The following is an 814,891-nucleotide window of genomic DNA, read 5'->3' as shown; positions in this document are numbered from 1 at the left end:
TTTGGAGGACGAAGCTTACCGATGACAGTTGCAGGTCGTGCTCAGTAGGGCTGCTGATGCTACTTGGAAGGAAGTCTTTCTGTTTGGAGCAATTATTCCACGGCATGCGACTGTCAGTCAGCGCTCACCAATCCAAACGCTGCTGCGAAACTTGCCTGTGCTGGGTCATGTGCTGAATGAAACTGATTCAGAGTGCCAGTATAATTGTTTCGAGCGTTGAAGCCTTCCGGCATGCCGACGATTGCCGCTGCAAGGATCGACTGCCGGCGCAGATCTGTGGTATATTGAGTTTTTGAGCTTGGTCTGCCCAAAGCTGACTCTGCGGCGAAAGCTTCTTATTGTTCATTGATCTTGCGCTGCGAGCCTATTGAGATGATTGGAGGTCCATTTTGAGGACGATTTTCGCAACACAACTGCGGCGTTTTTTGTTAGCTGAAGCCTTGGCGGGAGCTAGAGCGAGTTGAACTACAGCAACGCCATGGTTCCGGACTAAGCTGCTCAATCTGGAAGATTCGACGCGATTGTATTGCTGATTTTGGGATTCTGCGCCCTTGCTGGCAAAGAGCGCCGGGATGTGTACACATCCATGTTTGATATGCATCGAATTTTTGCGGAACAAATTGAGACCGTTTCAACGAGGATCAGGGACGCGAGCCTGTCTGCAACTGGCTTTGAATCTGGGAAATCATCCAGTCCTTGTAGACGTTTCCCCATTGGATCGTAAGTAGTGCGTCTCCGGTCCGATGGCAACAATTCAGAACCCGAACAATTCAAAACCCGATACACCGTGTGCGCAACAGCACTTCAGTGTCGCACTCTTGCGATAGAATTGGGACTGTTTGTCCAAGCCCACGAGAAGTCCGGCAGACTCCGAATAGACAAACAATGATACCTCGAGCATGATGATATCATTTGACGGTGGGATCTGTTGCGAGTAAGCGGATCTCGCAAAGGGGAAGTTGTGGCTGATGCATTTGCAGAAAAGACAGGATAAGCCTCAGATCTCTCCTTTCCATTGGGTCAATGGCAATCGGCGGGTGCTCCCTCCAGATCGCGCGGATCTGAGTGGTCAGTGTGGAGACCGGAGGCGAAATTAAACTTTGAGCAGGGAAGAGCAGGAGATTTCCCTGACGTCAACGCTTTGCTACTCGAGGAGATTGCGAACAGAGGGTCTCGCGACTGCAGCTTGAGTCCAAGAGGTCAATCAGTCACGGAAGCTGAAGGTATTTACCAAGTCTCCAAGAAAAGACGATGCAAGAGCTGAGAGCTCAGGTTGGGCTCAAGGGATTGGTTGGCGTCAGCCTTCGGCGTGTTTCGAAGTGCTACAGCGGGATCTGGGTTTGCTTGTCGCCGCCTGACCAATCAGATTCGAGAAAAGGTCATATTCTCCGTGGGTATCGATGTCAGTTGCGTCATTGATGCAGTTGAGCGGGAGGCAAGCAGCAGGGTACGGAAGTCATGAAGATGGGGGAGAAAAAAAAGCCAGAGTCGGGTCCGAAGTTTCCTCTTGCCTCGGCGCTCGACCTGACCATATGAAGAGGGTGAACAGGCCCAAGCTGGCGACTTTGGAGCGCGTCAATCCGCTGTTGGACAGAGCTGAGGCGTTGGCAAAGGCACCTGGACAAGAATAGAATGGAAAGAGTCGAGAGGGCGGCGAAAGCAACGTAGAGGCCGCGCAGTGGATATGGGTCAAGGATCAACGGCGGAGCGAAAGGAGATGGAGATGGTGAAGTCGGGGCTGAAAGAGGAGATGTTCGAGTCGAGACCTTGTCTTCCTCTGACGATCCCAGCAGCTGAAAGGTGACGGGGCGGCAGGCGGCCAGTTGCCGATTTGGACACGGCCGGCCCTCCACTCCCACTTGACTCCTTCACCACCATCAGGTCCCAGGGCAGACATGCCGTGTAGCCCCATCCCCGTTGCCACGCTTTGCGCCCAGGGTTGCCGCGGTACCAGAGCCGTGGGCCGCGCCATCCATGCAGTCCTGATGTGAGTCTATAGCTGCTCTGTTGTATTTGATGGCTGTTCGCCAGGGACCATGTCCTCTCTGCGTGACTCGTGCCGAAGCCGCGACTGCAGTGTTTGGGTGTTGGGCAAGAAGGCTCCCGGTTTTCCACTGCACTTCTTGCCTTTGGCTCACCACGCCACAACTCCACCTCCACTCAATGGTCAGTACTTGACTCGGCCCATCTCACCTGTCAACCCTCTCTCTCCCGCTTCGCATCTTCACTCACCTCGACACGCCCATGCTCTAACCTTCGCTCTTTGCTCGTCATCATGGCTGACAACGACCCCAAGTCATCGGCTCCAAAATCTCAGCCCGTCAAGGCCCTGGGCTTTGAGGACTCCGTCATGCCTTACCCAGGACAGCTCGACCAAAAGGCCTACATCTGGATCGCCGTCGCCGCCTCTTACAACACGGCCATCATCGTCCTCCTCCTGGTCTTGACCCTGCAACGACACACCTTTGCCGTTCGCTTGCGCGGATACTGGCTCACCGTCGCCGCCGTGTGCTCCCTCCACGTTTACCTGACGCTGATCTTTCTCGTCTACGCCATCCGATGGTGGTACAACTGTACCGCCGAGTACTGGGTCATGGCCACGGTCTTTCCGGCCGGAATTGGTCTCTGGCAGAGTACGTCTCCTCTTGCGTCGCCCTCGGCGCACAACACTAACACGCCCAGTGTCCAATGCCCGTCTCGTCTACATTTACGAAACCCAGGTTGCGCTGTTGAAGAGGCCCAGCTACGCGCAGCGGCGCAAACACCCCTTCTTCCTCCGGGAGCCAGTTCGTTTCGTTCGTCGATGGCGGACTCTTGATTTCCAGACCCAATCCACCTTTCTCTTCGTTGCTGGCCTAACCGCGACGGTGGTCATATCTGGTATCGTCTTCTTCGGTTCACGCAACTTTCATGCCAGTTACGGTCTCTTTGGCAAATGGAGAGGCCCGATCAAGTGTTTCCGAGGTCACGGAGAATGGTAAGACTTGTGCCGCTTACCCTGTCGCCTGCAACTCACATGGCTAGGGTTCCAACAATCCTCTGGCAGTTCTTCTGGTGTTGGTTCTACGGGCCCTACCTTCTCTACCGCATCCGCAACGTCCATGACGCTCATCTGTGGGCATGGCAAACTAGGGTCATTCTCTTCTTCGGGTAAGCTTCCCGACCTCGTCGCACGGAAGAATGCTGTTGGAACTCACTGGCTCTTGCAGTCTACCCGGAACACCCGTCTGGCTTCTCTTCCTCTACTCCGACAACCCAACCATCGCTGAGATCAATCGGTGGTTTCCTCGAGCTGGCTGGTAAGGGCGATCGCATTCCGAGCTGTCGTGGTTGAGTCTGACGTCAGTCCAGGTTCATCCCTTTCCTCGTGGCAGTCCAGTTTAGCGCCTTGTGCATTCCAATCTTCGATTCGTTCCACGAGCGGCCTCGCTTTTTCAACATTCTCGGTAGCTCGAACAGCAGCTTCAAGTCGCCCATGGGATTCAGCACCAAGACTAGCCGGACGCAGTCGCCATGTCCCAATCGTCTCAGCGACAAGGAGCTCTTTTCGAGCGCGGCAATGGACGAGGCGTTGGAAACCAACCCGCGACCCCTGCTCGACTATGCGGCCAATCGAAACTTCACGGCGGCCGACGTGCACTTTTTGCTCTACGTTCGCAAGTGGAAGAAGCAATGGTCGGGCGCCGATGGACAGCCCCGCATGCTGAATGGTCGGCAGGCACGCGAGAGATTTGAGGATGCTGCTCTCATCTTCTTCACGTTTGTCAACCCGACAACGTCGCGGGCTACCATCAACTTGCCTGATCGCTGCTTCAAGAGGATCGCCAAGGCGTTTGAGACGTTGCAGTACGAGGCGGACGACGGAGGCGACAACTTCTTCACGGATGACCAAATGGTCACACCGTGGGATCATCAATCAGAGGAGAGCTGCCGGCAGCACGAGATTCAGCCCGAAGATCGGAAAAGGCTGCAGGGACTGCTCAGCTCCGAAGACGACTTTGCGGAGAGCATGATTCCGGCCGACTTTTCGCTGACCGTCTTCGACGAGGTGTATCGATGTGTTCGCGACGACTGCTTTCACAACACGTGGTGCAGGTAAGGAGGCGCCGTTGCACGCGACTTTTCCGATGCTGACAGAGGGGGCAGCTTCATCAGGTCTGCCGACTTTGACGAGTCATGGCGGTCGCTCAGCACGCTCAACACGCTCAGGGAGACGGAGGAGAACCAGCCCGTGACGCCGCAGTTGTCATACAGCCCCAAACACGCCAGTTTCTGACTATTGTCGATTCCGTCATTTTCAACGCTCGAAGTTGACCGCATATGATACCCATTTTCTTAAAGCTGGATCGTTCCGGCGACCAGGTCTCGTTGCTTCTTCTTTTTTTCAATTCGTTTTGCTGCTGGATTTCCGAGACGGGCCTTTTCATGCGACGCCAGGGTAATGGAATGTATGGGGAGACATGACTAGGCAGAGGAGTCGGTGGACGGTGTATTGCTGTGGTGGTTATGACGGAGTTTTCTGGAAGTAGTCTTGCTTGATCTGAAGGATAGTCGGTAGCTCCATGGGGTTCGCCGTGGAAAGCAGGCGAGGATAGTTTATAGTGGTAGAGATGGAGTGTCTCCAAATCGATGTGAAGCATGGATTTGACAGGTGTCAAACAAAGGCGGTTGGTGATGATGTTTGGTGGTAGGGGCAGGCTCCACGGCGTTGTCGCTGATTGGCGGACACGGCGGGCGACGGCGAGAGGGTATTCAGACGTCCAGCGCAGCGAGGCGAAGGTCGGCGTCTTTTTCGATGGCACATCTGATGCGTACGGTGCGGTGCGGCTTGGAAGCTTGGCATGCTTGGCCTGCAAGAGCCGGGATGGCAGGCCGAGGATGCAGCCACCCGGACCAAAACACCAATGATGGCGTCGTTGGATGGCGTCGTCGCGGAGGATATGCAGGTGCTCGCCATCGTCGCCAACGTCGACGGGTATAAAGTGACAAGTCGTCGCCCTCTCTGTGTAACCCTCTGCGACCCTTCTCTATCTGTTGCACCCACACAGGCATTGATTGCGTCGTGTGGGTGCCTCGTTTGGTCGTTTCCCGTTTCTTTTTGCCTCCTGTCTCCAAGGTAGGTAGCTGAGAAATGCAAACTCGCACAAGCTGACGACGCCGGACTCCAAACCTCCAGGCTCCGAGGCTCGACGGGCTCAGCCAGCTTGTCGCAACATTTTGCCATTGCGCCTGGAATTGACGTGCTACATCCGTCTCCTGGCCGCATGGCGTTTCCAATCACGCAATCTTGGGCGCTAGGCCAGCCCGTACGCTTCCGTCACCGTCGCCGTCACCCATCCCATCTTCATGTTATAAAGCAACCACCCTTCTTTCTTCTCCCTTCACGAACCGCGATCCTGTCAGGCGCCTGCCATTCTCCCACCTCACCTAGCCAGTCGGACTGCCGCGACAAGTCTTCCGCTTCTCTTCCCTTCCCTTGGCTTGTCGCCTCGATCTGAGCCTCGCCGCCGCCACGACCACCCTCCCTGTCGCGTGACTGCTCTCCTCAAATTGCTACTTTACTCTCCGCTCCCTCCTTGTCTGCTCTTGCGCTGCTCCCACTCTCCTTCATCTTTTCACACGCCCAACCTTCGACAACGTCCCCTCTCATCGTTCGTCGCAATGCCTCCACACGCCACTCTGCCCGACACGCCGCCCAACGGCCAGGCCGAAAATGCTCATGTTCCTCCCGTCGACCACTTCTCCGTCCGTCCCAACATTCTCTACATCATGGCCGACCAAATGTCCGCGCCTCTGCTCAAAATGCACGACCCAACCTCGCCCATCAAAACCCCCCACCTGGACAAATTGGCCGAATCTGGCGTCGTCTTTGACCGCGCATACTGCAACGCGCCGCTCTGTGCGCCCTCCCGCTTCGTCATGGTCACCGGCCAGCTTCCTCACAAAATCAGGGCCTACGACAATGCCTCGCACCTGAACGCCGACGTCCCCACCTACGCCCACTACTTGCGCAAGGAGGGCTATGAAACAACTCTGGCCGGCAAAATGCACTTCATTGGCCCCGACCAGCTGCACGGCTTCGAGAACCGCCTCACCTCGGACATTTACCCCGGCGATTTTGGCTGGTCCGTCAATTGGGACAAGCCCGAGGAGCGCCAGGAATGGTACCACAACATGGCGTCGGTTCTGCAAGCTGGTCCATGCGTTCGCTCCAATCAGCTCGACTTTGACGAGGAGGTCATGTACAAGAGCACCCAGTACCTGTACGACCACGTCAGAAAGGGCGACGCCCAGCGTCCGTTTTGCTTGACCGTTTCTCTGACTCACCCTCACGATCCGTACGCCATCACCGAGGATTACTGGGACCGATACGAGGACGTCGACATTCCGCTGCCCAAGACGCGCCTTGATCAGAGCCAGCAAGATTCGCACTCGAAGCGCCTGATGGAGTGCATCGATTTGTGGAACAACCCCGTCCCCGACGAGGCCATCAAGCGAGCCCGGCGCGCCTACTACGGCGCCTGCAGCTACGTGGACGACCAGGTGGGCAAGCTGCTCCAGGTGCTCAAGAACTGCAAGCTGGACCGCAACACGATCGTGGTTTTCAGTGGTGATCACGGCGACATGTTGGGCGAGCGCAATCTCTGGTACAAGATGTCTTGGCACGAGCACAGCGCGAGGGTGCCCCTTATCATCAACTATCCAGCTCGGTTTTCTCCCCGCCGCGTCTCCGAATCGGTATCGACCATGGACTTGCTTCCGACGCTGGTGGATCTGGCCGGCGGGCGCATGGACACGGGACTCGCGATTGACGGCGAGAGTCTGTACCCCGCGCTCTACGGACACCGGGTCAAGGACGAGGTCCTGGGCGAGTACATGGGCGAGGGCACCGTGTCACCTGTCATGATGATCCGACGCGGCCGCTGGAAGTACGTGGCCTGTCTAGCGGACCCGCCGCAGCTCTTTGATCTCGAATCGGACCCAGACGAGCTGCGCAACGTGGCCGAGTCATCTGACCCGGCCGTCGCCAAGGTGGCCGCCGCCTTTGCCGACGAGGTCAAGCGGCGTTGGGACCTGCAAAAGATTCACGACGACGTTCTTGCCTCTCAGCGACAGCGCCGCCTCTGTTGGAGCGCCCTCAAAAAGGGTCGCTTCGAGTCGTGGGACTACCAGCCCATTGACCCGGCCAGCCACAAGTACATCCGTTCCACCATTCCGCTCGATGACCTCGAGCTGCGCGCTCGCTACCCACCTGTCGACGAGCACGGCAAGACTCGCATCACGGCGCACCCGCGCGGCATTGCTGGCGCAAAGGGCGAGTGAGCGCTGTCTCGCATGACGCGCTCCATGTTCATTGATGGACGAATTTCTTTTCTCTTCTTTCTCACGGAAACAAAGATACCTTTGCTGTCTGCCACGTCATTCAAAAAGCAAGCGAGACGACACCATTTTCCTTCTTCTCGACATGTCATGGTCGTGATTCTGCAGCTGGATTTTTTCCAGCGCTTTCATTCTGCTTGCTTGCTTGCTGGTAGCCAACAAAGCGAGGCGTTTCGGGTGCTTTGTTTTGTTCTCCTGCTATTTTCTTTCCTCCTCATCATCTTCCTTTTTTGCTTTGATTCAGGAGTCTCAATGGCACACGCATCCAACATGAATGATTCCCCCTCTTTTCCCCTTGTCTTCAGTTCGATTTGAACTCAAAACGGGCATTATCTGGCGGATAGCGTGGCGCGGCGTGCTTGTTGAGATTGCTTTCATCTGCTGCGGGCTTGTTCTTTCAGCGGCTTGCTTCTTCATTGATCACTTCTGCTTTTTTCTTCCAGTCGATTGATCAATCACAATCAAACTAGCTAGGTAGGTAGTTAGTTCACAAGCAGGTTTGCAAAGGAAGCGTGGGGTCTGCATCTTCTCTTTATTTTCCTCATCAAACTGTCAAAAAACAAAAACCAAATTTCGCAATGGTCTATCCCGTCGTCTTTGCGTCTTTTCATTGGCTGTACCGATACGTCCGTCGTCGCGAACGCGTGGGCGCCTCACTCTTTTTTGCTCTCCGCATACATATCTGTATCACTAGCCACGTGGGTATTGTACCATAGCATACCATTATCTTCCTTCGCAATCCAAGCACCCGGTCGAAGGTGTCCGCCCGCTCAGCTCAGAAGATTGATTGGGTGGTTGGGTCATCTACCATGCATGCTGCTGCTACAATGTCTGTTTTAGCGGAGCTTTCGTTTTTTTGGCTGCTCAACCCATGTGCCTCCGCAAGCCACTGCGCGCCTGTATCCCACCATCTCCTTCCTTCCTTTCTTTCCCTCTGCGTCAACCAGCCCGTCGGGCGCGTGGCCTGATCGAATCCAACCAACGCCAGAGAAGATGCTTCGACTCCCTCGCACCCTCCATCCCTCATATCTGCCTCACCCCCACTGCCCTCGCTCAAAAGAACAAAGTCGCCCATCTGACGTCCCCATTTTCCCATTGCTGCACAGAGGGCGCAGGCATGTCCACATGCCACCCCGAACAAGTTCCCACCGCACCCCACAGAGAAAGAGAGCAAGCAAGCTCATGGCGACATTCTTCTCTCCTCCAACCAACCAACGCCAAAACAGACCAAACCAGATCAAGCCCAGAGAGATCAACCTCAGCCACTTGTTCAGTCAACCAATCAATCCCCATCTTCCTGCAGCAGCTGCCGCTGCTGAATCAGATAAGAGGGAGAGAGATAAGAGGAACGCACCGCCGACCCTTCCCGAAACGCGGCGCGCAAGGGTGCGAAACACGTCGCAGGGCCAGCCAGCCTTGCGCTATGTATGTACGGTACAGTATGATGAAAGGTAAGGGAGGGGGTCCAATCAACCAAGGAATATCCCAGCAGCACCGAGTGAGTGGATGGCGGGAATGTGTCCGCCGCCCCCCACCATGTCCTCCTCCTCCTCCTCCTCCTCCTCCAGTCCAGTCGAGTCCAGTCCAATCGGACTCCGGAAGGCGGACGGCGGAAAATACGGCGAGGCAAGAGGGAAGAGGGCATCGGTGATCCCTTACTCGCCTTCCTCCTCCTCCTCCTCCTCCTCCTCCTCCTCCTCCTTAACAGCAGCAGCGGTGGTAGGCGCAAAGCGGAGCCGAGAGCCGGGCTGTCGAAGAATTTTTCCGAAGGCGTGCGGACCCCACGTGCTGCAGGGATTACAGAGTTTGTGGGGACCTGGGGGGTGGGGCCGCAGGGAGATGGGGGAGATGCGGAGATGGAGCGTTCGTTTGTTTGTTCGCCTGCTCGCTTAACTCGTTTGTTCACTTGATCGCTACCCCATGTTCACGCTGGTTCTGGTTGATTGGCTGACTGGCTGGCTGGCTGGCTGGCTGACTGGCTGTCTACCCTTTGTCTCGTGCATCACGCCCAAACTTTCTTTGTCATGTCGTGTTGCGGTGCTATACGTGAGTGAGCTTCGCTGGGCCTTCAGCCGAGCATCTCTTCCGACTTCTGGCTTTTGGTCTGCGGCGCGACACGCTGCGCATGTGAGTCGCGTGGGAGTATGCCGCACTGCTGCTGGGCAGAGTGCTCACTGACAACAACGACTTCGACGAGTCCAGCAAGGAAACGAAAACAATTGCCTTACAAGTGAGCGACCGAATGTGTATTAGGATTTAAACCACGCTTCTCTCTCCACCAACACCCAACTCCCCTCCACTCTGCCTAATCTAGCTACCTCGTTGCTTGTTGCTAGGGATAGGGGCCAGGCTGGTTCCATATGTGCGTGCTGCGACGGATAGAAAATCTACCAGAGTCGTGAGCCGAGATCTATTTACAGCCCGGCAGCACCATCCACTGGTTCTTGCTCTCCGCAAAGACCCATCAACTCCCCCACGACCACGGCTACCTCGCCCGGTTTCTCTCTACTCTAGCCACCAACTCATCCATGAGCGGCAAGAGCTCCAGAATGCGAAATGGCTTGGTGACGACAAGGTCCATGCCGGCTTTCATGGCGCGCGAGATCTGCTCGCTGCGCGCGTTGGCCGTGACGGCGATGACGGGGACATGGCGCGTCAGCGAGCGCGTCCCCTGCATGTGCCGAATGTGCCGCACGCACGTCAGCCCATCCATGACGGGCATTTCCAGGTCCATGAGCATCACCGAGATCTCGAGCGGCGGGGGTCGTGGCAGCGTGGCGACGCTGGTGGGCGCTTGCGTGCTACTGGGCGAAGAGCTGCTGCTGCTGCTGCTGCTGCCGTCTCCATGGCCAACGGTAGCGGCGGCGGCGGCGTGGGCCGCAGCAAAGTCGAGGATCGAGGTCTCGAGAGGGGGAATGGGTGAATCACTCGGAGAGTCTGATGACGGTGGACGCGGGAAAGAGGGTGAGTCGAGGAGCGTAGAGGTCGAGGTTGGTGTCAGAATGGGAGGAGTGGCGGCCGCTGCAAACGTACTTCGCCCCAGCATTGCGAGCGCCTCGCCTCCATGGCTGGCGACGAGCACTTCGCATCCGGCGCGTCGCAGCTGCTGCGCCATGACCTTTTGGTTGATGGCATTGTCTTCGACTATTAGCACTTTGAGACCTGGGAAACGTGCGCTCGAGTCTGCTGCGAGGGGTGTGACAGGCGAAACGTTTTGGAACGTGATTCGCCCACCTGGGTTTTGGACTGTCCATGACGGATCCGTCGGGGCGGTTAAAGGCATGAGATCAATTGTGCGGCTGGAGAGAGTAGGCAGAGACATGGGGCCGAGTTTGGACATGGACACTCGGCGGAGCGGGGCTGTATGCATTGGAGAGGGGCGGATGAGTGCAGCCGGCGGAGGGGTCGAAGAGGGTGGAGAAACATAGCGCCTGGCTTTGATGTAAAAGGCAAAGGTGCTGCCTCGACCCTCTTTGGAGGCCACGCCTATTTGACCGCCTTGAAGCTCTGCAAGGAATTAGATCAATCTCCACATGACCGGGAAATGCATTACCAGTAAGTTCTCTCGAGATGAAGAGACCCAGGCCGCTGCCGCCATACTCTCCATAGGTTTTTGGGCTCGCCTGAGAGAAGCGGTGGAACAGTAGTTTCATTTCATCTGGCGACAATCCCCTGCCCGTATCTTCAACCGCCAGTTGGAGGTGAATGTCTTCGCCTGGGCCCCATTCTTCAGTCAAATTATGATCCGGTCGATTCGCTCGTCTAGGAATATACGCTAGGTTGTCGTGTCCCGAGGAAGGTCTCTTGTGAGAAGCAGAGAGAAAGATCGTAATGACGCGTTTTTCTCGGTCACGAGTGAATTTGATGGCGTTGGTGATGAGGTTTATGAGGACTTGCAAAACCCGCGATGGATCAAGGAAGACAGTGTCGATGGAGAGGTCATCGTAGGATTGATGAATCTGGAAGTTGAGACGTATCCGAGCGCTATTTAGCTCCGCTTCGTACATCTTGATGGCACGCTCAACCAGGGTCGCGGGCTGAATGACGTCTGGAGATATCACGAGGAGATTTGAGTCAAGTTTGGAAAGTGTCTGTTTACAGTCAACAAGCATTCAAGCAACTTTCTGGTCTTGATTGATGTCAATCCATGTTTCTGGGCTTGAGAAGATGTCTACCAGAGCCGTCAAGGGCCGCTTCTGGCTCTACTTGCCAAATTTGTTCGTTGAAGCAAGGCATAGGCAAAGAATGGAAGGAACTCACAAGCTAATGATAGTCAGCAAGACGAGCGATGAACGAGAGAGCAACGGCTTACAATGTCGTCAACTATTCTCTTCTGGTGCTGTGCGCAGAGAATGACAGTTTGAGCGCTGTCGATGATGATTTCCTGGGCTTCCATGTCAAGAATCAGCGGTTCTCGCGGTAAATAGTTGATCTTGTTGCCTGTTTTTGGCAGGAAAATCAGTCGTTGTCGATCAAGATGGTCCCAAAAGACTTACCATCCCGCTGATATCTGAGTACTCCGAGAATCCCGTCCGCAGATTGCAAAATGGCCGAGAGCTACAAAAGGGCAGTCAGTAAGAAGATGCCCGAGGAGCATTTAGTGGCGGAGGGCTGTTGGATCATGTTTGTCCCGTCTGGTTTCCCTTGTATGAAAGCCCGTGTGGCCTCGCGTGGATACCCACTTCTTGTGTATATTTTCAAAGGGCCAATACTCACTGGATTCCGCATTTCGTGTGAAGTCTTTCCGAGTCGTCTGTGATTAGTCAAGGTTCTCGTAGTGATCTGGGGAAAAGTACCATGTCTATGAAGTTCTCGCTTTGCCTTTTTGTCTCCAACGCATCCTCTAGACGCTGCGCCTGCAGATGCTGACTCCACTTCTGATGGCTAATGTCTGTGAGCCATCCCAATATCTTCTGTGGAGCCCCTGCGTCGTCTAATTCGGGGAATGCATTGGCTAGTATCCAGGAGTACTCGATTACTTGTGTATCATCATCTTGGGACGCTCGAAATGGTCTCTTCACGCGAAATTCGAACGGGTCGACGTTTTGGCCAGTCGCCAGTTTCCGCCATTGATCCTCGACGAATTCTTGGTCTTCAGGGAGAACAGTATATGACCACATTCCATTGGGCATTTCTTCGCGTTTCAGACCGACTAGATCGAGATAAGCTTGGTTCATCCAGCGAGGCTCTGCAAGAAATTAGCTTTCGCAAAGAGAGCACACTAGAAGACGACGTACGGCCGTCAACTTGGAAAACAGCGCAGCCTATGGGGGCCGACTCAGCGAGGGCAGTGAATGTTGCTTCGCTTGATTCGGCTTCTTGCCTGCGCTGTTCAAGCTCCCGAGAAAATTTGTCGTGGCGGGTGTTGTTGGCTTCCATGAGTTCTCGATTCCTGCGTTGCTCTTCAGGTACAATAATAGAGGCCACGGCCTTCACCAGGCGATCGTTGAGAAGTCTGATGAAAACTTGGTAGTCCTCATCGTAAGGACGCCTGGGATTGAGTCCAAGCAACAAGAAGCCTCTGATGCTAGCGCCGCTCAAGGGGGGGATTGGTAGTGCGATCGCAGTGTTTGTGGCGTCGTTGAAACCTCTCCCTTCAGTCCGAATATCCGACAGTGGCAAAGGAAGAGATTGGTTCTTGGCTTGCAGAAAGCTAGGCTTCGCTGATGTCCATGCGCGTCTAAAGGGCAAGGCGTAGCCATCACTTCCTTCGGTGAGAGCAAAGCTTGGAATGGCAGCCGGATGATCGCTAGAGATCCCAATGGTCCCTTCCAGAACGCACTGCTTTGGACGCGATGAGTGGGCGAAATCAGAGTGTTCTCTCAGGTCATCCTGGCCATTCTCATCGTTTTCATTGACGGAGTAGAGCAGTGCGAATGGAATGTCCTGGTTGTTTGGCTCTAGACCCTCCAATACCAATGTCCAGAGCTCTTCAATGGACCTGGCTGAGGAAGCCTTCTCTCCGAGGGCGATGAGCGTATTCATTCGTCTCACTCCAATAACAGACCCAGTCGACTCGACGAATTCGTCAAGCGCTCCGACGGCAGTTCCATCGGGGCCAATGATGGGCAGCATCGTGAAAGACCCTGGTCAATTTTAGCCAATGGAGGCATAGAGCGTTTTCCCAGCATCGTTGACTGTGGGGGAGATTTGCGGAAGAGGGCGCATTGCAAGAGCAACTTACAGTACGTCTCCTCTGGCCCAAACTGGCCATCTCGATCAATCATCAATTCCAAATCCTGAACTCTGGTAGCCACCCCCTGGTGCATGGCGCGTTTAACAATACTTTTCAGGGGTTGCCAGATTTCTGAAAAGACATGCATCGGTCCGTGACCCAGCGCAGAAGGGTGTTTTTGTCCGATCAGGGCCAAGCATGCCTCGTTGTAAAGCAAACATAGTTCGTTTCCCCACAAGATCAGGCGAGGATCAGGACTGGCCATAATCATAACGACATTCTGGCGTAGGCGGTCATCCCAAGATCCAATGGGTCCCAATGGCGTCGAAGACCAGTCGTGGTCGAGGATAAACCGGCGATAGCCTGACAAATGCGGAGGAGGGTTTCGGGTCCAATCAAGGCAGTGAGCATACGGCAAAGGAGTGAGGACCATTTCATCTGCAGATGATGAGTCATCATCGCTCAAGCCTGCCTTTAAGCGCAGCTCATCCAGAGATACGGTGGGAGACGGAAGCGCAATTTCGGAAGACGTCAGAGAGCGCCGTGCCCAAACTTCGGTGTCCTCGCTTTCGAAGCGATCGCCATATCGATCGTCGTTGGAGGAAATGGCACAAACGGCTTTCCACTCGTGTCTCAAGATGGTGCTGGTCCAGTACCACCCACCAAAGCTCATTTTGGAGGCAGCGCCAGTCCGCGAGGCCGACGCTTTTGTGGTTTCAAACTTGACGGCCCAGGCTTCAAAGTCGGAGAAAGTGGCGTCGCCATGGAGGGCCGACAGACGGGTGATGAAGTCCTCGAGGGCGCGATTCCGGTAGATGACTCTGGATTCTCGCTCATTGTTGTGGGAATCGAGGATGAACGAGGGCCGGTCATCATGGTCAAGGAACTCGGTCAGGACTTGAAGGCAATCGGGAGCCTCTTCTTCTCTGTGCGATAGTCGCCTCATGGCAAGGAAAAAGCGGGTGACAGGACACTGGGCTGCGGCGAAATCAAGGGCGAGTCCGCCATATGATGGACGCAATCACACCAACTTCGTGCTGACGTAGGGCGCGCATAGGGACAAAGAGAGCAAGTCTCAGATTCGAGATGTTCGCAGACGCGCAAGACAAGGATGTTGTAGATGGGACGCGGGCAGGTGAGCCCGTTGGGCGGAAGGCACAGCCGATCCATTCCTCCAAAGCGACTTCCACGACGGACCGTTGTCCGCTGCAGATGGATGTGGATGGATGGTAGGTGGTTGAAGCGGGAGTTTGGCTGGGGAGAGGTCCAGGTCAAGCTTTCTTGGCGCATTCGGCGAGGCTGTCCCTGTCCATGCAAGGATCAAAGTGGCGACGACACGTGCGAGGCGTGGGGAAGGCAAGGGAGTTGCATGAACAGGCTCGCAGCGGAGGTGAGGTTGCGCTGCGGACAGCCAGATGCCGACGGCAGACACTCGATCTCGCCCCCGGCTCCCAGCGCACGTGACTGTCCCAGCATCGGCCGGCCGGGGGGCGCCACGACACCACAATGAACTCTTTGCTTTTCCATATGCATCTGTAGACCCTCGCTCTCTCTCACCCGTCTGCTTGCCGCGTTTTTCTTTTCTCCCCACCGTCCAATCCTTCGCCAAGTCGTTCTTGATCGCGCATCCGACACCTCACGAGGCGCCCGAGCCCTCGTGACTCCGCCTACCGCCCCGGGCTGCCTCTGGCCACCCATTACATGAAAACAGCCTGCATTTCGACTTTTCCAGAAATGTCGCCGTGCACCGCCTAGTCTTCCTGACAACGTTGTAAAAGAAAACAATTGATACTTCGCCTTCCACAGCATTTACCATGTCCGTTGAGTTGCGTCACATTCTCTGCCGTCTAGGTCTTGGCCAGTATTTGCCAATTCTGCTCGACAACGGCTTTGACTCTTGGGACGTCTTGTGTGACATTACCGAACAGGATCTGACGCTTCTCGGTGTCAAGCTGGGCCATCGCCGCACATTGCAGCGCGAAATCGCATCGTGCCGGGGCCTTCAGTGCGACCAGCCTGCCAGCTCTGGAAAGAACTCTCGCGGTCAGACCCCTCCGTCGCAGTGCCGTGTAAATGGAAACGATGCGCAGCAACCGACTCAGCCCGAAGTCGTCAATGCAAGACAAAAAAGGAGATATCGACGAAAACCTCGTCCCGACGTTCATGCCCCGAAAAAGCCAAAAACCGCCTACGTCAATTTTGCCAACGCCCAGCGAAGGGATCCTGACTTCACCAATCTCTCGCTTTCCTTCGAAGAGTCCGCTCGCGAAGTCGGCAGGAGATGGCAATCCCTTGCACCAGACTTGAAGCATGCCTGGGAGCGTCAAGCCGCGCAGGCTTTTCAAGAGTACGAGGCCCAGATGGACGAGTACAAGAAGACTGAGAATTATCGACGCTACCAAAGCTACCTCCGGCACTTTCGACAGGATTCTGCCCAGGTCACCCGTCAGGCACCATCCAACGAACCTGCCTGCGAGACGAGTAGCCACTCGTCTGAGAGCGTTGCGGGTGCCAATGCCAATCCCCAGAAAAAGACGAGGCACGACTCGACGCATTCCATCATTGAGGATTGCCGCGCTTCTGTGGCACTTGCAGTGCAAGAGCTTAGAGCAAAGAGGATTGAGCTTCTTGCCGCAGGTGTCCCCTTTTACGACACCATATCGCTCCCGCCGGAAGAGACTGTTCGGAAAGGTGCCCAATGTTGCATAGTCGGCACTGGCTGCATAATCTACCTGGTGTCCAGTGATCAGTTGGACGCAATGTTGGACCAAGTCTTCAGGCCAGGACCCGTGGATCACAAAAGCCTCATCATCGCGCTGGTAATAGCTGCAATTGGCGCGCATTACGACTGTGATTGCATGCCCGAGCCAATAAGGCAGGGTCTGTACGCTTCAGCCATTTGGGCCTTTGAATCTTCTATTTCCAAGTTTGACGATTATTCCATCATGCAGTTTCTGCTTCTTTTCTCTGTTTACTCCCTCCTCGAAAAGCACATGGCTATTCGTCACATAATCAGTACGTCACAGCTCCTTGGCTCTTTTGATGATCTGTTTCGTGTTTGAAATGATGACCCTTGACTTCCAACCGCAATTCAATTGTTGAAGTTCAGAACTAAGTAAGCTGACGCAATTCATCAGCTGCTGGTCTCAAGATTTCACGTTGGAAATTTCCCACTCTTGAAGAAGACCTGCCTGACCAAACGGATCAAAAATCCGCTCGCAAGGTCATGAACACCCTCATATTCATGGACTGGTTTGTTATCTTCGCTCCGGACAGGACATTTGTGCTAACGGTCGACAGTTGGCTATCCACCACTCTTGGTTACAAGTCTGATGTTAGCATGGAAGATCTCACAGTAAGATCACCAGTGATTAGAGCTAGACCTTTCGCTCATATTTCTAGCATGCGTGGATACCTCCCTGCGAATGCACATCAATGAATGATGCCATCCACGCTCAAGGAAGCAAGATTGGACTTGTGTCCAGAGACATAGCGGAACTCACAGTCCATCAGGCCGCCACAGACGTTAGGGCTGAGCACATATCAAGACTCACAGAGACGCTCGATGCTTGGTACAACGAACTACCTCCGTCAATGCATCTCTCAACTCTGATAGACCAGAACAAGTATTCAGTCGTCAACTTTTTCCAAAGAAGAGCCATCTTGATGCTCCACATGTTTTATCTTGGAGCCATCATCTCCCTCTACCGGCAGGTCTTGCTGAATGCTTCCAACGCCCGCATCCAGTCCAGGTGGAATCTCGACGTCGCCTACACTCAGGTCCAAGACTATCGCGCACGCTGCTCCATGGCTGCGCAGCAAATGACACGCATCATGTCGCTGATTGATTTTACCAGCTTCATGACAAGACGCTGCTGGGTTTTGATGTAAGTTTGTCTCCAACAAGCTCGCAACAATATGCTCTCTTCAGGAAGACAGCTGAATGAGTGAACGCGTCAACCTCCCCGCCTACTTTCGGTTCTTTGTTCTTCTGCTATCCGAATCAAAACAAATCTCATCGCATCCGCCAGTTCCGTGCGCTGACACAATTCTTCCAGCTACTGGTCATTCCACTCGTGCACCGTCATACTCTTCAACTCTGCCCAGCAAATCCTCGACGGCGACCACAACACAGCTCACCTGACGGCGGACCTCGCGTCCGCCAAGCTGTGCATCGACACCCTCGACAACTGCGCGCAGGCGGAGCCCGTCGCCGCAAAGCACCTGGCGCTCATCCAGCCGCTGTACGAGGCCCTGGATAAGCACCACCAGAGCAGATCAACAACGTCCACTTCGACCAGCGCGCCTACGAGCTACTTCCAGCCGCAGCAGCAGCATGGCCACCACAAGGACCATGCGGCCCTCAGCACCTCGCCGCCTGGCTCCAGTTCGGCCCGCAGCACCGTTTCCACGCCCGCCAGCACCATGTCGTCGTCATCCTCATCGGCGAACAACAACCTCGTCATGTACAAGAACGGCAGCGGCGGCAACAGCAGCAGCAACAACACCACACCTCTCGACAGACACCAGCAGCAGCAACCGCCGCAACTCGACAGCGAAGTCGTCTCGATTGCGAAGAAGTTGGGCGAGCTGCTGGCGAATCCGTTCGGCATGGGCATCGAGGCACGCGTCGAGGGCGTGCGGCGCGAGGGCGAGACAGAAGCCGGCACGTACTCGGTCCTGTGGTGGAAGTGAATGAGCGCGCCGGCACGCGGCCAGCTTGCCGGACGGACCTGTTTGGATGCACGGTAAGGAGGTGAGGGGTTGCCGTGTCGAGGAAGGCTACGAGGCACGACGACAGAGGCGGAAGATGGTTAGAGCGCGACGAAGCGGGCGGTCGTGCGGCTGGAGAATGTGCTTTCTTTTTCTTGTATGTATTTGCGCACGTCTGCGTGGGCTGGCAGACGACTGCCTACCTACGCACGATAACTCCAACGGCGCGGAGGTAATGGGGGCTTTCACTTTGCGGCGCACTGGACGGATTCGAGCCAGAGTCTGTCTCTTTATTCCAGGTCATCAGGCGCAAGGCAGGAGGACTAGGCAGGCTCACGTTTGACGCGTAGGAAGTCGAATCAAGCAGAAACTTTCAAAGCCACCTTCACGCGAGCGTCGTGTTGAATATGCAAGGTAATTTTTGTCCTCACTACGTACCGCTCATGTGTACATGCACCGTAACCATGCCCATGTCCATGTTCGCACTAAAGTAACCCTCCATCATTTCGACTGACCGACACTGATCCGATACCGCGCCGGTCCAGGGCTGTCCGCTATCGAAATGCCCCAAGCCTATGCATGTACTCGACCGAGCCCAAGCAGATATTCAACCCACTCCCGTTACAAGACTGCTGGGGCCACAAGCCAAAAAATACCGTGAGAAACATGTATACAACAACGAAAGATGCCCCACTCTGTTCATGTACCATAGCATGCCGGGAAATAAGAGTGAAACAGAAACCTTTGACTTTTCAAATGCGCCGTGCCATGGCGCGAAACGAGAACTGGAGAGAAAACCAAAGTTCCTAGTCATGCCAGACTTGCCGATAATGTGAGGATTAAGAGGCCCCAGACCCATAAAGACATGCTCCAAAACGCCAGGTGGTAAAGAAATTAGGCGAAACACTGTCGCTGCCACGGTTGTGGTTGAACCCAGTTTGCTGATAGGTAATGCAAGTGGTGGTCGTTAAACATCAACTCGTTCCGTATGCCTGCTTTTTGGGTAGTCGTCAAACACCGTCTTAAAGCAATGTCCTGTCCTGTCCATGAGAAAAACCACGGATAATTTTGTCCTCTGTCAAGAAACCAGAGATATTCAACTAGACCTTCTCTTCAGTCTTGACCTTCTTCGTCTCGCTTTCGCCATCTCCGGTCTGGGTTCCGCTTCCGCTTCCTGTATCCGGAGCGCTTCTCTTGATGCCCGCCGTCGTCGGGGGTGCTGGTGAAGGCGATTTGCCGGACCAAGTGGTTCTGATTGCTGTTGGAGCCGGACGCGGACTTGGAGCAGCCGAAGTGACTGGGGTGTTGGTTTTTGGACTGCCACCGAGGGGCGTGAGAGCTTCGACCGGAGGCGGCACGGGGGTGCTGGTGCCATTGCTGCGAGGCGGGCCGTGGGGTTGCGGGGCAGTGGGTCTGGTTTCAACTGCTTGAGGAGCGTGCGCAGACGGCACTGGTGGACGTGCGGCAGATTGAGATGGCTGCATTGGTGCTACAGGCGCGGGTCCAGTTTGCGAAGGGCTTGCCGACTTGGACAATGATGGTGTTGTACTGTGCGGCATTGGTGGAGCTGGAGTGGTCATAGCTGCAGTCGGAGCCGAAGAGCTGTGCTGAGGACCCGCAGTTGCGTGTTGTGTCGCAGGCGGCTGTTGGGTTTGATGGGGTTGATGAGCGAGCGGGCTCTGGCTTTGTCCATGGCTTGGAGGCGCGTGCACCAGGTTAGTATTTGCTGCCGCTGCCTGGGCAGGATTGGAGGCCAATGTAGGAGGAGGAGTTGGAGTTGGAACATTGGTCTGAGGTTGATTTTGGCCAGGCGCTGGAGACTGAGAAGTTCCTGGAGGTACAGAGCTCTGAGACGGAGGAACAGAATGTGACTGTGCTTGGTTTTGACCATGTCCAGAGGACTGTCCCGGGAGAGCCTGTTGAGGAGCTTTGCCAATCTTGCTGTCGGCTTGGTCTAGCACATATCCGTACTTGAACTTTTTCATCATTTCCTTGACTGCATTCTCAATGTCCTTTTCGTCCTTGAGATCGTCTTTCTCCCTTTGGTCCATTTGCTCTACTGGCTTCTGGTTCTGGTAGCGCTCCGGGTGCAGCGCTCTCTCAAGACCACGATCCGTCAATTTGACAATCTCATCTTTTGTGAGTGAGCGGCTGAGCTTGTTGTGGGCATGGCGGAAATAGTGGTCACGGAACGAGTTGAGGAGAGTCGCATAAGGAGCGCTATCCGCGTACAAATCCGACTTGCGAGGCGGCAAAGGTTCCATGCCGTGTGGGCTGGGAGCTCCGATTGGTGGTCTTGCCTGCCCCGGTTGTTGTGGAGCGCTTTGAGAGTAGTGCGTCTGCCCAGCCGGTGGAGGCTGACTGTATGGTGGACGGGGTGGAAACGTCGTGGGAGTCGTCCCGGTCGGGTATGAGGGTGGACCTGAAGTTGCGGCGTAAGGTGATGGAGAAGAGCCGGCGGTTGAGTGCGCGCCGCTGGCAGTCGCATGACTCGTGCCAGTAGAAGTAGGAGGGTAAGGGCCCTGCGAGGTCGCCGTTGGTTGACTGTAGGCCGAGCCGTAAGGACCTTGGTAGGATGGTCTTGGTCCTGGAGGTCCTGGAGGTCCCGGAGGTCCTGAAGGTCCCGGAGGTCCTGGAGGTCCATAGGGAGACTGGTGCGCAGGTCTTGGTTGTGCTGCTTGTCCCAAAGGCTGGGAGCCGTACGGCGATTGATAGGTTCGCTGCTGTGCTCCAGCCTGAGGCTGCCCTGGCGCACCTGGAGGCCTCGGGGGGTATGGAACCGACGGGTGTCCGTAGGGAGGCATGCCACCCTGCGGATATCCATACGGGGATGGATGAGTGCCTGGGTAGTAAGGCCTTGGTTGAGTCTGCGGCGGAGGCGTCACTCGCTTGCGTCTCTCTTTCTCAATGGAGACACCGGGATTGATTGCCCACATCCAGCCTTTGCCTTCTTTCTCGGCCTTGCGGAAAGCCTCATGTTGGCCCAAGTTGTGGCGAACGCTGCTCTGCCAGCCAGTCGTGCTCGTCTTGAACTTGTAGTACGGGTACTTGCGCTCGATCGCAGCATAAATCTGCTGCAGGTTAAGCTTCCCTTCTTTTGAGTTCGAGATGGCTTCGTGAATGAGAACGACGTAATTGGCGGCCGGACGCTGCAGTTGCTCCTCCGTGTAGTCGGACTCTTTCATTTCTGGCGAAGGCGAACGAAGAGGCCTCGAAATCTTGACCGACTTCTTCTCCGCGCTCTGATCGCCGCCTTCGGTGGTTGTGCCCTCGCCCTCGGGTCCTTCGCTCTTGATCTTCTTCTCGGCCGACTTGCTGTCGCCTTCCTTGCTCTCCTTACGAGGTCTGGAGAGATCCACCTTGGACAAATCACCGGGGTCAAGGCCAAGTTTTCTCGCCTTTTCGGCTTCCTTCTTGCGTCTGAGAATCTCGGCCTTTTCACGTTTAGACATGATACCATCCTTGGGAGGTCGGCCAGGACCCTTTTTCCGTTCAATGACAGTGCCAGGCTCGAGGCCCAGCCGCTCAGCTTCTTCGGCAGTCAAGACACGCCTACCACTGCTGTCCTTGTTGGGCTGGGCATCAGGCTTCTTTTCGGCGGGCTTGCTCTCCTCCTCATTGTCGCCTTCGGGCTTTTCATCAGGCGGAGGAAGCTCGGTGCTTGGTTTCGGAATGTCTTCCGGCCTGACAATGGTGACTTGAGATTTGGCCTCCTCCTCCTTCTTCTCCTTGGGAGGCTTTTCAACGGTCTTGGCTGGAGTCTTGGACGGGACCTTGGACGCTGTCTTCGAGACTGTTTTGGAAGCAGTCTTGGACGCGACTTTCTCCTTTTCCTTCTTCTCCTTCTTCTTCTCTTCCTTCTCTTTCTCTCTTTCCTGCTTCTCCAAGTCCCGCTCCTGGGCGACCTCTGTGGGTTTCTCCTTGACTTGCTGCTTGGGTACTGACTTGCCAGAGAGCTTGGCCTCCCGCTTGGCCTTGAGCTTTTCTTTCTTTTTCTTCTTGAGTCCAGCTTCAGATTTGGGCTTCGGTCGAGACTCAGGCTTCCTCTCTTTTGACGGGGCTTTGAGCTTCAGCTTCAATTTGACCTTGGGTTGGCGGGGCTGCTGCTCCTGGTAGTCATCTTCGAGATCATCGTCCTCCCCAGAAAAGTCGTCCTCCGACGCCCATCCATAGGCTGGACTGTAGTTGTAGTGGTTAGTGTAGCCGTAGTCATCCTCGCTCTCGTCCTCAGGCACAATACTCTGGCCGCGGCCATCCTCAAAGTTGAGACTGATGCCACCACTAATGCTATCCGTCTCAGACTGAGCGTCTTCATCTGCAGGATCATTTGGTAGCCGGAAGGTGATTCGAACAGCACCGATCTGGATAATGTCACCGTCGTCCAAGGAGACCGGATCGTCAGATGGGACAAAGTGATCGTTGTTGAGGAAAGCGCCGTTGCGGCCGAGAACCTTCATGTCAAAACAACCCTTGTCGAAACTGTAATAGATTTTCAGGTGCTTCCGGGAAATGCCCTTGTGGCCGATGGGTCCGTCGTCGGACATGGGAGGGTGTATGGGGACGAGGGGTACTTCATGCGGGTCAGGTAGGAGAGAGTCTCGATTGCCCGTGTTGTTGGATACTGTAGCAAGGTCATTGTAGTTGATGGGTTCAAACGGGTCGTTTGCGGTAACGATGGAGCCAATGCGAGAGGGTCTTCGCGAGGAGGAACTGTTCGACTTGTTTTCTTTCTTCTTCTTGCGCTTCCTGGGTGCAACGTCGACGTGGTAGTCGTCACCACCCATGATTCCTCCGCACTCGCTCAGATTGCTTCGGCACACGCTGGGCACACTGGGAGCAGTAGGCCTCATGGGTGTCTGAGGGCGCTCTCCGTTGTTGCCAACGTCTTCATTCTCCTGCTGGTTCCGTCTTCTCATCTCTTGCTTGAACGCACGAGCATCTCGTCCCAGCTCAACTGCGTATGTTGTTACGTAAAAGTCTCCGTCGGGGAATTCAAGTTTGGCAAAAGCACACTGTCGGTCCTGTTCCAGTTGCTGAAGAGCAGCAGACGCCGGGGAGCCCATTTGGCCGTAGCCAAGGACATCTGGGTGCACCCCTAGAGCACTAGACGGCTGGACATCCATACTGCCCCAGGGAAATTCCCCAGAAGCGTGCATTCCGTTGAGCAGTGCGCGTGTGGTGTCTACCACACTACCTAGTGTCGCTGTCGGTGTCGGGGCCGTGACATCACCAGTATTGGCGACGTCGAGGGAGAGTTGATCTTGGGCGGCAGCCGAGAGCTCGTCGTTGGGGTGGACTTGGTCGCTATCTGGAGGTGGATCGTTGGGGACAGGATCGTCGGCGGGCTCGTTCGATGCGTCTGGGTTCTGCACGTCCGGGGCGGGTGTTTGGTTTTCCTGCGATTCTTGAGTTTGTGTGTGTATGTCCGCAGGCGCATCCGGCGCTTGCTCTTGCTGTTGGCCAACAGGTTCCTGCGCTTGCGCCGGCGCAGTTTCTTGGGGCGGCGGCAGCTCATCCGGGTTGACGGCGTCTTCGATCGGATTGGGTGGGAGCGCGCTCTCTTCTTGCCGATGCGGTTTGGGAGAGACAGCGGCTCCCTCTACTCCTTCCATGGGGTCCATGGTCTGGTCAGGCTGGCGCTCGGCCGTGTTTGTCGCATTCTCCGTCATGTCGGCGGCTTCAGCATGAGCATCTTGGGTCGCGGTAGCCGTTGGTCGCGCATACGATGCAGGCGAGTCTTTGGGCGCGGCAGGCAGTGCGATGTGCTGCCCGCGACTTGGATCTGCGGACATGCACTCTGCGAGAGCGGGTGAGGCGGTCAGGGCGCAAAGGTGAGGCGGCTTGGGATGTCCCTCTCTCGGAGGCGCGTGAAGAGCGGGCACCTCACTCTCCCTCAGGGCAGCACAGGCAGTTGTTGGTTAGACACACAAAAAGTTGCCGAAGAAAATCCGCCCTGGCAGCGAAGCGCGCCAGTGTTTGGCTGGAACCCGTAGCTGCGCACTGACGACTCCAAACTCCTCACCCCACCGGCCTTGGTCGAGGTTGGCTAAACAGTCGATCGGCCTCCACCTTGGCAGAGATTTGCCCTGAATCCCAAACCCAGGCACGTAGATGCCACTCAAAGGAAAGAAGAAAGATCCTGCGCCGGCGGCATCGAAAGCCGCGCCGACGTCATCGACCGAGCAGAAACCTCCGAACTGGCCGCCATTCAGGCCTCTGATCCCCTCGTCTGATTTGAGTCTCGAAGAGGTATTGCCAGGACAAATTGTGACAATTCCAAACTTTTGGCCTTCGTCTCTGTGCAAGACCTACGTCTCCTTTCTGTCGTCTCTTCCACTGGCCACGACACCGGGCAAGCCCAAGAAGGGAGATGCTGTGCGGGTAAATGATCGGTTTCAGCTTCAGGATCCCGTGTTTGCGAAGCGGCTCTGGGAAGAGACGTGCCTGAAGGACCTTGTTTTGGGTACCGTAGAGACGGAAGATGGAATAAACCTGTCGCCCGAGGAGCGCATAGATCTTTGGGGAGGACATGTCGTCGGGCTGAATCCCAACATACGGATATACCGATATAGCCAGGGTCAATATTTTGACCAGCATTGTGAGTGTTGATTGAGGTTGTTTTGGGCGAAAACCCGTCTTACGGAAAGCAGACGACGATTTCAACAATGTGGTGATTCCTGGAAATCCAGCCATTCAAGCGCGGACGACGTGGACCTTGCTCCTCTACCTGACATCTCCGGCAACGGGATGCATTGGTGGAGAGACAGTCTTTTACCCAGAACATCCCAAGAAGAGCTCCAGAAAAGATCCGCCGCCAGAGCCTCTGGCAGTTGGTTTGGAAGTTGGACTTGCTCTGCTGCATCGACACGGCGCAGAGTGCATGCTGCATGAAGGTCGGGAAGTCCTGGCAGGCGAGAAGTGGGTCATACGCAGCGACCTTTGCGTACGACGGTAGTACTGGAGCTGCTCAATCATGGCTACGGTTCTGATGCTGTCATCATCCCCGGAGACCTTGGGGTCCGCTCAATCGAATCGCTGGATGTAGTTGCCAGGACTCCCGGGTACATGCTTTTTGTTTGGCACGACTTCCAGCGAATTTTGCTGTTTATTATGAGACGACCGAGTTGAGCTGCTCTGTAGAGTCTCTCTTCTGGTAATTGAAAGTTGAGGAATGCCACGGCGGAGGCGAATTGGTAGCACGCACAGTGAAGCGTCGACGTGAGATTCTGGCATGTCCAAAGGGACCGTGTTTCAAAAGCTGAAATTTGATGGCGCGGCAGACCTTTTCAGCGTAAAACAGTGGCACAAGGTGAATCTGCAAATAATCTGGAATTTCTTATATTGGGGAGTTCATGGTGGGCACGGTAGCGACCATTTTCGAGAGCTGGGCTTGGCGCCATTCGCCAGTCGACGTGGAGCATCCTTGCACGGTACGACAAGCGCGTCAACCTCAGTTCAAACGCGACAACACCACAGACATCGACGCCCACGCTCAGCGCCTCTTCCACCCCAGCCTTCCCCGGCTGAACCTGCACACGGACCACCTCGAAGCTCGTCGCGTCGAGCTGCTGCCTTTGCTGCTCACCGCCATCCCGCACGCCGCGACAACACAACTCAACGCCCACGCCCACCATGGCCAGCTCAAGGCTGCTCAATGCCCCCATTGTGATTGACAATGGCAGCGGAACGATTCGAGCGGGGTTCGCCGGTCAAGACGTCCCCAAATGCTACTTCAATTCGTGGGTCGGCCGACCAAAACACGTCAGAGCGCTAGCGGGAGCTCTAGAGGGCGACTTCTTTATCGGCAAAAAGGCAGACGGCCTCAAGGGCCTGCTCAAGATCAACTACCCGCTGGAACACGGCGTCGTTACGGATTGGGATGACATGGAGAGGATATGGCAGTACCTGTACACGGAAGAGCTGAAGACTGTGAGCGAGGATGTAAGTGTCGTCTTATGGCAGCCCTGGAGACTTTTTTCCCCGCTTACGCATCCCACTCTTCTAGCATCCGGTGCTCTTGACAGAGGCTCCCCTCAATCCACGCACCAACCGTGACACGGCGGCCCAAATCCTCTTCGAAACATTCAATGTACCCGCTCTGTACACATCGATACAAGCCGTCCTGTCACTGTATGCCTCAGGCCGAACAACGGGAGTGGTACTGGACGCTGGCGACGGTGTATCGCATGCAGTGCCCGTGTTTCAGGGATTTCAGATTGCGAATGCAATTCAGAGAATAGACATTGCTGGCCGAGATGTGACAGACTACCTTCAGACCCTGCTGAGAAAGAGCGGCTACGTGTTCCACACGAGCGCGGAAAAGGAAATCGTCAAGGATATAAAGCAGCAGCACTCGTACGTCTGCCTTGACCCAATCAAGGAAGAAAAGGAGTGGACGGGTAGCACGGCGAGAGCAAACGAGAAGAGCATTGAGTACAGACTGCCAGACGGGCAAAGACTCAAGGTAAGTGCCCGGACCGCCCCAAAAGTCACGCAGTAATGGTTTGACAAAGATTGGTTGCAGGTCGGTGCGGAGAGGTTCCGCGCCCCCGAGATTCTGTTCAATCCCGAGCTCATCGGCTCAGAATGGCCAGGGGTGCACCAGATGGTGGTGACGGCTATAAATAGGACGGACTTGGACCTCCGCAAGGACCTATACTCGAGCATTGTGCTGTCAGGAGGGTGCACGCTCACCAAGGGGTTTGGCGACAGGTTGCTGCACGAGATTCAGAGGCTGGCAGTTCGCGACATGAAGATCAGAATATCGGCGCCTCCTGAGAGAATATACACCACGTGGACGGGTGGAAGCATCTTGGCTGGCTTGAGCACGTTCAAGAAGGTGAGCAAAGCGTCTGGACAGACTGAGAGCGAGCTAACGCGGGACACAGATGTGGGTGGAAAAGGACGAGTGGCAGGAGAATCCGGACATTATCCACTCCAAGTTTGCGTCGTGAGAGGGCCATGGTGGGATTACGTGGGTGTGTCATGGCTCTTGGGGAGGGGAGAGGGCCGGTCATGTCGGTTACGCACATGGTTCGCCCGAGCATCCCTTGGCTCCGGGGGCTAGTTTTCCCCCGCATTTTGCGCATGACGAGGGGGTTTCTCTTAGCAAATGGCGAATCCCTCTGGACGGCGTTGTGGCGGGAGTTGCAACACAATACCCTGGCGTTTGTTTTGGTTTTGGGCCATGTCGTGAGCACTGGGCGGGGGCTTTACGCAATTGCGAGGTTATATGATGCAGTCGATGCAGGCAGGCACCGCCGTGTGGCCAGGGACAGGAACCGGTGTGCCTGTCGGAGCGCTGGCACCGGCTGGGGTAGAGTAAGGGAGACGAGGAAAATCTGGGGAAGGGCGCTAGGGAGAGGCCGAGGACCAGGAAGGATGATGACGAGTGGCAGGGCGACCAAGGAGAGGAGGAGCAGTGGTGACGGATGAGGCTCGACGGGAAGCTTGAAGGGAGGGCAGTAGTTTGATCTGGAGGCTTCTGGGACGGGCAGAGGGATCTCGCATTCTCGCATGGCGAGCGACTCGCGGTTGACCCGTCACAGCGGTGGTCGAGGGCACGCGTTGTCGGCGGGTGATGAGGATGATTCACGTTATTTTGGCATTACCCCATAGTTTCGAGGGCTTAGGTAACAGAAACGGGCTGGGCCAGCACGGGACCAGCAATCCTTGGTTGACGTGTTCCAGGCGCCGAGCCTGACTACCAGCCCTACCCCAAGCTGCAAAGCGCAATCCCCAAGCTGCAAAGCGTCATCGTGACCCGACGGCGAAATCGATGCAAATTTTCGGGGGGCTTTTAGGGGCCCCAGCTATAAAACTCTGCTGCCGCTGCCTCCAACGACTTCACGATAGCTTCCAAATCACTTCGAAATCATTGCCAGACGATTCTGCGACCATTTCAGACTTGTATATTCCTCTTCGGGACCTGCAGGCACCCTTATCACTCCGCATTGGTGCTCGAGAAAATCCTCTTACCTGATTCGGACGAAACCGCGACGCTTGCGGGAACAATCGGAACACACCGCCGCTATCGCTCTGCCTCCAAACCTCACCGTACCTATCAAACACCATGACCAACTCAATGTACCGCACCTTTTCCATCACCGAGCCACACCCCTCGGTGCCCTCCAACACGACCTACATCCACACGGGCCGTGGCGGTGCTGGCAATGCAACCCGCATCTCCTCCAAGGAAGTCACTCCCGGCCCCACTGCCACTGGCCCGCCATCGCGCGTCAACCTCAAGCTGCCGAAGCCCCCTTCGAGCGGCCACTTCCTGACAGGCCGTGGCGGCGCCGGCAACGTGCACCGCGAGCGAACCATCTTCAGCTTCGACGAGGAGCTGCGCCAGGAGCAGCGTCTTCAGGCCAATGCCGCCCCCATCTACTCGACTGGCCGCGGCGGCAGCGGCAACATCATCGACGACAAGAAGCCCTCGACGCACCGCAAGACGTCAGCCAGCTCAACCATGAGCAGCGACAGCGCTGACAGCTCATCGTCACAGCGTGGCCGTCGCAGCTACGAGACGGCCCGCAACTGGCTCACGCAGCTCAACCGCACCATGTCTGCGCGAAACTAGACTGATGCTGCCGTCCATCTCCTCTCTTCCGGCTTTACCGATTCGATTCTTTTCGTCGCGACGGTTGACTCGTCGCTTCGGCCAACTGCGGCGGCGGGCTGGTTCTGACTCCCGCTTCTTCAAGCATGGGGCGTTGGTCCAAATCTTTGCTTTACTCTTACTTACACTGTTTATTGCATGTCCCTTCTCCCGACCTAGGAGGGCTGCGCCATTTCCTTTGAAAATGCATTTCAACATACGGGCATGGATGGATGGGAGCGAAGGAACAAACAAAAGTTGACTGATTTTACAACCGGCGAGGAGCTGTTTGGCTCCTCGTGGAGAGGGCTCTCTACATGACGATTTTCTTTGATATTACAACCAGCGGCGGATTATACCCAGATACCCCCGGTGAGGGCGCCAGTGAATCTCTGGCATCTTTCCTACTTCTGTCCTATTACCACGTAGCGACAAACAATCAACCAACAGAACCAATACGTCGTGGTTCTTGACAAACATTTTGAGCATTCCTTGCAGCTGCTTGCACGCCGTGACATGTAACCAGGAATGAGGAGCGATCCATGCCGCCAGCCGTTGAGAGTTTCTCCGGTTCCGTGGCGTTGGGCCAGGGCAGGGGGGGCGAAAGCACGAGAAGGAACCGAAGGAAGGATTGCGCTGCTTGTCAGCTGGGCATCCAAGGAAAAAGCCGCTGATCAAACTCTGCAGCATCAAGGCCGACCGAAGAGCCCAGGCCAACAAGCCACTGACGCGCAGCGGATTCCGGGCCTCGGAATAGAAGTGGAAGATGGTCTCTTTTCGAGTCAAGATTCCTTCAAGCGAGCAGCGGGTAGGAAGAAAATCACCGCGACGCGGGAGGCGCCGAGGCTGAAGAGAGAAAATTTAGCACAACTGACGTCGATCGGGCCAAGGCCGCCACGACCCGCCAACAGCAACAGCCACTGCGCTTGACGCTTTGCTTCCTCTGTTCCAGCGACTGGACGACCAAGACCAGCTTTCCTTCGAGTGGGCGTCCATCATGTTCGATTCACGGCCATAGCCAGAGTCCTCTCGTCCGCCGCCTTCGTCACAGTTGCACATCAATGTTCCAACCATGGAAAAACGGCAACCTGCTAACGAAGCACAAACCCACGAGCTTCGACCGACCATCGAGGGAGATGGTGGCGGTGCGGATTACTGAACAACCAACTTCCTGCTTGGGCGCCGCGGGGCGTTGATTGTAAATGTTCTCTTCGACCAGATGCTTCTTTGCCGCGCCCGTGATTGGCCAACGTCCACTGCAGTCAGCAAGAGCACAGCGCCACGACAGGTCTGGTCTCTTGCTGGCAGCGGGCAGCGGGCCGCGCTGAGATCAAGATCACCATGCGACTTGAACTGGCTGAAAACTACAATGTACCGGTGAGGAGAACGTTGCTGGCAGCCAGCAATTCTGCTACGAATACAGCTACAGGAAAGTCGCCTCTTCACTGGGGGTGGCGCCCAAATCCGAGCGCCCCGAGCTCCCACCAAAGCAGCGCCGCCATGCCGACGTTTCGGCAGTCTCAAGGCCGCTGCCGGTCGACGCTGCGGCATCCACAAGCACGCAACTCGAGCCTCCAGAGTCGAGGCTCCACAGACCCGGTGTCTTTTTTCCTCAACACCGGCCGCTGAAACCGCCCAACGACCCGAGCAGGACCGACTCCAGTCGCGCTCCAAATTTTCTGTCAGAGCTCTTTTCCCGCTTTTAGTCTTCTGCCCCGAAATCTTTGCAGAGAAAAATTGTTGCCCGCTGTTGGCTGTGAGCTCTGGCGCAGCCACGGCCATGCAGCATGCTTATGCCGTTTGGCTACGGTTGATGCGCCTCCTATCCGTATCTCTCGGATCTAGTGCCTCGACCGTGCAGGGTCTTTTCCAACGTCATGGGTAGGCTGGCTAGTATTTTGTCAGCGGCCAACAGCTTGGACACCGCCGTTATCTTTTTGCTATATATCTTTCTCTCCTCTTCTTGCCCCGTCCTTCTCCAGCTCGCCAGTTTCCTTTGAGATACCCAAAAGTTTCTATTTTCCATCGCCTCTCTTGCCGCACCATGCCTTCCTTCACCGTCTACAAGGGCTCCCAGAGCGGCGCCATCGTCAAGACCACGACTGAGCGCCCTGCTCTCTCTGGCGATGAGGTCCTCGTCAAGGTCACTGCCTCGGGTCTCTGCGGTATGTCGATTTGGCTCTCCTCTTTGGCACAGCACTAATGGGCATAGGAACCGACCTTCACTACAAGACGACGGACATGGCTCTCGGCCACGAGGGTGTCGGTGTCGTTGCTGAGCTCGGTCCCCAGACCAAGCTCCTCAAGGTTGGCGACCGCGTCGGCTGGGGCTACCAGCACGACAACTGCTCGCACTGCGACCAGTGCCAGACCGGCCGCGAGGTCTACTGCGACGAGCGCGCCATGTTTGGCTACGCCGACCTCGACCAGGGCTCCTTTGCCGACGCTGGCGTCTGGCGCGAAGCCTTCCTGTTCAAGATTCCCGACGGCCTGACGGACGCTGAGGCTGCTCCCCTCCAGTGCGGTGGTGCCACTGTCTGGACCTGCTTCGACGACTACAAGATCCCCTCGACCGCCCGCGTTGGTATCCTCGGTATTGGTGGTCTTGGTCACCTTGCCATTCAGTTCGCTGCCAAGCGCGGCAACGACGTTGTCGTCTTCTCCGGCACCGACTCCAAGAAGGAGGAGGCTTTCCGCCTCGGTGCCAGCGAGTTCTACGCCACCAAGGGTCTCACGGAGATCAACATTGGCAAGAAGCTCGACTACCTGCTCGTCTGCACCAGCGCCCACATCGGTACGTCTACTCATTTCCAAAGCGGATAATTGAGAGAATAATACTAACATGCGACTCCACAGACTGGGCTCAGTACTTCCCCATCATGGCTCCCACCAGCACCCTCTTCCCTCTCTCGGTCGAGTCCGGCGACCTCGTCCTCCCCTACATGCCGCTCCTGACCTCGGGCATCACGGTCCAGGGCACCATCGTCGCCAGCCGCGCCACCCACCGCCGCATGTTGGAGTTCGCCGCCAGGCACGGCATCAAGCCCATGCTCAACACTTTCCCCATGACGGTTGAGGGCATCGAGCTGGCTTGCAAGACGCTCGACGAGGGCAAGATGCGCTACAGGGGTGTTCTGATCCCCCAGTAAACAACTGGTGTGGGAGCGCAAGCGTTGTGATACCATGATTTGGAAGGGGGCGAGCAGCGATTGTTTTTATCTTCTTGACGCCAGCTTTTTACATATCACGACCAACCTTGAGACGGACGAAAAAGGAGAGCGCGTGCTTTTGCATAGACTGGCATGCACTGCAGACAGGACGACATGTCAACAACGTTATCAACTCTAGACTTTTTTTTTTTTTTTACGGCATAGACGGCAGGCATAGCCATCACGCAAACGAGGCATTTTGGATAGAAATCGAAAATAGACGGGTATCCCAGGACCTCTGCTTGTTCAGTGAAACAGTCACAGTGGATGTCGAAAGAAACGAGACTACCCGGCAGTATGTATGCATCCAGGGATCGTTCACTCACTCCTATTCTTGCACTTTAGGAGAATTCGTTTACTACTGCTATGCCTGTGCTTGAGGAGTGCTTGAGGAGCATTTACGCCCCCTATAGTTGTGCTTGGGAAGTAGTGATTTACTGCCGCAGCCAGACTAAGGGCGTCGCATTTCTTTCGACACCCACTGTGAGGCATTTTGGATAGAAACTAGAAGTGGACGGGTGTCCCAGGACCTCTGCTTGTTCAGTGAAACCCGACAGTCTCTTCAAGTCCATTACGTACCTACCGAGCTTCCGCATACGGGTCCCCGAGAAGCGTGCGAACTGCGAAGGTTCCCTACATACCTCCCTGCAGCACCACCCCGCGGCAGCTCCACATCTCTACTTCAGTCTCACCGCGAGCGCCGCCTTGCCGCATCAAGACGCCGCTCACAGGCAAGGCGCGAACAAGACAGGGCCGTCTCCTTCATCGTCTCATCGTCGAAAGACAAGGACAAACCATACGATCAGTCCACAAACTCTGCGTGCCGCCCATCGAATTCTGTTAGTAACGGCAAGCAAGTGTGTGTGTGTGCCCTCACGATGCTCGCCCACACTCAGCATCGCATGCATCCCCGCTCCACGGCTCTCAATTGTCGTTCGAAGCTGCGTCAGCGCGCTGGCTAGCTAGCTACTGCATACATACCCCCGCCTCAACAATGCAGCCGCCACCCTTACCTGCATTGCATCATGCAGCCATGCAGCCACCACGCAGACAGGGTCTTTGATGTTTGCTGATTGGCTGCGAGAGGAAAAGGAAAATAAAAGAGTGATTTCGTTCAGCGCAGCGTCCGCGGAAGGGAAATAGTTTGATCACGGCCTATCTCGACAGACGCCTTGGTATTGAAGAGGAGCATCTGAGTTGAAGAGTAGGTAGCGACTGAGAAAGTCCATTCGCAGTCCGAGGGTTTCTCAAAATTCCCGTCCCCATCGCAAAGGGTTGATGCACGGACCATGTGAGGCAAACGCGTCACGTGCTCGACGCAAAAATTGTTTTTTCGGCTCAACACCACAGAACGACTATTCCCGCCCTATTTCGACGCGCAAAAAGAAACGCAAAAGGATATTCCGTCACGGGGAATTGAACCCCGGCCTTGTCGGCACTTAGATGAGATGATATCTTTTACTGAGAGCGACAAATCCTAGCCACTAGACCATAACGGATAACTTTCTTGTTTGTTATTGAAAGGTTAGTGAATTCTGTAACCTATATAATTTGCACCAGATAATGGCAATGAGCCTAACCAAACCAACTTTCTTAAACCTGTTGCCAAACATTTCGCAAGTTCGGTTCTTTATGAAGTGTGTGAGAGGCCAGGCAAGGGTTCAGACCAACGCAAAGTATCAGCGCGTGAGCGCTGTGAAATCGACCCTATTTGTTTTTTTTTTTCCCTGTAGCTCTGCGCTATTGTTTAGCTTCTGGAGCCTTTATCAATGACCAAGACCCTTGGGCAAATGGATTAGAGAAATGCGCACGCTTCGAAAGACATGGAAAGAAGGAAATCTAGACTTTCGCGACAGAGAAGAGAACAAGGAGCATAGAGCCTTCGTACCAAGGCAAGTTTTGTCCATGCGGACCTTACATGCTCGCATACAGTTTACTCTCGTCACTCAATGCAAGTGCGAACGGAGCCGAAGCAGATTGATGCGATGAAAAGCGCTGCCCCTAATTCACCAGCAGCTTTCAATGCTTGCTTCTCTTTGTCTCTTCACCAATTTCCCAACAAGGGACAAAGGCTCACTCAAGTTTCCCTCTCCACCACAACGCCTACGCCAAAACCCCTGACTCCATTACTGACCCACAACCTCTCCCCAACCTCGACTGACGACGCCTCGACTGGCTCCTCCATGCACAGCCCTCCGCGCAGCGCCCAGCGCCGCGTCGTACCCCTCTGCCCGCCCATGCCTTCAATCTTGGTCGTGGTGGACGAGCGAAGAGTGTGCCCCCAGCGGCCGCCAAATGGGCTGCGGAGTTCGCCCTCGTCGCCAGCCGATTCCTGTCCCTCGTCCTTGGAGGCGCGCTCGTTGTCTGGAAGGATGCCTGGCCCCCCTACCGGCGGCGTGACCCAGCGTCCGCCGCGGAAAAGATAGACACTCGTGAAAGTGCCCTCAATCACTTCGCCGACGCTGTTCCAAAGTAGCACCTCATGAGCTGTACCAGGCAACAGAGCTTTCGGAATTGATCGAACACGCGCAGCGTCGTAATGTGGACGGTGCGTGGTTTTGAGAAGGGTGTGAGGAGACGTAGGCGTGGAATCGGTGTCAAGGGTGAGTGTGAATGTAGGCTCTGGATTGCTAGAGTCAGAGGGAAGGTCTAGTGTTGGAGGAAAGAGCGCTTGAAGAGAGACTTGGGGCACGGGGGTCATGTCGGTTTGCATGGCGCCGGTGGGCGAAAAGAGAACGCGAATCTGCGCCTGTGAGTAACATCCGGCAAGTCAAGGTTGGCTAGTGACACCTACTTTCAACGGACTCTTCTCCAGCGGCTTCTCCTTTGTTGCCAACTCAATGTCTCCATGCGGCTTGCGCGCAAGAAGCCATGTCTGCACTTCACGCAGCAACGCCGTCTCGAGCATCTCGCCGCCCTTGTCACCTGCCAATTGATTGGCCACGGCGCTCCACTCAAAGAACAGCGCAGCCTCGAGCATGCGGTCGCGATGATACCGCAGCATGTAGAATGGGCTGTCAGATTTGAAGCTGCATAGCGGGCTGTTGTTTTGATGGCAGGTCGACAGCTGCGGGTCGTAGCGTAGAGACGTGAAAACGGAAAAGGACGGTTCTCTGTTTGACGACATTGTAGGTGACTTGGAAAGAATCAAAATGAGAAGAAGATTCAACCCCTTCCAAGATCTATTCGCCTACCGTGCAGAAGCTCGTCGTCAAGAGCGGAGATCTTCCTTAGTCCAAACTAGCGTCACGTGAATGAGATGCGAAAGGTGAATTCTGGAAACGACAGCCGGGATAACGAAAAAGACAAAATCCGAAGCAGTAGCAGTCAAGTGGAAAGTTTGAGTTGGCGCACCCTGATGCTCGGCGTGTCGGCGTCGAGTCGTGTGTCGTAGTTCGGCGTGCGCCTCAGCAGCGGCGGGCCGCCCTCTGTGACGCTGACGAGTGACGATCTTTTCGAATCCACAAGCCGGAAAAGTGAGCCGCCTTCGCATCACTCTTCCTCTCCATCTACCTCCCCCCACTCCATCCCCCATCCCTTTGCGGAGCTCTCAGCCACTCTGCATCGAACCTCGCCTCGAATCCCGCCCGCAGAGTCTCCGCCATGTCGAGCAATCCCGAGCTTCCCATTCCGCGCCCGGCGCAACCCATCACCCTCGACACCAACGTCACCGCTCAGGGCACAGCATCGCTCTGGGACAGGATATCAACATGGGCCTCAGAGCACAAGGCTGTCGTCTACACAATTGCTGGCGTCACGGTCCTCGTAACCGGGGCCGGCGCGGTATACTACTTTACTTCGGACAACAGCAGCTCGAAACCAGAGACACCCCAGTCCAAAAAGAACAAGAAGCAAAAGGAGAGGAAACGGGCCAAGAAAGCTGCTGAAGAGGAAAAGGCTCGGGAAGAAGCCACCGGTATGCGCCCATTGACGCTGTTGACGTAGGCCCCGATTCTGACGCCGTCATAGCTACGAAGAAGCCCTCCGTGTCCGACGAGAGCGAGGAAGAGCTCCCCGAAGTCGACGAGGCCACCGCAGCTGCGCTAAGCGCTGATGTGAGTTACAACGTTTATGAACATCTGCGAGGACCATTCTGATGTGCAACTTGCAGGACCGCAAGGATTTCGCCGCGAAGCTCAAGGCCGCCGGCAACAAGGCATATGGCTCCAAGGACTACAACAGGGCGATTGAGCTCTACACAAAGGCCATTCTGTGCAAGCAGGACCCCGTCTTCTACTCCAACCGCGCCGCGTGCTGGAATGCCACATCGAACTGGGAAAAGGTCATCGAGGACACAACGGCTGCCATCAACCTGGACAACCAATACGTCAAGGCGCTTAACAGGCGCGCGCACGCATACGAGCAGACTGAGCGTTACAGCGAGGCCCTCTTGGATTACACTGCCAGCTGCATCATCGACCAGTTCCGCAATGAAGTCAGCGCGCAAAGTGTCGAGCGTCTTTTGAAGAAGGTCGCCGAGGCCAAGGGTCGCGCCATCCTCGCAACCAAGGAGAAGAAGCTTCCCAGCCCGACGTTTGTTTCCAACTACCTGCAAAGCTTTAGGCCGAAGCCGCTCCCGGCAGGTCTCGAGGAGACTGCGGAGCTGGAAGAGGAGTCGGGCAAGGGTCAATTGAGGAAGGGTCTGCTTGCTCTGAACAAGAAGACCGGAGAAGGCTACACCGAGGCAGCAGCCGCTTTCGACCGCGCCCTCGAGCTCGGCGACTTGGGCGAGCACGAGGCGTTTGCTTACAACATGCGCGGAACCTTCAAGTATCTCAAGGGCGACAACCAAGACGCGTTGACCGATCTCACCAAGAGTGTCGAGCTCCAGCCATCCCTGACTCAAAGCTTTATCAAGAGAGCAAGCATGCACCTCGAGCTCGGTAAGTCTTGCATTTGCTTGGTTCACAACGAGTGCTTACAAAAATAGGTGAGCGCGATGCTGCTGCCAACGACTTTGAGCAGGCCATGGCCCAAAACCCCGAAGACCCCGACATTTACTACCACCGCGCCCAGCTCCACTTCATCTTGTCCGAATTTGCCGAGGCCGCCAAGGACTACCAAAAGTCGATCGACCTAGACAAGGACTTCATCTTCTCGCACATTCAGCTCGGTGTTACACAGTACAAGATGGGCAGCGTTGCTTCATCAATGGCCACATTCCGCCGTTGCATGAAGAACTTCGACAAAGTTCCCGATGTGTACAACTACTACGGCGAGCTGCTTCTCGACCAGCAAAAGTACCAGGAGGCCGTTGAGAAGTTTGACACGGCGATTGAGATGGAGAAGGCAACCAAGCCCCTGGGCATGAACGTTCTCCCTCTGATCAACAAGGCGCTCGCCCAGTTCCAGTGGAAGCAGGACTTCAACGAGGCCGAGGAGCTGTGCAAGAAGGCGCTGATCAGTAAGTTCAAGCCCCTTAATCCGGGAATCTTCAGACTAACCCAGTCCCAGTCGACCCTGAGTGCGACATTGCCGTTGCCACCATGGCCCAGCTCCTCCTGCAACAGGGCAAGGTGCCCGAGGCTCTCAAGTACTTTGAACGCGCGGCCGAGCTGTCGCGTACCGAGGGCGAGATTGTCAACGCCCTTTCGTACGCTGAGGCCACGCGGACGCAGCTCGAGGTGCAGGAAAAATACCCACAGCTCGCCAGCCGCTTGGGCGGCATGGGCGGCATGATGCGTTGAGCTGCCAGCGCTTCATGTGCCTCCCACACTTCTAGTTTTGTACTTTGATTGGCCCTTAATTTTCATTCATCATGGTCTTGTTGTGGGTGCTGTCTCATTGTTGTCATCGTCCCTAAAAATCAAGCGCTGCTCTGCCCTGCAATCGATTGAGATATTGTCAGTCTTGTGTTATCTGCCTGTTCCGTGTAGTCATTGCGTCGCCTTTCCTTGCTTCTTTTCTCCCCTCCCCTCATTTCTTTCCTTTTTGATTTCCTTTCTTCTTCGTCTGAAGTCGTCTTTCGTCTCGCAGCGACAGGGACGGTAGTCGCTGCTTGCTTGCCTGGGGTGAATGAATGTCTTTACTTCCTGGCGGAAGGAAAGTATGCATGCGGTTAGGGTGGCAGCAATATTGGTGAGGGCGAGGGTAGTAGATCTGAACGAGATGGACGCACGGATGGACAGTTGACGTGGAGTGAAAAAGAAGCAGTTGGACATCACTGTCTATTCTTCGTGGGCCTTGAGGTGCTGCCGCTCAATTTCCTCGTTGTTTTGGGGATATCAGCTAAGCAGGAGCAGCAGCAGATGGTAGACGAGCGTGCGGTTGGGTGAACGGCTCGACCCTACAAGAAATTAGGTAGCGATGCTGAATGGAAAGGATTGGAATAAGATCTAACGCTGTTTGCTTGTCCCTGTAAGAGATGATGTTATACGCGTGTAAAGACAAGATGCATTGAAAACACCTCGCATACCTAGAGCATCAGCAACCAGAGACAGGGAGCTGCCGTGGGGATGTACAATGGTCTGTGCGTGGAATTTCCAGGAACCCGGCCCCAGCACGGATTTTGCGGGGCTAAGATTTCTGGCGCACTGGAACTTCCCAACTTTCTCCATCACCACTGTGACGACATTCAAAATACTGTCTCCACGACTTCCAGGGCCCTTGGGGCGTATTGCTTCATCGCCAACCCTCAAGCACCTCCTACGATTAAGAATGTCCACCAGTGCTCCCATCGTCGCAGATGGCAACAAGCCACTCTGCCCCAAAAAGCCAAAGCTTCACGGTCGCGAATTCTACAAGAGCATCGGCAGCCCAAAGCTCGTCCTCGCGCCCATGGTGGACGCGTCGGAGTTTGCCTGGCGTCTCCTGAGCCGATCTTTCATGCCTCAGGACCAGCAACGCGACCTCCTCGCCTATACACCCATGTTCCACTCCCGACTCTTCGACGAACTTCCCCGTTATCGAGAAAAGGCTTTTCAGCCCCTCCGCACTACACTGGCGGCCCCAGATCCTGAACAATTAGCAAAATACACGCTGGAAGATGCTCACTTGGATGGAAACCCCAAGTTTGACCGGCCGCTCTTTGTGCAGTTTTGCTCCAACGAGCCCGACGACTTCCTCAAGGCCGCACAACACGTGGCGCCATTCTGCGACGCGGTAGACTTGAATCTTGGCTGTCCCCAGGGTATTGCAAGGAAGGGACACTATGGCGCATTCTTGCAAGAGGACTGGGGCCTTATACGGTCTCTGATCAACAAGTTGCACGAGGAGCTGGACATTCCAGTCACAGCCAAGTTTCGCATACAGGAGACTCCTGAAAAAACACTGGAATATGCCAAAACAATCCTGGACGCTGGTGCTAGCATCATCACTGTGCACGGGCGCCAACGTCACCAAAAGGGCCACGAGACTGGACTGGCAGATTGGAGCGTCATAAAGTACTTGCGGGAAAATCTTCCGCCTGACACAGTCATTTTTGCAAATGGCAACATCCTCCAGCACGACGACATTGCAACATGTCTGGACGCAACAGGGGCCGACGGAGTCATGAGCGCCGAAGGAAACCTCCACGACCCCAGCATCTTCGCCCCGCCGCCAGCACCGGGCCAAGAAGGCCGCGAATACTGGAGAGGACGAGACGGGAAAGGTGGATATCGGATGGACGCCGTGTTCAGGAGATACATGGACATAATACATCGACATGTGCTGGGCCAAGAACCGCCAGCACGGCAAACGCTGTTCCTCCCGTCCGATCCACTAGCAGTGAGCGAGCAAGGCGAGTGCAGTGAGGACGGCGAAGATGGCCAGCCCGCGCGGAAGAAGCAAAGACAAAGCAAACGCGAAAAACGGGAACAGTCGGGAGACCCCAACTTTACACCCATGCAAGCTCACCTCTTCCGCATGTTGCGGCCTTTGATTTCCAGGTATACCAACGTTCGGGACGCATTGGCAAGGTGCAGGTCGGGAGACATTGCCGCATTTGAAAATGTGTTACAAATGGTCGAACAGGCGGTCAAGGAGGGCTTGATCGAGTACGAAAAGGACCCAGAGGCCTTTGAGACAGCGCCCGAGTCGAATGGGTCGGCTGCTGCAGCTGAGGGAAGCGAGCCAGACCCTCACGAAAGCAGCGTCGCAGCAGTGAACCGGTGCAAGCGGCCATGGTTCATCTGTCAACCGTACGTGCGGCCTGTGCCAAAGGAGGCGATGGCCAAGGGAAGCATCCAATTGAGTAAGAAGACGTTGAAGAAGATGGAGCGGGAGTCCGAAGAGGCGCGCAAGGCGGGCGTGGTGCCGAATGGTAAGGTGGAGGAAACAGTCGTGAATGGCAAGGAGAACGAGAAGGTCGAGATACCCAAGGATGGATTGGTCTGTGGTTGATGTTGCCGTAGAGATAGATGATTTGCACGTAGTCACTTAGCAAAGAGGCCGTCGGGCGGAGGAGCGTCGGACCTCCGCTTATCGACTGTCGTGCTGTTGGGGTCGCCCCGAAAATCCATCTCCACCTCTCACGCACGACGCCGCCTTTTGCCGCCACCACTTACGGCCAAGCGCCATGATCTCACATATCTCGTGCCTCATGGATGATTATTCCCCTGGTACCTGAGCTGTTCGCCTCGCGCCTTTTGACACCATGGTAGGGCAAGCCTTGCGCGCGCGCGCACCCGCGCTGCGCCATGCCTGGCTTTTATCGAGGTCGAGGACGTTCAACTCTGTACGGCACGTCGCAACTGGTGCTGCACCAAGACAGCCCGTGATTGAGACTCCCAGTCCGGGCCTCGACTATTCGCAGCGCAAGACAACTCGCAGAGAGTCCATCAAGCACGCAAAACCGTTCTCCGAGTTCTTGACGGACAATTTCAATCGCCAACACGACTACCTGCGCATAAGCTTGACGGAGCGATGCAATTTGCGATGCTTGTACTGCATGCCCGAAGGTATTTGCTCTTGGTCTCGTTGCTGTGCAATGCTAACGGCGAGATTAGAGGGCGTCCCACTTTCCCCGCCGGACCACCTCCTCTCGAGCCCCGAGATCTTCTACATTTCGTCGCTATTTGTCTCCGAAGGTGTGAATAAGATTCGTTTGACCGGCGGCGAACCGACCGTCCGGCGAGACATCCTCCCACTTATGAACTCCATCGGCTCGCTCCGTTCGAAAGGCCTGCGCGAGCTCGCCATAACTACCAACGGCATATCTCTGCATCGGAAGCTGGACAGCATGGTCGAGGCAGGCCTCACTGGCATCAACCTGAGCTTGGACACATTGGATCCTTTTCAGTTTCAAATCATGACTCGGCGCAAAGGTTTCGACGCGGTGATGCGCAGCATTGATCGGGTGCTCGAGATGAACAGGATGGGTGCTGGTGTCAAGTTGAAGATCAACTGCGTGGTTATGCGCGGGCTCAACGATCGCGATATAATACCGTTTGTCGAGCTCGGCCGCGAAAAGGACATCGAGGTCCGGTTCATCGAGTACATGCCCTTCGACGGGAACAAGTGGAACCAGCAAAAGATGATGTCGTACGCAGAGATGCTCGACGTTATCCGCTCCAAGTACCCTGACATCGCGCCGGCCAAAGGACACAAGAATGATACCAGCAAGAGCTGGCAGATTCCCGGATTCGTTGGCAAGGTCGGCTTCATCACCAGCATGACACACAACTTTTGCGGCACTTGCAACAGATTGCGAATCACGTCTGACGGAAACCTTAAGGTCTGCTTGTTTGGCAACACCGAGGTATCTTTGCGGGATATTTTGCGCAAGGACAATGGCGGCAAGCCTATGGATGAGCAAGCATTTGAAGCCGTCAAGCAGCTTGAGATGAATCGTCAACAAGGGTTGGTTGGTCAAGAATCTGCTCCGAGTTGGAACGAACGTGAAAGCGAGCTTCTCCACGTAATTGGCGCGGCCGTCAAGAGAAAGAAGGAAAAGCATGCGGGCATGGGAGAGCTCGAAAACATGAAGAACCGGCCCATGATTTTGATTGGTGGGTAGTCCTTCCTCTGTGTTTGTGACCTGACGATGTATTTGGGTTGACTGCGCGGGTCTCATTGACGTGCCATTTGGAGCTGTATATTGGCACCAGCTGTATGGCTAGTTTTGGCGAAATGATCTCGGTCGTTGTCAATAGATATCTTCCGCCAAATCACATCTGTGAGAGTATCTCCTGTGAGGATGCCGGCTAACGACCTCTGCAGAAGAACCTCAGCCAGACATGCTCCTCTCAAAGCCATATTCCGTAGCGCCGCAGCCATTTTATGCGCATCCATTCCGGGCATCCAAACCCACTCCAGTCACTCTGTTCCCAGGCAGCACTGCTTCATTTCCCAGACCATTATGGAATTCGATCCCAGTCCCTCAATCCATAGGCAGTGTGGCTCTCTACAGCGCAAGAACCTCACGTACCAAAGTGATTGGGGAATTGAAACTCATTAGAAATGCCACGCAAAGATGGAAAGCGGCCAGAAAAGCCTTGAACGACATTTCTGAGCAGGAAGAAGATGATACCTTGGAAATCTGGCATGCAAAGAAGCACATCAGGTACCATTTGAGACCTCTCACGAAACAACCCCATCGGATTGAGCTTGCAAAGTTGCGCATGCGGCCTACATATCCGAAAATCGCGGACCAAATTTCCTACGTCCCAGAGAGACAGACGATGGTTTTCAAGCCTGATTTCAGCGACCGCGTCTTGTACGGAGATGAAGACGACGGAAGAGTGCCACCTTCCTCGAACAAACGCGATGGCGAGAGCGCATTTCAGAAACATCGTAAACAGAAGATACAGGGATTTGATAATTCAGCGCTTGATCAAACGCAGGCTTGGATTGCCAAGAGACTTGCTGAAGCCGACGCAAAAAAGAACCCCACAGACATCACATCAGAAAAAGAGAAGCAACCGCTTGATGAATTGGAGAAGAACTTGGACAGAAAGTTCGACAAAAATGTGGCCAAACACTCAAGAAGCACGAAACAACCACAGCGCCCCTGGCATCATCAAGGAGCTGTTACTCAGCAAAAGCGAGACCAACTCAGTGGGATTCGGCGTCCTTACGATTCCAAAGGCTTTCACACAGTCTCCGGCGCCTGGCAGCACTTCAAGCACGAAAAGGTTGCTGCGTCTGGCCCAAAGATGATCAATCAAGCCTCCGAGGGCAACCAGCAGCCCGAGCAACAGGGCCAGCAGAACAGTCGGCTCACACACGTCAACGACGCCGGTGAAGCCCACATGGTCAACATATCTAACAAGGCCGATACACGTCGCGTTGCCTTTGCCATCAGCACTGTGCGCTTCTCACATCCCCATGTAGCAAACTTGATCAGGAGGTACAAGATGAAAAAGGGGGACGTGCTAAGCACCGCCCGCATTGCCGGCATCATGGCCGCCAAGCAAACGCCTAATCTGGTTCCGCTGTGCCACAACATTGTCTTGACGGGCGCGGAGGTCGAAGTCAAGCTTGTCCTTCCTCCTGTGAAGTCTGAGGAGCAAGCAGAGGATGAGGACCAGCCGGCTGCCGAGTGGCTTGAAAAGTCGAGCTCGGACTCTCAAGAATCCTCGAATGGTAGCGATGAGTCAGTGAGCGAAACTTCTGAAGTGGCTTCGGAAGGCTCTGCTGCTATGGAGTCTGACTCAGGTGCAGCCGCCGGAACTGAAATCCCTCCCACCCCCTCGAATTCTGAGTCCCAGACTGCGAATGGCTCTTCTGCTGAGACGAAGACTCCAAAGCCGCAGTGGTCTATGGGCACCAGGCAAAATTTGGAGATTCCTCTCGACCATGGAGACTTCCCCAATGGCGCCATCTTCCTCACTGCACGCTGCGAAAGTATCACGGCAACGGGCGTCGAAATGGAGGCGCTTGTTGCCGCAAACGCTGCGGCCCTCACAGTCTACGATATGTGCAAAGCAGTCGACAAGCACATGGTGCTTGGAAACAGCCGCGTGGTGCTCAAGTCAGGCGGCAAAACGGGCACCTGGGTCGAGGCGGGCTGGCTGCTTCGTCGCGCGGGCTTCCAGCTGAAGGAGCCCCACCCGCAGACGCTCGGCAGATATAGCGGCCAAGAGATTGCGCTGAAAGAAAACCTCGTTCCCAAGCGCAAGAACTGGAAGATTGCTTTCAGAACGATGGTCGACGCGGGCTTCGACGCTGACTACGCCATGTACTTCTTGAGGTGGATGAGGACCCCCATCCTGAAGTACATGAAGAACGCCCATCCTCGTGTCAAAAAGCACGTCGAGAGACTACTGCAGCAAGAAGGAGTCAACATCGAGGAACTCGACTGGAACGAGGCCAAGTTGATGGTGGAATCTGAACTCGACGTCAAGGGCAGCCTGGCAGCGGCTCCAGCACAACAAACCGGCCTCGTCAAGAGTGCAACCAGCGAGCAGCAGTCGACTGAAGATGACGACATCGCCATCGCCACCGTCCCCGACTCGGTCGAGGAAATGGAGGACCTCAACTCGCTCATTGCGCACCTGCGCCGCAGCTACATGCGTGCTCCCAAACCCATGGCCACCGCCGCTCAACCAGAAGCCAACAACGAGGACGACAATAACCCCTTGGCGGCGTTTGAAGCGCAGGAGGACTTGCGGCCCTTCGAAAAGATGCTGCGCATCAAAAAATACCACAGCGACAAGGACTCTGACGACAAGAACGGCGACGTTCATCATCCCAACGGCTTCAAGACGCCGGCTGCCGAGATGAACACGCATGTTCGGTATTCCGTGCGCAGCCGCCGCGAGTTCGACGACGTCGAGAGCCAGGACTACAATGAGGCGGCGCTGTCGGGCAAGGGTGATGGCAATGGCAACGACAATGGCAGAATCAAGACCGAAAACGAAGAGCCTCCGCAGCAGCAGGAGGAGCGCGACGTGGACGCTGAGCCCCTCGCAAAGCCTCCTAAGAAGGAGAGCAGCAGGGTGGAGCGCGAGGAAGACGACAAGCCCTTCATTGGGCTCCTGAACAAGGAGAGCAGAGAGGATGAGCACGACGAAGAGGAAAACATGTGGCTACAGGAGGAGAAGAAGATCAGGAAGGAGGAAAAGAAGGCCAAGAGGAAGGCGGAAAAGAAAGACGACAAGCCCTTCACAGGGCTCCTGAACAAGGAGAGCAGAGAGGATGAGCATGACGAAGAGGAAAACATGTGGCTACAGGAGGAGAAGAAGATCAGGAAGGAGGAAAAGAAGGCCAAGAGGAAGGCGGAGGAGAAAGACGACAAGCCCTTCACAGGGCTCCTGAACAAGGAGAGCAGAGAGGATGAGCACGACGAAGAAGGAGAAAAGATGAGGCTACAGGAGGAGAAGAGGACCAGAAAGGAGGCAAAGAAGGCCAAGGAGATGGAGGAGAAGGAAGCCAAAAAAGGGGAAAAGAAGAGAAAAAAGGATGAAAAGAAGAGGCAAAAGAACGAACACAGAGAAAGTCAAGAACAGGAGGACGAGAGGCGCAGGTTAGCGGAACGTCGCCGCCAGGAAGAGATGCTAGCGGGATATCGCCTGGTGAACGAAAAATCGCTCATTGAGACCGATAGCATCGACGAGGCAAAGGCAAAGGAGCTGGGCGTCAGCGTCGAGAAGCTCAAGGAGACGGAAAAGGCGCTGGGCCTTGAGGGCGTGAAGTGGTTCCAGCCGAGTAAGAATTAGGACCTTGGCGGCAAAGACTAAGTCCTCAATTGATTTTATTGAGCGCTGCCATCACCGCGGAGCAATATGGGAACGTACTTGGTAACGGATTTTCTCGTCTCTTCTCCCCTCTCTTTGCTTGTTACTTGTGGCTATGGGAAGAGAAAAGCTCGGAGAGGCTGCCGCGTGCGAGGCGTTCAAAAGTGGGTCAAGGGGAGAAGCGCGCTGTCGTTCTTTTGAACACGGCATTGCAGACAAAAGTTGCAGAGGAAGAAAAAGATATACAGGGATTACAGTCGGGCAGGGAACAATGTAAGCACACCTGGTGGACAAGGCTGTATATAGAGGACCGACCGACGTGTAATGGGACCGTTGCTCCACATAGACCTCGGGTAACCGGTTGATCGGCCATGAAACCGGTTAAGCGGTCTTTCATGTAGCCGCTTGATCGGTTATTGACTCATCAAGTGGATATCTAGACATTGTGTCACTGCCTGTGCAAGTGTAGCTGGCTGCATCCATGAAGAGAGTTTGTCATCAAGAAGTCATGAATTTTTCTCTATCACACAGTCTCCCTCCCGTCTGTGTCTTAGTCTAGATCTTGCTCTTCTACTCAGAAGTTAGCGGAAAATTACTAGACCCATTGCGTTAGACAAGCAACAAAAGAAGGATGGCGGAGAGATGCTTACAGAGCTCTTGGGGCCACGGCCGCCGAATCCCCAGCGAATCTGGTTGGCATTGTTGATCTCGACGCCCAGCTCATCAGCCCACGTCCACACGAGGCCGGGATTCTTTTGGAACCAGCGGCCGGCAAAGACCATGTCGAGGCCTTCGTCGAGCTGCTGCTGCGCCAGCTTGCCAGTGGAGATGCTGCCAACAGACGCCACGAGCAGCTTGTCGCCAACCTTGGCCTTGACCGTCTTAGCGAAGGCCGCCTGGTAAGCAGGGCCACCCTTGATCTTCTGGTTGGGGTGGTTGCCGGCCGAAGAGATGTCGATGAGGTCGACGCCCTTGTCCGCCAGGATCTCGGCAAAGCGCGCAGTGTCGTCGACAGTCCAGCTCTTCTCGGGGCCGAATTCGGGGTCTTCCTCAAGCCAGTCCGTTGCGGAGACGCGGATGGTGAGAGGCATAGTCTCAGGAATGATGCTGCGGACGATCTCGACAATCTCGAGGGATAGACGGATGCGGTTCTCAAAGGAGCCACCGTACTCATCGGTGCGCTTGTTAGTGGCAGGGGAGAGGAATTCGTGGAGAAGGTATCCGTGAGCGTTGTGAATCTGGATGGTGTCGAAACCGCACTTGAGTGCGCGGCGAGTAGCATCGCCCCAGGCCTTCTTGAGGTCCTGAATCTCCACCTTCGTGTAGGCGTGGGGAGTAGCATGGCGCTCATTGTAAGGAATCGAAGACGGAGCATAGACGCTCTTGGGCCAGCCGTTGAGCTAAAGAAAGTCAACATTGCGTATTGCCGTATATCAATCATCTCGCTCACCTCCTCGCCGGCGATATCGCCAGGGCTCAACCAGGGAGCGACCGTGCTAGCCTTGCGACCAGCGTGGGCAAGCTGGATACCAATCAATTGGCTCTGGCTGTGCGCAAAATCGACAACCCTCTTGATGGGCTCGATTTGGCTGTCCTTCCATAGACTATCTCTTATCAGTCCATGATCCAGCCAATTTGTTCCAGTATTCATACCCGACGTCTTCGGGAGTAATTCTACCCTCGGGGGTGACTCCGGTGGCCTCGACAAAGGAGAGGCCGGGTCCGCGAGAAATGATTCCTCCCAGGTGTGCAACGTGCCAGTCGGTCATGTGTCCATCCTGGGCAGAATACTGGCAGAGCGGCGCGAGACCAATGCGGTTTTGAAGGGTGATTCCCCTAATCTTGAGGGGCTGGAAGAGCTTGGGGATGGGCTTGCCGCCAGACTGAGGCTCCCACGCAGTGCCCGAGGGCGGGTTCTGAGCTGGGGTGAAGTAGGGTACCTGGGTACATTGTTAAGCGACGTCGCAAATGGTACTTTGGAAGTCTTACTCCCTCAGCAGCTGCAAACCAATCGCCTGTTAGCTCAATGCCCTTGAGGAATGCCGTGTAATGACGTACCTCTGTTGACAAGGTCAGGTTGGCCCTGATGATTGTTCGGGACAACCTTTTTGAGAGCGGCGAAGGGTTCCATTGTGTTGATGAAGGAATTGGAGTTTGGCGTGAAGGAGAAGAAAGCCACAGGAGAGAAGGAGCTTTATAGTAGTGCTCTTGCCGAGCTATGATGTGCATCTGGCTGATAAATCATGGTCGGCAATTGATAGAGGCAGACGACTCCGGCATGCAGTGAGACCAGTCGGATGGCACACCGGGTGGATGGAGGCTAAAGAACTGGAGTCTCAAACGCCCGCCCTGGAATAGCGTCGAAAGCCAAAGCACCGTTGTGGTCGTATTGCGTAGTTGACATGCGATTGGGAGATGCCCAACGCGTGGAGGGGTAGCTCTCAGCGCACGGTTGCGCGACCTTACCCGTTGGAGCAGCGTGCTTTATAAGCAGGTGGACCTTTGGTGCAGCATTGAATCCGTTGTCGCACTGACACACCATCTGCTTCGCGTCAGAGCCGACTGCTCGACGTGATGAAGATTCCACAATGTGCAAAATCTCGATGGACGCCGTGTTTGATGCCAATTTTTATTCCAGAGCGCGCTGTCCAAGAACGCGTCCACCAAGCCGCTATATTGCCTAAGAACAACAAAATCAAAAGATCATGGAAATCCTATTTTGCCTGATCCACATCCAAAAGCCATCCCATCTGGTCAGGCCACATCATTATCAATCACCAACCCCCCACAGCCTTGAGTTTCACTGACATGCCGCCTTTGGGCCTGGCCGTCACGCCACTCTGGATCTCAACCTTGTCTGGCGTCGCAGGGTCGGCGAACTCCATCTCGAAAGTGCCAGCCCACGCGGCCAGAATGCAAGCGAGCTCGGCCTTTGCAAATGACGACCCAATACAGCTTCGTGGACCATGAATGAACGTCTCGAGTGCGTAGTTGCTCTCGGCGCCTCCCGTGTTGGCGCAGCCAGGCGCCAGCCATCGGTCTGGGTTGAATTCATCGGCATCCTCGCCCCAAAACTTGGGATTGGTATTGATGGCAAGAATAGGGACAATGACGGTTGTGCCTTTTGGAATGTGGTGTCCCAGGATTGTCGTGTCGCGGTCTGTGACGCGCAGCGTTGCAGACACTGGGGGCTTCAACCTGAGAATCTCGTTGCAGACCGCGTTGAGATACGGCATTTGGTCAATGTACTTCGAGGTGATGGTCGAGTTGGAATCCCTTGGCGAAGGAAGGTGAGCACGTACTTCCTCTCGCAACCGCTTTTGCACCTCTGGCTTCTGGCACAACAGGAACCCCGCCCAGGTCAAAGACGTCGCCGTCGTCTCATGGCCTGCAGCCAGGAACGTCATCATTTGATTCACCAGGTCGTCGTCGCTGAAGCCGCCGGACTCGAGAGCAACGGAAATGATGTCGACATCGACGCGCTCTCCCTTTTCCATCTTTTGCTTCTTCTGACGAATCAAGTCAAGACAAACGCGCTTAATTGTCTGGGCCGCGCCTTCTATCTCGAAGTTCCTCTTGATGGGGAGCAAACGCAACAGGGCCAAGGGCACGAAATTTCCAAGCAGCGCCAGGGTAGCGGCCACTTTGTTTGGACTGAAAATCTTCTTGTACGTGACGTTGAGTTCGTTATCCGGGTTTTCAATGGCGTGGAAATCCTGCCCCATGCCCGCAGCTCCAATAATGTCAAGAGTGGTTCTCGACGCCCAGCTCTGCAAGTTGAGGACGTGGTCATCGCCTTGGCTCTCGAGGGCCGCGGTCATGGCCTGGGTGCACTCGCTAGCCCTGCTCCAGAAGACGCGGTAAAGATCCTTGACATGACGGAAAGAGAAGGCCGGCATGAGAAGCCGTCGCTGTCTTTTGTGTTCATCGCCTTCGGCCAGCAGAACTCCGATCCCAAGGATACGACCGAGCCCGTGGCGAACGTTTTGAGGCTTGACAAAGTCGTAGTTTTTGTGCACCAAGACCTCTGCGAGACCTTTGGGGGTGGTCACAGAAACACGTGGCGCGTTGAGCGCAAACCTATAATAGAAGACTCCGTCGTTGGGCACATTTCTTACCCACTCCTTGTGTGGCCATCCAGTGGGTTCTTTCCTGATTCGGGTAAAATGACCCATCAAAAAGGAGCCGCCCTTGAAAAAACCATTAGCGATTCTTGCCTACGAATAGGCTCGCTAGGGGGAGTACCTCTGGCTGGGGCAGTTTGCGCAATGGGCTGACATAGTGCGGATATATCGCCACCGACCAAGTAAACCAAGCCAACGTATGTACGGCGAAAAGGATCAATGCTCGTGTGACGGCCGAGTCATGCAAAGAATAAGCTGGCGAAGCATAGCGGCCAAGCAGGGCGCTTTCGGCCAACGACACAGCTGCCAGTGTTAACGTTGGCGCCATGTTGGGTGGTGGAAATGTCGAAACGCGTTGAACGAGTTGGAGTGGTTAGCCGCGGCCAGGAAAGTGAGTTTTCATGTAGTAGCAGTTCGCACAGGTTGCCGCTTACGAAGGGTGTCAAGTGGTTGGTTGGGGGCGGAGGGAGTGGGCGAGGCGGTGTCGGTAAGAGAGCGTGCCGGTACCTAGTCGCATATCTTGCCCACTTGGTCGCTGAAACAGTCAGAAGAACAACCCGACCATTCACCAAGCCACCACCAAGAAGCGCCCGCTTCAGAGTACACGGGAGCCGAGGCGAATGGGGATGCCGTCCGGACGAGAGGTGAGGTGCGCCACTCCCGATCCGTTTCGTCCGGGATTTGCTTGTGTCCTGCGCATGCCATCATCAACGGCCTTTTCAGACCACTCTGCTCCGTCTGCTCCCTGCTGCCCTTTGGATTCCAGCGACTCAAAGATCATCGTCGCGTCTTCTTGGCGAAACAGCCTCCAGCTGCCGTCGGCTTCGTGCGCACAGGGCTGTCCAACGCGTCAAAGGCGGCCTAGGAACGCCTGCTATCCACCGCTCATATCCTCCCGTCTCTCGAGACATCAGACCACAGCATCTGCTTTGGTCGACCGAGTGCGCGGGCGAGGCGCAAAGACACGGCGCCTTGTTTGTGTCGTTAAGCCCTGCGCTTGCGTAACGCCGTTCGGAGGCGTGTCATTGGAGCGCAGCTCGACGGAAGGATTCGCACTCAACTGCTGCCTCAAAAGCCAGCTGACGCGAGCGACAGCTCAATGGCAGCGCCAGACGCCCATGTCGCTCATTTCGACGGACCGAGAGCAATAGCAGTGGCAAGAACTTCGAGAGTTTGGTGCATGAGCTGTCCGGCGGTACGGCCGGGACTTGATGCCTCTCCCACGCGCTTTCCCTATTTCGGAATCAAGAAGACATCGACTCATGATACCCCTCCAACCATTCCTACAAGCTTCTCGTTGACGAGTAATCATCTCGCGATATACTATCTCTTTCCGTCAACACCTGCATCTCGTCTTGCAGCCAACCCGAATTCCTAGCCTACTACTCAACTTTCGCCGTAGTAATCACAGCTCAAGGTCTCCGGCAGCCCGCGAGTTCAGAGCGGAATGCCTTGCCCTCGCTCTGCTGCTCTGCCTGTCGGCCAGAATGGTAGGTATCACGACCTGATCATGCGCCCACGTGGAAGGAATAGAGAACTCCCGTCTTGGATTGCTTTTCAATCACCTCAAAGCCTTGGCTTCTCTACCGCGGTCCAGTCGTCCTGATCCAACGGGAGTCGAGAAAATCTCAAAGCCGTTATCATTTCTTGGCCAGTCTAATCCTTTCCACGTCTCTTCATCCAAAGTCCACGTTCAATTGCAAACATTTGCACCAGCAGCTCTCGCCGTTCTCCTCGCTTTTCACGCTGTCTTGTCAAAAGAATAACACAGCTTTCCGCCCTTCGTATCCATGACCTCGCCAATCCTAATCCATTCTGGACCATTCGACGCCAAGGAGCCAACATGCATCTCATATGCCAGCGTAACATTGCGATACGCGACGTCGCCGTAAAAGTCAAAGGGATACGCAAACTTGGTGTCGGGGCCTTGCACCTGGTAGAGGCGCGCGTCAACGTCGGCGCTTTGCCACGTCCACCACACTCGGTCCATGTTGGCGTGGTGCAGAAAGAAGAGAGGGTCCGACGGCGACGCGTACAGGTCGGCGATGATGCCTGTGTCGCCGCCAACCCCCTTGTGGCCGCCTGCGTGGTACGTCATGCCAGCAATCGAGACGTCGCCTTCGGCGCGGATGTCGAAGTCGAGATAGTTGTCTGCTGATAGCGTCCACTCCACCATGGTCGAGTTGAGCTTGGCGGATGCGAAGCCTGGCGCAATGTCTCGTGTCATACAGCGCGGGTTGTAGGCAGTGGAGTCTGTGGGCAGTGTGGCGTCAGCTTCAGTTCGCAAGGAGCTTGCTATTTGGATGGTTAAAGTACGTACTGTTCGGTCCCATGGTGACTGTGTAGTTGACAAACGGACCGTCCTTGACGCAGCCTGTGCGTGTTGTGTCAGTCAGCTCTCTTGTCACGGAGAAGGACTGGAAACGACGGAGCTTAAGTACCTCCTCCAAGTTTTCCTGGGACGTGTATATCCACGCTAGCGTCGTTGGCCGTGTCGATGTAGTACCCGTTTCCGCCGAAGCCCGTCACATTGTCGAAGACAGGAGAGTTGAGAAAAGTGTCCGGCGTAGCGTCCAAGGTCCAGTCTACAAATACAAAATGGACTTGTTAGCCCTCGATACTGACGACTTCCAAGAAAAGACAATTCCACGTACCCCAGTATCTGATTGCAATTAGCATTTCGTCACGGGAAGAAGCGCAAACACTTACGGTTGGCCCCCTGCCCAACCACACTCGTCTCGCAATGCTACCTCGTACTGGGCCAGGTAGTATCGATGCCATCTTCGCAAAAGTCATCAGTTGCCTGTTTCGGTGATCTACTGATCTGGGTCCAATTCTTACGCGTGAAAGTGTCCCTGTACAGAGGTCCGACATCAGTATCTGAAGCTCCCCTTGTCATCACGGGTGCACGTACGACAAAGTGGACATAATCAGTCTCATTGATGTGAGCGGCCACGAAGTCGTCGTAACGAGAGCGTACTCCGGCGAAGATCGAACTGCTGATCCCCTGCTTCGATTGAAGGCACTTCACCGCTCCGATGTAAGATTTTCTCTCTGTCGTGTTCAGAGCTCTCCTGACGATTGGAGGTTAGCTATTGATGTCTTGTACATTCAGGCAGACGTACCATTCTTTGCGTATTACTGGGTCGCTACATGTTGACGCAACGAGGGGAACCAGAGAGAAGAGCCCAACCGCGACTGAGAGAAGCTTCATGATGAGCAGTGTTGAAAAGCCAATTCACCCTCGGCGCGAGTCTACCCTACAGGATTTTTCGACGGACGTCGTGCACACCCCAGAAAGAACTCGGGGAACAATTGTTTAAAGAAAAGAAGCAAAGGAGCTCGCTGACAGCTTTTCCTTCAACTAATTTCCAGACCGGGCAGCGGAGTCCTAGAAACCAGCCTGTAGAACAGCTGCTGGGCGCCTTATATAGAGCGCATTCGCAGGCTGTTGACGTTCGATTCATGATCTTTCTAGACCCGCTGCACCATACAGCGTTGCGAAGCTCACGGACGCCCCATTAGACGTGCGGGATCGGAACGTCGAAAACTCCCTACGAGTTGCTTGCGCATCAACCTCAGAGGACGACCCACAGGCGCACAAAATGGTCTGTGGGTCCGGCGGGATCAGACACAAAGATGGAGATAGCCGAGCCAGGTCGGAGCGTGGCTGGTGTTGAGTCGCGGTGGTCCTCTGCACGCCCCGCTCTGCTCACACTCCATGTCTGCAGGAATCCGCTTGCCCTGTGGCACTGTCGAGGGAAACAACGAAGGGATGCGTTTCGAGATTCGAGTTATCTTCGTTTCTGCAAAAGCGAGGAGACAGTGAAACGTCGCAGACAGAAGGCCTGGAAACGGTGGCGTTCGGCGGCTTCTCCCTGCGCACAGATGTCGGCGGCCAGACCAGACCAACTTGGTGGTTGTTATCTTGACACCAGTTCTTCGAGAGACCAGGGCGACGCAAAGACGTCCCGCAAAGTCGAATGTTGCGAATGAGCCTCCCTGCTCCGCCATCGAAGAGGTACACGTTCAACGAGGCCGCGCGGCAAAAGGACGTGTCTGTAGAGCCAAGACGAACGTGTCTAGACGGCCAAGAAGACCCGAGCCCCGAAGTTTCCGCATTCCGAATCTTTTGAGGAAAGTCGCTCCAGTTTTGGCAAGACAGTACAAACAATTCTGTGGCGCAGAGGATTCGTAGGAGATCGGCGCGAACAACAACAGGGATCGGGTATTTAGCGTAGGGCTGGCCAGAACAAACAGTGTCCAGGGTCCACTGCGGCGTGAATTGAGGAAGCAGCAAACAGGAACCCGTTGGTCGCTCCAATGACCTTTGTTTCTTTACCCACCTTATGCCTCGCCGAAAGCGTCGAACTTGTTGATCATAGGAGAACATTTCAACCAAAGGACTGTATGGGCGAGGACTCAGAGACACAGCGTCACATGAGGAAGACACTGGCTTCTACACGAGTCGCAGGGAAATTTCCAGCATCGAAAGATGATGGTAAGTGATTGTTGATTGGCGCAAAACTCTGGAAAGATCCAGCGACGACTCATGAAACTTGCAAGTTCTGCGTGGTTCCCGACTCCGGTTTCGGCATCGGATGATTTTGGTAGAACCAGCATTTTGTTGAAGCTCAACCACCAAAATTTGGTAGGATGATGGTAGAATCCAATGGTGGAAAACAGATGGATAGCTCTCCAGGACGAACTTCGCAAATGGAGAAGAGTGTGGGACTGATGGCGTTGACAGTCTGCCAAGATATTGGCAAATCAGAGCACAGGCTTCGGTATGACATTACCAGCGATTGGAGAAGGACTGTGGATAACCTTTTAGACAGTTGCGAACAAAGTGGAGGAGGTAGATGCGTCGGAGGGGCGCAGTTGTGAATACGCGACGACTGCGCTGCTCATCTTACTGTCTTGGTCAGGAATGAGAGCGAGGCTGAAGATGAAAAGAACGTCCCCAAGCAGGACGTGCTGGCGCTTCGAACGGCGCTGGGACACCACCGAACTCCCACGTCTGACCTATCTGCCTACTTTGAGAGGCTTCACTTACCGCTTTCTCGCTGCCGAAGTTCTCTTTTCGATCAGTGTTTTACCACAGTGACTGGATCTCAATCCGATTTCCCCAGAAAGACCTTTGACTGTGAGCCATGAGCTACTGACGGGGAGGTGTATGGGTTCATTCCCGAGAGGGGCCAGGAACTTTGCAACGAACTGCGAAATGGAGGTATCAGCCGACGATTCGAGCCGTCAAGCTGCGCCGCAGAATATCATGGAGTAGTCTTGCTCTCTTTTCCGGCCGAAGGACCTGAGTGAAGAGGTTGAACCTGGCTATGTCTTCCCCAGCTGCCAAGGACCAAACCTTTCCACAAAGTAAGCCGAGATCAATTCACATCCTGCATCCCATGATCTCGACAAGCCAAGTCAACGCCATGATCTGGGCGTAGAGTTACCTTCGAACCTCATTTTTTGCTGGTCCAGAACGACTCTCCAGATCGGACATGGTGGCGATTTGGTTGCGGAGCACTTTTACAGATATCCAAAAGAGCACACCCTATCCGCAAAACAAGAGAAGATGTTGCAGCAGGCGGGTTGGATTGTCAGTTTTCCAAGGCCAATCCTCGACGTAAGAACTGACAAGCTCGCCAAGCTTCAGCCCAAGCTCAGAACCAAGCTCTTTCGATGGACATACGGATAGACGGATAGGAAAATTGGGTCTTCTTCATTCACACCTTCTGCAAATGAAATCGATGAGAACTGCGGATAAGGGGTTTTGTGCAGTGACGAGTGGGTCGGCCGATGTTTGAACCAGAGAAACAGATTCGGACTGCGCCTGCAGTCTGCAAGGCCTCAGGGGTCTGCACAGTATTTCAACGGAAATGCAAGCAAAGGAACGTCAAGCTGCACGTAATGCGACGCCATCTGACGACATGGATTGCCACTCACTGCGTCCAATCCCGAAGACCTGCGAGGACCCTTGGCGGAAATTTGGCCTCGGAATCGACGCGGATATAGTGGCTCGTGATGCTCGGAAAAGCGCCCTACTTTTCCTTCTGGCCATTGATTATCCAATGAAAACTCAAGGCTGAGTTACCCCATCCGCCAAGATCCTGCGACTGGCTGCATGAACGTTGAGGACCGCTGGGACTCCGGTGTTACTCCCCGCCACAAAATCGCCAGTGCTCGAGCTCCAAGCTGGTGAGAGTGCAGTCAACTGGCGTCATGAGCGCCCGATAAGAGTTCGTTTTATCATTGGCGGCCATATAGCTGGAACAATTCATCTTCGTTTGTATTACACACCTGTGTGACTGGAAGTGTGCTATGCGAGGTGTCCGAATCGTTTGGGAACGGTATACATGGAGCCGCAGGAAGCCAAGGTCATTGACTGGTAGCTCCGGAACTGCCCCGCTGGTAATTGCGCCATCCCCGAACGTTATCCGTCGGATGAGCCTTCACGCGAATCTTGTTAGCCAGAGCCTCTTCAATCGCAGACCCCTTGGGCCGAGAAATTCTGGGGACTGACGTTTCCTGTGAGGATTATCCAGTCTTAGCCGCCCGTTGCCCCAGACCGATGGCCTCTTCCTGGACCCACTTCCCCAGAGTGGGGCGTGCAAGGGAGCTGCAAACGCGGGGAAGCGACGTGACATCTTCCCTTTTCAGAAAATGAGTGCATCGCTTCTCGCTGTACACGTCGTGAGTGGCTACATGCCAAGGGGCAAGGTGTAGGACCTGGTGAAGTTTTCGGGCGCTTCCTGAGGCCCACGTGGGGTATCATTTTGCGGAGTCCCTGTCAACCCTGGAGAATAAAAGCTCCTTGCTGTCAATGTTTTTCGAGGAGTGGGCTTGGACTCTCACCCACACTCTCCAGGAAGCTTTGATCGCCTTGCTCGTCTTTTGCGCTGGTGTTGAGGCACAATGACTGTCGGTAACCAAATCTCCGACTCGCCCACGGGATCCGTGAACGTGGACGAGAAGAACACGGCAGAGCACATCGATCTGGCAGAGATTGGAGAGGCAGGATCCGATGCGTTGAGACGAGAAGCGCCAGCCTTCATTCGAAGCCTGAGCCCCGAGGAAAGGGCGCGCCTCGAAAAGAAGTTAGTGCGCAGAGTTGATCGTCGGCTCATGCCAATGCTCATTCTCATGGTATTTCTCCCCAGGTTTCAGTGACACAGAGCAGTCCACTTACTACCATACGACATAGTATATTCTCAACTATATCGACAGAAACAACATAGCAGCAGCAAGGCTAGCTGGTTTGGAAGAAGACTTGGGTCTGCATGGACATCAATACTTGGTCAGTACTTGGAGATTTTTGAGCACGCACAAAGGAACGAGCTGGCTGAACTGACGCAAGGAAGACCGCTGTTAGTATCCTGTTCGTGGGGTACCTCCTCATGCAGGTACCATCCAACCTCATGCTGAACAAAATTGGTCGGCCATCACTCTACTTGCCCGTATTTATGGCACTTTGGGGTCAGTAGTCCAATTGAAAACCATTGTGCTAGCAGCAGAGGTACTGACACAGTTGTGCGGCAGGTATCGTCTCCACTGCGACTGCAGCATGTCAAGACTTTTCGGGGCTGATTGCTTGCCGTTTCTTTCTCGGCTTCGTGGAGGCAGCCTACTTTCCAGGATGTCTTTTCTTCCTATCCTCCTGGTACACTCGCAAAGAGCTTGGAATGAGGACTGCCTTTCTGTACAGTGGCGCACTCATCTCTGGTGCATTTTCCGGTCTCATCTCCGCAGGCGTCAAGGGCGGCATGGACGGCCTGCATGGTCTGCGTGCCTGGAGATGGCTGTTCATCATCGAAGGGGCAATCACGGTGGGAGTCGCGGGGGTTGCCATCTTCATCATCCCGGATTTTCCACGGACAACAAAATGGCTGTCCGACGAGGAGAGGGACCTGGCCGTTTGGCGATTGCAAGAGGATGTCGGTACGGACGACTGGACTGGCAGCGAAGACCAAAGCTTCTTCCACGGTTTCAAGCTGGCTGCCACGGATATCAAGACCTACATCATGATGGCCTTGATCACTGGCCACACCAGCGCCGGCACCGTGACCACGTTTTTCCCCAGCGTGGTCGAAACACTTGGATACGATACTGTGAACACCTACCTTTTGACAGCGCCTCCGTACTGCCTTGCAGTCATCACCACGTACCTGAACGCTTGGTAAGGCCCACAACTTTTTCTGCACAGCTTTAAAACTTACCTTTGGCAGGCATGCAGACAGGACTGGAGAACGCTATTACCATGTTACCTTGCCATTCGTCCTGGGTATTGTGTGCTTCATAATCGCAGCTTGCACCACTTCTATGGCCCCGAGATACTTCGCCATGATTCTGATGCTCCCCGGCATTTACACCGGATATCCTGTGGCACTGGGATGGATTAGCAACATCATCCCGCGGCCTCCAGCGAAGCGTGCCGCGGCACTTGCGATGATCAACGCTGTGTCCAATTCCTCGCAAATCTTCATGCCTTATGCATACGTCAACGCGCCTAGATATAGTAAGTTGAAAGCATCAACACCTTGAGCGGGACTTACTAACACGACCAGTTCCGGCGTTTGCCGCTTGCAGCTGCTGTCTTCTGGTGTCAATAACAAGCTCGACCATTTTGCGATTCATCCTGGTCAGATTGAACAACAAACTTGATCGTGGAGAACATGTGGAGGGCGCCATCAATTCTGGACAAGCAATACCCGGAGAAGCCGCGAAGAAGGGATTCCGATTCCTGGTTTGATGGACAGGCCCGAGGAGAGTACGACGCATCTATTCGCTATCGGAGTAGCTGGGAGCCGAAACCAAAAACATGTAAATCCCTCTCCCTCAATAGAGGGTAAGCCATTTCGAGAGTATGTGCCGCATTTCAACAGACGTTGGGTGTGCTCAGGAAAGGTGAAATAGTCCACGAAATAAAATGATTGGCCTAATGGTCTCCATGTCCGTGCTCTTTCTCTAGTATGTTCAACAATCATCTAGTCGAGTCTTTGCAAGTCTATCACTCGTATCCTGCAGGCTCAGGCTTGCTCGGGAATGTTGGCTGATCCAAGTTGCTGGCGCAAGCTTCTTTCCAGCGCTTCGGAGTGTACTTGTCCACGATTGACTTGAAGGCTTCCTGGAACAGGTTGTCAGCCAGTTTCCTCCATGAGTTTGAAAACAAGTACTTACAAGAGTGCACAACGAAGGGTCACCTTCAAAGTGTTTCCCTGGGGCTTTGCAGCCCGGAACTTGCATGATTTTGTCGTTGTAGCGGATACGAACAAAGTGATCTCTGAGGGAATCCTTTTCCTGCCGAGTGAGTTGATCCATCGGCTTTCTTGCGATATCAGGGGTCGAGGAGTTGCTCTTCGAGCCAAATATCGAGGCGAGCCATCCCGGAGATTTACTAGATTCAGCGCCCCGAGCTTCCGCAGATTTCTCGGCGGAAAAGGAGTCACTTTGCGTATTCTTCCGCTTGAAAAGCTCGAAGGCAATGTGGCTGGTGTACGGCGGCCATCCCTCGCCTTCAAATGCACCAAGACTGGATAGCACACCAGCAAGGGTCGTATCATGAGACCCAGATAGGGAGAGTCTAATGTTCTTTTCACCGCCTCTTCCAACGCCGAGCGATTTATCGTTGCCGCCAATCTCAAGAAGTCCGTCTTTTCCATTTATTTCAACGTTACCAGTCATGCGACCGACGACATCCCCCATGAGCGCGCCAATGCCCAATTCACGGTACTCTTTCATCTCCGTGTAGCCTGAAAACCACTCTTCAACACCGATCTTATCGACGATAGCTCGGAGCTTTGTGTCGTAGAATTCTTTTGGCAGACGGGTTTCAGGACCGTGAGCCAGAGTGGAATTGATTGTGTCCATTACGCCGGAGAGGCGAGGGTGAGAATCAACTGCCACCCGTTTTGAATTTTCAGGCATCCACTTGGATATCAGCTTGTTCAGATACGCCATGTCATCCGTGTCATTCCATCGATCAGCAGTCCGCTGCGCAAATGCCCTGCTCAACTGTGCGAAACGACGGCAGTTCCCTTCGTTCGGGTACAGTGTTTCATCAGCAGGAGAGCGCATGAGGATCGTGGGCGCAGGAAAGTCAGCAGTGCGAGTCGAAGGCGGATAGAAGCCCCAAAAGACCTGTTGCACAGACTCCAGGGCTCTTGGTATCGGGGTCGCGCGCAAGTAAATCATGTCGGCATCGGCGATCAGGTGCGGCATGAACTTGAGCTGATCTACATAGAGATGCCTCAAACGCTTGCCCAGGGTGAGGGTCGTTTCTCGACCCTTGTTCGTCAATTCGCCAGGTTGGCTTTACTGGTGTCAATGGGCCGTCGTTCTCATTATTGGAGTCTCCATCCTCACCATATGGCGTCAATTTCGCCTTTGGGACCAGTGGTAATGACAGGTGCGTCGTCCGGCCCAAATGTCTCCAATCGCCTGCGATACTTAATCTCATCCCACTGCGACCAATCGGTGGTGCTCATGACGACACTGGTCAGACGGCGCGCAGAAGAACAGTATGGCCAATCTTGGAAGTGTCAGGGTATTTGATCAGAGGTACACGAGAGGTTTGCGGGTTTGGATCATACGTGCTGGAAGGCCGGCCTGTGCTCAGAATGTTAGTACGGGGTAGACAAACGGCAAGAGGTGTGCTTACGTTGCGGAAGCGAGGAGAAACTGGGCTCCGTTCACCTGAACAATGGTTATGATAGGATCCTCGGGAATTGGCAGTCGATTCTCACCATGGCGAAGCAGCTTGGTAACAACTGTTTAGTAGAGGCGCAATAGCAGGGCTGGTGTGATTCTTACCACCTGGACGAGCTGCAGCTGCAAATTGCTGGGATAGAGTCTTTCTATCTCCTCTGGGGAGTAAGGCCCCCGTGGATTGAGGGTCGTCATGAGGCCAGATCGAGAAGAACACAAAGCGGTGCAGTTGGAGGATACATTGTTGCCAACATCATGGAGTGACTCGACGGACGTCACCCCGGCGAACGTCCGGTGGCCCAAGCTCGTCGCCCGAATTCCTGCCGACGCTCGGACCGCCGGGGTTGAACATGCAACCACCGCACGGCTGGGGCGTCCACCCTACCAAGCTCCAACGCGCCATGAGCTTACCCTACCTTTGCCCTCCTTGCCGTCGAAACGTTCTGCGGAAACTCTACAGCTTGCGGAGACTCAATCGCATTCCACAAGACCACCATGGCAGCTACGCGACCCTCACCACATCGGTCCCCGAACATCAGAGAACCCCGCTAGACTCGTCCGGACCGAACGACGTTGAGCTATTACCCACAAAGCCACCGCGCGCCGTGCTCACAACACCGAATAATCCATACTCCGCAAATGGGATTGGTCGAGGCAGATGGTCAACAGAAAGACGTCAGAAGGAGGATTTAGCAGTCTCGCGACCGGGAAAGCCCCCTACACGATCTTCGGAGCTGGCTTTTGGCGGTTGGTTTGCAACGCCGCATCAACTTGTCACTGATAGTCTGTATACCGACTACCAAAGGCGTGGAAAGAAATCTCAATCGCTCGAGTCTTCCGAGGAGTCGTTGTCCGTGAGATTTGAAGAAATCCTCAGAAACCAGGCCTGCACCACGTTAGACGCGTGGAGATATTTCGAACACGTATACAAAAGATGGGATTGTCGGGCTCTTAGTTGTCCGACCTTTTTAGATCTCACGAAGATAAGAGATGGCGCAGTGTTTAAGAGGTTATTATGGGCAATACTGGACGATTGGATCCAGGGCAAGCTGGAACCCGGCTTGCCCACTCCTCGCGAGCTTATTGAGAGATTCGCATTGCTTGGAATCCTCCACCCAAGCGCGCTGTGTGAGGCCATCGGAGAGCTTAATATTGTGCTACTCAAGAGCTTCGCTTGCGAAACTCCCAAAGCCCAACACATATCTGCGGAAGAGCTAATGTCAGACGCCATGGAGTTGTGGGCAATTTGCTTTGAATTGGCAGGTTGGAAGTCGCACGTACATCCTAAAGAATGTCTTGAGATGTGGTCTGTTCTTCCAGACGCGGTGCCTGAGTCGTTCGACAAATCCGGGACTTCGAGTTCGTACTTCGTTAGCCGCTTGATCGAGCACTTACCTGGAATCCCGCGCAAGTTGGCCTCTGGATTAGCAATGAACGCTCTCATTACTCTGGACCTTCTCGTACGAAAAGACAATCCTCTGCGTTTGACGCAAGAAACGCGCGCCAAACACCAACCTTTTACCGATTTTCTGTTCCGCCTTTTACCACTTGCAGCCATCCGTATTCTCAAGGACAAGATGGAACATGTCCTTGCTGCTCAAGATATTACCACTGAAGAGGTCTCCAAAATTCTCGCGAACATCGAGTCGTACCACTTGGTATCGATGAGCTTTGTGGAGACCTCTGGAAAAGAGTTGGATGAAAATGGCAACGAGGTGTCCAAGGCTGAGCTGCTCGAAAAATTCTTCATGGCGCGGATTCGCCGCGCCCTTGTGGACGAACAATCCTACACCAGGGTACACCATCTGTGGCAAGAGGCCCGGATGTTGTTCTCGGGTGGAAGACAAGATCCTGGCGCTATTGGGGTCCCTGCACCAATTTGCAACTTGGCGATCGAAGCCCTCACGGCGCTCAGACAACCGGAGAAGGCAGTAGCTGTCTGGAATGAAATGGTTGACTCTGGCATTGCTCCCACCATCAAAACTTGGACTGGCATTCTCAACGGTTGCCGCAAAGCTCGGGACGTGGAGGGCCTAGAAGAAGTTTGGGAACGTATGATTTCCGCTGGAGTAAAACCAGATGAGATGGCATGGACGACACGCATTACTGGTCTCATGGAAGGAAAGCGACCGGACAAAGCCATGATCGCCCTTGAGCGGATGGGCAAAAATTGGATCGCCGCGGCGAACCGCCCTGAAAGCTGTGAACCAATTGCGGACGACTCTGACGACACAATGCCTATCAAGCCTACTATTGGGATGCTCAACGGAGTAATCACATCAATTACCAAGTCGGCAAAAGAGTCAGACATACCCAAAAGCAAAATCTGGCCGCTTGTCAATCGTGCTCTGAAATGGGGGCAGAGCCTCGGCATCAGTCCAGACGTTGTGACTTTCAACGCCATCATTTCCCTTTGTCTCAACAGAGGAGATAACGAATCGGCCATGTTCTACCTCCAACAGATGGAGAGCAACGGGGTCTATCCCGACTTGGCCACCTTTTCCGTTATCCTGATGTGGATGTTCCGTGGCAGAGCGGCCGCGACTGGTGCGGGACTTGAAATCGCCGACATTGAAGACATTCTCAATCAACTCAACAAGCGTGGCCTCACTCCCAACCGATATACCTACGGAATCATCGTTGATGGGCTCCTGAACTCACAAAGCACCGCTGCTGCCAACGCAGTCCTCGACTACATGTCCGACCACAAGGTTCCGCTACATCCTCACATTTACACGACCTTTATGAATCACTTCTTCCGCCAGCGAGATTTGGCGTCAGTGGACTCTCTTTGGAACCGAATCGAGCGCCAAGCCCCCAATCTGGACATTGTCTTTTACGACTGCATGATCAAGAACTATGCGCGCCTCAAGGACATCGGCAAGATGATGACGTTCGTCATGCGCATGAGCAAGCACGGCCAGACACCCAGCTGGGAGGCCATGACGTTGGTGACCAAGACGCTGGCCGAGGCGGAAGACTGGGATCGCTTCGACCGCGTAGTCGAAGACATGAGGACCGAGTCGGGCATCGCGAACCAGGGGCTGCGGCTGACGCGCGAGGCGGTTCGAGCGAAGTTCTGGCGGACTGTGTACACGCTAGATGCGTGCAGGCCGCCCGAGAAGCAGATATGGAATACCCTCCACGACGCCAAGACGTACACGCAGTACGGGCGGGATATGACTCCCATGGCGTAATGGCCTCCGCCCTTTCGAAGGGCACCAGCGGCGGCGCCGCTGCTAGTTATGCGAAATGATGGTATAGACAGATAGCCCCATGTACAGAACTTGATAGAAGACATCAGCCAATGAGAGCGATCCCACCATGGTTTGACATTGTGAGACCGAAAAGTTCCGCGCGGTTCTCTGTGTCCGTCAGGTTGTCAGCTGCAGCTAGCTGGGCTGCCCTGCGCCGATCACTCCAATCACCAGGGAGCTGCAGCGAGCGCAACCTAACGGGCGGCGCGACGGCTGGGGCGAGGCCCCCTGACGTCATTTGTCTCATCACAGGCAGCATGACCGTCTCCAGCAGAGCAGGATTTGGCACTTCTTCTTGACATATGCTATAGGCACGCATGCATCCACACGCTATATATGCATCAGGCCCGCTCGACTGCCCCGGAAGACCCGCAGACCCTGCTTGTTGTTCCACCGCTTAAACACTACCTACCTACCATCACCTGGCTGCCTATTTACCTCATCCTTTTGCACGCCTGATACAACTTCATCACCACACTCACTCTATAACCATGCCCCTCAACAATAACGAATCCGGCGTCTCGTCCGGCGTCAAGTTCGTCACGTCGACCGTCGGCAACACCGTCGGCGGCCTGCTCAACACGGTTGGCGGTGCGTCCCCTGTCCATCTTTCCCACCTCAACAATGTCCCCTGATAGAAGCACCTCCCCAAACCAACCCAACCCCCTTGTCTTACTTCCTTCCTTCTTCTTTCTCCTCCACAACCTACCACTCTCGAATCTTTAAGTGTTAGGCCAAAACACTAACAACACGTCAGGCGTCGTCGGCGCAGCGGGCCGCGGCGTAGGCGAGACGCTCGAGGGCGCAACGGGCAGCGCAGGCAGGCCCGTGGCGCGCGGTGTGGCAGACGCTGCGTCGGGCGTTGAAGATGGGACGGGGCGCATTGCGCGGGGCGTCAAGGACGCGGGCCAGGGAAAGTGAGTTCCTGCTGGCGGGGCGTATGGTGCAGAGAGCGGATTGGGAGTGAGGACGGGAGGGATATGGTGGTAGAGGCTTGTTCGCCTGGCGGCTCTGCCTGGCTTGATCTTTTGGGATACGAGAGATGTTCTCCCTGAAGGAGCGTTGTATGCGAAGTTCTATTTTGAAGGTTGGGATGATAGATTGGTTTTAGGGAGAATGGACGAGCAACACAAGGGGGGGTATAACGCATTACGATTAACAAATTACATGTCTACAACTCGACCAGTCGTCACCACCACCATCACCATCATCTGCCATGCTCATAAGCACGCGTGTCGCATACCAACTACTCCAGCCACTCCAACTGTCTTCTTCACATCACGCCCAAACCAACTTCTTCAAAGAATACCCAATCTGCTCCAGATAACCCGTGCTCTTCTTGGCTTCAACGAGCGAGATGACGTCGCCCTCGTCGACCTTCAAGCCCACACTCTCTTGCGCCTGTCCTGCGCCTTCCGCCGCCGCTGCTCTCCTCGCTGGGCTCCTCTGTCGACCCGCCGCGCGCACGATTTCGTCGCAGATCAAGCCGACTAGCTCGCGCTCGCTCGGGGGCTCCGCGTCATCGCCATCGTCGGCGCTACCGCTCGACGACGTGGTCGCGAAGCTCGACTTGGGCGGCAGTGCCTTGAAAGCTAGGAAGCGCGTTTCGACGTCGTCCGAGAAGGGGTCGTCCTCTTCGTTTGCCTGCGTCTGTTGCTCAGTCTGCGGCACGTCTGCTCCGCCGCCACCGTGGTTCGCTTGCGACTCCTTCTCTTCTTGTGCCTGCGCCTCGCTTTCGCCCTTCTGATTGGCGAGGCTGCGAGTGTTGATTCTGACGCGGTCTGTTCGCGGCCGCACGTATTCGACGGTGAAGCCCACATTCTTGTCCTCGTTTGCGTGGCGCGGCGCCAGGGTGCTCGTAATGTATGTGCCTTTGCGCAAGGCGCGTATGTTTTTGAGGTCGATGCGCTCAAACTCGCGCACTTTCTCCGTTCCCCAGTCAAATCGGCAGAAGTAGACAGCACGCTCGGTGAGAAGGAGGACACATTCTTCAAAGGGAAGGGCACGAAGGGTGTTCGAGCGAGCTGGACACGACAACGTCCAGCCGTGCACCAGGTCCTCTTGGGCGTCTTCGATGACGAGCTCCGAGCAGCGGGCGATCGCAACCTGCCGCACCTTTCGCAGGTCGATGGCATAGTCCTGAGCTTTCATGTCATCCTCGAATTCGATGAAGATGTTTTCTGTGGCGCGCCCGAGAAGGTAGTCGATGACAGCTTGCGTGAAAAAGTCGTTGACAATGTTGTTGTAGTACCGAGACAGCGTGAGACCGAAGTCAGTCAGCGCTCCGGCAATGTTGCGTTTGCGCGTGCGAGTGTAGTCGCCCTTCAGCGCGGCGGTCCCGGCGTATTGACGTGAAATGGCATCGCCATTGTCAGCCCAAAGAGTGTTGAACCATGAGGTACGAGGGTCATTTTGGAGGTCGATGCTGACGTGCTGGTCTTCGAGCTGTTTTTCAAGAGCTTCGCGCCCAAGAGCTGATTGCACAACGTTCGTTCTGTCATTCGTCAGCGCGAGCATGTGCATGAATCCTCTCAATACGTACCTGTCGAGACAATCCATGCAGTTAGTCCTCAACACGCCAGACTGTCGTCCAACGATCTGACCATTTTCTTCCACTGTCCAACCGAATGACTTGAGGTTTTTGCCGAGAGAGCTGATAAGGAGGGCGACATTTTCAAACTTCATTCCACGGCAGACGTGGTGAAAGTCGAACCACTCGAACCCCAACTGTTTTCCTTTCCCATCTATACCCCCATTCTCATTGAGAGCCTTGGCATGTTCTTCGTAAGCTTGCCCAACGACCTTCTCGCTGCCATGCTTGTCCACCAGAGAGGCAGCCTGGACGTCACCGTAGCGTCCTGCTAGTTGGGCAAAATGACGTTTGAAACTTGCAGCGTTTGTTTCATGAGAGCCCCATAGTTCAGGCAAAGGCTTCAGACTGTAGGGCGACTGAGAAAAGAACAGGGGAATAGAGCCCCGGTATTGCACTACCGAGTATATCTTGGCCTGTGTCGAGTCCCAAGATGGCGGCGCCAAAATCTGCTCCGTCTCCACACTGTTGGCAACGTGGCCGTCTTCATCAATTCCTCGGCGAAGATAACGCAGGCCTGCGCGTTCGACAGATCGGCGGGAGATTAATGTAATGACAAAGTCCTTTTGGGTCGACTTGCCGACAGATAGGGAAGTAACTTGGGGGGACGCTAGCGTTGATTTTGTGCGTGCCGGAGAACCAGGCTTAGGTGATGAAGGCTCCTTGATGGCCTCATTTTGTGTTGCAATTACTTCTTCCGGCTCTGAGGAGGCTCCGACAACGCTGCCCTGCGAAGTCGAGGAGTAATTGACAGAAAACGCGCGCTGGCCGACGAATCCTTGAATTAGAGGCAGAACGAAATTGTGCTGTCCAGCTTCCATAAGAGGCCTGCTCAGACTCTCGTTCCAGAAGAACATGGAATCGTAGAGTTTGGACATAGGAAGCGACGTCGAGGTCTCTGACTGCCGGGACAGATTCCTCGAGAGGTCATAATCGTACGAAAAGAAAAAGCTCCTACTGCTAAAGTAAAGCTTCGTGGTCCTCAGGATCTTTGGGAGAAAGGCGGTTGTGCCAGAAATGTCTTGCGACGGCTTCTTGGAATCCCTCCCTCGCTCTTGTTGAAGCTTTGCCGCAGCCTCTGACTCGGAAATAGGCGGCGAGAGATGGGTCGCTGGAGGACTTGTGGTCCCGCTCTCATCAGGGGTCGCCGCGGGCTTTGGAGATTTTGATTTGGACCGCGACACATCTTCCTCGCTACTCATGCCCTGCATTCGGGTAGCTTCGCTGCTCCAGCCCTTTTTGGAAAACCATCTCTGGGCAAACCTGCCGTAGAGCCCTTTGCGACCTATGACGTCTTGCGCGACGCTTGTTTTGCGGTCTGGAGCATTCGCAGCCGTAGCATTCTTCTCAGCCTCTGGCGAAGGCGTTCCCGGCAGAGACTCGTCTACGCTAACATGGTCCGATGAGGTATCCGTGTCGGTCTCCGATTCAGACTCCGTATCCTCGTCACTGTCAGGAAGCCTTCTCCGCCGCTTTACGGCGTCTCGAGCTTGATTTATGGCATCGTGGGCTTCGCCTTGGGACGTGAGCGGAATCAGCGCGACGTCGGTAATGACATAGATTGGCTTCCCCCGGATTTGCGCGACCACTTCGCGGCCAGTTATGGATAGCAGGAATGACGTCCTGGCGATCTGCAGCAGGCCTGGGAAGAAGTACGGTCTGCATTAGCAGCGAAGCGCGGTCTAGAGGGGGCGGCGGAGGCGCTAATTACCGACTACTCCATGGACCTCGAGCGAAATCGAAGTTGTATCTTCTTGGCGCCTGTCCTTCAAGAGAGGCGACACATTGCCCTTGTAGTCGATTTTTATGGCTTGTTGGGTAGAAGGTGGTCGGTCGCGCGGTGGAGCCGGTTGAAGGATTAAGCCGTCGACAGCGGCGAAGATCAGGAGCTTGCGGACCAGACCAGGCATGTCGTCGTGATCGGTTCGCTTCAGCTGGGGGAGCCCAGGGCGATCATGGTCGACAATACGACGGGGAAGCTGGGGCGCTGGGGAGGGAGGGTGTTGACCAAGTACCAGCCGGTAGGTAGTCCTGCGCGGCGGCATCGGACGGACTGGCAATGGGTCAGGTCAGGCAGTAAGATGCCATGACGTAGTCAGGCGCACCTCTCTTCCCACCTCACCTGGCAACCAACACCAGACCACGGCGTGTCCCGACTCGACATGATCTGTTGCGAAGGAACAAAAGCCATTGGCAATTCAAAAGTCACGTCGAGCAACATGGCATCACCGCACACCAGGATGAAACCCTCCACTCCCGCCTCCGGGTCGGCACGAAGAAACCAAGCGTCCCGCGCGCCGGCCGGCAACAGCCTTCCTTTCTGTTCCTGGCACCAATTTCCACCGAGCTACAGGGTTTCAACTCGACATCAACACTAACGTCGCCAGATGATGAATATCTCCCGATTTCTTCTGTGGAACGACTGCGAAAGAGAAATCCGCGTCGCAAATGACGTCTCTTCTACTCTTCCCAGCCTCTGGTCTGTTCTACACCCCAATCCTGAAAATTTACTCTTTGAAGGCACCATTGCACATCTCCTCCTCATACTCCAGGTCAGGTTGGAACTCCCAGTAGAGAGACTCGGCATCACTACCCATCCGGAAAGTGTACTCGGCGGCCTCATCCTCGACGAAGACCTTGGGAACGCCATTGGCAGCCGCGGCTTCGACCATGAGCTGGACCTCGCAGCTGCGCTCCATCAACGTGTACAAATACGCCGCCTCGTCGACGGTCGATCCCACGGTGAGCAGGCCGTGGTTGCGCAAAATCATGCCCTTGCCCTTGGGGCCCAGGGCCGCTGCCAGCCGTTTGCCCTCCTCCTCGGAGAAGACGATGCCGCCAAATTCTTTGTAGACGGCTTGCGCCTCGCCGTAAAAGTACGTCACGTCCTGGTTGATCATCTCCAAGGGACGCGCAAAGGTGCTCCACGCTTTTCCAGCCTTGGAGTGCGTGTGGCTGTTTGTCCGTTGTCAGCAGTGGCATTCTACACCACGCATGGGACAAGCAGGAAAGAGGTTGGTACCAGGCCGCCGTCACGTCGGGCCGCGCCTTGTGGACTGCGCTGTGGATCAGGAAGCCGGCAGCGTTGGCGGGGCGTGACATGTTCCCGCCAATTGCCACGCCGTCATAGTCCACCAGGATCATATCGCTGGCCTTGAGCTGGGCAAAGTGCTTGCCCAGAGGATTGGTCCAGAATGTGTGGGGGTTCTGTCGACAACTCAGCCACGCTCACCCATGAAGTGCCTTTGGTTAACTACCTCTGGGTCGCGGACGGAAATGTGACCGGACATGCCCTCGGTGAAGCCCTTGCGAGCAAAGACACGGAACGCTCCGGCCATGTGCGATAGCATAAAGTGGCGCTGCTTGTCCATGTCCGAGTAGAGGGGCACACTTGGAAGACAAGTGCCTTGGGAGATGGCTTGGAGTGGCGTCATTTCGTCCCTGGATTTGGACTTTGCCACGACGGCCTGCTCAACATTTTCGATATCGGTCACAGCTGAAGGAGCCATGGTTTCGGATGTCGATGATCGGGATAATTTGCTTTGAGGGAAGAGGAATTGACGTCAAAGATGGTGGATGATTCGCCTGATTTGTTCACCAAGAGTCCAGCGTTTAGAATTCAGTACAGGATATTGTATGCGAAGGAGACAAAGACGACAGAATTTTTGACAACATGGGGCGGCCCAGCAACTTTGACAAGTCGCACGCCCTGGTCGCACCACTGACCAGGAAGCGGAGAAGCGCGACCAGTTGACGGGCTTATCAACGAATCTGCCGGCGGTGAGGGCGACGTCGAGTTGAATCATTGCAGCTGACGGCCAAGAATGGAGGCGAGGGTCATAAGTGGGGCAGTCCTGGGTGGAAACTTTTGCCCTATCGGCCTTGCTGTCCGTCTGCATGTCCTCAATATAAATGGCACCGTTGGCATTGGACGACTGATGAAATCGCTGTCAGCACCCCCAGACTTTTTCTCCCTTCTCATCCATTCTTTCCCCCAGGTCCATGAACCACCGCTTTTCAAGACCACACCCTGTTTCCAGGCAACGCCCCATTGCAGAGGCCCTGACTTGCCGGGTCAGCTGGCCTAGTGCGGACATCAGTTTCCAAAGTAGAAGGCCAATGCTTCTTGCTCTTGTTCGTCAATGAAGCCTTGGTTGGCTCTTCCTGGTTCTGCCACTGGACACTTGCACGATGCAAAGCGGGCAGATCTGACTTGGTCGGGAAACTTGCATATGCGCCGGCCGGCAGTATTACATTGACGGCAGGAGATGACAGGCAGGTAGGCAGAGTGCGCGGATGACTTGCAGTAGCATGAGGCCTGCATGGGTAAGCTTCTAATTGGATTACGATGCTCACAAGGACAGCGTCCGGCGATAGTCCGAAGAGCTGCGCAAGTACCTCAGCCTGGAAAGCTCCTGGCATACTTCGGACGAGAAGAAAGGGGTACGTAGCGCAGTGCATCATGTCTAAATTCAAGGCGCGGACAAAAATGGATATGTCATTGAGCCGGTCCGGCCCGGAACGCAAGGCGGATGGGAGCCCGAAGCTCGGTGCCAACGAGCATCAGAAGGGCATTCATGCACCTTGACGGGCCATGATCAAGAAGCATCTTGTACCAGAAATCCAAGGACCATTGAAGCCCTGGTCGGCGGAACCCCAAAACCAAAGATGCTGTCATCAAGCCTTGGTCGGGGGAGAAATTGGGGATCCGCAGGTGTCTTCAGGCCGGGACCGGACAGGGCTCTAGTTGCAGTAAACGGCAAGCCAGCGTCGATGAGGACCAATCAGGACGAGCGGGCCCAGGCATGCATGTCCATGTGGGAGAGGAGGAGGGGGTCCAGTTCTTTGTTCAATGGGTGCCGGCCGACAGACGAGGACGCAGAGGGCCGAGCACAGCATAGCCACGCAATGATCATCTTGCAGGGCTGAGATTTGATGCATGGCAAAATGAGTGACATTGTGCGTTGACGATTGGCGGGTCTGTGCAGAAGAAGAGAGGGTGCCGAAGTGGAGTAGTGAGGTGTGAGAGTCTGACGGGAAGCAAGGAGGGAGGCCAAGCGTGGCACTGTTCTAGAAGGGCTCTAGAAGGACGCTAGATGGGAGGTGAGGACCTGGGATGTCACGTCCCAGAAGCACGAGTGAGCAATGTCGGGCCGGGGCTCGCATGAAGGACATTTCGGGCAGCATATGATTGCGACGGATGCACGAGCGCAGATGGCGCGTCGGCGCAGCGTCGTGTCTCGGGTGTCTTGCAAAGGGCTGGAGATTGGGGGTGCATGATCAACACAGCGGATGCTGTTTGGTGACGAGTGGGCCATGACGACGACTGCATGTAGTGAGGTCGGGTGAGGTGAGGAGGGCTGAATGCGGAGGTTGGACAAAGACCGTGACGGATGGTTGCGGGATCAAGACAACCTGAAGACGCGACATGGAACGGCCGCAAAGGGACAGACGGGATAAAGTTGTTCTGCGGCTTCTGGAAATGGCCCAGAAGGCTGCAGTGCTGAGCTCAGGCCTCAATTCTCACCTCCAGTCCACGGCAGTCCAGTCCGCGGTGCGTCCCTCCTCTCCTCCTTACCGACCACCAACCCATCCATCACCACATCTGCATCTATCTTTTCGTTTGCCCCTTTGCTCGTGCGCTCTGCCCTGCCCTGCCCTGCCCTGCCCTGCCCTGCCAGCCCGCGGCCTTCTCATCCCTCCCACGCGACAGAACAGACAGCCCACGGCAGCGCACCCAGGCATACCTACCTACTATCCACACCTGGTCGTCCCTGCTCCTCCTCTTGCCCCGTGCGAGCTGCCCCGGCGCGCGAACCGAACGGACTGCTGGCGCCCTGCTCTTCTCTTGTCCGCTCGCTCGCTCGCTCATCCCACCCTATTCTTTCATCACCTCCTCCCGGCGTCCGCTCTTCACTTGCCGTCCATCGTCAACCTCCTTGAAGCTTCATTTGTGCCCTCTGCCGCAGAGCCTGTCTCCCTCTCCCCCCTCGATTCGTCCCGACACCCTAGCATACGTCAACCTTGCCGGCACCGCTTCCCTCCCGCCCTGGCCCTGGCACACCACTGCAGCTCCTCGCCCACCACTACTTGACCACGACCAACGACCCCTCTCCTCCACCCCGTCCGACACCCACCACCACGTCAATGTCTCTGCCGCCCGAATACGTCAACGAGATAAGCGCGCTCGATCGCGAAATTCTCAAGCATCAACCCCAGGACGTGCTGCAGTTCTGCGCCAACTTCTTCTGGCGCCGCCTCGAAGCTCAGCGCGCAGAGTTCCAGCTGTCGCCCCAGCACTCGACCCAAAATAGAGCTGGCCTCATGGCCTCCAACAGCTTCCCCGGCAGCAATCCCTTTAGCACCTCGCCCGCCCGCTCCACCACCCCGCTCCAGATGGAGAGCGTCGACGAGGAGGACGAAAACGACCTCATCGCCTCGCCCACCGCCTCGTCCTTCCCCCGCAGCATCAACTCGACCAACACCCAGGGCGCCACCCTCTCCGCCGACAACTTCTCCTGGGGCTTCTCGACCTTTTCGCCCTCGCGCTCCGCTCCAGACAGCTCCGGCTCGGGCTTCGCCGCAATGGACACTCAGAGCTTCCCCAGCAACTACAACATGGGCCGCCGCACTTCCGTATCCGCCGAATCCCTCAACCCGACCTCTGCCCTCCACGAGAACTGGTCTCCGCCATACCACCCCAAGTCTGCTGAGCAGCAAGCTCGTCTCAGGCAAGCTGTTTCCGGCAACTTCCTCTTCTCCCACCTCGACGACGAACAATCATCCCACGTCCTGGGTGCGCTCCAAGAGAAGCCCATTCCTACAAAGGGCATCAAGGTCATTGTGCAGGGCGACGTGGGCGACTACTTTTACGTCGTTGAGAGTGGCTCCTTTGAAATTTTCGTGAGCGACACGGGCAAGCTGGAAGCAGGCCTTGATGGCCTTGGTCACAAGGTGGGCACCGTCGGACCAGGTGGCTCCTTTGGCGAACTGGCTCTCATGTACAACGCGCCGCGAGCTGCGACCGTCATTTCCAACGAGCCCTCGACCCTGTGGGCTCTGGACCGTGTTACTTTCCGCCGCATTCTGATGGACTCCGCCTTTCAACGCCGCCGCATGTACGAAGGCTTCCTCGAGGAAGTCCCGCTTCTCCAGTCGCTTACCCCCTACGAGCGCTCCAAGATTGCCGACGCCCTCGAAACAAAGAAGTACCCCTTGGGCACAACAATCATACAAGAAGGCGACGTGGGCGAGTCGTTTTACATTCTCGAAAGCGGCAATGCAGAGGTATACAAGCGCGGTCTTGACAAGCCCGTGAAACAATACAACAAGGGCGACTACTTTGGCGAACTGGCCCTGCTCAACGATGCACCGCGCGCAGCCTCGGTTGTTAGTACCACAGAGATCAAGGTGGCGACGCTGGGCAAAGACGGCTTCCAGCGGCTATTGGGCCCTGTCGAGGGCCTCATGCGGCGGAACGACCCCAGCAAGGCCCCGCTCGAAGACGCGGACCCTCTGTCGACGGAGCCCGTTGCGACCATGGCATAACGACGCCCGTATGCTGACTACGCATAACGCCTTGGGGGATGACCGCTGACCGGCTCATAGAAAATGAAAATGAAAAAAATCACACCAACAAAAAAAAGTCATCATGGGTAGTGGATTGGGCATTGCAGCACTTGCGGTTTTTGTTTGTCTATCGATCGGTTTTCCCCTTTTCCTGTTGTCTTCTTTTCCGGCGTAGCGTTTTCGTTAATGAGGAGGGTCTACTGGTTGAGGCGGCGGCTGGATGGTTGAACGAATTGACCAACGGGATGGGTGGAATGGCTTTTGATCTGATCTGATTGACCTGACGGACGGACGGACGGATGGTTGGTTGGTTGGTTGGGAGGGCGAAGCGTCCAGGCGCACTAGCCACGCACCACGAGATCTCGAAGTCGACGAGGACAGCAAAGTGCAGCAGCGAAAGCAAGCAAGCACAAGAGGCACGTCGTTCATAGGATGAACGGGCTCGGGTTGGACCTTGGACTCGACTCCGGCTGTGGACAGCCTGCGCAAGCAAGCGGAGAGGACTAGCACGGAACTACCTAGACAAAGGCAGGAAGGAAAGGAGCTGAATCAGAGAACCAGTTGGAGAAGGATAGTGGCCATGGTAGTGTGTTGTGGAAGTGGTGGTGCAGAGACGGGACTCGAGACCAACAAAGAGGCGAGAGTTTGTTCGTCTGTTCGCAGAATACCTGGCTGGCTGGATGGATTGAGTTGAGTTCGTGTGCGCGTGGTATGGTTGGATGGTCGGATGGGATGGACTATTACTACTATTACCAATACTCTATTATTCTACCGATTCAACTTCCTATGCTTTCTGCTTTGAATGGCTACTTTGAAGATCTAATTCTCGCACCATTCCTCGGCTTGGGTTGTAAGACGGCCTCCTCGCCCACACTTGCCGCTCTGTTTCGCCCCTTTGAGATACTGGCCTAAGGCGGTTCTCGAGTCGGTCACGAGAGGTGAAGCTTTTGACTACCTTACTGTACCTGTTCGAAAGCGAATCTAGTTCCTTTCCGAGCCTGGACTGGTCCTGGTGTGGCGTTTTCCTTCTTTTCATGAAAAATCTACATCTGCTTTTTCCTCCACGCTGCTGTGCGTTGTTTTGCCCTTGAGCTCTTGCTTCTAAGCGTTTTCCGCTGGCTCTGAAGCTCATGCACGCGTCTATCACTGCCGTCGCCATCAACGTTGTTCAGCCACACATGCGCATGACCTATGACAGCGCCGTCCCGCCAGTAGCCATGCTTCTCCTCCTCTCCAGCACCTCTCTCCTGAGACCCTCGACGGCGGCCTCCGTCCTGACAACCCTCGCAACGCCCTCGCGCCAGGTAGCCCCCAAAATGTCGACCTCACCCTTGACGCGCGCCTGGGCATCTCTCCTCGCGGCCTCGACGGCCTCCACTTCGGCCTTTGCCGCCGCAAGCTCGGCCTCGATGGCCCTCAGCTCCGCTTCCAGCTGCGCGTTGGAAACGAGCCACGCGTTTTTGCCAAACTTCTCGAGCAGGCTCAGGTTCGTCAGCCGCGTCGACAGGTGCGCCGACGACGTGTACGCCGCCTGCAGCGCCGCGCGCCATGCCGCCATGTCGCTGCCGTCGGCGGGCGCGTCGAGCGCCTCGTACCGCGCCAGGTCGACGCCCGTGCCGGGCTCCTTGGGCGCGCCGGCGGCCAGGCGCGCGTGTTCGGCGTCGACGCCGGGTGGGTATGAGGGCGAGTATGCGGCGGGCAGAGAGGGGTGCGGCGTGCTGGGTTCGGAGGGCGAGAGCTCGGCGGCTACGAGGGACGAGGCGGCGGCGAGGGAGGTGGGCGAGGGCGGTGCGTCGATATCTGAGGATTGTTGTCAGCGGGCTGAGCGCGTGATGGCATGGAATGGTGGGACGCACACGGGAGGGAGTCGTGAGACTCGATGATTAGAGGCATATTGTTATGCGATTGACTGGGTGTAGAGGTGGAATTTGTGCGCGCTGGGCCCGATAATGTCGTCGTCCGGCGCAGATGATGGGGCAGAATGGACAAATTTCCGGTGGAATCAATCAAGACCCTTGGGCATATATGATGGTGGAGACACAAGAGGGACTGTTGGTAACGTGGACGGGGCCCGGAGTGGAAGGTGGTGGTTATGAGAGTGGGCTTCGGAGTTTGGACAGTTTGGACAAGGTTTCTGATGTGCAGGGCAATCGGAGGTGGCAAGCGGGTGGGCGCGGGGACCAATCAAAAGCCGGCCCGGACTTCTTTGGCCTGCCGCCGCGCGCGCACCAACCCCCGACGTCATGCTCGCGTCGCCCGGCCGCTGCTCCGCGCAACAGCTCCCCGGCCGTCCCACGCTTTTGCACAACTACCGTACATACCCATTACCGTACGACGCCCTCCCCACTCTACATCTTGGTCCCTTTTCCGTGTCCTGCGTCCTCGCATGAGGACAGCCATTTCTTCCAGCCATGGCGTCCAAGACGCCGGTTCCTGTGTCGACACAGGTTGAATCGCCGCTCAACAGGCCGCAACGTCGCATGGCGCGCTCGAGATTTGCAATCGCCCTCTTCGCCGCCATCTTTACTCTTGTCGCCGTCCTCCAGCTCGTGCTGTATTTTGACGTGGCCCATTTCAACATTGACATTTGGCGCTTCGCCAGTAACAATCAAGATGATGCCCTGCCCAACATCGCAGCCACCGCTGCATCGAAGGACGGTAAATACCTTATCGGTGTGGGAAAGGCTGACATTACCGGGTATGTATGTCGGAAAATTATCTGTCTCAGTGGTTCATGTTTTTGCGCGACACGAAAAGCAACACTGATGCTAATCTGACGTCGTGCAGACCCGTCGTCGAGATCAACCTCATGGGATATGCAAACATCAGCCAGGTCGGGAGTGGCCTGCGCCAACGCATCTACTCGCGCGCCTTCATAGTCGGCGACGTAAACGACGAGAGTAGCCGATTCGTGTACCTGGTCCTCGACACACAGTCCGGAGATACGGCAGTCCGGAATGGTATCCTGGATGGTCTCGCCGCTCTGGGTGATGACTATGCCATGTATGGACAGTCGAATGTCGCCGTGACTGGAACACATTCGCACTCTGGACCCGGAGCTTGGCTGAACTACCTGCTCCCGCAAATAACGAGCCTAGGGTTCTGCAAGGAGAGCTACCAGGCCATCGTCGACGGAGCACTTCTCTCGATCCAACGTGCCCACACGAGCTTGACTACGGGCCGCTTGAGTGTGGGCCAAGCTGCTGTGCAAGACACCAACATCAACCGCAGTCTTTGGGCTTACTTGGCGAATCCCGAAGAGGAGCGCGCGCGCTACACGGACGACGTGGACAAGAACATGACAATGCTGCGCTTCCAGCGAGACAGCGACGGCAAAGACATTGGTGTTTTGACCTGGTTCGCAGTACACGGCACGTCGATGCTCGGAAACCAGACCTTGATCTCTGGTGACAACAAGGGCGTAGCGGCTTACCTGTTCGAACGAGACATGGCCGCAAATGGATCCAACGCCGCCGACGGCTTCGTCGCTGGATTTTCGCAAGCAAACGTGGGTGACACCACGCCAAACGTCGGGGGCGCATGGTGTGAAGATGGCAGTGGCCAGCAGTGTACCTTGGAAAATAGCACCTGCAGTGGAAAAGCCGCAACATGTCACGGTCGTGGTCCATACTGGGGATTGAACGATGGTGGTGTAAAAAGCTGCCATGAGATTGGTCGTCGTCAGTATGCTGGCGCCAAAGATCTTTACTCGTCCCTGGATTCGTCTGGCATTCCCATTTCTGGCTCAGTCAAATCGCTCCATACCTTCGTCGACCTCGACGGGTACTCGTTTCCTCTTGCTAATGGTAGCTACGTCAAGACTTGTTCTGCGGCCTTGGGTAATTCTTTTGCTGCTGGCACCACGGATGGTCCCGGTGCATTTGACTTTACGCAAAATGATTCCTCCAACAATCCGTTCTGGAACACGATTGGCGGCTTCCTCCACAAGCCAAGTGATGAGCAACGGGCTTGCCAGATGCCCAAGCCCGTCCTCCTCGACGTCGGTGCATCCAAGAAGCCCTACCCCTGGACTCCAAATATTGTTGACATTCAGCTTCTGCGTGTTGGTCAGTTCTTCATCATTGTTTCTCCCGGTGAGGCAACCACCATGTCCGGCCGACGATGGCGGGAAGCTCTTACCAAGGAGGTTGTCTCCACTGATCTGCTCTCGTCTGAAGGCAGTCCTTCGCCTTTGGTGGTCCTCGGCGCTCCTGCAAACTCGTACACACACTACATTGCCACTCCTGAAGAGTACACCGTCCAGCGCTACGAGGGCGCATCTACGCTCTACGGGCCTCATACCCTTCCTGCCTACATCAACCTCACCCTGACATACCTGCCCTACCTCGCCCCAGAATCCTCGTCGGCGCCGCCCCCTGGTCCGTCTCCTCCAGACAACCGCAACGCGAGCATGAGCTTCATCACGGGCGTCGTCTACGACAACCCGGGCTTCGGGCGCTCGTTTGGCGACGTGGTCGCAGACGTCAACACCAATTCAGCCTACCGCGCCGGTGGTGCCGCCGTCTCGGCCGTCTTCGTCGGCGCCAACCCCCGCAACAACCTGCGGCTGGAGGGGACGTTCGCGGCAGTCGAGCGGCTCGCTAACGACACGGTCACCTGGATCCCGGTCCTGGACGACGCCGACTGGGAGTTGGTGTACGAGTGGAAGCGCGCGTCAACGGTCTTGGGCACCAGCCGCGTCACGGTGACATGGGAGACGAGCCCGCAGACGCCCAAGGGAGAGTATCGTCTGAGGTATTTTGGAGACGCAAAATCGGTCAGCGGGAAGGTAACGGCATTTGACGGGGAGAGCAGCATCTTCCGCGTCGAGTGAAATTCGATTTGATTTGGTTTCGATGCATCGTCTTTTCCTGGATTGGTTGGTTCTCCGTCAGTTGAGGCAAAGACGATGCACTCCCCTGGGTTCTGTCAAGGAGATGGGCGTTGGGCTCGTCAAAGACTGGTGCATTTTTTCTGTTGGTGCTCGGGTCAAGACGGACTGCGGTTGGCTAGTAACTGGACGAGTCACTCAAGATTGACGCGGACAATGAGATGTATGTAAAACACCATAGTTCAATAAAATTTGGTGAAATAATAAAGTGGATTCAGTATATTACGCAACAAATACGCCACCCATACCAGAGGTGAGCGCAACGCAACGCAACGCAATATCTATATCTATTGGATTGCATTGCGCAGCGTAATCACCTGCGGCAATTGTATTGCTTTAATTGCGCAATTAACTAGGCCGATCGAATTGCGTTATATGTCACAACTCGCAAAGTTCTCGTTTTGCAGGTTAGGGCCGAAGGTGAACTGCTAGAGAATGTGTATGTATCTTGATTAAATATAATAAGTTAAAAGAATAAAATATAAAAGATACTTACTTCCTATCTATTTCCTAGCCTTCCCTTTATACCTTTCTAGCTGTCACGGCGCCTAGCAGAGCGAATCGATGCAGACTACTAACGATCAATAGGTGAGGAGTAAGAGTAGTCGTCGCGCGGCCTGCGCGGAACGACTATCTACTCTTAAGCTAACTAGAAACAGCTAGCGTACACGGAAGAAGTAAACGCTAAGCGCCGGACACTATAAAATGCAAGCTGCGCGCGCCGCGTCGCGTAATACTAGCTTTCTAACCTTTATATAAGGGTTAATAGTTATTATTAGGTTATTCCTAAAGGTAAGGTATTAATAGGTTATTATACTATCTCTACCTAAGGCTATAGTAGCTAGTAGTAGCCTAAGGTATAGCTAGTATTTAGCCTAAGGCTATAGTAGCTAGTACCTTATAACTATATAATACTAGGTTTATCTATACTAGCCTTAGTACTTATAGCCTATGTGAGCCAGCCTATCCTAAGAAAAATAAAGTCGGCTAGATATACCCTATTAGTAACAGTATTTCTATTAATGGACTAGAGTCAATCTCTTGTCTAGCACTTACGTGTTTTCTTAACAAGATTCCATATAGATTTGGATGCACCTTTCAGGATATTCCAAGGACTACCGAACCTTGCCCAAAGGGTGCAGTGTTTTGGGCAACGTTTACACCTGCGGTCTTTTCTGAAACCGCCCAGGCAGTGTGTGAGGCATCTTCGGCACTCTGGTTCTGGTTTTGGCGGTTTTGGCACTTTTGGCGGTTTCGGCACTTTTGGCGGTTTCGGTTCCTTTGGCGGTTTCGGTTCCTTTGGCGGTTTCGGTTCCTTTGGCGGTTTCGGTTCCTTTGGCGGGTTTGGTTCTTTTGGCGGTTTTGGCGGCTTCGGCTCCTTTGGTGGTTTTGGTCGTCTTCTTGGTCTTCTTGGTTTGTGATCTCGAGGTGGACCTTCCCACCTTCCATTCCTCCAGCAGTGTTTTGGGCAACGTCCGCACTTCTGGTGTTCGCTTAGGCCGCAGTGCTTTTTGCATGTGACGCACCATTGAATGTTCCATGGCCAAGCATCGGGGCAGTGTCCGGTGCAGTGTTTGCATCTTCCAATCTTTTTTGGCGGCTGCGGATCTACCTGACACCATTGGTAGCGGGGATTATGTGGTGGACCCCAGTATAGCACTGAGTCTGTCGAATTTCCTGACCCTTTGACCTCAGGTGAGCACGCTTCAGCCGATTCTTGTGACTCTATGACCTCAGGTGGGCACGCTTTTGGCGGTTCTTCTGGCGGTTCTCTTGGCGGTTCTCCTGACGGTTCTTCTGGCTCTTTATGCTTGTGCTGCCGACACGTCTTGGGCGACCGACAGTCCTTAGAACTTTCACACCACTCAGACCGAGGTGGACACTTCTGTGGTTTTACTCCTGCTGGCTCTTTGTGCTTATGCTCCCGACACGTCTTCGGCGACCGACAGTCCTTAGAACTCTCACACCACTCAGACCGAGGTGGACACTTCTGTGGTTTTACTCGTGCTGGCGACGGTCGAGGTGACATATCCGAACGCCTGTACCATAAACAACAGTACACTTTAATTGGACTTTTTGGCCTGTCCCGGCGAAGCCCTGGTAGCCCTGAAAATGGGTTTTTAGGCTTGTGGTTCTTACACCCCCTTTCCTTACACTGCGGCCAATCCATACATACTCCCGTCTTGTCTTCAGTTGGCGTCGAGTATCCCCACGGAGCCATACAGCCCCGTTTATCAAAGGTACACAGGTAGTCGAGTGATTTTGTTGGATTGCCCTGCCGACACCACTGGGGCGGCCAACAATCGCTGGCACCCGCACCCCACGTGAACTCTTTGACCTCAGATGGGCACTCTGGTGGGTCTACTTCTGGCGATTCTCCTGGCCATATTGGTGGCCATGACCATTCTTCTGGCGTTTCTATTGGCGATTCTCCTTCCCACATTCCTGGCCATGACCACTCTCCGGACATTTCTCCTGTCGGTTCTCCTGGCGGTTCTCCTGGCGGTTCTCCTGGCGGTTCTTCTGGCGCTTTATGCAGCTCACACAACATAGGCGACCAACAATTCCGCTTACTATTACACTCCCGGAAAAAATCCAGACACGGGTTTGGCGCTCCCCTCCAGTGAATCGGACACGACTTGCGCGGCTGACACTGCTCGGTATCTGAACACCACGTGGCCGGAAGTGGATATGCCTTTGGCGTTTCGCAATCAATGACCCAATTCATGATCGACTGCGGATCCGGCGTTACTTCTTCCGGCTCTTCTTGTCCGGAATTCTCGTCGCAATCAATGACCGACTGCGGATCCGGCGTTACTTCTTGCGGCTCTTCTGGTCCGGGATTCTCGTCGCAATCAATGTCCGGCTGCTGCTCCGGCGGCGTGAGAAATACTTCGTCCTCTGAATCAGTCAATTGGTCAAGTCCACCTCCTTCGCTGATTCCACTGAAAGGTGGTGAATCGAGTGCTCCTGGAGGTATATCGATTCCACCGGGAGGTACATTCCATACAGGATCGTAAATATCACCGTCAAAAGAACTCGCCCACGACCGAAATGGAGACTCGGGATTCGAAGTTCCACCATGAGGGCCATACGGACCCAACATGAGACGATCCTTTGGTCGTATGGTTTGTTCAAATTTGGCGCTAAGCCACCTAGTCCACGCCTCTTCTGCGCTCTCTTGAACTTTGTCGTATACAATCCATAGAAAGGCGAGACGTTCATTCCGCTTGTCAGGCGGATTTATATCCTCTGCATCCCTCATTTGCTGGCGTAATCTGTTGATAACTTTGTCGTATAGAGATTGTTCCCATGCTGCTACTTCCGGGTCTGAGAAAGAAGGAGAGTAATATCCGTCCACGAATTTTCCGAACGACTTCACTGATGAGTCCACCTGCGTCCTGTAGTCCCTTGACTCGTAGTACTTTTTCCTTTGGTCAGACCGGGAAAGCTTTTTCAAGGCGGTGTTCACCTTCGTTTTTGTCTTTTGCACTGAAGACAGGAAGTCCCACCATGCTGAAGTGCTTCTGACAACGCCCTTGCGCCATGATGATATGTCCTTTGCGGCCTTCGCATCAGCCTTCTTTTTCTGTTTCTTGTCATATTTCTCCTGGAGTCTGGCTGTCCAAGACGAGGCCTTTTTCGAGGCGGTCTGCAGGTTTTGGTCCCGGTCCGGGTCTGTCATTGCTTGAATTGCCATGGTGTAAATACGGGAGTGTTCTGCCTGTTCGTCGTGCCATAACTGATCCTGAGCAGTGGTGCTTGATGAGGTACTTGACGTGGTACTCGTTATGGTACGCGGCGTGGGTATTGGTGTTGTAGGAACAGATAAAGGGGTAGATAAAGGACCAGATGGAGGGATCGACGACGGACCAGATGGAGGGATTGACGACGGACCCGATGGAGGGATCGACGACGGATTGGACGGAGGGATCGACGACGGATTGGATGGATTAGAGGGAGGAACAGAGTGAGGCGGCAGCGGCGGAATCACGCCTCCGCCTCCACCTCCACCTCCGCCTCCACCTCCGCCTCCGCCTCCGCCTCCTCCAAAAATTCCGCCTTCACCAAAAATTCCGGCTCCTCCTCCAATATTGATTCCGATTCCTCCGAGACCGACCCCACCGAAAACGATGGGTGGAATGAAGGATCCGTGACTTTTTGGACGACGCGGCTTGCCGAAGACACCTGCTAAGGACGGCTGATGTTTTTTGAGGTCTTTTGGCTTGAAAACTTGTTGCATGACCGTTTGTGACTGCTTGCTTGGTTTCGAGAGTTCCATGACCACACCCATGTTGTCCTGTTTCGAAATGGCGCCGGACAGCCTGTCCCAAATCGTGTCTGCGGAGTCTTTGTCTTTGACAGCGTTGCAGGTTTCGATTCCCAGGGTCAAAGCTTCCGAAACCATGGGGAGAAGGCTTAAGGTCTCGTGGACTTGACGGAGTTGACGGCATTTCAGGGGCGGTTTAGTCAAGCAATGGAACACCTCTCGTTCGAGTCTGCTGTCGCATTTCTTCCTTTTCTCCTGGGTCTTATCTCGCGCCTTCTCCTCCGTTGAGCACCTTTTATGCTTCTCGAAGGCTGGGGCCATGCACCGGCCGCGAGGTTGATCCCGCGTCATAAATGTGTACAACTTGCAGTCGGTCGACTTTGAGCTCAATTCACATGGAGACGAATAGGTTGCTGTGGCCGGAAAGGAGGGACGCATTGAGCTGGCTGGAATGTTCCAACCAGTCAGGGTGTTGAATGGTGGGGTGGGTACCAACGAGGGTGAAATGCCGGTCGACATATTCCATCCAGCGGGGTTCGACATGTTGGATAGTGGGGCGAGTATTGACGAGGGCGACATGCTAGTCGATGTATTCCATCCAGCGGGGATTGAGCCATTAGACGGCGGGGTGGGTAACAACGAGGGAGGCATGCCGGTCAATATGCTCCATCTAACGGGGATCGAGCTGTTGGATAGTGGGGCGAGTATCGACGAGGACGATATGCTAGTCGACATGTTCCATCCAACGGGTATTGAGCCATTAGACGATGGGGTGGGTAACAATGAGGGAGACATGCCGGTCGATATGTTCCATCCAACGGGGATCGAGCTATCGGATAGTGGGGCGAGTATCGACGAGGACGATATGCTAGTCGACATGTTCCATCCAACGGGTATTGAGCCATTAGACGATGGGGTGGGTAACAATGAGGGAGACATGCCGGTCGACATGTTCCATCTAACGGGTATTGAGCCATTGGACGATGGGGTGGGTAACAACAAGGGAGACATGCCGGTTGGTAGGCCCCATCTAGCGGGGGTTGAGGTGTTAGATGGTGGAGTAGGTACCAATGAGGGCAGAATGCCGGTCAACAAGTTCCATCCAGTGGCGATCGAGGTGTTGGATGGTAAGGCGAGGAATCGGGAGGGACGCGTTGAGCGAATCGACATGTCCCATCCAGCGAGGATCGGAGTGTAAGATGGCTTCCTGAGCGTCGCTGTCCAAGATCCGTGTGCACCACTTCGCGCGTCCATACTCCCACCGGATCCTGTGACGAAGGACGAGAGGTTGGCCGAGGGTGTCGAGGTGTTTGTGACAGAGAAGTGTTGACTATTGGAATGCGAAGAGAGGGTTTCCAATGAAACATGTCGGCTGCCGTATTGGATAGACCATTGAGCTCTCACCGTAACGTACTGAATGTCGTACGGAATAGATGATGTCTTGACCGGACCGTAGTGACTTTCGTATTGAACAGATAGTGTTCCCGGAGTTTCCACTAACGGGAGAGATGAAGACTCAACTGGACCATGTTGACTTCCGTATTGGACAGATGGGGTTTCCACTGGAACATCCTGGCTATCGTATGAGAGTGATGAGGTGTTGACTGGAATGTACCGAGTGACATCCTCGATGGAAGCGATGGAGTGTTGCCCCTCTTCAATGGACGGAGGAGTTCGCAGAGGATTTGAGAGAACCCCTACGGAGAGAAGCAATGTTGCCGTGATGACTGCAAGAGATCGCATGGCTACTCTGGGAGATCAGGCATTGGGGGAACAGATGGAGAAGCTGCAGGTTGTGAATCGGAAAGATACTTGCGTTGATATATGTATCTACCGAGAAGGAAAGTTGGTTGGAAGGAAGGGGGCTCTGGAGAACAAGAAATCCCGTGTTGGGGTCCTTTCTCCTTTTTTTACGGTGGTCGTCCGCGCAAAGCAACCTGATATTCACCTCAACAACCTGGCCCTGGATTAAACATGGAACTTCATGATACTGGTCCCTCCCCTTTGAGTGGTGAGGCCACACGGAACTTGAACGGGGACAAGCTCGGAAGAGAGTCAGTTTGTTCATTTCCATCATGGTTTTCGCTGTCGAACTCCAACTGCGATTTCGACCTGCCGCTTGTTTCATAGACTCAAGGTTCTGCAGGAGGGGTTTGTCGTCGAGGTGCGCGCAGGCGGTCGGCGTCAGAGTTGGGGAATTCTGCCGCGGGCCGATGCCGTCGGTCCCCACCCACGGTTTGAAGGTGCGGTGGCCTCCTTCGGCGCCAGAACGGAACCGCCATCACCACAACAACCCGACACCACAGCCACCTGGACAAAATGCATCAGCCAGGAGTCGAGCGCTGAAGAATCTCCCAACAGCCTGCGAACGACCGCATTTGGTGGCCTGACGTCAAGATCTGAACACTTTACCCCTCGCTCCCATGGTCGTCTTCTCCGGTCGGTGTTTCTCCTGCGCACTGCCACACCCACGCGTCCTGGAAGATTTCGATTCACCAGACGGTCAAAACCAAGCCATGAGGCAAAACCGCAGGCTTGATATGTCTCAAGCGGTTGCGACATCACGATGAAGATGGAAAGGAAGTGAGTTCATAATGTAGATTACCATTGCTGTCTACTCAAGGAGTGTATTAGATTTACCAAGGAGAGGCGCCATATTAACACCGATTGATATCCTTTTGAATGACCGATTACCAGGAAGTCTAGTCGATCCGGTTGGCTGGCGAATGCAGCCTTTGATGATGATGAAGCCTCCTACCTCTGCATTAGATCGACCAATTAATCCCACCATCCACCTGAACCTTCGCTCAATGTCCACAATCACCATCGCGCTTGCACTTGTCCTTCTTCTTCTTCTTGTCCTCCTCACTCTCGCCCTTGTTTTGCTCAGCCAACAATCTTGTCCTGAAAAGGTAGTCGTTGTAGTCGGTTGTGCCTTGATCATACTTGAGGTACTTGTTGTCGCCTTCAGTGGGTGTCTTTTGCTCCTGGTAGCTGGCTGCCTCGGGCTTCTTCTCGCCGCCACCCTGGTTCTTTGACTCTTCGTAACCGTACTTGGTGTCCTTGTTGTACTCAAGTTCCAGGCTCAGCTTGTAGTGCTCCTTCGCCTCGTAGTACAGCTTTTTCTCGTAATCAGAAAAGCTATTCACCTTGTTGTCTTCTTCTTCCTGTGAGCACGGTTTGTAGGAACACTTCTGACCGCATTCACCACCATTCTTCTTGTACTCAATTTCCTCCTTGTTGTAAGTGCAGCCGCCGCCGCTGCTGCTTCCACTTCCGCCGCCACACGACGTCGACTTCTTCGATTCCTCTTCCTTCTTCTTCTTCTTTTCCTCTTCTCCGCTGTTGCTGTTGGTCGTGTAGCTGCTGCCGCCGCCACCGCCACTCGTCGTTGTCTTCTTCGCCGCTTCTTCTTCTTCCTTCTTCTTTTCCTCTTCTCCGCTGTTGCTGTTGGTCGTGTAGCTGCTGCCGCCGCCACCGCCACTCGTCGTTGTCTTCTTCGCCGCTTCTTCTTCTTCCTTCTTCTTCTTTTCCTCTTCTCCGCTGTTGCTGTTGGTCGTGTAGCTGCTGCCACCGCCACCGCCACTCGTCGTTGTCTTCTTCGCCGCTTCTTCTTCTTCCTTCTTCTTCTTTTCCTCTTCTCCGCTGTTGCTGTTGGTTGTGTACCCGCCACCGCCTCCGCTAGTGCTCTTCTTCTTCTCCTCCTCCTCGTTCGTATTAGTGGAGTAACCGCCCGAGGTCTTGCTGGTCTTGCCCTTCTTTTTGGTCTCTTCGGCGGCCTCCTTGCCGTAGCTGCCGCCGTACTGCTGCTGTGTAGATGAAGGCGGCTTGGCTTCAATGGTCTTGCCGCAAGGGCTTGGCTGGAGAACGTAGGCTTGGCTGATGGCACCAGTCAACTGGTCGATGTCGATATACCCAACGGCGTCGGCAGCGGCGGGTCCACGAGTTACGTGCAAAACGAGGTCGACCAGCATGAGAAAGTCGCCGCCTGTCGAGCACTGGGAGACGAAAACTTCAAGCAAATTATGCTCGTATACTGCCTTGGCGTCGACCGGACCGTAGAAAAGCCAGGGAATGTTGGAGCCACCGGAGTTGCCGGCGAAGGATACACTGCTATGTGCCAAAGCAGTCATACCAGCAGACTCCAGATAACACGAGCCGTAAAAGTCACCCCTGGATACGGTTAGTTTCGTTAGATGAGGGCAATCTCGGGAACATACTGGAGGAGATTGAGTTGAATCTGAGATTCGGTCTTGAAACCGACTTCGATATGGCAGCTGGCGTCATCGCTGGGCTTTCCATCCTCTGGATGCTGTCAGTACCCTTCTCAACCAAGTGCCATGAAGTGATTTTGCACTTACGGAGAATCGCTTTCAATTCGGTTATTGTTACGTTGAAAGAAGACGTCTCTGGACAAAACTGTCCCTGCAGGGTGCCCTCAGGACATCCGTCGCCATAGTAGGTGAGGCTGGTGATGGTGAGCCCAGAGGCAGTTGGAATGCCACTGCCTAGATCGGGAGATGCGGACTGCGGCTTCGCAATGGGCTTGGCAAGAGCTGTGCCAGCAGCCAGAAGGGCTGTAAAGATTCGGGAGGTGGGCGTGGTGAAAGACATGGCGATGAAGACAAAACTCTGGCCTTCCTGATGTTCGCAAAGGGAGACATGACGGACTAAATACTCAGAAGTCAGTGGTGCGATCTTCCCCCGTCCACCAAAGGCAATCTAGTGACGCCCAACGGCGCTGCAAGATGGCTCTACGGCCACCAGACGGTCGTGCCGTCACGATTCATGCCAGACGAGCCGCTGGCTAAAAGCTTGCCTGTATAGAAGCATGTTGTCCGTATTCTGCATTCGGTGCCATGGCGAGGGGTTGAGTCGAAAGGCCCCGGTACAATCCGCGCTGCTCCGGACCAATTCCTGCTCGAAAAACTACGGAGTGTACCACTCGGTTGGTTGAGTCTGAGATGTCAAGCCTAGCGGCACGCGGGTTTAGGCTTTGCGTAGCAAAAAAGCATCTAGTCAACGAGGTCGTGTGGGCCTAGAAATGAACCGTTCGTGTGGTATAGCTTGGCGTCGTGGTTGTTTGTGTTCAAGGTTTGCGACATGTTGTTCCTGGAACTAAAAAAAGTAGTCCGGGTGCTGGCTGCATGGTCAAGGGTGGAGGCGCGAGCCGCTCCGCCCTCTCCCGACCAACTCCTCTGCTTCATGCGAGTTTGCCTGCGGACGGCGGTCGAGGCGGTCGCCGAAAACTTCCGCTTCACTCGAATTTGACCGTGTCACGTTTCTATGACATCGTCAGTTGATCTGCGCTGTGGCTAGTGTCCAATTTCTACGCACCACACCGCCACCGAATTTGCCGTCAAAGCACTCCATCACTTCAAAGCTCCTGGCTCGACACAGACCAAACATGGTGTCTGTCAATGCAACTCTGCGCTTCTCGAGTAGAAAACTCTGCACTGCCCTACCGAAATAGAAATCGGCAGCGCCCCGCAGTTTGGCCGGCCGAGTTGAGTTTGCCAGGTTCCTTGATCGGTTTACGCTTCGGGCCATTGAGGCAACAACAACAACACACACACGGCGCACCCACGAGTAGCGTTTGGGTCGATGACCTGCAGGACCAATAGTCAGGAGCCATGGGCAGGACCCACTCAGGCTAGTCGGGTCGATCCAAAGCCGCCAAGAGTGACGTCCGGCCAGCTTCATCCATACTTTATCCAAACGGGTCGGAAGTCTAAAATGCCTATGCTAAGAAGATCAGCGGTGCGAGGGAGAGGTCACCAGAAACATCGTGTCGGTCGTGTTTCCCCTCCACCTCTGAACACGAGATGGGCGACCCCCCGGCTTGAGACTGGTACGAGTGTGGTGCGGGAGCTTGTTTGACGGCGGACAAAACATGCGTCGTCTCCTAGGACGGGCGTGTGTATACGAACCTACTGAGGGGTGCCTTTTTTGAGCCGCAAACCATCGACCCTGTGGCTGTGTTGGGCTGAGCGGTCGACTTATTCCCGAAAATTCGGATTGATAGCTCGTTCCACGTTCGTGTCCTGAATTCGCCCTGTTCGCCTCTGGTAGGAGCAAAAGAAGGGTTCAGGAGATGCCCTTCAATCGTGGACAGCAACAACGACTATCCGAAACCACCCCGACTGACCACCTCATGATGCAATCCTCTTGCCGGGCCGGCATGCGCTTGATTCAATCGGTGCCCGACACCGCGCGAAACCCTACCTGATCGTCTCGTCAACAATAACCTTCTTCCGCACATATCAGGCGGACTGTCCCCCTCCCCTTTTGCCTCATGGCCTTGTTGCCTCAGACACAACAACCGGTCGACCGTACCGTTTCTCTTCGCCACGAGTACGACTCACTCACCTTTCTCCAAGCTTCCCCTTCCCCTAGTCGGTTCAGGATCCATCGTCCCGTTCCTGAAGGCCTTGCATACACGCGCCCGTCTGCACGTACAGCTTCGCCCCCCTGGTCACCACCTTCAGAAGCGTTCCAAGGCGAGCAAGCAAGCAAGCAAGCCTGCAGACAAGCACAAAGGCCAAGACGGGGCGAAGAGAGAGTGCAACGAAGGACTCGGCGGCGCCTCGTCGTCAGTGTATCAGTCAAGTGAACCTCTTTTTCCCGTATGCGAAGCTAAAGTTTGGCTCTAAACAAGATGCTTAGCGCGGTGACGATTCAGAAGGTAAGAGGCCACTGCCGTGTGGAGGAGTTTGAGCCCGCGGCCGCGACTGCGGTTCTCCGAGCCGATTTTCGTGGGCAAGAAGTAGGCGGCTTTGTGGAATCTGCAGGGCATTTTGCCGTCAACCAAGCAACAAGGCGAGCGGGCTGAGAGGCTGTTGACTACATCTCAGCTCCCATGAGCATCGTGTTTACTATGCCGTCGTTTTTGTTGTCATCGTCACTGCTCTCTCGTCGATCGGTGATGTGGTCTCCCCTCGTCTCTATGAAAAGCAGCGACCGCGGCTCCTCTGACGCCGCAGTACAAGATGGCGCGCAGACGGCGATACGGTACGGGGCGATGCGCCAGTTTCAGATGGAGCAAGTCTTGAGACGCGGGATCGTTGTTTGCTTGTCCGCGCCTCTGACGTCGTGGACACAAAACTGGCCAAGTCGACGAGGAGACTGTGAATGTCTTGACATGGAATATCAAAAGATGTCTCATGTGCCGGACATCAGAATAGATCAAAACGACTCTGGTTGGCCTGACCTGGGCCTCGAAGATAAACATAGCGTACATGCATAATAGATGGAAAGAGGTGCAGACCATGCAAACACAGTGCCGGCTGTCAGGCCAGGTCTAGTCATGCGTGACGGCAGAGCCCCCCCTCCTCCTCTCACGGCGGCATGAGCAGAGCAGGGTCATGAGCATAATGAAGCTTGGGCAAGACTTGCTTCCCAACCCTCTTTTGACCTGTAGCCAACCACCGTCGCCTGTTGCCAAATTTACGTAAACGGAGAGCTTTTTTGAAGCCGCCTCGTAGGATGCAAGGTAGGGCAGGCTGATCGCGGCGAATGAAATAAAAATAAGGAAGCCGGCTCGGTGCCTCCCTCTCCCTGGCGCTGATCAATCAATAATGCCGTCGCCGTCGGCTGCATGACCCGAGGAGGATCTTACCTGACTGGAGCGTGAGGGTCGCACTGCTTCTTTGAGAATTGTGTTCCAGCCGCAACAAGCATTTGGAAGCTTGCCTCAGCTGACTGACGGTTGGCAACGGGTACGGCGTAGGACCTGGTGTGTGTTGGTCTGGACGGTGATGCAGCGGTGCGGTAGAGCCGAGATCGATTCCTTCGTGTGTCAACTCCATTCCGTTCACGTGGTCCAACTTCAACCTCATGAAACAGTGAATAGCATTCTTAGCGAACCTTTCTATCGCTTGGCGGTGTGCCATTTCCCTAGCAACAGCATCCGCGGAGAGGTAAATAAGTTTGAAAGCGATCCAGTATTGAAGGACATGAACGAACCCTTTGCCGGCCCATTGTTCCAGTTGGTGAACGCGAGGAAAGAAACCGGGGAGTGTTAGGAAGCGAAAGGGGAAAAGTTGTGAGACTAGGGCAAAGACGTCAAAAGACTACACCATTTCCTCCATCTTGATTCATCTCTTTGGGGCCGTTGCGGACATGAAGCCATTGCTGGTATGACGAGAACGCCTGAAAAGCCTGCCTTGTCACGGTTCCTCCATCTCCTTTGGAAAAACAGGTGGACGTAGAAGTGATAGACAAGCCAAACGTCACAACACTTGGAGCGAGACAACACATGTGGCATCAATCGTGAAGAGGAACGACGTGAGTGTGAATGTTTTGATGGGAGACGGGGCGACTGAGTTACTATATGTGACTGGTGCCAGGTTTCAGGAGGAGAGAGAAACTGGGAAAATGCAAGCATAGGAGTGGGAATCATGATGTGAATTGAGTGCTCGCCAACGACAGAAAACAGCGGAGTGTAGGGGATGGATGGGGGGCAGAGGTTCCAACTCTTGATGAAAGAGTCGGGCTTCCTCTTTACATGAACTCGGGGCATACATGACTTCCTGTTGTGCGGTGTATGTGGTGTTCATTAGGACGTGTTGGGAGTACGGGGTTGGACTGTTGTATGATGTGTTCGGGGCGAGGGTGGGTGGGTATTGGTGTTTGCCGGGGTGGATTCGATGCCCGTCCGAAGAAGAAGTCGCAGATTCCGGCGGTCGGAATTGCTCTCCTCGTCCGCAGCCATTGGCGAGCTCCGAGGTGTGGCGCAGTCGACGCAGAGTCTAATTGACCAACCGATTGCAGCGGCCATCTGCACGGAGAGGTTTATTTTGGGAAGTGTTCACTTCCATTGCTTGTCCAATGGCTCACCGTGTTCGCATTCCAGCGTGGGTGTCGAATAGGCGACTGCATGGATATCTTGAGGCCGCTGGACAATGCCGTCCTTGTGTCAACTCGCCGATTGTCGGTCGCGCATCAGGCAGCTGCAAGGGCGCTGTGTCGGTGGGTCGTCCAAGGAGGGCGCTCAAGTTCCTCTCGATGAATTCCTTCAAGCCAGCTGGCCTGCAGCACCGCCTGTGGAATCTCGTGTTAGCCAAGGTCAAATGTGGGGGATGCTTTCGGTTTGATAAAGCCCGTATTGGAGAGAGCTCTTACCAATTTGGCGCTTAATTTGCTCGCGCGCCCAGCGAGCGGTCTCAATAGTCCGGCTCGAAAAGTCACGGTTTGACCTAGTCTCCTTGGCCATCGCCATAATCCAGTCGGCGCGGAAAAGCTCAGCGAACTCTCCCTCTGGGAATGTATCCGCGAGGTCGCTTTACAAAGTCAGTGAGATTATCCCCAACTAAAGAGAGAAACATACCCAATCACACCCATAGAAGAGCGCATCAGGGCCTCAGTGCGGTTCGGGTCGGACTGCACCGTGTGCAACAGCGAGAAAATAGCCTCGACGTAAGGGACGAGCAGGTTCTGCTTGCCGCCAGTCTTCATGGCGACAATAGCGCCGTCCCATGCGTCCATGATGCCTTCGCGAAGCGACACGACGTAGTCGAGCATCTCGAAAGAAGTCTCAGAAGTAAGGACGACCTGAGCAGCTTGAACAAGGACCTGAGCGACCACGCTGAGGTAAGTCTCGAAGGCTCCGTTGATGGCCTGCGCAATGTCGCCAAAGCACTGCAAGATGGCTGGCTTGAATTGGTTGCCAAGCGTAGGGCTCTGTTCGCGGTCAGTGCTGTCTTGATTGGGGACCGAGAGTAACTTACACGCAAGTTGTTCAAAAGGTAGTTCATGAAGGCATCGCAGTAAGGCTGCACCTTCTCATTCAGAGCGCGGGTAATGTCGCTAACAAGACCGATGGCCATGGAGCAGATGGCCGGCTCCTCTTGGTTGCCAAGGGCGTTGTACAGGTAGGGTGCAAACGCTTCCATGTACTTGATGAAATCCTCTTCCAATGCGTTGGCGAGGGATCCGATTGCTGCGAGGACAGCGTCAGGAACGCTCGACTTGTTTCCAGCGGATTGGAGCAGCGACAGCAGCACCTGCATGATACGATCGGCCTGAGGCTTAATCTCCGCCTCGAGCCTTTGGACGATGGCCTTGACAAGACGTTAGTAAGTCATCACGTGGCGCAGCTGAGTCTTCTTACCATGATAACGCTGACCAAGCTTGTCTGCATCTCCTCCAAAGTCATCTTGTCCTCGACGCTTACGACTTGCTGTTGGAGTGGAACAGTCTTCTCAAGGCGCTCGAGGATGACAAGGGAAAGGTGGCCAACCATGTTGAGACTGTCGTTGGCAGAGTTCATGGTGAAGGAGTTGAGAACCTCGTACGCGGCGGTACGCAGTTGGTTGTCGGCATCGGCACTGCAACGCATTAGATCTCGCTGCATGTCATTCAAGGCAATACGTACCGCTCAGTGACCTGGAGCAAATGCGTTACGCTAGCCTGGAAGTGACCCGAGAGCGGGTTGGTTTGGCAGCCAGGTTGGCCCGCAAAGCGGTCTGCCAGGTTCATCAACGCCCAGCAGCAAGAAGATGCCATCTTGGGGTGGCTGGCAAGACCGGCAAACAGCGATGAGATGAGGGGCTGCAGGTGCGTCGAGGGGTCGATGGACTCGGAGCAGGTCTCGCAAATCCGGCCAAGGGCGTAGGCGGTCGAATCTCTTACGTGGATCTCGGGGTCTTCCATCATGCCAACAAGGACGGGGAGAGCCTGCTTGACCAAAGGATCAAGCATCTTCTCCTCGGGACCCTCCATAATGGCGCCAAAGGCAGAGACAGCAGCGTCACGGAAGTGCCAGTCCTCAGCGCGAAGGTTCTTCTCGACAAAGGCGAGCACGGGGGGAACGACGGCGCTGCCAACACACTGAGCCCACAATTGCAAACACTGGTATGCGGCGCGCGAGACGTTGTACTCGTTGTCGTCGGCATCTTCGTCCTGCTTGGTGAGCAGCTCGAGGAGAACGGGAACGACTTCTTGGGTAGCGACTCGGGCAAAGTTGAAGTACTCGCGCAGCTCGGTGGATCCCTCGGCGTTGGCCTGGTGAAAAGTCAGCCTGTCAAATGCGTCTGGCCCCATTGTCCACCTGACAATGGGGTCGATGAGATTGCTGTGTACCTGCTGGTTGTCGTCCTCTATCGAGATTTCCTCCTCACAAACCGTGCACCAGAACTCGATCGCAAGCTTGGCAACGTCCTCTTCTTCACTCTTCATTCCCTGGATGGTGAGGCCGAAGAGGGCCTTTTCCATGTAGAAGCTCATCTTGTCATAGTAGAGACCCATGACCCTGTTCAGGCAGCCGTAGGCGTTTTGCTGGATGCGGGTGTCTGGGTCTTGCGTGTCCTCGCAAATGACCTGCATGATGTAGTTGCGCTCGCCCTCATTGTCGAAGTTGGTGCGCACGAATTCGAGCGAGTCGCTGAGGGCGGAAATGGCCTTGTTACGGACATTGGGGTTGGGCTCCTCCTTGCGCGCGCCCTGAACGACAGCGGTCAAGATGGCATTGGAGTGATGCGCCAAGGCTTCTCGGAGCTCCCCATCATCGGTGTTGCAAATGAAGCCGATGGCGGTCAACGAGGCTTCCTTTTGGTGGTCTGCGCCCTTGCCCACGTTTTCAACCAAGGTGGGCATCAGCTCTGGCCACATGTTTTGCGGGATTTCAATGGCGGCGATGGCAGCAATGAATTGCGCCGCCGAGTTTCCTGCACGGGCATCGGTCGAGGCAAGAGTTCCCAATGCGAGGTTCTTGACGTTTACTCTGACTTGGTCGGGCTGGCTCAGCCATCTTGCCTGGACTTCCCGTAACCTGGTGTACTCGCGCGCGGTGAAGGAGTTTTTCAGGGCGAGGGCAGCGGCGGTTCGGATGTGAGGTTGCGCCTGTTCATTTGCGAGTTCTGTGGCGAGGGTCGAGAGGTAGCCCGACTTTGATAGATCGAGTCAGCAAATTTCGCCTGGCAACTGCGGGGCGCCGTGCTCGCAACGGCGGGTTGAGGAAACTCACGAAATCGGCTTCAGCGGCCTGGGTGAGCTGCTGCTCGGCATTTGAGCGGATGGCAGCATCTGGAGAGCAAAGTCAGTGGGTGGGCGGGGTGCGGGCTAGGGTTGGGATGGGCGTATACCTGGAGACAAGGTCCCCTCAAGCACCTGGTTGACGTTCATGGTCGCGTGAGGAGCTAGTACCTGTGTCTAGAGGCGGGGAACAAGGTGCAGCGGGAGAGGTAGCTGGCCAGAGGCGCTGCAGTGGGGTGTTGAGTTTTGAGGCTCTGCGACGGCGGTTGCGTAGCTACTCGGCCAAGCGAGGAAGTAAGTTGACAAAACACGTGAAAGGAAGCCTGAGCGGGTTATTTTGACGGCTTGACGGGCCAGCTCGCGAGGTTTTTCCGACGACGGGATTTGCAAACGGCGGGCTGGCGGGCGGGCGGGCGAGGTGTTGTGGTGGTAGCAGCAGAGGCCAGCGGTGAAAACAAGGGAATGCAGTGGAATGATTGCAGAGAGCAGCAGAGAGAAGGACAAGAGTGCGGGTGCGGGTCAAGGAAGCACAGGTGTGCGTCGTCAGGTTGATGAGGGCAAGACCTGACGGGAAGGCCAGAGGGGCACCGCCGCCGCCTGCACCTCAGCCAATCACAGCCGCGAGGCCGCGGCGCCCGGAGAATTAGGCGGCCCGACCCTCCTTGAGGTCCCGGCCCGTCCTTTCGTCGGGTCACCAACACAACATGGAGAACATCTGCTTCAGTGTGTGCGTATATGCCTGCGTGCTACCTACCACTATGGCTACCAATGCCCCCCCAGTCTACTATAACCATATACCACTTGCCCGCCCACCTACCTTCAAGTACTCCAACCTACATGTACTCTACCCTACCCGCCTTGCAGCCCTATCGCTTCCTGTTCCTGAATCCCCCCCGCACTCCACCACCACAACTCCATCACCGCCGCCGTCTTCTGCCTCCCTCTTCCTCCAGTCCATCACCTCCGACCTTTGCGCGGGTCCTCTGCCTCCCTCTTCCTCCAATCCCTCAACTCCTTGGTACCCAGGCTTCCAACACCCCCCTCGCTCCGTCGCTCCCACCCGCCCAACCGCACCACCAGCCCAGTCGCATTGTCCGCGTCACGCGACGTCTCTGTCGCAAAGCTGACCACATCTCGCGACGCCTGCTCCGGCGTGCGCGCCTCCTTGACTATGTCGACAATCTCTTGGTCGCTCAGCGGCCCGGATACCCCGTCCGACACCATCACCATGAACGAGTATTCCGCCGGGCTCAACTCGACGCGCCGAATCTCGGGCTCAGCCGATACGCCCACTCTTTTGGAAGCCATGTCCCCAAACGCCCGCGTGTTGGCAAGCCCAGTGATGCGCTCCTCGCCAAACGAGTCGGTGACAAACGTCGCGGCATATCGTCGCAGTCGCTCCGCTTCCGAGGGCAACGAGGGGTGGTGATTCGACGTCAATGGGACCGCGAGCCCAGTAGCCGTCTCGCACAACAGGATGCGCGTGTCGCCCACGTGTGCCGTGACTATTGTGCAGTGAGAACTGGGGCCCCAGTAGGGTGCGGGAGAGGCTGTCGAGATCATGGCTAGGCTCGCCGTGCTGCCTCCCTTGAAGCGCTTTGGTCCGCCAATTTTCTTGTTGACAGCTGATGGCCGGTCTAGGATGTCCTGCTCATTGATGGCGCGGTCTGATGAGACTGGGTCTTCTTCAGCCTTGTTGACTTGAGCTGATACAAAGTCAAAGTCAGCCTTGAGAAACGACCAGGTAAGAACAGTCTCTATGCCCACTCCTTCCCCGAGACTGTGTCCTTTGCCGCCGGCAGATGTGGAGAAGAAGTCTGGCTTGAACCGCTTAAAGTATCCGCCAACGAGCTGCTTCCACGAAATGATCAGACTTCGCTCCAGGTCTTCTGCCTTTTGAATGTTTCCCGACTGTGTCACCGACTCGACGCCGTCCAACGGGGGCTCTCCGTCCTTGCTGGCGCTCGGCGGCTTCTCGCCGGTGCTCACGTCGGGTATTTTGGTAGGTTTGCTGTCCGACGACTTGTCCGTTTTGACAGCGTCAAGACTTTCCTTTTTACTTTGCGATGTTTCGTATGACTGTACAGGTTGAGGCTCGTCTTGCTTGAATGCTACGCCGTCTTTGTGCAAACTGCTCTTGAGCTCGAATTTCCTGGCGGCATCTTCCAGGTACTCGTGCAGCCGTTCGCGCAAAAAGTCGCTGCACTCGCTTCCGCCGTGACCGTCGAAGACGGCAAAGTAAAACACTTGAGGATCTCCCGTAGCCTTGTCCGATGTGTTGCCGCCGGGCTTGTCCCTGGTGCTCGTGGTCAAGGAGATGGGCTGCCTCTTTGCAAAAGCGGGTATTTCTATGGTGCCGGCCTGGAATGCATCTTCGTTGTAAGGTCTCGTGCCTCTCGACAAGGTTACGCCGAAGTGGTGCTTTGCACTCTTGAGCGGTATCCGCACGACTGTCATCTCCCGCTGCGCTCCCAGGAGCGCCATGGCCGCGGGAGACCTGTCGCTGTCGCTGACATTGTGAGGTATCGACTTGTCCCGTGGAAGCTTGTGGCCGGGACCGACGGACGAACGCGAGTCTGGATGGAGCGAAGAAGAGGGAAGGTGAGTTACAAAATAATCATGGAAGAGGCGGCGTTGGGGGCGAAGGACGACGGAGGAGGAGGAGGAGGAGGGAGACGAGGAGAACGAGGTGATTGTTGAGCGGCGCCGGCCAGGAATGGTGGTGGCTCTAGGGATGCAGATTGGTTTCGTCCACATAGTTTGTCGAGGGCCGAGGGCTGCATGATGGCTAGAGCCAGGAGACCCAAAAGGGCGGGGTTATCGCATGCATTCAAGGCCGGCTGGCTCGATGATGTTGAGGGCTCAGGCGTTGAATCGAGAGCTGGGCAGGCGGGAATAGCAACAGGGCGGCTGAATGTCGGTCTCCCCCGTCAAACCCACTTCGACCTCACCCTGCCCCGCTTCCTCTCCCCGCGGTTTGCGCCAACGACATGAACTTGTCACGCCATCTGACGTCCGTCAGCCTCAGAATCCGTCCGCTATCGTCATAGTCCGTTTGTTGACCTTGGACAGCGGTCGCCGTACTGCCAGGCAAACACTTCAACAATCCCCGGGCAATGTTGACTGTCGTTGATCATGGAGCGCAGCGCATAAGCATCACGTCACGAAAATCTCAGTGCTGAGATTGGACCGCCAGACCGCTCAGAGGCCCACGTCTTTCCCCGCCTCCACCGACGGCACAGCAAAGGGAGGCTCAAAAGGAACACAGTCTGATTGCAACAAACGGACATGTCTCGTCGCTACCTACCTGCGAGGGGTTCCCAGCAGCATCAGGGGGGCACGCAAATGGCACCACGTCCCCCGTGGCCTGATGTTTGGCAGTAAACCCGTTCAAACGAGTCCCGAAATCGGCTTCTCGCCAGGCTCTTCGAGTCATCATCCATCCCGCCTAACCTCTGCCTTTTACCGGAGCCATGAGACCTGCCGTGGCAGCAGCTTCTGTTGACAGAGCACCCTCTGAACCTTACTCACCACTGCTTTCTTACAGTCGACAATTCGGGTTGCACACCATTGATGGCTCGTCTGCTTTTCGTCGACATCGGACGTTTGCACTCTGAGAACTACTGTGAACTCCCCGGTCTCTTGCAAACGAATCCTGCCCCCGTCAGTTGGATCACCACGACGTCCCCGCTTTCAGTCTGTACGGAGCTCAGACCATTTGAAAACCACGTGGTCGACCCTCCCCGGCTTTCTGTGCTCCACGTGCGCGTCGTGATTCTTGCTGTTCTTCCGCTGTCGTGAGAGCAGCGTGGTTCGTGGCGTTGGACGCTGCCAGTGCTCCTGGGACGGTTTCTCAAGCATCGGTGGTCCCATCTCTATGCGGACATCTATCGACAGGAACGAAAGCATGGGTATTAATTTCCTAGCCCATTTGGGCGACGCAATTGGGCCCCAAGATGCTCCATTTCCGTCTCCGTTGAGACTATGAATGTAGATGTCGCCATGCTTCTCCCCCATTTCGTGTATATGGAGGTCGGCGTGAGACGAGCCAGCCCACCAATTACATTGATCACGACGACCACAGATCATCCTTAGTCATGTAACACTTGGTCGACTTCATTTACTTTGATATCCTTCCCTTCCATTGCCATCATGTTGCTGCTTACAGCCTGACCTTTTTATTCAACCCCGCCAAATTTACATGCTCCCTCCACCCGCCACCCAACTCACTACACACTCTCAACCTCCATATTAGCCCGGAGAAAAAGGAGAAAAATGCGCACGCGCAATCCTCTCTTCGTCGGTGGCCTTGCCATTCCTTTTTCGTTTCCCGCGTAGAAGATGCAAAATATCGTTGCTTGCCTCTCCCCCCGTCGCAGCCGTCGAGGCCGCCATGACGGGAGGAGCGGCGAAATGAATGAGCAGAAGGGGTAAGAACGAAGAGAAAGGAAAGAAAAGAAAGTGGAGAGAGACTAGAATTACACGCGTAAAACCGCCGCATCACCTGACCACCAGGGCGCACGCACTCCGACACATCATCGTCACCACGCAAAGTGCGCTTACTTCCCGTCTGGCATGATGGCCAGCCTCCTCAGCGACGTACTGCGGTACCGTATCCGCTGTTTGGCGTCCATTTACGCAACGCCCATCTCCCACTTGCGCCACACGGCCTCCATGCCAGCCATGAGGTCGCCCTCACGCCCCAAGTCCTTGACCGGCGGGCTGAGCGAGCGGCGGAACGGCGAGTTGGCCTCGCGCATGTTGGGCGGGTCGAAGTGGCCATTCGTCGCGTCGACGGTGAAGGGGCACGATGAGCCCGGGTCGAGGCGCGAGATGAAGGGGGCGGGCGCCGGGACGGGCGACGCCTGGGCCGGTTTAGGGGACGCGTGGGACGAAGGGGGCTTCGGCGAGGGTGACTGCGGGATGGGCGTGTGCGATTGCGATTGTGGGATTGGCGGGAGGAGGGAGAAAGAGGGTTGCGTTTTGGGAGGGGGGTTAGGGAAGAGGGGTTGCTGTGGGGCGTGCGATTTGAGGGGGTAGTGGTGGGTGGAGGTGGATGGGATAGACAGGGAGGACGAGGTGGCTGTTGATGGCGCGTGTTGGATGCGCGATAGGGAGTGCGAGGGCGTGTGCGTGTAGGAGAACGCGGACGACGTATGCTGATGACGAGGACGGTTCGTCGGTTTGTTCTCCATCGCCGTCGTTGTCGCAGCCCTTGCCCTCACACCCGCAACACCACGCTTTTCTCCAGCCTCGCCTTCGTGTTCTTCGTCATCGACATCGTCCACATCCAACACGCCTACGGCCCTCCCTGCTCCGCCAACGCCTCGCACCGCTCCACCAGCCGCCACCGCCTTGCCAAAGCCGACGTCTTCTGGCCGCTTGCCAGGTGTAAACAGCTCCGTGCCCAGCAGCAACAACGCCGGCATCACCGCCGCCTGCACAGTACGCGTGCTCCCCTCCCTCTTGACACCGCCGATGCCCCTATAGCTGTCATCGCTCGCGCGGCCACTGCTCAGTCCACGTCCACGGCTCTCGCTGATAGACCGGCGACCACGGCCCCGACTCGCAGAGCGGCTACCGGCTGTGGAAGACGTCGCTGTGTTGTTGGCACGCGCCGAGTTGTCACCATGTGGACGGCGCCAGCGGAATCCGCTTCCGGACGAGCTTCCGCCGCTGTTGGAGGCTGGACCTTCGTTGGCACCTCGTCGATTCATTTGGAACGAAGCTCGTGCCTCGCGTGCTGCCAGCGATGAGAACGACGTCCGGCGCGGTGGCTGCTTGAGATCCGTAGGCGGCACAGTCGCGGCTTTGGGCGGTGCCGACAGAGGCGCATGAGATGGCGCAGACGTCGTCGTGGCGGGCTGTGGAGCTGTCTCTTTGGGCAACAGAAGCGCCGTCGAGGATTGAGAGTCGCGTGCGTGGCCGCGAATCGTAGACGCCGTGCCCGTGGTGGACATGGACGTGGTCGACATGGGGGTCTGTGGGAGCGGTGTTTGCGACGTGGGCGTTGCCGCAGAACTGCTCAACGTCGTCCCCGTTGTCACAATGCCAGCGCCTGTGGTTTGCGGCGGCGGCACGAAGGGAACTGCGTCCCCGGAGACGAGAGGACGCGGTCGAGACGGAGATGCTGGCGTGCTCGCGCGACGCCGACGGAGGTGTAAGGGAAGCGGTGGCCACGGCTTATTCAAATTGGACCCGACATTCGGTGAAGTGGGAGAGGTGAGCGTGGTCGTCGAGGGTGTTGCGCTCAGCGGTGGGAATGCCTCCGTGTTGGATGATGGGGAAGTGATTGGGGAGGGTTTCGACGAGTCCGACGGAGGCGAAGGCTTCCTGGAACGAGATTGCAGCGAAACGGTCGAATCGGGAGAAGGTCGTAGTGTTGCGCTGCTGCTGCGTCCTCGTTTTCCGGCTGACCGCTCACGCCTCCTGTCGAGTTCGCACCCGTTTCCCACATCCCGCATCCTGACTTTGCCTCTGCCGCTTGGGCTGGGGCTATGTTCACCGTAGCCATTGACAACGCTGCTCGACACTGCTCCAGTGACGATTCCTGGATTCACCGTACAGGACCCGCCAACCGGCGACCCTGGAGCCTGTCTGGTCGCGCGCAGTCCATTACTCCACCCACCAGGATTCCATCCATTACCACTGGTCCACCCAGAAGTCCATCCCCCAGTCAAGCTGCCCAATCGGCCGACCGATGCCGATGGCGAAGAAGTCCCACCAGTCAGTGAAAAGCCACGGGGGCGTAGCCGCCGACCGCCTCCGCTGGTTAAAGACGTGGTTGAAGACGATGCCGCGTTTAATCCAGTCGCAGAATACGGCATAGAAGGCATAAGCGTCCGACCAGGGGTGATGGGATCCGTATCGGGAACAATGGTGGTCCGGCTAGAAACATTAAGGGGCTCGGGTTGCAAAGTTTGCAGGGTGGGGTTGGCGTCAGGCTCAACAGAAAAGCCTGTTGGGCTAGTCATGACCGCGGCGGCAGCGGCTGCGGCTGCAGTTGAACTGTTCATGTTTGTCGTGCTAATTGTAGAAGGCGTGGTTGCAGCCGTGTTGGCGCTGCTGCTGCGAGTATGAGTGCGTGAAAAAACACTGGCTTGGCCTCGGCTGCTGGTGCTTGTAGAAGGTGTAACTGTTCCGGCAGCAACTGCCGTGGTCGGAGCAGCATTTCGAGGATTGGAAAAGAAGCTGGGGCTTCGATTTACGGGAGACGTGGCCCGACGGTCATGACGTGGTGGCGAATTTGTGGATTTTGTAACTGGCGATGAAGTGTTTTGACCTGCGATGGCGTTGTATCCTGTCGATAAACTCCACCGCTTGCGGTGACCGGCCTTTGATTTCGCCTCAGGACTTGCCCGGAGTTCTGACGTGGTGGGTGGTTCTGGGAGCGCATCGCCTTCACCATCCTGGAAGACCCGGCCTGATCTATCAGGATTGTCTTGACGCTTCCTCTGAGCCGCTTTCTTGGACTCAACTTCTCCCAAGCTCTTGCTAGCAGAAAGTGGTTTCGCCGACGACTGCAAGTCTCCCCTGCTCGTCTTTGATCCTAGTGGCTTTCCCCACGAGGAGCGGGATGAGTGTCCCCGCCCCGAACGGAACCCAAAAAGGCTTCGGCTGCGCGAACGGTCATTCCACGAGACCTTGTTGTCAGCAGCATCCTGCTTCGATGCAGAGTCGCCATGCCTGGGCGTTGATTGAGAATCCCTAGTAATATCCTTTTGAGTTGTCGAGGAGAGTTGAGACGGTGCTCGCGATGGAACTGGCGCAGGACGACTTGGCTGGAGAAGGGGAATAGGAGGCGCCGGTATGCGGTGAGGCCCAGGGCTTGAATGCGGATGATACTTCGGTACCGGGTGCGTTGTCGATGACGGGGAGCCATCAACGGACGGTGAGTATGACGTAGGCGCGGTCGATGCCTCTGAAGGCGAGGGAGGGGAAGTGCTGAATGTAGCACCAACATCGGTGGACGGCGAAGACGTGGTTGAGGCGTGGTGAGAGGACAAATGATTGGTGCTTTCCAACTTGCTCATGTAGTATTGCTGCTGCTGGCGGCGAGGCGGCGTCACCGCGTTTGCAGCTACCATGGTCGCCATCTGGACCGTGATGCAGCGTGGTCAAACGTCGATTGGTGAGGAATGGAAGATGTTGGCTGCAAATTGTTGATATCGGAGTACAAGCCTAAGCAATTTCTGAGGTTGATCGACAGGTGGGATATTGGAGGACCGATTCTGGGCGCAGTCATCCAATGGGCACGGGACATTAATTCCTTTTCTGCGGACCGAGCAAAGAGGCAGAAAGAAGGTTGAACGGCGCGCTGTTGTGTTTCGACGCAGAAGCGGAGGCTGTCTGAAATTAATAGAGCCAACCAACGAGCTGTCGCAGCGGATACACCATGCAAACGTCAAACGCAGCATCCGAAATAGTGGCAAGTTGATTTAGCGACTGCACCACCGCCCGACGCGCTCATGCTGTCCCTGCCCGGCCAAGGACACTTCAACACTTCAACCGCATCGTCGGCCCTCCACGACGGAGCGCGCGCGCGCGCTGCCTGGCTGCACGCTCTCTCGGACGTGAGCGACAATGCGCATGGCGCCATCAGCACTAGCAATGCTCAAAGTTGACATTGCGAGCGCCAGAAACGATCGAACGATGAAAGGCCAATCTCAGAGTGCCGGCATCCCTTCTCTTGCTTGCCTTGGTCATCCCTCCAACGAGCCTGACTTTACTGACGGGAGCCGGTCCGCGGGGGAGCCCAACGCTACACCATTGACGCGCCACCGCGCCCAAGCCTAGTCCAAAATGCCGTGCATAGTGGATGCATTGCATCGATAGTGGCGTGCCAGCCAGCCAGCTCACATACTGCATGTGTCGTCGACCGAGCGCCGTTGGTAGCACAGCGCGCGTCATTGCATCGTGTCGGTGTCCGGTCGTTGGGCCTGCCTGACCCGGGCGGGGTCGAGTAGAGTTACTTGGTTGACCCCAGGCAGAGTCTGAGAGGCGTGAGAGTCAGCAAACTGACTTTGCTCACTGAGCGGCGACGTCAGGACTCGGAGGGAGACAGGATTCAGGAACAGACTGGGGGGTGTTGCGATCGGGGCATGTCGTGTCGCATAAGGCTGACTTTTCCGGAAGAGCGGGTGCCTGCACCGGGATGCCAACTGAAACACGTCGACGCCGTTTGATCGCCCAACACCACTATGGTTGCCATGATACGCCCTCGCCCGGCCCAAAATTCCATCGCTGGCACTAGACGCCGCCGTCTCACCTTCGTCCACTTCACCGCTCTTCTGGCATTGGTGCAACCGTCAATCGTTTGTTTGTCTTGTCAACAGGGCCCCACTCGCCTCGACAGCCCGGCACGGCACGCTGCTGAAACAAGGCACGTCGAAAAAGAAACAAGAGAAAAAGAAAGCAGAGAGAAGAAAAGGCTAGCCATTACTAGACCCTATTGGCGACTTGGAAGCTACCTACGAAACATGCACGGCAATTGTAGGCCGCTACATAAAGGAAGGAAATTGGAACACGAGGTGAAAGCATTCTTTTCGCACCTTGCCTCTGTCTGTCCAACGTATGAAAAATGGGGTAGTGGTATGTCGCAGTTCAGTCGCAATCCTCCCGTACAAGCAAACTAGATATGATCGTAAAACCCACAAGGAGCGGCTATGCCCTTCATCAAAGACTGAGAGCGATAAGGGGAAACCCCCCAAGACTTGACTTGGTGAACCACTAGACGCGGCAATGAGTCGCTCCCGAAGCTCGTCGTGATAAGTGTCGTGACGTGGAAAATTTGCCTCGGGATCCGTAAGAGCGAGCCAGCCGTCTTGGGGTTTCCAGAAGCAACATGAGAAAAATGGAAGACCAGTGCCTAGGCCTTGAAGAAGTTGAAAGGTATCAACGCCACGCTCCGCTCACAAATGAAAGTGCCCGCTTTTACTCCTTCTTAATCATCCTTGACCGCGTGTTCATCGCCAAAAGGGCTCCGTGCCCGGCCCGAATCGCCCTCTGATGCCTTGGTCTTCGTCTTGGCGTCGACGTTTTCCTCGCCAGTTTGGGCATCGGCAAATGGACTTTGAAGTCCGCTTGACGAGGAAGTGGCCGATCCCTTGTGATGGGTGGAGACGTACGCGCCTTGGTGGCGGGTTGACGGCTCATCATCCGACGAGTCGTCCGAAATGCGGCTCACTGGGTCCTCTGGCGCGGTTTCGATCGAGTCCGTGACAGATACCTCGGTGAGCGGACGTAATGTGATGGGAATCCGATCGGCGCTGTTTTCAGACCTCTCTTTCGAAGGGGTCGACGCAGTCGAAATAGAATCACTGGCACCCCTGCTCGTCGAGCTAAGCAATGACGAGTTGGAAGTCTTGCCCTTTACCAAATTGAGAGCCTTTGGTTTGGCGATTTGGAAGCTCCTGACCGATCCCGACGGGCTGACACCGGGCCTTAAGCTGGGGCCGTCCGATGAGTGAGGCATCTGGATTTTAAATTTGCTCTTCGGGGTTGGCGTCTGGACCTTGCCCTCCTCTTCCAGCTTGCCGTAGTCTATCGCGGGGACCGGAGGAGTCGTGCTTCCAGGCGTCGGGGACGGGGAGCTTGTGTTGCTGGATTTCACGCTCACAACAGCAGCCTTGCCGCGCACGATGGTCTGGGCCGGAAGAGGAGATACGACAGCATTGTCGCGGTAAATGGTGGTGGCGACGCTGCTCCGGGCATAGCTGGTACGGGGGTCGGAGAGGCCAGAGTACGTGGAATCGCGGAGGTCTCCTGGGACGAAGAAGTGTTGCTCCTCGGAACCGGGACTGGTCCGTTGCGAGTGCGCTGCGGGGATCGGAGGAACAGGTGGAGCAAGGTGGCCGGGAGACTGAGGAGCGGAACGATTTGTGACGCCAGGAATGTAGGCGATTTGGATGATGTTCGAGGCGCGGGTCAGAACGGTCGAAGCCATGGAGCCGACGGTGTGTGTCGAAGCGCGAGCGTCTCTTTGCATGGCAAAATCGCTGTTGTTGGCCTTTTCATGCTCAATCTGCGACCACTGCTCAGACTGTTCTCCGTCTCGCCTTCTCTTGACGTAAAATCTCCAGATGAGAAAGGCCAAAATCAGCACAAACGCAACACCTCCTACGACACCACCGGCAATGGCGCCAACATTGGGTCCGCCCTTGGCCCCTCCGTCCGACGAGGAGCCGTCCATCTTGACGCAGACGGCCGAGGCACAGGTGGTGCATGACGACAGCATTTGCGAGCAGTACTCGTCATCATCGCAGGCGGGGCAGGACGGGGTCTCATTTGGACATTGCACGCAGCGCTTGAAGAGCTGGCGCAGCGAGTTTTGGACGACAGCTGGACACAGTCAGCGAGGCAGAGCGAGGCAAAGGGTTGGGCAGTGCGTACGGGAGACCGCCATGGTGGCGGATACGGTAGGGAGACAAGTCGACTGAAGATCAGAGCGACGTCGTGACGACCATGTGGCCCGGCTAAGAAGGATAGTCGAACGGGCGGAGAGTCGAGGTCGCAGGGGCAGCGGGACTGGCGCGAGGGGTGCAGGTCTAAGTGCAGGAACGGTAGGCTATAATCGGGGATTTTGGTCGGGTCGGGTGGCCGGGGCGGTGGGTGGTAGCAAGGAGGGACTCTTGGGGTAACGAGCGACTGGATAAGCAAGTAAAGTTGCACAGAGCCGGGGCGCGGCAAAGGCAAAGGTAGAGTTGAGTTGGAGAACGAGGAGAGGAGGATGGGTGGGTGGGATGGGATGCATGGCTTGGGGGAGAGCGGAGAGAGAGAGGTGATGGCGGTGCCGGACGAGAAGGCGAGCAGGATGCCCTTGTCCATGGCGCAGGCCGCCCACCCGGGGACGCGCAGCTCCACCACCCAATTCCACAAAAGTCCAGACCTGGGCGGCCTGGGCTTGGTCAATCTCGCCGACCTTGACGTTGATTTTTCTCGTCCAGGTTGCTCTGCGTTCGTTGCTTTTGCATTGTGAGCGTCTGGCTGTGCTTCATCCCATTCTCTTCGCTCTGCTGCTGGGACTCACCCTCACCCTCACCCCCCTCACCCTCAGTGCATCTCATGGCGGCGCCACATGGCATAGGCATAAAAGACAAATGATTGGCAAGCTTGCTATTTTTGTTTTGCAGGCCGCCCACGACCCCTCGCGCCCGGCAGAGCAGAGCCACAATCGTCGTCCACAATCGTCGTCAACCGTCAATCTGCTCTTTGTTCATCATCGCTCTTTCGACGACAACAAAGGAACCACCCTCCCTCGATGCCTTTGCCTGATTACAGCGGGCGCGCCCGTGGTGGCCTGACGAGCGAGATTGCTTGCCAGGTCCCTTCAGCACCTCTGGCTTGTGCGCCGAGCTCTAGGCTCAGCGCTGTGAGATTAACATTGCAGGGCCTTGAACGCCCTCTCCACCACCCACTGGGTCGGCCGTTTCAGTGCAACTTGCAGACGCAGGACGAGGAGAAAGCTGCGGGAGAACCTCTCCTCAACCGTAGCCTGCTCCGAACCACCTCTGACCCGTCACGCCCTCCCATTGGCTGATTCCTTCCATGTCCCATTCCCCTGAAGACTGCATTCCATGATCCATCACCCGCACGCGCTGACCCGACTTGGTTGCACCACTAGGAGTACCACCACCACCACCACCGTGGCACCCGATTCCTGCTAGTCCCTTCACAATCGGACGGGCCCCTGTCGTTAGTCATCCGTCTCTCCGGTCCTGGTTCCCTCTTGACAGCTACATTTGGAAGCTGGCAGAATCAATAAGCTTCCGCGCTGACTCTTTGACTCGACCCACTCGGACCGTTTGAGCGTGCGCCAACGAGTTTCTCAATTTTTTTTGGAAGCTCTTGCGTGTTTTCCTGGGGAACGCGGGCAGAGGCCCCTTAGAGACGTCAGTCATGGTGACTGACACGCATTCAACCGCCCTGCCCGCCTCCATGTCACGTATGTCGTCGAATTCCATGCAACGAAAAATCGCCCCCCCCCCCCCCCCCCCCCGTTGGCCTAAATGCCATCTGCTCGCTTTCACATGTGCAGAACAGAGCAGGCTGGCATTCGTTCATCATGCAAGAACCGGGACTTTTTTCGAGCCTTGAAACCACGCGACTCATCCTTCACAGGGCACCATGCAGAAGCGACGCACGAAGCAAACAACGAGAACATGCATGCATGCATTGCGTCTGTCTGTCCGTCCGGCTGGCAAACGGCAACCAAGGGCCTCGTGTTCGTAGGTTTTTCTCGTGGGCCACGCTCCATCGGCTGCCGTCTGTGGCTTGACGGCCCTGGGCCCCAAAGGGATCGACCGGGAAGCTGCAGGCCCGCTAACCCTGAGCGACAAACGTTCCTGAGCTGCCCTCCCTCATCGTACCGCCATCGACGACTCGTCGTCAATCGTGCCACCGCTCATCGCTCATCGCCCGTCGCTACCGCGTGCATCCAGGCATGCTCGACACTGTTCGGCCTGTCAGCGGCGGCGGGCGGGCGGGGCGGAGCAAAATTTATTGCTGTCGATGAGATTTTCCTTCCAACTTGCCCACCCATGCCCCAATCCGTCGATTATTGAACGGGCTGCCCTCCCAAACTGGCGATTGATTTGCCCCGCTGCGAGATGCGCCATCATCTCCGGTGGCTAGTAATGTCGATTGCCATGGCTTGTACAGCGAACAGGAGGGGCAAGACTTCTCTTCTCTCGGCTCACTTGGGTCGGTGGTCGGCGGGTTGGCATGTCGCCTTGGCCTGACTTTGCGTTTCTCGTCGACGCCACGCTGTCTCCGGCCGTAGAGTCCAGTGCAGATATGGCGCAGCTCGACGAACCAGCCTCCTGAGCATGTCCTGTCTAACCGTGCCAACTCCAGCTCGACTGTAATCAAGACGGCCAAGAAGAGTGAGCGGGCAGAGTTGCTAAGCCAAACGGCCAAGCAAATGCCAGCCCGAAGCTTTCAGCTGTCTCTACCCTCCCATACCTATCAGTTATACCTCCGCCCCCAAAAAACAAGGTGCTTGGAGCGCAACCCTGTCCGGGAATAACGAGTCACTTGCGCACTTACCAACCACCCATCAACCAAGCACTCCTCCCTCTCTACATCGCAAGCAGTATCATGAAAACAAGCGCACGAGAGCCTGGGCAAAACCAGGAAACTAATGGGGCACACAAAAGAAAGCAACAGCAGCGCGTAGCCAAAACAAAAAACAAAACATTCGCGTACGCATGTTCCCTTTGAGCATATATGGATTGATTGCTCCGACTGGCTCGTACATGCGCCAGATATGACCAGCCACAGCTTTCACGGCGCGCATAGTGGCACGTAGCATGTAGGTAGTTGGCATGTGGGATGTGCATGTGGACATGTGGATAAGCGAGCAGTAGAGAGGGTTGGTGTGGTGCTGCAAAGCAACCCTGCCAGTCAGTACCGGCACCGCGTTGCTGCTTCTCCTCCCCAGCCACCTAGATACCCTCCTGCTCCTTTGTCCTGTCACTGCTCCATCACTCTGTCGTCCTTACTCCTAGGCTGTTACAGCACACGGGCAACTCATATAGACCGATGCACGATTGGTGGATGATTTGGTGATTTCACCCGCTGATGAAGCGGGCACGACATATATACGTCTTCATTCTCTGCTATTGCGTGTCAGCGCATCCCTCTCCGAGAGAGATGGATGTCCCCCTGGTGATGAACCAAGACTCTTCACCCCACCCACGGCAGTTGTTGTGCCTGGCATGTTCGTTGGTTGAGACGAACGATGCACCCAAAAGAGAAACAAAACTCCATGACCCCCGCCATGCGTCCGTCGTTGAAGAGACTGCATGCATGTATTCCGTAAACTCGTCCATCATTCGTGGCCATCCCGTGTCCTCCGCTTTTTTTGTGATGGCGCAGAAGAAGAAAAGGTCGACGCACGCTGCAACGCGCTTCGAGAGGTAGATAGGTAGGAAGAAAGGACAACGAAGCGAATACACGCCAAGTCGCAAGAAAAACACGATTTTGAAAGAAATAAACAAGGGTCCATTGCGCTGTTAAGAGGGCAATGGCAACCCGGATATCAACAGAGAAAGCAGTTCCTGAGAATCAGAAGGAATCAAGTGGCTTAGAACAGGCCCTCGATCTCGCCAGAGTCAGAGTCGACGTCGACGTTCAAGTAGCCGGGAGCAGTGGGCAGACCAGGGATGGTCTGGATGTCGGCGGCAAGGGCGTACAGGTAGCCAGCACCAGCAGCCATGCGGACGTCGCGGATGGGGACCGTGAAGCCCGTCGGCGCGCCCTTGAGCTCGGGGTCGTGCGACAAGCTGTACTGCGTCTTCGCGATGCAGATGGGCAGGTTTCCAAAGCCCTGCTTGACGTACGAGTCGACCTTCTGCTGGGCCAGCTCGCTGAACTCGACCTTCTCGGCGCCGTACATGATCTTGCCAATCTTCTCGATGCGCTCCTGGACGCTGCCCTCGAGGTCGTACAGCAGCTTGAAGTCCTTGGGCTTCTCGCTGGCAGCAATGACGCCCTTGGCGAGATCAATGGCACCCTTGCCACCCTCGGCCCAGTGGTTGGACGAGATGGCGTCTTCGGCGCCAGCCGCAAGAGCCTCCTCGCGGATAACGGCGACTTCGGCTTCAGTGTCGGTCTCAAACTTGTTGATAGCGACAACGACGGGAACGCCAAACTGTTTGGCGTTCGCAATGTGCTTCTTGAGGTTGACGCAGCCAGCCCGGAGGACATCGACGTTTTCAGTACGGTAGACCTCGGGAAGCTGGGCACCGGGGGTGATTTTGGGACCACCGCCGTGCACCTTGAGGGCGCGAACGGTAGCGACAATCACGACCGTGTCGGGAACAAGGCCGGACGAACGGCACTTGATGTTGAAGAAGCGCTCACCACCCATAGTGAAGTCGAAGCCAGCCTCGGTGACGACGAAACCGACCTTTTCGTTGTGGTTCTCGTCAGGCTCAGTACCGGCAAGCTTCATAGCGAGCTTGTCAGCAAGGACAGACGAGGCGCCAATCGAGATGTTGGCAAAAGGTCCAGCGTGGACAAAGACGGGAGTACCCTCAAGAGTCTGCATGAGGTTGGGCTTGATGGCGTCCTTCATGAGAGCAGTGAGAGCACCACCGGCACCAATGTCATCGGCGGTGATGGGCTCGCCGCTGCGGGAGCTGGCGACGACCATGCGGCCGAGACGCTCACGCATGTCCTTGAGGTCGTTGCTCAGAGCCAAGACGGCCATACACTCACTGGCGACGGAAATATCAAAACCGGTCTCGCGGGTCTGGCCCTTTTCGGTGGGGGCAGTGCCAACGGTGACGCCGCGCAAGTGCCTGTCGTTGACGTCGAGGACGCGCCTCCAAGTAATGGTGTCCGGGTCAATGTCCAGTCTGGCGAAGCGGGTGATCTCCTCGGGAGTCAGGTCGTCGGGGTTCGTCTTGTTGATTCCAAGCTTCTTGAGACGACGGAACATGACGGGAGCAAACTCCCTCGTGCCCTTCTTGGTGGGCACGAGACGCTTGTACAGAGGGCCGTCCTTTTGGGTGTTTTCGTGGAAAATCCTGGTCTCAATGGCAGCCGCGAGCAAGTTGTTGGCCGCAGTGACGGCGTGGATGTCACCAGTCAAGTGCATGTTGAATTCATCCATAGGGATGACCTGGCTGTAACCACCTCCGGCAGCTCCACCCTTGATACCAAACGTCGGACCCTGGCTGGGCTGACGCACGTTGGCGAATGACACACGGCCAAGGTGAGCACCCAGGGCCTGGGTCAAGCCCATGGTCGTGGTAGACTTGCCCTCACCGAGAGGCGTGGGAGTAATTCCAGTGACGACAATGTAACGACCATCACGGCGGTGCTCAAGGCGCTTCAGCAGGGACAGGTCGACCTTGGCCTTGAATGGGCCGTACGGCTCCAGCTCGTGAATTGCGATACCAATCTCATGGGCGACATTGTTGATGAGCTTGGGTTGCTGGGCACGGGAGATGGCAATGTCAGAGGGGACAGGCTCCTTCAGCTTAAGCGGAAGAGGAGTAATGTGGCGCGCCTTTTGCTCCGCAAAGTAGTGGTCCGCAGAGTCAACGACGTTTTGCAAGAGCATAGCAACCGTCATGGGACCAACACCGCCGGGAACAGGCGTGATGTAGGAGGCGACGGCCGCAGCGGCCTCGTACTCGACATCACCAACAAGTCTCTGGCCAGACTTCTTGGTCTCGTCAGGAATGTAGTTGGTACCGACGTCAATGACAACGGCGCCGGGCTTGATCCAGTCGCCCTTGACGAAGCCGGCCTTGCCAATGGCGGCGACGACGATATCGGCCTTTTTGACAATGTCGGCGAGGTTCTTGGTCCGCGAGTGGCACACGGTGACCGTGGCGTCGGCGTTTTTCAGCAGATAGCTGACAGGGCTGCCGACGATATCGCTGCGACCAATCACGACAGCGTCCTTGCCCTGGAGATCCACGCCGGTGCTCTCCAACAGAACCATGACACCCTTGGGGGTGCATGGAGTGAAGAGAGGCTTTCCGCCGCGCTTGGCGAGCTCTCCAATGTTGGCGACGCCGAATCCGTCGACATCCTTCTCCTCGGCCACAGCAGAGGTGATGTTGTACTCGGAAATGTGCTTGGGGACGGGCAGCTGGACGAGGATGCCGTGGACGGCCGGGTCGTTGTTGAAGTGAGTGATTTGTTGGAGCAGTTCGGGCTCGGTGATTTCTTCAGGCAGCTTGACGAGCTGGCAGTCGATTCCGGCCTGGGAAAGTCAGCGCATGCTAGGACGAGGCAGAGAGCGCGCAAACCTCTTCAGCGGCCTTGAGCTTCATGCGCACATAGGTGCCTGGACGAGCCGGGTCAATTGAGGCTCGGCGGTGTTTGTTGTGACAGACGACTTACTGGAATCGGAGCGGTCGCCAACTGGTGGGAAAGTCAGCGGATTGCAGAGCACATGGGGTCGGGAGACGTGGACATACCCTGAATGATCCTCAAGGCAGGCTTGTAGCGCGGGTTGAGCTGCTGCTTGTCGTGGATTTCGGCATTGAGCTTCTCGCGGATGCTCTTGGCGACGGCGTTGCCGTCAATCTTCTGGGCAGCCATGGGGATGGGACTGCTGGAGAAAAAGCGAGCAGCGTTGGAGAAGGAGGAAGAGGAAGTAGATGGCGTGCTCAAGCTCAGGCTCAGGGCTAGCAGCGGCGCATTGCGGTGCTCGAGGTGCAGGGTCGTGGGCCGAGGAGGCCTAGTGGCAGAAAATATTCTCGACGAGCCCCGCGCGAGCGAGCGTGGGAGGATTCGTGTGCGAGTGGTGGTACGGATCGGCATCTTGTTCGAAGCTAGACCGGGCCCGGGAGCTTCACCTGTGTTGAACGGCTGGTTTCCTTGACAAAGGGCTGACGGCCTCTACGTGTCTTTTAAAGGTCCCTCGTCCAGTTCAAATTATGTACGCGTTTTCTCGCACACATCTGCCGGCACCGCTAGCCTGGAAGCTTGGATCTTCTCTGCCACAGCCCCCTGGCCTGCCCCGCGCCCTGAACCCGGACTACCACTACCCCCTGGCGCCGACCACGTCTTGCTGCTGCTACTGCTACCGCTACTTGAGCCTCCTTCTTCCTCTCTCTATTTCTTGACCACCGCTCTCGCCATCCTGCCCTCACGCTCCGTCCCCTCTCCGCACCATCTCAGGCCTCCTCACGGCCTGGATCCGCATCGCGATCGGCGTGTGACAAACCAAATACTACCTCAGTCGCAGGAACCCTCGCTTGACCCCAAGATGCTGAACGATGCCCTTCCGATATCCGAGGACGCTGGCCTCGTGAAGACCCTGCCATGAATAATCCTTTCACCCTCCGCTTCCTGAATCGGACCTTAGTCGGTCCCTGCACGCCAAATCGTTTCTTGACTCTTGGTCCCGCTGCTCATACCCATCGGAATCGACATCATCGCGACTCTTGACTCGGTCTTGCCTGGTGTTTGTCCATAACTCCGACTGCTCTCATCAGCCGTCGAGTCAGCACGCTTCAGCCATGACTCCTTCGGTGACTTGAGCTGCTTCAGCTCCGCCACTGCTGTTGTCCCTTGCAGAAAACTTCGAGCGGGTTGTGGCACAAGCTACCATGGATGGCGCGATTTGAGGGTCGAATTCGAACTGAAATGCAGGCGCTAGACACATGTCAGACGGACCTGACGGAATCATCACTGCCCATCGGCGACTAAGCGTGAAGAAATCGATCGCTCGCTCCTTAAACATGACATTGGTTCTAGGGGCCACGGGTTATATCCACCGGTTGAACTTTGACGACCAGCTTCAGTGTTTCGAATCGACCTGCATTAAAATTTGAAGAGACCAGCGAGCCCACGATCCAGCTATAACCACCGGACTCGATCGTTTCCCAAGAAAGTTGAATCTTTGCGTTGGGAAAAAAGTGTCTCGAAACTTGACCAACCATGTGGACCGCCGCACGGGGACTGCGACTTCCTCTTCTGCAACGACACGCTTCAGTCGCGATGCGGCAGCCAAGGATAGAACAGAGATTTCCATTTCTGCCTCTTCCTGCTTATCGTCTCGAAACAACCGCACGCATCATTTGCAATCATTAAGATGAAGACCTTTTATGGACGTCCGACCTGTATTCGTCGTGACAAACATCGTCCATTTCGAGCACTGATCCTCAACATCTTCGAGGAAGACTACACCTCGGTCGGAGCAGATCCATCCCTGGACGACCATATTCCAATCGTGAGATCCAGGTCACAGTGTCGTGCTCTTTCTGTGTTGACAGATATTCAGGCAACAGAACCGCCAAACTATCATTCAGAACACAGCGGACATGACCTGTCTGTCTCAAAGCCGCCATTCTCAGCCTGGATGCTCATATTGTCTCAACAGGAACGATGAGCTTGGAAGATTGGCCTCGTTGGCACACAAATATCCCGTCGAGAATAAACGCAGACTCAATATACCCACCGGTCGCGACCAGTAAGTTTCGACCGACATGAAGTCTTGCTCCGGTCTCATCTCTCTTTCAATAGGGCTCTCGAAGCCATCGACCCCATGTGAGTATCAGAGGGATGACGCAATCCCCGGAACAGCGGCTGATGATCGCCTCACAGCCATCAGATCTGGTTGCTCATGCTGAACGGCGCACTCTGCGCTGCTCCAGTTCGAACGTTTGAGACCGTAATATGACATTGATGAAGTTAAACAAAACCACCGAACTGACATATTTCAGGAAATCGTGGACATCAAGAGAGGGAAAGGTACGGTGCAAACCATCGACCACGTAATCAGTCGAGTCATTCGGCGCTAATTGGCCACAGGGACTTGGGCCAAGTGAGTCCTGGAGACAACCCCAGAGACTACCAACTCACTGCAGTTTAGGGATTTTGTCTCAACATACCGGACGACCACGGTCGATGGCATAGACTCCGAGGTTACTTGGAACCCATCCGCCTGGTGGCCGGGTAGATTGTCAGGTAGATTGTACTTCTGCGTGGAGCGCATTGACTGGTCTCGGGGCCTGCCACTGAATTGTTACGACTTCATCCACGCCCGCTCTGTGAGCAACATCATTGTCGATTGGGCCACGCACTACGCTCGGGTTTTTGCGTACGCAGTTCAAGTCCACGCTGGCATGGAAGCCGCGGCGCTGACAGTGAAAGCTTCACAGCCACCTCAGACCTAACGGATATTACGAGCAAAAGGAATTCTCCTACTTCTTCACGAGCGATGATGGATCTGTCCCCGATGACCACGTCTTCCACGACTGGCGCGACTTACAAATCGCTGCGGCTTTGGCCTCTCCGGCCGTACCTACGGGAGCCTCCACGTCCTTCGACGCACATCGCCAAGGCTTAATTGACGCAGGCTTCGTCGACATTGTCGAGCGACGCATGAAGATCCCCCTCGGCCCGTGGTCCAGCAACAAGCGCCTCAGCGAGGCTGGCCGCTGGCTGCGGTACCACGCGTTGGCCAGCGTCGACAATCACACGTCCTTTGATCCAGTCTTTGAGCGCTTGGGCTGGTCTGAAATGATGAGGAGTTACTTTCTTGAGAGTTTTCGCGACGCCTTGCTGGACGGGGGCATTCATGCTTACCTGTCTTGGTGCGCTCGTGCATTCTTCTCCTATCTTCCACCACGTCTTCTTTACTCTCGGCCTTGGTGATGATGTCGTTGGCTAGCTGGCTAACTGACTGTTGCATAGCTTCGTCATTTACGGGAGAAAGCCGGACCCGGGACCCTATATGGACCAAGAAAATAACGACGACAGTGCTGGCGACAGTTCGGATGGAGAGAATTCAGGTTCAGACAATTCGGAGACCCTTGCGATCCCAGCGACCAAACACGCAGAGAACACCACCAAGTGGTTGCTAGAGGATTGGCCTATTTGACTGTTCATTCCATTCGTTCACATTCTTCAGAAAGACTCCTTCACGATCTTCGTTCGTCCTCCAGTCCAACGTCATTTCCCGGTCTGTATGTGCTTGTATCAGTGTCGTCTTGTTGCTATAGGCGCGCTTAAGAAGCAGTCATTGTTACTTCAGCCAGACCAGAGTGTTGGATCACTTTGCGCGCCCTGAACGTCCGAAACTGTATGGGCGCAGTTGTGCACTTAGGGACTGCCATATTCCAAACCGGCGGATAGAGAGAGGAGAGTATCATTTTGTTCTTCGCTGTGGGTATCTACGTGCCGAGTTCGTTCATCGCCGCTTTCCCCTGGTGCAGCAGCCTGCACGCACTCAATTGTTTACACACTGCACGCCATCATATCTTCATCGAAGCCTTTTTACTTCCCTGGGCAAAAGCCTCATCTTCCTACTCCATGTTTCTCAAGCTCTTCTACGGCGGCCCTTACCTTTTCCATCAGATATCCACTGAGTCCCAGCACCCCTTCATTTGTGACGATGCGATACGTCCCACTCTCTTGATAGTTGCCGCCTTCGCCGACGAACTCGCCCTTGCCATCCACTTCGACACTGCCGAAAATGTCCTCCGGCCATGCTATCCGTCCGTACTCAGGCGCCCGCCGCTCGTCGCTCACATGGACCCAGCCGCCACGCCCGCCGCCTCCAGCGCCGCCCTGCGCAGACGCTCCGCCCGCGCCGTCTCCACCAGCTCCGCCTCCGCCACCGTACGCCGAGTAAGGCGTTGACGAGGGCGACGGTGATGGCGTGGTGGGCGACCGGGCGCTGCCCGGGATGTTGGACGGCCGCGCCCGCTTGGCTGCTTGACGCGCTGCTTGCGCTGCCGGGTGGTTTGGGGGCAGTCCTCCTGCACCGCTGGATCCGCCGCCACCGGCTATGAATCCCGCGCCCCCAGAGCCCAGCGTGGCGCCTGCCGTGCTGGCGTAGGCGGCCGCTGCGCCGCGCACGGTTGGGTCGTGGATTGCATGTGTACGCAGGACGGAGTGGACGAGCTTGAGGAAGTGTGGATTTTCGGAAAAGGAGCGCGGTGTTACGGGGATAGCGGTCGTGGTGCCGAGGGCGAGGTGTGGGTGGGGTGGAGAGGTTGGCGTGAGGGTCAGGGTGTAGGTGTCGTGAGGAGAGGACTGCGAGGTTGTTGGATGGACATACTGTAGTTGTGAGTTAGCCTGAAAGTATGAAAAGACACAGATGCGAAGACATACGACATTGCGATTGTTTGGGAGCGTTGAGACGAGGCGCGCGTGGCGGCCTGGTGACCTTGACGAGCGCAGGGCAAAAGGTCTTGACGCACGGAGGAGCAACATCGTGGTGGAACAGCGATCGAGTATCTTTAGTGGGCCAGGTGTCAAAGCATTGGGCTAGAGGCTTGCGATTCCGGACGTCGAAGTGCTGTCGTCGACGATTGGGGTGGTCATGGTGTCGCGGGTTGGTGAGGTCATAGCTCGAGCTCAGTGTCTCGGCCGTGAAAGCTTCGCACGGACTTTACAACCGACCGCTCTGTCAGGTCAACCAAAAGTTTGGCCTGAGTTCACTTTGCTCTCCTCTTCAATCATCACGGTGGACTTCTTCCATGTATTGCCAAATGCAACGCCGGCGTGCCAGCAGAATGAGGCGGACGCCGGCAGGACAGCCACCATGCAGCTCAAAGCACGCCCCATCAGGTGGCCGCGGGGTGATTGCTGACGGTTGACCCACCAGACCGACGAAGCCTTCATGGTTATCATCGGCTGAATCGCTTCCAAGCCCAACGAACAAATTTCTTTGCTATGCTACTACTGACGCGGCGCTTGGCACAGAGGAAACAGAGGATCTATGCCCCAAAAGAGCTTGGGCGAGCTCGATTTCCGACTTCGGAGTTGGCGTCGCTAGTTTTCCGCTTTTTTCTGGCTGCTTGCTTTTAGAGTCACTGTCTTTGCGCGAATGACACGACTCGGCTTTTCGTTTGAATCTGGTCTTTTCTTCTCCTAGCTTCGAGGAGTGACTTTCAAACCATCGCCACGCGTGTCAGCCATGGCGGAAGAACAGGCCGATCGAAGCAGCCGCTACTATGTCGAGCCGCCTGCTGGGTCGCAGGACAAGCACGGCGAGGTCGAGGAGGACCGAGAGGTTGGCCAGGATATGGTCGACTTCGACAGAATAGAAAAGGTCTACAAGTAAGTCATAGTCGGTCATATATGTACCCTACTTCGACCGCTGACCAGCTCCAGGAAGTTGGATCGTAGAATTCTACCAGGTCGCGCCCCCACCGCCGAATTCCACACGTCTTGCAACTGACCACCTATCCGTGTAGCCTTTTGGGTTTTGTATTTCCTATGCTCAGCAATCCGCTCCAACGTGGGCCTTGCCCAAACCATGAACAGCTCGTCCGGCCACGACTTGGGTTCCGTCTTGAACATCAATTCCAAGCAAATCTCGACCGGTCTTGCCCTGTTCTACGTTTGCTACGTCATCTTCGATTTTCCGTCCAATTTGATCATGTCAAGGCTTAGTCCACATGTATGGATGAGCAGAATCGTCGTTGGCGTTGGCATCATTGGCACTTGCATGACAGCCATGAAGGCCGAATGGAGTTTCTAGTACGCCTTCTCATCTGTCTGTCTTGATTCCCTTCGACTTACACATCGTCTCAGCCTACTACGACTTCTTCTCGGAGTCGTTATTGCGGGAATGTGGCCGGGAATGTCTTACTATCTCACCCTTTTCTATCCTCCCTCCCGCACCGGCAAGCGGATTGGCAACTACTTCACGGCCGCCCAAGTCTCGGCTGCTGTAGTTGGTCTCGTCTCTGCCGGCTTCCAAAAAATGGATGGCATCTACGGATACGTTGGCTTCCAGTGGATGTTCCTGGTCTACGGCGTCATCACCATTGCCGTGGGCATCTCCCTACTTTGGTGGCTTCCAGACCGCCCGCTAGCTCCTGGAGAGGCACCAAATCGCAGCGGCTGGCGTAAATGGATTCCTGTGAGCAAGCCCGCCTTGACTGGCGAGGACGCCCGCATCCATTACGAGGACCTCACTCGGGTATATCACCACAAACCTTGGACGGCGCGTGACCTCTGGCAAGTCCTGATTGACTGGCGTGTCTGGCCCCTCACCATCATGTACTTCGGTGTGGTGGGCGTTGGCATCGGCGTGCAACTCTACGCGACTGTCATCATAGAAGCCATCAACCCAAGCCTTTCTGGCGTCGATCTGTCCCTTATCACAGCGCCCATCTGGATTGTAAGCCACCCAACTCTCACCAAACCGCGCCGCTAACATTGAGCCCAGATGGATCTCATCGCGATCCTCCTCATCACCCCCCTCTCAGACCGCTACAACCAACACCGCGCCCTCTTCTTCTCCCTCGCCGTGCTCCTCCAAATCACCGGCCTCCTCGTCACCACGTTTGCACCGCCGCAGCCGCAGCCGTGGGCGCGCTACGGCGGACTGCTGCTCGTCGGCTTCGGCCTGGGCCCTACCGTTCCCCTGACCATGGCGTGGACCAACGAGCTCTTTCAGCCGCGCCACGGCGAGGTCGGCGTCGCCGCCGCGTCAGCCCTCGTCTCTGGCCTCGGAAACCTCGGCAGCATCCTTACCACGTACGCACTGTACTCCGGCTGGCCGGCTGATGCGGCTGCTAAGCACCCGTACCGCAAGAGCAACTTGGTCATGATTGGCATTTTGGCTGCCAGTATTGTGGCGGCGGGCGTAATGGTGCTGGCACTGAAGATGGAGAAGCGATGGAAGGGTAAAGAAGATGCGAATGTGGGAGCTTCCGAAGAGTTTGAGGCCGAGGTCGTGGTGGATGGGGCGGCAAGAAGAGAGACGAAGCATAGGGGTTTGAGTCGATTTTGGCGGAAGAACTGAGTGCTTGCGTGGCTGAGGCGCCTCCTGACGAAGGATTGAGAAATATGGATGCGCTTTTGTCCGATGGATGACTTGGATGACCAGGGAATCTTTTGATGAAATTTGGACTAGTATAATGTAATCTTCGTCTGGGACATTTTCCCCTGCTGTAGCTTTTCTTCCCTGCAACATCTTCAGTCGCTGTCATCCTCGCTGCTACTGCTGCTGCTGTTATCGTCTTCGCTGCCACTGTCATCTTCACTGCTACTGTCTTCCTCACTGTCGCTACCCTCGCTACTGCTGCTCACGACCGAGCTCTCATCGCTACTTTCGCTTTCGGCCTCCTTCTTCCTCTTATCCTCCCACTCCTTCTGCGCCTTGACCAGCTGCGCCTCCTTTCGTCCCAGCACTTCGACAATCATCTGCGCGCGGCACCTCTGCGCAAGCAGCAACTGTTGGTCGGCAGAAGTGCCGGCTCCGCTCGCGTCCTTCTTGATGTGCTCTTCGCGGCGGCGTGCAGCCGAGCGCGAGAGCTGACGCTTCAGCGCGGCGGATTTGGCGGGACTCAGCGCCATCTTCTCGTCGCCGGAAGTAGCAGTCGCTGCAGAAGGGGTTGGCGAGCCCGAGCTCGAGTCGGCGTCGGCGTCGGCGTCAGAATCCGATGATGAGTCGCTCGACGATTCCGAGTCGGAGTCTGACGAGCTGCTGGCACCGGAAGTGTCCGAGTTGGCGTCGGCGCCGTTTGGTTGTGCGTCTTTCGTCTTTTCGAGGATCTCGCTTGCTTGCTCCTGCAGACGCTGGCGCACGGCGTCGCCCTTCAGCCCCTCGAGATACGCTCTCAGAGCTCCGTCGTAGGACGCCGGCAAGCGCTGGATTTTGAACAAGTTGTCGAAAAGGGCGCCTTGCTTGACTTTGTTGAACTTCCAGTTGGCGCGGTCCGTGTAGTACTGCTGGAGGTAGGTGACGAAGGGTGGAACGTCCGCGGGAACGGTCGAAGCTGTGGATGCGGAGGTTGCGGCGTCGTTTTTGGCTTTGCGCTTGGCTTCCTTTTTGGCCTGTTTGAGCTCGGCTTTGGAAGGCTTGTTTGCGTCTTTGCCTGCAGAGGTGGCTGGCTCTGTGGTTTCGGATGAGGGGATTGATGGTTCCTCTTGGCGAAGTGAGCTGGACCAAGCCTTGACGAGATGCTGGTCACCGTCGATAGCCTTGGTGTCTGGCGTGAAGCTCACGGACTTTTTGCGCTTCAACGTTTTGATGGGAGTTGAGACGGCGTGATCTGGAATTGAAGGCTTTGGCTTGGAAGTCGGGGCGGCCTCAGAGTTTTGTTCCTTGGTTTTGGATTTCTCAGACTTCTTTTGTTTTTTCTCCTTCTTGGATGGCTGGTCTGGCGTTGTGGACTCGTCGGCCACGCTCCTTGAGTTTGATGTAGCGGCTGCGTCGTCTTGGGATATTTTCCGCTTCTTGCTCTTCTTATCCTCGCTCTTACCCTCGCTCTGGGCACCATTCTCTCTCACGTGACCGGATTTGCCATCTTCTTGGCCCTCAATAGGCCGCGATCTCTTTTTTGAAGCTGAAGCATTCTCCGGGGTGCTGACTGGCGATTGAACCTCATCTTTGGCGTATTTCAGCTTCAACCCGAGTTTTTTCCAGGCCGGGACCCGGGGAGTTGAGGCTGGACTGTCAACCATGATCGGTACTCGTGCAACTCAATATCTGGTCTGCGAAACGATGTAGACAGGAAATGGAGAGACGTGAAGCTCAGAGGCCGTGATGTTTGAAAAAATCCAGGGCTCACGCTGATTGGTCGCAGGGTGCCACTAGGGCGATCCGCCTTGGCGGTCGGTGCGAGCTCCCGACCAGGCTCCGAACAGCAACGCGTGCGTTGACATAGCTTCACTCTCCATCAACCACACCCTATCCCTCCGCCTCCACCCATCTACCTCTTCGCCCTTCCCTCGAGCGACCTCCCGATACCTCTCCCTCACCTGTTTCTACAACCTCATAGACTGCGCCCAACATGTCTGGTGCGTACACATCGCTCAAAGTCAACCACCTGCCAAAGAGCTTGAACAGCTAACGGAGCTTGCATTTGTCAGGAAGCGCCGGCTACGACAGACACATTACCATCTTCTCGGACCAAGGTCGCCTCTACCAAGTCGGTACGTCATCATCCTGGACATATTCGCCCCAAAACTAGACGCATTCTGGATGGCAACACGCTTGGCCACACCCAACTTCAGACCGCTGACAATCTGTCTCCAATCCAGAGTATGCATTCAAGGCAATCACTGCAGCAAACATCACGTCGGTGGGTGTGAGGGGCAAAAACTGCGCCGTCGTCTTGACGCAAAAGAAGGTGCCTGTAAGCAGCAGACCAACGAACCTCCCATGTTTCACATCTGACCAACACATTTACAGGACAAGCTCATCGACCCCTCATCCGTCTCCTACGTCTTCAGATTGTCGTCCTCTGTCGGATGTGTCATGACTGGATCGATTGCGGACGCTCGCGCCGGCGTCCAGAGGGCTCAAGGCGAGGCTGCTGAGTTCCGTTACAAGTACGGCTACGAGATGCCCTGTGACGTCCTTGCAAAGAGGATAGCCAACATCAACCAAGTCTACACTCAGAGGGTACGCGCTCCTTGAATAATGCCGTATTTTCGTATTGCTGACCCACCTCAGGCTTACATGCGTCCGCTGGGTGTTGCGACGACTCTCATCTCCCTCGACTCGGAATTCGGACCTCAGCTCTACAAGTGCGATCCGGCGGGCTACTACGTCGGCTACAAGGCCACCGCATCGGGACCCAAGACGCAGGAGGCGCTGAACTACCTCGAGAAGAAGCTGAAGAACAAGGACTACGCGGAGGGTGACTGGCAAGAGGTTGTGGAGCTTGGAATCTCGACGCTGAGTCAAGTGCTGAGCGTCGACTTCAAGAAGGGCGAGCTGGAGATTGGCATTGTCGGAGGTCCCCGTGCGGATGGCAAGGAGGGCGTCGACCCGCAGTTTAGGGTGCTGACCGAGGATCAGATCGACGAGCGGCTGCAGGCCATTGCCGAGAAGGACTGAGAAACACGCCGCGAATGAGACGAGTCCCGTCGTCTCGCGGGAGTTGAGCAATATGCTTGGCTTGCTGGTACCACATCATAATGCTTACGACGCTGGTCACAGTTTTCAGAGTAGTGCAACGGTGCATGAGCGCGTCATCGTGCGGGTGCGGCTGTCGGTAAAGGCGAACGGTGTGTGTACCAATACTTTGCACTCAGGTCGAACAAAACCAAGTTGAGCATTCCAAGTCTTGGGCCAAATCTCCATGGGTCACCAGTGATTGCGCAATTAGGCGAGAACCGATTCCACGGCCCTGAGTTTGGCCGCCATTGCGTAGGATGACGATCCACGGCTCTACTCGGAAAATGCCTTGGCCGCATGGCGTAGCACAACAGAAGGGAGGCTATGGCGGTGCTGCTAATTTTGCGCGTGGCAGCCAACCTTCAGCTCCATTCCCATGACAATAACGTGGGCGGTAACAAAGCCAAACACATGACCAATTGAACAGCAATTCGGGTCATGCTCTGCTTGTGGTTGTGGCGGCCGCCGATGGCTTTGCAAAGGCCCATTGCTACCGCGAGCGATGCACCATGTCATCCCTCAGCGGCCGTAAAGGCCATGCTCGTGTGGCATCACTTTCAGCTTCGAATGGTACCTTGCCTCTGTTCCTGCATCATGCAGCTCCCGTCCGTCGCAACTCCATTTTTCCCACCTCTCCATTCGCGCACACCGTTACGGTCGAAATGACTTTTCCCCCTAGACCATTGCCGCACGCCACACCAAGACGTCGTCCAGCTGGTAGAGCCTTGCCACATTGTCCACACATAGCCGTGCTGAGCTTTGGCCACCACCGGTAGCTTAGGCGCCGGCAAGCACTCGTTGGCGACGGGAGCGGCGAGCTTTCGGGACGAATGTGTGTGTTGCTACAATTGTTTGTGTGGCTCTCCTTGAGTCGGATCCTGTACGCGCTTCGGACTTGCCGGGCGTTTATAGCAACGGGTGGACCCCTTCAGATGAAAATCAGGAGACTTGATCTTGAGTATCATCTCATGATAGCTTTCTTGTCAGTCTCAGCTACTTGCCTTTTACAGATTCTTCGACGCCAGGCGTTTGTGAGTGCAAACCATGGCTGACGGAAGTAAGTAGCAGTCCATCAACCTGCACGATTGACAGTATTTGAAGCTAACATGAGCTCAGTGAACCACGTACGCGCCATTCGCATCGCAGAAATCATGAACGACTTTCGAAGACTGCAGCATCAGATTGCAGAGATCACTTCATGCCAACCGTTACAACAGTCCAACATAGAAGCTTGCAGCATACTTCAACAATGCGCAGTCGAGGCCAGGAACGTGTTGATTGCGCCATCCTGCAACACAACCGACATGGAGAGCAACCTCGAACTGGAGAAGAGACAGCTCAAAGCGTTAGTGCAGAGATTTACCACTTGCATCGAGGCCATCTGCTGAGCAGAGCGTGCATAGGATCATCTGCGATGCCAGCTTGCGGCGCTTCAAATGCCAGCGCATATACCTACGCGCAAGTGCCACGCGACGCTGGGTCAACTCGCGCGACAAGCTGCTCAGCAACCAAAAGCCTCGAGGCTGTCAGGTCCAAAGGCTCCAAGCGATTGATCGAGAACTGAGGGCGGTATGTATAGAAGCTCCCCACGCATCTCCATTGTCAATAAACAACAACACACGCAAATCAGCCAAGTTGTCAATCCACTTACACGGCGGCTATCTCAGGAACTAGAGAACATCACAGACGATTACGTCGACTACTGCCTCCGCGCCGAAGATCTACTGCAGGGCAAGTGGTTGGACGAGGATCCGGATCTGTCCACAATACAGCGGTACCTGTACCGAGCAGCTGCGACCAGCCGGCCTGGGTCCAACTAGAGGAGGCGAACGAGCTGGTCTCTTGACGCGGGCGTGTCTGGTACGCGCTTCAACGCTTCCTGGCCTTCGACCACCATCACCACCACCATATCCATCTTCATCCTCCTCCACCTCCTCCTGTCAGAACTCCACACATGGCTCAAAATACACACCTCCCACCATTTCGGCTAGCTCTGCTCGATGCATTCCAAAAAGCGATTAGTACACACACACACACATAATATCTCTAGAAAGTAATAGACATGGCACGCGTTCATCACCTCACGGCTTCTCCCTTCTCTCTAATCAATCTCGTGGGCCAACGGCTCCTCGCCCCTGGGCTCAATAAAAACCTCCGCCAGAGGCTTTCCCCGGCATTTGCAGCTAGCGTGCCAGACTTTGCGGCCTTTTCACATGTATGTGTTTGGATCTCGACCAGGGCAGACGCAGCGCAGCGCAGCGCGGGACATTTTTTTGCCTTGCCCCTGCGGCGCTTGGAACGGAAGAATAGGAGGGTGTTGTGCTGAGCGCGAGTCTGTCTACCTCTGTCCCCCCCCCTAATGTTCTTCTGACATGCATTCTAGTTCTGCGCCAAACCCGCACCCCCCTTTTTCCATCCCCTACCACGCCCTCCATAACCCCTGTCAATCGCAGCCGCACATCGCCAACGGCCACGGCCATGGCCACTGACAAGGGGCAGCATCGTGGCGTGGCATTTTGCACAGAGCGGCTACACGAGGCGTCAGCGTTGCGATTCTCGCAGCCATTGGCGACTGGCTCTCCCACGACAGACGGCACCATCTCATTCCATTCATCCCCATCCATTCCAGCCTATTTCGTTTATTTAGACATGAATTGAACAAACATCGCGGCAATAGGATTTCTTGTGTAGACGTTGTGCCCAATCTATGTACCCAGGGCAGTGCGCAACTTCATTTCGCGATTTGATCTTCTACACTTCGCGCTGCACAAAGCAGTGTAGTGCGTTGTAGACTAGCAGGCAACCTAGCGCCTTCACACGCAACATCTGCTCTACCTCGCCGTATGAGTTCTAGGAGTACTTCTAGAAACACGCACATCTGCATCGTCTTCCTGGCCTCTTCCAGTCACTCCGACCGATCCCTGATTAGCCTAATAAGTTACAGCATGCATCGATTACTTTGCCTCGCCTCGCCTCGTCCCGTCCCGTCCCGTCCGTCCGGCACACGCAACAGTGGGTGTTTCGCTTTGACAGTTGGTGCCATGAGGCACATGTCGACAGAAAATTGACAAGTCTATAGGAGAGGTTTCGGTATCTCTAATGCATGTAGAAAGAGCAGATGGAAAGACAAGACTCCCCGCTGCTCCCGACCCAAGAATGAGACCAAGAAAAGTCAGAAATTGAAAGTCCAGTTAACGCCAAATGCTTCCATGCGCCGGGAAGAAGAAGATGATGATGATGATTCGCCAAGTAGGAGTCCCGCCCTTGTTGATGTGAAGTGAAGCCGTGGAAGCGAAAGCAAGGAAATGCAAAAAGGGAAAAATGGTTTTGGACAAGCCAATACCGACGTGCAGCCAGCCAAGATGCAAGCTATGCAAGTACAAAAGAGACAGGAGAAGTCACAACCGCGATTATGTGCAAGGCGCCGGGAGAAAGAAATGGACCTACGCCATCTTCAACATGTACAAAAGCAGACAGGGCTGGTCTAGATGCGTGGTGCGATGCGAGGAACGGTTCCAAATATGCAAGATGATGACAGGGCGGAAAGACGTGCTGCGCGTGCCTGAGTCGCGGGAGCGGGGGAAGCGGGGGCATCCCCGCCCTCTCCCTGCGAAGAAGGCTATGCGACAACAGCCATGACGCAGCGGCTATGCGACGGCGATGCGCGAGTGGTTGAGGGCGTGGAGCAAGTCTTGAGCGAAGGCTTGGTGGGAGAAGGCGTCGTCGTCGTCGGTGTTGGTATCATTGTTGGTGGTGCTATCAGTGGTGCCGCTGGACGGGGGCCGTGTGTTGGCCGTCGAGGGCGACGACTGGCGGGCAGCGCCTTCGTTTGTCAGGGCAGAGAGGGTCAAGCGGCGATGGGCGTCGGCGTTGTCGCGGGAGCGTTGAGGAGAGAGACCGACTGCGACGCAGCTGTTTCAGTACCAGTACCGCTCCCAAGCTGTAGATGGAAAAAAGAAGGCTTAACGGGCCGCTCGGAGCGACTTGAGGGGACTTGTCTCGGAATTCAAAAAAACTTACCGTTGGCGAGGTCCTGGTCTTCGGATACGTCCTCAATGAGCTCGTGCTGGGTCCTCCTTGCCGGCGCCGGAGCGGTTGTGCTCTTGCGACTATTTCTGCGGCTGGGCAAACGGCTGCCCATGGGGCTGTACTGGCTCGTGTCGCTCCTGCGGCGCCATGCCTTTTGGAAAGAAAACGAGTCGAGCAGCTCCTTGTGTTCTTTTGTCACGGGGCGGCGATATTTGAGGGGCGGCAGCTTCTCGCCGGGCTGGTACCAGACGCTGCTATCTCGGCGGCCCGAAGACGTCTTTTTCACCGAAGAGGTTGACGAGGAATTGGAGGACGACTTGCGGCCGAGGACGCGCTTGACGCGGTCGCGAAAAGCCATGGTGCAAGGGAGAGACGGGCGAGATTGGCGAGATTGATGGTGTTGTTTGTCGACAATTGAAGAGAGAGTAGTAGAGTCGTGCGGCACTGCCGGAGCGAGCACGGACGGGAGGGTTTCGGAGGGGTGGGGAGACGGGTCGAGGTGAATGGGAGGAGGAAAAGAGAAGTGGAAGGATGGAGGATGGAAAAGTGAGATGATGGGAGGTCCCTGAAAGCGCTGAAAGGAAGAGGGAGGGCGGAGAGGAGCGGCCGTTGGATGGATGCCATGGAGGCGGCGGGCGGCAGTGGGACCCGATGGAGCATAGGGCAGCCTAGTTCACGCCGACTGTTTGGAGGTCGCTCGAGGCGCGGCACTGAGGAGCAGCGCGAGCCAAGAGATGGCGACCAGGTGGTGGTGGTGGTGATGGTGATGGTGTGGACAGTGCGGTGGAAGACGGATGGGAGCACGAGAGCGGGTGCGGTGGTGTTGAATGTTTCCTATGGACGGACGAGCAGAGTAGCACAAGGCCAGGGAGGCAAGGTTCCTTTGCGATGCATTCAGCAGGCATCACGTGGAGAGACGACTCCTGTCCCGTCAGGTCTGCAATTCCATGGTTGACACAATGTTTGGCGTTTCAAGCCAGTGCCATGTTTGGCGTCGCCGGCGATCTAGACTCTCTGTGCTGTGTCTCTCCAGACTCATGTCCCTTCCTTGTGTTGCGTCATTGCTGAATGTCACCTCCGCTCTCCAGAAAGTCATTCAGGTAGCACCTGCACTGCAGCCAGCCACTGGACTGGACGCTTGCAACAAACAATGACGTTCCTGCCCCATGAGGTCAACGGCGCATGCCCGTCACCTGCAATAACTTTCTGCCATTGACCACTCACTCCATCTCTCCATTCCTCTCCCCTCTCTCTGCATCGCATCACATCACCATCGCGACACCATGGAAAAGATTAAAAACATATTGCAAGTCTCCCCGCCGACCCTGCTCCACCCTCGCTTAGCTGACCTGCCTGACCCTTGCTAGCAATCCCGGCCACAAGCAGGACGAAGAGATCCTCTATGGCTCTCCCTCTGCTCAGCGCCCCGACTCTCCCACCGCAGGCCGTGCTCTCACCAAGCCTGCCGCCGATGGCTCTGCTCAACCCCAAGACAGCTTGTACGTACACCCCTCTGCATCGCAATCCCGCGCCAGCGTCGACGCCTTTGGCTCTTTGAGAATCGCTTCAAGGAACATGATGGACCTTGGGTATGCTGCACGAGAGTAGCGCCCAGTCTCGCCCAACTGTCTGCCCGGATACTAATCTGTGCGCCATCCAGAAACAAGGCAGTCGAACCTGAAGAATCGCGCCATGCCAACACTACCCCTCTCGAAGCCACGAGTGTTGTGAGTGGTACGGGTACTGCTCACGCGTCTGACCCCACCACAGGGGCGACCAATGCTGAACGTCATGCAGGTAAATTGTCAACACCAGCCCAGCCCGCCACCGACGGCACTAGCGCCGCTAGCGTCAGATCTGGCGTCATTGGAGAAGCACCCCAGGTCAAGAAACTCACTGATTCCGAAGTACCAGTTGGATCTGCTGGAACAAGCCTGCCAATCGCCGCTGACGATTCCTTGTCCACGTCAAAGGAGCCCTCTACACCCTTGAGGAGTTCCGATCGTCAAGCCGATTTTCTCCAACATGACAACCTGGACAGCAATCGAAGCGCCGAAACTTGGCAGCCAGACGCGCCTACACCCGGACCTTACATTCCCGGCGCGTTTCCCATCACGCCTCAGCCCTACGCCCAAGACCGTCAGCTAGGAATCAGGGATGCTACAATTGATCCTGCTGGACAGACGGAAAACATCACTGGCCATGCTCTCTACGATGACCATCGCAGCGGTTCAGGCACTGCCGGTGTCTCTGCTGTCCCTGGCCACGATTCAGGGTCCACCCAGACCGACTCTGGCAATCACTACGCGCATGATGCTGCTGCTGCTGGAGTTGTGGGTGCAGGTGTTGCTACAGCAGCAGCAACTGCAGCGCATGAAGATACTGGTCCAGCGTCAAAGACTGTTGGCAAGCATCACTCCAATGTGGCCAATGTCCTTGACCCCACCGTGCTGCCCCAGCCCGATAAGCAAAAGGGCCACCATGCCATTCCATCTACCGAGACGGGCACTGGTCCAGCCTCAAAAACTGTAGGACGACACAGCTCAAACATCGCCAACGTTATCGACCCCACAGTTCTACCACAGCCTGAGAAGCAGACGAAACATGTCACGTCTGGACCTCATAAGTCTGACATGCTCAACCGTCTGGACCCCCGGGTCAAGTCGAGCCAGTCAAAGGATGAACAGACTGTAGACGGCAAAGATGCTGCAGTGGCAGCTGGTGTCGGTGCTTCTGCCGCCGGGGCTTATACAGCGGACAAGACTCACCATGAGACCCCTCAAACCTTTCAGAATGCTGGCACCACGAACGCTCCAACTTCGCAGCCGCCCATGATTGCGACTACAGCAGGTCGCGGTTGGCACGGAGGTCCTACGGGGACTGCTGTTGCAGCTGCAGGCAACTCACCCACTCACAGTAACTCGTCTCCCAAATCGCCGGGACAAGAGGGTGCGCACACTGCGCAGCCACATTTTGAACCCGGTCCTGCTCTCGCCGGAGGAGGCGCTCTAGCGGGTGCGGCAGCCGTTTACGAGTATGAAAAGCACAAATCTCACAAGGCGGACCATGGCTCTCAAGATGCTAGCCCTGGTCAGCTGGATACATCCACTGCCCAACCCACATCGACCTCCCCGCAAGCTACCACGTCTCCTGACAAGCACCACTACGGTCGCGACGCGGCTATTGGAGGTGCCAGCGCAGCGGGTGCGGTGGCGTCAAAGCACTCTTCCAACCCATCCGACAGCTCTGATCCCTCTGTCACATCTCCGAAGTCTGACAAAGAACGCTCCAAGGAAGAGAAGAAGTACGAAAAGGAACTTGCCAAGGAGGCCAAAAAACGCGAAAAGGAACTCGCCAAGGAGCAAAAGAAGGCCGAAAAAGAACAGGAAAAAATTCTCGCCAAAGAGGAGAAGAAGCACCACCACGGCCTGCTTGGCTTTCTACACCGGGACAAACACAAGGACAGTGAAGGCCAGGGCGATCAGCTGGATGGAACCCACGATGATGTAGATGGCGCCAGTGGAGCTGCTGCCACGCCCGCCGAGATACCCATCGTTGGCAATCCCACGCCTACCCGCGTGTCTAGCTTGAGTGGACGCAACAGGCTGCACAAGGACCCGCCGAAGGACTTTGCCGCCAAGGCAGCCCAGGGCAATGGACACGGAAATGGCCAGGCTGTTCAGTACGTTTGATTTTTGTGTCTCGTTCTCGGTGTCTGCAAAGGCATCGTCTTTTACTCACTGACTCTCACCTTGGCCTTGGATACAGCTTGATGGTGGTGACTGTTCTTGCTGACTCCGGTAGTGATGAGAAGCATTCAGCCGAGTATCCAAGCCATGGATATGGCCCTGGAGTTGGTCCATCGGATGATCCTCATGACCCAAGCGGAAGTTACGGCTATGGCAATGATTACGACTACAATCGCTACGGCTACGGATACTCGAATGAAGAGGAGCGTGAGCGCGCTCTGCAGCGAGGCGGCACGGTTCCAAATGTTGCCGGAAGCAACGCGCACACGGCTTTCTAGAGCCATCCGAGCCAACTTTCGCAAGTCGATACCATGCGTCTTTGCTGAGTCGCGAATGAGATGGCCGTGGAGGCCACTTGCTTACATGCTTTCTATTACCTTTTCAGTGGCCAACTTTTGCTTCAATTTTCCTAATGTCTGGGATGCTGCGCACAGAATTGCTTGATGAATACCAGAGAATTACACATGGGTGGGAGGGAGACAAAGTACACTTCTAATGCGATCAGATGCAATTTTATCTTCCATCAATTGTTGTCACATATTTAGCAGTGATCTTACTGACAAAACACACCAGTTTGCGTCGCAGAATCAATGAGGTATGTCCATTGCCTCCTCTACGAGAGCTGCTTGCCTACTGGCTGATTTCAATTTCTGTGTCGTGAAAGCAGACAGAAATCGACGATTCTTGATTCATCTCACCTTTCATTTACTTATCGTCGTACCTTTTCACGAGTTCAGACATGCGTCTTACAAAGCCGAGCTTTTGGCTGGATCTTCCTCCGCCGGACAGAACAGCGCTCGTGCGGCTATCTTTCCACGTGACACGAAACGACGATCTGTTGTCGAAATTAATCCTCGGAAGTGATATGAGAGGCGCCCGTCTTCAACATGGTAATGTGTGTCACCAACGACGGAACAAACAAGCGAACAGCCCGGAGTCAAAAGGAAATCAAAATTCTTCTCCAATGAGCACTGGATCAGCCTCCGCGATGACGACAGTTGGTAATAGCAGTGAAAGAAGACTCCTCCACTTTTGGGTCAGTGCTCATCTCTGAATCCGCTGGTCCGTGGTTGGGGAGTATCAGCTCTGTCCCCGCATCATCCCCTACCCCACCCATAGGTGTCACAAAGACGCCATGAAATCATTTTGCAAATCCCGATGGTACTGGACCCGCCGAGTGGATAAATAAGGCCGAGAAGGCTTCAGCAGCCTGATCTGTCAACGCCGACTTCAGCTTCCGAGCACTCACCGTCAACAATGGCACAGAGTGGCATCAAGTCAGAGACACTCCCCCCTCTCGATATTCCCCTATCGTCGACTGCGGTAGAAATTTCGATAATCGACACCACGACCGATATTGTCTGCCCTGCGGCCCAATTTGTCAGTCCGGTCCTCCAAGGCCATGAAGCCATCAACATGCCCACCTGGGCCTTTTATATTAAACATCCGTCTGGAAAAGAGATTCTCTTCGATCTCGGCGCGCGCAAGGATTGGTGGACGACGACGCCGTCCGCTTTGGGCGCAATCAAAAAGAGCATGCTCGGCATAAAGGTGCAGAAGGGCATCGACGAGATTTTGACCGAAGGGGGCGTCGACGTGAACTGCATCAGTTCGCTCATCATTAGCCATTGGCATTGGGATCACATTGGCGACCCATCACGCTTCCCCTCGAACGCCGAACTGGTAGTCGGTCCAGGCTTCAAGGAAACCCTCATGCCAGGCTATCCAGCCAACCCGGATGCGCACCTCCTTGATTCCATGTTCAGCGGTCGCGCTGTGCGCGAAGTGCTCTTCGACCCGACAACCACGATTGGTGGGCTCGAAGCGCACGACTTCTTCGGCGACGGCTCGTTCTACATACTGAACACGCCAGGCCACGCCACTGGTCACATCTCTGCCCTTGCGCGTACGACGACGGCGGGCGATCACTCATTCGTCTTTCTCGGGGGCGATATTTGCCACTTTAGCGGCGTTTTTCGACCCACCTCGTCCAAACCGCTCCCTGATACCATCCCTGCGTCGCTTTCTCTCCCTTTGAACCGCAACGGTCTTCAAATGCCGTGTCCCTGCTCCTTCTTCACGGCCTGCCACCCACAACATAAGCCTTCCTCTTCCTCTTCTTTTTTGGCCAACACAAAAACGAAGGGCACTACAGCCAACGGCCCGCCTACGCCTCCGCTCGACGCAGATATCGACGCCGTTGGCTCCGCCCACAACACGCCGTTCTACACCATTCCCCAAGCCGGTGACGCATGGTACGCGGACCCGCCAACGGCCCAGCATAGCGTCGACCTACTGCAACGCTTCGACGCTGATCCGCGCGTGCTCGTCGCCATAGCGCACGACGAGAGTTTGCGCGGCGTTGTACCTTGGTTCCCTGACGGATCGCTCAACGGGTGGAAAGACTGCGGATGGAAAGATCATGTGCGCTGGGGCTTCTTGGGGACGCTGCCGAGGGATGGCAGGGCGGTGGATGAGCCACTCGTCATTGGTTTAGTCGGGGACAGGGGAGAGAAGGTAGAGAGGGGCGTGAGAGTCGAGGTTGGAGGCAGAGTGTGGTAGTCATGAAGTTACCATGTGGAAGCAGTAATCCAAGAATTGTAAGTCAAAGTCAGGGCACACCACTGTGACATGCCGCGAACTGTGGCTTCGATTCTTTGACCATCCCTCTTGGATGATTGGATGCTACAGCACTGGGATCTAGGTCGACTTCAATGCTCACCACAGACTCTCTATTCAAACACACGAAGGCTTTCCATGCACTAACTTATTTAGTGTCGTATTCTCGATGGGGATATTGGACTGGCCCGTCCGGTCCCAACAGCCACAAAAGTTGACGAAGCCAACAACGGCTAGGGTTCAAAAGTATAGATTTTTCATGTAATGAAGTCATGCTGATCCAGCATACGAGGACCCCTGGGAACCCTCCTTTCTTCCACTCCTCTTCCTTCTCACCCAGTATAAGTCATTCCTCTCCGCGTGGAAAACCAGATTTCCTCGAAACCTCTACAACTCACCCCCCACCGACGCAAAGCTTGCTCCATCTTTCCTTTCCAGCCATGAAACCCACGCTCGTTGCGGCAATATGCCTCCTCTTTGGAGGGGCTGTTGCAGTGCCCTTGGAGAACAACGAGCCCCAAGCGTCGCGGGCTCCTCAGCCCATTGAAGGGCAAAGGCCTACCAAGTCGGCGTATGGCACCATCTCTCGCAACCACACGCACTTCGTGCCATTCGGAACTTTCCCAACTCCACCAACCAAGTCCTACATCAAAACCGTCCCGGTGGCAATTTCAACTCCGAAGCACAGCAAGGAGTCTTTTCCTTTCGGAAAGCACACAATCGAAGGGATAGTGAAAAAGGTTGTCGAACAAGTGTACAAAGAAAGAAAAGATCATCCGGAAATCAGGGGGCAGCCCGAGGAGAAGCCTCTTCTGGAGCTGTTCGGCGCTATCTATATGAGGGAGGCGATGAAGAAGGAGGGAGATGCTCTTCGGGACACAAAGAAGATAAACTTTTATCAGGCAGAGCTCAAGAAGAAGATGGAACAAATGACCCACGGAGAACTGAAAGACCTCGCTGATAAATACCACGACCTGTATTCGGCCGAGTCGAAGGGGCACCACCGCACAGACCTGAAAGAGGTGGTTAAAAGGGGGAATGACGACCACCACCACCACAATGGCGGGAATCATCACCACCATGACGAAAATGTCGGCAAAGACAAATCCAAAGATCACAAAGCGGTTGTGAAAAGAGAGGATCACGCCGAGGAAATTGATTTCACCATTGGCATCACCTTGGCCGGAGGAGCTGCGCTCCCTACCCGTCGTCCGTCTTCATCGCCCTCCCGGTCTTGCCCTAGCTGTAAACCACATCGACCCACGCAGCACTCCACCGTTGTTTCCTTCCCAACGACGCTCTCGGTCCCGTTGGATATTGACGACCAAGGCCACGTCTCGGTCATCGGAAACAAGCCTACTGAGCACCGCCACGGCCAGCCAACGCCGACTTCAAAGCACCATGATAACCATCACTCAAAGCCTACTGGACAGCACCATGATGACCATAAATCAAAGCCTACCGGACAGCACCATGATGACCATAAATCAAAGCCGACTGGGCACCATCACGGTCACACCTCAAAGCACCGCCACTCTGACCCGGCTCCGACCTATATTCCTGTCCTGGTCAGCGACCATGGGCACATCTCTACTGCCTTTGTCGCGGTACCGCCCAAGTCCAAGCATCACCACGACGAGCACCACCAGTCTAAGCACCACTCAACTCTCCCCCCCGTGATTAGCGCGCCTCGGCCGACCGGACACCCTGGGGACCATCATCCAACACCGCACCGTCCGACCAAGACCCCTAGTGCTCTCGGCCTGTCTCCATCATGCAGACCACTTCCGAGCACTGGAAACTTGCCCCGACCCGCAGCAAACGATCCCGGTGCGTTCGTCAACTTTCCTCTCTACTCAGAGATCAGCCAGTCCAATGCGAAGGTTCCGGGGTACAAGGCTGCTTTCATCAACAGGAAGAGTCGCACCGATTCATCCAGACACCTTTTGCGCACCCTTGCCCTCCAGCGATACGACCCATTGACCTGCGCTATCATGTGTTCCAAGGTCCGCGAATGCAAGGGCTTCAACGTCTTCATTCAACGCGATCCGTCAGCCGAGCTGAGCCCAAGCTGCCGCAACCCTCCACACCAAGCGAGTGCCCACTGCGCGCTGTTCAACGTGGGTGTTTCGAGCCTGGGTCGCGGTGTTGCAGGTAACTTTGTTGGCCTGGAACGCTTCCAGCGTGTCTACACGGCTTCAAACGGTTACGACCAGCTTCCCTCGTACGCAAACTGGACAGGTCCTGCGGCGGCCCCCGGAGTGTACAGGCCCACTTCTGACACTCTGCTTGGCCAGGGTCGCGGTCAATTCCTTAACCAGCAGACGTTCCCAGGAGAGATCGACCCTGCGGTCTGCATCAACACGTGCGACAGGCTCAACGCCGCCGACCGTGGCGCCGCCTTCCAGAACCACAAGTTCGACATCAAGAACGACACGCAGCACGGCGTCAAGGGGCGGTACCGTCCTTGCAACTTCTTCAACATCTTCCAGACGGCCGCCACGGGGCCCACCAGCTTTACCTGCTCCTTCTGGACCTCGGCGCCAAACGCGCCGAAGCCCAACCTGGCGCAGAAAGTCGGCGGCCAAAAGGTTGTGTCGAGCTTCTGGTACAATCGCCGACACGACGACATTGGCAAATACCACAAAGAGGACCTGATCGAGAGTGGACCGCACGACCCAGTCATTGAGGATCGGGCTGCACAAACGACCCCACCACCGCGTCCGCGTGAGTGAATGGGGTCCTGATTGATGTCGCACTAGTCTCAGCCACTGGATTTGGTCTTTTGCGTCGCCGTCTCGACTGGATCCTTCTTCGTTTCAAGGCGGATATGGCTTGCTGTCCATTCGCCCAATTGGACAACCTTAATAGCTATCGTTTGATTTTGTGTACAATTCGCTGCTGCTGCAAAGAAGAATGAAGATAATCAATGTGGTGGTGTGCCTTTCGTGAGTCGGAAGTTGGTATCCTAGAGAGAGACGAGCAGGGACACTGGATGGATGGGAGCCTTTGAGACTTGTTGCTGTTGGTGGTGCCGCGCAAAATGGTGTCCTGGTAGTCGAGGGGGGGACGCAAACTTTTCGGTTTTGTTTCCATGGGACGGACGGCTGTACCAAAGGGGTGGCTGCAAGCAGAGGGTACCAGCGACAACAAGTCTTTTGAATGCTCCTCGTTAATTTATCCTTTGGAGAGACCTTGGGAGCTTGAATGCTCGCAAAGATTTTGATGTGCATGAGATTAAATACTCCCATGAGGTCCATGTTGAAGATTGTGAACGCTCCTCATGTGGCCCTGGCTTTGTATTGGGTGTGCCACGGGTTTGGCACGCCTCGTGTCTACTCACCGGATCAACTGGATCAGGCCATTCTCTTGATTTTCAAGGAGGAGCGTCGAGTGTCGCTAAATGGGAGATGAAGCAGTTGTGTGGTCCAGGTGGACAGGGTGGCAGAAGAGTTATTCACGTCATCACGCCATCACGTGCAGCGTGTTTTGGATCGGATTCGGCTGTCGTCATCGCCCGGTCAAACCCGCCGCAACCGAGGCCGAAATGTAAACAACAGACCCCCACACCATGGACATTGAACCATCGCAGCAGGCCAAGGGTGAGAACAACTGACCAGAAGCCCTCGCTCAAGGCATTGCTCACTAGTCTGCGACAGCTCTTTCTCGCCCCGTCGCCTCGTCCGATGGCGCCTACGTCGCATCGCTGCTCGGATCGCGTCTGCAGATTCGCGCGACCTGCTCCCTCTCCATCGTCCGAAGCATACCGCTGCCCTCGACGCTGAACGTCAAGAACCCGCCGCTGGTGCGGTGGTCGCCGCTGCACAGCCCGTCCGATCGCATACATAGGGTGCTGCTCGCCGACGAGACAAACGTTCGCGTCTGGGATCTGATGGATAGCCAGTGGGCGGCCGTCATAAACAATGGCAGCGGAGGCATGGGCAAGATTGTCAATGCCGAGTTCGGCCCTTCGGCAGACGAGGTGCTGGTCTTTTCAGACTTTGCGGCGCGACTGACCGTCTGGTCGCTCAGCGGCGGGCGCAGCGTCGAAATCAAGGACCCCAAGTTCTCCAAGGACACGAAGAGTATATCATACAAGCCGCGCGACGGCATTTTGGCGCTGCTGTCGAGACCCGGGGCGCAGGATACGCTCACGCTGCACGCCCCAAAGACGTACCTTGTGCTCAAGACGGTGGCGCTGCCGAGCACCGATGCCCAGGGCCTGAAATGGAGTCCTGACGGCCGGTGGTTGGCTATATGGGACACTCCGAGCCTGGGTCTGCGCATATTCATCTACACGGCGGACGGCTATCTGTACAGGACCTATACCGGCGAAGACGACGGCGGACTGCGAGGATTGGGAATCAAAAGAGTTAGCTGGAGCCCCAAGTCGGATTTCCTCGCCGTTGGAGGCTATGGTAGTAGAGTCACGCTACTTGGAACTCGCACAGTAAGATGGTCCCCGCAGAGAGACTAGTCCCATGCAGAGAGGAACCCAGAGTTGGCTGATTTAGTCGCAGTTTTCGCCAACAGTATTCCTCGATCATACGCCTTTGGTGCAGCTTGCTGGAGGAGATGTGTGGCAAGAACAAGTACCAGCAACATCGAAGCGCGACTATACCATTGCACCTCAGCCGATTGAAGCTCCGGTGGTATCAGCTCCAGCATCCGAGCCGCTGTCAAAAGTGGGGATATCCGTAGTAATTTTCAACGGAAATGGGACTCTGGTGGCCACTCGCGACGACTCGATGCCGACCTGCGTCTGGATATGGGATCTCGCCCGGCTTGCCGCCCGGACGGTGCTCATCCAGCACGCACCGGTCAAGAGCTTATCTTGGCATCCAAACATTCCAAACCTGCTCCTGATACAATGCGCGCACGACGAGCCGGTGGTGTATTTGTGGGAGGCTTCGGAGAACCGACCACGGATCGTCAAGACGCCATTTAAAAAGTCGAGTGGGAAGCTGGAGGCGGGTTGGCTTGCAGGAAACATTCAGCGCAAGCCGGCGCTGCTGTTCGGGGATCTTCACGGCTTCATAACGCTATGGCCAGACGGCAAAGACACGATCCTCAAGTTTGACCGCTCGGACAGCCGGCCAGGGACCCCGGGAAGCGCCAACGACAGCGACGACTCGCTGTACAACATTCTGACGGGGCGGACGCCGGTGCCAGGGCTGGAAGATTCGACCAACTACGAGGACCTGGACGAGTCGGGGGACAGCGCGTCGCTCGAAGACACGTTCCATGGCAAAGGGAATTTACTGCAAGAAACCTTGGGAGAGTCGGAATGCTTCTGACGCAGAGTAGCGAGCGGTTGGCGTATTGGCGCATTCTGGTCGGTGCGGTGGCCTGGGCTTCCAATGGGGACATGTAATGGGCGCCGGTGGGCACATGTAGCCGTGGCGCACCTGTTTGTTGGTTACGAAGTTTTATCCTCGGATGGTGGTGCAGCATGTCTGATTAGACAAGATTTCAAGATTCAAATGGCGACAAGTTGTTGGCAAAACCGCAAGCACGATCAGATTGAGATGAGGGTCGGCGTCATGAGGCGCGGCCGGCGCGGACCCAAGGACCCCACGTCGATGGGGCGTGTACTGGGGGCCATTGATGGGCGAGGGTTGACGAGAGAGGTGAGGGTGTCGCGGAGAAATAGGGAAATAGGTGGATGGAGGGTCGAGCAGGCTGAGCTCAGACGCGTGGGTGGCATGCATGCGTTTGTGGAGAGTTGTGTTGGTTGAGGGTGGACGATGTCCTAACCCAAAGGGAGCAGTGGCTCAGTCGGCCGCAGTCAGACAGGACAGGACAGGACGAGCGCAAGAGCAGACTGGGGCAAGCCCACCTCAGGCCTAGATTCAAAAGCACATGGCCTCTCCTCCCTCCTTGATGCCTCTCCAGTCTTTGCCTCGTCCAGGTCGTCCTTTGTCCTCGCAGCCGTCCATTTCCTTCATCAAAGAGCTGAGCCGACCTGACCTCACGACCCACCTCCCACCTCACACCTCACCGCCCACGGCCTGCCCTTCCGCCAGACCAGACACAGCGCAGCGCAGCGCAGCGCAGCGCAACGCAACCGTCCAGCCGCCCTCGACCCTCCAGACGCCGTCCAGAAGGTGAGCCTGCATGTCTCTTCGTCCAAGGCTGACGCTCGCTAATTTTGCTTCGTCGCCCTCAGCCGCAGCCCCAGGCGACTCGACTCGTCCCTCGTCTGCGCCCGCCTGCCCGTCTGCCTGCCGAGCGAGCGTCTGACCTCGCTTTGCGCCCCCAAAACGCCCACCTCTTGGTTCCCCTCCAGCCCTTTTACTCTCCCTCCTCGTCCTCCTTTTCGTCTTCCATGTCCCTCTCCATGAACTCCAGGCTCAAGAGCTTCCTCTCGAGAGATAGAGATTCTCACCGCCGGTCCACGCAAAACCTTGCGGCCCAAGGAGGAGCCACCAATACTACCCCGCCTCCGGGAAGCGCGAGCTCGTTATCCCCGTCCAACCCTGGCAGCTCCTCGTCGACCTCTCTCCCCACGATGAACCACCCCAATCCCTCCGTTCCCGCAGGAAGACCGCCCTCGTACACGCTTGCTCCACCTGGCACCGCGCACCTGGGCGCCCAACAACAAAACGCTGGTCGCACCGCGAGTCCAATGCCGCCCCCACCCATCAACACCGCCGCCCAGGGTCACTATTCGCATCCGCAGGGCCAGATATACCAGCCTGCCGCCGGTCCTCCCGGATACCCTCCCCACGCGCAGCACCCGGGCTACCCTACCTATCCAAATGCTCCTCCAGCCGGTCCTCAATCCTTTACAAGGCCGGCTCCAGTCGAGGCTGACGGCCAGGGGCGGAGTAAGGCGCAGTTGATTGTTGGCATAGACTTTGTAGGTTGCCACGCACACGGAATTTGTGGATTCGCGTCGACTGATGCATCTTCAGGGAACCACCTTCTCCGGTGTAGCCTTTGCTTTTGCAACAAACAACGAGGCCAAGGAGGACATCATCACCGAGTGGCCCGGCGCCGGAAACCAGACAAAACACAAGGTGCCATTTTCCCAAGGCTGAACATTGGCTGGTTGGTAATCCTGACAAATTGCTAGATCCCGACGGTGCTGTACTACGACCAATACCAAAAGGTCGTTGGGTGGGGGCCAGATATTGCCGATGCTCTAGCCCACACCGGCTATCCCAAGCCAGGGGTCCAGAAGGTCGAATGGTTCAAGCTGCAGCTGATGCTGTCGGGCAACACATACATCGACCCCATCAACCTGCCGCCCCTTCCTCCGGGCAAGTCCGAGATTGATGTTGCCGCCGATTACCTCTTCCACCTCCGTCAGGCCATGCGCAATTATTTGCAAAAGACCTTGGGTGAGGTATTCAACAGAGAAGAGCGGAACATCCGGTACTACCTCACTGTTCCTGCCATCTGGAACGATGCCGGAAAAGCCGCAACCAGGGCGGCCGCCATTCAAGCTGGTTTTCTGCGCGACGAAAATGACAACCGTCTGACGCTGGTTTCCGAGCCCGAAGCGGCGGCCATGTTCTGCTCCAAGACGGGCTTGCTCAACCTCAAGGTGCACGACGCTGTGCTGATTGTTGACTGCGGTGGTGGCACGGTGGACTTGATTGCCTACGAGGTTGAAGAGGAGCAGCCGTTTTCAGTCGCGGAGTGTACCACTGGCTCCGGAGACTCGTGCGGTTCTACGGCATTGAACCGCAACTTTAGCAACATCCTGCGTGCCAAGATTCGCAAGATGAAGCTTCCCGATGGCTCCAAGACGGCCGGAAAAGTCTACGCCAAGTGCATCATGGACTTTGAAAACAGAATCAAGGCCGACTTCCGAAACAACGGCCAGAAGTGGGCTGTTGACGTTGGCATCGAGGCCGAATTCCCCGAGGCAGGCATTGAGGAGGGCTACATGACCTTTACAAACGAAGAAATCCTGCAATGCTTTGAGCCAGTCGTCAACCGGATCCTGGAGCTTGTGCGCAACCAGATCATTGCCATCCAGGCTCAAAACAGATCACTTCACGTAAGATCCCGTATGGCATTGCAACTTTCCGTCGCAAGTACTGATTAATGGCCATGCAGAATATTCTCGTTGTAGGCGGTTTTGGTGCATCCGAGTACCTTTTCCAACAGATTAAGCTCCACGTCCCTCCGCAGTTCCAATCCAAGGTCGTTCGCCCCATGGACTCGGTCGCCGCCATCGTCAAGGGTGCTGTTACCGCTGGTATCACTGAGCGAATCGTCACCCACCGCGTAGCCAGGCGACACTACCTCATGGCCACCCTCCAGCCGTTCAAGGAGGGACACCATCCCGAGCAGTATCGGGTGCCTTCTCTGGATGGCAAAGATCGCTGCAAATTCACCCGCCAAATCTTTGTACAAAAGGGTCAAAGAGTCAAGATTGGCGAACCTGTCAAGGTCTCCTTTTTCCGCCAAGTAGCGCCTGGCGCAACTCTCATGTACGAGGATATCCTCTACGCATGTGATGACGACGTCTGTCCTGAATACGTCAAAGACCCTAGTAAGTTCCCACTCATGTTACACGACGCCGCAGCTTACTTACATGGCATGTCAACAGGGATAAAGGAAGTGGTCACGCTCACGTCAGACCTCTCGCGGAAGAATCTTGAAAAGGACTTTGAGCGCATGGACACACCCCAAGGAACCTTTTATCGCGTCTACTTTGACATTTACCTCACGCTCGACGGCTCCGAATTCAATGCCGAGCTGGTCTGCCAGGGCGAGGTCATGGGAAGGTGTACGGCGCGGTTCCGATAAAAGGGTTTCGTCTCAATGGCTCGGTTGGTTCGAAAAATGCTTCAACTGCTGGCTACTGTTTCACACGCGAGAAGAGGAGGAAAAAGAGGGCCGAAAGACGAGATGCGAGCTTCATGTTTTCCAACCGGCGTGCCGTTGCGCTCTGAAAAGGGGCCGACGATCGCTGGTCACCGGCCTTTTGTCGCCCTTTGACAAAGTGTGACTGGGCTACTCGTTTTAATGACCGGTCCTTGATCGTTTTGTCGTTTGTTTTCTGCTTTCTGCTTGGCTTAGTACTGACATACCCCAAAGTTCTTCTTTTCTCTTGCCTTCTTTCATACAACGTTTTCCTACCCCGCGTCGTCCCCGCTTCTCATTGCCTCTTGGCAGTTTGAGCAAGAGGCCAGACCAGGCTTAGCCCGTCCATGTCATTGTTTCGCAGGCTCTTGCTGTCGCTGGACTTGGGTCTTCAGAGAATGGCTTTGACCGTGGCCCATCTTGTCAGGCCAATCCACACAAATTGCGTTGCGCTTTTCCGACGCCGATGAAGCGGATGGTGGGGGTTTCCATGGCCGGTGTAGGACTTATGGATTATCATCAAATCTGGGTGCGTCTTGTTGTTATGCAGCGTCAACCTCGGTGTTACCGGTAGGTGGTTTGGAGGAGCAGTACCTAGCGGCTAGGAGAAGATGGCAGATGAAGTTGTTTTTGTTGTTTCATCATGAGCCTGTCTGTCGCGGACAGAGGCCCGGGGCGATTATCTGGGCTGATTTCCCCATAGTAGTAGATGGAGATAGTAAGTGTCGAACGAACCGAATGGATAAGAGAAGAGATTTGATATCCAGCAGTTATTGCCGCGTGCCTGCCTTGAGGTGCGTATGAGGCGCCGCTTGGTCGTTTTGCCAGTCTTTTTCGCTCCCGACTGACGTGTCCAAGTGTCTTTACTTGTACGCATAGCACAAACACATCTCATCAACAACTCTCCCTCCTCCATGTTACACACCCGCACGACAAACTCCGACGATTCCGTCGTCCGAGCAAACCAAACCCGCAACCCTCCCCATTCCCATCCATCCCCCCGTCCGCCTGCCAGCAACATAACCAATCCACCCATCCATCATCCATCCATTGAACCATCCGCAGCAGCAACAGCAGCAGCAACGACAGCGGAGACCGGCCCGCGCTCCGCCACCGCAGCCGCCGCCGCCGCCGCCGCCGTCTGGCCGGAACAGCCCATCTCAGCCAGGACGCGGGGGGCTGGTGCGGCGGATAAGGTGCCGCTCTTTTGGCAGGGATGTGGACGCCGTGGATGGGCGGTCGGGGGGTGGATGGGATGGGGCAGAGCAGGATAAGGCGGGGTGGGGGAGGGAGGGTATTGTAGAGCGGGGAGGGCGCTGAGAAGGAGAAGGGTCCCTCGTCCGCCTCATGTCAATCGACAACTGAAGCAGGTCACATGGGTGGGTGGGCATTTAGGGGGATGGGAAGGAAGCGTTCTGAGTGCATACATTGAGCTACCTATGTCCGGGTTGGCTACCTACGTATGTGCTGCTTGGGTTGACGTCACTGCTGCTGAAGCGCGGATGACATGCCTACCGAAGACACTGACACGGCCCCTCTGGTCTTAGTTCTCTTGCGAAGATGTTCTGGTGATGGGTGGCAGCTGCTGTCTAGCTGCGGACTATAGCGATTGTTGTCTGCTGCTGGAGAACCGCGAATAAGTCCTTCAACCGCACAATGCTCACACTCCTGGAGCAGATCAAGACACAGCAGATGATGGACAACAAAGCAACAAGGCTTCTTTATCCACTGGCGCGCAACGCCCCTGCTCATCTCGCATCCTCGCCCTCATCATCATCATGATTCCATATGCAGTGGCTTTGGAGCAAGCGCGCTGCCCGTGCTTCATTCTTGCATTCGAATTCGAATTCCCGATGGCGATGCTGTGACGTCATTGTCTGTCGGAAGAGCAGAGCTTAAAGATTATTGAGACGGGTCGTTTGAGGGTGATCAGCGAGTGATTGACCTTGGCGCGGCGGCGGCGGGAGTGCGTAGCCCGGGTTGGACTGGGGAGGCTGGCATCTAGGTATGTACTGCAGATATTTTTGTTCATCCATGCCGGGAGAAGGTTCGGTGTGCTCGTTTTCGGATTCTCTCTACTTGGCTTTTACCATGGATTGGGCTTCCGAATTAGTCCATGCGGCGGTAGAGAGTGTTCATTTCTCGCTCTGTTCAAATGAGAATTCGGCCGCTGCTTTTTCTCTCTTTCCCCTCCGTCAGCAACGAAATGAGCTCAAATCAGTTCAGCTTTGATCCATGTCCGGTAGCTGATTGACCAACGCGAAAAAAGGTACGGGCATGGCCTACTCGTTATCCGTGGCCCTACCCGGATGCATGCAGCTAATAGACCGTTCCCGACAAGCATCTTGCCCTATATGCTAGCCACCCGACCCATCTCTGGACGTGCAGACCAATTGCTGCAACCATGTAGCTACCGAGGACCTACCGTTAGCTTACTTCCTCGCCTGGCTTGGTGCAAACGACACCATGACACTTGGTGAAAGATTTCCCCGAGCCCTCTGTGAATGACCGGTGCTTGGTTGGCACGACTTCAAAACCTCAAGCCAGCTAGCAAGCAAGCCATGTCCGCCTCCTCACTCTCTTCACCAACGCACGCCCAGCCTTCCCTCCGCGTCTCTGGCCGTTTGTCGGTCACCGAGCACCACCATCACCGCCACCAGCCAGGCGCTTGTCTTTCTCCTGCCAGCAAGGAGCGGGAGCTGCTCGTAGCACTGCGCTGCCGCTCGATGACGGCGATGGCGGCGGCGCGGCACGCCTGATCGTCGAACAGTCGGACCGTGCGAGCGAGTCGAGTCGATTCGAGCCGCGACCGACGTCGACGAGACCGACCAACGGCGCTCTCGGGGTGCCGCAGGAAAGTTGTGCGGGCGGTGCGGTGGGATGCTTTGCTGGCGGGAAGCGCATGGCGTGTTGTTGCGCGTTGGCGACGTCGTCGTGTTAGTAGATTAAAACGAAGAAGTAGAGGCCAGCGAGGGGCAGTGGCCGGGTGGTGCGAGGGTGGTGTGGGGGATCGGCGCGGTGCGGATTGCGGGGTGCAAGGGGCTTCGGTTCAGGTTTGAGCTGAGGTGCTTGCTCCACAAACGGTCCCGGCAGGACAGCCAAACGCTTGCAGTGCGGCCTGCCTGCAGTGCGAGCGTTTCGAAAACCTCGTCTCTTTTCCTGCCTCGACCGTCAATCGTCGCGACAACCTGTATGCATGGACCCTTTAAGCATTTTCTCATCTTTTCATTGCCATTCAATTCTCATGGTAGAAGGTGCTATCTAGCCTAAAACCAGCTGGCAGTTTCCCTACAGCTTGGATAAAACCATGCCAGAAGAAAACCCCGAACGAGTCCGCCGTAGCCGTCAGCTCCCTTTTCAATTTTCGTTGTTGCCAGACTCCATACTCGCAAAAAAGTCCAACCCGAATCCCTTGAGTCGAATTGGGAGTACGAAGAAGAAGAAAAAACCAAGACCATGCCGCCCGCAGGGTCAAATGGGACCGTGTTGTGCTTCCTCTGATGGAATTCCATGGCAGCCTGAGGCGGGCACCGCCGAACTGTCTAGACCTCGCTGTCGTTGTAGCCGGCAGCGTCGGCATACGCCTCGCGTGCCACTGCTTCTTCTATATTTCTCATTTGCAGTCAGCCATGCGGGTCCTTCTCGAGAAATACATGTCGGCTTTGCGCGATGCTCGCTTACCGTCAGACAGGTTGTCACTGTCGTCGTCCTCGGGCGTATCCTCCTTCTTGATGGCGCCGCGCTTGCCCTTGGCTCCTCCCTTGCCGTTGGCCTTGCCGTTGGCCTTGGCCTTCTTGGTCGGGCTCTCGATGTTGCCGCCGTCTTCGTCGTCGTCGTCGTCGTCGTCGTCGACGTTGCGCTTCTTCTTGCGGCCACCGGGAGTCTTGGGGCGAGGGCCGCTGCCAGGGACGGCAGTGCCGGCGGGCATGTTGGCGTTGAGCTTCTTGCGGATGGCTCCCATGGCGTTTGAGGCGCTGCGCGGGTTGGACATGCCGGCCAGCGAGGCCATGACGGAGTAGTCGATCTGCAAAGGAAGTCAGGTGATGCCGCGTTTACATCTTCGAGTTGGAAAGGCGAGATCATGGTGGTGAGGTTAGGCGAAAGAGGCAGAGACGCGTGGGTTGAAAGCAAATGATGCGCGCAGTTGTCAGTGGAGGGGACGTACATCTGTGGGGTTGCGCATGGCCTGGAAAGCGCACGCCATGAGCTGCATCTCGCGCTCGGAAAAGTTCTTCTTAACCTCAGGCATTGTGTTGGGGGGCGAAGGTGCGAATGTCAAGGCTGGGTGGGCAGAGGGAATGTGGATGTTGATGGAAGTTGGCTCAGAGTGGAGGCGGAAGAGAAGCGCGGGCGCATGTGTAGCTTAAATACTGACACGGGCTATGACTGATTTCAGCATGCTTCACATGTTGCAGAGCATACGCGCTACGGCGTGATTATGTTGATGATTAACTTTTGCTGTGAAGACTTACGGCGACGCCTGCGAATTTGCAAGGCCCTTCCGTAGAAGCATACAGAAATCAGGTACAGATACATGGGCATAAATTGGGGCGTGATGCCACCATATTGCCTATTTATGCATGGGCATCTGTGCTCGGCGCCTATCTGAAGCTTCTTGCTGGTCGATGTAGCTGCGAAGGACGTGTGGTGTTGAGTTTGGAAAAGTCGTGGCCGCAGCCTGGCAGCCTGCCACCTGCATGTCGCTAACAGCAACCAGAGCCGCAGGCGTTGATCTGTTTACTCCCCACTCTCGACTTTCGTAGCCTTGCATGATCTCACACGAATCTTTCCCAATGTGTACCGTGTTGCACCTCGGCTACGTCGACTCCAGAAATACCTTATGGCATGTTGTCAACGCCTCCCACATCCAATTGAGACGCCATCTCGGCTGCCCTGGACGGCAATGCGGCTCTTGAGAGATGGTTCGTTCGCCTTTGCGCAGTTTGACGGACCGATCCGCCGTGTTCTGCGGAGACAGTTGCGGCCATGGCGTCTCATTCTGGCGGCTCTAACTATAGAAAAGTCAGGACATTCACGTCGATCACGAACAGCACAGGGCTAGGTCGTTGAGCAGACATTGCTGTCTTAAACTGGGGGCTGAGCACACCCAAGCGAGTGTCTCTCAAACTCATCATGTCCATCCCTAGACGTCCACCTTGATGGCTCGCGAGGCGCTTGACACTGCAGAGTCGGGGTGGAGTGGAGGACTCTCGTCGGCCAGAAGGGCGGCGTACACCTGAAGGCAGGGCTGCAGTGACGGACCTGCACACAGGATCGTACCAGGGGCTCCCCTTGGTCCACAAAAAGGGGAACCTGCCCCACAACCCGACAGTCCAGAACTGGGTCAAACCTGAGACCCGACGGAATATTGAAGTTGTTTTGCTCGTCACTGCCTGGGCGACTTGCCACCAGCAGCCAGCATATTCCGGGGACCGGTCAGAGTTGCGGAGATGGGAGCATTTAACGTTTACTTTTCCGTCGAGCGCGCATGGAGACGGGAAACGGGAAAAGTCGCCACTCGGCAGCCAGGGTTCAGGCGTCGAGGATGGAGTCGCAAGAAGACCCTTGATGGTGGTGGGAAAATGTTTCCCTTGGGTAGTGGTGCCAAAGGGAAGAGTGCCGCTGCAACGCACACTGTGGAGAGTGGAGAGCGATTGCCTGACCGCCCCCGGTGGCGCCGGCACCCCTGCCCAAATTTCTTTGCACTGAGCACCGCACAGCTCCCGCGCCGCATAGCCTGTACAACACTATAGCCCACCCTCTTTTGCTATATCTCCACGACCCTTCGCAGCTTCTCCTCTCCAATCCCTCCCGGAGCCCCTCTCGTCGTCCTCTTACTCGTCTTCGCGCTCCTCCGCCTCCTCCTCAACCATGACACCTCCGCCGCGTCATCCCACCTGGACCCAGTCCTACATCGAGCGTGCCATGCTCCCCCACACTTCGCCGCTCACGGCCTACCTGTTGCGCCTCATTGCTATCAAGCGGACGAACCTCTGTCTGTCGGCAGATGTCGCTACCACCGCGCAATTGCTCGACCTCGCCGAAGAGGTGGGCGACTCGATATGTCTGCTCAAGACCCACGCCGACACCCTCAGCGACTTCAGCGACAGGACCGTTAGAGGGTTGCGCGAAATCGCCAAGCGGAAAAAGTTTCTGGTTTTTGAGGACAGGAAATTCGCCGACATTGGAGGTTAGCATCGAGACCTCTGGTCATGTTGGCAGACACTCACAATTTCTCGACAGAGACGGTCCAGAAGCAGTACACCAGTGGTCCTCTTGTCATAGCTCGCTGGGCCGAAATCACAAATGCCCACGTCCTTCCTGGCCCTGCGATTGTGAGCTCGCTCAAAGAGGCTGCCACTGGAGCGATCCACACCTACAACCAATCCGTGCACACAGAGATCAGCGCCGAGCCCGTCAACGGCACTGGGACCACCTCTGATTCGACAATGCTCGAGGTCGAAGGCGACGCCAATGATTCTGCCGATTCGCGCAAGCAGAGCATCGTGTCGATAAGTACGACCATTTCCCAGAGCATCAGCCCCCAACCGACGCCCATGATTGAGGGCGAAGGCGAAATGTACAACGCCGCGGAGATCCTCGAGCAGCTGGGCTCCACGCCCTTCTTGCGCGCGCTGCTCCTGATTGCCGAAATGAGCTCTGCCGGCAACCTACTCAACGAAGCCTACGCAAAGCGCTCCGTTGAAATTGCCCGCGAACACAAGGACTTTGTCATGGGCTTCATTGCTCAGCGCTCACTCAACTCGGAGCCCGAAGACAACTTCCTGACCATGACCCCCGGCATCAAGCTGCCGCCCAAGGGCCAAGACGGCGCCGTCACCGGCGATGGCAAGGGCCAGCAGTACAATAGCCCCCGCCACATCATCTACGAAAAGGGATGTGACGTCGCCATTGTCGGGAGAGGCATCGTCCAAGCAGATAACAGAGCCGAAGAGGCGGAGCGGTACAGGACGGAGGCGTGGGCAGCGTACGAGGAGCGCATTGCCAAATAATGAGACTGCTATGATGCTGCTGGTGCTCTCGATTCGATCATGATCGTCGTTGGAAAAAGAAAAAGCGTTTCCTTGCGGATAGTATCATTTCTCTTTTTCATATTTGGTATCGGGACATAGACCTGGTTGGCAAGAGAATTAGGGCCAAGGCAACTGAAATTTCCATTTTTTTGGGGAATGAGCGCTGATTCGCTCGAGGGGACTATTTGGCAACAAAAAAACAAAAAATCGGACATGAATGACCGGGGGGTTTTGGATGGACGGACGGACGGACGGACGGATGGATGGATGGGTAGGCAAACTCTCGACATAAGATGACAGTCAGAAGATGCATGTACAGATTTTCTCTTTGTCGCTTTTGCAAAGCAAGCGCTTCTTGTTTCTTCCTGCTCTTGTTTCTTGCTTGTCATTTGATATGTTCAATTTGCCCGGTCCTCCTGTCGGACTGACGATTATGAATGGGCGTTGTTGCGTTTGCCTACATGTACTCTTACACACATACCCCCACTATGCCAATGTTTGCCTTTTAGGCTTTGCCTGTAGTATCCACGCTGTGTCGACGTCTGTGCGCTCTATCTCTGCTCTTGATACGAGGCTGTCGTGATTGATACAATGTTGATGGGCGATTCGAAGCAGTCAGTACGTGGCCAGGCAAGGTGGGGCGTTGCTGTTCCTTTGGGCGCCAATTGTGGCGGCGAGTCTGAGGTTTCTCGGCGCAGAAGAGTTGGGTTGGAGTGCTGGTCTGCCGGATCGGCAAAGAGGAGAAGATGCATGTTTCTGTGTCGGGATGCCGCGCTCATCATTATGACTATTACTTTGACAAGGTCTTCAAAGATATTGGCGGATCCATTTGAACCAGCCTCATCTTTGTCACCATCATCAGTCGTGACTTTACCCATCTTCCTCTCTCCAATCTCTTAGAGTTTCGCCGTGCGAATCCTTTGGGTATATGCGTTCATGTATGATTGTATGTACACGCCGCGCCAACTCCCTCATGATCGTTGGCCACCTCTCAAAGACAGACGCTCGATGTGCAGCCGCTTTCCTCCAGCCACGTCTGCGGAAAGCCCGCTGGGTCGATCTCATACGTTGCTGCTTAGCCGTCGACAAGCATGTCGTGTGTGCCGCTTCTCATGAAGCCGTTCGTAGATCATGAGTATCGCGATGTCCCAAGCCTGATTGTCGCTCAGACCAGCCAATCCGTCGGTGATGTGAAAGAAATGCGTCGGTCACCATCCCTTCCAAACGTCTCATTACTGCCTTCTACCCCTCCAACTCATGCCTCGCCGCGATCTTTGGCGCCCCCGTCTCCCCCGGCCTCGCCATCAGCGGATAGTACTCCGGCGGTGGTCCCGGGTCCTTGGTAGAGCCAGGAAGCTCCGAGCGCAGCTGCTGCTGGCCGTGCAGCTCCTGCGGCAGGTCCTTGGTCGTGGGAGGGAGCTCCGACGTCGATTGAGGATGCAGTTCGCTGAGCGGCGATTGCGGGAGGTCAGGCGGCGCAGAAGATGGGAGAACAGAAGGACGAGGGGCAGAAGAGGGAGAGTCAGGAGAAGGGACATTTTTGCGCCGCCGGCGCCGGTACAGCAGCAGCGCTATTGTCGCCGAGACGAGAATGGCGCCACCAACGCCTACTCCTACGCCTACGCCGACGCCGATTGCGATTGCGTGGTTGGATGACGAGGAAGAGGTTGAAGAAGAAGCGGACGAGGACGAGGATGTCGCAGCCGAGGAGGTTGCGCTCGAGTACGGCAGCGTGGTCACGGCGCTGGCAGCGCCGTAGTTGAAGATGTTGGATGCCTTGGAGCAGCAGTCGTAGCCGCGGCCGCAGCAGTAGCTGCCGTTGGTGCCGCAGGCGGCGAGGCCTTGACCCGATTCAAGGTTGTCGGAGGCTGTTGGACGGAGGATCCAGCCGAGTCAACTCAATTCTTACTTTTAACCAGGAATGACAAATGAACCTGATGCCGAAGGAACCGAGGCGGACGACTCGAAGAGTAGGGGAAAGGAAGACTGATTTTGTAGAGGCATTGTAGAGACAACTCACATCCTATGCACACGCGCGGGCAGCTCGACGAATTCCACGTCGAGTCGGTACAGGCAGACCTGTATATCTTGTACTGGTAGGTGCGCCGCAGGTCTGGCCCCGGCTCGCAAAGCCCGTTGGACAGGCAGATGAAGCCATGACCACAGCATGGCGAGACGGCTTGGTCAGGAAAGCATGGCAGCCCCTTGGACTGAATGCCGTCGGGATAGAAGCAGTCGCGCGAGCTTGAGTCGGTGCTGCTCGTGTCTTGGGATACGACGGCGTGCGAAAATAGATGGACCCAGAGAGAAAAGACAAAGAGGAGAAATCTGGACGATGGAGGTGCTCCAGCCAATCGCATGGTGCATGGGCAGTGGCGGGTGTGGGTGTTCGGTAAAGGGTGGTGAGGGATAACAGTCCTTGCTCCTTTGCCGTATTCTTCGATGGCCCGTTTCCCTCCTCTTCTTGCCGTGCTACGCCTGTGTAGCAGTTCCACGCTCTTGATGACCGATATCGTCTGCGCTTTGGCCTTTGGCCAGTCGGGAGATCAGCACGGGGTGTGGGGGCCACGATGGCAGTAGAGTGGGCGAGTTGCTTTGAGCACTTGGAACGACAGACGGCGACCGCTGACCACGGTCGATGATGGCGGTGGCACAATCGCTAGCGACGTGAGCATCCACAGTCATGGTTTTTTTTTGGTCCGCAGCAGATTCTTAACGGTCCAAATTTGACGGCGATCTGCTCCAAATGACCTGGTATTGTGAAATGCACCCAAGCAAGTGACATGAATCGAAAAACACCCCTGTGCGCCCCACCTGCTAATGTTGCGCTGACAAAGATTCAGACTCTTTTCCAGCTGGTCCATTGGATCTGCAGGCAGCGGCAGCCAGTCAAAGTAGAGCTGTCGCATGGTGTTTGTGACGTTCGGTCAAGCGACGGCTGTCAGCTCAGCTAGCGTTGGCAGCTGGGAGCGGGGCTACTTACGCGGCCGTGCTCTGTTTGTGGAAGACACGGTCAGTACCTTACCAACGGCTGTAAGATGCGGCAGGGACTTCAGCTTTACAAACGCCATCTCACCGCCCCCGGTAATGATGGCATTTGGGGTCGAAGACGCCGTTGATGGATGGGACAGGCTCTAGTTCCCACTGCTAACCATAGGAGCAGCGCCACGGCCCCCACCGCCGTCAATCGCTACGACGACGGACGGACGGCCGCCTCTCTCAGCGCCATGTAAAAGCTGGGCCAAGTCGTCGAGACTTGTTTTTTGTGCCGTCACTCTTTCAAAGTCACAGTCCCACGTTACCCCTGTTCTCCCTCAATTCTGTCGTACCATGATTTTATCAGCACTGCAGCTCGCCTCGCTCGCCGTCTGCGCGTGGACGGCCACAGCAACAGCATCCACTGGATGCGGCAAAGACTTGCCGGACGGCGTGGTCCCTGGCGCTGATTCAACAAACGTCACGATATACAGTGGAGGCATTGAAAGAAGTTACCTGATCCACCTGCCCGCCAATTACACGGCACATGATCCCGTGCCGCTCATTCTGTCTTTCCACGGCCGTACAAAGAGTGCCTCGGAACAGGAGGATTTGTCCCAGTTCTCCAATGCCTCGTACAATACGCGTGCTATAGCGGTGTACCCGCAAGGCGTAGCTGTGGGTCTTTCCTAGAAATGTCCAAGCGATCAGTGCCTATCCACTCCCACATCAGGCCATGCTATATTCTCTGTCATTTTCCATCGACTGACAAAAGCATGGCAGAACTCCAAAGGCGTTCGCCAATGGACGGGCGACCCGGACGCGCCAGCCAACATCTCCGACATCGCCTTCACATCCGACCTCATCACCAACCTAACGTCGAGCTACTGCATCGACGCGTCGCGCGTCTACGCAACGGGCAAGTCCAACGGCGGCGGGCTCGTCGGCCTGCTCGCCTGCGACCCTACCACTTCGGCGCAAATCGCCGCCTTCGCCCCCGTCTCCGGCGCCTTTTACTACGGCGTCCTCGGCGCTGCCAACGACTCGCTGCCCGCTTGCGACCCGTCGCGCTCGCCCATCCCCATCGTCGAGTTTCACGGCGAGTTGGATACGACGATTCCGTACGACGGCCGTGGACCGGGCGGCCGTGGCGAGACGGCGCCTGTTCTTGACTGGTTGCATGATTGGGTAGAGAGGAACGGGTTCGAAATTGACAGTAACGTGACTACCAGCGTCTGTCAGGGAACTGGGTACCCCGAGGTCGAGAGGTACTCTTGGGGAGACGGCGTGGTTCAGCATTACTGGGAGAGCAATTTGAACCACACCTGGCCGGCGACGTATGCCAACGACGACGACAAGAGTGGGAATTACACCACCTGCTATGATGGAGCAGCCGTCATCATGGAGTTCTTTGAAAATTACAGCCTTTAAGGGTACTAGAGCTTATTAGCCATTCATATCGAGAAATGATAATAGATGGTTCGAAACATCGAGGCAATAGACAGCTAATCAACGTCTGAAAATCATAACAATGGCGAGTCGATGACGTTCTGCTTTCAGGTGGCAGTCCGACGGCCAGTTGATGGTGACTCTTTCTCGTCGCCGAAATGGTAGCAACTGCAGTGGAGGTAGGAAGAATCCAAGGGGATGAAGAGCTTTTTTCTATCACGGGTGTCATCGCACCGTTTCTATTTTCATTTTCTGATCTTGTCGTCCTTCTCGTCACGCTTTCAGCTTGGCTTGGTCCCTTAAGACCTAGTCATTTCTTCTCGGCTTCCTTCTTCTCGGGCTTCTTGGGGTTGGGGTTTCCCTTCCATTCCAGCTTGCGAGGAGCCATGTACGACTTGAGAATCTCGTCCGTGACCTTGGCCCTGCGCTCCTGGAAGCCCTTGACGTATTCTTGCATCAATCGGATGCACTCCTTTTTCATTTCACCAGTAAGAATCTCTCCAGCCTTGTAGCCGTCGCGCAGCTTCTTGATCTTCTCATCGTCTTCCTCAAAGTACGTAATGTACTGGTACGCAACGTCGATGTCGGGGTTTCCGCCCTTTTCGCGGTGCAATTCGACGGTTTCTTGGCCTCCGGAGAACGCGTGGCTGTTGATCTTCTTTTGAATCTGCTTCGGGGTGTCGGACATGAAGATGGCGCTGTTCGGGATCGACGCGCTCATCTTTCCTCCCGCACCTTGCAGAGACGTAAGGAACTTGGAGTGAATCAGGGCAGGTTTGGGGACGGGATGCTTCATGCGGTGCGAGTTTTCGCGGACGAGACGGAAGTACGGATCTTGGTCGATACCACAGGGAATGAGGCAGGGAATCTGTGCCGTCTTCTTGTTGCGGAAGTCGGAGTTCGGGTCGTCCCCCCAGATTTCGGGATAGGAGGTCGCAAAAGCTGCAACGCACTGAAACATGGGGAAGAAGATGCGACCAGTGTTGGTGCTGGAATCGGGTCAGTTTCAGCCTCGCACACAACATCGGAGCAACGTACCTGCCGTCAAATCCGAACGCACCACGGACTTGATTGAATGTGACCAGCTTAGAGAATTCCCAGGCATTGAGCATCATGTGACCACCGTTGTATCCAATGAATTTGAGATCGCTGTAGATGAAGGTCTTTTTCAGGTCGAAGCCAATGGCGATGATGTCCTTGGCATTGTCTCTCGCACACTGCATCGTCTCCTCAAATGTCAAGTTCTCCTTGAACAGGGCCTTTTCGTCGTCCGTCAACATGATTACCAAGGGAACATCAAAGACATCTTGCAGCCACTTTGTAAACTCGAATGGGACCGTGTGTCCGACGTGCATGCTGTCGGACGAGGGGCCACGGCCGGTATAGAGGAAGAACGGACGTCCTTGCTCATAGTAGTTGAGGATGAGGTCCAAGTCGCGGTGGCTGAAGAAGAGACCGCGGCGCAACCAGCGATGAGGTTTTGCGCCCGTCACGCGCTCGAAGCGCTCGAGAAGGGCATCGTCAATCAGCTTGGTGTTCCACTTTCTGAGTGAAGTCAGCTTCTGAGGTCATTGAGGTGGAGCGCTTCCGGGCCGTACCGAGAGACAGCTTCGTAGTCAAAGGCGAGGACGTTTCCATTCTCGTCGGTAGCAGCATTGACGTCCCAGGGATTGATCTCTTGCTCGACGGCAGCCTTCTTGGGATCCTCGGTGGCAGTTTCGGCAAGCGATAGGGCCGCAACAGAGGGTGGCTCGCTGGTGGAGGTTGTAGGCTGCTTCTCGGCCATGGCTAATGGAGTACCAGATCGATTGACGTGGAGAGCGGCGCGAACAGTGACTTGACGGGACAAGAGTCAGAGAGCACCAAGTGAGTGGGATGGTTGTTTTGCGGCGCGAATAGCAGCCACACCCCGCGAGGGACAAGCCACAATACATTTTTGTGGCTGGGACTTCGGCCGGCACGCCCCGCCGCGTTCCATTGCCAAGCCGGATTAACTTTGATCGGCGCGCGGTGACGCCGATGTCTACTGACCATCATGAGAAGGAAGAACGAATTGGAACGCCGGCGTTGAGCAAACCGAACGGAAGCGACCTGATCTCCCCCCGCCCTCCTCCTTCTTAACTCATCGCCCTCCCCCCCCCCCCACACATCTCATTCGAATATGCGCAGACGCTCAAGATGGTGAAATTCTACGACAGCTCCTACACCTACGACTACTCTTTCCCCGCCGTCACGCTGGCTTACTTTCTCCGTTATCCCAATCCTTACTCCACCCACGTCCTATCCACCGATGTCATCGACCGCCATTTCGACCCGGAGACTCAGACGCTCCACACCACCCGTCTCCACTTAAAGAAGTCGAAACTGCCTTCGGCCGCTTTGAAGGTCCTTCCACGCTCGTTACTCGGCGCGTCGGGAACCGGCGACAGTCAGAGCTACATTCTCGAGCACAGCGTCGTCAATATCAAGGATGGCTGGATGAATACGGAGAGCCAGAACCTCGAATGGACAGGTGTGCTCAGCGTCATCGAGCGCCAGGTCTTCACCCGACCCGTCAACACCATCGAGAGCTTGCACGGCCAAAGGACCGCCGCCATGAAGGGCTTTCTCCTCCCGGGCGAGAAGACGGACGTCAAGACCACCGTCACCCTTCACTCCATGATTGGAGAAAACATCCGTAAGAGGAGAGCTGCGAAAGCAGCCGCAGACGCCAAGGCAGCCGAGATCGAAGAAGAGGAGCCGTCAAAACCTGGTTTCTTCAAATCCTGGTCCACCGCATCCATCCAACGCTCGATAGAGCTCATTGGCCTCCGACGCGCTGAAAAGAGCCAGCCAAACGCGAAGGAGGGCATGCAAATTGTTCTGCAGAGGCTGCGTCAAGGTGGTCTTGTCGCAGTCATGGAAGGCATGCGGAAAGACCGCGAGGGTGTCGTGGGCCACGGAGCAGTCAAGGCCACATCCAACGGCGGCAACGAGTGAATGCGGGCTCGCGGATAAGCGCGTCAAAAGGGAAAAGGGATCAAACTGTGGATTTAGCGTTGGCGCTTGGGCAATGGCGTTTGAGCTTTTCGCGATGACCAGTTTTACTAAGCACGGTCGCTGAGTATTCTATTGGTTCATGTGTGGGTCTGATTATGGCGGCACTCGGGCACCTGTAACTAGGTGTTGCTGAAGGAAAGGGAAATCATCTCCAGTTCTTTTTACAATGCGTTCGTGCTTTTACTTCACGTCAAGTGGTGATATTCGCCTCCTAGAGCCACACACGTGATGGGCTCGATGTCATCAAGGTTACCCCGCAAAAGCGATGATGCACTCCATTGTTCTCTTTCAGCTCTGGCACGCGAGGTGGCGAAATTGGCCTTCCCCATTGGCGACGCCGTTGCGCTTGAACAGAAAGAGAATCGGTCCCGCAGCCTGCATGCAACTCTCCCGCCCTGCATCTTGGTACTTTTACTTACGAACTCCCTGCAGCCGGGCTGGCTAGGATGGATGAGTGGGCAGTCCATCTTCGTGTCCTGAAAAGTCGTCTTTGGTGAGATGCTCTGTGTACAGATCTGCTGAGTTCGCATAGATTCACAGATCAAGAGAGAGGACACTGGAACCATCTCCGAGATCACACTTTGTGGTTGCCACGGGCTCTTTGGATGTTACTTGTTCTCAGGCCTCTACAGGGGCCAGTGGCTTTCAACTTTGATGGTTCTGAAATCCAGCAGAGAATTGAATCGTTCATAATGACATGGGACGAAATGGTCTTTCAATCTCTGCGCCGTGTCCAATCTCCAGAGTCGGTGGGTTTATCACCGGCTTTCATAATCTGGACCATCATTCAACCCCAACAAACATCAGCCTTGAATTGTGCCCATTTGAGTCGTGAATAGACAGATTAAGCCAACGTCAAAAATCCAACTGCCGTCCAAGCTAGCCGTAGGTGCACCGACTGGAAGTAATCGGGTACCGAAAGGCAAGCGGTTCATCGGCTACCGATGATCAGAAGGAGATCAGTCGCGAGATCAACTCATGTCGATTGACGATGGAGCTACAACGGGGCTAATTCAGTTATCGTGATTGGTTTGGTGGTGTTGACAATGCGAGAGCGGAGGAGGTAGGGAGCTTTCCCTGCCCGCTAAGCATGGCAATCCCTGACGTCGATCGCCGAATCCGGCTCCGAAAGTTTGTTGAAAGTCTGGTGTGTGCTCACTTTTGACTCACCTGAGAGCCCGAATATTAGCACCTTAGTTCTGTATATCCACTCCACCCTCACACCTTTGTACGGCCAGCATCAATCCGCTACCTGTCCTCCTGTTTCCCCGGCCGACCTTTTTCCCGCCGCATTTGGCCGGTTTTCCACTCTCTGGCCGCTGCGTTCTAGCTGGCCATTCAAACGCCTGCAGACATGAACGGCACGGTCGACGCGGGCAGTAGCCCTACCAAGGTCCCAATCCTCGGCAAGGACTCCATCATTGTCGAATATGGCCTCTGGAACGACTACGTGGCCAAGGACCTCCTGTCCAACATCCCCTCGTCCACCTACGTCCTCGTAACCGACACCAACATCGGCTCGCTCTACGTACCCTCCTTTGAGCAGAGCTTCAAGACGCACGCAGCGCAGATTTCCCCTGATGCCAGACTTCTCACCCACATTATTCCGCCCGGCGAGACGTCAAAGTCGAGGTCGACAAAAGCAGCGGTGGAGGACTGGATGCTGAGGCAAGGATGCACAAGAGACACAGTCATGATTGCGCTGGGTGGAGGTGTCATCGGCGACATGATTGGCTTCGTCGCGGCGACTTACATGCGCGGAGTCCGTTTTGTTCAGGTGCCCTCTACGTTGTTGGCAATGGTCGACTCTTCAATTGGCGGCAAGACGGCCATTGACACGCCCGCTGGCAAGAATCTTGTCGGCGCCTTTTGGCAGCCGGAGCGCATCTACATAGACCTTCAATTCTTGGAAACTTTGCCCAGAAGAGAGGTTATCAACGGAATGGCGGAGGTCATCAAGGTGAGTCAAGCGCCAGCAACCTACGCGCGCTTGAACAATGGCTTACTTTGTTAGACCGCTGCCATCTGGAACGAAGAGGAGTTTGCCGCTCTTGAGGACAATGCCTCCCTTTTCATGAAGACCTTGAGCAAAAAGCCCTCCCAAGGAAAGCACCGCCTTGGCGACATCGCCCCCATCCTGAAGCGCATTGTGCTAGGCTCCGTCAGTGTCAAGGCTCAGGTCGTTTCTGCCGACGAGAGAGAGGGAGGCCTTCGCAATCTCCTCAACTTTGGACACTCGATTGGACACGCCATGGAGGCTATCTTGACACCTCAGATTCTGCACGGCGAGTGTGTTGCCATTGGCATGGTCAAGGAGGCCGAACTCGCCCGCTACCTGGGTGTCTTAGCTCCTGGCGCTGTCGCTCGTCTCACCAAGTGCATTGCGAGCTACGAGCTTCCAACAACCTTGGGCGATAAGATTGTGCGCAAGCGCTCGGCCAACAAGCACTGCCCAGTCGATGAGCTTATCTCCATCATGGCTGTTGACAAGAAAAATGACGGGCAGAAGAAGAAGATTGTTCTGCTTGCTGGAATCGGCAGGACTTATGAGAAGAAGGCCAGTGTGGTGGCTGACCGTGACATTCGTCTGGTCCTCTCACCCAGCGTAGTCGTGCACCCTGGCGTCTCATCCAGCCTCAACGCCTCTTGCACTCCGCCGGGATCCAAGAGTGTCTCCAACCGTGTCTTGGTCCTCGCTGCTCTTGGTTCGGGCACGTGCCGCATTACAAACCTGCTGCACTCTGACGACACGCAATTCATGCTCAACGCCGTGGGCAAGCTCGGTGGAGCCTCCTTCACCTGGGAAGATGACGGCCGTGTGCTGGTAGTCAACGGCAATGGCGGCAACCTTGAGGCTAGCCCTGAAGACCTTTACCTGGGCAACGCTGGAACTGCCTCGCGCTTCTTGACCACTGTCGTCGCTCTGGCTAAGAAGTCCACTGTGACCTCCTCTGTCTTGACTGGTAATGCCAGAATGAAGGAGAGACCTATTGGTCCCCTTGTCGAGTCTTTGCGCTCCAATGGCGTCGAGATTGACTATTTGGAGAAGCAGGGAAGTCTGCCTTTGCGCATCGGTGCGGCAGGTGGCTTCCAGGGCGGAGATATTTCCTTGACTGCAAATGTCTCTTCGCAATACGTCTCGTCCATCCTGATGGCCGCGCCGTACGCCAAGAACCCGGTCACGCTTCGTCTCGTTGGTGGAAAGGTCATTTCGCAGCCCTACATCGACATGACGATTGCCATGATGGAGTCTTTTGGAGTCAAGGTTGAGAGGTCCACTGCCGAGGACAACACCTACCACATCCCTCGCCAGGCGTACAAGAACCCCGAATTTTACGAGGTTGAGAGTGATGCCAGCTCCGCCACCTACCCTCTCGCGATTGCAGCCATCACCGGCACTACTTGCACCGTCCCTAACATTGGATTCAAGTCTCTTCAGGGCGACGCTCGCTTTGCTGTGGATGTTCTCAAGCCCATGGGCTGCGTCGTAGAGCAAACGGCTACTTCGACGACCGTGACAGGACCTCCAAGAGGCCAGCTTAAGGCGCTGACCGAGGTCGACATGGAGCCAATGACGGATGCCTTCCTTACGGCCTCTGTGCTGGCCGCCGTTGCGACGAACAACGGGACCACTGCGACGACTCGGATCAACGGCATCGCGAACCAGCGTGTCAAGGAGTGCAACAGAATTGCCGCAATGAAGGACCAGCTGGCCAAGTTTGGTGTTGTCTGTCGCGAGCATGACGACGGCATCATCATTGACGGCCGCTCTTATGAGCTCGACACGCCCAAGGAGGGCATCGACTGCTATGACGATCACCGTGTTGCCATGAGCTTTGGTGTTCTTTCTCTGGTCGCCCCTGGCCCAGTTCTCATCTTGGAGAAGGACTGCACTGGCAAGACCTGGCCCGGTTACTGGGACATTTTGAACCAACTCTTCGGCGCAAGCCTCGAGGGCCACGAGCCTGAGGTTCCAATTAATCACGGAAAGGCGAGCAAGCCCACCAGCAAGTCAATCGTTGTCATTGGCATGAGGGGCGCCGGCAAGACGACCATGAGCGGTTGGGCTTCCAACATCTTGGGTTGGCCCATGACTGACCTGGACACTGCTCTGGAACAACAATTCGAGGGCAAGTCTGTCGCGGACATTGTGAGGGAGCACGGCTGGGACTTTTTCCGCGAAAAAGAGCTCAACTGCCTGAAGCAACATCTGGTCGAAAAACCTACTGGCCATATCATTGCTTGCGGCGGCGGCATCGTGGAGATCCCCGAGGCCCGCAAGCTTCTGAACGACTGGAAGAAAGATGGCACCGTGCTTCTGATTACCCGCGACATTGAGAAGGTCATGGAGTACTTGAACCGCGACAAGACTAGGCCCGCCTATGTCGACCCCATGATGAGCGTTTGGGAGCGTCGCAAAGACTGGTACTACGAGTGCAGCAACCTGCACTTCCACAGCCGGAGCGTGGAAGAGGCTGGCCTGGTCAGGACGCTTGATGAATTTGCCCGTTTCCTGGGTGTTGTCACCGGTAGGTCCCGTGCTCTGGCCGACATCAAGAAGAAGAGGGAGTCTTTCTTTGTCTGCCTTACGGCACCAAGGGTGGACAACCTGCTGGGAGAGCTGGACAAGATCGTTGTGGGATCTGATGCCATTGAGCTCCGCGTTGATCTTCTCCAAGACCCTGATGGCAAGGAGGGCATCCCAACGACGGATTTCATCGTTGACCAGGTCACTCTGCTCCGCTCTGTGGTCTCACTCCCCATCATCTTCACGGTCAGAAGCAAGAGCCAAGGAGGAAAGTTCCCTGATGGAGCCAATGACGATGCACTGCGGCTCTACACGCTCGCAGCTCGCATGGGCTGTGAGTTTATTGATGTCGAGATTACTTACCCAGAAGAGCTCCTCCAGCAGGTGGCTGCAATCAAGGGCTACAGCAAGATCATTGCATCGCACCACGACCCCAAGGCGGAGCTGTCTTGGAGCAACGGCTCCTGGATCCCGCACTACAATCGCGCGCTTCAGTTTGGCGATGTGATCAAGCTTGTCGGCGTCGCAAAGACGCTTCAAGACAACTTTGAGCTTGCAGAGTTCAAATCGTGGGCCACGCAGACCCACCCTGTGCCTCTGATTGCCATCAACATGGGCTCTCAGGGCAAGCTCAGTCGCATCATCAACAACTTCATGACGCCCGTCACGCACGCCGCGTTGCCTGGAGCTTCAGCCCCTGGCCAGCTGTCGTCGGCCGAGATTCGCCACGGTCTGTCCCTGATTGGGCAGATCGAGTCCAAAAAGCTCTTCGTCGCTGGCTACCCGATCGCTCAGTCTCGCTCCCCGGCCATGCACAACGCGCTTTTCAGGGAAACCGGCCTTCCTCACCAGTACAGGCACGTGGAGACGCAGAGCGCAGCCGACATCAAGGACCTCATCCGCTCTCCCGATTTCGGCGGCGCGTCCATCACTATGCCACTCAAGCAAGACGTGCGCCCCTTCCTCGACGGTGTCGGCCCTGAAGTCGACATCATCGGCGCCCTCAACACCATTGTGCTCGAGGAAGCCACGGATGACTCGGGCGCTCCGACGACGCGCCTCATCGGCCGCAACACGGACTGGAATGGCATGATGCTCGTCCTGCGCAACGCTGGAGCCCCCGGAGGCTCCAACCAGCAGTCCGGACTGGTGATCGGAGGCGGCGGCACCGCACGCGCCGCCATCTACGCCCTCGCGCAGATGCAATACTCGCCCATCTTCGTCGCCGGCCGCTCGCCAGCCAAGCTCGCCGCGCTGATCGAATCGTTCCCGGCCGACTTCAACTGCCAACTGCTGACGAGCGAGGAGCAAGTGGCGGCGCTCGAGGCCGCGGGCAAGCTGCCGTCGGTCGCCATTGGCACCATCCCCGCGGACCAGCCCATCGAGAGCAACCTGCGCGAGATCCTGTGCCGCGTCTTCGAGGCCGGCGGCACGGACCCGGCCACGGCGGCGACGCCTCACGACCGGCCCCAGCGTACCTTGCTCGAGATGGCGTACAAGCCGCCCGTTACGGCGCTCATGCGCCTGGCGACGGACGCCGGATGGCGCACAGTCAATGGCCTCGAGGTGCTCGTCGGCCAGGGCCTCTTCCAGTTTGAAATGTGGACGGGCATCAGGCCGTTGTACGACAGTGCGAAGGTGAGTCTTGGCCCCGCCTGCTCCTACCCCATAGCTTTCACCCTTACCCCTTGTTTCGTTTGGTACCTTCGCTGACCTACCAACGCTTGACAGACCGCCGTTACCGGCTCCTCTCCCGCAAAGGAATAGATGTGACGTGTGAAGGCGACTGATGAATGGGAAGGGGAGGTTCGCTTTCGAGTCTCACTTAGCATAAATAGTAAACCGCATTTTGGTCATCGTCCTGCCGGCTCCACCAAGTTTCTTTTCCACTTTCTTCTGTTCTCAGCGTTGCATGGCGTACGCATAGACTAGCGGAATCAAATCACATGTTTTGGATCTAGACTTGGTCGTCGGCATCCCCGTGCATCGTACCCTTCGCACCCATCTTGCGTGCCGAGCGTCGACTGACCTTGATCGTCGCAGTAGCTTGACGCTCGCTCCATGGTGAGTTGCTTTCTCTTGGCTGGCATCACATTGAAAGTATCTGCGTAGTCGGCGTGGGCTGTGGGAGGTAAGGTCGCACGTCACATTGCGTTCTGGACGCGACCAGCAAGCAAGCAGCAGAGAAGACGGTTTGATATTGATGAATAATTAATTATCAGTACTAAATTTTGCATGAGAAAACAAAAAGGAGGGACGCCAATTGCTGCCCTGATTTTACCGCTCCCGCCGGCAATGATCATAAAAGCAGACTAGGGAAGAAATGAGAGAGTCGTAAAGCTGCGTGTATCGTAGCCGAGCCAGAGAGAGAAAAGCACGCAAGTACAGGTCCGCTTCGAGAACCGTTTTGCGTGTCTCGCGTCCTTCCGCATTCTGCTGCTTCCACCACCACCATGTCCATTCAAGAACGAACGTCTCAGATCAACCAAAGACGAGCGCGCGGACTTCGATGCTCTCACGACCCGGCGCGCCCTCGGGGGTCCGCGGGTCCACAAACGCCGTGTGCGGGACCCTGGCGCCGCCCTTGTTATCAAAGCACTGCAGCAGCAGGCGCTCCTCGTTCAGCATGCCGCTGAGGTACCACCAGCGCTGGGCGTCGCTGTACTTGACGGCGGCGGTCTGGCCGGTGCGGTCGGGGTAGATGTGGTGGACGGGGAGGACGTCGTCGTCGGCGACAGTCGTGCTGTCGGCGACGGCGAGCGGGTGCGCGACGATGGGCCCGTTGAGCGGCCGCCACACGTTGATGATGCGGTAGCGGCCCTGCAACAGCGCGTCGGCCTCGTCCGCGTCGGGGATGTGCCGCCGCACGCGCTCCGCGGCTGCCTTTGGCGTCTGGTCGATGTGCGTGCGGATGACGGGGGCGCGGCTGGCGCCGGGCGTCGCGCGGCGGATGGTGTGGTCGAAGATGACGACCTTGTGCGAGCCGCGCACCTGGTCCAGCAGCAGCGCCTCGACCTCCGGGTAATACGTCTGCTCGACGCGCGCGTCGTCGTCGAAGTCGGCGCGGCGCATGGCTGACGGGACCGACGTCAGGGCCGCGAAGGCGTTGGTGTCGATGTTGAACTCGCCCTCGTGCCCGCGCACGTCGGAGATGGTGACGTCGTGCTCGGCCGCCTTCAGGTTGTTTTGCGGTTGGCCCGCTGGTGGCTCTTCGACGTAGTTGTAGGGGTCGGCGCCGTCGGTGGTGCCGCCATAGAAGGCGAGCTTTGCGGCGACGGGCCCGCGGGGTACCGAGTAGGCGTTGTTTTGCGTCGAGGTGTCAATGGTCGACTTGGCGGTGGTGGGCGCGAATTTGGTGCTCGAGGGGAGCTCGTGTGCCGGTGTTGGTTGCGAGGCGGTGGAGACGGGCATTTTGGTGATGGTTCGGAAGGCCTTGGTTGGAGAGGTGGGTTTCAAGCGCGGAAGCAGTCCTGGAGAAGTTTGCAAGATCTTGAAGGCGTTCACTTTGGGGACGCTGGCGTCGAGAAACTAGGTAAAGAGTCGTTGTGGAAGTGGTGTTGTAGGTTGTAGGCAGCTGTAGTCTGGAAGTCGTTGTTTTGCGGTGAATGAAGGCTGAAGGAAGCTGAGCAGGTCAGTATAAATATTTGGTTCGCCGCAGCGGATTGCTAATCCAAAGGGATGAAGCCGAGCAAAGGGCGTGACGCTCTCCGCATCGCGAAATGCTCTCGTGGCAATGGTGCGATGATGCCATAGGGATTTTTAAGCCGCTTTGACGAATGAGCGGGCGGCTGCTTACACATAACCCCGGATTGCGTGCTGCGCGCAGCAATAGAGCAGAACACTTTGCCCACACAAGGCATAGTCGCCTGCTAAACTCCGATCAACTCGTCAGGCACAGGGCGTGAGCAGCTTCCGCAGCTGTTGTAAATGTCAGCACCACGGCCACAATGTCGTGCGAAGGATGCAGAGGGAGAAGAGATGTTCGTCCGTCGTCCGAGGACCCTTGGTTTCCACAACTACCCCAGCTCCGCCTTGTCTCCGAACTTGTCGCATGTGCCGAAAACAGCTACACAACCGCAGCTGTTTGACTAATCCCGACCTGCAAGACGACCAGCCGAGGAACACAGGAGACCGAGGGAAGTCAAGCACGAGAAAGGCGTCAACAGGAAGCATTCACTCGATTCTCAGCACTCCAGATCCTCAGCGGACAGGTTTCAGAAACCAGTCAACCTGATAGATGTCGAGCATTAAAACATAATGTATCCAGGAAACCGGCCAGCCAATCATTGAACGAGACAACGGCGAAAAATACCATGGAATCCAGGCAGTCACTGCATAAAAAAGCCAAAGCGAACACAGGCCCTGAATGCGAAAAAGCTGTTTGACACTCGTGTAGGACGCGCAAGCGGTAGGAGCCATCTACTCGTTGACAACAAGCCATGCTAGCACCTAAGGAAGAGCCATGACAGGAAATGCAGAAGTGTTGGTCTAGTAGTTGACATCTTCCTCAACACCCAACTTGACAGCTATCCGCCACCAGGAAGAAAGCCACGCGCAATGGCAGCCCACACATGTTTCTTTACTCTACACCGGCATCCCACAGACCACCGCCCGTCTACCTCCCCTCATCCATGCGCCACGAGCACCGCCATGTCTCCCAGGTCCTGACTGCCTCAGCGGAGCCGGGCGGAAGCGCCGGCCGGCGTCAACCTGCCTGAGGTGCCTGCCTCAGCATGTCTCGACTCCCTCACCGACCCACAAGCCAGTCCGCCTTACCATACCTAGCCACTACACCTTGCCTTGCCCAGCCAGCAACGCAAAGATGGAGCAATGGAGCAATCGCAACATGTAAAGTGGGGGAATGAGGGCCCTAGCAAGCACCAACCACTTCCACCACTCTCGGCCACCCCCAGTACATGACAGGTACCTAGTTTACACTGTGGTCTGAAAACAAGGGTGAAGTGCGTCGACAGTGAGCCAGAGAAAAACAAGTGCCCGCTATTTAAACTTTGCCATGTCCATCGTCTGGCGGGACGCCGTTGCTGAGCAGGACATGGCAGGGCAGGGCAGGGCAGGGCAGGGCAGGCATAAAAGTCAATTCAGGCACACGTGGGTGCGTAACCTTAATCAGACCCAGGGCAGCTCTGTGTGTGGACGGACGACGCGCCGAAAACACGAATGGCGGCAACTGCTTCACTAGGTCGTGGTTATCTTGGTTGGCCAGACGCATTCCACGAGAGCGAGAGCGCGAGAGAGAGACGGGAAGAGAAAGCATCGCAGAAACAGCGACCAAGGCAACGCGAGGTAAACAAAGTTTTTCTTTTATGTGTGTGTGTGTGTGTGTGTGTGTGATTTTGAAAAGGGCAGGGGCCATTGGTGTGGTGGTGTGTTTTTCGTTCGCGCGCGCCGCGCACTTCCTTTGCTTCCTTGCCGCTGTCACCTTGATCTACCCGATTATGTCCATCACCGATCCAATTCAGTGCCTGTCATTCATCCCTGCCACCACCACCACTACCACACCATGCGACTGTGCCCGTCGTATGTAAGGCCAGACCAGGCCAAGTCAGGCCAGGCCCCGCCGGTCCCATCCATGATAGTAGTGCCGTGCCCATGCGACTCGTCCAAGAGCCAGCCACGACGGACGGCAGCCGTGATCGATGCCGCTCGAGACCCGCACCACGCGTCGCACCGCGTATTCCGTCTTGTGTCTTCGTTTGTGCCCCTCGTGTGCCTTGGAGGTAAAAATCCTTGGCTAGGCAGGTTCATGACTCGAGCGTCGAGGATCAGCTGCCATTGACAAGTCGTTGTGCTCGCAAGTAGCAAGCTATAGTGCAGCCTTGATAGTTGTTGGATTCCCAGCCTCCTGTTGCCCTCTGATCGGTCCGCTTGTCCATGATCTAGCCACTTCATGAGTCGACTTGTCTCAAAGAATAAGGTAGCATATCCCTAGGATGAAGAGATTGGATATCTTTCGTCGGAGTGCGGCTCGCCTTCCGACAACCTTGGGTGTCCCCCCACGCTCCGATCAAATCCCTGCTGGACCTTTGTTACTCTCGTGTCCGGCTCAAAATATTTCCTTGTCCGACAACCAATCCCCCGGCCTGTCTAGACTCCAAGAAGGTGTGATGGGGAGCTTTCATCATTCGTTCCGCCTCTTTGACCTTGATGTCACGTCTCCGTCTGCTCATCAACTTGACCGTCGGATCACAAAGACGCCGACTTCAACTCCCTCCTCGGGCCCTCCATGCTCATAAGGCTTGGTACCGACACCTTCGAGTACCTCTTGTATCAAGTTGGTCGGCATTATCTCCACGTCGGCGGGCAGCTTCTGGGCGAGGCGGAAGTACTTGCTGATGGCGGTCCTCACTCGGGGCTTTTCTTGCTTGATCCACCAGTCTGACGCCCATACCTTCCTGTCCAGCTTCACCCTTTGTCTCTCAGCATGTACAATGGCAAAGGTGGCGCGGGCTCGATTGAAGCGGTCGAGGGTGCTGCTCTCGCCGCTGAGCTGCAGCACAAAGATCTCAAGAAGCCGCAGCATTTCGTCAAATTCCATCAAATGATCGACTGCTGCCATGTGACCAAGCGACGCGCCTAGATCTGCCGAGAGGTTGTGTACGACGTGCATGGCGCGCAAAATGGGATCGAGGATGGGACCAAGATATGAGTTCATGAATGCCTTGCCGCCGGTCTTGGTAGGGTAGATGAACAATAGCGTGCCTCTGTCGGGAGACAGCTCCACGAGCCTGTCGAGCAGGATGGAACGCGAACTCGTTGCGGAAAAAAGACCAGCGAGCTCGGATGAGGTGCTCGGTGGAATGAATCGTTCTACAATGGACACGTCGACGGTGCCGGGTGGCACGACCGGACGAGGGCTTCTGGCGACTTTGGCGTCGCCGTCTTGATCGTGGAGCGGAACGGCGCTGTCAAACACTTTGGACGTGAAATAGTCCTCGCCGCCGACGACGGGGCCGGGCGTCGTCGGTGGCGATATTGGCAGGTCGGCCATGTTGAAGCGGCCGGGAACGGCGTGGAAGACATTGATCCATACAGTCGAGGCGGGTGGAATGGTGTCGTGAATGGCGTATATTATATGCGGGAATGCCTGGCCAGTGGGTGAGGGGCAGGGCAGGGCGTGAGAAAGGACCTTGACCGAATTGTCTGACAGGCGACTGGACACCATGTCGGCCACTGGGGCAGAGTCAGCATTTTTGAGAAGTTACGAGCACCAGTGCACGCCTTACTGATGGCCTGCAGGCCCCCGTTGAGCCAGCCAAAGCCGTTGGTGTCTGGCAAGGATGGGTCATGGGCAGACGAAGTTGATTGCTGGGCCGAGGCCGAGGGCGCGAAACCAAAACCAGGCGACGACCTCTCCAGATCTGACCTCGCTGGGGAGTCCATTGGGGTGTTGCGGACATGGGAACTGTTGGCCCAAAACTTGGTACCCGTGTCCGGCGGCGGCGTGGGGAGCTCGACACGGTGATCGCCCAATTTTGGGTCCTTGAGCGCAGAGCCAGAGTTTGGCGTGGGCAGAGGGTCTGGAGGCGCTTCGCCAGACGAGGGCGGCGCACGAGCTATCTTGGGGCTCGGGGCATCAGAGTGTCGAGTCGTCGTCGTCGTCGGCGGCGGCAGTGGTTGGTGTGGCGAGGAGCAGCAGTCCGTGTTGTTGTCGGGGTCTAGCGGGCGGTCAGGATGTGGAGTGGCTATGCCCAGAAGCTGGAACGAGGGCAGGCGAAGGTCGTGCCCCGCTCTCAGAAAATGTGGAGATGGGCGAAGGAGGTGAGCAGCGTCTGGACTGGCGGCGAGGGGGTCGTGGAGGTGGTTAGAGTCGGGCCGCGGGAGAAGCAGAGTCGGCGTGGAGGTGGTGGAGGTGTTGATAGCTTGGTGGGCGAGGCCGGGAACGGAGGATGGGTCGGGAGCGGGTTCTAGAAGAGACGGCGGCGGGAGCAGGTTGCACGGTGAGGACGGCGACGGAGACGGCGAGGAGGAGTGAGCATATGGCCCATGCTTGTCGAGCACCGGAGGAGCAGGGGAGGCGAAGTGCAGGGCTCGTGGAGATAACAAGGACGAAGACGACTTGGAGGGCCTCTCATCGATGTCATGGGGCAGGGACTGGCGCAGATCCAGCGCATCAGGAAAGCCGGCGACGCTCTGCTGATCCATGGAGGGGAAATAAAATATATGGCAAGACTGGGTGGAGCGGTTGGAGCGGTTCAGACTGGATGCCGCGGGCGCCAATGCGGGCTACTGCGGTGCCGAAGGAGGAAGTGTCCGGGTGGGCCAAGACGCAGACTGGACGCAGACTGGACGCAGGGCGCGACGCGACGCGATGCGATGCGATGCGATGGGCAATGAATGAGAGGAGAGGGAGAGCGAGAGCGACGTCACGGGCCGTGTGCGACGTGAAGGAAGTGAAGTAGGTGGGCCGGAGGCAGAAGAGAAGACACGGAGCGACCGGCCGGCGGAGGAGGCGATGGAGATGGAGCGGGAGTGGAGGATTGGATGGATGGACGACGTGGAGAGGAGGGAATAAAATGCACTGGGAGGTCGAGCGAATGGGGAACGGTGGGATGAGGCAGCAGGCAGGCAATGCAATGGACGAGTCGAGACCGCTGGCGGCCGGGATGAGCTGGCGGGGTGGCAGAGAGGCCGTGGAGCCCAGCAATTGGCGTCCGGTCGCTCTCCCGCTCCAAGTCACAACAATCATCCGTCCGCATCCCGGTCTACCTCTACAGTACAACAACCAACTCAGCCCGTCTCAGGTCGTCTCGGTCCTACTCTTGCCGCCGCTATCCTCCCGTCTGCCTGCCTAAGGTACAGTATGTGTGTACGGTAGGCCTCGCTGCTGACCCGACCCGACGCGACCCTGTCTGCGCGCGACGCGTGCGCCACACCCTGCTCGACGCCCTCCATGTCCCTCCCTGAGATCCCCCGCCAATTGCCAGCGTGAACATCTCGTGCTGCATGACGTCGTCCTCCGGCTCTTCCTTTGTCTCCCGGTCCAGCCCGCCATTGATGTTTGTAAAAATGCAAAAAAGTTCCATTTGCTTGCCATCAATCCACCTTCTCCGTGTCTCGCATCTCCAGCACAATGCCCAATGAGGAAACCAAGCTTCCATCAATCTTGCCTCTTTTCCTTTATCCAGAATGCCCTCAAATATGGCCGCTCTCACCCTTTTGACCATGGCCGCCGCCGCCGTCGTCGTCGTCGACACCAGCAGCAATGTGCAGGACCTACCACTGGACCTGCAACATCTGCGGCCGCTCACAATCCCGCGGCCAGCGCTGCTCCAACACGCTCGCCGGCACCGTCAATTGCCCAAACAACACCAGAGCCGACGGTCCTCCGCCCCAGGCTGAGCACAACGGCCTGCGTTGCGCCTACTGCTACACGCCCACCCTAAAGACCGAGACTCATTTCGTCAATCCTGCCTCGTTTGCGACCAACGCCAGGTGGGAACCACGCCATGCCATCATGTCGCCATCGCGGGACACCAACGGCCAACAGCAACCAGCTCCGACCGATTACCAAAGCCTGCCGAGCGGCATGGCGGCTGCTATGCGTAGCCATCCCGGCATGACCACGACGCCGAATCCGTCTATCCACCATCACCAGTACTCTAACCCAGGCCACGCACGACCTGTGCTCCCACATGGTCAGCACCCACACCACAGACTCCCGGCAGCGCCTGGAGCCCTACCAATTCTCGCACAGCACCATCACCACCACGGACGCTTCGCCTCTCCAACTCCGCCATCTCTGCCCATCGACCTGCTGCTCGCGCATCCTCACGGCCGTCCTCACCATCACGCTGTACGGGCCGATGCCCACGCAGCAGCAGCAACTCCGCCACCATTCCAGCCTCATGCACCAACTTCCACGCCAGCAGAGCATCACCGCTCGCCTGAACAAGCGCTACCTCTACACCCTCACGCTTCTCCCACTGCAGCGGCAGCAGCAGCGGCACCAGCAACCGGTGGTGGTGGAGAAGCACCTGCAACAGGAGCGGCCCACCTACGCCCCACGGCCGACATGCTCGCTTCCATGACAGCCACGCGCACCGCGCTCTTCGCCCAGGCGGAAGCACGGCGCGCCGCCGCCATCGAAAAAGTCCAGAGGGAGGGCGAGCAGAATGCGGGGAAGCAGGGTTCAGTTGTCGCCGGCAATGCGGAGGTCGAGGCTGCGTGGTATGCCATGTGGGCGGGTTGCGGCGTGTCGCCTGCGGCTGTCTCGGCTGCCCAGACAGTTGCGGCTGTGGAGCGCCGGGGAAGAGAGAAGAGGAAGGAGGACGGTACAAGTGATTGTAATCAGGAGACGAGCGGCACAGGAAAAGAGTAGAGGGGACACTGCGAAGTGGAGAGTTGGCCATGGGGATGTCGGATAGAGATGATGGCTTGGATGCCAGGTTCGGTTTTGAATCGAGGACGAGGGAAAAAGATGTCGTTGACATGGGCAGACTAGTAGTCCAAAGAGAAGAAATTACGAAAGTAGACAGAGTAAAGCAATAGCTCCTTAGCCGCAATATGGTGGCGGACGACAGGTCCCTAAGCGCAGCTGTGGTGGTGAACGAATGCTCGCTCCTTTGCCAAAAGCTACAAGAAACAAAAATTGAACCTCGACATCGCGCGAAAGATCAAAAAGAAACGCGCTTACCCTTCTATCGTCCCTCCCCAAGAGGGAGTCGAACTCAAGTCTAGGCTGCCTAGGGAATTACTTCCAGCACCACGTAAACCCTACGCTCACACACCCTCGGGTTTTACACTTGAAGGTGTCGGTGGCAACAGCGTTGAGACTGAGTCCTGTTCCATTGCGCTAACCGGCTGATACGAATGGTGTCGCGGCTGCAGTTTATATACCTCAGTTCGCAGGCGGTCTTGGTTTGCCGGTACTTGCTATGGGCGGGCCGCTCTGGGTTTGTTGTCGCCGCCGTCGTCGCCATCCTCTTGATAGTTTGTGTTGCTGTCGCCGCCCATGCCCCCGCCACCTCACCCAGTCTACTGTAGCCTCATCAGCATCCACAATTTGCATATGTTGAGGCTTACCGTCTCGGACACCCTACGTCCCAACCTCAGCACCACTTGCTCTTGCTCGACCACCGCCATCCCATTCTCGCGATACAACGCACCGCATCTGCATGCCTGGCCCCTCGCCCCTCCGCTGCCTCAGGCGTCGCAAGCAGGTAAAGTGCAAACCACAAAGCTGCCTTGACACTTTCTGAGTCCGCCCAGATGGTCATTTCCCATACTGCCATCTTAGAACATGACCGCAGAAATCCTGGGTAATTCCCAAGTTTGCCAACATGGCATTGCAGAGCCTTTTCTCTGATTTTGCCATCTCTTCTGTTTCAGCATGCTTTGCATGCACGCGTACTCGCGTCCTGATGTTGTCCAAGCTCTTGAATGCACTCAAGTCGTGCAAGAAATGCGAAATGGAAAAATCGGTACGCTGCATGAGATAAAATGGAAAGCGCCTGGAGTCTTGATGATGGCGAAGAGCGACGGAAGTGGACTCTGGCAACGGCGACAAATTGAAGCGTGACGGAGGGGCTCCACAGAGCGAAGAGGGCACCAGAGAGCCTGTCGTCACAGCACTAGCGAAAGATCATAGCGACGGCAATGAATGCGGGCAAGTCCACGAAAGATTCATACGCATGGAGGCAGTGGTTGGATTGACAGGTCGGAGAAGAGAAGAGGTGAGGTTGGGGAAGGTCGTCGAAACTCCGGCTACAAACTCCCAAACTGAACCGGCTCTCGGCTCAGCTTGCCATTTGACTCGCCCTCCGCCTTCAACACCAAACCAGACATCGGATCGCCGCCGACCCGTGTGGTCGACTCTCTCATGTTTTTCTTCCAACGCCGACTTCATCACAACGCAGCCAGATCACTTATTTATTGAGCGACTTCTGTGCTGCAGAAATTTCACCGCGTCATCTACTGTTCGTCGACTGCTGAACACTTTGGAAATTTCTTTCTTTTCCGTCAGCACGGCTTTGAGTCTGCATTAGAGTGTCGCGGAATCTGGCAGACTTAGAGCCTTTGAGGAGAGAGCAAGGTATGTTTGAACGTACTGGGGCCCTTCCGAAATGTTGCTTCTTTCTACAACTTTTCTTCGCCTCTTCTATCTTTCTCCTCCTTTCCTCTTGGAATCTGCCTGCGCCAAAGCCAAGGAGTGGAGGCAGCAACCCAATATGCTGCCATTCGCTTTCATATCAGATCTCTCACAGTTGTTATGATTGTTGTGGCGAGCCTCTCCCAGTCCATCCACACACACTCTCGTCTAAAACATTCAATCAGGCAACATGCTTTCATTCCTCAAACAGCTCTTCCTAACACTTTCTACAGAGCCTCTCGACAGCGTCCCACGCAGTCAATCCAACATCACCAATCGCCAAAGAAACACCTCGTCATCGCCTAAGCCCCCGGTCCTCTTCCAACCATGAAGATCCTCGAAAAGTCATCTTCAGTCCTTAGCAACTGGGAAGTCCTCAACATCGTGCGCGAGCAAAAAGCCGAGTACGAAGGCACCGACGGCACCGGACGCGCGCGTCCCATGCCTGCCAACCTCAACCGCATCCTGACCGACGTACGTGCCTCCACCTCCACCTCTCCCAAGCCTTCCTCCTCCCCTTCCTCCTCCCCTTCCTCCTCAGCCTTCCAACCCCTGAACCAACGTTCACACCACACAGGTCGAATCGCAACTCACAGCCGCGAGCTCGCCACTCTCCTCCGCGGCGCGCGGCCGCTACAGCAGCGCCGCGTACCGGGCGCTCTTCACGCGCGCCAAGGCGGCCGGCTTCGCCATCGAAAAGGCCGAGCTGCTCATGATTTTCAACCTGCGGCCCAAGTCGCTGGCCGAGCTCGACACCATCATGGAGGAGCTGGACAGCCGCTACGACGAGGCCCAGCAGGAGGAGCTGCTCGCCATTGTGAGGGAGTGCTTGGGCCCTGTCGACGAGGGAGAAATGGATGTTGATGCTGCTGCTGCTGCTGAGGGTGATGGTGAGGCTACGGATGCGAGGCATGATCTTCATCGCTTTGGCGGTGCGCAGGTCGATTTGGAGGGGATGGCGGTGCAGGCGTAGAGTTGCTCGCGCTTGGAGAGATGTGGACAAACGATTGGGGGGAAGGTTCTGCCTTTTGATGGCATTCCTCCTTCCCACGACTTCTTCTCTTGGTTCCATGGAGTCTACCTAGATACTAGAGTAACGTCCTCGCAATCGATCCACATCGCGCTGGGCCAGTTTCTGGTCCAACTTCCAAACCCTTTCGTGACTTCGTGCATCGTCTTCGCTTCTGGAGCTCTCGCCCGGGATATCATAGCTTTAGGACCAACAGGGAGAATGACGCTACCATCAATCGTGGCAGTCTTTCAGCCTGCAGCGGAAACCTCCTTGTGCTGCGAGTCCCGCGAATCTCTTCTGCCAGCTCCGACGCCGCTTGCAAGCAGCTCTAACCGGCTCGCCTGCACCCGATGCTTCTTCATGACCTCTACCCATTCCTCCTCGCCTTCCTCTTCGTCACTGTCGTCGTCTCCACCAAGCTCGTCACGCAAAAGCGCGAGCAACATGCCGAAGTCGCCGCCTAAGCGCCCCAGACTGCCGGCACAGTACAGCACCTGCGTCAGCAACGAGTCCCGCGAAGACTTATCCTGGACGTTTGGGAGATATTTGCGCAAGGTCTCGCTGAGAAGCTCCACAAGGTGATGCGGGAAAGTAGCGAGGGCAGATGGAAGTGGCTGGAGCTGATCGTCTCCAACGGCAGGCCGGCCTGCACCGCTCTCATCGCCCGACGCACCGGGCGCGGGCAGCGCGGAGGGAAAGATGCTCTTGTACATTGAGATGATGGCGAAGCTCTGCTCGCGGAAAATCTCGAGGTACCTCTTCAGATAGCGCTCCGTCTGCTGGCCTCCCGCCCACGTGTCCTTGCCCGTCTCGCCATTCACCCTCCGCGCCGTCTCCTGGTCGGCCAGCTCCCGCAGCGGGTCGAGTGCCTCGAGCATGGCGAGCAGATTTGCAAGACGGCAGACGAGGAACAGAGCGCCGAGCGCCCCCTCGTTGGTGCCGATGCTCTTGGTCTTTGCCGATGCGCTCCAGGCCTGGTCGAGCTCTGGGGCGACGCGCCGAAGCCAACCGATTGTGCGCATTGCCCCTGCGAGCTTGATGCCCTGCCCTTGAAGGCTAGCGACAAGGTTCGTGGCCATGCCCTTCATCTCTTGCTCCGCTTGCGCCGCAATCTCCCTGACCAGTCCAACATTGGGGTACAGCGTGTGCAAGCGCTTGATGTGGGCGTGGAGGTCTAGTGCAGATGTGTAGTTGGCGCTGCTGAGACCGCTCGTCCCCGCGGTCCCTGCACCTTGCGTCGCGCCGCCGGCAGACGATATTGCAGACGAGAGCAACGTGGGCAGTTCTAGTATGTCGGCGACGCGGTCCACGTTGCGCGCGAGCAGCATGGCCTTTCGCCGCCTGTCGAGAATTTCATTTTCGCTATTCCGGCCATATGTCTTCTCGAATTCCTCGCTGGAGCTTTCGAGCAAGGGGAGCGCATCTTGGAGCTCGGCGGTGTGGGTGGCCAACTGCGGGAGGGTTGTGGAGAGAGTGTTCAGCCGCGTGGAAGATGATATTATGGATTTGTGGGAGCGCTTGGAGAGGGATTGCAGGTTTCGGACGACGGAGGCAGAACTTTGGGCGAGGGAGTGCGGTTCGGAGGAGCTCAGCGAGGAGAGAGATAGGGTCGAGAGACGGCCAAGGTAGGCGGTGGTAGTGGGGTCATTGGCGGCGGGTATGGGCCTGGCGGAGACATCGCTGGCGTCGAAATAGGGGGCCAAGAGGTCGTAGAGCGGGTCGGCCATGGTGTTTAGTCAATGGAGTCAGCAAGGTGCGTCAGTGGTGGTGGGAGGCGGAGGTGCGACCTAGACTTGGGCGCCGCATGTGACTGGACTGGCCCAGACGGGAATTGTTCAACCAAGTCGGTCGTGGTTTTTGCGGCTGGACCCTCCAGGACTTCCCTACATCCGCCCTCTCCCTCCGGTCTCGAACATAATTCCCAAGACCTATCTTTACGACTTGTTCCCACCCACCTCCCGCTTTGTCCGACCTGGTTCCCGTTGCGACATTCTGCAGGTTGCGCCGCGGCGCATAACCCCACCACTCGGCTTTGTGAGTCGACGCTGCGTCTGCCGTTCGTCTCTGAGCCTCCTCACGCAGCGATGCCTGGGCCTACAGTAAGCAAACATCGCAGATTGTTTGTATCCATAGTCACTGAAGGCTCCAGATTTTTGTCGAAGACACCGTCTCTCTCAAGGGCACGCCTTGGTTGATTGGCGTAGTAGATGTAAGAGCTTGTCTAGGATGACGCATTCAAAGCAGAGCGCTGACCGACGATAGAGGACAAACCACGATGTACGTAACTACCGACCGTCGCATCAACATGCCTATGCGTCCCTTTGCGAGTCGACCCTTCGATCTCTGGAATACCAGTTGACGTGAATTCTTCAAGGTGGACACACACGACCCAGACCCTCAGCGCGATTACCCTGTGCAGATCAAGAAGCATGCGGAGATTCCACAACCCAAGTTCAGAGCTTTCATGAAGAACGGAATCGTATGTGCACCCATGCCCTGTTTCTCGCCTTCGTTGTGCTGATCTGCGCGCAGCCGCCACGCGGGACTGTTTTGGTAGCATGGCAAACCGACTCCTCCACCGAACTCATAGCCGAAGCCCACCTCAGCATTGTAGACCGGTCGATATTTGTTGGCGATATCGTCAAGCGCGATGCTAATAGTCCAATGAGCGGCACCGTTATCGGAACCAAACTCTCCGTCACCATTGCGCCCATCCGCATGTGGCCGGAAGTTGACAGCATTCGTTCACACGGCTCCTACGAGAAACTCGTTGGCGACGACACTCATGGAATACCTCGCTCGTTCATCCCAGCAGAAGAACTCGAGACTTTGCGCCAGTTTCCCGTCGGAGCGCTGATAATCCACAACGACTGGGTTGGCAGGATAGACGATGCCTTCGACGAGGTTACTCTCCGCCTCAGCAACGGCACCGTGGTTGTCGTCGAAAACCCTGACGAGCTGGAGCCTGTAGATCCCCGGCTGGCGCGGCACGAGGTGGGTGACTATGTTGGCACGAAGAAGGGCAACTTGCGCAGGGGAAGGTGGATATTTGGAGCCTTCAACCCCAACGTGGAACCTGGTGGTGTGGTCATCGCAGTCCGCACAGTGTCCATTACCGTGCAGTGGTTGACCCGGCGCATGGGCGGTCCTACGGTGCCTGGTCAACTCACCTCCGAACCTCCGTTCGAATTGGGCCTCGATGAGCTTGAAAGTGGACGGGTAAGGGTCTACGACAACATGAAGAAACCACCTGCAGATGCGCCTGCCATCTCATCCTCCCTGTCGGTGACTGCGCCAGATCTGTCCGCCGGTCAACGGGTGCGATTCAAAGACCTCGCCGGAGCGTGTGTCAAGTACGCTCCTCACATTAAGAAACGGCCAAGGACCGAGACTTTGGGTTACGACACCAACGTTTTCACTGTGCAGACTACGCAGACCTCTGCCATTGTGCAGTGGCAAGATCTCTCTTTCAGCGAAGACAAGTCAGTCAATCTCCTTCCCGATCCCGTCGACGATGACGATCAAGTTTGGCCCGGAGAAGTCGTGATTACAAACGATAAGAAGGAAAGAGACCCCGAGAATCAAGTTTCCGAGGACTGGTATTCAGAGCCTGCCAGGATAGGTGTTGTTCAGACTGTGGATGGCACCGAACGGATGGCGACTGTCAAGTGGTTCCAAAACGCGTCTGTTAAATTCGTCGGCAACGACCTGCTGCCTGACTCGCGAACCGGTTTCGCATCTGGTCCTGATGAGAAAGTCAGCCTCTACGACATCAATTCGCCATCTGCGCTCAGTCGAAGGAGAGGCGACTTTGTCATTATTCATGACACCCCTAGCCAAGGCAATTCAATGGACAACGTGGATTGGTTTGGAGAAGTTGTCGATCTCTGCTTGGACGGCCAGGTAATAGTACGTCTGAGTGCTGCAAATCCTGTTCGCGACGTCAAAGTATCACCCGATCGTTGCATGTTGGCCTACGGTAGCGACGTGGACGAAGCTCTCGCCGCCGCGCATGATCAAATGGTCGACGGCGACGAAGACGATTACGATGAGGGAGATGACGAGAGCATGGATGAAGATCAAGACTTTTTTGAAATGTGGTACGAGTACCCGGATCAGAATGGCAGGCGCGTGCTGGCCGAGGAGGAGAATGAGGATGACGAATGGGCTACGGACGACGAAGACGACCTTTCTTCAGCAGATGTCATGATGGGTGGTCACGGAGAAGGTGATATCGACACGTCAAAGACTACTCCTGAAGCCCAACCTCTGATGGAATTGGAAAAGGAGGCTTCAGGAAACGTTCAAGTAAAGCCGGACGCGACCTTGGCGACCCATGTCCCAGAACTGTTCTCATTCTCATCGTATCCAAATGCGCCGCCAGCCTTCGACATTCTCGAATCGGACCCGCCCCAGGACCACAAGTATTTGGCGAGCCAAAGCGAACTGGGCCAGCAGAGAATGCGTCGGATTCAAAAGGAACACAAGATTCTGCGAAGCTCTTTGCCTCCTGGCATATTCGTGCGCACTTGGGAATCCCGGCTCGACCTCCTCCGCGTACTCATTGTTGGACCGATCGACACGCCCTATGAGTATGCTCCCTTCCTTATCGACTTGCATCTCGGCACCAATTTCCCTACGCAGCCGCCCGAAGCGTATTTCCACAGCTGGACAAATGGCACTGGTCCAGTGAACCCGAACCTGTACGAGGACGGCAAGATTTGTCTCAGCTTACTCGGCACCTGGCATGCAGACGAACGAAATGAAAATTGGAGTCCTGCAAAAAGCACCATACTTCAGATCCTTGTATCGTTGATGGGGCTCGTGCTGGTGAAGGAGCCATACTACAGTAAGTTTTCCTTGACGAGGCACGCATGCTGTAAACTAACATGTCCACAGACGAAGCGGGTTATGAAGTCCGTCAGGGCACCGAGGAGACGGCACTGTCATCTGCGTTTTATTCCGAAAAGGCATACTTTCGCGCGCGTGGATTCATCATGCACGGCCTCAAGTTCGTTCCGGATGCATTCAAACACGAGATGGAGTGGCTTTACCACCAAGAAGACGGGCCGAAGCTGCTGGAGAATGCAATTGATGCAGCAAAGGACATTGTTGCCCAGAGCGAAAGTGGCAACGACGGCGGGAAAAGGGATGGTCTCAGGAGAATAAGCGGTGGAGCGGTGATAGCGCTGAAACGGCAGCTAGATGGCATGGAGAAGCTGAGGGTCAAGGCTGGGGAGTAGGAGCAGAGTCGGGCATTGCTGGCGTTGGGATGGCATTGTAGCATGGTGCAAACGGTCTGCAGTATTGTTTTGGACGGCGTCAGTTTGTTCACAGCGTCGAGCTTTTGATAGACGGGGTGCGCAATTGCCATTGTTTGTCTTTGGTTCAGTTTGCTGTGTGACATGTAGGAGTGGAGTGGGGCGGACCGGGACACAGCACGCGGGACGCTTTGACCGCGTTCGCCTGCGATGCCCTGCCAGCCGGGACCTGAGGTGCCCTGAGCAGTATTCCCTAGTGCAGCCAGCCAGCCCAGCCCATCCTTCTCACCTCGCACGCCGCTCCGGCGACCTCTTTCACCTCCTACACCTCTTCGACTTCCTTACTCTGCGCCCTTGTCTGCTTGCTCTCCGTTCTTTCGTCTCGAGATACCCCCCGTTTTTCCGATTGGCGTCCTCCATTCCCTTCTTCGGCTCACTGCTCCGCCGTCGTCACCCACCTCCGACCCGCTCTCTTTCGGCCGCTGATCCACCTCTCGACCTTCGCCCTCACTAATCGCCCACCAAATACACACGCCGTCTATACATACCACCCCTCTCCTCAGACGCTGCCTGCCGACTCCCCTTCCCGGCTCGTTGGACCCTGGTTCCGCTCGCTGGCCGCCATGGCCTCGCCCCAGGTGTCGGCTGAGGGTCAGGTAGCGCTAAACCCTCCAAAGACTGGTAGCTACACAATCAAACTGAGCGACCGTCTTGCCAACCCCCGCGCGTCACAGGCCAAATTCAAGACTGTCAAGTGTGCGCTCTCACCACCTGCACATGATCTGCTCAACTTCTGACGTGCGCCGCAGATAATCACAAGCCCCGACAAACAGTGCCCCGCCGAACAACACGATTAAAACCCACGTCCAGCAGCCCAAATGGCAAGAACTTCGCACTGGCAATCGAAGATAGGGATGACCAGGGGAATTGCTCAAGGTATGAGTACGAGGGTCAAAGGAAGGAATTGAAAAAGACCTACGTCCTGCTTCTCGACCCAAACTCCAACAGCTGCACATTGGAGCGGCTCGACGATGCCTACGCTTTCAACCTCACATCAACCCCGCTTGAATCCGATAGCAACAAGCTCAAGGACAAATATCCCCACGTACGACTTCGGGAGGAGCGCGAGGATGCGACGGAGGAATCTTTCGAAGACGACGGCCTTTTTGACGACGCGTCCGAGACCCAAAGCATAGCAGGAAGCAGTGCGGGCGCAAGTGATTTTGACGAACCGGAAGAAAACAACCCATACGATTTCCGACGATTTCTGGATCAGGTCTCACAGGTCGACACGAACGGCTTTGCAAGCCCGAACAGCCACGCTGGGACGCCGCTCCGTGTTCCGTCTGGCAGCACTGCCCGCACAACGCCATTATTGGGTGCTCAGCAATCCAAGCCACCAAAGCCATTGCCAAAGGCTACCGAGAAGAAGACGGACAGACCTCTTGCCACAGGTAAAAGCAAGCCGGGAAACAAGAAGTCCACCATCTCACCGAAGAAAGCCAAGGCGAAGGACACACCCTCAATTCGTCTCGAGCGGGTTGCTTCAATCGCGGCGACAGCTCCTGCGATTGCTCGATCTACCACGGACTCTTCACGCACATCTCATTCCCCTGCTCCATCAGACGAGGAGTCAGATGACGAAGGCGGTCTCCAGATCGACTTTGGCGATGGTGGCCCCCCCAAACGCGGCCGCGCGCGTCCAAGTGCTTTTGCATTCGAGAATGTTGGCGACGGTCCCATCTCTTTGCGTAGCGCCGCCGACAGCGCGAGCCCGAGCAGCCGACTGCAGACGCCAAGCTTCCGCGGCAGCAAGGAGGTGCCCGACGTCATCGACTTTGGCGGCGGCAACGACGACCAAGACGAAGACGACGACGCGCAAGAGGTGAATGAATCGAGACTTGCTGCGGACGAGGATTACGCTTCAGACCACGAAGAGGAACGTGATGCGTTGGGTGTCGAGGACGCCGACGCCGACGCCGACGCCGACGGTAGTGTCGACGGCGATGTTGAGCCCATGAATCTGGGGAGCCCGGCCCAACAGCCAACGCCCTCTCATCCCGAGAGTAGCAGCGTGGCGCTCGCGTCGTCTGAAGTGGACGAGGCAGATGAAGGCGTGGACGGCGGCGCTGCCTCTGCCGTCGCCGCTGATGAAGACGGCGATTTTGCCGACGAGTTCGAGGCCGAGATGGAGCAGGCGCTGGCAAGTGCTGCAGAGCAGGAAGAGAGTGAGGAGAGTGAGGAAGAGTAAGAGCGGCAGATGCAGTGTTATGTCTGGAGCGCTACGTTTAAAACTTGGGGAATTGGGAGATGGGAAGGCGTTTGGGTTGGATGCTGATCTCTCTTTTTTTTCTTTGACCTCCCTCTTTCCAAATTGCATGGATGGCGGCGAGTTGCATGGTCGGCTGGGTATGGGAGGCGAGATCGGTCTGGGCTGATTTGCTTTGGACTTTTTGCGTTTTGGGGGAATAGTAGAGGGATATGGAGGGCTTAGATGCTGGGCTAGGTGATGGAAAAGTTCACTTTGCTCGAACAATGGCAGACCTGTTCTAAGCGGCATTGCAGTGATCCACCTCCAAAAGTGCATGATTAATCAAGTGGGCGAGTACATGTAGGAAAACCAAGCTGGGCTGTTTTCAATCACGCGTCAAAGCATTCACACGACGGACAAGTCAAACGAGTGGCACTAGCAGTTGAGAAGGGTCAGAATGGTGGCTTTGATATAGCATTCATTGCAGAAATGGGAAGACGGTCAAGTACATCCCAAATCGCCAGCACAGGGCTTTCCCCCAACCCAGCCCACACAAGACGGATGTATGAGCAGAGGTTGGATATCTTTCCCTCATAAGCGCCAGACGAGGTTGATTCCTGCAACGAAAAAAAGAGGAGTAAACCGACATTGCTGTCATGTGTACCGTAACGTAGCCAGAGGGGTTGTTCAACTCAGAATCTTGATATTTTTTGCGATACCCGTACACGATCCCACCGATTTGATATGCGCCAGAGCCTTCGATTCTCGATCTCGTCGCGCCCCTTTTCCTGGTATCAAGCGTTTTTGTTGGGTTTGAGGGTTGTTGGGTATTGCGCCGCGTCAAAGCAACAATCTACCACTGGCCCTCGGTGGCAGTGGCAGGAGCGTCAGCGGACCAGCCAGCGTTGCCAGTCTCAGCGGGAGCAGAGCTGGCGGCCCAGTCGGCACCGTCCTGGTCCCACGAGGCGCCAGCGGCGACGCCAGCGGTGGCCGAGGCGGCGGCGAAGGCGGACGCGTTGGCGCCAGAGACCTCCCACTCGTTGGTGAAGCCGGCCTCGACAGGGGCGGCGCCGACCTCGTCGGCACCGGGAACCTTGGCCTCCTCAACACCGGCGGAGTCCTTGTTCTCCTCGGCCTCGGGGTCGCGGTAGAAGTACAAGTCGGGCATGACGTCCCACTCGGTCTCGCGCGAAGCGAGGGTGCCGCGGAGGCGCAGGACCTCGCGGGCGAGCAGCCACCAGACGAGACCGATGGCGTGGCGACCCTTGTTGTTGGTGGGGATGGCAGCGTCGACATACTCGGTGGGCGAGTCGGTGTCGCAGAGGGCGATGACGGGGATGTTGACGTACGAAGCCTCCTTGATGGCCTGGGCGTCGGTGCGGGGGTCGGTGACGATGATCAGGCGGGGCTCCTTGAACGAGCGGGTGATGTAGTTGGTGAAGCTACCGGGGGTGAAGCGGCCGGCAATGGCGGTGGCACCGGTGTGGGCAGCGAACTTGAGGACGGCACGCTGGCCGTAGGGACGGGCAGAGATGACGCAAATGTCGGCTGGGTTGTCAATGGCGACGATGATGCGGGCAGCGAGGACAATCTTCTCCCTACGAATCGTTAGACTGGGAGATTTTGGAAGAGCGCATCTACTCGCGCTGCTGCTACCAAGCTTTGTGCTTCGCGAAACGTCGCGTTCCAAACGGCCGGCAGCGCGTTGTTTTGCGCGCAATGGATTTCAGAAGCTTACCAGGTCTTGGAGATGTTGATGACGTTGATGCCGTCGGGGCGAGTCTTCCACAGGTAGGGCTCCATGTGGACCTGGAGGTTCTTGGAACCAAGGTGGGACTGAGCGGCCAAGAGCATCTCAATGTCCTGGGAGGTGGGCGCGAAGGCCGCGGGAAGGTTGTTGGGAGCCATCCTGAGAGACTTGAGTGCTGGAGAGGGGCGGCGCTGGTGGTCGTGGAGTTGAACTGGGGTCGCTGGCAGTCGAAGGAAAGTCGTGATGCAGAATTGTGGTGGTTAAACTTGCCTCGCCTAGCGGGCCATATTCGGCAGATTGTCCGAGCGGTCGATCGGTTTTGCCGCATCGCCGAAAAGTCGCGGTGCTCGACCAGCTGCGACGGGAACATCTCGAGAGCGCCGTGCATTCTCCAGCGCCGCGCCTGCATCAATGCCTCCCCGAATAGTGCTGCCTTTGCGGCTCAAGCCGGTCAATGGTACAGGTCGATAATTCTCTCAGAGCGCATGCCACTGACAATGGTTCGTAGCATCCTCCGCAACACCGCCCATCACCTCCGCTGTTCGCAGCTTCTCTAGCACCACGTCACTCTACAAGAAGCAGAGTCTGGCTGCGCGATACCGAGACCCGTACATCCGAGGGCAGGTGCTGGCCGCCAAGGCAGCAAATATATCACGGCAAAAGGAGCTTCAAGAAGAGCGCCAAAAGTCCATCGGCGATCCCGTCCGCGGCCTCGAAACTCCGTTTGTGAGGTCCTTCGACACTGCTCTGCCGGAACAGCAGACCGTCACCAACTTGATGCTCTCGCGCGAAATACTCTCGCGCGAAGCGACCGCAAGGGACCCAACCCAACCTCCTCCAGGCCCCAAGGCAACGCGGGAACCATTCCTGAACCACTTCCTATCCATAGACGAAGTCATGAAGTCATTCGAGTCTTCAGCCACGCTCTCCGAGCCTTCTGCCGAGCGAAGGGCCCGAGCAGAACAATTGAAAACCGCCGACGAAGCGAATGCGTTGCGAAATGGTGACAGCGCCTACACTCCCGACGCAGTGGACACACCGGAGGAGACGGAGCGCAAGAGGAGGAATGCCGAGCTCGCCATCCAGCGCATCGTCAGCCTGCGCAACGGCAGCTCCAAGGACAGGACCCTCGCGAACGTGAGGCGCTGCGTCGAGACCTTTGGCCGCCACTACACAGACCTTGTGCTCTCGCCCAAGCCGCCATCATCTCACGCCGCCAACCACGACGTCACGGTCCCCGTCGTCAGCGACGCCACCGCCGCCGAAACCACGAGAACCAGAATCCAGCCCCTGGACCCAGAGAGGAACTTGCGCGGTGGCCCGGACACGGGCAGCAGCGAGGTGCAAATCGCCATCCTGACGGCCAAGATCCGCACTCTTGTCCGGCACATGGAGGGCGACGGGCGCAAGGACAAGATGAACAAGCGGAATCTGCGGCTGCTGGTGCACAAGCGGCAAAAGCACCTCAAGTACCTCAGGAAGAAGGAGCGCGGCGGTCCCAGGTGGCAGTACGTCGTTGAGAGGCTGGGCGTCATTGACAGCATGTGGAAGGGCGAGATATCCTTGTAGAGCGACAGGCTGTAACATTATGAAACGCTTTCTCTTGGTGCAAAGCTTAGGCGCTGCTTCATGCGTTGGAAATCGCATCCATCACTGGATTTAGAAGTGCACGACTCTGCTGGTTGTCGAGGGCAGCATTCTTTCACGGGCTTTGGGGCGTTCCACGGGGTCGAAAAAAGCTGGCTCGACAGCCGTGTGAGTCCTGCGCTGATTTGCCGCGGCTGAGATGGGTGATAGAGGAAATAAATCCAACGCCGTTCAAAGACTCCCACATTTTGACCAGCGGTCCGGGCTTACGTCCAGTGAAAATGTGTTTCGATTCACTTCCTCCATTGTCATCGCAGTCAAAGATTTTCTCTTAATTTGCTTTTGGCCCCGGTACCATGAAGTATGAGAGAAATCCTGTGAATGGTTCGGCACCCCCGTCCCTCACGTAGCTCTTCAGGCATCGTTGCGGTGCTGTAGGGATTGACCGCATCATCACAATAATAGTCACCCAATATGGGCGCAAACACTTTGGACAGCTTGTTTATGTAACCAATCTCTGCACAATTTTCCCAACTGTCTGACCTATCTACGTGTAATCACGGATGCCAATAAGGACAACACCACAGCACCCATGGTTCAGGAAGAAGGCCATTGCAATTCAACACACAATCGGAGGAAAGAACAAGGACTTTGATTTTTTTAGGGAAAAAAAGAGAGAGAATAAGACGGACAACACTGCAGCCTCCTCCTCTAGCAGCAGCTGCTGCTGCTCTCCCTCCTCGCAAAACGCGCGCGCAGTAAACGTAAACAAGAAACAGGAAAACTTTTTGCCGAGGAGCTGAGAAGATGGAACTCACCAAACCACCGTGAGTGAGCAGCATGGAGGCTCGAGAGAAAGAGCAAACGAGGGATCAAACAAAAACGAGCATACAAAGCGAATGCAATCGCCCCCATCCATCATGGTAACCGTACATGTCCCATCACTTAACCCAACTTCATGCCGTGCTATTGTGCTCATCCTCCCTCATCCAGTCTGACCGATGCACTCCATCCAGCAGCCCCTTTCCATCCAGACGCTTGAGCGATTGCTGCTACCAATTCAACGTTCCCGGCAAAACCCACCGTCAGAGGAACGACCCAACAACGAGAAGGAGAAGGGAGGAAAAGACGCATTATGTTGAAGAAAATGACGCCGTGGACAAACAGACAGTACAGTCAGTCTAGGCTTTGTGCACGAGGACCGCGCACTCACCCTGAGTGTGATTTGTGCAAGGCACCGCTCAGCTGCTGCTACCGCTGCCGCGGCGCTGGCCCAGTTGCTGCAAAAAGACTTGGTAGTTGTCGCGCGCCGCAGGCACGTCTTCGAGGAACTGACGCATGCCCTCAAGCATGGGCTCGTTGATACCTTCGCCCGCGTCGCGCAGCATCATTTGCGTGGTGGGCGCATCGATAAAGGATCCCAGCACGCGTCTCGCCATCTCGAGCACCTTGGGCGAGATCTGAACTGGCGGGGAATGGTGTTGAATCGACTGTTGCTGTTGTTGAGGAGGGCCGTGGTGCGGTTGCTGGTGCGATTGCTGCTGTTGCTGCGATATCATCGGGTGCGTGTAACCGGGCTGTTGCTGGGGCTGCTGCTGAGGAGGGAACTGGTTGTGGCCATGAGGTGGCCATTGCTGGTAGCCCTGTTGGGGCGGGAACGGCTGCTGATGATGTTGCTGTGGTGGATAGATGTGCTGCTGTTGTTGCTGGCCGGGAACGCCGCCATACGCTGGAACGTTGTTCATTGGTGAGATTGAAGGTCCAGGATGTTGGTGATGAGGCGGGTAGGTAGGAGGTTGTTGATGATTCAGAGGAGTCGGAGCGTGTGGTGTCGGAGCCTGTGGAGCACCACCGCCCTGTACTGGAGCATGGCTGCCAGGTGTTCCGTATGCACCAGGTGCGTCGCCTTGGATCGGCGTTCCTTGGGATGAGCTGACTGCATCACCAGTCTTGACCACCAGTAAGAGAAGCAAGAGGTTGTCTTGCCGGGGGATTTCAACCGTGACATTGTCCAACATTTCGATGCAAACAGGTAGAGTACTTGCGCCAGCAGAAACTGGCAGGATGTAGGCATCGCGAACTCTATCGCTCCGAGCCTTTTCACGATTGAGTACGGCCCATCTTCCCTTCTTGTTGTTGAAATAGTCGAAGACTGCTTCGTACTGAGCCCTGTCTTCAGATGTCGTAGGACTGAGGGATAAAATGACAACGTCGTGAACCTGGCTGGCTCGCATGTTGACGATGTAGTCCTCTGTCTTGGTCATCTCGATGCGTCCGTTGATTTCCGTGGGCTGGGGAATCAAATCGGCATAGGGGATCACCTGGCCAACGTCGCCTCCACCAGAGAAACGAGCCACGGATTTGAATTTGATGTTCCTGCTAGGCATGGCGATCTCACCCCGCCACTTGATGGTAGGGTCTTCATCAAAAGCTCCAGCTTCGTTTTCATCCTCGTGCAACAGACGATCAATGTCTGGGTCCTCGCCTGGTCCAGATGGTGCTTGCTGCTGCGCGGAGCTTTGTCGGTGGCGAAACTGCGGTGCACGTTGGTGGTTCTCATCCGGCGACTGCACACTAGACCAGACCTTGTTCAAGTCGAAATTGGATGATGAGCGTCGAGCCGACGTGTCGAGTTGAGGAGGCCGCTTGCCATTGTCAACGTGCTCGGGCAGCTCCACCTGCATTGGACTGCCGCCCTCGCGGGGGCTCATGGAACGGCCCTCCTTTTCTGCTTGACTCTCCCTACGAACAGGAGGATCGAAACTGGCGTCGTCGACAGCGGTTTTCTCGTCCGCATCGTCGATGATTTCGTCTCCCTTGTGGGTCTTGCGGTATCTTGGGCCAACAACTTCCTCGTTCGTCAAGATTGACTGCTTTTCGGCTTGTTCTTTCAACAACGCATCCTGTCGCTTCTGTTCCTCGCTTGCCATTTCCTGCGCGGACATGACAGCAAGCTGTTCCGGCGACAGGGATCCAGCGAGCAGACCAGTCAACAGTCGCGGGTTGCGCGGAAAATTTGCAACAATGTTTCGGAATTGCTGCGCATAGGCAGAGGGTCCTTGGGGAAAGTGTTTCATGAGGCCATCTTCAATCTGGAGAGCGAAATGGGTACCAAGGGAGTCGGGCGTCTCTCCATCCGGAACCCTGTACTCCCCTTTTGAGGCATCTTTGATCAACTTTGCAAGATCACCGCGGAGCTTGCTTGCAGCCCTCTGGCGGTCAACGGGAAGTTCATCGATGGTGACTGGCTTGGCAGCAGGTGCGGGCGACTCCGGAGACTTCTTTTCCTGGGGAGTCGATTTGCGGCGTTTGGCCGCAGACTCGTTCCCAGTCTCCGCACGTCTCTTTTCGCCACCCGGAGCCGACTCTAAAGGGCTCTTGGCCTGGCTTATCAGCATGTTGCGTTTCAGTGTCATGGATTCGTCACTCACTTCAGAATTCCCATTGGCAGTCTTCTCTTCGGGCTCTTCGGGCTCTTCGGCAGCTGGAGGAGCCTGCGGTGTCGGCGCAGGGCTAGTAGATACTGGTTGAGGTTTTGGGCTGGCAGCCTCTTCGCTGACGACGGCGCGAATCTCGCTCTGGCGCGACTTTCTAGACTTTTTGCCCTTTTTGCCCTTGGTCTTCTTGTCTTCGTGCCTGACGTCCCAGATCTTGATACCCTTCTTCATAGCTTCAACCGTGTCTGGGTGTCCGTCTGGGTTGCACTGCTCGCAGAGATAGCTGTCTGGCTGTTTCTTTGGGTCTTCAGTCAAGCCCATGCAGTCGTTGTGTTGCCAGGCGTCGCACTTGTCGCAGCAAATCATCATGCGACCGCCCTCTTCATCGTCGTCGATGCCGCAGATGCACCTAATAATGGCGTCATCTTCGCCATCATCGTCGTCGCCATCGTCCTCGGGTTCTGGCTGAGGCTTGTTCGCAGGCTTCGAGGTCTTTTTGGTAGACTTGCGCTTCGGGACGGGAGTGTCGGGCAGGTCGCGGTCCTTGGTATGCTGGCCTTTGGTGGCGCGGCCCGAACGACGTATCTCTTCTGTAGGTGATGGATTAGCAGAGGTTATGGGAATGGTCGAGGCGCAAACGACGCCAAAAGTGTCGAGCAAAGACGCGCCATGGCAGTGCTTACCAGTCATGATGCGGCGAGACACAAGCACACGTCACTGAGAGATTGAGCAGGGCAGGATGACGGTCGTTGAGGGCTCAAAAGAGATATGTCTCTCGCTCAAGGGCTTCACGGCGATGCTACTACGGACAGAAGACTGAAATGACGATGATGCGACACAAGATCAAGCGGCGAGCTCCAGGTGACTAGCCAAGTCGCTGCAGCTATACAGGTCCCCGTCCTCCACTCTCCAAAGGCGACAGAATGAAGCTGGTCGGTAGCGTGATGTGCGCCGACCAAGCGCGATCGCGTGCCCGAGCTAAGCCCTTGGTCAGTGGCGCGTCCCGGCCTGTAGTGGACGGAAACGGCGAAGAAGTCGAGTCAATGGCAGATGCGACTGGAGTAGCGATGGAGAAGAGCCGGCGCGCGCGTGGTGAGGAGCGACGACAGGCGACGGCAAGGTGATCGGTGGGTGGTTGAGCTGGCGGAGGTGTTGTTGCGCGGTGAATGGAAATGTGCTCGGCAGCCGGGAAGAGTGGAGGCACCGGCAGCGCCTGGCTGTCGGTGGGATCACTCGGCGACCCTGGCGTCATCACCTTCACACGTGATCACCCTTCCTTGACCCGGACGGGCTTGGCGTCGACTCGCGCCGAGGACAGTCCATTTGTATAACCAAGCAACCTCTTCGGCCTTTCGTCTTCAACACCACCATGGCAGACGTCCGATCCTTGCTCCGCGCAGAGCGCGCTGCTCGCTCCCAGCCTCAACAAACTCGCAAACCCGCAAAGACAGCCCCTCCGCCAGCTTCCGCCGCTAGCAAGAAGCGCAAACCCGAGCCCGCCGACGACCAAATCGAAGAAGCCGCCCGAAAGCGGGCAAAGGGTCCGACATCCGAAGTGCTCCCACAGGGATTCTTCGATGATGGCGTGAGCAGGCACGATGTATCAGCCGAGCAGGACCTCGCCGTCGAAGCCAACGAGCCAGCTGCTCCATCTCAACCAGCACCAAATACGGCCGCACCTCAGCCTCCCACTCAAGACGCACAACCAACGGCTTCAGCAGAGATTGACGAGGATGAGTGGGCCGCATTCGAGCGCGAAGTCGCCACTTCACCTCCGCCAGAACGCTCGCGACTGGCCGCTATCAACGCTGCAGCCACCATCGAGGCCAAACCCATGACGGCCGAGGAGCTAGCAGCACAGGCGAGACAGGACCAAAGTAAACAGCGAAGCAAGCGGGAAGAAGAGCTGGAAGCCGAAAAAGAAGACGCCATACGACACCTCGAGGAAGAGTTTGACGAGATGGACGAGTTGGAGCAAAGGGTTCGAAAGCTGCGGGAACAGCGAGAGGCTTTGCGACGCACAACGGAACAAGGTAGCGATGATGCTACGCGCGCTGCAGTAGAACCTGATCCTGCCAACCAGAAAGACGAAGAAGACGAAGATGAGGACGATGAGGAAGACGACTTTGATGATTTTGACGACTGGAGATTCAGAGGCCCTTGAACCTCGAAACACCATGATTTGTTTTCAGCGGCATCACGGGCGTTCATGGCTTTCACATCGAACAGTGGCACAGAAAGCCACTTGACCGCATCACCAAGCAGCCAAGTCTACATCTGCATACCCACACCAACAACTTGGGGGTCAAAACATGTCTCCTTACGGTTGGTATACCTCAAAAGAGCACCCAGGACGACGAGCATTGTATTACATACCAAAATGGCATATATTTCAAAGGATCCGAGGCATAGACGGATTCTACCGCAACAAGCGTCCTGCACGGCTCCTCAATGCCGCTCTACCTTCCGACGGAAATCGCTTTCCTCATTGTACTGTCTCTCTTTCGTGCTCCAGTGCCATACATACTTCTCCATCGCGCAACCTCGTCTCCACATCCCCACACCCGAACCCCCACGCATGCCCCCTCACCTTCTCCACATCCCATCCCTGTCGCCTCTCCCACGTCCCTGGTTTACCGTACTCGTTCCCACGCGCCGACCCCTGTTTGCATGATGTGATACCGCTTAGTGTCCTCGGACACAGACCCATGCGGCTCTCAAGTACCTGACTTGCGCTCCCACATGACACTCTTCTGGGGGAGACGAAGAAGAGAGACCCCTGGCGAGATCATGCAAAGAACATTATCATGGAGCAACAACACAAAGCAAGTTTGAGAGGCACAAGAAAGTTGAGAGGCGAAGACAGATCTCGACCTTGGAAATCACCTCAAGGGACGAGGACAAGACTTGACGCAAACTCCAGTTCAAAAGCTCTCCGATTTGATGTTTCGATGCTGCGCTTCCTTCCTTGCAGTTCAGTCTGAGCTACGGACCAACAAAAATCATGTGGGAGCGCAAAACCAAGAAAGCCAGCGTTCCGTGCGGGAGTCGAGTACAAGAGGTGTTAGTTAGATGGGCGATTAGAGGGGACTGACCTGTGAACGAGCAAAAAATCGCAGCTATTCGAAAGTGGACAACGACAACACAGCTCAGCACCATATCCGTCCATCTCCAGTAGTAGTCTTGCCTTCGTCTGTCTTCGCCCCTTCGCCATTCCCATTTCTGCCGCCGCTAGTTGGGCGCAAACCCCAGATTATCGCCCACAGATGTAAAGTCTACCTTCCAGTCGACAAAGAACAGACTGCCCAAGAAGACGGCTGTCGTGTATACCGTAATGACGCCGAAAAGCACCTCGTACCAGATGGAGCCGCGGCCCCACTTCTGCCTCTTACGCTCCTCCTTGGGATGCGCGACGCCGGTCTTGGGATCGCGATCAAGCAGCTCCTCGCGGTCGGGCACCGTGGGCGGGGAGATGGCGTACAACAGCGGGACCATGAAGGCTGTGAGCGTAACGACCCACAGCATGGGCGGGAAGAAGGCATGCGTGAGCAGGTAAAGGAGGGCGTGGTGCCAATTGTCGCCGTTGCGGGTGAAGGCGCGCGCAGTACTGACGCCGACGGCCGCGAGCAGAAATGCGACGTACAAGAGGTGGATCCAGGCATGTGAGTCGATGACGACGACCTTGAGACGCCGCCAAAGCGGCGCGCGCCGCACCGGATCGCGCTCGTTCAGCTCATCCTTGATGCTGCCCGTCGACGAAAACGCCATCGGCTTGCCCCCCAGCCACTTGGGCAGGATGAAGCTCCGGAACACCGTGATGGCGTGGTATGGCGCCATCCACATCATCGCTGCCGAGTCTCGCTGCGCCAGTCGGTACCCGGACGGCAGGAAGTAGATCCAGTCGTGGACAAGGGAGAACATGAGCGCAATGAAGGCCAGTTGTGTCTGCCGGCGCAGTTCCGTCGCGTTGGTGTAGGCCACAAGCGTTCCCCCTGAAATGAGAACGACTGGAATAGTGAAGAGCGCGACGATCAGGAAGAGTTTAGAAAAGGCATCCACGCCAAACATGAGGCCAGAGACGCGCTGCAGGACGGTCATTTTCTTAACGAGGGGTCCATACAAACAGAAGCGCTGTTTTATAGCGCTTTGGAGCGTCCCCAGGGTCCAGCGCGTTCGTTGCTTGAGGTGGCCTACAAAGGAGTCTGGCACCGTGCCCCACTGAAGAGCTTCGTGGACGTACGCGGTTTTGAAGCCTGCGCCAAGGAGAAGACTGTTACATCATTAGCAAAACTCTCATGGTTGGAAATGATTGAGAATCCACAAACCTGGAAGTGAAGGTATCCTCGGCAAGAGTTCCAGTGGGCCAGCCGCCAATGTGTTCGAGCGCTGACCGGCGAATGATGTAGCCCGAGCCCGTACACCAGGCAACGCCACAAGTGTCTTTTGTGACCTCCATGACGTGGATAAAGGCATCCAGAGACTGCACAAGAGGGTCACTGGAGGGGACATTGTAAAACATTTGCGGCGGGCAAGCCAGAGCCATGTCCGGATCCAGGAGAAGATGTCCAATCAGGGCACGAAGCCATTCCGGCTCAGGTATCATATCAGCATCCAACGCGGCGATGAATTCACCAGGACCACCGGGCAAGGTGGTGACGAATTCTGTTCCAGCAATGAGATTGCCCGCTTTAGCGTGGTGCGGGACCCCAGGAGTCTTGACCCTCGCAAAGTAGTGCACGTTGGGATAGTCCATGGCCATCTCAGTAATGGCCTTTTTCAGTTCCTGATCGCCCCCATCGTCGAGAATTACGACGCGGTAACGCTCTCTCGGATAGTCCACGTTGCAAGCCGCACGAACCGTGTCGAGAACGACGTCGACGTCTTCTTTGCAGGTTGTGATCATAACATCAATGGTCGGTGCAGCCTCGCCATACAAGCGAAGCTTTTGCCTCTTGCGATTCTTGAAAGAGAGGAGCGAGTAAATGTGATGGAACATCCCCGGAACTGCGGTGAAGTCAGCCTTCTACTTCTCCGCGATTGAGAATCGGTTCATACCAATGACCATGATTTCTGCAGCGATGAAAAACCACGCCATGACGTAGACTCTCCCGAACTTTTGTTGAGCCTCGAGCGTATACGCAAATCGGAACAAGAAGTACAGAAAGTATGTCGCGATTGCTCCAACCGTGAAAAGCGGGCAAGTCTTGTGCAGAACAAACTTCCACCGCGGCAGTCTGTCGACGTCATCTTTGACATGGACTCTTTCGATGGTGTACGCAGTTTCGGGCAGTTTGAAGTCGAAGCTGCTTGCCATGGAAATGGCAGAGGCCCGGTTGTCTGGTTTAGCATTCAGGGGGACCTGCGAATCGATCAGCCGATTTTTTCATCCTGCTGGTTCCAAAAGGAGTAACCGGGATCTTTACCTCCGAATAAGGACTGGAGATGGAGCATTGTGTAGATCCATCGGATAGTGGCGTGGACGGTGCTACGTAGGAACCCCGATGCGAGTGTGCGCCATGGGACGGCCTTGGATGCTCAGGGAGATACAGTTGGGAGACGAGGGAGGACAAAGAATATTGAGAGTGGCGGGGGCTTGCATCCTCACAAGCAGTGATGCCGTCGAGGTTGTCTTGACTGGAGAGAGCAGGATCCGTCTCAGTGGGACTCAGTGGTCGGTACAATACTCCACCGGATTCAGTGGGAGAGGGGACGAGGAAAACTCGAGAGCTCCGCTTGCTTTGAGGGTCCCCACGAGAGTCCCCCATTGTGCCAGTAGTTCGGTCCAGCAAAGCCGCCCAGAAGTTTTTGTCGTAGGGTGAGGAAAAAGGGAATCACTCCGGAGAGCAGTGAGGAACGTGTACCATTTAGTTGCGGTCGTGACGGGCCAGAGCTGCAGTTTCACATACACCAAAGCCATAGGGGGACGGGAGTTACCAGTACATATACGGGGGAAGTCACGAGCCGTCTGTCTCTCATCTGGGGTACTCTGGTTAGGTATGAGCGGCAAGTTCGGACTGGTGCTGGCCCTGATTTCAGGTTGACCTTGCCGTTTCCAGCATGCCCGATGCTGGACTACTGCCCATGCATAGATCCCAACTTGTTGCAGATTGACTTGGTCAGTGGCGGATTGTTTACCTAAGGAGAATGTCGCGGGGGACAGAACTCTGCAACACAATGGTTGAGTAAAGAAAATTTTCATTACAAGGGAGTAATTCTTTAAGCAGACTCGGACATAGCTGCCAGCTCCCAATGTGACCAGGAGTCTCATTGCACACTTTTGATACTGCCTGAGGTACTCAGACCGGAAAGTCCAGCTTGTAGCGTGCATGGCGCAAGTACCCTGGTAAGTTGACGGCAAGGGGCATGGTTACGAAGAAGGCCCCAAGTCACCCAAGGGAGACGTTCCGGTATCCTTGTCTCGTGAAGGCTATTGGTCGAGCGAGAACGGCGGCAAGACATGTACAGGTCATGTTCTTGCTCGACCCTTTTGTTGCGCGAGCATGGAAATGGGGTTGGTTCCGTTTCAAAATTTTTCCAATGCGGCAGGCGGCGGCCCAGCTCGGAGCATCATGTTTTCTCGTGTGCTGGACTGTCATAGAGGAACTCGAAAGAAGTCTATAGGGATTTCCGTGGTCTTGTTTCGATCCGAAGGAGCTGTGTCTAGCGAGCCGGTCATGAATGTTCAAACTATCCTACATGATTGGAGGTTAGCACGCTCAGAGAGCTTGGAGATCTCAAGGGACCAGTTGCACTGGGAGCGGCCGATGTCAAAGACCGCGTAGAGAACATGTGGAGCTAGTGGGGGTTGGTAGTTGGAGGTGCCGGGATGTGGCTCCAGCACAAGCATATGGGTCGGGCCAGGACGCTACCCGGATCGACTGTCGGCCGATCTTGGGATAGCTTGGCAAGCTGGTGGCCGAATTCTGGGGTTGAGGACAGCGCGACCCGAAGGGTGTTGGAGCCGCCAGCAAAGACGACGGCAAGCGAGGCGCAGTTGCGTCGTTTGCGGGCCTGAGCAGCTAGAGCTGCCAGCGAAGAGAGCGCGCGTTTGAGCCAAGGGCATGGGTGTCGACCACGTAAGTCTCCGAGATGCCCAAGCAGTCGTCAGTTGGTGTTGTTTCAAGGTTGGCTTGGAGCCTCAAAAGCTTGGGTTGTGGGATTGGAAGACGATGAGCGGGCGGGCGGGTGTGTTGCCGGCGCCGGCACCATCACGCAAACAGTGCCTTCCTGACTCAGCTCCCTCTGTGTCCTCACCTCAACTCTTCAGACCCAACCCCATCTTCTCCCCAGACATGCCATCAAAATCTTCAGTGACAAGCCTTCCCGATCTGCGCATTTCTCTGCTTCCTTTCCAGCGTGGTATGTTCATCTTTTGCTGCCAAACTTCTATACCGATGTCATTTCTTCGCGACCCTTTGCCCTGGACTTGATGCCTCGACCCTGGATCGTATCTTGTCCCTTTGAATAACATGGTCATTCCGAGCTCGGGGGCTTTATTGTCTCCCTACCGAAATTTCTTCCAGGTATTGGCATTTGTGTATCAGCCGCGGCTTCACGGCACCGACTGGACACAGAAAGTCATGTACCAGTCTCAGTCGACCGCAAGCCGACGACAGCTCTGCAAAGGAGACTTTCAACTGACCAGCACCCTGCTTATTTGCTTGAAGAAAAAATGGAAGAAAAAAATTAAAATCAACAGATGGTCTCCGCCTTCGAACCGTGGGGAGGGTCTCCACACTGCTTGAACGTTGACCACAGAACTTGCAGCCGAGAGTGATTCTCATCGCCCATCTTGATTGTCCCATCACTCACGGAAGTTTTGTGTTTCGTTTCTTCGCTTTCTATTTGTGGTGAAACGACAGTTCCGTTTGGACGCAAGCGACACACCTGGGACCGCCGTTTCATCAACCAGATTTTTGATTTTTAGAAAAGTTCCCGGCTCCCCAACCTTTTTGCGGAGAAAAAAATCAAGATCTAGTTGCATGCGATCGGAGATTCGAAGAGCCGAAAGCATCGCACAATGGGACGCGTAAGCGCCGTCGAGAGTGAAGTTGCGCATCGCCCACGCACCCAGCTGACGCGCTTGCTGGACGGGCAGCGACTCTAGCTTCGGGACCTCAATTTGCGTATTCGCGCAGCAACGAGGCCAATCACCTTTCACGAGGCTCGTTGAATCTTGGCTTTCGATCGTCGAAACCCCTAGACATTGCTGCAACCCTCGGCGCAAAAAATGGGCCACAGGATAGGGCGCTTCTTGAACCCCCAAGGAAGAACAACCAATCCTTGTCAACATCATGTGCCCAACGACCATCACTGCCACTAGCTTTGGACCAAGTGCTCATGGACATCCAAGTCTCCAGGTCGCTAAGTCTCGGCCAAGGGACCCGGCTGCCAACCCAAAACAACGACTACATGGAGAAAGGGGCGGACGCCGAAGCTTCTGCAGCCGCGTGCCTCTCCAACCGCCGGCGCCTACAGGAATAGAAACCATGGCCAGGTATCCCCTTTGCAAGCGGCAGTGGTCGGATGGCTTGCCAGTTCCTGTCGTCGAAGAATGCGCACTTGTCACTTCATCCTCTCCCTGACATCGGCGCAAAAGGCGACGCCCACCACAGGCCCGGCTACAGACTCAAAACTGCAGACAAATGGGGGAAACATATAGGGTGAATCTCGTCTTTCGTCTTCATTCGAGGTTGCGCAGCTTGTGTCTCGCCTATCTCTCTATCATCTCATCTCATTCGTCTCAGCAAGCCTTGACTGGGCGTCGCTTGAAAACGGCTTGGTATATCGCGATGCAAAGGAGATTTTTTTGCAATCAGAGATTATCCACGTACCATTCAAGTAATATCGGAGCAGTCGCCTCTGAGGGGACCGCAACACATTGCATTGCGGCGCCTTTTTGTTTGGGCTCTACTCAAAGGCACAAACGGGGGTCGAGGGATACGGTTGTAGAGTCCTGTGCAGGAGATACATACTACCAAAGACCTGCCTACGATGGCCTTGTGCTCCGCCGACCTCGTTGCTGCAGACAAATGGACCAGAGGAGAGGCATTTGCTTCTGGAGTATCTCCCACTGGGTTTCAAAAAATGTTACTCCCCAGGTCCTGCTGCCATAGTGGACAAAAGTCCCTAGGAGAAACAAGAGCAGTAAACCACCACTCCCTGGCTCCATCCGCAGGAGTAAAAGAACGCTCCATAGATGTAGCAGCAGCACCAGAAGGTTTTATTTCTCATGACAGACACCCACTGCGCAGTCCTTCCTTCTACGTTCCTGCTTTCACAGACCCATCAGCCCACTCTTCAACAATGGTGGCTCATGACCCTGCGCTACTTTCGTGCAGTGCATTGGCACGTCAATCACTGAGCGTGGCAGATTGTCACCATCATTGAGCAAAAGACTTGGAGACGACCGCCACGTCTCCCAACTTCAAAGATGCCACGGCGCTAAGCATCGCCCGTGGCCGCCCGCAAGAAATTAGTGATGTAGTTTCAATCACGGCTACATGCACTCGACGGTCAGCAATCAGTCCTCGAAACAGTATACGCCAATGTATCCTCGACAAAACAGGCGGTGGCCCGCATGGGAAATTTGGTGCAACAATGCAGTGGCAAAAGCCTACGCGATGACGACAGGGACCAGAAATGGGGAAGCGGGGACGCAGCGACTGAGTTATTCGCCCCAGGTGAAGGTATTGGTAGAATTCCACTCTGAGCGTCGGTCGATGGCTTGCTGGGGGAGGAGACGATGCGCTTCCGCCAACTGGTGAGCGGATAGTGTGGAAGGAAGGGGACCATGAGATAGGGGTAGCATAGAATCCTACCACGTGCGGACTCTCGCTCGCTCACTCGTGGCGCCATGACTGTGAGCGGCCAGCTTCAGTTTCAGCGCGAGCGCAGCGCAGAGCAGTGGAGGATCGTCTCGAATGATTCTGATTCGCAGTCATCAGACGAGATGGGACGATTCGGGGGTTGGAAGGGTTGATCTGGTCATCGCGCGCGCAGACACTCGCCATTCGCACATTTTTTTCGTTCGACGGGTGGCGCGCTGGTCCGATATTCGGCGCAGCAAAGGGGCTTACCGCCCGTCTATCTGCCTGTGTGTCTGCTTTTTGCTTGTTCGCCGCCGTTGCGTACGCGTGTATCGATTTGCTGTACTGTCTGTATGTATATGCATGCTTGACAGATGTAAAGATTGACGGAGAGGGATAGATCGTCACATTTTGCCTGCCTACGGGCCAGCGGACGGGTGGAGGCACGTCTGATGTCTGGATGCCTGGAGCCATGGCGCGGACGAATAGAAGCATTCACTGAGCGCCCGAGTGAGTGCTGATCTGATCTGGACGGAGCTTGCTCGCCGGCGGGCTTGATTGAGGCGCTCGCCTGCCTGTCAGCCACCACAACGGCGGCGCGGCGTTCAGAGCGTGACCTGTACGCACGTTGCCATGTAGAAGGACAGGTAGGGCAGTGCGTTCCTGGCCGACCAGCTGGCGCTGCGCGCGCGGAGGTGGACGATCAGTGGATGCGCGGGCGCGCCGTTGAAGCGGGTATGCAGGTGAGTGGGTGGTCAGATTCAGGCATCTCAGTGTGCAGGGACTGGAGAAGTCGATGTCATGACGGCGGGCGGCAGTGCGCCTAGTGGCAGCGCAGCGCGGTGTGGGAGCGTTGCCAGAGAAAAGGAGAGTTTTGTTGGTGGTTGAGGTCGGTGACAGTGACGAATCGAGCGGCGCGTCTTTCGTATCAGCCCTCTCAGGCTGCCTAGTGCATGACATGACATGGCATGGCAGGGCATGGCAGGGCGTGGGCGGCGGAAGCGTGCGCGTTGAACTAGTCGCGGTAGAGAGTCTGTGGTGGTGTGTAAGGCATGTATGTACATGCAATGCGCTCGCGGCGGAGGGATCGTCGCCGCCTTGTCTTGTGCTTAGGTGTGTGCAGGTTTACTGAACACGTGCGTCCGCCAGGGAATGGAGTGGGAGACCTGTCGTTTTTTCTCTGGTGGTTAGGGGCAAGCAGCGACGTAGATAGTGACTTTGGACCCAGAAAACAGACGACGGACCCGCGCGTCACATCAAATTGGAGGTCGCCTGCTTCGGCTCCAGAGCGCCGGGTCCCGTCTTCGTATCCGCACCGTTGTTGGCCGTTCGATGGGGCTGAACCTTACACTGCACCGCTTTCTGCTTTGGGCAAGACATGCAACGGTGGCCGACGGGTAGGTATGCGCTCGTATGGAGAGCCGCAAGTCTGGAGGCGAAGATGATCAACAGCGCCCGCGGGGAGACACGAAACACGAACGCTGTGCTGCTGTACAGTACATGGCGCCTGCTGCCGCCATTGCAAGCGCCTCTCAAATCCTTCAACATGTCTTGGGTCGAATTTTGATTAAATCAAGCCGTTTGCCGAAGAGCGGTATACTATTCAGGTTCGACGCATACGATTGTCTCTGAGCTCGGTTTCCTTATCTTGGCCGGCTTCTTGGAGCAACCAACGTGGTGTTGGTGTGGGGCCTGGCATATGCCGTAGCACGTTTTGTGCGCCCCAATTCTGGCTCCCTAACAACGTGCGCTTTCTTTGAATTTGTCGACGACATACGCCCATTGCATTTTCCAATAATGACCCACTCGCCTGCAACTGTGTTGGCCAGGCGGGGCATGCAAGGGTCCAATAAGTCCGAAGCGCTGCTGAAGATATTCAGGCGGCGCAGGGAGGGCTTTTGACAGGTGTGCAAGAGGCTCACCGCGTGTTTCGAAACGAGGGAGGTACCGATGGAATGGTAGAACTCGGGTTGCGGAGCAAAGTCTTTGGAGCGGAATCGCCGACGTCAATAATTGCCAGGTACGTTCAGGGGCGATGCGTTCACCGCTGGATAGCTGCTCAAGACGTCAAAAACATGGACAAGGATGTAGTATTGACGCGCCAGAGCGGCGGGACCAAGTTCAACGGGTCAACATCGAGTCCGAGCCGTCGTTGATCTTTTGACGTTGATTTGACGCCGAAGCACCGCAAACGCGCCCTGACATGCTGTCAAAATGCCATGTCAGCGTGGACATCCTTCCGCCATTTTTCCACTCGCAACTTGAGAAAAAGGCATGGCAGAGAAGGCCAGACGTCAAATTTTAGCTGCCATGACGTCGAATTGATCGACCGTGTCGGGGACCCCTGGCCAAAGTCTGAAGCTTGAACCAAAAGCTTGTTCAGAAGATGCTCGCGACAGACGGGATTGGCAAAGCTTGAGCGTTGTAGAAGCGTCGTTGACGTTCAAGAAACGTCTTGGTGGCATCAGAAGTGTGGAGTTGTGGAATGGAGGAGGGACGGCAGAGCGGGCTGGGAAAAAGAGAAGTGATTCCCCGCGGCAGATCGCATCTGGACTCGTCGCCTCAATTGTGGGCCCCCCTCTCGGTGATAAGGAGGAAATAATAACCGCTGCCGCTTTGTAACGTGCAAACGTCAGTCGCAGGGCGAATTCCGCTCGGCCACTTTTTCCCGCGATCCAAACAGTCACGACATGTCTGTCGAACTGCCATGCCTTTTTTTTCGCGCTTCAACAATCAAGCTCGCTGTCGTCGCCGTTGATGGATCTTTGACTTCGCACCACCAGTCAGCGCCAAGAAACCTTAAACCCGCTGCTTCATGATGTCACCAGACCCTTCGAGCAGTTCGAGCTCCGTCGCCCATTCGCCAATCGACGACGAGAAGCGCCCACCGCGCGGCCAGAGCGATGCGACCTTTGCGCCCATCAAGCCCGAGGACAGAGACGACCGCGCCAGTCTGCACCCAGTCCAGTCGCATCGCTCCTATGCTGCAAGCGATGGATATACACACTGGGACGAGGAGGGAGCTGCCCCTGGAACGAGAAGCAGAAGCCGGAGTGCGCGCAGAGACCCGGAAAAGGAGTTTGAAGTCGGCTGGGACACACTCCCCAACTCAGAAGCCTCGAAGACGGTGCAGAATCCGCGGAACATGAGCATGGCCCGGAGATGGCTCATCGTCATCATTGTATCCACCAGCTCGCTTTGCGTGTAAGTGCGCGCTGTCTGCCAAGTCCTGAGCGCAGCCAGACGCCCCAAAAATAATCCCAAATTCCAATAGACCCATCGCTGCAGTGGTTTGTGTGTACGTGAGCGAGCTCGGGCTAACCACCATGTTTCCAGCGCGGCCACGTCTTCGCTATACACCAGCACTTACCAGCATCTCGAGCAAAGGTTTCACACATCACGCGAGGTGGCCACGCTAGGCCTGTCACTATTTGTAGCCGGCCTTGGTGTAGGGCCCATGATCCTCAGCCCCCTATCTGAAGTACGTACGACGACGCAGTCGCGCTGACCGCCGCACCTGCTTCCGGTCAAGACGTCGATTTGCTAATAGTGCGTCAGTTCTATGGTCGACGAGCGGTCTATCTGGGCTCGTATACCTTCTTCTTAATATGGGTCATTCCTAGCGCTGTAGCCCCGAACATGGCTACTATATTGGTATCGCGGTTTCTGGACGGATTCTCTGGTAGTGCCTTCCTATCGGTAGCCGGTGGGACGGTTGGCGATTGCTTTGCGAGGCACGAGCTGTCGGCGCCCATGATGATTTACACGGCCTCACCATTCATTGGGTAAGCATTCTCCCCGGACCCCTACGTGTTCCCCATGATCTGCGAGGCTTGAGCAATCAGTGTTGCCGGCGGGGGCTGGGCCACGAGGCTGGTCTCCTGGCAAGACTTGCTGCAAAGGGTCAAGCCCCGCAGGTGGAGACGCTCTTGCGGTTGTAAGCTGCGACGTACAAGTCCGTCACGCCAAGGGGAGGGACCAAGTTTTGTCAGTGCTCGGTCAGCCGTCTCCCAAATGGCGGACGGTCGAGGCTTGGGGAAAGATTGCGGCTGAGAGAGTTTGGTTGCTAACACATGTGCTCAAGGCCTGAATTGGGACCGCTGGTTGGAGGATTCATCAACCAGTACAGCAACTTCCGGTGGACCTTCTATGTCATGTTGATCTGGATCGGGGTGCAGTTGTGCCTGATCACACTGTTTGTGCCCGAGACGTATCACCCTGCGTTGCTCCGCCGCAAGGCTCGTAAACTCCGACAAGAGACGGGTAATGACGCTTGGATCGCTCCGATTGAGCAAATGGACAAATCAATTCCAAAGACGGTGCTGTGGTCTTGCATTAGACCCTTCCAGCTCCTTATCTTCGAACCCATGGTGGGTGACAAGCCACTTTCTGCGCTCGCTTATACAAGCCCAGGCTGACTGATGCTATTCGCAGTGTCTGAGCTTAGACATTCTCTCCGCGATCCTGCTAGGCATCCTGTATCTCTTTTTCGGAGCATTCCCCCTGGTCTTCGAGAACAACCACGGCTTCTCCCTGTCGCAGGTGGGCCTGGCGTTCCTGGGCTTGTTTGTCGGCATGATACTAGGCATAATGAGCGACCCCCTGTGGAGAAGGAACTACGCGCGGCTCGTGCGCCAACGAGAGGAGCAAGGGGGCGAGCCAGGTGGATCTGAGCCCGAGTACCGTTTACCCCCGACAATTTTTGGAGCGATCGTGGTGCCAGTCGCGCTCTTTGGTAGGTGGAGACGATTTGAGTTTTGGTTTCCACCAGTAGCTGAGGCTGACTTTGTTGCCCAACAATAGGGTTTGCCTGGACAACGTATAGCAGTGTAAGTTGGATCGGACATGTCTCGCGGCGCGTAGCTAACCTTTGTCCCAGGTTCACTGGATTGGTACGTAATCGCGCCGGATGGGGCTCCTCCGGGCGTCTCGTATCCAGGGGAAAATGTTCTGACTTTTGCAGTCCCAATAATCTTTTCGACCTTTTTTGGCATCGGGTAAGAGACGCGCCGTCAGCAGAGTTTGTTAGGACGACCGACGTGGCTGATGTTTCTTGGTAGCGTGATCTGGGTATACTCAGGGGTATTCACGTTCCTCGTCGACTGTGTGAGTCGATTGCAGTGCTTGATTGTCATATTTGGCAATGCTGACGCAGCGCAGTACCCACTGTATGCAGCAAGTGCATTGGCGGCAAATAGCTTCGCTCGGTCGAGCTTCGCCGCGGCGTTCCCGCTCTTCGGGGTGCAAATGTACAACAGTAAGTACGCGCTGAGACAAGCAGGATGATGTCGACAGGCCTCCGGGGGGGCGTCAAAAGAGCGGTCACTGACGTAAGCGCTTGACACTTTACAGATCTGGGCTACCAGTGGGCGACTTCGGTGCTTGCCTTTCTGGCCCTGGCCATGGCACCGTAAGACTCTCCGCATTATGCATATCCCAACAGTATGGTAAAGGACTCGGCTAACAAGTGATGTAACCCTGGACAGGTTTCCTTACTTTTTCTATCGGTACGGCAAGAGGCTCAGGGGAAACAGCCGCTTTGCGTCAGCGTAGGCTGAATGGGGAAATGCAACGAGGAGGTGAGGTGCAGCGGTGTAGTGGTGGAGGGCTGGTTGCTGGTTGCTGGCCTGGCAGATATGGTGGCATGCACTGCTCCCGTCCGCCGCCGCCGCCGCTGCTGCTGCTGCGTGCATGCGTGCCCTCTGCGCGTGTGCGTCCTGGCTCACGCGGCTATATATAGTGGGGGTCGCACAGCATGGTCCAGGCGAGGCCAAGATGCGTAGCTAGCGAGTCCAATACAGCCGCTTGACTTTCCATCTGATGGGTGTCCCACACTGGTCAGTCAGTCTCTCGCCTCTGGTTTCTGGTAGTGCTCGCCACGTGACACGGCTTGTCAGCACGTTTTGCGAAGCGCATGAGGCCGTGGCGACACAGAGATCGTGTTGTTTGGTGCAACAGAGGCACCGTCCTAGCGCAACGTGGGCCGTGAGCGGGAGGAGCGGCCGTCTCTCACACAGTCTGTCGAGGCGGTTCGATTGGTGCCAGGTTCAGAAACGTGGCCGCCTCACACTGCCAACCGGAAATTTCGCAGAGGGCGGAGATTGCGTACAGAGCGAATCGTGTAGATAGGCGACGCAATGGTGATTTGCAGGAGGGTCGAGGACAGAAGTCTGGGGGTGGACCAAGGCGAAGATGAGAACATGGATGTCGGGTAGGTACAGCGGACAATGGACCAGAGGGATCAAAAGCAAAAAAGAAAGCGGCGATAGGCGGATGGACCCGCGGGACCAAGGCAAGGGACAGGACAGGACAGGACAGGACAGGACAGGGACCATGTCTTGAGACAGGGAGCAGCGGTCTCAGACGGTCATGGACGGCCACGAGTTTTGAATGGATGGACGTGGTAGGCGAGCAAAGGTCGGTCAATCAACGCTGAGTGGAGGGAGTGGGGATCATGGTCGATCGGAGGTGCACATGGGTGGTGGTTGATCGAGGCGAGCACGAGGGTTGTACTGTCTGTGGGTACATGGTAGTGTAGATGACGAGTTTGCGATGGGTGCAAGGCAGATCATGAGAGAAAAACAAAGACGAGACCCGTCATGATGGGCTTCATTTGGGGAGAGAGGACGAACGGCCGGAGACGCGGATGGACCTGACCTGGGTTGGGTGTCGCGGCTTAGTCAGGCATAATACGGTACGGTAACGCGGACCCCGGCCCCTAAGCCGCGGCCTAAAGCGGGGTGTCGACGGCCAACCACAGCGGCGCAGCGCTAAAACGAAGACTGGACGACTCGACGGGCACGCGTTATCCTCTCCTCCATCGCATCATCGCAGCCTTTTCCCAGGCGCAACCCACCGACTGGACTACCTCTCGCGCCGCCGACGGCTGCTCTGCTTCCCCTGCTTCTCTCAGCAGCAAGCTTGGCTTCTCTTCTTCGCCAACTCCCCGGTCCAGCTTCACCGCACTTCGCAGCTGCGGCACCGGAGACGCACTTTTGCTCTCACACCTCGCAGCTGCGCCTGCTGCACACCCTCCCTCTCGTAAACAGGGTTTCTCGAGTCCCACGGCAGCGTTGCCTGCATCGGCCATTTCCAAATCCCCAAAGCCTCCCAGCCAGCCCGCGCTCCTGCGTGTACCTGCCGGGGCGCACCAAGCAGCCCATTCTCTCCGCCGCCTTCCCTCCTGCACGAACCGCACGCTCCTCGTCGCCGCCATGCGCTCTGCCCAGTCGTGATCACAATCATGACTGAAAGGACCCCTCGATCTCTGCGAAGACCCTGGCCCTGTGAAACTCCAGAATTGCTTGATTCCTGCGTACCGGATTGACCGCATTCGCCGACTCGATTGGTCCACGCCCGACGTGGCGACAGCCCTCCGTACCCGCCCAGCTGGGAGCCCTCCTTCGTACGCTGTAGACACTGCGCCGAACCGCAGAAGCGCCAGCTGAACGATTTGCTGCTGCCGGTGGTGCCACAGCAGCTCACTCTCGCGACTGCTTAGGGCACGCGTGATCGAATATTCGAAACACCCAACTGGGAGGTTGCCAGCTGCGGCACCCGTGCAGATTGGTTGATCCAGTGCCTTGGGAGGGGCCGCCGAGGCAACATTGGCGGATACGCGCAGCGTAAACGTGGGTCTACAGCAGCCGTAGCTCAGAACCAGACATCCGTGCCTCGAGGGGGGTGGGCTGCCGACTGGGCTGCCCAGTACTCTTTCGCAGGAAGGGATATTATGGCCACCCCAGACGCCGAAGATGCATCTCCCTCACCGGAATACAGCGGTGATCAGGACGGCAGCGAAATGGCCGACTCCAAGGACCAACGCCTCTCGAGCGATGCCTCGCCTGTACAGGCAAACTCCAACTCTTCTGCTACTAAGCCTTCCTCCAACGCCAAAGACCCTCTCAGACCTCGCCGCAAGAAGGCGCGCCGAGCCTGCTTTGCCTGTCAGAGGGCTCATCTTACCTGCGGCACGTACTCGAATCGTCTTTTCTTTTTGGCTTGAACTTGCTAACAGTAAACAGGCGACGAAAGACCGTGTCAGCGATGTATCAAGCGCGGTCTTCAAGACGCTTGTCATGACGGAGTTCGAAAGAAGGCAAAATACCTACACGATGCCCCACCCGAGGCGCTCATGCCCGGAGTCGGTGGCCACTACCCGCATCTCGCCAACAATGGTCAACATGGAGCCGCCGCCGGCCCCAATGCCGCAGCGAGTATGAACCAAGCGAACAATTACTATCCGCAAACCCAGCAAGCCACCTACAGCGTCTACCCCAACACCAGCCAGGGGCAAATGTTGCCACCCATGCAAGACGCAAATGTCATCAACACGTTCAACAACCAACATTCGCCAATATCACCTCAGTACGGCCAAAATTCAAATCATCAAATGCCCCCTGTGCAAAACCTGGGCGGAATGCCGCAGAACCAGCAAACGAACCCTCAAGGCATGCAAAACCTCGGAGACATCGCATTCGACCCTAGCGATCCAGCCCTATTCAACTTCGACTTGGCAAGCCTCAACTTTGGAAACCATTACGGTGCTCTCGAATTTGGGATGCTGGGGCACATGTCTTCGGGCGCCGCAGAGACTCCGCCAGAGAGCATAAACAACCCCTTGAACCAGGCCGCAAACATTTACAGTGGACCTGTGAGTGCTTCAGGATCAGCAGAGAACTTGCCAATGACAGGAGGCTTTGGCTTCAACGAGGGCGTGTCCTCGGCAGATTGGCAGAACGCACAATCAAGACATGGGAGCGCTGCTCAAATACAAACGCCCAACAACACTCCTGCGTCCGTCAGTTTGGACAACACGCTCGGTCGAGACGGGAGTGGTATGCCATTGGCTTATGCTGTCGGAGCCGGCCCAGGTAGCATGACGAGCGCAAGCCCAAGCTCAGTCCAAGATGGAATGTCTGGCTATGAACCACTTTCTCCTGCCTTTTACAACAATCAGCAGCAAGAACACCAAAGAAAACACAGCCAACAGCTTTACAACCGTCAGCAGCAACAGGTCCAAAGCCAACGCCCACAGCCGCAACAGCAGGCTCAACAGAACCTCGCCAATCGAAAACGTCGACGGGATCCGAGCGAGATTTACGACTCGGTGACGAGCCCCTATCCTTACGCCGAAGGATTCCACGGACTCAGTGCTCTTCTCAAAGAGCGCTTTTCAATAGCTAAGCGTTCGAGGATTCATCGAGCACTCTCATCCATTCGGCCCTCGTTCATTGCTTGCACCAGCACGCTCAACACAGACGACCTCATCTTCATGGAGAAGAGTTTTCAGCGGACATTGTATCAATACGAAGAGATCATCAACCTGATCTCTCTGCCTACCATCATCTGCCGCCGAACTGGTCAAGTCGCCGCTGTCTCTCAAGAGTTTAGCATGTTGACTGGCTGGCGAAAAGACGTGTTACTTGGTCATGAACCCAACCTCAATGTCAACACTGGCGGCACAAGTGGAAGTGCAGCAAACTCGGGGGTCGCTTCTGGAAACCGCACTGGAGCTGGCGTCAACACTCCTCGCGAAATGGAAAAGCCGCAACCCGTTTACCTCGCGGAGCTTTTGAACGACAACTCAACATGCCAATTCTACGAAGATTTTGCCAAACTTGCCTTTGTAGCGCCGCGCACTGCAGCTTTCCGACACTGCAAGCTGGTGCGGTACCGCACAAAGGATGACTTGTCGAGTCTCGAGGGAATGAACATCAAGTCGGAAGAGAGTCACAATAAGGAAAACTATGACGGCAATCACGGAAACCGATTCATCAACGGAAACACCATCAAACTTGAAAGCGCAGGCACTGGAGCGGGCAGACCAAAAGAAGACGATGGTTTGATCGACTGCATGTTTTGTTGGAGCGTAAAGCGCGATGTGTTTGAAGTGCCAATGCTAATAGTCCTCAATGTAAGTCCCCTCCCTCCGCCTCATACACGCCTAGCTCACATTCCATTCATCAGTTCCTACCGATATTGTACTAGTACCACGCGAGGCATAGCGGTGCAGCGCCGGTGCCAACTTATTTCAACGTCGACTCAACGCGCCCCCTCACCCTCCCTCGCTCCGATTTTCCCCGAAACGCCAGACAAGCCCACACAAGAGCCAAGCAGAGCTTCAGTACCCCGCATTGCGAGTCGGAGTTCACCGGAAGCAGACCAACCCTGCGTTTTGCGTTTTCATCGCGAGCGTTGAACACGAAACCGAGCTTGGAATTCTGCTTGCGCGGCGGGCGCGGCTCTCGGCGGGGTTGGCCATTTCAACTGTGCGCATGTTCTAAGCTTGCTTAGTGTGCGCTCTAGAATGTTGTGGCCGTAACTTGTCACGACGGCAGCTTGCTTTTGGCGGCTCATCGCGTCTGAATTATGATCATCATTGGCGCTGCTGCTCATCCCCGCTCCTCTCTGCAGACAGCCGGCACCTGGTCCTACGTCCCAGCAGGCTCGAGGCTGCTACGTTCACAACAGACTCCTGCCGTGTCATGAGCAGCAGGCTCGAGTAATTTCGTCGGTTTTTCCACCAATCTTGTCTGCGTCATCTGTCCCTTGGGAACAGGAGTTTTTATTCTCTGTTTGGCCGCGATTCCCAGTCTTATCCGGCACGTGGTGGGTGGCAAAAGTCGGCATTGTTCCTCTGTTCGTATTCGAGTCACGTAATGGGCGCTGAACGACAGCAGCACGCGCCGGGTTATCGCAGCTAGCCTGTTCTGCCCGCCGTCCTTCCAGCATGAGGCTTTAGGGCTGGCCTTGGCCCTTCCACAAAGCTTCTGTTGAGCAACCCTCGCGTATGCGTCTCCAGAAAGTCACATGTCGCGATGATGGGCGACGAGGCATCAGACCGAGCAAGCGGTGCCGCTGCGACTGTCGCTAGCAGCAGGTCCTTGTGGTTACATGGCGCCAATTGGACCGATGTCATACGAGTTACACGGCTGTCTGTTATTCTCGCTTGGTTGCTGCTGCTGCTGCTGATGCAGGTAGCTGTTCACACCAGCCGGTGTTTTCTTTGGGGGGATCTTTCAAACTGTTTCCTTTCGCATACCCCTCCCGTCCTGGGTTCATATCGGATGTACGACACAGGCCGGGGTCTTCTCCCTTTTTGCTGTACCCCTGGTTTTTGTCTTTGTTTTCCTTTTTTGGATCTCCTTATGGGAAAGATGGATGGGCACAGAGCAATCACGGATTTACACCAGCGATGGATATAATACGCCAAAGGATATGGGGGAGAAGAAAAACAGAATGAGTAGGGCGTGGTCTCGTGCCCGGCGTACGACGACTACCTACCGCCGGTCTAAACGTTGGAAACAGGAAGCGCCCACATCACCGCACCGGAGTCGTTGCTGTTTGAAGAGAAGAGCCAGTCAAGGGACACAACGCGCGTTTAGATTGTCGGGGGGTTACGTCGTCTACGTCCCCGCAAAGAGCGACAGGTTCTTTTTCTGGGCTCAACCTTGTTTGAAAGTCACCCACACACCACTACAACTACAACTACCCACGTACACGACCTTAATGGGGAGGAGGCTACATAATCGTTATGTTTGTTTGCTCGAGCTTTTTTGCAGGGGTGGATGTTTCCTTTTCCAGGTCATGTTATCTCTTTTTGATTATATATCCCTGGTAGGCATGGTGTGGCATCTCTCTCAGGCCGCGCTCCAACGAAAAGAAATCAAACATTTCAAAGTAAGCTTTCGGTGCATTGTCCATTGTGCAGGAGGAACGGACGCATTCGTGCCAAGTTATTGTGACATTTGCTCGACTGAGTTGCGGACACTGTCGTCGGTGTTGTTTGGGTATAATACTGAGCCGCACTCTTCGTTTGCACGATTGCGGCCTGTCTCATAGACAATTATTTTTGGTTACTGAGGAACTTGACTAATTCTTGCCAAAGACGCTCATTCATTCAGTCTGCTTGCTTGCTAAACCGTACCCCGCTGAAGCAACTGCACCTCCAAATTCTATCCATCTATCAGAAGAGAAGCCTCTGCCCACTGTAGCGAGTGAATGAAGGAAATAAAGAAGAGTTGTTCCTGTCGGCTGTCTGTCAATCTTCCCATCCACCCACCCACGCACGCACCCATCCATCCATTCAACACGCGCGTCAATCACTTGGCCACATCGTCCTTGAGCACGTTTCCATGCTCATCCTTTGGAAAGTCCAACAAATAGGGGTCCTTCTTGAGCGCAGCGTACGCCGGGCGGGCGAGGCTGCGGCGCGCGACCTCAATGTCGGTGCGGATGTCGTCGATGAGGGCCTCCTTGGAGACGTAGTCGAGCTCAGGCCGGATGAAGCCCAGCACGACGAGGTTGAGGTGCGAGCCGTAGAAGTCGGAGGGGAAGTCGTGCATGATGTGCACCTCGACGCTGCGCACCGTGTTCTTGTAGAACGGGTTCCAGCCGATGCTCATGGCCATGGGGTAGATGTTTTCTTTGTTGCTGTTGCTGGTCGAGCGGGTGGAGCTGGAGCCGGAGCCGGAGCCGTTGGTGGGTTTTCTCTCTGCCGCCGATGCTGCTGCTGCTGCTTCTTTGGTGACGTTGCCGTTGCTGCCGGCTTGTTCGCCGCTCTCAGCAGACTCGCTGCCGCTGCCGCCAAACAGCGCCGAGCCTACTGCGCCGGCGACTTTGCCTCCGGCGTGCTTGACGCGGTCTGCGAGCGTGGCGGCCGAGTTGTCCTTGCTCTGCTGCTGCTGAGCGCCAGAATGATCGCCGCGGTCCGAGTCCACGGACGCTGTCGGCACGCCGCCGTCGGCCGAGTTGTTGCTGCTGCTGCTGTCGTGGAAGTCCAGCCCCGCCCAGCCATAGTAGACGCCAGACTCAAGGTCCGAGTGACCGCCTACGCTGAGACCCTCAATGGGTATGTTCGCAGTGGGTATGCCGAGCTGGGGGAGATCGACGTCAGCCTAGTCCCATTGCGGCAACTCTGAGTGGTGGTGCATTGGAGATTTGCTTTCTTTTTTGGATCGGAATGTATTGGATCGTGGAGGTGTGTTTCAGATCTCGGTAGGGCTAGAAATGGAAAGAAAGCGATGTGACGTGGATGGATAGATTGAGAGACTGCGAATAGGAAAGGACAGAAGAAATGGAAAAATGGAGAATTGGTGGAAAATGTCGTAAACGGGGAACACAACACACGAGGCGGGTGACGACACTGAGTCTTGTTGTTGGGCCCGAAAAAGTGGGCGAGACTGAGATACTGGCAGCGCAGCACAAGGCTGTGGCCGCAGCAGCACCAGCAGCAGCAACAGGGCTAAAGCGGGCACCAGCACCCGTCAATGCGTCCCTGGTCAGCCCAGTCGCTCGGATCTCTATCCCATCCAACTGACAACAGCACTCGAGCGAGCGCAGCAGCTGAAGAAGGAATCATGTGCAACCTCAAAAGCACACGCCAGCGCTCCGGCATGAAAGGGTTCTCCCCAGAGCTGTCGCAAGACCGCCAGCTGCTGTTCAGACCCGAAATAGTAGTCCATCCACTCCAGCCCCAGCCGGCTGGGAGTCTGTACGACGCGAGCTCCGGCGGCTCCGTGTGCCGCCGTAGTGTTGTTGCGCAATGCTAGGACGGACAGACGGAGAGCGAGCGCAGCGTAGCCCAGCTTGCTTGCTTGCAGCCGCAGCCCCACGTGCCGCCGCATGGCCGCAGCCGCTGGGGAGTAGCAAGATGAAAGGATAGTCTGGGTGTCGAGCATGTTGTTCTGGAAGTGACTGGAAAAGGGAAAAAAAGAAAAAGAGAAGGGAGAAAAAAGAAACGAAAAAAGGAGGCGTCATGCATGTCATGAGAGTCCGTTTCTTGCCACGGCAAATTTCGTTGCAAGGCGGCGCCAATGAACCGCAGACGGGAAGGTGCAGGATGACAGCGTGGGAGAAGCAGTAGCAGCAGAAGTGGTGACATTGAAGCAGCAGAGGGGTGGTCGCGCGAGGCAGGTCAGCCTTTGCTGGGCGCCGCTCCTGATACCAGCGCAAGGGAAAAGAGGGGAGGGAGACGTGGGATTGGATGCTTGAAGAAGTGACGGGACACGCGTAGGCAGGTGTAACAGAGTGCCCACGCGGCCGGCGTACGTACGTACCTCTTTGCTGCCCCGGCCGAAGCCTTTGATAACTTTGCCGCTGAGATAGAGCGGAAACGGAGCCTCGGGAGCGTCCGGGCCGGTGATGAGTTCGCGAGGGCCTCTCGGAGGAGCCATGATGAAATTGGGGATGTCCTGGGATGTTTGGAAAATTTGGAGGCTTGGGAAGGGGGAGCAAGAAACGAGCGTGGTGGTTGTGGTGGAGGAGCGGGATGGCGAATGGGTAATTGCTGAGTAATGGTGTTGAATGACGACGGGAGGCGATGCCGGTCCAAGTTTCGTCTGTGCGCTAGCGTAGCGGCCCGCTCGGGACTAGCGCTCTCCAGCACGTTCGACGGCCGACCTCCTTGGTTCTCACCACTCACCACTCCCTTGCGTCTGACCGCATGGAATTGCGCCTCAACCTTGTCCACAGTCCTCATGATGGCCTTCCATGTCCTTTGCTGAGGCAGCATGAGCGGTGCGCGTCGGGCTCCAACAGTCAAGATCAAGTGAGTGGCTTTCAATTTTGCAACCAAGTCGTGCAAGAACCCACTCAAAATATGCAATGCTACGCTCGCCCGCCATTCGCTGTTCTTGCGCCTCACCATCTTGTTTCTCTCTCCCCTTCTCCAAGGTCCTCCCACCACACCGACGTCCAGTCATGTCGTGCTTGTTTCAGAGCCCTTTCATCATCACGACGCATTTATTGTTGAGGGGGCGGTGGAGCCCGTAATGCCTTTTGGCGCATTTTCCGTGGATGAATGCTCGATCATGAGGCAGGAGTCCTTACATGTGTCAACGCTGGAGGCGTCCTTTGACTGCAGCGCCATGGAGGGCCTGGATCGGCCGTCAAGGTGCCACTCGTGGCTTGCAAATCGTAGATCTGGCGACCTGGAGATGAGACCAACGTTGCGGCCGACGGCGGACAGGAAAAACAAATCACGTTCACAGGTGCAACCATGGCGGCTGTTGTAGCGTGGATACGTTGGCAGGCAAATCGTATGATAGACACTGACGCCCTTGAGTCGAGTGGCGGTGAAGATGTCTGAGAAGTCACAATGTACAATCGTCCATTGTGGTGACATGTTCGAGTTGTCCTCATGGTCATGTTGTCCAGTTTGTTTGGCTTTTGGGCATATCAGGCTTCCAAGGTGTCTTGGAAGACGAGAGCACCGAGCCAAGATGAAATTGCGCGAGAAGACAGTCTTGCAAGGACGTTTTCTTTTTTGAGACGCGAGTCGTACTGTATTTTTCAGTCATCATTTCAGTTGATTTCTTCTTTGGCAAGCACAACTTACCAACAAAATCCGACACATGGGTGCTTTTTGGAAGACATCGAGAGACTTGACGCCGTCGCCTTCCAATCCTGTTCACAGGTTGGAATGGCAAGCCTTAGAATGAGTATCGAGCTTCTGTCTCCCAAATAGAACAATTGGCTCCAGCTCTCCTTTGTCAACACCAGGTTCACTTCGAAGAGGAACAAACGGACAAGTAAAGCAGTTTGGAATATCATTGGATATCATTCCTTCAGATCAATGGTTCTTACTACCCGAGATTTCCCATGCAATCCCCCCGAAAATGAAAATGGGCAGACTGGGTAGCCGCCGACAAAAGACAAATTCCCCAAACGCCTTCCAGATGCAAGATCAAAATGCCAAATCAAACAAGACCACCACCAGCGACAGCCCTCCAAGAGCCGACCCGAGGACCACCACCCAGCGTCATCTTGGAACCGACGCCGAAGCTCAGCCTCGCCTGCTCCTTCTTCTCGGCCTGCTCGACCTTGCCGGCCAGCACCCAGGGGGCAACGCCCTCGTAGCGTGCCAGGACGCGGTCCTGCATCGACTTTGCGCCGCAGATCCAGCCGAGGCAGTTGCTCTCACTGCAGGCGCAGTCGAACGGCTGCTCCATGTCCCACTCGGTGGTGGGGTAGAAGTAGGTCAATTCGTCGCCGGCGGCCAGGCCCTTTGACGTGACGCGGACCTCGCCCTTCTCCATGTCGAAGAGCAGGTTGGGCGCGCATGAGTGGTTGACGTAGAGCAGTGGGCTGTTGAGGTTGATGTGCGAGGACGGTCCGGTCTGTACCGTGGCGTATGATGGCCGCGGCGACGGCGTCAGAGTCGTGAGGCGTGCGAAGACGGCATCGGGTGGAAGATCAACTTGGCTGACTGCGCGTGCCGTGTAGTCTTTGCCGGGCTCGATGCGGAGACGTGATGAAAGGTCTTGCTCAGAACTGCCGGGTGCTTGTGCAGAGTTGTGACCGTTGACACCGTTGATGGCGCTCTTCTTGATTGCTGCCGTGCCGTTGGCGACGGGCAGTGTGGTGGTAGCGGTGACAGTCATGTTGGAGATGTTGGTTTGAGATATTTCCTCGAAGGTGGTCTCTTTCGTGTCTTGTTTGTCGTCGTTTATCTTGCTTGTAGATGCTGACAGTTGCAGACACAGAGTGTGGTGGTGTTCTGCGGCTCGGAAAAAGGGAATTGACTTTCAAAAAATAGTTGAGAGGTCGGAACAAGGTTCAGGTCTGGTTGGAAAGTGAAAAGTGGTGAGGCTTCTTCTTCAACAGTGGTACGCCAGCCAGGAACAGCGCAACGCCAGGACTTTATATCACCAGCGGCAGTATCTCAGCATTCTCGAGTCGCCACGGCCAAACAGGACAGTCGAGTGGCCCAGGCAAAGGCTGTGACGCCCGCGGGGCAAATACCCACATCTGCGCCGACGTCAAAGCAGGCCAGGCCAGGGTAGGGCTCCGAGCTCGTACCTACAGCATCCCGCACGCACCAGACACGCCCTCTGAGACCACAACCCCGTCATCATCGACGCTCCAAACAGCAAACAACCGGTCAAGAATGGCACTCCTCACGTCCTTCTTACCCCACGGAAACGACGCAATTCGACCAGCGTTCGCGACGGGCTCCTGGACCGGCGCCCTTCTTACCCACAAAATGACGCCTCTCCCTTTCCTTTCCCATCGGCCGGACCCACTCGCGAGCCTGCAGTCTGCAGTCAGGACACAGACGAGCAGCTGTGTGTCTTTCTGCTGCACGCCAGACTCGAGGACTCGGTGCTCTCCCCTCCCCCACACCCCCCCGGCTGCCTCCCGCGATCTCCCGACGCCGGTGCCGAATGCGGATAACGCGCGCGCGATGTTACGAGTTGCAAATGAGCGAGCAGCGCCCACAAGTCGAGGCGAGTCGGCCGGCCATCGCAGCGCAGAGCGTCATTGCGACACGCTCTTGCAATCGACACCAGCGTCGATGAATTGACGTGACGACGCTGTTGTGGCCGCCGGCAGAGCAACGCAGAGCAACGCATCAGCGCACGTACCTCGGTTGTTGGTCGGTCGTCCGGGGGTGGCAGACGGCTACGTCATTGTTGTCTGGCCTTTGGTCGATAAGCTACTCCACACTGCTGCCCGTCCGGCCAGCTCGCGTGCTCAAAGGGTCTCTTCGCTCAGAGATCTTCCATCCTTCTCGCTCGTGCGGTGGCCGGCGCCCTGTTCTGCCCTCGTGCCCCAAGCCGCAGCCTCTCCTGCAGCAGCCGGCTGCCGGACATGGTGCCGGTGGGGTGAGATGGGTCGTCTGCAATACTGCTGGTGGTGCGGTGCTCTGCTGAGCGCGAATTTTGGTAATGCGAGTCGTGGATTGGGCGAGGGGCACGAATGAAGGGGCCCCCATTGCGGAAAATGATAAGGGTCCCCTTCTGTCTGAAAGGCGGAGGAAACCATGGGGGAGCGGAGAGGATGCTACGAGGTGGCGTGAATGCTGCAATGAACCGGCGTACGGCGCCCATCTGTCCGTGGCCCGGCCTTTGCTCTCACCACCGTTATTGCTGCGATGCTTGCATTCTGATGTTTGGACTGACCGGCAAGCACATCACAGCTTGTTTCCTCCGACCAGATGGCACTTCCACCAAACCACCAATGACCCTAATCGGCAAAATAATAGCGCAAACAACCATGCACTCCCACCAACCTCTCCACCTCTCCTAAACACCGCCGTCCCATCATCCCCTAGGAACCCAGGTATCCAGGTCCACCAGACAGTCCGCGGCCCCATCCAATCTGCACCTCTCTCCCCATCAGTTCTCTCAAACAATCGACACGTCGTTCCGACATCTCCCGACGCTGGTGGGGAAAGGGGAAGGAATCTACATGTCTACCTGCCAGGGTACGTATCTACAACTCAAACACCACTAGGTACGCCCTTGGCCGCACACGAGCAGAGCCCGCCGCCGTGGCGGACAACGGGCCGACGCGGTTCCTTGCATTTTTGTCTGCGGCAGCAGCCCAGCCAGCTACATACGTAGGTGACCGGTACGTGCCTATCTGCCCGTAGTCGCGTATCCAGGGTCCCCCGTTTGCAGGCTGGTCGACGAGACGGAGCCGCGCAAGGGTCCGAGGTTTTTTTTTTTTTTTTTTTCAATAGCCCGCTCTCAGACATGTGAAAGGCACACGCTCTTTGCGAGCACAGAGACAATAATGTTCAAAATCTAGCTCCAGCTGTGGAGCACGGATAGGAGTAGGTGCATGGTGGAGACGCTCAGACTCTCAGACTCCCGCGTCAATCCGCATAGCCAGCGACCCACCCTCCACCTCCCGTTGCAGCTCACGGCCAAAACAAATGTCTCGTCTCGCACGTCATGTCTTCTGCACCTACCCGGACCCTGAAAAAAAGGAAAATGGAAAAAAGGTGCAGACGATGTGCAGCGCTTGGATCCCACCGGCGCGCTTGCGTTCCGGTTTCTCCCTAGGATTGATGAGGCTCATATCTACGAAGTCGGGGCTTGTGTGCTCGCTTACAGTCGGCTTGCTCACAGGGGAGATAACGGGGGAAGGGAGCGAGGGGGAGAGAAAGGGTGCCTAGGGGTATGTGTCAAGGGAGTGTCGTTCTTCATAGCATGACATCGAATCACATGCGTGCTCTCCTCGCTGGAGGAGCTCTGTTTGGCACTGAGAAAACCCAACACGCATCCACCGCTTGCGGAAGACACGAGCAAAGCAGGAGAATGAAAGCGGCCAGAGAAGACGCTTTCTGCGGCTGCAAACGTCGAGTCCATGTATTGACAGGTAGGTGGGTAGATGGCTAAGTCAAATGCTTTTCCTCCTAGTACTCCATCGCATCTTCAAACAGAGTGCGCAGCTGCTCCCTCTCCGTCTCGACGGCATCGACCTCCAACTCAGGCGCCAGGATCAAGACGCGCTTCTGAGGAATGGTACCCTCGACAAGCGCATCCACATCACCGCGAGAAAAGCCCAGGTGCTTGAGACCGCGCGGCTGATCACCCAACTTGGCCAAAAATTCTGCCAGCGCCTCGGACAAGACCTCGCCCGCGCTCTCCTTCTTGACTGACGAGACGTCGACGCCGAACGCCTCGGCGGCGGCGAGGTGGCGTTCCGGGTTGCTGGCGCCGGTAAACTTGAAGACGGCGGGCGCCGTCACGGCGACGGACACGCCGTGCGGGATGATAGGGCTGCCGCCCACGGCGTAGCCCGCGTGCTTGTATCCCGGATTCTGCGACGAAATGGGGTACGACATGCCGTGGCAGAGGTGGACGCCCGCGTTGCCGAAGCCTACGCCCGCCAGCGTCGCCGCGAGCAGCATCTGCTCTTGCGCTTCGTAGTCGTCTGGGTCCCGCACGGCCCGCGGCAGGTACTTTACTGTGCTGCGCAAGGCTTGCAGGCTGAAGATGTCGCTGATGGGGTTGGCGCCTTGGTAGGCAGGCCGGTTGATCGGGTTCGTTGGCCGCGGCGTCCGCTCGTAGTATGGAATCGCCGTCCACGATTCCAGGCTGTGGCAGAGCACGTCGAGCCCGGACGACGCGTGTACGGCAGACGGCATGGTACGCGTGTTGAGTGGGTCGCAAATGCCGAGCGTGGGCTTCAAGTTCCGGTGTGCAATGCCCGTTTTTGACTTTTTCGACACCAGATCAAAGATGGCTGTGCCGGTGGTCTCCGAGCCAGTGCCTGCGGTCGTGGGGACGGCGATCAAAGGTTTGAGTTTCGATGTAATTGGGAGGCCCTTTCCGAGAGGTGCATTTACAAAGTCCAGGAAGTCGGCGTCTCGATAAGTCTGTCAGATGTTGCTGATTTCTGTTGAGACGAGCTGACTTACCGGGGAAAGAGATGTAGAGATTCATCAGCTTGGCTGTGTCTATCACGGACCCACCTCCCACAGCCACAAAGGCATCTGGTTGATGGGGCTTTGCAAAGTCAATGGCTTCCCGGATGCTGAGAAGAGTCAGCGGCCGCATTTCAACCAGGTTCACAAGCGGAGATATGGAAGCTCTTGAAAACTGTGTGCAATTTGCTGCAATGGCTTCAGAAAATCAGACGACGCATCCTCAGAAATCCCAGGTTCACAAGTTGACAGACTCAACTCGACTCGTCATGACGAAACACCCACCGTACAACACCTCCCATACCATATCGTCGGCAGAATTCCACTCTCAGGGAACGTGTTCTTTCAACAATTCTTCTCCTACACCACTCCAAATCAAGGGTATTTCAACGCCCGCCAGAATTGACAGAAAGGGAAAGAAATGGGAGATTTAGGACTCACGAGCTATCCTTGGGCTCCACCCTCACGCCCTCAAACACCTCAAACCTAACGCCCTCCCTTTCCAGCCCCTCCCTCACCTGCTTCATAGCATCCAACTTGCTAACGTTGGCATCGGTAACAACCATGACCTTCTTGGCGCCCAAGTTCTTGACGTCCATTCCAACCTCCTTTGTACAGCCGGGCCCGAAGCGTATCGAGCTGGCAGCCATCTCAAACGCGTATTCCTTCTGCTGCGAGGCATCGATGGGCGTGGCAAAGTTGCGCCGGTGCGAGGTGCGCGCGGGAGATGCATTGAGCGACGACAGCAGGCCGTGGGCCGAGCCCGGCGAGTGGTGGTGGTGCGACGGGTTGGCGTGGCAGGGGCACGAGGGCGGGTGCGAGTATTGGATGGTGCGGAGCAGCGACAGAGCGCGAGCGGCGCGCGTGGGTGCGACGCGAATCGAGGTCATTGTGGTCGTGGACAAGGCTGGGACGGCTCTCAATGGGTTGGCAGAGATCGAGAGGTACGGATGGGAGGGGAGGAGAAGGCGAATGGACGAGCGCCGAGCAGAGCTGACGTTGACGACCAAGAATGGGGTCACTGGAGCGGAGGGGAGCAAGGACGGCGGGTAAGCGGTTGACTTCCTTCGTGGGTCTCGTCTCCTCCCCCGCAAAAACCGAGGTTCGGGGTCCTTGCGCTACTCTGAGATGTGGGGATGCCGACACCAATCACAAGCTCCCCTCGCAACCCTCCCAGCCGTAATAGGCAACATCTCATCCCGGGAATACTGATTCCGCACGCTCCCGGGTTGGTTCGTGACGACAGCCACGGTAGATTTTGTTTTCTTTATCGGTTTGCAAAATGATTGTCTCAGCTGTAACGCACGCTCTGAAGTTCGCCAGGACTTGGACAATTTCTCCAACGCCTTTTGCTCGTTTCCAGTACCAAAATGAGGGAGGGAAAATGACCAACCAAAGACTGGAAGGGTAACAGAGAACACAAAAGTCTTTCCCAAGCCGTGTCTACCTTTCTCTCGCCCTCACTTCTTCTTCACATACATGATCGCCAACCCAATCAGCCTGTAAGCAATCACAATCGAAATCAAGATGCCCACCCACATGCCCCTCTCGTCATTACCATACCCATACTGCTGCAGCACGGCTGTTCCTGCAACCTGGCACTGCTGCTCAAGCGGACTCGAGAACATGCATCGGCAACCGTTTCCGCAGGAGTATGTGCGATCTTTGAACTCGCCAACCATCATTCCCTGGAAAACCCAGCTCTGGTAGTCCGAGTAGTGCGCCCAGTAGCGCCAAAAGACGTTGAGGTCCTTCGGTGCTACCATGAAGCCTCCCACGCTCATCCAGAGGCCGTTGGCAAAGGCCGTCACGGCAAGAGCGATGACGAAGACTGGTGCCGCACTGGAGACGAGAACGACGAGAGACTCGGCGGCGAGAAGGTCGAGGAAGAGAAACAAGACCCAGTTCCAAAAACTACCGCCAGTGGGATTGAAGTTGGTGAGCCAGTAGGATATGACGGAGAAGAGGATCGTGATGAGGACTACGTAATGTCAGCGAGTCAGCAAGCATTAAGAGCCAAAGTCCTTACAAAGAAAGGGTATTCCAATGATGAAGTTTGCGACCATAAAGGAGAGCGGACCGTACAATCCATTGGCGCGTTCCTTGATGAAGAGAGACCGGTCCTCCAAGAAGGATGGGATATACGCAACGGCCATGAATGACATGAAGGCACCCCCGAAAAATATGGCGTTGGTGAAGGCTTGAATGTTGTTCTGGTCCGGCTTCAGCCTGAGCCAAACTGTGCCCATCAAGATCGCCAGGCACACGTACATCCCAATGCGAATCCCATAGGCCACGACGTCCCTATAGCTCTTGATCAACGAGCGGTGGATCAAGGTAAGAGGGATCATCAAGGAGTTCGCTTTTTCTTGCGGCACGCCGGCATCTCGGGAAGAGCGGTGCGAACTTGTCTCTGAGATTTCCTTGCTGATGGCCTCATATTGCTCCGACTTTTTCCAGCTGCTTTGGAGATGCTCAAGTCTCCTCTGAGCCTCATCCTGGTTCTGGATAAAGTCCGTGTTGACGAGGTCGATGATGTATTCCGCAGGATTCATGTACATTGGCGTTGGGTAACCCAGGTCAGCAAAGTATTGGGTCACACCGGAAACCAGCCCATTGTACACGGTGCGACCCTGGGAAAGAAGAAGCAATTTGTCAAAGAGCTCGAACGTGGCGGTGGATGGCTGGTGGATGGATGCGATGACAAGCAACTGAGACCATGTCAGCTTAAGGCAATGCGATGTTAGGGCGCAGGTGGGTGTCGTCAGAAATGAGACCTCTCAGGCATTCACTGCCAGCTACACCAGAGACTGTCTTCCGCTATTACGGTTGCGCATAGGGAGCATTCGTTCCCCAATGCAGCTCCCCTGACCCAGAGTCTCACATCTTTTCGACACACACTGCAGGAATGTGACTTACTTTGTTGTTCTTTGCGACGTCTCGAATGAATGACATGACTTCGTGGCTTGCAGCGCTATCAAGGCCGCTCGTGGGCTCATCAAGGAAGAGAATCTTTGGGCTTGTGATCAACTGACTTGCCACAGAGACTCTTCGCTTCTGACCTCCGCTGATTCCTTTGCGAATCGGGGTCCCAATGAGATCACGCGCCTGACGACGGAGACCGAAGGCGGAGATCAGCCCTTCGATCCAGGCGATGCGCTCAGCCTTGGGGATCGTTCTAGGCCCTGTGTTATCTGATGTTGTGGAATCTTGGATTCAAGGCGCTTACCTTGGCAGGGCCAGCCTAGCGGAGAAATACAGCGTTTCTTCGACTGTGAGGGCACCCAAGAGAGCGTCCTCTTGCTCGACAAAGGAGGATATTTTGCGAAAATTCTGGTACGATGTAGTGCTTCCGTTGACACGAAGAGACTTTTCCACCTGGGCATTGGAAGTAGCATCTCTCTGGGCGAGGACATTGAGGAGCGTCGTTTTGCCAGAGCCGCTTTGAAAATCGTTAGCATATTTCGGCCAACTCATGCAGGTGGCGAGTACCTTGGTCCCATCAGCGCAATGATTTCACCGGCCTGAACAAAGCCAGTGACATTGGACAATATGTCTTTGGGCTGTTTCGTCTCGCGGTCCTTGACTGTCACTTTGACATTTTCCCAGCTGTAGCTATGGACAGTGTCATTATTGAGATGCGCATAGTCTCCGAGGGAGGCTTTTTCAACGTCGTTGACTGGCGACGGCATGCCGTTGTCGCTTTTGGCCCAATTGAAACTGCTCTCGGCCATTTCGTAAACAAGAGGAACGGGATGACTTTTGCGCTTCTTCGAGGCAAGATCTCACCAGGAGACCGCTTATGAGTTCGTTGGAATCTCGTCTTGAAGCACGATAGAAAGACGTCGGGAAGCGTGAGGGAAGACGGTGGATGTGGATGATGGCTGGAAAACAAGTGCAATTGATGTGGCCCCCACCACGTTTTAACAGCTTCCTTCATTTTGAGGCATTCACCGCCGATGCCGTGGTGGGCCATCCCTTGATGGGTCTGAGTAGCGCGGGTGGCTGATGGCGTTGGGTGTCGTGGGCAAAGGTCGGCGACCATTTTGGCCCCAAAGGAGCACCACTCGTACCCCAGGTCAAGATAAGAGAGATCTCCCCAGAATGACAGGGTTGCTCGCTCGGTAATCTTGACCCACTTGCCCTTTCGGGCGTGTCTTCACAACAGGAGCCCAGCAAAACGCGTGGCCATGAAACTGGTCCGACGTTGTTCGTGTGATTGAAGCCGCCAGAATTGGCTTGCAAGGTCACCAACCACCACCCATGACGCCGACTTTGTTCGCTCGCAGTGTCGGCGTCCACTGATCCGAGGAGTATGAGAGCTCAGGAGCGAAGCATGAAGACAGAATTCGCGATAACCAACGAAACCCTGGAGGACAGCCAGCCGTGTCTCAGGACGAAAAAGAAGGGGAAGTACAAGGCGCAAATGCCTGATCTGTCAAAGCCTGGATGGGACCGGTCATCATCGTAGTCGCGCCCAGGCACTTTGAGTAATCGGTGGCTTGAAGCGGTCGAACAGAGACTCGAAAGCCCTGACGGTTGAACTTTTGTCCCCGTCGCCTACCCGCCGTATGTGGCAGCATTTACCGAATCAAGTGTGTTTCGGCTTCCAGAATAACTTTCAGCTTGGTGGTGAGGCGCGTTTGCCGGCCTAGTTCTGGACAGGGCTGATGAGCAGAATCACTTGGTGGCTAGGCAGCAGGGAGCAGAGAGGGTCTCGGTGGGGAGCATCATGATTCGAGTCGGGTCAACATTGAGGCTGAGTTCGGCGTCTTTGAACAAAGGATAGCGATGTGCGGTCGTTGCAAGGAGTTGGCACGCACGGAATGTCGGGGGCGGAGGCGGGAGGAATGGAAGGAAAGGATTCCTGGGGCGAAAGGAAGAGAGGACGCCGAGTCGGCGTGCGCTACCAGGTCGCCGAACGGGACGTGGCCCGAGCGTCCGGTCCGCCGTTTGATTCCCGGCTTGCAACCCAACGACAGACACTGCACCACCGCACACTCCCTCCACTTCATCACCTGCCACAGCAACAGCCTTATCAATTCCACTTTAGGCCACGTAATCTGGCCTGCTCGCTCCATCTGCTCAGCCGCAGACACCGACATGCCTGATTGGACCATTTCGCCATCTTGCACCGCACTTGGACCGCAGGCACGTGGAGGCCATGTTGGTTGTTGCACGGTATTCAGCTTTTGGACATTTCAACCGTTGGTTGAGCATGGCAGCTAGTCATGCTTCTGACCCCAAGAAAGCTGCTGCTATGGCGTCGATCAGCCACAGTCGCTGCCAGCGTCTTCATGGCTCTGCCAATTTGGCCCTCGGAATATGCGGGACGGCTTGCCAATAAAGCCTTGCCCAAGCCGCTCAAACGTCCCGAGATCGCATATGCTATTGAGATACCTCGTTTCTCCATACTATGCTCCATTTCTGATCTTGTCTCTTTTTGACATCGAGCCTCCTTGGACAACATGGAGTTGAAATCACAGTACAACGACCCTGTTGAGAAAATTCGATTGGACGAATATCCCATGATGCGTGGTAAGGACTCCATCGCTTCAAGCCGCGGATGGTACTGAAATGAGTAGATGGGATATACCTCGACCACGGAGGATCGACCGTGAGCAAAAGGTCTCTCTGTCAAAGACGACCACAGCTAATGCATCATTTAGCAACATGCAAAATCTCTCATGGAACATTTTGCGCGCGACCTTGTCTCAAATCTGTACGGAAACCCTCACTCAGGCTCCACCCCGTCGACCCTTTCTGGAGAAAAAGTGGACCGCGTGCGCGAGGGGACGCTTCGATTCTTCAAGGCCGATCCTGAACACTTCGATCTGGTGTTCGTTGCAAATGCCACGGCCGCCGTGAAACTTGTCTCGGATCTCTTCAGAGACCACTCGGAGCATTCAAAAGCAATCGCACCATGGAGAAGATCTGGATTCAGATACTTCTATCACATGGACGTACATACCTCCATCGCCGGAGTCCGCGAGGTTGCCGAAGCCGGCCATCACTGCTTTGCTGGGGACCAAGAAGTTGAAGACTGGATCGCCGGTAAGCATTTTGCTCGAAAGAAGAAGGCGGCTCAGCTCTTTGCATACTGTGCCCAGTCCAACATGACCGGCCGCAGGCTGCCCCTTAGGTGGACCGGCGATGTGCGAAAGTCGAGCCATACTCGCGGCACATTTACCCTCTTGGATGCTGCCGCTTTTGCGACGACCGGCTGCCTCGATCTCAGCGATCCCAGCACAGCGCCCGACTTTACTTGTCTCAGCTTCTACAAGATCTTTGGCTTCCCTCATCTGGGGGCGCTCATCATCCGCAAGTCTCCCGAAGTTTCCGAGCTCATCCAACATCGCCGCTATTTTGGAGGCGGCACTGTCGAAGTCGTGACAGCTCTGGAAGCGTCGCCGCTGCACTCCAAGAAGAAGACCGACTATCATTCTGCCCTCGAAGACGGCACGCCGGCGTACCTGTCCATCGTTGCCCTTGGCCACGCCATCAAAATCTTCAATCAGCTCTTCACCAATATGACTTGCGTCTCCCAGCACACTGCTGCGCTAACCAAGCACCTCTGGGAGGGCATGGTGGGTTTCCGCCACACAAATGGAAGACCGCTCGTCCAAGTTTACAACAACGACACGACCGTCTATGGAGATGCAAATATCCAGGGCGCCACCATTGCCTTCAACATCCTTTACCCCGACGGCAGTCCCGTAGCACCCTTCGAGGTCGAAAAGACCGCCGACAAGAATCGCATCTACCTGCGCAGCGGCCGCCTGTGCAATCCGGGCGGCGTGGCCCAGCACCTTGGATGGAGTGCGGCCGAAATCAGGGCCATGTTTCAGTCGGGGATGCGTTGTGACCTCCCAGCGGGCGTGTACAAAGGCAAGCCGCTGGGTGCCGTGAGGGTCAGTCTCGGGGCCATGAGCACTCTGGAGGACGTGGACATCTTCTTGGAATTCTTGAGTCGGGAGTATCGGGACAAGAAGTCTGTCAAGTACGACGGCGCAGAGTCACTGTCCCCTCCAGCCAACGAGTCCGGTGAGGACGAGTCCACGGTCGCGTGCGCGTCGCGGGCGATGTCTGAGAAAGACGAATACCCGACGCCAGGATCCCGACGTCAAAGAATCCTGCGCTGGTGCTGTCGCGCTTGAAGTGCTGACTGACCCTTCGAAGTGATGCCTCTTCTCCCCTCTCCCCTCATTGTAAGCGAAGACTTCTAAGCCTGCGCAAGGCGCTTCAAGCACAGTCCCTACCGCTACCAAAGTTCAATGCACGAGTCCGATTTCGATTAACCCAAAAATTTGATTGGCTTTTGATTGAAGGCCCTGCTCAGCTCCCATAGCGGGCCTATTTTTTGAGTGAGGGAATTCGCAATTGCTGTCAACCCAAAGAATGACTCCAAAAACGTGTTTCGATGCTTGCTCGCACCTCCACAGCACGCGCAATCTCTCGGTCCCTAATACACCCACTCCTCATACGCTGCCAAAACCGGGGCCCTGCATCTCCCAAGGTCGATCCATTTCAGGCTCACTCTTGATTCCCGTTTACTGTTGCCTCGGATAAAGCGAGTCCTTGCGCCCCGAGCCGGTCTGCGCCTCAGTCGTCTCTGTATCCGGCTCAGTCTTGATTCTCGTTTGCTGTTGCTGTGCAGTCGAGTCACCGAATCCCGAAGTTCTCGGCGCTTCATTTTCGTTTGAATCCGGTTCCAACTTCCATTGGGGCAGCTGGCTGGTCGGGATCATCGGATTGTCTAGCGGCGGCAGGAGAGAAGCGCGGTGCTCTCCTGGTGGGCTCACAACTATGCTTGGCAAGGCGCTTTCGCTCTCTCCCTCTCCTCTCTCGGTCTTCTGCCTCTTCGAAGGTGGGCCCTCGATCGTGCGTTCGACACCGCTCGGGGGTGGCAACGCTGGAACATGGTGGTGTTGACCAGTGACTGACAGTAGCGATGGCAACGCTGGAGCGTGTTGTTGCTGACCAGCGACTGGCTGTGGCAGTGGCAACGTTCGAGGGTGTTGTTGTTGACCAGCGACTGGCAGTGGCGGTGGCAATGCTGGAGCGTGTTGTTGTTGACCAGCGACTGGCAGTGGCAGTGGCAACACTCGAGCGTGGTGTAGTTCACCAGTGGCTGGAAGTGGCAGTGGAAACACTGGGGCGTGTTGTTGTTGACCAGTGACTGACAGTGGCAATCCACTCGTAGGCATTGGCGCTGTCAGTGTCGCGCGTGCTGCTCTCACCGTTCTCTCCATATCCCATTGCCTCAAATGGCGCGTCAAAAGCATGCCCGTCGGCCAGCGGGTCTGGTCGGATTCCCCAAATATATTCTCGGCGCTTTCGATAAAGGCTGGCGTAAAGTCATGCCGCACTTGAGGGGCCAGCGACTGGATTTGCTCAACGAGAGTCTCCTGCGTGTATCGAAGTAGTTCCCACGTCGATGTCTGGCATCACACAGGCATCAGCAATCTTTCCTCGAAGTCAGAGCCAAAGTCGACCACCTTGTGCGCGTCCAAGCTGCGGAACAATGGTATAGATGCCGGGTCATCTCCAATCTGAGCGACGGTCTTAGACCAAATCGAAACGCAAAATTCAAACGTCCGGAACTGATGATAGCACGTCTCGAGTTGCCCGTGGAAGTAGTTGCACATGCGGTGCTTGGCCCCGCCGTCGGCAATGTCTGCTTTGTCCATTGTAAGATGCTGCGATATTCGGCTCTGGAGTTGATGATGGCTGGACAGTACAGTATCAAGTTTGAGCTGGAAACCCCGGCATGGTCCAAGAAACCGACGACTAGTCTTGCGACTTCCTCTTTGGGAGTTTTGCGGAAGGTAGCATTCTTGCCCCTTTCCCCTGCAGCACGCCCACTGATGCCTCCTGCCAGTACCTTGACTGTCGCTTTTGGCCTCAAGCACGGCTATCCGAGGTGCAGAGAGTGCGATGTCCAAAGAGGATTCATAAGACTCGATATGGAAAGGCCCAATCTTGGAAACTCACCTTCGGATTTGAAATCGACATGACTCGAGCCCTCGGTCAAAGCTGGCAATGTTCAAGAAACGATGGATTCATTGGTATGTCCAAAACGAGTGCCTTTGAACCTTCCCTGACGCCAGACGAATCCGCTGCTAGCAACCAAATCTCCCTCTTCACTTTCTATGTCTCCAAGTTGGCAATGACTTTAGTATTTTCCCCCTTTGTTTGTTGTTTTCCGTGGAGGGTGAATCCACATCAGTACGAGACGGGGAAGCATGGTTGTTATGAGCCTTTGCCCGTGTTGGATGCTCCTTGAGGCCCTCGAAATCTTCGCGGGATCTGGAGGCAGTTCTGTCGTCGGAACCAGTCGGTCTTGCTCGCGCCTTGAATTCTTCAAAGGTTTCGGAGGCCCTGGAAGTATTGCTGGCATCGGAACCATCCCGTCTTGCACGCGACGGGTTAGAGGGCCTGGAAGTATTGCTGGCTTGGGAACCAGTTCGTCTTGCGCGCGTCCTTGTTGTACTAAAGGCTTCGCCGGACTTGGAAGCAGTGCTGGCTTCGGAAGTACTCCTTGTTTTGTCCTTCCTTCAAGATCCCAAAAGTCAGCGCACGAAGTCGGGAAAGACAGCAGGGTCTGTCTACCCAAATGATTCCCAGAAACGAGCCGAATCCTCAAGAAGCTGCCTTGCCCTGTACACGACTGGTAGATCCGAGCCAGACACCTTTGATTCTAGGTCGGACTCGCGCTCTTTTGCTTGATTTGTTCCAGAAGCCTCTTCCGAGGGTTTGTCAATCTTTTTTTCCGAAGCGCCCCCTGTTGTCTGTGCGTTTGTGCCCTTCGGTCTGAAAACCAATACTGGAGCGGACTCTCCTCTCCCTCTCGTACGGTGCCGCTTTGGGGTCTTGGGAACATCGTCGAGAAGTTCCTGAAGCGTTCTCGGCCTGGTGTGCTCCAAGGGTATCCGATAGGTCGACGGGTAGCTGTGACTTTCTGGAACATGATCCGATGGCGGCAACCCCTCCGTTCCTGAAAAATGCGCCTCCAGTACACTGGCTTCGGATCCCATGGCGTCAACAGATTTTCGGATGAATGGCAGAAGACCTAGGTCGTCAGGCCACTTCGAACAGTCCTCGCCGAAACAGGTTTTGAGATGTCGCCAAAAGCAAATCACGACCTTGTTGCGCAAGCTTTCAGGCGTTTCGCAAAGAGCGATGATTATCCTTGCGCTCAAATTCTGGCAACCTCCGCGAATCCTGATCTGAATCGCCTTTCAGCAAAGACTGGTGTCATTTCTGTGACCCTTGAACGTTTACCTGGTCCTCTACCAGATAATCTCCGAATAGGCCACTCATTTGTAAACCGCACATGTCACTCGGACCACCGTATTGGCTGTGTGGGACGCTCAGGTCTTGGACTGCTGCTTCGGCAATGCTGTACGAAAGATATTGGCTCATGAGGCAGCGAACCAGAGCTTCAGTGACGATGTTGTAATACGGTAGCTTTATCTCGTCAAGGATCGCTTCTTCTTCGCTGGTCAACGAGCGGTCTGCGGTGTCCATGGTGCAAGAGGTCGGTCAGCTTTCTTCGTGGATCCTGGATCGCTGTACCAACCGAGGAAATGAAGTTGATCTTGAACGACAGTTCTTATGCTTTCAATAAGAAGACGGTGAGTATGCAACGTGTTCCTTCACAGGGGGCTTGGATGCATGTAAAATGCTTGGGTGGAAATGACATGAGTGTTTTGGACGATATCTGATTGGGAGAGCGACAATAACTGCAAGTGGAGTGTTGACGTTGACTACCCAATGCACCTTCCGTGAACCAACAAGAAGATTGCCTCGAACCGAAGCCCACGGCTTTGCAGCACCAACCGTCCGTTCCTTCCCACCACTTGGATCCTCCACTGCCGTGACCAAGTCGAGAGTCGAAAGCCACCGCGGGGTTGTTCGATATCCTGGGGTATGGCCGCCCGTTTTCCTTCCCCATCCTCAAGTGTATCGAATTGGAGCACCAATGACCCTGAAATAGGCTGAATCAAGGTGTAGCTCGAAGTTCAGGGCTGCCACAAGCCAAGTTCGCCAGCCATGGCCTTTTGCTCAAGGGCAGAAATCTCGACGTAAAGGTTGGCGATTTCGGTTTCAATGTCCTGAGGGACTCGGAGGGCGAAAACATGCGGAGCCATGTTTCTGAAATGGAAAGCCTTGGCCTGCGCCCACATCTCCAAAAACTGGGGAGCTTGTGGCATGCGCGGATGATAGAGTGGTAGATTTGTGCAGCATGTCGCTTGTGCTCAACCTGTCCAGATTAGTTTAAGTTAGAGTGGCACCAGGAAGAATGACTGCCAACTTACTTGTCTTGTTTGATAAAGCACCATCCTGGCGCGCGTTTCGTACGTTGAGCGGCATCCAGACTCCTCATCAACCCTCATCTGTTGGATTGACTGATGCGTTGACTAGGCGAAGAACTCGAAGTCTCCCTCCAGACAGGAAATCAAGGCCAAGTTGACCTTGAGCCGATCAATTGCGTCGAATAACGGGTGGCCCACAAAATAGTTGTCCTGGTCGAATGGTGGAGAAAGGCCGTTTTGGAACAGTGCGTTGGTTAGAGGTTCAGGCTGGCCGCGGGCGTGAGCGCGAGCGCGCTGGGATGCTTCCAGCGCGTCGCGCGTGAGAGCGCTGGGTGAATTCATGTTGGTGTGACGGCGGTGATGGAGTTTCGAGCGCGCCCATGGTGTTTTTGTAGAAGACTGTGTGGGACGCGCTAGCGCCAATATCAATGGAAGGCGTGCAGGCACGACTTCCATCTTAACAACCAGTTGTGCCTCGTGCGGTGGTGTGAATGCCTTAGGAGCATTGGTCAAGCGCCACAATGGTGGATAGAGAGCTGTCATTTAATGGTGCGGCTATGACTGAGGAGCAGTCATCAACCACCACGTCTTTGCTCTAGGAGCATTCAATTGATGTGACGTATACGCCCTAGGAGCAGCCATTAGACACTACGGCCACGCGCCAGGAGCAGTCATTAAGTTACGTAGTGATGTGTAGGGAGCATTCATGCATCACTGGTTATAACAGAAAGGTTCCATTAAAGTAAAAACTAGCCACCAGTCCCTGCCCTAGGGCCATGTATCCCACTCACTGCGAGAGCGTCCGCAGGTTCCTGACGAGGCCATCAATGATGACCTTCATGTGCGGGCCGCAGGGGCTCTGCTGCGCCGCGAGAATTGTCGCGATGGCGTTGGAGAAGGCGTCCTTGTTCTTCTCGACCTCGTGGCCGACGACGTTGGCGAACTCGGCCACCTGCTCGGACATGGAGATGAATGCTCCCTACGCGCGTCAGCTGCTGGGTCAGTTTGGGGATGAAGCAAGCAGGCTTACGAAGTCGGCAGTCGTGTCGAGCAGCTGGTCGAGGGCGCGCTGCGTAGTCCGATCGTTCGACGTGTTGAGGGGGACCTCCTCGAGGGCGGCGATGGACTTCCGACTGGAGTCCTTGACGGCGAGAGTCGCAGTCTCCAAGGCCCTGAGCGCAGTCCTCAGCGACTCTTTGGCCTGGTAGTCGTCGTGGAGCAGCGACGTGGTGATGTTGACGCGGTGGGGGTGCTCGGCGCTGCTGCCACTCGCCGTCTGGATCTGGCGAATCACGCTGTTGGGAGGAACCTGGTTGGAAGACATTGTGCTGCTACTGTTGTGGTCAGCCAGAGCACACTTTTTCTGGTCAGTGAGTGAGTGCTCACCACAGTTCGCTTGGGGTCGAGGGAAGGAGAGGTTGTGAGATGAAGCACGGTGGGTGGAAAGGTTGTGCAAGGTTGGAAGAACTGTGAGATTCAAATATTTATAAAAGGGCATGATCTGGAGGAAACCAAGCAGCGCCTACGGCATGAGGCGTCATATTTTTCCGGTCCGAATTTGGGAGCGGGCGGTGTTGCGGAACAATTGGGTTGTTTACATGGCTCCCAAGTGGCGCTGCACTTCCTCAAGGACTTGCTGGCTTGCGTCGCCTTGGAAAGGCCCTTTTACGTTGCTGATCCATCAGCATGCGCAATGAGTCTGTAGAGCTGGCTTGGACCGATGAAATGATTGAGAAGTCCGAGCAAATGTCTCGTTTCAATCGTTGTCTGTAGTAGGTAGAGTTGCCCGCACGCTCGCCTGCCGCTGGCCGGTCATGCCATAGCCCTGACAGCCTCAATGACTAGTCCATGCTCTTGAGGTCCTTGAGGAGCTTCAAAATCTCCTGCTGGTCCACTGCCCACTTGGTGTGGTCCGGGCCGTAGGTATCCTCTGCCCAGCTCATCAAGGTCGTCATGTATTTGAGGTACTTTCCCTTGCCGCGCTCCAGGAGCTCCAGGAGATCGGTATGACTGGCAAGGTTCTGCTGCAGGGATCGGTTGAGCTCGCGCTGGTCTTTATGTCAGTCTCATCGCCGTCGTCAAACTCAGGGAAAACTCACGTGGAACTCCAACGACTTGACAAACACCTTCATTCCCTGGTAGAACTTTGGGTCGTCGACGCTCATCTCTTGAAATTCCTTGAAGAAGGCATTGTAGTCCTTGCGACACTCCTTGATCTGTTGTCCCTGCTCCTCGACGGTGTCCTGGATCTTCTTGAGGTCTTTGGTCATTCTAGGCTGTTGTAAGCAATCGAAGCCTCTCAACGCGCAGTACTTTTCCCCTTCTTACCTTTTAAGCAAATCTTCCGCTGATGTCAGAATTCAGAATCCAAGTTTCCACTCTATGCGATGTCGAAAAAAGAAGAGGGGTATGCGTGGCGTTTGTTTACCCTTGCCGGGGGTCACATGTAGCCTTGCACTCCCCCGCCAGTGGGGAGATCTGTATGACGAAACTCTGCTTTTCGTATCACCCCATCCAAAGACATTCACTCCATCCTAAGAACTCTACTTTTTCTCGGGCACTCACCTGTTCTGAAGAGACTTTCAGCTACAAAAGAAATCACATGGAAAACTGAAAACTGGCAGTAGTGGCGTTAGTTGACAACACAGGTCATGTTCAAGCTCTAGACCCCGCAATTTGAAGCCTAGATGGCTACAAAACTTTGCAAGCCCATTCCCGATTATTCCAAAGCCCAAGTAATTGCCCCAGCCCTCACATCGTCAAACCTTTGCCAGGATGATGGCTTGCGTCGTGGACGCATGAGATATCCTCGTTCCGAGCTTCGACCCAAGTCTCCGGCTTTTCGTTGCCGTGTTACTCCTCCAGGGACTGGATTCCCGCCATGATGTCCATGATGCTCTGCTTTGATTCTGGCCAGTAATCAATCTTCGACCACCTCAGAGTAGCGTTTGCCATTTGCTGCATGTCCTTTATGTGAATCCACCACGTGTTCCGGAAAATTGTGGCGTCGATATCTGGGTTGTCGCCAATGCTGGTCATCATTGCGTCGCGCAAATCGGCCTGCGTTTCATTAGTCTGCGCCCAACCGCTGACAAGTGGGAAACTCACAAACCGCGAAAGAAGCCGGAGGAGGTTGTTTGCTCGCTCAATGAGGCGGTCGCGCGCCTCGATCGTGAGGTCTTTGTCTCTTTCTTCGAAGGAGTCCGACACGAGCACCAAGGCCTTGCAGAGGTCGTCCCGCCATTCGTCAAGTTTTCCGATCTGGTCCCAGAGCTCCTGTGTGAGCTTCGCTGCCACGCGTTTGCGACCTGTCTCGCTAGGAGCCTGTCAGCGATCAGATTGTGGCCAGTGACGTTCAAAACTGACTGTGCCATGCCGTGGCCCACTTTGTCGTATCGGTAGCAAGACGGATGTTGTGGTCATAAGAGGTGGAGATTTGATCTGGCGCTGGTGGTGCGACCGGCCAGCCGAAGGCCGCCTTCTTCCGCCATTCAAGAAGGCTCGACTTTGAGTAGGTAACGCCTGCCGTTCTGTCACAGGAGCTGTCACGTGAGTACCAGTGCATCTAAATGGGGGAACCAGCGTTCGTTCATTACTCCTCTCAATTCGTGTTAATTCCAGCATGAATGGTTTCAGCCTCTGCAGGCTGCTAACGGTCAACGGATGCTCCTCAAGCGGTGATTAGCCATGAAACGTCGTCGCCACTGTGACGACTCAAATTTGTTCCCACATCAAGCATTTCGACAATGAAAGTGGAGGAGATGTTGTGGGTACCTTGAGCCATCCTCTGGCCGAAGTTGAGACAGGCCAATGGCGTAGCAAAGATTGTTGTGCGCATCCCGGAAGCTTCTGCAGCAACAGAAACCCGTAGAAACGATCGTCAAGCTGGGTTGAATGATCTTGTGGTGGTGATGCTTCCGCAAAAGACGAATATTCAGAGAAAGATCAACTTTCCAGGCAAGAAAAAAACGGACACTGTCATATATATCAAATTCGATAGAAAAGAAGACATTGTTGTAGTGCAAGGAAGGCGAGAGAACTGAAAAATGGCAAAAAAAGTTGGCACCGCACCAACTTTACTCCTTGACCATCGAAACTAGAGCTCCGGGAGGGAGTGTCCGGGCCAGCATCGACGTAAGTTGAGGAAATAAAGATCAGACACGACTAACGACGTGGTGGACGGTCTTCTGAGAGCAAGACGGGAAAATTCCATGGTCGAATTGGAATTTTGGGAGGCGTTCCTCAGGGAAATTTCTTGAATATAATACTTTTGCACCGCTCCTTTTGCCACGTACGACCATAGCAGGTAGAAAACTCGGAACCCCGTCCGCTCTTCCATAGATAAGCTACCTTGCGGCCGATTAGTAGTTGCGTGGGTGACCAGCAGCGAATCCCGGCTGTTGTACGTTTTGTTTTGCGGCCTTTCCTTTTGCCCGGTGGTGGTGGTGACAGGCCAGGTGGACCCACCTCGGTTGGCACGAGCACGATTTTCCCGGCGGCTCCGCGCCAGACAGGTTTTGAATGTCGGGACACCAAGGGATTTGTAGATATCGAGGAGAGTTTCAGCAGCGCAAAGACGATACGGTTGATGGGCGCAGGGAATGTTTTTTGAGGACGAGGCGGACCGGGGCTGCTGCCATCAAGGTGTGAGGAGTCTGCAAGGGTTCGGCGGCGGATCTGATCCAGAGGGCCACTTCAGCGCTGGGGCTTGCGAGAATGGCCTTCAAGGTGCTGAAAGCCAAGCCACATTGCTCGTTGACATGGACCTCTGGGACTTGGGCCGTGTTCTTGATGCTCTGTCATGAAGGCAATCAGCAAACTTCCAACGCGGCCCCGAAGCGCGAGCGATGGGGATCAGCAGCTGACGAATGCGCTGACAAGAGGCTGCAATGATATCACCAGGAAATTCAGGCCATGTTGGAGAGCTCCGGGCGCGTCGGGTGTGGGGATGAGGTGGTGGTTTTGAAATCTGACGGACGGCGCGTGACGGTGGCTCGACTGGTGGCCCAAGCTCCCGGCGCGTCTCACGACTCAGCGCCTTCCCTTACCCCGAGTTTTCATCCGCAAACCCTCGTCCCCAGACTCTTTTCCGACATGAACAAGGACCGAATGCCGCGAAGCTCTCCGCAACCTTCCACCATGGTGCTGAACCTATGCCGAGGGCGAGAACGCCATTGGATTGATGTCAGACACAACGAGTCACCTTAGGGCCCCGGTTGCCAGCACCTACCGCAGTGGGGAAGGCTGCCCGTCACGCATAGCCTGATATGGTGAGAGGCAACAACTTTGGTCCTGCCGCCCGTTACGAACAGGTCGAGAAGCTGCATGACCGCATAAAGGGATTCATGGTCATGTACTCCTGGCGCCAGTCAAGCCGTTCCCCGCAAATCCGCCCTTCGGCATCTAGCCATAAAGTCTTGTCCCTTTGCATGTGTCTTGTCTGCAAGATATCTCCTCAATTTCTCGTCTCTTCTCCTCCAGACATCTTTTCCACTAAACTCCAACATGGCTCCAAATAGCTGCTCATTCTACACGCACACCGGATCAGTAACGCCGTACTCAGCCGTCCCCGCGCTGCGGTTCCTCCATGGCTACCTCTCCGCCCTTGATTCCAGCGACTTGGCCGCATACTCATCCAAGACCTTCTTCGCCGATGCCGCTCTCTACCACGCGGCCGATGGCACCACATACCGCTCCGACCAGGAAATCTGGGACGCGACCAAGACGAGGTTTCAAGACATGGAATTCATGCACCACCAAGCATGCGTCACGCGCGTATTTGGTCCCGATGTCAAGAGACTGGGGTGCGGCGAGAAGCACGTCATCAACTCGCAGACAATCATGCTGTACAGACTCAAGGGATGGGAAGAGGAGAGGATGCTCGAGATTCCGCGCATGTTTGAGTTTGTCGTTGGCAGAGTCGAAGACGCACCGCCCTCTTCGTCGCCGGCGAATGACGAGGCAGACGAAGAAGGCGAGAACGCCGAAAATGTAGAAGATGGGGCGCCCCAGGATCGCTCAGGAAACGCTGAGCCGACTGCTGTCGACGAAAAACGAGGATACCAAGGACTGCAGATATACGAAGCCAGAGTATGGTGGGACTCGGGCGCTCTCGCTCGCGCCATTGAGGAAAAGAACAAGGAAGAGCAAAAGAGAAGATTTCGAGAGATCATGACTCTCAACAACGGTTTCTTGGGCCAAGGACGGCGCTGAAGAGCTTGTTCGTTGGACTTTCTGCCTCTGTACTATACCCTGGGTTGGCGTTCAACTGGCCTGGTGCCAGAGGGGTGTTTGGGATGATTCAGCAAGAAGCTTCGCGATGTTGTCCAACAATGTGCTTCCATGGATGGATTGTTCTCCAAGCTGCTCGTCCGATGGAGAGACGAGCGCTTGACAGAAGAACACGTCCACTTTACTCAGTCTCGAAGACTGAAGAGAATGGCTCGAAGCAGGTCGGCCGTCATGAGCTTTTACAAAGCCACAAAGATGGCGTCGGTCGTTACTCAGGTAGCTCCAAACCCTCCCGCCAGCCTCGCCCTACCAGCACTCCATGGAATACGGTACGCCCTTGCTCCTATCACGTTGGGCAACTTCGAATTCCTCAGAACCTGGGCGAATTGTCAGCGCGCTCTAGGACCTAGAGCTCTCTCCGGCTGTGCCCAAACTGCCGCCCGCTACCCAAAGACCCAACCTTTCGGCGAGTGCCCATTCGGCATGGAGCAAGGGTAGCCGCGCGCGATCAAGGCTTTGTGGCTTGTCCGACATTTTCCGCCAGCGGCGCGGTGTTTGAATGACGAGCAATGGGACGAGTTGACTGGCCTCTCTCTGTTATGAGATGACGACCAGGACTCTTTTGGAATTTCGACCGATACTCGTCTGTTCTGCGCTTCTCGTACTACAAGGTTCTGGCATCATGGAGATGCACGCATAGCTCTTCTTCTCGCTGCTATTCAGCTCCCGTCAATAACTTTGATAGTCTTCTAGTCGCTCCAAATATACGGAGCAAGTCGCTCTACTTTCATCTTCTGTTTCATGCTTCTTTTCTGGACCCGGGGTTTAATGTCAAATTCGACGCAAGCCAGAAACGCCTTTGCAAGGCAAGACTTCGAGGCGAGCCCTTCCATGACAAACGAGTCAGCAAACCCGACATTTCGTCCAAGTTCTTTCTGCCTACACTTCGAACTTGTGCATTTACTTTTCAAGCTCTACGTCCAGCACGCCGCGACAACGCTGTCGCCATGATTGCAGTAACGACGATGTTTGGCTGCCAACTGCTGTAAGCACCGCAGCGCGACGTACCAAGAAACGCCGGGCTGTCAACGGGTTACTAGGGAGACCGGAGAGAGGCAGCAGGAAGAGAGATCGGAGCAAATAATCATTTCCATAGCACATGAAACCGCGGCAGCGAAGCTGTCTGCGCCACCTTCAACTTGCTCGCATCCCACTCTGCCTGTCTATGTGTCTCTTTCATCTCCCCCTTTCATGCGTACCAGATACAGTCAAAAACCTTGCCAATTTGCCAAATTTTCAATCTGATCCACCCAGTGATTTTATCATTCGATCGACCCACCATACCAGCCTGACCGGCACATCCCATCCGAACCGGCGCGTTGCATGACCCCAACATCACAGCCAGCAGCGGCAGTAGCAGCGGGAGCCGTTTTCTTGGCAAGCGGCCCGTCCCGTGGCGCCGTGCCGCTGGTTGGGGCCGTAACGGAAGAGTGGTTGCTCCAAGCCAGTGGGATTTGGGGGTTGTTTGTGGGGGGCAACGGTTGATAGATGAGCGGATGCTGCGTGGGGGTCAACGATGGAAATGGGAAAAGCTAAAAGGTGCGGTAAATGATTGAAAGTAGTGGACGACGTGGAAATAGGCTTACAGGTGCACAATGAGCTAGGTGTTGGTTGATTGGGAGCATACGTCAATGGATCCGTACAACGAGAGATGGCAGTATCTTGCAGGATGCCAAGGGCGATGGTGCTTAGTAGATGTGTACATGTACCATAGACATGTCAGGGCATGGAGAACCCACAAGCCATGCTTTCTGACTGCACCGCCCCGCCATGAACCAGGTGGCGACGACGGACGATGGCGATGAGTTTCAGAATGGTAGGCCTGCGCCTCTATTCTCACGTCCTGTGGTCGTCTGCGCCCGTACAAAACCAACACGGCTACGTCATGTCATCCAGCTAGCGTACCTACATACATAGACAGAAGGTCGCATTCGAGGGAGGGCCGGAGGGCAGGCCAGGGCGCAGCGCATTGCAGCGGCAGAAGGAAGAAGGACCCGCACGAGCCACAATCCTCTGAATCCTTCTGGCGTGGTGTTGGCTTGCAGGGCGCTGGGTGGACGGACGGATAAAACGGTGGGTGCATGTATAGATAGCAGGAGAGAGTGGGTCCGGGTGCATGAATGAAGAGTGTGGAGAAGGGCTGGGGCGACGGCGGTCGAGATGGTGCTGGATTGATTGAGCGCATTGCAGGCAGGGTGGAGAGACGTGTGAAGAAGCGGGAGCGAGGTCGGCAACTCAGCGGGGACGGGGACCGAAGGGATGGGCTGATGAGCTTCCACCGAAGCGGGAAACCCGGGGAAGGACGCCGATGGGTGATTTGGATGAGGACATGGAGATGGTTGATGGAGACGGGAGGGAGTCGAGGAGAAAGAGGGAAGTCATGGCGGTCGGCGGGGAGGCTACTGGCTTGGCTGGCTTGGCCGGCTGGGCGGGCAGCGGACGCCTTCCGTCCCCTCTACTGTCACCCACGACTCGAAACTCTCAAACATCAACGTCAACGTCAACAACATGGAACAAGAAAAGAAAAAGGAACGAGGTCACGGCCATTGTGCGACTCCAGCTCGACGGTCGTCGGTTTCGCATCTGCCGCTGTACAGGCAAGAGTCGGTCAGGCAAGCCGGACGAGGGCTATTTTTGGGCCCACCTGGCACGTTCACCACCGTCAGGATGAGCATCCTTGCGTGGGCCAACAGCGACTGGACTTGACTGCCACTGGACGACTCGACGGGCGACGTTGTGCAGGCGGCGCCCTTCTGAGGTCAGCCGCCGCTTGGCTGGCTGGCTGGCTGGCTGGCTGGCTGGCTGGCTGTGATGGCGTGGGCCAAGGGCCGCGAGATTGCCGACTCCATGTCTTCTGCAGCGTGCCGGGAATAATCAAAAGCGACAGGCCAGATTCCAGAAGAGGCTGCATGTTGCGGCTCCAGGACCAGGACCAGGACCAGGACCAGGACTAGGGCCAGGGCCAGGACCACCCGCAGGCAGGAGGCAGACGTGGAGGCAGCAGTGGTGGGTATCGGTAGCGTTCCCTGTCGCCGGGCCTACGGTAGAGAGGGTACAGATCATCTACAATTATTATTGTCATGCCCAAGCACATCTCAACCACCACTCGTACTGGCACTGCTGACCGCGACGGGCTTAGCCGAGTTGCACCGATGCGACGTGCGCCGGTCATCACGGTCATTTGCTTACTGGCTATGCCCGACTAAGGCGACAGGGCTTCTCAGCACACCACCTCTCTGGCAATCTATTCCAAGGACGTGCGGACCACCTCATCTCCCCTCTCAACAACATCGATGGCTGCTCGAGTCAGTCCACAGTCCACCGGGGAGCCGGAATCGCCAGCTTCTCCCCACATGTCCTGTTCACTTCACTCTCCAGTCACCACGTGGCCCCGGCGTCTCTTGAAGAGAACCGAAGCAGCAGCAGAGCGACGGCGCCCACATGGCGGCGAGCCCGAATCAAGGGAGCAGCAGAATATGGGACCATTTGCCAACCACGAGGCCCTTTTACGCGCCGCATTCCTGGGTTTCTGCCTGCGCGGCTCCTCATAGGACGGACCGGGCCCTCGACCCTCCCCGCTAGTTTGGCGAGGCGAGACAACGGCTGTCGTCTGTGGAGACTAGCAACATGGTGGACAGCTGCCAACCTCCCCAGCCCATCCACGCCCTTGGCGCCACCGCCGACAGGGTAGGGACGGTACTTGATGTGCATACATACATACATACATGTATCGTGCAAACGTCGCCTACCGTCGGCCTGAGCGCCATGGGGATGAAAATAGCAGACATCCTTCTCGCCCATCAACTGCCCAAGTCAGGAAGCAAAGGGATGCAATTGTTGCCGGAAGCGTCAAAGCACACTCGGCACGCTGAATTCACGGTGCATGAGCTAGCCGCATGAGGAATATGCGCCAGAGGGCACCCGAGCGAGCAGCACATCGACCACGTCCAACACCACAACCACGACCGCCTGCTGCTCCGGCCGCTCTTCCGCCATTCTTCGCGCGCTCCACACGACACTCGACCTGGCCTTGGTCCATGGCGCCCTCGTCCCGCGCCTCGCAACCGCCTCCCGCCTGCCCTACCTGTACCCAGCTTTGATGACGACAACGCATGTCAGCTTTTCTCTCACGTCTCACTCACCCCCTCAGCCCGCCCTGCACGGGGAGTTGCTACAGCAGCCCTCCCCAAAATAATAATTGCCCTCGCCAATGCCTCGACGCCCTGTTGCCCTAAACTGTTGCACGGGAACGGTCCGTCCGCCAGTCGACTCGTCTCGTCTGATGTGAGGCCCCGCTGCAATAGGAGGAGCATCCATCCATCTACGCCGCATCGCAAGCCGCCGCGCCGCACGCCGCCGCGGCCGCCATGGCCCTGCGCGCGCGCTCCCTCGCTCCTTGCCCTTCGCCTCGTCGACTCGACCGACTGGTGTTTGTGAGCCGTAGTACCTGCATCGTCCCATTGTCGCGGACGTGGAGCCCCCCTGGGAAGCAGGCACAGGATATTGCCTTTGCAACAAGCTCCAGCCCTAAACACCTGCCCGACGTGATGTATTTTTGCCCTGACCCACCGCTCTGGGACCGACGGCCACCGCTCAGTTAAAAAATGGCAGATGCCTGCCGCAGCAGAATGATGATCTGACGCGCCTCTCAGTTCCCTACCGTTCCTAGCTAGCCTGGCAAGGCCCGCACATGCACTTGGCTGCCCTCTTCCGCTCCGCCGCTTTCGACTCGGTACAGCCTCCGCGACCACCCGACCCTTAACCCTATTATGTCCTCTGATCGCTTCCTGCTTGGGCCAGTGCACTAAATATTTCCATTCTGGGGTCATTGTATCACACCTACTTTGCCCCAATCGGGCTTGCTGTCCGCACCATCCCTCGCCGTGGGTGTGCTGGCCGCCGGGCCCGCTCAGCCTACCGTGGTCTGTGCCTGGGTCAAGCTTTCACCCACACTTTCACACGCATCTGCTTGCCCTCGATAGTGTCCCATCCCAGGTCCCAGGTGGGCCCTGGCGATCTCCGCAGGCAATATCCTAGGCACATATAACTGTTGTCGGACCCCATGGAAGACCACCACCATCATCAGTCAGATTTCAAGCCATCTTCGTCGTCGCCGTCCACTACCAACCTGCTTCCTGCAACGGCCCGTCCCATCACCACTCGCCAACCCTCCTCCTCGCATGAATCACGACTTGCACTGAACCACTCGACCACCTCAGCCTTCTCCAGCTCCATTGCTCCCAAGACTGCTCGAACCCGCAACGACGGCTCCTCTCGTGATCCTCGCTTTCTTTCCTCTGTTCTTCCTGCCGTTGCCGCCGACAACATGCCTCGCTCCGTGAGCCCCATGGAGAATGCTCCCACCAAGTACACCAAGACTGGTCGCATCAGCAAGGCCAAAAAGGGCCTCAAGGTCCACCTTTGCGAGTCTTGCGGAAAGGTCCGTAACGATTCCACGTCGCCTGGCTGTGCTAGTAGCTAACACTCTTGCAGTCTTACACTCGCGCCGAGCATTTGCGGAGACATCAACAGAACCACAGCAGCGCTGCGCTCCAATGTGACTGGCCTGGCTGCGGCAAGTCTTTCCACAGGAACGACCTCCTCGAGAGACACAAGGAGAGGCAGTCAGTTGAAGCTCTTCACTCTTACCTGGACACCCATTGATCCGCTCGCAGCAACGACCCTAACAACAACGAAAGAGACGCCAGGGGGTCCGTTTCCGATTGTGAACGGGACGACAGCGTCCCGCCGGCTGTGCTTCCTTCTTCTCCCTCGACGATGCCTCACACCTCCCAGGACGCCAGTCAATCGCCCTACAACGGGGCGGCAATCACAACCTCAAGGTATACAGAGCTTTTTCAGTTGCAGTCTGCTCTTTCTTCTTTTTCTTTTGACGGATTTCCTATGTCGAGTCTCAAGTGAGTTTTTGAAGGAAAAACCACCATCTTTACCTTTACATGTCTCTCTCATCTCATCTCTTCTTCGCGCGGCAATTGTCCGAGAATCATGCTGACAGCAATGACAGCGCTGGTGAGCCTTGGGTAGGCGGCGGTTACGTTCGGCACCCTGTTACCGACTTGATTGGCGTCGGCGACGGCTTTTGCGACCAGAGCTTCAGCCCCGAGCCCCAGTACCATCTGCATGCAGGTGACTTCTCGGGAAGCAAGTATCCCGAAATTGGATACGACCTCAATCCCTACCCTGCCATCCGGCCTCGCACCCTGTCAAACGCGTCCTTCATGGAATGGTCGTCGCAAATGCCTCGATCCCCTACCATGAACTGCACCCAGCCGCTCTACTTTTTCGAGGACCGCGAACTTCCCCTCCAAAACCTGTCCTTCTACGACAACACCTCGGGCCCAATGTCCTACGCCACCTCCGAACACTCCTTTTACGCAAGCGACCCTCAACAACCATTCTTTCAGCCGCACCACCCGTACCCTACCTCCTCATACATCTCGGGACCGAGCAGTGTAACCACTGGGTCCTACCGATCTTGGGAAGATCTGGACACACAAGAAAACCGTCTGTTGTTCCCGACGCAGCCATCCGACATCCAGCATATTGACCCTCTACAGGTGACTGAGTCCGTTCAACTCTTTTGGTCATGTGTCCATCCGAGATTTCCCATACTACATCGCCCAACTTTCGATCAAAGAGCCCAACCTCCACTCGCTTTAGCCGCGGTGGTGGCAGTAGGGGCGCAATATTCCCGGCGGACTGGTTCGAGGGCAGAGGGCAGAGCTCTGCATGAGAGGTGCCTGCAAGCACTTGAAAAGGTGAGCTTGATCACATCCGAGGATTTCACGCAGCGACTGACCCAGAATAGCGCGAGCACAGTGGAATTCCAACGACCGCCCGTGTTTGCGACATGCAGGCAATATTCCTCATTGAGCTTCTGTCCCAATTTCGCAGCACGCGATGCCCGAGCAGTCTCTCCAAGCCATTCCGGGAATTGCTCCGCTTAGTAAGGATTCTCGTGCGCCCAGCCAGCCAGCCATGTCTAACCACTCGACAGCTCTCCGCCGACTCTGCCCTTTTTGAGATACCCACCTCTTTACCTTTTACTTCTGACGAACGAACGCTTCATCGCCACTGGAGGGCCTGGATATCCGTCTCTGCGAGACAACGCCTTCTGATTGCTTGCGCCATTCTCGAGTCCCAATCAAACATCCTATTGGTTCGCGCCGCCACCAAGCCGACGGTTTCAAGCCTCCCTCTTCCAGCACACATCCAGGCGTGGAATGCCCAGACTCATGTTGCCTGGCAAGAGGCCTTTGCGGAACGTGGCGAAAGGCTTGACTCATTTGCCAATGCATGCGCGCTCTGGACAAATCTTTCCAACACCTCGGCGCCATCATCCGATGTCGTCGGTGTCAGGGATGACACGCAAATGCAGGCTTCGGTTCACACCATCCGCCTTGCTTCTCTAGCACCTCTGGGTGCTCTGCTGGCGGTTCACGATCCTCCGTGGCTGCTTGACCCAAGCCTGTCATGCGAGGAACACGAAGCTGCCAAGTCGAGCATCAAGCACTGGATCCAGAGTTGCGCTTGTCGCAGTGCCGTTTCCGAAGCGATTGCCGCCCTTCGCTTCGCCTTCAACACGGACAATCTGTTGGCCGAGACGACACTTGGAACGGAGCTCGTCCTCTTTTTCGCCGCGTTGGTCCTCTGGGCCGCCGCCGCCCCGTCTACGGACGCAAGCCGGCCCCGCAGGAACCGCAAACCCCAGTCGGCAGACGTGGCGGGCTTCCTGAACAACGCCACGGCCGACCAGATGCACTCTCCGGCCTTTCGCGATGGAGTCGCGGCCGCCGTCACCTGGGTCGTCCGTTTCCTCAAGAGCGCGGACGAGGAGGCGCTCCCCGGGGAGCCGCTAGCCAGCGCTGTGCGCGTGCTGGAGCGTCTGCAGACCTGATACTCCTCTTTCGCCCCTCTGGCGCAGCAAGCGTTCGTCGCTCGCCTATTCTTTGCATATACGCACATACCCATTTCCACACACATACATACATACAATACGTGTATCGCCGCTTTTTACGCCTTCAACGCATTCGCTTTTTGCATTTTGTTTTCAAAAAATTATACCCCATTCCTCTCGCTGCTGGGCTCTTTGATCAGACACCACACAAAAAATACCCCAACCACCACTCTTCTCAAAACATTTCTACTACGTTCGCTACTATACCCCTTGACCACAGCTTTGGTCACAGCTTTTTTGCATTGCTTTTTGTAGTTCTTGATTTTTTGTTACGACGTCTGCTACGGCGGCTGCTTGCTGTTATTGTTACATTGCATAACGCGCACATTTGGCTTTTTGGCCATTCATGACTTGAAGCATGTACGGAGCATTTGCTTTTGTCTGGCGCTGCTCTGCTTTTGCATTTGGCTGGCGTATTTGCTTGTTTTTTTCCCCTGTCGTTGTTTGGATGCATGATGGAATCAGAGAAAGCAATGATTTATGTCTGATACTGCTACTACTACTGCTGCTGCATGTTGCGCGTACTGCATTTGCGATTGGTGTGTGTTGCGATTGGCCTGCCTTTTTGCCTGGAATTGTGGCGTGAACGCATCTAGACACGTAGAGACAGAAAAGGGAGAGAAACGGAGAGGAGGAGGAAGATAAAAAGTTGCTTGCGTTTGTTCGCCCGCCTGCGACATCGCACCAGGAGAAACTCAGTCCAAGACATGGCTCTCATGGCACGATTTCACGTCTCGCTCTGTCCGTGGTACTTACTTGTCCACATGTACATGAAGAGATGCTGGTTTATCAGTCTCTCCACGATGCATTTGTAAGTCCCTCATAAGCAGGCAGGCAGGTACCGTTCATGCACCAGCGCATCCGTCGCGGACGCAGCTCGGGCCGGAGATGGGACATGGCAACCAACGAAGCATACCTTATCAACGGAGAGAGAGGTGGCTCGGTCAGTAAAAGTCACGACTGGGGGTAAAAAGGCTGGGGAAGCGTTGGGCAGACAGATAGGCAGGCTGTGTGGCTGGCCGTGCTGTGTGCTGACTGCCCACCTAAGCCTGCCTGCCTATCGGTCTGTTTGTCTGTCGGAGTGGGAAAGATCATGCCATTTCTTTGGTCTGTGGCTGGGATGGGCTGGGCTGGGCTGGGTCATCGTGATGGGAGAGCGAAAGAGGAAAGAGAATGAGAGCGACACGACGAGTGGGTGGTAGCTGGACAGCTGGGAAGCGCATCTAAGCGTGCCTCGCGGCTGCTGCTTCTCGTCCAAATTTTCCCAATGCGCCAACTCAGTGGCTTGCCTCCTGAAAGCGCGGTCTACACGAACACCGTTTTTAGTCGACTCAATGGTTAAAGGTAGCCAGAAACGTGTTGTCTCCATGCCCCCGGAACGCAGGCATCGTCCGGCCATTCGGTACAGGAAAATATCGTTCGCACATATAGGGAGCAGTCGGACATGGGCGCGTGCGACCTGACCGGTGAGCCGGATTCCAACACCCAGAAACCAGCACCCAGCAACAACCCCAAAGAGGGCAATGCTTGGCTGGGTGTGCGCCGAGTTAGTGGTTCGACGTCGACAACGACAGATCTTTGACACCTGCCGGGGAGAGAGCAGCGTATGTACAGTACATCCACACTCCTCCCTGCATTCCGAATGGTGAAAGCATGGCTGGAACTGCCGTTGCTTTTGCCAGGCGCGAGGAGGCGGGACTGGAACGGACAGGCAGACAGGCAGGCAGACAGACAGGCAGACAGACAGCACATCAGTCTGTTGTGCGAACTACGCATGTGTGCATGCATGCGCATATGCATGGCCCGGCTCTGCGCTGCGTAGGTAGGCAGGCTGACTGGCAGCTGTTGTCGCCAGCCAGACAGACGAGACGAGACGAGACGATACGGGCGCTCTGCTGCGTGCCCGTCCGTGGTGGAGATTTGGGGGCAACGAACAATATACGCCAACGAAATGAAATTTGACGCGACAACGTGGTGATGTTGCTGCTGCTCAATACAGGAGCCAGCTCCGACGGTCTGGCTAGACGGCGGGGAGCACAGTGGAGATGGAGCGCGCACGCACCGCCGTCCGTTCGCCTGGCGCGAGCGAGCCAGAGACCGAGCGGGGCGGGACGAAACGAAACGAGACGAGACGGCGAGGCGCCGACCAGGAGAAGCGAGCGAGGCGTCATCAACACCATCATGGCGACAGACAGACGGACGGGAAGAGGCGCTCGGACGAGTGGTGGCATTGAATAATGAGGGGCAGGTGGTACAGGCCAGCATCGCATCCCTACCACAACGAGATGCAAAGCACAGCGACGGCATTGCGGCCCGTATTGTACATGCATGCGTGCATGCTTGCGGCCACGACACCAACCAGCTGGGAGGGAGAGATGGAGGGAGGCACATGAAGTATTGCTGAACAAAGCGTTCACGATCGAAGAGATTGATCTGCAACATCGAGCTACGTAGCTGGCCACGGCGATAATCAGGAGGAGTTGCCACTGCGCTGGTGCTGCCGCTGAAGCTCCGGGGACGCATTGTGGACAGTGGTGGTGAAGGGAAGACGGGGCGCCTCGAGTAATGGTGCCCAATGGTCCCGCAAAGCGCAGGTTGCGGGGTGGTGCTCTCGCACTGACGGGGAGGACAGCGATGGACGGACTTGACAAGCGTTGGCCTGGGCGGTCCAAGGTCACCGGTGGTGTGTGGTGTGTGTGTAGTAGGTACGACAGGTCTGGTGATCGGGATGGCGTGGCTTGCTTGCCGCCGCCGTCGGTTGATTCGGATTTCTTTTTTTGGACATCTTCATCGTCTCCACACCCGGGCTTCATGGCCTTTTGAGCGCGCATGAGGAGAGTATTTTGGTGCGCTGCAGGGTGCGTGGGTGACTCTGTTCGGCAGATGCCGCACTTCTTTTGCTCGACGTCCTTTTGCCTGATGGGTTTGCTGCGAGGCTTTCCAGAGATGCTTCCCTCCTGCATGATGGCATTTGCACAGACCAGTAGCTTCTTGATCCACATTTCCCAGGAGCTTCTTGTTGGTGCCCAGTTTGCGGCAGCTTTGGGCCTGCGGAGGTTTGCTTTTCTGTTCGATTTGACGAGTTGCCAAAAGCGACCTGTTTTTGCTTTTCCGCAGGCCAGATCCGTCGCCGCGATGCTGTATCAGTCCCATAATTCGACAGACCACTTTGTCGGAGGTAATCTCTCAGGAGAGTCACACGCAGACGAGCAGCCTCCAGTCACACTGCATACTTTTTGAGAGATGTTAAAAATATGTTGCTAGCGTGGTGAAGCCGGAAAGCTGGCAATTTGTTTCCGGATCCACGCCAGGGCTCAACACTCTCATGCACGCAGAAAGCCTTGTCGATATAGAGGGCAACATTTCTCTAGAGCAGTTGCAAAGGATCAAAGCGTGCAAACATCACTGAGGGTGGAGGCTTGGTGGAAAAAGCGTACGACAAAAGGAGAGAGACAAGGAAGAATGTTCTCACTCTTTGAGTTGCTTTTCATGGGTCAAGCCCCAAACCGCGAACGCCGTGGTCGTGTGTGCCACTGCTTTTGCTACCAAGCTTCCGTCAGTGGAGCTTGGGCGCTTTTCTTGTATGTGGTTTGTACATGTTGCGCTGAGACCGCCATGGTGGAGCACCAAATCCCAGTGCCGTACCCGACGCCTTGGTTCTTGGACACTGGTTCCAAAATGATGGGTCAGGACATCAGCCCGACAGTCCGGGACAGAAATAAATCATGTCGTCGCCTTTGCCTGCATGACTCGTCCTCTCTCGATGAAGTGAATTGAGCTGCACAGTGTTCAGTGTCCAAGGACGCGTACACAAATACGATAGACTCTGACGCCATGTTTTGAAGAATGCCCGTGAAACGGTTCGCTGCCGAAGCTGGTGTTGGCTGTAACCGTGCGACGACCTCTGGATTGCACGGATAAAAGGATGATTGAGACCCAAGGCAAGTTCCGTGGTCGCCAGCAAAGAGGTGATCCGGTAGGTCAACAGTTACGGCCCGGCGCGAGTCGAAGGACAGCGGGCCACAGGGGGCAGTTGCCGCTCTGTGTCGATTTGGACCCCAAACCCCCCACCAAATGATCCAAAAACTCCTGGCCTTGCACGGCTTTTGGACAAGGTGGGTCCCGCGACGAAAGTGTGGTGCTTCTGGCCCGACGCTTTGAACCGGCTCCGGTGTTCCTTAACAAGATCTCCGGTCAGTCTTGCCGCCAAGAAGTTGGAGAAAAAGAGCCGAGTCCGAAGCGTGGCCCTTTGAAATAGAGTACAAAGCCGTGTCATGAAACATGTCGGCTATGTCATGATGATCCAATTTTGGCCATGCAACATCTGAGGTCAGCCAGCCGCTGCTGTGCTCAAGTCGAGCCAGGAACCGCCTAGGTGCCTGGCAATGGCAGGGGCATGAGACTATTCTTGGGTCAGTTCCGGGGGTTCGGTTTCGGTTCCCCAGAGATCTCGCCTTTGACGAATAATCAAAGGCCGTGTTGCGTGACCACATGGAGGACGATCACGATATCCAAGCCTGACCTGTGCAAGGCCGAGAGTCTCATTTCTCACGGTGCTGCTGCATTGCGGGGAGGCCGACAAAAAACACTGTGATTGCCAAAGATTTGGTGACAGGCGGCGTCTCCGAAGCTTTGCTTTCCTTGGTAATTAAGAGAAAACCAGGCCAACGGCTTGGTGCTCCCACGTGTGTAAGAAATTAGTTTCGCTGCGTGCGGCACAGCTTGTCAATTAGGGAGTTGCTTGGCCCTTCCTTCCTTCGACCCTATCAACGGCTCCCGGCCTCTGGTCGTCTTTGGGGACAGAACGCTAGGTCTGTGCTAGCGGGGCGAGCATCCAAAGCGTGGAATGCTAGTCTCGCTCAATGTGGCCCGTTTGAGATGTTCTTGGACCACAGAAACGCCAGATTGCGTCTGCGCAGGGGTTTGGTCAAGCAATACATAGATGTGGACTCGGAAGCCAGTGTCAAAACAAAGGCTTGCAAACAACACATCAGACTTGGATGTTTCTTTTTACTACTGGGTTGCATTGAGCGGGGCATTTGTACTTCTGCTTGTGGCGCATTTGGAGAAATCCCTCGGGCACCTTTGCTACCTTTGGCCTCTGCATTTTCCGGGCTACCAACTTGAGGCGCGGAAATCCCTACATCAAAGGGTTGGATGGTACCACTCCGACGGAGCCTTCGAAATTCGACCCCAAACCCCAAGGTGAGTGACAGCCTCAAGACTTTGTCCGCGATTCGGGATCTGACGCGATTTTGGCATCAAACAGGATTGCTGGATGCCGCATATCTTTCGAGTTCACCATGAAGCCGTCATCTCAAGAGCGTCCAGACTCGCCTATGCAGTCAACCGCTAGGTTGTCCCTAGAAAACTTGAGGGCGCACGAAGCGAGCTGTCCAACGGTAAAGAGTAAAGCCCCGCCATGGCAACAACACAGCTAACGTAAAGTTAGACGGACACCCACTACGCCGAGTACCTCGTGTTTGGAGAGCGGAACCACGAATTCTACGAGGAGCTCTGCAGGGGCTGTTGTGATGGATCACTCCCCGAGGTCGGAGACGCAGTGCTTGTACCCAGTCGGCTTAACGATTTCTTGAAGATGGAGCCGGGTCCAAGGTCATCGTCGGAGACACCGCTGCGGAGATATGTGACGATAGGCGCCGGCGAAGACCCCTTTCCGTTGTACGCGAAGCGGGAGATGAAGTCGATGCATATTCGGACAGGCAGCATGAGCAGCGTGGAGCTCAGAAGAGATGCGGCACAGCGGATAGACCGGGATCTCGAGGGAATGCAGGGTGAAAAGGACCCTAGGATGGCATGATTGCGCGAGGACAGTGCAGAGCGGAAATGGGCCGCGGTGTTGTCGAAAATCTGCTACCACTGGAGGGGAACCAGATGATGGTGTCGGAGATGGACTTGAATGCGGACATGATACCCAGAGAGTGGAGACGGACGGGAGTGGGGAGAGGAAGAGAAGAAAGGAGGAGCCAGACGATGCTTGGGTCGCCGGGCGAACAAAGCACGTGACTATGAGATCATCAGCAGAAATCCATCACAACTGTCTGATGACTTCATCACCGAGTGGATGTCTGAGTCCAGTGAGTCCAGTCGCGTTGGACGGGTTTGCAACGTGCTGTTGGGGCTTGGCCACGGCGACACGGGTACAGGTACGAGGTTGTAGTTGGACCGAGGGCGAGAGGCTGCAGGGAGTTGACGGGAACGAACGAGCGAACCGCCTTCAGCTGCAGTAGGCAGACCTTCGCTTCAGCACCTGCACCACCACAGCCTTTTCGCCATGCAAGTACTGACTGTACCTCTCCCAAACTTGCAATCCATGGACTACCACGCCACCGTCATCCCCCAACGTCACTTGGTCAAAACTACAATCCTCCTCTTATTAATACTGCGACAATAGCCGCCTCTCCGCGAACCTCGCCACCTCACGCACGCTCCGCTTTCTCTGCTGCCTGAACCTCCCACTCACCACTCACCACCCCATCCTCGCAACTTTTCGCAACCCGAAACATGCCAGATCTCGACCTTCGTCGCCAGGTCCTCGAGAGCGGCAAGACCGTTTCTCGCAAGGCCCGCGCAAAACAACTCTCGGGCGCCAACTCCAAAGCCAACTCTGCTGCCAACTCGCCCGCCGCCTCTAGAAATGCCAGTAGAGCCGCCAGTCGCAACGTATCTGACGAAGAAGAGGCCAACCTTAGCGATGAGACTTCCATGAGGTGATCCTTTTGCGCCTTCGCCCGCTTGCTGCGTTGCTAACAAATTTTGACTCACAGCATGAACTCGATCGATGACGTCGTCGCCGCCCAACTTGAATCGTCGCCAGAAGCCTGGAAGGCACTCCTCGAAGACCGCATCACCGAAATACTGGATCGCAAGCGAAGCAGCACCGATGGTCGCGCGGATACTCTCGCAGCATTCTGCTATTTGCTCAAGGTCCATTATGCCTACGAGGAGATTGATCGCAAGGTCGCCGAACTCGTCCCTGCAATCCTCAAGAGCCTCAAGTCGGACTCGAGCGAACGCGAGACGCAGAATGCCTTGAAGGCGATCGAGCTTACGCTCATCACCGTGCCTTCCGATGATTTGTACGATACCGTCGCGGGGCCGATCAAGCGCATCATCGAAAACTCCGAGTCCTCGGCCCTGAAGGTCGCGGCTCTGCACACACATGGGATTGTTACTTTCTACGGTGGCGCGTCGTCGGATGAGGCAGAGGAGGTCATGGACTTTTACCTGTCTATTGCCGAGTCTGACGGGTACTCCATCGAAGCAGGCGACGATGGCGCCGTGGTCACCGCCGCGCTCGAGGAATGGGGATTCCTTGCGACGCTACCCGACGACCTAGAGCACGTATGCGACATCGCCATGGAAGTGTTTGTCGAACAGCTCAGCTCCTCCGACCTGGACGTTCAGGTTGCCGCTGGAGAAGATATCGCCCTGCTCTTTGAAAAGTCGCTCGGAGAAGTAGACGACGCCGATGAAGAAGTCGAGAACGAGGTTGAAGATCCCGATATCCCACGTGGTGGACCAAGATTTTTCAAGCGATATTCCGTCTACCGCCGCCAAGATCAACTACAACACACTCTCACAGCTCTTGCAACCACCAGCCACTCGGTCGGACGAGTCGCGCAGTCCGATCGCAAGCGTATGCGCTCCAACTTTTCCGACATCTTGAACACCGTCGAATATCCTACGCGCGGACCCCGGTATAGCACCGCGCTCTCGAGTTCTGGTCGCAGCTACGGAAGTCGCATGCAGGTCAAGATTGGAAAATCGGGCGAAATGAGCATTGACAAGTGGTGGAAGCTATTTCGACTCAAGGCGCTGAGACGCGCTCTCCAGGGTGGCTTCTTGACCCATTACGAGAACAATGACGTTGTCTTTGAGAGTTTACCGTAAGATGCCAAACGACGCAAGAAATGGCTGAAGCTAACAATCATTCAGTGTCATGGTCGCGAAGAGATCGCGTCGCTCGTCCATGGACAAGAAGACGAGCAGAGGGCTATCCAAGTGGAAAGCTAATGCCGCCCAAGATTACGACTAGAATGACGGCTTACGATACGATGGCGTTGGGGGTTCTGATGTTTGCGCGATTCTCAATTTCTTTTGGTTCCTGACCTGGTCTTCAATTTCAGATTCCCCCACCTTGCCTTTTCTTTTTCTCTGGCATCAAGGCATGAAAGACCACGCATGAAATATCTCGACTTTGCTCAAGAAGGCTACAGGTTCGCAACGCCAAGGTCATCACGGCGCAACGGGCCTCTTCAATCCGTATAGATCGTGAGATCCCATAGCAAATCAAACCGATATCCAACTACATCAAGTGTGCCGATGTTCGAAGCCAAGAATCTATGTGGTGTTCAGCGAGGGTCCCTTGCCTTTTGCCGTGTACCCGGCCAAGAAAGCTTAAGTCGTCGACCATTGAACCTCACCTGGCTGGCACCAAACGATCCCTGATCGTTTTCGCCGTCGATACCAGGGCGGTCCGGGCTCTCGGCCTTCAAAGCAGTACCCCTTCGGAGTTATCGACAGTACGCAGGAGATCTCTGAGAACCGAGGACGGGAGTGGCAAACTGGAAATGAAGGCGCCTATAAAGAGTCAATAGTCTCCCATGCCCTGCTCAGTCCAGTTGAACTTTGTGAGAAATGCGCAACAGCTCGCCCTTCGATCAAAATTTTCCATGGCACCCAGGAGAAGCTCTGGGTCAGCAAAGACGGGCGAACGTGGATTGGAAACCTCGACTCGACCATCTCCGCGGAAGCTCAATCAAAAAGGTCTCCATTAGTCGTGCCTGAGTCCATACCTCGGGCTGCAACCGACCTCGGTCTCCAATATGGCGAGGTACCTTCGGCAATTCCAGGGACTTGCCGGAAACCTCCCTGTGTGACAGCAGCACGCAATGCCACGCACGTCTCGAAGCCACATCGTCAAAGCCACCCCGCAAAACACTGCGCTCGACGCCTTTTTCAGGACGGCACATGCCATCGAGACTGCCGGCCAGCGGCTGGAATGGCGGTTCGTCCTAGCGCAGGATGGAGGCGGTGACGCGCATTAGCAATGCGCCTCCAGGTCATTGGTCTCGACTATCGGAAAAACTTCAGAAACACTCCCCAGGCTTTGATGGACTAAAGAGATAAAATGCGATAATGCAGTGTCCTCCAAAAGTAAAGTAAGAGTTTTGTCGCCGGCTTTTTGAAAACCCCAGAAGTTATCCGCTCACCAACAATTGCCTCAACGTGCTGTCATCCCTCATCCGAATGGTCCCTCATCCGCGTGGATCTGTATAGCCGTCCGAACTTGCTCAATCGAGGCTCTTAGAGGCTGATCCTGCGGCGCTGTTTCGTCTCTACGAAAAGATATCTTGGCGTAAGGCTGTCTACACTACGCGCGAGAAAGATGGCTGTGGTCGAGACAGTTGTACGCGCAAGCAAGTGCTGCCGCTTTGACGCCTTTTCGTGGGGCTCGGCGAATCAAACGCTCTCCCATTCAACGATGTTCGCCGCAGAAGGAAAGGAATGACGCGTTGCACTGATCACATTACAACGGCCCCAGATGATTGGTTCTGCACCCCAAGATGGGCCTATTTCTCATCTTGGCATTTCTACTCGACGGCACTGAATTTTGAATAGGATTGGAATACGCCGTGGAGCAAAAGTCCATGATCAAGGCAATTGAACTTTGGAAAGAAGATGGAGGTGCTGAGTTCAGGCCCCCTACAAAATCGGAAAGAGCAACTTGATCTGTGCCATCGGCGCGAATTGCACGCTTCCTGATGAACTACACTCATGCAGCCTCGACCATGGACACCACAGTGTACAACCAGATCGGCATTCCCCAACGTGGACCTCTGGCGCATTCTGTCCAATGGGCAGCGTTGCATTCCAAATGTTAGGTCGGCGACTTTACGATTAGGGGCGGTGCCCGGCCCACCGCCCATGGAAGCGTACGACGACAAGTGGCCGGGGGGGTACGTATAGTCGAGATGGCTCGAGCACCACCAGCAAAACACAGGAGCAAGCAGAACGCCCACGAACAATTATAAAGAAGGCTTTGGAAATGAACGAGACGACGATTTTTTCCATCATCCGCTCAGCTCCAGCCCAGTCTTTTTTTTCCTCCAGAAAAACGAGCGATTTTACCGCGTTGATTTTAAGTCATCTTTGCTCACCACCATGGTTCAAATTTCCAAAATCACTGGCGCGCTCACTGCTGCCGCGCTCTTCGCCTCGGCTGGTGCTCATCCAGGAGAGAAGCACGACCATGATATCGTCAAGCGTCAAATTGCTGCCCGCGAGCACATGGCTTCGCACGCAAAGCGTGGCCTCGACAACTGCGCCTCCTCGCCCAAGGCCCAGCAACTCAAGGCCCGTTCAATTGCTCGTCGCGCCCAGGTGGCTCAGCAACTGCGCCAGAAGCGTGGAATTACTGCCAGTATGTCAAACCCGCAACGGCAAAATGAGAGACGAGAAAAGAGAATGAAAAAGGGAGAGGAGAACAAGAATATGGGCTAATGTCAAACAGAGCCCAAGAAGTTCCGCCGCGACCTCGCAACCCTCGAAGAGTATGAAGCCATCAACCACAACATGACTGGCATCTCGAACTACGACGCCCAAACGGATGCAAACATCATCTTTGGTGGCAACACCAGCTGCATTCTCGCGCCCGAGGTCACCGACGGACCTTACTACGTCACGGGCGAGATGATTCGGAAAAATGTCAAGGAGGACCAGTACTCGGACGGCGTGGACTTGTACCTCGAGGTGCAGTACGTTGACGTCGAGACCTGCGAGGGTGTGCCTGGCGTCTATGTCGACATCTGGAATGCCAACGCTACGGGTGTCTACTCTGGAATTTCCACCAGGTAGGCCTTCCTCCGTCTTCTTACACATCAATGTAGGAAAAATGGCCCAGGGGACTGCTCGAGAACAAACGGAGAACTAACGGTGGCATCGCAGCGGCAACTATGCAGCCGACGGACTCAACAGCACGTACCTGCGCGGCATCCAAGCGACGGACAAGGACGGCGTCGTCGCCTTCGAGACCATCTTCCCCGGCCACTACGACGGACGCGCGACGCACACGCACCTTCTGGCGCACATGAACGTCACGGTGCAGCCCAACAACACCATCACGACGACCAACAACATCACGCACATCGGACAGGTGTTCTGGAACGAGGAGCTGCGCTCCGCCGTCGAGGCCGTCTACCCCTACACCACCAACACGCAGGCCGTCACCTCCAACTCGGAAGACATGTGGGATAGTGCGTTTTTCTCCTCCTGTGGTCGATATAAAGTAGCTAATGATCTTACCATCACAGTCGTCCAGGCCGGCACCACCTACGACCCCTTTCCCGAGTACGTGTACCTCGGCGACGAGGTCGACGACGGCCTCTTCGCTTGGATCCAGATCGGCATCAACACGACGGCCAACTACATCGACGACGACTACTACAGCGTTGCGGCGTACTACCAGGCTGACGGCGGACACGAGAACGAGGACTCGGCCATTGGTGGCAGTGGCATGGGCGGCGGCAACGGCACCACAAATGGAACCATGCCCAGCGGCACGCCCAGCGCTGCTTGAGCGTTACGCCTTGAGAGGTGAGGCAGCAGGATTGCCTCATCATGTGGAGATTGTGTTGATAGACTTGGGGTCAGGTTGCCCTGGAGGTGAACAGGCGGACATGACGGCGTTTGCTTTCATATATTATCAGACATTTGATTTCGGTTCAAGGTATCCATCTCAAAAAAATTCAGTGGCTTCATTCAACAACAAATCCAAACACTGCGCATTTGTGCTTGACAGGTTTGACCAAAATCAAATTATGCCCCAGAAAAGCACTTCAACACCCAGCATCCAGATGAAGTCGCTCCCATTAACAGATCATTAGCATACGTACTGACACCCAACCGCTCGACCAGGATCTTCATGAAAAGCAGTATAGAGGAGGGTATCGAAACAAACAATACCTCCTCACACTGCGGCTGCATCCAGGGAGCATTCGTCCACAATCACAGCTGCGCCTAGGATGCTGTTGTCCGCTACCGCGATTACTTAGCAGGACGTCTCACCCACCGAAGACAACGCCGGTCAATGTGTTGGCCCAGATGGTTCATGGCAGAGGAATCAGCCAGTCCTACTACGTTTGCCGTTGAGAACAAGCGACTTGGAGCTCGGTATATCAAAACAACCTCCCGAAGGCCTGCTAGTCAGGAGATGCTCGCTGAACCGTTCGAAGTGGCATTCGAACAGGTGTTTGTCGCTCAGCTAGAGCCGGGAGTGCCGCGCCCCGGAAGGATAAAAGACAAGCACCACCCGACCGACGCTGAGGAGCAAGCGGCTTTCTGATATGCTTCAAGGCTGGAATACCCAGTGGACTGGAGACCGGCCCAGAGTGGCGGTCCAATCGATGAGATGACGCCTCAACATGTGATTGACCAGTGGGAAGACGAGTTCCCCAAGTTGGTGGGCGATTTCCCCATGACATACGAACAATGACAAGCCAATGGAGAGTTATAGTTCACTAAACTGTGGTGGTTGCAGCACATCATTGCGGACAATAGGGGATCGGAAACCAAAGAGGAGAAGAAACTGCAAGGATTCGCAACGGAATTCGTTGCAGTTGAACGTTGAAAGGAGAAAGAGCCAACGGAATCACGATCACACAGCCGCAAGAGGGCGGCAGTGGAGAGGACTGTGTCGAGTGGTAAATAAATTGGTTGCGGCACATAATGACCTCGCTCAACCCAACTGGACGACAGTACTAAAAGGGTATGCAGACGATCTCTGGTGGTGATGGAAGCACTGGTTCCTGTTGAACGCATGCATGCCATGCGACAACTCGAAGCGTGTGGCAGAGCGCATCTCAGTTCCACACTGCATCACGTATAGACCTCACAGCAGCCCAGGAGCAAGTGAGCAATCCATCAGGAGGCGGTATGGTTGACTTCAAGACAAGTAACAGCCCTTAGCCATGCGGCTGGACTGATGGAGGCTGTCGTTCATCACCACGGTTGCACTCAGATATTTACCATTCTTTTGAAATCCATGGCGAGGCACTGCTGGTTCCAAAACATGTCGGTCAACACGCCGTATTCTCTACCCAAGCGACAGGTGTGAAAGTCAAGCGGATTATGGGCACTGACTCATCCGATCGAGTCCTTCGGGCAAGTGGGATGTACTGTAGAATTGTGTCTCTGACCAAGGGACGTCAATGTCGACAGTGGACTGTTACGCAATGGTGGAAGGCGCACTCTCGAAACCAAAGTGCCAGCAGTCGGGGGTCTTGTGGTGGATACGGTGCTACGAGGTAGGATATTCGCAATTCGCTTTCATAGACGGACGACGTGGACAAGCATGGCTCGTCGGCGACTCGAAAGGTGTGCTGTTTCGTACCATCTGCTTCCAAGTTTCTCTCCATCGGTTTAGAGGAAGGTTTGGTCTTTGTGGATGACCTATGCCTGTCAATAATACTAAAACAAGCAGAAATATGGCCCCGCAAAGAAGGTCAGGGGCGGCTCGCGAAGTAGCACGCTTGGCCTACGGAAAGAATGAAAGAATTGGACGCACTGAACCAGAAGGAAAGGCCGACAGGTGACTGGCGACAATGCTGTTGGATGAAGCGCATGGAAAGTGAAGGACAGCGCTGGAAAGGAGTCCAGTAGAACGGGACAATCAATGCACAGCGCAGATGGACAAACATGCAAGGCTCAACAAAACAACAGAAGACAGTGACAAGATCCGGAGCAAAGGAAGAAGCAAAGACAAGAAGCGCCCGCGAACGAAAAATACAAGGCTGTCGAATCGAACCATCTCTTCCGATGCCCACCCATCCTGACTGTCGAGCCACCAACGCACCCACTCCCCCAGTCCCAATCACTCCACGCCTCCTGCTCCACCTCGCATTCTTTCGCTGCCCACGGCAGACAAATCACAGATTCATCAGCGCGCCCAGAACCTATAGTCCTCGGCCTCGCTCACGCGCACAGTAGAGCCTGCCTGCCTACCCGGCGAAAAGGAGCATCTCACGTCCCTCGCGCATGCGCACATCGCGGCCTTCGGAGATGAAGCGGACAACAACGACGAAACGGCGGGCCGGCAGCCGCACGCAACAGCTTTACCTCCTCTTGCCGTGCTGTGCTGCTGGCGAGGATGAAGCCGTCACGGTCCTCGGGGAAGCGGGGCAAAAAATGATGGAGAATGCAGGACCTGAACTGGCCGCGTGACTGTTGCTGCCGTGAGCTGTCGCGCTCGCGCGCGGCTGCGGTCCAAAAGGCCATCCAAGCGCCGGAAAAACGAGGCGAGCAACAAAGGACGAGTTCGTTCGGACGACGGTTTGCTGCACGGTCTTCATCTCCCCATTACGGCCTTTTCGTTCGGTGCCGACGAAAGAAGGGCGAAGGAGCTCGTCGTTCGTTTTTCGACCGAGTGCCGATGCGGCCCCCGTCTCCTAGACTGACAACAGACCGGCTGACTCCCTTGCATTTGCTCGCTTCGGTAACCCGTTTTGACGTTCGCGGTCGCCCTTTTGTGTTTGTGTTCGTCTCACCAAAAAGGTCGGTGCTGGGGCCCGCTTACAGCTAACCCGCCCCCTTAGGTCCCCACCCCTCCACAACACCACCAATTCAACACCCACAACCAACAAAAGACAAAACCAAAAAGGAAAGTGCGCAAGGCACACAAGCTGTCGACGCCTAAGAGATTCGAACTCTTGCCCCCGAAGGGAATAGATTTCTAGTCTATCGCTATAACCACTCAGCCAAAGCGCCAAAGATGAAAAGCTTGCCAGCTTGTACAATACTTATATGTAACAAATAAAACAAACAAAGCCCACTTCTCAGATTGAAGGTCATGTTGAAGCTGGGCAATGACATCACAGAAGGTGGCGACTTGAAAAATTTTGCGTTGGTCCCTGACCCCTGGCCTCGTACCTGTGGTACGGAACAAAAGGTTCTGACTAAGAATTGCGCAGCTGTGTAGGTTCAACTGACTCGTCGACGGATTTGGAAACAGGCATGATTCCAATTCCAGTGATGACGAGCTTCCAGTGGTCTGGTGATGGTCGAAGTTGATGATTTGACGATGATTTTGACGGTGATTTGTGGTCGAAGTGTCTCTCTAAATCATCTCATGGGGTTCCGTTCGACATTCAAATGCCAACCGCACCTGGATTGACGGGAAACTAATACACTCTCAGCATGTACAGGGTAGAGATATCATTGGAGATGGTTTATACATAAAGGTACAAGGAGCGAACATGAAATTGAAGCGAACGTCGAACCAAACCCCAGGATCAAAGAACACACTTTGCTAGCACCTACCACGTGGTTCTGGACTTGCCAATGGATGTAAAATGGTAATCACGGTAGGGACCTTCGTCAGAGGCTGAGAAGACGACGGATGTGGCGCCGTTGCCCATCGCTGCGTGGTTCAGTAAACAAACATCGCAGGGAGGGAGCCCAGGAAATCTCTGTCTTCATGACGTCGAAGGGCGGACAAAAAGTGGCCAGAGTATCAGGTACACGTCCGACCTGTCCCTGATCTCCAGACGAGGCGTGAAGTTAGTTGTTGGCGGGGGGCTGCCAAGGTAATGGTAACAAGAACCGTGGAATTCCGATTCCGACAAGTGTTTCGTAACATGGCGTTTTTTCGGCAAAACAACGTCACGATCAATGTGCCGCTCTCTGCCGACCGATGCGAATCGACGAGGCCGTCAAAAGTGGACGCAATGCAGGAGAACCAACCTACCGTGAATTCGCACGTTGCGACCCAATTATGAGTCGTTTGACCGCTGCGAATATCATCCTCTGCCGCGCTGCAGGTGCATCAGCGAAATCGGCTCTCACGTGTCCCAGTCAGAGTTTTAAAGGCGCATAGACTCCAACCCCATGGGCGACTGACTCCGGAAAATGGTGCCATCGTGGAGAAGTCGACTGCGGGCGTTACCCCTCGTTTGGGGAAGAAGAGTGTGAGAAGCTCCGCCGAAGGGCATCAAGAATCGACATGCAAGATCACACAACATGTTGTTGAGTGTCTCGTGTCCTCAACGGCGGTGTGCGCAGCTGCGGGCCTGTTCGAACTCTAGGATGACGACTCCGACCCTTGCGACCTTGCGACGTGGCCGTGGCCGAGAAAGGAGCGGCGCCGTCTTTCGTGCAGGAAGGCCAAAACAGCCCCCAAACGTGGGTTCGCGCGCAACTCCTCCGGGGAAAGCAAAGGAAATGAAGATGGGGTTGGCAAATATCGGCACTTGCCCACCTGACGCGTAGGTAATGGTCGACGGCCTCCTGCTGGTTTTTTGAGAGCGACTCGGCCAAGAGGAACGGACTGACGTCACGCGGTGGATGCGTCGGCTGAGATTGCCACCACACGGTCCAGTGCCAATAGGGCGAATGGCTGTGTTGGCATACGGAGACGAACAGCTGCTGCTTACAGCTCTTGTCGCGAGTCCTCTCGCTATGCTACGAGACACACAGTCTTCGCGTTTCCCCAGGCTGCGCGGTGTGGCTGGGGAATATGGAGATATGCGCAAAACATGGAGGAAATGAGGAGTTGCTGTGGGCTCCCCATGGGCGTTGCGAGCACAGCGTCAGGCAGTAGGTCCGGAGTCGCTTGGTGAGCAAGCCCCATCAGCCCACAAAAGACCCCTACAGCACTGTGCGAGAAGTGGCATGGTAGGGGGTTAGCGGGCGTCTAGATTGCTGTCTTTGCGTTTTCGCACCTCCACAACAGGGCCGGAGAACAGTCGAGAGCGAAGTTTCGTCTCCAAGAAACGTCGTGACCGTGAAAATTCCTAAGCAGCCGCCGGGAGGATGCTATACTTGGACACCTGGGGTTCTGGGGAGCGTGGCGGAGCTGTCCTTGCCGACCGGCATCGCATTTTGAACGATCACAAGGTCCTGCCGAATGCAGGCCGGCGGCCTCGACTGTTCCATCACGCTAGAGTCGTGAGAAGATCATGATAAGGTCGTGGTGTAAAAGCACGAACGGGAAAGGCGTCTGCCGTAGCAACGTCTAGGACAGGGAGCGAGAGACGCAGCAACTGCATTGAGCAGCGGCACGGCGGAAGGCGTCTTTTTTGGCAGGCCCACAGCGTGTCCTGCCTTGGCACGTTCCAGGAGCGGCGTAGTTCTAACGACAGAAGGCGTTAGCCGATGACAGAGAGTCGTTTGATAGAGTGGGAAACAGGTGTCGTCCTTGGTCACCTTTATGAGATCGGCCTGAGAATTCTGGACTCTCAAGTCCGCTGGCCTTGGGACATTCCATCTCTCCTTGCAACAAGTGCGGCTTCCAGGACTGGGTTCGGGTGCTGCCGCCCTGCATCAGGCTCGAGATCTGGTTGTTGGATCGTCTGATCAGCATGAAATGCTCAGACGCAGATGGCTGACATAACCGTAAAGGTGCTTAGAAGAGTGCTTGGGCTTCGGCACCATTGCGGCGGACAAGTGTAAAAGGCCCACCGGATTTGTCGGTGCCGAGTCCTCGATCCACCTGCCATCCGGCGTCAGCCAATGCTTCCCGAGAAGCGTCCGCAGTGGCCAGATTCGCGCCCGCGGTGGTGGATACAGCGAACGCCGTTGCCGCCCCGGTTGGCAGTGACCTTCCGACTGCCACTCGAAGCTGGGACGTCATCGGGGGACCTGACCATGGCCATGGCTGTCGACTTTGATGCCCGCTCGCAAAAGTCGGGAGAGCTGAGAAAGCTTGCCTCCTTTGGTTTCCGCCCTCACCTTATATATCTTCTTCCTCCCAGGACTCCCCCTCTTGGATCGTCTGATAACATTCCCCTCAAGGCCCATCTCGTTCAATATTAATACCATGGCGCCTCAGAACAAGGCCGAACCAAACAACGGCAACGAAGTGTCCTGGGTGGAGCAACACAACGCCGACTCCTCTCAGACCTCGAGCGACAACGGAATGCCGACAACCAAAGGCCACGGGAAAGTCAGGGGCCGCGTCGCTGGCGGTGTGTACCTCGAGGCCGTCAACGCGGAGGCGACCACGGGCACCGGCCATGGTCCCCTAAAAGAGGTGGAATGCGACATGCCTCTTACATACACCGAAATCGTCCACAAGGATGGCGAGGAGTTCGTCCTCCTCACGTTTGCGCCCGGCGACAAGGAGAATCCATTCAACTGGCCCAACGCGAAGAAGTGGTTCATGTCATGGCTGCTCTGTCTCATGACGCTCACGATTGGTCTGGCAACGACGGCGTACAGTTCCGGTATCAGCAGCATGTGCTCGGATTTTGGCGTCTCAGATGAGCTCGGCCAGTTGGGTCTGTTCTTCTTCAACTTCATCTGCGCCATGTCTCCCATGTTTCTGGCTCCGTTCTGTGAGCTGGTTGGTCGCAAGGTCATTTACGTGGGAGCCTACTGCTGCTTCTGCATCACCTTCATCGGTCTGGCCCTCGGCAAGAACATTGCAACAATTCTCGTCATGCGTGCCTTCCTGGGTCTCTTTGGCTGCGTCGGCACCATCCTCGTCGGCGGTACCTTTGATGACATGTTTGAGCCCAGGGAGCGCTCGCGCGCCATGGCCCTCTTCTCCTACGTCGCAATTCTCGGCACGGTCGGCGCTCCCATCTACGCCGGATTCATCGACGAGACCATTGGCTGGCGCTGGATCGAGGGTATCCAGGGTCTGTCCTGTATTCCTCTCCTCATTGTCCTCGTCATCTTCTTCCGGGAGACTCGCGGTGGCGTCACGCTCGCGGCACGTGCGAAGCAGCTCCGTGCTACGACCAACGACCAGCGCTACAAGGCCGAGCAGGAACTCATCGCCAAGGACATTAAGCAAATGCTCAACGCTTCCTCGGTCAAGGCCATCAAGATGTTGGCATCCGAGGGTGTCGTCTTGGCTTTCGGTCTCTGGATCTCGTTCGCTTGGTTCTTGACCTTCCTGTTCTTGTCGGTCATTCCCATCACCTTCCAAGAGAACCATGGATGGAGCGAGGGTATTGGTAAGTTTTCCACTCACACTTTGATGACGTCCGCTAACGAAGCACAGCTGGTCTTCCGTACATCTCGCTCTGCCTTGGCACCACCATCGGATACGGCGCCAACTTCTTCCAGATCAAGAGGTACGAGGCTCTCGTCAAGGCGAACAACGGCCAGGTCGAGCCCGAGGCCCGTCTGTATGGTGCTCTCTTCGGCGCGCCCTTCCTTCCGATCGGTCTTTTCATCTACACGTACACGCAGTACGCGTTCGTCCACTGGATGGGTCCCGTCGTTGGCCTGGCACTCATTGCCATTGGCATCTTCTTCATCTTTGAGTCGTGCTACTCCTTCACTGCCGACTGCTACGGCACCAACTCTTCGTCTGCCATTGCTGGACAGGTAAGCTGAGCCTTGTTTTCCGACTCATGACACAATTGCTGACTTTGGTAGGGTCTTATGCGTAACACTCTCGGTGCCGTGTCGCCGCTGTTCGGATCTCAGTTCTTCCACAACCTGGGTTCGCAGTGGGCTGGCCTTTTGCTCTCGCTCGTTGCCGTCCTGTTGACGTTCATCCCCTTCGTCGTGTACAAGTACGGCCCTGCCATTCGTGCCAGGTCCAAGCTTGCGCAGAGCACTGCTGCGTCCGAGGAGGCGTCCGAGGAGGAGGTCAGCGAGATTGAGGATGAGAAGGCAGGCGCTGAGCTGTCGGTTCCGCAGCACTAAAGGTGCATGCCACGACGATGGATATGTTGATCAAGTTTTGATTTGTTGGCGAGGCGTTTCGCGGCGCATTCGCCCGTTTTCTTTTGTCGCATGAATTTTGGAGCGAATCTTGGAAGGCATACTTCAGCATCGCGTTTGGATTTAATGAGTTTTATGTCGCATTGTACGAAAGGGGCTTCTTCAAGAAGTTGTCGGGTGGGAAGAAGAAAAATCAAAAAACCACTCACCTCGAAAAGGATTACAACTCACTGGACGTGACGGGAATCTTGAACAGCAGCAGAATGGAAAGGCAGACGAGCCATGTCACCTCACGCGTACGCGCCCGAAGCAGCTGTCAGGCAGGCTTTAGTATTTTGCTGGGAAAACGCCCGAGCGCGCGTGCGGAATCAGTATCCCATGGGCGGGTTTCCCAAATCAGGATGCCGCCTGCAACATCATTACTCACAAGACGTCGGAGTGTGAAGGTGACGAAGCTGTATGGGGAAATTGGGGGGCCAGGCCAGCCCCGTGGGGGAGTGTGCGCGGTGGTCCACCCAAAACCGGCCGCCAAGACCGCCCCGGATGGCCACGACATGCCGGTACCAAAGCCGCTCACGACATTTTTCCTGTCAATTTTGCCGGAAGGCCTATTACGGCGTCGAGTCGGGTCGTGTGATGGTTCGGTTGGGGCCTTTTGGCCGTTGGGCTCGTGGGTTTTTACGCCGAAACGCCGCAGCCGGTGGGACTAGAACCTCTTCGCGCGAGGCTGCCGGTGATACGAGTCGGCCGACCAGGTGAGCGGTGAGAAGAGACGATGGAACTTCCTTGCTTGTGATGGTATCCTGGGCGAAAGAATCAATCTTGAAATTGAGACCAGCGAGCAAGTCCATCTGGTGAGGGCGAGTTGAAGTTGAGGTGGTGAAAGAGCGGGAAGCTTTGGTGCAACGTCCCTTGGAAGGGGTAACAGGCGGCGATTGCCGCGAGAAGACTGCACTCATCGCGGAGCCGAACGAACTTCTCGTCCACGGCATCCCAAAACCTGACAGCTGACCGCTGCGCACTGTCTCCAGGCCAATTTCTACACCGGACTTGTCTCAAGGAAAACAGGGCCTCAAGTCCGACACTAAGTCAACAATGTCCAGCAACTCGAGCAGAACGCCTTGATCGTTGGCCTCCTTCATCGAATCGATCTCGGCGCCTTCGACCACGTCTCCGATTTTCAAAGACGCCAAAGGCAGGCTTGTTGGCATCTCTCCTCGCGGCAGCTTTTCCCGAAACCGCTTATGCATCTCCAACAAATCATGACATGATCTCAGTACTCGTCAGATTTGTCTGCTGTGCCGCAGATTTCACAGAGCCGCCGAAGGTCCAATCCTCACGTCACTGGCCGCCAGAGCCATCCAAAACTTGGAAAGCTCAGGTGAGCTCACTTGAAAGCCAACGAGGCGAATGGCCGAGATACAAAGTAACTTGGTCGAAGGGCGATGTTCGGGCAGGCGCAGTGAAAGGCCCACACACGATCGAAATCTCCATGCGGCATCCATGGCCACCCTCCTTGAAGTGGATCAATCACCTCGTGCTCACAACTTGCCTCAAGCCACTGACAGTCAAGTCTTTCAGCCAACGCCGTTGCTCAATTCTTCAGATCCATCAAGAAAGACTTCTTTACATGGCAACAGGGAATTATCTCGAATCCAAGTGCAAACTTGATATGAATCTCTCAAGCATAGGACCTTTGTGACTACCGCCAAGCTGACATATCTCAAAGACACCCAACCCGTTTCAGAAACAAGCCATCCCCGGCTCCAACCAGCGTCATCTGAACGGTACCTCTCCTACGTCGCCTCTGCTGGCACCTCCATCGGCTGTCCATTACACTCACCGATATCCAGCGTCAACAGCACACGACTGACACAACAATACGCGCTCACTGCCACCGTCAACTCGACACACTGCCTATCATCGAACCACCTCCTCAACTCCTCCCATACCTCATCATTCACACCCTTCCCACCCCCCAACCTAACAACCTCATCTGTAAGCGCAAGCACCGCCCTCTCCTTCTCCCCCAACCCCTCGACCTCCTTGCCAACCAGCCCATCCACCCCTTCACCCTTCAAAACCCACTCCAGCGCCGCCCTCCGCACGCCCGCCAGCGCCGCGAGTCGCGCGTGCGCCCGCCACTCCCACACCGCTCCCGTCAGAGCGCCCACGCGCGCCACGGCCAGCTCCAAGTGTGCGTCTGACAGCGTCGTCGCGCTGCGGATGGCGCCGAGGAAGTGGTTCCACCCGTCGGCCAGCGGCGGCGAGTGCAGCAGCGCCAGGTCGAGCGGGATGAGCGGGCGTGGGTGCCGGCGCTCGGCGATGCGCGCGTAGATTTCTTGCGTCGATGCGGGCGAGGAGGGTGGGGGTGTGGACGGCGCGTAGGGGAGGCGCATTTTGGCTGGCTTGGTCGTCGTTATTGCCTTCTTGCTTTGTTGTGCAAGGGAAAAGAGGATGGGGGTGAGCAAGGGGTGAGCAGGAGCCTTGATTCGGTTCGAATAGCTAACGGCTGACCGAAGCGCTCTGCTCAGCAATGAGAAGTGTCAGTGTCACCTCGCCAGCAAAGGAGTTAATGGAGGGATCACTTCTCGCCGGAATACGCCAGATATGCTCCAATTGAACGCGCAAAACGAATCCGAATGTCCCCGTTGACGATTGATTTCGGGATCTCGCAACGGCAGTGTTGCGTGTCGTGTGCTCAAGTTGTCGAGCTCAGGCACCGCAGCTCAACTTTTTAACCAACAGATCCCAAGGCGGGGCACACTGCGGGGCACCCATGACCAGCTGCAGGGACACTGTTGCGGCGCTAGGGGTCCGCACAGGAGCTCGAATCGCGGCACCTGTGCGCGGCAAAAGGCTTTTCCAGATAATCTGACCAGAGCAAGAGCATGGCGCGCATTGATCTGCTGCCATTGAATACCCCCTGGCGAAAGCGTTCAACCAACCACATCACACACGATCAAATCCAAAATGCAGTTGTGGTTGATCATGGCTAATTCATTCAAAGCGCTTCATGCGGCGCGTATACAAGACCTATCCCAGGAGAATATTCACAGATCCAACAAAACGCCCAAATTCAAAACAGTTGCAGATGCTTCCACGTCTACAATTGCGACTTTGCTGATGCATCCTTTGGTGCCAGCGTGACGTTGTACTCGAGATCCAGCTCGGCCTTGGGGTCGTTCTCGCGCGGCTTGAAAGAGACGACGAGGTCGTCCTTGACTGCAAACACCGAGTCGTCGACCAAGTGCGGGTCGTCGTCGGGGTAGAGCTGGGTGACGACGGGCTTGTAGTCGGGGTGGCTGACCATCAGGTGGATGTGTGCGGGCCTCCAAGGGCTGCGGTCAAAGAGACGGAGGAGAACGCCGGCGGGGCCTTTGCACAATTAGCGCCTGTCCAGGTTACCATTTCAAGGCAGTAACTTACCGTCAGTCGGCAGCGAGTAGGCAGTAGGCTTCAAGCAGTAGTAGTGATATTCGCCCTTCTCGTTTGTCCTGAACTTTCCGCGGAGGTTCATGTCCGTCTGGCCCTCAGGGTCTTGGAAGTCGTATTTGCCATTTGAGCTTGCTTGCCAAATGTCGACAATGGCGTTGGAGATGGGCTTCTTGGTATCGAGGTCGATGACACGGCCGTGCATCAGGGCAACATGGCCGTTGTGGGTGCAGTCGATGATGCTGGCGCCGTTCTCACGGAAAGGAGCCCGGGGGCTCCAGAAAGGGCCGAGAATGGTGGAGGAGGTGGGAGTTTCGCCAGTTTCCGAAATGTGCTTGTTTGCGATTTCGTCGACGAGGCTGAAGCATGTTAGAGTTGTTCGAAGAATGATTGGTGGTGTCCCTCACGATTCAAGACCGATGACGTCGCAAATACGATGCGTCTCGTTCCTCTTCTCGTTGCTCATCTGTCCGCAGGCGTTGACGAAAGCCACACCGGCCATCCACTCCTCGTTGGTCAGCTCGACTTCGCGAGCAAAGTCGTGGATGTGCTTGACCATGGCGCTCAGGACGAACCTGGCCCTGGGCGGGCAGGCAGGACCAATGGCGTTGATGACATTGCTGGTGAAGTTGGGGTCGAAGCGGTCTTGCGGCGAAGGCATGGTGACTGTGGAGATGGTGGAAATGTACAATTGACGAGGTGCGAGAGGACAGGAGGCGATGATTGAGTTGGATCCATCTTGACGGCCACAGGATCTTATACAGAGGACAGGAGGAGCGTGGGCGGCCAACGGCAGATGGGTCGGCTGATGGTTCACCAGAGGCTGGAGGTTAGGTTGCCGTTGAGGATCCCGGGCGCCGGCACCGCCCCGCACTCTGCTGCCCCGCGGGCGCCCCCAGACTCGACAACGTCGGGCCTGCCATTGGCTGCAGCGGGCCCCTCCAACAACCGATGGCAGCTCCCGTGCCCGGGATAATGTCTCTTCCTGCTACATGTAGCCTGGCCTATGGTATCAGCCACGGCATGCATTTCTCACGATGCTCTTTTGCCCGCCAGCCTCCCGCGAATGCGAATCTCACGCTCCCTCCAAAACGCCCTCTCAGTCTCACCAGCCGTAGCCAAGATGCCAAAGCATCACCTGATGGTTGGGACGTGGACCCGGCCCGGAGCCATCTTCACCTTCGAATTCGACGACGCCGCCTTGACCCTGAAGCTTGTCAAGCGGTCTGAAATCCCGCACCATGAACCGATCTCCTGGATGACGTTCAGCGTGAGTCCCCGCTCTCCTGTTCCCTGCAAGTCTCTCCTGATCTCATCGTTTCGGTCCCTGACGTGCCCTTTTTGGAAATCAGCACGACAGAAAGCAAATCTACGGTGCTTCCATGAAGACATGGTCCAGCTACACGGTTAAGAGTCCCACCGACATTGTCCAAAGTGCCTCCCATCCCATTGCTGGTCATCGTATGTTTACCCACCAACAATCTCTCTTCTGCGTCGCCTGATCAGTTTGTCTTTTTCTTTGCACAGCGCTTGCTGCCAACAACGACACCAACACACGCGCCATCTTTGTCCTTGCTGCCCAGAAGCCACCATACAACGTCTACGGGAATCCGTTCTACGACTACGCTGGCTTCGGCAACGTCTTTTCTGTCAACGACAATGGCGCTCTCAAGGAAAACGTCCAAAACTACGAGTACGAGCCAAAGACGGGCATCCACGGCATGGTCTTTGACCCTACCGAGACGTACTTGTACTCGGCAGACTTGCGCGCCAACAAAATCTGGACTCACAAGAAGGACCCGCAAACAGGCCAATTGACCTTGCTAGGCTCTTTGGAAGCCCCCGACCCTGGAGATCACCCGCGGTGGGTTGAAATACACCCCAGCGGAAACTATCTCTATGTGTTGATGGAGGCCGGTAACAATGTTGCCGAATACGTCATTGACCAGCAGACACATCTGCCCGTCTTCACGCAACGCAGGTGGCCGCTCATTCCACCAGGTAAGCTCGACAGACTCTGAAACTTGGTCTCAAGCTCACAAGCCCAGGCCTCAAGTATAACATCAAAAACTTTCGGGGCGACGTCGTTTTCCATACCCAGAGCGCCGACACACTGTTTGCGACGACCCGCTCAAACACGATAGGGGTGCCGGGATACATAAGCGCCTTCAAGTTGTCCAAGAATGGCCACATCGAGAGACAGCTGCTGCTGAATCCCACGTCGTCTAGCGGGGGACACTCGAACGCCGTTGCGCCGTGCCCATGGACGGATGAGTATATCGCCATCACGGACGACACGGTTGGCTTCATCGAGATCTATCGCTGGACCGAGGGCTGGCTGGGGCGCGTCGCGAGGTGTGAGGTTACGGAGCCTGGGTTTGGAATGAATGCCATTTGGTACGATTGAAAGGATGCAAGCTAGAAAGACAAATACAAATGAGGGTTTCTTAGCTGCGCGCCACATGAAGGTGAAACAAGAGTGCGGTGAAGCAACAGCTCAGCTAGTGCAGTGGCGGTGCGGCGGCTGAATGCACACCCGCCTCGTGGCGGAGACCCCAACACCCGACCCCTCTGCCGGCGGCCGCGGGGCTCTCTAGCTCGAGTCCGTGAAGACGTAAGCCGGGCAGTCGTTTCGGTTGCGATGAACGCGATCTTGCCATTGCGTCGACATTCATGCCTCTCTCCGTCTCCAAATCTCTTCTCTCAAATCTCTCGACACCCATTTGCTTATTCCGCGTCAACTGTTTACTTGCACTACCCCGCCCATCATGGCTCCCACCCCCGGCATCTTGTACGTTACCATGAATCCTCATAACGACCTCTCCTCGGACCAATTTCACGATTGGTACAACAATGAGCATGGCCCGACCCGTCTCCGCTTCCCGTACTTCCTCACCGGATTCCGCTACAAGGCTACTGACCTGGCAGCAGACAGCCGCGGTAGCAAGGAGCAGCCGGAGTGGATGGCCATGTACGACGTGGATGACTTGAACCAGCTAAACACCGAGTCATACCTCTCTTTGCGCGGGCCGCCGCTGAAGAGCGAGCGCGAAGCGGCAACCATGAAGAAGATTGACGTCAATAGAAAGTCGTATGACCTGATTTACGAGACCAAAAAGGAGGGGTACAAGAGCGCGGCGGAGATTCAGAGCGAAGGCCGAGAGCTCCCGTTCTTGCTAAGCGCCATCATCAAGCTCAAGCCGGGTGCAGATGCCGAGGAGTTTAACAAGTGGTACAACGAAGAGCATATTCCCCTGCTCACCAAGGTCCCTGGATGGCGCCAGACGAGGCGATTCAAGTCTTCCACGGTGGTCAAGCCGTTGGGTCCCCAGGATAAAATCAAAGAGGTGGAATACATCGCACTGCACGAGTTCGACAGCCAGGAAAATGTCGAAGGCCCAGAATTGAAGGCCTGCGCCGACACTCCTTGGACGCACAAAATGAAGTCGCAGTTCTTTGGCAGCTTCAATAGGCGCGATTATAAGCTCTACTACACCTTTGGCCCAGCGCCGCGCTACCTCTCTTCGCTGACGACGGGCTCTGTCGCTCCGTTCACGTCGCCGGATGGCCTCACGAAGGAGATTCCCGCCACTCCCACAACTCCTGGCGCCATCGAGTCGTACATTACGGCCCGCGATGGTGTCATTCTTCCCTACCGCCTTGAGGGCTCTCCCGACCCCAACGCGCCTCTCATTATCCTGTCCACGTCGGTAATGGTCGACTGGCACATCTACGATGCATTCCTGGCGTCGTTCCTCTCTCAACGCGCCAACCAGAACTACCGTATTCTGCGGTACCACACCCGCGGCCGTGGCGCCGCCGCAGGAACGCAACCAATCACAATTGACGTTCTGGCTGACGATATGCGCGACCTTCTCGACGCGCTTCGCGTGCCGCGCGCAGCCGCTGCCATTGGTGTTTCCCTCGGTGGAGTGTCTGTCCTCAACCTCGCTCTCAAGCACCCATCGCGTGTCGCCGCCTTTGTGGCCTGCGACACCAACGCGGCAGCTCCGGCCACCAACGCAGCTGCCTGGGACAAGCGGGTGGGCGTCGCCGAAGCACAGGGTGCGACGGCCGCCGAATACGGTGGCGCGGCGGGGATTCCAGAGCCGTGGCGATGGACAAGTGTGGGCAGCGTGTCGGCGGAGAGCGAGTCGGATGAGGTCATTGGCGAGAACCTCGCCGAGGAGACTATCAGGCGTTGGTTTGTCGACGAGTCGTTTGACAAGGGCGAGGTAGAGAGCCGCATCGAGGAGGTCAAGCGCGGCGTCGCGACCAACAGCCTCGAGGGCTTCAAGAAGGTGGTGCGCGCTCTGCACGCCTATGATGTCGCCGAGGAGATGAAGGGCAGCCAGGTGCCCGGCGCGTTCCTGGCCGGTGCGGGTGACGGCGCGGTGCCCAAAGGCATGCGCAAGATGGCCGAGACGTACGGTGGTGGGAAGGGCGCCTACTATGAAGTTGAGCATGCGGGCCATCTGCCCATGGTTGAGAAGCCAGACATCGTGGCTGGCTTTGTGACGGAGTTTTTGGAAAAGGTGCGAGAGGGCTAGCTGAAGGCTGAAAATACAGGCGGAGATGGCTTCGACGTTGGCAGTATCAATTGATAGATCTTGAACTCGGTCGTAGAATTCGTGGACGGCTACTGGCATCCAATCACAGAGGACCACTTGCTTCGGCAGGATTAACCGAAAGCTCGCTAGAGTTTTCCGGGCGGAACGACCCCCGACATTTGTCTGCGCCGCCTCCGCTGTCTCGACCCATCTCCACCAGCAGTGCCACCCACGTCGCCATTTTTTTTTATTTCTCCACTGCTTTCAAACTGCCGACCGCTGCCCCATCGCTAGAATCGCCATCGGCCTGTCCGTGGCCGCGCTGAGCCAGGAGGCTGTTGCGGCATGCGGCCTTGCATGACAGCACCGGAGAGGCGTCGACGCTGGTCTGTCGACAAGTCTTCTCAACCTCCAAGACCTTTCTTTTTTTGGATACCCCAGCGGAATCCATTCGCTTTGTGCTGCGCACGGTAATGAGGATCAACCGCTGGGACTATGCAGTCGCAAGTTCGTGAAGGGGGGAGGAGGAAGATTTACGTCTGCCCACGGACGACGCGAGTCGTGAAGCCAAGTCACCCGCCCAGTATGAATTCGCGTCGGACTCGCGCCTTTGCCAGTGGGGCTGGCCTTGATTGGAGCAATACCCAGGCCATGGACTGTATCTACTTGCAGCTCTTTGCTCCGAGAGATTGCGGCGACGCAGCAGTCGCGCAGGCTTGGGTCTCGAATATTGGCCCAACTCTGCTGCTGCCATGGCTTGAAAGCCCGACACTGCTCGAGGACGGGCGCGACTGCAACCTTCTTTTGGCGGACCCCACGGCCGTGAGCGATAGACCCCACTGATTATTTCGCCGGATTAGTTGATGTCTGAGAATGCTGGCTGGGCATCGCGATGCAGGATGATCCGTCAGGCTTCAACTCCACCATGCAGACAATGCACGACGACGCAGCTTTTGAGTTCTTCGAGGCAGGGCGCCTGCGGCCGAAGACCGAGCACATTCTGAGAAGCCTTGCGACATCATGGCGGGAATGGCACCGTATGGTGGACAGGACTCATCAGCCATGCGACTGACTACTATGTCTAGACGCTGGCCATCGGAGAGAGCGAAATGCCAAACCCACCTTTGAGTGCAGCGGCCAGCGCGGAATGACGGGTGAGGCTTCCAGTAGGCTCGATCACCGCCTCTAGGTGATTGGATGCCATGTCCGTTTCCAAGCTTGTTTTCCTCCTTTGTCATCCTGCATAACCCCTTCGCCACGACGGATCCTAGACGTGACCGAATCATTTACCCGTAGCTGCGACTAGATGCGTCCCCATCGTTTTCAGGCGCCCTTGTCGCGGCCACAAGTCCACAGTGGCCAAAAGCGGACGAGCACTGGCATTTTCTACAGCCTTTGTGACATTCAGAAACTCAATGTCCATGGTCCTGGCGCATGCGAAATGACAAGCAACTACGGCACCATGTTGTTTGGAATATCCATTGGTCAACATGGGAGGCATTGCGGCTTTGCCCTTTCGAGAGGGTGACGAGCCCACTTGGAACCAGGAAACTGGGTCACCAGGGACTATGCGCATCTATGTTCTATTGGGAAGGGGATCCTTGGCTTCCATGCAAAGCCTCTCACACTGTCACTTTGGTTTTCTTCCATCTTCTGTTCAACTTACTGTCGCTCGGTACCTGCTGGACACAGTATGAGATCACATCCTTCGTCTCTTCTACTACCCGCCTGGACCTAATCTCGTGTAACCCCACAGTACGACGCTGGATGCCCAGATAGACTCTGGGGTATACAGCTCGCCTTCTGACAGTGGTTTTCAAAACCCTGTATAACCATTTGAGACCCTCTGTTCTACCGAACTATCTTTCACAATGGTGGCCGAGCCCGAGAGCCAAGGCCCTACGGTGAATGCCATCGCGATTGTGTTTGCCGTCATAACAGCGATTGTGATGAGCTTGCGGCTGTACGCTCGAATCTTTCTGGTACAGAAACTAGGTCTTGATGATGGTAAGCTGGGAGACCTTTGCAATTTTGTTCCGATATCTGACCCAAAACCTGAAAGTCTTGATTTGCATCGGTGCAGTAAGTAAAGGAATCCATGCGGAGGGAATGGAGACAGATGCCAACGGTCAAGCAGCTACTGTCGTGGGCCTTCATTGTCGCGACCATTCTATCAGTGAGTCGCGGACTAGGGTAAGCCAAAGAACCCTCTCCCGGAACTTTGTTCTCGAGGAATATCATTCTGACTGTTTTAACAGAAGCCATTATGTCGACGTCGCAAAGCGCGGAGAGGACAACCTCATCCAGTACGCAAAGGTAGTTTTGCTCGACCGACCTTGAATTCAAGTGGAAGCTAATGGGCTTCAGATTGTGTGGCTTAGTTCCATCTTCTACAATGCGTGCTTGGGATTCATCAAAACTAGTGTCCTGGCCCTCTACATGCGCCTGGGAGACCGCAGTTTGAGAAAGCTAGCCATCGTCATGTTTGTCTTGGTCGGTTGCCAGGCTACCGGCAATTCGCTTGCAGCGCTGTTTGAATGCTCCCCAATCGCGGCCGCATACGATACAAGAATCACGAACAAGAAATGCATCAACATCAACGCCTTCTACTTGGCAAACGCGGCAGTCAATATCAGTACGGACATTCTGACCTACACGCTGCCAGTCCGACTCGTCATTCACCTTCAAGTTCCCCGCAACCAAAAGATTGGACTGGGCATCATGCTTTCTCTTGGACTCTTGTAAGTCGGCCTGCGACGCTCGTCGACCGCCTAACAGTCGCTGACTAGACGCACAGTTCATGCATATCCTCCATAATCAGAATTACTTTCATCCCAGAGATGCTGACCAGTACCGATCAAACCTGGGTCATTGCAAAGGCCATGTACTGGAGCGTCATCGAGACGAACGTCGGCATATTGGCCGCAAGCATACCATCCTTCAAAGTCATTGCCAAACGTCACCTGCCGCGCCTCCTCGGCTCGTACTACGAGACAGACCGTTACGGCACGAATCACAAGGCATCTCAACCTTCTCGAGCAACATTTCAAAATCTGGGCAGTCAAAAGGGGCAGTCAACCAACGACGGAAGCGTACACCTCAGGAGCCTCGACAAGGATGGTATGGCGACCAACCCGTACACGCGCGACAAAGGCGGCATCCAGACCAAGATTGAGCAAGACGCGGCCTCGAACAGCAGCGAGGAGGCGCTGAACCTGCCGGATGGACGGATTGGAGTGCGAACCCAGATTGTGACGCAGTTTGAAGAGACTCCACCGCACATTCTTCGAGACAGTGGCAGTTTGGACGAGGCCAATTACCCGTCGAGGCATTATTACACTCACGCCGTGTAGTCTTGCACCTGAAGCAGACTCACAATAATTGAGATTAGGGTCTGCGCCGTGGAGGGCGCTTGGGACGAATTATACACATGGAAGTGGACTCAGGGACAACACATTTCTTTTGTCGATTTCACTATTCTACGCATGATACCGCAGAGCTTTCGTTTGGAGCAGGCAGTCATTTTCACTTGCCACATATATTCGAGACATTTTCTTCTCTCAACAACTTTTTCTTTCTTTGGATGCGCCAAGTCTCAGTGAAAGAGACGGGAAACTTCAGATCCACAGCCTTCGAGGCGTTGCCCTGACACGAATCCAGCAACCTCATGGTACGAAGTGCTTCACGGCAACCCGAGTGCCCAAGCGAGCATCACGGCTGTCACAATTCACGACTCGCAAGACCACGCCACAGCGTCCATCGCTCCGAAAAGAGGAAGAAAGGCTACTCCTAGCACAGAGCGCGAACAATGAGGAGACGATGGGGAGACCAGAGGCAGCACGCACCGCCCAGCAGCATTCCATCTCTAGTGCAACGTTCATCTTCATCCGGCTTTAAGGAAAGATGGCATGGCCGTGATCATCTTGGCCCAAGCCGTTGTTGTCGTTGTCGTCGTGGACGATGTTATTTTCCCCCCAGCCAGGCTCTCCTCGGGCCACCGGCCAAGCCAACCGCGATCCACTCGCACCCTCGCCATTGATCGGATCACCTTCTCTTTCCGGGCCGTGCCTGTCGATCCGACGCGCCGCTCGAAACCGGACCAAAACCCGGCAGCCCACCCGCTTGATGCACACTTCCTAGGAGTACTGCCCATCCAGCGCCCAGGAGTAGACAATTATGTCATGCTCGCTAACTGTCCGTCGCCGCAGCATGCACCGGCCCGCGAGACGCGCGCTGTGTGATGCTCGTTGCTCCCGCAGGCGGACGGGTGGCGCGCTGATTTTCCATGGAGTTTCGCTCTGTGTGTGTGCTCGAGGCACAGAAGAATAATCATGCACGGCCAGCATGTACGCAAAGCTACCACCTGCCATTGGAAACACTAGTCATTCAGCCACTGCGACTGTCGCTCTGTCAATCGCCTTGTCATGATCCATGTACTGTGTTGGCTGCCAAGCACACCAAGGGATACGCAACTGAGTCGCGTTCGGGCTCGGGGTAAACCCGCTGCTTGGTTTGCAGACGCCCGCTCTCGAAATACCGGCCCTGCGCCTGGGACTGCTGTCCGCTCGCCTAGGAGGGACGGGGTTGACAGCACATTTGCTGGGTTGCGTGGTCTTGTTCGAGCTCGCCTGGATGCATCTGAACCTCTCGCGTACAGCGAGACCGCTGCGCCGGCTCGCCGTGCCAGAGGGCCTTGATGCGTTCTGGCCAACCAGCACTTCGATTCAGTCTACCATCTGTAAACGACTACTACCGGTACGGCAGCTCGCTACTCCCACCCGACAGGCCCGGCAGCAAAGTGCGGACCGAGGCGTCAACGCGAGTCGTCTTGTTGTCTCATCTCATCGTGTGGCTGTCTCCGTCCTCATGCGATCGTGCGCGCAAATCCGCCATGAGTCGAGACAAAGCCAGTCGAAACGCTTGCGGTGTTCAGGTGCTCCTTCTACTCCGCACTGCAAACTACCAGTCCCTGGATACCTCGCCGTGTCATGGTGCTCTACTCCCCGATCCCCATCCCCGGCAGTGCCTCCAGGAGAAACATATCTGTAGCCGAACTCCCAACCACTTATCCGCGCCAATAGGACAATAGAAGATCTACAGTACATGCAGCATGCAGCTTGCATGCATGTGCACACGCTTCCAACTGTCAAACATTAACTTCCGGCCACCTGCCCCATCTGTCCCTTTTCTCCGCGCCTTTGGGCTTCCATTGTTGGAATGTTCGGTTCTTGGGCTCGGGAAGAGTGGTGCGAGTGATCTGCCTCACTACCTGCTTGCCCAGACGCCTTGGCCTCATTGCTTGCTCGCGTGCCAAGTTCCCCTGCAGCAGTGCTCGCGTGGAAGAGTGCGAGTGGCAGTGTGGAACTTTTCTAGATGGTCGCACACATGGGCGAAAGGGGAAGGAGAATTGACCCGCCGTCGTTGACGAGGCTTCACAATGCATAGGGGCAGCTGCTTGGCTTGATCAGCTCGACCAAAATGATCGCGTAGTAGTTCAGTGCTTCTGGACCCAGCCAACGACGAAATGAGTCACGTTGCGGACATTGCAACACCAGCTTTTCGTCCCGTCCCGCGCCCGGTCGACGGGTGACGGTGCCGAGCCGCCAGGAGACCGTAGACTACCTGACCGAGAATTGGACCTCCTTATGTGATTGTTTGCGCGGCAGCGCGAGATGAAGCATCGCCCTTCCTAGAGCCTCTACGAAGAGCTAGCCATCGATTCTCCAAAAATTCCATCATGCCGATGCTTGGGCAAGCACAGAGGAACCACGCATGAGCCAGGTTCAAAAGTTCAACTCCAATTACGTACGAAGATGTATATGCTGCAAAATGCTTGGTATCAAACGAAAAAGGAGCTCCTTCAGTCTACCCAAAGAAAGAAACTGCTCAAACAGCCCGTGGCCTGCGGTCAATGTTGATCCACATGTCGGAGAAGAAGCTAACACCACCCTTGACGTGGTACTTGCCCGGCTGCTCCGGATTGAGAATGGTCGGCTTGAAGGTGCGGAAGAACTGCAACGGGGCTTTGTAGAGCTCCATTTCAGCGACTAGAGGTCATGTCAGCCAGAATCTCGACGCTTCTGAGTGTTTGGAGTAGCCACTTACTGGTCCTTCCCAGGCAGACGCGTGTGCCGTACCCGAAGCCCATGCTGTACTTGTTCATATCCTTGGCGCGCTCTTCGCTCTCCAACCAGCGCTCGGGCCGGAACGAATCGGCGTCGGCGCCAAAGATGTTGGGATCGCGGTGAACCAGCCACGGGTTCGACGTCAGCTCGGTGCCCTCGGGGACGTATTTGCCGTTGAGCTCCATGCCGCCGCGGCCGGCGAGCCGCGGGAAGATGTTGGGGGCAGACGGGTTCAAGCGCATGCTCTCCTTCGTACAAGCGACGTAGTACGGGCAGTGCTCGACCACCTCCATGTACTGCGGCATATCCGACAGCTTGCCCTCGCGAGTTACGCGGTCCAGTTCCTCCATGAGCTTGGCGTAGACCTGCGGCGATCCCATAATGTGGACCATCATGGCCTGGAAAGCCGTTCCGGTCGTGTCGGCACCGGCGAGGAGGACCAGAAGAATTTCGGCCTTAATGTAGTCCAAGTCGAGCGGGTTTCCGTTCTCATCCCGGGCTTCGATGAATCTAGACTTCTTGTCAGTCGAAGCCTCAGTATTTTGGGACTGGTTCGCTTACGTTTGGAGCAGATCGATACGCCCAGATGACTTTCCTTCTTCAATGTCACGGAAGCGCTGCTCAATGAGCTTGTCTCGGAAGCGCATCAACGTGCCTATGCCAGACTCTTGCTCAGGACTCGCGACGAGATACTTTTCGCCAACCCAGGTGCTCTTAACCCAGTTGGTGAAGGGGTAAAGACGCGCCATGATTCCAAATGGAACCAAACCATCGTGGAAACCTTGGATGAGACCCTCGACGTCCTTGCCCTGCTCGATGAAACCGAACGGCGCGCCAAAACCAACCTCGGAAATGATGTCATAAGCCATGTAGCTGTTCACTCGTCAACTTCCGTCTTCAATCGCACATTCGGAGCGCCTACATTGCCCAAGGAGCAAAGTCAAATTTGGCTCCGGTCTGAGCAAAAAGCTTGTCGATCTTATTGATCCAGTCGTGCATCCGCGCGTCAATCAAGGGCTCCATCTTCTTCACGTTGCTGAAGCTGTACGGCGCGGCCGCAATCTTGCGGAATCGCGAGTGGACCTTGTGGTCCTGCATGTTGAAAAGACTCTCCGTCTTGCCAAAGGAACCGGTGATGTAGTGCTTCGACTTGTCGGCATTGCGGTTGTAAATTTCGGGGAGCTTGGTTGCGTCGCTGACGAGCAACATCGTTGGGGTGATGCGGATGACAGGACCTGGATTTCTGTTAGCCTGCGCCTGGAATATGTACTGGAGCTCTTACCAAACTTCTCATGGAGGGCTTTGTTCGTCTGGCACTCGTCCTCGGCTACGTTGTGGTATGCGATCCATAATCTGGTCACGGAGCCCCAGAATGGGCCAGGGAACTTGGCCAAAGGATGGAAAAAGCGGTAGTACACAACCTGATAGAGCAGCTTGAAAGCCAGGTAGGCAAGGCCCAGGAATATGACATTTCCAAGGGTCAGCTTGGAAATGATGCCAGAGCCGCCAACGAGCTCCTGGGAAGACGACGCCATTGTAGCGGATTAGGTGTCCAAGGGAGACAAGCTGCAGCGCTCTCTTTGCGCGCGCGCAACTCTGATAATAAAAAGGGTCTCGGAAAGCTCGAGGACGAATGGCGAGCCACGCGTTTCGTGCAGCTCAGCAACGAGCTCCTGATGCTCGCATTACAAAAAATGGACCTTCTCCGCGCAAGGGTCGGACATTTTGCGCTCATTGCTCCGACGGCCTTTGTTGGACCATCATCAGCAGTCGTCTGGTCCAAAAGGGACGCATCAACTGTCGAGACAGCACGTACCACACGGCGCCCGGCCGCCAATGTTTCCAGAGTGGGGATGGGACAGTCTGCGGGTGCAAACTGAATCAGGTGCTTGTGATGTGGATCGGGGGCCTCCATCTTTTAGGCAAAAGCTGCAAACTGCGCTGTCAAAGAAAATGGCAGGTGCACATGAATGGTTGCCGACGGTGGACTTTGTGCCGCGGGAGCATTTGCCCCCATCCGCCAGTCGTCATGTTGCATTTGCTGTGCCGCAACGGTATTTCCAACGCTCTGGATAAGGCCCAGTTCCACGCCGTAAGGAAGTGGAAGATCAAATGTCGGTTGCGCGCGTCGGGCAAGCTGGGGAATGACGACTTCCCATTGTCATGGTCGGGATGGTGTTGTTTGTGCTCGAGGCCTGGAGGGGACGAAGACGACCAGCCGGACTGTGCGTCGTCTGCACTATTATTCGCGTGCGGCATTGGGCCCGAACTAACCCTTGAACCTTGTTTCGACCACGTCCCTGCATCTCCACCACATCCCGACGTCCCCGTCGGCTGGTCCACTGGCGAGCCACACACATGTGCGAGTGCCGTTGCTGCTCGACATGACCCTTGATGTGACCTCCAATGATTCCACCTTGTCGCCGTTCCACCTTGTCCTCTTCACAAAGCACACGAGTCACTCTGAACGCTTCTGGAAACAGCAATAGGGGGCAGTGGGTATCAATGTCAACCGACCAGTCCTCTCTTGGCCAGTCATGAAAGAGCTTGGGAGCCGACAGTCGGTGGCTGCTGCGGATCTTGTACTCGTCTTCTCATCGCTGTACTGCAAAAGGGTAGGTCGTTTACCACATGGCTTCGAGCCGACGACCCTGCCCCAGCGAGTCGTGCAAGCAAGTCAGTCGTACGACGGCGTACTTCCAGATTGTGGTCCTCCACGTGTCTCGCCTCCAGAAATTGAGCAGAATGTCCCAAATCTTTTGAAAGATGTCGGAAAGGCTTCCGAATAGGGCCTGGATGTCGAGGAAAGCCGTTCACAATATTGCGGCGCAAAGTGAAGGTGGCGATCTCCTGCTCGTTTGACTTGAGGTATCCCCATAGCTGGTGGGCGAAACGGAAAATTTCTCAAGATGCCTGCATGACAGGCTGTCGGTACCTGAAGGACGATAGTCATGGTGTCCTAGCCGTTCATATTTGGTGACAGGCGCCGGCCTGCTGTCTCCTGTTGTTTCGCTCGAAGTTTCCAGTCGCATCTTCCCCTTGTTGTTCTTGCTTGGTCAAGATGGTTCTCGAAGGCAATGCCCTTTACCGGAATGCGGTCACTGCAGGAGCCCTGGGATTTGTCACCTTTGGCTGGGACGCTGGGGTTCTCGGTGGTGTACTGCAAACGCCATCCTTCCTGGAGGCCGTTGGCGTACGTCCCAAACTGTCTACAGCATGGCCAAAACTAATAGTTGCAGTATCCCAACACCACCATCACTTCCATGATTACGTCGGCATTCCTGTTGGCGTCATGGCTGGGATGCATCATCATCACTATCTTTGGCATGAAGATGGGTAGGAAGAACTGGATCATCGCTGGAGAAGTTGTCCAGATCATCGGAACCATCATATCCGCGACCAGCTACAGCTATGGTCAATTGATTGCAGGTCGCGTTTTCATCGTAAGTCTCGCACCTTGTCTCGATTTCTTTTCGCAGGTTTCGCAAGACTGGCTTGTTGCCAAAAGGCATGGTACGAACGACAAAATCGAATTTCTCGACAACGGTTGGACATGAAAATCCTAGCTCCCAGAGAGGATTCATTTCGTACGCCTCGTGACCTCTGGCAGCAAGGCTCGGGCCCTTTCTGCCCCTTCTCTATTGTCTTCACGGACACTGATCTCTTTCACAAGGGTCAATATCCAGGATGAAAGCTGACAGCAGACTAGGGAGTTGGCAACGGCTTCTGCACCTCCTTGATTCCAGTCTACGTGGCGGAAATGGCCATCAGCGTCCCCAAACGCGGTGCCGCCGTGAACCTGATGATTTGCAGCGCCGCCGGCGGCATCGCTCTGGCGTACTGGGTGTAAGTCAACCTCCAACACGCCGCAGATGGCAACGCAGCTAACGCCATCTTCAGTGACTTCGGCATGACATTTGCCAGCGGGCAAGCCGTTTGGCGCTTCCCCGTCGCCTTCCAAGTCCTATGGTCTCTCGTCACCATCGCCTTCCTTCTTCCCAACCCCGACACACCGCGCTACTACTACGCGACCTCGCAGGAAGCCGAGGGCGACGCCACGCTGGCACGCCTGTACGCCAAACCGCTGGCCGACCGCGACGTCGCGCGCTCCAAGAGCGACATATTAGCCTCGATTGAGCTGGAAAAGGTCGCGACGGCGGAGCTGCGCCTCAAGGACTTTTTCTACGACACGTCGGACCTGCAGGCTGCGCGGCGCATCCGGACGGGCGTGATTCTGGTGGGCATCGGCTACATGATTGGCACCGACATGATTTACTATTACCTGTCGACGATTTTTCAGTCGTATATTGGCTTGCCGGCTAAGGTGGCGTCGGCGATGTCGGCTGTTGCTACGACGGTTTTGACCATTACGAATTTCTTGGGCGTGACGTTTATGGAGAAGTTTGGTCGCCGCACTTGGTTGATTGGTGAGTCGCAAGAAAACGGCTTTGATCCCCTGGAGAGTTTTATTGACGAGGAGCAGCCGGTGCGATTGGCCAGACGCTGTTCATGGCGATTTTCACGGGTCTCATGTCGTCACCGGGAGCCAAAACGGGCGCCGCAGCCGCGTCGATGCTGTTTGGCTGGATCGCTGTAAGACCCCTTTCCATCCAGAGCGCGGACGAAATCAGAAGCAGGCGACTGACGACTTCTCCTGATCACAGGTCTTTGGCCCGACTTGGGGCCCAGTGCCGTACGTATACGCCTCTGAGGTGATGCCGCTGCGGTACCGCCACATCGGCTTCGCGCTCTCGGTCAGCGCGCAGTGGCTCAGTGCCTTTTTGACGACCTTCGCGGGTCCCATCGCCATCGCCGACACCAGCGTTGGCTGGAAGACGTGGATCTGGTTTCTGGTATTTAACATTATTGCCGGGCCGTACGGTAAGACAAATGCTCCCTCCCTCTGAACATGCATGGCGAAAAGCCAATGTGTTGTGAGATGAATCGCTGACGGCGGTCCTGTTCACCAGTCTACTTTTGCTGCCCCGAGACGCGCGGGCGCACGCTCGAGGAGGTCGATCTCATCTTCATGTCGGATAGGCTGCACAACACGTCGGCGGCCAAGCAGCTCGAGCACACGGCGTCGCTGTCGAGCCGCAGCAGCGACGACGTCGAGCAAGCGGAAGCGGCCATCCCAAAGGACGAAAAGACGAGTGATTGAGGGGTCCCTGGTATGTGCAACCGAAACGGCCAGGGAATTCACGTCGTCGCAGTTGGCGGGAGTGGTGGTTGTTGTCCGCGGCGAGCAGCGGCGACGTTCGTTTCAAGACACTTGCGAGCCGTGTCACGATCTTTACGAGTACGGATGAGGGGCTCCAGTGGGTGTCGGAAGAAATGATATGCTTTGGCTCTGCTGCTGCATCTAGGGCGCTTTAGCTCGAAGATATCTTACAATGTCGGGCTGTCGTTCACTACAGCGCCTCGTCTTTCACACCTACTGCGTGGGCGTCTGCTCTGACATGTCATGTTGAGCAAAAGCCATAGGAGTCTTTAGTTGCTTCCTCTTGTATCTAGCTTTTAATCGTAATGTCAACCTGAACCTTTCAAGCCGAAACCTTTGCCAAAGGGCCTCTGTTGTACACGATCAATGACCCAGTCCTGTAGAGGTTTGCTTGTTGCACGCGTGTGTCTCCGACGTTTGATTTCTTGGACGCACCCGTCTATGCTACATTAAAGAGTTTCCCTGACCATCATGCAACCTCTGACGCCAGATATGTTTCTTTTGTACACCTAGTACCCATTTTGTGTCTACTCACCACCTTGACCGATGGGGCCGCTGGGCTGCTTGGCCGCCTTGGCGGCGACAATGTCGTCCACCCTCAACAAGAGACAGGCGCTCTCAATGGCCGTCTTGACGCTCTGCTCCTTGACAGCCATAGGCTCCCAGACGCCATACTCCTTCATGTCGACAATCTTTCCACCATCGCCATCAATACCCCAGCTGCTACCAGTGGCCTGGTCAGCATGCTTGGCCCGAAGTTGTGTCAACACCCTGATGGGCGATGAACCTGCGTTTTGGATGAGCGTGCGGGGAATGACCTCCATGGCCTCGGCGACGGCGCGGTACGGCCATTGGGCAACACCCTCGACAGACTTGGCCTTCTTCTCCAGGGCAACAGCGACGGCCATCTCGGTTGCACCACCACCAGGGCAGAGGCGAGGGTTCCAGACGACATTGCGCGCAACGCCCATGGCGTCTTGCAAGTTGCGCTCAACCTCGTTCAGAATATCCTTGGAGGGACCACGCAGCAGGATGGTGCAAGCCTTGGGGTCCTTGCAAGCCGTGAGGAACGTAAAGTACTCGTCACCAATCTTGGAGATTTCAAACAGGCCACACTGTGTTCCAACATCCGAGGCCTGGAGGGATTGGACGTTGTTGACGATGGTAGCGCCGGTTGCGCGGGCGATACGGTTGTTGTCTGTCTTGCGAACACGGCGCAGAGCAGTGATGTTGTTCTTGACAAGGAAGTGTTGAGCGAGATCTGCAGCAGTTAGAATCATGGCTCAATCGTTGGAGGGGGCACTTACCGCTGACTCCCTTCTCCGTAATGACCAGGTCGGGCTTGACTGCGACAATGGCTTCGCACATGGCCTTGACCTGCTCCTCCTCAATCTGCAGTATCCTGTTCCAGTCCTCCTCCTTGGTGATTTCAATGTTTGTCTGCGACTCGCCCTTCTTGTACTCCAGGGGGCAGTCGAGGAGAATGATCCTGGGGTTCTCGATCCGCCTCCTCATCTTGGGGTGGGTAATGTCCTTGTTCAGCATGACGCCGTCCAGAACCCTGCTCTCCTCAATCTCGCCGCCAGGAATCTTTTCCACTCTGGCGTATCTCTTGATGTCAACCTCCCGCTTTCCGCCACCAGCGTCAAACGAAACTGTCCGCACGGCCTGCAGGGCCAGGGTGCACATCAACTCGGACCACCTCGAGACAAACTTGGTGCCAATCGACGAGGAAATGAGCGAGTACATGGCCTTGTCGTCGTTGACGTCAACTGGTAACGAAATCTCTTCGATGATGGCGATGGCGTCGGTGAGGGCGCGCTTGAAGGCGCTTATTATGACAACGGGATGGATGTTGCGCTCGAGTTGGGGAAGAGACTGCGCCAGCATCTCACCGGCTGCGATTGTGTCGGCGTCAGTGTAGCTCCCCTGAAGTCAAACCAAGGGTCGACGAACCTAATATGATGACGCTGGTGGTGCCGTCGCCAACCTCCTCATCTTGGGTTCTGCTGAGCTCAATCATGCTCTTTGCGGCGGGATGAGCGACTTCGATTTCTCTCAAAATGGCGTGGCCATCGTTGGTGAGGACAATACCGCCCATGGGGTCGAGGAGCATCTTCAGCATGGCCTTGGGACCGAGACATGATCGGATAATGTCGGCGACGCTGAGGGCGATTAGCTGGATTGAGCGAGGCCTTGGACGGCGGACTCACGTCTTTGCGGCGGTGATGTTGGAGAGCTGTGCTTTGCGGCCAGTCTGTCTCTCCCCTCCAGTTTGGGTATCTGGCGGAGCTTGTGTTAGCTTCAGGGCAGCGGAACGCAGGGCGAGACGTACTCATAACCACCACGGGGGCCTGCATCTTTGCTTGGTGTGTTGATGCTCGGTGGGAACTCCTTTCTTTTGGCGGGGCAGAGGGGCAATAGGGTCAAGTTGCTGGCTTTCGCGGACTTGGAGCAGCGCGTTTTGGCGCGACGATTTTCCGAGCCCCCGACAAAATGCACAAACACGCCAAGCATTCGGAGCCCGGGCGCCAGCTCGCGGGGGAGTCACGTGTGGATATCTCGCAACGCCCACCAACACCTCGAGTGCAATCTTTGCTTCATTTGTGAGGTGACGGGTTGATGGAGACTACATGTATTCTCTTCCAGGCCGACGCGTATCGAAGACTGCCTATGGCTGACGGCACCCCAAAACCTAGAATCTTGTCGGGCGGATTGCACCTTTTCTCTCCTTGCCTCCAACCCTGCGGCTCTTGCAGTACGTATTCATTCTGCACGCCAACAACAAAACATCCAGTCTATGTTCAAGCAGAAGGCGGTGGGCTGGTATTCAAGGGACTGGGCGCTGGACATCCGGGTATGTAGTGCATGAGCGTCCCTCGCAAGGCCTGCTTATTGTGTCAAACCGAGGGAGTCGGATCTATTGCTCGCACTAAACCGTCTTGTCCCGTTTTGATCAAGCCCCCTGGCGCAACGGTCTGAACGGCAGCTAAGGAGGCGACGTTGTTGATTGATGGTCAATCACCGTCGACATGCCCAACATCAAGCGGTGAGGCAGCGATTGCTAGTGTCGATGGCATCGTCGGACAAGGCATCCAGCCACGATGCGGACAGCGGTGGTTGAGGTCGAGACACGGACAGGGACAAGCAGGATCCGAGGGCTTGGCCTCGCGGATTGGGCAGTGATGGTTTGAGAGAGGGACCGGGTCTCCAACAAGATGAAGGCAAGGCGGGCGCCGCGGACTTGCAGCTCGGGGGCCATTGATGCCGTCACACGTGACGTAGCAGCGTCCGGGGTGGCGGGGGTGGACGTGACTAAGCAGGCGTCGGCGAAATGGCGGGAAAAAGCAGGGTGAGGCCAGAGAGACCAGACCACCAAGTGGCTCGAGCACCTCCAAGACAAAACCCCCGATTCATTACGGACCGACAGGGGTAAAACTCTGCATCGGGCTAGATTCGGACAAAGCAAACGTTTCGACAGGTTTTTAGCGCTTACCAAGGTATGCAACAATGCAGTCTAACCACAAACGACAACCCAGGTTCCGGGGTCAGAATGCTCAGCCGACCATCTTCAAAAGCTCGCTCTTCCCGTCCGCCGTCCTCGTCTCTTTCATCTACCCTCACCCTTCACCCTCAAGCTCTTTGCTCGCCGTGTTACTTTTTTATCTCGCCAACCCGCGTCCGCCTCTCTCATCCTCGTCCACCTCTATCAACCCTTCTCTCGTCACTTTTACCTCATCGCCTACCTCCACCCACAACCTACCGCCTTCCTACCGCCCTTCACCTTCGACTACCGCGTCCGGACGCGCTTCACTTGGCCCGGCTTCAGCGCGTCTCGACCTCTTGCGCGTGACCCATCTGAACAATTGACCAGTATCTCAATTTCTCTTGCTCTTGCTTGACCTACTAAACACACAGCCGTCATGGGTCTCAACTACTACGCCTCTTCGCCCACGGTGGTTCTGCCGCCTCAGCAGCCCCCAACATATCCCATAGAGCAGCGCTTCAACGCGCAGCACTACTCCGCCCTTCCGACTCCCGGCTCCTCCAGCAAGCCCAGACGGACTCCAAAGTACCCTACGCCTCCATCGCTCAACTACCAAGCCGCTCCCAGCCATGCCATCGCTGGCCGCAAACGCTCGCTCGATGATGTCGACTCCCTCGCGGATGAAGCTTCGGCAGACGGCTCCAGGGTCATCACCAAGCCCAAGCCGGAACCCATCATGGGACCTGGTATGACGCTCATCTACCCTGGCGAGCCCGGCTTCTCCCTCGCCGCCGAATCTCAGACGGGAACTTGGGCTGAAGCCAAAAACGAAGTCCAAGAAGCCAACAAGCCCGCCGAGCGACCCATTGCCGCCTCACGCAAGTCGCAACGCACCGACAGCATCATCAACGCTGCATCCGTCTCACCCGCCGTCAAGCCCGTGAGCACGCTTCAGTCCGCTCCTGGCGGCATCGACCAGTCTTCGCTTGCGTACAAGGCGACCACCATGCGCATTGACGACGCAGGCCATACCATTCACGACCTCACGATGGCCCTCGGCATTGGCTGGAAGGAGATTGTCTTCAACCCAGCAAAGCAAGAAGGCGCTCGCGGCTGGGCCAGATTCATCAGCAGGCATTATCCTCTGTCTCGCCCGCAGCTCCTCCACGAGAGTGAGGCTCACGACGCTTTCCTCGTCTTCGCCTGCGACGACGCCGACGAGCTGGAAAAATTCTTTCTCTTCAGTCAGGACTTGCGGTCTTGTCGGCTCATCAGCACGTCGCTCGAGGGCGTTGTCCGCAACCTCACCCAGCACCCAATCGTCTTCGAAAGCGATGTGGTCAATGCGCGCGATCTCTCGGCCTCTCCCGTCTCTTCGCCAGCCTCTTCGGCTCCCATCAACGCCGAGATGAGTATCGATGCTCCCGCTGTCCAGCGACAAACCCAGATGGTCGACACTGCAATGGAGATGTGAGCCTCTCTTGGGCCGAAGCTCGCTCACGGCGGCTTGCTTTCAACTCGCTCTGAAGACGATTCAACACGATTTTCTCACGACACTTTTGCCCGTCACATTTCCAATGCCTCTTGCTTCAATCCGATCTCGAGCTTTGCAATCTATTTTGAACCTGGCGTTATTGGACTGGGCCTGGCCGACGAGCAACAATGGCCTATGGGTACTTTGGAGGACGTTCCGGTATTGCTTGGATGGAGTTTGCCCTGATCGATCTCCTTTTTTCTTTCTTTGCTTTTTCGGTGGTGCTGCCCCTCTTCCCCTTTTCCCATCCCATGAAAGCATCGACCCCTGCGCGTGCATGTACTTTAGTATCTCTTCCCCTCGAGGCGCACGCGGAAGAAGCAACGCTCGCCCTTTCAGTTGCTCGCTTGCTCGGCGTCCGACCTCTACCACGCCGCGCTTACATCGCCGCCGCCGCTCACCATGCGCTTCTTTTCACTGGGTGAGAAAGCGCAGGAAAAAAAAAAGTAATGCTCTCTGAACAGACAGAAGACCAAGACGGAGAACCTACAGTTCCAGCCAGCTAACGTAGGTAAAAAATCAAACTATATTCCACAAGTTTTCTTGCTCCCAATATGTGTCGTGCTTGTCCAATCAATCAGTGGTCACTTGACCAAGTAATAAATCATGATTTGACCCGACGATGGACGGAGGAGCGGTCCGCCCGCCCGCCCGCCTGTTGGCAACCCAATCTCACTCGCTGGCCCGCGGCTCACAGCCGCCTGAAGCTTCACTCACCAAGACGTAGAGACCACGCATCAGAACGGGTGAGACGAGAACAGCGAGCAGCATGGAGCGCATTCTGCAGGCCGACGCGACGCGATGCGACGCGACTCGTCAACCCGACGGCCTACATCATCGGACGCTTGACTGCTCGCCTGCGCGCCCCGCATACTTTTTCGCACATGTTGATCGCCATTTCCCGCTCTGCCGGTTCTTTTCCGCTGCATCGACGTTGATGCGAGTCTGCTCGTCATCGCACGGATTTTTCGCATGCACTGGAGGAGGAGTGCAAAGAGGTCATCACTGAGGTGGTGTGGAGACAGGAAACGACTGATAGACAGGGCAGGGCGGTGCGGTGCGTGTGTAGGTCAGGTATGTCTGAATGTACACAAAAGACCATTTGGTCACCAAATGTCGCCATAGCCAAATGCAGCGGACGAGCACACCAACGATGATAATGATACACACATACGCGCGTTGCCCTTGGCAGCCGACGTTGTAGGTTGGTCGGTGGTCGCTGATCGCACCAGACCAGCCAGGGCGTCTCTACCTTCTCTCTCTCTCTCTCTCTCCACTTTCGCTCGTCGGCCAAACCCCACCGAAAAGTGACAGCACTTTTCCCCACACCTCAACGTGACGCTGCGGTTGGGTGGGTGGTCTGTGGGAGGCGAGGGTTGTTGGTGGCCCTGCCTGCCTGTCTGCATGCCTGTCTGTCTGCCTGCCTGCCTGCCTGCCTGTCTGTCTGCCTGCCTGCCTGCCTGCCTGCCTGTCTGCCTGCTCTGGTGGGTGAGAGGGTGAGCGGTCAGATGGAGAGGTGCGTCCAGAGTGGAGAGGCGGTGGTGTGATGGACGGAGCGGAGGAGCTGAGGATGGCGAGCTGGCTGCGGCGCTGGTTGGTGAGGTTGGGCTACGGCACCAAGGGAACCAGAAGGCCATTTTCACACGTGCGTAGATGGCTGAATGCCTTAGTGGTGGAGAGATGGCAGAAGTCGGCCTTTCCATCTAGCTGTGCACTGCTGCATGGCTGTTAGGACAGACGGACTGGTCACCAATTCTGCTCTGCGCACTCGTCCAGCGTGTTCCACACTTCCCCAGCTTTTCCCACGATACCGCATGTGTTGCTTGTTCGAATGGGGCGGTCTGCCGACTTCTCTCACCACCGTAGCGTGCTCGCCTGCCCATCGAGGCGTGTTCTTGCTGCTGGCAGTCGGCGAACATCACACGCCGCGCAGTCGACGACGCCAATCGACGCATTGTGAAGCAGGCATCACGGCAACCATCAGGCTCGATCAACGTCGAAGCAGGCCCAAAGAATACTCCTAGCAGCGCACTCACGACAGATCAACACCGCGATGAGCTCGACAGGATAGTGGCGTAGACGGAGCAGAGCCAATTCGCGGCTAGGTAGGTCGCTCGCCGCCTGCAGCCAGCCAACGGCAACGCACCTAGAGTAGGCACCTAACTCGACGGCACTCCCCAGACAAGAAGCAGACCTGCATCGATGCCATGTCTCACATTCTCGATAAGTCGCCGTTGGAACGCTACTGCAGACCGGAGGACTAGAGTGGAAAGGGGAAGGAAAAAAAAAAAAAGGGCACACGACAGAGAGATAAGGTTGAGGCACGAGGCAAAGAGGTGTGCGGGCGATTTCGGGTGCACCCGACGGGCGGATTGGAGGGATCCGTCTAGACCAATAATGGCAAAGAGATGGAGAGACATATCTTGGATGGCGGCGGCGGCGATCGATGGGCTGTTGTTGGTTGTCTCTGGCTGGCTGCACAGGCCTTGGCACGCGCAACCACAACATGGGGAGCGGCGGTATACAGGGAGCAATCATGCAATCGAGAGGGATGGAGATGGAATCATTCCACAGCTGCGGTTGTTTGCTTCAATTTTTGGCACTAGGCCTCGAAAAGTACGAGTACGATTGTGGGTCGGTTTGAGGCGATGCTGGTTTCCTTGTTGGCTCGGAGCGTCTCAGCGGAGCCACAGCTGGTGTTCTTTTTGGGACGGAGGGAGCCGGCAGCTGAGAGAGAGAAGAAACGCTACGGTACAGTCGACCTGAGCCTGGTTTGAGTCTAGACGGCCGTGACAGCAGAGGGTGGGGCGGTGGACTGGCTCAGGCTCTGGACTCTGCCGACGACCAAAAGGACGACAGACAGACAGCAGCACGGCATGGACACTAACGGACCGGCAGTTGGTCAACCACGAGGCCGCCGCAGTGGCTGGCTGGGGTGCCGATTGGTACCGTAGGTGGTAAACACAGGTCGCCACAGCAGCAGCGAGGCTTATCTGTTCGGGCTGCGAGGGCGATATTTGAGTTAGCCTTGGAGCGGCGCAGCCAGGCACAGAGCGTGTTTGAAGCGCCGTCACTAGCTGGCTGGAGACGATAGATACGAGCTCATGGGAATACCTACAGGCGAATGGAATGGCAGGTGCTGAGACGCCGGTTCTAGGAAGTGCTGCTGGGCCTGGGAGGGTGACGGACGACGAGGCTGGTGGAGAGACAGACTGGAGACCGGATTGAGGAGGGGAGAGAATGTTGTGCCTGTCTGCAGGCGCGTTCAGATGACCCGGCAGGCCCTGGTCGGCTCCCACAGGTGAAGCGACGGGAGAGGCGCCGCGTCTGAAGTCGAGACTGGTGACAGGGTGCAGCACACGTAGCCGTCGTCGTGGTTGGGTGTGTGGTGGTGGCTTTGGGGCGGCGCGTGGCGGGAGCCAGACACGGAGCCGACGAGATGCTTGGACCAAACAGGCGACCTAGAGGGGCCAGAATACGACGAGCAGGAACTGAAGCGTTGAAGACGTCCGAAGCACGCATCTTGGTCGACATGGGCCATGGACCATGGGCCTACGAGTCTCAGTGTCCCGCGTTTCAGTCCCTGCTCGCCTTGGTCTCCCTGCGGTATTTTTAGGCTATGACGAGATGAGCCTAGGACCCGTCGATGCGTGAACTGAAAGTTGCAATTTCCTCCACACCTGTCAACCTTACATCCCCAATCACTGCTTCTCCTTTGCTTCTCGCACTTCCACTCGTTTCTATCGACTGTCCCTCGCTCGCTACTTCTTATACCCACCGCCAATCCAGTCCATCTGCCTGTCCTGTCGACTGCCGCGTTCCATCTCGCCCCGGACTGAATCCCCTCCCCATCTTCGACGCTTTCACCGCCAGAATGGACTCTTCAACTCTCGAGTCGCCCTTTTGCATCGCCCCTGAAGACCTCCAATCGCTCCAGCGCTCCGAGTCCTTCCAGATTCTTCGCAAACACCTGGCGCTGAATGCCTCCAAGAGGTACGTTGGTTCTACCCCGCGACAACAGCGTTCCACGCCCCACTTTTGCTCCAGATATGGCAATATTCAGACCAGAGCTCGAGCTGACTGATGGTAGCTTCTGCTCCGAGCACGCTGCCTGCTCCAGCCAAGCACAATCCACATGGACCCTCCACCGAGACTTTCTCCACGCCCTCGTCTACCCCGTCGTCCAGCTGTTCCACCGCGCCTCGACCTTGGCCGAGGCCGCCTTGTGCAGCTCCAAGCCAGAGGACCTGGAAATGGCCTACACAGGCGACGCACGCAGCGGCTTTCTCTGGCTCCAGTGCTTTATTGCCGACGAGGAGGCTTGGTGCCACTCAATTGGCTGTCCAGGTGTGTTTTCCCTTTTCCAACCGCCACCCCGGTCCCGAGTCAAAAATCTCGCGCATTTTTAATGCACTCACCCGCCTTTCACACAATTTTTGCCAGGTCAACCCTGCCGCGACACTTCACTAACCAACCTCATAGCTTGCGTTGTGACCACGAGCCTGTCGACTGAACCACACCTCCGCATGATCTTTACCGCTCTCAACCTCGCTGCCACCAAGCCTAGCCCCTGCATGCCGTCATTTTCCTTTTTCGCGTCCGTTCTGCGCACCGCTCTTGAGACGGACCCATTTTGGGCACCCTACTATGGCACCACGTCATCGATTGAGGCATCCGCCGAAAAGCTCACCTCCCACATTCACGCCCTGGTCTCCCAATGCGCCGAGATCGAAGCCCTAGTCACAGACTACCGTGACAGCGTTGAAGCTGCCTCCACCTCTTCCTCCACTACATCCTCCGTTCAATCTTCGCGACCGTCGTTCAAGACCGCACGCACCGCACCAGCCTCGCCGCTCATTCAGTGCCCCGGCGCCCCCAATTGCGGCAAACTGCCGGCTGTGAAACCCTCGCGCCTTGCGAGACGTCAGCAACGCATGCGCGTTGAAGAGCAAGTACTGCTGCAGAAATTGGTCCTGCAGTGCTGGGGCAAAGCCGCGTTGACGGGCGCGATTCCTGGTGGCAGAGACAGAGCCTACGTGCGAGCGGCGGCCCAGCAGCAGGCGACCGAGAACGCAAGAGGGTCTGCACAGTCGCCAGATGGCCTGGAGAAGAGGAGGCGGAGCTTGACATGCCCGAACTAAGCAAGAATGGAGGGGTTGTTATACGTTCTGGTGGTCGCGTCATCGACGCGTCGTTACCGCTTCGCTGGATCGCTCTGTGCGATCTCATCGCCTGCAAGGAATGGGGAGAATTCCCCCTCTCCTGCTCGGCGTACTCCAGACGAAGCGAGCATCTTTTAGGGCAAGCATGGACGAAAGCATATCACATTCTTCTTCTAGCCGCTACCCAACCGGCTAACATTGCCACCGCCTGCGCATAACCACGCGTGCGGCTGCAACAGACGCCAAAGCGGTCGACCCCGTTCCACCGCCGTTCCAGGACACGCTTTTGCTGCGAACGGCGCGAAAGAGAAGCGTAATTCTCTTCTTTCTCTTCGTTGCCGCCTTTCTTCTACACGCTTGGCTCTAGGGATTTTGGACAGGGATTCGGAAAAGTAGAGCATGGCTTTGCGGTGCATCATTCGCGCATAGGGACGCACATACACGGCATAGGGTCGGTGGACGGATTTTTCTTGGGTCGCCGGCACTTCCTCCTCTTCTTTCTCTTCTTTCTTCCCTTCGACGCATTCTATTGCTTTTACATCTTTTGGCCTTTGTGTGGTTGTTTGTTCTCTTCCGGCTGGCTGGCTGGGCTAGCCGGCCGATGTCGTGTCTGGCGTTGGGGGCAAGGGCGGGATCCGTGAGATGGATTGGCATAAGCGGGATGGGCATTTCGATTCGTGGTGGCTGCGTCGTTTTAGTACTGATTGCTATTGTAATGGCAAATGGCATTTGCATCGCTGCATCTTTGTGTTTGTGGTGCATTTTGTGAATGTGTTTTTGATGTGTAAGCGACGTAGTACACTCTTTCTGCGGTCTCTCCTTTGTCATGTGTGACAGTTCCTCTTGCTCCCCTCCATGCTCCGTTTGCTTTGCCATGCGATTCTCTCTGGCATTCAACCAACGTCGACGGTCTACCGGTTCCACACTCTGAATCGACACGTGAGCTATCTCTCATGAGGTGTTGCGCTGGCCGTTCTACGCCCACACGCCCAACGTCCAACTGCCCCTATCTCCCTTGCCGCCCGCTCCGCCCGTACTCCCCAGACTACTCAACCGCTTGCTGTTCCTCTCACCAGGCTGGCCGCCTCCCGAACTACCAGGCGGGTTCCCTGAGCCACCAGCGGCGGCGGCAGCACCACCAGGCCCGGCAGCAGCACCCGGAGCCAACTGGCCGGCGACCTCGACGCTACCGGGCTCGCGCGTGGCCGTGGCAAGGCCGTGCTGCATGAAGCGGTCCTTTTCGATCTCGACGATGCCGCGCACGCGCAGGCTGGAGACGAGCGACGCGCCGGCCCACGCGCCCAGCGACCCGACGCCGCGCACCACGCCCGTCGGCGACGGGTGCAGCGCCGCGTTGTGCTTGAGGCTGAGCGACGCCAGCTTGGACGAGATGGGGTCCGACTCTTGCGGCTGCAGCGACGCCGGGGGCGGCGTGTGCGGCGTTGCTGCCATGCCGCCTGTCGTTGTCGTTGATTGCGATGGCGTGGGCGTTTGCATGCGCGCTTGACCGTAGAGAGGAGAGGCCTCCTCGCGCTTTGGCGTCTCGGGGATTGTGTCCGTGGCCGAGGAGGAGCCCGTTGTAGGGCGCGGACTTCCAAGCTCCTGATGCTGCTGCTGCTGTTCCGATGGCAAGGGGGTCACCACGTCGGCCATCATGGTGCTGGCACGCTTGCGGCTCTGCTGCTGGCGGTGCGGCATGCGCAGGTCGCGCCGCGACGTTGCGTGCCCGTAATTCTTGACAGGGTCCCAGCCGCGCTCGTCAATGATGTGCTCGATTTCGGCCAGGATGCGACGCTTGATGCCGGGCAGCTTGGCAACGCCGCCCGTGATGATAATACGCGACATGCAGAGCTTGCGCGCGTCGATGGGCAGTGAGAGGAGTGCATTGTACGCAAGCAGTGGGATGGGCTGATCGTGGTCGTCAATTTCGTGCTGGTCCATGCCGCTGGCAAACAGAGCGGACTCTGCTGGCTCTGCAAAGCGCTGAAAGGGAACGGAAATGGTGATTGGAGGAGAGGCGGCAGGGAAGGGGATGGTCATATTGGATTTTGAATCTTCCTCGACACCGGCATGGTGGTTTTGCGCCTCACCGCGGCTGAAGCACCAGCCCACCCGTGTGAGCACCTCCTCTGCCTCTTCAAAGCCGACCTGGTCGGGCTCTTCCGGTGGCTCCTTTCTCGCTTTGTGACACTCGTCGTCAAGTAATTTGGCCACTTCCTCGGTCAGGACCTTTCCCGCTCGGATGCTAGTCCGGTGGTGGATTTCGCGATATTCGTAAACTGCCGTGATGGATGTCTCCTCCCAACCAAGGTCGATGACCAAGCCTGACCTCAACCCAGCCGAGACGACGCTCAACACTGGTCCGGACAGTACGGTGATGCTGGCCGCTTGGAGCGTCGTAAACACAGAAGACAGCAAGGCAGATAGCAGCGGTCGAGGCAGCAGCGGCGGGATGACGACGGTAGCACGGCGTGGTCTGTGATCGAGGAGAAGATACTGGGCGACAATCTCCCGGACGGCCCGCTCAATCTTGTCTTCAACGAGACCCATGTCGGCATTGCGAAGGTCCATTTTCCAAAGCTCATAGTCCTGGCCCCAGTCCTGGCCTCTCTTCCTTTTCTTGCGGACGAATTCGTAGCCGGGCATCCATCGGCGAAAGTCGCCTACTCTGCGCTGCTCTTCCGGCCCAAAGCTCTTGGTACATCGCGGCTTGCTCTCGCCGGCAAAGCCAGCACGGAGGCACCGGGCTCCAAATTCAAGCACCAGATGCTCCTCGTCGGAGCGGAAGTTGGCGGTGCTGGATCCATAAATACCAGAAAAGGCCCGTGACGATACGCGCTCTCCTGAAGCTTTGCGGATGGGGTCTAGCTGGCCAGAAGACGGCCGAGTGCGCGCAACGGGCAATGGGGGACCGAGGAGCTCATCTCCAGCCCCGGCGCTCATGTTGGAGGATGATTGGGACGCAGCATCAACATGACGGAGTTGATGGTACAACAGAGGCACGCGCGGTCGCCGGGCGGTGAGGTTCGGTGGCTCGACGCGTCCCGGCGGGCCGTGGCCGGTGGCTCGGTGGCTCCCTCGCCGACCGCACAATTAGTTTCGCCGGCTCCGCGCAATTCGTTCCTTTTGCTTGCTCGGAAAAGCATGGCTGAGGCCCGGCGTGAGAAAAAATCCTAAAGTTGCGCGACGACCACCAACCAGCAACCACCACCGCCTACGACGGGCATATTTACCTTCTTTCTTATCAAATATGACCCTCTTCATCCTCACCGAGACCAGTGCTGGTTACGCGCTCCTCAAGGCCAAGGACAAGAAGCTCCTCAAGCGCGATGACCTCGCCCAAGAGACCGAGACTGCAGAGGGCACCTGCAACCTGTTAGTACCCTTCTGCGCCAATACTGCGAGCCTGGAGACTACGAGGGTCTACACATTTGGGATTGAACAGGTTCTAACGTGTTCATGCACAGGTTGAAGCTCAAGAAGTTTGAGAAGTTTGACAGCGCCGCTGCCGCTCTCAACGAAGCTGCTGCGTTGACCGATGGCAAGGTTTCGCCCATGCTCTCCAACCTCCTCGACTCCATCAAGGATGAGAAAAAGGCCTCGCTGGCCGTCGCCGATCCCAAGCTCGGAAACTCCATCAACAAGCTGCCCGGTTTCTCCATCACTCCCATCTCCGACTCTACCACTCAAGATGTCTTCCGTGCCGTTCGCGCCCACCTTACCTCGTTGATTCCTGGACTCGTCCCCGAAGACATCAACACCATGTCGCTGGGTCTCTCCCACTCCCTCTCGCGCCACAAGCTCAAGTTTTCGACCGACAAGGTTGACACCATGATCATCCAAGCCATTGCCCTCCTTGACGACCTGGACAAGGAACTCAACAACTACGCTATGAGAGTCAAGGAATGGTACGGATGGCATTTCCCTGAGATGGCCAAGATCATCAACGACAATGTTGCGTACGCTCGCGTCATTCTCGTCATGGGCATGAGGTCCAACGCCTCCAAGACCGACCTGTCCGACGTCCTCCCCGAGGAGATTGAGACTGCGCTTAAGCTCGCTGCGGAAGTTTCGATGGGTACTGAAATCACCGACGTTGACCTGCAAAACATTCAGCTCCTCGCAGAGCAGGTCGTCGAGTTGACCGAGTACCGCGCCCAGTTGTCCAACTACCTCAGCGCCCGCATGCACGCCATTGCCCCCAACCTTACTGCTCTCGTTGGTGAGCTTGTCGGTGCTCGTCTCATCGCACACTCCGGTAGCTTGATGAACCTTGCCAAGTCGCCCGGTTCCACGATTCAGATTTTGGGTGCCGAGAAGGCGCTTTTCCGTGCCCTCAAGACCAAGCACCAAACCCCCAAGTACGGTCTCATCTACCACGCCTCATTGATTGGCCAAGCATCCGGCAAGAACAAGGGCAAGGTTGCACGCATGCTCGCTTCCAAGGCTGCTCTCGGTCTGCGTGTGGACTCTCTGTCCGAGTGGGGCGCCAACAGCGAAGCTGGCCAGGAGGAGCCCACGGACGAGGAGAAGGCCGCTCTCGGAACTACTGCCCGCATTGCCATTGAGCGCAGGCTCAGGTTCCTCGAGGGCAAGCCCGAGAGGCCAGTTGCTTCCAACGTTGGCCCCAGCGGACAGTCTGCGGCCCCCAAGTTCGACATCAAGGAGGCCAGCAAGTACAACATCAACGCCGATGGTCTCACTGGTGATGGCAAGCCTGCTGCTGAAGCCAAGACCAACGGCGACGTCGAGATGGGCGACGACTCGGATTCGAGCGAGGACGAGTCTGAGGATGAGAAGCCCAAGAAGGAGATTGCCAATGGCGACTCCAAGGCGGCGAAGAAGGCTGAGAAGGAGGCCAAGAAGGCCAGGAAGGCAGAACGCGCAGCCAAGCGCGAAGCAAAGGAAGCGAAGAAGGCCGCAAAGGAGGCCAAGAAGGTCAGCAAGTCTTCAGATGCCACGGCTGGCGCGAGCGAGTCGAAGAAGAGGAAGCACGACGACGATGGCGACAAGGCCGAGAAGAAGAAGAAAAAGAAGAACAAGGACTAATTTCGACGTCCACGGCGTTGAACATTTCTTCCTTTAGTTCATTCTCGCGCGTATCAAGTCACGTGTTTCCCGGGTCTAATTTCTTTCCTCATGATGAGCCCATTCTGGGCTCTTGTTTGCCTGCTGCAACAAAAGCGACGGGTCTATCCAAGGCGTTTGGGGGGTCAGGGTCAGGGGGTCCTGGCGCGGCGCACGAAGGGTTGTTGGACATTACTGGGGCGTGTAAATTTCTCTCATGTCCGCTGTGCATAGCATAGGAAAGATGATGAACAATTTCAAAGCAATTTGGAATTTCACAAGACCGAGACGCATGCAGAGACTGTCTTCAATTTGTTTGGATTGATAAAATGATGACCCCGCGAAGAGCGGTTCCTTCCCACCCGGGCCTTTTGGTTTCGAGCAGCCCTGAGTCGAGAGGTTGCAAAGAATTGACCTGTCCAGCAACGCTCCCAACCGTTGAGAGATGCTCCAACAGTGCTGCACCCGACTCGGAACGTCATCCTGATAGACAGGCCGGTTGGGAACGGCGCGAACACCGCCCAACACTGTCACCTGTGAACCAGGCAGGATATGCAAGGCCGAGGGAGAAGAGCAGCATCTCGTCCAATTCAGATGTTTGTCCCCAGCGAGATGGGCCGGTTCGAGACGCCGTCGCCCACCACCAAGAGAAAAAACCGATTGAGACAGAGAGACGCGCCCCAAGCAGCTCTGTCGCCTTACGCTATCTTGATCTAATTGACGGGCCGGTCTGACGATGCGTACAGTACTCTGTTACCCGTCACTTCACGTAACAGGCCGGCGGGCAACAGCAATGCGGAAGCAACTTCGCGGGGGAGGAAGCGTGCGAGGGGTCGGATCGGATCCCAAGCGATGTTGAACTGGAATCAGTCAGAGAAAGTTCAGAAGATACTGGCTGGATCCGACGGACGGAGGATGAAGGTTGAGAATGGTGTCGTGGCTGGTGCTGCTTTTGTTCTGTTCCAACTTGCACAGACAGACAGACGCCTAAGCGCCCACGATATCTGCGGAAAAAGCAAACACATGTCTAATCTCCGAAGAAGTTCAAAAGTGACATGTACTTTTGATCGATGCATCTGATTACGCCATTGGCGAAAGCGAGGGCAGGCAATCTCTGGTTAAAAAGATTGGTCGCAAACCCAAGTGTCCTGCAGGATTGGACATGTCCAAATGAAGACCTGCCCTGTCGATCCGTCACGCTGCAAACTGGATGTGCCGTGGTGATGGAGATGCTTTCAGACGGTGGGCGATTGCCTCTACATGTCTAACGCGACATGGCGAAAGTTTGTATGTACCGCTGATTGGCTGCTTCAGGATTGAATTTCGCGCAGCTGGCCAAATAGAGCAGTAAAAGAACGAGCAACGATGATTGGACCGGATGGAAGACGACCCAGACCGACAGCCATCCATCCATCAACAAGACGGGACGGCAAGGATCTCCACTTGACACGGCCGGCCGAAGGAGCAGCGCACGGATGGGGACGAGGGAGAACCGAAGGGTGTGGCATCAACCGAGGGCCGTTGACAGTGCAGCCACTACGTACTCTCACTTTCAGACTGTCACATTCGCTGCTTCCCTGTTCCCCTCATCTGACGACTAGTCCTCACTGTTAAAAGGCCGACCGACGCTTTTGCGCAGACGCCATCCTCTAAGCCGCCAGACAATTTCCATCGCACGATCGACCCATTTCACGTCCAAGTCGCCTTACGTCAATCGCAACGTCCTGTCTGTCGTGTCCAGCTCTGGAAGTTTTTCCTTGCAGCGCGACGCCATGGATACTAAGCAAGCTTGGCCCGAACTCAAATACACCCCAATCGACGCCATCCCGGAAACCGCGAAAGCGGTCTGCACCACCTATCGCTCGGGAAGAACGCGTCCAATCGAATACCGCCTCAAGCAATTACGCAAGTTCTACTGGGGGTATATCTCCCCTGCGCCCCGACTGTTTACTCATCACACGCTGACACGCCGCCGCCAGACTCAAGGACAATGAGCAGCTCATCCTTGATGCTTGCAAGAAGGACCTGGGCAAGGCTCACTTCGAGACCTACCTTGCCGAGCTGAACTGGGTTCTCAACGACATCTTGTTCTTGACCAAAGGCATTCCAAAATGGGCAAAAGATGAGAGCGCGCCCGATATTGCGCTCATCAACAAGGGCGTCTTCCCCAAGATCCGCAAAGACCCCCTGGGCTCGGTTCTAGTGCTCGGGTAAGTACGCGACAAGTCCAATTGAAGCCGCAAGCTGACTGTGCCGGACCAGGGCCTACAACTTCCCCATCCAACTGTCCCTTGGTCCCCTCATTGGAGCGATTTCAGCCGGATGCACCGCTGTCCTCAAGCCCAGCGAAAATGCCCCGGCCGCCGCCGCCGTCATGGAGAAGGTCATCCGCGAGTCCCTCGACCCCGAATCGTATACTGTCGTACAAGGTGGCGTCAAGGAGAGCACGGCGTTGCTTGAGCAAAAATGGGACAAGATCTTTTACACGGGCAATAGCGCCGTCGGCACCATAATCGCGAAGAAGGCGGCAGAGACCCTCACACCAGTCACTCTGGAGCTGGGCGGCAACAACCCTGCCATTCTCGCGAAGCACGCGGACCCGCGTCTCGCTGCCCGGCGACTGCTGTGGGCCAAGGTACACAATGCAGGCCAGGTGTGTATAAGCCAAAACTATACAATGGTGGATAAGGACATTTTGCCGCTGTTCATAGTGGAGCTGAAGAAGGCGTATGACGAATTCTTTCCGCACGGCGCGCAAAAGAGCCCAGACTATGCGCGCATCATCAACGAGCGGCAGTTCAAGCGGTTGAAGAAGATGTTGGACGAGAGCTCAGGCAAGATATTGCTTGGTGGCACCATGGACGAAGCAGATTTGTTCCTCGAGCCTACGGTCGTCCAAGTGGATAGTGTGCACGACAGCCTGATTCAGGAAGAGTCCTTTGGGCCACTCATGCCCATTCTTCCCGTCGAAAACCTTGACGAAGCTATCCGCATTGCCAATGAGGTCGACGACACTCCCCTGGGTATCTACCCCTTTGGCAACAAGGCCGAAACAAACAAAGGTATGTTCAAGTCTTGTTTCCTTGCGCTCACGCTGACCCGTCTAGTGCTCGACTCGACTTTGTCTGGAGGAGCGTCTGTCAACGACGGCTTTTTCCACGGCTCCATCCCGACCTTGGCGTTTGGTGGCGTTGGCAGCAGTGGGCAGGGAGCGTATCGGGGCCGAGCGTCATTCGATACCTTTACGCATCGCCGTTCTGTGACAACAACGCCGTCGTGGATCGAGGGGTTCCTTGCTGTGCGCTACCCACCCTACACGCTACAAAAGCAGAACCAGTACCGCTCTATGTCAGGAGCCAAGGCAAACTTTGACCGCGACGGCAATGTGAGGGGTTGGGGTGCATGGCTGTGGACACTGCTGACGCTGGGCGCCAGAGGTAAGAAGGCTGCCCTGGTGCGGTGGGTGCTACTGTTTGTTGGTAAGTGCTGACCCTCTCGCGTAGGTTGAATTTTTGTCATTTGTGTCACGCTCGCTTCTTGAACGAGTAGATGGACGCTGACGAAACAGTGGCCCTGGGATGGCGACAGTTGCGCGCCCGCGCGTTGTTGTAGACGACTCACTGCGATTCGCAAAATGCAATGCCGTGTGTTGAAGCATTGTCAGCAGCATGGCAGTGTAAGTATTCAACGTCATGAATGCCTTCAAAACGGAAAAGGCATGGAAGAGGCGGTGATTGACTTGCATTTTGTCAGCATAACAGTCGCTACTGGAGGTGTTTGGCTGACTCCGGTCGGCATGAACGTTCGACTACCCCCTAGTGTATAGGTATACAGTCAATCAATATGGGACTATGTTTGAAGCCAGATGGCGCCGACGCAACGATTGGGATGATTCAACTTATTCACTCAGCAAACCTTGACACCACGCAACAACCCAACAAGTTTCAATCAATCATGCACAACGTTAATTCATGCACTCATTAAAAAGCATCGAAGAAACGTTCCAACGACAAAAACCTAAGCCTTCCTCTCCCCCCTCGGGCCCTCTCTAACATTGGCCCTCACAGCATCATCGCTGCCTCCATGGTCCTCAGCGAACTTGACGGCCCTGTCCTCGGGCCCACCAATGCCGGGCCCCTCGAAGTCGTAGTCCTTGGTCGTCTTGCCCGTCCCGCGCTGCACGCCGCCGCCGTCCTCGGGCGGGATCTCGCGGCCCGTCGCTGCGCTGCCGTAGGTCACGCCGCCGCCGGGGAAGCGCGACGCTTGCGTTGCGTTGATGCCTGATTCTTCGGCTGTGGTGGGGGTGTCAGTCGGGGTTCTGTGAACGGGGAGGGGGGTTTTAGGGCGGAGGGAAGACGTACTGCTCACGCTGGCGTCGCCGCGGCCTGTTTTTGCTTGGTAGCTGTTGAGGTCTTGCTCGGCTTGCTTGGCGAGGGTGATGGGGTCGGTGTTCTGGTAAGACATTGTCGCTGGCGGTGTTGGTTTATGAGAGGATATTGGGATGGTAGATTTAATGGTTGTTGGTGGGCGGCGTAGAGTTCGTTTGTTTGTTGGTTGACGATAAGAGCAGAAGTAGTCTCTTGTCAAGACAGAGATGGGTATAAGGTAGAAGAAGGGTGATAATGTGTATAAATTTGATGTCCGATCGAATAGTCCTCCCTTCCACAGGTTAAATACACAAACCCCCCATTGGATCTGCCGTCTTGACGTAGACTTGTCGCAGCAGCAGACATCGAGGTACACTGATAGCTACTCCACCCAAATGCGTAACTGCCTGTCTGCATCTGCACGCCGTGGGGTGCGCTCTCTGCTCGTTGTGATGTAATGATCGCGCCAACGGTGATGTCATATGCGTCTTTGCCCCCAAAAGAAACCCACGACGGGACCCTCAGTCCCTCACAAACGGCTGGCCCTTGGGTTCGCCACCTGACGGCAGCATCGCGCAGAGGGATGCAAATCGAACGACATTGCCATTCATCGACCCGATCGCGAATTCAATCTTCTCCATGTCGCCGCTTCGGGCAACATCAGGGATGTCAGACGTGTCGATCACAAAACAGGGAGAATTGCGGGAACTAATCTAGGCCCTCAGGGTCCCCAAAAACGCAAGAAAACTGATGATGCATCGTCGTAGAGATGATCTAAGAACACGCCATGATATCTAACGGATGAAGCTTTCCAGAAGCCACAGCTACACACGATCGTCGCCCGACTCCACCACTGCCGCTCGCTCTGCCAGCTCTCGTGCATGACAAAGCAGAGCAAGCAGCGTCTCACATGCCCTCATCTCCATCGCGCTGACCGTCGAGTCGTTCCTATTAATCCCATGCCCATGTTTTGAAAATCGACCTTGCACAAGACGCAGGACAGAGGGCCACAAGTCAATCTGACCAATGGAAAGAAACCAAGCATCTCCAAGACATCAATGAGATGGAAATAAACGCGTTCCCGGTCGCCGTGTCCAAAAAATGCCCGTTCCCGACTGCCTTGGCAGGTTCACTGGGGAAAAAGGTATCGATGCCTATTCAAATCACCTCCGGTCCATGCCAGCTTGAAGTTCCTGCTCCAGGCCCATTTCGTGAATGTTGGGATCGGCTTCGTGAGGCCGCGGGTCCTCATACTGGCGAGGATCGTAGTGCTGCGGAATGGGCACCGAAGGCTGCTGCTGGGCGCTCTGCCCGCCGGCCGATGGCTGTACCCGCACCATCTGTCGGAAGCGTTGCACCTCTGCGAGAATCATCTTCTTCATCTCACCAATGTCCTCGACAACTTCAAAGTGAAAGTCAAACGTGGTCGGGCACGACGGCTCGTCGGACGCATCGTGCCAGATGTGCAGGTAGCGGTGCTCGAGCGCTTCCTCGACTGAAATGCGCTGCGAGGGGTCAAAGGCAAGCATGCGATCAAGGAGGTCGAGGGCGTCGGGGTTCGCGTTGCGGAACAGCGTTTGGAACGAAACCTTGGGCATGTACGGCAAGTTGCGCACATAATCCTGGGCACGGGGAGAGCCGATCCGTGACAGCGTTTCTTCGTTCGGCGTGCCGAGATAGTGCAGGATCTGGTTCAGTTGATCCACATAGTCGCGACCCTTGAAGAAGGGCTTTCCGCCGAGAAGTTCAGCCAGAATGCAGCCCACGGACCACACATCGACTAGCACGGATCAGCATTTCCGAGGACCATGATAGGCCAACGTGCAACCTACTAGCTTTGGTGTAGCTCTGGAAGCTCAACATGATTTCCGGGGCGCGGTACCAGCGGGTGGCCACATATTCCGTCATGTAACCAGCATTCTCTTCAGGGTCCATGGAAAAGCCACGAGCAAGGCCAAAGTCGCAAATCTTGAGCTCGCAGTCGGCGTTTACCAGCAGGTTGCCGGGCTTCAAATCGCGGTGGAGGACATTGGCCGAGTGAATGTATTTCAGGCCACAGAGAATCTGGTAGATGAAGGACTGAAAGTGCGCGTCGGTCAGGGGCTGACCAGATCTGATGATAGCAGCCAGGTCGCACTCCATGAGCTCTGAGGCACGGTCAGCCTTTGTGTCAAAACACCCATTGTTCCACACGACGCGTGTACATGCCTTCGTATAGGTAACACTCGTTGAAGTTTTCCGGGCGCGGAATGTCCATGTCGTAGAGACAGGTGATCTGGCGGTGGAATCGTCAGTATGGGCAGGCGGGGATGCTGGGAATCGTACATTGCGGTGGCCTAAGGCAATGTCAGCGGTAATTCGGCTTAGGCAGTCGTTATGGGGGCACACCTCTAAAGTGCTGGAGCAGCTTGATTTCTCTGAGGGCGCGCTTGGCCAGGATCTTTTTGCTAAAGACATTGGTGACCTTTTTGATGGCGACGCCCTCGGCAGACGAGTTGTTCTGAGCAGCGCTAGGGAGCGTCAGGTCAAAGGGCGAGGTGTCGGGTGGTCAAGGTGGGCATACCATACTATGCCGTAGGCTCCCTGGCCCAGCTCCTTGGTGACAGTGTAGCGCTCGTCGACAATGAATTCTTGGTTGAAGACCTTGAAGACCTTGCGGCCTTGGAGTTCGGACATTGCTGCGAGGGGTGCGGGTGCGGTGGACGAGGCAGAGAGAGGCAGCGTCGGAGGCTGTGGTCGAGGTAATGGCGGGGTAGCAGCGGAGGTGAGCGAAAGCAGCAGCACAAAGCCAATGCGCGCGGACACGGAGGACAAGGCGATCTGGCGGAAAGAGTGGCGCGACAGATGGCACGACGGAAGAGGCCGGACAGCTGTGGAGGAGGCGTTGGTGTCGCGGAGGTGGTGTGGTGTGTTGTGTGGGTGAAGAGTGGGCGCGGGGTGCAGAGCAGAGATCAGGATAACCTGTCTGTATATTCAGCACATGCGCCGTGGTCAGAGCACAGCACAGCACACCACACAAAGAGCAGCGCAACAAAGCGCAGAGACCGAGCAGAGCACACGCAACGGGAAAAATGGAGCCCTGGGACTGACTGAAACGACAATGGCTAATAAGGATGGGGGCCAGGTCGCTCTTTGTTTCGACTGTGCCCTCCCCTCGACCGCCCTTGACCGCCGCGCTAAAAACCAACCCTCTACGTTACAACAAACAATGCGACCAACTGCCAAAGGACGCCGTCGCTAGAATGCACCGGAAACCGTCTTCAGACACCCCCGTCCTCGAACGAGAATCGCCGCCGAGTCCAGTGCCCAGAGCTGCTGTCGCTCACGGGCGTAATGGGCGACACGCCATGCGTCCCTGTCCCCACGTCTCGAAGAGGCACCCGTCTGACGTCGCAACCGTTGACTGGAGCTCGCCGCGAGTATTCGGGCGGTGCCGTCGGCGTCACCGGCGACACGTCCAGGTCGGTGCCGTTGTACTTTCGCTCGCGATACAACATGCCCTCCTTCTCACTAAGCTGCCTGCCATCCGCCTCGGCCTCGCCTGGGACATCGCCCTGCATCTCGTAGATTTGCGTTTGCGACCCGTCCACCTCTTCCGGATCCATGGCTTTGAGCGTCATTGGCCCCTTGGCGCGCTTTGTCGACGATCCATCGAGCTCGGCCTTTGACATGCCCTTGTCCTCGATGCCCTCGGAGCCTGCATGTGAGGCACCAGCTGCGGAGCTGATTCTGCGCCCGACTTTTGCCTGGAGGTGGCCATGTCGCCAAAAGAGTCCACCCAAAGCAAGCACCACCATGATGAAGCTGACGCTGCCGACGGCTATGCCTGCCATTGCGCCCTTTGCGAGCCCTTGACCACCTCCACTCGAGTCGGACGTGTTGGCTTGCAGAGGTTTGATAGCCACAATCTTTTGCTGACCACTCTCCGGAAAGACGCACTGTGACACGGAAAATTTCTGCCGCTCGTGATCTACAGTCAGGTAAGCTTCCTGGAGAAAGGTGCGACCAAAGACATATTGGGTCGAGTTGGATCCCCGCCGCAGCGGAAAATACAAGCTGCTGTTGGCCAGGCCCCGGTAAGGTGGCTGCGCTGTGAGGTCAAAGGCTGCGTACGGGAGGACAATGTCGATCGTTTGCCCTCCACTCGTTGTCCGCCCAAGCGTAAAGGTTATGTTGGGATCCATGCTCAAGAGTTCTTGGTGCAAAGTCTCGTTGACCAAATACAGGTCTGTCCCCACGTCATACACTAACCCGAAAGCCTGCTCAAACTTCTCACACGATTCCACTGGCAGCCAGATCTCGGGCACGATCGAGTCAATGTACATTGTGACCGGCTTTGGCAAGAGAGCCTGCGTTGGTTGACCGGAGCTATCCGCTGTGATGGCCTGCAGGCCAACCACCACGTCGCGTTCGTTGTCAGGAGCAAAGCTGAAGGCCAGGTCGTTGGGCGTGAATCTTGACGAATCATAGCCGCCGAGCGTGAGACTTGCAAGAACCTTGTCAAGACCTGACTTTGTGAGTAGCAGCCTCCAACTTTGGGATGGATTGTCGTACGATATTGATTCCCAGCGGTATACCCGTAGGAGAGACTCGGGATCTGATTTTGCTCCTTCAGCATGGCCATATAGCTCGGCGATGGATCGTTGAACGACGTAAAATTTGTCGACTTTGGGTGCAGTCCAAAAATCCCAAGAAAGAACGTCAAGCTCATCATGGCACCTACGGTCGTGTTGAGCAGCGTAGGCCCTCCTTCACCCAAACCCCCTAGCCCGACAGTCTCGTATCCATACTCTGCAGCCGAGTCATACCCCAAGTCGCTCTCAACAGCGGTCGAAAAGTTGCCGATGGGATCCCAGCTCGACGAGGCCGAAATGTTGAATGTCCATCCACGGATCTCATTACAGCTGCCAAAATCGGTTGTGTATGCGCATCCTTCTGGTTGGACGACCCAAGTCTGCTGGCTAGATGTTGCCACAAACACTCGAACGAACTGCTGTGGTGTCCCCACTCGAAGTGTAAAGGTATTCCATTGGCCATCGATGCCGTCCCAGTTCTGATCGGGTGTGAAAACCAGTGGATCCGGAAGGCGAGATGCTCGAGTTGTCAGCTCCGCGGCGCTGCTGCTGCTGCGCGAAAACAGTGTGTTGGCTAGTAAGACCAGGATGGAGACGTCTTTTTGCAATGACATGTTGCAAGGCTTTCAGGGACTCGGTATCCCCAAGACTTTCATATCGAAGCCTTGCACGGGACGATTGTATGCGGAAATTTCGACACCGAAACACGAGACGCACGACAGACGTGGCAATAAAGCTGCCTGGTCATATTGGACAAGAACATGAGAGCCAGAGCTGCCTCCTGCTCTAGGGATATAAAAACTTTGCTCTTCAGGGAAAGGCGTCTACGATCGGTCCCAGCCGACGTCTCAAGCAAGGAGACGGTCCATGTCAAGAATGGATGTCTAGTGGGGTTTTTGGGTCCGCCTTGACCCTGATCAGCCCTGTGGATGCCCTTGGACCTGTCAAATCCATTGCCGTCTGCAACTCTACCTGAGCCGGCATTCTTGGGTCAGCCAGGCCGGTCAGCACTAATGGAAAGCCGCGCCGGAATAGAAATGCTTATTTCCATGTGCGTCACTCCACCCAAGCTAGGCCTCTTCCGGCTGTACCAAGCCAACGACAGAGCCGCGCCGGCCCCCAGGACAATCTTCGGACGCACCAATTGATCGACATGTACCGAGGATGGCTGGCTCGCATCCGTCTTCAAGACCGCCTCCACCGACGCCCTGGAGCTCACCAGTGTGACGCACTGTCTAAGAGTAACAAACGGCCTTGAAAGTTGCAAAATTGGGCAAACGTGGAGATGCGGTCAGCCAAGTCCACACACTGTTGAAGATGCATTTCGAGTGTCAAATTTCTCAGACGTAGCAGCCATGAGACTTATCAACGCTGCCAAAACACAGCCGGCGGGACTGTGGTTCTAGACTATATCGAGGCGCCGTACACGGATGGCAGGAGAGGTGGCCGCCGGCGCCTGATGGAGAAAGGTCTCTGTGGCTGAACAGTTCAATTTGCCCTCCAAATCTCTCCGGTAACTTGCACTTTGAATTTCCAAAATCTCTTCGATGTCGCTTTGAACCCTGCGCTCTCTCAATACTGCCTTGCTTCTCTTCCGCCCAGATGGGCTTGTCTGCGTTTCGCAGGTCACGGCTGCAACATGAACATGCCACACCTGACATCCGCATTAACAGCCGCTCTGCTCTTGTCGACAACTTCTGCCTCTAGATACCGCATTCGACATTCAAGGGATGGATCCATTGGTAAATTCGTCTTCTTCCGACCCAGAACTGTGACTCTAACTCCTCGCTAGCTTCTCCTTGGACATGGGGTAACTCGTCAGACTCGACTTCACTTCGCTCATTCACGCCTGCTCTACCCACAAATCCGGTAGCATTTCCAACACCATCTCCAACGCCTCTGGGCACTTCCATCGGCCCAGCGTTATTTCCAGCATCATCCCAAATTGCCCGTGGAAACTTATCTCACCACGGAATCGTTGGGTTGCCGTCTCCAAGCCACGCAGTTGCCGGGAATGGCTCGACCGACAATGCTTGCACCGTCAACATTCCTGAGGCGACCATCGAAAAATGGTACACTTCGGAATTCATATGGCCGACCCTCTATTTCATGGCGCAAAATATGGACTCTGATCTCACGTATGCAGTAAACACTGCGGACGAGTTCAATGTCACCACGGCGCTGAGTTGGGCCCTCGGCCTAGCCGTGGTGACGACAATGTCTTGGAACTCCGACTTGAGTTCTTCATTGATAGAGTACATTCCTACGACCGCGCCTGGGCCAGTTGCAGCAGCAACTTCCGTATTATCGATTTCTCAATTTGCACCGCTACCGACCGGACCTCTGACCGTGCCAGATCTGGTTGACTCGCTGTACCTTAGTAAAACCACACCGCCCTCCGTCACGATCACAGGACCTTCAAATGCCTCTTATATTGTCCCTAGTGGGACGCCTTTCGTTCAATTTACACAATACCAAGTCGAAAGATTGGAGACGTCCACAGATGGTCTTGGAAAGGTCACCTATACTCATTCAACTACGACGTACAACTTATCCGCTCCCTTTGCCTTTGATTATAGCGGAGACAGTCTCGACGACTTGTCCACTGCTACCGGAAATGTCCCTACCAATATCCTTGCGCAGATTCCAGATTCGACCTGCATCCCAGGGACTTACACTGGCTCGGTAACGGTCCTTTTCATCGTCAACATCGTATACAGCCTTATTGCCAAAGGGGACATGGTCCATATAGAGTCGTCGGTCGGCCCTCTTGTTCCGCCAGGGCGATCAAAAGCATATGTCGAGACATCGGCGCCAGTAGAGGCACCGGAAGTGCTGCCTTCTGGTACACTTTCTCCGGGCCCACCTGTTCTTACTGGTAATGAAATCGCTGCACTCCTTGCAATTTTCCACCACTTTGGAATCAATATTGCTCACATCGAGTCCTCCGTCGCCCACGTTGATCTCCCTTCTCTCGTACAGGCGGGTACTGAAACTTCAAGTGCAGAAGCAGATTCGCCGCCGGCTCCAACCGCTGCCAATGGTGATGAAGCTCCCCCGAACGGCGAATCAGGCTCTCAGAACGCGCACCATCGAGGTCAAAACGGGCCCGGCTCCGATTCTCCTTCGCCAGTGATTGTCATAGGCGGAGAGTCTTTCGCCATGGGCTCATCGTCAGCTTTTGTGGTCGGCCAGCAAACTCTTGCGCCTGGCGGTCCTGCGATAGCAGTCGGTGGAACAACATTATCTCTGGCTCCCTCAGCCACCGCAGTCGTTATCGATGGAGTCTCATCGCCTATCCCGGGTGCCGGAAAAGCTGCACCGAGTCCCCCAATCATCATTGTCGGATCAAACGCCTATACTGCCAATGCAGCAACCCAGTATTATCTCGGACCAGGACAGGTTTTGACTCCCGGAGGGGCCGTCAACATGGGAGGAACCATCGTCAGTCTTGGACCCTCTGCAAGCTATGTGGTTGTTGGAGGATCCACACAAGCCTTTCCATCTGCCATGATTACGGCTGCGCCAGCCATCGCCGCAGGTGAATTCTTCGAAATTGGTGGGCAGGTTCTCACACCGGGTGGAAACGTTGTCCTTGGTGGAACCACGATATCTTTGGATTCTGGCGGATCTAATCTGGTAGTAAATGGGTACAGCAGAGCGTTGGGCGGAGCAGCAGCAAACCAGGCCGTTATCAGTGTCGCTGGAAGCAACTACGCTGCCGTCGACGGCACCTCGTTCGTCATCGGAGGCCAGACCCTTACTCCTGGTGGACGCATCACGGCCGGTGGTACGACTCTTTCACTTGATGCGTCAGACAAGTCCATCTACATCAACGGTGTGCCGTCCAGCATTTCCAAGGGGAACTCCTTTTCCACTTTATACCCAGCCATTACGTTCCAAGACACAACGATCGCGCCCCACGCTCAGTCCGCCGGCAGTCAGCCCACCTACACCATTGGCAGCGCAACTCTGACGCCAGGTGGGCGCGTTGTCGTGTTAGGGACGACGCTCTCACTCGCCCCCTTTGGAACAGCCCTCATAATCAACGGCGCGACTTCAACTCTCAACCCAGCCGTTCTAACCTCTCTCCCCGCCATAGCATTTGGTTCGACCTCTCTCTCGCCCATCCTCGGTCCCGGCCGCGCCTACATTATTGGCTCGCAAACCCTCACACCAGGCGGCCGTATCACTGTATCCGGAACAACGCTGTCCCTCCTGCCCACGCCCACCGCGGTCGTCATCGACGGCGCAACATACGCGCTCTCGGCCATTTCCGCCAGCGCCGCCGCACCCGTACTAACAAACGCGCCGCTTATAACTCTCGCCGGGCGCACGTACACAGCGCTGCCCGGCAGCAGCGGCGCGCAGCCCACGTACATTATCGGCGGCAAAACGCTGACAGCTGGCGGCAGCATCGTGCTGAGCGGGGGAACGACAGTATCGTTGGCGCCGCTCGCCACGGCCCTCATCGTCAACGGCGCCACGACGACCCTCTTCCCCGCAACCGAAACTGCTGCTTCCAACAACCCCAGCAAACGCGCCGAGCTCACCATCGGCGCCTCGACATACACAGCGCTGCCCGGTAGCGCGGGCGCAGCGCCAACTTTCGTCATCAATGGAATTACGCTCACGCCCGGCGGCACCGTCGTCCTCGGTCCGGGAACGACCGTCGTGCTGCAGAGCGCAAGCGGCGGCGCGGCGGTGGCCGTCGTCGCGGGAGTGACGACCGAGACATTTGGGGCTGGGCCAACGCACACGGGGGCGAGTGCGACGGCGGAGGCGGCGGCGGGGTCTAAAGAGACGGGGAAGGGCAAGGGGAAGAAGAATGCGGCGGCGGCGATGGCGACGGGCGCTTGGGCTGTTGTTGTGGGTTTGTGGGGGTTTATGGGAGGCGTTTTTTGGTTGCTTTGAGCGTGCTATGGAGATGTCGGAGCATGAAGGGATCTGGGACACTGAAATTTCTAGTCAGCTTTCTTAATTTGTCCGCGAAAGAGCAGTGAAATCGGCCTGTAGACTTTGAATTTGATTACACACGTTCAGACTGCCCGTGAGAATCCACTAGAAGCTTGCGCGATTGAGACTGCGTCGAGACATGTATTTGCTTTCCCAGAGAAGCGATAAGCATTGATTGCCTTGGGAAGACTAACTCAGGCAGCATTCAAGCCTCTAGAAGATAAGTGAGCAGCCCAGAGGCATTCAAGATTCAATACTGTGGGACACACCAAAGTGAGAGTGCCATGCCAGTCAATCTGGTAGAAAGGAAAACATCCGACTGTCTACACAATGGGCCCAGGGCGATGGTCGGATCAGCAATGAAGAGAATTGCGTTTAACTGCTTCCCCCAAGGTATGTCTAATAGATGCGAACATTCAACTTCGAAATAAGTTTGCTCAGTGAAACATAACTATCAAATTACATCGTCAAAAAGTACATACAAGAACATAACCTTCTCTCAAGCGCTCGCCACAATAAATGGACACGCGCAACTACTGCTCAATCTCCAGCGTAGCAGTTGCATGAATGTTCCTGCTGCTCGAGCCAACCTTGAACGTGTAAGTTCCGGGAGCAACGGCCCAGTTCTGCGCAGCAACGTCCCAGTAGCTGAGGTCGCGGCGGCGCAGGGTGAATGTGACGGGTGCGCTATTTCCGGGCTCGAGGTGCACCTTTTCGAAGCCGCGAAGCACCTTGACAGGCTGCTCGGCCGCATCGGGGAACGAGACGTACAGCTGGGCGACCTCGGCGCCGGCGACGCTGCCCGTGTTGGAGACTTGGGTCGAAACGGTCACGACATCGGTCCACAGATCCTCGCGGCCGCCGATGGCACGAGAACCCGTGGCGTACTTCTGTGCGAGGACCTTGGGCGCAGTGTTCTTGACGGCAAGCTCGCTGGAGAAGTTGAACGTCGTGTAGGAGAGGCCGTAGCCGAATTCGTAACGCGGCGTGACGTTGGCCTTGTCGAAGTACTTGTAGTCGATGTAGTTGCCCTCAGTGAACTCGCAGGTCAGGCCGGTGCAGAGGCCGGTGTTGTAGTCGGTCTCATTCTTGGCAATCGTATAGGTCAGCTTGCCCGAGGGGTTGACGTCGCCGTACAGAACGTCGACAATGCTGTTGCCGCTCTGCTCGCCGAGCATGCTACCGTAGACGACGGCGGTGATGTTTTCGTTTTCAATCCAGGCATCGACCAGGCGGGCGGCAACGGCGTTGATGACCACAATGGTGTTATTGCAAGAAGAAGCCACCTCAGCAACCATGGCATCCTGGTCGGCGTTGTACAGCTCGCCGCGATCGGCGCCCTCTCCCGAGTAGGCGTTGATGAAGACGAGGCAGACTTCAGTCGACCCGGCGAAATCGGAGTATGTGTGCGAGACGGCAGTACCTGAGCTGTAACCAGACACTCCTCCCATTCCACTGCTGGAGGACTGCGAGTATCCAGTGTCGTTGAACAGATATCTGAGTTGCGTACCATCCTCGATGACACGGTTGAGGAGAGCATGGTGAGGAGTGACAAGGTATGCGAAAGAAGCGTATCCCGAACCACCAATCGAAGCAGCGTGTCCCTGAAGGACGTCATCTGATCCGGTGACGGAAAGCTCATCGTTGGGACCATCAATTTTGGCAGTAGCATGGGCACCGAATACGGCCATCGTCTTTGGGCTCTTGAGCGGAAGAGCGTTGTTCTCATTCTTCAAGAGAACAAGAGAGGCAGCGCCAACCTTCCTGGCAATGTTCCTGTGGAGCTTGCGGGGGTCCACGTAGTCCTCGAGGTCGGCAGTTTCGGGGTACTTGCCATTGTCTTGGTTGAGCTTGAATGAGGGCAGAATGTTGCGGATGGCCATGTCGTTGAGGCGAGCTTCGGAAATGGATCCGTTGTTGAGACCAGCAACCATCGAATCGTTGGTGAAGGAGCCAAAGTCGAGACCTGCGTTGGCCGAATTTATCACGGTCTTCTGGCCACCAACATCGCCGAGAACAAGGCCAGGGAATCCAAGCTCTTCCTTGAGCAGTCCACCCAGAAGGTCTTGACTTTCGCAAGCCTTTGGCAAAAGTCAGCAAGAGATCCAGTCAAGTCAGAGAGTGAAATGAGGCAATTTACATAAGTCTCATTGACTCGGTTAAGGGCACACATCACTGCGCCCGCTCCAGCGTGAATACCGTCGTAGAAGGGGAACATGTACGTCTCATGGAGTGTCTTGTCACCGACAATGGCGTTGTATGCCTCCGACTCGGTTGTGGAGCTGCTGGAGCTGCTGGGACCGCTGGAACTGGTCGAGCTGTTGGAACTGCTGGGGGGACCGCCGGCACCGCCACCTCCACCGCCACCACTGGTCTCGCTGGTGCGGTTGTTCTCTTGCTCATTCAGCAGGAAATGCTTGGAACAAGAGATGACGCCTGCATCATTAAAGGCCTTGACATTGTCTGCAAAGGCAATGCCGTTGAGGTACGGGTCCGGACCGAAACTTTCACCGTTCCTGCCACCCCAAGGACTTCTTCCGAGCGGCTCGGAAACTGGGCCTTTGGCCATCTGGATTCCCTTTGCGTAAAACTCATCCGCAAGGGCTTTGTTCTGCTGGTAAAACAAGTCGCGGTCCCAGGTCATGGCGAGGGCACTCGAAAGCGGCCATGCCGTGGCGTAGAAGAAGTCCAGGATGCCATCACCAGAGTCTCTTTGGTAGAGTGCCGTGAAGTTTGTAATGTCCTCGCCGTTGATGACTGCGATCTTCTGGTTCACGGTAAGACCGTCGACAAAAGTCTTTGCACGAGCATAAGCGCTTTCCCAGTCACCAAGCTTGACTATTCATTCGTTAGTCGAGTATACATAGCGCCAGATGAGATACATACTGGATCCAGACGAAAGAAGTTGACTTTGAGCAGTGCTGTTGGCGGAATAGGCCGAGGCGCCGCTCAGCAAGAGGGAAAGACCGGAAAAACGAGCGAACGACGACAACATCTTGATGGAGCTGTGCAAGACAGCCAGTAATGAGTGACAGGCGAGCTGGGACGTTACGATTCATACTGGGGACGGCGCAACTTAAATGGAAAGGCCTCATCGTCCTGCGCAGTGTTGTTCTTTGCCGAGTTCGGTTTCGTATGGCTGACGCGTCCGCCTTCAAAATTCATACAAGCACCTGTATGCTTGCTTCATGGCGAATTAGTCGGCGCAATAATCCGTGCGCGTAGGGGCTCTTGTGATGCTGGCAACAGTCTGTGCGGATAATCCTGTTCGCAGATCAGGCAACGCGCGAGTAGCATTGCATGAAACAAGAGCCTCAACTCTTCGGATTTGCATGGACTACGCGTCAGAGGCCCAAAGCGTTGCGAGGCTTTGGCTTTGTTTGCTGGAAACGACGGCCCCTGGCTCTTGTAGAAGGCTTCATTCCGTTCCTCCCAGACTGTGGAAGAAAACTGGAATATTTCCGTCAGGCATCCTGCCCGCTCGAAAGACGTCGGCGGGTTCGGAAAAGAAAGAACGCCCGGCAATAATGCAAAAGGAGCGCGCTTACGACGCTTCCCGCAAGCTCGAAGCGCTTGGAGGTCCCGATAAGATAAGATTTCAGCCGAGACCGGACCGTCCCGCCAGTTCGAGAGCAAGGCAAGAGGCTGAGGGGGCTCAGAGCCACGAGCTCTCCTGATCATGGTACCTCTTTCTCTTAATAGAGTCTCAGGCCGGATCTGGAGGAGGACTTCCGCTATGAAGCGCAGGGAGCCACGGTCCAAGTCGGCTATTGAGTGCTGAGTCCGCTCATAAGGCAGCCCGGTGATATCGGTTTGTAGTAGATTTAAAAGGCATCCCAGAGTGCCGTTCATTGCATGGTTTCGTGTGGAGAGGCAGCTTGATTGGTCGTGGCCGGACCGTGGATGTGGAAAATCTTCGGTGTGCGAGTAAGACTTGGTGTTGAAGGCAGTCTTCGACCGGTGCATATATGGAGAAGATCTGCGTGGCTTGTTGAGGTAAGTAAGACGGCTTTCTTACTCTCGTTGAAGTCAAGATCGGGAGGGTTCGCCCATTACAACAAGGCCGGAACTTGGCTCACATGTCAGTAAGACTTCGAAATGGAGAACTGGACCCCGTGTTCGTAGTGAAAGTGTAAAGGGGAACTGACATGCATGCTGGAGCTGCAGACTGGAGGCGCCTTGATATGAGTCGGGAAAGTAAGAGATGTTTCCACAAGTCATGATCTGGATAAATCAGCGATCCAAAAGTTCGAAGGAAGACGGTTCCAAGACTCGCGGATAGGGCGACATTGATATACAGCTGAATTGATGGTCTGGATCCACAATAATTGCAGGATGGACCATCGGACCTCGGACTACTTCGTATCCCCGAGAGACATTAATCCAAGCGAAGGCAAGGAAACAAGGTGCTCTTGTATGTTTGAGAAACAATCTGATGCAGTCCGATCAGTGGGAAGCTCATGTCCGTCCTCGAGAAGTCTCTCTGCTGCGCGTTGCAGGAGGAGGCCGTAAGAAGTCGTTGGATTTTGCGACATCAAGATCACCAAGCTCAACGTCCGACACACTCATGGTCGAAGATGCCGGAGAGTGCAAAGGCAACTGAAGGAGAGGACGAATCGATGAGGTGACTGATGCGCCAGTCGAAGATCTCGGTCTACCGCGGTGTCCAGAAGCTTCCGTGGCTTCATCCAGTTGATCCAGTGCGGAAATAAAACCATCTCTTATGTCTCTTTGGTACCACCAAGCGACGTAACAGCAGGCTGCCATAAAAGCCGTCGCCACGGCCCCAATTTCAATCCAGTTTTTGCTCGAATGTCGTTGGGCTGCTGTATCGCTTGCCACATTCACAAACGCTCGATCGAGGTCGAGCCAATCCGTGGCATGGACGTAGCAAAGGCAGTTTCGATACGTTCCAACAATCTGCATCGTGGTCGATCCCAGTGCCACAAAAGCTGAGAGTACAAAGACGATCCAGCGGAAGATCCGCAAAACCCAATAACGTCGACCGCGATTGGGCGTAACTCTTTTCAGGGCTGCAAGTATCAACTGTGCGACTAGGCAGCCCGCGTAGCAGAAGAAAGACAGCGAGCGGCAGCCCCAACCAACTGGAGGTGTTTGATAGGCCTGTAGTCCTGTTAGCCTGCGAAGTAGTGCGTTGATTGGCAGACTTACCACGACACCACCTGCAATCGGAGGAAGAGAAATGAGGACAAAGGTTGGGAGGACAATTTTGAAGAAGAAGCCCCATTTCGTGATTTGTATGTGCTTTTGAAACCCTTCAATGTTCTCAAGCCACGCCGTCGTCTCCTGTGCCCATCTTTCCTTGTTTTTCCCGCGACTTCGTAAAGCAACTGGCTGGTAGCGATTCTTGTAAATCTTCGTCAATCCGAAGGACTCCGAAGCAGATGAGCCGATGAAGTGCGATCTCCCTTTGATGAGACTGGTGACTGTAGGCGCACGACGGAGTGTGAATTCGCTAGTATCGAAACCCGTAACTATCGAAGCAGCTGAGGGGTTATTGGCAGCTAGGAGACATCCAGCAGCAATGGCAATATGAACGCAAAGCATCCACTCGACTCCAAAGGCGATGCTCTCGGCGCTATCTTCGTCTGAAGGCCGGGTCCTAATGTCGAGGATGTTGTAGACAAAAGACCCAAGAAAGAAAACGACTGGTGCGCCTACAGCAGAACCATACGGAATTTGAACGTTCATGAGACCTCGGAGTTTCGTCTTCTTCTCCTCACGTGGACAGTCTTGCAGTGCAGCCAATATCTCCATCCTTGGGTTGACACGAGAACCCATTTTCAAGTTGCCCGAGACTACCGCAACAAGCAAGTCTATCCGGTCGTCCAGAGAAAGCTTGACCATGCTCTTTTTGGTTCGCAAGAATTTCACCATGCGATGATCGAGAAGCCCTTCGTGCAATGCGCCAACAAGCATTTCCGATGCCGACGCTACGACTATGGTAATCCAGCCCAAAGTGTCGACGAAAACGCAGGCCATGACGACCAGCGACCAGGTAAAAGACACGAGGTAGGATGCCAAGCGACTCAGTGGCGTGGAGGGATTGATTTGAATTGGACATGCATATTCGAACTGGATCGACCTCGGAATTGACCCTGAGAATATGATCGACGGCAGAAGGAACTGCACGAGTGGTGCAGCCCACTGGTCCGGCTCATCGGCCTTGGAGAGCCCGATTCCAGGGCAATTCTTGTGGCAAAATTCGTAGGTGATGTAAAGACTCGAGGCCGGAGGGATGTCGTCCGCATACTTTTGCCCGCAGGGTGAAGATATATTGGAGTTGAAGATTGGGAGGAACGCGCTCTTGCTTCGTGCGAGCTCGCAACATGTCGCATCGTTGTAAGCAGATGAGAGCGGAACCAGCGCTAGGAAGCAACACAAGACCAGATGCGACATTCGGACTAACCCCGTTCTGTGTGAGTAGTCACGTGTCGACAATTTCATGGAGCTGTGTATTGGACGGTTGATATTACTTCCGATTGGAAGAAGGAATTCGTTGATGAGTAGGGTGCCAATATTTACCAAAGACCGATTGAAAGGCTGCAAAACCGCTAGTGGTGCTGCAATGAGACCCAGGCAGATGGGTCCTAAATACGCAGCGCTGCCTTGGATTGTCTTGCTGAGGCGCCGGCCTCTTCAAGCATCTCAGCCTCTGGCTCGAACTCGACCCCGGGGCCAACTGCAGTATCTTTTGTCTGTCCAGTTACAAGAGTCCGCGCCGCCGTACTCGTAATCTGGAGGCTTTGCTGGTTCTTGTCCTATTCGGCTGACGCCACAGCTTCTCGAAGGCTTCCCCTTGCGCCCGGTCATCTTTATCTTGTCAGCCCGGCTCTCGTGCACCTCTTGGGCTGTAGCGTTGCGCCACGGTAACGCAAGCATGAGGACCCCAAGAGAAAAGAATCCCGAAACACTCTGGTAGAAAGACCAGTGGGAAACGAAGAGCCGTGGATATGAGCCTGAGCCAGCGTCGGGCAAAGTCCAGTTCAAACCGCGTTGTGATCCGGAATATTGAGACTTGTCTGGCGTCCGGTTCCTCTGCAAAGCGGAAGCATCATCAAGTCTGAGCTTTTGAGCCGCATGCCAAATCCGCGAGCGCATCTCTAGTTATCGACCCATCACGCTGCATGGCTGCGAGGTGCGCTCGATTTGTGCACCTTCAAAAATTGGAGGCGGTCGGCTGTCCAATTAGAAGTCGAATTGCCGTATTGGCGCTGAGGAGGAGCGGCCAAGCGAGGCGACGCAGAGGCGACGCACATGGCATGATGATAAGGGCGAGGCAGGCTGAAGTGGCAAAGGTCATCAAAGCAATTCAGCTTGGACTTCTGTGCCTGTTTGGAATCCTTCGAAGCGTCGGTGTTGTCACAAGACCTGGCACGAGGACCCCAACTGTAGAGCCGTTGTCATCTTTCATCACCAGGTTGCCTTGGTCGCAATGTGTAGCTGGGGTGGGTCATGGGGATGTCGTGTAGCTCGGCCGGTGAAGAGAGAGCGTCGAAGCCGAGTTCTTTTGGCAGGGACCTGGACTTGTTGTTTGGCAGCCTGATAGCTGCGTCTGAAAATGGTTTAGACCAGATTAGTCATTCCCTGGCCCGTGCCTTGCAGAACGAGGGGCCGTTGGACTTGACGGCTCGCGACCAACCACAACGCTCATCGCTGCAATGCCGCTCTCTGACGCTTCGTATTCCCACTCAGTCACCCAGCCCAAGACAAGTCCGGTTCCCTGGAGCCTCAGCGGCCGAGCAACGAGCGATTGAACAAGTCAGACCTTGAACCAGTGCACGCCGACAGCGTGCTCACACTACGCGTGGTCAACTTGTACGGGCCCTACTGGCATTGCGAGCACTTGACACCATGGATCCATGAAGGTGAGGAATCGACGATGTGCGTGCGAAGCTGGTAGACAGCTACTCCCGACCCCACTCTCTCAAGGACCAAGACCGATTCCTATGCGCCTCTCCGAACAGAACATGCGAGCTATTGTGTCTAAGAATAGCATGCGCGTCGAGAATTCCTCATCAAGCGTCGGCTTGAGAGCCAACCTGGTGTGGTTACTGGAACCGTCAACGAAGAGTACTGGTTGTGTCTTGGACAACCCGCGAAAGTCTTTTAGAAGTCACCACTATGAAGCGTGTATTTCAGAAGCAGTCACCCAGAGAAATTCACCTTGGACAAAGCCTGAGCAAGTGAAAGCAAACTTTGAAGGTCTCCTTCCTTCTCCTTCTACTTGTTCTCTCGATGCCTGATCTTGGCTATAAGTAAATCAAGATAACCCTGAAAGAGGATCCAACCTTCGCCCTCGCGGCCTTTCATTCAACTCACCACCGAGCGCAAATTCACCAAACTCACGGTAACAACTTCCTCTTCATGAATTTCCCAGGGACTGAAATCTTGTCGCAGATCCAAAAATGCGTGTCACCAAGCTTGTGGCCTCCCTCACGATGGCAGCCTCTGTAGCAGCTGGACCATTGGGCTATGGCATTTGCCAAGCTGGCTGTTCGGGCGTGGTTGTCGCATGCTATGCCGCAGCCGGATTTACGTTCGGCACCGTCCTGGCCGCTGCCGCGCCTCCAGCCATCATTAACTGCAACAGCGCCTACGGAGCTTGCCAGGCTGCGTGCGCACTTGTTCTCATACCGTAGCGTCGACTCTTTAAAACACCACACGAACTGAACCACATTCCAGAATGTCGCTATCCAACACTTGATGATCTGAACGACTCGGAGGCTTCCTTGACTACCCGACCACGTGGGTCTCCTGGATTCCTATGTCTTGAAGAGGGAGTATAAAGACATAGTCTGGGACCATTCCCTCGGCGCTTACATCAACTCTTCTGGAATCGGGAAATTGAATTCAAAATTTCTCAACCACTTTGCCTATCATTATTCTGCTAGATCAGTGCTTGCACCTTTGCCATTCAAGCATCTTGGAGACCAGTATTGCCAGGATGACCGGGAGGCCTGCCTAATTAGGCAGGTCTGGAGATTCAACCTTGAAGACCAGCAGTGTCAAGAATCAACCCAGTCAGCCCTTGGGAACTCTCATTGCCCCTCCACAGCTTCAAATCCCTGAAGAATGACTTTCAAATATCTTGTTCCAGTAGGTGCATCCTCCATCTGGCTAGCGAAACCCACACGCATCTTTGCATCATTCACGTGTGTGGCGCCTGCCGTCCCACCCCCGACGCAGGAAAGCGGCAAAACTCCTCTCGCAGTACCCCACAAACCTCGGTCTATGATCATGCGAAAGTCCGCATAGGGCTCCATGTCAAGATTTGCTGTAAATTACAGCCATCCCCCGGTCTTGTTGATGAACATGCAGCTACCAACGGCAAAATTCCAGGAACAGGAACGCGAACTTGTTTTATTTAACCTAGCGAAGATCAGCCCGTCCGATTGATGGATCTGGCTTGCACCCAAAGCCCGTGATGGCGTCATGTTTGGCATCGTATAAGGACATACAAGTTAAGACTGAGCGCTGATGGGCTGCGCCTTTGTCCTTGACAATGTCGCCTTTCTCGATTCTGCTTGTTCTGCTTTTAGCCGTAGTCTCTTTCGCACAGAGAGACAATGGGTTCACTGATTATGTGCAATGGGATGAGCACAGTCTGCTCGTAGATGGCGATCGTCTCTTTGTTTTTAGTGGCGAGTTTCACTACCAGCGGCTGCCGAATCCAGATCTCTGGGCCGACATTTTTCAAAGGTTCAAATCGAGTGGGCTGAACACTGTCAGGTATTACGAATGACACACTTCAAGATCTCTGCTGACTGGTGACGTGCAGTATCTACTTCTTCTGGTCGTATCACTCAGCTTCCCCGGATGTATTCGACTTCTCCTCTCCCGGCAAGGACGTTCAGCGACTTCTTGACGAAGCCAAAGCCGCAGGACTTTACGTGATTGCACGTCCCGGACCTTACTGCAACGCAGAAACCAGCGCAGGGGGGATTGCCCTCTGGGGCACCGACGGCAGCGCGGGTGATTTGCGCACTTCAGACGAGACGTACTATGAGGCGTGGAAGCCATGGATCAGAGAAATTGGCGAGATTTTAAGGCGCAACCAGGTGACTGAGGGTGGACCGGTATTGCTCGTGCAAGTCGAAAACGAGCTCCAAGAACTGGTGCATGAGGCGAACAATACGCTCGTACTCTACATGGAGCAGATCAAGAAAGAGCTGAGGGATCTGGGTATTGTTGTTCCCTTTACTTCCAACGAGAAAGGCATGCGCTCGCAGAGCTGGTCGACAGACTATATGGACGTCGGCGGCGCGGTAGACATCTACGGTCTTGACAGGTGAGTCGATTTCGACCCATTAGGATATGAGCTAACGCAAACACAGTTACCCTGGAGGCTTAAGCTGTTCAAATCCAAGCAGCGGATTTACCCTTGTACGGACATACTACCAGTGGTTCCAAAATTACAGCTTTACGCAACCATCGCTATTGCCAGAGTTTAGAGGAGGGTACGTCTCGATTCACTTGGCGTTTCCCCTCAACCACTGATCCTTTCCCAGGTGGTTCCAGCCTTGGGGCGGATTTTTCTACGACGACTGTGAATCAGAACGCTCTCCAGAGTACCCGGATGTCTTTTACAAGAACAACATCGCCAACAGAGTCACGCTATTCAACATGTACATGGCCTTCGGCGGTACAAATTGGGGTCACAGCGCGGCGCCGGTCGTGTACACATCTTACGACTACTCTGCTCCTTTGCGGGAGACGCGTGAGATTCAGCCAAAGTTCCAACAGACCAAGCTCATCGCCTTATTCACGCGAGCAAGCGAGGACCTTCTCAAAACCAACATGGAATCCAATGGAACGGGGAACGCGGCCAATACCAGCGAGATTTACACTTGGGTTCTCCGAAACCCAGACACTTTTGCCGGCTTCTACATCACGCAGCACGATAATTCCAGATCACAAGACGATACCTGGTTTGACCTTGTCGTCAATACTTCGCTTGGCCAAATCACTGTACCCGACGTCTCCTTGGATGGCCGGCAGTCTCGCATTGTCGTGACTGATTACAAGGTTGGAAATTTGACGCTTCTTTACTCGTCTGCAGAAGTCTTGACCTATGGTATCTTCGATATTCCAGTCCTGGCGTTCTATCTCAACCCCGGCCAAGTCGGCGAGATCGCCTTCAAGTCAGGGGGCGTGAGCGACTTTGCTACTTTCGGAGCGGCGACCGACTTTGCGGTCGAGCAGAGCAATGGAAGCTCCGCAATCTTTCGCCACACTCAAGGGATCGGGGCAAGCGTTGTCAAGTTTGCTCATGGACCTGTCCTTTATCTCTTGGATCGCGAATCGGCATTCACTTTTTTCGCTCCCTCGACGACAACTAATCCTGCAGTGGCATCGAATGAGCAAATATTCGTTTTGGGCCCCTACCTCGTGCGGAGTGCCAGCATATCTGGCGAAGCCGTTCTCGTCACTGGAGACAACGCCAACTCGACAACGATTGAGGTATACACAGGAGATTCGTCGGTTTCGAGCATCACCTGGAACGGCAAGGCTCTAGCGACCAACAAGACAGAGTACGGTGCCTTGTTGGCCGAACTTCCAGGAGCTGCGGACCGCGAAATTTCACTGCCTGCTCTGACGGGCTGGAAGGTTGCCGACTCTCTCCCGGAGCTTGACCCGTCATACGACGATTCTCGATGGACCGTAGCCAACAAGACCACGACCCTGAATCCCGCCGCGCCGATCACGCTGCCCGTCCTCTACGGCAGCGACTACGGCTACTACTCCGGCATCCTCGTCTACCGCGGCTACTTCAACGGACGCAACGCCACCTCCGCCAACGTGACGGTGCAAGGCGGGGCAGCAGCCGGATGGTCCGCCTGGGTCAACGGCAAGCTCGCCGGCGGCTTCGAAGGCAACGCGTCCGTCCTGGCCTCGTGGGACGAGCTGGACTTCACCCAAGCCACGCTGCAGGACCGCGACAACGTGCTGACCGTCGTCACCGACTACACGGGCCACGACCAGGACAGCCAGGGGCCCTACGGGCCGGAGAACACTCGCGGCATCCTGGGAGCGCAGCTCGTCGGGTCTGACTTTACGAGGTGGAAGATTCAGGGCAACGCGGGCGGCGCCGCGAACATCGATCCGGTCCGCGGCCCGCAGAACGAGGGCGGCCTGCTGGGCGAGCGCCTCGGGTGGCACCTGCCCGGCTTCGACGACGCGGCCTGGGATGCTGGGAGCCCTGGGGACGGCTTCACGGGCGCGGGAATCAAGTGGTACCGCACAACATTCTCGCTCGACATCCCGGACGATCTGGACGTGCCCATCGGCATCGAGCTGAGCGCCTCCACGACTGTCCCCGCGAGGATACAGCTGTTCGTCAACGGCTACCAGTACGGCAAGTTTTTCCCGCACATTGGGCCGCAGACGCGCTTCCCTGTCCCCCCGGGCATCTTGAACAATCAGGGCGACAATGTGGTTTCGCTGAGCGTGTGGGCGCAGACGGAGACGGGCGCGAAGGTCGAGGCCGAGTTGTTTGCGTATGGCAAGTACGTCTCTGCGTTTGGGTACGCGAGAGATTGGTCGGAGTTGCAGCCGGGGTGGACGGAGGATAGACTGCAGTATGCGTAGGCTGCATCCAGGAAGGGAACTTTCGGTTGATCCCATTTATGAGGCCTGGAAGCATGCGTTCGTCACTGCAGATGACTGGTGATAGTTTTAGCGGTACGTAGTACTACTAGTGCATGGCGAAATTCTTCAGTGATTGGGCTTCTCTTGCGTTTGAAAGGCCCTTATCCTTAGCCACGTGTGAAGACTCAGAACCCACCGCGACCAACACACCTGACCAAAAGCACTGACGGCATGGAGACCTGGTGATCGATGAGCATCAACAGTCACAAGCGCCTCTATCGTCGGAGTCAGCGCTCGGGCCTCTGTCGATGGGTACATAACCCCTGGCTCCCCTCGCCTGTCCCCTTCTCCACCGCAAAGCTTTTACACTCACTAACAAAAGAGTGCAAAGCTCAGACAAACACCCAGTCACTGTGGCGGGCTGCGAAGATTCCGCCGAAATGGACCACTTGCGTTGGCAGTTGTGGGGAAGGTTAAGCTTCTCCTTGGGCAGCATGTGCGGTGAGGCTTGATGGTGGAATGTAATGTTGACGACCTGCATCATTAGGAGCTTTGATGCTCATCACCAGTGACTACTCGTCCCAATTTTGCCCGAGAGCCTCCCCATCACCTCTTCCTGTCAGCACCGCCAAATCGATGATGCCAGAAGCTGCCGCAGCCAAAAGTCTGTCGTGCAGCAGAGGTATGTGATCTGGCCAGGTAGTGTAGTTGTAATGAGGTCAAGTCCCCCAGCCACGGCGCATTCTTATATACCTTTACTCCTTTGTCATCAAAAGAAGCCATGGATGCTGCATGCCTCTTTTCTTTCTCCCTTTCTCCTGTTGGCACCCTTCTACTGACTATAAAACCCTACTCCTACAGTGTCAAGGACACCGATAATCATTAACATCGCGCTTGCAATTGCACTACAGCGATCTGTCCCAGCTCAACTGTGGCCGTTCCAGCGGGGGCTCTTCGTGGGAGTCGAAGAGTCGAAATTGGAAAGCGAGGCCAGCGTTGGACATTGCATGTATTTCCCGCCACGTAAAGTTGAGCATCATCACTCCAGCACGCAGCGTCGCGCCGTCAGGGGCTGAAAACGCAATTCAGCAGTGTTGCACGCCGCACCCCAGCCCGCGAGACATCGTATTTCTTCCTCGTTCTCGTGCTGCCTGCAAGTTTCTGCCACGGCAGCACCGCGCCGCAAAAGACACAGTCTTGTTGTCCTGTACTCTCTTTCCGCGAGTGCAGCGTTCCCCCACGCTTGGCAGCAAGCGGAGGCAGCGAGCTGTAGCGAGGAAAGATTCCAGAGGCTTCGAGGGCCCCTTTATGGGCGAGGATAGTCGAGAGGAGATAGGCACGTACGTTGTTCTGGCCCCCATCCAGGTCCACTGCCTACCAAGCAGCTGATATGCCGACTCGCTTGCCCGCTGACCGTGACGCCATGAATGCGTGCGACTCGTCTTTCCTCATGCTTTCGGCAGTGTGTCTAAGCTCCATAAAAGCGCCCCAGCAGCGTCCGCAACTAAGCCTCTGGCCATCACACAGAGCACAAGAAACCGAAATCAGACTAAGTGATTCTGTGAAAAGACTGTTTGTCTTCTGCTGCCGTCGGCGAATCTTGATCCGGTTGCAGAAGGACGGCCAGTTCTGCGAAGGATGGAGCGAAGCAAGGAGTTGCTGCAGCAGTAAGAACGGGACAGGGCAAACCACGTCAGTGGGCAATGATGAATTTCGCCATAATCGTATCATGGCATGGGAATAGGCGTATAGGAAGCATTGTACCAGGACACAAAAGCCGCAGAACCCAGAACAGAGACAGTGGCTGTTCATTCTTGACAAGTGGCAGAAAAGAGCCATGAAGCGGCGCGCATTTGTCCCAGGAGGGGGGAAAGAGGTCATTTTATACTGCGCCGCCGCTGGCAGTGGATATGGTGCCAGTTAGCACGTGCAGCGGCTTCGGAGCGCGTGCGGTCTGGTAGCCGGCTTCGGCTGAGGTAGAGTCATGAGCACGAACAGTAGGTCATGCTGGTGTCCAGCCCAGACAGAAGTCAGCAGCTGGTCAGGAGTGCGTGCGGTGCATGGTGCTTCTGCAGCGCTGCTGGAGCATTCAACCCTTCACAGCGTTTCCGCTGCTGGAGCACTCCTCACTTCGAGGCGATTTCGCTGCTGGAGCATTCAGCTCTTCACAGTGCTTCCGCTCCAGGAGCATTCAACCCTTCTCAGTGTTTCCGCTGCTGGAGCATTCGACCGTTCGCGGCCCTTCCGCCGCTGGGGCATTCGGACATACGAAGCTGGTCAGCGCATCCCCCTGAAAAACCCACTCACCATGGTGCCAGGAAGATGGACAGCAGTAGCATTTGGAAATGGTGGTGGTGAAGGACGTCTAATCTCGTCGTAAGCGTGGCATCTGTCAAGGCAAGTGGCAGAGGCCTATCCGGTAGAAGTGAGCGACAAGACTCGTAGTGGTTGGGGAAACAGCGCCGCTCGAGTGCAACTAAATGGCGATGATACTGCTTGCCCTCTTGGTATCATTTGGCCAAAGCGCAACAAGTACGAGGGAGTTTGCCTTGTGCAACAGATTGTGATTGTGCCATTGCCACAAGAAAGACGCTCTTATCATGAGCACGGGCTGGGCGGGCCTCTTGGGGTCAGTTGATGTTTTTGGGGCGGCAAAGATTCGAAGCTTGACATGGAGCCTGCAAGGGCGATTCAATCAGTTCCCCGGAAAAATTTCCACACCGCATGCGGCTCCGGGTGGCTGGGGGAAGCAAAGAATGCGTCCACCAGGGCAAGGCGGTCAGTTTTGGTTTTTTTGCTTGCTTGGCCAAGTGCATGGCAAGCCACCAACAAGTGCGGTTGGCGATGGTAGAATGTGGCAGTGCAGACGAAGGACGGCGACAAAGGCTCTGCATTCAAGCCCGCAGTCTAATTCGGCACTCGCCAGGTGCAGCATTGTTTGGGGCCTGAGAGCGCCTCTGTCGTCAGTGCGCGGAGGCGGCGAGGCATTGTTGACGAACAAGTCGACATGATGCTATTCTCGGCGCAACCACAACACCACAACACCACCAGCACGACGGGTCGCACGAGATAGACAGGCGATGTCTGTAGAGGGTCACGCTCTGTCGACTTTATGCTGTCGAGATCGAATGGCGATGCTCGAGATTTCAGGAGGCCCCTGGTCCCTTGCAGGGTGCAGGACGCCAAGTCAGGCACGTAAGGCGGTGCCTCTGACCTTTCCGTGAGCAGACTAGAGGGTGCCTTGTAGCGTGGAGTGGCCGTCAGGCGATGAGGTCATCAGCGTGAAACAGCAGCGTCTGCTCGGTGAGGACTCCACGTGGCGGTGACGAGGGAGCGAGGGATGGCGGGGAGGGAGCGGAGAGGCAGGGCGACGAGAGGGTGGAGGGCGTTTCGAGGTTGGATGCGAGAGGACGAGACGAGAGCCGGATGCGGAATGTTTGGTGCAGGTGTCAGTCGACAGTGCGGTGATGGAGATGGAATTTCCCGTGGTTCGTCGGCGTGGCATGCCGGGTTGCTGCCATGCCAAGCGCGCGGCAGAGCGACGGAGGGTTGCCGAGGGAGGCGAAGGTGTGTCTGGATGGTGGTTTGTGAAGCTGCCATGGCCGGGCCCTGGAGCCAGCGTCGCTTCCCTGCAGGCCCCGGGCCGGCCAAACGGCGGCACTGCATGGCATCGAAAATCCCACCTCTCGTCTGCGACCCACATGGGCAATCTAATTATATAGATTATGCAGACAGAGATTTTGCTTTTGCCTCGGCACGCGGCGGCCTTGATCAAGTCGAGCTTGTTCTAGACGACAAAAGCATGGACGGTTCAGGAAGAGTGTCAAACGGCAGCCAGAGCGGGCTCGGAGATGCAGCCAAAAGCAAGATCGAACGTCGTGAAAGACGGAGAGAGGAGATTGCTCGCAGCTGTGGCTGGTGGAGAAAACAACTGAGGAGGACGGAGATGGCCGAGGAGGAGGGACCGGAGCCATAAGGCTAGCGAGTGGCTAGACGTAGCTGCTGTGGTGCCTGTTTCGGAAGACGAGCAACACAAGCGACGTCAAAAGGCCCCACCGCCGAAGAGCCTTGTTGTCGCACATAGAGAGCCACGACAGGGGCACACGGACAGAGAGAACGGCGAGGGCGGATGTGAGGAATGTTGACGGAAAGAAAGAGAGAAAGAGAGAAAGAGAGAGAAAGGAAGAGAGGGCGGTGCCTGGCAGCTTGTCAGTACCTAGGTGGTTGATCGACGCAGGGGCGGGCCTGCTGGTTTCATGGCAGGGCATGGCGGAAGGAGTGGCAGCAGGAGGAGTAGGAGTGACATGGCGGACGACGGAACAAGCCACAGGTGGGAAGAAGGGAAGAGAAGCGAAGGTGAGAAGACTTGTGAATTAAGTTAAGGTAGAGGCCAAGCTCATGTTCTGGGCCGGGGTGGCCAGCGTATCGCTTCCCGCAGCGCGGGCAGAATGAAACAACAACCTCACGTCCTCACCACTCATCGCGCAGCTATACTCATGGCGTGAGGGCCTCGGGTGGTACGACAGGGTACTCGCAGCCGATGTCCTGTGCTCGCGTGGCGCCAGGTCAGGGCAGAAAATGGCTGATTGGGTGTGGGCGCTTGCACGCCATGCACGCGCCGGACACTGCGCCCATATACTCCTACGACGGTCCTCCTTTCCCTTCACTTCCTCCCAAGGCCCCCTCCCTCTTCGACTCTTCGACTCTTCTGCTTGCTCGCTCTTCTCTTCTCTTCACTTCGCACCCACGCTCGTTTTGGCCCTAACTAGCCGCCTGACTCCAATTCCCGTTTCCGTTGTTTTCGTCCCAGTCCACTCCTCCACGCGCCGGCGTCGTGTCCACTCCACATACCCCCCGACTCGCCAACCAAACAAGTCTACGTCGATCCCAATCCTCCCTCCCGCCGTCACTCTGCTCTCTCTCTCGCTCGACTCGATTCGCCTCGCCTCGCCGCCCAACAAGGACTCTCTTCCATTTGCTTGGCCGACTCGCCCATTCCTTGTCCACCTCCGCCCCATTGACGACGACCTCTGGACAATGTCATTGTTGGACCTGTGAATAGACAAAGATACCTCAGCCACCCAATTCTACCGCGCATTCCATAAACACAAGTCTCGCCGCGACTTCTTGACCGACCCAGTCCACTTTCTCTACTCAACAACCACACTCGTTTACGGTGCCCGGTGCGCCTGCCATATTTCGACGGCCCAGGATTACCGCCAATTCCCCGCATTGCGACTGAACCTCTCGCACCCCGGACTCCTGGACTTTTCGCACACCAATATCCATCGCCTGGCGTGATGGAGTCCCACCCTCAAGACCCTCCCCGGTGGAGCCTCTCTGCTCTTTCAAAGCGGTCCTCGGATCCCTTCCGCTTTGCCAGCGGTCTCACCGGCGTCGACCAGACTGGCAACTTTCTATGGACCGACGTGCTTCTTGTAACCTTTGGTTGCATCGTTGCCCTGACGCTGTTGGTTCGCTTCGCCCGCATGTACAACAACCACATACGCCATGTCTCGGTCATGGGCACACAGCACAAGCAAGCCTACTGGAGGCACAACCAGACCCAGATCGTACCCTGGCTCAAGCAGCACTTCATCTACGCTCCCATCTTCAACAAGAAGAAGAACGACGAGATCAAGCTCGGCACCATTGGCCTTGGCACCCTGCCCTCGCGCTTCCACCTGGTCCTGATTCTCATCTACACCTTTAGCAATGTCGCCTACTGCCTGGCCCTGCCGTGGGGCAGAGCAAACTCGGCCTCGGTGGCCGCCGCCCTCAGAGGTCGCTCCGGCACCCTGGCTGCCCTCAACCTCATTCCCACCATCCTCTTTGCTCTGCGCAACAACCCGTTGATCTGGATGCTGCACGTGAGCTACGACACCTTCAACCTCCTCCACCGCTGGGCCGCCCGCATCGTCATTGTCGAGTCCGTCGTCCACACCTTGTGCTGGCTGCTCAACACATACAACGCGGGCACCAAGTGGGCCGGCGTCAGGGAGTTGCTCGGCACCACTCCCTCGTACCAATGGGGAACCTTGGGAACCGTTGCCTTTGTCGTCCTTGGAGTGCAAGCCTGGTCTCCCGTCCGTCACGCTTTCTACGAGACATTCCTCAACGTCCATCGCCTGATGGTCGTTTGCTCCATCGTCGGCCTTTACTTGCACATTGACCTGCACCAGCTGCCCCAGCTGCCCTGGGTCAAGCTCGCCTTTTCGCTCTGGATCTGCGAGTGGATCTTCCGCACCTGGAAGCTCGTCCGCTACAACGTCTCGGTACGCGGCCTGTCCAAGGTCACCATCGAAGCAATGCCCAGCGAGGCGGTTCGCGTCACCATCGATCTGGTGCGCCCCTGGTACCATCGCCCGGGCAGCCACGTCCATCTCTACGTTCCCTCGATTGGCGGCTGGTCTTCGCACCCCTTTTCCGTCGCCTGGGCAACACCATCCGCCGCCCAAGTCGACTTTGAAGACGAGAAGCTGGGCCTGCCGACGACTGAACGCTCCAACGACACGGACCTGACGCGCCCTCATCTGCCCATGCGCAGCATCGGCCTCGTGTGCCGTGCTCGCGAGGGCTTCACGCGCTCCATGTACGACCGCGCCTGCAAACAGCCTAACGGCATCCTGACGACCACGGGCATGATCGAGGGCCCGTACGGCGGCCACGAATCGCTCGACAGCTACGGAACCGTGATCCTCTTCGCCGCCGGCGTGGGCATCACGCACCAGACGTCGTACGTGCGACACTTGGTCGCCGGCTACCACGCCGGATCGCTCGCAGCGCGCAAGGTGGTGCTAGTGTGGACAATACCGTCGACCGAGTGCCTGGAATGGGTGCGGCCGTGGATGGACGAGATCCTACGCATGCCTGGCCGCCGCGAGTGCCTGCGCATCCTGCTCTTCATCACGCGCCCGCGCAACCACGCCGAAATCAACAGCAGCTCCGGCTCGGTGCAAATGTTCCCCGGCCGCTGCGACGTGCAGACCATCGTCGATCGCGAAATCGAGGAGCGCACGGGCGCCGTCGCCGTCACGGTGTGCGGCGCTGGCGCCTTTTCCGACGGCGTCCGCGAGGCCGTCCGCAAGAGGGTCGACGAGGGAAGCATTGACTACATTGAAGAGGCGTTTACTTACTAGCGCGTCTTGTTTTCTTCTCCGCTTCTTCTCCGTCTTTGTCGATGGAGCAGGCTCAATTCAAAGTCCACTTTTTCCTCATCCTCCTTTCGAGGCAGCGTTTTTTCCTCCTCCCATAGCATTTGAGTTTTTGTTGTCGTCTTTTTTTTTTTTTTTTTTCCGAAGCATTTGCATTGGCATAGCACTCACTGACTGCTGCACTTGATGCTCTGCATTTAGCACTGGCATTAGCATTGGCATTTGGCATTGGCACTTGCATTGCATGCTCTCCCACACCCACCATCACCATCACCATCACCACAATATGTGCCGTGGTGGTACCCCCTGACGACCGTAGACGCCGGGCAATCTTACACCTTCTTGCATATGCTTGTTTCTTCTCTTTGTCTTTGTGTCATTTTGTTTCTGTTGTTCCACAACTCTCTTGGTTCATTTTTTTCTTCTTCTCGCGCGCATGAGATACTCCGAGAGCAGACAGGCAGGCGGACAGGCAGCAGCAGCAGTAGTAGTGTGCGCGTGTGGAGGTAACTCGTCGGATGGGGTTTTTGCTGCTACTGTCGAGGGTGCGTGGACTTGTAGCATAAGCGGACGGACAGACGCAGATGGAGAGAGGGTGGGAAGGAGGAGAGGTATATATCACACTCACACGCGTTACCAAAAAAAGGAGTATAACGGATTCTTTCTCTGCGCACTGAAATACTGGAGGCTTTTTCTGATGTGCGTGATTGACTGACTACTTGTGCCGTCCGTTGAGGTGACTTGGGTTTATGATAGAAGAGATGGAGGCGGACGTGTAGTAGATGTAATTTGTGTTTAGGTGCCGAGAAGCAACACGTGGTTCAACCACTCCCGTCAGTCAATCAGTCGGAGACCTCCTCTGCCATGCCATGCCATGACGTCGCCTTCGCTGTGTCATCCATCAAATCATCATGCAAGTCTTCCATTCATTCTCTTTTCTCTTTCACTTTCCTTCCCTCTCTTCCGCCCTCTCCTCTCCTCTCCATTCCCTCATCTTTTTTCCACCAACTCTACGCCCCGAATGCCCTCCCCAACGACATGCCCATGTCCATGTCCACGCAAACCCCCCATACCCATGGCTCCCTAAAAGGAATGAACGGGAAAAAAAAAAAAAAAAAACTCGTAGCGTCGTCATCGACGTCTCATCCATCGTACATGCATGCATATCTCAATCAATCCATCCGTCCATGCCCGCCCGTAGTCCATGCCAGCCAGTATCCGAGAGGAAGGAAAAGTGCGAGAGCAGAAAGGAGAGGGAGAGGGAAAAGATTACGTATCCACAGCGCACTCACGACCTCCTCAGCCACTTCCTCCGCGTACTGCTCGGCGCCGGACCAATGTCTATCCCGCGCAACTCGTGGCTCAGCGCCGCCAGATCGTCCGCTCCCATGCCGTCCTGGTGGTTAATCGGGATCTTGGCGGGGATGGGCGGAGCGCCGTGGCCGGCGTAGTTGGCGGCTGCCCCGCCGCCACCGCCGGGACTCTTGGCGTAGAAGTGGTTTTGGTTATGGGGGTGGTGGTGATGCTGCGGCGAGTACTGCTGGTGGCCGTTACCGCCGTGGGGCGAGTAGTGCTGCTGCTGGTGGTGGTTGTACGACGACGCCGGAGGGACGTGGGTGTTGATGTTCTCGCGCTCGCGCAGCGGCATGGGCGCCGTGCTGCGCTTCTGCAGCCGCCGCGGCGCCGCCACCATCATCATGTTGTTGCTGCTGCCGCTGCCGTTGCTGGAAGGCGAGGGCGACGCGTCCATGGCAGGGCTGTGTCCGCCACCAGGGCTGCGGCCAAACTGCGTCTCCACCGCGTCGCGGATGGCGCGGTCTGAGCCCGGGTTGCCGGCGCTGCGCCCAGGGCCGCCGCCCGAGTGCAGTTCGCGTGCGCCGTTTAGCCGCTCGCGTGGCCGTGTCGGCGTCTGCTTGTTGCGGTCCTTGCCCTTGGGCTCGGGCTCGGGCGCCCACGAGTCGACGGGGAGGTGGTCCGAGGGGTCGACTTTGCGGCCGTCTTGTGTGATGATGTTGCCCTGCTCATCACGGGCATGCAGGTCCATGTCGCGAGATTGGTTGCCGCTGCCGTCGCGCGAGGGGGGCGTGGGGCTGGCCCGCGGGTTGTACGTGTTGAAGCTGTCTGGTCCGTACGGCACCATTTGGCTGGGTGCTTCGCTAGGGGGGGGCCGTGGCGACACTGATTTGCGGTTTGGTGTGTTGCGGCCCATCATTCGTGGCTGGCGAGCATCCGTAGGGCTTGGCCCAGGACTGACCGGACGCTGCCTGAACATGGGTTCTGAGTCTCGGGGCACAAGCTGTTGATGTTGATAGTAGTGCTGCTCGGGCGCTGCTGGAGCAGATTCAGAGTGAACCAGTGGTGACGGCCGGGTTGCACCGCTGTGGCTGGGCGGAGTGTGGTACTCGAGTTGCTGCGGGTGTCGGGGAGGAGTTTGATACACAGGGTAGTGATTAGACGGAGAATATCCACTCATGCTATATCTGTGGTGTTGGGGAGGTACGCGATGGTCTGGAGAGATGGTCGTGGGCGTGAGAGGCGGTGGAAAATCGGGGGGATTAGCAGACTGGGGAGACTGTCCAGGAGTGACATGGCCTCTTGGATGGCTAAGACGTCTTTCCTGCCTCACATTGAGAGGTGCGGGAGCCATGTCGACTGGATACCTTGGAGCTTGGACCAACGCATTTGGAGGAGTCCTTCGATGCGCCGGCGGAGGGGGTGGAGCTACCTCAACTTCGTCTTCCACGGTAGGCTGCATGGCGCTCTTGGTTCGCCAGGCAGCCCCGTACGAGTAATTGCCGTTCTGGCCAGGTTGCTGGGCTGGATCTCGAAGAGCAACCTCATGCCGCGGGGGATATGGTTGTGGCTGTTCTCGCGGGTCTGGAGGGTAGTGTGTGTCTCTATCGTAAAACGCATCGGGCATGTGGTCTTGAGTAGGGACATTAGGGGCGGAGTGAGCATGTGGTAGCTCAATGTAGCTTTGTGGCCGAGCACGAAGGTCGTGCATTGGACGAGAGGTTTGCAGTACAATTGACTGCGGCCTAGCGTGATGTGCATGTTGGGGGGGCTGTGCAACCGGCTGAACCGGGTACTGGTGATAGACGTCAAAGTCGGCAGGCGAAAACGGTAAAGAGCTAGGCTCCTTTGGAGGGCTGTGTCGCAGTGAGTGATAGCTTCGAGGAGATTTTGTTGGCGGAGGGATTTCGCCTGCCATGATTGGAGACTCGGATGGAGCAGCAGGATTCTTTGGCAGCGGACGTCTTTTTACAGGCGCGTATTCTTGTTTTGGCTCTACAACCGGTGTAGCTTCACTCGGCGGGCGAGTGTCGTAGTAGGTAAGCTCCAACCGGATCTCCCCGGCATATTTTCCTTTGCACTGGAGGCTGTGCCAGGTGTCGCTCTGTCCACCCCCGGGAACGATGACGTCGAATAACCTGATGAAGGTTTCGCCAATCAACTCGGTCTTTTTGTCGTCGTTGAAGACGGATACCTTCATGGTGTAGTAGTCGGGCGACTCGCGGACGGTGAAGCGCAGCTCCTGGTCCCTGGTTGCTATCAGAGGGGGAACAAGTCACTTGGCAACGATGGACGAACCATTTTGGAGTCTGACCTCCTCTCTTGTCGGTCTCGGTCTTTTTTGCTTCCTTGCCCAGCCGAGCTGCGCAGTATGGATCTTGCTTGCCCATGGTCTTGCGGTTTGGCAGGTTCTTTGCGCGGTCGACGACGACGACCAAGGTGCCAATCTCGGGGCCATCGACCGACATGTCAGAGTATATTCCATTGGTGTGAGGAGTGTTGGCCATGGCGGTCAACTTGGCCAGCCTGGTTGCCATTCGGGTTGGAAAATCAAAGGTGGAGAAGGGCCTGGGTCACAATTGATGCGACGGGCGGGGAGGAGCTGCTGAACCCGGAGCAGCAGGAGAAATTGGAGCTAAGTAGAGCAGAGGGGGCGCATGGGCGAAGCTGACGGCGCAGTGCAACGGGGCCTGTGTGGAGGCGGAGGGCTCAAGGCGTGATTGGCATAGACTTTGCAACGACAGGAAGAGCAAGACGAGCGAGCGGCGTAGAAAGGCCCAAGAAAAGAGCGGTCCAAGGCCCAGAATTGAGGCGGAATTGGGGGGATTGAACGTGGTGAGGTGAGCGGAGCGGGCGCAGGTGGTTGGTACGCGACAGCAGCGGCATGTATATGTGGCTGTCGTAAAGCGGGAGGCTGGAGGGTGCTTGGTGGCGCACAGGGACACCAGGCACTAGCGAGGATCTGGGGCCAATGGAGCGGCCTGAAACGTCTGTCAAGGCAATTGCATGGCGACGGCGCTAGAAGCGTTAGGCGTACTGATGTCTGATGGGTGTCTGTCTTGATGGCTGTTTGCAGCATCCGATGCCGTCGAGTGGAGGCTGGGCTGGGATTCCGGATGACGCGCAGCGCAGCGTCCACTCTGACCGAATCGTCGCACCACGCCCTTCACACCCAGCGACCGCGTGAAGCAGTCGAATGTTGTGCTCCAAGCACATAAACGCCGGCAGAAACACTCAAGCTTCGTCGAGACACAGAAACCGCAGCATCCGTGAAGGCTACGTCATGTTTCGGCGTGGAATGAACCCAACCAAGCTGACTCGTTCATGTCCATGTCATGTCGTCTGCTCCCCACCTCAAAGCCCGAGCCAGCTGCCTGCCTACATTACATGTACTGTACGTGAACCTACAGGGAGTGGACTCCACCTGGGCTGCCAGCGCAGGCCCAAGGCCTCTGCGGTCGTCCTTCTCTGCCAGATAATCCGTATTCGTTTCGCAACGCAGTCGTCGCAAAACTCGACGTGCAACAGAGCTACTCTACCCGTCGCAAGCGCCGTCATTGTAATTGGCCAGCGGTATAAGGTTGATCGACGGGACCCGGTCGTGTGGTCAGGAACCGTCGGTCCACCGTTTAAACCATCCCAACTCGCAACCTTTGAGACACGTGTGCTCGGCATGACACTTTACCGTGCTTCGGTTGTGCCTCTGCAGGCATTCCTCATCCGAGACCGAGCGCTGGAGACGTGGTGCAATAAGACGTGGAATTTGGATGGGCCAAGCCCACAATCGAATGTTTGGTTCCTGCGCTTGTCCTCTAGGCGTCGTGCTGGTTCACAGAGGGATCCTTGACTTTGGTGTCGTGAGCCGGAGGTGGTGCTCCCCGGGCCCGTGCCCTCCCTGACTAAGGGACCCGCTTAGTCAGTCATGGATCCACAACCCGAATTTTCGCTACACCATCTGCACCTCGCCCTCACCACCACCATTCGTTCCGCTTCTTCACTACCCACGTCGTCGTGCCGCGCGTCGCTTGCAATGATACAAGCGCCAAAGTCGTAGCTGATGACGGAGCTGAAGCTCCTTCCCCGCTTGCATCAGCTGCCCCTGCATATCGCCATTGCATCTCACTCAGACGAAGGATCCCGTTCCCGCTGGGCCCCTGTTTATGGATGCGTCACCCTGGACACCTGAATCTATCCTCAGCAATCGTTCCTTTGAGCACCTCGTCGTCGCCATGTCTATTTTGGTCCGCGAAGCTCAGGACTTTCCAACACAACTTTGCACCCTGTCCGTCTCGTGCCTTGCTCGGTCCTCGGCAACCATCTGGGGATCTTGAGCTGGACACACGACACCTCGTGTGAGAGACAAGAAAGACTCGACGATCTTTGAGTACGGGTGCACCGATCTTGTTCAGCGGCGAGCTCGTAATTAATCTGTCGGCACATGCACAACCAACGCTGACTGATGCTTCTCTGCATCAGCAATATTGAATGATTCACCACCAAGCCAATTTCCTACAGCGTACAAACCTGAGCCCGCTTGTCGAACCCGCCTCAAAATGATACCTCCGACCCTTCGTCCACGTTTTCCATGACGCTCTGCCTCTTCAACATGGTCATGGTCCCGAACCTCACAATACCCGGCCTCATGGCAACCTTGTTGAAATGGGCTTCGTCTGTGATCCTCGCCATGTCCAGCCCGGCACTGCTTCGAGTGCTTCGATCGCTCATGCAACTAGCAATACTGACGCGTCGCCGCTTCTCAAACGACATGTCGCGCAGCACTCCACCAATCTCGTGGCTGTGCTCGGATTCTGAATTGACCCGTCCTGATCCTTCGGAATTGGTGGAAAAATGCCGACCAAAGAACTCGTCTTCGCCCGCTTGCTGCGTAAAGAATTTGTACAAATCGATGCCACCGGGTGGGATGCGAAGCAGGTAGTTGTCCGAATCGAGCCTCTTCTTTGAATCCATGTCTTCCAGCACCATGTCCGGATACTCCGGGTCCTCGAAATCGTCCCAGACCTCGTTGAGCGCCGCCAGGAATAAGCTGGGCTCTGGAAAGTCTGCCTTTTCCAGTGCTTCATACACGGCACGGTCACGACGCTTTCTGCTGCGGCTCTTCTCCGCCGGTCCTGGGGTTTCGGGCTCTGGATTTCCCCATTCCGGCTGGCGAAGGAACGGAGTCTTGTTGCCCTCCCCATCCTCCTCGGGCTGTGACTTGGTCAAGGGGAAATATGATGGCTTCTCCACTGTCGAGCCGAAGGGTGACTCTGGAACCTCATCAACTTGACCGTCAAACAGGCGCGAAATTGATCGAGCAAAGTTGCGTGGTCCTTTTGCGCTATTCCTTGAACTCCTCCGGTCCACCCTGCCTCCAGCATGATTTGGGCTGCCACGGCCTGCACCGCTGTCTGCTCTCAACCTCGAAGACGCCATCTCCGACTTCTTCCTAGGATTGTTGGTGGAGAGGGACTTTCTCAACGCCGAAGAAGCGGTCAATGTCCGTGGCGATGCCGTCGATGGCTCGCGCTCTGTCCGGAACCCAGGACCTGACGTCGGCCCTGGTGACGGTGGCGGTGCGATCGATTTCCTTCGTGGGCTGCCTGAAGCAGGCTTCGCCGTCGGTTCCTGAAGAGACGGCGAGACCAACGTGGTTGGCAACTCTGCCATTGGCGACATGGGCGGGCTCTGTGCGATTTCAAATATCGGCGTGTCTGGCACCGGCTGAGTCGGAGTCACGGCCTGTGACAACTCGGTGTGCACCTGATCTCTAACCCCTCGACGCATACGCTTGTACTCCATGTAATCGTCCGTCTCTTCAGCATTGGGGTGTTTCAGGGTCTCTTCAAACGACTCTTGGCCATCTTGTTCCTCGACTCGCTCGAGAGTAATCTCCCATGCGATGCCGTGGCCCTGGTTGGAGCTTGGGTCGACAGGTTTTACAGTCCATCCAGTAACCTTGTGGATGCCATCATATCTGATGCCACAGCTCGGAGACCAAAGGCTGGCAAGGGTATGGGACCTCAGAACTCGAATGCGATTTCTGGACCTGAAATCGACGACAGAGGTGATGCGGAATCGCCCTGGGTCGCCGGGCCTGCAACGATACTTGAACTTTTCTGGACTCTCGCTGTGAATCTCGTCGGAGCCAGCCATGACGACAGCATAGGCACCATTCTTGTCAGCACATATGCCGCCACCAGTACTTTGTAGGTCGATAATGCCGGCATGAAAGGCAAACATGCCATTGATCCACCAGCTGATGCCACAAATGATCAGCCCGTTCTCAAAGTTTTACAACATCGGATTGGCACCTACTCTCCAGGCTTGAAATCCAGACAACCATGCTTCATGGCCCTTTGCTTGTCCATGATGTCCGGATCCACGTCCGTCCAGTACCTTATCAGTCCCTTGGCAAGTCAGCGTTTTGACTTCTTCATGGCAAATGTCACAGCGTCACTTACATCTCTCGTCATCTCTAAGCCGCTACAGATACCGTTGAGCCTTCCCTCAGACTTGCACAGCCTCGGTCTCACATCCGTCAATCGTCCAAACCTCTCGGTCCAAACGTCGACAACGTGGTCGCAGCCTTCTGCCAACTTCTTCGGCCACCTAGTCGCTTTGCCACACACGTCCGTCACCGCCATGTGGATGCGCGAGTACCGTAGGACCGACATCGACAGCTGCTCCACATCCAGGAGTGCTTGGAAGAGCTCGTGCAGCGTGAGTACGTCGTCCGGCGACATGACTTCCGGGCCATCGCGCGCGATCTGCGGATCCAGAACATCGCGAATCCACGAGGCGCGTTGGCGCAGGGCCTCCTTGGAAAGGTCGGGTGCCATTTTGGTCGTCCCGGGCGGCATAAGGAATGAAGGTCAGGTTGAGAAATAGGAGGAAGAAAAAGGATCTAGGGAAGCATGGAACCGAGGGGGGATGGCCAAGCTGGAACGATAACACCACGCATGAGAAGGTGAGTCGGATTGACGGCGAGTACCGCCAAGTCCTTTGTTACTTCCTGAATCGGCAAGTCACCACTTGGGATAGCGCAGACGGTGGTACTGCCTCGACATTTGGTTTTCCGCTTGAGCTACAATGTCTCGCAACTCCGGAGGTACCTGCGGCTGTCGCTGTTTGGTCATGTCCATCACTCGTCCGTCTTTGCCATGGCCATGCATTTCACTCAATAAGTGGACCAGTAAGTGACGATTCTGTTTGTATAGTCGTACTCTTAATTTGCATTATCCGTCTTCACAACGTCTACCTTGATCTGAACCTTTCCAGGAGAGAGTTCAACTGTCTCTCATGCGTTCTTCGAACCTACCTTGTTCTGAGAGCAGGGCTCCGCACAGCAAAATTCAATGGTGCCGGCGTCTTGTCCTTCAAAGGAAGATGCTATCTTGTTGCACCTCGATAACTTGACCTCACCATAATGGGATCTCGTGTTCATCATCAAATTCTTGCAGAGTTTGAGCAAACAGCCAACCGCCGAAGGAGAGCACTATGTATGCCAACGACCCGTAGCTAAATGCAATCAAGAGGGCCAGAGCCACGATGCCAGCAGGATACTGCAGGGCCATGTTGACGAAGAGGAGGCTGTGATCGATATCTGTCTCGCGGGCGCCGGAAGGTTCGAGAGTGAGCGGATGGAGAGCAAGCCAAGTGGAACTTCCACCAACCAAAGTACGCGTTTGGCCAACATAAACACTGTCTCTGTTTTTCCGACTTGTGCTTGGTTGGCGAACAAGTTTTCTTTGTTCGACCTGGGGTTTGGTTTTGCGCGAGAGGTGACCAGAACACCAAACGACGCCGCAAGCAGAATTCAGAATAGCGGATAAGACTGCGCTGGACTGCGCTGGACCGCGGTCTTTGTGTCGCATTCCACTACTTATCTGCTTCGTCAACGACTACAACGCAGTCTCGCCAACGGCTGTTCCAGTCTTCTTGGCTTCTCAGGCCACACTCGCGCGCTGCTATCCAAAGACATTGTTTCACTGTTCAGACATGGCAGACGGGCGCAAGTATCCCCGCTCGGTCGAGAGGAACGCTCCCCCAAAGGGCTGGGACACTGGATCGCGTGGCTTACAGTCTTCTGGCGACCGCTGGAGGGAGAATTACAGGAACAAAAGGCCTATGTTGTCGAGTGTCCTGAAAAGGAAGAGAGAACCCACATGTATGTCGCACAGCATCACGATCGCTCCTCCGAAGCGACCACCCGTTTCGAATACTCCGCTGCCAACAGAATTTAGACTGATACTTTGCTGGTAGCACGTATTTACGACATGTCCAAAGAAGAAGTCGACGAAGCGATTGGCAACGGCGGCAAACGGGCCAAGCGTATCAGCTGGGCGGACCTCAACAACACCCACAGCCCGGACGCCACCAAGCTGCCTGTGGCCACCCCCACCGACACCTCCCACGAAGATGCTGCGCGCTACCTGCCCACCTGGAACAACAAGCGCATCGAACCCAAGCTCACTTCCAGCGAGGCCCCCTTTGGAGACGACGACCACGGCCGGGCACGCATCAAGTACCAGGAGGTGATTGACTGCTCTCCCTACACGGACAGCGACTGCGAGTTCGACCACATCGACCCCAAGATGCAGACGCTGATCGAGTTGGCCGTGGAGCGCGCCTTTGCGGTCCCCGTCTTGAAACTGATCAACCAGGCGCTCAGTCATGAAGAGACCAACGCAGGTAGACATGGTGGAGCAGAGCAGCTTCCGGAAAAGAAGCAGCACCGCCCTCTTGCTGGGAAGAACGCTTCTCATCAACCACCTTTTCGCTTTTTCGAGCCTTCTCGCGACGTCCTCACGAATCGCGCACAGCCTCAGTCGTCCGACTCAATCCAACAGCAACGCGGCAACTTTCCCACATCATCGTGCACCACCTATCCGCATGCAGGTCCATCTACACTGCACCGCAATGGCATCAGCGGCGGCGGTAGTGGCATCGGTGACAGCAGCCTCTTCACCAAAGCCCTCGACACTCATCCCATCACCTGGGACACCACCACCACGGCCGACGCCCCCGGCACCCCAAAAATCCGGACCTCATCATCACCCCAGTCGGCTGCAGTCACCGACGAGAAGCACGCAAACATCCGACGTCTCGCCCGCCGCGCCCGCGGTAGCAACGGCGAATTCGGCAGTGAGCGCGCACGCCAGGCGCTAGCCGACGCCTTCAAGCCCAGAAAAGACAGAACGTACATGGACGACGGAGATTTCGACTGGAGGGGTGCGGTTGAGGGCGCCCGCGACGCGGCGGCCCAGGGAAGTTTGACGCCAGAACTTCCCAAGATGCCCGATTTTGCTGAATGTGACCTGTTCTCTGCGAAAGCGGTCGACCCTGTGGACGCATCTCTCTTGGGTCTGAAGCCTCGTAGTGGTGGCTGAGGGAGGTGGGGGAAAGGCGGGTGGAAAGCGATTCGAGGGGTCGGTTCAGTGTGCGGCAGGATATGGAGGAGAGTTGGATAGATGGATCAGGATGATTGCCACTTTGGCGGGTCGTTTACTTTGCTACTGTACCGTACCGTCGTCGTCTTGCTGCGCTTTCGCCGCAACGCGCCGATGAGGATAGAATGGAGTTTTTGTTTCTTTCGGGGACTGTATCAAAGAAGTGCTTGTGGTGGGAACTCGCCATCGCTTGAGTCAACGGCTCGTACTGACAGAGCAGAGAACGGTCCAGAGCCATGCAACTCTGCCTCATACCCCCCCGCAGAACTAGAGGCAACAGCAGCAGTGACAACATGGGCCACTCCATCGCACACTTAGCCATGATCCAGTCCTGTGGATGGTTGTGGTCGTGACTCAACAACGTCGTCAAAAGCCAAGACCGTCGTTGATATTGTTGTCGCGCGTCCCAAAGGGGCTTGATATTGTCGCTGGAGACAAACCCTCATGACAAACGAATGGGCACGCGACGGCGCTGGAGACAATGGAGGAAGCATGGCGTCAAAGGGCGATGACGATCTTTGTGGAGCCACGCGGAGCTTGTGGGTGATATTGTCGAGGGTCTACAGGAGGAAGAGGACGGACGATAGACGGGGCCAGACGGCTTGGTAGGCGTGGATGGACAGGAAGCGAGAGAGCCGCAGTCCATGTATATATTCGTCCCTCGAGGCGCTCAGAGCGACGCGCTCTTGCTCTCTCTTTCTGCTCCACCAGTCAACAACTGACCCCAGTCCATCGTTGCACGAACAAACCAAACACTTGCCAAACATGAAGCTCACCACCATCCCCGCCGCTCTCCTCTCCCTCGCCACTCTCTCCGCCAGCGCACCCACCACCTCCCCTTCTTCCCTTGACGACACGACGTCGTTCAACCCCCGCGCCGCGCCCCTCGGCCTGTACATCTGCAAAGGCCCCTTCTGGAACGGCCCCTGCTCCTTCCACCCGGAGCGCTTCTCCCTCTGCAACAACGCGCCCGCGGGTTGGAACAACCAGATCTCGTCGTTTGGCCCGCCGCGCAACTACTACTGCACCCTGTATGAGAACTGGAACTGCAAGGGCCGCAGCATCTCATTGACGTATCCCGGTTCGAGCAACCTGGCGCGCAACGGGTTCAACAACATTGGAAGCAGTTGGCGGTGCAGCCCGGCGAATGCGAAGGGTGTGCTTTTGGGAGGAAGGGCTGCGGAGGCCGAGGCCGAGCCCAAGGCGGATGCTGAGGCCGAGCCTGAGCCTGAGTGGGATGAGGAGGCCGTCGGTGTGCCTGTTGAGGCTGAGGCCGCGACTGCTTAGAAAGAGGGTTGAACAGACCCCGTAATCATGTATGAATAGACTTGCTGTCCCGGACAGCGACAGCCTTTGACTTCATCCCTCTCTTTGGCATTGCATCGAAATCAGAAGATAGACAAACAGGTTGAAACGCAGTAACGGGGCCCCTCAAAGTGATGACAAGCAAACGTTTGGCTGTTGATGTTGACTGCAAGAAGCCCTGCTAGCTGCTTGCGGAAGGAGAGCGCTTTCGCGTCTTTCTCGCTGTTCAACTTCAGCCTCATGGGCGATTCGCTTGTAGGAGTTTGAGAAACAAACCTTGATCTTTCTCAAAGTCCATGTGTCCAAGCAGCATGTTGAAGTCACTCTCAAGGGTGCCGCACGTAGCTCGCCGTGTGACTGGGCCCGAATGTTGTAGATGAAATGCAAAGTTTTGATAGGGAAGAATATGGTATTTCTAAACAGCGATAGCCTCTTGGACGGATCGCACCACGGCATCGTTCGTACGCCTGCGTCGCTCGTCTCGTCCCGACTCGTCCCGACCGCATCGTCGCCAACGAAATGTACAAGCCGCGTGCCAATTGGCTGATGACCTAAGACTTCAAAGCAGTTAGCAACGAGTCGGCAACGACTGGCGAAAATTGCGAGGTGAAGGTGAGAGATCAGATAGGAGCGAAAGATGTGTGAGTTTTTGTCTCCAGTGGCGTATTGCCGTCGGATGAACTATGCAAAAGGTTGTATCATCATGGTGAAGGGGTGCGAAGGAAGAAAAAATTTGCGTACCTTGACGAGCCGCCCGTTGGACGAGGAACGAGACCTGCATATTAGCTGAGCCGCTAGAGCCAATGGTAAGCGCGAGACATCGTCGCCATATGCACAAGCTGCTTCATCAATCTGCAGCCATTGCGATCGTTGTGGTGCCGATGACTGGCATCGTGTCGTCGGAAACGCCGATGAGGAAGAAAGGTTGGCGGTTGACGAAAAAGTTGTTGACTAGGAACCGAGGCGCTGACTAAGTCGGGTGATCTGCACTAGTACCAAATAGGAAGACACGCACATCTCAAACTCTTTGACTTCATGTTTGGCAGCAACGTGGTACGGGCTTGGTGATCGGCGGATGATTCCGTCTATCCAAATGCAGGGATGACGCAAGATCTTGGCTATCTTTAAGAGAGTTTGAGTTGCAGGTGGCTAAACGGGTAGCTGCAGTTTGGAATTCTGAATCTCGGGGCCCGTTATCCTCTGCTGTTAGACTTTCGCTATACCTACTGTAGGTGACTTGCTTAATGCCCGCCCTACGTCAAGTACGGCACAAACCGTAGACATTCTCACTGGGACAGGCCTGGAGTGGAAATGGTGACAAATATATAATATCTACCGATATTCACAGTGTGCTGTACAAGCTCTAGGGTTTTAGGCTGAACGTAACAAACCAAAAACGCGCAAGAAGTAGAAAAAGATTGGGAACAAAATGGACCGACAAGACACAAGATGCATAGCATGGTGGGCCGCCAAACTGCAATAACTCCAACTAGCTTTTTCATGCCGCAAAGAAACCCCTCTTGCCATTCCGTGCTCTTTCACCAGACAAGGCTTCGAGCTTGACTGCACAGAGAACGACCTCAACCCTATGCTCGCCATCTTGATTGATCACCTGCAGCCTCAGCCTCCAGTGGCCTCTATTAACAACCCACTCGGGCATGCTCTCATCCACATCACAACCCCTGTCTTTTTCTCGCGCCCGCTTCAGCCGGTGCAGCAGAGAGCTTTGAGGGTTGATCGGCGCGCCCTCTCTGTCGCGCTTGTCACAAAAGACGCGTTCACCATCCAGCTGAATCCACGCGTCCGCCCCAACTGAAATCTTGACTTTTTCAACGCTGGGGCCGGGGGTGCTAGGTGACGGCGCCGGACCTCCTGTCTGCGTAGCCACGGGTCCAAGGGATTGGCTGAGTGCAACGCCCATCTTGTTGGAGATGACTTGGAAAAGTGACGTGATGCGTGCCTTGGTCTGGCCGAAGAAGCTGGCTCGCATTGCTTGTGGGTCGAAGCGCATCGATTCGCCCGATATTTCGACTATCAGCTCGCGTGCCGAGTCGTCAGTATACGGGCGTGCGTAATTTACCCAGCCATTCCGGGGAGGCGCTGGACTTGGTGACACAGGGCCGCCCATGTTGCCGCCGGAGGCGGAACCGGAGGCGGACAAACTTGGTGCAGGGTCAGGGCAATAGGAGATGCCAGACTGCCGTATGTCCTCTAGCCGCAGTAGTATCTCGTGTTTGTCGCGGGCGAGATTAAAACTGATTTCGCAAGGGAGAAGCTTCTGCTCAAGACCTTTCAGGTGGAAGTATTTGGCGTCTCTCAATAGATCGGCACGGTGGTTTTCGTCCCTCACGTGTACGGGATATCCCTGAAGAAGACGGAGGAGGTCCGCAAAAACGTCCCCTGATCTGCCTGGTACTGCGGGGGGTGCTATGGAAGGTGGCCGGAGAAGGGTTTGGCGGTCGAGTCCTGGGAAAACCTGGGAGGGTGTGGTAAAGAAATGCGCAAAACCCAAGGAAAAAAAATTTGGTGAATCGCCAGGGGAAGAGAAAATATCTCGGGGTATCTGGAAATCGCGATTGCCAATCTGAATGAAAATTTCAGACTTGAAAAGTTGCTGAGTCAACCGGGGCAGACTGTAGAATTGAGCGTCTGCAAATAGCTTGACGAAATGCTCTCCATCTCGAGGTTTGACATAGTAACCTTGAAGGTGTAGGGTAATGTCCTTGAACGTGGCCGGATCTCGATCAATGTATAATGTCTTGACATCACCCGCTCTTGCCGAGGGGTTGTTGTACAATTGGTCCGCAAAAAAATGCGAGAAATATGAGGGCGCTCTAGCAGCCTTAGCGAGTGTACCAAAGAAAACCGGAGAGATGATTGATGGTACGTGACAACCAAACTCAAGTCACAAGGGAAGCTCATGAGACTGTGATTGAATTTGAGTGCAAGCACTGCTTTTCAACCAAGTCTCATCCAATGCCTACTCACCATCAGAAGATATTGACGCCCCGGAGAGCCTGAAGAGCTCCGGGCCAATTTGGACTGGGAATACCTTTCCAGCGGGCAAGACTGCCGAATAGTTGGTACCGAGTTCAGCGATTTTTCTCGACCTTTGCTGGCCTGCTTGCCCCTCTGCAGATGGCGCGTTCGGATCGCTCGCAGTAGCTGTCTGTCCGCTTGGCTGGCTGACGGAAGTCTCGGGCGATGCAGTGGCGACTGAAGACTGCGGTGGCTGCGGCGCGCGAGCGGATGCTTGAGCCAATCCCGGCGCTGCCGTCACAATCGGATCATCCGCCAAAGAGGAAGAACGTGACTTGGACGAGCGCTGGATTTCGGGGCGCTTGGCAGCCGGCGCCTGCATCGACGGGTCAGGGGAAAACTGCAGCGTTCGCGTCGTCGCCTCGTCCGGCGATGACTCTCCGCCGGCTTTCCTCTTCATGCTGGATCGTCGCACCTGCGGCGATATTGGTGCACGAGGCGTGGGCGGCGCGAACTCTGACACGGAAGACAAGCTTTCGAACAGAAAAGGGAAGCCCAAAGGCTCAGCCGCGGTTGGTTGGACACCGGGAGCTTGGCCAAGTGTCGCAGAGGGTCGAATGGGCTGCGGGATGTTGTAATCTCGCGCCTCTGGTTGTCGTTCATGCGCGAGCTCGCCGGTAGGCTCGTAGAAACGGGCGACGTCGGTGAAATCGATGGCGCGGTCCAAGTCCCAAAACTCGGCCTCTTGGAAGGGCCGGGAGAGCGACGTCTGGGATGGTGTTTGAACAGATGTCGATGATGCCTGAGATTGTGCAAAGGCCACTGAGAAGGGACCGGGGGCGCTAATGGCAGGATTCGTGGTTATTGAGGCGCCAGCTTGGACGATTGGTTCGCTCGCGACGCGCCCTCTCTGCTCTTGATGCGCTCCATGAACGCTGCGCTGTGGAAGAGATGGCGGATTGGTAGAAGCAAAGACTGGTGGGTTTGGGATTGGATTTGTCCGCGTTTGGTCAGCGTGTCCTCGGCGTCCTCGGCGGGGCCCCTGGCCTCTGCGGCCCGGCTGGCCCGCCATTCCAACGTCTTGCTCCGGTCAACGCAGAACTGTACACTGCAGATGCCCTTTTCTCTGTCCCTTCTGATATGTCCACGTCAGACTGGACATGTCTTGATCTTGTGCCGATGGTCCAACTTGAGAGTTGCTTTGAAGTGCACTGCCCGCGGCAACTTCTGGTACTGGACGACGAGTCCAGTGAGGAAAGATGGGATTGACCGCTCGGCCTTGATGGTACATGGGCACCTTTGCTGGATATTTGTGCTCTGTAGGAAAGCGAGAGCTTACTTATTGATCAAGAGACCGGTCCGAGGCCGAGGCTCTTATTTACAATCGTGAGGCTCTTGTATAGCGGAACGGATGGGTCAGTCAGAACACGCTTCCGCCGGGTCTGCCTGGAAAGCCTCCTCCGCAATCGACAGTTGCCGTCCACTGCCCTGGGAAGAGACGGGCCGCTCGTGCAGCAGGCGGCTGTGTCCGAATGTGTGTGGCAAGCTGGGTATCGTGCACCTTCACTCGCATGATTCCAGGTATCCCGGGCTCTAAAGGCAGCAGCCGCTTGCGTCGCCAATTGTGGCGACGCGAGGTTGCGGATGGATACCATGCTCATGTTGTTGATCTTGATTTTTGCCTCAAGATGCTCCCCTGGTCGACATGAGACAAAGTCGTCGTTTTCAAGTGCCAGTGTGGATGACAAACCGGAGTTGGCTTGCACTGTAATCATTTTTGGGTGTGGCATATCCATTTGGGGTAAGGTCGGCTCCCGGGGACTACGTCAGGTTTGGAACGAGGAACGAGGAAGTAAAATCATCTGATAACCACCAGCACAACCGCAACACCCGCCCCGCCCCCTCTGCAAACTCCCGTTAACTCCATCTCGGCGCCTTGCGGCTCATGAGCTCGTCCGAGACGCGACAGACACGGCAGACCGGGCTGTCCGGCCCCGTTCCATGGACGCGTCCCGGCTGGGCACGACGACAACACCAGCTCCGCGGGTGCTTCGCGGTCCTCCGTGGAGCGCGACTTGGCTCTCCGCCACCGGGACCGCTGCAACTTGACTTCATTTGTACTTCTTGGCTTCGCGAGCGTGCTGTCCAAGCCCAGCCAAGCCATGTCGACGACGGGATGCCGCATGCCATTTCCCGTAGTTGTGTTCCTTGATGCCACAGCGATGCAGTCCATCTCGACATGCGGTGGCTGAACCGCCACTGTACCTAGAAAGTCATTTCACTGGGGGGTCAAGAAGGTTTCAAGAGGTAAAGGTTAGCCAAACGATACGACCGAGCGCCAATCATAATCGCAGATATCATCTTATTTACAATTTCCATCCACAGTCGCGGGCCCCGCCGTCAATCGCGACATGCTCCACTTTGATCAGGCCTAGAAAATATTCGGGTCGTATTCCTTGCCCGTTGTTTCTTTGATCTTCTGGCCAGCCTTCTTATACGCGTCTCTTTGGTGTAACTTCTCCAGGTAGGCGAAAGTCTTGGGATAAGCCTCTTTGGTCAACACACCCTTCAGTTCAGCTCCTTCCAACGGAAAGCTCATGAGGATGTCAGCGGCTGTAACATCTTTTCCACACAAGTACTCGCCGCCTTCGGGGGAAGTCTCAAGCTGGTCCTCCAGGAAGGAAAAGTGTGTCTTGAAGTTTGGAGTGAGAAATGCACCCTCTACTTTGCTCGCAATCGTGCGGGTGATTGGTTTGACGAAGAATGGCACTGGCGCGTTCTTGATGGCTGGAAGACGAGTAAGTACAATGCTTTCAGGAATTGCACGGAAGAAGAGCTTACTGTGCATGATCAACGAGACCACCAAAAGGGGCATGATGCTGCCTTCGGCATAGTGCATGTAGAATCGATATCTCAGCCATTGCTCCGTCTCTGCGCCCACTTTTCCTTCTTCCCCCTCTTTGTATCGTTTCGGAACCATCCATTGCCCAAAATAATCAGTCAAGTATTCGGTGATTGCTGCACTCTCGGCCAGAATGACTGGGTTTTCTGCACCAGCTGGTTGAACACCCAAGACAGGCGACTTCCCTAAAGGATGTACGCCTTTGAGCTCTGGCGGCGCCAGTTTGTCGTCGTTGCGGTAGTATACTTTTAGTTCGTAGTCGAGCTTCATCTCTTCAAGCAACCAAAGAATGCGGTGTGATCGTGACTTGTCAAGCCTACAGAGGTGTTGTTAGTGATGAGTTTTGTTTTTTTGCAATTCGTCTTTAGAAAGCATGTGATGCGGAAAAGCCAAATCGGAAACGCAAGAGAAGGCCCAAAAAGAGTATTTTCTGCCGCCCAAAGACTGTTTGAGACGTTGATCTTGCTGTAGACGGACATTCCCGACTGATGTAGCTCAAGGCTCAAGAACTCTCGAGGTTCGCTGCACACTCCAAAACTCGGGTTGACCCGATGGCCCCGCCGAAACGTATCAAGCTTTTGCGCCAGACGCCCATTTTTGATGTCTTAACAAGGGACAAGAGGCTGGTTGAAGACTCGTGGAAAGCAATCCATGCAAAAACTCACCAATGGAGCGTGATTTTTGCGCCTTGTTGGGCTTCTGCCGCCATCGTGAGTCGAGAGAGTTCCTGTCGGCTAATGGACGCAAGCAAATGGGATGTTGTCCTTTTGGATAACGAGCGTAGTGGAGACGTCTGTCTGTAGCTCGACGGTGGTTGTGAATATCTGAGTATCACATGCAGGAACTGTGATAAAGCGAGGTATTTTGAAAAGACGTTTGATGCCGATGGTTTTATAGTCCGGGAGCTTCAAGTGGTGACGCCAATGAGCGGGGTCAAAGACATGGGGCAGAAGACGCGGAAAGGCTGGTCTTTGAACGGATGATCGGACCAGGCGGTGGCGTGAGATGGCGGCTCGCGAGCTGTAAACAATGGCTATGAGATCCAGTTCAAAGGCGTCGTCATGAGTACTCAATGGCAGCTGGGTTACAGTGGCTCATTGATTTTGTATCCATCTTGAAAGGTACCTGTAGGTAGGAATGCTTCTCAGGTGACACAGATTCGATAAGTCGTGGCCGCCAGAGCCCGTCAATGGAGTCGGCGCCAAGGTCTCAGGTCCGGACCAGGGCAACGACCCAACCGTCGGCGTTACAATCAGCAGCTCTCCCCAGCTTTGATACCCCACAACATCTCGACGTCGATACTTCACCATGGCGGGCGGTCCAAACAGTAACCTGAAAAGCATGCGCCGACCCTGGTCCTAAGCCACTGAAGCCCCCAGCTGACAGCGACTCCGAACAGTCCTCCACGATGACGCTGCTATGCAGAAGATAGCCGGTGCGTTGCGACCACTCGCGCATTCCGCTCCCTCAGGATTGTTTCGGCTTCAATGGCTCGACTAACCGGTGTACTCAGACATCGGCCCAAACCGCTACAAGTACTTTCGCTGGACACCCAGGACCGCATGGTACTCGATTGCCTACGCCATTGTCGTCCCTAGCGTGGTCGGATACCTTGCCTATGCCACAGAGGTGAGTCGTCTTGATGATGGTCTGGATATGTGGATACAGGTCGAAGGGGGACGGGAAACGGGCCGGCCGTCGCACTGGACAATGTCCGAGCGTCATGATATACAACCAACAGAGAGTGGAGGGCAGAGGCAGACGTCGCTGACGACGGTTGACAGGGCAAGTACTACATGAGAGGGAAGCGCAGAGGAGATGTCATCAAGGAGTTTTGAGCCAAGATAGCAGCAGATGGGTTCGGCAATGTCCAAGAGGCTTCGGAGGATGCAATGCTCGCTGAAAGAGCCCGAGGCTTCCTTTGAAAATGTCCGACGCTTTGCCACGGATGATGCATACCGCATGGCGTGAATGGAGCAAATCATTGGAGAGGAAATGGCCATGGGTCAGGATCAAGTGTGGTAGACATGGCGAGACAATCAATGACAAAGCGGCCGGGCGCGTGCCGGAAGAGGAGAATTGATAGCGGCGAGTTGATGTAATTGTGCCGACACATGATTGTTGAAGGATACGGATGCCACATGCAGTCTACAAAGGGCAAGTTACAGCAACCAACAAGAGAGGTCAGCGGTGGAGAAGGCTGGGCCAGAGGCCAAGGTGCTGGTTTGGGCAACAAGACGCGGGCGCGCGAGCAGGCCCCCACATGCGAACCGAGCAAGTTCCGCGCGGGACAAGGCTGCTCTACGGAATACTCTCTAACCGCCTGACAAATCTACCAATGTTATATTTTCCACTCCTCCCGACACCACTCTTCCTTCCAATGGCTCATTCCCGTCGCCTGACCAGTCTCCGATGGCACAATCCGCTCTCGGGGACGTTGACACCGTCATTGTCGGTATGCGCCCCATCGCATCTTTTTCTTCTTCACTCTTTCTCTCTCCTCCGCCGTCCGCACGCGGTGATGTAATGGATCGTGAGACTAACATGTGCCAGGCAACGGGCCCTCTGCCTTGATCTTGTCGTACATCCTCCACGGCCATATTCCCTACTACTCACGCCCTCATCACGACGCGCTTCTTCACGCCAAGCTCGAATCTCGCCGCAACTTGCTCGACCTGACTCCGGATCTCTACGACCATTTCCGGTCCTCGCTCCGCTACTCGACGCAAGCGCTCCCGGTCAACGTCCTTCTGGACACACTCGTTCGGCCCAACGCCGACACCGAAATCAGCCCCGAATCATGCGTTGAATGGCGTTACGAACCGGACAAGGCCGTTCCTCACATTGCGCTCGGCACGGCCACTTTTGCTGGTGGCCAATGGGCCGAGGATTCGGTTGAGACGAGTAGCGAAATAGGCACGCTGAGTTATGCAGAGATGCTCTCGCTGCCGGGCTACTCTTTCCCAGATCATTGGCAAGCTACATACGGAAAACCTCTTCCGCAGTTTCTCAGGCCGACTCGGGCCCAGGTAGCCAGTTACTATCGCGCGTACCCGCAGGCTGTTGGCATCGCCGGCTCCATTCGCACTGGAATCAAAATCCAAAACGTCTCTCGGACCACGGACGGATTCTACATTGGGTCGCACAACGTCTGCTGCAAGCACCTTGTGCTCGCATCTGGAATCTTCACGGCAAACCTTGCCCCGCCGCCACTCTTGGCTCCCATATCCAGGGTCAAGAATGACACAAAGCCGTTGCTTGTAGTCGGCTCTGGCTTCTCAGCCGCCGATGTCATTCTTTCAACACCTTCACACCGCAAGATCATTCACCTGTTCCGATGGGCGCCAGAGGACCGACCGTCGCCTTTGCGCGGATGCCATCACCAGGCTTACCCTGAATACGCCACAATCTATCGTCAGATGAAGCTAGCAGCGCTCAACTCGTGCACGCGCAGAGCTGCGGCGAGTCCGCTGACGCGCAAGAAGAAGAATCCATTCTTCAGTCACCGTGACTGGGCCAGTGTCTACGAAGGGTTTGCCAACGCCGAGGTTCAAAATGTTGTGTCGAATTCGGACTGCGCGACCGTAACCTTGCGCCTCGAATCAGGCGAGGTAGTCGACAAGGAAATCGGAGACCTGCAGTATGTTGTAGGACGACGCGGCTCACTCGATTATCTTGAACCAGCACTTCGGGATGAGGTGCTTACCAACCAAAGTCCCGAGCCACACCATGACTTGCACCCCGCAGTAGACGACGCTGGTGAACGACGACTTATTTCCGGCCGAACGCTCCGTGTCAAGGCGGAGACTGATCTTGAAGTTGCACCGCAAGTCTTCATCATCGGCTCTCTGACCGGCGACTCGCTCGTCCGGCATGCTTTCGGTGGATGCGCCTACGCCGCCGGCCGCATTCTAGACGCGAAGCATGAGTTTGCCAGTAACGCAGCGTCGACTCTAAAGACGCTGACACCGCCGCGGAGTCCGATCAGGAATGGCGTGGCACATATGAGCGGAAACGCAAAGATTGCAGCCAACGGAACTGGCCACCAGGACCTGCACTTGGATCGCCGGAAACTGGGACAGACGGCGAGACGGAAAGGCAGCGGGTGGCATTTGGCGCCATGAGAAGGGCCATTGTCGAGATCGCAAAGATATCCCGTTTTAGAGCATCTTCACCTACACGTAGTGCAGGGGCTTTCCCCCCCCCCCCCCCCCCCCCCCCCTCCCTCAAAATTCAAATTTGCAACCCACATCACAGACAGCCGCGACATACGAGAATCAGACTTTGTGCCTGCCGTGTGCCCTGCCGCTCTTATCCCGTCAGCCTTACGCAGCCACATGTCCACTCTGTGGGGTTGCTTCACTAGCAGCCAAATGCCGTTGGTCCCCCGGTTGCCACCTACAGCTTGAGCCTCAGCCTCGTCCCTCTCGTCCCAGATTCACCGCTGCCGCTTACGCAGCTTGGCAGCCTCGAGGCAACGACGACGATGGTAAGCCACGGACGCAGGCGGAGTTTGCGGACAAAAAGGAGCGGCCTCCTCCTTAATGCCGTCGATGAGCGCACAAACCGCTACTTGCACTGCAGTGGCGGCCGCGGCTGTCGATAACTGCCCAAGTAGATGTGACGATTATTAATCTGGTGATGGTTGGGCACTGCGTCGTGCGCCAGTTGTCGTCCGTCGTCGGAAAGACTGTCGCCGGGAGGAGTAGCGCTTCCGCTTTCTTGCTAATGCTGCTGTCGGAAGAGTTGCGCGTGTGAGCTACCTATGCAGACGACACAGGCAGAGTCACCGGCGAGCGGACTGTTTGCGGGCTGTCTGCGAACTACATACTGCGGTATCTGGCGTGAGGTGGGGGTAGTAGGAACAGGAGGAAGGACGGCCAAAGGAGAAGAGGAAGACATGGATACGTTGATACGTTGATCAGCCCCATTTGTTCAAGTCTAAGAGGAGGAATGCGGTCCTCCGTACCCTCACCCATCCCCATGCTCCTTGCTCCTGGTACGTACAAAGTGATTTCCTCTCTCCACCGGGAGGCAGTGGTCACACGACATGAAGCTTGAAATCACCTCGAGCAAGAGCGCGTGCACGAATTGAGGGCGATGCAAGGGCGCACACTTGATTGTCGTTCCCTGCTCCCCTGGTTCTCCGTGTTCTTCCCTCCTTGGGGTGCTCAAGGTATCATCGTATCTGTACTGCAAAGGGGACTGGATGCCTTCACGCGACGTGTGCGCGTTCAGTAGTACGTGAGGCAACGGAATGCACGCTGCGCGCACGATGAGAGCGAGCGGTGGCCTAGATCATCTGTCCAGAGGAGCGAATAGGAGACTATAGTTTGGACAGTATTGATGACGAGGGTCTTTCAAGCACACTCACTTCCTGCATCTGCCTCAGCATCGACTCTTCCGCCACGCCTTCTAAACACAAATGTCTACCTCATGTCAATGTTGAGCCCACGTACCTCTAGAGATCTGAAAAATTCCGTCAAATACCAATCTCACCCGCCTCATCTATAGCAGCACCTCAACCATCCAACCCCTGACCCGTCTCTGTCTCCCCCTGTCCCCTCGTTCTAGACTCTTCGCCCTCCCGCTCCGTCCCACTCCACTCCACTCCACCCCTTATTCCCGCCCCAACCGGCAGAGATGCCCCGTATCTACGCCCAACAGCCCGCCTATCATGTTCCCGACCCACCCCGCCCGACTCCTGACCCAGAAACTCCTCTTCTCCTTTCACTCGCCCCCGGTGCTGCCTAAGCGCCACTCCACTGTCGACTCCAGAAAGCTGGAATACCCGAGCTGCTTCTGCCCCGTGCCCGATGCTACGCCGTCACAGCAGACGGGTGATCCCGTCCGTCCACTGATGCGCGATGGCGGCGGACCTTTGTCTAGATTCACGCGCGGGACAGGGAGTGGCAGCGGAAGCTATCAAGTCTACACGATGGCAGCAGGCGCCCGTCAAGTCGATCGGGCACCTTGAAGATGTAGCGACGGATAGCACAGAACGCAACGTTCACGGTGCAGTTCTCCCCCTAGTCCATCAGTCGCCGCAGATGCAGATTCAATCATGAATGAATGGCCTGCACAGTGAATGCCAGTTGCAGTCAGTACTTGACACTGCAATCGTAACCACCTGCCATAGCAGTGGCAGCAAAGCAAGTGCCAAAGCATCGGCAGGCGTCGCGATATCATCAGGCTGACAACGTCGAAAACGACCTCAATTCAGCTCGGCTTGCTCGTGATATTAGCTCCAAGTACTCCTACTCCTACTCTCAAGTAGAAGGAGCAGCGCAACACCACGGTGCGCCGAGTCCGCTTTGGGTTGATTCAGGTACAAAGTGGTTGGACCGCTGGTGGTGGTGGTGGTGGTGGTGGTGATGGATAGGAGAAGCAGCAGACAAGACCAGGAAAAATGGGTGGACGCGTGGCTTGCGCGAATCGGGGCTGAATCGTGGCGGGGAGCGCGTGGGACAGGAGTGATGAGGTGGTGGGCGAGCTACAGTTGGAGGACCAACGGACAGCTGGGCGTGGCGTTTGGCTTACGGCACCCCTGTTGCGTAATCTGACGGCGCATGCGTGTGGTGATGATGTCCTGGAGATGGGTCGTTGTCGATTTGGGAAAGACTGAAAACAAGAGTGCAAAGTTTGTTTGCATTTGCTTTTTGTCGTTGCTGAGGTTTCTGCAAGATTGGCATTTCCCGCTAATATTGAGCCTGCTACCGATTGAGCTAGGGTCAGTAAACGAAATATTGTCCGAGTGCGTATGAGCGCCATGGACTCCTTGGGAGGTGGCTTGAAAATGTAGAGGAGACCAGAGCGTGGGGAAAGGAGATCTCTGCGCGCCAACGCTGTGAGGCGCGTCCCTGTCAAGTATTTGGAACGACGGGCGACGACGATAGGGATGTGTAGGTGATGACAGGCGTCTGACGAGGAAAAGCAGGGGTTTCAGGGCCTCTCCAGAGCAACTCGTGGGACGCGACGTTCTAGGGGATCGGGAATCTTGAGTAGTGTGTTCCTGCAGGGTCTTGGTACCATTTCGTCAACCACCTCGATTTTGAGTTTGTCAAAAGCCGTTTTCCATCGTCGCGAGAGCACACAAGAAAGGAGTGAGGAAGGGAGAAATAATAACCTCGAGTATGAAGAATGGAATCCAAACCTCCTTCAGAAGAAACTGGGGTGAGTGTGTGACGCGATCTTTTCCCTCCTCGCTTACACCCTCACCAATCGACGACACACCTGACAACAGCGAGACATCGGACGTCCAAGAAGCCTCCCAAACTCTACGGCACCATGATTGGCTGTGCGGCTGTATCGTGGCTCACGAAGGCGTCACTTGCCAAGTCCGGATTCCGTCAACCACTGGTAGACGTCAGCCCTTCGATAGTCTCGACTGCCCGAGGATCTGACATGGCTCTTAGCTCTGCAAGTACTAGGACAGCGCCATGTCAAGCCATGAGTGATGTCTTTAGGTGTAAATCCCTTGCTTCCAGTTAAACCGAGTCGCGTCGTGTCGTCCTCGAGTCGTTTATCGTTTATGACCGTTGTCAACGCTCCCACCGTTGCATCGTGAACGACGATGGCGGACAGCGCGACCCCGGAACCAACTAAGGGGCACCATAGCTCGCTTTCTCAAAGTGGTACTGCTGAAATCGTTGTCGGAGCAGTGTGTATATTCATTGGAGGTGAGTCTGTCCTGCTCTTTTCTCAAAAGTCGCGGCTAACATGATTAACCAGCCGGCGCGATTGTCTTGCGAGCATTCTTTTCCTTTCGACAGAGAAAGGCCTTACGGAAAGATGACTGGGCACTGGTCTTGGGATGGCTGTGCTCGGTAGGATTCGCGGCCTCTTCATTCGTCGCCCTTCAGTGGGAATCGCGACTTGAAGACTCGACGAACTCCGGCGCGGTACTGTCTCGCGCACTCTATGCTGCCAAGATTCTCTATTATTTCAGCGTCTTTTTCATCAAGATGTCTTTACTATTCCTTTACCTTCGATTGGGTAAGTCAGCCCTCATCTTCGAGAACCAAGTACTGACTCTTGTAGCCTGCGGGATCAGGACAAAGTTTGGTCAAGCGACGACTGCCACCGGGGTTCTTTTGATTCTTCAATTCGTTTCCACTGTGGTTGTTGTCGGACTTCAGTGCAAACAGGCCATAGGAGACCACATTCCAACCTCTCGTGGCCACTGCGTGGATATTCAAGCGTTTTCTCTTTGTAAGTGATTCCAGTTGCCGGCTGTGGACATCCCATTGACAGTCTCAGATGCCAGCATTTTTGACATTGCTTCCAACTGCATCATCCTTGCTCTTCCCATAGCTGCCATTCGAAAAGCTCAGCTTCCCCGGAAGCAAAGACTGGGAGCGACGGCGACACTCATTATTGGAGCGTTGGCGACTATTGCCAGTTGCGTTCGCGCAAATTACATCCACAAAGACGACGGTTCTGTCAGAACACTAAGAGATGCCGACTTGCTCAACTTGTGGACCTTTGTCGAAATCAATCTAGGTATCCTGTGTGCTTCTTGTCCAGGTAGGCAGCATTCCCCATTCCAGCTGGCCCTTGCTGACGTAGGTGTCATAGCTCTGAAAGCGTCGATTCTTCCCGTTAGGTTAGGGTCCAACGAAGGGAGAGAACCCCGCATCTTTGGATGGTCCAGATCGGAATCGCTCACCGGCAGGAGGAATGAAAAGCATACGATCTTTGACGATCTTCATTGCTCCCGGATTTTCACCTGTAGCTCAGTCGACTCGGACGTCGAGAAGGGGCGGAAATCTCTCGATCCCAGATTGGAAAAGGAAGCCGCCTTCAGTCAGGTTGGAGCTGACACTCAGTCTCTCTCGGCTCTTCCTGCTCCACCGAAAGCGAAGAAGCCATCGCATCGAGAGCATAGGGTGCTAAAGCCGTCCCTCAAGAAGTCGCGCAAGAGGCGCACGGTCATATCGGGCCCTGTCATGGGGACGTTTACGGTCCAGCAGAGCCATGGTTTCATGCAACCAATATGGCAAAGCGACAAGACACGGCCTTCGACGGCACGTTCCAACAAAAGGCGGTCCTTTATCTGGAATAAAGAGCGAACAACGGCGGAGCGTCCTCCGACAAGATCCACAGCTCTGAGATCGCATCCCGTGAGCTCACATGGCAGCAAAAGGCCGCCCATGCCCGAGACAGACTGCATCGAGCCTTTGGACGTACTAGTGATGAGAGCAAATGCAGAGGGAGGCGGGTCATCGAGGCCGAGATTTGGTAGGCCTGGTTCTTCCAGGCGATTTCTGAGGCCGTTCACGCCATTCTCATCGTTCGAAGTTTCCTGGGATACGATTGCGGGACGATCTTGATCCTGGGCCAGTGGCGTTTTGTGCACCTAATGACCTGATGGCAAATAGATGGAACTCATGTATCATGAAATGTTGTTCTTCTCTTTTACTAGTTTGGAGCGATCCAGCGCGTATCCGCATGCATCGGGCGACAATGAATTGACACGATGATCTTCGTCGGATTTCAAGCCATGGCGTATGATGCAGGGTTGACGATTGGACTGTAGGCTGAGCGAAGATTGGCCATTCGGTACGAGTTCCTGGACATTCTGCCCTTGACACGGCGCGACAATAAGCAGGAACAGACGAGGACAGTGACAGGTCCCGGTAAGCTTGTTTGGGATCCTGGGATCGAGTCCAATTTCACTCGTCGACAAGCTTTCCGCGGGGCTTCGATTGTTGACGCGTTTGCGTAGGCGATGCGGAATTGCGGCAAAGGGTCGGGCCGCGATACCGAACGTAATTGGCCCAAAACGAGGCGCGATGACGAGGATGTTCTGGCAAGCCACTCGATGCTCGGCTCTCATGGCATTGCTGTCGTGAAGCGAAGTTGGTGGGTTGGTGACCGAGACCAACAAAGACACACAGCCTGCCGCCGACGGCTTGGGCAGTCGCGTTGTTGGCCGGGCTGCAACTGCAACTGCACCTGCAACCCGACAGCCATGACCCCACGCCCTCCGCCGGCACGCCTCCAACACCCGGACGGTCAACCGAACAGCCGCCGCCGCCGTCCGGTCTCAATCGACGAAACGAGCAATGGACAATTTCAATAAATTGGCTCCAATGGAGCGCACTCGCGACATCACGAATCGCCTCTCCGCCCGTCTTCTCCCCGTCCTGTTTGGCTGCAACGGCTTCCTTCCACTGCTTCAGGGAGACTGTCCACAATCCAGCCCAGCTCCGAGTCAACTGCAGTCCTCGATGGCCGACGACGGCATCGCGAAACACGTCGCATCTGCGACAACTGCCGCAGCTGCAGCCGCCGCCAGCGTATCCGAGACGGTTCTCGAAGTGCCGGTGCGATCCAATGCGACATTCACGCCCCATCCATATTATCCGCCAGGCGTCGAAATATCGGGGTACGAGGGCAATGACTGGACGTTACCACAACTTTTGGCGGCTTTTACAATCGGGTGCGTCTTCATTTTCGGGGTTGCGGCAGCTGCTGCGATGAAAAGGCGGCCAGAGATATCCAAGACAGATCTGGTCACGGTCCTTTGGTTTGTGCTCTGTAAGTAACCGAGCGACCACGCTACGACGGGAGCTTACCGTCATGTACAGGTGGATGTCTCCACATATTTTTCGAAGGTATTTCGTCTCCACTGCTCCAACGTTTTGGGCCAAGGTTGACGTCGACAACAAGGGTTCTTCGTCACCAACTTTGAAACTATTGGAGGATCAAAGCATGTATTTGGACAGCTCTGGAAAGAGTATTCGCTTTCAGATTCGCGCTACTTGACTCAGAACACGTTTGTCTTGTGCATTGAAAGCATCACGGTGGTAGGGTTGACGTGCATAACGCAGTGGCTGGAGCGAGACTGACCCCGGCTTCAACAGGTCATCTGGGGCCCTCTGTCAATTGCGACGGCCTACTTTGTTGCGACAGAGCACCCTCTCCGCCATCCATTCCAAGTCATCGTCTCTCTTGGCCACCTGTACGGTGACGTGCTCTACTACGGAACGACCGTGGTCGACCACGCGTTGCTCGGCGTGAGCTACTCGCGACCAGAGCCATACTACTTTTGGCTCTACTTTGTTTTCATGAATGCTTTTTGGATTGTCATACCGGGAGGTACGGACCGTCTGACTGTGCTGCCAATGCAGAACTATAAGCAAAGTGTGGAGCTAACACGACGCAGTATTGATTTACAATAGCGTCAAGGCATGCGCAAGAGCATTCAGGGCGCTAGCGAAGATGGAGCGAAGTCTGAGGGCAGTGAGCGAGGTGACGAAGGCGAAGGAGCTTTGATTGGCTGCAATGACATAGATACCCGACGAGTTATGCTTTTCGACGATGCACGGCAGTTTCTTCAGGTCGAGGGGGAGGATGGGGAGACCCGGTCGGAGGGAGGTTGTTGCTTTTTAAAAACAGGAGGCTATCATCTGCAACTAGAGATGGAGGAGGAGGGGTTGTCTTAGAGTTGGCGAGAAGTGAGGAGGCTGGAGTTGAGCGAAGCGGTGTGTTCACAGGCTGCGCCGCGTCTCGTAGATCCCGCCCGCTGATCGCAGGGAAAGACAGCGGCGGCACGCCCGGGTGGCTGCGCTGACGAGGGTGCTGGAGGAGGTGAGATGAGATGACATGTCGGAGCGACAAGATAGAGAGAACAACTGCACTGCTACTGCAGGCGCATGGCCACGCGGGCGTTTGGTGAGGAGCGAGAGCCAGAGAACCAAGTAGAGCTGGAGCTGCTGGCGGCGCATGGGATGATCCCGGCAGCGACCAAACGTAAACACTCGACGCCGCCGCAACAACAAACCAACAAAAGTCACTCACGGCTCTCTCCCCCCTGGACCTCCTGCGGCCTGCCAGCCTCGTTGGAGTTTGCCTGCTCTGCACCCGACTGCACTGCACTGCACTGCGCACCTCGAGCATGCGCCCACAGCCTGCCGTCGACGCCACGAAGCTGCTCGTCCCACTAATCTAATCGCCCTGCGACGCTGCGCTGCGGTACCCAAGCAACCAGTCCAGTCTGTTACCGTCACCGTCACCCACAAGACACCTCTCCTCGCACTTGACCGCGCCCCTCCTCCAACGGCCCTCTGGATGTCCGCCTCTCGTTGCTCTCCGATCCTCTGCTTTCCGCCCCCGCCGTCGTGAAGTCCAGGCCTGTCAAGCCTGCTGCAAGGTCCGTGATAACAAGCCCGACTGCTCTTGAACAACCCCAAGAGCAGAGCCCAAACATTCCACGCGGCCTCTTTCCGCTTCACCCCCTCTGGGCGCCCACGTCATCCGTGTCCAACACCCAACCCAAGACCTGTGCATCGCGACCGCTCACTCACTTGCTGATTATAGGCCCCATGACTGCGCCCACGACCCCCAAGAAAGTCACACCCGACGCCAAGCCGACAAAATCTCCCTTCGTCTTGGGCAAGGGCCCGGAGCCCATAAATAATGCGAGCATAAAGGCCAAAATCCAAAAGTGGCAGGCTGCTGGCGGCGGCGCCGTCGTCGTCGAGGATGGTGTTGCCGCGACTCCCGACGAGGCTGCGTCGCCAAAGCCCAAGGAGGAAAAGAAGGACACACCAGCCAAAGCACCAGACGTCGCCGAGGGTGCAGACAAGCCAAAGGCCAACGACGCAGCTGCCGAAGCCCCCGCAACTCCGTCGCCCCGAAAAAAGGCCCAAATCACTGTTGCCAAGCCCAAGGCCAATGGTCTCGACAAGGAGGTTCAAGAAGCCGTCACTCCAAAGAAGCGAGTCGTGAGTGACGGACGCTGGCGCAAGGACCGCTCTCCAGCTAAGGATCCTCAATCGAAACCAAACGCCTGGGTCCGGACGGCAAGAAAACCGAGTCCTAAAGAGGAGGAGAAGCCGCCGGAGCCCAAGAAGAGCGCTGTGCGCAAATTCGTGCCGCAGCCAGTCTATGGGCCCGATGGAACCAGAGTCATGGCTGTCAGACGGCGGCGAAAATCGAGCGCATCCAAGAGTAGTGAAGAGGACGTTTTCGAAGACGAAATGCCGTATGAGCCACCTTCAAGCGGCGATCGCGTCCGGGAAGCCATCAGGCAACACGAGGAGAAGAATGGTCTTGATGATCCGGTCGAGGTGGTTGTGAAAAAGAGGACCATCCGGAGGTCGAGGAGAGATTTGGAGGACGAGGAGCCACCGCGGCCAAACTACAGCCCCGAGAGTCCGGCCGTTCGTGGCGCGAGGTCTGAGGACGAATTGCGCCGGAGACGCAAAGCAAGGCGAAGGCGCGAGCCTGGCGAGCATCTGTCAAGTCCACCCGCGCAAGATGATTCCGACAGACGTCGAAGCCGAAGGGCATCTCATCGCTCAAGACATTCCTCTCCAGGACCGCAGGGAGACGACACACCCACTTCTACAAAGGATGCACCGCCGCGCTCGACTCCTGAAACTCCTACAGGAGTATTTGGAACGCGTGTGGAGGCTTGGCTGTCTGGAACACCTGATCCTTTTGGAGAAGGCAAAGAGAATGGAAAGGAGCAAAAGCGCAGGAGAAGGAGTGGGCGCCATTCCTCGTCCAGCACTGAAGAATCTGTTCTTCATGCCGACGATCGCCATGACGACATTGATCACGGCCAACTTGGCGGCGAATCTAGTCCTCGCCATGGAACTGTTAGGAGACGGAGACCTCGACGGGGTCTTGATGGCCAGGACGACCTATCCGCAGACGATGCGCCTCGACGTCGACGTCCTCCGGCTCTTGACTCAGAAAACTTAATCACGGTGGAGTACGATTCTTCGGCGCCATCGTCTCCCGCGTCTCCTCTCAAGCGAAGAGGTGCCACCCGAGGCTCCGAATCACCTATCAGATCCCGATCTTCAACGCTACCGGCCACCATTCCTGAAAACGAAGTCGTTTCGTCCATTGATTCGTCTGTCGACACAATTGATCACCAACAAGCGTTTGCTGAACCACTGGGACGTGTTCCTACAAAACGCGAATTCCCGACAACCGGTCGGAAGTTGTCGACGATCGTTTCGGTCGAGACACCAGATCCAAAGGGGGCAAAGAGGGCTGTTTCGCAGCACTCGGATGACACAGTCGGGCCTGACGATGTAGCTAGCAAAGGCCCCTCTCTTTCCAGACGGCCCACCGACTCCGTCTCCACGGTAACTGGGAGGACGCGCCCAAGTACTCGATCCAGACGGCGACTAGTTTCTCATGCCGACGTCATCTCAGTGCTTTCCATGCCTGAAGAAGAGCAGAACAGAAGTAGGAGCATCGTCTCCGCGCGGAGCATTCGAACGAGCAGAAGCCGACTTGCCACTGCGACCATGGACGACTTGATGCGAGAACTACGGTCGGACGAATCCAAATACATGCGCGAGCTTCGGACGCTTGTCGACGGCGTTATCCCAGTACTGCTGACTTGCGTCCTTTCTAAATCAGACGCAGCTGTTGCGGCAGGCCTGTTCAGCAAAGGAAAGAAGGACGACCCGCACATCACGAAGCCCATAGTCGACATGGGAATCGCCTTGGAGCGGCTCAAGTCTCTCCACAAACGGATCCCGAAAGAACGACCGGAATCTCTGCTCATGTGGGCCCAGAGTGCTCACAAAGTTTATAGCGACTATGTCAAGAGTTGGCGTTTGGGATTTCAAGATGTCGTCGTGAACCTAGCGCCGGCTAGTGACAAGGAAAATACTAGGACTCCACGTGACGCTGAGTCTGAAATGGCTCGAAACGAGGATGGCTACGTCGTCAATGGTGATGGCGAGCGAGTTGACGTGGCGTTCCTCCTCAAAAGGCCGCTGGTTCGTCTCAAGTACCTGGCCAAGACTTTCAAAGGCATCAACATCCTCAAGCCTTCGGACAGGGCATCCGAAATGGCCACCAAGTACCAGATTTTGGTTGAAGATGCCCGCAGACGCTCCTATGAAGAGCGGGCAAGGCTTGAAGACGAATCGGCGGCCAATATTGACCCAACTCGAGCCAGAGATCCGCGCAGTCTCGCTCCGTTGACCGGCGTTTGCATCGACCATACACGCTGCGTCCGCGCGAGGGATTACTTCGACATGACCCTTTTGCATTCTAGCGGCCAAGAAGTAGATTGCAAAGTTGAGCTCTTGCTTCGCGACGACGCTCCCGGCCGAGGAATCAGCGGTGACCTCCTGATATGCGAAGTCGACAGTACCGGGCGCTGGCTATTCTTCCCGCCGATTCTCAAGAGCAGGCTTTCGGCTCGAAATGGCGACTACCAAGGCGAGATTGTGGTCATGGTCCGAGGATCCAAGTCCGGAGGAGATGAATGGCAGGAGCTGTTGACATTGCGCACAGATGTGGAAGAGGTTGGATTTGAATGGGTGCAAATGTTGGGTCTGACGCCAATACCACCCAAGGTCACTCGCGCAAAGAGCTTCAAGCAAGAAAAGGCCAGGCCACCAAGCAGTCTTGGATCTTCACGGCTGACTGTCGAGACTGGATCTACCCTGCCGTTATCCAGTCGCACTCCAAGTCCACGTGAAATTCAAATACCCATTGGAGAGCAGGCCAGCGAAATCGCATCGAGATGGACCATCGAAACTCCAGAACGGCAGAGGACGCACTCGTCAGAGACTACTCCAAGCACACCCCCGTCCAGCGGAAGCAATAAGCTCAAGGGTATGCCCAAAGCTGACGAATTGTCGTCGAACAGTACAGCTGGCGAGGATCTCACACCGCGGCAAACGCGTTCTCAGCCACCTCCAGGTCGTTCAGCTGCGACAGCGTTCACTGACGCCATGGTGCGTGCAGAGAGCCCGACCGCTCCCGCCCTCAAGCGGTCAAAGGCCCAGCGGCATTCCAGGGATGATCCCCGGACCAGACGTGGCTCGAGGGACAGCAGCGTTCAAGAATCTCTGCCAGCAACATCTAGTCAAACCTCCCAAACCCAACCTGATTATGATTTTAGTGTGGTCGACACGTCTTCCTACCTAACCCAGAGCACTCAATCAACTCGGAGTACCACTTCTGTTGAGACGAAGAAGGGTGGCTACTCTGTCTGGTATCCCCCCTCTGGTACTGATGAGGACAGCTACAGTGACCGCTCAGAAGAGGAGGAACACATTCCTTTGGCTGCAAAGATCCTGAAACCGTTTAGCAGGAACCGTCGAACCTCGTCCGTTCCTACGACGGATATGCCAACGGTCAACAGGTTAAGGAAGCCCAGCCCAGCGCAAGCGCCGACACGAAATGATCCACCACCAGAACCAGCACCAGCCGAAAAAGAGTCGACGTCGCCAAACAAGTTGCAAAAGAAGAGATTCACGCTACCATTCACAAAGGACTCGGCTGAGAAAGAGCCGGACGATGTACCACCTCCTCCGCCTCCACATCGCGTTGTGAGCCCGGCCCCATTGAGAACTGGTGGAACGCCGAATCTTAGTCCGACTGCTGCGACATACAAAGGCCACAGACGCACCTCGTCTCCATTGAAGCATGAATATCATCCGTCGACCTGCAGTGACTCCTCTGGAGACAGCGACCTTTCTTACTCGGATGAAGACTCCATTTTCTCTGAATCTTCCGAAGACGAACTTGAGGCTGCAGACGTACTCGGCTCTCTACCTGCCACTCCAATGGAAACCTTCAAGCGCCAATCGCCGCCCGAATCGCTCTACACCTCTCCCAATGACACTCTTACGCCCTCTCAATCTGCTTCCCAAGCTCCGTACCGAACCGTTCCTTCTACCAGCACGAGACCTCTCAAGTCAGTGGCCACCCTGATGGCCTGGTCCGACAAAGGAATGTGGACGGCCCTCCACCCGGAAGAATGCAGCATTGTCGTCACTCCAGGGCTGATTGAAGCCTACGAAATGAGCGCGGCACACTCCAAAGACACTCCAGACAAGGAAGCTGTTCAGGCTGCAGCGGGAACGCAACCACTAGTTGCGCTCGAGCTCACGCCACTTGTCCCGTTGTCGCGCGGAACAGCGCTGGACATCTCGATCCGCTCTCCGCCGACTGCCAATTCGAAATTGAAGGTCGGTGCCAACATTATGTTCCGGTCGCGGTCTCAGGACGAGTGCGAGTTGTTGTACGGGTACATCAATAGTGCCCGGATTAACAATCCCACGTACATCGCCTTGCAAAACGCCCGAGGCCCTTCTGCACGGCCCGATACCTGGGGTGCTCTCATGGACCGGCGCAACGACGAACGGTCTGACCCTAGCATCATGGGAGGCAGTAGCTGGTGGGGCAGCCTTGCCCGTCGAGGCACCTACCGCGCCAAGTCCACACGTGCAATCAGTACTTCTGCTGGCACTACGTCCAGTGTGAACACTATCGGTAGCGCTTTTAGCGCGCTCAAACGGTTCTCTACCAGCAAAGGCCTCTTCAACATTGCTAAATCGAGCATCCACTCATCGGGCGACGGAAGCCGGTCCCGCAGCACCGACAGCCTAACCATGGAATGCGAAAGCAGCACGGGCGCCTCTCCCAGCAAGCCCGTCTCCCCGACCGACCCGTTCGGGAACGGCTTGCCAGTTGGCATAACGAACCCCAAAATCCGCCTGTACTCACGCGAGTCGAGTTCGCGTTGGCGCGACATGGGCAAGGCGCGTCTCTCAATCATGCGACCATCGCGTCCGTCGACGCCGTCTCAAAACGTTCGTATCGGCCAGGGCGGGCCAGGCCAGCGAGATCCTGAAAACGAAATGCGCATTGTGGTGCTCGGCAAAACCAAGGGCGAGACGCTGCTGGACGTGACTCTCGGCGAGAGCTGCTTCGAGAGGGTTGGACGGCTCGGCATTGCTGTCAGCGTGTGGGAAGACACGGTAGGGACCGACGGGGATCTTGGTGGTGTGCCGGCCGTTGGAGGCGTGGCGGGGACGCGGGCTAGGGTGTTTATGATTCAGGTGAGTGCTTTTCTTTTGTTCTATTTCGCGAAATCCGTTGCTAATGGGATGCAGATGAAAACCGAGCGCGATTGCGCGTACTGCTTCTCGCTTCTTGGCAAACTGCGGTACTGAAGACTTGGCTTTCTCGATTTCCAACCGGCCGGCTTCGAGTCACCTGTTCGAGACCGCGGTTCTCCTGGAGCGCTTCTTTTCGTCTGAATCATCATCTCTACGCGGACCCTTCAGCTTCCGAGTTCTGCCTAGCCATCAACTCACGCTTGGCCACCCCTTCGCTCTGCCGACCTTTAAGGACTACCCCTTCATTCAAATCAGGAAAACGATAATGAATAGACTCATACCCATTTCTTACACACCCGGTCCCTTTCCTGGAGGCCCTTTTTCCTCTCTCGTAACTGGTTAAGGGACATCCCACGTGCATGTTTACCGCACGCGACCGATATACTGGCTTTCGCTTTCCTCTTGCCAGTCCGGACGGGCTGAGCTAGGCTTTGCATGAGAGGTGGTTCAACGAACGGGAGGAACAGATCCTTTCTCTCCCTTTCTAATTCACAATCCAAATGACTTCAAAATTTCCTTCATGCTCCATTTCATCATCGTCAGTCCATCTCCTTGTGTCTGTACAGCAATACAATGCATGGCGTGGGCGACGTGGGCGTTTATCTCTTGCCTTGCCAGGCCTTTCGATTTCCTCTTGCCCCTTCCCTTTTCTCTGGTCCCTTCTTCTCATTTAACCGTTCTCATGACTCGTGTTTCCGGGTCCGTCCAGACGGCAGGACCTCTCTCGGTGTGTGGGCGCGGTGTTGCTGCATAATACCATGGACTCTATTTAGGCTTTGCTTCTTTTCCTCTCTCTGCATTTTAAACACATTTTTTCCCTCCATTATGATTTTTTGCGCTTCTCATCTCTTAGAAATACACTTACTTCTAATTGACATGACTTTTGTCTCTTTTGCGTCGTCGCGGGCTGTGTTGATCCGAAGTGATGGTCAGTGGTGGTAGTGTGTTGGTGTCATAGCGCTACTTTCCCGCAAGCTTCATGTCTTCTATCTGTTAAGAGTTGACTTTTTCACTGATCATGCATGATGTACGCCTTTTTGCTCGTGTTGCTTACTCGATGGGTACGACGACGAGGAAAAATAAACATGCAGGAGATTTGCTGGAGGACCTGTAGTGATAGGGCTAGGTCGTATTATACAGCTATACAGCTACCATATTCAGAGGAACGCAGACAGTTTGAAAGGTGAGACACATAGACGAAATTGCAAATGTTCTTAAGTGTACAAGAAATTTTGTCCATTTACCCTGCTAAATCGTGAACCTTCTCCTCAATCCCTCTCTCTGTGTCCCTCTCACCAACATCTCCACACCACTCTCATCACCGTGCAGTGCGACACCAGATCCAATCAACCCATACGTCTCGCGCAGCAGGCCCGCCGACAATTGAGACCATATCAAGCAGTCGTGGCATCATCACATGCGTAGAACAATGGTTTCCACGTGTCCAGGGCAGGGCGTAAAGGCACGCAGCCATGCGGATAGCGTGGACAGCGCAACCACGGTTCTGCCTACCCCGCGAAGCCCTTGATCCAACCCTTTTGTGCGCGAGACCCTCTTGATGGCGTGATTTGGGTGCGACGACAAAGCTACTGAGCTAGCTGCTAATGGTATGTTCAACTTTGGATCGGCGGGCGCATTCGCGTTGGCGGCTTTGACTTCTACTGAATGAGACTGCTGGGATGGGACTAAATTTCGCAGCTCTGTCGATGCCCTGGTTTTGAGCGGCACCCGCAGCACACTGTAGGATAGTTGCGGAGAAGAAGTCCGTGTGGCTGCTCGGTGGACAAGTCAAGGCTCAATCACCTGGTCCAGGGAAACTGAGTGATGCGAGAACTGCAATTCTCTGCATCGACTGGGAGCCAAGCCGCGCTCATGCATTGGAGCGGCCAGCTTGGAGCTGAGGGCTCTTCTGATTCCACAAGTATCGCTGAATCGCGGCTGGCCTGAGTGGCAGGCGGCGCAGTGTGGGCCTTCTGGACCTGAGGTTTTGAACTGATGCTCGACCTGCTGGAGGATGGTCCAGCTTTGAGATTGTATCAATTGGCAAGACTGACAGGCTTTCGCTTGAGGGGAAGTTCTCGCTGCGAAAGGAACGAGAACAGGTAGCTCGGGCGGTGATGACGTCTCAAGGCCTCTGTGATGATCTTGTCAGCGCCACTCTTCCACAGCAATATGTCAACGCGAACACGAAACCCTGCTACACATCCACCTCGTCGACAACAGCAACATTCCGAAGCAATAGCAATAGACTTGACCTTGACCATTGGACCGATGCCCTCGGTGTTATGTCGATGAAGATGGTGGTTTGGTGGTGGTTAGCACGGACATTTTCCATCTCCGCGCGGCTCAAGCACGCCATCGGCCGCGCAAATGTTCTGATGCCGCACGCTCATCACGTCAACAACAGAAAGGAGACCAAGTGTGCCCGCCGAAGCTCGGGACTCCCGGGGTATGCCACACGAGCTCGTCATCGTCCCAGCTGTCTGGGGTTATAAAGTGCCGCGCTGCGCCCGCAGTCAAGTGAGGCGCCTTGGTACTCTTTACCTGCGCGGCCTGTCATGCTGGCAAATCCACCGTCTCGCTTCCTTTCGTTTCTGCAGATGGTCGAGGTGCTGCAACTCCCTTCCAATGGCGCAATATGAAGGGCACTTTCCGATGAGGGCAGCTTCCGAATGGGTGGTGGGGGGTTTTCGAGGCGACGGTAAGCGATGCTATGTTTGGACATGGCATTATTGCATGTGAGATGCTTGTGTAGGTTGACTGGCGAATCAAGACACTGCTCTTACTTAATGCTGATGTTCAAAATGGCAGAGCCAAATATTACGACGCGCAAACTCGTGGGTCTTTGTCAGACAATTGCTCCTTCGACAAACGCCATTCGTGCCCGGTCCAGCGGAAACTTTTGGTTTGAATTTGCACCAAAGACAGTCATCGGACGCGGACGAGTAGAACGTAAGTGGTGAGGGTTCTATCGGTCGACGCCTTCCACTTCTGGCCGAGATCCATCAAGAGCTTGGGAACATGGTGCAGTGGACCAATGAAGTCTCTGTGGCCTGCACGAAGAGTGTCGCAACATGTTGGAGTGGGCGTCACATGCCATGGCGCATCGTGGCGCTGTGGAAGGAAGCGCGCAGCTCCAAGATCGCAACACTGTGCGACTGGAGCGCGTTTCCTGCTCTGGGACTCCTAGCTCTTCCATGGCGGCTTGGTGTTGTAACTAAACACCCAGCCAGCTCTCGCCGCTCCATTCCACGACTTCGGCTGCAATTCCAGGTACCTAGGATTGCAACCACACGACAGTCAATAGTCGTGCAAATCGCAAGGTATCCAAGGCTTTGCAATACGCTGGTGTCGAGTTTCGCAGACCAACGCCCAAGTCAGGACGCGTGCAAGTACCGCAGGATCCCAGACCAAAACCGGACACGTTTGACGATTGCTGCCACAACTGAAAAAAATGAGTGATGCGGAGCAGCGTTCCTGCGTCACGATGCCAGCATTCGCTTCGCCGACCAGTCGCACGGTAGTCGCCTGATGCATCGACGCCGTGGGATCACCTCTCCTCATGATGAGAGACTGACGCCATTGGGGAGCAATTACTTCACCGACGGCGTCAGGTTCCGGATAGTAAACATTTGCTGCCGGCAAGCCGCCGAAATGTGGCGGCGCCTCCACGAAACTCTTGGAGATCCGCTCTTTTTACCGTCAATCCCAGCGAAATGGCATGGATATGGATCCCCGACCAAGGACAGCTGGAATCTGTAAAGAGAAGGCGACATGTCAAATCAGCGCATGGACGCAAAGCGCGAGCGATCAAACTCGACGCCGAAAGCTAAACTGCACGCAAAAGAACGAGCGAAAAAGTCAAAAGGTCGCAGTGGACGTAGCATCTCAACACAGGTTATAGCGGATGGTTTGGAGCACAGGAAACAGCAGTAAGTCGTTGAGCACGGTCAGACGGCTCCAGGTCCGGATCGCATCACCTCGGGAGCATTCCAGACCGGATCAGCAGGTACTGCCCCAGGCCAAGACGGACCAAAATCAGATGGAATCTATCCGCTCCGTCGCGGGCAAATCCACCGGAAGCCGAGATTTCTTATGGAGACGGCCCCAAACATTGGTAAGTCGGAGGGATGGCGCAGAGCGAAAAACCGCGGCCAAGTTGGTGAGACGACAGTAACCGAAGGCCGGACCGAGAAGATCCTGGATTTTGTGGATTCTTCTGCAATGCAACTTTGCCGGGATCCATTTTTCTTCACGTCTAGTTTCCTTGTGTTGCGTCTTGACCCGTGGTCCTAACCACGTTTTCTCTCGTCGTCCGAAGTCAGTTTCGTAAGAGAGTCCCAGACTCCACCGTTTCCTCGACCCGTTTGAGCCGGTTTGCGGCAATCACGGCGTTGCGGAGAAGGACTACTTTTTTTTTCGAGTCGTTCTCAGCTGTCGGTGCGATGGCCATGTCCGAGTCATGAGATGGCCAATGGGGCCGTGAAACTGACTATTTTTGAGCTGTCCCGCGGGGTTCGTTTTGGAGTCGGCTACTCCGCGCGATGGCAGTGGGTCGCGTTGTTTTGAGCCAGGTACAGCCCAGCGCAGCCCAGCAGATGCAGGACAGGGAGGGACACGTCCGGCGGCGACTGCTCAACAGAAAACGACTTGGGCAATTCCGAGCCGTGGCGGAGCAGCATTTTCTGCAATAATGTCTCGACCCTCGGGCGGGATGCGGCCGCCGCGTCGCTAAGTTCAGGTCGCTGGCGGGCTGAGCAGGTCTGGGCAAGCAACAGGGTTGCAGCAATTCGCCAGTCGGCAGGGCGCCATTTCCGGCAAAGAGGGTCCAGCAAAGGTTTGTTTGGGAGGGTGCTGGTGCCAGTGCCTCAGCAGGGCTGGCGTGGGGTGCTGGCGGCGAACCTGGCACGACGCATGCGGCTCGAGGCTCGGGCTCGGGCTGGCGCAGGCGCCGTTCTGGATTCGGGCTGGTCACACGGGCCCCACGATGGCGATGGCGGCGGTGTGGTGTTGGTGGTGTTGGTGGTGGTGGTGGTGGTTGTGCGAAGTGGTGGTGCAGAGGCTTTCGCTCGGGCGCGTCGCTCGCTGAGTTGAGTGCCTGTGTTGTGTGGGGCGGCAGAAAGTTGCAGTGACGTCGGAGGCGACAGGGACCTCTGGGCCGACCGGTCGACCATGGCTCTCTCCCACCCACTCAGCACCCACCGTGTCCCATGCCGCCTTATCTGACATGGTCGACACCATGCTCGCGACGACGCCCTGGGCCGCTGGGAAACCGCTCATGGCGCTAGAAAAGCTTCGCCGCCGCCCTGCTCCCTCTCCGGTTCCTTAAATCCACCCTCAAGCTCCCTCGGACTGTGCCGCCGGCATCGCTACTTCTCCATCCCTCTCCTCCGTTGCAATTCGTTGAAACACACGAGAGCTCCTTCAGACCATCTCTTTGTTCCTGGGCGTCCCGAGACCGGATTGGAATATATTCGACTCCCGTCGCCCGAGACCTCTGCGCGAGTCTGTCATTCGCCATGACGACCAAGCCAGTCTTTGTAGCCACCCACCCGCGGGCATGCTCGACCGCCTTTGAGCGCGTACGTCCCAGTCCTGAATCTCTGTCGCAATCGAGTAATGCTGACTGTTGATTCCAGGTCTTCATGACCCGCCGTGACGAACTCCAATGTGTCCACGAACCATTCGGAGACGCCTTCTACTACGGACCCGAGAGAATCGGCGACCGCTACCTGAACGACGAAGAGGCCAGAATCGACAGTGGCTTCTCCAAGAGCACATACAAGACCATCATCGAGAGAATAGATCGCGAAAACACCCAGGTTGGATCCCTCCCTCCGATAGGCACTGCGTTGCCTATTCGGCTTGCTTGCATGTCGTCTATCTCGCCCCTGTCAATCCGTCTTTGTTCCTACCAATCCCTTCCTCTCATGCCCAGATCTCAATCTACAATGCGACACGTCTTTCCCACGCCACTTTCCCCTTGCCCTTGTGCCTGAATGTGCTTGCCGTCTCAATTGCAAAGCAGCTCGACGCCCAAGACAGCTCAACCTGTCTAGCTCCGTCCTTTCAGTTTCCTTGTCAGCCTGGCGAGTACCGCGGGAACTCGAAGCATACCATCATGCAACGCGAGTTCTCTACAAGTACTTACCAGGAAGCAGGGAAAGCGAATCTTCATCAAGGACATCGCCCACTACTTATGCCCGCCCAATGGAAAGCCCGCCTCGATAGCACCATCTCTCGTTCAGTACAAGAGGGGCGTTGGAACCGACGGCTCTGGCAAAAACCTGCACCACGCCCGCGTCGACAGCGCCCTAGACACGGACGGCACCGCCGCCACAAATGGCGGCACCATTCAGGGCGTGCCGGCAGCACAGCTGCCCCGGGAGGCACAAAACGTCAAGACCCTCCCAGCAACCGTCCCTCCGCACCCCTACCCCACCGAGGTCGAAGAAGGCAACCCGACCGTGGTGCCGACGCAGCTCCTCGCCAAGTTCCACTGGACTTTCCTGATCCGCCACCCGCGCAACTCCATTCCGTCATACTTCCGCTGCACGGTGCCGCCTTTGGACGCCATCACGGGCTTTTACAACTTCGACCCGGCAGAAGCCGGCTACGACGAGTTGCGCCGCATCTTTGACTATCTCAAGAACACTGGTCTGGTGGGGCCCAAGATTGCGGGGCAGAATGACGACAAGCCTGCCACGAATGGCACCCACGGCCCGAACGGCACCACCACGGCCACCAACGGCGTCAATGGCTCGGCCGACGCCTACGAGCGCGTCGAGATTTGCGTCATTGACGCCGACGACCTGCTCGACAATCCCGAGGGCATCCTGCGCCGCTACTGCGAGAGCATAGGCGTCGAGTTCAGCCAGGGCATGCTCAACTGGAACGACGAGGACCAGGAGTGCGCCAAGGAGGCGTTTGAGAAGTGGAAGGGCTTCCACGAGGACGCCATTGGAAGCAAGGACCTGAAGCCGCGCGCAAAGGTACGTGTGACGTAGCTGCTTTTTGCCGTTGTCTTGTCTCTCTGTCTCCTCGATCCTGTCGCTCTACTGCTGCCATTGTCGGATTGTGTGTTCTTTCGCGCCTTGTCTCATTCTCTCTCCTCATTGGATTGGATTGGATCGCACTGCGTTTTTAGCCACTGAGCCACATTGAAAGACGGGACGGACAGACCGGGGGAAAAAGAAGACGGGAGGACGCGAAAATCAGCTACGCTAACCCCATCGACCCAACCTTTGTTTCTTTTGAACAGCATTCTTACACCGCTAATCACGTTTAGAAAAAGATCCCCAAGTCCGACGCGGAGCTGTACGCCGAGTGGACCGACAAGTTTGGCCCCGAGGGCGCAAAGTGCATCCAGGACACGGTCGACAAGAACGTCGCCGATTACGAGTACCTCAAGAGCTTCGCCATGAAGGTGTAAGCCGGTTCCTTCATGCACGGTGGAGTTGACGAGTAATCGAGTGGTGGTAATTTGAGCAACAATTTCGGGAAAGAGGGGGAGGGGAGGGGAGAGGAGAGAGGGGTATTTCAGGAGCGGCTCCGACCTCAACGAACGGGCCAGGCTGACGACGGAACACGATTCGGGATTTCGTTTTCGTTCTTGCGCTTGGCTTGATCTTTCTTTAATTCTTTTCGCCGTGTTGGATTCACGCGGTCTTTTGGGTGGAAGAGGGGGGGCGGGCTGAAACAGGCAGCTGGACAGATTGGCAGACGGGTTCTGTCCCCGTCGTTGGATAACAAAGGCGGCGCCAGATTGCATCTGAGAAGAGAGGGGGAGGCAGACAACACACCACGGAGGAGAAAGGGTTTATTCCTACGCTTCGCTACTTTACGCCGAGTCTCACAGCATGGCGCGGCAACAATGATGAATACATGCAACGACCACATCTCATTCTTCCTTTGGCTCCCTGGAATTCTCTTCCAAGTCGACATTCTTATCATCTCTTGTTTCATCCTTTGTACAACGACCGGTCGGGGACATCTGACATTGATGGACGTGGAAAGGGAGACGGTAAGGGGGACACTTCACACACGATGATGCTGCAGACACTCTCACACACACATCCATACTTTCTCCACACATCCATACTTTCTCCATCCCTCAATCTTCCCTCTACTACTACCACCATCACCACTACATGCCCCCATCATCATCATCATGATCATCATCATCCCCCCCAACTACCGCGTGCTCCAGAATCCCCGCCTCGTGGCATTCGTACACCATACCTTACATGACACAGACGATACACGACGGTACATTCAGACACACACACACACATGGCAAAAAATGGTAGTAAAAAAAGGGTCAAAGAACGACAAAAACGAGGGGAAGAGATAGAGGGAGACCAATGAAAAGACACAAACAGACGTCGTTCATTCGCGCATGCGCGCTCCACTCGCCCGCGCCGCTGCTTTATCGCCATCATCGATCGGCTGAGAGAATAGAAAGGAGGAATGTAGTAAATAAAGATGGTAGTAGGTTCAAGAGGTGGCTTATGCCAGAGTGAATGGGCAAACGAGGGACGGACAGGAGGGAAAAGAGGAATAACCCCCTAGTACCTATACCTGACCTCCCCCGTAGTAGTAGCAGCAGCAGCAGCAGCAGGGCCGTTGCCGTTTGCGCCCCTCCTCGTCTCCTCCACCGGACTGACGTCGCCGCCCATGGGCAACCCGGTGCCTCGGCTATAGCCGTACGCGTACTGCTGCTGCTGCTGGTCATCTGCCGGACTGAACGCCTCGGCGCCGCCGTGCATCGTCGCGTGGTTGCCTGCGCTCTCCTGCCGCGCAAAGTACGCCGACGTCGACGACGGACGGTTTGCGCCGCTGCCGGCGCCGCCGCCGTACTGCGCCGAGTGCGAGTCGGCAAAGGGGTCGTCGTCGCGGTCGACGGTCGGGTCTGGGCCGTATGCCGTCTTGGTCGGGTCCATCAGGGGCGTCGAGCGGCCGCTGCTGGTCGGAATGTGCGGGAGGGCGCCGGGCGCTTGGGTCTGAGTCTGCGGCTGGCGGTAATCACCGCTATCCGCGGTGTAGCGGTTGGCGAGCGAGGCTTGGAGATGCGGCGGCGGCGGTGCTCCGCTGTTCATGGAGGCAAAGGGCGACGACGAGTACGTTGCCGAGGGCGAGACGGAGCCCGACTGCGAATAGACGGAGCCGGTTGCCGTCGTGGGGCCCGTGTGCGTTTGCTGCTCTTGCGAGTCGCGGTGCACGTTGGTCGACGAGTGGGAGCGGCGCGCCGAGAGCAATGCGCGTTGGTGCTTGGTGAGAGCCAGGGAGAGCTGCTCGTTGGTTTCGATCAACGTCAGGAGGGTTTCGTCGTCTCCGGAGGATGATGACGTCGCCGTGTTGATGTAGATTTGCATGCTGCGCTGCGCCTGCTGGCACCGCTCGCCAAACTCTTTGATTAGCTCGTGTGAATCGACCTCGGCGGCCGGGGTGCTCTGAATCAGCTGCAAGAGGAGCTTGGCCGACGTCCGCGCCTCTTCCACGCGCGCCGAGAGCTCGGACGGAGACGGAAGGCTCTGGGGTTGTGGCTGCGGTGATCGTGACGGCTGGGGTGGTGCGAAGCCTCCAGCCATCTGCGGCTGCCACTGGGGGGCGTTGAGGGTGCGAGGCGCCATTCCGGGGGGCATTTGTTCCTTGCGCCACATGGCGAACAGCGGGTTCAGGTTGGTATCAAAGGCCTTGTCCCTCTCGAGCGCGTGAAGCGTCTCCCTCATGATTTGCTGAACACTTGGGTCCTTGGAATTTCTCAGCGTCTCCTTGACGGTGTCGACGAACTTGGAGTCGATGTTGCGCGTAAAGGTAGGGCCGGGATTATCGGCGAGGATGCGAATGAGCATGACTGCATTGTATTGTATGTGCGGCTTCGAGTTGTAGCCCTTGGCCAGGAACTTGCGGATTTGATAGGCACATGCTTGAGCGGCCTGGGGCGAGGATTCGGCGGCGGTGACGATGTCGGGCAAATATTGAATCTCTTCGGCCTGGGGCAGTCAGTCGCTGGTCTGCATAAGTTTGGGGGAAATGGTACTCACAGCATTGTTGGGGCCCCCTGATTCGCAAAACAGCCTCTATATGCAGTTGTTAGTCGGCGGCCGGGTTCGCTCGTGAAGCCCAACATACCACACCCCTCGTCGCGTTGGCCTCTGGTGAATCCTGGTCTGCTATGTCCTCCGCTGATGAGCCTGAGGGTTATTGTTAGCCTCGGCGTTTATGCGTGTATAATGGGCGCGAGTATACCAGGGAAGCGGCTGTTCAGCATGTTTTGAACCCTCTTGAGCACCATGTTGTCTGTCGGCGGTCTACGGCGCGGTCGTGCGAGGAGGGGGCGTGCCAGGTCGAGGCAGGATGCAAGAAGCGGGCAGGCGAAACGCAGGCACTGGATCTGAGGGGGCTCGGAAGCGCGGAGGGTGAGGCGGTGGTGGATTCTTGGGCGGCGTCAGGTCTGGGCTGGCGGAGTTGGGTGCGGTGGCTAGGCAAGGCGGAGGACTGGACGCGCGAAGAATGTGGGCGACTGGCAGGCGGAGGCGCAACGTCGAGGCTGGAAGAGTCGGTGGGAGATGGATGAGGTGGATGAGGTGGATGATGGAGAGGTGGTGACAACGGGAGGACGGCCTGTCTTGCGGCGCCGTCCGACTCTAAATCCTTCATCGCCAGCAATCGTCTTCCCCCACACGCCCAAGGCCAGCTCAGGTTGAAGGCGTCAGCACAGCCCCCTTCCGCCGTTGACGCAACGCAACTCGACTACACTACCTATGTACCCATGAGCCAGCCCGACGCGTACACAGTGGCACTGATGGAGGCTTGGCTACGCGCATCTCCTTTACGCAAATGCCACGAGAAAACGGGCGGAGCTTTTCTGCCAACCCGGACGATGATGAGGCGCACGCGAAAACACACGCAACCTCACCCATCCACAATTCTTGGCGGTGCAGCCTGTGGGCCACACCACTGACCGAGCCGCAGTCCCAATGACTGATGATCATGTCGCTCGCAAACTGCCGACGCTTGATCTTCAGACCCCAAATTCAAGCGAGGTAGCGGGTAAAAATGCTATATTGGTCGCCGCTTGAGCGCTTCTTTCAGCCTCACGGCCGCGCTGCAGCGCTCCGTGCCTCCCGTGGTATCTCAAAATTCATACGTCGTGCTGCCTTGCCTGTCCCGCCATGTCCTGCCGCCCATATTTAGCCTGCGCTGTCGAGCACATTACATCCGCCGCCTTCCTCCAGGTATCCCGATAATGCCTATGCTACAGTGATTGGATACTTTTACATCGCGAGTAACTGTACAGCCAGTTCGAATGCCGACGCCTTGCTGAGCGGATGCGGGAAGAAAATCAAAAGATCTGAAAAGGACAGCGGTATATGCAGGATAGCCCCAGAGGAGCAATGCAAAAAGGTGCAAAGAAAATGGTCAAAGTCGTGAGACGCTCCCAAGCATTTGGAAAACATTGCCGACAGGCCGCGCTTAGAAGCTGAAGTTTTCCAGCTCGCCCAAGGATGTGACCGAGCTCCAATCTCCCAATTGGCCGCCGTCCAGGTTCAATTCCAGCTGCGGCGCGTTTGAAAACGAGTTTTTGCGAACGACGGTGGCTTGCGTCGACACCTTGGTAAGCGTCACTTGGGACGTGCTCTCTTCTTCCGGCAACATGTATCCCAGGAAGCCGCTGTCTTGAGTCGGAGTACTGGGGTTGTTTTCGCGGGCCCCGTCTTCGGTGTGGATGCTGCCTGGGGAAGAGCTGGAATTTCTATACCGTTCGATGATACTCCTGAACCTGCGGAGCGGACCGTTATGGTTGGAAGCCGCGCCTGTCCAGGAACCGTCGTCACTTGGAGGGCTTTCCTTTTGAACGTCCTCTGCCTCTGGGGTTTGTTCTGAGCGTGATTCCCGGTCTTGAAGAGCTTGTGCTGGAAATATCTCGTCCGGACTAGCATTTTCCACCTCTTCTTCGACCAGACAGGAAACCGAACCGCCTTCCTCTGAAGACTGATTCGGACCTTCGGAATTGGTGGTATGCATAGATGGCATCGGAGCCATGTTTGCAGCCATATTATGCAGCGGCCAGTGGTCCGGCTCCCAAATATATGCGGAATCTTGTTCGCTGGGATATCCGTTGAATTGATCTGGGTCATCGTAGGCGTCATCGCTGTACGCATAATCCAACCCGGGGTTGGAATCTTGAGCTTCGTAGTTGCCGACTCCTCCCCACGGATCATACAGGAAGTCGTCGAAGGCGTAGGCCGTGGGATCTTCAAAATCACTTGGGGGCGGGTACATTGTAGGTCGACCATGGCTCGATCTGCGTTCCGGATATAAACCACGACATTGTCTTGCTGCAGTTTCTTCTTGTTGTGGCTGCCAGACCACGCCTGAAAACCCGCGGAATTCCTCCTTCTCTTCTGGCAAGTGCATCCAGTCAAGGGATTGCCTGTTAGAAATTGGTGATTGAGACTTCCTGGATATTGGTCGGGATAGACGGCGCTGGAGCTGAATTTCGGTTTCGTGATTCCCTGCCAAGCCTTGCTCGTCTGAACGATAGTTGTTCGACGCGTGCTCCTGTCCTTCTGTAGCTGGACTCTCTTGCCTTGACAATGTGTCTGCATAATCGTCAAAAAAGTCATCAGACGGCTCGTGCGATTCCATCCAACTAGCCACTTTCTCGTGTCTCGAGACTTTCTCTTCATTTCGACAAGTTTGGGAGCCGGGCGACTGCCAGCAATCCTGGTGCGCCCAACATCCAACAGTCCCACAAGACGTGGAGATGTTGCGACCGTTCTCGACTCTTTGATGAGCCATTGGCAAGTCTTCAGTCGAATGCTCTTGAATTGGCTCAGGCACGCTTGAAGGGGTACTCGCGACTTCTGGGCTGCTCCTCTTTTGCTGCTTTTGGCTGATTCTTCTTGCAATAGTCGTCAACGACCTAGCCCGGCGCAAAAGCTGACTCGTCTTTCCGCGAACGCGTGGGGACTTTGTACTGTTGTCGTCGCTCGATGTCCAAGGACGGCTGTCAGACTGTGCCGAGGGATTCCTTGATGGGGGTCGATCATTCCCGTCAGGTGATTTGCGGATCGAGCCTGCGGATGGCCGCTTGAAATCCTGCGCAGGGAAAAAGTCGAAAGACGCTGGGTCTTCGCATGACGGCGTCACGGGAGAAGGATAGGATGGAGACGGTGGAGGAGGCTGTGCCTTTCGAGCCAGAGCTTCAAACTTGTTTGGCCGAGGGGTCGAATATCGAGCTTGTGGATTCCACGTAAAAGCCGGAGTGTCGGCGGACAGTTCTGGAAATGCAGCCTGGAGGAGGTCGGCGGCTTCTTCGTACGGCACATGGAGAATGTTAAGGTCCTCTCCAGGAAGAAAGGGGCAGCGGGTGGTGGACGGCTGCGCCTCGTCGCAAAACTCGTAGACGCCGTTGACAAGGTACTGAGGATTCGTGGTTAGATGAGGGTTCCCAAGTAGGAAATGGTCGGATCCAACGGATCAGTCACGCACATGATACCAATAGGTGCCCCCCATGCTCAAGCAGCCCTCCCTCTTCTCGGCGGGGGAGTCGGAGTCACCATCGCAGATGATGTCCTTGAAAGTAAAAATGCCGACCCAGTTGGTGGAGCTTCTCCTCGGGTCCTGTTGGAGATGGTAGGAGTGGTTGAAGTTGTCCCACGAGCCGCGAAGCTCGACGGAAAAGGCGTCCGAGGGAACATCGCTGTAGAGGGTGAGAAAGGGTCTCGAGTGAGGTGACAGGGATGCAGTGACGTACACACGGAAGGTCAGGAGCGTTGTTGACGCAACGCTTCTCATTTTTCCAACCGATCAACGGAGGGAAAGCAGGCGAGGACGAAGTAGGTGGCGGTAGGAAGGAGGGACTGCGGACATGGCATCGAATATACTGGACCCCTCAGTTAGGCGGGCACCTGATTTTGAAGTGTGACAAGGACAATGCCAGTTGGCGGGTGACGGCAGAGGGCAGAAGACCGGACGTCGGAACAGTCAGGTCAGCGGAGGATGATGGTCGAGAAGGTGCAGCAAGCTAAGGCAATGGTAGAGGCGGGTAGCTGAGGGGACTTGGGCGGATTGGGCAAGCGCCTGAGGTGAGGACCCGACGGGCACAATTGGTGGCGGGCGCCGGATTGGACTGGGGGGGGAAAGAAATGGGAAATGCAAGCTGGGCTGACGGACTGACTTGGCGAGGTGAGGAAGAGGGAGGGAGGGAGGGAGGTTATTGGCGGGCTGAGGTACGGTAGCGCAGCCGGCGAGAGGGTGAGGGCCATGGTTGAGGTCATGGCGAAAGGCGGGCAGTTCCGCAGTTAGGTTGGTGTGCATTGCCTGGTTACAATCTCCCAGCCCCACCGGACCGCCACGAGCCGTTGGATCTGCTGGTCTGGTCTGGTGGTGGTGGAAGCTGAGGTCCGGTGGGTGGTTCAAATGCTGCAAGGCTAGGACCGGGGTGTCTCTCGCTCTCTTTCTCGCGCTCACAGCTCGCTCGCCTATGTACAGGCCCGTCGCCGATCATGGCTTCATGGTGACTTCAGCTGCTGCAGGTCCGCCGAGTCGAAGCCGAGTGCCTTTGACAAGTAATGTAGTTGGAGACGGACAGGCTCGAGTCTGAAACGGCGCGCCTAGGGCGTTCGCGTTGCCGAGTGACCGAGAGCATCAGGAACAAAACTCAAACCCGTCGTCGCAGCTTGACCACCTCACCTCACACCAACGAGGAATTGATTCATCGTCACCACCACCACGCCCCTTTCTGCTCCCCTCTCCACTGCCTGTCCCCGCCCTGTGCCGCGTCCGGAGCGACAAGCGCGTCAACCAACTTCGCTTATCCCGAGGAATCGACTCTCCCTCCCCTCTCCCCTCCGTGCGCGACGGCCCGCAAGCCACGCCAAGTCCCAAACACCACCACCACCACCACCACCCACCCCATGTACCACCTCCAGATTTGGCCATGTGCTTGACCTCGCGCTCCCCTTGCTCGTCGTACAGTGTCAACTACACGCAAGGACTCCGTCGCCCACGGTTCGCCTTATTGGTTTGCTGCAAAACCTCCATGTCGATCTCTCATCTCCATCTCTCCAACGAGGAAATGAAGCCTGCCACCTCTCTCCCAATCTGCTCGCCCTCCGTCCAAGCGACCCGCCCGGGCCCTCTCGTCTGCTCCCGAGAAGAACAAAAGCAAACTCGACCCTGTAGCCGACACATTCCGCCCTGCTCTCAGAAGCGCTTGTCCCCGCCGTCCCTTTCCCCTGGGCGAATCGCCGCACGCCGCCATGCACGTTTCCAACTTCGTATCCTCTGATGCGCATTCCCACCTTCCACTCGTGCACCATGTGGACCCGGATACACGCTCCCGTCGCCGTCTTCGCCGCTGTCGTTCTAGCATTGAATCACCCCTGTTGGCGGCTGTCGCTTCGCAGCAAAATCCTCCGAGCCTCTTACTACTCAAAACTCACACTTCCAGTTGTCTACACGCCATCTTCACGTGTTCTACGACATCCATTCCTCGGACAAGTCAAGTGCACCGGAAGAGAGCGGCGACGTTCTTTCAAACGGAAGCGCCTCCCCGAGCGTGATACATCCCCACGTGAGATTGCCAAGTCACTAGCTCCGCCGGCCCACAAACCAAACACCTCACTTGCCAACGCGCTACGGATACCGCCTAGGATTGGAAACCAAACGGCCGGTCCTCCTTGGACACTGAAGCTCAAAGTTGCAGCCAATTCTATTTCGTGCGTCTACTATCGCTATTCGGCATTGCTGACGGCAGCGTCAACTGTCATTGGAGCTGTTGCGCGCACTGGCGCCCTGCAGTCTTACTGCGTCAAAAGCGTTCGATGCTGTCGGAACCTTGACATCTCCAAGCGCCGTTTTCGTTGCTTCTTCCAATGCATGCTGGCGCATTCTCGTGTCTTACAGATACGATCATGCGTGGTACCTCCCCATGCCTGTCGAGGCCATGTGGTTCTCAAGATGCATTGCATTGGGCAAAAGTGCCCGTCTGGCAGCCGTCGGCTAGTACGAGTCGTCCATGGTTTCGACTTCGCCAGCATTGCTACCATCTTCCAGCGCCCTCAATTCGCGCTTCACCGTCTTCATGTCATCGATCACTGTGCTGACAATGTTTTTGAGGCTCTCGTTTTCGCGCTGGTGGCTCCTCAACGTGCTAACCTCGTTGACCAGTCTAGCAATGACGTTGCTGTGACTTTCATTCTCCCCTTGAATGCGCTTTAGTCTATTGACTTCATCGAGAAGCGAGCTGACAGTGTTCACGAGGTCCCGATTCTCGTCCCGAAGTCCTTTCAGCGCCGTGATCTCTTCGGCCATGTCGCTGACAACACCCTTGAGGCCCTCATTCTCCTTCTGAAGGCTCTTGATCATGCTGGACATGTCGTCTAGCCTGCTCAGGAGTTCTCTCTTGAGCAATGCGTCCTCCTGGAGTTCGGCGACCTTGTTGAGAATGCCTTTAAGATATTCAACTTCACCTCCAACGCCTTCCCGCCGTGTTGGCATTGGGCTGAATTCGGTGCGAGCAGTGTTGCTGAGGACTGCGTTGGGATTTGACTCCGCAGATTCGCTGGCAACAACTGGGTTGCACCCGTCGTCCTTGATCGCTACCAACGAGCAAGAACGGTTACCGACCCTGCAACCAGCACACCTCGTTCCAAACACCTCGGCCTCCTGTGGATTGTACGTGCGGCATTCCCGACCGTGCTGTAAACAGAAGGAACACGGCCCAGCCGCAATACTGCAGGTCTCATCTTCCATGATTCGGCCGGCATGATGGTAATTGCCGAGCGATTTGACGTCTTTCGTGCCATGGAAAAACCTCCACTGCGTAGCTGAGCAGCTCCACCATTTGTCCGCCTGCTGGGGTCTGATGAAGTCCGTCCCGCCTCGTTGTCGCACTTGGAAATGGACCGCGGATGATCGCGCTGTGCTGCTCGAACAGCGGCTCTGCGGCCGGGTATCCTGCATGCTCTGTCTCTTGGTCAGTTGCTTGTTTGCTGAGCTTGCAACGATGTTTCTTCTTACGTCCCAGCGAGCGAACCCAATCATCCCGTTTCCCACTCTTTTCGGTTGGGACTTGCAACGACTGGCTGAAGCTGGCGCTCAAGGCCTGAGTGTTGCTGAAAATGTCCAGGTGAGTTGAGCAAAGTAGTCCACGGCGCCGAAAACTGAACGGCCATCTTTCTTCTACATCCACCGGGGTAGTTTTCAACTTCTTTGTGTGCAAGCAATTATTGCAGCAAACAATTGCTCGCATATTGCTTCTGTCTGCTTCTTCTCACACTTGCAGTATGTATACTGCCAGCACCGAGGCTGCACAAAGGGAGCAGTCATCCACTGCCGCAGCTTCCCCACACCGACATTCCCCATTTTCAGTGTGTGTCTCTAGCATAATCCAGCAGACCTACAGACGTCTATGACACTCCACTGACTTTCCCCATCCACATAGAAGATTGAGGAAACATGTCGCGCATCACCACTGCCTGTTCTCAGTGCGGGTCATCACCATCATCACCATCATCATCACCATCGTGTCTGCCACAGCCCTTGCATCGACTTCTAGCTCACAGACAAGTGAACCACAAACGCAAAAGCAACGAGGCCGCCAACAGGAGTGACGCGATTCTTTCTGTGATGCCACGCCAGACCCGCACACGACAGTGAAATTAGGGTAGACACTCGCCATCTCTGCTGTCGTCACTGATGCTGGCTGCTTGGGGAGAAATACGGCGGACAGGGCGGGCAATGGTGGGCTCTTATACTTGCACTGCTTCCCGCCTTGGGGGCATGTGCCTCGCGCACAGGCAGACAGACTCGTGGCGCGTGCTCTTGCACGTGCGAGGAGCGTTCGAGCGTTGGCAGCCGGACGCGACTCGTGGCGTGTGGTTGCACATGTGAGTTCGAGCTCGAGCCTTCCATTGCAGCCTGCCGGTGACAGGCGCTGGTATCCACGTGAAAGGGCCAAGGCAGAAGGTGAGTAAATGGTAGGTATAAAACCCGTCTTTCTACGCCGCTCTCTTCTCCACCAGTCATCAATTCTGGCAGTCATCCTCGCAGGTTCTGATGAGGCCTCGATAATCCTTGAGCACTGTCTGTCTGGATCTTGTGCTCGCACCCGATGCGCCCCCGTGCGGAGTTAAAAGAGGATACGGGAGTTGGCGAAGCAGAGAGGCGTGACGGTGAAGTCGCGCAATGAGAAGAGATGGTGTTGCTGAGCATCGTAGCATTCCAATGGTGTGCTTCCCACTTGGCTGTGGGAGCGCGAGCGAAAAGAAGGAAAAGAGAACGCAAAGATGGCGGTGAATCGAAACAGCCAACAAAGCGGCAGACGGAGTAGAAGATCTTGTAGCCCTCCGAATTGGGTTCTGCTCTGCAACCGTCGAAGAGTCGGCAGTGCAAGGGAAGCACGTCTGTATTTGTACTGCTCGCCCGTCGCTCGCTGACTGCTCAAAGAACCCCGAGAAATGACACAAGCCAGACACACACAACTCCCTCTGGCAGTTGCTCGTGATACCGCTGCCACATGCATGAAGAGCGCGCCAGTCACTTTCGCTTGGCCTGAGCGGCCGCGTCGCGATATAAAAGCCCACCCACCGCCTCCAATCGCTCTGCTTTCCATCAATGCATTCCGGGCCAGCTTCGTGGAAGCCTTCGGTCTGGAACGACTCGTTGTTGTTCCTTGGAGACCGTTACTCTACTTCGGTTGGCTCTTTGCCTGCGCGAATTCGAGCAGGCGCCTCCTCTGGTTCTGGAGCAAAAGCTGCGCCAAACGCACGTTGATGCCATTTGTTGACTTACAGCATTGGCCTTTCGTGCTGAGATCATTCATCACTCGTCAATGGCGCCTAACAGCAGACCCACTCGCGGCGGAACTCTGTGAAAAAAGTTGAGAAAGGAAAGACCGCCAAAATAGTCGCCTCTTCATCAAACACTCGAGCCAGTCTGAGAGCGAGGAGCGACTGACAATTCGCTCCCCGTGTCTCGTCGACCTTGGAGTGTCCAAGAACAGAGGCAGAAGACGACAGCTATTTATACTCGTACGGACAAGCCCTGACATGGCCATGTGGGCTCTTGGATCCACATGTCACAGTCCACATGCTCACCACATGCCTTTCTCTACGCCAGGCAGCCAGCTTGGCCCGTCTGCTCGTGATTGACTCGCACGAGATCATCTTCCAGACGTCGAGGACTGCAAAAACCCTCGCTTTCGCCGCCATCGTTCTGCCGTTCATCTGCGGTCGGGCACGGCAAGTTGGCGAGATCCAGCTTGCTAAGACTCGTACTGCTTTGCCTGCGGATCGCACATGAAGGTGCTGCTTTTTCTCGAGCAGTTTTGTTGACAAAGGCGCTGACACAGAGTAAGTGGGATCAGGAGATTGAGGTGTTGGTCCTCGCGATCAACGTGGCATGGTGATGAAGCGTACCGGCAAGACAGCGAACGACGACCACGTCATCCAGCCCCGAAGAATGCGCCGGCAAATCCAGACCGCGAGACATCGCAAACCAACCAAAAGTGGAAAGCGAGGCTCCAGGCAAGCAGGGGACGCCAACCAAGTGGTGTGGATGGCACCGAAGAAAGCGACAGTCTACCTTCCATAGTGGCCATCTCATAAGCTGATGGCTGCAACGCGGTTGTCGATGCCGGTACAGCGCGTGGAAGACGAGCGTTTTATCCCCAGGCGCTCCGCCGACAATGGACTCCGCAGTCTTCACATGCAGCGGTCACGCCTTCCCCTGACGTACCGGTAGTCGCGCTCGCACGTGGATCCTCCTGTAAAAGAAAGCGAAACGTATAAAAGCCGCAGACTCTGTGCCTTTGCTTTTCAACCACGGCGCGCAGTGGACGTGCGATCGAAAACAAACGTAGCGCGTGGTCACTTTGCGTATTTGGGCTGTCTCCCACCGACCCGCGACTTTCGTTTCCGGTTTCTGAATAATGCTCTGCCGCTTGTGGCCAGCCTGAGGTGGTTTCTTGCAGGAGTGGTGATGATTTTCATCGTCGAGTCATGGTGAAGGGTACCCTCGCGAGCAAATAGCACAAGACCCGGACGAACACTGAAGAAAATCAAGCTAGAAGAGCATCTCAGCCACGCCCGAAGTATGGCTACAGATCCAAGGTGCTGCAGCTTTTCTCCTGTCTGCCCAATGGCAAAAATTGGCCTCGCGTCCTGATCAGTGGAAGAATCGGCAAGATCAAGAAGCTTTTCATACCCGGCGCGCGGACAACCAGGCCCGTGGCTTTGGAATTCCACATGATCTAGCCTTCCAAGGATCTGTATTTAAGACTGCTTGCGGTCTCCGCTTTTTTCTCCTTCGCAACACGCTGGCCAGCCTTCGGGCGCGTAGACAGCAGGCGGCAGCGCTACTGCGCCTGCTCTTCTGTGTGCCCAGAATTAGATCAAGCTCCACTCTTTGCTCTCGGGCGGCTTTCCGAATTTCTTCTTTTGAGGATGAGGCTGGGCAAAGGTAGGTCTCAGGGGCTGCTCGGGGAAACAACGTAGGTCGATGATGCGGACCTGCTTCATCACGAACTGAAGCCTGACCTGCAAGTCAAAACAATGATGGTCTTCCAGATCTTGGCATAAGAAAGGGGGTTAGTACAACGAGGAGAGACATGAAAAGAAATGAAGCGAAAAGTTGAACAAAAGATGTAATGCGAAAATGGAGCTTTTTGCTTGTTTTGCGGTCTGAGTTTGAAGCCATGGACACAACGCCCCTGAACTTCGTCCTCAACAAGTCAAATGTAGGCGTTTGATGGGCAACAGGCTTGATGCCTCGTGACTGCGTGCGGAGCCTCTCAGACCTCATATAGGGCTTCGTACCTCGTGCACGAGCACGAGCCCTCCCAGACCTTACACATGCCAGCGAAAGCAGCAAAGAGCAGCCGGTGTCACTGAACCCCGTGATGCTCCGTGACAGCCGCATGTGAAAGTACGTTCAGCATGGTATATAAGGTGTCGCATTCCTCGGCGTCGAATCTGCAGGACGAGTCTCGTCCACCCGACAAACCTTCCCGTCGTTTGGTGCACTCGTCTCCTGGAGGCATTGGACAATGAAAGAAGACGACTGTGAGCGCTGCCCCGGTCTCTCGAGTAACTTCTCTTTTCCCTGCGCTGTGTACAAGTCATCAGTGCTCCGTGATGTTGATCAGCGTCAAGACGTTCAAGAGGTGTTGGGCAGAGAGACAGGCAGTCAGGCAGGGCGGGGGCGGGAGCAGGGTGAGACCAGTGGGCCAGGGCAATTGAACGGCTGTCTGCACGAAATATCAAAGCGCGGAGGGAGGCAATAGACAAGATATAGAATACCTAAATCCACAGTAGTCATCACCATGACAAAAAGGAAAAGGAAACCCAGAGCCAGAACGAGCCTAACAAAGAGAAAAAAGACCAAAGGTAGGCGCTGCGCTACTACTGCTGCTGGTGCGGTGCTGCTGCAAGAACGCGGACGCTAAATCAACACAATGGACGAAGCGTCTGTCGGTCTGCCCGCTCATTCGACCAACATGCATGACAATATACGACATGGACAGCAAAGATAGTCAAGAAGAGAAGGCAAGAGACGGGGAGAGACTTGTGAGAAAAGCATTAGATTCAAAAAGACCAAGAGCAGGGAAAGCAGAAAACGAAAAGGCCAAAAAGGACTGGGCTGAATCGACAACAGAATGATGCTTCGAGAAATCCGTCCGTCCGTCCGTCCGTCCATCCGTCCAATCCGTCAACGTCCCATCCTTGTCCATCATTAAGCCTGGTATCTAGCATCCCCATCGATTTGTCCGTCACCCCATCCATTCATCCATACAACAGTACGACATCCACCGCGGAAAAGGGTCAAGAGAGGGAGAGAGAAATTAGGAGCAGCGCGAGAGGAGAATGCAGAGGCAGGAGAGCCGGCCGGACTGTGTTGGAAAACACCCAACTGTCCAATACAGCTTCCAGGGATACTGAACATGGCGTTGCATGCGAACAAGCCAGTGCCAAAAGCGGGTATTCAACGACTGTTTGAAACTTCCATCACCACGACCAAATAAGCTGTGCCAGACACTTAGTCCTTGTGGCTGGTGAACTTTTCCTTGAGCCTGCCAAAGAAGCTCTTACGCTTCTTCTTGCGCTCCTCGCTGGCGACCGTCTCGGCGCCCTTATCGCTCTTGGCCGTACCAGGGGGAGACTGGTGCGAGGCGGCGCCGTTGCCCTCGGGCTGGGGCTCCTCGGCACCTTCTCCCGACTTTGTGGGGACAGCAGTGGTCTCGCCGGTGCCTTCGGTGACGGTAGGCTCTGTCTGGTTCTCGGTGCCTCCGTGGGTCTGGTTGTAGTTAATGCCATTGTTGGGCGCAGAGACTGCTTGGGACTGCTTAGCGACCTGCTCTGACTTGGTAGCATCTGTCTGAGCGGGCTGCTCTGCATTGGCACTCAGGCCTCCGTTTGCGGGAGCATCAGATGCCGCGGCAGAGGCAGTGGTGGGAGCAGGGGCAGTGGTGGCCAAGGCGGCGCTCTCAGTAGGAGCAGGGTCGGCAATCTCATCCGTGGGCTTCACCTCCTTCTTGAGTTCCTTTTCGACATCCGACTTCTCCTTGATAGCCTCTGGGTTGGTCGCGGCCTCGGGCGCCTCATCGGCTTTGGCAATCGACTCCTTGACGACATCGGGAACAGCAGCGGTGGAGGCTGCGGCTGGCGTCAGAGAGGCAGTGCCCTTGTGCTTGAGCTCGTCCTCAAACTCCCTCTTGTCAGCAACAGCTTCCGGGTTGGCGACAGCCTCGGGGCTCTCGTGGGCCTTTTCAATTGAGTTTGACACGGCGGCGGGAACACCCGGGAACTCTGACTCGGGCTGTCCCGTTGCGTTGGACTCGGGGACCTTGCTCAAGAGCTCCTTCTCGACGTCCTTCTTTTCCGACACGGCTTCGGCGTTGGAAGCTGCCTCGGGACTTGCGTGAGCATCCTTGAACGAGTCAGACACGGGCTCGGGGACGCCCTTGGATGCCGAGCCATTTGCAGCAGCATTGCTAGCGAGCTCCTTGAGGTCATTTGTAGGAGAGGTCGAAGAGTTGAGCGTCTCCTTTGCCTTGGCGGCGCCCTCGTTGACAGTCTCAGCTGCCTTGCTGCCCGCGACGTAAGCAGCGCCACCAGCGACGGCACCGGCAGCCGCGAGACCTCCAACCACGGAGCCGGCAACCTTGCCGGCAGCCTCGCCGGTTGTCTCATTTTCGGCGGCGGCAGGCTTTTCGGGGACCTTTTCGTGCAGCTCCTGCTCAACCTGTTTCTTCTCGTCGACAGCAGTAGAGTTGGCAGACGCCTCGGGCGCAGCGTGCGCCTGCTCTTGACTCTCCGAAACAACCTCGGGCACGCTGCGGGGCTCTTTGGGAACTTGGGCGGCGAGAGCAGCGGTCGTGCTCTCGGGATGCACAGACTGGACTGCGACACCAGGATCGGCCTGAGCGACGCTCACATCTCCGCCGATTGGCAGGCTAGACTCGGGAATGATGGTGCCAGTCAAACCAGGAATATCAAACAGGCTTGGGCCCCGGTCCTTTTCAGGGGTGACGACGGGGCCTAGTTGCGGCGGCACAGAAGCGCCCTTCTCGTATGACTCTTTGTCCAGGGTGGCATGGCTGTTGATGTCTTTTGCGGTGACGTCGCCGGGAATCTTTTCGCCAGGCGCCAGCTTGACGGGGTTCGCAGCAGTGTCGCTCGCGGGCAGCGGGTTGATGCCAAAAGTCTGGTTGCGCTCGTCCTGCGCCTTGAGCTCCTCATCGTCCTTGACGGTCGATTGGATGGTGTTGGAAGTTATGGTGGACGGGTCGGGAACAGGCTCGCCGGCGGCCAGCTGGATGGGATTGGCGTCGCCATCAGAGGCAGGAATGGGCTTCACAGAGAATTGTTGGGTTTCGTTCGCGGGCGTTTCGATAAAGGCGCCAGGCACCGAGTCGGGGCCCGGAGTCTCTTTGGGCTGTTCGCCGGCGAGGTGGGCGGTGGTGGAGTCGGGGGCGGCGGACGACATGGTGTGGAATTGGGTGGAAGAGGGCTTCAAATCGGAGGGGTAGAGGACGTTGTTAAATATGCCGTGGCCGTCGTCTTCCTGGGGAGCAGACTGGTTTGTAACCCAGTCACCGTCGACAACAAACTGCGCGGGGGGTGGTAAGCGGTGTGTGCGGCCAAGATTTGCGCAGGGCTGGGAACAGGAAGTGGGAAAGTGGGCGCATCTCACCTTATACTGGACCTTTTCGTCATTGCCGGGCAGGTCCACCGTCTTTTCAAAAGCGCCGTCGGGCTGCTTGTCGAGCTCGACGCTCTTGGCCCAGTCGTCAAAGGTGCCCGTGACATGGACAGAGGTAGCCGGATGTTCCCTGATTCAAACAATGATCAGCCTCGCGCAATGTCAGGTAGGTCGGGGCGGAGTCAGTGGCCGTACCACCTGAATGTGTAGCTCCCCATTTTGACGGACGGCAGAAGAAGGCCTTGCAGGCAGACGACGAGATGAGATGAAGGAAACGAGCAAGCGACAGGCAGGCAGGCAAGCTAGGTCCAGGTAAGGTAGTAGCTAAGCAGCGGCGGGCGTGAGAGGGAGCGAACAATGGACAACGGGCGTCGCTGCAGCGGACGTTATCGGCGCAATTGAGGTGCAGCTGCACTGGGGCTCGTGCGCAGTCGTGTAAGGTTCCCAATCCAACGCCAGGTCGTGATACAGCAGAGGGGTCGAGGTCGAGGTCGAGGTCGAGGGTGTTGGTTGGGTTTGGGTTTGGGGTTGGCGGTCGTGAGGCGGCGCAGCGACGAGACAGGCAAAAGCAAACACGGACGGATGCAAAGTGAGATAGATGAGAGGCAATCAACGTCGAAGCAGCAACACCAGCTCCATGACGCATGTCATCATCTTTTGGCGTGCTGGAGCTAGCAGACCCCCGCCTTGGTTGGGGGGCCTCGGCCTGTTTGCCGCTGCTCCCATCCCTACACCCAAGCCTACACGTACCCGACCGCATCCAGCGTCATTGGGTCCAGCCGAGTGCCCTTATCGTCAGCGTTGTGGCGTCACGGCAGCCTGTGCCACTGGACTGCACTCAACAACTGAAGCCTGTCCTGCAAGCATGTAGGTATGTAAAAATGTCCTTCTTTGTTCCGACCGACGACAAACAACGCCCGTCGCGGTTTGGCCGTTGTTGGCCTGCGACACCCATTGGCTGCGGCCCGCTCCGCTCCACCGTCTCCCCTCTGCTCATGCTCGCTGTTTCACTCTCTAGGGTTCCCCGACTCTTGCGACGCTGCTCGAAACCTTCAATTCTCTAGGGACGGGCCGTCGAGGGTCCATTCTACCACCTCCGACCTGTCAAAAGAGAGACCCTACATGATGCATTGCCTGGGCCCAAAAGCCAACTCTGCATTGCCTCTGCTTTGCCGCGAATCTTTCTCCGCCTCTCTGGACCGCCAAACTTTTACCCGTCCATGACAAGCTCCACTGACATGTATCTAGTCCGTTGGTGCTAAGCTAAAACACAAAAGATGCCAAGAGACATGCTCCTCCACCTGTCCTTCACGCCAACCCGTATAAGCAATCAGGATTGCTGCTCGTTTCAGACATTCAACGTCGTTGAACTTTGGAAATCCTTCTGTCCCGAGGAATGGCTATAAGCACCGCTCTTCTCCACCTTTCCTCTGCTCTGCTGCACCCGTGCCCAGTCCATTGTCCCTCTGACATCACTTGATACTTGCCCATCTTCCCCTGCGCCCTCGACTACCTCAGCCTCAAGCCATTGGAGATATTGGACCACTTGCCAACTGAAGACTTCAGGGAGTCAATTGGCGAATTTGGACGGCTGGCGCTAAAACACCGCAATTTTCAAAATGGGTCGAAGCTTCGATTGGCTGGGAAAGAGCGAAAAGCCGTCTTTCGTTGAAGATGTCAGACTGAGGAATATTGACGACGTTGCAGGTATGTTGATGATCATCATCTTCATCTATAATATTGACTATAACAATGCTAGTAACTCGATATCCACACGTCTTCAACAGCCAACCCCTCTTCACAATTCCATCCATCGACGAGGTCTTGCATATTTCCCATGTAGATGTGCCCATTCGAAAGCGGCCACCCCTCAGGAGGCATGAATCCGAAAGTGCACTGAGCATACCGGAATCTTTTACCGAGCAAGATCTGCTCCCATTCCGCTTCGACGAGACTCCACGGCCACGACACAAGCCCCATTGCATAGCAGTGAGCATCTACAATGCCCTGGAGCAAGGCTACTCCGACCCAGACCGGCGGGACGAAGCCATCCTGTTCCCCGAGTACCTTGCGAGAGCCACGTACGAGCCGACGGCGTGCCAGACTGAGCCGAGGCCACAAACGCTGGCGGACCTGGTCGACCAGTACCAAGGGCTGCACCGCTGCAACTCGTGGGACTCGCTGTCCTCGCGCAACAGCACCGCCAACCTCTACACCATTCGCGAGGAGCCCGAGCCGCCAGAGTCCAACGTCCACATGCCGATCCTCCACTTGTCGAAGCTCACCATGGTGCGCAGGAAACCAGTCATTTCGCGGAAGCCCGTTAACAAATCTCGGCCCCGATGACACAGGATCCTCCAGAGCCTTGCAAAGAAATTCCATCTGTTTGAAGATTCAAGTGCTGTTTGACGTCGACCGTCGAGAGACTTGTTGCTTCCACAACTTTCCTTCTTTGTTGCAAAAGTTCTCTGACTTACTCCTGGCGTCCATGACTCAGTTTGCATCTTGGAGGTTGCATGACAGCTGTAGGTAGCAGTCTACCTGATTGGCATTCTTTCCTGGTTGCGAGCAAAGGGCCATGTGTTTTCTCGGGCCAGCTTGAGTCGTGCTTCAAACTGGTCAGAGGGGTATTTAAAAGGGCTGAGCCTTGTGTCTTTCCACGACCCATGCGCACTTCTAGTAGAGAGTAGAGAGTCGACTGCGGTATTCACCTGCTACCTGTCTCTTCGGTCTATCAAACGCTGTCACCTATCGATCAAGCAAAGCCTTGAGCAGATATAGTTCTTCCCATTTGAGCCTGTCTTCCACCCTCCTCCTATATCCTGTCTACCTGTGAAGTGCTTTCTGCCTGAGGGTCCTAGCGCCCTCGACTCGGAGGTCAATTGTCTACACTTCTTAAACTGCATCGCTTTTAAAACTGCACTTCGGCGCAACACCTTCGTTAACTCGCCACACTCCACGGCACCTTCAACCACCACCATCACACTTCATCGACATGTCGTCGTCTCCTTCCACGCCGCTTAAGGGTAAGTCTAAGAAGCATTCATTCCCACTCGCGCGTGATCCCAAGGAGCAGTCGCGCGTCGTCGCGCCATGCTCTGGGGAGCATTCACGGGGACTCACGTCGACGTCGATGCGTATTCATTCCACTCACCTCACCTCCCCGCGCAAGGAGCATTCGCGCGCGCTACCCTCATATCTTGGGGAGCATCCAGCTTTATGTCCGCTAACTCTTAAGGAGCAGTCGATGGCACGCTGCCTGCCCATGACCACACGCCGAAGAACCCCAGTCCGCTCCGCCAGGTCATGAGCATGGACACTCTAGCCACTGCACCAAAGCTGCAGCCTGCGCCGCCACCAAAGATGAAGCTGGCCCTGCGGACGAAGGAGGTCGACAGCAACGACACCAAGGATGACAGCGATGGCAGCGTCTTTGGCGGATCACCCGCAGCAGAGATGAAGGCGGATGAAGATGCGGCGAGAGACCACGATGGAGCTGCCCTCAGCATCTCCAGTCTCCCCAGATTCCTGTCGCGCGGCGTGGATGCGTCTGATGCGCCGGCTCACCTCGACGACTCGCCTGCAAAGGCTTCCAGCACGGCATATCACTTCAACAACACTCCGCCACGGGGTGCTGACAATAACAACAATGTCGACGATGAAGACTCTCTACCATCCTCACCCACCTCACCCACATCACCTACATCACCTACACTTGCCCCGCGGACCATCCGCGTCACAATCAGAGAGCGTTCGCGCCGTGATGCGCAGCCTGAAGCGAGCGCCGAACCACCACGCACACCAACTCTCGCACCAGCCAGACCAGTCCAAGCCTGCGCGCCTGCGATACCCATCGACAACCTCCCGAGCATCTTCAGCGAGGAAGATCAAAAGTCGCAACCAGAGCCTGAAAACGAGCGCGGCCGCAACGACAACGGACACGCCAAGCTCCAAGAACAAGACGACGGGGCCGACACAGTCGACGCCGAACAAGCTGAGATTGAGCGACGCCGCGAGCGCAAGCGTGAGCGCGCAAGCAGGAAGGCAAAGGAACGCGAGGCGCGCAAAAGGCTTGAGCGCTATGAAAGAGCACATTTGGAGCGGGAGCGGTCAAGGCAGTCTGTTTGTCAGTGGCTGGGAGTCCCAGCGGACGAGGCGTCGCGAGATGGTGAGGACGATGACAGACAGCGACAAGGTGGACAGGCCGATGCCCAAGGCGCTGGTGCTCGCCCCGTTTTGACGTCTTTTCCTCCGCCTACGTTTCCGCCGCCAGACCATCCGCTGCCTGCGTTACCTGGAGCCTCGCAGCCAGATACGTCAAAGGAGGAAAGCCAGACGAGGGCAGCTGAACCTGGAGCTGGAGACGACAAGACGAGCTCGAATCAGGAGCAGGGGGATCGTTGAGGATGCTAGAGTTCGACAGGTGGAAAGCTTTTGTACATGGGTCCGGCTATACCAAGGTGTGGAGTACAAGAATCGGGTAGTGGTATCAAAGATGGAGCCAAGGAAGTTCTGGGAAACGGGTGGCTTCGAATACTTCATGGACGACGTAATGGATGCCTGCAAGCAAACACTTCTCGAAAGGCTCGAGGAGACAGCATGATGACGATTTAGAATTTAGCTTTGCAAAGGGAATCAAACAGAGACTCGTGATCATGTGGTTCTTGAACAACACCTTGGTTGTGACTGTGACCTTTGGGTGAAAAACGGCTCAACAGGTTGTGGCGTCGTACAAAGTAGATGCATGGTGATGACACATGCCTTTGCAGCTCTTATCTGATCAGATTCTAGCTATTCAACAAGAACAGCGACAGCCGGTCTGGTCTGATTGGGATTGGAGAAAGATTTGCTCAATTGACAGTTTCAAGCTGGCGACGTAGGCAGCAGCTAATATCCAAGCGAGGTCCGAGTCTGCCTTGAATTTCGTATCCCCAAGTGTCTTGATGCGTCCGTACATGGCTCTTGTTGATCGCAATCTGAAGCCATGCGGAGCACGACAGATGCTCTCGTGACCGTTGCCTGGGCGTCGATGGGCAAATAAACTTTGGCTGTAGTGTCACAGCATAAGGGGTGCCGCGAGAGGCTGGGGGAACTCGGTCTGGAGAAAGAGAAGGATGGCATGAGGACGAGAAGCACAGCCAGGACTTTTACTGCGAACAGTACAATGGCAGTCCAATTGAGTGCTTCGAATCACCCGTAAAGGCGCATGAGTGAAAGGAGCGAGGTTGTGGTGCGGTCGAGACAAGCACGGCGAGCAAGGAGCCGCCAGCCGCGGCGGACAAGCTCTGGCCGGGGGCCTCCAACGGCGTCGCATGACGCGCAGCCGGGCGGCTCCAGCCTCCACAACCTCTCCACACCTTTTGCCAACAGCCTTCGACGAATCCGTCCTTGCCATGAGGCGCCGAAGCCATGTCCGCGACTAATGCGAACAACAACGCCTCGGACGCCCAGTTGCCGCCGCTCGCCGCTCTCTTCTTGATCAAATTCGACCTCAAAGTCGGGTAAGCTGTCCCCGAAGCGACGCCCACGAGTCTCCCACTGATCCCGTAGCGCAGGTACACCATCACCTGGAAGCGCTCCGTTGCCGGCCGTATGATCCCCGACCCCAGACTCGTCGCCTTCGAATACTCACCGTACCCTAGTCGACCTTGATGGAGCGGTAGAATTCAAGTCTTTGCCTTCGGGCCTTCACAGCATTAAAGAGGACTTGGTGTAGGTTCAGCTACATGATATCATCAGCGACAGCGGCGATTGACACTCCGCGCAAGATACTTTGTACACGATAGATACGTCGGCCTCAGCGCATTCATCAACGGGCCCGCGTCCGAGGAGGAACGCAATGCGCATCTCGTCGCAGTCGGAATCCTGGTGCCCTTGAGCCGAGGGCGACTTGGACGGAGCTGGCTTCACGCGCAGAAGCTGCGCGAACTGGCAAAGTAAGCCGCTATCATCATCGCGAAGGGAACAGTAGCTAAACGCTACCGCTAGACAACTTGTGCACGACACGACAAAGACGGAGCCACTTGAGCAGTACTGGGTCGACAACAGCGCCGATCGCAACCGAATCGATGAAGGCGTCGACTCGACACCGTCGTCGCCAATTGTGTCCAGGCCCCCACCTTCGGTCTTGAGGAAGAACAAGACGTATGCCTCGAGAAATAGAGGTCTCTCGAACATTACCCAATTCCACCCTGGACACGAGACCCTGAGCGTATCGCATCCCGCCTTGTCGATAATCAAGTACATAGACACATTTGGACCGTTGGTCTTTCCTCTTCAACGAGCGGCGCTCCTAAGGAAGCGTATTTTGTTCATAACGACGCCGCCGGTCCGGCTATCTTGCGAGTTCGGTACGTATAGAGACCGCGGGAGTGGCGCAATATGCTTACAACACATACAGTGTATGACCTTTCTATTCTCTCTAGCATTCCTTCTTCCGTGACGGGCGTGTTACCTCCAGGCTCGGAGCCACTGCATCGCTTACGAAGCCTCTTCACTGTCGGCGTTCATGACATTCCAAATCTGCAAGACGATGCCAAAAAGCACGAAGAAGCGAAAGATTCCAACTACTTTCTGGATGGCGGCGCATGGACACCCGGTTGGGCCGCTTGCACTACCGATGAAGTTCTCTCCATAAAAGCAAATCTCTACGACATCATTGTCGAGCTTCCCGCCCAGCTAGAAAGCCCGGCACAAGAAAAGCGCTGGCCGCGAATCAAGACCTCCACCGGGAAAGAAATAAAAGCCACACAAAGAGACATGCGCCGCTTTCGCATACTTCATTCAGAACTCCGCAAGACGCAACGCCACTCAATGGAGGTCCACCGCCAAGACGACCACGGCGGCGCCGACTCGGACGATGATTCCGAGACCGATGACGACCAAGTCGCGCTGCTCAGTCGGAGCAGAACCGAGAGTGAAAGCAGCGAGGACGACATCTACGCCGACAACCTCGTCGAGGCGCCCAGTTGGACTGCCCTGGCGTACTCGGGCTTCATGTGGTGGGCGTCTGCAGGCGAGCGCGACTCATCCGCCGCCGAAGAGGCAGACAGCGACCGCGCACTTCTAGGCGACCTGTCCGACTTCATGACGGCATCACTACGCGGCTCGTCCGATGACGCCATGGCCCAGACATGGTACCAAGGTGCTGGCGCACCGCACACGGCCATCATCGCCTACTTCCACCGGCTGACGGCCGAGATCTTTAGCACGCTGGGAGACCTCGTCGACGCGGCGGATGACGAGGAGGGCGACGACGAAGAGGTCGAGGGCGAAGAGCGCTCTGTTGTCGTGCACAGCGAGGACACGAGTCGCATGGGGCTCGACGTCTGGAGCGAGACGGACAAGGCGTTTGTCAAGGAGGTGCTAGCCATGTACTTTGGCCGCCGGGCTGAGGTGCATGGCGCCAGTATCGAGTGTTGCGGCATCAAGATTTGCTGATCGGGGCGCATGGGACGGTCGTTCGTTGGATGGCTAATCATTCTTAGTTTCTTCTTCTTGTCAAAAGATACCATAGGGAAGATTGCGACAAAGATGACATTTCATAATCGTAACTATTCGCATTGCTCTTTGCACGGTCGACCCAGAACCATCCGTCCGAGTGTCCAGATCACACACACATCTTGGTTTGCGTTTGCGTCCAAAGCCCTCCACGGGCGCTCCGTCTCCTTCGTCCCCAAGCGTTGTGACTCACCCCCTCCCTCTCTTGAACTCTAAGAGCACAGTCCCCTTTGCGCTCGCTCGTCGATTGGCCGGCGAATTCGAGATTCTGGATGCCATGTTGGAAGTTGGACAGAACGGGACTACTCTCATATCCCTTGGTGCACAGTCTCCTTTGCGCTCGTTTGTTGATTGGCCGGCAAATTCGAGATTTCGGGATGCCATGTTCGATATTGACAGATTGGGACTGGGGCGCTCTTGTCTCTTGCCTCGAGCCTCCGGCTTGACGCACAGTCCCACCCATGTGCCTGACCACATCAATTTCCTTGTGAAGTGGAATCCCATTATGTCCTGGCTGTAGGCGCCGCCGTTGGTCTGTCTCTCAACACCGCTACCGCCGTTCCTGATCACTGGATCTGTGCCCCTCGTTGACATATGCACACGACTTGTTCGACATTTTCTAACACGTTAGGCGCAGCTGTAAAACGCAACAGCAATGCCGATGGCGATGTGGATTTGATGAATGGTATAGGCGCCTGAACATTGGTGCCGTCCAAAGGCTTTGCCTGGCCTGTCTACGGCAGTCATAAATCTTCAACCAACTAACTCCCCTTCAAGTACTCCACCACCGCCACCAACGGCGTTGGTGAGCCACAGACCTCTCCCTCCTCATCCAACCCCAAACCCACCCCTCCTACTTCCCCGCCCTCACTCACGACGTATGCCTCCTCATCGCCATTGGCCGATGGCCCCTCTCCCTTTCCCTCTCCCCCTTACTCGCTGGCGCCGCACCAGCACCAGCACCAGGCGGACTCGTAGTAGTAGTAGTAGCCGTCAACTCCGCCTCGCGCAAGCGCTCCGTGAACGTCTGCTGCGGATGCCGTATGCCGCTGAAGTTGAGAATCTGCTTGGCGCCCGACGTCAGGAGGTGCGAGTGCGTGGGGCGTTTGTTGCCGGGGAGGTGCTGGCGGAGGCGCTGCTGCTCGCGTTGGTGCTGGCGTTGGTTTGGTGGGTGAGGCATGTTGGGTGATTGTTGGTTGGTGGTTGGTGGGTTGCGAAGGCGTTGGTGTTTTTTTCTGGATTGGAGTTGGTTGATTGAGTGGTTGGTCGGTTTGCTGATTGTATGATCTCTAAGTCGAGTGTCGCTGACGACTGAACGAAGGTGATGTTCCAGTGTGTGGGTGCAACTGTGACGTGGGTCGCTATGACGTATGCGGGTTGTGCATAAAACAAGGACCCATAGACCTGAAGGAGGGACCTGAGTGCTTCCGACTTCTCAAAGAACTGGAGCGAAGCCGGCGTAGGTGGATTTGCATCTACAAATGCGAACTGTGCTGCCTTTTTGTGACGTCCGAAAGCCACACAGCACAGCCATCTTCAACGTCGCCGTGGCTTGGTGCAATCAAGCATAACTCCGTCGCCCAGCTTCTAAATTCGTTAGCGCGGGCGGGCGCATCTGATGGGAAAGTCGGAAACCCTGACGGCGAAACTGCAATTCCAGAGTCCATCGAATTGCGTCCACCAGAGATTGATCTGGCGGGCCCTAGATAAGATATGGATGCCAGTTCGGGAAATGGTAGCCCAAGGCTATCCCATGCAGCGCACTCTACTCGCGTATGCGGCGACAAGCATGGCAATATGCTCAGTTCTTGGTATGCGCGAAAAGAATCGAGATGGCGAGGCCCGTAGACCTCTGAAATTTGCATCAATTAAGACCCGGAGGTGTCTACCTAGCTGCCTCTGCCCCTCGCTCGCTCGCTCTCCCTAAACTAGAACAGAAACGCTGAGCTAAGCCAGAAGAGTAGAATCTGGAAGCTCCCTGCTTGCAAACCGTTCCATCCGCTGTGGTCTGCCCTTTGCTGAAACGCCGCTGCAATGCTGGTATCCATGCCTGACCTGTGGCTTGTTGCCTGGTCCATTTATAGAAGAAAAGGAAAAGAAAACTTCGGAACAGCAACGTCCTGGGCGTTATTGCGGATTCGCAAGGCCCAGAGACAGTCTTCTTTGAACTTTTTTTGGGTTTTGGGGAAAACTTCCGTCTTTGACAAAGCAAATGCTCCTCTCTCCACTCAACACGACGAAGCTCTGGATGGGAGTTTTGAATGTTAGTGCAAGTCGGCATTACAAACCTACTGCAACCCCGTCTGTCGATTGCTTCTTCACCAAAGTTGAGCACAAGACAAGTAGAAACTGGGCATCCGGGTCGGGGGTCGTGATACGCCAGATCCTGCTATCAAGGCTCTTATCAATCAGGTATCTTTTCGAGGCAAGGGTGAGCTTGGCAATGTGTGCTCGAAGAACTACACCTTGGTGGTGATTTCAGCCTGCCGGCGTTGGCGCCACTTCGCCGTTGCTGGACTGGCGGCGCTTGGTCGAATTCTGCGAGTCGGTCTCCTATCAAAAGTCAGCCATGAGTTCAGTGAAAAGAACTTGCATGCTCGTGCAACCTAGCGCGAGCGACTCGACCGAAAAGTCTCTCCGGCGGGTGGTTTGCGAAATTTGCGTAGGCTGCACATGAGCAGTCTCATGTAAGCTGTCATGACTGACCTCGATTCCGGCTTCACGATGGGTCCTCTTCTTGGACTTTGCCTTCTTGGCCTTGGCAGGGCGGGTTTCGCCAGGCTCGAAGCAGTCCTCTGGCAGGTCGTAACTGCAACTAATCAGTTGTGTCATGGGCTCAACAAGCATTGAGACTAACTTTCTCGTTGTTACGATGCGGATTGAGTGAAGGTTGGGATCGTAAGAGGCCCACTCTTGACACTGTCGCTTGAACTCTGCGACGGCGTAGGTAATGTCGAGAGACTTGGCACCTGTGATGTCACGCACTTAGAAAAGCTACAGGGGGTTTCTGACCGAGCACTTACCGGGCTTTAGCTCAATGCCAATGTAGAATGTGGTGGTGTAAACGGTCATGAGGTCAGTTCCATTGGTGTCCTCGCCGGTGCCGTTGGGATTTCCACCATCTGGTGCTGTGTTGTCAAGATCGAGCTTGTTTGCCGCGCCTTGAGCCCCAATGTCCTGGAGCAGTCCGTTGGATTCGTTGGTAGTGGCCGTTTTGATGACAAAATCGACGCTTCCTTGGAGGACCTTTTCCTTTTCTTCATCGTTTTTGCAGTGATGCACGCGCTTGAAACCCTTGTTGTATGGTTGTGCCAGTTCAATGTCCTCTGCCGGAGATTGCTCGATCAGACCGACAAGCTTCCGTACCTTGGATTCCACCGAGCTGCTCCAGTTGTCCTGAGCTTCCTTGTCGTTGCTTGCGGCGACGATGCTGAGGTAGTACTTGAAATCCTGTGTGAAAAAGGTGTGCCTCTCGAACAAGTCCCTCCACTTCTTCTTGCCGTCCAGAATCTCGGTTGACAGAGTGCGGGCACGTTCCAGCTCCCGCTGGATGACCTTCTTCGTCGAGTGGGTGACATTGTGAGTGGCGCACATGGATGGGTAGGCGGGAGTAATGATTGGCATCAGGTGACGCTTGTCGCCAGGATAGATTTGGGGATTCCACACCCTGACCTGCAGGGGACCATCCTCGATTTCCTTGAGCATGATGGGACGCGGCCAGGGCCAAGTACTTGTCAGGTAGAAGAATTTTCCCAAGACTACGGCCGCACAGGCCATTGGATATAGCTGACAGACTCTTGCAACCATCATTGCCCATGCAATGCCTCCTGGAAATCCCACGATGTTGGCATAAATGGCCCTCCTCTGGGCCCATAGCTTCACGGCCCTGGTGACTTGTCTGAATATCTTGGGCTGAGGGACGAGAGATAAGACCTCGTCCGTGACACGCGTCCCGTTGACACTCCTCAGATCAGTCTCGTCCAGACCACGCAGCAGGTTGTTGTCCTTCAAATCCAGGTCGAGAGGGACCGAAGCGAGCGCGAGACGTGCGAAGATCAGGTCGATGTCGATTCCGAGGTAGTCCATCTTGATGATGGGCGTAAAGGCCTCGGGAACAGGGGAGAACTTTTCAATGGCACCCGGGGGGGAGACACGTTCGAGTACATTGATGAAATGTTCAAAAAAGTCGTCTCGCGTTACGTGCTTAGGGGCGACCACCAGAGTATCGATATCGGAGCCTAAGAAAGACAGGAAATCAGCATTGCGCATGTCCATTATTTGGGTGCCGGGTTATAGCGTACCAGGCCCATATACACCAAGGCGGTAGCTGCCAAAGGTGAAGATCTTGCCACCAGCGTTGTTGATGACCGAGGGAGCCAGGCCCTTGACTTTGCCGACGTGGATAACGAATTCCTCGACAGCTTTTTGAAGCTTCTGTAGCGCAGCACCTCTGCCCAAAGTCAGCAAACGTACAAGCTTGTGCAAGACATGTAAAGCTCACCTCTTCTCCGTCTCCTCTGGAGCTTCAAAAGTCTTTTGGTCGCGCAGCTCTTCGAGCAGGGCCGCGTCCATGGAGAGCTCGGCCTCGGTGGGAGGCTTTCGTGAGATTGGGTCTGTGACACCCCATCTCTTGTTGGTGGGAGCGGCCATGTTGGATGGATGTCGGGTCGAGGGTCGGAAGCTGGGAGGTGTTTGCAGGCAAGGCGACTAGCTCCCACAGGATGCGGCGCGACCGAGGAGCTCGGAGAGGCAAGATGAGGGCAGGCTTAGGCGACGAGGAGCACTACCATGGCCGTGCGGGATCAGGATCAAGGCAGGGCAAGGCGGAGTGAAATGGTTGAAGGGGGAGAGAGGAGCTGCGCGACGGACGGGACTTGGTTGTTGCGAAATGACGAAGCAAACGAGGTCCGCGACCACCCACGACGACGACCCACGACAACCACAACCACCAGCCGCGGCGCTTGCGCCAAGCCCACGGCTGGATCCGATTGGCGGGCGCCCCTGGATGCAGCCTTTACATGACCACTCCATGTCCTCGCATCGCGTCATTCGCACTTTTCTCCAGTGCTGCCAGACGGCCGGTGTTCGATCTCGACCTCGTCTGCCGCGCCTTTTTTTGGCCTCGTTGTGCATGTGCAGCACTTCGTTGCATACCATACATACGGCTCTGACGCAATTGACAGGCTACAAGCGGCAGTTCACAACAAGAATCCGACGCGCAATTCAAACAAAGCAACAATCATGACCTCGTATCTCATCAATGCTAGCCTGCGATACATGTAGGTTCTCTCGCTGTGAAGCCTGGATGTGTCCTTCTCAGTACCCCGCCTCCGCAGATCAACCCAGGTAAGCGATCCATGGTGTGCGGAAGGGTTCCGTCTCCCCTGGTGACGTGCCCTTGACCTTGCCCTTCTTGATGGCGGGGTCGCGGTCAAGGCTTTCGGCTTCTGCTGTCTTCTCGAGATATGAGCAATCATTAATCAGCCGTCTGCCACATCCGATCCTTCTTTCTTCCTTGGAGTTTGACTGCCGGGACGGGGCACGAGCGGGAGTCGCCCAAGCCGGTTTCCCGAGTGCCAATCCGGTCCTACAACACGCCCGACGTTAAAAGCCTAAGCTATTCAGCACCCCTCCTTCTTCCATCTCACCTTTTGTACATCCGACGACATGTCTGACAACTGCATCCACTTTGGCCCCGACAGTGGCCAGCAATCGGCAATGGACAGCGAGAAATTCGTCAAGCGCAACCCTCACCCAGACTTTAAGAAGGTCGAAGCTTCGCGCCCAGACTGGAAGGAGACGTCCCTGGAATTCACCAAGACCAAGCAACCAGACTGGAAGCTCGGCAAGGGTCCCAATGATGGGGGAGAGAGCCTGAAAAAGGACCACGTCGAAATCGATCCGTACCAAGATGGAAGGCCGGCCGTCTTCAACTACAAGCTGTTGATCAGTGCCATCATCCCACGTCCAATCGGATTTGTCTCGACCAGGAGCAAAGACGGTGAGTGCATCTCTTGTACTCTCCAAGTCTTGGTTGAATGCTGATGGCGATAAGGCTCTTCCACCAATCTCGCGCCCTTTTCCTATTTTCAACTCATTAACCACGACCCGCCTCTTTTCATCCTGGGCTTTGCCGGCGGTTGGGATCGTGCCAAGGACTCACTTGCAAATTTACGTGACTCGGAAGAGTGCACTCTAAACATCATTTCTGAGCACTTCATTGAAGCCGCCAACGCCACTTCAATAAACGCGCCTTACGGCATCTCTGAGTGGGCACTGACCGGCTTGCATCCAGCGCCCTGCTCTGTGGTCAAGGCATCAAGAGTCAAAGAAGCCATTTTCAGTGTCGAGGCGAAGCTCGTAGAAACGCGGGAATTCGAGTCTCGAGCTACGCCTGGAAAGAAGACTGGCGTGTTGGCCATTGTCGAGGGAGTGCGGTTTTGGGCTCGCGAAGACGCCTTGAATGAAGACAAGAATTTGTTGGATCCTGCGGTAAGCAATTCTCGAGTTTGAAATCCAAGTCTGTGATCCAAAACTAATGCAGACAAAGGTCTTGCGTCCGGTTGCCAGGCTTGGCGGCATCTCTTACGGCCGCATCACTGAGGCTTTTGAGCTCCCGCGGCCAGACTTTGATGACAAAATCAAGACAGAAGACGGAGAGAGTCTCAAGCTTCCCAAAGTAGACGGCCAGTAGTCGCACAAGGCAAATGGGTAACCACCAATCTAGAGCATACATGAGAATACGAGATTTTCTGCAGGCTCATCCACAACACACCCATTGCTCGTGTATGCATTACTATTTTGCTGATCCTGATCTAGCAGGGCCCATCTTCTACTGACTCCTTGAATACCGAATCTCACAGCGGCCGGCGATCGCTTGTTTGCAATCATGCGAATCCTGTTTCAGAATATCCATTTCCACCAAAGACGATACCACTTATGCATCGGAAACATCGTAATTCGTATTCGCATATGCCGCAAATACTGCAAACAAGTTTCAATTCTTGAGCCAATGCGCCAACAGAGTTTTGAGCGGAGTAAAGATATCGTGGGCCTTCTCCAAGGGTCCAGGTGATTGTGGCTTGTGCCTGCCATGGCGCTCTCAGTGCTCAAATTCCCTTCAGCAACTCACGAAAGGCGACTCGGACAAATTTCACGTAATGGAGTCCCGGGTACGGTTTTCCCTCATCAAAGGTCTGAGCAGAAGCGGAGCGTTCTAAGACATGTTTCTATTCAAGCTAGGAGATTGGTTCGGTATGAATCACCGCCCCCAAAGGGCAAACTCCTTGTCTGGCTGTTCACGGACCCGGCTCCGCATTTAACCATCACCTGTACAGATGCGTTCTGATCGTACCTAGGAACTGCATATGAGAGGCATGACGGGCTGTTGGATGCGCTCTCTGACTCACTTTTACTCGCTCCACGGCGGCCTCAGAACGCAGAAACTCGGATGCGATCACTAGCAGTAGGGCGAAATAATGTAGTTTCGCGGAAGATTTGTTGCGTCTTGAATCTATCGACACATGCGGAAGTTTCGGCACAATTTGTCCACAATGGCGTCTGCACCGCTGGATGTCGCCACTCATCTTTGGTAATGTACTGACTCCCTTGGCCGTTGAGCTAGAACGCAATCTTCTCCACTGTCATTCTCGCAAGGGCACTCCACTTCCTGCGGCCGAGGTGTCGAATACCACGCCAGTGATCGCGCACGATCAAAATTTGGCCCTCTTATAGCCATGAATTGCGACACGCCACGAGACCGGGAAGCCTACAGGTGATAACACCGCTTTTTCGTCATTTGAAGCGAATTCTGACATTATCCACGCAGTTTCTACCAGGCAGCCATCAATGCACTTGATATGCGACTTATCGAAGATGCTCCCGGATGCACTGTCCCACCAGTTGGATTTTCACCCGTCTCATGCAAGGATACGACCCTGACGGCTTTTGCTCAGCTTGGAGCGCTGCGATTGGATGTCAATCGTGGAATGATATCGCTCATTGATGGAGGATACCAGTACATACTTGCCGAGGCCACAAGAAGCCTTTCTTTGATCCCTGAGGACGAACGCCCTCCCCAAGATGACCTCTGGCTTGGAAGCGTCATAATCCCAAGACGGAGCGGGGTGTGTGAACACGTACTGAGTCTGGGGGACTTGGTTTCTGGAACGAACCACCCGGCAGACGATGTGCCTGCAATCGTCATCAACGACCTGGCCCGCGATAAAAGATTCTCGGGCAGATCCTATGTTTCCGGGTCTCCTGGAGTGCGCTTCTACGCCGGAGTGCCTTTACGCAGCCCATGGGGCAGCATTATTGGCGCATACTGTGTATTCGGACACGAGCCCCGGGATGGGCTGGACCACGAAGCGTTGCTGACGCTCCAAGGTATTGCAAAGACGACCATGAACTATCTCGACACAAGCAAGGCAAAGGAAGGCCACAAAAGATATGGCCAAATGCTTGATGGGTTGACCTCTTTTGTCATAGGAGAGTCTTCTCTTCAATCTTTTGGACGTGACGCAAACTCATTGAGAGACTCGCCACTCGTGCCTAAGAAAAAGGCAATTGGTAGGGGAAAAGAGCTGTCACTGCCTCAGGTGGGTAGAGATACGCGATCAACCCCTGATAAAACCGAGACCTCCTTGCCGCGGAGTAATCAACAACAAACCAAATCATCTGGTTTGATTCGAACACAAAGATTTCAGAAACAGTCAGAACATGCCAAAATCTCCACTCCCACGGGTTCCAGAAAGAATAGCATGAGTCTGCAGGAGAGCATCTTGCCTTCCGGCGCCAAAGAAATGTTTTCGAGAGCAGCAAATATCATCAAGCAGAGTACAGATATTGACGGGTGCATCATCTTTGATGCCACCATCGTTAGCTTTGGTGGCGGCATCAACACGCCTCGCGGGCGAAAAGCGACCGAAGCCCACGCCAGCAAGTCAAGATCAGAAAGTCACCAACGGAACGAGGATTCTTTTTCGCCTTCTTCGGAAGAATACGACTCGTCGCATTCTTCTGCCGAGTCTCGAAACACCGATGAGCAGTCTGATTCAGAGCACAAAGAGTACAGAATGTGTGAGATTCTCGGATTCGCATGCAACGATGGGTCCAGCATGGATGGTGATGACCCTGATGTGTTTTGTGAGCCATTTGCCGAGTCGGACATGAAAAGACTGCTCAAGAAATACCCCTTTGGCCACATATTCAACATTGGCAGGAGTGGTGAAGTCTCCCCATGCAGAGAGCAATCGCCGCGAAGGGAGATGCGAGATTTTCCCAACGGATTCTCGCAAGTCGACCCATACGTGGAGAAGCTTCTCAAGATTGATCCATGCGCACGGAGTCTTCTCTTGCTTCCGTTATGGGACTACTCGCGGGAACGCTTCTACGCGGGCACCATCTGTTGGACGACGGAGCCGAATCGAGTCTTCTATCCCGACGTCGACCTAGTATTCCTTCAGGCATTTGGGAACAGCCTTATGACAGAGCTCAGTCGCCTGGACGCCATTACCTCTGACAAGGCTAAAACGACATTCGTTGCATCAATTTCTCACGAACTCCGATGTCCCTTGAACGGTATTCTGGGCAGTGTGCATTTCTTGTCGGACACCAAAGTGGACGCGTATCAAGCAAGCCTCTTGGACTCAGTAGCCATGTGTGGTAACACCCTACTTGACACCATTGACCATGTGTTGGATTTTGCAAAGGTCAACAATTTCAAGAGGAGGGCTCTAAAAGGAAGTCAAAGGTCGGATGGCAAGGGAGACAAGAGACCTGATGGCCTGTCGCAGAGGGATTCCGGGGAAATGGAGTATCTGACGTCAGACATCGACCTGGCCACCTTGACGGAGGAAGTTGTCGAAGCTGTTTTCGTCGGGCAAGCCCACAAGCAGTTCCCAGCCAGGCTGCAGCAAATTTTGGAAGATGATGAAGCGGTAAGGCCGGGGGAGTCATCCAGCCCTGCGTATTCCCTGGTTGCTCATCTTGTTCCGGGTGACTTTTTGCCTGGACAGAAGACTAAAGCTAACAACTTTCCAAAGGAACGACCAGAGTCGCAATCACATTCGAGTCACGCAAAATTTTCCAAGGATTTCCTCGCCGCCAGCGAAGAAGCAAACGCGACCAAGGATACCGTCCGCATTGTCCTCGACATTCCTTATCGTGCAAACTGGTTTGCCACAACTGAGCCTGGAGCATGGAGAAGAGTCGTCATGAATCTACTAGGGAATTCCATCAAATATACAGCGAAAGGCTTCATAAAGGTCTCCATGCGAGCCGACAATGGGGACGAACATGCCGGAAATGATCGCATCAAAGTCACGTTCAAGATCACCGACACAGGAAGGGGCATTTCCCCAGAATACCTCCGCACCGGTCTCTGGCAACCATTTTCCCAAGAAGATTCTTTCTCTCCTGGTACTGGTCTTGGTCTCAGCATTGTTCGGCAGATCCTTGACACATTGCATGGCCATGTCACGGTGAAGAGCGAGGTCAATGTCGGAACAGAGGTCACGGTAACGCTTTCAGTGCCGACGGCTGAAAAAACTTCCAGCCCCTCTGGATCGCCAAACGACTTGATCAGTGCCCTCAAGTCCCAGCTTGAAGATCGAAGTGTGCGCATACTCGAACACACGTCTTTGGGCGGTGTCACCAACTCTGAACCCTCAGTCAGAAAGGGCCAGCACGAACTCGCTGTGTCCATCAAACGCATCTTCAAAGACTGGTTTTGCAGCGAAGCGGTCGCGTCTCATGTCTGGGATGCTATATCTGCTGACATACTTGTTTGTCTAGAGCTGAACGTCGACTTTCTGAGCGCGCTTCAGAGGCTCCGCAGAGAAGAGAAACGGCTCGTAGTGATTTTCATCGCACTCGACTCCAACCAAGCGGCCAAGATGTGCGCAGATCCACGCATTCAGAGTGGAGACATTGTGATAGATGTGATTACGCAGCCGTGAGTTTCTTGGTCTCCGTCATAAAAAAAAATCTACTGATCCTGTTGAAGCTGCGGGCCTCGGAAACTAGCAAAGACTTTGACACAAGCTTTGAATCGGCTGGACGCGGATCTTCAGAAGATGCCACTGACAACGACTCCTTCGAACTCCCCATTGGAAGAGATACCCTCCGGCAAGGTTAGGCCTTCGATCTCAAGACAGATGACCAGGAGAATGTCCGAGCCAGCCCCTAGTTTGTCGTGAGTTCAACCGCAGGCGTTCAGTCAAATTGACTAATTGGCGCGCAGCGAAACCATCCAAAGGAGCAAATCACAAATGTCGATGAATGCGGAACCGTCTTCTTCTGCCATGCAACAGCCTCCCACAGAAAAAGACTTGCGGATCCTTCTAGTAGACGGTGAGTTTCTTCGCAAACCAAGCCCCTGGAACGTACTGACTGGCTCTGTAGACAACCGGATCAATCTCTCGGTTAGATACTACCCTGCCAAAGAAACAAGTATTCCGCCAAGCGCTGACAGTGACCAGCTCCTCACCGCGTTCATGAAAAAATACCGCTTCGCCTACTCCGAAGCAACAAACGGCCTCGAAGCCGTCGAGAAATACAAGCGTGACGACGGACGCTTCGACTACATTCTCATGGGTTCGTCCTCTCCATCTCCAATCTCCCCTTTCCCTGCCATGCCTCGTCCTCAACTCACACCAACACACCAACCCTTAGACCTCACCATGCCAGTCATGGACGGTCTCACGGCCACACGCGAGATCCGCCGCTTCGAGCTGCGCGCCCATTGCGCGCCGGCGACCGTCATCGCGCTGACGGGTCTGGCCAACGCGGCTACGCGCGTCGAGGCGCTCAGCTCGGGCGTCAATTACTTTTTGACCAAGCCCGTTCGCTTTCAGGCGCTGTATGCCATGTTGAGCGATGGTGGCGGGAGGGCTGGTGAGAAGAGGGAGAGCGATGGGCTTGGGGCGGGGTTGGTTAGGGAGAATGCTTGGGAGGAGGAGGAGGATGGCGGTGGTGGTGAGGATGGCGGGTAGGCTGAGAGGGGTCGGTTGCGGTGTAGTTTTGTATTACTGGTACTGTAAGTTTTCCTATCTCGTCTCCTCTATCTCTATTTATCTATTGTGGTTTGCAACAGCATTATCTTCAGGCAACCATTGGCCCTGAAGAGCGCCATCACTGTTCTTTAATGTTGATGGACGGCTCTATGGTGGGTCTGTAGTGCTTGTCGACGCTGCATCTCCGTGGCGAGACAGAACCAAAAATAGACTTGAACGCTGGGGAGGAAGAGAAATGAGAGGAGACTTGGTCGGCGAATAGATTCCAGGAAAAGCGCAAAAGGACAGCAGTAGAGAAGATTTGTAAACTCCAACCGATTGTTGCGAAAAGACTGCTGCCCATGGCGGCGCAAAGAAGAGGGGAAGTCGACAGTATTTATACGGATGTGCCAGCGAATCTCTGGCCGTGCGCAGCCACCTTGTGATGGCCACGCAGCAAAGCCCCGTTCCCGACTTCGCATCCATCACATGGAACCGGGTGTCACAGGAAAGTTCTGGCAGTGCGCTGGCATCTTGTGCCAGTCATCCAGGAAAGTACAGCCCCGAAGTCGCATCCGTCACATGGAACTTGGAGTCACAGACTTCTTGTGCCAGACACCCAGCAAAGCCCCATTCCCGAAGTCGCATCCATCACATGGAAGTCTGAGTCATAGGAAGTTCTGACAGTGCGCAGGCGCCTCATGACAGTCACGCAGCAAAGTCCCAGCCCCGAAGTCACATCCATCATGCGGAACTTTGAGGCACGTCCCTCTCTTCGACAACTATATAGCGGTCACTCTGAGCCAGCCTTCTCATCGACAAGGTAGACAGACAGTCAGTCCCGACGCTTCAAGCTCCTTGGATTTGGAGAAGAATCGAATAGGAATACTTGCTCTCCGTCTAGCCACTACAAGCAATACTACTTTTGGCGGCTGTGGATTTTTCGGTTTGGAGAGAGGCCACAAGGCACTTGCGCTGATCTGGGCTGGTCGAAACGTTGATGGAGGGTGTTGCGCGACGTCATGGAGCTTTCGTGATGATGAGCACGTTGTCTGACATCAAGGAGCGTTCATGATGATGGGCAGCATGATGCCATGAGGGAACCGTCGACGCTCGAAGCGCAGCCTGTGTCGAAAGAGACAGGACTCCCTGGGTCTAGCTGCAGCAATGAACGACTGCTTCCTGAGCGCGACCGTGGCAGTCTATGGATGCTCCCTAAGCGCAGCTATAGCAGCAAACGAATTCTCCTTAAGCGCAACCGTAGTAGCAAATGGTTGCTCCCTATGTGCACTCATATTGCCAGGTCTCTTTCCTTGTGGCACTCACTCACTGTGGAAGGGCCAGCGAAAGGGCAGACAGGCCAGTACTATTTCGCGTCATGCGTGGACAGAAGGCAGGCGCTGTCTTGCCAGCATTGGAGAAGTACCACCACTGGAGAAAGGTTGCATGCATGCAAGGAAGATGCTAGGTGTCCCGCCGCGAGTGGAGGGCGCCGACCAAGCTCTGGGTTTCGACCTTCTGCTCACCTGCACTGAAAAGATTCCGGACAGCGGGGGAATGGATGGTCCCGGGGGAAAGGAGCAAGAAACAAAGGCAAGTCAAACTTTTGCTTGTGAACAACCAAAGGGCGCAGAAAAGTGAGAGAATTCGATGATTCTGGTCCCTCGGTCCCCATGCGAAGAAGCTCTTCGACACAAGCAGATATGGCAGAGCGGAGCAGAGATTTATATAGCGAAGCGTTCAAGGCAAACTTGTGAAGGCAAACGTGATATCGACTTATGGAGTCCGACTCGTCGCTCATGAAAAGTGTCAAGGCTTCTCCGAAAGCAGAGCGGCATGCCTTACAGTACCTAGAGTCAAGAGTTCAACAATCAATCCAGCAAGAAGAAGAAGGGCTCAACCAAATGAATTCCAGCTTTTTTTCCACTCCAAGATTCTAATGCAGGACCATCCTGACGCCAACGCCGCTCATCATGCACGCATATTGTGGGTTCTTCCGCGAGCAAAAAGACTCGAAATGTCCCTGTGCAAAGGACTTCGTCCACCAAAAGCAAGCTTTTTCCCAAACAACCAAATGCCACGCTCATCCACCCTTAGCGACTGAATTCAGGCTTGAAAGCTTGCGCGCCGCCCTTCATCAGCTCGCGCAACGCCACCGTCGCGTACGTGCTGGAGCCAAGCTTGAAGTTGAGCACGACGGCCAGCTTCTCCTCCGCCAGCTCGGGCTCAGGGGCCGCTGGCTTGGGCGGCTCGACGCCAGCCTTTGGCTGGGAAGACGCGCCGTCCTTCGCATTCCTATCGGGGCGATCGACCCAGTTGCGCTTGCGGGCCTCCTCGAGCGAGATGCCCTTGCCCTGCTCGATCAAGCGGTCCAGGTCGGTCGGGACGAGCTGCTGCTCGCTGCCGCTGCCGTCGCGGTACGTCTTGACGTCGAAGCCGACGCCGCCGGACAGAGCGCGCGCGAGGAGCTTGCGGTAGCTGCCCGACAGGCTGATGTCGCGCCACTTGCGCCGCATGTCGTGCGGGTTGATGCCGCCGCCGCGCTGCTCGTCCTTCATGAACTCGTCGTAGAAGCGGCCGATGTCGTTGGCCGGGTACTCGACGTCGTAGCCGGGCGTCGCGAGTACCACGTCGAAGATGGTGTAGCGGCCGGACTTGGCCTCGTCCTGCGTCAGGGGGCGTGCGCGCTCGAATGGGTCGGCCGCTGCGTTGTCGCCTTCGGGGCGGATGATGGGCTCGCCGTCGGCATCGAACTCATCCAAAGCTTCTGGCTCCGCGTTGTTGGCTTCCTTGTCCTTGTGCTCGTGGACGAGGACCAAGTCGCCAGGAATGACCTTCAGACCGTGGCGCTTGATGCGTTCGCTGGCCACCGTATTCCAAACCAACGACTGGTACGCGTGAGGGTACATCAGGCGGAGGTTACGCGGCAGCTGCATCAAGGCACCTTGGAAATCGTTGGGGTGCTTGAGCTGTTTCGTCCTGTGGTCCTTTTGCCCAAGCCAGGCGATGACGCGCTTCTCAGCCGTGAAGCGCGATGGGAGAACATCCAAGGCACGGGTCGCATTCCCTTCCGTCTTCCAGATGTGCAAAGCCTTGGCTCTCTTCTTATCGTCGTCCGAGATGAGCGAATCTCCCTGCTTGTCGTAGGCTTCGAGTTGTTCCTGGCTGTATGTCATAATGAGGTCGACAGCAGTCTCCATGTCGCCCTTGAGCATGTGCTTTCCAATCGTGTCCGTGGAGACAGCGTAAGTTCCAAAACGTTGAAGACCAAAGTAGTTGATGAATCCATGGCTTTCAAAGTGCTCGACCGCCTTTTGAAGCCGACTCCGAGCATCCTGGACGCGCTCCTCGATCGATTTGCCCTCCTCACCAGGGAAGTGGCAGTCGCGGAGAGTGATGGTAAACTCGTTGCCTGCGAGGTCACCAAGAGACAAAGCTTTCGGTTTGTACTCAAAGTTTCCAATGCGGCAGTTGAACAGACGGGACGCCAGTTCCGCCATTTGCGGCGCCGATATCCTGGTGGCGCTAATGCGCTGAACAGTGACGGCGCGACGGTCCTTGGTCCCAGCATAGCCAAACTTCCGGTCATCCACGCGCAGGGCCTTGCAGAGGAAGCTGATGATTTCCATCGTGTCCTTGTTCTCCTTGTACAGCGTGAAATGCAGTTGTTCGCCGCCGACCTCGTTCCAATTGACCTTGAACGCCGGGTTCTGCTTGTTGTTGTTCCTCCTGCCCACGCTCGAGCCCTTGGAATCCGGCGGCGGTGCATTTCCGCGCCTTACCTTGGGATTTCCGGCGACGATCTTGATTATTCCGCCCTCTTCGGTCTCGGTGGCCAGGCGGTGTTGAAATATCTCACGAACGGCCTGGTGGGCTGCGCTGCGATCCGCTCTGTCGATTGATTTGGAGGATACGGTGCCAAAGTCCTTGGCTTTGCGATTGGGCTTGTGGACGACTTCTCGGTCGAGGGCGATGATGGCGTCTGTAACGTCGTCGCCGAATATGGCTTTGAGGCGATTGACCTCGGGTTCCGCAATCTACTTAGATTAGCAAGGCCTAGATTTCCACTCAAGTGTAATACTAACCTCTGCGGCCACAATGGCCTTGGACTCATCCTTAGGCTTAGGTGCAGGCTCCTCAGCGGGTTTGGCCTCCTCTTTGACCTCCTCCTTGACCTGCGACTCCTTCTCCTCCACCGCAGCCTTAACATCGGTCTTAGTCTCAGCCTGAGTCTTCTTCTCGGCGGCATTAAAGCCCGCGTCCTCCTCCAAATGCCACACGGTGCCATCGAGCGCAGTCTCATTGACCATGAAGTCGTGGTAGCGCTGCTTGAAGACGCCAACAAAACCGCTCGCCTCCGGGCTCGTGAATTGGTCCATACTGACGCGAATCTCCTTGGCCAGCTGGTCCTCGAGGTCCTTGCGCGCGCCGCCGTCGGCGACGAGCTCGAGCGTCTGCGACAGGCACTGGGCGCCGGGGTTCGTCGTCGCATCGGCGTCGGGCATGCTGACTTCGCCGTCGACCCGTTGGCGCTTGGCCGGGCGGTCTGAAGGGTCGAGTTCACGGTCTGCCATAGTGATTGGTGGTAAAGATGGTGGTGATTGTTTGGAGGGTTGTGGTTTGCAAATTGTCGACGACGCGGCTAGCCTGGTAGTTTTTCGCGTCGGGAGTTATCGATAGGCTTTGCGGGCCGCTGAAAGGGCATGTTGACCCGAGCAAAGCACCTTGAAGTCGGCAACCATCCGGTCCGCTCCTCAATTGGTATAAGCTTATTTGTTGTCTTATATTGGCGGTCCAAGAACGAGACTGGGCATGTTCTGCTTGAAGATGCTGTTCTCACCATTCTATACACACCCTCTTTGCGTTGACTGTTGTTTCGTCGAGCATTGGGCACTTACCATAGATCAATTGAACATTCAACTGCCACTAGTTGCAAAGAGTCAACCTCGTAGACATTCAATCCATCGCATAACAAGATACAAATGTTAGACAAGACTAGCTTGTCTCCCGTATTCTTCTCTTCAAAGCTCCCTCGCCCTTCCAATATCCACGAGAAGGTCTCCCCCATTCCGTACCCATCCTCACATACCCCATACCCCTTACCTACATGTAGCCAGAACCCTCACCTCCAACCAACCGACAAAATAAACGTGTATCGCCCCCACCCTCTCTCTCCTCCATGTTACCCTCATTTGACAACCACCCCCGGGTGGGCGTCCAAATGAACGTTTTGGGCGTCCAAATTAAGTCATTTAATAGACGCCCACTAGTGGTGAGATAATCTACTTAATTTGGGCGTCCACCTGCGCACTTAGGGGCCAAAGCTGAGTCATGCGCGCAGAACTTAGTAATGCTCTACAAAGTACTTATACACTTTATACTATAGAAGATACGCCTAATTTGCTAGTACTAGTACAAAGAGCTACATATAAATTATTTTACTACACCTACTAAGCTTTTTACGTGATTAGTAGTAGCGTTGGTAGTTAGGCATGAGTCAGTTACTGCCTAAAAATGCCTGAAATCTAGGGAGTTTTGGCCCCCAAGTGCGCAGGTGGACGCCCAAATTAAGTAAATTATCTCACCACCAGTGGCTGTCTGTTAAATCACTTAATTTGGACGCCCAAAACGTTCGTTTGGACGCCCACCCGGGGGTGGTGGTGAATTGGTGGGCACATCCAGCCCTCAAGCAAAACAAAACAAAATTGCCAACTGTGTGAATCGAACACACGATCTTCGCATTGCATAATTCCAAGGCTTTCGCGCTTGTATACAAGTGCGACGCGTTACCCCTGCGCCAAGCTGGCTGGCCGTCCGGTGGATGTTCGTCATTCACCAAGGGTTGCAATTGGAATTTCGGATCGCTTGATGTAGATATATACATCAGCAATTGTCATGCAGCGAGAAACACGACATTGTAGCTCTCCTAAGGAAACTTCTGGCTCTTTGGAATTTGGTGTAGAGAAGAGCGGTAGACAACTGGCATGACGGAATCGTGATGCGCGACATGGGCGGTGGACGTGGCGTCAGTGATGACCTGGATGACGCACGGCTGCGGATGTGGTGTGGCCGTACCTGCTTCCTCCCCGTGCGTGCACCTCGCAATGTCGATCCGGTCTATTTGCGTCTCTCTCTGCCGTGCGGTCGCACACACAACAGCACCCAGGACAATGACATCGTTTCGTGGGAAGGCTGGGGCGTGGGGCAAAAGGAAAGAGTTCTTGGCGGTGGAGCGGTGCGGTGGGTGGATCGGCTGGCGGGCATGGTGGGCCTGCGGCTGAGCCTGATCCTGAGCCTGAGGCTGGTGCTGATGCCTTTGCTTATTTGAGGCGGTGCAGGCGTGCCTGCACTGACGTAGACTGGAGTAGCAATAGTGGGGAAAACTCGAGGGCTGTGAGGGACTGAATGACGCTTGGCTGGAGAAGAGAGGACTGAGGACGGAAATGGAGTAGATGCATATTGGTATAGTGCATTATCAAGGAGCTGGCTAGCTACATAGGCTATGATACGTATGGTAGGAGGGCAGGTGATGGATATCAGAAAGGCGCATGCAGCGCGGACGCCGTGTGTAAAATGTACAAGATGCGTGTGTAGGTAGTGTCGAGTCTCAACAGTGTGATCAACAGGGACGTTCAGGTAAAAGGCATCCGAGACGAGACAAGTCAAGAATAATGACGGGAAAAAGAAAAACGCAAACAAAACAACACCGCCAACACCTTACAATGAAGCCTTCCGTTCACCAACACAGACCCAAAACGTAGACGGAGAAAATGCTGAGATCGAAAACGCCCTTCTGTAAACTCCAAACACATGATGAGCAATATTGTGCGTTGACAGCTCTTTACGACGACATGCGGCCGAGCTCAATCTCAGTCCGGCGCTCTTCTCTACTTTTTTTCCTCGGCGCCCCCGTTTCGGTTCTTGCGCTCGACCGTCCGCGGTTCCAGTCCTGGTTGGGCTGTCGGGGCACCGATGACGCCCCGACGGCGTAAAACTCGTGGAGGGTGTGTGCTGGTGGCTGTCCATGCGACCTGACCGGAATTTGTGGCCTCATCATGTCGCGCAGCGTGGCGGTCCTCCTGGCATTGGGGCTAGCCTCGTTTTCCGACTCGTCATTCTGCGGTAGATCGATGCGGAAAGTGCTGGTGCTGGCGGCGGGAGATAGTCTTGATTCTTGTTCCCTTTGCTTGAGCAGCTTGGCGAATTGTTCGTTGACAACTTCCTCCTCGGTGCGGTAGTACGGCCTGTATGGCTCCTGTTCCGATGGAGGAATGTAGTCGGGCGGAAGTGGGCGGACAGACGGGAACATGTTGGCGATCCAGGCATCATAGGGAGTGGTCTCGGGCTGCAGCACTGAATTGGTCGAAGTCCTCTCTGCGCTCAACTTGGCGCGGAGCTTGCTGATGCGCCGGGTAGTGAGGAAGAAGAGTATGGTGTAGATGACGGTCATGGCTGCCGACAGGACAATCGCGATAATGGTAGCAGCGTTCCATTGGGTGTGCTGGTATACGAGAAAGCTGTACAACGCAGTCAGGAGACCCAGAGCAGAGGAGGAAATGGTCGGTAAAAAGACGGATTCGGTTTGAAACGCCCAGCATTTTACGGCGACGCAGACGATGCCAGTGAGGGAGTATCCGACGATGAAGAGCGCGATGACGAAAATGGTGAGGACCTTGGGATCGATTGCTATCATGCCTTTTGGGTTCTCATGGAAGAGAGGAGTCATGATGACATATCTTTTGGCGCGTTGTCAGCAGGGTTCGAAAAATGATATGGCAGCACACTCACCCTCCAAATATCATCCATGTTGCGAGCAGAGCTGTTACTCTCCAATACCACTAGGAACGCATCAGAAGCGAGCTTGACATTTGGCGGCGACGACTTACAGGCACGGCTTCTCTCTCGGCGTTCAGGTCGCTCACAGTCATGTACTCGTGCCGAGGCCGCGACGGCATTGAGTCTTGTCTTGGCGAAGGAGAAAGCTGGGTCGAAGTGGTTCGGAATGCCAGCAATTGGGCTTCAGTCGACGGTCGGCAGCTGCCCCATGCGCGTATATACAGAGCGACGGCGTCGCAGTTCTTGCGGATTCAGGCGCAGCGGGGACGCTTCTTTTTGGTCGAGGGCGAGTTGTTGTCGTCGGCGAGCGGCGTGTTTAGGGTTCTGGAGGATGGGAGGGCGAGGGAAAAAGGCTGGCGGCGGAGACTTGTAGGTGTATGACAGGGTCGTCGCACGACCGAGGGAGTGGAATCGCAAAGTGCGGTAAGGCCGAGAGAGATTGATGACAGAATTAGGGCTGTGGGTGTAGCCAACAGTGTGAGAGCAAGCGCAGCGCAAAGGGCAAGCAAGACGAGAGGGTGGGAGGAGAAGGTGAGGCCGGGCAAGATAGGTGGTAGGCACAGTAGAAGTAATGTATGTAGGTAGGCAATGTAATGTAGCAGCGCAGGCCCACGGGCTCAGAGCAGAGTGGAGCACAATGTCGATTTCGGGAGGATGGATGGATACGACGCGCTGCCCTGCCCTGCGCTGCGCTGCGCTGCCTGGCCTGCACTGCACTGCACTGCACCAAGGCAGCGGCGCGGCTGAGCCATACTGGGGAACGGCTTAGCAGATCAGCGGGCACCTCTTGGATCAGGTCCGGGTCGGATGCAGCCCAGCCTGAGAGGATGCTTTCAAGACGGCGAATCTTGCGATGGCATCGAAGGTGTCGGGTGCTTCTCATATTATTGCGGCGGGCGTGAAGCCCCAAACGAATGGGCGAACCAGACCAAGTGGGACCTCCCGCCGGCGGCGACCAGGACCAGGACCAGGACCAGGACCAGGACCAGGGCTCCCTTGGACTCGGACTCGCACTCGGTGGGTGCACCGCCCAGCCGCAGCCTCTCCAATCATTGCATTGCCAGGTCTCGGGTCAGCTTGCAGCCATAGCTTCAGTTGGTTGTTGACGTTGTCAAAGAAGAAGAAGAAGCAGACGACGGGAAGAAGTTGTTGGAGTTGGCTGTGAGCGACTGCGAGACCAGCCGGCTGTGGCAGTTGGTACTGCAGGTGGCCTTGGCGGTTGATTGTTTTTTTCTCTCTTCCCCCGTCTTGCGCGTCCTGTCCAATCCCCGCGACAATCAGTCAGCTTTTGCTGTAACGCGCCAGCTCAACTCCAGCATCCCCCTTCTTACATACATACACGTACCCTCTCCTCTCTCTCTTTTGCCCAACCAACCAGCCAACCTGCGGATTATTGTTTACCTCGTCCCTTATCGTCGCGTCCGCTGGGTTGGCCTTGACCTGACAACGTCGTCCAACGGCGCGTCCCGCGGCCTCGTCACCGGTCCCCAACGGTATAACCTCTACTATGCCAATACCGGGACATGCGTCGTTGCTGCGGGCCGGGCGGAGACTTCCAGGGACATGGCTGCTCCTGGTGTCGATCCAGACGCCGTCAAGCTTTGCCATCACCTTGGCTAGCCCGTCGTTGCCATGACGAAACCCCACGCCCTAGCCAACCACCGCGCGCGTCCTCAAGTCCGCCATGCTGAGATGATTCTTTTTGGCTCCCGTTTCTTGCTTGCTCTGGGGCTGTTTATTCTCCTCACCGGTTTCTCGCCCTCTCGACCTTACACTTCTGCCCTGCATCTCCCATTTGACCGGTGCCTTCGCCCTGCATCTCCTCCGCCCACGATAGCCGTCCCCATCTGGCTTTTATACTGCACCTCGATTCATCCCCTGCTATTCGTCCCCCCACATCTGCTCAAACCTTGACGCGCATACATCTTCCAACTCCGAGACCGTGGGCCGGATCTGGTCAATCCCCACCCTCTCTCGCAACCACCCACGACGTCGATCCAACACAAAACCCCACAATCCAAAATGCCATCCATCTTCCTCGGCTGCGGCTCGCTCCTCTCGCGAAAAGCACGCCAGCGCCGCAAGGCCCTGCGCGACGCAGAAAAGGAATACCGCGACAACTTTGACCGCTACCGCTGGGAAAACGAGAGGCGCGTCCAGCGCATCCAGAGCGCCATCTTCCTCGACCCCGTCATCGTCGACGCCCCGACCTCCGGCTCCCCTCCTCCGCCCAGCTACGACGCCGTCAGGAGGGAGGCCGCCGCCGAGGAGAGGGCAAAGTTGACCGCAACCACCGAACGCCCGGAATCAGTCGTGCGTACCAAGGACTGGGCCGTCACCACTTGAGGAGACCCTCCACCACCACATCATCATCATCATCATTCTCATTTGTCCCATGCAAGCCCCATGCGACGCGGCGTTTTCTTCTTCCTGGTTTTTTTCTGGCGAGCGAGGCGTTATCTTTGGTTGGTTCGAGGTCCTGGCAACGAGGAAAAAACGATTCCTCGGAAGGTTTTCATGTTTAAAGATCCAAAGCGATCTTCAGGGAGCAATTTGGGCGACATACCAAAATTGGAGGACCGTCAGATCGGCCCATTTGGTTGATTGCGCCTCGGCTATGGTCATGTAGCTGTTGACAGTTTCATGTATTGCTCGGCTATGGTGGCCGTGGAGAATGAACACTTGAATTCAATCCACGAGTGCTGTGTTCCTCATGTGAAGGCGATCCGTACTAGATATTTCGGGTTCGCCTGCCTTGTGCGGAGAACCACTCATCTTCGACTTGAGCGGGTCCTGTTCGAGCTGAGGTTGCAAGTGCTCTTCCTCACTTGCGAACTTGATCGACATGTGCCGGTGGCCTGATCGCTTTGGCCTGCAATCATCCGCCGGAGGCACGTGGAGAATTCCTGAGGTGGACTAGTTTGGCATTAGATGGCGTCTGTATCCAACGTATGGAAGCTTATCAGCGGGAAGAAATAGGAACAGCTTGTTGGATAAGGTGATGAAAATCTGAAGGGTATCTAGTAGTGATTTGTATGACAGAGCCGACCCTGTCCAACTCTGAGAAGGAAAAGTCGATGTAGAAAACAGAATCAGAAAACCATGGTGGCCTTACCGTCCAGAACTCCAAGAAGTGGCCCACGAGCACTCCAGCGGCATGCTGCCTTCTCTTACAGCATCTTCACTCTCCATGAGATCAATCATGGAGTGATCCACCTCCTTTTACCGCATCACCGGCGGTCTTGCCTCCTTATTCCACTTGACCCTGCTACAGAGCCAGTCGACAGCCTCCTTGACTCCGGTCCCCGTCAGCGCACTGCACGGCAGCACGCGACTGTCTCGCACAGCACCTCCCTTTTCGCCCTCAAACACCTTGCGCACAAGCCCTTCTTTTATCCGCACCACCTCAACACAGTCCTCGCGGTCTTGCTTGTTGGCCAGCACTAGCAAAGGCACGCCCTCTGTATCCTCGTGTTGCAGTACATCTTCCAGCACCATGCGGCACTCCTCTAACCGGCCGTCGACCTCATCCTCGGCATTGCGATCGCCCAGCTTGGTCAGGTCTGCGTCGCCAACGTCGCTGCTGTCGATGACGAAGACAATGGCGTGGCACGAGGCGAAGTAGCTTTGCCAGAGGCCGCGCAGGGAGTGCTGTCCACCGACGTCCCAGATCTTGAGGTACATGTCCGGCAGGGTGATGGTCGAGACATTTTGGCCAACGGTGGGGACGGTCTTGAGTTTCGGGTGGAGGGTCGCCGAGTGGAGGGCTTTGAACTGCTCGAGCAGCGTCGTCTTGCCAGCGTTATCTAGACCAAGGAGAAGTATGGAGTACTCTACAATCAAACGTCAGGACGTAGGCCTCGTATATGCGATGGCGATCCGGCGCTCAACGCATTTGGATGGCGAATTGATGGTACTGACCTTCTTTGCTGGTTGCGTACATGTACAGGCCTTTGAAGAGGTGGTACATGACTGGTGGTGCGCGTTGAGAGCAAAAGTCAGGCCCGGCGCAGGGACATGTAGAATGTGTCGAGGTTGTTGGGTTTTGGTTGGTGAGATATGAAAAGAAGGGACCAAAGGACGCGCGGGCATTCCACCACCTTGCGGAATTACGACATGCTCGGAGAAGGCCATCCGAGTCATTTCCCCGCGTACCCCTTCCCGTCATGACTTGAGCACGTCCCGCACCTCAGCTCGGGAGGTTCCCTGCACGCGACACCTGGAAAGGAAACCTGCCTGCAACCCAACAAACAACATTCCATGACAGCGTTCTAGTCGCGACGCGACCCTTTCGCTTTTCCAACAGACCAACCATCCGCGTCTTACGCGCAAGTTTCCACGACATCCGCTCTGACGCTGGAGCTGATTCGAATCAGCCTCCCGGACCAACACCCATTGCGTCATCGCATCGCACCGTCACAGTCGACGCGCTCTCATCAAAGGAACTACACGCCGCAACCATGGCGCCCGTCGAATCCGACGTCGCCAACTCGAATCGCGATCCCCTGCTCGCCATCTTCTTCAAGTTCTTCCTCGTAGACGTTTGCCTCGTCACTGTCATTAGCCACATCCACAGGGCGTCGCAGGCGCTGCCTCCAACGCACACGACGCGCGCGCGCACCGAACAACGAAAGAAGAACATCACTCGCTTTGGAATTCTCGCCGCTGGGTGCCTCCTGGTGCTCCTCTATCACTCTACGACCGCGCTCGTGGCCTCGTACGATGCGTGGGCCAAGATCAAGGGCGAAGTCACCCCGGGCGCCCTCTGGGACGGGTGGTATGCCGGCGATGATGACTGGAACTGGCAGCTCGGGCGCTGGTGGCAGGACATGAGGCCCGCGCGAGAATTCATCGACGTTGCGCTCGGGACGAGCAAAGGGCTTTGGTGGACTCAGCAGCTTCTGGTCGCCAAACAAGCCTTTGCAGCATTCGTAGGCGTAGAAGGTATTGCTGGCCCGTACTCCATCACCTTACCTACTAACGTATCGTGGCAGGCCATCGTCGCGACATTCCCAAGATGCAGCTCCTGGCTCTCTGGCCGATTGCTGAGTTTGCTGGACTCAGTGTCGCTCAGAGCATCTTTTTCGTCATGCTACTGGTCAGCCCCGTCTCCACCAAAGCCTCCCTGTCAACGCCGCATCCAGTCGTATACCTGACGGCTGCGCTTGCGTCCGCTGCGTCAATCTGGTTTCTACCCAACCAAGGCTCTGCCAGTGTGTCCAATGCCGCAGGAATATCTTTTTACCTGCTTCAGGCTTTTCTTGCGGTAGGAGTGCGGGTAAGCTACGACGTCTATTACTACTGCAACACGATGCTAACGTACATAGCTCCTTCCTCAAAGTCTGCGAAAAGATCACGCAAACCCGCACGCATCGCGTCACTCGGACAGCACCATGTTTCGTGGCCTGGCTGCGGTTTCGCTTGGCTTCTTCGTCCACCGGTCGTTCTGGGGAGGTTTACTCAAGAGCGAAGACCGTATCCGACCATCACACAACTTTGTCTGGAACACGCATCCATATGAGCAGCGATCGATTCTGTCAAAGCTAGGCTCGATTGTATCCAAACTTCTGGAAGCAGTTGGCGATGAGCCCATCATCAGTGCAGTCGGATGGGACGTGGTGCTGACGGGCTTCACGCTCTGCCTCTGGGCGGCTGTAAGGAATCTAGACGTGAGCGAAATGCTGCGTAGCATCCTACCTTTGACTCGGCGGGCCACGGAAGACGAAAAGCATGTCTCATTCAAGCAGCCCAGCCCTCAAGTCAAGAGCGAGCCGACGAGTACTGCTACTTCCATCTCACCTCCCAAGCGAGGCCGCGGTCGACCTAGGAAGAACTCGACGGCCACTTCGACCCCTGCACCAACAGAGAAGCAAAGCACCAGGCGCAGCTTGCGCAACCGGGCGGCGAATGACGGTGACACAGCTGACGACGCCGACTACGAGCCAACGGCGGCCACTGCAGCACAGCTCGCCCAACAAGACCACGAAGAGGAGTACGAGGAGACGGTCAAGGACGAGGCCGAGGCAGCAGCTCTGGCTTGGGGCCTGTCCATCTTGGGCGGGCTGGGATTGGTCAGCGCGGCTGTAATGGGGGCAGAGTTGAGGAGTAGGTGAGCAGAGGTTCAAGGCGAAAGTAGTTCGTTATGGTTAAGGTTCAACGGTTTATGCATGTTAGTTCTGGGTTGGGCGCTTGAGGCAGCCGAGTCCAGGCAGCTTGAATCATGAGACATCATGTCGGCGGCTCTTTTCGGCGTGGCGCAGATACGGGGGTTGGACTGGTGTTCTGTTCGAGTTCCTGATTGAGAGGCGGTCGTGTTAGAAGGGCCAGGCCGCCGTACGGATGTGACGACGGCTAGGGAACGACGGGACGACTCGGGGTTTTCTCTTTTTTTGACAGATGGCATGGATGCGCGTTGGATGGATGATGCAGCTCTCCGCGTGTCTGCGAGATCTGAGGCGTGAAGTACCAATTTTCCGGCGGCGCTGCGATCTACGCCATGCATCCAACGCTCGGCGCAGGAGAGGGCCTGGTGGATTCGTATCGCGTGAAAAGACGAGGCCATGCGAGGAGTGATGTATAGAAGCGCAGAAAAGGCCGGCCGTGAAATGTGACAGGGGCGGGTTGGAAGCAGCGGGCAGCCGTGTGGAGGCGGTTCCTTGCGTTAGGGCGAGACGGGGAAGACGGATGGGCGGATGGGTTGGTCGGCCCCAGATGCCGCTGGCAGGGCTGCGTTGGGTTCCTTTTGGGAGTGGGTTGCTTCTGATTGACCGTGTGACAGCGCAGGCGTCGGCTGGCGTTGGAACGGAATGGCTGGAGCGAGGTCCTTGGCGGTGGAGGCGCGACGAGACGACGTGGCTCACTTGGTGCTGGTCTGCGTCGTTGATGAAAGCGTGCGTGAGGCGATGAGGTTGAAAGCATCAGTCCATTCCAGGCCAGGACCTGAACAGAGTCGCAAACGGGCCGCAGCTCGCCCATAGCTCGACGGCGGTGGAGTCCCGTCAGGACCCGTCGGCGGGAGGGGAGCGGAGGGGAGGGGAGGGGAGGGGAGGGAGCTGGAGCTTCCTTCGGCGTCGGAAACGTTGCAACCTACCGCTCTTCGCCCTCTCCATCAACCTTTGCCGCCGGCCTCGACGCCGACTCGACTCAGCCATCGCCTAAAGACCCCCCAAACACTCGATCAAGCACCAAGCCATCCGTTCGTCCAAGCCGACCAACGGCCCGAGCTGTGCCTGCGCTGTCCTGTGTGCCAGACCTGACCGAACCCGCAAGGGACGAGTCCGTGCTTGGGCACCAAGTGCTCCGACGACTTTTTTATACTGCCGGCCATGATGAAGGTGAGGCCCCGTTGCCGTTTTATTTTTCCACGAGTCTCTTGTCACTTGTCCTGTCCCAATTTTCCTTTTTCCACCAGTCCCTTCTTCTTCTTCTTCTTCTTCTTCTCGTCCTTTGCGCTGCCGCCTGCCTCTGCTCGGCCTCTTCCTCGCCCCTTTCGACTCTACCCTACCCCTGCGCCAGTCCTCCTTTGCCTACCTCCTCCTCCCCGTCCCGCTCTGCAGCTCAGCCCTACCGTCGCACATTTTGCGCATCTTGGGCGACATTCCCGAAAAGCTCTGCATCTTGGCCGCCCGCTCTGGCATTCCTGCCAGCGCTCGCGTCGTGTGAGAAAGCCCTTCTTGTGCCACGTTACTCCCCTTTCCACTCCCTTGGACGCTTCCACCTTGGTTCGTAATCTTCCGCCTCGTCCACTGTGTTGGGTCAGGAGCAGGATCTTGCCTGCTGCGCTTGCTTCCGCACAATCGTGTATCCACTGAGCCTGAGACATGATATCCAATCACACCCCTGCCCCCTCTTCACCTCTCCGTACACCTGGACTTTGCGCACCACTGCTGTAAGACGTCACAGCTTGGACGCACTCACTCCTTATCTCCCATTTCAGTCTCTTTCTTTTCTTGAGCCGCCTCTCTTCCTGACGTGTACACTTTCACGTACCCTCGAGCCGCTCGTCCCGCTGCACCAAGCTCTGTTTGGCCAGCGCGTCTCGTTTTGCATCTTCACCCACTCCCATAAAGACGTCGTCGCCGCAACATGAGGGCTGAGCTTGCTTGAGCACTATTTTCCCCGAAATTCATCCTTCTCCCCACACTTGATGGGGCTGGCGACATCATCGGCGCAACTCACTGTTCACCCTGCTGCCCACACCCCTGGACCATTCTGTTTGAGCTTGCTCCGTTCTCGTCATGGCATCCTCTTACCTATCCATCCCAGCGCCCTGCGAGCCCGGACAGGAGATGGGAGAAGCGCTTCACTGCAACCCTGCCGCGTTCGACAGGTTTAAACCTGCTGCAAAACTTACTCTGATGCGATATCTTCAGGACCTCCAAAATGCGGATATCCCGCCCAGTCCTGTCACCCCTCGCTACCACACGGGGCGACTTCCAAACAGCAAGGCTGGCGACGGGAAGCCGAGGCTACTGTTGATGGGCCAGAGACGGTGAGTTCCAAGCCCTGTGCGAAGATGACGTTGGATTATTCCACACCTCTTTGTGGGACTGTTGCAACACGATGCTGATTTCTGCGGCCATGGCAGGAGCGGCAAGTCGTCAATATCGAGTGTCGTCTTTCACAAATTGCCGCCTAGCGAGACGCTGTATTTGGAGACGACGACGCGTATCAAAAAGGAATCAATGCAGTATGTCGAACGTTTTGGTTCTTTCCCGAGGGTTGGGTTTGTGGTTGACGAGTTCCAGCTCCTTCATGGATTTCCAGGTCTGGGATTTTCCAGGTCATCTCGACTATTTTGATCCTGCTTTTGATGTGGACAACATCTTCGACGAGATTGGCGCCCTCATCTGGGTGATTGACGCCCAAGATGAGTACCTGGACGCAATAACGCGCCTCAACACGACCATCTTGAATCTACAGCATCACTACCCAAACATCAATGTCGAGGTCTTTGTACACAAGGTCGACGGCCTCTCGGAAGACTACAAAAGCGACACGTACCGCGACATTATCCAACGGGTCCAAGATGAATTGTCAGATGCTGGATACGAAAACGCCCCGGTCAGCTTCTACCAGACGAGCATCTACGACCACTCGATTTTTGAGGCATTTTCGAAAGTGATTCAAAAGTTGATTCCGCAGCTTCCTACCCTGGAAGCGCTCCTCAACAGCCTATGCAGCACCTGTCGAATCGAAAAGGCCTACCTCTTCGACGTTCTCAGCAAGATCTACATTGCTACAGACACCAGCCCGACGGACATTGGCAGCTACGAAATCTGCTCCGACTACATCGACGTGGTGGTCGACGTGAGCGAAATCTACGGATGGGATCGACCGAACGACAATGGGCACATTGACGACGGCGAAGGCGAGGAGACGGGCAACAACGACGCCGAGAGTCTCATTACCATGGAGCGCAAGGGCAACAACTACCTCTACCTGAGAGAGATCAACAAGTGAGTTCTTTACCTGTTTCGTTTGCATGACGTTGGCTCCGGCGGAAGCGAGATCGACCGGGTAGCGAGACGGTAGGACAGGATCAACTGGCCCGGGAAAAAGCAAACACACGGCCCAATTATGATCCTCGTCCGGGGCGCAATGGCTACCCAGGCTGTCGGTCCCGCGTCGGCAAGAGAGAGATGATCAGCGTTCGGACGTTGTGCTGGCATGACGACGCGACGGCGGGCGCCAAAACTGGAAACTGGGAAAACTGACACATCACACAGATATCTGGCCCTCATTTGCCTGATGGCCGACGACAGTCCCGCCGAGAAGAAGGCCCTGATCGACTACAACGTCGGCGTCTTTCAGGAAGCGCTTGCGCAGGTGTTTCCGCGGTGATGAGAAGTCTTTTCGACGTTCCTCTGTAAGCCTTGCTGCGAGACCGTTTATCGTTTATGCCGTGGCGTCACCGGAAACATTGTGCGGAAAAGGAATTGTGGAGAAAGTCTCCCTGTCGCTTCTGCTGTTCGACGGCGGCAGATGTGTCCACAGCGAGATTGCGGCTGCGCAGGAACGGTTTCCTCCAATCACCGGAAATTTTCAAAGACGGAGTCCAACATGGCGCGAGGGTTAGGGGCGGCTTTTGTGTTTTGATTCGAGAAGGCTCAACTCAACGACGGCTTGACTGGAGGATGCTATGTATCCACTCGCCCGGAACGCGAGGCGGTTCTCGGAGTAGACGGCCATGGGCACTGAGCCTGAAAAGTTTCTAAGTTTCATTTCTACGCTGGATATTTCTTACAGTTCGCGATTGTGGTTGGAAGGTGGGGTTTCCTCCTTGTGTATATCTAGTCCTTCGATTCGCAATATCATATTAGGTACTGAAAGATGCCTGAAGCTGATGGGTCGAGGCTTGGTGACAAAAGTCGTGGCATACACAACGATGGTTGGTTGGGTCCAGTCAAGGAGCATTCAAGCCCTTAGGAGAGAGGTCCTTGGGAGCATTCGAGCCCTGTCTTACAGAGTCTTGGGATTGCAATCACTGGATATTTCGAACATGGGGCCCGTACGGCGAGGCAGAGGGTGACGCGAATCAAGACACCACCAAGTGACGATTGAAGGACAGGGATGACAAAGACCGTGGTGTTTTATTTGATTCACAAACCAAGGCTTGGTTGTAAAGGTCGTGGCACACAACCTCCCAATCACTACCCTTATCGACGCCTGGATGCTCCCCGTCAGTCATCCATAACGGACTACCTAGTGCCACTATGACTTCCCCTACATTCAAATTAGCACTACACGAGTACATCTAGACATTTCAAAAATGACCAGAACAAGCCAACAATAGTCATTATATTGAGGATGAGAAGAAGCAGGCGCATCAGCCAAATCATCAGTAAATGCTTCGAATGTCCCAGCGTCTTGTCAATTTCACAGACGACGAGTACGATGCAAGCATGGGCTGTGATCATGCTCAGTTTGAAGGACGGGTCGGGTTGCGGGCGATGGATGTGGAGGTAGATGAATGGGCTTAGCCATGCGAGAACTCCGATGGCTAACAGGGCGCGTGCTGCTTCTGCGAGGCCGGCCATGATTCTCCTTGGCGATGCGATTGGCAGTGCTGTGAGAGCTCTGTCCGGTGGAGGCGGAGGCGCGGGGCTTTCGGCTATGTGCAGTGTTGATGTTGGTGTTGAGGAAGCTTGGATTTTGTAACCGGCGTCGTAGGGCGGGGGCGGTGAATGCATGTCTGCATCTAAACGCGAAGGAGTGTGGCTTTGTTCCTACAGTAATCTACATATTTATAGCTTCTGTTCCTGGCTCCAAATTGTTGGGGAACTTGACTACAGAGTGTGGTTGAAGGAGTAGAGGAGGACCATGGTCCGAGGCTTGGTCACGAAAGTCGTGGCATACAACAAGAGTAGGTAGGGAAGTAGTCTCGCCAATTGGGGAGCATTCAAGCGTTGAATGTAGTGACTGGGAGGTTGTGAGTGCCACTACTTTTGTGACCGAGCCACGACAGATTCGACTGCCTCAACCTCGAATCAACGACTACCAAGCCAGAAATGCCGATGAAAATGTGCTCAGCATCTGCACAATACACACGAATTACAGTGCAGCGAACAAGAACACTTGACTGCCCTCGCATTTACAGCACACTCCCTGAGCTGAGCAGTCTACCCTACCCATCTGCCGAGCTCACACATGCTGGTGTATGCAATCCCTGGCAGGCGTACCTGCCGGTAGTGGGCCGTCAACGTTTCACATCGTTGTTTGATTGTTTGAGGTTTGCTGTTTCGACTGCCTGTGTCTTGGCCACTTGATGCGTTGGGTTTCGGCTTCCCAGCCATCCAGCCATTCAACAAGCACTCTGAGGTCCGTTTGTCTTCAAGTCCGCCGCATCTGTGCGTCCATCTGGGATACTCTGGGCTTGTTGCAGGATGGGAGAGAGAACAAGGCACTCATCCTTGGCTGTGTCTTGCATGTCTCTCGTTTGTGCTCGGCTGGCTGGCTTGCTGGTCCAGTTGGGCTGCCAGATCGGATCACCGTCATCACTTTCAGCCACCTACTCACTTGGCTTGAATGCTCCCTTTGCGACGTCCTCTCGGATGGAGATGCATCCTTATGTGCGCATTGAACAGCCCATCTAGGTCAGAACAGGGCCCTTTGGCACACACGTATCATGCCGATGGAGTTAACGAGCCGGTCTCGTCCCGTACCGCTGCCTAGCGTCGTGTCGTCACGCGTCTCGTCTCGTCTCGTCTCGCCTCGCCTCGCCTCGTCTCTTCGAGCATGTAAGCGAGCCATAGTGTCTACTGTTTCAGATGTGACGTGCGTCAAGTCGCCCAGTCTGTCACCAGCCTCTTCAGCAATCTTGGAAAATCCCTCGGTACGAATCGGCCTTTAGAAAATAGGGTAATTCGTGGTGTTCCTCCTCGATCCACTTGGGTCAGGGGAAACGAGAGCGCAAAAGTTCCCCGGTACGCATAGGCCTTGTGGAAATGAAGGAAATTGTTTTGCTCCTGCAGAATTCGTCTGGGTCAGGGAAATGTGAGCGGGAAGGTTGGTGGCTATTTTCCTGGTGTCTGTGTGTGTGGGCAGACGGCATGGTGAGTGGAAGCCAATTATTGGTATATAATCTGTTGCAATCGCTAGTCCACTATACAGCGCCTACCACAAACGTTTATGGATTGGTGGCGTAGTGGTAACGCATGTCGTGGTTAAACATCGCGTCCACGGCAAGTCCCAGGTTCAAGTCCTGGCCAATCTGACCGGCGCTGTTTTTGTCTTTTCTTTTTGCTTGTCGGTGGTGTCGAGTGGTAGCGGGGGGTCTGTGCCAGGGCCCTGATCCGTGGTTGCTGGTGTTAGTGCAGGGGACACGTGATGCCATTGGGACAAACGGGTGAGGGAAAGATTGATGCGGATGCTGATAGGCAAATTACCTTTTTGGGGGGCTGGAGTTTGGAGCCTCGATGATGTTTCGGAGTAAGAAAGAAAGCACCAAGAAATTTCCCGAGACGACGGAGAGAAAAGCAACTAACGCAATGAGACAGAGAAGCAAGGAAACCAAGACGAAAGAGACGCGTCGCAGAAAAACCGAAAGCAAAAAGGAAAGAGAGGGACAACGGTACCACGCGTCTTGGAAATGAGCGTGGTTCGAGTTGTACATTCCATCGTGCCGGACGACGACGACGAGTTGAGCGTCTAAACCCAACGACCAACCACAGCCGTCCCTATGCTCATTGCGTAAGCCGGCAGCACGGACTCCGAAACAGGGGTGCTCGAGAGCCCCATCCACCGATGCCAGGGGTCAGGGGTTTGCGTTTGAGTCCCACCACTTCGCCCTTGTTTCCTGCCACCTGCAAGCAAGTGCGAGCCCAATCGCGGGTTTGCAGACGACATGAGAGGACTCTTGCTGGGACAGGCCAAACTGCAGGCTTATGGTGTTTGGAGGTGTAGGGAGCGAAGAGTCCGGCGATGGCGGACTGGGAATTGGAGGAAACTCGCTTGCAGACGTCGGCGATGTGAAACCATTTTGCTATACGTGTACTATTGCGGCAGTCAAACGGGGAACGAGGGCGGAGGGAGAGAAGAAACCACCGTCCTGTGATTTGATTTCACCTCTCAATCATTCGTTGGCTGGGCTTCCGGTAGTGTAGAAGAGGAAAGGGTCTTTGTGCGTGATGATGTGCCAGGCGCATTTTGTCATGGCCGGGATTTAGGTAGCCAGGAGGTTGACGCTGCTGTCGTTTTGGACAGATTTTGCTTGATATTGAGAGGCAGACTTCAAAGCCTTTGGCCAGGAAGCATTCGTAGACTTCAATTGCAGGTTGTCGAGCAGCAGTGCAAATAATGGAGATGAGATGTACGGGATGCGGAGGTGTTGGTACCTCTCGCGTAAACGCGTCATCGCCGGTCCCTCCATCCGGCCATTCCATGATACTCGACTTTACCCACACGCAGTGCCTTCTGAGGAGACTCAACAGAGCGACCACTCTACCCAGTGTCACGATTGAGAGAAACCCCGTCCCGAAACGCCTGTCTACCTTCAACGAGAGCGCCTGCGCCACCGCAGCTCCACCTCCCTCCGCCGCCTCGACCGCACGACCAACCTCGCACGTCTCGCAGCCGCTTACCCGACCGCAGCACAACCCCCGAGTCTGCAATCTCTCTCCTCGCATAGTCGAATCCAGCGCCTCCGCTCACTCCGCCGTCCAAACAACCCTCACTCGACCAACATGCCGCCAAACCCCGACCGAACATCGAAACGAGAGCCGCGGCCAGGCGCCGCCAATACCAAGACAAACAAAAATGACGATGAAGGTGGAATTGGCGGGATCAGCGTGCTCGACCTGCTGCGCGTGCTGGGCGGGATTGTGTTGCTGAGCACGGCGCTGAGCTACTGGGTCACGGCGGGCGATAGCTTGCTCTGGGGATGGCGGCCGTGGTTTGCGCGTGGCGCGGGGCTCAAGGCGTGGATGGTGAGTCTACTTCTGCGTTTGCTTCCTTTTGCGTTGCTGGAGAAGAGGAGGGAGAAAAGAAGGGGCAATAGGCTTGGATCGCGGGAGTCTTGGAGGAACCCAGCAAATTTGTCAAGAGCAAGGAGCATTGGGATCTTTGAGAGACAAAACGAACATCTCAGGAGAAAGACATGCTAACACAACACCCACCACAGAGCGGACCCGTCCTCCTGACCGACGAGCAACTCAAAGCCTACGACGGAAGCGATCCCTCCAAGCCCATCTACCTGGCTCTGAACGGCACCATCTACGACGTGAGCGCCGGGCAGCACTTGTACGTTCAACCGCCCATCTATCCCCCCAAAAGCTCACAAGAAGCGCTCCTCTGACACCAACACAACAACACAGCTACGGACCCGGCGGCAGCTACCACTTCTTCGCCGGCCGCGACGCCGCGCGCGCCTTCGTGACCGGCTGCTTCGACACAGACCTCTCGCCGGACCTGCGCGGCGTCGAACAAATGTACATGCCGGTCGACGAAGAAGAGAGCACCACGTCCTCCTCGTCTGCCTCCTCCACCACCACCCCGACGCCCTCGCTCACGCCGGCGCAGCGCAAGATCCAGCGCCAGGCCGACCTGCGCGTGGCGCGCAAGCGCGTCGCCGAGGCCGTCAACGGCTGGGCGCGCGTCTTCGGCGGCGAGACGGGCAAGGAGTACGTCGCCGTGGGCCGCGTCGTGCGGCCCGAGGGCTGGCTCGATGACGTGCCTGTGCCGGAGCTGTGCGAGAAGGCGAGGAAGCAGCGGCCTGTCAGGGGGTGGGATCGGCCGAGGGAGGATAGGAAGGGCACGTTGGAGCAGGCCGGGCAGGGTAAGAAGGCGAAGAGATAGAGAGAAAGGAAATCCAGGTCGGGTTGGGTGCTGGTGGTTTGGGTGGCTTTTCATTGTTGCATGCGTTTGCGTTGGACGTTGCCCTGTGGATTGCTCAAAAGCTTGGGCTCATTGCTGGATGGCGCCTTGTTCAATTGCTCAGATCTGAGCCCGCATTTATGACGTTTACTACAATCAATCTCGCAGCACACTGAACCTCAGTAGCGAGTGAGATTTTGGCATGACGTTTTCGGATTTTTTTTGTGAATCTGATGTTGGCAGCACAGGCTCAGTCGAGACGCATAGCAAAGACACAATCGCAGAGCGGCACAAGCTTTGCGAAGGCAAGAATCGCAGTCCATTGCGGCATGAGCTATTTCATTTTCGCTCGGCGTAGAAATCTCCATGGCCCGCCCCCCTTTGGTATTTCATCCCCAGAACAGCCAGTCGTCGTCCATGTCCGTCATAAAGACGCCGGTGTGATGAGAAACCCGCTTTGATTCACCGCACAGGGAGGGAGAAAAAAGGGAAGAAAAGAGGTGACCGGTTCCGTTTCAAGCCATCATTTTTATTTCATCTACGACCCGTGGGGAATTTTACTCCTGACCGACAGCGCGGGCTGTGAGGGTTGTTAGCACGAGAGCCTTCCAATAGTGAGGTGGATTTGGCTCCGAGACAGCCACTGCCGCCTTGCTCCAGAATTGTTCCGGGTCCGGGCGGCAGAAGGGTGCGGAGAGAAGAGGTGACGTACTGTAAACGCTGAGCTTGCTGTGACCGACGACCTTCTTGATCTGGCCCTTCTCCTCGAGGTCGGAGAGCGCCTTGCGGGCAAGGGAGCCGTTGATCTTCAGCCTGTCGACGAGCGTGGCAACGGTGATCAGACGGTACGACTGGACGTCCTTCTCGAGCTTGTCGGAGGTGGTCTTGTCGAGGACAACGGCGTGCTGGGCCTTGTCCTTGACTGTGCGAGTTGTCAGCGGCTGGTCTGCTTTCTCTTCGTTGCGTGTTGCGGCTGTGTGCGTCCGCCCCGTGTGGACGGAATGCGTGTGGGGGTGTTTTCGTGCGGTTTGCGAAGCGGAGCGATGCAAAGAGCTCAAGTGAATGCGTTTTCGACGCGGTTTCGTGGTGGGCGATGGGAATGCGGCGCTGTCGTGCGCGGACGTGTTGGTGTGAGGAGCGGCGAGAACGTACCCTTGCCCTTAGACCACTTCTTCTTTTGCTTCTTTCCTCCGGTCGGTGCGGGAGCCTGTAGACGGAGCCATTAGCGGCGGGGGAGCAGCAGAGGGGCCCATGGGCGGAGCCGTACCATCTTGATTGTTGAGTCGGGAGGGTTGTCGAAGGTCAGGTCAGGACGCTGCGACGAGGCCAAGGCAAAGTCGAAATTCGAAGTGTGGATGACTAAGCGACCCGCAAGCGAGAGCAGCCGCCTGCCTTCCGTGGGTGCTTGGCCCTGACACTGACACGCACCCAACCACGACCACGACTACGACCACGACCACCATTGACATGCACCCCAGCGTCCACCCTTCTCCCCCATTACTTTGCATCTCAATGCGGATGAAGTCTTGCCGATATCAATCGCTCGCTAGTCATTGCTGTCTTGCAACTGCTCTCGCTTCGAGCTCGCGTCTCCATTAACTCTGTCATCCATGACAAGTGCAGCAGCAAATGTGCCTAGCGAGCACCTACCGACAGTCACATGTCCAACCACCCTGATCTGCACTCGTATCCGGGCGCCGAAGACGACCAGGAGGAGAGAGGCAGAGAGAGGGTGGCGCTCACGACGTTCCTCTTTTCGGAAGACCCTTGGTTATCAACTCGCGTGTTTGACTGCACTGGCGACCCCATGTGGCCTAGCTCCGCTTCCTCCGTTGGGGAGAGGCGCCAAAAAACTATACGTCACACCGGACTGACTGTCTCTTATCCTTTCTCTGATAACTCGCGTTGGTTGCCCGGAGAAGCGCCTGCTATGCTCGTTGTGTGCATGACACCGCCAGTTTCAATTGCAGGCCAAGTAAACAAAAGAGGAGACTTTGTTCTGCCTCTTGTGTTGTTGCGGTGGGCACACACATAACTAAGGTATGGTCGGTCGTGTAGCTTTGGAAGCCTTGCACCATGCGTCAATGCCATCCCATGCCACCCATTCACATCAATGCCGTCCAACCAACCAACCAACGACTGAGAGCTGTCTTGCTGACGAGGGAGTGACTGTTTCTGCATGCTGCCTGCCGCGCTCGTGTGGAACCTACCTGTCAGAACTGAGAGAGAGAGCGTGCATGCGTGCGTGCTCTCTCCCTCTTCATCACCGCACTATGTGAGTTGCTTGCTCGCACCATGCCACCTCTTCCTCTCCCTCTCTCTCTCTACATCCACATCCCCACCCCTGCTCTCTGTCGAGTGCGCATGCAAAGCATTCGAATAGTGCGTCTGGCCGTCTCTCCCGCTCCCTGTCGCCCTCGTAATCTTCTTCGCTTGCCTGCCAACCAGCATGCTGGCCTACCACACACGCGCGTGCCCTGGGAATAAATAGCAGCACACCACCATCAGCAAAAAAGCCCCCCCTCCTCTTTCCCGCTTACAAAGCCAGGCCAGGAACACTACCATACCACACACCATGCACCTCGTCAGTCAATAAAGAGACAGATGGAAAAAAATGGGCGACGGGACGCTGAAGATGGCGTTCAGCCACCCATCTCATCGTATCGCGTTGCATCGCGTCATCATCATCACCTTCTCGCCCAAACCTCTCACATCCTCCTTCCTCACTTACCCCCCCCCCTCTCTCTCTCTAGAGTATGCTCTCACTACACGACTCGTGCGTGAATGGATGGAAGAATAATCGTGTCCTTGTTCAAGCATCCCAGCCCAGCCCAGCCCAGCAGCCCAGCAGCAGCAGCGCATGCCGATCCTGAAACAAGTAGGTACCTCGAGCCATGTACACAGCCGTGCCACAGCACCTCGCCCAGTCCCAGCCCGGGTACCTCCTCAGTCAGTCCCTGGTGCTTCTCCCAGACGCCGCCCCGAGCCAATCGCACGCCAGAGCGGACTCGAGCACACCTCACCGGCCCGCGCGAACCCTTTTCTCATGTTGCCCCAAGAACTTCACCGGTTGGCGCCGCCCGCCCGGCCGGCCGGCCGTTGCGTTTGGCTTTTAGTGTCTTGTGGTGCAACGGTTGGACAATTGGTTTGGGTGTGGCGGTGTGTGGGTGTGCTAGGTGTAGGTACACACATACATACATACAGGTAGTTGTACGTGCCAGTCTACGGTGCGTACCTGCTCAACCACTGAGAGTACGTCATTCGCCGGGAATCGCGAAAGTCGAGTATTTCTGGCGTCTCAGCAAGGGGGGGGCAAGGAGAGAGGGATGTGGTGTTGGGTTGCAAAAGGACACCACCACTCGACAGCGGTGAAGATTTAGACGGGTAGCGAAAGCAAAATCGCTGCAAGGCGTGTCATCACATGCAAAACATTTCACCGTTGCAAAACGCGTGCTAGAGGCAAATAGGAATCGAGTCCGCTTTTTTTGTATATTTCTGCTGCCCTTCTCTCACACGCGGCGCGGGTTAAGAAAGAAAAAAAAGGGGACTTTGGCCACCCGGTTGCATCCAAATGCCTGAATTAGAGTGGGCGCTGCGAGAGGAGAGTACGAGAGGGGGGGAAGAAAACACGACAGCGGAACAAGAGTTGAAACCAAAAAAGGAAAAAAAATAAGATAGAAAAAAAAAAAAGGACAAAGTGGCCAGCCCTCCTGCCCTTGAGCTGTCTCTAATGCTTCGTCCGAGTTGGTTTCCCTACGGTCTCGCGCTAACAGAAACGGAAAAAAAAAAAAAAAAAAAAGGACAAGGGGGAGTAGACACACAGAAGGAGAGGAAGGAAACGCGCTAGGGGAGAGAGGAAGCCGAGTTGACCGCGCCGAAAGACCTAAGGAAAAGGGGCATCTCTGCCGAAGACTGCGCGAGGCGGGAAGAGGGAGAAATTTGTGGCAAAAGAGAACTTTGATGTAGGGGCAAAAACATTGCCGATGATGCCCTTCGATTCGACATCCTCAATGTTATCCCTCGCCTCCATCAGTTCAAATGGTGCTCACGTTTCCTGATTCGCTTGCTCCAACATACACACAGTAGTCGCTTGAGACGGTTTACGGGAAATTTGAGAGCAAAAAAAGGAGACCCACACGCTTGCAAAGAAAATCCGAACAACCAGACAGTGAAGACCTGTCGCGTACCCAGAAAACTAAGGGAAAAAAAAAAAAAAAAAGGAGAGCCACTCGTAAATGCAGCACAGAGGAAAGACAAGGCACCAGACCAAAGCAAGAAGAGGTGATTTTCGCCGAGTACGCCCAATTTTCCGATGACGGGATGCGGTCATTAGAAGAAATGAGTGTGAGGTTTGGACAACTCATGGACTTCCATTTCCTGCGAGGTGTTAGAAGACAAAGCACTAGAGCGGGAACGCGTGGCACTGACCATCTTGAAAGAGTTGAGTTCCTCCTTGATCTGCTGCGCCAGCATTGGCGTCAGACGGTTGCAGGTGGCAATATCTCCCCGCCTGTCATACTCGGAGCTAGACCAAGCGTCGTGGAATTGGATGCGGGGACTAAAGGAAATGTTCCGAGGTCCGCCGTGAGCGGTGCTGGGCAGGCTCTTGGTGCTTCCTGCAGCGAGGCGTGATGCACCGACAAAGTAGTCGTTTGCATGGCGATCATCGCCAGGCGTGCTGGGGGCGCTCGAGTTGGGCGTGTCCTGGTTGTGGGTAAAGCCAGGAGTTCCATCTGCGGGGCGAACTTGCGGCGAAGGACTGTCAGAGCTAGTACCCGTACCTGTGCCCGTCAGTTCCAGCCCAAGCGCAAACTCAACATCTGGCTTACGTTTCAGGATACCCTTCTTCACAGCTGCCAAGACCTCAGCCCGCTCCTTCTCGCCGCCCAGAATGCTCTTCCTTGATGAATCTGCGCCGGCTCCCGAAACTGACAACGGCCTTTCAGACGCAGAAGAGGTGTCGACCGAGTTACGCTCCAGCTTGGGAAAGCCGGTGCCTCCACCATGCTCCAAGGGGCTGGCATTCACGTTGACTTTTTCTCTTTCTGCTTCCACGGTAACCATCGAAACCTGTGCGACGCTAGGCTGCACGGCAGAATCCGCAGCCGGCACGCCAATAACAGACTTTGGCCTGAAGAGTCCCTTGAGCGAGCGACCCCCCTTTTTCATGCCCTTGCCCATCTTTCGCAGCATGATTGACGCAGAGGATGCGGTCGACGAGATGGACAAGTTGTCTGTAGATCCCGAGAAGACGCCACCTTGGCCCGAGTAGATGCTGTTGCCGATGCCAGCAGCCTCCTGTTTGGCTGCAATGGCCGCATCCTCTGGATCAATGTCTTCGGCGGCGGACTGGGCGTCTCTTGAGCGTGCCTTGTCCGTCATGTTGTTCTCGGCGGTAGCCTTGCGAAGCTCTGCAGCACTGCCAAATGAAAACGCCCTTCTCAGCCTCGACTTGACGCCCTTGTTGGCGGCTTCCTTGTCGTTCAAGGCGGTAAGCTGTTCGAGAGCCGGACTTTTCGCGCCGGCAGTGGCATCCGAAGCTTTGCCAGAGCTCGGTCGAGGGGCCGTCGACTCGGCATCGGTGGCGGGCTTGGAGAGAGGTGAAGGGTTCGCCATGCGTTTGCCAGCGTCAACCGAGGAGCCGCGGGCTGGTACAGCGGGCTGGCGGGCATCGATCTTGGGTGAAGGTGACCGGTGGGAGCTTTGCGCGTTCGGATCACGCTTGGCCTAGCGTGGTGTTAGCCGTCTCTGAAAATCGTCTAGATTCCGTGCCGGCAGATGCTTACCGAAGAGGGTCGATTGGACGATTTGCCCGAAGACACGCTTTGCTCGCTAGTGTTGTGGTGGTGGTACGAAAGCCCATTCGTGTTGCCAGTCTTGACCTCTTGTCGCGCATGTTGCGGGGACAACGTCGTTGCCGAAGTCAACTGAAGTGACTGCGAGCTGGGCAAGCTGCCTTCGGCAAAGCCGCCCATGCTCCTCCGTCGGTATCTTTTGGCCAGCTCTGAACTTGACCGAGACAGCGTGCTGTCGTCGGCACTGCCAGTCCTGGAGTGGGCCGGCCGCTGCGGGGCGCCCTTGTATAAATGTGCAACACCCGCCATTCCAGATCCTGAAGGAGTAGCCGAGCGTGCCTCTTGAGGCAGTGGAGGGCTGGCGGGGCCTGAGCCATTGCGAGCACGTCGATACCGATCGGGCGAGGGTTTCGCAGACGAGTCAAAGGCCGTGAGGGTGAGGTCAGGCACAGAGGTCGAAATGTTGATGGCCGAGAGCGGCCGTGGTTCCATGTTTGGATTTGCTCTCGCAAAGTCGTCGGCCGACTTGAGACGCTGCTGTGTCAGGGCAGAGTCGTCCTTGGAGCCGGTGCGTTGGCCGGTAGATGACAGGTTCGACGAGGCCGAGGAGGCGGTCGAGCCCGACGAGGAAGAGGGGTGAGTTGTGTGGCCTTGGTTGTTAGGGCCCGAGGCAGGTTGGAAGAGCTGTGCCTGCTGATAGGGGTTCACAGGCGCGGAGGTAGAGCGGTTCTCTTGGCGAAGCTGAGGGGTGGATTGAAAGGCGTACGCTTGGACGGGCGTTGCCGAGGGGCCTCGATAGCCTACGCCGCCGTTGTTGGTATTGTAGTATTGGGTGCGTGGCATCTGAGGGGAGGACCGTGGCGACTGGTGGTGGGCTTGGGAGTCGGCAGCGGTCGAGGTATGCAGCATAACGATGGAGGTGTTTGGCTGGACAATGGGCGCGAGTACCTCAGCCATCTGAGCGTAGAGGAGGTACGCGGAGAGGCTCTCAGGGTCGTCGGCAGGCAGCTGGTGGTCGACTCAGCGGGTGCCTGTGGTGTGCAGGAGGAGTGGTGGTGGTAGATTGGTGGAGGGAGAGGACGGTCGGCAGGCAGGTTCCAGGATCGACGACTGCGCGATCTGGCAGCGGGAACAGAGGACTAGTTAGCTAGGCACGCGACAGGACAGGACAGGACAGCACGCAGTGGGCAGGCGTGAAGGAGCGAGCGAGCGAGCGAGCGAGGTGTTGGAGCCCGACTGGGAGCGATGGTCGAGGTCGAGTGTCGGGTCGGGTTAGGTTAGGGGGACGAGTGAGGCAGGGCAGGTGCCGGTTGTGCAGGAGTGGGTGAAGCAGGCGATGCGTTGTAGGGTGCAAGTTTACATACCCCTTTCAGTGGAGAGCCCGGGGGTTGATTAGGCCAATGGCAACGAGGCAGCGGTTTATTAAAACAGGTATCGAAGGCAAGGCGGAAGGTGTTGAAAGAGTCGAGCTGGAGGTGGAGGTGGAGCGAGGAGAGGTGGCAGCGAGCGCGTAGGTGCCCCGGATGAGGCAAAGATGCCTGGCTTGTCAGACGTGCATTGGAGGGTGCTGTGCGGCGAGCGGGATTTGGACGGCGGCGAGAGAGCAAACCAACGGACGCAGGGGGTCGTCGGGGGCGCGAGACTCGGGGCGCGGAAGGGACAGGAGAGCGAGGAAGAATCCAAAAGAAGAGGGAGAGAGGCGAGGTTGGTTGGGTTGTGTCGCGTTGTTGGAGAGCGACGGGAGAGAGAGAGAGAGAGAGAGAGAGAGTAGAACAGAGCAGAAGCACAGGACCGACAGGACAGGACAGGACAGGCAGACAGAGAGAGGAGCAGAGCAGAGCAGGAGGGCGGAGGCGGAGGCCCTGATGCCGGGATGAAGGGCAGGGCATAATAGACGGCGACCGGGGACAACGAACTAGGGCCACTGCGCTGGCAGGCATCGAAACCCAGACTGCGCCGCTGTCTACCCTCTACACAGGCCATGGCGCTGCTCATCTTACATACCTCTCTCTCTTCCACGACTCCCACTCCAAAGCTATTTACATGTAGTTACCGTATCGACGTCAAGTCGCCGTCAAGTGGCCCTCGTGTCCCTCCCCGCTGTGCCGCGACAGTCGGGTCGGGAATAACGCGCAACCCCCCCCTCGACAAAACCACCAGGACATCATGACCGACTGCTACGACCGACGCCAGACTCCAGACTGCACTCACAGCTGGACGTTTCAGCGGCGTGGCCATGGCGCTACCCGGTCGTCGACGTCTCCCTACACGCACCATGGTTCGGTGGGGTGGCGGTTCCCCTGTCCTCTCCCCAGACCACACTGCCCGGCAAGACTGCTGGCGTGATAAGCCCGCAATTGTGGGCATACATAATTATCACCGGGTTGGCTGTCCTATGTCCTGTCCTAGGACTGCTAGTTGCGGAGAAATAGCAGAGCCGCAGCACGTCCGAGTCAGGTCCTGTGGAGCCCCTGGGGGCGAATTGGTTTTGTACAGCACCTCAGTACTTCATCTCCGGCGCCCGGAGCCTTCTACATCATCATCAGAACACACCAATTTCTCCACGGGGAAACGAAAGATGGTGGCACCCCTTCGCCTGATGTGTCAGAGTCCTCGGAGCCACCAAGGGAACCACCCACCATGCTAGATGCCGCCATGACAAGCCACGCTGCAATCCTGCCGTCCAGTCGGTCCAGCGAGCGTCATTGCGTGGCGTCTGGCTGAGAGCAGCATCCCGCCGTGCATGTGCTCTGCTCTGCTCTCTGTCAGCATGCAAACAAATGCCCGCAATGCCCAGAATGGAACTACCAAATCCACCGCCCTACCTTGCTTGCAGCGTCATGTTTGCTACAATACACTGTGTATGTACATGTAGGCATTGATGTCGACCATGTACCTACATGTGCCTTTTACGCCGCCGTGCTGTGGTTAGAGAGCGCGACCCCCCTGCAGTGAAACACCTGGTCGCTCTTCGAGGCGCCTTCCTACGTACCTACCTTTCTCCTCCCCAGCCTCCAACATAGGTCAACGCCTGGCCGTCAACAGCATGGCCATGTCATCAACTCCCCGACTAACCGTCTCTCGAAACATCCTGTTCGTCGGGATTGCGCCCATTTACCCGGAATTCGTCAAGCTGCGTAATTGGCCGCAGTCCCTTGCGCCGCGGCGACGCGGTTTCCCCTGGCAGCTGTGAACAAACTTCGTCCCCGCTTGCGTCGCTCTCCCTGCTGAGCCTCTGCTCGGCTTCGACACGTACCCTCTCCCTCCATCGAGATCTCGCCCGTCGACGCTGGCCTCTGGGCCTTTGCCAGGGTGGCGGCTTGTGAGAATTCCGATGACGCGCGACATTCCGCTGGATATGCAACCGGTCAGGTTCAACAGCCATTGCCCACGCGCTGCAAAAGACCGCCGCTACCGAACAAGCAGGGATGCTGCCTCTCATCCCGCAATAGCTCGACGCCTTGCAGCTACACGAGGAGAAGGAAAAGGGAAGGAAATAAAAATGAAAAAATGAAAAAAAAAACTCCCGCTTGGCTCCCGCGTTCGAGAGCGGCAGAGCAAGCCCCCCGGCTGCGAAGAATCGGAATGTTTCTGAAACGGAGCCTACCACAAAACTAGCTGATCTCGAGCGAGGGCGACCGTGACGACCGTCGCCTTTACGGACCGCATCTCGTTGTTGCCGAGAGTCCACATCTTCAAGGTATACTCCTACTGACCTTGGGCACCAGATGCTGAACTAACCTCTCTAGTACTTTTGCCCAAGTATCTCGCTGGTCAGGGTACCCGTGGCACCGTCGGCATCAATAAATCTTCCTCTTCCCGCGCAGCACATCCCGGCCTCTCATCGCTGTGGACAGTCAGCATTCTATCGTGCTCTTTGTCCTCTGCTCGTCACACGGCGTCGTCAGAGTCCCTGCAGTCGCGGGCAGCCAATTCGCCGGAATGCATGGCACATGCCTAATGCGCCGGACGGCAACGCTGACTGCTCGACGTCAACATCACCAGCCCATACGAACGTGGGGTTTTACAGCATTCGCCCCGCGGCAGCACTCTCCGCAGCTCCGAACTGGTCTTGTGCCAGTGCCATGCAGCGTGCTGGTGCTCATGTTCCATCCTCGCCTTCAGCTGCTGATCCCACGAGAATTGCCACCGTAACAGCGTTCACGACGCTTCCGATGGTCGCCCGAGTCAAGTCCTATCGGGTTTACAGAGACTGCCCCTATCTTTGGCGTGATGATGGGGAGCATCCATGGCGCGAATCACAAAAGACCCTTTTCCCGGCTCGGAAGACGGACAACTTGCTCTCGACGACAACCCAAGCTGCTCTCCCGATTCGTGCTGGCCAGCGAGCCGCGGACTTTGCTCCTTTTGTCTCACGGCTTTGCCGCTGTGGATTGATACCCGCATGCCTCCCTGCGAACGCCTGCAGCCACCATCTCCTCTTTCCCAAAAGATTTGTCGTCAGGACCTACTTCGGGGTTGCACCTTGTTTCACGATACTTTTCGAGCCGACCAGCATGTCCTCCACCAAGCACGCAAGTGGACTCGTCTCCACAGGGAGTGTCGAAAGAAATGACATTCCCCAGCCCTGGGTGTAAATGTGGTGACAGCTCCTGTCCCAACTATGGCCGAAAATTGATCTTCCCCAAATGCAGCCGCAGTGCCAAAAGGCATCGTTTCTTTCGACACCCTTTGTGCTCGCGCTCAGGATCACCACGCGCCGCCTCACTGCGCGGACAACTAACGTCAATCAGTTGGTCAACCAGCCAATTCGGCCCTTGACGCCTCACCCGTGACCCTCCGATGTCAACCGCAAGTGCAGCTCCTACTGTCTTTAGAAGGTCAATGGTGATCTCGGCTGCAGGTCTTGACTCGCACTGTTGGCCGTATGCACATTATTTCCATAAGCAATCACCAAAGGCGCGCATCAGTACGTCACCAAATGACCCTGAATGACCCTTCCTTGGCCTCTGGAGAAACACGCTACCGAGCACGGCTCTCGAAATCCTGCGCGGCATGGAGCCGCAAATGCAGCAAGTCAGATTGTCCATCACTCGCGCTGTCCAATCGAGTGGCGGCCTCAATCCCTTCTCCACAGATCTTGTCGAGGGTCTGATTATCTGATGTTTGCCATGCCCGGCTGTGTGTGGATTCCGCGTCCCCGTGGGCCCATTTTTCGGATTTAGGGGCGCGAGTCAGATGCCCTGCATGTTTATGATGCCCGCGGCCACCCGTAAAATCTCTACACCGTGCTCTCCAGAGCAACAACACGGTAGGCAAGCGGACATGTTGCCCGCGAACGGGTATCGTGCTTCACCGCTTATCAGTTAGCAGATTTTCTTGAAGGCTCTCAAACACCTCGCTTACGGCTTTCGGCGCAATCGAATGATCATACTTTCACCATCTTCTTTCGACACGGGCGATACGTAGCGTGGCCGCTATCACGCGAATGCTGCTCCTCTGCAAGCGATGATCTCTTGGGCCATGGTCAAGTTTATGCGCAAAATACAAAGCCAACTCGACCAGTCATTGGTAGCATTTCGGTCGTTCGACACGCGTCCGTTCAGGACCATATTCAAAAGTGGGGCTCCCCTTTGGTCATTCGCATGGTGCGATGATTTATATCTCGTGTCCAACCCATTGGCGTGGGAGCTTCCAACATGCGCAGTCAGAAGGATCCGACGCCTTGAAGGATTCGGCAGCTAGAGGGCGCTGACGGCTCCATCAAGCTGTCACACAGCCGACGGATCACCACACTGCTTACGAATGTGCACAGGAAATTCGACGACTTGTTGATGGACAACACATGCCATTTTCCACCGAATTCTTTGCTGTTTGTTGTTTTGCCTTTCCAGCAATGTTTCCCTCCCTGAAGCTCGCAGCCAAGGCCCCATCGACGAGGATGATTCCGCGAGTCTAAAAGCACGCAAGTACCGAGATATGGTCTTAGCTCCTCCCCTTCTCGGGAACGTCAGTCGCTAGGTCTGCTATTTTAAACTCTCCACGGTCAGGTCGTTGACTGGCTGCAATCACGAGTGAGGACGACTCCCTCTTCTTTTGGAATGTTCTCGGCCCCTGGACCGTCCAACAGAGCGAGCGCCACGATGGCACGGTGCGAGCGCGCGGCGTCGCAAAGAATAGCCACACGCTGGCGGCTGTGCGCTGTGCTGGTTTCGCTGGCTGACTGCCTGGACGGCTGGCTGGTTGCCTCTCGACACGGTGCATCAAGGCTTCCAGATCTTAGCTGCGGTCCGAAGCGACGTGTTTGCGGTCCTAATCGTGCCTTAGATCTGGTGTTTCCGCCTCGGGATGCGGCGGGCCCACAATTCAGTTTCGAGCCGCTTCGCAGCAATTGCGGGACACGGTCTTCATTGCTAACAGGCTCAAGGACCAATTTCCTTTCTATTACACCAAGATTCCAGTTTTTGCGATAGCCGGCTGGAGCAAGCTTCGAGTGATTTCCGTGCCCGTCAGCCAGAAACTGATTACCATCAGCGACAGCAGAGCAGTACGGTAGAAGCAGGAAGGCGTCCCTCCTTGCCTGACAGTCAGGAACCCTGGGAAAGCGGAGACGGGATCTGGGGTTCGGCCAGAGGCAATTCTGCACTCAACCCGCGGCGGCGATTGCCTGCTCGCCAAGCGCGCAATGCAAGGGGACCCCGATGCTTCTCTGGCTGCTCCAGCTGCAATTACATGCATACGCGAAATTCTTCATCCCTAAGACGGGAGCTGCACCCCTCGTGTTTTGCTGTCGAATTCCTTGGGGACGAGCAGGCGGGAGCAAAGGCAGCAAAACAGCCAAACAGACGGACAGGTGGCTTCCTTTGCCCTTCTCGCTGCCCCGCCCAACAAGCATCTTGTCATTAGTCGTCTGCGGGCACCAAAACGACCACCAGCCTATTTGGTTGCTTTTTTCAACGCCAAGGCGTTGCCAGGCAAATTCTGGGCAACCTTGGACCGTCACGATGGTACAGCGCTTCCCGACAGTGGGTAAGTTAGAAATCAGCTGTCCAGACTAATGAAAACAGCAAAGAAACACGACACACGGCAGTACCATCAGCCCGCCTCCGGTCCTCGGTGCCCCGTCTCCGGCCTCCCATCTCCCCGTCTCTGCCTCATCTTTGCCGTTTTCTGATACCACTCAGCCTCCAAGATGGGCTGCCGGATGGCATCAGCGAAGCGCAAGAACCCCAAGACGACAAGCAAGCCTCGGCGACTCTCCCGTCCTTGTTCCTCACAGACGCGGCCGCGGCAGGCACCTAGAGCAGACACGAGCATCTTGGGCCAAGAGAAGTTCCGTGTCGTCGTAAAGGAAGACGGTGGGTACGAGCAGCTCAGCTCAGCTCAGCTCAACTCAGGTGCAGTACGTACACTGGCCATGACATAATTACCGACAGATGTTCAACGGACGACATTCTGGGCTACATAGACTGACCCTGTCGCTGTCGCGGATGCTTCCACTTCCGTCCCCGGTCTTGGGCACGAAGCCACGCTAGCCTGGCTGCCTGTCCCAAAGCGTTGCCGAGCGCTGGCATGCTGGCTAGAGCTGGAGCCTCTGCGTTGGTTCATCCTTGTTCTGGCGGTTGCCTGCCTGGTTTGTGTGGCGGATAAGGTATGTAGTATGGATGGCAGTTTGCACTGTAAGACAATTGTGTCTCACTTTGTCTTCTTGTCCTCAACAGATTATGGTGAGTGTTGTTTCGGTGGCGGCTCTTTATATCGGGTCATTGGTTTTGAACATGTCGGATCTGGCAACTGCTTGCCTGCGTTTGTGAGTATCTCATCGAGTATTGTCATCACCGCCATCTACGAGAATACAAAAGACACATGATTGTTTTCACAGAATTGACAACAGTGGCATCAACTAAACAAGCCAGCTGGGCCTCGATTTCCTCTTTAGTCGCCATGTCCAACATACCGATCAAGGGGTCGGTCGATCCCTTTTCTCTTTTCTCGAATACAGGAGAACTGGATGTGGCGACTTGACGGCATCAGTGCAGTATGACCACTACATGAACCTTAGTGGAAAAAACGAGGAAAAGAAAGAGCTCTGCTTCATTCTCGTATCCAGGGGCCGTGTCTAGAGCCTTGATCACCATCATCATCACCTGTCTTCTTCTTTTCTTAACGCTCTAACCCTCTCTACGCCATCCCCTATCACGACAGTGCCTCCTCCACTTGGCCGCCACAGCAGAACCACCCTATGCTCATGGCTCGGGACAGACTAGGAACCATTCCATCCAGCTCGGCCCAATTCGTCCCAAAATTCGCCTCATTTCCATCGCCACCTTATTCGCCACCTCCCCATCCTTTCTGCCATCTCTCTGCGAGTACTCATTACGGCAATTTCCCCCCACCCCCCGATCCCCCCTTGACCGCTCACTCACTGTCCATCCCACCCTCCACCCTCCACCAGCGACGGCACCACCGCGGCAGGACGGGCGGGCGGACGGGCGGGGCGGGTAAGCGGGCGCGGCACGGCTCCTGTGTGTCTGTCCTTCTTTCGACCAGTTCTTCCATCCATGCGTCATCTTGTGCGTACTACAGGTGCCTCGCGTAGATTGCGCGAACCTAATTTCTCGTACTGCGCGCAGCAGTGCTGCATGTATGTATGGCCGAGCAGGTACTCTACTGTACCGGATGAAGGTACGGTGCCCAGTGCTGCTTCACGTCGAACGCGCGGATGGGTGGGCGTGCTGGGTGCCTACCTGAGTTTTGGCCTAACGTTGGGCAGACGCACATGAGAGAGTAAAGCTCTGGTCCTGGGAGGAGGGCGTGGATTGCTCCCGATCCAGCTCCTGCTGGGGCTACTGGCGAATGAGTGGTGGTTGCTGCTGTTGGACCCGCTGATGCGCATGCGCATGTGCTTTTTGGATGCGGGCGTGTGGGCGAGCGGTTGAGCCTCCTGAGAAGCTGTCTTCCCCGCGGCAATGGAAGCATCCCACGCCCGCTTCGGGACAGGGGAAGAAGTGTTTTTTTTACGTGAACAGCATGCCGTTTAGCAGCTTGACAACTCCTTTCTCTCGGAGTGTTTCTGTCCCGCATTCATTCCCTTCCCATTCTTGCACGCTTACCTGCTTCCCTACTCATCTACACAGCCGAGCCCGGAGAAGGAGGCTACGTGCAGGGAAATGTGGTACGGCTCCAGCATGTGCATGTCCACTGACCGAGTCAGCAAGTCATTTAGCCCAGACAAATCTCGCTCGCCCAACAAGACGTCCAACCAAACCAGCACGCTCCGGCGCCGCAGTGTTGAGGGACAAGACTCAACAGCCTATTACATACGTATCACTTGAATAGCGTGCCCGCAGAAGGGCCAGACACATCATTGCCACGCGCACACGGCGACAAGCAAGCAAGGAGGCTCCACGTGCATACATGAATGTCATGCCGTCCACTCAGAGTGCAACAGGCCGATGCAGCGGCGGGGAATGCAGAGGACGGGTGTTTGACGAAACAGACGTGCTCGGGTGGGCGGGTGGGTGCACGGCGTGATGGGCAGCGAGCGACATGATTCATGTTTCCTCGAGACGCCCCACGAGTTGGACTTCTGGCGATGCTGGAGGTGGGTGTGCGGTGGTGGGTGCACAACAGGGCGGGAGCGGATTGCGGATTATCGTGCCGACCAGCTACTGCGGATGAGATGGACGAGGTGGTTGGATGCCAATATGCCAGATCGACGACGGCAGGGAAGCGATAGGAGCAATTTTGATGGACGGAGAAAAAAAGAAAACAATGGGAAGCAGGGATTGGGGGGGAACCCGCGAGACTTGCCTCTTGGCCTCTCAGCAATGTATGGGCATGCAAGCACACGCGAGATTCAAGAACTGCATGGCCAGGCTGCGGGTATGCATGCTGGCAGGCTGACTGCTCGCAGCAGCAAGATGAACGGACGACTCCGAGCGTCCAAAGCAGCACGCACGCCCGTCCGGCCGGCCGCGGTGGCGTCCTCAAGTTGTTCGATGGACGAGATGGAAGGCAATGGACGACGGGGCTCGAGCTCGAGCTTCTTGGCCGGAAGCCCTCGAGGCGCCACATGGGCGAGCAGCATGTCAGGCCGACTATGGTATCCGCACGTGGCGTCGTGGTGTGGAAGCGGCCAGAAATGCAGCCAGACCAGAGAGCCGTCCAAAGCAGGGGAACAAGGGCACCAAGAGTCGAGCAGTCGGCGGTCGTTGGATATGAAGTGATGTGCGTCGGCCCGCCTGCCACAGTTGATCATTTGTGTCTCAGCCTGATTGCCCGCGTCTTCTGAGTTTGGACCTTCTTGACCGGCGGCCGCTGGCTGTTGTGTCGAGGCAGAGCTGAAGTGAGACGACGGGGATGGAGAGCAAAAAGAGTTGGCAAGGGATGCGGATGGGGATGGGGGATGGTCGAGACTGGCCGGTTGAGGTTGTGCTTGAGTCGCGGCGGCGCTTTGGCGGAGCGACGATTGACTCGAATCGAATCCCCGTGTTGATCATCCGCATCACCGTCGTCACGACTCTCGCGTCGACGTCTCGCCTCTGTCGACTGGTCCGCGTGGTGTTTGCCCTTGCCCTCCGCCATTGACTGCATCTGCTCTGCATCCCCGCCAACATGTCAATTGGCACCCTCTTGGCCAGGAGCCTCTCCAGGGCAGTCAGGGCACGAGGGCCAACTCCACCGCCTCAGCGTCACGGCCAAATACGCACGCTGCAATCACGCGTCCACCCAGCCGCTCTCATTGGCGGCGCCAGCATTGTGCTCGGATACGGCTATGCTCAGTTGCGTTCAAACAGCAAGAGTGACAACCTTCCCTCGGCTTCAATTCCTACCATCCTGCGTCCGGATTCGGCGCCGCCTGTCTTTGACTCGCCCGTCGAAGCCCTTGACCTGCCTGCCGCCGAGAACAAGTTGAAGAAGGACCAAAAGTCGCTCCGTTTCGAGGTGAGCCCCGGCAAGAATGGCCGCTTCGATGTCGTCCGTCTGGCCAGCAACAGCCCCGTTGAGGACGAGTACGCCTTCGGCACTGCCCCTGGCCCGGGCAACGCGCCGTTTGCCTTTTGGGGCGTCTACGACGGTCACGCGTAAGATATTCAATTCATGCACCTCTCTTCGGATCCAGTCCCTAACCAAGCTCGCAGAGGCTGGGCCACGTCTGCCGTCCTCCGTGATTACCTGATCCCCACCGTCTCGCTCACGCTGAGCAGCCTCCCCGCCTTGGTGCAACCGGGCCACATCAACTCGGCCATCACGTCAGCTTTTACCACGCTCGACTCGACCATCATGACGACGGCCCTGGCCGCTCTCAAGTCCAGCGTGCCAGCTGGCGACCCAACCGTGCTCTCGGCGCTGGCGCCTGCCGTCGCGGGCTCTTGTGCGTTGCTCTCCCTCTACGACCCCCGATCCTCGACGCTCCGCACAGCCTGCGTCGGCGACTCGCGCGCCGTAATGGGCCGCTGGAATCCGCAGACCAACCGCTACGAGGCACGGCCGCTCTCCGTCGACCAGACCGGCCACAACGAGGCCGAGGTTGCACGGCTGGCGGCTGCCCGGCCGCCTGGAGAACCCACCGAGGACTACCTCGACTCCAGATCCGGCCGCCTGCTCGGGCTCGCTGTGACGCGCGCCTTTGGCGACCACCGCTGGAAATGGCCGAATTCCGTTGTGAGTGACGTCCAGGAGCGCTTCTTTGGCCAGGGCCCGCGGCCGAAGAGCAAAAGCCCCCCGTACCTGACCGCGGAGCCCGTAATCACCGAGACGGAAGTCGTGGTGGGCCGTGAAGGCCAGCCTGGCGACTTCGTAATCATGGCGAGCGATGGCTTGTGGGACCACTTTGGCAACGACGAGGCCGTCGACTGCGTTGGCCGCTGGATCGAGGCCAAGCGCGCAGGCAAGCTGGCCAAAGGCGGCGGCAACAGCGTCGAGGTCGAGGCGCGCAGGGACAACAAGTCCACAACGTCGCCTTCGTCCGACAGCAAGGCCAAGCCAGAATTCGAGGTCATCGATGGTTACGCAGAGTGGCGGGCCACTCCCGAATACTTCGTCGTCGAGGACGACAATGCCGCGACGCATCTGGTCAAGAATGCGTTTGGCGGCTCGCGCAGGAATCTCTTCTGCGCCGTCTTGTCCATGTATGCGCCCCTGAGCCGCAATGTCAGAGACGATGTCACCGTCCAGGTCATCTTCTTTGGCGACGTGTAGAGAAGCAGTCATGAATAGCATACCTGGGGGTTCACACCTGTTTGGAAGTGACCCCTGGCAGTACATAACTCACTCAAAAAAAAAAAAAAAAAAAAAAAAACAGAAAATTCCTCATTCCTTCTTGTGCGGCAGAGTTTCCTTTGTTTCCGATGAGTGACTGAGACCAAGCACGTGCGCTTTTCCATCGATCCCGATCTTTGCCTGGATCTGATTTCCACCCTTTCTTCGCGGCCAATCTTCCCTCTGTTGCATTGACAGTAAGAGCCTGCAGAGTGTTTCTCGGGGCTAACGACGCTCTAGCATCGAAGACCTTTGGTCCTTGCCGCCATCAACATCCCACAATGTCACTCGACCTTCGAGTGAATTTGTAGATCATAAGTCCAGTCTTGAAGGGGATGCTGTCCTCAACAAACGCACGTGAGTTCTGTCATTCGATAGATGAAAAACACATGGAGATATAAACGCAAAAAGGCATCCTCTATCCACAGATGCACCTCGAGCCTAAGACCAAAAGATGAGAGATAGTTTTGTCTTGGCTTCATCGGGCATTCAGAGAGATGTTGATACTTCTGCTGCCCCTACCTTTTCACAGACATCATTGGCGGAACACTGCGTCAACAGCGGACCGAAAATGAACACATTCATCCTGCAATGAGAATAAAGGAATACTACCCGCTATGACAAGTACTGCGGCTACGCGCAGGGAGCATTCATCCATTGCAGCGTATCAAGCCAGAGTCCGCGCGTAGCTTACGTGGCTCGGAAAGGCATGACAGTAGCAACAGGGTGCATAAACATGTGAAAGGGTAAGTGATGTTTCGAAATGTCCCTTCCCTTCAAGACGAAGATACAGCTGCGCCCCGAAGCCCTGAGTGCCGGACAGAATCTAGCTTATGCAACGACAAACAGACAATTGTACGCAGAACCAAACACGCACTGAAAAGGCAGTCTAGTAAAGTACAACCGTGGATATATCAACCAGCCATCTCCGCGGCAGAACATCAGGAGACACGATTAGAACAGCAAACCGACTCCGCAACACCACATGCAACCGCAATTACATCCACCCCCTCAAAGCAGGCGAAGCAGACCGAGCGTACCCATCAAATACAACAGCGTCGAGGTCGACCAAGATGCGATCGCAGGAGCAGCGGCATGGCTCGGACTCGGGGTGCTGACCGCCGCGCCGCGCGTCGTCGTCGGCGAATCCGGACCAGCCAGTCCACCGATAATCGCAGCACCAAGGCCGGTGGAAGAAGAAGAGGAGGAAGTCGACGCAGGCGCGGTGTCGTTCCCCAGACGCGTGGTCTGGCCGTTGACGACGAGCGCCGTCATGCCGCTGCTCGTCTGCAGCGCGATGGTCGTGTGGGCCAGGCCGGTGCCGATGGTCACGGTCGAGCCGGGCTTGAGCGTCTTGCCGTTGATGACGAGGTCGGCTTGCGAGTTGAGGGAGATGGTGGCGCCGCCGGCGGTCGTGGCGAAAAGCGATGATGTGGGACGGACGAGGTTGGTCGTCGTGTCTCCGACTATCAGTTGAGTGTGGCCGTTCAGGCCCGTTTGAAGGGCGACGACGGTCGTCGACGCGCCCGTTCCAAGGGTGATGGAGGCGCCTTTGGAGAGCGTTTGGCCGGCGGCCACCAGCTGAGATGCAGAGTTTACCGAGAATGTTTGGCCACCGACGGTAATGATCGCGTCAGGAGAAACGACGCCTTTGGCAGTTGCGCTTGCAGCGGGGAGAACTGCTGTCGTGCCATCGGCAACAAGCTGCGTTACGCCCTTGCTCGTCTTGATCTCCACCACGGTGGCAGATGATCCTGATCCAATGGTGACGGCAGAGCCCGGGGTTAGCGTTTGACCGTCGAGTACAACCTCAGACTTTTCGTTCTGAGATACTGTAGCTCCTGCAAAGGTTGTCGGGGGTGGTGCTACGTTTGGAACTTGGGTAACCGCCAGAGTGGGCGGAGGCACGTCCACGGTCTGGCTCCCCCCTACGGCGAGTCGTGTGGCACCCCCAGAAGTCTCTAGAACCACGGCCGTTGTAGACTTTCCGGAGCCAACTATGACAGATGATCTAGGAGACAATCAGCTCAATGTACGGTGCGGTCTTCTTAGGAACGTTTTGTCTTACCCTGGTACGAGTGTTTGGCCGTCTGCTACCAAGTCGGATGATGCACCCTGGGATATCTTTATACCACCTGCGGTCACTGCTGCTGCTGGTGCCGAGTTGGAAGATACTGCCTGTCCAGAGGTTTGCTTTGCAGGAGCGGCGGACTGGGTCGTTGTGGCAGCAAGAGCGCCAGCGAGACCTTTGATAAAATCCGATGTTGTCGATGGCTTGGCCGAGTTAGACGCGGGCGTGTCTTCTGTGATTGTCGAAGTGTCAATCAAGTAACTCGCGCGGACATAGGTCTCTTGAGCTGCCACATCATCGAACAAAGACTGATCAGGAGATCTTATCGACCCACCAAAGGTGCACTGTTGAAAGGCACCGTCGGTAATATCTGGAGGCACACTGGCAGAGTGTCCACCTTGAACGTACGTATAAGAATAGCCCCGCGGGTCCTCTGGATTGGCGGTGGCCTCGCCATAAGGCACATATTGGGTGTAGCTGACAAAAGCACCATAACCGGTGAGTTTATAAAAGGTTTCAAGTCTAGTAGATGTAGCCGATGCGGAATCAGGCCAGGTCCAGAGGGACGCTGAATAGTAGGGAGGGGCCCATGAGCAAACAGATTGGGGACTATCAGCAGTCGTGGTTGGAAGGACCCCCCACCAATTGTACCTGAAATGTTAGCCTGACTGAAGAGAAGCTACCACAATGGGCGTCAAAAGAAAGATACATCTTGGCACAGTGGCTCCCTCTAGAGAGCATTCGTTCACTACTGAGGATGAAGCTGGGGAGCTATCACCAACTGCAGCTGATCCGACGAGTACCATTTCTTTCAACGCTCACTGTGCTTCGTGAAAACGGATTTCTCACCCAGATGGATACTGCGTATATTGGCTTGGGTAGGTTATATTGGTGGCAAAGGTTTTCCAAGTTCCATCAACCGGCTGCGAGACAGTGATCTCCTGGATTTGGGTGCCGGCAGAATTGGTATGAGGTAGTGCGTGTTGGCTTGGAAGATTGCTGTAGTATGATGTGGATGTTCGAGTGGTGTTTGTTCGGTTGTTGACGATGACGTACGCAACCCCTGTTTGACTTAACACTGGCTGAAAATCCAACACAGGTGTTCAGACATTACCTCGTGTTATGGTTTCCGTACCCACCGGAACTTTCCACCAGCTGTACTGATGCACAGCATCGGCTGTCCATGTACAGTTCGCAGCGCAGGTCGGATTGGACAAAACAGTGGGTGCTGGCGGATACGCGGTGGTGAAATCGAAAAATGCACTTGCTAGAGTTTTGTAAGCAACCATCCTAGAATGCAACCCGAGAACCTACTTTGCGAAGGCACAGAGGCCGGCCCTGCCAGGACAGAGCCCACAAAAAGTAGAGACAAGAACCTGAACATTACCAGCGAGAAATACCACAAAGATGTCAAGGGAAGACGGCGTCGGAGGATGTCTTCTACAACCTCAATCGTGTTCTTGGCAAAGGACCAAAGCGAGTAGATGGGCTGGCCATGGGGAAGATATGTGTCCAGAGACCAAGTGTGAAAAATGGGCCCCATACACTACGACCGCAATCAACATGTCTCATCGCCCGAGAAGGCGCACCTGGTTCTTCAAGGCTGAGACGAAGGCTGGAAGGGCGTAGCCTTCATCTTGCTCATGAGGTTCCGTAGTGGCTTTACTTGTCCTTGGAAAGGTTAGTAGCAAACGCTTAGCCAGGGTCTGTGTTTTAGCTCGACCAAGAGTTTGGTGGGAGTACGCGACGGTTGATCTTGGCAAGGAACTGCTAAGCCACCCACCAATCGAACCACCCAGGCAACCTGTGGCGGTTTGACCCCTTGAAGATATCAGTGAGCACGGTGTGGTCGATAGGCAATGCCGATTCTGAGAGAATTCACCCGAACGCCCGGAGGACGTTGGCTGCATGTGAATTAGGACTAGGGTCCCCGAAAAGTTGAATTGGCGGTGAAATGGTGGCTGTACTGTTGGCTTCACTCGGCCTTAGAACCTTTCGCCTGAAATTTCGCCTTCAGCCTTTGGATTTTGGCCAGGACGATTCCTTTAAGCCCGCCACTCTTCCATCCCTCCACCTCGTTCCCCCCTACAAATCGTCTGACCAAGATGTTGAAAATGCTTCCAAAGCCAAGAGCCATGACGGTACTTGTGAGGATGATGACATTGTACGGCATGCTGAAATCCGGAGTAGGCAGAGGGAGAAGGAGACTGGTTGTCCGGAGATAAACTTTTTGAGAAGAAAAGTCTTCCGTAGAGCTGTTCAAGAGCCGAATCACGGCAGGAGCCACGTCAAAGCCGCGGTTGGCGTCGGGAGGGTATTCCGTGTAACGAAGGATGGCCTTTTCAAAGTCGTATGTCAGAATTAGGCTAGATGCAGGTGGCACGGACAATTGGAGCTCCAAGTGCGTCCCTCGACTACGGTCCACAGCCGGGCGGTAGTAGATTTCTCTTATGCAGTCGTTGCATTCATGACGCCCTGCATCGTCAGACACATAGGCGCGTAATGTATGCACGTAAGGCTTCATGAACCAGGGTAGCGATTCCAGATATACCAATTCAACAGAGGAATCGGGAGACGGATTGGTAAGCACGGCCTGGAGTCCGCCGCGCTCTTGTCCGTGGCCAGTAATCGAGCGTGCGGCATAGAAGGCTGGTTGAGCCAAAGGGATGTCGGCCTCCACATTCTGTTCTGGGAGGAACAGGTCGAAATCATTACCATCTGGATTGTTTAGCAGCGTTTCTTCAGCAGATTTTTGGAGACCTACCGGGAAGCTGGAAGCACCTTACAAGCCCCTCGTCGTGTTTTGATTCTGTGTGTCTGCCTTCCGTTCTGACTTGCACCTCACGCTCTGGTTGTACATTCAAGCACACAGTCTCGGAAGCTTCGCCATCCTGGGTCAACGGGCAAGCGCCTTTGATCGGATGGCCAAAGACTTCTTCCAGGCTCCATTGGGGTTCGGAAGCCCTTTGGAGTGGAAAGCAGGAATCGTGAGAATTGTAGGGCTTGGATTCATCGCAGGTAATCTCCTCGACAGGGACAGGACGTGGTATAGGATTGTCTCGGGGTCGTTTTGACCTGTCAATATCCAACACCATGTCCACAATCTGCTCAATCTCGAGGATACATTCACCACCATCGGCTGGACACACTGGTCTGACATCGATGGACATGGTCTGCCAAGAGGCGTCAAATAGTTTGTGTCCATCGAGAAGACTGGATATTCCAGACTTGCCCTTGCAAGGCAAGAGCTTCAAGAAAGGCGTCAAGTTTTCCGTGCAGACGACCTCATGAGGGAGGGTTCCGTGCAATAGGTGTAAGCTGTCCGAAGACTGGTTGGGAGAGTATCTCTCGGGTGGGAAGGTCATGACGGGACGAATGGTCTTGGTGGCATCGATGAAGTTGAGAGAAGCGCAAAACAGGCCAGAGAGGGCATTCGCCAAAGTCAACCATCGGGCATTGGCTCTAAGAAAAAAGTCAGCCAGACTCTTCGACAGTTTCTTCATTGAACTTACTGCTCTTCAGTCTCAGCGTCGACCCATGCCCACAGCTCGACACCCGTGCCACCTTCTCTCGCGCCATTCCATGGCCGAGCTCCCCAAAGCTCGGCGTCCCAGCGTCCCAAGCTGAAGCGCAGGTGCAATTCCTTGGTATGCGCATGCTGTAGAATCTGGCCTAGTGACCGAGGGAAAAATCTGAAATTTTGCTCCTCGAATGAAGCCGCCGACGTGTTACTGCGAAAATGGAAGGACGCTAGGAGGGCGTTCTGTGGCAGCGGGCGCAGGAGTAGTCGCTCGTGATAATCGGCAGCCTGGCATCTCGCTGCGGAGAAGACCAGGAAGTACAACCCGAGGAGGAGAGCAGATGTGAAGGTCATGGCGGCTTCTCAGCCGGGGGCTGGTGTTGTGCGTTGTTGGAGCGCATTGGTTGATGCGAGAGCGCGGCGACGTCAATGCCGCAGCGCGACTCGCGTTCCCGCTGGCGGTCCCTGGCCATGGATCGCCGCCGTCTTCAAAGTCGCCGCATCGCACCGCCGCTTTTCAACAACTCCGCTACCAACTCTCATCTCTACCGCGCGCTAGCCCTCAACACCATTCGCCATGGCTGCAGAGCAGAGGAAGCTGCTAGGTACGTTTGACAAGCCAATTGCCGATGCCATAGCTAACAAGACCCAGAGCAGCTCATGGGGGAGCAGCTCATGTCTGGACCCGGTACACGCGCGCCACAACTATCCATCACAGACCCCAAAGTCTGCCGCTCATACCTCGTTGGCACTTGCCCGCACGATCTCTTTACAAACACGAAACAAGACTTCGGTCCATGTCCCAAGGTTCACAGCGAAGCGCTGAAAAACGAGTACGAAGCCGCGAACGATGACCAGAAACGACGATGGGGCTTCGAGTACGACTACCTGCGCGACATGCAAAAATACGTGGATGAGTGCAAAAGGCGGATCGACGGAGCACAGCGGAGGCTGGAAAAGACGCCAGATGAGATTCGCCAGACCAACCTCTTGCTTTCGCAAATTCGCGACCTGTCCAAGACGATTGAGAACGGTCTGCTCGAGATCCAAATTCTCGGAGAGGAGGGTTGCGTAAACCAAGCAGTCACAGAGTACTTTAAGGTCAAACAGGCAAAACAGACCAAGGAAGACCGGGAGCGCGAACTCAAGGCACTGTCAGATACGTCGGGTCCGTCTGGTCACCAAAAGCTGCAGGTCTGCGATGTCTGCGGCGCATACCTCAGCAGGCTTGACAACGACAGACGCTTGGCCGATCACTTTTACGGGAAGATGCATCTTGGCTATGCGCAAATGAGGAAGACGTACGAGCAATTGCAGAGGGAGCTCAAGGGAAAGCCGCCGCCGCCGCGACATGATGTGGACGACAACCCTCGCGGATCTAGGGGTGACCCCGACGGTTTTGGCGACCGAGGCGGATACGGCAGGGGAAGCTACAGAGGCGGAGGAGGTTATGGTGGCCGTGGTGGAGGATACAGGGGTGGCCGTGGATATGGAAGGTGGTGAAAGGTATGAAAAACGTCGGCGTCTTTCTTGGTACTGACAATTCGGCGTTTGGGATTGGGAAGGTGGAGGAAAGTAGATGATATCAATACGGAGAGCGGAAGAAATTGTCCGCATCAAGTACGCTCAACTCTTCCCATGAGCAGTCCTGCCTCTGGTTAACGATTGTGGCAGACTGGCTTTGGCACCGACCTGGCCAAATCTCGATATCCTGAACCGAAGCCGCCTGTAAGTACGCTGTAATCTGTACATGATAAGTAAGCCCTTCTTTTGCTGTGACAAGACCTTGAGGGCAAGATCATCACGCAGGTTTCGTTCAGCTGCGCCTGGACCAACCGGTCAGGCCTTGATCTTGCAAATAATGAAGACTGAATGATTGAGGAGTTGTGGAATTGTGTGATGTCTTATTCTACTGCCACCGCAATACGTAGCAGGGAGCGCAGGATGGTGAAATTATAAAAGTCTTCGTTCCCGGAGGAACATCGCATCGTCGAGCATCCTGTCGGCAAGTCCGGCATCAAATCACTGGTGTGCGGCTCTCCGGAACATGCGGTGATCTTGGCACAGAAATCAATTGATTTTGGGCGGTGAGCAAACGCGTCATGTGGTATAGCAACGGATACTGCCGGCTTCCTGTTGCATTATAAGCAGTGTTGTTGAATTCTTCCTCGCTGCAGGTCTAAAACGACGTCAACAATCAAACCAGACAGCCTGCCCAAGGTTGAGCCAAGGGTGTACGTACAACAGGTGGACGCGAGAGGTCAGGATAGCTGACGTTCAGTTTAGCGTGGTTGTCACACCACGATCTCCCGTCCGCATCCAAGGGTCTCTTTTCAGCCTCCGATCGCCTCCCGAACTCCCGCCATTTTTCATCTCCGACCGGGCCGTCGCCACCTTGTTAGCTTCAGGAGACCGAACGCCCTTTCAACTAGCAGACAACTCGGTGGCAAACAAATCGACTTTGTCGCGTGGTTTCCCTTTCTCCGCACCTCCAGCTCACCCGTTTGCGCATTTCGCTCCTTCGCTCTGCTGCCTATCGCGTCCGCCTCAAATCACTAGGTCTTCGCGACCGCCTCCGCACACCTCCGCGCACCTCCGAACACCATCCAAACATCATGCCTGGTCGAACGCTTCCTACGATTACCCAGGCCGAGGTGGCCTCTCACAACAACGCCAAATCCTGCTATGTTACCATCGGCGAGCGAGTCTTTGACATTACCGAATTCGTCGAAGACCACCCGGGTGGAGGCGACCTCGTTCTGGAATTCGCTGGCAAGGACGTGAAGGAGATTCTGGACGACGAAATTTCGCACAAGCATTCCGACTCAGCATACGAGATCTTGGACGACTACCTGGTCGGCTTCGTCGCGACTCAAAAGGTCGTGGACGCGGCCACCGAGAGCCAGCACCCAGATGACATTGTGCCACTGCCACCGAGAGGCGAAGGGCTGAAAGAGTTGAACGACAAGGGCATTGCCAATGGAGAGAAGTACGTCTTCGAAGCAACTGGGCTGTCGTCGGCAGAGGACCTCTCAAGGGAAACCGACTTCAATGCCGACTACAGGAAGCATAAGTTTCTCGACCTCAGCAGGCCGCTTTTCCCGCAAATCTGGTTTGGAGGTTTCTCCAAGGACTTTTACCTGGAACAAGTGCACCGCCCAAGACACTATAAAGGAGGAGACTCTGCGCCTCTCTTTGGGAACTTCCTCGAGCCTCTGAGCAAGACTGCCTGGTGGGTTGTACCGACCGTGTGGCTCCCACCCGTTACCTACGGTTCTTGGTTGGCATCTCAGAACCTTCCTACAGTGCATTTCGGTCTCTACTGGGTACTTGGATTGTTCATCTGGACACTGGTGGAGTATTGTCTGCACCGGTTCCTGTTCCACCTGGATGAGTAAGTCTACAACTCCAGATTGCCAAGACTAGGCTAACATAACAAAGCTACCTCCCTGATAACCGTGTGGGTATTACCTTGCACTTCCTCTTGCACGGCATCCACCACTACCTTCCCATGGACAAGTACCGTCTCGTCATGCCGCCAACTCTTTTTCTGATTCTTGCCACCCCATTCTGGAAACTTGCGCACGCCATCTTCTTCTACAACTGGTATGCCGCCACCGCCGTCTACTGTGGTGGCATTTTCGGCTACATTTGCTACGACTTGACGCACTACTTCCTCCACCACCGCAAGTAAGTCAGAAAGTTCCAAAGCACACAAATGCTGGCATTGACATGCAACAGCCTGCCCGCATATTACCGTGAGCTCAAGAAGTATCATTTGGAGCACCACTTTGCCGACTACGAAAATGGATTCGGCGTCACCAGCAAATTCTGGGACCGGATTTTCAACACCGAGCTCCAGATTCCTCCGCCCAAGGTTATCAAGACCACTTGAGACCTGGACTCGATCTTGCTGGTTGAAGGAATGATGTACATCAGTTGTAATAATGTTGGGGCAACGGGGGCATCAAGGCGTTGAGATTGAGCTTTTGCGGGTGCTGCATGGCGCGGCTTCATGAGGCATCATAGTTACGATTGGGATAATATTCATTGACGACTCGCTTTCCTACGACAGATAGTAATACCTACATTTCTTCACTCTGCTCAAACTGCCAGGTATTCCGTCCATTTACCACCCATTGCTTGAGATCTGGGTTTGCCTAATCTCCGGGTGATGGATGATCCGAAGGTGAGCTGAGCGCACGTGACTCGGGATGAGCCGCTCCGCTCCGGCCCAGTCGTAAAGTTTACCTTCCCTGTTGCAGCGCTGTCTCCTTCCACTCTGCATCCCAACCGCGCAACGCGCATCTCGCAGTATCGCCTCCACAGCACCCGCTGCTCGCCTCTGCCACAGACGCCGTCAACCTCATCTCCATTTCCATTTACGACACTCACACTCCAGCACCGTCCACGCGCTAGTCCAGTAGCAGGGTGCGCGACCGTCCGACCTGCGCCTCAACCGACTTCACGCGCTGACGCTCCGTTCCTCAGTGATACTCCTCATTCCAAACGTTTAGCTTGACAGCATCCAACCACAATGTCAGGTCTAGACGTTGAGGCTTTGCTCGATTCCACTGCCAATGCCAGTGCGGCAGAGTCAAGAGATACCCCCCGTTCGACCGACAACGACGAGCGCCCAAAGGGCGACAGATCCGAGCGCCGGGACCGCGATGACCGTACCAAAGATGGCTCGCGGGACCGCGACCGCAAACGCCGCGACCGCAGCCGTGATAGAGTCCGGCGCGACCTCGATGACGATGTCGAGATGAAGAGTCCTCGCAGCGACCGGGGCAGCGCTAGCGGCAGCCTTAGGAGCAAGCGCCGTAGCCGGAGCCGTGACTCGGAAAGACGCCTCCGCCGTGGCCGAGACTCCATTGACCGTGACGACAGTTATCGCGGCGACTACTACCGCGGCAGCGGTCGCCCACGAACCAGGTCCCGCTCTCCATACCCCGACGACGACAGGCATTACCGTCCCATTGGACGCGGCGGCCGACGCGACGAAGAACCCGAAAAAGACCGTGAACGCGAGCGTGACCGTGATCGTGACCGGGGACACCGAGGCGGCCGTGGAGGTCGCCGTCGCTCTCCTTCTCCGCGTCGTTCAGCCACCCCGCCGTTGACCGAGGACGAACGTGACCGTCGCACTGTGTTTGTCCAACAACTCGCTGCTCGTCTGAGGACCAAGGAACTGGTTACATTTTTTGAAAAGGTTGGCCCTGTCAAGGAAGCGCAAATCGTCAAGGATCGCGTCAGCGGTCGCTCCAAGGGGTAAGTTTCTGGCTCACTGCGGCAACATCATTTGCTAATCCATTGCAGCGTTGGATATGTTGAGTTTAAGAACGAGGAGTCCGTTCCCCTCGCCATTCAGCTTACGGGCCAGAAACTCCTAGGTATCCCAATCATTGCTCAGCTCACCGAAGCCGAGAAGAACCGCCAAGCTCGTTCTGGAGAGGGACATTCGGTCAACAACAACGGCGTTCCCTTCCACAGGTTGTATGTCGGCAACATTCACTTCAGCATCACTGAACAGGATCTGCAGAATGTCTTTGAGCCTTTTGGAGAGCTTGAATTTGTGCAGTTGCAGAAGGATGACAGCGGTCGCAGCCGTGGCTATGGCTTTGTGCAGTAAGTAAATCCTTGAGTATCGCAAGGGTCAATTTAACATCGAATTCACCAGGTTCCGCGATCCTACCCAGGCCAAAGAGGCTCTCGAGAAGATGAACGGCTTCGACCTTGCTGGACGTCCCATTCGTGTTGGCTTGGGCAACGATAAGTTCACTCCCGAGTCTACTGCCAATCTCCTCAATCGATTTCCAGGTCCGGGCCAACCAGGCTTTCAGGGCTCGGCGTTCTCTGGCTCGGGTGGCCGTGGCGCTCATGCTGGAGGTTCTGGAGGCACGTTTGACCGTGCTGGTGGCCGCGACAACGACAAGGGCACCGGAGGAGCCAGTGCTCTCGACGACACTGACGTTGGAGGCGTAAATTTCAACAACTACAGCAGGGATGCCCTCATGAGGAAGCTTGCTCGTGCTGATGAACCCGCTGAGACCAACGGCGCTGACAAGCAAAAGATGCTCAAGTCTACTGCCCCAGTTAGCAAAGTCCCAGTCAACATCAACGTCAACCAGTCCAGCCGCTGCGTTGTGCTGAAGAACATGTTTGACCCGCAAGAGTAAGTTTGGCTCGGCTGTCCTTTCATCGGACCTTGCTAATGGGTTCGCGCAGGGAAACGGGTGAAAACTGGACCAGGGAGCTAGAGGATGACGTCCGCGACGAGTGCCAGGAGAAGTATGGCAAAGTTGTTCACATTGCAGTAGACCCCAACACCCAAGGCGACATTTACGTCAAGTTCGAAACGGTCACGGGCGGCGAGAACGCCATCAAGGGTCTCAACGGAAGATTTTTCGGCGGACGCACCATCACTGCCCAACCCGTCGTCGAAGCAGTCTACCGCAGCCTGTTCTCCAAGGCCATGTGAGGGTGGCCGGCTCCTTCTCGACTGGATGGATTTCACGGTGGGTACCTGTACTCTTTGCGGGTTCTATAATCAGACTCAGTTTTGCTGTTGGCTAGGAACGGATCAAGGTACACAGGAAGTTAACCAGGATAGGTTCATACACTGAAGATTTTCAGGATTAACCCTCTCGTTGCCACGTGATTGATGGAACTGCCGCAGCGCAAGTCTACGTCGAAAAGAAGATCCAACTGCACTCTTGTCGCCCGAATCAGCTGACCTGATGCAGAGCAAGCCAATCTGCCTTACATCACTTCGTGCCTCTCCATCATGTGTCGCGCAAGCGACTTGTTAGATGTTCAATAGAGTGGCTGTTCGACTGCCACATTACACATGCATCATGTATTCAGGAAGGGTCCGCAGTAAATCCTTTTAACTACCGAAGCTGTACATTGTCATTGGCTTATCTCAATTCAATGTAGTGGAGGAGATGAAGCGATGTTGATTGAACTCGTGTTTGACCGTCCTCTACATAGCATCTAAATCCGCACCATTGGAGCGGTTCCACCCATGCGAACGGCGTCGCTGGCCAGCGCAGTAATCGCCATTGCGTTCGAAGCACGCAAATGACAACCTCCTGTGACGTCTGTCTGCATGGACGCGGTTTCGAAAGGTGAAACTAGCACTTGATATGCAGAGCGTTCGCAGCATGATGTCATGCTGCTGCCCATCCACCGGACAGTGCCGTCGAGACTTTCAGGATTGAAATATCCCAACAAGAGAGTGTAGTGAACAAGCACCAACAGACAGCATCCAAGCGTCCTGGAATTGAAAATGACAGACATGTCGAGCAGTCGAGTGGTTGGGTGTGCCACAACTGGGCTACCAAGTCTATCTCCGTTGAGAGTTCGCAGCCAAGCTAAGGGGAGTTTGGTGGCCAAAGGGAGCATTCAAATCAGACTATTAATAGGACCCACGGTTGCATGCTAAGCGGCATGCATATGCACGTGTGCTGCACGAGCTACAAGTTGACAGAGGTCAATAGTCGAACAATTATAGGTTTGTCGGACTGAGGACCTGTTGGGTTTGGACAAGTCCTGTAGCCCGTCAGCTGTTGCCAACGAGCTGGCAGAATGAAGAGCTAGCATCTGCACAGCCAAAGAGCAGTGGACAGCGCGGCGTTGGACACGGATGGCTGTGTTCTTTTGCCGGCCAGCGGGATGCATGAGACGACTGGCGCAGCGCCTTGGGTTATCGAGTCGTTTGTCTGGCAGCGACGCAAAGAGCGCGCACAATGACCGGACCGAGGAACGGCGTGGTCAATGGTCGATGCATAAATACCTGACGGGGGCGGAGGAGGTGAGGAACATGTAAGCTTAGCTTTGCAGGTGGTTGAGGTCGACGGCCGCCCGCCCATCACTATTCCTATTCAGCTGTAGCGCCGACGCGCTTCCCTTGCACGCGACGCGCGAGCCAGCCTCTTTTCCATCCTCCTCCCCACCACCCACTCAACTCTCACCACACATATTAGCTCTGAGCTACCCCACCCAACACAGACAGACCACGTCGTCTACTCGCACCTCGCCCAATCCTTCGCCCTTCAATTCGCCATCCGCACCATGTCGCCCTCTCAGCACCGCTCCAAACGGCCCTTTCAGCCTTCCATCACAACCTTTTTCGCGCGCAGCGACCGGTCTGACATCGACACGACTGCCTCACCATCGCACAGTCCTTCCCATCAGCAGGGCATCCAAGTGCTTCCGCCAAACATCCAGGCCTCGCTTTTAAACGTGGGCATGCGCGTCCGCAAAGCCATCCCCGAGGGCTACCAAACACACACCAAGAAAATGGCGCCCGCTTTCACCTCAACAACAAGGCCACCCACGGAGCTCAACCACAACCGCCCGGCAGAGCTGCTTCCCTTTTGCGGCCTCCACAAGACCGGCGGTCTCGCTCTGCAGCCCTCGCCCATCATCATCTCGACTACGTCTGCTGCCGCGTCCTCCAACGGCGCCCACGCCCCGACAAACGACGCGCAGCCCCTCGGCGCCCACGAGCCCATCTTCGACCCCGCACACTTCTCCTTCTCATCCGACTCGAACGCGTCAATCGTCTCGACCGACTCGCTGCACGCCCCGCCCACAACGAACAAGCGCCGCTACATCGACGACGACGACTCCTCGTCCGACGCAGATGACGAAAGCGAAATGGTCGGAAACAATGCCACGAACGCGTCGGCCCGCCCGCTCTTTCCAAACTTCAACACAGACTTCGCCGTCGACGCGTTTGCGCGGGACGACGTCCAGGTCTCGCCGCGCACAAAGTACCCCGTCAGCCACACCGTGATGCCAGACTTGAGCGGCGGGCTGATGAGGCCGCTCGCGCGGCCGCGGACGCGCAAGAGAGACGGCATGGGTGGTGGCGGCGCTGGACGACGGCACGCCATTGGCAATGGTGCGGTGGACTTTGAGGAGGCGAATTTCTTGCGGCCCTGCGAATGGCGCGAGGACAAGGAGATTGAAATGGGCGGCGTGTAGTGGGTCAAGAAAGCGTGACTTGGGGAGGGAATTCTCGCGGCCTGCGGTTTATATTATACGGGCGGCTTTCAAACTCTTTTCTTCTGGTCGGCCGGTTGGTTTGGTCTGGGATATGGATGGTTACGGACAAAGGTTCACTGCGCGGACACGGACGGACGGATGGGCGGAAAGCACTCACTGCGGACGGCGTTTATGGTTCAGATTACGCGACATGTACGACTTTCTTTGCGCTCTAGGGGCGATATGGAACCCAAAGCCTCCTTCGGGAGAGGCAAATGATGATGGGTTGGGTTCACAACACAGCAAATATGGTGGTAATGAGGTGCTCCTTGCGCAGTCAGCCGGTCGATGTGTTGTATAGTCAGTCAGTCGCTGAGCAAGTAAGCACGTGCTTCGATCAATGTAAAAGTGCTGTTGGTATTATTCCTCTTTCTTCTCACTTCCTCTTGATGTTGTGGATCGAGGGGACTCGACGCTCTGGTTACGCGAATTCGCGTATGTGTGGCTGAATTGTCCGAGTGGGCTTGATGGTGATGGTTTGAACTGGTTGGCATTGCAGACTAAGTGAGATATGTATGATGGAGAAAACTGAAGTGGAAAATGCAGATTGGATATTACCATGCTCGACTCGCCCTCTCACCCATCCCACTATCCAGAGCTCCCTCGCCATCCTCGTCCCTACCAACTCACGCCATGCTATAAATCTCGGTATCAAACTGCACCGGGAAGCCGTCACGGCCCTGGGCGTCCCTCCTCACCCAAACACTCACACTGCACTCGCCGCACGTAAACTCGCCAAAGCCATCCTCGCCAATCTGGACCTGGGCGTCCTGGTCGCCGTTGCGCGCCCAGCCCAGGACGTCGGTCCAGACGGAGCCGGCCCACTGCTCGCCGACGAACATGCGCTTCTGGTTTGCGCCGGCATTGCTCATGACGACGGCGCAGCCGCCGTCGCCGCGGTCCCACGTGCCGCGGCGCACCCAGCCGATGCAGTTGGCGTCGTCGCTCCAGTAGTCGTCGCAGTCGCCGTACGCGTAGAGCTGGCGCGCCTTGATGAGGGCGGGCAGCGCGCCGCTGCACGAGGGCGGCTCGGCGTCGGTCGAGTAGCCTGGGAGTAGGCCGTAGAGATCGCCGTGGAAGATGCACGGGTAGCCGTTGGGCCGCAGCAGGATGAGGGCGTAGGCGAGGGGCTTGAAGAAGGACGAGACGGGGGTCGCGACGGTTTGGCCTGGTTGCGTGTCGTGGTTTGCGACGCTGGGGTCCGTCGATTAGTCTACTGATGGACAAGGGATGAACGAATCAATCGGCTTACCAAGTGACGGCATTGTACGGCTCGACAGCAACGAGCGAGTCGTCAAAGATCTTGCGCAAGTCGGCGCGCTCCGAGTTGGACGCGCGCGAAAAGTTGTACAGCAGCGGGGCGTCGAAGAGCGAGAACTTGTGGTGCATCTTCTCGAGCCAGGCCGTCAGCGTGTGCACGTCGCCGACCCAGAACTCGCCGACGAGGAAGACGCTGTTGTCGCCCAGCTGCTCGACCAGGTTGGCGACCCACTCGTTGGTGAAGCGCTCGCTGTAGTGCTGCACCGCGTCGAGCCGGAAGCCCTTGATGCCCAGCTCCTTGACGATCCACACGCCCCACCGCTTCACGTCGTCGACGACCTCCTGGTGCGCGTAGTCGAGGTCCGCGTACATCATGTAGTCGGCGTTGCCCTGCTCCTTGTCGACCGAGTCGCTCCAGTGCTTGCCGTCGCCGCAGATTTTGTAGATGGCGCTCTTATTGTTGGCCGCGTTGAAGTCCGTCCCCGTAAAGTGGTACCAGTGATACTTTTGGCTGCTGTACTTGTCGCCGCGGCCAGGAAAGTCGAAGCCCAGCCACGCGTCAATCTCGTACGCATCGCTCACTTCGCGATTCCGGTCATTCGGATCCACTTCGATAGCCCGACACTTTTCCTTGTTGTCGGCGGCCGCCTTGTGGTTCAGGACCGCGTCCCAGTACACGCCGACGCCCAGTTCGTTGGCCTTGGCGCACATGGCGCGCAACTGCGTCAGGTCGCCCCATTTGGTCGGCACGCTGTTCTTCTGGTCGAATTCCCCCAGGTCGTAGAGATCGTAGATGTCGTAGCCGTTGCCATTGGGCGAGGAGCCTGCAATCACGTGGCGTCAGATTGATTGTGTCTTCAATGCACCCCAGCTCGTCATGCGCCTCCGTGCAGTACCTTTGCATCCGGGAGGAATCCACATGTTGGTGATGCCAATGCTCTTCAGTGAGGGAAGCGCGGCCGTGAGCCGCTTCCAGTGCTTGCCATCGGCGGGCACATTCCACTCAAAGGCCTGGAGAAGGGTCGCATTCTCCTCCGTTGGCTTGCGGTCTTCACCTGAGGCAGGGTTAGCTTCCAGGCAGTCAAATTGAAGTCAGAGCAGCCATACCAAGGTCGCCCATGTCTGTCGAAAATAGCAGGTGGGAGAGAAGAAGCGATCTGACAACAGCCAGTGGCGCGGAGGAGGATATAAAGGCAACGCGCCGCACCACCACCAAGGCGGAGAGAGAGAGAGAGTGGAGGAAGGGAAGACAGGAACAACCAAAAACAAGAGGATGACGAACAAGTGCTGTAATCCTCCACAGCGCTATCGCGCCACGCACCTCGCCTGCACCCCAACTAAAAAACCCAGGCCAACAGAACGAGAAACCCTGCTGCAGTTACGCAGGTAATATGCCCGTAGTCAAGATGCTAAGAGCGGTCGCTCCCGCCAACCCCCGGTCTAGTCGCTGCGCAGGACCTGAGTGGCTGCTGCTGGTCCGGCTCGGCTCTGGGTACGGTAGGGTACGGTACACGCACGGCAAACACCATGCAAAGCTGAGGAGGTGGGCGTGAGAAACGTGCGACCAGGATGTCGATAAGAGTCGGACGAAAACGCCATTGACGTTGGGAGGGGCACCACGAGGGAATGGAACCAGAAACGCGGCGCTCCGACCCCCATGCCATCGTTCAATGGAGCTAGCTGGGCTGGGCCTGGAACGCTGTCGTCTATTCGCCCAATCGTGCCTCTTTGCCAGCTGACCGATGATGGATGAGGTTTGTTCGTTGTCGCATTCCATGAGACGGCTGCAGCTAGATGGAATTTGGTGCTTACAGAGTCTTCTGCAACGTGAAGTGCATCGAGGCCTTGTCTCGCTTGCATGCGTCCCCCCTTCTTTTACCCGGCGGCGCTAAAACGCGTCAAAGGAGCGGAACCTTTATGCAAAACACACGCTGATCACATCAGGAACTACTGCTGAAATGGGAACAGGATCTCTACTTACAAAAAGGCTGTTTTCCCCATTCGAGTTGGATCCAAGCAGCCTGCAGGACCGACATGCTTTGACTGCACTCGTGATGACGGGCAGATGGGGCTCCACGGACAAGAGACGCAGCACTACGGACCTGTTGACGTGAAAAAAGAACCTTTGCATCTATAATCCTAGCTCATTAGTTGGCGGCCTCCACAGAACCGAATCCCGACTTTTTCTGGCTCGGGAGATATCTATTCTATAACAAAACGACCTCTCCCAAGAGTAGACAAGACGAGAGCCGGCCGGAAAAATGCTCATAAACAGACTGGCCAATTGAGTAAAGAAATCGTACATCCCTTCACTCGATTCAGCCTGAGTGAAAGGGCCTCTAGATTTGGCACCTCCTTCGCATCTTCCACTATCCTGAGTCCCAATTGTCTCTACTGCATCTTTTACGAAGGGGAAATCTCGACACCGCCGACGGCGCCAATGGCCTGGCAAAGACATTAGTTTCGATTCACACCAGTTTTGCTACAAAGGCAAAGAGGGAACTCGGCTGCTTACCTTCTTGATGTCGCCGTAGATGGCGAACTGACCAGCAGTAAGAGTACCACTGCGATCCAGGTTAGCGACGGCCCACATAACTCGAGGACAGGGGATACATACACCATGAAGAGACGAGCACCAATACCAGCGTAAGAGCCCCTGATGCCGAGCTCCTTGGCAATCTTGATCAGACGGGAAGTGGTACCCTCACCAGGCTCACCCTTGGTCTTGTTGATCTTGGAGAGCATAGTGTCGGCGGGCTGGGAGACAATGGCGGCAGCGAAACCAGCAATGAGACCAGCGCCGAGGTTGGCAACGGTCTGGCCGGGGCCGGACATGGTGTTCTTGTCGAAGCGCTTGAAGATGGCCTCGGAGACCTTCTCGTAGACGACAAACTTGGCCATGGTGTAGGGGACCCTGCAGCGCGTCAATTTCATCGTCTCATCCAAGCCAAAAGGACCCAGCAACTTACTGCTTGAAGAGGATGGGACCGAAACCAGAGTAGAAGGCACCAAGACCCTCAGTCTTGGCGATCTTGGAGAAACCACCAATCAGACCGTTGGCGAAACCGGGGTCAGAGACAAGACGGATACGGGTAGCCTCGAGAGGGCAGAGGGCAATGTCGGCAAAGAATTCGGCGGCGGCGGAGGAGGCGAGGTAGACGGCAGTACGGTTGCTGGCAGCGGTCTCGTAACCGAGGAGGTTGATGGACTGCTGCTTGAAGAATTCGTAACCTCCAAACTTGAAGGCACCCTGGAGGAAGTAACCAGCAAAGGTAGGACCGACACCAGTCCAGACGGCACCGGCACCCTTCTCAGCAATGATTTGGCGGAAGCCGCCAATCAGGCCCTTGTTGTACTTGACGGGGTCAAGCTGGATCGAAGTCTTGACGCTGTTGATGGAGCTGTCAGCCCTACCGTGCGAGGCGAGAGGAGGACATTATTCATGTCCCATTGACGTTGTCGACTTACACATCGACGGGAGTGAGAGCACCGTGGGTGACGGAGCAGCACACGGCGCCGGCGAAGGCGAAGCGGGAGTAGAGCTGGAGACCGCTCAGCTTGGGGGGAGCATCCTGCTTGGTGGCCATTGCGACTCAGACGACGACAAAGGACGAAAAGGGACAAGAGGAGGGATGGAGTGGAGATGGAGAGGACGGGAGAGGGATATCTTGGGTCTGGAGGTGAACGACGTTTCTTTAGCGGTAGAGAGCTCGGGCAATTGAAAGGCTTGCGCCGAGCGGGCGTCGTCGGCCGGGCGGGACAAATCGGAAAGGCCCACCGCACCTGCACCCAACGTCACCCGGCACGGACTCAACACCACAGCGAAACTCGGGGCGACGACGAGCAGCTTCTCACGATGAACGCCCATTTGGTCTCTAAATCGACTGAGCAATGACTAACAGTGGCCGCTGCCTCAATCCCCGCGCCAAACCACCGTCACCACCACCACACTCCATCTCCACCAGGACCAAGAGTGGGTGAGAAAATTGACTCGACCAAGAAACCTCTCCTACGTCATCCTTCCTGGCTGTCAGGCTGTCAGGCAGCTAGCTCTCCCGTTTACCGGACCTGAATTATCCCGCCTCTGATAGGCCCCTCAACTCCTTCATCAACATCAAGTCCTTCGTCGCTCCAACCGCATCCACCGCCGCCAGGGCAACCTGCTCCAGTTCCTCGCCCATCTGCTCCGCCATGCCGACGACGGACCTCGCCGTGCTGCGCACCAAGTCCAAATCGTCCAGCGACACCATCATGGACCCAAAGCTATCCGGCATCCCGAATCGACGCTGCGACTCTTCTCGTCTGGCCGTCTTCCCCTGAACATCTCTCGCCAGCAGCGCCGCCGTCGACCGCTCGACCTTGTCCACCACCTCCTCCGCCATATCCACCAGCGTCTCCAAGACCTCGACCTCGGGCTCGACAAAGCACAACCCAGACCCAGCCACGACCGCCAACTCGGCGTGCATCTCCTCGACAACATCCACCAAGCTCAGCGGCGCCTGGATGCGCGTCTTGAGCTCCGCGCGCTGGCCGTGATACAGGAGCTGCAGCAGCGCCAGCTCGCCCTCGCACTTTGCGCGCGGCGCCGCCAGCTGCGTCTGCGCAAACTCGTCCAGCACGTCGCGCCGGCACTCGTCGCCCATCTTGCGATACGCCAGCCGCCGGAAGTATTTGAGGTTGGGCCCGTACAGCAGGCGGTCGAGCCCCGTGGACGTCTTGAGCCGCTGCTTGAGTGCCAGCAGCGCGCGCCCCGTCTCTGTTTCGTAGCGCTGCGCCCAGCGCTCGCGCGTCCGTCGCTTGAGCCACGGCACGTCCAGCGGCGTTGGTGTCGTGAGGGTTTGCCATGCTGCAATGTCGTGGCTTGCCGTGCCTGTGCAGTTGTGCCGCACAATCGCCTCGATGAGGTCTCTGTATTCGCGAACATATTGGCTGTCAATGGGTCGCCCGTCGATGATGGTGCCGCAAAGCATGGGCTCCAACTCGCTGCGCCGCCACGGCTCGTACAGGTCTTTGCCCGGGCCCATGTGCCCCCGCAACGACGCAATGATGTCGACCGCCGTCGGCTTGATCGTAGGAGCAAGAGACACCCTCTGATCACCACTCGTTCTCTCGAATCCCTCCCCATTGTTGTAGCCTTCTTCGCCGCCGAAATCCTCCCAGTAGTCCTCCACGTCAAAGTCCTCGTCGAGCTCCGTCACGACGCTCCCAGCGCTGCCCGTGCTGCCAGAGTTGCTCATCAAGTCCTGCGCCATCTGGGATAGCATGGTGAAGGTGGTTGGCTCTTCGGAAGTGACGCCGAGCGCGCTGAGCAGGCCTTGTATGTCCATCGTGTCGCTGAATGGCTGTGCCATTTGGACTGGGTTTTCGTTAGCGTGAGTGGTGAGTCTGCCGTGATGATGTGTCTTTCTGGCGGAGGTGGACAGTAGCAGCAGTGGCGGAGCAATCCCTCGAGGTTGTGGCGATATTTAGGGGACTGGCTCTGGCAGTCAGACTTGCCAGCTACCTCATAAGAGCGTGCAACCTGTGGACCGCCTCACACGCGCTGACCGCAGACCGTAGTACCTGAAGACCTAATCTGTCAATGCACAGCCATTGTCAGGTAAGCCTCGAGGAAAGTAGATGCCGAGATGAATTGTCTCTGAAATGTTGATTGAAGCTATGGTCCTAGCCCGCATGATCTACAGGCCTAGATAATACCGATTTTCCTCTCTCAGTGATATACAAGAATAAGAGCAGTTTTACAGCAGTCCACTATTTGCGCAGACGCCTTGCAAGCCACTTTGCCAACCGTAGCTATGCTCATCGTTCAATCAAGCGCCTAGGTGATGCACTCATTCTTCATCCACAAAGCCAATGGCCTGACCGACCTTGACCTTCTGGCCCTTTTCGACGTTCCATCTCCAGCCGCCCTTGAGGCCGCGGAATCCCTCGTCAAAAGTCCCCGTGCGCTGCGGCTTCGGCGCCTCGAAGACCAGGACAATGGTGGAGCCGAGCTGGAAGCCGCCCATCTCCTCGCCACGCTTGAGGGCATGGCCGCCGAGAACGTGGCTGGCCTTTTCGTAAGTGGCCTCTGCGAAGCCCGAGAAGGGCTCGCCACGCTTCTTTGCGTCCTCGGCGGCGCGGTCGGCCGCCGTGTCGGTCGTCAGGCTGTTGGTGCGCAGCTCGCGGTCAAAGTTGACGACGATGGAGCCGACGTTTGTGGCGCCGACGGGCGTGTACGAGAAGAAGCCCCAGCGCCACCGGCCGAGCAGCACCACACGCTCATTAAGCGTGAAGAGGCCTGGCAGCGTGCGCACGAGGTATGGCGACACACTATACAGCTCGCCTGCAAAGTGTCGGCGTGACTCGACGACCCAGCTGACGGGCGAGTGAAAGCGGTGGTAGTCGCCTGGCGCCAGATAGACGACGCAGTAATACAGCGCCGTGGGCTTTTGTGTGCTCATGGGACTCCACCAAGGCCGGTTAAGGGCGAGGTCAGCTCGCACTTCGGCCTCGGAAGATGGCTTTGAGGAGGTGGATTGATCGCTTAGCTGCGCCTTTGTCGATTTGTCGCCGCCAGAGAAGAGGTTTGGTAGCGTGTACGAGATGCCGTTTACTCGAGCAAATTCCTCATGCGCCTTGATGTATTCCTCGTCGCCCTCTCTTACTCGGTCTGGGCCTTCCTGGGCAGGCGCTTGGGTGTTGGTCCAATCCATCGATCCACGTGGGCTTGGCGGTCTTTCTCCTAGCAAGGCGTCCAAGCTATACGTGATGCCCTTTACCTGCTCCACCTCGCCATTGTCTATCGTGCCGAATTGGACAATCTTGCCGTCTGCAGGGGAAACGATTGCGTTTGGGTTTGGATCGATGGGACGGACGCCGGGCTTGAGTGTGCGGTAGAAGAAGGACGCGAGGTTTGGATAGTTGTGCAAATCCGGGTCTTCGACCTCGTCTAGGTTGACACCAAATATCCAGGAGTACAGCTTGAATCCTGGCACGCGTAGAGAGTAGGGGATCTCGAGCTCGTTGAAACGGCCCCAAAGGCGAGACACGGCCTTGAGAGGAAGTGTCGACATGACTTGAACCTGCCTACAGAATATCAGCTATTGAGCGGCCAGAGCATGCGTCTCAACCTACCAGGGACCACTGGGTCTGACTCTCTGCCGTCTGGGTGGTCGGCCGTCGTCGTCACCATGTTCGCTTTCTGCGTCGGCCTGCTTTTGCTTTTCATCGCGCTGGATGCGAAAAAATTGGAACACCCCGAGAAATCCAACGCCAAGAGCAATTGGAATTGGCTTCCACTCAATCTTTGTCTTGGCTAGTGAGTCGTTAAGCCTGTCGCGAAAGGATTGTTTGCCGCGTTGGTGAAAGTGGCGCGCTGACGCAGTGAAGGAGCGGTTCGGGGGAGAGAATCGGAGATGGCGCGGAGGAGAGCATGGCGGAGAAAAGGCTGGCTGGGGCCTGGTTGCTCGAAAGATCAGCTGGGCGGTATGGGGAAGCCGGTTGTGCCGGATCCCAAGAGAGGCCATGTTCAGCGTGGCATGGGGAGGGAGGGATGGAGAGGTACTTGTGGTGGAGCACCGCAGCCCTGGAGTGCGATGCGGTGCGATGACGCTGCGGGTTCCGCCGCGGCGGGACGGTTCCGTTGGTTTCGCTGAACCCTGCGCCTCTCCGGCCTTGGCGCCTGGTGATCAATCAGGTCCACGTAGCCCACTGTTCAATGTCCACTGCCTGCAGTCTTTTGATGCTCACTCATCCGCCTGTACATGCTATTTCCCCTTCCCTTCCCTTCCCTTCTGCGTTTGCTGCTCGCATATGATAATCCTCCACCTGTCCCCTTTCTAGCGCCTTGCCTCCCTGCGTGCCTGCTCTCGCCCCTCTGGGCGGTCAGCATTCTGCCTTCGCCTGGCTATCCGTTCATTACCTCACAGCTCCGCCCATCCACCGTTTCCACCAAACCTTCACCCGTTTGGCGACGACATCATGGCGGACCTGCCCATTGACGTGCGCGTCTTGTCGCCCATCCCCGAAGCCGAGGGCGGTGTCAATTTCCCCTCTCTTCCGCCTTCCACGACCATCCGCGAGCTCAAGCTCAAGATCCGCGATGCACTGCCGTCTCATCCTGCTCCGGAGCGCATGAGGATCATCTACTTTGGCCGTGTCGTCCAGGATACCATGGTCCTGGGTAACGTGTTTCACGAAGAGGTATCGCAACTGCAATCCTGCATTTTTGGCTCAGCAAGCTGACTGTTTACCAGACCTTGCAATCGACGGGAAGACGGGGCAATCTGCACATGGTGCTCAGCGAGGCTCCAAGGTCTTCCACAGCTCCGCCAAATGCCGCCCATCCTTTGCCGCGTCCCCACGCTGCTACCGCTACCCAACGACCCCAATCACAACCTCCTCGCGCCGATCGTCTGCCAGGTCCGGCTCCGAATGGCCTACCCAACCCCATTCAACAAGCCATGCACCAAGCTATCCATGCTATCCATGCGGGACCAATGGCCCCTCCACCGGGAGTTCCAGTGCCTCCTCACATCCACTTTGGACAAGCAGCACCGAATCACAATCAGGAAGCGGCGGCGGAGACTTTGCGGGCGATGGATCAGGCATTCCGGCCCAGACCTCCTCCTACACATGGTCGCCCGTTTCAAGACATCTACCGTCCGCTAGATGGCGGCCAAACCAACGGACCACAACAAGGAGTACAATCCTCAGATCTCCCAAGCGCGGTGGACGCCACCGAACAAGCCTGGCGCCGACTTTTTGCGTCAAACAGACAGCGAGCAGGGGGCGACCACGCCGGAGAACAAGAAAATCGCACGAGGTACGCCGTAGAGGCCTCATTCGCAGCCGCACCTCCAAACGCTGCTGGTCTTCCTCCTGTACCCGTCGCCTACTCTTCAAGCATGCCAATGCATGCCCCTGGTCAACGCTCAATGGTATTCTCTGTCCCGCAACATCCTGCGGGTACACCAATTGCCGCCAACATCCCTCTTGGTCCCCAGGCTACCATGGCCATCGTTGCAGGCCCGCCACACGCTCATTCGGACTTCTTGCTGCAGCAGATTCAAGGCAACATGAGCACCTGCCAGTCCCATGTCCTTCGGATTAACGAAGAGCTATTTCCCACTGGCACCTCATCGTTTGACATTGCGAGCCTGACCCCTGACAGATTTCAGCGAGCCGCTACTCAACTCGAGCGAGTCAATCTTCTCTTGCACTCCATTCATGTGGCAATCCATGCCCTAGTGTCCACTCCTGAGGGTTCACGTAGCCGCGAGGTTTTGACATTGCAAATGGAGAACGAGAGAATGCGGAGCATGACGAGGCATCTGATTCAGAGCATGGGTCGCCACATCACAAGTAGGAGGAGAGCGACCAACGGAGAGGCACCCACAGAACGTCCAAATCCTCAAGCTGATCATCCAACTGACATTCCAACGCCAATGGCCGGTCTCAGAGCCTCAACAGGTACCCCTCAGGCTGGAACTGCGTCCTTCGGAGCGCAAAGGCAACCGCGTCCAAACGCCTATCAGCTCATTGCACCTGATGGTACACGATCAATCCTTTACTCGGCCCAGCCCACCTTTGTCAACATGTCCCCAGGCGAATGGTATGAAAACATGGCATACCAGCGCGCGTTGAGGGACCTCGTCCAGCTCTTGACTCAGAATCAAGGGCAACCAATCGACACGTCCGCGGTTCTTGCGCAAAACCCAGCTCTTGCCGCGCTCGCTCAGGTACCACTGGCTGGTGGCCAGGTGGGTGAACTCGATGCAATCAGGGCCCTTCTTGGTCGCCCCACTCAGCAAGGACAGCCCGCGCAACCCGCACAGGCACCAGTAGCAGAGCCAGCCCCGGTTCCTGCTCAGGGTCCAGAGGCGGGTCCAGGAAACGCCGCTCTTCCTCTTGGTGCCATCGCGGCTCATTTCTGGCTTTTGCTCCGAATTTTTGGCATGCTCTGGCTCTTCAGTGGTTCCGGCTGGAGGCGTACTCTGATGATGGCTTTTTGCGGTCTCGTGGTTTACGTGTTCCAGGCGGGAATTTTCGGTGCTGTTCTTGGTGACAGGGTCGATGGCTTCAGAAGACACTTTGAGGCACTCGTTGGCGTGCCTCCACAGCCTGGCGCTCAAGCCGGAAACGGTGAAAATGCCAATGACGGCCATCAGGAAGCGAATGCGGCTGAAGCTCTGCGAAGGCGCCGAAGGGAACCAAGCCCGGAGGAGGTTGCCCAGCGCATCCTGCGAGAGCGCGAGGATCAGCGCCGCACGTGGTTCCGTGACACCATCCAGGGGGCCGAGAGGCTTGTAGCTCTTTTCGTCGCCAGTTTGTGGCCTGGTCTTGGAGAGCGCATGGTCGCTGCTCGGGAGGAAGCGGAAGCTCAGGCTCGTAGGGACATCCAGGACAGAGAGGAAAGACGTCAGCGCGAGCAACAGGAAGAGCAACGCGCCCAGCGTGAGCCATTGCAGCCTACCGAGGCCGCCGATACGACTCAACCAAACCCTTCACCCACTGCTGGGGCTGATATCAATGAGACCGCTACGACTGCCGAGCGTGCCGACGAACCCGCCGCTCCCGCAAACAACGCCAGCGAGGGGGAGCAGGAGCGCAGGATCGACAAGGGCAAAGGCAGAGCTGTCGAAACCGACTCGGAAGAAGCCACAGTCGCGACTAGTTCTAGCGAGCCTTCTTCTGCTGCTGGCTCGGCAACGCGCCGCCAGGCTTGGTCTAGCAATCAGGAGGAGTGATTCATCACACTGAGAGCTTGTCAAACCCTCTTCTTTCCACGTGGAAGGTCTTTTTCGATTCGAAAGTCAAGACATGATCCATATGGCTTGATCACGATCCCATCTGCTGGTGGCCTGGCAATGATACTTGGAAAAGAACTTCAAGACTCCGGTTGGTGGCGTTCATTTGTCAAACAACGCTCCAGCCTCGATGGTCCAACTGTCCTTGACAATTCGAAACCCCATTAGTTGGCGAAGGTACCGGAGTCTGACACGAGGCTTTCGTCTGACTTGCCCCCCTTGGGGTCAGCTCCAACCTCTGGTCGAGCCACTTCTCTGGCCCCTGTCATACGCTGCCCTTCCCCCCTTCCCCGTTCCCCAATTCAATCACCCTGGCTTTTGCTTCTTCAATCCACATAGCGTGCACTAGTAATCCCCTTTTACTTTTTTCTCGTCGTCACCGAAAAAAGAACAGCGTTCCTCCCTCTATGGAGGCGTGCCAGAGGCATAGCGAAGGCGTCTTGGGCTTGCTTAATCATGGAATCAGTCTGCACTTTTGAAGGGAATTCTCTTGAGACAGCGGGTGGGATTTAGCTTAGAAAATGTTCAATGCCAGAGATGAATGGTAAAGCTTTGCTACTACCATGGCTTCGGAGAGCGGTGCTCGGGGCTGGAAAATCAGTTGCTTGGTGATGTTTCTGCCGTGCATGACTGACTGACTGACTGAGAAGACACTTGACCAGACAGTTGCGATGTCGAAAGGAATGACACCAAAGAGGCTATGACCACGCCAGCCAGGTATGTCCCCACTTTGGCTTAGTCGCTGCACATCTCGACCAGACGCATGGAAGACTGCAAGACCATCGAATAAGGAGGAAGGTGCTCTTTAAACGCCCTCCCTCACAAAGGAACAAATCAACACCATCCGATGGTTTCAATGAACTCGCCGCCTACGCAACATGCACAACCTGATAATTAAAATTACACGTCCCATCCGTCTCGGCCACCACATCAACAGTGCTGCTCCCAGCACCCAAAACAGTACCATCCTCCTTGACGAGCTCGACCTTCTGCGCTCCTAACTGTATGCCAGGCACACTCTGCGCATTCAGTCCCGCGACGCCGGGCACCGATGCAATGACGTTGCCGCCGCTGTACACCTTGATCGTCACGCCCTCCGTATCCTCTGGCAGCAGGACAGCAAAGTTGACAGCATCGAGCGCGTTTTCCCAGCCACTCGGCTTCCCGAGGCCGTCGCCACTGCAGCAGGCGCTGGCCAGCAGCGGGCGGTACCAGAAGGCGGCAGCGAAGGCGCCAAAGGGCGTGATGGCCGCGACGTCGGTAGCGCCGTTCTTGTACGCCGTGATGAAGGGCGCGATGACGTCCTGCCACGCGCTGTGGTCGTAGCCGTTGGCGTAGGCCTGGATGTCCGGGCTCGACGCGATGCTGTCGGCCCACACGTTGCCGATGTAGTGGCTCTCGCCCGCGTCGTTCCACGTTATGACTTCGACGAAGTCGGGCTGCTGCGCCAGCACTTGCGCCATGCGCTGCGCCAGGTTGAGCTCGCCGCGGCGGTACCAGTTCCCGGAGCCGGTGATGTGCTTGAATTGGAGGGTGGAGAGAGCTTTGGTGGTGTCCGTCAGTTGCTGCTGGCCAAAGGGGATCACATGGAGTTTGGGACTCACGCATCATGTACGGCTTGCTGGCTGCGTGTGCCGCCCTTTGGCTCCCTTCGTCGACGACGGCGCTCACGTTGCCGGATCCCGTGTCTGTGGTCGGCCACGCAGTCTCCCAGCTGAAGACTCCATCGACCACGTCGTACGAGCTGAAGAAGTCGGACGTGTATCCCGAGCCGCCCCAATCGTCAAAGTCAGGGATGAAAAAGGGAGTGATTCCGTCGTTGCTGAGAGCGTCCTTGAGCTCTGCTTTCCAGCCTGCGTTGGCCGACTCGTATCCAAAGTTCAGGGCCGCGCCGTCGAATGTGCTCACAAACGGCAGGTCTTTGTGATGGTAGTACGACTCGTTGGCCTGATACTCCTTAAACAGAGGGAGAAAGGTGGTGACGTTGGTCACGACTGCCATGTCGAAGGAAAAGAAGAGTTTAAAGTCATTCTCGAGGGCGGCATCAAAAAGCCATCGGATCGAATCCAGAGACCAAGGGTCGACTACGTTCTGGACGTTGAGAGCAAATGCATCAAAGCCCACGGCCTTTGCTTGTTGGACATCGCTTCTTGCTTGGTCAACACCTGACATGCCGCCGACCTATCAAATTGTCAACAACTGTTCGAGGCATCGAAGCTTCCTTGTGTTCGTACCATATAGTGTGCGAACACATTCTTCAACTCGGCAGCGGACAAATCCACGAGGCAAGATGCACAAGCCAAAGCAGCCAGGGGAGCGCGTCGGAACGAAAACATGTTGCGATTAACGTCACACACCGCTGCTGCAAATCGTTACTGCTAAGCGCCGAGGCCCAGATAAGTTTGACTTTATATCTATCGTTTGAATGCTTCATGGGATTGTTGTTGCCTTCAGGGCCGGGGCGACGTCGAATGTGCACTAGCGTGGAGACAAGATGGAATGCCGTCATGGACCCCAAGGCACGAGATATTTTTGGACCGTCGCCGCGGAGTCAGTGACACCACTTTGAGCTCGCTAAAGCGAGCGTGATTGTCGGACTCCCCGTGCGTGGTCTGGAAGGATCCGAGGCGACAAGATTTGACGTGAAGAGGAAGCTTTCTCGCCTTCCCCTGGAACTCAGCATACATAGTAGGAACACTATGACTTGGACATATCGCAAAGTCTTGTGAAGCGCCACGCACTAAGTTTAAGCTTCGCGGGCTTGATGGAGATGTTCGGGTCGGATCGTCCCCATGTTCGCCTCTTTGGCCGTAGATTGGCAATTAGAGCTCCGCCCCCACCCCGAGCGCGCCGTTTTGATTACCAAAAAGGAAGCTGTGCCGACGGCAAAGGGCCCAAGTGTAGTTTGAGTGGGTCAAGAAACATTCGAATAATAGGTCTCGTGCATGCAATCGATTCCTTCTCACGAGCCGTGATAACAAACATCATCTCACCGCTCGCGTTTTGTGGTGCTCCTGAGTCCTGCAACCACAACGTTCTCTTTGAACCCTGGGGTGAATTTTGACGCCGCGGGAATCCTACCAGGAACTCCGCCTTCAGCCTCCTTCTTCACTGGCTATTGCGTGCAAGGCAGCTCGTGTGGCTTGGACGATTTACGCGCCCCGTCTTCCTGTCCGTTGCCCCTGCTTGAGCGCAACGACGTCCCTGGAGTCCCCTCCCCCAGACGCGAGGACCGGAGATAGATCCACCCTTCCGCTCGAATTTTCCAACCCCGAATGCTGAGGAGTCTCAAAGGCCCAAGATGAAGGCTGAATCTTGCTTGGTGGTCTCCGCGATCGCGGTGGTAGCCGTCGCTCAGTCAAGCGGCAGCATGTGCGGAATCACTGGCCACAGACTCGCACTTGTGGACAATCGCCTCTTTTTTGCCTCTGGAAACTACAGTATGTAAACCTAGTAATTAGTTTAAGTCAGTAATGCTCATATGTTAAGCTTTCGCCGACGACAAAAGTTGGCATAATACGTACGTCCGTGTCTCCCTCCCAGAAACCAGACTTTAACACTTTTTCAAAAGGTCATACATGTACTGGCTGGACCTGGAAAGTGACTTCTCAGTTGATGGTATGCTGGGAACAGACATTTTGTCCCAGTCTGATTTGCCGTCTGAAGATTTGTCGAGTGGAGAGAGAGAAGTGTCGGGCGGTGCTTCCGGGGCATTCTTCTACGACCACACCAACTTGTATGCCTATGGCGGCTTCGTGGGCGTAAGCGTGAATGGGATCAACGAATCGCTTTGGTCATACAACACGACCTCTGGTAACTGGAGCCTGGCACCCATCGACTCTGGCTCAATCGTCTTTGGCGACTCAACAGAAGGTATATACGCGTCCGACCAAGCAACTGGAAGGTCATGGATGACTGGCGGATGGAAGATTGATTTTGAAGGCGCAAACAACGGCATGATCGCCTTCGAGACAGATAACTCTGACAACCTGACCCTGGCATTCAACAACGATGTGGGACTTCCCACTTTGAAAGGTGTCATGGTGTATACGAGGAAGGGCGAGCAAGGGACTTTGATCAGCTTCGGCGGAGACGATACAACGGACTCGCAAACGTACAATGGCGAAACCATCTGGAATGAGCGAAACATGGCCGACATCTTCATTTTCGACATTGCGTCCAGTACTTGGTACAACATCACAGCGACTGGCGACATCCCCGACCCGAGGATCGAGTTTTGTGCGGGTTTGTCCGCTGCACCCGACGACTCAAGTTTCCAGATCTCCATCCACGGAGGCTGGAGCCAGGAGAGGACCATCGCGCTCAATGACGTCTACGTGTTGACCGTCCCGGGATTCCAGTGGATCAAGGTGCGGCAAGACCGGACTCCCCTTTAGATACTTGTCTCATTAAGATGCAGATAAACTCCACGGGAGATCCAGATACAGCAGACAACAAATACGCCGGGCGCCACCGACACAAGTGCGAAGTTTGGGACCAAAGACAGCTTCTCGTTGTGGGTGGCGAGGTTTACGCAAATGGGTCGACGCTCAACAACAACTGCAACGCCACGGCTCACCCGCCCATCAAGGTGTTGGACACAACGTCTTTTGTCTGGCGAACCGAGTTCAGAACAAATCAGACGTACGAGGTTCCAGAAGTTGTGTACAGCGTCATTGGCGGAAAGTGAGTACACACTTACTTCGCTGTCAACCGGTTTGCTAACAACGGACAGTTCGTCGGGTGGCGCCAACGTGACAGCACCCCAAGGAGGTTGGAACTCGACCAGGCTGGAAAATATCTTCAATCAGACGGTTGCCAGGGACACTTACGTCCCACCATCCGGATCCAGCACGAATTCTCCGACGGCGACTTCGTCGAGCTTGCCCGGCTCAGGTTCGTCAAGCCATGCAGGAGCAATTGCCGGCGGTGTCTTGGGTGGGTTGGCCGGCGTTGCACTGATCCTCGTGGGAATTCTGTTTTGGCTCAAGAAGCTCAAGAAGTCGAAGGAGTCCAGCGAGACCAAGGAGGCTTCGGTCGCTCCGACGGAGAATGAAATGTCTCCAGACAGTGCTCTAGGAGAGCTCGATGGCTATTTCAGAGCAGAGGCCCCAGCCGACAATGACAGGCAAGAACTCTCAAATGATGGGCTCTTAGTTGAGAAACCTGCGGGGCCGACAGACACAGTGCATGAGATGCCTGAGAAACCAACGAGACGTAGCGTTCATGAGATGGCGTGAAGAAGCAGGGAGGATGACCGCGGAGGATTGAAATGGAGATGTTTGCGCGCTGACACAAGGCCGAAGCCCAGTCGTGTTTGTGTGAATGAAGATGTCGTGAAGAAGTTGTCAATGGCACAAGCGTCTGCAACGTGACAGCAAAGTGCTGAAGATGGGATGGGTTTGTTGTTTCGGTTTCGTTTGTTGGCGAGGGGAGGAACCGGAAGGTGCTGACGGTGTGCGCTTGCTTTTGTAACCGCCTGCCACCATCTACATCTCGCAGGGCAGCCAGTCGCTCTTCTCATCCCTCCCTCTTACAAGAAAACGTCCCACAACGATCATGAGCATCAACGGAGTGAGGGTGGCACAACTGGTCGGCATCACGGCCGCGACCGGCTTCGCAGGTAGACGTGTTCCCTGATCAGGCACCCCGCCGCCTCGCTGACCCGCTGCAAGGTTTCAACTACGCTTGCTCCTACGCCGTCATCCCGACCATCCTCTTCGAATCCTCAGACACGCCCGACGAAGAAAGACAGCTGATATCGCGCTGGCGCAAGATCTACAACATTGGCTACCGCATTTCTGGCCCCGCTGCCGTCATGTCATGCCTAAGCTTCGGCTCTCTCGCCTACCTCTCCGCGCCCTACTCTACGAGCATCCGTAACAAGTACATCGCAGCAGCGGTGCTACTTCCTTCGGTCATCTTGGTCCACACCTTTGTCCATATGCGATGGCTGCTTGGAGCACTCAACCTGCGCGCAGAGCGGCTGGCTGGTCCTGGCGAAGGAACACGGGCAGAGCGGTTGGCCAAGGGCGAAGCCAGGACAAGTGCGATTGAGGCGTCAATGACGACCAAAGAGATGATCCATATGTGGAGCAAGTACAACATCTGGCGCAGCTTTACTGGTCTTGTCGGTGCCTTGTTGGGCACTTGGGCGAGCATTGAGCTGTCAGAGGCCCTGGGTGCCGACAGCGTCCTTTTTGGACTCGTCCGTTGAGTTAACATCTCACGGGGTGATAGTCACAATTTTGACGCGCAGGAATGTCAAGATCTCTTGCCTTTGCTCATCTTTGTCTGTCCATTTACTACGAACAAAGTTTGTTCGCGTCAAGAATTTTGTTTGCCCCGATTGCTTTGACCGCTGTCGATGATGGGTGGCATGCCACAAAGAAACCACGACGTGTCAACGTGTCCATCAGGATTCTTTGGCACGTTTCCCAGGCCCTGACATATAAAGCTGACTGCAGCAGAGAAGCGAATGCCAGGCCTGACCAGTCTCACGCGTGTCTCTCATGCGTATGAATGCTCCCGAACAGATGGGAAGAGGCTCAACTTCATGTCACCGGCCCTGCCAAGCCAGTGCTACTATGCATACAAGACTGCGACTATAAAATCCCAGTATGCTTTCAATATTATACCAATGCAACTACTCACACTGGTCCACCTTCTTCCAAACTCTCTCGCCAAGTGGAAACCAGTCTTTCGAGAATCAACCAAGCACCCATTTGCACCATGGAACCCATCAATGAGCAAATTCTAGAGCTTTCCATTCTTGACCAGGTTGCCCCTGACTTTTACATCCGCCAGCTATTTTGCTTCAAATTCCCGGATTCAAAGGATACTTCCAGCGCCTTGCACCAGCTGCATCGGGCTCTGCAAGCGACTGTTGCAAGATGGCCGATCCTCGCTGGCGTCGTTACACCCATTCAACGGCCAGGACTTAAGAGCAATCTAAAGGAAGTGCGATATTCAAAGCCAACTCCGTGTCATTCGTACGGAACTCACCTTTTCGGAATGAAATGGTTGTCCATTGACTACGAAAAGCTCCACGCGCGAGGGATGCCACAGAGCGAACTGACCACCGAAGACCTCTCCTCATTGCCGAAGAACCCCAAACGTGGGGAGAGTTACCCTGTATATGGCTTTCAGGTAAATTTTGTGGATGGAGGGCTCATTCTCTGCTTTACATTCAGCCACATGGTCCTTGACGGTGTGTCGAAGAATGCTGTATACGAAGAATTCGGCCGCAACATGCATTTGGAGACAATCGAGTTTTCCGGCGGTAGGTATTGCCCCCTGCCAAAAGCTGTCAAACGCGGAGAAATCTTTGGAGTCTGACAAGCTACAGACCTTCTAGTCAAACCCCGTGCATTCGTTCCACTCTGCAGCCAGACACCGTCTATCGATGCCCATGCATGCGTGGAGTACGACTATGGAGAGCCCCCTCCGCTGCTCAACCGCCCCGCCACTGGCCGACTGTTCATCTTCGAAGCGCACCGCATTGCTGAGCTCAAAGAAGCTGTTGTTGAGCATCTGCGGGCGACAGACTCCACCATGTGGGCATCAACTTGCGACTGTCTATGTGCCCTTCTTTGGACCAGCATCATGAAAGTTCGCTTCAGTAGACTCTCACCATCTACCATTGTCAAGTTTTCGCAGTCTGCAGATGCTCGGAGTAAGTTAACGCCTTCATTGCCAGCGGACTACTTTGGGAACGCTTTCCTACAGCCACTCGTCGCAGCTCGCCTGGAAGAGCTTGTAAGCACCAGTGCACCAGAGAGTTTCAAGGAGCCTTCCGATAATGTATCCACGGTTGCCGTCGTTGCCAATGCAGCCCTCAGGCTTCGCAACGCGATACAGTCAGTCGACAAAGCGTTCGCGCAGCAGCGTCTAGATCTGTGGGCGTCTCTGCAAGACCCCAGCTCCACGCTCCACGCCTTCTGGCGCGCACTCGACATGGGCGACACGGGAATCTTCCTCAGCTCGTGGGTCAGCTTTGGAGCTGATGTCGACTTTAGCATTCCCGGCACGACGACGGGTTGTGCACAGTGGATTAGGAAGACGCGAAGTGCTAGTGAGGGCGCTTGCAACATTCTGCCGCGCAAGCTGGGAACCAAGGGAGACGCTGATTGGGAGGTGCTGGTGCAGTTGAGCGTTGAAGATATGGAAAGGCTGTGTGAGGAGACGGAGTTTGGAAGTTTGGCGAAGAGGGTGATTGAATGAGACTGGGGAGGCTGTTCATGATTAGAGTGTTGTGAAGGATCTGGACATACACTGTGGATACAACTTGGGAGGATCTTTAATTTATACCCTGTGATAATGGATCAGAATACACTGTAGAATATGACTAGTTTCCCTTTCCAGTTAGCAAGATATCGGAACGGGACGACGGGCCCGGAGAGACCGGAGCCCTAGCCGACATCCATGCCCGACCGGTACCCGCGGAGAGTGGGTCTTATGCTGTGGCTGCTTCCCCCTTGCTTTTCGCTCGTTGTCCTCGGCCGAACGATCGAACGTTCCCGTCATCCTCTGCATGCTCTTGAACATCCACGCCCGGCAGTGGTCAGCACAGGCTCCATCCTGTCGCCCGCTTGAGCCGTTTATGATCGTTTTTACAGAATTATTGGCCGCTTGCAAGAGCCATAGCGCGATGTAAAGGGAGAATGCTTGGGCATGTGATGGAGCCGGACGTCGGCTAAGCTCAGCTAAGCTCAGGTACCATAGGTACCGGAATTGCTGGTCGCGAGACCAAGAGAAACTAGCTGCCGCTCCCGATGACACCGCGTCTTTGCCCCGCAATTATGACGAGAGCGGACTCCGGACACCTTACACTACGAGGCGGATCAGGTCGCGAGATTTAAGGCCAGGTACTTCTTGCAAAACGTGTTTGCAAAGCAGAAGTCAACGACATTCCGAACAAACCCTCCACAGTCACCATGGCGCTCCCGCGAAAGATCGATACGCACCATCACTTCATACCCCACGACTTTGCGGAGGGTGCGACGTTCTTCACTACACTACTATGGTCAAAACTGACTGCAGCTCCGTAGCAATCAAATCCACGCCTGGTGGCGATCCTTCGGGATGGATCTTGCCTGATTGGACGCCAGAGACATCGGAGAATATCATGAAAGAAGCAGGGGTCAAGACAGCTATCTTGTCTGTCACTGCTCCTGGACCAACCATCCTGGAGGGAGCCTCAGCGAGGAAGCTGGCGCGGAAAATCAATGAGCACGGCGCAGACCTTCGCAACCAAAAGCCTGACCGCTTCGGCTTTTTCGCCTCTGTCCCTGACCTATGGGATGTTGACGCCGCCCTCGAAGAAATCAAGTACGCTTTGGATACCCTCAAGGCCGACGGAATCGTCTTGATGACGAGATACGGCAAAGGAAACTATTACCTCGGCCACGAAAAGTTCAAACCAATCTGGCAGGAGCTCAATAACCGCCATGCTGTTGTTTTCATTCATCCAACACACCCGGTCGACACGACCCTGATTAGCCCCATGATGCCACAGCCACTGATCGAGTATCCGCACGAGTCGACGAGGACTGCAGTCGACCTGATCCTCAGCAACAGGAAGCGGGAGAATCCTAACTGTAAGGTCATACTGTCGCACGGCGGCGGCACGTTGCCGTTTCTCATCAAACGGGTTACTCTGGCTGCGACCAGTTTCCCCGATGCAACAAAGACTGCCGAGGAAATCTTCGAAGATGCGAAATCCTTCTACTACGACCTGGCTCTTTCGACAGCTCACAGTCAGCTCAAAATGATTTTGGACTTTGTTCCTCATGATCAGATTCTCTTCGGGTCTGACTTTCCTTACGCCCCGCGCCCGGCTGTTCTCTCTTTCACACAAGACCTGGAGAGTTTCCCTATGGAAGACAGCTTGAGGAAGAAAATATACTTTGAGAATGCGTCAAAACTTATTCCGAGGCTGGCAGGCGACAAAGCGAGGTTTTGAAACATTTCATCTTTGTTGTCAAAATCAAAATCAAGGTCTTTGTAAGTCGTAGATTGCACAGGGTCTTGGCTGCTTATGGTTGAAATCAGGATTGTTCGCCGTCTCTTTCTTTTCTCGTGTGAACAGCGTGGCTGAAGCTTGGAGGCGAGCTAATACGGCGCACCATTATGGGGCCCAAATCTGATCAACCACCCTTTGTCGTCCCCACAAGCAGAAACCTGTCGGCGACGATGCCGCCATTCGTGCCTCAGCCTTGCTCCTTGTCCAGTCCGTATAGTCGCTTGGGTAATTCGGCCTAGTTTAGGCGCACCAAACAACGCCTCTTTGTGGGTCTGTTTTGCAGCGCAGCCCGCATCCCAATCCTGCTACCACGACTAGATCTCGGCGCAAGATCTCGGCGCGGGACGTGGCTCAATTTATGGTCTTCTGGAAACCCTTCGGCGCCTACGGACCCACATTTCCAGGGTCAGCCGATTGAATCGCACCCGGCGTTCTCGACCAGCCAAGAATCGTACAGTACATGACGGCTACGATTTCGTGCGCTCATTCATCATGTGTACGTTGACAAGCCAACCAAATGGGCGGAATTGGTGCATGATATCAATTTCAATCAGTTGCCTCATCCAATCCGCTGTATTTTTAGGTCTCGGTGAAAGGATCTCCATCATGGTGGGGGCTGCGACTTCTTGGTGCTACGGGAAAGCCCCTGCCCAACTTCTAACGATGATCATCTTACACAGCCAGCTGTGGACCCTCGAAATCCTACTGATGCCTAGCACGAGCCTTTTTGTCAACGCTCTATGGCTTTTTTCAATACACAACGACTCTTCGCCCCGTCGTATCTTCCTAAATTGGAAGCTCAGTGGCCAGAATGGCGCTAAATTGCGGACCAATGCAGCCGGTGGATCGAGGCTCCATTCGCAGCAACGGGCCAAAGTAGACGACCGTGAAGCCACTCGGCACGACCTCGACGCTTCATAAGACCACAAGGTCCGCGGTCAGAGTCATGATGGCTTTGTTTCACGAGAAACTTTCTCATTGTTCTTTCTACGTTACACAGTCATGTTCGTCGAAGCGGCAGTCTTTGGAGCAGTCCTTTTTGGGCAGGCCGCCGCTGCGCCCAATTCAATGAGTGGGAGTGGAATTCCTGCGAGCATATCGGTACCAGCAACAATAACAGGAAGTCCGACGATTCAAACAGGCAGTGCGACCAACGGCCAGCCTTGCGCCCAAGTCAGCCAGGCTTTCACATCATTAATCGCTGCATCAGACACGCCGATTATTGGGGCTTCGCTTGGCTACCAATGTCTCAAATCAGTGCCGGTGGACAAGAGCGGCGACCAAAATCTCATTGACGAGATCTCCGAAATTATGGAGTGGCAGTCGACGCTCGCATACATTAAGAATCCTCCAAGCGGATACGACAATCCAGCGGTTGACATCCTGGCTGGACTCCAAAATATTTCGGACACTGTGGGCAAGGGCGGCTATAGCAACGAGTATGATGTGCAGATCGACATATCCAACCTGCTCAACAAGGCTTGTGAGTAATACCAGCGAATGCCATAACGGAGCAAGACTGACACCTCCAGACGACGGTCACCTTTCCTACCTGTCCGATATTGCAGGAATACTTCTGTTTGGTAGGCTTGGTCGATTGGTCTCGGTCTCTCATGACGGCTCAGCTGTCCCAGAGGTGTTCCTTTTTGGTGAGGATGGCATGATCTCCTGCCCGACAATTCACTAATTGAGATTCAGAGGATCTGAAGCAAACCAACGCAGGGGCCAAGTTCACACCTTCTGCCGTCAAAACAATCAATGGACGCCCGGCGCAAGATTACCTCAACGACCTCGCGAGCCAGGATGGAGGCTTCCATGATCCAGACGCACGCTACAACAACCTCTTCTTCAACATTGCCAAGCAAGCTTATGGTGCTGCAGACCAGATGGGCAATTTTGCAGGACTCACCGGCACATCTGCTTACGATGGAGATACTACCGAACTCGTCCATGAGAACGGAACCAAGACTTCGATCCAGAACGTTGCAGTCGTCAACGCAGACTTTACTGGTGTCACCAATGGCAAGTCTTTCTTCGACCAATTCTGCAGTGGCGGAGACAACACACTGGACCTGAGCAGCCTTGTGTCCGGAGTGCCCAGTTCGTCGGCGTCTGCTACTGCGCCTACCGCGACAGGATATCCTTGGCCGGTGCACAAGACCTCTGACGACATTGCTTCGGGCTACTTTTTGAACGACACTGGCTATCAGAACGTGGCCGTGCTCAGTATTCCAAGCTTCATGCCCGTCGAGGAAGATGGCACGGAAGATTTTCAATCTGTCGTTCGCCAGTTCCTCGCAGATGCCGTCAAGGCTGGAAAGAAGTACCTTATTGTAGACCTCCGAGCCAATGGCGGTGGAGCCACCGAGCTGGGGTACGATTTGTTCAAGCAGTTGTTCCCCACAATGGAGCCTTATGGAGGCACTCGCTGGCGCGCAAACTCCGCCTTCAACGCCATGGGCCAAGTGACGACCGCATGGGCGCAAAGTAAGCTGGTCGCGGGCAACGAAACCATACTCGAAGCAGGCCTCGTCGGCACTGGCGTCCTCGTCTCCGAATTCTGGGTCAACAGCAGTCTCAACGCCAACAACAAGGACTTTGCCGACTGGGCGGATCTCTACGGCCCTCACGTCTTCAACTCGGACAACTTCACCAGCATCGTGCGCACAAACTTCTCTGACCCCTTCAGCGTCGGCGATGACGAATTCTCCGTCACGGGCTACGAGAACAATACCAACGTGGCTGCGCAGCCGTTCGCGGCCGAGAACATTGTGCTTCTGCAGGATGGCTACTGCTCATCGACTTGTGCCATCTTCACCGAGCTGGCAAAGAGCCAGGGCGCTGTCAAGCAAGTCGCGATCGGCGGACGCCCGCAAACAGGGCCCATGCAAGGCGTCGGCGGGACCAAGGGCGCCGAGACGATCGGCTGGGACACGTTGGCTTACAAGGCGGCGACGGTGGAGATGTTCACCACGACGCGGGCCAGTGCCAAACTGCTGACGAACTCTGGCGTCGACACACTGAGCAACCTCACGTCAGTCTTTGTCCGCGCTGCTGGTACCTCGCAGGGCCTCGCGGCCGCAATCAACTACCGCGACAACCTGCGCCCTGGCGATGACTCGCAGACGCCGCTGCAGTTTGTCTATGAGCCGACTGAGTGCCGCATCTGGTACACAGCGCCCATGCTCTTTGACCCGACGGTCACCTGGCGCGGTGTGTATGATGTGATGTGGGGCAAGGGCCAGTGTGTCAAAGATTCAGTCACGAATGGTACGGCGGCTGGTTCATCGAACGGACACAAGAAGAACGCGGCGACGGCTGTGGGCGCGAGCAGTCATGCACTTCTTGGATTTTTGGCGGTGGCTCTTGCTTCCTTGTTTGCATTGTAGAGATGCGTGTGTTTGTGACGAACTGATGATGTTGATTAGCGTATTGTTCATTGTGTATATGGCATATGAGAGTGATTATTCTTTATCTCCATTTCTACACCTGTAGAGCAGCTGGTGTCTCGAGTCGTCCGGCCTGTGACTTGTGGAAAGACAAACGGAAGGCGAAGAAGTCAGAATTGGGAGGGCTCGCAGGGATTCACGCACTTGACCTACTTGGGCCTAGCGTGGATCCTGGGGACGCGTCTATCGCGACGACCGACGACCGCGTCTCTGATTCTCTGTCTCTTCGACTTCACACCAAGGCCATGTCCATCTCATCATCACTGAGTCTTTCACTTGCAGACAAAAGAACGACTGTCTGATTCGGGTCGGCGCCCATCCGCACTGCGCCTAATCGTACAAGAAGGGCGCCTGCGCCCAGTGGACAATGGCTTCTGCGAACGAGCGACTGGGGTGAGATGCATCCAAAACCATGCGATTCGGCGCGCTCAAGAGGACGCTATCCGAAAAGTGTGGCTTTAAGCCAAAGCCACTTGCAAACATTTACTCCAACTGATGCCGTTTGGACAAGACTCGTCCGATCGTTGCGCGACGCTTCCCTACATGGCCGCAACAGGGTATAATTAACGCACGCCTTTTTGTCAGTCAGCCTTCAACGCTGAAAGCGATCGTGTGATGGATGGAAAAAATATCACGACTGAATTGAGAAAGAGCGAGGGTGAACCAAGGATTGGAAAAGACTTACTCAACAAATGCCAGAATAAACCACATCCAAAGGCGGCCAGGCAACGAGAGGAAGCGAGCGTCTCCAAACGAGGAAGCCATTCGGCCAAAAACAGATATAGACAATGCTCCTATCGTACAGCGCTCAACCCAACTTTTCCACTTCCGCGGATCAGGGCCCTGGTGGATCCGCAAATCCCATCGCAGCGTTGAACGAAGTCGCAGCCGCTTTGCCCCCTCGATTTTCAGCTTGTGTCGACGCTTGCCTGCACTGATCGACCGTATCTTCCGGCGCCTGGTACTTGTCGTTGAGCCGATCGCAGATGAACTCGGTCACGGTCTTGATGTCCTGCGCCGAGCCGTGGGTGAATTGGCCCATGTCGGCGGGCTGGTAGCTGAACTCTTCGCGTCCGTCGAACCCTTTGCCGTACACTACGGTCGGATTCGTCGCACTGCCCAAATCCGGCTTCGCGGCGACAGCGGCGGGGGTATTCGCTGCTCCTTGTCCTTGACCATTGGCGGCTCCCTGTCCGTTGCCTTGACCATTCGCCTGGCCAGCCGGACCGTTCCCCTGGCCCTTAGGATCATTCCCCTGGCCCTTAGGATCATTCCCCTGGCCCTTAGGATCATTCCCCTGACCCTTTGGGCCATTTCCCTGGCCCACTTGACCGTTTCCCTGTCCGTTGCCTTGCCCACCCCCCTGGCCAGCTGCCTGTCCATCACCAGCTTGACCAATTCCTTGCCCGTTCATCGGCGGAGGAGTCATTCCGGGTGGTGGTGGCGGCGGCGGCGGCATCATTGCTCCGGGAGTGCCATTTGGCGGCGGAGGAGGCGGCGGCGGTGGCATAAGCCCAGCTGCCATCGGATCCGATCCAGGAGTGCCCATTGGCGGCGGCGGCGGTGGTGGTGGCATCATTCCAGCTGCCATCGGATCCGCTCCCGAGCCAGGAGTGCCCATTGGCGATGGTGGTGGTGGCGGCGGCATCATTCCAGCTGCCATCGGATCAGAGCCCGGTGGCGGTGGAGGAGCGCCCAATGGCGGCGGCGGCGGCATCATCCCGGGTCCTCCGTTTGGAGGAGCAGGCGAACTCTGGCCATTTGGCGGAGTCGGAGCTGGTGCTTCCCCAGCCGCTGACGGATTCTGGCCATTTCCAGCGTTTGCAGGAGTCGGAGCGGTCCCTGCTGGCGGATTTTGTCCATTTCCTCCGTTTGGCGGAGGAGGCGGAGCGGCCCCGGCTGCCGGTGGAGTCTGGCCAGTCGCCGTGGCATTTCCTCCGTTCGCCGCGCCCTGGCCATTTGCTGCTCCATTTGCTGCCCCAGCCGCGTCCAGAATATCTCTCGAAGTCACGCCGTAGGCTCCTGCTTTCAACGCGCTCTGAGGGTCGCCGCCGATTGCAGAAATCTGCTGGGCCAATTGCAACGTGATGAATCGATTGGTATCGGCTGCTCCGGGCATGGCTGGGTCCTGAAGTCTGGTGAGCTTTTGACTAACAACACTACAGACGTGCTACTGACCTGATGTTGAGTGACCGCCTCTATCTCCGGATTGACGGCCTTTGAAGAGGTACACGCATTGCTGGGTTGACCAACACTACCAGTGTTGCGCTCCAGAGCGCGGTACACGAGGGCATTGGTCATGCCATTCACATCCCCTGCGGCCTTGGCATTTGTGAATGCTCTGTCGGCAACAGATTGTTGCAAGCAATCTGGAAACCTCAGGTCAGGTTCTTATATCGCATCGAGGTTAGGAAAGAGACTCACTTGTGTCTGTCACACTTCCTTGACCGACCGCTGCCTGGTTCCGGACGAGAAGTCCGAACATGGCATCGCTGATTCTGTCTGGATTGTTCGCTTTCAGATTCGTGTTGACCGAAGACAGGACTTGGCCATATGAAGGATCATCGGGGACCTGGCGACGATGGAGCGGGCGAGCCCACGCGGCAGACAGTACAAAAAGAAGCAAGAAAAGTGGTTTTTCAATCATCGTGAAAGCTCTCCAGTAGCGATTAAGGAGTGGACGAGAGCAAGCAGGAGCGCATTGAACAATCAAATCAACAACAACAATATTGCATGCCGACGCCTACATGAGAGCTGTTCGCCTATATAACGCGACAGCTAATTGTCCAGCGAAAACTCAAGAGATGATGGGGTCAATCTCCCATAATCATCAGGGAGCTTATTCATGCGAAGGAAGTCGCCATTGCTTGCGAGTCAAGCGCCAAGTGTGTGACAGGATCTGCAGCTGCCTGCTTCCTCCAGACCCTGGCAATATCACAGCACTTCTAATGGGCCAAGCTGTTGGCGTTGGCGTCACAGATGCGTCTTAAGCATAACTGCGGGCCGCGTCTGAGACTGGACCCAAACCCAAGGCGCGTGGGCGGATCGGCCTAGTCACTCAAGCCTTACGTCACTATGCGCGCAGGGCTCGAAACTTCTATGCATAAGTCGCGAACAAGATGCGGACAGAATTTCCTCGACGCTGCGTCTTCGGGAAAGCTTGTCGTCCGAGCCGCTGCACAAGTTATTTGGCCTGGAGCAACAAAACCTGACCGCTGACACGGAACACCTCAAGTCACACGGACAATCCAACGCCGCTCAAGGTCGAACAGTTCCCGTCCAGCTTCCATCTTGGCCTGATTAGTTGCCGAAAATGACAGGACCGAATCGGCACGGCATCATTCGGCAGTTATGGCGAATGGCTCTTGTGCTTTGTGCACGAGGTACTAGTACGCATATTGAGCTGACAGATATCTCACACCCTTTGCAAGGTCTTGACACCTTCGCATATCGCCGACTCTGACTCTGGAAGTTCCACAAAAGGCAGCCGTGCTGTTGACAGTCGGAATTTCCGAGGTGAAGCTGAAAAACTCGTAGTTTTACGAAATCCTACCTGTCCCTCTGTCGAGATGACATGTTTCAGCGACCACACCACTACGTCCTCCGAAGGATTGCCAGGAATCGGCCTACGTACAAGACGCATGTCACTGGATCTTCGTTTAAGCTCATGTCAGATCGGCCAGCTCAGGGACTTCCGGGACCTTGTGTCAGTTTGCGTTTCTCGCAACAGTCCAGCGAGCGTCAGTGTTGGGTTTCTCGAGGCTGCTAGTCCACAGATGGCTAAGAATAGAAGAAAGGAACGCGATCAGAGACAGATGGTATCGGGGCCGATGATAGGGAGCGCTCAGTCTTGGTGCAACAGCCGCGGCACGCAGCTCCAGTGTGCTAGTTGATTGTCGAGTGTTTGCCGTTCAGCTCCTTCGACCAGGCTGGATGCGCACACCTTTCATTCCATACAATTTCACTGTTGTGAGTCTACTGGCGCAAAAGCGTACGAAGGAACCGAGGTATACCTCAACATTCACGTTGTCCGCGCATCGTCTTCGTGAATCAACCATCTGTCGATTGCTCTGCCATGTAGCTTTCCTTTGCACGGCTGCCTGTTTTCCTTCGCCGGGCTTTTCACCTCGGCGCATCTTGATACTCTGCAAGCCTCGTGCAGTCTGCTAAGATTCTGGCGTCAAATCTGTAGACATTGATCCGAGTGTCAAAAGCCCGCCATTCTCAATACAGTGGTCTCGCTGGGCTCCAAGCAGAGCACTTTGGAATTGCATTTTACTATGACTTCACAAGCAACAGAATCAGTGCTTGGTCAGAAAGCTTTCTTGGAACTGATGAATCAAAGCTCCTCAGCAGCATTTGTGTGGTGGTCGATGAAGCCGGCTAACTTCACCTTGCCATATTCTCATCGGCGGATCTGTAACTCACAACACCATACTCACGTCTTTCCCTCGCGACGTCGGCCCCAAAAACAGTCCCAAGCGAAGCCCAAACAAGTGCGTGTCGACCATTTATGTGAAGCCTCAAATGACGTCTACGTCCAGCTTCCCCAAAGTCCATGCAAAAGTCGCATGCGTATCGTCGCTGCCACCCAACGCGACGCTTCTCACAAAGCCTCTTGCAAATCTTGGAGCTAATGAGGCCATCATGATTCGACACGAAGCTTCCGAAAAGCCAGCTGTGTCAAAATAAGAACAAACTCAGCTCTGGCGCGTGGGACTCGACAGGCATCCATGGTAGCCACCGTGCTCCGGAAGTCACGATGGTAGTCCAGCACGTCAAATCAACCTTCTCTGACCACTGTCCTTCGGATCTTCCAACCATGTGGCCATCATTTGCCGACCACTCAAAAGCCGCGTTTGTGCACGCCACCGATTTCGGGTTGCCGACGTCGGCTACGTATGGCCTGGGTCAACACGTCGCGACGTCTCGTGGATTTCTTTGCGCGCATGATTGAAAATTGGCTGGACAGCTATGGAGTGGTGCCTGTCAAGGTGGGTATCTTTCGGGTACTTAAGAGTCTACTCTGGCTCCTCTTGCCTCGCTACCAACTGCAACTTTCTGAGAGCCAAAACATCGACTACAAGCTTCTGAGAGAGTTGTCAACCAGTCTACGAACCCCCTTTCCATCTTTCAACAATTCTCTGCTCCATTAAGAGGCATATCCGCCTTTTCCAAAGGCCTTGATCTTCCAAACCAAGCTGACTTCCTCGTTTGCGTAAGTGTTGTTGATAGCTCTTCCATTCGCCTCTTCATCTTTACTTACAGCAAGGTCGCTGACAGTGGCCATGGACAGGTAAGCTACGAGACCCATCCCCGAAAGCAGGTCGACGACTTCGAGCAGCATCTCTCGCAAGATCATCCCTAAGCTTCCACCACCTTCCGATTTCCCGTGTCTCGCGGTCAAGCCGCAGACAGAACGAACAGATCAAAGACAGCTGTATCGAGAACCATCCACACCTGGCAACTTTCAAAGGACCGGTCGGGACAAACAACCTCTGATTTCCCCTACTCTTCAATCCGACCTTGCGACGGCACTGTCCACCCTGATTGTATCTTGGCCCATCAGCCCAGCTCCTCTCGACCTTGCGCTTGTATCGGTATTCACTGTGAGACGACAACGCTTGATCTGTCAACATGTCCTGCCCCAACCGCGATTTTCTTGAAATTACGGTCCACACAGCCAGATGTGGCGACTGCAACGCGCGAAACACCAGCTTGCTCAAGAGGTGTCCGAGGTGCGGCCATCAGCAGTGCGTGCCCTGCAACGAGATACGGAATGGCGCCCACGGCATGCACCTGATGAATCGTTCGAGTCTCCCGGCGGTCCAGAGTGGTCAAACATCCCCTAGCATGGAGAGAGATCCTTCGTCCGTGGGTTACAGGTCAGGGCCGGGAAACGGAGAGGGTTCGTCAAGACAGCCTTCGAAGAGGTCTTCCAGAAAGAGAGATGCTTCGAGGGAGGAGCCAGCGCAGGTGCCGAAGAGGAAGAAGCTTGCGAAGAGCAGCATGAGAGGCGATGCTGAAAGGCTTTCGGCAAATAACGCTGGACGGCGAAGGCCCGGCACTTCTGACGCACCCATCTCTATCAGAAGTTCAAGTCCATCCCCAGGCCTTTTTGTTTCTGCGCCTGCGCGCTCTGCTACTCACGCGCGGCCCGAAGCAGTCCGGTGGTCTCCCAGGTCTGACGACCACCAGCGAAGCCAATACCGCCCGCTATCACCAAGTCTGCCAACACCATCACCAGCATCTCCGCAAAGCCCCAACGTGACAATGGCTCCACGCCGTCAAGACCTTCCCGTTTTTGGACGCTTCTTCGAAGCAGACAGCTCTATTTTTGATGACGTTGCGCACCAAGGTGGACGCGAGCTTCTGGCGAGTCAGACCGGTTTGGTGAATGGCGACACTGTTGTCCCGTCCATTGAGATTTACGAAGATTCTCCAGCTCTCGACGCGACGTCCTCCAACACTGCTTTGGCCGAGGACCAAGAGGCCACTCAACGGCGACACCGAGACCACTCAGCAAGCACCATTGTCGACGAGTATACGCCCACAGCCCCGATCCACTACCGAGCAGACTCAACCCCGGAGCCCATCCCACTGGCAAGTCTCCCCTCTCACGCAGGCCCACTGCCGCTTCAGGAACTGCCAGTCGAGCGTCGTGAGCCGCCTCCTTCAAACGGTCAGCTCAGACACCGCCGCAATCCTTTTGATTTTCCCGACCCTCCACAGCAGCAGCATCGCAACGACGAGAGAAGGTCTTCGCCAGGCAACGAAGAGAACGAGGACCCTGCCCAGATCTTGAACAGACTTCCGCTCAGCTCTTCATCCACGCAGCGGGCATCCCCGGCTTCGCGCCAAAGCCCCACGCGATACGTTGTCGCTCGTCCGTGGCCGTCTACCGCACCGCAGCAGAGCACTCGCACTCAAGTGCAGATCACCAGGCGCATCGCGTCGTCGGATACCGAGGAGGAGTTGGCGGAAAGACGCCCAAGGCGGGCCAGATTCAATCGTGTCGTCTTGGACGACGAGGAAGACGAGGAGGAAGGCAATCCGGCAGAGTCACAATTCCAGCCTGGTCCAAATCTCAGGCTCAGAGGGGACGCCGTGATTGAACAGCCCGCCCACCACGCAGTTGTGACGCGGACGCCAGAGCAACTCAGCACCACCCACCGCTCGACGCCGCTCTTCAGTGCCGCTCAGCTCCGCCCTCGCGAGCGCTCACCCAGCGCGTACAACCATCGTGCGACGCGCAGCGGTCGCTTCGCTCCACGTCAGCCCGACAACATACCCGCATTGCCTACCGCCACCATGTCCACGCAGAGACCCGTCAACTCCGAACCCGCTCTGGCCACGCGTACCCGCGCCCGTCCAGGCACATACGAAGCATTAGAAGAAGAGCTCGATAAGATTCCATTTGACGAGGCGCACTACCGTCAGCCGCGACCGCCTCTTCCGCCTTTCGTCGGCCTAGACAAACTCAAGCCTGCGAGCAGGGCCAGCGTAGTTGCTTACCGCGAGGATTACGAGCGCGGACGCCAGCAGGAGATTGCCGACTTTGACACCTGGAAGTTCGAGGAGCACAGGAAGCTGGAAGAAAAGCGCCTAGCTGAGTCCCGTCGCCGTCGTCGTGCTGCTGAACGCTCATACACCGGCCCTGCCCACCCACCGGAAGGCTCCCGGTCTGCACGTGTTCATCCAGCTGGACGCTCCACGGCCGCTTTGGCTGAGTCTGGGATGATCGTCTCGAAGGAGGGCATCGTCTACTCAGCTGTGAGAGACTTGCCGCCTCCTAAGAGAAACCCACGTGCTGACGCTGACCCCAGAACACAGACGAAAAAGATGATGCAGCATCTGCCGGGAGAAGATTGGGATTGGGAGTCGTACGGCAAGCTCCATGGTGCTCTCCACATGGACGACCAGCTGCCGCCGGCACAGCGCAAGCTGAGCCGGGAGGAGAGGGAGAAGGCGGAGCAGGTGCTCCTGGAGTTTATCCCGGACACGCTTCCCCTCAAGCCAGTCGAGAAAGAGGCCGACAAGGAGTGAGAGAGGATTAAGTCGTGATTTGCGAGGAGGAAGGGGAGGGAGAGGGAGAAGGGAAACGATGTGGTGTGGAATTGGATGAATCTGGTCGGTCTCCCTGAGATTACTTTCCTGTACTTTTCGTTGTCCAAGGCAGACCTGGAATGGTGTTTTGTTTTTGGATGCGGGGTGATGGATATTGGGGCAGCACCCAACACACGGAGTCGGTATCTAAATGAATCTGTTTCTTGAAGTCAGCGGCAGAGACGTTGAGGCGCCGTCGGAAGCGTGAAAGGATCCGTAAGCGAGAAGATCAGAAGAACCACGCTCACGCAGAAACGAGCGTTGACATGGCTGTGGAGAGGAATGCTCACCTGCGCGAAGTGTTGACGTGGAGAGAAGCTGCTGCTCCGAAGGAAATCTGTGGATATGGCAAAAGGCATGTCCAAGAAAAGGTCGAAGGGAAGGTAGTCGCTAGCTACCGAACAAGGTGGAGATTGTCAAGATGGGCCGTGGTATCGACTGATAGCGGTGGTTGTCTAGCTATCCGCGACAATACGCAAGGGAAGGTCGTCGGCAGTGACGCATGATCTCCAGCAGATCGTGTCCGGCATGACGTATTGCAGCCAAGTCTCGCCAAGCCGATCGTCTGCAAAACGGCAGGAGGCTCTGCCTAGACCTAGGCAGCAAAACTTTCCGCTGGGTGATCAATGAGAGAGAGCTGAAGGTCTGTTGAGAGAAGTAAAGGAAATGTGGTCTCCCGAATTGAGCACTAGAAACGGCGGAATCGCTCCCCCTCAGCAGCAGTTCCAAGTCTGATCGACTTGTGCAGATTCAAAACAGACGTAAAGAATTCGAGCAACTGTCAAGGAAGAAAACCAAAATCTGGGTATATAGCTATGGTAGGAAAGATATGCTACCTTGTAACGTTGTGCCTTCCTGCCCAAAGCGCCAATCTTGAAGACAAGGAAAGCCATTCTGCAGAAGCCACGTCGGGCTCTGGAACCAAACCGAAAAATTACCTAAAACGCAGATCCAAAGGAAACCCGATAGCAGGAGAGACAAAGCATGTGAGTGCAAGGAAATTATTGGAAAGGAGAGAAAGTGCTCGGCGATTCCGCCGCGGTTGGCGTAAGGACAGCGGACTCAGCTGTTGGGTGGGGGCTGCGAAGGAGGTTGGTGGTGTGAAGCCCATCAGGCGCGGACAGGCGAGGACCTGCGATCCGAATTCAGACCCAAGACTTCGTCGAATTGAATGGTGAGAGAGCCGTTATCGACGACTCTGACGTGGTTCCAGTCGCCATCGTCGCCCATATCTTTTGTGACTTCAGCGAGCCATGCCGTTTCATCGTGCTCAAAAGCTGTTCCGGACGACGACGGGCGGCTGTCTTCGTGATTGGTGGGGGGGAAACGCTCCATGAAAAGACGAGGATACTCGCTGGTCATTTTGGAGCCCTCATCAGTGTGCGTGGATTGTGAGACATCGATCAACTTGCTGCAAAGGGATGAGTTGTTAGCGGACTTCTCTGGCTGATTGGGGGCGCGACCTACTCCGAAGTCTGCGCGCAAATGCGCTCCAGCGCGTCACGCTGACGCCTGATCTCTTCGGGATCGGGCTGAGGACTGCCACCCAGGTGTGGGCCGGAGGAAGCAGCGGCGCCGTACTGTGACTGATACTGGTCTCCTAGGAGCTGCGAAGTGTCCGAGGGCTGTGTAAGGGATAAGTCAGCCGTCGAGGCTCGTTCCCAGCGCAGAAGTACGGCGACCAACGAGGAAGACATCATACCTCATCGTGTGAAGACCTGCGGCCAAGGCCTAGGCACGAAGCGCATGCGCCCATGTGGAATGGAGTCTGGCGAAAGTGTTGCGGGCCGGTGAGGTGGTGGAGGATTCGGCGGGTTCAGCTGGTGTGATGGTGGCTTGCATGGGAGCAGGTCGAAAGTGTCCTTGACAGAGCAGAGGGAGATTAGGATGGTCGCATGCTGGTGAGGTGTGGAGGGAGAGCGATGCGGGAGGTTGGAACTGAATGTTTGATTGCTACGTCTCGCTTGGGCTTGCGCGTCGGTGCCCTGCCAAGCCCCGGTTACTCCAGGCCGACTCCTAACTCTAACCTCCGACCACCAAACCGCGCCCCATCAATCCTCCACCAGCCACAGCGGTCGCGACTCGACCTTGTTGCATTCCTCGCCTTCAGCCCGGCCCATCGCTGACTCCTCGCCGGGCTCCCACGTCGCGCAGACGGCTGCCACCGCGTCGTGCAAAGAGCGCCTCTGACAGAGACAGTCTAGGAGATTTTCTACTTTTGGTCCCAAGTTCAAGTCATCGCTCTGCTTTCCGAGAGGCTTTTGTTGTCTGTCTATTTTTTCTCTCTGTCTGCCTTTGGTTCTCTTTTTTCTTCTCGAGTCCGCCTCGGTCGCTCGGCTTCATTCGACGTTGCCATACTTCAAATTCATGACGATGTCTCTGTTCCTGCATACAGCTTCCCCACTTGCCTTGGAAGACGCGCCCTCACGCGTCACACGCGTAGCAATCGTGCCCCCCTTTTTAGGGTATACTCGTCGAGGCTAGACCAGATTGCGACATGCTCTCGGACTTCGCGGTTTTGGTCAATCAAAGGAGAGAGCGAAGCAAGGGCGTGCCTCCCACAAATGCCTCCTGACAACCAGTCCTGAACCTGGTTACCAAGAATGGAACGATCAACCCACCACCGCGTCGTGTCTACACCCGTTTCTTTGATTCAGGATATTCCCATCTGAGTGAACCCAGGGCTTGTCTCGGAATACGACCATTTCTTGCCCCTCTATGCATCGCGCACGCGTTCTGGTGGCACTTTTGCCAGTCAGGAAATGGCCGGCAAGGCCGTTGGCTCTGCAAGGCACAATTTTCTACTCCACCAGCCTTCGCCATGGTGGGCTTTTTGCCATGATGGTGGTAAAGGGCGTGCTCTGTCTCATTTCATCTTGTTCGGTATAAAGCATATTAGGCACCGCACTCTGTCATGGCCTTCTGTCACTACACGACACAGTCATTGTTCGTGCAGGAGCAATCGCCATTCGTTCTGATTGCTCGGCATGCTGTTCACTCATTCTACCCTCGTGGCCTTGGCCGCCAGTCTTTCCTTTTCCGTGTCAGACGCCCACATCATCCAGAAACGAGCTCCAGCACCTGAAGCGGACATTCAAGGATGGATGAACGATGTCTATAAGCGCGTCTTCAAGCGGCAAGACGCTTGCGTTCCCTCGAATGATTACTACCAATGCCTCTCGAGCCACGTCTCTGCGTCTGATCTCTGCAGGACCCTCATTGGCCAAAAGACTTCCACCGTCGTCGTTCCTTACACTGGGACCTCGTGAGTCGATCCACCCTGAACTTTCTTCTGCTAAATGACTAATTCGCTCCAGAACCCTCACTCAGGTCACATCTACCCGAACTGCCACCGTCAACAACTTTGTCAGCGTCACTGTTACCAGCACCACCACCGTAGGACCGAGTCTTCAGGCTAGGGCTCCAGAACCCACCGAGGCCCCGGTGCTTGACAAACGAGCAGCCAACGTCGAAGCCATCAATGTTTTCATGCGCCAAGTCCAAGCCAACTCTACTTTCGACTCTACTGCGTTTGCTCTCAAGTCAATCAGCTCGGGGCTCTCAAGTGCTTGCGACTGCCTTGGCTTGCCCGGGCCGCGTACTACCACTTCAACCTACAATGCTCAGGGTCGGGTATGTTTAGAACCTGTCCTCAATTCTCCGTCTCCTGACTTAATGCTAGATTTCTACGGTTCAGGGTTTCGCGCGGACTACGATTACCGTCAACAGCAGTATTGTGTTCAGTGAAGTTGAGACAGTGACAGCGTCTGCTGGTAGCTCTTCGTCCCCAAGTGGCTCCTCATCGAGTAGCCCTTCGGCTTCGAGTCCCGCCACTACCAGTGCACCTGCGCCTTCCGACGGGCCAATAGGCCAGTCAATCGACTGTCCAGCAGACGACAGGACGATCAAGAACTACGCCGTCGGCAACCACACATTTGCCTACCAAGTTTTCTGTGGTGTCAACTACACCGACACCCCAATTTCACAGGACCGTGTTGGATATCCGGCCGACTGCGCCTCCTTGTGCTCAAGTTACGACGATTCATCAAGTTCCTCCATTTGCGTAGGTTTCGACTTCGCACCCAACTCTGATGGCGGATTCACTTGTTCTCTTTTGGGCAACGCGACCAACTACGTCCCAACTGATGTGCCAGGGGCCGGTTTTGCTGGTGTGGTATCGATTGGCCAATTCAACGGGACCGACGCTCCTCCCTTCACGCGGCCTGCTCCAAATGCAACTGTAACCCCGAACTCTGGCTTGAGGCTCGGACGTACGGCTTTGCCTCCCAACTGCGACGGAAACGCAACGAGCACTGGTGGTGCTACTGCCTTTACCACTACTTACACTGATGCCAGCGGCTATCTGCACATCTCGTGGTTCTCCGCCTCTTCGTATGCTGCTTCGGCCCAAGCAATCTGTACATTCAACAACACCCAGGTATTCACCACTTCATACGTAGTCACGCTGCCCGCGATCACGTCTACGTCGGCTGCTACTGCCACCGGCCTCGAGTCTGCCATCCATACCATTACTTCGGGCAATGTCGTCATCGTCGAGTCTTCGAGCAGCACCATTATCCCTGGTCCTAGTGTCACTGGAGGAGCGTCAGCAACTACACTGTCGACTGCCACGTCAAACTCCACTTCTACCGGAGGAGAAAGCGTCATTCCACCGGCGAGCTCCACCGAGTCGACGGACTCTGGCCTCGAGACGACGCACCTGACCCTCACGGCTACTCAGGTGGTCACGTCAACTTACGCCGTCAACACCTCAGGCGCAGTATCTACAGGGGGCGAAAGCGTCATCCCCCCTTCAAGTGTCGTCGAGTCGACCATAACCTCTGAGTACGTTGTGACGTCAACTGTCGGATCCTCTACTGCCAACTTCACTTCCACTGGCGGAGAGACCGTTATTCCGCCGTCCACGACGGCAGCGCTCAATTCCACCCTCGTTTCTGAGATCAGCAGCGTCATTCAGAGCGTGGTTACGGCAACCTCCGAGACGGCAAATGCTACCTCAACTGGAGGGGAGACCGTCTTCCCGCCGTCGTCGACCCCAAGTGGAAGCGAAGGACCTCGTGAGGGCTCTTTCACAACCACTCCGACCCCATCAGCCGGTCTCTCGACGGTGTATTCCACCAATGGAACTTCAGTGGTTCCAGTGACGATTTCCATCGAAACTGAGACGGCCAATTCCACATCGACCGGCGGAGAGACCGTTATTCCGCCAGCTTACTCGACTCCCATCAGCGGCAGCGAGGGACCTCGCGAGGGCTCTTACTCCACTACGCCCACGCCCTCCGCTGGTATTTCGACGGTATTTTCCGTCAATGGCACCTCGGTGGTTCCCATCACGATTTCTACCAACACAGAGACCGCGAATTCGACATCTACTGGTGGAGAATCGGTCATTCCGCCCTATGCCTCGCCTACGAGCGAAGTTCCTGCAAACTCGACGGCACCAGCCTCTATCTCGGGAACTCAAGGAGACCGCAGCGGTAGCCTCTCCCTTAGCACCCCGCTTGGTACTGGCTCCAGCGGAATTCCTGCTCCGTCGGTGAACGCTTCTACTGCTGGCCTGTCCACATCCCCGGCAGCTGAGACTTCAGGACCTGCTCTTCCCACCTACGCTCCGCCCCCTGGAGAGTCCACTACGAGTCCTGTCGGAACCGTGCCGAGCGGCTCTCCTGTCAACTCGGCCAACGCAACCACGCCTGTTTCTGGCACGGAAGGCGACCGCAGTGGCGAGTTCTCTACACCTGCGCCTACTAGCGTTCCCAGCGCGTCCCCTATCAACTCAGCCAATGCAACCACACCCGCGTCTGGATCTGCTCCGGCAGAATCTGCCCCCACGTACGTCGGACCTTCGTCCAACTCGTCGGCTCCTGCCAGTTCCACGCCTGTCTCGGGCACTGAGGGTGACCGCAGCGGCCAATTCTCTACGCCCGTGGGCACTGCTCCTAGCGGTGTGCCCGTGAACTCTGCAAATGCCACCACCCCAGTTTCTGGCACAGAAGGGAACCGTAGCGGCCAGTATTCTACGACTCCTGCGACAGACGTGCCCTCATACGCTACACCATCGGGCAACACCACGACGCCAGCTGCCTCAACCCCGGTTTCGGGCACTGAGGGCAACCGCAGCGGACAATTCTCAACCACACCTCTGGGAACCGCCCCGAGCGGAGCGCCAGTCAACTCTGCTAATGCTACTACCCCGGTTTCGGGTTCTGAGGGCAACAGGAGCGGCCAATACTCTACGACTGCGCCTCTTGAGTCGCTGCCGACTTACGCCGGCCCCAACGGTACATCTCCAGCCAGCTCGACGCCTATTTCTGGAACAGAAGGCAACCGCAGTGGACAATTCACGACGACTCCTCTGGGCACTGCCCCGAGCGGAGCACCAGTCAACTCTGCTAATGCCACTACCCCGATCTCTGGGTCTGAGGGCAACAGGAGTGGCCAGTACTCCACGACTGCGCCTCTCGAGTCGTTCCCGACTTACGCCGGTCCCAATGGTACATCTCCAGCCAGCTCGACACCTATTTCTGGATCAGAAGGCAACCGCAGTGGACAATTCACGACGACTCCTCTGGGAACCGCCCCGAGCGGAGTGCCGGTCAATTCTGCTAATGCCACTACCCCGGTCTCAGGAACTGAGGGCAACCGCAGCGGCCAGTTTTCTACAACCAGCACGCCTGCTTTCGAGACATACCCGAGCGCACCCCTCAACTCTACGACGCCCATCGCTTCCGGAACGGCCCCGAGTGGTGCTCCAATCAACTCTGCAAATGCGACGACGCCAATTTCCGGCACTGAGGGCAACCGAAGCGGCCAATACTCCACGACCGGCTCGCCTTCTGCACCCACATACGCAGGCCCATCCGTAGTGAATGGTACGACCACGACACCTCTTGCCACGGCGCCGAGTGGCTCCCCCGTAAACTCTGCAAACACGACGACGCCCATCTCTGGGACGGAGGGCAACCGAAGCGGCCAATTTTCTACAACTGGCACGCCTTCCGCTCCTACCTACGCAGGTGTGAATGGTACGACCACGACGCCTCTTGGCACGGCGCCGAGTGGTTCCCCCGTGAACTCAGCAAACGCAACAACACCAATTTCGGGCACGGAGGGCAACCGCAGCGGTCAATACTCTACGACCGGCACGCCTTCCGCTCCTACGTACGCAGGTCCTTCTGTGGTCAATGGCACGACTTCAACCCCTCTTGCCACGGCGCCAAGTGGCTCTCCCGTGAACTCGGCAAACGCAACAACGCCAATTTCCGGGACAGAGGGTAACCGCAGCGGCCAGTTCTCCACGACGCCGACTCCCATCGGAACGGCACCCAGCGGATCTCTTGTCAACTCGGTGAATGGAACGACTTCTACTCCACTAGGAACGGCGCCAAGCGGTGTTCCCGTCAACTCTGCCAATGCCACGACGCCGATTTCTGGTACCGAAGGCAATAGGAGTGGCCAATTCTCCACGACCAGCACGCCCATCGGAACGGCACCCACCTATGCCCCGGTCAACTCGACTTCGTCGCCGATTGGTACTGCTCCTGGCTACCCTGCTCCTTCATCGTCCAACTCTACGACCCCAGCGGGTAGCGCACCTTCGAGTGGATTCCCGACTCAGAGTGCCAACGCCACGACACCCGTGTCCGGAACAGAGGGCAACCGCAGCGGCTCATACTCTACGACCGCTGGTGGCTTGAACTCGACCACTCCATTGGGCACGGCTCCGTCCTATGCGTTCCCGACGCCATCCGCGAATGCGACGACGCCTATTTCTGGAACTGAAGGCAACCGGAGCGGAGCTTTCTCTACCACGCCCGGTGGTACGAGCGGGTTCCCTACGCCGAGTGTGAACTCGACTACCCCCCTGGCCACGGCTCCGTCCTATGGATTCCCGACGCCGTCTACGAATGCGACGACGCCCATCTCCGGCACTGAGGGCAACCGCAGTGGAGCGTTCTCTACGCCAGGCGGTACGAGCGGTTTCCCCACCCCCAGCCTGAACTCGACCACCCCCTTGGCTACGGCTCCGTCCTATGCATTCCCGACGCCGTCTGCAAACGCGACGACGCCCATCTCTGGGACGGAGGGTAACCGCAGCGGAGCGTTCTCTACGCCTGGTGGCACGAGCGGCTTCCCTACCCCCAGTTTGAACTCGACGACTCCCCTGGCCACGGCCCCGTCTAGTGGGTTCCCGACGCCTTCAGCAAATGCGACGACGCCTATTTCGGGATCTGAGGGCAACCGCAGCGGAGCTTTCTCAACTCCAGTTGGCACGAGCGGTTTCCCCACGCCATCTGCCAACGCCACAACTCCTGCGGACACTTGCACTTCATCGCCTGCAGTCACTGTCACTTTGACTTCAGTGAGCACTACCACGTCGGTGAGCATTAGTACCACTTCAGTATGCGCAAGCAGCTGCTTCCCGACGACGAGCTCTTCTGTGACGGCGTTGAGCACCACTACTCGTCCAGAGTACGCACCTCCGCCGAGGCCAACATATGCGCCACCCCCCGCTCTTGAGCGTCGCGACAATGAAGCAGACGCATGTTCGAACGACTACAACATTGTCTTGAACAGCGACTTTGCGTCTACAGATTTGCAGGGCAACGCCGATGACTGGAAGCCCTACTCGCCATCTGCCGACATCTTCTTTGTCGCATCACCCGCGATTGCCGCCGATGGCTCCACCTCTACCGTGGGCAAGATTGTTGCTCAGCAACCCGACGCCATCATGACTCTTTCCCAGAACCAGACCTTGTGCCCCGGTGCCACTTACCAGTTGTCGGCCAGGATTTCGCAGTCCCAAGCCTTTGCCTGCAAGGCCAGCCTGTCCATCGGCAAGACCAGCGTCCTGGCTTCTGCCCCCGGCAAGAGCGCCGCCGACATTCAGACAACTTTCACGGTGCCCAGCTCTAGCACCGGAAGCGAGACCCTCAAGATCGAGGTGAGCGGCTGCAGTGGATCGCGCGACACTGACGGCAACTATGTCGTCGAGCTGCACGGTGTGAGCTTGAAGAAGGTGGAGGGAAACACGGAACTCAAGAAGGCTTGAAGGCAGTCAGGCCTCTCGCCGGCTGAGTCCGCCCGTCCGCTCGTTTGATCTTTTATGAAAGTTGGCGTCACCTCTCTATCTCTCTCGCTCTTGAACATTATCATCACTCGCTTTTGTGGCCATGGACCACCAATTTGTCACGCCGACTATGCTCAGCCAACAGCCTGTCGTTCGTTGACTTTTGCTGCTCCATGGCCGCATTTTACACAAGGAAGATGTGTTTCCTTGCGGTACAGGAACAAGAAGTTCGGTTTTTATCTGTGGAGATTTTGCCGCGGTGAAAGGGTGAACACTTGATATGGAAAGCCGAGCATGTATGGCCTGTTTGAATGTAGTAGCATAATAGATCACATGAGAGTTGTCTTTTTCTCTAACATTGTTCCCGATTTGCTAACTCCATACACGGGAGAGAATGATAACAGCGACACTTGGGTCTTTCCATTGAAGAGTGACGTTGATGAAAGGTTGCGCTAAAGGGGCGATCGGAAAATCAGCGACAGGGTCTGCGCGCGCTCAGACTCGGTAGGATCAGCCGAGCGAATGTGCAGCTGGAATGGGGCCCTTCCCATCGGGTCCCTCCAACGACGCGGGACCATCGCGTGCATCGCGCGGTCTGCAAAGGTGGGAGCACTAGCCGTCGCACACGACAGCGGAAGCCAGCAGCTTCGGTAATTGGGAGCCCTTGCATAGCTTTAACTCCTTTGCCAAGTCGCCTAGTTTGCCCAGATGATGTGCATGTGTGCCTGGAGGGAGGACGTCAAGGGGGCGATGGATGATGGGTGGACAGGTGGAGAACGGGTTCGCAGCAGTAGCAGCGCAGGAGCGACGTCTGGCTAAGCTCGACTAGAGCTAGCGGTTGCGGAACGGCTCGAGATCGACGGCGTGGACCGGTGGAGTCTGGCGAGAAGGGATCATGGTGGAATCTCAGGCGCTTGGGCCATGATTTGGAAACCAGCCGACGAGGGTGACCTTGGATGGAATCGATCTGTACGAGTCGAAGGAGACGTTTACGCAACTGCGAATCAGAGGCACCATTGTCGCTTTGTGCGCAACTTTCTGGCCCTGGTGTTGCTATCAATTGGACATCATCCAGTGATCACAGGGGGAATCGGGCGTGGACAGGAGCGAACCTTGGAGGCGTGATGTCGCAGTGTGCTTGGAAAATGGGTTTGAGGTAACGCGCACCCCTTGATCGCACAATTCAATTTTTACATCGACGTCGGTGGTACAAGCCAGCACCAACGATCCATCATGACCGTTGGCTGGACATTACCACCGTCGGGTGAGGCGGTCATGCAAATGTCTAGCCTTAGTGAGTGACAATCTACCTGGGTTTGGGAAAACCTGCTACTCACCAACGGATTGGCTATCATCGAACGACAAAAAGGCTTTGCCGCTGGCGGAGAAAACGACTGCATGATGGTTACACAAGACTTGACACACCTCTATCAACACCCTGGAGACCTCTCAGCAAGTCTCAGCTCTTTCTCCAGCAATCAACGGCCCTTCCAAAACCCAAGAGTCGTAACGGACCCCGGCTCGGCCCGCTCATTGGTTACCGTCTTTCTGTGCTGCATATTCTAGCAACTTCCCTGTTATTTCGAGACATGCCGGCGTGTAGGTGCTGTTGCTTCTGCAAAGACTCGCAGGATGCCAGCAGGCGCTTAGGAGCGTATTTGTAGCAGCGAGCTGCTGTCAAGGTCCTGGGATTCGGCTTCGATGTCGATCGAAAACTGAAGTCATCAGTCGACATGACCATGCCCGCTTGGGGGAAGCGGCCGAACGGATGACCGCAGCGAACAGCAAGAAATACGCGGATGGGACCTGGATCACCAGACCGAACTTGAACAGATTGGGCCCCATTCTAGGATCGGAGGGATCAACAGACGGAGAGGACCACTCAGCGGCCGCCACGTTGGCCGCGCACTAAAGGTGCTTGACTTCCACACAAACGAAAACAATGACCTTGCAATTCTTGCGCAGATACGACTCCTTTCGAGACTAAAAGGGCCTACTCTTTCCACATGGCAGAAGATCAAAGAGAGGGGGGGTGTTTCTTCTTGGCAAGTTCGACTCGGATGGAAATGACTGATAACTTTGAGGAAGCTGACTTTTACCGCGACACAGTCGTTATTTCGTCTTTACCGCGGACGCCATGTCGCTTCATTCGAATGGCAGGACCTAGGAGACACAAGAAAACAACAAAAGAGGATCAAGAAACAGAAAGAATGGCCAGTCACCAGGATCACTTGAATTTCGTCGCCGTCGACGCAATCATGGTTGCAAAAGGCGGAAGCCTCAACCACTTCAACGATGCCGCATCGGCAAGCGAACTGGCGATGGCTGAGCAACACACTGGCGATGGATGATGCCGAGGGAGATGGAATTTGCAAAAACGTCTTGTTGGAGAGCTGTCTGGGTGGGGTCCTCCCAAAACGGACTAGCTCCACATCACGTGCTGCGCTACTCCTCCACCTCAGTGCGCCGACTCGACCTCTTCACCGACCTCATCCGCACTCAATCCGTCAACCATCGCACCACTGCTTTGAGTTCATCGGAAACAACTGTCGCCCGACCTCCCTGCTGCCGCATTCATGATGATGTATCAGTCGGCTGTCGCCGTCACCGTGCGCCCGGCGTCTACCATCACCTGCCTGGCTGCTGCTATTTTGGCACACGCGACTCGCACGGATTGGACGGAGCTCCAGCCAAGCTAATCACTCCGCGGCTACAAGACATCCTATCATTGTTGGAAGAGAATGAATTTGCCCAACTATCCGATACGCCAAAGTAATGATCCAGGCAATTGACTCTACTGTCAACCGCCCTGGTAGCAATCTGCGCAATCGCCCCCTCGTTCCTTCAGCGCTTTCTTTCTTGCCGCCCCAGATCCACCCCTCGCCTTCGAAACGACTGGACCCCATGAGCCAATCCAACAAAGAGACGCCAGAAATGAAACGTAAACGCTACCAAAGAAAAGCAAAGAAACGCTTCGGTCCTCAACTCCGTCGATGCCTAGTGGGTTTTGTTGCCAATACCCCTGGCCCTCCTGTCCTTCTCGCTCCACAGGTCATAGATTTCCTGCTCCAGGCCCCTGATAATGTCTTGCGACTTCTCAATTGACGCCTTGAACTTGCCGCCCTCCCGCAGCCACCGGTTGATCCGTTCGGCCTCGGCGGCCTTGCGGCGCTGCTTCGTGTCGATCTTCTCGCAGAGCTTGCACTTCTGGGCCACAGGAATCGTCGTCATGATCAACTTCATGCCGCACGTCTCCCCAATGCGGTACTCGCGGTTGCAGTGCTGGCGGAAGTGGCCCCACTTCCAGTCGCCGCAGGCGAAACGGTGCTGGTCGAAGAAGCACATGTTGCAAGAGCTTGGTTGGTCTAGAAATCATGTTGGTTTAGCAACCTGGTTGCAATATCGCAAGAGCTTGGGCCAACTCACAGGTTTGACTTGGGAAAGATGTCTTGTCGTCTGACTGATTGGATAGGTGTTGTCGACCCTGAAGTAAATCAGCCCCGACGTCCTCCCCTGATGTTGTCGACCGCGCGCCTACCTCTTGTCGAACTCCGGACGCTTGTGTGGAGATGTGCTTGGACAAAGAGATATCCTTGATGAGTGTTGGAGGGCTTGATGGCGGCAAAGAGCTTTGAAGAGTGATTGGTATCTTGGAAGAGCTCAGGAGCTTCTGTGGATGATGATGAGACTTTGCTGGTATCAGGACCTCTTTTTATACTTCGACGACAGGACGAGGACGTCCCAATCCGCTCCATCACACCATGTCCATTTGCCTCCAGGCTCAAGGGGACATCCGCTCCCGTCCGCTTCCCATGGTCACTGGATTTTCGTACCCCACTTGTCAACGGCCAACGAGCTTGCCACGATTCACGGAACACGCCAGAAGCCGCTAAGGGATCCATGGAGGCCGGATGCAATGAAACCCTGGGCTGCGCCGGGCGTCCCAGAAATGCAAACTCTTTTCGCATTTTCTGGAGATCATCGGCGTTGTGGCTTTTGTTTCCGCTTAACATATCCTTCTGAGGACAAAATGCCTCACGGACCTTGTCTAATGGCGGTCTGTTGGACACGTTGCGGTGGTCCTGATGCCGGCGGTCGAAGTCTATCACATTGATACCGGAGAAGGTTGAGATGCGTACGCCGAATGGCGGTCACGTGTCCGACAGCTCATGTCGAATTATTCGCTGGTTCCCGTCCACTGCCCCATCGGCTGGGTCAGTGATTGGCCAATGGTTCCGCAATGGTCTGCCCCATTTGCCTAGCGCGAGACACGGGATTACCTGACAACGGAGACGCCACGCTTGACTTCAAGGAATCCAGAAGTGGGCATCTAGAGGGCCTTGGAAATTTCCCAAGAGCATTGGTCAACACCGGTTCTCAACTGTGCCGGTGGCTCTCGGCTCGAAGCACCTCGCCCTTCCAACCTAGTCGTCCTTGCCTCTCGGCCCTGGCGAAGACATTACGAAGCACTTTCCGAAATCAAGCCAACGTCGGATATTCCACGTCACACTAGCTAATCGGCTCACAGAGGGCCCAGCCCCGTCCGGTGGCTCCAATCGCCCCCTCCGTGCTTCCATCTATGCGAGCAAGAATTATGCTTGGCAACATACGTTGTCCCATACCCACTGAGCACCGGAAGCAGGCATCGTTAGCCAGTCACCTTATCTCGCCCTCCTGCAAGAGCCCTTTGGGGATACACCGGCCGATCATAGCACGCACCACGCTCAAGGCTCATTGACACGAACCATGCATGGTGCATTGCCGGCTGGTGCCATTTTTCCTCAGCTGACCGTCTTCCCGCTCCTCGGCTTGCATTGAGTGTGCGGGACGCATAGCTGGGCAGGTCAGAGCATGCATGCTGACAGGCATTCGAAGGCTAGGTAACGAGCTGGCGCGAGACTTATGCGGTAAATCGGCCGTAATCGCATATCGAAGCAATCATTTGGGTTGGAGGGAACGCTAGGGAGGACCGAAATATGCCCCGTCGGAGATCCTCTGTGACGTGGCGAACGCTTCTTGGTTGAATTCTAGGGTGGCTGCCTTCCGGGGGTATCCATCTCTTCAAAAATTCTCTGTGCAGAAGGTTCAGCCTGGTTCTCCGCTCTGCATCCTGCAGCGTTTGCGTGGCTAGGATGACCTGCCTTTCGGACTTCACCAGACACTTTCCTGACACGGACGATCCGCACCTCTGAGGTGACCAGAGTTGCCGGCTACCCCGCGTGGACGCACACCTTTCGTGTCCGGACACAGCGCCGGTGATGAGGTTGGAGGTGGCGAGCTACATGCATTGCGGTTGTCATTATCACGCTTTCTATGGAACCAGGTCTCAAGCCCTTCCCCCGATTGAACAGGCTAACAATATCCGTGGATGTATTGACTGCTGACAATGCAGTCCTTCCACTCCGTGCCTGCTAATACTCGGGGAATGGGTAGGCAATGGGGCAAAAATCATTCATTGTTGATGCGTCAGTTTGGGAGGGTTCGTGAGATGAGGTTGACGTCTCGCCTCGGCTCGCTTGTTTTCTGCCATGTACAACAATCCCACCACCGCGACCTCCCTACAAAACGAGTCTACAGCGGAACAATTTCCTTGGGGGGGGGTTTTTTTTTCTTGGGAAGCGGAAGAAGGAAGAAAGTTTTTCGACACGTCTTTCAATACGGGTCGGGCATCCTGAAATCAGTCATGGACATATCTGCGTTTTTCCAAGCGTACACCACCAATCAACGGCGGGCTTGTGCACAAAGGCCCCGGCAGCCGCCGCATCAGCACCGGCTGCAGGCGACGCGGCGAGCGGCGCTTCTCCTAAAAGGAAAGTAGAAAAGTAAAGAATGCGGTCCTCTGTACTGCACAAAGCGAGATTTCCTTTTGCTCGGGCATGGTGCAGGGCGCCAGGCTGGCCGGGCGTCATCCAGAGGCCATCGGCCGACGTTGAATTTTACTACATGCAGGCGCGTTTGGTCTCGACGGTCATGTGAGAAACATTGGATGCTGGGTTTGGCGGCGAGCCACGGGCGAAGCGGGCCTCGGAGCGCTCGCGCACACCGTGTTCGAGGCACGGGATTTCCGACCTGTGCGAGTATTGCAGTGCCTGCTCTGGACCTGGCTGGCAGTGGAGCCTGTCTGCCTGTTTGCATGCTGGTTCGCGCTTCTGGGGTGGGGTTGGGTCCTGTGGGCAAGTGGGTAACCCGTCTGCTGCTGATGCTGCTGTCGCTGGTATGGGCGCGGCGCGGGAGCGGCGATGCGCGTGCCCGCCCGGGCTCCTGCTCCCGCCTCGGTCACTCCTTTGATGTTTTTTGCCATGTTTGGCCCAAACTCCATGTCTTGTCGAGCGTTCTGAGCCTTGGGCGGCTACTCTCACAATGTAAGCACTTTTCTTTTTCTCGGTCTCATTTTGCCCCCTTGATCGCCCGGCCTCGCATTACCTGGACGGCGCTTGATCTCAAGTCGGTGCTGCCCTCCTGCCTTGCTTGATTAGCCCTCAGCCTTGCTGTCGTCATAACCAGTCAATCAAAGCGGCAGCATGAACACGATCCCGGATCTGTGACCCGCCTCATGATGATCTTCCTTGCGACTTGCCCAGTGAGCAGTCTAGCGGATGTATTGTGCGAGTGGATGGGAAACAATGCGTCAGGAAGGCGTGAGAAACGGGTAGGCAGAGGTGGTGCAAGAGGGACGATGTGCGGACAGGGTGGGTCAGAAACCCTCGTGCAATCCAACAGTCAAGGCTAGCCTGGGGAGGGGCGTCTAGGAGCATGCCACAGTAGTAGTAGTGCCAGGTTGAGGGAGGGCCAGACACGAGGAGAGAAGGAGGTAGGGGGGAGGGGTAGGAGGGTGCTTGTAGGGTCGAGTAGGCAGTAGGGCTCTGGTCACGGTCTTGGGCCGCGGCGGGCTAGGTCGGAATGGGGGAGCAAAAGCTCGAGGCAGTTTCGAAAGACGGCGGCGCCGATAGGCCGGCGCGGGCCATTCAATTGCTGCTCGGGACCGCTGTCACCAATGGCGCTGAGGGATCGCGGCCAGTGGCTGCGCTTGACCTGCAGGCCTAATGCACCGGTAGGGGGACAACCACGAGCGGCAAGCAGGCTGGGACGGGTTGGCGCGCGCAAGGTCCTTCATGGTAAGCCGAGCATGGATTCTGGTCGTCTTGACAAATATCATATTGAGAAATATACCTTGAGGTCATTTTACAGGCCTGCAGAATGAAGGCTTAGAAAAGTGCTGAACGATGTGTTGTTCTCGAGGCTGGGGGGCCCGTACGATCATCAGGCTTCGTGTGGTGAGTGGTGAGGACGTGTCGTTGAATAATCGTGCATGGCTCATGGTGTGCTCGTTGCGTCGTGTGGCTCGCGCTTAGCGGGGGATGAGTTGTGGAAGCCGAAGTTGAGAGGAACAGTTGAGTCTTCGGTCCTGTTCGATGCGTGACGCAACAGTCCTCTCATTCAATTTCATAGTTCAAGGCGTCAAACGCGGACCAGCCATGCAGAGTGAGAAAGGGCTGCCTGCTGTTGGTCAGGCCAATGAGCGCTTCATGTCCTCTCCGTTCAAGTGTTCCCTGCTTCCTCCCTCAGTCTCCTTTCAAATGTCACGCCTTACATCTGTATCCTGTGTAAAGGGTGCCACACACATAAGGACGAGCCGAATTCGACACCGCTCCCAAATCGGAAAGCGGATGATCCTGGAAAGCCGTTTACTTCCGCAGTGCACAAAGTGACAAGTGACGGATGCTGATTCAAACTAGGCGTAGTATGACGCCACATCAATGACCGCGTGGACGAGTTTGCTCCATCAAGCTCTCGTCCGCTGGACTTCTCCGCTTCTTTAGCTTGCTCGCTGCCAATGCCGTCTCATTTCAAAGCTCCACTGCCCCGTCATCTCAACTTGCTCCACTGCTAGCAGTGAAGAGGGGCCATATCGTCCCGCCGCCATGCAGTTGGCAACGAGCCCCACTCCTTGGATCTGTTTCACCAGCATGCATGAGAGATGCAAAGACAATCCTCACCGATTGCTCGCCAGAAGGCCCCCGCATAGCCTGATGGTGCCGCCGGTCAAGAGCCTCGCAAGGTTCCCCATTGACGCCAAAAGTAGCACAAGCGCGCAATAGAGTTTGGGGCTCCACGTTGTATGGACGATGGAAAGCAGAGCACATACGAAAACCTCGTGGCGGTGAATGATGAGGTACGTGGATTGATATTAGGCGGCGGTATGCAGAGAGCCAGTCTCAAACCAATTGTCGACAATTCCAGACTGCTGGCCTTAATATGTTGTCCCCAGCTCTGTTGACCAGCAATTGGCAATTGTTGAAGCGGCAGTCTTCTGCCTGCGCGCTTCATTGCTCTGCGGCCAAGAGGCGGCATGCAAGGCAGGACACAAGACCAGGGGGGAACGCAGAAAAAGTGATACTCGTGATGGTGTGTCGTCGCTGTCACAGGCGACCAGTAGCACCATGACCCCAGTCATTGAAAGGGAATTTGCTGCACCGCAAAAGACGGTAGTATTTTGAAGCCAACTCCTCTTCCCGTGCTGCTGCGGAATGACTCGACGTTGCGTCCAGAAATCAGCCTAACAACAAGCGAGGATAGACACGTGAGAAAAATGATCTGTCAACCGTCCGTTCCGTCGAACGTCACTGCTGAGCCTCCAGACCCGCTCTCTGGCGAATTGGACCTCTCCTCCCATTCTTGGTTCTGTTGGCTGGCTAGTCATTTCACCGACTCTCGATGCCGCGAAAGTTGACTGATAGGAAAGAAGATACAATGGCGGCAGCTATCAATGATCAATCCCAGCCAAACCGATGAATGGCGCTTGAATGTCTGTTAGAGGGCTCGAGCGTTGCCCAAAAAAGCCGAGCGTAGCGCGCGATCCTAATAATGCTCCTGCGTTGGCGCATAACAAACGTGACGCTACTCACCCACAAGCTGCTCCGCTGGCGACGCTGCAGGCGTGGTTGGTTGGTTGCGGCGGCAAAGCCCGTTCAATTGCCGTGCCGCTCTTTTGCGGAGACGCTTTCCGGGCGTGCATGCCGTCTGTCAACTTTATGTACGACAGGATTATCCCCACGGGCCGCGGTAGGAAAAATCAATCCCACAGACGCGAAAGTACCTTTTGTTTGGAAAAAGGAAATCAATACGTCCAGATGTGAAATTGTACTTCAGATATGCTAACTTTGACCATCTCATCATGTCGAGTCGAACGTTTGACGAGATTGTGATCTGAGCGACTTGGGTCGAGGTTCAAATTGCGCCAATCGCGTCTGTATTTCGTGCAGTAACATCTCGTCATGTGGAGTTGTAGACCGCCTTCAACAACCGGGACCTGTAATCTCAACCAAACAAGCCAGACCGCGAAAGCCCCTAGGCCAAGCTGGTCTGTTCTCTCGGGCAAGAGCGGGCCCGGAATTGCAACTCTGTTGCTTCAAAGCGCGAGATCATTCTGTCTGATTTCTGTTGTGCATGTCTGCGGTAACGTGCCCCGAAGACGATGCATGACATAACCCGGGTGCTTGCAGATCCTTGAGCACAATTGGTCCTGATCGGACCCTGCAGCTGAAGGAGAAATTTCCAGGTTCGCAGATATGCTAGAAACGCCAGGCGTGGGACGAACCAGTCCAGCTCAGACCATGACCTTGACCCTTGCATGATGATGTTCTAGGGGTTGAGTAGGACCCCGGCCGAAATTTCACAGATGCGCTGTGCGGCGTAGTCGTTCGATAGAAGTTCCGGGTTCCGAAAATAGCAAAAGGTCTTCAAATGATGACGACGTCTTGCACAGCGATGTCCTGGCCGAAATTGTCTTGCTCTCCCATGATTCCGTACGTGTAGCACTCTCCAATCAGCGCGAATCCGCCCTTGGTTGGTCTGAGAACAAAAGGAATGTTGCAGCCCAACATGACGAAGATGACATCTCCCTCCCTAGTCCCGAAAGGGGCAAGCCCCATCCAACCGCATGTGGTTGTGAAGAGGACTCGCCCTAAAGCGACTCCCATCTTGGACTCGTAATGGCTCACGGGTAGAATCCATGGAGGATTTGCGAGGTCGTCGATCAAACTGCCTGAAGACCGACGGTGGTACCCATGAGTGGAAGATGGTCGGCCGAGCTTGTCGGATTGTTCACATGGCAATTGAGGTTGAGAAACACTCTCTACGATAACGCCATTCTTGTCCAGAATTTTCATCAGAATTGTATGTGATGGCTTTCCGCTGGTGGGATAGGGCAAGTGGTTCTCTGCAGCGATTGACTCGCACTCGGAAAACCACCGAGCTATCAATACTCGCTCAGCTTTGGGGTCTGGGACGTTTCTAAAGTCGAGATGCAGGGAGCCCGCAGCTTTGATCGTGTCGTATATCCTACCCGGAAGAGAAAGACTCGCGTCATGTCTGACACGGAGTTCTCCAAGAGCATACGCGTGGGATCTTTGCTCCTGGCAGCCACCAAAGTCAAATGGCTGCAGCTTGAGATTGACACTCCAGTCTGGAACCCAAGTTGGCAGCTCCTGGCCTTGATTGATTGACCCTGCACAGCGTAGCATAGTCGTGATTCGTTCGAATCTTTGCTGGTCCTTTGATCCTCCGCTACAGCAGCCCATGTAGTACGGATCACCGAGGGCATGGTCGCAGCAACTGCGCGTCCGCTGTGCATCTCGGACTACGAAAGACGCAAAATCAGTGTAGACATCCCTTGTAGTCTTTGAGTAGTCTGGGTCCATTTCGTGCTGGCCCAGCTCCAGCAGAGCAAATATTTTGTCTCGAGGGTCCGATGACGTTTGACGTCGGCATCTCATCAAGAGGTCGAATAGATCGGGCATTTCCTCGTTTCCGTGTTGTTCCTTCATTCGGTTGATTCTCGTGAAAGGTAACTCGGCCACAGTGGACGAGTTGCCGGTAGTGCTCTGGTACTCCTCGCAGTCGAGATATCCAACAATTTGGCCCATCTCTTCCCAAGTAAACACTGAGCGGCCACAGACCACCTCGATCTGTGAAGACAGAACCACCTCTTGAATCACCCACATTCTCATAAACCAAGGTCGACGCAGTACTGCTGCAAGTGCCTGCCAAGCCTTGCTTCCAGCTTTTGGTAAGACGCCCGGGTGATCGATCATGCATTCCCAGTCGAATTTGAGTTCCGGTTCATCTTGGAGCATATCCAGAATTTGTTTTGCCAGTCGCAAGCCCGGTTTAAGGTCTAGTCTGGTGGCGCTGTTTGACTCAATCTGCATGTCTTCGCCCAGCCACACCACAACCTTTTGTGCACATTTGAAGATGCGCCCCATGAACGAGACCTGCCGATTTCGCTCAAGAATATTGCCCTGGTCGATACACAGTTGGTCAATCCACATTGTCACTGTCTCTGTGGGATGCCGGAATCTCTTGAGTGCCTGATGCAGGTTGCTTGTCAAAAATAATCGTCGGCCCTTGCACATGACGGACTTTTCCAGCTTGTTGTCGCCCCAGGTATACGACAGCGCATCATATTTGGTGGGACCATTTGGAAATACTTCTATCAGCTCAATGGCGATCCCCGCCGTTGTGCTACCGGCAGGCTGGATCAACACAAGCCGCGTGGTCGCTGTCGAGCGCAAGGGCTTGTGTCGATAGACTTGGGCGTGCTGAGACATGTCCGAAGTGATGTCCAGGCGATATGGCGGGCAAACTGAAGGCTTGTCTTCCTGGCATGGTCGTTTAGGGTCGAAAGTTGCAGTGGGGTCCGGGAATCGAGAGGACGAGCGACATTGCTGTGAGGGACATGGCTTTGTCAGCAGACCGACGCCTCTACGTGGCGCGGATGCGATATCGTATCTGTTGCCTGATGCGGGTTTCCTTCAGGAACGCAGGAACAGATCCGGAGAGGGGGTTGCGCATTCAATGCGTAGTAACAAGTGATAGTTCCATGACTTCGTTCGTCCGCTAGAGTATAGAAGTCGCTGGGCACGTGACATGGCGAGAGACGCATGGTTCCGGTTCTTTCAAGAACATCCTTCGTGTTGTCGTCCAAACACACCTACGGATTCCAAGTGAATTGAGGAAAACCAGAGAGATGAGGAAATATGAAAAGAAATTGGTTTCTGGCTGGTACCCGGGAGGACCCAGAGTGGTCTTGAGCACGTCGAATTCTTTGGAATTAAATATGGATATTGGAATAGGAAATCCTGCTCCTTCATAGCAAATTCAGGTTCCAGTCGAGTCCAGCCTCATGATTGATGGACCATCATCAGCGGTCAAGATGCCTCCAGTGACCTGCCTGAGCACTGGTCACTTCTTCGTTCTTCCGAAGCCTTTCATGGCTTTTTTCAGTCTGGAAAGCCGGTTCTTGTCGGCAGTTTCTGAGTCAGCAAACGAGCTGGCAGGTCTCTCGCTGGTGTTATCGAGGGTGGAGACTGTGGAAATTTCGGTTGGCGCAATCGATTCAGTCTCGTGTCGCAGACGAGTGATGAGGCGATCCTGGAGATGGTGCCATAGAGCTTTACCGCCGCCCTGCGATTCCGGATTTTGCCATGAACAATGCACTCTATGAGCTTCCACAAGGTCCAGTTTGTCGTCGCCAGTGTACAACCAGAGACCAGTTCTCTGGTGGCACTCTTTGCAGTATACGATCGAGTACTTTCCTCGATCTTCTCCGTACCAGCCGTAGAGAGCAAAGAGCTGAAGTCGCTTTTCCAAATCGGTTTGATCTGTCCCGTCGTCTGGAGCAGCCGTCTCAAAATTTTCGGACGAAAGTTGTTGGGTCAGCTCTTCCGGCAAGGCCTTTTCCAGCTTTTCGGGCTCTTTGCCAGGATATTGAAGATTCTTGAGTGGAGGCAGCTGGAAACGAACGTTGAGCAGCGACTTGTGTCGGTCGATGAGGCCCGGCTTGACATGGTCCTCATAATTGGCCATTGGGACATGATAGATGTCGCCTGGAGTTTGTTAGCAGGCCGACCAGTGGTGGTGGAGGACGGACCAGACCTTTGCAGCCTCCCCGGCGCCAAAGACATCCCTCCTCATGCCCGTCTACAATGAGTGCGGCATATCTCTCCACAAGCGATTCATCAACTTCTTGGTCCAACGCCTCTTCCTCTGCGCCGCTGTTCTTGGCCTCCAGTCTTACCACGATCCGCTTCTCACAGCCTCCTTTGCAAGCCACCGTGTTGAATCCCTCACAAATCCAGCCCCTCTTTGCCCATTCCACCTCACTGAGCTTGTCCGGTTTGGGTGACCAAAGCTTCACGTCGGCGAAGGTCTTGAGGCGTTCGACGAAGGCGTCATGGTTCCATGGCGTGTAATTCGGCGACTTCTTTTGCTCCTGGGCCTGCTTCCCCTTGTCCTGGTTCTTGCCGACCAGGCGCACGCTCTTCGCTCTTTGCGCCAAGGATAACCTCCCTTGCGATGCAGGCGTGGCCATGCGAGAGTTGGTGCTACCAGCCGTGCCTGGGCGATCGGCATCGCCAGACGTGACGGATACACTGTCCATTGAGGTCCGGGATCGTTTCGAAGGTGGTTCCTTTAATCCGCCGGCGAGGGAGACCGTCGACACATTCTTGTCGCGAGAGCGGTGGAGCGAGGTGGATGAGGCACTGGCGGAGATGTTTTCGAGGATCTTGTGGAACTTCCGCTTCGAGGTGGTGAGTGCAGCCATTCTGGGTGCCCTGGGCGGGGCAAGGGCGTATATGATCAACGGTGGGCGCGAGAGAGTCTGAGCTGAGCTAACGAGTGACCACGGCGGCGTCGATTGTTTCTAGATGGCAGGCCGATGTTGTTGGAGAGCGCTCTGCAGGCCGACGGGGGCGGATTCAGGGATTGGGGCGACTGGTGGTTCTCGCTCCAGAGATCAGCACAAATCAAAGTGGCCAACGGGTTGCAGAGAGAAGTGGTGAGAATGGTTGGAGGAAGATGGTACGCGTTACTCGATGGTTGCTCGGGGGATCAGCGGCGTTTCTTCACTTTGACAAAAGACCCCCGACCCTGCAAGTGCACTTCTGCCCCACTACCAAGAGCTCAGGCACTGTACAGATTACATGAGGGGCCCTCTTTATTCTTCACGTCTCTCCCTTTTCATCATTGCTGTATCTGCTGCAGTCCTGGCGTTCTCTCTCCTCACCACTTTTTCTGCGCGTCTGTCCCTCTTTGCCCGACAACTCGGTCCTCAACTCCCCAAAGCCACTCCCGCGTCCACCACGCTAAACCGATACCGCAACGTCACCACCATGGCCTACGAAAAAGAGCTCGAAGTTGCCCAGCTGGCCGTCCAGCGCGCCGTCCTCCTCACCAAGCGCGTCTTCAACGAGAAGGCCAAGGGAACCGTCTCCAAGGACGACAAGTCGCCCGTCACCATTGGCGACTTCGGTGCGCAAGCACTCATCATCAGTGCCATCCACGCCAACTTCCCCAACGACGAGATTGTCGGCGAAGAAGAAGCTGCGGAGCTCAGGGAGAATACGAATCTGAGGGAGCAAATTTGGGACTTGGTCCAAAAGAGCAAGCTTGCTGATGAAGGATCGGAGAAGCTTCTTGGTGGTCCCATCACGAGTGCCGATGCCATGTGCGATGCCATTGACCTGGGTCGCAGCGCTGGTGGCTCCAAGGGCAGGATTTGGGCGTTGGATCCCATTGATGGCACCAAGGGCTTCCTCCGCGGAGGTCAATACGCAGTCTGCCTGGCCCTGATGGTGGATGGCGAGGTCAAGGTTGGTGTTCTGGGCTGCCCCAACCTTCCTGTCGATGACTCTGCGCCTCTGGATGCTGGCATCGGAGGAGACCAGACCGGTGAAGGTCGGGGTGTGCTATTTAGCGCTGTCGAAGGACAAGGCGCCACTTCTCGCCCATTGACCGAGGGCGCCCTTCACGCCAGCCGGCCCATCTCCATGAAGCCCATCTCGGACATTTCGCAGGCCACCTTCTGCGAGAGTGTCGAGGCAGGCCACTCTTCGCACAGCGACCAGGCACAAATCGCTCAAAAGTTGGGCATCACCAAGGAGAGTGTCCGCATGGACTCCCAGGCCAAGTACGCCTCGATCGCGCGTGGCGCCGGCGACATTTACCTGCGTCTGCCCGTCAAGAAGGGTTACGAGGAGAAGATTTGGGACCACGCCGCAGGCGATATCATCGTTCGGGAGGCCGGCGGCCAGGTCACTGATGCCAACGGCAAGAGACTGGACTTTAGCATTGGCCGCACTTTGAGGGACAACTCCGGAGTCGTCGCCGCGCCCAAGGCTGTGCACGGCAAGGTCTTGGAGGTCGTGAAGGAGGTGCTTGCCGCAAAGGCTGGTTGAAATTTAGAATTTTGTACGCCAAAATGGTCTCCTGAGTCGGACCAAAAAGAGCAAGGTATACCCGTATAAAACAAAAATGCAATTGCAGAGCAGCCTCTGCATGCTCTTTTCCATGTTTATTTGATCTTCTTCGACTTGAGCTTGATCGTCTCGTCATTGACGAATATACCCTTGCCCTTGTACGGTTCCGGCTTCTTCCATGACCGAATCTCTGCCGCACAGCTCATGACAGCCACCTTATCCGGGCCTTCCAACAGAATGCGAGTAGGTTGAGGGGTGCTAGCTTTTACGCCGAGCGGAACCGCCACTTCGACAGGGTGCGAGTAGTTGACCTTGAGGTTGACAAACTTCTGGCCAGGATATTCGGTCGGCACGGTTGTGGCAGAGTCCTCAATGGACGCACGGTATCCGACACCGACGAGACGGAGGATCGCAGTATGACCTTCTGATACGCCGAGGACCATGTTGTGAAGATATTTGCGAACAGTGCCTGCAGTGTGGAGTGTAAGCCATTGAGCTACGTGAATCTGTTCGCAGCATTGTCCAATGTTCTCAAGTATAACCAGGCTGGCTCGATGGCAACATGGCAATAGAAGTGATTTCCGGTCCTTCATGGATTGACGTACCCCACATTTCCCTTTGGCATCTCTCATTGGCATCCAAGACTGTGACACAAGGTGGACTGGTTGGAGTCTCGCGCGTAACCTGCACAAACGAAGGAACGGTATACGACAGCTCCCCCAGCGGTCCTTTGACATGAATGGTCACGCCAGCCTCGTCGCGGACAGATATCTTGACTCTCTTCGACTTTGGGGGTTGCGTGATTTCAAATTGGACTTCGGGCGGCAAAAACAAGGGCTGGCGTCCAATCTTTGACCGGCATGGTGTTGAGGTGCTGAAAGCTTTCGGTGCGGCGCTCGAGAGCGCGATCCTCGAGGTTTGGAAGGTTGCCGGCGTTGAGCTTGAGGGTACGCATGAGCTGGCCGTTTGAAGGCAGCGCCGTCTTGCGGTGGAGAACATGTTGTTGTGGTCTTCAATGACGGCGCTTTCAAGTCCCTGCCTAGGGCGATCTGATGCGGCATCGTCGACGGACGGCTTTGAGAAATCCGAAGATTTCCCGCCATCACGTGCGACGCGACTGCCTCGCGACGACCTCGAGACGACACTCCCGCGCCGGGCTTCAATAAAACCGTCTCTTCTTCATCCCATGTCCTCATCCCTCTGCCTCTCTCTCAACACCTCGAAGCCAATGATCTCATCGCACCCAATTGCCTCATCGACTGGTTGTTTGCGACGGGAGGTGCAGGGCTGAACGACAATCCGGATCAGGCCGTGAACCACTCGGCTGCTCCCTCTGACAACTCTCAGAGCCGTGATCTTGATCTTCGCCATCACTTCCATCATTATCCGTCATGCTCACGCAACTTTGGGCCTTATTGATATCGACGCTACCTACTGCTCTGATTCTGACCGCTGACGCCGCAGTCGCGCCTTCAAGGATTGAAAATGCAGTCCTCACTTCGCCTGACGTCTATTCGGAGAGTTTGGTTGACATGCTCCTTCGGGCTCCAGTCTATGAGCCTCAGGTCTTTGAAGTGGCCCAGAAGCGCATCCGTGACATGGAGTCTTCACCTGCATGTCAGCAGCTCGCAACGACGACTCTGATCGACTCGTGTCAATCGCTTGATCTGATGACCGGCTCCGGCTCCCACTCCGCTTCTCAGAACCCCATGGATGTGATCAAAAAGGAATACTCCGCCAGGTTGGCAGTCTGTGAGTTGCAAGGCATCAAGGACGGGGTTCCCAGGGAATGCAGCCCGTTCGTTCCTTCAGTCGACGCGTGCAGAAGTTCCCAGCCAAGAGGATTTTTCGACCGTTACATGAAGCAGACAAAGGGAGGACCAAGGCGCCTCTGCTACCCCAATTTCACTCAGCAGGAATTGAAGACTTGCGCCAATGCCCTCTTCAACCATCCACAGCGCTGGACCAGTTTCAGCAATGCGAGATCCAACGCCATCATCATCTGTCAAGCAAGCAGGGCGGCGGTGGAAAACGGTAAGTACCATGGAGCTGCTGCATATTTTCATACGAAGGACGCCCTCTTACTTTGCAGCAGATGAGTATCTCAGGAAATTGAGGGAAGCTACCGACGCTCAATCAGGCGCAGCCGAATCTCTGGTCCAGATCATCCACGAAGTGCAAGCCGCCTTCAGCCAGCAGAAGGCCTTCACAGAAGCGGCACATCAATTTCAGTCAGAGGTCATCTCCCAGAACGAAGCGGCATTGGCGCAATCGGACCAGGTCGTCACCAGCATCTTCGCCAAATTCGAGTCTTCAGCACATTCGGTGCTCCTCGGGTTCCAGAAGTATCTTGATGCTTTCAAGAATGATGCCGATGCTCTCGATGTGGTATGTCTCTTTGCTCACCAATGCCAACGTTGCTAACTCGCTCTAGAATCTGAAAGACGCAGGAGCACAGGTTCGGCAATTTCAAGATGGACTCACCCAACTCTTCGATGACGCGATTTCCAAAGACAACGAGCGTGCGGCTTCCCTAGACACCGCTTTGGGTCACCATCAGGGCCAGGTAGAGGTTGTCCAGCATGCCTTGGAGAATGTCCGGGATACCACCGTCCGAGACCTGGCTGAGCGAGTTCTGGGTGTTGAGGAGTTCGTGAAGCAGCAACTCCTGTTGGTTCAACAGGCCCTAGAGGGTCAGCGTACATTCCAAGAGATTCAAACTCTCATCATGGAGAATCAAACCGCCATAGGAACGAGCCTACTTGCCCAGCAACACGTCATCGAAGAAAATTCACAAAAGATCAAAGATCTTCCTTTCGCCGGCATCGGATCAGTCCTTGCGACATGGTTAGGCCTGTCTCTGGCTATCATTATATTGAGCAGAGTGAGCGTCTTTTTGGCTGCTGCCCTTGCTTGCAGCGCCGGTACGTCCAAGGAGTCTCCGTCTCACGTTGCATATGGCTAACAAGCTTTCCAGGTGCTGCTACCTGGGTCGAGTCCACGGATCTCTCCATGCTGGCCAGGGTGTTCAACCTCGAGCTGAGCCTCTCGATCCCCCCAACAGAGTCCAAGTTGACATGCTTCATTTTCTGGAGCTTGTTGACTGCGATCGTCTTGATGGCCGGCATCATCCTCTACAAGACTCAGTCCACGCTCAAGATTCCCTCTCTCCGCGCCCGAGACTCGTCGTTTCTTGATCCGATGGCCCAAGAAGAAGCATTCCATCCTGCGCGTCACCACAGCCCAGTCTTCTCTTCGCTGAGGCCTACTTTCAGCAAAGAAGAGCCATTCTCTTTCCCCTCTCGCGAGAAGTGGGTAGACCCCCGCCAGCACATGCGGGGACACTCGGTCTAGAAGACTCCACGAACGACTTGAAGAGCGGATTGCATTTTTCCTTTCCCTTGATATTAGCGCCCATATACCCCCTTGCTTTTGCTTCGTCGCTTATATCCCCAGCATTTCGTCATTTTTTCACTTTCGCTTGCTGCTTCATTTCCCGTGCAGCGACTTGCTGCTAAAAATTCTCAGCGCGACTAGAGGGGCCATTCAACAGCGATCATGGCGTTTCGGGTCAACAGCTACTTGCCTTTTCATTTGCTTTCCAAGCGGCAGCACGAAATTTTGGTATCTCTCTGGCTCCGACGAGCTGGAATGCTTCTTTCTATCCTAGTTCCAAGGAATCCGAGTTTCTCTTTTCTCTTTTCCCTTTTGCATCACTTTACAGCATGTTGATTCTCCTCATTGTCTTCGTTTCCATTGCATCCCCCAATCTCGGCACCAGACCCTGTGTGCTGGCTATGTAATAATGTACAAGAACCTCGAACTTGAACCTCGCACCAATCCACGTCGTCGCCCCTCAAAATTCATCCCCACACCGCTAATGCGCATTCATCTTCTCAACCGCGCGCACCACCCTGGTCACCTCACGCCTCAGGTCCGTGGGGCCCTCGGCCAAAAAGCCATGCGCATCCTCCACGCCGCCCATCCCCAGGATACTGTTCGCCACCAAATCCTCCCAATGCTCCAATCCTTCAATGTAAACGTGGAAGCGGCGATCAGTACTTCCCAGGTACGCAGCGGTGGTCAGCTGGCTGGCGAGGCGCTGTGCTCTGGAGAGTGGATGCGGTGGGCCGGGAGGGATCGTGATGGTGTAGTTGACGATGAGCGAGGGGGCGAGAGGCAGGTGCGCCACGATGGCGGCGATGTCGAAGGACCAGACGCGCGTGTAGGGCTCGCGGATCTCGACGACCCAGGGCGTTGCGCCAGTCCTGAGCAGGCGCCCAATGTGCGGGAGCGGTTGCTTCGGACGTGGGGAGGAAACGTCGGTGTCCTCGTCGGTGTCGTCATCGGCACCAGCGGAGCTGGAGCTGGAGCTGCAAGTGTGCGTTGGAGACGTTGGTGGGCTGGATGCATGAGGGATACGCAGCGATGTGAGGAGGTCGAGCAGCTGCTCGCGGCCGCAAGGCTGGTCTTGCGGCAAGAGATGTCTTTGCAGTTCTGGAGGGACAGCAAGCTGCAGCTCCTTGGAGCTTGTATCGATAACAATCTTGTTCATATTGAAGGGGATGGGCAGCGTGGACCGGCGAGTATCGTATGAGACCCGGAGGAGCGACGGCGAAAGGTTGGAGCGAAGCGTCTTCATGCGGTTGTCCCATTTGAAGCCGTGGTGGTCGGTGAGAGCGAGCTCGTAGATGCGGCTTCGAATGGTCCTGGGGAGAGATGAGAAGGTTACAGGTGCCGGTGGGCTGGAATATTGTTAGCTGATTTATCCACTACAGTTTATGCCACGACTTTTATGACCAAGCCTCGTAGCAAAAGTATACGTACGCTTCGAGCTGCAGGGTGCTCCTGAAAAGACCTTTCCGAGGCTGTTGGTCCATATGTGTAACCCAAGCACCGGGCATGTTGTTTCCGAGTTTCATGCTCAACCACAACTCATCCAACAGGGAGAAACGACCGATTATCCTGAAGGGATCCAAGAGAACGTATGCAGTGACAAAGCCTAGGAGAATAAGCGTGTCGACGGGTGTACACACGAAGTACTTGAGCGCGGTGAAGACGACGGCAAAGACCTTTACAACACTCTGAACGAATGAGACTGTATGACGGATGGTCGACAAGGCCAACGATTTCAGCGTAGCGCGGGATTGCTGTCTCGATATTCGAGGGTCGCGGAGTCTGAGCTTGAAATGCAGCTTTTTGGCCAGGTTATACCAAGGAACAAGCGTGACGAGGAGGCAGACAAGAAGACTCGCCAGTATAAAGACCGCGGACTGAAGCAGAAGCCGTCGATTCGTCAGAATGACCTCTCCTCCTGACGCGAAGATCTTGAAACAACTCGAGATCCAGATCTTGCACAAAGCGAGCAGCGAAGTGATGTGGGTTTCCGAAGATTCGATGAGAGCGCCCACGCTGTCGAGCAAAGCGCGAAAGAACCTGACCACGAGAGGCACACCAGCTGCAGCTATACGGAGGAAAACCCCACAGAAATGGGACACGGCATTGCATGTCCGGCTCAGATGGGCGGAGAACGCGTCCTTGGCCGTGTTAAAGCTCGAGATTCCTGTTTTTGTGACGTCCTCAATGTGATAGCCCCCTACATCCAGCGACTGTATGATGAATGTGGCATTGAATCGTTTCTTGAGATGGTGATCATTTTCGAAAATGCCAGTCTGGATGAGATGGGACTTTCGAGCTGCACTTCGAAGCAAGTAACGTGGTCGTGCCAGAGCTGATCCGCGAAGCTTGTCGAAATAGACTCGAAAGGCCGTGACCAGTGACTCGAACTGGCTTGAAGCTGCGTCGCGGAAAGGTCCAAGGCTCGGCCATGCGGGCGCGGGAATGTGGTTCAAAAGGTGGTCGCCGGAGGTGGTGAGGAACTCGAATGCATTTGCTGCCTTTTGCTTCAGAGGATCGAGCCATGATTGTGGAGAGAACTCGCGATCTATCTCAAAGACGAGTGGCTGCAGCAAGTTGATCTTGACGAGGGTGACAAGGCTCTGCAGGCGGTCGCTCAAGAGGCTTTCTTGCAGCCAGTGATGGATGATGGCGAGCCATTGGAGAATGGTGGCGTAGAAGATGGACAAGTAATGCGCGCAAGCATCTTTGAGGCGGTGCAAAGAATGGACGTCCATAGTGACGCGTCGCCAATGGAGCTGGCCACTAGTGTGGTCACAGTAGATGTTGTCGGAGAAAATTGCAAGGGAAGATGGAGAGGGAGAGGGTTGGTGGAAATGCAGTTCGCAGCTGTGTTTTTTTGGCCTTCATGACAACCGGAACGGCGCAGACTCGCGGCAAGAGCAACGCACCAAACCACAACACTCACCTCCCGTCGACCTTAATCACCCATCCCATCTCTTCCCACATCATTTCTTCCGCGGAAAAAAGACGTGTAAAAATCGAAAGAAGATACGGCGAAACCCATGAAGGAGAAAAACTGATTGAACTCAGGAAACCCACCAACCTCCTCCTCCTCCTCCTCCCCCCTTACAGTAGCGGCAGATTTTCCCACTCCACATTACTTCGACCAGCTCGCCACTGGGAGTGTCTCGATGACACGACCCAAAGAGCCGCAGGAGCCGAAAAGCGACGAATTTTCCACCAACTTCCCAATCAAATCGACGTGCGTACGAACCGGACTTTATGCCATGGCCTTCTTCGGCATCGAAACCTTTCAGAACAGGAAGATACAGCCGAGTGAGTCGTGGGTGGGTGAGTGCAGGTTTGCAGAGAGGTACGGTACGGTACATGGAGGTCGGCAGGAGAAAGATTTGGCCGGCTGCAAGGGCGGCACGAGTCGACGGCTAGCAGCCTTGACCTCCGCAGCGAACATGGCACAGCGACAGCAGAACCATAACCTAACTACAGCGAGCCAACCATGTCACGCCTGTGCTATTCCTTCTTCGGAGGCGATAGCGCGCGCGCTTAGCCACAAAGCTGCTGCTTACGACAACGGCAAAGTCGGCACCGCCTGCAGGCATTGGATACACACCTACTCGCGTGGCCTTCCAAAATGGCGTGCCATGGCGCTTTGTCCACCGACTTTTCAATTCAGCTCAACCTCCGATCCATCATCACCAATGCCTTGAAACCTTTACACACCCTTTGAAGAACGGCAGCAAAATTTCGTTCGATGGTGACTCCCAAGAATGCATCACGTGCTCACGATGGCACTGGCGAAGGAGACGGGCGCCAACAAACCAACGAGGCGACGCCTCTATTAGGAAGAGCCTCGCAGCGGGAAGCTGGCAACCTGGAAGATGACGAGCTGTCTGTGCGAGCGACTGGACTACCTCTCATCGACGAGGATGAGCAAGCAGGAAGAGCAAAGGAACCCCCAGTGACATGGCGATCACTTCCCCGCAAGGACCAGCTCTTGATTTTGACGCTGGCAAGGCTATCAGAGCCTCTGACCCAGACTTCGCTCCAGGTGAGCCTCATCTTCCACAGAGCGGATGTTCAAATGTCTCTGAATATGTCACGTTCTCGTTGTTCCAAGGAGCTTGGACGCTTCTTGACGACCCCTGTTTTATGTGCTACGACCATTGGTCACCAAGAAGACTGTCATGCAGTATAGCTGATTCAATGACTACTAGTCCTACATGTTCTATCAGCTCAAAAGCTTCAATCCTTCGCTTCCCGATTCCACAATCTCGTACCAGGCCGGTATCCTTCAAGGCGCCTTTAGCGCCACACAGTTTATTACTGCCATTCTCTGGGGCCGTATCGCAGACTCCGAATGGGCCGGCCGAAAGAGAGTCATCCTTATAGGACTGCTCGGCACTACCATCGCGGCACTCGGGTTCGGCTTCTCGCACAGCTTCACCACGGCCGTGATATTCCGGAGCCTTGGAGGGGCTCTGAACGGCAACGTTGGTGTCATGCGGACAATGATTTCTGAGATTATCAGAGAAAAGAGGTTCCAGTCTCGTGCCTTTCTCCTCTTGCCAATGACCTTCAATGTTGGTGTCATTATTGGCCCTCTACTCGGTGGCATACTGGCCGACCCTGTTGGCACATATCCTTGGCTCTTTGGTCCAGGTTCGTGGCTTGGTGGCGAGGACGGCGTGGGATGGATGCGGAGATGGCCTTATGCTCTGCCCAACCTCGTGAGCGCTGTATTCTTGTTCTCGGCGGCCTGCGCAATTTACTTTGGTATGGAAGAAGTAAGTAAGAATAATGGAGTGCCGGTTGTGTGTGCGATCGTCTTTGCACTGGGCCTTGACCATGTCGAGATTGGAGCGCCATGGCTGACAGTTGCAGACTTCAAGTGCTCTGCGAGACAAACCCGACTATGGATTGCGCATCGGACGCTGGATCAGTCGCAAAATATGTTTCGGGCGTTCGAAAAAGGACTATGACCCACTTCCAGCAGAGACCACCGCCACGGGTCAAGATGGTCGACCAGGGGTCCGAAGGTATGGAACGACATCTGATAATCAGACTTCGAGACCTGCACCCATGCAGAAACTGCCATTCCGGCGCATTTTCACCCGAAACGTGGTGCTCACATTCTCATCCCACGCGATATTGGCATGGCACATTGGCACGTTCAATAACCTCTGGTTCGTCTTTTTGTCAACCGGGCGCTTCGATCCCGAGCACCCGGTGCCGCCATCGCACCACTCGCAGACTCTACCGTTCAATTTTACTGGTGGCCTTGGACTCCCTCCTGCGCGCATCGGCATGGCTCTCGCGATCCTCGGCTGCATCGGCCTGTCTCTTCAGCTCATAGTGTATCCGCCGCTGAGCACGAGGCTCGGCACCGTCCGCTGCTACCGCTTCTTCCTCCTCCTCTTCCCCGTGGCGTACATCATCATCCCCTTCCTCAGCATCATTCCATCCCAGACTCCCCCGCCGCAACCAGCGTCAGGCCCACTGGTCTGGATCGCCATCACAGGAGCGCTCCTCTTCGTCGTGGGCGGTCGGACTTTTGCATTGCCTTCTTCAACCATCCTCATCAACAACTGCTGCCCGCATCCAAGCGTTTTGGGCACAATTCATGGCATCGGTCAGTCAGTGAGTAGCGGCACGCGGACTCTTGGGCCTATGCTCGGCGGTTGGATCTTTGGTTTGGGCTTGAAGATGGGCGTTGTAGGCCTTGCTTGGTGGATGCTTGCGTGCATTGCGCTCGCGGGAGCATTCCTGGCGACTATGGTGCGTGAGGGTAGCGGACATGAGATTCTGTTGCCGGGAGAGAAGGAGGAGGATGTTCACACTGGGCGTCATTAGCCGTAGCGGGACGTACTGAAAGAACATTGCGTGGAACTAGAAATCGAAATGGATGCATTTTCTCCTGAGTTGAATAACCTGCTCCATCTTCTGTGGAGAAAACAAAGGAATGGAAGCTCGAGCCACACGAACGTCTGGACTAGGGACCGGGTTCCTGTCTTTTCTTTGCCGCGGGGCTTCGAGGGATGAACCGATGACGCCATGACACAGGTCCACCGACCCGACAGCTCCAAAGCATCCCTCCGACTTTCTTCGTCTCACTCCCCATCCTCGCCACAACCCCCCAATCCACCGCCTACCAAACCAAAAGCCAACCGACAGCCCTTCCATGCGTTTTCCGTCCTTCCCAACACTCGTCCGGACGCTCTACACCCTCAGCAACAGCACGGCGCGGCGCATTTCGGCCGCCTTCCCTTCGCAAGCAGGAGCAGCACCGCGTCTCGCCTTTGCCACGACCTCGCTGCGAGCAGGCCCCTCGATCCCGTTCCTCGGCGCGCTCTTCGGATCCAGCATCTCTCGCGGCGGACGAGACAGCGACATGTCGTACCCGGTGCAGAAGAGCGACGAGGAGTGGCGGGCGGTTTTGTCGCCTGGTAAGTTGAACCTGCAGCCACATCTACCCTCCATTCTCTCCCAGATAGCTCCCAGCAATAATACGACGCACAAAGGAAGCTAACACGACGCGCCCTCCTCGCAGAGCAATTCCGCGTCCTCCGCAACCAAGGCACCGAAGCGCCCTTCAGCGGCGAATACGACAAACACCTGCCCTCGTCGGGCGTCTACGCGTGCGCGGGGTGCTCGGCGCCGCTGTACACGGCGTCGCACAAGTTCAAGTCCGGGTGCGGGTGGCCGGCCTTCTTCGACACGCTGCCGGGCGCCGTGGTGCGCCACGAGGACAGCACCTTTGGCATGGTGCGCACCGAGATTGTGTGCGCCAACTGCGGCGGCCACCTGGGCCACGTCTTCAAGGGCGAGGGCTACCCCACGCCGACCGATGAGAGGCATTGTGTCAATAGTGTTAGTTTGAGGTTTAAGGCTGAGGAGAAGGCGGGGGAGGGGGCGAAGGAGAGTAAGGCGTAGAGGAGTGTAGCATGGGGTGGCGTTTGGGTGTGCGGTAGCGTGTAGCATGAGAAGAGCGGCGTTGAAAAGGGAAAGAGCGAAGGTGCAGACTCAGTGTGTTGAGCGTTGCGGAGAGGGTGTTTTTGTGTACGTTGAAATCTGAGATGCCCACCTTGATTTCTTATCCTCAGATCCGAATCCAATGCACAAGCAAAGCAACAGAGTTTCCAGTCTCTCGGCATTGGTTTGACTTGATTTCACTCATCGTTGAGGCCGTCACTGCCGACTTTGCCTGCATATATACTGCATCAGTGGAGCCTCAGAAACCCATGAGAGGGAAAGTCACAGGAGCTCTCACACCCGTTCTCCGGCTTCTCTCCTCCCTTTACTCCTGTACTCCCAATCAACCCTAGGTCTACCCAAATGCCCGCATGTATGTCCTCCAATATCCGGCGATCGTGTCGTAATCCCTCGTCCAGCGGCAGGCTGCCAAATAGCCTGCAAACCGTCCTTTCTTTCCACTTTCCAACCGTCTCGCTTGTGTATAACAAAAAAAGAAGAAGAAAAGAAGGTATTCAATGTAGGGAAAGATTGTCCAAAGGTCGGCGGCGTCCGGTTGTCCTCGGCAATTGCTCATCTCCTGGTTGGCGTGTGCGTGGGTATCTCATTCATGCTCTTCTGCATAACGACATGTAGACGTCTGCGTGTGAACAGCTCCGCCTCCTCTTGCTCCAAAGAATAGGCTCCCCTAAAATGGCAGCAGATTGTATTTGTTTCCCGAATTGCGCGAGATGGCCGTGAGCGGAGAATTCGGGAGGGAGTTTATGCCTCGCTCTGCTCGCTCTCGCTGGCCGTGGGGCGGGCGAAGCCGACGCGCGACTGCAGGCGGTAGATGAGGTAGCCGATGATGGCGATGACAGAGAAGAGCGAGATGATGATGACGAAGATGACGAGGTTGCGCTTCATGGTTGCGGATTCCAAATGACAACGAAGGGGTGGGGTTGCGCTGGCGTTCTCGCGATGCGGACGATGGGGTGTTAAATCGAACGTAGATGGAGTAATGTAGCCGAGCAGAGCAAGCACTGGCGGAGAATCTGGGGTATCACAATCTGATTTGTGTCAGTGTTGGTCTGGTGTAAATTCGAGGATGACAACAGGCAAACTTACAGTTCTATGACACTGTACAGACAGGACAGACAGAGACAGACAGACGACAACTGGTCCAGCCGACGGGATGTGAGCGTCGCAGACGTCCCCAAAGCGGAGATGGACCGGGGCCCAGGCAGCTTGGTCAAGCAGGCAGCTCGACGCAAGAGAGAAAAAACAAAAGCTTAGCTTTTGTTAGCGCGCGATGCAAGAACAGCCACACGTGCTCCACGCAAAAGCGATTGAAGTCTGGGAGCAGTGGGTGGGTGGTGTGTGTGGGTAGGTGGGGATGGGCAGAAAGATTGTAGGCGTGGAATGCCACGCAGTTTTTGTACGGAGACGCAAAATTGGAGCGAGGTTGGAGGGGGAGGTTGGTTGTGGTGGATGAGATGGCTGGTCAGATCCATGTCGGTTGCCCTGACCCTGGTCTTCGCATTGCCATGGCACCCATGGCGCTGAGGTGTGACAAGCAACGGATGAGAAGATTGGGCTGTCCAACGTGCAGCCTGCTCATTGGCGTTTGGTGGTCGTCAGTCGGAAATGTCAAACGTGTTGCAGAGGTCAGATGTGCTTTGGCAAATGTTTGACGGGGAGGTGTTGCTCTGCTGTGCCTGCCCCGCGGCCACCAACTCTTGCCCGTCCTGCCCGTCTTGGTTTAGCTCCCGCCCGATTGCTCGCTTAGTCCCGCTAGTGGACCACACCCCTGCTCGCCCTCCGTTTGCTTCCACCAAACACTCGCACCTTGTCGCAACATTTCAAGACTGGCTCTTCAACTTCGAAAAAATTCGCATCGTTACTGGATTCTTCTCGCCTCTGGCTGCAGATTGCTTACAGAATTCCCTACATCTACCTCAAAGAATGAGCCTGAGCTCACCGCTTAGAGCGGTTCCTTCAAAGCACCACCAACCGCAACGAGAGGCAATCGTGTCGCGCCTCCAACCTTGCTAACCTTCAAGATTTGCGTCTTCTCCTCTACAGGTAAGCCAGAGCATACTCTCATCCATCGATCCGCCAAAAAGATCATATTCCAGATCAAACAGGCCCAACAACACTACCGCACAAAGCACGGCCGTGTTGTGCTGGTTTCTACTCACTTGAGGACTAGAGCGGTAGTCTGAACCCTCGCTCGTCTTCTCTCTTCTGATTGAATGTTCTGGAAGCTCAAGCTAATTTGTTTGGCAAGCAGGTCTCCCTCCCGCAACCCGGTCAGAGTTATCGCTGCCGCCGAACCTTCCTCCCCCACCTCACTTGCCCACAACGCTTCTACAAACATACTGTTGCTGTCTAGCATGGTGTCTTGATATAAACAACGGTCTAGAAAATTCGGGAACCGTCACGCTAGTCTGAAAGCCTCGAGGCAATCACCAAGCACCCGCAGCGAATGACTATATGACGCGGGCTCCTCGCCCTCCGCAAAACAACCCAAAAGCTCGTTTTCCGGCATGGCCATCGAAATGAATGGTGAGTGCTAATGCCACGGTACCCGAATTTCTCCGCTCTTCCATGACGATTTGGAAAGATAACCCAAGAGCCGCGCATCAAACACTGTCGCAATGGCACATGCGATCAAAACACCCTGATGCTCGTCGATTCTTGTCTCTTGCTTTCAAGTTCTTGGAAACCCTGCTGACTGATTTATCAGTCCAATTTATTTGTCGCGGTGGTGGTGTTTTACGAATATTTTCATTGAGATTTGTCCACTCCTTCTCTCGCGATCCGCTTTTCACCTCTCCACGCATGATGATCAATATCGGCTTTTTGTTTTGACACAGTGACTGAGGGCCCTATTGAGATGTTGTCTCCGCTGATGCATGAAAACACAGCACTTCCTGATTTCTTTTCCAAAACACATTGTTTCTATCTCGTTTCGAATCCACGCAACTGACTTTCCTCCTCCAGATTTACGTAATTCCAAGCTATAATCTGCCGATTCTATTTCTAAACCGTCGTTACCCGTTTGCAGACAGCTCAATACAATTCCACATGATGGTTTTTGTTAGTATTTGACCACAGAGGGAGACATCCTAGCTAAGAGGGTACTCCGCTGAGGCATGAGAAACGTTCACTCATCTGACTCCTATCTCAACTTCGTTTCCACCTCAAGAAAAGATCTCATGACACTCTACTAATTGTAGTCGCTCTAGAACCACTCATAAACCGACTTCTCACCAATTTTGCCACAACACAGAGGTATGTAGATGTCGATGCGCTTCCGCGGGCCCTTTTACCTGCTTCCTTTACATGATGACCAAATATCTCTCATCTGTTTGAAAGCCACATATTACTATCTGTTGGCACATGAGAAAACTACCCTGCTGATCTCTCGATACCACATACCCTCAAAAACGACCCAAAATATCGGTGCATGCAGCTGACTTGACCATTACAGAACCTCCAATCAAGCCAAGAGTTTGACGCTCCCTCGAAATAATCATCCAAGAAGTACGTAGCATCATTGCCTCCTGAAACCTCCCGCCCCATGTTGCCATGATGAGTCAAGGTTCTTGCGTGGATTGCGAGCCACGCTTTTACAAGCGATGGCGTATGCAAATAAAATTCCGTTCTGACAATATATCCGCTGTCTCCAATTCCCACCTCAAGCTTCTGTATATAGAACTCACTGCTGGCTACAGATCTACTGGTCAATCTGCTGCCCTCAATGTCTCCCGTGATCTCGGACAAAAGAAAACCGCTGGTGATTCCTAAAGCAGATTCAACCGCAGCAGTCCCAGCTCTCAAACCAAGAGGTACGTGCATTTACATAAAGCTTCACGCCTACTTCTCCTACAATGATGACCAACCTACACATCCAGCACAAGAGCCACACCACAAGTGCTGGCACATGCAAACAACATCCATTCTGACACCTCCCTGCTACTTTTCCCAACTTTCAACATCCCAAGCATGACTCAAGGTCGCTGACACTCCGATGTGGGCGAAAAAAGCACTAGCAACAAATCGAACGCAAGATAGGTACGTGTCTATGGCGCGACACATCAGCACTACGAGCCCCATTCCCTGAGTGATGGAAGAACCAACACCTAGATTACTACCTCGAAAGCCTCGCTCGGATGGGCTGGCACATGTCACCAATATACTTTCTGACCCCACATGAACGCCCCCAGACAGTCACTTCTCTCCGGCACCAGACTTACGCTAACGATTTCCAAAGCAGGTTTGATCGCAGTGTCTCCTCTAAAGCGTATGTCATAGGTGTGAATCCATGCTCGGTAGGTATATTTGGCTGGTCAAAGGTAGACTGTACGATGTGAACATCGACGCGTCTATTTTCGCACAAGGCATGAGACGAGCACGTAGCATGAATCAATCTCAAGTCCATTGTCGGTGCTGGGCAAAGATCAAAGATGATTGCACAAAAATTTTGTCAATCTGTGTCCATTGAACTCCATTTCTCAAAAGTGTTGTATGATCTAAACAACTGTGTCGTGCTCGCTCGCTCGCTCGTTTACAAAAACACTACACGATAGAAAGGGACAGGTGGAAAGGAAGAAAACGAAACGAGATTGACCGAGAGGACCAAGATGAGAAGACCAACGCCAACAGCAGTCCCAAATACACTCCTTTCCCCCCCTTCTCTCTCCATTCCATCTTTCCCACGACAACGACAAAGACTACAGCTCCCTCAGTAGTACTCCGGCAGGCCCTGCTTCGAGAAATCCGGAATGGAGCTAGTATTGCACTGAAAGGCGGAGCGATCCCACGCCTTCTGCGGCAATATACCCGCCTTTATGCCCGCCTCATAGCTCCACTGAGTCGCCTTCTCCGTCTTCCAGGTCCAATAGAACCAGCCCCAGCCCTGCTCAAAGCTGTACATCTGGGCGAGGGCAAAGTCCATGAGCCACGACTTGTACGTGTCCGAGTACTGCGAGGGGTCGGCGTTGGCCGGGTCGCAGTCGCAGCGCGGGTTGTTGCTGGACGGGCACGTCGGGCTGAGGACCGACGTCGAGCTGTTGCCCGTGTTGTACGTGCCCTCCCAGCGCGTGCCCCACCCCACGTTGTTGATGTACTGCGTGCAGTCCGTGTCGGCCTGGCTCCACTCGCCGCACATGGTCGGCCCAAACCCCGTCGTCTTGTCCATGGACCGCAGGCTCTGCTGCGTCCACCCCTTGCACGCGAACTGCAGCTTCTCCGCGTGCGACAGCACGATCTGGTCCACGTTGAAGATGACGTATTGGTGCACGTCGAGCAGCAGGTTGTCGTAGTTTTGCAGCTTCCCCTGCCAGTTGTCCAGCCCCAGGAACCCGTCGCCGAAGACGAGGATGCCGGTGTAGTTGTTGCCGCGGATGGTTGGGATCACTTTGTCGTACCAGTCCAGCACGTCTTGCGTCTTGAGCTCTACCATGCGTGGCTCGTTGACCAGCCCGTAGAGTGTGATGATGTTCTTGTAACGCGGCTGCGCGAAGAATTGTGACAGCTGGTTGTGTATGTCGATGCTGCGCTGGCCGTTGAGTGCGCCGTCGGTCCCATTGAGCCAGCCGATTGCGCCTTGTCGTCCGCTGTGGTTCCATCCGTTCTGGCTGCCTGGCAACCCGTGCAGGTCGAGGTTGACGCGAAGTCCTTGCTGCCGCGCGTATTCAATACCGCGCAAGAGGTAGCGCCACGCGATCTTGGGCACGTACGGGTCGCCGTCGTACGTCGTCACGGCCCAGTAGTTGAATGGAATCCGCACGTGGTCGAAACCCGCGGCGCGGATGTCGACGAATGTCTGCTTGGTGATCCACGACGAGTAGTGCTCTTCCAGATTGGTCTTACACTTGGAGGCGCCCATGCTCGTACACAGCGTCCACTCGTCTATCACGCCGTCGCTGGTCTTGTACGACTCGAAGAAGGACGGCGTGATGAAGGGCTCAATGTTCAGCCAGCCCCCAACGTTGACTCCGCGAATGGGCATCTCGCCGTACTTGAACTCCCCGTCCAGTGCCGGAACACGGTCGTTGGCCCGTACTGTATCGTCCCACGTGTCGTTCAGGCCCATGATTGAAAGACCGCCGACGGTCTCGTTGGTAAAGGTCACATTGAAGTCGACCGTGTCGTACCAGGCAAACGGGTCTAGCAACCCGCCTTGAGCCCATTTGGGGATATCGTCCTCCGACATGCCGTTGAGGTTGCTGTTGTCCGGTTTCGATGACTGCGAGGAAGACGAAGGGCTCGAGGAGTCGTCGCTCTTCTTGTTGCCTCCAATCACGACGGCGACGGGGATGATGATGAGAAGCAAGAGAATGACGATGCCAGTGATGACGAGCCACTTCTTCCTCTTTATCTTACTCCAGAAAGATTCACGGGGGAACTTTTCGTCGTAGCCATCGCTGCTTCCATCGCCGCTACCGCCACCTCCTCGATGATGCGTGCGATGTTGATACTCTTCGCCGCCTTTTTCGAGATGCGTGCCACTGACGATTCTTGAATTGCGGCTCTTGGTTTCGGCACCCGTAGCCAGGGCTCTCTCCTTCCGTCGTCTACGTCTCTTGTCTCTTTCGTCTTCAGAGTACTCCCTACGCCTGCGTCTTCTCTCTTCCCTCGAGTCAGTCGTGTAAGGGTCATCAGTGTAAGGCTCAAACACCTCTCCATCATCCGCCACGACTCTTATGCCATCGTCGCCCCTCGCTCTGTCGTGGTCTTCGCCGACGACTCTGATGCCGTCGTCTCCCCGAACCCTGATTCCATCATCCGCCGCTGCAGCCGCAAAGCCCATTTCTCTTTCGTATTGCTTTCTCTTTTCGCGCTCCAGCCTCCTCTGCTTTCTTTCCTCCTTCTCCCTTCTTGCTGCTTCTTTTTCTTCTCTCAGGCGGTCTTTCTCCAACGCTGCCTCCCGGTCCCGCACCTCCTTCAGGTAATTATCATCGTAGGCAGCAGACTTCCAGCCGGTCCGCGCGTTCAGCTGATCTAGCTGTGCCAGCGCATCGCCGCTCAGCAGAGGTCTTCCGCTTGCCCCGCTATCCCTGCTTGCCGGCGTATCTGTTCCACTGCGGTGATGGTGTCGCCGGCGGTCCTTGGTGGGTGAGGGCGAAGAGCTGTGGTAGGGCGAGTCGTAAGTGGGAGGAGGACGGATTGGGGCTACCGGCGGCAAGTGATTGCCGCTCGAGTCGGTGGCGCGATGGCCGCGGGCACGGCGTTGGCCTTCGCCGCGGCGTGGTGTGTCGCTTTCGTACACGTAGTCGCGTTCGCGGTCGCTGTTGTCGTGGGGGCGAGAGCTGCGCCGGCGACGCTGTCGTGTATCTCGTTCGCGAGACGAGTCCTGGGCACGATGCCGCGGAGAATGAGACTGGGTATTGTCGCGGGGCATTTTTTGCACCCAAAAATACTGAGCAGAAGTCTAGTCGTGCAAATGGCTTCGGTGCGTGCAGCAGGAGAGAAAGGCCCGGACGTGTTGTCTAGGAGGTTGGTGTAGGCGCGTATGTCGGCTGGGGAGTGGACCGGGAAGCGATTGGCTGATGTGCTGGCTGTTACGAAGAGCAAACGACAGGAATAGGTCCCGGAGACGCAAAAAGCATTGGATCAAGCGATTGAAGCTGTGGATTCAATGTGCACAGAAAAGAGCCGGCTGATCTGGTGTTGCAGGCTGCGCGAGGCGCAAGAACAGTTGCCAAAGCAACCAGGGTACAGTGCCGTGATGATGGTCCCGCATAGGTGGATGGGGGATCCTCGTCGGCCTGTGCGTCATTACCCGCTCTCAAAGGCAGCGCATCCTTGACCTGCCACTTGGACCTCGGAAAGCTCTACTGCCCAACATGTGCGGACAGACGGCGATTCTGCTTGAATTCGCTGCTGCAGCGATAAGCGCTTCGAGATTGTACTTGCTGCGCGACGTAACGTGATAATGTGGCGCCGGGAATAGTTACATATGCTGGCGTCTCACCCGCATCAAGCCTCGTTTCCATACCCTCTTCTTGGCTTAGTCGCCGCCACATGGTATCTCGACCGTTCGGGGCCTGGTAGCAAAAGTTGTGGCACACACAACTTCCCAATCACTACCTGTACACTCATGGACACTCGAATGCTCCCTGTTAGTTGTCAGTAACAGCGTATGAATGCTCCCCATCAGTCGTCTGTTGGCGCAAATGAATGCTTTCTATGGGCGTGGCTGACTCCCTACTCTCATTGTGTGCCACGACTTTTGCAATGGAGCCTTGGTTGCAGCGTAGTAAAGGGAGGATTCTGAATAATCCGAATAGTATGTGCATTCCTATGCTGGTGGCTACATTACCCCATGACCAGTCGCAAGCTTTCCTTGCGTCTCCACGAGACGCGAATCTTCAAGAGTAAAAATCGATCGCAACGCAGTCGTTGCTTACCGCCCTGGCCATGAGTTTGGTCTTGCCTGGGTATAAAAAACATTGTCTCGTGTCGGGCCCGTGTAAAAATCTAGAGAGCGCGGTAGCGCGACAGGCGCTACCGGGCCTCGAGCGCCAAAGCTTTTCAAGCTTGACGAAGAAAAAATGAAGTCTCTTGCTCATGTCGGCCGTCATGCGGAGCTGGACGCAGCTGCGTTCGCCTTTCCCTTCGCCTCGGTCTTTTCCTTCTCGTGAGTAGAGGCAGCGTCGTCGTTGTAGAGACCATTGTCTTCAATGTACCTTGCATCAAGTCAGCACATTTGCGCAGAGCCAAGGATGTTGCCATACTTGATCACTGGCTCGGGGACGAGGTAGCGAATGGACATGTCCCTCTTGAGGAATAACCTGATTCTCGTGCTGGAGACGTCGTTCTTGACGAGCTGGTGTATCACACTGCTAATAGTCAGTAAGGAGCAAGCGCATGCCACCGTGTGACATACTAGATGTTGTCCCGCCACTGTTGGAGACTGGCGAGCGCGTCATCAATGTCCGTGCCTAGCGAAGAATAAGCTTCATTCATTTCAAGCACCCTGTAACTTTACCTTCTCTCTCCACAATAAAGGCGCCATCTATGCAGCTGCGTCAGCTCATGTCAAAAAGCAATCGCATGCCATGTTGCTTACAGTGACCCAGGATGTGGTCGAGATCCTTGGGTGCCCAAAGATCTGAAACCATATTAGCACTAGAATTTCACATGATTTTCAGTTGATCAGACTTACTTGGTGTTGACATTGTCTGGATCAAGTCCGCTTCACAAGTGTCAGATTGTTGTATCTGGAATCGCGCACATCAAACACTTACCACCGGCGAGGAGAGCAACCCGGACCTTCCTCTTCTGGCCCGTGTAGTCTTCAATGCCGCCACGCACCTCGTTCAGCTCGTGGTCAAAATGGTCCAGTACAACGGCCGTGGGCTGGTATTCCTTGCGGAGTGGTTCTAGTCACGTGAGCAGGTCTCATCATCGGAAAAGGCCAGACATCTCTTACCCCACTTGTCAACGGCTATCCATGACGAGTCTTCGACAGCGAGCTCGCACATGCGAACGCGGTGGCGTGCCTCTGCCAATCCTGCTTTCTGCGATATGTCAGCCCGTGGTCACCAAGTAGAAATGCACAATGTGTGTCGTCCTGCAATCTAGCAGTGCGATACAAGGCTGCGCTTGGTGGGACATTGCCCCGGGATGACGAGCCCCATCTGCAGGCCTACGCCTCCCCCAAGGCTTCGCCAAGCAGCAGCCAATATCAGATCCGAGCGTTGTTGCGAGATCCGGAAATTTCGCAGACGCCCGGCTCCGATAGAGCTGCGAAACACACATGGTAAATGGCAAATGCGGAGCCGCATTGCCTCGTCGTACGGCGCATGGGCGGGCGCGGTGTAATCGTACCTTGTAGGCATCGCCAACTGGGCACGAGCGTGTCAGTACTCCCATCATGTCAAATTTGCAATGATGCACTTACCAGGCGAAACATAGCCACCTATGCGCGAGTCCTTGTGTTAGCGGTGTTGTGGACCAGCGAGCGGGAGCGGCTCTCCATACCGACGACTTCGAATTCCGTGTTGTACCTGGCCCAATCCAGGGCCATTTCGAATATGCGCAGATGCAGATAGGTAATGGGGCTGAAGGAGCCGCATGCGACCAAGACCAACGGCGTCCTCCCGCTATCGCTCAGGCACTTCTTCAACCTGTGGGTGGGAAACTCGTAGCCTTCCAGCTCCAGGTGGGTGGTCGTCGCCGCATTGTCGACGTCGGGTGCGGGGGCCGCGGCGGAGAGGGCAGCATCCTGGTGTGCTTGCGCCATGAGTAGTTGAGTCGGGGGTGGAAGAGGCAGTAGGCCTGGGTATGGGCGGTGGTTGGGGTGAGGTTCGTTCTCGGAACGATGGTGAGTCGAAGGGTATGACGTCCGAGACGGTAGCGATAGCGGCAGACGGATCGGACGGAGTGGTGAAGGTGGGCGTGCACGAAGCGGAGGATGGATGCACAGGCGCGGGCGTGCGAGGAAATATGGATGCTAGTCGCGGAATTAGGTCGCAGGCCGGCCAGGACGTGGCTGTCCACAGCAGTACCTAGCACGCGACCGGCTACAAGTTGACGCTGTGGGAGCAGCCCGGCGCACGAAGCCTCCCGGTCGCTGGCCGACACGGAAAGTCTGTTTGATGGAGACGGAGTCACGATGATCGACGCCATTCATACAGTACGATTGTTGAGGTGGCCAAACGGCGCGAAAACGGCATGCTTGCATTACAAATCCTGGACAAGCCATGAGTGCTCCTCTGTTGTCTACACCCAACCTGACGGCGGGCAGGGCATTAGGTTGCCCGACTGGCGGGAGCTGGGCTCACAGTGGGCGTCGAAAGACATGATACCCCCTGGCAACGCAGTGAGCATTCATTCGCTGCTGCAGTTGCGCTTGGAGAGCAGTCGTTCGTTGCTGCAGCCAGACTCTGGGAGTCTCATAGGTATCTTTCGATATCCATGGTGGTGGGCTACCTACCTTAGCACCTCGGGGCCATCGTGACTTGTTCGTGGCGGTATAGTAGCAAAGGCCCGGGACACGACGCCCCCTCGAACCAGGTAGACGGAACAAATGATACATACGTACGTGTGTAGACTGGCTTCTAGACCAACATGTCGTGCGTGCCACGAATTGTGTCAGGCCTCGTCCACCCCAGCTCACAGCACCGCAGTATCCCCAGCGTGACAAAACGCCGCTGAGTCAGGCGCGACCCCTCGTAACGCTGCCCGCCTGGGGCAAGCACGACTGGCCGACATAACGTCGTCCCATCACCTACTACTGCCACTGCCACGACCTCAACACCCACTCCCTCCTCCGCACACACAATTCTGTCCCCCATTTCGCCCATCCTCCCCTTCCATCTGTCCCACCCAGCCCACACTGCAGCGGCCCCCGAGAGCCACCCGCCCGCCCACCGCTTCCCGTTTCGACCACCTGCCCGCTCGCTTCGCCTATGGCCGCCAGGTCGTAGATTTATGGCATGGACCGGGAGTGTCAATCACCACAACCACCTGGACAGCTGAACACTACTTCCGCCTCGTCGCCCAAGTCTTCCAGGTACCGCCCCACCACTTTTCCATCTCGCTCCCACCCTGAATCGGCTGCGACCGTCTGCAGCAACCCCACCCTCCTCCTGCCTTCCTTGACCCGCTCGCCTGCAACGCCCATCGCCATCAGGGCTTCAGTCAGCTTCCGCAACCACTTCGCTATCAGCACAAACAATTTCTCATGTCTTCAAGAGTGACTCGCTCTTCGGCGAGGCTCTCAGCAGCAGGTTCTTCCTCCAATCAGCCGCCCAGTCACCCGCCCTCCGCAACACCTGCCCGTGCACCTCCTTCGTCGCGAAAGCGTAAAGCTCAAGCTCGCGACACCAGCCCCGTTGTCCACCACCCCGATCCCCAGCCGGCCTCGTCTGCCGCTCGCACAGCTTCAGCTTCGAGACGCTCCAAAAAGGTCAAGCTTGACGCGCCTGACCCTCCTGCTCAAGCCTCACCCGCTACAACTGGTCGGAGGAGAGGCAAACCAGAATCGGCCATGTCAAGTGGCGCTGGGTACGAATTCGACTCCACGCCGGCCGAGACTCGTCCCGCTAATCCACGCAGATCGTCGGGACCTTCAGAGGAAAAGTCATCAGCCCCCGCTGCCTCGCCGTCCTCGTCACGTCGCAAGAGCAACCGCAAGAAGGATGCCCTAGGTCTGTCGTCGTCCTTGTCTGCTGTCGTTCCAACCCAATCGTCTCGGCTAATCCTCGAATCTGTAGAAGGCTCCACCGCAGGCCATCAGTCGACCCGCCGTGCAAAGAAGCAGTCAAAGGCCGACGAGGATGTTGCAATGAGGGACGATAATGACAATGCTGAAGGACAAGATGACGGAGACAGAGGCGATGACAGTGCTGGAGAAGGCGTCCCTCCTCGCTATGACGAGGATGAAGACGACGACGACGACGACGATGACGACCCGTTTGGAGGCTTCCTCGGCCGTCATGGTGGCCATGCTGGACTGTCGAGCACGTTGCGAGCTCTTAGTGGCATGATGTCGGGCATGTCTTCCCAATCGCAAATGCGCAGCATTTTGGAGAACTTGAGACAGAAAGACAATCCGATGGTGCAGGTGGAAGCCCTTGGGACCCTCAACAACATTTTACTTGTGACACCTGGAGAAGACCTTGCTGGCCACTTCCAGCCTGACCAATTCGTTCGAGAGCTCGTTTCTCTCATGCAACCAAACGAGTTCGCTCTCGACGGTCAGGAGTCTGTCGAGCAAATCACTTTGGCGTGCCAGTGCATCGCAAACATGGTGGACAACCTTCCTGCGACTACGGCCAACGTGGTCTACGGCGGGGCGGTCCCCGTCTTGTGCCAGAAACTCAAGTCTCTAAACACGCCAGAGGGATTCTTCTACATTGATGCGGCCGAGCATGCCCTGAGTGTAAGTCTGAATCCTTGACCTAGAATCATCAAGCTAATGCGTGCCAGGCTCTCAAAACCATCTCTGAAGAATTTCCGGCCTCGATTGTTCGCGAAGATGGCTTAGAGGCTTGCCTTAACCATCTCGACTTTTTCCCGATGGCTACCCAACGCACAGCAGTCACCACCGCCGCCAATTGCTGTCGCAACATTCCCGAAGACTGCTTTGAAAAGGTCAAGGCGGAGCCCAAGATCACCGAAGAAATGTCGACCCCCGGCGTCATGCCAAAGATTCTCGAGGTGCTCAACAGCAGTGACCAGCGCGTAGTTGAACAAGGATGCTACTGTGTGACGAGAATCGTTGAGAGCTTCCGGTATCAAGGCGACAAGCTAGAGGAATTGGTCAGCGAAAACTTGCTGCAAGCCATCCTGCGTTTATTGCTCCCCGGCACCATGAACCTCATCGGACCCAACATTCACACCCTTCTCCTTCGGGCCCTTGCCATCATCGCACGGGAGAGTCCTCGGCGCTCTGTGGAGCTGTTCAAGATGAAGGTGGTCGACACCCTCTATCAACTTCTTACCGGTGTTTCGCCACCCACCGGCACCGAAGACATCGCTACCAAGATCGACAGCGTCGTCATCATGCAAGCTCTCATTCATCGTCCTCGTGATCAAATTTTCGAAACCTTGAACGTCATTTGCGAGCTCCTTCCCGATGTTCAGAAAGACGGTCTCACGTACCTGGACGACATCATGGACGCCGGCTATCCTGGGGACGAGTACATGTCCATGTCCCACCGGTCTCGCAAGACACCCAACTTGAAAAGGGTTGAAATGTTAGAGGAGTGTAAAGATGAGCTCCGCCGCTTTGCTGTCATCCTGCTTCCGACACTCACGGACGCGTATTCCAGCACAGTCAACTTGAGCGTCCGCCAAAAGGTTCTCACGGCGCAACTCAAGATGCTCTCAAACCTTGACGAAGAGACGCTCAAAGAAGCTCTCCGTGCTGTTCCTTATGCGTCCCTTCTGGCATCCATTCTCTCCGAAAAGGACCACCCCAACCTAGTCACATACGCGTTGCAAGCAGCCGAGCTTCTTCTGAAGCGATTGGGTTCGATTTACTGGTATCAGTTTCACCGTGAAGGTGTCATTTCAGAAATCACCACTTTGGCTAATAGGCCAATGAAGAGCGTCGATGACAAGGAAAAGGCGAAACCCCCGAAGCCCACCCTTGAGGCCGAGCCACTCTCATCCTCCAGCAGGGTCAGTAGTGATGGCGACGAAGACATTGACCGAGAAATGGAAGGTCTGCATGAAGACGACATGCACTCTGAGGACGACGACGAAGACGAGGATGACCACGATGATGACGATGATTCAGACTCGTCGTCTTCGTCTGGTCGTCCTTATGGACGTACGCCGATTCCAAACATCGACGACGTGGTGACGCTCCGCGCCAAAAAGTTCCTGGAAGTCCATGAGAACGACGAAGGCTACGAGATGCGCCGAAAGGCTCAAACCATTTTGGAAGACATCAAGGGCTTGGCAGCTGATATCAAAACCGCGTACTCGGGTGAATCCACCATTCAGGAGGACAATCTCTTTGTACGCATGGCCGAATACTTCGACGGAGACGCCTTGGAGAGTATCACCAGCCACGAGCTTTTGACATCAGGAATCGTGTCTATCCTGCTTGACCTATTTTCGGACACCAACGTCTTTGCGAAGCTGGAGGCGAGGACCGCTTTCCTGGAGGCCTTTATGGGCACCACAACTCAAAACAAGCAAAAGACGGCGAGCACCGCCTCGCCCGTCACGCCATTCAGCATCCTCGTCAGCAAGCTGCAAGACCTTCTAAGCCGCGCCGAGCATTTTGAAGTCATCACTGTACATCACAATGCTTTCGATAGTGACAGGAGCTCCGCCGCGTCCATGCTTGCAAAGCAGCTTCGATTGAAGTTGGTGGCTGACGATGAATCCGGCATCCCTCGGGCCTACAGGAACATCATGGTTTCCATTCATGCTATCGCAACTTTCAAAGCTCTTGATGATTATTTGCGGCCCCGCATTGCTCTGGCGGACCGTCCAAGACCCTCTGGACGCAGCCGGGATGGCGTGTCTGGCGCTATAGCAGCCTATGCTGCTGCACTCGCGAATCGAAACGGGTTTCCGGGACGGGATGCACCATCTACACCACCAATGCCAAGGACCACAGAAAGCACCAACCGCGCATCTTCATCGTCGAAGAAAAGCTCGCGATCAAAGGCTACCGCATCGTCGAGCGCCGATCCCGAGTCGAGCTTAACTCCGGCCAAGCAGACTTCGGCAGCTCCCAGGCGTTCCAACCGCAATCGACAAGAGCAGACGCAGGCGCCGCCACCCCCGCCGCCGCCTGCCCCGTCTTCCCTGGACGAAGTTCGCGACCCTCTCGAGTGTGCTGACGAGGCTCAACTGTCCGACGAGGATGACCTCGGTGATGGCGAGGGTCTAGACGCCATTGTGGATGACTTTGACGAGGAAATGGATGAAGATCTTCCCGATCCTTCGGCAGTCAGTGTGGAAGTGGCATCTACTGGTCGTGTTACCGCGCACAGAGAAGACGGCACGAGAGTCGCCACGCCTCTGGGCGGTGCGACACCTTCGTCAGCCCGCGCTGCTCAGGCCGAAAGGTCTCTGGCTGAAAGGCTCGCAACAGAGCAGCTCGCAAGCCTCGCCTATTCTCGTGGAGCGCTAGGAGGTCTGGCATCTGGACGGGGACCAATGTCCTATGCTGCGGCAATGCAGTCTGTGCCCCAGGATTGGCATATCGAGTTCAGCGTGAATGATCAACCAATCTCGAACGAGACGACCATCTACCGCGCTGTGCACATGAGCCAGACTGAGAACACTGAAGGAACCCGAAACATCTGGAGCCCAACCCACACAATCAAGTTCAAGAAGGTCGCTGGTCCACCTCCGACTGAATCGAGTGCTCTTACGCCTCCACCCGAGTCCACGCAGGACGCCAATGGTATCCCGCAGTCATTGACCAAGAACCCCACGACGGCAAACATTCTGCGCTTGCTGAGCATTCTACATGAGCTTAATGCCAACCTGGATGACGTTTTGTCAGAAAAGAAGGATGTCATTAAGATCAACGCGGAGCCTCTGTCCCAGTTTGTCAACACCAAGCTGACTGCAAAGTTGAACCGACAGCTCGAGGAGCCCCTCATTGTTGCTAGCAACTGCCTTCCAAGCTGGAGTGAAGACCTCGCGCGGTTGTATCCCTTCCTTTTCCCCTTCGAGACTCGTCACCTGTTCCTTCAATCGACCTCGTTCGGATACTCTCGTTCCATGATTCGCTGGCAGAATGCACAGTCGAGCAACGACTCTCGCCACGACCGACATCGAAACGACCGGCCGCCTCTCGGCCGCGTGCAGCGCCAGAAGGTGCGCATCTCGCGAAACAAAATTCTGGAGTCGGCGATCAAGGTCATGGAGCTCTATGGCTCGTCCCCCAGTGTCCTTGAGGTCGAGTATTTTGAAGAAGTTGGCACTGGACTTGGTCCAACCTTGGAATTTTATTCCACCGTCTCCAAGGAGTTTTCCAAGAAGAAGCTCAAATTGTGGCGCGAGAACGATTCCAACGAGAAGGACGAATTCGCTTTTGGCAAAGGTGGCCTGTTCCCAGCACCCTTGAGTGCCGACAGCGCCACGAGCGAGGACGGCAAGAAGGTCATCCATCTCTTCAAAATCCTGGGTAAATTCGTCGCTCGTTCCATGCTTGACTCACGCATCATCGACGTCTCCTTCAACCCAACATTCTTCCGCATTGGTGACAAGGCCGCGGTGGCGCCTTCTCTTGGTGCTGTCAAATCAGTCGACGCCGACCTTGCCAGGGCTCTGCTCATGCTCAAGAAGTTCGCCAATGCGAAGAAGAAGATTGACGAGGACCCGCACATGACGCCCGTTCAGAAGGCCCACGCCGTCGAGGAAATCCAAATTGACGGAGCTCACGTCGAGGATCTCGGCTTGGACTTTACCTTGCCAGGCCATCCATCCATCGAACTCGTTGAGGATGGAGCCAATGTTTCGGTCACGATTGACAATGTCGCCAAGTACGTCGAGCGCGTAATCGACATGACCCTCGGCGGTGGCGTTCAGAGACAGGTGGAGTCATTCCGCGCAGGATTCTCCCAAGTCTTCCCCTACTCAGCACTCAGGGCGTTCACTTCGGACGAGCTTGTCATGCTGTTCGGTCGCAACGAAGAGGACTGGTCGTTGGAGACGCTCATGGACTCGGTCAAGGCTGATCATGGGTACACTCTCGACAGCAAGAGTGTCCGGAATCTACTGCAAGTCATGAGCGAGTTCACGCCATCTCAGCGTCGCGAGTTCCTGCAGTTCGTCACTGGCAGCCCCAAGCTTCCCATTGGAGGTACGTTTGCTCATGCTTTTCTTCTTGAACATTACAAGCTAACTTTTTGGTAGGTTTCAAAGCTCTCACTCCGATGTTCACCGTCGTCTGCAAGCCAAGCGAGCCCCCATTCACTTCAGACGACTATCTTCCTTCTGTCATGACTTGCGTCAACTACCTCAAGATGCCTGATTACAGCAACCTCGACATGCTGAGGGAGAAGTTGTTCGTTGCCATTAAGGAAGGTCAAGGTGCCTTCCACTTATCGTGAGACTGCAAACTTCATTAGGCCTTGATGGCTCGACATGATGGACAGAATCTCCACAAAAAGAAGGGGAATCCCCCAAAGAAAATGTGTCAAACATTGATGATTGCCCTCATTGAACTTGCGCATATAGATATTAGGTCAGGCAAGTGGACGGTTTCCATCAGGAAGGCAGGCAGGCAGGCGAGGGTCGAGAAAGCATTTTGCAAATTTCACTCACACCGACGACTCCTCAAACTCCTTATCACCACTGCACCCAGAGCCCACAACCACACAATTCCCCCTTCATTTCCTTTCTTTTCAACATGGGTTTTTGCGTTGTTGTTGCTGCGGGAAAAGGGATAATGCGGGGCTTTTTCTCTTTTTCTATCAAAGGGTCATGGTTAGGTCTTTGCTACTACACTCAATCCAATGGAGCAGCAGTATTTCTCTAGGAACACGCCAATCACTTGTGCACGTGTGAAGGCCTCGCACCAAGCTTTGTACGCAGGAGGCAAGGAGACAGCGACTTTTCAACGGTGCTTTTTGTTGCTTCCACCTGTTCTGAGAGACTAACTAGAATTCAAAGAGTGAAAGCCGTCAGCTTGTCGTCCGTTGTGGACGGTTGCCCGAAGTTGGAAACGTGAATAATAAGGGGAGTAAGAAAACTTGGCTGGCTAGTTATGTACAGATAAGAAATACCCCAAAGCCTCTGACCGAAAGATTTCTTCAAACCTAGAATATAGTCCCTCAAGTATACGCTGGCCAGTCGAATCGTCAATCTGAAATCTGATCTAGCCCAATCCAATCCGTGTTATTCCCAACCATAAGAGACACCTGTTTCATAGCCGCCCGTTTGCCTCTGGATTACCGCGGAGACGGACGACGGCTCCCAAGCCGGCGCTGCAAGAAAAGGAGGTAGACGGCGCAGCGGACGACTGCTCCTCAATGGCTTACCGTCGATGGCCCAACCTCCCCTTTCTCCCCGACTCCCTCGCGCTCTTCTGACTCAAACTCGACGCCTCCGTCTCCGTCTCCGACGCCTCGCTTCTCGCGCCTCCTCCCTTCCCACCCCACCGCCCGTCCGTCCCAACGGTCAAGCCTGAGCACAGCTCCTCGCCGCCCGCCAGCGCGCCCCGGCGGGCGTACATGTCGCGCTGGCCGAGTGCGCTGCTGGGCGTCGTCGCGGTGCTGCTGCTTTGGTTCTGAGCTGCCGCAGCTGCCGCCAATGCCTTCTTTTTCTTTTCCTCCTCGGCGATTTCGAGGTCGGCGGCGCGCGCGGCGTCATTGAAGAGCGCGTCAGCGTCCATGAGCATCGTGTCGCCGCCGATACTGCGGCGGGGCGGCTGGGCTGATGGAGGGGTGGTGGTCGGTTTGGTCGTTTTTGCAAGCGAGGTTTGGGAGATTGTCGTTTGTGGTGTGTTGGTGTACGTGTAAGTGTTCTCCGGCGGCGGCTGCTGCTGTTGTTGTGGTGGTTCCGGCGGAGGCTGAGGTGGCTGCGGTGGCTGCTTTTGCTGTGGTTGTGATGATTGTGCCTGCGCCTGCGCCTGGACCTGCCGATGCGCGTCGGGCGTGGGGACAGGGAGCGGCCAATTGTTGAAAGACGGCGACTCTGCGGGAGCGGGCGGCGGCGTCGGCGAACTGGTATAAAAGTCTACGACGTCATCGTCGTAGCTGTCATTCCCTTCCTCTTCCTCAAGGAGTTCGACTTCAGGGGGTGAGGGGGTGATGGGCGGCAGTGACGACTTGGTCCCCGTGCCTGTTGCTGGTGATGATGCCGTTGACTGAGAGGCCAGCGACGAAGACGAGTGCGGCGGTGGAGGACGGATCGGCGGCAGGTGTGTTTGGTTGTAGTGGCGGGCGGTGCATGAAGGCGGCGGGTGTGGGCGATCTGTACTCGTCTTCGGGGACGACGTCGTCGACGGCGAAGTCGAAGAAGACGAAGTGTGCGGCGGCGGAGGACGAATAGGGGGCAAATGTGTTTGGTTGTAGTGGCGGGCCGTACAAGTTGGCGGAGGCGGAGGGTGTGCACGGTCGTATGAGTCCGTTGATGTGCGAAGATGCACTGCTGCTGGAGACTTTGGGCTCGCCGATCCGATGTTTTGCTGGGAGCGACCCGATCTCAGAGTTTGAAGTGACGGCGTTGATTTCTTGGACATGGAAGACGTCTCGAGCGTATCTGGGCGACCCCGTGGAGGCTCCGAGGCGGAGTACGGGAACGGTTTGAGTTTACCAGGGACTGCGTTTTTCGGTGTTGCAACAACCCACTGCAAAGAGCCGATGCGGTATTCTTCATCCTTATTTGGTGACAGGCCCTCTTCATCAATCTCTTGAATGGATTCGGCGACTGTTGTCTTCTTGGGGGAGTTGTATTCCAGCTCGTTGATTGAGTGGAGATGATGCATGTGATTCAACTCGCTCGTTGTCGTGGAGTTTATGCTATGAGCATCGCCGCCGCTGGCAGTGGAAGCATCAACGAAATCCATATCCGAGCCCCGGATCTTCGAAGACAGGTGACTCCATCGGCCTGCTCTGGAGGCTGTGCCGCTGTGTCTGCTACTCAAGCCGAAAGATCGACTTAGACCGTGGGAATAGCCAGCACTTCCACCAGCCGAGGAACCACCTATTACCCTGCGAAAGAAGATTTTCAAGGCTGGAGCAGAGCTGCAACAGATTCCAAGGCAGGCTTCGACCGCTGTCCAGATCCATATATGACCAGCAGCCCAGGTGGCGTCGTAGGACCCGGTGTAATACAATTTGTATATGTAGTAGATACGTATTGCACCCACAATGCAGAGACTGAATAAGTTAGAACAGTTAATGAATGGGTGAAAGGGGGTGAGAGAGGTTGGGGAGTGTACTGACAATATTCCAAGGCCGAAGACACCGGTGAGAGCAATTTTTTGTCTCTTTGGAATAGACAACTGCCACATAATGAGAAGTGGAAGTCCGCAGGCGATGATATCTTGAACTAAGCTGACAGCACTCGCAGCGAGTATATCGGCAGCTTCGTCAAAACACTCGAACTTATATCTGGCTCTCCATCTGGGATCCAACTGCCTCCAGAAGGCTTGAAGAGGACGGCATCCGACGCATAGGGTGATAGTAAACGTTACCATGTAGGCAATGACAAACGCGATGGCTGCATGCAGGGCAAACAGGTATCGAGGCGAGATTGTACCAGAGAGGCGTCGATGGAAGCAAAGGATGGAAACCTTGGTCAATCCAGTGCCAATGACGTAAAGTATTGAGATGGCAAAGGAAATTTTCCTTGTTTCAAAGCCTTGCAGCATTGTCAATTCCCAGGCATGGCGGTCGAAGCCATAATAGATGTGACCTGCAATAAAATCAGCGGACTGGAAGAACCAAACGTAGTTGGTGTGGACAGGCGACGTCGGGTGGCTGCCAAATCAGGACTAGCGTGGACGGCGCGGCTGTCCCATTGGTCACAACACAATGGTAGGGGTCAGTCAAGGAGCTTTCAAGCCCCTAAGAGACAACGCCCAAGGAGCATTCGACCTCGAACTTCCAAAACCTTGGAATTGTGTATGCGCCGCGTCTTTCGCGACCGAGCCTGAATCGCATGGTCTCGCGACTCGCCGTCCTACTATCCCTACTCTCCACTTGAACCCGTCGAATTCCGTAGACAACATATTGTCCTGTGTGCTCTTGGGACGGACAAATTCGAAGCGTGAACAATGACGTACCCAAGATAATTGATATGGAGAGGCCAACCGTCGGTATCTGGTTCAGCCAGACATGAGCGTCGATCTGACACGGGGAAAGGAGCCTCTTACCGCTGCGAAAAAAATCAGGAGGTCATCCAGACCAAAGGAATGCGCCTTGAGGCGCGCCCATAGCCTCAACGCTAGTACCCAGAGAGTGGTGAATATAAGGACACTCGTGAGCACGATGACCGCGTTTCCGCGTCGTTCTCCTCGCGGATATGAGTCCAGGTCTGTCTGCCAGGCAATTGCCAGCTCAGTCGGAGGGACAATACCCCTCGTCATAATGACGCTCGGACAGATAGTGAAGTTGATATCTTTGGCAGAGGAAATGCAGGATAAACCCGCACATGGGTGGCGGTGGAGTAGAGGGTCGATGTTGTGGCCTGAGGGATGATGACTTGCGACTCCATTTGATCAAGCAAAACACGCTCATCTCATCGCATGGCAACTCGCGCTGGCGAAAGTTAGTTTTCCTTGATTTTCAGGAACCTTTGGAGCACGAGCCAAACTCGATTGATCGAGACTCTTGCTGTCATGCCCTGTTGCCAGTCGGCTCTTGCCGCTGTGCCGGGTCAGGAACACGCTTCTCCAACGTCCTGAAACCTGGAGGGGCTAAGCCTATCCAGGAAGTGCGTTGGACGGGGTGGTGGTCTGGCGAAACAAAATGACGGGGACATGCCAGGAACATGCACCGAATTGCGAAACAAATTGGCGGGGAAGTCTTTTTGCGGTGCGTGGCTTGCATACGCGCTCTCGCACAAACGCTGCTCAGTCCGGGCCAGCCTTGTCGCAGCTGAAGGATAAGAAAAAGCAGTGGTCGAGAGCCGCTGAGGGGCTAATTGTGGCGCAAGGCTTGTTTCGCGCAAGTGAGGCACCATCTGCTGATGGAGGGGCTCGTAAGCGGGACGCCATTGGACGGTCCGTTTCTCGAAGCAATGCTGAGGCTGTGATTGTGCATGGCGGACGGGCGCGTTGGCAAGATCTTGCGATCAGATGTCTGCAGTGGGACAGCGCAGTTCCGCTCTGCAACGGGCCAGTACCGATCAGCTCGGATAGGCTCAAGATGAAGCAAACCCTCTGACGGGCCTGCAGCTCCCGTCACCTTCACACGGACCTCAATTCTAACCTCTTCGCGAGCATCGCACGCCACGAAAGGCAACGTCAAAGTGGCACGACTCGTTCTTCGTAGTCAAAAGAGCTTTTTTCGGAGAACGACTGAGACATCTCTTCTCGCCAATCTTTTCTGGAGCGCCGAATCCGGTGCGTTGGGTAGGTTGTAATCTCAGCTCGAATCTGAATCCAAACGGGTACGAGTGCGATGTGGCAGAAGCTGAGCAAAAAACAATAGCGAGCCGGGTGGTGGGCGGGAGCGGTGGCCTCGGCTTCTTTGCATTGGACAGGGACACCGCGATCCGGATCTAGAGCGGCTTGCCCGTGCGACCGGCGAGCCGTTCATTGCCGGAAAAGCATGGCGTTGGTGACTTCGGGTCACTGGAAGTGTGTGATTGCTTCTTTCGATCTGCTATACCATTTACTGATCAGCGCCACTACGCGCCAGCTCCTGCGCTCCAAAAAGTGTTCTCAAACTCGAATCGCGTGCAGCCCACAAACCGCGTCTCGAGAAACTAGAAAATGCTTCTTTGTTGGTTGATCAACCGTCTCCAGAACGATCCCGACAAGTTGCTAGATGTCGGGGTTTGCTTTCCAGACGAGGTCAAGAGCCTGGGGCAAGAATTCCGAGCCACGGCCCTGAGCCGCCGTGCCTGCATGTCATATTGCGAGCCGTCCTCCAGGCCTCTGGACGCACTTTACCTAGCACTCTCCCCATATTGCTTTTCCGTCTGCAACTTGGAACAAATGAGGCGGATGCTCCGCAGAGCCACATGTCGACGACTTTGAGGACATTGCGGGTAAAAGCGACAAATACAAGCAAGATTCCATTGCCATCACGGGTTAGACGGCAGTATGACAGGGGGAGGTGTCGTTCAGCGTGCCTGAAAGGAGGGGTCAGTGCCAAGTCACAAATGCCGCATTTTGGGCGGAGGCGGAGGAGGAGTGACGTTGTAGTCAACTTACTTCGACAGGCGCGCAGCGTTTGGGCATGGAGAATCATACGAAAAGGAGAGATGTTACCTCAACAAGCCTGGAGTGCTTGAACTTCATCGTACACATGGAAAATCTCGACTGTGGAATATGGCTAAGCAGAAGTCCGCGAAGTCGCGCAGCTCCCTGGGTTTTACGCATGGAGCAACATCAGGACGCTTTGGGACGGATCGCGGCTAATCGGTACACAGAATTACCCCGGTTGACGAAGGCAAATGGTTAAGAACCAACGTGACAAAATGCTGACGTAGCATTCCGCTCTTCTTGCGCATCTCAGAACGGAACGGGGCGGTTTTGACGTCGCTTCGGCATTTAGTTCCTCCACCCCCCTCCCCCCCAAAGACACGAAGCTTGTCTGAGGTGCGGGAGATGCGAGGGCTTAGTAAGGCGGGAGGATCCATCGCCCGTTGTTAGTGACTGAGCCAGGGTAACATGTGCTACAGGGCGGTAAAGTGATACTGAGAGAGTCGAGACCTATTGACAATGTTTGAGAGTACGAAACGGGAGCATCTTTCTCTCTTTTGCAGTACCATTTGACTTGTTGGAGCTCCCATTTCTTCCACCAGCTTGCGCGTCGGGAAACTGTGGATGTTTGAGTTGCTCTCATTGTGGTAGACTTTGACGTGACAAGGAGCACTTCCACTCGGAGACGCCGGTGTGGCTGCCAAGATGCGTTGTGTCGGTGAAGCCGGCCATGACCGAATAAGGAACGGACAGCGCGTGGTGTTGAGGTTCCATGTTGTCGGGTCAGCTGCAGAGCGATGACCACGAGAAGCATTCAGCGACCTTCGCGTAAAGCAGTTGAGAATTTTCGAGTTCAACAGGATGCTGGTTGCATCCAGCTCAGTGAGTTGAGACCGTGCGTGCTCTGCGAGTCGTGCAAATTCAAACAGGTTCCGTCGGATAATGAAGTATCTTTTCCTAAGAGAATCGTGTTGTACACACTGACTGCTTTGAGCGAGGCTGGATGTGGCGCTGTCGGGGCTACATCTCGACGCGGTGCTCCGGGTGCAACTGCTTCCCCAAAATGCGCAAGACGGAGGAGGTTCTATGAAAAAGCAGCTTCGGGTCGGCTCAGTCAACGGTCGTTGTTAAGAATTCATGCAAAACGCCCAGGAACGCACCCATTTCTTTGTTGAAAAGTTCTCTTCCGTTGTAGACAGTCCGTCGGGACGAGGCAAAGATGTTATTTCAGTCTCAGCAAGTTGTATATGAACGGCGTAGAGGAGAGCTTTGGCAACGGGGCTGCTCCCCATCATTCCATCAGTCAAAATGGAAGAAGAAACGAAACATGGAACAGCTCTGCGACATCGACTTGGCAAGGACGTCGGAGCGTGTTTGCTCGCTGTCTTGACGTTTCTCCTGATTTGCGGTTTCTTTGTTGCCATCTGCATGATCCCATTCGAGAAGGCTGGTGGAGCAAAATGGTTGCCGGGTGCTCGTATTGGGTAAGTCATGGAAGTAGCTGGGAGTTTCGACCTTGCTAATGCTTCTAGCTTGTATTTTGGATATTGTATTTGTTTCATGAGCTTCGTCGCTCTCGTCTTCGAGTGGAGTCACCAATTCGCTCGGTACTTATTCCGCTGCTTTCGCATTTCTTTCGCTGACAATTGAAAATCAAGCAGGGCTCTTGTCTTCTTCGTCACAGGGGTAATTCCATTCATGGTCGTTGCGATCATCATATACCGTTCAGCGCCACCGTACGGTACGATTCTGGACTGCGTCCCGATTTGCTTCGGCGTTGGGCTGTCCAGCTCGTGTGCTTGGCCCTATCTCAGTCAAAGAGTTCGGAACCAGCTTGCTGCCTTCAGCCTGTCATGGTTGACTCGTGATGGCAGCTCGGATCCAACGGCGTTTGACTCCACGCGCAGATAGGATCGGCAAATGACAAAGAAGCCTACGCGATTGATAAGCGACCAAGGCCATTTAAACTTTGGTCGAGTCCTCAGATCATGATTACTCTCAATCAGATCCCCTCGGCCACTTTCGCTCATGGTCTTTTTGGTGCCCAAGCATTGTGGTCGTCCCGGATGGAAAGCGGAGGTCCTTGGCCCTGGATTTGCAAGTGGAAGCGGGAGTCGAGAGGTTGCATTTTCCCAAGAAAAAATTCAGATCTGAAGTAGTGTGTACATCTATGTATTGTCAAAAAAGCGGTCTTGGTTTGGAAGAAAGCAACGCTGTACAAGGGCGCCTACCAGGTTGAGATGAACAAGGCTTCAAACCTCACCATCAACTTCTCCCACCCATTGGACCCAATCCTTCTGTCCGTGGCCCAGGTACCTCGCGCACTCTATCACAATCTTGACTGCCTCTTCGACGTCCTTCTTGCTGATGCCCAGCCTTCTCAGTCCTCGCACATGCCACAGCGTCGGCGCCTTCAAATTTTGCACCATGATGCTGGTCATGATTACCAACTCTGTCTCAACCTCATTCAGCACTTCGTGGTCACTGAGGAACAGACCGTAAATGACACTTTTTTCCAGCCAAGTAAAATCGGCTTCATGAGAGCCCCATGTGCTCATGATTGGCTCCAGGTTTTCGAGGTACAGTTTTCTCATGAATTTCTCGCCGCGGGCTGACACGGCTTCCGATGGAGCGAGACTTTCAGTCTTTGCGTATTTCGAGCTGAGACCCGGTGGGAATTCGATTCCCGAGGCCTTCTCGGCAGAGGCAAGTGACGACACGGCCGTAACAACGAGAGGGATGCCAATCAAAGTCCATTGCTTGAGAAGCACGTCGCGTAGCTGGAGGGATATCTTTGTGGAAGAAGGCTCTTTGGAAGAGCCCTCTTTGGAAGGAGAAAAGGCCAGGACATCGGTGAAGAGAGGACCGAGGAGGTTGGGATGGCCAAGGGCTGTTATTGCTGCCGCAGGCAGGAGATACGCGCCCGATTTCGGCAGTGACTCGGGAAGGAGCAGAGAGATTGTCGTGAGCAGCGTGCGGAGGTCGTGCGGATAGAGATCATCTTTGCGAGCGCGGCCACTCATTCTTCGAAAGCTGTCGAGATTCCCAGAGGTGGCAGAGGCCCGAATCGAGGGACTGGGAGGAAGATTGAGCGAGCATGGTCGACCGGGGTAGCGGGTTTATAGGGAGGGCACTGCACCTTTTCAACCGGCCTGAGAGTTTTTCACATGTCAGGGTTAAACGACGCGTAAAGAGGTGATACATGAAGGCGCCAGATAAGTTCAACGGTGTGCCAGGAATGAAGGGCTTGGAGAGCACCTGTCATCCTATCGAAGGCGGACGCGGACGCGGACCGGTGCAAATCCCCGTCACGTGATCTCGCTTGTGCTATCGCAGTTGTCACGGCAATCCTCTCCACCCACCCGACCTACCTATTATCTCCGCTGCGTCCGCATCCATCGACGGTCGGTCAGGTCGTCGCCGGCCCTCATTCAACCGGACCCCAACATTCTCTACCCCACCGCCCAACTCCTCCGCCATTCCCTCCAATCACGCCGACACTCGCTCGCTCTCCGCCGGCTTCTCTTCACGTGGAGTCAACCTTTGCCAGGATCGTCGACTTGGCCTCGGCACCACGCCCCGGTCCCCGTTACCTAGCCGCCACGCGGTGCCTCCAACGAGCCCAAAAGCACCGCTCCCTCCATAGCCTTGTTCTTCTTGTGAACAAGGCAGCTTTGACCAAGCGACATCCGCCACACTACCATGACGGAGAGGGATCTTCCTGCTTGGACTTCACACTGCGAGGCTAAAGGCCCTGGTTTTGGCTTCTCGCGGGTTGCAATATCGGCGTTTGCATCTACGTCCACCAGTGAGGATACATCATCAAGGACAATGGTGCCATCGTGATGGACACGTCTATCAGGCTGCCTTTTTCTCTTCTGCGGGGGAGTTGACCGGTATCTCAGCCAAGCATTAGACCATGCACCTTGTTGTTGCCGCGAAAAAGTGAAGATATTCCTTCCCGTCGCTCTACTAACTACGTTGGCCAAGATACGTGCATTTTCAATTCTCAAGCCTTCAGGCATCTGCGTCGACCAATAAAGGTCCAATTTCCAAGGGCGACACAGATCTGGTTCCCGAGTCCATCGGTCCCAGATTGACCACCGGAGCCAGAGCTTACTCTTTGAGCTTGTTGATTTGAAGTGCTGCTCAGAGACTGAGGCTATGCAGTCCGCTTACTCACCCAAGGCATCGGAGGGCGTAGACGAAAATTGCCGACATCAACTAAATGACTTGGAATATGCGGCCACGGGTAGAACTGCATGAAGTTGCAAATAGCTGGAGAATAAGTGTCATCATCAGCCGACGCTCGCAACACATGAAAGGCTCGTACATATCGAACCAGCTCTGCGTCGATGCGGGAAGCCTAAAGATGCAAGCAACGAGACCAGTCATTACATCCAGCTTCCGAACCCATGGTCTCAACAGATTGACCTTGCAAGGCGTCATACTTGTATTCATGGCGAGAGATCATGACTGAGCCGACTCGATAGGGTCAATTAACGGAACAGGGACCTGCCCGAACCCTGATCTGCGTCAGCGAGGACCTACCAATGTTTAGCTCTCCCGAGCTTGGTCCGATGACACCCGCCCTTCATAACCAACCAGGAATATTGCGGTTCAGGTCAGGCAGCATCGACAATTGATGGTCAAAGGACATGTGGAAAATCATGCTACGGCCGTGTTGATGGAATACCAGACGCGGCACAGATGCTAAATCACTGTGTGCTGAGCGCCTTCAACAAATCCCTCCTTCGTCCGGCCCATCTCCGTTGGATGCGCAGTTGAGCAGAGGTATGGAGTTGGCCGGGGTTTGCTGCGGTCTGTACATGAGATTGCAGTCAGTTGTGCACCATGAGGCTCAACATCAGCCCAGTCCCTCCCGAAACTGAGAATTCCCTGCGAAGGGGTTTTTCTATGGAGATGAGAATTGCAAGCGGACGCCGAAAACAGTTAGTCTACGGGAAGAATCGGGGATCAGCACATCTCTCCAGACACAACACCAGGTGAGGAGTCGAAGCTTAAAGAATCCTCTTTGCAATACATACGGGGTGTCACGTTCGCAGTTGCTTTTCGCTTTACTAGTCCGCCAATCAGTCAGCCATAGTTGTTGAAAATGTCGGTCTCTCACGGATACTCCCTTGTCCCAGTCCCAGCATACCCGGCGCATCCCTTGCTCAACGTGCAACTTGAGTTGTTGGATTTACGGCCTTATACCTGTGTTCCTGGTGATCCGGATAGCGATACAAAAGTACGCATCACGCCTGCCTACTCCTACTTGCAACGACAAGCTAACAGGCTTGGCAGTGGGAAAATTTTCAGCAGGTGGAGAGCTCTCAACATTTAGAAGCAGGATGCAGCAGCGCACACGCGCAAGACTCTCACTGCGAAAACAAAATTGCTCAACTCCAGATTCCCGGAGCTGGACACGACGAGAAGATTACAGATGCCGTCAATGACGCCGAAGAAAGTGGCGACGACGAGAGTTCATCCAAACAAAGTGGATCAGGCTGTCATCTGAAGACTGGCGATTTTCAAAGATCAGTGACGTTGAAGCAGGAGCCCGAAGGCTCTGAACACCAACCGCTAGCTTCGACTAGGAGACAGCAACCGGGACCTGAGGTTAGTCCTCCGGTTTCGGGGATTGTCATATGGCAGCTTACCAGTGAATTCAGTCGTTTCACATTAGCCACAAAGACTCCCAAGATTCACTCGCATGCTCCATACCAGAATCGAAACGGGGGCAAGAAACCACGTCCACAGAGGACAAAACGCCCGATGAAAGAGACAAGCAGCGGCGAGCGGTCCTAGACGACCTGCCTGGAACAATCTGGAACCGCATCTGTCCCCATCTCCCGCTGGATTCTATCCTGCGCCTGCGCATGTGCAACCGCGCGCTCCGACAGATGCTTAGCACAGGCCCGGTTCAGCCTCTCGTGAAAGAGGAGCTGGAACCTGATAGCCTTCACAACACATCATCACCGAAAGTTTCAAAGCCTGAGTCTCCTGGTAGCACCATGGCGGCGCCTCAAACTCCATATCACACCGAGCATCGACATTACGCGGCTCCAGCGTTTCCGCCAGCACCGCCATTCTACCACTTTGAGCCCAACAGGCTGATGCATACCATCAACAAGGTTGTCGGCCAAAGCGCAACACCAAACTCGCCCCTATCATTTCGTCGTGGCGCACATGCCATGGAGCTTCAGATCCCTTTGTCGGAAGAGACGCTGTCTGACTCCACTGTGCCACTGTCGCCGGACGAAGAGATCTACACTGACATGTGGATTGCCGCCGTGGCGCCCAACGATGATGGCGATGAGGGCACAGAACCTTGTCCGGCTGAACCACAGCCACCAGATTTCAAGGAGTATGGATATGAGATGGGCCCGGTCATGCAAGGTGAGTGGCCTGGTCGTATGCAGCAGGCCGGAGCTAACATTTTATAGTGCCAATGATCCGGGCCAAGTTGTGAGCGAAAGGAAGCACCAGGCACTGCATTTCTCTTTCACAGTCCATATTCTTAAAGTATTGGGAGCGTAGAAGCGAATAATTCCGAAATTTACAGCAACAACACTGTCCAATCCATGAGTGATCAGCGGCATGCCGCCGCTCTTGAAGTCAAAGTGGACAAGAGTGTTCACCGCCGGCTTTGTGGTGGTCTACTTGCTTGGTGACCCACAATGGGGCCCGGGCCCTCTTGAAACCAATGTGGACACAGCAGCCTGTTGGCGGGGCTTGTCGCTTATGAACTCTCTTGAAATCCACTGGACAGGTCGTTCTTCGGTAGGGTGCTAGTGGTGTAATCAGCTGCGACCCGCCTCACGGCCCGCTAGCGCTCTTGGAGCCATGAAGATGGACAGAACCCCATCCTCCTTCCTGAACCGTGCTTACTGCAAACAGCCATCGACTCATCAAAGCCAGGAAACGACAGGCTCCCACCGAATTCGACGATGACTGGAGAGGTCGGAAACTTTGTGTCTTGTCTGGTCTAGGAGAGGAGAGGGCACGTCTGAGGACGCGTTGAGGGCCTGTAGCGCCAAAACCAATCCGAACGAAGCACCAATGACGTCAACTGACTGCAGGTGGTCGGGCACAAGCCTCCCTCAGTCCACCAATGGCGAGGGAGATTTCTCTTTGGACGCCACTGCGGATGGCTGACACCACACGGACTCAACCAGACTGAAGCTGGAAACGAAGCAGACCACCTTGGGAAATTGACATGGGCCCTTGTAAGTTTGTCCGCCTCCACCGAACGGAAACCACGAAGTTGTCTCTCACTGCATCCACAACGCGCCCTCCGCGTGGGCAGACACCTTTTGCCCCAAAATTTGCTTGACGTGGCCTTTGCAATTGAGACAAGCCAATTGCACCCTTGTCAACGACGAGAAGATCCGCAAAGCAACCGTCGGTCATTTGGATGGACTTGAGACACATTCGGTGCACTCCGTCCCCGGTGGTCCCCCTTTTCCGCATATATAATGACGACGTTTGGTCGCCAGGTTACTTTCTCGCCATCAAACTCAATCATCACCACAACTTCCCTATCACCCATAAATCAGCAAGATATCTGGATCAAACAAGTCCGGACCCTTGTCCCCTACCATTGCCGCAATGCAGTACGAGGCGGGAATCATTCGCGCTGAGAATGTACGTTTGACGGAAGAAAAGGAGGAGCTGAAGGAGAAGTTGAGCGAGAAGTCGCTCGCGTATGAAAATCTCATGGCTGAGATGGAGGAAATGAGAGCGAGACTGCGGTTTGCGGAATCCGGAGGAGCCGACCATCGGAAGTGGATCGTTCTGCTCCAGGAAGAAAACGAACGCCTGGAGAAGGGGGTGATCGACGCGTGGGACCCCAAGTGCCCGCGTTCTCTCGACGACCTTTTTAACAGTCTCTTCGTCGTTACCGAGGATGCCAGTCTCGACAAGTTGGTCGACACTCAAAGGTCTACGAAAGAAGCGTTGGTTGCTTCGGCGAGAAAAGGGTTGCTCGACGTGAAAAGGAGTCGTGAAGAATAGGGGGTAAGTCAATCTCATATCCGCGCGTGTCGCAGATTCATTGGCTGATATACCCACAGTACTTGACAGCGGCAACTTGCAAACGCGCTTGACCCTCAGGCACCACTGCGACACGAGACCTGCTGCCAAAGGGGCAATTCGCAAGTGTTCCATGGCTTCCGTTCAGACACATTCTGGGATGGGCTCGTTTGCAGGAGTCATTGCAAAGAAAACACATCAAGGCACAAGAGGGCTAGTTGACAGCATGCAAAATTGTATTCATGGTCCGGGATGGGAAGTATTCATTGTCATGGTCATCGGGGGGATTGGAAGCATCTAAATTGTCCAGGGGCAGTTACATGGGGGGGCAGTAGAGAATACCAAGCACCAACCTCGCGATAATCATTGCTGTTTGCTTGCCCTGAGGCGCTGTTACCAGGCGCAGGAAAGTTGGAAGTGTGCGTTTCACTTCCATCGCGTTCCCTCTCTGGAACTCTTTGTGGGATCACCCTGCGTTCCTGTGACACAAAGCGAAACATTCCCCATCCGCACCCTGGCCGGTGACCAACTCGGCCTGACGTGTCACCAGCCTCATTTCGACCATTATATAGGTAGTGATGCTGCAAACGCATAGCGCTCTCCATCAAGCTCAAATTTTCTTTGAAACGAGTCTCGCCGCTTACACCTAAGAAGATGGGCAAGAAGAAAAGCTCGAAAGGAAAAACTTCGTCTCCACCGAGCAAGAAGCCTTCTCCCTTGCCCAACACCAATAGCTCTGGGAGCAGCAATCCAGCAAAAGCGTCGTCGGGTCCTAACGTTCTTCCCGTGTGCAATTGCACCAATTGTCGCAGCACCAGGAATAGGCTTCAGCCATATTCGATCCTGGAACAGCGCATGGCAAAACTTCAAAAGGATCTCAACAAAGCGCAGATAACTTTAGGACAGGTAAGTCGGGGATCTCGAGTGTGCAAGAAGCTAGACAGACATCAGGTACTGACTGGAGAGAAGAGGGATGGCCAAATTCGCAATCTACAGCAGAGAGGATCGAATTTGCGAAGGCAACTGGATGATAAAACAGGCAAACTAAACGAACAACTGCGTATGAACAGCGAGTTGAGAAAGCAAAACGAGGAGCTTAAAGACACCTCAAGAGACTACATGAAGCTTTTCGGATACGCGATGTGGGAACAGAGTCGCCTCCGTGACTCTCTTCAGGACTTTGATGAGGATGATGAGGAAGACGAGGAAGATGAGGAAGACGAGGGAAATGTGGAGGATGTGGACGTGGACGATGATCCTGAGAGCGGTGTCTCTCTTCCCGGTTCCTCACTGGGAGAATTCACGATCGACATGGGAATGGGACTGACGGAAATAAAAGCACGGGACTATGGACAACTGGAGAAATGAGTAGTCGGATAGGGTACGGCAGAACCACCCGTGTCCCAATAGGAGCACTTCGGATTTGGCACGAAGATTCGAAATATTACTCAGTCGTACGGGGATTGGCTGGCCGACTCAAAAGTGTTGTCCACTTGCTAGGTCAGCTCGTTTCAGTTGAGGAGCATGCTCTTCTGACGTCTCCCTTTCGATGCGCAAAGGTTGGGCAAGAGTACGTTGACTGATACACACAATCAGAGGGAACTTTCTTCTGCCGACCAAGTGCGTGGAGTTAGTAGAGTTGGGTTGTCGTTTCAGGAGCATTCATCACCGGGGACAGAGAGGTTTCAGTTCCACTTGAAGTAGACGACGAAATTGAACTCGCACAGTCTATCCAACTATCCGCACTGCGCCAATTAGGGGAATCAAAACACCGCAAACCAGCCTCCCAAAACTCAAACGTTGAACTTCCACCTCAAATCTTCATCGCCCGTCATCTGGCCAGTGGGTGCATCTGACCCCGCCGCCGCCAACTCTCTCTCCTTCCGTGCGTTCTCCCGTTTCAATACAAGCCACAAGAGGGACACGATGATGGCGTTGGCAGCCATGTAGGCCAGCGCAACCGAATGCCCCGTAACATATCCGGGCGCCGTGCGCGGTCGGTAAATCTGCGTACCTATCACGGCGCCCAAGTTGCCGACCGAGATCTGCAGCGCGCAGGCCGTTGCGCGCTTCGTCTGGCCGGCAACGTTCATGGCCGGCCAGGCCAGACCGAGAGCCGTGGCGGGATAGATGCCGCCGGCGGCGAGGAAGGTGCCGGCGTACGAGACGCCCGGGCGCGACGAGACGTGGTGCGCGTTGCCGATGAGGATGGCGTAGCCGGTGACGGCGAGGATGGCGGACCCGATCATGAAGGATGAGCGGTGGTGCAGGCGCTCGGAGATGATGGCCACGGCAATGGTGAGGAGTGTCGCCAGAGCGTAGGGCGGGACCGTGAGGAGCTGGGCTCGCGCGGCGGTGTAGCCAAGGTCTTTGATGATTGTGGGGAGGAACAGGGAAAGCGTGTAAAGCGGGAGCGAGAGCGAGTGGAAGACTGCGCCGTAGAGCCAGCATTTGGGATCGCGTAGACAGGTTAGGACGGCGGTCCAGTTGAAGGGTTCGTCGGCGGTCGAGTCGGAGTCGCTTGTCAGGCGGGACAGAACTACCTTGCGCTCCTTGGGAGTGAGGAATCCGGCTGTCGAGGGATAGTTGCAGATGAACCAGTATCCTGCGAGGGAGACGGCGACTGTGAGGATACCTGTGTGCGCCGTTAGCCATTCGTTGTTCCTGGAGATCGAGACGCCCGCTTCCCCCCCCCTTTCACCACAACACCGGAAGTTGAGAAATCGACATGCAAATGTTCTTTGAAACATACCCTCGATAATGAAGATCCAGCGCCAGCCTTTCAGGCCTGAGACACCATTCATCTTTCCAATGCCAAAAGCTAGAATACCACCAAAGGCACCAGCCAGACTGGCTGCACTGAAGAACAGAGCGACACGATAGACTCGCTCAGTGCGCTTGTACCAGTTGGACAGGTAGTAGACAACACCGGGAAAGAGGCCGCTCTCGGTAACACCCAGAAAGAAGCGGACGACGAAGAATCCGTCCATGCTCTGGGTGACGCCCATGAGAGTCGCCACGACGCCCCAGACCAGGGTCAATGTCGGCAGCCACATTTTGGGCGTCGTCCGTTTGAGGATCACATTGCACGGGATCTGAGAGGTTGTCAGCTAGAAGGACAAAAAAGCGGCACGACATAACAATGAAGGGGGAAGGGGGTCGGTAGGGGTGTAATTGGGGACATATCTCAAACAAAACGTAACCAACGAAGTAGAGCGTAAGACTGGTAAGGTACTGGTTCCCAGCTACAGACTCGGTTAGATGCAATCAACAATCGACCCATGATCTACGTCGACTTACTCATGCCCAGATCTTTGGTCAGCCCTTCGAGCTTTGCATTCGCCACTGCAGCCAAGCGTCAGTAATTCCCGCAGAAATTCTCGAATCTCGTTGTTTGAATCTCAAGAACTTACCATTGCTTCGATCCAGGAATGAGAGCAGGTATAGAATAGCTACTCCAGGCAGGAGGTGAAGATCCAGTTTGCCCAACAGTTTCTTCTCATCCACTGCACCCGTTTCAATGTCGTCATACTCGGCATCTGAAGATGCATTTTCAGCGCCAACGGGACGCGCGGTGTTGTCCTCGGCGGAGTATTTTTCTGTTAACGGCGTCATTTTCCTAGGTCGATGCTGCCTATGGTTTGCCCGATGAATCGGGTTCAAGGAACCCTACGAGGATCCCACGTGGATGGTCGTTGAGTGACCTGGTGGCAGGTCAGTCGGGGCCAACGCCTCCGATAGGTGCGGCGTAGTCGAAGTGCAAATGAGGAAAGATGTATCCCCTGTGCGCGGATGGAGACAGAATTGAGAGGAGAAGGTCGGCGGCGTCAGACAGACTAACAAAAGGTTTGCGCGAGGCTAAATATGGCAAGGCGGAACTGCAACGGACGAGAGACGAAGCAATCGCAAAAAAGTCGAGTGAAAGGATAAATTGCCATGAGGCAAGACGACGCGCACCCTCGTCCAGCCAGAGCACACCATCAGCCGTGGGCCGGTTGCAAAAAAGTGGCTTTCCTGACATCAGAGTGGCCGATGTGCAATGGCACCAACGCGACTGGTTGAGGGGTGCGACATGACGGGTGCGCGGGTCAGTTGCGGACTAGGTGGGGAGTGAGGTGCGATGTCGTGATTGAAGATCGATCTGGCGCCAGACGTCCAGAAAATCGCCCAAGTCCGCGGACACGAAAACACCAACCCACCGTCGACCATGGTGAGAACAGACCACCAAAATCGTCGTCCCGCAATGCGCTGTAAACAAGACTTGATGCCGCGCTTCACAAGGAGAGCTTGAGTGGTAAAAGTGCACCTGAAGCACCCAAGGATGCCCCTGCATGGCTCCACCACCCTGGACGCTTCATATACTGCCTGCCTGCCTGCCTGCCACTATAAACACATTTCAGCCTTCAGGTGCAACCATATTAAACGTGTGAAGATGTCGCAAACTTTTCCTGGTCCCAACTCCAAAGCGCCGTTGGCCATGACCACAACGACCCTCCTACATCTTTCTAAATGTGTTGCCACTTGCGCTTCTCCTGTCCATTCTCTTTCTGTTGCGCCCGTCCTTGTCTGCGTCACCGCCGCCCTCCTCGAACCTCTTGCCCTTTTGCTGCTTCTGAACTGGCGCAAAAGTCATCTCCTTCTCGCCCACTGCACCAAGTCCGCCGCCTCTAGGCTCGCTTCTCCTCTTCTCCTTCAAGTTGGATGCCATCGAACCAAAGGACTTGGCCTTGGCTTGGCCCTGCTTCTTGTTCGATGACGAGACAACCATCTGCGGCATGGGCCGATGCCCAGATTTCTTGTACGAAGATGACGAGATGCGCCCTGTATCCCTGTCCTGCTCTTTGGAGGGCTGCGTCCGCTTGGCTGGACGCTGCTCCTCCTTGTCGCTGCCACTATCGCTGTCTTCATCGCTTGAGCCCCTGCGCTCATCCAGTGCCTCCTCTTCCACAGCAGTGAGGCCCTGTGGCTTCTTGACATTGGTGCTCGGGTTGATGCTGGTGAACTCGCGGCTGGTCTCGTCAACCTCAAAGTCCTCGTCCTGGAAGAGTTTCGAGAAACGTGGATCACTGAGCAATCTGTTGCCCGTTGCCTTGGGCGCCTCCTCTTCCTCCTCGGCGTCATCGCCTTCGATTTCGACGCCATCGACAGCCTTGGAAGGTGCTTGCACAGCATCCTCGTCGCCTCCGCGCTCGAGCACGCGCCTGGCACGGCGCCGCTCGTTCTTTTCTTCCCGTTCGAGCATCTTCTCCGCAAGCTTGCGGTTGACCTTGACCTGGACCTTCTTGGACCCACGGATGCGCGATTCGCGCTCCTTGTTGATGCGCTCTTGAATACTCTTGGCGCGTTGCTCCTGCCACAGTTCTGGCTGGTTGATAAGCCGAGCCTCCTCGTAGAGCTTCTGGGCAACAAAGTATCCATGCATGTAGGGCCGCAACAGGCTGGTGGTGCCAATGAGGTGAGACATGTTGAGCTGCTCGAGTTCCTTGAGCGTAAGGAACTTGTAGTTGTCGTAGACCTCGCCGGCCGACTTGCCGCCAAAGGCGTTGGGGTCGTCTGGATCTTCGGCCATTTCTTCGACGACATTGTCCAGGAAAGCACACCATTTCGGCGCGGGACCAAGCTGCGGAATAAAGAACGAATGTTGCTGCTTGCCTTCGTTAGCTGTGAGCAGCATTCCGCTGTCTTTGCACCATTCGACATGATGCATGTCGACAGCAGGCTCCACGTGCGTCCAGGGTTTTCCGTCTTGCGGATCCCAGATTTTGATGATTCGCTTGTCAGCCGACAATATCTTGGGCTCGCTGATTTGTTGTGCTGTAGCCGTGGAGGGCTGGAGGAAGATGAGATTTTGGATCGGAAGACCAAAGCCCTGATCCTTTTTGAGGAGCGGAACGGGAGAACGTAGGTCGTACAAGTAGACGAGCCCATTTGACGTGCCGCTGGCGAGAGTGAGGCCACTGCGATCAAACTCGAGTGCGCTGATGCCCACTCGTTCGCCCATGAATGTGTCCGGAGGGGGCCCCAAGATTCCCACTCTACTTCTTGACCGCGGATCCCAAAATTCGACCGTTCCTAGTGAAGTACCAAAGCCAAGAAGGTTGTGCGATTCTTCTGCGATCGCGCCAACGTTGACACTGCCAGTGTTGATTCCACCCTGCAGCGCACCGCCGCCTGTAGATGTAAAGTCATCTCCACCAACGTCAATCTCATAGCCTTTCATGAAACGTCCGAGCTCCAGATTGAGCCGAAACACTTCTCCCATGCCATCTTGGTTGACGCCGACGGCGGGAACAAGAGCCTCGGTCGAACGTCGATCATACTTGAGATCTCTGCCATATCTGGGTATTCTGGTCGAATAGTGGAGACCTCCAGGTGTTTGAAATTCGAGGAAACGGTCGGTCTGAAGGTGCAGGGATTTGGAGTAGTCGGAGGACAGGAGGATGAAGGTTTCGTTGACGGTGTTGGTGTGGCGGGTCCAAGACAGCGACAAGTGCGGCAGGTAATGGGTGTGGATTTGCGGTTTGTACGTTCCCGTGCTCATGACCCAGTCGCCATCTTCGCTGACGCGGACGCACTGGCTGGCCTCCTCGAACTCGAAGTCCTGAAGAAGCTCGATGCGGTTGGCATATTCTGGGTCCTGCTTCAGGCTGCGCTTTCTCTTGCGGGCCAGCCACTCGGGCAGCGGTCGCGCCGTATTTGAGCCGGAGATGGTGTAGACGGGCACATCGGAATGGTTGGTGACCTTCATGGCGGCGTGGTGGAGCGAAGGACCGCGAGGAGTCGTGGCGGTGGTTGGAAAAAGTTCCGCGCCAGGGCCGGGGATACGCGCCCGGGCGGACTTAGCGCGTCGGCACGGCGGCGGTCGGTAGGGCTGAGGTGGTCCGTGCGAGTCGCTCCATCCGATGGCCCTCGCACCGCAACTCATCAGATGCTGTCCATCAAGCGCCTTTCCTTCTTCATCCCCTTCCCTCCTGGTCTCGACTTCCGCCTGCCATCACTGGGCCGAGCGCTCCTCTGACCTCTGACCTTTTCCGCCTCGGTCAACGATGCAGGTGTCCAAGTCAACCCTGGTTGCGCGCGCCGACACATCGCTTCTCTCGCCTCAAACGGGGCAAGCCTTGCATCTTGGCCCCCATTCATCGTGATCGAGGCTCTCTCGACTCGGTCTGCTTTGATGAGCTTCTTCGTTGCTGCTGCCGTCGTGGATCAGGAACTTCTTCATAATCCCAGCGTCTCCTAGCCTTGTCTTTTCTTGGCAAATGGATTCCCTCAAGTCCAGTAACACCAGCGTCTCTGCCGTTGTAAGAATGATCTGCCTCTCCTGTTCTGCCATCAGTTCCATTCTAAGTATCTCTAGGGTGGCTACAGCGCCATTTCTTACCGTACTTTGGCCGCCAAGTCCAGCCTTGAGGGATCCGGCAGCCGCAACACGCAAATCGAAGAACTGAGTACCGTCGAGGCCATCTTGCGCAACTCGAAACATCTCGTCTTTGTAGACAGAGATCGGCTCCTCCTGTGGCTGTTTGAACCTGGAGCAACTCCTCCGGTATTTGATCAAGACTCTCTACAAAGAGATCAACAGGGCCACGTGCCTCATCTACAGCGTATGTCCATGGTCCGTCCCACATCGCCTGCCAGATTCTCACCGTCATCAGATGTCACCGAAGCAACATTGAAAGCTTCCGAATTGGCCAAATTCGCCGGGCGAACTCCTGGCTTCTCCGCCCATTCTGGAGCTGGATCAGGTCCAAACACATCCAATGCACGTGCGGCGAACGCCAGAGCTTTTCAGCAAAACAGCCAACCCAATTTCGCGTCGACGACTTCATCTGAGCCCGGCAAGCAGCATGATCCGCTTGCGATATACGAGGCGCTCATCGCCGCTGTCATAGCATCCATTTCGTACCAGTTGTCCATTTCTCAGAAGATGATACCCCTGAATTACCGCACCTTTATTTCATGCCCACGACTGACGCAAAGTCAAACTAATGATGATGACGGCCCGAATCTGCAAAGCCGCAACAAGTTTTACATCTTGACCTTGGATGTTCACCTTTCAACGTCTGGAACCCTAGTAATTTCTACATCCGTGTCAGATCGGTCCGTTCTCTATCAGCTTGAGCCGACCTTGAAGTCACGGGATTTAGCAGATGACCAGGTAGGCAAGATTGTCCGCGTCGCCCCGAGTGGACTCCTTGCCAGATATGTTGGCACTGAAGCTGCTGGAGGCGAAGGCGAGACAGCCAGCTTATTGTACTCAAAACGGGCAAGATCAATCGAGCAGTGGAAGGTGGACGTCGAGCGATGGCTACGCAGAAAAGGGATTGCCCTGGTGAATATGGATGGGGAAAACAAATGGGCCCGTATTCAGGTTCAGATTTCCTATCCATCAACCTCGAAGGACAATCGCGACCTGCCCAACGGAGGATATCAGGAATGCCTCTGGCCCTCCTTTCTCTGCTTCGCTCATATGTTGGATGCTGCAGATGACAATCGCCAGGGACATCAACCCGATGAATCTGAGAGTGACGCTCAGTCAACCGAGAAAGCCATTAGGTGGTGGGCCAATGGCGATAGAGATGGGTTCAAAGATCCCCTTTGGCAAGCTCACGACTGGTTTCTGGGCAGATCGGAACGCGAGAAGGCCCTCGACTCGCGAAGAAAGGCTCGCATGTCACAAGAGGAAAGCACCCACGTGGCACCCGAACCAGTGACGACCTACCCATCCTCTCCACTTTATTCCCGCGGCTCGGCTTATGGAGATTTGCAAGCCATCAGCGGCGTATATCCTACTCCTCCGGACGGCGTTCTTGCACCAAACACCTCGGGACCAACACCCATGGATGGAGTGATCACCGGACAAACCAGCGACTCAACACAAGGACAAGGCAACGGCCAAGATACAATGCTATTGAATGAATCTGGTATTGCTACCGGAGGCACTTCGAGCGAGCGTCATGAACCGTCGCAGAGCGTCCATGCCTCAGCGGCGGGTCACGCCTCGAGGTCAAGCAACGGCGATGATCTATTTGGCGACATTGACGAGGAAATGTTTGGAGCAAACGATGTCACCGAAGCCGATTTCAACTTTTTCGATGATCCGGATGCTGCCGATTTTGACCTTATGGACATGTCAGGGCCGCCCGTGTTCGACGATCCTCCGAAGCAGGTCTCTTCGCCTGTGGATGGCAATCTTGGCATCTCGCCGAACTTGCAGCTCGCTGGATCCCACATGAACGACGGAGAAGGATATTCTGCGGGCGGTGAGCTTGTCACCACCGTTGGCGCAGCAGAATCGGGCGTCCACATGTTGGAGCGTGCAGGTCAAACAGAATCCAAACCCGCAGACTTGAAATATGGATCCGGACTGCAAGGAGAGGACGAACCTGCGTCTCATGTTAAGACTCCCCGCGAACCTAGTCCCCCACTGAGTCCTTCTGCGATCAATCAGAGACTCTTCGTCCCAGAGACTGGAGGCGACGACCACCAGGTCGGAGAAGTAGAAGACCCAAAAGGATCCCGCCGGAAAAGCCTGTTCGATGCTGTTGACTTTGGTCGACAAGTGGCAGCTGCAGATTCCAAGTACGCAGCCGACGGACGATTCAACTTTGCTCCTCCACCCAGAGATGCCAAAGATGTAGGCGGGCGTGCACCAAAGGGCAGGTCTATAGTCCTTCCGTCCCGTGAACTCTCAGCAACTACGATGACAAAGACTCAAGCGGGCGTCTCTGATCTCATCCAAAACATCATGGCTCCAAATAACTTCAAGGGTGGTTCCACGGTGGATACTCGCGGGTACAACGACAGCGATGCTACCAGTGACAGCTCAGCCAGCTCAGTATCACTCGAGGGAGAACAGATATCTGTTGCTCCAACTAGGCTCACTGCGATTCTCAGTCTTGGTCAGAAAACGTGGCAGCCCTCCATTGCAGGCACTCCAATAGCTAGCACACCTGGGGGGATCTCTCTCGACAACAACTCACAAGAATTTGCCTTGGGGGATATTGATGGAGTTCCGGTAAGTCAAAAACCTCAATCAAGTTCCTCCCTTGCCTTTTGCAACGAGATCTTTCGCAGGGCTTCCTTTGGCTCTTTGTCACTACACGTGATTGTAACCACGTAGCCTCAGGTCCCCCGACATTTGTACTGATAGCTCTTGTTCAGAATGAAATTCCTCCGCTTTCGTTATTCGAGCCTGGCCCATACGATTGGTCGCTTGCAGCTCTCCCGATCCCACAGGTCAAGTTTAGAGGTCGCGCGTCGACAGAAAATAGATCTCGTCGGGGTTCGTTCTCGCTGACGTCGGCGGCGTCCACGCCTGCTTCTGATGTCGGCTCGGAGACAATGCCCATCATGCAACCCCTAAGTGTGAAAGAAATCATTGCCATCACACAAATTCTTGTCGACCAGGTCATTTTCTCAAGCTTGGGTAAGACTTGGCCAGTTTGGTGCCAGAAATTGCAATGCTGATCAAAGGCAGACATAATACAAAATTTCAACCACAGCCACTCCCTTCCCCTGAATTATGCGTTGCCCCCATCGCCAGACCTCCTTCCGGTGCAGACTGTCCAGAACGTTGTGCAAGAAACTTTCCAAGAGGCGAACGATTGTGATATGGTCAAGTACGCCACAATTCAGGACGTGATGCCTGAGCACCCGGTCTCGAGTGCCAAAACCCAACCGAGACCGATCCAAAGACGAAATCAGTCGGATCCTCATGGTACGTTACTCTCGGGTTGTGCACCATTCGCATGAAGCTAATTTCGCAGGCAACTTGTTCTTTTCTATATCTACGCCTCACATACGCCTAAATCGTGGCGATGATTTGTGGGATGTCCTTCCTCCAGCTTTGTCTTTCTGGGAGCCCCTTGGTCTGGCACCAGCCAGCGGTCCGAAGAATATTGTTGCCTACTCCGTTTACCCGGCCAACCCAGACTTGAACGACGCTGTGTCAGGCTTCCTTGACAGTATTAGCATGTCTTATGAAGCCGCCAAGTTCGGAAGTCATATTAGGGGTCCGGCACTTGACAACTCAGAAGGCGATGGGCTGGTTCCAGCAACAATCAGCAATGTCGATGGCGACGCCTGGAGAATAACGGCCCACAGTTGCATCCAAGCAATGCGAGATGCTTGTGCTACGCTCGGAAGGGTCTTGTCCCGTATCAACTACAAGCATTTTGTCAAGGCTGAAGACGGCGCACAAGCTGATGCGATCGTCATTTACCTGGTCAATCCTTTTTCAAATCCGCAGCACACTTGGCAACTCTGTTCCGCGTTCTGGGCCCTCTTTCAGGCATATGGACCACCAGTCTCCATTGCTACCACTGAAAACTCGAAACCAGATGTAGTTCTTCAACTCGTCCCGATCAAGTACATTGCATCGTTTGAAGCGCCAATCATCCTTGAGCCTGCCCTCCTCACCAAAATGGCGCGAGAGGTATATGATCGTTGCCCTCCAAAAAGTTTGAGCGACGACCCAACCGCCTTGAGCATTCGTACGGCCCCTTCCATACAGCTCGAGGAGACGCTCCCCCGAAATATCCCATTTCGCCTCACGGTGGATCCGCCTTCCAATCTGTTGCAGGAGAATTCTTACATCCACGTCGGGTACTCCATCAGTTTTGACGGTTCGTGGATAACAGCTGCTTGGACGGACAATGCAGGAAAGCACCAGACGACCGTCTCGTACTGTTTGGTCAATCGGTCGTTTATTGAGGTGGCTCGGGAGATTTACCAAACTTCGCTTGAAATCATGCAGGCCAGAAGAGTGACTTGGCGTCTCTGCATCGCCAGAGCGGGAGTCATGGAGCGAGAAGAGGTCGAAAGTGAGTTTGTTGGGAATCTTTGACGTTTCTTTTCTGACATTAAGCAGCATGGCAGTCGCTTCTGGCGATTCCCAGTCCTCTTTTCATTGGAGCGGCCTTGATTTCAGTGGAACCCAATCCCGTCTTCACCATCACCACGCCCCTGCCCGGATTGACGACTGCTCAAAATCAATCATCCAACAGCGTAGGGGTCTCAACGCCAGGAACACCACAGCCAGGCGTCTCCCCCGATCAACACGGCTTCACGCCCGCAGTCACGCCTTCAGAAAGCACGGCAGCCGCGGACCCTTCAGCCGACCCCGAGGCGCGGCTGGTCGACGTGACGGACGAGTCTTGGGGCGTCATACTCCAGCACCGCCTCCACAACTCCAACTCGACAGTCGAGTTCCGGCCCGCGCTCGCAAGCGGCTACTTGGTCAAGCGCGGTGCCGACGCCGAAGCAGCGGCAGCGGCAGCCAGCAGCACTGGCAACGGTGGCGGCCTCGCCGACTCCGACACGCCGCGGGGCCCCATCGCCGTGAGCGTCAACCTCATCTGGATCGGCAGCACGGCGGGCTCCCATCAACAGCGCCAGAACTCCGGCCTAGGCGCCAACCTCGCGCCCATGGACAGCAGCGTCGCGGGGCAGAGCCCAAACAGCCCGCTGGCGTCCCCCGGCGGTGGTGGCAACGGCAACACTCCCACCGCAAGCACCAACACCAACAGCAACGGTAGCAGCAGCAGCAGCAGCACTGGCAGCACAAACAACAACAATGGCGCTGGATCCGCGACGGGCGCAGCAGCACAAGGCCAGGGCGTCGGCGTCGGCGGCGTCAACCCGTTTGCAAACCAGGCGGCGCGCACGACGTACGACACGGTGCTGCGCGAGTTCCTCATCATGTACCGCAACCTGGGGCTGCTGGCCAAGCTGCGCGGCATGAAGGGCACGCGGGGCGGCGCGGTGCCGTGGCACGTGGCCGCCGCGTTGAGGGGCACCGAGGTTTTGGAGAAGTTGAGCTGAGCGTGCTGCGGTGAGTGGTGGGTACCTCACGACGGTGGGTTAGGTTAGTGAAGGATGTTGTGGGGCGCGCTTGGTGGTTGTTTGGGTATTTTTTGTTTGTTTATTCATGGATAGATGGGCGTACGGAGTGATTTCTTTTTCTTCCCTTTTGCTTTTTCCTGCTTCTGGGCGTCGTTGCATGTTTTCCTTTATGAAATAGTCATAGCAGTCGCAATTGAATGAATAAATGCATTGTATCTAAATCTTGACTATGGTTAAACGTTACTAGGAGATTCTCCATAGGTGCACCTGAGGTGGTGAATAGATTCCCCCCTAGTACTGTACCTGGAGTAGCAAACACCCGCGACTATGCATCGATCGGACGAATCCCTGCGATGATTCGGATATTTGGCCGAGGACCCTCTCGAACTGCGGTACCTACCTGCCTATCGAGGCACGTCGGGACTCCTATCTAGATTGTCATTGAGCCAAACACTCGATGACGTGTGGTGGTCCCAAGCGACCCGGGACCTGAGACCTGAGACCCTGACTGACTAAGTGCAGCGGCGGCGTGGTCGACAGTTTAGGGTTCGTCCACACGCGGCGGTTGGCTCAGCTGGTCGCGTGCGTGCGTGCGTGCGTTCGGGCGGTGCTTCAAGGCCAGCCGGCCGACCGGCCAGCTCTTTTGATTGACTGTGGAATGTATGTATGTATTTGCGTGATGCAAAGGAAGAATGCCGAACGAAAAGGGCAGACCGGCGTCGTCGACCTACCGGGCGACTGACCTCCGACTGCACTGACTGACTGACGTGAGGCGCGCCCGGCGGCCGGCCCTCCCTCCTGAGTAAGTGAGCACGTGAGGGCGTTCGTTCGTGACGGGACGACGCCATGACGCCAGCGGCCCTCGGGACGTGATTCGTGAGTCGTGACGGGGCGGGGGGCGGGCAAGGATCCACGATCCGTCGTGGTGGTGATGATGATGAGTCGGCTGCTCCTGCTGCTCGCTGAGTCGCTTTGCATTCCAGGGGCGTGACAGCCAAGGGAGAGGAACAGAAAAAAGCCATGGGATTGCTGCGTGCTTTTGCCATGTTCAACGCACCACGTGAAAGGTAGGTGGGCGGGAATTTTGTCAGGCTGAATGAATGGATGCAAGGTCAGAGCAGAGGACGGGGAGGGCGCGACAGGCGCCGAGTGGACCTAACGTCATCTTGTGCCCCCTCGACGACTGCAGTGCTTGTGCGATAACAGACGACCGACTACCGGACGGGCAGCCTGATGACTACATGTACATACAGAGCAGACAGGCGCGCAATGTTTATGATGTCAAGAAACAAAGACTTGATTTCTTTTTCTGCCTGTTTGGAGGCGAGCGGCGGGCGGTTAGTTGATTGGTCGGGTCGAGGATGCGGGCGAGCTGCACGGGGTATGACTGTGAGTGCTGCAGCCATGTACATGTAGCTACATAGCTACCTACCTGCCTAGAAGCGTAGGTGAGGAAGGGATTGGATGGCCGAGTGCGGAGGCGCGCGTCGAGTCCGAAGAGACCCTTTGTCGCACAGCCTGAGGAGTGAGCACGACGCAGATAAGGGCGCGATTGGCCGCCCCGGGCGCGCACTGCGTGTGTTGAGGCGCTGGGTCATCATGTACATGTAGTTAGTGGTGTGGTGGTGAGTGGTGAGATGCAGGAACTGGGCAAAGCAAGCAAGCAAGCAAGCAAGCAAGCAAGCAAGCAAGCACCAGACAGGCGGCGGCGGGTGGGCGAGGCGGATCGGATGGCGACGAAAAGTGGAAGAGGGAGTCAATGTCGACATTGATCAGACTGACTGACTGACTGACTGGAATGGCTGTGCTTTTGACGACAGCACGCGGGCGCGGCGGCTGACCGGTCGTTGCGGTGGGTAGGGAGGAAGGGAGGATACATGTCGGATCTTTCTCGGCGCATCCTGAGGAGAGGAAGAGGGAGAGGGAGAGGGAAAGGGAAAGTCTAGGTCAAGTCGAGAGCGAGCAGAGAGATGGAATGTACTCGCTGTACAGCAGAGAGTCGAAAAAGGGTCGTGATGGTGACGAGTTGGTCGATGGTCGAGTGAATGGTGTGGGGTGGGTGTGGGCGGGACCATGGCCGGGCGGGAGGTGGACTGCGGTGGTGGTGTTCCAGGATCGCCCAACCCAATGGGAAGCTCCCCCAGTCCATGTCCATCTACCTGTACTGTAGCCAACCCCATCCCGCCGCCAATCTCAACTCCATCCATCCATCCATCCATCCATCCATACTGCCACCGCTCTCTTTCTCTCCCTCTCCTCCCTCTCACTCCACTCCCCTTTTGACCCTCTCTCACTACCGACCCATCTACGTACTCGCGCCATCCTCCTGCTCCGCGCCGCCCGAGCTCCACCGCCCTACCTACCACTATCGCTATCACAGTCATCGCCCGTCACTCGTACCAGTCACATGGAGGACCAGTCGTCGCTTTGACCCGACCCGACCTCAACCACCGCCGCCCTGCTCTGCACCTACCGTACTCCCTCGACCCGTCGCTTCTACGTCCTAGGCTGGCTCGCCCACTGCCTTTTGTCGACCCTGCTCTCCCCCGACATCCGCCCTTCGACTCCTCCGCACCTTGACGTCTCCATCGACTCTCGTTGATACCTGAGGCAATCACAACGTCCACGGTCCTCAACCACCACCGCTGATCATGGCAGCCTGAATTGTTCGTCACTGCCGCCTGCGATTCCCCACCGCCGACGCGTGCTCGACACACAATCCGCCTGCGCATCCTCTTCCCGTAATGGCTTCATATAAAGAAGTCTACACCACACATCAACCGTAACACGCGCTACAAGCCCCCTTTGGTTTGCATCGCACCCCCATATCCAACCATACGACACAACTCCCGCATCCGAACAATGCATCAGCATCCCCGGCCTTCCCCGAGGGGAGCCTCGGCCGCCATCTCGCCTCGCACAAACCCTACCCGCTCCAACAACCCAAGAGATGCCGCCCACTACCGCTCCGAGTCTGCTTCGACCGTCACGTCATACCAGACTGCCCGCAGCGATGCCGGCTCGGATTATATCGAGAGGGGGGACGATACCGCCGATCCTGGTCTAGAGGAAGATGCCACCATGAGGAAGCTTGGACAAGTGATTATGGTTTGTCTTTGTAGCTCCATCGCCGACCAAGCGTGCTAATCTGGTGCAGCAATTCTACAAAAAGGCAGCCCTCACGATTTTGGAGTCGAGGACCCAACTTCCACAAGTTGCCAATAAACAGGGCCAAGTTCGGCAGAGCAAATGGGTATGTCACAGGCCTAGTCATTTGCGACTGGGACGCTAACTGTGGCTACAGTTTAGTCTTGTGCTTGACGAGACCGACGTCTACAACGAAGACCTCCGGGAATGGACAACATCCGATCTAGTCAATACGGCTCCGCCTCCGCTGTGCATCGAGATATTCCTCGATTTGAAGGATCTGGCGGATGGGGAGGCTCTTGCCATCGTGGACGAGCACGGGAAGTTGTGGGACGTAGCTGAGGCTCTGACGACGGCGACTCCTCTGACCTCGCGGCCATCCAGTCGTTCTGGCAGGCCCACCCAGGTCATTCTGGAGCGCTGGACAGTCGAGGTCACGGACAACCAAAAAATGGATCCCGAGACGGTCAGAGCGACACTGCCAAATGTCTACAAAAACGCTATCGCTCTCTTCCGTTCCTTGTGTACCTTTACGCGACTAGTACCTGCGTGGAAGTACTACAAACATGTTGCAAGGAATCCAATGGCCCAGCCCTCTTTGCCGCTGAGATGGCGCATCTCAAACGGCATGTTCAAGAGCCCCCGCCGAGACACTCTGGACCTGCCCCTCTATCCAGCATCCGAACAGGTGGCACAGACGCATGCTTTTGAGCCGACAAAGTCTCCCGTTGGGCTTCTGAGCATATCCGTGCAATATCGCAACAATACTGACTTCCGCGTCGAGAAGCAAGAGTCGGTACTCAGCTCCCACTTCATGGGTATGGACGACCTCAACTTCTCTTCTTCGTTTCACGATCGTGAAACTGGCCGCGTCCCGGGATCATTGCCCACCGGAAGAAACTTTTATCAGGAACAACCGGATCGTGGCCAGGCATATGGGAGCTTGTCCACGTTTCACCAGGTCGGCCCGGCGACTGGAACCAGTCCTATTTCAGCCCTGCGCGCCGCCAAGGATATGGGCTCTCCTGAGTCGCCGCCTCAAAAGATACCACCAAATCATCGAACAGCAACAAGTTCCAAGTCGTCGCTCCGTGATATTGCCGCAAGCCCAGCCTCGCCACGACGCACGTCAGTGTCTTTCCAGCCTGCAAATCCCTTCAAAGCTGGATCGCTGTCCTCATCACCAGTTGTTCCACCTTCTCCTGGGACATCTCTGGGAAGAGCAACTGGCACAGGCCAGGGTGCCGGACATACTCGCAATAGGAGTTCTCTGAACGCTCTGCCCCAAGCAGCTCTCCGCACACCTTCTGGCCACTCCTTGCCCAACGAAACTGCAATCGCGTCGTCGACTTCGAGCTCTCCAAAACCTGCGCCCATTTCCCGTTATAGCAGTAGCTTCAGTAACCGGCGGTCGAGGTTTTCCTCTGGTGCTGGTGGAAGCAAGACGGAAGATGACAATAACAGCAGCGGCAAGGGTAGCGCCTCGTCCTCCGCCCAGCGTCTGGAAGGAGGCAGCTCCGGCTCAGTGCAGACGGACGAGGAGAATATTTCAGACTTCCTCAAGCTTCTTGAGCAGAAAAAGGAACTCAAGAGCTTGAACCGCACAGACTCGGCATCCCGTGATGCGTCCATGAGACGCACAACGGCCGCGCTGTCCAAGTATCAGCGCATGCGTGAATCTAATGCTGCGCTTTCTGACTCCATATCCTCCTCCCTTCTTCTCCATCGATCTTCCAGCTCGTCCAGCCGCAACCTTGCAAACGTACCGGGCATGGTGGGCGGTGCCTCTGTATCCACTTCTTCCTCGCCTGGCAAACCAATCTCGCCGCACACACCTCATACCCCTGCTGTACCGTCACGGTTGAGTGCTAACAGCATCATTGACTACGATGAGCAGCCACATCGTAGCCGCAACCCGCGCGCCCGCCACGACGTGGAGGACACTGGCGACAATGGCAGCGATTCTACGGCTCAAGACGAGCGCCCTGGCATGGCAATCCCAACCTCCCCGCGTGCTTGGCCCTTTGCGAGGAGGAGTTCGTCTGCCGCGCAGCAGCACCGGAATCAACTCGAGGACGATACGGAGCTCTTTGGTATGCGAAGTGCCTCTCTTCCCACAGACGATCGCCCAGACTTGAGCCTCAGCGAGTTATTACACAAGGGCACGCAGGAATCATCGTCGGGGGCTGAAGGCGAATCCGTCGAAAAGTACGCGCCTGAGACTGACCCCTCTCCTGGAGCTATCATAGACCCCCTCGTCCTCCGTGAGCGACCTCGTTCCACCCAAGGCACATCCTCCACTCGTTCCGGCGCCCACTCGGCCACTCCAAGCCTTGCCTACCGCACACGCGTCAACACATCCACCGAAAGTGGCCGTCGCAGCGTGGCTTCTGAGCGTGGAGAAAGCGATAGCGGCATTGCAAGCGGGCGGAATAGCAGAGGTGGAAGCCGATACAGCTTCTCTTCTCGGCCTGTTTCTGCTGCGGCCAACGTGGATGACGACGAGCCACTGCTCTTTACCATGAGCGAGCTTGGAGTTCAGGGTGGAAGGAGAAGCCTGGAGGAGCCCCGGGATACGAGAGATCCGATGACGAGGAAGAGGGGTGGCAGTCCGTGGCGTGGGGCCTAGTTGCGAATGAAGTCAAAGTCTTGACCCAGGCTGAAAAGCTCGCTTGACAAAGACCTTCAATGTGACAAGGAACAGCAACACCTTTCTAGTTGGATGCGCCATGCTTGTCCGAGACCTGGATGCATCCAACCGACATGGCGTAGACGACCGTCTGCGTTTTACATTTCTCAGCTCAGCACGTACGACACGATTGATTTTGGGTTTCGAAATCGGATCAAGGGCGAAATCGGCATTTATGGCGTCAAAATGTTTGCAGGCTTTGCTTACAGTCAGCGACAGGACGAGAGGGCTCATGCGACACAGAGTCCTGCCATCCACTCCACTCCACACATGCTCGGACTGACAGTGTGTTGGATGGAAGGAATGGCAGCAGCGTGTCGACCTCTCTCTTCTTACTCTCGTCCTTTTCAGTCATTCTTCTTTTACGATACTACATTGTCTTTTCCCACAAGTCGCTTCGTTTTTTGGGTTTCATTCACGACTCGTCCAGACTTGCGATGAGCCTCGCATGCTTTTGCTTTCTGGTCCACGTGAACGGACACGCAGTCTCTGTCATGATCGCAATGTTTGGTTTTGCTTTTCAAGGATGCTTCATTTGCGGCATCACCATTGTCGTCATCATCATCAACCTGGTTACGCACCTTGCCGGCTCAGGTACGACAAACGCACGTTCAAGCTGCGGTTGTCCATCTCTTGATCGGTCATCACTGTCCTCAAGACACTTGGGGGCAGATGGAGCAATTGCGCTCCTGTGCCACAATCCGTGTTGCACATTTCTTTTTCTGGATCTTCAACTGTTCAATATCATCGCTCTGTTACGCTAGACTTGTTTTGTTTCCTACTCTACTCGTCATTCCATCACATTGGTTTGAAGGATTTTTCTTTTGGCTTCGCCTCCATCACAGGGGATGATAACGCAGGCAGGACTCACTGCTGCGGTGCATGATGTTGAATTGGATGGAGCTCTCGTGTTGGTCATAGGGACTAGTTGGAACTTGAATACCAGACTGATATGTAGTGGTGGGCATACCACAGTTTGAATGAGATTGAACTTGTCTGAAAACATGCATTTTATTGTGAGCACGACCCATGAAATTGAGTATCGGCTTTTCTGTACACCACACCTAACACTGGACCAGATTGTAGGTCAAAAGCATAATGTATAATGCTAATCAACGCGTTCTTCACTATGTACTCTGGGCCTGACATCTACGGTAGTTAGATAGTCAATTTGGAGAACAGCGGCGAGCAGTATACGTGCACGGACCACCACAACGCGCTAATCCTTGACACGCAGATCCAAAAGTTTCCAAACTGTTGAACCAACTTTTCGCAATCCACTCGCAACACCAACACCAGCGGCTCAGACACCCCTCGGCAGCGCCAGTTCAGCATTCGAGGCTGCAAAAAGAGCTATTCTCCAAAACCCACCACCATGCCCAAGCGCAAACGCAGCGGCGCCTCCCTCGCGCCCGCCGACGACATCAACCCAGCGCTCGCCCGCCAACGAGCAAAGCTGCTCCCACTCCTCGACCGCTCGAAAAAGACGCTCGTGAAAACGCTCAAGCTGGCGCGCGGCTTCGAGCGGCAGAAGCTGTCGCGGCGACTCAAGACGGCGCAGACGGCCAACGACGCGGCGACGGCGGCGCGCGTGGCGCGCGAGATCGACGCGGTCAAGGCGCTGCAGTTTGAGCGGCTGGCCGAGGTCGGGCTGGGGCGGCTGCTGGGCAAGGTCAAGCGGGTGCGCGAGCACGAGGCGCTGCCGCCGTGGGTGCTGCGGGCGGGGTTGAAGGGGGCGAGTGCGGAGGAGAGGAAGGAGGTGTTGGATTTGCAGGCGAGGCTGTTTAATGCGCGGGCGACGAGGGTCGCTATGGATGCGATTGTGGAGGATGTGAGGGCTTGTTTGGGTGTGGAGGCGGAAGAGAAGGGGAAGAAGGGGGGAGTGAAGGAGAATAAGGCCAAGACGGAGAAGAAGAGTGCGCAGATGGCGAGGAAGCAGGTTGAGGAAGAGGACGCTGGTTCGGAGAGCGAAGAGGCGGAGGTACATGATGGTCAGGGCGACAATGTCGACAGCGAGGACGAATTCGCTGGCTTCTCAGATCGCATTGCTGCGTCTTCAGATGAGGAGGAGGAGGAGGATCACGACGTGCTACGCGTGCCGCCTGGCTACAAACCTACGCGCGACCTCTCCGTCACACCGGACCCGTCGCCTGCAGCCTCTGAAGACGAGGACGACGAATCCCTGGCAAGCGCCAACGGGTCTGACGACAATGACGACGAGCAACAACCATCGGACGCCTCACTCCAAGAAGAGGAACAAGAAGACGACGCCGCAATCGCCTCCCCATCACTCTCACCCTCTCCCGAACCACCCTCCAGAGCCACACGCGCCGCCGCGCCAACCAAGTCAACCTTCATCCCATCCCTCTCAGCCGTCGGCTACATAAGCGGCTCCGACTCGGGCTCAGAGCCCGAAGACATCGACGAAGCAGTAGCGCCGCCGCGCAAAAACCGACGAGGCCAGCGCGCACGCCAAGCCATCTGGGAGAAGAAGTACGGCGAAAAGGCGGCACACATGCAGAAGCAGCAGCAAAAGGCCAAAAAGGATCGGAACGCAGGGTGGGACGCGAAGCGCGGGGCCACGACTGCGGCGGACGGAGGCAGAAACAAGGGGGTTGCGGCCAGGAGAGGGGGCGCCAGGTTTGGCGGCGGGCAGGGGAGCGGTGGGCCCAGCAAGGACTCCAGCACGGCGGCGAATACGACGGCGCTGGGCAAGCGCAAGGTTGCGCATCGCGATGATGAGGGCAAATTGCATCCTAGTTGGGAGGCGAAGAAGAGGTTGAAGGAGCAGGCGAGCGCCAAGGTCGAGTTCCAGGGCAAGAAGATTACGTTTGATTGATCGATGGGAGGGAGAGGAAGATGTATGGGCGAGAGTGGGCTTGAAGCAAGAGGTCTTGTCTGTCGTTTTGATACCACTGTGTGCTGGCGCTGGATGGAGAAGAGCTCTGGAAAGAAGCCGCTTCAATACAAAAGTCTGACCGTGGTACGTTGACCATCACTCCTCATAGAAGCCTGTTGGCCATTTGTTCAGAAAGTTCCATGTGCCTGAAATTCTTGGAAGAGATTGCTCTCCGTTCCCATCCTTGCAGCACAGCTTTATACCGTGTAGTATGTTCTACCGTCAACCCAGAACTTGAATCTCCAACATATTGTCTTGCGTCCCAGCCACCTCTATACCCCCATGATGGTTCGTCTCACCATGTCCCGCCAAAAGACAAATACAGCACGCCACGCTGCCACAGTCAAAACTCCCCAGCCCGAACGCCGCCCGAGTGCCTGCCTTTATACATCATGCATCATGCAAATTGGTCATCCCACTCTTCCTCGTCATCTTCCGGTGGCGGAGGTGGGGGTGTCTTCTTCTTGAGGAGGTCCTTGCGGTCCAGTGGGCACGTAGTGTTGATCTTCAGCCACGGGCGAATGCACTCGAGGTCGAAGCGATGCAACGGATGACAGGGGAGCTCGACGACTAGCGGGTACGGGTCTATGGCAAACAATACGTCAGCAGCGCGCCCTCACCATCGTTCGTCGCAGGCAGCAGGCAGCAACTCACCGTCCAAGAAGGGCAACCCGCAAATGTTGCACTGATCGTCCTTCTTCAGCGCCTTCTTCGGCACGCGGTCCAGCGCATCGAGGAAGCTATCCGGGACGCCCTTGACGCCGCCGGGCGGAGGGTTGTTGGCCATCTGGCGCAGCTGGTCGACCAGCTCGAGGTGCTGCGTCTCATCGGTGCCGCGCATGAGGGCTATGGCGTCGGCAAGCATGTCATACAGGGCGGCTAGGTCGGACGGCGTAGGCAGCGCGTGCGGATTGTGCCGCGCTTCTCGCGAGTCGTCCAGCTGGTCCAGCGCAGAGTAGAAGGTCGAGAGGTCGGGGCGGCGGCCATCGTGCGCCTTGTTGGCCTCCTCGGCCGCGATGTTGTGTTCCACTGCTTCTAGTCAACCTGGGAGTTTGAGCGGTTGGGCGCGATTGATGTACCTTCGTAGCCACCTGCAGACATTTTGAGAGGTGCGTGGCGGACTGATGTGGTGGTGTTGGTGCTCAGGTTTTGGAGGGGTCCATTGGATGGTCATCCATCTTGGCTTCCGCTCCAGCTCCGCTCCCCGCGTGCTGCTCTCGGCGCCGTTACACCGCTCGCTCTACTTGTTCCAAAACGTCATTGTAACCGTAACGCGACGCCAGAACCAGCTTATTGAGCGTGTCGACTCGGCGTGGAAAGCATGTCACTCGCTCCCTCTACGACTCTGCAGCGCCATGACCGAGCTGCGCAACCAAGCAGAGCCCGGTGAAGCATTCCCGGCCCTGAATTCCAACGGACAGCTGCCTTCGCCGCGCGACACGCCGGATCCAGGAGAAACATGGGCACACGACGATGGCGCCCAGGGCGACGTCGAGGCTCTGTCTCTGGCCAAGGACGCGCCGAATGGCAACGGCATGGCCAAGGAGAACAAGCATGAAAGAAATAAAGTTGAGGAAAAGGAGCCACAGCTCAACGGCACGAGCCCGTTGGACGCCACGAGAGACGCAAAAGAAAACCGCCAGGAACCCGCGACACAGCACGTACGGAGGAAGAGCAGCATTGCCAGCCCGCGCTCGCCCCGCAGCAGCGACGCAGACAAGAATGGCATCCTGAAGCTGTCGCCCCAGCAGATCCAGGAGCTCACGTCGTCGCCGACGTCCCTGCCGACCCGACCCGCCGACCCCCTGCCCGAGCAGATGCCTATACTCGAGGAATCCCCTCTGATATACGAGAAAACCGAGTCGGGCAAGACTTCGCGGTCGAGGTCTCCGGACAAGCACGTCTCGCCACCAGACGTGCTGAAGGCGGCCAACGGCAACGGACAGGCGCGGAGCTCCGGGAAGGCGGCAGATCAAGGCCAGCTGGACGAGATTGTCATTGCAAAGACGGGCTCTGGCCATTCGAGGTCGGCGAGGCCGAGCATGTCTTCGCGGACCGTCTCAACGCCGCCCATCATCAGACGCAAGCACTCGTCGAGGGGAGGACTGACTCCGGCAGTCGACTCCGCTGGACAGCAAAAGAACCGACCCGTGCCGCTGAACCTGGAAGAAAAGAATACAAACGATAGCAATGCCCGCCTGAAGCCTTCATCTGCGCATGATGGACCTGTTCCTTCACCCATGCCGCCGAGCATACCTCTTCCACCATTATCGATACCCACTTATTTGCAGTTGGAGCTTTCTTCTGAAAGACCTTCTCCTCTGTACATCCACCGGCCGGCGGTGAGCGATTTCCCGTACGAGTCGTCCCGGATCAAGTTTGAGCGCTTGGTCAACTTCTTGATCCTTCCCTTTGAGCTGGAGCAATCCCTTGGATTCGGCGCACTGGCGTGTCTTGATGCATGGCTCTACACGTTTACGATATTGCCGTTGAGATTCCTCAAGGCGATATGGATCCTCGCCAAGTGGTGGACCACCGAGGCTTGGAAGGAGGTCCACGGCATGGCTACGGTCATCTATTTGGGCACTGGCAGATGGTGGAAGAGAAGGCAGATGGGTGCAGAGAAGGCGGGGCCGAACGCGCCGAAAGAAGTACACGAGACGCCCAAAGCTGCCTCTTTTCCGCTTCAGACTCCTCCTTCAACGAATCCCCAAGAGCGTACGCCATCAATCACGATCCCCGCAATCGTAGAGCCGCCGTCGTCGCGAAGGTCGGGCAAGAACCCTTCCGTTTATCGTCACCGCAGGCTCAAGTCTGTTCCTTCTGCATTATTACCAAATCACAAGGCCGACCTCTTGAAGGGATTGCTGGTGATCTCGACATGTTTGGTTTTGATGCGTTTCGATGCGAGCAGAACATACCACAACATCAGGGGGCAAGCGGCCATCAAGCTTTATGTAATCTACAACGTGCTCGAGGTAAGTTCCGCAAGTCTTATCCAACCAACAGTGCTAACTGGCCCAGGTATGCGACCGCTTGTTCTCGGCTCTCGGCCAAGATATCCTGGAATGCCTGCTGTCACGCGAGACGCTCGATCGAAACGAGGATGGCCGTAGCAAGGTCATTCGTCCTTTTTGGATGTTCCTACTGGCGCTCGCTTACAACTCCATCCACGCCACCGCCCTCTTCTATCAAGTCATCACATTGAATGTGGCTGTCAACTCGTACTCAAATGCGTTGCTGACACTCCTCATGTCCAACCAATTTGTTGAGATTAAAGGAACGGTTTTCAAGAAATTTGAAAAGGAGAATCTTTTCCAGCTCACCTGCGCTGACATGGTTGAGCGGTTCCAACTGTGGCTCATGCTCATGATCATTGCTCTGAGGAACATTGTCGAGGTTGGCGGTTTGACCATCTTGGGCGATGTTTCCAGCTCGACGAGCTCTGGTGGCTTGGGCGGGAACGGCACGTCCGCGCCGTTCAGAAGCCCCAGCATCATACCCAAGAGCTTTACCATATTTCCCAAATGGACAGGGCAGGTGTTGGGTCCGTTTCTACTGGTCCTAGGCAGCGAGATGCTTGTAGACTGGCTCAAGCACGCGTACATCACCAAGTTCAACAACACCAAACCCACCATCTACGGACGCTTCCTGGACGTCCTGTCCAAGGACTACTACAGCCACGCCTTTTCCGACCAGAACCTCACCAAGCGCTTGGGCTTACCTGTCCTCCCCCTCGCTTGTCTCTTCATCCGAGCTACCATGCAAACCTACCACATGTTCCTGGCAACGCACATGCCCTTGCCCATACCCAGTTCTGCAACGGGTCTTTCAGTAGAGGAGTCCGCGTCCGCAAGCTCACCGGCGACCACGGCCGCCTTGGCACACATCGACCACATCTTCCGGCGAGCGCTCGGCCGCTCCTCGTTCGGCGCAGGCGTGGCCGGCGCGCCCTCGTTCCGCTCAGCTTGGACGTCATGGTCCCTCGACGACGCCATCGCCTTTGCAACCATGGTCGTCTTCTTCCTGGTCGTCTACTTTGTGCTGCTGGCCCTCAAGCTGGTGCTGGGCATGGTGCTGCTGTCGTTCGCGCGCAGCCGGTACCGCGGCATGAAGGAGCGCGAGCGCATGGGCCACACGACGGACGGCAAGCGCATCGGTGGGTGGGGCGTCACGGAGGTCGACGAGGACAAGAAGAGGTGGATCTATGCGGATGATCCCGAGGGTTTCCGCGCTTTGCGCGAGCGTGAGGAGAAGCAGAAGCGCAAGGAGAGGGATGAGAAGGATGGCGGCACTGGTGTTTTGGAGGCGACGGCTAGGTATAGCATGGTTGCGAAGAGGATATGGTAGATTTGTATATAGGGGTTGGAATTAATAATTGCATGCTTCCACCACTACAATCTTTGACTGCGCGTCGACACATATCCACTGCTCTGTGCCTGCGGTATTCTGAGATCTTACTTCGTAAAGCCTTCTTGAAGGATGAAGTAGGGAAAAGTCATGTGACTTGAATGACTCAAAAAACAAGGTTCGAGACCTGTTATCCAAGCAATGTAAAGAAGATGTATTCATCCTGCTCCTCGTAGTGAAAAGGAAGTAAAAGGGCATGTGCGTGCTACGACTTGGCTAGATGGTTCAGGCCTCCTGTCTCACGACACACAGACCACTTCCCATGCACGATAGCTCCACAAAAACTAAAGACAAAACGTACAACAGCCGGGATTCGCTGCTGGTCACCCACGCAACTACTAATCGGCCGCAAGGTAGCTTATCTATGGAAGAGCGGACGGGGTTCCGAGTTTTCTACCTGCTATGGTCGTACGTGGAAAAGAAGGTGAAAAGGTTGGTATATATTGTATTGTGAACAAGCACCTCCCTCAACTCAGAACAAGAGTCCTATACTGGTGCCGCTACTTCGTCCACAGATATGTAGTAGGCGGATTGAGAGCGCCGAGTTTTGGTTGCCCGCCTGTTTGCTCGGCTCTCAATCTCTGGGCTGATTGTCCTGGCTCTTGGTAATGACAACAGGGGAGCTTTCCTCGCCGCCGCCACTGATGCTGGACGGCTTGATGCCCTCAATGGTCGTGCCCTCGTCCCTCAGAGCGTCTTGCTGGTCTTTGGAGAGCTCGTCGGCATCGAGAGTTGTTCTAGGGCCGGTGAACCTGGTTTGCGCGTCAGTTTGATCGAGGTTTTTTGGGGGAGAAACAGGGGAAAGCGGAGAACTCACCACTTGCGCGCGTCGATGTAATAGTACGCGAGACTGCCGCCCCACAAGGCAACGCTGATGACGCACGTGTAATTCATCGTGCCAACAGTAGGATTGGGGCCGCCGGTCGGGAACATGGCAAGCAGGGTGCCGAAAACCATGAAGACGATGGCGATCCAGCCAATGGGCTTGCTGAACTTGCCCGTGTAGAATGGCCCCGGCTTGAACTTGTGCTCGCCCCACACCAGCCGGCAGAAGATGGGCGTGCCCCAGGCGACGTTGTTGCCGGCGACGCCGAGCGAGAAGAGGGCGCTGGCCGCGGCGCTGTCGATGAGGCTGAGGAGTCCCAGCACTGCGCCCAGGAAGACGCAGCCCCATACCGCGCGCAGCGGGATGTAGCCGAACGTCTTGCTGATTGGCCGGAAGAAGGATGAGAAGGGCAGCGCGCCGTCGCGTGAGAAGGCCCACGTCTGACGCGAAGCTGCTACGACTATCGACAACCCCATCAGAAATTGCACGATGAACATCAGGATCATGAAGCCGAGCGCTCCCCGCTTGCCCAAAGCGTCGTAGTAGATCTGTGCCATGGGTTGACCATACGCAGAACCCAAAATGCTGGAAACGTCGGGCGACATGCACGCTGCAATGACGATGACGATGATCCATCCGAAGATCCAGCATGACCCGATCGACATGAGGATGCCGTAGGGCACAGCACGAGTGGCGTTGGCAGCCTCTTCGCTGATGTGAACGCAGGAGTCAAAGGCACCTATTTGAGGGTCAGGGGTCAGGGGTAAAGGATCAGGGGTAAGACTAAAGAGACTTTACTCACCGATCGTCCAAATGGGCGAGAGCCAGCTGAGCATGAATGCTTCAAAGAACGTTAGAAACTGACTGCTGAGTGGATTCTTTAAAACTCACTCCATCCTGCCGGCCAGGTCGTCAGATTGTCGACTTTCCCAAATATAAAAGCAGCGTCATTGCGCTGATCTGCCCTTCCGATCGGTAGCGCGATCACTGTCGCAGCAATCAGGACGAAATTGGCGACGACAAACACCGTCTGCAGCTTGCCCATGACTTTGGACAAGGTCGACGCCAGCACCCCGTGACAGAGGATACAGGCCAGGAAGACAGCGTAGATGACTCCTCGTGAAGGCTCCCATTCACCATCGCGGGCAATCACAACGACTGATAGCAGCATGAGGGAGAATCCGTAGTCGATGCTGCACAAGCCGCCGATGAGACCGAGTGTGTTGCTGTAGCCAACCAGGAAGCTGAGCGCGTTGCGGGTGTTTGGCGAGGCAAAGTAGTGGGACCAAAAATAGAGGCCGCCCGATGTAGGCATGGCACTCGCGAGGTCTGCCATTGCGAGGCCCACGAAAAAGATGAAGAGACTCGGCACGAACCAGCCCCAAACCAGACCAACGGGCCCGGCCGGCAGACTGTAGGTCAAGGTGCTGGCAATGGATGGTAGAAGCCCCATGATGGAAAAGGCAAGACCTAATTCGTTCCAATTGTGCATTAGAGTCGCGTATAAAAAGATTCCAGGGAGAGAAAGCGTCCGCACCAAACACTTCGATCATTGTGAAGTTTCGACGAAGCTCCTGTTTGTATCCCAACCCAGCCAAAACCTCGGCATCCTCAGCACTGGCAAGTCCATCGGCTTGCGCCTTGAAAACAACGGAAGCGCTTCTCCTGCCATCTTCCTCCGGTATGGCGTCGGCGGTCATGGTCTCCCTGCGAGGGAATGTGGAGGCTTTCAAAACAGACCGAAGAGACGATGACTTGGATAAATGCCGACAACAAAAATCATGAAAGAAGAAGAAAGGAGACGGCAGTCGTTTCAGAGGTTGAAGCGCGGTGTTGTGTAGCTGAGAAAATGATTCCAAGCCAAGGCAAAGTTGACCAGTAGCAGCCGCGCGCTCGTGAAGTAAGATGTCCAGGTAGCAGTGTCTCACAACAACATCGTCATAATGCTGCGCGTGCAGTAGCGCGCGTCCTTATACCGCTCCCCACCTTTCGACCCATGCTGGAATGTGCGGAATTGGGTGCTATCTGCAGCAACGCCTCTCCCTGTCCGGCCCAGAAGCTTGCAAGGCTATCTAAACTACCGACGAGGTTGTTGGTCTGCAATTCCGCCTTCAAGTCGGCTCCGCTGCGTGTGTACGACTCGCCGCCTGCGTTGCGACGGGCTTATCTTTCCGCGGCGGGGGGACTAACATCCATGGCATAGAGCGCGGTTGCACCCGAGGCGATGGATTTCAGCGGGCGGACCGTCGCCGCGGTTGAGATGTCTATCGCAGTTGTCGGGCCGGGCAAGGAGCACACTGGGCTTCGCTGTCAGTTGCCTTCACGCTAGAACGGTCCTTTTCCCAAGAGACGTGATGTGGCGGCGAGGTAGGCGGCGTTGTAAATGGACGTGGTGAATCCTGCATCGGACGGGCCAATGGTGGACGCGAAGCTGGCGATACGCCTTATCGATGGTCTGGGGGGTGTGCGGGATAAGCATTCTGAGGGCAAGCTTCGCTTTTTCATGTGGGGTGACGCATCACGTGGATCTGAGCTTGTTTGTCTTGGTGTTGCTCCAATCTATACGTACACCAGACGCCTATACCGAGTGCTATGCCGAATATGTCAAGTCCATCCGAGTATTGTTGAAATTCGCCGGATTGTCCGTTTACTGCGGGTCATGTTGGAGAGGAGCAGCCGGCTGCTCTTTGTTGGCCCGACCAGCAACTTCCTCCAATTTCTTGTTCCATGTTTCGAGGTTGCTTCTTCCTTCTTTTGTTGTCCAATTTTGCGCCTTCCTTTTTCCAAAGCCATCCCAATTTGTGTATTTCTTATTGCAGTCTTTCAGCATTCTTTTCAACATCACTCTCATCGGTGACCACAATGGCCACTTCATCCCTTTCCTTCTCCTTCTTCTCCTTCAGTTCCCTGCAAAAGGCACTGTTGGCCCTGATTTTGTCTCCATATTTGATGAAAACAAAGGGAATCCCGCACAGAGCCAACATGATGAAGCCAAGGACGCTGCACGCCCAGCCGACACCCAGATTGCCGTACATCGGTTTTGCGGCAAATGGAAGCGCCGCTCCAAAGATGCTTCTTGCGGTGCCCGAAGCCGCCATAGCCGAAGCAGAGAATGTCTCGTATGCGTCGACGAGGTAGTTGAGGATAGACATGAAGATGAGCAGGTATCCAATGCCATAGGGGATGCCTCCGAGGACTGGGACGATCCAGTGGACTTCGCCTGGGCGTGCAGACCATCCAATCCAGAAAAGCGAGCCAACGAGGAACGGTCCCGCCATGCAGGCCAAAGGGAGACGTCGGGCTTCTTCGGTGTGGGTCCAGGATTTGCCCTGCGCAGCTGCTTTCCCGAGATACGCATCCCAGGCGAGGTACATAATAGAGGCAAAGACGACACCGACGCCGACTGGGAAGAATCAGTGACCACCCTGAGCAATCTGAGCGGTGAACTTACTTGGGAGAAATGCCAAACCCTCCTCTCCCGCGTTGAAGCCATATCCGTCTATTGAAATTGCAATTAGCATCGTAAACCGAGTCATCGCGGAATAAACAATACTTACCTTTGTAAATGATCGGAAAGGCCTGAAAAAGAAGGTAAAACACGGCATAGACGAAGCTGAGGTATACGCAGCAGAAGAGGACGAGCCACTCGAAAAGCATCATGCGAATTGGGCGGGTCAAAACAACGACAACGACGTACTTCCAACCCTTGTTCTCGACCTCGATTGGCGCAACGATACTTGGATCACCCGTCTCTTTGCGCAGCCGTGCTGCTCGCTGCTTCAAAATGATTGGTGCATACGTTTCGGGCATCAAGACGAGAGGGACCCAAGTGATTCCTGCGATGATCAACCCAACCCAGAAGGTCCATCTCCAGTCCACTACACTGATGAAGCCCGAGATTATGGGCCCAATAAGCGGACCGAACGTCGTCGCTGCCATGTAGACGGCCATGGCGCGGCCTCGCCAGAGTGGATCATTGTAAACGTCGGCGCAAATGCCACCTACGACACTGATGGCGCAGCTACCGGGCACGCCGACAAGGAGACGGAACACGACGAGCTGTGCGAAGCTTTGGGCGAGGGCGCAGCCCAGAGTGAAAGCGGTGAACATTGCGAAGGCTCCTGTCATGACCCATTTGCGGCCATAGAATTCGGAGAGCGGCCCGAAGATGAGGGGTCCTACGACGTAGCCGACGATGAAGATGGAGGTCGGGAGCACAAGGAGCGATTGATTGGTGACGTCGAAGTAGGCGCTAAGCTCAGAGGAGGCGCCGGAGGAAAGAGATGACGAAATGGTGCTGTTTAAGACGGCAACAATCGCGGTCGTCAGAGGCAGCAATTTCTTTTTCTAGAAGGTCGTTAGAAAAGTGCCAAAAATATTTAGGAGACGCCTCGCCAAAGGAAATTGAGACCCCTTCCAACATGCCGCTCGGAGGTTTGGTGCTAAAAGTCATGATATACACGATGTTTCCAGCGAGACGGGGAGGATCCGTACCCGGATACGAAGAACGCACGAGGATATCTGAGCAGGAGGAAGATATGAGGAGCATTCAACGTCTCTCAAAAGTATTCATCTGACCGCCCGATGAAGAAAGTGTCGGCTGTGTGCCATGACTTTTGACACCAAGCTTCGATGGCAGGCCAGCCATCAGCAGAAATTCTGGGGCATCTCACTTGATACCGTGACAGAAACCCCGGTAGAAGCAGAATAGATCACGCACCGTAGTCCAGTTTACAGGATTATCGGGGTCATCCTTCTCAAAGCTAACCACTCTCTTCGTGGTCGAAGCAGCCGAGCTCGAGGTAGGAGAGGACAATTGGGAGTCGTTTCCCTTTTCGTAATCGAGCTCGACCTCCTTGAAAGATGCGGGGGATCGGGGAGTTGCTGGGGTTGCGGGGGAGAGGGGCGCAGGAGCAAGGCGAAAGATTCCATCGTTGCGAATGGCTCCAATGATCTCAGCGAAAGAAACAGACACAGGATGCACATGGGAGCCATGGAGCGGGATGACGAAGACAACATACAGTTTTGGCTGGGAGAAGAGTCATGGGATCCGCTATCAACGCTGAGAAGACGGCTAGGCCGATGCGAAGTCTCGGACCTCATGATGGTGAATGGAACAGGTATAAGAGGGTACGAGGCAAGGCAATGATGAGGGAGTTTAGGGACGACCAGCACCACAAATATAAGAAACTACTGCGCCGGGCAGTAAACAGCGAACGGAAACGGCGTTAGGAAAGGCCGAGAAGGGAATGAGTAGGAAAAAGAGGAGAGAAAACGGAGAAACTGAACGGCTTTTAGACCATTGGCAAAAAAGTGGAGATGCCCCAGCGAAGGCACAGTGGGGGGACACCGGAGAGGCACAGAAAAAAGAGCATGCATGCGCTTTGCTTGATTCGTGGGCGTTTGGTTTCGTTTGGTCAGAGCTGGACGGCGACCTTTTTCGAGTGGCTGAATGCATCACTAAGTGGTCAATGTCGCTCCGAAACAGATCTTCAACGCGCTCCACTTGCCACGGAGAGGGCGTGCAGTGACGCAGCGCTCGTGTCCAGAGCAGTTCATCTTTTGGGCCGGCACCGGTTGGTCGACAGGTGTTTCGCTGCATCTGCGCAAGGGATCGGCAGGGTGGTCTCGGCCCAGCCCTACATGTGCGTGAGATCCTGTCAAGGGGGTAGACGCAGTATGTTGACGCTGTCAAGCCAGCGTGTGGGAGCACATTGAAGTCGTGATTGTAGCCCAAAGGTATGAGTAAACCCTGGTCGGTTATGACGGCAGTTACCCGCAAGTAAAAATGTGATCGAGCTTCGCAGCGGGCCGTGCTGCATCGCCACATTGGGAGGCTGAATAAGCCACGCGTGCTCCGAGAGGCCTTGCAGCGACGACAACCAAGGTGTTGGACAAACATGTGGAAAAGCAGAGTCCATGGTCGACCCAGAGTCGGGGAACCAAGAAGCAAACAAACAAGCAAGCAGCAACCGGGTCCAGAACGGCGGAGGCGGGCAATCTGTGACAGGAGACTGAGCGGCGTTTCATGAAGCTTTGGATTCGAAATGGCTGTGACTTCGGTTGGCGTCGGGAGGTTTTATGTCTCCAAGTTGATACTCCTGCCGAATCTCGCGTACAGCGCCACCTTGCACTCCTGCATCTCGTCGCGCACGCTGCTGAGCTCTTCCTCGACCGCTTCGACCTCTTTTTCAATCTTCTCCGTGGCTGAGCCAAGCAGCTCCAGAACCTCTGCTTGCGGCAACGACACAAACGCGTCGCCGATCTTGTACCTATTTCCGTCACGTGACGTGTTAGTTCTCCCTGCGTCCCAATTCATGTCGACAGCGGGCAACATACGGCACTTTTTCGTCTTCGTCCACGAGCTCTAGCTCGGTAGACACCTCCTCGAGATCCTCCTTGTCCTTCTGAAGCCCCGCAGAAACCAACGAGTCAGCTTCTTTCACGTTGCAGGGAATGGACATACTTGCTCACCTGTTTGGTCTTGAGCTCCTCCTCGAGCACCTTTTCGCGCTGGTGCAACCGACTGAATCTGTTGATCTTGTCCTGATCTTCACGGCGCACTTGCACCTCTTCGCCGCCCGTCGCGACTTCATCTTCGCGCGAAAGCTAGTAGCGGGCAGGCCAGTTAGCGACGAGGACCCCTACTTACGACGACCGTGTTTCGGAGAAGGGGTGCATTACCATGCGGCGGCTCATGAGTGATGCCATTTTCGAAAAGAACGATGGGGCTGACCGGTGGCGAGGGTGTCGATGCGTTCGGCTTGCACGTCGCTCGATGTGTGATGACAGTCGAGTTGGGGTGCGAGTTTTGCGTTGTCGACGTCTTCGCCATGACGGGAGGGCGGCCGCGACTTTCGCGAGGGACCAAGACCAAGTCCCCCAACCGACAACTTCGACGTCTGTTCACCAAATCCACGCTTCAGTCAAAAGATCCATGTTTCCCTTTCCCCAAAACCAACCCACTCATGACAGCTCCGGCCTGCACGCATACCCCACACATTCCGATGCGGCTCCGGACGATGCCGCGCCCCGTTTCTGGAAGTACCTCCGCAAATGCCCGACCTCAGTTCGAGCTGTCTCACATCAGTCGCACGATGAGATCTCCACGAGGCTCTGAAGCCCGTTCCCGAGAGGTCTCCACACCGCATCGCGCTCACCAACCCATGCCTTGGCTTCACGTCAACCGGAAGTCTTGATAAGAAACGGCCGGACGCCCATTGTTTGGCAGAGCCGCAGCAGGTCATGTGTGTTTCGGGCTAGCAAACAGCCCATCGGCACCTATTCCACGCCACAAACGACAGTTGACAAGACGTAAGAGGCTTCTCACTGCCAAGGGCAATACATCGTGGGGCCGTACTACTGACGGCGACTGAGACGGCTGTGCAGCGCTCGACAAACGAAAGTCCCTTGTTGGCTTCGACTTATCAGCATCTGCTTAAGACGCCTCCGGCTTCTGCCTTTTGGCGTTATGCAGTGCATATGCGCTCCGATGTATTTCCGTCATTCTGGTCCAAACACGCCCCGAGAAGCTCAGGATCAGCCAGGAATGCCAAGTTGTCGAATTACCGTTGAATGTGGGGGGATTATTGACGCTTCATCCGCTGACGATCATCCATCAATTTCTTATTTGAGGGTGACGGATGTGAGTGCCAACAGCAGCGGCGTCGCCTTGGTACCAACAAGTCCGGCTCGCGGCATTCAACAGGCAGCGGCGCAGCAGAAGGCGAGTGACACCCATTGCGCAGGATTGTATGCACTCAACCACCAACAAAAACCAAGGTTTGGTCCATGTCCCACTCCTTCGCAAATCAGAGTGAGATCTGAATGCAGCGAGCGCGAGGCTTGAATGTCCTGGCGGGAGAGAGGCAGCCAAGTTGCCTCGCAGCAAGCAGAATCAGTGCGCGTGAGCAGCGCGCAGATGTGGAGACGGGCCAAGTCTTCAACAGAATCCAGGGAACGATCAGTTTCGTCAAGGGACCAGCTGCTTCGGTATGTCTTTCCAAGATCACCAACTGCTTGCATTGTCGCCGTCTAGGATGAAGAGCTGGAAGAGCAATCGATCCTTTGAAATGATGTCATTGGAAAGATGTGTGTATCGACAAATTGCACCGGGTTCATTAGCTTCGAGTGCATTCTCGCACGCTGTCGGGGCGAAAATCACCCTCTCTCGTGTCTTCCAGTATGCCACTCGTCTTGGTCTTGGCCATCCAAATCCATCCCCAGACACAATTCATGAGCGCTTTCTCGGCACAGGCCCAAGGGTGCCTGCCACAGAAGGGATCCAGACGACAGACGGCTGGCCCTGTTCCTTGTAAGCACTACATGGACCTAGCGTGCCTTGGGGGTTTACCTTGTCTACGCTTCGGGCCAAGGCATCTAGGAGCCGCCCGTTTGTTTGGCTGTCACGCGCTGCCCAGACCAACAGACAGACCCGATTTAGCCATGCAAAGGAGCGTGGGAGGGTCTTTAATTCCCGCTCCTCCAGTCGCGATTGACAAGAGTGGCATTAGGCCGACGCTTTCGGCAAGGCGTTAGCTTGGTGTGGCCGAATCTGTTTTCTTGGACGCTGTCGCAGAATCGCCAAGTACTTAGTCGCTTGGAGTCGGTCGACTTGGTTGTCATCGGCTGGACGTGCGAAGATTGATCGTCCAAATGAATTCATGGGTGAGCCAGGCCGAGTAATGAGTACATCGACTTCGAAGAGAGCAACTGGGCATCGCAACAAGGAGTGGACTTTATTTGAGGCAGCTGACTGCTAGGAAATCGAAACCACACACTTCGTTTCGAAACACCTGCATCCCCAATGCAACAAGTGCAGACGGATAGACGAGCAGTGAAAGCAAACTTCCCACTTTCGGGCACCGCATCCTGACATTCACGGTGTCTCTCGCCCGCGTCTCACGCATGAGCTCATTCAACCGCCAAGGTACCTACTTACTCCCCGAGCGTCTAAAGGATGTGAGTGCATCGGCAACAGGGGAGAGAGCAAGGACGAAGCAGTTGACCGGCATTCTCAACATGTCCAACATGCCGTGAGATCCCACGCTTAGATGAAGGGACGACCCGAAAGCCCCTGGCAAAAAAGCGACCTGAATGTCGGCGATCTCCATGTATATTCTCTCTCGCACCCGTTCACCCGCTCTGCAGTCGTCCAGTGTGACTGACCTTGGTTGGCACAGACAGGGAGATGCCGAGGAGATCAACTCGAAGCAGCAGCAATCATTTTGACATCACAGCCAGCAGTCTAAAGCGGCCATAGCCGCAGCGCCGAGCCACGCGAGCGATCAAGGTTTGAGCCAGCATTTACATTTTCGGCGGGGGAGGTAAAATGTCATTGGCCGAGGTCGAAACCAGCGACGGCACAGAAATAGGCACGTTTCTTAGCCGCGTCGGTCAAGACTGGCTGCCAGCTTGACACGCTGAGGTGTGGTGCAGTGGAAACATGGTGGTGGTGGTGGTGCTGCTGCCGCCGCCGCCGCGCCGGGAGGACGAAGTCTGATTCAAAACAGATTCCCTCCCTCCATCCAGCTGCTGCAACGGAACCCACACCTCACACACTACCCCGCCGCCTTCTACGTCAAACGCGCTATCCCGGCAAACGGGAGCAGTAACTAGCACTGATTTGGCTCGTGACGCCGAACGCAAAAGAGAAGAGTCCATGACTACCGCCCGCACTCTGCACACTGGAGCGCGAGACGGACGACAAGGCGCATCTCGCACGCATCGCAATCTGCTCGCTGCCAACGAGCGACTTCGACCAGCAGCGTGCGAAGGCACAGGCGGCGCGGGGCCCCGTTGGTCCTGTTCGGATCAGAGAGATCCGGGTGCATACATAGCAAGCGCCGCGCTACAGGGCCGGGCGACTGGAAAAAGAAGCCAAGCGCAGCGGTGGCGCGAGCGCGACCAACGGCAACTAAAACATAGAGGCGCAGATAGTAGCCGTCCGTCGGTCGGTCGGTTGCCGTGGCAGACGGGCTGGACCTGGCTCGTCCCATGGCGATGGGAGATTTTGGCGCGCGCGCTGGGCTGGGGCTTTGGGCGCAAAAGAACAAGACGGAGGGAGGGACAGGGCGATTGCAAGCTGTCGGGCTGCAAGAGGGAAATACACCTGGTCGCCTTTGTTTAGTTGGATTTGTTTGACAGCGACAGCGATCGGGAACTTGGGGGGCGGCGGTTGTGCTCCCACGACCTGAGCAAGCTCGACATGGCCGGGGACGCTAGAGGTGCTTAGTGGGCCACCAGGGCACACACAATGCTCGTCAGACTTGGTTTGCGGCGGGACAGTCAGAAGAGTAGTGGTCAGAGGTGGGTTTTGGCTGCATGGAAGTGAGAAGGACGAGAGAAGCCAAAAATACAGACTGACTTGATTGACTGGTGCTGCAGCTGGGATCCGATTGCTATTCGCTGTCGGCGGCACACAGCCCCTCCCGCGCATCCCAGCCCAGCCCAGCCCTTGACGCTCTGCAGTACCGTATACCTACCTACCTACAGCACCGGCAAGCACAGTACGGTAGCTGGGGCCCGGGATACGGGGGCTTGCACTCGGCAGCCTTTATCATGGCTCGTCGCCCGTCTCGTCTCGTCTCATCGTGCCCTCAGCTCCCTCTCACCTCCACCGTCCGTCAGGTCAACACCACACTACGGCCCACACGGCCATCGCCAGTGGAGCTTCCTTCGTCCGTCGGAGCGTCATGGCTTGAAACGACCGGCTATCGATAAGCCCAGTCTGTACTGTAACCTCAAGTTGTCCGTGATTCGGCCCCGCTCCTCCTGCCTGCTCTTGCTCCCAGCCCAGCGACCGCCGGTTGAGATGAGTGCTGACGCTTACCTGAGCCCACAGATGACGCGCCAGTGCGGCTTGATCAAAACCCAATTGTCCATATAGTCAGCATGATGCCCATTGTCCGCCCAAGAAGCGAAGAGGACCTTTGGTCTTCCAACGACGACCTTTCCCCTTCCGCCGTCCTCTCCACCATCTTCGCCATGCCGTCGACCATCTCCTACCCTGGCTCGCGACCCACCGCTGGCTGCGACGAAACCTGTCAAAGCAGCATGAGCGCCAAGTACTTTGGCACTAAAGCGACCAACACCGCGGCCACAGGCTTGCCCACCGGCGACTCTGCCGGCACCACGGGCGGTCCCAGCACCTTTATGACTCTGACCTCGTCTGGATCCACTGCATCTGCCACTGGCCTGACCTCCGCGAATCCCCAAAGCGATGGCGGCCACTCATCACCGGGCGACCACTCCACCTCCTACTCAAAAGACTCGTCGGGTCCTTCGACCGGCAAGATCCTGGCGGCCACCATGCTGCCGCTCATCGCCGTCACTGTCGTCAGCTTGGCCATCTGGATGATCCTGCGCCGCCGACACCAACGCCGGAGAATGGCAGAACAAGCGGAAATGAAAATGCACGTGGGAGACGAAGTTGCAGAGCATCGGGGGGATCCGCCGCAATACCGATCGCCGGCGCGAAGCTCCGAACGTCTGACCACAAGCGAAACAAGTCCAGCGCTGTCGCCTCCGGCTCCGGTCATCATCTCGTCAGTAGCACCCTCAAGCACCTACTTTTCTGGACTCGACACGTCCGAAGCCTTTTCCGTCCGGTCAAACTCGGTGCGGAGTCACAACCGGCCGGCCGGTTTTGTCATGGACGGCGAATTCCACGAGGAGCCTCCACCACCATACAAGCCATGCAGCGTGCCGCCGCTCTCGCGAGAAGCCAGCATACGCTCGAGGGCGATATCAGACGATGGCTTCCTTCCCGTCAGCACCATCAGCCAGCAGCACGCTCCCCTACGAAACCCGTTTGCGGATCCGGTCGACGAGGACGATGACCAGTACTCCGAGGTGTCGGATTTTTCGTACATCCGCAATGACCGCAGCGAGCGCAATGACGGGCGGCCCTTGGTGCACTCAGCCGTTTAGTCAGATGCGGTGATGCTCACGGGGCCACGGCAGGGCTGTGTGGCTGGTCTTTTCTTTTGCTCGTCCAAACGTTTCCCCTCGGGTGCGATGGGACGGGCTTCTTTTGTGGCTGAAGCGAGGCGGCGCAGCGACGGAGCATGTCATTCTGGCGGTGTTTTGGTGTTTCCCGAAGGCGTTGGTCAGGTCACACCTGGTATCCTAGGTGACATTTGCATTTCCTCTTCTTTGTCAGGCGAAAAGAGCGTGCTTCTCAGAGCGCAAGCATTCCCCTCGAACTTGTGCCGAGCTTTTGCTACTGGGCAATTGACTTTTTTTCTTTTTCTTTCTCCCTGTCCGTCAAGAGCATCCGGGTGGCGGTGGGTTGGCGGTTTTGCAGGCAGCGGTTTGCTCCGGCGGATTCAAGGGAGCCATGGTGCTTTAGCGTAGCTGCAACTGGATTTTTAAGGTTGGGCCGGCGAGTGCGGCCCTAACACACCCTCTCGAAGATCTCAACGGTGTCTCAGTTCCACGAGCCGGCAACGTTGGCCTACATTGTTTCTAGCCGTCACGGAAGGGACATGATCAGTGACCAAGGCTTGGCCGTGTGGGTGCTCCCGCGCGGCTGGAGCTGCGAGTTGAGAGACGTGAGATGGGCGCAAAATGGCAGCAATTGTGGTGATGACAAGACGCAGCCCGAAGACCGGCAGCCGCAGCGCCTCAAATACTCCAGAGTAGTCCTCGTACGGAAGAAGATGCAGGCGATTGAGACGGCGGGCCTGCGGTGTCTCAGACAGATGTTGCACGGGGGCAGCCAAGGTATTGTGCGTGAGCGAGGAATGCAATCTCTGGGCCAGCGTACCTTGCAGGGTTGAGCGTCATCTGCGGCACGTTGGACAAGCAAGAGTGGACGGGGCGGACGGATGATGATTGCGAGCGGCACACAATGGATGGGGTCGGGTTGGAGGAGAGGTGGGTGGTGAGCTGGCAGACGGGGTGGGCTGGGCAGGGGTTTGTGCTGTGTGCATGGATGGGTCGAGCCAAGGCGGCGACTGGAGCTTAGGACCAGCCCTTGCCGTCCATTTCTTCAGCACAGCACATTTCCATGTATGTACGCCAGCCAGGAACAGACGGACAGCATAATGGAATATCATCACCGTCCCCCGCGCCATGCTGCTTGCGGCCGCTGTCCGGGCTCCCGTCCACGTCGTCCAACTACCGTACCCGACCTACACCACCCCTCTCCTCGCCCGCGTTTGATATTGCTTCGTGCTGCCCTCCATCACCACCCTCCCTCTCCCTCTCTACTCCTGGGGCCTCACGCCTAGCCCTCTGCCCTCCCAAGGACCAAGGGCCTCCCTCACTTGTCTCTCCGCCTGCAGGGAGCTCCCACGTCCCAAACCTCACGCCTCTCGCTGTGCTCGTCCCCTCTCGCCTCACTCCCGCGCCTGCGACAACCCTCCGTCACCCTGTCCGAAACCTCTGCCGCAGCCGTCCTCTCCAATTCTCCCACCGCCTAGCCGCAGACTGGACCTCATCCCGACTGGCAATCCTCCGGCCGGTCCGACTCTGCACCTTCTTGCCAGCCCTCGTTCACCTCGAACGCCCTCAACGCCGATCCGCTGGCTTTCCCCGCTTGTCGAGCATTGATTCTATACCCACATTTTTCACGGCGCTGGGGTTTCCGTAGACGGGGCTTCAGAAGGATTCAAGCTGTCTCTGTCATGAATTTGGACCAACAGCGCATGTATGGGTATGCTCCAACCTCGTCGACCTTTCTCTGTTTTGCGTGACATGTCAATCGGCCTGTTTCTGCCTCGAATTGTTTCTCTCAATCACCATTGGCGCTACCTCTCTTTTGGTTCGTCCTCGGCTGGCGTGGCTGACTTGTTCCGTCCATCTAGCATCACCGACTGGCGCTTACCAAGTCCAAGCTCGACACCAAAGTCGGCTACCTTTTCCGAAAGCTTGTGTTATACTCCACGAACGGACGCATTCCAATCTCACTTTTTCGATGCCTGGTCGACTCCTCGAGCAAATGCGCAGCAAACTCCAACGAGGACGCCGCTCTTACCCAGATCCGGTATAATTGAGAGACCGCTGAGCTGCAATACACATAGCCAGCCAATAGAGAACCCCGGCTTCCACGTCAATCACTATTCTTCGACGCCAAATCTTCCACTGCCGCCGGTAGATCCTTCTCGTCGACTAGCATCGAGTCCGGGGCCATTGGTTTCTCCAACCGACACTCGGAGTACCGCAGAGGCATCAAACCTGTTCTCTGCTTCAGGAAACGAGGCCATGGGTACTCCACAGATCCAAACGCCTCCCCCTACCAGGGACCCGTCTTCCACCAGGACCAGGACCTTTGATGTCAGAAATTTCCCCTTCAACACCCCATCGGCCCTGTTTCCCCGACGAGACTCTGCCCCAGCAACCTCTACAACGGCCTTTGGTCAGCGTCCAGGCCCACCCTTATTTCCGAACCTGCAACTCAGCCTGGAAACGAACAGGTATGGGAATGCTGTGCCTACCAGGGCCCCGGTCCCCCCACAGCCACGGTTCATCTGGGACCAAAATTCTTCGGCAGAGGTTGCACCATTTGGGGCACCTGCTTCGGAAGATCCGTTTGGTTTCACTCCATCCCACGGTCAAAACTTGTTTAATTTTCAGCAGTCAGCGACGACATCTGACGCGAACAGGATAGATTCTTCATCGCTGGATGTATCTGGTGACTCCTGGACAACGCCTGCATTGCCAATGACTACATCAGCAGAGCTGCAGAAAATCACGGGCGGTGCAGCATCGACGCCTTGTTTGGACGACCCTTTTGTGGCGACCACGACAGGGGTCGATCCAAACATGCTTTTCAGCTTCGCTGGTGACTCACTTTTCTCCTCTCCGTTTCCTCCCCAGCCAGTCTCCAATCCTGGACAGCGGCAGCCGTATGAACAACAAAACCTGGAGGCCGAACGAGAGAAGAGGCTGGCACTGGAAAAAGTGCCGGAGCCATTCTTCGAGTCTTCCAACCCTCTGTCGACAATGGCCACGGCCAAACCAGGGCTTCAAAGGAGCAATACACACTCTGGGCTTGTGGGAAGATCGGCGAGCGCTGAAGGGAGACGTCCCCTTCTCAACGAGCCTCCCAGAAGAAATTCTCCTTTGAAGCGTGGAAACCAAACATCTCTGACAGCAATTTCGGAGCACGCCGCCACGCGCCCCAAGACACGCCTCGTCATTGACCAGCATGGAAACGCAAGAACCGAGACGATTAGAGGAGAAGGCTCGCCTCGTAGGTCGGTTGACCATCGCACTCGATACTCTGGATTGTGGGAAGACGACAGTGACTCTGACCGCGGAAATGATCACCAAAATCCCAGTCAACAGAGGACTTTACAGGGTACTCCCATGTCCCGACGGAATTCTGGCAAGAGCCGAGTTGGCAGCTTCCTCAGTAGATCCCAGACTACCAAGACCCTTAGGTCCAGCTCTATCGGGTCATTTACAGGTGAGCTGTCACGAAGGCTCGGACAGCTCTCTACGGAGACTACGCCGATCAAGCTGGGGTCGTTTGAAGATTTACGAAGCGACGGGATGAGCCAAGGTAATGTTTTGGGCGAGAACACGCGCAAAGATGGCAAGTTCCTGCCCGAAGGCCGAAATTCGGAAGATGATGACGCTCAAGACGCACTCAAAAGAATGCTGGAGGAAACCAAGATGAAACGGCAAGGTTGGCAACCCTTGTAACACTCCTTTTCGGCGATCGGCTGACGTGATCCCCACAGACAGTGTCAACTCGAGAGCACAAACGCTTGAAGCTCACAACGAGCGTTGGAAAGCGTCGGCCGACATGTGCAGAAAGGACCGGAGTGCAGGGCCTTTGTTCGACCCATTCAGCGATGACTTTTCCCTGACTCCAACGAGTGCAACGGCTTCGGGCAGCTCCACCATCTTCTCGCCCACTACCGACTTTAGCGGAACTTCGGACAGCGGAACGCGATGCGTCTGCAACTCGACCGAGTGGGACGGGCAGTTGATGGTCCAATGCGAATCGTGCAGCAAGTGGCAGCACGCGCGATGCATGGGGCTTCCTCTTCAAGCAGAGTCTTTGCCTTCGGTCTACATTTGCGTCTTTTGCACGGGAAACACGCCCGTGGTCCGAGGAGGTCGCGTCCGCGACCCTTTTCGTCTGGGGCAAGGTCAGCAGTCCCCATTGTCCCACAAGTCGACGCTTCGGCCTAGAATCGGTCTCAGAGGTCGTGGCACGCATGATGGATTCTAGTGGGACACGGTGGGCAAAGGGAGCATTAGTTCTCTGCGCCAAGCGATGGAGACGGAAACTCGAGCTCGTAATACCTGAAAGAGGGACAAGGATGGCAAGACGGAGGTCCCGTACCGTGGCCTTTTATTCCGGTCCAGCATACCACGTTGAGGGGTCGTGATTGGCCGGCTGCCCACACAAAACATGCCTTTCTTCCCTGTCGTCAACAAGAACCTCATTTTGAATTTGTCCCAAAAGAGCCGCATCTTTCCTTTAAATCACACCAAGAAAGCCATTCAGGAAACCGGAGCAGCATACCATATACCCCAGTGCGCCCAGAGGACAGCACGAATCATTACTTAGAATTCCAAAGACCAGCAGCATGACATGTCCCCTTTCGTCATCTGATGGAAACTTAATATCCCAGTATCATGTAAAAGGCTGGCACGAAGGTGGAGGCCAAGATTACAAAAGGAGCAGGTGGTGAGAGGGTTACGGGTGGAGGGTAGATTCTGCGGGGATGAGGGTGGGTCTGCAGGCGATGAGGCTGAAACGGGGGATTTTGTGGAGTGAAGAGAGTGCAGTAGAAGCCACTAGATGAAGCACAAACAATAGAACTCTTGGAGATCTTTGGTCGTTGGATGGGCCTCCCCGTGGTGATTGACGAGTCGTGTCAGGGGAGGATTGGATGCCCGGTGGTGGTCGTCAGCGTGCGGCGTGGAGTATGAGGCGAAGATGGAGGAGGCATTTATCCGGATTCAGAGGGCAAGTGAAGTGCCAGCAGACACATCAGATGTAGATTGATTGCTTTTTCGGGACCGGTCAAGGGGGCCGTCAGGTCTCCGTCAGCCTTGCGTGCTTATCGATAAGGTGAGGTGAGGTGAGTGACGTCGGGGGGTCGGGCGATCAGGCTTCCTGGAAGCATCCCGAAGCTTCGCTCCGCACCGGGATCATGCTCGACCCGCCCAGTACCCTCCACCACCCCCACGACGCTTCTGGCTCCTCCATCGTTGCTTCTAGCATCCACAACTCACTCCACCCCCGCTCGCCATATATTGCCCGTCTCACACTACGTTTCCTCTCCATCCAAAACACAGTCACACACCACCAAACACGACAACAAGACAAACACTCTTGGGTCGTTCAGACTCTTAACCACACCCACCCCTCTCACCTTTGTTCTTCTTGTTTGATACCCTTTTCCTCCGAAACCACACACCATGTCCGCCACAAACGGCATGCAGTTTACCGAGCGCGCCGCAAAGGCGTTGCAAGATGCTCAAGAACTCGCATCACAATACTCGCACTCGCAGCTTATGCCCCTCCACGTCGCCGTCTCCCTCGTCGACCCACCGCCCGACCTCTCCAAGGATCAGCAAGCAACCTCGCACGAATCCCACACCGCGGCCTCGTCTCCACTCTTCCGCCAAGTGGTAGAGCGTGCACACGGCGATCCTCAGCAGCTGGACAGAGCTCTCAAGAAGGCCCTCGTCCGCCTGCCCAGCCAAGACCCTCCCCCAGAGCACGTCTCGCTCGCCCCGTCCTTTTCCAAGGTCCTCAGAGCAGCTCACGAGCTGCAAAAGACCCAAAAGGACAGCTACATCGCCGTCGACCACCTGATCCAATCGCTTGCGCAAGACTCTTCCATCCAGAAATGCCTGGCCGAGTCAAACATCCCGAACCCCAAGCTCATCGACCAAGCCATCCAACAGATTCGGGGCTCGAGAAGAGTCGACTCCAAGACGGCAGACGCCGAGGAGGAACATGAAAACCTTAAGAAGTTTACCATTGACATGACGTCCATGGCGAGGGAAGGCAAGATTGATCCCGTCATTGGCCGTGAGGAGGAAATCAGACGCGTCATCCGCATCCTGACGAGACGGACCAAGAACAACCCGGTCTTGATTGGTGAGCCCGGTGTTGGAAAAACTACCGTTGTCGAAGGTCTGGCTCTCCGCATCGTCAATGCCGATGTGCCCGCCAATCTGGCGGCGTGCAAGCTGCTCTCCCTCGACGTTGGTGCTCTTGTTGCCGGCAGCAAGTACCGCGGAGAGTTTGAGGAGCGGATGAAGGGCGTCTTGAAAGAGATTGAGGATTCCAAGGAGATGATTGTCCTCTTCGTCGACGAGATCCACCTGCTCATGGGTGCTGGATCCAGCGGCGAAGGCGGCATGGACGCTGCCAACCTGCTCAAGCCCATGCTTGCCCGCGGTCAGCTACACTGCATTGGTGCAACCACCTTGGGCGAGTACCGAAAGTACATTGAAAAGGACCAAGCCTTCGAGCGTCGTTTCCAGCAAGTCCTGGTCAAGGAGCCGTCCATTGCCGAGACCGTTTCCATCCTCCGTGGCTTGAAGGAAAAGTACGAGACTCACCACGGTGTCACCATTCAAGATGGCGCCATTGTCTCTGCTGCTACTCTTGCCGCACGCTACCTGACCCAGCGTCGCCTGCCCGACTCTGCCGTCGACCTCATCGACGAAGCTGCCGCAGCCGTTCGAGTCACCCGCGAGTCACAGCCCGAAGCTCTCGACATGATGGAGCGCAAGCTTCGCCAGCTGCAAATCGAAATCCACGCTCTCGAACGCGAAAAGGACGACGCTGCCCAGACTCGCCTCCGCGAAGCCAGAGCCGAGGCTGCCAACGTCGAAGAGGAGCTGAAGCCACTTCGCGAAAAGTACGAGAGTGAAAAGGCTCGCGGCAAGGAAATCCAGGAGGCCAAGATCAAGCTCGACCAGCTCAAGGTCAAGCGTGACGAGGCTGAGCGCAACGGTGACCTCTCGACCGCATCTGACCTTCAGTACTACGCCATTCCCGATGTCGAGCAGCGCATCGCCCAACTCGAGCATGCCAAGGCCAAGGCCGACGCTGAGATGCGGACGGACGAACACTCTCTTCTTACCGATGCTGTTGGACCTGACCAGATCAATGAAATCGTCGCCCGCTGGACCGGCATTCCAGTCACTCGCCTCAAGACGTCTGAGAAGGACAAGCTGCTCAACATGGAGCGTCACCTCGGAAATCTCGTCGTTGGCCAAAAGGAAGCCGTTCAGTCAGTCTCCAACGCTATCCGCCTGCAGCGGTCTGGCCTGGCGAATCCAAACTGCCCGCCTTCGTTCCTCTTCTGTGGTCCTTCGGGTACCGGTAAGACGCTGCTCACCAAGGCCTTGGCCGAGTTCCTCTTCGACGACCCCAAGGCCATGATTCGCTTCGACATGTCCGAGTACCAGGAGCGTCACTCTCTCTCGCGTATGATTGGCGCTCCGCCGGGTTACGTCGGTCACGATGCAGGTGGACAGCTGACTGAGAACCTCCGCCGTCGTCCCTTCTCTATCCTGCTGTTTGATGAAGTTGAGAAGGCGGCCAAGGAAGTCTTGACTGTTCTCCTGCAACTCATGGACGACGGCCGTATTACCGATGGCCAAGGACGCATCGTCGACGCGCGCAACTGTATCGTTGTCATGACTTCCAACTTGGGTGCCGAGTTCCTCGCAAGACCTAACGCACCCGATGGTCGCATCGACCCGCACACGCGCGAAATGGTCATGGGCGCGCTGCAGAGCTACTTCTTGCCCGAGTTCCTCAACCGCATTTCGAGCATCGTCATCTTCAACCGGCTCACCAAGAAGGAGATTCGCAAGATTGTCGACCTGCGCATCTCCGAGGTGCAGAAGCGTCTGCAGCAAAACGGCCGCAACGTCAGCATCGACATTTCCGACGACGTACGCGACTACCTGGGCTCCGCCGGCTACTCGCCCGCCTACGGCGCACGTCCGCTTGCTCGCCTCATCGAGAAGGAGGTGCTCAACCGCATGGCGGTGCTCATCCTCCGCGGCAACATCCGCGACGGCGAGACGGCCAAGGTTGTCCTTGAGAATGGCCACGTCCAGGTGTTGCCGAACCACGGCGACAGCGAGCTGGAAGAGGATGATGAGATGTACGACGAGGACGACGCCGCGGCCGAGATGGAAGAAGACGGAGACATGGAGTTGTACGACTAAACGATGGATGAAGCAAGCGGTTGATGAAATTGACTCGATTGGTCGGAGCATGCAGAGGAGGGAGCAATTTCCTTGGCGTTGATGGCGTTGATGGCGTTGATGGCGTTGAAAAAGCATGACTTCTTTTCCTTTTTTGAAAGCACCCTGGATGGAGGCTTTTGGCAAACTCAAAACTTGCAGAGAAAGCACGTCTGTTGATGATCGATGGAGCATATTTCCTCGGGGCGGGCTTTTCTGGGATTGGGATTTGGGATTGAGAATGGGTATATCTGGGCATGGAAAGGTTAGTTAGTGCAGACGAAGAGAACAGTAATTAGCTGAGCGAATGGATGCAAGATGGGTATCATGAATAATAGACTTGGAATTTCTTCGTCTGAGTGGCTTCGCTTGCTTGCTTACTTGGCTTCTGTGACTTTGCTGCTCAAAGGGGACGACTATGATGTGGATGCTGCCTTCGCTGGTGCTGAGTTAGTTCACTGGTCTGGCTTGCTTCGATATTTGACATGAATTTTGCAACCCATTGCATAGATAGTGAGGAACAACCCCTTTTGATTCAATCGTGTGTATTTCAAATGTACAGGAGATGAATTGCTACTTGTGCTCGCTCCGTCTCTCTCACTCTCGGGTGTCGTGTTGGCTGACAACGTGGATTTGTTACACTGGCAGCACACGGAAATTACGCATTTGACTTTGTCAAAACTGCCTCATCGCCAACGCTGCCAAGCAAATCTCGCGGAAAATCGATCAGAACAGGAGGTCCAACGACTTTCTCATTTCACGTATCTATTACAAGCAGCGCGCCCTTGCGCCTCACGCCCACTTTGTACCAATTCTCTAAACACCACTCGGGGAGCACAGAACCAGCATCCAAGTCCAAACTTTTTTTACTCGCCTCTCTTCTACTATCCCTCACTCTAGCCCTTTCTCCGCTTAACTCTGCTCATTCGCATGGCCAGACGGACCCTGCGTGGCATAGTCAATGGTGACAAAAGCGCGGTCGACCTCACTCAGCGCCTCGCAGCAATACTGCAGCGTCTCGGCAATGTCGTGGGCCTTGCGCAGCGGGGTGCGCTCGTCGAGCAGCACGTCGATCTCGACCCAGATGCCGTCGCCGGCGTGGTACGCCGTGACGGTCTTGAAGCCCTGGACCAGCGGCCCGAAGCGCACCGCCAGGTACAGGATCTTGCGGTGCACGCGGTCCGACGCCGCGCTGCCTGTCAGGCGCGTGACGTTTTGGAGGCACGTGTCGGCCCAGTCGTAGATGATGAAGAGGGAGAGGAGAGCGGCGCCGACGGGGTCCAGCCACCAGAGGTGCGCGTGGAAGCCGATGACGGGGAAGAGCAGCGAGAGCGTGTTGAAGTAGACGTCGGTTTTGCAGTCTTGGGCCAAGGCTGACATTGTTGGGTCAGTATTTGGAGCCTTGGTTTAAGAGGGTTGACAGTTCCGCGACGCACCTTGTACTTGGGTCGTTTTGATTGGTATGCAGCCGAACCAAATGAGTCCCTTCAATCCGACTGTCGAGGCCATGGCGGCGATGGCGATTGTAGGTAGTTGAACGGCCTCTTTGGGGCCGTCGCCCATGAGCTTTTCAACGGATTCTTGGAGGACTTGAATGAAAGATACAATCATGATGATGGAGAAGACTGTGTTGGTCAGCAACGTGGGTGTCGACCCAAGGGTGATTGAAGACTTACCCAGAATACCAAGCGGCTCGAGGCGTTTTCTTCCCACCTATTTCCCGTCAGCGAATGCGACCACTTGGTAAGATTGCCGAACACACAGGAAATTTTGCCTGGAGCTTTTGTAACCTCCATTTCCTGTCGCGGAACTGTTAGTATCCAACCAATTCTCTAGAAACAGATGTCTTGAACATACACCAGGCGGTTTGTCGTCCATACGATCAAAGTGCAGAGCAGATCCAATGCCGAGTCTACGAGCGAGGCGATGAGTGACAACGAGGACGAAAAATACGAGGCAACGCATTTGGCCATGAGAAGCAGGATGTTGGCTACAACATTGATCTGCGGGTACGGAGAGTCAGCTTGCGATTTTGTCCCAACTCCCTACGGACTCACATTAATTGCCCACTTTGCATTTCTCCTTGATTTTCTCCTTTTCTGGCGCTCGTCGTCCGGCAACAATGGCTCGACACTTTCTTCTGTTGCTTGGAGCGCGCCTCCGCTCTCGGCAATACCGTCGTGGTCATAGTCCCGTGGGTTCATCGAATCCAAGACTTCCTGAATGCTGGATCAGCCGGCGTCTTCTTACCACGACTACCTGCCGAAAAGGAAGGCTCACATCCGCCATGGCCATGACAATGGCATCCACCTCCAACCAATCATTCAAACGCTCATTTTGATCCTGGTAAAAGTGCCGCACTTTCTTGTTCTTGGTCTGCTTGAGCTCCTCGACGCTCTTGCGGTAGCTTTCCAGCGACTTGCGGTCCATGCCCTCGAGGCCCTCGTGTAGCTGCTTTTTGATCTTGTCGACTATTGCCGAGTCAATGGTCTGAGAGACGGCGTCGCGGAAGCGGAATCGTGGGGGCAGGTCACGTCCGGCCTCGAGGTCATCGGTGTACTTGTTGCCGTTGGCGTCGGCATCGTTCTCGTTATTGCGTTTTGGGCGCGTCGCGCGATGCCGTGTGGCTACCATTGTGATCTACCTAGGTCGTGTGCTCGGGAGAAATGTTGGCAGAGTCCGTAATAAGTGGCCACTATAGCAACAGAGGCTGGGATTGGGCGATTGGGCGAAGATGGGGCCGCGGCGGACGGTGGAGGACGCGGTATAGACAGCAGGACAAGTGCGAGAGCAAGAGCAACAGACGAGGACGTAGGAAAGGGACAGGAGGTTATAGCAACAATGCAGGACGCGTAGGCCAGGTGGGCTACATCATCACAAAAGCAAAGCAGTGGGTCAGCGGGTGATGGCTCCCTCTGTTAGCTTCAGGTTGGTGAGACTGGACCGGGGGAGCTTCCAGCCTGCCGGGCCATGACGTAGCTGCGGCCATGGATCGGCCCCTCTTGAACTCCAGTCCTCTCGCTGTCACCTTCGTCGGCGCCACTCACAACAATCAGTAGTTACATGTTCCTGAATCATCCATCCCCGCGCGTGGCATTGACCGCGTCTGACGTGCTCGATTGGCCAAGTTTTCCGCATCATTGTCTCGCTTCACCACGCCCCTGGGCCTTTCTTCTCGAGACCCTTCGCCATGTCAGCGTTTCATGGCGCAGAATTGTCCAGCTGGCTTGTGGGGAGACCATCGTGAACATTGCCGAGTGGAGTGAGAATGACCCAGCTGCCGACCCAGTGATCACAGCCCAAAGAAACTCCAGCAACGAATCGTTGATGGGAGCAGCGGCTTTTCTCAGGATTCACAAGATCAAAACAAGCATCGAGCCCGCCCACTTGATTGCCCCATCAGGTTAGACGCGGGTAGATGAATGTATTGCGGCCAGGTCAGGGCGCCATGAGCCGCAGTCGGGCGCATTTGAATGAACGAGATCGATCATGCTGTTTCTGTGTCGTACCTCGTTTCCACACGCGTTTGACGCCTTTCGCTTCCTGTTCCACCACCAGAGAGCTTCCGAGAGCAGTTGTCGTTGGTTGAGAGAATCGGGGAGTCTTTTGCAGGATCAGGTCCTTTACAAGTGGAGTGCTCCGATCAAGGATTTAGCGGGAAAAACGCAGTCTGAGGGGTCGCGCCTGGAAGTTCAAATAACATCGAATCGTGTATTGATTGGTGTTTTGCCCAGTTAGCGCCGCCGAGTCAGTGGAGTGGCCCGAGCGTGGGGCAGGCCGTTGCGTCACTCACATCTTCTGTCGCAGACGATCAACTCTACACAACCTTCACGGCGCCAAACCACCCACGCCACCTTGAGTCTCCGCCTTCAGCAGCCACACAGCTCCCCTTGTCGCCATGTCGCATCGCAGGATCAAGAATATCGACTTTGACGACGACGACATCGACGACTACGAGGAGGATGATTATGGGGAAGAAGGTGAGGGCCCAGCGCCTCTACGCCGACACGTCTCGATCTCCTGCTAATCCCGACTATCTCAGAGTTGAGTCCCGAAGATCAGGGTACGCACAACGACCATCGCTTGACAGCTACTCCCGACCTGCGCGACTAACGCACGACCTACCCCAGAGCAAATGCGCCTAGGCAAAACCAAAGTCCGAGAAGCACTGGGCTCAGACTTCACAAACATCGGCGACAAACAGATTGAAGATGCGTTATGGAACTATTACTACGACATCGAGAAATCTGTGACGCACTTGAAAAGTCAGGGACATGGTTGCGGTGGGCAGTGTACGATGGTACTGATGATGCCTCACAGATGCTCATAAGCCCGCGCAAGCAAAGAAGGCAAAGCAGCCTTCTAGATTCGACCAAGCTGCCAATACCGCAGCTCAGTCCCAACCAAAACAAGTGAATGGTCAGTGTTCCAATCTTCACCTTACGTTTCCCTTGCCCCGAAGGAGCTGTCCTCCAATATAAAAGTGCCCCGGACACATGTACCGGTCCATGTAAGACCACCCACCTCGACCTCGCCAAAGCTTTCGGAACACTGGCTGAATTGAACTTCTTTCGCAAGTCTTCAACGCCTATCCACTTCCCGCGATGCTTCCACCACTTCAATCCGACTCCACGCCCGCGAATTTCTTCCAAGACACTCCGTGGCTGAACGTTCCAATACATCGACGGGGAACATTGACTCCTGCAAGGACTTTGCCACGCATGGGGCTGCTCGGGGGCTCCTCCAAGATCGCTGCCTTGGCTGCTGCACGGAGGAGAAAGCAGGAAGAGGCAAGGTCAAACTCCGCTGCTTCATCTGCAGAAGATGCGCAGCGGCAGACCGGCCGAGCAGTTTCCTTGTTGGATAGCCTGAGTACAAAGGTGAGTTCAGGGGGCCAAGACAATCGAAGCCAAATCTCAACTGGCACTCCACAAGAGCCGACAGCACTGGAATCCAACGCAAAGGCACGGCCATATCCTCGCAGAAAAAGGAGTCCGAGTCCCGTCAAGCCGGAGCCAGTCACAGTCACCGAACCGCCCAAGGTGGAGACCAAGAAACGAAAGGCGGACCTGCCTGATATTCGAGCCGAACCGTCCACATTCGCAAAGACCATGTTTGGATCGACACCAAGAGGACAGCTCCGCGGAGGCTATGAATTCTCGCTTCCGTGCAAATATATGATGCCGCAAGACGTCAAGACTGATCCATTTGCAGGACCAAGCCCGGATGATGAGGTACTGAACAAGCAGGCCAAGGCTTTCAAAAAGGCCGGAAATGCCGCAAAACAGAAAGACAAAGAGGCGGGGGCTGTAACTCAAGGCGTCGCAAATCTCACCGTGGACGAGGCACCCCGAGTGAAGAGCAAAAATCTCAACGTCCTCGAAGAATACGCAAAGTCAAATCTCAAACCCTCGGCAAACTTCGTCGTCATTGGTCACGTAGACCACGGCAAGAGCACGCTCATGGGCCGTTTGCTGTACGACCTCAAGGTCGTCGATGAGCGTTCGATTGAAAAGCTCCGCAAGGAAGCCCAAAACATGGGCAAGTCGTCTTTTGCGTTGGCATGGGTCATGGACGCTACGTCAGAAGAACGCTCTAGAGGAGTAACCGTCGACATTGCAACGAATACCTTTGAAACGGAGAAGACCAGATTCACGATACTCGACGCCCCGGGTCATCAAGATTTTGTTCCCAACATGATTGCTGGCGCCAGTCAAGCGGACTTTGCAGTCCTCGTCATTGATGCAAGCGCCAACAGCTTCGAGTCTGGTCTGCGCGGACAAACCAAGGAGCACGCACTCCTTGCCCGTAGCATTGGTGTACAGCAACTCATCATCGCCGTCAACAAAATGGATGCTGCCTCCTGGTCCAAAGAGCGATTCGACGAGATTTCACAACAAATGGCCGCGTTCCTCACCTCTGCCGGCTTCCAGCCTCAAAACGTCACTTTTGTCCCCTGTGCTGGTCTGACGGGTCAAAACGTCGCGCACCCCGTGTCCAAAGACGTCGCTCCCTGGTATAATGGTCCATCGTTGGTCCAGGCCCTCGAGACGTCTGAGGTCAGCAAGCGCGCAGTCAGCGGTCCTCTCCGCATGTCCATATCCGACATTTTCCGCGGCGACATCACCAGTGCCGTCTCTGTGGCTGGCCGCATCGACTCGGGGAGCTTGCAGGTTGGCGATGCTGTCGTTACGCTACCACGTCCAGCGGGCGAGACGGGTACGGCTTTCATTAAGGGAATCATGGTCGACGACGAGCCTGCCGACTGGGCCGTAGCTGGCCAAATTCCTACACTGCACCTGACCAACATTGATCCGGATCAGCTGCGATTGGGCGACGTTGTGTGCCATCCGGCAAACGCAATCAAGAGCATCACGACCTTTACCGCAAAGATTCTCGCCTTTGAGCACGTCATGCCCATGTTCGTAGAGGTGCACAAAGGCAGGTGGAACATGGAAGGGCGGATAACCAAGCTGTTGGCAACTCTCGACAAGAATTCTGGCGAGGTTACCAAGAAGAAGCCTCGCGTGATACAGCCGGGGACTGTGGCGAAGGTGGAGGTTCAGCTTGACCGGGCCGTGCCGCTGGAGACGGCGCAGAGGGTGGTGCTCAGGAACGAGGGCTTGACCGTGGCCGCCGCCTTGCTAGAGGAAGTGAGATGAGGGCCAAAGGCAATCCATGCCGTTCATAGAGTCTAGAAGCCTAGTAAATAGAAGCCAATACAGGCCGTTTTCCCTGTTCAATCGCTCCGATCATGACCCCTACATCAGAACTTGAATTCAATGGTGCAGCGAGGAGCTTTGACTTGCCCACCGAAGATGACACTACAACCCAGCGTAAAGGAAGTGTCATTCTTGGACTACCACGCGACTGGAAGCATGAACACTCGCTGCGCTTATTCGGGGCTCGTTCGAGTTTTCTTACCAGCGATACCCGCCATGATCGAAATCCGCGAATCCGGACGCAACATTCCGTCTTCGCTACGAAGATTGCGGCTTGTCTTTTCTGAGCAGCCAGGCGAGCTCGTCTGCTTGCTCAGCGGTCACCAGGTCCCTGAGACGCTCTTCGGTCAAGAAGTCGTGATCTGCAAACTCAAAGCCAGGCACGACAGTCTGGAAATTGTCAGCCAAAGAGCCCACTTGAGGCATACTCCTGAGAAGAGTAGTTCAATGTCACAGGGGGCAGGCAGCTCACCTCACTAATCAACAAGCCCTCCTCACTCTTTCCGCAGCCATCTTCGTCCTCGAGCAAGAAGCTCGCCTTGTACTTGCCGCCGTCTACAATCCACACCATGCGCTCACCTCGCTCGACATTCTTGCCTACAACAAACGTCTCGACGCGCGCCTTACCCGTGAGGCCATCGTCGCCGCCATCGACCTCGTCCGCGTGAATCAACACGTACCGGCCGCGGCCGCGAATCAGCGTGTGCACAGTCCGGCCCTTGTTGCGGTGCCATTTGCCCGCCGAGTTGGCCTGGCCCAGCAGGTAAAAGATGCTGGTGCTGGCCGCGCGCGTGAGGTCGGTCCAGCGCTGCTCGGCGGCGTTGTCCTTGTAGCTCTTTGCGTCGCCCGACGCCGTCTCGGCGAACGACACGACGCCCGCGGCCGGGCTCAGCATGCCGCTGTCGTACGTCGCGTGGAAGGGATTTGTCACGCGGCGGGCGTCGCGGTCCAGCTCGACGAAGTAGCCGCCTTCGGGGTGCGGGGCGAGCTTCAGCGCGCGGATGAGCGTCGTTGTTGTAGCATTTTCGTTGGCGGTTGCGTCGGCGCTGCTTAAGTGCGTTGAGAGGGGGAAGGAGGGCCGCAGTGGCGCGGAGAGGCTGGCGTCGATTGTAGACATGGTGGTGATGGTGCTGGGTTGATTTTGCTTCCGGTCTCTGACGCGTTGCGGATGCGACGGGAACTGCAGCTGGGGAAACGGAGATGGTTTTGGAGGGACAGCTTGTGGGAGTTGCCCAGGGCCTTTGGTGAATTACACGGTTGCTTACCGTACACCAAGAAGAGGGGAAATCTGATGTGAGAGATGGGGACGCGAGACGAGGAAACACAAAAAGCGATGACGGCATCCACCCACACCACCACCACCACCACCACCACCACCACCGTGCGCCGCGATAAGATGGAAGCAGCGATAAGCAGCAGGGACTCGCGCTTTCACGTGTAAAGTCACCAAGGTACTCAAACCACTTCTGCCCCCTGGTTGACAGCACTATCCAAAGCACGCTGGCATTGAAGACAGGGCCTCGGAAAAGTTGCTCTGTTTCAAAAGATACGGAAAACGAGCCATCGCTGTAGCCTCGTGGCCCTGTCCTCTTATCTGCAACTCAAATGCCGTCGAGATTCACATGCTGCTGCTGCTGCTGCTGCTGCTGTAAACAGCCAGCTAGTCGAAGCCATGAAACCCAAAACAGGCCAAAGGGCGTGCTCGAACCGTGGTTGAGTCAGGGGGCTGATCCAACGCTTGAGCGCTAAAACGGACGCCAGCAAAGATTATGTTCTTGAGTGCAGCACCAAGGCTGCGATTTCGGACCACGGACACGCTTAATGGTCGTTATTGGCAGCTATTTTGAGAGTGATATGCACGTGAATGCGTTATCGGTGACCAGTATCCCTTTCTTTCCTTTTTTTTTTTTTTTTTTTTTTTGGTCATTGTCAACGGGAACGGCCACGCGATGAACGCAGTGGCCGGGACCCTTGTTCCAACCTATCTTGGTAAGTCCCGAAACTTTTTTGCTGTTCTCGTTTTGCGGTTAAGAAGCGTTGCTAAAAGGAGTAGGTGTTCCGCTTTCCAATCGGGATGGCGGAAATGCTTTATGCAGCTCATGCTACTCAGTGCATCCTGCACGTGCTTCCTTCAATATTCTTGACTATACTTGACGTATAGGGCTTGAGGGTAGAAAAGCGGCATCTGCAAGCCCATTGGACAGACGGTGTAGATTGTAAATTGGCAGTCCGCCAACCAGTGACTACGAGTGGCCATCGACTTGCCAAGATGGATAGGTCGCGCCCTCTATCAATAAAGGAAACGCCCAACTTTGCGTTTTGGCCTTCCTCAAAAGCAAGTTGAGTTCACCTTACCCATGCGAAGATGGCTTCTAGACCATCCGTCGGCATGACAGAACCACGGATAGTGAGGCGTCAGACATTGATCTGTACATTTCTGCGAGGTCAAGGTTGAGTTGCCGCGGCAAACTCAGATACCGGGTGACTCAAACTGGCCCAACCGGTGAGGCTTCTTGTCCCCATGATTCGTCACTGCTCAAGAAGTAACGCGGCTGCCGTCTCTACGTCGCCATTTGTGGCATTCAAGGCCGCGACGGCGTTCGCGCGCCCGAAACCCAGCTCGCAAAGCTTATCGACGTCGGCATTCGGCCAGGGGACCTGGGTTGGCGGCAGACCACCAGGAGGGGCAGCAAACCCCTCCCCCTGGCCAACGTTTGGTATCGTCCCCCTGGCGGCGGTTCCAATCACCCTGACCCACTCCCATGGCCGGCTGGAGCACGCCAAATCGCGGCCCTCTTCTCCCTCGTTTGACCCTGCGTTGAAGTATTCCCAGCCCATGACACCGCCAAATCGTAAACCCCTGCTGCGCAACGCCGTCACGACCGCTGATAACCTGCCCACATCCACCCAGCCGCTTCCCCCGTTGCAGTGATTCGTCAAGACGCCGATGACTATCTTGCTCGCCGGCCACCCGGATGACACCATCGCGTCGTAAAAGTGCGCGTTGCTGGCGTCACCCCAACCGTTGTAGAGCTGGACATGATACCAACTGACGAGGTGTCCGTGTCCCGCCTCCAGCGCAAAGTGATTGAGCCCAGACATGTGGGCATGGGAATGGGGGATCTGAAGCGGCGCACTTTGAGGTTGCGCCGTTGGAGTGTAGAGGATTGGTGGTTGCCGCAAGTCTGGTATCATGGCCGTCGCGACTGGGGCAAGGGTGGTGATGAATGACGGGCCGAAGTCGCTGCGTAGGCGCGAAAGGAGGCGGATGATGGTAGGGAGAGAGATTTCCTCTTCAACATCGAGATCGAGGCCGTCGAGGGCATGTCGTCGAATGAGGTCTCGGAGGGGAGCGTAGTATGCTTCGAACTGCAGCAGCCGTGAGTTGGTGGTTGCTCGTTACCGACTTGGCTGCACAAATCCATGGCTTCCCATGGCGCCGAATAAGAGTGCCTTGGTACAGAAGTTTTGCATGCTCACCTGCTGTTCGTCACCCTGCAGCCTCCAATAGCTTCCTTTGGCAGCTCCGCCCAACATCCCCATCACCTTGACGCCTGCTGCCTGAAGCTGTCGCACCTCGTCCCATAGCTGATTGAATTTGCTTGCGCTCGGTGGGTCATCGTTGAGCGTAATGTTTCCAGGGCCCTCGTTCAGGTGTATTGCGGCAACGATGACGTGCGTCACGCCGGTATCATTTGTCAGAAGAGGTAGCAGCGAAATGGGTTCGCCGGACGGAGTGTGATGAGTCTGGGCGTACAGAATCAGCCGCGAAGTCTGTGCCTGGGGCGATTGATGGCTCTCTTGTTGCGTCGGAGGTGACATGAGAGCAATATTTTCCGGCTGTTGGTTGCGACGTGACGGGAAGGTGGCATGTTCGGGCGCGAGTACGTGGAGGCGCCGAGAGCGCGGGCGGGAGAGCGGGCGGGACCGGCGTGGGGTGCGCAAGGGGCTCTCTGCTCTAGCCCCTGGGTTCATCTTCAGGGCCCACAACTTCACGGCATATACGGGACTGATCCTGGCGCAGAATACGGGCCGCGCATCGTCTTCAGGAGTTTCAAGCATTGTGCGCGTTTGAACACTCGTATGATGTTAGAAAGGGGTCGAGACCAGACCTGTGATATACTGCTAACCAAAACAGACCAAAAGCTTCCCCCCAGCCGAGACGTGAAAGAAACAAAAGGAGATGAAGTCAGGCGTCGACGCGATTGAGTGTCGTTTTCGTGACGTGTTGCGTTGAAGAGAAAATGGCGGAAAGGGGAATCCAAAATTTGACCGCGCCATAGGGTCAACTACCTCGCTCCCAACCTCAAGCCTTCTCCTTCTTCTCATCACTCACACCGCTGGTTAGCGCAGCAGGAGTCGTGGTTGCAACAGCAGACGTAGGCTCTGAGCTAGTGGCACTCGTGATACCCTGTGTCTGCAGCGGCGACATTTTTCCATCTGGGCTGATCGGGCTCGACGCCATACTACCGCTGGTAGCCCTACTCTCTGCCGGGCTGATGGGTTGTTCGCTTGTAGTGCTGCCTGCGCATTCGCGAATAATGTTCCACCATTTTTCGGCGTCGCTGGCTGTGTGCGCCTTGAAGGCTATTTCGTGCGTCATGGAAAAAGCGTTGCCAATCTTTCCTTTGGAGACGTCTTTGCCCTTGACATTGAACTTGCTGCCATCGATGGCGCCGACGGCGCAATCAGGCAGGAACAGCGAGAGTTCGGGCTCCGGGTCCTTTTGAAAGTCGTCGTCTGTCTTGAATTCGTGCAGGTACTTGGCTGGCGTGACCACATAGTAATTAGCGTCGTAGCGACGAAGCATCTTTCCTCTCTTCTCCAACGAGCCCGCAATCAGGGGCTGTGCTGCCTCATGGTGTTGGTTGGGAAATGCAATATTGCCCACAGAGCGAGGAGGGGCAGAAGGATCAATGAGAATGTTAGTCTCGCGCTTGATGAAACCCTCCCACTCAAAGTTTCCAGGGATGCACTGGCAAGTGCCGACGATGTCGGCGTACATGGCCTTGCTTTGCTCCATCTGCGTGTTTATGACTGTGTTGAATTGGCCCATGCCGGTCTGGAAAGTCTGGACAATGTGCGCTTCAAATTGCGCGAAATTGTTCTGCACAGCCAGGAGATCCTGGCGGTTGTTGTTCTCCTCGATGCATTGCTTGTTCAGGCGATGGACGACTTGGCGCTTGAGAACGTAAGGATCCTGGTCGGCGGTTATTCTGCCGCCGGCAGACGCGAACGCAGCAGTGTGCTGACCTAGCAGCTCGATATGCTTTTGGGTCACAGCACGAGCCTTGTCGACGGCCTTTCCAGTCTTTCCAGCCCCCTTGGTGAGCTCCTTGTTCTTGTTCTTTATCTCGGCGTGCAGGCGTTCGAATATTGGGAGGACCTGGCCTTTGAGCGACTTGGCGGTGTTTTGGTGCGAATTCGAAAGTGCCTAGGACGTCAATTGAGAACGGGGGTTGAGATTGCGGCTGCGACTGACCTGAGTGTTGGATCGAATGTTGTCAAACCACCCTGCCACTCCGCCCATGTCCTGACTGAAGTGGTGTCCTTCTTTCAGGGGAGAGGAGACTGTCTGTACCCCTGTTAGCAACGCGCGCACGCATTGAAGAGGATGCGACTTGACCGACCTTCAGAACTTTTTCGTATTCCTTGCCCTGGCTAGTCTGGAGCTTCTCGGTGGCCGTGATGTACTCCTCGATGTAACCGCAGGCGTGTTTCCAAGCCTGCAGGCGCTCCTGGAAGAGCTTGGTAACCTGAATCAAGGGCCCTGGTTAGTGCGCAAGGTCTGGGAATTGTGCGCATCAACATGGCTTGCCTCGCTGGTGTCTTCGTCGGGAATGGCGCTCTCGTCGCCCATGGTCGTCGTCGTCGTGGCCCTCCTAGGGAGCGTGGATTCGGTAGGGCTTGCCATTGCGAATTGGCTGCTGTTGCGTCGTAGGATCGGTGATGGGTAGGGATATTCGCGATAGAATGGGTATCGCGGAAGAGATGGGGAGGCTCAAGGAACAGTGGAGTTGGTGTGCAGGGTAGAGGGCGGGATCGGAGGTGGTTGTGGTTCGGGGCGAGCCAGGATAATGAGCTGGGGGGGGGGGGGGGGGGGGGGATCAAATACGGCTTGGCGAGCTCAACGCGTCAGAGGCGTCCAGACTCGGCTTCGGGGGCGTCTTTAGGGGGGTGTTGGGAAACACAAAATCATGCCCAGTCGTTGAAAGGCTTGACAAGGAACCTATGTGCCCACATCATGGGCCAGATCAGGAATGAAGTCACCGTGATGGTCAGTCAGCACTAGGACCCTGACACTGACACATGTTCTAGCCCATCCTTACCTCAGGACCGTTCCGGCTCCCGCCCGGCATCCATGTTTATCTTGGCCCTCTCCCCCGACGTCATATGGCGCAGGGATCATGCGGACCTAGGTCCATCATGCAGCCCGCATGCACTAATGTAGTTGCTGCATTGATTGACATGCTCCCGCATGATCAACAGTCCATCGGTGCCATGCTCTCTCTGATTAAGCCCTCCCTATTCTCTACTCTAGCAGCGATATCGCTCGAAACCAAGAATCTTTTTCCGCTCGTGTCAAGCAGCCCGCCCATACGCCAGTGAAAATGCTAATATGACGCCAGGAGGTGGGTATCTACCGCGCCAGGCTTTACCGTCTATTGAGAATGAAAGAGAGAAAAAAAAAAGGAAAAAAAGGAAAACTAAAGACCGAGTCAATCCGTCTACGAGTTGTGTACCAATGAAAACCAACAGACCGTCGTCAAGACGTCAATCGAAACCAGGACAAACCCATCATCTCACTAGTGGGCGACACGTGCAGCTGCCTCGGGTCGCAACGAATTATATGCTGTGTTCCTCTCCGTCTCTTCTGTCAATGTTGCCAGACTGCCAGTGGGTGAAGGGGTGCTATCCCTGCTTCGAACGTGAACTGCACCGGGTCGTTGCAGGTCATGGACCGGACTCGCCGGTCTGCTCGTGGCCACCTCGTACGTTGGCAGCCCTTCGCTGATGGGGGTTCGTATGGGCGTCTGCAGCGCCGTGTTGTAGCTCGGTATTCGTGCAAGTGCCTCCATGTCGTATTCCACCCGAATCTCAGCCACAGGCGGAAAGTAACTGGCCTGAGGCGAGTGATTGGCGCTGTTGTGGGATTGGTGTCCACTCGAGTTCTCCGACACTTGATGAGAGCCATTTTGACCACCGGGGCTGACTGGTGCCGAACTTTCATATCCATTCCTGGGCGTGTTCGTCCCAGATGAATGTCGAGAAAAGTAGCTGCCCGATCTTGAGCGGAAATCTGAAGGGTGATTCTGAGAAAGGCTGAGACGAGCAAGGCGCGAGTGCAGCTGGCTTGCAGATGCACCCAGGCCCCCGGATCCTGCAACAGCGTCCATTGATGGCAGGTCTTCGGCTGAGTTCCGGCGGCTTTGAGCGTACAAGGGGGTTGCATATCCGCTGGGAGCCGGCGACCGCCATCCTGGCGTTCTAAATCCTCGTGGGTCGATGTCGCTGTACATTTGGTCCAGCTGGTGTTCAGCATAGGTAGGAGGCGCCGCCTGTGTCGCCTCGGCATGCATGGCTGCTTCTATCAGGGCTCCCGAAGCCGGCGAGACAGTCTGGTCCTCTCCTACGGGAAGGTTTGGCGAAATAAACAAAACACAATTGTTCTTGACAAGGAGCTGCATGCTGTTAGTTTCGGACCCGTCACGGCGAACGACGTGGAAACCGTACCTGGCTGGTATGACCTTCTGGGTTGTGAAGGTTGACGTAGAGCTTGATCTTGTGGTCGATTCTGATGAAGTCCGTGTCCACATTCTGTCTGCATTTCTTGAGCGATTTCGGGAATGGGAGCGTTAGTTTGAACTTGAAAGATTCGTCAAACGGATGGTCGTCATCCTCGTCGGTCATCCTCTGCTCAGCGTCGTCGGGCATGTCGTACTCCTCCTTTGCCACGATTGCGTCCCACGAGTGTGGAATGGTGCGTTCCCCTTGGATAGCATTCAGGATGACGTGCTCGTGCAACTCCATCTTGATTTTCCCTATTGTAACGCCTTTCTTGAGAGGAATCAATTGGAAATCGGCCGTGGCCTGAGTCCCGAATATGAAGTTGGTTTGAGGTATCGTAATCTTGTAGGCCAGCTTGTCCGCCCACACGTCCTCGTTGGTCTGCCAAGTTGTTAGAGGTCAAAGCTGGGAAGCTGGACAGGCGAGGATCCGAGCACATACCTGCTCCATGGCAGCCTCTGACAGAATTTCATTCGCAAGCGTCCGAACAATTCTCAAGTGCCTGTCTGCATACAGACACTTGGCCATCATGCCCCGATCGAGCGTGGCATGCAGGTTGTAAATTATGTAGCTGCCGGCGAGACCTTCGACGCTTTCTGGCAAGTTCCCTTTGAGGATGAACTTAAAATTCCACTCGTGGATGCCAGGTCCCATTGTGTGGACAATCTTCTTGCTGCTGGGGTCGGCGGGGTATAGCAGCATGTCGTCCCTGAGGAACTCATCCTTGTAGACAATTTGCTGGGGGTTCACGGCGTTGGTGAGCCAACTGGATTGGTCGAGTCAGTCATGGCTGCGCAATCCAAGTTTGCCCAGAGTGTCTACGCACGAGATTTTGCGAGTGCCGATCAGCGACAGCTTGATGTAGCGGATGGGGATCGAGTCGCGGTTGGTCAAGACCAATTTTCCGGTGAGGTTAACTGGTTCGGCGTTGTGCGCATCACCGGAGAAGACGACAAAGGGCGAATCGGGTCTGAATGAAGCAGATTAGCTGTCAGGCACAGTCCAAAGCTAGCTGCGAAACACATGAAAGATCTTTGGTCTGGACGCATTGTTCGGGGTTTTGGGGAAAGATTGATGTATGCCCACGCAAGACAGGCGGTTGCAGGAAGCTTGTGGGTCTTTTTCCTTCTTCCCTCTTCTTCGAGACATGTTGCTGCATGCCCCGTCCAGCCAAAACATGAAGCTCTGGGATGAAGCGTACCTTATTTCAAGAACCGGCTTTGACCTGCTTCCGCCAAAGACTTTGGGAGTAGTGACCATTTCGGCGGCGAGGCAGTGGTGGTGCGGTCGAGGGCCAGCTCTGGGGCCAGCGGGTTGGTGGAAATAATTTCTCGAGGCGAGGCAGGGAAGAGGGCGGTCGGTGGGTTAGAGAGAGAGGGCCGGATAATTAAGTAGATTGGCGGGAAGGTCGACGAGGGATCATACGACCGGTCGAAGAAGAGAGAGTTTGTGGGAGGGTAGCAAAGATTCGGCGTCGGGGCGAGAAAAAAGCAAGGTTTGTTGGCAGCGCAGCGTAGGGTAGCGTAGCGTAGCAGCGAACTTGAGCAGGGCGAGGCGACAAAGAAGGTATGCCGACGGTTGCTTCAGCGGACGGGATGACGTGATGAAATGCAGCGCGACGCGGCAGACGAAGATGGCGCAGACAGCAGAGGCAAGCCCAGTGTGGAACGGACGCGACGGTTCGGTTCGGTGCGGCGGCGGCGGCGGCCCAAGGTCGAGACGGGCGTGGGCGTGGGGTGGGCGTGGTGGATGCAGCAGTGAGTGAGCTACCGTAGGTCAGGTCTGGTACCAGGGTCGCGGCTCCTGACACTGGCACATGCAGGCAGTGAGAAGAAAGTACCGAAAGCACCAACACAATTGCGGACGAGGGCGCCCTTTTGTTCTATTTTTTTTGCCTCGTTGCTCAGCGGGCCCGCGCGATAGAGAGGCCAGACGTTACCGCTGGCTTGCCTGCTCCTAATCTCTCCGTTCCGCTGCCCGGACCAGGACCGCCTCAGTACAGGGAGCATTTCCATTGAATTTGCTATGACGTGGGCCTGCCTTTTTTTTTTTTTTTTTTTTTTTCCCACCCTTCTCTGCTGCGACGCCACACCAAGGAACCAGTGCAAAGATAAGTACAGAACCACCCAAAAGACCCGCTCCCTACCCGCTGTTTGCGGTCCGCCGACAGGGGGGCTACAATCTGGCCTGGCCACGACAACGACAACAACCACATTTCTGAGGTGTTTCTTCTCGACACTCCAGCTGACTGCATGCACATGGCCCTGCTTGTTTCACCGTCCATCTGTCGTGATCACAAGCCACTCCCGCAGCTACATACATGTCCGTTATCACGGTCAGCCCATCGACTGACACTCAGCACACGCATCGAACATGATCAAACGCCCCTCTCTTATCCCGCATCCATGATTTGCACCCGCTTGCCTGGCTTTTGTTTCAAAACAGAACGACATGAGCAGGTTATATACATACAGCTGCAGCGCGACCATGTCCATGTCCGCCCAGCACCAGACGCTTCTATGCTGAGCTTTGCTCCTCGTCATATCCCTCCCTTGGTCGGTTCCATGTCTTGATGTGACCTGTTGCCAATCGTCAGCACGTCGAACAGCGAGAACGAGCAAGTCTGGATGGATCTGCGCGCGAGGCGGGTTCCTGCGCGCACACGACGGCGAGTGCCAGTAGTGCCGTGGGCCGCCCGATGCCATGCTAGCGCCGCGAAAATCTACATCTTGACAGATAAGGCCGCCTCCTGTCGCCAATCTGCACTCACCGTTTTCGCACGATGTCAGAATGCAATCCTCCTCGAATCCGAGCCAGCAAAGCGGGTGCTCGTCGACCGATTTCGCCTGCCCATCACCCGTCAGCAAACGATCCAGTCCAGTCAGTCACTATCGGGTCCACTCGGCGAGAATACCATGACCGGCGGCAACATGGCCGTGCGTGCCCGCGGCTCAACAGGATGCTCCGCCTGTTGTTCCATGCCCTGCTCTGCGCTCCCCGTCGTCCCGTTTGAATCCGATCTCAGTCGCGTCGTTGAGTTGCTTGCCGGATTTCGTGCCGGCGCAATGTGAGACGAAATGCTCCCTCGTTGCCGAACCGATGCCTGCGACTCCATCAACACCGGTCAGCATCGCCGGAGAAAAAAATTCCAGCGCCCCCGCCCCGTCCGCCCGTCGGTCGATGTGACTTACCGCTCGCGGCCGATGCAGCATGCCGACACTAAAGTCCCACAATAGGAGCCGGCAGTCCTCCCCAACGCTACCAAACCGGTAGTTGCGATCGTCGCACCGCCACGGGTCGAATGCTACGCTCGTAACCCACGAGTTGTGTCCCTGGCATCGTGCAACCAGCATGCTGTCTTCGACTGACCATATCGACACGAGGTCGTCCTGCCCACCCGTCACCACGTACCTGCCGTCCGGAGACCAGCACACGCACATGAGCCCGCCATAATAGCTGCGGAATATGTCCAAAAGTCTGCGTGATGCCCTCAAATCAGCCTTCGTGTCCGTCAGTGCCTTGCGGGTGTCTCGAGGTGCCTACTTTTCCTGGAGGTAGTCGATGATGCGCAACGAGCCGTCTTCTGACACGACTGCCAGACGCCGGCAGTCCGGCGAGAATGCAAAAGCATTGACTTTGGACTTGGAAACTTTCCACACTGCCACCGGATTGCTCTTCTGGTTTCTCGATTGGACCGACTTTTGCATATGCAGCGCGGCGCTTCGACCATTCTCGCTTGGCGGCTTTTCGCTATGTGGACTCGTCCCCTCGGGTACGAATGGGGCGTCTTCTTTCTCCTTGTCGTAGACAACCACGGTCCCATCCATGTGGGCCGCTAGAAACAGCGAGTCTGAATTTGGTATCCACCGGATTTCCGAGACAGCACTGCTGTTGATTGCCCCCTGGAATGTGTCAGATCCCATGCATGTTCTCGACCTGCCTCCGCGGAGAGTGACGACGTGAGCAGCGTTGACATCATCGCTTCAAGTTTGATGTACCTGCAGCCAGAAATGCCTCGTGGGGCTTTGCGTTTCAATCACGGTGCCACAGCTTTTGCTACCCCTGACCGCGCAAACGCAGCGGCCAGGGAGCTTGCGACGACACAACGATTGGGGAGAAGAAGGGAACTCGACGTCTTACATTCTTGTTGATCCTCGCGTATTTTTGCGACATTGGCTCATACCATATTATGTCGCCCGTCGAAAACCCGAGCACAATGTCAATGTGATTGCTCGTTTTGGTCACTCGATTTACATCATGGCACAGCGCATGCGCCTTGGTGAAGAGGATCTTGGTGAGATGTTCATCCTGTGAGATTTGGGGTTAGCGCGGCTCCGACTGCCGTCCAGCGAACGCGTATCAGCCAATGCGAACCTTGTTCGAAGCCGACAAATCTAGCCATTGCAGCGCTCTATTCACGTTTGCAAATGCCAACAACCCGTCTCCGCTCCGCTCTTGTAATCGTTTCGAGAGTGCCTCGTGTGGGATGACGCGGGATACGAAGGATGAGTTGCTCTTAATTATGTTGTTCTTGGGCTTCCGCCGCTTCAAGGGGTCCTTGGGCTCCTTGCCGTTTGACAGCATCAGAGACGGATTTCCTTCGCCAAACACGGGAGCCGCCGCGAATCCGAGCCCATTGGCTCTAGAGTACGGCGAGCTGAAGTCGCTGCTCGCGCTCTGCGATTCGTGCGGACTCTCTGCTATGCTCGGCGGTATTCCAGATATTGCGCTATTGGTGGTCTCGGATCTTTGAAGGCGGGGGAGTTGCGGTCGTCGCGGGGCCAGGATGGTCAGCGACAGCTTCGTGCCGGCTGTAGGAGGGGAGGGCGCCGTCGCGAGCGGGTTGGGGTTCTGCACGGGGGCTTCGGAGGGATGGGGCGGCGGCGTCGCAAGGTGTAGGCTGTCGCGGAGCACGTAGGTGCCTGTGGGCGCTGCGTCAGGAGGGCCGTCGAATTCCAGCATTGTTCTGAGAGGTGACTACCTTCGCCGACTACCAGCTGATGTTCCGGGCCCGTCGGGCGCGACAGGACGTTGTTGGTCTCGATGACGGGCTGGCCAGTCATTCCCAAGCCATATTGACCTGGGGGGTAACGGGGGGCGGGCGGCAGCACAAACATGTCGTCTTCAGCTTCCGCTTCACTTTGGCAGACCTTATCAGCTTGTGCGCAGCGCCAATGGGAGGACGAGGCTTCGGGTGGTGAGACAGAGAATTGGACGTACGGCGGCGTGCATAAGCTTTGCGGCGGTCTTGGGCGTGGTTGTCGAACCTTAATCGACCAACTGTCCCTTTTTCATGTGCTTGACGAAGGGGGAAGCAGACGATGATGTAGCGACAGCGATCTCGACGTCTAGTGTGGAGAGAGAGGTTGGTGCGCTCACCGCGCCGCAATGCTTCGGACCGCAGTGGGCGGACGGCTAAATGCTGCTGCTGCTGCGGCGAACGGGCGGCCTCGATGTCAGACTGGAGAGGATGGACGTGGACATGGTCTGAAGCCAAGCGCGGGTCGACGACAAAAGGTCCGGGAAGTGCTGGGTGAGCTGCACGAATCCAATCTTCGAGCAAACCAAACCAAGGCGCCTGTTTGGTTGAACTGGCTGGAGCAGAAGTCCTCCACTGCAGTCGGCGAAGGAGACGCGGGTCAGGGACTAACGAATCAGCGCAAGCCCAGCAGCATGGTAGCGTCGCGGGTCACCAACTGTACCCGGTTCGCGTCCCTGGACTTGGTTCTGTTGCGACACCCACATCGATCTCTCTGCTCCATCTCCTCCTCCTGCTCCTCCTCCTCCTCCTCCGCGCTCCCATGGCTTCTGTGCGCATATGTGTCTGCGGTGACGAGGGCACCGGTCCGTCGCGTCAGAAGCCCCTCCCGTCGTCCCTTTGCGCTGACGCTGCACGCCAGGGAAAAGCTCCCTCATCACCTCGCTCGTCAAGGACGTCTTCGTCCCCAAGATCCAAAGCGTCCTCCCGCCCGTCACGCTGCCGCCCACGCTAGGCACTCCTGAGAATGTCACCACCACCATTGTCGACACCTCGGCCCTCCCGCAGGAACGCGACAAGCTCCGCAAGGAGCTCCGCAAGTCCAACGTCATACTGCTGGTCTACTCGGACCACTACAGCTACGAGCGTGTGGCTCTGTTTTGGATGCCATATTTCCGCTCGCTGGGAGTCAACGTTCCTGTCGTCTTGTGCGCCAACAAGTCTGACTTGCATACCAACGGCAACACTGCCCAGGTCGTCGCAGACGAGATGCTGCCCGTCATGAACGAATTCAAGGAGATTGACTCGTGCGTACGGACCAGCGCAAAGGACCACCACAACATCAACGAAGTCTTCTTCCTTTGTCAAAAGGCCGTCACGCACCCGATCGCTCCCCTCTACGATTCCAAAGAGGCCAATTTGAAACCGGCCGCCATGGCTGCCTTGCGCCGGATATTCTATCTTTGTGACAAGGATCAAGACGGGTTCCTGAATGACAAGGAGCTGCATGACTTTCAGAAGAAGTGCTTCGACAAGCCCCTATCTGAGGAGGACCTTTTGAATATTAAGCGCTCGATCCAGAAATGGGCGCCCGAGTCGGCCACCGAGCGAGGCATTGATGAGAGGGGCTTCCTACTGCTACACAAGGTTTTTGCAGAAAAGGGCCGGCACGAGACGATATGGACCATCCTGAGAAAGTTCCACTACACTGACAGCCTTAGTCTGAAGGACAGTTTTTTGCACCCCAAGTTCGACGTACCTCAGCACGCATCTGCCGAGCTAAGTCCAGCTGGATACCGCTTCTTTGTAGACCTATTCCTCCTACACGACAAGGACAATGACGGCGGGCTGAATGACGCCGAACTGGCGGCTCTATTTGCTCCCACGCCAGGGCTGCCCGCATCCTGGGTTGACTCGGCGTTCCCTTCGTGCGCAGTGCGTAACGAGGCCGGATACATTACCTTGCAGGGCTGGTTGGCGCAGTGGAGCATGACGACATTCGAAGAGCCAAAGACGACGCTGGAGTACCTCGCCTACCTGGGATTCGAGAGCGCTGAGCGGGGTGGAACAACTGCCGCTTTGAAAGCCACTAAACCGCGCAAGAGGCGCAACAGGCCGGGGAGAGTGGAGCGCAATGTAATCCTTTGCTACGTGCTGGGGGCGAGTGGGAGTGGCAAGAGCTCGCTCTTGAATGCATTCTTGAATCGACCTTTTAGCGGCATGCATCATCCCACCATCAAGCCGAGATCGGCCGTAAACAGTGTCGAGCTTCAAGGCGGGAAGCAGTGCTACCTGATTCTTGAAGAGCTGGGCGAGCTAGAGCCGGCCATTTTGGAGAATCAAGCGAAGCTCGACGCATGCGACCTGCTCTGCTACACGTACGACTCGAGCGATCCCGACAGCTTCGAGTACATTGTCCAGCTCCGGAGGCGCTATCCTCATGTCGACGCCATACCAGCAGTGTATACAGCCCTCAAAGCTGACCAAGACAAGACGATGCAGCGGAGCGAACTGCAGCCAGACGAGTACACGGGCGCCTTGAACATGGCGGCACCTTTGCACGTCAGCGTCACTTGGAGCACAATTTCCGAATTCTTCGTCCATGTGAGTAACCCGCCGGCTGTTGCCTTGCAAGTGTGCTGACCGCGGCTGTGCTGCAGCTTGCTGAATGCGCCACGCACCCATCGACTGCATTTCCCAAGTCGGACGAGGAGCCAGTGGACAACACGAGCCTGTACTTGGCGCTGGGGGCGACGGTATGTGCGGCGGCAGCTTTCATATTCATCTGGAGGAAGAATGCTGCAGGTGTGTAGCCACCGAAGTCAGATGTGGTCTCGGGATCCAACTTGTTCCCATTCAAGAGGAACCAAGAATCCCGGAAGGCGGTCACAGTGCAAAGGTGAAGAAAATCAGGCGGGACACGCAGTTAAGCATGACGGCGGCAGATGCACGCGAAAATTAAGGTTTGTCACCATGTTCTTGGGTTCCGGGGGGCTTAGACATGGAGGATACGGCGAATGGCACAGGTTGTTTTTTGCCGACGGGCGACGGGCGCATCGCAGAAGGCTCGTGCACGGTGCGTGGCTTGAAGTCGGCGCTTGGAGGGTCCAACGGGAGAGACGGTGATGGATGGGGGTGATGGGTGCTGCAGAAGCGCCGGCGTCGCAGCAGTCGCCAAGGTACAGTAAGTAGGAGGCCGAGCCAGGTAAGCGGGACAAGGAGGGGTGTACAATAATGGAAACCACCAAGAGGTACGGGGGCCACTGGACTGGACTGGCAGAGGAGAGGAGAGGAGAGGAGAGGAGAGGCGGCGGCATGCCCTGGGCGTGGCCATGGCATGGGGCGAGAAGGGAAATGTGGGAGGTCCCGTCCGGGTCCCGTCAGCTCCCTCAGCTCATGGCATGGCATGGCATGGTCGCACGTGAAACAGGGACAGCAACGGACGCGAAGACGGATGTGAGACGACGGCAAACTCGCGAGCTCGTGGACAGGCACGGCGGGCCTTGGTCTTTGATGACCCATGCAAGGATGCCGTCCGTCTGGTGGTGACATTTGCATGGCAGCTGTCAAATCCAACTGAAGGGTCGGTCCCATTGTAGGAGCATAAGGTTCACCATCCTGACGGCGAGCTACAGACACACTCAATCAGCCTAAGCAGACAACATGGAGCCTGCAGATATTGACGAAGAAGAAAAGGTATAGTGAGAGCAGAGTAGTACCTACCTGCCCATGTGGTTTTGATGGTGAGTTGAGCTGGCGGGACCAGACCAGACCCCTTGGATACATACATACACACATACATACATGCAATACAGGGACAAGCGAGCAGCATCCAGACGTCGATAACTTCATCTGGATTGCGCTCGGGAATAAAATCATTTCCTCGCCTTCTGCGCCATCCCAAAAGACCACTGCGCGACCGAGGGGGCGTCGGACTCTCGACGTGACGGACGGCCGCCGAGCCCACCCCAGCACAGCACCACCCGCCGCCCACACACCTGCAATCCATCGTATCCACCACCGCCGCCGCACCATCCTCACCTCTCGCCCACGCCCTCGCCCTCGCCCTCGCCCACGCCCACGCCCACCACGCCCGCGCGCCCTCCTCTGCTGCACTGCGGTCATGCCCAGCCTCGGTGTCTGCTCTGCTCCTCTACCCCCCGATCCATGAGCCTCGCCTGCGCTCGCGCTCAGCACCCGCTGCCCCCTTGTGACCGCAACGTCGCCGAGGTCGAGTCGCGACGAGGATCTGCAGTATTCCTCGAGCAGCCATGCAGGTTGGTCCTCCCGCCCTCCGCTCGCTCCCCCAAATGCAGGCCCCGGGCTACACAGCAGATCGCCCGTCCTGTCCACCGCCCTCCTTTCCTCGCTGTCTGTCTCGCCTCGCTCTGCCTCGCTGACCTCTGCCCCCTTCTCGCCCTTCAGGTCTCAGACCGCAAGCAACACCTCGAGCGCTTGTACCAGGCCAGGCGTGGCCATGCTCCCCAGCTCTCCATAACCGACGACGCCCACCACATTACCGAGGCCATTGGAGACATGTACGGCGAAAATGACTACACTCGCCGCGAATCGAGACCCTTGAGCTTCATCAGCTCGCCCACCACCGACTCGTTTGACAGCGCCGACTCGTTCTACCAACAACACCCCAGCTCCCCTCCCTCCGCTCACGCCTCCTCGCCACCCCGCAACTACACAAATGGCTCCCCCAGGGAAAACACACACAACCGCCGCAGCGCCGCCTACGACAGGTCGCCCATGTCGCCCCCGCGATTCACGAGGCACGACTCGGATGGCTCCAACCAGCCCTTTGAGTTTCAGGACATAGACGCCCAGTCGAGCCCCGCTGCCGTCGCCCAGGAACTCAGCAACCTGCAGGCAATACGACGAATGTCCATGGACGTGCATGGCTCGGATCCAGATCTGCCCTCGTTTGCCTCAAATGTCCCCATGCCCGCCGTCGCTCCTTCCCATTCTGCCGACGATGACGATCCTTCGCGCATGTTTTGGGTCCCCGCCAGGGTCCACCCCGAGCTGGCTCCCAAGGAGTTCAAGACTTTCATCGAGGAAAAGGTTGCAAGTCACAGGCGCAGATCCGGAGACATTGACGAAGGTATGCTGTCGCCCGAAGGCTTGAGCAGAGATGGGTCTGTCGGTGGATTGCGGAGAAAGAAGTCCATGCTCTCGAAGCAGGTGGACGGACCAAACGGCTATCACGATGGTGCCGAGCGTTTGGAGAGGAAAAGATCCCTGTCCCAGCCAAATGGAATGGCGCACAACCCAACGCTGCAGCAGCTTGAAAGCCTGACAGAAGACCCGGCATCCCTAGTAAGGAAAGTGAGTTTGAACGAAGGAGGCGAGTCGGGTTCAGAATCCCAGGAAAACGACGACGTGCCGATCCTCCCCGTCAAACCCGCTGGTCAAAGCTTGAAACGTTCAACCAGGACGAACTACCGGAGAGGCAGCCTCAGAAAAGGCGAGCGAATACCTTTTAGTCGCAGGATGGCCAACAGGCAAGGGGACCTAACTGATGGCGAAGACTCGCCAATTTCGTCGCCAGTCTCCTCGTCTAGTCCCGAGATCAAGCTAGGTCTGCAACGAGTGCACACGGACCCTATCCCTTCGAATACCGGCACCACCAAAGATGAATCACCCCAGAACTTTTCCCGGCCGCACAGAACACGCTCGCCCTCCAATGGACTTCAAACTACAGGCGCAGAACAGCCACGCCCGCGATCGGCAGAAGAGCCCGCGCAACAAACTTCAGTAAACCGTGAGGACATGGCACCGCAACAACCTCGAGCATTCCACTCACGTATTGGATCTAATGGACGTACCACAGCAACATTACCAGGATACAGTGCGAACAGGCCCGAGTCCACAGGTTCAACACCATCAACTCCCGCCTCCCCAATACCCCAGATCGTGGAGACGCCGCCGCCTGCGGATCAACCGCCCCCAATCCCAGCACAGCACCCCGAACGCAAATCCTCAAAGTCCTCGGTCGATCGCGCACAGGCGAATCCCCCAGCTCTCACTTCTCCAAGGATACCGCCTCCCACTCCGGTTCCTCGCCCACCTCCTGGAAGACAAAGTTTGCGGGAGAAAGCCCAGGCCAGTAAGCCACCAACTCAGACTCTCGATGATATGGCATCTCACCCCTCGGCAATACCTGGACATACCAGTGCCACCCGGACGGATTCGTTGTCCATCATACCGACATTTGCTGATGAGAAGAAAGACAAAGCAGACAAAAAGTCCAAGGACAAGGATGACGGCTCCGAAGGAGGCTCTAGAAAGGCCAGCTGGGGATGGTTCTCGCGGGCCAAAGGAAATGACAAAGATGACGACGATGAAGCCGAGAAGAAGGATAAGAAGGACAAGGAAGAGCGAAAGACCAAATCCAAGCTCACAAAGACCGACAAGTCCCACGACGCTACCCGCCTGGATGTCTTGCAGTCATCAATTGACGAGGGGCGCGGAAGGGAAAGCCTCGTGTTGGACCGGAATAACATCAAGCTCGACGAAGAACGGCAAAAGACGAGCAGCCGCAAGACTTCTGGCGGGGAAAAGAAGGAGAAGGAGGGCATTTTCTCATCCATATTTGGAGGAAGCAAGAAGAAGGGTGACCGCGATTCTGGTGGCAAGAAAATTAGCTTACAACGCGGACTTTCGCCGGATCCTCCACCACGCATTCTCAAGCCAGACGTCGATTACAACTGGACCCGATTCTCCATCCTCGAGGAACGCGCAATATACCGCATGGCTCACATCAAGCTGGCAAACCCACGTCGTGAACTCTATTCCCAGGTGCTCCTAAGCAACTTCATGTATTCTTACCTTGCAAAGGTGCAACAGATGCACCCACACATCCAAATCGGCCAGACTGCACAGCAGAAGCAGCAGCAGCGTCAGGCCCAGGAGCAGAAGAAGAAGGAGGAAGAGCAGCAACGGCGTCAACAGCAGCAGCAGCAGCAGCAGCAGCCTGAAGAATTCAACACCTACCAGCGGTATCAAGATGTAAGAGCCACGAAACATTGGAGAGCAAACGGCCACTAACATGATATGCAGCAACAAGCAGAGGCTGATACACATGACTCGTCTTCCTACGAAGGGTCCGGCCAAGCTGCGCAACACTATGCCAATCACGCCGAGTCGCCAGAGCATGACCAAGGCTCGAGTATGGCTCAGAACCGTTCGGAATCATATGCCATGTACCAACAGTCACAATCCCCGCACTCTCCACAACCCCAGCCTCACATGTCCTCCCAATACCAACATCAAGGTCGCTCCGTTTCCAATGGCTATAGCGTCTCGAGTGGTCAGCATTACCTTGGCCAAAGCCACTCGCACCAACAGCAACCATACTATGGACAGGCAAGAACTCCGAGTTACGAAGATGACGAAGATGACGGCGAAGGCCACGACATGTGGTAGTTGGCTAAATGGGCACGACCCATTTGGCATCTACCGCCTTTCTTCGGGCATCAAACTGGGCACCAAGCGATCGCATGCAATAGGACGTGCGAATACCTCGTCGATATTTTACCAGAGTTTCATGCTAGCCAGTGGACAGTAGATGATTTAGTTTGAGACCAATCGGGCCACAAGATAACGGGAGGATCATTGTGGTAATTTTGACCGTCGTCCCTTTTGGTTGATGTTTTTGCGATGCATAGCGATGGAAACCACTTATCTTTCCCTTCTCCGCTTCTCAAGACGCTCGGTTTTTTGTCGAAGAAGGGCGCTTCCTCGGCCACGGGGTGGAGCGCTCAGGAGATTTGCGATGAGGACGTTTTTGCGGGAGTCTTCCCTTTTTCCAACCTTCGACCCTGCATACATTGGTCCGCCTTTTCAATACCACCTCTCACACCAGGTCAAACATGAAGCATAGTCCGTCTCCAATGTAGGATACTCCAGCTGGTGGACACAGCTCCAGTTCCAACTTCTCTTTGGCCGACATGGGCGGCACTCGCACAAGAAAGAAAGCAAGGAGGAAAGGCTGCCAACAAAGGGATGCGTCACAGGCTGTGCTCCTTGAATTCCTCAAGGAAATTCGCAGAGCAAACGATAGTTCCTTTGCCATATCACCTTTAAGGTCTAGCCGGATCTTGCCACTGTACGTAAGAGGACGTTCCGCCGGTGTCAAGCAAATTTTTGCTGCTGGCATCATGATTGAACGGGGACAATGAAGATGGTCCAATTTCGAGGATAGACAATTATCAACAACGCACGACTATCTGGGAATCTCAGAGACGTTGATTCCAAGTACACCTTTGTCCATCTTCCAAGTACAAGATCGCAGTTCAATGTTCGTGGTCTTCAACGTTCGTGATCCTCGCTTGCGCAAAACTGCCTAATTGGGCGACGTTAGCGCCTTCACGTGAAAGCCCAGTTCTGATGCGCATCGGCGTTTCGGACATTCACAGGCTCCGAACCAGCCATGGATCCATGGATGATCCATCCATGTTCCCTGACCGTTTTCAACACCGCTTCCACGCGCATAACCCGACGTCTCTGTTCTCCACACCGATCTTCAAGTTCCGACTTGGACAAAGGCATCCAACCTCTATCAGGGCTCCTCCAAATCAACCGCCAAAATGCAGGGCTTCAACATGGGGCGCTACTATGCGCCCAGCACGTCCTCTCCGCCGCGCTTCAACACGTCGTCGCATCCTCTCGGGCAGCGCGCGCGCAAGATCAACCAAGGAATCCTCACCGTTCGCTTCGAGATGCCCTTTGCCGTTTGGTGCACGACGTGCGATCCCGAAAACATCATTGGCCAGGGCGTCCGCTTCAATGCGGAGAAGCAGCGCGTGGGCAAGTACCACAGCACGCCGATATGGGAATTTCGCATGCGACACGGGGCCTGCGGTGGGACCATCGCCATTCGTACCGATCCTCAGAACAGCGAATACGTGGTGACTGAGGGCGCGCGGCGCCGTGACACGGGGTCCAAGGAGCTGTATCAGCATGATGTCAAGGACGGCCTGTTTGAGATAGTGACGGCCGAGGAGAAGGAGCGGAGGAGACAAGATGCGTTTGCGGCGTTTGAAGGGAAGAAGACCGAGGCAGAACAGGGCAAGATGGAGGAGCGGCGGATTGAGGAATTGAAGGCGTGGAGGGAGAAAGACTGGGCGGATCCGTATGCGGCGAACAAGCGTCTGAGGAGGCCTTTTCGTGAGGCGAGGAAGGAAAGAGAGAAGGACGACGAGTTCAAGGAGGGCTTGCAAGAAAAGTATGGACTTGGTTTCGACATCGTTGACGGAAGAGAAGAGGATGCGGAAAGGGCCAAGATGATCGAGTTTGGCCGAGATGAAGACGAAGGAGACTTTCTGGGTGTGGCAAAGAGGCCTCTCTTCGGTGAGTCTGTTAGTGAGCAGACCTTGGTTCCATACTGCACTAACGAGGATCAACGAGATACAACTTCGAGAGAACCATCACAACCAAAGTCCAGGGGGAAGACCAAAGCTGCGCAAAGCATCGAACGCAGTAAGAAAGCACTGCAACAGACGCTTGAAGGCAATACTCGAGCCGCCTTGGATCCCTTCCTGTCCGAAAAACCGCGATCGACTACCCACATCATTGCGGGCATCAAGAGGAGGCGCGCGGATGCAGATGACGCAGATGGCAGCCGTTCCTTGGATGGTCAGACCGAGAAGATGTCGCCAATTCCTGCAAGTATCTCACGAACGAGTGTCACCACACTCGTCGCCTACGCGTCTGATGACGACTAGAAAGCATTGAAGAAGCATTGGGAAGGCACGAAAACTGGCATGACTTGAAGGCGTTTGATACCCTGGATAATTGAATGTTATTTTATATCTGGAGATTGCGTCTCGAGGGGTCTCCTCATTTTGATCCGCCAAATAGTAGCAAACCTTGCTCTCCGAGATCCTCATCCTCGCTCCTTTCTGCTTCCTCGACCGCATCTTCAGTCAACCCGACTTTTCTGCCAAGCAGGCCGGTAAACAGTTCCTCTGCTTGCCTCTCTCCCCACGACCCCCTATCCTCAGGGGCCATGAAGTTCTGAAGCTTCTCATGGACCGTGTACCGCAGCTTCCTGCCCTTGCTGGCCCTCGTGTCCACATGCTTCTTGGTCTTGGCCTCGCGCGCAGCTTGCCAGTGCGGGACGTTGAAACTCATGCCAGCAAGAGCACCAGATGCGCTCTCTTCACTGCGCCGTTCCAACAACTCCTTGAGCAACAAGCCATAGAAGTCCGCGTCGTCAAAGATTTCGGCAGACTCCGTGACGCCGGCGTTTGCCTGGACCGGGGCGCACGAGCGCGGCATGCGCGTCTTTTGTACCAGACGTGTCGAATCAGCCAATTGCGAGGCGAGCACGTCTATCAAGCCCTGTTGCGCCGTGTTGTTGAGTTTACTCTTGGTCGAGAGAGCACTGACGCCTCGAGCTTTGGCATTCCATTTTTCCATGACAACTTGACGATGCGGTACACTCGCATCTTCGTAGGAATTCATATGGATCCACGCTTCTTGAACCGGTGTTGATGTGCTGATTTCAACCCTTTTCCGCTTCTCACCCGTCCGCGAGATGTAGAGACTCTCACGGAGGTCGTTCAAGGTGTTCCAAAGATTGCAAGCTGCCTCCTCGGCTGCCCGGACTGGGTCGTCGTGGCCGTCGCTGCTGCCGTCGGTATTTGCAGCTTGTTGGGCGACCATCGAGTTGGTCGCGACAAGGGCCTTTTGCAACCTGATCCTAGTGTTGAGGAGCGAGTCGAAAGTCTTGCGCTGCGTCTTCACAGCGCGACCTTTTTCGGCATCAGCTCGAGCAGCCTCGGAGAGCGTCGCAGCCACCGTCTTTTGCTCTTCGCTCACAATCTTGCGCAGCTCGGAGCGATCAAAGGCTCCCTTGTTCGGCTTTGCGCCATCCATTTCTTCGTCTTCGTCGCTGGAGCCAGACCCATCTTCCTTCTCTTCTTCGTCCTCGTCTGAGAAGTCGCTGTTCTCCTCATCATTCTCTTCATCTTCGGTTCCAGTGCCATCCTGCGACAGGTCATCTCCATCCTCTTCGTCGCTTCCGTCTTCGAATCCCTTGCTTAAAGGGTCGTCACTTTCGTCGTCTTCGATGGCATCCCGCGTGACGCGGGAACCTTTGTACTTGGGCCCTAGCGGAGCAGCGTCCTTCTTGCGCAGCTTGCTCTCTCTGTTCCGGATCAGCGAGTGTCTTGCAACGGGTTTCCCAGAAGACTACCCACCCAACTTCGACATAGTGTTCCCTCGCAGCGACGGTGTTATCCTCGCCGCTCTCCGAGTCATCGCTGCCGCTCGCGAAAGTGTCGGGCTCCTCAGGATCGAAGTCTGGTCAAGATGGTTAGAAAACGCGCTTTCCCGCGAACAGGGTAGGGCGTGGAGGCTGACCTTTGGGCGCTGGACCGTCGAGGTCGGCGAGCTGTTCTGCCAAAGTCTTGGAACGCTTCGGCTTGGCCATGTCGGGTGCAATGGCTGGCGCGTGGGCTTGGTGTTTTGTTGCGACCACAAAATTTCTGGGACGGCGAATGGGACTGCTAGGGTCCGAGCGGCCGCGGTCGGGCCTTTCCTTCCTTCCTCCTTGGGCGGCGGGGCGTTCGGCCGGCACAGCACTGGGCTGGCTCCTCCATCATCACGACGCCACACACCGAAACAACCTCACACCGTCATGCGCGAGCGCTTTTTTTCGACATTGAGATCGCTGAGGCATGAAAATCCATTGGTAAGTCCACGGCCAACAGTACTCACGGGGTGGGGTGCTGGGTTTGTAATAACAACTTCCGCAGGGCCTGCCGCGCTCCGGCGCACCGCCACAGCTTCCCCGGATGCAACGAGGTCTCCCTCAGAAGCGGCGAGTCCGTGATGTTGGCAAAGTGATTGCCGTTTCTTCGGCCAAGGGAGGGGTCGGAAAGTCAACGATATCAGGTTGGCTTTCTCAATTGAACCTTGTGACCGCTTTTGTTGACCGCATCCAAAGCAAACCTTGCCCTCTCGTTCGCCCGTCGCGGTCTGCGGAGCGGCATTCTCGACACCGACATCTTTGGGCCATCTATCCCTACTCTCTTCAACCTCTCTGAAGAACCCAGGCTGTCCGCAAGTTAGTTACGCACGGGAGCCATCTTGGCCACTTCGCCATCGTCTGACCTGATCCCAAGATAACCAACTGGTCCCTCTGTCCAATTACGGTGTCAAGTCCATGTCCATGGGCTATTTAGTCGGCGAGGATGCTCCGGTCGTCTGGCGCGGGCTGATGGTCATGAAAGCATTGCAGCAGCTGCTCCACGAAGTGGAATGGGGCGGTCTCGATGTGCTCGTGCTCGATCTACCACCAGGCACTGGAGATGTCCAGCTCACCATCACCCAGCAGATTGAGCTTGATGGCGCCGTTATTGTATCCACGCCCCAGGATATCGCCCTCCGAGATGCTGTCAAGGGCATCAACATGTTTCGCAAAGTCAACGTCCCCATCACGGGCTTTGTGGAAAACATGGCCATGTTCCACTGCCCGCATTGCAACACAGAAACGCCAATCTTTGCTTCAGCCAAAGGTGCCACCCACATGCGTGAGCGCTTCTCAGAGCTCGGGACCGAGCTGTTGGGAAGTGTTCCACTGCATCCGACAATATGTGCAGATGCTGATCGTGGCTGTCCAACTGTGGTGGCGGAGCCGGACAGTGTAAGAGCAAGGGTATTTGGGGAAATTGCAGATGCGATCGCGAGGAAGTTGGCATTGTAAAAGAGCAAGCGGGAGCTATGTCATGTTCACGGGCGCAGTAAGAACACAACGGTCACTAAACGCGACTTGTGTTTGTCTCTCGGAGAAGTGTGCAACAAGGGGACAGTAAGGGGGCGTTGTTGCGCAAAAACCACCAGTCTGGGATGGCTGCGGGAGATGGACGGCAGATCCGTCTGTGCGTCCCTTGTGTTCTTGAGAGACTGTGAACTTCTACGGCGGGTGGAAAAAGTTTGACGAAGATTGGCTTTACGGCTTGTCAGTGTCGACGGGCTCGGGAGCCCAAGCTTACCTTGACGGCACAAGGTCAAAGTTGGCGGTGTGGACGACAACCTTTAACCATAACGTCGATAGAGCAGGCGAAGCTTGGGGATCAAAAACAAAAAAGGTTGCCGGCCTGGGCATAGGTAAACAGCGACGCTACTGCTGCTCCGCCTCCCGTCGCCGTCCTCAATTCTCATTTTAGTCTTTTGGATGACGTGCACGACAGCTGCTTCAACGGCACGACAAACACGGACGCTTACCCGCTTCTTCGTAGTTCGTAATTCATGTCCTGGCAATGTCGACCAATGCCAACGAAAGCGACCCAACACTTCACCAAGCCTACCTCACGCCAGCCATCTTCTTTATCCATCCGCACTCTTCCGACTCACAGTCTTGGGCAAAGCTTCGTTACTGGTTTATTGTCCCGTTTCATCGCCTCCGACTGGCTATAACTGTAATTTCCCTTTTGCTCTAGCAGCCAGCCCGTTTCCAAGCCAACCCATGTCGTTTCCCCAGGCTCTTCGTCTCGCTTGGAGCCGCTAGTCTGGCAGGATCCCTAGCTCAAGAGCTTCACGGCTGCAAAAATCCTCCCGAAGAGAACCTTCCTAATTCAACTTCTGCTGTAGAACCAACGATATGCATGTTCACGCTTTAGGTGCCTCCTTGGCACTCCCATCCCGCCCTGCCATTTTGAAGGCCATTACTTTCTTTGTCCATGGCTAGGGGATGGGAAATTAACCCCGCACACAAGGCTGGATGGTTATATGTGTGCTTAAATTCTATGCTGTCGTCCTCGTGTGCAGTGAAAAGGCAATCGACTGCTTTCCTCGCCGAAGAATCCTGACGTGCCCGGCGGTATGAAAACAGCCTTTCAACTTCTGCTGGTGGCCCTTACGGTCGTCCCCACCAGCGCACAGCTCGGCGACGACATTCTCCAATATGTCAATCAGCTGATTGGTTCCCTGAACGGAGGTTTGTCATTCTTTTTCTGGCTCCGACTATCGCTAATATGACCCAGGCAACGTCTTCGTGGGCGCAACGAGACCGTACGGTAAGCTCGAAAGGATACGATAATTGCAGAGGCGCAAGGATAGTTGCTGATTGGATGTCAGGAATGGCCAAAGCCTGTCCCGACACAGACAGTCAGCTCAATCAAGGCGGGTTCGTTTCTGATGGATCAAACGTTACTGGATTCTCAGCCATGCACGATTCTGGCACTGGAGGCTCCCCTTCTCTCGGTCTCTTCGCCTTTTTCCCGGAGCCCGGGTGTCCACAAGACGACATCAACAATTGCAAGTTCCCCAAAAAAGCCAGAAAGTTGAAATATCGCAACGATACGGTCAAGGCCTCGCCAAACTTTTTTTCAGTTCAACTTGAGAATGGTGTTACAGTCGACATGACATCTGCAGTGCACGCATCACTCTTCCGGTTCAAGTTTCCACAACCCGATGCTAGCATCAATGCGAGGAGCCCGATGTTGCTCTTGGACCTGACAGACCTGCAAGACTCGCGAGGCGACAACGGCACCATTCGAGTCGATGGTTCTACTGGACGAATGACAGGCAATGCCCGCTTTAACGCTAGCTTCGGACAGGGAAGCTATGTTGCATACTTCTGCGCCGATTACAGAAGCGGCGGTATTCGAGACAATGGAATTTTTGTCAACAGCAGAGCGAGTGCGGACGTCAAGGAGTTGACCATCTCCAAGGGCATCAACGGTTACCCGCTTCCCGGCGGTGGCTTCACGCGCTTTACTCAGTCAGGCGAAGTTTTGGCCCGAATTGGACTTAGCTTGATCAGTGAGAACCAAGCTTGTCAGAGCGCCGAACGCGAGATCCCCGACTTCGACTTCCAGACGACTCAAAATCAAGGAGTTGACGAATGGCGAGCCAAACTCAGCCCTATCTCTGCGTCGACCAACGGCGTCAGCCGAGACTTGTTGGTCAATTTCTACAGTGGCATCTACCGGACGTTTGTCAACCCTCAGGACTACACGGGAGAGAACCCACTATGGCAGAGTGACGAGCCGTACTTTGACTCATTCTACTGTCTCTGGGATCAGTTCCGATCCCAGCTTCCATTCCTTACTCTAGTTGACCCTAGTCAAGTAGAAAGGATGATTCGATCCCTCATCGACACCTACCGCTACGTTGGCTGGCTGCCAGATTGTCGCATGACCCTAACCAAGGGTTACACTCAAGGTTTGTCTCCCGAGCCAGCTTGCTCATCGCACTTTACTGAGCCTTGACTAGGTGGTTCCAACGCGGATGTGGTGTTGACCGACGGCTACTTGAAGGGTCTCACGTCCGGCATAAACTGGGACGACGGTTACAAGGCCATCGTTAAGGATGCTGAAGAAGAGCCATACGACTGGTGCTGCCAGGGTCGCGGCGGCCTTGATAGCTGGAAGAGGCTTGGTTACATTCCCGTCGAAGATTTTGACTTTAAGGGTTTCGGAACCTTCACGCGAAGTATCTCGCGAACCCTCGAATATTCTTACAACGACTTCTGCATCTCGGAATTTGCTCGTGCCGCGGGTGGTCGCGACATTGACGTCACGAAGTACCGGGACCGAAGCGGCAATTGGCGGAATTTGTTCAAGAATACACAGACGTCGAACTTCGGCAACGGCTCTAATACCGGCTTCACGGGCTTCTACCAGCCACGTTATCTGAACGGCACGTTTGGTTTCCAGGATCCTTTGGCTTGTTCGCTTGTCGATCCTGTCCAGGGCAGGTCTTGCTCGCTGCAAGTTAACTCGGTGGAGTCATATGAATCGAGCATCTGGGAGTACATGTTCTATGTTCCTCACGACCAGGCCACTTTGATCAGCACGCTTGGTGGGCCAACCGAGTACGTGCGTCGACTTAACTACCTTCACGACCAAAATATCACATACATTGGAAACGAGCCTTCCTTCCTCACAGTCTATCAATTCCATTACGCTGGAAGACCTGCAGAGTCTGCGCGTCGCGTTCACTACTACATCCCTCGCTCGTTTGGTATCACCTACGACGGCCTTCCAGGCAATGACGATTCTGGAACTCTGGGTGCCTACGTGGCCTTCTGTATGATGGGTACGCTTGTCATGCCCGGCCAGAATGTGTACCTCATCACCCCGCCCTTCTTTGAGAGCGTCAACATTACAAACCCAACCACGAACCGAACTGCTACGATCCGAAACATCAACTTTGACCCAAAGTACGAAGCTATCTACATTCAGAACGCCACCCTGGACGGGCAGCCGTACACGAAGAACTGGCTCGACCATTCCTTCTTCACTGAAGGTAAAGAGCTCGTTCTTACCCTGGGCAAGACTGAGAGTACGTGGGGTACCAGCGTTGACGACTTGCCTCCCAGTCTTGGAAGCTACGATTTCAGGCCGAAGGCTCGCAAGCGCGGTGGTTCTGGTGGAAGCCCGCTCCAACCACGCGCACCATACGGTATGGACATCGGCAAGGGTGGTGTTATGGACCTTGGCTCTGGGAACTAAGGTCGAGGGGTTTAGTCGATGTGGTTAGTTGGATGGATTGAGTTGTACATGTTCGTAAAGAATTTAGTATCTTATGTTCTAATACCTATCTATGTTCCTCTAGCTCTTCTATCTTCACATGCTATAATACTAGGCACTGTTACTTAGTAAAGTATATTCTTAAGTATTAAGACTACTAAGTTCTATAAGTCTTATATTACTAGTTTAAAAAATTAGAAACTAAAAAGAGGTTATAGAAAAACTATAGCTATAAGATAGTACTCTATACTAAGTATATATTTCTACTTAGTTAATACTAAGTCTATAGTTTACTATTATAATAGTAGGTAGTAAGTATACTAGTAGATATACCTATATAAGTATATATATATTATAACTTATAAGTTTCTTATTTTATAGGTTAGGGCTAAAGGTAAACTACTAGAGAATATATATATATATATCTTTATTAAATAAGTTAAAAGAATAGAATATAAAAGATACTTACTTCCTATCTATTTCTTAACCTTTCCTTTATATCTACTTATCTCTTATCCCTTATATAAGGGTTAATAGTTAATATTAGATTAATCTAAAGGTAAGGTATTAATAGGTTATTATAATATATTAGCCTAAAGCTATAGTAGCTAGTATTAGCCTAAGCTATAGCTAGTATTTTATAACTATATAATACTAGGTTTATCTATACTAGTTTTAGTATTTATATAGGTATATAATACCTATTATAATATACCCCCCCCCTAAAGAGAAGCTAAAATTATAAGAATTAGTAGCTATAGGCGCTTATATAGGTATGGACTTATAATATATAGTAGTACTATTTAGTAATTTAGGTATTCTATATAGTTATAAAGTATAATTATTAGTCTAGCTTTATTACTATATTATCTTTCTCTATTACTACTTCTAATTACTATATAACTTATAAAAGGTTACTATCTATCTTAGCTATATCCTAGGCCCCCTACTAAAATATATAATTATCCTAGCTAAATTAGGTATAATCTAGTAAACTAATAGTTATATAAAGGCTTAAAAGAGCTATATAAGATAGAAACTAACCCTAATACCTCTTTAAGTCTCTTATCTCCTATAGGTATAGCTATAAGCTATACTAGTAGTTAGAAATCCTTATATACTACTATCCTATTATATAGTATTATTTATAATCTATCTTAATTACTACTTACTTAGAGAGCTATTCCTACTAGTAGTATCTACTAGGACTATTATATAGAGTAGTACTATAGTAAGAGACTCTATCTTACTTAAAGATTATTACTAACTATTATACGACACGGCATATACTACTTATATTTTATAGTATCTAAGATAAATCGATATAGATAGAGTAGATAGGTAGTAGAGTAGGTATAAGGCCTATAAGGATACTAAGGTATAGGGTTAGCTAATATTATAACTTATAGATTTCTTATTACGCAGGTAAGGGCTAAAGGTAAACTACTAGAAAATATATATATATCTTAATTAAATCTAATAAGTTAAAAGAATAAAATATAAAAGATACTTACTACCTATATATTCCCTAGCCTTCTCTTTATACTATTCTACCTCTTATCCTTTATATAAGGGTCCTTAGTTATTATTAGGTAAGTTATAAAGGTAAGGTATTAATAGGCTATTATACTATATCTACCTAGGGCTATAGTAGCTAGTATTAGGCTATAGTAGCTAGTACTAGGCTATAGTAGCTAGTTACTACCTAAGGTAAGGCTTATACTTCTTATAACTATATAATACTAGGTTTATCTATTATAGGTTAGTAAAAAAACCTATAATTATATTAAATACTACTTAGTATTAAGTACTAGGTATACCTATACTATAACTACTAGCTATAACTATAAGCTATATATACTAAAGTTACCTAACTCCTTAAGAGCTATAGCTACTTAGATACTTTAACCCTAATACCTATATATATATTACTAATATAATAATAGAAATAAGAATAGAACCTCCTATACCTATAATAGGGACTTAGCTAAGTAGTTAGTTTTAAAAAGTATATTACTACTAATAAGCTAGTAAACTACTATATAATTTAAGATTAAAATAAGGTCTCTTCTCTTATAGTACCTACCTTCTTTCTATTATAATTCTTAAGATAAGTTAGGTAATAAAATATAAAAAGGATCTTATTATATAAATACTATAGATAGCTATCTTTATTTTCTTATAATTAATACTCCTAAGTAGACTCCCTATTAATTTAACTTATACCTTATTATATAGCCTTCTTATTTAGCTTTATCTCCTATACTTATATACCTTAGTATTAGATAGATAATTATTTTAAACTAGCCTATTAATTAGATAATCTATTAGCCTATAATAGAAAAATAAAGATTATTAAGTTACTATATCTTTTCTTATACTAACTCTTCTAATACTTAGAAAGGTCTAAAATATCCCCTACTAAAAATACTAGATATATATTCTAAGAATTATACCTATACTAGTTAGCTAAGCCCTATTCTAAGTCTTATAGTATAAATACTAGTAGATACCCCTATAAGTCTAGAGGACCCTTAGGTATATAGCTAGAGCTACTTTATATAAGAAATAGAGATTAGTATATAAAGAGAATATAGGTAGTCTCCTACTTTAAAACCCTTATAAATAATAAGGTTATACTATATAGATTAGACTAAATTAAGAATTAGTTAATTATAACTAATCTAGAATCTAGTTAAGAGGATAGAGTAATAAGATTAACTTTTATAACTCCTTTAATTCCTTCTATATAAATAGAAGGAAACCTTAATAATTCTTCTTTAAAACTAGAGGAGAATCTTATCCCTTTATAAATTTATAAAGTTAATTTAGATAATTTAAAGCTACTTAAGATAGTAATAGAATAGGGGCCCTATATAGAAGTTATTCTTAAACTCTTTAATAAACTTTTAAGATCTAAGGAGGCTAGTAAGAGTTAGTATAATAAAACTTATAAGGTAGAGGTTATTAAATTACTCTTTAATAAGAAGTATTAAGTAGCTACTATAGAAGGAGTAATCTCCTATTATAAATAGTTTATAGACTACTATAGGAATAAGATTTTAATAATCCTATTAGTCTATATAATAGATAAAATTATTAAAGAATAAACCTACTATAAATACTTATCTTATAAAGAAACTATATTCTCCTATAATTTAGTTTATACTACTATTAGCTAGCCTATTTAGAAGTACTATATTAAAATCCTAGATCTACCTCTCCTTATAAATAGAAAAGTACCTAAGTACTAGATCTAGCTCTATTAAGTTAAGAATAAAATTTAGACTAACTATAATTAATTTATTTTAAATAACCCTATAGATACTAAGATAGTAATTATAGTATATATTATATTTAGAATAAATAATAAAGTAGCTAATTACCTTCTTCTATTCCTTAATACTAAAAAAAAAGAATAATTACTTATTACTAATACTAATTTATATACCTTTTTAGGGGATAAGTTTAATAATCCCTTTAAAAGAAAGAAAGCTAAGGATAGCCTTTAATACCTCTACTTCTATATTAATAATAATTTCTAATTATATATTACTAAATTTATAGCTCTAGCCCTTAATATAGACCTACCCTAGTCTTAATAGAAGGAAGAGTTTTATACCTCTTTAAACCCTTAATTAAAAATATATATAATACTCTATAAGGATAATAACTATATTAAATTCTAGGACTATATTAATAAGGTATCTACTATTATATATAACCTAAAGGACTATTAAGCTTTATATATATAAGTAAGTAAATCTAAAGCTAAATAATAATAAGAGGAATATTCTAGAAAGAAGGCTAGTATTAGCTCTATTACTTCTAAGAAATCTAGTTATACTAGTACTTCCTTATATACTACTAAATCTAAGGAACCTAAGAAGCCTATTAATAATAATAGAAAGGATACCTACTATAATTATAGGAAAAAGAGATACTAGGTATAAAATTATATAGTTTCTATTAAAGAAATAGATATATAGCCTAAAGAAGATAAGCTAATACTTAAACTAGAAAAATTCTTTAAGAGTAGTAACTTAGAAAACTCCCTTCTCTAAACTCTAGATCTATTTTAGAGATAATAATTAAGACCCTCTAGTTTAAAGATATAAATATTAGAATTAATAATTTTATAGGAGGATAAGCCTTTACTATACCTACTAAGATCTATAAGAATAAGAAAGCTCTCTATATTAAAGTACTAATTAATATTAGTACTCTTAAGACCTACTTTATCTATCTATAATTTATATAATACCTTAATACCCTTAGTATATATAAATATAAAATTACTAGGGGTATACTTAAGGCCTTAAGATTTAATAGATAAGTAGCTATTAAATTAAAGTATACCTATTTCCTTACTATTACCTTTAACTAAAAAATATATAAAATATAGGCCTTTATTATAATAATTAGCTATAATAATCTTATATTTAGGAAATATTTCTTTTCTTAGAATAATCTTTTACTAGATTATAAAAAATATAAGCTTTTTAGCTAAGATAATAAAGCTCTATCTATATATAAAAAAATACTTCTCCTAGTTTATTTAATAGTATACTAATAAGGAAAAATCTTAGAAATATATTAAAAAGACCTAAAAAGAAGAGAAAAAGTCTAAAAAGATATAAAAGAGAAAATAGATAATTTAAGAATTAACTCTTTATTTATTCCTTTAAACTCTCTTTTTATATAAAATAAAATTTTAGAAGTCTAAGTTATTACTCTTTAAGAAGTTAATATAAGAATTTAAGAACTTACTTTACTTAAAGAAGATAAAGAAACTATATAATTCCTTAATAAATACCTCCTACTATAGTATAAGGAATACTAAGATATCTTTTTTAAATAATAATTAGATACCCTACCCCTATACTAGCTAGGTATTAATTATAAGATTATTATTAATAGAAATAAACCCTTTTCCCTCTCTCTAAGCCCCTTATATAGAATAATAATAGAATAACTATAAGCTATAAAGAAGTATATCCTTAAAAATCTTAAAAAAGGCTTTATAGTTAAAAGTACTATACTATATATATTACTAATTCTTATAGTCTAGAAGGGTAGTAGTAACTAGAGATTCTATATAAATTACTAATATTTAAATACCTATACTAAGAAAGACCTATACCTTCTACCTCTTATCTAAGAAATTCTCTAAAGAATTACTAAAGGTAAAGTATATATTAAGCTAGATATTTAATAAGTATTTTACTAAATTCTTATAGATCTAGAATCCTAGGACCTAATAACCTTCTATATATAGTATAGATATTTTAAGTATATTATACTCCTCTTTAGGCTCTATAATAGTCCTACCTTATTCTAGTACTTTATTAATAAAGAACTTATACTATACCTAGATAATTTTATTATTACTTTTATAGATAATAACCTACTTATTATCTTAAAGAACCCTTAAGAATATAAGTAGTAGGTTAAGAAGGTACTTAAATAACTATAATATATTAATTTATAGGTAGATATTAAAAAATCTAAATTCTCTATTATCTATATAAAGTTTTTAGGATATATTATCTCTACTAATAGAATTTCTATAGATCTAGATAAGATATCTACTATATATAAATAGAACCTACTAATAACCCTTAAAGGACTTTAAGCCTTTCTAAGGTTTTATAATTTCTACTAAAACTTTATCCCTAAATATAATAGAATAGCTAGACTACTAGAGAAACTCTACTTTAAATAGAAATTTTATACCCTTAATAATTTTAAGGTCTAGATATTCTAATAACTAAAGAAGATAATAACTAGCTCCTTAATAATAGTATATTATAATTCTAGACTAGTTATATATATAGAAATAGATATAAATAATAGAGTAGTAGCTAGAGTCCTATTATAATATTAAGAAACTAGAGAATAGAGACCTATAACTTTCTACTTTAAATTAATATTAGATATAGAACTCTAGTATAAAATCTATAATAAGGAGTTCCTTACTATTATATATAGATTTAAAGAATAGAGAAGTATACTCCTAGGCCTAAATTAGCTATTTATAGCTATTACTAATTACTAGGTACTTAAATACTTCTCTATTAAATACTAACTTAATACTTAATAAGCCTAATAGTTAGAGAAACTTACTAAATACTATATTAAATTTATATATAGGCTAGGAAGAGATAATATTATTATTAATACTCTTATTTAGAAATAAGAAGAGCTATAAATTTAGAAGAATAAGAGTATTACTAGGTATATAATATAACTAGTAGCTAAAGACTAGATCCTTAACCTAAATACCTTTAATATTACTTTTAGTAGCTTATTCCTAATCCTAAATAGAGTACTAGAAGTAGATAAAAAGTCTACCTTATTAGAAGAATAGTATATATAAGCCTATAAACCTAATAAGAAGGATTAAACCTTCTATAATAACTACCTCTTCTTTAAAGAGTAACTTATAGTTCCTAAGTAAGATATATTATATATAGAGCTAGTAAATAAAATTTACTTATTACCCTTATTTATATATACTAGATAAAATAAAACTTAGGAAGTAGTAAGAAGATACTACTACTAGCTAGATATTACTTAATAAATTAATAATATTATAAAAGCCTACTATATATACTAAAGAAATATAAACTTCTATAATAAAAAGCTAGAACTACTCTAACCCCTCCTAATCCTAGACTAGGTATAGTAGTATATTACTATAGACTTTAAGGAGATATCTAAGGATAAATCTAGATATAATATTATTTTAATATTTATAGATTAGTTAAATAAGTAAACCTTTAGCCTTCCCTACTATAAGGTAATTAATACTAAGGGTATTACCTAACTATACTACTAGTATATCTAGAGAATATATAGTATACCTAAATTAGTAGTTTCTAACTAAGGACCCTAATTTATTTTAGATTTCTAGAATAAGCTATATATAATTATAGGAGTTAAATAGAAGCTTACCTTAGCCTACTACTCTTAGATAAATAGTACTACTAAAATTATAAACTAGGTTATTAACCTATACCTATAATTATATATTAACTATTTTTAGGATAACTAGGTAGAAAGGCTCCTAGTACTAGACTTTATATAAGTTATACTCCTATATAAATCTATAGGTATATCCCCCTATAAGTTAATCTTTAGCTACTAGCCTAGTTTCCTATTTAATTAGGAGAAATATACTATATATCTAGAACTTATAGAGAAACTATCTTATATTACTATAGAAAGATTTACTAAATATATATAAGAAAGTATATAGTAGGCTAAATAATAGCTAGGTCTTATCTAGGAATAAATAGTATAAGCTATAAATTAATTCTAGTAAAAACCTAACTTTAAGAAAGGTAATAAGGTATATATCTTTATATAAGGTATAAGTACTAACTAACCTAGTATTAAGCTTAATACCTAGAACTAAGGGCCCTACTATATTATTAAGAAAAAGAGATACTCCTATAAGCTAGACCTCCTAGTATATACTAAGGTTATAAACCTCTTCTATATAGACTACTTATAAAAGGCTTATCCCTCTTTATTAGGCTAGGTCCCTATTCTTAAACCTCTAACTATCTACTAGAATTAAGAAGAATATAAAGTTAACTTTATATATAATAGTAAGGTAAAATAAGGTACCCTAAAGTATTAAGTTTAGTAGAAGGGATATAACTAAGATAATATATAGTATAAGACCTTAGATATAGTTAGTATCTCTAATTAAATTAAAGAGTACTATACTAAGTTTCCTAAGATACTAGGACTATTAAAATACTTATAAGACTAGAAGAATATAGTAGTATATAAGCTAGATTATAAAGATACTATAAAGGATAATAAGCCTACTCTCTAAGCTACTAACTAAAATTATACCCTCTAATACTACTAGAAAAAGTAAGATACCCCTAGGAGAAACCTACTATATACTAAGAAAATAGACTATTAAGGCTCTTCCTCCTCCCCCTCCTATAAACTCTTAGCCTTAGACTAATAGGTAAGGGCCTTAGCCTAAAGCTAATTACCTAAACTATATAATAGTAGAGGTATACCCTAGTAGTCTATAAAGGTATTATTATTAAAATAACTAACTAGGAAACTATAAGGGGTACTAGAACTATATATAAGCTAGATATAGGTATAGGTATAAATAGGTACTATAGGAGTAGGTAATAGTAATAATAAGGGAGATAAGGAAGATATCTTAAGACTAGAAATCTATAGTAGTATAGTAGTAGAAGAACTAGGAGTAGATAGAAAAGCTATATATACTAGAGCTAGTAGGCTAGTACTACTACTACTAGACTTATTAGATAAAGAAGATATACTAGATAAAGAAGAAGAGCCTAGCTTATTAGAAGGAATATACTTACTAGGTATAGGTAAGGATAAAGAAGAGTAGGCTATTAAGGGGACTATAGGAGCTATATAACTAGGAAGTTCTATAGGTATATATAGAACTATTACCTCCTACTTAGGAAGAGTAGTACTACTAGGTAAAGAAGTAGTAAATATAGTAGAAATAGGACTAGTAGATAGAATAGTTAATATATATATAGGTAAAGGTATATTAATAAATAGACTAGTAGGGCTAGCCTTAGTCTCTTTAGATAAAGAAGCTCTAGTATCTAGTATAGGCTTATCCTTTAAGGATAAACTACTAAGACTAGCTATAAAGTTATCTAAATAATTAGGGACCTTACCTAATAGATTATACTAGCTATTATAAATATAGTTATTAGGATTATATATACTATAAAAGAAAGTATTATTATCCTACTTATAGTTACTATAGCTACTACTAAAGGAGCTAGGGACCTAGTAATAACTAATAAATAGATAGTAAATACTACCTAGTAGTATTATATATATATAATACTTATAATCTATAGCCTATAGGATACTAGTAAACTAAATAGCTATAATAGAGGCTTATAAATAATAATATACTAGGTTATTTATTAAAATAGAGGGAATTATAAAAATACTAATATAGCTATAGGGTAATAATAGGAGCTCCTTATATATACTATAGGTAATATTACTTCCTAGAGCCTAGAATTCTATTAGTATAACTTAAGGCTAAAGGAATAGATAGATTACTTACCTTATTTAAAGTAGCCTAAACCTCCCCTAAGTATAGGATATATATACTACCTTTATTAAATCCTTTAAGTTTAGGTTCTAGTAAAGATAAGTTTAAAGAACCCCTACTAAAACTCTTAAAACTAAACTCTTCCTTAGCTCTTCCCTTTCCTTTATATATAGGTAAGGGGTAATAGTAAAGGTAATAAGGTAAAGATAAATAATTAGAAGGGCCTATAACTAGACTAATAGAGCTATAGGAAGGACTAATACTAGGATATATATACTTAGATTAATAAGCCTAAGGATAATAATAAGTAGTAGTAGAAATACTACTAGAAGGAGTAGTATAGTTATATAGTATAGTATATATAGATAAAGTAACTAAGTAAGTAAGAGTATATATAGGACTAGTAGTATAAGGCTACCTAGTAGGAGTAGGTATTAAAGGATATAAAGGTATAAACTCTAAAGAGCTATTAGAGGAACTATTACTACTAGCTATATAAATTATTAGTACTAAATACTTAAACCTTAAGGATAAGGTTTTACTTACCTTATAAACTACTATTTATATTACTAGAATAACTAGAACTACTAGAACCTATAGGATAATTAATTAGGGTAAAGCTAGTTATAATAAAGGCTTTAGATTATTAATTAGTTAAGACTATACTATAGGCTAAGGGTAAACTTATTAAAGAAGATAAGAGGTAGGGTATAATAAGTATAGTAATAAAGATTAGAGCTAGAAATAGAGGTAGAAAGCCTTTATACTAGACTTATACCTATAGGTATAGCTATAGGTATACCTACTAGAGTACCTACTCTAGTATCCTAGATATATAAAAGCTTTAAGATAAACTAACTCCCTATATAGAGTTAAATACTTAAACCTAATCTATACCTACTAAGGTACTAAGGTATAATACCTAAATAAGATAACTACTCTTACTTATAGGTATACCTTAGGCTAAACCTAGGGGGGGGTAATATTATAGGTTAGTAAAAAAACCTATAATTATATTAAATACTACTTAGTATTAAGTACTAGGTATACCTATACTATAACTACTAGCTATAACTATAAGCTATATATACTAAAGTTACCTAACTCCTTAAGAGCTATAGCTACTTAGATAATTTAACCCTAATACCTATATATATATTACTAATATAATAATAGAAATAAGAATAGAACCTCCTATACCTATAGTAGGGACTTAGCTAAGTAGTTAATTTTAAGAAGTATATTACTACTAATAAGCTAGTAAACTACTATATAATTTAGGATTAAGATAAGATCTCTTCTCTTATAGTACCTACCTTTCTTCTATTATAATTCCTAAGATAAGTTAGATAATAGAATATAAAAAGGATCTTATTATATAAATACTATAAATAGCTATCTTTATTTTCTTATAATTAATACTCCTAAGTAGACTCCCTACTAATTTAACTTATACCTTATTATATAGCCTTCTTACTTAGCTTTATCTCCTATACTTATATACCTTAGTATTAGATAGATAGTCACTTAGAACCAGCCTACTAATCAGGTGACCTATTAGCCTATAACATTATCTATACTAGCCTTAGTACTTATATAGGTATATATATACCTATTATAATATGCCCCCCCTAAAGAGAAGCTAAAATTATAGGAATTAGTAGCTATAGGTGCTTATATAGGTATAGCCTTATAATATATAATAGTAGTAATTTAGTAATTTAAGTATTCTATATAGTTATAAAGTATAATTATTAGTCTAGCTTTATTATCTAACTATCTTTCTCTATTACTATCTTCTATTACTATATAACCTATAGAAGGTTACTATCTATCTTAGCTATATCTAGAGTTCCCTACTAAAGTATATTATTATCTAGTCTAAATTAGCTATAATCTAGTAAACTAACTATTATATATAGGCTTAAAGGAGCTATACTCTACTAAGAGTAATAAAGAAGGTTCTATACCTACTATACTAGCTATACTAGCTCTGCCTATTACTTATTATAGTCTAGTCTATTAGGATTCCTTACTATTATATAAGACTTATCTACTTAAGTTATTATTATATAGTATTATTTATAATCTATTATAGTTACTACTTACTTAGAGAGCTATTTTAGCTAGTAGTATCTATTAGAACTATTATATATAAGGTAAGTAAAGTCTATCTCTTTAAAACTATTACTAATTGTTATCTAGGTTACTAAGTAGCTTTATATATCTAGATTTTACTGCTTTATTATCCTATCTTACTAACTAATATAACTATAGAGGAGGACACTTATATAAATATATATTTAGGCTAGGCTTTACTTATTTAGCTAGGAATAGCTATAGGCTTATTACTTTACTAGTACTATTCTATAGTATTAGGTTCTATATAATTAGTATTATTAGTTATTATATAAGGTTTATTACTATTAGCTATATAGCCTGCTACTAGCTAGTCTACTTCTCTTACTATTATACTATATTATTACTAGTTTACTGTTATATAGCCTATCTTAGAGGAAGAAGATAAGGAGCCTATTTATACACACTATTATTATAATCCTATAGCTTATTAGGTCCTAGTAGCTGAGTACTTAGTACCTATAGGTTTATATAATAGTAGTAATAGTAAGATCTATATTATAGTATTACTAGTTAGTTCTAATAAGGCGCCTATTAAGTAGGACTTTAAGTTAATACTTTATATTCCCTATAAGAATATAGAGAGTATTATATAAGTAAGTTTACTTTACTAATACTAGGAATCTTAACTGACTATATAGGCTTATCTAGGTAGTCCTAAAGTATAAGAGTATACTAAGTATATCTTAGCTCTAGGTAATAGTATACCTTACTTATATATTATAGTTTCTACTTACTAATTTAACTACTTATTAGTTAAAACCTATACTAGCTTATATAATACTTTTCTTATCTAGTATACTAGAATTAATAATCCTATTAGCTATACTAAGTATTATAATAATACTAATACTTATATATTTATTAGTTATTACTACCTACCTAGTTTCTTATAGGGCTACTATACTAACTGCCTTTAGAGTATAGGTAACCTTAACTATACTATTAGTAACTTAAAGGGTATAAAGCTGCCTACCTGTTATAAGAGGTATAAAGATAAGATTTATATAGGAGAGTTTCTAGGTTTATATAACTAAGCTATACCTAAAGATTATACTAATTAGGCTTTAGCTAAGTAGGACCTCTTACCTAATAAGCTAGAGGAGCTAGAGGAAACTATCTTATATAATAATAGTTATAATAAGAAGAAGGGAAAGGGAAAAGGGAAGAAGTAAATAGAGAAAATAAAGAAAGGGATAGTAGGAAATAAGTAGTAAAAAGGAGAGACTAGAGAGTAGAAGTTAAGGTTAATAGTATTTATATAAGGGTAGATAGTAAACTAATTAGTCTACTTTCTATATCTTTATAATATTTACTTTAGGCCTAAGTAACTTATTTTACTATTACTTTCTATTTCTATCTATAGTTCTTCTTAGAGGAAGGTAATCTTCTATTTTTCTAGATTTTTTAGTAGTCCTACTATAGCTAGGTATAAAGAGTAAAACTCTTTAATTTTCTATAGTATACTATTAAAAGAACTTATATTATACTACTAATTATCTTAGTTATATCTAGTCTATTAGACTTAGTATTAAAGCTTTTTATATAAGACTTAGCTAGCTTAAATATAGTCTACTTCCTACTTAGGCTTATCTTAAATAATTTTAGGTTCTAGTTTAGTATATTCCTAACTAGGAAGCTATTCTATTTTAGCTTTATAGAGTCTATTAGTATAGAAAAGGTTAACTATCTTTATATATAAGGGAAGATTAAGGATATAGAAGGGTCCTTCTATTCCTATAATCTTAAAAGGTCTAGTATTAGGGAAGTCTAATTTAAGGTTTAGCTAATTAGTAGACCATCCTATTTTTTTAATATAGATATAATCTCTAACTATAAAGTCTAGTATATAATAGTACTTATTAGCTTATTAATATATATACTCTTAGGATTTAAGAATAAGGTTCTTAGTAAAATTAAAAGCTTCTTATCTTCTCTTTTATAGTATTTATACTACTATATAAGCTATCTTTTCTAGTTACTAGGGAGTCTTAATTTATTATTACTAGTTATAATATATTTATAGGGAATATCCTAATTTAATCTTAAAAGATAAAAGTCTAGTAGCTTTATAAGAAAGTATTACTTATATAAGGTCTATTAATAGTAGAAGATTAGACTAATTATTCTAAAAGTAGTTAATAAAGGGTCTTAATCTTTATATAAGATACTAATTAATAATCTTAGTAATACTATTAGTTTAAGAGTAATAAGATAAGTTAAAATACTATTCTATACTAGTTAGCTTATATAGTTTATTTATAAAAGCTAAGATAAACTAAGGGCCTTAGTCTAAAAGGATAAACTCTAGGTTTCTATAAATATAGTAGATATATTTATAAAAGAGCCTAGAAACTCCTTTAATATTAATCTTCTTTATATAAGGTAAGCTAAAGGTTCTTTAACTTAACTAGTCTATAATAATAAGGATTATATTATAGCCTTTCTAATCCTTAGGTATCTCTTTAAAATCTATAGCTAAGTATTACTAGGGTTAAGTAGGAATCTCTAGGGGTTATAAAAGGCCTAGGTCTTTATTATAGAACTCCTTTATTTAATAGTAGATATAGTATCCCTATCTATAAATATTAATTATATAATTTATAGCTAGCTAGTAGTAATATTACTTAAGGAGTTTTTATATCTTTATAATACTAGGATAGGTAGTTATATAGTATTATAGCACCTAGTAGAGCGAATTAATGCAGACTACTAATAATTAATAGGTAAGGAGTAAGAGTAGTTATTATATAGCCTATATAGAATGACTATCTACTCTTAAGCTAACTAGAAGGGGCTAGTATATATAGAAGAAGTAAATACTAAATACTAGATACTAAGAAATATAAGCTATATATACTATAGTATATAATACTACCCCCCCTCCTAGTAAGTAATATCCTTATTACTTAGTTACTAGTCTAACTAGCTAGTAGGTAAAGGTTTAGGTACCTTTTATAATAGTATAAGATAATATTATAAGTATTATTAAACTTACTATTATTAGTATTATAAAATACTTAGTCTAGTAGATAATTAGTCTAGTTTACCCTAAACTAGAGCCTCCTATTAGCTAGTATCTAATAGCCTATAATCTCCTCTACTTCCTAATTAGTATCCTTATTCTTATTCTTATTATCTTATAAGGCTAGGCTATTAGCTAGTTATTAGCTAGGTAATAGGTTATTACTAGTAATAATAAGGTATAAGATATTAAATTTATTATAGGTATATAAACTAGTAGGTAGTTATAGTATAGCCTAGTTACTATATATATTAGTAACTTAATATAGACTATTATTATAAAAATTAAGTATAGTAGGATAGCTATAGAGCATATATATATAGTCTATATAGATATATATATATTTACCTAGTTTAATAATATAATCCTAATACTAGTAGTTAGCTTAGATAGCTATTTACTATTATATAACTATAAGACTATACTTAGTTTTATCCTATACTTACTATATAGTATAGGTAATAGCTTATATAGTTTATAGTTATATAGAATAGGTATCTATAATTAGTCTATAGATACTATAAATAGTAGCTTTAGTATTAAAATTAAATTATAGCTTATAGCTATAATAAATATAAAAAGGGGAGTAGCTATTAAGGCTCTTATATAGTATACTATTAGCTATAAACTAGGTAATAGATAGTAGTAGTTACTAATTATCTTAATAGAACCTAATAAACTATTTTAAGTAGTTCTTAAGGTCCTAATTAACTTATTTAGTCTAGCTATTAGTTTAAGGATAATAGCTAATAGATAGCTTTAGGCTAATACTAATAATATAAGTAAGGCCCTCCTATAGGTAAGAGATAAACTAGTTACTATAGTCTAAGATAATAGAGAGAGGGAAACTATATATAGTAAAGATATAGTCTATAAGTATATAAGCTATAGCCTTAGCTATAGTCCTATTATTTATAGTATTTATAGTAATAAAGTATTATACTTTACTAAAATAGTTATAAATAACTAGGATAGTATCTATACCCTTACTATATAATAATAGGCTAATAAAGTCTATAGTAATATACTACTATAGCTATAATAGAATAGGTAGTAGCTATAGCTAGCCTAAAATAACTAGGTAAGCTTTATAAATATAGATATAATTTAGATAGTTATCTATAACTTAGGATATAAGTAAGATAAGGTAAGGAAACTAAAATTAAGGTACTAGGAGGTTATATAGCTAAGTTTAGCTAGAGTAGCTAGTAAGTAGCTACTTATAGATATAATAGATAAGGAGTAGCTAGAGTTTAGTAGATATAATAAGGTAGCTATTTATAAAGATATTCTACTACCTATTAATAGTAAAGGGTAAGTCTAGCTTACTAGTATAATACCTCTAGTTATTTATTTTAGTATTATCTATAGTATTAGCTATAAGTAATTACTAGAGTATAAATATATTATTATTATTATTATTATTATTATTATTAATAGGGGCTACCTTCTAGTCCTTATATATACTAGCTAAGAGCTTACTAGCTAGGAGTAGGGTTTAGTATTATATTTACTACTAGGGGTTATTAGTAGTAGGGGTATCCTAAGGATAATAAGTAAGTATATTAGCCTTAATATTAGTATAGCTAGGGTAATATATAATCTTAAAGTTATATTCTAAGAGGAGTTTAGCCTAGTAGGCTTAATAATAAGTTAGCTACTTAATTATAGTAAATACTATAAATAGTATTTAATAGGCCTTAAGATTAGGCTCCTATAACTCTAAGATATAAATAATAGCTAGGAGCTCCTTATTATAGATAGTATAATTAAGCTTAGCTAGTACTATAGTCTTAGAGTAGTATATAATAGGGTAAAGATATTACTTATTATTATACTAGGAGAGAAGGCTACTATTAGTCTAATTAGATAAGTCTATTTCTATAACTATCTTATAAGATAGGTTAAAGTAGATAAGGACTAGTACTATTATAAGGGTATACTTAAGACTATTAAATAACTATTATTTAATATTAGTCTACTACTAATTAGTACCCTTATATATTAGTTATATTAATAGCCTAGTAGTCTTACTATAGTCCTTAATAAATTACTAGTAAAAATTAGTAGTACTAAGAAAGGACTAGACCTATTTTACTATTATAGGCTACTCCTAAGATATAATTATATTAATCTTAGAGGGGTCTATATAAATACTATTAGTAGAGATAATAATACCTAAAAACTAGGTTTCCTAGATATAGAACTTATACTTATTAATATTAACTTATAAACTATACTTATATAGCTAAGTAAGGACCTCCCTAATATACTATTAGTAATCTATAAGTATTTAGCTATAAATAAGGATATTATTAAGATATATAGTAGTATACTTACTAAGATAGTAGAATAGGTACTTATTAATTAACTATTACTAGGTACTAGGGCTATTAGCTATACTAAAGGGTATAACTAAGTACTTATAGGTACTATAATAGGTCTAGAATATAAGTAGGTCCTTAGTCTACTAGTCTATAATATAGATTTAGTAGAAAGCCTACTTAATATTAAGCTTAGTAATATATTTAGTACCTCTTATCTAGCTAATTATCTTATCTAATAATAGAAGGGGATAGTAGTCCTTCTTTATAAGTTTATTAAGCTTATAATAATTAATATAGAAATAAATACTACTATTAGACTTAGCTATAAGTAAAATAGATAAGGCTATACCTACCTTACTAGGCTCTAATATACTAAGATTAATACCCTTCTATATATACTACTTAATCTTAGCTAATTAGATATTATTAGTATACTAGAGTAGTATATAACTAAGGTCTTTAGATTTAGTACTATCCTTTAGTTCTATATAGAAGTTAGTCTATAAATAGGCTTAAAGGAGTAGGTTAGTATTATAAAATATATCTAAAAGGTTATAATACTTATAAGGGATAGTATAATAGAGGTAAGGTTTATTACTACTAGTACTAAAGGCTTATAAGATAGGCTCTAATAAATAAAGTTTAGTATACTCTAAATTATTAATAGGAGTAAAGATATAGATAGAATAAGCTTTAGTACTAAGCTATTATTAGAGTAGGACTATATTAAAAGCTATAATTAATACTATATTAGCTAATAAGCTTACCTAGGATTAACTCTATTTATTAAGCTAACTTATAGTCTCCTTAATAATAGAAATATCTTTAGGTACTTAGTAGTAGTATTATAATTAAGAGAGCTCCCTTAGTAGGCCTACCTTATAATATATTAACTAGTATAGCTAGCTAACTTATTTAGTACTAATATATATAGGAGAGATTAGTAAGTTATTATAGAGAGGTTTACTATAATATAAGATCTTAATAGGAGTTATAGTAGTAGGCTATAGTAGGGATAAGGTAATATTATTTATAGATAGTAATAGTAGTAAGGAGTAGTTATTAGATAACTAGCTACTAGTCTAGAGAAGAGTTATAGTTATAGTTATAAGTAGTAATAGGCTAGCTATAGATATAGATAGGTAGACTATACTAGATTATAATATCTAAGATAATATTTAAGTAGGTAGTAAGGGTTTAATTAGTTTAAAGGCTACCTAATACTAAACTAAAATATCTTAAGATTTAGCTAGAAAATTATCTTTTAAATTAATATTATACTAATATAATCTACCTAACTTTACTCTACTAATCTTTAATAATATATAGCCTAGATTTAGTATAAAACTAAACTAGTATATATACTTAAAGCTAATAAATAAATTATATAAAGGACTAATTTAGATAATTATTATAGAAGCCTATAAATTAAAAAGTATAGAATCCTCCCTATATTCTAAGCTAAATAATAACCTAGTTATAAGCTTATAGATAAGATATTAGGTCTAGCTATAAGTATAGTTACTAATTATCTAGGGCTTATATAACTATTACTTCTAAGTACTAGTAGTAATAAGTTTACTCTTAAGAGACTAGCTTATATATAGGCTACTAGTATAGCTAGAGTTAATAAGGATATAAATAGGCTATAGTAGAATATTAAGATATATATAGATATATATAGTATAAGAGTAATAAGAAGGACTAGAAATTCTATTCCTTAATTATATTAAATAACTAATAGCTATCTTATAGGTATTACCTCTTATAGTAGTTTTATAGGAGGCTACTTATTTCCTAATATCTTATCTAAATCTATAATATTACCTCTACTAATAATAATAATACCTAGATTATTCTTAACTATATCTATAAACTCCTTAGTAACCTCCTTTATACTAGTAGCTATATAGGTATAAATTAGCTAGTAATATATAGGTTTACTATAGGGGTAGTCCTTAATTTAGTACCCTAGGCTACTATAATACTAATAGCTATAATTACCTAGTATATTAGAATACTCCTATTTAATACTACTAGTAGTACCTTTAATAGTAGGAGTAGTCTAGTAAGAGGGCCTAGCTAGTATAGCTATATAAAGGGTACCCTTATAGTAGGGGGTTATCTATAGTATTAGTACTATCTTATACTTATAAGCCTAGCTAATATTAGTAGCTTAGCCTAAGATATCTAATAGCTCTATATAGCCCTTTATAATATTAGTAATAGTAATATTATAGAGTAGTCTATAAAGCTTATAAATTAATTAATCTTTAGATATATAGCTATCCTAGCTAGTATAATAAGCTAATAAATAGAATATATATAATAATATCTTAAAAGCTACCCTAGAGCTAGAGATATAATCTATAGTAATAAGCTAGATAATAGTATAGCTTTATTAGTCTAAAATACTATATAAGCTATCTAATAAGGCCTAGAGGGTATTAGGGTTATTAGATTTATCCTTACTATTATTATTATTAATAGTAATAATAGCTAAAGTAGCCTTACTAGCTAGATAAGAGTAGATATATATAGCTTAGTCTATATTACCCTAAAACTAGCTATTAAAGAGTAGCTTATCCTTAATACTACTATACTAAATATAGTAGTTATCTAGTATACTATTATTAGACTAGTACTTAGGATTAGTAAATTAGTACTAGACCTCTTAGCCTAGTATATTACCCCTATTATAAATTACCTATATAAGCCCTAGGATCTACTCCTAGAGCTATATTATTATTAGAGTAGTAGTAGTAGGTTATTTATTATTATTATTACCCTAAGAGGTAATAGGTTAGCTAGATAATAGGCTAGTAGTTAAAGATAGCTAGCTAGCTATTAGTATTATCTAAGGAGTAGCTAATAGTATAGTACTATTAGTAGACTAGCTACTCTTAGCTATTATATAGGTTATTAACTATATAATATAATAAGATATTATATCTCAATTACTAATAGGACTATCTTAGTCTAGAATCTTACTTATATACCTTATCTAAGGCTATAGACTATAAAAATAATAATATCTAGTATTTCTAGTATATCTAAAACTATAGTATTTTAACCTAATACCTTATAGGGTATAATTAAAGTAAGAAAACTTATTAATAAGGGATAGATAATAAGTCTTATCCTCTTATAAATAGTAAGAGACCTATTAATAGTATTATAGTACCTAGTAGAGTAAATTAATATAGACTACTAATAATTAATAGGTAAGGAGTAAGAGTAGTTATTATATAGCCTATATAGAATAACTATCTACTCTTAAGCTAACTAGAAGTAGCTAGTGTACATAGAAGAAGTAAATGCTAAATGCTAGATACTAAGAAATATAAGCTACGCGCGCTACAGCGCGTAACACCCTTAATAACCTATACTAAGGGAAGAAGGTACTTATTAAAGTTTTTATCTTTATAGTCTATATCTACTTAGTATTCTTTCTATAGTATATTACTTTATATAGAGACTTTTAGTAGGTATAAAAGATATTAAAAGGATTAGTTAACTAGTAGCTATCTTTAGACTAATTTATATTATTTATAGTCTAGAAGAATATTATACTAGTTAAAAAACTATTACCTAAGAATTATATTATTCTAGCTAATATTATAAATAAAATTATAAGTAGAAACTATTTAATCTTAGAAATAGAGTTAAAGATAAAAGTAAAAATTAACTTTCTTATTTATATATTAGTTAAACTTAGTAATATTAAGCCTATTATCTATTATTCTCTTTTTTAAAGTACCTATAGACTAGAGAGTTAGTAGTAGCTTAAGGTAAATAAAACTTATACTACTAGTACTAATATTAACTAGGGTATAAATTTCTAAGGTATAGCTATTAGATATAATTAAGGTTTATATAGTAAAGGATATACCTCTAATAAAGTAATTAAGATTTATATAAGAACCCTTAATATATATTACTCTAAGTTTAGACCTAAGATAGGAAACTTTACCTAGGTCTTATTATTTTCTAATAAGGACTAATCTTCTATATTTATATAAATATTCTTAGTACTCTCTTCTTCTACTAACTCTATTACCTTTATCTCTAGTTATAGGTATTATCTCTATAAATAGCTAAATTAGCTATAGTAATTATATAGTCTAATCTTTATATAGAGTTCTACTTTACTTTTATATATTATATTATATAAGGAAGCCCTTAAGATAGATTATATATAAGTATAACTAGAAGATAAAGTACTTATACTACCTAAGGTAGTTATCTTTACTCTCTCCTATTATCTCTTCTTAGCTTATTCCTTATATAAGATAAATATTAGTTTTCTATAATTAGATTAGTAATTACTAAGACTTTAAGTAATAGAATAGGCTCTTTAAAGGTACTTATAAAAGTTAATATCCTTATCTTACTCTATAGTAACTATATAGGTTTAAAGGAGTAGGTCTATTATATTATAAAAATCCTCTTTCTATTATTCTTAGAGAAGATCTATATCTAAGGCTAATTATATAAAGTTAGATTAAAACTTCTAAAGGTCTATAGGAATATAGTATATAAGTAAGTATAACTACTTCTTTATATCCTTATACTTATATAGACTCTAGAGGAGATTATCTAGGAATTTAAAGATATTCTTATTTAGAGTAATTTTATTAGCCTTTATATAAGAAGTAAGAAAAGGAATTAAGTATTATAAGACTTCTCTACTAATATAGGAGATAATATATTTTATAATATTCTATTTAGTCTCCTCTACTATACCTTTAATAAAGTAATTATAATTTTATTTAATTTTATTTTATATAAGAAGAGTCTAGTATTTATATAAGGGGTCTTCTCTATTAATAAAAAGAGAAGGATTAAGAACCTTCCTACTCTTATATTTCTTATTAAAAGAAGAAATAGAGGTTTTAATAGTAGTTTCCCTTATATAGATAATTAAAGGTTTAAGAATCCTTACTACCCTATTAATAAAAGGATCTTATAAAAGGGTAATAGGTCTTAAGTTCTAGTTAGATAAAGAGGGCCTAATATATCCTTCCTTTAAGGCTTCCCTTAGGCTATTAGTATAGTTTAAGAGTATTTACTTAAGAGCCTAGTTTTACCTTTATATATAATTTAATTACTACTATACTTAAGGCTTATTTAAGGATATAATCTTAGATTTAAATTAATTAATATCTAAATATAGTACCTTTATAAATACCTCTATAACTAGAGCTTATATTATATAAGTTAGTCCTAGGTTTTAAGTATATTCCTTTATCTCTACTACTATAACTATATAGAAATTATAAAGAAGAATAGGAGGAGCTCTCCTTTTATTATTATTTAATAAGGGTCTAAAGTTATATAAATCTTTAGTTCCTTTATATAAGTCTTATTAGGTAGATAGACTAGTACTAATACCTTTAGTAGTATTAGATATATTAGCTTTATTTTTAGCTATACTATCTTTATAGTCTTCTACTTAAAATATCCCTTAAGTAGGTTATAAATAGGATACCTTCTAGATATTTATATACTACCTTATAGCCTTAACTAAAGACTTCTATAGTTAATATATACTTAATACTCCTTAGTCCTTAGATAATACTAATATACCTAATAAAGATAACTTAGGTTTACTAGAGAAAAGTAATAAATAGTATTATATAAGATTATAGCTATATATAATATTATTTAGATTAAATATTATAATACCTTTATAGGTAAAGAAATAGGATAGAGCTAAAACTTAGAATAATTTTTTATATCTATTATAACTTATAGATTTCTTATTATATAGGTAAGGGCTAAAGGTAAACTACTAGAGAATATATATATATCTTAATTAAATCTAATAAGTTAAAAGAATAAAAGATAAAAGATACTTACTACCTATATATTCCCTAGCCTTCTCTTTATATTATTCTACCTCTTATCCTTTATATAAGGGTCCTTAGTTATTATTAGGTAAGTTATAAAGGTAAGGTATTAATAGGCTATTATACTATATCTACCTAGGGCTATAGTGGCTAGTACTAGGCTATAGTGGCTAGTACTAGGCTATAGTAGCTAGTTACTGCCTAAGGTAAGGCTTGTACTTCTTATAACTGCGTGACGCTAGGTTTATCTATGCTGGCCTTAGTGCTTATATAGGCGCGTGTACGCCTATTATAACAGCTAAAACCTTAGTTATATAGTAGTATATATACCTAAGTAAGCTATAGGCTAAGTTAGCTATAGCTCTATATCCTTCCTACTACTCTACCTTATAATTATTAACTATTAGCTAATTAATATACCTTACTTAGGTACTAATTTAGCTGCTTTATAATATTATTATAAGGTTACTTTATTATCTCCTTAAGTAAGAGCCTAGGTTTCTATCCTAGCTAAAGACTTAAGCTAATAACTCTTCTTTTACTCTATTAGGTAGGTTTAGATTAAAACTACTATATATATATATAATATATATAACCTAGTCACTATATAATACTAACTAGATAGGTTACTAAAATAAGATATAGTACTATAAGTAGTATAGATAGCTATACCTATTAATATTATAGCTTCTAAGGAGTAAGTTATAATTAGTATAAAGGACCTTAAATTAATAAAGGATATAATTAATAAATTTAGAGGTATTAAGAATATAATAATTACTAATAGCTAGAGTAATAAGTACTAGGTAGTCCTTAATTAGCTTATTACTAACTACTATAATAAAGATAAGTATTACTATAACTATAAAACTAAGGTTAATATACTCTAAAACTAACTAATAGCCCTCTAAAATAAGTATAATAAGTATAAGGCTTAGTAGCCTAATAACTTATATATAGTAATTAATAACCTTTATAACTAGTTAGCTATAAGTAAGGATAATACTAAAGCCCTCTATAATAAGGCTACTATTTACTCTACTAATAATAGTAGCTCCTACCCTAAGCCTTAAGTCTATAACCCTAATAAGTTTAATACTAACCTAGATAAATATAAAGACTAGTATAGTAAACTTAATACTAAGCTTTACCTTAATATACTTACTTAGGATAATAATACTAAAGTTATAGCCTATATCTTATCCTACCTCTCTACTAAAGTAGGTAAAGCTTTTATTAGATACTAAAAGAATAGTATTATTACTATCTTATCCTTTAAACTAAAGTATAAGCTTAACTCTATATATAGTATTAAGAATAAGTAAGGTAATACTATTACTAAGCTTAGTACTCTCTTATAAAGTATAACCCTACTAAAAGAGTTCCTTATTAAGTTCTAGTCTCTTATTATAGCTACTAGCTAGGATAATATAACTATAAAGGAAAGCCTATTAGTTAAGCTTTTATAAAGTAACTACTATCTTATACTTACTTAATATAATAACTCTCTTAATAATATAATCTTATTCCTTATAGAGACTATTAATACTTAGGCTACCTATAACTATACCTTTAGTACTAAGACTTATAAGAATAGAGATAATAATATATATACTAGTAGATATACCTCCTATAGAGGATATAGTAGATATAGAGGATTCTATAGTAGTTAAGGTAATAATAGTACTAGTACTAATACTACTTATATAGATAATAAGGATATAGAGAAGGATAAGGATATTACTAGTAAATATAATATATCTATAGTAAAGTACTATAACTATAATAAGCTAGGCTACATCTCCTATAATTACCTAGATAAGACTAAGCATAAGGTCTAGTCTATTTATATTATTAATACTAACTTAGAAAATAAGTAGCCTTACTTAAAGTTATAGAGTAGGGTATATAAAATAATAGTTTAGGTAAGGATAGATTAAGTAGTAATAGACTCTCTTTATCCTACTCTTATATTATTTATATATATATTATAGGATAAGCTATCCCTCTTTAAGTACTAGTAGATACTAGTTATAGAGGATATATATATATTAATACTTTATTAGTAAATTATCTCTATTAGTATAGAGTATATAAGTAGCCTCTAGAAAAGCCTTATATTATAATAGGTTTTACTAGAAAAGACCGCTACTAACTTATATACTAATTAAACTTCTACTTATAGGTAGGTCTATACTATAACCTTTCTATACTATTTATAATTATACTACTTAGTAAGGATTATAATATATATATTAGCTAGGAGTACTAAAAGTAGTATAGCTTTATAATTAATATAGGAGCTAGTACCTTAGAGATTTAATAACTAGTAAATATAAATATAGGATTACTCTATAAAAATAAAAAACTATAGATAATATCTAAAATCCTAAAGAGTATTCTACTAGTAGAATCTAGCTAATTAAATAATAAAGAAACTTACGAAATAATTCTACTAGTAGAATTAGACTAATTAGAGTATAAGTAGCTAGGCTAACTAGTTCTATTAGTAGAACTAGATAACTAAAAGACTTAAGATAAAAGTAGGAATTCTCTAATAGAAACTAATACTAGGCGTACTTATAGTAAAGAATTAATTATAGTAATAATCTAATATAAGGCTCTATTACTATTACTATATAAGATATAGGTAAAGTAGGATAGTACTAAAGATATTACCCCTATCTTCTAGTCTATATATAAAAAGATAGTTAAGAAGTATAGCCTAAAGGCCTATAGTACTATATTCCTACTTATAGATAAAGAAAGGGGGTTAGAGATAATAGTCTACTACCTTATTAATACTAACTACCCTAAAGCTATTAATTAGGTATAAGAATAAGGTATAAACTATATTAGCTAGAAGGACCTTAATCTCTAATAAGATAAGTACTCTAAGGAGGCTATAGACCTAAAGACTAAGGTACTAAAAGAGTATTATAACTTACTTAAGGTATTTTCTAAAGAGGTATCTAATAAGCTACTACCCTCTTACCCTAGTTTAGACTTTAAGATTAAACTAAGTAGTAATACTAATAGTATTAGGTATAAATAGCTATTATATATATCTAAGGTAATAGCTAGTAAGGTAAAATAGTATATCTAGAAGAATAAAGCTAAAGACTTTATTAAGAAGAGCTATTTATCTATCTTATCTCCTATCTTATTAGTCTATAAGCCTAGAGGAGGAGTATAGTTCTATATAGACTACTAATAACTTAATAATATAATAAAGAAGGACAGATATACTATCCTACTAATTAATAAAACTATTACCCTTATCTAGGGAGCTAAATATCTTATAAAAGTAGATATTAGATAAGCTTTTAACTATATCCTAGTTAATAAAGATTTATATAATCTTATAATATTCTAAACTAAGTTTAGTACTTACTACTATAAAGTAATACCTTTTAGTATAGTAAACAGGCCTGCTATATAGTAATAACTTATTAATTAGTATCTTATAGAGTTCCTAAATAAGTTCTATATAGTATATCTTAATAATATACTAATCTATAGTGAGATACTTAAAGAGTACTAGTAATATATCTATAAAGTACTAAAACGCCTATATAACTAGGGTTTATAAGTAGATATCAATAAGTATAATTTCTATATATAAGAAATAAAGTTTTTAGGAGTAATTATTACTACTAAGGGACTAAGGATAGACCCTATAAAGATTAAAGTAATTATAGGCTAGTAAGCCCCCTACTCTATATATAATATCTAGTTATTCTTAGGATTTATAAACTTTTATAGGTATTTTATCTATAGATTTAGTAGTAAAGCTAAGCTACTAATATAGCTAATAGGGAAGGATATCCTATTTATATAGGGACTAGATTAGTAGTAAGTATTTAAGGCTCTTAAGAATACTATAATAAGTATACCTATATTATACTACTTTAACCTAAAGCTTAAGACTATTATAGAAACTAATATATCTAATATTAATATTAGTAGGGTCCTCTCTTAGAAGATTAATAGATAAATATACCTAGTAGCCTTCTTCTTATATACTATAACTCTAGCTAAAATAAACTATATAATCTATAATAAGGAGTTATTAGCTATTATTATAGTACTTAAAGCCTAGGAGCTAGAACTAAAGTTAGTAGACCTAGGACTATTTACTATATATACTAATTACTAGATACTATAGTAGTTTATAATAACTAAGAAGCTCTAATAGTATTAGATTTAGTAGAATAAAGAACTAGTAGGATACTATTTTAAGATTATCTACTAACCTAGAAAAGTAAATAGTAAAGCTAATACTCTTACCTACTAAATATAAGACTAAGTAACTAAAAATAATAATTATAACTAGTACTAGTATTAAGTGCTACTCCCCCCTAAGAGGTTAGATAAGTCTTATAAATAGTAGGACTTACCCTTAAAGGAGGACTAGGCTAACTCTATTATAAATAAACCTAATATTATTAAAGATAACCTAGAGTATACTAAGGTAAAGCTAGAGAATAAGTAGCTAATACTACTTATTAGCTCTATACTTCCCCCTCTCTTAATATAATTTATAAGTAATAATAATAGTAACTATAAATAAGGAGGAGTAGACTATAATACTCCTTTCCTACCTATCTTACCTCCTATTAGCGTAGTAAACCTAATAACTAGTAGAAGGAAAGATAATAGTAGTACCTAGATAAAGAACCCTAAAGTCCTAGTAGACCTAGAGGATATTATTAAAGTAATTAAATAGTATAACTATAAGATAATACTAGAGATAGACTCTCTCTATAAGTAAGTAAGAGAGTATAAAGTATATATACTCTATAATAGCTTACTATATATAGCTAATAGGCTATATATCCTAGAGGAGGATAACCTATATATCTACTTACTTAGGTATATATATAAGTAGCTAGTAATAGGATATCTAGGTATAGCTAGGATATACCCTATAGTATTAAGCTAGTATTATTTCCTAAGATAAGGGAGCTAATTACCTAACTTATAAAGAACTATATACTTTATAGCTATACCTAGAAGTATAATAAGATAAATAGCCTATTATAACTATTACTAGTAGGAGAGCACCTATAGGAGGACCTTACTATAGACTTTATAACTAGCCTTAAGAAGACTAAGTAAGGTTATAATACTATCCTTATAGTATATAACTAGTTTAGTAAATCTAAGTACTATATTAAGTATAGTATAGAAGATAGTAGGATAGGATTAGCTAAGATAGCTAAAATAATAATTAAGTAGGTCTTTAGCCTCTATAGCCTACTAAGGACTATTATCTTAGACTATAGCCTATAGTTTATTACTAACTTATAGAAAGAGGTACTATAGTAACTAAAGATAATAGCTAAGCTAATAACTCCCTATTACCTATAGTTAGATAGCTAAATAGAGTAAGCTAACTAAGAGCTTAAGAAGTACTTATATAGCTTTATTAACTAGAGATAAGATAACTAGGATATATAGCTACTAATTACTAAACTTATAACTAATATATTAGTTAATATATCTATAGGTATATCCCCCTTCTTTATATACTATAGCTTTAAACTATATATAAGCTTTAATTATAGTAAAGTAAAACTGAAGTTAAGAGCTAAGGTATTAGCTATAGAATAGGTAAAACTAATAGAGGATATTAAGTTAAAGACTTAGTTAGTACTTATACTTATAAAGGAGAGATAGGTATACTAAGCTAATAAGTACTAATATACTTATAATATTTAAGAGAATGACCTTATCTTTATTAAAGTAAAGTATATAGATACTAGATACCCCTAGAAGCTTAGATAGCCTAATCTAGGGCTATATTAAGTAGACTCTATAAGAGGTAACTAGGTAATATTAGACCTACTATAAGGTTCTTATATTATAAACTAATTTAATATAGAGTAGTTATACTAATATAATAATAGGCTACTATCTAGTTAATAGGAGCTACCCCTACTACTAGAGCTAAATAATAAGAGTAAAGAGGAGTAGTATATATAGGAGGTCCTAGATACCTAGATAAATAAGTAAAGGGGAGGTATACTATAGTTTTAGGTCTATTAGATAGGATATCTACCTAATATAACCTAGTAGAATACTAATAATAGCTTATTTAATAGAGTAGCTAAGACTATCCTAAATTAGTATTAGATAAATAATAAAAAGGGACTATACCTACCTAATAGCTAGTCCTTAGGTTAAGGACCTAAAGGGGAGAGGGGTAGTAAGATAAATTAATATAGATAGAGTAGATAGGTAGTAGAGTAGGTATAAGGCCTATAAGGATACTAAGATATAGGGTTAGCTAAAACCTTAGTTATATAGTAGTATGTATACCTAAGTAAACTATAGGCTAAGTTAGCTATAGCTCTATATCCTCCCTACTACTCTACCTTATAATTATTAACTATTAGCTAATTAACACGTGTTACGTGCTAGGGCGCGCGTAGCTTGTATTTCTTAGTATCTAGTGCTTAGTATTTACTTCTTCTATATATACTAGCCACTTCTAGTTAGCTTAAGAGTAGATAGTTATTCTATATAGACTATATAATAACTACTCTTACTCCTTACCTATTAATTATTAGTAGTCTATATTAATTTACTCTACTAGGTACTATAATACTATTAATAGGTCTCTTACTACTTATAAGAGGATAAGACTTATTATCTATCCTTTACTAATAAGTTTTCTTACTTTAATTATACCCTATAAGGTATTAGGTTAAAATACTATAGTTTTAGATATACTAGAAGTACTAGGTATTATTATTTTTATAGTCTATAGCCTTAGATAAGGTATATAAGTAAGATTCTAGACTAAGATAGTCCTATTAGTAATAGAGATATAATATCTTATTATATTATATAGTTAATAACCTATATAATAGCTAAGAGTAGCTAGTCTACTAATAGTATAGTACTATTAGCTACTCTTTAGATAATACTAATAGCTAGCTAGTAGTCCTTAACTACTAGCCTATTATCTAACTAACCTATTACTCCTTAGGGTAATAATAATAATAAACTACCTACTATTATTATACTAATAACTTAGTAACTCTAGAAGCAGATCCTAGGGCTTATATAGGTAATTTATAATAGGGGTAATATACTAGGCTAAGAGGTCTAATACTAATTTACTAATCCTAAGTACTAGTCTAGTAATAGTATACTAGATAACTACTATATCTAGTATAGTAGTATTAAGGATAAGCTAGTCTTTAATAGTAGCTAGTTTTAGAATAATATAGCCTAAGCTATATATATCTACTCTTACCTAGCTAGTAAGGCTGCTTTAGCTACTATTATTATTAATAATAATAATAGTAAGCATAACTCTAATAACCCTAATACTCTCTAGGTCTTATTAGATAGCTTATATAGTATTATAGACTAGTAAAGCTATACTATTACCTAGCTTACTATTATAGATTATATCTCTAGCTCTAGGGTAGCTTTTAAGATATTATTATATATATTCTATATATTAGCTTACTATACTAGCTAGGATAGCTATATATCTAAGGATTAGTTAATTTATAAGCTCTATAGACTACTCTATAATATTATTATTACTAATATTATAAAGGGCTATATAGAGCTATTAGATATCTTAGGATAGGCTACTAATATTAGCTAGGCTTATAAGTATAAGATAATACTAATACTATAGATAACCTACTACTATAAGGGTACCCTCTATATAGCTATACTAGCTAGGCCCTCTTACTAGACTACTCCTACTATTAAAGATACTACTAGTAGTATTAAATAGGAGTATTCTAATATACTAGATAATTATAGCTATTAGTATTATAGTAGCCTAGGGTACTAAATTAAGGACTACCCCTATAATAAGCCTATATATTATTAGCTAGTTTATACCTATATAGCTACTAGTATAGAGGAGTTTACTAATAAGTTTATAGATATAGTTAAGGATAAGCTAGGTATTATTATTATTAGTAGGGGTAATATTATAGACTTAGATAAGAGATTAGGAAATAAGTAGCCTCCTATAAAGCTACTATAAGAGGTAATACCTATAAAATAGCTATTAATTATTTAATATAATTAGGGAATAGAGTTTCTAGTCCTTCTTACTATTCTTATACTATATATATCTATATATATCCTAATATACTACTATATCCTATCTATATCCTTATTAACTCTAGTTATACTAGTAGCCTATATATAAGCTAGTCCCTTAAGAGTAAACTTATTACTACTAGTACTTAGAAGTAATAGTTATATAAGCCCTAGATAATTAGTAACTATACTTATAGCTAGACCTAATATCTTACTTATAAGCTTATAACTAGGTTATTATTTAGCTTAGAATATAGGGAGGATTCTATACTTTTTAATCTATAGGCTTCTATAATAATTACCTAGATTAGTCCTTTATATAATTTATTTATTAGTTTAGAGTATATATACTAGTTTAGTTTTATACTAAATCTAGGCTATATATTATTAAAGATTAGTAGAGTAAAGTTAGGTAGATTATATTAGTATAGTACTAATTTAAGAGATAATTTTCTAGCTAAATCCTAGAATATTTTAATTTAGCCTTAGGTAGCCTCTAAGCTAATTAAATCTTTACTACCTACTTAAATATTATCTTAGATATTATAGTCTAGTATAGTCTACCTATCTATATCTATAGCTAATATACTACTACCTATAACTATAACTATAACTCTCCTCTAGATTAGTAGCTAGTTATCTAATAACTACTCCTTACTACTATTACTATCTATAAATAATACTACCTTATCCCTATTATAGCCTACTACTATAACTCCTATTAAGATCTTATATTATAGTAAACCTCTCTATAATAAACTACTAATCTCTCCTATATAGGTTAGTACTAAGTAAGTTAGCTAGCTATATTAATTAATATATTATAAGGTAGGCCTACTAAGAGAGCTCTTTTAATTATAATACTACTACTAAGTACCTAAGGATATCTCTATTATTAAGGAGACTATAAGTTAGCTTAATAAATAGAGTTAATCCTAGGTAAGCTTATTAGCTAATATAGTACTAATTATAGCTTTTAATATAGTTCTACACTAATAATAGCTTAGTATTAAAGCTTACTCTATCTATACCTTTACTCCTATTAATAATTTAGAGTATACTAAACTTTATTTATTAGAGCCTATCTTATAAGCCTTTAGTACTAGTAGTAATAAACCTTACCTCTATTATACTATCCCTTATAAGTATTATAACCTTTTAGATATATTTTATAATACTAACCTACTCCTTTAAGCCTATCTATAGACTAATTTCTATATAGAACTAAAGGATAGTACTAAACCTAAAGACCTTAGCTATATACTACTCTAATATACTAATAATATCTAGTTAGCTAATATTAAGTAGGTATTAATCTTAGTATATTAGAGCCTAGTAAGGTAGGTATAGCCTTACCTATTTTACTTATAGCTAAGCCTAATAGTAATATTTATTTCTATATTAATTATTATAAGCTTAATAAACTTATAAAGAAGGACTACTATCCCCTCTTATTATTAGATAAGATAATTAGCTAGATAAGAGGTACTAAGTATATTACTAAGCTTAATATTAAGTAGGCTTTCTACTAAATCTATATTATAGACTAGTAGACTAAGGACCTACTTATATTCTAGACCTACTATAGTACCTATAAGTACTTAGTTATACCCTTTAGTATAGCTAATAGCCCTAGTACCTAGTAATAGTTAATTAATAAGTACCTATTCTACTATCTTAGTAAGTATACTACTATATATCTTAATAATATCCTTATTTATAGCTAGATACTTATAAATTACTAATAATATATTAGGGAGGTTCTCTCTTAGCTATAGGAGTATAGTTTATAAGTTAATATTAATAAGTATAAGTTCTATATCTAGAAAACCTAATTTTTAGGTATTATTATCTCTATTAATAGTATTTATATAGACCCCTCTAAGATTAATATAATTATATCTTAGGAGTAGCCTATAATAGTAAAATAGGTCTAGTCCTTTCTTAGTACTACTAATTTCTACTAGTAATTTATTAAGGACTATAGTAAGACTACTAGGCTATTAATATAACTAATATATAAGGGTACTAATTAGTAGTAGACTAATATTAAATAATAATTATTTAATAGTCTTAAGTATACCCTTATAATAATACTAGTCCTTACCTACTTTAACCTAGCTTATAAGATAGTTATAGAAATAGACTTATCTAATTAGACTAATAAAGGCCTTCTCTCCTAGTATAATAATAAGTAATAGCTTTACCCTATTATATACTACTCTAAAACTATAGTACTAGCTAAGCTTAATTATACTATCTATAATAAGGAGCTCCTAGCTATTATTTATACCTTAGAGTTATAGAAGCCTAATCTTAAGGCCTACTAGATACTATTTATAGTATTTATAGATTACTAGATATTATACTACTTTACTATAACTAAGTAGCTAACTTATTATTAAGCCTACTAGGCTAAACTACTCTTAGAATATAACTTTAAGATTATATACTACCTAGGCTATATTAATATTAAGGCTAATATACTTACTTATTATCCTTAGGATACCCCTACTACTAATAACCCCTAGTAGTAAATATAATACTAAACCCTACTCCTAGCTAGTAAGCTTTTAGCTAGTATATATAAGGACTAGGAGTTAGCCCCTATAAATAGTAATAATAATAATAATAATATATTTATACTCTAGTAATTACTTATAGCTAATACTATAGATAATACTAAGATAAATAACTAGAGGTATTATACTAGTAAGCTAGACTTACTATTTACTATTAATAGGTAGTATAATATCTTTATAGATAAATACCTTATTATACCTACTATACTCTAGCTACTCCTTATCTATTATATCTATAAGTAGCTACTTACTAGCTACCCTAGCTAAACCTAGCTATATAACCTCCTAATACTATAATTTTAGTTTTCTTACCTTATCTTACTTATATCCTAAGTTATAGATAACTATTTAAACTATATATATATTTATAAGACTTATCTAGCTATTTTAGGCTAGTTCTAACTACTACCTATTCTATTATAGCTATAGTAGTATATTACTATAGACTTTATTAGCCTACTACTATATAATAAGGGTATAGATACTATCCTAGTTATTTATAACTATTTTAGTAAAGTATAATACTTTATTACTATAAATACTATAAATAATAGGACTATAGCTAAGGCTATAGCTTATATACTTATAAACTATATCTTTACTATATATAGTTTCCCTCTCTCTATTATCTTAGACTATAGTAACTAGTTTATCTCTTACTTATAGAAGGGCCTTACTTATATTATTAGTATTAGCCTAAAGCTATCTACTAGCTATTATCCTTAGACTAATAGCTAGACTAAATAAGCTAATTAGGACCTTAAGAACTATTTAAGATAGTTTATTAGGTTCTATTAAGATAATTAGTAACTACTACTATCTATTACCTAGTTTATAGCTAATAGTATACTATATAAGAGCCTTAATAGCTACTCCTCTTTTTATATTTATTATAGCTATAAGCTATAATTTAATTTTAATACTAAAGCTAATATTTATAGTATCTATAGACTAATTATAGATACCTATTCTATATAACTAAGGACTATATAAGCTATTACCTATACTATATAATAGGTATAGGATAAGACTAATACTAAAAGCCTATAGGATAGACTCTAATAAATAAAGTTTAGTATACTCTAAGTTATTAATAGGAGTAAAGGTATAGATAGAGTAGGCCTTAGTACTAAGCTATTATTAGAGTAGGACTATATTAAAAGCTATAATTAGTACTATATTAGCTAATAAGCTTACCTAGGAATAGCTCTATTTATTAAGCTAACTTATAGTCTCCTTAATAATAGAAATATCCTTAGGTACTTAGTAGTAGTATTATAACTAAGAGAGCTCCCTTATTAGGCCTAGTTTATAATATATTAGCTAGTATAGCTAGCTAACTTATTTAATACTAACTTATAGAGGAGAGATTATTAGTTTATTATTAAGAGGTTAGCTATAATATAAGATCTTAATAGGAGTTATAGTAATAGGCTATAGTAGGGATAAGGTAGTATTATTTATAGATAGTAATAATAGTAAGGTATAGTTATTAGATAACTAGCTACTAGTCTAGGGGAGAGTTATAGTTATAGTTATAGGTAGTAGTATATCTATAGTAGATATATATAGATAGGCTATACTAGTTTATAATACCTAAGATAATATTTAAATAGGTAGTAAGGATTTAATTAGCTTAGAGGCTACCTAAGGCTATATTAGAATATCCTAATATTTAGCTAAAGAATTATTTTATTAATTAGTACTATACTAATATAACCTACCTAACTTTACTCTACTAATCTTTAATAATATATATCCTAGATCTAGTATAAAACTAAACTAATATATATACTCTAAGCTAATAAATAAATTATATAAAGGACTAATCTAGGTAATTATTATAGAAGCCTATAGATTAAAAAGTATAGAATCCTTCCTATATTCTATACTAAATAATAACCTAGTAATAAGCTTATAGGTAAGATATTAGGTCTAGCTATAAGTATAGTTACTAATTATCTAGGGCTTATATAACTATTACTTCTAAGTACTAGTGTAGGCGGGACTAGCTACTTACTAGTACGCTTACTTAGCCGGCTAAGATACTAGTACTAGAAGAGGTATAAGAGATAGTAACTAGTAGTAAATAAGTAGGCTCTATAGGATAGGAATAAAATAACTACTAAACTAACTAAAATAAGCTACTATCTAGCCATTGCTTTATTATCTAAGCAGTATAAGATTTAGGTATAAATAATAAGTATAAATAAATAAATAACTAAGTATTTAGTAGATAATAGTTTAACTAAGTATAAAAGACTTTATTTATATAAGTACTACCTCTTAATAAGCAGCTATAAAAGGGGGTATATAACTAGCTAATCTACTACTAAAAATATAAATAGTATAAAACCTCCTATTACTACTAAAGATACTAAATTTACTTATACTTTTATTAGCTATTATTATTACTACTAAACTATATAGAACTATACCTTTCTAGTATTCTAGAGCTATCTATAGTCTTATTTTCTTACTAGCCTAATCTTCTACTTATATCTAAGCTAAAACTATAGCTAAGAATAAGAATAATAATTACTAAAAGTAACTATTAAAAGCTATAAAAACTATACTAGCTAGTAGTACTATATATAGGGGGGTACTCCTTATTTTACTATCCCCTAGTAAGTAAGAAGAAATAAGGATAAAAGGTAAGAGAGAGAGTATAAGCTATAGTCTATAGGAGGCTAGGTTAGAGTAGCTAATTAGTATACTACCTACCTAGATTATATATACTTTTATAAATAGGGCTAGTAGGTAAGATATTATCCTAGTCCTTATCCTTATTATACTTATTATAGTACTAGATACCTATAGCTTTAATAATATCCTTATTAGTTAGTAGAGGCTTATTAGGAGTAGGCCTAGTAATATTATTATCCTTATAGTAGAAGTAGGACTTCTTACTAAAGGTATACTTCTCCTCTTTAATAAAGACTAGGAATAGCTTATTATAGGTATTAATTATATCTAGCTCTATATTATAGAAATAGCTAGCTAGTACCTTAGGATTACTAGCTATATCTATAACCTTCTTAACTTTCTTTATAACTAATAGGGAGTCCTAGTAATAAGAGTAGACTAAAGTATTATTAATTAGATTAATACTAATTATCTCTACTAATACTAGAAACTTATAGGGGTAATAGCTATATATATATAGGAAACTAGTAGGTATAACTTTAGAAGGGACCTAGTTCTTATAGTATACTACTAGCTCTACCTAAGTACCTATCTTATTAATTTCTAGGTAATTATACTCCTAGTTAACTTTATAGTACTATAGGAAGATTATCTTATATATACCCTTTACTAGGCCCTTAGCTCTATATAGTATTATTAGGTAGGAAATCCTAGTACTATAGGCTACTACCTTACTATTAGACTAGCTTAGGCCTCTATCTTTAGTAAACTTAATAAGATAGTTAAGAATAGGACCCTTCTTAATATTAGTAATACTAGTTATATTTATAGGGTTATATACCTTCTTAGTAATAGTACTATCCCTATAATCCTTAAAATAAGGTATAAAGCCCTCTACTAAAATTATATAGTCTATATTAGTCTTACTATTAAGGGAGATAGTACCCTAAATTATATTAATACCCCTATTAGTATTAGTATAGTTATTTAAGTTAATATTAAAGTAGTAGAACTTAGTATAGTTACCCTTCTTCTAGTCCTTTATATAGTATAGTATTATATAGAGCTAGTAAGTATAATTAGGCCTAAGTAAAATATATAGGAGCTAGTATACTAGGTACTAGTAAATAAGCTACTATACTAGTAAGTAAAATATTATATAGTTCTAGCCTAGGTTTTAGTAAATATTAATCTCTTACTAGTACTAGAGATAGTAGCTAAACTCCTTATTAATTCTAGAGTATATACTATTTAAGAAGCTAAAGAGAGAGCTATTAGTAATTAAATTACTAGTAGCCTTAAACTTACTAAGTAAAGTATTAGTAAGGTCTAGATACTAGCTATAGCCTATACTAAATAGAGTAATAAGGCTCTTATTAAGGGTAGGGATTATATTCTAAACTATAACTATAATAGCCTTAAACTAGGTATTATAGTTATAGCTAAATATATATAGGCCTATAGTATTAGTAGGGTAAACTAGGTAGAAGGATAGTATAAACTAATAATACCTATCCTTATAGGATAGAATATTAGATAATCTCTTATAATTATACTAAATATATTCTAAGTAGAGGTAAATAAGGTTATCTATTCCCTACTTAGTCTAAAGACCTAAGTATTTACTAATTCTATAGATATAAGAGTTATAATAATTATTTAGGTTATACTAGTCTCTAGCCTTACTAAGCTTATAAAGCTTCTTTTACTAGGACTCCTTAGATATAGGGATAGCCTTAGTAGGAAATTTCTTATAAAATTTAGTAGATAAGATCTAGCTATTAGTTCTAGTATAGGTATAGTACTTAGCTATATAAATCTTCTTAGTACTATTAGTTAGAGATATAATAATAACTTCTAGGTCTAAATCTACTTCTTTATTACTATAGACCTCTTCTTTATTATCCTTATTTATTAGGAGAATAGTATTATTATTATTACTTCTATAGACTAAACTTTTAATAGTTAGTATAATTTACTAGTATATATTAGGGGTAATAGGAGGGATATTAAGATAGTAGTATTTACTAGGCTCTTCCTCCTAAGGAGGGGACCTCTATTACTTTAAAGTATTCTAGATATTATTACTAGGTAAGTTATAGCTTAGGGCTATATTTATAATATTATTAGATAACCTTAATATATTAAGGATATCTACTAAATTATTACTAGGACTAATAAAACTAATAGCTAATTTATTTATAAAAAGTACTAGGTTAATATTACTATTAGCTTAGGTAGTAGATAACTTACTACTAGCCTAGGGGAGAGTTATTATACTAGTACTTAGTTATATAGATAATATACTAGTAGTCTTACTAAATATTACTCCTAATTTATAAGTAGAGTAATAGAAAGCTTTATCTATATCCTTATTAGGGCCTATAGTTATAGCCCTAATAAAATCTCCCTTACCTAAGTACTCTTTAAATAAGGTAGTAAACTAGCTAGTATCTATTTCTATAAGGGTATTTATTAGAGAATTATAGTAAGTAGCCTATTCTAGTAGTATCTCTATAAGCTCTAGAGTAATAATAGCTATATAATATAGATATCCTTACTATAGAGACCCTTATTATATTATAAGGTCTAGGTAAAGGTAGGGTATTCTATACTTATTATAGACTAGCTAGGTACCTATAACTTTAGGGTTATAAGATAGCTCTATAATAGTAATATACTAATTAATATAATAGATTAGCTTATCTAATATAGTCTAGGAAGCTAACTTTAATAGTAGAGCCTTATAGCCTCTATCCTTAACTACTAGCTTTAGTAGTATAATCTTAGCTAGCTCTTTCTTAAGAAAATCTATATAGATAATACCCCTCTAAAGACCTATAATCTTTATAAAGCTATTAATATATTTTTATAAGCCTACCTTAGTATTATATATACTAGTTTTACTATTCTTATCTAGATTAAGCTTAGTAAAGTTAAAGTTACTATTAATTATATTTTATATATCCTAGTAGTACTTATCTTTATACTACTAGTTCTCTTTAAGTAAATTATAGTCCCTCTTAAAGATCTAGAAGTCTTAGGCTATATTATAGCTATAGCTCTTAAGATTATAGAATAAGGTTCCCTAGTTAATAGTATTATTAATAATTATACCTAGCCTAACTAGGCCCTCTTACTATAATTTATAGAAGTTATATAGCTAGTAAATAAAATTATAGTACTTATCTAGGTACTCTTTACTAGATAAATAGGTACTAATATAGTCTAGTATAATTTCCTAGTCTTTCTAAGTAATAGTACTAGGAATATACTAATAATAAATAAGCTCCTTTATAGCCCTATAAGGATTAGCCTTATAGGTATATTAGATAATATTAGTAATAGAAGCTTTATAAAGATAGATAATATTACTATTAGCTAAGATAATAGTATTATTAGTATCTTTAGTAGTAGTAATATTTATAGTAGGGTTAATAGGTATATCCTCTATTATAATAATAAGGGGGAATTATTATAGGAGTAGTAGTTATAGTAGTTAAGTAGTAATTCTTTAGTAAGAGTACTACCTATACTAAGCCTAATTAGGAAAATTTTTAAGATATCTTACTATAAGTAAGAGAAATAACTACTTAAAAGTAAAATACTTAGTAAAGAATAGTACTAGATTAATAAGAGGGCTAGCTTATAGTTATATATTATATTATTACTAGCCTAGTAAACTAAATAATAATACTAAAACTCTATTCCTACTTATAGTCTTAATAAAGATATATTTTTAGCTTAGGACCTAATAGTTTAGTTATTAGGGTCCTAAAGATTTTTAGGGATATATAAGCTTATAGGTATAGTATAGGGTTATTTTATAGCTCCTAATTAGCCTAATAACTATCCCCTAGTCTTAGGGGGGAGTTATTAGTAGTATACTAAACTATAATTAGTAAATATTATTATTAGCCTATTAGTACTAAACTTACTATACCCTTATTAATTTAAACTCTCTTAGTACTACTACCTCTCTTAAATATATAAACTTTACTTTAAAATACTAAAACTCTAAAGATCTAGATATCCTACTTACTTAATTTATCTAGGTTTTTATCCTTACTATCCTAGCTATTATTAATAGCCTTATACTAGTCTAATACTTACTTAGAATATTATAGAATATATATACCCTTTAGGGTCTTAGGGTATATAATCCTAGTTTTAGGCTAGGGTCTATTTAAGAGGTATAATAGGTATAGTAGTTAGTCCTATTAGCTCCTACTAGTTCTTAGTAATAGATTAACCTATTAGTAGACTATCTTAGCTAAGTCCTTATCCTTACTAGTAAACTTCTTAAGCTTATCTCCTATAACTAGATTTACTACCTTCTCTCTACTAAGTTCTTTAAGCTAGTAAGTACTAATTTCCCTATTAGCCTTATAGATTTTAAATAGCCCTTTCTAGAAGAAGTAAAGCTTTATATTATACTTATCCTTAAGCTTAGTATAGTAGAGTAGTACCTAATCTCCTTTATTAAATCCCTTATCTATTACTTCTCTAACTTATAGATAGTAGTTATTAAACTATTCCTTATTCTACTTCTATAAGTAATATACTTATAATATAATCTCCTAAAGCTTCTTATTATATAAGTTAATCTACTTTACTTCTAAGGCTAGTAGGTCTTTAGTACTTTTTATATCTTATTATAGTATAAGCTACTATATAGGTATCTCTATCTTAATAGGGAGTATATAGTCCCTCCTATATAAGACCTCTATAGGAGTTATTCTAGTTATTCTATAAATTATAGTCCTATTAGCCTATAGGATACTATAAAAGTATAGCCTCTAGGGCTTAGTATTACTAGTAGATAGCTTAGCTAGTATATTATTAATTTACCTATACCCTCTCTTAACTATACTATTTAACTCTAGGTAGTATACTAAAATATTAACCTTAGATATATAGTATAGTTCTATAATAAGTTTAGTATAGCTTATATTCTTACTACCTCTATCTATAATAAGATATTAAAAGGTACTATAGTAATAAATTAGCTCCTTATTATTGCACGCCGCAGCGCGCGCAGCTTGTATTTCTTAGTATCTAGTATTTAGCATTTACTTCTTCTATATATGCTAGCCACTTCTAGTTAGCTTAAGAGTAGATAGTTATTCTATATAGGCTATATAATAACTACTCTTACTCCTTACCTATTAATTATTAGTAGTCTATATTAATTTACTCTACTAGGTACTATAATACTATTAATAGGTCTCTTACTACTTATAAGAGGATAAGACTTATTATCTATCCTTTACTAATAAGTTTTCTTACTTTAATTATACCCTATAAGGTATTAGGTTAAAATACTATAGTTTTAGATATACTAGAAGTACTAGGTATTATTATTTTTATAGTCTATAGCCTTAGATAAGGTATATAAGTAAGATTCTAGACTAAGATAGTCCTATTAGTAATAGAGATATAATATCTTATTATATTATATAGTTAATAACCTATATAATAGCTAAGAGTAGCTAGTCTACTAATAGTACTATACTATTAGCTACTCCTTAGATAATACTAATAGCTAGCTAGCTATCTTTAACTACTAGCCTATTATCTAGCTAACCTATTACCTCTTAGGGTAATAATAATAATAAATAACCTACTACTACTACTCTAATAATAATATAGCTCTAGGAGTAGATCCTAGGGCTTATATAGGTAATTTATAATAGGGGTAATATACTAGGCTAAGAGGTCTAGTACTAATTTACTAATCCTAAGTACTAGTCTAATAATAGTATACTAGATAACTACTATATTTAGTATAGTAGTATTAAGGATAAGCTGCTCTTTAATAGCTAGTTTTAGGGTAATATAGACTAAGCTATATATATCTACTCTTATCTAGCTAGTAAGGCTACTTTAGCTATTATTACTATTAATAATAATAATAGTAAGGATAAATCTAATAACCCTAATACCCTCTAGGCCTTATTAGATAGCTTATATAGTATTTTAGACTAATAAAGCTATACTATTACCTAGCTTACTACTATAGATTATATCTCTAGCTCTAGGGCAGCTTTTAAGATATTATTATATATATTCTATTTATTAGCTTACTATACTAGCTAGAATAGCTATATATCTAAAGATTAATTAATCTATAAGCTCTATAGACTACTCTATAATATTACTATTACTAATATTATAAAGGGCTATATAGAGCTATTAGATATCTTAGGCTAAGCTACTAATATTAGCTAGGCTTATAAGTATAAGATAGTACTAATACTATAGATAACCCCCTACTATAAGGGTACCCTCTATATAGCTATACTAGCTAGGCCCTCTTACTAGACTACTCCTACTACTAAAGATACTACTAGTAGTATTAAATAGGAGTATTCTAATATACTAGGTAATTATAGCTATTAGTATTATAGTAGCCTAGGGTACTAAATTAAGGACTACCCCTATAGTAAACCTATATATTACTAGCTAATTTATACCTATATAGCTACTAGTATAAAGGAGGTTACTAAGGAGTTTATAGATATAGTTAAGAATAATCTAGGTATTATTATTATTAGTAGAGGTAATATTATAGATTTAGATAAGATATTAGGAAATAAGTAGCCTCCTATAAAACTACTATAAGAGGTAATACCTATAAGATAGCTATTAGTTATTTAATATAATTAAGGAATAGAATTTCTAGTCCTTCTTATTACTCTTATACTATATATATCTATATATATCTTAATATTCTACTATAGCCTATTTATATCCTTATTAACTCTAGCTATACTAGTAGCCTATATATAAGCTAGTCTCTTAAGAGTAAACTTATTACTACTAGTACTTAGAAGTAATAGTTATATAAGCCCTAGATAATTAGTAACTATACTTATAGCTAGACCTAATATCTTATCTATAAGCTTATAACTAGGTTATTATTTAGCTTAGAATATAGGGAGGATTCTATACTTTTTAATTTATAGGCTTCTATAATAATTATCTAAATTAGTCCTTTATATAATTTATTTATTAGCTTAGAGTATATATACTAGTTTAGTTTTATACTAAATCTAGGCTATATATTATTAAAGATTAGTAGAGTAAAGTTAGGTAGATTATATTAGTATAGTACTAATTTAAGAGATAATTTTCTAGCTAAATTCTAGGATATTTTAGTTTAGTATTAGATAGCCTTTAAGCTAATTAAACCTTTACTACCTATTTAAATATTATCTTAGATATTATAGTCTAGTATAGTCTACCTATCTATATCTATAGCTAGCCTATTACTACTTATAACTATAACTATAACTCTTCTCTAGACTAGTAGCTAGTTATCTAATAACTACTCCTTACTACTATTATTATCTATAAATAATATTACCTTATCTCTACTATAGCCTACTACTATAACTCCTATTAAGATCTTATATTATAGTAAACCTCTCTATAATAACTTACTAATCTCTCCTATATATATTAGTACTAAATAAGTTAGCTAGCTATACTAGTTAATATATTATAAGGTAGGCCTACTAAGGGAGCTCTCTTAATTATAATACTACTACTAAGTACCTAAAGATATTTCTATTATTAAGGAGACTATAAGTTAGCTTAATAAATAGAGTTAATCCTAGGTAAGCTTATTAGCTAATATAGTATTAATTATAGCTTTTAATATAGTCTTACTCTAATAATAGCTTAGTACTAAAGCTTACTCTATCTATACCTTTACTCCTATTAATAATTTAGAGTATACTAAACTTTATTTATTAGAGCCTATCTTATAAGCCTTTAGTATTAGTAGTAATAAACCTTACCTCTATTATACTATCCCTTATAAGTATTATAACCTTTTAGATATATTTTATAATACTAACCTACTCCCTTAAGCCTATTTATAGACTAACTTCTATATAGAACTAAAGGATAGTACTAAATCTAAAGACCTTAGTTATATACTACTCTAGTATACTAATAATATCTAATTAGCTAAGATTAAGTAGTATATATAGAAGGGTATTAATCTTAGTATATTAGAGCCTAATAAGGTAGGTATAGCCTTATCTATTTTACTTATAGCTAAGTCTAATAGTAGTATTTATTTCTATATTAATTATTATAAGCTTAATAAACTTATAAAGAAGGACTACTATCATCTTCTATTATTAGATAAGATAATTAGCTAGATAAGAGGTACTAAATATATTACTAAGCTTAATATTAAGTAGGCTTTCTACTAAATCTATATTATAGACTAGTAGACTAAGGACCTACTTATATTCTAGACCTATTATAGTACCTATAAGTACTTAGTTATACCCTTTAGTATAGCTAATAGCCCTAGTACCTAGTAATAGTTAATTAATAAGTACCTATTCTACTATCTTAGTAAGTATACTACTATATATCTTAATAATATCCTTATTTATAGCTAAATACTTATAGATTACTAATAGTATATTAGGGAGGTCCTTACTTAGCTATATAAGTATAGTTTATAAGTTAATATTAATAAGTATAAGTTCTATATCTAGGAAACCTAGTTTTTAGGTATTATTATCTCTACTAATAGTATTTATATAGACCCCTCTAAGATTAATATAATTATATCTTAGGAGTAGCCTATAATAGTAAAATAGGTCTAGTCCTTTCTTAGTACTACTAATTTTTACTAGTAATTTATTAAGGACTATAGTAAGACTACTAGGCTATTAATATAACTAATATATAAGGGTACTAATTAGTAGTAGACTAATATTAAATAATAGTTATTTAATAGTCTTAAGTATACCCTTATAATAGTACTAGTCCTTATCTACTTTAACCTATCTTATAAGATAGTTATAGAAATAGACTTATCTAATTAGACTAATAGTAGCCTTCTCTCTTAGTATAATAATAAGTAATATCTTTACCCTATTATATACTACTCTAAAACTATAGTACTAGCTAAGCTTAACTATACTATCTATAATAAGGAGCTCCTAGCTATTATTTATACCTTAGAGTTATAGGAGCCTAATCTTAAGGCCTATTAAATATTATTTATAGTATTTACTATAACTAAGTAGCTAACTTATTATTAAGCCTACTAGGCTAAACTCCTCTTAGAATATAACTTTAAGATTATATATTACCCTAGCTATACTAATATTAAGGCTAATATACTTACTTATTATCCTTAGGATACCCCTACTACTAATAACCCCTAGTAGTAAATATAATACTAAACCCTACTCCTAGCTAGTAAGCTCTTAGCTAGTATATATAAGGACTAGGAAGTAGCCCCTATTAATAATAATAATAATAATAATATATTTATACTCTAGTAATTACTTATAGCTAATACTATAGATAATACTAAAATAAATAACTAGAGGTATTATACTAGTAAGCTAGACTTACCCTTTACTATTAATAGGTAGTAGAATATCTTTATAGATAGATACCTTATTATACCTACTAAACTCTAGCTACTCCTTATCTATTATATCTATAAGTAGCTACTTACTAGCTATCCTAGCTAAACTTAGTTATATAACCTCCTAGTACCTTAATTTTAGTTTCCTTACCTTATCTTACTTATATCCTAAGTTATAGATAACTATCTAAACTATATCTATATTTATAAAACTTATCTAGCTATCTTAGGCTAGCTATAGCTACTACCTATTCTATTATAGCTATAGTAGTATATTACTATAGACTTTATTAGCCTACTACTATATAGTAAGGGGATAGATACTATCCTAGTTATTTATAACTATTTTAATAAAGTATAATACCTTATTACTATAGATATAATAAATAATAGGACTATAGTAGAGTCTATAGCTTATATACTTATAGACTATATCTTTATTATATATAGTTTCCCTCTCTCTATTATCTTAGACTATAGTAACTAATTTATCTCTTACCTATAGGAGGGCCTTACTTATATTATTAGTATTAGCCTAAAGCTATCTACTAGCTATTATCCTTAAACTAATAGCTAGACTAAATAAGCTAATTAGGACCTTAAGAACTACTTAAGATAGTTTATTAGGTTCTATTAAGATAATTAATAACTACTACTATCTATTACCTAGTTTATAGCTAATAGTATACTATATAAGAGCCTTAATAGCTACTCCCCTTTTTATATTTATTATAGCTATAAGCTATAATTTAATTTTAATACTAAAGCTACTATTTATAGTATCTATAGACTAATTATAGATACCTATTCTATATAACTATAAACTACCTAAGCTATTACCTATACTATATAATAAGTATAGGATAAGACTAAGTATAGCCTTATAGTTATATAATAGTAAATAACTATCTAGGCTAACTACTAGTATTAGGATCACATTATTAAACTAGGTAAATATATATATATCTATATAGACTATATATATATACTCTATAGCTATCCTACTATACTTAATTTTTATAATAATAGTCTATATTAAGTTACTAATATATATAGTAACTAGGCTATACTATAACTACCTCCTAGTTTATATACCTATAATAAATTTAATATCTTATACCTTATTATTACTAGTAATAACCTATTACCTAGCTAATAACTAGCTAATAGCCTAGCCTTATAAGATAATAATAATAAAAATAAAGATACTAATTAGGAAGTAGAGGAGATTATAGGCTATTAGATACTAGCTAATAGGAGGCTTTAGTTTAGGGTAAACTAGACTAATTATCTACTAGACTAAGTATTTTATAATACTAATAATAGTAAGTTTAATAATACTTATAATATTATCTTATAGTATTATAAAAGGTACCTAAACCTTTACCTACTAGCTAGTTAGACTAATAACTAAGTAATAAGGATATTACTTACTAGGAGGGGGGGGTAGTATTATATACTATAGTATATATAGCTTATATTTCTTAGTATCTAGTATTTAGTATTTACTTCTTCTATATATACTAGCTACTTCTAGTTAGCTTAAGAGTAGATAGTTATTCTATATAGGCTATATAATAACTACTCTTACTCCTCACCTATTAATCATTAGTAGTCTGCATTGATTCGCTCTGCTAGGCGCCGTGACACTTATATAAGAAGTTAGCTACTAGGGTAGCTTTTAATAAGTATAGGATCTATTCTTTAACCTAGCTAGAAACTACTTCTTATATATTAATATAGAAGCCTCTAGGTATATAGATAATATCTATATACTATTTATTACCTAGGACTAGTATCTTAAGAGATAGGTAGAGGGCCTCCTTATTATATAATAAACTATAAAAAGTATAGGTCTAATAATCTTAGTATTCTTACTTATACTTAATCTATAGTCCTTCCTAAAAGTACTAATCTAAGACTTTCCTAAATATTCCTTCTTTAGTATAATAGCTAAACTTATAGAGTAGCTATTATACTATTTATCTTTAAGCTATAGGATTATCTACTACTTATTTTAGTAGTATATTCTTTAATAATTACTAAAATAGGTACTAGTTATAGACCTAGTACCTATAGGCCTTCTATTACCATTTCTAGGCCTCTAATTATATAACTTTAGGAGGGAGTAGGCTATAGGTAATAAATTTAGCTAGGTCCTTAGATTCTTAGGAGTACTCCTTATATAGTACTCTATATAGAATAACCTCTCCTAGTAGGCTAGAGGGGCCTAGTACTAGTATTTAATTAGCTAATATTAACTCTCCTCTAGCCTAGTAGATAGTTAGTAGGAGGTCTATAGAACTAACTATATATATACTTAGCTATAGGAATAATAATAACTTAATAATTTTATTTTCTATCTTCTCTACCTATTTCTATAGATCTTCTTTACTTAACTCCTTAAAATTTAGCCTTTTTAATAGTATATCTACTACCCTATTCTTTATCCTAGTAATATATAGTATCTTAAAATCCTATATAGATAGCTAGCTAAGCTACTACTTAAGGACTCTACCTATTATAGATTTAGTCCTACTATTTAGGTAATCTTATAGGATATAATAGTCTATTTTAATAAGGAAGTACTATCTAAATAGCTATAGTTTAAATTTAGTAATTATATATACTAGTACTTAGTATTCTAGCTTCCTAGAGTTATAAAATAATTCTATCTTAGACTAAATACTACTCTTATACCTTACTAGATACCTAGTACTATCCTTCTCTTATATTAAAACTACTCCCTATCCTATACTACTACTATCTATAGCTATAATAATATCTCTAGTAAATTCCTCTCTATATATAATAGATACTAAGGTAGGTACTATTATAATAGCTTCCTTAATTTTAGCTATAGCCTTATTATACTTATTTTCCTAAGTAAATAGTATATTCTTCCTTATTAGAGTATATAGTAGTGCTACCTTATATAAGTACTTCTTAACCTAGTAGTAAAAATAGGTAGTTATTCTTAGAAAGCCTCTTAATAATTTAAGGTCTTAGGAAGTATCCTAATTATTAATCTTATCTACTTTAGACTTAATAAGTAGGTATCTAAACTCTTTATATCTAAACCTAATAACTTCTACTTCTAGTATACTAAAGAAGGACTTCTCTCCTAAGATTATAAGTCTAGCTAGTTCTAGGTTCTATAGTATATTATTAATATTATAGATATACTTAAGTATAAATTATCTAACTCCTATAATTATACTTTCTATATTATTATATTAGCTCCTTTATTAGCCTCCTATAATATTATCTATAAAAAGGTTAGCCTTATCCTATTAGTTATCTAGTATATATCTTAGGCTATAAACTACCTATCCTAGAGAATTAGTTATACCTTAGGAAAGTATATAGTTATACTAGTATCCTTAGGGAGTAATAAATCTAGTAAGATCCTAGTACTTTTTAGTAACTATAAACTAATTAAAACTAGAGTATAGGTCTATAAGGGTATATATTATAAGCCCTCTCTAGTATTCTATATAATTATCTATTAGTCCTAGTATACTAGCATCTTAAATAGTAATATTATTTAGTATTTATAAATTATTAATCTACCTATATATACTATTCTTCTTAGGTAAGACTATCTAGGGATTATAATATTAACTAGAGTAGTACTTAATAATCCCTATATCTTACTAAGTAGTAAGTAAGTTAAATATATACTATATTTTAGCTTATAAAATATATAATACTCTAACTCTCTAGGCCTTATATAGTATTATCCTAATAGGGAACCTATATATTACTATTAGCTTAACTTATCCTATTTCTAAAAGATTAAATAAGATAGTACCCTCTCTACTATATAATATTTCTAGTATTAGTTCCTACTCTCTTAACTAGAGGTTATCTCTAGTAATAAGGCTAGCTAGCCTTTCCTATATAAGGTATATACCTAGTTAAAAGATAGTAATCCTTAAATAAAATAAGTAGGTAAATTATCCCTAGCCCTAGAGATCCCTTACTAGTATAGTAGTCTACTTAATAATTATAGTTTCTTTAGTTTTCTATCCCTTAATTATATTTAATAACTTCTCCTATAGTATTAAGTTATCTATAGGCTCTATTTTTATACCTTTTTATTTATATACTATATACTAATATAGGTTTTATTATCTAGTAGTATTAAGATAATTAGGAAATATACTATACTAAGATACCCTATAATAAATAATACTCTATTCTCCTATTATATATATAGTTAAAAATATATTATCTAATACTAAATTAATATTTTTAGTATTTTATTTTTTTTAATTATATAGGCCTCCTACTAGTTAGTATAGTAATTATATACTAATTAGCCCCTAAATTATTATACTAGCTAGTTTCCTAGCCCTACTACTTATAAACTATTACTACTTTAGATTTTAATAGGACTAATATAGTATATAGTATCTTTAATACCTTTAATAAATAGGAATACCTAGTAGGTAATAATTTCTATATAGTAGTAAGGGTTAATAGGGTAGGTAAACCTTAGCTTAACTACTCTAGTAGGTATAGTTTTAAATTTACTACCTACTAAGATAATCTAGGGTATTCCTAATATAATAGGAATAGTAGTTTAGTTATATACTAAGAAATAAGTACTCTAAGACTAATCTTCTATTAAAATAGCTAAACTTAGGATCTAATATTTAATTTTATACTTTAAACTATTTATAAATCCTATAGTTATATTAAAACTATTAGGTAGTATATCCTATACTAGGATACTAAGTTTAGCTATAAGGGCCTTAGAAATACTATTTATATTTACTCTAGTATCTACTAGTACTTATACTATATAGCTACTAAAGGATACTAGGATAAAGGGTAATAGGATATAGTAGATAAAAAGGCCCTATTACTTAGCTAGTATTATAACCTCCTTATAGGTTATTAGCTTTAGCTTATAGTCTCCTCTAGTAGTTATAGAATCCTCCTAACCCTCTAGTAATTTAATACTAAAGTATATCTTATATATTAATAGGTCTATAGGCTTACTATCCTAAAGGGGCTTACTATTAGGCCTATATAAAATAAAGCTCTAAGTAGGTATATACTTTATAGTATATACTAGGCTTATATATATATAGTTAAAAACTCTAGAGATAGTTTTACCCTTAGTAACTAATATATTAATTAGTATATTTAAATATATAAAGATCCTATCTAGGAAATAATCTTCTTACTTAAATAGGTAATACTAGGAGAAGTTAAATTCTATAGGCTTACTAGAGGAGTTAAACTAGTACCCTTTAATATTATTAACTAGTTTTATATATATAGTATATATTAGCTTCTATAGATTATCTATTATATATAGGTATTTATTTAATACCTATAGGTTATTATAAAGTATTTCTTAGACCTCTTCTATAATCTTAGTATTAATAGGAGTGTAAAATAGCTTCTATATATTATTATATAGGCTAAGGATTCCTTTTATATACCTAATAGTCTCCTTATTAAAGATATCTCTATATCTCTAGCTATTTAGACCTAGTTTATACTACTTATAATAGAATAGGTCTCTAAATATAATGGTTTTAACCTAGTACTACTTAGGGGGGGCCCCTTTACTAAGTAGCTCTAGCTTATTACTCTCTAATCCCTTAAGTATAATACTTAGCTTATTTTATAGGATTTCTTTAATATTAGATATATCCTTATTAATATCCTCTATAGTTACCCTCTAAGGTTTATCTATATTAGGCTCTTATATAGGCTCTTTACTAGAGATAGTAGGTTCTTTAATATTACTACCTAGTAGACTAGTAATAGCTAGTTATCTTAGCTATTAAGGTATATTTACTAGTAGGGTTATACCTAAGATATCCTTATTAGATATATTCCTAGTCTTATTAGTTACTACATACTTAGCTATATTCCTAACTTATTTATTAATAGCTATTTAATTAACTATAGCTTATAAGATTTTAGCTCCCCTTTATTATAGGTTAGCTAAAAACCTATAATTATATTAAATACCACTTAGTATTAAGTACTAGGTATACCTATACTATAACTACTAGCTATAACTATAAGCTATATATACTAAAGTTACCTAACTCTCTAAGAGCTATAGCTACTTAGATAATTTAACCCTAGTACCTATATATATATTACTAATATAATAATAGAAATAAGAATAGAACCTCCTATATCTATAATAGGGACTTAGCTAAGTAGTTAGTTTTAAGAAGTATATTACTACTAATAAGCTAGTAAATTACTATATAATTTAGGATTAAAATAAGATCTCTCCTTTTATAGTACCTACCTTCTTTCTATTATAACTCCTAAGGTAAGTTAGGTAATAGAATATAAAAGGACCTTATTATATAAATATTATAGATAGCTATCTTTATTTTCTTATAATTAATACTCCTAAGTAGACTCCCTACTAATTTAACTTATATCTTATTATATACCCTTCTTACTTAGCTTTATCTCCTATACTTATATACCTTAGTATTAGATAAATAGTTACTTAGAACTAGCCTACTAATTAGGTAACCTATTAGCTTATAATAGAAAAATAAAGATTATTAAATTATTATATCTTTCCTTATATTAACTCTCCTAATATCTAGGAAGGTCTAAAATATCCCCTACTAAGAATATTAGGTATATATTCTAAAAATAATACCTATACTAATTAGCTAAGCCCTACTCTAAGTCTTATAATATAAATACTAGTAGATACCCCTATAAGCCTAGAGGACCCCTAGGTATATAGCTAGAGCTACTTTATATAAGAAGTAGAGATTAATATATAAAGAGAATATAGGTAGTCTCCTATTTTAAAATCTTTATAAATAATAAGGTTATACTATATAGATTAAACTAAATTAAGAACTAGTTAACTATAGCTAATCTAGAATTTAATTAAGAAGATAGAGTAATAAGATTAACTTTTATAGCTTCTCTAATTCCTTCTATATAAATAAAAGGAAACCCTAATAATCTTTCTCTAGAACTAGAAGAGAACCCTATCCCCTTAGAGGTTTATAAAGTTAGTTTAAATAACCTAAAGCTACTTAAGGTAGTAATAGAATAGGGGCCCTATATAGAAGTTATTCCTAAACTCTTTAATAAACTCTTAAGACCTAATAAGGCTAGTAAGAGTTAGTATAATAAGACTTATAAAATAGAGATTATAAAATTACTCCTTAATAAGAAGTACTAAGTAGATACTATAGAAGGAGTAATCTCCTACTATAGATAGTTTATAAACTACTATAGGAATAAAATTTTAGTAATCCTACTAGTCTATATAATAGATAAAATTATTAAAAAATAGACTAACTAAGAATACTTATCTTATAAAGGAACTATATTCTCCTATAATTTAGTTTATACTACTACTAACTAGCCTATTTAGAAATATTATATTAAGATTCTAGACCTACCTCTCCTTATAAATAGAAAAGCTCCTAAGTACTAGGTCTAGCTCTACTAAATTAAGAATAAAATTTAGACTAACTATAACTAATTTATCTTAGATAACCCTATAGATACTAAGGTAGTAATTATAGTATATATTATATCTAGGATAAGTAATAAAGTAGCTAATTACCTTCTTCTATTTCTTAATACTAAAGAAAAAGAAGAATTACTTATTACTAATACTAATTTATATACCTTTCTAGGGGATAAGTTTAATAATCCCTTTAAAAGAAAAGAAACTAAGGATAGCCTCTAGTATCTCTACTTCTATATTAATAATAATTTTTAATTATATATTACTAAATTTATAGCTCTAGCCCTTAATATAGACCTACCCTAGTCTTAATAGAAGGAAGAGTTTTATACCTCTTTAAACCCTTAATTAAAAATATATATAATACTCTATAAGGATAATAACTATATTAAATTCTAGGACTATATTAATAAGGTATCTACTATTATATATAACCTAAAGGACTATTAAGCTTTATATATATAAGTAAGTAAATCTAAAGCTAAATAATAATAAGAGGAATATTCTAGAAAGAAAGCTAGTATTAGCTTAACTACTTCTAAGAAACCTAGTTATATTAGTACTTCCTTATATACTACTAAATCTAAGGAACCTAAGAAGTCTACTAATAATAGTAGAAAGGATACCTATTATAATTATAAAAAAGAGGGATACTAGATATAAGACTATATAATTTTTATTAAAGAAATAGATATATAGCCTAAAGAAGATAAGCTAGTACTTAAACTAGAAGAATCCTTTAAAAGTAGTAACTTAGAAAATTCCCTTCTTTAAATTCTAGGCCTACTCTAAAGATAATAATTAGAACCCTTTAATTTAAAGGTATAGATATTAGAATTAATAATTTTATAGGAGGATAAGCCTTTACTATATCTACTAAAATCTATAAGAATAGGAAAGCTCTCTATACTAAGGTACTAATTAATATTAGTACTTTTAAGACCTACTTTATCTATCTATAACTTATATAATATCTTAATACCCTTAGTATATATAAATATAAAATTACTAGGGGTATACTTAAGGCCTTAGGATTTAATAGATAAGTAGCTACTAAATTAAAGTATACCTATTTTCTTATTATTACCCTTAACTAAAAAATATATAAAATATAGGCCTTTATTATAATAATTAATTATAATAATCTTATACTTAGAAAATATTTCTTTTCTTAGAATAACCTTTTACTAGATTATAAAAAATATAAGCTTCTTAGCTAAGATAATAAAGCTTTATTTATATATAAAAAAATACTTCCCTTAGTTTACTTAGTAGTATACTAATAAGGAAAAATCTTAGAAATATACTAAAAAGACCTAGAAAGAAGAGAAAAAGCCTAAAAAGATATAAAAGAGAAAGTAGATAACCTTAGAATTAACTCCTTATTTATTCCTTTAAACTCTCTTTTTATATAAGATAAAACCTTAGAAGTCTAAGTTATTACTCTTTAAAAAGTTAATATAAGAATTTAAGAACTTACTTTACTTAAAAAAGATAAAGAAACTATATAACTCTTTAATAAATACCTCCTACTATAGTATAAGGAATACTAAGATATCTTTTTTAAATAATAGTCTAATACCCTACCCCTATACTAGCTAGGTATTAATTATAAGATTACTATTAATAGAAATAAACCCTTTTCTCTCCCTCTAAGCCCCTTATATAGAATAATAATAGAATAATTATAAGTTATAAAGAAGTATATCCTTAAAAACCTTAAAAAAGGCTTTATAGTTAAAAGTACTATACTATATATATTACTAATTCTTATAGTCTAGAAGGGTAGTAGTAATTAAAGATTCTATATAGATTACTAATATCTAAATACCTATATTAAGAAAGACCTATACCCTTTACCTCTTATCTAAGAAATTCTCTAAAGAATTATTAAGGGTAAAGTATATATTAAGCTAGATATTTAGTAAGCCTTTTATTAAATTCTTATAAACCTAGAATCCTAGAACCTAATAACCTTTTATATATAATATAGATATTTTAAGTATACTATACTCCTCTTTAGACTCTATAATAGTCCTACCTTATTTTAGTACTTTATTAATAAAGAACTTATACTATACCTAGATAATTTTATTATTACTTTTATAGATAACCTATTTATTATCTTAGAGAACCCTTAGGAGTATAAGTAGTAGATTAAGAAGGTACTTAAATAACTATAATATACTAACTTATAGGTAGATATTAAGAAATCTAAATTCTCTATTATCTATATAAAGTTTTTAGGATATATTATCTCTATTAATAGAATTTCTATAGATCTAAATAAGATATCTATTATATATAAATAGAACTTACTAATAATCCTTAAAGGACTTTAAGCCTTTCTAGGGTTTTATAATTTCTATTAAAACTTTATCCCTAAATATAATAGAATAATTAGACCTCTAGAGAAACTCTACTCTAAATAAAAATTCTATACCCTTAATAATTTTAAGGTCTAGATATTCTAATAACTAAAGAAGATAATAACTAGCTTCTTAATAATAGTATACTATAATTCTAAGCTACTTATATATATAGAAATAGATATAAGTAATAGGGTAGTAGCTAGAGTCTTATTATAGTATTAAGAAACTAGAGAATAGAGGCCTATAGCTTTCTACTCTAAGTTAATATTAGATATAGAACTCTAGTATAAAATTTATAATAAAGAGTTCCTTACTATTATATATAGATTTAAAGAATAGAGAAGTATACTCCTAGGCCTATATTAGCTATTTATAGCTATTATTAATTACTAGGTACTTAAATACTTCTCTACTAAATACTAACTTAATACTTAATAAGCCTAATAGTTAGAAAAACTTACTAAATACTATATATAATTTATATATAGACTAGGTAAAGATAATATTATTACTAATACCCTTACTTAAAAATAAGAAGAGCTATAAACCTAGAAGAATAAGAGTATTACTAGGTATATAATATAACTAGTAGCTAAAGACTAGATCCTTAATCTAAATACCCTTAATATTATTTTTAGTAGCTTATTTCTAATCCTAGATAGAGTATTAAAAGTAAATAAAAAGTCTACCTTATTAGAAGGATAGTATATATAAGCCTATAAACCTAATAAGAAGGATTAAACCTTCTATAATAACTACCTCTTCTTTAAGGAGTAACTTATAGTTCCTAAGTAAGATATACTATATATAGAGCTAGTAAATAAAATTTACTTATTATCCCTACTTATATATACTAGATAAAATAAAACTTAGGAAATAGTAAGAAGATACTACTACTAGCTAAGTATTTTCTAGTAAATTAATAATATTATAAAAGCCTACTATATATACTAAAGGAATATAAACTTCTATAATAAGAAACTAGGACTACTCTAACCCCTCTTAATCCTAGACTAGGTATAGTAGTATATTACTATAGACTTTAAGGAGATACCTAAGGATAAATCTAAATATAATACTATCTTAGTATTTATAGACTAGTTAAATAAGTAAACCTTTAGCCTTCCCTACTATAAGGTAATTAATACTAAGGGTATTACCTAACTATACTACTAGTATATCTAGAGAATATATAGTATACCTAAATTAGTAGTTTCTAACTAAGGACCCTAGTTTATTTTAGATTTTTAGAATAAGCTATATATAATTATAGGAGTTAAATAGAAGCTTACCTTAGCCTACTACTTCTAGATAAATAGTACTACTAAAATTATAAACTAGGTTATTAACCTATATCTATAACTATATATTAACTATTTCTAGGATAACTAGGTAGAAAGGCTTCTAGTACTAGACTTTATATAAGTTATACTCCTATATAAATCTATAGGTATATCCCCCTATAAGTTAATCTTTAGCTACTAGCCTAGTTTCCTATTTAATTAGGAGAAATATACTATATATCTAGAACCTATAGAGAAACTATCTTATATTACTATAGAAAGATTTACTAAATATATATAAGAAAGTATATAGTAGGCTAAATAATAGCTAGGTCTTACCTAGGAGTAAATAGTATAAGCTATAAACTAATTCTAGTATAAACTAGACTTTAAGGAAGGTAATAAGGTATATATCTCTATATAAGTATAAGATTTAGCACTATAGGGGGTTAAATTAAGTAAGAATAACATATTTAGTATCCTAGATAATAGATAAAACCTTAGTTTCTAAGGGTTTAGCCTAGCTAGGGGTTTTATATATTCCTTACTTAGCCTTATAGCCCTCTTAGGGCCTAAGTAGCTATTATATAGCCCTTATATAGGTTCCTCCTTAGTAAGGGTAAGGGCTAGTATTATATTATCCCCCCCCTTAAAAAGGACTATCCCTAGTCCTTTAGTTCCCCTACTTCTAGTATACCCTTTTTTAAGGGTTACTAATAGTATTATAAAAGGCTACCTAGCTATTATAATAGGCTAGCCTTTTAAAGGGTATTCCTACCTCTCTAGTAGTTTTTATAATAGGATTAGACTACTATCTATATTATAACTCCTTAGGGTCCCTTTAGCCCCTTAATTAGGTCTAACTATTATAAGTAGTAGTAGCTAGACCCCTTTCCCTATTAGGGGAAGTCTATTTTTTTAACTACTAGGTTATTTATAACTTTATAGTAGTAGTATCTATATTATATATCCTATAATCTAGTTTTAGGGTTAAGGTTCTTTATCCTATTATAGGCTACTAAGGATAGGCTATTTACTCTTTATTTCTTAGGCTTACCTTATTAGCTAGCTATCTTTATATTAAGGGCCTTTAGGTATCTTCTAGGCTAGCTAGTAAGGGTCTTAATCTATAGTTATTATATAGTATTATTTTACTTTAATACTAGGGGGCTTCTTTCTTAGAGTATAGTAAAGGTTACTAGGCTATATTATAGCCTATAGCTAGGGCCCTTATAGCCTCCTTACTATATACCTCTAGTATCTATTAGGGTTATTTATATACCTACCTAGGTATAACTAGTCTAGTAGTTTAATTATAGGTATAGAGTTAGTACTTATTAGAGTATAAATAGGTATTATACCCCTTAGCCTTAAATCTTTCTCTATACTTAATCTTTACCCTTCTACTTCTTCCCCTTATATAGATTATAGCTCCTATTTATCTTATATATACTACTATAGATAGCCTCCTAGTATACTTTTAACCTTAGCTACCCTTAATATATTAGGGCTATTCTTACTATATCTAGTATTAGGATTAGGTACTACTAGGTAACCCTTTAATACCTATTCTAAAATTATAGACCTTACCTTATAAGTATAAGGTACCTAGTACTTTATCTAATAAAGATAGTAGTCCTACTAGCTCTAGTAGCTATAAGCCTTAGGCTTACCTTTAGTAGATTTACCTTTACCTATTATCTAATAGTTTTATATAGCTAACCTTATATAGGGATCTTATAATTATCTAGGCTTAGATTACTATATTATTTATTAGCTATAATATAGCTATTAGAGGTAGTAATAAGTATATATACTATACCTTAGTAGCTAATTAATATAATTAGATATACTATTTAGGTACTATTAGGGTTTACCTATTTACTTTATCCTTAGATTAATAACTATTTCTACTATATAGTAAATATTACTTTAGAGGAGTATAAGTACCTAATCTAGAGTATAATCTATACTATTACTTCTTAGATAGTACTACCTTATTATTAGACCTAGGCTTAGATATAGGGTACTATTTTATTATTAACTAGCCCCCTACTAGCTACTAGTATAGTAGCTATATATATTCCTCTAATATACTTTAATACTAAGTTATTATATACTAGTAAGCTTCTAAAGAATAATATCTATAATATAGCTATCTTAGCTAATAATAACCTATTTATCTATCTACTAATATCTTAGTTTAACTACCTTAATACCCTAGACTAGATAATATAGAACTTTACTAAGACCCTAGGTAGTTATATAAAGGTAGAGGGAATAATAGTTATAAAGTATAGTTATTATTACTATATAAGTTATTATACTACTTAGAAGTATTAGTAGGTAAGTTACTACTCTTTAGGCTTTATTTAACTTTACTATCCTCTAACTAACCTTTATAGGGAGTAGGTAGTTTCTTTAGCCCTAATAATCCTACTAATATTATAGTAAATATATAGTTTAAGTAGCTCTAGCTATTATATATATATATTACTTCTACTTACTATAATACTCTCTACTATAGTATTTAAATTAGAGGATAGGGTCTTTCTTCTATCTTTACCTAGGTTTTCCTTAATCTAGGTCTTAATAAGCCTTAGTTAATAGAGTTTTTAAATCCTTTTTAATACCCCTATAATAATTATAGTTTCTTTTATAGGTATAGTTAGTAGAGGAAGGCTCTACTTTTATATTAGGTTATAGTAGCTAGTTATAGGATAGTTCTTAAGATATACTTACTTCTCTTCTATTTTTACTTATTATCCTATTCCTAGCTCCTTATAACCTATTATTATACTCCTCCTAGCTTAATAGTTCTATATTATTATTTAAGTTACTATTTAAGTAGTCTTCTCTATCCCCTAGCCTATTATTAGCTTTTTAAAGGGTTCTAAAGGGGTCCCTAATTATAGCTACTAGCCCTTTTAACCTATTTCTTAACCCTAGGGGTTACCTTTAACTATACTTTACTAAGGCTACTATTACTAGCCTACTTACTATCCTCTTAAGTACTATTTACTTATATTTAGTTAGGTTTCTTAAAATATTATAGGAAGACTTATATATATCTAGTATTTCTTAGTAATTTTCTAGGCTATCCCTATATATCTATTTATTAAATTTATTTAAGTAGCCTATCTACTTAATATAGTATTATACCCCCTTAGGAATAAGTTTATAGTCTATAATTATTTCTACTTCTTAGTACTTATTACCCTTATTATTAATTTTAATAAGAAGTAGTTTAGTATCTACTAGGCCCTAATAGGGCTCTAGTAGGGAGATATAAAATATTAGGTAGATTCTTACTATACTTAGTAGGAGTTCTAATTTATATACTATCCTACTATACTACTAGATAATAGGAAAGGGGCCTAGATATTAGGTATCTAGCTTCTTTATTAGCTACTTAATATAGATATTTTTTAATAAGAGAAGTACCTTATCCCCTATATTAAACTATTTATCTAATTAGTAGTAATTAGTATACTTAGCCTAGAGTATCCTAATATACTTAATATACCTTCTAGCCTTATTATAAATATATACTAGCTAGTAGAGGTAGCTCTTTACTTACTAGACTTACTCTAAATTAGATAATATAGAAATATTAGGGCCTATAGTAGCCCCTTTATCTTTAACTAGATACTTTATAGTATCCTTATTAATTCCCTTCCCTATTTAGAGTATAGTATCTAGTATACTATTAGAGATATTTAGTACCTAGTTAAAGACTAGATAGATTAGAGTAAATTTTATTATAGAGTATATCTTATTATTATAGGTAAAGGTAGCCTCTCTAAGCCTAGAGGCCTAGTTAGATTATTTATAGTTAATATATATATATATAGGTATACCTCTAGTTTCTAGTTTTAGTACTCTATCTACTTATTAGTTTATAGATAGAATACTATACTTAACTTATAGATAACTCCTAAGTAGTAGTAAAAGGTACTCTAGTAGTTACTTATAAAGAGGCTACTCTAGTCTAAAATAATATTAACTAGGTATTTAGTAGCTATAATAACCTTATATTAGATAAGTATAGTAAGCCTATCTATACTAATAGTTATTTATATAGGGAAGTACTATATAAACTTTATAAACCTATCTACTAGGACTAGAATTATATTATATTTATATCCTAATAGGTCCTAAGAGGCTAGAAGGTCTATAATAAAATCTATTATAAAGTATTACTAGGGTATAGTTAGTTTTTAAACTAGCTTAAAGAGCCTATATAGCTAGTACTACTATAATTTATTTTACTAGTAGGTATTATAGTCTCCTATATATATAGTAATATTAGCTAATAGTATTAGCTACTAGTATTTATAGCTAATAACTTTAATAGTATATTTAATACTAAAGTACCTACTAACTAGGTTATTATAGTTCTATAGGAAGATCTTACTATATAATAGGGTACTATTAGGTACCTATACCTTACTATCTTAGTAGATAAAACCTTAGGGGTCTATAGAGTACTTCTCTCTAGTACTATCTATCCCTATTATACTATCTATATAGACCTTATTATATAGAGGGTCTACTCTCTAGCTATCTAGAAGTAGCTAGAGGAGAGACTTAAGGGGGTTAATATAGGCTATTTTACTAGTAGTAGCTACTACTACCTCCTAGTAAGGTATTAAGTTTAGTACTAAGCTAATACTAATAATTAGGGCTACTATAAAGGGGTTCCTATTATAGGAAAGGACTTAAATTAAGGGTAGTATTACTAAGTTATTAGCTCTAAGTAGGTACTATAATATATCTATCTAGCTAGTATATAGGGGGTTAATAGTACCTAGGAACTCCTTAGGATTCTTTACTTAGAGCTTTTACTATAGTATAGATAGTAGAATATCTAATACTAGCTATTTATCTATCTCTTTAAAGCCCCTAGTATAGCTAGGGTAATAGGATAGGCTATTAATAAGGTTAGTTAAGCTAGGTTTATAGCTAATCTTAAAATTAAACTCTATAAGTAACTCTATATACTAGGCCTGCTAAGTAGTTAGGTACTTAGTTTCTATAAAGTAGTAGAGGTTATTATAATCTATAAGGACTTATATAGTAGTAGGTATATATACTAGATAGTATTACTATATTTTAAAGTATTCTATAATAGTATATAACTCTTTATTATAGGTATTATACTATACTTTAGTAGTAATAAACTTATATAAGTAGTAGGTAATTAGGTACTAGTATATAGCCCTATTATTTCTAACTATAGGCTATAGGAGAATTCCTATATATATTATAATAGGTATACACGCGCCTACGCGAGTACTAAGGCCAGTATAGATAAACCTAGCATTATATAGTTATAAGAAGTATAAGCCTTACCTTAGGTAGTAACTAGCTACTATAGCCTAGTACTAGCCACTATAGCCCTAGATAGATATAGTATAATAGCCTATTAATACCTTACCTTTATAACTTACCTAATAATAACTAAGGACCCTTATATAAAGGATAAGAGGTAGAATAGATAAAGAGAAGGCTAGAGAATATATAGATAATAAGTATCTTTTATATTTTATTCTTTTAACTTATTAGATTTAATTAAGATATATATATATTCTCTAGTAGTTTACCTTTAGTCCTTATCTATATAATAAGAAATCTATAAGTTATAATAGATATAAAAGATTATTCTAAGTTTTAGCTCTATCCTACTTCTTTACCTATAAAGGTATTATAATATTTAACCTAAATAATATTATATATAGCTATAGTCTTATATAATACTACTTATTACTTTTCCCTAGTAAACCTAAGTTATCTTTATTAGGTATATTAGTATTATCTAAGGACTAAGGAGTATTAAGTATATATTAATTATAGAAGTCTTTAATTAAGGCTATAAGGTAGTATATAAATATCTAGAAGGTATCCTATTTATAACCTACTTAAGGGATATTCTAAGTAGAAGACTATAAAGATAGTATAGTTAAGAATAAAGCTAATATATCTAATACTACTAAAGGTATTAGTACTAGTCTATCTACCTAATAAGACTTATATAAAGGAACTAAAGATTTATATAATTTTAGACCCTTATTAAATAATAATAAAAGGAGAGCTCCTCCTATTCTTCTTTATAATTTCTATATAGTTATAGTAGTAGAGATAAAGGAATATACTTAAAATCTAGAACTAACTTATATAATATAAGCTCTAGTTATAGAGGTATTTATAAAGGTACTATATTTAGATATTAATTAATTTAAATCTAAGATTATATCCTTAAATAAGCTTTAAGTATAGTAGTAATTAAATTATATATAAAGGTAAAACTAGGCTCTTAAATAAATACTCTTAAACTATACTAATAGTCTAAGGGAAGCTTTAAAGGAAGGATATATTAAGCCCTCTTTATTTAGTTAGAACTTAAGACCTATTACCCTCTTATAAGATCCTTTTACTAGTAGGATAATAAGGACTTTTAGACCTTTAATTATCTATATAAGGGAAATTACTATTAAAACCTCTACTTCTTCTTCTAATAAGAAATATAAGAGTAGGAAGGTTCTTAATCCTTCTCTTTTTATTAATAGAGAAGACCCCTTATATAAATACTAGACTCTTCTTATATAAAATAAAATTAAATAAAACTATAATTACTTTATTAAAGGTATAGTAGAGGAGACTAAATAGAATATTATAAGATATATTATCTTTTATATTAATAGAGAAATCTTATAATACTTAATTCCTTTTCTTACTTCTTATATAAAGGCTAATAAAGTTACTCTAGATAAGGATATCTTTAAATTCCTAGATAACCTCCTTTAGAGTCTATATAAGTATAAGGATATAAAGAAGTAATTATACTTATTTATATACTATATTCCTATAGACCTTTAGAAGTTTTAATTTAACTTTATATAATTAGCTTTAGATATAGATCTTCTCTAAGAATAATAGAAAGAGGATTTTTATAATATAATAGACTTACTCCTTTAAACCTATATAGTTACTATAGAGTAAGATAAGGATATTAATTTTTATAAGTACCTTTAAAGAGCCTATTCTATTACTTAAAGTCTTAGTAACTACTAATCTAACTATAGAAAACTAATACTTACCTTATATAAGGAATAAGCTAAGAAGAGATAATAGGAGAGAGTAAAAATAATTTTCTTAAGTAGTATAAGTACTTTATCTTCTAGTTATATTTATATATAATCTATCTTAAGGGCTTCCTTATATAATATAATATATAAAAGTAAAGTAGAACTCTATATAGAAATTAGACTATATAATTACTCTAGCTAATTTAGCTATTTATAGAGATAATACCTATAACTAGAGATAAAGATAATAGAGTTAATAGAAGAAGAGAGTACTAAGAATATTTATATAAATATAGAAGATTAGTCCTTATTAGAAAATAATAAGACCTAGGTAAAGTCTCCTACCTTAGGTCTAAACTTAGAGTAATATATATTAAGGGTTCTTATATAAACCTTAATTACTTTATTAGAGGTATACCCTTTATTATATAAACCTTAATTATATCTAATAGCTATACCTTAGAAATTTATACCCTAGCTAATATTAGTACTAGTAGTATAAGTTTTATTTATCCTAAGCTACTACTAACTCTCTAGTCTATAGGTACTTTAAAAAAGAGAATAATAGGTAATAGGCTTAATATTACTAGGTTTAACTAATATATAAATAAGAAAGTTAATTTTTACTTTTATCTTTAACTCTACTTCTAAGATTAAATAGTTTCTACTTATACTTTTATTTATAATATTAGCTAGAATAATATAATTCTTAGATAATAGTTTTTTAACTAGTATAATATTCTTCTAGACTATAAATAATATAAACTAGTCTAGAGATAGCTACTAGTTAACTAATCCTTTTAATATCTTTTATACCTACTAAAAGTCTCTATATAAAGTAATATACTATAGAAAGAATACTAAGTAGATATAGACTATAGAGATAAAAACTTTAATAAGTACCTTCTTCCCTTAGTATAGGTTATTAAGGGAATTAAATTTTAAACTTAAGATATTTTTAAGCTTTCTATTTATAAAATATAAGTTATACTAATAGAGATCTATACTATTAACCTTATATAAGTTTAATAAGCTATTAAAGATAAAGAAATTAAGGAATTACTAGCTTCTAAGCTACCTACTACTTATAAGGATTTTTAAGATATATTTTCTAAAATAGAGTCTAATAAGCTACTACCCTATTATATAGGAGTTAATTATAAGATATCTCTTATATATAAGGGTCTATTAGAGCTTCCTCCTAGTCCTCTTTATAGAATATCTCTAGAGTAGCTTAAGGCTATAAAAGAGTATATTATTAAGAATATTTAGAAGGGATTTATTACTTAAAGCTTTACTACCTTTACTTCTCCTATTCTAGTAGTAAAAAAGCCTAATAGGGGATAGAGATTTTATATAAACTACTAATAGCTTAATAAATAAACTATTAAGGATTTATACCCTCTTCCTCTTATTATAGAGTTACTTTAGTATATTAGAAAGGGTAAGATTTATACTAAACTAGATATTTAATAAGCTTTCTACTATATTTATCTTATTAAGGATTCTAAAGATAAAACTACTTTCTATATAAGATATAGTTTATTTAAATACTATATCCTACCCTTTAGCTTAAGTAATAGACCTATAGCCTTTTAATATTTTATTAACTAGGTTCTCTTTAAGTATTTAGATAATTTTATTATAGCTTTTATAGATAATATACTTATTATCTCTAAAGACCCTATAGAATATAAAGAATAAGTAAAAAAAGTACTAGTAAGACTATAAAAAGTAGGACTATAAATAGATCTAAAGAAGAGTAAGTTTTTAGTTACTTATATAAAGTTTCTTAGATATATTATATCTACTAAAGGTATTTAAATAGACCTAGATAAGATAGAACCTATATAAAACTAGCTAATACCTAAAACTCTTAAAGCTCTTTAATCTTTCCTAGGTTTCTATAATTTCTATTAATAATTTCTCCCTAATTATAGATAAATTAGCTAGCTATTAGAGAAATTATACTTTAAGGTAAAATAGTAACTACTAGGACCCCTAGAAGAAGAGGTAATTTAATAACTTAAGAAGCTAATATATAGTAATATACTCTTAGCTAATTATAATCCTACTCTTAATACTTATATAGAGACTAATATAAGTAATAGAGTTACTACTAGTATTTTAATAAAGCTCTAATAACCTTTATATAAATAGAAACTAGTAGTATTCTATTCTAAAGTAATAGCTAATATAGAACTTTATTATAGTATCTTAGATAAAGAACTACTAGCTATTAAAAATAGACTTAAAGAATAGAGACTAATACTTATTAGCCTTAAAAAACCCTTCCTTATAATTATAGACTACTAGGTATTAGAGTACTACTCTACTAAATAATAACTTAATTAATAATAAGCTAAATAGTCTAAGTTTTTTATAGAATTCTATATATAATTCTCCTATTATCTAGGAAAGGAAAATATTATTACTAATTACCTTACTTAAAAATAAGAAGATTTAAAGACTTAGAAAGAAAAAGTAAAGGCTATATAAGAGATATATCTTATCCTACTAGAGACTATTATCCCTCTTTCTATTTTAGAATAAGACCTTCCTCCTCTAATATCTACCTATAAGTTAGTATATTATAGTTATTTAAGTACCTTCTTAACCTACTACTTATACTCCTAAGGGTTCTCTAAAATAATAAGTAGGTTATCTATAAAAGTAATAATAAAATTATCTAGGTATAGTATAAGTTCTTTATTAATAAAGTACTAGAATAAGGTAGGACTATTATAGAGCTTAAAAAGGAGTATAATATACTTAAAATATCTATACTATATATAGAAGGTTATTAGGTCCTAGGATTCTAGATCTATAAGAATTTAGTAAAATACTTATTAAATATCTAGCTTAGTATATACTTTACCCTTAGTAATTCTTTAGAGAATTTCTTAGATAAGAGGTAGAGGGTATAGGTCTTTCTTAATATAGGTATTTAGATATTAGTAATTTATATAGAATCTCTAATTACTACTACCCTTCTAGACTATAAGAATTAGTAATATATATAGTATAGTACTTTTAACTATAAAGCCTTTTTTAAGATTTTTAAGGATATACTTCTTTATAGCTTATAGTTATTCTATTATTATTCTATATAAGGGGCTTAGAGGGAGGGAAAAGGGTTTATTTCTATTAATAATAATTTTATAATTAATACCTAGCTAGTATAAGGGTAAGGTATCTAATTATTATTTAGAAAAGATATCTTAGTATTCCTTATACTATAATAGGAGGTATTTATTAAGGAATTATATAATTTCTTTATCTTCTTTAAATAAAGTAAGTTCTTAAATTCTTATATTAACTTCTTAAAAAGTAATAACTTAGACTTCTAAAATTTTATTTTATATAAAAAGAGAGTTTAAAGGAATAAATAAAGAGTTAATCTCTAAATTATCTACTTTCTTTTCTATATCTTTTTAGGCTTTTTCTCTTCTTTCTAGGTCTTTTTAGTATATTTCTAAGATTTTTCCTTATTAGTATACTACTAAGTAAACTAGGAAAAGTATTTTTTTATATATAGGTAAAGCTTTATTATCTTAGCTAAAAAGCTTATATTTTTTATAATTTAGTAAAAGGTTATTTTAAGAAAAGAAATATTTCCTAAATATAAAATTATTATAGCTAATTATTATAATAAAGGCCTATATTTTATATATTTTTTAGTTAAGGGTAATAGTAAGGAAATAGGTATACTTTAATTTAGTAGCTACTTATCTATTAAATCCTAAGGCCTTAAGTATACCCCTAGTAATTTTATATTTTTATATACTAAGGGTATTAAGGTATTATATAAATTATAAATAGATAAAGTAGGTCCTAAGAGTACTAGTATTAATTAGTACTTTAATATAAAGAACTTTTTTATTCTTATAGATCTTAGTAGGTATAATAAAGGCTTATCCTCCTATAAAATTATTAATTCTAATATCTATACCTTTAAATTAAAAGGTCCTAATTATTATCTCTAGAATAGGCCTAGAGTTTAGAGAAAGGAGTTTTCTAAGTTACTACTCTTAAAGAATTCTTCTAATTTAAGTACTAGCTTATCTTCTTTAGGCTATATATCTATTTCCTTAATAGAAACTATATAGTCTTATACCTAGTATCTCTCTTTTTTATAATTATAGTAGATATCCTTTCTACTATTATTAATAGACTTCTTAAGTTCCTTAGATTTAGTAGTATATAAAAAAGTACTAATATAATTAGATTTCTTAAAAATAGTAGAGTTAATACTAGCTTTCTTTCTAGAATATTCCTCCTATTATTATTTAGCTTTAGATTTACTTACTTATATATATAAAGCTTAATAGTCCTTTAAGTTATATATAATAGTAGATACCTTATTAATATAGTCTTAGAACTTAATATAGTTATTATCCTTATAGAGTATTATATATATTTTTAATTAAAGATTTAAAGAGGTATAAAACTCTTTCTTCTATTAGGACTAAGATAGGTCTATATTAAGGGCTAGAGCTATAAACTTAGTAATATATAATTAAAAATTATTATTAATATAAAAGTAGAGGTACTAGAGGCTATCCTTAACTTCCTTTCTTTTAAAGGGATTATTAAACTTATCCCCTAAAAAGGTATATAAATTAATATTAGTAATAAGTAATTCTTCTTTTTCTTTAGTATTAAGAAATAGAAGAAGGTAATTAGCTACTTTATTACTTATTCTAGATATAATATATATTATAATTACTACCTTAGTATCTATAGGGTTATCTAAGATAAATTAATTATAGTTAGTCTAAATTTTATTTTTAACTTAGTAGAGCTAGATCTAGTACTTAGGTACTTTTCTATCTATAAGAAGAGGTAGGTCTAGGATTTTAATATAGTACTTCTAAATAGGCTAGCTAATAGTAGTATAAGCTAAATTATAAGAGAATATAGTTTCTTTATAGGATAAGTATTCCTATAGTAGTCTATAAACTATCTATAATAGAAGATTACTCTTTCTATAGTAGCTACTTAATACTTCTTATTAAGGAGTAATTTTACTACCTCTATCTTATAAGTCTTATTATACTAGCTCTTACTAGCCTTATTAGGTTCTAAGAGTTTATTAAAGAGTTTAGGAATAACCTCTATATAGGGCCCCTATTCTATTACTATCTTAAGTAGCTTTAGGTTAAATAAACTAACTTTATAAATTTATAGGGGGATAGGGTTCTCCTTTAATTTTAAAGAAGGGTTATTAGGGTTTCCTTCTATTTATATAGAAGAGATTAGAGAAGCTATAGAAATTAACCTTATTACTCTACCCTTTTAACTAGATTCTAGATTAGCTATAATTAACTAGTTCTTAATTTAATTTAATCTATATAATATAACCTTATTATTTATAGGGGTTTTAGAGTAGGAGACTACCTATATTCTCTTTATATACTAATCTCTACTTTTTATATAAAGTAGCTCTAGCTATATACCTAGAGGTCCTTTAAACTTATAGGGGTATCTACTAGTACTTATATTATAAGACTTAAAATAGGGCTTAGCTAATTAATATAGGTATTATTTCTAGAATATATATCTAGTATTTTTAGTAGGGGATATTTTAGACCTTCCTAGATATTAGGAGAGTTAGTATAAGGAAAGATATAGTAATTTAATAATCTTTATTTTTCTATTATAAGCTAATAGGTTACCTAATTAGTAGGCTAGTTCTAAGTAACTATCTATCTAATACTAAGGTATATAAGTATAGGAGATAAAGCTAAATAAGAAGGGTATATAATAAGGTATAAGTTAAATTAATAGGGAGTCTACTTAGAAGTATTAATTATAAGAAAATAAAGATAGCTATCTATAATATTTATATAATAAGGTTCTTTTATATTCTATTACCTAACTTACCTTAGGAATTATAATAGAAAGAAGGTAGGTATTATAAGAGAAGAGATCTTATCTTAATCCTAAATTATATAGTAGTTTATTAGCTTATTAATAGTAATATACTTCTTAAAACTAACTACTTAGCTAAGTCTCTATTATAGGTATAGGAGGTTCTACTCTTATTTCTATTATTATATTAATAATATATATATAGGTACTAGGGTTAAGTTATCTAAGTAGCTATAGTTTTTAAGGAGTTAGGTAACTTTAGTATATATAGCTTATAGTTATAGCTAGTAGTTATAGTATAGGTATACCTAGTACTTAATACTAAGTAGTATTTAATATAATTATAGGTTTTTAGCTAACCTATAATAAATTATATATCCTATAAGGTCCCTATAGGACCTAAGTAGCTAACCTATTAGGGTTACTATACTATAGTACCTATAGTCTAGGTATAGTAGATATATCCTTTAGGGTTAATCTTATCTTCTAGTTTACCTAATAAGATATACTTAATTACTAGCTTATAACTTAGGTTAGCCTAGGAGAATAATATTCTATATTCTTAGAAGTACTTAAAGTAGTACTTAGCCTTACCTATTTACTCTAGGCTAAGGATAAGATTAAATACTACCTTCTAACTTTCTTAGAATAGCTAGGGGCCTATAGTTCTACTATAACTATAATTATCCTAGATTATAGTTAAAAACTTATAGGCTAAGCCTAGGGTAAGAGGAGACCTATCTACTAAGGTAATAATTAGGTAGTAACTAGATAGTACTTAAATAGGGACTAATCCCTTATCTAATACTATAGACCTCTAGATTATATTTAGGGTTATACTATTATTAATAAGGGCTATTAGAGAGTAGGTCCTAGTAGCTATATTATATATAACTTATACTACTAGTAAATTATCTATTACTTAATAGCTTCTTTATTAGTTCTCCTACCCTAGTTACTAAGAAGCTCTTAAATATATAACTAGAATATACCTTTTTCTAACTTCTTATTAGCTAGTAGTTAGTCTCTCTTTAGCTAGGGGGTACTACCTAAATAGCTTTAGTTACTATTCTAATACCCCTTTTAGCTATTCCCTAAGTATACTAGTTTATTAGTCCTACTCTTAGATATTAGTCCTTAGTACTTTTTCTCTAGTCTTAGCCCTTAAGGGGGTACTAAGCTAGGTTTAAACTAGCCCTATTTAGGTACCCCCTTAGGGTTATCCTTTTTAGAGGACTATTTAAGTAGCTCCTTAACCTTTTTAACTTTAATAAATACTTTATATTTAGTTTTTATCTAGCTCTTAGTACTTATCTCTATTAGCTTAATATAGAGTATAGGGTATACCTATAAGAACTAATATATAATATAGTATTCTTTATCTATAATCTTAAACTTTAGATAGTATTCTTCTACTTCTAGTATAGACTATAGGCTTTTAAACTCCTACCCCTTTTCTTAGGTTATATTAAAGAACTTTATATATATTTTAAACCTCTATATATTAGGGTCCTAGATTTAATCTATAATAAATATATAAAATTCTTTAAAGTATACTAAGGGACTTATTTTTAAGTTAAGGGTATTAAATACCTTATTATATAGGTTTACCTTATTAATAGCTAGCCTCTAGGTAGCCTATTATAACTAGTACCCTAAGTCTTTAAAAGTACTATATATTTTAAATATATTATTTAGGGCCTAGAACTAGGAGTTAATATCTTTTACCTCTATATTTATAAGCTTAGGTATAGGGGCTTTAATAAAGGAGTTAAGAGGGTTATAATAGGAGGCTTATAGCTTAGGCTATAAGTAGCCTCTTATTAGGCCTAGATTAGGTAGCTCTAAGAGGCTTCTTTTAATCTCTTAGAGCTTCTAGATTTACTAGTATACTTTAATAAGCTCTTTAATATCTATTAAGTTAAGTATTATTAATAGTACTATAATCTTCTTATTAATAGTTACTATATATAGGTTTAGTATTAGTATAGCTAAGTAGTAGCTTATACCCTTATTTAGGTTCTAACCTTTATTATAAGTATCTTTACTAACTAGGGGGAGGTCTAGCCTCTAGTTAGTAGGCTCTTAGCTACTAAATAGCTAGCTAGTAGCTAGTAAGTTAGTATTAGAGATAATACTTACTAAATAGGTAGTAGAAGCTATTTTTTATTAATTTAACTAGCTATACTAGTTAATATATTATAAGGCGGGCCTACTAAGAGAGCTCTCTTAGTTATAACGCCGCTACTAAGTACCTAAGGATATCTCTATTATTAAGGAGACTATAAGTTAGCTTAATAAATAGAGTTATTCCTAGGTAAGCTTATTAGCTAATATTATACTAATTATAGCTTTTAATATAGTCCTACTCTAATAATAGCTTAGTACTAAAGCTTACTCTATCTATACCTTTACTCCTATTAATAATTTAGAGTATACTAAACTTTATTTATTAGAGCCTATCTTATAAGCCTTTAGTATTAGTAGTAATAAACCTTACCTCTATTATATTATCCCTTATAAGTATTATAACCTTTTAGATATATTTTATAATACTAACCTACTCCCTTAAGCCTATCTATAGACTAATTTCTATATAGAACTAAAGGATAGTACTAAACCTAAAGACCTTAGCTATATACTACTCTAATATACTAATAATATCTAGTTAGCTAAGATTAAGTAGTATATATAGAAGGGTATTAATCTTAGTATATTAGAGCCTAGTAAGGTAGGTATAGCCTTACCTATTTTACTTATAGCTAAGCCTAATAGTAATATTTATTTCTATATTAATTATTATAAACTTAATAAACTTATAAAGAAGGACTACTATCCCCTCTTATTACTAGATAAGATAATTAGCTAGATAAGAGGTACTAAGTATATTACTAAGCTTAATATTAAGTAGGCTTTCTACTAAATCTATATTATAGACTAGTAGACTAAGGACCTACTTATATTCTAGACCTATTATAGTACCTATAAGTACTTAGTTATACCCTTTAGTATAGCTAATAGCCCTAGTACCTAGTAATAGTTAATTAATAAGTACCTATTCTACTATCTTAGTAAGTATACTACTATATATCTTAATAATATCCTTATTTATAGCTAGATACTTATAGATTACTAATAATATATTAGGGAGGTTCTCTCTTAGCTATAGGAGTATAGTTTATAAGTTAATATTAATAAGTATAAGTTCTATATCTAGGAAACCTAATTTTTAGGTATTATTATCTCTACTAATAGTATTTATATAGACCCCTCTAAGATTAATATAATTATATCTTAAGAATAACCTATAATAGTAAAATAGGTCTAGTCCTTTCTTAGTACTACTAATTTCTACTAGTAATTTATTAAGGACTATAATAAGACTACTAGGCTATTAATATAGCTAATATATAAGGGTACTAATTAATAATAGACTAATACTAAATAATAGTTATTTAATAGTTTTAAGTATACTCTTATAATAGTACTAGTCCTTACCTACTTTAACCTAGCTTATAAGATAGTTATAGAAATAGACTTATTTAATTAGACTAATAATAGCCTTCTCTCCTAGTAAAATAATAAGTAATAGCTTTACCCTATTATATACTACTTATAAACTATAGTACTAGCTAAGCTTAACTATACTATCTATAATAAAGAGCTCCTAGCTATTATTTATACCTTAGAGTTATAGGAGCCTAATCTTAAGGCCTACTAGATACTATTTATAGTATTTATAGATTACTAGATATTATACTACTTTACTATAACTAAGTAGCTAACTTATTATTAAGCCTACTAGGCTAAACTACTCTTAGAATATAACTTTAAGATTATATACTACCTAGGCTATATTAATATTAAGGCTAATATACTTACTTATTATCCTTAGGATACCCCTACTACTAATAACCCCTAGTAGTAAATATAATACTAAACCCTACTCCTAGCTAGTAAGCTTTTAGCTAGTATATATAAGGACTAGGAGTTAGCCCCTATAAATAGTAATAATAATAATAATAATAATATATTTATACTCTAGTAATTACTTATAGCTAATACTATAGATAATACTAAGATAAATAACTAGAGGTATTATACTAGTAAGCTAGACTTACTATTTACTATTAATAGATAGTATAATATCTTTATAGATAAATACCTTATTATACCTACTATACTCTAGCTACTCCTTATCTATTATATCTATAAGTAGCTACTTACTAGCTATCTTAGCTAAACCTAGCTATATAATCTACTAGCTCTATAATTTTAGTTTCTATACCTTATCTTACTTATATTCTAAGTTATAGATAACTCCTCTAACTATATTTATATTTATAAGACTTACCTAGCTATTTTAGGCTATCTTTAGCTACTACTAATTCTATTATAGCTATAGTAGTATATTACTATAGACTTTATTAGCCTATTACTATATAGTAAAGGTATAGTACTATCTTAGTTATTTATAATTATTTTAGTAAAGTATACTACTTTATTACTATAAATACTATAAATAATAGAACTACTACTAAAGCTATAGCTTATATACTTATAGACTATATCTTTACTATATATAGTTTCCCTCTCTCTATTATCTTAGACTATAATAACTAGTTTATCTCTTACCTATAGGAGGGCCTTACTTATATTATTAGTATTAGCCTAAAGCTATCTACTAGCTATTATCCTTAGACTAATAGCTAGACTAAATAAGCTAATTAGGACCTTAAGAACTACTTAAGATAATTTATTAGGTTCTATTAAGATAATTAGTAACTACTACTATCTATTACCTAGTTTATAGCTAATAGTATACTATATAAGAGCCTTAATAGCTACTTCCCTTTTTATATTTATTATAGCTATAAGCTATAATTTAATTTTAATACTAAAGCTACTATTTATAGTATCTATAGACTAATTATAGATACTTATTCTATATAACTAAGGACTATATAGGCCATTACCTATACTATATAATAAGTATAGGATAAGACTAAGTATAGTCTTATAGTTATATAATAGTAAATAGCTATCTAAACTAACTACTAGTATTAGGATTATATTATTAAACTAGGTAAATATATATATATCTATATAGATTATATATATATACTTTATAGCTATCCTACTATACTTAATTTCTATAATAATAGTCTATATTAAGTTACTAATATATATAGTAACTAGGCTATACTATAACTACCTACTAGTTTATATACCTATAATAAATTTAATATCTTATACCTTATTATTACTAGTAATAACCTATTACCTAGCTAATAGCTAGCTAGTAGCCTAGCCTTATAAGATAATAATAATAAGAATAAGAATACTAATTAGGAAGTAGAGGAGATTATAGGCTACTAAATATTAGCTAATAGGAGGCTCTAGTTTAGGGTAAACTAGACTAACTACCTACTAGATTAGGTATTCTATAATATAGATAATAGTAAGTTTAATAATATATATAATATTGTCTTATACTATTATAAATAATACCTAAATCTATACCTACTAACTAGTTAGACTAACTAAGTACTAAGGATATTACTTACTAGGAGGGATGGGGGGGGAGGGAGTAGAGTATTATATACTATAATATATATAGTTTATATTTAGGTTAAATTCTTAATCTATACGATATTATACTACCCTACTTACTATCTACCCTCTTAAACTAAATACACCCTCCCTATATCTAGTCTTAATTAGGTAAGTCATTTATTATTTTCTAGTTCTCTTATAATTACTACTAAAACCGCTACTACTACTACTAGTATTAATAAGGTTAATAAGATTTTATAAAATACTAGGTAGTAGATTATAACGCGAGAGAATAGTAAAAATTTTACTACTTATAGGCCCCCTTGCTTATATAATTTATAGGAGGGTAGATTTAGTTTAAGAGGGTAGATAGTAAATAATTAGGAGGGTAGGAGTATAGATTAAGATTGTATCCCTTTATATTTTATAGTATTTAGCACTTAGTATTTACTACTTATATATATACTAGCTATTTCTAGCTAGCTAGAGAGTAGATAGTCATTCTATATAGACTATATAATAACTACTCTTACTCCTTACCTATTAATTATTAGTAGTCTATATTGATTCACTCTACTAGGCGCTGTAATACTAATTAGATAAGGTTTTATAGCAGTATAGGGGGTATAAAGTTATAACCCTTTTCTTATAACCTTCTACCCCTTGCTATATAATAGTATATATAGTATAGGAGCTAAAAGTTAGAGCCTTAGGTATATTAACTATACTCTTTTAGATAGTACTAGTCTTAGTAAGAAATTTAGGGGTTAATTTATTTAGTATATAAACTAATTCTTAAAGGAGTTATAGAGATATATATTAATATATCTATATCTTTATATATTTTACTCCCCTATTTATAAAATCTAACTATTTCCTTTATAAACTTATACTCCTTTAGGTTTTACTTATTTCTACTTACTTTACTAGTTTAGTAATTCTCCTATAAGGGCTAGGCCTAGAATATCTAAATATCTAATTTTAACTACTAAAAAAATACCTAGGAAAGAATAGTAATATATATATATATATATATACTCCTAATATAGTTATAACCTAATAGGATATATAATATATAAGCTATATAGAACTACTAGGATATCTATCCTTATCTCTTATAGTCTTATACTTAAGAGGGATATTAAACTAGATAAATAAATAAATAAATATAAGACTTACTCTACTATATACTATAATAGTTATTAAACTATATAAATAAAATAAAGTAAAAATTAAAACTCCTTATCTATTAATTATTAATTCTTAGTAGTTAGTATTAATTTACTCTAAAAGGTGCTATAATAGTAGCTTCTAGAGAATATAATAAGTTAATATAGTGTCTTTTAAAACTAATTTCCTCTCACCTAGAGTATGTAGACAACCATGAGCCTCGAATATGAAGTAAGGGAATTGGCCTAGATCAATCCCAGATAAAGTCGGTGCCAACGAGAAGCAACATCTTGACAAAGAAGCAAAAAATTGTCATCATGAATGCAGTGCGAAAACATGTCGTCTAGTTGGTGCTCTCGGTCCTGTACAGATTGGCTCGAGTATGCAGTGAGGTTAGCGCCCCATGCAGATGCCATGGAGCCGGGTCTCGCTGCTGATTGACCGTCGATACTCCGAGGGAGGACTGATCCAGAATCAGGGGGGGCGGTGTGCTCAGATCCAACTTGGTCACTCGACACCGCATTGACGTTCGTTGGGCGCCCCTGCCAGGCAATAGCCGTAGAGGACGAGCGCGGGCGATGCTGCTGAAGCGAATATGAATCACTCATGCCTTGGAGGCTCTGCTCGATTTGGCGGGGCGATTCAAGATCGGGACCGCCCACTCCGAGTGCTGTGGTGGCTGAAGAGTTAGTGTCTCCATGGGAAGGGTGTGCAAGTCTCGGTGGCACCAAAGGTGGCAGATTTGCCGAAGAAGCGAGTGCACTGGTGCGCCGATGCTGGTCGATGTCATCAATTGGAGTCTGGTTTGGTGTCGTCTTTCTTTTCGAGGCTGTCCTTGACCCAGGCAAAGATTGCGTCGAACTGGAGGGCGGGCGAGAAAAAGGCAATTCACGCCTGGGAGGCATCTGGCCAGGACGTCCAAGATCAGCAGTGGGCGCTGTAGATGGCCGCAAAGGTGGCCTTTCAACGATGGTCGGAAGTTGAGATACAGAGAGGGCCGAACTCGTTGGACGTCGAATTTCTTGCCGAGCGTGCCAAACATCTACCTTTGGAGGTGAAGAGGGGGGAAGCGATGAACTGAAGTTGGGAACAGAGTGGGAAGATGAAGCCCGGCTGGCTGGTTTTGGCAGAGCAGGGCTTTCAGAGATCTGTATCCCAGCTCTGTAAATGACGTCGTAAGCGATCCGAAAGTCGTCTTCAGATGAGAATCTCAGTTGAAATCTTCTCGCCTGTGTGAAGTTAGTACAAGGCAAGCAAATGGCGATGCGCAAACGGCCAGGCACACCATTCCATCTGGCAAACTGTACTTGATTGCCACGATGGGCGTGCCTGGACGAATCATGGCCGAAATGGGAAGTTCATGAATGCGCAAATGGCGGTTCCTGTTCCGCGCGTCTGCAAGCACAGCATCTGCTTGTTGAACGTTGCGCACGATGTCGACCGCCTCCTGCGCAGACAATTAGACTGGTCACACGCAAACAATGGCAACAAGCTCTTGAAAAGTACCAGCAGCTCAGCTCCTCGGACTACTTTGAGAAGTCGAGCAGGACCAAAGTCGCCATGTTGGTCTTGAGCAGGTTGCAGGGAATCGAAGGCGACGAGTAAATCGGGCGAGGAAACGTGGGCCCAGTTGAAGGGCTCCGACTGCTGAGCGGTAGAAGAATACTTGAGGAGAGGGAGCGTGGCCACAGAGGAGGACATGACGATGGTGAGTGAGGTGAGGTGAGGATGGATTGATTGATTTCCTTGAAGTCACAGCCCAAGGTCGAGCAGAGTCCGGGCTAGTCCCAAAGGGGCATGCTTGACGAGGGCGGGCAGGCAAGGAAGGAAGCGACCGAACCAAGACTGGGACCTCTCGTAACTCGTTCCGGATCCGTTGTGCTGCACGTCCCGTTGATCGTGCGCGTCGGGCCTGTCACCGCGCCGCGCATGAGACCTGCCCTCTTTGCTCGTTTCGCCCATCACCATGGCACCGGCCAGACCGCGCGAACCCTCCACAGACACATCTTCCAGCTCCAGCTACGACGATTTCCTCACCAGGCTTGAGCACTATCACGCATCCAGAGGGTACGTCTCTACTTTTGCTGCACGACGCCATCTGGGTCAACCGCTCACTCGTGTCGCAGCACAACCCTAGAGCGCGACCCCAAGATTGGCCAACGCCAAATCAACCTCTTGCGCCTCTACGAGCGCGTCTGCGAAGAAGGCGGGTACGATCGCGTTTCCGATACCAAGAACAACAGGCTAGCATGGCGGAGGATTGCTGCTGAATTCCTCCCCTCGCACGCCAACCCCCCCACACAAGCCTTTCTGATCAAGACTATTTACTACAAGAACCTTGCGTGCGTACGCCCTTGCATCCCCCACCGCATCCGTGCCCGCGAGGCTGACCGACAGCGCAGCGCCTACGAGATAACAAACTTCCACGGCAAGGAGCCTCCGCCCAAGGAGATTCTGGAAGACGTATCTGCCAGAGGAGGCGATCTGCTTACGCGCACCAAGGAGAACTTTGTTGGATCGACAAAGCGCGGATCGGAAAATTTGGCAAACGGCCAGGAAAAAGACAGCGACGAGTCGGAAGACGACGAACAGAAAACCCCGAAGGAAGACAAGATGGACGTTGATGAGCCCGGCAGCACTGGTGGAAGGGTTACTAGAGGTGAGTAAGAGAAGCTCGTGGTGGTGCTCATCCTGCACATCTTGGGCAGATGACTATCTTCCGTGCAACTTGCTCTCTTGTCCACTACCGCAAGTTTTGCACACCGATATTCGACTGACTGTCGACATACAGCTCTCCGAAATGCGCCTCCACAGCGGGTTCTTTTCCAGCCAGAGGCGAGCGCAACCCGGCAGACTCGATCGAGCGGCCATCATAATTCCCCAACTCCAGCCACCAACTCCTACTCACAACAGAATGGTGTCCATGGCACCAGTGGCAATATCACGAGTCTGATCGCCAATTACGAACCGAAGCCGGTGCTCCCATCCAATGTGAAGCCGGTTACAACGCCTAGCAACAACCCCGACTATTTTCGTAATTTACGGAATAAGCTTGCCAGCCGCAAGTCTGGACTGTCCTACCCGAATAAAGGGATGATGCTCCCAGGCAGTAAGTCGACCAAGTAATCTCACCCTTAAAGTTGAGGTCGTGACTAATGGGATGCCATCTTAGCTGGATTCGCTGGGCCTAATATATACATTCGTGCCCTTCTGGCCCTAAAGTCGGGAAACGTCGAGGAGGAAGCTTATGCCCTTCATCATCTCGTAAAAATATCCCACGAGCGCGGCGACAAGTATCGTTTTGACGGCTTCCCTGGCCTGGCCGAAGCACTCGTAGAGAGGTTGCTTGAAATTAGCACCTTGTTCTATGGCGTACGATGGGAGATATGTTATGTCGAGGATGATTCCTTGCTGCAGCGCAACGACACACTGAATGGAATCAGTGGAACGTCGGATATCTTGAACAAGATCCACTCACACGCGCTCTTGGCCTTGACAGACGACGAAGTCCAAACAAAGGATTTCAGCGAAGCCCTTGGTCGCATCCACGAGGCCGGTTTGGTCGTCCGGAATCTTGTCATGCTTGACGCTAACGCCTACTACGTCTCCCAGCTCCCGCAGATCCGAGACTTCATCACAATCGCCCTCAACCTCCCGCGCCGCGCTTCTGTCGTGGAATTGAAACACTACGCTTTGGAGATTGCGGAACAGCTGACGAGGTATTGGATCATCAACTCCGATCACCCTCTTTACCAGACGCTCCTTGCACAACTAGACTCGAACGACAGAGCGCTCATCATAACTTCTCTCCGTGCTCTCTCGCGCATAGCCATGAGTGCAAGCCCAAGCTACGAGCTCCTAGGCATCCCTACTCGGATTGTCCAACAAGTATGCGAATGGATGCTTGTAGAGGACGAGCATCTTAGAGAGGCATGTCTGGACTTCCTCTACCTCTACACGACTACAACCGAGAACGTCGCAACCCTGGCTGAGAGCGTTGATATTGAGGGGTTGGTCAGAGTGCTTACACGGCTGCTGCTCCACAACGCACAAAGCACGAGGATGCCCGCTCCATCTCGATTGCCTGCGAGAGCGCCGCCTCCTGCTCCTGAGACGGCAGCAAAGCTTGCAGGTGCGGTGATCGACCAGCTGATTGCTGTTGATGAACCTGACCGCAGCTCACAGTGGTACGTGAATTTTGCCAAATGTCCCAGAAAACGATCTGACAAGCTTCACAGGCTGAAAACATGCTTTGAGGAGGACCCGAGCGGTGAAATAACCCAGATCGCCCTCTGGACAGCATACAATGCAGCATTCAACGGGCCAATCCAGAAAGCGCAAGCCCAGCATCAGGCATCTTCGCTTCCCTCAACTCCAGGCAGCAATGCGCCCCCGGCAAACCAGGGAAAACCACCAAAGCCCCTGATGGCCGCTAAAGATTTCATTACCAACGTCTCGACGACATTTCCCACAGCATCGGCACAGGTTGTAAATTCCGGGGGCACATCGAAATACACAATCAAGGGAATACGCCCAAGGACTATCCCGGTGGATCTGCGGAACAGACCGTTCATCAAATGCATGTGGCTTTCGGACTCGGCTTTTTCGGATGGATCCAAAGCAAGAGGCGAGGAATGTGGCGAATTTGTCAAAGAAGCCAAGCAGATGTGGGACCACGTCCTGTCGACGCATCTTGGATGCTCAAAAGATGCCAACGGCAAATGGCATGTGGAGGACTCGCCAACAAACGGGGTGAAAGAGGAGAGCGCGACGCCTGACAAGAAATACGACTGTCTCTGGGGGGGCTGCCGGCGTTTTTCGAGGAACGGAGAAGGAGCGGCCGTTCTCGACGTTGCAAGACACGTGATAACGCATTTGCCAGACGGCTCAGAAAAGGCCCCGCAACGGAACCAACACAATCGGTCTGTCGCAGCTTCGGCTGTGCCAGCACGAACGACCGACCAGCATCCCCAACAAGCGTCGTACGGGCCCTATGGACCATCCAACGGACGACATGTCGGTTTCAACGGGACCCGAATGGATCATCTCAGCGAAATGAAATGGCTCAATACGGCCTTCGATGGACTGACAGTTGCGCAAGGTCTTTCGGGGGGATCCGTGATGGTCCTGCGCAACCTCGCTCGACGCTTGGCCGTGGTTTCTGCGGGGCGGGGTGCGGAGGCGGGCGTTGACGTTGATGCCGGAGACGGCGGTGGCGAGAAAACAGTCAGCGTGCAGGGAGAAAATTTGGTGCGAAAGGCCTTCGCCCCGGTCATGGAGGAGTTGTTCTTCGTCATGGCACACAATCAGTCGCTCAAGGAGGCTCTCCACGACTTGATATGTGAAGTCGTAGATGTCGACGGGTGAAAAGCATGGGACACATGTATGATAGAGGTGGCGTTTTTAAGGGTGGCCAAGGCCAGGACTCGGAAAGAAGTGTGAGCCACGAGGGTTGGCTCGGCGTTGATCATCGGCGTCTCAGAGATGACTTCAGCATACCCAGGAAATGAGGCTCAGAGCAACGCAAGTAGAATCAATTGCACATCAACGGTCTGCCGGGTCGTGCAAGGGTGAAAGGATCGACTGGAGGGATGCTGGAATGGATCCGCCCGCGTGGCTGGTGCTAGTGCCGCTTGACCGGCATGCAGGGACCAAAGCTTCCACCATGACGGTTCTGTGTCTGCTTGACGGAGCTTTATGTTGTAAGCACTCGCATAGACCCCAGAAATCAATGGACATTTCTGTGCTCAGCATACGGTCAACTGACCCTCGACAGTCTGCAGCGGCCGCGTCAGTGCCAAATGGAGTCGCGGGAGCTAGAAGCTGGGCATGCAAGGTGAGATCCCCGCTGGCAATGCTTGACTGCACTCCTCTTCTTCCCTTTGTAGCATAGCCGTCCATGCTGTCGTCTCAACAGTCGAGTCCCACGGCATCTTTGTATCACCGCCGAGATTAGGCAAAACATCAGCCGGTTGCCCACCGCTTTGGCAGTCGTCACCATGGCGAGAGCATTCGTCACCATGGCGCCCACATGGCCACAGGCCAAATCGCCTGCCTATTTCCATCGTAAATCAGTGTGTCATGATGTAACAAGCATGATGAGCGCCATGGGAGCACAGTGGACTATTGCTCGCGTTCTCGGGAATCTTCAAGGTCTTCCAGGATTTCATCCGCAGCTTGTCATGAAAAAAACAATATCTCAATGTCTGATGTCTAATGTCATTAAGTCGATATCCAATATCTTCTTTGGGATGCATCGCGGCACTTCTGCGACGGATGACCAGGGTTTGGATGATGAGGCGGCGAGGAAGAGCAAATCACTTGATCAAAAGCAACGTACGCTGCAGAGCGCAACGCACTCATCAGCCAGAGGCGGTATCAATCATCAGGGACACCAATACCGACGCCCGACCCCCAGCCTAGACTATCGCGTAAAAGCAATTCAGCACTGTGTCTTCGAAGCCACCCTCCCCCAAAAAGTGCCCAACTAACGCGTCGGAGGAGATGGAGAGAAAAAGAAAAAACCACTCAGAGATTTCGTCATGGCGCCATCCAAGAAGCGGACCAACGGCTATCCGGACCGGATCCAGAGCCATTGAAGCGGTGCTTGCCACGATCCGAGTTCCGCGCTCGCTACCTGGGTTGCCGGAAACTCTTCAGTTTCCTTGTGCAGCAGAAGAAGAGGAGGCGACAAGACGAATAGTGGCCGAGGGAGCCGTAGGAATGTCGTGAGTGGTGTTGCAAGCTCAACCGTCAAGTCTCCAACAGCGCAAGAGATGACCCAGGGGCCAGTAGGATGCATTTCGTCTTGTTGTCAAGGTGCCAGAGAGTCAGCAGGAAGAGGCGCAGGGACTTGACGTCGTCGTTGGAGGGTGGCTGGTGTCGTCGACGACTCGGCCGACTGGCTACTCAAGTGTCGGTGGCTGGACCAGTGGCCACAAACTAAACAATTTGGCCAGGAAACACGCGTCAATCTCACTGTTGGCGTCTAGCGGCTCCCCGCTCCTCCATGTCCGACATAGGGCTGACCCTTCTCTGTCACCTCGCTGACAGTGCAGCCGACGTCCGGTAAGCGCGTCAGCGACGTCTCTTCCTGCAACCGCCTGTCAGTCTAATGACGTTGGCTCCGTTGGGCCTCTTTTCCTATAAGTAATTACACCGCTCTTCTGTTCTTGTTGCCCCATCACCATCTCTCTGCCTCTCTCTCCAAGAACAACAAGAACAGAAACAATCACCCCACACTTGAAAATGAAGTCTCAGACCATCTTCGTCGCTGCCGTGGCCTCAATGGCCAGCCAAGCATTTGCATGGCCCGCGAACTGCGCTGTATGACCTTGACATCCCAAAAAGTCTGACAATGGGTCCTTTTTGCTAACACACACCGCCAGAACAACTGCGCCAACAAGTGGAACGACTGGAACCAGGGTTCCAGCCTCTGCAAGAACACCACGGCCATCGACGAATTCAACACTTGCATCGGCTCCTCCAGCTGCAGTGACTCGGACAAGAACTGTAAGGCGCTTGTACCCTTGGACTCGGCAGGAACGCTAATGATTCTGGACCAGCCGCCTACCAAGCTATCGCACAAATCTGCGTGAACAACGGTGTCACCATCACTGCTGCCCCTGAAGCCACCTTCGCCGTCACGTCTGGCGGCAGCGCTTGGCCTTCGGCTTGGTCATCCTGGGCCAACGCCAATGGTGGCAGCGTCGGTGCTGCGGGCTGGGCTCCTGGAAATGGTGTCGGTCCCTTTGGCAACGGCAAGAACGGATGGGGTGCCTTTGGCTCCTCTGGCGCGTGGACCAACGGTCCTTGGACTAACTGGTGGGGAGGCTCTGCATGCCCTCCTAGCTCCTGGTCTGGCTGGACTTCGGGACCTTGGTCCACGAACGCCCCTTGGACTACTTGGTCTGCCTGCACGGCTACCACGACTGCTTCCTCGGTCTACACCACAACTTTTGCTGGTAACTCGCCCGGTGTTGCTACGCCGGTTGTGTCGACCGGTACCAGCTACGGCATCAAGGTTGCGCAGGCTACCTCTTCCTCGTCTGCCTCGGCGAGTGGTAGCACGAGCGGCTCCGGCAAGACCACGATCGCCATCGGCTCCATGTTTGCGGCCTTTGTCGCAACGCTGATGGCCATGTAAACTGGAATCCGACTTTGAAGCCAGGGCGCAAATGGGATCGTAAGAGTTGGCGGACGCGCTTATCCCCACGTCATTCCTTTTCTCTGTAATATGGGGTCTTGTTTCGTAAATAATTCCGGTCACCCGGCGACAGAAATTGTACAAGCAGTGTATCAAATCCAATCAAAATATCATTCGACATGCAATTCCGCGCAATCGATCATTGTGAAGTGCATGTTGCAGCCTTGTCTCCGCGCTCCAGACGCGATGTTGCGGGGTTGTTGTAGATACATGGCCGAGGCTGAACGCTGCGGACCGGAGGGTGGAGGCGGATCGATTGATTGATTGAAACGTAGAGGACCAAGCCTGAGGACGTCATGTCGACGAGTCTGTGCCAAATGGCGGCCGCACGTGTGGGAGCTCTTCTCCCTCATCGGCCAAGCATGTTGGCGGGCCGTTCGTGTTGGAGCATGTCGCAGTCACGTTGGCCGGGTCGAGGTGGCAGGTATAAGGGACAGATGGACGGACAGACGGATGAGAAACGTCTGTGGTCGACGTAAAAGTGACAGACGTAAGACTGTTGTTGTTGGATTGTTGGTCGCGTTTCGATTGTCCCGCGAACATCATCCGCGGCATTATTCATCCTATCTCATCGACTCCCGTTCCGCCCGCCGCGTCCACCACAAATCGCCCACCCGTCAGCCAGACTCAAAGCCTGCCCCCGACTGTACAATTTCACTGCAAACCAGCTTCACCAAAGCGACCACCGCCTCCAGTCTTCGCTGCCTGCACCGCGCCCGAAGCCCCTCGACCGTTCTCGACCTCGTCATCGCGTCCCGCTCGCTGCCCCACCTGCACCCGTTCGCGTCCGCCACTGGCCCGTTGTTGAGTGTCTTCTTGCGCTCCTCTTCGCTCCTGGAGACTTCCTTGCGCTTCGCATCCAGGCACCTTTAAATCGCCTTGACTCTGCGCAGTCATAGCCAGGTCGCCTCATCGCCGAAGCACACGGAAGCCCGTCTCCAACATCTGTTGCTGCACATGAGTGGACATCTTTGGAAATACTACTTCGAAGATGACCTCGAGAACTTCCGGCACCTGCTGGAAGGCAATCTTCGCGCGCCACCGTCGTCGAGACGGAGCGCTGGCCCATCCAATCTCGCCACCAGCCTAGAAAGCCCAAGCAGTCTAGGAACGAGCCCAACGATGATGACACGGCCAAAGGCGGACCTCGCGACCAGATACAGAGGATTCATCACGTTGACCAGGGCAGATATCAATTCCAAGGATGGCAACGGTCTGACCGTCCTCCACCACGCTGCAACTTCGACCAGTGAGAGCTCCTTCGATTTCGCCACTGCGCTCTTGGAACATCCTCAGATTGACCTTTACGCCCAAGACTTCGAAAACGGTTGGACATCATTGCATCGAGCTTTTTACTTTGGCAATATTTCGATCGCGCGCGCAATCATTGACCGCGACGTCAAAGATGCGCTTGGTCATGGTACCGGCGGAGTGGTTGCTCATGCTGGCGGACTTGTGAAAATCAAAGATCGCGAAAACAACGGACCGTTGGACCTGTTCGCCACTACCATCAAGGACCGCACTTTGCGCCCTCAACTCCATGAATGGACTGGCAGTGGGGACGAGGGCGACCACGAGGAAACCTGGATGTACGAAGACTCTGGAGATGACGACCGACCGGCTCGACGGAAACTTGCGCCATCGGTGGATATTGCTGGGGACGAATTATTCATGTTCGGGAGTAACAGGAACGTCACACTGGGATTTGGCGATGAGGACGATAGGCAACACCCCGAACGTCCAGTTCTCCGGCGGCCGGACCATCTTCTCAAGCGATTTTATCGAGAGCATCTGGAGAGACAATACATGGAAGATCCTGAACGACAGCTCCCAAATTCTCATGACCTGATGGTTTCTGATCTCCCAACCTTCATTCGAAGCACCCCATTGGTCGTCCAGGACGTCCAGCTTTCTAAGCTCCACACGGCTGTGATTACTTCAGATCCAGTGGCGAATCTGTACATCTGCGGCCATGGACCCGGTGGTCGACTCGGAACAGGCACTGAGACAACCCAATTCCAGTTTGTGTGTATCGAAGGAGGAGGACTTGCACACAAGCGGGTTCTCGCGGTTGCTTTGGGCCAAAACCACACGCTAGCCATTTCGGACGAGGGGGAGATCTTTTCTTGGGGTAACAATGCGTACGGGCAATTAGGATACAGTCTGCCAAGGACCGCCGTAAAAGATGAGGAGCCGATCCAAACGTTGCCGCGACAGATATTTGGTCCCCTGAAAAAGGAGATTGTCACAGGTGTCGCTGCCTCAAGACTTCACTCGGTGACGCATACCTCGTCTGCTCTCTACACGTTCGGAAAAAACGAAGGCCAACTAGGGATTGTCGACTCCGACGCACGATCACTTCAATTCCAGGTCACTCCACGTCGTGTCGCTGCTTCGTTATTCACTTCGCCCATTAGGTCAGTTAGCGCCATCGACAGGGCCACGACCTGCCTTTTAGAAAACCACGAAGTTTGGGTCTTTGCAAATTACGGCTATGCGAAGATATCGTTCCCTCTGGATGGCTTCTCAAACCACTTCCTCAAGTCGAGCTTCCTTACCACAAAGTACGACAGTAAACCCAACCAAATCTGCAAGATTGTCTCCGGAGGAGATTCTATTTGCGCCATGTCTACAGCCGGAGAAGTTTACACCGTCACTGTCAACAAGCGCTCTGAAACAGCTCAAGATAGAGATACATCTACGACGAACCCAAGCAAAATCCGGGGCGCTCTATCCCAGCCTTACCGCATATGGTCTTTGAAGAAGGGCCATATGGCCGCGCGCGATGTCGACGTTGACCAAGATGGATCTATTATTCTCACCACCGATGCCGGCACCGTTTGGCGCAGAGTCAAAAGAACCAAGATCAAGGATGCAACGGCCTCTGGAACTGGTGACTACAAGCCGAAAGACTACAAGTTTCAGCGTGTGCCTGGCCTTACAAGAGTCGTCGCCGTCCGAGCCTCTGCATTTGGTGCATATGCCGCTGTCCGCAAGGACTGTGACGTCACGAGAAAACAAGTATTGGTTGATGAGCAAGCTCTTTGGGAAGACATCCAGCCCCTGCTGCCCTTCAACGATTGGTTTAAGGGAGTCGATGTGCATTCCAACAGCTCGGACTCTCCCAATCATGAGAAGTCTCTTGGATTTCACCATCTCATCAGACGTGCCCTGGATTCGAACGACTTTGACCAAGACCTTGCAGATGCTATCAAGTGGGCGGAAGAAGATTCGGAGTACGACATGGTAGTTGCATCATCACTCGCCGATGCTCGGATCCCAGCCCATCAATTTATCATTGCAAGTCGCAGCAAGGTCCTGCGGCAAGCGTTGTCCGCGCTTCGGAAATCTGGTTCTCACACGCTCTCGGATCCGCAATTTGGAGATTTGGTGTCTTTCAGTATAGAAGAATCTGGCCGAGTTGCAATGACTCTGCACGGCGCGGACTCGCTGACTATGTTCAATTTCGTCCTCTATGCCTACACGGACAATGTGGTCGACTTTTGGCACTATACGAGACAGTCTCCACACATGGCGCTGCGTTACCGTCAAGTCCGGACAGAGCTGATGAGATTGGCAGCGAAGCTGGAGCTGAAGCAGTTGGAACCGGCAGCACGCCAAATGATCAAACCTCGACGATCCTTGACCCAGGATATGCAACACGCCATTCAAGACGATGCGTTCTTCGAGGATGCGGACGTCATCGTGCAACTTGCAGATGGAGAAATTCCGGTCCACAGTGCGCTAATGGTCCAGCGGTGTCCATTCTTCGAGGGCCTTTTCAAAGGCCGCGCCGCTGGTCGATGGCTCGAAGGAAGGCGGTCGGAACCTGGTCAAGCCATCAAGGTTGACCTGGAACATATTGACAAACAAATCTTTGAGCTTGTCCTGCACTATTTATATGCAGATGCTGGCGATGAGATCTTCCACGACTTCGTTTCAGACAATCTCGGAGAGGCTCTTGCTCTAAACGAGTACCTGGACCACATCATGGATGTCTTGTCAGTCGCAAACGAGCTCATGTTGGATAGACTGTCTCAAGTCTGTCAACAAGTGATTGGCCGTCATGGTAAGAGTGCAAGTCCGTCACCTTTTAGCTCTTGCTAATTGATTGTAGTTACTGTGCGCAACGTCTGCCAACTGCTCAATGCCATCTCGCCGTGTGCTGTGACGGAGTTCAAGGACGCGGCACTCGAATACGCCTGCCTAAGCTTGGAAGCAGTCCTTCAGACCGGCGTTCTCGACGAACTGGATGACGACCTTCTGGTCGAGCTGGATGAAGTTGTCCGCGAAAATCAATTGGCGTACATGCCATTCGCAAGAAGTGGTAGGGCCGAGTTTCTTCTACTGGAAAAGTACCCGGGTCTGGCAGAACAGATAGACCGTCGGAGACGAGCCAAAGTCGACGCAATATTACTCCAGAACAAATATGCCGAGGACGTTGGTCGAGGACCAATGTCTTTCAGGCCTGGCAGCTTGGACGAGTTGTCGAGTTCTCCCCTCCAGCAAAAGTACCGCAGACGGTCAGGAAAAGACACGAAGATCATCCCAGATAGCCCGTCAATTAGGCCGTCGGCCGAAGGGAATAACGCAACCGCGGACCTTATGTTCGACATGGACGACGAGGTAGACTTGGCCGGTGAACCAAGTGGGAGTGTCGCGTCGAAATTTCAGCCCTCAGAAACTTTGGAGCTGGACCACGAAGTTGTCTCTCCATCGGGCAAGCATCAAGAAGCAACTCCAGCGATAGTACCCAGCATACAATCAAACAGCTCGTGGTTGGCGGACGATGGATTCCCTTCGGCCAGCACCCCATCTCACCGGGCACCTGATAAGCCTTGGGGGACAGCCTCCTTGTCGACGAGCAAGCTGGACTTGAAGGCCATCATGTCTGCCGAGAGCTCTGATAAGCCCTCAAATATTTCACTTGCCCTTTCAGCCCAGGAAAAGAGGGAGGATCGAGGCGCAGGGGCATCTTTTGCGAAGCTGTCACAAAAGGAGCGCAAGAAGCAACAGCAACATGTCACCGCATCGCATCTTGCAAGCGCACTCGAAGGAACCAAACCCACGTCCCCTTGGCAGATGAAATCTCCGGCCACCAAGGCTGTGTCTCCCATTCCTCCGATTGAAACACCCACGCAATCTTCTCCTTGCCAGCAGAAGACTAGCCAGCCGAATACTCCTCAGCTGACCATGCGTCAAACAATTGCGAAGGACGGACCAGCCGCAAAGGCCAAAACTTCTCCGACACAAACACAACGTCCGACGCCATCAACTCCTCAACGCCCCCAATCATCTTCCCACGTGTCCAACGATAATACAAAGCTCACTTCAGCTCCCTCTTCTAATGGGAAGGGGTTTGCAATCAACAAATCCGCCCTTGTATCTCAGCCGCCGCAATCAATCCGCCACATTCAACAAGTGCAGCAGTCGGAACCGTCCCTGCAGTTGTCTATGCAGGAGATTCTGTCGATGCAGGCAGCCGAGAAGGCCATGATCAAAGACGCGGCGGCGAAGCGCAGCCTTCAAGAGATTCAGCAAGAGCAAGAGTTCCAGGAATGGTGGGATAAGGAGAGTAGGAGGGTCATGGAGATCGAGGCAGCGAGGAACAAGACCGTTGAGAGGGACCAGGGAAAGAAGAAGGGTTCCAAGGGGAAAAACAAAGGGGGCAGAGGTGGCGGTGGCGACGTCGGTGCAGGGAACGTCCAAAGAAAAGACGCTACCGACGCGTCTTCTTCTGCCGCAGGCGCAGGGCGCTCGGCAAAGAAGAATGAGAGAGGCGACTCGATTGCGGAAAGTCGACGACCGCAACCAAAAGAGAAGAGCAAGAAGGCAACTGACGTCGACAGCCAGCCCAAGGTTGGTGGCACCTCGAAGACCACCAAAAGCGGTGGCGGCACCGACGTAGTGGCCAAATCAGCAGACCAGCCGGCCTCGAAGACTTCCACGGCACCGTCTATGAGCGCGCCCAAGGGCCCTCGGCGTGGCGGAGGCAGAAGTCGCGGCGGCGGATCTGTGCGAGGGCGGCAGAGTCGAGAGGGTGATCTGAACAAGCCGCAAGTTCAGCAGCAACAGCAGCCGTCTTAGCTCTTTTCTTCGAACCATTCTTTGGTCAGGTGTTGTTATGATGTAAGATACGGACGACCATGCGATTCGTAACTCTCCATGCTCTCCGCTTAGCTCCGGCGGCGAAGCGTGACGAGTACAGGACGACTTGGGCGACTTCTTCTCCACTTTGGGTATTCGGACTTGGGGGGCATCATAGTGCACAACATGTGGTATTCGCTCAGGATTGGGGAGGATATGGTCCCACTGACCTGTTGGCTTCTTGTTTGATACTAGACTTTATAGAGGAAGAGAAATGTAGCTGCCCAGGCGCAATACATGGTCTCAGAATGTGCACAAAGTGCGTGGGAGCTGGTGCAAAGTGAATTGCGATTTGAGGATGGGCATGCCTTAGAACCCAAGGAGAAAGTCTCACCAGTCATGCTTCAAGAAATGGTCACTTCAAGAAATGGTCACCGAATGAGCTACGGATAGTCTTTGGTAAGTCTGAGATGAGTTTCTTGAAGATGTCGATGACAGGCGTTTTCTTCCTGCTGTCCTGGTATGAACAAGCGTAGGACAAGGCCAACCGGCATGGATGCTACAGGATGCTACAAAGGCAAGATCTGAATGTGCTTTTCAATGCAAGCATGACAGCAAACTCCACGAGTCGTCAACAGATGGCCATCAACAGTAAAGTCAGAACCTTGTGCTCTCGCCATGGGCAGTCAAAGTCGACCGCGGCCAAGAGCGGGTATTCTCCGAACCAATGAAAAAATGTGAAAGCTCCAGGATGCTCGGGACAACTCATGCCGAACTCCAGAAATCCTTTTGTCCTTCTCTCTCCCTCCTCTTGACTCTTCCTCGTCTATTTTGAGATGCTGACGCGCTTCTCATAGGCTTTAGATTTGCACTGTGGCCCGGAACATTTTCGCTCGAGTTCTATCGGCAAAGACCTACCTGAACTCGTCCATGAACTTCTTGTGGAAGTCGACGATGCGGCCGACCCACTCGGTGCCGGGTGCCAGGAAGGTGGTGCGGAAGTGGTACGTGCCCTCCTTCTGACCGAAGCCGGAGCCGGGGACTGTACAGATACCCGTGGCGTCGAGCATGCGCAGGGCGTAGAACTCATCAGGCTGGCGACCTTCCTTCTTGGCTTGCTCAATGGCCTTGGCGGGAAGCTTGATGGTCGGGAAGAGGTACATGGAGCCCTGGTTGGCCGTTAGCGTGAGTCAAGACTGATGTAGGGTTTGGAGTACTCACCGCAGGCTCACCACACTCTACACCCTCCATCTTGGTAAAAGCCTGGTACAGCGCAGTGGCACGCTGGTGCAGAGACTTGAAGATGCCGTCGTACTCTTGCTTGTACAAGGGGTAACTGGGCTCGCTCTCCTTGGGCGGGTTGACCATCATTTCCACGATGCACTGACCGATGACGGGCGGGCAGAGCTGAATGCTCACGTATTTGTAAACCTCGGCCTGGACCTTTTCGTCGATGCCCACCATCTCGTAGTAGCCACCGCGGTGTCCACACTCGCCGACCATGCCCTTGGAGACGGAGTGCAACGACGCCAGCTCCACTTGGTCAAACTTGCCGGGCTGCTCCTTTTGCAGATCACGCAGACCCTTCTTAAACGAGATGAATTGACCAGTGAAAACGTTTGTTTGGTACACCTCGTCGGCCATGATGATGAGCTTCTTCTCTGCGGCAAACTCGATCACACTGCGAATGTCGGCAGCGGAGAGAGTGGCACCGGTAGGGTTTCCGGGGTTGATGACAACAATGGCGCGAACGTCTGTGCCATTGGAGATAGCTTTCTCGTACGACGCCTTGATGTCGGCGAAGCTGGTGCCCCAGCCCTGAGCCTCATCGAGGTAGTAGGGCACGGCGGTGGCATTCAGAACGGCGAGGGTAGCGGTGTAGAGCGGGTACTGAGGGATGGGAATCAGGACGCCGGTGTTGGGACTTGCGCAAATGATGTTCAGGAGAGCATTGACACCAGCGGAGGCACCATTACTAAGGAAGATGTTCTTGGGATCCGCCGAGTAGCCGTCTCGCCCTGCACTCGATTAGGACTTGATGGGGGCCATGGAAGTACCAGGAGAAGTCTTACTCTCGATGAACTTGGCCACTTCGTCCCGGATAGCCGGAGCACCTTGGCTCTGACTGTAAGCACCAACACTGCCAACAGCCTTGAGCAGCTTCTCAGCCCTTGCGATGACGTCTTCCTTGTATCCCAGGGCATTCACGAGGACGTCCTTGTGCTCGAGCAGCTTGGGGTTCTCCAAGATACTGGCGACCTGCCTGAAGAAAGTAATGGGCTCCTGGTCGAGCTGCTGGGGGTTGCCGATGTTGGCGGCAATGACGGTGTCAAAGGGCAGGTTGCCCCTTTCGCCGCGCTCCAGCTGGGCTCTGTACTCCTCGCTCTTGACAGCCAGCTCGCCGCGCACGGCATACTTTGCGGCGCGAATGTGGGGGTTGATGTTGTCGATGTTGAGGGACTTCATGGTCGGAGTGGAGGACATGGTACGGCGCGAGAAGGACGGGGAGGAGAGAAGCGAGGCAGCTGTGGAGGTGGTTAAAAAGAAGCACGAAGCACGAAGCACGAACGAAGCACGACTCGGGCTCAGCAGCGGCTCAGAGCAGGAGCGAATGTCATGGTCGAAGGCAAGGACCCCTGTCGACCTGAGTGGTACGTGGGGTCGGGTGTGGGACGTACTGCCGACTGTGGTGGTGACTGCGGAGCGTGACAGGCAAAAACGAGCGCCCGCCGTCAGCTGCGCCGACGAGGCTGAGGCCATGCGGCGCGCTCCCAATCCGCCAATTCCGCTCATTGTGGCAATCGAATACGTCTATATGTCGGCCGCGTCCGTAACGTGTGATGGTAATGATCTGATCGGAATAGGACGGCTCTCGCGTATCTCGCAACAGAGGACCCTGGGAAGAAGACAGAAGAAGCGAAAGACAATGACGACAACGACGACGGCGAGGACGAGGATGACGACGAGGACGACGACGACGACGAGCTGAGAGGGCGACGGGAAGGGTGGAGGGGAGACGTGGGTTAAAAAAAATCAATTCCAAGCGTCGCCCGCCGGCGGCTCGCGCAACTATTTCTGAGACTGGGGCACGCACGCTCATCCCCGCGCTCCCTCCGGTCCCGCTCCGCTAACGGGTCCCGCACCGTTGGTAGAGTAGATTGGACAAAACACCATGCCATTGCTCACTTGCTTGCTTGCATGCATGCATGCGATAGCCATTATTCTACATGCTGTTGGCTCTTCTGCTCCTACCCTCTCCGTCCTGGATCGTCTTGATCGCGGCCGCCCTCAGCCCCGTTCGCTGCCCCTCAGCCTGACGGCCTGTCCGTACTTTTGCAGCTTCGTGATAAGCTGGTCGCCCTGCTTGACCACGTCATTGTACTGCTTGTTCTTGTCGTCGGGTCTGTTGGTCTCAATGATGCCGCGCACTCGGTCTACCGTGCACGGTACTCTGTCCGCCGCAATGAACTTGGCCAGGTCCCTGTCGCGCCTGATTAGCACCACCTCATACCACTCGACTGTTGCGCTTACCTATCGAGAAAGTCGACCGACACGCCAAAGTCATTGGCCATGCTTTGCAGACCCACAACCCTGTAGCTCTGCAAGAGCTGCTGGTAGCCCCGCAGACGCATCTCCCGCACGTACCAACGCCGGTGCTCGTACAGGTACCGGTCGGTGCTGAGAAACTTCTCCTCAACCGCCGCCAGAGCCACAAAGAAGCTGCTGTAGTTGCCCTGGTATAGACTGTTGACCAGGTTGGACAAAGGACCAAAGTCGATCTGCGCCTCGCTCTCAGCGCCGTGTCCCGTCTGCCCAAGCGTCGTGAGGTTGACTGGTGCCGGCGCCGCGACCGATGCCGATGTTGCCTGTCCGTCACCCATTTCCTCGTCGCCGGCAGCTGGTCCCGACGAAAGCGCGCCCGTCAGCGCAGAGAGTTTGTCTTCTCCGTCGCCGAGAATGGCCTTGATTTCCGGAGCATCCACAACCTTGGACTTGAAGTCGACGCGCTTGAGCGAGACCGAACCAGCCAGGACGGCGTAAATGACGAGCGCCGAGTAGCTGCAGAGCTCATAGCTCGTAAACGTCGACAAGCTGTCCAGCAGCAGCGGAGCAGCCTGATTGTAGTTGCGGACGGTTAGGAAGTGGAGACCAGAGTATGCCTTGAGGCGGTTGCGGCGGTCCCAGTCACCGCCGCTCTCGACGAGAGCGGTGGCGCGCTCCACCGACTTCTTCACGAGGATCTTGTCGCCAAAGAAGAGGCCTATGCGAACAATGGCGAGCACGAGGTCGATCTTGGTGCCGAGGATGCCAGTCTTCTCAAAGACGTCTTCGTAAGCCGCGATTGCCTTGTCCTGTAGACGCGTCCATATTAGCTTCGAGACCATAGCCACAGTTTAGGAATGCCGACCTTGTCTCCTACACGCGTCCAGAACTCGGCCCTCTTTCCTCTTGCCGTTTGGATCTCCGTCTCACCGGCCTTCTCCACGGCCTCATCCTCTTCCTTCTGAATCGCCTCCAACTCCTTCTCGTTGTCCGACCGCAGCTCTTCGTAGAGCTTCTCATCCCATGGTAATGTGACATTAAGCGCCGGCTGCTTGGTAGGGGCCAGCAGCGTGCCTATGCTGGAGGAAGCTCGCCGTGGTCGAACGTGCTGCTGTGCGGTGCCTTCGCCGGGGGCATTGAGGATACCCTCTGACGGGTGCGCCAAATGCCGGTAGAGCGGCGCCATCTTGTGCTCCTTGATTACATCTTGGAGCGTCTTGAGGGATGCTTCTTGAGTGGTCTTGGAGGATGACGGGTTGGTGATGTGGAAGATGTGCTGCGAGAGCGACAGGTTGGGGTACTTGGCGTATTGAACGTCTCCCATTGTGGCCGGAGTGGAGGCGTCGGCCAGGTGAAATGGACAGATGGAAGATGTGAGTGCGAAGAGGAGGGCGGATGAGGTGTTGGTGTTGTAAGAGGCGATGACCTGAAGCTGCCGTGGGCTAGGTCGTAGGTAGGTCGGAGAGTCGGCGTGGGTCCAAGCTCTCCGTGGCGGCGTTACTCCGGCCGGCGTCACCTTTCACTTCTCAACCTCCATCCGGGAGCTTGGTCACCCTTCATTACCTTACATTACTTGTAGGTGGACCATCCGACCCCAGGTCACCCTCTTTCAAACAAAATACCCTACCTTATATACCTCCCTATCCGCCACTGCTTCCGCCAATCTCTCTCGACTTCCGCCGCTCCACAAACTTCGCTGCTCGTCACCCACCAAGACAGGCCTTCTCGGCTGCTACATTCTGGAGTTTTGACAAAGGAACGCCGACCTCTTCTACACCTTACTGTCGCTCATTCCCGCCACTCATCAGACCATCAAGATGCCGAGAGAAAGGTTCCCTGCAACAAACAGCAAACGCGCCCGATCGCGCTCACGGTCAAGATCACCGCCCCGCAAGCGACCTGGAGCCGGAGCTCGTACTCGCCGTCCAGTAGATCGCAGGCCGCCTCCGTCCGAGCCCAGAGACCCAGTGGACCCTGAACCAGAAGAAGAACCGCGTTCTCCCTCTCGCTCACCTCCCCGTCAGCTCAAACGCCCGGGCGGTGCCGCTCGAATCACGCAAGCGGAACGCGATGCCGCACGAAGACGCCAGGAAGAACGCGAGCGCGAATTGAGGCAACAACAGCAGGCTGCCGCCGCTGCCAGAGGCGTGCATGACGTCGTCAGACAACATTACAATGCCGTGCCAGAGCGTGGCCGCGAGTGGCGCAAGACCGACAGCAAGATCAAAGGGTTGAGAAGCTTCAACAACTGGGTCAAGTCCTGCATCATCCAGAAGTTTTCGCCTCCAGATGCGAGTTTGGGAGAAGACAACTATGGGCAGAATCTCCTCGTCCTAGATGTTGGTTGCGGAAAGGGTGGGGATTTGCAGAAATGGCAATCGGCACCCAAGCGAGTGGACCTTTACGTCGGCGTGGATCCCGCTGATGTCTCGATCGATCAAGCCCGGGACAGATACAACCAAATGTCCAGACGTCCAAACAGAGGCCGACCACAGCGCATGTTTCAAGGCGAGTTTTTCGTCAAGGATGGGTTCGGAGAATGGCTTGGTGATATTCCCATCGTGCAAGATGTTGGCATTGACCCCAGCGTCGGCCCTGAGGGTGGCGGGATCAGCCAACGTTGGGGTGGAGGCGGGTTTGACGTGGTCTCGATGATGTTCTGCATGCATTACGCTTTTGAAAACGAGCGCAAAGCAAGAGGTATGCTTCGGAATGTCGCCGGAGCTCTCAGGAAAGGCGGCCGCTTCATCGGTGTCATTCCAAACTCGGATGTACTCTCTGCCAAGGTTGAAGAATGGCACAAGAAGCATGGAGGAGCGTCAAAGACTACCAATGGACCATCAGCAGAGGCGGCGGCGGCGGCTGCGGCGGCGGCAGATGACGACGACGATTGGGACCCAGAAAAAAGTCTTGATGACCCGCCGAAGGAGGAAACAGCCGCAGAGGCAGACAAGGAAGAGAAGGAAAACGGGGAAATCGAAGAAGACTGCGTGGAGTGGGGCAACAGCATCTACAGAGTCAAGTTTCCAGGCAAGACACCCCCGGACGGTGTGTTCAGGCCCCCGTTTGGCTGGAAGTACTTCTATTTCCTGGAAGAGGCCGTCGAGGAGGTTCCGGAATACGTCGTGCCATGGGAGGCATTCCGTGCCTTGGCAGAGGACTACAACCTAGAGCTGCAGTACCGCAAGCCCTTCAACGAGATTTGGGATGAGGAGAATGGCGATCCTGTCCTGGGTCCCCTTAGTGAGCGCATGGGAGTGCGAGGCCGGGATCGGGGCCCTTTGCTGATCAGCGCCGAAGAGATGGATGCAGCAAGTGAGTACAACCCTTCCAGAAACGGCCATTCGCCTTCTGACAGCGTCCCCAGGCTTCTACCACGCCTTTTGCTTTTACAAGGTTTAAACATCCACCGAAAGGATTGGTGATCACAACACCTTAAACGCCAATGATTGTCACGAGACACGATACAGTCAACAAATTTGCGCACCAAAGATTTTGCGCACCACAAGACACCGGACCGGCTTTGATCACCCCTCCTTTCCCCATGATACCTGCATATAGATTCAAAGACATTGGGATAAAAAGTTTTTCCATTAGGCTACTTCATTGGGCTACTCTGGCGTTGAGGACACCATTGGTGTTCTGGAGTTGAAGCTCGACAGCATCAGCGTTCTGACTTGATTCTGCACTGTTTTCCAGCCCTTGTGTAGCAGCATAAAAAGCGCATAATGAGCAAGATTCCACGGCAGAGGTGTCTGTCTTTCAAAAAAGTCAGACAAAGCAACAAATCAGTAATATGATCTCCTTTCTCGCCGGTATTAAAGAGCTAGGTGGCATTGGAGTGTAATTGACGATATGCCTAAAATTCCTAGAAAGTAGGGATTTAGAAAGGTTGAGAGTGGTGAGTACTTACTTCCTAGGGCCACGCTTAGAAGCCTTGTGTCAGTAATACTTTATTAACTTTGCGGTGTATGAAGAAACTAGCCTGTCGACCCTTGTCGACTCCTATCGTTCACAACACACATTATCACGAAGTAGACGGCCCCTTTACATATACTATACTTGGTCCATGAAAGCACCTAAAAGAACATGTTTCCCATGTACTGCGCAGTTGTTCCCAGTTCGACATGATTAAAGGGCAAAGTTGGCACCCAACTTATGGACACAGGGACGCCGTCGACTCCTTCCCATGTGGTCGCCGCGCCGACCCAAGAGGACATGCCCAGCAGAAACTCCCCGTCACACGGCATCCGACAAGACGACAACCTAGCTGTCCCTTTCTCTCGCATGGCAGCAGCTTTATCGCCACCATCTCTTACGAACTTGTCGGCCAAAGCCTTTCATCCCTCTCCCACCATCAGCTTATTCCGAAAGACGACACTCCGCTCCCAACACCGTAGTGGCTTTTGAGCAGCTTTCCAGACAGGTCACGCCGTATAGCAATCGTTCCAGCCATGTACCCGAACCCTCACAGCCTTCCTGGCCTGCAGGACGTCCGAATCCTTCCTTGTCCGCCCAGCTTGCAAAGAGCACCGAACATCTACATACGCAAACCTATCTGCGAGACCTTCGGGTGGTGTGAACATGTCGGCCTCGACCGAAAGCGCCGTCACTCTTGCAGCTCCATCGAACTGCTGCTCAGCCAGAGCACTGCCGAACCCTTCTCCAGCAACCAGGCAGGAGGACAACGAGTCAACAAGTGTGAGCTCCCATGTTGCAAGGGCTCGCAACTTCTGGAACCCTTTGTCGGATCACAGGCCAAGCCCGCATGGCACAACCATCGGCATATCCAGCGATTAGAACAACGCAAAGCCGAACTCGCCCGAGAAATAAAGGAGCAACCCCGTCCCATCCTCCCCGGCCCTTTCGGTGGACGCTCGATCCAGAAGCTCTGGGAGAACGACGAAGACAATGCTTGGGACGTTGGTCCAAGTCAACCTAGGGGACACGAGCTTCCTCCAAGTCCACCTGGAGAACACGAGCTTCCTCCACAAGTGCCCCCTTGGCTGCCCGCTTGGCCCGGCCCCAGTCTTGGATTCTCATCAGGTCCTCAAATGAATGTCGAGTGGATTGAGAAGGACAAACACCATGTTCCGGACATTTGTCTAGCTCCATCTGGACATCACGTCATTACGCCGCAAGTGCCGCGTGAGCAGCCTCCTCGCACCGGCAATACCCCACCAGGCCGTCAAATCAAGGTCGAAGGGACTGAGAATGACCAATCCAATGTGTCGGAATTTGGTCAACGTCCATCTAGGGAACACGAGATGACTACGCAAATGCCCCGTAGTCAGCTTCCTCCCATCGACACTATCCCACGAGGTCCTGAAAACAATATCGTAAGGATTCGGAAACCTATCAAGCCGGTCATTCCTCTCGTACCCATCACCCCTCCTCGCACCGACACCATCCCACCAGGCCCTCAAACCAACGTCGAAAGGACTGAGAATGACCAAGCCAATGTGTCGGACGTTGGTCAACGTCCATCTAGGGAACGCGAGATTACTGCGCAAGGTCCTCAAATCAATGTCGAAAGGACTCCGAGACCTATCAGGCCGGTCATTCCTCTCGTACCCATCACCCCTCCTCGCTCCGGCACTATCCCACCAGGTCCTCAAGCCAACGTTGAAAGGACTCGGAACCCTATCACTCCGGTCGTTCCTCTCGTACCCATCACGCCACGCGGCCGCGGTCTCTCAAGTCCCGGACAGTCTGGACCTGTTCCGTCAAACGTTCGTGCAATGGTAGCAAACGGCAACAACTGTCCTCCATATGTTGCCACAGGCTTCGGGAACCCGGAAAGCGCTCAACCAAATGTCGGGAACGGACGAGGCCGCGGTATCATTGGCCCTCCCCTGGCAATCACGGAAGCTCGGCCTACCACGAGCGTTGGAAGTGGTCGAGGAAACGGGGAATACAATCACCTGGTTCAGACTGAAAACCAGCGCTTCAACCCCCATGCCCCCCATTTTCAGTATCCAGGCCAACAACCACCGCAATTCCCGCCCGGCCAGCAGCCTACTTACTACGATTACCAGCTGCTTGGTGATAGTCAGCAACACGGCCCTAAGCCGGCAATGAGCAACGCATGGATGGGGAACAGGCAGCTGGTGGGCGAGATCCTCGCAACCCAACGCCCTTACTTTCCCCGCCCCATTCTTCTGCCATATGCCGGAGTTGACTACCAACAGATGTACCGACAGCAGTTATTGACACAGTTTACTAACTCCGCTTTTAGTAGAACCTCTCCGGGCGATAGTCAACTGGGTTATTACCAACCCAGGCGCAGGCGTCGCGCTCGCGGTCGCGACAAGAAAATGGCCCGAAGGGAAGAGCAAATGGGAGCGGCGGATGATGGAAAGGATGCGTACCAGAGGATGAGCGCCCAGGCCTCAGGAGCTGGAAGGGGAGTAATGGAGGGAGACGGGTACGCGTGCTGATGAGCTGGCGAGTCTGGGAGGAGGTGCAGTCTGTCATTCTTTGATCTTGGGGGTGTCATCGTTTTTGGACCGGGGGGTAGTTGGATTGAGCTCAGCCGAGCAGCGGACATTGGTCAATGGGGGTCCTCATTTGACGTCTGCTTGTTGTAGCATAGAGTCCTATCTCTAAATGGAAAACTTGTAACACTGTAATCGACTTGCTCTGAATGGTCAGGCAAGTGGTTCTTTGTCCACCGTTTGACCACGTCGTATCCCACTAACCCAACTAGGCAATGGCATCCCTGCCAGCACCGACCGCCATGCCGGAGCGGCAGCTTATCGCCGGCACGGCATCGATCGTCTTACAGTCACAACTTCGGTCGTCCGCCAATATATTTCGTTATGAATTCCTCCTTTCGCTCCTAACAAAGCGCTCGTTTTCCCTTTCTCAGTATCTTGGGGTTTTCCGAAGAAAAAGATAAGCAAACGGCAAAAAGACGGAGCTTGATGAGACGATGGTCGCACACATACAGCACCAACAGCACGACGACCACGTCTCCACCAGCAACAGCGGCATGAGCAGCACCAGATCTGGCAGCGCGACGAGCAGCAGGCATCGTGCCGGCGTGCAGCAGCAGCAGCAGCAGCAGCAGCGGGAGCCGGAGCAGCTGTTTGTGAAAGAGCAAGGAGATGAAGCCATCGAGAATGCAGCGGCGGACGCTAGTCCAGCGGGAGTGCCGCCCGCGAGCTTGACTGAGGACCAGAGGCGTGCTTTGGGTGGAGCTGGAAGAGGGGAGATGAGAGAGTTGTCCAAGTACGAGGTCGGATGGAGGAGGGTGGTGAGGAATTTCAGCCCTTCGTAAGTCTTCTCTTGTCTCGAAGCTTTCAAGATATCTGCTTCGAACCATGTTGCCTGGTTCGGGCAAAGCCTTTTATCTGTTAATGTCGTCCTCGCCCGCTCAGTTATTGAGACCTTGGATACGCTGTGGCTTACAACAAGCAGTTGGTTTTCCGTGACCATGGGAACGGGAATCGTGTCAATTCTCTTCTATTTTATGCCCTACAACGGACGCTGGCTACACTATCTCTCCATCATCTTTTTCTGCCTCAACGTTGTCCTGTTCACAGCAGCTTTCGTCATCTCCTTTCTCCGGTACACGCTGTATCCCGAAATATGGAGCGTTATGATCCGCGACCCAAACAACTCGCTCTTCCTCGGCACCATTCCAATGGGATTTGCCACCATCATCGAGATGTGGGTGTTTATTTGCGTGCCGGTCTGGGGCCCCTGGGCGACCACGTTTGCCTGGGTGCTATGGATGATTGATACCATTGTGGCGGCTGGAGTAACGCTGTCTCTGTCGGTTTTGCTGTTCGTGTCCTCCTTATTTCCTCCATGTCGCGGCAGAACTGACTTGAAGGCAGGATGATGCATAGCCACGAGATCAAATCACTTGAGCGTTTCACAGCCGCGCAACTACTCCCTATTGCCGCCACGATCGTTGCGGCTGGCACTGGTGCAGAGGTGGCTGAAGTGCTCCCAAACCCAGACCATGCCCTGGGCACCATAATGACATGCTACGTTCTTTGGGGCATGGGAACTCCCCTTGCCATGGCGGTGCTTGTAATGTACTACCAAAGGCTGGCTTTGCATAAGATGCCCCCGCGAGAAGTCATTGTGAGCTGCTTTCTTCCGCTTGGACCGCTTGGTTTTGGCGGATACTCGTACGTACTGGCCATCTCACCTTGCGGTTAGCCCAGAACTGACGCTGAATACCTTAGGATAATGTACCTGGGCAAAGTCGCCAAGGCAAATTTCCCGGCGACATCGACACTCGACCCAAGCGCTGGGTCTGTAATGTACGTCGTGGGATTCTTTCTGGCTCTCATCATGTGGGGATTTGGGCTCGTCTGGTTCTTCATCGCGCTGGTAAGCATCTACAAGGCGCGGCCGTTCCCCTTCAACATGGGGTGGTGGGGGTTCACGTTCCCGCTGGGCGTTTTTGCGGCGAGCACGATCCAGATTGGCATCGAGATGCCGAGCGCGGCGTTCAAAGTGCTGGGCGAAATTTTCAGTATAGCCGTGATTTTGCTGTGGTGTCTCGTTGCGGCCAGGACGGCCAGAGGAGCTTGGTCCGGCAAGCTGTTCTTTGCGCCGTGCCTTGCGAACTTGAAAAAGGACGGCGAGGCATCAGAAGAGACGATTCCAGCGTAGTGTGAGCTTTAATGGAAGAAGTGGCTGCCGCACGTGGACATGGATGAAAGAAGTGGACTACGGAAGTCTTGGAAGTGGACGGACGGGCTGGACCGAGGCAGGCATACGTCACGTCACGATTCCGGACTGTCTGGACCTGACGACGGACGAGACAACTGAACCAACCAACCGACACGGCGCGCAGCTGCACCACAGCGACCCCTTTCTCTCTCCACACTCCACACTCGCACACGCCCACCTCCTGGTGCTCCTCCACGCCCACCGTCCGACTCCTAGCTCAGCTGCGATACCCATCCTCCCTACCTCCCTTCTCTCCTCCGCCTGCCGCCTGCCGCCGCCGTCGCCGTCCTCAACCGAACCATCCAGGCAGCCAGCCCGCCATGTCCGAAGCCTACGAGCGCGAGCGGTATGTCCAACTGTGGTCCCATCCAGTCCTCCACACACTCGTAGCCATGCGCGGAACAAGCACGCGCCCACATGCCCCTCCCAACGCGTTCAGCACGGCCAACTCGCCCATCCCCAACCCTATGAAAGGCATTCGTCAAAGAACAACACCCCAATCATCTCGACACACCACGGCACCCGCGAACAACCACCAGGCGAAGCTGATGCTAACCGCACTCCGTAATCTACAGGCAGAACAACTCGCGGCTGGACGAGCTCGCCGGCAAGGTGTCGGCCCTGCGCGGCGTCACCATCGACATTTACGACAACGCGCGCGACCAGCATGTCATCGACTCCTCTGTACGCAGCACCCACCACCTCTTGCCAGCCTCGCACTGTCCTCGCGACCGAATCCCCACAAATACCCTGAAGAGTCAAGACCGCAGCTAACGCAGCCGGAGCACCGCAGTCCGAAACCTTCTCCTCCATGGCCTCGTCGATCAAGGGCAGCGCAGGGCGCATGACGCGCATGGCGCAGCAGGGCAACAAGGTGGCCATTTTCAAGCTCGCCGCCATCATCTCCGGCGTCGTCATCCTGCTGTACTGGATCTGGGGCTTGCTGTTCGGCCGGTGAGCGCACAGGTGAAGACTATCTGGGGTCGTAAAACGCCGAAAACGGAGTGGACGGGCATCTTTTCAGTGGGAGTTGTGGGCGGAATGGAAGACGCGGGCAGCGGCCACGTGTGTGCAGTAGCATCACTTTGCGTTCAAGCGGGCAATCAACAGCACGCGTGCACTTTGCGGACAACTGGGTTGGTTTGATTCAGGAACAAGGGCAGGAAGCACGGCGTTGGGTTTGGGTTCAAAACAGTTGCATCTTTTTGGGAAAAGCCAAGTTGGGGAGTACGAGTGCCGAGTAGAACATGTCACTCGGTACCTTGTCCGGTTGAAGCCATGATTTATCTTTGGCACATTTTAGTCTCTGCATTCCTTCCAATACCTAATCATCATGCTCGAATCTTCAAGATGCGCCGCTACTCCTATCCATGCCTTGAATGCAACCATATGCGTACCCGAAACTCGATACGGAGTGCACGCTTATTCCCAAACATTGGCAAACAGGTCATCTCCTGGCAGTGTGCTGACCGGCTTGGGAGCGGCGTTGCCAGCAGCTGCGGTGCTTGACCCCGTCGCGCTGTTCCAGCCGCCAAAGTCATCGTCGTGGGTCACCTGGGGCGTCGACGCGCTTCCCCAGCCTGAGGTATTGGACGCGGGCGTCGATGCCGAAGGAGCCGTAGCCGTCGTGTTGTTCGTAGCCGTGGTCGCCGAAGACCACGCATCGCTGGATCCCCATGCATCCAAGTTCGACATTCCGGAAGCGTAGTTTACGGCCGGCGCCTGGGATTGGGGCTGAGACGGTTGGAAAGGAGCGGCGGGCGAGGAAAGATTGAAGGCGGAATTGGCGCCTGGAGAGACAGGTGGTTTAGTTGGTGCCGCAGCAGGGGCAGGGGCAGGAGCAGAAGCGGGAGTATCGAATGAAAGGTCAAAAAGGTCACCTGTATTGCTGGCCGCCGCTGGCTTGGGCGGATTGACAGCGGCTGGAGAGGTGGACGAGCTAAAGTCTCCGAATCCACTGTTGGAGCTGAATGTCCGAGACGGCTGAGGAGGATTGGCTGGCTTGGCCGCAGGTAGAGAGTCGAAAAAACCGCCCCCGCTGCCAAATCCAGAGCCAGATCCCAACGGCTGGTGGGAGCTTGCGGGTGTGGAGCTCTTCGGTGTGGCGTTCATGAGATCGGCGAAAGGCGAGGGCTTCGGAGCCTGCTGAGGAGCCATGTTCATGCTGAGACTGCTAAAGGCGTCGTTGAGGCCGCCCATTGGGCTTGACTGGGACTGGGGGGATTGTAGTCCGGGAGACTGCAGACCGCCGAACGAACCAGAGGATCCTGTATGTTGATGCTTGACAGCAGGTTGTCCAGCAGGCTTCGCTGCATACAGGGAGAGAATTGATTGCTTCAAGTCGGCACGAGGAGCATTGGAGGGAGCGGATCCCGTAGTGCTCGCAGGACGCGTCGGCGTCGAGGAGCCTGAGCCCCCGAAGAAGTCGAGTCCAAGGAGAGAATCTCCCGGCTTGCTTTGCTTGGGAGGAGCAGCTTCAGCCTTGGGGGGTGGTGGTCTGGTTACAGGCGGGGGTCCTGTGCTAGGTCTTGAGGGAGGTGAGGTGGTCTCGTCGCCAAAGATGTCCATTGTTGGTTGCTTCCTCACCGGAGGAGGACCGGAAGACCGGCCTGGTGCTGCGGCTGCAGCTCGCTGCGAGGATGAGCGCTCCAGCTTGGCCTTTTCCTGCACAACATTGAGTGGCTGAGATGGTCAGTGTGATTCGTGGCGAGTTCCACCGCGGGGACGTACCACGTCATCGTCCCCCTCGGTATCCAATGCAGAGGGATCTGGCATAGGACCGTCCATAACCCACCGCTTCGATTCATACTTTGTGCGAATGAAGTTTTCGATTTTCCTAGTGCCGTCAGCTGAGTGGTCACCGTGGGTACCAGCGTTGGTGGTGATCTTACGCTTCAGAGGGAATGTGGCCTGGCGCAAGCTTAGATTCCCAGTACCTATCGGCCGTCAGCATCCATATCCAAGGCGCTGTTATTTGAGACAGACTTGTTTGCTCTTGAATTTCCCCATCGCAGCATGCTCTGCAGTTGCTCATCCGTCCACGAGTCGAGATCCACAGACTTGACTCGGCTGATATGCGTGCCCATGCCTCTGTGTATACCTGAGCATCTGAGAATTGGTCAGGATACAGTCTCGTAGGTCGGCGCAGGCGTCTCATCAGGGGCTGCCTACCGAATGCATATGAAGATGCCTAGGTTCCAGCTGGCCCAACGAGGGTCTGTGAGGAGTGTCAGCAAAGACTGAGGCGGACAATGTAGCGACAGGGCCTGACTCACGCTTGTTCCTCTTGCAATCTGCACAGCTCTTGTTCGGCTCCAGCTTGACCAAGCTCTTGAGTGTTTGCTGGTTTTGAGCGGCGCGCTCTGCGCGGGGGTCAGGGCGCCGCGACATTTCGCGAGGCTTGGTGGCGAGGATCGGGACTTGGAGACGAGAGAGTCGACAGGAAGAGAGTCGGCGTCAGGAGTAGGCAGGAAACGCGGTGCGCAGGGCTCTTTGAGGAGTGGAGGAGTGGAGCTGGGAGAGGGTGGTTGAAGGAACTCGCCGCGACCGAGTGCGAGTGCGGGACGGTGAACTCCCCCGAACTGAAAGGCGGTGAAGAGGGGCCACCTGCTTGCACTGGCTCTCGTTCACGACACGACGCTCAAGCTCAACACCTCGTGTCCCCAGATTCTGTCCTCAAGCTAAATCACTGTCTCTTTGAATTTTCTACGCGGCGTCCTTGTTTCATTTCTAACGTCCAATTCAATACGTTGTCCAAGTGACGTGAGCTTTTTCTTTCATCGCAGTTCTTCTGTACTCAGTCGACACGCTGCAGTCTCGCCATCTCTTTGTGCTGTCAAAATGACAGCTTGCCGTTGCAACTAGCCTGCAAATCGTCTTAGCTAGGCTTCAGCACAATAACCAGGGTACACCACGCATACTGATAACAACCCCCAAAGCCATGGGATCTAATTCTGAAGATGCCCCGCTCTGCGCCCAGATTTAAGCAAGTGAATGATGGCAACACAATCGGATTCCATCGTAATTAAAGCCATTGCCGGGTTGAAGGCAGTCAATGTGGCACCGGGTTCAGAATCCAACCAGGAGGTGAATGCCTAGCAAGCAAACGACAACAAATCCGCGAGAGAAAGCAACTATCAGCAAAGCTTGATGTAAAGACCACCCGACCAGAAGCCCCTAGAAAAGCATCCTTTTCAACGACTTTGTTTTGATTCCTTTCGCCTTTTCGCTTTGAATCCACACCTTCACCCAGGCCCACGTCCCACGGCATGGACAACACCACCGCTTCTCAACACCGGCACGACAGCGAGAACGCCTCCAGTGATTCCGACAAGGACCAAATGTGCATCGATACAGACGACTTTGCCGACTTTGTGTGGCTTAAAGGCAGCAGATACAGCTACACGCAGACGCTGGACCCGTCTCTGAACGACCCCGACCTGGAGAAGCGCTACAATTTGCACCCCAGGCGCCAACAGCCCCGCAACGGCTATCAAGAAGGACAAAAGGACCGCAGTCTGATCGACGAGCGAGCCGGCGAGCCGGGATATCAACCCAAAGGAGTGGAGGAGTGGGCCGCCGGAGTCGCGGCCGCTGCCAACAACAACGCCGCGAGCCACAACCAGCAGTTGCGAGAACGGACGGCCAGGCTGCGCAGTCGGGAGCGCGCTGCAATCGACGCAACCGTCACGACACTCGAAAGGTCGCAGAACGCAGTGCCAGGTCCGACGTCGCCTAGCAGTGCTGCGGCTGGGGAGACCCTCTGCTCGCTCGTCGAGAGCAACTCTGGTTCGTCGAGCACATCACATAAATTCCATCTCATCCCCACTGACTTTTGTTGCCCCAGAAAACGTGCTCGTCATGTACACGGCAAGCAAGTGTTCTCCGCGCGTGGTATGCCAGTATCCGCTGTGTCCGCGGCCCAACCGCGACATCAGCGAAGCCGGCTCTTCATACGTGAGCCTGGAGCACCTTGGAGACTGGAAAGACTTGACTGCGGCACCCGGTATTGAAGTCCGCGGCGATGATGGCGTGACGAAGCTGATACCGGTCTTCGTTCGTGCTGGCAGGGACGAGTCGCTGCATGTCCACGGTACTTTTTGCGTCGCATGTTTGAAGGAGCTTTGTCTTTGGCATGTTTGAAGGAGTAGGTTGTCGTATCCTGCTTGGAATGGTGTGATTGCAAAGTCTTGAAGTAATCTGACTTGGGGGCTTTGGCTAGATTGGAAAGGGTCTCAGAGTGTCGAGTCCATTTGCAATTTGATCAATGTACATGGGACTTGAAGAAGAGTGGTTTTCCCTCAAGACTTTGAGGAAAGCGCCGACAGGAAAGGCAAGTCGTTGGATTTGACAACGTAAATTGCATGCATGCAAAAAAGTACTTACAGAACCTACCATGAACCATAAAACGTGACATCATGACAGCATCCACGCTCACCACTCACCAATCAACTCGTTAAACGGCTCCTTCTCCTCATCGAGAACCTTCCTAGCGCCCTCTTCGCCGACAGCCGGCAGCTCCTTGACGCCCCTGTCGCGCCACTCCTGCGGCACGCTCTCCTCGACGTCAATCAGGCCGACCTGGACCAGGACGGCAGCCTGGTCCCAGTAGACGTGCTCGGAAAAGATCTTGCCGGCGCGCACGGCGACGACGCTGACCATGACGATTTCGACGGGGCAGTTGGAGGGCGGGATGCCGGGGAGGATCCACGGCATGGGCTGGGTGTGCTTGAAGCAGACGAGCAGCTCGTCGACGATGCGGTCGACGCCGATGGTGCGCGAGAGGAGGCGGGTGCGGAAGTTTGTGGGCGGGCTGGCGCGCGGCGACAGGGCGGGCAGGAAGAACTCGGCGTAGAAGCGCGCGAGGTCGTCTTTGCCCAGCCCGCCCGTCATGGTCGGCGTGTACGTGACAAACGGCTTGGGCACGTCCGTCATGGTGGCCAGAATCTTGGCCGTGTCGAGCGTGTGGTACTTGTCTGCGAAGGGCAATAGTTGGACGGGCAATCGGCAAGGGTGGTTGGTGGTGATGGTGCGCGGGTGGTCAGTTGAAGGGGACATGGGCGCGCGAAAACTTACGCTCTTCGTTTTCTTCCCACGGACGCTCAATGTCGAGTTCGGCGGAGAAGCCCTTGCGGATCGTGTCGAGCGAGCGCGTCCACGCCACGGCGTCGGCCACCTTGTCGTACTCGTCCAAGTCGTGCTCGGCGAAGCCTGGCTCCACGCCCTGGTACGTGTAGCAGGGGTACGACAGCTTCTGGGTGCCGCCGGTGCCAATTCCTTGCGTGATCCTTCTCCTGACCGTCTTCCTCTTGCCCTGGATCCCCAACACTTCCGACGTCTTGTTCACTCCAATCTGCGTCCCGGCCAGGTGCACCATGATGCGCGTCGAGGGCGAGTAGTGCGTGTGGGGGTCGGGAATCGACGATGGATAGTACGCGACCAGAGAGCGGAGCTTCAGGTCCTGGCGTATAAATGTCTCAAGACATACCGAGGCTGCATCGCCAAAGGCTGCGTGGGTGCAAAGGATCAGTCCCTCTGCGTCTTCAACCGGCGCGAGAGCAAGGAGCGCTACCAACTATCGAATATGCCCCTCCAACACCCAGGTTTTGTCCCAGCGAATGGAGAGTCTTGACGTACTGCTTCCCGCCTTCGCCAAAAGGGACGTACATGACGTCGAAGCCCTCGTCGCGCCAGGCTTCGAGTGTGTATTCGTCAAAATCGTCGCTCTCGGCCGTGATGTAAACGCGCGGAGTCGTGGCGTGCCAGTTGAGGAGGCTCCCGCCTCCGTGAACTCTCAGTGTGGCCATGTTGGGGCGATGTTGATGCAGTGCTCGCGGGGACGCGCGATGGCTCTGGATATAAGCGTGACATGGCAGTAGTGGGCTGATTGGAGACGTCGACGAGGGCTCATCAAGCTTGGCCCTGGTCCATGTCTAGCACGACGTCATATGCGACAGGGATTTTGACTCTTGAGCTTCGACTGAGATCCATCGGGGCTGACTACTACCCACACCACTTTATATGTTGTTTGCAATGTCCACATACATTTGGAATCCGTCTGTATTCCAGTTGGGGTCCATGGACAAGGCCAGGCAGGCAGAGAGGATTCAGGATTCCAACAAATAATCAGTTTAGTTCAGATTTGTCTTCCGAATACCGCTCGTCTAGCTGATATCTCCTTCATCTATCCTCTCCTCTCCCCGGCGGTAACGGCAATCGCGACGGCGGCGGATGGCAATGGTCGGTCCAAACAGCGGGCAAATCCACACCCCAACACCAAGACCACCAACACCGCTCTTGCAAAACAGCACCTACATCTCCACCTCATGCACTTGAAGCAGAAACCCCCGTCCAGATCCCCAGCCCATGCCCGCCAAAAGCTCGCCGGAAGAAAACCCAAACCACTGACCGACCGACAACCGAGAAAACCCCCTACCGTGCCTGACCCTTTTTTCCCGGTATTGTACAACCCAAAGAAAATAAATAAAAAAATAAGACTAACATTGGACGAGCAAGGTCACAATACAGTCAGACCACTGGATGGGGATATTGCGACATCTCGCCCTCTCCTTCTGGCGCGAGTGACTGACTGAAGGTCCCTTGCGTCCAGGTCCTCCTTGCAGAATTCAATAGACATCTCCCACACCGCGTATGCAAGTGTGAGACCTCGAAGAAGCTAAGAAGTGCTCACAATCGTGGAGCGGTGCGCTTCCAGTGTTGAAATAGGAAGAATGATAAGACGTGGAGGAAGCAGAAGAGAGTCGAGAGAGGAGCGTATCAACAGTCGAGATGGATGATTGAGGATAAGCACTTGGCCAATCCGCCACCAGGAGCGACTCACGCTTGCTGATGCAATACTTGCCGACTCTGGTTTCGTCCGTCCAAGGCAAGTTTCCGTTCGAGAAGAATTTGGCCTTCCGAGCCAAGATAAAACAACAAGATGCGGGAATAACCCAACTCCTCCATGCCCAACGCCTTTACTCCAGTGCAAAGTTCAAGTGTCTTCCTTGCCGCCTCGCCAGCGAATCGTTGACCTGGCGAACGAGGACCAAGGAGACCCCAAACCCGGCGACAAACGTCCTTCTTTCACATCATGTCTCCATGCTCTTACTTGTCATGGACCGCTTTTCTTTCGAGAGCCCCGAGGGAGTCGAACTTCCAGACCCGCTCCCTCGACCGAGGAGTTCAGTGTTTGTTGTTGGGTTGTCGAAGCTTGTCCGTTTTCTCCCGCTCCCGTCATCTTCGACTTCATCCGAGTCGTCGGCCAGCTCCCCGAGTCCGAAGGTGCCCCTGCCACCCTCTAGATCAATGTCCCTCTGCTGGAAGCCGCGCATCAACCCTTCCCTGTCACCAAGGCTGTGTCTGCTTGAAAATGCGCTGTCTCCGGAGCGGCGGGACTGCATTGAGCGCCGAGTCTGGTAGTTGGCTATGCCGTCAGTCGGGACGGCATCGTCAAACTTGTGTGCGAGGTGCGAGTTGCCTTCGGGGTCGCCACGGGATAGGTTGAGCAGGTACACGCCGCTAAAGATCACCAGAAATCCACAGATCAGCGAGATTGTATTCACCGCCGATGTGGTGTTGAAGCCTCGGAAGAGGATGGACGAAGCAATTAGCGTAAAAGTCGTAAACGTTACGTAGTATAGAGGATTGACACTGGGACCATTAGCAAAACCGGACAGCCTGTGGCCATCTTGGAAGCGTACATGTTTGTCGAGAACTGGCTCAGAGCCTTGTTGAAGTAGTTCATTTGCGTCAGGACGCAAACAACAACGACGATTGCGAAGACGTAAGTGCTCGGGTGTGTAAATTGGTTGTTGCCAGCTAGGGTCAGCTTCAAGGCGATGCCGAAAGCCTTGACGGCCATGACTGAAAGCGATCCGACGGTCGAGCAGATTGAAAGGTAGATCAAAGGGTTCTGACGGCCGTGTTTTGGTGCGACTTTGTAGATCATCGAGATGGAGAAGACTGTCACTATGAGGCAGTAGAGCAGAAAGCCTAGAATTGGGATTAGTTAGAAAAATCAAGCGACATGTCCGCGACGAAAGGGAGAACTTTACCTGGCTGAATCGCAAAGTGGAGAATCTCGTCAACCGTTTGAACCTCTTTGTCCGGTGGAGCATGGAGAACGATGATGACAGATCCAATCAGGCAAGTTGCGCATCCGATCTTGCCCAGGGTCCCAAGAATTTCCCCGAGAAAGTATACACCGAGTACAGAACTAAGGCGCGGATGAGCATCATGTCCTGAAGCTTTTGGTCTTTCCACTCACCCAATGAGCACAGAGAGTGCGCCCAGAGGAGTCACCAGGATGGCTGGAGCAAAGGCATATGCGGCGAAATTTGCGATTTCGCCAATAACCACTGCGCAGTGTCAGCCCCAATCCATTGCAACCATGCAGGCTGTTGCGCACTTGTCACGATGCCTCCCCACCATATCGAAGACCGGAGGTAGGCGAAACCACTTCCGTCAAAGCCATGGCGTTCCCCAGCTTGATTCAATCCCTTTGCCACCGGTCAGCTTGTGTCGGACGGAAAGCGAGCTCGCAGGGCGTGTCGAGAGGTCGGTGGCGTTGGCGCGACGAACCTTTTTGGTGAGAACAAAGCTTGTGCCTGTAACTTTGGTCAGTCCAAGAGTCGGTTGCGGGAAGTTGCAAAGCAAAGGGGGGAGGGGCTCACCAATGGCCAATGACGAGGATATGGCCAGCATCAGCCCGACATATCTGAAATACAAGAGTCAGTACTGAGGTCGACCTCCTTGGGTGGAGTTGCGGGAGTTGGTGCAGCGCTCCTCGGACGAGGGCGAGGCCAGGCACGGCGCGCGGGTGGAGGCAGGCAGGTAGGTAGGTAGGGCGATTCGGCGTACTTGTCTTCTACCATGTTGTCTAGGACGGCAGTCCACGACCGGCAGCAAAGCAAAATTGTAGAGCTCTCCTTTGGCAGCAGAAGAAGAGCTGGGCAGCAGACGGTAGGCGGGTCAGAGAGGCGAGGTTGTAGTGATCGCCGCGGCCGGTGCGCAGATGGTCTCGGGCGGGATGTGTCCGGTGTTGGGACCAGCAAGCGGGTTCGTCGAGGGCGAGCAGAGCAGAGAAAGGGGCGGGGGCGGGGATGTGCGAAAGGTTGAATGAGAGGAGAAAGAGACAGTGTCGCGAGAGAGAGAGAGAGCAAGAGAGCAGCGAGCGGACGGATGGACGGGTGGGCAATACAAGTGGAGCGGCGCGCGGCTGTAGAGCGAGCGAGACTGGAGAGAGAGAGTGTCGAGTTGCGTAGGTGGTCCAAGTGTCAGGTCGATTGGGCGTGCCTGGCTGGGGCCCTGGGCTTACGGTAGGGTAGGGTAGCTCTGGACTGGACCCAGAGTGGGAACGAGCGGAATGAGGCCGTACGGTACTGAGCGTCTTCGTGTCGTCTTTTGCCTCCCTTGGTTCATGTCAGGAGGCACCGGGCGGCTCGTCGCAGGCGTTACATAAGGATGCATCCATGGCAGCAGCATTCATTATTCATGGACAAGGAACCTCTCTCTGCTCTGCTATTTTGGTCCCGCCGCGTTGCGTGGCCTGAAACACTCGACTGCCGGCCCTCTGCCATCTCATCTCCCTCCTCTGCGGCTCTGCACTGGCGCGTCCTCTCGTTTTCCTCACTCCTCCATTCTCCGCCTTGGCTACATGTAGCTACGACAAGGCACTGACTGACTGCACTGCTACAACTACGCTGCTACTGCAACCAGCCCGCCGTTTTTCGCGTCCCCCTCTCCTCCAAAACTCCCGTCGATCAACGTCCATCAACCTGGGTATATCTGGCCTGCCGCATCAAGGCTTTCCATCTGCACGCAGCCTTGCAACGCCAGACTCCTCGATCCTCCATCTCCGTCCCCATCCCCATCGTGACCGAAGAAAAAAGAAAAAGAAAATTCAGACTCAAATAAAATCAAACTCCCCGGTAAAGTGCCCAAGCCCTTGGCAAATCGCGTGTGGACATGCACAGCTACAAAAGCCACGCCTTGGTCCCCTGGTGCAGACCAGGCAAGGCTGGGCGGGAAGCGCTGCTGAGGCGAAGGGGCTTTCGGGTCGGGCCGGGTTAGTGAACTTTCATGTCGAGCTCGCACTTACTGCTTCATTGCCTGCGTCGTTAGTTCCCAGCCATCTTGACATCGCTCCTGGCAAATCCGAGGCCGTCGTCATCCATCCGCTCGCTATGTATCGTCGAGTCTTCGAGCCGCGGCTTTGCTTCGGATCCGTTTGCACTGCTGAGGCATGGCCCTTCGGCCGCAAGTCCGGAGCAGGGCTAGCTGTCTTCAAGTTACGTGTACACGGGGGCAAGGGTTCTTTGTTGGACGCGCGGTGGAACTGGAGGAAGCGCCAACATCGGAATGGGGGTTGGGGGCACCGTGGGAAAACGAGCTTTCGTGGCTGTGCAGTCCTCATCCCGGGCTTTCGACAGGGCCATCACCCGGACTTGACTTTCTTGAGAGCTGCGCGACCGTGAGCTTGCCGATCCAGTGTCGTTGCGTGTGAACTTGGCTTACCTTGGTCGTTGTCAGCGGTCTTCTCGCCGTGATCAAACTCCTCCCAGGTTCTTTTGAAGCTGGACGGAGATGCAGCGACACCTTCAGCCGTCGAGGCCTCTTCTTCCGACTGACGTGAAAGTTCCTCGTCGTCGTAGTCAATGGTATCGTCGTCAACTCCACCTCCAATGGGACTTGCTGGGTGATATTGATCATCGGCAGTCCGCTGCGCGTCGGCCCCAAGCTCTGCAAGCGTCGCATCCTCGTTGTTCTCCGCTGTCTGATTGGCGTAGGCGTCATCGGACTGATCATCATGCGTAGAGCGTCCATCGTGATCATTGGCTTCAGGGTCGCCCTCTTCATAGGCATCCTCATTCTCGACAACCACGTACTCGCCTGCTTCTTGGTCGGCAATTCCTGCCTCGTTCGAATCGTTGCCTTTCTCTTGGACGTGGATCTTTTCGTCGAAGGCCTGGGGTTCCTGGTCGTCGTACCCATCGTGCTCATCGTCGCTAGGCAGATCGAATTGTTCCTCATCGTTGAAATCGGCATCTTGTTGCTGTGGGTTAGGGTCATCTTCGGCGTACTCATACTCTCTGCCGACATATCCGCTCTGGTCAAAACCTTGAGCACTGCTTCCGTGATCCTCGTTCTCTTCTCCAGCGTATCCATCCTCATCTACGTGTGGCTCGTGCTCTTCAGCATCTTCATTTTCTTCACCGTCGTTGCCCTCTTGGCCTGCTACATCGGCGCTACCCCCATAGCCAAACTCCTGAACATCGACCGTTCCGACAAAGGATTCAGTCTCTGTTTGAGGATGTTGAGCCGCGGGTTCTGCCGCGTGACTGGTTGCCAAAGTGCCGTGCTCTGTGGTTGCGGGTGTGTTGTCTCCCCGAACGGTCGATGAGCCGTGCGACTCGCCATCGTCGCCTTTGTGTACATCGTCCAAGTCGCTCTGGTCGTGATGTGATGCCGCTGAAAAGTCGCCCGTTGCAAACACCCCCGTGCTGTCTCCAGCACGAGTTGTGTTTTCGTCCTCAGAATTGTACTCAGGAAGCTCATCAGCGTATGGCTCTTCTCCGGCCTCGTGGGTATCCAAATAGTGAGTTCCATCCGTCGCCAAGCTTTCTTCAGGTTTTGTGTCAGCCGAGCCGGGGTCGGCTCCAGCACCGGTACTATGCAAGCTGGGCACAACTTCTTGTCCCTGGCTCACACTGCTATCGAGATCGTCACCTCGTTCACGAGCAAGGCTTCCGCGAGCCGAGACGTTGGCGGCGTCTTTTACATCGGGTGCTCGGCCGCTTTCCTCTGCGTGACCTTCGGATTCCTGCTGATGGTGATCTGGAGAATCAGAGTATGGCTCCTCCTCGGCAGCGTAATCGGGAAAGGGCAGCTGCGACATTCCCTTTCCATCAGAGACGGTTTTCATGATGGACCCCAAACGAGCGGAGAACTTGGTTCTCGTGCTCAAAGCCACGTAAAGTGGCCCGGGATTCTCGACGCCATCATTTCGATGCAGCTGAATGTAAGCATCAAGGACTTGGGCAAAGGTGCACTGGGCGGCATCAAGCGATTCCTGACAACGTGTTAGCGCAAAATGCATCGCGTGAAATGCGTTGTACATACCTCACTGACGCGAAGGCCGAGTTCCGCTACATCTATCTCCAACTCGTCTTCGTGCTGAACCGTGTCACCTAGAACCTGCCTACATGCGTCGAGGAGAGATCGGATGCTTCCGTGGGCAAGCTCCTCATCCTGAAGGAAGTAATAGCTTCCAGACGTGTCACCATCGCTGGGAGGGAAGAGAGATATTTCTTCTTCGTTGTAAACGACCACAACGGGATGCAGAGAATGCGTCGATGTGCTTTGCTGCTCTTCCCCATTCTGCTTTTCGTGAGTCAAGTTCACGGCACCATCGAGACCTTCTGCCCGGGTCTCTTCTTGGTTCGTTCCATGAGATGGCTCAGGCACCGGCAAACTGTCAACATTCTTGGGGGACTGAGCCAAATTCTGGTCGCTGCTTTTCTCGGGAGCTTCTTGGTCTTTGAGTGCTTCCTCGGGAACGCTTGCGTCCGTCTCAGGCGGGTGTCCGCTGACATGGCTCTCCTGGGAGGCTCCAACGGGCGATTTGTCCGCCGGCTCTTCCGAGGGGTTGGCGGGCATATCGGAGCTTTCCACGTCTTTGTCAGTCTGTTCGTGGGAAGTGTCTTCAGAAGTGTGCGGGTCTTGTGGATCTGGCTCTTGACGAAGAGACTCGACTTGATGCGAGACGGGACTGTTCTCGGCGACTTGCTGGAATGAAGCATCCCCTGTCTCCGAAGGGCCAACGCCTTGGCTGTTTTCAGGTGCGTTTGGGGGCATGGGCGGCGCGGCTTCCGATTGTTGCATCGGAAGCTGGTCTTCTTCTTTTGGTTCAAGGGTGACATTGTCATCGTAGTCAATGAAGTCGTCAACTTGGTCTCCATCTCGGACGTCCGTGTCGGCAGGTTCCTGCGGGGCCTCTTTCACTTCAATATCAACGTAGCCAATGTCGCTGGCATCAGTCAGATGTTCATCGGGGACAGAAAAGTTGTCCTGCATCATGCCATCTTCATCTTCTTGGCCATCACTGTCCAGCATGATGTCGTCTTTGTTCTCGTGTTCCGAGCGGTCGTCTACCATGTAGTCGTCGTCCTCTTCTCGGATGGGCTCCACGCTTATGTCAATGTCGATGTCGATGTCATCGGCAGTCCGCTCGTAGTCTGAAATTTCCATGTCTTCTTCTGGCGCTGTGACCTGCAGGCCGGGGAGGGTTTGGTTGGCAGCCATGGCCATGACGCCGCAGTGGCTGTTTGCGACGTGGGTATCGTGCAGCCTCGGCGGATGGTGGAATGAGTGCGGTACTCCAAGTGGCGTGCTGCAAATCAGTAAGAAGCAGGCGGGGTGAGCGGGTAAGCTCTGGCTTGGTCGGTCGCGCGGTTCTCAGGTCGTAGAGGTGCAGACTTTGTCTTCGGTCGATGGTAGGATTGGGGCAGAGGAGAATGCTAAGACGAGCAGGCGTCTGTGGTAGATGGCGATGAGGGTCAGGTCGCGTCGTGGCAAACGAACGGGCAACTGGAGAGAGGTGCAGTGTGCGTGCAGGTGGCGGGCAAGAGGTGACGGTGACGGGAAAACGACGCGACGGGAGAACCAAGGCCACAGGCAGGCAGGCAGGCAGGGCAGACACAGGCACGGACGGGAACCGAAGGAAGGAACGGTGGGCCGGGGAGGGTTTAGTTTCGGTACGGAAAAGTTAGGTAAGCGAGCCAAGGAATGGAGGGCGCTCGGACCACGGTCTCCAGCTGGCTGCTCCCACGGGCGGGCAGCGTACCGGGGATTGGAACGGAAGAAGCCACCTAGGTGTTGAGAAACATTGCCCTCCACCTCCCACAGCAGCACCCTCCATTGCTCTCTTCCTTGATACGAACGCCCTGGTCCATCTGGATTGCCCACCGTCTCGCGCTCTTCCCGTCCAACATGGTGCGTCCAGTGGAGGCCTCCAATTGACCCTGCGCTTGCTAACTCGTCTGTCCCCTAGGTTGTCCTGGCAGCCTCCATATGCACCAGAGGCGGCAAAGCCGTGCTCTCGCGCCAATTCCGTGAGATGCAGCGGTCCCGAATCGAAGCCCTGCTTGCATCTTTCCCTAAGCTTGCCGACTCCGGAACCCAGCACACGACCGTTGAGCAGGACAATGTCCGCTACGTCTACCAGCCCCTTGACGAGTTGTACATGGTCCTGATCACGAACCGCCAATCCAACATCCTTCAAGATATCGACTCGCTGCATTTGTTTGCCCAGGTCGTCTCCAGCATCTGCAAGAGTCTAGACGAGCGCGAGATTCTTCGCAATGCCTTTGAGCTCCTCAGCGCCTTTGATGAGCTCGTCACCCTGGGCTATCGCGAGAACCTGACCTTGTCGCAGATCAAGACGTTCCTGGACATGGAGTCTCACGAGGAGAGAATCCAGGAAATAATTGCACGTAACAAGGAATTGGAAGCCAGTGAAGAGCGCAAGAGGAAGGCCAAGCAGCTCGAGATGCAACGCAAGGAAATGTCTCGCAGTGGTCGCGCCGGGGCAGTCCCACGCACGCCCTCCTACCCTACATACACGCCACCTGTCCAATCCCCCGTCCCCGATACCTATGACAGCTACTATGCGGCCAAGAACGAGAACAAGAAGACCATGCCGGTCAGAGGGAAGGGCATGCAGCTGGGCAAAAAGTCCAAGACCACCAACATGTTCGATGCTGTCCGCGCGGACCTTGGCCCGGAGCCAGAAGCGCCTCTGATATCCAGTACTCCGACGCCCGCATCGGCATCAACGCCCGCCGCTCGCGCTCCCACATCTGCGGACGGCAACGGGTTCCACATCATCATTGCCGAGAATTTTGACGCCAAGTTGAGCAAGGATGGCTCTGTCAAGGTCTTCACTGTGAAGGGTGAATTGCAACTACGCATTTCTGATCCCGCGCTTGCGCAGGCCAGGCTGCACATGGACGTTGGCAACACGCGCGGAGTGCAAATCAATCTCAACCCCAAGGTCAATCGGCCATTATTCGCGAGCGACAAGATTGTTCAGGCAGCAGATGCCTCGAAGGGGTTCGCAATCAACGCGAAGATTCCCGTCGTCCGGTGGCAGCACACATTCGGCTCAGAGGTCCTCGACGACCTCCCAATCACCTTTACTGTTTGGGCCTCCGAGGCGGGAGTCAACACGTACAGCGTGATTGTCGAGTACAAGCTGTCAGGCGATGATTCTCTGAAGGACGTGGCCGTCACCATCCCCTACAGCACAAGCGAACCGTCCGTTTCAAGTCTCGATGCTGTCTACGAGGTCTCCGGGGACAGTCTGGAATGGAACATTGGCAACGTCGACGCCGCCAACTCCAACGGCAGCTTTGAATTTGAGGCTCAAGCAGAGAGCGATGCCGAGTTCTTGCCAATGAGAGTGCGCTTCGCCAAGACGAAGCCGTTTGTGGAAGTCGACGTAAGTTCCCAGCCTGGAAGAAGCGACCATGACTAACTGGACTAGGTCTCAAACGTCACTCTGCTCAACGAGAACGAAGATATATCTTTCTCGAGAGAAGTCAAATCGATTGCCGAGGCCTACGATATAGTTTGATGAATTGTGTGCACATGGGGGTCAGGGGGTGGATTTGGGAGCATTCGGGCTCCTGGGCCATGGAACAATGACAGGGGTGGGCCGGGAGCGCTTGAGCGTGGGGTCATCGATAAAGTCACTAAGCCGAAGGAGCTCAATCTTAGACCTTGTAATGCGTAAACCACCCCCCGAAGCTCACCGTGAGCCGATCAAAGCACTTTGCAAATGTGGTGGTTGTGAGGCGGCAAAGGCATGAGTTGTCCAGGCTTGGTGGATAGTAGAGTGCAGACAGGGAGCATTCGTGCACTTTGGAAAGTAATCTACATGGAGCATTTAAGCCCCAGAGCCCCTGAGCACTTTTCAACAATTACGAGGGACGTGAGGGTCATAAGGAGCATCCATAAGCTCCACTTCTCGTCGTCTTTGTGGGGTGCAGCCGGAGTGCCGCAGAAATTCCTGTGCCACGTGCCTACCATGCGCGGACGCGATCTGAAGCGACGCGCCTCAGTTTCCGCGCCAGACCCGACTGCGACCACGTTATGGATTGATCAATTCTCTCGATTGCTTTGCCTTGGGCCCACCACACGTCTCACTGCATGCCGACAGCGCACCATGGAGCCTGCACAGGCGCCATCGCTGATGCTGCAGGCCGAAAAGGCGCTCCAGCAGCCCATCTACCCTCATCTGTTTTCGTACTGTCCGACGATGGACCTCGTTGCCGTCGTCACCAAGGATGAAAACATCGACGTGTATCGACTCAATGGCCAACGAGCTTTCGGTCTCAAGCGCAAAATGGGCAGCGCCGTCGAGTCGATATGTTGGAAATTCAATGGTAACCAAAGACCCGTCTTCTTGACTCCCGTCAAACGCATTGTCGCCATCATGTGACGCGCATCAAACCTCCAGATGTTAACATTCTTCTCGCACGCAGGTCAGCACCTTGCCGTCGCCTGGGACGATGGAAGTATCGACATTGTCTCGTCTGAAACTGGAAAAACCGTCAAGCAAGTCCTTCGAGAGGCCTCGTCCGCGTCTTTGGGCGATGAAACCTCCGCCCCAAAAGTCTCTTGCCTTGGCTGGGGTGTCAATTTTATAGACGTGGATTCCGTCAAAGACCGCACCGGTTCTTCCAAAGCGACATCCAATGGCCATGACTCGGTGTCAGGCAATCTGCTTGCTACCACCGATGAATGGGCTGAAAAGCAAGACGAGGTCACGTTAGACGACTTTCTCGAGCGCCAGCCGGACATGCAAAAGCTTGGAATAGCACCAGATCTTCCAGACCAAATTGCGTTGATTGACGTCCAAGATGTACTTCCAAAACTTCCCGTCATCCCTGCGCCGCCGGCAAATCCATTGCAGATGATGTCGAGAGCAAGCTCCTCGGACGCTTTTAGCTCGCAGCAGTCAATCGATGCGATTTTCCACTCTCAGCACCTGAAGGATCACAATACTGTTGACGTGCTTCTGGTTGGATGCGAAGATGGATCCATCAGTCCCACCATTTATGATTCCTTGGAGATTGGCGCCATGCGGCTTCCAGGAGACTGGTCATTGTCAAACACGCTCCCGCTTCTCACTGCTTCGCATCCGTACTCTTGCAGTCACTTGTCGTTGATGGAGGTCAGAGGAAAGAAACCGCAGCATGTCAAACTGGCTCTTGCTCCGTTGACACTCCGCTTCATACCAACGACGGGAATATACCTGCACTTAATCGCTTCCAAAACGGCACAGCTTCAGAGTCTCCTGCTGTATCTTCGAGCCTGCCTGAAGACCATCATAGCTTATTTCAATCATGCTCGAGATCTTCCGTCGAAGTTTATGTTGAATATTGATGAGACTCTGGCGTCAAAGGGCGAACCTGACTTGGTCCAAAGCCTCTATCACCTCGCAGCCACCGGCCATTGCCCGAAGACCATCAAAGAATGGTTGACTGATGAGTTGACAGAAAGTGTAAGGCAGACTCGGGACGATGCAGGCGGATGAAGCTAACATGGCACTTTGCTTAGGGCCACAAACGTTGGGATCAAGCTGCTACGCAGGGATACACCAAAGTTCTGGAAATGACTCACGAGAATCTGCTTCCCGCACTCGACCGCTGTAGCATTGTCGTCAGCATGCTGCGTGGCCTGGCGAGGTACACGGGGTCTAGCTCAATTATCAACGTGCCCCCTGAAGAACTCACCGAGATTCTTGAGACCATTCGATCTCTCCGGCTCTTGGGCCACAACATCCTAATCTATGCTGGAGAAGAGCGTCGCCAATTTCTCGCATTCTCGAAATGGTTGCGTCACGAAATCGATACTCAGGCCGCGGATCCATCGACCCAGGCAAATGAAGAAGCCGAGAAGGACGCTGGTGTTGACTATGCCCAGCTACTGGCGTACATTCCCAGGACTCTAAAGGAGAGCAACCTAACCCCATTCTTGAGGCGTCAACAAGACCTGGGCATCTTCAAGCTGGAGGTGGTGGAGTACGAAAACGTGAAGAACAACATGCACTTCCTCAAAATGGACCGGCCTGTGCAAGAGGGTAGCTTGTGCACTTGGTCAGTGACACAGCTCTTACAAGCGCAATGTGACAGATTGTTTGCGCAAATCACGGCATGGCAGGCCGCCAACTGCGGTCTGAGTTGTGGTCTCATCCTCGAGGCAGAAGAGGCTTCGCATGCCCGAGACATGCGGATGGTCCACGAGGTCTGCTCAGTTCTCCTTCCAGAAAGTCGCACGCTAACACCAGAGACAGAGACTCGAAGAGCTGTCCAACTTGACAACATACGTTGCAATTGTTCCTTCTGGAAACAAGAGCCAAGGTGAACAAGCTCTGCCTTCAAAATTGCAAGATTACGCCTAACCACCAAATAGTCCGCCTCCATCGCATTGTTCACGCCGACAAGTTTGAAAACATCGAGAATGACGTTCGATCTATGCAATCAAACACAGTCGAGTTTTTGGGTGGCACGATCAAGGACGTCAAATTCGCCGACGACTCGTCTCTGTTACTTCTTCTCCAACATGGCGCCACCTCATATCTCCTCTTCCTGCCCTACTCGGCCTACTCGCGCGACTTTGCACCGACAGCACAGTTCACAACGTCAACTTTTGCGCAAGAAACATTGGCACATGCGCTCCCAGGTGGATCAGCTATACCTCTCGAAAACAGGGACGGCTGGCAGTTCGAAGCGGCCGACTCGGAGCGCTGGAGCCGCTATGTCAAGCACGTCTTTCGTGCTGGCGATCACTTTGTCCCACTTCGGCTTGAAGTGAACGGCCGCAAGGATAGGCGCATCGTATGCGTTTTGGGCGAGGACTTGAAGCACTACAAGATCTTTGACCTGGACTACGATTCCCAGCGCGATGGGGATGGCGAGGGTGATACGACGATCGACACGATCATGAGTGGTTGAGAGATGACGAGGGCTGTGGCGAGAGGGTCTTGACTGTTGCTTCTGCTTTGTTGCATAGCATGGCGTCTGTGTGTAGGCGTGCTTGTGGAGGACGAAGGCCGGTTGTGCTGATTGCATAGCGCCTTCGCTGATTTCAAGGGGACCAGTACGACCAGTTTCTGGCTGGTATGATGACGAGTGGACTGCCGAGCGGGGCTGTGAGAATACCCCTAGCGAAAGAACTAAAAGCATGAATGTGACGATTGACGAATGCTGGGATGCATTGTGGCAGATGTCGACGAGGGAGCTCAACACGAGTCTTGCTGGCCTGTTAAAAAGACTCAATCGATATTTGAACGGCCACACAGGCACCAGAAATTAGGGAGGAATTCAAAAATGCAGTTGAGGGGCAAGTCGAGCGTGTTTTATGCAACGAGCACTGCTTTACCCTAGCAAAATCCCAGCGCCGATCACCTCGCATCCTTGCGCCACTGTTCGCTCGCGACTACGTGCTGCTCTACATTCAACCAACTTGTCTGCCATTCCTCCTCACTTGACCCATGGCTGAATTACCTGGCCTACTCGGCACGGACGAGAACTACAACTCGGCTTCCGATGAAGAGTTCAATCCCGACGCCGTCGTGGCAGCAGAGGAGTCTTCCAGCTCCGACACCGACGACGAGTCCAACACCCGCGCATCCAACCGAAAGACCAAGACCAAGCGAAAGCGGGACGCGCTCAATGACGACGAACTTGATTCTGGTGATGAGGCGACGATAACCGTGGCGCGAAAGAAACGGCGGACAGGCAGAAAGGACGCCTCGGGAGGAGACGAAGACCTGCACCTCAGCGATGCCGACGGTGGGGAAGGCGGTCTTGTAAAGACGAGGGCACAAAGGAGGACTGAGTGAGTGCTCCATCGACGCATGGGTTTTCAAAGGAGCAGAGACTAACAGAGTCGCGCATTGCAGGCAAAAGGAACGACGGCCTTTGGCCGACACTGAGGGCGCAACCGCAGACATCGATGAAATATGGTCAAAACTAGCCTCAGCACCCGTCGCAAAACCTCCCGAACCATTACCGCCTGCTGCCCCTGCGAATGGCGACGTTCAACAGCCGACGGGCACGACGGTCGCCGCCGCGACGGCGCCCGAAGACGAAGAAACAATCACTATCAAGCGGACCTACGACTTTGCCGGAGACCGCATAACAGAAGAGCGTCAGGTGCCAAAGAACTCGGCCGAAGCAAGGCTGTATCTCACGCAGCAAGAAGCGCAAAAGCAACAGCAGGACCAACAATTGAGAGAACGGAAATCTGCGCCCAGGAGTAGTGCCTCAGCCACCCCTCCTCCAGATGGCTCGCCCGCGACCGCATCCGACGATGGCAAACTCAAAGTTCGCCGCCCTCTGCGCCGCCCATCGCGCTTCGACCCGAATCCTACCGGAGAAGTGAAAGGCTTGCCACCCGATAAACAACTCACATGGGCGAACAGGCGTAGGCTGCTTGATCCGACCCTCGCAGCCTTGTCGCCTGTTCCTCATGCAAACCAGAGAGACGGCATGACAGCAGCAGAACGCGCAGCAGTGGCAGGCGCGCGGCGGCTTGACAAGGCACAGAAGCTCAATACGGTGGACAAGAGCAGGTTGGATTGGGCCGGGTACGTGGATCGCGAGGGCATTGCGGACGAGCTGGACGAATACGGGCGCGCGAAGGAGGGCTACCTGGGCCGGATGGACTTTTTGAGCCGAGTCGACGAGAGGAAGGACGCTGAGAGAAAGGCAGCCAAGATGAAGGGTGTCGGTGCCTGAGCGAAAGGGCCGGGCAGGGGTTCACGAGGAAGAGGAGTTTTGTTTTGGCAAGAATGGTCGTATGGGAAAGGAAAACGATCAAATGATACCCTCATGCCAGGAAAAAGGTCATTACATACTCTATCGTCTCAGTCAATTCTTACATACACGTCCACAATGGCGGTCAACACGTGGAAGCCGTTGAGACTGGGCGATTTTCACCGGAAGGAAAGACGTTCAAGAATTGTTACTCGGGCATTGGTTTTGGAATCTCGTGTATTTGCCGTAGACCTGCACGGGGGTTCGAGTCGAAGTCTAGAACGACGCAGCGTGGCGAGTAAAAGATTGAAGGATTGAAGGCCAAGGGGCCGGGTCAATTGTCGGTGAAAGCGGAAGAGGGCAGCAGGCGAATGAAGTCGCGATGAAGCATGGTACACTGGTGGTAGGTACAGTACAGGTACTACGACATGTACCTAAGTGGTATGGGGCAGAGCATTTGCGGGCTGCAGCGGCACGGTGCAACGCTGTGTGCTGTCAGAGGTCATTTCAAAAGGTCGCGCCATTAGGTAACGGGGCATTGGAGTGCGGAGGAGGAGGGAGTCTTCAAGAGAGTGAAGATAGACCGGACATGGTGGAGCAGAGCACGAAAACAACGACGGAAAAGGTCGCGGGACGCGTATGCATGCGCATGCTAGATAGTGGTAGCCATGGTTGCTGGTTATCTCTTCGGGGTGAGGTGGAGAGCCCCAGGGAGCGACGGGCTAAGGGCCCGGCGGTGCAACGTTCCGCTGGGGGTGCGAATGACAACCGTTGGAGTCGCTGCGGAATGACGCGGCACAAGGAAGCCGTGCAGAAGGACGACCGACGGTGGCTTGCAAGGGATCGCGGTGGCAGGCCTATTTTTGTGCGCAGACGGGTTTTGTTGTTTTGGAGGAGGAGACAGAGATACGAGAAGCGAGAGAGAGAGAGAGAGAGAGAGAGATGCATCCAGAGGGAGTCTCGTCTCGTCTCGTCGCACCAACACCACACACCACCCACTCTATCCCAAGTCCATCTTGCCACCCACTGCACGCCGTCGATTTCTCACCCGCCCCAGAGACCGAGAGTCGATATCAGTTCGCAGCGCCGCCGGGTGCCACAGTCAAAGGCCTCAGCATCATTTACGAGCTGGCGATAAGGCGACGAGCCTTTCCGCACTCGTCGCAGCGACTAGGGTTCCACATGCGGATGCGTGGATGCGCGTCTTGCGGTCCCAAACCAAACCAAACCACTCACTGATGGATGATGCTCTCCACTCCCGTCCCAGCAATCAATCTACTTACCGTACATGTTGTTTTTCCCTCTGCGCCTGCATGCATTTCATATCTCGAACGTCGCCTTGTGCGCCGCTCCCCCAGTCTTAACAACACCATCGCCCCCCCCTCCCACGTCAATTTCATTTTTCTCTCTCCTCTTCTCTTCCCCCCTCTGCCTGTCCTCCTTGGTGCGTCCGTCCCTTCCAGCTACCGCCGCGCGACGCCACGCTCGCAGCCTCCACGCCTTATCCAGTAGCGCCTCTGACATCCCCACGCCACCTGCCTACCCAGAGCCCCTCGAGGAATGTCACATGTACAACCTACGTCCGCCCTTTGCCGTCGTCTCTAGATCCCAAAGGATTCCTCTGCTTTACTTAATCCCATCATCAGCTTTCTCGCCTCGCCATTGCTCCCCATCATCTCCACGTATCCCCCAAGAGTCATGCCTCATTCCGTCCATAGCCAGGATCCTTCCAACATCTCAAATGAGAGGGCGAGCATGTCGACCATGGCCGACCCTGCCGATCAATTCCCCAAGGCTGTTGGCACCACTCTGATTGTGCCCGCCGGGGAAAAGGACCAGCTCTCTCCTGTCCCCACCAACATTTCGCTCGAGCCTCCGCCAAAGTCGCCCATCGGCACCATACCCGAGGGCGAGACCCTCGAGGAGCGCAAGAACATCATGCGGCCCGTAGACAGGGGTCCCTCTGGAGAGAGACTCGACCCGGACACCCACAGCACGCCCCGTAGCGTCAAGTCGAAGCGGAGGACGCAATACTATGAGGGCCAGTTCAGCGACAAGGATGCGGTGGGCACGGCGAGAGATCGCGTGGTCAAGGACTCGCCCGTCGTGGCAGAGCTCAAGACCAATGTCATTGTGCGTGAAAACCACCCACTTCCATGTCTGCGTTTGGCTGGGTCCTAATGCGCTTGCAGATTAAAGACGAGTACACGCTAGTCACGGATCTTTCCTCGCAGCTCTCTCAGCGCTTCCAAAGACCCGAGGCCAGCATCATGATCAGCCTCCAGCATTCGACCTGCCTGCTGCTCAGCGGCTCCTTCGAACCCGCCTACGTTCTAAGCATAACGACTGTGCCTTCGCTGGTGCAGCCAGTGACGAACAAGCGCAATGCCGCTCTACTTCAACAATTTCTGGACGAGATCCTGAACGTGACACCGGAAAGGGGCGTCATCCGATTCCATCCCTTGGAGGAATCAAACCTTGCCACGAATGGTCGGACCGTGCTAGGCGAAATCGAACGCGAACAGAAGAAGCAGGCCGAGGCCAACGGTGAAGTGAAGCGTCCGACGACAAAGCAGTCCAGGCGATCCTTCATGCTTCGGGCAAAGACGTCGCCGCCCTCACGCAACGGCTCGCTGGCATCTGCGAGCATTGTCACGCCAACGAGCCCTCTTCCGTTCGATGTCTCGACGCCGATACCTGAACGCGCTCCCAGCACGGGCGAGGCAAAAGACCTGTCACCGGTCGACAGCAAATTGAACGTTAGAACTGCCAAAAGAAAATCAATGGCGCCCATGAAGTCGACACCGAACCTCAGCGGCTACAAAGCGCCGGCCATTCCAGAGTCGAAACCTATGCCCAAGATGAGCAAAAGGAAGAGTTTCATAGCACTGTTCAAAAAGTGACTGGATGTTCTACCTTTTCCTTTAATCTCATCAAGGTCGCTTTTGTCTCTCTTTCTCTTCTGATTGGATGCGAAATGGACTTTTTTCTTTTGCTTGTTCGTTCTGGTCTTGCTCCTGGCTGCAGCCGCATGACCAACGTGTCTTGAAGGGCAGAGAAGAGGTTGCACAAGGGCGGCTGCATGGAGTCACATCTGCATATTTTGTGGCGTTTAGGGGCGCCATCTGCAAGGCGTTCCTGGTTCTCTCAAGAAGGCGGCGTTGATATTACTTTTGTGAGCATTGCGGCGCAGCATATACCCAGTCCTTTTTACCTACTATGACCGAGCTACCCAGCTGCCGGCGGCCCAGCGGCCCGCCATAATACATGTACCTACATTGCATCGAAGATTGCGTCAGGGGCACCTGCTTGACATTGTGCAATTTACCAACCTAAGCGCCAAATGACGCTGCTGTCGCGTGACTGGGATTTACCGATGGGTGCTTTGGCTACACGTGATTGCGTGGTTGCTCGCGGCGGGCCGGAGACGCGCTCATCTTGCCCTTCCCAAGTTGCTCTGCCTTTATCCATCCTCGACCAAACAACTCTCATCCATCTCTGCATTGCCTACCATCCACACTAAGCCGGCCCATTGCGACCATGCCTCCGATACGCCAGCAAAGCGCCAACAAGGCCTTCAAACCACCTCGGCAACTGAAAAACCAAGCAAGCGCGGTCGAGGCCGGTCCTAGCCAGACAGCCACCTTGCGCACCCAGGCCAGAGTCGCACCGCCGCGAGCCGGGCCAAGCTCGACAACTGCTCGCCCAGGCGCCGCGTTCAAACCAGCGACGACAGTCATCTCGTCCGGTTCAATCGACATGTCAGACATTGAGGACGATTTCTCTGCAGATGACCTGAATGACACGTCTCGCGCGCCGGTACCAAGCCGACGTCGCAGCTCGTCCACACACCGCGTTTCCCCGTCCCCACATCACGAGACTGCCTTGCCGCCGTCCCAAAACGCCTTCGGCGCGACTGCAAAAGACCCCATACCAGCAAAGCTGCTGAATGCCTTGTTACACGAGGGGCTAGAGGACAAAGAGGTGCGGATAGGCAAAGAGGCCATGGCTGTGACACAGAAGTACGTGGAGACTTTTGTCAGAGAGGCACTGGCTCGGGCGATGATTGGAAGGCAAACCGAGGAGGAGAGCCTGGGTGGAGCCGGCGATGGCTTTCTGCAGGTGAGCTACGGCCTTGACGGAAGTCTTGCCGAAAAGTGTAAGCTGACTGAATGCCTTACTTGCAGGTCGAGGACCTTGAAAAGCTGGCGCCGCAACTCCTGCTGGACTTTTGATCAGCGATCCATACTGGACTGAAGATATGGAAACCCCACAGGTTGACCATAAGACTGCCGCAATATCCTCCTCGCGCGCTGCCATGAAAGCGAGTCCTTCTTATGCGCCATAAGATTCGCCGCCATGAATTTGGAAGAGTATCGAAGGGACCCCAGCTGGTCATGGACATTTTCAAGATTCAAAATTCGCCATCAAAGGGCGAAATCCCCGGCGCTCCGCAAGCATATATGATGTGTGGAAACCGCTCCAGGATTTATCATGGGTCCTTTCTACCCGATCTCTCTCGCTTTGGTCATTTGACCTGGCTGGTCTTGGTATGGTATGGAGGTTTCCGGATATGCAAAGTCGGTTTGTCCTTCACCCAGCCGTGTTTGAAGGAAAAGGTGGTCCGAGAGACGTCGCATCTCTGAGTGGCGCGACGGTGCTCAAACCTAGCACGCCCATTCTGTCAACTCCACTAGGAGCATCGCCAATCAGTCTGCACGTTTAACGACTAATCCGGCAACCACTCTACCGAGCACCAATGGCCGTTGGTGTTTCTGGCTCTCTTGCCGCTTCTTTGGTGTTGGCCTACATGATCCTCAAGTCAATCGCCTTAGCGCTTCTGTCAACGAGGGATAGTGCCACCCGGCATGGCACTTGTACTCAAGCTTACCAGCTCCATTTGATATTCGCCGACCTCCCGACATCCCAGTCTGAAGCACGGCTACCCCGCAGCCTCTGTCACGAAGGATGCTTGTGAGGCAAAGCCTCGAGATATGAGACGGGGTGGGCAAGCTACTTGGTCTATGCGCAACATAATAGAGTGGGCATGGTAGCCTCCACCAAAATTCAAGTTCTTTTGCTAGTTATTCTGTCTCGACATTACTTCTGCCCACGTTCACATATCCTTGCGCGCCCAAGGCGGTCTCTCCCTCCCAATCTCTTCACTTCGTTTCCTGGCTAGACCAGAGTTCAGCATAGGGCCTTTCTTTCCTTGATCTAGTACCCGGATTCCTTTCGTTTCTGCCTTCCAGTGTCGCCATGTTGTTAACCAAGCACCTGTTTGCTGCGCTTCTCAGTGCAAGCTCAACGCTTGCGACCTTTCGACCCAGACCGCACATGGACTTTGCCGTGCCTCGCGCCGGACTGCCTGCCCCACGGCTTGGTTCCATGATGAATCCATCACTACGCGGTGGTTCTATCTTCAAGCGACAAGATGCGCAACAACCTCAGCAGCAAGGCGGCACTTCTGCGGGACCTGGCGATCGAGTGATTGTGGTGCAAGTGAGCAACCAGGACAATGCCCTCGCCTTCTTCCCGGATTCCGTCCAGGCGCCAGTAGGCTCGTTTGTCCAGTTCCAATTTCATCCAAATGTTCGTACGAGAAGGTCTTGCTGCTGTGAAGACATGGCGTCACAAAGGATAAGGGCTAACTTTGGATTCGTGTTTGCTGCAGAACCACTCGGTTGTAGAATCGACATTTGACGCACCCTGCCAACCCATCAACAGCAAAGACGCCTTCTTCTCCGGCTTCATGCCCACCAGCGTCGCCGCCAGCAACAGCATCCTCGCCTTTACCATCAAGATCACGGACGACCGGCCTCGCTGGTTCTACTGCAGCCAAGGAAAGCACTGCCAAAAGGGCATGGTGGGCGCCATCAACGCGTAAGTTGCCATCGCTCCGCTTCCCAGGCGGTCTCGCACCTTGCTAATTTGGATATTCTCAACGCAGTCCGCCATCAGGGGATCAGACAGTCGACGCTTTCAAGGCGTTGGCCGCCAAGCAGCCCGAGAACACGACGCCACCTCCGACAGCTGCGGCCGAACAAGCCGCGAGGGGCCTGGCTGCGAGATCGAGGGTTGCGCTGGCTGGGTTGGCGCTGGCGGTTGGGTCGGTTGCGTTTGCCCTGCTCTGATGAGAAAAGCTGGCTGGCTGGCCATACTACTACCACCTATGATGTATATGCGCACGGTTTTTACTTTCCACTCGAAGTCCGCCCCGGGGCTTGTCCGTGTGTCTCGGGGAGCAAAATCGAAACTTTGGGCTCGTAGCACCTTCTTAATCTATTATTGTCGGCTTGGTTTGTTTGTTTGTCTTGCGGTGAGGAGGACGTGGCTACCTCCAGAAGGTTGCGGGAACCAATATATCTCTGATCACTTGGTGGCGTGCCTCTTGATAGCTGGGCATTGAATAGGATATTGTCTCTGTGCCTGCGACGAAAAATGGCGCTGATTCCGCTGTTCTCTTTCATGACAAAATTTCCACACACCCTTCAACAGTGACTTTTCTTGACCCTTCAAGGATTTTGTTCTTGGAGGTGCCGACGCGACCGAGAACCAACCAAGGCTCGGTCGCAAAATTCGTGGTACACACAACCATATTAGGGAACACCTCAGTCAAAGAGCAATCATATGCTCTAACAGATGACTGACGGGGAGCATTCGATCAACAAGGAAGGAAATGACTGAAGCCTCGGACCACCCCGGCCCTGGTCAGCCCTATGGGCAGGCGGCTTCCGTATTCGGGTTAGCTGCCGTTCCGCCCTCTTGTCGCCTCGTGGACCTCGACTGTCAACGACCTCTGTCCCAGCACACACACTTCATCTCTTCCTCATCACCGGCCGGCATTCTCTCAACGGCGTCTCTCGTTTGACGCAAGCAACGACTGCTCTTCAGGTGCCCGGCCTGCCACATGCAGACATGGCCTTCCGGGCCAACATTCCTTCTTTGAGTAAGTCCCCCCGCGGTCCATTTGGTTTCAAAAGGAATGCTTAACTGCACCATAGATATGTACATTGACGGAGTCAAGCAGAGGCCTAGCGACGCTGAGCATGCTCCCCATTTCTCCCACGAGGCTGCCAATTCAAGAGCTGCCTTGGCCGTCATGGATTTGGAGCCTCGCGCGCTGTTCAAGTTCGGCATGGAAATGCCCCGCGGCAGCGACGTGTGGCCCGACCTAAACAAAGCATTTCTGCGACCGCTCAGGTACAGCGCATGTCCTCTCCTGCTTCTTGACCAGCCATTTCCTTGTCCCCATCATCATCCCCGCTCTCCGCCTTGTATCGAGGCGGCAGGCGTGGCTGGCACTTGTGCGAGCACTCAAGATGACCGCATGGACTCTGCGCCTTCGTCGTCAACCCATAATCCAACTTGGCCCATCAACAATTCGTCTGAAAATCCCAATCTGCCCCAGGAGGTCTACCAGCTCATATGCTCTCACCTTTCCATTGGAGACGTAAAAGCCTTGCGCCTCACGTGCAAGGAGGTCAACTTCTTTTTGGCTCCCATCCTGTTCGAAGCCGTCGAGGTTCCATACCACTTGGGCATCTTCGAGCATGCATATCCCTCGTTGGCGACCGTGTCCAGAAAGGGAAAGGAGAAAAAAGTCAACACCAACATTTTCGGAAGCTTTGGCAACAGCATCAAGAACTTTGGTTTACGCTTCGAGCTCCCCGAAGGTAAGGCGCTTGATAGTCCCTCAAAGGGATCGGATACTTACGCTACACAGCGATCCTTGCGGCTCCACCCGCAAAGCACTTGCTTGAGCCGCGTGAGTCCTACTGGGGCCACTACGATTGGCCGGCGCCGTATTATCTGCGTTTCGACCATCTGCAAGCCCTCGAAGGAGACACCGACGAGGGATTTGGAGTGTGCGCAGCGTTCTCGGAGCTCCGTCAGGTTGAGGAGCTGGCCATTTCTGTTGACAATGGCTTGGGTTGGCTCGCAGGTCCCGACAAGTCCATTCGCGATCAGGTTCTGAATGAAAGGGAGCCTATTGTTAAGAACAGATTCAAAGTCCCTTCACGCGAGTCGACTGCCAAGCAGAATCTTTGGGAGCTGATCAAGGCCCGCTACCACCGCAGCGAAGACAAAGTCGATCTCTGGTGTTCGTCTCTGCATCTGGTCGAATCTGACTACGGCATTTGCTATGCGGACTCTAGCCCTGAGATGCCATATCTAAGTCGCCAGCTTCTCTGGGAGGCGATTGGAACTGGGATGCCCGCCAACAAGGTGCCCGAGCACAATTCTGGTTTTCTAGTGGTCTCTCAGGATACCGGAAAACAAGACCAAATCAGGAGCCATCCCATTCGTCCAAGCCGCTTGTCTAGTCGCCAGATCGAGTTGCTTCTGGAGAATTGGTGGGCCCAGCAAGCCTTTCTTTCGTCATACATTATTTCAGTCATCGACTTTCTGCCGCCTTCGGCCCAGGTCCATACACTGAACATTGCTCGTCTACCCGCCGACTTTTTGCAATTAGTTTGCCGTTCCGACTTTTGGGCCTCGCTTCCAAATCTTCGCACGCTCAAGCTTTTTGTAGCCGGCCAGTTCCGTGAAGTCCACGTGAACGAATTTGGAGGAGCTACCTCGTCTTATGTGAGGCCGTCAAGAGCCGTGCCCGTCTTCAACCACCTGCTGAAGAAGTTCATCTCTCCGCTCACCAATGTTACGCATCTGTCTTTCGGCTGGGCCAGTGGCGGTGAGCACGAAAAGGGTCTCTATGGCCGCAACATGCACCTCTTGCCTGCCCCATTAATGTCCAAAAAGCCTTCGCTACAAAGGTGGCACACAACGTTCTCTTTTGACAGTGTTGTGGCTTTCCCTCATGTCGAAGATCTCCACATCAAGAATTGTTGGGCGACGGCGGGCGCCATCACCGACTTGGCCCGGCTCAACGGCAAGCATCGTCTCCGCAAGCTGACTCTGGAGTCCGTGTCGCTTCTCGGATACAGGGCACATGGTCCTGCTCCTCCACAACACCATGCGCCAGCTGCTGCCGCGGCCGCGGCCACTGCCCCCGCTGCGAATGCTAATACCAATGCTCAAACTCAGGCCCTGATTGCTCAAGGCATGCCTCATGCTACTGCACAATTTCTTGCCGGTGGACACTTCCATCCTGCGCTGGCAAGCATCGCTGGACCGCCTGTCACTGCTGGACAAGTCAACGTGCCTGGTCCCAATGCAAACGCTCCAGCCCAGGGCATAACCGCAAACCAGCTTATCCGGGCAGCTGTTAGACAGAACTTCCGTCCGGGTCTCGAAATTTCGCCCGCGCGTAATCTTCCGCAGCTTCTTCCTCAACATGAGCCCGCAGACTTTCTCGCTGGCAACGGCGGTGGTCCACAAGCAGGAGGTGGTCCACAAGCGCCTGCTGCACCGCTGCCGCCGCTGCCTCCTCCGATGCCTTTTTCAAGAATGCATCCAGAGTCTTGGGCCAAGGTTCTGGACAAAATCTCCCCTGGCAGGTGCATGGCCGACCTACCAGGTTGCCAGTCGGAGAACAGGCGCGAAGAGCTCCCATTGGAGCACGTCGAAGTAATCTCTTGCGGCTACTGCTTCCTCTACAATGATCCGTATCGCTTTGAAGACCTCGACCCCAGCTTCGGACACGACTTTCATCAAATGCATCTTACCGCGAAACAAATAGAGTACGTCACTCAACGTAGCGAGGCTCTTGAGGACCTCATGATACCAGTCCACGACCCGGGCCTTGGCGAAATCATCCAACACCTGCCCATGTCCGAGCAAATGGTGCTGACGATCTTGTTCCGAGCTTCATTCGCCTGGGACAACGCCGAGGCTGCCGATGAGGCGTGCTTCGACCATCGCCCCGCGGGCGGCACTGGCCGTTTCTCTGTCACTTTGCGCCGCGGCGACAAGCCCATCTTCCCTGGTGCCGACGGTACTGGAACCAGCTAGATGAAAAATCCTTGCGCCACCACTTTCCGTTTTCGGCTCCTGGTTCTGCATATGGCCTACTCTTGGTTCTGAAAGCTCTTTGCAGCGTCCATCGTTGGTTCCGTCTGGCGTAATCGACTGCGACTTCTTTTCTTTTGGTGCAACGGCATGCTGCTCTGTTCCTCTTTGACCTCGATCAAGTCTTGCATCTGCTGCGCCTTTGGCACCCACGGCAGACTCTTACTTCGCGATACCCGACTCGACACAGTCACATTTTCCCTCTCCTTGCGCTTCTCCTTTCGGCGTCTTTTACCCCGTCAAAACACCATCGTTGCCTTTTTCCAACTCGGTAATTACATCGTTCTTGGCTGCAGTTTTTCCGGCTGGGTGACTGGCTGCCGTGGCATTGGTCAATCACGAGTTTTATACCCAGACGGGATTTGGTGGTCGGTTTGTCTCTTTGCAGTCGGCGTTATGCGAATAGTTGGCAGAACGACGTGGGGATGGCGTGGGATATTGGTATCAGGGTCGGTTTTTTGACCACCAAAAAGATAGAATGCAATGAGATTGAGTGGATTATTGAGTTCACATGGCTTTGGGCGCAATGAGTCGCGTACGAGCTATTAACCTGGTTTTGCTTAGATGAATAAGGTTTGTTGACAAGCTTGAATGCTGCCCGTTACCATTCCATGTGGATACTTGAATGCCCCCTGGAGCTCTGGCTACAGTGAAGTGAATACTTCCCGTCGGCTGCCCAGTAGACCGTACGGATGCCCCCCCATCTGTCGTCATCTGCTTCCCGGATTCCATTATTGTGTACCCCATAACTTTCGGCACAAGCCTCAGACGGTCACACTTCAAAAAACTTGCAGCTGGGCGAACCATTGATTAAGAATGCATTGAATAAACGCACTCAATTCCCCGAATTCCCAATCCAAGGCCCCTAATGGTCATCCCGCTCGCCCATCACATCACGAGCCCTCCTCTCCTCAGCCACCCTCTCCACCCGGTCCAACTCGGCATCAATATCCACCCTCACCCTCAACTCCTTCTCATGCAGCGTATTGTACAGGCTCCGTGCATCCCGGAACCCGAGGACCGACTCCCCGAGCACCTCAAACGCCAGCAGGACGAAGTGCTTGGCGAAGGGCAGGTGCAGGAGGCCGCGGAAGAAGGCGGCTTTGGCGGCGCGCGCGTCGCCGAGCTGGCGCGCGAGGTAGACGACGTACGAGGACCACAGCGCGGCGCTGTTGCTCCCGGCGGCGTCGCTGGCAAGCGCTTTTTCGAAAGCGGCGCGCACCGCGTGGCTGCTGCTGCTGCCTGTTCCGACGGCGGCGGCGGCCCGGCTGCGCGCGATTTCGCTGTGGATCGAGAAGTGCCAGGCGATGACGGACGGGCCGGCGGCGGCGTCGTCGTTATATGTCCCCTTCTGCGATAGCACCACGTCCTGCAGGATGGCGCGCAGGCGGTCGTCGATGCGGAAGCGCGCCTCGTGGCTCGCGAAGAGTGACAAGAAGCCCGTGTTGTTGGGGAATAGGGCCACGCTTGTCTGCAGCTCCTCGCGTATGATCGACGGCTTGAAAAGCCTGGTGCGCCGTGCGTGGTGCGTCAGCAGCCGGTACTTGGCTTGGTGTGCGGCTTCGTGGGCCGTGGAGTAGAGCTGCTTGCGTGACTCCAGCTCCTTGGAAAGATGGTTGAAGGGCTCGAGGGCGGCGGCGATATCGAGCTGACTGTGAAGGTATTCGAGGATGGCAAGGCATTCGGTGTACTGGACCGCGAGCATGGGCTCATTGGTTGAGAGGGAGTGGTCACGGCCTTCGGAAAGGGCGCGGCGAACCTTGAGGAGAGTAGACGGGCTGAATTGCTGGTTCTCTTCGGTTGAAGCTGGTGGCTCTGGTTTTGGTTTTGTGTCTCCAATTGACGATACTCGATGTCGCACCGCGGCAGCGTCTTCCTCGCGAAGGGCTTCCCAGATCCATGAACGCCACAGCAGGATGGACATCTTCTGGGCATCATGGCCAAGTTGCGCGCTCAATCCAAGGGCGGTAGCGAAGACTCGATTCGCTTCAGCTTTCTTGCCAGACCGGCTCTCGACCAGCGCGTAAGCATTGTACAAACGCAGACTCGAGGACTGCTTTTTCAGGATGGCCTTTGCTGCTTTGGCGGCACTGGTCGGATTGCAGCACCATTCGAACGCCAGGTAGTACTCTCCTACAGCGTCGGAGTCGACTTTGTTAGCTAAGGCCTTGAGAGTCCTTTTGAGCCACTCCTGCTGATTCCGGAGGCAGACTTGATCAAAGAGATTGCCGTCAAAGAGATCGCCAGTTGATACTTGCGAGTAGGTCATTTGGGGCTTCCATGCATCGTCAAAGGCTGTCGAGTGACCTGTCTTTGCTTCGTGCGAAGCAGCCCCCTCATAACTGCAGCAGTCGAGCTTCTCATGTCGGAGGAAAGGATCTAGCCACCATTTCCTTGTCTCCAGTTCCGAGGTCGCAAGAGGCGGCAAACCCCAGAAACACAAATAAGCCTCGACCAGCATGACAGGCGGGAGTTTGTCTTGAAGGAGCTCGAGTTCACTTTGTATATCGTTGAACAATACGACATGGAATGGATCGTCTTCGCCAGCCTCGTCGATGGTTCTTCCTGGAAACTCGAATGCTCTTGCAAGCCGCAGCTCGTTCGTAACAAAGCTATCGAATACGTTCTTGCTGTCTGAGACATTGTTAGGAACGGCTGTTCCAGTATCTGGAGGGTCTGGCCATTGTTCTTGTTGTCGGTGGATGGCCCACCCCTGACTCCCAGGCTCGCCAATGCGCGGGCACTCGCTTTCCCAGAATTCCTCGAAGTCTTGGAGTGATGTTCCGTCAGGCCGAAAGAATTGGTATTCAAAAAGGGCTTGCCACAGTGCCATCGCACGCTCTTGATACCCTGCATCTCGCATCATGCTCGTCAAACGGAGGAAGAGATAGAGACGAAGGCTGTAGTTGGTCCGAGAGCTCTGACTCGACAAGAGGCGGAGGCAGTCCAAATACTTTGCGTGACAGCTCTCGTAACGATACTCGGCAAGATTGGTTTGGAGAGCATCGATGTATTTGATCCACAGGCTTGTGCTTTCGGGGTGGTCTTGCAGACATTGCCTCCATTTTTTGAAGTGCTCTTCCCTGCCGTGGATTTTTGAGCTTTCGTTCATGAGACCGAGGATAAGGCGTTCGTCTTTGACTTCTTTCAAGGCCCTCTCGTAAATTTCGAGTCTAAGAGAAGCAAGTGCATGCCGCTCCGTGGCTTTGAGTTGGCGGTGAACATCAAGAGAACCAATCCGGATCATTGCCTCTTGGTGATTTATCAGATCTAACCATGCCGAAAAACTATGAGGCTCTTCTTGAACCTTTCTTGTGAGGACGGCGTTGCGCGCTTTGGTTTCGGACAAAAAGTCCTGGTAGGCATCGCCGTCCATGTTGTCATCGGCGTCTTCAAGATCCGAATCATCCAAAGCGTTTTTGGCCTTTGCTTTGCCCTCGATCGACCGGTAATCAATCTGCTCACCTTCCACATCTGGTTCTTCAGAACCACGTTTACGCTTTCTGCTGCGGACGGGTATGAAGTCTAGGGTGCTGTCAAATTCGTCTTGCAAGTCACTCATTGGTTTGACAACTCTCAGAGTGGGCATGTCCTGCGCTCGATGCTGCCGAGAAAGAAGTCGACGTTCAGGTTTGCCGTGATGACCTTTGAAGGTGATAGCAATGCCTTTGTCATCTGACTCAAATCTGTCGATTCTGAAATCTGAGGATAGACCCAGAATATATCCAGCGCCCGCCCTGGTATAATTAGGAATACTCCATCGGTGAAGTTTTCCATAGACGAGATTGTCCGGATCACCCTTGCGATCGACTACAAAATAGTCCTTCTCTCGATCTCCATTTTGCAGTTTGGCTTCGCTGTATGGCTTGTGTTCACGACTCAGTTCTGATGGGCGGTGCCTTTCGCTGCGACTTCTGCTCCTGCTCCTGCTCCTGCTCCTGCTCCTGTGCCGTCGACTGTGGTGGCTCTCTTCGCGGCGACGGTGGTCAGGGTATTGTCTTCGGGGACCGGTGTGACCATGTCGCCTTTCATGATTTTCGTGAAGCTTGGATCCAAGCCGAGAGCGACGTGTTCGATCCCTACCCTCGTTTTCCGGGGTTTCTTCGACCCTGGGACGACCCTCTGAACGAGTTGAAGTGCGCTCGTTTGTTTTAGGGGGCTCCGCTGGGGCTTTGGGCTTGAAGCTTGAAAATTTGGGGACAGGTGGCTTGGAGTCCTGATCCATCGTTAATTGGCGCAGTCAGATGGGAATGCTGCGAGAGTACAAACCTGGCGAGGTTCCATAGCGACGACGGGAGCTGCAATGAGGTAGGTGAGGTCATCGGCAGCACGAAACGCCGATGCGGCAGAAAAGTTGGGCGGTGAGCGAATTAAATCCGACTCGTCGACTCGTTTTTTGTCGCCAATCCTCCGCGCTTCTTAGCATCCACAGCTCAACACTCGCGCCCACGTCTCCCCACCCGAGAACTCGCCTTTCCATGGATACGGTCCTGGCTGGAGGATCTGAACCAAACACGCCAACATGACCTCCTCGCTCCAGCAGCAGCTCGCGGCCATTGCCGCCACGAGCACTCATCAACTCGACATCAAGGCGCAAAAAGCCGCGCACGGCAAATCGCTGCTCTTCGAACCAAAGATCGCCGCTTCTCAGGATTTCAACACCCTTTACCAAATATGCCACGAAGGCTTCCAGGAGTTATGTCTATTGGACCCGAGATTCGCGGCTTTTGCTCAGAATCTGTTCAGCGAACAGAGCAAGACGGAGGATAGGACGCAAATGACCAAGGCAGAAAATGAAGAGCTTGACGCCGCCATCGAGGGCTTCCTGGGGCTGGTAGGTGCCAGACTGCTCCTCAGACCTGCAGTCAAGGCTGTAGAATGGCTCGTGAGGCGGTTCAGGTGAGTGGTTGGCACACGGAATCTCTCGCGCTACGGGATTACTGACCATTGCAATTTCACAGGATACACGAATACAACGCCGAGTTCGCAATTCTCACCTTCCTGCCCTACCACGACCATCCGGTGTTTCTCACGTTGCTTTCCATCGTTCCGCGCAAAATATCCCCGACGTACCGATTCCTGTACCCATACATGACCTCCTACCAGAATCCGCCCCGCCAAACGATTGTTTACACAGCCACCCATACTCCTTCGTTCTTTTCGGCATTAAATCAATATGTCCTGAAAGTTACAAAATCCCACCACCAATCGCCTGCTCTGCTCTCATTCTGGGCAAGCGTGGCTACACAGGCTGTGGACGCCCAGCTCGACGAGACGAAGTCCGGCAGGGGAAACATTCAACGCCAGCGAGAGGAAGACCTCCTGCTCCGTATACTGCCAGTCCTCAATGAGGCACTATCCCTGAAGAATGCGCCCGAGCTGAAGATCGGATGTTACATGATCATGACCGTCATGGCATCCAAGGCGTCGCTCGACGACAAAGTATTGAACGGGATGATGGAGGCGATTGTCTACAGCTGGTCCCTGGATACTCTCGATGGGGCGCTAGTATCCGTGGCGATTCTAGCTCAAGAGCGACAAGGCGCAAAACTCCCAAAGACGGTTGCTCGTGGACTGCTCAGACTGGAACGGTTGGCAGACAGACTTTTGGACCTATCGCAGCAATGCCGTTCCGATAGACTCGCCTTTGGCCTGGTTCTTACCATTGTCGAGAAGTTTGGGAAATCCGCTTCTTCCGACACAACATCATGGCTGGATGTGGTTGAGAAGACGCTCCAGGCACAGATTTACGATGATCGGCAAATGGCGATCATTGTCAAGTCTCTTCTTGTAACAATCCACCGAATCGATCAAGCCGCGGATGTCACTGCCGAGCAGCGTGACCAATTGGCAGACTTGATCATTCGCCTCCACCAGTCCGAGGCCATTGGACGCACCGTCACGAAAGTCATTGAGGACGAGGGCATGGACGTAGAGCAACTGGAGATGCGCTTGAAGATCGTGATGAGGCCCGCCATAGAATCGAAACAGGAAACAGAAGACGTGGACATGGATGATTCACTTCCAGCACTCCCGGACGCCAGCGAGGACCTGGTTTCTACCCTTCCCGCGCAATCGACAGAGCAGTCTCTCCTTGCGACCCACGACTCGAAGCTCTCCGCCACTCTGTCCAAGGCTTTCCTTGGTTGCGTGTCTTCCGAAGAAAAGCTGAAAAATTTCTCCCACGCCCCTCTTCTTGCCGACCATGATACCCTGTTTTTGACCTTCCTCGCCCGCTTTTGGTGCGAATCTCAACCGGCTTTGGCGCGGAGCTCCGCGCTACGTCTTGCTACAGAACACCTGAGCAGCCTCAGCGACGGCTCTGCCGACTTCCAAGGGCTGATACCCTACGTTCTCAACGCCTTGTCCGACAAGTCTGCAGGTGTACGCAGAGCAGCTGCAGGACTCGCCGCAACTCTCACCAGCAAGACCGCTAAGAAAGCCACAAAAACCTCGATCTGGGCTCAGGACAGCATCTACGGTTCCTCATCCAAGTCGATCAAGTGGCTTTCGCCGGAGGATGCATTCAAAATTCTTTCGACAGCCGTGGTGCCTTCCCTTGAAGAGTGCATCTTGGACGGCAACCACATCAAGCATGTTTTGCAGAGCGCTGTGGATGATCGTGTCCACAAGCATGCTGGCTCGCCTGCCCACGGACCCGAACTCAAAAGCGCTCTGCGGGCTGGCCTCTGCAACTTTTTGAGCAGTCATGCTGTCAACACGCCTCTGCTGAGGGTGAGACTTGGGCTACTTTCGTTCTTCGACGGCGTTGGAAAAAGCGCTTCTGCAGCTCGTGTGCAAGTTGTCCTCCCTGCTGTTGAGAAATGGCTCTCTCTGTCTCAAGCCGAGGCCACCTCGATTTGCAAACTCGAATCGCTAGATCTCCTCGAGGTTGATCGCTCCCACCTCAGAGCCATCGGCTCCCGTGATGCCGAGGGCGTTCAACTCTTGCAAAAGATTATTGGCGGCCAATTTGGTTCTGATAGGTCGAATATTCGACAAGCTGCCTTCGAGCGTCTGAGGGCGATCTGGCCTTCTTTGAAGGTCAACATCAAGCAAGAGGCTGCGCAGTCCCTGTTGGATCTTGCCCTGGACCCCTCGGAGACTGCCGCTGCGCAAAGCAAAAGAGAGAACGCGCTGGAGACTTTGAGGGCTGTTGATCTTCCGACACAGGCTCTGGTCTCCTTTCTGGACAGCGTTCCCACTGCTGTCCAACTGCCTGAAAATCCACCAGCTTCCAAAAGAAGACGCACAAGCAAAGCCGAAATGGCCCGCTTCGATGTTAGGGACACCGAAGACACGACCAAGGCAATTGAGAAGTTGACGCTGGTTTTGGAGCTTGTGGAAGGATCCTCTCCCGAGAACCACCCCGAGCTCCTGCGTGGTCTTTTCCAGATCCTCGGAGAACTGCAACAGTACAAGATTCAGACGCAATCTAGTCTTGTATACCTGCAAAGCTTGATTATCACGTCGTTGCTGGCCATTGTCGATCAGTTGAAGACCACCTCCGAGACTATCGATCAGTCTGCAATCCGGGCAGACCTTCTTGTTGACTGCGTCCGCCAAAATGCCAACCCACAGGTCCAGAACTCTGCGCTTTTGCTCATCTCCAGCCTGGCAACGAGTGTACCAGACACGGTTCTCCACAGCGTCATGCCAATCTTCACCTTCATGAGCTCCTCAACGTTGCGTCAGACGGATGAGTACTCTGCACACGTCATCGACCAGACCATCTCCCGAGTCATTCCTCCGCTTGCTGCATCTTTGCGGAAACGCAAGAGGGACCTCGTGCTCGGTGCGGCCGAGCTGTTGTTGAGCTTCACGGCAGCTTACGAGCACATCCCTCTCCATCGCCGACTCGGCCTTTTCGGACAGCTCACCAAGACCATGGGTCCAGACGACTCCCTCTTTGCGATTGTGGCGATGCTTCTTGAGCGGTACCCCACCGACAAGGCCGTGAAGCGATTCACTGTAGACCTCATGCGACTGTTTGATCCTGCGACCAACTTGAAGGCATCGAAGAGATATCTCGACTTGGTCGAGGATGCGCTGCAACCCAAGCGCACGGTCTCGGACGCCCTCTTCAGCCTCAATGAGAAGGATCCCGACCAAATCCAGAAGGCAGCGGTTCATCTGTTTGAATCCCTCGCGGACCTCTTGCGCGACGTCCAGCTTCACAACAAGGTTTTGAAGGCTTTGAAGGATGACAACGAGAACGCTGCTGCAATCCGCACTGTGTTTACTCAGCTCCTCGAGAGGACTATTGAGCTTTCTTTGAAGTTCAAGGACACGGCAATCTTGCGGGACGCTTGCGGCCGAGTCTTGTCCAGTATTCTCCGCCTTCTTCCCACACCTGAGCTGGTGAAATCCACCGACAGCCTCCTCAACCATTCCAATGTCGAGGTCCGCCGAACGGCCCTCAAAGCCGTTGAGGCTCAGGCCATCGAAGTCAAGCCGAACAACGTCTCCGCCAGGACTGCTCTGCTCCAGTTCTTGCCTCGCATCATTTCTGTCATCACAAACACGGACGACTCCAACCTCAAGCACACTGCCGTTGCTTGTATCGATCAAATTTCCGAGAAGTTCGGCAAGAAGGACACCTCGGCGGTCGCAATGGCTGCGGAGGCAATCGCTGGTGAACAGTCCCTGGGTAGCAAGGAAGACCGCCTGCGTATCATGTCCCTGCTCTGTCTTACTTCGATCGTCGAAATCCTCCGGGACGATTTCATTCCACTCATTCCAAAGGTCTTGCCAAAAGCCTTTGCATACCTGGAAGAGAGCATCGCGGCCGAGTCAAAATCAAGCCTCCACAATGCCGTGTATGCTTTGCTCTGCGCAATCCTGGAGCACATCCCGTTCATGTTTTCGGGGCACCACCTCGACTCGGCCCTGCAGCTCTCCCACAAGTCTGCTGCTGCAGATCTTAGCGAAGAGGATGATGCTAACCGTCAGCAATTCTATCTTTTGGTCGCCCAACAGGTTGATGCGAAGGAGATGTTTGGCGCGGCCGAACGCAACTGGGACAGTGCTGTTCAGGCAGGATACCCGGCGCCAAAGGAGCATCTTGCGGCCCTGCACAGAGCCATTGAGATGCGTTCGAAGAGCACCGTCGTGAAGAATGCTCAGCAGTTGTTCGAATTCTTGATCAAGGCATTCGACCTGCGGAGGACGAAGCTCATGGGGACGAAGGTGTCAGATGAAGACGCTGAGGAGCTTATCGAAGAGATTGGAGAGGTCGAGCGACAGATCAATGCTGTCGCCATTACGACGGTTATGAAGCTCAATGATGCTACTTTCCGGCCTTTCTTCGTACGTCTCGTTGAATGGACTGCCTCAGGGCTGCCGAAGAAGGAGGATCGCGGCAGGATGCTCCGCGCGACAAGTCTGTTTGTTTTCTTGGACAGCTTCTTTGACAAGTTGAAGAGCATTGTCACGGGTTACTCGAGCTACATGCTTGACCTGGCGGCAGAAGTCCTCGGCAAGACATCTGAGAAAAGCTCCGAATACGTTCATTTGCTGGAGTCGACCCTGAGTGCGTTGGCGAAGAGCTTTGAGAACGACGAGGATGGTAAGCGAACGACACTGTCCAACAACTGATATGAAGAGGTGTACTTACTGACATTTCAAAACTAGATTTCTGGACGGCGCCGTCCCACTTCTCCGTCATCTCCGGCCCGCTGCTCTCCCTCATCCCCGCGTTCGCTTCCCAACCGCTTTCCGAGTCGCACATTATCCCGTCACTCACTGCCCTCGCCGTTGCGGCCAACTCTCCCGACCACCACAAGGCCCTCAACGGCGCCATTCTCAAGTACATGCGCTCCGACAGCGCGTCGACGCGCCTCGCCGCTGTCAAGGCAGAACATGCCCTTACGGAAGCGATCGGAGAGGAGTGGCTCGGTCTGCTTCCTGAGATGCTGCCCTTCATTAGTGAGCTGCAGGAGGATGAAGATGAGCAGGTCGAACAAGAGACGGCTAGATGGATCAGGCGGATCGAAGAGGTTCTGGGTGAGAGTCTGGAGGGCATGCTCCAATAGAGTGAGTAATAGTGGATCTATTAAAAGGAAAAAGCGTCTCGTTTTTGTTATCTCCTTTTCGCTTCGGACGACATAAAAGTTGCATTGCCCGGCGTAACTCGACGTTTCTGGATTGAGATTTGTAGATTTATTCGTATCTATTTGTTCAAAGTTGTGTGTGTTACTGCACTCTCAGCACCAAATGTACTTGACCTCGCAGCTTCGTCTTGCTTCCTGCTCGATGGGGGCTTCTGGCCTAATGAGAGGGAAAAAGGAGAACGGACTAATGGAACACCAAATAGCTTGATGTACGTGCCTAATCACAACGCCGCCACAACAGCAGTAGTGCCTCCGGCATCAGAGACCCAAAGCAGTCGATGGCGTCTTCATCATCATCTTCATTCAGCCAAAAAATACGAACCGACTTGCCTCGGCCATTTTCTCCTCTTCCCCAGAGAAGCACCGCCGCCGCCAATGGCCGACTCTCGCTTAGAATTACCACGAGTTGCGGCCCCTCTGCGCTTTGGCTTGCCACCCCTCAACTTGTGCATGTGGAATTTAGATGGTGTTCATGTATTTACATTTACTTTGAGATTTGTATCGAAGCATGTAGGTCAGCAAGCATATACAACCGTGCTTTCACCTTATGTTCAAGGCCTCTCTCTCTCCCCCTGTCCGCATACAACAATACCCACAACCACGTCCTGTACAAACGACACAATTGCGACCATTCCTCGCAGCCAAGCCTGTCAGCATCCAATCTTGCGAGTGGCTGAATGGCGGAGCAGGCAACCCGCTTGGGCAGGTCAGTCGCGCTCCCCGCGATGCTCTCACCGGCGGCTATTGTCACGCAAGCGGCGCCAGTGCTCACTCGGTGCGAAGCGGGCGATCGACGCTCACCGTCCGTCGTCATGGTCGCCGTGGCCCGAGGTGGATTCTCTGCCACCCCTCTTCTTCAGACGTAGGAAAAGGACAGGTGCGTGTGAAAGAGAGATAGGCGGGCGCATGGGAGGTGGCCAACGTGTATGACCGCTCCGTCGTCCGGTCCGGCCGACTTTGTATGGGTTTGCCCCGGTGTCGCGTCGTTGGTGATCATGTAGCCGCATCTGGCCTTTGCTGTTTTCCTCCGTGCCCTCTCTATCTCTCTGTGCACTCCCCCCTTCGGCGCTCCGCTCGTCGTGGGTCGTGGAGCCTGGGCTGCTTGGTTATAAAACCGTGCGTGTGGTAGGCATTTATCTATCCATCCATCCCCATTCGCTCGCTCGCTCCAACCAGTCGCACTCGCCAGCCAGCCAGACAAATCCAACCACCCACCAATCATTGCCCGGCTCGCACCGGCAGACAAACATACGCCATGGCTTGGTCTCCCTCTCGAATCGTCTTCCACGCAGCGCTCTTGCTCGTCGCCGTGCCCGTCGCCGTCGTCAACGCGTCCGTAACGTGCCTGACTGTCGGCTCGACGGCGACGGCGACGTGGACCAACAGCGCGGGCCAGACGTGCTCTTTTTCGGGCGTCGTGGGCAGCAACTACGGAACCAATTCGGCGGGTGGAGAGTACGTTTGATCTTTATTATTTTTGGGCCATAACCCCTTTTCGCTTTTTGTTTCTTTTGTGACTGTCCTGTCTCTCTTGTCTGCGGTCTGCTGTTTGCTTGACTCATGTTGAACTTTTCTCATCTCATCATCCCTTCTCATTGGTACCAAATTCTTCACCTGAGTACTCGCGTTGACCCATTTCGTTCGTGTCTGTAGGTACAGCTGCAACGGGCGCTGCGGTGCTGGGTGCTCGGGCACCGCAATCGGCAACGTATACACGCAAGACTGCTTCTCGCACGACATCTGCTCGTACTTTGAAAACGCGAGTGGTGGCGCAAGGTACGTGAAATGTCGACTTGGCCGTTGAAGGGGGGTTTTTTGCCAAGCAGAGGCTCACCACCACCATCTGAATGCTTAGTGATCCCAACTGCGGCTCGGCCTACAACGCGGCAATCGACGACACGGCTCTTGGCGCGGCGTATGGGTGTGGACAGACGAACCCGTCGAACGCGGTAGTTGCTCCCTCGACGAGCCCGGCCTGCTCTTGAGGTGAGACGGGTGGTGTTGGAGGACGGGAGACGGACGCTTCCTTGTGCATGCATGCATGCGGGCGGGCCGAGAGGAGCTGAGCTACGGCAGGTTGGGCATGGGCCGTACTAGCTTAATGCCGACCTAGCTGAACGACGAAGAAGAATGAAAAGTGCCTACCTCTGCATCCATGCACGCATGATGAGGCGGTTACTCAAGTGGAATCGTTGGTGATCCGTGGGGAAGAAAAGATGAAGCGCAGCGTGAGATATGCAGCAGGCGAAACATGATGACAATTGACGTTGCAAGTTTCAACGTTGGAAACAGCAAGAATGAATGCAAGCGACTCGTCTCTTTGTTGTTTTGGGTGACACGGCCAAGGCGGGTCGTGGGGGATGGACCTGGTTGGTGTTGAATGCGCACGGTCTAAAGCGGTATAGCTGCGGCCAAAGGATCTGTTGGTGCTTCGCAACACTGCACCTACATAGTGCATCCTGCAGTTTCCGACCTGACGCTGCGAAAATGTTGTCAATCCTGCGCAAAGCCCGGTTGAAGGACAAGGAGATGCGCATCTTGATGCTGTCAGTCATGCCCTGACTATGATTCATGGGGAGTGAGTGAGTGGCTGAGCTGACGAGCGGACAGCGGCCTTGACAATGCGGGCAAGACGACCATAGTCAAGCGCATCATGAAGGAGGATGTCAATAGCGTCAGCCCAACGCTCGGGTTCATCATCAAGACGATTGAATACGACGGGTAAGTGAATCGGCGCCCGGAATAGCGCATGGCCTGCCGTGGGCTCGGTTGACGGGACAGAAAGGTATAAACTCAACATCTGTAAGATGGTCGCCTCCCCCGATGCAGTGCGACGGCGACTGAGGACGGGGTGAATGCGATAGGGGACGTCGGCGGACAGAAGACGCTGCGGACGTACTGGAAGAACTACTTTGAAAAGACGGACACGCTCATCTGGGTCGTGGACGCGACGGACCGGGAGCGGCTGGAGGATTGCGGCAAAGAGCTTCGGGGGCTGCTGCTGGAGGAGGTTCGTGTGTTTGTTTTTGCGAGAGACGTGACCCCTGCACCCGCTAACTGGGCCCCCGGACAGCGCCTCATGGGAGCGAGCCTGCTCGTCTTCAAGAACAAGAGCGACGTGGGCGGATCCATGGCCGACGACGACATCAGAGAGGTTTGTGGCCCGTCGCACTCGCTCGCTCTACTGACCCAAGCAACCCAGGGCCTCCATCTCGACTCCATCACGACGCACAAGTGGACCATCATGTCTTGCAGCGCCATGACGGGCCTGAACCTGGACGAGGGCCTGCGGTGGGTGATCCAGGACGCCAGGGACCGGCTGTTCCTGTTCTGAAGCTGCAAGGAGGACTTAGACTGCATGTAGACTAGGTAGCTGGTGTCGTAAATTGACAATTGACGGCCCTGGCGCCACCCACGGGCCGGGGACGCATCATGTTTACTGCCGCCATGTCTGTACTGTACTGAAGCGGCACCCGTCCAACCACACCACCGCAGCGACCGTCTGCCTCGCCTTACCTCGAACACCCCTCCACCCACTGCACGGGGATAGCCTACCTCCCCTAGCCTCCGCTCCTCCTACGCCTCTGCCCCCAAGGACATGTCGCGCTCCACGTCCCCAGCGCCCGCTACATCGCCAGCTCCAGCTCCAGCTGAGCCCACCAGTCCAAATAGCCCCAACAGCTTCCTCGCCCACGTCCGCCAGCTCACCGAGAAGCGCGACAAGGAAGACGCCGAGCGCAGCCGTCTCCTCGAAGAACAGATCCTGCAAGGTCGCGCTGAGCGGGCCGCCCGCAGAGCTGGTGAGCCCTCCCCGCCCGCGTTGTTTTGTGTTTTGAACCAAACCCACCTCATTCACTAACTCGGCCCAGAGCGCCAACGCTCGTTGTCGCCCGACAAGTCGACCTCCCAAGTCGCTTCTCCCTCGTCCATTGGCCCTCAAGATTCCTCTTTGGAATCCCGACAGGACATGGACTCGCCTACACGCCACATGTCGCACCGAGACACGCTGCAGCGCCTCGTCGGCTCCGACCCAGCCCATGACGAAACTGCCGCGCCCGCCATTGCCTCGCCCAAACCCTCGCAAACGTCCTCCCTCTCCCGTTCCAACACCGTCTCGTGGCAGCAGCGCCGTCCCAATTCGTCAGCCGGTCGCCGACCCCTCAGCTATGCCTCCCCAGACAATTCCGCTTCCAAATCATCCACCCCAGCGCCCTCGACGCCTGCTGCCGCCGAAGAGCTCGTTTCGAGATCGGAAATCGCACGCTCGTTAGGCTCCAAGGACCCTTCGTGGTTCAAGCAGACTCCTGATCGCGGCATTGGCTCCCCAGCTTATCGCCGCAGTCAGGAAGAAGTCGCGACAGGCGCCGACGTCATGCCAGGCCGCAGACCGCTGCCTGCGGCGCCTCTGCGCGACTCGACGGCAAGCAGCGCCGTCAGTCCGCCTCCAGATAGCGCCCGCTCAAGCTCTCCGTCCAGGATCGGCTCAACGAGGGATAGCGCCGCCTGGAGCAATCGCTTTTCGCGAGACACCTCCGTGTCCGGATACAGCAACTCGGACATCAAGTCCTCGCCATTGGATTCGGTCAAGATTCCCCCTCCGTCGACCGAGGGCGATGATGGCCTACAACGGCCGACCATATCCCCTTCGCAGGCGCGTCTTTCGCAGGAAAGACCTCCGTCTCCCACCAAAGGCATGGGTGGGTTTGTCCAAAGCGCAATGATGCGTCGATCCGATAGCCAGAATAAGAGATGGAGCGTGCACACGGGCGGCGGAGGTCTGAGCAGACAAAATTCCACAGCTAGCCTTGCTGGTGGACTTGGAGGTAGCTTGCCGAAGCTAGAGCCTACGCCTGGCTTCCTCTCCCGTGAGGGAGGTTCGCGACCTGGCTCTGGGCATAGCAATAGTACTGTGACACCGGTTGCGGGGGACAAGGTTGAACAGTCGGCCAGAGACGGCGGCGTACGGCACTCGATTTCTCAGCGACACAGCAGAGGTAGGTCGGTCACGTCGTTGGACGAGCAGTCGGGACAGTCGAAGCGCTGGAGCCGCAGTCCTACAAAGACGAGTTGGTTGGAGACGGCGCTGAGCACGCGGGCTGAGTCGCCTCGGCAAGCCCAGCCACCGCCGCAGGAACCAAGCTGGAAGGCGGAAATCAATAGGATCAAGGCGGAAAAGGAAAAGGCCAGCGCAGAGGCTCAAAAAGCGAGCAGCGAGGATGCGACGGCCAAGAAGAGCGACAAAACTGACACGCAGAGCCCCGCAACTCCCGCCAGCCCTACCAAATTCCCCAGAGACGCTTTACGCGGATCTGCGCCGGGAAGTGTCGCGCGACCGCCAGACTGGGGCCTGAGCCCGTCCGAGGAAATTACCGACCGCCAGCAACCTCAAGCTCCTGAATCATCCGGAGTCTCAGCAACATCACCTAGAACTACCAACAAAACTCCATCATCTCCCGCAATGGAGACGGCGACTGAGACTGTTGCTGCACTAAACCCCAAGTCGCCCTCTGAAAAGATGGACAAACCAGACTCTGCCAGCGGTTCACCGGCAGCCGCGTCAACCAAGAGAACCCCTGTCGGCAAGTCCGAGACGGCTTCCTCATCCCGTCCTGCACCAGATTTCCGAGCGAACCTCAAGTCCCGCGCTCCTCCTCCAACCGGGGGCTCTAAGAGCGAGCAGGTTGCTGAATTTCAAAATGTCTTCGGCAAGCTCAAAAAGACGCAGCAGGAAAAGTTTGTTGCCCCTGACACGTTCAGGGATAACATCAACCGCGGCAAAGCGGCCCTGAATGAGACTGGAGGCGTCCCTCCCCGGCAAAAGAAAGACGAGCTGAGGGATAGCTTGGTCAAGCAAAGAGAATCCATTCAACAGAAGGCGAAAGAGACGGGTGGTACTCATGCCCGGGTTGCCTCTGCCAGCAAGCCGCCAGCGGCAACACCAGAGGCGCTAAAAGCACGTAGAAATCTTGGCAGAAATGACAGCATGTCCAAGACCTCCAAAGACAGCACCGAGGAAAAGAAGGTGCCGGAAGCGCTAGCAAGGTTCAAAGATCTCAATAAGGGAAGCCCTGCCTCGAAGCCTCAGGCGCTTGGTTCGAAAGAGGAGGCAAAGCAAATAGACGTCGGGGAGTCGACGAGAGGGAAGAGCATCGATGAGGAGAAGCCTGTGCCAGCGAACTCCGATGAGCCGGAGAAGGAGCAGGAAAAGAGTTCTCCGGAAAAGGTGCCTGTAGCAAAAGAGGCTGAATCGCCAGTCAAGCCGCCTTCAAGAAAGCTCACTGCGGAGAAGAGCGTGCCGGAAAAAGCGGCTGAGCAATCAAAGCACAAGGATTCTGAAGTCAAGCCGCCTTCGAGGAAACTCACCATGGAGAAAAGCGTACCGGAAAAGACTCCTAAGCAAGAAAAGGAAAAAGCGGCAGAGTCGCCAATCAAGCCGCCTTCAAGAAAGCCTACCATGGAGAAGGATATCCTAGACAAGGCTCCTGCGCAAGAGGAAAAAAAGGAGGCTGAACCAACGGTCAGGTCACTTCAGAAGAGACCTACCATGAGCAAGAGCATCTCGGAAAAGGAACCCGAGAAGAAGGAGGCGCCTGTCAAACCCGTACAGCAAAGAACACCGGGCAAGATTAGCGACCGCTGGAATACTGGCGTTCTCGAGTCTCCGACCAAAGACATCGAGCCGCCCAACAGACTTCAATCTCGGTCTCCTGTCAAAATCCCCGACCGCTTCAACTCTCCGGCAACATCGCCCACAAAGACGTCAGGGACAGATACCAAGGAAAAGGAGGTCCCGTCAAAGTCTCAAGAACGGATTTCCGCTAAGCTTCCAGATCGCACCACTTCGCCGACGAAGGAACCTCTCGTGGCAACCAAGAAAGATGAGCCTGGAAAGGTCGACGAGAAGCCCTTGAGGAAACCCTTCAATGCAGGGTCGACCGATCTCAAGAAGGACGAGAAAGAAAGTGATGCGGCAGAGTCCAAGAGATCTTCCGGTAAGCTAGCCGAGCGCTTCAATCCTGCGTTGGCTACCATGCTGGCCCGCGGGCCGTCTCCCATGTCCGCAGGTGCTCCTGGGGCACGAGGACCGTCTGGACCAAGCGCTGCGGCCACGATAGAACCCCCGGAGGCAGGTACCACGAAGGAACTTACTCACGCTACCAAGGGACGCGCCAAGGGACCGAAACGGCGGGCTCCTAAGGCCAAGTCTTCTGCTCCAAACTCAACACCAGCATCTGGGGCAGCCTCGCCAACCAAGGAGGCTCACGCACCTTCAGAAACACCATCAGTGATGCGAAAGGAGATTCTTTCAAGCCCATCACCGCCGAGCGAGGAGGTCAAGGAAACCAAGTCGTCGTCCCCGTACTTGGGCTACCGCGACACTCTGTCGAAGCCTAGACCCATAGCTCCAAAGAAGTCGGAGGAGGTCATGAGAAGAGTCTCTGCCAAGCTCGACAGCCCACCAGAGCCTGTTGTCCCTGTCAAAAGTCCTGATCTCTCGAAGAGGATGTCCGTGCAGATTGAGGCCAAGCGATCGAGTTCAGGAGCCTCGGAGAAAACCAAAAAGCATGAACCTGCAAAGGAGCCGACCACGCTCGAAAAGCTCGAAGGTGGAGGCCCTTCTTTGACCAGGAAATCTCCCAGTCCACCGAAACCTCTCGAAACCAAGGTTGAACCTCCGAAAGAGACCACCGAATCTGCGAAGAGCTCGCCTACACCAAGCTTGGAATCTCCAACTAAGTCCCAAGCCGCCTCGCGCATCGCTGCTTTGAAGCAGAACATCAAGGACCCTAACTCGACGCTTCCTGATTCTCCAAAGTCGGTCAAGTCGATCGCCTCTCGGGCCAGCCAGCAGCTTGTTTCTCCTGCAAGTTCAGGCCGTCAGAGCCCAGTCGGGCTTGGTGAACCCCAAAAGCCAAGTCCTAAGGATCCTCAAATCGTTTCGCCCCAACCGCGGAAACCTTTGTCGTCCAGTGCTTCCATAGGGGGCACGAGGCCGTTGACTGCACTGGCGAAAGACCTCAAAATCGCTTCGCCAGAGAAGGATGAAGACGAGAAGAAGCCGGCAACGCCAGCGAAGGATGAAGAGGAGAAGCCGGCGACCCCGGCCAAGGATGAAAAATTCACTGGCGAAGGCGTAAGCTCTGTCAAGAGTGCGGCCGCCATGTGGGGCCGCCCGCAGGAGTCCCCTGCACTGCCTTCACCACGCGCCAAGTCTCCCATCAAGCTTCCTTCGAGATCAGATAACAACTCCCCTGTCAACAAGGAACTGCCAAAGCCTCCAACAGGTCTGGGGATCGGCAAATTAGGAGACAACAAGGAGAATCGATTCCCGAGCAAGTTTGAGTCGAAGCTCATCGCAACGCCCGCAATCAGCGAGCTTCCTCCAAAGCCTCCGAGGAAGAACGACTCTGTTTCGTCAATTTCGCGCAAGCCCTCTGTGGATTCGGCCATTCCTCAACAATCTGAAGCAGGACGCCTGTTTGCCGACTTCTTCGATGAGGCTCCTATTACGAACGGCAAGCTGGACATTGACACAAACGCTGTATTAACGGGCGATCCGCTGGGCACGCAAAAAATCAAGACTCTGCGCAAGGAAATTCAAGAAATCTCTGGAGATGGCAAGCTCGCTCCAGTACCCAGCCAGGAGGAGCACATCTTGTTCGACAACTTGATGTACCTCTGCACGCACTCTTTCTCCCTTCCCAACGGCTCCAAGACCATCGAGGTGTATCACTGGATTGGCTCGCAGGTGCCAGAGCCCGCTGTCGAGGATGCACAGCTTTTCGCCCGCAAGTTTGCCCGTGACGCTGGAGGAAAGTTGGTCATGACAAGACAAGGCAAGGAGACTCCATACTTTTTCCAAGCTCTTGGGGGTATCGTCATCACCAGGAAGGGATCTCGGATCGATCACTCGAAGGAGTACATGCTCTGTGGAAGGCAGCACCTGGGCCACATGGCCTTCGATGAGGTCGACCTCAACCTGGCCAACCTTTGTTCTGGATTCCCGTTCCTCATCTCGTCGCGGACTGGCCTGCTTGCTGGAAAGGTCTTCTTGTGGAAGGGCGTTGGTTGCAATGCCGAAGAACTTGGGTGTGCTCGTCTCATTGGCATGGACTTGGGTCTGACGCCCGAGATTGAAGAGGTGGACGAGGGCAAGGAGTCCGACGCTTTCCTCAATCTCTTCCCCGTTCCTGATGGTCCAAAGAAGGTACCCCGGTCGGCGGATCACTGGCGTCTCAAGGCTCGGCATGAAAAGTACAGAGTTCGGTTGTTCCGGATCGATGAAAAGGCGCAGCAGGCAGGCAGTAGCTTCCAGGTGAGCTCCTTGTGGCCCGCCTTGATGCGGCGTGTCTCTGCACAAAGCACTGGCAGTCAAAATGGCCAACAATCGCCAACACAAGAACAGAACCCCGGGACTTCCAAGCCCAACATGACCGCCGAGGTCATTGAGATTGCTCCCTTCAGCCAAGCGGACATTGAGGCCGAGAACATTTACGTTTTGGATGCGTTCTTCGAAATCTACATGTAGGTGTTTTCCGTTCTTAGCAGTTCAGGTTGTGCTAACTGTTCCAAAGTGTCGTCGGCGCTCTCTCTCAAAGCCAATGTCTCGCCTTTAGCACGGCTCTTATGTTCGCGCACGAATATGGCATCCTTGCCGCCTCGTTGGATGACAGACCCTTTGTCCCAGTCAGCACCGTCGTCCTGGAGGGCGTTCCTCGCGACATGAAGGCCGTCTTCCGCAGCTGGGAGGACAGCCAGCAGCCTACTGCGGCTCTGATGGCCGGGAAGCCGCGTCGTGGCCGCAGTCTGCGCATCGTTGGCCTGCAAGCCGCGCTCGCAGCTACCAAAGCCGCACCGTCACCAACATCCTCCTTGACCCCTCCGCAGTAAATCTTGGTTTATTGCCGACTCTCAATGGTCAACGGTACATGCTCTGGTATCGACTGCAAATCAAACCCAGACCGGTCACCAGCACCTGCCCAGACGACCGGTCGGTCTGCCTCCTCGTCCGGCACTCTCCTGCAGGCACCGGTGTCATTGGCGGCATCCGTAGCGCAGCGTCTCGGCAGGGGTTCGCCCTCGCGCTGTCAAGGCCCTCCCGGCTGCCCCCGCGGGGCTATCCAACTGAGCTAGTTACTGCGCCGGTATCGAAGCTACCATGCCCACTTCTCATGCGCACGCCTTCTCCCACGCCCCTGGCTCGAAAATTCACGCGATCCCGTCACATACACACACCTGTCGCGTCCGCCTACGCGCGTCACGTCGCAAGTCACACGCGCCTCAAATCTCCTGGTGTATCCTGTTGTAAATATTAGTGTGGTGGTAGTGCGTCGACGACTGCTTCCTCGTCTCGTGCGCATGTGATCAAGACGCTCTCTCTGCAAGGGAAAATAGTCGCCTGGTTGACCAGCCGCTGTGTTCTCTTGCATGGTTGGTTGAATGACGCTGTTGCCCTACTCATCTCACTGTTCTCACGATGGATTTCCTCGTCGTCTTCGTCCACTCAGCTTTTGCGTCTTGAACTGAAGTTGGGTTCGATGAATCGGCATTGCGAAAAAAGGAAAGGGGAATACGGGGTGGGGGTTGGTGCATGCATTGCGTTTGTGGACGGCTGCTACGCCGTAACGATGAATGGGGGCAAAGAAAGGAAGAGATGCATTGCATGTGCGGGTCGTGGGTGAGCGACGCTATGATGGTGGTTTTGCGCGTCAATCAAACGCTTTGTTGCACTGGCTTTGGCGCTCTGCTTACGGGTCTCGTCTGCGTGTTGCTCTTTGTATTGTAGTGTGTTGTGTAGTGTTTTCCGGGGGCGTTTGCTTGGTTGGGTATCTGGGCTGGACGGCAGTTTGGGCGCAGTGCATAGATGGAGTCCTTGCGCTGCTTTGACTAATTGAGCGATTAACTTGCTATTTGACCAGTCTGATTGTCTTCCGTGCGAGTCACGGCGGCCTTTCTCCACGCTGCCGACGGTGAACATGCTATGCTGGCTAAAGAAATCTACATGTTTAAAGACAAAAGGTGCTTTTGAGTAATCCAATATACGCCGCTTTCAAATGCAATGACAAGATCCGACAGCTCACACGCTAGGTCTTCTTCGGGCCCCTCGCCGCAGGCTTCTTCGCCTTGTGGGGCGGTTTCGATTTCGATTTCGACTCCGCAGCCGCCGCCGGCGGCGGCGGACCCTTCGCCTTCGCCTTGGCCTTGTTCATGTTTGCCTTCATCTTCGCCTTCTTCGCGTCCTCGAGGGCGCCCTTACCCGCGCGCTCAGCGGCACCCTTCTTCCAGCCCATGCCGGCGCCGCCGTCCTTCTTGCGCTCGTCGCGCGCATCGAGGCGCTTCTTCTCCTTATTGCTCAGCTTCGTCTTGCCCTTGACCTTGACGGCCGCAGCCTCGTCGTCGTTCAGCTGGCGCCACCCCGCGTCGCGGGCGGCCTTCTTGTCCTTTTCGGTCTCGAACCACGTGCGCCGGGGGCGCGCCATGATCTCGTCGGCGTGCGTCACCAGGTTCTCGCCCTTGCGCACCTCCATCTCGGCCTGCGACAGCGCCTTCTCTTCCTTTTCTTCCTTGAGCACCGCTTCCACCTCGTCCTCGAGCGCGGCTAGCTTGCTGAACCATGCCTCGATCTCGTCGCTCGGCACCTGCCGCGACACTATCTTGGCGTTGCTTTGGGCCCGCGCTGCCTTTACCGCCGCCTTGACGACTTTGCGGTCCGGCTCTGCGGCGATGGTGCAGGCGCGTCCCGTGGCACCGGCACGCGCCGTACGTCCGATACGATGCAGGTAGATGTCGTGGCTTTGCGGGGCAGAGTAGTTGAGAACCGTGTTGACATTTTTGATGTCGAGACCACGCGAAGCCAAGTCGGTGGCGAGGAGGTGCGTGGCGTTGTTGTTACGGAACGACTCGACGGCATGGATACGCTGTTGGGGTGTTAGACTTGCCCATGACACTGTAGAAATGAAATGTTTGGGATGCTGCTTACCTGCTCCTGGCTCATGCTACCGTGAAGCTCCGCAGCTTTGATACCGCAGAGACCAAACATGATGCGTGCATTGTGGGCGTCCTTCTTTGACCTGAAGAATATGATGACGCGTTCTGTAAAGACCTTTTTGCAAAGATAGAGAAGCACAGCCATGCGCCTGTCATCCTTGCCTGCGCGCAGGCGGACAAACTCTTGCACGAGGCCAGACACCGTAGCCTTCTTCGCGTCGACCATGAGTCTGACGGGCCGGTTCAGGCCGACGCGGATCAGCTTGTCGACCGTGTCGGTCATGGTCGCCGAGAACAGCATCGTCTGGCGGGACTTGGGAATCGTGTTGAGGATTTCGTTCAGCTCATCGGCGAAACCATCCTCGAGCATGCGGTCAGCCTCGTCGAGGACCAGGATCTCGAGCGTGTCGACGGAAAAGCTGGCAGAGTTGCGCATGTGATCGATGAAACGTCCAGGAGTCGCAATGACGACGTCGGGGCGCTGTCTGAGGATGTTTTCCTGCTCCCGCAGACTGAAACCACCGACAATCTGCGCAAAAGTGATGTCGGTGAATGCAGCAAGCTTCTTTGCTACGTTGAAACACTGGACCGCCAGCTCACGCGTGGGAACGAGGATGGTGACGCGCGTAGTAGGCACCTTTTTGGGCCGGTAAAGGAGACGTTCGAGGATGGGAATAACAAAGGCAGCTGTTTTACCGGAACCGGTCACGGCACCACCAACGATATCCTTTCCCAGTAATGCGACGGGGACGGTCTTTGCTTGGATGGGAGTTGGGTCTGTGAAGCCCACAGCAGCCAAGCCCTTGAGAATTGGACGCGACAGTGACATGTCCTGGAATGTCCCTTTGCCTTTGGTGGTCTTGGGGATGCTGTTGTCCTCGGGAGCAAAGAAGGCCTTCCTGCGCTCCGCTTCAACGGCGTCCTCTTCCTCTTCGTCATCGGACGACTGCGACTCGACATCATCCGGATGGGCCACGGGCTTGGCCTCGTCTTCATCTTCCTCCTCTTCATCAGAAGCTCCAGAGTCTTCGCCTTCCTCGTCTGACCCGCTCTCATCTTCTGCATCGTCGCCAGACTCATCTGCGTCCTGTGCTCCCATGCCAAAGGCATCGTCGGCCAGGGTTTCATCCTCGTCGAATCCAGCAAACTCGCCGTCGCCTTCGCCTCCGCCTTCGCCTTCACCGTCGTCAGACGCAGACTCGGGTTGCTCCTGGGTCTGACGTCTGCGAGCAATGATTTCGTCGATGTCGACAGCCTTCTTGTCTCCCTTCTTCTTTTCGCTCTCCTTGTCTAGCCCCCAGCCGTCAAAGTCGTCGGTGATGCCGGTAGCCATGTCGCCAACCAGAAATTCAAAGTCGGACGCGAGGGCGCCGTCGTCCTCGCCGTCGGCGGCCCAATCGCGCTCGGCATCTTCAGGTTCAGACTCGGGCTCGGGGGTTGGCTCCTTCTTTTGCTTCTTGCTCTTCTTGTTCTTCTTCTTGGAGCCGTTTAGGTCTTGGGCGTCGGAGTCCCGCTTGCGCTTTTTCGGTTGGGCCGGCGCCGGGGCGTCGGGCTCGCCGTCGAGATCGGGGATCTCATCGTCATTATCGGAGATGGTAAAGACAAAGTCGTCATCGAGGTCACGGGGCGACATGGTGGGGTGGTGGATTACGGCGAGCAGAGATGCGCCAGAGAAAAGTTTGGGACGTTGGAATTCTGCCGCATGAATGCCGGTCAGGGCGGGCGGTGCGGGGGGCCGGTCAAGCATTGATCCGGCGTGCGGCGGGTGCGGCGGTCAATGGAAGCCAGGACATCGCCGGGTAGGGACATGTAGGTAAGGTATGTACGCGCTGTAGCTACTCCTTAGCCTCCTGTCGCCGCCTCACATCTGACCAAACGCGCCTCGTTTTGTTTCAATTGTTTCTTCCCGGGAACTGTCTATTGTTGTCCATCAACTCCCTGTCAGCTGCCCATCCGTCTTCTTTATCAGATCCGGTCGCTGGCCTTTGCGCCTGGATTCGGCCTCTTTTCCCCACATTCTCCTCCCAAGCCTCCACACCTCTGCACCACCTTCTCCCATCGCCAACCCTTTGCCTATCAACCAACCAACCATCGCCATCATCATGTCGGACCCTAATCTGCGACACGCCATCTCGCTCCGGCCGCACCCGTTGCATCAGAGCCCTCCTGCGGGTACTCCTTCCAACTTTGTCGTCCTAACGCCTGCTAGCGGCCCGGATGAACCCGAAGCCGCGACCTCGACGGCCAAGGAGGCCACTAGCACTGCCTTTGAACCCATGACGCCGAGATCCGCCAGCTCCAATCAACACAGGACTGCCACTAGAGTCTCTGGAGGAGCCACTTCATCCGACCTCGAGCGTCAGACCCTGCCCGGTTACAATCAGGAAAATGACCCCTTCAATCTGTCCGGCAAGATCAAGCCGCCCAACGAGCTGGAGCAAATCACGGCAAACACGTCGCGCAAACGCGATGGTTGTGGTCCCTTTGTCACCAACAAAAAGGCCCACAGAGCACGCAAGATTGAGCAGTTTTACGAGACCCAAAATGAAAACATTGAGCGCCTCCTGAAGCCCGTGTCGGAGCACGTTCGCCATGCCCGCGAGGCCGAGGGAGAAGAGAACCTCCGAGTCAAGATTGCCATCAACGGTTCCTTTGCTGCCAACGTCGTCTTGGTCGTCCTCCAGCTGTACGGTGCCATATCTTCCGGCTCGCTGTCCCTCTTCACCACCATGGCCGACGCCATCTTCGACCCAATGTCCAACATCACTCTCATGCTCTCAAACCGCGCCGTCAAGCGCGTTGACCCTCGCAAGTTTCCCTCAGGCAAGGCCCGCATCGAGACGGCTGGCAACATCTTCTTTTGCTTTCTCATGACTTCCGTCTCCCTGATCATCATCGTCATGTCCATGCGCGAGTTGGCCTCGGGCGAGACTGACCGCGAGCTCCACCTGCCCTCTGTCATTGCTGTTGCAACTGCTTTCTTCACAAAGTTCGCCCTGTTCCTCTACTGCTGGGCACTCCGCAACAAGTACAGCCAAATCCGAATCCTCTGGGAGGATCACCGTAACGACCTCTTCATCAACGGCTTCGGTATCCTGACGTCTGTTGGAGGCAGCAAGCTTTTGTGGTGGATTGATCCCGCTGGTGCTATTGCCATCTCCTGTCTCATCATTTTCCTGTGGCAGCGCACTGCGTGGTCTGAGTTCCAACTGCTCATTGGCGTCTCGGCCGACACGAGTTTCCTCCAGCTCATCACTTACATTTCCATGACACACTCTCCTTCCATCAAGGCCATTGACACTGTGCGCGCCTGGCACAGTGGTCCGCGTCTGATTGTCGAGGTCGACATCGTCATGGATTCCGACGACTCGCTCCGGAATACCCATGATGTGGCAGAGGCCCTTCAGACCAAACTGGAGAGTCTGCCTGATGTTGAGCGATGCTACGTGCACGTCGACTACGAAACGAGCCACGCACCTGAGCACTTCTGGAAGAAGGAACTCTGATTTAAAACCCTATGATACCCTCTCATGTTCATTTGACTCCCAGCCAAGGCATAGAAGAGCGATGCCTGACCGCGGCTTGTTGCCTCTCGATTTTCACTGTCAAGGCACCGGGGCTACTCCCGGGAGGCGTGAACGCAAACCATGAAACCAGTTCTCAAGTTTTGCATAATTCTACTCGTCATTGCTTCTGGATTTTGCCACTGTCGTTCAGCGAGCGCCACTCATGACCTGATGAAAAATGTTGACACGTCCAGTCTAGATGAAAATCGAATTTTTGGCTACCAGAACTCTATAATGCGCGGTACAAGCCGTCGATACTCCAGACCGTTCTCTCTTTCCAATGAAAAAAGTTTTGCTAGCGGCAGTGACCCGGATTGGTACAACATGAGAGGCAGAGCGTGCATTTTTTTCGGTGCAAACCTCTCACATTCCACACCTGCCCCGATGTGTCGCAACCATTCTTTCTAGAATTCCTCCACGGCTACTTTCTCCGCTAGCACCACCCACGCGCTTTGATCGTCCCCCTCATTCCTTTCCTCGCCTCGACCTGTCACGCGTCACCGGCTGCCTGCCAGCCTCTGACCTCACACCATCACGACGACGGATGTCACTTATGGCCGGCCAGACGGCCTGTTCCGCTTCCTGCCATCCTCCTCTACACCACACCACACCACACTGCGCTGCTCGAAGCCGTTCTTGTCACACCTTTGACGACATGGAGCGAAGTCCCGTCCCTCCCGGCTCCCCGGAAGGATTGTCCTCCCCTCCCCTCCCCTCCCCTTTTCCCCACCACCACCACTACCACGACCGCCGCCACCTTGCCGTCACTCCATCCACCTGTACACCGACATGGGTGTCCGTCAATGGGCAGTCGGCCGGCAGACGCCGTGCTGGTTCGCGCGCCCATAGATGCTGCTGTCGTGCGCGGAATGCCGCGCGTTGACGCCGCCGCTCCTGCTGCTGCTGTGTCGTTGATGCGGCGTGCATTTTCTCCCGCCTGCTGTTGTCCTCTTTCGTTTTCCCTATCTTCTGGTCCAGCCAACGGCTTTGGTTGTGGTTGGTTGGTTGGGAGGGTCGCTGTAGTGCCCACCTCGCAGCGTCACCCCTTGCGCAAGTAAGTGCGGGACGTTGGCTGCTGCCGCCGCTGCCGCCACCGCTTAATTGGACTGAATCGGTCAAGAAGAGAGTGTCTGCGATTTTTGCCAGTAGCGGGTGGTGGAAAGTGTATGTTACAGTGTACGCGGTCCGGGGTTGTTCATTGGGCGGTGAAAAATGTACACTTCAGGGAGAAGTCTTCCTTTGGCATCGTCCACCGATTCAGATCCAGCGTCAGAACCGACAGGCTTTCTTTTGCCCTCCAATCTGAAAGCAAGAGGACAGTGATAACAAAGACGCCATGTGTGATGCCACCCTCAGTGCTCGCCCAGTAATGACAACTTGCTGCGGTTCAATGACTTCGACTTTCCATCTCGAGGCCTTCTCGGCTTCATGTGTTATGCCTGCCATACGGCGATTCGTAGCAGCTCTGTGCATCCGTCGTCGATTCAAGCTCGCCGCCACCGTCGCACGTATAGATTTTCCCTGTCTATACGACGGCAACGTCCACAGGCTTGGGTTTTGCATCACTGGTACCATATCAATGCTCATCTCGTCGGCAGGAGACCCATGCGGGAGGGACTGGGAGGAGACAGTCTATTTAAAAGATAGGGGCCGAAAGGTGTGGTTCGGAGAGACGCTGTCATTTTTTCCGACAACCCTGCGAAGGCAAGCGAGGCCAAGGGGGGAGTGGAGCAGTAGTCAAGTACCTGGACAAGCAGGCGGCAAGGTATAGCTAATAGACCCCTATTGCCTAGACGATCGATCTAAAGAGGGGTTGCGATCGAATGACGTCCTCAGGAACAGCATCAACTGAGTACCTTCTTAGACAGCTAACACACGTGGAGAGCGCGTGGCAGCCACCTCCTTCTTCTCTATCTCTCTCTCCTTTGCAGCTCGCCCCAGGTGTCAATTGGCAGGTGGCAGACCGGAAAGGGGGCAAGGGGTGATGAGGGTCTGAGTGCACCACATCGCCAAGGCAAACGTGCGCGCATCATCGCGCGTGGAGGTGCGCTTGACGGCTGACTAGTTGGACTATAGGGCAGGGGAGGGAGGAAAGGAGAACAAAAGGGACATACGCACGTTTGCAGAAGAAGGGCAGGGGCTGGCAGGGGCAGACGGGGACAGGCGCAAGTACAAGAACAGGAACAATAACGTCGCCCGCGTGGTAGGCGCGTGGTGGTGTAGTAGCGGGCTCACAAAAGGGAAGGGGAGAGAAAAAGGGTGCTGCTCGTGGCGGAGGTGGTGATGGTGTGCAAGGCGAGACTACGCGAGGCGAGGAGGGGTCGATTGAGTTGGCAGGGTGAGTCGACATTCGCCCAGATGGTGTGGAGGTGTTTGTGTCGTCCTTTTTCTCGCCAGCCAGGATCATCACCCTAGTAGTGGTAGTTGAGTTTCCTATTCGTCGACGGATTCGGAAAATAGGGCAGACACTAGATGGACTAGACACGATGGGACGGGAAGGGAATCTCGCTCGGTTTGTTCTGCACGAAGGCTTCTGGGATTGAGTGGACCAAAGCAATACTTTCTACGAAGGCGCAAACTGCCGTGGCTTTTGGGAATTCCTCCACTTGAAGTACTGGAATGCGCCGTCGAAATCGGCAGATTCTTTCGACTTGATGGGCAAGACATTGTCCAGCGAGTGGGAAGTTCTTTGCATTCCAGTGACAGTGACCGACAGACAGTTGCAAAACATCCATCGTCGGCAACCGCGCGCCCGCGCCATCTTCTTGAAGCAAGTCAATGGTGTCGAAACAGAGTGATTCTTCCGTCTTACTGCACATCGTCAGGTCCAAACTTACCGTGCGATATAGCGATCTTTTGAAACTTTGGATGATGAAATTCCAGCAAATCGGACTGCTCTCACTTGCGACTGCAGCAAGACGATAAAAAGCGAAACTTCTCACAAGATGACAGACTTCCCTGCTTCGACTCAGAATCCGGGGTGTTGACGCTCGAAAGTCATCACAAGGGGGCAAGAAACGTGGCGATCTTGTCAGTGTCATCGAGATTGTTCCTCACTCGGCTTTTCATCCAGGACCAACAAACGTGCTAGAAACGTGGCAAGAGTGCTCAATCTCCAAAATCGATGTTCGGTTGAGATCAAGAAAACCTTGTTCAATCCTCTTCACTCTTCCATTCCGTGTAAGTTTGCCCAATTCATTGACACATGTCTTGAACTGTTTCGGTGAGTCGGAGACGAGGGAGGGAGAAGCGATTTTGGAAACGCTATGTAATCGTACCCAAATGTTTGCGGAAAGCAGCCGCGACAATGGTGCGCAACGCCCGAAGCTAGGGACACACACTGGAAAATCGTACGATTTGCGCGGAATTCGCGTCGAATACCCATGGAACGTTCCTGGTCGGCGGTCAGGTGGCTATGTAGAGTAGGTTTACACTCGGATGCACGAGCAAGTCAAGTTCGCAATGTCAGCAGGAAAAGGCTCAAGTCGGGGCCTCAACCACCGCTGCTGAATCAGATGCAAAATTGTTCCGCGTGATAAATAGCCGGGCACGCCAAGAAGGCTTGCAACGACAACTCGACATGCCCTCGCCCAGAAATTCTTCGCTCTTCAAAGCTTCTCCCGAGAGCAGACGCGGTCGAGCCAGCGATCATGAGGTGCACTTACATGGAAAGAAAACTCAGGCGCAACCAGTGGGAGTCACGGCGAGATCAAAGCCGTCCATCCACACAGCGAGTCACGTTCATTCTGAGACGAATTTGTCATTAGTCTATACTGGCGCGCTAGAGCGCAGTCCCAATCTTAGAAAGACTCATCGCATGTGAGAAGGCATTGTCTGCGTTGTCCTCGAGCCCCAGACGAATCTTGAGTCCCTCTCGACAGGTTTCGATCGCACCACGCACCAGCGGCAGATATTTGATCCTTCGTTGTCAGGCTGAGCGGGACCAAGTCTCTGTCTGGCTATCTCCCCGACGGCTAGATCCTTCAGGCGCTTCTCGGATGAGGCAGAAGGGCTGAACTCGGAGAGGCCGAGGTATGCGGGCCGAGATCCAGAGCGCCCACGACGCCATGCGCAAGCCATGCTGAGAATTTCTCCTGGTAAAAGGTCTCTCGAATCTGTTTGGGCCGGATGCGGAACCTCTTCATCGAGAATAGCGAGCCCGTGCTAGTAGGACACTATCTGGCCTAGCGTCAGAGCCAAAGGAATCGAGCTCTGCGCGATTCTGGTCTGTTCAACGGCTTAAATCAATGCCCCAGCGATGGGACTTGCCGTCTCGATACTCAATATGGCGTAATACGCCAAGATTCTAGCGGATGGCTTGAAAACTTGTTGAGCAGCTCGAACATGAAGCTTGATACTTGGCAAAAAT

General features: G+C 52.9%; 246 protein-coding genes and 4 non-coding genes across 250 annotated transcripts; 138 read left to right on the top strand and 112 right to left on the bottom strand.

Annotated features, from left to right (window-relative positions):
• Window positions 1–2,275: 2,275 nt before the first annotated feature.
• On the top strand, window positions 2,276–4,276 carry J3D65DRAFT_669285 (uncharacterized protein; the record flags this gene model as incomplete). The annotated part of the gene is made up of 6 exons (XM_066803181.1): window positions 2,276–2,633; window positions 2,683–2,977; window positions 3,025–3,150; window positions 3,210–3,299; window positions 3,352–4,095; window positions 4,147–4,276. The coding sequence occupies 6 exons, from the start codon at window positions 2,276–2,278 to the stop codon at window positions 4,274–4,276; spliced, it is 1,743 nt and encodes a 580-aa protein (XP_066653904.1).
• A 1,188-nt stretch (window positions 4,277–5,464) lies between these two features.
• J3D65DRAFT_443845 (alkaline-phosphatase-like protein) lies at window positions 5,465–7,489 on the top strand. The gene has a single exon (XM_066796270.1). It carries the CDS (start codon window positions 5,662–5,664, stop codon window positions 7,321–7,323), a length of 1,662 nt encoding a protein of 553 aa, XP_066653903.1. The 5' UTR covers window positions 5,465–5,661; the 3' UTR covers window positions 7,324–7,489.
• A 611-nt stretch (window positions 7,490–8,100) lies between these two features.
• Window positions 8,101–9,247, top strand: J3D65DRAFT_630350 (uncharacterized protein). Its single transcript, XM_066800826.1, has one exon. The coding sequence runs from the start codon at window positions 8,252–8,254 to the stop codon at window positions 9,029–9,031; it is 780 nt and encodes a 259-aa protein (XP_066653902.1). The 5' UTR covers window positions 8,101–8,251; the 3' UTR covers window positions 9,032–9,247.
• Window positions 9,248–9,576: 329 nt separating this feature from the next.
• Window positions 9,577–14,950, bottom strand: J3D65DRAFT_630348 (uncharacterized protein). The gene is made up of 8 exons (XM_066800825.1): window positions 13,565–14,950; window positions 12,618–13,466; window positions 12,177–12,568; window positions 12,097–12,120; window positions 11,877–11,937; window positions 11,693–11,820; window positions 10,934–11,471; window positions 9,577–10,887 (listed from the first exon to the last, which is right to left on the bottom strand). The coding sequence occupies exons 1-8, from the start codon at window positions 14,499–14,501 to the stop codon at window positions 9,866–9,868; spliced, it is 3,951 nt and encodes a 1,316-aa protein (XP_066653901.1). The 5' UTR covers window positions 14,502–14,950; the 3' UTR covers window positions 9,577–9,865.
• A 131-nt stretch (window positions 14,951–15,081) lies between these two features.
• On the top strand, window positions 15,082–18,682 carry J3D65DRAFT_630340 (uncharacterized protein). Its single transcript, XM_066800824.1, has 5 exons — window positions 15,082–16,570; window positions 16,693–16,807; window positions 16,856–16,910; window positions 16,958–17,442; window positions 17,614–18,682. The coding sequence occupies exons 1-5, from the start codon at window positions 15,370–15,372 to the stop codon at window positions 18,248–18,250; spliced, it is 2,493 nt and encodes an 830-aa protein (XP_066653900.1). The 5' UTR covers window positions 15,082–15,369; the 3' UTR covers window positions 18,251–18,682.
• A 686-nt stretch (window positions 18,683–19,368) lies between these two features.
• On the bottom strand, window positions 19,369–23,937 carry J3D65DRAFT_669281 (uncharacterized protein; the record flags this gene model as incomplete). Its single annotated transcript, XM_066803180.1, has 1 exon — window positions 19,369–23,937. The coding sequence occupies one exon, from the start codon at window positions 23,935–23,937 to the stop codon at window positions 19,369–19,371; it is 4,569 nt and encodes a 1,522-aa protein (XP_066653899.1).
• A 338-nt stretch (window positions 23,938–24,275) lies between these two features.
• On the top strand, window positions 24,276–25,687 carry J3D65DRAFT_630338 (uncharacterized protein). Its single transcript, XM_066800823.1, has 3 exons — window positions 24,276–24,866; window positions 24,919–25,486; window positions 25,549–25,687. The coding sequence occupies exons 1-2, from the start codon at window positions 24,380–24,382 to the stop codon at window positions 25,221–25,223; spliced, it is 792 nt and encodes a 263-aa protein (XP_066653898.1). The 5' UTR covers window positions 24,276–24,379; the 3' UTR covers window positions 25,224–25,486; window positions 25,549–25,687.
• A 213-nt stretch (window positions 25,688–25,900) lies between these two features.
• Window positions 25,901–27,222, top strand: J3D65DRAFT_556102 (actin family; the record flags this gene model as incomplete). The annotated part of the gene is made up of 4 exons (XM_066797255.1): window positions 25,901–26,209; window positions 26,274–26,732; window positions 26,793–27,107; window positions 27,157–27,222. The coding sequence occupies 4 exons, from the start codon at window positions 25,901–25,903 to the stop codon at window positions 27,220–27,222; spliced, it is 1,149 nt and encodes a 382-aa protein (XP_066653897.1).
• Window positions 27,223–28,021: 799 nt separating this feature from the next.
• On the top strand, window positions 28,022–29,089 carry J3D65DRAFT_443601 (uncharacterized protein). The gene has a single exon (XM_066796269.1). It carries the CDS (start codon window positions 28,341–28,343, stop codon window positions 28,848–28,850), a length of 510 nt encoding a protein of 169 aa, XP_066653896.1. The 5' UTR covers window positions 28,022–28,340; the 3' UTR covers window positions 28,851–29,089.
• A 700-nt stretch (window positions 29,090–29,789) lies between these two features.
• On the bottom strand, window positions 29,790–30,858 carry J3D65DRAFT_443545 (uncharacterized protein). Its single transcript, XM_066796268.1, has one exon. The coding sequence runs from the start codon at window positions 30,648–30,650 to the stop codon at window positions 30,021–30,023; it is 630 nt and encodes a 209-aa protein (XP_066653895.1). The 5' UTR covers window positions 30,651–30,858; the 3' UTR covers window positions 29,790–30,020.
• Window positions 30,859–30,912: 54 nt separating this feature from the next.
• Window positions 30,913–32,305, top strand: J3D65DRAFT_699672 (chaperonin 10-like protein; the record flags this gene model as incomplete). The annotated part of the gene is made up of 3 exons (XM_066804065.1): window positions 30,913–31,033; window positions 31,081–31,662; window positions 31,725–32,305. The coding sequence occupies 3 exons, from the start codon at window positions 30,913–30,915 to the stop codon at window positions 32,015–32,017; spliced, it is 996 nt and encodes a 331-aa protein (XP_066653894.1). The 3' UTR covers window positions 32,018–32,305.
• A 1,173-nt stretch (window positions 32,306–33,478) lies between these two features.
• J3D65DRAFT_t97 lies at window positions 33,479–33,576 on the bottom strand. Its single transcript has one exon. It is a non-coding gene; the product is annotated as a tRNA-Glu (tRNA).
• A 126-nt stretch (window positions 33,577–33,702) lies between these two features.
• J3D65DRAFT_630320 (uncharacterized protein) lies at window positions 33,703–35,561 on the bottom strand. Its single transcript, XM_066800822.1, has 3 exons — window positions 35,272–35,561; window positions 34,872–35,213; window positions 33,703–34,820 (listed from the first exon to the last, which is right to left on the bottom strand). Exons 2-3 carry the CDS (start codon window positions 35,202–35,204, stop codon window positions 34,155–34,157), a joined length of 999 nt encoding a protein of 332 aa, XP_066653893.1. The 5' UTR covers window positions 35,205–35,213; window positions 35,272–35,561; the 3' UTR covers window positions 33,703–34,154.
• J3D65DRAFT_443364 (mitochondrial precursor proteins import receptor) lies at window positions 35,507–37,859 on the top strand. The gene is made up of 5 exons (XM_066796267.1): window positions 35,507–35,993; window positions 36,047–36,132; window positions 36,189–36,960; window positions 37,008–37,481; window positions 37,532–37,859. The coding sequence occupies exons 1-5, from the start codon at window positions 35,681–35,683 to the stop codon at window positions 37,762–37,764; spliced, it is 1,878 nt and encodes a 625-aa protein (XP_066653892.1). The 5' UTR covers window positions 35,507–35,680; the 3' UTR covers window positions 37,765–37,859.
• Window positions 37,860–38,630: 771 nt separating this feature from the next.
• Window positions 38,631–40,515, top strand: J3D65DRAFT_630316 (uncharacterized protein). The gene has a single exon (XM_066800821.1). It carries the CDS (start codon window positions 38,735–38,737, stop codon window positions 40,397–40,399), a length of 1,665 nt encoding a protein of 554 aa, XP_066653891.1. The 5' UTR covers window positions 38,631–38,734; the 3' UTR covers window positions 40,400–40,515.
• Window positions 40,516–42,240, top strand: J3D65DRAFT_630313 (uncharacterized protein). The gene is made up of 2 exons (XM_066800820.1): window positions 40,516–40,956; window positions 41,005–42,240. Exons 1-2 carry the CDS (start codon window positions 40,653–40,655, stop codon window positions 42,012–42,014), a joined length of 1,314 nt encoding a protein of 437 aa, XP_066653890.1. The 5' UTR covers window positions 40,516–40,652; the 3' UTR covers window positions 42,015–42,240.
• On the top strand, window positions 42,219–46,157 carry J3D65DRAFT_630309 (uncharacterized protein). The gene is made up of 2 exons (XM_066800819.1): window positions 42,219–45,002; window positions 45,279–46,157. The coding sequence occupies exons 1-2, from the start codon at window positions 42,235–42,237 to the stop codon at window positions 45,655–45,657; spliced, it is 3,147 nt and encodes a 1,048-aa protein (XP_066653889.1). The 5' UTR covers window positions 42,219–42,234; the 3' UTR covers window positions 45,658–46,157.
• J3D65DRAFT_678562 (NADPH dehydrogenase) lies at window positions 46,112–48,153 on the bottom strand. The gene is made up of 5 exons (XM_066803665.1): window positions 47,734–48,153; window positions 47,665–47,675; window positions 47,329–47,615; window positions 47,126–47,279; window positions 46,112–47,075 (listed from the first exon to the last, which is right to left on the bottom strand). The coding sequence occupies exons 1-5, from the start codon at window positions 47,804–47,806 to the stop codon at window positions 46,257–46,259; spliced, it is 1,344 nt and encodes a 447-aa protein (XP_066653888.1). The 5' UTR covers window positions 47,807–48,153; the 3' UTR covers window positions 46,112–46,256.
• A 180-nt stretch (window positions 48,154–48,333) lies between these two features.
• J3D65DRAFT_442718 (cytochrome P450) lies at window positions 48,334–50,273 on the bottom strand. Its single transcript, XM_066796265.1, has 2 exons — window positions 49,921–50,273; window positions 48,334–49,865 (listed from the first exon to the last, which is right to left on the bottom strand). Exons 1-2 carry the CDS (start codon window positions 50,125–50,127, stop codon window positions 48,450–48,452), a joined length of 1,623 nt encoding a protein of 540 aa, XP_066653887.1. The 5' UTR covers window positions 50,128–50,273; the 3' UTR covers window positions 48,334–48,449.
• Window positions 50,274–51,245: 972 nt separating this feature from the next.
• J3D65DRAFT_442808 (uncharacterized protein) lies at window positions 51,246–53,262 on the bottom strand. Its single transcript, XM_066796266.1, has 8 exons — window positions 52,925–53,262; window positions 52,714–52,873; window positions 52,641–52,654; window positions 52,509–52,580; window positions 52,454–52,461; window positions 52,241–52,384; window positions 52,120–52,173; window positions 51,246–52,052 (listed from the first exon to the last, which is right to left on the bottom strand). The coding sequence occupies exons 1-8, from the start codon at window positions 53,011–53,013 to the stop codon at window positions 51,541–51,543; spliced, it is 1,053 nt and encodes a 350-aa protein (XP_066653886.1). The 5' UTR covers window positions 53,014–53,262; the 3' UTR covers window positions 51,246–51,540.
• An 84-nt stretch (window positions 53,263–53,346) lies between these two features.
• Window positions 53,347–54,624, bottom strand: J3D65DRAFT_630296 (uncharacterized protein). Its single transcript, XM_066800818.1, has one exon. It carries the CDS (start codon window positions 54,190–54,192, stop codon window positions 53,512–53,514), a length of 681 nt encoding a protein of 226 aa, XP_066653885.1. The 5' UTR covers window positions 54,193–54,624; the 3' UTR covers window positions 53,347–53,511.
• Window positions 54,625–56,400: 1,776 nt separating this feature from the next.
• J3D65DRAFT_630289 (putative MFS transporter) lies at window positions 56,401–58,767 on the top strand. Its single transcript, XM_066800817.1, has 6 exons — window positions 56,401–56,948; window positions 57,007–57,099; window positions 57,164–57,278; window positions 57,342–57,978; window positions 58,028–58,317; window positions 58,367–58,767. Exons 1-6 carry the CDS (start codon window positions 56,718–56,720, stop codon window positions 58,549–58,551), a joined length of 1,551 nt encoding a protein of 516 aa, XP_066653884.1. The 5' UTR covers window positions 56,401–56,717; the 3' UTR covers window positions 58,552–58,767.
• J3D65DRAFT_630284 (histidine phosphatase superfamily) lies at window positions 58,573–60,758 on the bottom strand. Its single transcript, XM_066800816.1, has 7 exons — window positions 60,612–60,758; window positions 60,545–60,557; window positions 60,460–60,494; window positions 60,392–60,407; window positions 60,165–60,330; window positions 58,980–60,111; window positions 58,573–58,926 (listed from the first exon to the last, which is right to left on the bottom strand). The coding sequence occupies exons 1-7, from the start codon at window positions 60,699–60,701 to the stop codon at window positions 58,810–58,812; spliced, it is 1,569 nt and encodes a 522-aa protein (XP_066653883.1). The 5' UTR covers window positions 60,702–60,758; the 3' UTR covers window positions 58,573–58,809.
• Window positions 60,759–60,900: 142 nt separating this feature from the next.
• On the top strand, window positions 60,901–64,052 carry J3D65DRAFT_630281 (uncharacterized protein). Its single transcript, XM_066800815.1, has one exon. The coding sequence runs from the start codon at window positions 60,908–60,910 to the stop codon at window positions 63,701–63,703; it is 2,796 nt and encodes a 931-aa protein (XP_066653882.1). The 5' UTR covers window positions 60,901–60,907; the 3' UTR covers window positions 63,704–64,052.
• A 29-nt stretch (window positions 64,053–64,081) lies between these two features.
• J3D65DRAFT_630279 (uncharacterized protein) lies at window positions 64,082–64,945 on the top strand. Its single transcript, XM_066800814.1, has 2 exons — window positions 64,082–64,354; window positions 64,521–64,945. Exons 1-2 carry the CDS (start codon window positions 64,255–64,257, stop codon window positions 64,682–64,684), a joined length of 264 nt encoding a protein of 87 aa, XP_066653881.1. The 5' UTR covers window positions 64,082–64,254; the 3' UTR covers window positions 64,685–64,945.
• Window positions 64,850–68,391, bottom strand: J3D65DRAFT_630277 (SacI homology domain-containing protein). Its single transcript, XM_066800813.1, has 3 exons — window positions 68,065–68,391; window positions 66,306–67,995; window positions 64,850–66,257 (listed from the first exon to the last, which is right to left on the bottom strand). The coding sequence occupies exons 1-3, from the start codon at window positions 68,261–68,263 to the stop codon at window positions 65,042–65,044; spliced, it is 3,105 nt and encodes a 1,034-aa protein (XP_066653880.1). The 5' UTR covers window positions 68,264–68,391; the 3' UTR covers window positions 64,850–65,041.
• Window positions 68,392–68,443: 52 nt separating this feature from the next.
• Window positions 68,444–70,289, bottom strand: J3D65DRAFT_442499 (class II aldolase/adducin N-terminal). Its single transcript, XM_066796264.1, has 3 exons — window positions 69,611–70,289; window positions 69,376–69,560; window positions 68,444–69,308 (listed from the first exon to the last, which is right to left on the bottom strand). The coding sequence occupies exons 1-3, from the start codon at window positions 69,860–69,862 to the stop codon at window positions 68,861–68,863; spliced, it is 885 nt and encodes a 294-aa protein (XP_066653879.1). The 5' UTR covers window positions 69,863–70,289; the 3' UTR covers window positions 68,444–68,860.
• Window positions 70,290–72,362: 2,073 nt separating this feature from the next.
• J3D65DRAFT_442495 (camp-dependent protein kinase A regulatory subunit) lies at window positions 72,363–74,003 on the top strand. Its single transcript, XM_066796263.1, has one exon. It carries the CDS (start codon window positions 72,501–72,503, stop codon window positions 73,899–73,901), a length of 1,401 nt encoding a protein of 466 aa, XP_066653878.1. The 5' UTR covers window positions 72,363–72,500; the 3' UTR covers window positions 73,902–74,003.
• A 641-nt stretch (window positions 74,004–74,644) lies between these two features.
• On the bottom strand, window positions 74,645–76,037 carry J3D65DRAFT_630267 (Pre-mRNA-splicing factor SPF27). Its single transcript, XM_066800812.1, has 2 exons — window positions 75,779–76,037; window positions 74,645–75,722 (listed from the first exon to the last, which is right to left on the bottom strand). The coding sequence occupies exons 1-2, from the start codon at window positions 75,813–75,815 to the stop codon at window positions 75,112–75,114; spliced, it is 648 nt and encodes a 215-aa protein (XP_066653877.1). The 5' UTR covers window positions 75,816–76,037; the 3' UTR covers window positions 74,645–75,111.
• Window positions 76,038–76,150: 113 nt separating this feature from the next.
• Window positions 76,151–79,021, top strand: J3D65DRAFT_630266 (Neutral/alkaline nonlysosomal ceramidase). The gene is made up of 2 exons (XM_066800811.1): window positions 76,151–76,620; window positions 76,710–79,021. Exons 1-2 carry the CDS (start codon window positions 76,334–76,336, stop codon window positions 78,754–78,756), a joined length of 2,334 nt encoding a protein of 777 aa, XP_066653876.1. The 5' UTR covers window positions 76,151–76,333; the 3' UTR covers window positions 78,757–79,021.
• A 655-nt stretch (window positions 79,022–79,676) lies between these two features.
• J3D65DRAFT_630264 (uncharacterized protein) lies at window positions 79,677–82,786 on the bottom strand. The gene is given in 3 exon segments (XM_066800810.1): window positions 79,677–79,800; window positions 79,870–81,295; window positions 81,308–82,786. 3 exon segments carry the CDS (start codon window positions 82,511–82,513, stop codon window positions 79,763–79,765), a joined length of 2,670 nt encoding a protein of 889 aa, XP_066653875.1. The 5' UTR covers window positions 82,514–82,786; the 3' UTR covers window positions 79,677–79,762.
• Window positions 82,787–85,767: 2,981 nt separating this feature from the next.
• J3D65DRAFT_442320 (uncharacterized protein) lies at window positions 85,768–88,018 on the bottom strand. Its single transcript, XM_066796262.1, has 3 exons — window positions 87,445–88,018; window positions 87,304–87,388; window positions 85,768–87,256 (listed from the first exon to the last, which is right to left on the bottom strand). Exons 1-3 carry the CDS (start codon window positions 87,695–87,697, stop codon window positions 85,891–85,893), a joined length of 1,704 nt encoding a protein of 567 aa, XP_066653874.1. The 5' UTR covers window positions 87,698–88,018; the 3' UTR covers window positions 85,768–85,890.
• A 4,081-nt stretch (window positions 88,019–92,099) lies between these two features.
• Window positions 92,100–95,206, bottom strand: J3D65DRAFT_604565 (armadillo-type protein; the record flags this gene model as incomplete). Its single annotated transcript, XM_066798282.1, has 8 exons — window positions 92,100–92,125; window positions 92,207–92,364; window positions 92,412–92,764; window positions 92,812–93,144; window positions 93,195–93,411; window positions 93,459–94,969; window positions 95,049–95,107; window positions 95,167–95,206. 8 exons carry the CDS (start codon window positions 95,204–95,206, stop codon window positions 92,100–92,102), a joined length of 2,697 nt encoding a protein of 898 aa, XP_066653873.1.
• Window positions 95,207–95,770: 564 nt separating this feature from the next.
• On the bottom strand, window positions 95,771–98,002 carry J3D65DRAFT_630249 (protein phosphatase-like protein 2c). The gene has a single exon (XM_066800809.1). The coding sequence runs from the start codon at window positions 97,811–97,813 to the stop codon at window positions 96,014–96,016; it is 1,800 nt and encodes a 599-aa protein (XP_066653872.1). The 5' UTR covers window positions 97,814–98,002; the 3' UTR covers window positions 95,771–96,013.
• Window positions 98,003–99,690: 1,688 nt separating this feature from the next.
• J3D65DRAFT_604563 (uncharacterized protein) lies at window positions 99,691–103,152 on the bottom strand (the record flags this gene model as incomplete). Its single annotated transcript, XM_066798281.1, has 1 exon — window positions 99,691–103,152. One exon carries the CDS (start codon window positions 103,150–103,152, stop codon window positions 99,691–99,693), a length of 3,462 nt encoding a protein of 1,153 aa, XP_066653871.1.
• A 1,693-nt stretch (window positions 103,153–104,845) lies between these two features.
• On the bottom strand, window positions 104,846–106,622 carry J3D65DRAFT_442205 (uncharacterized protein). The gene is made up of 2 exons (XM_066796261.1): window positions 106,448–106,622; window positions 104,846–106,396 (listed from the first exon to the last, which is right to left on the bottom strand). The coding sequence occupies exons 1-2, from the start codon at window positions 106,458–106,460 to the stop codon at window positions 105,000–105,002; spliced, it is 1,410 nt and encodes a 469-aa protein (XP_066653870.1). The 5' UTR covers window positions 106,461–106,622; the 3' UTR covers window positions 104,846–104,999.
• A 3,519-nt stretch (window positions 106,623–110,141) lies between these two features.
• J3D65DRAFT_669253 (formate--tetrahydrofolate ligase-domain-containing protein) lies at window positions 110,142–113,119 on the bottom strand (the record flags this gene model as incomplete). Its single annotated transcript, XM_066803179.1, has 4 exons — window positions 110,142–112,778; window positions 112,825–112,862; window positions 112,919–112,939; window positions 112,996–113,119. 4 exons carry the CDS (start codon window positions 113,117–113,119, stop codon window positions 110,142–110,144), a joined length of 2,820 nt encoding a protein of 939 aa, XP_066653869.1.
• Window positions 113,120–114,617: 1,498 nt separating this feature from the next.
• Window positions 114,618–116,408, top strand: J3D65DRAFT_669252 (uncharacterized protein; the record flags this gene model as incomplete). Its single annotated transcript, XM_066803178.1, has 10 exons — window positions 114,618–114,755; window positions 114,807–114,853; window positions 114,906–114,995; window positions 115,049–115,072; window positions 115,130–115,196; window positions 115,249–115,276; window positions 115,337–115,349; window positions 115,398–115,625; window positions 115,687–116,121; window positions 116,222–116,408. The coding sequence occupies 10 exons, from the start codon at window positions 114,618–114,620 to the stop codon at window positions 116,406–116,408; spliced, it is 1,257 nt and encodes a 418-aa protein (XP_066653868.1).
• Window positions 116,409–116,661: 253 nt separating this feature from the next.
• On the bottom strand, window positions 116,662–118,053 carry J3D65DRAFT_630228 (uncharacterized protein). The gene is made up of 2 exons (XM_066800808.1): window positions 117,644–118,053; window positions 116,662–117,589 (listed from the first exon to the last, which is right to left on the bottom strand). The coding sequence occupies exons 1-2, from the start codon at window positions 117,743–117,745 to the stop codon at window positions 116,825–116,827; spliced, it is 867 nt and encodes a 288-aa protein (XP_066653867.1). The 5' UTR covers window positions 117,746–118,053; the 3' UTR covers window positions 116,662–116,824.
• A 45-nt stretch (window positions 118,054–118,098) lies between these two features.
• Window positions 118,099–120,377, top strand: J3D65DRAFT_440593 (major facilitator superfamily domain-containing protein). The gene is made up of 5 exons (XM_066796254.1): window positions 118,099–118,594; window positions 118,649–118,674; window positions 118,732–119,017; window positions 119,072–119,663; window positions 119,712–120,377. Exons 1-5 carry the CDS (start codon window positions 118,452–118,454, stop codon window positions 120,288–120,290), a joined length of 1,626 nt encoding a protein of 541 aa, XP_066653866.1. The 5' UTR covers window positions 118,099–118,451; the 3' UTR covers window positions 120,291–120,377.
• Window positions 120,371–122,020, bottom strand: J3D65DRAFT_630224 (uncharacterized protein). The gene has a single exon (XM_066800807.1). It carries the CDS (start codon window positions 121,952–121,954, stop codon window positions 120,464–120,466), a length of 1,491 nt encoding a protein of 496 aa, XP_066653865.1. The 5' UTR covers window positions 121,955–122,020; the 3' UTR covers window positions 120,371–120,463.
• Window positions 122,021–122,148: 128 nt separating this feature from the next.
• On the top strand, window positions 122,149–123,555 carry J3D65DRAFT_630219 (proteasome core particle subunit alpha 1). The gene is made up of 5 exons (XM_066800806.1): window positions 122,149–122,290; window positions 122,363–122,425; window positions 122,534–122,628; window positions 122,685–122,897; window positions 122,949–123,555. The coding sequence occupies exons 1-5, from the start codon at window positions 122,284–122,286 to the stop codon at window positions 123,333–123,335; spliced, it is 765 nt and encodes a 254-aa protein (XP_066653864.1). The 5' UTR covers window positions 122,149–122,283; the 3' UTR covers window positions 123,336–123,555.
• Window positions 123,556–124,250: 695 nt separating this feature from the next.
• On the top strand, window positions 124,251–125,336 carry J3D65DRAFT_440797 (uncharacterized protein). The gene is made up of 4 exons (XM_066796256.1): window positions 124,251–124,452; window positions 124,512–124,740; window positions 124,799–124,964; window positions 125,063–125,336. Exons 1-4 carry the CDS (start codon window positions 124,440–124,442, stop codon window positions 125,213–125,215), a joined length of 561 nt encoding a protein of 186 aa, XP_066653863.1. The 5' UTR covers window positions 124,251–124,439; the 3' UTR covers window positions 125,216–125,336.
• A 1,055-nt stretch (window positions 125,337–126,391) lies between these two features.
• Window positions 126,392–127,909, bottom strand: J3D65DRAFT_441962 (uncharacterized protein). Its single transcript, XM_066796259.1, has 3 exons — window positions 127,416–127,909; window positions 127,279–127,296; window positions 126,392–126,973 (listed from the first exon to the last, which is right to left on the bottom strand). Exons 1-3 carry the CDS (start codon window positions 127,780–127,782, stop codon window positions 126,765–126,767), a joined length of 594 nt encoding a protein of 197 aa, XP_066653862.1. The 5' UTR covers window positions 127,783–127,909; the 3' UTR covers window positions 126,392–126,764.
• Window positions 127,910–128,646: 737 nt separating this feature from the next.
• On the top strand, window positions 128,647–131,106 carry J3D65DRAFT_630205 (uncharacterized protein; the record flags this gene model as incomplete). Its single annotated transcript, XM_066800805.1, has 4 exons — window positions 128,647–128,730; window positions 128,792–128,923; window positions 129,085–129,221; window positions 129,333–131,106. Coding segments are annotated over exons 1-4 (1,853 nt in total), but the record flags the coding sequence as incomplete, so codon positions are not given.
• A 1,223-nt stretch (window positions 131,107–132,329) lies between these two features.
• J3D65DRAFT_442163 (beta-lactamase-like protein) lies at window positions 132,330–134,187 on the top strand. Its single transcript, XM_066796260.1, has 2 exons — window positions 132,330–133,773; window positions 133,949–134,187. Exon 1 carries the CDS (start codon window positions 132,431–132,433, stop codon window positions 133,733–133,735), a length of 1,305 nt encoding a protein of 434 aa, XP_066653860.1. The 5' UTR covers window positions 132,330–132,430; the 3' UTR covers window positions 133,736–133,773; window positions 133,949–134,187.
• Window positions 134,188–134,232: 45 nt separating this feature from the next.
• On the top strand, window positions 134,233–136,527 carry J3D65DRAFT_669243 (uncharacterized protein; the record flags this gene model as incomplete). The annotated part of the gene is made up of 1 exon (XM_066803177.1): window positions 134,233–136,527. One exon carries the CDS (start codon window positions 134,233–134,235, stop codon window positions 136,525–136,527), a length of 2,295 nt encoding a protein of 764 aa, XP_066653859.1.
• A 681-nt stretch (window positions 136,528–137,208) lies between these two features.
• Window positions 137,209–139,372, top strand: J3D65DRAFT_440606 (uncharacterized protein). The gene is made up of 3 exons (XM_066796255.1): window positions 137,209–137,394; window positions 137,452–138,242; window positions 138,313–139,372. The coding sequence occupies exons 1-3, from the start codon at window positions 137,364–137,366 to the stop codon at window positions 139,087–139,089; spliced, it is 1,599 nt and encodes a 532-aa protein (XP_066653858.1). The 5' UTR covers window positions 137,209–137,363; the 3' UTR covers window positions 139,090–139,372.
• Window positions 139,373–139,781: 409 nt separating this feature from the next.
• On the top strand, window positions 139,782–142,180 carry J3D65DRAFT_441428 (uncharacterized protein). The gene is made up of 5 exons (XM_066796258.1): window positions 139,782–139,899; window positions 139,962–140,654; window positions 140,710–140,814; window positions 140,871–141,813; window positions 141,863–142,180. Exons 2-5 carry the CDS (start codon window positions 140,121–140,123, stop codon window positions 141,916–141,918), a joined length of 1,638 nt encoding a protein of 545 aa, XP_066653857.1. The 5' UTR covers window positions 139,782–139,899; window positions 139,962–140,120; the 3' UTR covers window positions 141,919–142,180.
• Window positions 142,181–146,157: 3,977 nt separating this feature from the next.
• Window positions 146,158–146,864, bottom strand: J3D65DRAFT_669240 (uncharacterized protein; the record flags this gene model as incomplete). Its single annotated transcript, XM_066803176.1, has 3 exons — window positions 146,158–146,219; window positions 146,297–146,639; window positions 146,781–146,864. 3 exons carry the CDS (start codon window positions 146,862–146,864, stop codon window positions 146,158–146,160), a joined length of 489 nt encoding a protein of 162 aa, XP_066653856.1.
• Window positions 146,865–147,987: 1,123 nt separating this feature from the next.
• J3D65DRAFT_440408 (Orotidine 5'-phosphate decarboxylase domain-containing protein) lies at window positions 147,988–149,914 on the top strand. Its single transcript, XM_066796252.1, has 2 exons — window positions 147,988–148,805; window positions 148,859–149,914. Exons 1-2 carry the CDS (start codon window positions 148,487–148,489, stop codon window positions 149,626–149,628), a joined length of 1,089 nt encoding a protein of 362 aa, XP_066653855.1. The 5' UTR covers window positions 147,988–148,486; the 3' UTR covers window positions 149,629–149,914.
• Window positions 149,894–150,308, top strand: J3D65DRAFT_630169 (uncharacterized protein). Its single transcript, XM_066800803.1, has one exon. The coding sequence runs from the start codon at window positions 149,957–149,959 to the stop codon at window positions 150,230–150,232; it is 276 nt and encodes a 91-aa protein (XP_066653854.1). The 5' UTR covers window positions 149,894–149,956; the 3' UTR covers window positions 150,233–150,308.
• A 401-nt stretch (window positions 150,309–150,709) lies between these two features.
• J3D65DRAFT_440304 (uncharacterized protein) lies at window positions 150,710–152,169 on the bottom strand. Its single transcript, XM_066796251.1, has 2 exons — window positions 151,670–152,169; window positions 150,710–151,517 (listed from the first exon to the last, which is right to left on the bottom strand). Exons 1-2 carry the CDS (start codon window positions 152,007–152,009, stop codon window positions 150,892–150,894), a joined length of 966 nt encoding a protein of 321 aa, XP_066653853.1. The 5' UTR covers window positions 152,010–152,169; the 3' UTR covers window positions 150,710–150,891.
• A 532-nt stretch (window positions 152,170–152,701) lies between these two features.
• J3D65DRAFT_440538 (Alpha/Beta hydrolase protein) lies at window positions 152,702–154,144 on the top strand. The gene is made up of 2 exons (XM_066796253.1): window positions 152,702–153,303; window positions 153,409–154,144. Exons 1-2 carry the CDS (start codon window positions 152,980–152,982, stop codon window positions 154,054–154,056), a joined length of 972 nt encoding a protein of 323 aa, XP_066653852.1. The 5' UTR covers window positions 152,702–152,979; the 3' UTR covers window positions 154,057–154,144.
• Window positions 154,145–154,305: 161 nt separating this feature from the next.
• J3D65DRAFT_630158 (putative tryptophanyl-tRNA synthetase, cytoplasmic) lies at window positions 154,306–155,959 on the bottom strand. The gene is made up of 3 exons (XM_066800802.1): window positions 155,673–155,959; window positions 155,113–155,619; window positions 154,306–155,063 (listed from the first exon to the last, which is right to left on the bottom strand). Exons 1-3 carry the CDS (start codon window positions 155,858–155,860, stop codon window positions 154,385–154,387), a joined length of 1,374 nt encoding a protein of 457 aa, XP_066653851.1. The 5' UTR covers window positions 155,861–155,959; the 3' UTR covers window positions 154,306–154,384.
• Window positions 155,960–156,116: 157 nt separating this feature from the next.
• On the top strand, window positions 156,117–157,378 carry J3D65DRAFT_630157 (PRELI-like family-domain-containing protein). Its single transcript, XM_066800801.1, has one exon. The coding sequence runs from the start codon at window positions 156,253–156,255 to the stop codon at window positions 157,051–157,053; it is 801 nt and encodes a 266-aa protein (XP_066653850.1). The 5' UTR covers window positions 156,117–156,252; the 3' UTR covers window positions 157,054–157,378.
• A 911-nt stretch (window positions 157,379–158,289) lies between these two features.
• On the top strand, window positions 158,290–163,603 carry J3D65DRAFT_630154 (EPSP synthase-domain-containing protein). Its single transcript, XM_066800800.1, has 3 exons — window positions 158,290–159,073; window positions 159,128–163,279; window positions 163,373–163,603. The coding sequence occupies exons 1-3, from the start codon at window positions 158,468–158,470 to the stop codon at window positions 163,406–163,408; spliced, it is 4,794 nt and encodes a 1,597-aa protein (XP_066653849.1). The 5' UTR covers window positions 158,290–158,467; the 3' UTR covers window positions 163,409–163,603.
• A 430-nt stretch (window positions 163,604–164,033) lies between these two features.
• Window positions 164,034–165,327, bottom strand: J3D65DRAFT_440199 (uncharacterized protein). The gene has a single exon (XM_066796249.1). The coding sequence runs from the start codon at window positions 165,050–165,052 to the stop codon at window positions 164,123–164,125; it is 930 nt and encodes a 309-aa protein (XP_066653848.1). The 5' UTR covers window positions 165,053–165,327; the 3' UTR covers window positions 164,034–164,122.
• A 2,362-nt stretch (window positions 165,328–167,689) lies between these two features.
• On the bottom strand, window positions 167,690–169,914 carry J3D65DRAFT_440206 (uncharacterized protein). Its single transcript, XM_066796250.1, has 2 exons — window positions 168,886–169,914; window positions 167,690–168,832 (listed from the first exon to the last, which is right to left on the bottom strand). The coding sequence occupies exons 1-2, from the start codon at window positions 169,802–169,804 to the stop codon at window positions 167,829–167,831; spliced, it is 1,923 nt and encodes a 640-aa protein (XP_066653847.1). The 5' UTR covers window positions 169,805–169,914; the 3' UTR covers window positions 167,690–167,828.
• A 950-nt stretch (window positions 169,915–170,864) lies between these two features.
• Window positions 170,865–171,980, top strand: J3D65DRAFT_604538 (uncharacterized protein; the record flags this gene model as incomplete). Its single annotated transcript, XM_066798280.1, has 1 exon — window positions 170,865–171,980. The coding sequence occupies one exon, from the start codon at window positions 170,865–170,867 to the stop codon at window positions 171,978–171,980; it is 1,116 nt and encodes a 371-aa protein (XP_066653846.1).
• A 2,097-nt stretch (window positions 171,981–174,077) lies between these two features.
• J3D65DRAFT_604537 (uncharacterized protein) lies at window positions 174,078–174,723 on the top strand (the record flags this gene model as incomplete). The annotated part of the gene is made up of 2 exons (XM_066798279.1): window positions 174,078–174,224; window positions 174,328–174,723. 2 exons carry the CDS (start codon window positions 174,078–174,080, stop codon window positions 174,721–174,723), a joined length of 543 nt encoding a protein of 180 aa, XP_066653845.1.
• A 287-nt stretch (window positions 174,724–175,010) lies between these two features.
• J3D65DRAFT_555600 (Dor1-like family-domain-containing protein) lies at window positions 175,011–176,489 on the bottom strand (the record flags this gene model as incomplete). Its single annotated transcript, XM_066797235.1, has 1 exon — window positions 175,011–176,489. The coding sequence occupies one exon, from the start codon at window positions 176,487–176,489 to the stop codon at window positions 175,011–175,013; it is 1,479 nt and encodes a 492-aa protein (XP_066653844.1).
• Window positions 176,490–176,600: 111 nt separating this feature from the next.
• Window positions 176,601–180,148, top strand: J3D65DRAFT_630136 (uncharacterized protein). The gene is made up of 6 exons (XM_066800799.1): window positions 176,601–176,861; window positions 176,912–176,971; window positions 177,025–177,039; window positions 177,137–177,241; window positions 177,295–179,611; window positions 179,662–180,148. The coding sequence occupies exons 1-6, from the start codon at window positions 176,847–176,849 to the stop codon at window positions 180,003–180,005; spliced, it is 2,856 nt and encodes a 951-aa protein (XP_066653843.1). The 5' UTR covers window positions 176,601–176,846; the 3' UTR covers window positions 180,006–180,148.
• A 123-nt stretch (window positions 180,149–180,271) lies between these two features.
• Window positions 180,272–182,582, top strand: J3D65DRAFT_659922 (uncharacterized protein). The gene is made up of 2 exons (XM_066802565.1): window positions 180,272–180,779; window positions 180,833–182,582. The coding sequence occupies exons 1-2, from the start codon at window positions 180,647–180,649 to the stop codon at window positions 182,272–182,274; spliced, it is 1,575 nt and encodes a 524-aa protein (XP_066653842.1). The 5' UTR covers window positions 180,272–180,646; the 3' UTR covers window positions 182,275–182,582.
• Window positions 182,583–182,717: 135 nt separating this feature from the next.
• J3D65DRAFT_630131 (40S ribosomal protein uS2) lies at window positions 182,718–184,257 on the bottom strand. The gene is made up of 2 exons (XM_066800798.1): window positions 184,013–184,257; window positions 182,718–183,872 (listed from the first exon to the last, which is right to left on the bottom strand). Exons 1-2 carry the CDS (start codon window positions 184,180–184,182, stop codon window positions 183,128–183,130), a joined length of 915 nt encoding a protein of 304 aa, XP_066653841.1. The 5' UTR covers window positions 184,183–184,257; the 3' UTR covers window positions 182,718–183,127.
• A 126-nt stretch (window positions 184,258–184,383) lies between these two features.
• On the top strand, window positions 184,384–185,702 carry J3D65DRAFT_440011 (mitochondrial 37S ribosomal protein uS15m). The gene is made up of 2 exons (XM_066796246.1): window positions 184,384–184,481; window positions 184,533–185,702. Exons 1-2 carry the CDS (start codon window positions 184,436–184,438, stop codon window positions 185,591–185,593), a joined length of 1,107 nt encoding a protein of 368 aa, XP_066653840.1. The 5' UTR covers window positions 184,384–184,435; the 3' UTR covers window positions 185,594–185,702.
• Window positions 185,703–186,652: 950 nt separating this feature from the next.
• On the bottom strand, window positions 186,653–189,854 carry J3D65DRAFT_440005 (uncharacterized protein). Its single transcript, XM_066796245.1, has 3 exons — window positions 189,732–189,854; window positions 189,043–189,638; window positions 186,653–188,994 (listed from the first exon to the last, which is right to left on the bottom strand). The coding sequence occupies exons 1-3, from the start codon at window positions 189,736–189,738 to the stop codon at window positions 186,853–186,855; spliced, it is 2,745 nt and encodes a 914-aa protein (XP_066653839.1). The 5' UTR covers window positions 189,739–189,854; the 3' UTR covers window positions 186,653–186,852.
• Window positions 189,855–190,297: 443 nt separating this feature from the next.
• Window positions 190,298–191,355, top strand: J3D65DRAFT_440058 (uncharacterized protein). Its single transcript, XM_066796247.1, has one exon. It carries the CDS (start codon window positions 190,418–190,420, stop codon window positions 191,210–191,212), a length of 795 nt encoding a protein of 264 aa, XP_066653838.1. The 5' UTR covers window positions 190,298–190,417; the 3' UTR covers window positions 191,213–191,355.
• A 625-nt stretch (window positions 191,356–191,980) lies between these two features.
• J3D65DRAFT_630120 (nucleotide-diphospho-sugar transferase) lies at window positions 191,981–195,272 on the bottom strand. Its single transcript, XM_066800797.1, has 4 exons — window positions 194,472–195,272; window positions 194,104–194,407; window positions 193,374–194,052; window positions 191,981–193,318 (listed from the first exon to the last, which is right to left on the bottom strand). The coding sequence occupies exons 1-4, from the start codon at window positions 194,811–194,813 to the stop codon at window positions 192,280–192,282; spliced, it is 2,364 nt and encodes a 787-aa protein (XP_066653837.1). The 5' UTR covers window positions 194,814–195,272; the 3' UTR covers window positions 191,981–192,279.
• Window positions 195,273–197,526: 2,254 nt separating this feature from the next.
• On the top strand, window positions 197,527–198,364 carry J3D65DRAFT_439680 (uncharacterized protein). The gene has a single exon (XM_066796244.1). The coding sequence runs from the start codon at window positions 197,694–197,696 to the stop codon at window positions 198,162–198,164; it is 471 nt and encodes a 156-aa protein (XP_066653836.1). The 5' UTR covers window positions 197,527–197,693; the 3' UTR covers window positions 198,165–198,364.
• Window positions 198,365–201,675: 3,311 nt separating this feature from the next.
• On the top strand, window positions 201,676–204,410 carry J3D65DRAFT_646767 (major facilitator superfamily domain-containing protein; the record flags this gene model as incomplete). Its single annotated transcript, XM_066802296.1, has 11 exons — window positions 201,676–202,061; window positions 202,194–202,338; window positions 202,416–202,642; window positions 202,942–203,227; window positions 203,292–203,592; window positions 203,661–203,690; window positions 203,821–203,854; window positions 203,918–203,963; window positions 204,018–204,114; window positions 204,210–204,267; window positions 204,344–204,410. 11 exons carry the CDS (start codon window positions 201,676–201,678, stop codon window positions 204,408–204,410), a joined length of 1,677 nt encoding a protein of 558 aa, XP_066653835.1.
• Window positions 204,411–206,658: 2,248 nt separating this feature from the next.
• Window positions 206,659–209,058, top strand: J3D65DRAFT_556176 (uncharacterized protein; the record flags this gene model as incomplete). Its single annotated transcript, XM_066797258.1, has 2 exons — window positions 206,659–206,842; window positions 206,882–209,058. 2 exons carry the CDS (start codon window positions 206,659–206,661, stop codon window positions 209,056–209,058), a joined length of 2,361 nt encoding a protein of 786 aa, XP_066653834.1.
• Window positions 209,059–209,568: 510 nt separating this feature from the next.
• J3D65DRAFT_439371 (uncharacterized protein) lies at window positions 209,569–210,848 on the top strand. The gene has a single exon (XM_066796243.1). The coding sequence runs from the start codon at window positions 210,021–210,023 to the stop codon at window positions 210,699–210,701; it is 681 nt and encodes a 226-aa protein (XP_066653833.1). The 5' UTR covers window positions 209,569–210,020; the 3' UTR covers window positions 210,702–210,848.
• J3D65DRAFT_630096 (riboflavin kinase-domain-containing protein) lies at window positions 210,685–213,150 on the bottom strand. The gene is made up of 2 exons (XM_066800796.1): window positions 212,918–213,150; window positions 210,685–211,735 (listed from the first exon to the last, which is right to left on the bottom strand). Exons 1-2 carry the CDS (start codon window positions 213,032–213,034, stop codon window positions 210,962–210,964), a joined length of 891 nt encoding a protein of 296 aa, XP_066653832.1. The 5' UTR covers window positions 213,035–213,150; the 3' UTR covers window positions 210,685–210,961.
• Window positions 213,151–214,242: 1,092 nt separating this feature from the next.
• On the bottom strand, window positions 214,243–215,495 carry J3D65DRAFT_439347 (uncharacterized protein). Its single transcript, XM_066796242.1, has one exon. It carries the CDS (start codon window positions 215,240–215,242, stop codon window positions 214,559–214,561), a length of 684 nt encoding a protein of 227 aa, XP_066653831.1. The 5' UTR covers window positions 215,243–215,495; the 3' UTR covers window positions 214,243–214,558.
• A 2,509-nt stretch (window positions 215,496–218,004) lies between these two features.
• J3D65DRAFT_669217 (iron-containing alcohol dehydrogenase-domain containing protein) lies at window positions 218,005–219,908 on the bottom strand (the record flags this gene model as incomplete). Its single annotated transcript, XM_066803175.1, has 3 exons — window positions 218,005–218,960; window positions 219,013–219,128; window positions 219,460–219,908. The coding sequence occupies 3 exons, from the start codon at window positions 219,906–219,908 to the stop codon at window positions 218,005–218,007; spliced, it is 1,521 nt and encodes a 506-aa protein (XP_066653830.1).
• Window positions 219,909–220,478: 570 nt separating this feature from the next.
• Window positions 220,479–222,710, bottom strand: J3D65DRAFT_646751 (ATP-binding cassette transporter-like protein; the record flags this gene model as incomplete). The annotated part of the gene is made up of 5 exons (XM_066802295.1): window positions 220,479–220,999; window positions 221,048–221,729; window positions 221,938–222,196; window positions 222,248–222,460; window positions 222,511–222,710. The coding sequence occupies 5 exons, from the start codon at window positions 222,708–222,710 to the stop codon at window positions 220,479–220,481; spliced, it is 1,875 nt and encodes a 624-aa protein (XP_066653829.1).
• A 1,301-nt stretch (window positions 222,711–224,011) lies between these two features.
• Window positions 224,012–226,302, top strand: J3D65DRAFT_630079 (pyridoxal phosphate-dependent transferase). The gene is made up of 3 exons (XM_066800795.1): window positions 224,012–224,556; window positions 224,604–224,635; window positions 224,688–226,302. Exons 1-3 carry the CDS (start codon window positions 224,487–224,489, stop codon window positions 226,173–226,175), a joined length of 1,590 nt encoding a protein of 529 aa, XP_066653828.1. The 5' UTR covers window positions 224,012–224,486; the 3' UTR covers window positions 226,176–226,302.
• J3D65DRAFT_678504 (uncharacterized protein) lies at window positions 226,303–229,713 on the bottom strand. The gene is made up of 8 exons (XM_066803664.1): window positions 229,303–229,713; window positions 228,875–229,247; window positions 228,631–228,802; window positions 228,251–228,573; window positions 227,517–227,695; window positions 227,259–227,459; window positions 226,978–227,197; window positions 226,303–226,930 (listed from the first exon to the last, which is right to left on the bottom strand). Exons 1-8 carry the CDS (start codon window positions 229,546–229,548, stop codon window positions 226,569–226,571), a joined length of 2,076 nt encoding a protein of 691 aa, XP_066653827.1. The 5' UTR covers window positions 229,549–229,713; the 3' UTR covers window positions 226,303–226,568.
• Window positions 229,714–235,841: 6,128 nt separating this feature from the next.
• Window positions 235,842–236,549, top strand: J3D65DRAFT_669210 (uncharacterized protein; the record flags this gene model as incomplete). The annotated part of the gene is made up of 1 exon (XM_066803174.1): window positions 235,842–236,549. The coding sequence occupies one exon, from the start codon at window positions 235,842–235,844 to the stop codon at window positions 236,547–236,549; it is 708 nt and encodes a 235-aa protein (XP_066653826.1).
• Window positions 236,550–240,591: 4,042 nt separating this feature from the next.
• On the bottom strand, window positions 240,592–241,573 carry J3D65DRAFT_438272 (uncharacterized protein). The gene has a single exon (XM_066796241.1). The coding sequence runs from the start codon at window positions 241,454–241,456 to the stop codon at window positions 240,755–240,757; it is 702 nt and encodes a 233-aa protein (XP_066653825.1). The 5' UTR covers window positions 241,457–241,573; the 3' UTR covers window positions 240,592–240,754.
• Window positions 241,574–241,689: 116 nt separating this feature from the next.
• J3D65DRAFT_604514 (uncharacterized protein) lies at window positions 241,690–244,545 on the top strand (the record flags this gene model as incomplete). Its single annotated transcript, XM_066798278.1, has 6 exons — window positions 241,690–242,067; window positions 242,121–242,251; window positions 242,303–242,545; window positions 242,644–243,406; window positions 243,457–243,594; window positions 243,646–244,545. The coding sequence occupies 6 exons, from the start codon at window positions 241,690–241,692 to the stop codon at window positions 244,543–244,545; spliced, it is 2,553 nt and encodes an 850-aa protein (XP_066653824.1).
• A 1,398-nt stretch (window positions 244,546–245,943) lies between these two features.
• J3D65DRAFT_604513 (uncharacterized protein) lies at window positions 245,944–247,128 on the bottom strand (the record flags this gene model as incomplete). Its single annotated transcript, XM_066798277.1, has 1 exon — window positions 245,944–247,128. One exon carries the CDS (start codon window positions 247,126–247,128, stop codon window positions 245,944–245,946), a length of 1,185 nt encoding a protein of 394 aa, XP_066653823.1.
• Window positions 247,129–247,470: 342 nt separating this feature from the next.
• J3D65DRAFT_630052 (uncharacterized protein) lies at window positions 247,471–248,055 on the top strand. The gene has a single exon (XM_066800794.1). It carries the CDS (start codon window positions 247,489–247,491, stop codon window positions 247,843–247,845), a length of 357 nt encoding a protein of 118 aa, XP_066653822.1. The 5' UTR covers window positions 247,471–247,488; the 3' UTR covers window positions 247,846–248,055.
• A 16-nt stretch (window positions 248,056–248,071) lies between these two features.
• J3D65DRAFT_630049 (uncharacterized protein) lies at window positions 248,072–248,838 on the top strand (the record flags this gene model as incomplete). The annotated part of the gene is made up of 1 exon (XM_066800792.1): window positions 248,072–248,838. A coding segment is annotated over exon 1 (283 nt), but the record flags the coding sequence as incomplete, so codon positions are not given.
• A 366-nt stretch (window positions 248,839–249,204) lies between these two features.
• J3D65DRAFT_630046 (uncharacterized protein) lies at window positions 249,205–250,689 on the top strand. Its single transcript, XM_066800791.1, has 3 exons — window positions 249,205–249,810; window positions 249,875–250,007; window positions 250,058–250,689. The coding sequence occupies exons 1-3, from the start codon at window positions 249,548–249,550 to the stop codon at window positions 250,424–250,426; spliced, it is 765 nt and encodes a 254-aa protein (XP_066653820.1). The 5' UTR covers window positions 249,205–249,547; the 3' UTR covers window positions 250,427–250,689.
• A 441-nt stretch (window positions 250,690–251,130) lies between these two features.
• Window positions 251,131–252,519, top strand: J3D65DRAFT_555748 (interferon-related developmental regulator-domain-containing protein; the record flags this gene model as incomplete). Its single annotated transcript, XM_066797241.1, has 2 exons — window positions 251,131–251,336; window positions 251,394–252,519. The coding sequence occupies 2 exons, from the start codon at window positions 251,131–251,133 to the stop codon at window positions 252,517–252,519; spliced, it is 1,332 nt and encodes a 443-aa protein (XP_066653819.1).
• A 2,274-nt stretch (window positions 252,520–254,793) lies between these two features.
• On the top strand, window positions 254,794–256,207 carry J3D65DRAFT_669206 (putative GPI anchored dioxygenase; the record flags this gene model as incomplete). The annotated part of the gene is made up of 4 exons (XM_066803173.1): window positions 254,794–255,052; window positions 255,143–255,482; window positions 255,577–255,884; window positions 255,942–256,207. The coding sequence occupies 4 exons, from the start codon at window positions 254,794–254,796 to the stop codon at window positions 256,205–256,207; spliced, it is 1,173 nt and encodes a 390-aa protein (XP_066653818.1).
• A 3,104-nt stretch (window positions 256,208–259,311) lies between these two features.
• Window positions 259,312–259,392, bottom strand: J3D65DRAFT_t96. Its single transcript has one exon. It is a non-coding gene; the product is annotated as a tRNA-Ser (tRNA).
• Window positions 259,393–262,441: 3,049 nt separating this feature from the next.
• Window positions 262,442–264,285, top strand: J3D65DRAFT_604510 (major facilitator superfamily domain-containing protein; the record flags this gene model as incomplete). The annotated part of the gene is made up of 3 exons (XM_066798276.1): window positions 262,442–263,585; window positions 263,633–263,961; window positions 264,013–264,285. 3 exons carry the CDS (start codon window positions 262,442–262,444, stop codon window positions 264,283–264,285), a joined length of 1,746 nt encoding a protein of 581 aa, XP_066653817.1.
• A 1,767-nt stretch (window positions 264,286–266,052) lies between these two features.
• J3D65DRAFT_437995 (putative 4-carboxymuconolactone decarboxylase) lies at window positions 266,053–266,989 on the bottom strand. The gene has a single exon (XM_066796240.1). It carries the CDS (start codon window positions 266,700–266,702, stop codon window positions 266,100–266,102), a length of 603 nt encoding a protein of 200 aa, XP_066653816.1. The 5' UTR covers window positions 266,703–266,989; the 3' UTR covers window positions 266,053–266,099.
• Window positions 266,990–267,276: 287 nt separating this feature from the next.
• On the bottom strand, window positions 267,277–268,549 carry J3D65DRAFT_630026 (Intradiol ring-cleavage dioxygenase). The gene is made up of 3 exons (XM_066800790.1): window positions 268,146–268,549; window positions 267,733–268,097; window positions 267,277–267,681 (listed from the first exon to the last, which is right to left on the bottom strand). The coding sequence occupies exons 1-3, from the start codon at window positions 268,397–268,399 to the stop codon at window positions 267,410–267,412; spliced, it is 891 nt and encodes a 296-aa protein (XP_066653815.1). The 5' UTR covers window positions 268,400–268,549; the 3' UTR covers window positions 267,277–267,409.
• A 182-nt stretch (window positions 268,550–268,731) lies between these two features.
• J3D65DRAFT_630022 (carboxy-cis,cis-muconate cyclase) lies at window positions 268,732–270,195 on the top strand. The gene is made up of 4 exons (XM_066800789.1): window positions 268,732–269,008; window positions 269,091–269,199; window positions 269,266–269,739; window positions 269,787–270,195. Exons 1-4 carry the CDS (start codon window positions 268,745–268,747, stop codon window positions 270,143–270,145), a joined length of 1,206 nt encoding a protein of 401 aa, XP_066653814.1. The 5' UTR covers window positions 268,732–268,744; the 3' UTR covers window positions 270,146–270,195.
• J3D65DRAFT_630020 (Alpha/Beta hydrolase protein) lies at window positions 270,196–272,496 on the top strand. Its single transcript, XM_066800788.1, has one exon. The coding sequence runs from the start codon at window positions 270,507–270,509 to the stop codon at window positions 272,286–272,288; it is 1,782 nt and encodes a 593-aa protein (XP_066653813.1). The 5' UTR covers window positions 270,196–270,506; the 3' UTR covers window positions 272,289–272,496.
• A 1,576-nt stretch (window positions 272,497–274,072) lies between these two features.
• On the top strand, window positions 274,073–275,919 carry J3D65DRAFT_437767 (uncharacterized protein). The gene is made up of 6 exons (XM_066796239.1): window positions 274,073–274,295; window positions 274,351–274,370; window positions 274,426–274,481; window positions 274,547–274,604; window positions 274,656–275,029; window positions 275,086–275,919. The coding sequence occupies exons 1-6, from the start codon at window positions 274,160–274,162 to the stop codon at window positions 275,639–275,641; spliced, it is 1,200 nt and encodes a 399-aa protein (XP_066653812.1). The 5' UTR covers window positions 274,073–274,159; the 3' UTR covers window positions 275,642–275,919.
• A 1,886-nt stretch (window positions 275,920–277,805) lies between these two features.
• J3D65DRAFT_437724 (flavonoid 3',5'-hydroxylase) lies at window positions 277,806–280,118 on the bottom strand. The gene is made up of 5 exons (XM_066796238.1): window positions 279,696–280,118; window positions 279,336–279,648; window positions 278,975–279,286; window positions 278,394–278,923; window positions 277,806–278,335 (listed from the first exon to the last, which is right to left on the bottom strand). Exons 1-5 carry the CDS (start codon window positions 279,946–279,948, stop codon window positions 278,175–278,177), a joined length of 1,569 nt encoding a protein of 522 aa, XP_066653811.1. The 5' UTR covers window positions 279,949–280,118; the 3' UTR covers window positions 277,806–278,174.
• Window positions 279,950–281,141, top strand: J3D65DRAFT_437701 (uncharacterized protein). Its single transcript, XM_066796236.1, has one exon. The coding sequence runs from the start codon at window positions 280,047–280,049 to the stop codon at window positions 280,806–280,808; it is 762 nt and encodes a 253-aa protein (XP_066653810.1). The 5' UTR covers window positions 279,950–280,046; the 3' UTR covers window positions 280,809–281,141.
• On the top strand, window positions 281,142–283,868 carry J3D65DRAFT_437702 (sugar transporter-like protein). The gene is made up of 7 exons (XM_066796237.1): window positions 281,142–281,606; window positions 281,653–281,856; window positions 282,123–282,259; window positions 282,314–282,840; window positions 282,897–283,006; window positions 283,078–283,294; window positions 283,384–283,868. Exons 1-7 carry the CDS (start codon window positions 281,475–281,477, stop codon window positions 283,572–283,574), a joined length of 1,518 nt encoding a protein of 505 aa, XP_066653809.1. The 5' UTR covers window positions 281,142–281,474; the 3' UTR covers window positions 283,575–283,868.
• On the bottom strand, window positions 283,847–286,120 carry J3D65DRAFT_629999 (T-complex protein 1 subunit gamma). The gene is made up of 5 exons (XM_066800787.1): window positions 285,970–286,120; window positions 285,848–285,917; window positions 285,591–285,799; window positions 284,942–285,532; window positions 283,847–284,895 (listed from the first exon to the last, which is right to left on the bottom strand). The coding sequence occupies exons 1-5, from the start codon at window positions 285,992–285,994 to the stop codon at window positions 284,162–284,164; spliced, it is 1,629 nt and encodes a 542-aa protein (XP_066653808.1). The 5' UTR covers window positions 285,995–286,120; the 3' UTR covers window positions 283,847–284,161.
• An 848-nt stretch (window positions 286,121–286,968) lies between these two features.
• Window positions 286,969–288,595, top strand: J3D65DRAFT_604500 (uncharacterized protein; the record flags this gene model as incomplete). Its single annotated transcript, XM_066798275.1, has 4 exons — window positions 286,969–287,066; window positions 287,116–287,134; window positions 287,174–287,507; window positions 287,553–288,595. 4 exons carry the CDS (start codon window positions 286,969–286,971, stop codon window positions 288,593–288,595), a joined length of 1,494 nt encoding a protein of 497 aa, XP_066653807.1.
• Window positions 288,596–289,625: 1,030 nt separating this feature from the next.
• J3D65DRAFT_437663 (uncharacterized protein) lies at window positions 289,626–290,607 on the bottom strand. The gene is made up of 2 exons (XM_066796235.1): window positions 289,804–290,607; window positions 289,626–289,735 (listed from the first exon to the last, which is right to left on the bottom strand). Exons 1-2 carry the CDS (start codon window positions 290,356–290,358, stop codon window positions 289,658–289,660), a joined length of 633 nt encoding a protein of 210 aa, XP_066653806.1. The 5' UTR covers window positions 290,359–290,607; the 3' UTR covers window positions 289,626–289,657.
• J3D65DRAFT_437640 (uncharacterized protein) lies at window positions 290,571–291,615 on the top strand. Its single transcript, XM_066796234.1, has 2 exons — window positions 290,571–290,760; window positions 290,837–291,615. Exon 2 carries the CDS (start codon window positions 290,858–290,860, stop codon window positions 291,419–291,421), a length of 564 nt encoding a protein of 187 aa, XP_066653805.1. The 5' UTR covers window positions 290,571–290,760; window positions 290,837–290,857; the 3' UTR covers window positions 291,422–291,615.
• Window positions 291,616–292,529: 914 nt separating this feature from the next.
• On the top strand, window positions 292,530–293,796 carry J3D65DRAFT_669194 (uncharacterized protein; the record flags this gene model as incomplete). The annotated part of the gene is made up of 3 exons (XM_066803172.1): window positions 292,530–292,648; window positions 292,746–293,002; window positions 293,138–293,796. 3 exons carry the CDS (start codon window positions 292,530–292,532, stop codon window positions 293,794–293,796), a joined length of 1,035 nt encoding a protein of 344 aa, XP_066653804.1.
• A 755-nt stretch (window positions 293,797–294,551) lies between these two features.
• J3D65DRAFT_629987 (uncharacterized protein) lies at window positions 294,552–296,842 on the bottom strand. The gene has a single exon (XM_066800786.1). The coding sequence runs from the start codon at window positions 296,758–296,760 to the stop codon at window positions 294,793–294,795; it is 1,968 nt and encodes a 655-aa protein (XP_066653803.1). The 5' UTR covers window positions 296,761–296,842; the 3' UTR covers window positions 294,552–294,792.
• Window positions 296,843–296,963: 121 nt separating this feature from the next.
• On the top strand, window positions 296,964–299,180 carry J3D65DRAFT_629986 (uncharacterized protein). Its single transcript, XM_066800785.1, has 2 exons — window positions 296,964–297,192; window positions 297,285–299,180. The coding sequence occupies exons 1-2, from the start codon at window positions 297,068–297,070 to the stop codon at window positions 298,864–298,866; spliced, it is 1,707 nt and encodes a 568-aa protein (XP_066653802.1). The 5' UTR covers window positions 296,964–297,067; the 3' UTR covers window positions 298,867–299,180.
• Window positions 299,181–300,656: 1,476 nt separating this feature from the next.
• J3D65DRAFT_555308 (fatty aldehyde dehydrogenase) lies at window positions 300,657–302,374 on the top strand (the record flags this gene model as incomplete). Its single annotated transcript, XM_066797223.1, has 4 exons — window positions 300,657–300,805; window positions 300,864–301,094; window positions 301,147–301,946; window positions 301,992–302,374. 4 exons carry the CDS (start codon window positions 300,657–300,659, stop codon window positions 302,372–302,374), a joined length of 1,563 nt encoding a protein of 520 aa, XP_066653801.1.
• A 263-nt stretch (window positions 302,375–302,637) lies between these two features.
• On the bottom strand, window positions 302,638–303,528 carry J3D65DRAFT_437518 (uncharacterized protein). Its single transcript, XM_066796232.1, has 2 exons — window positions 303,246–303,528; window positions 302,638–303,176 (listed from the first exon to the last, which is right to left on the bottom strand). The coding sequence occupies exons 1-2, from the start codon at window positions 303,346–303,348 to the stop codon at window positions 302,902–302,904; spliced, it is 378 nt and encodes a 125-aa protein (XP_066653800.1). The 5' UTR covers window positions 303,349–303,528; the 3' UTR covers window positions 302,638–302,901.
• Window positions 303,529–304,274: 746 nt separating this feature from the next.
• Window positions 304,275–306,079, bottom strand: J3D65DRAFT_437227 (SLT2-like MAP kinase protein). The gene is made up of 6 exons (XM_066796231.1): window positions 305,815–306,079; window positions 305,640–305,761; window positions 305,577–305,587; window positions 305,460–305,526; window positions 305,084–305,398; window positions 304,275–305,031 (listed from the first exon to the last, which is right to left on the bottom strand). Exons 1-6 carry the CDS (start codon window positions 305,925–305,927, stop codon window positions 304,415–304,417), a joined length of 1,245 nt encoding a protein of 414 aa, XP_066653799.1. The 5' UTR covers window positions 305,928–306,079; the 3' UTR covers window positions 304,275–304,414.
• Window positions 306,080–306,342: 263 nt separating this feature from the next.
• On the bottom strand, window positions 306,343–308,596 carry J3D65DRAFT_437564 (aspartic peptidase domain-containing protein). The gene is made up of 2 exons (XM_066796233.1): window positions 307,806–308,596; window positions 306,343–307,758 (listed from the first exon to the last, which is right to left on the bottom strand). Exons 1-2 carry the CDS (start codon window positions 308,437–308,439, stop codon window positions 306,512–306,514), a joined length of 1,881 nt encoding a protein of 626 aa, XP_066653798.1. The 5' UTR covers window positions 308,440–308,596; the 3' UTR covers window positions 306,343–306,511.
• Window positions 308,597–309,079: 483 nt separating this feature from the next.
• J3D65DRAFT_629965 (uncharacterized protein) lies at window positions 309,080–312,873 on the top strand. Its single transcript, XM_066800784.1, has 3 exons — window positions 309,080–309,567; window positions 309,618–310,703; window positions 310,833–312,873. The coding sequence occupies exons 1-3, from the start codon at window positions 309,465–309,467 to the stop codon at window positions 312,737–312,739; spliced, it is 3,096 nt and encodes a 1,031-aa protein (XP_066653797.1). The 5' UTR covers window positions 309,080–309,464; the 3' UTR covers window positions 312,740–312,873.
• Window positions 312,874–313,150: 277 nt separating this feature from the next.
• On the bottom strand, window positions 313,151–315,871 carry J3D65DRAFT_437182 (beta-glucosidase D). The gene is made up of 3 exons (XM_066796230.1): window positions 315,668–315,871; window positions 314,922–315,619; window positions 313,151–314,862 (listed from the first exon to the last, which is right to left on the bottom strand). Exons 1-3 carry the CDS (start codon window positions 315,774–315,776, stop codon window positions 313,315–313,317), a joined length of 2,355 nt encoding a protein of 784 aa, XP_066653796.1. The 5' UTR covers window positions 315,777–315,871; the 3' UTR covers window positions 313,151–313,314.
• A 15-nt stretch (window positions 315,872–315,886) lies between these two features.
• Window positions 315,887–317,032, bottom strand: J3D65DRAFT_437164 (uncharacterized protein). Its single transcript, XM_066796229.1, has 2 exons — window positions 316,930–317,032; window positions 315,887–316,850 (listed from the first exon to the last, which is right to left on the bottom strand). Exon 2 carries the CDS (start codon window positions 316,745–316,747, stop codon window positions 315,968–315,970), a length of 780 nt encoding a protein of 259 aa, XP_066653795.1. The 5' UTR covers window positions 316,748–316,850; window positions 316,930–317,032; the 3' UTR covers window positions 315,887–315,967.
• A 207-nt stretch (window positions 317,033–317,239) lies between these two features.
• On the bottom strand, window positions 317,240–318,784 carry J3D65DRAFT_669185 (uncharacterized protein; the record flags this gene model as incomplete). Its single annotated transcript, XM_066803171.1, has 2 exons — window positions 317,240–317,905; window positions 317,954–318,784. The coding sequence occupies 2 exons, from the start codon at window positions 318,782–318,784 to the stop codon at window positions 317,240–317,242; spliced, it is 1,497 nt and encodes a 498-aa protein (XP_066653794.1).
• Window positions 318,785–322,184: 3,400 nt separating this feature from the next.
• J3D65DRAFT_437139 (glycoside hydrolase superfamily) lies at window positions 322,185–325,521 on the top strand. Its single transcript, XM_066796228.1, has 4 exons — window positions 322,185–322,534; window positions 322,584–323,093; window positions 323,140–323,262; window positions 323,314–325,521. The coding sequence occupies exons 1-4, from the start codon at window positions 322,308–322,310 to the stop codon at window positions 325,391–325,393; spliced, it is 2,940 nt and encodes a 979-aa protein (XP_066653793.1). The 5' UTR covers window positions 322,185–322,307; the 3' UTR covers window positions 325,394–325,521.
• A 4,336-nt stretch (window positions 325,522–329,857) lies between these two features.
• J3D65DRAFT_699436 (uncharacterized protein) lies at window positions 329,858–330,572 on the top strand (the record flags this gene model as incomplete). Its single annotated transcript, XM_066804064.1, has 1 exon — window positions 329,858–330,572. A coding segment is annotated over one exon (594 nt), but the record flags the coding sequence as incomplete, so codon positions are not given.
• J3D65DRAFT_437072 (ferric reductase like transmembrane component-domain-containing protein) lies at window positions 330,573–332,569 on the top strand. The gene has a single exon (XM_066796227.1). The coding sequence runs from the start codon at window positions 330,694–330,696 to the stop codon at window positions 332,530–332,532; it is 1,839 nt and encodes a 612-aa protein (XP_066653791.1). The 5' UTR covers window positions 330,573–330,693; the 3' UTR covers window positions 332,533–332,569.
• Window positions 332,570–333,835: 1,266 nt separating this feature from the next.
• J3D65DRAFT_604486 (uncharacterized protein) lies at window positions 333,836–336,377 on the bottom strand (the record flags this gene model as incomplete). The annotated part of the gene is made up of 2 exons (XM_066798274.1): window positions 333,836–336,096; window positions 336,155–336,377. The coding sequence occupies 2 exons, from the start codon at window positions 336,375–336,377 to the stop codon at window positions 333,836–333,838; spliced, it is 2,484 nt and encodes an 827-aa protein (XP_066653790.1).
• A 2,011-nt stretch (window positions 336,378–338,388) lies between these two features.
• J3D65DRAFT_604485 (uncharacterized protein) lies at window positions 338,389–340,679 on the bottom strand (the record flags this gene model as incomplete). Its single annotated transcript, XM_066798273.1, has 3 exons — window positions 338,389–340,096; window positions 340,156–340,247; window positions 340,302–340,679. The coding sequence occupies 3 exons, from the start codon at window positions 340,677–340,679 to the stop codon at window positions 338,389–338,391; spliced, it is 2,178 nt and encodes a 725-aa protein (XP_066653789.1).
• Window positions 340,680–341,687: 1,008 nt separating this feature from the next.
• On the top strand, window positions 341,688–343,287 carry J3D65DRAFT_436974 (uncharacterized protein). Its single transcript, XM_066796225.1, has 2 exons — window positions 341,688–342,007; window positions 342,103–343,287. The coding sequence occupies exons 1-2, from the start codon at window positions 341,839–341,841 to the stop codon at window positions 343,227–343,229; spliced, it is 1,296 nt and encodes a 431-aa protein (XP_066653788.1). The 5' UTR covers window positions 341,688–341,838; the 3' UTR covers window positions 343,230–343,287.
• Window positions 343,287–343,807, bottom strand: J3D65DRAFT_437057 (uncharacterized protein). Its single transcript, XM_066796226.1, has one exon. It carries the CDS (start codon window positions 343,609–343,611, stop codon window positions 343,345–343,347), a length of 267 nt encoding a protein of 88 aa, XP_066653787.1. The 5' UTR covers window positions 343,612–343,807; the 3' UTR covers window positions 343,287–343,344.
• Window positions 343,808–344,054: 247 nt separating this feature from the next.
• On the top strand, window positions 344,055–344,576 carry J3D65DRAFT_604483 (uncharacterized protein; the record flags this gene model as incomplete). The annotated part of the gene is made up of 1 exon (XM_066798272.1): window positions 344,055–344,576. The coding sequence occupies one exon, from the start codon at window positions 344,055–344,057 to the stop codon at window positions 344,574–344,576; it is 522 nt and encodes a 173-aa protein (XP_066653786.1).
• Window positions 344,577–345,893: 1,317 nt separating this feature from the next.
• On the bottom strand, window positions 345,894–349,112 carry J3D65DRAFT_659872 (uncharacterized protein). Its single transcript, XM_066802564.1, has 2 exons — window positions 347,583–349,112; window positions 345,894–347,426 (listed from the first exon to the last, which is right to left on the bottom strand). Exons 1-2 carry the CDS (start codon window positions 348,643–348,645, stop codon window positions 346,093–346,095), a joined length of 2,397 nt encoding a protein of 798 aa, XP_066653785.1. The 5' UTR covers window positions 348,646–349,112; the 3' UTR covers window positions 345,894–346,092.
• A 662-nt stretch (window positions 349,113–349,774) lies between these two features.
• J3D65DRAFT_629930 (glutathione S-transferase) lies at window positions 349,775–351,656 on the bottom strand. The gene is made up of 3 exons (XM_066800783.1): window positions 351,141–351,656; window positions 350,415–350,791; window positions 349,775–350,360 (listed from the first exon to the last, which is right to left on the bottom strand). Exons 1-3 carry the CDS (start codon window positions 351,182–351,184, stop codon window positions 350,005–350,007), a joined length of 777 nt encoding a protein of 258 aa, XP_066653784.1. The 5' UTR covers window positions 351,185–351,656; the 3' UTR covers window positions 349,775–350,004.
• J3D65DRAFT_436933 (NADH:ubiquinone oxidoreductase 6.6kD subunit) lies at window positions 351,482–352,683 on the top strand. The gene is made up of 4 exons (XM_066796224.1): window positions 351,482–351,802; window positions 351,875–351,910; window positions 351,989–352,104; window positions 352,260–352,683. Exons 1-4 carry the CDS (start codon window positions 351,784–351,786, stop codon window positions 352,311–352,313), a joined length of 225 nt encoding a protein of 74 aa, XP_066653783.1. The 5' UTR covers window positions 351,482–351,783; the 3' UTR covers window positions 352,314–352,683.
• Window positions 352,684–352,833: 150 nt separating this feature from the next.
• Window positions 352,834–354,661, top strand: J3D65DRAFT_591897 (uncharacterized protein). Its single transcript, XM_066797802.1, has 2 exons — window positions 352,834–352,930; window positions 353,029–354,661. The coding sequence occupies exons 1-2, from the start codon at window positions 352,888–352,890 to the stop codon at window positions 354,597–354,599; spliced, it is 1,614 nt and encodes a 537-aa protein (XP_066653782.1). The 5' UTR covers window positions 352,834–352,887; the 3' UTR covers window positions 354,600–354,661.
• Window positions 354,662–357,645: 2,984 nt separating this feature from the next.
• Window positions 357,646–359,906, top strand: J3D65DRAFT_629919 (uncharacterized protein). The gene is made up of 5 exons (XM_066800782.1): window positions 357,646–358,154; window positions 358,207–358,470; window positions 358,516–358,686; window positions 358,735–359,001; window positions 359,053–359,906. The coding sequence occupies exons 1-5, from the start codon at window positions 358,049–358,051 to the stop codon at window positions 359,805–359,807; spliced, it is 1,563 nt and encodes a 520-aa protein (XP_066653781.1). The 5' UTR covers window positions 357,646–358,048; the 3' UTR covers window positions 359,808–359,906.
• Window positions 359,907–360,707: 801 nt separating this feature from the next.
• J3D65DRAFT_556225 (3-beta-hydroxysteroid-Delta(8),Delta(7)-isomerase) lies at window positions 360,708–361,755 on the top strand (the record flags this gene model as incomplete). The annotated part of the gene is made up of 5 exons (XM_066797261.1): window positions 360,708–361,017; window positions 361,068–361,094; window positions 361,150–361,286; window positions 361,344–361,578; window positions 361,646–361,755. The coding sequence occupies 5 exons, from the start codon at window positions 360,708–360,710 to the stop codon at window positions 361,753–361,755; spliced, it is 819 nt and encodes a 272-aa protein (XP_066653780.1).
• An 837-nt stretch (window positions 361,756–362,592) lies between these two features.
• On the top strand, window positions 362,593–368,683 carry J3D65DRAFT_436155 (uncharacterized protein). Its single transcript, XM_066796221.1, has 2 exons — window positions 362,593–368,309; window positions 368,364–368,683. The coding sequence occupies exons 1-2, from the start codon at window positions 362,805–362,807 to the stop codon at window positions 368,421–368,423; spliced, it is 5,565 nt and encodes a 1,854-aa protein (XP_066653779.1). The 5' UTR covers window positions 362,593–362,804; the 3' UTR covers window positions 368,424–368,683.
• Window positions 368,684–373,706: 5,023 nt separating this feature from the next.
• J3D65DRAFT_659865 (uncharacterized protein) lies at window positions 373,707–375,801 on the top strand (the record flags this gene model as incomplete). Its single annotated transcript, XM_066802563.1, has 4 exons — window positions 373,707–373,951; window positions 374,009–374,191; window positions 374,531–375,361; window positions 375,658–375,801. Exons 1-4 carry the CDS (start codon window positions 373,889–373,891, stop codon window positions 375,799–375,801), a joined length of 1,221 nt encoding a protein of 406 aa, XP_066653778.1. The 5' UTR covers window positions 373,707–373,888.
• Window positions 375,802–376,936: 1,135 nt separating this feature from the next.
• Window positions 376,937–378,666, bottom strand: J3D65DRAFT_669170 (uncharacterized protein; the record flags this gene model as incomplete). Its single annotated transcript, XM_066803170.1, has 4 exons — window positions 376,937–378,364; window positions 378,416–378,451; window positions 378,504–378,565; window positions 378,621–378,666. The coding sequence occupies 4 exons, from the start codon at window positions 378,664–378,666 to the stop codon at window positions 376,937–376,939; spliced, it is 1,572 nt and encodes a 523-aa protein (XP_066653777.1).
• A 754-nt stretch (window positions 378,667–379,420) lies between these two features.
• On the bottom strand, window positions 379,421–382,578 carry J3D65DRAFT_629898 (uncharacterized protein). Its single transcript, XM_066800781.1, has 3 exons — window positions 382,135–382,578; window positions 381,870–382,080; window positions 379,421–381,800 (listed from the first exon to the last, which is right to left on the bottom strand). The coding sequence occupies exons 1-3, from the start codon at window positions 382,173–382,175 to the stop codon at window positions 379,848–379,850; spliced, it is 2,205 nt and encodes a 734-aa protein (XP_066653776.1). The 5' UTR covers window positions 382,176–382,578; the 3' UTR covers window positions 379,421–379,847.
• Window positions 382,579–390,001: 7,423 nt separating this feature from the next.
• Window positions 390,002–393,238, bottom strand: J3D65DRAFT_629881 (uncharacterized protein). Its single transcript, XM_066800780.1, has 3 exons — window positions 392,781–393,238; window positions 392,577–392,715; window positions 390,002–392,492 (listed from the first exon to the last, which is right to left on the bottom strand). Exons 1-3 carry the CDS (start codon window positions 392,801–392,803, stop codon window positions 390,420–390,422), a joined length of 2,235 nt encoding a protein of 744 aa, XP_066653775.1. The 5' UTR covers window positions 392,804–393,238; the 3' UTR covers window positions 390,002–390,419.
• A 966-nt stretch (window positions 393,239–394,204) lies between these two features.
• On the top strand, window positions 394,205–394,931 carry J3D65DRAFT_604470 (uncharacterized protein; the record flags this gene model as incomplete). Its single annotated transcript, XM_066798271.1, has 2 exons — window positions 394,205–394,292; window positions 394,345–394,931. The coding sequence occupies 2 exons, from the start codon at window positions 394,205–394,207 to the stop codon at window positions 394,929–394,931; spliced, it is 675 nt and encodes a 224-aa protein (XP_066653774.1).
• A 540-nt stretch (window positions 394,932–395,471) lies between these two features.
• Window positions 395,472–397,253, top strand: J3D65DRAFT_659859 (uncharacterized protein). The gene is made up of 2 exons (XM_066802562.1): window positions 395,472–395,611; window positions 395,830–397,253. Exons 1-2 carry the CDS (start codon window positions 395,581–395,583, stop codon window positions 396,987–396,989), a joined length of 1,191 nt encoding a protein of 396 aa, XP_066653773.1. The 5' UTR covers window positions 395,472–395,580; the 3' UTR covers window positions 396,990–397,253.
• A 597-nt stretch (window positions 397,254–397,850) lies between these two features.
• J3D65DRAFT_435843 (uncharacterized protein) lies at window positions 397,851–400,150 on the top strand. Its single transcript, XM_066796220.1, has 6 exons — window positions 397,851–398,086; window positions 398,141–398,175; window positions 398,228–398,297; window positions 398,354–398,521; window positions 398,574–398,935; window positions 398,986–400,150. The coding sequence occupies exons 1-6, from the start codon at window positions 397,995–397,997 to the stop codon at window positions 400,023–400,025; spliced, it is 1,767 nt and encodes a 588-aa protein (XP_066653772.1). The 5' UTR covers window positions 397,851–397,994; the 3' UTR covers window positions 400,026–400,150.
• A 2,353-nt stretch (window positions 400,151–402,503) lies between these two features.
• J3D65DRAFT_435829 (poly(A) polymerase Pap) lies at window positions 402,504–404,814 on the bottom strand. Its single transcript, XM_066796219.1, has 5 exons — window positions 404,587–404,814; window positions 404,387–404,535; window positions 403,109–404,323; window positions 402,943–403,054; window positions 402,504–402,894 (listed from the first exon to the last, which is right to left on the bottom strand). The coding sequence occupies exons 1-5, from the start codon at window positions 404,733–404,735 to the stop codon at window positions 402,642–402,644; spliced, it is 1,878 nt and encodes a 625-aa protein (XP_066653771.1). The 5' UTR covers window positions 404,736–404,814; the 3' UTR covers window positions 402,504–402,641.
• A 759-nt stretch (window positions 404,815–405,573) lies between these two features.
• J3D65DRAFT_629858 (uncharacterized protein) lies at window positions 405,574–406,653 on the top strand. Its single transcript, XM_066800779.1, has 2 exons — window positions 405,574–406,086; window positions 406,141–406,653. Exons 1-2 carry the CDS (start codon window positions 405,753–405,755, stop codon window positions 406,596–406,598), a joined length of 792 nt encoding a protein of 263 aa, XP_066653770.1. The 5' UTR covers window positions 405,574–405,752; the 3' UTR covers window positions 406,599–406,653.
• A 974-nt stretch (window positions 406,654–407,627) lies between these two features.
• Window positions 407,628–411,101, top strand: J3D65DRAFT_435724 (uncharacterized protein). Its single transcript, XM_066796217.1, has 2 exons — window positions 407,628–407,859; window positions 407,914–411,101. The coding sequence occupies exons 1-2, from the start codon at window positions 407,822–407,824 to the stop codon at window positions 411,044–411,046; spliced, it is 3,171 nt and encodes a 1,056-aa protein (XP_066653769.1). The 5' UTR covers window positions 407,628–407,821; the 3' UTR covers window positions 411,047–411,101.
• Window positions 411,102–411,139: 38 nt separating this feature from the next.
• On the top strand, window positions 411,140–412,438 carry J3D65DRAFT_629852 (uncharacterized protein). Its single transcript, XM_066800778.1, has 2 exons — window positions 411,140–411,430; window positions 411,481–412,438. Exons 1-2 carry the CDS (start codon window positions 411,369–411,371, stop codon window positions 412,079–412,081), a joined length of 663 nt encoding a protein of 220 aa, XP_066653768.1. The 5' UTR covers window positions 411,140–411,368; the 3' UTR covers window positions 412,082–412,438.
• A 1,510-nt stretch (window positions 412,439–413,948) lies between these two features.
• J3D65DRAFT_435731 (pseudouridine synthase) lies at window positions 413,949–416,835 on the bottom strand. The gene is made up of 2 exons (XM_066796218.1): window positions 416,167–416,835; window positions 413,949–416,118 (listed from the first exon to the last, which is right to left on the bottom strand). Exons 1-2 carry the CDS (start codon window positions 416,653–416,655, stop codon window positions 414,175–414,177), a joined length of 2,433 nt encoding a protein of 810 aa, XP_066653767.1. The 5' UTR covers window positions 416,656–416,835; the 3' UTR covers window positions 413,949–414,174.
• A 952-nt stretch (window positions 416,836–417,787) lies between these two features.
• On the bottom strand, window positions 417,788–417,888 carry J3D65DRAFT_t95. Its single transcript has one exon. It is a non-coding gene; the product is annotated as a tRNA-Thr (tRNA).
• Window positions 417,889–418,738: 850 nt separating this feature from the next.
• Window positions 418,739–420,125, bottom strand: J3D65DRAFT_435604 (uncharacterized protein). Its single transcript, XM_066796216.1, has 2 exons — window positions 419,870–420,125; window positions 418,739–419,817 (listed from the first exon to the last, which is right to left on the bottom strand). Exons 1-2 carry the CDS (start codon window positions 419,881–419,883, stop codon window positions 418,923–418,925), a joined length of 909 nt encoding a protein of 302 aa, XP_066653766.1. The 5' UTR covers window positions 419,884–420,125; the 3' UTR covers window positions 418,739–418,922.
• Window positions 420,126–420,416: 291 nt separating this feature from the next.
• Window positions 420,417–421,732, bottom strand: J3D65DRAFT_435580 (uncharacterized protein). Its single transcript, XM_066796215.1, has 2 exons — window positions 421,253–421,732; window positions 420,417–421,174 (listed from the first exon to the last, which is right to left on the bottom strand). Exons 1-2 carry the CDS (start codon window positions 421,523–421,525, stop codon window positions 420,797–420,799), a joined length of 651 nt encoding a protein of 216 aa, XP_066653765.1. The 5' UTR covers window positions 421,526–421,732; the 3' UTR covers window positions 420,417–420,796.
• Window positions 421,733–423,139: 1,407 nt separating this feature from the next.
• J3D65DRAFT_555549 (P-loop containing nucleoside triphosphate hydrolase protein) lies at window positions 423,140–423,887 on the bottom strand (the record flags this gene model as incomplete). The annotated part of the gene is made up of 2 exons (XM_066797233.1): window positions 423,140–423,750; window positions 423,839–423,887. The coding sequence occupies 2 exons, from the start codon at window positions 423,885–423,887 to the stop codon at window positions 423,140–423,142; spliced, it is 660 nt and encodes a 219-aa protein (XP_066653764.1).
• Window positions 423,888–424,125: 238 nt separating this feature from the next.
• Window positions 424,126–426,316, top strand: J3D65DRAFT_435457 (uncharacterized protein). The gene is made up of 3 exons (XM_066796213.1): window positions 424,126–424,861; window positions 424,912–425,195; window positions 425,245–426,316. The coding sequence occupies exons 1-3, from the start codon at window positions 424,378–424,380 to the stop codon at window positions 426,028–426,030; spliced, it is 1,554 nt and encodes a 517-aa protein (XP_066653763.1). The 5' UTR covers window positions 424,126–424,377; the 3' UTR covers window positions 426,031–426,316.
• A 1,958-nt stretch (window positions 426,317–428,274) lies between these two features.
• On the top strand, window positions 428,275–429,760 carry J3D65DRAFT_555624 (ras-related GTP-binding protein-like protein C; the record flags this gene model as incomplete). The annotated part of the gene is made up of 4 exons (XM_066797237.1): window positions 428,275–428,408; window positions 428,505–428,606; window positions 428,665–429,375; window positions 429,646–429,760. The coding sequence occupies 4 exons, from the start codon at window positions 428,275–428,277 to the stop codon at window positions 429,758–429,760; spliced, it is 1,062 nt and encodes a 353-aa protein (XP_066653762.1).
• Window positions 429,761–430,496: 736 nt separating this feature from the next.
• Window positions 430,497–431,045, bottom strand: J3D65DRAFT_435494 (uncharacterized protein). Its single transcript, XM_066796214.1, has one exon. The coding sequence runs from the start codon at window positions 430,954–430,956 to the stop codon at window positions 430,660–430,662; it is 297 nt and encodes a 98-aa protein (XP_066653761.1). The 5' UTR covers window positions 430,957–431,045; the 3' UTR covers window positions 430,497–430,659.
• A 1,504-nt stretch (window positions 431,046–432,549) lies between these two features.
• On the top strand, window positions 432,550–432,632 carry J3D65DRAFT_t100. The gene has a single exon. It is a non-coding gene; the product is annotated as a tRNA-Asn (tRNA).
• Window positions 432,633–433,804: 1,172 nt separating this feature from the next.
• J3D65DRAFT_629826 (uncharacterized protein) lies at window positions 433,805–435,547 on the top strand. Its single transcript, XM_066800777.1, has 3 exons — window positions 433,805–434,343; window positions 434,538–434,656; window positions 434,731–435,547. Exons 1-3 carry the CDS (start codon window positions 434,101–434,103, stop codon window positions 435,209–435,211), a joined length of 843 nt encoding a protein of 280 aa, XP_066653760.1. The 5' UTR covers window positions 433,805–434,100; the 3' UTR covers window positions 435,212–435,547.
• Window positions 435,548–435,738: 191 nt separating this feature from the next.
• On the bottom strand, window positions 435,739–436,694 carry J3D65DRAFT_435340 (40S ribosomal protein eS25). The gene is made up of 4 exons (XM_066796212.1): window positions 436,497–436,694; window positions 436,382–436,436; window positions 435,942–436,151; window positions 435,739–435,809 (listed from the first exon to the last, which is right to left on the bottom strand). The coding sequence occupies exons 1-4, from the start codon at window positions 436,497–436,499 to the stop codon at window positions 435,787–435,789; spliced, it is 291 nt and encodes a 96-aa protein (XP_066653759.1). The 5' UTR covers window positions 436,500–436,694; the 3' UTR covers window positions 435,739–435,786.
• Window positions 436,695–437,732: 1,038 nt separating this feature from the next.
• J3D65DRAFT_629817 (uncharacterized protein) lies at window positions 437,733–438,715 on the top strand. Its single transcript, XM_066800776.1, has one exon. It carries the CDS (start codon window positions 438,014–438,016, stop codon window positions 438,599–438,601), a length of 588 nt encoding a protein of 195 aa, XP_066653758.1. The 5' UTR covers window positions 437,733–438,013; the 3' UTR covers window positions 438,602–438,715.
• An 843-nt stretch (window positions 438,716–439,558) lies between these two features.
• Window positions 439,559–441,981, bottom strand: J3D65DRAFT_646721 (uncharacterized protein; the record flags this gene model as incomplete). The annotated part of the gene is made up of 3 exons (XM_066802294.1): window positions 439,559–439,606; window positions 439,658–440,956; window positions 441,016–441,981. The coding sequence occupies 3 exons, from the start codon at window positions 441,979–441,981 to the stop codon at window positions 439,559–439,561; spliced, it is 2,313 nt and encodes a 770-aa protein (XP_066653757.1).
• Window positions 441,982–448,177: 6,196 nt separating this feature from the next.
• J3D65DRAFT_604454 (uncharacterized protein) lies at window positions 448,178–449,010 on the top strand (the record flags this gene model as incomplete). Its single annotated transcript, XM_066798270.1, has 4 exons — window positions 448,178–448,387; window positions 448,454–448,636; window positions 448,707–448,795; window positions 448,848–449,010. 4 exons carry the CDS (start codon window positions 448,178–448,180, stop codon window positions 449,008–449,010), a joined length of 645 nt encoding a protein of 214 aa, XP_066653756.1.
• Window positions 449,011–451,257: 2,247 nt separating this feature from the next.
• On the top strand, window positions 451,258–453,296 carry J3D65DRAFT_652219 (protein phosphatase 2C). Its single transcript, XM_066802451.1, has 2 exons — window positions 451,258–452,072; window positions 452,130–453,296. The coding sequence occupies exons 1-2, from the start codon at window positions 451,603–451,605 to the stop codon at window positions 453,187–453,189; spliced, it is 1,530 nt and encodes a 509-aa protein (XP_066653755.1). The 5' UTR covers window positions 451,258–451,602; the 3' UTR covers window positions 453,190–453,296.
• A 3,999-nt stretch (window positions 453,297–457,295) lies between these two features.
• Window positions 457,296–459,194, bottom strand: J3D65DRAFT_555409 (GPI transamidase component GPI16; the record flags this gene model as incomplete). The annotated part of the gene is made up of 3 exons (XM_066797226.1): window positions 457,296–458,038; window positions 458,085–458,782; window positions 458,833–459,194. 3 exons carry the CDS (start codon window positions 459,192–459,194, stop codon window positions 457,296–457,298), a joined length of 1,803 nt encoding a protein of 600 aa, XP_066653754.1.
• Window positions 459,195–459,328: 134 nt separating this feature from the next.
• J3D65DRAFT_629797 (uncharacterized protein) lies at window positions 459,329–460,818 on the top strand. Its single transcript, XM_066800775.1, has 3 exons — window positions 459,329–459,445; window positions 459,493–460,460; window positions 460,515–460,818. Exons 1-2 carry the CDS (start codon window positions 459,418–459,420, stop codon window positions 460,341–460,343), a joined length of 879 nt encoding a protein of 292 aa, XP_066653753.1. The 5' UTR covers window positions 459,329–459,417; the 3' UTR covers window positions 460,344–460,460; window positions 460,515–460,818.
• A 637-nt stretch (window positions 460,819–461,455) lies between these two features.
• Window positions 461,456–462,735, top strand: J3D65DRAFT_646711 (uncharacterized protein; the record flags this gene model as incomplete). The annotated part of the gene is made up of 3 exons (XM_066802292.1): window positions 461,456–462,234; window positions 462,282–462,530; window positions 462,582–462,735. 3 exons carry the CDS (start codon window positions 461,456–461,458, stop codon window positions 462,733–462,735), a joined length of 1,182 nt encoding a protein of 393 aa, XP_066653752.1.
• A 642-nt stretch (window positions 462,736–463,377) lies between these two features.
• On the top strand, window positions 463,378–465,321 carry J3D65DRAFT_604449 (RNA splicing factor; the record flags this gene model as incomplete). The annotated part of the gene is made up of 4 exons (XM_066798269.1): window positions 463,378–464,111; window positions 464,160–464,468; window positions 464,521–465,015; window positions 465,069–465,321. 4 exons carry the CDS (start codon window positions 463,378–463,380, stop codon window positions 465,319–465,321), a joined length of 1,791 nt encoding a protein of 596 aa, XP_066653751.1.
• Window positions 465,322–465,737: 416 nt separating this feature from the next.
• On the bottom strand, window positions 465,738–466,648 carry J3D65DRAFT_629784 (uncharacterized protein). The gene has a single exon (XM_066800774.1). It carries the CDS (start codon window positions 466,245–466,247, stop codon window positions 465,837–465,839), a length of 411 nt encoding a protein of 136 aa, XP_066653750.1. The 5' UTR covers window positions 466,248–466,648; the 3' UTR covers window positions 465,738–465,836.
• A 20-nt stretch (window positions 466,649–466,668) lies between these two features.
• Window positions 466,669–468,330, top strand: J3D65DRAFT_434412 (ribonucleotide reductase inhibitor-domain-containing protein). The gene has a single exon (XM_066796209.1). It carries the CDS (start codon window positions 466,917–466,919, stop codon window positions 467,832–467,834), a length of 918 nt encoding a protein of 305 aa, XP_066653749.1. The 5' UTR covers window positions 466,669–466,916; the 3' UTR covers window positions 467,835–468,330.
• Window positions 468,331–468,431: 101 nt separating this feature from the next.
• J3D65DRAFT_434512 (glycoside hydrolase superfamily) lies at window positions 468,432–470,434 on the bottom strand. The gene is made up of 4 exons (XM_066796210.1): window positions 470,262–470,434; window positions 470,051–470,203; window positions 469,147–469,978; window positions 468,432–469,088 (listed from the first exon to the last, which is right to left on the bottom strand). The coding sequence occupies exons 1-4, from the start codon at window positions 470,272–470,274 to the stop codon at window positions 468,521–468,523; spliced, it is 1,566 nt and encodes a 521-aa protein (XP_066653748.1). The 5' UTR covers window positions 470,275–470,434; the 3' UTR covers window positions 468,432–468,520.
• Window positions 470,435–471,557: 1,123 nt separating this feature from the next.
• On the bottom strand, window positions 471,558–472,741 carry J3D65DRAFT_669142 (mitochondrial phosphate carrier protein; the record flags this gene model as incomplete). Its single annotated transcript, XM_066803169.1, has 5 exons — window positions 471,558–471,599; window positions 471,670–471,718; window positions 471,772–472,068; window positions 472,124–472,543; window positions 472,623–472,741. The coding sequence occupies 5 exons, from the start codon at window positions 472,739–472,741 to the stop codon at window positions 471,558–471,560; spliced, it is 927 nt and encodes a 308-aa protein (XP_066653747.1).
• A 204-nt stretch (window positions 472,742–472,945) lies between these two features.
• Window positions 472,946–474,899, bottom strand: J3D65DRAFT_629769 (uncharacterized protein). Its single transcript, XM_066800773.1, has one exon. The coding sequence runs from the start codon at window positions 474,503–474,505 to the stop codon at window positions 473,228–473,230; it is 1,278 nt and encodes a 425-aa protein (XP_066653746.1). The 5' UTR covers window positions 474,506–474,899; the 3' UTR covers window positions 472,946–473,227.
• On the bottom strand, window positions 474,791–476,732 carry J3D65DRAFT_629767 (phosphatidylserine decarboxylase-domain-containing protein). The gene is made up of 2 exons (XM_066800772.1): window positions 476,271–476,732; window positions 474,791–476,222 (listed from the first exon to the last, which is right to left on the bottom strand). Exons 1-2 carry the CDS (start codon window positions 476,660–476,662, stop codon window positions 474,986–474,988), a joined length of 1,629 nt encoding a protein of 542 aa, XP_066653745.1. The 5' UTR covers window positions 476,663–476,732; the 3' UTR covers window positions 474,791–474,985.
• A 222-nt stretch (window positions 476,733–476,954) lies between these two features.
• On the top strand, window positions 476,955–479,979 carry J3D65DRAFT_433851 (uncharacterized protein). The gene is made up of 2 exons (XM_066796206.1): window positions 476,955–477,338; window positions 477,392–479,979. Exons 1-2 carry the CDS (start codon window positions 477,117–477,119, stop codon window positions 479,882–479,884), a joined length of 2,715 nt encoding a protein of 904 aa, XP_066653744.1. The 5' UTR covers window positions 476,955–477,116; the 3' UTR covers window positions 479,885–479,979.
• An 834-nt stretch (window positions 479,980–480,813) lies between these two features.
• On the bottom strand, window positions 480,814–482,280 carry J3D65DRAFT_556004 (glycoside hydrolase; the record flags this gene model as incomplete). Its single annotated transcript, XM_066797251.1, has 3 exons — window positions 480,814–481,487; window positions 481,549–482,125; window positions 482,179–482,280. 3 exons carry the CDS (start codon window positions 482,278–482,280, stop codon window positions 480,814–480,816), a joined length of 1,353 nt encoding a protein of 450 aa, XP_066653743.1.
• A 611-nt stretch (window positions 482,281–482,891) lies between these two features.
• On the top strand, window positions 482,892–485,412 carry J3D65DRAFT_629765 (uncharacterized protein). Its single transcript, XM_066800771.1, has 5 exons — window positions 482,892–483,384; window positions 483,434–483,464; window positions 483,516–484,314; window positions 484,365–484,630; window positions 484,680–485,412. The coding sequence occupies exons 1-5, from the start codon at window positions 483,246–483,248 to the stop codon at window positions 485,182–485,184; spliced, it is 1,740 nt and encodes a 579-aa protein (XP_066653742.1). The 5' UTR covers window positions 482,892–483,245; the 3' UTR covers window positions 485,185–485,412.
• On the top strand, window positions 485,413–486,632 carry J3D65DRAFT_629761 (uncharacterized protein). The gene is made up of 2 exons (XM_066800770.1): window positions 485,413–485,567; window positions 485,620–486,632. The coding sequence occupies exons 1-2, from the start codon at window positions 485,504–485,506 to the stop codon at window positions 486,159–486,161; spliced, it is 606 nt and encodes a 201-aa protein (XP_066653741.1). The 5' UTR covers window positions 485,413–485,503; the 3' UTR covers window positions 486,162–486,632.
• On the top strand, window positions 486,315–488,311 carry J3D65DRAFT_433857 (transferase family-domain-containing protein). Its single transcript, XM_066796207.1, has 2 exons — window positions 486,315–487,226; window positions 487,293–488,311. Exons 1-2 carry the CDS (start codon window positions 486,467–486,469, stop codon window positions 488,165–488,167), a joined length of 1,635 nt encoding a protein of 544 aa, XP_066653740.1. The 5' UTR covers window positions 486,315–486,466; the 3' UTR covers window positions 488,168–488,311.
• Window positions 488,312–488,880: 569 nt separating this feature from the next.
• On the top strand, window positions 488,881–489,908 carry J3D65DRAFT_669134 (uncharacterized protein; the record flags this gene model as incomplete). The annotated part of the gene is made up of 2 exons (XM_066803168.1): window positions 488,881–488,941; window positions 488,995–489,908. 2 exons carry the CDS (start codon window positions 488,881–488,883, stop codon window positions 489,906–489,908), a joined length of 975 nt encoding a protein of 324 aa, XP_066653739.1.
• Window positions 489,909–491,036: 1,128 nt separating this feature from the next.
• On the top strand, window positions 491,037–493,357 carry J3D65DRAFT_646717 (uncharacterized protein; the record flags this gene model as incomplete). Its single annotated transcript, XM_066802293.1, has 3 exons — window positions 491,037–491,451; window positions 491,501–491,617; window positions 491,667–493,357. 3 exons carry the CDS (start codon window positions 491,037–491,039, stop codon window positions 493,355–493,357), a joined length of 2,223 nt encoding a protein of 740 aa, XP_066653738.1.
• A 759-nt stretch (window positions 493,358–494,116) lies between these two features.
• J3D65DRAFT_434712 (uncharacterized protein) lies at window positions 494,117–496,525 on the bottom strand. The gene is made up of 3 exons (XM_066796211.1): window positions 495,842–496,525; window positions 495,596–495,786; window positions 494,117–495,545 (listed from the first exon to the last, which is right to left on the bottom strand). The coding sequence occupies exons 1-3, from the start codon at window positions 496,062–496,064 to the stop codon at window positions 494,253–494,255; spliced, it is 1,707 nt and encodes a 568-aa protein (XP_066653737.1). The 5' UTR covers window positions 496,065–496,525; the 3' UTR covers window positions 494,117–494,252.
• Window positions 496,526–499,054: 2,529 nt separating this feature from the next.
• On the top strand, window positions 499,055–501,680 carry J3D65DRAFT_659825 (uncharacterized protein; the record flags this gene model as incomplete). The annotated part of the gene is made up of 1 exon (XM_066802561.1): window positions 499,055–501,680. One exon carries the CDS (start codon window positions 499,055–499,057, stop codon window positions 501,461–501,463), a length of 2,409 nt encoding a protein of 802 aa, XP_066653736.1. The 3' UTR covers window positions 501,464–501,680.
• Window positions 501,681–502,633: 953 nt separating this feature from the next.
• Window positions 502,634–503,279, bottom strand: J3D65DRAFT_669129 (late endosomal/lysosomal adaptor and MAPK and MTOR activator-domain-containing protein; the record flags this gene model as incomplete). The annotated part of the gene is made up of 3 exons (XM_066803167.1): window positions 502,634–502,934; window positions 502,991–503,148; window positions 503,226–503,279. 3 exons carry the CDS (start codon window positions 503,277–503,279, stop codon window positions 502,634–502,636), a joined length of 513 nt encoding a protein of 170 aa, XP_066653735.1.
• A 10,264-nt stretch (window positions 503,280–513,543) lies between these two features.
• Window positions 513,544–514,435, bottom strand: J3D65DRAFT_432458 (uncharacterized protein). Its single transcript, XM_066796203.1, has 2 exons — window positions 514,333–514,435; window positions 513,544–514,281 (listed from the first exon to the last, which is right to left on the bottom strand). Exon 2 carries the CDS (start codon window positions 513,957–513,959, stop codon window positions 513,612–513,614), a length of 348 nt encoding a protein of 115 aa, XP_066653734.1. The 5' UTR covers window positions 513,960–514,281; window positions 514,333–514,435; the 3' UTR covers window positions 513,544–513,611.
• A 5,617-nt stretch (window positions 514,436–520,052) lies between these two features.
• J3D65DRAFT_432431 (heterokaryon incompatibility protein-domain-containing protein) lies at window positions 520,053–522,540 on the bottom strand. The gene has a single exon (XM_066796202.1). It carries the CDS (start codon window positions 522,221–522,223, stop codon window positions 520,355–520,357), a length of 1,869 nt encoding a protein of 622 aa, XP_066653733.1. The 5' UTR covers window positions 522,224–522,540; the 3' UTR covers window positions 520,053–520,354.
• On the bottom strand, window positions 522,541–524,409 carry J3D65DRAFT_432430 (C3HC zinc finger-like-domain-containing protein). Its single transcript, XM_066796201.1, has 2 exons — window positions 523,551–524,409; window positions 522,541–523,501 (listed from the first exon to the last, which is right to left on the bottom strand). Exons 1-2 carry the CDS (start codon window positions 524,218–524,220, stop codon window positions 522,858–522,860), a joined length of 1,314 nt encoding a protein of 437 aa, XP_066653732.1. The 5' UTR covers window positions 524,221–524,409; the 3' UTR covers window positions 522,541–522,857.
• Window positions 524,410–524,415: 6 nt separating this feature from the next.
• Window positions 524,416–525,948, top strand: J3D65DRAFT_629722 (uncharacterized protein). The gene has a single exon (XM_066800769.1). The coding sequence runs from the start codon at window positions 524,600–524,602 to the stop codon at window positions 525,851–525,853; it is 1,254 nt and encodes a 417-aa protein (XP_066653731.1). The 5' UTR covers window positions 524,416–524,599; the 3' UTR covers window positions 525,854–525,948.
• J3D65DRAFT_629721 (mitochondrial 54S ribosomal protein uL6m) lies at window positions 525,830–526,910 on the bottom strand. The gene is made up of 2 exons (XM_066800768.1): window positions 526,480–526,910; window positions 525,830–526,343 (listed from the first exon to the last, which is right to left on the bottom strand). Exons 1-2 carry the CDS (start codon window positions 526,871–526,873, stop codon window positions 525,970–525,972), a joined length of 768 nt encoding a protein of 255 aa, XP_066653730.1. The 5' UTR covers window positions 526,874–526,910; the 3' UTR covers window positions 525,830–525,969.
• A 116-nt stretch (window positions 526,911–527,026) lies between these two features.
• On the top strand, window positions 527,027–529,454 carry J3D65DRAFT_432355 (uncharacterized protein). Its single transcript, XM_066796200.1, has 4 exons — window positions 527,027–527,908; window positions 527,970–528,262; window positions 528,309–528,798; window positions 528,852–529,454. The coding sequence occupies exons 1-4, from the start codon at window positions 527,266–527,268 to the stop codon at window positions 529,226–529,228; spliced, it is 1,803 nt and encodes a 600-aa protein (XP_066653729.1). The 5' UTR covers window positions 527,027–527,265; the 3' UTR covers window positions 529,229–529,454.
• A 224-nt stretch (window positions 529,455–529,678) lies between these two features.
• Window positions 529,679–532,216, bottom strand: J3D65DRAFT_432305 (uncharacterized protein). Its single transcript, XM_066796199.1, has 2 exons — window positions 530,702–532,216; window positions 529,679–530,619 (listed from the first exon to the last, which is right to left on the bottom strand). Exons 1-2 carry the CDS (start codon window positions 532,006–532,008, stop codon window positions 529,752–529,754), a joined length of 2,175 nt encoding a protein of 724 aa, XP_066653728.1. The 5' UTR covers window positions 532,009–532,216; the 3' UTR covers window positions 529,679–529,751.
• A 490-nt stretch (window positions 532,217–532,706) lies between these two features.
• J3D65DRAFT_629713 (major facilitator superfamily domain-containing protein) lies at window positions 532,707–535,162 on the top strand. The gene is made up of 3 exons (XM_066800767.1): window positions 532,707–533,303; window positions 533,470–534,039; window positions 534,137–535,162. The coding sequence occupies exons 1-3, from the start codon at window positions 533,007–533,009 to the stop codon at window positions 535,103–535,105; spliced, it is 1,836 nt and encodes a 611-aa protein (XP_066653727.1). The 5' UTR covers window positions 532,707–533,006; the 3' UTR covers window positions 535,106–535,162.
• Window positions 535,163–535,354: 192 nt separating this feature from the next.
• Window positions 535,355–536,403, top strand: J3D65DRAFT_629712 (methionine-R-sulfoxide reductase-like protein SelR). Its single transcript, XM_066800766.1, has 2 exons — window positions 535,355–535,698; window positions 535,803–536,403. Exons 1-2 carry the CDS (start codon window positions 535,434–535,436, stop codon window positions 536,183–536,185), a joined length of 648 nt encoding a protein of 215 aa, XP_066653726.1. The 5' UTR covers window positions 535,355–535,433; the 3' UTR covers window positions 536,186–536,403.
• A 583-nt stretch (window positions 536,404–536,986) lies between these two features.
• On the bottom strand, window positions 536,987–538,601 carry J3D65DRAFT_669118 (uncharacterized protein; the record flags this gene model as incomplete). The annotated part of the gene is made up of 2 exons (XM_066803166.1): window positions 536,987–537,273; window positions 538,586–538,601. 2 exons carry the CDS (start codon window positions 538,599–538,601, stop codon window positions 536,987–536,989), a joined length of 303 nt encoding a protein of 100 aa, XP_066653725.1.
• A 2,352-nt stretch (window positions 538,602–540,953) lies between these two features.
• On the bottom strand, window positions 540,954–543,614 carry J3D65DRAFT_556370 (glycoside hydrolase superfamily; the record flags this gene model as incomplete). The annotated part of the gene is made up of 2 exons (XM_066797264.1): window positions 540,954–542,891; window positions 542,985–543,614. 2 exons carry the CDS (start codon window positions 543,612–543,614, stop codon window positions 540,954–540,956), a joined length of 2,568 nt encoding a protein of 855 aa, XP_066653724.1.
• Window positions 543,615–544,693: 1,079 nt separating this feature from the next.
• J3D65DRAFT_432185 (uncharacterized protein) lies at window positions 544,694–546,572 on the bottom strand. Its single transcript, XM_066796198.1, has 11 exons — window positions 546,200–546,572; window positions 546,120–546,137; window positions 546,047–546,063; window positions 545,649–545,736; window positions 545,464–545,598; window positions 545,382–545,411; window positions 545,286–545,327; window positions 545,205–545,231; window positions 545,103–545,157; window positions 544,951–545,055; window positions 544,694–544,902 (listed from the first exon to the last, which is right to left on the bottom strand). The coding sequence occupies exons 1-11, from the start codon at window positions 546,459–546,461 to the stop codon at window positions 544,794–544,796; spliced, it is 888 nt and encodes a 295-aa protein (XP_066653723.1). The 5' UTR covers window positions 546,462–546,572; the 3' UTR covers window positions 544,694–544,793.
• Window positions 546,573–547,904: 1,332 nt separating this feature from the next.
• Window positions 547,905–553,752, top strand: J3D65DRAFT_556471 (thyroid hormone receptor interactor 12; the record flags this gene model as incomplete). The annotated part of the gene is made up of 3 exons (XM_066797266.1): window positions 547,905–549,104; window positions 549,152–553,502; window positions 553,556–553,752. 3 exons carry the CDS (start codon window positions 547,905–547,907, stop codon window positions 553,750–553,752), a joined length of 5,748 nt encoding a protein of 1,915 aa, XP_066653722.1.
• Window positions 553,753–554,260: 508 nt separating this feature from the next.
• On the bottom strand, window positions 554,261–558,231 carry J3D65DRAFT_629682 (uncharacterized protein). The gene is made up of 5 exons (XM_066800765.1): window positions 557,958–558,231; window positions 557,523–557,907; window positions 557,433–557,469; window positions 556,591–557,062; window positions 554,261–556,524 (listed from the first exon to the last, which is right to left on the bottom strand). Exons 2-5 carry the CDS (start codon window positions 557,733–557,735, stop codon window positions 554,679–554,681), a joined length of 2,568 nt encoding a protein of 855 aa, XP_066653721.1. The 5' UTR covers window positions 557,736–557,907; window positions 557,958–558,231; the 3' UTR covers window positions 554,261–554,678.
• Window positions 558,232–561,751: 3,520 nt separating this feature from the next.
• On the bottom strand, window positions 561,752–562,904 carry J3D65DRAFT_629672 (uncharacterized protein; the record flags this gene model as incomplete). The annotated part of the gene is made up of 1 exon (XM_066800764.1): window positions 561,752–562,904. A coding segment is annotated over exon 1 (542 nt), but the record flags the coding sequence as incomplete, so codon positions are not given.
• A 1,304-nt stretch (window positions 562,905–564,208) lies between these two features.
• On the top strand, window positions 564,209–565,995 carry J3D65DRAFT_699255 (uncharacterized protein; the record flags this gene model as incomplete). The annotated part of the gene is made up of 4 exons (XM_066804063.1): window positions 564,209–564,771; window positions 564,819–565,142; window positions 565,196–565,922; window positions 565,970–565,995. The coding sequence occupies exons 1-4, from the start codon at window positions 564,637–564,639 to the stop codon at window positions 565,993–565,995; spliced, it is 1,212 nt and encodes a 403-aa protein (XP_066653719.1). The 5' UTR covers window positions 564,209–564,636.
• Window positions 565,996–568,172: 2,177 nt separating this feature from the next.
• On the top strand, window positions 568,173–569,293 carry J3D65DRAFT_629665 (uncharacterized protein). Its single transcript, XM_066800763.1, has 2 exons — window positions 568,173–568,463; window positions 568,527–569,293. The coding sequence occupies exons 1-2, from the start codon at window positions 568,212–568,214 to the stop codon at window positions 568,923–568,925; spliced, it is 651 nt and encodes a 216-aa protein (XP_066653718.1). The 5' UTR covers window positions 568,173–568,211; the 3' UTR covers window positions 568,926–569,293.
• A 57-nt stretch (window positions 569,294–569,350) lies between these two features.
• J3D65DRAFT_604414 (major facilitator superfamily domain-containing protein) lies at window positions 569,351–571,172 on the bottom strand (the record flags this gene model as incomplete). Its single annotated transcript, XM_066798268.1, has 5 exons — window positions 569,351–570,192; window positions 570,310–570,652; window positions 570,699–570,802; window positions 570,858–570,902; window positions 570,971–571,172. The coding sequence occupies 5 exons, from the start codon at window positions 571,170–571,172 to the stop codon at window positions 569,351–569,353; spliced, it is 1,536 nt and encodes a 511-aa protein (XP_066653717.1).
• Window positions 571,173–572,052: 880 nt separating this feature from the next.
• Window positions 572,053–574,305, bottom strand: J3D65DRAFT_555485 (WD repeat protein; the record flags this gene model as incomplete). Its single annotated transcript, XM_066797230.1, has 2 exons — window positions 572,053–572,658; window positions 572,704–574,305. The coding sequence occupies 2 exons, from the start codon at window positions 574,303–574,305 to the stop codon at window positions 572,053–572,055; spliced, it is 2,208 nt and encodes a 735-aa protein (XP_066653716.1).
• Window positions 574,306–574,649: 344 nt separating this feature from the next.
• Window positions 574,650–580,649, top strand: J3D65DRAFT_431841 (mediator complex subunit 13 C-terminal-domain-containing protein). Its single transcript, XM_066796195.1, has 7 exons — window positions 574,650–574,858; window positions 574,915–575,161; window positions 575,213–577,575; window positions 577,722–577,986; window positions 578,038–578,277; window positions 578,327–579,382; window positions 579,430–580,649. Exons 1-7 carry the CDS (start codon window positions 574,817–574,819, stop codon window positions 580,380–580,382), a joined length of 5,166 nt encoding a protein of 1,721 aa, XP_066653715.1. The 5' UTR covers window positions 574,650–574,816; the 3' UTR covers window positions 580,383–580,649.
• J3D65DRAFT_629656 (uncharacterized protein) lies at window positions 580,543–581,682 on the bottom strand. Its single transcript, XM_066800762.1, has one exon. It carries the CDS (start codon window positions 581,447–581,449, stop codon window positions 580,916–580,918), a length of 534 nt encoding a protein of 177 aa, XP_066653714.1. The 5' UTR covers window positions 581,450–581,682; the 3' UTR covers window positions 580,543–580,915.
• A 160-nt stretch (window positions 581,683–581,842) lies between these two features.
• Window positions 581,843–582,919, bottom strand: J3D65DRAFT_431922 (uncharacterized protein). The gene has a single exon (XM_066796197.1). It carries the CDS (start codon window positions 582,785–582,787, stop codon window positions 582,176–582,178), a length of 612 nt encoding a protein of 203 aa, XP_066653713.1. The 5' UTR covers window positions 582,788–582,919; the 3' UTR covers window positions 581,843–582,175.
• A 107-nt stretch (window positions 582,920–583,026) lies between these two features.
• Window positions 583,027–586,185, top strand: J3D65DRAFT_431868 (autophagy-related protein 13). Its single transcript, XM_066796196.1, has 3 exons — window positions 583,027–583,511; window positions 583,561–583,656; window positions 583,708–586,185. Exons 1-3 carry the CDS (start codon window positions 583,266–583,268, stop codon window positions 586,177–586,179), a joined length of 2,814 nt encoding a protein of 937 aa, XP_066653712.1. The 5' UTR covers window positions 583,027–583,265; the 3' UTR covers window positions 586,180–586,185.
• A 1,320-nt stretch (window positions 586,186–587,505) lies between these two features.
• Window positions 587,506–589,306, top strand: J3D65DRAFT_431833 (Bud-site selection protein). The gene has a single exon (XM_066796194.1). The coding sequence runs from the start codon at window positions 587,615–587,617 to the stop codon at window positions 589,076–589,078; it is 1,464 nt and encodes a 487-aa protein (XP_066653711.1). The 5' UTR covers window positions 587,506–587,614; the 3' UTR covers window positions 589,079–589,306.
• Window positions 589,151–590,307, bottom strand: J3D65DRAFT_629647 (uncharacterized protein). The gene is made up of 3 exons (XM_066800761.1): window positions 590,218–590,307; window positions 589,793–590,167; window positions 589,151–589,723 (listed from the first exon to the last, which is right to left on the bottom strand). Exons 1-3 carry the CDS (start codon window positions 590,237–590,239, stop codon window positions 589,536–589,538), a joined length of 585 nt encoding a protein of 194 aa, XP_066653710.1. The 5' UTR covers window positions 590,240–590,307; the 3' UTR covers window positions 589,151–589,535.
• A 60-nt stretch (window positions 590,308–590,367) lies between these two features.
• J3D65DRAFT_629644 (eukaryotic membrane protein family-domain-containing protein) lies at window positions 590,368–593,528 on the top strand. The gene is made up of 2 exons (XM_066800760.1): window positions 590,368–592,116; window positions 592,163–593,528. Exons 1-2 carry the CDS (start codon window positions 590,494–590,496, stop codon window positions 593,486–593,488), a joined length of 2,949 nt encoding a protein of 982 aa, XP_066653709.1. The 5' UTR covers window positions 590,368–590,493; the 3' UTR covers window positions 593,489–593,528.
• Window positions 593,529–594,062: 534 nt separating this feature from the next.
• J3D65DRAFT_431605 (amino acid permease-domain-containing protein) lies at window positions 594,063–596,415 on the bottom strand. Its single transcript, XM_066796193.1, has 5 exons — window positions 595,912–596,415; window positions 595,266–595,844; window positions 595,177–595,215; window positions 594,366–595,113; window positions 594,063–594,300 (listed from the first exon to the last, which is right to left on the bottom strand). Exons 1-5 carry the CDS (start codon window positions 596,072–596,074, stop codon window positions 594,123–594,125), a joined length of 1,707 nt encoding a protein of 568 aa, XP_066653708.1. The 5' UTR covers window positions 596,075–596,415; the 3' UTR covers window positions 594,063–594,122.
• A 769-nt stretch (window positions 596,416–597,184) lies between these two features.
• Window positions 597,185–599,477, bottom strand: J3D65DRAFT_604406 (membrane transporter; the record flags this gene model as incomplete). Its single annotated transcript, XM_066798267.1, has 5 exons — window positions 597,185–597,777; window positions 597,826–597,873; window positions 597,932–598,721; window positions 599,095–599,318; window positions 599,396–599,477. 5 exons carry the CDS (start codon window positions 599,475–599,477, stop codon window positions 597,185–597,187), a joined length of 1,737 nt encoding a protein of 578 aa, XP_066653707.1.
• Window positions 599,478–600,453: 976 nt separating this feature from the next.
• On the bottom strand, window positions 600,454–601,209 carry J3D65DRAFT_669101 (Prefoldin subunit-domain-containing protein; the record flags this gene model as incomplete). Its single annotated transcript, XM_066803165.1, has 4 exons — window positions 600,454–600,646; window positions 600,714–600,781; window positions 600,849–600,983; window positions 601,027–601,209. The coding sequence occupies 4 exons, from the start codon at window positions 601,207–601,209 to the stop codon at window positions 600,454–600,456; spliced, it is 579 nt and encodes a 192-aa protein (XP_066653706.1).
• A 3,667-nt stretch (window positions 601,210–604,876) lies between these two features.
• On the top strand, window positions 604,877–606,584 carry J3D65DRAFT_431373 (uncharacterized protein). The gene is made up of 2 exons (XM_066796192.1): window positions 604,877–605,120; window positions 605,218–606,584. The coding sequence occupies exon 2, from the start codon at window positions 605,268–605,270 to the stop codon at window positions 606,303–606,305; it is 1,038 nt and encodes a 345-aa protein (XP_066653705.1). The 5' UTR covers window positions 604,877–605,120; window positions 605,218–605,267; the 3' UTR covers window positions 606,306–606,584.
• Window positions 606,585–608,075: 1,491 nt separating this feature from the next.
• J3D65DRAFT_699185 (uncharacterized protein) lies at window positions 608,076–611,049 on the top strand (the record flags this gene model as incomplete). Its single annotated transcript, XM_066804062.1, has 2 exons — window positions 608,076–610,011; window positions 610,067–611,049. 2 exons carry the CDS (start codon window positions 608,076–608,078, stop codon window positions 610,561–610,563), a joined length of 2,433 nt encoding a protein of 810 aa, XP_066653704.1. The 3' UTR covers window positions 610,564–611,049.
• Window positions 611,050–611,403: 354 nt separating this feature from the next.
• Window positions 611,404–614,727, top strand: J3D65DRAFT_431205 (chaperone protein). Its single transcript, XM_066796191.1, has one exon. It carries the CDS (start codon window positions 611,763–611,765, stop codon window positions 614,541–614,543), a length of 2,781 nt encoding a protein of 926 aa, XP_066653703.1. The 5' UTR covers window positions 611,404–611,762; the 3' UTR covers window positions 614,544–614,727.
• A 377-nt stretch (window positions 614,728–615,104) lies between these two features.
• Window positions 615,105–617,455, bottom strand: J3D65DRAFT_629619 (uncharacterized protein). Its single transcript, XM_066800759.1, has 7 exons — window positions 616,842–617,455; window positions 616,619–616,780; window positions 616,419–616,564; window positions 616,324–616,360; window positions 616,238–616,274; window positions 615,998–616,186; window positions 615,105–615,934 (listed from the first exon to the last, which is right to left on the bottom strand). The coding sequence occupies exons 1-7, from the start codon at window positions 617,193–617,195 to the stop codon at window positions 615,474–615,476; spliced, it is 1,386 nt and encodes a 461-aa protein (XP_066653702.1). The 5' UTR covers window positions 617,196–617,455; the 3' UTR covers window positions 615,105–615,473.
• Window positions 617,456–618,387: 932 nt separating this feature from the next.
• Window positions 618,388–621,304, top strand: J3D65DRAFT_573872 (elongation factor Tu GTP binding domain-containing protein). Its single transcript, XM_066797651.1, has 5 exons — window positions 618,388–618,541; window positions 618,604–618,624; window positions 618,692–618,826; window positions 618,882–618,980; window positions 619,140–621,304. The coding sequence occupies exons 1-5, from the start codon at window positions 618,460–618,462 to the stop codon at window positions 621,221–621,223; spliced, it is 2,421 nt and encodes an 806-aa protein (XP_066653701.1). The 5' UTR covers window positions 618,388–618,459; the 3' UTR covers window positions 621,224–621,304.
• J3D65DRAFT_629603 (RmlC-like cupin domain-containing protein) lies at window positions 621,116–622,583 on the bottom strand. The gene is made up of 2 exons (XM_066800758.1): window positions 621,756–622,583; window positions 621,116–621,673 (listed from the first exon to the last, which is right to left on the bottom strand). The coding sequence occupies exons 1-2, from the start codon at window positions 622,398–622,400 to the stop codon at window positions 621,542–621,544; spliced, it is 777 nt and encodes a 258-aa protein (XP_066653700.1). The 5' UTR covers window positions 622,401–622,583; the 3' UTR covers window positions 621,116–621,541.
• A 1,229-nt stretch (window positions 622,584–623,812) lies between these two features.
• J3D65DRAFT_556345 (glycoside hydrolase superfamily) lies at window positions 623,813–625,105 on the bottom strand (the record flags this gene model as incomplete). The annotated part of the gene is made up of 2 exons (XM_066797263.1): window positions 623,813–624,652; window positions 624,764–625,105. The coding sequence occupies 2 exons, from the start codon at window positions 625,103–625,105 to the stop codon at window positions 623,813–623,815; spliced, it is 1,182 nt and encodes a 393-aa protein (XP_066653699.1).
• A 182-nt stretch (window positions 625,106–625,287) lies between these two features.
• Window positions 625,288–627,599, bottom strand: J3D65DRAFT_629599 (PH domain-containing protein). The gene is made up of 4 exons (XM_066800757.1): window positions 627,102–627,599; window positions 626,914–627,039; window positions 626,766–626,858; window positions 625,288–626,717 (listed from the first exon to the last, which is right to left on the bottom strand). The coding sequence occupies exons 1-4, from the start codon at window positions 627,195–627,197 to the stop codon at window positions 625,590–625,592; spliced, it is 1,443 nt and encodes a 480-aa protein (XP_066653698.1). The 5' UTR covers window positions 627,198–627,599; the 3' UTR covers window positions 625,288–625,589.
• A 490-nt stretch (window positions 627,600–628,089) lies between these two features.
• Window positions 628,090–630,331, bottom strand: J3D65DRAFT_604396 (uncharacterized protein; the record flags this gene model as incomplete). Its single annotated transcript, XM_066798266.1, has 5 exons — window positions 628,090–628,965; window positions 629,018–629,452; window positions 629,513–629,837; window positions 629,898–630,041; window positions 630,273–630,331. 5 exons carry the CDS (start codon window positions 630,329–630,331, stop codon window positions 628,090–628,092), a joined length of 1,839 nt encoding a protein of 612 aa, XP_066653697.1.
• A 1,174-nt stretch (window positions 630,332–631,505) lies between these two features.
• Window positions 631,506–634,364, bottom strand: J3D65DRAFT_430863 (WD40-repeat-containing domain protein). The gene is made up of 9 exons (XM_066796189.1): window positions 634,292–634,364; window positions 634,053–634,210; window positions 633,446–633,993; window positions 633,212–633,379; window positions 632,615–632,973; window positions 632,263–632,548; window positions 631,986–632,180; window positions 631,842–631,917; window positions 631,506–631,650 (listed from the first exon to the last, which is right to left on the bottom strand). Exons 2-9 carry the CDS (start codon window positions 634,186–634,188, stop codon window positions 631,589–631,591), a joined length of 1,830 nt encoding a protein of 609 aa, XP_066653696.1. The 5' UTR covers window positions 634,189–634,210; window positions 634,292–634,364; the 3' UTR covers window positions 631,506–631,588.
• An 89-nt stretch (window positions 634,365–634,453) lies between these two features.
• Window positions 634,454–636,935, top strand: J3D65DRAFT_430910 (EF hand associated-domain-containing protein). The gene is made up of 3 exons (XM_066796190.1): window positions 634,454–634,915; window positions 634,972–636,653; window positions 636,710–636,935. The coding sequence occupies exons 1-3, from the start codon at window positions 634,873–634,875 to the stop codon at window positions 636,860–636,862; spliced, it is 1,878 nt and encodes a 625-aa protein (XP_066653695.1). The 5' UTR covers window positions 634,454–634,872; the 3' UTR covers window positions 636,863–636,935.
• Window positions 636,936–637,930: 995 nt separating this feature from the next.
• Window positions 637,931–641,595, top strand: J3D65DRAFT_430852 (uncharacterized protein). Its single transcript, XM_066796188.1, has 2 exons — window positions 637,931–641,066; window positions 641,118–641,595. Exons 1-2 carry the CDS (start codon window positions 638,217–638,219, stop codon window positions 641,481–641,483), a joined length of 3,216 nt encoding a protein of 1,071 aa, XP_066653694.1. The 5' UTR covers window positions 637,931–638,216; the 3' UTR covers window positions 641,484–641,595.
• Window positions 641,596–642,646: 1,051 nt separating this feature from the next.
• On the top strand, window positions 642,647–643,783 carry J3D65DRAFT_556418 (CWC16 protein; the record flags this gene model as incomplete). Its single annotated transcript, XM_066797265.1, has 2 exons — window positions 642,647–643,409; window positions 643,467–643,783. 2 exons carry the CDS (start codon window positions 642,647–642,649, stop codon window positions 643,781–643,783), a joined length of 1,080 nt encoding a protein of 359 aa, XP_066653693.1.
• A 49-nt stretch (window positions 643,784–643,832) lies between these two features.
• Window positions 643,833–645,735, bottom strand: J3D65DRAFT_629571 (apoptosis-antagonizing transcription factor). Its single transcript, XM_066800756.1, has 3 exons — window positions 645,426–645,735; window positions 645,263–645,365; window positions 643,833–645,210 (listed from the first exon to the last, which is right to left on the bottom strand). The coding sequence occupies exons 1-3, from the start codon at window positions 645,493–645,495 to the stop codon at window positions 643,899–643,901; spliced, it is 1,485 nt and encodes a 494-aa protein (XP_066653692.1). The 5' UTR covers window positions 645,496–645,735; the 3' UTR covers window positions 643,833–643,898.
• On the top strand, window positions 645,559–647,224 carry J3D65DRAFT_629567 (nucleotide binding protein-like protein). Its single transcript, XM_066800755.1, has 4 exons — window positions 645,559–645,756; window positions 645,821–645,959; window positions 646,012–646,131; window positions 646,190–647,224. The coding sequence occupies exons 1-4, from the start codon at window positions 645,703–645,705 to the stop codon at window positions 646,768–646,770; spliced, it is 894 nt and encodes a 297-aa protein (XP_066653691.1). The 5' UTR covers window positions 645,559–645,702; the 3' UTR covers window positions 646,771–647,224.
• Window positions 647,225–647,771: 547 nt separating this feature from the next.
• J3D65DRAFT_629565 (alpha-1,2-mannosidase-like protein) lies at window positions 647,772–650,766 on the top strand. Its single transcript, XM_066800754.1, has 4 exons — window positions 647,772–648,003; window positions 648,050–648,082; window positions 648,144–649,232; window positions 649,284–650,766. Exons 1-4 carry the CDS (start codon window positions 647,889–647,891, stop codon window positions 650,522–650,524), a joined length of 2,478 nt encoding a protein of 825 aa, XP_066653690.1. The 5' UTR covers window positions 647,772–647,888; the 3' UTR covers window positions 650,525–650,766.
• A 75,894-nt stretch (window positions 650,767–726,660) lies between these two features.
• On the bottom strand, window positions 726,661–728,245 carry J3D65DRAFT_629563 (uncharacterized protein). Its single transcript, XM_066800753.1, has 3 exons — window positions 728,034–728,245; window positions 727,813–727,974; window positions 726,661–727,756 (listed from the first exon to the last, which is right to left on the bottom strand). Exons 1-3 carry the CDS (start codon window positions 728,226–728,228, stop codon window positions 726,773–726,775), a joined length of 1,341 nt encoding a protein of 446 aa, XP_066653689.1. The 5' UTR covers window positions 728,229–728,245; the 3' UTR covers window positions 726,661–726,772.
• Window positions 728,246–728,493: 248 nt separating this feature from the next.
• Window positions 728,494–731,894, top strand: J3D65DRAFT_604387 (RSC complex subunit Rsc9; the record flags this gene model as incomplete). Its single annotated transcript, XM_066798265.1, has 4 exons — window positions 728,494–728,594; window positions 728,654–729,186; window positions 729,319–729,636; window positions 729,700–731,894. 4 exons carry the CDS (start codon window positions 728,494–728,496, stop codon window positions 731,892–731,894), a joined length of 3,147 nt encoding a protein of 1,048 aa, XP_066653688.1.
• Window positions 731,895–733,397: 1,503 nt separating this feature from the next.
• Window positions 733,398–734,850, top strand: J3D65DRAFT_430486 (uncharacterized protein). Its single transcript, XM_066796187.1, has 3 exons — window positions 733,398–733,853; window positions 733,916–734,039; window positions 734,093–734,850. The coding sequence occupies exons 1-3, from the start codon at window positions 733,776–733,778 to the stop codon at window positions 734,671–734,673; spliced, it is 783 nt and encodes a 260-aa protein (XP_066653687.1). The 5' UTR covers window positions 733,398–733,775; the 3' UTR covers window positions 734,674–734,850.
• Window positions 734,851–735,322: 472 nt separating this feature from the next.
• On the top strand, window positions 735,323–741,134 carry J3D65DRAFT_629552 (uncharacterized protein). Its single transcript, XM_066800752.1, has 2 exons — window positions 735,323–738,802; window positions 738,851–741,134. Exons 1-2 carry the CDS (start codon window positions 735,691–735,693, stop codon window positions 740,818–740,820), a joined length of 5,082 nt encoding a protein of 1,693 aa, XP_066653686.1. The 5' UTR covers window positions 735,323–735,690; the 3' UTR covers window positions 740,821–741,134.
• A 600-nt stretch (window positions 741,135–741,734) lies between these two features.
• Window positions 741,735–743,304, bottom strand: J3D65DRAFT_555663 (pyridoxal phosphate-dependent transferase; the record flags this gene model as incomplete). The annotated part of the gene is made up of 3 exons (XM_066797238.1): window positions 741,735–741,989; window positions 742,042–742,838; window positions 742,893–743,304. The coding sequence occupies 3 exons, from the start codon at window positions 743,302–743,304 to the stop codon at window positions 741,735–741,737; spliced, it is 1,464 nt and encodes a 487-aa protein (XP_066653685.1).
• Window positions 743,305–743,839: 535 nt separating this feature from the next.
• On the bottom strand, window positions 743,840–745,789 carry J3D65DRAFT_629545 (26S proteasome subunit RPN7-domain-containing protein). The gene is made up of 3 exons (XM_066800751.1): window positions 745,229–745,789; window positions 744,352–745,172; window positions 743,840–744,301 (listed from the first exon to the last, which is right to left on the bottom strand). Exons 1-3 carry the CDS (start codon window positions 745,685–745,687, stop codon window positions 744,109–744,111), a joined length of 1,473 nt encoding a protein of 490 aa, XP_066653684.1. The 5' UTR covers window positions 745,688–745,789; the 3' UTR covers window positions 743,840–744,108.
• A 391-nt stretch (window positions 745,790–746,180) lies between these two features.
• On the top strand, window positions 746,181–747,765 carry J3D65DRAFT_646669 (mRNA cap methyltransferase-like protein; the record flags this gene model as incomplete). The annotated part of the gene is made up of 3 exons (XM_066802291.1): window positions 746,181–746,236; window positions 746,324–747,678; window positions 747,731–747,765. 3 exons carry the CDS (start codon window positions 746,181–746,183, stop codon window positions 747,763–747,765), a joined length of 1,446 nt encoding a protein of 481 aa, XP_066653683.1.
• A 1,052-nt stretch (window positions 747,766–748,817) lies between these two features.
• Window positions 748,818–750,803, top strand: J3D65DRAFT_659770 (uncharacterized protein; the record flags this gene model as incomplete). Its single annotated transcript, XM_066802560.1, has 1 exon — window positions 748,818–750,803. The coding sequence occupies one exon, from the start codon at window positions 748,818–748,820 to the stop codon at window positions 750,801–750,803; it is 1,986 nt and encodes a 661-aa protein (XP_066653682.1).
• Window positions 750,804–751,590: 787 nt separating this feature from the next.
• Window positions 751,591–753,187, top strand: J3D65DRAFT_430455 (voltage-dependent anion channel). Its single transcript, XM_066796186.1, has 4 exons — window positions 751,591–751,641; window positions 751,746–752,154; window positions 752,208–752,507; window positions 752,565–753,187. Exons 2-4 carry the CDS (start codon window positions 751,802–751,804, stop codon window positions 752,995–752,997), a joined length of 1,086 nt encoding a protein of 361 aa, XP_066653681.1. The 5' UTR covers window positions 751,591–751,641; window positions 751,746–751,801; the 3' UTR covers window positions 752,998–753,187.
• Window positions 753,188–753,377: 190 nt separating this feature from the next.
• On the top strand, window positions 753,378–754,015 carry J3D65DRAFT_669073 (uncharacterized protein; the record flags this gene model as incomplete). The annotated part of the gene is made up of 3 exons (XM_066803164.1): window positions 753,378–753,403; window positions 753,633–753,741; window positions 753,851–754,015. 3 exons carry the CDS (start codon window positions 753,378–753,380, stop codon window positions 754,013–754,015), a joined length of 300 nt encoding a protein of 99 aa, XP_066653680.1.
• A 333-nt stretch (window positions 754,016–754,348) lies between these two features.
• Window positions 754,349–756,608, bottom strand: J3D65DRAFT_629525 (stromal membrane-associated protein). Its single transcript, XM_066800750.1, has 6 exons — window positions 756,333–756,608; window positions 756,229–756,274; window positions 756,043–756,165; window positions 755,949–755,993; window positions 755,788–755,893; window positions 754,349–755,739 (listed from the first exon to the last, which is right to left on the bottom strand). The coding sequence occupies exons 1-6, from the start codon at window positions 756,445–756,447 to the stop codon at window positions 754,480–754,482; spliced, it is 1,695 nt and encodes a 564-aa protein (XP_066653679.1). The 5' UTR covers window positions 756,448–756,608; the 3' UTR covers window positions 754,349–754,479.
• Window positions 756,609–757,325: 717 nt separating this feature from the next.
• Window positions 757,326–758,199, top strand: J3D65DRAFT_669071 (uncharacterized protein; the record flags this gene model as incomplete). Its single annotated transcript, XM_066803163.1, has 2 exons — window positions 757,326–757,845; window positions 757,904–758,199. 2 exons carry the CDS (start codon window positions 757,326–757,328, stop codon window positions 758,197–758,199), a joined length of 816 nt encoding a protein of 271 aa, XP_066653678.1.
• A 38-nt stretch (window positions 758,200–758,237) lies between these two features.
• J3D65DRAFT_699167 (dienelactone hydrolase-like protein) lies at window positions 758,238–759,863 on the bottom strand (the record flags this gene model as incomplete). Its single annotated transcript, XM_066804061.1, has 3 exons — window positions 758,238–759,032; window positions 759,133–759,589; window positions 759,633–759,863. The coding sequence occupies 3 exons, from the start codon at window positions 759,861–759,863 to the stop codon at window positions 758,491–758,493; spliced, it is 1,230 nt and encodes a 409-aa protein (XP_066653677.1). The 3' UTR covers window positions 758,238–758,490.
• Window positions 759,864–760,898: 1,035 nt separating this feature from the next.
• Window positions 760,899–763,046, bottom strand: J3D65DRAFT_429981 (magnesium transporter NIPA-domain-containing protein). Its single transcript, XM_066796183.1, has 8 exons — window positions 762,919–763,046; window positions 762,732–762,775; window positions 762,640–762,665; window positions 762,467–762,557; window positions 762,326–762,416; window positions 762,114–762,274; window positions 761,760–762,051; window positions 760,899–761,709 (listed from the first exon to the last, which is right to left on the bottom strand). The coding sequence occupies exons 1-8, from the start codon at window positions 762,930–762,932 to the stop codon at window positions 761,148–761,150; spliced, it is 1,281 nt and encodes a 426-aa protein (XP_066653676.1). The 5' UTR covers window positions 762,933–763,046; the 3' UTR covers window positions 760,899–761,147.
• Window positions 763,047–765,532: 2,486 nt separating this feature from the next.
• J3D65DRAFT_430318 (uncharacterized protein) lies at window positions 765,533–767,815 on the bottom strand. Its single transcript, XM_066796185.1, has 2 exons — window positions 766,373–767,815; window positions 765,533–765,919 (listed from the first exon to the last, which is right to left on the bottom strand). The coding sequence occupies exons 1-2, from the start codon at window positions 767,365–767,367 to the stop codon at window positions 765,835–765,837; spliced, it is 1,080 nt and encodes a 359-aa protein (XP_066653675.1). The 5' UTR covers window positions 767,368–767,815; the 3' UTR covers window positions 765,533–765,834.
• A 77-nt stretch (window positions 767,816–767,892) lies between these two features.
• J3D65DRAFT_573810 (putative coatomer subunit delta) lies at window positions 767,893–770,016 on the top strand. Its single transcript, XM_066797650.1, has 3 exons — window positions 767,893–768,051; window positions 768,110–769,558; window positions 769,604–770,016. The coding sequence occupies exons 1-3, from the start codon at window positions 768,049–768,051 to the stop codon at window positions 769,691–769,693; spliced, it is 1,542 nt and encodes a 513-aa protein (XP_066653674.1). The 5' UTR covers window positions 767,893–768,048; the 3' UTR covers window positions 769,694–770,016.
• Window positions 770,017–770,204: 188 nt separating this feature from the next.
• J3D65DRAFT_629504 (anaphase-promoting complex, cyclosome, subunit 4-domain-containing protein) lies at window positions 770,205–773,465 on the top strand. Its single transcript, XM_066800749.1, has 5 exons — window positions 770,205–770,504; window positions 770,604–771,625; window positions 771,682–772,368; window positions 772,418–772,484; window positions 772,537–773,465. The coding sequence occupies exons 1-5, from the start codon at window positions 770,285–770,287 to the stop codon at window positions 773,076–773,078; spliced, it is 2,538 nt and encodes an 845-aa protein (XP_066653673.1). The 5' UTR covers window positions 770,205–770,284; the 3' UTR covers window positions 773,079–773,465.
• Window positions 773,466–773,617: 152 nt separating this feature from the next.
• J3D65DRAFT_646662 (bucentaur or craniofacial development-domain-containing protein) lies at window positions 773,618–774,866 on the top strand (the record flags this gene model as incomplete). Its single annotated transcript, XM_066802290.1, has 2 exons — window positions 773,618–773,964; window positions 774,029–774,866. 2 exons carry the CDS (start codon window positions 773,618–773,620, stop codon window positions 774,864–774,866), a joined length of 1,185 nt encoding a protein of 394 aa, XP_066653672.1.
• Window positions 774,867–775,066: 200 nt separating this feature from the next.
• J3D65DRAFT_429772 (uncharacterized protein) lies at window positions 775,067–776,344 on the top strand. The gene has a single exon (XM_066796180.1). The coding sequence runs from the start codon at window positions 775,267–775,269 to the stop codon at window positions 776,020–776,022; it is 756 nt and encodes a 251-aa protein (XP_066653671.1). The 5' UTR covers window positions 775,067–775,266; the 3' UTR covers window positions 776,023–776,344.
• Window positions 776,195–778,203, top strand: J3D65DRAFT_429873 (Tautomerase/MIF superfamily). Its single transcript, XM_066796182.1, has 3 exons — window positions 776,195–776,328; window positions 776,603–777,017; window positions 777,077–778,203. The coding sequence occupies exons 2-3, from the start codon at window positions 776,640–776,642 to the stop codon at window positions 777,785–777,787; spliced, it is 1,089 nt and encodes a 362-aa protein (XP_066653670.1). The 5' UTR covers window positions 776,195–776,328; window positions 776,603–776,639; the 3' UTR covers window positions 777,788–778,203.
• Window positions 778,107–779,381, top strand: J3D65DRAFT_429852 (CENP-S associating centromere protein X-domain-containing protein). The gene is made up of 2 exons (XM_066796181.1): window positions 778,107–779,006; window positions 779,072–779,381. Exons 1-2 carry the CDS (start codon window positions 778,425–778,427, stop codon window positions 779,117–779,119), a joined length of 630 nt encoding a protein of 209 aa, XP_066653669.1. The 5' UTR covers window positions 778,107–778,424; the 3' UTR covers window positions 779,120–779,381.
• Window positions 779,382–780,275: 894 nt separating this feature from the next.
• On the top strand, window positions 780,276–781,018 carry J3D65DRAFT_555561 (uncharacterized protein; the record flags this gene model as incomplete). Its single annotated transcript, XM_066797234.1, has 3 exons — window positions 780,276–780,476; window positions 780,559–780,767; window positions 780,835–781,018. 3 exons carry the CDS (start codon window positions 780,276–780,278, stop codon window positions 781,016–781,018), a joined length of 594 nt encoding a protein of 197 aa, XP_066653668.1.
• A 1,010-nt stretch (window positions 781,019–782,028) lies between these two features.
• Window positions 782,029–783,821, top strand: J3D65DRAFT_556055 (uncharacterized protein; the record flags this gene model as incomplete). Its single annotated transcript, XM_066797253.1, has 2 exons — window positions 782,029–782,560; window positions 782,611–783,821. Coding segments are annotated over 2 exons (1,743 nt in total), but the record flags the coding sequence as incomplete, so codon positions are not given.
• A 1,825-nt stretch (window positions 783,822–785,646) lies between these two features.
• Window positions 785,647–789,131, bottom strand: J3D65DRAFT_629489 (NRDE-2, necessary for RNA interference-domain-containing protein). The gene has a single exon (XM_066800748.1). The coding sequence runs from the start codon at window positions 789,079–789,081 to the stop codon at window positions 785,722–785,724; it is 3,360 nt and encodes a 1,119-aa protein (XP_066653666.1). The 5' UTR covers window positions 789,082–789,131; the 3' UTR covers window positions 785,647–785,721.
• Window positions 789,132–789,290: 159 nt separating this feature from the next.
• On the top strand, window positions 789,291–795,135 carry J3D65DRAFT_629488 (uncharacterized protein). The gene is made up of 3 exons (XM_066800747.1): window positions 789,291–789,755; window positions 789,818–794,424; window positions 794,490–795,135. Exons 1-3 carry the CDS (start codon window positions 789,379–789,381, stop codon window positions 794,888–794,890), a joined length of 5,385 nt encoding a protein of 1,794 aa, XP_066653665.1. The 5' UTR covers window positions 789,291–789,378; the 3' UTR covers window positions 794,891–795,135.
• An 857-nt stretch (window positions 795,136–795,992) lies between these two features.
• J3D65DRAFT_629486 (uncharacterized protein) lies at window positions 795,993–797,226 on the top strand. Its single transcript, XM_066800746.1, has 3 exons — window positions 795,993–796,423; window positions 796,622–796,744; window positions 796,824–797,226. The coding sequence occupies exons 1-3, from the start codon at window positions 796,224–796,226 to the stop codon at window positions 796,951–796,953; spliced, it is 453 nt and encodes a 150-aa protein (XP_066653664.1). The 5' UTR covers window positions 795,993–796,223; the 3' UTR covers window positions 796,954–797,226.
• Window positions 797,227–797,412: 186 nt separating this feature from the next.
• J3D65DRAFT_629480 (ADP-ribosylation factor) lies at window positions 797,413–798,415 on the top strand. The gene is made up of 6 exons (XM_066800745.1): window positions 797,413–797,514; window positions 797,579–797,689; window positions 797,754–797,770; window positions 797,833–797,978; window positions 798,042–798,122; window positions 798,171–798,415. Exons 1-6 carry the CDS (start codon window positions 797,456–797,458, stop codon window positions 798,300–798,302), a joined length of 546 nt encoding a protein of 181 aa, XP_066653663.1. The 5' UTR covers window positions 797,413–797,455; the 3' UTR covers window positions 798,303–798,415.
• Window positions 798,374–802,251, top strand: J3D65DRAFT_429555 (uncharacterized protein). Its single transcript, XM_066796178.1, has 3 exons — window positions 798,374–798,768; window positions 798,838–801,960; window positions 802,131–802,251. The coding sequence occupies exons 1-3, from the start codon at window positions 798,567–798,569 to the stop codon at window positions 802,163–802,165; spliced, it is 3,360 nt and encodes a 1,119-aa protein (XP_066653662.1). The 5' UTR covers window positions 798,374–798,566; the 3' UTR covers window positions 802,166–802,251.
• Window positions 802,252–803,639: 1,388 nt separating this feature from the next.
• On the top strand, window positions 803,640–804,859 carry J3D65DRAFT_555604 (uncharacterized protein; the record flags this gene model as incomplete). The annotated part of the gene is made up of 2 exons (XM_066797236.1): window positions 803,640–804,493; window positions 804,544–804,859. 2 exons carry the CDS (start codon window positions 803,640–803,642, stop codon window positions 804,857–804,859), a joined length of 1,170 nt encoding a protein of 389 aa, XP_066653661.1.
• Window positions 804,860–805,861: 1,002 nt separating this feature from the next.
• Window positions 805,862–808,625, bottom strand: J3D65DRAFT_573784 (P-loop containing nucleoside triphosphate hydrolase protein). The gene is made up of 2 exons (XM_066797649.1): window positions 806,949–808,625; window positions 805,862–806,886 (listed from the first exon to the last, which is right to left on the bottom strand). Exons 1-2 carry the CDS (start codon window positions 808,587–808,589, stop codon window positions 806,053–806,055), a joined length of 2,475 nt encoding a protein of 824 aa, XP_066653660.1. The 5' UTR covers window positions 808,590–808,625; the 3' UTR covers window positions 805,862–806,052.
• A 47-nt stretch (window positions 808,626–808,672) lies between these two features.
• J3D65DRAFT_429694 (uncharacterized protein) lies at window positions 808,673–810,764 on the top strand. The gene has a single exon (XM_066796179.1). The coding sequence runs from the start codon at window positions 809,059–809,061 to the stop codon at window positions 810,460–810,462; it is 1,404 nt and encodes a 467-aa protein (XP_066653659.1). The 5' UTR covers window positions 808,673–809,058; the 3' UTR covers window positions 810,463–810,764.
• Window positions 810,765–814,891: the final 4,127 nt, after the last annotated feature.

The sequence above is a fragment of the Phyllosticta citribraziliensis genome (assembly GCF_038025025.1).
Source record: "Phyllosticta citribraziliensis strain CPC 17464 chromosome Unknown J3D65scaffold_8, whole genome shotgun sequence".
Classification (NCBI taxonomy): domain Eukaryota; kingdom Fungi; phylum Ascomycota; class Dothideomycetes; order Botryosphaeriales; family Phyllostictaceae; genus Phyllosticta; species Phyllosticta citribraziliensis.
Note: the sequence above shows the minus strand (reverse complement) of the source record. Positions and strands in the feature narration are given on the sequence as shown.

Coding starts and splice junctions, on each gene's coding strand:
- J3D65DRAFT_443845 (XM_066796270.1), top strand. CDS start 5,662: ATGCCTCCACACGCCACTCTGCCCGACACGCCGCCCAACGGCCAGGCC.
- J3D65DRAFT_630350 (XM_066800826.1), top strand. CDS start 8,252: ATGTGCCTCCGCAAGCCACTGCGCGCCTGTATCCCACCATCTCCTTCC.
- J3D65DRAFT_630348 (XM_066800825.1), bottom strand. CDS start 14,501: ATGAGGCGACTATCGCACAGAGAAGAAGAGGCTCCCGATTGCCTTCAA. Junction 11,821..11,876: donor ACTCAGATATCAGCGGGATG/GTAAGTCTTTTG, acceptor TGCCAAAAACAG/GCAACAAGATCAACTATTTA. Junction 10,888..10,933: donor CATCTCGAGAGAACTTACTG/GTAATGCATTTC, acceptor AATTCCTTGCAG/AGCTTCAAGGCGGTCAAATA.
- J3D65DRAFT_630340 (XM_066800824.1), top strand. CDS start 15,370: ATGTCCGTTGAGTTGCGTCACATTCTCTGCCGTCTAGGTCTTGGCCAG. Junction 16,808..16,855: donor ACCCTCATATTCATGGACTG/GTTTGTTATCTT, acceptor AACGGTCGACAG/TTGGCTATCCACCACTCTTG. Junction 17,443..17,613: donor AGACGCTGCTGGGTTTTGAT/GTAAGTTTGTCT, acceptor CAATTCTTCCAG/CTACTGGTCATTCCACTCGT.
- J3D65DRAFT_630338 (XM_066800823.1), top strand. CDS start 24,380: ATGCCACTCAAAGGAAAGAAGAAAGATCCTGCGCCGGCGGCATCGAAA. Junction 24,867..24,918: donor TCAATATTTTGACCAGCATT/GTGAGTGTTGAT, acceptor TACGGAAAGCAG/ACGACGATTTCAACAATGTG.
- J3D65DRAFT_443601 (XM_066796269.1), top strand. CDS start 28,341: ATGACCAACTCAATGTACCGCACCTTTTCCATCACCGAGCCACACCCC.
- J3D65DRAFT_443545 (XM_066796268.1), bottom strand. CDS start 30,650: ATGGCCGTGGCTGCGCCAGAGCTCACAGCCAACAGCGGGCAACAATTT.
- J3D65DRAFT_630320 (XM_066800822.1), bottom strand. CDS start 35,204: ATGTCGTCAAACAGAGAACCGTCCTTTTCCGTTTTCACGTCTCTACGC. Junction 34,821..34,871: donor TGGAGAAGAGTCCGTTGAAA/GTAGGTGTCACT, acceptor TCACAGGCGCAG/ATTCGCGTTCTCTTTTCGCC.
- J3D65DRAFT_443364 (XM_066796267.1), top strand. CDS start 35,681: ATGTCGAGCAATCCCGAGCTTCCCATTCCGCGCCCGGCGCAACCCATC. Junction 35,994..36,046: donor GGCTCGGGAAGAAGCCACCG/GTATGCGCCCAT, acceptor ACGCCGTCATAG/CTACGAAGAAGCCCTCCGTG. Junction 37,482..37,531: donor GTGCAAGAAGGCGCTGATCA/GTAAGTTCAAGC, acceptor ACCCAGTCCCAG/TCGACCCTGAGTGCGACATT.
- J3D65DRAFT_630316 (XM_066800821.1), top strand. CDS start 38,735: ATGTCCACCAGTGCTCCCATCGTCGCAGATGGCAACAAGCCACTCTGC.
- J3D65DRAFT_630313 (XM_066800820.1), top strand. CDS start 40,653: ATGGTAGGGCAAGCCTTGCGCGCGCGCGCACCCGCGCTGCGCCATGCC. Junction 40,957..41,004: donor CTTGTACTGCATGCCCGAAG/GTATTTGCTCTT, acceptor CGGCGAGATTAG/AGGGCGTCCCACTTTCCCCG.
- J3D65DRAFT_630309 (XM_066800819.1), top strand. CDS start 42,235: ATGCTCCTCTCAAAGCCATATTCCGTAGCGCCGCAGCCATTTTATGCG. Junction 45,003..45,278: donor AAGGAGAGCAGAGAGGATGA/GCACGACGAAGA, acceptor CAGAGAGGATGA/GCACGACGAAGAAGGAGAAA.
- J3D65DRAFT_678562 (XM_066803665.1), bottom strand. CDS start 47,806: ATGGAACCCTTCGCCGCTCTCAAAAAGGTTGTCCCGAACAATCATCAG. Junction 47,280..47,328: donor ATTACTCCCGAAGACGTCGG/GTATGAATACTG, acceptor GATAAGAGATAG/TCTATGGAAGGACAGCCAAA. Junction 47,076..47,125: donor GCGATATCGCCGGCGAGGAG/GTGAGCGAGATG, acceptor GACTTTCTTTAG/CTCAACGGCTGGCCCAAGAG.
- J3D65DRAFT_442718 (XM_066796265.1), bottom strand. CDS start 50,127: ATGGCGCCAACGTTAACACTGGCAGCTGTGTCGTTGGCCGAAAGCGCC. Junction 49,866..49,920: donor GCAAACTGCCCCAGCCAGAG/GTACTCCCCCTA, acceptor GGTTTTTTCAAG/GGCGGCTCCTTTTTGATGGG.
- J3D65DRAFT_442808 (XM_066796266.1), bottom strand. CDS start 53,013: ATGAAGCTTCTCTCAGTCGCGGTTGGGCTCTTCTCTCTGGTTCCCCTC. Junction 52,874..52,924: donor CCAGTAATACGCAAAGAATG/GTACGTCTGCCT, acceptor TCCAATCGTCAG/GAGAGCTCTGAACACGACAG. Junction 52,174..52,240: donor CCCAGGAAAACTTGGAGGAG/GTACTTAAGCTC, acceptor CAACACGCACAG/GCTGCGTCAAGGACGGTCCG.
- J3D65DRAFT_630296 (XM_066800818.1), bottom strand. CDS start 54,192: ATGTTCTCCTATGATCAACAAGTTCGACGCTTTCGGCGAGGCATAAGG.
- J3D65DRAFT_630289 (XM_066800817.1), top strand. CDS start 56,718: ATGACTGTCGGTAACCAAATCTCCGACTCGCCCACGGGATCCGTGAAC. Junction 57,279..57,341: donor CGTATTTATGGCACTTTGGG/GTCAGTAGTCCA, acceptor GTTGTGCGGCAG/GTATCGTCTCCACTGCGACT. Junction 58,318..58,366: donor CGTCAACGCGCCTAGATATA/GTAAGTTGAAAG, acceptor TAACACGACCAG/TTCCGGCGTTTGCCGCTTGC.
- J3D65DRAFT_630284 (XM_066800816.1), bottom strand. CDS start 60,701: ATGACGACCCTCAATCCACGGGGGCCTTACTCCCCAGAGGAGATAGAA. Junction 60,112..60,164: donor GGCGAAATTGACGCCATATG/GTGAGGATGGAG, acceptor ACACCAGTAAAG/CCAACCTGGCGAATTGACGA. Junction 58,927..58,979: donor ACCCTTCGTTGTGCACTCTT/GTAAGTACTTGT, acceptor AACCTGTTCCAG/GAAGCCTTCAAGTCAATCGT.
- J3D65DRAFT_630281 (XM_066800815.1), top strand. CDS start 60,908: ATGAGCTTACCCTACCTTTGCCCTCCTTGCCGTCGAAACGTTCTGCGG.
- J3D65DRAFT_630279 (XM_066800814.1), top strand. CDS start 64,255: ATGCCCCTCAACAATAACGAATCCGGCGTCTCGTCCGGCGTCAAGTTC. Junction 64,355..64,520: donor CCTGCTCAACACGGTTGGCG/GTGCGTCCCCTG, acceptor ACAACACGTCAG/GCGTCGTCGGCGCAGCGGGC.
- J3D65DRAFT_630277 (XM_066800813.1), bottom strand. CDS start 68,263: ATGCCTGGTCTGGTCCGCAAGCTCCTGATCTTCGCCGCTGTCGACGGC. Junction 67,996..68,064: donor CGAGGTCCATGGAGTAGTCG/GTAATTAGCGCC, acceptor ACTTCTTCCCAG/GCCTGCTGCAGATCGCCAGG. Junction 66,258..66,305: donor TGCATGGATTGTCTCGACAG/GTACGTATTGAG, acceptor GACGAATGACAG/AACGAACGTTGTGCAATCAG.
- J3D65DRAFT_442499 (XM_066796264.1), bottom strand. CDS start 69,862: ATGGCTCCTTCAGCTGTGACCGATATCGAAAATGTTGAGCAGGCCGTC. Junction 69,561..69,610: donor TTTCCGTCCGCGACCCAGAG/GTAGTTAACCAA, acceptor AGTTGTCGACAG/AACCCCCACACATTCTGGAC. Junction 69,309..69,375: donor CCCGACGTGACGGCGGCCTG/GTACCAACCTCT, acceptor ACGGACAAACAG/CCACACGCACTCCAAGGCTG.
- J3D65DRAFT_442495 (XM_066796263.1), top strand. CDS start 72,501: ATGTCTCTGCCGCCCGAATACGTCAACGAGATAAGCGCGCTCGATCGC.
- J3D65DRAFT_630267 (XM_066800812.1), bottom strand. CDS start 75,815: ATGCCTCTAATCATCGAGTCTCACGACTCCCTCCCGT. Junction 75,723..75,778: donor GTCTCACGACTCCCTCCCGT/GTGCGTCCCACC, acceptor AACAATCCTCAG/ATATCGACGCACCGCCCTCG.
- J3D65DRAFT_630266 (XM_066800811.1), top strand. CDS start 76,334: ATGGCGTCCAAGACGCCGGTTCCTGTGTCGACACAGGTTGAATCGCCG. Junction 76,621..76,709: donor GGAAAGGCTGACATTACCGG/GTATGTATGTCG, acceptor GACGTCGTGCAG/ACCCGTCGTCGAGATCAACC.
- J3D65DRAFT_630264 (XM_066800810.1), bottom strand. CDS start 82,513: ATGGCAATTCAAGCAATGACAGACCCGGACCGGGACCAAAACCTGCAG. Junction 79,801..79,869: donor GAATCTTGTTAAGAAAACAC/GTAAGTGCTAGA, acceptor GGGTATATCTAG/CCGACTTTATTTTTCTTAGG.
- J3D65DRAFT_442320 (XM_066796262.1), bottom strand. CDS start 87,697: ATGTCTTTCACCACGCCCACCTCCCGAATCTTTACAGCCCTTCTGGCT. Junction 87,389..87,444: donor CGAATTGAAAGCGATTCTCC/GTAAGTGCAAAA, acceptor GACAGCATCCAG/AGGATGGAAAGCCCAGCGAT. Junction 87,257..87,303: donor ATTCAACTCAATCTCCTCCA/GTATGTTCCCGA, acceptor AACCGTATCCAG/GGGTGACTTTTACGGCTCGT.
- J3D65DRAFT_630249 (XM_066800809.1), bottom strand. CDS start 97,813: ATGTGGACGAAACCAATCTGCATCCCTAGAGCCACCACCATTCCTGGC.
- J3D65DRAFT_630228 (XM_066800808.1), bottom strand. CDS start 117,745: ATGTTGCTCCTCCGTGCGTCAAGACCTTTTGCCCTGCGCTCGTCAAGG. Junction 117,590..117,643: donor TCCCAAACAATCGCAATGTC/GTATGTCTTCGC, acceptor TCACAACTACAG/TATGTCCATCCAACAACCTC.
- J3D65DRAFT_440593 (XM_066796254.1), top strand. CDS start 118,452: ATGGCGGAAGAACAGGCCGATCGAAGCAGCCGCTACTATGTCGAGCCG. Junction 118,595..118,648: donor AGAATAGAAAAGGTCTACAA/GTAAGTCATAGT, acceptor GACCAGCTCCAG/GAAGTTGGATCGTAGAATTC. Junction 118,675..118,731: donor GGATCGTAGAATTCTACCAG/GTCGCGCCCCCA, acceptor CTATCCGTGTAG/CCTTTTGGGTTTTGTATTTC.
- J3D65DRAFT_630224 (XM_066800807.1), bottom strand. CDS start 121,954: ATGGTTGACAGTCCAGCCTCAACTCCCCGGGTCCCGGCCTGGAAAAAA.
- J3D65DRAFT_630219 (XM_066800806.1), top strand. Junction 122,426..122,533: donor AGGTCGCCTCTACCAAGTCG/GTACGTCATCAT, acceptor TCTCCAATCCAG/AGTATGCATTCAAGGCAATC. Junction 122,629..122,684: donor TGACGCAAAAGAAGGTGCCT/GTAAGCAGCAGA, acceptor ACACATTTACAG/GACAAGCTCATCGACCCCTC.
- J3D65DRAFT_440797 (XM_066796256.1), top strand. Junction 124,741..124,798: donor GAGAAGAGACAGCTCAAAGC/GTTAGTGCAGAG, acceptor GAGCGTGCATAG/GATCATCTGCGATGCCAGCT. Junction 124,965..125,062: donor TTGATCGAGAACTGAGGGCG/GTATGTATAGAA, acceptor CGGCTATCTCAG/GAACTAGAGAACATCACAGA.
- J3D65DRAFT_441962 (XM_066796259.1), bottom strand. CDS start 127,782: ATGGCTTTTCGCGACCGCGTCAAGCGCGTCCTCGGCCGCAAGTCGTCC.
- J3D65DRAFT_442163 (XM_066796260.1), top strand. CDS start 132,431: ATGGCACAGAGTGGCATCAAGTCAGAGACACTCCCCCCTCTCGATATT.
- J3D65DRAFT_440606 (XM_066796255.1), top strand. CDS start 137,364: ATGGACATTGAACCATCGCAGCAGGCCAAGG. Junction 137,395..137,451: donor ACCATCGCAGCAGGCCAAGG/GTGAGAACAACT, acceptor AGTCTGCGACAG/CTCTTTCTCGCCCCGTCGCC. Junction 138,243..138,312: donor CGCTACTTGGAACTCGCACA/GTAAGATGGTCC, acceptor ATTTAGTCGCAG/TTTTCGCCAACAGTATTCCT.
- J3D65DRAFT_441428 (XM_066796258.1), top strand. CDS start 140,121: ATGTCCCTCTCCATGAACTCCAGGCTCAAGAGCTTCCTCTCGAGAGAT. Junction 140,655..140,709: donor TGATTGTTGGCATAGACTTT/GTAGGTTGCCAC, acceptor ATGCATCTTCAG/GGAACCACCTTCTCCGGTGT. Junction 140,815..140,870: donor GAAACCAGACAAAACACAAG/GTGCCATTTTCC, acceptor ACAAATTGCTAG/ATCCCGACGGTGCTGTACTA.
- J3D65DRAFT_440408 (XM_066796252.1), top strand. CDS start 148,487: ATGACACCTCCGCCGCGTCATCCCACCTGGACCCAGTCCTACATCGAG. Junction 148,806..148,858: donor GAAATTCGCCGACATTGGAG/GTTAGCATCGAG, acceptor ATTTCTCGACAG/AGACGGTCCAGAAGCAGTAC.
- J3D65DRAFT_630169 (XM_066800803.1), top strand. CDS start 149,957: ATGCATGTACAGATTTTCTCTTTGTCGCTTTTGCAAAGCAAGCGCTTC.
- J3D65DRAFT_440304 (XM_066796251.1), bottom strand. CDS start 152,009: ATGCGATTGGCTGGAGCACCTCCATCGTCCAGATTTCTCCTCTTTGTC. Junction 151,518..151,669: donor CCCGCGCGTGTGCATAGGAT/GTGAGTTGTCTC, acceptor TCCGTCCAACAG/CCTCCGACAACCTTGAATCG.
- J3D65DRAFT_440538 (XM_066796253.1), top strand. CDS start 152,980: ATGATTTTATCAGCACTGCAGCTCGCCTCGCTCGCCGTCTGCGCGTGG. Junction 153,304..153,408: donor TGTACCCGCAAGGCGTAGCT/GTGGGTCTTTCC, acceptor AAAGCATGGCAG/AACTCCAAAGGCGTTCGCCA.
- J3D65DRAFT_630158 (XM_066800802.1), bottom strand. CDS start 155,860: ATGGCCGAGAAGCAGCCTACAACCTCCACCAGCGAGCCACCCTCTGTT. Junction 155,620..155,672: donor GACTACGAAGCTGTCTCTCG/GTACGGCCCGGA, acceptor GACTTCACTCAG/AAAGTGGAACACCAAGCTGA. Junction 155,064..155,112: donor GCGTTCGGATTTGACGGCAG/GTACGTTGCTCC, acceptor ACCCGATTCCAG/CACCAACACTGGTCGCATCT.
- J3D65DRAFT_630157 (XM_066800801.1), top strand. CDS start 156,253: ATGGTGAAATTCTACGACAGCTCCTACACCTACGACTACTCTTTCCCC.
- J3D65DRAFT_630154 (XM_066800800.1), top strand. CDS start 158,468: ATGAACGGCACGGTCGACGCGGGCAGTAGCCCTACCAAGGTCCCAATC. Junction 159,074..159,127: donor GAATGGCGGAGGTCATCAAG/GTGAGTCAAGCG, acceptor TTACTTTGTTAG/ACCGCTGCCATCTGGAACGA. Junction 163,280..163,372: donor CGTTGTACGACAGTGCGAAG/GTGAGTCTTGGC, acceptor AACGCTTGACAG/ACCGCCGTTACCGGCTCCTC.
- J3D65DRAFT_440199 (XM_066796249.1), bottom strand. CDS start 165,052: ATGCCCGTCTCCACCGCCTCGCAACCAACACCGGCACACGAGCTCCCC.
- J3D65DRAFT_440206 (XM_066796250.1), bottom strand. CDS start 169,804: ATGGATCAGCAGAGCGTCGCCGGCTTTCCTGATGCGCTGGATCTGCGC. Junction 168,833..168,885: donor CGGGGGCCTGCAGGCCATCA/GTAAGGCGTGCA, acceptor ACTCTGCCCCAG/TGGCCGACATGGTGTCCAGT.
- J3D65DRAFT_630136 (XM_066800799.1), top strand. Junction 177,242..177,294: donor CTTTCATGAAGAACGGAATC/GTATGTGCACCC, acceptor ATCTGCGCGCAG/CCGCCACGCGGGACTGTTTT. Junction 179,612..179,661: donor GGTGAAGGAGCCATACTACA/GTAAGTTTTCCT, acceptor ACATGTCCACAG/ACGAAGCGGGTTATGAAGTC.
- J3D65DRAFT_659922 (XM_066802565.1), top strand. CDS start 180,647: ATGGCCTCGCCCCAGGTGTCGGCTGAGGGTCAGGTAGCGCTAAACCCT. Junction 180,780..180,832: donor CAAATTCAAGACTGTCAAGT/GTGCGCTCTCAC, acceptor CGTGCGCCGCAG/ATAATCACAAGCCCCGACAA.
- J3D65DRAFT_630131 (XM_066800798.1), bottom strand. CDS start 184,182: ATGGCTCCCAACAACCTTCCCGCGGCCTTCGCGCCCACCTCCCAGGAC. Junction 183,873..184,012: donor ATCAACATCTCCAAGACCTG/GTAAGCTTCTGA, acceptor AACGATTCGTAG/GGAGAAGATTGTCCTCGCTG.
- J3D65DRAFT_440011 (XM_066796246.1), top strand. CDS start 184,436: ATGCCTCCCCGAATAGTGCTGCCTTTGCGGCTCAAGCCGGTCAATG. Junction 184,482..184,532: donor GCGGCTCAAGCCGGTCAATG/GTACAGGTCGAT, acceptor AATGGTTCGTAG/CATCCTCCGCAACACCGCCC.
- J3D65DRAFT_440005 (XM_066796245.1), bottom strand. Junction 188,995..189,042: donor CTGCCAATGGGAATTCTGAA/GTGAGTGACGAA, acceptor CTGATAAGCCAG/GCCAAGAGCCCTTTAGAGTC.
- J3D65DRAFT_440058 (XM_066796247.1), top strand. CDS start 190,418: ATGGCAGACGTCCGATCCTTGCTCCGCGCAGAGCGCGCTGCTCGCTCC.
- J3D65DRAFT_630120 (XM_066800797.1), bottom strand. CDS start 194,813: ATGGGGGACTCTCGTGGGGACCCTCAAAGCAAGCGGAGCTCTCGAGTT. Junction 194,408..194,471: donor TCTCCAGTCCTTATTCGGAG/GTAAAGATCCCG, acceptor ATCGATTCGCAG/GTCCCCCTGAATGCTAAACC. Junction 194,053..194,103: donor TGCAGAAATCATGGTCATTG/GTATGAACCGAT, acceptor ACTTCACCGCAG/TTCCGGGGATGTTCCATCAC.
- J3D65DRAFT_439680 (XM_066796244.1), top strand. CDS start 197,694: ATGGGGGAAACATATAGGGTGAATCTCGTCTTTCGTCTTCATTCGAGG.
- J3D65DRAFT_439371 (XM_066796243.1), top strand. CDS start 210,021: ATGGGCACAGAGCAATCACGGATTTACACCAGCGATGGATATAATACG.
- J3D65DRAFT_630096 (XM_066800796.1), bottom strand. CDS start 213,034: ATGGCTCCTCCGAGAGGCCCTCGCGAACTCATCACCGGCCCGGACGCT. Junction 211,736..212,917: donor TCGGCCGGGGCAGCAAAGAG/GTACGTACGTAC, acceptor GATCTCCCCCAG/CTCGGCATACCCACTGCGAA.
- J3D65DRAFT_439347 (XM_066796242.1), bottom strand. CDS start 215,242: ATGACTGTCACCGCTACCACCACACTGCCCGTCGCCAACGGCACGGCA.
- J3D65DRAFT_630079 (XM_066800795.1), top strand. CDS start 224,487: ATGGAGTTGAAATCACAGTACAACGACCCTGTTGAGAAAATTCGATTG. Junction 224,557..224,603: donor CGAATATCCCATGATGCGTG/GTAAGGACTCCA, acceptor TGAAATGAGTAG/ATGGGATATACCTCGACCAC. Junction 224,636..224,687: donor TCGACCACGGAGGATCGACC/GTGAGCAAAAGG, acceptor TGCATCATTTAG/CAACATGCAAAATCTCTCAT.
- J3D65DRAFT_678504 (XM_066803664.1), bottom strand. CDS start 229,548: ATGGACACCGCAGACCGCTCGTTGACCAGCGAAGAAGAAGCGATCCTT. Junction 228,803..228,874: donor CAAGACCCCAAAGCGGCACC/GTACGAGAGGGA, acceptor CACAGACAACAG/GGGGCGCTTCGGAAAAAAAG. Junction 227,198..227,258: donor AATGGGATATGGAGAGAACG/GTGAGAGCAGCA, acceptor TGCCACTGTCAG/TCACTGGTCAACAACAACAC.
- J3D65DRAFT_438272 (XM_066796241.1), bottom strand. CDS start 241,456: ATGACCCCAGAATGGAAATATTTAGTGCACTGGCCCAAGCAGGAAGCG.
- J3D65DRAFT_630052 (XM_066800794.1), top strand. CDS start 247,489: ATGCCGCACTTCTTTTGCTCGACGTCCTTTTGCCTGATGGGTTTGCTG.
- J3D65DRAFT_630046 (XM_066800791.1), top strand. CDS start 249,548: ATGTGGACTCGGAAGCCAGTGTCAAAACAAAGGCTTGCAAACAACACA. Junction 249,811..249,874: donor ATTCGACCCCAAACCCCAAG/GTGAGTGACAGC, acceptor GGCATCAAACAG/GATTGCTGGATGCCGCATAT. Junction 250,008..250,057: donor ACGAAGCGAGCTGTCCAACG/GTAAAGAGTAAA, acceptor ACGTAAAGTTAG/ACGGACACCCACTACGCCGA.
- J3D65DRAFT_437995 (XM_066796240.1), bottom strand. CDS start 266,702: ATGCGCCTCCCCTACGCGCCGTCCACACCCCCACCCTCCTCGCCCGCA.
- J3D65DRAFT_630026 (XM_066800790.1), bottom strand. CDS start 268,399: ATGCCTTCGCCGCAAGACCGCTTCGACCCCAACTTCACCAGCAATGTC. Junction 268,098..268,145: donor GACGTCATCGGTCTTGAATC/GTGAGGGACACC, acceptor AACATGCTTCAG/CCTCGTCGACGAAATCGCAA. Junction 267,682..267,732: donor CTACTCGCTGCCGACTGACG/GTAAGTTACTGC, acceptor AATTGTGCAAAG/GCCCCGCCGGCGTTCTCCTC.
- J3D65DRAFT_630022 (XM_066800789.1), top strand. CDS start 268,745: ATGGTATCAGCCACGGCATGCATTTCTCACGATGCTCTTTTGCCCGCC. Junction 269,009..269,090: donor TCTCCTGGATGACGTTCAGC/GTGAGTCCCCGC, acceptor TTTGGAAATCAG/CACGACAGAAAGCAAATCTA. Junction 269,740..269,786: donor GTGGCCGCTCATTCCACCAG/GTAAGCTCGACA, acceptor TCACAAGCCCAG/GCCTCAAGTATAACATCAAA.
- J3D65DRAFT_630020 (XM_066800788.1), top strand. CDS start 270,507: ATGGCTCCCACCCCCGGCATCTTGTACGTTACCATGAATCCTCATAAC.
- J3D65DRAFT_437767 (XM_066796239.1), top strand. CDS start 274,160: ATGGTGGCCGAGCCCGAGAGCCAAGGCCCTACGGTGAATGCCATCGCG. Junction 274,296..274,350: donor GAAACTAGGTCTTGATGATG/GTAAGCTGGGAG, acceptor AAAACCTGAAAG/TCTTGATTTGCATCGGTGCA. Junction 274,371..274,425: donor TCTTGATTTGCATCGGTGCA/GTAAGTAAAGGA, acceptor ACGGTCAAGCAG/CTACTGTCGTGGGCCTTCAT.
- J3D65DRAFT_437724 (XM_066796238.1), bottom strand. CDS start 279,948: ATGGCGTCGTCTTCCCAGGAGCTCGTTGGCGGCTCTGGCATCATTTCC. Junction 278,924..278,974: donor CGTATCGATCTGCTCCAAAC/GTAAGCGAACCA, acceptor CAAGAAGTCTAG/ATTCATCGAAGCCCGGGATG. Junction 278,336..278,393: donor CGTCTGCCTGGGAAGGACCA/GTAAGTGGCTAC, acceptor CATGACCTCTAG/TCGCTGAAATGGAGCTCTAC.
- J3D65DRAFT_437701 (XM_066796236.1), top strand. CDS start 280,047: ATGGCGAGCCACGCGTTTCGTGCAGCTCAGCAACGAGCTCCTGATGCT.
- J3D65DRAFT_437702 (XM_066796237.1), top strand. CDS start 281,475: ATGGTTCTCGAAGGCAATGCCCTTTACCGGAATGCGGTCACTGCAGGA. Junction 281,607..281,652: donor CCTTCCTGGAGGCCGTTGGC/GTACGTCCCAAA, acceptor TAATAGTTGCAG/TATCCCAACACCACCATCAC. Junction 283,295..283,383: donor CATTATTGCCGGGCCGTACG/GTAAGACAAATG, acceptor CCTGTTCACCAG/TCTACTTTTGCTGCCCCGAG.
- J3D65DRAFT_629999 (XM_066800787.1), bottom strand. CDS start 285,994: ATGCAGGCCCCCGTGGTGGTTATGA. Junction 285,800..285,847: donor AACATCACCGCCGCAAAGAC/GTGAGTCCGCCG, acceptor AATCGCCCTCAG/CGTCGCCGACATTATCCGAT. Junction 284,896..284,941: donor TACGGAGAAGGGAGTCAGCG/GTAAGTGCCCCC, acceptor TAACTGCTGCAG/ATCTCGCTCAACACTTCCTT.
- J3D65DRAFT_437663 (XM_066796235.1), bottom strand. CDS start 290,358: ATGGAAAGGCCGACTTCTGCCATCTCTCCACCACTAAGGCATTCAGCC. Junction 289,736..289,803: donor GTGTATCATTATCATCGTTG/GTGTGCTCGTCC, acceptor GTGTACATTCAG/ACATACCTGACCTACACACG.
- J3D65DRAFT_437640 (XM_066796234.1), top strand. CDS start 290,858: ATGCCATGTCTCACATTCTCGATAAGTCGCCGTTGGAACGCTACTGCA.
- J3D65DRAFT_629987 (XM_066800786.1), bottom strand. CDS start 296,760: ATGAGCGCCGGGGCTGGAGATGAGCTCCTCGGTCCCCCATTGCCCGTT.
- J3D65DRAFT_629986 (XM_066800785.1), top strand. CDS start 297,068: ATGACCCTCTTCATCCTCACCGAGACCAGTGCTGGTTACGCGCTCCTC. Junction 297,193..297,284: donor GCAGAGGGCACCTGCAACCT/GTTAGTACCCTT, acceptor GTTCATGCACAG/GTTGAAGCTCAAGAAGTTTG.
- J3D65DRAFT_437518 (XM_066796232.1), bottom strand. CDS start 303,348: ATGTCTTACCAGAACACCGACCCCATCACCCTCGCCAAGCAAGCCGAG. Junction 303,177..303,245: donor CGGCGACGCCAGCGTGAGCA/GTACGTCTTCCC, acceptor CCCCCACCACAG/CCGAAGAATCAGGCATCAAC.
- J3D65DRAFT_437227 (XM_066796231.1), bottom strand. CDS start 305,927: ATGTCCGAACTCCAAGGCCGCAAGGTCTTCAAGGTCTTCAACCAAGAA. Junction 305,762..305,814: donor GGAGCCTACGGCATAGTATG/GTATGCCCACCT, acceptor GACGCTCCCTAG/CGCTGCTCAGAACAACTCGT. Junction 305,399..305,459: donor CGAGTGTTACCTATACGAAG/GCATGTACACGC, acceptor ACCGTGCCTCAG/AGCTCATGGAGTGCGACCTG.
- J3D65DRAFT_437564 (XM_066796233.1), bottom strand. CDS start 308,439: ATGTCATTGCAAAAAGACGTCTCCATCCTGGTCTTACTAGCCAACACA. Junction 307,759..307,805: donor TACCGCTGGGAATCAATATC/GTACGACAATCC, acceptor TCACAAAGTCAG/GTCTTGACAAGGTTCTTGCA.
- J3D65DRAFT_629965 (XM_066800784.1), top strand. CDS start 309,465: ATGAACATGCCACACCTGACATCCGCATTAACAGCCGCTCTGCTCTTG. Junction 309,568..309,617: donor TTCAAGGGATGGATCCATTG/GTAAATTCGTCT, acceptor ACTCCTCGCTAG/CTTCTCCTTGGACATGGGGT. Junction 310,704..310,832: donor GGGCCCACCTGTTCTTACTG/GTAATGAAATCG, acceptor CTTCAAGTGCAG/AAGCAGATTCGCCGCCGGCT.
- J3D65DRAFT_437182 (XM_066796230.1), bottom strand. CDS start 315,776: ATGTTGTCGTCGTTCGCTCGTTTTTCCGGTCTTTCCCTCTTGCTGAGC. Junction 315,620..315,667: donor ACTTCTTTCGTCTGGATCCA/GTATGTATCTCA, acceptor ACGAATGAATAG/TCAAGCTTGGTGACTGGGAA. Junction 314,863..314,921: donor ACCGAGTCAATGAGACTTAT/GTAAATTGCCTC, acceptor CTTTTGCCAAAG/GCTTGCGAAAGTCAAGACCT.
- J3D65DRAFT_437164 (XM_066796229.1), bottom strand. CDS start 316,747: ATGCACCGGTCGAAGACTGCCTTCAACACCAAGTCTTACTCGCACACC.
- J3D65DRAFT_437139 (XM_066796228.1), top strand. CDS start 322,308: ATGTCGCCTTTCTCGATTCTGCTTGTTCTGCTTTTAGCCGTAGTCTCT. Junction 322,535..322,583: donor AGTGGGCTGAACACTGTCAG/GTATTACGAATG, acceptor GGTGACGTGCAG/TATCTACTTCTTCTGGTCGT. Junction 323,094..323,139: donor GACATCTACGGTCTTGACAG/GTGAGTCGATTT, acceptor ACGCAAACACAG/TTACCCTGGAGGCTTAAGCT.
- J3D65DRAFT_437072 (XM_066796227.1), top strand. CDS start 330,694: ATGGAGTCCCACCCTCAAGACCCTCCCCGGTGGAGCCTCTCTGCTCTT.
- J3D65DRAFT_436974 (XM_066796225.1), top strand. CDS start 341,839: ATGGCAGACGGGCGCAAGTATCCCCGCTCGGTCGAGAGGAACGCTCCC. Junction 342,008..342,102: donor AAGGAAGAGAGAACCCACAT/GTATGTCGCACA, acceptor CTTTGCTGGTAG/CACGTATTTACGACATGTCC.
- J3D65DRAFT_437057 (XM_066796226.1), bottom strand. CDS start 343,611: ATGGCTAAGTGTGCGATGGAGTGGCCCATGTTGTCACTGCTGCTGTTG.
- J3D65DRAFT_659872 (XM_066802564.1), bottom strand. CDS start 348,645: ATGGCGGGCCAGCCGGGCCGCAGAGGCCAGGGGCCCCGCCGAGGACGC. Junction 347,427..347,582: donor GGCGTCAATATCTTCTGATG/GTGAGTAGGCAT, acceptor AGGCTGCTAGAG/CGCCCTCATATTTCTCGCAT.
- J3D65DRAFT_629930 (XM_066800783.1), bottom strand. CDS start 351,184: ATGGCGGCAGAAGCCCAACAAGGCGCAAAAATCACGCTCCATTG. Junction 350,792..351,140: donor GCAAAAATCACGCTCCATTG/GTGAGTTTTTGC, acceptor ACACCTCTGTAG/GCTTGACAAGTCACGATCAC. Junction 350,361..350,414: donor GGTCTCGTTGATCATGCACA/GTAAGCTCTTCT, acceptor CTCGTCTTCCAG/CCATCAAGAACGCGCCAGTG.
- J3D65DRAFT_436933 (XM_066796224.1), top strand. Junction 351,911..351,988: donor TGCTATGCAGAAGATAGCCG/GTGCGTTGCGAC, acceptor CGGTGTACTCAG/ACATCGGCCCAAACCGCTAC. Junction 352,105..352,259: donor ACCTTGCCTATGCCACAGAG/GTGAGTCGTCTT, acceptor GACGGTTGACAG/GGCAAGTACTACATGAGAGG.
- J3D65DRAFT_591897 (XM_066797802.1), top strand. CDS start 352,888: ATGGCACAATCCGCTCTCGGGGACGTTGACACCGTCATTGTCG. Junction 352,931..353,028: donor CGTTGACACCGTCATTGTCG/GTATGCGCCCCA, acceptor AACATGTGCCAG/GCAACGGGCCCTCTGCCTTG.
- J3D65DRAFT_629919 (XM_066800782.1), top strand. CDS start 358,049: ATGGCGGACAGCGCGACCCCGGAACCAACTAAGGGGCACCATAGCTCG. Junction 358,687..358,734: donor TATTCAAGCGTTTTCTCTTT/GTAAGTGATTCC, acceptor TGACAGTCTCAG/ATGCCAGCATTTTTGACATT. Junction 359,002..359,052: donor CCTGTGTGCTTCTTGTCCAG/GTAGGCAGCATT, acceptor TAGGTGTCATAG/CTCTGAAAGCGTCGATTCTT.
- J3D65DRAFT_436155 (XM_066796221.1), top strand. CDS start 362,805: ATGACTGCGCCCACGACCCCCAAGAAAGTCACACCCGACGCCAAGCCG. Junction 368,310..368,363: donor CTAGGGTGTTTATGATTCAG/GTGAGTGCTTTT, acceptor AATGGGATGCAG/ATGAAAACCGAGCGCGATTG.
- J3D65DRAFT_629898 (XM_066800781.1), bottom strand. CDS start 382,175: ATGAGAAGCGTTGCGTCAACAACGCTCCTGACCTTCCGTGT. Junction 382,081..382,134: donor ACGCTCCTGACCTTCCGTGT/GTACGTCACTGC, acceptor CACCCTCTACAG/CGATGTTCCCTCGGACGCCT. Junction 381,801..381,869: donor GGGGCACCTATTGGTATCAT/GTGCGTGACTGA, acceptor ACGAATCCTCAG/TACCTTGTCAACGGCGTCTA.
- J3D65DRAFT_629881 (XM_066800780.1), bottom strand. CDS start 392,803: ATGGGGAGCTACACATTCAGGTG. Junction 392,716..392,780: donor GGGAGCTACACATTCAGGTG/GTACGGCCACTG, acceptor TGTTTGAATCAG/GGAACATCCGGCTACCTCTG. Junction 392,493..392,576: donor ACGAAAAGGTCCAGTATAAG/GTGAGATGCGCC, acceptor CCCCCCGCGCAG/TTTGTTGTCGACGGTGACTG.
- J3D65DRAFT_659859 (XM_066802562.1), top strand. CDS start 395,581: ATGTCGTCGTCTCCTTCCACGCCGCTTAAGG. Junction 395,612..395,829: donor TCCTTCCACGCCGCTTAAGG/GTAAGTCTAAGA, acceptor CTTAAGGAGCAG/TCGATGGCACGCTGCCTGCC.
- J3D65DRAFT_435843 (XM_066796220.1), top strand. CDS start 397,995: ATGTCCGCGACTAATGCGAACAACAACGCCTCGGACGCCCAGTTGCCG. Junction 398,087..398,140: donor AAATTCGACCTCAAAGTCGG/GTAAGCTGTCCC, acceptor CCCGTAGCGCAG/GTACACCATCACCTGGAAGC. Junction 398,298..398,353: donor AGCATTAAAGAGGACTTGGT/GTAGGTTCAGCT, acceptor ACTCCGCGCAAG/ATACTTTGTACACGATAGAT.
- J3D65DRAFT_435829 (XM_066796219.1), bottom strand. CDS start 404,735: ATGGCCGCTCCCACCAACAAGAGATGGGGTGTCACAGACCCAATCTCA. Junction 404,536..404,586: donor CCAGAGGAGACGGAGAAGAG/GTGAGCTTTACA, acceptor GACTTTGGGCAG/AGGTGCTGCGCTACAGAAGC. Junction 403,055..403,108: donor TGGCATTGAGCTAAAGCCCG/GTAAGTGCTCGG, acceptor GTGACATCACAG/GTGCCAAGTCTCTCGACATT.
- J3D65DRAFT_629858 (XM_066800779.1), top strand. CDS start 405,753: ATGTCTGACAACTGCATCCACTTTGGCCCCGACAGTGGCCAGCAATCG. Junction 406,087..406,140: donor CTCGACCAGGAGCAAAGACG/GTGAGTGCATCT, acceptor GATGGCGATAAG/GCTCTTCCACCAATCTCGCG.
- J3D65DRAFT_435724 (XM_066796217.1), top strand. CDS start 407,822: ATGAATTGCGACACGCCACGAGACCGGGAAGCCTACAG. Junction 407,860..407,913: donor CGAGACCGGGAAGCCTACAG/GTGATAACACCG, acceptor TTATCCACGCAG/TTTCTACCAGGCAGCCATCA.
- J3D65DRAFT_629852 (XM_066800778.1), top strand. CDS start 411,369: ATGCGGAACCGTCTTCTTCTGCCATGCAACAGCCTCCCACAGAAAAAG. Junction 411,431..411,480: donor AAAAAGACTTGCGGATCCTT/CTAGTAGACGGT, acceptor GAACGTACTGAC/TGGCTCTGTAGACAACCGGA.
- J3D65DRAFT_435731 (XM_066796218.1), bottom strand. CDS start 416,655: ATGGCAGACCGTGAACTCGACCCTTCAGACCGCCCGGCCAAGCGCCAA. Junction 416,119..416,166: donor AGGCCATTGTGGCCGCAGAG/GTTAGTATTACA, acceptor TAATCTAAGTAG/ATTGCGGAACCCGAGGTCAA.
- J3D65DRAFT_435580 (XM_066796215.1), bottom strand. CDS start 421,525: ATGGCAAAGCTTGACGGCGTCTGGATCGACACCAGGAGCAGCCATGTC. Junction 421,175..421,252: donor AGAGGAGAGGGTACGTGTAT/GTATGTAAGAAG, acceptor GGGATTGGACAG/GACGCGCAAGACGGGGGAAG.
- J3D65DRAFT_435457 (XM_066796213.1), top strand. CDS start 424,378: ATGGCGCCCGTCGAATCCGACGTCGCCAACTCGAATCGCGATCCCCTG. Junction 424,862..424,911: donor AGCATTCGTAGGCGTAGAAG/GTATTGCTGGCC, acceptor GTATCGTGGCAG/GCCATCGTCGCGACATTCCC. Junction 425,196..425,244: donor TTCTTGCGGTAGGAGTGCGG/GTAAGCTACGAC, acceptor TAACGTACATAG/CTCCTTCCTCAAAGTCTGCG.
- J3D65DRAFT_435494 (XM_066796214.1), bottom strand. CDS start 430,956: ATGGCCGGCCTCGCAGAAGCAGCACGCGCCCTGTTAGCCATCGGAGTT.
- J3D65DRAFT_629826 (XM_066800777.1), top strand. CDS start 434,101: ATGCCGCCAAACCCCGACCGAACATCGAAACGAGAGCCGCGGCCAGGC. Junction 434,344..434,537: donor CGGGGCTCAAGGCGTGGATG/GTGAGTCTACTT, acceptor CACCCACCACAG/AGCGGACCCGTCCTCCTGAC. Junction 434,657..434,730: donor GTGAGCGCCGGGCAGCACTT/GTACGTTCAACC, acceptor ACAACAACACAG/CTACGGACCCGGCGGCAGCT.
- J3D65DRAFT_435340 (XM_066796212.1), bottom strand. Junction 436,152..436,381: donor GAAGTGGTCTAAGGGCAAGG/GTACGTTCTCGC, acceptor CAACTCGCACAG/TCAAGGACAAGGCCCAGCAC. Junction 435,810..435,941: donor CAGCAAGCTCAGCGTTTACA/GTACGTCACCTC, acceptor CAACCCTCACAG/CCCGCGCTGTCGGTCAGGAG.
- J3D65DRAFT_629817 (XM_066800776.1), top strand. CDS start 438,014: ATGGATGGAAGAATAATCGTGTCCTTGTTCAAGCATCCCAGCCCAGCC.
- J3D65DRAFT_652219 (XM_066802451.1), top strand. CDS start 451,603: ATGTCAATTGGCACCCTCTTGGCCAGGAGCCTCTCCAGGGCAGTCAGG. Junction 452,073..452,129: donor GGCGTCTACGACGGTCACGC/GTAAGATATTCA, acceptor CCAAGCTCGCAG/AGGCTGGGCCACGTCTGCCG.
- J3D65DRAFT_629797 (XM_066800775.1), top strand. CDS start 459,418: ATGGCTGCAGAGCAGAGGAAGCTGCTAG. Junction 459,446..459,492: donor AGAGCAGAGGAAGCTGCTAG/GTACGTTTGACA, acceptor AACAAGACCCAG/AGCAGCTCATGGGGGAGCAG.
- J3D65DRAFT_629784 (XM_066800774.1), bottom strand. CDS start 466,247: ATGCTCCCTTTGGCCACCAAACTCCCCTTAGCTTGGCTGCGAACTCTC.
- J3D65DRAFT_434412 (XM_066796209.1), top strand. CDS start 466,917: ATGTCGCCCTCTCAGCACCGCTCCAAACGGCCCTTTCAGCCTTCCATC.
- J3D65DRAFT_434512 (XM_066796210.1), bottom strand. Junction 469,979..470,050: donor GATTCCTCCCGGATGCAAAG/GTACTGCACGGA, acceptor ACGTGATTGCAG/GCTCCTCGCCCAATGGCAAC. Junction 469,089..469,146: donor CCGTACAATGCCGTCACTTG/GTAAGCCGATTG, acceptor GACGGACCCCAG/CGTCGCAAACCACGACACGC.
- J3D65DRAFT_629769 (XM_066800773.1), bottom strand. CDS start 474,505: ATGGCACAGCCATTCAGCGACACGATGGACATACAAGGCCTGCTCAGC.
- J3D65DRAFT_629767 (XM_066800772.1), bottom strand. CDS start 476,662: ATGGCCTCTCTTGGGATCCGGCACAACCGGCTTCCCCATACCGCCCAG. Junction 476,223..476,270: donor GTCAGACCCAGTGGTCCCTG/GTAGGTTGAGAC, acceptor GATATTCTGTAG/GCAGGTTCAAGTCATGTCGA.
- J3D65DRAFT_433851 (XM_066796206.1), top strand. CDS start 477,117: ATGGCGGACCTGCCCATTGACGTGCGCGTCTTGTCGCCCATCCCCGAA. Junction 477,339..477,391: donor GTAACGTGTTTCACGAAGAG/GTATCGCAACTG, acceptor ACTGTTTACCAG/ACCTTGCAATCGACGGGAAG.
- J3D65DRAFT_629765 (XM_066800771.1), top strand. CDS start 483,246: ATGAAGGCTGAATCTTGCTTGGTGGTCTCCGCGATCGCGGTGGTAGCC. Junction 483,465..483,515: donor GACAAAAGTTGGCATAATAC/GTACGTCCGTGT, acceptor CTTTTTCAAAAG/GTCATACATGTACTGGCTGG. Junction 484,315..484,364: donor CGGGATTCCAGTGGATCAAG/GTGCGGCAAGAC, acceptor ATTAAGATGCAG/ATAAACTCCACGGGAGATCC.
- J3D65DRAFT_629761 (XM_066800770.1), top strand. CDS start 485,504: ATGAGCATCAACGGAGTGAGGGTGGCACAACTGGTCGGCATCACGGCC. Junction 485,568..485,619: donor GGCCGCGACCGGCTTCGCAG/GTAGACGTGTTC, acceptor ACCCGCTGCAAG/GTTTCAACTACGCTTGCTCC.
- J3D65DRAFT_433857 (XM_066796207.1), top strand. CDS start 486,467: ATGCTCCCGAACAGATGGGAAGAGGCTCAACTTCATGTCACCGGCCCT. Junction 487,227..487,292: donor GACAATCGAGTTTTCCGGCG/GTAGGTATTGCC, acceptor GACAAGCTACAG/ACCTTCTAGTCAAACCCCGT.
- J3D65DRAFT_434712 (XM_066796211.1), bottom strand. CDS start 496,064: ATGATTGAAAAACCACTTTTCTTGCTTCTTTTTGTACTGTCTGCCGCG. Junction 495,787..495,841: donor AGGAAGTGTGACAGACACAA/GTGAGTCTCTTT, acceptor TGAGGTTTCCAG/ATTGCTTGCAACAATCTGTT. Junction 495,546..495,595: donor AGGCGGTCACTCAACATCAG/GTCAGTAGCACG, acceptor ACCAGACTTCAG/GACCCAGCCATGCCCGGAGC.
- J3D65DRAFT_432458 (XM_066796203.1), bottom strand. CDS start 513,959: ATGTGCTTCTTCGACCAGCACCGTTTCGCCTGCGGCGACTGGAAGTGG.
- J3D65DRAFT_432431 (XM_066796202.1), bottom strand. CDS start 522,223: ATGTCTCAGCACGCCCAAGTCTATCGACACAAGCCCTTGCGCTCGACA.
- J3D65DRAFT_432430 (XM_066796201.1), bottom strand. CDS start 524,220: ATGGCTGCACTCACCACCTCGAAGCGGAAGTTCCACAAGATCCTCGAA. Junction 523,502..523,550: donor GCGCCGGGGAGGCTGCAAAG/GTCTGGTCCGTC, acceptor AACAAACTCCAG/GCGACATCTATCATGTCCCA.
- J3D65DRAFT_629722 (XM_066800769.1), top strand. CDS start 524,600: ATGAGGGGCCCTCTTTATTCTTCACGTCTCTCCCTTTTCATCATTGCT.
- J3D65DRAFT_629721 (XM_066800768.1), bottom strand. CDS start 526,873: ATGTTCTCCACCGCAAGACGGCGCTGCCTTCAAACGGCCAGCTCATGC. Junction 526,344..526,479: donor ATGCCAAAGGGAAATGTGGG/GTACGTCAATCC, acceptor TCCACACTGCAG/GCACTGTTCGCAAATATCTT.
- J3D65DRAFT_432355 (XM_066796200.1), top strand. CDS start 527,266: ATGCTCACGCAACTTTGGGCCTTATTGATATCGACGCTACCTACTGCT. Junction 528,263..528,308: donor ATGCCGATGCTCTCGATGTG/GTATGTCTCTTT, acceptor AACTCGCTCTAG/AATCTGAAAGACGCAGGAGC. Junction 528,799..528,851: donor TGCCCTTGCTTGCAGCGCCG/GTACGTCCAAGG, acceptor CAAGCTTTCCAG/GTGCTGCTACCTGGGTCGAG.
- J3D65DRAFT_432305 (XM_066796199.1), bottom strand. CDS start 532,008: ATGGACGTCCATTCTTTGCACCGCCTCAAAGATGCTTGCGCGCATTAC. Junction 530,620..530,701: donor AGCACCCTGCAGCTCGAAGC/GTACGTATACTT, acceptor ACAATATTCCAG/CCCACCGGCACCTGTAACCT.
- J3D65DRAFT_629713 (XM_066800767.1), top strand. CDS start 533,007: ATGGTGACTCCCAAGAATGCATCACGTGCTCACGATGGCACTGGCGAA. Junction 533,304..533,469: donor TGACCCAGACTTCGCTCCAG/GTGAGCCTCATC, acceptor AATGACTACTAG/TCCTACATGTTCTATCAGCT. Junction 534,040..534,136: donor TTTACTTTGGTATGGAAGAA/GTAAGTAAGAAT, acceptor TGACAGTTGCAG/ACTTCAAGTGCTCTGCGAGA.
- J3D65DRAFT_629712 (XM_066800766.1), top strand. CDS start 535,434: ATGCGTTTTCCGTCCTTCCCAACACTCGTCCGGACGCTCTACACCCTC. Junction 535,699..535,802: donor GCGGGCGGTTTTGTCGCCTG/GTAAGTTGAACC, acceptor CCCTCCTCGCAG/AGCAATTCCGCGTCCTCCGC.
- J3D65DRAFT_432185 (XM_066796198.1), bottom strand. CDS start 546,461: ATGGCGCAAGCACACCAGGATGCTGCCCTCTCCGCCGCGGCCCCCGCA. Junction 545,412..545,463: donor GGTTGCTCTCCTCGCCGGTG/GTAAGTGTTTGA, acceptor ACACTTGTGAAG/CGGACTTGATCCAGACAATG. Junction 545,328..545,381: donor CCAGACAATGTCAACACCAA/GTAAGTCTGATC, acceptor ATATGGTTTCAG/ATCTTTGGGCACCCAAGGAT.
- J3D65DRAFT_629682 (XM_066800765.1), bottom strand. CDS start 557,735: ATGACGAGGGGTATTGTCCCTCCGACTGAGCTGGCAATTGCCTGGCAG. Junction 557,063..557,432: donor CTCCATATCAATTATCTTGG/GTACGTCATTGT, acceptor ATTTTATTGCAG/GTCACATCTATTATGGCTTC. Junction 556,525..556,590: donor GTCTTCGGCCTTGGAATATT/GTCAGTACACTC, acceptor TAACTTATTCAG/TCTCTGCATTGTGGGTGCAA.
- J3D65DRAFT_629665 (XM_066800763.1), top strand. CDS start 568,212: ATGGGCAAGAAGAAAAGCTCGAAAGGAAAAACTTCGTCTCCACCGAGC. Junction 568,464..568,526: donor CGCAGATAACTTTAGGACAG/GTAAGTCGGGGA, acceptor ACTGGAGAGAAG/AGGGATGGCCAAATTCGCAA.
- J3D65DRAFT_431841 (XM_066796195.1), top strand. CDS start 574,817: ATGGATTCCCTCAAGTCCAGTAACACCAGCGTCTCTGCCGTT. Junction 574,859..574,914: donor ACACCAGCGTCTCTGCCGTT/GTAAGAATGATC, acceptor AAGTATCTCTAG/GGTGGCTACAGCGCCATTTC. Junction 579,383..579,429: donor GGAGCGAGAAGAGGTCGAAA/GTGAGTTTGTTG, acceptor GACATTAAGCAG/CATGGCAGTCGCTTCTGGCG.
- J3D65DRAFT_629656 (XM_066800762.1), bottom strand. CDS start 581,449: ATGGCAAAAGCACGCAGCAATCCCATGGCTTTTTTCTGTTCCTCTCCC.
- J3D65DRAFT_431922 (XM_066796197.1), bottom strand. CDS start 582,787: ATGACTGTGATAGCGATAGTGGTAGGTAGGGCGGTGGAGCTCGGGCGG.
- J3D65DRAFT_431868 (XM_066796196.1), top strand. CDS start 583,266: ATGCATCAGCATCCCCGGCCTTCCCCGAGGGGAGCCTCGGCCGCCATC. Junction 583,512..583,560: donor AGCTTGGACAAGTGATTATG/GTTTGTCTTTGT, acceptor AATCTGGTGCAG/CAATTCTACAAAAAGGCAGC. Junction 583,657..583,707: donor AAGTTCGGCAGAGCAAATGG/GTATGTCACAGG, acceptor CTGTGGCTACAG/TTTAGTCTTGTGCTTGACGA.
- J3D65DRAFT_431833 (XM_066796194.1), top strand. CDS start 587,615: ATGCCCAAGCGCAAACGCAGCGGCGCCTCCCTCGCGCCCGCCGACGAC.
- J3D65DRAFT_629647 (XM_066800761.1), bottom strand. CDS start 590,239: ATGTCTGCAGGTGGCTACGAAG. Junction 590,168..590,217: donor GTCTGCAGGTGGCTACGAAG/GTACATCAATCG, acceptor GACTAGAAGCAG/TGGAACACAACATCGCGGCC. Junction 589,724..589,792: donor CGGGTTGCCCTTCTTGGACG/GTGAGTTGCTGC, acceptor TGTTTGCCATAG/ACCCGTACCCGCTAGTCGTC.
- J3D65DRAFT_629644 (XM_066800760.1), top strand. CDS start 590,494: ATGACCGAGCTGCGCAACCAAGCAGAGCCCGGTGAAGCATTCCCGGCC. Junction 592,117..592,162: donor TAATCTACAACGTGCTCGAG/GTAAGTTCCGCA, acceptor TAACTGGCCCAG/GTATGCGACCGCTTGTTCTC.
- J3D65DRAFT_431605 (XM_066796193.1), bottom strand. CDS start 596,074: ATGACCGCCGACGCCATACCGGAGGAAGATGGCAGGAGAAGCGCTTCC. Junction 595,114..595,176: donor CTCGCCCATTTGGACGATCG/GTGAGTAAAGTC, acceptor ACCCTCAAATAG/GTGCCTTTGACTCCTGCGTT. Junction 594,301..594,365: donor TACATCGACGCGCGCAAGTG/GTGAGTTCTCCG, acceptor CGCGCAAACCAG/GTTCACCGGCCCTAGAACAA.
- J3D65DRAFT_431373 (XM_066796192.1), top strand. CDS start 605,268: ATGATGCCCATTGTCCGCCCAAGAAGCGAAGAGGACCTTTGGTCTTCC.
- J3D65DRAFT_431205 (XM_066796191.1), top strand. CDS start 611,763: ATGTCCGCCACAAACGGCATGCAGTTTACCGAGCGCGCCGCAAAGGCG.
- J3D65DRAFT_629619 (XM_066800759.1), bottom strand. CDS start 617,195: ATGGTAGCCACACGGCATCGCGCGACGCGCCCAAAACGCAATAACGAG. Junction 616,275..616,323: donor AGCTCCAGGCAAAATTTCCT/GTGTGTTCGGCA, acceptor GACGGGAAATAG/GTGGGAAGAAAACGCCTCGA. Junction 615,935..615,997: donor CAAAACGACCCAAGTACAAG/GTGCGTCGCGGA, acceptor CAACAATGTCAG/CCTTGGCCCAAGACTGCAAA.
- J3D65DRAFT_573872 (XM_066797651.1), top strand. CDS start 618,460: ATGTCGCATCGCAGGATCAAGAATATCGACTTTGACGACGACGACATC. Junction 618,542..618,603: donor GGATGATTATGGGGAAGAAG/GTGAGGGCCCAG, acceptor CGACTATCTCAG/AGTTGAGTCCCGAAGATCAG. Junction 618,981..619,139: donor CCAACCAAAACAAGTGAATG/GTCAGTGTTCCA, acceptor TTCTTTCGCAAG/TCTTCAACGCCTATCCACTT.
- J3D65DRAFT_629603 (XM_066800758.1), bottom strand. CDS start 622,400: ATGTCTACAATCGACGCCAGCCTCTCCGCGCCACTGCGGCCCTCCTTC. Junction 621,674..621,755: donor AGGGCTTGTTGATTAGTGAG/GTGAGCTGCCTG, acceptor GACAATTTCCAG/ACTGTCGTGCCTGGCTTTGA.
- J3D65DRAFT_629599 (XM_066800757.1), bottom strand. CDS start 627,197: ATGGCAAGCCCTACCGAATCCACGCTCCCTAGGAGGGCCACGACGACG. Junction 627,040..627,101: donor CCGACGAAGACACCAGCGAG/GCAAGCCATGTT, acceptor CCCTTGATTCAG/GTTACCAAGCTCTTCCAGGA. Junction 626,718..626,765: donor ACATTCGATCCAACACTCAG/GTCAGTCGCAGC, acceptor TTGACGTCCTAG/GCACTTTCGAATTCGCACCA.
- J3D65DRAFT_430863 (XM_066796189.1), bottom strand. CDS start 634,188: ATGTTTGTGCTGCCGCCCGCCCCCCGTTACCCCCCAGGTCAATATGGC. Junction 633,994..634,052: donor TCAGCTGGTAGTCGGCGAAG/GTAGTCACCTCT, acceptor CAGCGCCCACAG/GCACCTACGTGCTCCGCGAC. Junction 632,549..632,614: donor ATCGACTACCTCCAGGAAAA/GTAGGCACCTCG, acceptor GGCATCACGCAG/ACTTTTGGACATATTCCGCA.
- J3D65DRAFT_430910 (XM_066796190.1), top strand. CDS start 634,873: ATGGCTTCTGTGCGCATATGTGTCTGCGGTGACGAGGGCACCG. Junction 634,916..634,971: donor CTGCGGTGACGAGGGCACCG/GTCCGTCGCGTC, acceptor GCTGCACGCCAG/GGAAAAGCTCCCTCATCACC. Junction 636,654..636,709: donor TTTCCGAATTCTTCGTCCAT/GTGAGTAACCCG, acceptor GCTGTGCTGCAG/CTTGCTGAATGCGCCACGCA.
- J3D65DRAFT_430852 (XM_066796188.1), top strand. CDS start 638,217: ATGAGCCTCGCCTGCGCTCGCGCTCAGCACCCGCTGCCCCCTTGTGAC. Junction 641,067..641,117: donor CCTACCAGCGGTATCAAGAT/GTAAGAGCCACG, acceptor CATGATATGCAG/CAACAAGCAGAGGCTGATAC.
- J3D65DRAFT_629571 (XM_066800756.1), bottom strand. CDS start 645,495: ATGGCCAAGCCGAAGCGTTCCAAGACTTTGGCAGAACAGCTCGCCGAC. Junction 645,366..645,425: donor CGACGGTCCAGCGCCCAAAG/GTCAGCCTCCAC, acceptor CATCTTGACCAG/ACTTCGATCCTGAGGAGCCC. Junction 645,211..645,262: donor GAACACTATGTCGAAGTTGG/GTGGGTAGTCTT, acceptor GATCCGGAACAG/AGAGAGCAAGCTGCGCAAGA.
- J3D65DRAFT_629567 (XM_066800755.1), top strand. CDS start 645,703: ATGCGCGAGCGCTTTTTTTCGACATTGAGATCGCTGAGGCATGAAAAT. Junction 645,757..645,820: donor TGAGGCATGAAAATCCATTG/GTAAGTCCACGG, acceptor CAACTTCCGCAG/GGCCTGCCGCGCTCCGGCGC. Junction 645,960..646,011: donor CGGAAAGTCAACGATATCAG/GTTGGCTTTCTC, acceptor CCGCATCCAAAG/CAAACCTTGCCCTCTCGTTC.
- J3D65DRAFT_629565 (XM_066800754.1), top strand. CDS start 647,889: ATGAAAACAGCCTTTCAACTTCTGCTGGTGGCCCTTACGGTCGTCCCC. Junction 648,004..648,049: donor GATTGGTTCCCTGAACGGAG/GTTTGTCATTCT, acceptor AATATGACCCAG/GCAACGTCTTCGTGGGCGCA. Junction 649,233..649,283: donor AACCAAGGGTTACACTCAAG/GTTTGTCTCCCG, acceptor AGCCTTGACTAG/GTGGTTCCAACGCGGATGTG.
- J3D65DRAFT_629563 (XM_066800753.1), bottom strand. CDS start 728,228: ATGTCCTCCTCTGTGGCCACGCTCCCTCTCCTCAAGTATTCTTCTACC. Junction 727,975..728,033: donor TCCGAGGAGCTGAGCTGCTG/GTACTTTTCAAG, acceptor TTGTCTGCGCAG/GAGGCGGTCGACATCGTGCG. Junction 727,757..727,812: donor ACAGTTTGCCAGATGGAATG/GTGTGCCTGGCC, acceptor AACTTCACACAG/GCGAGAAGATTTCAACTGAG.
- J3D65DRAFT_430486 (XM_066796187.1), top strand. CDS start 733,776: ATGAAGTCTCAGACCATCTTCGTCGCTGCCGTGGCCTCAATGGCCAGC. Junction 733,854..733,915: donor CATGGCCCGCGAACTGCGCT/GTATGACCTTGA, acceptor ACACACCGCCAG/AACAACTGCGCCAACAAGTG. Junction 734,040..734,092: donor CAGTGACTCGGACAAGAACT/GTAAGGCGCTTG, acceptor ATTCTGGACCAG/CCGCCTACCAAGCTATCGCA.
- J3D65DRAFT_629552 (XM_066800752.1), top strand. CDS start 735,691: ATGAGTGGACATCTTTGGAAATACTACTTCGAAGATGACCTCGAGAAC. Junction 738,803..738,850: donor ACAAGTGATTGGCCGTCATG/GTAAGAGTGCAA, acceptor AATTGATTGTAG/TTACTGTGCGCAACGTCTGC.
- J3D65DRAFT_629545 (XM_066800751.1), bottom strand. CDS start 745,687: ATGGGAGACGTTCAATACGCCAAGTACCCCAACCTGTCGCTCTCGCAG. Junction 745,173..745,228: donor GGACGCGTGTAGGAGACAAG/GTCGGCATTCCT, acceptor ACGCGTCTACAG/GACAAGGCAATCGCGGCTTA. Junction 744,302..744,351: donor TCGGTCGACTTTCTCGATAG/GTAAGCGCAACA, acceptor CAGGCGCGACAG/GGACCTGGCCAAGTTCATTG.
- J3D65DRAFT_430455 (XM_066796186.1), top strand. CDS start 751,802: ATGGGAACGGGAATCGTGTCAATTCTCTTCTATTTTATGCCCTACAAC. Junction 752,155..752,207: donor CTGTCTCTGTCGGTTTTGCT/GTTCGTGTCCTC, acceptor ACTTGAAGGCAG/GATGATGCATAGCCACGAGA. Junction 752,508..752,564: donor CTTGGTTTTGGCGGATACTC/GTACGTACTGGC, acceptor TGAATACCTTAG/GATAATGTACCTGGGCAAAG.
- J3D65DRAFT_629525 (XM_066800750.1), bottom strand. CDS start 756,447: ATGTCGCGGCGCCCTGACCCCCGCGCAGAGCGCGCCGCTCAAAACCAG. Junction 756,275..756,332: donor AGATTGCAAGAGGAACAAGC/GTGAGTCAGGCC, acceptor CACTCCTCACAG/ACCCTCGTTGGGCCAGCTGG. Junction 755,994..756,042: donor GGAAATTCAAGAGCAAACAA/GTCTGTCTCAAA, acceptor GACGGCCGATAG/GTACTGGGAATCTAAGCTTG.
- J3D65DRAFT_429981 (XM_066796183.1), bottom strand. Junction 762,417..762,466: donor GTGGGGAGGCATCGTGACAA/GTGCGCAACAGC, acceptor GACACTGCGCAG/TGGTTATTGGCGAAATCGCA. Junction 761,710..761,759: donor AGCCAGTTCTCGACAAACAT/GTACGCTTCCAA, acceptor TAATGGTCCCAG/TGTCAATCCTCTATACTACG.
- J3D65DRAFT_430318 (XM_066796185.1), bottom strand. CDS start 767,367: ATGGCCATGGCTGCCAACCAAACCCTCCCCGGCCTGCAGGTCACAGCG. Junction 765,920..766,372: donor GTTGTGGTCGTTTACAACGA/AGAAGAAATATC, acceptor TACGCTGCCGAG/GAGGAGCCATACTCTGATTC.
- J3D65DRAFT_573810 (XM_066797650.1), top strand. Junction 769,559..769,603: donor AGCCGTTTGTGGAAGTCGAC/GTAAGTTCCCAG, acceptor TAACTGGACTAG/GTCTCAAACGTCACTCTGCT.
- J3D65DRAFT_629504 (XM_066800749.1), top strand. CDS start 770,285: ATGGAGCCTGCACAGGCGCCATCGCTGATGCTGCAGGCCGAAAAGGCG. Junction 772,369..772,417: donor ACATGCGGATGGTCCACGAG/GTCTGCTCAGTT, acceptor CACCAGAGACAG/AGACTCGAAGAGCTGTCCAA. Junction 772,485..772,536: donor TTCTGGAAACAAGAGCCAAG/GTGAACAAGCTC, acceptor ACCACCAAATAG/TCCGCCTCCATCGCATTGTT.
- J3D65DRAFT_429772 (XM_066796180.1), top strand. CDS start 775,267: ATGAAGCATGGTACACTGGTGGTAGGTACAGTACAGGTACTACGACAT.
- J3D65DRAFT_429873 (XM_066796182.1), top strand. CDS start 776,640: ATGTCGACCATGGCCGACCCTGCCGATCAATTCCCCAAGGCTGTTGGC. Junction 777,018..777,076: donor AGCTCAAGACCAATGTCATT/GTGCGTGAAAAC, acceptor ATGCGCTTGCAG/ATTAAAGACGAGTACACGCT.
- J3D65DRAFT_429852 (XM_066796181.1), top strand. CDS start 778,425: ATGCCTCCGATACGCCAGCAAAGCGCCAACAAGGCCTTCAAACCACCT. Junction 779,007..779,071: donor CCGGCGATGGCTTTCTGCAG/GTGAGCTACGGC, acceptor CCTTACTTGCAG/GTCGAGGACCTTGAAAAGCT.
- J3D65DRAFT_629489 (XM_066800748.1), bottom strand. CDS start 789,081: ATGGATCAGGACTCCAAGCCACCTGTCCCCAAATTTTCAAGCTTCAAG.
- J3D65DRAFT_629488 (XM_066800747.1), top strand. CDS start 789,379: ATGACCTCCTCGCTCCAGCAGCAGCTCGCGGCCATTGCCGCCACGAGC. Junction 789,756..789,817: donor TGGCTCGTGAGGCGGTTCAG/GTGAGTGGTTGG, acceptor GCAATTTCACAG/GATACACGAATACAACGCCG. Junction 794,425..794,489: donor CTTTGAGAACGACGAGGATG/GTAAGCGAACGA, acceptor TTTCAAAACTAG/ATTTCTGGACGGCGCCGTCC.
- J3D65DRAFT_629486 (XM_066800746.1), top strand. CDS start 796,224: ATGGCTTGGTCTCCCTCTCGAATCGTCTTCCACGCAGCGCTCTTGCTC. Junction 796,424..796,621: donor ACCAATTCGGCGGGTGGAGA/GTACGTTTGATC, acceptor TCGTGTCTGTAG/GTACAGCTGCAACGGGCGCT. Junction 796,745..796,823: donor AACGCGAGTGGTGGCGCAAG/GTACGTGAAATG, acceptor CTGAATGCTTAG/TGATCCCAACTGCGGCTCGG.
- J3D65DRAFT_629480 (XM_066800745.1), top strand. CDS start 797,456: ATGTTGTCAATCCTGCGCAAAGCCCGGTTGAAGGACAAGGAGATGCGC. Junction 797,979..798,041: donor GGGGGCTGCTGCTGGAGGAG/GTTCGTGTGTTT, acceptor GCCCCCGGACAG/CGCCTCATGGGAGCGAGCCT. Junction 798,123..798,170: donor CCGACGACGACATCAGAGAG/GTTTGTGGCCCG, acceptor CAAGCAACCCAG/GGCCTCCATCTCGACTCCAT.
- J3D65DRAFT_429555 (XM_066796178.1), top strand. CDS start 798,567: ATGTCGCGCTCCACGTCCCCAGCGCCCGCTACATCGCCAGCTCCAGCT. Junction 798,769..798,837: donor GCGGGCCGCCCGCAGAGCTG/GTGAGCCCTCCC, acceptor AACTCGGCCCAG/AGCGCCAACGCTCGTTGTCG. Junction 801,961..802,130: donor AGAGTCCAAGAGATCTTCCG/GTAAGCTAGCCG, acceptor CACGCTACCAAG/GGACGCGCCAAGGGACCGAA.
- J3D65DRAFT_573784 (XM_066797649.1), bottom strand. CDS start 808,589: ATGTCGCCCCGTGACCTCGATGACGACTTTGTCTTTACCATCTCCGAT. Junction 806,887..806,948: donor GTAGCATGAGCCAGGAGCAG/GTAAGCAGCATC, acceptor ACACCCCAACAG/CGTATCCATGCCGTCGAGTC.
- J3D65DRAFT_429694 (XM_066796179.1), top strand. CDS start 809,059: ATGTCGGACCCTAATCTGCGACACGCCATCTCGCTCCGGCCGCACCCG.